Genomic DNA, 928,162 nt, shown 5'->3' with positions numbered 1-928,162 from the left:
CATCGATAATGTCATTACCAAAGTGTCGGTCTGAATAGTTTTGTTTAAGTTTGATAGCTAATAGCTAGCAAACTGCATCGTAATAAATTGTCCTGGCTGATAGGAAGCAATTATACAAATTGAACGCGTGAATAATCCCAGGAATCGTCTGAAGAAAGCATTATCTCTTGGAAATTTCATTAGAAGGTAAACACCGCGTGGGTGGAGCCCTATCTGTAAATTTGCAGTTATTTCTTATTGGATGATCTTCTCATTAATTTTACAGGGGGTGCTAACAAGCGGACTGACGAGCGAGGGTAACATTCCCTCTTGAACGCTTCTGCGAATTCTCCGTTGCCTTTGCCAGCTTTCTGACCGATTATACAAAATCTATCAGGCGAGAATTTATCAATAGACCGCAGATGGTCGTATAAATTAATATCTTTGTAAATAGAATTGGCGGAACGGAGCTTACATAAAGTACTTTGCCTCCGATATTTCACATATTTTCGCCATGTTACGCACAAATTTTCTGACAAATGTATAAATATTAGCGGCCTGCTTGAAAACCCCACAAATACGATAAGTTAGATGACCTTCGTTTCGCTTGTTGACTAGAAAGAAATATTTCGATAAATAAGAGATAATCGATAAATAACAATTATATAAATAAATGGATAAATAAATCTAGAATATTTTGCAAAGGAACAGTAATATCGTATCAACTCTTCCGTTGGTCCAACTTAATAAACTTGATCGCTGAAGATAAAATTCTCGATCGTTGATCAAAGCAAACTCGAAGATGCAAAGACACCTCTCTACACGCTGGAAGCATAAAACTTCGCAAGATAAAGTAAAAGATCGAAATCGTAAATTTGAAGGGATAAAGTACCTGTTCCTATGTAAGCGAAATGTCATTAACTTTCACTCTCACCTACGAATGGTCATAAATGTCTCAAAGTGCACAGAAGACAGCAGGGAGAAACGGTATAGCATCGATAAAACTTTTATTATTAAAAAAAAAATTACCACATTCCAAGTTTTTATTCGGGGACTTTGAAACGCTCCCTGCAACCTTTAACGCCCTCCTATATCTTCTTTTTATACCTCGAAAGCAGTTTTACAAGTTTCCTACCCTTTTCATTATTTTAGACATAATAAGAAGGTATTTTTAAGATGAAAAAAACAGTGCATCGATGTCAGTCAGTTGAGATTCTATGGTAAATTTATACGGAATATCTTAATCAGTTAGTTGTCTTTGACGAGTATACTCGTCACGAACAAATGACGATATCTTGCGTTACGGCGAGTATACTCGTCATGCGTAAAAAATAGTTAAAATTTGCTGCATCGATTGCGATAAATTTCAGCAATAAAATTGAAAAATAACAAAATCATTTCGTTACAAATTAACACTAGAAATACCGATAGTTAACACGAAGCTATTTCTACCAAAACAAGTAAAAATGATTTGTCTTTAAAAAATACGAAATGATAGAATATTTTTATATTTATTGATTTATTACTTTCTTACAGAAGGAATTCCATGTCATGTAGTACATTGTTAGCATTATTAATCCATCTGGGACCATCATCCCTAAACTAGGGTTGACACATTTATAAAATTGTAGAACCAATCATTTTGACTGGTGTGGTATTTCTAGCGTTAGCATCTAGCGATCGATCCGGAATTTTCCTGATAACTGATATCATTATATCGAATGATACGCAGTAAAAATTTGAAGAACGCGTGGGAAGTTGTACAAAATGGGGCAACTGGTTAATTGAGATTCGATAAACAGATTGTGGGAGCTTTTTACACTTTGACAAGTACCGGTCATTTTGGTATTGGTATAAGTAGCCTTGATACAAAATTATTTTGAGTTCGAATGCATAAAAAAACAAAATAAAATTTATTTTATTATTCTTTTAGTTATCGTTGCGAAAGTCGTCATTGCGGGGAAAAAATATAATACGAAGTAGGAATTTTAAAATAAAATTGTAAAAGCAGTTCTAGTGTTAATTCCACGCAACAACAGCATGTCACATAGCCTGTGTTTGACGAGTATACTCGTCATCGCTTACTTTTCGCGACGCATTTTAGGAACACGTTTTTCAAATAGGTGGCAACAGTCGACTGGTCAAGTAGATTATTAGAAACTTCGTCAAGAAATTTTCTAATTTTACGAAGGAAACGTAAAATGTAGAAATTGGTAATTTTAAAAAATATTAAAAAATGTAAAAATTGTTTAGCTCGTTCAATCGCTACATCCCTTTCAGAACATTTTAGAAATCATCTACAAGATCATATTGGTCATTAATTCTCAATCTTTTCGTCCCCTTCGTGTCTCTCATGTCAGATTGAAGGGAATGTCGACGATAATTTACCTTCCACCCTTGGTGAACAACTTTCAGATAGAAATGCCGGAACCTTCAAGATATATCGAATGATATTTATTAAGCCGTCCCATTAGGGTGAACGAGAACGGAATGTAGCATTACCTTGGTACATAAAATCCCACTCCACTTTGCCTCCAGCATATTGCTTGTACGGTTCTGCAACTATGTAACATTTGTCCTTAATGCGATACAAGTATGAGAGTAGCTTCGGTATGTTGCAGCCTAAGTATCGTGAATTACGAGCGCAATAAAAATGTTAATGCCATAACAAGGAAAAGAACGTTCCGATTTGTTTAATTCTTTTAATTCGAATCGTGAAAAAAGCACATGTTGATTCAAAATGATAATAATCCGTAGTATGGAAATAGTAAGGACGAGCATACCAATTAATTTGAATTTTTCAAAATATTTGTTCAGATGGGGAATCGAAGAGATGAAAGGTGAATCGAAAATTGAAAGATTTCGGAATAAATTATTTTTTTAACCTCCTGTACGTGACGCGTATACACGAATCTTCAAAAGGTGTTACAAATTTCGTTGCTCTAAGCCCAGATAAAAAAACTTGAAAAATAAACGTCCACCTTGTTGGTCGCAAAAACTCAAGTCGTTTGGTCTGCGATAATTTTGCTGTTTACTGTACATGACCATTCTATGGCAAATCCATCATTTTTTCGCGTCCATGTCAGGGATTCTTTTTTTTCCAACTTGCCAACTCGAAAAAGCGAAAGAACTTTCGACAGATCTAACGCACGAAGATGGAAGAGATCGATTTACGTAACTGGAAAGACGCGTAGCTATCTTTGAATAAATAAAAAAGTTACATATTATTTAAACGAAAAAGGTCGTTTCAACAAAGATCCCTATCGCGCTCTCTTTTCTGTGATCTTTACACGTTCATTAAGATCATGGTCATATAGCAGTTTCAACGATGTTTAGGCCACGTAACGAGCTATGCCAACCACATCGAACTACCAGGGAAAATGCAGTCGAACAAGCAGACTAACGCCAATGATTCATGGACTCGTGGCAAACGAAAATTAATCGCTGCGAGTCTTTTTCGTGTCGTTGGTACATACTATGAATGTATGTATGTACGTACATTTATATATGTAGCTTGCTCCGGACATAGAGACTAACAGATAATAACCGAAGAGAAATATCCAGGCTGTGTCACGCGACAAAACCCACTAGCATGATTTAGGATACCACCAGTGACAAAGGATATGCATCTATTATTTATAGTGATAAAAATTCTATTACTTTCTTCTCACAGTACTATGTGTAACTAGACTGCGAATATTTATTGCGCGTTCATATTTCCACGAAAATAATTAAGAGAACGGCACTTGAGCAAGAAGTTGTCGTTATTTATTAAATATTATATTAGATCGTGGCAAAAGTTTCTTTCCTTCTATAAGGAAATGTTAGAATTTAATCTTAAAGTTAATCTTAAAATTGTAAAAGCAGTCAATTTGGCTGGTGTGGTAGTTCTAGTGTTAATTACGATTTGTACTTCGTTCTAACTCCACCAAAATTAAATCGTGTTAGAATTTAATCTTAAAGCTAAGATTAATAATCTGTGGAAGACACAATGTATATGTTAAAATAATATTCAGTGATGTTTATTAAACACAACTACAGAACCTGATGTATATAAGCGAGTGATATAATTAACAACGTATGCAAGAATCGTTGATTGTTGGCCAGTTACTCTCAGACTAGACGTAGGTAGTGACCCATGATCCCTTAAATATTTTAAACCCCACTCTCTATACAGTAATGAGTATGATCTGTGTAAGAGTATTTGTGTCTATACGTGTAATATCGTTGTATTCCAACAGGAAATCATGGACGCACAACATTTTTCTGTTTTCTATTATTTTATTGAATTACGTACGATCCATTTTGTCCTATTAAAATGAAAATCGCATTGTTTGACCGAATTTTCGTGTTCGTATAAAGATGCGTTGTCGTAAAAAACATGTTTGTAAAAGAAAGATGGTTTCGGGACGATCTGCTGTTGTTACGAGCAACAGGTACTCTACTTTGGATATTTTATACGTTTTTCGACATTCGATACGTTTTTACACGTTATGAGCACGTTGTATGCATTTCTGCATGATTTCAGATTTCTCTTCAATGTATAAAAAGACCACGATATACATATTCCAACCAAGGCAAACAAAAACGCGCTTCGCTAACCAGACATCAACGCGCAAATTCAACAAATTGTGGAACTTTGAGATTGCACGCAAAGGATACGTAATTTTTATCGCGCTATTTTTATTTTCTGTCACAGTTCACCCTCAGAGAGTGAAATTCACCTCTGAAAATTTTCCGCTATAGCTGTAACATTGACAGACTTTTTGACTTTTATGGAACGATAGCGCTGATCGAAAGATGTAACTCCCGTCCGAAAAGTTTCTTTCTATATACTTGCGGTTTGAAAACTACAACGGAAAATCGGAAAGTAGACCGGTTCTCAGAGGTGAATTTCATTTCCTTCGAGCGACTTTGGACAGCAAAAGAATGTCTTGTACGTGTTTCGGAAGTTTCATAATCTTTCGAAACTTGCCTTGTAAGTAGAAAATTTGTTTATCTATTTTGAATATTTCATACGCTTCTGCATTATTACGTACATCGTGTGTGCTGGTTTTCGAATTTCTCATAAACGCAGAGGAAACGTACACTATGCATCTTGTGTTTTAAAAATCAACGATAATCGCAAGAACTTGTAACGTTGAAAAACGAGCCACTGACTCTTGCCATCGATCTTTCGGATCATCCTCTCTTTTATTTAATTACAACTAAGAGAAAAACATCGGTAGCGAAGACAACGTCGTCGATATCCCGTGCAATACGCCGTGTTACGACATTACGGTGAACTTCATTCGTCAGCTTCTCGTTGTCTACTGTTAACGATCTGATCTTTTCGATTCTTGCGAATACACCTTTCAACGACGCTTTAAACTCATCGTCGTTTTCCAGGACAACGCACACCGCGCCTGACGGCTAAATGCCCGTAAAAGCTCCGGATCGATAAGGGACACGGTATGTTAAATTCTTTTTCTTCGAAACAGTTACAAGTCTGATGCAGCTTTCGATTTCTCTCCGAAGCGATTCACGCGATAATCGTTTCCCTTTACGACGGTTCTGTGAAAAGCTTCGCACGCTTTTCCGTTACACACGACACCCTTTCTATCGAATAATCCAAGCCGTTCGACAAGATCAATTCCGCAAAATTCCTGTCTCTCGCTACTTCTCGCGTAGAAGATATATTAAGTTGAAATTTCACAGATCGTAGCTGGTAAGCTACTCGTAAATTACTCGCGAGTCCTTTCGTAACTTGTATCTCGTTCGTGCATCGTGTTTCTGCATATTCTTCTTAATAAATTCTAATTAAGCTACGGATCCATATTTTGGAGAATGTAAAAAGACAGAATCTCGGTTGAAAATTGTCTTACCAACTAAATGCTGTAGAAAACGCTTTTATATATTTTATATATTTTTTCGTATTCCATTTCGAACTTCCTATGAATATAAAAAAATGTGCAATAGCAATATAATTGATCGCGTGGTATTAAAATCTTTCCGTTTAATTACAAGGTGGTCACAAAGCGGAAAGTTCAATGAAAATATTCTTGTCGCGCTTTTTCTCCTCTGTGATCTTCCGAGACGTTAAGAAAATCGAAATTGCAGGATTTTAAAAAGGAGCGTAAGACTGCCGTTATTGAGAAAAATATTTTGACGCGAAACGATATCGCGATAAAGCTCGCTTAAGCTCGGTATTATCTTGAACGTAGAATAAACTTCTGCCCTTTTTTAACTTGTCGAAGCAGCTTTAAGTTGTTTTAGCTGTCATCTCGCGCTACTTTCACGATCATTAAAAATTTCTCTCGGAAATTCCAACGAGAAGCAAAATTAAATAAATCGACGCGCGTAGTAATTGCGCTTTGTTATCGCGACAAGAATCGCGTTGGTAGAAACGTAATTTCAACTTTTTTATTCGCGGCAAAAACGTTCATTTTTGATACTGTCAGTTTCGTTTGGATAGAAAATGGAAAAAAGAAAGGGAAATAATTCGGATCTCTTACTCGGCAACTTTGTCTTCTTAATTAGCAGCGAGTCAACGACTTGTACGAAAATCTCCACACTAGTGGGCAGCAGCTAATCGCGACAAATGGCGTGCAACGATGTGCAACTCGGTCTACAACAGCGAAAAAAGCTATTCAGCTCGTTCGAGCAGATTCAGCAATTTTAACGGTATAAAACATGTCCAACGTTTCGTGGACAATTTTATCTGCGCTCTGTTTTTCTTTTATCGTTTTATTTTCCTGACTTGGGGATCACTTCCAGGCTGAGCAAAGGGAATATTTTAATACGAGATCAAAAGGGGGAACGGACTATCAGATCGAACGATGGAAGGTTTTTTAAAATAGATGACAAATCTGCCAAGTTCTGCGTCCCACTAAGAGCATAACTAACTTACAACTGCGTGATAACTAGATCGCCGATGTTCACGCGTAAATTCATTCGTGCCTTGATCGAAGCGATAAAAAATATTTTTTAATAATATTTCGGATCGATGGAATTACGAATTTCCATAAAAATATGTGAGCCGAATTAAAATTTGTTTCCTCCACTATCGATATTACTACATCTACAACGTGTTTTTCGCTTCTCACGTTTCGCGTATTTTTTTCATGCTACGCCAATTTCTATAAATATATAAACATCCGTAGTTTAATTGGAACGACTCGATATCCTCAAAACCTTCAAACCGATGTATTTCGTTGGAAAATCAAATGAAACGATATTTTTCTATAATTCGAGAAATTGGTTAACAGCGAATTCGATTTGATTTGTTTTCATTCGACGCGTTCGCTTTAATTGTCCTTTCATTGAACGCTTTGCTTCGGTCCCTCGTCTTAAACATTTCCTCGGAAAATGAATTTCTTAACGGACTTGATGAACGGTGTGGACTTAACGAAGGTAATTTTTTATACTCGCGGAATGATCTTTTTCAGAGTATCTTAACGATGGTCGAGCTGATAGAAGGAGCAATGCATTTCTCTTAAACGTCTTCGTTTAAATCATTACGAGATATTCGAATGAGTTGTAATCGACCATAAGTCGTATCGTAATTGAATTATTAATTGTTTATTAGAACAAACGATAATTAATCTATATATTTCTCGATCATACGTTTCTACGTGATATATTTCTTTTCGCGAAAATTATCTGCTGAATTTTCTACCGTTTTGTACACCATGGTAAATATCTTCGTGAAATAGTTTCCAAGATAAAAGTCTCGTACCTGCACGATAATAAAACTGTTTTTATTAAATCTCTTTCATTGTTTTCGAACAGCAAATCTATTCTCTGTTGCTTCTTATACGACACGAAATACGCTATACGATAGTGCGTTACCGTATAAAGGTTAAACTGTGTACCATAAAAGGTCAGGCTACAATTGTTGAGAAAGTTGCTTTGAAAATAATGGAAAACGTCAAGATAAAATCTGCATTTCTATCGGTTTAATATCTCTGCATGGAATACGAATTTTATTAATTCTAAAACAATCGGCGTTATTTTCAGCAAGTTATTCGGTAAAAAATTCAGCCGATATTTCACAAACTGGTTGTTCAACGGATATTCCTTTCTCCGTGGTTGCACAGAATACACATTATTTTTTCATTTTCTTTTTTCTTATCGAACCTCTGAATTCGTATCACAGTTACGCATAAATATGTACCACGCAAAATTGCGTTAGACGCTTAATTTGCAATTCTTTCAAAGAACGAGAACACGCGAATAATCTCTGCGGTAAATTAATGAATTTACTTGAAGGGTACTTGCGCGAAAAAAACGCTGCAAATGGCAAAATTGAACAATCTTGATGTTTTACCGGAGAACGTTCTACGTACCGATGAAAATATTATGAAATTTAATTGCGATTTTCCTTACCGAATGAACTATCACTAACGCTGAAAGATCGTGTCGCAACGTCGTTTCTGTGAAAAAGAAATATAAATGTCAATAAACATTGGTCAATCGTTTCTTAGCTTTCGTCTGTGCCATCGATCTCAACAAATGGAATTTCCTTTGCAAGTAACAGCTGACACACACACGCCTCTCTACCCATACGCTTTCCTCCTTCGCGAATCTGGAATATATTAAGGCTGGACTACATCAAGTTTTCTCCTCCTGGCGAAAAAACTTGTTTCTTGGCACTCGAGGTGATTTCTACAAGAACTCTTCGATTAGCTTCGTACGTTCCAAGCTGCGGAGGCTACGTCGCCAAACTATACGACCGACGCTTGATATCTCGATTCTCTTTGAATCGCAAACAACCGCAACACGAGCCAGGGAAGCGTTAAGATCGTAATGGATTGCCCTACAGCGATCCCCGAACCGAGTGCCAAAACGCACTCCCAAACCCAAAAAGAAAAAAGAAAGAAATAAAGGCACCTCATCCTCGTTGATCGATAGTTTCGTTCTGTTTTGTGTCTGTTGGGGTAAACGAAGTAGCACAAGGTACGTTCCATCACGTTGCGAAACTCGTTCGCGCATCGAAGGTAAATGAAGATACGTTTGAAGGAATGAATCCAATTAACTCTGCGAATTGGATGTGAATTCGAACAAAGCCAATAGGAAGCTGCGTCGATTCTCGAATTCTTCCAATAATTGGACAATAATGCCGGCCGCGGGTCAAAGATTGCCGCGCCGGGTTCAACGATAATCGATACCCGCCAGTTTTATCAACGAACAATACGCAAACTGTCGTTTCGCGACGGACGCTATCGATAGAGCTGACGATCGATGACGCCACTCGAGAATCGTGCAAGGGACAGCAGTTATTTCTTTGCTATTATTCGGATTAAAGGTTTCCATGCACTTCACCACATTCGAATCGTTAAGTTGCATCGCTGTCGACGTACTCGCGTCCTCCGCTCTCATTGCCACGCGCTCGAGCGTCGCATCGAATTTTTGTTGTTCGCTGTTATTCAAAGTCACGTCAACCGCAAAGGCTTTCGCGGCTGCTACTTCGCGTTAATTCCATTCGAGGATCAAAAAGCGGAATAACCGCGTACCAATGGCGACATTAACGCGAACGAGGCGAGTTATTGTTCTCTCGAGTTTGCCAGCAACCTATTGTTTTGTATTCGCTCCTGGGTAGCACAGAATTTCAGTTACGTTTCTCCTTGGTTTACTCTATGGTCTACTCTTTCAACCAACGACCTTCGCGTCTCTCCTACTTAACATCTATGTTCGCAGCTCGAAACTTGCACTTCACCTTCGAACGTACCTCTAACTACTTGTACTCTCGCTGTGCCCAAACTTTGACAGCGTATAGACGTATAAGATGTGAAACTCAGTGTGAGAATATGCGAAAGATGTATCGACACGACAGACCACGGACAGACCACGGAAGTCTATTACGAAACTTCGAGACACAAAGGGAAGTTGTGTAATTAAAAGAAAATAGTTCGACGTATCGCTGCGAAGTAGCTTAATTTCCTTAACACTTTGACTGCCACGCCGAAATCACACGTTTCGCTCAGCACGCCACGGGAGTATTTTTATTATTCGAAGCAGATAATGGCGAAATAATAATAAAATGATGATGCAAGACAACATTCTTCCCCAATGGACCGTTTATCTTATTGGTGGCCACCTTGGTAACAGTTGATAGCGACATATTATAACGAGGCTTCGTTAATTTCAACAAACCAGTCGCATTGGTTATTTCGTCGCAAGCAAAAGGTATGTTTACACTTCTAACTTCAATTATATGATTATAAAGCTTTACGATTATTTTTTAAGACGTGTTTATAATAATATTCGTAGATCACCCGTCAAACATATGGATGCAAACACTGTGCCCCGTTAGATGCAAGATTTGTTCTCATTTTTTTTATTGATGTTCTAATAAAAATGTTTAATTGTTCAATGTTCAATCTTCTATGTATCGGTTATATTCAAAATGCCCTAACTGTCCATTTTCATACAATTTTTACAATTGTAAGAAGTTCAAGCGCTCCGGTTACCAATGACCATCGTGGCAGTCTAAGTGTTAACCTTACACGATCGTAAGAATCTATAGTCTAGGTGGAAGAGTAATAAATAGCAAGAAGAAAAATACCGAGTAAACAGTCGCAACTTCTTCTCATACTTGCAGCGTGAATGCCATAGAATTGGATGACGTAAATTGATCGAAAAAATGACGCGTCAACGCAACTATCCTGTTAGCGGGTTCAACAACGCGCATGGTCATGGTTCATTAGAGCGTATATCGTCAGGCACACGGCTGGGCTTTGGTACTGCGAGGCGCAAGGACCTCTGTTTTCGTGTTACCTAAGGGTAGTTACGGTACAAACGGGTCGATTGAGCGGTCGACTAGCGAGAAATTTGAGTAAGTCTCTCCCTGCGGAAACGCGAGTTCGGTCGACTAGTCTGGGTCAAGGGTCGAGTGGCGGACAAAATTTTCGCGTGCGAACGCAAAAATTTAATTGCGTAGATTGGTAAAATCTCGGTTCGGTAATAAATAAAGTTCGCTTAAAAATAAAGACATCTCGTTTCAAATGCGCGACGTCGTAATAACGCCAGATCAGCGGCTTCTTCTTTGCGACTTGTAGCTAGTTAGACGACGAGTTTCTCCACTATATCACGTCTATCTCACGAGTAACCCGCGTATCTCGCGAATTAGAGGCGTAGTTTAAAGTTTCGACATCCAGTCGACCACTCGTGGCCATTAACGACGTGTTTTTAACATTTTAGATCTTGTTTACCAGATTCGCTTGTTCGGGAGACTCCGTTGTCCTCTTCGCTTCGCTCGCGCGGTGTCGCCCGACGGAACGGAAATTGCAAGCTGCAAGCTGCTCTTGACTTTATTTGCAAATTTATTCGTGCGGACGTATTTCTAATTACGATTAACATCGCCGTGCAAGAGCAACGCAATCGAATGTCACACGAATCTCGATTGCGCTTGACACGTGCAATTTATGGCGAGAAAGAGGCGAAACCGTGTCGGCGGATTTGGCATGACTTGTAAATCGCGAGTGTTACACGGTCAAGTGAATAAATATTCGCGTGTTTCTTTCGTTCGTCGATGGAAAAACTTTATCAGCTCTGTAACTGATTAGTTTTACGGCACGACGAACGATTTATAGCAATTTCTTAATTCTTATGATATAATTTGCCAAGAATTTATACCATCGAGTTTATAAGAGCTTGATTACCGGTGGAATATCCTGTCAAGGTATTTGATATTTCGAATTTACGTCTATATCGATTAAAAACAGCAACACAGTAAAAGGATACAGCACTTGGCCTACGCGTTATTTTATATATTTTTATTAATTGCGTGGTATCGTTTTAGAAAACTATCGTAAGAAACTACTACAATTATTCGCTGTTTATTATTTTACGTTTTTCTCCAATTTCAAACACCACGATCAAGTTGGAATAGAGTTAAATTGAAACATATTGATACGGAATGAAATTGCAGGGCATATGTTAAAAAATAGGCGAAATAGATTTTCATGATCTTGATAGCGTCAAGCGTAATACTAGCAATGTCAATACTAATATCGACACCGGCAGTAAATTGATCTTGGTGGTTTAACGCACGGACAATCCAGTGCAACATGCGGATTTAATCAAATTACATTAGAAAATTACGTATGTACACGAACGATACATAGCATATTCAACCCTTTGCATTCCTATGTCGAGTGTGACTCGACATCAGTTTTTATCTCAGGAGTTCCTTTCAGACCCACCTTTTTTGTGAAACGTGCGAAAGAAAACCAGGATTGCATCCTGGAAATTGTTTCAAGATATATCATACACTTAAAAATTACAAAATACAACAATAGTGTGAATAAAACTGATACTTAAGTGAATTTGTTTTTTTCTTTATTTATTTAACCCATTTGCATCCAAGCGTGGATTAATCCGCGCGCTGCGACTGCTTTTTTTTATTTCCATTTTAATCTAAATAATTTTTCTTTAAATAAATAATTTTTACTTTCTTCCTCTGTTGTAAAGAATGTAAGATGCGATGTTTGCGAAGCAACATTGTCTACCAATCGTTTTGAACAGTAAATTTTCGATAAACTCCATGAAGAATTTGGATGTCATTTACTGCACCTACGACCGACTGCGCGCGGTGATAGGGACCAGTCCTCTTAAGTAGAGCCACGATGCAAATGGGTTAAATTTTTTTTTTATAGTTTATTTTGGTTTTTACAATTTGTCCTGAAGGACATTTGGTAAAGTGTTATATCTCATTGGCAATAAAAAAATAAAATAAAAATAAATATAGCATGTGGGTGGCTACCCCCAGGGGGGTGCCAACTTCGTGTTTTCTAAGTTATATCTTTTATGTAAATGGGTTAAATTGTCTTGTTTTTTAATTAAAGTAAATTTCAAATAAAACGCTTAAAAGCGTTGGGAGCTGCTTAAATTAAATTAAAGAAATTAAAATAAAATTCGGAGTGCAAAGGGTTAATATCAGAGTCATCTAAGGAAATCGAAGTACTCGATGTGATTGAAATTTAACGACAGTCTCTCGTTTGATAACAATATTTTTATATAATAATAACTTCTTTTCTATCGGCTGAAAGCGAATTCTCGAATTATCGAAATCCACGATTACAAATATTAATTTCGATAAACGTTCCCGAAATTGAGCCTCCGTTACACCTATCGTAGATTAAAATATAAACTGTGAAACTGCTCGTACGTACTGCGACGTAGAATTTTATTTCAACGATGCTCGACAATTTCACTTTCAATTCTAAAAAATGTTACGCATCGAGCGGAAACTCCTGACCCGAAACGATAACGTTTCATCAGAAAAATCAGAATGTTTCTATTTCTCTACGTTTCGTAGAACTGACGTTTCTCGTTCGTCGTTTAATTTGTGTTTTGCATGATGTTGAGGTTGAAGTTGACTGATCGAAGAACGAGTGGATGAATTTGTAATAGAAAAGTATATTGAAATAATTAAAGGTATAAGTATAAGTTTATGCTGATTCAGATGCTTACTCTCTTAGTGTTGCTAGACAATGGAATGATAGGGAGCACGTTCATAAATTTATAGCAAAAGAACATTACCAAAAAAGTTAAGCTTGTAGCTTTGGCTAGAGGCTACAAGGAATGTAAATAGAAATCTGTTTATTAGTTTCTTTGTTTCTAGACCTTGCAACCCAAAACATAATGTATATCCAAGGGTACGATAATATACACCGTTCCTTATTTAGAATATTTCTAAGTAATAGCAGTCCCCGGGTCACGGATATACATAAATAAAGATATAGAGTTTTTCTTGAAGTTACTTCGACAGATGAAATACGCTGGTGCTAGAAATATACGATAAATGACAAGTTAATCGCTTTGAACATCAATCACGATAACAGTGGTTGATCGCTTAAACAATCATATGGTCGAAGTACGTAAGAATTTAAAGCAAGGATCAGCTTCGTGACAGAGCTGCTTCTGACGCTTATTTCTGCGTACGAGCGAGAAATCAGGAAAACGTGGATATTAAACTAAAAGTTATCACCGTATACGCGTAACGTGTTCCTGTCGCATCTACTTCACGCGCTGTAACACGCTAGACGTTCTGTCGCGTCATAATCACTTAGTCGGCTAAATGTAATATCAACCGTTAGCAGAGAAACGTGAAAGCATTTCGGCGCATTTCTATGTACGAGGATTTATCGAGAAAGATATTAAAAATGCATTTATTAAACTGCTTACAGCTTGAACAAGTACACACGCCTCTCTGCCTACGTCTTTACGTAGAAAATATTTTTTCTACTCAAGAGACGCACGCAGATTTTTCCAACTGACTGTATTTTGATTGTATTAAAAGCTTCTACACTACGAGACGCGTGATACTTTCTGCGAAACCACTTGGTAACATAAGCAACGAAGAAACATTCCTCTTGCACAGGCGAACGATCGAAATGCGTTTCTTTCGTTTCATAGTTTTTACGAGATTCAGCGAGACCGCTGCGAATGTTAAATCGCGTTCGATAAATATAGCGGAAGACCATTTATCTAAAGTTGTCGGGGAACGAACAGTTTATACAATTGGAGTTCGTATGATGGAAGCTTACCAATTTTCCTCGCTACGTATCACTCTTCGCACGAATAATAGGAGCTCACGTTCGGATACGTGAATTCAACCAGCAAACGTTCCGTTAATTGGGTGTTAATTAAAGTTTTGTTTCAATAAACGCATTTCTATTCTACTTGTATTTTTTCGATAAATCTAGTGTACGCAGCGAACGCTAAAATGCTTCTACGTTTCCATGCTAACGGTCCATGTTACCATTTAGCCGACTAATTGTCAGTGATTAATAAATTGTGATAATTACCCGATAAAAAGCGATTGATAAGTGAATTTATGATACGATTAATCAGCTCTTCCGGATCTCTTTGAAAGCGTGTGCCTAGAATGTGTCGCGAAAAGTAGGCGGTGACGAGTATACTTGACTGTTTTATCTTGTAATTTTATTAATGACGGGCTAACATTTGGTAGTGGTGTAACTCACATGATGTAACTGAGCGAGTTGCGAGACTTGTGGGAAAAGCAATAATTACATATTCTTGAATTACGTTGTTTATAAAGGATGTGGTGTATGGTAATACCCCGTACAAAATGTTTTATGGAAACATCGATGGATCTCGAAGAGGAGTTTCGCGTTTTAGACCTTTCGCTGAAAAGGCGGATACTAAAATTTTAAAACGTTATAATCCACAGTTGCGTCCATCATATGCAGGTGAAAGGTCAGTGAGAGAAGATAAAATGTAAAGACACGATGGATCTGCTCCAGTCTACGTTCCATCGAACCACGAAATATCTTGGAGCCCTTAAAGCGTGCGGAACAGAAAATTTCGTTATCGAAGCAGATGAGAATGCGACAACTAATGGTGCAAAATTACAATACATATATATGACATAAATAAATAAATTTGTTCGTTGTTCGCTTGTATTTTTAACAAAATCCATTATCTTTTGTTATCGTAAGTCACCAGCTAGAATATACGATTAATTCTAAAAATAGTGCAAGCGATTTAAGTATTTAAAAGGCACATTTTCGAACAAACTGCTCGTAAAATTGTACGACGACGCGTAAATCTCACGTTAGAAGATCGTATATTTTACGAAACGTTTTATTGCGTGTCGGAAAAATACTTTTTAACGCGCTCGAACGCCAAACGTCTAAACGCGTTTAAAAACAAGATACAGCGGCGAACGAAGGGAAGTTTAAAATTCATAAAACTGTGTACGATAACTGCGTCTTACCGTACTAATTGCAACGTTTATCACCAACCGTTGAAGACAGTCATCCGTATCAAGCTTGTTCGCAATCCAATTCTTCTTATCAATTATAACTTTTCTTTTTTCCTAAAACTGTCGTGTTTCTTCTACCCTCTTTTTTTTTTTTACCCTTTAAACTTCCCTTCGTTCTCCATCGTATACGACTTGCTCCACTTTCACAGCCAGCGGCACGTACGTGTCTATCGGAATAGACGACTATCGTCGACGATTTTTAACAATTTCTAGACAGAAGAAAACTTAGTAAAATTCGCGATGTATCAATTTGAAGCTGCCTTACCTTATCCGCCAACGTAGATGTTGCAATAAATAAACCGACGTACGAATACTTTTTGCAGCCACTGTACGTCTACATTTCTTCTCTGCCCCTGTTTTTCCCATTCGCCCGCACATTCTTTTTTCCCCGTCACGTATCTCGCACACACACACAAATGTGCACTATACGCACGTACGGGGAATTACAGCACGCGAACCACACGAATCAGACTCAATTACGAATTAACAAAGAAAGTCGATGTTTCCCGCGGAGATGGTCCGCGAACTATATCTCCCGGGTATTCGGACGTGATTTCCGTTTCGAGATACGATTTGGAATGCCAAAATGAAATTAGCGTGGAGATTTACGTCCGCCAGCTGTGCGATCGATACCGACCGATTGCCTTGAAATTAGAGTCGATTGTGGGACAGATTGGAGTTTGCCACTGGCGACGGTTAGCAAACCGTGAGACGGATCGCAAAAAGGATTTCGTACGGCGTATCCTCTGATCAATAGTCTTTCGAACTCTTCGTTAAGACGAAACGCTGCTGGATAGTCGGCGGAGAGAATTTTCTTGAAATCTCCTTTGCTCCGCAGCGGAGACGATCGACAGACATTTTTGACTTGGACGAATTCTAGGAATTCTACGAACGTCTATGAAGGCGTCTCCTAGCGAGCGATTCGTCGTGAGATGGTTGGTAGTAGATCGGTTCAAAACTCCGAGTACGACGAATTGAAAAATTTCGAAAGCGAATCGTCGCGCGAAATGATTTCGTCCCGAGTTCCGTGTTTATATACGTTTCAAACAAAACCAATTTCCATATCAACGGCTGAATCTTTTTGGCGATTGGAAAATTAGACGGTTTTCGAGAATTTCGGGAAACCACGTATATGTATATTCGTATTCAGAAGAACGTATTCGCGAATCTTTTCGTAGAATCTGAAGAATAAATGCACGAATAGGAAAATTAAATAACGAACGTTATATAGAGGAAAGGCGCCGAATACATAAAATATCTTTGCATAAACAATTTTTATCGGGTTGTCGGGACGTTTTTATCGAAGTTTCAGCCCTTTTCTATTGCGATTATCTGTGTCGCGAAATAATCTACATAAAAATGAATCCAACAAAGGTGAATGTAGAATACGAAATTACCTTTTCCCCGACTCTCAAGCTTTCCCTGCAGTAATATAAAGATTCACGTTCCCTTCGAACATAAGATCGAACGTAAAACTTCTAAATAAGAAAGCCAAACCATCTCTTTGAAATCAGGAATGGTCGATCACTTGAATCTGAATCTTAACAAATAAACGTAGATGGTAGCTTGAAAGGTTATTCGATATAAAGAATCTTCGAGTTCGTCATTGAATCTACATGCAATCGCGAAAGGTTAATCGCTGTTCCACGGAGTCTCTCTCGCCCGAAAGATTTTACCCGTATTTTATTATGCATCGCTTCTAAATTAACCGACCTATCTAAACAAACGAAATTTACCTATTGCGTAAACTCTCTCGAATAGGACGATGAAAAATAATTTCCAAGGCGCAGGTAGGTAACTCATTGTCGGTGCATTGAAATTCAAATTCTACGAGACACCCGTACACTGCACAGATCGTGGACAAATGGAACATTGGAGGAGATAGAAACGCGAAATTATCGGTGGCGAAGAAAGGAGAAACGAGGTTAAAATGGAAATATAGAAAAAATGTGTGAAAGAAGAACGAGTCTAAATATCACATGGCAGAATTGAACTCTTGAGGTAGGTTTCTTCTTTCAATAGACTAGAGGTTACGTGCAGTGCATTTAAATGAAAATTGAATTTCCTGTATACGTACTACAAAGTATAGAGTAATTTGCCCATGCGGGATATTTTAAAAAGAAAATTCACCTTCGTTCGCTTTCTATTTAGTTCATTAGCTTCGAGAATAAATAATAGGAACAGGTAAGTCTATTTTACTTTTCGATCGTTCTTTGGATCTTTACGTATTAAGCTCTGTATGTTGCTTAAATTTTCAATACTAAAGAGAATTATTCCTACAATTGTGCAATCCGCAATCTCGATTAGTGTTTATTTATTCATTCGAGACGTTAAATATTTCCAATTCTAGTTCACGCAAAAAAGGTCGGATTTAAATCGAATAAACGAGAAGCTGAAAGAAGGACGAACTTTATAACGTTTAAAGCCACGTTTTATTTAATTCTACGGAATAAATTCGCGGAATATTTTCAATTATTCGATAAACTTAGTCTCTCGTTCGAGCACAAACGTCACTTGCACGTTTCGTCCACGCATTTCCTGCGATACTACGCTCAACGATTAACTAATTATACTATTGTAGAGTATATAGGCTTATTAATTAATATAATAAATTATTATATACCTCAGAAATTTATATACCTCAGCAAAAGAATTTGCTCCTATCGTTGCGTTGTTCGTTGAGTTCGAATATTTTATACCTACAGCGTCGATGATTATTCATCTGATTAGTAACATCTGGTTCTTAATACTTGGTCTTAATAATAATAGCAGTAAGCTGGCTTAATTTTCCTCTAATTTTTAAAATCGTTTTAAAATTCAACGCTGTTTAACATTTCATTCTTGGGACACTCTCAGTACGTGTGTATAAATAGTGTGTACGTGTGTGTGCATTTTCTGTCGTAGTTTAGGGTATCTTCTACCTCGATTTCCAAATAACTCCTTTTAAATTCATTTTTATGAAACAATACTGACATGCAAGAAGGATACATTAAACAGTCTTCGACTGTTATTTCCTCGTCGATTATTCCACATCACTTAGAAATATTATTTGAAATTCTTACATTTACATTGTGAATATCCAAATATTTTTACGGCCACACTAAAGTGTTAGAACTAGAACAGATATTTGTTGTATTTCTTAAATATCTTAACGAATACTATACTTTGGATGTGCTATATATCGTTGCATATTCTGTGCATTCTATGCGTCCTTAGATTCTATTATTCGCTGCTTTTATCTTCCGAATCTTTAAACGTTTCTCACACAAACGTACAAAACTCTATGATCCGCTTATACCTCGTATAGAACATGAAACCGGTATACCTGGTCGTTAAAACATTAGCAAATTAATAGTGAAACGAACGAATGGAATAATCGATGATGTTCGTCACATCGTTATTGCTACTTCAACCAACAACCAATCTCGTTCTTTCTGCTGGAGTAAGAAGGCTCGTTAAAAATACCAGTTCCTTTTATATAAAAAGAAAAAAACTCCGACCTTTAGATATTAATTCTATGCTAATTGACGTAGTTATCTTCGAAGAAATTGACTTGCGCGCTCCTTATGCATAAATGCAGCATTTCCACGTAAACTGATTTGTTGTTTGCTAGGTCGCGATTTAGCGAGCCATCGAGAGTCAAAAAGCAATTTCGTTTCCCTTCTTTGACTCTCGTTCCAATTGGACCCAAACTACATCGACGGAAATATGTACGAAAGATCTTGCGAATCGGACGAAACAATGCTAGGAACAACGGAAAAGTTTCTCGAAACGTTTATCCGTGACCATGCATCTCCGTGGCCGTTTCTCGTGCGAGCAATTCCAATCGATGCTCGGGATAAGCGTGGCCTGTATTCCATTCCGCCGGATGTTCACCGGTGCCACTGAAACTTTCTCCCGCTTTCAACTTCTTCTCTACGCTAGTTAACGAGGCGCGGCAATCGTTGCAGGGTGTCTCTCCCACGCGTTTACGTCGGATCGCCTACCACATGATCCGATATCGCGCCTTTTTTCGTTTACCATTACGCGGCTTCAACTACGACCTTTCCGCGAGAACACGCATTTCAATGCTAGCGGCTGCGACAAAAGCCGCACGAAGCGCGGCGAATTAAAAGCGCGCCAGAATAACACGGAAAACATTGTTCGTAGTTTACGTTAAAAAACCATTCGGAAAAAAATTTTACCGTTGCGAAAATGGTGTGTGTAAATGGTCGAGATAGGAACAAACGGATAATAGATATTTTCTTTTTTTTTCTTTTTTCGTAACGCGAACGATAATATTTAACTTTATCCGGTAAATAGGATACCCGCACATTCAACGAATTTTGTTTTACGATCGAACCCCTATGACTTCAAAAACCTACACGAGGCTACGACAATTTTGTTTGATTCCTCTCGCTTCGCTGCCTCCTATAAGTGGAAATAAAGCTTGCTTTAACTCGAATCGTCTACGCGTTCGGATACGTTATTTTAGCTCTGTAACTCGAGTTTAGAACACGATCTAACCCAGACTTCTACATGGCCAAGTTTACCTGTGCGAGTACAACTTCCATATCGCTGCTACTCTAACAAGTTGCTCTCTGCAACTCTAACTTTTCCAGCTATACGTTACGAGCCGTCAGGAACCAATCTTTCTTTCTATTGTTGGCATTGTCTGGAATAACCATAAAGATATAGAGATACAGAGTACGAGAGTCGTACGTTACCGTGTAAGTGGATGCGATATGAGAATGGAAAGAGAACGCCGTGTTAGACGGATAAAGGCGCCTTTTGTCCTTGTTCAATTCTAATCTTACCAAGCCCGCTGAAACCACATAGAAAATTTTATTTAAAATTGTGCATTCGCCCTTATTTCTTTCGTTCGTCTAACTTTATGCACATTCTTATATTATCATAAAAGATATAACTTAGAAAAAACGAAGCTGGCACCCTGCTGGGGGTAACCGCCCACATGCTATATTTATTTTTTATTTTTATTTTTTTTCACCAACAAGATATAACACTTTATCAAATGTCCATAAGGACAAATTGTAAAATAACCAAAATAAAATAAAAAAAAATTCTTATATTATTCGATTAATCGATTTCTCAATTTTTGTCAATACGAGAATTTACATACAATTGGACGAACAAAAAAGAAAAAAAAGAAAATGGCTACGAATGTACAATTTTAAATAAAACTTTAAACGAAACTTTCAAACTCGTCATTTGACTTTGTCAGATTTGGTAAGAGTTAGAGTTAATCAGGCACGATCGTTGATCTGTGTTACACACTTATGTTTGTAGCGGCAGTCGACAACAAAACTTTCCAACGGTTTCGTCGGGACAAGTATAACATCGAAGCGTAAGTAAGGCACAGGCCTAATGTGCCATCGAAATCCCTACGATCCCTCTACCGAATATTTGAAAGAAGGCGTACGTGGCAACGGTCACGGACGCCTACAGAACGCGTGCGTAGTGAGGATATCGAGGGACGACAAAAGGAAACGAATCGGATCAAGGAAACGGTTGAGTTGTAAACGAGAAGTGAGAATCGTTAGTTGGAACGAGAGTTCTTTGGGATCCTACACATCCTACATCAAATAACCTCGCGTATTTACCGTACGAATGTTCGTGCGTTATTAGACGAACGCTCCATGCAGCGTTCTCTTCCTATTTCTACATCGCATTTCCAATCTTCGTCGTTGTCGCACGTTATCGTTTTAAAAGTCGCATGGTTCCATAGCATTTGGTCACAGTCGCAAAGTCTCGGTCGCAAGACCGCGAGCTCGTTAGCAACTGGCTTATGAAACTCTGGGCAAAGAATCGCGAGAAGTGCGAGCGAATGAACCTACAGTTTTAGGTCTGAATTTAGATCTCGAACGGTCGGAAACACGCTGAGACAGGTCTCTGTCTCTCTTTGTATCTCTACGCAAATAACGCGAGACGAAAAATGTAAGACGACGCAAGTTGTATCCCAACTTCTTCGAAGGTCGACGCCAGATGCATATCGATGGAAGCTAAAGGTTTTTCGTCATAGCGTCAGTCATTTCCACTGTGTTCCTACGAACACCTGTCAAATTGAAGGTCACAGGAAAACGCGTATCTTCTTTCCAAATGACTAATTTAATTTAAAATAATTCGGTTGTGCTGGTTGCACGAAGCAAGGGGTTCGTCTGGAATAAAATGTTTTAGCCATCGAAGAGAAAATGTTCTTAAAATATTTAATTAATTTATACGATATGAAGCTGTTAGTTGTTGCGACCTCTTTGAGAAGCGTGTTAAAATGCGTCGCGAGAAGTAAGCGACGACGAGTATACTCGTGAAACGCGGAGTATGCGTGGCTGTTATAACACAGAATTAATATTCCGGGGATGCTCTGGCAAGCATATAGTCTGAATTGCCACGTATTTTTCGAACGATTGAAAAGATTCAGACGACCCTTTCGTTCCGATTTACATTTCTATTCGATATACGTTTATCGAATTATACAGGTACGATTTTTTGTTCCGCAACCTTTTTCCATCTTTCACGCAACTTGAATATTCCATTCTTCCAGAACCTCTCAGGCTTTTCGACGGGAAACTTTTCAATATGATTTTTTACGTCGACCAAAGAGTTAAAAATCCGAACGAACTTTCCCAGCAGCGTTTAACACGTATAATATTTTATTAAAAACCAACGAGCATATTTAAAGACTTCCAGTAACGTTTTTTCAGCGTGATATGCTTGAAAACATAAATGAAAACATATACTTGAAATTTCCTCAGTGGAAAGGTACTAAGCAAAACTTATGACTTTACTAAATTCCTTAAAAATCGGAACAAACTTTCCGACCAACCGATATTATATCTAACACATCGATAACGATTTCGCATTATTCAAGCATGCGATGTGAAAACACTTTTATAACGTTCTGTTTACAGCATCCATTGCGTTTTTTACTGTTTCATTTAACAGTAGTTAGTATTTTTATCAAGTACGTAAGGCGCCTTTTCGGGTCCTGAAAACGTTAAGTTGTAATGAGACGACTGTTTCATTTCTCAATTTCATTACCGTAACTTACCGCAATTACTAAACTGCAATTTAAACAGCAATTTGTAACTAGTTTCCACGTATGACGAGTATACTCGTCGTAACGTAAAACACTGTCGTTTCTTCGTGACGAGTATACTCGTCAAGAACAGCTAACCGGTTAACCCTCACCCGCCCCTCGTATCAATTCTATCTTCGGTAAAAGATTACACATCATTACAAGATATAAAAGAGATTGCAACGATTTGTCTGAAAGTTTTGTAACCTTCGCGTGTGAACGAAATCCGATATCTCCGAAAAAAAGAACGAATTTGAATGTGTGCGAACGACAAAAAGGAAAATTAATTGTTTATCCTTTCGCGTAGTCGACGTTTTACCATTCTGTCAATTTGACATATTTGAAACGAGAGACGCATTAAGTTGCAAAAATGCGGGACTGACAGGGGTTGATCTTTTGCATCTTCGTCGAATCAAACGAGTTCCAAGAAGCTTAAAATATCAACGCTTCCTGAAAAGGTGAACGCAATTGAACCTTCGTACTCTTTCGAATTTCCGCTTGTCGAACCTCATTTGCTAGACGTTTTCGATAAAACGAAACCTCTAGAACTCGAAAATTTTTGCTCGTCCCTCGAGCTTCGAGCTACCGAGTTTCGACTTTAGCATTTTGCGCTACAAACACCTTACATACGTAGAGGAAAGTGGCCAAATATGGAGCAGGTTTTTCTTTCTCTTTTTTTAATCCGATCGATGAATGTCTGTCAAACGGCTATTTCACTCAGTCAATCGCTCATTTTCAGAACGTTTATTTTGCCAGAAACTATTTTCGCTTATTTTACATTTATTATTCTGGTGGCAAAATGTGGATCAAGTAGCCAAACACTTTGATGCTCGCGAACAACTACATTTCTGTTCTGTTAAGCGATGTGAGTGTTCCATATTTCGGGTACCTTCTCCGTGTTAGACTCGATTCACATTATGAATTTGTTCTTCCATGACGATTCGATATTGGAAATTTGTTTATAACGTTAGACGTATAAGGCTAACACTTAAAAAATTTCATAAAAATTCTTTATGTATCGCGACTGAGGGTAAAATAACAAAAAAAAAATAAAATAAAAGAATAATAAAAGTAAGTCTTTATGTGTGTGTGTGGATGATTAAGCGAGAATACAAGGCAAGAGGGAGGATAATTATTGTAAATCGTGTTTATAGCCAGCAGTCTGGACATAAAGTATACTGCGTTGCAAACTACGTATGCGAGTGAACGTAAAAACTGTATTACTACCGTTACGTTACAAGGCACACGCATGAGCGAAATGACAGAGTTAGGATAAAAAGATTAGAAAATAAAACCAAGCACGCTGTAATAGTATTTCGCGACGTATTTTATTCTGTAACGTTATACGAATGGTTATACCTTTCGATAAAAATCGCGGATAATAAACCGAGTCTCGGTTTCAGCTGTAAGAAAATAAATTTCGTTTTGTATTATGTGTCGCTGCACTTCGTACATCGCATACAAATCAACCGTTTCTCATATTTCGAAAACATAGCTTTCTATGTGTAAGGAGAGACAAGAAGCACACGGAACACTTGTGTTCTCAATTTTGTATATGTATCATCACGCATGAAATAACCGAACCAAAACAGTGGATACGGCGATGTGTGTTTGACACGGTCAAAACAGCGTGTCCGGACGCTTGATTTGCGTTGAAATCAAATTTTTCGGCCCAACTTTACCGAAATTTCGCGCTGAAATAACGCGTGACACACGTAGGTTGCATTTCACTTTCAATATTATTTTGATCGATATCCGAGCCGAGAGTACTTCCCATTTCCATCTAATAACGCAAATACGTATTTATATCGCATTCATATGTGTCCTATGGCTTTAAAAATATTACGAGGCAGTACATGACGATAACAAGCGAAACGAGAAAATAGAATATTACTTGACTTTCGATATTACATCTATTTCAGCTGTATATTCTACGATCGATGGAAATTCGTCAAGCACGATGAAACTTGAATTTTAATCAAACCTTCGAACTAAAAGTATTTTCCATTTCGATTTCATAATACAAATTCTATGCCATATATTCGCCATGTTTCTCGAAATATTATTCTCCGATCACGATAACAATAACGACAATGACGTAGAATACATTTAACTTTGCATATTTCGAACCTACGTATATATCCTGCAACCGATTAAAATTTCCAAAGCACAAATCGAATTTCAACTTTAATCAACTGTTCGAACCAAAGGTCTTTTCCATTTCGATTTAATAACGCAAATAATAATAAGAATATTTATTCATATTTTTTTTTTCTTTCTAAATACTATTACAATCATGCAAGGCGGTGTGCAACGATAATAAGAAAATCGAGATGACAGAAACGGTCCTTAAACGCATAACTGCGCTACTATACGTGCAATTCGAAGCATTTCAATAACAGTCCCCGGAGTACGAAACACTTCAAGTATGCGCTATCCTTGAATGAAGGAGTTAGACAAACTGACCGTCGTCTACTCATTGTGGAAGCGCTCGATAATTACCAGTTCCTGGGGATTTTCTTCCTTACCGGTGTCCTCAATGAAAACTTGGTCCATGTATATTACTTTAAAGATTCAACCGGAATAATTATGTTTCGAAAGTCCTTTAGACGCAGTCGTTTTACCGTGCTCGGTAGCGACATCTCGCGTACGCGAAAGCCGAAAATACAAGAGAAATTAAATTTCGCGCTACAACGTTCGTATAAATGTCAGATTTTAGATGTAAAAAGTTTCCAATATAATTTTCGATTTTTTTTTGTTCTCCATTCGATATGATGATTACGGTGAAGTTGTTCCCATTCGTTAGAAGATGCGTATGTACTAACAATTAAATAATTTCTTTATAAAAGAAAAGAAACTTTTGGGACAAAGTAATATGTTTTTTCTTACGATAAAATACCTACTGTACGTAATGTCTACGCGCAACGATGGTAACGTGTCACAAGAATATTAATTGCTGGATCGTTTTTGTTTTTATTTGTACGAGGTTTACGATCGTTTGATTAATATAATTGCGCGTAATTAACGACATTAAAATGCGATCGATCGATACTCGTTGAAGACTGGGTTGTTTAGATAGGAAATTTCCATAACATTCATCCCTGATCATCTATGCAGATTCGAGATATGTACCGTTATACCATGTTGCGTGAACAACGAAATAAGCGTAACCCGTATCATCGGTTGACACAGTCAACATAGTTAAGGTAAACCAATTAAGGCAACGAGTTAGTAGAACGATTACCCTCCACGTTTTCTCCACGTTCATAATCGTGTATGATCCGCCTACCACGAGAAAGGTTATTTGACGATAGACAAAAAATAGTGAAAAGTCATGTAACAACTATAGCATCGAGGAATCCGAAATTAACCGGTTAACCGAGTCGTTTTTTAATCTGGTTTTTTAAACGTAGTTTATTTTTAACGGAAATGAAACGTCACGTAAATAAGATAACAGCAATTGGTAATTTGTATACTGTTGGTGGATTTCTAGCTGTCGAACGTTGAAAACATAAACAGTTAAAATACTATAATAAAAGGAATCCGACAGACAGGCAACGATAATTTATTGAAAATTGTTAATGAAAAATGAACGGAATTTGCAAGAAAACAAGGTTATAAGTTGTTACTTTTAATATTAGACGCTTGCTTATTATTGGGTGGCAACCAAGTGTTTACGAATTTTGTCATTAGGTGGCACTGACAGAATCTGCAATCGTTTAGTTGCCAATCCAATATTTATCGTACGCAACGTATACGAGATCACGAGCAAGAAGAACCTTACGATATCTCGAGCGATTTTAATCGAGGTATAGTTGCAAACAACTTTTTTCATTAACTTCTGCAACTGCCATGCTATCTTAAAGTTTATAAACACGAGCGGAACATTTGGAAAAGAAGCGAAGAAACGTTTTGCGTTTGTAACAAACTCGAAGGACGAACATCTTTTAGACGAACTGTCAGAGCGAATATTCATAAATAAAATTGTTCGTTGTACGTTCACGGATACGGTGAAGAAAGATTTCTCGCGAGTTTAGACATTGCCACGTCGGATAAATAGATTCGCAAAGCGGAAATAATAGTCTTGCAAGTTCTTCTCGCGAAATGTACGACGTTGGCTGATAACGAATTAACGAAACTTTACGAGATCTTGTACGTTGTGTAATTGGAAACTTCGTTCGTGTACGAATGAAACTTCTGCAAAAGCGAAGGGAAACATAATATCGCCGACAGCTGCGAAATATTTGTAACAGTCACAATGTGATCAAATCGCGAGTTTAAACGAATGATCCGTTAATAAATACCAGACGAAGCAGGGAATTATTTTGGAGGAACAGTAATAAAAATTGGTTCAAGTTCGTGGAATGTGCGAGTCGATCGATCTGGTTAAATTTTTGAGATTCGAAGCCTAGTGAAAGAAATAATTTGATTCTAACGACAAGATCTTCGTGTATCATAATCTTTCATAAGCAGATTAAAACGAGTATTATTTAACAAATTGTATATTCGATGATATACATTTGATTTGTATAAATCGGTTTTCTTCGAGAACTTAAATTCGAATATACAGGATTCTTTATGAGAAAAAGAGAAAGAAAATATGGAATACAATTTTTCTATGTGACGCTTCGTTTTCGAGAAAATCGCGTTTGAAAATTTACCAAGCGTACTAGAACATGGCTAATTCTGGACTGGGCAGGAGTAAACAATCGACAGGACGTTATTCTACGTGTGAAAATAAACTGAGAACGTGGAACAAAATTGATTCGCAAGACGCTTTGTTTTCAAGAAAAATACATTTTTTTAATTTATCTTACACGCGTAATGAGCCAAGTTCAAGTATAGTTGGTATGTAAATTTTCAAACTTGGAATCTCTTGAAAACAAAGCGTCCTACGAAAAAATTTTCTTCTATATTTCTTTCCCATTTCTTCTTTTTTTTTTTTTAATAAATATGTTTCGATAAATTTATAATTACCGTTCCTTACTTTTACAGCGTGTCATACGAACGATATATAAACATAACAATCTATAATTTTGTGATGATCTACAAATCCACCTGCTATTTATTTCTATTAAATTTCTACATATACATATTATTAACCATTTATTTTAAATTTTCAAATTATTTAATTATGCAAGACGAAGGTAAAGGATGGTCATGAAAAAAATTAATCGAAAACGTACGATGAAGCATCCGCGTGCCAATGCTCATTCTTGAGAAAATCGATTTCGAAGATATGTTGGCTATGCGAAGACTGGATTAAAATTTGGTTGAATAAATTCCACTGCGTACGTACATATACAGAGTGCAATTTCCCAAGAGTTTGAACCGTAATATTTTCGATACTATTCATTATATCGAAAAATGCTTCGGATAAAAGTTTGACGGTTGCAAGGAGGACATATTCAGACGTTGCTAGCTTTTCTGTAGGTGGTGGCGCAACCATCGTGCGAAGGTCAACTTTGTTTCTTCAAATGGAATCACATAGTTCTTAATACATTAATCGATGCAGCTCGAGATTCTCTATAAAAAGTTATTTATTAACCTACTTGCGTCGAAAAACTATTAGTTCAGTAAATATTTTAGTTATAAGAGACAAGGAAAGACGCAAGACGCCACTTCCGTATTTGTCTTCGTGCTTGTCTTTCGTACGATAAATTTCACCAAATAAAAGTTAAGATATCCGTTAAACTAATATTTCTTCGACGTAAGTGGATTAATAATTTTTTGCACGCAGAATCTCGGTTCAACTTTTATCCGAAATATTTTTCGATATATTTAAAAATATAGAAAATACTTCGTTTCAAACTCTCAAACAACTCGCCTTGTATATAGCGTGTTAGTATGTATACGTTAATATTGCTTTAATTTTATGCAAGAGAAAATAAGAAAGATAAGTTTGAAATAAAAAAGGAGAAATTTGCGATCGTTATCAAGAAAGGTTTTCAGATGTTTTATTACGAATTTACGACGAGCGGAAATTATACGAAATATGTAAGGATTCGATATTTTTTGGAAAACTCGTAAAACATAATCGACGTTTCAATATCTCGTACGGAAACTCCCGGTCGATTATGGAATTTTCTATCTCACACAAGGTAACGACTGTACTTCACTGTCAAAAAGTTATCACAATTCGAGGAAACTTCGAATTACCAAAGTTCCTTCAATTTACGAGAGATCGTCTACTTTCCTTAAAACTTTCCTCTTTCGTATAGGAAAATATTATTGGAAATTAAACAGTTTCGATCTTTACCGCGATCCATATATCATTACTATGTTATTTTTATCGATTTATACGTATCTCCTAGCATCTTCTCGTGCAGAATATCCCTACGTGCTATTACGTTATCGAATTTACTTCACTTCAGCCTTCAACTGAATTACAGCGTAACGACATTAATTTTCGTTTCTTTCTTCCTTCAAAATTAAAGTCACATCGACGTATTTTAATGTAACTGCATTCCGTTAGAATTTGCACATCGATTAATTTCCTTCTTCTTCTTCTTCCTTTTTCCTCTTCTAAAGCTACAAATACCGTTGAAGTGTATCTCACTTCAAGCAAAACTTTACATCTTCTCTAGTGTTTGGTTTCCTTAGTCCTGCGAAAGCTACAATTAGGCCCTGGTATAACGATTCTCTCTCCAGCAGCTTCTTTGGTTTCAATTTAGTACCGCGAAAAGATCGCCCACATACAGAGACAACGTCAACGATAAAGCGGGAATGGCGACAAGCCCAAAGGGTCGGAAAACTTCAATAGGCCTAACGGCCATCAATATATCAGGTTGTCCGAAAAGTGTCTTTCTTTTATAGACGCGTCTTTTACAACGATACATCTTTATACGAACATGAAACCTAATCTGTCGAACGTTATGATCTTTATTTCGATAGAACAAAAATGGATCGCACGTAATTCGATAAAATAATATAAAACGAAAAATGTTGTGCATCCATTATTTCCTTATAAAACGAAAAAAACTTTTCGGACGACCTAATATTTCGGCACCGCAGTAGTTGATCGTCAGTTAGCACCGGAAAGTCAAAAGTGAAGAGTCGTTAAAATCGAGAGTTGTCATATCACGCTACTGCATTAAGTTCGAGTTCAATAATCATCGTTTTCTGTTTAATCCACTGTAATTAATCCATCTATCAATACATTATCACATAGGATAGAAACTACTGAAAATTCTAATTTCTAATATTTCTGAATAAAGAATTTCTATAATACATTCATCCATGCGTTTGCTCTCTCTATTTCGAGATAAAAAAAAATATCAACAAATACCGTTGACATCTTTAGCTAATTATGTAATAACGAAAATCATTGAATGTATGCGTTTAACCGCCTCGCAACTATGGTACAGATATCTCACGATATTGTATATACGCAGGTCGTACGATGGCCACGAACAAGTTATTTCGCGACGCAATACGTTTGTACGACGCTACGAATGAGTTATTTCGCAACGCAATATTGTTCGTACATTCCCATGGACGAGATATTCCGCGCGTCTGTTTTTCCGCAATTAATCACAGCTCTCGCCCTAATAAACAAACACTTGCCTTTATACGAGACGGTTTTGTCACATTCGGATACGTATTATAATTTTATGAACGTAGTCAAATACATGTTCAGTTTGTAAAATTATAGTGTCTTTTCTCCTGTCTCACAAATTCCCTATTTTTTTTTATCCACTGTAAACGTCAGAGACGAAGATTTCCAGTAGAAACACAATTCCATTGATTTTATCATCCAGATGAACTACGTACGATACACGCGTTGCATAATATTTGTATCATTATGTACGTGGTTTATTTAGGCGATAAAACGAATAAGCCATGGCGCAGTAACAATAATACAAATCTATACAATATATTCTTACAGGATTTATCATAATCGATAACGTAACGATCTGCAATGATCACGAAACTTCGAAGCAAAACGTCGATAAAAACGTGATCGACGAAGCAGAAAATACGAATCTCGTCGGACGAGGTCCGGCAGTTTAAAATCTGTTATTCTTGATACGCGAGCCTACTTTAAAATCGAAGCGTTCGTAAACCGATTAAAATCGTAACTGCTCAATTATGATAATCAGGTGAACACATTGGCTGAGGATCAAAGGTCTGGAATTAATATCGAGCTTAGTTGTTGGGTCACAAATAGGTCGTATACACTCGCTTGACGGCTATTCGACGTGCTTTGACCATAAAGCTTCGCAATACCAGGGCATCTTCAACGAAGCGCAGTGTAACGTTGCAGCAGACAATGAGAGCACCGACGTGAAAACGTACATACTTCGTGGCTGCTGTCCCTTCCATTCTCGCTTTCTTCTTAACTGACTACGGACGAGGAAAGGAAAAAAAAAACTTGTCCTCCACTTTTCATTTCATCCCTTACGTTACACGGAGGCATTGTCAGCGTTTCTTTGAGATTTTGCTCGCGCGTTTCTTTCGCGTCACCTAGCGTCGATGCGCGACATTATTCGATATCAACAAAACAACGCCATTAAGACACGTACGGTCTCGCCCTTGTAACGCCATTGCGGCTGAGAAACTATATTACGCGTGATATAAGACGTATTATAGCAACGTGATATAAAGTGATAAAAATTATGTGCTTTATATAGTTTGTATTTTCTACTTCTTTTAAGACAGGGAAATTTATAACGGCGAGGATTTATAGAGCGAACAAGTAGGTACATACGTTGACTTTTAAAGGCTTGTGCAAGATTTTTAAGCGGAAATTCAATTTCGTTGGATTCTGTTTAATTGGATTTGAATTTTTAAAAGGTAATGAATTTTACCGATCGAACTGTTAGTTTAAGAGCGGCCTTTAATTGTATCGCGAACATTATTTTACATTACTCTGCAACGTTTCCTCTATGTAATATATTCAATGTTTGTATACGCGATCTTCGGCTTAAGAATTACTCAAATATTTGGTTTTAATACGAAGGATTGTTTTAAAGATCATTTTCACCTCTATAAATATTTATTGTGTAAACCGTGTGTATAATTTGCGTAGAGCTTAAAGGATTTCCAATTTAACATTAGCACGTGAATTAAAACCGTTACTTGGAAAAATCATCGAACTCAAGAATCACACTGCTCCTCGTGTTCAAACTTATCCGCCTGTGCAGTGTCGTCAATTCACTTTTTAGATTTCTAATGAATTTTCAAAATAAACCTTGAACGTATCTATGTGTGTATCTATACGATTAAACAAACCGTGAATTTTTATGCATTTATAAATAATTTAAAATATATGTAGATATTATTCTAAATACTATGAAACTATCGATTAAAGAATTATTATTCACGAGAATATAAGAAACAAATATTATTAAAGTTACTTTATCTGATATTACGTGCGTGCAATTCGCGACTCAATAACTTTATTTAATTATTTCGCTAAATTGATTCCTTGTCTCCTACATTTGCAGAAAAATATTTTTGTTGCGTCAAATACGTTTCCATTTTATGTTATCTTCCACAAAGGTACTACACACGTATTGTCTTTCTGTCTATCTTAACTTCAATTTTATTAACTCGTCGCTTGTTGACTTTGTCAAATGTCCTTTGTTAACTTTGAAGTTGCGAAGCACGGAAAGCTTCCTAGGTACATGTACCACTCGGTCTAATAAAAAACATTCAGGTGCACGAAAAAGAAAAAGGTTCAAACGCACGCTAATAAAAGGCTATATTTAAAAAATTACTCCTACTAAATATATTAAGAGCTAAGCGACTTCAATTTTATTATCTCGTTCCCTGCTGTCTTTGATGTTGCGAAACACGAAAAACCTTCCTATCGTTCTCATCTAATAATAAGCATTCGGGTGTACGAAAAAGAAGAAGATTCAAGCCTGGATCAACGGAAAGTTTTACTTAAAAAATCAAATATCAAGAATCGAAAAACTTTTATTCATCTCGGATAATATCGTCCGCGAGATGTATCTTGTTAAGATGATCCTCCTTCGAAGATTAGACGCTTCGTGACTATATAAAATGGTAACGAGTAGCGCCCTCTCCTAAAGTATTTACAAAACAGGGGTAGGTCAGTGTGAAATTAAATGGCTGGAATTTTCAGCGATTTCCATAGACAGTGTCTTTGAAATACCTAATCCTCGCTGTTTCACGTTTAAGCGAAGTAGCTCTCCGCTTTCCAGCAAAAAGCAAATAGCTATATTCTGGGGAAGTATTTGAAGCATTAACTGACGAACAGATCCGAGAGGAAAAGTTTCGTGAAATTTACATCTTGAATTTCGTTATTTCATTTAACGCGGAGGGATTGGCGTCCGCTACGATCGATACGTTGGCAGATTTGCCTGCGGTTTCTCGCGATTGTCGCGACGATTCTAATTGAGTTTCGCGAAAGAAATGAAATTAAACGTTGGCCGTTAATCGATGGCTGGAAAATAAAATGGGTTGCCATGATTCGTCGTATTCCCCCGCCTTTTGTTTTTTTCTCGTCTTTCGCGTTTCACGGTCTTCGCAAATTGCTATATAGAACCGTACTTTTCTGCTGGCAACTTCAGTTTACGAGATTAAACATTAGCTGGTCCCGTTTCGTTTGATAAAACTGACGTCTCATATACTACCTGAGGCATTCTACGAGCTTGGCGCAGGTTTAATGGAAATGTTCGGTAAATATGGACACAGATAGCGAATGTTACTTGTATAAACATTCACTCTGATCGAGAACTAAAAAATCTGGAATTTTCTGCTCTCGTGCTGAATTACAGTGGTTCGCGAAAATATTTGAATACCCCTGCAAACTCCTTGTGTACATATTATTAAGAATATCTTGATATCCTATCGATACTGTGACAAGATTAACGTATTATTAAAATTTCAAACGAGTATGAAAATGTATGTAAGAATTATAGGACATTTACTGCAATTAATTGTATGTTTGAGATTACTACTCATGTTGTATACTAATTTTTCGTTAAGCGTATAAATTTCTTGCAACCTCTATATATATATCGAATTGGTTTAAAATTTTACATAATGTATTAATAGTTATGTATTTAATTAATGTATTTAATATAATCGAAGAAATAGTTTCATTCATTGTGTTAAGAATTAACGAGAATACGAGTACGTAATAGGAATTTTAATAATCCCAGAATCCCATAAGCAAACAAAAAAAAATAATTTAATTGAATTTGCTTTAGTTCAACTTTATTTCATTTTATTTAATTTCAATTTCCATTTTGCTTCCGTTTTATTAATAATTTAATATAATCCTAACTCAATAACATAAATCACATAAAAAAGGATATATATATAAATCGGTACAATTCGATGCAAACTAAATTTATGTACTAAAATTTTAACCACACCTTATAGATACGATAACTAATTGAAAATTACGTAAAAACTATTTGTAATAACCTGCATTGCTTGTCGGGTTGGAGGAGATATTTAATCAACAAATAATTTCGCTACGTTCGAAATCTTCTCGCTCCTTAATCCATTTTCTCTCTGATTATACTAAACAGCATTAATTCCATTCTCAATTAATTAATCTTATCAGTAGTATACTTATAGCATTCTATAAAACATTAAATAAGTGATATTTAAGTTAAAGAATTATTTGCATATTATTGTTTATACACTTTTGTTTATATATATCATTATAAAGATTAATGGAATAACATATTTCTTAAACGAATGGAAAAATGAAAAGTCGATGGATTCTCATTTAACAAGCGTGTATCATTTGTAGCATTATGACAACTTAGCGATTCATTTGCTCAACAAGTACTATCTTCAATAACTAAATCGTTTTAAATTAGTTAAACCTTCAGTGTCCTATTTTCCTATTCACTAGACGACATTTTTAATACGAATCAATTCGTTTCGCTAAAGACACTAAAAATTGCTTATTAAAATAGAACTATACATTTTATACATTTTATACTAGTTCTCGTTATCGTATAATTACGATAACCTTAATAAATACACGATCTTAAACACTAACAGCATAAACAAGCTTATCTCAAGTATATCAATATTATACCAATATGTAGAAGTTTATATTTCCAAAATACCTGTCTTCAAAAGTAAAACAATCGCAAACTAGGTAGAAAATAAAGTAAACAATCATATTGCTCATTAGTTTTAACAAATAACGCAACGATACTAAAAGTAACAAAAATTGCTCCATAGCATATGTCCTCACAATTAAATTACGAATTAAAAAGGAGAAAAGGAGTAAAATTAACAAACCGAATGTAAGGAAATGAAAGAATCATTCTGTATTATGTTTCCCTCGCTAGTGGCGGGATATTCAAACTTTTAATAATGATGGCGTCTCTTCAATCAAAGTTACAAGAAATCACACATCCAAAAACTTTTACCTCGTAATAACGGTATTATTATACAACCGAATAAGTAAAAAAATTAAGACTCACCAAGAAAACAGTATAAGCAACGAAGATTTACAGCTCGGTCTTCGCGAGACAATAGTGGCGGTTGGTGACAGACAAGTGGTCGAGAAGAGTATCCGCTACTGCACAGTCATAGACATAGATCGTGCACCCGAATTGTCCCGTCTGTCGGTGGATATTACGTGCAACGACCTCCGTGATTCGTTTCTTGCGCTATGCGAATAGGTGCACCTGTTTGCGTGCCACTTAATGTCACGTACACGCACGAAACAGCTCGAGAAACATCCACGAATCGACACGGATTCGCGGTTACTAATCGCTTACCAAACGTCGATTACGTGGTTAGCGCTTGAAAAAACATTCGAATGTAATCGTTCTGAACGATAAAGGAGCTTTGTAATATAAACGAAACAGTTCCTGCCGCGTTCACAGTCGAAGCGGTACTGCGAGGCTCGTCGCGACCCGGCGTCCCCTTCCACCATCGACCCCGAGCCCAATAGCCAATCAGCGTCACGCATTCTCCAACGTTCAAAATCCTTCCGTTGGATCCACGGACGGCCGATGTCAGTTATGCGAGGGGGTGGAAAGCACTTTTGGCGGTCTCACGTGTTGCTTCGCTGTAAACATGGATGATCTGGATTTGATTCAATTACCCAAAACGAGAGAAACGGTGTTTGAGTGGCGGCGCGAAAATTGCCGATTTCGTTGCGCATATTGACAAAGATTGTGGCGAGGGATCTGTGAGGTATGTACTATATAGCTTTTCTCGCGGGTTATGTTTCTTTATATTGCATATCGAAGTACGCGTTTGACGTTTCAAGAGAAGGTTTGCATGCCTTGTATAACTTGAACTGTAGTTTAGATTTACAACTTTACTTTAGTCTTTATGTTTTCTTACTTTTCATTATTTGAAGTGCCATTCCTATGCACTTTTGCGAGAGATAATCTATGATATTTGTAAATACGTACTACATATACACGTACGTTAATCTGTAAATGTGTAATATTGCTGTTTGGTTATGTCGATATTTTTTAGTACGAGAAATATGTGCATGGGGGCCATCTTGCACAAATAGACTAATATTATTGGCGTAATTACAAGCGTAGCTACAAATTACAAGTTATAAATTATTCCTTTCTCCAAACAAGGAAATATACGGGAAAAAATAGAACAGATTCTTACGATTATTTTTTTGAAGTTTTGTAATATACGAATTAGCATTTTCTTTTATTACATTTGAAAAAATCGTGTATTCAAGTATTCATGAGAAAGGAGAGACAGAAAGGGAATGCAAACATGGAAAGTTTCGAATATGTAAAACGTAGTGAAATCCGTAAATGATTTCATAACTGCTCTTGAACATTTCTTACAAACAAACAAGTCATCTCATACTTTTCTACAGGAGAAATACATATTTATCAGAAAAAATTCCATTGATGTGATTTATGAATGCTTATGCATCCAGCGAAGTCTATGATTATTTTCTTTATCTGGAAATATACGTTATAGTTTTGAAGGTTATTTTTACATTATTTGTTCACAATCGTTATAAAGAGACCGGAAATGTATTCAGGCCACGCACATGCTTTACTGCTTTATACGATCGATGTTAAAAAACAACTCGTACCGAAAGGATTAATATAATTTTTATTGAAATTTTTTATTTCGTATTCATAGACGAAAACTGTGTTGTGTTGTTTCTCCGTAAATATGTAAAACGATTCCATTATATTATAAAGTTCTGAAAATCGATAGTTTTCGCTATTCATTTCGTTAGTTAAAATAGTTAAATGACTTTCCAGAAACAAACCATGCTTCATGGACATTTTGAGTTTAGTTAGCGTAAAATTTAAACCTTGTTCTGTAATTAGTTAAGTTACCTGAAATTAAATGGATTTCAAGTAGCTGGTATGTAAATAATACTTAAACTAGCATGTAATGCTTAAATCGTAAAATAAATAGCGTAACATAACATATAAAATCAGTTGAATTTAGGGAATCAATATCTATAAACGCGAGACTATAAATAACATCTTTAAGTCGAAGATTATTTGAAAGAATTTCAATTTCACTTCAAACTTGAAAGGATAGTTCAGATCAAGTAAATAACAAATTTATACCGGTATAGTGATCTCAAGTTTCTTGAATTCAAACAATTTGTGTAATCGATACAAGAATGTATGCAACATGAGATATTAAAGAGAATCGCACTGGGCATTATTGCACCATGTACGTTATAAATCGTCGATGAAAGCTCTGAAGCGGGCAAAAAAGTTTATAGGTTCGATAAATAAACTGTTCTCTGTAAATGAAAAGTTAAAAAGTAGGTAACCAGCGTTAATATCAATAGGATATCAATTTCATCGAATAATTTTAAGGATATTTGTATTATAACATATCTTTCAGATAAAAGATAATTGCTACTTTTATAATGAAGAATCCACAAGTGTTTCTGCAGTAAAAAAGTAATTAACGTTTCTTTAAGGGACTAATTCTTGTTACAGATTTCTTTCACCTTCGTCTTTGAAACTATCGATAAATTATATTTACGTCTTTCAAAAAATCATATCTTAATCCTTAATAATGCTCACAGTTTTGTAGTATTTAATATCTTTTGATTTATTCGAGATTTCTTTAAATCTAATACAAAATTCAAAATATATCACGTATTTATCGCAGTCCATGGATTATGCTTACAAACTAGGTTCATATATGTACGTATGTGTATTATACATTATTGTATTTAAGAATTTATATGATTCTCCCATGAAATGCTTCTAGTCTGTAGGAAATAGTCTGTTACTATTATGGTTTAGATGGAAGAATATTATGACATGTCGTGTTACGATCGTTCGCGGAGAGACGCGGTCGCGAGGAAAACGCGTTAGCGAGAAGCGTAAATTCTCGCTACGATTCGTGTAATCGACGTTGCGAAAGAGTCGTTCCTCTTGTTTCGATTAAGATAACAGAGGTGGTTCAATGAATTTAACGCTGTGTTAACAGGTTAATATGGCGTATATATTCAACAATAAATTGTACAATAATAAGAACGTCACAAATTATTTGGCGATGAATACAGTTAATGCGTTACAGAAATTCGACTCGACTTTACGATATCTCTCAATGAATTCGTTAGACTAAGCGACTTGTTCGTCAGAGCTCTCGATGTATGCAGTTAGATTTTTCAAAACGGACTGATTTAAGGGTGGAACCCATTATAGACTTGACTGTTCTGACGACGAAGACGAACTAACTTGAAAGTGACGATGCTATGTCGGAAGGAGAGCTAAAGAAGGGTGTGTCTAGCGCACGGGACCATCGGATTTGTTGATGACAGTTTTTGGCCGGGAAAGTGAGGGTAATAGACACTGTTTCTATTGGCTATTAAGACTGTTGGTGGACTAGGAAGGGTCTTAGCCGCCCTCGATAAAAAGGTGGTAGTTCGTAAAAAGATCTTTGTTCGATCTGAAAGACTTTAGCTAAAATTTTTTAAGATTTATGGTCGGTCCTTGAGAATCTTAAGGGTATGCAATAAGGATGTGCGGTCATCTGGTTGCCATCCTGCCCGCGGTGTGTGGCCTGGTCTAGGTAGAGAGTCGGCCGACGTAACATGTCGTTTAACTGTATGATACCATCTATTAATGTACCAACGATGACTTTAATGACGGTTTAGTGGATATTGCCCTACAACTTTGATCGACGTGACTTGCTTCTATGATGCACTTCGACAAGCTGATTTCAGCGAAATCAAGTCAAACGAAGTTTCTTATGTTTAATATTCATATAAACTTACTATGTATGTACGTAGTTTGTTTCAATAGCGTCTATGTAGTTTGAGAAACTCGTTGATGATGTTGTTTCAATAATACAATCATAGTTGTATTTACGATAATCGTGATTCTGATGCAGGCTATTAGAGAATGATATTTTTTAAATACAAAAGATATAGTTTTCCCTTCTAAAACATGAGATCACAAAGTTATAAATCTGATAAAATATTTAATAGTTGATATATGAAGAGTGAAATAATTTTAATTTTTCAACCATTTAATTCTGCGTTAATAACAAAATACAAGAACGTGTTAAGTATATATTATTACTAATTTAATTATTTATATCATTAATAAACAATATTCTTAATTTACAATTCTTATATTATTTAATTGTATACTATTAATGGAATGATATTATAACGCAATTCAATGGAATAAAAACATGAATAAAATATTTAAACATACCTACATACATAGATTTCTAATAATTTTACGTAACTTTATGAATTAACACGTTACGATATATTTTGCATATATACGGTATAGCTGTTACATTTATTAAAAATGATTCTTGTTCAATTACATTCGCCACTTACATTGCGGAAGCGTAAAGTTATTTCAAACAATATGAAAATAATTTATTGTGAAAAATATTTTACGTACCGTTTCTCGCTTTTATCGTAAATTAAGCACGTTCCCATTTCTTGCCCTAAGAAATAATGGATAATCGATAGGAACAGCGTAACGAAAGTAAAAATCATTGTTCATTCGGTTTTGAACGTAATTTTATCGGCTGTACTTTTTCAACTACTTTGATTTTACTCAATTTCAAAGAACAGATTTAAATAATAGCAGGCTTAACGCATGAAATATAACGTCGAAACATTACCGCGACTGTCTTGAACAGATTTCCGTCTGTAGATGACTTTAAACGTTTCCGTATCTCGTAATTTGCGAGAAACGAATCTCATGCATTTCTACGAGACCTTGCTCTGTCCATCTTACAGTTCCTTCCTTGATTGACTTTCAAATTTCCCCCTGGATTCTAGGCTGTCTCTGTCATATAGAGTGAAGAGTTCGCTGACCCTCGAAGCAAAGGGACAAGCACATAGAAAGTCTGCCTTTGGGGTTGGAAGTAAGCATAATTTACGATACGATGATCTAATCCCTTCATCACGCTTGGAATATACATGGTTGCCTGTAAAAGGACGCAGTTTTATATGCAGGAAGTTGCAAAGAAAAGATCTGTGTCTTTTTGTGACCTTATAGTACTCGCTCGAGAGAAACGGAAATTTTAATCAACGTTATATAATACTTGAAATCCAATTGCTTGGGCAAGAAAAAGAGAAAATATTCTTCCGCATTGATAAAAAATATTTCATTTGACTTTCTGTTTTAATATACTGCAGGCACAAGAAAATATTTGCGCATGTCCATATTTTCCAATGAACCGTTTTCCTATCAGCTTTTATATTTCATTTTCGCAATATCAAATCTTTGTAATCGTATGAAAGTACCATTAAATAATACCAAGTTTAATACATATATATCATATCTATATTCATATTATTTAAATACTTTTCGTAGTCACTGTACAACTGCCATCTGTGGATAATACATAAATATGTCTCTATTTATTCCTTCCGTAACCGGCATTGCACGACATGCATTATTTATTTATTTGTTCGTGTGTCCACAATAGGTAGAATTCTCTTTATTCATAAAAGAAAAATTCAGTGAATTCAAATCAGATGATGGAGGAGATTTTATTGGACACGTTTGTTCTATCTATTCTATCGAAGGTTCGATTTAAACGTTCGATTTAAACGTTAAATAAAAAGTACGGGATTAATTTTAGGATCTACACTTATCAGACATTTTCTACTTCTCTCATTTAACGTGTACTACAAATTTACGAAGTTTTAGCTCACTTTCTTGTAACATTCTCTCTCTCTCTCTCTCTCTCTCTCTCTCTCTCTCTCTCTCTCTCTATCTATCTATCTATATATCTCTATCTTTCTCTCTCTATTATATATTTTAAAATTCTAAAAAATTATACAGATTCATAAAAATATAATTAAAGACTCTGTAGTATAGCGGTTTTTAAATAAATATATATAATTTTTAAATAAATGTTAAATTTCTGCCAACTATTCGTATCACATTACAATTACGCTCTTTTAGTTCTATAGCTTACGAAGTTAGTTTAGAAGTCGAAGCTTACCTCACAGGCTTACACAAAAGTATTAGCAAAAGTTTTCCTATCAAAAAAAAAAAAAAAAAAAAAAAAAAAGGAAAAAAGGGAAAAAAGTTGTAATCGCTTTAATCCGCAGACTGTAGTTAACACGTTTGTGTTTCGATTTAAAAGTTAATTCAATTAATCCGTAGTATCGAAATGTTTGCTAACTGTTATTTTATATTGCGCATATTATTTGATATCTAATCGTTTGATGAATACCATAGATATCTGATATTTAATCATTTAGATGAATTTTGATATTTATCTGTCTACGTCCTCTAAGGGAAGATTTAATATAAAATAATTTTTATAACGTTCTGAGACATTTATAAAGTGATTACGTAACACTCTATGTTAATTCGGAAATTTAAATAAATTCGAGAATTATCAACACCATTCGTTGATATAATGATGCTTAATAACTCGGAATACAAGCAGCTTTCAAGTAATCGGATAAAATTTATTATGCTGCTAAAGTAAAAGTATGATTTATACAAGGTAAAATCTCCTTTGTAAGTAGCGTGATGCTCGTAATGTCAGGCACACGAAGTATACGCGCATATTATATCACGTAATTTCAGCTTTATTCCATCTCTTAATCGCTTGGTTTAAAGAAACCGTAAGTAACAAGCGAATTCATACCGTAAAATAGTTTTATTAAACTTGTCAACAGATATAAGAAATATACTCGTAGTATTCAACTGCAAATTCAAATGTGAAAAACAACGTTCGGGAAAATTTGTGACATGTTGAGAAATTTTATACTCATGTCTAGAACTAAATTGATATCATATATATTATTTGTAGAAAATTATATTTTTGTATATATATGCAAACATAATATACATAATCTGTTTGGAAAATTAATTAAAAAATTAGTTAAGAAATATTCTATTATCATTACGATTCGTATCTATTATTTTTCATTTGATAAAAAATTAGTGTACATCAACTCATGTTCATTCTATTGGTCTTATTTTTAAGGTTCAAAATATATATCGAATTTCGATTTTCCATCATGCTTCGCTTATGATTCATAAATATTAATTAGCATGCGATATTAATTGATGTTATAATTCAGAGTGTTCGATATTCATTTACATTTATATTACTTTCACGTTATAGTTAAATATTTAACGTTAGTTAAATATTTTATTATTTGAAAGATTTGTATTTATACTTCATATGTGACAAAAATTGAGAATTATTCACGTTTTTTAACTTAAGAATCCTACTTTTATTTCAATTAAATCTCGATCTTTAAACTTTCATTTATTCGCGTCAAAATTATATCCTGAGCTTCAATCCTACGCTTTCCTGTGTAAAAACCTTTTAATCCTTATTTTTCGAATAGTTCGTGAGAATTGATCTTCGCGCAAGAATTAACGCCACTCAGGTACTAATTGATTCCATCTCCAGAGCGCTTAAGTGACATTCGATTGTCACTTGAGTAGTTCTTATCCTCGCTGTAAAATACGGCAGAATTTCGATTCCTCGATCATTAATTACATTATGAGACTACTTTCTCACGCTTTTCCATTCCACGCCGTGATTCCCCTCGCCTAACTACTCTTTCGTTATAGCGCCGATCAGACTTTCAACAAAGTCACGATTAATCTCGATAATGAAATTTCCATCGCTATCGCAATACGAAAGATTATTCCACGTTAAACTATATCTTTTTTTTAATCGACACAATGCATTAACACGTTGATTGCCACGTGAATTTTATAAATTTTGCCCAATAGGTTGAAACACAGGGTGATTCTACGTGAAAAAAAAGAAAGATAGGAAAAACACCTGATATAATTTATTACAATTAATTTTTTTTCATCCGAGGTTTCGTTGTCAAGAAAATCAAGTTTGAGGATTTAACAGGTATACTTAAATTTTTACAAATTTTATTCCACATTTTCCACTCGGTTCTTTACATAGAATCAGCCATTGCTTGTTTCCACTGCAATATTTTTCACCCCATTTACATTATTAAAAGTAACATTTTACTTTTCCAAGGTATTGTGTTATATTTGCACACTCTTCTCTGATAACGTTACCTAATTCCTCCATATCGTTGGAAATTCTTTGGCCCGTGAGATTTATCTTATTTTAGTGATCCTGGAAAATTCGATGAATAACAGTCGATTCTATCGATACGAGGAATTTTAAAGTTCGTTCCTCGGTATTCGTGTAATTTCATTATTCGCGTTTCATTCGTTGGAAACTTGCGTTAATTTGTTCGCCAACTAGAAATTACGTAAGCCTGTCGATTTTTATTTCCACGAACTGTTACAATGGGATAAATTTTGTTGTCATAAATTATATTTAACGTAGAGTTATCAACCACGAGCTATTGTATAAAATTAATTGCTTATTGTATACAACTTTTAATATATCCTAGATCAATAACGTACTAAGATTATGAAAAATAATTTCACGTTGCTGAGATACGACGGAGATTTGGAAGATTTCGGAGATTTATGCTCGTAATATTAAGACTTATATACGTGGCTTGAATATTTATGTATTCTCCTTTAATATCCTTAATCCCTTCGATATGACGTATAAAATTTACAAATTGCCATTTTAACACACTTCAAATATAGTTTACGTGGACTACACGCGAGCGATGTGGTTTCGAATTTATCAACTAAGCGTTATACGTTCCTCAATGTGGACATTACTTATGTACACGGAATGTACGATTATAGTTAGAAACGCGGCTGAAAATACAGATTTGTTAATGGTATAAGTTATAATTGCACAATGATGAGTCATAGCAAAAGAGATTACCATAACTTGGAATATAACTTTTATCGTTACAATTCTGTTAACGTTGTATTTGCACTTAACAGTTTGTTGAATTGCGTAATTTCACGAAGATTGCAAACTAAGTTTAACTTAGTTTAAGAATATAAGTTTAACGATAAGTAAAATCTACCAGTTTCTTCTCTTTTTTTATTTTTCTTATTTGCTTCGTGGTGGCACTCGACAGTAAAATACCACCACTCGACACACTAACTAGCATAGGACGACGGTCGCAGTGGTTCGCGATAAGGTTGTTACACGACGAACACGTTCGTTCGGAAACAAGGGTTCAAGTCCCGATCCTGGGTCCATTTTTTTTATCTTCCATCACTCAAGAAATGAGAAGAAAAAAAATATTTAATGAGTTTTGTATAATTCTTATCTATCCAGAAACAATTTAAATGTAGAAAACAATTCAACAAAATGAGAAATATACGTTTGTTTCATGTGCGATTAAGAAGTTATATCCGACGAATTAAAAATATTAATTAAGTATTATATCGAAGAGATATTCGTTTACGAGAGACAAGACACGATACACTGGAATGTTATTTCTGCAAAATTGTTTTAGAATTATTCTTTGGATATTTAATAATACGTATCTTGTACGTTTCTTTTTTCTTGTTTATTAATGTAACTTTTACATACTGTTGTGTCCGCTAAAATAAATCTAAATATTATGGAGGTTTCAAATACGTAACGACAAGAAGATATTTTGCCAGGAAAATAGTAGTAAATGTTCAATATGTCCATGTTAAAACCCCTTTAATATATTCGATATAAATATATCGAATTAAATTTATTTTCAAATTACATTATTATTTAATGCTCACGGGTAACAACCATTTCCAATTACATATTTAATGATGTATCTATTATCAAAACTTATTAAAACATCGCATCTCATCGAAGATCGCGTTATTCTGTGAATTGCTTCGTACTCGCTACGTTGTATGTACGTACACGTAATGAGAATTGAAATTTATCGAAAGAGGAGCTGCGATCTGTGAGTAATTTTTTAACAAAAGCGAAGAAAAGAATCGTGTTAATTCTAACTAAGTATCTCTGTCTGTTGTCAAAAATATTGCGTTAAAATTGCGCACGTGGCGAATAAATCATAAAAGAATAGGAATAGAAGAGGCAATTATGCCATAAAAATTAACAGGAAAGAATAATCTACTGATAAACAAAAGCTTGGTTCTGTTCATTTTTATAGGATAGCTTGCTTTTTAATTTTTATTTATAGGCATAAGGGTAACCATTAGAAATACTTATCGAGATTTAATGGAATTTTCTGTTAAACTTGCATATACCTTGATTGAAGGAAATTTTAATTAATTTCATCCTTAAAACTTAACGAAACAAAGTAAATGTCTGCTTAACATTCATCATACGTAAATTGAATTCATCTAAAATCGATGTACCAAATACATTTCGCCATGATGAAAATGTTTTAACGTTTGCATTGATATAATAGTGTTTGTACTGGTATATTTATCGATAATATGTTTACTTGAAATACATGAAAACGACGTATAACTACGACAGACTGTTTAAAAACAAAATGTAAATTATTGAACGTACTTTCGCACTGTGACGATAAATTGTGGGGATTGTTAATGAATTATTATGCATTCGGTAATAAAATACGCTTACAAAATACATCTTTTTGCTTGGAAGCTTTGATATTAATATTAAATATGCAAACAGGATATACAGCGTGATGAAGGCTATTCATTTAGTTTACTTATTACTTTATAGAATGTTATAAACGTTAACTTCATATAGTTTAAGAAAATTATCACGGAATATACGTCACGTTGCACATGGAACGTTTGCGGTGACATTTCAAAGGCTGATTAACAAAATGTTATTATTGTGCCGTAGAGAAATACGCGGAATTTATTCAAAACTGTAGCAGAAAAATGGTAATATGACGCTTATTTAATTAGAATTTCATTTTACGTATCAATCGTTCTTAAGCAACCTTCTTCTTGTAAATTTGTAAAAGAGGAAACGAAACAACTCGCTTTTTCTTCTTGTGGTAATTCCAATTTTGTAATTTTGCTAATAATTTAATGTTATAATAACTACGATTAATATATCGTATAATTAACATTTAATATAATTAATTATCGTATAATAAAAATCCGTAATTCTTTCGAAGATTGACATTATGTAAGCGTAAAGCTGTAAATAAACGTTGGTTTATACATAGCACGATAATGTGAACGTTAACGATATAAGAAACGTTTATTAAAGTAATAACACAAATAAGAAATGAGATATTTCCTTAAAAATGAAAGCATATTGATCGAATGCAGTTGATTGTTACGTTTGATAAGTTATAAAATTTTTCAGAGAGTCGCGTTAAATAATGAACGTTTTTAGCGAAGGCAAGTTGAAAAAATATTACTTTTTGCATGATTTATCATTAAACATGTTTGTTTAATAGAACGAGTAAAAAAGTTCCGGAAGGATTTGAGTTCTCATCGTTCTTTTTTCCGAGAAATTATGCTCTTGGTGCAGCAATTTCAACAATTTTCAGCTGTTTCCAAAATTATTTTAACACAACTTTCAGCTGAAAAATTGTAAGAAATTGTTAGAATTTAATATTAGGAAAAAACGTGATATCGATGTTAAAAGAATTTATAAAGCGACATAGAAAGAACTTATTAATTTCTCGAAAGCAATTGAAAAGAAAAGCATGTTTCTCTTTTTGCGAAACTTTTAAAGTCAGGTGTTCCATATTAAGTGCAATTAACTTGCAAATATTTATATTTGCGCAGTTCCTTCATTTTGAAATATTTGCAAAATTTGTTGCATATTTCATGCTCGTTCCATCTTCCGAAATAAAAATAAAAATTGTTATTCGATGTCTAAATATATTTTATTATATTCCATCTTTCGGAAGATTGAAAGTTTCTTCTCCTTTTTTTCTTCCTTTTGATAATTATATCGGTCCATAGTATATACACAAAGATATTTAATTTTATACGATAAAATAATTTTTACTGTAACATCGTCATTTCATTATTTTATATTTCACTATTTGGAGAAATATTATACTTCAGGTAGTATACGTAAAAATGAGACTTTAAAAATATAATTCCAACGAATATCGTTCCAACGAACGTTAATTTAATTTTAATAGTTTTCACAATTAACAGTTTAATCCTACACTCGGTATTTTACCGACGGTAGTTGGTAGAAGAATATTTCTTTTTAAAAAAATTCGTCTCCCTCACGGCTATGTTAAAGAGAAGCAATTAATCATTCAACTGCTTCATCATGTTTAATGTGAAAATCGCAGAAAAGTTATAAATACCTGCTATCAATCTTTATGCTCGTAACAATTGATTTAAACAATTACTGCATTATATCCAATTATAAATTGCAGAGTACTGATTAATTGCAAAGCGATCATCTGCTATCGCCAAGATATTAAATGAATTAATATCCCCTGTATCGATCAGGAATTTCGTCCTCTGTACCTGTATGATGTTTGCTATTAATAAGTTTGCAATTTCGCAACTTACTAAATACGATATTGATATTATATAATCCTACTAGAAACGAAGTACTTTTCATATTTTCCAGATAAATGATTATACACTTTATAAAAGTATCCTTGGTCTGAAAAATCTGCAAATAATCCTTGAATACATATTCGAGATAAAATATTCTCGATGTGTATTTTACTCTTCTTTTCTTTTCGTATTTGTCATAAAACAAGTATATCTTTACGTGAAAGTAGTCGATACGATATTTAGAGCATTTCAAGATTTTCTCTTGGGAGGTTGCAATTCAGAATCCCAAACATAGTTGCAGTAAATCCACGAACAATATACTTAGGCAGAGCGCTCAAATGAAAGCAATAACACTTGTCCCTTGTAGAACTAGAATCGATTTCTCTGCGGCTATTCACCCCTATAAAACATGCAACTGCAGCAGTCTGTTGTGAAATGGTCGATGGGGAATTTGTGATTTCAATTTACGATCAACCGTCCTTTATACTTCGCGTAGCTAATGCGATAGATTTACAAAGGATGTGCAGAAACGGAAAATAGAAAGCGATATGTTTTATTGCAACAATTAAGCTACAATTTCCTGTGAATACGTGGAACGCTAAAATAAGAAATATAAAAGGCAAATGCTTGCAAGAGAAATGCTTTTCGCAAAAAACAGGAAATAATAATAATATATGTATGTTCGTGCAGCTTGCTACTTTCACGAATACGACTGAATAAACTGAAATGGATAGAGATTTATTTCATCCTCTACGTTTTCCTAAACGTTTCATGGACTTTTGCATTTTTGAAATTCCCACAAATGCACGAACATCCGCGATCTAATAATCTAATAATGTGTCCGCTATTTCGGAAGATATTTATATATTTTAGGTAAATCTTTGCTTTGTAATATTTGACAGAAGAGATCGTCGTTAACGAACGCGTAGCGTCAGATATCCACGTTTACTTCGATTCTTTCAGGAGAAGAACCTTGCAGTTAGAAGAGTTTTAAGGAACTTTCAATTAAATTAGTTTAAAGAACGACCGTAACACGTATATTCAGACACAGATGTCGCTCCTGATAGAAGAATCACACAGTCGAGTTCAACAATCGAACCGATGTTCAACAGATGCGAGGGAAGAAGCAGACGAAGAATAAAGAGAGAATAAGCACGCACTCGTTAAATCAGCGCAACGAGTAAAGTAGCTCTAGCCATTATTCCGTTCCGAAAAGGAAGACGAATGGAAGACGAAAGGAAGGTTCAAAGCTTCGTTCGCTTTGATTATTGGCACACGCTCACGCTAATGACGGTCATTGAAAGGCGAACGGAGAACGAGAATTATTGAAACTTGGAAATATTAAAAGCTCGAAGCTTCGCTAATTAAGAAAAGTCAACTGTCATAGACGACGATGAAGATCCTATCGACGAAAAGTTGGAAAATTTAATCTTTTTCCTTTACGTTTGACCCGAACGCGAACAGTTCGATCTGTTTCTCGTTCCAGGAACGATCTAACGAGTGTACAGAGCCTTTCGCGTTTCATCAAATTTTGCAGAATTTAAAGAATCGAAGACCGCGCATGTCGGAATTTTATTATGTTCGATAAATTTTTAATTAAAGAAACGTATAGTCGAGCGCAGACGATTATTGCTGATAACTGTAACATTTATTTTAGTAACGTAATTCACAGGAGATTTGGCACAGATAAGGCCGGAAAAGTGATTTTAAGCCTTCCATGTACGAGAGAGAAGAAAATCAAGTATTTATATCGTAAAGTAGCGTCAGGGAAAATCCGTGTCTTATTTCGTGAAACAAAGAATCTGAGTCTTCTATCGAGTAAACGTTCCTCTTTAATAAAATCTATAACGTGTTAGAACGATACAATAATTTAAGTTATTCCGTACGGTATTACGACAGCAGTCTTAGACCATTTGCACTGTGACTCGATCACATGGTCAAGTAGAGAAATAAGTGTCACAGTGTAAAAGAAAAATAGTATCGTAGGGATGATGTACGGTGGTAAAGCGAAAGCTAAAGGACATTCGGATAAAAAGAAACGATAAAAAGAAAATAGTTATCGGTTATACAATGTGAACAAAATTACGTACGTGTTTACTACAATCGTACGATAACGAGTCTTTAGAATCTAAAGTCTGGATATTACTCTCGCAATGCTCGTCGATTATACGACGGAAAACACAATTTTCCTAATAGTTTACAGTAAAAATATTCCTACGTCCAATAGATTGAATTTCAAATTGAAAAATAATATTAGAAAAGACTGGAAACTTGGCGATTCCTAGGATTACGTGTAACACCGTGTCTGCGGAGCTGGAATATTGGTCTCAAAGGAAAGTTATTTATAAGTCAAAGAGTATCGTATTGCATCGTTCTTTCTTTATTCGAAGCACTCGGGAACGTTCGCTGTAAACATTTCCATTGTATCGCGATCAACGAAGAATGATTCGTTTCAAGTTGTAACTATAATCGCATTTTCATCTATAATGAACAAGATGAAACAAGGTGAAAGGAAAGTTGTATGTTCTCAATTACTCCTATACGGAACAAAGATCGGAAGTTATAAGTTATAGTCATAAGGGGCGACTTAATTGAAAATTACCAAGACACTTGACATCACGCGTTGCTCGAGAGCGAAGTTACGTGGATGTTTATATCGTCTGGGAGCCCCAGAGCAGCAGTTAAGGGTTAATATCGAGAGCACAGCGTTAGTAAACGTTATAATAATACGAAGTTCCGACATTCTCTAACCGTGACCATTCTACAAATTTCATCTTTAAACGGTATCGTGATCTGATCCTGGTTTAACCAGTTGGCTGTTTTCCACGATTATAGTCGTCACGAAGAGATGACAATATTCTGCGTTACGACGAGCCCCGTCAGTAATAAAATTGAAAAATAAAACAGCCGTTTCGTAACAACTTAATTCCATGTTATAACAGCCACACGTACGACGTGTTTGACGAGTATAGTCGTCGTCGCTTACTTTTCGCGACACACATTTAGGCACACGCTCTTCAAAGCGGTCGTAACGGCTAACTGTTAAACTTTTTTATTATGATATTGAAATTTAGCAAGAATAAATCAATATTGACGGCAATTTCAATTCTAGCTTTGGCACGTAAATATAATGTAATTTACTTTTAACGAAAATGAACGCAATTATTCGCGATATTATTTACTTAAATATTTTTCTATGTTGTCTTACGTATCGGTTATTTGTAACAGATGATATCGAACGAGAAAAATTAGAAGATCGCCAGCAGGGTTAATCTATCCGTGTAAAAATATTCGCAAACTTCCACGATCCAGCTATAACACGCGATATAATTCGCTATTTGCTTAGCTCGTTTCGCCAAACGCCAGCCTCTCTAGCTTTGTCCATGAGGATCTATTAAGATTATCATTTTAATTACACGTTGGTTGATCGAACGGCCAACGAGAAACGCGGCCGACAATTTCGATTAAATAGCCGCTAGCGTTACCGAGAACACGGCTCGTGTAAAACAATTTCGCCAGACAATTTTAGTTATCGGATTTGTTCGGCGAGACGCGCAAACAAACCGGCTTTCACCTCGTCAAAGGCTACGGTTCACGCGAAACTCGCGCCAGTTACAGCGTTAACTTCCTTTGTAGTATTCACGGTGAAATCGCCAATTCATTTCCACCGTCTAACGAGAAAGACGAAACGGACGTATTCTCGGCGAACGCTTCCCTTTCGCGTCTCTTCCGTTCTTCGAATCACGCTGCTCCAACGCAGCACAACCAGCCGGCTCTCTCGTTCAACAGCTGACAAATCGTCAGCGTAACTCGCTTGCCGCGACCTCGAGAACGACGTTTTAAGTCGAATGGTCGTCAGATGTTACGAACAATTGGAAATTATCTTCGTCTTTCATATCGCTGGCCGATGCTCGCGATCTGTTCAGTTTGAAAAACATGGAACCGCTCGCTGAACGATTAGTTTGAATTTTATGGAATCGCGTTTGAGGTAGAACGAACCGAGATCGTAGAATCGTTGATAGTCGACTGCTCCGACGAATACTCTGGTGTCTGTACGTTTCATCGGTCGAACCTAACATTTCTCAGTGACGGATGCGCTTTTCTTTTTCAAAAATCTACACGTTCCTTCCTCTGTTCGATAGAATAGAATTCCGATAAATAAGAATTCGGTATGAAACTAAGAGCGTTCTAGTCGTACAGAAAGGAAATACAATTTAATTAAAAACGTCGAAAATGGTGTAAGAATGGGCGATAGAGTTCATCAAGAGTACGTGACGTTGGAGAAGCTAGAGTCACAGATGTTAGAAGATGGAAACGTGATATTGAGAATTATCTAAAGCACGTGGATTTCTCGAATGATGGGGTAACTGTAGGGAAACCTTAAATACACTGATGTAATGGGATGGTTTCGTTGCGATAAAGACGATAATAACGACGATTTTATACAAATGGAAACAGCCAGCTAAAACGGTAATGGAGAGGCACTTTCTCATGCCGAAGCACCCGTGCCACTCGAAAAAGGGGCTTCGATCGTACAAAATTCACCGTACAAAAGCTTTCAGGTACAGAGAAAATGTAATTTTACGCAGTTATTTCTACCGAAAGAATCATGTGACGTAATGGTTAAAACGATATTAATTATAATATTCAACGAATCTATTTATAGAATTAAATCTATCGATCCATTAATAGAATTAAAAGAAAGGAATACATCCTAAATGCATACAAAATTGAACGAAAGGAAGATTTGTATAAAAATTGTAATAATATGATGCAGCAAGTTCACGATACCATTTAATTAAAGTGGGTGTATATTTTTTGGGGGCATCCTCTGTATATCAGAAATATATTACGAAATAGGAATATGTTATTACTGGTTTTCCGATGAGAATCCAAAGTGTACTAGAAATTTAATCGGCATAGATATTTATCGACGCGACAGTTGCAATTTCATAGATACAAATATCTTGCGAGTTCTCTCATCGTCGTAATTTGTATCTCATTTGTATACATCATCTGTCTGAATATTCTTCCTAATATTCTAATTAGACTGTAGATTTTTATGCAAATTCATATTTTTGAGAATATGATTAAAAAGTAAAAAAAAGGAAAGAACCTCGATAGAAAACTATCGCATATTATCAGCAACGTATTTTGCATATTTTATATTGTTTCGTATCGCGTGCATTTTGTACAATTTTATTGAAAATGAATTACAAGAGTCAAGCAAACGGAACATCAAACAGACTACGCATCGTGTGTTACTTTATAGGAAAATCACGACAATGTCTGTAACATTCGCAGTATTTTACGACCCTATCTACGATAGCAATTAAAAGTTCATCAAACAGATGATTACATCACGTACAAGCCATTTGAAAGTCAAATCGTTCCATTTTCCGAAAATTTCTCCGTTCTAACTCTTTAAGGGGATTACATCGTGGCTTATTAACATACTAAATAATAATTGGCTGTTCGAATAGTCCGATGATTTTGGGAAAGTACGCGTCCCTGATAAATATCCCGTAACTTCTATGTACATTTTCAAATCCGCTTGAAATTTCGCCGATACGATCACGTTAGGTGTGTCTCGCTGCAGTGCTGCGATGGTTATTTCAAAATCCTTGCAGCACCGTTGAAACAGCTTCATCAGCCACGTGTAATTTATTTATAAAAGATTTTTTCAACCGTTGGGATACCTTGGTATCTGTTAATAATCGTTGGGATATCGTTGCAACCAAGTAAGTACACTGTGTCGTACATGAAAACGAAGTTACTCGATTATTCGAACGGTATGTACTGGGATTAGTTTCGATGGATGTTTGAACGATGACCGAATATTTGGTCAGCATAAGGGACCGATCCCTCCCATATCGATCGCGTTCATCGATATTTGATAAAGAGGTCGTTTGCAAATTACATTTACCGTGTACCGTTACTCACGAAATTATTCCATCACTGATACGCGCTTCTTTATAAATATATCGCGTGCGTATGTGTGTGTTGTACGAAATATTTGGAAATTTCATTGGCGCTATAACGACGCAAGATTGTCATCGTCGGCATTGGTAAATTTTATATTACATATTATATTGTATTTTACATTATATTTGCATCGGAAACAAATCTAAAAACGTGCGTACAAGTTACAAGACATTTAGTGCGAGTGTATATTTCGCAGAGAATCCAAAAGTAATTAAACAGTCAATTATCCGTCACATCGATACATCTCAATATTCAATGGGACAGTCTTTGACGTCTATGATATAACATGTTGAAGATGGCTCTTTATGGTGTATCTCGTGGAGGAAATTAATTTCACAAAATTAATTAAACAGTGAATTATCCGTTGTATCGATACGTCTTGATATTCAATGGGACAATTTTTGATATTTATTGTACGCTTAAGATACCTATCCGTACTATGTACTATTTTTTTCCCAAATATTCGCAACGACTATCTTCTGTCTTTTACATATTATACGCTTTCAGGATGATTTCAAATTCTACCGATGTGATCAGAATAGTCGCGTCTCGTTACAAAACGAACAAAATTCCGAAAAGTCTCGTGTAACGGACACACAGCGAGGGTATAGGAGGCGTTCGTGCGTTCTTTAAAACAGAATAACTTTTTAAAAATTGGGTCAAACGATTTGTCTCTTTTTCCTTTTTTTTTTTTTTTTTTTTGACGAGAAGAATTGGGAAGCTTAACAATAGGTGACGCGTAAAGAAATGTTGAAAGAAGTACAATTAGCCTGAAGAAGAAAGTAAAGGTAGCTTTTTACAAGTTTTCTAGCTGGGCCTGTAACGAAGATCTAAAGAACACATTTCGAAGATTTCTTCTGACTTATCGAGCAAAATTCAAATCGTTCGGTCCACAGTTCGAGACGAGTTATTCCGTTCCAAAGAACGCACGAAACGAAAGATGTTTTTACGGCGAGTGTCGGACTATTTTCGCTCTCGAGCCATTGTAAGTCGAATTTTAGTTGCGGTGTCGACAAATCATTGATTCAGTGACGGTGAATTTTCTTTTTCCTGGATGTGACGCGGATGCGCAGAAACTTTGACGTAAAACGTTCCCGCTGAACGAACAGGACCTTCCGGTTGTCATGGATATTGATTTTCCTTGGGCTTCGAGGTTTCTAGAGCAGCTGTGCGTACTACCCGTCCAGCGCAGACTCCGGCTATTCTCAATATGGCTGTCTATTGTGCCCAAATCCACTCGTTTCGCGTTGCAACGCGCTCGCGGCGATACACGAGGATGCGATCAATGCGCCAGGAACATCAGCCGATCGCAATTTAAACAGCCGAATTTATTTTCGAATCTGACGCGCTGTACGTTGTCAACATGGCCGATACATGTGCCGCTGTCACGTGCTTCCTCATCGTCGCGTCCATCTCCATCGTCGTAAGCATCAATGGTGAGCCTCGCATTTTACTCGCTTTGTCTGGCTGCTTAAACCTTCGCCTCTTTAATTCGACGCGTTTCTCACACGTTTCGCTACGAATCAAATTATATTTTTGTGAAATTAGAAATTCGCCGATACGCGTTGCCCATCTTCGGTGTTTGCGAGAGAAGAAAACGTCGATTCTCACGCCTCATTCGTCACGCTGATTTTCACGTCGATGCGATCGGAATACCAAAGTTGATCGTCTCGACAGTGCGTTGATCAGTTAGCCGTTGCGGCTAATGCGACTAAGATGCGTTAGAAAGGATAGAACAACTACTTTGTTCACGCTGTATTATAGTTTTTTCATAATAATTATTTGTATTTCTTCATTCGTTCGTTTTACCGGGTCCTGGTTTCCAAATGGTCGAAACGTCTTCAAATTTACGAATATATTTTAGTTTTTACTAAAATTGCAGTTTAAACAGCAAAATCGTAACTGCTTTTACGCGCGACGAGTATACTCGTCAAAAGTAAGTAACTGGTTAAGACGGAAGATAATTTGCCAGGATAAACTGTGGCGGTATTTCGTCTTTGAGAATTTTTAATTTGAAAAATTTTTCTTTCAACAAAGAGCGTTTCTGTAATGGAAGATGCAAGTTTCTGTTTCTTTCTCCTTTTCTCTTTCTTTCTCCAGGTTTCTTTCAGTTACATGGCCCTATTTGTTTTACGAGCGAGTTGCGTTTTAGGAGCGTGTTTCGTTGAGAGAGTTTTCACTAGATGTCTGAAGGAACGATGTTCGTCTATTTATAGCGAAGATGTTCCTCTACATATAGACTGCATATAGGGGAAAGTGCACCTGTTGAAGCCTTCAGTCGTAGGTGTTAGCCATTTGTGTTACGAATCGTGTAAAGAACGATCATTGTACACGGTAAATTTAATCGACTTTTTTCTCCTCATAAGCTTCGCGATGAATTCGCATTTCGAGTCTGCTTTTTCTATTTACCGTCTGACCTATATTTCTACGAATTATTACAAACTATCACATACATATTTTACTTTCCTACTAATTCTCCTCCTTCTTTCCATCTAATTCTCTTTTTTTTTAACATGAAGTATATTACAATCGATTCTCACAGAGAATCTTTAACATTAGATCGTCCCAAAAGTGTCTTTCGTCTTATAAGAAAATAATAGATTTTTTCTATTATATTATTTTATTGAATTACGTTTAATCCATTTTATTCTATTGGAACTAGATGTGAAATAAAACAGTGCAGTATACGTAGAATTTTGAACTTCATGAAGTATACATAGAATATTTTGTGGATATCGCATCTGTAGTCTTGCATAGATCCAATTATCGTATAGATGTAAACGTAGTCGTATACCGTCTGTTTAGTCTTCGGAGATGATCCAATCTGTTAAGAAGCTGAAAGTCTAGAGGATTGGTACGATTGGTGAAGCGTGCGTGGAAGAATTTTTCCGAATTTGGAAATATCTTCTATAACTGTAGGTATTTTTAAGTACCTGTGTATGATTTCGTTGATTACCTGTCAAAGGGGTAGTCCAGATAAGCATTAATAATGCCTTAAACTGAAATCGTTGAATGTTCTCGGAATACGTTTAATTGAAATAAATTGAAATAAATTTTTCGTAATTTGCAGATACGTTTACGATATTTTGCTTGCCAAGTCTTACCGTGGGACATATCACAAGGACAGCAGAAAAATTTGGCAAAATATCGTTAGAAACGCTATTCGACACAAAAAGGAATTTACATAGGCACGAAAAAGTTAAACATCCGAAGAATTCCGTTGTAAATAAGAAACCTAAACCGATGTTTCACCTTATTAGACGATTTCCTCGATGATATCCCTTTCCGCAATCTTCCGAGCAATCCCGCCAACGAACGCGACTAAATTTCATCTTGCGTATATTGCCGATATATCTGTTAAATGTCAAGACTAATATCTATTTATTTTTGCAAAAATGTACAAAAATCTGACGTTAACGAAAGCACGACACATTTGTTTGAAAATAGAAAAAAAGGAAGAAGTAGAAGAATCTAAGAAACATTAACATCGATAAAGAGTAAGAAATTTCTAAAAAATAAAAGAAGAAAGATGCGAAGCATTAAAAAGTAGACAACGATTTGCCTAACGTCTTACGTCCGATTACTACCTCGATTTTAATAATCTTTAAAAGTCTAGGATAAATCACGATTTCTATTAATTAATACGTATTTGTCGGTTGATTGTGTTCGATGATCAGGGCAACTGTTAACTAAGGAACATCGAACTCTCGCAGCATCGGAACGAGCAAACGATTTATGGTGTCATCAGTGTGATACGATGGAAGATGGAGAGAGATGCGCCAATCTGACCGGAAACTTCAGCACTTTCGGGCACAAGTGCACTGGTGACAAAAGGACCTGTATGGTAATGACAAATGATAACAGCGATTCAAACGCTTGTTGATTATACGCAGGGCGCGCACGTGTTTCAACAGATGTTTGATATTTTGCTTTGGTCGCGTGCTTTTATAGCAAACAGAATGTAGCAAACAGCTAGCTAGAAGCGATATTAGTTATCGTCAACGCGAGAGCCAGAGAAGACTGTTCAAGATAGAGTCACAGTTTCGTTTCGTACGTAACGCAATTTTAGTATTTGGAAATTTTCAATATAGTCGATTAATTCAGTTCCATAATAATCACCTTCTTTATTGAAATTGTTTCTGCTTCGTAGAAACGTATGTACATGGTGTACACATTTGAGGAAATATGCAAATGCAATTTTTTATTTGTTCTTCTTATTTATTGGTAATCGACAATGATATTGGATATGGTATAATTGTACAGTTTGCACAAACAGGGCAAAAATTTTACGAAACCTGTAATCGATATTAGCCGAGCGAATTAACAATGAACGAGTCGTATTCTCTGCAAATGATACGAGATATTCCGGAAAATATTACCGTGACATTTCTTGCGTTTGAAAATTGATATTCCCTTGACTAAAAATATGTTACGTTCACACTCACTCGTGTTCGTTACAATGAAATGTCATATGGAGTAAAACAAGGAATCGTCGCAAGTATTAATTTAATTTTAGTATCAAAAATTATTCTACGTACATGTAGAATTCTCGCTCGTCTTTTCTTTTCAGTCTCTTTTTTCTCTTTTCGCGCGATAGTATCAAGTTCGTCGTTTAATACCGCCCAAAGTGAGCTCGTACTTGGACAAAATGAAAAAAAAATACTATATTTTAGCGTACGAGCGTTTCTTGCGATCCGCTATGACATGTCATATAACGAACATCGTGAAAGTTTAAAATCTGTAAATATTGCTTTCACGTTTGTTTCTTTCTCTTCAGGTAAAGCGATTTTCTTACACTACCAGCACGGAAGATTCAACGTCTAGTCCACAAACTTGGTCGGTGGAGAGAAAGTGTACTAACAAATGCGACTCGGGATGTATAGTGGTCGGTGAACGCACGAAACTCTCCGCTTGCACCACTTGCTGCGAGAAATCGTTTTGTAATATCGGTACCGGTGCTGCGAACGACCTGATGATAAGAGGGATCGATCTGTTTCTATCCTTAGTATTACAAATTACGTTAACAATTATCATGTATCCGTCCTGACATTGCAGACGAAATAACACTCGATCGTGAATCATTTTAGTCGCCGATGAGAATAATTGGTTCCATTAGCGCGTTTATACATACGTTGTAACATACACTGTAATATTACACCACAACACGATACAGAAGATTTTATCGCATTACCAATGAAAATGCTGTTTTAACTTTGTAAATATGTACATGGAGTTTCATTCGTTATGTGTCTCATAGTAATATTACGATAAATATTGATTAATAATTTAATAAAATTACGACGATATCGATAATACGAAGCTCAGAAATAAGAAACTAATAATTGTGTTCTCGTTCTACTCTCGATAAATCAAAGAACAATTGATAATATAAAAAGTGGATGTTCTTAAGAATACGATGCTCATAATTATAATAATAACAAACACAATCAAATCTACGAGAATGAAATTTAAAACACTGCTAAGTTGTTACTCGATCGTTCAACGAACCAATGTAATTTAAATTGTAGATTTTAGAAAAATTGTTATAGCAATACACTACCAATAAATTGTATAAAGTAACAAGCTTTTCTAAAAAAAAAAAAAAAACTGATTAATCTCGATATCATGATAAATACATTTTATCGATTTCCATTTTTCCATTATCCTCTGCTTCATTCCCAAAGATGTTAATAAGAAACATATTAGGTTGTTCCAAAAGTCTCTGTCTGTTTTGTAAGAAAATAATAGATGCACAACATTTTTTCTTTTATATTATTTTATTGAATTTTGTATGATCCGTTTTCTACTAATAGAACAAAATAGATCATAATATAAAACAAAAAATGCTCTGCATCTATCACTTCCTTATAAAACGAAAAAAACTTTTGGAAAAATCTAATAGAATGGGAATTTTCTCTTGGACACATAACATTGGAAAATTGTACACAATTTTTATTTAAATTCCTTCGTACGATCTTTGTACAATATTTTTGTATTAATTATACCTTGACCTTCTTTTTATTTTACTTTAATTTTTAAGTATCCTCCGATTGATTTCCAATTATTTTATTATTTTGCAGGAAGCAAACAATTTTAACGATCGGCATATTTTTCGATACTCGTGAACAAGAGTGTACAGCCCGGACGTTTTTGCACATCCACATTTCTCTCAAACGCACAAACATCCGCATTCCGCTTATAATACTAAAATTTCGCTGGAAACAGGGAAACGTGAGATCAGGTATCTACTAAATCGCTTAAACTATATAACTTATACCAGCGCGTTTACAGCTGTAACCAATTAACGTAGTTACACTGCCTAAATGGAAGCATTCAGTTTATACTCGTGCATTCTGTTCTTCCAACAGCATCCTGGAAATCTACGTGTTATCGTTTTCGTAGAAGTCAAGAGAGCTTCGGTCGAACGTCGATCCGACCTCGTCAAACGGAAGATCGCAAAGTTCTTGAACTTTTGGAAGGTTCTAACGGAATTTAGGGTCTTGTTCCAATGGAAAACACACATTTGTTTCTACAAATCGGTCTTAATTCAATTTCCACAACCGTGAATAAAGGAATATGATTTATCGTGCGATGGCGTGTAATGAAAACTAAGGCAGAGAATGGAATTTTTTTTTTTCGTAGAAGACGAGAGACGACATCGCCTTGTTAAGAGGAAATAAAACCATTCCAAGAAAGAATAACGATCGTCGTTAAGCGTAATGTAATTTCTTTCTGAAGAGACATACTAATCTATCGCCTACACGTGATGCCTCGATGCTAAGCATCTCTCATTTTGCAACTCGTTCGTTGCCATTCATCTCGTCGTGTGAAACGTAAATAAGATGGAAAGAAATATTTTTTGTTCCAAGAAGCAATTATTCAAACAACAATTTATCAATGGATAAGAAAATCACGAATGTTCCTTTTAGTACCAACCATCTTTCTCTTCTTTTTTACTCTTACTTATCAGAAATTCTTCATCTCCTAATTTCGATTAACCATTTTACAAAACGTAGGCTGTTGTCCGTTTTACGTTTAACTGTTATGAATCGTTGCAGTCCATTTACGCATAATCTTGCAAGTAAAGTATACATTTTGCCAAGAGTAATCAAGCGTCCGTCTACTTTTGAACAATACTGTACCCAAGAGCTACTTACAGTGGCTACAAAAAGTATTTCTATATTATTTCTACTATTATGTTTATCCTAGCATTCGTACGCTAGTTGATTATATTAATTGAAAGCATATTAATTGTTTTCCGTTTGCAACAACCTTACCTTTACTGACATTTACACTCTGGGTCGTTTAGGATCATGCAACTTCTGTTTACGTTCTCGTGTTTCAAAAAGTATACTCAAAAATTCTTGAATAATCTTGCAAGTTCCTAGAATATCTTCCAATAGTTTTAATATCGATACGTGTGAATCTTTTTAAGCGAAGCAGAGTCTGAGTAAAAATATGGAGAAAGTGGAAAATTACTTAAGGTCACTGGTCGAAAACCACCCACTATGCAGATGGACGGATAAATTTCGCGTCACTTGATAGTACTATCGTATGACTGCAAACTATCGACACTAGTTGAAAGTGAAATGTAGCGCCTGATGAAAAAAAATACTCGTGTGATTGGAAAAGATAGAGATACGTAAGTATTAGCATTAGGTTGTCGTAAAAATTTCTTTCGTTTTGCGAGGAAATAATAAATGTACATTTTTTGTATCATATTATTTTATTGAATTATGTATGTACTATTTTGTAGTAGTGGAATCCATTTTATTTTATTCACACAGAATTCAATAATAATAATAATAATAATAATAACAATAATAATAATAATAATAATAATAATAATAATAATAAAACACAAAATGTTGTGCATCCATTATTTCCTTATAAAACGAAAGAAACTTTTGGGACAACCTAATACATATAAATACCTTTTCACAGCCACTGTATGAGATTATAAAAGATACTGATATATAAGATATTGTTAAGCGTAGCTGCACAGCCACCACGCACTGAGCATCGCAAATACCGAAAGCCCTGAAGAAAAGTAGAAGAAGAAACCGGCACAAGAAAGCTGCGATTTTATAAAACTGAATTATAATCGACGAGACGAGTAAACGTGTAATAGGTGTCGTAGAATAGAAAAAGGTGCGTAATAGGCAAAAAAAAATGTTTAATGTAAATTTTACTTAGAATTCATATACGTAAGTAGATATGACTTTTCTGCCAGTCACTGTGCATTATCTGACATAATTTATCTCTCGTACTTATTCTTTCATCCAGGCAAAGGAAGCTGTCGGAACAGATTTAATTCCCGTTCGTTAGATTCATCGCCTTACTGAATACGATATTCTCGAGTTCGCGGTTCAAGGGAAAGCGAGGAATTCTGGTGGGGGCGAGAGCAACGTTCAAGATGAAATCCTCGGCCCTTGTTAAATCGTCTCGGTCGGGGTCGAACAATGCGTTCGCCAGCATCCTCGTTTCTCGGTGATTGCACATAAAGCTGCCATTATTAGAACTTCAGTGGGCGGTAAGCGCTGGTGCTTTTTCCAGTCTCGCGTTCGCGCTTACTCTTACGCACAATTCGCCGCTGCACTCGCGTGCGTTTCCAGCCGCGTTCTTCCGTCCATGTGGCTGCCAGTCGCAGCACGAAGCTCGTTCGTCGCGTTTACTCCACTTTTTCCATCGAAACATTTCATCCGGAATATCACGTTCGACTCTACGTCCAATTAATTATCGTATTTTACTTTCACCGATGGTGCATCATTTTCATGCGAAACGTTTAAATTTTCACGTGGCACGTGGTGGAAAAATTAGCCGCCGGTTGCCTCACGACGCTCCTTCGTCGCGTTTACTCCACCTCTTTGGCGAAACGTTCCATCCGGAACGTCTCGATCGACACGAGATCGAAATTAATTATATTCTACTTTCTTCGATGGTGGATCGTTCTTGCGCGAAAGAAAATTAAATTCCTACGGCACGTGGTGAATAAATTGGCCGCCAGTTGCTGCACGACGCTCCTTCGTCGCTCCACTTTTTCGTCGAAACGTTCTGTCCGGGATATCGCGATCGACCCAAGATTCGATCGATCGTCTTATCCTTCCGTCGTTTTCGCAAAAGTCATTCGAATTTCTGTAACGCGCGCGAGGAAAATATTGGCGCGAATCTTCGAGTTAGTGAGAATCTTTGGCTCGAATTTGATGATTCGTTCGCGTGGGAATCGCACGGCGAGGCGTGCGATTGTCGCGATCGCTCTTATCGCTCGCTCCACTTACGTTCCGCTTCGTTCTACCGACTACTAGTTTGCTGCGTTCCCGGTTACTTTACTGGTGGTGAATCGTTAATCGACGCGAGTTACCGCCGACCAGTTTGTTACGATACGCAAGTACAGTGGAAAAAGGAGTTTAACGAGACAGTCTCGTGAAGCTAAACGGTTGGACGAATCGAAAGGGATCGAAAGGAATTGGAAGTCGTTCAAAGAATTCTGTTCGAAGACAGCTTTGAGAACGCGAACGACGATTGAAAAAAAAAAAGAAAGAAATTGAAAGACGTCGAAGGAAATCGAGAAACGTTCGAATTCAACGAGGCAGTTTCGTGCGCCTAGAGACGACGATCGAAGGAAATTGGAAAAGATTCGTCGTTCGAAAATCGTCGCTCTATATCAATCTGGTATAAATACGTCGTGCAAATATTTACGGTTAATCTTCGCGACAAAGCACTACCTACAAAACCATCGTATTCTATGATTTCATTTTATCTCTGGCGCACCATAGAATCGTTCCCTTCTCCATTATACGATCGATTAAACAACACCCTGTGTATTAAAACCAACGATTCACCTTCGTGTTACTTGCAAGGGAGCTACGTGATAAAGCGTGAGACATTGAAAATGTTAGATCGCGAGAATATCGTCAGATCCGCGTCTATATGACACGGTGTTTCGAACGCGTTACGAAATGGCGAAATGAAATGAGAATATCGGGTCTTCGAACTAGCTCCTTTCATCGCGATAACTACGTCTGCGAGTGAACGAGCATGCCTGGCGAGTTTCGGGCAGCCAGAAAATCCTATTGAAATTTCGATCAAAGCGCGCGAGACATGACGCAATCGAAACTTCCCAGTTTTCTCCTCACCACGTGGCTGCTCGGCACGATCGCTACTAAGTCGCGAATGAGCGACTTTCTGCAAAGCTTGCAGGAGTACGAGATCGTTTACCCTCGAGTGATCCCGAATGAGAGCGCGCGGAACAGAAGATCGACCCAAGAAGACCGAGAAACTTGGCGCGAGTATCTCCACCAAGAGCCGGTGTTCCTCGAGATCAGCAATTGGACCTTAAGGACCGTAGCCAACGATCGATTGGTACTGTCGTCGAATTTCACCGTAAATTGGGTGCGCCAGGGTAAAACCAAGTCCCAGCGACGTAACGCCAAAGCGAACTGCGATCTTCGACAAGGCAGCTTGGAAGGGGACGCGAGTTCCTTCGTCGTTGTGACGATATGCGAAGAGGAAGTGTACGCTTTGATGTTGATCGGACAGAGATCGTTCTGCGTGCAGCCACTGACGAATGGCCAGCATGTGATGTTTCAGCCGAAAAACGAAAGGTGGTGGTCGATCAGGGATAATTCGAGCTTCGTGTCTGTGAATCCGGAAAATCCTGCGGGTGAGAAGGATCGTTATCGCAATGGCTTTGCATCTTTCGTTAGACGATTGGATGGATAGGTGGCTGGTTGATCGATTTACCAATTTCCTTGTCGATTATATTATAAGCCTCTTACTTTGCGATCCGTCGTTAATTGGTTCTTCTACTCTAAACTTGACTCTGATCGTGATACTGTAAGAACTGATAGCGTCGATATGATAGATATATAGATTGTAACAGTAATCGTAGTACAAACGAATATATATATGAATGTAAAAATTACAAACGCATACAGGGTGTGACAAATTTAAACCGTCAAACAGGGAGGGCTTAATCTGCAGGCACAAAGAAGAAAAAGAGATAATCATTTACAAAGCGAACGTCCATTAGCTGATTTCAATTTGAAATATATCGCCAAAGTCAAAGTCATTTTAAACAAATGTTTCCTGTACGTGTTATCGTCGTTCGGCTTTGCTTTTCGTGACATTCGCGGAAAACTTCGCTTCGATTTACGTTACGATTACGCTTCATTCTGACATGGACGAACGTCTCGGACGTTGGTGTCCGTACATTTATATATGCCGACCTAACGCATTTCCGATAATTATTTTCAACTCGCACAGGGAATGAAAATCGATGAGGCTACCGCAAATTAAATTCTACGATTCGTACGAAGCTTTGCGTTGCGTCGTTGTTATTCGAGGTAGGAAAAGCTTTAGCCGCGATATCGAGGAAAGCGAAATTACTCGATCATCGCTGTCGTCGAGACAGAAATTCCTGCGAATATCGCGGAAACTAAAGCAGAGCGACGGTACGCGTATTACAGGAAAATGTTGTTCGGAATATTGGCATTGGCAAACATATGTCAAAGCCGTTGAATACAGCGAAATTGTCCGCTTTGTAAATATTTACCGAAAAATATGTCGTACGAAGCTGGTCGATAAACGCGTTTTTCCAAAGTTACAAACAAATATCGTACGTATGAAACAAGTAACGACGAATTTTCCATTCTACGGCACGCCACAATTGACCGTATTATCAGCGTTTTGTCAGCATTTCTTTTCTGTATTTATGGTTTTACAACTGTAAAACGGAAAGTTTATTCTGGAGATGCGAGTCCGCGCGAACAACTAGCGCAACGAGTAAAAACACGAGTTCTTGGAACTCGATCGAATCGTCAGAAATTGTGTGTACGAGATCGTATTAATCCCATCGTTGATCGATGTCAGGCTTCTATTCGAGCGCACGGACAATGTTCTCCAACGACCAATCAAAGATACTAGGTAATCATTTTTTATTGTATTATTGTTATAGCTGTTAACGACACGGGCTTGTTGCCGCATGATAAAAAACATGCAACTGCGCTGACACGATAATACAGCGAACCTTTGCATGGAAAACCTGCGATGGAAAACGCGTCGTTACCTGTTTCGTACGTACGATACTCGTTTGTAATTCTGTAAAGAAACGTCCATTGACGAACATTATATGAAGTTCTTCTTTCTTCTTCTTATCTGTAAATCAAGCCCTTACAGTTTGGTGGTTTAAATTTGGAACACCCCGTATATACAGAATGCAACCGAACAACGTCTAAAAGCGAGAACAACCCGAATACTTGTGGAAAAATGAAGAAAAATTATAGGATAAAACGTTTTCATTTTCAACTTAGCTTCGCGGAAAATCGAGTCTGAAAATTTATCAAGTATACTCGAACTGTATCTTAATACCGGTTCGAATAATAAATTTATTTAATTATATAATTATTTTATTATAAAGGAAATACAATTTGAATGTCAATATCAAATGGAAAGAAATTTTGCTAAATTGAAAATCCATCGTAGTATCGTTTCCACGAGTCGTTGTTCACAGATTAAAAATCTGTCTTACGAGAATACGAGGAGCTAAATATCTGCGCTTATTAATCAATTTTTATGGAAAGTTTTGTACGATGTGAGGATAAATTCTAATTTGATAAATTGTTGGGAACGTGGAAAATTGAATGCGATGGAATTACGTGGCACAGTTTACACGGTTGCAACTTTATGACCCACTTAGGTCAAGTTGCAATGAAATTTATTGCATATATCGGAAATTCAAGGCACGTAACTGGCAGTTTATAAACAAATTATTTGTTCTCTTAATTAAATTCCCCGCGTCGAAAGCTCTGAGACGTCTTTGTATCGAAATTGAAGAATCTGACGTCGCGATCGCATGAATCGAAGAATGCGACGTAAATTTTCGAAGTATGGTTGAGAACCGATAGAAAATTCCAAGTGTTACGCCGTGCTTCTCGTTCGATTTATATAGAAATTTTAATGAGAAACAGCGCCGATTGATATTTAAAAGTAAAACGGTTAAGAGTAACGATACGGGGTTTTGTTAAAAGCGATTGGTTTATTTACCTCGCCGTTTAAACGAGTTTGTTCGACGTTACTTTGATCAATTTCCATTGACATTTTTATAGATAGTATTCTTTTTTACGGATGGAAAGCTGGCTGCTTTACAATACCGAGGAATATTTGTCTGAAATGTCCGTCGTAAAATTGCATTTTCGCAGGGGAAGGAAAACAATGGAATTTTGCGCAATACGTTTAATTACTGTAAAATTCCATTTTCCCCACTGGGAAATTCAATTTTCTATTAAATCATAATACGTTTAATCATCGGTGGTGTAAATTCAACAAACTAACAACTGGAACATCGACTTGTCAGAATTTTGTGACACCCTATGTTGTTGATACGTTCCAGTATCGTCGTATTTGCAATTTCAGAAATTTTGCAGCTATTTTTTCATTTTATCCGTAACGAGAATAGCGACGAGTCTTGAGAAATATGCTGTAGCTGGAGGGAAGATAAAACAGGCAAACGTGGTAAAACGTTGATAATTCGGTTACAGGGAAATCGAATAAATTTGAAGTTAAAGAAAGTAAGAGGAAGTCGAAACGAAGCAAACGCGATTCCTTGAGCCACGATGTTCAGGGATTTTATAATCTTTCCGGTGACGTCTTCGACGTGGAATACCCAGAAGCTGAGAAATTGATTCTGTACGATGAAAAAGACGATGTCCCCGCAGAATACAACGATACGGTGGTGGAAGAATTATCGATCGACGTAAATCCCGAGGAAATTGGATACTTTTCTGGCCCTAAATGGCAAAGGAACAGATTATCAAGTAAGTCAAATATTTTTTTAAATGCTATTCTTGTACAATCTTTGCTTTTCTACTTACCACGCATAATATAGCGCTTGATAAATTAACCAAACATCGAATATTACTGAAAGGAAGAAATTAAACCGATATTCCAATCTATCCTGTACGAAAGTAATAATAACAGCTTATAATATAAGGATAGCTTATCTTCAACCTTAAAAGGAACTCGGTTTACAATTATTCTCCCTATTGCGTTCCATTCTCGCTTAATCTTTTACATGTTCATCTATATTTCACTATTTATAATTTATTTTATTATTCCCTGTCTATTAACGTCTATCGTCTAACTCTCAAGCATTACATACATGTACATTATACGTTGCACGAATCTTTATCTATCTTGTCTAATTTAATGTAAAAAAAAATAGAAAAATAAAAAAATTTACTCGAGAAATACGTTCACCAAAATTTGTCAAGAATTTTAAAGAAATTTGCAGGATGAAATTCACGGTGATACCGAATTGATATTTTTGAAATTATACTTGCGAAATAATTATTCCACAAATACTTGCTCGTACATACTAATCTGCCCTATACGTACATTTAATAATCATGCGTTTAAGCTATCAACGAGTCGAATAGATTTTCTAATTTCGTCGGAGATAAGTCGATTAGTACATTTCTAGAGAAAAGACCAGCAGCTAAAGATTTGCCGCCACGATGGCTAGAGCTTGGAATAGCTGCCGATTATTCAGTGGTAGATTTTCATGGAATTCGAGTACAGCAATATATCTTGGCTCTTTTAAACATCGTAAGTATTACCGAACGCAATTCTGCTACTATACTTAGATATAGAATACCTTCTCGTACATATGTACGCAAGCAACTGGGAAACATAAAGCAAAGTTACGCGTATCTCTGTATTTTTAAGGTACGCTACTTGCTTTCAAACATCTCGATCGTGTACTCGGATAAAAGCTCTGTACTTTCTGTTTACAATATTCAAAGCGCACGTGTATTTTTGAAACAGTTTAGCGAATAGTTTTTCCTAATGGAATTTTCCAATCGATTAATTTCAGCGATTCGGTAATTGATTTTCCAATGCTGTTGATTAATAACGTACATTTCCTAAGATAAATATAAGGAATAAAAGTAGGAAAATTATATAAGATACATTGTATTTACGAGAGTTTTGAATAATAATTTATTTGTAAGAGTGTAATACCGTTTTAACATTTTTGTAATCTGTACTTTAATCCTAGGTTAGTGCAATTTACATGGACCCATCGCTCGAATCCAACATGATTCTAGTGATCGTACGAATGATTTTATACGCGGAAAAACGAGACGGTATGGTAAGCGATTTTCATTAAATTAAATCATTTAAATAAAATAGTAACTATCTGAGATATGCATATGCGAGTGTCGGTTGCTTTATTTTCCACTTATCTGTACAGTATAGTATCTAAATTATATAGGTCAAAATATCTGCGCATGACGTTTTAGGTCGATAAAACGCGACGAGTTCCATTTCGTTAAATTGGACAACCGTGAACGATCCCTTGGAAACAAATTTCCAAATAAAGAATTTTCCATAATATCTGTATAATCGACTATTAAACCTTTTTCATCCCTTAAGAATCTTAATTTAATGTTACAGATCTACGATAATATCATAGCGACGTATTACTATACGACACCTGCAATTCTTTTTTTTCTTTTTCTGCTATTCTTCTCTGGTATCGAATCCACCCCGTTATACTTCATCAAATGTTTCAATTTAAAAAGTTGCGCTGCCGTGAATTTTCAACATTTTTCAGGAAGATTAAAATACCAATAACGTTACAAATTACGTTCGATTACTATCGACAACACGATTACTTGCATATATATTTATTATCACTGACAAATATTTATATATAATACATGATATAATAATAAATATAATATATTCGTAATATTTACTAGTTTTTATTAAGAAAATATTAAACGTTGTCGTAGGTCCGCCGTGGCGATGCCAGACGATCTCTCGAGAACGTGAACAAATGGAACAGAAAGATGCTGTCCTCGAAGGACGTAAATCACGATGTTGCAGTATGGTTGACGCGGTTAGATATAGGAGGTCCTTCCGGTTACGCACCTGTGTCAGGAGTATGCGATCCCGCGAGATCGTGCGCGTTAAATCGAGACGAAGGCTTGACCAGCGCCTTTATCATCGCTCACGAAGTAGCACACATGTGAGTGCCCTACATGTTGGGATATCGTTGGCAAACTGAAATATTTATAACTGGCCTGGGTATTTACGCAGAGACCGTGTACTGCGCGTATTTGTGCAAATAATTCCAAAAATGAAATCTGGGTAGAAGAACCTATTATCTTAACCGAATATTACAACGAGTACTGTACTTTGTATCCGCTATAGATTTTTGCGTATTATGTGCGTTCTTGCAGCTTTGCAATTCCTATCTATTTATTTTTTTTTTTATTTTATTTTGGGTTTTACAATTTGTCCTGTAGGACATTTGGTAAAGTGTTATATCTCATTGGTAAATAAAAAAAAAAAATAAAATAAAATAAATATAGCATGTGGGTGGCTACCCCCAGCGGGGTGCCAGCTTCGTGTTTTCTAAGTTATATCTTTTATGTCCTATCTATTTGTAACATAAATTTCTTCTAGATCCTCTTGTTTCGTTCCTCGCTTTTGTCTTCAAAAAATGACGTTTACTTTTTGAGACAAAAGCGATACTGTATTTATATTTATATTTAGTATTAGCACATTCTTATTGCGATTATACTTATTCCCTACACGGAGGATGTAGGAAAATTGTAGGAAAATCACAGTATAGAGAAATTCTACACCTCTGGATCGACGGAGATTTGTTCAAAAAAGTGGAATGCAAAGTTGACCTTGACCCTGTTTCTCAACATCAAATTTCTTTTTATCGCATCGTACGGTACTCGTCGACTTTGCAAAAGAAACCGTGGCTCGCAACTCGATCGTCCTCTTGCAAAATAATATTATAAGGTTCCATTAGCTGTCGCGTAGATGCCATACACGATATGCTGGTATTTTTCGCATTCAAATAGAAAGTAAATAGCGTGATAGGAATGACGAAACAGGAAATTTAAGGAACCAAAGAGAAAGAAGCATCCAACTTTGTAATCTAGAAATATTAGAAAAATCGCTTACCGTATGAAAAAACCTTTCCAGAGCGAGAGCTCGTTGAGGAGGTTTCCATGTTACTAGTTTTTCTTCTTTCTTTTTTCTTTTTTTTTTTGCAAATGAACGCGCAAAGAACGTACGAAGGTGAACGATGTTTCTTCCGAACCGAATCGCGTTTCTTTGCTCGTTGGTCGATGAGACTCGCGTTGTTCCACGTAAGAAACGTACAAAGTTGATGGTGCGAAAAAGAAAGCAGCGATCGAAAGTGCTTGACAAAGAGATAACGAGGACAACGAATGCTTTGCGACGGTTTTTTTCGCACAAAACTACCAAGAGAGCCGCTCTTGCGTAATCTCCGACAAACGCCGACAAGATTATTTCTTTGTCCGCTTTGACAACGACACAAACGTGTTTCCCGTAGTCTAGGTCTGACTCACGACGGAGACGAAACGACCGGAAACGCGTGCAAGGAAGAGGGATCTCGAGGAAGCGTAATGGCACCGATGGTCGCTGCCACGTTCCATCATTTTTATTGGTCCGCATGCTCGAAAAAGGAGTTTCATCGTAGAGTGAGGTAAGGATGCTCGTTCTACACAAGAATATCCTTCTTAGAATTACGTACTCCTAAAATAGGTACTTGCAGACGGTGGTCCTGTTTGTCGAATAAGCCGAAGCACGATGGCCTCTCCCAACTGAGAGACACCATTCGCGAGACGTTTACGATGGACGAGCAGTGTCGCATGGAATTCGGCGAAGGGTACGTTTCATACGCGAATTATCGTTACTCGGTGTTTCGATAACGAGTTTTCCATCGAATTCAGTTACGAGCACTGCAAGACCTTCGATGTGGCGGAACCGTGTTCTCGTCTCTGGTGCGGTAACAGTAACGTGTCTGAAACCTGCAAGACTAAGAAGGGACCGCCTTTGGAGGGCACATTATGCGGTGACTCGAAGGTAAATCGAGAGCAGGTAGTTTAGCTTGGTTACTAATAATTGGACCGCGGAATTTTACGTTTATACGTTTTACATTTATAAAAAAGATTTGCAGACGAGAAGATGCACAGGATGCCGAGATAACGTGGAAAAATGTATGAAATAATAGTATCCACTTTTTAAGTCGTATTCATAGATATCTGCAGTCTACCGATGAACGATAAATATAACGAAAACGAAATGAACGATTAGCACGGTTTAATCAACGCGTTTATCACTGTCGCATTAATCAGAAATATCCGTTGCGATGAATCCTTCGTTGCACCTCTAACTGCGGACGCGTTAAAGAGTTATCTCGCGAGGAAACGATTTTTTTAATTAATTACGATAATTAGTAGCGAATAAGTAACGTACCATAGTAAAAACGATTAGTATGTTATCATGTATCAGTACACGTTATATACAGTACAGTATAAATATTTCAGTGGTGTATAAACGGTCGATGTCAGTCGACGAATAGAAAGAGCTTCGATTTTGGTATAATACTAAATAAACCGAGAGACGGAGGTTGGAGCGCTTGGAGCGGCTGGGAGAAATGTTCGAGGACTTGCGGAGTAGGAGTGCAGTGTCGAACGCGAAAATGCAATAAACCTTTGTTAGTATTCGGATTACCTAATAGCGACGTTTGTAATTCAAGTTCTCTCGAATCGTTTCAAAATTCAGTAGCAAACGAGGAACACGTTAATTATTCGTTATTCCCTAACGAATAATCGCTCGCTTTTTAAACAATGGATGTGCTATTTCGATGGTACGCTACAAGCGGAAACTTTACAAAATTTATTAAAATTCGATTCAAAGAAAAATTGAAACGCAAGATAAAACAACGGCGAGAATGTCTCGGCATTTTATCGGAGCGAAGGGAAGAATTTTGAAACGAATATTGTAGAAAACGTTCGTGTCTCGACTATTGAAGGCAGCTTTCTTGTTCAAAGGCCTGCTTACGGCGGGAAATATTGTTCAGGTCCCAGCGATGATTGCAGACTTTGCGACCTACCCAAGTGTTTAACTCCCGTCGACCTCAGAGCTCAACAGTGTACCAAACTCGGTAATATTTTATATCTGGAAAGAGTTCGATCCAGCAACGACGTGACCTGGCTGCCGTACGTGTCCGATCAGGAGAATTTGAGATGTCGATTGATCTGCAAAAGCAAAGAGACAGGCGAGATATTTCACACCAGGAAGCACTTGATCGATGGCACACCATGCTCCTACGGATCCACGAATATATGTATACAGGTAAAGTGAAACGTTCCATAACAAGATTGAAAGTACGGTAAAACTCAATTTGTCGGAACTTGTCCGAGTACAAACAGTTTACGTACAGTTGCTCGAATATTTCGACATGGTATTTTATCTTTGCATCTGTTGCTTCCATTTAAATACGAATCGTTCTTTGTCAGATTTTTTTACGTGTTTCTTCTCTTCTCCTTTCTCTGCTAAATCCACGATTTCTTTCCTTGCAGATTTTGAACAACAAATACGGTCTCCTTCTTTCTGCTTAATAGAGGATAATAATTATCATTGCGTATAACAATTAATAGCAGCTATAATATGACATATTAACGCTAATAATCAGGCAATTTCACGAGAACTTTTCACGAGAGACAAATTGTCCTTTGTCAGACCTAGGATATCCTTCCCTTTTTTCCTATCGCTTCGATCGTACAAGGTAACAATTAAAATTAACAGTGTCTCCTTGTGCTTCCCATACGCGTATTATTCGACGCATTGCGCGTTATTCCACAAATCTTGTACGTTAGAGGAGTTCCACATGTTTGTAATATCTTCACATGGGCGAACGACAAATTGTCCTCTGTCAGACCTAGGATACCCTTCTCTTTTTTCCTATCGCTTGGATCGTACAAGGTAACAATTAAAATTAACAGTATCTCCTTGCGCTTCCCATACGCGTATTATTCGACGCATTGCGCGTTATTCTACAAATCTTGTACGTTAGAGAAGTTCCACATGTTTGTAATATCTTCAGATGGACGAACGTACTTGAGAATAATCCACTGCTGTCAAAACTGTCGATAAAGATACAAAGTAATTTTTCCAGCGACGGAATGGCACACTCTATCGCAGAAACTAAGCTGTATCAAGGAGTTTAAGTATATCCTGCAATGTTGAAAGTTCGTGCTTCGAAAATGTTTGTAATACGTAGACGCGAAATGTGCTTCCGTGGAGCGAGGATCAGCTCAGCATGCTCGGTATTTCAATTATGTAAATCCCCGTATCCTTCAACGTGTTCAAACATACAGATCGTCGAAACGCATCAAGAATTATATTCGCGTAGCAGCAACGCGATTTGCTGAAAACCAGACGAGAAATTCAACGATCGACTATTAATATTTATGGTTTATCCGTATTAACGTTCGCATTTGCCACGTGTTTCACGGCAACTGTATTAACTTCGAGGGAATAAAAATCTACCTTCGATGCTACCGCCTTGATTGGAACAGGCCTTTATCCGCTAAAACGATGGTTTCAAGAAACACGACCTTTGGTATTTAACAACCATAGTCTCAATGCGCATACGACTTTCTCGTTTGATGTATCCAGCTGTCCGAAAAGCTTCCTTCGTTTTACAAGGAAATAACAGACGCGCAACGTTCGCTGTTTTATATTATTCTATCAAACTATGTACGATCCGCCTCGTAGCGATGCGACGAATATGCATACACGATTCATACGTATCGATTCAATACAATATTCACTTTGGATACGTAATTCGATAAACCAATATGAAAGAAGAAATTGTAAAACGAAGGAAACTTTCGGCACAACTTGATACGCACAGTCTAATCACATCTGCGCTACCTGGCACTCGATTTCAGCGAAGATCCGAGTTCCACTTAACACGACGGTATATTTTCCCTTTTCTACCAGCTCCACCATTTCAGTCGTCTAAATCGAATCTTCGAACGAATGAATTTTATTCCAAAGGATCGATATTTGCCTGTGGTAAGCGCTCGTGAGAAATGATAAATAACGGGAGATGTTCGTACATATCGAAGAAGAAACTGCACTTGCAGAAAAGACGCGAACACGTTTCTCTCCGTCTTTCTCCGACTTCAACGAAAGAGAAAACGCGACTCGTCGCTGTTTCTCGACCCGCGCGTCTAAGTTCTTCCTTCTTCTAATTGTTACTAATGAAAAATGAAATTTCTTCGGCAGGGTGAGTGCCATCGGATGGGATGCGACCGTGTGTTAGGGTCGAAGAAAGCGTTGGACACGTGCGGGGTGTGCGATGGTGACAATTCGAGCTGCGAGAATATCGTCAACAAGTTTCAGCGGAAGCTTCGACGAGGTCAGTCCAGTCACCGTTCAAATTGAGTTGTTGCAAGTGGCGATGAAGTTTCCGTCAAAGTCGGACAGTCGAGCAAGCGGAGAGGGATGCAACGTCCTTAATTAGTTTAAAAGGAGAGGAACGGCGAGAGCGGAGCGATTAGTTGCTAGTTCAATTCGCCCGGAGGAACGAAACTCCTGCGCGTCTTCGTTTTTGATTTAAATCCTCTGACGTGCAACAGCGAGACGAATCAATTAATCGTCAAGCAAACTCTGTATCAACTTATCACGTAGATTTATCAGCACTTGATCATTGTTCGAACATGGTACACAACGATCCTTGGAATACGAATTTCAACGACGGCTTTTGATATTTGTTCGGTTCACGAGGGAATTTTTTTAAGTAAAAGTCAAACGCGTTAGGAACGTGGTCTTTTCGTTTAGGGAAATCCGATTGAATGGAAAAATTTACTTCGAAACGCGAGACTCGTTAACGTACGAGGAATGAACGTTGTTGAAAAATAATATCTACAAATCCGTTTAATATCCGCGAACGTTATAAAAAATTGTTACGGGGCATAGTTTTCTGTCGATTCTACGATCAATAGTTTGCTCGTTATTACATCTTTTTATTATTACGATTAATCCCTATCCGCTTCGTGATTCTTTCAGAGGTGACACGCGTCGCTGTGATACCACGCGATGCTCACAATTTGAACATGAACATCTCGATGGCTGGCTCTCGACTTTTCCAATCGGATGATTTAACGATCGTGATAGGAGACGGTAGGAGAAGACGCAACGTGCAGGAGAATCTAGCTTCTCGTAAGCGGGATTTAACGATCGTACAAGGTGCCGCTTTTCGCGTTCAGAGACGCGGTAATAACACGTATTTCATACAGGCAGATGGTACTGCGTTCGAGGATGTCGTGATTTTGGTAAGAGATAAACTTTTAATATTTTATTCTCACGAATCAAACTTTCTTTACCGACTACCATAATACACAGGAAAAATAAAATATCCAAAATCCAGTAATCCTTAATAATATTTATATCGCGAGAGATAAACCTCTATGCAATATTATAGTATGATATAGATCATGAAAAAGAAGTACGTAATTTCCACGCAAAGATATGAAATAGTTTACGTGATAAATCCACGATCCATAATTACAATATATTCGATCATTCGATCCGTATCTGAACGTACGTCGATTCCTCAGGCTTTACCGATATCGGCAATTTTACTTCTTGTAGCTGGTGGTGCCGAGAAACGTACTACAACGAGGAATCTCGACGTCAGTTTCCTTGGAATATTCGCTAAATCGCGATGAGAAGAATGCAAAGGATAGATACGTATGGCTGTTCGGAGGTTGGAGCTTCTGCTCGGCCAGCTGCGGCGGTGGAACGCGTCAGAAGATGATAGTCTGCAAAGACGAGGAAACCGGAAGAATAGTGTCGCGAAGAAAATGTCCTCTGACAAGCAAACCGATTCAAGAGATAGAGAAGTGCAACGTCTTTAGGTATCATGTATATACAGTTTGTAAAGTAGGTTTGCACGTTGGAGAGACAAGAAAAAGACGAGCTTTATATTTATTTATATCGACACTTTGTTATTTTACTAACGCTAACACACGTTTCCATGTTTGTCGTACGTATGAGATTGAAAATTGTTGACGAAAGTACACGCGATGATACGTGCCGGCAACGAGTTGACCAGTAATTTGTCTGATTTATTACAGTTGTACTTTCAAATGGCTACCAGGTCCGTGGGAAGCGTGTTCAACCACGTGTGGAAGGTTTGGTATGCAATTACGACAACTTTACTGCGTTCGTTCGGGGTTTAACGGCACAGAGGTAAATAGAAACAACGAATTGGAAGTGTATCGAACGATGGTACAGCCATCGATATGCGAAACCAGCCCTATGCCTACGAGTAACAGAGAATGCAATAGGATACCGTGTCCTGGACATTGGATATTTACGAATTGGTCCTCGGTGAGAAATTATAGTCTGATATCTACTTTCAAGGTAGATAGTATTAAGAGGATGTTGAGAGAAAAAGGATGCAACAGTTGTAGAGTTTATAACGCTAAACAGCAACAATAAGGAAACGGTTCATTGACATAGAAATTGAAATCAATTCCTCGTGAACATTTGTTAATATGTCCAAAGTAAATTCCCTGGTTAAGAAGGAATACAAAGCTCAACTTGCGATTTGAAAAGTATGCAGAATATTTAAAGATACAAAAAAATGATAGATAAAACAATATACTAAGTTTCATATTTTGTAGATTATATGTATTTACAGAAATATCTGCCAATGAAATATGTCTATTGATGATTAGACTGCGGATTTTTATGCAAATTCATATTTTCAAGAAGATAATGTAAAAAGTAGAAGCTCGGTAGATAATTGTTTTACTTAGCAACTGTTACAGACTGCTGTTGTACTTTGGATATTTTATATATTTTCTCGTATCATGTGAATCTTCAACATTTTGGCAATTTTTAATTTTCTATATGAGCGTAGAAATCCGCGGTGTACTAACAACGCGCTATAACGGCCAATTATAGCGGAAGATGCGACTGTCAACGATTGATAAAAAGAAAAGAATTTATTTTAGAATATATGAAATTTCGAAAAATATTCGAGCATCGTATTTTCTTTTTACAGTGCTCGAAGAACAACGGAAAGGGTATACAGTCGCGAATAGGCCGTTGCATTCCTCCGGAAAACGAATCGTTTTACAGGTGCGACGGGCCAACCGTAAAGACGGAAATACGTTCTTGTACGGGGCACGTGACCAGGGCCATCGAATTTCCATCCCGTTGCTGGAGAGACAAGAATCGATTTTGCTCTATACCAAGTTTGAAACGTTACTGCGACGTGCCGGCATTTAAACGAAAATGCTGTCGCTCTTGTGAAAGGAACGAAACCTTGGATCTGTCCAACTCTTTCGATCGGAAGCATCGTATACTGCAAACTTAAATTGTATTTAAAAAGTTCGAAATGAAACGTTCGACACGTTTATTGCTATTTGTGATAAATTGAATTCGTAGAAAGGCGTAATAAACGAAGCAACGAAAATTGGCATTGAAAGCTGTTAAAAACATAGAACAAATTGTATTTATACCGTGTAAAATTTCTAACAAGTTTCTAAGAAACTTTATATTTGTGTTGTGTTACATCCGTTAGTGTATCATAAGAATCGGAAATATGAAACCATTTTTTCTTTAATTAAATTTTCGATTCTGTACTTCTCGTACTTTCTTCGACAGAAAAATGATTACTATTTTCTCAGGTCAGGAAAGAAATAGAAGTAGAATCGGTATGTTTTAGATACTAGAATATGTCGATATACCTATTATTTTTATCATATATTTTATATTATATATTTAAAGATAATTTATTTTTATTTTAAAGTATAAAGGATTTGACAAAACTTCTGATTATGGATAAATTTTGGTCGCTACAGTTCAATATCTTTAAGAGACTAAGATATAAATTCTTTAGGAAAATACAAAGTGTTAATGAATCCTGTAGCTAATAATTTTGCCATTAAACGTTACATTAAACGTTAAACATCAGCCTTCCCCTCCTAATACAGTAAAAATTGTGCTATACATAAAATTGTATCACATACATATGTACTATAATTATAAAAACTAAAATTTAATTTTTGAAAAGATGGTTTTATACCTTCGGTAATTATTGTATTTCGATACATATCTTTGGGAGATTATATCTTGTGTAATTTTCTATTAGGATATTAATATTTATTTATAATATATATATATCTTGTAGAATATATAAACAGTGATGTAAGAAAAATATTCACGAAAATTTGTTTAATATTTATCTATAATCGTTTATTTAATAATTTAGCTTAATGTATTATCTATAATAATATAGCTTCTTAAAAAATTTGCAGTTTGAAAATATGAACAATGTAAATTCTCGGTGCTTAAGTTATTAATTTTAAGTTATTAATATGTTTAAACCTCGGTTCTCAATAAATGTCAGAAATATCACAAAATGATATGTACAGTTAAAAATAATAATTCGAGTTATAATGTGGAAAAAAAATTTTAATAAAAAATCAAAATTGATAATACACTAATAAAAATGAAACAGATACACATATATGTGTATTAACACTGTACGTCCCGAAGGTACTAAAACGTGACGATTTTCGTAGATAATTTTATGACACGCTGAATAAACAGGTCGTAGCATTAAATAAAACAATTTCATACTTAATATTTAATAAACATTTCATATGTAATAAACTTTTAAAGTTGCAGTAAAAGATGTGTTATGTACTTCGTATACAAGTCATTCGTATTAATAAATTCTGATTTCATGGTTAAATTATTATAAAATATTATTCTGAATGTAGAAAATACAAATTATACAATATAAAAACTCTAAATCTATGTATGTGCATGTTTTATATTACATCAACTCAATTTTATTTTGAGTGCTCCCTGAACAAAGAAATTTTTTACATGTGAATTATATATGTATATATATTCAAATAATTTATTAACTTTCGTGTAAAATAGAAGAAAACTGTTAGTTTTTCTTAAGATCTAAGGCTTTAATAAAAAGAGAGTATATTAGTAATATGTATATATTCAATAGAATAAAAAATTTAATTATAATAAAAAACGAGCAATTTTATTCAAAATAAATATACTTTGTTTTCTCAATAAGTATATAAAGATAGGAATGATTTATTAGTGTAAGTACACGGTTACATGTACTATTACACAAAAAAGAGATAAAAGGTGTAATAAATACTCTCAGATCATCAACTTGGTAATTACAATAGAACATAACCTAAAGTGTTGAATTTGGTTCTCTGGCTTATAACTTATTACTTCGAATTTGCATACACGGTTAATTGTTGAATGATAAAATGGAAATACGTTTAAAACATTCTAAGTATTTTTAACGATCTATGTTACAAAGTTATAAATTTTTGTGTTTTACTGATAGTTTTCTCTTAATCTAATTTAAAAACTACATTATGACTATAAATAAGTAAAATTGTGTAAAATTTAAATTACTATCCTTATATTTCTACCCTTTCCACGTTTGTAAACAAATTTCAGTACATACATGATGAAAATAGTTTTAATTACATGCCGAACAGCTTTGCAATATTGACGAGCGTTATTCCCATCAACAACTTCTTATCGGAATCGGTTAAAACATGAAAATTAAAAGTTAAAGAGTTTCATTATTGTAACGGGGTTTTCAATACCTTTTCGATACGATTGTTCCTCTTCTTGAAAAATAAATATAGTATAGAGATATTAAAAAAAGTATTAATTGTATAACAAATATTTGCTTAATCTGTTTATAAAAGTCTATGCTGAGTCTAAAGTCGATGAATATTACAGTATTCTTGAAATATTTTAAAACTGTATATCTGTTGATATATTCATTTAATAAATATGAATTAAATAAACGTACGAAATGATTCTTATTCCATTATTGGGGATACATTTTCAAAATAGCAACACAGATTTCTATTGGATCTGTTTCAAATGGATGAATTAGCATAGCAGTTCTCACATGTTCTTCAGGAAAGATATTTGCCAAATGGTAATGTATTTTTGTTCTGGTATCGAGAAAATCCCTTAACATATCCGTCGGCATAGCCGAATACAAGGGAGATGTAGGGACATTTAACTGTGAATCTGAAGCACCCAGCCGTTGACACGATCCTGATGGTACAGCCAAGTTTGAATTATTTGATAACCAAGCTTGGTAAGAATCAGGCGCCGAAGCAATACGTGTTACGTGTTGATGACACTGCCCTCCTTCAGAACGATCCCAACTAAACAATTGTTTAATTAATTATGATTGTAAAAAAATTTTTCTTTTTCGTCATTCCCGCTTAATTATTATTGAATCTTACAATCAATATTATAATATAAGAATTGTAGAAAAAATAAGAACTCACTTCATGCCAGCTCTGTAGGGTGATTCGTTACTAGAATGTCTACTTAAGGCTCTGTGCTGTGCTGTAGAAGATGTTATTGCAGTTTGTTGTGATAATGAACTTGTCTGAGATGCTTGCTGGTATTGTCTCAGCTGATGAAGTCGAGGATCGTACACTGGATTTAAAGTTAACTGCCTCTGCAGTTTCTTATGTATATTTGGTGGCTCTGTTTCTGGTTTATTCAATCTTCCTGTCGATCGACAGGAAGAACGATAACCTGTTAATAAAAATTAGTTTGTTTTAGTAGAAACAAATAAGAATAATATAAATATTATTTATTTTGCATTAAAAGAAATACGTTAGGGAAAATCCTAATACCTTGAGAACTTGTGGTAGGTGGCACTTGTAAACCATGTATCGTGGAATTCATTGACTGATCAAGCGTGACATTTTCTGCAGATCTGCTTTTTGTAACCGAAGGTAATGGTTGGATACTGGTAGTTACTGTTGATTTGGTTTTACAAAGCGGTTGATGTTGAAACGCATTGGTCGATATATTGCTGGATAAAAATACATTTGGACTTGAACCTCTTACTTGAAGCTGCTTTTGTACATGTTCTACTAATTTCTCTGTGACTGATTTTTGAGGATGAAGACCTCTTTCTGGATGTCGAAATTTACACTTATTTCCATAAGTGCATTTCTGCAATGAAAAAAGATTATTTTTGACCAATATTATCTCACTTTCTTGATTATTGTTGTTTCTAATAAATTCTTCCAAATACTTACAGAATTAGTTATTGTTTAAATAATTTGATAAAATCTAGACAATATTTAACATACCTTCGCGTATGGACAAGGTGGTGCTGGATCAGATTTTTTGGGAAAAGTTCTCAAAAAATTGTCTAAAGTGGGACCGCTTCTACCTAGTGGATCGTCTGGTGGCATAAAGCGATCATTTACAAAAGTATACATCAAAATTCTTTCTTCTACAACTTTTCGAAATTCCGGATTTTCCTGTGCCAAATCTCTGTAATTATCATTGCTGACAACAATACCATCGATTTCTGCTGCGAGTTTCAAAATATAGCGATCATCGTAACAAACCATTCTTTTCCCACCAACTAATCTAAAATGAACAATTAAGAACTATTTTAAAGTAATAAGGATTTAAAATCATTTCTTGCAGAGTTACCGTTACTATTAACAGTCAATAATAATATATATTAATACTTTCGATGCGTCTTCATAGTAAATGCTGCCTTTTAAGTCCTTAATGCTTAAATACTTATATTGTATTAAATACTTATATACTTAGAGACATATTAAGTAGAAAAAATACAACAAAAATACATGATGTTAAATAATGGAAATACTTTGTAAGAATCGATAAGTTGGTCTTTCTCAAGTTGAATTTTATTAAAATAGAGTTTTATTTAGAAAGTTATTTATTATGAAATGGCCGGATGTATCGTTAGGTTCAAGGATCGCTATCGCTTAGGCTGACCTAGATTTGTTTTCTGCAGAGACAAACTATTTTTAAGTATTAATAGTAACTTTTATAAATATTAATAATAATTAATAACTTTTAAATATTGATAAATAACGCTTTAAATTTGTATTCTTCATTATAGTTATTATAATCTCATTTTAGTTTGAAGAAACCATTTAACTTTTGTACCATCTATATATATCCTATGTCTAATAGCAGCTATTTGTTAAACTATTTTCTTTTGCATAATATGCCGTGATACTCAAATATTAGCTAAAATTGATCCTAAAACACTTTTGTATATCACCGTACATTATTCATACGTTATATGCATTGATTAATTGACTCATACATTGATATACAAACCTGGATGGAGTAAAAACCAACAAACGATCCCTCTCCAATTCTCCCAAAATTTCTTGGTCGGCGATCGGATTATCAATCCTGGAAGTTTCCTTTCTCCACTTCGGCACAAATACGGTAATTTCTTTGTGCCCTCGAGCTTTAAACCAATCCACGCAAATTTTAATTCCTCTACAAGAAAATATTTCCTTGTTTCCATGACTCATCGCCACATTGCTTCCATCAATTACAACAGATCTGAGACTACTGGAGCATCCGCTGTTTTCATTGGACATTAAATCAGTGTCCGCGACATTATCAGGCTCCTCTGGTGTATCAACCGATTTTTGAGAACAGCTAGCACCGAGTTTTATCAACTCAGCCAAAAGTTCGTTTTGTTCCGGATCTGGACCCAATTTTTCCAACGCTGTTTGAACTAAACGTTCCGTGTATCCAAGCTTAAGAGCGAATTCTACTCGGGCAGTATACCCTAAAAAAAAAATAAATATTTAACAATTTTAACAACATACGATAGTCTCTTGTACGAAGCTAGCGTTAAACGTGGCTTGATGACATGGCTATGTTAATCGCATTACGTTCAAATACATATGAAGAAAAGACAATTTGAGAAGTTTAAACCGGACTATGAGAAAATAGAAACAAATGCTACATAGACAGTATCGGTGGATAAATCATGTCTTCGAGATGACCAAAGCAGTGAAATTGTCGTGGAAATGAAGATCGTGAAGACTATAGCGGCGGAGTAGCAGTATCAAATGGCAAAGAGATAGAATGAATAAAGTTCACGAATATTATTGTCTTCCGCGATATTCAGTGCGCAACTAGAAGCTACATTTATAAATTTTCTTTTTCAAATAATAGCTATTTATACACTGTAATCTATGAGATTTAATGATAATACTATATTCAACCTTCACAGTAGTATGGTCTTTCGAATAGGAGACATATAACGTTACTGGAATATCACGCAAAGATGATAAAAAAGTAAGCATACGATAAAACTAAAGCTTAGAAAAGAAACGAAATCTATCGTTTGCCAATATTGCCAAAGGTACGAGAACATATAAATGGAATCGTTCCAGGTACTTTAACTCCAACACTTAGGTATATGCAATGTATATACACCCTAAGCTTAGTTAGATATTATTATCTATCAAAGGAAGACCTATATTATTAATAACTATGATGAGTAAAAATTGAAATATTGCTAAGTACTTGCCTACGTGGAGATTAAACTATCAGCAGCTATTATCCCCTTATTAATAAAACTATGAACCAAAAATAAATACCATATATCTATTGATAACATAATAAATACAAAATAAAACGTTTAAAGAATGATGTTATTAAATTAAACGATTTAAGTGTATTTTAAAGAAGCCAAGCTTAAAAAAGCAAGATAAAAATGAATGTCGTTTAAACGATAAGTCGAATAAATAATATAGTAAATATTAAGGTAGTATGTAAATATTTAAGTCTAAAGGAGATCTTGAAAAATAATACGAAGAGAGGTATTAACGCACCTGACCAGAAAAGGATTAACGGATTAATCAAAAGATCGATAGTTAGCAGGAGAACGTCTCATTTCTGTGAGTTGGAAGAATTGTGCTTTAAAATGGGTAATAAATAAAAGAAGCAGGTGAACGAGGGCAAACTCACCGAGGAGAGTAGTAAGAAACCCGACCTCGAATAGACTCAAATATCTATGATGGCCTGTCACATAAAGAAGCTTAGGATCTTCGGTTGGAACACACGAAGCATCAGTGCCAGGAGGGGAGGAATTCCTAAAATGTTAGAGAAATTTGTGATAGGTATGTGCACGATGTCATGACAAAAGTTTAAAGATGATTTCGAAGTGCATGATTTCAAAACTGTACATCTAAGAGAGGTTTGAGGAGAAGCGATGATATTATTACTTTTCCAAGGGAAAGTATCAATTTAAGATTTTTAACAGATTAGCATACGTATACACAAACCTATAAACGATCTCCACGTAGGTAAGTAGAAAGCTTTTCGAAATAAATTTACGTTTATCTAGAATTTAACGATATTAAAGCTAATAATAATATTTTACCCGAGATATCATTGTTAAATATTTAATAATAATAGTTGTTAAATTTATCGAATCGTTATTGTTAACAATACATTAGGTTACTGATAAAATACGAAATCTTTTTACATTTAGTTAGTTGAAGATAAATGACTTTTTTTTTTAATAAATCTTGTACCTGGACTCTGAACCGGTGGACTTCCTTGCACTGTGACATATTCTGCAAATTCAGCAGCCAACGTATCTGAGGCGGTCCGGGACACATCTGAATGACTTGACGTAGATACCTATAATTCGAAATGAAAGCTATTAATCGAAGACAATGAGTTAATGAAATTTTTCATTTCATCTTCCTCTATCCAAATATCCTAATAATTAGGGAACTTTCTACTATCCGAATATTCTGTTAACCGAACAGGATATCTCCTAGTAACGGATGCTCTTTTTCTTGGTAGGAGGATTTTGAGAAAAAATCTTGTATTATAATTAAAATGCAAATGAAATAAAATATCGCACATAGGCACAAAATGTTAAAAAGATTAAATTTCTTCAGATTTTGATAGACAAACGATGATAGTAAATTCTTATATAAAAGAAAATCCTTATGTTTTCGATGAATATTTACATATAAAAAAATGTCGTTTATTTAAAGATTACGCGTCTTATACAAATAAATTATAATTTTGTAAAAAATCTGTTGCATTACTTTTACAAAGTCGAACAAATATTTTGGTTTCCTGGAACGTTTACAATGTCGTAAAATTTATAAATAAATTATTTTGCGATAGAACGTGCAATGAAATTATATCTCGAATGCGATAAAACGTGGAAAAATGATCTCCCGTGAGAAAATGCAAGATGTTTCTTCTCGCGCGCTTCTTCACTACGTCCGTGCATCAAATTTTTGGTTAAAACATGAATTCACAGATGGAGCGATCATTCCTACAGACACGACAATACAAAAGTGTCATAAAAGTCCATAGATACGTAAATACTTGTACAAGTACCTGCAATTCCACTTGTGAATGAATATTCGTAGATCCCACTGAATCTTCAGCTTCGTAGTCGCTATCGTAGGAAGAATCTTCTGCGTCAGCAATACTTTCAGTTTCCAGAACGGTACAATCAACGTATTTCTGAAAGCAAAATTAAACGATCAAGCGGTGATCCGTATCGACAAAGATTTTGAGAACATACCGAATACATTTTATCTATGAAATTATAATTCACCTATTACATTCCCCTCTTATCACATTTTCTAATTTATGACAATATCATTGAGCGCAACTGTTAGTCGGCTAACGATAATTAGCTGATCGATGACAATTATTGCGATAATATTAATGGGCCAAATATAATGCAAACGAAGGAAAATCCGTATTATCGAAATTTTAAATATCATTAAATCTTTAGACGAAGCTAAATTTTTGAAAGAGCAAGTAAAACAAAATGCATTAGTCTTAACATTTGCGCAGTGATGGATTTATTCACGCACATTTTCACTTGATTCTACTAATTGCATCATTACGACTTTCTTCTGTTGACTCGTGGCACATAAAACTTCTTCGCACTAACGACGAAGATAACGGACTTGGAATCAATTAAAAACGAAAGAAATAGTTTGAATACAATTTATTTTTATTCTTCTACACTTTCATCTTTCTTCTAAATATACACGAAATAAATATTTATACACACTTAACACTATCGGATTAAAGATTCTTATCGTTAACGTTGCTACGTCTGAACGCGTTAAACGTAGCTGTGTCCAAGAGGAAAAGATTCAAAAAAGAAAACTTTCGCTCGAAAGACCGATTTATACTATATTCTTTTTTTAACATTTTTATTACCAACGGAAGATTTCGATAACGATAATTTTAGTAATTATCTCGAACACGTGAGACAGATCGCCATTGCACATTCGTAGACTTATCTTTGATAAGAATTGCATTTCGGTTCACATTAGGAATCTTCATCGCCGACACTAAATCGTATTTAAACAGACGTAGACGTAGTCACATCAGGCTCACTCACGCGCGCATGTCTAATCTCAAAATCTAACCTACCAATCTACGATATCTATCAATTGTCAGTTTACCGTCAAACATATCCTTTTACATTGCCCTAAACACAATTATTCTAGCAACGAATACCATATCAAATGAACTTCAAGTGAAAATCTCTGTGATAAAAACCACGTTTCAAGCGTTTTCTTTTTTCTGAAAACAAGTAGTAAATATCTCTCTGTATTCGCATTGTCGTCGCTGATATATATATCACTATATAACTAACCACCATATAAAAAAAATTTCTTTTTAATCTCATTTTCTATATCGAACGCACAAATTGGTGGATATCATTAGAAAAATGTTAAACAAGAACTAATTTACATTGGAAATGACATAGGGAGACGGGGGATAAACGGAAGTGTATTTCCTACGTCGATTAGCTTTCTGTATTCTTACGTTTGGAATTAAGATATAACGTCTGATTTTAGTCACGGTTACAAAATTATTTAAGATAACGTGACATTTTGTTGGAGTCGTGCTAAGTGACTATTTATGTACATACGGTTGATACTATAATTGTGTTTCCTTCGAGCTGCTTTTCTATTATTTTTCCAACCACCGGTATTTTTTCGCGTGCTTTAGTTCCATTTAGCGCCACTATTACGTCTGCGGATGAAGGTTGGTTTAAATATGTCAAATTTTCAGTATAATAGTTTCAGTTAGAATGATACAATGTTTTTGTATCGTTAGCTGTTCTAACCTTACGAATCCTTATCTTCGCGAATTTATTGGAGTCACGTATTTAATTTAAATTATGCGCGGCAAAGACAATTGGAGGCGTTTCTTTCTTAAAAGAAGATGCACCGAAGCTTTCTAATAGATATATCTCCTACTCCATCTCTACGACCATCGATTTACCCGGTGATGAAATGATGAACTAATCTTTTTTCAAATAATTTTCTTCAATTGAGAAGTTTTCTTACATATGCAGATCTTTGTTCAGTAAAGACTTTTCTTATCGTTTGATATTTATTCTGTATATTTTATTCCTTGTTTGTTCCTTCTTACGAACGAAATTAGCATTACTTCTAAGAGATAAACTCCCGCTTTACGAATTCCTGATTTACCAACGATCGCCAGGAACCAATTAATTCGTAAAAGCGAATACCCTACGTGTGTATATTTGTATATCCTTTGGCGCCGAGAAAACTGAATGATTGGAGCTGGATGAAGTCTGTAATTCAGGTTTTGTTTCAGCAAATTTGAAGGAGATTAGACAGCTTGTAGTGATTATATGATTTTTGAGATATTTACTTGAAACCACAATTGAAACCAAATTCTGGACTAATACACTTTGTATGAGATAAAAATTTCTATCCTGAGAGAACGACATGAAAATGAATATAATGATTCTTGTAATTACTTCGCGACGAGTTCTAGAATATTAAGAAATATTACCATTCCAATTTGTTAGATCGCCCAATTTAGGTCATGATCTCACTCTAACATAATTACTTATAAAACAATAAAACAGAAAGAATATGTCATTAATCGGTATGAGAAAAACCAGGAAAGAAAATATAAATGTATTCCAAATGAAAGTTATAAATGTTAAATAAAACAATAAGCAAGTAAAGTGATTTATATACAGGTAACGCCTTTCATATCGTAATAACAGTTCATTAATGAAATAAACACATTCATGAAATATTTTTCTTTCGTTCTCTAACATTGCTTAATATATAGTATATTATATAAGTATGTAATAAAAAAAAGTACTTAAGCTATATTGTAGAATACTTTTAATCAACGGAAACACAGTAAAGGCTACCATTACTGTATCCGTATCTAATCTAAATTGTCACGCTTAAAAATACAAAACAATGTAGTACAAAATAAACGTAGAAATCGTGAATGACAGATTTCCGATATTATGGTTTCTAATTTTTAGATATAAGATACACAATAATAATATACAAACGAATGGTTTAGAAACCAAAAATCGAAAGCAATTACTAAAAGAACTTACCTTTCCGGCGACGGTCATATCTCCTTCCACGAATTGTAATCGATCGTATCCTTTCGCGTCCAAAGACCTTCTCGAATCCGTACAAATACTATTATGTATACAAATCATACACACAAGCACGCGCGCGCACACAATGCAAAGCACGAAAGGAAGAAAGATGGAAAGAATAAGCAGCTTTCACAAATACATTCCAGGCTTTGATTAAAATGCGTCGATTGTTACTCGATACTTATTATAGAGATAACAGGAATCCGTGGTAATCTGTGGGAAAGATTTCAACAGAAAGAAATAGGAAAGTCCAAAACACGCTTCCGGGATATTCCGTTAGATCCTGGAACGGTATCGATGTGCAGAAGAAAGCAGGACAAACTCACGACTACTCGCGGCGACGGCCGGTCAGTGAATGGAGCAAGCGAGAGCTACGACGTCATTACCCCCACTACTTGCCATGGTCTCCAAGCAATGTCGTCACATCGTCATATGCAGCGATGGCCACGAACCAAGTGAAATACTAATTAGTTTATGAACAAATGAATAATGTGTACAAGTTATCTATATCCTTTAATACGAGGTTAGAGTTATAATTTTAATTTTACTAACTTTTAAATGTTACCTGTTATTATTCGATATTAAAAGAAATACGTATGTCCCTTTAAACTATATATACATACGTATTGTAGTTTTATCTTAATTTAACCTTTGATAAACATTGTATATCAGTGGTAATGTAATAAAATAGGTAATGTCAAAGTATATGAGAAATTTTTTAATTAATACGATAATAATATGTATATGATAACACTAAATAAATAAGGAATTATATTAATATTGTTAATACGACTTTTGTCTGTTCGTGCTGCATGTTTTTGAAATAATTAATAATTTCTGTTGCTTTTACAAAATCATGGTGAAAATAGAAGTAATAAAGATAATGAAAGTTTGAAGGGACTAAAAGGATTATTATAGCTCGTAAACGATTTCTTACTACGATACAGTTGTTTTTCCGTTTTCTAGATAGTACATAAAATATACAATAAAATTGCTCTTATGAATGCCATATCGGCAAGATACAAACCTGTAAAGTGATATATAAGATCGAAACTTGATTTTGCCCTAACTGTAACTTTATTATTATCTATACTAAAAAATATACTTATATACAGAATCCTCTTTATTTTCTGGCTCTGTTTTCTAGTAACATTAATTTACGAAATACATATTAATTAAATAGCATAGTACACACAAAATTAATATAGGTAATTATTAAATCAAATGCAAATTTTGGAGACATATTTATATGTATACAAGTTACATAACGGGTAATAATATATTTCAACTGCTACATCTATTTATCTACTGGCATGATCTTAAATATGTAACTCTTTATATGAACGTTATTATAAACTAGAAAATTATTAAATTGATCTTAATAAATATTTCCTGCAAGAATGGTGCAATTGTCTAAAGAAAAGAGTTACAAGCTCTGTAATTTCATAACGTTCACTAGGGTAACTAACAATTTTGTAAGCAGAGTTTAGATTAAAATGAGTTAAATTAATAAAAATAAAGATTCGATGGCATATATCCAAACTATTTCAAACATTTGAGATCTCTTTTCATAAATAAAGACGTTTATATGTTACAGAAATTCTAATTTGTTATAAATATTAAATCGAAGTTTTTTCCTTTCTTCAGTAAATAAAGCGTTTGTTTGAAGTTTCTAAATCCTTTTTTTGACACCCTATATATAAGAAATACGATATTTATAAATTGTTTATAATGGAGTGACAACATCATGCATAGCATATCGCCATGTCCATGCTCTCGCGATTTCATCAAACCTTTCACGATCGTTCATATACATTTCTCCCAATTCCGGTTCCATACAGACCTGTACATTTTATATTTATTAATATATATTATTAATATTAACGATGTGTTATATTAACTTTAATATTATTTTTTAAATATTATACGATTAAAAATCTTATATAATTATCACCGACATGTGATTATTAACACAATGTAATTTATTTATAAATAGTTTTAAAAAATAAATGAGTGCAATGTTTGTTAAATTATTATTATTCTCTATATTACCTGACAATATGGATCCGTGAGCAAGCTTTGAACACTGATTAACACCTTCGAAATTGTTAATGCTAACGACCAGTTATGAAGTATTGAGTCTATTCCAACATCACCATGTCTAGAAACATTTGGATGAAGTATTTTTGTAAGAAATCTTACTATCGGTGGATACAAAGGGTAACTGCAAAAGTTTAAGAAGAATGTAAGAAAAAGAAATTAGAAAATTGAAATCGAACAACGATTATATAAATAATATTTATTACATCTAACCGAAGAGAGACTATATCAATCTGTAAACATTGATTTCGACAAGATTTACTCTTAAGAAATCTGTTATTTTTATTTGTTAAATTTATTTTACATTCCTACATATGAAGTATGTAGGAACATAAATTAATAGTAAAAAACATAGGTAAATCAATATAATTTTATAATGTAAAGCAGTCAAAAATATCTCAAGAAAATTTGGAAATTGAAATAATTGCTTATATTTAAAAAAGACTGTCCCGAAATGTGATTCAGATTCTCTCAATTTTCGAAAATTTTGATATTTATGAGTCGCGAGATACTTTCAAAAATCTGATCCGACTCCGAGGAAAATTCTCGACTTGACTCGATCTAACATGTTTAAGTTCTCGCATACCTCTAATAATAAGAAAAATACACATTTATACATACGTGCACGGGACTTGCAGGTAAAGATAAAATAAACCTCCTTCGTACGGACTCCCTACAGGTCCGGTTATCGTAGCTTGCCAATGGCAACATTTCTGATCCAAGGGTGTTGCTTCAATACCCTCAGGAGGATCTATTCTTAAACTTTTAAGCTCGCTATGCAAACGATTTTTTCTCCATGAATTCTCTTCAATACTTGGCGATCGAGACATCAAACACGCTTGTGCTAAACACGTTCTACAAGGCGCTGAAGAAGCCAAAAAATCATATAGTTTATACCAGTTTTTAACAGTTCCAATAGGTTTGTATAAAGGCCATCGTAATTTCACATTTCGTTGCCACTGCTGTGGCGTTACGTGTGTCGATAACAAACCACACCATCTACGGCAAACATTCGCAGCTGACCAAAGACTAACATCATCCAAATGTGAGAAGACAACTAACAATACTTCAGGTGGTAATCTTTCCATTAAGCCTGGTTCAGCGATAGATTCATATTCGACGTGCTTATAATTCGTTAACATCTCTAATCGTTCAGACAAGTTATTCGATCTTGACATTTCTCCTGTATTATTTTGTACTTTGTAATTCCGATAATAATGTGGTCGACTTTCTACTTCCTTAACTCTCTGGAATGGGACAATGTTATGTAATGGTCCATCTGCCACACGTGCAGAACTAGAAGTGGAATCTTTTTCTTTATAATTTTCACGATGAGTATCATTGTTTCCATTATCTATATTTTGCATACTGTCAGAATGGACGCTGTGTGAAAGCTGCGCATTTTGCGATACAACTGCCATATTTTTTGGGCTACTTGTATTTATACCGTGATGTAGTTGCTGCGCAAGTAAAATATGTCTGTTCCTTGAACCATATCTCGGAGGCTTGATACAGCGTACACCGGATCTTTTCACTAAGTTTGACACATTCGCGTTTTGCGCAGAATTTTGTTGCTGTTGACTTGCTCTTCTTTCATGATTGTAATAAAGTTCTGTTGGCTCGTCATTTCCTGAATCTTCATCATCTGATTTCTATATGTAAAAAATAAAAGACAATATGTATATAAGTACACACATACATATCTTTTTTTTCTTGTTTGCTAATGAACTTCATTTATTCGTATGAAACACAGATAACTGGATTTTTATCAAATAATTAGTCACAAAAATGTTTATCTTTTACATTAAAGGCAGAGCATCGATTGGACGAAAATTGATAAATGAAAATATAATCGAGATTGAATATAAAAAAGCTGGATACTGGAAATATTTAATTACGATGGGAATTACAGACTTGAAAGATTTTCAAAAAATAAAAGAAATGTGAAAATGCTCGTTTTCCCGATAAAGAAGCGCATATCTATTTGTACAGAAATTCACACGAATTATTGAGAAGAGTATGAGTCACTATCAAGTAAAGGATACAAGATGATCAACCATAGTAACAGTGAAGAAGAGAGATTCGTTAAATATGATCGCAGTTCGCGTGCAGAGAATAGGAGGTGACCTATTAGGAAGGATTATTGAAGAAGTTACAAGGGCGATACTTTGATGATGAACATTAAATAGACGATAAAATTAGGCATTATTATATCATATAATTGTATGATATTTAAATAAATGAAGTTCTACTATGTATACGTATATAAAACAATACAACATACTTGACTGAAAATGGGAACTGGTAAAAAACCGATGTCATTAGGAAATAGAAATGCGTGACATGTTGGACAAACAGGTTCCTCAAAACATGGTCCATAATATCCATTGCAGAAACAACAAGTAATCGTCTAAAACAAATATATAAAATATTTGCAGTAATATAATGTAATGCGAGACTTTGTATTAAAAGTTATTATATAAAATGTATCATTTCCAAAATAAATGAAATAAAATTTAGTTATTAGTAAACTTCATAATTTAAATAAATAATAATAAAAAGTCTTTAATATTTTGTTATAAGTTATACAGATAAAGAGCTTCCATAAAATGATAAAAAATCTTGAATTACTGAAATTACAAATATCATTTTAAGTGTAAATGATCACCAGTTTAGTACTATCAATACTTTTTGAAATATCTAGTTAACTAACTAATAAAATTAATGATAAATATTATATATAAAAGAATTAACAAAGCAAAGTGTTTTATACATATTTATTTACATTTATAAATAATTATACACACTTGTTATACTAACACAGTAATTTGATAAATACTTCAGTGTGACATTTAAAATTAAAAAACAATGTGATATTAAAAACAATAACATTGTTGTTTAATGTTGTTTCAAGAATAATATATATAATTGTAATAGATATAATAATTCATGTTTACGAATCCTTTTATTGAACGTCCATAAGATCACAAAATTTTTTTAATTGTGTAACACGTACTCTAAAAAACTTGCAAGTTCTTACAACGACAGGTTCTCATTCCGCTGTTTTCCTCTTACATCTTAGGCTTCAACACGGCAACATTACTGCGAATCCGGTTATTTTATACACCCATGTTTATGGCCCATAATTTGCAGATTATAAGTGTAAACGATAGTTAGCTACTACGGTATTTACTTTATTGTGAAATATACGAATGGTCGATTAAAAACTTGAATGTTGAAAATCAAGAAATCAAAAAACCGGGACGTAGTTGTAAACCGACCGGGTCACTGGCACAAGGGTTGAAAACCAGGACGTATGGTAACTATACAGTAGCTTACGAAAGTATCCAAACAGTTCTAGAAATTCTGTATGTATATATCATACAAAACATTTTGAAATCATTAGCATTATATCGAGACACGACTGTCGTGATTATATTGGTAAAATTGGAAATGGTCCTGAAAATGTATATAGAAGTTACAAGATACGAGTATTTATTGGAAGCATATATTTTCCAAAGATCACCAAATTTGAACAGTTAATTATTCATTATATTAATAAACCACAATATGTAGTGCATCTCTAGCTAATGGGTATATTTAAGACTACTATTCATGTTGTATATTAATTTTATTCAATTAAGTTTATGTTTGTCATTAAGTTTATGTTTGGAATAAATGTTTTGTAATTTCTCTACACATTTCCGAATTGTTTTAAATTTTACTATTATAATCACAATAATCGTGTCTTATTATAGCGCTAATGAAATTTTAGGAAGTTTCGTATAATAAACATAATATATTCATACAAAAATTCTGATAAGTGCTTGAATACTTTCGTGAGCCACTGTACTTTTAAGACGAAAGACGTTTGTTAAGAGAAATAGCGTATAAAGTCATTCAAACTACAGAATCTTTGTAAGATCCTCATACTTGAGTAATATATAATAATTTCAAACTTTATCGTGAATATACGGAACCGCGGATACGATACCTGTTCCTAAATAAGTCATGAGCACTGAGGAAATCCGAAAATGCAACAATACGAAATGTAAATTAATCCTTTTATATAATTATGATATTATTTAAAAATAAAACGAGTGATACCAGGTTTGGAGTCGTTTTCAACAGAATAGTCTTCTATAAATTTCTACTTGAAAAAACAGAGAAGGAACGAGACAGAGGGAAGGAAAGATGTTTTTAAATTAAAAGAAAACTGGAAATTAAAAATCATTAACTTACTATGATCTCCCTTATTTCTACTTCTACTATTATTTCCCAGATGTTTTTCTTTTTCACTTTATTTAATTGACTTTTTAATATTAAATATTTCTAAGTATATATAAGATTATCATTAACATTCAGTAGAATATTATGTTTTATATTAATAGAACATCCCATGAAACTAATAAAAAATAATATTTCTTAGACACAATTTGTCTTATTAGATTGCTCAAATCTTACACTGGATAATGCTTTGAAATTCAAATATTGTTATCATCCAATTTCAGTTGATTTCAATGTGAACAAATCAATAAAGCATTGCGATGATTATATAACCAAGAGAAAACTCTTTATTAGTGCAATTAATAAACAAAAGTATCTTAAATTTGCTAAACCATATGTTAACAAAGGTAAAAATTTGTGAAATGTAGTTGCATGCAGTGAAAAATGAAAATTTAATGTTTTTAGTTTAGATGAAAAGATTAGAGTTTAAGAAAAATCATAAATGCTAATGGCTTGTAAAAATTTATGTCTGATGTATAAATGTACAATTTGCAGATATAAATTCTAAATGACAATAATTGGTCTGAATATAACGATATGTATTATATTTCTAGAAAATACAAACCTATATATTATAAGAAAAATAAATTATCTGTCATGAGCAGATGTTTAATATATATAATTTTAAATATAAAAAATAATTGTTTACACAAATAGTTATTAGATGTAATATGATTATATATGTATAAAAAAATATATATATATGTATATAAATGTCAAATATTCCTGGAATAATATTCATATACATCATTTAGATAAAAATTTATTTCTTTTAATATAAATTGAATATATAAACTAATTTTTAAATTGATGAGAACATACATATTTATATTGCACATATTTTATAACTGCAAATATTATTATTTTATTATTATATATTATTATATTAATAACTATACTAATAACTATATTTATTTTCGTTAGAATTTTTAGTATAATATTTAAGAAATTAATAATAATAGAAATAATAATAATAATATCACAATTTTATTATTTGGAAATTTTTCTTTGACGTTGAACAATTTAAGTGCAAATATAAATATCTAAGTACAACAATTTCTTGTTTAAAAGACTTACCGAAAAATTAAATTCAGGGCAAGGTACATATTCAATAGGTTCTGTAAATTCATCCTCTACATTTAAATTTTCATTATGAGTATCTTCTTTATGTAGTTTTTCCTTGGTTAGATGCGAAGAACCACCTACTACTTTGTCACCAGCCATATTTAAACCATCACAAATGTAATGTTTTTCTACAAAATGTTATAGGTTATCCAAATTATTCGTCCGTGTTATTTACCTTTAGTTAGTATAGTTTCATATTTTTAATACTTGTAATTAATTTCTTTTCAAAGGTAAACAAAAATAACATGAAATATCACTATGTACATACTTTATTCTAACAAAACCCACAAATATGAGAACGATAAAATAGCTATATGGTCTATAATTCTGATTATCTTCAATATCCAGACTCTAGAAGGACAATCGAGTGATGTATTTTACATCTATATAAACCTATGATTTTATATGTATAAAATCTATATTATTTCATTTACTTCTTATTTACTTCATATATGACATTATGAAGAATTTTACATTATTTATTTTAACAAGCCTTCTCATATTTTTTTATATGTATAATTTATATATGTATATGCACATTTCTTCTAAATAAAAATTCATTAAAGTTTATATCATTTTTAATATATAGAAGCTTTAATATGTGAAAAGTAAGCAATTATTAGAAAAATATTGAATTGTACTTCACTAAGATTAACATATTCTCTTCTTATAAATATCTAAAAGAATGATTCAAGCGATATATATAGCTATGTTATGCTTCTGTTATGCTTTTTATATCATACATCCTGAAGTTTTACTATAATTTTTATTTAACCATATTATTTTAAAAGGTTATGCGCGACAAACAACTTTTTTATTCTGATTTTGATCATTATTGCTTCCTTTGCTGTCTTTAGTAAATATTGTCTTTCATTATTGGATATTAACTTGTACAAAAATAAGCGTCGCCCTTCCTTTTATATTTGCTAGCGATTTTATAATATTAAATATATTTTTCTAGGTTTATAATTTAGCTAATGTTTTATTTGATAGTATTCTAATCAGCATTATATTTGCAAATCATATATGATTGACAACTTAAAGGTTTATTCGCGATTGGTGAAATGTTTTCATTGGTTGAATACTCGACTTTTGTCATGTGATCGTTCCCTATTTATGTTAATATCAGTGATACTGACTCGAAATCTTGTGGCAAAACAATAACAAACTGTATTTTACGATTGGATTGTATGAATTTTCGGTGCGTAACTAAAGAGAATAGTGCAAGAGTAAACAGCAATATATATCTTTGTTTGTAATATTTTTTGCTAAACCTGAAAGAAGGTTGAATTTACTACAGACACCAAGATCAGAAAACTTTTTGAGTCAATGTTGTTGGCTAGGAAAAATATTTGCTGACGAAAGTCATGGTCGTTCCATTTGAGGGTGGTGAATATGTATACTATGTAATTGTGCAGATTGAGAATTGTTACTAATTAACAATATTACGGAGTATGCAAACCAATTGAATCCTCGTATTAGACAGCATTATTTATGTGAACTATAAAGGAAATCTGTAAACATATACGGATACCTAATTTATTTTTGTCTTTAGATTTGAACTTAACCATCGGATATATTTTATTTTCGTTTGAAAATTTTAAATTAAGAATTTATATTTTAAAATATATAGAGTTCAATATTTAGAAAAAAAACAAACTGGTAAGATCTTTTTACTATACATTATATATAATTTAAATCATTTTTTTTTTTTTTTAAGTAAATATATAACTCAGCAAAGTTTCAGTTTTTAATTTAATTGATTTTAAGATTTATGTATTGATGGGAGAATCTGGATATATTGAACTATTTTCGGAGATTAAAACTAGCTCAATGGATGGAATAATAAAACAAGAACCAAATCAAGAAATGGGTCCTTCCTCAGCATCAGTACCTATACCAGGAGGACACAGAAGTACTCGGGGCGTATATGAACAATTTTCACCATCTCCATTAACATCAATATGGCCCAATAGATCTGATCACATAGAATCACCATTTAAAGTAGATTCCGAACAGTTAGATGATTTCTTTAAAACAGAGAAATGGGAAGATGATGACATATTACAAGTAGATAAAGCAGATCTTATACAAGGACCTACGCTTGCTGAATTAAATGCAAATGACGATACTCTCCTTGGTGATTTAAATTTTGATGATTTACTTTTACCAGAAGAAAGAGTTCAACCATTTAAAATGGATGTTAATGTAGCTCAATCAGTTGGTCCATTGTTTAATGATAACAATGTTGTATTTGCTCCAAGTAGTTTCCCGCAATCTGGATCAACATACCGTAATATTTGCCCGACATATTTAAATACACATGGACTCAATTTGAACATAAATATCAATGTTGCTGACAATTTGGAAACAATTAGCCCCAATGCTTTTCCAAGTCCAGGAACTAGTAATATTGCAGGTTTCTATATAACTTATATTTTTTATATCTATCTCAATTTTATACTTTTCGTAAAAATTTTGTTATTAACAAATTCTGTACAAAAAATTATTTTTTTATATGAATCATATAAAATATGTTGAAACTAACAATATCACTTGCGATATATGTTTTATAGTAAAAATATATATAAAATTTAAAGTACAAGGCATTATTGTACATATTTAATGTACTATATGTACACAACGAAAAAAATGTATTCTAATGTATTAAAAACATTTTAAACATTTTAAAACTATATTAATAATTAAAAAACTGTTTTCAAGATATATATATATTATTTTCATATCTATATGTTAAAATAAACAAAATATTCTCAAGATAAAAGTAATATTTTAAATAATTGTTTTAAAGGTAGTTCAACTGCAAGTTCCTCAACATCTCTACATCCTACAAATAAACCTAATGGGCAGTCTGCTCTTCATGAATTGTTAATGAGACGTTGTGATAATTCTTTTGATAATTCCACTCATGGTCAGATGGATGTTGAATGCACGAGTAATAAGTCTAAAGTTTCTAGACTATCCATGTCTGCACCAACCCGGACAATGGCACTAGACCAAATTTGGGCTCGTAGAGAACCACGTCCACATTTATTAAGTACTGGTAGCCTTGGTGTTGTTGAAGCTGGTTCAACAAGTAGTTTAAGTACTGGAGGTGCACTTAGTCCAGATCCACTCTATCATATTGATCCTCTTAGCCATGATGAAGGTTATGAAGATAGTGATGATGACAGTGATCACTATGATGATTACAGTAGTGATAATGGTACTTTAATGTTTATGAATGATAACATCACTTTTAATGTTCTAATCAAAAATTCTTAATATCACGTATTTTCATGTATATCTAAAACTAAAAGTAATTATTTGTAGATACTGGTGGTAGCGATGGTGAAGATCAAAACACTGGAAGTAGAGTAGGAGGTGGAAGTGTAGATTCAAATCGAGATAGTAAACATAGTAAGAAAGAACGATATTTTTGGCAATATAATGTTCAAGCAAAAGGGCCAAAAGGACAAAGACTTGTGGCAAGAGCACGTCTTGAAGATCCACACATTTTAAATGAAGCCACAGATCCTGTTTTTAGTCCTCATTGTGCGCTTCGTGGAATTAAACACAGTGGAAAAGCTCGAAAAGGCGATGGAAATGATCTTACTCCAAATCCACGAAAATTATATAGTATTGGTCGTGAATTGGATAAATTATCTCGTATTATTAATGATATGACACCAGTTTCTGAGTTACCATTTACAGCAAGACCCAAAACGCGCAAAGAAAAAAATAAACTTGCTTCAAGAGCATGCCGTTTAAAGAAAAAAGCTCAACATGAAGCAAATAAAATAAAATTACATGGATTAGAACAGGAACACAGTTGAGTACTTATAATTATAGTCATATGTAACCAAATATATTTTCTTGAAATCCAAATTTTTTCTTTTTAATAAACTCTTTAAGAGTAGAAAAGCTAATTTAATACATCAATAATTATTGTTGCAGAACGTTTAATTCAAGGTATATGCCAGGCTAAGCAAACACTCGCTGCAAAATTAACAGAACATAATCCCGAAAATCAAGAAGAGTTAACACGTCAAATGGAAAAATACTGTAAATTAGCTACCAGTTAGTACTTTTTAAATTTTTATATAAATATATGAAATAGTACGGTAAAAACAATTTTTAAAAAATTATGGGATTATATTAATTAATTTTTCTGTAAAGTTCTACACTATAAATTATTTGTTTATTTTAAATTAACGTTTTCTTAAATAAGTTTTAAAATTATTTAATTACTTAAATTGTGTGATTTGAATGTTATCAACAGTTCCAGGAAGGATGGATATCTATTTCATCTTCTTTATTTTTCTGTTACAGAAATACGAATAGCAAATCATTCAACCGAATTTGTTAATAAAGTATTGGATAAAGTACGTTCTGGTGTCCCTGATGGTGGTATCGATGACTTCTAATACACGACAATTATTTGCTAAAAATGTTCACATGTGCGCATAAAATATGCGAGAAGGAAACGATGTGTATAAAACATAAATTCATCATAAATCATGAATTGAATACTTCTCATGGAAATCGAAAACCAAAAATGGAAAGTAAGAATATTGGTAATTTGATTTTAAATATAGTTTTATTATTTACAATCAGTTAACAAACAATAGATGACTATTGTCAGTGTTTTATAGCATTGGTTGCGAATAATTTTAACATAGGATACATTTGTATTTTGTGTAATAGAGTATTATTTTGTGACACTATTTACCAAGAGAACAGATTTATACCTTGCACACGCTATTAGTTTTTGATTAAATCTGTGATAATTTTTTTAAATAATTATCAATGAGTTTTTAATGGAATATATATGTAGTCCATATCAAAGCAGTACAAAAGCTTTCAACTTTCTAGAATGTTGGTTCAAATTGAACAATTTGAAATGTACCATCGATTCTCTCTCGCTAAACGCTGCATTCCTATTTCCTATCTCTGCTTTTTCCTCTTTCATTATGTGTATATATCTTTATATATGTTTTGTATGTGTGCGTGTGTATACGCGTATGTGCATATGAAGTAAAAAACAAAGTGCTGAATATCGCAGTATTATTCCATATAGTCATTGTAAAATAATAATCGTAAATCATTGTAAATTTGAGAAGGAACTTGGATCTTTTTCTGTTTTTCTTTACATGATGGAAAGAAAGTATTCACTAATAAATTAGCAATTAAATTGTATATTACATATTCCTTAATTTCTATTTTGTGATGTAAATCTTTCTTTTGTTTCAATCTGGAATAATATTGCGAATTTGAGTCAATTTTTTTTAGTACATGTATATATACATACTTGTTATCTTGTACATAGAACTTTTTTATGATACATGAAACATTTATTAAGGTCACAAGGAAAATGATAATACTATTACTTCCCAAACAAATGAAAAAATATATTAATTTTATCAAGAAATGAAGCATCATTTAGGATTTATGATAAAATATTATATAACAAGTAAAGTTTTGTCTTTGTTGGTTTTAAATAATAAACAAAACGAAATTTTTAACTATATTAAAAGCCAAATTTACTGATAAATCGTGAAAAATCATGAGTTGTAGGTAATTGTCATAATAATTTTATAGACAAAATTTCGCTTTCATCTTTATGTAGCAATATGCTTCTTTCGCGTTTTGGTTTTGCAATGAAATTACCTCTTTGATCAATATATTTAGCCTGGTATAATAATGAACAAGATATAATATTGATATGACAAGAAATCAAGGCAATGTTAATTTTTAAATAGTTATATAGATTGTTATTTGTAAATATTTTTTAAATTTTCACTAACAGATTTATATCTTTTCTTCTGGATGTTATTTTGCACTTACAATTAAATACTTTATTTTCATAACATATAAAACATAAAAAATAGTCTATTATATCTAACAAGCTTCCACAACATGATATATATACATAGTATATTTATAACTGTATTTATAATATATTAACATAATTTTGTTTCATAGTTTTTTCATAGTTTCTAAATACGTGTGAATATTATACATAGTACAATATGTATAAAAAAAATATTGTTATACCTTTAAAATACTGTTTTAATGTTTTTATGTATTTTTAAATATATACACAACGAAATCGTTTCAGAATTAATTTGGTACATTACAATAATGAAATAAATTCACACAGACTTATTTGATTTGATGTTGTTTTTGAGTTTCAAATAGTACTGCGCTAAAACATATAAAATGAAAATTTACAAATAATGTTCAATTTCAATATGTATAATCTTCATAACTGTTCTAAAAATACTTCCAATTTAATAAGCTAATTGAATATAGCATGACAAGAAAAGTTGACAGAATATGAAAACCTACAATTAGCAACTATAATGTGGATACTACATTGAGGTGCAACATATTTATTTTAAATTTGGTATAAAAATAATAGATAGATATTATTTTTTTAAGGATAAAGCAGTTTGTAATTTGAAAAGCTTAAATGGTACGTGCGTTTATTTGAACTAATTTCATTATTTTGAAGAGCAGGATCTATATCTGAACTGTCTTTTATGTTTTAACTTATATCCTGTATATATCATATCTCCATATGCGCACGCGCTCACACCACAAAGATATGCGTGATTTATTTGGGAACATTGGAATGTTTTGTGAGTAATATAAATGTAACATTTTTCATCTTAAAATAATATAACATAAAAAAAGCATATTAAGTGATGAAGATAGATTTTCTTATAGGAGCATGTTTGAAACAAACCCCAAAAATCCTCTTTTATAAATTATTATAGACTTATCTATAATATGATAGCACTAATTTGAAATAAATTTGAAGATGAAATGATAATATTCAACGTTACAAAAGATTACAAGTTAGACTTTAAAAACTCAGACGGATATAAACAATGAGCCTTTGACTAATTCAAACTTTCTTAATCACATTCTAGATATATATTGAATTATTTAGACTTTAATTATGTTCATTATATTGAATAACTTTATATGTATGCATTGTTGTCCGTATTTGGATAAATGCTATTATATATCACAATTACTAAAGTATAGGTTATTTTGTTTAACAAAATTATATTGAAATCTTTTTAGGTTCTTAAAAAAAAATTGTTTCAGCTACAGAGAATATATCTTTTTATATCAAATAGCTTTTGTATCAGTTGCTTACAAATTGTTACAATGTTCTCAGATAAATTAATTATGCTATATACGCATTAAAATTAGTTGTGATTTAATATTAACAAATACATATTTTTTATGATTTTATTTAATTAATGTTAAAGTTTGAATAGTTTTCTAAATAATTATATAACTTGTTTTTTTTGCTATTAATACAATTTTTTTGTTTTATTTTATAATTATAATTTATAAAATACTCTCTGTAGTTCAGTTAACATTGAAAGTACTGAAAAGTGCTTTCAAATATATATTTTTATGATTTTTATATAATTAAATTAATCAACATTGTTACAAGTAGTTGCATATTGATGTGATTCTAATTGATTGAAGCAAATGGTAGAAGGGTAATTAGCATGTTTTAAGCGTTTTAAGTGTTATAAAATGTATGTCACTGTTAAGATTTAATTTATTTGGTTGGAAGATATGTAGTTTAATCAAAATTCAAAAAATTTTCATTGTTCTTATATTTGCGAAAAGATGCCTGAAAAAAATATTTAATTTAAAATAGTGGGGAAATATCAAACGTATTTGTTAATTTAAGCTGTATCTTCATTATTTATCATTGATTCGAGTAAGCAATCAAATTCTTTAGAAAGGAAGATTCAGAAATGTTCAGGCTGACTTTCGAATGAAGTTTTACATTGTGATAGGATTTGTGATACTGAAAATATTGATATATATATATATAGTTTTAGACGGCTAATAGTTTACAATATATTTAATGTTAAAGTTATTATTTCTAAGATTAAATAACATTTTTAGTTAAGAACATAGTGCGGCTTATGAGATATTTATTTTCTGATAAAGTGCTTTCTTTTTCGAGTCACGTTTTAATAAGTATTTCATTATTCACACTGATGCTTTAGTTACTCGCACTAACACTATAATTTTTTTATAAATATTCTATTTACATATATAATCTATTTTCATTATAATTTATGCATAGAGAAAATTAAATTCGAAGTAAGGACTTTTACATTAAATATTGATTAATTTTTTGAGCGCAGTATATCCATAGATTAATCCTCCAATATTATATATCAGTAACTTCGGTATCTCAAGCCTTAGAACTGTGCAAAAGTTTATTCAAGACTTTAGGACCGTTTCACAGTAGTGACTTCGATAATAATTTCGTTTGTACTAATAAGGTAAAACGAAAAGCAGTCACCACACCGTAAAATAACTGCCTAAATACCGTTGTTTCATTCGTACATATACTTATATATATGTACCAAGCGATGAGTCACTATTTCAATAATATTTATTTATTATTTATTCAACATTACGAATGAAACTTCTAATTTTTATTTTATTATAATACAAATGTCTTTTTCATTGGATTAATATCTCCTTTTCTTTTATCTAATTACATACATGTTTTTTAATAATATCTACAAATTTAAAAGAGGCAGAAATAACGCTCATAAATTTATACATATAAATAAGTGATAAATTTATCTGAGTAATAATTATTCTTATAAGAGGTGAAAGATATTTTTTTATATCTAAAATTCTTATATATTAAGGTACACTTGAATGTATTGTATATGTTAAAACTGAAACAATTTTTTTTAGGAATAGAACGAGATATATATTACACACAATTTATTATATATATATACACACAAATGGTATTTTACATAGGTAATCGCACTAACAATTTTTCATATAGTCTCTTTTACAACCCTGTAAATTTGTTAGAAAAACGTCTCAACAATATCTTTTGTACTTTTGTATATCTTTATCTTTTTTTCTTATTAATGCAACACAATAGAAATTTAATGTTTTATGCAATGAAATAGTGACCATTAGCTACGTAATTGTTAATCATGCCTTTACTACCTATTACTCTCGTGGTCGGATCGTGGATAGAGTTGACCACCTGTACTTAGGGGAACACTCTCAAGCAACCCGACTCTACCGATTTACACTTAATTAATTAGAAAATATTCTACTATTGGCTCTGATGATCAATCTACGATGGCATGCCACAAAATATGTTACTAACTAACAGAGTATGATATCTTATAAAAGAATAAATTGAAATGAAAAGCGGAATTATAGATTTCATTTCTGATCTTTTAATTAGATTTCGTTTTCGAGAAATTAGAATTTGTATATTTACCGGATATATATATATTTGTTTCGTATATACTTACTACTCCTTAGAAAATGAAGCTTTGTTCAAAAAAAATATTGACCATTTTCAATTTATATTTTTATATGAAGTATCCATACTCGGTGATAATATTATAATATATTACATAGCGTCCTGTATTTTGGTAATAATCCAATTTAGATATGGCAATGAAGCCATTTTAAGTACTTCTAAAAGAGAAATTAATATTATCGAAAGAAAAGTGTCTATTTTAAAGAAGCAAATATTTTGAACAAATCATTTTCCAAAATGATATTTTTTGTGAAATCAAATTGAATAGTTACCTGTACCTCTTTCTTTTGATAGAATTTCATATTTTTATTACTTTTGTTTGTACAGATAAATATAAAACCATATAGAATATGTTAATTGTTTAATAATATTAAACAATAGAAATTGCGTTTGTATGAGAATAATAGATCTATAAAACTTGTGTGTTTTGTTATAAATATGTACATATATGTATGTATATATATACATATAGAGTGAGTACAATGAGTGTTTGCAAATATTAAAAAGTTTTTGAATGAGATATTTTACTGATAAAACTGTGCATTTTATTTCTGCAATAATAATTTCTCATACATGAATTTATGATCAGAGATATGTATTTAAATGCCAAGACAAAACTACTGATGTGTAAATACCTTTGTCTGTATCCCTCGTACCTATTTTGTTTTAAATGTTTGAACGTAATATGATCTTTAGTGAATTTCTTAAATGATGGTAATACGTGCACGGATTGTTTTCTCTGTCCATCGCGTATTTAAGGCCATTTACAGGAGAAAATATTCCGTTGAGTTTTGATTTTTACAAACTCCGTTATTATATTGATAAAAATATAGTTACTTATGTAGCATTATTTATATAATAACATGTCAAAGATACAAACATTTATTATATTTATCATAATACTAAAAATACTGAACATTTTTTCTTTTCACCTTTTTTCACATTAAATGCAATGAACATATGGTCAAGTTAAAGAAAGTTAATTATCTGAATTTGCAAAATAATATGCTATAGAGAGATAATTCTTTAAAGTGGTGACAGATGGTAAGGAAGAAAACAAAGATTTGATTGTATAAAATAATAAAAGATAAAAATTGTCAATGTAACCCATTGAGTAGCAGTTTAACTTTTCATTAACATGGATAATAGAACCATATTCGAAATACAACGAATCTAAGAAATTACATAAGGAAATTGGAATTTAGCTTCTAGAAATGCGATTCTTATGAACATTTAGCTATAATTTTATCTAGCTAAGTATAAATCATTAAATATAAGCATAATATTTAAAATGATATATTTATTTTGTTACGTGATATATAGCATATAATATTAGTATAAATCAAGTAATTAAAACATATAAGGTTTCTTTTAATAAAATATAAAATGGAAATAATAAATATATAATTAATATATATTAGTATATTAATAATATTGTAACAACTCTCTTCATATTATTCATATTTGTATAATATTGTTTTTCGTATATATAATTAAAACGTAATTAAATATATTTTTAAATATAATTTTTGCAGGAAACATTTACGAAAAGCTGAATATAAATAAATATTTGATACTGTATGCTGGAGTGTATTATATTTAAGATATGAACTATATTTTTCATAATTAGGTGTCGGAGATGAAAGGACATCGGGCCCCCCGTTGGAATTACTTGAAAAAACCTCAATACTGTAGCATTTACAAAGTAATCCAAACACGGTCATTCGAAACTTGAGACAATGAGCTTAGGCTCGAGGCGACAACCGGCCGCCGAGCGTAGCCACGGTCACGAGATGAACGTTCCACCTAACAGAGATATAAAGTTACATAGCTTTCCTTTAAAAAATTGGCATTACATATATATATATATATATATATATATGTAATGTATGTATGCCTTAGAAATGTGTTTGTACCTGTGTTTTTACCTATTACTTATGATTTATAATTATAAAACTGGTATACCATATCCTGGGAAATAAATAATAATGACGATAAAAGTATTGTAAGTAACAACAGCAACAATAATAATAATAATAATTTTACATTATTTAAAAATTTGTCCATGATGTGATAATTTTAACATAAATAAGCTTTTTAACGTTATAAGAAAGAAATAATTAACATGTACAAGATTTTATTATTTTGGACGATTTATCTATATATTTTAAATACAGAAAAAAATAATTTGTTTATCTCTCTTTGTAATAAACAATTGTTTCTCCCGTTATTCATATATTACATGATAACTTCGTTTATCCCAATATGTTGGGGGACAATGCCCTTCGGTTAACTAACGAATTCTGACGATAAAAGTTCACTAGCTATCTTTACCAGTTGTTCTTATTAGTTTCGATAATAAAAACCAACGGTTGAATAAGTGAGATTGAACAACAATTTTGATCCAAACATTCAATCGTGTATCATAAACAGTCAGTTCATACCGAACGTGTATGATTTCAGAACAAGCTTTCGTATAACTGAAAGTATGCTGGACAGTAATTCGATTAATGGAGGTTCAGTTATAAGTTCATCTAATTGACGCTAAACAATAACTTGTTCGTATAAATGAGATCCGAATAAACAAAGTTCTACTGTACCAATAATTATAGGAATTGTAGTGACGCTTAATTCTGTTTATGTTTGAAAAGATTCAATATGGATAGAATAAATAAAAATTAATTTATTAGGATGTGAAAATTTTAGTAGATTTGGATTCATATAAGCATGTAATAGTTTATTAAATAGAATTTTATACAAATTTGTAAACAATTTTAAAATTACTTCTTAAATTTTTTTTTAAAGAGAGCTTTCCTTTTTTTTTCCAAAGCTTCCATACGCATGTCTTCTAAATCTTCCATTATACCTAAAAACATCAGATTATTTAATTATTCCTGTAGATAATTATAAAAATAGAAAGATCTGCAAAACAGTATAAAAAATTTGTTGGCAATACCTATTTTAGCAGATACATATTCCTCTTTGAGCTGTTGTGCAAAACTGCTTTCCATAGCTACATCATCGTCATGGTCAACATGTTTATATTTATTTTTATCATAACCAAATATTTCGCTTATATATTTACTATAATCTTCATTTCCTTCGTCTACTTCATCATCAATAAAATCTTCAAGCTCAGAGTCATATTCCTCTTCATCATCCTCGTCTCTTATACGACCTGCACATTTAAGTATATATTTATTAGATATATATATATATATATATATATATAAATTATTGCTTTGTTTTTCTTATCCTGTTCTTAAATCTAATGATTTAAACTTCCCGTATATTTATTAGTACAACAAAACTGAGAAAACCGAGGAATCGTTGACTTAAATCAAGCAATTAAAATATACATTGTTATACTGCTACAAAATCTTAGCGTTAGTGACTTTATATTTGAGAGTTTTTCTACAACGTGACTGTCGCAAAATGTAAAACTTAAAAAAATAACGGCTTTAAAATTTTTCTAAATATGAACTTAATGAAACTAAATATGAAATATGTAGAAAGTTTTGATTATTAAGATTTATCCTTCTACAATAATTATTTTCTCTGACATACAATTAATAAAGTAAAAATATAAACTTTCTTACGTTTATGGTTAACCAATGACTTCCTCTGTTCCTTTAAAGGAAGCATTTGTTTAGATTTGATTGACTTCATGTCTGCTGGTGGAAATTGTTTTATTTTATCATTCACTGTTTGTGGTATACGACACTTTGTTACACTAATTGCTGGAGATTCTTTATGTATATTTTTCGATAACTCTTGTTTCTCTACTTTCATTTTTGATACTGACTTTTCAATTTTCGGGTTTTTCGTATCTTGAATCTGAGTTTTGCTTAATCTTAATTTCTTCTTTTCTTCTTCAATTGCTTGTCGCATTTCTTCTAATTTTTTTCTCTCTGTTTCCAACCTTTTTCTTTCCTCAGAAAGTATATCTCTTTCAGATGTTTTTGAAATGTTGGGCTTGTTTGGAGTAACTTTATTGAGATTAGGTTTCTCAATACCTCCCTTTTTAGAAGTTGATGATTGTAATCCTGTTGCTTTGGAAAGAGTTTTATTCGAAATTGAAGATACTGCGGTTAATTTTTCCGATACTTTTGATATTTTGTTAGAAGAACTGGTATTACTACGACAATCTTGTGTTTTATTTAGTTTATTAGATGTCGTACCATTTCCCTCTTTATTATTCATATTGCCAAGTTTATTTCGCTGTTCTTTTCGTTCTCGCCATTCTTTTTCTTTTGCATATTCTTTCATTTGTTTTTTCGTCAATAACCTTTCTGGTTCATCACTTTTTGGTTTAGCTTCGATAATGATTGGTTCATGTTGTTTCTTTTCAGCAATTTTTAGTAATTCAGTAAAATCAATTGGTGGTGGCATAGGTTTCCTCTTGGCTTTTGGCTTCTCATCTTTTTCCTTTTTTTCATCTTTAGTCTCTTTTTCAGTTTTTTCTTCTACTTCTAATTCTACCTCTTTTACGGAATGTTTTCTTTTCCGACGGTGTCCTGAAGTTTCTTCTGCTTCTTGCTTTAAAGCTAGTTTTACTCTATCCTGGAATTATAATTAATATTTAATAACGCTATTAATAAATATTTTAGTTCAATCGTAGTTATTAGTTACGATAATAAAAGAAATAGAAATTATATTACAGCGTAGAAAAACAATTTTTCTTGGTGGCCACAGATTTTTTATAAAAAACTGGTTCTCGGTTATCTTAAATTTTCTATTCAATTTCATGTATTCATTATACACAATATACATACATATTATACACAAATGATTTGTGTAAGAATCGTCAAAACACTGTGACCTTGATCATTTACCACTCTGTATAAAAAATGTAATATAATCTAAAAAAGCTGCAAAAGCTACAAAATATGTGCTCTTTCATACTTTTGTAGATGCTATATCTTTTATTGTCCTTTTTCGGCAGTCATCGAAAACTGGTTTTTGCGAAGTCGTATTGTTGTATTTACTCATTAATTGATTATAAAATGCAGACGCTTCCTGCGAAACATATCCGTAGTCGTCTTCATCAGGTTGTGAAGGACCTATGAACAGATAGATATACCTATATTTAATATTCAATGTTTAACATTAACTATACATACAATGTTTTCAATGTTATCCATCTAGTTATATTTTACGAAATATTCAATTTGTTCTATTTTTTTTTCAATTTTCTTTACAATATTACTCATTTTCAATGTATTTGGCACGATGATAAAGAAACAAAATCAACCAATATATACTAATTATTGCGAAACTTGACTATGTGCTTTTTTCATTGGAAGTCATCTATATTGAACGATTAAAAACAGCTTCTAAAGTTACAGATTAGAAATATATTCTACAGATCAATATGGAGATCAAGTTTAGAAAAATGGCTTAAATGTAAAAGTAACTTGTTGTGAAACGAAGAAATGAGCTGTATAAGTAAATATTTAAAATTAGTATATATACATAACATATTGTAACATAACAGCATATACAAATACTTTTAATATAATATACATAGAGAATGAGGTACATAAAATCCGACAAGCTATTTTCTCCGAAACTACTGCAGTTATTGGCATGAATCATTTTTTATCTGTCTTCCTTGATACGATGCAACTTTCATTAGAAACATTTATCTCCATCTTCCATATTTTTCGATTAAAATGATATCAAAATGATATAATAATATCCTGTATACACAATATCAGTTTTAATATAAGTTTAATATCACACATTTTAATATGGGCTTATGCAATCTGTGGATTACAAACTATAGATAAACAAAAAATGTATAATTCTTGGTATAATATAAAAATTATAAGATTTTTCTCATTTTTATATTGTATGCACATAGAATGACCATACATATAAACAAAGAAATTGTGTTTATGATGATTTGTGAGATTATATATTTTATTTACTTTTAATGTCTATTCCTTAACCACCAAAATTTATATTATAGTTATTATATGCACATGTTATTCTTTTTGATATGTGCAATTAATATTTAATACTAGACCTATCCCTGGTAGGTCAAAATGATCTGTTTGATATGCACGTAAGAAGTGTTTGCAGATGTATAAGGGACACAAAGTTTGTATATTGCATAACACACTGACTACTATGAAGGATAATCTGATCACATTGGAACAGAATTGAATCCTGTGATTGAGACTCACTGATTAACAGAATTTCAGTGTTCTAAACCTTCTAATTGACCCCTGAATGATTAATCCTAATTCGAAGTTGAAACTCCATGAGTGAACTAGCTTTGATGTATTACCATCAGTTTCTTTCTAAGAGACGAACAAGATTATAACCAAGACTTACAATTGATTCATAAACAATGGCTCCAGTTATACTTGGATATTTCTCTTGAAAAATTTCCAATAGACCGCTTGTTTATTTCGAATTGGCTTATTCAATTCATCTTAGCGGCAATTTCATTTATTCAAAAAAGGAAAAAGAGAAAGAAATGGAGTAAGACCTCTCTTTCGATGCATCAATTATTAACCCTCAGAGTATGGAACGTGAAGTATGGTAGTTGAGTCAAGAGAACTCATACCAATAGATCCAAACATTGGATTTTATTGAAATTTTGTCTCATATGTATTCTTATTCCATAGACAATGAAAAATGAAGTAATAAATAAGGAAATTATAAATTAAATTTAATTGATATAATATATATAGTGTATTATGTTATTTAACACATACATTAATAAAATTTCGTTTTTCTTGCTGAATAACTAAAACTTACTTAACATTTTGAACTTAAAATTTTCATATATACTTACATATAAACTGATATAGGATAATTCATAAATGCATGTCCATACTTCAGAGAGTTAATCTAGACGTTAAAATAAAAAACGTCATAAGAACATACATATCCTCCATACCTTAGCTTTCGAGTTATGGATGATTAAAGAAAATGTTCCACGTGCCCGTCTCGTGCCTCAACACATGCTACCGCACGCCTAAGGTAAACACAAGAGTAGTACGTTACGTCTTTTCTTGTCTTTCATATAAGTTTTACAAAATTAAAGTTAAGATATCTTTTAAACCACTCAAATTTCAACTATATTACCTCAGTACTTTTTAAGTAGAATAACAAGAAAATTCGACCCATGTAAAAACCAATATACATTTCGATTTAAGAATATAATAGGATTGTGGAATGTATATGTACTATTGCACTAGTAAAGAAGTATGATCCTATGAATGTAAAACTCTTTGAACCACTCAACTTCTACTTATAAGATTTTCCTCTAATTGCATTTATAATGGCAATATGATCTGAAACCATTGCGTGGAGCACTTTGTATATACATGATGCTAAGAAAAAGGGTTTAAGAGTTTAAGGACTCATATTACTCAGAGAGAGAGAGAGAGAGAGAGAGAGAGAGAGAGAGAGAAATGAAATATGTCTAATCAACAGATCCTAAGCATATTCTTGTAATGTGGAAACGACTTTTTTTATTTAAGTCCAACTCATGATTGTATTGATTGTCAACCTAATCTTTTTTGTCTTATAACATATTAATCACAAGTCTTCTACTGTTCCCTTTGTATTTCATATTTATATCATAATTTTTTAATAAAATTTTAAATAAGCTAAATTATACATTTTTTTATTATACTTATAGTATACTATCACATAAAACAGTTGAGCAAAAATAATATAATCAATTTAGAGTCTGTGCCTCCCAGACTACTCTAGAACTATAGTTATTCTGACCTGAATTGCTTACACAAAATCCCACTGCCCTGTTGGATGGTGGAAAAGTAAGAATGTTGCGATGATTGCATATATTCATATTCAATTACTTGTAGGAAAAAATACTGCCCATTATGAATAAAGACTGATACTTCTGAATACTCATTAATATGTAGATCATTGATCACACATAGGATTGCATTATTTCGTTTCTGCAGCACCTACACAATAAGCTATATACCTCTCTAGTTTGTAGCATTTATAGATCAAATCTATTATATATAAATATACTGATAACTTTATAATTACAATTACAATAAAAGAAAAGAAAACATTGAAATTCCTATCTGTATAAGAAGTAAATTATTTATACTTTATGTAATAAATTATTTATAACTATGATACAATAATATTCACATTAAATAAAAGTGTGACAAATTAAATATATAATATATAAACACTAATTTTTTTACTTTCTGTTAGATGACTGTGAAAAAGATACTACCATAATTATATCTAAATTAATATTCATACTATATTATGTTAAACACAAAATATGACAATGCAACATAATAAATAATTGTATTAGAAGTTAATATTATGCGCCTCAATAATTAAATAACATATCAAATCTCATACTTTCTTTGAAGTTGTATGAATTATGTGTTCTAAAGACTAGGTATAAATTAGAAGGTAATAGTTTCAAAAATAGACTTAAATGTTAATATATTTACTTTTATAAATTTGGATCTATAAATATTAATTTTTAACATGTTAAAGTATATGTTATTTTACTTATATAATAACATTTCACATACCTGCCATTGTAACAGCTGTGTTCTCATTGTCAATTGCATCTGGCAATACAGATTTATTTGCAGCTTTACATACTTTCAAATGTTTATTTATTCGACTTTGAGCTTTATGATCACGAAGTGCTAATAAATTCTAGATAAAAATAAGAACAATAATAAAACATTATAAAATTGTTGACATACAGAACAAATATTTAAAAATTAAATACACTTGAGTATATATAAAAATCCAATATATCTCACCTCTCTCTTTTTCTTTTCTTCTAATGCTTTCTGGCGTTCTTCTTCTTCCTTACGAGCTAAAAATTTTTTTATATTGTCCGAAAGTGATTTGCTCTGCTTGGTTGGTTTTTTGGGTGGAGAAAATTTTGTTTGGTAACAAGCAATTGACTATAACAGACAACATATAATTTTATTGAAATAATACATTTTTTCAAAATTAAAGAAAGATTAAAAGAAGAAAATATAATAACCTGCTTATTATTTTCATTTTTCTGGGCCACACTTAGTAAAGTACCAAAATCCATTTTAACGATAAAACGGAAGAATATACTAAATTATAGATATCATGACATTTCTTTCAGGTTCATTAATTGATTATAGCTAACAAAATTTATTGTTCGATTTTTACAATCGAGTTAGTTACAGCACACTTGGAAATTATCAAATAAATATCTTCAACATTTATTACAAGTATAGGTTATTTAAAGTGTACATTATGAAGGCTATCGAATAAATGGCCTAAGATGAACTAAATTTGTTTGTAAGCAGAAATGAGTAGAGCAGAGATGGCGCCACCATGCCCAAAATAGGACATTGTAAGTATTTACTTATTATATGTAATTAATTAATTATGCTCCAAACCGGAATAATGTTATACAAAGATGAGTTTTGAGAGATAAAACTTAAATTTAATTTCTGAACAGTTCAAAAATTCGCCTCATGGACAAATTTAATTTTTTTAATTTCTTCATAAAGAGATTAGTTCTACCATTTCGCCACTAGATGGTTGTAGTGTTTCTTAGCCCGCGAATTAGCCAATTTTTTTAAATTTGTTTATAACTAAAAAATCAGGGAGAATATTTGGATAAAACTAATCTCAATTAATTCCTTATATCATAAACTTTCATTTGATCCTTCAAAAGTTAAAAAATTTTGTTTCGGAACTGGAAAATTTAGATTTTTTAATTTTATCACTTGTTGATTGAACGCAAATATTACATATGTGCACTTTAGACACAAATATTTCAAGATTAAATGATTGAAACAGTATAGTTATTCAGGTCGTTGAAATTGTTTTCCATGTCCTCCAAAATATCGAATAATAATTATATGGTTCTATTTAAAAAAAACGGTGATGACCTTGAAATCTCGTAAAAAGAATGACTATGAACAAAAATTATTTCCACTGATACATGCAACGTAGTGTAACTTTGTCTTGAGAAATTTTTTCATTTTTCTTACAACAATAAACAAGGGAGATATTTAAGTGATCCCATTTAGCTGATCCACTCTTATATTAATTTTGAATCTAATATGCTAAAAATTTATTTCAATTTTTAGTGAACATAAAATTTTGTAAAAATAAACAATAAAACATTTTATTTATGACATAAAAATTTGTTTATTTATGACGCAATAACAATAAATTTTTTAGTATTAAATTTTTATCAGAATGTGAAGCACCAATACATGTTTCAAAAAGTTGGGAAATATTAGATAAATTATCAATATTGCTATATAATGAAAGTATAAGACTATAACGCCATATTAAAGGTTCAATATCAATAGAAAAATTTAGTAATAATAAAAATAGATTTTTAACTTTACTCCAATTTTTTTTAGTCGTATGTGATTTTATTTCAGAGAGTATCCTGTATTTTGAGGAACTTACTGCATGTTGCCTCTTACTTTTCTTGTAATAGTGCATAATTTTACACTGAGCGTGAATATTTAATGATTTTTCTATTTTACGGCCATTTGTCTTCTTCTTCTGCGCATCTTTCTTATTTAGCCAAAGTAATTCAATAGCTTGATTCTAAAAATATATATTTGACATTAATAATCTGAATTTTTAATATTGAAGATTATCATTACATACCACTTTTACTTTTTTGACCTTCTCCATTTTTTATTTTATTTCCTATAATCCTATAACATATGTTTAATCTTAAATACAATCTAATCTTCTTTCAATTGACAATAATATTTAACTAATCTGATAATATTATATGAAAAAGATCAACAGCATAATTTCATATCATGCATAGCATTCATTTCAAGTACGTAATCTTGCATATAAAAATTATTTTAATTTTTATATTTAATAACTTTTAAAAAAAACTTGTCAGGTATAAGATATATTGTACTGTAATATAAAATTCAAGTATTTTAATTTGTTAAACATTTTTAGTTTAATATATATTTGATATTGTACACATATTAATTAATAGTCTAAATCAATGTACAACCTGATTATATAAATTTCTATCAAATAAGGTTATAAATTGATATTTACATATTTTATGGAATGTATATACATATGTATGTATACCACATGGCATACACAGGTAATACTGGTACTTATTCTCGAGTTTATGTTTCCTTTGTCTTTTGTATAGTAAATTTGATGAAATTAAAATTGAAATATCTTTTCACAAAAATTTTCAGTCATAAATACCTTAGTATTTTTGTATAAACAATAGAAAAGCGTATATACTGGTATGTAAAAAAATATAAGATTCCATTAAAAAAAATTACGCAAATTTAGAGCTCGAAAAGCATAGCGCATGACAATGAAAACGTGTCTCATGTAATAATATGTGTACCTTTCATCTTGTATGAGCGATTCATTTCTTAGGCATATCTTCGTGTCATTAAAAATAACGGAAATATTTCTTTGTAATAAAATCACTGAGACACCTTACAATATGCATACAATTTAATTAATTCTATGAATTTTACGAATATGTGTACTTTAGTAAGGAATTCACAAACACAGGTATATATAAATATATATGAAATTTCTAAAATAAAATTTGTTATTAGATATCTATTTACAAAAACATAATTGCACATGTTTCATTTGCATTAGATAAATACGTAACAGTTTAAGAATTATATGAAAATTACATTTTTTTAATTACATAATGAGTTGAATTAATTCAAATATTTTCATACGCTTTAGGAAGGTGACAAGTGCCAGACAATATTCGAAATGTCAATCAAGGTCTTAAAACATGTTTTAAAATGTTTGGTTATCAGATTTCATATAATATTTGACTGTATGATAGATTTCATTTTTGGGTTATATTATGATCGTAATATACAAAAAGTACCACCTATTAAGAATGATTTATTACTGACAAGTGCATCAGAATTAGCTGAAAGAATCAGGTACTTTATTAGTTTATTTCTTTATATTGAATTGCTTAATATCATTTATTTAGATTATGTTGGAGGTCATTTAAACCCCAATTATAATAATTGAGTCATTTAAAGTAAAAGCTATTTAAGGTAAAGTTAAAGAAAAATTATTGAAAATGATTCTGAACTATTTAACAGGCTTTGTCACTCTATTCCATAATAAATTTTTGTAAATGTTCTTTGTGTATATAGAGTCATTTGTCATGTGTAGTCCATATTATATGTGCATTATACGTACATCTATAGTCTATGTATTAATAATTTAATGTAACATTTAAGAAAATATGTTGTGAATATTATAAAATGTAATAGTGAAGCGTTTGAGTATTTACTTTAAATTTACCAAAGGCTGAAATATTTTGTAACTTTTATTTATATGATGACATAAAGAAGCATGACTACATTCTATAAGTACATCAATGCACTTATAAAAAAATCGTGTGATGAGATAACAAAATCTGTTAAAAGATTGGTCAGTTACTGGAATCATTCTATATAATAATAACAAATAACTTAAATATTGCTATTGTGATAAATTGATAATAGATAAATATTAAAGAAAATACTTTTAAGGATGGATATAAAATTGAAGTGTACAAATATTTTTATAGAACAAAGAAGATATCATCTGTAGAGGTTGTAACAGCATTTATAAATCGGGCAAAAGAAGTAAATGGGATAATAAATGCAGTAGTTGAAGATAGATATTCTGATGCCCTAGAAGAAGCCAAAGAAGTAGATAAATTTTTACAAACATTAGAAAATATTGATTCAATAAAAGAACAGAAACCATTTTTGGGTGTTCCTTTCACAACAAAAGAAAGCAATGAAGCAAAAGGTAGTTTTATTTAATATTCCTATATATTTTACGTCATAGTGATATGTATTGAGTTGGTCAAAAAGTTCTTTTGTTTTTTTTAATGAAGTATTATGTCATGTTAGAAATGTCAGTAATATACAAATTGTTAGAATTGGAAATATCTAACTAAAAAAATGTATGTTTGTGCACAGTACATAGTATATATGCTATGTTCCATTAGTTTTTCTTCAAGTAACCAAAACCAGTAGCCCACACATACCCCACAACATGATTAAATTATATTGATTCACATTCATGCTGATAAAATAATGAATTTTTGAGGTTATTAACTTTTTCTGTATTTATTTATTTAATTTATTCTGTATTTATTTACGTTTATTATGGTTATTTAGGTATGCTTCATACGATGGGTTTAACAAGTAGATGTACTTTCCGTTCCGAAGAAGACTCAACAGCAATAGGCTTTATGAAAAATGCTGGTGGAATTTTGATTGCAAAAACGAATATTCCTGAATTAAATCTCTGGACTGAATCAAGAAATAATATATATGGACAAACATGTAACCCATATAATACTACTAGAAATGTTGGTGGAAGTAGTGGTGGAGAAGGTGCAATTACTGCTGCCTGTGGAACTGCATTTTCTATTGCCAGTGATATTGGTGGTTCTACGCGAATGCCTGCTTTCTTTAATGGACTGTTTGGATTTCAACCAACTGCAGGTTTTCAAACTTGCAAATATCAATATTATATACCATAACTTCTAATGTAAAAAAACAATAGTACCTGATTTCACCCACCTATTTGGTTTAGTCTATCCTTCCCTTATTTATAATTTCGTATTTTTTTAATAACATAAACAGCTTTAGTGAAACTGCAGAAATGCGTTCTTTCCTCTGATTTTAATGATTTTTGGATGTATTGTAAAACTCAACATTTTGACCTTAAACATTATTCATAAAAATCTCCCAGTACTATTACGATGAATTCCACCTATAATTATGTGTCTATGACAGCATATGCATCAGTATAGATTGCCAGTTGCTAAGCTTCTGTATATAACCATTTTTAGGTTTAACACCACTGAAAGGCATTGGACTTCGAAAAGAGGATTATCCTAATTCAATGTCAGGAGTGGGACCAATATGTAAAAAGGCAGAAGATTTAGTACCTATTTTGAAAGTTTTAGTTGGAGAAAAAATCTCATTACTTAAGCTTGATGCAGAAGTAGATGTAAAATGTCTTAATATTTTTTACCAAGAAAATTCAGGTGATATAAGAACAAGTAGAGTAAATTCTGAAATGAGAGCTGCTCTTTTAAAAGTTGTACAACATTTTAAAGAAATTACTGGATCTGCAACAAAAGTAAGTTCTTAAAAATTGTACATGATTTCTTCATAGATTTGATTATTTCATATTATATATTCGTTTAATATATCATAATTATAATTTTATTTACTTTTTATATTATGGAAATGTTGCATTATTTTTATATTTATTTTGTTGCGTACATGTAATATTTAGTATTTAATTGTGAAGTTCTATAATAATATTACACTACATATAATAAACGATTATTGTTTATGTGAATAGTTATAGTAATACAGAAAGGGAAGAAAGATAACTTAGTGACTAAACTTTGAACTGAGCATGATGATTTCCAAAATATTTCAATTGACGGATATTTTGAAGTGAAGGCAGTAACATGTAGTAGAGTAATAGTTTGGAGGATACCAGTGAATCGAAAATTTAAGTGAATGAAGGCAGTTGAGTTTGTTATTTATTTTCACATATGCATTGAAAATTCTTCAGCTATTATTATTTGATCCCTGGATATTGTAAAGTAGCTAAAGTTGCTCAACTTCTTTGGTTTTTATAGAGTTGCAATGTAACTATGCAGAGTTATTCTTTCTTAGAACTCTAAGTTAACCAGAATAGTCGGCGATTCTTTCGTATCTGGTTACTAGATAATTGCTCCAAATGTAGAGAATGTGTGAAGGATTTTTTTGCATGAATTCTAAACAATTCCATGTGATTATTTAAATGATTAACTTCCATGAGAATGTTGTTAGAAGATTCTGATTTCAAGAAGAAATATAATAAATCTTAAATACATTTTAAGATTGGAATGTTTGATTTTGAAGTATTTTCTAACGCATTTTAAAAAATATGCATGCTGATTGGTTCTTTTCAAACACAGTTAACTTCCAATTATGCTTTTAGGGCATCGCGAACATTCTTCTATGCATCCTCAGAATGCCTTTACTTACAGAGTTTGGGCGATATCTAAATGAGGCTTTTAGTAAAATCGCATAATTTTCCTCTAGATTTGAGTCTTGGTATACACAGTTTTTAATTGGCCTTACGGAAACACCTAGTTTATGACACCTTCAGCTGTTGAATTTTGAACATTTTGTCAACAATTTTAAACATATTGTCACAAACGGACAAATAATATTGACGGCAATGCATAGATTCTTGTCTCAAAATGCTTTTTTCCTTACAAAATGTAATGAGAATCTTCGCGTATTTTTGTTCTTTCGAACAAAACAACTTTCATTGCTATATTTGTACGCTTTCACTCATTCTACATTATTTTATTTATATTTAAAAACTAAAAATAAATTAGATTACAAGAATTAGATAGTTATAGTTATAGATATTTTTATTTCTAAGAAGTTTTAATTGTAATTTATTTGAATTACAGATAAAAATACCTGGCTCTGAATATAGTTATCGATTATGGCGATTTTGGATGACACAAGAAAATTTTGATTTCAAAATAAATATAACAAATGGAAAGGTACTATAACTTATATACATTACGTATATTTACAATTATAATTATGTACTTGTTTTCCGGATTGATATAACACCTTTCATTTCATATAACAAGTAATGGTTGTTAGATAAGGTTTATCTAATCAATGCTCTATCTTACTCGCTTAAGCACTCTTACGCGACTATATTCGTAAATATTTTGTTCAAGGTGACAATAGTTCCCCTTGTTCCGATTTATAATTAGTGTATTGTTATTGTTTGAAATGAATAGTGATCAATATCCAATACTAGTATATATTGCTTTATTCTGATCTTAAATGGCAGTTCTACTTTTTTGATAGTTAATATTATGTTTATCATTTAATCGATATATTAATCCAATAAAGAAAATCTTGTGGACAATGATAAAGAATGTAGTAATCTATATAAATGTAATTTTTTGTAGTACCGTGCGAGTGCTCTTACAGAAATTTCCAAATTTTTAACTGGAAGATCAGACTTAACGTTAGCTGCTATTATAAAACTAATTGATGAAGACATATTTCCTCGAGAAGATGCTGAATGGGCAATGAATGTAACAACAAATATGAAACAATATTTGATGGTAAATTCTTGTTTAATATAATTTTATTATTATTTAATCATATCTTATATAATGTAATTATATAATATAAAGTTGTAAATATTTTTTACTCTAATCTTTGCATGCAGCAAGTTTGGCAAATACACTTGACAGTACACCATACTACCTACCTTCTGTGGTATTGTGCTGCAATTATACTTTTATTTTTAGGATAAATTGGAGCATAATGGGATACTAATTTATCCATCTTCACCTTTTCAAACTGGTTATCATTATACAGCTTTTTTCAGACCATTTAATTTTGGTTATTGGTGTCTTTTTAATGTTTTAAAATTTCCGGTGTGCCAAGTGCCTCTTGGTGTAGACAAAAATGGACTACCTATAGGAGTGCAGGTAGGAAAATTATTACTAAGTAATTGGATATTAATCATTTAATAATACATGATTTAGAAATATCAAAATTATGTTTAGAGCTTCATTGTTTTCTACAAATTTAAACAATTCATTAAAATGTCATAAAGTATAAAACTAGAGCTTGAAAGAGTTTCCTTCAAATTTTATCAAAATTCTCGAGGATCAACTTTAGGATCCTTGCCTTAAAAAGATAAAACCCTGAATTAGCTGATAACTTTTTATTTCTTAATGAAGATACACCCTATATGTAGATATAGATATGTATAATAGTGTTTACATGTATATATTTATATTTCAACAAAGCTTATTTTGCGAAAGATTGTAAATTTTTAAATATATATTTTAAGTTTTTTAATGAAGTAATAGATCTAGTAAATTAGTTACTAATTTATCTAACAAGTTATAATTTCTATATTGAAGGTCGTAGCAGCTCCCTATAATGATCATTTATGTTTGGCTGTAGCACGAGAATTGGAGAAAGTGTTTGGTGGTTGGGTTTCACCAGCCTAATTTATTACAAACTGATATTAATTCAACTCAACAATGATTTACAAAAGTAATTGTTATTTAGTAATAGCAGTGTGGTATTATTTACTATACAATATTCTTTTTACATTTGTTAACATATTATGGATAAGGTAATAATAAACAATGAATTTAAGGTGCAATATAATTGTATTGTTATTATTACTCTTAAATCAAATACTAATGCGTATTATAATTAAATATTGCAAGATTGTCTTCATTTATATAGTAATGTATCCTTGATACTTTATTTAACAATAAAGTTAGAGATTTGATATGTCACATACAATAATTTACACTTATATAGTATTTATTATTATAGTATTATCTTAATGAATTTAGAATTAAAATGACCAGATATACATTTAAATACCTTTTTCGATACTGTATTTGCTTATTCTTTACGTTTAATACATTTCACTTTATCGTATTTACATACTGTCTATCACCTGACTTAATTACTTGCAATTGATCATTAACAGCAGTTAGCCTACTGTAGCATGTCGAACTAAATTTAATAGTCGTATTTGAGTTAAATATCCATGTATGTATATATTGATTTGAGTAATGATACTTCTATGAATACATTTTGGATCTTAAAAAGTCAACATCTTAAATCAGATGTATTTATAAGAAAATTTATCTTTGTATATTAATAGAATCATCTTTGATTTTTCGTGCACTTTATTGAGCAGAGCAGTTCCATAACCTATGTGAAATAAATCTTACATACAATATACTTACATGCAATGTACTATACTAAGTATACTGAACTATGTATAACTTGGTATAACCAGAATATATAGTTGTGTAGAAGTAACACTTGAATATTTACATATTTCTTATGTTCAAAAATTTCATGTTTGGTTTCATTAATTCCATTTTAATAAGAATTAAGGAATATTGGTTATAATAAATATTGAAATTGTAACTACATTACTTGTAAAGTGTCATATATATTTATCATTATAAATTTATAACATGTAAAGAAGTTACAAGAGAAAAGCGAATATTAGAATATTGAAAATGTGCGAGTTATAAAATTTTGGAAATGTCAAGAAACGTTAACGTACATAAAGGAAATATAAAAGTGGTTTTATTGTTTTTTTATTAAATTAATATTACGATAAAAACAAGAAGGTTATGTTACCGCACAGTTTTACAAGAATAAAACAGCAATTAAAAACACGTGTGAAAATTGAAGTTTATAAAGTGCATAAATATGATAAGATTTGGAACGATGTTCGATAACCGTGAAATTGGAAAACGAATACGACGTTTACTTGATGGGAATTACTCATATCGTAAGATACTTATATTACTTACTGTATGTGGTGGAATACTTCTATATTTTGGTCCATCTTTTGTGCAGTGGCTTTTTTCTTCTACTAGAGAATCAATAGAAGGTAATAAAAGTTTCCTATTCTAAGTCTGTAATATTAATATTATGTGTAAAATAAATTATACAATTGAAATAGATTATAATTTTTCCTCCATCAAAGCAACAGGAATTTAATGGAAAAAGATTGTAAACTATTAAAATGAACTTACAAAATATAAATGCATTTCTATTTTTAATTGAAATTTATATATCAATTATAGAATTTTCTTTGTTTATATTCACTATATCTATTGATCACTATCTTAATAAATTTTGATATTCATATTATTAGGTTCTCAATTATATTTATATTAGATATTATATATATTGTATTCTATTCTATTCTCTCCTATAAACAATACTTCAATAGCACTTTAATAGCATGACAATGTAAATTAATATTGAAGTATATGAAAAAATGTATTTGTAATATTTGCAATATTGAAATATTTTATAAGAAATCAGTGTATTTATTTTCTATATTGATATTCATAAATATTGGCCAATCAGAATCATTTTTAAAGTGATGAGAATGAAAGCATAGAACAAGGAAAAGTCCACTTGTATTTTAATTATGAATTTGATGAATGCTTAGATGTTTATAACATAGTGTTGTCAAACTATTGAGGAATGTACTAAGATAAAGGGTAATATTTTGGTTCTGTTAAATTTGGGCAAGGAATAGCCTATAATTTCCATGATTGTCTAATATTTATGAACTGCTATATTTATTTTCTATAGTAACATACGTCTGTTTTTATAGCAATTGAAGATCAATGTATGAATGAGCGACTAGCTGTCTTTCATTCAGATATTGAAGAATATAATGCAAATATTCTCCATAATCCACCAAAGGAAGGAGAACATCATTATTTGCCATATATCGGCAATGGGGTTTTTGGAATTCCTATTCTACCAGAGGCTTTAATATATATAAAACGAGGAAGAGCACTATCATTGCCAATACAGTGGCAACCCTTAATTTCTCATCCTTTACTTAAAACCAATTTTTATCGAGATGCTACGATTACTCACTTTACAAATGGGATTGTTTATCGTTACCAGTGTTTTAGAGAAGGATATTACATAGAGTTTCAATACTATGCTCACAGAATATTTGATGCAATATTGGTACAAGATATAAAAATAACTAATCCTCTTTCACTTTCCCAAAATGTACCATTGAAGCCACAGATGTCTACACAGTGGGATAATTACCGCATAGAAGTGATCAAGTACTTATTTAACTTTATTCATAATATATTGCCAGTATAGTGGAATAATGATACAACTGCGAAAAAGTGATTTTTCATAAAACAAAGAAAATCAATTTATTGAATAAAATTTATAGTTGAATAATCATGAAAATGTTTTATAATATTGGGATTGAAGCAACTGTTAATATTCTCAATTTACTTGTAGATTTGAATTAATCACAAATGATATTGTTGAAATTTACATAATCAATCATTAACAATATCTAATATTTTAATGATCACTACTGATTATTAATATGATTGTTCTTTAATTACCAAGAATGTTTGGAAAATAATGAAATTTTTGTGATTAAAAGATTAGATATTTGTGAAATTAATGACATATTTAACTCAAAATTTGCAAATTTGCAATTGTGTTGAAGTAATAATATTTCCTTTAATAAATTAAATTGAATGCATTTTAATGTAAAAGATATTAATTAAGATTTACACTAATGTAAATAATAATAATTGATCCTAAATTTAATGTTAGTTTAATTAGTATGTTGCATTGGTAAAAGAGGCATATATTTTTGTAAATAACTATAATATAAAAATTGGTACTATACATGTATATCTTTACATGCAATTATTTGTGTTCAGAATTCAGGTAGATGATTTTGTGGATGAATATAATCTAATTTCTGGATTTATTCCATTATCTAACTCAAATAAAATTGTGACAGTATCAATAGTTTATAAAACACCTCCAAGAATATTACAAATTAAAGCAAGAAGTTCTATAAAATTAAAATTCTTAACAAGTATACAGTATAGTGAACCTACACTCATGGAAGAACACCACATTCAATATGAATCAACCAAAGAAAAAGCTATAGAGGTATATATAATTTATAAAACATTAAAAATTTATGACATGCTTTAATTTCATATATTTTGTTACAGGCAATTAAGAAAGCAATTAGTATTCAACACCAAAGTTTAAAAGAAGATCATATTAATCTTTGGCAAAGTTATTGGTATACAGGTCTTAGAATAAGCGACTCTAAAGCTGATGGTGCAATAAATGGTCATAAAATAAATTCCACTCTATACTATGTATTGTCTCAAATTTCGAAAGGTATTGCCGATATAGAAAAAAATATAGCCATGAATGAAGGTTGTTACCGCGGACATCACACCTTGTAAGTAATACAGATATTTATAAATATTTTTGTTTAGAATTTTTATTTTATTTTCCTATTTTAGAGATGCTCCACGGTTATGGAAAGACACATCCTCTATTGACGCTATGAATAATGTCGTTGAAGCATGGTTAATAACATTAGAAAAACAAGGATGTCACCATTTAATGATTGGTGATCCTGCAGCAGTGCAACAAGCTATCGTTTTAAGTCTTGGCAGTTTACGTTTTAGTAATCAACATCTTGAATTTAATATTGATCCACAATATCTTAATCGAGATTATTTATTTAGGTATGGTATTAAAATATTTTTCATAAAAAGTAAATATAATTTTCAGACATAACACGTTTGTTATACAAATTAATATTAAAAAATGACAAGTATAATGTAAATGATTATAACTAACAGCTTAAATACTTCTACTCTTTGCAGAATGGAAAATTTTTTTGAAAAAATTATGAAGACGATTATTAACTTACCTTTTTATGTTTTATGTATGTTTTAGGAGAATAAGTTATGGTAATGTAACACATTTAAATATATCAGTAACGGTTGGAGAAGATAATCGTGCAGTTTTAAAAGTAGCTTTAGACAAGAGTGATAGTGTCTATTTTGGATGTGATGCTGGATGTTTGAATCCACCTGTTTCATTGAGTCAATTGTATGCAAGTATTCCAGTGAAATTGACAAAACCATTAACGGCTATACTGTATGTAACATCTGATTATCAACATATGCAAGATTTGCGAAATGCTTTACATGTACATGCAATAGACGATGGTTGGTATATATATATATATATATATATATATATATATATAATACTTTATTATAACATTTATAAGTTTTGTTCGATTAAAGTCGTTTAGGAGTATGCTATTTATATCGCCGATATTGTTGATGCTGAATCTTGTTTTAACATAGCACATCAATCGAAATCAATATGAAAAATGATATCTATATCTTATATTATCTACAAGCTATATAATTCTACATAGTAAATGTTAAAAAATTGTTATCTTGTATAAGACGTAGACATAATCTTTTAATCAACCAAAACTCATAAACTCCGCAACAATTAAATATATATGTTGCACATAACTTTTTTGTAGCTCCAGCACATGATCATCTTGTAATGGCTTTACATAAACATGGACATCAATTAGGAGGCTTACCAACGCTTTTTTGGATCAGTATATGTTTTCTTATAATTGTGTTTCATTTATTTCTTTGTAAAATTATTATTAATGAATATCATGGTCATCAAGATAAACAAAAAGTGAGGTATAGTAAGCTATGATATATACTATATGATATATTGTATATATTGCATATATATGTTCATATATGTGCATAATACATATGTGCATATATACAATACATATATGTATGTGAGTATTAATATAAAGCTAAACTATCTTCATATATTATATGTATAAATTTAACTATAATGTAAAAATTTATGGAGAATTCTACATACAAAGGGGGCCAGAAAAATCTACACATGTCTCAATAAAAGAAAAAGATGTATAAAAGGTGTGAGCTAAATCTATACAGATGTCAAAAAATGAATATAGATCAACTTTGACTTCTATGATTACAATAGATGCTCAAAGTCATTATGATAACTGATTTAATACTTGTGATTACGGCGAAATACTGTTTGAGTAATGTAGATCAAAGTGCTCAGTGGAATTTCTCCCCAAAACACAGTCACTGATAAAATCTATTAAAGTGTATATACATTTTTTTTGACCCTCTCTGTATATATATATATATATGTATATATATATATATATATAGTAACTATTTTTAATGTTATATAATTATATATATTATATTATAAACATAAGTTTCTATTTTACTTAGAAAATTCTGTTATCATTCTTGTTATCCTTATCATTATTATTATACTAAATTAACAATACATGTGCAGTTCATAGCACAACTGAAGAAAAAATAATTTTTTATGAGAAGATAAATAAGTGATTTGTTACAGATCTATTATTTATGATTTCTTTTTTACAGAGAATTTATTTTGAAATAACATCAACCAGTTATAAATACAAGTACCTGGTTACTGTGTCACTCTATCTTTGATTGTTTCTATCCACATTCATTTACCTAACATTAACAGTTATGTTGTTTAGGTAATATAATAGATTTTTATACATTAATTGATTTTATTATTACAAACTTTAAAAATGCTCATCTGGTTCTTATACACAGCTCTGATTTACGAATTAAGAAAATATAAACAAAATCAAAGACATTCTCTTTATTTTTAATTTTTTAAATTGTATAATTTGATATTTTATTTGTCTTTCCTGTAAACCTATGTGTTGACAATTCTTTCTACAGGGATCTTCAGATACGTTGTAAATGTCTATATCTAGCATGAAGTACTATCGGCCATCATGGGCGAGAGGTTGAAATACACTCAACCAGTGTGCTTCAGTAATGCACAATATTCAACTGTCTGTATGCGGATTTGACAGTAGAATCATCATTAGGACTGAGATAGGGTCACTTTTCAAAGCCCTACTGTCTATTGTACACGTTGCAGGAGCAGAGAAACGGATAGGATCCTGTTCACATGCTAATGTCTCCAAGGAAGCCTAAGTCTGCTCCCATAATTCCCCGGAGAGACATTTATCCTATACAAAGGCGAACTTTCGATAATGCCAAGGAGGCATTCAATTTGTAGATAACCAACCCACAATTATCGGATTTGTTCGAATGACAATTCGGGTTCGGGCGGTCATCAATGCAGTGAATCGTGCTAGATCATAAAGATAGGTATAATTTATAAAGTTTATTTAAAAAATTGCGGAATGAATTAAGGTATAATATAAGATTGTTGCGTTTTTGGTATTAATTTTCAAGTAAATAGTGTGCAAAAACTTATGTATTTACAATTTTTTCCCTCAATGTTCTTATTCTACTTATTTGCACCTAAAAATTAAAAGTAACTATTAAAATGAAAATTATGTTTATAATTTTTTATAAAATTATAATCGTAATTATAATTAATATAAAAATTATCTAAAAAATGATTTTCAAGAACTTGAAATATTTGTTGAGTAAAAGGTGCTTCCCTTAATACATATACATGTAAACGTTAAAATAAATACTCCAGATTCTTCCTTTTCCTGCTTTAGAAATACGCTTCTACTTTTGACTTTTTGACAGTCTAACATAAATTGTATTACTTCCTCGGTACTATCTCTCAATTCGATAGCCTTTTTAAAAAGCAAGGCGTCTGATAAATGATCTCCAAAGGTCTTTTTCTATTTGAACCACGTCAGTAAGTGTTGATCTAGTTCCTCATATAAAGGTTTTCTTATCCTCTGCCTTCTTTTCTGTATCCTACTTTTGTCTGCAAATTCTAGAATTTTCGCAGCCGTTCCTCTTTATCCTACGAATCGTTGATTTATCTACATTATATTTTATAGCAACAACTATAGCACTTTTATGTCTTCTAAGACTTTTAATCGTTGCTCCATAGATAGTATAATTTGTTAACGCTAAATATATTTAATGAATATAGAATATTTATTTATAAATACAAAATTTAAGAATTCTAATAATTTACACAATTCTTAAAGACCAAAATTTAGAAAGTTTTACAAAGCTCTTGTTTAATTCAGGTTTAGTTCGAAGTCTGAAATTTCTGTTGTGAAACATGCAGGTAAGGTTGGATAAATGCTCTAAACGATCTATATAACACTGTAAATACCCGGTAAATATTCCAACTATTGAGTGGAGCGTTCCCTTTGACACGTCCCGGTGACCACGCAGCTCATCGACTGACTAGTGTAACTAATCCGAATTCAAATATCGAGGAGATATTACTAACTCAATAATAAAACTTCTTATTTTTCCTATTTTTTTTTACTAACGTATTTGTGAGGTTTGACTGATTAAAATATGATCAGACACGACATGGTTTAAATCACATTAACTTATCTAATAGACGAAAAAGAATAAATTATTATCATTTATTAAATAAGCAAATATGTTCTAAATTATGTCGTATTTTGTCTTAGTTTAATCAGGAAAATCTCACAATTACATTGATAAATTCAATAGAAATGAAAAATAAAAATTTCGTCATTGCATTAGTATTGTCTCGTTGATATGTTTCTTTTGATCAATCCGACTCTCTTTTTTTTCCACGCGTGCCATTCTTTCTATGTCAACAACATCTCGACCCATATCGTATACTACACGGTCATTCACTTTAGTGGAAATTCGTGCGCGCGGTAACAGATAGGAGTGACAACAGTGTATCGTATACTCACCCCTTCCTCCATGATATTTAACCCTTTCGCTACTACGGGCGACTACAGTCGCTCTCTGTAAAATGCCACTGACTTACTACGGGCAACTATAGTTATTCTGCGTAGGATGCCGCATATTGTACATACGACGAATATTGTACATCCTGAAGCCTTTTATTGACAATAAAATGGTGTAAGAAGGGGGCAGTGTATATGTTGTCCTCTTTTCAAAATGAAGAATTTGTTGACACGAAACGTCATTATCGCATGCAAAAAAAGATTTAAAAACTGAAATATGTTGTCGATTATAATCGATTGATGGGAACTATGAAGCGAATCGTGATACCAGTGCCAGATTTGCGATATTGGCCTATGTGTTACACCATGTTTCGAAAAATACCACACGCAATACCATTATTAAAAGCTATTAGTATCATACAATTATATTATATTATATCATATCATTATATTCTGTAATGTTATTTGTTTCCAAATTATAATTAAAAGTGAGTATGTTAAGAAGTTATAAATACCCTGTTTTGAGGAAAGTTTTTTTCTTCGAAAAACAACGTCAGAGCAACTCGGTTTGTAGTGAGGCGTAAACGTGGCCGCTGACGATTGTTTTGACGATCGTTTTTGGAAATGCCGCGCCGAAGAATCTGCCCGTAGCGAAAGGATTAATGTTCTCTGGTGGCAACCAAATCGCTTTATGGTTTCGTCTATCATCAACATGAACAAATGTATAACTCTACATTTTACCAGCAGTTGCTCTACACTTTGCCATTCTTATCTGATCCTGCGCGGGCAGTTCTTACATATTCACTATTTATGTACGACGCGTATTTGAATCGGTACTTAATACATACTTTTACATTATATATGAATTGTTGGCATGATATCGATTTAAATGTGCACATGAATTAAATATTCCGGAATTATGCAAATGTATCTTACAATAATTTGTGTTAAATACGTATGTAAAATTTCACAATATGAAAACAAGTATTATATGAAAATTTTTTGTTAATGAAAACTGTAGAATCAATACGTCCATTGGATAACTGTCTGACTTAGATCTCAATATTCGGAAATTTATCATACTTTTATTGTTGTATATACATATTATTGTTGTTTTATAAACTATTCTTTGCTTTCTGACTATTAAAAATAAAAAAATTTTTAAACTTTCTTTTAAATTGCATATGTATGCAGCTAGAAACGTTTTAGGAAAAAGTAGTTTTAAAATTGGATAGGGCAATAATCCAAATCAGATATACATATAATCATTAAATAAATTTTCAAGGAATTCTTTTTGTTTTCTATTTATGCCATAAGCAAGGAAATGCGAAGTCTTGGATGCTTGGAGTCTGACTTTTGTCACGCTCGGTTTTAGCAAGAAAACTTGGATGGTACTTAAGGATGCGGTAAATTAGGTTCTCTCCCATATTGTGACGCGAGCCAGAGGGCTTCAACGATTTTGCGCTTAGGATACTTGAGCATTCTTTGTATGATCGGCTTTCTTTTTTTTGAAATATTTTACTGGCATGACTGTCTGTCACCACAGGTATTCGCCTGTAAAACGAAAGAGAATATTCTTTGTATAATCGTCAGCATAACTGAACGTCGAAGAGTGCATATCTTATGCGTATCTTAGCTTTCTGAATATACAAATCTTAGTATTTTATACAAACTTCGAATTATGTCCTTTTGCGATTTGCTTACACAAAATATTTAAACATTATATTTTTAAGTAAAAAAGCATGTTGCGTATAAAAAGTAGAGTTGATCTCGATATCTCTTCTACATCTCCACGTATGAAAAAGCTATTAACAACAAATCATGACTTTCTTAAAACCAAGCAAGTTTGGTTTGATGCATATCCTTCTATCATCAAAACCAAGCGAGTCACATAGATGGCCTGTTTCAAATGCTTGACTACGTACGTAAATTGATTTTATCTTTCAAAATAATTATTCTGTATAATTATCTAAATCTCAATAAATAGACGTCAAACTTTTGTAAATTAAATTCAGTTATATTAAAAATTTATATAATATAATTTATATTTATATCTATTTATAATATAAATAAATTTATATAATATAATTTATAAAGTTATATTATATTATATTATAAATCTGATCTATAATTAAAACAGACAAAAAATACCAATAATTTAGGTCAAGTTTAAACGTGTGTTTAATCTTGAGTCTTTAGGCTGAGATATTCGATTACAGATGAACAGTTCTGTGTACGTGTCCATTAGAAGATTCTGATCTAATTTATTTGCTGTTAAAAGTTATTCTCTTTTATTATGTGAATTAACAACAATATATGTCAATACCACAAAAAATGAAAGGCAGTTTAAAATTGGAGAATTTTTTTCTTTTAAAATTGATACTGCTAAAAAATAATTGGAGAAATTAATTATGCAGCATAGAGATTAAGTAAGCCAGATTAGGTTAAATTATATTAGATTGTGTTTCAATTAGATTTACTTCAATAATTTTGAGTTATATATAAAATTGTGTGTTTATGCTATGACTAGGTTATATTAGGTTATGTTTGTATTAAATATTGATTATACTATTTAAGATTAAAAATGATGCAGAATATCTATTAAAAAAATGAATTAAGTCTTCATTTCTTCTAAAATGCTGAAAGATAAACTGTGACAAATAAATATAAATGGTGAGGGAAGAATGGTAAAAGGATTTCATTTAAGAAAAATAAACTGTGTTTTGTTTTAACAGCTATTGCTATACATACAAAATACTTAATAATAATTTTTTTAAAATATTTCCTAACAGACCTGTTCTGTTATATGGATACATTAAATGGTTATCAACTTTTCATGACCTAAATGTTTCAGATTTTTATCTGTGGAGCTGCAGCTTGAATGAAATAACATCCTCAATAAATCAGATATCCTGACAGAATTAAAAAACCTGGCACATGAAATTATTGTACTGTAAAATATTTATCAGGCAGAGAAATATGTTAAAAAGCTTTACCTCTCTACGTAAAATACACAAAACTATTTGTCAGATTTAATTTTTTTAATATTAATGTACAAAATCTCTAACACCCAATCCCTTTCTTCTTTTCTATAACTAAGCATGTCCTCTAATCAAAACTTGTACTACTTGGACTGCTACGCGAATTTTATATACATCGTCTTGAGACAATGATGGATTTAGATATACTACACTATATATTTAATTTTTGCAAAATATTACACTTTATTTACGTACTTTTTTTCTGACAACGTTATTTAAGTTATTCACATTATTGACAATTTTTTAATTTATGAAATTTATTTTATTTTAACCATTCTACAAAATTTAGTAAAACTCGTGAGTTACCGATGGTCACCGTGACAGACAATGTGTTAAAACAATATCGAGAGACTGCAGTGATGTCGCAACGTACATGCGTGTATGTCGAATTTTGGTGAGTTGTAAAGGGCACCACCCTGTATGTGGAACAGTGCGGAAATTTGTAGATATAGTTAGGTTGAAGATGCGCATGAGTAGGTAGGGCTAGACAAGAGCTCGACGACGCAAAGGTAGTTTCTATAAATTGAGGAAGGAAGGAAAAAAGGGGTAGGGAATACCAATGGATCAGGTGAATTGTGGTGGTTGAAAGTGGTAGCTCAGCAGTAGACGGTAGACAGCCGGTAATCGAGTAATATTGCAGTCGATTGCAGGAAATCTGAAAGTTATCTCGTTATGGAGTTACGCGAAGTGAATCGCACTTTTGATACTGTGGAAGAAACTACGGAACTTTTATCGCCATCCCATCGCGATAACATCGAAATTGAAAGTTATTTCATCGAATACGCTATTCAAAAAGAAATGATAAATCGCAATCGATGTCCCGCTAGCCGTCGTTTACTTAGTCAAACAGCTCATTTGGCAGATTTTACTTTTACTAATGGCAATAATCAAAAGGTGGTGTATTTTATTTCTTTTTCTTCGTTTGTTGTTCTCTACGTAAAGTATATAACGATTTGATCAATATACCAAATACGAAAAATGCGGCGAATGAATGCATTCAATGCAACTGATGACAGACGACACGTTATTGAATGATACATTATTGGAGCCTTCCTTGAATCTGTAAAAAAAGGATAGGTATAGTTTGCTAAATTTTCTTCCCAAATTATTTCACATTCGTTCATGTTGCATTTATTCGACGGACTGTCAACTTAAAGAAAAGAAAACAAGATAACTTATTAAAATCTAAAATCTCTGATATTGTACATACTCATTAGATAGAATATTCTATATAATATGTAATGTAAGAAAATTTGATATTTTCGCGAAACCATATTTATCGTGTGGTCCATATATTTTATCTTGTATTTGGCTAATAATTTCAACTTGTGCGTGAAGATTCGACATAATTGGTATTTAATTTGAAGCACGAAAGGAAGTGGAAGGCGATTCGTAAAAGAGGGTTAAGAAGGAAAAAAAAGAAGACTGTATAATATTTATTCTAAATGAAAATGAAACGAACGAAACCCGGAAGCAAATGACAGAACTTTCTGAGACTGATAATGCTTGGTTCTTTCATGTTTTAGGATACGTCGTCCGTCGGTATCAGTATGATTCATACTTCGAACGCGAATTGGCCTCCTTCTAGAAAGAGGGAAGAGGCAAGAGCGTTGGAAAATCTCCGAAAAAGAGTGGAGCAATCGAAATTATATAAAGCAAATCGAATTTCAGATACCTGCGGATCGACTTCTACATCTTCGGTTTTGAATAATGATCAAATTCATCAGCTTGACAATCGACCGAAGCTGTTAAAAAAGGTGAGAGAACGAAATCTTTCAACGATCTAGGTCAAATGCTTAGGATACTAACCCAGAACGAGACGAACAAGCCTATGTGGTTAGTTTATCAAAATGGCACATTTTTACTGCCCCTGCTCTTTTTTTGTCGATACAACACAGATCCTGAGTAACAGGCCGATGAGTATCGCACATGATAGTAACGATTTGGAGACTGACTGGCGAGATAGCGAATTTATAACGGAATGTTTATGCTGGCACAATGTTTATCGACAAAGACACAATGCTCCACCCTTAACCATGTCGCCGCAGGTAGGGATAATGTTCTTTTAATATATAAAAAAAAATTTTTTTTTGCTAATAAAGAGAAATGAAAAATAGAGACAAGTAAAAATAGAAGAAAAGAAACACACACTTGTACATGTATACATAGAACCTACCTAGTGTACATACATACAAATGTTTATATTGGATGAATTGATGCTATTAGAGTCTGTCATCAATTTGAAATTCAATATTCTTTTGCAGTTGTGTGAGTATGCACAAACATGGGCCAATCATTTAGCACACACCAACACATTTTACTATAGAAACGATCGAGAAGTTGGACAAAATCTTTATTGTCGACCTGGTGGTGCTGTCCCTACCGATGTAACTGGGCAAGATGTTGCATCGTATTGGTATTCAGCGGTGAAACAATATGACTTTTTAAAAGAACCGGATATTCTTCATGCTAATGTAAACGCAGGTATCTTCTTAAGGCAATATAATATAACAATATAAATTATAGATACCATCTTCTCAGACAATTAATTGATTGTTATAAATATCATGTATTACAGGTCATTTTACGCAAGTAATTTGGGCAAGCAGTCGTTATTTCGGGGTTGGAAAAGCACGTAGTAGAAGCGGAAAAATCATCGTAGTAGCCAATTATCAACCTGTTGGTAATATATCCGGACAATTTCAAACTAACGTATTACCCCCTTTACCCGAAAATGTAAATATCAGTTTATCATCTCAGCGACAACCATCCATAAAAGTCTTTCGTGACCATTACATTGCGTCTGATTCGCCACCACTAGCATCATCCTCTGTACCGCTTTCGGATACAGCATCAACGGACAGTGATCATTCTTCCGTTAGTTCTACGCAATAATATAGACGACCGAATTGCCTTTTCTGCGTTTGCACGCGCGGATGGGATGGGCATTAATCAGATTTGATTTCTCTCATCTTTTTCTTGTTATTTCGTCTAACTTGACTAAAATTTAAGAAAGAGAAATACATAATACATAATACATAATACATATATACATATACATATATATATATATATATATATATATATATATATTTATCCATGGAAAATGTTTGTAAATGTAAATTAGTCAATAATTATATTTGATTATTTATTTCTATTATATTTATTTATTTGTTTGTTTGTCCATTCCCGCAAGCAAGAAAAGAAGGTAGAAATAATAAGAAAAAACAGAATAAATTTTCATTTTAAAACTAGCGTGCAAATCTCGTAGAACAGGCATGTGCGGGTACTTTTACATAATTATGCGATTCGCATAAAATTTGATGATCTGAAAGAACTTGATATTTCATAAATAGGAATGGTGAAGAGCAAAAAATCGATATGCTGTGTATTATACTCTTATATATATATACATATATGAGCAGTATACAGAATTTGACATTTTTTGTACATTGTACGTACCACACCAATTTCTTGTCAAGTAAAACATACTGATTATCATGAATATGTTATAAGTATTATCTATTTGTAATATATTAAAGGAAAAATAATATATTATTCGCTTGCAGCGATTCGTTTTTGGCTTATACAAATTACAATAAGTAAACAGACAAGATATTGAAAACTGTAGATTACGGGTTGGATAGAGTACAAATTAAATACAAGATCCTAAATCCGTGTATTATTATCTACATGCTCATACATACTGCTCATTAAATGTGTACGTTCAATTCGAGAATATTTTCTCTTCGTGACAATAGTATATGAATATTGTATATAACATATTAAAAAGTGAAAATGTTTTAAAAATTTGCAAACTCGTAATACTTGATGAGAGCAGGGTAAAAAAAACTTGTTTGCAACAATTTAATGTGTAAACAATAGTTTCGTTTTTCCACTTACATACGACATATCTAAAGATAGCAAAAGAATTATTCAATTCTCGTATAATTTCCCATGATTTTTTTTCACTAAGTGTTTAAATGGGCACCAAAATGAAAATGTACAACTTCATTTTAAATGATTAATTTGTGGACTGTTTTTGTTTTGGGACAAGTTTGTATATTCTTCGATTATTTCCCTTTTTTAACATGATAACATACGCTTATTTATATAAATGATAACTTTATTCTGTAAATCAGATCTGTTCAACGGCGGAACCTTTGAGGCTGTGTAGTTCTTCATCGCTTGTAGTGAAATCGAGGATCTTTGAGAAAAATATTGTTATTAACGATAGATGCCTTATACGTACCAGTGTTCCTCTACACTGAAACACGATCTAGAATTCCATAGCTCATCGACACACGCGATGAAGAGGTCTGATATATGTAAATTCTTCACAATTATATTGTATGCGCGTTGACGAAATTTTTATTTTAAGAATCTGTCGTCCGCACTTAAAACATCAACGTTTACCATAAATTCAATGAGTTTCTTAGAGTTAGTTTGGAACTGAAAATTATTGATATATAAGGCTTTTTCTTATAAATATTAGATGATATCTTTTTGTAAAATTAACCCTTCGTTGGAAAACTGAGTCGTTGTTCCTCCCCAAATTTTTATTTTTATTGACAAATTTTTCAAATGTTTAGTTTGACGAACACAATTTGTATAGCGTAATAGAAACATTGATAAGTAATTGTGAAATTTTAAAAAGTTTTGATTGGTTAGAAAATTTAACTTGAATATGAACGACCTAGTTAAACGGCCTTACAAATTATAAAAAGAGATGTTTATCTACGAAGGGTTAATATATATTCAATATCTAACAATCAGTATACCTAATAGAAGGAGAAACATGCTTAATTGCTTGATCCTTATGTATACATATATATACATATCTTTCGGGTCTCGAAAGTATACTGAATACCTGTTTCATGATTTGCGAACAAAACAGATACATCACGGATCTATACGTGAATATATATATATGCATATATATATATATATATGCTACGATACACGGAAATTTTATTTGCTCATTGAATTTATCTCTATGCAAACAAAAATTAACAGTAATCGTTAAAACTCTTCCTTTAATTTTCTAGATGTTACGATTTATTTGATATTTTTATTTTTGCTTGGGCGAAAGTAGTTATTATCACATAAAATCATAATGCTCAAGAAAATTAAATATACCAACAAGATTATATTTCGTTCTTAGATACATAGCAAATAATATCGTAAATTTGTCAAAAAATGATGCTTTTTTTTTAAATTGGATTTGCTTCATAGTTTCAATCGTATCAATAGTATAGGTGCATTGATCATTATGTTAAAATTTAATGTAATATGATTATAATTGAAAAAGTCGCGATGAAAAAAGCAATATTATGAATCGAAAGTAGCTTCTAATTGCCTATGATCGAGCAACTCAATGAGTATATTGACAACGAGTACCAAGTTGATAAAAATATAAAGAAAATGTCATTAGGACGGTCTTATTATTAACTTCTTTCAATCGACGTACTTCCAACAATACTGCCAGTAGTCAAATTTTGGTAAGCGAGTATTCAGCTGTTGATTAAAGATTGTATGAAATCGTTTTAATTCTGTTGAATTTCCATATATGATTACAACGACTTAGAGTTATAAAATCTAAGGAGCAAAAGTTAATGAACTACGTTTGTATTTATCAATGTAAATCCGAATTTTAGAAATCTGGTATTTTAGTAACAAATAACATCGATACACGGTAAACGTTGTCAAAGAAAACTTTTGTTGAGTACCACGAAGCTTTGGTTAGGGGTAGCACGAAAAAACCTTCTACGAACTTATACATCTGCAATGATAGTAACATCATACAGCTTTAATATTCTGCTATTTTTCGTATTTATAAAGTTTTAATACGACAACATCCTTGTACATTGCCTGTAAAGCGCGAACAATATTTTGTTATGCGTTCGTGATTTGTTGTTTATTCTTCTAGTTCATAAATATAATAATTACTGTTAAACATAGCGTATGAATAAATGATCGCCTAATTGAAGAAAAGAGATCTAAATTGATCGTTTACTTAAGCTTAAAAAAGGTGCGATAATAATATATTGATTTATGCGTGTGTGTTTGTACACCATTTGTATGCAATTCTTTTAATCTTTTGACTGCATTTTGATAATTATAAATATATTGTTGGTGGAAAAGATATAGTGAAATCAGAGAGTTAGCTAGACTTTAAAATGGATTTTGAAATAGAGGGTTAAAATAGAGGACTTCAAATTTAAGATTTTTCCATTTTAGTCTAATAAACATACAGCTTTAGGTGCATCTAGGTCAATCAGTATCCTTGCTTTAATTTATCACTGCAATATTTCTTTTCCATCGACAGTATTGTTATTAATATATTTAGTAATAATAAATTTACTTGAACTTATTTTACTTCCATTTGGTGTAATATGTATGAAATTTTGTAAATAGGAAAAACAAACCTCGTTTAGCATTATCCATGAACTAAACAAGTAATTAAAGTAATACATGCTACTTATGTATTATACATACATGATTTGCAAAAATTTAAGCTAATTGTAAGTTAAAATCTGCTTCTTCCCATTAGTATAGATAACTTATTGTATGTATTCATTATTATTACGCTGAAAAAATATAATTTTTACAAAAACGTGTTATCTATCGCCTTCAAATACTTTGGGACATCATACTTTGCTCCGTCGTGTTTCATATATCACTATTCCAGTACTTTTGAAATATAAGGCAAATTTTAAAATAAGTTTTCTTCCATTCAGAAACAAAGATGATCTTTATATCATATCAATCCTTATGTTTATCTACGACAATATTCTCTGAAACCTTAAAATCAATTTTAGTAAATGAAGTTTCATACACATTTTTATTATCGTGTTCGTTTGTCGTTAGTATATGTTATCGGCATATCTAAAGATATAATTATGATTGCCATAGTTCGTAAGGAATACAGGTAAGTCAATGCAATATAAGAAAAAAGATGTATGTGGAAACCTTAAGTCCAATACGCAAGTCTCTAAGTTCGTACACATTGCACGACATGAAAAGAGTCTAAAAATCTTCAAGAAATCTTATTAGCGAAATCAAATGTGTTTATACATGAAATCGAATATTACTTCTTCTTTATTTCTTTTTTTTTTCGACTTGATTTATTTTCTTGTCTGTTCTTCGTTTTTCTTAACTATTCTAATCTCTTTTTTTTCTTGTTTTCTAGAGTAAATATTATGTACGCGTGCGTATGTGAAAGCTTGAACAGAATTCTACGCAAATGTATGTGCAGTTTAAAAATTGCGCAAGTGTAAGTATATCGAGAAAGAAGAGGAGGAGAAGAAATAGAAAGAAGAAGAAGAAACATTCAGGGTGGACACAGAGGCATAATACGTAAAATAAACGTTTATAAATACATGTATAAATATGTAAACGTATATAGTTAAAGTATCGCTGTGGAAAAAGAAAAGATAGGTTCGAACAAAGTCGAACAGTTTCAAAAATGGCGACCAAGGTTCGTGGTAGCTATTCATGGTCAGCAGTAACGAAACCATTATTAGCAATATCACAAGGATCATTCGATAAAAATGATATCTTGGAATTGGCAAAAAGTATTGTTATACGGTAAGACTCGTAACATTTTTAAATTAAAACGATTTCGGTACAAGAAATTATTTTGATTATAATCCCCGAAGTGAGAGAGAGAGAGAGAGAGAGAGTGAGAGGGTCGTATGTTTCCAATAACAACCCTGAAAAATATTTTATTTTTTTAGTTATTAATTTTAATCGTTTATTCATATAGTTTTATTTATCTTTGTTTTAATTTTTAGCGAATATGACTTCCTCTGTAAAGGAGAGCTGTATGATACCTTTTATACATCTGTGGCAATTCTTGCAGCAGATTATTTCTGTAGTTGCATCAATACATGTAAGTTTTGAATTTTTGTTTTGTCTTTGTAAGAGACAGTTTTCTAACTAATTGTATATATTTCTTGACTAATCCTTTGTGGTTTTTCAGTTTCCAAAAGTCAAATATCTATAGTTTGTCAAGCATGTAGAGTTTTGCTTCTTCGTCTTATGGATAAATTATCTCATCATCAAGTTCAGTTAGGAAATGGGACACCTACTGTCTTAAGTACAAAACAACTACTGCTTCCAATTCTTGCACTTTGTACTGGACAATCTTTACTTTCATCTACCGAAGAAGCAGCCTTGATTGCTATGATAAAGAATTCTGACATACCACATGACATTAAATCACAGTTATCCCCAGAAGCTGAGAAGGACACTTCTCAATCGTCCAAAGATTCTGAACGAATACAATGCGATTTATCTGGCAGTATTCTAGAACAATTGACTATGCCATTACAAGGTTCTACAATGTCAATGCCTGTTGTTGAAAATTCTAATGAGAGTGCAACGAAAACTACGAATGACAGTGTTGTTAATGATGTTCATTCAGACATAAAGGTATCTTTTATAAGTCAGTTTATATGTAACATATACATATATCTGTGATTAATGACAAAGGTAATATATTCATTCTAAAAATTTAATTTTTATTTTGCAGACAACATTTGTTACAAGTAATATAAATATTCTTCGAAATATGGATGTAGGAGACACACTGTTAGATATGTGTTTAAATCTTCCCCACTTGTCATGTTATACTCGTAAATATCAAGCATATTTACATAAAAAAAGTTTCACTTTACCCGTGAATGCCTCTGACGCACATGCTATACGTCATAATTTACACTCTGTGTCGAACGATATTAATATCGTTCACAATGTAATATCTCTGTCTTTCTTAGAACCATTAACTCCAAGTAAACTAGAAAAATTATCGTTACTGACCATGTCTTGTTTGTATTGCTCGATTGTATACGCGACTGCATCAAGTATTGTCGGAATAACGAATGCTGTGTCACCAAAATGTAGTACAAATACCTCTGCTGGAACGCAAACTGCTTCAAGTATTAAAACTGCAGAAGAGGAGTATGACACTCTGGCGATTACCGTTGTTGAAAAAAGCCTCGAAATATTTGGTTTAGTCTCAAACGTAATTAAAAACAGCACACGTGCTGGAGGTCATGTAAGGAATTATTTTCACTCAATGCAAAAATTTGTTTGTTCATGTAACAGTGCAAATAACTTGATTATTTGTAATAGATTCTGCAAAATCATCTATTAATCGGAGTATGGTTGTTGGTGGCTGGTTTACAAGCTCAACTTACAGTGAGTGGTTTAAGTGCGACGGATAAGGGGAAAGAGGAAAAGGGTAAATCGCCTAGCAAAGTACGTGATGGAACAATTCGCGTCAATCTTATGAAAATGTAAGATATTGAACTTTAATACTTTCTAGTACTTTAATGATTGATTAGAATCGAAAAGTAATTGAAAATTTTTGTGTTTCAGACAACAAGGTTTTGGAGTACTTTCAGTCGCTTTAGCCTCTCATGCGCTTACGTTAATGAGTGCTCTGTTAGAAGATGTTTCGATCGAAGCAATTGCCGATTCTTCTACTCCGCCAGAACCCGCTCCATTGGACATACTTTCCACTGCTACCGCACTTCAAAGGGCGGTTACTTTTCTACAAGCTGTACCACTTAATCATCTATTATTTTACTTAGCCACTATAAGTTACAGAAGGGTCAGTCTGTAGTAATAACGCACATCTACTTGTTTTTGATTAATACAGTATTTTTATTAACGCCTGCTCAATCAATTTATGTTGTAGGCGTGTACCTTGAAGAGAATACAAAAACATCCATTTGAAGGCGATGCTTTAAGTCAATCTGATTCTACTACTTATTATGAAGATTTACTAAGTTGTTCAGATAATTCTACTGATGAAGGTAAAAGAATATTTATTGTGCAATACACAAAATCGAAATTATATTACTTTTTTCTCGTAATCATAATGAAAATAGATAAAAAAGATAAGAAAAACGAATTATACTTTTGGCAATATCTTTATGTATTTGAATACAGAGTTGTTCATTAGATCATATAAAAAGAACCTAAATATTTTTCTATTCTATTATTTGACTACATTATTAAGAGATATAAGATAATAGTCAATAAATTTCATATATATATATAACATAATACGATATATTAAGAGAAAAATTATATATATAAAGTGTGCATTTGCCATGTGTATATTTCATGTGATTCATATTTTAAGTACATAATTTCAAAGTTGTTTTTATAATTTCATTATTTACATAAGCAGATAATTAACTGTGTAAATGCGTCTTCTCGCTATACAGAAAAAACTGTTATGTCGATAGAGGAGGACAGCGAACCTATTTTGGGCTTATGGTTTGAGGAAACAATTGCCCCATCTGATGGATCACCGGCGAATGGTACAAAAGAATCCAACAATGAAACCAACGCTGAACGAACTGTAACTACTATTGTTCCTGATAATCGTGAACCTCATGGAGTAAGTGAATTGATTTCTTCATTTTGCGAAAATCAGTAAGAGATATTAGAGTAATTAGTTTCATTCTCAATTACAGTATATATCATTGGCTACTAAAATTTTTCAATTCATGAATCAACATTTGATTGGCAATAGAAGCTCATACGTTCGCGAATATGTGGTAAATGGCTTAGTTGAACAACAGATGGTTATATTAGCAGCAATAATTAGAGATTTAGATCATGAGACTGCTAGGACAGAGACTGGTAGGTATTGATGTATTTGTTTAATAATCATACAGTGTTTACACATTCATATGATTAGTACTGCTACAAAGCATGCATTCCATTTTAGGCACTATATCGGTATTCTACGGTGCCACACTGGGTGCCATGTATTCCGAATTTTCTCAAGCTTTGAGTCTTTACACGCATAACTTACTTGTTCAAAATACGTTGAGCGAAAGTTTACAAAACACCCTTCTCCAGCATTTAGGTGTAAACCCATGGTCTGGTACAGAAAGTACAACTCCATGTACTTGGCCCCTTCAAGTCTATCCGCGAACATTAAGTGTGTTGGCACAGGTGTGATTTTATTACATATGAGGCGTATAATTTCATGTGATCTTATAACTTTCACTAATTATAGACATTGTCAATAATAGGTTCTTTTACTAAAACCTCGAGCGGAGAAAGAAGCGGCTTGTATAAGCATATGGCATCGTTTGATTACAACTATAGTAGAAAACGTGTGCAATCCACCCTCTACATTTGAGGCAGAAAACGAAGGTAAGGAGGAACGATACATGTTTTTATACACGTATAATATATAAGCATATACACAGGTAACATTACTCAAACCTAATCTATATGATGTTTTGTATTTTGCTTGTTTCTGTTTTGTTTTCTTAATCGAATAGAAATATCTTTCTTTCTTTTTACTGAAACACGTTTTATTAATACAAGGAGAATTAAATCATAAACTTTTTGCCCTGCAGAACATATAACATTTTTCATATCAATATTTGCAGATTTGAATGTGGAACACGCTCAACTAGTTCTGATTTTATTCCACTCTCTTAATTTCATGCAAAAGAAATCTGTACTACTTGTAACCGGTAGCGGTGCTGTGCGTTGTAGCGAAGCTGTTAAAACTCCAATGAAAGATTCTCAGTTACTGCATTTGTCACGATTATTGCTACTACTTGAATACATGATGAAACATCTTTATGATGCTCCACCCGCATTGCTTGAACAAGTAAGTAAACTTATTCTGGTGATTTGAATATTATTACTATCAAAAGCATTTAATATTATTTCCCGTTTATCATAATTTTCATCTTATTCTTCATTTTCATTTTCATATTATATATTTTCATTTATATCATTGTGTTCTTCAACGGGGTTACAAAGAGTACACGTTATTAATATTGCGTTAGATAACGTGCATGTGTAAAATGCGAAAATAATGACGTGTTTGTTATATGTGAGCAAAACGCGACAAGATACCAGGGCCACCAAATTGAAAGATACATTTGAGTGGTAGTAAAAATCTTGTACATTTCCATCATGAGCTAAGTATGAGATGTTCATATATGAATTTATTAATAATTTATCAATTTTACGATTAACACATAGGTTCGATGGAATCTATTTTCTGCGACGAGTTTAGTTTGTGATGCAAAAGATGGTAATAAACAAACGGCTCGTATTTTTACACCATGGACAGTAATTGAAGACAATTATCGTAAAATTGGTAATCAAGATGAATTTTCAATGAAGCCTCGGTTTTACAATCTCTCTACTACAGATTTCAATAATCAGGATACTCCAAAATTGGATGGGGTGGTTGGTATATTATGGTTTATTAATAAATTACTACAAAATAATTCTTCGTTAAGTTTCTAATTCTGTTTATAATATAATTTTTAATTGTATATTGTATAGGCTTGTAATTTCATACTGGGTGCACCAGATAAAATGAAATATCCTCTTTTGGTTGATGCACTAATAGATATTTTGAACGTACTGAATCAAGCTGATATGCAAAAGAGGACTAGTAGTGATGGTAAAGATAAATCGCCCACTTTCATAGGATTATGTGCGATTCGTTATTGTTTTTCCATATGTTGGCGGTAAGTAATACATGATATATTTTTTCAAGGGAATGTCATACTCAAACTTATTGAATATCTCTTCCTCGAATTGTTAACAGATTATTGCTAATGTTACCACCATCTACTCTATATATGGATAAACTGGCTCTTGGTGAGGAAATTCCTGCTGGACCAATGTTATTATATTCTTTAATTTGGGGACCTAGAGCCGCATGCAAAACTTTTACCAGTTGGATGAATGTAATGTTTGATTTTAATCATATTTTATCATAATATCTATAATTTTATTATAATAATCATAAATTAAGATTAATTCGATTAAGTGAAATTGCTATGTTATCGGAATATTTGATTAAATTTATAAAATTGTCGTTATTTCTACTAACAGGATTGTCTAATAAGACAAGGAATGTATGCACAATACGCGAGAAATCTTTTGAAAACGGTATCATCTACTGTAAACTCCCTCAAATATGATGTTACAGTCGCAAAAAATTGCATTACGGCATTGAAACCAGAAACTAACTATAACAATAAAATAATACCGAAAAATGCATTACCTAAACTTAGCTCATTGTGTATTTTGGCTGCAGTTATTGGCAAATTACAAATTCTTTTTTACGAAAGTCTATCGAAGAATCAAAACGAAACTATCGAGAGTTCGAAGTAAGTTAAATTGATTATATTCTCTGACGATACACCTGTTGAACCTATATTTGTTACACCTTTTTCTTTATTTAATTTCGTGTATTATTGACGCATTTTAAACTCAAATTTATTCTTTGTACAGAAACACACAAAGTTCAGAATCCGGAACTACGAATGCAAATAAAATGATGATCAGTATACTACCACATGTTCTTTCATTAACAGAATCGATTCTATACTCGTGTCGATCAAATATATTGCACGAGATGCTCGAATCTTTCGAAGTAGATGGTAAATACGGTCCTCGAGATTATTCTATACTTGACGATATCATTGCAATGGCAAGTGCAAATTGGTCAACTGAAGCGTCCTTGATCTCGTTTTTACCAAATTCTGTAAAATCTGTCATAGATAAATGGAAATCTATCAGTGTTGTCCATATTCCTTGGAACACTTATACGAATGACGTTATACCAGCGGAGAGTTACATTCTGGCTACTGTGTGTCAACATATCAGCTCACTTTCTGAATATCCGACGTTTTCTATTAATCCATCTTTGAAAAAGTTGTTGCGCAATTTAGTTACATTTATAGTAGAATATGTAACTCCTACAACAGCACCAGAAAACACGGACGTGCATAATCAAGCACTGGATATTCTTATTGCATTATCTATGGATGCTCGCACAGATTATCTTCAAGATATGACTAACAAGGCTTTGACAAAACTGCTAGGTGATAGCGATAGTGAAGCACGACAATTACGAGAACATCTTTTTGTATTGCACCGTACATATAATTTGATAATCGAATATACGAATGACACCCAAGATCCCGTCAATATTACCGTTAATGAAAAAATTATGAAACGATGTATTAAATATTGGGAACAACTATTAGAAAAACCGGTCGGATGCAAAGCATTAGATCTGTTCTTTGCACCAAACACCAATCGATCTCTTGTTTCTGTATTGTTATGTATAACATCTTCACAATCTTCACAACAATTTGCCACCCACGTTTTAAGATTTTTCAACACGTTGTTCAAAACAGCTGAGAAAGGCAGTGACGGGTCATTAGAACGTCTTTGTGGATCCGTATCGAACTTGGCTCATGTAGAGCCAGAAAAGTTGCAAATATGGTTGAAACAAATTATTTTAGGAGCAACGAGTATTTCTCCAAATGCATCGTTGACAAACGTACAAACACCAACGATGGTAACTACAAATACGATGGTTGCCGTTGCTAATACAACCGAAGATGCCCCGAAATCGGACGAGGTTGCTAATGTACCGAATAATGAACAAGATCGATGGTTAATTTCGCTATCAAACGATTCAGCTAGCAATAATCAATCGACAAGTATCACTGATGATCAACAACAACAACAACAGCAGCTTCAACAGCAACATTCGATACATGAAAATAGTCGGCTTCTACGAGCGCTTACAAATTATATAGTTAAAGAGAAAAACAGCGTCGATGAAGGTGTACCTGTTACGATTCTTCGAGCCCTCATACCATTAGCTTATCACATTCTTTCTCCAACGATTGAGGGCAACGGATTCTCCGATTTAATGAACGTTATGTCCACATTAGCCGACGCTGGTTCCGAGAAAGGACACACTTTACTATTTAAAGCCGCAATCGAATGGATTGAACTTTGCAAGGAACAATTGATGAATAAAGATCTTCAAAGTTTGGATAAACCGTTACCATTCGTCGAAGCTGGCTGTTGTATACTGAATTATGTAGCAGATGTAGTAAGTGCGATTTGTCCTCAATTAATGCAATCACAAGATCGAGCAACTAGCCCACCATGGGAAGGTGCTACTCCGGTTAATGATGTGAATGATAGCGATTGGATAGACGATATTCCACATGAGGATGAAGATAGTGCGGCTGACGATTCTGATGATGACAGTCTTTGTAACAAGTTGTGTACGTTCACCATCACGCTAAAGGAGTTCATGAATCAACATTGGTATCACTGTCACACCTGCAACATGGTAAATGGAGTCGGAGTCTGCACAGTATGTGCTCGCGTTTGTCATCGCGGACATGATGTTACCTATGCGAAATATGGAAATTTCTTTTGTGACTGCGGTGCAAAAAATGACGGTTTTTGTCAAGCTTTAACTAAACGAAGTCCTCAATCATCGGAACATCAGACTAACACAACTACTGTCGGTTCTGGAAATATAGCTGCATCGACCAGCATTTCGACCGGCGTTGCTAGTACAAGTTACGGGAATACGCTTGGTACGTCTGTTGAGAATCGAGATTTACTCCTCACAAGCAGTTTACGACGAAGAACTTCGAGCCCTTTATATTTGTCTGACAAACAAGAGAGACAAGGACGCGACAAACAGAGACATGCGTATTTGGCCAAACAATTAGGTAATTATTTTCGCTTGTACTCATTTTTTGTTCGATCGAAGAATTCTTTTATTTGCTTTGAATTCTCATTAACCTGGTTGTTATCTCATTGAACAGAAACATCGAAGGATTGGATACAAGGTTGTCTTTGGAAAAGTGGTTTGGTATCGTCGTTGGTAGATCTGACACGTGCTTTACTACCGGCAGTAGATGCATCGTGTAGAAAAAACTCGGCAATTGGTTGTCATGCACGCGCTCAAATGGCACTTAAACAATTGCACACGGTGGATAAAAAGTTTGAATATACCGATCAGTTAATGGTATGTGCGTTCATTTGTGGCAATGGCAAAGGAATCATTATCTATAACGGTGGAATTAACAAAATTACATTATTGTGTGATGTTAATTTCAGCTTCCCACATTGGGATCCCAAGAAGGAGCATTTGAAAATGTTCGAATGAATTACTCGGGAGAACAAGGACAAACTATTAGACAATTGCTATCTGCACATATGATACGTCGCGTTGCAATGTGTTGTCTATCGTCTCCACATGGTAAAAGACAACATTTGGGTGAGTGATTTTGTATCCGTGTTTTCGCATTTTATTTCGGTCTATCATGTATTGCTTGATGATGTATTTATTGATTAATTTATTTTACTATAATGCGTGTATAACATACATATTTTTTTCTTTTCTATAGCGGTCTCACACGAGAAAGGAAAAATAACAGTGTTACAATTGGGCGCATTGTTGAAACAACCTGATTCGTCGAAGAGAAAATTAACATTAACGAGACTTGCTTCTGCTCCGGTACCCTTTACTGTATTATCTGTAACTGGAAACCAATGGAATGAAGATTTCTTAGCAGTCTGTGGTTTTAAAGATTGTCACGTATTAACTTTTAATACTTCTGGAACCGTGTCAGATCATTTGGTTTTGTATCCTCAATTGGAGACCGGCAATTTTATTATAAAAGCAATTTGGCTGCCTGGATCTCAAACTCAACTTGCTCTGGTCACCGTAGACTTCGTAAAGATTTACGATCTTGGAAAAGACGCTCTTTGTCCTCAATATTATTTTTTAGTGCCTACCGGAAAGATAAGAGATTGTACATTTATGCATGCAGAGGATGGTGTATTTTATTTGTTGATAATATCTTCGGCCGGTTATATTTATGGTCAAGCGATGGATGAGGTAAGCTCAGCCAAGTATGGACCTTTCTATGTAACGAATACTCTCGACGTGTATCATCCAGAAATAAGAGATAACGGCCAAGTTGGCGGTGGAGGTGTGTCGATTTATTATTCGCATGCTTTACAATTACTCTTCTTCAGTTACGCATGTGGTAAAAGTTTCATAGCACCTCTTAAATACATGGAAACTGATGTTACAACTGTTTTTCAAATTAATCTTACTGGTAACAAAAGTTCGAATGGAAACAAATCAAACAACAATCAACCACAACCATTATGTCAATGGAGTGAAGTACCCAATCATCCAGGATTGATCTGCTCAATTTTAGAGACGAGTAATAATCCTGTAATATTAATGATTAAACCTGATACAATAATGATTCAAGAAATTAAAGCTATTCCTGCTAAGGCTAAAATAATGGATATGGTAGTCATAAGACATCCAAGTTCAAACGCCGAGCATCGCACGACATTAATTCTATTATGTGAAGACGGAAGTTTGAGAATTTATATGGCTGGAATGGAACAAACCGGCTATTGGATGTCTCCTACTGTTCAACCAGTAGGTACGATGGCCACGGTTAAGCCGACTCGAAAAAAGAAAACCATTAAAACGGGAAAACCGGCAGGATCCGTTACTTTCCCTATTGACTTTTTCGAACATTGCCAAGTGATGAATGATGTGGAATTCGGCGGTAATGATTTGCTACAAATTTACAACGTTGCCCAAATTAAACATAGGCTTAATACAACTGGAATGTATGTTGTTTCTACAAAAGCAATGGGATTCATTGTTGAAGTTACTAATAATGACGCTGTTTTGGTTATGACGGGAATTCGAGTATTACTCGGAAATCAAGACGTTCAAAGAGCACCAGTTTACATCGAGGTAAATCTAATTCGATCTTCAACCTTGCTCAATGCTTCATTTGTGTATATATATAAAATACTCCGCTTACAGGTGTTTGGTAGAAGTATTCGCACAACTTTAAGTAGAAGCCGTTGGTTTGATATACCTTTGACTCGAGAGGAAAGTCTTCAGGCTGATAAAAAATTAACTATTACATTTGGACCATCTCAAGATCCTGAAGGTGTCATTATGGTGGATTGTATTAAGATGTATGTAAAAACCTGTAACGACAAAATATTGTTATGATAAATGATTAATTTTCATTAATCACTTGTTTCTTGTTTTCTCTTTTTCTTGACTTTGTTAATGTTTTTACATTTAGATACGGTAAGACGAAAGACGCATTTGGCTGGCCTGAAGAAATAGAAGATGTTCCAACAGGTCAATCAACGTCTGCACCAGTCACCACGATAAATAGCGAGACAGATAGTGCCTTATCTGCACCTACATCTTTGTCCTCCGTTGATAGGTACCTATACAATAATAATTAAAAATATATACATATATATACAATTTCTATTTTAATGTACATACATCTGTTAATTATGTACAATGAAATCTTTTATCGTTGCATAATGCTTTAGCACAGCAAAGGACAATTCCCTTGATATTGATAGGTAAGGAAAACTTGAAGCAATTAATCATTTATGGATTAATTAAAGTAAGAAAAACTTTCGAATTAGATATATATATATATATATATATATATATATATATATATATATATATATATATATATATATAAAATTTTATGTAAAATACACTATATACTATATAGAATATTACAGAAAACTTCCTATGAAGAATGATATTATTTGAAGTATATTAATTTTAGGATGATCGCAGGTATGTTAGAAGTTTTGGAATTATCTTTCAATGTACCCTCTAATGACGAGAACAAGTTACCACTGAAAGCAACCACTATCGAGGTAGCATCGCAACTGCTCATATTACCGACTCCCCCACCCGTACAAATGCATACAACCGCGCTTTTAGCCGCTTTGCATTCATCCAAACAAGCATATCATCTTCACAAGGTGAGTTTCACTAAATATAAATATCTTTTTTATTATTATTATTGCTGTCATTGTAATTGTTACTATTATATTTAGGATCATGTATTGCTATCACATGTATTGGAATCGTTGAAATCTATGAGAGAACTTGAGGACACTCGTGACATAGATGCAGAAAACTTTTATAGGCTGGTACTTATAGTTCGGAGTATATCTATATCACGACCACAAAATCTTGCCAAGTTTACCGATCAATACACGAACAAACCAATAGATGAAACCAATGGTAAAATTATTATCATCGATTAAGAGAAAGCTACTGAGTCCGTTTGTGCAATAATTAATAAATGTTACGTTTTTCTTCTGGATTTAGTACCAATTTTTGAAAACGATCGACAAAGTATTAGCCAGTCTCGTAAAGGCGCGGATGAAAGTCAACAACATTTAGTAGTACAACTTATGGAAATGCTGTGGTCTTTGCATATGGCTTATCCCAAAAATATGGCCCTTGCACCGGTTGTAGTCCCAGGATTAACTCATTCCGAAGGAACGATTCACGCGATTGTTGAAATAATACACGCATTTACGACATGTGATGTGGAAAAGAATATTCCCTTAGCTGCTAAATTATATTTACAATTATTACTATCATCTGATACGACCATCAGTTTCACTGTTAAACAGGCAATAATCCGTGTACTTCGACCAAGGTACAAAAGAAGAAGAGTTTATATACCAAGTCCCCCAAATTGTAGCACACCAGGTAAAGGAAATAGCGAGATGTCATTTGTGTAAATATAAATAGCTTTGATCATTATTCTAATTAAGCACTTGATACGTACATACAGGAACGGCTGCGGATACGGAAGAAAAGCCAACAACATCATCTGTGCCATCTCATCGAGAATTGCCAACAACCACACCAACAGCGTCGACAACAGATCGAGAAACAGAACAACATTTAGACATAGAATCAATAGGGTCGTCAGTGGTTGATCCCTTAGCAGTTATGCTGGCAGCAGATAATAATCAAGATTCATCTACTCCTACAACTAGTGCGGTATCCACTACTACAAGCAGAAACTCAGCTGGTGGCACTAGTGGTGCTGGTACCAGTAGCAGTAGTAGTAGTGGACCGATAGCAAGAGGGGCGGTAAATCCTTTGGAAACGTTGCTTGGTTCGGGAAGTTTCCCACAGATATTAGACGTACCACCAGATACCGATGACGAAACCATGGTGGAATTGGCAATCGCACTTAGTTTACAAGATCATGAAAGTGGAAATGCTGATTTACAAGTACTGCAACAAGGATTCCAACAAAGTCTTTCGAACTTACAAGGATTGGAAAACCTTCAAAACTTAAATGGACCAGCATTAGAAAGTTTACAAGCATTAGCAGCGCAAGGTTTGGTTCAAGTTCAAACGACGAATCCGGTAAGAATTGAAATTTCAAGTGAATATGATTAAGAGAAAAAGGAAAAAGAATTTCAGTGGAATTTCAGTCGAATCTAATTTTTTACCAGTGAACTTTCTTTCCTTCCCAGGGTCAAGAAGGTGGGGGTCACTACTCAGACACGACTGCTTCTGCTGGAGGCTCAGATGACGAGGGATCAACTGCAGCTACAGATGGCAGTACGCTGCGTACATCTCCGGCAGAACAAGTGAGTTACTGTGTGGTTTTCTCAACCATCGACAGCAAGTTGAGGCTGTGTTTGTCGTGTTTACTTTCAATGCTGTTTACTCTCGTAGCTGTTTGTTTATTGGTAATGAGCAATACAAAGAAGAAGAGAAACAGTGAGAGAGGGCGGAGGGAGGGAGATTATTTTATCGTAGATGGTAGTGTAATGTTTGGGATATATTTTATGTTAGGGTGGTAGTGGTGGTAGCAAGGGTAGCGAGAGCGGTGGAAGCGAGAGCGGAGGAAGTGCTGTAGACAGCATGACGGGGGAGCATAATGTATCGGGAAGGAGCTCCGCGTACGGAGACAATGGTCCCGATTCTATACCTCCGATTGGAGGAATTGGAGTCAACCAAGCACCACGTTCCGAAACTAATTCCGTGGGTGTCCCCGCGGCTTTCACCGTAAGTGCTTCCGTCACTGCGTTCGTCGTTGGCGTTACTGTTTTTCATCGTTACTCTGTATTCAGTATATTATGACTATGATTATGTGGTGAACAACAAATACTTGTTTCTGATCTTTTCCCAAGTGTCGCCTGCGTTTCATTCATCTTGTTCGTCCATTCGCCCCTCCCCTGTATACATTCGTCCGTTCGTTTGTTCGTGCAACTTTTTTTTTAACGGTAGACTCTCGATATGACAGACGCGTTTGTATTTAAAGTTGACTCACTTTCAGTTTCAATTCCAGTTCCAGTCTCAGTTTTAGTTTCAATTTCGATATTAGTTTTAGTTTCAGTTTTAGTATTCAGTTCTCCAACACACACCTTCGTACTCGCGCATCGCGTCTCGAAACACCCTTTACAGGTTGTATTTTTCAATTACTGTTATATCTACATTCAGATATGGTATGTTCAAAACGAAAGTCTACCGTAGGTAATTCGCATTCTCCCTCTTTTCTTCTTTCCTCTCATTATATTGATGCTCTTTACTGCTCTGTAACAGAAATGAGCTATGGATGAATTGCCGTTATACAATAGAATTACTTTTTTTGACAGGTCACTGAACAAGAGGAAGGTACAGAACAAGAACACGTCACGGAACAAGAAAATGAGACAAGTTGCGAAACTACTGCAAAACTGCATACAATACGATTATTATTGCTCGATAAGCTTATGCGGTTTGTCCCAAATTTAACGAACGTATCCGGTGTTTTGACTGTTCCATTTATGCAGGTTTGCTTATTTTTCTGCATATTTTGGCCAAATCCTTTGATATGTATAATTTCTTTATTAAACTTAATGCAAGATATTTTTTAGGTTTTATTAATGTTAACTGCCGATTTAGACGGGCAAGAAGAGAAAGATAAAACTTGTGTTGAAAGACTACTTCGAATATTGATAACAGAATTAGAAATGGATAAACCAGATACAAATAACATATGGCAGCGTACTAACAAGCGAGAAGTTCATTTGGTTATTATGCGATTACTAAGTGAGTGATTTAATGATGAAAGCACATTGATCTGTTTATCTTTAATCATAACATAAATTAAAAATTTGTTTATCTATTACAGGCGTTTTAATGTCTCGCTCGAAACATACTGCTAAAACACAAGCAGAAAGTTCAAATTTTATTTCTCAAATGGCAGCCTCGATACTCAGCAAAGCTGGAGTAATTGATTATTGTTCGACGTTGCTGAAAGCATTATTAGAATATTGGAAAACGTATGTTATCAATAAACATCTATATTCAAATATATGACATAATGAACACGTTCAGCATATACTGATTTATACGCATCTTTTCCTTCTTCTGTAGAACGTCAACCGAAGAAAGCGATACTATACTTGGCGGTCAGTTGCTTAAAGAACATCTTACAACCTCACTACCTGACATGTCACCGCTTTTTTTGCGACAGCATGTTAAGGGACATGCTGGTGATATATTTGAACCTTATCCGCAATTATTAACGGAAATGGTGTTACGATTACCCTATCAAGTATACAAGTATGCTGAAAGCAATTCGACACAGTCAGCTTTTGAACAACCTTGGTATTTTTATCTCTGCGAGTATATGATGTCTTATCAAGCACCACTCGTTAGAAGACAAGTACGCAAATTACTACTCTTTATTTGCGGTAATAAAGAAAAGTACAGACAATTACGTGACTTGCATGCTCTAATCTCGCATATTCAGGTAAGTTGACTTTGCTGTTGGAATTTTTATTATATTATATGTGTAAGTTACTCATACAGTACTACATTGCACTTATCACACTTTTTAGTCAGTCCAACAATGCTGCACTGCTGGTGGATTCGATCCTCTTCAATCGCGTCCACATTCCATCAATTTACCATATGACTCGTTAGTAGATTTAATCGAACACCTGAAATGCTGTGTTGAAATTGCCACAAGTCGCACAGGAAATTGGCAGCGATTCTGTTTGAAACAGAATACAGTACTCTCTTATTTGCTTACTATATCAACGTTGTTGGATGAAGGTGTTAGTCCCACAGTGTTGCAACTTTTACAGTGTGCTATATGTTCAAACAATAAATCGAAAGATACGAAAGATACTAAAACGAAAGTAAGCGATGATATCATGTCTAGTCTCATTTTTTAAAAAAGAATTATTATAGAAAAGGAAATAAATTATTCTTTTGCTTTGCTAGGAACCGAAATCTGGGACTGTAACAACTTCAAAAGAAAGGCGAGAACGAGAAAAATCAGAAGATTCGGATACGGAAGCTAAATTCGAGGAAGCTCAATGCTTGGCCTTAGTCGAACAAATTCAGAAGCAAGTTTCTCCAAACCTGTTGACGAAATTTATTCAAACCTTTTTACTCGAAACGAACAATACAAATGTCCGTTGGCAAGCACATTCCTTGGTACTGGCTATTTATAAGTAAGCAAATTTAAATTTTTTATGTAGCCTTCACATTCTTTGACTTTCTTTTCTTTCCTGTTTGTTCTTTCTTTTTTCTTCCATTTTTTCTTCTTTTTCTTTTTTCTAAATCTAATTGTATTTCGATTGTACACAGAAATTCTGGTCCAGCAGATCAAGAAGTTCTACTAGACTTACTGTGGCGCTTATGGCCTTTGTTGCCGGCTTATGGTCGAAAAGCGGCACAATTCGTCGATTTGCTTGGTTACTTTTCCCTAAAAACCCAGCATGCAGGTAAAAAGATGCACACGTATATGGAGCAGGCGGTTGCAGTGCTACGCGCACAGAATCAGTTACTCGCACGTCATCCGAATGCGAATCTGTATGCGAATCTTGCTCAATTTGTCGAATTGGATGGATATTATTTGGAAAGTGAGCCTTGTTTGGTATGCAATAATCCCGAGGTATCAATGTCAACAATCAAACTTTCCTCGATTAAAGTTGACTCGAAATTCACCACAACCACGCAGATCGTAAAACTAGTCGGTAGTTATACGATAAGTCGCATAACTCTTCGCATAGGCGACTTGAAGAGAACAAAAATGGTGCGTACGATTAACATATATTATAACAATAGATCGGTTCAAGCGGTAGTCGAGCTGAAAAATAAACCCGCCATGTGGCATAAAGCTAAAAAGATAACGCTGGCTCAAGGACAAACAGAAATCAAAATGGAATTCCCGTTACCGATTGTTGCCTGCAATTTGATGATCGAATATGCAGATTTTTACGAGGATATACAGGCTTCTTCGGAGACCTTACAGTGTCCACGGTGTTCCGCAAACGTGCCTGCGAATCCCGGTGTTTGCGGTAATTGCGGAGAAAATGTATTCCAATGTCACAAGTGTAGAGCTATCAACTATGACGAGAAGGACCCGTTTTTATGCCATGCTTGTGGTTTCTGTAAATACGCTAAGTTCGATTATACGCTTACTGGAAGGCCCTGTTGCGCAGTTGATCCTATCGAAAGCGATGATGATCGAAAAAAGACGGTAGCGACGATTAACACTTTGCTCGAGAAGGCTGACAGAGTGTACAAAACTCTGATTTCAAACAAGCCAACGTTAGAAATGTTATTGATTAAAATATCGGAGCATCGATTGGACCGTGGTTTAGTGGAAGAAGGTGCAGCAGCGGCAGCGGCGGCAGCCGCTATCCAAGTATCAAGTGGAGGTACTCAAGTAAACAGAGCCATACAATTGCTTGCTCAAAGATACTGTGGCGAATGTAAAACTTCTTTCGAAGAATTGAGTAAAATTATACAAAGAGTTTTGGCTTGCCGACGAGAACTTGTAGCATATGATCGTCAACAGCGAGACCAAATTATTGCTGGTTGCTCGTCGAGTAATGATACAACATCGACGACAACGAGTAGCAATGCAGGCAAAGAAGAATCTTTGGCGACAATGACAACAACGACAGGAACAACAGCGACGACGATGACCGTTCCCCAATCTGCAACAATAACGGCATCAACGATACCACATCAACAGTTGCCTGCTGTCGGATGCATGAATCCGCAAACAGTAGGTCGTTGTTATGGATGTGCGACCGCGGCTACGGAACATTGTCTGACTCTGTTACGTGCTCTTGCTACTAATCAGGTAGCTAAAGAGGTTCTATGTAAACAAGGATTAATACAGGAGCTAGTCGAGCATAATTTACGCAAAGGTACCGTGCAAATGCAGGAAGAAGTTCGACAATTGTTGTGTCTAGTTACTAGAGACAATGCGCAATCTACTAAAGAACTTTGCTCTTTGTTGACTGGTCGAATCACTCTGACGCTTCGTGGTCGCGTTATTACATCTGATTTATCGTTGGCGGTACGTCACGAAATGGCGCTACTAGCAGCTTTGATTCAAAAAGAGGACACCTGTTGGGAACAGAAACTGCGTTGCGTGATGCAGTTATTCTTGATGGCGTGTAAAGAATCGAAAAGTCCAGTCGTAATGGAAAGCATTATTTTACCGTGTTTAAAGATATTGCAAGGATTGGTAAAACCAGAGCAACCGGTAGTCTCAAAGAAAGCTAAAGACAGGGGTGTGGAGTCGTTAGCAACCGTTCAACCAACTGAGGGTATTACCATCGACGTAAACAAATGGTTGGATGGTGACCCAAAGCACTCATATTCCGAATGGATTCGTCGTATGCCCGCCGCGAGGAAAATGGAACAACAATCTTCGAGCAAACCATTGAAGAAGGAAGAGATTCGAGCGCTCTATTTAATGGAGAAATACGGACATAGATGGCATAATCGGTACTTAAGAGGTGCGCAAGGTATCCAACCGCTAAAATTGGCTGATGGAGCCTGGTTAAAGGAGGTCTTGTTTAATCCAAGTTCGCGACTGGCGCGACAAGTTGCTTGTAACATGATGGAAAGCCTGTGTCAGGGAACGGAACGGAAGAAAGAAGTGCTCGTATTGCTTACGTGTTATTTAGAGGAATTACGTACGGCCGGTGAGAGCAGTACAGAATTTCTGACATTGTACCAAAGTTTAATTAGACAGCCACCATGGAAGCAGTTCTTAGCAGTACGAGGAGTTATGACTTTACTCGCGGATTTATTAACGAGGGAAATCGAGGAGCTCCATCGACTGGAAGAGACAACGTTGACCAGTGATTTGGCACAAGGTTATTCATTGAAAATGCTTACCGAACTGATGGCAACATTCCTCGAACAAGAGAATATTAAACAACAATATAAAAGCCGTTTGGTAGGTGCTGTGCTCAATGGCTATCTCTCCCTCAGAAGATTGGTCGTTCAGCGAACAAGGTTAATCGACGACACACAGAAAAAGCTGTTAGAGCTTCTTGAAGAGATGACCACTGGAACCGAAGAAGAGACAAAAGCTTTCATGGCAATCTGTGTGGAAACGGTGCAAAAGTATAGCGTCGAGGATGTGCGTACACCAGTATTCATCTTTGAAAGGCTTTGTTCCATCATTTACCCAGAGGAAAATGATGTTGGAGAATTTTATCTGACACTAGAGAAAGATTCGCAGCAAGAAGATTTTCTTCAAGGTAGAATGTTAGGAAATCCTTATAGCAGTTTAGAACCTGGCTTAGGACCACTTATGCGGGACGTGAAGAATAAAATTTGCCTAGATTGCGAATTGATCGCTCTCTTGGAGGATGATAATGGAATGGAGCTTTTAGTTAACAATAAAATAATCAGTCTTGATTTACCCGTAAAGGAGGTCTACAAGAAGATCTGGGTACCAGAAGGCGGAGAATGCGATGCTATGCGTGTGGTATACCGAATGCGAGGATTACTTGGAGATGCGACCGAAGAGTTTGTTGAAAGTTTAAATGCAAACAGCGAACAAGAGATAAACAACGAAGAAGTCTATAAAATGGCGAATGTTTTAGCAGATTGCGGTGGCCTTCAAGTAATGGTAAACCGATTAGCGGCAATACAAAATGTAAATCGAGCTCGACCATTACTTCAGGTCCTTCTTAAACTGTTCCGACTCTCAGTCAAGGTGAAAAAAAATCAAGAAGTTTTAAGTAAATTGGGAGCGGTGATGGTGTTCTTGGACGTTCTACAACGTTGTCTTGCAACCGAATCGGAGAACTGGCAGGCAAAAATTACCGAACAACTGTTGGAAATCATAGAAACGATCTTAACGCATGCATCGTTATCTACGCTCGAAGCTTTTTCACGAACATCCAGTGGCCCGGAGCACATAAAGGCGCTTCTTTCTTGCGCTCAATCGACCGCGGTCAGGCAAAGCAATGTATTACCACAGCTCGCACGTGTATTAGCCGCTCTGACATATGGAAATCGTGAGAAAATGGCCCTCCTCTGCGATTATTTCAAACCCGTATTAGACTTTTACGAATTTGATCACGAACATACACCAGAGGATGAACAAAAGCTCGAGTTATTTTGCATTCTAACTCAAGCTATTGAACGAAACGCAATTGGAAACACTTTGAAAGATTACATCATAAGCATGGGGATTGTAAAGGATGCTTTCGAATATATAACCGTGCGGGCTCCTTGCCTTAAGCCTACGCTATTACGAACGGACAGCGATGAATTAAAGGATTATATATCAAAACCGGCACTCAAATATATCTTACGATTCTTAACTGGCCTAGCAACCGATCATGAACCAACACAGTTGGCAGTGTCACAGTTTACTATTAGTATAATACATAGATTGGAACAAGTATCTTCAGATGAACATGTCGGATCTCTAGCAGAGAATTTATTGGAAGCGTTATGCACGAACAAACGCGTTGCCGAATTAATCGAAAAGGCCCGGCAGCATACGCGTAGCGAGAAGAAACGTCTGGCAATGGCGATGAGAGAAAGACAGTTGGGTGCGTTAGGTATGCAAACCAACGACAAAGGTCAAGTGGTGGCTAGCGGAGCAATTCTTCAACAAATGGAAGACTTAGGTGATGAAACGGGATTGGTTTGCGTAATCTGTCGTGAAGGATACAAATTCAAACCAAACATGGTAAGGATGAAATTTCGTGAGAGACTAAGAGATCTCGAAAGAGCTACATTTCTCTCTTATTAGCAAGTATCAACTAAGGATTAATTAAGATTTTGTAATTATTTTTGAGTTTCCTATTGATACTTACATACACTCATAGCTATTCGTTGTTATTTACTTAATTGATTTTCAGGTTTTGGCTATTTACACCTTCTCGAAACGTTGCAACGTTGAGGAATTTGAAACGAAACAAAGGAAGACAGTAGGATATACCACTGTTACACATTTCAATGTTGTCCATGTAGACTGTCATATGTCTGCGGTAAGACTGGCACGCGGCAGGGACGAATGGGAGAGTGCAGCGCTGCAAAATGCGAATACCAAGTGCAATGGACTTTTACCATTATGGGGTCCTCAAGTATTGGAATCTGCTTTCGCTAGCTGTTTAGCAAGACATAATACTTACCTGCAAGAGTGTACCAGCCATCGCGATATATCTTATCCATCCACCGTCCATGACTTAAAATTGCTACTGTTGCGATTCGCTCAAGAGAAGAGTTTTCATGAAGATAGTGGTGGAGGCGGTCCACAATCAAACATGCACTTGATCCCTTATTTAATTCACACAGCACTTTACGTAATCAACACGTACGTCGAATAGCAGCTTTATTTAATTTTATTTTCTATTTCTCCTCGCATATGCTACATTTATTATTCATAAACATTTAAATCTCATAAATCATATATTTTTCTAGTACGTTAGCAGATACTCGGGCAGACAAAACGTTAGTTGGATATTTAGAAACGGTACCAGGTTCTAGTTGGCTTGAAAGTTGTTACGAAGCAGAAGGACCATTTTACCAATGCACCATGTCTCTTCTGCTTCATACACCAGCTCGTTGGAAAACATACAGAATTGCTCATCTAAACAGATTAATTGTTCTTGCCCATCAGCGATATGTTTCACCATCGAGTCCAACAAAAACTATTGTCGATGTTACCGTTAAGCATTACGCGGTATATAAAAGCGCCTTAATCTTCTTTGGTCTAGTCGATTGTATTTATTCCAATTTCTTCAAGGTACGCTCTTCTTCTTTATTCAGTCTACATCTCATTATTGATTATATAAAGTTTTGAATAATCCTTTATTTAATCTTATCATCTTTTGTTCATTTTATCGCAGAAAGTTAACGTATTGTCCGATAATCAGTGGCCATCAGTCTTGGCTGAATATATTAGACATAATGACGAAGCCATGTTAAAAGCCTCGGAACGTGTGTTAGCTACGTATCGCGATGAACTGTTACCTTGCACATCTTTCGAAGAATTTTGTGATGTTGTAGGTAAGTAAAAAAAGAAATGACATAAAGCCAAATGATAGAAGAGTTTCTGCCCGTATTTTATTTTGTGTAAGAAAATTGCATTTTTCTAGTAAAAAAAAAATTATAATTTGTTGCTTTCTTTCATTTTTAATTAGTATTAATCAATATATCGTGTCTATCGTACCCAATGTATCTTATGTTTCGAACGATTCCTGATTGTCATTGTATAGACGAAAACAAATGTATTACATACAAATAAATTTTTCTGATATTTGTTTTAGGTTTATTGGACGAAATAACGGATCCTACGTATATAAGTGATATTTTGAAGAGACTTGGTTAAAAACAATTGGAAGAATGCTATACTGTTGAAAGGAAATGCGCTCTTTTACATAAAAGTATAACGACTTTCTCCGAACTCTCGAGTTTCATCTTATTTTCAATTTTACTTTCTTTGCTCATACATATGCGTGCTTGCACGCGTCTCTACACAAACACTCTTATACATCTCACCAAGTTCCTTTCATTATCTCGATCATTAATAAATGGAAATAATTCCAATTAATATACTCGCTCTGTAAATTGCGAGTTACTCGTTTGCTTTTTCGATAGGCAAAAATCCAGTCAGTGTATCGCGTGTTGTAATTCAATTCCACAATTGTACGTTTAAAAAAAAACATGCTTTAATAAAATAAGAAATGTCGTATTATAATTTATACTTCGGTCTAATAACATTTATTTATGCTACATCCTGATTTGCAAATAAAGAGGTACAAACTGCACATTTCATCTCAGGTACGAAAAAATACATATTTATATTTTTTTGTTTTCGTCACTTTCTTTACATAAACATATTTTCATTACAAGGATGTCTTTATAATCTTTTTTTCATTCTTTTTCCTCTTTAGAATATTTAAAGAGGTTACATATATAACCGTTGCATTCTGTTCAAAATATTATACACATTGCTTTATTTTCTAATGTCATATAAATAGGAAGGAGTACATATTCGCTTTACAAGTAAATTACATAGTTACAAACGTAAAGCTATCGGTTATGCATAACGTCGAAATGATAAGAAAATTGTTCACCGAAACACTGTTTACTCTTGGATTTGATTCGTAACCGATGCATGATAATTTAGATTTATTGCGCTCATTCAATTATAATGGTAATCTTAATATCTAATTGTATAAAACCAGGTTCTACTTTCTACAATTACCCGAAAAATAGGCGCAAATTATCTATTAAAATTATTCATTTCATTATGATTGAAAATTGAGTAAATGTAAAAATTTTAAAAAATAAAGAAAAGAAAGATCGAATAAGATGTTTCTAAAAGATACAAATGCTCTGTGTAGAACTTTTAATAAAATCGTGAGTAACATGTATATTCTATGTGTCACTTTTCCATAATTTGATAGTTTTATCGTTTTCAAGGGCGGCTGAAGCTATAATATTATCGGTCGGGTGACACGTAGTACATAATACAACATCTAAAAATCAACAGAAGAATTGATTAGTATATTACATATCAGGCCAATATTTCACCATAATAATATAAATCGAATCATCTCTATAATATAATCTATTATACCTGTGTGTCCTTGCAATTTTTGAACAATCTCCTTCGTCTGCAAATTCCAAATGTATACCATATTGTCTTCTGAACCCGAAACAATCCACTGATGAACAAAAAAAATCAAAAACATAAAAATAAGTTAAACGATGTTGATTTAATCATACCGAACGAATGCAATGTATACACGAACGTGATATAACCTACCTTTCCTCCGGTAACTGAAAAATTTGCGAAGATGCAATATTTTTCATTTTTATGACCTGTATACGTTTTCAAACATTTTCCTTTGCTATAATCCCAAAGCTTTAACGTATTGTCTAGCGTTGCTGCCAAAATATATTTTCCATTTGGTGAAAACTTTACAAAAGATACGGGAGGATTATCATCATCGATTAAAGTCTTCAAACACTGGCCAGATGCAGTGTCCCAAATTCGACTACATAACAATCATATCAATTAGTGTTATTCATATTTATTTATTTTCTAACAAGCAGGTATTGACATTCAAAAAGAAATATGCACACTTACCATAATCCGTCGTAACTACTAGATACAATTAATGATCCGTCCCTATTAAAATGAACTGCACTTACAGGATCCGAATGAGCGGGTAAAGTTTTCAAGCATTTTCCAGTTCTAACATCCCATATCCGAACACTTTCATCAAACTAATAATATTTGTTATGTTAATATTGTATATATACTTACAGTGCAAGTCTTTGTCCATATAAACACACAAGCTATTTTTAATAAAGTTCAGAAATATTGTATAAAATACCATTTAACATCAACTATTTTTTTGTTTTGAATACTTTTATTTAATTCAACTATTATCATAAATTTTTCTCCAATATATATTGAAACAAATTCTTTTTTGTTCTATGTTAATTTAAGTATATATTATGACATGTTTCATTCTTGCATCGTCATTGTGCACAATGCATATGTACATAATTCAGAGACTTGCACGTTATTCTTAAAAAAAAATCTCACATAAATGAATTTTTATACTGAAATACTTACAGAACCAGAAACTATTAAATTTGACTGTGGATTAAAATTGCAACAGAAAACATAGTTACTATGGCCTTTTAAAGTTTTTAAGCACTTTCCCTGAAAATAAAAAGAACTATACATAACTAAGTTATTTACAATAAATACCTTACATTTATGTTAAAGTTCTAGACTTCATACAAATCTAAATTCATTTTAAATATAATTTCTTAAAGTAAAAGTAGTCAACTTACAGAACTCAATTCCCATATTTTCAAAGTTTTATCATCAGAAGCAGATACTAATAGTCTACTATCGCTAGACCATGCAACATCTGAAATACCAAGCTTATGGCCGGATATTGTTTTCTCAAATTTGCCATCATAGGAACCCCATATTTTAATTAATTTATCTGCAGCTACAAGCAAAAAATTAATTTTGTTTAGATAAACTTAGCAATTACAAAATTGATATTATATTAGAAACATTTTTATTTACAAGAACTCGCAAGCCATTCTCCATTAGGACTGAATTTTACAGAAGAAACTGCTTTGGTATGGCCTGCCAAGGTATACTTCAGGGTATAATTCGGTTTCTATAAAAAACAACAAGCACACAGGAATTTTAACCATATTATTCACAAATAAAACAAGAACAGAAATATTAATAAAAATAGTTAGAAAGAGAGAGAAAGAGAGAGTAAAAATATTAGAGCACAAGTTATTGAGTTTGCTCACCAACGTTGAGCTACTTTTAGTGCCACTGGCTGGAGCAGTTGCAGTATTATTGACAGACGTTTGATGCCCTGGTGATGGTCCAAGTGGCACCATTTTTCGACAAGTTTTGGTGAATATACTAACTTATGAGATAAAAATTGGAATATATATATATAAACAAAGAACAGGATAAATTATATGGATAAACTCAAAATTTTTAGCACATTTATTATTCAATCCTCACATAAAAATCCAGAAAAAAATGCTTCCTCAATATTAAAGGAATAAATTTTTTCAAATTCCTTTATTTAATACAGCTATCAAAAACTGCATTTTGGATTCATGCCATATCCAAAATCGTTTAATAATGATAACTTTACATTTTTTTTTTAAATCACTGATACACATGTGATCACGATGTTTCTTGTTGTTGACTATCACTATCTACCAAGTGTTGAATCGTAAAATTGTCTCTTATTCGTAAAACGTTTCAATTTCCGTTTGTATTTCTTTATATAATTCTTTTCACTTTTAGTTTTCGTATTTATATCTTTTCATTTATACCTTCGTAAATAAAAACATTTGTTCATTCATGAAAAACTTTCTAATATACGTACGCATCCATGATAAACGTGACAAAAATGAAAAACAGTAAGATTGTTGCCTACTCTCTATTTCTTAACACCTGATATTCTACGTTAAATTCAGGATTCATGAAACTCAAACACGAAATAACTTATCACGTGACAATCTTTATATTTCTATGGTTATAGCACTTACAGCTTACAGTTTACAGCCTACCGAATAGTCGAAAAATTGCGATAGAAGCTTAAGTCGTCCTTCAAAAAAAACTTCATTTGTTAACCTCACTTTTTACAAGTTTGCTCATTTCTTTAACTTATCGAGCCGAGTATATTAATATCTTTTCATTTAAAGCGGGTGGTTAATAGCTTTATAATATAGTATTAATTAAGTTATGTCCTTCCTTACATTCATTATAGGAGAACTTGCTGATTTTTATGTAAGCTCAGTTAAGGATTAATTTACAATCATTTTTGTAAGACCAAAGCTTTTGTTCCATTACCTTTTATTATTTTATTTATTTTTACGCATTATTTATTTTAATTTTTTATTAATTTTTAAAAATAATATATATTGTAACATTACAATATATACATATATCTTATTTAAAGTTTTATATATATACAATATTATACGAATGCAATATATATGCATATGATATTCCTGTTTCTTACAGACAGAATATGTAAAAAAGAAATCTTGATAGTAACTTGATATTAAAAAGTAAAATGTTGTAAAATAAAAATATTGCAGCAATTTAAATGATATTTTAAATAACAAAAAAATAAAGGTTGACCCATAGACATGTATTAAATAAAGGAAAGTACTAGAAATAAAACCTATGCAACCACAGATTGAATCTGGAGCAGAATTGCTCACAAGGCTAAATGAAAAACCGAGCTTACATGGGCTCGAAGATACTTTGTTCTCTCAAGGTCCTCAGAACACAGATATTATAGAAATTGGTGGAGAACGATCATCTGGTAAGACATTTCTTTTATCTCAAATGCTTGCAAGGTGTATCTTACCAAATAATTATGCAATCAAAGGCTGCAATGCTTCGGCTATTTTGATAAATACTGATCATCATTTTCAAACTTCAAAATTGGTTGAATTGATGAGCAGTATCATAAATACAGCTAATATATCATTTTCTGAAGCAATTGATACAGAGTTTGATAAGACAACTATTATTAAAGATTCTTTGCGCAACTTGCATATCATTGATTGTTATAATAATGAACAATTTTCTTTAACATTACGTACACTGGATGACATATTCCTTGATAACACCAAAATTGCACTTCTTGCTATTGACAGCATAACAGCATATTATTGGCAAGACTGTGAAGATAATATTACTACAATTGATACATATATAAAGAAATTGTTAAAAATTATCAAACTACAAACAACTCGATTTAATGTAGCAACTATATATACCAAATTAGGTGAAAGCATACATAACAAAAGAAAATGTCTTACAAATAATATAGATTATAAAATACAATTGTGCAAGGTGTGTAATTCGACAAATTTTATATGTACATTAGAAACAATACAAATTATTAGAAAAATACATTATTCCATTTTATCCAATGGTATAAAATGGAAGATAGATGAAACAGAAAGATGAATTCTATTACATTTACAAATTTTTCTATTATATCTACAAAAAAAATAATTAAGAAAAGAATATTTTATCCACTATATCCAAGGGGTTTAATAATCTAGATCCTGCTAATATTATATGTGGTGATTTTTCGTTACTATGTGCAGATACTACTTCTTGAATTACTTTTGCCTCTTCTGCAGTAATGCCTCCAACAACGTATATTAAAATATAGGGATTGTCTCGAGGATGACGTTTTGTTTTACCCCTTAAAATTAAACTGTAATGGAAGAAAATTTATAAATTCTTAATATTTAATGTCATATTTTAAGAAATTTCATTCATATGAATTATTTCAAATGAAGAATTTTTACTTAAAGCCAGCTGAAATAAATGAAGATGATTTTTTATGAAGATCTCGTAGTTCTCGACTTATGTCTACACTAAATATATCCTTTGTAACTTGTTCTAATATACTAATGTATCGAGTTGCTTCTTGAGAGCTTGGCTTCAACATACAAAATCTGCAAATAATTGTTTCGTTATTAATATAATTTTGTTCAAAATAGATAATGTTAATGATTAAGAGATTAATTAAAAAAGAAAAGTTTTCATATAGAGGCTTTACCTATAATCTTGCAATATTAAACGCTGTTCCGCGATTAATCTCAGAGTATCGAGAATACGTGCTGCAATGTTACATGATGTTTCTTGCGCTACAGCAACATCGTCTCCACCTAAAATAACAAATGCAACTTTAAAATATTTTAAGAAGAACGTGTCTCAAATAATATGTACCTAGTAGTAATAAATTACGCTGATAAGCTGATTTTGTATTCATCAAAGGACTTTCTTTTAAAATTTGGAAATCTTCAAAAATTGCATCCGCAATTGACTCTTCTAATCGGCGTTCTTGTTGTGTGGAAAATCGAATCTGCGTTCCCGCAAGTGAGTAAACATGTATCAGTAATGCTAATAAGTTTTCAACATCAAGTCCCCTGTGAATTCGCGTTCGTATAATATTACTCAACTAAAAAATTGTTTAATTTATATTTATTAAGTAGACATATATCGTCGTATAAATGAAATTTAAAAAAAGTTTTACCTGTACGAGTATACTCGAGGATTCTCGACTCACAGAAAGATTTTGCAAAGCTAATTTTTCTAAACTAGTAAGTAGCTCAATCTGATCAGCTTTTTGCGATATAGATGCTTCGATTATTGCTAAAATACACTATATCTCGAAGTGAAAAGAAGTAGCTCTAGGATTTGTCCATTGTTCAAAGAAATGAAAATTGAAAATTACCTGAAGTTTTTCTGTATGAATTGTCATAGAATCAATACTGTTTGTGGATTGAATTTTGCTGAGAAGTTTTTCTAAGCTATGACCAGAAATCCTTGTTGGTGTTCTTAATTTTGGACTACCTTTTGCTAAAGTTATATCATTTAAAAATTGGTTAACTGTATTTAACAACCTTTTTCCTTTTTGTGAAATAAGAAGATCCATCATCTCATCTTCCATACTTGCTAAACAACCTGGTATTTCATATGATTTTAACACTTCCTTGAAACCCATAAAAAAAGTAATCTATCATTTACCATCTACATAAATTGACAAAAACAGTTATATGAACAACTATATACTTATTTGTACCGTTACAGTCCCAAACAGAAGTGACATATTAATGGCCACATCGTTATCATGATGTGGTAAATGAGGAAACGTACGTAATATTTTTGCAAGGAAAGATTCCATATTGTTACTAGTAGGTGTACAAAGATCTAATGTTCTGTCAATCAAAATAAGAGAGACTCCTATTTCTGAAGTTTCAGATAAATGCTATAGAAATAACAATAGGTAAAATTTATTTTTCATTAACTTATCTTAATTTATTTTTTCGGTGCCTTACTTTCTACTACTTACACTTTTATGATTAATACTAGACATATAATCTTCTAAATTCTTTGCAAGATGGTCACTTAAATTTCCAAGTGAATAAATATCTAATTTAGCTCCTATACTATCAAATAGATTATAAAATGAATATGCTAAGATATTCAATTTAACAAATGTATCTTTTGGAATATTTGTGTCCAGAGATGGCATTAAATCTCCAAAAGGAGGTGTTACAAATAAATCCTTATTTAAAAGGGCAATAAAAATCGGTACATAGATAATGTTAACAACAGGTTCCTACAAATTAAGCTTGTCTTAGTTATAAGTAAAATAAATTTGGAACAAGTTTGAAGACAAAATAAATAATTGATTAACCAACTTGAGAAAGATTTCCTGAAGTCATCCAAACCTTAATGTCCTTCTTTAATTTATTGTAGTCTAATTTTTCTTCAGCAGATAATGTTCCCAAATGGTTGATAGTACCACAAGGTACACTACAGTACACAATACAGTTCTGGAAAGTATTCTTTGCCAGAATCATTTTAATTGTTCGTTGATAAAATGCTGGATCACCAGATGTTGATATAATAACAGCTTTTTTAGTATCTTTTACTTCGACATACTAAAAATGACAAGAAATGGTTTTAATGTCTTTCATCTTTTTAAAACTTTATTTTCTACTTCTTTTAAATCTTTCACAATCATATAAATATATATACCTACTCGAAAATGATACATGCCGAACTCATAAACTGCAACTGCTCCAGCATCTTTTAATGCTAGATAGCCTTTACCAGCTGTGTACCAATGCAAACATTCAATTGCACAGTGATCTACATAAACTACTGCATCATATACTTCTGCAAAAATATTTTTCCAATATTCAGAGATAAGTTGTTTAATTTCTAAAATAATGTCTGTCATTTTTCTTCTCAAAATTTCAGTAGCGATCACTTCCTTGATTTCTCATTATCTATAACCTGTTTAATGATATACAAATCAACTTTTCTCCAAATCTTAATATTGATACTGTATTATGTATACAAATAACACATACGTGTATATGATCATATATATTAGTACATAATAACGAAGCTGCAATGAAGCAAGTTAGTCGAAAAAAGTACTTAGTTAACCTAATTTCTATATTATATATTATACAGTATCGTATAAAAAGATATACATATATCAAACAGCATGTACAGATATTGACATGCATACGTATTCACACCTACTCTTCATATGCGTGCGCACGCGGTCTTGTTTGCGTATAGTTGCATATACGTACATATGTTGAACTTGGAGTATAAAGGAAGTCTTTTATTTTATATTATTTATTATTTTATCACCATCAGCTACTACTTATAATCTACAATAGAATTTAAATATGAAATTTGAATGAAGAAAAAGAAAGTAGGGCAAAAAAAGGAATGCATATTCTTTTATTTATATAAATTATAAGATTGAAAATTTTAACTGCTCAAATTCATCTTATGCAAAAAATTTAATACATAATTTAAATAAAATAGAAAATATATATATTTGAAAAAACGATTTTATTTAAGTCCGTTTACATATTAAACAAAGTTTTGTTTTAAAGTAAAACATTAATTTTTTAAAATAGACAAATCGGTCATTAGTTCAACATTCAAATCATTGTCGAGTAATCGAACAATCATACGAAGATTTAGATTTCGATTTAAAGTACAGGTACAGCCATTTGTCGAAGAAAATTCTAACCTATAAGGGAAAATGATTGTGCGTCGGTGCGAATATTGTTTCGAGATAAAAAGGACAACAGTAAAAAACCTTAATTCTGCAAGCAACGCGTAACTACCGGTTTTAGGAATAACTTAATCGAATAAAAGAATTTAAGCCATCGTCGTTTTAAGAAAGAATTTAAATCGACGCGATTAGTTGAGATTCTTTTCTCATATTTTCTAACAATCATTTATTTTCTTCTAGTTTATCTAAATATTTTACTTTCCATTAAACAAAGAAAATAAAAACAATATCTTATTTATCATTATATACAGGTATAGTTTTTTTATTAAATCAAGTACAATACAGTATGTTAAAATAATACATTTGACAAGTATGTAAGAAGCTTTGATACATTAGTAACTATTAATATCTAGGATCTAACGAGAGAAGAATTTGAAAATTATTTCACGATACTCATTGTTCTCCTGGGTATGCTTAGTAATGTCATCGGCAAATAGTGTAGAATCCTTGGGAACACTACAATGGGATATAATCGAATTAGCCAATCATTTGCGTCAAGAACGCCTGTTTGTTACTTCGGAACAACAAAATTTACAAATACTCAATGAAAAGGTATGTAATGGTTAATTTTTGGTAACAAATAAATAAAAACATGGAAATGGTTTATGACATTTAAACAAAGAATTGTTTGGATTTTTTTTAGGTGTTATATGCATCATCCAATTTAGCACAACAAGCATGGATTACAGCGCAGCAAAGAGTTAATCTTAATCAGTTGATAATGTCTAAACCATACTGTACACCAGCATCTTGTTGTCAAAGAGCAAATACATTGGAAAATTCAAATTTTGTCGATGTGTACAAGTATTTACGTTATCAGACATGTTTGTCATATGGGGAATTCTTAGGTGCTCTTAGAAAGTCTCCAAAGCTAATTGCATCATGTTTAGTTGAGGGGGACAAATTACTACCAGACTCTGTGCAAACTATAGTTCAATCATTAGCAGCTGGTTTATATGGTAGTTGTTTATTACCAGAGGATAAAATTTTGGTTTTAAAGTTATTGAAACATCTAATGCTGCTACAAATTGTACCATCTGATAATCCTCGGAGATTACTCAGACACAGCACATGTGCTTTCTCTAGGTTTTATTCAGTTTTTCATGAGAGTCTATTTTCAGCAAAGTTTTTCTTAACTGCTGCTTTACATAACCCTATTATACAGTTATTAATGGAAGATGAAATGTTTCTTGATATTGACCCAGATAAAGCACCCATAAGATTTCCTCCGTCTGAAAGATTAAAGAAATTTGGCAAGGAAGGTACTGCAGAGTATGAAACAAAGCTACAACGTTATAGGCTCTGGACAATTAATTCTCTATTCCACATTACACAAAGATTTATAATCAGTATACGAGAAAATATGCATTGTTTTCCAAGTAGTGTATGTTGGTTGGTTAGACAGATGGCAGGACTTTTGGGAAAAAGTGGGAATGTTGATTCAAAAGAGGTACATGCAATGTGCACTGATTTGGTTTTTACATATTTCATATGTCCTGCAATAGTAAATCCAGAGCCATATGGTATCACTGATGCACCTATTAGCTACATTGCCCGATTCAATCTCATGCAAGTTGGACAAATTTTGCAAATGCTTTCCTTAATGAAATACCAGGCTGTTGACAGCAAAACATTTGATCTATACAAGAAGTTCGATAAGGATTCCGTTTCTTCTATAATAGATGCAATGGTGGACGGTGCAGAAGAACTCGAGGACGAGCCTAATATCATTGATAATAATAAACTTCGAGGTCTTTCTCGCTCTGCTGCTTTATTTACAGAAACGGAATTGAATACATTAATTACGTTTCTGCAAACTATAGCTAAAGAAACTACGGTAGAAAACGCTTCACGGTCCGCTGCTTTTGAAAAGAAACAATTGATTGATATGCTCTCTCAGTTACCTTCCGGTTCCTTAACTACTAATAAATTGGCTAACAATGCTTCTGTTGAAACTACCAACAAGAAGGGAGGTTTATTAGGAAAAGGTATGTCCAGTCATTAGTTTTATTCCTTCGTTTCATCTTTTCTTTTTTAGTCCAATGATTAAATTCAGAATCGTCTCATACTTCACGATTTATATCTCGAAATACTGATATTAAATGTATTTTATTTAATATCCTAAAATTAAACTTGTCTTTCGAATGTACATGCAAATATATATTTAGCATTCTTCTTAGAATTCATTGCATTTTTTTTAGATGAAAAATTTCCAAGTATAATCTTTAAATAAATATCTTTAACGTAAATCGTTGATTAAAGAAATAAAGTACGTACAAAGTTACGCGTACTTACGCGTATATAATTCAATATTAAAGGATAAAGTGAAAGATAAATAAAGAAGTCGTATTTACCAAAAGAAGGGTTATTAAACTTTGATTTCTCTAGGAAAGGGTCGGGGAATTCGAGTATCATCATCGTCATCATTCTCGTCTAATACGACTAATGACGGGGTAGATGAATTGAATGGCACTTCAACCCCTGAAGAAGAATCTGTTGACAAAAATCCTCAAGATGTTCTTGTAATTCCATTTGGACCAAATACAGGAGAATTCGTAGGACTTCTTAGTGAACAAAAGGTATATATTAGTCTTTTTAATCGTTTGAGACTCAATCAGCGCGATCGCGCTGTTTCGATTTTGTGTCCCACTACATTTGAACGCTACGGACGACTGACGGTATTTTGTATTTCATTATTATCTTCTCAATAATTTGTATTTTTTTCAATGACATCGTATTTTTTAATGACATCTGGGACTCAAATGGTTAACCGATATTTAACTAAACGATAATCAACTGTTTGTCAAATGATTACTTTTTCTGTTTTTTATATATATGATAGGTGTTATGCACAGAACTTCAATCCAATATAGATAATGGTTCAGTTAATCTAAATCTTTCTGATGACATATCCAATGTGCATGACAGACAAAACAATTGTGGTGTTGAACGTACAGAAAGTCAAGAAAAAAAGACAAGATTTTCGCTATCTCATGATGAAGGTATTAAAATATTAGAAGTTAGTATATGTACTTTATAAAGGATAATCATTAACATTGAATGTTATTAGTTTTATTCGAAGGTTTTATCGGAAATACTTCGGATAATTTAGAAGCGGTATCAGAAGCTGCATCAAACCACAGTGTCGCTTCCTCGCTTGAGTTGGAAACGGAAGATCAAAATGATAATCTCTCAGATATGGTATCTGCCAGTGTATCAGGACGAGGAACGCCTAATATATCAGGTTTTGTTAAATAAATTTTATTTAAGTGTAAGAGTAACAAGAATCGTATTGGATCATTTGACAATTGAATCTAGGTCGTGACACCCCGTCATCTCAAATTATCGAAGGAGATGAAGGACGGACAGTGGGTGAAACTCGACAATTAGATTTACCTCCGTCGAATATACCGACCAAACAAAGTCGATGCGAAATAGATGACAAGTTCTGTAAATTTGAAATTAAAAAATTAATTGAAGGTATTTAAGAAATAAAAAGAAATAGTTTCCTATGAATACACAATATGTTTATACATCTTTTATTTTAACGTTTGCACTCGTACATTTTCAGGAGATGAAACTGTTTCGATGGTATCTGATACCTGGTCAACTGATGTTCTGGCTTCCGATAGCGAAATAATCGAGCAACAAGAGAAAGTGTTATATCCCCATTCGTCTGAGCAAGCTCCTCCAGTTTTACCAACAACGTCAGATTCAGTACCACAAGCTGTATTAGATGTTAGTGAAACTGCATCGGAAGCATGGAGTACCGATGTATTAGCTAGTGATTCTGAAAGATTGACAGAGGTCGATACCGACGATACTGCTAGCGTTGCAAGGTATGCTATATAGATAACAAAAAAAAGGAGACAATGGAGAAATAACAAAACAATATAAAAGAAAAAGAAAGATGAGGAAAATACAGAAAAAGTTGATGATGCATTATTTATTGTCATATTTTAGATCTGATGATACCGCAAGATCCGAAATCGAAGTTGAACCTCGTAGCGAAGCTGAAATAACCGAAAAAACCATGATACAAGCGATTCCTCGTAAGAACAGTTAATAATTTCAAACACATCTTATTACTTGATATTCTTATTTTATATTCAATTCTTAGTACTTATATGAGTCCTTAATTTTTAGAAAATGTTACAACAACCGAATGTGTGTCAACAACGAATCTTCGATCGATATCGATAAATCAGGAAAATATGCAATTTCCTACAACTGTTGTTCTTTCACCAACAAACTCTCTCTCGGCATCGTCCTTAAATATAACTGGACAAAATGCAAGCAGGTCTGATTATCAATCAAGCGGGACAGAATATGTCGACAAAAATGCCAACAGCATTGACGGTAGCTCAACAAATTATGATAAATCCATATGCGAGGACAGATTAGTCCATCTCATAGACAAACTTCACATTGAGAATGGAAAAAGTCAAATGGAACAAACTTCTTCGACTCATAATCGTATCAGTGTAGCAGCAGTTGCGCCAGCTTTATTATTAGCCAATCATATATCACCGCCCACATTGTCGAGCGCAGAAAAATCGCACAATGCCAACATAAAATTAGAGGTTTGTTTTTTCTAAATTATTGCCATTGTTGTTCTTAGTGCTACTACTATTTTATTCTTACTATTATTATTATTGTTATTATTATATTATCTTTGGCTTCTTCGATGCAATTGCGCGTTTTTATATGGCATTCGACTGGTTGTTTAATAGTTACGGTATAGTTAATTTTCGAAGCGTGTTTTAGTCGCAGGAATTAGAAAGTAGCTTAGTCAGTTCGGTTGACGAAACTGTTAACGAAAATGGCTCGGACGGTGTTGTTGGATTAAGTACCGGGAGCTTGGCATCCAGCAGTAGTTCTGGTTCTGAGACACGAATAAAATCTACAAGTTCGGAGTTGCCACTATCGATGGGAGCAATGAATGAGAGTTGCGATATGACGATCAATGACTGTCCGAAACCAACCGTATCCAGTGGAGCCATACCAAAAAGTATTAGCTTCGATATGACTGCGGAACGCGGAGACAAGGAATTGTTGGACGATGATCAGAAAAATAAAAGAAGTTTTTTTGGAAAACTGAAAATGTCTCTGCGAAATCGGCGAGGTAAGGCGATTCGTGGCACAGACGATATCGGCAGATGTTACGATCGAGAAGCCATCGGCGATAATATTGACATAGGACGACATAGATTACGTAGAATAATGTCAGAAGATGTGTCATCAACCGGTAACCCGAGCGGTGGTAAATATTGCTTTCTTTAACATTTTGCATTATAATAATCGCCGTAAAGGCAAAACTAAGAAAAAATAAAAATGGGGAAAAAACATAGACACAAAGGAAGAAATGTTAATTTCAAGATAATGAAAATTATTTAAAAATTTTCTAGATAGTACGGACGATATCTTAGCTAAATACAGAAGGAAACCGAGTGCAGCAAGCGATACGGAAGTATCTGTAGAAAGTAATCAGTCTCGTACGAAAGAACCTACCGAGGATGAAAGGCTTCTTATAGATCCGAATAATGTTGAGCTTTCCTACGCATTTGCTGATGCAAAAAGAAAATTGCGAATGGTACTTAGTACCGCTGATCTCCAACATATTCCTTGGAGTGCTGCATCCGAGGTGCTAAAGATTGCAATCGTATTAAATGTTTCTTACAAATTGAAACTGAACGTCATAATGCTAACAGGAAAAAATAACAATTTACTTGTTACAGCGGAATTATTGGTCGCAAAAAGAAAATGAATTAGTCGCCTTCCTACAGTTGCAGTTGGCAGAAGCTATCAATTTACAAGACAGAGCGTTGATAGCGCATTTACACGAAACATTACGTTGCGTTAGATTATTTAACGACGACGGGTGTAGAAAATTATTTAAATCGTTACGCGAAGATTACCAAAAACGATCTCCTTATATTGCGTATTTGATTAGATGTCGTCAAGGATTACTCTCTACATTGGCTCATTTGGATAGGTATAGTTACCGACCTTTTTAAAAGTATAAATATGTGCGCGCGCGTACAATTTCTTTAATAATATTGAAAGCAATGTTAATATCTTTACGCAATTTTAGATTATGTATTAGAGTGAAATGTGATCGAGATGCTGTTAATAATCATCTTGTATCTGCTTGCGTGAAAGTTTTTTTAGAAAAGAAAGAATCCCTTTTACTACGTTTTTGTGATGAATTTAAAAAGTTAACATTAGCAGATGAAAAACAAGACTTGGTCGATAGCTTTCTAAGCAAACTTAATACGAAAATAGACAATGATTCAATTTGGCAGTGTGAGTAAATGTTAATTAATTCGAGTTTACAAATAACTTGATATAACATATTAATTACTATGATTATTTGTAAATGATTGCGCTGTCACTATAGGTGCTTGCGAAAATCAACTAAATTTGGCAAGAGTTGTAGTTGAAAGGACTGTAATGGCACGTGTTTACCACAACGCGCTTTATCCAAATGGAGACGGTGACGTTTACAGGGACCAATTACTTCATGATCATATTAAAAAACTGGCCAATGTTGTAACGCCGAACCACAAGGATTTACGAATTCCTAAAATATACCATTACGAATGTCCCTGGCCATGGGCTCAAGCGGAATTAGCTGTGATATCAGCATATAAGACACCTAGAGATAAGTTGCAATGTGTCTTTCGTTGTGCTACCACCATCATGAACTTGCTTTCGATGGCAACCGAGAGGGGAGTACCCGCAGCCGATGATCTAATTCCTGTATTAGTCTACGTTATCATTAAAGCAAGTGTTTCATTCCATTCTTTCTTTTCAACTTGTATGTGTATATACAAGTTGGTTATTAATATTTGACACTAAGGATAGTAATGGTTTCTTCAATTATATTTTCAGACTAACCCGCCGTCCTTACTTTCCACTATACAATATGTGGATAGTTTCTATGGGAATCGATTAGGAGGAGAAGAACAATATTGGTGGACGCAATTTTGTTCCGCGATTGAATTTATAAAGACTATGGATTAAGTTGCACTTAATAACAAGTTATCGCCGGAACATGTAGAAATAGTGTATCATAATTTTCATTGTCGCTGTCGTCATATCTTTTCAATAATTTTTATTATTACTATCACGTTATTATAGTCGTAATATCAATCTTCATATCATTTCTTCTCATGAAATTGTTATTCTCATCCTTTTCAATAGCTTTATTGTTATTGCTGTCTATTATTTTTGTTAAAATTGCTTCTTCTATTATTATTTCTATTGTATATCTATCAGATATTTCTGTTAATCTTGCTGTCCTTATCAACATTATTAGCACCACTCTCATTGTCACATTTATCTTAATTAATTTCAAATATCAATTATTATTATCGTCACTATCATCATTGTCATCATCATCATCATCATCATCATCATCATCGTTATTATTATTTATATTATTAATATGTAATAATAATGATAATAATAATAATAATAATAATAATAATAATAATAATAATAATAATAATAATAATTGTTGTCCTTATTACTGTCAACATTCATAATCTTACAGTATGGCACTGTACATTGCAATGTATTGATATTACTAATATCATTATTTTCAACTTTTTTTTTTTTTCACATTATATATAACAATGATTTCTAAGCACAAAAATGATTCTAGTTATTCCTTCTTAAAACAACAAGCCACTATAGTAAACATGTTGTATATTGTTTTTTTATCTTAGGAGATGCATCTACCTTGCAATGATTTCTGTAGAATAAACTGCCAAAAACAAAATTCATTTCATATATAAAACATCAATTTTAATCAAAAGATAAGCCTATATAGAGAAAGAATCCATATTGTATTTGTTTAAACACAAAATTCTAAACCCATTGCTGATATTACTTTCTAAACTAACACTATATTAACTCAGTTAAATAGACACCATGTACATATGTATGTATGTAAGTACAAATAATTTTTATTAGTCATTTTTAGTAATATTATAGATAAGATACTTACAAAACCTGGTTTTTTGTATGTCTGTGCTAACATATCTTACAATTTTTAAAAATTAGAATAAAATAATTACGTTTAAAAGTAATAGATAGAAATTATAATGATTCATAACCAAATTCTTTTAAAAAGATCTTTGTGACAATTAAAGCTTTTTCATTTTTCCTTTTCTCTTTTTTTACATATTGTATCGTATAAATTAAAATATTTTCCAATATATTCAGTAAGCTTTAATTTAATTCCTGAATAGTTCAAGAATTTGTCTTGTACATCAAGAAATTTGATTTTTAAATTTTCTTATAAAGGTATAATGTAACTCCTCGATTGTACAACGGTCAGTATCCCTATTTGTTACATAGGAGACCGGAGTTCGACTCCTCATTGGAAATCAATCATTTTTTGGTTATATAACATTCTCCATAATCTGTCTTCTTGTTCATCTGTCGCCGCTAGATGGTTATAGTGTTCCATGGTCCTATGGTGTCGGTCAAACATCTATTCTAATAATATTTATGTTTAGATACGGTTTAACTAGACTAGATATATTTATGAGTCACTTGTATTTTACATACATTAGCAGCAAATTTAAAGTCAGGTAGGAAATGAAATAAATTATATGGAAATTTGTTTTTATTATATTATAATGTTATATATCGTAGTTTAAAAAGAAATCTGTTGCCGAGGTTACTGTAAGTGTTATAAAAATAAAACTTAAATTTAAATAAAATAATTTTGTTAGTTCCAACCAATTAGATCATTCAAAGACATACTATATACACATGTACATGAAGATACAGTAATATGATGTGACACATGGTTTGAAGTAATAATAACAATAATTTAAAATAGCGAAAAATAATTAAATAAGAATATAAAATGTCGAGACGTCCAGAACATCTAGCACCACCTGAACTGGTAAGAATAAACATTTAAATTGATTGTGACAGTGATGTTTTTATCTGTCTTCTTTTTTATTGCAGTTCTACAATGAGACAGAAGCTCAAAAATATACACAAAAGTAAGATCTCTAATAACAGTATATTTTTTAATTATTATAGTCTTTGATGTTAAGCAAATATATTTGAAAACTTGTTCTCCATAGTTCTCGAATGATAGATATACAGAATCAAATGTGTAAACGGGCCATAGAACTTCTTCTTCTACCAGAAGATAAGACTTTTTTACTCTTAGATATTGGTTGTGGTTCTGGTTTAAGTGGCAGTGTAATCGAGGAAAATGAACATGTATGGATAGGAATCGATATATCTTCAGCGATGCTTGGCTAGTATATTAAAAATTTTATACTTTCAATAAGATAATATTTTGTTTAATTTTAACTATTTTCATTACATGTATTCGACAGGTGTAGCATTAGAAAGAGAAGTAGACGGAGATTTAATTTTAGGAGATATGGGCCAAGGAATGCCATTTAAAGCAGGATGTTTTGATGGAGCAATTAGTATTTCTGCATTACAATGGTTATGTAATGCAGATAAAAATTCACATGATCCATCAAAACGATTATATAAATTTTTTTCTACCTTGTTTTCATGTTTGTCGAGATCAGCTAGAGCTGTGTTTCAATTTTACCCTGAAAATAGCGAACAGATTGAATTAATTACAACACAAGCAACAAAAGCAGGCTTTTATGGAGGCGTAATTGTAGATTTTCCAAACAGTACTAAAGCAAAAAAATACTTTTTAGTTTTAATGACAGGTGGACCTTCTGTTCTTCCACAAGCTTTAGGTGTGAATGAACTTAACTCAAATGTCTCTTACACATCTAGAAGGTTAAGTTCCGCATTGCTTTGATTTATGTTAAATTATTGCCCTGTTTATAATTTTATTATAGTTATCTAATTTCATCTCTTTGTTTTTTCAGGGAACGGATGAAGAAAACGAAAGGTAAATATTTGAAGAATAGTAAAGAGTGGATTATTGAAAAGAAAGAAAGACGTCGAAGACAAGGAAGGAAAGTTCCAGAAGATTCAAAATATACTGGAAGAAGAAGATGTGGGAGATTTTGACAAACATTAGTCTGGTCCTCATTCATTTCTGAATTTCTAGTTTGAGAGAATAAGTATTTATTTACTATACAGGAACAGGCATATTTGAGTTTGTACTTCAAAAAGGAATTGTTCGTAATAAAAGGAAAGAACTTAACTTCTTTCAGATCTTTTGTCTTCTTCATTTTCAACATTTATACATTAGAAGAAAAATATTATAAGAGAATAATAGAAATACATAAATATTGTAAAAGAATTAAAATTTACCATTTGAATATTTATTGCATAAAGACAAACAAATATGTAGTTAACAATCCTTGTTCTACATATGTATTTAAAAATTGTCTACCTTATATTGTACAGTAATTTAATCAGGTAATAAGAATTTAGCTATACTTTTGTGAACATCAGGGTGTAAAGTTTTTTTAAGTTCTTCTCTATCTAACCAACAGTGCTTTACATTGGAAGAAATATCTCCACTTATATATTTTGCTAAAAAGTAGAAAATTTTTGCTCCATTTTGGCCTTTCTCTTGTATATTTCTAGGATACATATATTGATAAAATCCAATTGGCGCATTGCCATAAAATTGTACTTTGATGTCATTTCCGCACAATTCTTGAACACTTCTATGTGCAGTCTGAAGTGATAGAAACAAATATTTTGTTGGTAATTACACGAAAAAGATTGTAAAACAAAAATAAAAGTCATGTAGTTCTTACTTGTATCATAGTTTCTCCATGTCTTCTTATACTTTGTGGGGGAATCCAGAAATTAGAATCGCCAACATTTTGTTCTACTAATAACACTAAATTTTTATCTAGCTTGCGTTTCAGTGATACAACTGCATTATCTTCTTCAACTTCTACAATTACAGAAGTTGAATGTAGGAGGTATTACATTTAAACCATTTGGAAAAATAAAATCATACATAGATACATACCACTTATTTTTGAAGCAAATTTAAAGTTTTTTAATTCTTCTTCCCAAGAATCTTCAATGTCTTGTATTGTATCCTTAGAAATAATATTATCTGTTTTTTTAGCAGATGTCTGTGTTTTCTGACTTCTGATCTTTTGTTTTCGCATTTCAAAGTCTGATATCATACTGTTTTCATATTCTATCTGTTGTAGCATGTTTTGGTATCTTACTTCTATATCTAACATGGGTTTTGTAATTACTGGATGACGTTCTAAGCAAACAGCGCTTAATAAATCCCATTTTCCTACAACGTCTATGTCCTCTTGCTCTGATAATGTTCGAGATATAACCTTAGTTATTGATGAAATACCTATGTCAAATGTTTTCTTCAAAGGATGGCTTAATAAGATTGTACAACAATAAAATATATTCGATCAATTTATAAAAAGCATTTTAAACAATAAACACAGTTATAACAAATTAAAATACAACTTACCTGGTGTTAAAAAAGGTAAACCATTTGATGTGCGTAATGTTAAAATTCTTCTAAACATCATTATTCCATACTTTGAGAAAAGAAAAGTTAAAAGTATATTTTTTAATTGAAAAATAAGGATAAATAAATAACAAATAGTAGTATAAATTTTCACAAAACTATATATATGCAGTAATGTTGCATTACCGGCAACTATAATTTTTAAATTATAAAGAAATTGATACAGTGATCACAATACCAGCTGATTCTATAGCTATTATAGCTTATGTCGCATTCTCATGATTTTCCTAATTTCACTGACAATCCGATATTATTCAAAGGACTTTCTTTAAAAAAAAACAACACAGTACAAAAGCATAGAAATTAGAGATATACATAAAGAAACCCCTACTTACAAAGGTGAAAGTTTGACATTTGTTTTAATATAGTGATAAAAATAAATCAAACAACATATATACATCAAGTGCAGTTTTTCATGTTATTGTCATAACTTCTTCTTCCAAGTATTGACTTGAACACTGTTTTATGAACACTATTACGCGATATGATATCAATCAATTTTACAATGTAACGTATGAAAAGAAATGATAAATATTACTGCATTTTACAATAAACTATTACCATAGAATCAAGAAGTAAGTTGTCCAGATTTACTTGAAACAAAAAATCCGCTTATTATCATTCTATTATTGTTATTATTCTTATTTTAATGATTCCTGATTCTTTATATAAACGATTATGAACGAATATCAGGCTTAAAAAATATAGTATTTTACCTAATACAATATTAATTATAATATATTATATTATTGATATATATATATTATGATTAATATTATAATGATAATATGAGCACTAGCTGATTTATTTACATGATTGACAATAACATAAATATCCTTTTCTCTTTTCACATGGAATTGATGTTGATATATAAGTTGAATACATGTCTTAAGGAACGAATATAATCCATATCGTAAGGATTTTGAAATAAAAGACAAAAAATAAAAGCATAATTTACATAAAATAAAGATCATCATGATTGGACCAGATTTACCAGAAATACCACTATCTTTGAAAAATATACAGCAGTATTTAAAGATAGCATCACAGCATGACCAACGAGATCCTGTTGTTGGTTATTGGTGTATGTATTTAGTTTTAATTTAAATTGTGTATAAAGAATAATTGTTACAAGTAAAAATCACTTTAAAAGTGGAATTATGAATTTTTGTCACAGGTCGGGTGTATGCGTTCCAAACAGGATTCAAGTTGTCAACCAAAACTGCAAAAGAAACAAATTTTTTAATGGTATTAATGGATTGGTTAGAAAAAACTAAAAAAAAATTACACGACAATGAAGCTATTACAAATGATGTAGCTGCCCAGGCTCATTTAGAAAATTGGGCATTGAAGCTGTTTCTTTATGCAGATAAAAATGACAGAGCTGCTAATTTTGAAATGAATGTAGTAAAAAGCTTTTTTACAGCTGGATTACTTTATGATGTATTAACCGTGTTTGGAGAGCTTACTGAAGAAGCTATACAAAATAGGAAATATGCCAAATGGAAGGCTGCATATATTCACAACTGCCTGAAGAATGGTGAAACCCCAATTCCAGGACCTATACAAGAGGGTAATGAGAATGATGATTTGAATAAAAATATGGAAGAAGGTAAAGAAAACTATAAATAATAGTATGTACATATGCACTTTATATTCACAAAAAATATGTACATATACAGATACATACGCATATGTATGTTTGCATATAATTATGTAATATGTTTACTTCTTTGTGTAGCAACAAAGGCTTATATTTTAATACAACAACAAAATTCTATCATTTTGCTCTATTTCATCTTTTTCATTACAGATTCACTAATAACAGAGGCAAAAGAAGATGATACATTAAACGCAGACGAATTAATCGGTACCCGTAATACTAACCCGCCTGACGCAGTACATGGTACAACAATTAAAGACAGTATCGACAAATGGTCTTCTGATAATAAAGATTGCAAAACTCTTATGGAAACAGAAGGTATATTGAAAGAAAGTAATTCAATTAAATTGTATGGAACGCTTCACGACTTCGCATGTCAGCCTTGCACAGGACCCATGCTAATCTTTTTTGTATCATTCCAATTTTGATACATATATGTACTGCTGAATCAAGTACCAATATTATGTTATTACATATTCGCGTTTGTTAACTGTACATATTTAACAGGTGGAGTTGAATTGTCAGTGGAGCAAATTGGCAAAGCACAAAAATTTATTAAATGGGCTGGAAGTGCTTTAAATTACGACGATGTGCCTACAACTGTATTGAATCTTCGAAAAGCTTTACATCTCTTAACCACTGGTCAAGAACTTGAATGATCAAAACTAAGCTTGAAAATGTTGATGAAATGGATTATTTCATCTAATCTAATAAATGATAAACTTCATTGCTTCTAAACAATAAAATAGATACGAATATTTATGATTTAATTAATGCAAAAGTAAAAATGATAAGTTATTTATTTGAATTGTTCACATTATTACAGCCACACCGAATTAAACATATTTTTGAAATATAAATTTGTTTTATAGAGGCATATAAAATCGATATTATTATTTAAACTTGTATTATTGTAATGATTAATATTGTAGTTTCGAATATACATATATGTATATACATATATATGTATATATGTATATACATATATATATATATCGTCAAATTTTAATATCACAAAACAAATTATTATACATTAGTGAATCTATAAAGAAGATTTTCACATAAAAAGAGATAATTAAAAGTTCAGAATGGATCTTGGTAAAATGAGAATTACAATGGAAATGAATTTCATTTCTATTGTAGTCAAATGTGTAAACTGACATAGTTCTGAGTGTGTCTGTGCGAGTGCGCGCACGCGCGCGCGCGTGTGGGTAAATGTGTGAGTGCGCCAGATTCATAAATGGTTTCCGTACCATTTCACGTAATTAATACTTTAATACTTTGTAATAAAAGTATTATCGTACATACACGTGAGTGTGCTTTACCACGTGTTTCTTCGCTATTTTAATTTTCATATTACCTTGTAGGTATCTTTATTTAGTTCAATTATCTCTGTCGATTGGAAACTTAATATTTGAAAAAATACATTCTTTTTTCTTATAAAACAAAGAGATATTGGCAAACCATCTTTAATTAATTCAAAAATTATACATCTTACGATAGTGGTTTAGTTTTAATCGCGGATAATAGGAAGTGCGTTCGTATTGCTTAAACTGTTTGTACGAGTAAGTTTTAATTTGTACATTTTTAGTCGCTCTTGTGAAAATACGTGTTTTTTTCTTAAAAAAAAAAAAAAAAAAAAAAAAGTAAAAGTTTTGATGCGAAGAAAGCACGCATGTGCATTACACTGCAACGATATTCTTTTAGTTATCGTCTAAGGGCATTTACATCTTAATACGATATCAAGGAGAACACATTGATTCAATTGGCAGTTAATACCTTGTGCTTGAGCTAGTATTTCATGATTCTTTGCCGTTGATTAAATTCTTATAATGTTGACTAATAATGATAGAAATTCATAGTTCTCGAGGTACTCGAGATTTAGAACGCTTTGAACAAATTCGAGTGCTGTCAGCACGAAAAAGTAGTTCGTGATGAAACGTAATAGGATTGAAGCATAACTTTGAAAGAGAGCATTTGATATGAGACGTAAGAAACCATACACACAAAATTAATATCGTGGAGCATAAGGAATTAAAGATCGAACGAAATACTTCTTTGCTGCGTGTATGGAAAATTATTTCATCGTGATTATTACGTGGTACGTAGGCGATAACTGACATGATAACCAAAGTCTTAATCGTGCGAATACGTATAAGAATCTCGAATTCAATCTTGTTTTTTACTTTTATCATCTACACCATTCGCCGTTACCGGTTGCTTATCTTCTCGTCTAAGTTGCCAATCTATTACTAGTCGGCCTGTTAGCATGAAAAAAAATACCTAAAAAGTAAATATATAGTTATATTTTTATAAGTGTCTGTTCTGTTTAATATATTGATTTCTTTTACAAATTTTATTTTAATCTTACCAGCGCTGGTGCAATCCTTTCAAACTTGTCATTCACCATGTAGTGAGAGTACACAGCCATTAACATCAATAACAGTAATATCGCGTTCGATGCATTTTTTATTTTGTCTGAAAGAAATCGAGAAGAAAACAAAGCAGATAATACATAGTTGAGGTAATGTTTCCAAGAGGAAAAGTTGCCCTAATGCTAGCGTATGTAGCTAATTCGTGTATTTTAAACGAAAGCGGAGCGAAATATTATTTTAATTAGATTAAAAAAAACAAATATTCTCTTACGACTTGGAACTATAGCCATTGCGAGTCCGCAAATAATTTCGAGCGATCCGACAACTCTTCTGTACCATTTACTTGGTACTTTAAAGTCCAATGTACCGGACAGTGGAAATACCTTTGCGTATTTCACATATTCTTTTCTCTGTGAACATGATAAAAGAATCGACTAATTAAATCATGTAACAGACACAGAAATGGTGGTGGAGGAACGAGTCAGGTTGAGAAAAGAACGAAACATTCTTATGAAGAAAATTGTCACAATTTCAACCTGGTAAACATATGCTGGCACTTGAAGCAATATTTTTGGCGCGTCACCAAGCGGTTGGTTGATAGTTTACTATAACTTTGGACATTGGGTAACAACGAGGGACGAAAATAATCTTCTAACGAGATTCATCGAAGTGAGCGAATTAAATTCAATTTTCATCACATTTCAAAAAAATTTCGGATACTCGAACTTTCACAATATTAGTTTATTTTATTTCTTTTTCAGGAATATAGAAACGAAGGAAACTTAAATAATATGAAATAAACTTATTAATAACGGGCATTTGACTACATTTTTTTATAAAATCTGAAGCTGTCCCTGTTGTTTCGTTTCCGAATTTGTACACAAAAACTATTACAGATTCGTTCTTTTTCTTAATTTTTTTTGCTTATTTTTCATTGTATTTTCTGTCACGTATTTTTGTTGGAATTTTAAAAAATTGTGTAAGAAATAGGAAATCAACAAAAATGGAAAAAAGAAACAAATATCTATATAAGGAAACAAAGCGTGAAAAAAAGAGGAAAGATAAGAAATATTCGTAGATGTATAAAAACACGTGTATTTTTTATTTGACACATAAAAATTTCAGAAAATAAACAGTCTCTTGTTATATATTTTGGATATCTAAATAGAGAGCGAAATATCAATTGTCATTAGAAAATAAAGAAGGAGTAAACGTTAAAAAGAACAGAGGGTATAGAAGGAATGATTGATAAAGTTGACAGGCTGTCATAACAACGCATAGTTAACACGCGGTGCGTCTAACAGACGAAGGCTAGACACACCAGAAGGGAAAAGATGAAAATAAGAATGTTTTACGTGATACAACGATCACTGAGAATAAAAATAACAAAGAATGATATTTCAAAGACAAATGAAAAACAAAAATGAACGTTAGACGAGGGTGAAAACCCCGATTGAATGTCAATTGAACATGGGAGTAGGGTGAATTGTTACATAATTATAGAGCAACTGCTCACCAAGTCCTTGTGAAGATCCTTACTAATATGAGAAGTCAGCTTCATAGTACCGACGAAAACGAAGAATATCCCAAGAAGAACTGAGAGAGACTTTAGGACGATCGAGCCCATAATTCGACAGCTGAACACCGTTAGCGACACGAACGTGTTAGACGTACGGAGGAATCGATTCGGAATCTAGACTGGACGAATGACTCGTAGCCGCGAATTCGTTACGCGCGACTCGTGCAATCTCGGTAAACTGTCTTTTTCTGTTTTTTCTTCTATTTTTCCTTTTTTCCCTTTTTATTCTTCTTTTTTTGCCTTTCTCCTATTTTTCTTTTAACTATACATATCTACAGAGTTTATAAATATATTCGTTCAACGATAGCGTTTCAAACAATTATTCGAATCGTACTTAGTACTAATTAGATACTATGTATGTACACGATATAGTAGCAATGTTCATACTTGTTCTTTTCTTTCTCTTTCGGTTTGATTTGGCCTATTCCGACTGCGACAGCGCATAACGTGTGCGATACTAGGACGCATTGCGTCGTGTCGCGTCGTGTCTCGCCGTGTCGTATCGCGACCCACTGCGTCGCCGTTACCCTCTTTCTTACAATGTAATTGGTGGTGGTCTTTCTAGAGACACGTCGTATAATCGTCATAGGCTATTGTAATTTTAACTAGTACCTCTCGTGCCTTTATAATATGCAATCTCTGTTGTCTATTTACAGATCCCAATTACAGTTTGAGCAGGGTGCAACGACACGAATTAGAATAACGAAACGTATTCTTTTGATAAAATAGATAAAATATCGTAAGATTTATTGACGAAAGAAACCAGTGTTGCATATATTTTCTCTCGCTAGTATTCGCTAATTTCGCTAGTGTGACAGTCTATCACTCTGAATCTTTCTTGCAAATGCATCAATTCGTATTATCGAATTTGCAAATTACATTGAAAAATCAAAGGTAAAAGGCAATTTGATTGAAATTTATTTTAATTAACACTGTTCCACGAAAAATCCTATGTTTTACATTAGAATTTACATGAATATATCGTAAAAATATAAAACACCCATTTAGAAGCGAAAATTGTTATTTCATGTACATTATATTTTTTATGCATTATTTACAAAAGTTCATATACCATCCTCTCTGATAATAATGACGCTACTTTTATATATTGATTAATTTTTTGCGAATGTAAACATTTCGAGTAATCGCATTGTGTATTTCTATCTTGCAAGAATCATGTTCCTCAATATATGAATGTACTATTCAACTCATTATTAATATTATCATCATAATGGTGAGAATAATAAATGAGTAATAATGATCAATGATCATTAACATTATCATTATTACTTTTGAATATTACATTGTTATTATTATTTATTTGTAGCTTTAATGATTGATCAACTCGTGTTTGCCATATCATGGCCATTTGTTTTTACAATGTTTGCAATGGATAAATCGACATTATGATTATGTTTGTTATTTATGAGAACAGTCATGTTTGCATTACTGTTTGCTAAACAAACAGGCTTCTTGCGACGCGCGAACACAACAATCTTCCCTTGAACATTCATCGACGAAATTTTCGTGCTTCTGTCGTCGTTTGTACCTTTTATTAATGATTTTTTAAATTCCTTTAATTCTATCTCTTTTGTTTTTCCTGCATATTTATCACATTTTCTTTCTCGCGTTATTCCCGTTATAATATTTATATTTTCACACTCGTCTTTCATTATTTTCGTCACATCTTTCGAACTATTTCGATTAATCTTGCCTTCATCATGATTGTTGGAATTATCGTAATTATTCCTAATATCATCATTGATAAGATCAGCGGTACTCATACTAATATCATTATTTTGTTGTTTGAATTCCGTCCCTTTAGACGTTTCGGAAATAACAGAGTTTTTTATTAGAGTGTCCTCCAAAGATTTATTCTGAGCTTTTGACTGATCCGATGTTTGTTCCATTTTGTCGTTTGACAAACAATTATTTTTCGTTAATTCAGAGGAATTTAATTCAATGCTGTCATTTTTTTGTAGTATGACACAATCTTCTTTTACATCATTCAAAGACGTCATTTGCTCTGCAGTATAGTCATGCTTGGCGACATTGTTTTCGTTTGACGTGACGGTGTCGATAACCTTTTCATCCGTTTGATGATTTTCACTGATCGAAATAATTTTTTTTGGTGAAGCATTTAGAGCTTCTGTTGTTTGTTCTTCCTTTTTCATTGATTTTAATTGCGAGTCATTGAAAATTTGAATGGTATTCGATGCTCCTGATATGTTCCCCAGCATTTTATCGCATGTGGGTGCATAATCGCGAATAAATTTTTCAATGTTCTCCACGTTTTCTACGCTTTCGATACTCTCTTTACTTTTGTGACTTTTGTTGTCTGGAATACATGTGATGTTGGTATCTGAGATTGGAATTGTTTGCAGAGTATCGGAAGGTGTTTTTAATTTCTCCACCGTTTCATTTCTCACAGTATTGTATATCGGATTCATTATCGACGTATTATTTACCGTGGAAGGAAGATCTTCCGATATTTTTTTACCGATAACTTGCCGATCTTTCAATCCTTCGTATTTATCGTCCGCATCTTTAAGCGAACTATTATTTGAACTATTTGAAATTTCACCATCTTCCAAATCTATGAATGAATTTTTTAATTCTTCTTTGGCATATTTTTGTAATTCATCGTCAATTTCCAACTCATTTACTGTTTGTGTAATTCCAACATCTTTTCTATTCATTTCTCGTGAAACTTGGGAATGTTTTGGATGCTCGATCAAATTTTCTGCATTGATCTTACGATATGAACATTTGCTATGTTCATCGTGTTTATCTTCATCGTATCGTTTAATTGATTTATCAGCATTCTTTAGCCGTATTTTTCGTGACTCGTGTTCGTTGTAATAATTTTGAGTTTTTTTTAGATCATCCAATTTCTGACCTGCTGAAATTCGATCAACAGTAGAATGCTTCGTTCCGCGGACACTGCTGGAATCTTTCTTAGAGATTTTGGACTTGTCTGTCGCACCGGTGCTTCGAAAATTATAACGTTTCTCAAACTTTTCATCGTGAATGTTTTGCTTGCTATATTGATTTCGTCCGTATTTGTCTTCCCGGTTTGACTTTGTATACGGTGTTGATCTCACACGTGATCGATGATCATCCATGCGATGATATTCTCTTTGCTTATCTCTATGACTACGATGTTCATTATAATTGGATCGATAATTGTCTCTTTCCAAAATCTCAGTACAACGATAACTTATTTCTTTCTTATCTAAAATAGATGTTGCACTTTGGGCGTTGCGTCGTTTCGAGGAATGTTCATTAATATCTCTTCTGTCACATAATAAGTTCCTCTTACTTTTCTTATCTTTTTTCTCGTCTTCTCTATTTGCATCTTCAACGAAGTATCCATGTTTTTTCAGTTCTGTGTTCGAATTACGAGTGTATTCTAAACTTTTTATGTTGAGTTCTTTTTCTTTAGAATGAGTGGAAGATTCAGAGTTGGTTGGATACAGAAGGAGCATGGATTTCTCCTTGGATTCAGAGATGTTATTATCTATTTCTTTTTTTGTTGTTTCAAAGCAATGTTCTGCTTCAGTAGATTTTATTCGTTTCGCATGAATGTGCCTGCTTGTTTCTTCACTTGCTCTCTTCCCTTTATGAGTTGTACTATTGGTAAATATTGGTTTTCGCTGAAATACAGAACTCATCTCGTTTTTATTGTTTGATTGAAGATCTTTTATTGTACTTCTCGAGTCTGTTAAAGGACTTTTTACATGTTCACCTCCTTTATATTGCGTAATTGTAGGAGACTGAATTTCTTTTATATTACAATAGTTAATGTCGCTTAAAAAACCATTTTCTTTGTCACTTTCAACTACATATCCTTTATTGTTTTTATTATCATTATCACTGCTACTTAACTTATTTGATTGTTTATCTTTCTTTTCTAAATTCTGTTCATCTATCATCCTTTTAAGCAATCGTTCACCAAAGACAGTGATCGGAACTAAGGTAGACTTATTTTGTTGATCCTTGCTTTGACTATACAAACTGTCTACTGCCAACATTTCAGTACCATTTTCATCAGCAGGAAAACAAATATCAGTTGATTTGTGATATATATTTACAACAGTTTCACAAACATTAGATTTATGATTGACATAGTCATTTGTTTTAGAATACATGTTTCTTCTGAATGTTACATCATCTAACCTGTAATAATTATATCACGTAGAATATATTTTTAAAATGTTAGGAAATTATCAGTTAAATCTACTTACTTTTTTCTTAACTCATCTATCATCTTATCCTTCCGTGCAATTTCTGCTTTTGCAGTTTTCAATAATGAAAATAAATTACTTTCCAAATTTTTATTAACCTTTTGAAAATTCTCTAATTTTGTTGTGAGTTCTGCAATCTGTTTTTTCAAATTTACTTGTTCCTTCACAATATTTTCTCCGTTATTTGACACAAACTGAAATAGTATAATATATAAAATTTGTTGTTTATATTCACTGTACTTTATACGATATAAGAATAATAACGTATAACTTAACCTAGCCATAAAGTGCAACTAGGTTATATTTTGTAATACCTACGTTTTGATGGAACTCTGTTCCAAAATCTGGCAAATCTTCATAAATATCAATATCATCCTCCATGCTTTTTACTGATTTCTATAATAAAAATTTTGATTGAAAACATATATTCTATAATTGATATAATTTCCCCATTTTTATCAGTCACGTCACGAGGTAGATCTTACATATATACGTATTTAGTGTGATGTCTACTGAAGGACACGTATCTCATCTGTATCTTATTATATTTCTTGATCATTGTAAAATATGTTAGTGTCGACATTAGTGAATAGTGAACAGTGAACTTCAACTAATACCGTATTAATATCTGTTTTTCTGCACGATCAGTGCATATAAAAGTTATAAAACATGATCGAAGATGAATCAAACCAATAAAACGTAAAATACATTTGCAATATTTACATCTGTTGTTGCGTTATTTATTTGTTGTTATATGATTTATTAAATACTATAATATCGACCAAATTACAATGTTTTCTAATATTAAAATATTCTAGTTTCACGCAATTATCTTATATACTCATTGTCAATAGGCAAAAACGATTTTGTGAAACAATCGTTAAGTGCAAAGTTACGAACATGAGAAATTTGAAAAATAGCTAATTAGAGAAGCTATTTAGGATGTCTTATAAGATATTTGTTACGTTGAATTTCATCTTAATATATTTTTTATAATGAACTTTATTTGATAAAAACTATGTACTCTAATTTATGTGTAAAATATTAACATTATGGATTTATCATTGTTCATACTAATTCATACGTTCAAAGAAACACGATAAAGCGACACCTGTTGGTATTTATGATTATAGTTGAACTGTTAAAGGTTTTAGACACACAAGTTCAAGTGTGAGTTTAATTGTGGAGCAAGTCTTTTTATTCTTTCCTATTTCTTTGTTATTTTTTATCCGTGAATTGTTAAGTGTTACGTTCTTCAAATACATTTTGTTATGCAGTTTTCGATATGTTTTCACGTATGTACTTACTTGTCTATATATGATTCTTTACTGGTATTGAATATCAGTTCTTCATTTGAAATTTCTATTAATTACAACGTTCTGTTCAGTAACGATTGATCATTTGTTTAAGTCGCAAGTCAGCAGAGGGCACCGATAATAATAAGATTTTTGTGCAACTGATTGTGGAGAAAATTGTGAAGAATACCAATAAAATCACTATATAAAGGTCAGTCAGTGAGAAAGAGAGAGGTTAAAGTAAGTAAAATAATGAAGTGGACAAATGATCATTCACGACAAACAGAAATATTACCTATATTGCCTATAAACGCAAGTTAGTAAAAAAGATTTCTAAGTAAGAAACAAATTTTGATGAAAAGCTTAGTTAAGCATCGAGACACGCAAGATAATAATATACATATGTATAATGAAAAATAAACAAAAGTTATCGCGCAAGCATATTCCACATGTTAATCAGCGGTTCTTCGACTGCATCTTATCATGCACGATAACAATAGATCGAGTGGACCAATAGTATTTAACAGTATATATACATACGTACACATAAGTAGATTCATCGTACTTTTGAGGGAAAAATTACTAAAGAAATATAGTTCGAGCATCGACAAATTGAAAAATATACACGTGTACACGTTGTACACGTACATATTGAGCAATTGGATATATGTATTTTTAAGATGAAGAAAACAACGGAGATGTTTCTAATTTTGAAAGTTTCTACTTCATTATTTAAGACCAGAGTTTAGTCTTCACGATTGACATGTAAGTTGCCAACGCGATGTTATTGCACGTTGAACCGGCCTCGAGTCTCGAGACAATTGCATAATATGTATATATGCGCATGTACTTAGATTTGTACTTAATACGCACGCGTCTACTTGATTATCTTTGATAAAGTTGTCACTTCCAAGTGTTTACGTGTTTATGCTTTAATTCATTTTGCTATTAAATTAATATTTTGAGATTTATATCGATTATGTATCCGCAGTCTGGCATCCATATAAATGACACGCATGTATATATAACAACATAAAAGCTTCAGACATGTTACATGTTTACCAAATCAGATGTATAGATCACGATCAAGATTAGCAAAATCAAATTACGCATGATGCGGAGAGACCAAGAATACAAGGAATGTTATAAGCAATAAAAAAATATTTCGTTTTACAGAGAAAGAAAAATATTACGCAGAGAGATAGAAAGTATGTTTTCACAGCAAAATCTTTTGTCTTGATCGAACTAATATTTTTCAAAAATATTTTCCTTTGATTCCGTACTCCTTCGTATGATGATATAAAAATGCAAACGATATATGAAACCGAGGATGAAAAATTCTTTTAGTTACATACATATATTACAAACTATCCTTGTTAGAGCTACATTTCTCATTTGAAAATATAAATAATCGTAATTACTGAAAACTTTTATATCTTTGCATAAAGATTGTATTACAGTCCGTAGTTAAACACAATTATGAATAATTCGTGATGATTAGTGTAATCGAAATCGTTGCATACAGTATGTATGATAATAAGTTTAAACGATAAATATAAATAAAAAACAAAAGAAAATATGTAGGAAGAATTTTCATATATCGTGATAACTATGTAAGACAAGTCTACTATAGCTTTTATAGACCTTTCTCAAGCTTGTCCTTTAGATGCAAGCTTTGAAAAGACTTCTTTTTAAACGTTTCTAAATGGTTGCTTCAATAATAAAGAGGACCCGAGATAGCTACTGCGACACGTTGATAGTATGTACTCTACATACTTACGTATATACAATCCTGTTTCTTCAATGCTTTTTATGCTATGTAACACTACATTATAATTATAATTTGTTTTTTTGCTTTTTGTTATAATATGCAAGTGGTTACAAATACATGTTCATATATGCATAAATACGCACGCACGTACATAAATAATAAAATATATTTGTTAGAAATTTGAAAGAGAAGAATAAAACTAGAAGATTTTAAAGAAAAACTTAAGACAGAAATGTGTGCATACGTATTCATTTGGTACATTCATGTGAACGAAATAAGCAGGAAACGGTTAGTTGAGGGTAATAAACAGACCGTTTAAGCATCCATTTTCAACAAAGCTTTGGCAACTTGATGGCGCAATGAAGCTAGTTACGCGATTAGCAGCTTTCACGTATTAGGTTTCATATGTCATCATCTACTATGCAAACAAAAGTCTAAACTTAAAAACCTGAAATTTCACGTATTTATTTGCGAGCTCGTAGTTTATGAATGTTTGTTTGTTTTGGGAGCTAGTAATATCTGTCGTTTACTTTTCACATAACCTTAAGGAAATTCGTTTCTTTCGAAATCATAAAAAATTATTCTCATTGTTTCTTCCTATTTCTATCTGTTTGGTATGTAGTCGTGTAACACATAATGGTGTTACCGACGAAGCCGTATAATGAAAATTAGATTCGTTTTATTAGGAAGTTCATACATAAGTAAAATATTTCACGCACTGAAAGGTAGCTATTCAATATTTAATACAATTTATATACAACATGTTAAATATATAAAATATTTATTGAAACAAATATTTCTTCGGTCAGATCAATAATTTTGATCTTTAATTATAATATCACTTTAGTGTATCGCATCTTTTTGTATTTTTTCACACGCTGAAAGTTCAGTATGTATAAATATAGTACAAAAAATAAAAAAAGAATAAAATAGAAGAAAGAAGAAATATAAACAAAACGGAACAAAACAGAACAGTACGGAACGGAAGGAAACGAAACAAGATAGAATAAAATAGAACGGAATAGGACTGAACAGAACGAAACGAAACGGAGTGAAATGGAACGAAGCGGTACGGGTATGAATCGGACCAGATCGGAGCAAGCTGTATTATGGTATGGTAGCGAGGTAGTAAAAAGCGTGGCGGGATAGGAAGAACAGTAGGGGTAAAAATGGATTGGAAGAGGAGGGATAGGTAGAAAAGGATGTAAGCAATTTGTCAGTGATGGAAACGGTATAGCAAGAGAAGGTATATGTAATGTTTTCCCCCTCTTAAGATACTGTTGAGGCCCAAGCTTTCCGAGTCCACTCGTGTCGGTCAGTTCGTTAGTAATTACGCGGCAAGAGATAAGTTTGGGTAGGCGCGTAGCATTCGGTGTTATGTAAAATAAAAAAGCTTTGGGTGTGGCGTTTGTTTTTATAGTATTTAGTGGAAAGTTATTGGCAATTTAACTCATTGAACATTATTATCTATTTATTCGTTGCAATAAAAAGAAATGTGGGATTCACAAGTTGGATGATACTTGTCTATATCACGAAAGTGTTTTTCCCGCTAACGAGCTGGATTATACGAGTACTAAGCTCATCGTTGAACTGCCTACAAATTAATTGGAAACATTTTTTGGGAGATAGAAAAATGTTTGATGTTCGACAGGTTTTTATAAACAAATTTTTACAGTTTCGATTGGATTTGTCTACAATAACAGTTTATATGAATGCGATGAACAACAGAAAGTTTCGCATAAGTTATGAGGAATGACTATTACTCCTTTAGATTTCGAAAAAATTTGTATATTTCGAAATTTCCTAAGATTAACTCTAGATCAAGAAAATTTCCATCTTCTTTACCCTTTGAAGTGCTTGGCTTTATTTGGATAGTCGTTCGTCTTTCTTGTATTTTGTATTTCGCTTGACTGTATTAGAAGAATGACAGTCTCAGAAGAGTAAGTACGATGACACATCAGTCCTCTTCCTTTCTCCACTTTTCATTTTTCCCGTGTTTCAATTGTATTTGTTACACCGAGTATTTCTCAAGTATTTTTTTCGTATAGTTCTTTATTAGTAGTTTATAATAGACTAATTTAATTATTTTCTACTCTGAGTATTTCTCAAGTATTTTTTTCGTATAGTTCTTTATTAGTAGTTTATAATAGACTAATTTAATTATTTTCTACTCTTAAATGTTATGTTGCTTCAATCGTTTATTATATGTATGTAACGTGCGAAAATGTGAGCAACGTGGGAAAACACCTGTTTTTGAATCGTATAACAAGTTGTTGCGAATTTGAATTTGCACAAAGCAAAAAAGAAAAGACATAGTTTTTTACGTAGTTGACGAAACGTAGATCGTTTTACGTGGCATTTTTCTTTCCATTCTTCACATTGCATATGCAAATATTTATTTGTATGTGAGAACGTTGTATCCGACACTGCATACGAGACTGTGTATCTGTGAACGTGAACATGCCGTGTACTGGCATACTTATGTGTATGCGAACACCGTACATGCGTGAGACAGAGGGGAGAGAGCGCATAATGAAATCACATAGCGCGGTATAGGCGTGTTCTTGGATTAAAAGTTTGACGATAGCCGAGCGATTGAAAGTGGGTAGGTGATATAGAGAAAAAGAGCATCCAAGAAATGACAGAATGATGCAAAGTGCAACGTGCGTGAGGAGGGTACTCGAGCGTGTTCGAGAATTACTCGAGCGCGCTTTTAAGGTTTTAAGATCGAATGCACACTCGGTCGAAGGAGATTGGAATGCGTGGTATGCGACTTGTTCGTTGGACGTGTTTCACTCCGAGTTAAACCGATTTTATTCGAACATTACCGAGAATGTCCGAGTCGAGACGACCCCAACCGATTCAAACCGACTCTTTTCTTGCCGATTGTGACAAAACTTGTTTCGCTTTGTTACTCTATTGCTATTTCTCCGATATATCGCGAGCTTGATTTTGCTTCATTTTTGAGGATTATGTATGTTTTTTTAAAAGTTGTCCCCTACTGTATGTGTTAGGCATTCTCAAAAAACAACATCGTGCATAGAAAATATTTCTGTTCGGTAAGCTCTGTTCTTTTCAAGGAAGCAAGAAACCTTCTATATTGCTTCCTATAATTTTACATGTACACATATGTTTAATATATCAGAGATAAACGCTGGTTTAAGAATATGCTTGTTAGTGGCATTTGTCTGTTTTTCAATATTTCGATTGATAATCTGATTTGATCAAACCGCTGCCGTCGATGACGACCACTTGGAGTATATCGCGATGCAATGGGAACACATTTGTGTAACGGTGTAATCTTTTTATTTGTAAGCGATAGGTATATCCCGTTTATTATCTTATATACTCAATCGATTGAAATTCGATCTAATAGCAATTATTCGAAAATCGATCCGAACAGTATATAGATGGAGATAAGCTTTTACTTGAGAAAATGATTGTCAGAGAAGTTAATTGGCGCGTAACAAACAGATACAATTGAAACGAGTATCTTTGTCTGGTATGTTTAAGCTGATAGAGTAAAATATACGCGATTTGATGAAAGGCATATAAAGCGGCATTGATGAAAAATTAACAAGAATTTGGTAAAAGAATATTAATCTTTATCCTCGTTCCTTTGGGTGGATTTTAGAATGGCCACGGAACTGGCAAACAAGAAGGCCGAGCGCGAAGCTCTGCGTGGTGTTATTCAGCAATGGAATGCCAACAGGTTGGATCTGTTTGAGCTTTCAGAACCGAACGAGGTGAATTATTCCGCTTACTGCACCTGATTCTTTCTTTTATTCAAGAGATTTAATTTGATCGCCACGTTCGACAATACCGATATACTCAATGTTTATTTGTACTTTTCAGGATTTGGAATTCCATGGAGTAATGAGATTTTATTTTCAAGATAGCGGTCAAAAGGTCGCAACAAAATGTATTAGAGTAGCATCGGATGCGACGAGCCAAGCGGTCATCGAAACGCTTATTGAAAAATTCCGTCCAGATATGCGAATGCTTTCGGTTCCTGAATACGCACTTTACGAAATTCACGAAAATGGTGGTAAATATAATAGTAATAGAGGTTGTTAGCAGTTAAAGTATATATTGTAGTTGACATAGCAATTAATCATGATATTGTCTTTCTTGTCTCTTGTTCTCCTTTTTCTTCTTCTTCTTCTTTTTCATTATTAACAGAAGAACGTAAGCTTGGGCTTGAAGAAAAGCCATTGTTAGTGCAATTAAATTGGCATATCGATGACCGTGAGGGACGCTTTTTGTTAAGAAGAATCGATGACAAAACCAACGCTCAAGGTGTTGGATTCTCTTCTTCGGATGGGTCTAGTTTTCGCAGAAAGTTGAGTAAACGCGAGAAGAAACAGATGAAGAAACAGGAAAAGCTGAGTCGTTTAAAGAGTTTAGAACAAGATGAAAATACTATACCCGTCGATCAAAATGGAGTAGCTGAAAAACTTTACACGGGTGAGCGGATAACAAACTTTTTATTGTCGATATATCAAGCGAGTTATACGTATATTAAGACTATTTGGATATTATTAATAGTATTGATACATGGTCATTTCTAACTTGGCTGTGTTTTAATGTATATATCGTATGGTACAACACAATAATGTTCCCATTTTAGAGTTACCTGAAACAAGCTTTACCAGAAGTATTTCAAACCCGGAAGCTGTGATGAGAAGACGACGTCAACAAAAATTAGAGAGAAAATTGCAACAATTTCGTAGTAAAGATGGCGGTCCTGATACTGGCGGAACGCTGAAAATTTACGGCGAGGCGCTATGCAAAGACGTTCCATATAAAACGTTGCTTTTAAGCGTCCGAGATTCAGCAGTTCAAGTTGTACGAGAAATGCTTTCTAAATATGGTTTAGAGAAGGTGGATCCACAGCAGTATTGTCTCGTACAGGTCAGCTAAATATTTCTTTTACTTTCCACATCTTTTCGTCTGTATAAGAAGTATATAGCGTATATATACAATAGAATGCTACGGAATTATCATTTATAATACCACGAGCTACGTGGAATGTCGAACAATTTATATACATGTATATTTTTCAATATTTGGTTTTTCAACGCTTCGTTTCGAATGTTACAGGTAAATAGTGAAAATAATATTAATGGAGGAACACAACAGGAGTATATACTAGACGATGACGAATGTCCTTTAGCCATTCTTATGAATCATCCTTCTACACGTGGTAAGTGTGGTTAGAGATTTTAATAAGAATTATGCTATTTATATATTATTACAATTTTAATCGTGAAAAAAGAATAATTTTTACTCATAACTGAGTTAGAAGGTGTAAGTGGGGAAAAAAGTAGATGTAGTTCAAGAATTCAGAGATATAGATAGGTACGAATAAAACAAAAATTGATAGAACTCAAATTACAAGATATAGAAGCTCAGGAGGATGGACAAATTTTAAGAATTATCAACAATTTTACATAGCGTTGATATAACAGCATAGTCGTATTCAAATTCCTCAGTTCACATCATATCCCGCCGTGCTGTGTCACGTATTCTAGTGTAGTATAGTGTATACACTATGTCGATAGATATAATAAGTTGTGGCGTGCGCGTGCTTGCCGAGACCAAAGAACCGCCCACCAACCCTTGTTTCTGGCTGCAATGCTTAAATTCAGTCGCGCAATATTGTGACGTAATTTAATGTTACTTCTGTTAGCAATCGTGGTATCAACTTTTATACTGCAAACAAATTTTTGTATAAAAAAAGGATTTTCCTTTATCTCTTCGTTTGCTCGAAATGTTTGAAGTTCCATGCAGTAATCTGGATAAAACAATATTCTAAATTTTCGATACACAATACGTCGTTGAATAGTGAAAGAATATTACAAGTTATCGAGTGACGTGTCGAATGATAAACATTAAAGCGTTAAGTAAAAAACTGATATTGTTCTTTCTTCTATTAATCAACCAATTTAAAAATCCAGTTATTCGTTATTTTTTCTCTGCTCTTCTTTCTCACGCAATCCTGGGCAAAGCAGAAAAAATTTGTTAAATTTAGAATATGCAAAAAAATCATTGGAAAAAAAAGGGAGAAAATACAACCTGTGTCTCAATTTTCTTTATAATATAAAGTTGGCCCATATATTTTCTTTAATTTTAATTATAAAAGAAAAAGATGTGAAACATAGAGGACCAAAATTGAAGTGATCGATCGAAGAAGGGACCACAGACGCGTGCGCACACGTATACATATATTCAGGGACCAAGTTAAGGAAATCAACGAATTTTATACACGATGATGGATTGGGGAATTAGACGTAAGAATCTTTAAAGTTATTCTGTCAATAACTAGTAATGATTTCTTGGTTGTTAATATTTTTCGATTGATACATTTGTAACGTAAATACGTTCACGAATTGCAATTATGATATATATTATTCAGGGATAGAAGTAATTTCTGTGTATAATGTCGATAAAGATTTTTATCGATAAGTTTTCGTATTTGTATATTATTGCATACTTATTAATTAATTATAGTAAGAATAATGTACGGTTTAATACATGTTCAAGAAGGTGAAAAATTGTTTGTCTTTCTATAGGTTGCAATATTCTTCTGGTACGAACTCTATAATGGAGACCAGAATCGAAGGGAAATTTGAAAATATAAATTTCAATCGAGTATTGTTAAAAGTATAGGTTATTATATAGCTGTATATTTCCGGTTCGATCGGTGGTTTCACATTGGTAATGGGTATAGATCGTTCGAAATAACGAAGTGAAAAGGTGTGGTTGTAACAGTGAACGTAGACTATGTAGGTCAGTTGGACACGCAAAGGGTATAAAATGTGACACAAGACTGTATGTATATCTGTGATACCAGAATGATATCTGTAACATAAAGAGTAAATTATGTACTTATTGTCATATATATTAAAAATCCGCTAAATGGAACTTTTATATGCATATACAAATTTCAAATATACATTGCTACTTTAGATGGTTTTTCACAGATTTCACTCTAAATTTCTAAGTAAAATAATTTATATTTTTAATTCGATGGCCATATAAAACATGCAAAGATTATATTGTAGTAGAAGAAACAGAGTAAAGCGAAATAAAGGGATGACTATTCCTTTCGTTACCGTTCTATTATTCGAATCATGTATGGTATCTTACGTTTGGACGCTAAAGGGAAATACTTTTATTTTTCCACATATCCCTAAATTAAAATGTCGAAAGACACATTAATGATAAATCACATAGAGATAGAGAGTGATGCTTTATATGAAAATAGTGTAGTCTTGGCAACCTATGTAGATTAAGAACGGATGTTTTATAAACAAAATGTGTTTTGCATTATTTACAGGTTCGATTATGTTCCATGTGCGAAGAAGACCTTCAGATTATGTGCCTCGGAAACGGAAGAAAAAACCTAGTGGCAAATGGAACGAATTAGATTACAGGTTTGTTGGAATGACAAAATTATAGTGAAAGAGTTCGTTCTAGGAAAAAAGAGTGCATCGAATTCTCGTTGTCTTTGATCAAAAGGAAAATAAATTTATGGGGGGATTGGCTATACTAATGACCAATTGTAACTTATAACGGGAAACTTATAATTTGAGAAATATTAATGGAACCAATAATAGACTATGAGAGGCAATCGTTACAATATGTAATACGCATGGTTTGATTCGCAGATACGAAGACGAAAGATTGCCTTTTTCGCTGGAATTGAATCCTGACGGTAGCGAAATTCCAAACGGGGCTGGTGTGCGGCATCGGTTGCAGCCAAATGTAACGGAGGTGGGCTCGGAAAGGCCGATACCTATCCATCCATCTAGTCCGAGCAAGTCTACATCTGTCCCTGCTGCTGCTGTTGCTACTGTTTGCCATACTCGAAGCCCGACACATGCACCGGAATCAACGCACAATTATGAAACAACCTTTGATCTCGATGGAAACGTAGAAACTGCCAGTCTTACCAGTAGCAGGGATGGTAACAGGTAATATTTAATAGCTTTTTCTGCTTCACCGAAAGAATTCACGTTTACGTTATTACATTTTTATAATGAACGGATTGTTTGATCTAACAAGGAAATGAAGAGTGATTAAGCCACGACATACATCTCGAAATATAAAATGCGAAATACGAATATGTTTTCTATATGAAAAACACAATTTTATAGTACCCGTAAACAGATAAACATATATATATAAGGATAAATCATCCAACGGTTGAGGAAACAAATTCAATCATAGCATTTCGGAGAACCACGTTGAATGACATCGAATTTTTCTGTTGTTTCGAGCAGAACGCTGCAGAATGATCGACAGCCACGTGGGACGGATCCGATTTTACCAGCTGTATTAGAATTTCTCGAGGAAACGGAAGAAACATTTTTTCATGCGGTAATCACAGATGTTGAACCATCGGCGCCGCAATTCAAATTGGCTCCAACGTATACGCTTTACTTGGCAGCGAGATATCGCGCAAGCACACATTATAGACCAGAATTGCAACCAACGGAAAGAGCTCATAGATTGACCGTGATGTTAGCAAATGTCGCTAGCATGATTCAACGAGTAATACAGGTAAATTAATGAAGAAATACATAATGCTTCGATAATCTAACTCGAGATGAGCTATTGAAAAATGAATCAGTACAAGCCCGAGGTAGACTGTGATGGTGGGGATATAAATATTACTGTTCTTATTTAATACATCATTTTATTCCATATCATTGCCGTAGGAACGGTATATGGATGCGTCCTCGTTGGCATTGTGGTTAGCAAACGGTTCGGAACTACTACACATGTTGAAAAACGATCGGCACGTAGGTGCGTTTTCAACGAGGGCACAAGATATTTTGACGGAAGCAGTTCATACAGCATTCGCGTCGTTGGTTAGGTGCATTTCCTTGGAACTAGCACCAGCAATGTCACAGTTCATGGCAGATGCAGACGAACCTGCCAAAGAAGCCGGCGTTCTTCAAATATTTTCGAGCACGATGGCTTTACTTAGGCGATGCAGAGTAAACGCTGCACTTACCATTCAACTATTTAGTCACCTGTTTCACACAATAAACGCGACCGCGTTTAACGCTTTAGTTTCAAATGCCAACTTGTGTGTTAGATGGTTCGGTCGTAGATTAAAGGCGAGACTAAACGCTCTGGAAACTTGGGCTGAAAGGCAAGGCTTGGAACTCGCGAGTCAATGTCATTTGGCAACCATCATGCAAGCGACTCATCTTCTACAAGCTCCAAAATACAATGCGGAGGAACTTGCTACCTTGAGCTCTACGTGCTTCAAGTTGAATTCTCTTCAGGTCAGAGCATTGTTGCAAAAGTATCAACCAGCTGCGGATGAACCAAGACTTCCTGCGGAATTGATCGAAAACGTAGTCAGAGTGAGTTGATATGTGTACTTATGTAATAATACCACATAAGAAGGATAAAGGTGGAAACATGATAGAATTTCCAGTATATTTATAAGTAATGCGTTATCATATTAAATTCCAGGTAGCCGAAAGCGTGGCTGATACGCTCGCACGTGCTGATGGCAGAGAAATTCGACTCGAAGAAGAGCCTACGCTCGCTTTGGCGCTTCTACTTCCCGAGGATGGATACAGTTGCGAAGTTATTCGTGGTGTACCTCCAGGATTAGCCGAATTTTTAGCGCCATTACAACGGGATGGTCTATGTCGTATGGCACCACAACCCACCAGTAGTGGATATTGGACTATATACATGATAGATCACCACAATAATGTAATTTGTTTTCTTTTTCTTCTCTTTTTTCTTGTTCCCGTCTCCTCCTTCTTCTTTTTCTCCTTGTTCTGCTTCCTACCCCAGTTAGCCATGATGATACTTGAACAATAATTAAGATCTTAATTATCAATAATATTAGTTTCGCAGTCCAAGCGCAATGAGCAATAGATCTGGAGGTTATTCCTGTCATACAGGGCCGAGTGGTGCTCAGCCTGAAATACATGTGATAAAATTACACAAGTCTACCAATGGAATGGGTTTGAGCATTGTCGCAGCAAAGGTATATGTTTTTGTATTATATGTATTAAATTTACATGTAATTATATATTTTAAATCTTATCAAATACCTTGTTCTTGCCAATAGAATATACATTTGGTTGCAATATGTTGCAGGGCGCTGGTCAGGATAGGCTTGGAATATATATAAAGAGCGTAGTTGCTGGTGGTGCTGCTGATGCTGTAAGTATATCTCCATGTAGTACATAGAGACAAGAGGAAACTTAAAACAAAATCTTTTCTCTCATTTACATTCTACCACAAATAATTATTAATAATTATTCTATCATTAGTAAAATCTATCATTTATATCCATATGTAAATCTCTATTGTTAATTTTGACATATATATATACTATGTAGTTTAAACGAATACGCGAGTTAACATTTAATCGCTTCTTCTTTACACAATTTTAAAATATATACATACATATGCAGGACGGCAGATTGACAGCTGGAGACCAATTGCTAAAAGTGGACGGACAAAGTTTAGTAGGAATTACTCAGGAAAAGTAAGTAATGTATAGGTTGTGCTAAAGATTGTGTAATGGTTGTAGAACCATCTTTGGAGAAATTATCCATATTAATTCTTTCTATGGTTGGACTTATAATAACATTGACTTTGCTCTATCATAGAGCTGCTGAATATTTAGTACGTACCGGACCAATAGTGACATTGGAAGTTGCTAAACAAGGTGCCATATATCATGGTTTGGCCACTCTATTATCACAACCGTCACCAGTAATGACTAGAGGTATGTATGTTTTTCGTTCGAAGACCGTTTTGAACTTTCTTTGATAATCATAATGCGATTTGATTGCATCGTTTCACCGTCTGATAATTCGTTTCACTTTAATATTAATGAAATGAGAGTTTTACGGTGAGAAAGAAATATTACAAGAATTAAAATATCGTGAGTGTAAGGCAACGAACTTAAAAAAGCGACATGATAAAGAGAAAGAAACTGAAATAAGTGATCGCTTAAATTTATAGTGCAAAATATACTCCAATTCGTTCTCGCGCGATGCTTTTAATCTACTAATTGCGGAATGTTAAACAGCTTATAACGCTTTCATGAATCGTTCTCGCTCGTATTATTCGTCGCCGCACGTCATTTTACTCATCGGGTTCTGGCTCTCGCGAAATAGCCAGATATAGATGATTGCTTAATTAACGCTTTACTAACTGATTGTTCTTGAGCAGCATACAAGACTCGCCCCAAGTCCGAAAACTTGGAAGCTTCATCGGTGCAGGAAACGAACGAGCAGCCATCTACGTCACATTCAATGGGTAATTTGTTGAGCGTTCCAAGGCACGCGATCGGTTCGGAACGTTCGATCGATTCAGTACCAGGTGCGACTCTTTCTTCGATTTGTTCAAAGGACTTGGAATATAAATATTATCATGATTCCGATTTATTAAATTCTTCTCGCCTCGTCTCAAATCGGTACTGCAAACCATTCTGCAGTATTTCACAATCGAAAGACCTGCGACAAACGTGTTTGCGGGTTCATACACCGTCGTCATTGTTAACACACACGCGGACTTACGCGGAATATACTGATAACGAGTCGGTAAAACAGCAGTCTCAGCGGGAAAAGCGAGAAAATGTAGAAACAGTAGTTGGTGGTGGTAACAGTAGTGGTGATGGTGATAATGACTACGGTACAGATTTGCATTCGAATTTGGAGCATGGTGATAGATATTTGCAAACATGCGATCGTACTATTCCGACGAATAATACACGCGCTTCAATCGATCACACAAACCACAGATCTAAAACGACAAGCTTGCCGTTTGTTTCGGAAGTTGGACAACCTGTTACGTTTATCCAGCCAATGAATACGAACGCTGTTCAAACACCGTCAATCATATTAAATTCAACAAATTCTGTTTCCACGACAACGGCGCTAGGTATCAAATGTGATAATTTTTCTCTCGATTCGATACCTTATATCGATCAAACGGATGAAACCCCGACGTCATATCATCCGCTAAACGAATACAACGAGTATCAATCGGAGAATAATAACATATCTAATAATCGTGTGATTGGTGTAACCAATATTTCACGAGATGATTTCACTGCATCAAATTTACCACAATGTAAAAACGACGTTATGGGCAAATATTCCAGATGTTCGCAACAATCAGTGATTGAAAAGAGATCACAAATCATAAATGAAAATGGGCAGGAAGCATCGAACAGGCAACAGGAATACACAGAAGCTAATAAAATGACAATTATTGAATTTCAAGCGTTAGAACAACGAAACAAAAATTACGAGATAAGAGAAAAAGAGGTGGAAAAAGATATATCAAATGAAGAGAACGGTGATTCCAAAATTTGCATGATTTCGAAAACAACGCCGAATGTTAATAACGCTATAATTCCAGTATTAAATCTTGACTTATCTGGTCTAGATAGCGATACGTCAAGTGATATATCGACTTTCAACAAATGTTGGAAATCACCGGAAGAGGTGCGCCTCGGTTGTGGTGGTCGCGTAGCCGCGTTGGCAAAACATTTTTCAAAACTCGGCGATGTTGAACCGATTCATCATCGACCTAATGCGATTAGATTATTAGAGAGCTCAAAAAAATTTGCTTCAGAACCTAATGTTGCCTCGATTCAAATTTATCAAAAGCGATCGGATTATCGTTTTCCCGCCATTGACGATGTCAATGAATGTCAATCCGAACTAGATTTGAGAAATAGCGAAATTAAACGGCGATATCTTGCACCAATTGGATTGGACCAAATGTTCGAAAAATCGAACACTGATCTGTTAAATGAAAATGGCGATGTTAACTATTATTACTATCACAATGATTCAGCCGATGTGCATAAAGGTCAATCAACAGATGGTAAACGGAAGTTGTCATTGTCAGAACAAAAGCAGGTAATAGAACAACTGAGGGAAGTGTCTGATTTCGATGGTGCGAAAGCATCGCTTCTTCCTTTCCGTTCTCCTTCTCTACCTTCTTTTCACGTATTGAATAAAGAAACAGACATGGGAGTTTCAAACAACATTTTCGTCGATACAGAGTCAGGTACAGCGTCATCGTTGTCTTTGCGTGAAATACAGGCGAATATTCAGAGGTTCGTGTCATCATGGCCGACGGATATTGGAGAGAATAGTTTGCGAAGTGAGAACGCAAGCAAACCATTCTCATTCGATGGTAAATTGATCAAACGGTTGGCGAATTCCTATCCAAATATTGAAAAGACAAAAGAATTACCACGTAATGAGGACAGCGAGCAGCGAAAACAGAGGTGGTGTAAACGAAAAAAATACCGTTCCACCAATGAATTGAAACGAACTACTGATCAACAGGACGATGTTGACGAACCATCATTGTTTCTCACTAACGATCAGCAGTATTTCCGATCTCAGAACGAGGATTCCTTGCAAGATAACGATAACAATAACAAAACAATATTTGGACTAAAAACTTGTAAACAAAATTTCATCGTCAAAGACACATTCCAACAGAATCCGATATCACGTGTCGCAGAGAAAAACCATTTCGATCTTTTACCGATTAAAAGCGATCAACATGCGTCAGTGAAGATTGAAAAAGAAACTTCGGTAATTGATAAAGACATAGAGATCGATGTAAAGCTCGACCAACATTGGGAAAAATCAGTTTTATCCAAGATTTATCCAAGATCGAGTCAAACTCATCTAGATATTGGTTTCTTTTTACGTAAGCAATTGATTTTGCTCTCGCATTTTTTTAATGCGTGCCTGCCAATATTAGGAATAATGGATGTTATGCAAGTTAATAGTCATTTACCAATGATCGACCTACCTCACGCATGTCAAGATAATTTTCTTTCGAACAATTTTTCTTGTTTCTTTCTCTCTTCTACTCAAAAGCACATCTTCTGTTTCTTCTGTTAGCAATCCGTTTCGCTTTGAGATAAATGTTTATGTGCATGTTGTAAGTGTAGAGCGAAAGAAAAAAAGGAGAATGAATGAAAATGTATAAAGGAGAGGAATAGGACTTAGCTTGCTTTTGTTAGAATTTAAATTTTACACGTCCGCTTTTTTTTCTGTTTTGTACTTTGTTATATATATGTATTTTATATATGTGTATATATATATATTTTATATATATATATATATATACATTATACATGTGTAAATAACAACATTTGTACTTTACATGTATTTACTTTACGCTATCTACATGTCTTGTTATTATTGCTATTAATAAAACATGCATGCACACATTATTAAAACACAATCTCGCAGGAAGAAGTATATAATATATTGATATAATAAACATAACTATTTTTTGAATAAAGCGTGCGGTGCACGCGTGATAAATTGATATTTTCTATATGATTTTTTGAATGATGTAGTCCATTCTGTTGATTTTTCATAATTGGCGGATGAATCACAATATACTGCTTGATTTATTCATGCTTGTCTAAATGTTCATAATAAATATCATTAAAGTACAGCATTACACAAACATATGTTTCCGCACGTGTGACTATCGCAGGACCTCGTCGCATGAGTGAACGAGACTTACCATCTCGGCTTGGACGCGACGCTACTGCACCGCAACAACAAATACATACCAGCAAGTCCGTGCCAGCATTGCACAGTAAGTAGAAACAGTAATTGAAGAAAGGAGAGTGAATGATAGCGAGATGGAGAGACTGTGCTATATGGCTGTCATTATTATGTTGCTCGTTGGATTCACGCAATCCTTTCGCCTCTAACTTGGTCACACACTTTACTTTCGCGATATTATGACTCACTTCTAATCCGCTTTTCACCTTCTCATTTTTCACTTCGTCTCGCCTCGCTTCATCTCGTTCCGTTTTGTTTCTTTTTCCTTTCTCTTTCTATTTTTTGTATCTAACATTTAGCGAACTATTTATTACATTATTACTATTATTTTTGCGTTATTGTTTTCATACGTTGCTGGGTTAAAATTTTATTTCAGAAAAATATATATACTAATTAATGTGTGTCGTATGGTTCTGTAAAACAGATGTAGGAACGGATGGAAAACAGCAGCACGAGGTATTCAATCCTGGTTATAGCAGGGCATCGTCGAGTAACAGCGTTACACCGCCTGTTACGCAGCCAATGACCACAATCAACGGTTCGACGTCGCTACGTTCTCGGTAAGAGAATTCACTTCCTTTTGGATTTTAGTGAATTTTTTTTTACTTTAGATCCTAACTGTACCCTAAGAATGTTCGATTTCTTTTGCTTTCCAAAATAATTTTACCATCTTTTTTAAATTATGTTTATCCATTCCTCTTTATTTATATAATACATTTCTTCTTAAAATAGCTCGAGTCATAATTTACATGATCCAACAAAAATGGGAACATTACCACCGAGTGGTCTTGTGAGTAGACAACAATCGTCACCGAATTTGAACCCTGGTCAAACAACGAGTAACAATAGTTCAAGTGCTAATGTTGGGCCAAGTTCGAATATTCTTCAAAGTAACGAAGCTGAAAGATTTTATCAAAACTTGAGCATCTATCGGAATCAAGACACGACGACGACGACAACGACCACGACCACGACCACGACCAAGCAACGACATAGTCCGTCTCAACATTCGGATGATAGGTAGATAGCTTTTATTGTTCTTATTTTTTATCACTTGTTTTAATAAAATTCTTTCATTTTGGTTTTCTTACTTTAGTTTTATTTTCTCGATTTGTGAATTTCAAATAAAATTATCTAATTTCTTTCCTTTCCGTGAATTTATAGGAATCCTCTGCAGCTGCAAAAGAATTCAAGAGGTTCACAAAACTCTTTGAATCGTCCGGGAACATTCGAAATGAATCAGTCCAGGGACCGTCCAATATCTGCATATGTACCTCAACCTCAACAACAATCTTACCTTGTTGGTGGTCTTTCGCAACAACAAGGTTGTACAGCGCCTCCAAGATCTCAGTCATCTCGGGATATAATACGACAAGAAGCAAAGCTTCAAGAAATGCAAGAGGAAGTCAGAAGACGGGAATTACGAGGTGGCATTCCAGTCCCATTGAATCAATATCGACCAGCTGCATATAATTTAAAAACAAATATGTCCGTTCAATCTCCGATAAGTTCTGCCGTCCGACCAGCAAAATCTATCGGTTCCCAACCAAATTTGGGATCAAGCCCACCAGTAACAGTGTCCTCCGCACCATCGATCTCAACATCTGGTCACGTAACCACGAGACAAACGGGACCTTCGAATTATGGTTACTTGGATGCGCAATATGGCCCCTATATGGTCCAATACGGGAAATCTCCACACGTGCATCAACATCAACACCAACATCAATCTCAACCTCAATCGCAACATCAGCATCCGCATCAACATCAACATCAGCTTCAGCTTCAGCATCAGCATCAACACCAGCACCAACACCAGCACCAACATCAACATCAAAATGTGCAACAACAAAATCTTGGACATATTCAATATGGACATGCTAGTATGACATCCACCAGAGGAAAAAACGATTTAATTCGCTTGCAATCCAACGGAATGTTGCTCGACTATGGAAGAGATCAAGGTACACGAGATATTGGAAAATTATATATGGATCAAAATCAACATGTTGCTGTTGGATCGCAGTATTATTTAAATTCGGATGTACGAAACGAACATTATAATGACGAAAGTGGAATAAATAGAGCGCAAACTGCACCGGAAGGAAGTACGATGTCTAATGAAATTCCTATACGGCCTACTTTACCGGAAGAAGGATATCCAGAAAGTCCTCCGCCGCCGCCGCCAAGCACTTCGACTCATCCACTTTATAGTAAACAATCGGATTCAAGGTAATATCTTGTTCGTTAATTAATGAAAGATTAGATAATATAGATGAGACTAAAAAACTGAAATAATGTTTATCCACCCAGGTACACTGCGAGTATGCAGGATCCTCCTCGTGGGGGGTATTATCCAGCAAATACAACTGGAACTACATTGCAACCACGTCAATATCAATATAGTGCTACGAATCCATGGCAACGAGAAGAGAAAGAAAGAGTAAGTTTATTTATTAAATGTATCCTTGTTATCGTTTTATTGTTATTATCATATGAAATTATTTAGGAACAAGCACGTAGAAGAGAAGCTGCAAGACAATGGCGAGATCAACAAATAGCGGAATTAAGTGCGTTATCTCACAGAACATCACAACAGGAAGAACAACTGCGGGCTCTTCAGCTGGAAAGAGACTTTCAAAAAAGAGCCGAGGAAGTTGCCAATCAACAAGACGATGACGAAGAAAGTAATGATTTAGACACGGAGAACATAAGAGTACAACAAAGCCTGCTTCGTACAACGGTGCCACAAGATCGAAATAATTCATTGGAGCAACATCACCTCAACTTGCCTAGAACAAATGCAACCAATCAATCTATTAAAGGAAATCATACTGGTCAATCTGTTGGTGGTTCTCCTATGCATTCTACCAACGTCGTGTCGATACACACGGGCAATGGTCCATCTCAGCAATCTTCGCAAAATATTGTAAATACTTGTCTGCAACAGCAACAGCCACATCAACAGCAACAAGAGAGTTCTGGTTCGCATTTTTCGTCAGATCTTCAACATGAACACACCAATCAAATGCCAAATAACATAGGGCAAATTCAAAAGTCATCCTTGCTTCATCTGACCTCTTCCCAAAAACCACTTGGTTTATCTCAATCTAACGAAGAAAAAGAAATGCATCGTAGACACGAGGAGATTAAGCGAAAACAAGTTGAATTCGACGACACTCAATCGAAAAAGAAGGAGGAAGAAATTAACAAACAACAACAAATCCAACAAATGTATCAACAGCAACATCATTCGCAACAACTACAATCCCATTTGAAAACTCAACAAATGTTACATCCCAGTATGTTACGATTGGACAGCCTAATTATTAACGGATCAAGCGCCTCTTGTAAGTATTTATAATAATGTTAGTAATGACAAAATAAAAAGAAGGTCATCTTTTACTAATTGTCACCATTTATGCTTGGATTATATATACATATATATTTTAATAGCCACGCATAATACTAGCAACGATGCGCCTCTGCCTCCGGAACGAGGTTCCAGTTATGCGGTTATGTCGCAACAAAGTACCCTGAGGTCGAATAATGCAAACATATCTAATATAGTAACATTGGCTCAGCCGCAGTCAACGTCTGTTAAGAGAGTCTCTTTTCATGACTCAAATGCAAATGCAGAATCAGTGCAACGAAGTGTTTCGTCTGGAAATTCGAGCACAAGTCAGGTTCTGGCTATGGATGTCATTACAGAAGATCCAAATGTAAGATAGATTATATATACACATATATATTATTTCTGAAATTGTGTACACTTTCGCACATGTTCAATTACATATTGTATTTTTAAATTATTTACATTTTTTATGCAGATAATATCATCATTCGTTCAATATATATGTATTAGGTAACTTCATCCTGCTTTCATTTCAATTCCAATTGAAAACTTTTATTACAAATTTTGATGGTTTGCCAATTTATAGTCGAGCAACTTAAAGTTACAACTATGTAAACGTATTTTCACTGTTTACTTATTACTTTCAGAATTTCATAAATGATGCAGAAATTTTATTGGCATCTCCAAAAGCACCCGAAGGATCCGGTGGGGCTCCAATTGCTGGTAGTACCCCTGGTGTGATAGGTGCTCAAGAAGTGTACAAGTAACGCTATAATTTATTATTTTTTGTGCTCGAATGGTTGCTAATAATCAGAAAATGAATCGTGGATTTTTACTTTATTGTTTTGTGTAGGGATCCTAGACAAAGAAGGCTCGCTGAAAAACAAAAGCAGCAACAAAGTTCTCAAGTTGGGCAAGTACCTGAAAAGCTGAGTTTTAAAGAAAAGATGAAAATGTTTGCTATGGAAACCGGTGAGGATGGAACGCCGCGGGACAAGGTAAAAATTTCACGTGCGCAGCGCGAAATAGATAATATTGGAAATCCCACTATCCCTACATTGAATAGCAATAATCACCACCACCACAATCATCACAATAATAATAACAATAATAACAGCAGCAGTGGCAGCAACAGCAGTACTAGCAACAACCCGAATAACAATAACAGTAACAGCAGTAATATCAATAACAACAGTAGCAACCGACAACAATAGAAATTAAGACTGAAAATTGAAAATTGATTTATTTTCTTTAGAATTATACTGTTACTAATACGAATAAACCAGATAGAATAGCATGGTCATGGTCCAAAACCAAACTGTTGTTATATTTAACGTAAAGTAGAATCTATATGTATTATATTATGGCACTGACTATTTTACATAAGCATACATGGATTATTCTAGCAACTATTTGCACAGTTGACCAAGAGTATGCTATAAAAATGGATATAAATACAAGTAGTAGAACAATTATTAATTAGAACTATTAGGGTAGAATAAATGCATTCACACAATTTTATTGTCTCTTGGCCTTTGTATCTTTAACATTTAGCTACATAGATAATGTTGAATGCATTTAATGCCTACTCATTCTATTGGACCAATTAGCGTTCTATGCAATAAATAAGGCTTATACCGAGATCTAGGATATAACCTGGAACTTGAAAATTATTACATCGATTTTACTGAGACAACGTACCATAAAATTATACGTTATATCATGAGTGTACATAGATAGAACTAGTTGAATTTTTAGAATTACTTGTTATTTACGATATTGTTTCGTATTTATATTTGATGTGACGCGTATCGGGTACTGAGTACTTTGTCTTATGCGTATGCACCTTTTCGTTACACAGCCAAGAGGCACGATAGCTTTAATGCGATCGTCGTTAATAAAACATACACGAATTTAATCAAATGTGTGGCAGCTTTAAAATAAAACAATGATTATGCAAATAGGGAAAGGATACACATTGGTATCTGGCCAAAAGAAATTTTAAATGAAAAACATGATTATTTACGCAATTAATCGTTGTTATGGAGCTAATTAGTTTTATACAATAACCATAATTCTTCCGTCTTCGGCTATGTACGTAGATATAATGGTCGGTCGATATCATAAGATTTTACTTTATGTGTGTCCATTGAATGACATACGTATAACTCTTCGTCAAATGATAAAAAAGAGAACGCTATAATTCTTATATTTCTTTACATTACAACATCGAATTGTTTTTTGTTTTAACAATTGTGTATTCAGTTATACGTAAAAATCCATTGAAAAAAAATTTACTGAAATGAAATTGACAAGGAGTAGCAAAATTAACAAAAAAGTAACGCGGGACATAAAAATATCATTTTTGTTGTGTACAGCGAATATAGAACATTACATAATATAGCTGCACTATATTTTTTCTAACATATACTTTGATGTTCCGTTGATACGAAAGTAATTTGATAGTGATTTAAAACGAATATCCTACGACTGTATATCTTATTGCGAAGTATTGTCACAGTTTACTATTGTATACATTAACGATTATACATACATTTACAGATCACCTATTTTTTAATTATTGTAAAAGACGTACGATGCGATTGAGAAATAAAAAGAATTATTTGTAATCTACAGTGATCGAAAAGAGTATTTTAGGTAAAATAAAATTCCTTGATTTTTATATAGTATCTAAATATACATACAAACAAAGAAAAGGAAACAATTTTTAGGTTATAAAAAATATATTGTCAGAAAATACAACAATATTACTTATAAGAAATTCTAACGAAGATTATTTGGATACGTATGTATATAACAGGACGAAAATATTTTCAAACAATCATCAATAAATAGAAAAGAAAGTATTATATAACATGCAAATAAATATAATAGAACTTTTTTCTGGTTTATGTATTTAATTACTTCCCTAAGCTTACGTATTTATCTCTATAGAATACATATATTCTATACATATTTTATAACGTAGGAAAATTTCAATTTCTCATAAAAATACTATAATGATGCATATTTGACTTAATACCATTAGAAAATTAAATTATGAATGATATACATATACATACATGTTTCTGAAGAGAAAATAAAAAAATAAAAGTAAGAATAAATAACTGAATTTAATTTGTTTCGAGTAAAAATAAATTACATAATATCGGAAAATTTCAAAGGATCGTATTTAGAGTATTCTAAATCTTAGTATTCTACCATCTGTAATACGGATCTCATATCGTTTCTTTAATGTAATTAAAAGTTTATTAACTACTTGTCACTTTTCGTAGCAAAGTTTAACGATACAACTGATAAATCAAATTAAAAGTAAAGAAATTTAAACACGGTGAAATCTTCATTGCGTCAATTTTATTTTGCATAAAATGCTTATTTTGCAGATATTTCGGTGTGTAACCAATCAGCCAATCAAAGTCCTTTTATCCATATCGACATCGACTTGGCGCATTGCATATAGCATGCATACAGAGAATAGAGAACCATACGATAGAGAGCGCATACACGTGTTACAATTTAACTGACATTGACTGGAAATTTTCCGAGAGAGGCAGCATAGTCGCGTCAGGTGGAAGGAAATATTTCCTCTTTGATCCGTAGGATATCGTCAGGTGTCTTAAACTAAATTTGGACAAATCGTGTTAGTCGATTCGATATATTATAATCATAAGTAAGTGATTATTACGCTTACGCTTTAGCCGAATTCGTGATACAATAGTGAATTCTTTAAAAGAATAACAAAAATTCATTCAGCCTCGAGTATTTTTTTTACGTAGAGACATTTATTATTGCGGACACTTTGAAGACATCAGTGAAAAATTGTTTTAATGAACATACTTGAAAGAAAATATTGGCCGATTTACGTCTGTTCATGTTCATGTATGTTATATGTATGAGAATTGGTTCAGAAACGGAAGAAACAGTTATTAAGTAGAAGAAAGGAGGATAGAAGCAGAAGTTGGAACATTGAATACAGCAACATAATTTCTAATTTTTGCAAACTAACCAGTACGGATTAAGCACATGCGTGTTATTTGTCATTGAAACGGCTCAACATACAGGTAAGTATTATTTCGTTCATATTTCTATTTTAATTTACTAAGTTGTTATAATTTGGATTGCGTACACATGAACAAGACTAATGATGTATAACTAGTTCAATTTAGTCCAAAGAAGTATTTTCATTGGATATATTGTTTAAGTATGATATAGTATATAGATCAACATATGTAAAAACATAAAAATCTCTCTTGTAAATATTTTGTTCGTGCAGTGAAACACTTAATGGACACATTAAGTTAATGGTATAATCTTAGATGGGAAATGGGATATAAATTATCGATCGTTAACATCGGTGAATGTCGAATCATCGACGTTGCGTATGATTGTATGTATGCACATACTACGTGTGTGTAAAAACGACTAACCGTTCTACCAGTCATATAAAAATGAAAATTCATTGGAAATGCTTAGAAAACATGTTTATTTAACATTCAAATCAAACTCGAAATTCGAGATATTGATAATGTGTTATTATATTCTATATTTTATACACATTTCATTTATGATAAAAACATGTAATTCATATATAATCCTTCCATGTAATGTAATCTATTTTCCAAGTAATTCTAATCTCTAATTCTTAATTTTTGTTTCTAATGCATTTAATCATATCTTTATTAGAGCTGCTAGAGAAAATATGATGAAATTTCTCGTATAGAGTTTTATTAGTAGGAATTAAGTGATAATTGATAAGGAATGATCAGTTAACATCACGTAATTTAGTAAGGATTATAAAGGATTATTAGGACTATAATAATGGAAAATATTAGAAGAAAAGATGAGAAAGATAAAAATTGTTAAAGAAAATCAACTGATATGACAGTACATCACTACATGCATATAATCCATATAGTGCACTTTTAACGATAACGGGAGTTTCCGTTCCCGGAATATTATCGTTATCTTCAAAATAAAAATATCTCAACTAATTCAAGATAATTATTTCCGAATTGTACATTATAATAGTTGACATGTAGAGAAGAGGAAAGTAATAAGCGAGATATGATAAATCTTTTTTTATAAGTGGTAATATTAGTAGTTTATCACAGACAATTATAATCTGTCTATGAAAAAGGAAGAGAAAAAATGAATGAGTAGAAAAAGAGGGAATAAAAACAGTATCTATCGATGATATTTTGTCGATTTTGTGAGAGATTTTCGAAAATAGAAACTAAAAATAGATTGAAATTTTTTTTTTAAATTTACAAATTATGACGATATCCTCACACACAGGTAGTGTTGGAAGTATGTAAACTAACTTTCAGTATTATCAATGACTTTCATGTTACTGAAATAGAAATGTATTTTAAGGAAGACTGAGTTTTCGAGATTCTATTGAGTTGGCAAAGCGCCAAATATCTACAATCTACATTAGCCAAAACTATCCTCGTTGGAAATGTATTTCACAGAATTGCCAAGTAAACGAAAAATGTTGCTGATCTATCAAGTATGTACTTACGTACATATTAAAATTTGATGTGTCGCATATGTGTATCAGAGATTCGATTTCGTAGGATAAAGACACTCATAATTTACTCTGCCTGAATTGATTTTAGTATTTCTTGCTTCAAATTTTTTTACCCTTTTCTAATATTACATCGTAGAGTTATCTATACATCCTTTTCGGCGAAGACCAAAACAGATCTACATGTGAGAGAAAGTATAGAAAAAGTGTATCATTTATAGAATTAGAATATAGTAGTGTCAAACTAATCCTCCCTAAACAATATCGTATTTAAGAAAAAAGCAAGGGTAGGTTTGGTAAGTACATGTTGTTGCTCTGTTGTGAGTTTTTTTGTTATAAATCTTCAAAAAACAAACTATAAATATCTATACAAAAACCGAAAAATGTACATATAATAAAAAGAAAAGTTATGCAACTTTGAAATGGGTTAAATGGAACTTATAGTAGATGAAAATTATTGGGAAAAAGTAAATTTGGGAAATTGGGAAAGAAGGTAACCAAAATTTTGTTGGAATTTAGTTGGGGCATGAGCGTTGGTTAGATGGTCAAGCATAAAATGTACCGGAAGAAGAAGGAGAAAGAAAAATATGTAGTGGGACTATGACGCGATGAAAGAGCAAAGAGAAAAAGAGAAAATAGCGGAGGAGTAAAGATGTATAAAGCTCTGGATAGTCATGTAGCGGGATGAATCGTGAGGTAATAAGACGGGATGAGAAAGTAGTCACAACGATATATAGGTGTAATGATAGTGCAGCCATTGATCGTCGTCGACAACGACAGCGATAACATGACGAAATAACGATATGATGAAGCTGTGAGACGACTACATGCGAAAAGATTCAAAATAGCAGGATATAGGGAAGGTAAATGGAAGATGGCAAGAGACAATAAAATAGATAGCTGTTGAAAAGAACCGACGTTAGTAAGACGAGAATTCTTCGATATAGCTGTTGTGAGAGAACAAGTACTTAGCCCTTGTATGTGTATGCATATACGCACGTATACGCGCACAGATACATCTTTTCATCTTTTCGAATGTTTCGTAGCTTTTTATTCCAACAGATCTGGTTTATATGGTAATTGTGAAAGTTACAAAAATTGAAAACTAATTATAACGTGCGACTGCGCGAGGCCAACGTGTATTAATCAGAGTTAGTAGCTGAATGTTATATATACGTATCAAGAGTATTGACGAAAGGTTAGATGCAAATATGAAATAAATATATTTATTAATACGTTTAAGATAGGTAAAGTTTATTTATCTGATTGGTAGCGATATTGGTTGGTTGCAATCATTAAAACAGAACGGATAATTATTTGCGAATAGAGCATAAGGAATGATATCTATTGTTTGTTGATCGATCGATTCAGTATAATATGCGCAATAACAAGGTCTAGTTTCGCATTACCTTTGATAGAAGAGTATGAGTATAAGAATCTACGCCTTCGAACTCGACCGCAGAGGTGACCTCTGATCAGTGATATCAATAATTTACCAGATCGGATTCGCGATACATCAAATTTCAATTTGAACATTGTATATGGTGCGCGCACGTGAACATGTGGGAAGATGGGAGAGAGAAGGAACATTTTAACCGTAAGTAGCATCCTGATCAATGTATACAGTACACAGCATATAGAATGTGTATATAGAAGAGGAATCACGAAATCAAGAAGTAGACATATTAATTTCATATTGAATATATGAACTTGATATATGAAGGACATTTGTTCTTCTATCTGCATATATATATATATACGTATATAGAATATATCCGTATAAGTATGTCGTGTAAAAATTAGCATTGATCGAGTCTCGAATAAAGTCGAGTTCACATTTTATCTTAATTCGTTGGATTATCTGCGCAATACCTGTTTGTTCCCACTTTTATTTTCTGTCTATGGCGATCTTTCCCTTCACGGTCACAGTTTATCTATTGCATTAAGTAGATTTTACGCGCGTACATTTTACGTAATGAATCAATGGAGCACGCGCGCGCCCGCGCGCAAGAGCACGTCCGTGCGCCCAAGTAAGTACATTCGATTTTCGTATTTCGCACACGGTGTATCTATGTATCTCTGCGCGGCTCCCATTTTGGTATAAAACTTCTGATTGTAACAATTCGATTAATTTTTAGCAATTAATAATCACTTTCTTTTCTCTATTCTTTCTTCTTCTGATATATAATTTGTTTTTATTTTTTCTTTCAGTTTCTCTAGACACAATACGATTACACTTTCTTCTACTTGGTGTTTTTCGTTGGGAGTGAAATTCTTAAGATTTACTTTAAAATCAGTGGAAACTTTTAAATAGAAACCATGCACGGGGCCGAATCCTGGTCTTTTCCTCCGAAGCAGGCTCTCTACGATCCAACACTTGAAAGGGATGCTTGCGGTGTTGGATTCATTGTTGCAATAAATGGGAAAAAGTCGCACAAAGTGAGTTACCATGCGACTGAAATCTCACACATAATTTTTATCATATTTCATTAGTCATAGTTTTGTTTTTTGTGTCAAAAAGTCTATCCATTTTGTTTCTCTATTAGACATTTTTAATAATAGACATTTTTGTCTTGGTGATGCAAATCAACTGAAACATATTTCCTTTTTCTCCTGTTACAGATCGTTCGCGATGCAGAAATTCTCTCGGCACGTATGAACCACCGTGGTGCTTGCGCTTGCGATAACGATACCGGTGACGGGGCCGGTGTTCTTTGTGCAATTCCACACGAGTATTACGCCGATGAATTGCGGTAAGAGATAACATCGAGATTCGTCAATCTTCCATTCCTTTATCATTCTGTGACGTATTAATAAAACAGTGCGTCCAATAACGCGTGCGTTTAATTTCATAATTCGTACAAATCGACGGCGTAATTCTAGGTTATCTCGCTTTACGTCAACGAGTACATCATAAGAATGCGCGTTTACCTTCTTATCAACTATATTATTATTATTATTATTTAGCTATTTTTGTTATTATTATTAACAAATAATATCTGACTATATTGCCTATATAACCATGACCATTTAATTCTAAATAGCTACTATATAAACTTATATGTATATTCATGTGTAGTAAAGTCTTAAATTTTCTCTTTTTTTTTCAACTGCTTATCGGTTTCTTTTGTTTTTAAAGATCTTCATATGACGTGCGACAGCAGATTAAGTATATCTATTTTATGCTTAATAAGTTAATTTCACCATGCGGAAATAGTCACTAAGGTCAACAGTACATATTAGCTATATGTACATATGTATTTGTGTCATAGATAATAATCGCATTTGTATTAAAAATGGGAATTCCGATTTGTCATGCCATTAACTATTGCACAATTTTTGGATCTAAAATTGTAGTGCAGGTTTGAAGCTTGATCTCCCAATTAACTTTTTTAAGAGTGCCATCTTTTCAAAATTTAATCACTTCAGTGATATTGATTATTCTAATCTAGGGTCCTATTAATGACGCCTTTAACACAATTTATCTGGAGAAAAGAGAATGATAAGAAAGGGCGTTCTTGCAAGTATCGTATTAGTATACAGTGCTGGACAAAAGTATTGGCACAGCATGATTGTTATGATAGAAATGCTTATAACTACTAAACAAATTGATTTAAACAAAAAACTTTTTGACGTATTTATTTATTATCTATTCTAGTTTATTACATAACAAGAGCAACAATATAAATAAAATAATACGCAAAATAATAACAAAAATATATTTTTTGAACATTTTATGGGTGGACAAAACTATTGGCACAGTAGAATATTTACGCTTATAACTAATTACATAATAAACTTCTAATATTTTGTTGGCAGTCCTTTTCTTTTAAGGACTTCCTTTAATCTTCTGGGCATCGAGTGGACTAATTTTTTAGTGAATTCAGGTACAATATTGCTCCATTCCTGCAGAAGAACTTTCTTCAGTTCAGACTTGCTTGTGATATTATGTTTCCTAATTCTTTTTTCCAATTCGTTCCACACGTGCTCAATGGGATTCATATCGGGACTTTGAGGTGGTGTGTTTAATGTGTGGGCAGTATTATATATTATCCACTGACGAACAATATATTATCCACTGACGAACATAAAACGCTTTAAAAGTGAAGAAAATCTAGAGAATCAAATTAGGAGTGGTCGCCCTTCTAAGGTAACAATTCGAGAAAAAAGGAAAATCGTAAATATTGTAAAGAAGGATCCAAAAACTAATTCGACTGAAATTGCTTCGATGTTAAAAGCTGAGTGTGAAAAAGAAATAAGTACCAAAACTGTACGTAGGGTATTGAAGGATGCCGGTTATTCTGCCCGTGCAGCACGAAGAAAGCCCTACATCAGTAAAATAAACCAAAAGAAAAGAGTGGAATTCGCGAAAGAGTTTGTTACGAAAGATACTGATTTTTGGGAAAAGATCATGTTTTCAGATGAAAGTAAGTTTAATATTTTTAAATCTGACGGCAGAATATTAGTATGGCGAAAACCCAACACAGAGATGGACGAACTGAATCTGCAAGCCACCATGAAACATGGGGGTGGTAGTTTAATGGTGTGGGGATGTATGGCATCATCGGGTGTAGGAGAACTTATATTCATTGATGAGATAATGGATAAATATGTATATTTAAATATACTCAAGCAAAATCTTTTGAAAAGTACTCAAAAATTAAACCTCCCCAGGGATTTCTATTTTCAGCAGGATCGAGATCCTAAACATATGGCGTATATTGTTCGTCAGTGGATAATATATAATACTGCCCACACATTAAACACACCACCTCAAAGTCCCGATATGAATCCCATTGAGCACGTGTGGAACGAATTGGAAAAAAGAATTAGGAAACATAATATCACAAGCAAGTCTGAACTGAAGAAAGTTCTTCTGCAGGAATGGAGCAATATTGTACCTGAATTCACTAAAAAATTAGTCCACTCGATGCCCAGAAGATTAAAGGAAGTCCTTAAAAGAAAAGGACTGCCAACAAAATATTAGAAGTTTATTATGTAATTAGTTATAAGCGTAAATATTCTACTGTGCCAATAGTTTTGTCCACCCATAAAATGTTCAAAAAATATATTTTTGTTATTATTTTGCGTATTATTTTATTTATATTGTTGCTCTTGTTATGTAATAAACTAGAATAGATAATAAATAAATACGTCAAAAAGTTTTTTGTTTAAATCAATTTGTTTAGTAGTTATAAGCATTTCTATCATAACAATCATGCTGTGCCAATACTTTTGTCCAGCACTGTATGTATTTCAGCTCGTAATCCGGTCTGTGCTTTGTTATCTATCCTAGACACGCCTGACTAAACCTAAATTCATGCTTAAGCATTTCTTCTCATTCTTAACTTCATCAATTCAAAAAGGAAAAAAGTAGACGCGGACAAATGAATATCTGGTGTTAATTATATTGAAATTTGAACGGACAAACAAAATATTGTCAGTACTTATATTAATATTAATCATCAGACGCGTCATAAAAGTTTATACGCGTTATATTAAATAATATTTTGCACAAAAATTATCACTTCAAATACATATACCTACTTTATTTTTCAGCGAACGACAAAATGTCGAATTACCTCAATTCGGTCGTTATGCCACCGGTATTCTATTTCTTGATCAAAATTCTCATCAAGAAGCTGAGGCTGTTTTTGAAAAGTTAGTTGAAGAGTGCAATTTAAGGGTATGGTTTATGTTATCTTTTTCCAATCACTTTCTCCGATTCATTGCATTGCATGAAGAATTTTTCCGACAACGGGTAAAAATGAAACACGTTGCAATAAATATACTATCTTCGTATTGTAGCTAATTTGTTGGCGAGATGTTCCAACAGATAACACGAAAATTGGTCAAGTGGCACGAAAATGCGAACCTTACATGCGTCAAGTCTTTGTCACTGGTGATCAAGACGATATTAATCTTGAACGGCAAGTGAGTATTGTTTCGGACAATGTTTCTCCTCCATATCGCGTTTGCCGAAATTATTAATTATTAATTATTGTAGTAGTACTTGCATTTAATTATAATAGGTGTGTTCTTCCTAATAAATATTTACGTTAATAAATATTTAAATTAATTTGTACAGATAGATTCAATTGAACAATCAAAACTTTAAAGAAATCAAAGAAAATATAAATTAAATAAGATTATTTACAGTGTTCCACTATTTTGATTTTCCGTTTAGGCTTGAATTATCGACTTATCGAATTGCAATGCTAATCTTGATTTTCATTGCAGGTTTTTATTTTGAGAAAAAGATCGTCTCATTCCATACCACGACCAGGAATTAGGTACTATATATGCTCACTTTCTGTACGAACGGTTGTTTATAAAGGACAATTGACGGCGGACCAGTTGTGGCTCTATTTTCTAGATTTGAAGGTGAATTCAAATTCATTAGGGTGTATACTCGTATATATATCATGATTATTATCCTAACTTGTACATATTTCTTGTAGTCTCCAAAATTTGAAACCTATCTGGCATTAGTTCACACAAGATTTTCAACAAATACATTTCCTAGCTGGGAAAGGGCGCATCCTCTTCGGTAAGCAATATTGTTAGTGATCATAAACTGTCATATACGTACACAGCATTCACAGTGTTCGGTGTTTGCAGATTGTTGGCGCATAATGGTGAAATCAACACTTTAAGAGGAAACGTAAATTTAATGAAGGCACGAGAAGGAGTGATGAGTAGCAAGGTTTATGGGGAAAAATTGAAACAACTTTATCCAGTGGTAGAACCGAACCTCTCGGATTCAGGGGCCGTTGATTGTGTTTTGGAATTTCTAGTAATGGTAGGACAGCGGTCTTTGCCAGAGGTATGTGAAACATTTATGTGTAATGCATATTCTCACGATTTATTCACATCGATTGATGGAAATGTAAAGTAAATATATATTTAGGCAGTAATGACAATGGTACCAGAAGCATGGCAAAACGATTTAACGATGGCATCTGAGAAGCGCGATTTTTACCATTGGGCTGCTTGTGCGATGGAACCTTGGGATGGCCCAGCTCTTTTAACCTTTACAGATGGACGCTACGTTGGTGCTATCTTAGACAGGTAAAATTTAATATTTAATTTTCACCATTCTTTTCTCTAGAAATTTTTTTTATTATTTCATTTGCTCGTTTTCACGTAGATTCACTCAGTTCTATGTATTTAAAACCTCGATATGATTTGTGTGTCATAGGAATTATTATAGAAAACATATCAGCTGAAAAGACCTAATGGCACACTGTCGTAATATGTTTTTTGTTCTTCTCTTTTCACAAAAAAGAATTTAAAGTGTTATTTGAAGAAAACTCTCATGAGAATGATGTACATAATCGAATATAGTAAATGGTATGTATGTGATGTTAATTTTAACCCTTTGCACTCGAGAATTTTTTCGGTCGGCTGTAGCAGCTACTCTGGATTATTTAGTGACTGAGAGTCGCCTCTCGAGTGCAAACGGTTAAAACCAAACATCTATGTACACGTTCTCTTATCTATTCTCTTATGTATATTCTCTTATATGTACATTACACGTCTTATACAGAAATTTTCATACAGAAATGTTTTCTTCGTATGTATAAACGTGTAGAAGTATGTAAAATAAATTTTCTGACACGTTTATATTTGTATCTAGTATTATCTTTCAAAACACTTATACACATACTTTTCATTTATATACATACTTACATATGTATAATATTTATGAAAGGACTTGATAAATGATAAATATGCATTATCAAGATTCAGAAGGGAAGTAGGTGAACGTACTTAAATTTGTTAATATAACAGGATAAGAATGTTTAGAGAATGTAATAATATACTATCAAAAAAAGAATATCTTATATGTCGGAGATGAAAGGACATCGGGGCCTTTCTTTTGGAATGTTTGGGAAGGTCCCAAATACTTTAGTCCAGACTTTTCATTATAGCCGTACTTAAACAATAAATAATGGTGACGCTCTTCTTGTTAGAGTTAATTAAATATACGATATTATATATAGGATATACAACATACAAATATTAAAAACACATTATACCATACTTTTTATTAATTTATATTCTGGATAATATATTACATTATCCTATATCGTATGGTATTCGTTAAAACATTCCAAACACATTTGGGGTGATTTTGGACACTTTGAAAAATAGTTAGACTCCGTCATCACTACTCTCCTCACTTTCAAATATATTTTCACGCTATTTACTGAATATTTCGACATTCTCGACTAAATGAAAGATCTGAGATATCTGCCACGAGATCCCTCGGAATACTCTAGCTGGATAGCTTGTCGCTTTCTCCATTTCAGAAATAAATAATCTTTTCTTTATAATGAATCGAAGGCGATAAACGATGAATTCCTGCTTGTCGTTCTATTTACGTTCTGCGTACCGGCAGTACTGAATATAACAATGCAAGCACTTGTAACCCTCGTGCGCGAGATAGTCCAGCCGCTAGTGCCGAAACCGAGTGCGGAGCCTAGAAATCTAGTACTACCACATTTTAATCCCGAAATCGCGGGCGCCGATTCTGCTGCATGGTGTACAGCTGTTAATCTGATTATTACACAAATAATGGTGAGTGAAGGGGTGAACTGGCCAGCGTTTAAGGAACAGTTCGTTGCTCGTTTTGGTTGCCAAGAGACAGCAAAAGAATAAAGTTGGAGCCGAAGGATGATATACGAAACCTGAAGAAAACCCGATCAGCCGCATCTTCGAAGGTATCCCGCTTCAAATGCCGTGAGAAGGGACATGTCGCGTCAAATTGTCCGCTATTACGGAAAAGAAAGTATAATTCTAATAACGAACGTCGAGTTGACTCCTGCGTGGTGGAAGCTCCAACGGGTATATTAAGCCATCTAGGTGAGTCATTTCCATTCTACTTCGATTCTGGAACCGAGTATTCGCTGATTAAAGAATCAGTGACCCCGAATTTTTCTGACAGAAGAATGACCGAAATAGTAGTAAAGCGAGGAATAGGGAACACTTGTATTAACTGTACATCTCAAATTCAGTCCACTGTACGTATTAACGGTTTTACATTGAAGATACTTTTCCATGTCCTTGCTGATAGTCATTTAAAATATGATACAATAATTGGTCGTGAAATTTTGAATCAAGGATTCGACATAAATATTACACAAAACAGTCTCACTATTTGTAAAACAAAAATAATTCACATCTGTAATAGAACCGCCATAAATGAGATATTAATGAAGCGAACACCGATGTACTTGGTAATGATAAGAGCCGATTAATTTCTGTTCTCAAAAATTTCAAAGATTCATTCATTACGGGTTTCCCACGTAGTCGCGTAAATACGGGACAGTTAGAAATACGGTTGATTGACCCTAACGTCATAGTACAAAAAAGTCCTTATAGACTTAGCGAGGAAGAACGGAGAATAGTACGTGAGCGAATAAGCGAACTAATTGAAACAAAAATTATAAGGCCTAGTAATCACTATTCGCGAGCCCTATGTTACTCGTGAAGAAGAAAGACAGCTCAGATAGATTATGTGTAGACATCCGAGAGCTAAATAAAAATGCAGTCGCGGATCGGTATTCCCTACGACTTATTGCGGATCAAATCGTGAGATTGCAAAAGGCGCTATTTTATTAGCCTGGACATGACCAGCGGGTTTCACTAAATCCCTATTCACCCTAACTCTACAGAGTATACAGCATTTGTTACTCTCGACGGGTAATACGAGTATATAACTATGCACCATTTGGGTTAAAAAATGCACCATTCGTATTTCAGAGGACCATTCTCAAGGCCTTAGGCGATCTTGCTTATTCGTACGTTGTCGTTTATCTGGATGACGTTCTCATTATTGCCGATTCAGTAGACCAACCTTTAACTTGGGTACGTAATTCATAACGGTAAAGTTCGGCCTAACTCCGGTAAAATACGACCCTTGAGTTCTTTACTTGCGCCTACGACCGTCACACAGCTTAGCAATTCATAGGTTTAGTCTCTTTCGAAAACTCGTTCCTAAATTTTCACAAGTGATGCAACCCCACAAGTAATGTATACACTTACGTCAGTTAACAAAAACATAGCCTGGACAGATAAACACGAAAAGATAAGGACAAAAAATAATTTTCGTTCTGACTGATGAGTCGGTATTAATGATGTTTGACTCTAGTTATCCTATAGAATTACATACCGATGTTAGTTCTGGTGTATATGGGGCCATTTTTATGTATAATCTTGAAGGTAAACACAGGGTCATAGAGTACTATAGTAAAAGGACTAGCCCTGCGGAACCCAGGTATTACTCATATGAATTAGAGACGTTAGCAGTTGTACACGCTGTCAAACATATTCGTCATTATTTACATGGACGAGAATTTCTTGTTGTTATCGACTGTAATTCTTTGTAGGCGTCCAGCAACAAAGTAAATTTAAATGATAGAGTTTACAGATGGTAAGCCTACTTGCAAACTTTCAACTTCGATATTATCGAGAAGGTAAACGAATGACTCACGTAGATCTCTTTTCGTAGAATTCCATAGACATGAATCATCGTATAACTAACAAGATTACCGAGAAAGAAATTAACCTGGCCGAAATCTCAGAAGATTGGCTATTAAACGAACAGCGTCGCGATCCACAAATTACAGAAATCGTCAATAAATTGCAAAACGATGAGCTCGCGGTAGATATCACGAATACATACGAATTACGATCCGCTACTCTTAGTCGTAAGATATAGAGAAAAGGCAGACCCTCTGCTTGCCCATTGTCCCAAGAGGTTCTAGGTGGTTCGTTATTAATCATGTACACCAGTCAATTATGCGCTTAGGTTGGGATAAAACATACGAGAAACTGTACGAGTATTACTGGTTCGAAGGAATGACGAAATATGTTCGTAAATTCGTAGAGAACCGTCATGCTTGCCAGGTTTCTAAGGCGAATTCAGATAGAATACAAGCCGAATTACATCCCGTACCTAAGACCAAGCATACCTTGGCATACAATTCATATAGACATAACAGGCAAGTTAAGCGATACAAGCGATTTGAAAGAATACGTTATCATTTTGATCGATGCTTTCACTAAATTTGTATACCTGTATCATACTCGTAAGCTAGATTCTCTTAGCATCATTACAGCGCTTAAGTCTGCTATATTTTTGTTCGGCAGTCCTTGTCGTATAATAGCGGATCAAGGAAGATTTTTTACGAGTAAAGAATTCCAAGAATTCTGCCAAGGTAAACACATTGAACTCCACTTAATAGCAACCGGTACTGATAGAACTAATGGGCAGGTAGAGCGTGTTATGGGTACATTAAACAATATGTTTACCATAATAGAAACGACCGGGCGGTCATGGCAAGACGCGATTGGCGAAATACAATTGGCTCTGAATTGCACCATCAATCGCGTGACTAAAGCGAGTCCGCTGGAATTATTAATAGGCAAAACAGCAAGACCCTACGGGTTAATGCTACCCGAAAATATAGAGGAAAGCGAAATAGGTATCTCCAATATAAGACAGCAGGCCATAGGAAATATAGAGAGCACCGCTAAGTACGACAAAGATAGATTCGATAAGATAAAAGCTAAAGTAGTTAGATTCAATCTTGGCGACTTTGTACTACGGAAAAATGAGGAAAGGAATCAAACTAAATTCGATCCAAATTTCAAGGATCCATTTGTAATAGCAGAGGTTCTGGAGAGAGATAGGTATACTTTAAAAACATTAGATGGTAAACGATCATACAAATACAATCATGATAGATTAAGAAAAATGCCAGATAGTTGTATTCCTGCTGAATTGGATGTTTATAGCGATGGACAGGGCAGTGATCATGACCATATGAGTACCCTGATCTCGGAAGATCGTTAGCACAATTGGCGGAGTGAGTTCAGATGCGTTTGAGAGCGAAAATGTAACAAAGCTCAGAGAAGCCGTGTGATGTGTTCATATGCGCTTCAGAGCGAAAATGTTACAAAGCTCAGAGAAGCCGTGTGATGTGTTCACATGTGCTTCAGAGCGAAAATGTAACAAAGCTCAGTGAAACCGTGGAACGAAACTCTGGATGGTTGTGCGATCTAGAAAAACGAGATTCATTTGGGTACAAACGCGAGAATGGTTCACTATATCGTTACGGTCGAACTGGTAAATCACAGGATGTAACTAGCATTTGAATATTAATCACAATGTCACTGATTTTTGTTGTCTTTTATTTATTATTAAGACATCTGATCCAAATTTTGGTTGTGAAACGGGGCTCTTGGCTTATTGCAACATTTAGTTAAATGGTAAATAATGCCAGTCGCATCGAATCTAATATTGACAAAACAATATTTTAGATGCACCCGAGGACGTGTGATTGTCAGGATGGCCGTATCAGAGATGAAAGGACATCAGGGCCTTTCTTTTGGAATGTTTGAGAAGGTCCCCGATACTTTAGTCCAGACTTTTTATCATAGCCGTACTTGTTTAAAAAGTTATAAACTTATAAACAATATTATTATTTATAAAACTGAGAAATAGCTGTATATGTTAAGTCAATTATGTTTGCCTGAGATTTGATAGTGGGCTTGGGCTCAAAGTGACATAACGAGTCGCTGAACGTAGCCACGGTCACGGGAGGGACGTGTACGTAACACAGATATGAAGTAATTAAATAACTTTCCTTAAAAACAAAGATTGATCCGAGGGATACAGAGAGGTACGCAGAGAGATACGGAGAAGAGTATGTAAGGGCAGTTCCACTTGGACTGTCTCTCATGTATTCATTATCGTGTATTCATTATCGAACATAAACTCATCGTCATCGACATCTCAATTATTCACTCACCGATATCACTCGTTAACCCTTTTGTTACATTCGCTTCAATAAACATCATCTGGTATATAACAACGATGGCCAACTCACATGAAGATTCATTACACGCCCCGAACTCCAACGATGACCCGACATATAGATAAGGTACATATGTTACAAATTACAAAAAGAATCCATTGTCTACCGAATCTATGTTTACATAGATAGAAAATGCATCGTTGTTTCTCATAATCGACTAGTTAGTGAACAAAAAAGACATTTGCTTCACTAGGTATAGAGGAAGAAATATTAAGACAGTATGTGTATGAGTAAAAAGAATTTGAAAATGGAAGGAAGAAAGTATAACTGATATATAATGACAGGAAAGTAATACGAGAAAACGAACAAGAAAATAAAGTCACAGTTAATACTAATGTGCGACAATGAGGTGGTAATATAAAAGGCGTCTGAATTTTTGTTTGACAGAAACGGCCTGCGCCCATCGCGCTTCTACGTTACTAAGGATAACATGATGGTGATGGCATCTGAAGTGGGTGTCTATGACACTCCGTCCAACAATGTAGTCTTAAAGGTAAATGAAGAAATATGCATGACATTGATCAGGCCTAGCTTCTGAGGAAATTTTACAGCAGCTTTTAGTTTATAACAAGCAATCGGCTATCCATATGCTTTTTCTCTATACTGTTTTTAATATACAGAATTTCAGCTGCATAAGATAATACTATATTTTCACAAGGAGAAAAGCATTTATTGAATACAAATTAAATATTGTACTTTTACACAGAAGTAGTAAAAGACCGCGACTTAAAGCATATTGATGAGTGATTGATTCTTTCCATAGAGCTGTACGTAATATGACACAAATTTACTATCTGACCTTTCCTTTCGATCGAGTTCTGCTTAATTCGCTTTGCTCTCCTCGTATTGTTTCCAATTTTTGTACGCTTTTTGTCATTTGTTTTTATATTTTATGTTACAGATTTGAAACTGCCGATGATTGAAAAAGTGTGAAAGTGTGTGTATGCATGTCTATGTTTCGTAATATGTGTTTTCTGCTTTTTATAAGCTTTCTGAATAATGTGCCCAATTTTCTTTAAAAAAAGAAAAAGTCAAGAAAAGAGAAGGATGAAACTTCCGCGTATGTAAAATTTGAAAATAGTTCATAAAAGGCAACAGACATCCAACAACTGGGTGTTTTATGAAAGAACACTACGACTGTTCTTATTCATTGTAGAATAAATCTTGTAGGAGGATTAGTTTGGTAAAAAGAAATAGATATCCAGTATAACGGACATCTATTTTATTTTTTATTATATATATTATTTTAGATTTTATAAAAACAAAATATCATTCCTTCTTTTATTAATTTTTTTAATGTATCATGTACGTATGATATATAATCAATCATTAGAAATTACATTTGTATAAATTTATGGGATTATCTTACAGTGTTGTTATATAAATGTTGGATGATAATAGATATGATTTAACAGTTGAATTATTTGCACTTTATTCTATTTTACAGAGCCGTTTGAAACCCGGCAGAATGCTACTGGTTGATACGCATGAGAAAAGGATCATAGAAGATGTTGAACTGAAGTTGCACATTGCTAGAAGTAGACCACATTCCAAGTGGCTAAAAGATCAGGTATTCTTTTTGTTTTGTTCTGTTTCATCATTGATCGTTGTGATTGTTGATCATCCTTCTAAAGTTTTTGAAATATAGCTAAACTAACAATCAAATATTTATGTGAATATGCATTGTAACCTTCAACCTTTAGGTCTATATCAAGATGTATTTAATGAAAAAAAATATTTGTTTTTTTTCTTTGCAAACAATCCTATATGCTGTGATCATGCTTTGTATTACACATAGATGGTAAGTGTTGTATTGTCTCATCATTTCTTCAAATAATCATACAGTATGCTCTATATTTACACATTGAAATTACTTTATAATTAATTTTAGTCTGATTCTACAATATTCTTAAGTAATTTTACATATATAATAATATTAATCTCATCACAATTTACATGATAAATAGTTTGTACAGAACAAATAAATCTTGTTCGGTTAAACATGTTTACCTTTACAGATTACAATGGAAGAGTTACGTGCTGCTGATGCTGATTATAAAAAGAAACTAAGCACTGTTGAAAATGGTTCGATCGTGGACGAAGAAGTAGCTAAAAGAAAAGCCATGAATGATGCAAATCCAATATCTACTGTAAATCGAGTTTGGGGAGGCGATAAAAGATTATCCCTCTATGGATACACCCTTGAAACCATTAATTTGCTTCTTCTGCCAATGATGCAGTCTAAGTACGTAGCTTTTATACTTCAGACTGCTAAAATTGTAATCAGTAAACGAAGACACGTGTATATATTTATTAGTTATACTATAGATATATTTATCACACAACACATATTATGTTACATATAAATAGAAATTGTAAAATTCTTATATAGGAAAGAAGCACTGGGTTCTATGGGTAATGATGCGCCATTAGCTTGTCTTTCTCAATTTCAACCCCTTATCTACGACTATTTTAAGCAACTGTTTGCTCAGGTAGGAATAATTTACGAAAACAACTGTATAGTTGATATTTAACTGCAATATATTTTAACATGTACATTTATACTCTTTCCTTAAAATTTATTCTTAGGTGACAAATCCTCCGATAGACCCTTTCAGAGAAAAAATCGTAATGTCAATGCTTTGTCCTATTGGACCAGAAAGTAATATGCTTGAGCCAAACGAACTGCAAGTACATAGATTATTTTTACGACAACCAATACTTTCCTTGGATGATCTCGAGATAATCAAAAGAACGAATTATCGTGGTTGGAAAACTAAAATTATCGATGCGACATATCCTGTGCAAGATGGTCCACCTGGATTAGTGAATACACTAAATCGTGTTAATCAGGAGGCTAATCAAGCTGCGAAAGAAGGTTATCAATTTATCGTTCTATCCGATCGGCTGGGTAGCTCGGAAAGGTGAAAATATTTGAGCGATTATACAGATTTGCTAATCCTATGATGTGTAAAGTAATTATTTAATAATATAATGTTTCATTGCTGTCACTAGAGTGCCTGTAAGCAGCCTGTTAGTCCTGGGCGCAGTGCATCACAATCTAATCGAAGAACGACAACGTATGAAAGTTGGTCTCATTGTAGAAACTGCTGAAGCTAGAGAAATACATCATATATGTCTGCTACTTGGCTATGGAGCGGACGCCATTTGTCCGTACTTAGTATTTGAAATGGCAAGAAATCTTCGTATGGATGGCGTACTTGATTCGTCATTAACCGATAATGCTTTATGTGCGGTAAGTTCTTTTTTAATATTGTGATGCAGTTACGATTTAAAACTTTATATTATTTAACGATAAAACAAATATGAGAAGGAACGGGAATGTTGAGGAGGACGATAATAATGATAATGATGGTGGATGAATATAAATAAAATATCGTTACAGAACTATGCGGAAGCAATGGATAGAGGAATAGCTAAAGTAATGGCAAAAATGGGAATCTCTACGTTGCAATCGTATAAAGGAGCTCAAATATTCGAAGCAGTCGGTTTGTCAGATGAAGTCATCAATAAATGCTTTAAGGTATGTATCATACGAATTGGCAAAAAGTCGTTTAATAATGATCGAAAACGATGCAATCGTGTAAGGTACGAATGATTAAAAATTGGATCCAATTAATGAATGCAATTACTATGATTCACTAGTTTTAATGACGTACTCTTAATTGTTTCTATCGTTTACTTTCATTGTACATATTTAACCTTTTGACATATATTGCATATTACTTTCCATACAGGGTACACAATCTCGTATTGGTGGAGTTACTTTTGATATTTTGGCAAAAGAAGCATTTGAAAGACATCAAATTACTTATTGCACAAAACCTATGGATATGCTTGTTATTCGCAATCCAGGAGTTTATCATTGGCGATCTGGTGGAGAAAAACACATAAACGATCCTGATAGTATTGCTAACTTGCAGGTAAATTCATTTAATAATATATTTTGCAAAGTATTGATAATATACGTATATTTTTTATTAAAATGGATAAAAAAGAAATAATTGCTATTTTTCCATTTTCTGTATCTCTTTTGCTTCTTTTTTAGGATTATGTAAATTCTAAGAACTGGAACTCTTATGAGAAATATCGAAAAACTACAATGGAAATGATAAGGGCATGCACCTTACGTGGTCAATTGGAATTAATACAAAAATCAGAAAAATCCATACCCATTGAAGAAGTTGAACCAGCATCTGAGATTGTGAAACGGTTTGCAACCGGAGCTATGAGTTTTGGAAGTATTTCTATAGAAGCACATACAACATTAGCGATTGCGATGAATCGTATTGGCGGTAAATCGAATACAGGCGAAGGTGGTGAAAATGCTGACAGGTATTTACATTCTAAATTTATGACAAATTATATCTTTTTTATGAATAGCATATGCATGTATACACACGACAAATATAATAATATCCACTTAATTGTCGCATGTTCGGATTTTCATTTCGACTGAGGAAGTAGATGTTCTGGGAGTTGCTGGGTGTTATTTCTATTGAATCCGCTCATTTCTTGGATGTATCGGAATGACGAGAGTAACGAGAGTGAAAAATGAGATTGAATGAGAATGAAATAGGGAGAAAAATTTGAGTATGGTGTGTCATATACCCATATCTATCCGTGTAATTCAAACTCATCCAAATATGAAGAATATATCATGTTTGGTATCTTATTCATCAGAAAATTCTCAGCAGCTTGATTGAAGTAATTTGATACTTATAAAGTAAAAAATATACATTTTAGTTTTCTTATTTTATGACCCATTCCTAGTTGAAATAACGTCAATCACGAGTTAAATAACATAGCGCTTGTTCCGTGGAAGCGGTCAAAGGATTGGTGGGGACAAATTTGTGATAATTAAGTCGGCAAAATTGCAACAGTAAACCGAGTATTACTGTAGATTCTCATATTCACGCACACACTCACTTAAATGCGTGCGTATATTTATTTTCCATTTGTCTATAAAAAATCCCCTAATAACGTAAAGTAAAACTCGTCATTTAGGTATCTGAATCAGGACCCAGAGTTTAACAAACGATCATCCATTAAGCAAGTTGCCAGCGGTCGTTTTGGTGTCACTTCAAGTTATTTAGCAAATGCTGATGATCTTCAAATCAAGATGTCACAAGGTGCGAAGCCAGGAGAAGGCGGCGAGTTGCCTGGTTATAAGGTGAAACAGATCTTTTTTAATTATACACAGAATAATGGTCGAGTTGTAAAATATAATCTGTATATAACAATCTATATAATCTGTATGTAGGTTACTGCTGAGATTGCTGCAACTAGACATTCTGTACCTGGTGTAGGTCTAATTTCACCACCACCGCATCACGACATTTATTCGATCGAAGATCTTGCGGAATTAATTTATGATTTGAAATGTGCAAATCCAAATGCTCGTATTTCTGTCAAATTAGTGTCGGAAGTAGGAGTAGGCGTAGTTGCATCAGGTGTTGCAAAGGTAATCATACTTAGAAATAGTATATCTTAACTTGTCGAGAGTAGAGAATACATTTTCAAATACATTTTTCTAATCATTATTTTTATCTTGTATCTTCTTTCCCTTCTTGTTACTACACTGTCTTCTATTATGGCATACATTATACAGGGGAAAGCAGAACATATCGTAATATCTGGCCATGATGGTGGAACTGGTGCTAGTACTTGGACAGGAATAAAATCCGCTGGATTACCTTGGGAATTAGGAGTTGCGGAGACCCATCAAATTTTAACCTTAAATAATCTTCGATCACGTGTCATTGTACAAGCAGATGGACAAATGCGTACAGGATTCGACGTAGTGGTTGCGGCTCTTTTAGGTGCCGACGAATTTGGCTTTAGTACTGCGCCATTAATTTCCATGGGTTGTACTATGATGAGAAAATGTCATTTAAACACATGTCCCGTGGGTGTTGCAACACAAGATCCAAAACTTCGAAAAAAATTTGAAGGAAAGCCGGAACATGTTATTAATTTTTTCTTCGCATTGGCAGAAGAGGTATTTGATATTGAGAATAGAAATAAGGAATTCCCAACAATAATTTCCCAAGCATCTTTGTTATAGGAAATATCCATTGAATCATACAAGATACATTTTTTTGTTAGGTACGTTCTCACATGGCCAGCCTTGGATTACGTAAATTTCAAGATCTAATAGGTCGTACTGATTTGTTGAAAGTTCGCGAAGATATCTCAGTAGAGAAGGCTAAAACATTAAAGCTCGATAATATTTTGCGTAATGCACTTGAACTCCGTCCCGGAGTAAATATTCAGGGAGGATCGATGAAACAGGACTTTCAACTAGAAAACAGATTGGACAATCATGTCATTGAATTAGCCATGGATTTATTGAAAGGAAAACAGAAACGTGTTGATATTGAATTAAATATTAATAATGAATGTAGAGCATTTGCGGCAACATTAAGCTACCATATTTCAAAGTAAATGTCTTTGTCTTACGTCTTTTGATAATTGCGAGTGGTTTCAATAATTGACTAATTGTGTAATATTTCTCTTTCTTTTTCTATCGGTAGATTATATGGCGAAGTTGGTTTACCTGAAGGTAGTATCAACATAAAAATGAAAGGTTCTGCAGGTCAGAGCTTCTGTGCTTTCATGACCAAAGGCGTTCATGTTACTCTCGAGGGAGATGCCAACGATTATGTTGGCAAAGTAAATATGTTTTTCTAACTAGCTATTTCTGAGCTATTTATGATCATCGGTATTGTACATATGCGTCATTTGGTACACATTCCTATAATTTTTAGGGTTTATGTGGAGGAGAAATCGTTATATATCCACCAAAAGATTCTACTTTCAAGTCCGAAAATAACGTAATCGTTGGTAATGTTTGTCTTTATGGTGCAACTTCTGGCAAAGCATATTTTCGAGGAATTGCTGCTGAAAGATTTAGCGTTCGTAACAGTGGCGCCATAGTAGTAGTCGAAGGTGTCGGTGATCATGGGTGCGAATATATGACTGGTGGCTGTGCAGTTATTCTGGGTCTTACTGGTCGAAATTTCGCAGCTGGAATGTCCGGTGGGATAGCCTATGTCTTAGATGTAGACGGATCATTCAAGAGGTACATCACTCCATTTTCTTCCTTTTTCTTTTTTTTTTTTTTTTGCCATACATTATATATTTATTGTGTATATATTCTTAATCAATTAATTTTTCATACACAGTAAATGTAATCCTGAAATGGTAGAATTGCTTCCCTTAAGTAAGCAAGAAGATATTGCATATGTGAAACAACTTTTAGAAGAATTTGTTGAGAAAACTGGTTCTTTAATAGCTGAAGATCTTTTGATGTTGTGGCCTGAACCAACTACACGGTTCGTTAAGGTAAATGATGATTAATCAATCATAATTATTGTGAATGTATTGATAATCTAACTTTTTCGAAGGTATTTCCGTATGAGTATCAGCGGGCGTTAAAGCAAGTCGAAGAAGCCAAACAAGCACAATCAATACCGAATGGAAATTCTCAGACGGAAAACACCCAGATCAAAGATATTGAAGATGCTATTGTAGATACTGATATGGAGCAGCAAAAATTGGATAAGATAAGGTATGGTTCTCCTGACTCAGTGACGTAGCTAAAAGTTCTTACTCCGAATTTAAATCGCACATAATTTCAAATTTTTATATTGGTGTATATATATATATATATATTATTATATATTATTATTTTAATTTTTAGAGGATTTATTAAATATAGAAGACAAATGGGAATTTATCGGCCAGTTGAAAACCGAATTACCGATTGGAATGAAATTTATAACTTTCAAAAAGTTCGTAAAGGATTACGCGTGCAGGCAGCAAGATGTATGGAATGCGGTGTACCATTTTGTCAAAGTAGTCATGGTTGCCCTCTAGGAAATATCATTCCTAAATGGAATGATCTTGTCTTCCAATCGAATTGGAAAGAAGCTTTAAATCAATTGTTACAAACTAATAATTTCCCAGGTTTGTACAATTAAAAAAGTAATTTGAATGGTAAAGATGAGGGTTGCAGTTAACAACGTGTATCTTTTAAGATTGCTAAAATTTTGAATCAATACGTAATAAATATCGTATGTATATTTAGAATTCACTGGAAGAGTTTGTCCAGCTCCTTGTGAAGGTGCCTGTGTTTTGGGTATATCTGAACCAGCAGTTACAATAAAGAACATTGAATGTGCGATAATTGATCACGCATTTGAACAAGGTTGGATAGTGCCGCATCCACCAACAACTAGAACCGGTCGACGAGTAGCAGTAGTTGGCTCAGGTCCGGCTGGTTTGGCGGCAGCTCATCAATTAAATAAGGCAGGCCATTTGGTGACTGTTTATGAAAGAAATGACCGAATTGGAGGTCTACTGCAATATGGTATTCCGACTATGAAGTTATCGAAACAAGTTGTTCAAAGAAGGGTTTCTCTTCTTGCGGCGGAGGGTATTACATTTAAGACTGGCGTCGATGTAGGAAAACATATTTCTGCTAATGTAAATAATGTTTCAGTTTTATTTACGTAGTAATTACGTTCATACTTGTAACTTATTTCTTGATTTTATGATTGTTATCTTGTTTGTGTATATATTGATATTTTGTATGTATATATATTGTAGGAATTACGGGAACAATATGACGCAATGTTAATATGTACTGGCGCAACTTGGCCAAGAGACTTACAAATACCAGGTCGACACCTTGAAGGAATTCATTTTGCTGTAAGCTTTTTGGAAAATTGGCAAAAGAATCAAATGGGGAATAACGCTCCACTAGATATGCGTTTAATAGCTAAAGATAAGGATGTTATTATAATAGGTGGTGGCGATACTGGTTGTGATTGTATAGCTACATCTTTGCGACAGGTAAAATTTATATCTTTAGTACAACTTTATACATCTAAGAATATTTTGAAGTAATTTGCTGTAAATTTATTGTTTGTTCGAAACTGTAATGCGTATAATAATTCAGTTATGCTTCTATTGATGAAAAAGATGAAATGGAAAGAAAATACAATTTGTTGAAATCACGATACATTCTACATTATATATATTTTTAATTATTATCATGCAGGGTGCCAAAACAATTACAACTTTTGAAATTTTACCTGAACCACCAAACGAAAGAGCGCACGATAATCCTTGGCCTCAATTTCCACGTGTATTTAAAGTGGATTATGGTCATGAGGAAGTTTCCTTGAAGTTTGGCCGAGATCCCCGTCAATTTAGTACACTGAGTAAAGTACGTAAAAATTCTTATATATATATGTTCCTTTACTGTTCTCCACTCTTCCTCTCACGTTCATTTATATACTTTTAATAGGAGTTTTTAGACGATGGAAACGGCCACGTAAGTGGTATTAAAACCGTGTCAGTATCGTGGACAATGGAAAATGGACGTTGGAAAATGGAAGAGGTTCCTGGGACAGAAAAAGTAAAAATTATAATTTATGACTTATTGCGTTTTTACTATCTTCTCTAATGCCTTGATTTTCATTTAGATATACAAATGTGACCTAGTTTTACTCGCTATGGGTTTCTTAGGTCCAGAAAAATATATTGCAACAGAATTAAATACAAAAATGGATGAAAGAGGTAATTTCAAAACACCAGTTGGAAATTACAAGACAAGTTTAGATGGAATATACGCAGCAGGAGGTAAGTTTTTACGTTTTACTTGTATTACTATCTTTTACATCCAATAACTATACGTCAAATAGATCCTCGTTTTCTCAAGTTACATTTCGTGTATTTTATTACCTGATTAACGTGTTATTGTTATTCATAGATTGTCGGCGTGGACAATCCCTGGTAGTTTGGGCAATCACAGAAGGTAGGCAAGCTGCAAGAGAAATAGATCTGGCCTTAATGGGGGAAACTGGTCTTCCTGTATCCGGTGGTGTTATAACTGGCGTTATGGCTTAAGATGCATACGTTCTAAGTGTAGTCGATCAGAATTCGGCTATTTCTTTCTACCCCTCTCGTTCCTACCGCGTTTTTCTTCTCTTTTTTAAACTTTTTCAGTGATTAAACCGTGCAAAGTATGCGATCAGTGTACCGGTAGGAGAATAAGTAACATGTAATGAGCAAGGAAGACATGCGGTCAATGCGTGAACAAGGAAATCAGTATTATTTTATCGTGAGTGTATATCGTGAAAGTATTCGCGATATCGAAAAGGTCTTATCGTCATTTGTGTTCATTCACGCAGAAGCTCGAATGTAAGAATTACAGTAGGAAAATGACAGCTGCAGTATGAGAAATTTGCATTTTTGTTTCGAGTTGTCATCTCGTAAAATATTTGTTAATTTCTTAAAAAAAAAAAAAAAAAAAGAAAATGGTATAACTAAGTAATAGTACTGTAAGTTGAGTTGACTCGAAGAAATAATCGTAGATACATTGTCGAATCTACCTCGTATCTTCTTTTATTTTTTGCTTGTTTCGTGAGGTAACTTGAATTATTCTATGTGATTAAACTGATTTATATAAAAGGTCATATAATGCGATCAATACAAATTAAAAAAAATAAATGTTTGTTAAATATTTCTGTTATAATAAAAATCAAAATAGAAAATATAAATTGCATTTCGAGGCTCATGTTGAATAATGTAAAAGTAATGTTTCGTATTTAACCTCGTAATTTTCTTTTTTCGACCTATGCTTCGTACATTGTAACATATATACATGCATGTAGGTATGTATATATATGTATCGTTTCTGAGTTTAGGATATTTATTTATAAAAAAAAAAAAACACGAACGATGATGATACACATGTAATTTCCTTGATTGTAAAGAAATTCCCTGCGCCAACAAATTTTATTTATTTGTTGCGCACATATTATTGTACATTCTATACGAAGAAAAAAAAAAAGAATACTTCGAGACAATAAATATATAAAGAAAGAAATAAAACGTTTAAAGGTTAAGTATGTGTAGTTGAATTTTATTATAGTTGTTACATATCATACTCAAATCAATGTGCATAATGTACTACAATAAATACGTATCATATCTTAATATTAAACAATTAAGCGATTTAAAGAATGACTAATTACAATATCATTGAATATTCTTCTATAGAATAAAGAGAAAAAGATGAATGAAAGAAGAATAAATTCATTAAATTTGAAAGAAAATAGTGTATCTAATTGGCTGGAATATCAATTTCTCAACATGTTTCATTTGTTTCCATCTGATATTCAAGAACTGAAGTGGCATGATTTCCTACAGGACCAATTAACGGAACATCAAATTGGTTATATTCGCGAAGAAATTGTTAGCACAGCAATCGCAAATGTGCTTGAAAAATATTATTTCAAAAAGAAACTGTTCCAATTCAGCAGTGAATGTGCCCATGTGGTTTGGCTACGGTTGTTCAATGCGAGTATCTTTCATTTTCTAACTTCTCTAATTTTTACCTACTTCCTCTTTTTTTCTTATAGTGGATATCCTTAAGATTAGATCCTTATTGGAGACAGGATACAGCTGGAAAGGCGATACATTTGATTGTCGATGTCGAACCGCAACCTTCATGTGTCGACTCCTGGATATTTGGGAAGGTATCGCAAATTTCTATCCAAAAATCAACACCTACACTAAAATTTATTCCTCCATTACCATCGATAACTGCTACGGAGCCATTGAATAGAATCACGCAAAAACAACAAACAAAATTAAGATATATTAACAAAGAAAAATTAAAACAAAAGAATAAAGAGGGAACGATGATATCTTCTGAAATAAAAAAATCATGTGAAGTAGTAAATGAAAGGAAAAAATCAAATGGCTACTCGAAAAACGACAGCTATTTATCTATGCCTGAACAACATACCATAGACTCAACAGAAAGAATATATGATCGACCAAATAATTTCAAAGAAAAGAATAAGACTGACTTATTGGTAAAGATTTCAAAGCAAAATGGCAACAATAACGATGATAGTAAACAAGAAAACACAACAAATATTCGGCAATTGTCGAAAAATTTAAAACAAAATAAAATGAAACTCTTGCCATGGGGAAAGGAAACAACAGCGAAGATACCACTCCAACGATCATTGGAGAGGTAAAGTTAATTAAAATTTTGCAAAAAATAGAAAAAGGATGTGGAAAAAATATTTCGTAGAATTTTATAACAATTTTTAGTAAATAAAAAAAGTAGGAACTCTCATATAAGATGTATCATTTTGCAGGATAGAGATCTTGTGCACAATTTTACCAGATCGCAGCAACTATCCTGAATCGAACACTTTAAATGTGAAACGAACGAAATAAGTATGGGTAAATAAAACAAATATTTTTTGTAATTTTTTGTTTATTGTTAAGATCACAAATTAGAATCAACATCACATATAGGCGGTATTGAGCTGAAGAAAAACAAGATGTTTTATATATCTACAACAATTTAATTGATAAAGGATCTATGTATATGTTCGATGTAATGAAAATTTTATAAATGAAAGTTGTATGTGCAGTAAATTTTATTAAGAAAAAAAAGAATATATACGAATGAACTTAAATGAATATGAACTGATGAAAGAAAAAAAGAAGATGAAATGCATATCAGATATAACGTTCAAAATTTGTATTTTCCTCAACTTTTCGCCACATTTTTTCTAAGCAAATAATATTTAACAATATAATATCAAATATAAAAAATTAAATACATGCGCGCGCGCGCGCATACCCATACGCTCTCTCTCTCTCCACACACATATACACATACACACACACTATACTTCTAATATCTTTAACGAAGTACAAAATATATGTAACAGCGTCTTATACTCTGATTACTCCTACGTAATCAATAGAATCAGATGTTTTTTTTTTTCTAATTTCTTTGTTGTTATAACAAGCGTAGGGAGAACGTTTTGTTTTCAACTACTTTTAATTCACGAAACTTGTCCAAACATAATTGTTCTTCGATCTATATTCGGTGTGCGATTCTATATCTCAGTTTCTTTATCGTTCCGAATACTTTTACACGCGTACAAATATTATCTTGAAATTCTAACACTGATCAGTCTTATAAAGTCATACACGTGGTTGCTCCTATATATTTTTTCGTTTTCTTTCAATACAGTTATTTTAAATTTCATAAACGAAACTTATTTGATTAAAATAATATAATTCTATAAGATGATAATAATAATAAACCGACAATATCATAATTAGACAAACTGTTTCTCGGAATTATAGATATTACAGATATTGAAGAAGTTCCATGTATGTCCAATCCTCTAAAATATTATTGTACAGATTCCTATTTTATGTCAATTGTGTTTTTTTGTTTCATTACTATCACAACATTGTCACCAATCGATATCTAAGAGTGTTAAGAATTTTCATACAAGAAAATCACATTGAGATATTGAAAATGAAAAAATTGAAAAGATGGGTTACATGTATGTGTATGTGTATACAGAAAGATAGATAAATTACATCAATTGATAATTAATTAATAAGTAAAAAGGGATACATCATAGAAGAAAATTAGGTCAGGTGAAATTGTACAAATCTATTTGTATCAAATGAAATTACTTTAGATATCCATTGGCATTTTTGAAACTACATATCTATTCTTATTACTACTTCTATAGCTTAATTATTTTTATTCTTGCTACTAACCAGGAAAAGTTGATTTAAATTTTATCGCATTATGTGTAAACGCAAACAAACTACTGTTACAAGTCTTACATACCAAGTCATTTCTTCGTTAAACGAAGATACAGTTTACATCTCTTATGAGAGAATGTCTCCCTACGCAAATCTAGAAATTTGTATCACCAAATATTTTTAAAATTAATTCATAAAACACACTATCTACATTATTATAGAAATTCTAACCTGCAGCATTGATTGATCAGATATGTTTACACTTACATATAAAGAAACAATGATATTTAAAACGAATTACAAATGTCAGGCAATATTCAAAATCTAGAAATCACGTAAAGAAACTTTTCAGCCTTAACGATACTACAAATCTTTTTATGCTTTACTATCACAATTGTCAAAACGCATAGATTCTGCCTCTTTCTCCCTCGTTCTTCTCTTTACATTATACTTTACTTTTCTGCTACTTGTTCCTTATGTTAGCTACCGTTAAATGAAATATATCGCGAAATATAAGCACATCAGAAAAATTGATCTGCTTATTTCGCGTGGAAAGTAAAAAAGGCCACATTGGAGCCTACCTATAATTAGAGGAGCTTTGAATAATCACAATTATCAAGACAATCAAGCAATGACTCTTGGACATAGTGGGATCATTCATTGCTGATACGATCTATATAATTTCTTTTTTTCTAAAGTAAAATCTCTACTGATCATAATAGTACCTCCCCGTGTAAGATTTCTGTAAAGAAAAATAAATAAATTAAAATGAATCCAGCTCATCTCCATTAAGTTTAAAGGGATCAATACACGACTTACTTCAAAAACTGAGGTAACAGAATATGCCAAGATGTATGATCTTGTTTCAAAGTCAAATAAAGTTCAAATGTTGATATTGTATTAGGATCACATTGTATCTTTGACAATTTCCTGCATACACTATCTGTTTCGAAGCTGATAAACAAGGTGCAACCTCTGTAATAAAAATACCATATTCATAGAAGACATAACATACTTTGAAAAAAAGTAAAAAAACAATTGTTAAATAAGAAAATAGCTTACCTAAGACCGCAAGGTTCATTCTCAGCCATACTAAGTACAGTTTTAGCAATTCTAGGTAAAAGATCAGAAGGTAACAGAACTTCCCCGCATGCTAACTGTACATGTTTTGCTCGCCTAAGTTCAACTTCCAATCGTTTCGCTAGAGCTTGACAAGCTCCGTCAAATTCTTCGGCCACTGTTTCGGCTAAACACGAAAAATATACATTCCTTTAATTACGATTATCGCTACTTACTTGAACGAACAATTATGATTATCACTATCATCGTTACTATTCTCACACTTGTTTTACAGCGAGAGACATGTCTTTAGATATGTATCCATCTAGCTGTAATTATTACTTGCGCACGCGTACACCAAACACCACAGACTATGTCTATACCTGCGTAAAGTGTACGTGCCGGCCGGCCTTACCGGCACCAACTTATTTAAATAGTTATAATTTACTCGAAACTAAATCGTTTTATGTTATACGTCTATGTAATTATTATTATAATATTGCTTATTTATCACTTTCTAATTAAAGAAATTTCTTCTTCTTCCTTTCAAAAAAGAAAGAGAAAGAACAACAACAAAAATTAATAAAAGGAAAAATTACATTCGATTCTATGCAATCATATGTTCCGTATGACCATGATGTAACCATAGAGATATGATTAATGACTGCATAAAAATTATGGAAAAGAAGTCAAACGATAAAGTAATACTCTCCAAGAGTATAAAGTACATGAATAAAATTTTAAAAACTGTAAAATACATAATTTAAATATGATATTTGCTTATTCGTTTATTCTATGAAAAATCAGCTGATTTGGAAAACCAACTAAAACAACTTCATATGTAGCTGATATCACCGATCGATCGTTATCCGTTAAATGTATATGCAAGATATGATATAGTTAAAATAGAGGAAAAAAAAGCTCGGGAAGAAACGTTTAAGTTAACACATAGAAGTTATTAAAAAATATTAAGTAGATTTACCTCTCGTGTTATTAAAATTCACATTTACAGGACATGGTAAAACCTCCATATTTGAAAGATATTGCACAGATACACACAGAAATACACACAAAGAGTCAGGGAGACACAGAACACAACTAATGTCACAATGACCTTCTTATAATATACAATAGTCGGATTATTTCTTCAGCGCTACGAATATATTCCGAGTTTTGATATTCTATTTTCAATGGTGACGATTTAACAAGTTTCGTAATGCCGGCAAAATGACTTTTCTCAATTGTTTAAACAGGAGCAGCGATAACAGCCACAGTCCTTTCTCTTCAACTTTCACTGAAAGCTACAACACTAGACTGACAAAAATAACATATCTCTTTACTTACACTCAGCATCGACACAACTGATTTGCCGACCTGATGACGCAGCTTTTATACAATTCTCCCCTCCCTCGTAATTTTCCCCCACCACTGTTCTTTAACAGACCGCCTAGCAACACCAACTACGTGATGTTTCGCACTGCATCCACTTCGGCTATTTCCGTTTCTTGCCGTTCGGTTATCTTCGGTTCTTAATACCGCTTTCCTTCGACATCTCTTTCCTTCCGATCAACTAAACGACCTAAACAGCCCATTTCAACTTAATCGCGTAGCCTACTGCTATTCACAACGTTACTATCTTTTTCTTATGTCTTATTTATTTCAATCCATATTCTATTATCAATTTCTCAGAACTGTTATAATTTTATTGCTTGTGTACAATCGTTACTAATTTGTTATTAGTCAAGTATAAATTTAATTGATTGTAATTTTCATTTCATGATACATCTTATTTCGTACACAATCACTGATGTATTTTTCAATTAATTTAGATTGATTATTCATTATATATATATATATATATATATATATACGAAGCAAAATGAATAATAAATTCATTTCCCAACGCTTTAACACTTCAACAATTAATTGATTATCAGATTGATTAGAATTAATTATCCAAAAAGTATCTGTAATCATCCTTTTGACCAACTTTTTCGTATTTATATCTACATGTGTATGTGTATGTATACGTATAAATGTTCAGTTTTCTTTTTGTTTATTCTATTGTTATTGTTCAATGATTCATCTTTTAGAAGTTTTATCCTATTCTTAAGGTAGGTCACAAGTATCTGTTTTGTTCTTTTGTACATCTAGTACTTACCTTTTTCATACATCATTTAATATGTAGAACAAATGTTTTATTATCTTGCATCATCACATTATTTTACTATCGGTGTATGAAATACAACTAGTGTCAGTATTAGTGAAAATAAAAATAAAAATGTATAATAATTCGTTAGGAACGTAATTTTAGATTTCTTTATGTATATATACAGATATTTAAATATGTATGTACATAGGTATCGCGAGTCTAAAATCATACAAAATCATGTCCGTGTAAGAAAACAAAATTGTACGTTATTGTATCTTTTAATATTGTCAGTTTTGTACATAATTTCTTGTTATTGTTTTTCTTATGTTTTATATTTAATATGTAATCAGAGAAATATATTTTTGCGTTAGTAATTAGGAAAATTTTGCGCAAATTATATCGTATGTATAATACGATAAAATAAATATTAAGACGAGTAGTAAAATTACTATCAAGACTCTCACCAATAAAAATAATAGTGTGAATTAAAACTGTAATGAAAATTTATCTTTTTTTTTCATATTATTCTATTTCATCTTTTCATCATTTTATGTTTACACATGTGTACCAAAAACGAAGCTGTAAAGAGATTAAAACAAGATACAAATTATAATTCGTTCATTGATGTTTCTTCGTTCAAAAAAATAAAGCATAGAATGAAATGCAGATCTGATTATTCATTGCATGAGTAAATCATTAAAATTTTATCGTAATCCCGTCATTAATACGACCCTGCTTGTTTTTCATCACGATATTCGATTTCAAAATAATAAAATCTCCAAATTAGCATAACAATAGATTGCAAATATATCTTTTAATCCGTTTAATCTCCGCGAATATTGCATATACAGTATTCGAGTGCAGTATACTTATCCATATTTCAAATACTTTGCTCTTCTTGTGTCTTAGTCTTTATCTAGTCTCCATAAAAATAGAACTGACAACATGAGCAATGCGATTACTTTTCTATCACATATACATATGTATATACGTGTCTTGATTATACTGCATTACATGTATTTATTCATATATTTTATTTACGTATTTTGATAATGTTAAGGTATCTAATTATATATGTTTGTTCATTCGTAATGTCCATCGAAAGCTATTAATATATAGTAAAATTGTTCAAGAAAAAGTAAATGGACAAATTGGTTGCTATTGCTGCTTTAATTCGTAAAACTAACTATATTTGTGTTATTCACATGACGAGAAATGGATAATATTTTACTTTGGACGGATAATGATGGAACATAGATTTTCGATTTTTTTTCTTATGATGTAATGTCAATGAGGATTGCTCTGACTTTGACAATTCCTTACGTTAGCCTCGGATTGAAACCACGAAATTGTTTTCACGTATTGCATAATTCTGTTACCTTGGCATGTATAAATAATCTTATAATTGGTAAATAAGTCGGTTAATTTTACAACTTAATAATTCCATTTTAATCATTGAAAACCATATTTTATTGCTTCTTTAAGTAGTCGATATCTACATATATGTACGTGTGTTTGTATATATATACATGAATTTTATTCTATATTTCAAAATTATTTAAACATCCTTTAATCGGTTTTATTTTTAATTTAGTTATATAATATCCGTAGCGTTGTAAACTTGATTACATGTGTGCATTTACATTTTTTTACATAGGACACAATCACGTACATCGATTATTTGAGCAGCAATTTTTTACTTAAATCGATGGAAATATTTGTTCGTAATTACAAAATCTATTGTTCTTGAATTGCACAAGAAACGTTTCCGAATCGACGAGTTTATTGTAACCATACACATACATATTTTACAGCAGATATGCGATCTTTTTAGATTCTGAATTATTCGACTAAAAAGAAATCTATTATTTAAATTTATTCAAACTACTAGTTTTTCATAAATTTTTCATGTTGATAAACGAATTAAATACTAGACGTTTTTGTAAAATAAATGATAAAACCCGAGATACAAAATGGAACTATATGTTTTAGAAGCAGTAAGAAAAGAAATTATGCGAAATGAAAGGTATTATTTATATGTAAAATTTGAAAGGCTTTATTGACAAATTAAATTTTCGACATTTTACTGTCTATTAAAAATTCTATTCTTAAATGTATCAATTGTTTCAAGGTTACTTAAGGTTATAGTAGGTTATAGAGAAAGTTAGCGTTACTAACGCCCCCTATTAGACCTTACTTGTTTCAGTAAGTTCTGCAAGTACGTAAGAAAAATGTCGACGGCACTGTATGACGTGTAGTTTACAATTGTCAAGTTGTCAGCTGCAAAATGGAATATTTTAAAAGTAGATTAAAGTCTGTCTTAGGTTCTGCATCTGTAGAAAACGAACCATCGAGTATTGAAACGGTATTTCAAATTTTTTAATCGATTTATTTAATATTTTTTTTTTATCTTCCTGATTGGGACACATGGTAGTAACAATGTTTGTATAAGAAAAATAAAAATTAAATCGGAATATTTTGAGATACACTAAAATATTTCTATATCTGCCTTTCTGTTTTCATACTGTTTTTCTTTTTGCGTCATTCACATTTTTTCATTAGAGTAATCACACAGGTAGAGCGACTGATAGACAGGTTACAATCGTCGATGTTGTTGGATGACAGGCGAGATGCTTGTCGTGCACTTAAAGCTCTTTCGCGCACTTATCGTATCGAAGTGGGAGCTCAAGGAATGTGTGCATTACGACAAATTTTAGAAATGGACAGGACTGATTGTGAAATTATTGGTTTAGCACTTGATACACTTTGTAATATAACAAATCCTAAAGCATTTGATGAAGAAGGTAAAAATTTCATGTAGTTGTATCGATCAATTTTGCTTGCACAAGTTTTACTACTACGCAATATTATTTTCAGTGGATCAGTATTGGCCCAACATCAAAGTGGGAGAAGAATTTACAGAAATATTTATTAAAGACACAGATAGCGTGGGATTAATTTTAACGCTCTTGGAAGAATTTGAATTCAAAGTTAGGTGGCCAGCGTTAAAATTATTGATGAATTTGTCAACTAATAGATTAAAGGATATACAAGAAATAATTTTAGTTAGTCCTATGGGTGTATCTAAACTGATGGATCTCCTTAGTGATAGTAGAGAAGTCATACGTAACGATGTACATTTCTATAAGCTTACACTGCATATAACTTTTTTATACAATTACAATGTTATTGTACTAGAGTTGTAAAACATATTTTATAATGTTGTAGGTTTTATTGCTTCTTATTCAATTAACAAAAGGTAATGCAAATATTCAAAAAATTGTTGCATTTGAAAATGCGTTTGATCGTATTTTCGATGTTATTGCACAAGAGGGCAATGTAGAAGGTGGTATTGTTGTGGAAGATTGTCTACTGTTAATGTTAAATCTTCTAAGGGGTAATGTAAGCAACCAAAATTTTTTTAAAGAAGGTAATATACAACTAGATACATGTTATGTTAAATATAAATATGATAATATAAATAGTATAATACTATGTCTTAGGCAGTTATATTCAAAAATTAACACCAATGTTTCAAATATCATCCGAACTTGATGACAATCCTCTAAGTGCATGGAGTCCACAGAAGGTGTCAAATATTCATTGCATAGTTCAAGTCATTCGTGCATTGGTAACACCAAGCGGATCTGCTCAGGTAAGTGTTTAGGTATACAAATAATACAACATATAAAAACCAATATTTTACTTATTTTATATATATATACACACACACATATACATACATATAAAGGCAGTATCGAATTGTCAACATATTATGAGAGCCTGTGGTCTTCTACAAGCTTTGTGTAACATATTGATGGCTAATGGTGTACCTGCGGATGTACTGACTGAGACTATTAATACAGTGGCTGAAGTTATTAGGGGAAATTCCAGTAATCAAGAATTTTTAGCTGGAGTAATGGCACCTAGCAATCCTCCTAGGTATTTTTATGTATATATTATATATTTTAAATATTATAAGTTTATGACATAAAATATTAACACATTTCTAACATTCACATAATTCATTTAGACCTGCGATTGTTGTCTTACTTATGTCTATGGTGAATGAAAAGCAACCATTTGCTTTAAGATGTTCCGTTCTCTACTGCTTTCAATGCTTTTTATATAAAAATGAAACGGGACAAACTCAGCTTATTCAAACTTTGTTACCTCAGGGAAATGAAATACCATCATTGACGACAGGTTTGTGAAAAGCTATCTTCATGTTTATTTTATAAACAGTTTTATATTGCAATATATACTGAACCAGAAAAATTTTACGAACATAATATTGCTAGGACAGTTGTTATGTGGAGGTTTATTTTCCTCTGATTCCTTATCGAATTGGTTTTCTGCCGTGGCATTGTCTTATGCATTAATCGACGACAATACACAGAAGGAACAATTGTTACGTGTACTACTTGCAACAAATATTGGAAAACCACCAGTGACCTTGATGCAACAATGTGTCATGTTACTACAACAGGGCAATAAAATACAATGCAAACTAGGTCTTCTAATACTACTTTGCAGATGGATTGCACATTGTCTAACTGCTGTTAAATCATTTTTGCTTATTGATTCATCCATAGCTTATTTAACAGCTCTGTTATCATCACAGGAGAATAACGATGATTTGCAAGAAACATTGTTACAAAGTATGTGCGCCATACTTATTGGATTATGTGTACATTTTAATGATAATAGTATTTCTAACTACACAAAGGTAACACCAAAGACAAAAGAAATAAGACATATTTGTAATGCTAACATTATATTCTATATTTTTGTCTTATATCTTTTAGGAAAAATTATGTAATTTAATCGAAAATAGAATAGGATTAGAAAGATTTCAAGATGCTATTGGTGGTCTTGCCAGACACGAGGTATATTCTAGAACTTTAAAACATCCTCAACCCTCGGCGAAGAATCCTTCTGAACTTTTATTAGATCATGAATTTTGTAGACTGTCAAAAACGTTGGAGGGTAATTATCATATTTATGATTCATTCTGTTAATATAAGCTATAAAAGTTGCAACTATGTGTGTACTTTATAGGTGTGATCATAAAGTCAGTTTTAGACGGAAGTAGCTTGCATCAGAAAAACGAGATTACAACACCTACTTTGTCAGACTCTGTTTTAGTAGCTCAATATAAAGAGCTTATTCGAGACCAAGATTTTCAAATACAAAAGCTGAATCAACTTACGGAATCACTCGTGAAAGAAAAAAACGAACTTGAAGTATGGTATACAGTAAATTTTCATGGATAATATTTTGTTTATGAGATAGTATTTGTGAATTTTTAATTGATATTTACTTTATGTAGGCACAAGTACACGATCTTCGATCAACTATCAGTCATTTAAAGGATCAAAATTTAGTATTACGAGCAGCACAAACTAATTTACAATCGGAAGAAAGTGAATCCAATAGTGTTATAATCAACGAAGGTTGCACAAAAGAGGCAGAAAAATATAAAACTGTGATTGCAGAGTTAGAAATTCGTTTAGTAGAATATGCTTCAATGGTAAAAAAATATGAAACTGACTTCGAACGTAAGTTAAAAGAAAAATCTGAGGAATTAGAAAAAATGAAGAAAGACCAAGAAGATCTTTTAGAACTTTTAGCAGAAGATGAAAGTAAAATTATGCGTTACGAAGAAAAATTGGCTGCATTAGGTGAGAAAGTACGTAATTTTGTTAAAATATTTTCTGTTGGATAAAAGCTCTATAGAAGGTAATAATTTTAATATTTGTTCTTTTCTTTTAGATCGAGACGGATGAAAGTTCTATTGAATTAGACACCGATGATCAAGCAGAATCCAACAATCTTGTGGATCGTGTTGAATGATTGATATCGCCTTAAAAATCGAAAACTCTTACAATAGACTAATAGCACTTCAAAAAGACTCTTATTTCGATGATATTTTTTTAGTGTTCTTTTTCACATTTTCTTCCTATCTGTTTATTTAAAATAATGTATTGATAATACGATAAATTATAAATATTAGCAATTATAGACATTTTTTATTTATGTTGTTAAAATTTCATATATATATATTCGTATTTTGAATATTAGCAAGAATCTAAATCACCGATAAATATTTGAATTACATTAAAAATACATACTAAAATTCACCAAACATAATAATTTACTTAAATTTGTTGTTTTAATGCTAATTCAATTTATATCTCGACCATCACGTAGTAATAAAAAATATTAAATTTTATCAGCTGCAAACATAAGAAAAAAATAACAATTCTAACATTCCATGTAATCGATATTCAGTCTGTATATTCTATTAAATTAAATAGTACTTACATATCTTTAAAATAAAATATCATAAAAGTATCATACCTTTAATATATTTTCATATACTATTATATATTGCCATAAAATACGTTTTGCTATTTATATTCATAATTTAAATTTCTAATCTATAAGGTACTTTCTCTTTGCTTTATAACTGCTTGGACACACTTTGCCATTGTTTGCGAAGCACGAGATATCACATCAGTCATGAAAAAATGATCTAACGTTTTTTGTTTAACTTCCAATGGATTGGAAGACAAGGAACCTGATATTTCCTAAAAAAGGGAGCGAGATAAGTATAAAATTATTAAAGTGTGTTCAATTATTATGTATTTATAACATTCATGTATTTACCTTTGATAATTCTAATGCTTGAGCAAAATAATTAGCCCCTTCTACGTTACCATATCTAACTAAATGCGGCGCTATTTCTTCCAATCTAGATCTTACTTCGGCCAGGTTATCATAAGGCAAACATACCCCGCAAATCTATGAAAACATTACTTGATTAACTATTTTTTTTCTTGCATTTTCTTATATAGGAGTATGTTAACTTTCAATTTCATATATAAAAGAACGATAACTTTAATTAATTACTTCAGAAAGTGCTCGTATGATCTTCCAGTCAGGTCGTGCCATACCCGGTGGTGTAATTGCAGCACAGGTTTGTTGTGCACGACCTTCCGTATTCACGTATGTTGCAACTTTTTCTGTGTATGCAGCTCCAGGAAGTATAGCATCTGCGATCGAAGCTCCTTCGTCACCGTGACTACCTAAATCGTTGTTAATTAAAATCGTTATTCATTCAGTTTGACTGTTCAAATTGCTATTATAAAATAATGATTTCTATGTACCTATGTATATAATAAATGTATTCATAAAATCTTCTTTCTTGATATTTGTATCATCGGCTCCTAATAAAAAGAGAATGTTTGGTTGTTGTTCTTTAACTTCCTCAACAGTTGACGAATAACCAACATCTAAAGCAGCCACTTGTGATGCATTTGTATGAAGAATATTTAATATCTTCCACTCTTCAGGAGCCTATTAAAGAATACATATGTATATTATCAACTTATTATTATGTATATGACTATAATAACAAAAGTAGTTTTATCAGTTTTCTCTTACTTTTGTTTTTTCTCCCAAAGCTTGAGCCAACAATTGCGTCTCAGATAAAATTTTTGCTCCATCTTTTCTCATTAATTGCTCAACACCCAGGATGATCAAAGGTTTTTTTGCAGACTTCAAAATGTTCCAAAACGAATGAGTATTGTTTCTTAACTGTGTTATAATTTCTGGCGATTGACCTAAATGCTAATATTAAAATAAATTAATTGATTTTTTAAATAATTAATCATTTTTTAACTAATAAGTGCAAAAAAAATGTATTCATATATTACCAGAGTATTACAAGATTCTATACATACCTCATGATCATAAGTTAAATCTGTATTTGGACCAATTACAGCAATAGTCTGTTCACCATGAATATATCCTTTCCTTAAACGGGTATTCACTAATGGTGCTTCGTACCTCGGATTAGTACCAATCAACAATACAACATCAGCCTCTTCTACTGCAGCAATTGTATTGTTTAGTAGATAACTACTTCTTATGTCAATACCTGTGCCTTGTTTTGGAAAACTCTGTTCTGTTGCAAGAGTTTCACCACCAAGTCTATTTACTAAATCTTTCAAGGCCACAAGAGCTTCAGCATCAGCTAATTTTCCAGCAATGGCAGCACATTTATTTGGAGCTGCATTCTGAATAGCTCGAGCAACTGACAAAGAGTATATTGTCTCAATATAACAAAAAATACTGGCTACTTTAAAGAAAAACAAAATAAAAATTAAAAATTGAAAATATTTTAAGATATACTTGTAATAAGAGCATCTTCCCATTCAACAGCTTCTAATTTGCCATTAATTTTTACCATAGGAGTTATAAGCCGTTGACGCTTTAATCCATCGTAAGAGAATCGTGCTTTATCAGACAACCACTCTTCATTTATTTCCTATATAGTATGTAATCATTAAGATTTATAAATATATTTAATCAATAATTATTATGTTAATAATACCTCATTCACTCTTGGTAAAATTCTTAAAACTTCACCCGTTCTATGAGATATCACTATATTACTGCCGACAGCATCAAGAACATCGATACTATCTGTACGACGTGTCTCCCATGGGCGGGCAACAAAAGCGTAAGGTTTACTTGTTAATGCTCCAACAGGGCATAAGTCGATAATGTTTCCAGATAATTCAGACAGAAACATTTTTTCTACATATGTTCCTACCTATTAGGGTATAATTTAAAAATAACAGTTCAAATAGCAGGACTCCAGATAACATTATACAAACTGTCATTTGAACATACTTGCATATCATTTCCACGGCCCGTAGTTCCTAAATCATCAATACCAGCTACTTCAGATGCAAAACGAATGCATCGTGTGCAATGAATACAACGTGTCATAATTGTTTTTATTAAAGGACCAATATCCTTGTCTTCTACTGCACGTTTGCCACTATAGTTGATGTCAACAAAACGACTTCGATCACTGCCAAATGCCATACTTTGATCTTGTAAATCACATTCACCACCTTGATCACAGATAGGACAATCTAAAGGATGATTTACTAATAAAAACTCCATGACACCTTCTCGAGCTTTACGAGTTAAATCAGAATTGGTTTTAACTCTCCACCCTTTCATCACAGGCATGGCACAAGCTGCAACAGGCTAAACATTTGTATGACACAGGGTACAAATACATAATATTTTAATTGAAATGCACTACATATTTATATATGTCTGTGTTCGCACATGCATCTACATATATGTATGTATAGTTTATATTAAAGACTAACTAATACATACCTTAATCTGTTTTTCAATTTCCACAAGACACATTCTACAATTTCCTGCCACAGCTAAACGTTCATGATAACAAAATCTTGGGATTTCTACTCCTACTTTTGCAGCTGCCTAAACATGTAGAATGAAACAAAGATGTTTAAAGTTTAAGCATAATAGTTGTACAAGTAATAATATATAAGAATAATGTACAAATGACACTTCATACTTGCAGAACAGTCGTTCCAGGTGGAACCTGAACTGGTTTATCATCTATGAATACTTCCACTAATTCTTGTTGAAACTTAGATGATGTTGTATGCAATCCCACGGTAGAAAGTCTACCATTCTGTATTCCCGCGGTCAATCTTATCACGGGTAATCTTAACATTTTCTTTCGATTATTTCGTTACGCGTTGATGTTATACTGTTATGTAAGAAAATGTCACAGTTTCAAACTTTCATCGACGGATATAATAACTTAACTTATTTAATAACCTAATTAACATATACTCATAAAATCGTATTTTCTTAGTAATCGAAAAATGGACAAATCAATATATATTATGTATTAAAACAATAAAGAAGTACTCTATTATTATAAAGTATTAAATAATTTATACTACAATATATTTAATCAAAAATTACCAAATCTTTGTCCTTTCGACAAATTCCTCCTGCACCCCTTTAACGCTTAAAACAGATGTTTCGGGATAATCTATAAAATCAATCCAAAATAAGATTCGGCGCAAACAATACGTTGCTTTACTATTATATATATTTTCAAGTATTGCCAAGTTATATGACATCGGCTAATTTTTGAACACATCCTTTGCGACATCTATCAGAAAAAATTAATCTGATATAAATAATTTCTTATGTATATTGATTACATTTTACCTCTAGAAATTAGTTTCTCACAATTTATGCTTTTATAATAATTACAGAATAATCTTTACGTACGCAGATTTAAATGTGCATGTGCTGCGCGCGCGCGCGCGTATATATTAATTTTCATACAAAATTTGTAGATAAGTAAAACAATAAATATTGTAATATTAATGTTAATTTTATAAAAAGAGAAGTGATACATTATGACGTTAATAGACTTTTATTTGTGAACTGGAATAAAAAGTTTTAGAGAGAGAAACAAAATGAACAAAAAAAATATTCAATCGATTTATAAAATCGAAACGATTGCAATATGTAAATGAATCGCATTTGATTTTGGCAAAGTTCGAATAATTTCGCAATTAAGAAATTACAATTTAAAATTAATCGCTAGTTATTTTATTATTTCCCAAGAATAGCAGACCGGAATGACGTCATGTTGTGACGAAATAATGAACCGTCAATTTTTCTCCGTATATAGTCGTACCTTCCGGTAAGCGGATAAAGGGAAGTTTATTATCAGTAACTTCGGTTACTTAATTACTGTCTTCGTTTTACTTAATTTTTCGCAATGGCTATTGGTGATCTTAAAACTGATAAGGGTATTAAAGATTTAAATTCCTATTTAGCAGAGCGTAGTTATATCGAAGGGTAAGTGTACATTTATCTTTATAAAATTTATATTGGAATGCACGTGGTTCTTTACTTACCAATGTCTTAAAGTCATCAAAATTTTTTCTTTCTTTCTTTTTTTTTTTGTATAATTGTTTGAATTATATTATTTTTGACTGTGTTTAATATTTACCAGTACTAAATTTTTGAAAAATGTTCTTGATCTTTTAATGCATTAATTCATCGCCATTTGTATGCATATTAAAATATAAATGAACGTTATATTATGACTTGGAAAGGATACGAACGTAAAAAATAGCAAGTAATTATGCACATTATATTTATTTTTATTCGCACTATATAAAATATGCTAAATATACATATATACTTTTAAGGAATGTCAAACAGAACTCATATTTTTAAGGTGGCAACCCACTCAAGCAGATGTAGTAGTTCTCGAAGCTTTAGGAAAAACCCCAACGTCTTCGAATCCTCATGTATTAAGATGGTATAATCACATCAAATCATACGATTTAAAGACACTTCCAGGAGAAAAGAAAGCACCTGTTATCTTAAGTGGCAATAATTCTACTAACGTGGTAGCAGCTAAAACCGAAGAAGATGATGAAGATGTGGACCTCTTTGGGTCAGACGAGGAGGAAGATGCTGAAGCTGTACGACTTAGGGAGGAAAGATTAAAGGCATATGAGGAGAAAAAATCTAAAAAGCCAGGACCAATTGCGAAATCTAGTGTTGTATTAGATGTTAAACCATGGGATGATGAAACTGACATGGAAGGAATGGAAAAAGTTGTGAGATCTATTCAAATGGATGGCCTAGTTTGGGGAGCATGTACATTATTTTGTTATTTTCAAAATCATATCAAAACTTTAGTCTTGCAAAATCATAAGTTTTATATATATTGTGTTTCCAGCTAAATTAGTTGCAGTGGGCTATGGCATTAATAAATTCAGGATAATGTGCGTCATAGAAGATGATAAGGTGTCTGTAGATTGGCTGATAGAACAAATAGAAAGTTTCGAAGAGTTTGTTCAGTCTGTGGACATTGAATCGTTCAATAAACTATAAATGATTGTTTTTGACTATTATCTTTAATGTAAACTTAATAAATAATAATCACTGTTTGTATATATAATTTGTTATTTTATAAGAAAAATTAATATTGCAAATTTCAGTGGTAATATATTAGCAAAAGATTCAATTAAAGTATTTATTTTCATCATACTGCTTTGATATTTATAATAGACAATTGAAAAGAAAAAATTGATGTTTTACTTTACATATACAATTGACCCTTTAATAATACAGGTTTAAATAACGTGATATTAGATATATGGATTCTTCCATATGTGACCACACACTTGTTTCGAATCAATTCATTCAGCTCATTACAACAATAATGCTATTTATGGAAAAAAGAAGATTTATGGAAGAATAATATATCATAAAAGATCCGTTGTATGTTACCGATTTGTATTGAACAGATCACTTTTCATGAGAAATTTTTAATCTGCGACTTTTCTGTCTCTTATTTTATTATAAATACACAATAAATGCAATATTATGTAACATACAAAATAAATAATTTTTAATTGATGACAAAACGATAAATTATTGCAGTTAAATTTTCGAGTAAAAATTATACATACACGGATTTTCAGCTATTCCATTAGTAGATGTTCCAAACTTCCACGTTATTCAAGAATATGGTGTATTCTACTTCCATTTTTGACAAAAAGCGTATTATTGCTTGAAAAATTTGAAGATGATTTGCATTTTAACCAGATGATGATGAAATGTATCATGTTTGGAATTTTTACTTCAAATTTGATTTATGATTATGTGATAAATAACAGTTTTGAAACTTTCTAACTAAAACTATGTCTTGCTGAAGAAATCCCGATGTTTCTATATAATACTATGAGACATACCAACGTCGATCCGTCAATGTGCTTTTTCCAAGCAATCTATATAAGTACATGTGTATGTAATTCAATCATATTCATAGATCACGAACTTTCTATTGGAGGTTTTATCAACTAACCAGTCAAACAATTGGAATTAAACAAGAATTGAAATAAAAGATCACGGGTAGCGTTAATTTAATACATAGCTAATATCCCTATCCAAATTATTGTTAATATATTCCCTAATTTTTATTGCTGAAGACCGTCTTTACTTAGGTGTCGTTGTTACTAGAAATAAAAAATATAGGAAGAATTCAACAAATTTAATATTATTTTCCTGTTTTTTTCTATATAGCCATTAATATAAAAAATAGATATACATTTATATATACATATGTGACTCCAGCCTAAATCGGTGATAGGTTTCTCCTATACGTTTCTTATTCACTTGTCAGGGAATTGCTTTCAGTAAACTACTAATTTTGTAAAACTAGTTTAATAAAATAAAGACTTGTGTGATTATAAACAATAGTAAACTTACTTATTTGTATTTCTTACTAGTACTAACTGCGTTTGATATCTTTACAATGCAAGGCCAGTTGCTAGTTGAATTCTTTGTCGATTAATTATTTTGTTATTGCTTATTTATCAATGGTCTGATTCGTACCACATCCAATAGAGGGTTAAATATCGCTATGAAATATTCGGTCATACTTAAAACGGATTTCTATCCAATATATTCGATGGATAGAATAGATTCCATCGATTAAAACTTTCACTATTCTTATTCTTATTGTTGATTCATGTTTACAAAGTTTCTATAATTACGAACATATTGTATCAGAAAGGATTTCCGCTCTAATTGTATGTACGTATTTATAAGTATGTACATACGTAGTATTTTAAATACATTTAGTATATAGTTCCGTTTGTCACAGATGACGTCATTTGGTAGTTCCGTTTGTTACGAATGACATCATTATGCTCTTGCGGTAAAATTACAGTAAAACATGAAATTGCAATAAAACATATTCTTTCCTTTAGAATATGTCTTGAAAGTATTTTGTTAATATTCTGTAATTATACCAATCTCGACACCTTCCACATAGGTTGCAACGTAAAGAATATTACATTAAGAAATGAAATATTATATTATATTAGAACAATATTATCGTAAAATTGCAAAACATAAATGTTGATGTCTTTAAGAAAATGAATAATGTAATTAACACTCAGGATTCAATGAAAGAAAGGATAAGATACAGAAAGAAAGGAAAGAAAACCGTAAAAGCTTTCGCAAGAAGCTTTGAGATGCTGTACCGGCTTAAAATCCGGTTTCAGAATAATTTTTGTCTCGTGAATAAATATATAATTTACGTAGTGAAGCAATGGTATGGTATTGTAAAGAACAAAGAAGACGGAGTAAAAGGTGTCGAGGATGATGTTAAATAAATTATTAAAATAAGCAATCCTTGATTACTTACATATATTATCAAATCTAAACCTCATACTCTTTAAACAGATTCTACTTATTCTACATTGTATCGTACAAATTACATAAACACAATTTATATATAAAACTGTATACTTATAATCTTTCCGGATACATAACTGAATGAAACTAGAGTTTTATTACATAACATTAGTAGTTTTATCAGTATGCATTTGTTAATTTTTAATATATTAGTTTCAGTAATTTAGATAGCTCTAAGTAACTTTTTTTTGCAGGAACTAAAAAACATATAGATGTTTAAATGTCTACTGTAATTGATGTATACCTATTATAATCGAAGTATGCGATACAGATCGAAATACGTAATTATTGCTGCTTTGATTTGTTTTTTTTTTTTATTTCTCTGCATGCCTTAGTGTCGCGACAAGTTGCGTTTTAAATCTTCCTTTTTCGATCACGATGTTTTCCAAGAGATAGTCCTTGCCACTGACCTTTGTTAGAATCCCCACCTCCGCAAGCAACAACGCGCGACAACTCTCTTGTATATAAAAGAGAACGTTACGAATATCCCGTGAATATTCTTCCACGCATCGTGACGGTATTTCCAAACATTAACGAAAGTAGAAATTCGAACAGAAATTGATTTGTTTCTCAAGGAGGATGGCCTTTTTGTTGAACACTTTGATTATAACGTTGTTATCAATTGTTGCCTTTACATCTTTGATATATGGTAAGCTACGTTTGATTTTAATAGTAAAAGAATGATTATTTATATTTATGCTTAGCTCGAAGTTCAGAGATCATTATTTTTTGTGGATTAAATCGGCCAAATTAATTTATGTTCATAGACAACTTACATACGATTCATACTGATTGACTCTAATTATTAACTTTTACAAGATATAATGATTATTCTGTTGGTGAACAACAGTTTAGACAGATGTAAAAGGTAGCGTAAAATATCAAATCGTTTGAAATTATTTTTGATTTCTTCATTGTAAATTGATGAACAATCAAACTTCAATTATTAATATGTTTCTCAAATATTATATAGTATATAAAAAGTTATTGTTTAACTTTAATTATACTTCTGTTCAAATGGCATAGAACTTATACAATAACTTCAAATATTTGCTTATTTATAAAAAAAAAAAAAAAAAAAAAAAAAAGGGGGAAAAAGGGGAAAAAGAATGTAAAAACTCGTTAACTCAGAATCCGGTTTCATGCTACCAGCGACCATGCAACTACATATCGACGAATGGTTGTCTTAGAATATATGAACAAGGTTCCACAAGTTTATTTAAGATAACTAAAAAGATTTTACTGTTAATACATAATTATATTCCCTGAATGTTTTTAATAAGTTTTTCGATTTATTTATTTCGAACTTCAAATAAACATTTTTATTTCATAAACATAATAGGGCAAGAAGATTCGACAGGAAAAGAACCGGTATCAAGAGTATGTCTGGGATGTATATGCGAAGCTGCTTCTGGGTGTAACATTACAATCGGTTGTGATGGATCTGTTTGTGGACCATTTCGTATAACATGGGCTTATTGGGCTGACGCTGGCAAACCAATTATTAACGATAGTATGACACAAGATGGTTCGTATTTATATGTGATTAAATATATAAGATGGTCTAAAAATCAATCCGAACGGTTTTTCAGGCCGATAGTCGGACAAAAAAATGTTTCGAACAAAATATAATTAGATTTAATTCGATTACAAATTACACTATTAAGTATTTCAAAAAAAGGTTTATTTCAATGAAAAGTCAAGGTCATTTTTATGTTCTTAAATAGAACTATACATGTTTTTTTCACCATTCGGTGCATCTTTTAATTCTCTACAAAAAAAGTCTGGTATTTGGGTTGAAAAATGATTAGTTTAAGTAAAACTTACCATATGGAAAATAAGGAAAGATAACGCAGTACTTTTCTGCTTTCGTTTTGAAAAATTGTGAGGTAGACTTTTAGACCACCCATTATAATTGAAAATGCAAAATAAAGCAATAGAGCAATAAAAATACTTGTTTTTCATATAGCGTATCCACGATGCGTGAACGATGTACACTGTGCAGCTCGTGCAGTAGAGAATTATATGTCGAAATATGGTCAGGTACGCGCATATATATTATGTATACAAATATCCATATATACATATTATTATGCAATTGTTTACTTTCTCTTTTTCTCTATTGTTTCTATAGGACTGTAACGGCGATGGCATTATCAATTGTGATGATTATGTTCGTATTCATCAATTAGGAGCATACGGATGTACTAGTTCTTTAAACTCAAAATTCGAAAATATTTATAAGCATTGCATGCAGACTTTCCAGAATCAATAATTGGTAAATGATAATATATAAACATTTAACTGTAAGATTATACTACACATGTATACGTGTGTGTGTTCCAATAAATTATAAAAACAAATACATAAGAATAATTTTATTTCAAGAGAAATTTCATTTTAGATATATTTAGGAATATGTTTAAACGTATGTATTATTGATAATGCTTATTAGTTGTAAAATTAATTGACGTTTCGGTATGAAATATAGATGTTATTTATTTCGTTTCAAATATATTATTATATTTTTTAAAAAATTACTATATTTTATTGTACTTCAAATTTAAAACTCAATTTTAGATCCATGTAAAATTAATAATTTATCTACAAATTCGGCTCTCTCCTTTAGCATTGTTTTCTGTTTATCCAAAATATTATATGAATCTATATTTTTTACTAAGAAGCAATTTATAAATAAACGAAGGCTTTCTCTAAAAGTTTGTAAGTGAGGAGAAACAGAGATCCTTTCAAACACTTGTATACAAGCTTGTTCATTTTCATGCAAAAGAATTCCCAACATAATTTGTCTAAGAAATTTCATAGTGTGCCTTTCTAATTCAGTAAAATGGATGACCTGCAATAGAATAATAATACATGATATTTTAAATAAGCATTTCTTAGTTACTGAAAGCTATAGCACTTACTTTTAAAACTGACAAAGCAAGACACTTTTCAATAAGTAAATGTATTAAAAATTGTGTTAAATTAAACAATTGTTTATTGTCGTGTGTCTCCAGAGTTTTTAATTTGTCCCAAAGCGTGTATTGTATTGTGAGCTGAATCAAGCAAAAATAAATTACTATAATAAAATATGAATAAGTTATATAACATATGTATGCATAGAATGTAGGAAAAAGATTGGTCAGATCTCCTAAAAAATAATAAAAGTTAGCAATCTTTAATTATTGTTGAATATAAACACTATGCATGTATGTTGTAGCAATACTGATATTAAAGAAATTCACTTGCACATTTATATATAACATTATCTGTACGTAATTATTGTAAATTGAAAATTAAATGTTTGATTTTCCAATAAATATTTACTTTTACATTAAATCTTATTTAATACTGAAATGTTATTTTGACTAATCTTTCTTATATATCCCATGTAAGTAAGTATAAAATATAATATTAAGTACCTGATACTTTCTGTTATATTCACACAACTTTTGAGCTAATATTGCATAATAAGGATTAAACTTATTTTCTTGCAAGCAGCAATGCATTAAAACATGTATGATTTCTGCTTCTTGTTGATTCTTTAAACCAAGATGATGCAGTTTTTCAAATGCATCTAAATAATCTTCAGCTGTCATAAGGATACAGAAAATATTTTTTCTTGTATCAGTATTCATTCTCTGTTTTCGTGCCAATTCCAGAATTTTTGTACCAAAATTAAGCTTATCATATTCTTTTGCATTTCCTTTATCATTCACATTACTTGAACCAGACCATGCTGATCCTATAATCCACCACTTACCACTTTCATCAGCTGTAATGAAAAATAGATAAACTTTCACCTAGCTTATGTATATATGTACATTGTGTTTTAATTGTTACAAATATATCATTTACCATGTAATAAATCCATTAGAGACACATTGAATTGTGTTATTATATTGCCTTTGCGTATTACACTTTTTATAACTTTTTTCAAATGCTCCACATGAGAGGGATCATACTGAGGTATTTTATTGATATTGTTGTTCTTTATCGCTAACAAAATTTCCAACATAAATTTAATTCTTGAACTGTGTGATAAAGAGAACTATTAAGATAATTTCTGATAATTTTCGTTTTGCATGTGTGCGTGCACATGTGGGAGCATATGTGTGTATGTATATTCGAAAAACATTAAATAACTTACTTTTCTCCATTTTCGTGACTAGCTTTTCGCTGTAGACTTTGTATAAATTCCTTTAAAGCGCTTGGATCATCCTTTCTCAATGAAAATCCTACTGTTTTTAGAATAAGTAATATCAATTCAATCTCTTTTTCAGTAAACTTAGCCATCAATTTATCAAGTATTTGATAAAGGAGCTTATATCCAAATACCTACATAAAATAAAAAAACTATTTAACTTTATGTTTGCTTTGCCATTGTTTAATCAAATTTCCATACTTTGAAATTATATAAATGTGAAATCATGAGAACAATATTATCCAATTCTTTGTTTGCCACATCTTGTAACTTTTCCATCATCTCAACAAATTGTTTAATAAGTTTTTCTAAAAAATTAGCTCCCACTTCAATACCAATATTAGCATGTAATATTGCAATTAACATCATATGCTCAGAAATAAGACGATCTGGTGTAAGTACATGTGATACTAAACTTTCAATCACTAATTCTGATAGTACATTGTTCATATTATTACGACTATTTTTCATATACATTTCTTCTATCTGTAATACATAACATAATGTATAAATCATGCAATAATCAAATTCATCATAAATATATATATTTATTTACATAATTATTGTTTGCTTTACATATACAATTATATAATTACCTGGTTTGCTATACTATACATATTCTTTTCTGTCACTCTGTTTAAACAACCTTTTAATTGCTTTTTTAAGGAAAGCAATTTTTCATCATTAGGATTCATATTATGCATAGTAATTGCTCGTACAGCAGGTGGAACATATCTGCTAGCATTATGTATAATATTGCCATCTTTATCTCTTTTTCTTCCATAAATATCTTCCCATGTATCTTTGTCATTGATACCAATATTATCAGGTTTCTTAGCTTGTGCCAATTTTGTCTTTTTAGTCTTAGGTACTTTCACTTGCGTAAGTTCGTCTAAATCACTGTTGTTATCAGATTGTTCTTCAACAAATGCATCAAAATCAATATTTTCATTCTTACTTTTATTAACAGTATCTGAATTAATATTTGCATATTCATTTCCTTCCACTGTTTCTGATGAATTTGTATCAAAATCAATATTAAATTCATTTTCTAAGATCCCCTTTTCCGTTTCTATGATATGTTTCCTATCTTTCTCTAAACAAAAATCTAAAAGATCTAATTATATATTTGTAATTATATATTAAGGAAATTAATAACAATAATAAATAAGTTACAATGTGTACATAATTTCACACAGAAATTTTAATAATAAAATAAAAAGGATACAATCCAAACCATCTGTTACGAAAGACTTAGGAATTGTCTTACTTTTTCTTTTATTTAATTTCAATCTTTTTTCCAATTTTTTAATTTCTCTGTCCTCTTTTAAATTAGCTTCGTTAAGTAATTTGTGTTTTTTATTTTTCTTCTTATGTTCAAGTTCTTCAAGCTTCCTTTTTTTAATTTCTTTTGTACATTCCTTATATCCTTCTTGTATTGTTTTGTCAACTAGTTCGCTATGATTTGTTTTATTATCATTGACGTACCCACGTGTAGTACGTAATTCATTTCTGTTTTTTAAATAAAGTGATCTATTAATTTTCTTTTGCTGCCTGAGCTCTTTGCGCATTTGTTTACGCGATTTCTCTGCTACTTTTAAAGTTGACCGTTCTACTTTCTTAGTTTTTAATTTCTTTCGTTTAAGAGAACTCATTTTTATTCTATTAAGTATTTAGGTAGGTTATAGATCCTGTCGAAATTTTACGATATAATTACTGGGCTACGTTTTTATTGTTTATTTTTTCAAAAATGTAATGAAGCACAGAAGCATAAAAAAAACTTACTTCTACTAATTATCTGGTTGAAGAATAAATTAAACAATTTTTATCGCTAATACTTATGACATATTTAAATAAACCATCCATTACTACGTTTTCAAAAGTTTAGACTCGTGGCACCACTGATTCGTACGGAATTTTTATAGAACACATGTGTATAAGTAGGTTTATGAGTTTATAAATATATGTTAATGTAAGTACGTTTATTTAACAGGAGACTATTTGTAGGGTATTTTTGTCCAAGTTTCTAATATTGTCCAATTAATCATTTTTCGCTTCTAAACTGTGAAGGTGACAAGTTAAGTTATATACATATAAATTAAATGATTTGATACGAACAATAAGATGAAAATGTTAATGCAAATATCGCAAAGTTCCTTGACAGTTGTTTTTACTAAAAGGTAATTACTCTTATAGGAATGAAGAATTTTACAGTGATATAAGTATCTTTCACTTAACCTTGTCAAGCTCACATTTATAAATCAACTTTTACATTATTGAACGTAATGGTATTCTTTACAGTGCAATACGAAGAAAATCTTTTTGTTTTTTAAAAAGATGTGACTTTTCCTCCCAGAAGGTACCTAATAATAAAATAACACGAAAATCAATTGTTACACCATTTCCTCCATTAACAAAACCAATACCTAATTTACCTAAAGCAATTTATGCTACTGCCAAAGAAGAACATCAGGTTACTAAAGTAACAGTTTTGTCAAATGGATTAAGAGTTGCCTCTGAAAATCGATTTGGTCAATTTTGTACAGTAGGTGGTAAGTACAAAAAATGTTTGTAAAAAATCTTTCATTTTAATTATTTATTTATACTATAAAATAATGTTTTGCAGTATTGCTCGATTCTGGTCCTCGATATGAAATTGCATATCCCAATGGTATCTCACATTTCCTAGAAAAGTTGGCATTTGGAGTAAGATTTTTAGAATATAATGAAGAATTAATATTCGAAGAATAAAAAATATCAGTAATTTACTCTTTCAGTCTACCAAAACGTACAAGAATAAAGACCAGATAATGCTAGCTCTAGAAAAACATGGAGGTATATGTGATTGTCAAGCATCCAGGGATACATTTGTTTATGCAGCATCTGCAGAACGTCGTGGATTGGATACTGTTGTACAAATTTTGGGTGATATTGTTTTAAGGCCTCAAATTACAGAGGATGAGGTAAATGTTTTTATACGATATCATCTGACTTATATTACTCTATTTATAACAGGAAGTAATAATCTTTCATAATTTTCAATAAATTATCAATCAATAAATTTAGGTATATTACTTTTATAGAGTTAGACAAATTAGTATAATTGTTTGTTATATGAAGATATAGATATAATATAATAATTCAACCTGGATATCAAAATTTTTAGATAAATGCTGCAAGACAAATGATTCGATTTGAGTTGGAATCCTTACTTACAAGGCCAGAACAAGAGCCAATACTTATGGATATGATTCATGCGGTAAATAAAAAAAATATTTTTGAAAAATTTTAATAATGCTCATCTAATTGTAAGTAAAATTTATTCTGCATAGGCTGCATATAGAAATAATACTCTTGGTCTTCCAAAGATTTGTCCAAAGGAAAATATTGACCATATAGATAGAAACATATTATTTGAGTATTTAAAACATCATTATACACCACATAGGATGGTAGTAGCTGGAGTTGGTGTAGAACATGAGGACCTTGTTTTGGCAGTTCAAAAGTAATTATAAGTAAAACTGTTAAGTATTCATCAATATAAATCAAAATACTACTAGATTGGTTTTTACTAATTTAAAAGCTATCTCTCATAATTTATATCATTTATGCAATTTAAGTTGTGATATTCACTGTTAGGTATAATTTATTATTGTTATTATAGATATTTTGTTGAACAAAAATCGATTTGGGAAGAAGAAGGAGAAAAAGAACAAAAGAAGAATAGCTCGATATCCGTAGGAAAATTTTCAAATACAGTTGACGCTTCGATTGCTCAGTATACTGGAGGTTACATACTAGTAGTTATCTCTTTAAATTAAACATACTAGTATTTTTGAATATTGTTGTTTAATAGTTTTAAATTTTATAATTGTATAGGAAGAATGTAATGTACCTGTGTATGCAGGACCTAGTGGTCTACCAGAATTGTCACATGTAGTAATAGGTTTGGAAGGCTGTTCTCATCAAGATTCAGATTTCGTAGCAATGTGTGTTTTAAATATGATGATGGGTGGTGGTAACAGTTTCAGTGCTGGAGGTCCAGGAAAGGGAATGTATACTCGTCTGTACACAAATGTACTTAATAGGTAAAATTTGAGATAACTTCTTATTCTTTGAAAAGTTAAGTATTATTGTAAAACAGTTATTTTGCAGGTATCATTGGTTGTACAGTGCAACTGCATACAATCACGCATATGCTGATACAGGTCTTTTTTATATTCATGCATCTTGTACACCCTCTCATGTCAGAGACATGGTAGAAGTGATCGTACATGAGATGGTTACTATGACAAATAATATTACAGATAACGAGTTAGCGGTATGATTTCATTTATAAGTTCTATTCACATATGTGCAATAATTATGTTTTTCTATCCACTTTTAATCTTAATTGGAGAATTTTTTAATAATGTAGAGAGCAAAGAAGCAATTGCAATCTATGTTACTTATGAATTTGGAACAAAGACCAGTTGTATTTGAAGATATTGGAAGACAAGTTTTAGCCACTGGTTCTAGAAAACGACCAGAATACTTCATACAGGCAATTGGTATTGGTCCTGTATTATACTGAAGTATACGGATATTGGTTGCTCGGAACTCTCCATAGAAAATTTATTCTTTTCTCAATTCTTGGTGTGATTCTGTCTAGTTATTTCAAAATTGATTCGTTTTTCTTATTTCAACACATCCTTTAAAAATATAGTAACTTTCCCCAAAAAATGTTGATATAAATCTCTGTTGCTACTCAAGAAATTCTGACCAGTCAATATCTTTATATGTAACTATATATAAATTATATATAAATATGAATATTACTAATTAATATATATAAACTAGTTGTGTTTGTATTATTAATTTGTAGATGAGATATCAAAGGATCATGTAGCAAATGTAGCACGTCGTTTACTTAAATCACCACCTAGTGTAGCAGCTCGAGGAGAAGTAAGAACTGTTCCATCAATCGGAGACATTCAAGCTGGATTAATTGACGAGCGAGGCAAATTACCTGGTTCTCGTAGTAGATTATCTCTTTTCCGCTAGATCAAAAAATATTATTAATCTAAAGATATGTTCAAGTTCTTTTTTATATCATAAATCTTTGACAGAATTATTCGCACATATACATTTGTTGATTTATCATCACACAGGAATTAAATTTCTATATTTGAAATAGCATATATGTAATTTGTTAATTTATTCACGATCAATATTTCAATTTGTTTATTTTTAATTTTTCTGTGTATTAGATGTCCGTGTATTGTACACAAATGCGTTATGTAAAAATTTATGTATACAATGTAGTAATACAAATATGAACAATGAATAACATAATTATTACGTATTATACATTTATCAAGCTAATAGTAAAAAGAATATATTTATAATATCTATAATTAATAGACAAGATATTTTTGTGTCGTCTATATTAATGATTATTGTGTGATGTACTTTTAAATAAACTATTGCATAAAATAAATTTAATACCATATTCATTAATATAGTAATAAAAATTACAAAATTTCCAGTGTACATATTTTATTTTTATACCAAAACATTCTTCGTGTATACATGAACATTGTTCTTGATGCAGAAAGTTGACAATAAAACTAAGCTTCTACTTCCGCCAGTTTTTTGAGGAAATTAGCTTTTCTTTGAGCAACACAGTTTTTCCTTTCTGCCAAAGAAAGTTTGCGGCGATTCCATCGCTTTTTCACCGGTATTTTTTCTTTAACGATCTTTGTGTGTTCTGGATTTGCACGTATAGCTTCATGGGCGCTCTTATAAATACCCTCAATCTGAAAACATAAGTTAAGTCTTCTAATATATAAAATTATATATAATATACAGAATATTAATATATAAACAAAAAATAAATTATGGAAAGTGAAATGTAACAAAGGTCAATGTGAAAAATGCCACGATCAATGCATTTATCTTTTAAAACCAGTGCACTTATTATTGTCCAACTGCGACACTGCAAAGATCATGAAATTTTGCAGTAATTATAAGCTGGACGAATGGGTGACTGAATATGTAAATAAAATATATGAACACTTACACTATCAGCAGTAATACCATTTTTGATGTACTGTGAAAATTGTCGTTTAAAAGCATCATCATCTTCTTCTTCTAATGTTCTCATGTAGTTTGCAACATGTTGTCCAAATATGTGCTGTCGATGAACATCAGCATTGAAAGATTTTGATTCACTATCATACCCAGGAAATCTCTTGGTGCTATTTATAGAAAAACAATATAAAAGTTTAAATATGTGTTTAAAAACATATCCTGTATTATTTCTATGCTTAATTATATATTATCAGAAACACATTTTTTCATCTCTTTATATCAATGCAAAAACATTAAATTGTATTGTAGAACACAGATACAAAATCATGTCTTGCTACGACTCAGATGACGCGCATGTGTATGGTAACATCATACTTTTTTTATAATACATCTTAATATCTTTTATAATAATTATGTTAACAAATACCTATGTGGAATATTCAGACCACCATCAACAGCACCTTTCATGGCGCCAAAAACTCTAGCACCAGTAGTTGTACGCATTAGACCAGTATCTAAGTAACATCTGAATGCCCCAGGACCTTCGTCTAATTCTTCAACGTTATATTCATCGCCAGTTACTTCTGTTGTTCCAGTGTACAAGGTATCTAGGCTTAATTTTTTCAATAACTATAGAAAAAGATATGGTATCACATAATTTTGAAAACAGATCCAACTTCAGTCGTATTGAATATTATACAATTGTTGTTCAGAAATATATAACAGGGAACAATTAATATCTCTTCAGTTATACATCAAAGCGAGCTGAGTGTTTCATCATTAAAACAAATATTTAAGTATAGAATATATAATTGTAGAATAAAATAATACAAAAATACTTACTCTTCGTGCTAAAAGAAGGCCTGTACAATATGCAGAAGCATAATTTGTAAGTCCAACTTTAATGCCATATTTTGGAAGTTCATGACTGTATGCTGCACATACAATTTTATCTCCTTCAATCCTTGAATATGCAACCTACATGTATGATAAATCTTAATAATTGAAAGATAAAAGTCTTTTTAATAGATTTTAAATTATCTAAATATATGTACCTGACAGGTAATATCCTTATTTGATAGACGTACAATTAATCTGTATTTAGGAGTATTATATTTATTTTTATCCTGAATAGTTAATCGTTTACGTGCATAATAATCTGTCTTTCCTTCGCGTCGCCTTCTGAACTTAACTTGATAACGTTTGAAGTACTGTTTATTTTTAACAACCTTTACAAACCCCTAAAAAATAATACATATTACACTCCTTAGATTAAAAGAGAACTATACAATTTTTGTTTAATCAGTATATAATAATCAGTGACATAGGGAATAATTTTTTCATTCATTTGTCAAAGTGAGCTAAGATTTTCATCACTTAAAAATCAATATTGTTTATTAAAAGAATTTATTGAAGATTTCTTTAACGCTTTTAACATATTATTTTTGTTTCTTTCTTTCCAAGTATACTTATGCTAATAATGTAAATTTAAAATGAAGGAGATCGTACTTTTGATGATATAGAATATACAATTTATTGATTTGAAGTAATAAACAAAATATATTATTAATAAATTACTTATTTCACATTATTGAAACAGTATATAATAATCAGCTACATGTTGTAACATGAATATCATTCCTCGAATCCTTTTGAATAACATGCATCTACTATTTCTTTTAATATTAAATCATTTGTATAAATAATTAGGAATCTTATTTATCGAATTACATTAATCTTTACTTACCATATTACCAATAAATATAATAAAACTCCTTTCCGAAACACTGCCTTTGAATGTTCCACGACTTCCACGTACCAAAAGGAAGTTTCGTGTACACTCGTTGCGCCCTCATCGTGATAGCGCCGTCTACCGGTTAAAAATTTTGCTTCTTAGTAGTAGTTAGATTCCACTAACTTACTGATAGATAGCACTCATTGTGCATAAAATAGGACCCTTTGCGCTAGTTGCATATATATAGTTAATTATTTATGTAGGAAATTGGAATAATATTATACAGAGAAGATTTCTGGGACTTAAAGCTTTGATTTAATACGAACAGTTCAAGAACTCGTCTTATAGATCAAGAAATTTGAGTCCTTTAATTTTGTAAAAACATTAGTTTGACTGTTTCACCACTAGGTGTTATAATGTCACATGGTCCACCGATTTGGACGATTTTTTAAACTTACTTGAAACTAGGGGAATATTTAAATAAAACCAGGGATATAATTAATGTTGATAAATACCTTATTCGTATGCTCTAAATTTTTATTTGAAATCTCAAAAGTTAACAAATTTTTTAAATTGTGTCATCTGTCGATTGAACATAAATGTACAACATTTTAGACACAAATATCTCAAGATTAGATGTTGGGATTGGCATACTTATTAATTCATTGAATTTATTTTTTACGCTTTATAAAGATATCAAGAAATATGTATATATATATTTTTATTTAAAAAAATTATGATGACCTTGAAATGATATGATTTCCACCATTGCATGTGATCCTTGAAATATCTTTGTCCTGAGAAGCTTCTCAATTTTTCATATAATATAATATACGTACCAAATATACATATATGTACATTATATTAATTTAATCAAATATTGCGTTTATTTGTATGAAATTTACATTACCTAAATTACGAGCGCCTATAAATTTTTTTGAAAAATTCCAGTATCTTATGTAGGGAAAGTATCCCTTTTGTTAGCACTGTTTAAGGTAAAAATCACTTTTCACAGCCCAAGTTTCAAATTTTCAATATGTTACATAATACGATATATACTTTTGTAATATGTAATAGTACAAAATTATTAGTAGACAATCTAAGTGACTTTTAGAATGTGTTACATATGTGTGACGTGTGGTAGCAGATGGGTTATGCAAATAATTTCAATTAACTTATTTTTTTGAAATAAAAATATTATAAGGAATAATATATATTTATTCAAGTTTTTATTTCATGAACATCTTCTGTTCCCCAATCGCTTAAATCCTCCTCCCAGCCATTGTTTTCTTCAGATGTTTCTAATCCATTTAGCGCTTTTATGTCAAATACACTTTTTGATAATATTTGTGGTTGTTGTATGTGTAAAATCTGTGTCTTCTTTATCACAGGCTCCATGTCTGTGAAATAATCATATTCTTCTTTACAAGTATCTATTAATTTTGAATTTTTAATATCAAGCTCTGAAATATCGGATATAATACCAGCTGACTTCTTTGTTAATTTCAATTCGCTTGTTTTATTTTTATCTATATTTAATACTGCATCTGTAGTAATCCTTAATGTTGAATCCGCAATCGAAATGTCATTGGAATTGGATTGAGATTGAAAAATTGCGTCGGAAGACTGTGAAATTCGAGCATGCACTTCTGCAGTTTCTTGTATGTCCCAATCAGACCACGTATATTCTTCTTCGATAATGGAAGAAGTAATCTCTTTTTTATCTTCACCTCCATCTGGAGATGGCCTTTCAGGTAAATCAATTACTTTTTGAATACTATCTGTAGGAACCACGAATTCAACATTTATACTATTCTTAGTCTTCTTGTTATCTTTCAGTTTATTTGGTCGTCCATCTGTAAATAGCTTCCCTCTATTACCACCGATTACTGTGGCAGCGCCTAAGATTGGAACTATGTCAGCTAATGCTTTTAATGTTGCAGATACAAGATGATCATTTGTGTCTTTAATTCCAACAAGTAATTCAGGAAGTACTTGAGATTTCAACTCATCTACTTGAAATATATGCACAAAAGAATTAAAATATGACAAAAGTACTAAACGTATTGATACATCTCGTATACAAAACATCTGTAATAATTTGGGTACCAAATAGACTTTAAATGTAGAAATTGAAAATAAGTTACTATCTGTATTGTCATTTCCATCTGTAAATAAAATCATAGATCCTCAATTTATATTAAATACAAAATTTTACTTTTTTTATTTTACCTTTTGGTTTTAAAATAAATGGTAAAAGCTGTTCTTGTGCTGTCGTATCTAATAAAACCATTCTTGAAAGAAGTAAACGACCTAATTGTTCAGCTACAATATTTTCAGGAAACATTCTTAATTGTGTTATTAAGGTTCTGTAATATGATTACAAAATTTTAATGTTACCAAGCACACAAGAGATTAATAATTTTTTTTTAAATATTTACCCAAAAAATATTTCTTTTTCCTTATTACTTTTTAACACTAACTCATTTAAAAATGCATATATCCTCATAAAATCATGGGTAAAGAATGGATGTTGTAGTACATGGGACAGTTCGCACCTTAGAGAAGGATCTGGATTTTGCAGATTTTCTTTACAGAACTGTTTAAATTCTAAAAGACTAGGTACATCATCTAAAAATAGAATAGAACATCTATCCATTAAGATATTTGTTCATAATTATTTAAAATAGAGTATAATTTTAATTAATTATATACCGTTTACCTGGATCCTTTTGTCTCAATATATCTTCAGCTAAAACTCCAAACGCATATACATCAATTGTTGTAAAATTTGTTAATGTGATAGTTGCATCTTCGTTAGTAGAAATCGCTTTCTCGTATCTGTAGCTTTTTATTTTTTGTAAATAAGAAGAAGTCAAATCATTAAATTTACATAAACATTCCAGTCCTCCAAGTTTCCAACATCCCTCAGGTGTAACATAAATAGAACTTTCACAAAGATTATTATGAGATACAAATGCTTTTTCATGAAGAAAAACCAATGCACGTAAAATACTATATAAGCCCATGCATATTTGCAGTGTATTCTGGGTTTCTATTGATTGAATTAAAGGTTTAACTTGTTCAGTAGCTAGGAAAAATTTACTACCTTTTGACCATGAAGAAACGTACTTTAATATACATGGATGTCTATATAACATTAGATTCTGGAACATAAGTATATTATTGTTACACACATCGATTTTTTAATTAGCTAAAATAATATAACTAAAAAGAAAATTAAGGACGATTGATACATGCACATGTGAGATTACAATACGTAATTAATGAATCAATGTTAACCTTTGCAGCTTTCTCTAAAGGCGATGGATTTCCAAAATTTGCATTATAATGTAAAGATGGCTCACTGACAAACACTGAAATCCTTTGTGCATTGTAACCATTCACACAGGCCATATAATGCGTCCAAAAATCAGTTATTTCCACAGGTTTTTCGTCAATTTTCAGCCCATTAAGGGCACTTTTTTCATTCCCCATTAATTTTACTGGTTTAAAAAAAAAAGAAGAAATTTATATATAAATGCAACAATGATCAAAAGCAACAATATATTTTTTGTTATGAAGAATCCTCGTAAAAAATTACCTTACGTCTCAATTTCATTCTACTTTAAACCACATCACTATGACGAATTATATACATCGTATGTTCAGCTACCTCTTCGGTGTTTCTCTGATACGAGATATGATATACGATATACATATGATAGATAACGAAAGTGCTTTTTTCTGTTGTATTAGACCGATATATATTTTTATTACTAATTTAATTTTTATTAATTATTTTTTGCATAAAAGTCTGTATTTATCTAATATTTAAAAGTACGAAATATATTAAATATTTTTACTTGTGTGTGTATAATTAAATTATTAAGAACAAGAGAAAAAATGATATCTGAAACATTTCACTTTTAAAGATATAGAAATAAGTTCATATTAATCGTAAGACAGTGCAAACACTGCAAAGTATTGCGATTATAAATCAAGAATAACGCTTTATCAGTATTCATTTTATTTTCATATTTTAATTATTTATATAAGTTTGAATTATTCAGATATTTATATAAGTTAAATTTTAATTGTAAATAGATAAAATCATAGATGTTTTATAGCTTAAAGCTGGCTACGAGGGTCCGTCATATTATTATATTACATTTTTAAGATTTACAAAGAGCAATTTATCGCACTATTTAATTTCATTATTTTCGCAGCATACAATCAGTAGCATAATTTTGCAGCATTTGAAAACAACATTTAGTTTCAAAATGAAACATACAGAAATACATGTACACATAAACCGAAAAAATAATTATTATCAATATCACGTTCATACATACGTTTTAACATTTTGCCGCTATCTACTTGCATACGTTCCATACATACACAGAGTGCTTACTCATCTTTTCCAATGCATACGTAGCATTTCCAGATTCTACATCAGTAGTAAATAATTAAAAATATTTGTAGTCAAAACAGCACATACTTTTTGCTACTATTAAAGGTATCGATATATTACACGACTATGATAAATTGTTCATTATTATTATTTGATTACATTGTAATCGACAGACCCTTGCGCCTGCATCTTATTTTTTATATTTTTCATATACAATCCAGAAGATCACATCGCACATAAGCGACAATAGGCAAATGGATAAATCAATTATACGTTAAGTCTTTGAAATATTTCAAGATACTTTCACACAACCAGTTTCTGTATTTCTGCGCCGTATTACTTACATGTTCTTCGATTTCTTCATCCATGTGTTGTCAGCCGCTAAATATTCACTTGTAAGGATAATATTATTTAATAATATATGTGTGAAAGTAATGATGTCTATATCGTTAGTGATGATGTTGACAATAAGGGTAATAATATCAATGACAATGATAATGACAATCGATTATGATTATAAGGGTACGCTCTATTATACTAATTGAGAGTATCGTAAAATTGGTATATCAAATTTATAACAATGATTAGAATGATAATGATGACAACAACGACGATGACAACGACGACGGTTAGTGGTAGTATTTTTAAGTAATATTGGTATCGTTAATAAAAGATAACGAAATGTAATGAAATATCATGAAAATTATAGCTAAATATCGGAAAATGGTATATGTTATAATGAATATAAAATGTGATATATGCATTAAGAAATATGAAGTAATACTACTGGAAGAATATTATTGTAGTATTAAACGCTGTAGTAACATCAGTAACAGTATCAAGAACAATAACTAATTGTATGTTAATGTTACAATCCATAATGTTATACTGTTATAATAATCATATAAACAAAGAGCTGTTGTTACTACTATTTCTACTACTTTTACTATTGACACTACCATTATTAGTACTATTACTGATATTAAAAATTATTAGTTACAATGCGTAATAACAATGAATGAAATAATAGAAAACTGATTTATTTGACTAATTATTTTTGGAATCATAATAATCACTTGCAACATTATTTCAAACTATCCGAGAAAATACAGATTTATTTATGGCAGTAAGTCAAAGGCACCGGTGTCTCAACTATTCTTCAAGCGCATGCTTTCACGCTGTTGTTCATACATTTACAGTTATGATTATTAAACTTTTTACGGAGATACTCATATGAAGAAGTGTAAAATAATTAAGTGATAACAATATTTTTTATTAAACGTATTTCAGAAAAATTAAAATTGTTATTGATTTGTACTCTCATCTTTCTTATAGAATTATGGAAAAAACTTTAGTATGAATTTATACGAAATGACGATAAGATTGGCAGTGTTTCAACAATTCCATGAAACATATTTAATTAAATGAGTAATCGTCACTCCAAAAAAATTAATAAAATTTATCTCTTTTATATACTATTATTTATTTAAAAAAATTTGCATAATAATATTAATAATATAACATTATCATCATAACGGGGATGTAGAATGGTAGTAATGATGATGATTTCAACGACGATGACGGGCAACGATGGCATTGTTAATGAAATCATGATAACGAAGGCAGCAGCAGAAACGATTTCAGCCATATATTACAGCCAATAATAGTAATTATTATTATGATAGTAATGTTGATGATCATGATAATAATAATAATAATAGTAATAATAATAATAATAACAACAAACAACAGGAATAGTAATAGTAGCAACAGCAGCAACAGTAGTAGTGGTGTTGGTAGCAGTAGTAGTAGAAGCAGCAAGAATAGCAGTAGTAAACTCCGTAATGTTTTTTTTCTATAATAATATGGATTAGTGACAATGTAATAATAAGTAATAAGTAATAATAATAATAATGATGATGATGATGATGATGATCATAATAATAATAATAATAATAATAATAATAATAATAATAATAATAATAATAATAATAATAATAGTAGTAGTAGTAGTAGTAGTAGTAGTAATAGTAATAATAATAGTAATAGTAATAATAATAATAGCAGCGGTAATAGTAACAACGACGGCGATGGTGATGATCATATATTATATATGTTGCAATATAGTAATACAATAGAAATAATGATGATGATAATGATGACAATAGTATTACAAATAAAATAAAATTAAAATAAAATAATTATTATTATCGTATTATCGTAGTGCTAGAATCGCAACGAAAGCAAGGAGTATACAATTCTTCTTCTACAACATGTACGTTGCGACAGATAATGCTGCAACCTAGTGGAATATTACTATACACGAAAAATCGAACGCATTTCGAATTTCTGTAAGCAATACTCCTTGTATCATTTATTTTTCTAATAATCGATACTCTTTTCGAGAGTGGTTAGGTCATGATAATATATTCAGTACTATAAACGATTGTTGCACTATTTATTTTTCACAAGCTTCACCATGACCTCACAGTATATCAATAAACGATTAATGTACACGAACTTTTTTAATTGTCATATTGGGGAACGTCATGCAAATTCGTACGATCATCGCATGTATATACTTTCTTGTTTTAATTTCGATATACACAACAACAGTCTTCTTCATCGATTTGTTCTTTTTTCATTTTAGTGATACTCTACAAATAATAGCGACGATCGTGTAATATCTTTGTCGAACTACATTTCACGAAAATCTGATTTTAATATTATCGTATACCACAGACCGCCGTCGTGTCCATATACAGAAACATAAGTCTTGTGCACATCTTTTTTATCTTCACAGTTGATAATGTAATTAATTGATTCGGATGATCGATTGACATCGAGTGAATATACGTTGTGCGCGTCAGTCTAATCATTTAACTTCTTTTATTTATTTATTTATTTATCTTTTAACTGAACAACGTGTTAATGTCCCTGATGTTGAAAGACGTAATTTACAGGGACTTTTTTAGATGATAATTATCCTCGATGGTATCGATCAGGTTTCATTTTACTTCGGGTATTTGTCTTACATCCCCGACATTTCTGCCGTCTTATTATTTGCAATATTTTTTCGAACAGAAAGGAATGTTCGATAAAAGCGATTTGTTTGTTGAGAATTCATGAAAGGTAAAACGTTTATGATTGTTAATTCGGAGAAGCATTGGTATGTATAACAACAATATCACCTATCGTTTTCCTTCTTTGATACACCATGATTAAATTATTCTAACTAGACATGGCCGAATTATTAATTACGAATTCTAAGCTCGCAAGCCGCTTTAAATCGACAAATATAATATCAGTTGGAGTTCAAATCGCTCCACACGTATGACAAGTTAATCATTATCATTTACCTTTCGATCGATGTCGCACCATTATATATGATCGCAAATTGCATTTTCAAAAGGTAGATCGAATGTTCTTTGTCACAATTCACTCATTTTGTTGATTCACTTCTTCCTTATTGTCATTGTCTTGTGAATTTACGTTTGGTTTAGCGCCTCCTTGCTGAGCACCAGAGCTACCATCGTTGATTTTATCATTGTGCGAATCTGTCTTTTCATTTGTGTCCATTTTAACGTTTCCTAAAAGGAAAAAATAAAACAATATAAGAATTAGTTTGAATTTTTTAATTCGATGATACTACAAGTTGTTTATATTGGCATTATTATGATATAATAAATACGAACCTTGAGTAGAATAATATTGTTGTTGCATCTTCATATTTCGTTGCTGTTGTTGCTGTTGATGCAGATTCGGTCTGTGGCGGTTTATTTGAACTTGTTGCTGTTGCGACGGCATGCAATTAGGTTGTTGTTGCTGTTGTTGCGTAGGATTATTCGGATTTGGACCCGGTGTAAATGGAACAACTGGTCTCTGAATGGGTGGTGGATATCTTTGTTGCGATGGTTGAATTCCAGCACGTGGTGGCATGCCCATGCCACGAATATTTTGTTGTAAAATCTATAATAATTTCATGATTATCAATCTTTTTTTTTTAATTTAATATTCTGTATATTACAACTTTATCAATTGTCCGTTGTAAATATTAGTTACTTGTTATTGTCAATTTTATCAAAAAATTAATTACCTATTTCCTACTATTATTATCTCATCTCTATAATTATTATTTATTGTTCTTCTAACTTACAATTTGCTTCAGCAGACTGAAAGACTTAATTATAAATGTAAGAACATAGCAAATACAGTTTGTTATTGATGATCTAAGCATAATGACTTACCAAAGTTGACTGACTAACACCTTGATACTGTTGATATTTGTGATGTTGCGTCGGACTAGGTTGTGGTTGTTGAGATGAAGATTGTTGCTTACAGTTTCTTGATTTCGGAGATGGAATTTGTGGTGCTGCAAAGTTTTCTTGACATTATATAGATTCCAAAGCACGCCATAATACTGAATAAAAAGTAATTCAATTTACTAGAACTGAAAACTGATGCAAGCACATCTTGCTGATTCCCTGATGGACTCTTTAATTGTCTAGGCTGTTCTTGTGGTTGATGTTTGCTAAGAAAAGTAGGGCCTGTGTTTGCTGGTCCAGGTAGTCCTCCTGTCGGATTACGAAACTGCTGAGCTGCTGCAGCAATCTGTAACCCCGAACTAGATAAAAAGCCTGAGCTGAAGTTTTGAAGTCCAACAGGAGCAGCACTGCCAGTTGCCAAACTTTGGCTGTGCTGACCAAATCCCTGAAGTCCATAATGAGTACCGGTTTGCTGTGTAGCACCCCCTGGCTGATAAAAACCTGTTTGCGATCCGGGAAATACATCTAAAATAAATAGAAATATCAAAGAATCATAAATGAAAGTATAATAATAATAGTTTATTTCCGCAATTATCAATACGTATACATTTCATTACTTACCAGCCGAAGTTGCGCTATAATAACTATTAGCCGAGGCTTGTACGTTCGGACCGGGTCTCTGTACCAATTGGGAATTGCCCATGTAACTGCCACTCACGCCGAGTACTTGATTTGGATCATATGGTATGTACGTTAACTAAAAAAAAAAAAAAGAAAAAAAAGAAAAAAAAAGAAAAAAAAAGATATACGCATCTTGCAAATAATCTGATAAATAACTTCGTGCAGGAAATTAAATAAGTATTAACCATATGTCGTTAAACTAAACTAAGACGTACTGGGTTTGGTTGAGGAGCAGACGGTGCTTGAAAATGAGGAGCTTTAGTTCCGATAGCTCCAATTGGTTGAGAAGATGGCTTCACACTGGCTGACATCAAAGAATTTGAAGAAGAGCTAATAAGAACTGTATTTGGATTATTACTAAGTTGCTGATTTTGTCCAAATGGCGGAGCAGCAGCTGCGGTCTGCGAAAAGTGAACGATCTTGTATTTTATTATATACATATATATATATATACATGTTTTATTATATTATATATATATATACTTATGTTTTATTATATATTATATATATATATATATATATATATATATATATATATATATATGTTCAATGAGATATTCAATAAATTTTAACCCAATAACTACCATGCATAGCACATTTGTTTCGTTCTCAATAATTAACACAAAATTTGTGCACGATATTCGGTTCAAGCTTTTAAATTCGACTTGGTTAGTTTATAAATATATTAAACTTTTTAAAATAGAAAATATCCTCATATGCATATAGCTTCAACGAGAGTAATAATAGAGTATCTAATTAATTAACAAAATAAAACGAAACGAAACAAATCTTTATTGCATATGTTTTTTATTCAGAGTGTGTTCAACATATGAATCAAGTTGATCAAAAAATACCTCACAGAACATCCTGTATATATATTCTTGTATCAAATTAATTTCAGTACCAAATAATCGTTCTTTTTTTATTATTTATTCACGTAGCAACGCATTGCGATAGAGAACCATATTTGATATGTGATTTGTAGTTGTTGAAACGATTTTCTCGAATGCGAAACGAGTTACGTTACACAAGACAATTACTTACGATCCGGTACTGTGAAAGATTGCTTTGATACATATCCGGAGTTGGCGCATTCGGTGCATGCGGTGGCGGAGGTGGGGGTTGTTGCAAATAAACGTTTTGTTGACTGAACGAATTTTGTAGAGATGGCGCATATGGTGGATACTGTGTAAAAGGAGATCGGCTCTGGTCTAACTGAAACGCTCCATAAAGACCACCTGCTTGAGCTGGAAGTTGACCGGAGCCAGTGTTAAATAACACGGCTGGCGGAGAAGGTATAGCAGACATGCTACCATACTGTGCAGCTTGAGATCCTGGATATTGGGGAAACTCCTGAAAAATAAAAATATTTAAAATAGAACAAAATAGAAATGCACATTAAGCACAATACTAAATTACAAAATTTATATTCTGTAGTCTATGACAGATTCTGCAATAATGCGAAATACGAAACATGGAAAGTATAGGCAAGCATTTCCAAAATAATTTATCACCTGGTAATTAATATGAGAAGGTTGTCCCGTGGAATTGAATGGAGGTGGGCTCAATGGTCCTTGGAGACTGACAGGAGGATGCCCTATAGGACTTTGACCTGCTCCAATAGGACTTGGCCCGGGAACCGTTGAACCAGACTGACCACTGCTGCTGCCCGAGGATTGTTGCTGCGGCTTCACCTGCGGGGGAACCAGCTGCGCATCAGGCAAAGAGTCAGCATCTTCCCACAGGGGACATGGTATTTCGTTATTTTTAGTTTTCTATTTACATCACTATCAACTGTCATTCTAATCGATGCTGACGGAATAATGTGAATTTTGGGATACGATTTTCTCTTCTTTTTCTAAATCTTCTTCTGAATTCTGGTGAAAATAGTCAGGTTCATCGCTAACCGCGTAAGTTTAATTAAGTGAGGAAAATCAATAATAAAGAGATTATATCCCGTAAAGGGGGTATAACTGTTGAGATGATTATGACATTAATGCAATAAATAATAAAAGCAATGATAATACGGACAATAAATAATTTGAGAAAAAAATATATTATAACAAAAATGATAATGATGATGAGTACGATAATATCTTAATAATACAATGGTAACGAAGGTAATTGATATGTAAAATGAGTATTTACTGATGTTAATACTTAGAAGAGATGTGCCAAAACAGGGGAGAGAAAAGAATGGGGACAAAAAGAAACAAAACAAAACGAAGAATGGAAAAAAATGAACAAACGACTCTCTAATAGAAATAAAATTGAAACAATGCGCGTTAGCCACTTACCTTTCTGATTTTCACCATGATAACTATTTAAGGGAATTTTCAAGTACGAGTAAAGAACGTTAAAATCGGAGTAAAGAACAGAATGAACAAACTGGAAAAAATGCATTTTACTCAAATTTATACTGAATGTCGAGTCAATTTCTAGTGATGTAATAGTTTAGATATGCATGCATGATAACATGATATAATGTTCGCGAAATGATTTCTCACCTTGCACACATTCGTTGAAGTAGTTATTTCATTTTTCATGTTATTTTGATTGTATTGTTGATGAGGGCTGTAACTGTCATCAACATCCGTACTTTCGAACGCTTGAGGGAAAGTATTAGCTGTATTGACGACATTACCATCCTCGTGCTCGACTACGGTTGGCATAGGTGCATTTTCCCATACTTTTTTTACCGATGCAATTTTTAAGTTAAGCTCTGCCGTAGAAGGAGAAATAGTATTTTGGCCAGTAGCCATGTGCATAGATCGAGTCATTCCTAAGCTTTTACTTTTGTCTTCGGTTAATTGAGAGAGATCTGAATCAAAGGTGAAATCTAATTTCATATCTGCGTTATCTTCGTTTTTATTAAACGACAGAGGCATTTGAATCGGCTCTTGATTTTTATCTTTTATCAAGTCACTTGGTTTATTTGAAAATGCCACAGGTAAACTTTGTTGCTGCTGTTGTTGTTGTTGTTGCTGGATGGTAGCAGCGGTATTGCCTTCTTCTTCTAAATCTGTGCGTTTTTCAACGCGTTGTTGTTGAGCTTTTATGTGATTCGGAAATTTGGTTTTTACTGCTAAATCAGAAGGACCAGCCTTGGTAGTTTTTGAATAATTCGTATTCTCAAAAATTAACGTTTGCACAGGTGGTGAAGAAACATCAGAGACTGAATTTTTTTCAATCAGTTGGTCTTTTAAACTTTTCCCAGCATTTTTTTCGCCATTTGGTGAATTTCGTTGGCTACTATTACCAGAATTTGTCTGCTCATTAACTTCGTGACTGTGAATATGACCATGTTCGCTCTGTGTAGATAAACCAGTTATCAACTGGATGTCAGTAGGAACAGCTGATGGAGAATTCGATTGTAATTGACTCGTTGTAAACGGTTTATCCCAAGCGTTTACAGATGGTGGAGGTGCAGGGCCGCCGCTTGACGAATCTTTACCGAAATTATTTGATGAATTATTGATTTTAGTTGCGTCGTTTGGCTCAGATGCACACATTTGTTGCTGTTGCTGTTGCTGCTGTTTAGCTAAGCGCTGTTTTTGGAATCTGGGTGCAAGCTTTTGGCTCCGTAAAGTTCTATCATATTGTTTTTGTACCATATTTGCTGGTTGTGGAATGGCTTGACCAAGCAAAGGCGGTATACTTTGTACTTGTTGCAACGAAGTCGTTTGCTGTGAACCCCCATTTGCTTTCGACTTAGAACGATCGCGTTCTCTATCTTTCTCCTTTTCACGTTTCAAAGGTTTTGTCTCTTCTTTTTGGCCATGTCTAGATTCTTTTACATTCTTCTTTGAACGAACCTCTTGGAAACCATCTGAATCAACTTTATCTTCAACGATGTTAGGACCATCTTCCGTACAATTATTCGTTTCCATTTCGCAATCGATTATAGCCTTTTTCTCCTTTCCTTGGGATCTCTTATTGATATCATTGAGAGCTTGACTAACTAAATTAGGATCGCTTAACTTTATTTCATCTATGCGATTCACCGTACTATCCTTTATCATTGATTTACTCGACGTTGTCGAATTGCTACCAGAAGTTTGATTTCTCGATCTTCCGTTTTGTACTTGAGCCGTTTGTATCAACGGCGGAATGGTGCTGGAATGATTTTTCTGATTGGCAAAACTGGAATTCTGTAGATTTCGTTTCTCCGCGCCAGGCGCCCGAGACGCTGTATTGGAAGACTTTACATTTTTTTCTCGTTGTTCCCGATTGTTTCCTGTCTGTTCATTTCTACGTGAATGCACGTTTGATGCTACAATATTTTGATTACTACCCGTGCTTGCACGCGCAGAAAATTGTTTATTACGACTGTTACGTGACTCTTTGTGATCCTCTGCATGATCCTCGCTGTTCTCGGACGTGGTTTCCCAATCTTCGTTTCCTACATCCGAAGATGTTTGCTTCGATACGTTACTACCACTGCCACGGTAACGTAATTCACGATTATCTCTACCCTATAATCATGGAATAGATTCAAATGTAAATTATTGCTTATTCTGTTAAAATAATATATCGAAACGACTTAAATGTTTATTATGAATAAGAGAAGAAACGAGGGAAGAAAGAAAGGAAGAATATAAAGGATGAAAAAACCATTCACGAATTATCTAAAACTTACCCTTCTACTTCCACTGCGAGTTCTTTTTGAGCGAGATTCCTCTTTTCTTGTAACTTGTACCTTTTGAGAAGGAGCATTGCTGCTCGTGTGACTTGTATCTTGCTTGTTACAAGATTGTTGAGTTTGTTGAGACTGCTGGTTTGGAGATTTGGCACGCTTTCCAGTTATTCCAGCAGTAAGTGCTTGTTGTTTCGCTATAATTTTATCATCTGTAGATTCGTTCTGTGATGATAACAGAGAATTTACCTCCTTTTCCGGAGTAGGCGTTGAAGGATTCTGTCGCATAGAATTTTGTTTTTCATCAATATTGCGCTCGGAGGAAAAAGGACTCTTACTAGATGGAGGCCCATATCCCTCCATTCGGCTGCCGGTAGCAGTTGTACCTCGAATTCGGAAACTACTTCCTCGACCGCGGCGAGACGGTTCACCCGAAGGTGCAAAACCTTCACGACTTACTTTACTATCGTAAGTTCGTTTTTCGCTGCGTTGTGATTGAGAATAATCGGCCCGTTTTTCATCTCGACCAGACACTATTGCTTCACGATTGCGTTCTTCTTTCTCTATTTTTTGACTAGGTTTTGGTGATCTAGCCGATTTTTTCTCTTCTTTGCCAGACTCTGTCGAGCCAGACACTTCATCAGCGCTATTTTCCGAATCCGTATGTCCATATGAACCACTTCTAGCAGAAGCTGGTCTAGTAGCGGCTCTAGGTCCACCTCTTCGTCCTCTTGTTTCTGGACCACGCCAACCTCGTGCATACACGCTATAGGTGCTACCCCATTGACGCCCACCTCGAGAATCACGTACTCTGGAATTTGATCCGCCACTGCTAGTTCTATTCCGAATATTTTTCTCTCGTTTATCTTCCTTCACCTGTTGTTCCGCCGCTTCATCTTCGTTTAACGTGTCTTCCCTTTTTTCTATACTTAACTTCTCGAAATTTTGCTTCAAATCCTCCGAATCCTTATCGTTCTTAATAGGTTCTGAAGTCTTTTCTTCTTCTTTTTCGAACGTCGGAGAAACAGCATCCGCCCAGGCTTTTGGCGAGTTATCACCTCTTTCCATTACTCGATTGTTTTCATTAACTCGATCGACCTTTCTATTCCAAACATCCATTTCCTTCTTCACTTCTATAGTCGACGATGATTCTTTCGTCTGATCTTTTTTATCTTGATCAGAACTTGCCCGTTTTAATTGAGTTAGATTACGCTTTTCGTTTTTCAATTCATCTGCTTCAATTCTTTCTTTAGTTACAGGTCCTAGCGGTTGCCTTCGTTCCCTTTCTCGTTCTCTTTCTCGGATATCTTCATGATAGACATCTCGTTTATTTTCTTCATAATCAACAACTTCATTTACCCAGGAACTGCAGTCTCGCAATTTGTGCGAATCATCATCTCGCAAAGATGTCTTTGATTCTCGAGAAGCACGACTATCACGAGAATCTGGTCTTTGTGGACGTTCGTTGCGTTCCATTCGTTCTTCTCTTTGTATATCACGGCGGTTATCAATCATTCTATCTTGAATGATACGTTCTTCGCGCCATTCCGTACTTTCCGATCTTTCTCTTTGATCGCGATCTCGTTCTCGTTCTCGTTCTCGTTCACGTTCACGTTCACGTTCACGTTCACGTTCACGTTCACGTTCACGTTCACGTTCACGTTCACGCTCACGTTCACGGTCACGTTCACGGTCACGTTCACGATCACGTTCGCGATCACGTTCGCGATCACGTTCACGATTACGATCATCAAAGGGATCCTACAGATGAACATAAGTTTGAAAAAATGAGTTAGAACATGTAAACATATATTCATTGTATTAGTAATATAGGATTTATAAAGAAATATTAGAAATTCCGAAGATTTAAAATAATATAAGTAATAATAAAGTTTAACACCTTTATATAATTATCATAATCCTTTTTATCCTTGTTATCTCTTTCTCGAATTTCTCTCGCATCTCGGGTATCCCTGGTGGTACGATTATCACGAATATCGCGAGTTTCTCTGTTATCTCTGGACTCTATGCTATCCTTTGAATCTCGATCTTTAGTATCGTCGAAGTATCTTTCACGTTCCCAGGAATCACGAGAATGTCTGTCATCATATTCGTGATCTCTACAGCTGCGAGTATACTCATCGTAATAACCACTTGATTTGCGTGTCTCGTATGGTCGATGAGAAGAATGACGATATCGATCGTCTCGAAGTAGAGAACCACGATAGTCTCGAGATGGAGGTCGATCATCATCCATCGAAGTGGAAATATCTGAATCTGTTCTACTTCGGCGTTGTGACGCACCATGTGATGATGATGCTTTTAAGTTGTTGTCTACTAATACAAGCTTCGTTGAATATAACAGTAATAATTTTTCACAAGTAGATAAAAACAGATATAAAATAGATATAAAAATAGAAATGGGGAACAACGAAAGTCATTATTTCAGATTTTCGAAAACAAAAATATTAAACGCTCATTTTTTTATCACAGATATTCATGAGTAGACATATATTTGTCCAACGTAAACGTACTTGTATGTTTGTAATATAGATACATGCAAAAGTACGCGCATATGGCAAAAGAATATATATATATATGCGTGCATCTATAATTAGTGGAAGCGATATAGTTCGGTCATAAATTAAAATATTAAACAACGAGACACCGATTGGTACAGCCGTAAGGGTGTTAAAGTAGCTTATGAATAGATATTTAAAATTTTTTTCACAACTTTAAATTGGTATTTAGAATTTCGAAACATTGAAAACATTAACGTCTTTGACTGACTTATGACCTTCCTATATTTCTTCCATCGGCTATACGCATACGTTCAAGCTTATCATCCAAGAGGGCAAAAAATAATTGCACTTACTTAAAGAGCTGTGGCTATGAACCCATCTACCAGGATCGTATTGCTGAGAAAATGGAACGGATTGCGTAGTTGATCTTTCGGTATTAGGAAAAACTCGATTAAGACCAGCATTGATTTTTTCCGCCTGTTGCTTTTGAAATCGAGGTGGTAAATTAGTTTTATAATATCGCGAGGATGAAGCATGTAGCTCACGATCTCTCGTATCCCTTTGATCACGATCGCGGTCTCGTTCTCTATCACGTTCACTACGAATACTATCTTGTCTCGTGAAACTCTGTCGGTCCCCTTGTCGAAAATCTGATATTAACTGATCACGTGAATCTCTGTTATCTTTTGGACCGTCTCTAGTTTCACGTAATTCACGGTTCAGTGATTTTTCATCTTTTCCTTCGGATCGCTCGCGTTCCCTGTTTTCTCGTTCCCTGTTTTCCCTTTCTCGTTCCCACTCAGGAACTGGAATAGGCACTGGTGGAACGCTTATCAAACCTTTAGATTCATTAGCTTGTTTTTCCTTTAACTTTTGCTCTAAATCTTGCAATTTTTTAGCTGCCGCTTGTCTAGTTGATTCCTGATATCGTTTTTCCTCCTCTTCTTTCCGTTGTCGAGCACGTTCAACAGCCGATGCTACTTCAACAACTTTCAGTCTGCGTCTCTCGTTCCACGCTTCGTCATCTTCTACACCTGTTTTCAAAGTGAAGACGAAAGTGATAAACAAATTTACGAGATATAACACAATGTACATAAGTGGTTAGTTTAGTTTAACTAGTACAAATGAAAATGAATTCAACTCTATAGATTTGCACCTAAGTCACATAAATGTTCTGACCTCTTAAAGAATGCACCGAATGCAGTTGTGACTGACCGCTATAACTACCAGACCCGTTCGAACCACGATAATCACGGGATAAAGTATTCTGAGTCCACGAACGATGAGTTGCTTGATCTCGTGATTCCTTCGAATCTCGATTATCGTGAGTTTCTCGGTTATCACGGTTATCTCTTGTCTTCTCTTTGTCATCTGTTGAATTTTCCTCTATTTTTTCTTCCTTATTGTCTTTTCTTTCATCTTTTTTCGAAGGTTCAGGATCAGGTTCGTCGTCGCTGAAGGCAAGCTTTTGATTATAATCAATATCGTCATGTGCTGCCCAGCCAGCATCGCGAGAAATATCGTCCATTCGAGTAAGATCTTCTTCTTTAATAATTGGTCGTGTAATAATTTCTTCTTCGGGAACACGTTCGCGTTCCTGTTGACGAACAGGCGGAGGAGGAAATCGTTCTGAGGGATAATTGAATCGAGGTCTAGGTGCACCAGAACTTGTATTTGCCGGGAATTGAGAAGGAAATCCACCAGAAAAATTTCCTCTGTACATCTGGATATATTCAAAAAAGTTAATTCGATGAACTAAATCAAATAATATTGTCAACGATAAAACATATAAATAATAAAGCTTACAAATGGAGGAATAAGTCCTCGGTAGTGATGTAGATTTGGACCAACTTGATGAGAACTAGAACTCACAGCATTCTGACTGTTTGAAGAATTATGAGGGCCTCCCTGGCCCATTCCCATGTTGGGAGACTGGACCAAGTTCTGTCGCCCGCCAGCAGATATGTCGGTATGTCCTCCTGATCCAGTGATATTCAAAGGGGGGGCCTGGACCCCTGAACTCCCACTTCCAGGACCTGTAGTTGCTATTCCTGCACCACTGGCTGTACGACTTCCACCTTGTATCCAACTTCCTTCCGCTAATATAAATTATTTATTTCATTTAATAAAAAGAATCATTTATTTAACATTTTTAATATATAATAATAGAATTTTTAATACTTTGAGGCCGTAAACTTGGTCCAGGTCCGTATTGTGCACTTAATTCCCGACTTGCCGTTTGCTGCTGTTGCTGCTGCTGTTGCTGCTGCTGCTGTTGTTGTGACTGTTGTTGGCCTCCTGATACAGTACCTATATTTCAATAGCAATGAAAAATTCCATTATGATTATGTGATCGTTAATTCGATATTACACTAATTTTTAATTACAGTAGGTTTACAACAAATAAAATTCTACAAAATATATTATGCTTTATAAGTTATGAAACAAGTATAGTAGTTACTAGTTCGTATAAGTTAATAATTCATAAATAATATTTAAAATAAAGCAAAGGAGAAGATAAGAAAAAATACATCCTGCTTAAAGACCAAATGTATGATCAATTTATATTATATTATACTGCATAAATATCATTAATCTATTGCAGGGAGTTTTTATATATACATAAATCATGTCAATAATCACAAATACAACAAAATTTAAAGGGAAAATTGTACACATATTTTGCATATATTTTGTACATACAACTGTACACATATTCATATAACAGTCTTATATCAAACAACAAATATGTTACATGCTCTTTTTTATGATATAACTTTACATACCATCTCCAGATCTGCTCATTATTGCACTCCATGATGATTTGTTGTTTACATCGGATGAATATGAAGACTGTGAAGTATTTTGTTGCCCTGGGAGTAATGGATGCAATGATGTTGTGATGGTTCCTGTCACACATTGTGCTGTTGAAGAATTTGCCTAAAAATAAAATAATTTATTTCATCAATTACTTCTGTAATCCTTAATAATTATATAGAAAGTAAAAGCATAAAATAGCATATATATAGAATGTATAGAATAATAACAATAAATATATATAAATTTTTATATATAGAAAATATATACTGCTTTATAATTAAACAGATATTTTTGAACAAATATGAAGTCTAAAATTTATGTAACAAACGAATATTTTTACGAAAATTACAGTGGATGTATCTGATGCAGTTACAGTCGTGGTGGTTGTAGCAGTAGTGGTAGTTGTTGACTCTTTGGTAGTAGCCCAACCACTTCCTCCGCTTGGCACAAGACTGACAGCTGGATCGTTACTGCTATGTTCACTTTTCAAGCTAGGCAAATTAGCAGGTGGTCGCCGTGCCGAAGGCACTTTCCCAAGACTTTGCATTCCATGTTTGCGTGGTAGTGTGTTTTTTTGCTGATGTTGTTCTAAAGATTCTCCCTGTAAGTATAAATCGGATACCAATCCCACTTTCCTTTAAGCAATCAATTGCTTGTTAATAATTTTAATTTTTAATGGTAATATATACAATAATTATTATAAAAATACAAAATAAATAGGAAAAGCAAATATACTCAAAAAAGGTATAAAGAATGGAAAAGCTGGAGGGAGGATAGGAGAACAAATAAGGAAATAACAAATAAGGGTGGAGGGAAAGAACAAAACTGTTTAGCCAACTCACCCTACTCACCCGGTACAAGCTATTGATGTCTAATGATTGAAATTTGGATTTTCCTTTCTCCCCCTTCGACACAAGCCCTGACAGAGTAGACATGCTGTCTGCAGGCAACCATTTAGTATCAATCAGACCCAAAGAACGAACCCTTTGTCTGAAAACATAAATGATATTTATATACATCTATAGTTTTTACTATAACAAAATTAAACATAATTCTATGATATAAAAATAAAAATAAATTTTTTACATAATTCATTAACATTGTATAAAAAATATTTTAAGTAGTTTTATAGTTATCTTTTCCTTGGTATTGCCTGCTTACTGTTCATTCTAACAACTTTTCAACTATTTGCAAAAATGTTACAAAAAAAAGATTATTAACACCTTGTTGAACAAAACAGCTGTGGTTACAACTATAGCATTTTCTCAGGCTTTCAGTAAAGTAAAAAATAAAAACTTTGATCGCATGCTTATTCTTTTTTCAATAACACATACAAACAATCATTACATTGTATAATAATATGAATATTTGTTACTGTAATAATACAATAATATGGCAGTTACAAATGTGTTTCTGAGCATTTCCCAATATTTTGATATGTTCATAAAGATGTTAAATAAAATTTATCTGTCTAATACACAATATATAACAATAATAAACATTTTGGAAATACTTTTTTATAATGAACTCAAGGTCATTCTAAGTACTTGAAATAAAACTTAAATAATTGTCTTTTTATAATATTATTGTATAAAATATTAAGATGTATTCAAAAACCATAACTTGGCATATTTATTGATATAATATCAAATTACGGCAATGAAGTAGTAATATTTGTCTTTTTGATTCACTTGTAAATAATATAAATATAAGCATAGAACATAATTCTATCAATTTAAGAATAATATATTCAAATCTTACAGAAGAATAACATATTCAAATCCTTACAGAATACAATTGCCGGAAACAACATTAATTGGATCTTATTAAACCAAATTTTAATAAAATAATTATTTCCATGCTGTATTTTGTGCTTGAATTTATTTTGTTCAAAAAATTGAACCAAAGATAAATATTACTACTTCTACTGCTATAAACTTGATGTTATGAATAACTATATCATGTTTCATGCATGTTGAATACATTTTAATATCCTCTACAATATAATGGAAAAAGAATTATATGGTTCCATTTGAATTCATTATTAAAAAGAAGTATTTTTGACATGTTTATTATCATTATAAGTTGTCAGCAAATAAATTATGATTCATAATTTTTCTAAATTAAATCATTGTACATTATCAAGAAGTTCCATGAAATATTAAAATGAACACCACACATATATCTTAACATAAATATGAAGGACATTTTATATAAAACTTAGAAACCAGGATTTACTTTTTCCAATCTTACACATATTAAAATGAAATTGTTAGATATAATAAAACTTTTCTAATCTTTAACCACAATGTTTATAATATATTAAAAATACATGTATATAATGAAGAAAAAGCATAAAAAGTTAATAGTTATTAATACAATTAAATAAACCAAAACGGAAGAAAAGAGGGGGGGGAGAAAGAAAGAAAGAAAGAGAGAGAGAGAGAGAGAAAAGAAAGCTATCGCGAATGATAGTTATTAAATTATGCAGAAAACTAACTGGTACGAATCAGGTTTGTTCCGAATCAATCATAATTTGCAAATGAAAATATTAACAAATACAATTGGACGAAATTGATGAATAATACTGTATAAAGAATGGTATGAAAGAATAATGTTTCTCGATGCGAAAAGTAGAAAGCGGACAAAAGAGTTTCGCAAAGCTTTGTTACGAGAAGGAAATGGATGCGATGAACATAGAATGAAGAAAAATAAAGGATGACGAATAGGATAATGGATTATTAAATGAAATAAACGAAAAATGATAATTAAAAGATATGGAATATAGATAGAATATAAAGATCGGACCCAACCCCAGAATTGCGATGTCAAAATGAAGAAAATCCAAAACAAGAAGATCCACGTCAAAATATGCATGAAATTAAACAACAATAGAGAGTTGGTAAAATTAGCAGCTTAGAAAAAATCAAGATATCATGGTAATTATATTAAATAAAAAGAATGCTTCTGGAAGTGAATGATCAGACGACAAAGTTAGATAGGTTTCCACGTAGAAAAAAAGATTTGGACGGAGAAGTAAATCAAAGAAATAATGACTTACCTTGGTCCGCTCCAAATGGGTTTCTAATTCACAAAAGGGTTAATTCCCAATTAAATTAATTAATGTCCGGATTGTCACGGATTAGAATTATTATAAGCGTACCGCGCCTGCGAGACACAGAAACTTCTTTTCCACAATTCGTCCAAGATGGCGAATGCGCGACTTTCGGCTCTTCTTCCGCGATCAATACAATTACGTCATGCAACCAAAGAGGAGCCGTTTGCACAGACGCGCCACTCGTCTGGATTTTCTTGCCACTCTTTTATGATAATTTTCACAATCAACCTCTTTTCTATTTTATTATACAAAATATAATTTTATTTTCAATTTAAATTACGTTAAATACGCTTTTTACAAGTTAAACTTATGCCACGGTATCCAATATCTTTTTTTACCTAACCGTTACTTGTAACAAGAAATGAGCGGAACATTCAGCAGAAATAAGTGGCGCTGCTACGATGATCCCTTACCGCTTTAAACCAAAGTCAAATTGATTACAAATATTTGCCTATTTTTCATCAAATATATTCCATATAATTAACAAATAATTCAAATATATTGCTTTTATTTCATACATATGTATTTTTTCATTTTTTTATATTCTCCTACATTTTATTTTAAATTGATATGTTAATAAAGATTCGATTTCATTTTGAAGTAAATTCATACACTTGATTTCGTTGGTAATTCTATAAAATTCAACATGGCTGTCGATACGTATACGTATCGATGTACGTTCACTTTTTTTTATTGACGCATAGTGTAGTGAATGCATACCATAATAAATGATATGTTTTCTCTTTTACAAATTAATCGATCACTTTATTGAAGATGGTACGAGTGTTATTTTTATTTTTATCATTAGTGTTACAAATTGCATATTCTTTAATATACATAAATGGTAACAATTTATCAGCAATTTTCACTTACAGAGCGTAACTTTACATACTGACGTTGGAGATATAAAAATAGAATTATTTTGCGAATTATGCCCAAAAACGTGCGAGGTAGAACTTTTTACACTTGTTTTACGTTCTGGATTCATAATAATTATTTGTTAAGGTTATGACTGTGTTAAGTTTACATATTTATTTTACAGAACTTTCTCGCTTTGTGTGCTAGCGATTACTATGACAATTGTTTATTTCATAGAAATATAAAAGGTTTTATCGTGCAAACTGGAGATCCTACGCATACTGGTAAAGGTGGAACATCAATATGGAATCGTAAATTTGAAGATGAATTTAAAGAAGAATTGAAACATAATGCAAGAGGATTGATTTCTATGGCTAACAATGGTCCAAATACGAATGGAAGTCAATTTTTTATAACATATGGACCTCAACCACACTTGGACTTGAAATATACTTTATTTGGAAGGTAAACTTGTTTTCTAATTTATTTTAGTGTTCAAATCATAAATAAGAAATTAATATTTGATGTATTTAATGAATAAATTTATTATTACTTTTAGGGTAATAGATGGTTTAGAAACTCTTGAACAGCTGGAAAAATTACCAGTAAATCCTAAAAATTACAGACCGCTTACAGAAACTCGAATAAACAGTGTAACTATACATGCTAATCCTTTAGCAGGGTAAATATAGATATATTAGAGAAACACAAGTGTTTCAATTTTTAATGATCTCTTGAACTTGAAAATTGTATTTTCATATATTAAAATAATAATTTATTAGTGAGATCAAATATATTTCAGTAGCAAAGATCTACTGTGTATCGTTTCCCCATAGCTTCAATTTCATAATTACCACTTTCTAGAAATTCCTTTGTTACATTTTCCCCATTTGGATGTTTAATGTACCTAATATTAATCAATATTAGCTCTATAACTTTTTATTGTTACATTCAATATTATCTTACTTACCCATGCCCAATTACATTTCCATTGCTGTATCCCTGTTCTACTCTACGTAAATAACCAACAAGGCATTTATTTCTGTAAATAAGTTCCATTCCCCATAATGGAATAGTGCTGTCATAATATATGCTATTAGTATTATTTTATCAAAATTGAACATGAAAATTATATTTTATAATAATGTTTTACAATACATGCCTGTTTAAATAAATATGCACCAATTTCTTTTTTATACCAATTTTTCGCAATCGATCGACAGCTGTTTTTCCCAAGTACTCTCCAGTATTGCGACAAATAGATTCAAGCCCAGCTTCAATGGGATTATCATCTGATCTAAGATCTAAACCCCAAAGAAGATAGCCTGAAAAATTTAATCATATTAATAATATACATTAGTAAACTAATTAAAATTAGTCACATACCCTTTTCACAACTGAGACTATGCAGTGCTCGATAACCGGCATGTTTTATATTATGTGATTTACCACAATTTATTAATGTTTTATAAACTATTCGGCAAGATGATTTTGGAATATGTAATTCGAAACCAAGTTCACCAACGAAACTAAGTCTAATTAAACGTATCGTTTCGTTTTTAATCTTTACCAGTTTTGTAGTTGAATATTTAAAAGATTCATCTGAGATTTCATCCTCAATTAATGTCTCGATTACTTTTCGACTATAAGTAGATGCGTTTATTTATAGACTGGAGTTTGAATAATAAAAATGTACATAATACGGTACCTATTAGGTCCTTGCACGGATAAAATACCAATTTGCTCAGAAACATCATGTAAAGATACATCAAAACCCTTTTCCATTATTGCTTTCTTCATATGAGCCCATGTATGATAAATTGAAATACCATTTGAGACTAACAACAAAAGTAAGACTTTGCTATTTCATAATTCGTGATAGTAACATTAATTTATTTTAATACTATTTTACTTAAAAATTAATTTACCAATATAAAAGGCTTTTTCTTTAAATACCGGATTTACAATTCCACTTGAGCCAGGTTCCAACACTGTAACTGTACAATCTGTTTCAACTCCTCCAGCATGATTCAGCATACAAGTGTAAATTGTTTTATTAAAGTTGCAATTCGTGTTTGCCGTGAACAAATAATCTGCCGTATTTTGAGCATCAGGTCCACAAATATAAAATTTTCCAAGGTGAGATGTGTCAAACAAAACAACATTTTGACGACAAGCAAGAACTTCTTTCCGAATCTAACGAAAAATTATTTATTACTGATAACTTTCTTTTCTTCTTACCTTTATTTTTCTTTTTCTAAATATATTTCAATTTCAATAGCTTACTATCTCGTTATATGGTGAGAAATTAAAGCTATATTCTTTTTCTAATATTGTACGATAATTATCATTTTGATTCTTTTCTGTGCCATAATGTCCACCATAATCATATGACAGAATTTCTACTTTGTTAGTTGGAGAGAACCATGCAGGACGTTCCCAACCTTGACATTCCTCCATAATAGCACCCTCTTCGACAAGTAACTGCGGTACATTAAATAAATAAGAATGCTTTGTTTTTGTCATGATGCATTCAGTAGAACATTTATTTATTGATGTCATTAAATAAAAACACTATACATAACTATTTTTATCTTACACTGTGAAAAGGATCCACTTTAAGATTTCTTCCACTTAATGGTTCATCATGTGGAAATATAATGCTGTAATTTTTTGCATAGGCTTCATGACATCTCTCATGTATCCAGACCTTGTTGTTTCTTTGTTCTGGTAAAAATCTATGAATCAAATAAAGATATAAATATAAAATTAGAAGTATTAGAATGATCAGATAAGATTGAAACAAAAAAAAAAAAAATAAAGAAATGATAAATTTCACCTTCTGATATCATAGTTAAACATGTATTTATCTGGCCGACCATTAATTATCCAATGTGCAATTTGTTCTCCGCATCCACCTCCCAACATCATTCCAGCACTATTATAACCACAAGAATAGAAGAATCCAGAACAATTTGGATCTTCACCTTTTGAATGCAATGAAAATTAGAATTAGAGAATTGAAAATTAGAATAAGAAATAAAAGGTGTAATATATATATATATATATAAAAGTATTTTTTCATACCCATAATTGGTCTATGATCAGGAGTAAAACTTTCTGGTCCACATATTGTAGTTCTTATTCCAACTGTTGATAATTTAGGAATCAATTGAATCATTGATTCTAGATGTGCATTGAAGACATTCCAATCTAATTCATAGAGGCAGAATGAAAAATGTTCTGGGGCCTTTTATGTAAACAAAGAATATGATTAATATTGGCAAAATTGTTTCCTTTTTTGGATACATTCAAGATACTTGTTGATTATGTGTTAAAAGTGACAATGAATTAATGTAGACTCACAGATGATAATACAATAGGATTCTGTTCATAACCACCTATAGCTATTGAGCTACCCTGAATTCGATAATATACACTCGTATCAGGATCTTTAATATTTGGAAGATTCTGCAATCCTTTTATGGGTTCTGTAACAATGTAAGCATGCTTAATTGGTGTCAGAGGAATATTCATATTAATCATGTTTGCTACACTCTTTGACCAAGCTCCAGCAGCATTGAGAACAACATCTGTTTTTATGACTCCATATGGCGTCTCTACAGCATAAACTTTTTTATTATTCTCAATAGTTTCCTTTGTGAGTATCTTCGTAACAGGACAATCTTCGATAATCTAAACAATTTTAATAACTTTATTAGTATATTTTTTTCTGATTATTGTTCTTGTTTGTAAAAGAAAAAAAGGAGACTTATTAAATAATTATTACCTGACAACCATTACTTTTTGCTGACTTTGTTAAAGCATTAATTAACATGGTCGGATCAATAGCTCCATCTTCTGAAGAATAAAATGCTCCCTGAATAGTGTCCTCATTTAACAAAGGAAATAACTCTTTTGCTTCTTGGGAAGAAATTAAATGTGCTTGAATGCCAAAAGCTTTTGAACCAGTAACTAGCCTTTTATATTCATTTAATCGTTCCTGTAATATGTAAATAATGTTAAATGCTAATAACAACAAAAATATATTAATGATAACGACAATTATAACAGTAAGAGTAATAGTAACATTAAATGGATGATTATTCAGAATAAGAAGAGGAAAAGGAAACAAATATAATGAATATTTACATTGGAACGTGCAATGTAAAGTCCACCATTGTTTATCCATCCTGGATTTATTCCAGTTTCTTTTTCTAGGGAGTTAAAAATAAATTTTGTTGTATTTAATAATTCCATTTCAACATCACTTGGACCTCGTATACTCCATGTAAGACCTGCAGTGTGCCACGTAGTACCAGACATTAGTTTTGATTTGTCTAATAGCACAGCATTAATGCCACATTTCCCTAAATGATAAAGTGCATTACAGCCTGCACTACCCCCACCTGAAAGTGATATATTAATATATAAGTTATTTTGAACATTAGGATGTAAAATACTTAGAAATTTTGTTACTTACCTACTATTACAACATCTGCATAATCTGGTAACTGTATTGTGGATGATAAATTCAGTGTTCTTGTTACTGATTTTGTGTAATTAATACACACTCTATGAAACTGAAAATAATTTATTAGAATCTTAGTAATTTCTATATGAACTAAAACAAACAGCTACAAATACCTTGTGCTTTATTAAATGGAACATGTTTTTCATATGAAGAAAAACAGTATGAATTTACATTATCCCAATGATACACTCCATACAGTCAAACTGTTCTATTTGTATTTTATCTTTTTAATGACCACATTTATCAATTCACATTAACAAATATACTCATTAATCTTCTACAATATTCAGTGATGATTCTCTTGTATTGATGTGCAATTATATGTAAAGAATTTAAAAAGTAATATATTTTTTTTAAATTGATATGAAAATATAAAATACCTCGATTAATTAGCTTGTTTGTCTCTGATATAAGAATTATCATTATATGGAAAGAATGAAACTTTTGTTATATCTTTCATTGTTAATAATTACCAAATAAATCGTTTTTATTTTATTTCTATTATAAATACTCTTTAACAAAGGCAATGAGAATTATTTATGATTATATTTTTATTTTGCAAAATATAAAAATAATCTTTAATAGAAACAAATTTAATGAAATTTCATATGTATCTAACAATATGATATTATTAATTAGCATTCTTTCCACGATATTTCTTACTTTTTTAATAAGTAAAATTAAATATTATTCAAAAATATCGTTCAACGTAAACCAACCATACGTGTTCCGTAATAACAATTAATTCGTAATTCTTATTCTCGTCTTTTCATAACAACAATTATAAAAGGCAAATGAAGATATACAACAATGTAATTCGGATGTCAGTATGCTCATGCGTACATAGATATATATATATAAAGTACATACATAAATACATACAGTCTTTCAATCATACAGATATTAAATATAAATACAAATAAATAAATAAGTGAAAAGATTACGTGTACGCAGGCATATAAATAATACATATATGTATATATGAAAAATTATATATTAAATATTATGGTTTGTAATAATAAATATGTCAAATTTCATAATACTCTAGAGTATCTTCGATGCCAAGTAATACAGCTTTTATAATACATTTTTAATAATTCACGCGTGTGTATTTATGAGAGAGAGAGAGAAAGACAAGGAGAGAGAGAGAGAGGGAGAGAAAGAGAGAGAGAGAGAGTGTGGTACAGTTGTTACGCTTAATAAATCTAAATTACACAAATTTACAAGCAAAAATATTTCTTACACTTAATCGAAATAAAAACGAGGAAAGTGACGTTTGTTGTTTTCCTTTGGCTTACAGAAATTATTCTACCAATTGGTAACCAATTTTGTTCATTAATCGAAGAGATTAGAAAGTTAATTGTAAGGAAAAAAAATTGCAGAATCAATTTTATTAAAGCGATATGTACTCTTCGCTAGCAAGGCTGTCCGTTTCTTCGGTGTCTGAATTGGTCGCAGCTTGTACTCTAGCATATTCATCGGTGTCGATGCTTTTGCAAAAATGTATTGCATATTTTAATTTCTGTCGCAATACTGGTTTACACGAATACCTTGGCATTTTCAAGAGGAAAAAACATGTGTAACTTTCAGGAAGAAAATGATCCGGTGGATTATATTTATCCATTACCTAAAATGGATTAGAAAAAGTAAGAATAACAAATAAACAATTGTAAAAAGGTATTAAAAATTACTTGACATTACTTGTAAAACAAAATCTCTTCCACGAAAATCGGCAATTGTTCGTGGCAAACGAGTTCTACCCCAAACGAATCGTAGAAACAAAGATCTTTCTTGATTGGAGAACTCTTCCATTACTTCCCAGAACCATTGTATTAAAGGAGCAGTGGCTTCAATGCCTAAAACAGCAGAAGTAGAGATTGTAAGACTTAGAAAATTCAACCGTATCGGTAAATGTATTGTTGATATTTATACCTTTATAAGTTGCAACAGATTTCAATAAAGTAAGTGGTATATCTGGACTACCACAAACCATTGTTTCTAGTTCAGGTCCGCTGAACAACGCGAGGAAGGGTACAGGTATAACTTTTGACATCCCTTCGCGAACAGCAGCCACCTGAGCATCAAACTCGTGTAATCTATAATTTAATGCCAACTGGACATACTCGTGTTTATTTTCTGGAGTAATTTTTCGATACCTGAAAAGAAGAATCGATGTCGATGATACATTTATTAAAAAACAAAAGCTATATAGATAAATGCTAATGTAAATGAATCATCAAGTAGGGATAAAGAAAAATATTTACGATAAAATAAATACCTGCTGGACAAAGGTATATCATGTCCTACAGCAGACGGTGTGGAAAATGGCATTTCAAGAGTTTGAAATACCTTTTCGTCAGGCTCCATATCTCGGATGCATAGTAATCCGGGAACATAGTCTCTATCAACTTCGGTCAAATCCGCAGGTGTTAAGGATATACCTGCGAGCTGTTTCCACACAGGTTCTGCCAAGTTCAAACTTAATGGGCTACCAGTTCTTATTGCTATGCCCATTAAAATTCCAAGAAATCGAAACATGTTCATATGTAATGGTGAATCGATCATTGGATTCAGAAGAAAACAATCTCTGTTAGTGCCGTTATCGTCTCGACCATTCGGCGTTGGTATAAGTAAAGGTAAAGAACCATTTTGTAATTCGTCACATATTTCCGCTATACTCTCGCTATAACCACCACCGCAATCGTCTACGCTTTCTCCTGTTGAGAATGTGAGACGATCTTATTAAGGTATATATTAATCTGTATTTCTTGTTAGTTCTCAAGCTTCTTTTTTCTGTTCTATATTTTTCTTTTTCATTGTTCGTATCGAATAGTAAAATTATATTTAACCCACCGATAAACTTTACTTTCCAGACCCTATGAGGAAAGAAGAGCACATCTTGCGTTAACAAAGACATCTTAGAGACCATTTGTCCGAAAACGGATTTAATGCCATCTGGTCCCGCTAATCCAGCTTTACTTCTAGCTCGCTTTACTTGTATTCGATTTAATTCTATTACTGGCCCGTGTTGTCGATCTCTAACCATAGTTGCTTGAACCACTTTACGAAAAGTTGCTTCTTTAATGCTGTATACTAACATAGGAGCCAATTTACTCAAGCTGACGGGACCGGTGATTGGGAACATTGGCAAACACGGGCAAAGTAATTCGGCAAAATGATGGAGAAGTACTAATCGATTGTGTAACACGGGGAAAGGTAAATCCTTTACCAAATCATATTCCATTGGTGTAGTAGCAGGCATTCTGCTTTGAGTAGCTTTCATTGTACTCCATGCTAAAGTATGAGCACTGCCACAAGCAACCCGAGTTATCTTTTTACCCTGTAACGCATGGACCAGTCTTGGTCTCTGAAGTGCGCTTGTTGTTCCATCGCCTAACTGGCCTTCATCATTATCTCCCCAAGTAAAAACTTCTCCCTTATCGGTACATGCTACGCAATGTAATGAACCTGTTGCTATCGAGATGATCTTTTTCCCTTGAAGGGCTGCTACTTTACGTGGTCTTCGAACATGATCATCTGTTCCATGACCCAAACGATGATAGTCTCCTTTACCCCTATTTATGTATAAAATTTAATCATCCACTGTTTAACTGCTTAAGAATAATGTGAAGGATATGAAAGGGGAAGAGAAGGGGCAGACAAGGAAAGAGAGATAGTTGATATCGATGAACAAATCAAAATCGTCGTCGAAAGATCGATGATTCGGATCCTTACCATGTATATATTGCTCCCGATCTTGTCAAAGCTACCGAGAATTGACTGCCGCATTCAACTTTAATAACACCAAGTCCTGCGAGAGATTCGATCTTCATTGGAATTTTACAGCCATCGCTACCTCCTCTACCTAATTTTCCATAGTCTCCATCGCCCCAACTCCAAACGTTATCATCATCGGTAACACAAAGAGTCTGCGCGTCACCACTTCCGCATGCTACGTCGATTACCTTGTAATCTTGCAGAGCTTCAACCAGTTTGGGTGTTAATTGATCTTCGCTATCTCCATGACCTAGTCGCCCGTATCGCCCTGTAATCGATAAATCTTATATTTGCTTGGATTATACATGCGTTTTGATTTGCTTCTATTTATCTTTTCATTCGTTCTTGTTCTATTATCCTTTTTTTCTCTGACTCCCTGCTGTACCTTTTCCCCAAGTATAAAGCCAACCGGCACTTGTGATTGCTGCGCTATGATGGCCACCGCAAGCTATATCAACGATCTCGGTCCCCAATAACTCTTCGATCAATTTCGGTCGGTCGTACAACAACCTGTTTCCATGACCTAATTTTCCGTCGTCTCCTTCTCCCCAAGAATAAACGTGTCCTTCAGAACTTAGAGCAAGGCAGTGTTTACCTCCTGAATTGACGGCCACCTTCTTAACGAAAACATGCTGGATGGATTCTAAAAGAGTCGGTACCATAACAGAGTCCGTTCCTCCGATACCTAGACGCCCGGCGGCACCGTAACCTATCCGTAAAGACAAATAATAAGATTCAGTAAAGGAGAAGTTGGATCAGAGGAGGAGAAAGAGAAAAAAAGAAGCTTCACCGGTTGCATAGACCTTCCCGTCAGCAGTGACTGCTAATAAAGTTTGTTCTCCACCGGTGAGCTGGACGGGTCGAAGCGCGGACAAGCTCTCACAGAGAACAGGTAGTTTCACTTTTGCTCCCTCGAGTCCACCCAATTGGCCGCGATGATTGTGTCCCCAACCATAAATTGCTCCGGAACCATCCCACGATAATGTCCAATCTTCCGGCCTGCGATTCAGCCACTGTAACAGTTGCTCGTCGTGTTCCTGCTTGAATAACTCGTGACTCTCATGATCCTTGGTATTTCCCTCTCCGTCCGTGATCATCTCGTTAATTCTTTTGGTAACTTCGAGACAAAACGCCTTTGGAAGGCGTGTCCGATTTACGAGAGACTTGGCGACCCGTGCCGATAGACAGTACCTTCGGAACCAAGACCATTTGTGAATTTCCGTGCAGCATTGCATCGTGTCTAATTCGAGGTCACAGGCAAGCGCGACAAGAACCTTGAAAAAGTCGCTGTGCATCAATTGCTTCCCACCGCGGACCAAAGGATCTTCATAAGTGTATTGTTTGAGTAATGCTTGAGGTAAAGAGCCGAGGAGCGAAGAAAGCGCGACTTCTGGACGTATGCCCGGTCCACTGGTGTAAACGACTTGCAATTTTTTTAACGCCCACATTCGTTGTTGAGCGGATAATACGCTCAGTTGACTACACTGAGCCAGGGTGGCAGCTAATCGAGTGGCGATATTCCTATCCAAGGTGATCAGGGTGTTGTCCAAAAGAGATTCAGCAAGCGCGATAGCTGGCTGTGATAGAACAGCTCTGTCCGAGACTAGCTCATGCGGTGCGAGACTCGCGAGTATAGGATAGACGGTGAATCGCCATCCCCAACCGTTCACCGAACCGTCCGAAGAGAATCTCCATCTGAGCTCGTCGCCCGAGATTCGAATCTCGGCAGCCCACTCGCTCCATTCTCTGCCGGATTTCACAGCTAGTATTCGATTGCTGGAATCCATGATGGTCAACGGATCATGACGTCTCTCGGTAGAGCAACGCCGATCGAATTCAACTCTGAGAGCTTCCGCGCCGGGTACCTTCACATGCCCGGTCAACGTGGTACCATCTATGTACGGATGTGGACTTTCTTGTACGACCGGTTGAGGTACGTTACTTCTATTACTCGAATTTGCCACCGTGTCTTCCAGTTCCGTGATACAAAGCTCCAGCACCATACTACGAATCGAATGGTTCGTTTTTGCTAGTGCGATTAGTACCGAGGATATCGTCTCTTTCGCTCCTCTGCATATTCTATTGGCAACCGCCAATTTTAGAAGATCGACCAGCATTCTGGCGTCCTCCTCTGTCAACGTGCATGTAAAATCATCCAAGTTAGGATCAGCGGCGGGTCCTTCACCAACTATTTGAGCATTAGATGTGAGAGTAGCTGCGATCACGCTCATCGCACTGCTTGACATTTTTGAGGCACGCGAAGACAAACTGGCCGAACTGGACATCGAGGGAAACACCGCCGCCAACGGATAATCTTCGGACTCGGGACTCGTTCGCGGACTATTGTTCACCAGATTAACCAATTCTGCCGCGTTCGCTGGTGCTTCTCCACCACCTTGCGCGCTGTCTCCTACATTCTGATAGACGTGATTATGACTACTTCCTGAGGTGATGTTGGTCGACCCAACGGTAACAGTTCCGTCCGGCACCGTCACTTCGCTCACCAAGCAACCTACCGTACCACCGTTTCCAATGTTAATACCGTAAACATTGCCACCGGTATTGCCAGTGTTGGATTTTAACGTCGAATGACTTTGCAATGCTGTCACTACGATGATTCGAGCTTGTATTATACGAAGAGCGTTTATCACGTGTTGCAATGCTTGTTGTTTCGCTACGTTACTTTCTAGCGAGAGAATGATGCTCGAGAGAGAAGGTCTGTTGCCGCAGGATTGGCCGGAATTGTGAACGATCGTGTCACCGGTGCTGGTAATTTCGTCGCTGTTCGCGGAGGGAATGGTGGACGATATTGTGGAGCAAGAGGGTACTGGACAGCCGTTTGAATCCGTTGTATCCGTACCGTGGTTGACAATGCTTTTGAATGTTAGCGATATTTGACCAAGTGGATCTTTCTCGGTTGGAAACATGACAGGTTCTTGATTGTTGGTCGCCGGTTGATCGGTCAAGACCCAGGCAATACTGTGACTGGAGCCACAAGATACCCGATTAACTCTCGCATCGTCCAATTCATGCACCAATGATGGCTTCTTATTAACGATCGTGGAACCATTTCCCTGTTGACCATGGTCATTATCACCCCAAGCGTATACTTGCCCAGTGTCCGTAACCGCTAAGCAATGAAGAGCACCAACAGCCACATGCACTACCTTCTTTCCACGAAGTCCTTCGACCAGCGTTGGTTTCCGAACGTGATGATCGTTGCCGTGACCAAGTCGAAAGTAATCGCCTTTGCCCCACGTCCATACCTCGCCGTATTTCGTCAATGCCAGGGAAAATTGAGCTCCGCATTCGATCTGCACTACTCCCAAACCATTCAGTCGATCGATCAACAGGGGCGTGTAACAACCGTCGCTGCCTCCCCGACCCAGTTTACCGAAATCTCCGTCACCCCATGAGTATACCGATCCGTCAGCTGTCAATGCCATTGTCTGCGCATCCCTGCTACCGCACGCGATCTGTATCACGCGCTGACCGACTAGAGATTGTACCAGTTTCGGCTTCATTTGCGTGGCTGTGTCGCCGTGGCCCAATCTTCCGTATTCCCCTAGTCCCCAGGTGTATAGCTCTCCGCTGCTGGTTATCGCAGCCGAGTGTCCGGACCCACACGCGATATCACGTATCCTTTTTGACTTTAAAGATTCGATCAGTCTTGGCTTATCCAGGGAAACAGAATTCCCGTGACCGAGCTTGCCGTCCTCCCCCTCGCCCCATGAGAAGATTTTGCCGTCCTGGGTGAGGGCCAACGCGTGCTTTCCACCCGAATGTACAGCCACCTTTTTGATCATATACTGGCTCAAGAAGGGAATGAGCTTCGGTTCGCACACGTTGCTGTCATCCCCAAGGCCGAGTCGACCGTTCGTTCCTTCTCCGCAGGCGTACAATTTCCCTTCCTGGCTAACCACGAACAAAGTTTTACTGCCACCAGCGATGTGAACGGGTTTTAATTTCGAGAGAACTTCGCTGTAAACCGGTAATTTAATCTTCGATCCTTTCAGTCCACCGAGTTGATCTTTGTCATTCAATCCCCAGACGTAGACGGCCGAATGTTGGGGCGGTGGCTCGGATCCATGCTGTAAGTTCATCTGCTCTTGAACGATCTCCCAATCCGAGGCCAGAAATGAAACGGACGTTGCCAAGTGATTCTCAAACATTTTTCTCTTGCCGATTATTTGAAGGCCGCGTATCTTGCAATCTATCCCACCGTTCCGGCATTGCTTGATCGCTATTTCGATGCAAGAGTAATATTCTTTGGTATCCTGGAGTAAGAGGACGCTCGTGTCAGTATGTCGTACGCTGATCGTCGCCAATTCTACCAAACTATTGAACGACTCGCCAACGTTTACCGCGATCAGCGATGGCATATAACTGCTGTCTTGCGGATTCACCATTATTTTTAGCGAATGCACCAGTATGCCCGGCAACATTTCCATACGAATCCAATGCTTCCCCTGAGAACCGCAACTCTGCCAGTAAAGACCAGATCCATCCACTAGCCGTGTCGCCCAACTTTCTCGCGAGGAAACGCTCAACGTTCGTATACATTTAGACCAGTCGTCGATCAGGGACGATTCCGTGTAGTCTTGCCTGTGATACCTTCCCGGCTTGCCAGCATATACCGCCGCCGAACCTGGCTCCACGATTCGATTGAACCCGTGTCGGTGGCATCGTTTCGTATAAAAACAGTTTTCGCACAGATTATAACTTTCACAATACTTACATTTAAATCGCGGGCCGGATATCGGTAACAGGTGACACGAATTGCACGAGACCGAATGGTGGCAGGAGGGGACCCGCTCCATTTCTATCGCGCAACCGGTCCAACCGCTTTGTTGCGGAAAATCGACCGACACATCTTTCCCGTTGTTTATTATGCTTGTAATCACTCCGACGCTTTGATGGTTCACCGTACCCCATTTATACTTAGGTACGGTCACCGAAGCCTTCACTCTTACTTTATCACCAATCTTCAGCGTGGCTGGGCCTGGTATCGCTGGCGGATGACCAAGAAGTTCTATGTGGATGAACCTTACCCAATAAGTACCGCCTTTGCGCTGCCACGCAACTTGAACATTCAAATCGTGTAAACCTTCCGGGTCGATTTTTATCACCTGACCAACGTCGCCGTATTCCACTTCCTCGTAGCTTTTACAGCACCGTACTAACATACCCGGTATTAGATTATCCCTCACGTAGATCGCGTATTCGTCAACTGACAAGAAATCGGAACGTTTCATATAATTCGGCGGTATCATCGAAGAAGAAACAGCGTCGTGCGTTGACGGAGATTCATCGATATTTTCGCTCGTCGAATCCTCCGGATCGGATAACCCATATACACTGGATAACGTTTCGCTATCACTCAACGCTGCGTCAGGATTTTCAAGGAGCCAGGCCACCACGCTTTCTGCCGTGATGAGCCCAACTGCCGTACTCAAACTTTTGATCGCAAATTCCACGCTCCTCTTCGGGAAACCCATTTCCGTCAGTTGCGCAACAAGAGGACTCATCGGCGGAGGACTTTTCCTTCCGCTACTTCTGCAATGTTTCCTTTGACTAGACGTCAACGATACCAAGGAACAATCGGATGCGGGAGAATCTGGTTCCGAAAATGGACCTGCTGTCGTTGCCATGGCCGTTCCTGACGCCGATGCAGACGCAGACGCTAAACCGCATGTTGATGCTGTTCCCATTCCCATTCCCGGCCCAGGAATCGTCGCCGCTGTCGTCATCGTAGTCGTCGTTCCTTGAATTGGCGAATGTCTCAGTTCGGAAGCCAAATATTGAGAAACCGCTAGAGCGGCCTCTTCCAATTCCTTAAGTTTAAATATCGGCTTCAATGGTTGTGGTTTCGTAGCTCGTATTAACATCTCTTGGAACAGAGTCGTCCGTCTAGTGCGACCGTCTCCTCTACCATCGACGTTGCTATTCGTGCCATCTATATAATTATCTTCGCCATCCATGTCTCCGTTGACGAGATTACCTTCGACGCGCTCGTGGTTTCGATTACTGCTTCCAACGTTCTCAAACTTGTCATTGTTGTTGATGTTCTTGTTTTTATCGCTGTTGCTACTATTACCGTTGTTTCTGCTACTGTCGACTATATTCGTTATGATATTATCGTGCTCACCCTCCTCCTCTTCGTCGTCGTCGTTACCATCGTCATCGTTCTCCTCATTATCATTCTCTTCCACGTCGTTACCGTCGTCGTTGTTGTCGTTGTTTCCATCGTGATCGGCATCGACCTGATCGATACGACTAACAGTGACCATAGCACATTTAATTGCGTCCTTGTCCCATTGCCGGCCATCCACGTCGCAACCACTCTCCTCGTCGATGTGTCCGTTATTATGATGATGATGGAGATGATAGTGATGATGATGATGATGATAACGATGATGATGGTAATGATAATGGTGATGGTTGTGCTGGTGATTGTTGTTGTTGTTGTTGTTATGACTGTTATTGTTGTTGTTACCATTACTGCAGTTGCTATTGCTGCTACTGTTATTACTGTCAATCACGTATTTCAGTATCTTTCTTAACTTTGTCTGATAATCCAACAAAGCCTTCCCGGCGTTCAACGCAGCAAGTTGTTGCTGTTGATTACGTAGAATAGATGCGTTAACAGAACCGGCTATTACCGGCATACCGTTCGGTCTCTTGTCCATTCCCCGATGACCCAACAATAAATTGGCCCAAGTAGACACGAAAGAATCAGGCATGGGCATTCGATCCAAACGAAATTTTTCGCACAGTCGCTTCATGCTGAAAAACAGAATCTTCTTGCGCGCGTCACCGTTCGTTTCATCATGTATCTGTACGAGAATCTTCGAATGTTTGGTAAATTTGCATATGGTACCGACCTGTCTGTCAACTTCAACCAAACCACCGATCCTCGGTCTATCGTCAAGACCTCCGACGACGATGAGAGCCGCCATTACCGTATCCTGTATGTTTACGCTGTTCTCACCTCCGTTCTCGTTCAATTGTATATGAAAGAGTGGACCGTCGCTTAGTAAGTCCGAAGCGAGTGATAACTTCGAAGCGAGAAAAGTGTTCACCGTCGCGTTCCACTTTGAGAGGGAATGCAAAAATCTGGTCAGCGAAACAAGCTCCTCGACCACAGTGGAACTATGAGAAGCAGTCAAGGAGACGCGACATTTATTTGAATAAAGTTCTGAGGAAACACCCAGATTGCAGCTAAGAGCGATATGTCCTAATATACGAAAGACTTTTTCAAGGAAGGGCATCTGGATAGGATTGTCGGCCGACCAAGATGGTAAAACAGCGGTGAGTAGACGCACCGCCATTATCTGTTTTTCCAAATCAGGATTCCTTTGTTCGGCAATTATGTTCAAAAGGAAATTGATCCAGGCCCTGGTGCTCAGAGATTTACAGAGTTCCGTAGACTTGGCGATCGCTCTCAACGAGCCCAGAGTCGCCCAAGTTTCGTGATGTTCTCGCGCGAGCTGAGAGTGCGTGTTAAACTCGGACTTGTACGCAGCAGATACGATACCGAGTAACACAGAGGCGAGTATCTTTATGGCGGAAGGGGTGACCCGGTCGGCCTCGATTCCGCAACAGAACAAAAGAACACGGAGTACGGTAACGGAGGCGGATTTTAGACAAGTTGTCGGGTGCACGTCCAACAAATCGTTTCTTTTGTCGTTTTTAGCCAGATTGTGCGGCGTATCACTCTCGCTGTCGGTTTCTGGCGGTGTTGGCGGTTCGGCCAGCTTTAAATCGTACTTTCCTTCCTTCCCCATGCGATACGAATTGGTGGTGCTGTTGTCCCATTGTACGCGAATCCAACCGTCTTCGCCGAGTTCTCCGATCACTCGACCTTCACCCGGTGGAGGACCATCTTGATCTCCCCACTTCCAATCTACACCACGTACCACTCTTGTACCAATTTTCATCATAGCCGCCAATTCGCTACCAGTCAGTTGAACGCTTTGCGGTTTGCTCCTCTCCAAACTGTCCTCGTATATAACCGTTACCGGCACATCTTTTGGTTTCGCATCCGCGTCCGCTTCGGCGTCTGCGTCCGTCTCCGTGGATGTCGATGGTCCGATCTGCCTGAGTAATGTTAAAATACTCGAAACACAACCAGAATTTATTAATAATCCGACTTCGTTTGCATGCTGATAATTGGTTAGTATGCCTAATATAGTCAACAAAAATCTTGCCCTGGGTAACTTTCGCAGCCAAGTGTACGTTCCCTGATTCAAACTGCTCTTATCGCTGATTTTCGCTGGTTTTTGATTGCTCGGCAATTCTGCCTGAACAACGTACGCTCGCAAAGCTTGCACCGCCCAAGAAGTTACTTCTGCCTCGGCCAGAATAATCTTCGATTTCTGATAGGGTGTTACTGACTGAATGTTTTCGAGGCAATGCGTTATTCCATCAGCTAAAGACTTATTCTCGTGGGATAGACCGAGCCAACCGTTTAACAACGAATACTTTACCGATGTTATTAGATAATCCTTCTTCAGCAATTGTTGCATCATTAGGATTCCTTGCTCGCGTAATTTTGCCCGCTGCATCTGACAATACATGGCTCGACGTAGAGTTTCTACGTCTCCACCGTCCTCGGTGATCACAAAATTTATGATATTTACCATCAATTCGTTTGAATCGATATTCAAAGTTTTCTGTCTCATTCTTTCTGTAATCTTAGTTTTCTTGTTGCCTGATAAATTTTCTAATCTTGGTGATGCTAGAGACTGTTTACCGCTCGTTTCTTTCTGAGTCGAACTCGGAATCGAGATCGAGCTTAGCGTCAATGTCTGCATCGGTGTTGACATCTGTGTTAATGTAGTCATCGTAGTCGTTGGCGTTGCCGTTGGCGTTTGTGTAGACGTTGTTGTTGTCGTCGTCATTGTTGTCATTAACGTCATCATCGTTGTTGCCATCGTCGTCGTCGTCGTCGTCGTCGTCGTCGTCGTCGACGTCGTCGTTATCATTGCCGCTGTCGTTGTTGTTATCATCGTCGATGACGTTATAGTCGTTGTTGAAGTTGTTATTGCCATCGTCATCGTTACCGGCGTCATCATCGTTGTTGCCGATACGATTGATGTATCTTCGTCGGATTTGTTTTTCGATTTTGCATTCTGAATCGAAGCGTTTAGAATGTCTTCTGGCTTGCTCAGCGTGGAATCTTTGTTTTTTCGAATGTCCCTAATCATCGTTTTAACCGTTTTCCGAAATTTCGCAACAGTGTACAATAACTTTAGATCCTGTAGCCCTTTAATCTCATAACTGGTCGCCGACCTCACCTCGTGCAAAAGAAACCTACACTTCTCTTGGGCTGGAGCACACACCTCCTTGTAACTTCTATTCTGTTGTTGTCTGATTCTGATTAAATTCCATTTGGTTTGATGAATTGCTCTAATCACTTCGGCCAGTTGTTTGGTAAGTTTCGGACTACTTTCATTTCCTGTTTCTTGATGATCAATTAGGTTTATCGCCTGATAACCCAGCGCAAGATGCTTTAATATGACCGCCATTAAAAGTCGGCTAACTTCCTCCACCGGGTGATCGCCGCAAAATTCGGTATGCGCTAAAAGATTATTCGCTTTCGAATATTTGTCGACTATCGTTAGGAAGGAATGCACTTGAGCGTCGGTTTTATGAGTCTCGGCTAGGGCGTAAATGAACGTTGTAACTCGGTCATCCTCTCGTCGTTCCTTTTGCAGTTCATTCTTGGTACGGATAGGAAGGGGAGGTTCCGTCGGTGAATTCGCGGCTGTCGAGGTATTACTCCTCGCTTCTCCTTTCTCCTCCTCGTAAGGATTCGGTGGTTGTAAGATTTGCAATCCACCTCGAAAAAAGTTCGCGTTTAACCAGCGACCAGCTTCCTCTTCGGCAGTTTGTAACGGTAAACTCTGCCGCATCCTATGAGAATGTAATCCTAAAAGAAAACCTAAAGCTCTTTCCGTGTCAAGTAAACAAGAGCATACGTCCGTCACGTCGATCGTAATCTCAGTGTTTTCCGGCTCGGAATGGCAATAATGCCCAACGAAATAAGAATCCATCATGGTTCGCGGTAGTTGGCCACGAGAAGATGACATGTTTGTCTCGGTACCGGAGCTAACATCCCAGTTAGTCACGGTTCTTTGCAGACCTTCCAACGAATTTGATCTTCCGTCGAATCGAACATCTTGAACATCATATACGTTGTTGTTTACTACCACCCAAAAGCCACCATCGCGATTGTGGTTCTCCAAGTCGGCCCAACGAATGGTCGAAGGTTCATCCGAAATAGATATTTTATTGCCATGTTGCGGGGCTATGATGCCTGGCCAAGAAAGGTCGTCCGTTTCGCTTTTCTCTATCGTCGGTACCAATTTGTTGAATCGATCGAGCGCGTCCAACATCGGCGCCATTACATCCATCCAATTCATATTTAGAAGTAACAGTGGATAGTCAAGTTGCAACAAAATAAGACAAGTAACCAGTTCGGGTAGCAAAACGTTTACAATGTCGCCTCTTAGAACGGTACTAACGAATACGAACTGTTTGATGCTGGTGTTGGCTAATTCAGCCGCGAACGACATTATTTCGATTATATGAATGCAAATTTGCGAGAGATATTTCTTTAAAAGAGACTCTGCACCAAGCATTTCTTGATCGCGCAACTTTTTCGTTCCAACGTCATCAATACACTCGTATACTTGAGCAATTAATAATCGTTGAAATTTTAAAAGAAGATTCAAACTAGGAGAGTTATCGTTTCTTTGCGATTCCTCGTGACTACGAATCAGTTGTTGGGTGAGCAATAACTTAGACTGTGTGATACATGTGCCGTTTTTGATCAATTGTTTCACCAATTGTAACAACGATATACTCGTGTTGTTCTTTTCTGAATTCAATTCTTTTGCTTGTTTCGTATCGGTTGGTTTGCTCACGTTACTACTCGCGAGAAATTCCTTCTCGTCGGCGAGCTCGCTCGTCTCCGCCTTCACCGCGGTCTTCAACGCTAATTCCAGACCACCATCTGCCATTAGGCTAGAAACTAACAAGTCTGCCATGAACTGCTGACCGTTGCTAGCATTTACTTGCTCAAAATTGCTGCAGTTCGCTTTCGACAAGAAATTCGATAATGTTTTTGCGCGTTCGTTCGCTGTCGGCAGTAAGATGCTCCAACCAGTCTGTAAAACGGCTTGAGCTGCTTCTTGGATAGTAGCTAGAATGCCGGTGCTGCTTGCGAGCGTAACACATCGTTGTTTCAACGAGCTTAATAACGGAGTATTTGATAATCCGACTGACTTGCTATCGATGTTATGAGTTATCATTGTGTGTAGTTGTAATCGGATCAAATTCAACGTTGCAACCGCTAAACATTCACGATCCTGGGTAGGTGGCCGTGTGCCTGGCAATCCTTCGCATACCTTGTTCAATAACGTATCCAACAATCGGAAAGTTTCCTCACAAATATCCACGACGAAAGCTACTCTGTTCGCGACTGACCAAGCTGATGTGCACCACGCAAAACTTTGTGTCAGTCCACAAGCTAAACCGATTATATTCTTGCCGGATAACGTTGGACAAAGAGTCGGTTCGGGCACAACAGTGCCCAATGCCGGATCTATTTGACCATAATCGTTTCTACCCCATCCATATACCAATTGATCCTCTGTTAATGCCAATACGTGAAAATTTCCTACACATAATTCTTTCACTTTTTTCGGCTTCAATACCTCGATCACTTTCGGATATCTAATATGTTCCTCGTTACCATGTCCCAGTCGATAACCTTCTCCTTTTCCCCAGGTATAAACTTCACCATATGCAGTTAAAGCTGCTGAAAATTGTCCACCGCAATACACTTTTGCCACGTTTATATCCAACAACTTATCAACTATCTTTGGCGTCTTAGATCCATCGCAGCCTCCTCTACCAAGCTTTCCATAGTTTCCGTCACCCCATGAGAATACTATACCAGACGCTGTGACGCATAAAGTCTGCGAATCTCCACTACCGCATGCCACATACACAACCATGTGTCCGTTTAGAGCGGTCACTAACGTAGGAATCAAGACGTTGTCTGAATTTCCATGACCCAGCCTTCCGTAATTTCCTCTTCCCCATGTGTACAATTCACCGTTCGAACTAAGAACTGCCGAATACGTACTTCCGCATGCTATGAATGTAATATTTTTGTCAACTAGTGCTTCGACCAACTTTGGTTCATCATACCATACTCTATCTCCGTGACCTAATCGTCCACCATCACCATTCCCCCACGAATAAACAGAACTATCTTGTGTTAAGGCTAGATAGTGTGTACCGTCGGAATGAGAGGCGATCATTGTAACCGGCTTCTCTGAAAATCCATATACTCTTTGGGGATATTGAGTTTCTGACCCGTAATACATCATGTAAACGTTTCCACTAATTGAGAGAATCATCAGAGCTCTTTCAGTACAACAAAGTTGTTTGATTCCAAGCTCTGCAATCGCATCACAATAAAATGGAGAGGATCCACTGCTTAATTTTCCACTTCCCCAACTTAGAACTTCTTGAAACGTTTGATTCTGATTCTTCTGGAATCTATCAGTGATAATTGGAGGCAGGAGAGGAGCAGCTAATCTACTTAGATTGCACATTATTATAACCGCAGCTTTTCGTAAATCTACAGACGTGGAATCATCTTCAGGAAGCCTCAAATACTTCAGTAAAACTTCGCAAGGACCTGGTGCAATGTTTGCGTCTGTTCGTCTTGACTTAGAAGCCGGTATCATATTTAATCGTCTCAATAGTGGTATCAACGGTGCCGTACTTCCAGGTGGCATTACCCGATTATCTTGATGTTTGTGTTTACCACTTAGATGAAGTAACAAACAAACAGAATCTAATAAACTTGATAATGTAGCTCTTTGTGTCACCAATTCTAATAACAAACAAAGAGCCGTGTGCTGATCGGCTATTGGAATAGGACACCATGATCTTCCGCTAACTATGTCCCTAAAAATATAATTATGTGTACTAAAAACATAAAAAATAAATATGATTAAAAAATATAAGTACCCTGTAACAACTTGTCTTAAAAATTTCGCTGATCGTTCCACTACTTCTAACCATACTTGAGAAACATTAGTTTCATCGAAAAGCGTAGCTTCAGGTAACGATTGCAAGGCTTCCAACGATTCGGATAAAAGCTCGCTGCAAAATTCTACATCTTCTCCAGATCGCCAAGCCCGTCTTAAATATGCGAATGAGAAATTTAACGCTGCACGAGATCCCACACGCGCTAAACCCAATGTTGGCTTCTCATTCGGCCTTACGCTAAAATCACATCAATATTTATATTTTCGATACATCAACATTATATATATATTCTAAAGAATATATAAAGAACTATTAAAACTATCATTATATAATCAATAACCACCAATTTATAATCAAATCGCGCACGTTTAAACACATATAATTCTTGTAATCTAAGGATATTTGTAATAGTCGAGGTATATAAGACATTTAAACGATTCTAGTCTTATAATTGATTATTGTACATTTTTTGTAACTTAGCAGTAGGTTTTAATGTTGTTGAAATATCTGTAGTTTCCTGCGGTTTATGACGAGAAAGAGCTGTAAAATATCGTCTTGCTACTACCAAACGTTGTCTTAATCGTGTAGCAGACAAGGTACTGTTTGCAACTTCATAACATAATTTTCTTTGCTCTTTGATTAGTAAATTAATACATGTTGTTAAATCGCAAATAGCTGAAAAATGGTTAAAATGTTAGGAAAATTATACAAATCTTACAGATTATATTAGAATAAAATTCTTTACAAGGCTGAGATCCCCAAAGCCAAGAATCCATTATATGTTCAGCTAATATACTTTTTTCTACAAGTGCACTTGTTCTTGCTGCCTCTTCTTCATCTAATTTTTGGCAAGGTCCACAATTGCAACCATGCTGTGGACCACAAATTCCATTGCAACAAGAACATGCTAATACACCCATGTTACAATAATAATGACCACTTTCACCTAAATATATTGAAACAATATGAGACCAATTAATATAAATGATTAATCTTAATTTAATAAATCTTTTTTATTATTCTTTTTCATACCTTTTCTAGCTATTATGCCTGCAGCATTGACTATGCCATCGCTAAAGGAACCCACAATTTCTCCATCTCGTACCATTTCATTCCAAAGTTCAGCTAAACCATCCCGATAGAGAATACGTTTCAAATCTGTTTTGAGCCATTTTGCATCCAAGCGGATTTCTGGCCTCATTATAATATCGAATTGAATGCTCATATTAATTTTCTATATTTATATATATAATATATATGTGTATATATACCAAATTTCCAGAAATTATTCAATTTCAATACAACAAAAAATATAATCTTGAAATTGAACTGGATTTTTTACATTATAATTCATAACTAAATGTGTAATACTATATAAAATAATTCTTTTATTTTTTAATCATTCTATAAGCACATTGTATTCCTTTTTCTCTTTTCAATAAAAACTTTTCAGACTCCAAAAGTTTCCCACTCCAATTGAGTAAAATGAAATTTGAATTTGAATAATTATCAGTGTTTCACAAAACTGTTTTTCGTAGGTTAGTTAAAGTAGTGAAATAACATCTTCGATTTTTTCGAATAGGGATATTTGAAAGATTGTCTCTTAAACCTACAATAAAAAAATCAATGTTTATAAAAACTGATGATCGCCTCTTCTTTTAATATTATAATGAAATGCTACTTTTGTCTTACAAATTTCAATTTACATATGATTAAAGCTGTCACTTTTTAGTATCTTAAATTTATTCGGTATGATTATATTTGATTACAACATCGTCGACTTTAATTTTTCCCAAAACATCACATGATCTTTGACTATGTATTGATCGTAAAAGAACGACCCTAACGATAGATACAAAGTCACGATAAACAACGTGGAACAATGTAGATACTACATCAAATCCATCGTCAATTTCTTCAGACAAGTAGTTACATTGTGGTTGTCTGTTGCCTGTCACAGTAGCAGCTCAGAATGGATGTGTTGTATACAATTTACAAAAGTACTACACAAATCAACTCTCTATTGACTACTGAATAACATGGCGTGATCCTAAAGGTTTCGATTATTAAGATTTCTTTTAATATTTTCATAAAGATCTTTAGTATATCTAAATATTTTTATTAAAACTACATTAACATGTTTAATACTTTGAGAAACTCTATTATATATCAAATTAAAAAATACGGTAAGAAATAAAAAAATAAAAGTACCGATAAATAATAGATTATATTTTTCCAAATGTGCATATGCAAGGTTATAAACATAAAACTTTTTACATTAATATTCATTGTAATTTTAGGGCAACGAACGTATATAGGAAATTCATTAGATACCATTATAAATAATTCAAATCAACGACAATCTAAAGAACCATTGAATATTTCCTATCGATCATGCGGCCAACCAACAGCAATAACACATCCTCATTTAATGAAGAATGGAGAAATTGTACCTGGTATTCAGCTTTGTGAATTCAAAAAGAGACGAAACAAACTGATAAAGAATATTATTTCATATGCTTGTGTCACAAATCTAGGCAAATCACATATTATCATTATTCCTTCTGCATCCAAAGTATACATGTCTGACAAAATTCCGTATGTTTTTCGTCAAAATACGGACTTTTTATATTTTACTGGTTGTCAAGAAGCCAATAGTATTTTGATAATTACAGCAAAAAATGAAAACTTCGCAACTACCCTATTTCTAACACAACAAGATGAACATTCTGAACTATGGGATGGCCCTAAAACTGGAGTTGAAATAGCACCTAAAATGTTTGGTGTTGATGCAGCATTTCCAGTAACAGAGTTCGAACAGTTTTTTACTTCTTTTATGAATGAAAATAAAAAAAGTACTATTTGGTATGACAATGTTGATGTAGCACAACCCAATTTACACAATAAATTATGTGAATTAATGAAAATAACAAGTGGTCAAATGGTTGTTTCTCCAACAAATATAATACATAAAATTAGATTAATTAAATCACAATCTGAAATAAATTTAATGAAAAAGAGTTGTGAAATTATATCAGCAGCAATATCTAAAACTATAGAAATATCAAAACCTAAAATGAGTGAGCATCATCTGTTTGCAACTGTGGATTATGAATGTAGAATGAATGGTGCAGAATTTTTAGCATATCCACCAGTTGTTGCTGCGGGTAACAATGCTAATATTATCCATTATATTACTAACAATCAAATAATTAAAGATGGAGATATGGTTTTAATGGATGCAGGTTTGTTAGCATATCTATAGATGACAAATATTTTATTCTTCATTGTACCTTTATTCTTTAAAATTTTAATTAGGTTGTGAATATCATGGTTATTCATCTGATGTAACCAGAACATGGCCAATTAATGGAACATTTACTCAAGAACAAAAAGTCTTATATGACATAGTACTGGATGTTCAAAATATTTTAATTCATAAACTAAAAGAATTACCATCGTTAGATCAATTATATCATGATATGTGCTTTTTATTAGGCAAAAGATTACAAGAAAGTGGTCTAATACCAAAATATTTGAATAAAAACGAATTATTTTCTGCGGTTTACACTTATTGTCCACATCATGTAAGCCATTATTTGGGGATGGATGTACACGACACTGGGAAGATTTCTAGGAGTCTGAAGCTTCAACCAGGAATGATAGTCACAGTGGAACCTGGTAATATACCTTGGGAAACATTAATTTATTTGTAACACTTAAAATAACTTTATTCTTTATCATTTATAGGAATATATATTAATCATAAAAATCGATTTGCGCCATCAGAATTTTATGGCTTAGCTGTTCGTATTGAAGATGATATTTTAATAACAGAAAATGATCCAATAAATTTAACGGAAAACTGTCCAAAAGAAATTATCAAAATTGAAGCTTTAGCGAGTCAACATTTGTAATGATGAAGTACATGTAATATGTATACTGACTGATTTAATATAATTTTATTAACATGTTTGATACAAAGTAATCATTCAAGTTTTTTGTTTCAGATTAAGTATATAATACATAAAAGATGACTGCATACAAAATTATGCATATTTTTATTTTATTCGTAAATTTGTTTAAATGTGAACAAATGAATATTATATACTTGTAACCAATAAAGGATAACTAAGAAAAATAATAACACGGTATACACAAAAAGGGCTAGTACAAACATTTATGTAAAATTAAATTCATTCACGAACTGTTTACTTAAATATAAACGATAGCCCAAACGCCACAAATATATATATATATATACTTATACTATATATATACTATATATATAGTAATATATAGTATATATTATATATACTATATATATATAATATATATATATATAATATATATATAGTAACATAGATATCATAGAAAGTTTACATCAAATGAAATTAAGAGCTTTAAGGTATTTATCTTACATTGATTTGTATAAACTTGTACAAACAATTGCTTAATTAGTTGTTTACAATGTAATGTGTAAAATTAAGTTGTGAAGTCGTAATATTAAATTTTGACACAATATATTATATAACAAGATTTTTTAGTTTAACATCAGCTTGCTTTAAAGCAATGTAATTTATCAACTGTTTTACTCGTAGACGTGCCCAAACTAGATGGTCATGTAATGCATGAATTTGAGCGGCCGATAATGCTGCACTTTGAGGATAAGCAACTGTGGTGCATCCAATCCCTGAAAATTTAGTAAATTCTATTTAATAATGTTCTTATAAAAAAAACTGATAGCATGATTAAATTACAGTCGAGAATTCACCTGATGGAACATTAATAGACGACCACAAATCTTGTGAAATATTAATATCATTGAAAGGTGGGCAATTAATAACAGGCAAAGCTGTGTTTCCAGAGAGTACTGGACCCAATCCATTACTTCTCCCTGCTACTGCTATTAACACCACCTAGAAGAGAGAACAAAAACTTGTGATAATTCAAAAATAAACAGCACATATTCGTCAATATCAGTAGTTTTATCATTATGTTTTCGTGAGTAAACGACTTCGCAATATACGTCCGAGCGATATTCAATTTATTATGAATTCAAATATTGTTGATACTTTATTTATTGTATTAAATACAGTATGTAGTATACATAGTGTATTTAAATACAATATTTATTTACTGTATTTAATACAGTAAATCGACTATTATTGCTGTTATTCTTGTAATTATTATTCGTTATTTAAATGAGTGTAAATACCTCTAACATATTTTTATATACATATAAATATCAAAATATCATTTGATATATTTTTAAAAACCTATACGATATTTTTTATCAAAATATAAATTATAAGATCTCTAAAATATAATATAAAAATTATAATCCATTCATTTTTTAAACTGATAATATATGTACCTTTTCACAAGTACCTTCGTATTCTGCAAGAATACGCAATGTTTCTTGAGTACCTTTATGGGCACTGCATACACGAAGTTGAACCTTTAAGCCTAAAGACTTTGCATGTTTTGCTATTTTTTTACTATGATCTTCATCGGAAGGTGACCCCATTAAAATAACAACAAGACTTCTAGCTGGTGGAATGAGAAAGTCAAGTTGATCTGCTACCCATTTAAAATTACGTTTTACAGTATCCAAATCTTCTTGAGTTACAGTATTCAAATTTCTATATACCTAGAAAGCAAAGGTAATGAAATTAAGTTAAAAAAATATCATATCTTTACTTGCTGGATAACTGCATCAAATACCTGTTTATCTTTCATCAATCTTTTATCACCAGATGGCCAAAGTCTCCAAGAGTCACTGTCAATTATATCTGCTACCATAATTTCGCCATTTATATTCACTCCAAATTCTATTTTCATATCAATAAGAGCACAATCTCTAGTTGCCCATGCTCTTTCTAAAACCTCAAATACAACAAGTGCAGTACGTTGCATAATATCAAATTCATCTTTTCCTATTATAAGTTCATTCAACTTAAAACCAATAGAAATAATTTGTTCCTCTGACCATTGTGGATCATGATTGGCATCATCTTTAAAGAATGTTTCTTGTAATGGTGGATTAAATCTATATCCTTCGGGAACTCCTAAGCAATAAAGATTAAAACAAAGTAACACAAATAATAAACATTTATATATAACTTTGTAATTACAGTAATTATTATTATACCTTGATGCCTTTTTAAAAAACTGCCTGTAGCTAATCTTCTAGTGACCCATTCTATTGGGACCATTTCACATTTTTGTGCAATGAAAGCAGTGTCATTTACCACTTCGATAAATGCAGTTTTTATTCCAACTTCATTTAACAATTGAAAAACTTTAACTGTAGTAGCTGTACTAATTGCAGCTTTCCCTTTTAAATCATGAGATTTTTCACCATCTCCAGCAGTAATACGATCCTTACTTTGTAAGAGACATAAAGTAGGATCATTTAGAACTTCATAAACCTTTTTGGTTTTTCCCTCAATTATGAGTTTCCCACACTTATATTCTAATGATATAAAAATTATTTATATTATATAAGCAATTGAAGGAGATAAAACCTTTTACAGAAAACAAATTATTACATCTAATAAGAATTTAATATTAAATAATATCATTTCAGTTTTAATATAAATTGAATAAAATCAATATAATTAATATGGTATGATATTAAGTTGTAGGATTTAGAAATATAAATATTTAAATAAATGAGCCATATAAAGATAAAATAATTTGTACATTATTGAACATATAAACTATAAAATTTGTTCATTTAAAAATATATATAGGATATATAGATTATGAAAGCATTCCATAATATTTCATACATCCGTACCGTATATATTGTATCGTATATATCGTACCATATATATCGTTTTGTATTGTGGTTAAAATATTATGAATATTAAACGATTAAGTGATACTAATAGAAAAACATATTAATTGTAATTTATTTTTTTTCAATTAGTTGAAAACAACGAAATAGACAATTTATATATCTAATAGCAGCAATAATCTTTAATGAAATATAATCACGTGTGATTACACGTATATTTTATATTTTAAAATATAAATTATATGTCTGCATATTTTACTTATTATATATTTCGTATTCTTTATGTATTCAAACAGACAAACATATAAAAGATACTTGTCTGGAAGATGAATATAAATCTTCAATGTCGAAAATAAAATAAAATACTTTCTAACTTATATTTCTAATACATAGATTAAACCAAAAAAAAGTCACTTCCTCTTTTTAAAATCATATTTTTCTCATTTTTCTTTTAAATATAATGCACTTTGTAGTAGATAGTTACCTTTCATGTTTTCTGTCTTCGATCCACTTAGCAAATACTTCGTATTCGTAACTTCTCAATTCCCATACGATTAACGATCTTTAATGATCCCCTCTTTCAAAACTCTGCTTCGCTTGATTGGTGTAAATTTATAAATAATCTTCATATAAGTTACATGTTAGATCTATGAATATCGTGTGTATCATACGAAGAAAAATTCTTGAAGAGATCGCAAAAAAACCAAATGCTCTAATTCACTAATCTAAGGAATTTCAATAAATTTTGCTATTTTAAAAACTGACAAAATTATCAAATGCTACTGGGGTACGTAACATTAATAACATGCTTATTTTAAACATATAAATTAGCTTTAAAAGTTCTTTAGAAATGACATATCACATGTCACAAATATAAATTGATATACTAAAAAGTCATAATAAGATTATAATCAATCATAAACAGCTCAATCATGAAAAAGAAAGTTCTTATAAACAACATGATGCTATAATATATTGTTATCATTATATAAGCTTGGATTTCTATGATTTGATTACTGAAAGTTTAATTTATATCAAAATGAAATTGAAATAACTATAAAATCATTTATAATGACAGATTAAAAAATAATAATCACTTAGCTAAATTTAATGTACGCGTAGATATATTGATTAAACGACAGACTATAATCGATCTTTTATAAAACTTTAGCAAGCTACATCCGATATTTTAATAAAAGTAAGCAAGCAGTCAAAGAGTTTAAAAGTAAGATAATAACTAAAGAAGCTAACCCCTCCAGTCAAAAACAAAATTTCCATTGACCAGCATATTCATTCGTATTTCTAAAGCCAGTCGAGAAACATATCTCATGTGAATCTCTTTAAAGCTGACAGACCCGAAGGTTCAAACTTCTGACGCACGTGGTATGTATGAATACATAGTTTCAAATTTGTATACTTGACTGAAAATGTTTTGATAGAGTGATCGAATCCAATGATAATCCATTAAAGTAACACAATAAAATAAATTTAGTCATAAGAGAAATAATATGAAAAAAATTTAGATGTAATTTATTTTTTACATTTATTATTACAGCGTCGAGGATCATATTCAACAAGTAGGTACAGTCTCTGATAAAAAGATTGCAATTGTAATAGAATTACAAACTTAATTTTTTTAATTGATTGAATATTGAATAAATTGGTAAAATTATTATTATAATTATCCTCAAAATGAGATACTCATCGTTCATAATTTTTTCATATTGAATACGTTATTGTTCCAATGATTTACATACATACACTCAACCATGCACGCACGTGTATGTATATTATAAATTGAAGAAAAAACTTACCTTCTTTCCCCCTCTTTTTTTTACATATTTCATGATTGCTATAATTCTGATTACAATTATATTAAAATAATTATTTATTAATATATTTTACAATATTGCATCAAATGGCAAGATTAACTTGTAAATATTTTCTACATATACCAATATCAGTATGTATAGAATCAGGGATGTAATGATGAAATCAGTTGCGAAATACAGATTAAGCAAATATATTAAAAAATGTAGTAATAACATTGAAAGAAGAATTCTATCTGTTTATTAGGGGTCAATAGTTTATATAGGGTCATTATTGATAATTCCTAAGAAATCTCAAGGGTCTGCTGTGCTTTACAATATAAGAAAACTGTTTTCTTTCCATTATTGCATAATATTATATAGTTTTACCTTAACTTCTTTTAAGTTTCAATCTTAAATTGATTTTTTATTATACTTAAAAATGTAAGTTTTAATTTATGGTACAGTATTATAAAGTAATATATCTTAAGAGTATTTTTCATTTCATATTTTATCTGATAAATTAATGTTTTCCAGATTATGATTAAAATATCTTGTAACATGCAAGCAGATTCTTGCACTGAAATAGTACCTCAAGAAAATAAAAGAGATAAAGTACTGTGCACTAAAAAACAAATGAGAGGTCAAACAATGACTGGCCTCACACATGAATGTGGAGTTTTTGGATGCATTGCTGCAGGTGACTGGCCATCACAAATTGACGTTGCTCAAGTGATTTGTTTAGGTAAATTTATAAATGCATTTACTATGATATATTTCTTTTAGGTATATTATATAATAAGTATCATTAATATTTATTTAGGTTTAGTGGCATTACAACATAGAGGTCAAGAAAGTGCAGGCATTGTTACAAGTGAAGGTGTATGTTCAAAATCTTTTCATGTCCACAAGGGTATGGGTATGATTAATAACATTTTCAATGATGAAAACATGAAAAAACTTAGTGGAAATCTTGGAATTGGTCATACTAGATATAGTACAAGCGCAGCTAGTGAAGAAGTTAATTGTCAACCATTTGTAGTTCATACTGCACATGGAGCATTAGCAGTTGCACACAATGGAGAGCTAGTGAATACAGAATCATTAAGAAAAATGGTATTTCTATCTGTAGAAAATATACAAAAAATATTTTCGTATTAATTTAATATTTGTTTCTGATAATTTTTTATTTGCTGTTAGGTATTAGGACGTGGAGTTGGTTTATCAACTCTCTCAGATTCTGAATTAATAACACAAGCACTTTGTTTGAATCCTCCTGAAGGTGAAGTTAATGGCCCAGATTGGCCAGCACGTATAAAACACCTCATGCAATTAGCACCATTATCATATTCATTAGTAATTATGCAAAGAGATAAGATATATGGTGTTAGAGATCCATATGGAAATCGTCCATTATGTCTTGGAAAAATTGTACCAATTGGTAATTTAGGTATATCTTCAATTATAATAAAAACTTTATAATAGAATGTCAGAATTTTATAATATATCACATTATATAAATTTCTTTCTACTACTGTGAATGAAATAAATTATTTTGTGAATGATTAATCGAAATTAACAAAAGCTTCTCATATGATAGGGAATGAATCAGATGATGATGATGAAGCTGAAGGTTGGGTTATTTCGTCCGAATCATGTGGTTTCTTAAGTATTGGAGCACGATACGTACGTGAAGTATTTCCTGGAGAAATTGTAGAATTAACGCGCGAAGGTATTAAAACTATAGATATTGTTGATAGACCAGACAAAAAGCCTCAGGCATTTTGCATCTTTGAATACGTTTATTTCGCACGTAGCGACAGTATTTTTGAAGGTAATCTATCACAATATAATAAAATGAAAGTAACATAACATAACAAAAATTTTAGAATATATAATTATAGTAAATAATTTATTTTATTCCTCATAATAGGACAAATGGTTTATTCTGTTCGCATGCAATGTGGACGAGAACTTGCTTTAGAATCTCCGGTAGAAGCAGATATAGTTAGTTCAGTACCTGAATCTGGAACTGCAGCAGCACATGGTTATGCCAGAGAGGTAGAGTTATTAATTTATAAGGATTTTATAATTACAATTAACAATAATATAAAACATATAACTGCATATATGTATTACTAATTTACAGTCTCAAATATCTTTTGCGGAAGTGTTATGCAAGAATAGATATGTTGGCCGAACGTTTATTCAGCCCAGTACACGACTTAGACAACTTGGCGTGGCAAAAAAATTTGGAGCTTTATCAGAAAATGTAAAAGGGAAAAAATTAATTCTTATAGATGATTCAATTGTTAGAGGAAATACTATTGGACCTATTATTAAGTTACTTCGCGATGCAGGAGCGAAAGAAGTAAATCCTTTTTTTTACTATTTTGTTTAAATTTGATATCCACATTATTGTGTTATCAGTATTGTAATTAGTTTGAACTTTATGAAAAAGCAAATAATATATAAATCTTTCTTTTCTTTACAGGTTCATATTAGAATTGCTTCCCCTCCATTAAAATACCCTTGTTATATGGGAATTAACATACCAACAAGAGAGGAATTAATTGCTAATAAATTGGATAATGTGAAATTAGCGAAACATGTTGGAGCTGATAGTTTAACATACCTTTCAGTGGATGGACTTGTAAAAGCCGTAAGATTTGGTATGGATAACCGTGAAAGTAGTTATATTGGTCATTGTACTGCCTGTTTGACAGGAGACTATCCTGATGAACTTCCTAGTGACTTGGAATGGTAAAAAATTAAATTGTATTTATGTATTTATAAATAGTGAATTATACATGTATAAATCAGGAATACATGTCTCCAGCATTGAAAAATTTGATTTCTTTATATATATTAATTGATTGATTAATGTAATACAATGAATTAGTATGTAATGTTAAAAAGTAATTCAGTATTTGAAAATTAATTTAAATAAGGTACACTCTATTTGATATATAATAATAGAAACTGATAATATTTTATTGAAACATATTGTTTAGAAATATCTTACTTCTTACTTTGTTATGTTTTGATAAATAAGTTTAGTATAGAAGTACCACTATGTTAATTTTAGATTAAGTTAGAAAAGTAAAATTAAGCAATATAGATTAAGAAATAAATAAATGTTATTCATTTGAATGAATATCAATGACATTAACTTCTTTATTGTATATTACTTAATTTATAGACATGTTCGCAATAACTTCATGTACATTCCTGTTAATTTATTGTTGCATGCGATTGGAAATGTCCTGTTGCAACTATTTTAATTATTGTGAAACTTCTTTCATCTTTCCTTCTCATTTAAGTTCTTTTATAATTTTAACATTTTATGGATTTATTTAATCATTTGATATGATCTCACATCTGTTATTTCTTTCTGTATTTTCATTTTCATTAATTTCTAATGAATTAAAACTGTTAGTAATATTAGACTTATCAGATGTGTCTTTCAAACTTGACACTTCATCATCATCCATACTTTTTTCTAATAAAATACGTTTTGTTTTGAATCCTTTGCTTTGTCTATTTCGACTCATACTTAGTTTGTTTCGAGCTAACTTAGTCTTATAACCTTTTACAGATCTCATTAAACAATGATTATCATTTTTGGAGACTGAAGGTTCAGATTCTAATGAAATTTTATGGTTCTTTTGATTTTCATAACAATTGTCTTCAGTGGTGCTTGAAGTTTGATCATTAATTTCTTTAGGATACATACATTTTGAATCAATTTGATTATCACAACAACTTAATTCCTTCTTTGCATCAACATGAATAGACTTATTAAAATTAGAGACTTCATCCTTATGGTTATATATAGCAAATGGATTATCCTCATCAGATTCAGACTCTAATATTATACCTTGAGATTTTTTTTCTTGTCTGATTCGTTGTTTTTCTAAATATGAATGTAATGCATTTAACCTATTATCTCGCAGAGTTTTCCAAAATAAAAGAGCTATAAAAAAAAAAGAAAAATTATAATAAAGATGTGCAATATCAAATAAATTGAGCTGCTACTGTTTTTTGTACCTTCTTCTTGATATTGAAAAGGTATTCCTGCTTGTTTAAGTGTATTTGGATTAGGAATACACTCATTATTTTCCGAATCACCTAGAACTTCTGTTCTAGACTTTGTAAAGATTCTTTGCATTTTTAGAAATTTTCTAGTTTTAGCAAAATATTTAAAATTTGGAGCAGTATCAAAGACAGGATCATCTACCATGGGATTATCATTTTTTGTAAAAAACATATAAGTACCGACAACATCTTCATAGGAACCCTCATAAAACTGAAATTGTTAAAAACAAAAATATAATACAAAATCTGTAAAATGTTAATCTTTTTTATTTATTTATATATATTTTTTTTATAATTACCTTTCCATTAATTTGCATTATAGGATGTTCCGTATCTATACCGATCATATCCAATCGTAATTCTTTTTCACTAAACACATTACCATCAACAAGTCCTTCAAATTCTACATATACGAGAATTTCTTCCTCATCTGCGGATATTTCTTCGTCCATTTCTGTAGTGATTATATGCATATTACTCATGATTCTTACTGACGTTTATTTGTCGTTTTTGCACAAATTTAAAAAAATATATACATATTATTAATCACAAATATTTATAAAAGAAATGAAGTGGAGCTATGGATTGATCTGAGTTTATCGGCAGTTAAAATTTATCAATTAAATTGACTATTAATGTGTGTATGCCATTTAATATACACAATATACTCGCACGTAAATTATATATAAATATTGAAACATCTACCTATACATAGGTAATAGTTAGTTATAGTTATTAATGATGAATTCTTTTTGTTTTTTCCACATTTATAATGTATTCGAATAAATAATTGTCGGTTTTGTAGGTATTATTGACCAATTCCAAAAAAGTACGGTAAAATCTTCACATTCTCAAAGATCGCGTCAAGGTACCTACCATAATAAAATATATAGTATATGCAGACGAAAAGTAAGGTTATTCTTTGGCTTAGGTTGACGGTTTCATTAGAAAATTCAAATGGTAAATATATTCTATCTTAAACTTTTTATTATTGCTTCTTAAGATAATCCTCCTTTCTATTTTGTGCAAGATTTGTATTTTATCTGTCATAAAAGTTACAATTCTATCTGGAAATAAATTTGTTTGACAATATTCAAATTGGTTAACCATGTTTTATATAGGAAGCACGTGTAAATAATATATATTAGGTAATATTATTAAATTCTACGATGGTAGCAAAGTTCAATCGAAGAAAAAAATTATAATATATTCGATTATATCTTCTTGTTATTGAAAATTAAATAAATTTACAAAAATTATTATTATTTAATATGTTTTACCGGTTACCTATTTGTATCAAATATATATATATTGTTATAAGTAATTTATTAATTTACATATAACAATTATAATTTATAATTTATATGTACATAAATTTATTTTTATGTATGAATTTAGGTGAAAAAATGGTGAGACACAATAATCAGTTACCAGAAAATCTTCCGCAATTGCAAAATCTTATTAAACGTGATCCAGAATCTTACAAGGAAGAAGTAAGTCTTCAATGCAATATTTTTATTTAATGTATTTAATATGTTTTACAGTTTTTTTTAATTTAATTACAGTTCCTTCAGCAACATCAGCATTACAAATCAATTTTAGAAGTCTTTCGTTTAGCACCAAATAAGTTTAATAAAAGCCTTGATGAAGTAGTTATCTTTTTGGCACAGGTAACTTTAATAATAGTTTGGAAGACTATACTTAATAATTCTAATAAGTATACATTTGTTTCATGATTTTTATGTTATAATAGTCCAAAATATTAGAAAAATGCTTTCTTTTGCAGGTATAATTAACAAAGTATATGAAGAAAATAATTTGTTTATTGTAATATTATTACAAATTGCTTATTAGTAAGAAAGCTTTAAAGATTGTAATTATGGAGAAATATTTGGAATATTTAGATGGAAAGATCATATGTCGCAAAAAAGTTATAATGCAACTGTATTCTTTAATTGGTTATTCTGATGAACCAATGCCACATAGTATATTTGTCTACGGTCATGTAGCTACTGGAAAATCTTTAGTAGTGCAAAATATGCTCTCTTACTTAAAATACAATGTAGCTACTATTAATTGTATAGAACATATAGCCAATAGACATATATTTGAGTACATCCTGGGTGATTTGTCACTATGTTTTAATAATTTTCCAACTAATAATCAAGTACAACACAAATGTGATAATTTTGTTGACTTTATAATAAGTCTTAAAGAAATTTCTATGAATGATACTCGGCCGATTATAATAGTACTCGATAAGTGTGATAAATTACGAGATATTGATATTGGTTTATTACCTACATTTTTAAAGCTCAGAGAATTATCAAATGTCAATGTTTGTGTAATATTTATAACTGATGTAGTGTGGGAAAAGTTTCGTGTCAAGATTGGTATACACGAACCATTTAAAATTCACTTTCCACAATATACAAAAAATGAATTAATTGAAATTTTACTTTTAAGTATGCCATGTGATTATGAAGATGCATTTTACAAAAATTATTTAAATTTATTTCTTTCTGTATTCTTTCGATTTTGTCGAGATCTTAATGAACTTCGTTACATGGCAAAAATAAATTTTTTTAAATATGTAGAACCTATTGAACTTGATCACTCTAAAAAAAATGATACTGCTTTGTTATGGAGAAATATTTCTGCTACTTTTAAAGCAAACTTAGAAGTCATTTATCTACGAGTTTCCTCTGAAAATTTTACAACTGATAATCAATTATCTAAAGATATTGAATCAACAATGAAATTGGCATTAAGTTTTGAATTACCATATTATGCAAAGTATATGTTAATTGCATCATATTTGGCCTCATATAATCCTGCAAAAGAAGATAAATATATATTTATGAAACAAAAATTCAAGAGGAAAAAAAGAATTACTGATAAAAAAAAGATAGTGTTAAATGCTTTTTGTGGACCTTACAATTTTCCAGTATCTAGAATGATTGCTATTTTTTGTGCAATTCTTAATGAAAAAGTTGATATAAATGCTAATCTACTTTCACAGATTCCATCTATGTGTCAACTTGGTTTACTATCAATCGTAGGAAATTATAGTTTGAATGAACCAAAAATCAAGTGTTGCGTATCATATGATTTTATTCTTGTCATAGCTAAAACTGTTGGATTTAATATACAAAATTATTTGTATAATTTATGTTAGACAAAGAATGCGTTAACTAAAACCACCTAATTATTACACAAATTTATTTATTTTAATTTTGTATTTCTTGATTAATTCTTCATGAGAAATAAAGCATTAAAATTTATAAACATATTATTTTCTTCTCACAAATAGATTATTTATAGCACAAATTATTATCTTATACTTGTACTTATCTTATGTCACAAAATACGTATGTATAAATTTAACATATTGTACATAAGTTGTTACTATTTTACTTAAATTAGAATTTCATTATGTAATTCTTTTATTTAAATGTAGGTGGCCCATTGTTACCCAAATATATTAGAATCATTTCCTCAAGAAATCATTGATGTACTGCAAACATATAATACAGTACTTGATAATGACATGCGATTAGTAAGTGTGAAACACTAAAAACAACATTAAATAAAGTTTAAATTGAGTTTCTCTTTCTTATAAAGTGTATACCTTTTTTATAGACATTTTGTAAAGCTCTGATTCAACTACGTAACAAATCTCTTCTGGAACCTACTGTACTTCTGAGTTTATTTTTTGAACTTCTAAGATGTCAAGATAAAAATTTAAGGCAATTTCTTCAAACACACATTATTGCTGATATTAAGAATGTGAATGCTAAACAAAAGAATACAAAAATTAATACTACTTTACAAAACTTTATGTTTTCAATGTTAAAAGACTCTAATGTCAGGAGTGCAAAGATGTCAACAGACATCATGATAGAATTATATAATAAAAGTATTTGGAATGATACAAAAACTGTAAATGTTCTAGCAACAGGATGTTTTGTTAAGGCAACCAAAGTTATGGTTGCTTGCTTGAAATTCTTTGTGGGCACAGGTATAGAAGAAAAGGAAAATGAGGAGAGCGACAGCGATGACGAACCAAATATTAAAGAAATTATAATGGCTAATAGAGTAAATAAAAAAACAAAGAAACGCGAGAAACAGTTAGCAAAAGCCAAGCAACTGTTAGCAGTAAGTCACTAATAGTTAATAGATACCAGAATATAGTCTGCAAATAATATTAATATATATGTAAATTTTAAATATTCTAGAAGTCTAAGAAGAAAGCAACAAAAGCACCAAGATATAATTTCTCAGCATTACATTTAATTCATGACCCACAAAGTTTTGCAGAAAAATTATTCAAACAGTTGGAAAAAAATAATGACAGATTTGAAATTAAATTATTAGCTTTAGATGTAATTTCAAGGCTTATTGGTTTGCACAATCTATTTTTATTAAATTTTTATCCTTATCTACAAAGATTTTTGCAACCACATCAAAGAGGTAGTCATTTTATTATTAAAAAATTATTGTTACAAGAAAATAAACTATAATGATGTATTATTTTTAACTATTTTAGAAGTAACAAAACTTTTACAATTTATCGCTCAAGCCTCTCATGAACTTGTACCACCTGATGTATTGGAACCAATTCTGAAGACACTAGCAAACAATTTTGTCACAGAACGAAATTCAGCTGATGTTATGGCTATAGGGTATGTATAGGGTGTCCCATTTTAATCTTCCCAAGCAAATATCTCGAAAGATGAGAAATATAAAAAAATGTTTCAAACAGAAGTTGTAGCATATTGAGGGGGATAGATCGTGCTATCACGTATTTGACCTTGTAATAACACTGATAAATCTTTCAGAGTAATGGTTTGTGTAAAATATATATTTAGGTAGTATTTGGGAAACATCTTGATGTTAGCTATAAGATAATGCACTTAAAAATATAGGTTCTAATTTAAAAACTCGAAGTTGACCTCTAAAAGATTTTTCAATATCTTTACAAGATCAAACACGTTACAGCACAATATGTCTCCCTCAATATGCTACAACTTCCGTTTCAAACATTTTTTTTATATTTCTCATATCTTTTGAAATATTTGTCTGGGGAGATCAAAATGGGCCATGCTGTATATATTTATGACTCATATATATATGTATATATATTTATGTTTTCAATACGTTTTATCATTTTATCTAATGTAAACTTATTTTAAATACAGGTTGAATGCTATCAGAGAGATATGTATGCGATGTCCATTAGTTATGAATGGAGATTTATTACAGGATTTAGCACGATACAAATATTACAAAGAACGAAGTGTGATGATGGCTGCACGATCTTTGATTACTCTATTCAGAAATTCGATACCTGAATTGTTACACAAGAAGGATAGAGGACGCCCTACGGAAATGAACATTAACTTAAGTATTCAAAAATATGGTCAAATATCAGCTAATGATTTTGTACCAGGTGCTGAAGTTTTGCTCGACAATAAGACTGATAATATTGCAGAAATTTCAAAAATTGGTATTGAAAATAATGTAAGTGAAAGTACTGAAAGTAAATTTACTATTTATCTTTATCTAATATTAGCCTTAATAAGAGAAGCTTTATTAATAAAATTATGATTACAGGATAGTGATGATGAATGGATTGATATAGATTCTATAAATAATGGAGATTGCGATGATGCCGATGACGACAACAACGACGATGACGATGACGATGACGATGACGATGACGATGACGATGATAATGACAATGATCATAATGACAACAATGAAAAAGAAGGAAAAGAGGAGAATTTGGAAAAGAAGAAAGAAATACAAAACATAAAAAATAATAATAAAGATGTTGAAAAGAGCGAAAATGAAGAAACAGAAATGAAAGTATGTGAAAATAATGATATTAAATCTAATGTAAATAACACAGAAATTGATAATATTACAAATCAAAGTCAAGGAAAAGAATGTCGTCGGTTATCAAAACTTGAAAAGAAACGATTAAAACTAAAAACGCAAGAAGATTCAAGGGTGAAAAAGAACGAGATAATCACTGCAGAGAAAAGAGAAAAAGCAACTATGATATCAAACGAACGATTATTGACCGATGAAGACTTCATGAAAATAGATGCGGCATTAGTAAAACAACAAATAACGTATGCCAAGCGCGGTTTAAAAAGAGCTCACCCTAATGATAAAGAAACTGGAGAATTTGTCAAATTATCAGATATAGAAAATATTTATAAAAAGCGGAAACATGACAAGCAAGCTCGCATTGAGTCTGTGAAGGTATGTTTCAATTTCGCTGTAAACTAAAGGAATTCAATTACATTGATTCTTTTATATTAACAAATTTTGTTATTGTCATATGAACAATTAACAATTATTAATCATGTTAATCACATTAATAATTATTAAATAAAATATTAATATTTTGCTTTGTATTAATAAATTTTTGTTAAGTATATTTAATATCACTTTAAAAAAATAAATACTTAAAATGAAAATAAATATGAGTAAAATGAAAAAAAAGGATAAAAAGAAATATATTTCTAAATTAATTTATGTATTTATTATTTACTTTAGTTTAATATGTTTTTGTTTTGCTTTTTTACAGAAAGGACAAGAAGGAAGAGAAAGATTTGGTTATAAAGATGGACGGCAAAATCCACTTTGTAGTAAAACAAATCGCGAAAAAAAGAAAACTAAAGCTTTCCAAATGTTAAAGTATAAAGTAAAAGGAAAAGTGAAACGTTCTTTTAAGGAAAAACAGATTGCGTTGAGAAATCATTTGCTGAAACAAAAAAGAATGAAATAATCATGTCTGCGCATTCGTATATGTATACTGTATATATATATAAATAAATATGTAGTCTTTTACCTATAGTCTATAATCCAAATTATCAAAACCCAATATATTGATGATATTCATTTTTAATTGTATTATACCAAACATTTTTTACAATCTCGCATATGCAGTTGTGTACGGAGCTTTACTCAAGCTCGCACAGTTCTCGCTTATATATGCTATAAATAAAAGATAAGAGCCATGTTTCGGGTGGGTTATTATACCCGCCGCTGGAACGCTGCCAGCAATGTATACTAACTCGTATGTTGTCACGGACGCAATTTGTTATCAATAGCTTTTACAAATATCTCTGAAGCTATGACCGACCAACAGTTACATGTATAGGAAAAAATTATTCAGAACTATGCTCCCGACAAACATACTTAAAAATCATCGAATCGTCGTAATAGTTGTTCAATTTCACCAAATATTGTTTAAATGAATATTAATTATGGATTAATATTAATTATGTATTATTATAACCAACAAAAGGGTAATAAAAATGCAACTTCCAAATTAGGTATGTACGCATATATTTAATACTTTTATATTAGATTGGCAACTAAGTGATTGGTATTGATACCTAATACCTAATGACAAAATCCGCAATCACTTAGTTGCCAACCCAATAGTATATATATATACATATATATATTTGACGCGTCTATTAGAAACTAAATCTGTTTTTAATTTTTTTAATTCATTAAAAAATTGTGTCTGAAGAGAAAAACCGATTACCCTCAAATTCTGATGATTTTTTGATATGTTGTGGAAAATGATATTTCAAACAATATATATAAAGGCCGAACTCGCTCAGTTTTCGAAATATTTGCGAAGAACTGCCGGTACTATCACATTGAATTCTATCTATAGTTGTATGACAATGCATGCATCAATAATATCAGCCGGTCGCCGACTACTTCCGTTTATAAACAAGAGTTGGATGAGCTTAAAGGCCGTGTGCACAAGTACAGTATGTAAGGCTGTAAGAAATATCTGTGTTATGATTCATAATTTATAGACTTATACATGTAGACTGCGCGTTCTTACGAACGAGGTAAATATCACATTGAAGGATAGAGATTTATACTTGAGATATCGCGTTCTCTCTCATATTGTCCAAAAAGTGACAAGAACACGAATAGAGGGGCAATCTGTTGTACATTATCCACGGCAACAATCTTTTCCCCTCTTTTTCCCCTTTTCTTCCACTAAAACACCCATTAGAGAGAGGAGAGGGTATCCAAAATATTGCTCTTTCACTATTGTGTTCCCTTCATTGACTCTTATGAGGCGGGAACGTGTAGTCTATCTCTAATAACTCAATAAGTAATAATCTGTATAAGTCTATAGTCTATGACATGATCGTGGTTGAAATACGCAACAGATTTATGCATCTAACCTAACAATCACAATCATAAAGAACTGTTATTTTAACGATATTAGTGCCATCTTGCATTGAAAGTTAAACACGTTAACAATATCAATGGCGATGTCGTTCGTATATAAATACGTTGGAATAATTACGTTTACACTATATTGACATTGAGTACGTCGTTATTGTTATCATAGCATTAAAGGCTATGATAATTAAAATAAAATTAAATTGAAACTGAAATGTGTTGTTATGAATTGAAATTATACTTAACAACTATTTCGTGCATGTTGTTTATGTAGTTCAATGCCGGCAAAATAAGATAATTTCATATTATTTAATATTAAAGTGCATCGATGTCTGTTTAATTAATAGCGATTTTATAGGTTAATAATATATTCATTCAAGCAAAAGAAAGTAATATATTTAATGAACTATGTTGATAAATAAAGATTTACAGTGGAATGATAGTATAGAATCTGAGATTCAACAAACGTTCCCGGATTTTGAAGTCATGGGTGCGTGTTATTTTTTAAAAATGATGTTTCATTTACTTTTTACTTTTTACAATTATATATAGTATATAGTATAGTAAATAGTTATTACATTTTATCTTTTTTATTAAAGTTTCTAATAAATAACGAGTTTATTGATTAAAATTCATGAACAAGGAACATTATATTTGTTTTTCTTGTTGGTAGAAAATGAAATATATTTAATAATTAAAGATTATATTTTTACAGACTCTGATTGTTCCCTTCTTTCAGACGATTTATTTCAGTCTTTAAGTTCTGAATTAGGCATTCCTTTGTTCTTTGAAACTGAAATACCTCTAAAGATAGATAGTGGTATTGATGATTCATTAATTAATACCCAAGATGATGGTATTGATAATCAGATTATAGAAGATATATACATAGGGGAGCCATCTACTAATTTAAAAAATTCTGATTTAAATGTTCTACAACAATCTTCAGGTATCTCGTATATCTTTTTCTATTCTAATAAGCTAATATTTATTTATTAACAACATTCAACAATTAACAAATATCAACTGCAGTTACAGATGTGGATAATGATGTGAAAATGGAAATTAAATTGGAACCTGCAAGTCCTTATATTCAATTGCCTTTGTCTCCTGCACCAAGCCAATGCGAGTCTAATAGACTAGATTCACTAGTTGAAACAAATTCTATTTCGTCCCTTTGTGATTTTAAGGTATAGCTATAATGCTTTATTGCAAAAGTTAATTATGTTAGACCCAATATTTACATATTTTACCTGTTGATTTGTTATAGACAAGTCCGGAAACACCACCCATCTCTCCTCCACAAAATGTTTCACCACCTATATCTCCACAACCAATTTCAAACACAACTATTGCAAAACAAATAAAATTTATGCCATTTAAACTTCAAGATACAAAAGAATCAAAATTTACCCTTTCTAAAGCAAATTCTACTAAACGTGTTCGGGTTCAAGCAAAAGATAACATCCAACTTGTTACTGATGGTAAAATAATAACCTGTGCTTTGATAAATTTTACTTTTATAATATCTACTTTTAAATTACGCATTTTATATTTTTATATACTTAATACTTTACAGACCAGCCTCAGAATGCTATATTTTTGAATACACAAAATTTTGTTGCGCTTAGTCAACAAATTAAGCAAAATTATATATCATATCCTTTCAGTACTCATTTTACATCAACTAATGCAATTAAGAAAACTCAAACGTCAGTACAGCTCCCATCGGTGCCAACAAAAACAGAAACAAATTCAATTCAACTACCACAAGATAATCATGTGAAAGTAATGAATAATATCCCTAGTATATATACGTCAGGAAAAGATCAAGCAATAAATATGATTGACACACCTTTGATTCTTAAGAATGACACAACTGGATGTACTCCTATAATTGTAAAAAATGATTTGGATACATGTAGGCCAATAGTAATTAAAACGGAGAATTCAAATTATACTCCAATTGTTATAAAGAATGAAATGCAAGATATCAACTTTGCTGGGCGGCAAGAATGTGAAATAAAAGCATTGAAAAGGCAGCAAAGGATGATAAAAAATAGAGAATCAGCTTGTCTATCGCGGAAAAAAAAGAAGGAGTATGTATCTTCATTAGAAAAACAGATTTATGAGTTGCAGCAAGAAAATAAGCAATTAAAAATGGTAAAAATTACATGAAATAGAAATATATGTTGGAGTAATGTGTTAGTTACTGATTGTACTAAAATTATGTTTACATCAGGAAAATATAAACTTAAAGCAGAAGCTTTCATCCTTGGAACATGCAAGTGCTAGTAATAAACTTAAAAGTATAAGTCTAAATGCGAGTAAAAGGAATGTTGCTATTCTTTTAGGAATGGTTGTTATGGTATCGTTAAACGTTAGTGGTTTCAAGTAAGCTTATAATAAATTTATTATTCGTTTATTCTTCTCTATTTGTTTGTTCTGTATCACAGATCATCTGTAATTAGTCCAGATTCATAGATTAGAAAAAATGGCTTGTAAAATGAAAATTTCTTGTAGGGATATATTTTCGCGAAATAATCAGTTGGATATATTATCTAATGACGTTCCAATTAGCGCACAATATGCGAGACATGGAAGAACGCTACTCTGGACATCTAGAGATCAAACTCAAGAAGAAGATGAAGATGGGTTTCGTAAAAATATATCGATACCACAACCTATGTGTCCAATGCATATTAATCATAGTGAATCAATCCGTTTAGATTATGAATTGAGACGCTGGATCGGTGGAAAGTCTGATCAAGATAATTGGACTACGTTGAAAAAAGCAAAATTGGATGCGAAGCTTATAGGAGAGTTTCTATCTTCGCCTCCACATGCAATGCAAACTAAAACTAAACGTAAACGTAACTTAGCAGAAAAAAGTAAATCTGAGATACTTCGAAAGACAACTGACTCATCGATATCGAACGCAGTGGAAGTTTTTTCTCCAATAATAAAAGAACATGCTTCTTTGTTTGAAGCTTTAGGAAGGAGAGACGATACCTTTTATGTAGTTTGGTTTAGTGGAGAACATTTGCTTTTGCCGGCTTCAAGCAAAAATAGCACAGGCAGACCAAGGATGTCGTTAGTTCTCCCTGCGCTTCCTATGAATGGTATAAATGTTTTCTATTTAAACTACATATGTGTATATAGCATAAAATGAAGAACTATTATTTTATTAGATGGATCTAATATTTGTTTTAGAAACGTTTTCAACACCAGCAAATCATATAACTATGATGCAAATTGATTGTGAAGTTACCAATACCCAATTATTGCATTTACAACAATCAATTATACCTAATTTGAAAACTACCAACAGATCTGAAAGTCATAGTTATCAGTCAGATGGAGTATCTGATGCAGTAACAGCAGATATAACTAAGAACTACAAACCATATTTTATCAAAAAAAGTAATCACAAAATGTTCCAAAAGAAAGATTTTAAAGACATATATGTTGATAAAAACAGTAAAGATTATAACAAGACAATCGCGTATATATTAAAACAGAAATTTATTTCAGAATTTGATTTAGAAGAGGTGAAAACTGAATTGTTAAAAGATTTGAGAAAAACTGATTCTTCTGCGAAGTTTGCGACATCGCAAAAAAAACAAACGTGATAAGTGGTTATGATATTTAAAAGAAGTTTGTTTCTGTGACAGTATATTAAAAAATAATGCTAGGTACTACATGCATATTAAATGAATAAGTAAGTAAATGTCTTGTATTCTTAAAAATTAAAAAGAGAAGAGATTTTTGATGCTTATTTTAAAAATTATATACTATATATTACATCAGAGGAATATAATACATAATTAAGCACAAGTCGAAAATAAAGTTGAAAACTTTGAGAGTTCGATTATGAGAGATATTTGTGAATATGAATTTAAAATTGCAGTTTTGTATATGTGTTTAAAAAAGAATAAATAAATAAATAAAAGCTATATATAAAATGTGTATTTAAATATATTATAATATTATATATTATTATTTAATACGTAATATATATTACATATTAAATATATTGTAATATAATATAAAAAAATATATATTACATATATGTATATATATATATATATATATATATATATATACACAAAAAACTATAGATTTATGACTATAAATATTCAGATTAATATATTATGACATATTAAACATGACCATACTTTTATACAAAATGATTGTGTATATATTTCTGGTTTCCCAATTTTATAGACATTGAGCAACTTTTTATCATATCAAGGTTTGATTCATTTTACACAAATGTAGTACAAAATATGAAAATTTTACATACAGTGTACTTATAATCTGAACAAAGTATAAAGATTTGAAATAAACAAAATATTAACAAAAATATTAACAAAATAGTTAATAAAGTACAGCGCATTAATAAATAAATCAATTCATTTTCCATACACATACCCGTATAGAATTTATAGATAACACATACAAATACGGCTATTTTAAATTGGGAGTAGATCCGCCTAAATAAGATTTTAAGTCCGTTATTGTAGATTGTATTAGTTTCGCTCTTATGAATGGTCTTCCAAGTCTTTGATGCGCTGTATATCGATGACATCCGCCGAAAGAGTAATAATAATCGCCGCCTGAAATAAAAAAAAGAAAATAATATAGTTATTACACAGGATTAACAAAAGTTGTTTTTGTTATCATATATGTCGTGAATAAAACAGAAAAAAAAGAGATAAAATTACTGTTATTACCTTCGCTTCCTTTAATCCACAAAACATCGATTGGCGGTACCAATGATACTGTTTCAGGATCGTTTAATGTATTCATTAAGCTTTGTACCTTTTCTTCATCGACAATTGGAGGAATTGGTCGGATAAGTACGTTCATTGGAATATCATAAATCTCTGTGTGTGTATCAGAATGAATGCTAATGGATCTTTCATTGTTCATTTTTGATTCTAAATTTATAAGATAAAATAAGAAGCTAAATATTCAATTGCAAATAATATAGTCAAATCGAAGTTAAAAGTACTAATTATATGATTAATATTTTCTTACGCAAGTACTTTCGAAATGTGGAAAATGTTACAAATTGTTTCGTTCTAAGTGGCATTAATATATGTAATTATAAAAATCTGTAACATATGTATATGATTACTTTGAGATATTGTTTACTGGACATTATTTAAATATGCGTTTTTATTTTCAAGAGCCAAATTATGTTTAAAATAATATACTAAAACTACATATACTTACGTACGATGTGTAATGTCCGTGATAAGTTACGTGTAAGACGACTCTGAATGTGACGTGTTTAGAGAGGGGATAAAATAAGAGTGGGGATGATGATGATGATGATGATGATGATGATGATGATGATGATGATGATGATGATATGTATTAATGACCATAAAAGAATCAGAGTGTCCTAATTCAAAAATTTCTCTTTGTCTGTATGATTATCTTTGTTATGTTTATATAAAGAATTATAATTGAAAGGAAATATTTAAAATATTATTCCAGATTTAGTGGTTGCTTAGCTAAAAACAAAATTATATGTTCTGCTAAGTGTTTGTATGCATCAGCTTGAATACTTTCCGGTGCAGATAACACAATTGGTTTACCACTATCACAGCTATTTGCAATATCTTTTGACAAGGGAATAGATTGTAAAATTTGCACACCTAGAAGAAAAGAAAAGCTAAAAGGTTAAATAAAACTAATATATATATGTTCATAATTGTAATACCAAGTTCCTTAGCAACCGTTTGAGTTCCACCATTATGAAGAATTATTTCATTTTTGCACTCTGGACATATAATATTGCTCATGTTTTCTACAATTCCAATAATTGGAATATTTAGACGCTTAAACATATTAGCTCCCCTTCTAGTTACTTCTAAGGCTGCTTTTTGAGGTGTAGTTACTAATAATGCACCAGCTACTGGAAGATTTTGTATGATTGAAAGATGTGTGTCCCCTGTTCCAGGTGGAGTATCTATGACAAGATAATCCAATGGATTCCATGCCACTTGACGTAACAATTTATCAATGGCACTCATTACCATTAATCCTCTCCAAATTACAGGAGACTTATCATCAATTAAAAAGCCCATAGACATGCTATGTATAAAGGAAAGTTTTACAGTTTAAATAATACTGACAGAAATACAAATAAAATGTGCAACATTGTTCCCTCACCATTTGATACCATAATTTATAAGGGGTTCTATATGATTTGTATTATTAACTGTAGGAGATTGTTGTATATTCATCATCAACGGAATAGATGGACCAAATACATCGGCATCGAGTAAACCGACAGACTTTTGTGGTTTTACAGTTTTTAAAGCGATACATAAATTTACGGCGGTGGTAGATTTACCAACTCCACCTTTTCCAGATGCTATGACAATAATTTGCTTGACACCTTTCAACGGTTTTGATTTTGGTAAACCACGTGCCATTAGCTCTTTTTGTCTTGTTTCTATTTCTGTTTTTCTTGGTTCGTCGAGAAAGACGAAATGACTCTAAAGCAAAACAATTATTAATTATAAAAATTTTTAATAAAATACAAGAAAAAAATATTTAGCTAAATGTTTTACTATATACATTGATGCGTATACAGAGATATATTGTCCTTAACATAAAATATTAGTAATTTTCACATGTATCAGACACAATTGAATAGTAGCGAGTTATTAAAGGGCATAAAAAATATTGTAAATAATGTAAGAAATGTACATACTAATGAAATCGATCGGTACTTATTTGCACCATTATAATTTCGCTGAAGACGTATGAAAGTTTTCATAAATGTGAATGCTAACATTTTCAATAGATTTGCTTGACGGAACTAGTAGTACGTTTCTTCTAACCTAACATTTCGAATCGCGTGATCGAATCTTTTATTTCATAGATCAAGAGAATATGGCATACGAATAGTAAAAGATTTTTTCCTGTATATGAGTTTTATATTAACGATTCGCTGATATACAGTCTGATAGTACATTTTTATAACTTTTATTTACAGCGATGAAAAATTTTACTGTTTCTGCCTGTAAGTAACATAAATGTTTAACGCGAGGGCGGTGCAGTTTTTCATTAAAGCGAACTACATATCAGCAATCCGCTGCAATTTAAGTTTGACATAAATATGTGAAAGTAAGTTTTCTTTGTATTTTTCAATGGTTTTTAAATTGATTTCTTGTCTCTACAACTTTTAGTTCTAAGATTGAAAGTTAATATTATTATTTATAATATTTTTGCTATTCGCATTATCGTTGCCTTACAGTTAACCTAACTCGTCAGTCGTAACATGGATATATTGACTTCCGTATATTAATTAAATTGTATTATGTGCAACGTTCGTCAATATTTTATTTTATCGCAGCCTCAAGGCTCCAGATGTTATGATGCAACTATATATATCTATTTGCTGATTTCATCTACATAATTCGAAACAAAAATTACGACATGAAAGTTCATGTATAATCGTTTGTATGCATTGACACTATTATAAATACAACTAATATATGAATTGTTGCTCAACATCTCTTTGTTCACCATCTTCCATAATAATATTCAATAAATTATATATTGATATACAATATATCTTTGAAAATAAATATAATAAATAAATGTGTATGCATATATATATATATATATGTGCATATATATGTTTAATGTGGATAGAAAACTTCTTTATATGTTTGTTCTTCACATATTACAAAATTTAGTATTTTGTATATGTGAAGTAAAGTATAATTACATATTTACTTTGTTTCCATAGATAAAACATTTTATATAGAAATTCAAGGTACACAGAATATGGGCCTAAACGCAGCTGTACAAGCTTTAAAGTAAGTTGAAGATAAAGAAATTATAATCAAGTACCTGTAACTATTAATATTATAATGTAAATACCTACACAATATTTGTTAAAAGTTCATTTTATTACTATTTTTATTAGAAAAGCAGAGCCCTTAAAAGACAAAGTACAACGGTGCAGAGATCTTTTAAATGATAGTGATGCGTGGGTATGCCAGCAACAACTACAGAAGATATATCAACAAGTTCTGATATTGGATTTGGAATATGCTTTGGACCGGAAAGTTGAGCAGGAACTTTGGAATTTAGGATTTAAAAATTATATAGCAACTTTACAATCCCAGGCAAAGGATAGGAAAAATCCTAAACGTGGAGAATCTCAAGCTTTACTTAGCTGGTGCTTGGAAGCTGCTAGTGGTTTTTATTTGACATTATTACAAGAAATTTGTACTGCATTTGATCTAGATTTACCATTTAGAAGGTAATTAGATAGAATCAATTATAGGATGCTTATATTTTTTATTTTGTTATAAATTCTATTTATATCACACACGATTTGTACAAAGTATTTTGTGGAACAAAGTTTATAGGTGTGATATTTTTTAGGAAGGGTTACATTTATGGATGTACATCACCATGGAAAGCTATTGAAAAGTTATCAGTGCCTCATAAATCTTCATGTTTTTATGCGTGCCAATATTGCCTTGTGCATTTAGGGGATATTGCTCGTTATAGAAATGAAAGTAAACAAGCGGAGTTATTCTACAGGCATGCTGTATCATTGTCACCATCCAGTGGACAACCATACAATCAATTAGCCCTTCTTGAAGCATCGCGTGGTAACAAATTGGCAACTGTTTTTCATTACACACGGTCTGTAGCTGTAAAACATCCTTTCCCCGTTGCCACAACGAACTTGGCAAAAACATTATCGTCCGCTTTGAACGATACGTCGCTGAATATAGATGGAAAAACGAAATTATCTTCTCAAGAATATATAGCAGTTTTTTTAAAACTTCATGGCGTTATCCACAATCTTAGCGACTTAAAAGTTGCTTCAACATATGCGAAATTATTAACTGAGACATTAACAGCCTTAGTTGCCACAGAAAGTTTTAGCTCTTGGATGCTTGTTCAAATGTTTGTGATTAACTTGTATGCCTTGGAACATACAACGAGTGTTGTCATGGGTAATAATGAACCGTTAAAACACGAACAATTAACATCTGACGAAAAGATTGCTCGTGATTGTATTTTGGATCTCATAGCTGGAAGCCTGTCTGCTTTATTGTTACCTGTTTATACAATCAAAAATTCTATTATTGAGTATTTCGCTTTGCCTTCTATAAAACTGTGCCTTGATTGGATTCACACAAAACCCACAGTTTTGGAGGAACTAGCTTTTACATCGAGACTTCAAATTTGGCCCAGCCTATGCGTATTGTTGAACGCTTTGCAAAACTGTGTGGCCGATTTCGCATATGATCAGTATATTAAGGTACCACTGCCAGAGGATCGTGACCTACAAGGATTCTTACCATTGGAGAAAAGTTTCGAATGTTTAAAATTTACGAGTACTGATTTAGAAGATAATGTCGACGCTTCCAATAAACTGCGTGCAGTTCGTATTCTTCGTTTAGGTCATTGTTTAGCACAGTATAGGGTCAATGGTACTGCGTTAATTGCTATTACATTAGGAGAAGAAAAGGGTGACAACAGGTTCAGTTCTATGAGTGAAGGAAACGGTTTGAGTAATGAATTGATGAAGGAATTAGAAGAACTCAGTTTAAATAGAGGAAGACAGTCTGCTGTATCAACTAGTCCAGTTCTCTCTGAGTCTGCCAGCAGTAAAGGTTCTACCGACGTCGATATGTTGGAAAATGCTTTAGATAAGAGGATAGGTATCTTGAAGCCTCAAGGTTCGTTAGAGCGAAGTAAAGACACGGTTTTGATCACCTCTACGGAATCTAGTACTTTTGAAACTAATGTCCAACCTACTACAAGGAAACCAAGGCAAAACATAGCGATGCAAACGATAATGCGACGTGCTGAAACTGAACAGAAACAGGTTACGTTTAAAAATTTGTCTCCATTGAATGTAGAAGAGGAGAGTGAAAAAAAATTTAAATTGAGTGGAGCATCAGTGAGTCCAGTAAAAGGTGCCCCTCCAGGTGGGAATAAAAATATATCGGTTGTTGGAGAAATATCAAAGGTGAACAATGTTTCAAACGCGATTGCGAATACACCAATCACAGTTCAAAGTCGATTACCGTTGATGCCTTCTGCTACATCTACTGTGCAAAGCCAAATCATTACCACTCAAAATCAAGTAAAAACTACAAAATTACAGCACGCTGTTTCAGCACCACAATCTTCTCAAATTAACCATCTTCCTGTAAAAGAACAACAAGCGTCCGGGATTCCGACTCCAATATCTGGAATATCTCAATGTGTAGGGACTATTTGTTATCAAAATCCAACATTTAATGTTCAGAATCCACAATTTACGAAAAATTATGTCACGAATCATGTTGGAAATCTATCGAGTTATCCGATTCAAGGACATTTTACTAGTTCAGTACAACAATCGATGCAATCACAGAGTATAGGTTTACAATATACATCCAGTCAAAATAGGTCTATGCATCAGAGAGCACAGACTCATAACATACCTCAGAATACATTGCTGCATCAAAATCTTGGAATACTGTCTTCAACTCAGCCGAGTAATGTTATACCAAATGCTTCACAAAATATTAATTCCCAACAAAGTAGAAATATTGGTGTGCAGCAAAATCGTAGTTTGAATACTCAACAGAATCACAATTTGAATGTGCAACAACAGAATGTTATGAAAACTAGTCTTAGACCAAGCACAATATCTTTACATAATCAAGGTACATTACCTAATTCAACTATTGCAAATGTTTCTACTTTGTCAACATTAAATACATATCAAAAGAAACTTCATCACGCTGCTCCTATTATACCGAATGCATCAAATGTACCAAGCAATTCGCTAAATCCGACAACTACGCCCAATTTTCAGTATAATTTTAATCAGAATGATTTTAATCAGAATGCCTTTGGTCAAGTACCACAAAAGCAATTGTCGTCCGTGTACAATAAGAATTCGGATGTTTTGGAATTTTCGTTACCAAATCATTTAGGTATGTCAAAAAATCAATCTCAGTCCACAACTAATTATCCGCTTTTCCAAAACTATGAAACCACAAATTTCAATCTATGGAAAGACACTCAACAGTCACAACATTCTATACCTTGCTGGGGTTCAACCAGCAGAAGTATGCAATTACATAGTGAAGATACGTCTGTCATCGAAAACTATCATAATTGGGAAGACTCCTCTAATTCTGGAAATATAATGTCACAAATTCCATTGAGAACTCCAAATAGTTATCCATCAGATTCTCAACAAACCAAGCATTTTGGTACTGGAAGTAATTTCGAAAGTTCTAGATCTTTAGAGGTATATATATATTATATTTAAAAAAAAATTACACACACACACACACACACACACACAAAATTATAGAAATTGTTTATAACAATTGTTTAAATTGTTACATTACATATTCTTGCTTACAGGTAGACAGCAAATCAAATCAATCAATCAGCACAGGAAACACGTATTCTCTATTTAGCAGTAACAATGCATGGGGATCTAATGTACAAAGTTGTAATGTGTCAAATCAAGATCAAACAAAAACTCGGCTTAATCAACAATCTTTATGGTTTGGACCTGGACCATCTCCCTTGGAACGGCTTTTGGAACAGCAAAAATCATTACGTGAAGGAGGTACCTGAAGGAAAGCAATATAAGATAATGTCGAAGTATATTGAAAAAAGATATATCCAAATTTTGGATTCAATTAACCAAGGGGATTTAGCAAAACGTATCATAATAAATTCCATCGATCGTTTGACGGAACTGTTAAATTTGTTACAAAGCAACAGCTAGTGAAAAGTTTCGTAGGCGTTTAGGTGTTCGTTATGTAAAGCGAACAACACATACGTCCAAGGCGTTATGAAACACGCTATATAAAAATACATAGATGTTAATTACTTACATTAATTGTTGCGCGCATAATAGAAAACAAAGTTATTCTGGTAGTGGATATTGCGCGATGGAGTTTAAAGAACAAAAAATGGGGAAACAAAGAAAAAAGAGGAAAAAAGAAAAAAGCGGTTTTTTTTCCAATGTATTCAGTCGTACGTTCTATTTATGTCGCTTTAAAAGAATGATACTCAATAACAAAACGACTCGTCATCAATAAATAATTAGTAATAAGAGTTCCATACATAAACCGCATCATTTAACGCTAACAGCGTATAATCTATATAAGTTTAAAGATGTGCATTTTACGAAAACGATTAAATCTTTCAATTTATTTTGTAACTCAAAATTATGTACAATTTATCTTTAAAAGTACCGACTTCACAAAATGGAGGAAAAGAAATGGGGAAAAGGAGGCACGCATACACAATGTACGAAGAACATGTAATATATTTATGTCTTTTTATCAGCAAGGGAAACAATATATTGGTAAATTTTTAGGTTGAAATTGAATAGAACGAGTAGTATAAAATAGCGTGTATAACATTGTAAAAATGAGAAAGAAATTCAATGTAACAAATACAAAAAGTAATTTTGTTGAAATGACTAAGAGAGAAAAGTTACTTTCGATTATTTTCAAATACATATATTAAACTTTAATGAAAATGATTTGGCAGTTATAATTTACTACCATTTTTACAAATTCCTTCGCTCTATTATTAATGTACATTCAAATGATTTACACTTCATCAGACAAGACACCTCACTCCCTGTCAGGCAAAGAGGATATGGTTTTTCATAGTGGCATAATACTACCTGTTTCGAGTACAAAATAATTAATAAATATTAGCAAATTTATTCTAACTTAACGTTTATAGCGGGTTTAACAGTTTAAAGATGTTACCGTCATATAACGCTGCAAGTGTAAATTTTTGTTTTTAAGCATGAGTTCACATTGAAACTGTTCTGGTGAGACATGGTCATCCACAAGCTGTATATTTGCTTGTAGTTCCTCATCATTACGAATCATTATTTTAAAAAAGAATAACGCCATATTACTTATATTAAGAGCAACATTATACTCTTTTGGCAATGTATCTATCTTTATTATACATGACTTTGAAAATCTTTTATTATCTTGATAAATCTAAAACCAAGCATTTTACATCTAAATAAAAGTGCAATAATATTAAAAAGAATAACAATAATAATAAAAAACATATATAGTGATTTTTATACCTCATAAAATATATTTTCATGACATTTTCTTAAATGTTTTATAAGTACTGCATAAGGTAATTTATGCATGCATGACTTGACACAGCAAGGATATGAAGCAGTGGCATGTATTGTATATTTGCTTTTATTGTTTTGTCTACAATTGTGATGTGTTCTTCCATTTGTTTGTGTATTAAATTTAATTACTGCATCTGTTTGTGTGGAAATACTTTCAAGTTCTTTCTGAAACATCTTCTTTTCATAGTCAACAATGCGTTGTAAACATTTCTTTTCCACCTGTTTTAATTGATTTTCTACTGATTCCTATTAAACATGCATAACATAATTGAGAATAATCTTCAAGAATTTATTTATTCCTACCATTTTTGGAAAATAACTTTATCTATTAGCTTAACAATGACATTATTTTAATGCAGAAAATGATAAATATGTATGTATGTATAAATAAAAGATATTGCATAAGTTAATAATAATGTGTTTTGTAACAAGATTCCTGTTAATGAAAGATAATGTTTATTTTCATTATAGAAAAAAACACATTGTGTTAAGCTCTACAGATATTCGCATATTTAGATATGCATATATTTTCATTAATTTTCGTACAAGAAAAAAGTATTTAGATCATTAGACCTTTATGTGTTCAAGATTATCAATTAGTTGTTCTGCGAGTAAGTTTCTGGTTGTAATAAAATCTTCGCTGCATATTGGACACTTTAGCACTTTTTTAAAGCAGAAGTGACAGATGTGGTGTCCATTCGTACACTGTAAAATCTTTCCCTTGGGTATTTCCAAACATATAGAACATTGAAGTATTTCATACAATATCTTATTCCAGCCCTATAGACGTATCATAATCCGTAAAACAGTTATAACAGTAATCAATAATATATATGATATCACCGTTCAAATCACATTATTTCAGAATTTAATAACTTTAAACAAATCATAATCAGATTACATAAATAGAAAAAAACATTTCAATATTTTATATGTCAAGTAAATCTTTATATATTGATGTAAAAGAATGTACCTCATTTTTATCCATTATATTAAATTAAAAGTAAGTTCAAACTAACAAAATATTTAATATTTAACTTAGCAGCAAACTTAGCATAAACTTTGCAGTTGTTTTCGTGATTCAATTCTTTATATACCTTGCAGTTGTTTTGTGGATATTCCGGTATTCCCAAGAAATCTACCACCGTGTTAAACTTTATGTCGCTAAAGTACTAGAGTTATATCAGCTATAAAATGTTACAATAATCTTGTATGTTTAAAGCAATTTTAAGTTAAATTTTCTTATGAAATATAAAATCGAATATCGAAATAATAAATTTTATTTAAGATCATTTAATCCAAATTCTTTAGTGATAATTCTATTCATCATTGCTGATTACCATAACAATGATTATTATAACGATGCGTTAAATTAAAGTATTACCAGAAAAGAAATTTCTTCTCTTATCAGTACCTTTTTTTTTAAACTTTAATATGTTAAGAAGTACTACTTAAATAAGTAAAATGTAACAAAAGATGTGCCGCAAACAATAATAAGTATTTTTAATTTTATTTTAAAACTATACTTAAACCTAGCCTCAATCTAAGAGAAACTCTAGAAAATTTCCTCATTTTCATTTCAATTTAGCTTGAAAGCAAAGGTCGAGCAGCGGGATATTTTGCGTAGAACTCGAAAACTAAGGTCGAGCGCCGATTATATGTATAGATAAAAATTATTTAAAGTGTTGAACTTTATGACATATCTCAATATAATCGATATGGGAGATTTAAGTTTAATTCTAAAGTGAAATTAAAAATATTTATAATTGTTTGTAACATTTTTTTTTTTATCATACTTTGCTCGCTGAAATAGCCCTTTTTAACATATTAAAGTTTGAGAAAAATCGGAGATACTGACTAAATTCCTCACTATTAGCATTTAATGTAACAAATGCAAATGTTTCAAAATAGAAATTTGTATCTAATTCTAGTCGTTCCTTGGATGGTATGAATTGTCTCAATTTACACTCGGAAGTTCATGGAAAGAGACAAACGCTTTAAAATACCAAAATATTAAACTCCCGAGTGCGCGGGATAAGGGTCAGGGTTTTTATCGAAATAAGTAAGAGTTGAGTTAAATAGGTTTGCTAATTATCTCTATATTTGGTTGGTATTGAAGCGTTATTCGTTACAATTCCTGATTTAGCAAAATGTGAAAGTCGGTAGGAGTTTATGAGGTCCAATCCGAAGGATAACTCCCACATCCAAAGTGTGGATTGTTAGTGGATTTTTTCTTATTCGAGTGACCGAATCTAATCAAATTTTTCGTTAAAGGTATCTTTATTATTGTTACGTCCTTTCACTATTGAAATCCTAAGCAATCTTATTGGGCGTAAATTATTTAAAATATATTTAGAAAGTCGTGTCTCAGTAAAGTGTACTTGACAATCATATTGCTCATTTAACCCGGTCAATATGTAATAAATATATTAAATAATAATAAATAATAGTAAAATAATAATATATTAAAATAAGATTACATTCTCTTGCGAAATCCTTGAAGTCATCAAGGAATATGCGACATACACAAATAAGCTAATTTTATTTAAAGGTCGATATAAATGCACTAGATAATAAAACTGTTAAAAAAGATGTTGTTATGAAAATTATTGATAATATCTCCTAATCTGTTTATGCAGCGAATATTGAAAATTTAATTTACATAGTTGTACAATTTATTGAATTATTAGTATTTATGTAATTTGATTAACATTTTATAAAAAAGTTTTAATATTTCATTTTAAATCTGTGAGTAATACTTACTTCCACGGTGATAAGTTATAATATATTATTGCTAAATTTGTTAAATCACATTCTTAAGTGCAAAAAAGTGAAATGTAATCTTTTATAATAATTATTCCTATTTTTAAATAGTAATGTTTTATTTATTTATAAAATATTATTAAATGATATCGCATAATTTATTGAATTTATTCCGTAGTTGTCCATGGATATGATAGTTGTAAAAGTAGATACCAAGAAAACAATAAAGATTTTTTATATCTATAGATTCTAACTTTTAACCATTTAATTCTTATGCCTCGATGATATAGAAATAAATCACTCTGTATCACTATTTTACGGGAAATAATCTATCGTACATTTATAATTGTAAACAAATTAGAGGTCTCATCTTAAAATTTCGCACATTTAGGCTAGAACCAATCACCAATGTGGCATCAAAGTATCACGCGACCATGTTCTTGGTTAATCTATATCCATTATTAAAACAAGCATTATTTACAAAAGATGAAACTATAAGAATTATTGTCTGCAAAATGGTATACTTTGGAAGATTTATATTTTTTATGCGCTCGGAAAACTTATTGTGCACAAGGTCTAGTTTAAATAAACATTATAATAAAATAAATTTTTACAAATAATTTCGAAGTAATGTAAATAAAGGTTAATCGCTTGTTCCACGTGTGAATTAGTTTGTTGTTGACATTATTATTCGATCTCTATATATTTAGTTTCAGATCACATATTATTTAATACACACAGCACAACTTATTTTTTAATTTTAATGATATAACAACTTTCCTTGTTATACATGATTTGTAAAGAATATTTCTTTAATCATATGTTTCATAAAACAATATTTCATTATTTTAGAAATTGCTTATTAAATTTGTACCAAAATGCCTCAAAAAGTGCATTGAGTCAGTTAAAAGAAACAATCTTGCCACCGAAACCAAAGAAGCCAGAAGCTGCGTTTTTTGTATATGTGAGACATGTTAAATCCAAATTGGCTGAAGAAACACCTAATATAAAGTATACAGAGATATTAAAGAGAGCATCCAAGAAATGGGCAGAATTAAATCATACTGAAAAGCAATATTATGTAAATGTATATGTTAAAAATTATGAAGCATATATGAATAAATTAAAAGAATATAATAATTCTATTACCGACGAACAAAAAAAATTATGGAACAAAAAGAAAAAAGAATATAAACGAAATAATAGTGAAATATATACTAAACGGGTAATTATGTTGCATTAAATCATATAATGATAAATTTATTTTTTATTGATTAGTCTAAAGTTCAAAATTAATTGCAGAAATATGCATTGCTTGGAAAACCGAAGAAACCACTAAATGCATATCTTTGTTATTTAACATCAAAGAAAATTGAAAAAGATCCAAATATGACTAATCAGGTATGGCAGACTAATTTCTAATTAACTAAGTTATCTTGTCTATCAGTGATTAATAAAATCAATAATTAGGAATGGGTAAAATTATTGACCACAAATTGGAAAAAATTATCAGATACAGAGAAGGAATCATATTTCACTGAATCTGCTCAACTTCGGATACAATACCTTAAGGATTTAGAAAATTGGGAGATAGAAATGATAAATTCTGGTCATTTTGATGTTGTGAGACCTACAATTTTAACAAAATATAAGGTTACTAAAGAACAAGAAGAGAAATAAAAATTAAAGTGCTCTATTCTATTTTAATTAATCATTTCTATCCAATAAATTAACAGCAATTTATTTTAATTATATTTAATAATGTTATTACATATTTTGTAAGTTAATGTGGCGATAATAGAAAAGTATGTCGAATCATTCTGAAATTGCATATAATAAAAATTTTATAAACTTATAAATGAATTTACTACACTGCATAAGTCATTAAAATAAATTTAAAGCACACAATCTATCTACTAAAAAATTAAAATATGATGAAAGACTAGATGCGAATGTCTTTTAAATATTTGTATTTTTTCTAGTATATATCTACATATTCTTTCGTGAATAACGTTTTTAATAATTTTTGAAAAAATAAAAATACGTGTCTAAAATTTTTTCTTTTTTAATTCATTTACATATTAGTGAAAATTGAGGAGCAAACGAATTCTATTGGTTTTATATTATTATAATTTTGTATTGTAAAGATTTTATTGACATGCTGCATATTTATGTTTTTTTTTGTATAAAAATTTGGGCGAAGTTTACGGATCATGTGTTTAATTACATTTCATATGTAATTTACACGGTTAAGATAATAGGAATATCTGTATTATATAAACAGTAAAAGAATCCATAATATATTAATGTGAAACTGAAAATGTATAAAGCTAAATCTCCAACTATCATATGACTTATTGTTACTAATTTTTTTAATTGATAAGTTAACTCAGGCTTAATATTGCATAAGATCAAAGCAGCATACAGTAGATTATTCTCTTGCATTTCTCGCGTATTCTTATAATTGTACAAACGTCCCAGCATTACTAGAAAGCATGGTATTGTGATTGTCTGTAATATTTAATACAGTATTTATTAGTACAACAAAATTCCAAGAATTTCAGTTTTTAATAAGTATCTATAATTACTTTTCCAAATAAATGATCCAGTTGTAATATGAGTAGTATATTGACAATAACAGCCAATAATACATAATTTATACGATTTGTTAATAACGGAGATGACAAACTTTTTGTCTCATATGAAGTACTGTCAATACCTTCAAGATTAATACTTAAATTACCAAGATTATCTATAATATTTTTGTAAAAATATAATTTCAATATTATATTGCATATTACCTGATATATCGTTATTTATACTTGGATGTAAAATTTCATTTTGTATACATGGAATAATGAATGTTTCCCTGAACGAATTTAAATGTATATTCTGGACTAGAATGAAATAAGAATGAATGTAAAAATATACTTTTAATAGTTATCTTTCATAGATAAATGAAAATAAATAAATTATATTTACCCTTTGATTCATTATCGTTCTCTCTACCAGTAATTTTTAATAACCGTTTCTCTGAATTTTCCAAAATTCTCCTTCTTCTGGCGTTTCTCTTGGCATCAATATCTTCCATGTCTCCTGCTGTGTATTAATTAATTAGATATTAGCAGCTAAAATGTATCTTTCTTTTTAATTTAATATACATGCATGATATTGGCATAATTTAAAGAGATAATCTTTGAAATCTATAAATACAACGTACGACGTATAATACATTGATTTATTAGATAAAATTTGCAAAATTCACTTGCAGTATCAATAATAGATAATCAAACGTTAATGATAAACAAAGAATATTACTGACTTACATTTACAGAACAAAATTTCGGATTATTAATTAGTTGCATTTATAAAAAAGGCTTAAATATTATGGTTTTTAGCAGACAATGATTTTAGCAATTGCAAATCATTATAACTCTGTCTACAACGTGTAACGATTAATTTCTAAAATTATAAATGTTAATCTCATCGAATCGACAGAATTAAGGCGAAATAGCAATGCCGCTAACAGATATAAATTTATAATTCGGTTGTTCAATTTCACTTTATTATTTGTTTATGTTAACAGGTTAAACATAAAACAAACTTTTATCAAACAATTGAGATTTTTTTTCTTACATAATTTTAGTTGATATTTAAACATACATATATTGTGTAAAATATGTGATTCAAATGTACATTAAGCTACGTATCGCATACAATTCTGAATAGTTACCGCATGCGCAATGAAAAGGCAGCATATATTTAAGGCGTGATTGCAAGTAAGTACGCTTGCATTTTAGCAAAATCTGGCTAGGTATCACGGCTTTTGGCGGGTTAAACATACCTTGTTAGTGTTGAAGTTTTAGCGAAATATAATAATGGGCGATAAAGACGGTGGTAAGATTAATATAAATTACTTTACATTTCTTTTAATTTTTCTAATTATTTTTATAGTTAAGTCTATCAGTCGTTTGCCGTTTCAAAGAATGCTTTCAGTATTATGATAAACAAGGATATCTTTTTCAACATTTCTTTTTCACAAATTTCTATGAAAAATAAAGATTATTGTTTAAAATTGGTTTGATTTATCGTTATTATTTCATTTTGTTTTACATTAAGACATAAAGTCTTCTTACATTGTGTACATACAGCATATGTGACGGAATTGTATTTCGATAGGTTATAATGTTACAAAAAGATACGATTTTCGTTAGTTAAAATATTGATTTTTTAATTCTGGCACATTTTTTCCTAACTGTATTAATCTAGCGACGAATTGATTTATTTTTTCGTACCATTTTCATATTTTGAATGCTTCATCATACGATTGTATAATGTAAAAAATCATTTAATCACGTGTATATGTTAATATTTATATACATTTTAATTTTTTCTTAAATATTCTGTTCATTTTATTTCACAAGTTATTTAATTGTAGAAACCTTTGACGATGCTGTGGAAGAAAGAGTTATCAATGAAGAATATAAAATATGGAAGAAAAATACTCCGTTTTTATATGATCTTGTGATGACACATGCTTTAGAATGGCCATCTTTAACTGCTCAATGGTTACCAGATGTAACTAGACCAGAAGGAAAGGATTATTCTGTACATCGTCTTATTTTGGGTACTCATACTTCGGACGAACAAAATCATTTGCTTATAGCTAGTGTACAATTACCGAATGAGGATGCTCAATTTGATGCATCTCACTATGATAATGAGAAAGGAGAATTTGGAGGATTTGGTTCTGTCAGTGGAAAGATAGAAATTGAAATAAAAATAAATCATGAAGGAGAGGTAAATAGAGCACGATATATGCCACAAAACCCATGTGTAATTGCAACCAAAACACCATCTAGCGATGTCCTTGTTTTTGATTACACAAAACACCCAAGTAAACCAGATCCTAATGGTGAATGCCAGCCTGATCTAAGGTGAATACATTTTTGTATATTTATTAGAGGTAACAAAACTCATATGATGGTAGTTTTAATATCTTTGATGTCAGATTAAGGGGACACCAAAAAGAAGGATATGGTTTATCATGGAATCCAAACTTGAATGGATATTTGCTTAGTGCATCTGATGATCATACAATTTGTTTATGGGATATTAATGCACCCCCTAAAGAAAATCGTGTGATAGATGCAAAAACAATCTTTACTGGACATACTGCTGTTGTTGAAGATGTGGCTTGGCATCTGTTACACGAATCTTTATTTGGATCTGTCGCGGATGATCAGAAATTGATGATCTGGGACACTAGGTAATTAATAATTATATATGTTATCACACAAAGTCATTGACGATCACAACAACATAAATATTGTTACAATTAACTTTTTTAATTGTTCGTCTTATTTTTATAATTATTAGATGTAACAATACCAGTAAACCAAGTCATACAGTTGATGCTCACACTGCCGAAGTGAATTGCTTGAGTTTTAATCCATATTCGGAATTTATTCTTGCGACTGGCAGTGCCGATAAAACAGTAGCACTTTGGGACTTGAGGAATCTTAAATTAAAATTACATTCTTTCGAATCTCACAAAGACGAGATCTTTCAAGTTCAGTGGTCACCGCATAACGAGACGATATTAGCTAGTAGCGGTACAGACAGGCGTCTTCATGTGTGGGATCTTAGTAAAATTGGTGAAGAACAATCCAGCGAAGATGCTGAAGATGGACCACCCGAGTTACTGGTATATAATATGTTCCTCATTTTTTTTTTTTTTTTTTTTCTTCTTAATTATGTAGAACCTCGAAATTCCTAAGATATTACAAATGCGTTTACATTTTCTATAGTTTATTCATGGTGGTCATACCGCAAAAATTAGTGACTTTTCGTGGAATCCAAATGAGCCTTGGGTCATATGTTCTGTATCGGAAGACAATATAATGCAGGTGTGGCAAATGGCGGAAAATATTTACAATGATGAAGAACCAGATACACCAGCGAGTGAATTAGAAGCTGGTGCTTCATAAGATGTATAAGAAAAGTAATCAATTAAATTATTTGATACTGAAATTTACTATCGACATATGCGCATTTGCGTACATACACATGTGCGTGTGCTCATGTGAAACCAATGACCCAATTAGGTTTAAGAAGACATTAAAGTGAATTTATACATTTAAATGAAAACGATCATCGAGAAGCAATAATACCTATTTTTATTACCGATCTTACGTCCGCTTACAAACACATATTAATTACACACACATTTCTATAATTAACTAAACAAGCGTCGCATGTGAACTTTTGATGTTTCTTAGAAATAATTGATATAATAGTATTTCATTGATTATAATATCACGATACATATTATGTACAAACTTCTAGAAAAATAATTTTTTCTCTAAAAATTTCGTGATGTGTTGAAAGTTTTTACGTTTATATGTAAAATTAAGTTTGCACTATACAATAGAATGAGTTTAAAATAGTTTTCGATGAAGTATAGTTTCTCCTTTTTTAATTCAAAGCATCATATGTTTTAGTTTTGGTAAATGAAGATTGCAAAGTATCATTGCGAGATGATAGGAACACGTTTATGTTATTCGAATCTTATTAAATGTTTAACAACTCAAATATTATCCTGAACATTTTGATTCCATTGGTTCTGAATTGATTGAAAATTGAGCGTAATTGTGAGGTGCGTGCATTTGATGTATTTGACGATACCTTCTTATATAGATAATTTTTTCATTTTCAACGTTATTTCGTCGACATAGGACGAAATTCAATGAAAACTGAATAGAAAAAATATGTAGGAATAATTTGTGATAGAAGGGATTGAATTTACAATTCATATAAGATGACATTTTATCATTTTCATACTTCTTCCATAAACGTGTAGATATTTTGTGTGTCTTTTGATATTTTAAATAATAAAATACATTACTCTTGTAAGATTTATATTTTTTTTCTTTTTTTCCACTTTTTATTGGCCTTTCCATATTATTTTTCCTTTTTTTATCTCTAATTCTTTTCTTATTTCTTTTCTTTTTCATATTAAATTTGTAATTCAATAACTATACTAGAAATAGAGATTGGTATAACTTTTGGCACTCGGTAGAGAAATATACGAATATATTAAAGATTAAATCGCAATGAAACAAATTTTGTTCCCACAATTATACAGCCGTGTTTGAAAGCTCGTTATAAATCTCATCGAGTAAAGAATTTTTGCAAACGGTATGTGATCTATGTAGAGACGTTGTATCTTCATCGACGATATCCAACTGTGTGGTTCTGCAATATGAAAAAGATAAGAATTACATGCTATCATGAAGATTTTTAAAGAATTAAATCGATTAATCGGATCCTTCGTGTCATTACCAAAATTTGCGTGTCAAATACACGTCGCTTATAGAGCGCGACCTCTGCCTGCTCGTGCATGCAAAACGAATCTTTAGCAAAATATAGAAATAGGTACGAACAAATTATTCTAGCGTTATATTTCATACGATCACATTACCTTTTATTGGCATTTTGTCGTTTAATACCGTCGAGTAAATTTACTATGGGCGGTGTTAATGTTGGACGAAATATCTGTAAGAAAAAGTGATAATGTATGTAATTTGAAATGATAGAGTATACATATGCCACTAAAAATATATTTGTACCGTAACAGGAGCACTTCGCATTTCACGAAGATCAATATTTCTGAATAAATCATGTACAAGAAGCTCCTCAATAATCTTCTGACGATTAGATGATTCACCAAATATGAACTGGAGTAACTCAACAACCTGTACACAAACATTTCGATCGACTGGTGACTTTTTATTTTTATGAGATTTGTCGAAAATGTCGAGGAACAAGGATTAGGTAATTTTAAATGCTTGATAAATCATGATGCATAGAAATTGTTAGATCGCTTGTGTACGTACACATAGGTCATTCGCAATGAGATAAAATATCGATCGTATTTATTAACATAGCTGTTAGTATTTTTAACAAACCGATGAAAATAAATGGAGCAATAATGTGTGATATAATTAGTAACAAAGCGTGCGAACAAATGAAATAAAGAAAGAGCGGAAGCAAATAACGAACAGAAAGAAAGAATTTGTACTTGTGGATATATTTCAATGTCCGACAGATGCGTGGAATTTGGTTTAAACGATGGTAATTCGTACCCAGCGCACATCTCAAACAACATATGACCTGAAAGATGATAAATGTGATTGATCGTTGGAAAGTAGAGTGATAAAAGTAGAATTTCGATTCAAAGAATAGTTGAAATTAATCTTACCGAAACATATCATGTCAATCGAGATATTTTGCGAAATACGAGAAGCGATTAATGGATGTATTCGGCTGGTGAAACCGAGGAGCGTGTTTTCTAGGCCGGCGAGACGTGCGACACCATTTTGTACGAGCACATTTCCCGAATGTAAATGGATTACCGTTGGAAATCCTCTTTCTTTTAAAAAAGTCAACGCCTCTAGCACTTGACGTCCCATTTGTTGAACCTGAGGTAAAGGAAGTCCTTTACCGCGAGAACCGTACTTCTGATTCCAGTCTTCGTTCCAACCCGTTCTTTCAATCTAGTGAAAAAAATAAAATAACATCTGAACATTTCATTTAATTCAAGCTTCTAAAATTTAACTCTCTATGTTTTATCTTATTCATTATCAGCAAATTAATATGACTATCTATATACGATCATGATACTTACTCCGTATATCAAATCTTTCAGGCTGCCTTGACTGATCGGTTGAACTACGATCACGTAGTTTTGACTTTCCAATTCGATAAAATCGATATCGAATATAGGGCATATATACGGATGCTGTAAGGCTAAGAATAAGTCGTTCAAAACGTTCTTTGTCAGTGGAGTTATGCTCAACGAGCAGTTTCTATTTAACGGAGCTAACGTAATCAGTCGATCGGTTTTTAAAGAAGTATCTCTTACTATGAACCAATGTTTGTCCATTCTAGAGCCTGGTACAAATGGTAAGAAGATTAAAAATGATAATAGCATGGCCCGCGTGTCAGTCTACATGCTAACGTTCTTTACCACTTACATACTTATTAATTATAAATAAAATCCAGCTGAATGAAAGGTTAACCAAGGCACAAGAATTTACCGAGATTATTCAGCTGCTTGACGAGACTGTAGCGCGGTGTTCTACGGATATAGGCCTGACAAATTGATAAGGCACGGTCTCTCGATCTTTTTTCCATTTCCATGTACTCGCCAACATTTTCGCAAACAGATGGTCCATGATCCAACGCCGTGTAGTTATGCCTTCCATTCCTATTTTCAAGCATACAGCAAATTAATTTAATTTCCATCAGGTGCATGCGATTTTAACGGAGACGAAAAGAAAATCGCCCCAAATCGAATAAATGATAAATAATTTCTATTCAAATCTCATCAGCACATATCTACAGTGGTATTCGTAAAAATATTCGTATATTTATCATAGTAAACTTTCATGTGCTTGTGTTATATAAAACACTTTGAAATTTTATTCGAACTATAACGAGACACGTTTGCTGTGTTTATATTGGCAAAATTTGAACCTAGTTTGAATAATTGACTGTCCAAATTGACTATCTTTAGAACGATTGTTCTCGTTGGAATTTTAACGCTGTATAATCATTTCAAGTTGTCAAAATCAAACGAACCAGAATCAGGTGTGTATGTGTGCATGTTCTTCGATTTAAAAAAAAGGAAAACTAAAAAAGAAACAGAATGCATTACCAATCAGCGGTATCATCTTCCAAGTTAGCCGAAAAATTATAATTTCGCTTATGAATAACTTCTTGTTCCAATGAACGATTCCTTGAGCGATACCAATAACAGATTAGATGTACACACCAACCACTACAAACTGGATCGGTCGCGTTATTAGCGAGCAGCCATCTCCCTCTACGAATACAAGGGTTTCATCTAATAAGATGACTATTGTAGTAATATCGACGTTTCACGAACAAACTTGTTTCTTTCATTCTCTATATCTCCGATTCATCTTACGAATTTTGCAAAAGTTAAGATGAATGAGAAATAGAAAGGCTCGCGCATTACCTGCGTTGTTGTACGACTGGTATTCGTTTACTTCGAGATCGCACATTTTGTGTGCAATCGTGATGGCGATCAATTATATCGAAATCACTCGTTTCTGTTGTCATCGGAAGAAAATTTAATAAAAAATCATAATTTTAATATAATTACTTTCAAGCAAAACCGTATTTCAATATGGTTATATATATTTAGCATTTATACGTACTATGTACGTATCATTTCGATCGGAAATGATTCAGAAACTCGGTTACTTATAACCTAGAAGAAAGATTGGTGATCGATCCGCTTTGTAAATGAATAGCAACTCAATTTTATTTGTGCTACTGGTCGCTTTAATGGTGTGTATCGTGAAATCGAGGGTCAAGTATACTCGAGGACGATCGATAGGTAACTGCTTGACAAACAATATTTCAGGAGTATTAACGTTTCGCGAATGACATGTAGACTAATCGAACGATATAATGAAGCTCGAACAATAATTACAGTCGAAACAGGAAAAGATCTACATATATATTTACGTTAGACGTTTATCGTATTAGTACGAACAAATTTCGATTTTAACGATGATGGATATTCAAGTAGTGATATGCCTCAAGTAGTGTTTTGCTGTCGTTAGCTGGAATTAGAATAACTCGGCTAGTATCGATCGTGCGAAACATTCCTCTCTGTCATGCTAGTATATATATATATATATACATACACTAAATGGCAATGCTGCTGATAACTGTATGGACGTGACACGTTAATATTAATAATAATATTAAAAATGGTCATGAATGAGATCATGAAAGAAACTTGAGAATAAGAACAAGGGACGAAGAGATAGAAATAAGAGAAAAAGGGAAGGAAACAAAAAAAGAGAACGAATAGAAAGAAAACAGAAGAAAAAGAAGGCAAGAAGTAGAACGTACTTGACATCGGAATCCTTGCAACCTCGAGCAGCGGATACGCGACTAAATAGTATTTTAGCTAGATTGTCGATTTTGTTGGTCAATTGGTAACTCTTTTCTTCGTCGCTATCTTCATCTTCGATACTCGCGCTTCTTCCACGACGAAGAGTGCCTCGAGCGGAAACTATAGCCTCGGAATCAAATTCGATGGCGCTCTGAGTCCTTCGATTGACAGCACGACGCTTTCGACGCGTCCTCGGACGTTCCTGCCAGAATCTATCGTGTCCGGTCACGTCCGACTCTTTGTGATCTTCGTCCTTTTTGTTCAAATTTTGATATAGATTGAACATTTTGCCCAGTTTCTCGTTTCATACAACGTTCTTCAAGCGTTCAACTACACGCGTGCTTCTACGTTCACTATTCTAACGTTAAATAACAATTTTTTTTTATAGCTTCTTTCTCCAAGCGATTATCGATAATGGATGTTAGACATACACCATTTTGATAGTCACACTTTTTCCATTTATTAAAAGTTATTATAAATATTTCTATCGCGAACACAACGTGGTGTACGAAGTATAATGTCGATCATCCACGATAAACATTATATATCGAGGTCATACATCTTGGGAAGTTGTCTTTCTTTTTTAGTTCGCTGTTGGATTTTAATACATATAATGGTTGGGCGTAAGATCGAAACGAATAAATTTTTCGGTTTACTGTTTGATCGGTTATCGCGCGGGAGAAAATTCAAACGTCATGACCAAAAGGAGTACCGTTCTGGTACGATACTCGGTTGTTTTCGGCCATTTAGAACTATCGAACGGTCATTGTCACATTTTTTCCACATCTTATTAATCACTTACGCGAAAAGTATTTTGTCAAACGACGTCATGTATCGTTATTTCGCGATTATCATATGGTCGTTTTGCGATTTCATTAATTTCATTTCTCGCTTGTATTCAGTCACGATTTATTCACTTAGTTATTTATCATTTCGTTATTGTAATTTAGTTCGTTGCTTCTCTATCATGTTGAAGAATGAATTTTAATCGTGTACTAATTTGTAATATCGCGTTGTATGTATGTCGATTCATATGCACAAGTGCGCGCGAGCGTATGCACGTACATATATATATATATATATATATATATATATATATATATATGATACAATGATCCCGCAGCGCAATTGATTTGAATAAAAAATTAAGAATGATGTTGTACAATGTGACGCGTTGCAGGATGAAAATAGGAAGTAGACTAGATAGACGGTAATGCGCGCGGTATTACAGTGATGCGAACTGTAGAGCACCGCACTACCACCTAGCGAGGAGGACGGCCGAATACTGAATATTCGGTAAAGCCTCGTGCTAGTTTAGATCCCCCAGCCTGACACAGATTCGCTGGCCCAGCTGATTTTTACCTCGATTACTGGTAACTGCGCGTTTGCATCCCTGTTCTCTGGTGGAAATGCTCTGTGTTCGAAAGCATGCCGTTTTAACGACGATCCTTGTTTTTAATATTTATTGTTTACGATGGGATATTTTTCATCTTTACTGTTTATTATGAAACTTTATATCATTTTATAATATTTAGAAGGTTTTAGCCAATGGTAGCGCTATATTTACATCCTTGAAATATATCTCTCGAGATATGTCGAAACAAAGTACGGTTAAAGATTTTGTTCAAACATTAAATTATGGTCTTTGAATAAAACAAACGAGAACTTGAATACTATACCATTATGCTTTACCTTTTTGCATTTTTCGTATCACTGAAACGCATTGTGACGTAGATTATGGTGTGTTTTCAGTGAATTTTGCGAGATGTGGAAATTTTTTGTCTGTAGAAGACACGTTAAAAATGTATAAGAAAAATTCATTTCGTTTATTTTTTATTCTTTTTATATTTTTTCTGCTTGTAAGTGTTCTTCGTTGTACGACGTAGTAACGGAATTAAAAACGGAAATATGAATCCGATTAGATTTAGTTAAAACTAGGGCAACTCTGAGTATTTTAGATTTCTTTCGATTATCCTACTAAACTCGAGGACTGCACATATATACATGCGCGCGTTTTAATCTCGCATCGCAGTTTTACGGCTGCTCTCAGGGACGTTTGTAAACATTTTAAGCGTCGATTATTCCTTTAGTTGTTTGACGAATTGGATCGCAATGCTTGTCTTAAGCTTAAAATTATCTCGGAATCTATGCTATGAAAAATCTTTTGTTACAAACAAAATTCATTTGTAGGTAATCTCTATATTTGAAAAAAGTACATTTTATAAATAGATTATTGTTTAAAATATGGCAATCTGTTCTTCTTTATCACATTTGCAATGATATGTCTGTGAAATTTATCTATCTAATTTTTCTTGAGCAGTTAAAGCTTGAAATTGTAATTGCCAGCTTTTTATTGGACGTCCATTGTATACCTGTTATAGACACATAACTTTTATCATTGAAAAGACTATGTACGTTTAAATTGAATTGAAAACATGTTCTCACCTCAGACACGAATTCCAAAGCAGCACGTTGAGAAAATTCATGCACTGCACGAGGACCCCATTTAAACTCTGTCTTAGTTAAATTTATTGTTTCCATAGTTATTTTGTCAAGGTATTTTTGAGCAACAAAAACCTGTCAGCAAATTAATTTTACCTCAATTTCTATTTCACATCAAATTTGTAATTTTTCTAACTTGCCTCTATTTTTCAGACTGTATATTTTACCTCGTCTATCAAGTACTTGACATTACCAAAGTAAACATGTTGATTGTTATCTGCATAAGGAATATCTAAATTTGCAAGAAAATTCGACAAAGACTCTGAAATAATTTGAAGAGCATAAATAGAAATTAGGATCATTCTCAAACAACACTATATATTTCACATGGCATTACTACCTTCGCTACAGGAGTTTTGAAGCATGAAGATGTGAGTAAGCACTATGAATAACAATACTTGTTGGCTACCTTCGCTTCCAAGAGGACAAATATGTGGTAATTCGTTCTTTATTTTATTTACTAGCATATATTTGTTACCTTCGAGTTCTACCAGTTCATAACCAAACACCTATAAACACATGGATAAATTTAAAACTTTGATTACAACAGGAAGTCATAGTTTTACTCGTACCTTTGATAACAGACTTTTTGCTTTGTTCATTACTGAAAGAAAACGTTTTCCTTGATTACCAAAAACATTTTTTATTATACGAGTTTTATTGACAATTTGTTTTCCTCTGTCCAATATAAGAAGATATTGTATTACGCTATTAACAAGTTGATCGTCATCTTGGGATATCACGCGACTAGGAGAAGTATTTGATAGAGGTATGTTTGCACTTGTACTTGCAATAGGCTGAGAGAGGTAAACACTAGTAGTATCGTTCGTACGTCGTTTTTTGTGGACCGGTTCCGATACAATCTGTTGCGACTTAACCGTCCTCCTATTTTGTGAACCTAGCAGATCATGTTATTATTTGAACGTGTATACAATCGCTAACAATAATAATGTGTATCGCTTACTCATTTTATAGAATAGGATGGACAAAATATCTCATAGAGGTATTCTGTCGTAGAGAAAATTTGCAATATTTCTCGACACAGTTCGTTTTGTTATGCGAGTGATGCACTTGAAAGATATATCACACGTATGTAGTAACATCAACATCGGTTACGATTTATATCAATCGTTGACACGAAGACGTTGAAGAGGGAGCTAGTTTCGACTCATTTCATGTAATCGACATACGTATATCGATAAACCAGTGTTCGCAGATAATGCAGTTTCCTTCCGTCACCACCAGATATCGCTAGTATATAATTTAAAATTGTATTTTGGGAAAATATAGCGTCGTTTCCACGCACTCGATGTTGTGCGTTGCGTTCGTGTACGGATGCACACTTTATATCACTAATTGTATATTACAACATAGTAGCGGTACTTTCTATTTTGAATTTAAAAAATTCGCTCGATCGTTTGTTTGCACTTGTTTGACAAACATTGTGTTGGTCGAAGAACACACGTGACTCGATCGATCGAATCGTTTGATCTTCGATCGAATATGAATGAACAGTTTCGCTGAAGAATAACGATATCGATAACGATTATATGAATCGATGTTTATGGTGATTTGGTAAGTAAATGTATAGACGGAAAGCATGGAAGGATCGATGGGAATAAAAGATATGCCGTCGTGTGTCAAGTGGTGTTCGTATGGGAAAAAGAGTGTTTGGTGGCTGCGTTCATCATGTTTTTGCCGAAGACGCGAAACAACTGGTTGACTGGTCGCGTCTTAAACACCCTGCATAGTCGCATCGTCTGCGCACAGATCAGAGCGAAAGAGTGGTATGTATGTACTTATGTATGTGTATGCGTATATAGTAGAAACTGGCTTGGCTGCGAGAGCTTGGCGCCACATTGTCGCATCCTATATACAAAATCACTCTCGCACCGACTATACGAGAAGCATATACATATAGATATACGTGAACAGACACGCATGCACTGGATGCTCGCGGCCAATAGACAGAGCCAGATAGCAAACAAGTTGTGACCCGCTCTCGCTTCTAATCGGTTCTAACTTCTAACCTGTTTCTGTAATCGATTATTACTTTTCGATCGACAGTTTGAACTTTACACTTGTCTTCTTCGTCTATGGTTTTTCCTACTCCTCCCGTTTGATTTTTTGCCTGTTCCTTCTGTTACACTATTTTTCCGAATAATACATTCGGGGTACTAGTTTAGTAAAGGAGAATGTGGGAGGAACGAGATTAGATGATTGCCACCGATTGGAAGGTTTAAATGCGTAACACGACGATATATCGTCAAGCGGAAAGACGAATTACTTGGAATCGTGATGAACATTCGCATCTAACGGGGTGGTAGTCATACATTTTAGCGATCTCGTGCAATTTCTGGGACTGCTGACGTAGTTGATGTTGCGTTAATTAAACAGAGCAGATATCGATATCCTGTCACGCGCTATTTACGCCATTTGTTTGTTGCGCGTTTATGCTTACGTTCATTCTAATGTATGCGTGTATATACAAACGTAGCCGTAGCGATGGTCGCTGAATTCGCAAACACGTCAGTAAATACAGGTGATTTCTATGAACGCAGAAACTTGGACAAGATTACGAAGAGTGCTGTCGCGATGTTGCGAATTGCAAAACTAGTAATATATATGTGTTTGTGTGTGTATGTGTAGTTGGAACAGACGTTTCGGATAATATTCGATGATTGAAGCTATCGGAATTCTCATTGACAACCATCTTAAGAGAAAATCTCGGAACGTAATTAAGAAACGCGAAGAAAAATGGGGAGTCAGAATAAGGTGATTAGCGAACATGCGCGCGCGTCATCTCCGAAGAAGTCGGCTGAGTCGTTGAGAGAAGCGGAACGGTGGTCCGTGGTAGTAGTGTACACGCGTACACATTCGCGTAGGTCGTCCGACGACGCGACGGTGGTCAGCTGGCGCCAACGCTCTGGCAACCTCCCACCAGACAGTATTTCGCCTCGTTAATCTTGCTTTACGTATATGCTCGCCGCTCTCTTTCTTCCCTTTTCTTCCTCTTTCTCTACCTAAATTCCGCGACTCCTTTCGTTTTTCGATCTTATGCCCATGAGCTATGACGTGTCTCGCTGCCACGATTGACCAGACCATTCACGGATTCCTGATTCACGATTCACTACTAACAACTAAATACGTGTTTACACCACAATTATTCAAATCGAGATATTAAACGAATCGGTAAAATCGACGTTTTCATATCAACGTATGACTCGTCGTTATTCGACAGGAAGGATAGATAATAGGAATATAAGAGCAATAGAAAGAAGCAATTTTGTCCTGCCACCGATTTCATCGTTCGCGTTCATCTTCTCGTTTTTTTTACACATCGCACGTGTAATAAGAACAACGCGAGTGATTATTATTCGCCTCGTGTAACCTCCAAAAATTAAGCGAAACTCGTGAAATGATAAAATGCAGCTGCCTCTGTTTCTTAGCAGGTGCGCGTGTACGATTCGTTCGTGCATCGGAAGTATATGTTGCATACACGATGAACGATGTCGGACGTTGGCACAGCGTGCATGTACTTACATCATGGTCCGTTTTTTTAGCCTTGGACTTATAAACGCGCGCGATAAGTGCTAACGTTTCTCGCGTTTCGTTTGGGTTTTCGCTTCGGTATCCAATATCGAATCGTCGTCCGTCGATTAGACTGCAACTATGTGCGGGATTCCGTGATCTATACGCGTGCACTTTTGTCAATGCGTGGCATCGATAACGTACACGATTTCTTAGAAGCAAATATTGCGATCGATGGATGGATTTGTTTGCGGAAACGTGTGTCATTCGGAGAAAATCACAGTAGACCAAATCACGTCGCGTTTTTACCGCAATATCCAAACTGTGGGTTTCTATATAACATTTTCTATGGAAGATTTGGACATGCAAAACTGTACATAATATGCAAAAATATATGAAATATTCAAAGCATAGTGCCTTTTTTAACGTTTTACAGACATAACAGCTTTTTATTCGAATTCTGGTTTTTTAATTATATTCGTAAAAATATGAATTTGCATTAATACGTACAGTCTAGCCATCTCCCACCATTAAGGACACGAAGGACGAGGAGTGTCTGTCTTTCTTTTTTTTATCAATAAATTGGCAAAAATTTGTTTACGTTTGTTTTTCGTTTTATTTATTCGAATCTCGATAGAAGTAAATACGAACGTATGCACAGGCTCGTGGTAGTCTTACAACGTAAAATTGTACGATTTCACGCGCTCCATCGAAACGCACACGCATTGTTCGCATCGTAAATGCGCGTTTTGTCGAAATAACGTGAAAAGCTATTTTTATACTGCGCAACGTTTTATTATACGCCTGGCTTCGACGTTTCACACCCGACTCTCGATTCGGGATCGCGTATTCTTGCTTTCCGCAATCGGTTCTACTATACATATTATTCACTATTTATGGTTACTACCATCATAGTCATCGTTTATCGGTTAACCATCGATGATTCACGACTCGAACGAACAAACGAAAAATTTGACATCCGAGATCGAAACGATTTCATCCAATCGCTGATTCGACGGACGGGAAAGGAATTTCTTCGTTGAAGGGTATTTAGTCATCTACTATCGTCATTTGAATTTTTAACGATCGGTGGGTTCATTCGCTGATGGTCAACGTTCATTATACGTATACATATACAATAATATACATACATATTGTCTTGCGTATATTTTCGAATTTCAAAGCGTACGTGGAGCTCAGTCTTCTTTTCTCTTTCTAAGCTTGCCCTCTGTCTGAATAGTTTTAGATACAAGATCCACGCAAGCTCCCAACGAGGCGCCGTTGGTCGTCTCGCCTTCCGCAGTATCGACGATCTTCCCCAGCGTCATGATGTAACTACACGCGATCCTTAACACGGATAGCTTCGACAGCTTTTGATTGTGGGAATACGCGGGTATAGCACGCCTAAGCGTATCGAATGCAGCGCTTATAGTATGCACCCTTGTCCGTTCTCTGGCGTTTGCTTCTATTCTCCTTTCGCGTGTCATGTTTTTATAGTTTCTCTGTTGTCCCGCTGTTGGATGTTGCCTCGTCTGACTACTCTGCACGTTTGTCATCGTAGTCGTCGGTGTGCTTACCACCGTTGTTATCATTGCGGCCGTTGTCCCTGTCGTCGAGCAAGAATTACCGTTGCTCGAGCAGGATCGATGAATTTGTTGATGGTGAGACGACTGAGATGAAGACGACGACGACGAGGACGATGCCGATGATAACGACGACGAAGAGGAGGTAGAAGACGAAGACGACGTTGAGGACAACGACGAAGACGATGAGGACGACGACGACGACGACGACGACGATAACAGAGACGAAGACAATGACGAGGCGGTCAAAACGTTCGTACGTTCTACGGGATACGAGCAGGTTTTCTCGTAGTTACCGTTTACCGCTGGATGCGAAGGTACTCTGGCGGTTACATCGCCTCTCAGCACCAGTGACAGAGGTTCCTCTTGCAGTCTTGGAAGCGCGATCGGAGACAGTGTCATAGGCGATGATGCTATGGCCGTATCGGACGTAGAAATTGCACACGAGGTGGTAGCGTTGTCAAATTTTTGACGAGATAGTTCTCGCTTTTCAGCTCGAGGTGTACGCGTTTGCGTCGACTGTCGTACTCCGTTGGGTGAACTGTCTCGACTTTGCGACTCTTTGGTGTCTTCGCACGTATCACCGTCGTCGGAATCCTGGCTACGATCCGAATTACCTTGTCGAACGTTGTCGTTACCGTTGCCGCGATCACGCTCGTTGGTTTGACAATAACGTTGGTGGTGTCGGTGACGATGATGATGGTGATGGTGATGATGATGATGATGATGATGGTTGATTCGATTTGAAACGTGAATCGTTGGCGATGGCACGTTCGTTAGCAAGGAAAAAACACAGGTTGTTGGTTGGTTAGCCGTAGATCTCTCTGCGGTTGTAATCGGTAAAGAAAGTTTCGCATCGATGCTCTTGTTGCTGGTATAGCTCCATGGTCGAAACGGGCTCGGTGATCGAAGCGTTCTGGTCGACTCCTCGTCCGGTACGATCTCTTCCTCGATCCGTTGGAACCTTCGTTTTTTCAACGGTGCTGGGTTTGGTTCGTGAATTTTCCGTGGTTCCGCCAACTTTCTTTTATTTTTTAACGATATCGGCGTTACTTGCACTTCTAGGCTATCTTCCGAGGCGCTTGGCGAGCGTAGGTCGGATATGTCGTCCTCGTCTCCGCCGCTACAGAAGCCGGCATCCCTGTCGGAGCTGGACATCACACCGACTGAAATCAAAAACAGATGCAACATTTTGTAAGAGTTACATAAGAGTTCGCGGTCGAAGTACGCCGACCGACTATGCCTTCCAATTTTCCATCTTAAACTGCTTGAAAGGAAAAATGACAAAAGCCCGCGAATAAATATTCTTTGACCTCCATCTTTTTCTGCCAATCGATTTGAACGACGATTCGGATCTCGTGCAAGAGATATTTTGTTTCTTCTCGTCTCGTTTTTTGCCTAGTCTAATTTTGCCAATCTCTGAAATGAGACGATTGTACGCATTTCCAAGTTCGCTATGTCATTCAGTTTCGTATGTACAAGTCGGTATACGTTGGCGACTCTTTTAACGTTATACGTAGTAAGCTCTTTTTCTTTCTCTTTTCGTTTCGTTTCGTTCTGTGTGTCCGCTTCATGCGCATTACTTAAGTATTAAGTACTGTCCGGAAAGTTTCTTTGTTTATTTATTATTTCCTTATGAAACGAAAGAAACTTTTTGAACAACCTATTTGCATTATATATTTCACCTGTTCGATAAAAAAACCGTTTACTCGTCGACCTATGTATCGATAGCTACGTTGTATGTTATACCAGTCGCGTTACGTCGCGTTGCTCTTCTGGTTCGGCATTGTCTTTGTTAATTTACGCATCGTAAGAATAAAATGACGCGGAAGAGAAAATGCTACAAAAGATTGCCTCCGTTCACCGGATATTCGTGGTTTCCTATTCGCGTACGATTTCCCACTTTCCATCGATATATGTTCACATCGTGTCTTAAGTTAAATAATAACCACCAAGATATAACAAAAGATAGAACGGTAAAGCGATTGGGTCCAACTTTCGAAACGCTTAATATCGGATAGCATGAACTATCGCGCGTGAACGTATTACCAAATTACCGAATATTTTAACGAGCGTTGGAAACACGAATGATTATCCTGGATGATTCCATCAAGGATAACACTCTGCGTGTTGGATGATAACAGCTTGCGCACACCTGGTGGCGGTTCGACCGTGTCTTTAAAGGACTTATCGTTACGATAAGATTACCGCTCTCTCCTTCTCTCTCTCTCGCTCTTTCTGTCGTACACATCAAGCATCTGTCTGGTTTCAATGAACCAACGCTACATAGTCGTAGGGAGTTCGTGTCGCGATTTTTCATCTCTCCATTGGTTCTGCGTGCTCTATGCCGGCGATTTTCAACCAAATGTGCCGTAATAACTTTTAAAACACGCGATACCTATTATTTTGTCAGCTGCGCTCACATCTTTTCCCGTAGATCGTCAAATAAAAACGACAATAGCCGCGCGAATGTCCTTTCTTAAACCAAAACTATATGATACATATCGTGGTGTGTCGCATACTTGGTAATTAGCTTATTCGTGCCACAAAATGGTACAAAATCGCTGCTCACCGCATATCAATGTCGTATGAAACAGTTGATACGAAAAACCAGGACCCATGCTCTTTTATAGGAATCGAATACCTCAGAAAAAAATTAAATTTCTCATAATTTCGTTAAAATCACGTAGCATGGATAGATGCGGTAGGAAAGAAGCATAGGGTTGACGTCGTACAGACTTTGCTTCTAGGAGCGAAACGTGGAAAACACGAGAGGAAAAATGATAAGTTACTGCCAGAACTTGGGACGATGCTGGAAGAGGTGTTCGACGTACGACATACGATTGCCCCTAAATTACGTTCGCGAATATCGCGTACTACGCCATGCATCTTTGTCGTCTTGTTCGGCAATTGTTCAAACAGACCGAAATAACATCTGGACATCTGTGTAAACTCGCGCGAAGGCGTACGGTTAACCGCAGACTGGATATCTCCGATCATATTTTCGTCAGGGACGTACGAACGGATAGCCACGTGATGGCGTGATACTTTCGCGGTTTCTTCCCTCTACCGACACTCCCTTGCCAGACACTCTTTTTCTCCTTTTCGCGTATTCGCGCGTCCTTCGATCCTCCTTCGCCTTTTCTCTTTCTTCTCCTTTTATAACGTTCGCGCATCTTCGCTTTGCATTCTCCATCTGAATTTCGTCGGCCGATTCGTACGAAAATCAATATGCGACGGCGAACATCGACGACGAGTAAGAAATGATCGAGCCGGGACGACGCGCCGTTATAAACATGTAAAACGCGTGTAATCTTAATAGGAAATCGAAGTTGGGATTAGAGGTAGAAATCGGGTTGAGAACGCGACGATGATTCTAAATTTCATTGCGTCGCTGTTCGAAATTTATGGTTGAACGTAAGTAAGTAGTACGTAGAGCTCTGTCGTTTCATCTCGTGGACGCGGTGGTCGTTTTCTTTCTTCGCGATGCGACCCAACGTCCTAGAAATAGTGAAGCGTAACGTTCGTGGACGCGGCTCTTTGGAAATAAGGCGGAGAAGAAACCGTCGCCAACTTTTGCAAGGATTATAAATAAGCGTCGTGGTCGCATCGAGAGAAGAAGCGCTAACGAACATTCAAACGCGTATCAGCCACATGTATATCTAGAGTGTCAATTATTTTGACGACGAGTAATTTGAAACGCAAATCAAATCAATAAGTGCTACGCTGAATGACTCGCACAATATATACCTAATAGACCGTAAATATGTATGCGTTTCTAGAAAATTTGAAATTACAGAAATACGCGAGTTGCACATAATGTGGAAAAATATAGAAAATATGCGAAGCGTAACGACAGTTGCTATGATACTCAGAGGCTGAAGTAAACATCTACTTAGATTCAATTTGTTGTAGGTTTATAGAAGTATGAATTTGCATAAAAATCTGCACTCTACTTAAATGGGATATTGTTCGTAAGAAGATGCTGCTTCTGACACATGCACAGAGAGAGAGAGAGAGAGAGAGAGAGAGAGAGAGAGAGAGAGAGAGAGAGAGGAGGGAGAAGGAGAGAAAGAGGCGAAGACTGCGGTCGCCAGATGGTTTTGCGAGAGCAACGTTTAAATCGATTGCGTTGGCGCCGCGTCAACGTTGCGACTTGACTTCACCACTTTTCTTCCACGGCTCCTCCTCCTCCTCCTCTTTCTCCTTTCTTCTTTCAGTCGATCGTTTGATTCAGTTCCGTTCTCAATAGGATTCGCACTTGTATCGTGTTTTTACAAAATAAGGATGAGATTACCTTCTAGTTACATTATCCAAATGTTTACTTCACACCCAGTTTCTATCCTCGAAGGTAATCGTGACAACAAACATTCGAAGGTATCGATAATACGTTTGCGATATCGAATAGTCGTACGAATCTCTATCGAGGGAATATACCGTACCTACAGGGACCGGAAAAAGTATTCGCGCGTATGCTAACTTTCCAACGAAGCGTTATTCTTATCGGATTTCACGTTTCATCTTCGTACTACCAAATTCGTATAGTTTCGTGGAAACGCTACCGATTGATATAAAAATTAATATACAAACGTCAATATACAAAGTAAACACAATGGTGTGCAAATACTTTTTCCAGCCACTGTATGTATGCGTACTGCCATACTTTGGTATGGTTTGGTAAGCGAACACTTGCTCTTATCTTGAGTAAAATGATAGGTAGAACGTAGACACGACTTTTTTGATTAATTTCATTATTTACTCGTAAGCTACTCGGTCGAATTAAAATGTAACGGAGTAAGGTGGATAAAAATTCGAATCATGTTGTTGGTTTGCCTCGGAGTATCAAAATCGTTAGGATATACATAACGTAATAATAAACAAACTGCGGGCAAAACAATATCGCCGCTACGCGCAACCGTCAAACAAAGGCGAATTTAAATTTTCCGGTACTCCCTCGACCAGTATAAAGAAACGAACGCGATCGTAAGAGGACCAGTTTTCAGTCTCAGTCTCGAGCGATTTTATTAGCGATCAGTACACAGTCTTTAGCGAATCAGTTAGTTCTTAACGAACATTCTTTTAACGATTTTAAATATATTTGACGGTTCAACGTCGAGTAATCTCGTCGTTTAAACTACCACACGATCGACCATCCTCCACAAAAGTATGCACGGTTCTATGCCATGAAGTAACTTCCATGTATCTAGCGTTTGCGTCAAATGACGAGATTATGTAATGTCAAAAATATTTACATTCTAAATTCCACTGATCGTTTTGCCTAAAATAAACGAGTGTCCGGTAACTTATAGACAGCAACGTACACGACGATACGATCGACGACAAACGACATCGTTCGAAGTTGCGATGCGTTATCGAGCTCCGAGAAGCGTCCTGTGCTATCGAATCTCTGATTCTTTTTTTCTCTAAGAGGTAGCCTGTAAACCACTATCGTCGTCGATCAGAATCCTTTTGTTGAGTTTCTATATATATATATACGATATCCCGAGGATCGCGAAGAAAGATTAAATGGAAGAAAAGTGGGAGAAACGGAACGGAGAGAGACTTTTCAGAGAATTGGTAGTGGCAAATAGTAAGCGGTAAGCAACAAGGTGGCTGGAAAGATCGGTGGTCGCGGGAACGAGGGTAGAGTAAGCGGGGAACGGGTCCGAGGACGGAAGAGGTCCGGTTCAGGTAGCAGGTGCGACTTTGCGCACAGGTGGGTGGAAAGTTAGACGTTTACCGTAGCATTGGTTCTCTTCTTTTCTACTTGTGCGTACCTGTAACCACGGACAATAGGATATCGATTACACTCGACAATTTACGACTGTGGAGTTTGGTTTAGCCCGGTAATCGCGTTCTTGGGACGGTCTTAATTTAAGAAATCCTGTCTTTGACCTATCTTCTACTATATTAAAGGGACGAATTTTTTTACAAGAGAAACAACGAAGGACAGTTTACAAAGGCATATCTATAAAAGATCTTTGTTTCGATCGTTAACATCGTAAACGCGAGCTACTTCGTTTCGATTTAGGCTCGATCGAACGTTTGTTCGCGCCACCGTTCGTTAAATCGAGTGGAGACGAACGCCCCGAGAACCGATCGCTCGGTTATTCTTTTCTTTTTCTTCTTTCCTTTTTCCGTATAGTCGGTGTTAGCCCGGGGCAAACGTTACTCGATCGGTTATAAAACACCTTCTTTTGTGTTACTGAGTGAGCGCCCATTATGCTCACGCATATAGGCGGCAATATTCAGCACGAGTAATTATTGTTCGTTAGCCTGAGCGGAGGAAAGACTTTTTAAAGGGCAAAACGTTAATGAACGCTTCGGCGACGATACTAGAGAATGAGAAAGGAAAGAGGAAGAAAAAGGAGTAGAATGGAAAATAGAGAGGGAGGGAGGATGAAAGAAGTAAATAAAAAAAGTACAGGGAGAAGAAGTAAAGTTCGGAGAAACGTGGAACAGAAGTGTACAGGGAGATTAGACGGTAAGAAGTTTCAAGTTTGGTCAAGAGGTCGTTTGTTTCGTGCAAGTCGATTCGCCTGCTAGTCGTGTGAGCCAACCCACGCTGGCGCCGCCGCGCCCTATCTCTCTTTCGCATTCTCCTTTTCTATCGACTGTCACTTCTCCCTTCCGCTGTCTTACCGTTTTCCACGGATCGCGTTCTGTCTCAGCTCCCCTTGTAGCGAGGCTATAGCATCTTTCTTCTCCGCGAAGTCGGTTTCACAGCCGCATGACTCGGTGCTGCTGGTGCTCAGGCACTCGATCTCTCGCTCGGAGACGACTGGCGCCGTTCATAATGATAATTATCGTTCTTCGCGACTCCCACCACGGACAGACTATCAATCGACCGAACGACGACCACCACAATAACAACGACATTCGTATTGCGTTAACGTTTACGATCCTCCTCGTGCTAAGTATCCGGAACGATATGATAAATATCGGAGCGTCGACGAAAACCAAGTTGGAGGAGTTTAAATATTCGCATCGATATTTCTACGTGATCGTGGACGATCGTAAACGAAATTGAAATTAGTCGATTTAAAAAATCGTGAAATTGATCGGGAGATCGTGATCGCGCGAATAAAACCGAGTGTTAACCCGCAACGGGTTAAAGGGACCGTGTCGATGATCGGCGTTAATCAACGGGAACGCTGCATCGGGATTAAGCTGTATTTTGAAAGAGATAGTCACCTTTCATCAAAGCCGACAATTCGGAGGCTGATTCCACAACGTGATTGGTCATTTTGATGGCTAATTGGAGACACGAAGGCGCGTTAGTGCGCACGTTGAGCACCGTCTTCTTTGTTCTTGATCACCACACGCGCATTACTTCACCCGTTCATGCACTACTTTTTTTTTTTGTAGTGGATCCTACGAGCACGTGCCGCGAATAGGTACACGGGTTAGCGCGTAATCGCGTTGCACGCTTCGCGTCTTTCTTCCCTCGCCTCGTTGCTTCAACAGCTTCTTCTCTCTTCCTTCTTAAGTTTTCCCGCTATCGCTTTCGCTTTCTTTCTCTTCTTCCAACACTTTCTACGAGTCTGTGCGCTCAAATTTCGTCGCGTTCTTACGAACAACCATCGAAAGATATGGAAATCACGGAGGAAAAAAGAAAATCACGATCACGATTTTATTCGCGTACGTTGGTACGAAGTTGGTTCGAGTCCAAAAACCGAAAAAGACAACTGCTATAGCAAAACGCGTCCTTACTCGAGCGCGGTCGACGACGTACTAACTCTCCTCGTGCGTTCGAGCCTCTTTCATCTCACGCGCGTACGATGGAGTCCCAACTGGTCTGCCTGCAGTGACTTTGCTGCCTCTAACGTTACCACCACTACCACTACTACTACTACTACTACTACTACTACTACACTACCACTACCACTACCACTACCATTTCCATTGCACACCACCACTGGTATCGATACCATCGATTCTACGGATACCATCACCACTACCAACGCACCGGACGTTGTTCCTTTTTCAGCCTCCGCACCACTTTGCTCCGTCCGAGAATGTATCGCGTGTATCGACTTTAGCACCAATACTGGCGCGCGGAGGCGCCCGAAAGTCGAGTAAGCATCGTCTCGCCGCGCTTGGAAACTCGATCGGATCACACGACACGGATGAGTTTCGAGCACGGTATTCAGTTTGCGATTCAACGGGGTCAAGCATCTCGCTATAAGGAGTATCCCACACTAGTAGCGTTATCGTCGACGACGATGAGCGATGGTGGTAGTAGGAACAGCGATGTCACGGTGCTGGTGTCGGTACTACAGGTACTGGTGTTGGCGCTGACGTTGGTGACGATGGCAGGCGAAACAAACGGGGAAGAGGTGTACGGCGCGCATTGTTGGCGGCAAGAGGCAGCGGGGGCCGACAGAACGGCGCCAGCCGGCCGAGAGTTTGACTCGGTTTCTCCGTGCGTCGTGTCGCGCCATGCCGCGCCGTCCATCTTTCTTCCCGGCCTCTCCTCTCCTCTCTTCTCCTTTCTGCCCCATGCCTCACCTCATCACACCGGTCTCGCTCTTTCTTCCCTTCTCGTGGCCGTCTCGTGCCTTTCCTTTTGCGCTCCTTCGATTCCTTCCTCCTCTCTCGCACTCGATCTTCGTTGCCGCGCAAATGTTTCAAACATCGTCGACTCGATTTCGAGTCAACCACCCGCGGCGGATCGTAATGCCGCGCCGGTGTCGCGGTGCTACGCATGCGAAAGAAACGCGAGCCTACGAGACTCCGGTTTGTCGGCCACCGTTTACGACCGAGAATCTCTCTTCAGTGTTTAGCGGAAACCTACGTACCTACCTACCTACCTACCTATCTACCTACCTACCTACCTACCTACCTACCTACCTACCTACCTACCTACCTACCTATCTGCCTACCTACTTATCTCTGCCTACCAATCTACCTACCTACCTACCCACCCACCCACCTATCTATCTATCTACCATTCTTACAGTCTTTCAAACGTATTACCTTTCCTTCTTCGTTTCCTATCTTTGCTCCATTTTTGAAATCTGTCTGATAGAGCCTAACCGTGGTTACATGGTCACGACAGGCGGTTTAACCACGAATCGTGAATCTTCGGCGCGGCGAAACGATTCTCTCGGTTGCTCTTTTCAGATCGTTTCGGCGTATCTTTGTTTTCCAACTTCTTCTTGGTACCAGTTGCCGTCTTGTTATTTCTGTTCGAACAAATGGTTTTTACGAGGGCAATTGGCAAAAATGGCAGAAGGTCGTCTCGGGTTTCCACCGTTGTTCGGACATTTACGACTCGAAAAATCCCAGTTCCTCCTTTATCGTGCAGGGTACGCTCGGTATGACCGGGATGTGTCATACGGGCGTATGTTCGCCATCTGTTTGAACCGCGAGGTCTTAATCCCTGTTTCGACTCGACACGGGTGGTATTCCTCGACGCGGTGATCGGACGTTTGTGTCGCACGTGCGTTCTAATCCGACTATACGTGTATACGTATACGTAGGTACCACAACTAATCGCAACTTTTGGTCGAGTTCTTCGCTGTTCGACGACGTTGAAACGAAACGCGTGAAATCGATCGCGCAACGATCGATATTCCTGATAACGCGTGCCGGTCGAGAGATACCGTAGCCGCTATCACGCGTTGCAACTGTTCTCGAACGGATCCGAGTAAACTGGTAATCGCATTCTATCGCGAATCACTCGTTACTCCATGATACCGTTTTCACGACGAGCGACGAGCGATCGTCGATCGTGCGACAATTTCCGCCGCTTTCGAGATTTGGTACCCCGTGCAGATGATCCTGCTTGACCCCCCCCCCCCTGCGATTTTCGAATTTTTATGCTTCGAATGTTCATTTCGCGCGAACGAAAAGAGTTATAATGTTCTAAAGAAACGTTTAACGCGCGAGATTGAGGAAAAAAATGATGCACACCGATAAAAGGCACTTCTAACGTTAGAAAAATGCAATTACGTAAAAATTGTTCGGAACAATGCGCTAGCGTTAAGAAGATATACAAACAATTCGCGTCATCTTTGATTACGGTTGGCATCGTTATAAACTTGACTGCGCGACCCAACGGTCGCTTCCTACGTAAATTCGGATTCGGCACATTCGTAAGCACGTGTTGGCATACAAGTTGCGAAGGTTTTCACGTAGGTTACAATTTCATGGAAAGCTGGAGTCTTGAGAAAAAGGACCGAGGGAACCCCTGGTGCGAACGTGTTCGTATGGTATCTGCGAAACATATGCGCGGATAGGGGTGCCTTAAGGGTATTAAAGAGAGAGAGGACGACGAAACTGGCGGGCCACCCGATTTGTCGGGATACGTGTGTCTACCAGATGTGACGAAAAAGGCCAAGGAAATTCCCAAGGGCACCGACCGCCATCCTCGCGAGACGAGCGTATTCGACCGAGTTCTATCGTTCGATCTGCCCTACCGAATCTGTCAGAAATCATCGACAACGACGTTTCATCCTTTCTCTCTTTCCCTTATATTCCAAACGTTGGAATTCTTCTTCTCCTCCTGTTTCTACTCTTTGTCCTGTCCCTGTCGTCCGACGTATTCGCCGGAAGAATGCGATCGCGAGACGTGCGAATCGGAACGAGGGTATATCGCTCGAAAGAATTGGAAGACGAACACCGTGAAGCTGACGCGGTCCTTAGAAGCGATCGACGGTGGCGTTCCGCGCGTGTATGCGGTAGTAACCTGTCGGGCAAGTTTGGCAACGGTCTTCTCTTTTCCGAGGGCGAGTTGCGATTTGTCAGTATCCCCACTGTCGTAAGTAGCGACGCATGCACCTGCCGTTGCTCTTGCTTCTCGACTATCAGTCGCACGCTAATACATAGTAATAATAACAATACTAATTTATTTGATTTTGTCCCCGCGGCCGAGGAATACGACCTGGTTGCAATTTTTCCAACCACACGCTTCCACGTTCGATCTTCTCACTTATCCTTCTTACGCTTTATTCGAACGCTATCATTAACCCAGTTACTATACTACGCACTAAGAGTCTACGCTAGAAGTTCTTTTTTAAAGCTATCATTTCCGTCAGCCACCCCTCTAATCGCATCTTCCAATCTTCGTTATTTCTTCCGCACCTTGTTCCGTTATCTTTTTCTTTGCTTATTCCTTCCATCTTAACTGCTAATACACGATATAAATCTTACTTCCTAATTGTCGCGATGAAGCAACGATCGCAAATCGAAAGTCCGTATTTTAATAGCTTTACCGGCTTATGTACTCGTTTGGACGACTTTCGCGATTATTCGTTTCGCGATGTACGTACGCGGACACGCGTTTACGAGGAAATATATAAACGACGTCATAGTAGCATGTGTGGCGCTTATGTGTGTGTACGTGTGTGCGTACTTTATAATCTCTAAATATTTGATGGGCGGACCGTGCGGCTGCGTTCCCATCTGCGCCAGTGTCAGCTTCAATTATTAAAGCTTTGCCATATGTCCTTGCTCTTCCCTACCCCTTGCTCATCCCTCTTTCTCTCTTTCTCTTATCCCCCCTCCGTCTATTCGTGGCTGTATGTATGCGCGTGTTCGCGAAGCATGCGCTCGCAGTTCTGTTTCGTTTTGTCTTTCTCCTCCCTTGATTCCCTCAGTCGATAGTCACGTTTTACGCCTGTTGCGAATCCGTATCGTTGACTCGAATCACAAAAGCGCGTAATTGCGCAAACGACCAACGCATATGGATTTCCACATACGTATATACATACGTACTTTTACATATATGTATATGATACGTCTTTCGTCCCTGGATCTGTATACGTTCTTGAAAATCCAATTCAAACTTTGTCGGATAACAACGAGAGAAAATAGGTAAAAATCGTACTAATGGGTAATATCGAATGCTCCTTTTTCTATGATCGGTCGAACGGTTAATTTCCTACAGAACTTTCGTCGCAAAGGTATTCCTTCTCCGATGGGACGCGATTTTATCGTTTCATTGCCAATTAGCCTGAATTTAGAATACGCGATTCGATAACACGAGTTCCCCACCGATAGATCGCCTTTTGCCTCTCGAAGCAAACGATCCTTTTCGATCGGCGGATCAGGTCCGATCAGTCCCGAATTTAGATTTAGGATCGTTGATTGCTTTATGCTGTCCAGCGCGGAATTAGTTACGTTCAAGAACGCTCGATCCATTTTCAAACTACCTCCGACACGAACGAACTTCAACGACGAATCATCCAATGGTCACTTGTACGCGTTATTCGAATCCTATATTCGTCGTTACGCTGTTCGGACACTTATTATTAGACTATTTATTAGACTACTTACGTTCCACGTCAGAGATAGAATACACGTGTGAGGTAGCCTTATATATACGTATAAGGTTACCTGGAGACAGTAAAGGAAAAACGCGAATAACATTCGATTGGAAACGTCGATCGTTTCGCTCGATTATCTCCGAGTTATTTCCGATGAGTGGCTCTTTCTCACGATTCGAACGAGTTTCTCTGCGAGTCAAGGTTCGGAATATTTACGCTGGATCGTTGTCGATGGGTGGAGCGCAGGCAGGTGGCGATCATTCCGGCTCTGCGAGCCGTGGCCGTGGACGCGGCGAGGAACGCCACTGTCGGGCCGCGCGTGTCATCGGTAGACCGAATTATTTCGCGAGGATCGCGTGGTTCTTCGCACCTGCCGCTGTCAACCGTGAGAAGACGAGAGTGTTCGTCCTGTCGATGACTCGACTCGACTCGATTCGATCGGCCGATCGATCCCATTCGACATCCGCACGTCGATTCCATCGTTCTCGATCAATTTCGCTTGACTTTCGTTTCTTCTCTTTTCGCGATCCTCCCGAACGCATGAAACTTTGACTCGATATCTTAGCTCGGAGTTAATTGACACCTCCGTCGCAGCTGGACAGCTAATTTCGCTGTAGCATCATCGCCGAAGACGAAGGGGCGATAACGTTGACGTTTACTTTTTGTCGGCTATCGGGCCGTATTCGCTGTATCTGTTTCTGTCGCGTTTCGGGACAGACATTCAAAGGTTTTCGTTCGTCTTTGGAATCCGTATGAATGACGCGTACACTTACTTACTGCTCAAACGCTATATGAACGCTTGCTGCTTACTTTTGATGGAATGTAATATTTATTTATTTGTTTGTCGTTTACAGCTTGTACACTCTGTAGTATATAAAGATTGAAGCAATAGAAAAAACGATCAGCGTGAAAGTAGAGAAAGTAGAATACGCCCGAAGGTGTTGGAAGAGGAGAAGAAGCTGATCTTGTCGCAATATAAATTTACGTCTGTAATGAGTCTATTATATGTATTACGTTATACAATTATGTTGCCCGCAGCGGGTTGGGTGAAATTCTTGCCAGAGAAGGGGACAGTGTATAATAGAGAGCGGAGAAATCCGAAAACCGAATTGCCTTAAAATTTCGGGGCAATTTATTAAGTCGTTTGGTGTTTTATGTCCAAGGGATAGGACGTCGACGATCAGGTATCCCTAAATTTAAGGGTTTAACACTAAGACTGATTGACTAACAAACTGAGATGTATTCTGATCGAAAGGACGACAGCAAGTTAGAATATGGTCTGTGACGGTGATATTTATACGAAAATATCGATAGGTATTGGTCGTTCTCTACCAACGGTTACTCGAGGGCGGAGTTGGGAAAAACCCGCTTTTCCCGTGTTTTATGGCAATGAACAGTAATCCTAGGAAATTACTCAACTTTTAAAATATTTGTAACAGTGGACTGTAAAAAATTCTAAATATTATGGCAGTTTCTTAGGATTATTATGGGCCTGAGTCTTGACAGTGGTGTTGACTGGTGGCCATCTTGACCGAGGGATGAATTATGTTTTATGACAAAATTACGGATGTAACAGCTGTTATTATTCGTTATTACCGATTCTGTTTGTCATCTGATCTTGAGATAGCCTTTTCTTCGTACCGATTGCATTTATTTTAAGAATAACTAAAATATTTCGTCGGCCGGTCAAATTGGCCGCTCGCGGTATGCAAGGCAGAATAGAAATTTTTCTTAGAAAATGAAAGAGCGAACTAAAAGTAAATATGGAAAAATATATTGTATGGATGTTTTGGGAAAAGTCGGAAATTATGAAGCGATGTGATAACGTTTAAATATGGTTAAATTTGTGTAGAAGTTCGAGAGCGGTCAATTTGGCCGGCGCTGGTAGGTTTAGTGTTAATAGCTGAGAACAATCGTGTTCATCGATGGACATGGGACGATCCAAAACGCATGCCACTAACGTTGTTTCGAAATTACAGATAAGAAGATCTAAGATCGTTTATGATAAAATGAAATTGATCAAATCATCGATCGAACGATAACACTGAATTAAGAATCAGATGAATTCTATTGATCGATAGAATTGAACGATAAAGAGCGACGTGATAAAATTTACTCTTGAAAATTAGTATGCAACGAAGAAATTGGAATCTGCGAGCGTCGAACATTATGAGGCAGATTTACTCTTTAAGGGGTTCGTTATTCTCAGCGCGATTGAGTGTCAAATTATAGGTACGATAGGAGGGAAGATTCTCGCAAATTGGTAGAAAGGCTACCGTGATTCTGGCGATAATATTTAAAATTGATGAGCACTCTGACGAATTTTCTTTTCTTTTTACCGTTTAATTAAATCATCTGTGTTTCATACGATATATTCGTTATGAATAAATTTCTTTAAATGACTTTATTTATGCCTTCAAGGTTCCGAGGTAAGCGCTGAGCTGTTCGACTCATTCCTCTTGCCAGAAGGTTCGTCACCTCCCCACTCCGTGGCCAGATCCTTCCAGGGCATTCTTATCATCTAACACGCGCCGTAGAGCACCATGACGTCGGGTCATCGGCTACACGTGCGTTCCTGGGAACTTCGAAACAGTAACGTTCGCGTCTCTTAGAATTTGTTAACGAAAACTGCACATTGCACACATCTGTGAGAGAACTCGTCGGCAAACCAAAATTCATGGCATCGGCAGCCCGATGGCTTTCGAAAGGCCTTGATAGGTGCAGTTGCTCCTACGGGGTTCCGGAAAAAGTTCGCGAGTGTTAGTCTTAATTTGCCATTGTCTCTTACGTGTATCTTAATTATAAGCAGGTACTGTTATTAGAAATCGATCGAAGGTGTTTACGTATTTACGAGTTGCGGTGTATACACGTGGTTTCGAAAGTTTCGCGTCGTAATTCGTAGCCGTTCGAATCCGAAGGGACATCGACGAAAACTCGGATCGGATAATCGTCCTTTAAACGCTTTCTCGAGGTTCGAGACAGGGTCTCGCTCGATTGGTTCGGAGCGAAGCGAAGAGGCGGAGGATTTCTGAAATTACTTGGCGAACGCTGCGAACGTAGACGGTAGCGGAGTGAAGATTCGCAAGAAAAACTAAGGACAAGAACAAGATAAGGAGATGGGAAAACGCGGAGTTTCGACGATTCGAACGGGGGGTTGTTGGTATCGAGGTGGAAGGCGAAAAAGTTATGTCGCGGCAACGACGGAACGCAATGCAGGGAAAGAGCATTGCCGGAACTCAACAGGTGGGTCGATCGAGAATGGGATGAGTGAGCTGTGGTATAATATAGAATATAGAAGGTAGAAAAGAAAAGAGAGAAAGACGATGCGACGTTGGTCGGTTGCGTACACGTGTGCGTGAGAAGGGGCTGAGGATAGGAGGGCAATGGAGCCCGAGAGCATTCTTAAGCGGCTTTTCTCCGAGCATAGCCGTGCCGTGATCGTATTTCATCTCGCGCGTATGCGGCGTCGTTTATTTCTCACGTTTCGAAGCTGGAGGGCTGTAGCTTCCTGACTTACGATCGTTGAAATATCACGGTGCTCGCCCTTCTAGCGATGAATATTACAGACGATCGAAGACGATAAACCAGTTTCTTTAATTTTCCGCGATAATCAATATTCCGTAAAATGGTCGAGGAATAGGTCGCTATCCGTCGAGATTCGTCGTTGGAAAGCTTTTAAATAACGCGAATAAAGGAACACGAGGAACGAGGTGCGTGAATTCGACGAGGAGACAGGGAGACGAGTCTCGTTGCGAGCCGATCCGTCCGGTCCAAGCGTTACAGGTGCACGGAGTCTGGGAGCGAACCACTCGTTAAACGTTCTACCGTGCACCTGCCGCACGGCATCATTCATTGCCTTTATTTCTCTACTCTCCTCCGGCACACGCTTCGTCGCCACCGTCCACCCTGCCGCTCTTCACCCTGGCCGTACGCCTCTCCGTCGCACCGATCGTCGTCGACTACATACGTACACCACGTTCATCGTTTTGCATTCTCCGCACGGACCGCGGCATCCACACCCGGCCAACCTAACTCATCCTCCACCCTGTGTCCCGAATCTTCTTCGTTTTCGTGTTTGTAACGTTAGCCACATCTTCCCCATCCTATCTTCGTCGCGTTCCTCATGCTCGAGGTGTCGCGTCACGGCGCTCGCGAAAAATTCTCGACACGCGGTTTCCTGGTCTGTTCGAGTATTCTTCGATCGCTACGAAGCAACAGGTTCGTTCTAATGACGAGGAACATTACGCTAGGTTTCTAACGCTGGTGAGGTTTGAAAATCGGTGTTCGTTAGAATAGACGGCAGGAAGAGAGGATCGGTGGAACAGGTGCAAGAGAAAATGTGGATGGGTTTAAGCTATCGGTTACAAAGCTCGGCGAGAGTCGACTGTTTGCGAGCCCCGAGTCGCATCAAGACTATATTCTTCGTGGAGGAAAATTTACGAATGCTAAGAGCGCGGGTGGTGCCAGGGCGTGAGCGAGCGTAACGAGTTCCTTGGCGCAGGTTTGATTTATGCCAGGTCGTAAGGGAAGAAAGCGACTCCTCACCTGCAGAGAGCTATTCGCCGACCGACGATGTTCGAACCTAATGACGACCTGTCGTTCTTCTTTCCTTCGCTCTGTGTTTTTCAAACGATGTACGTTCGATCTCGACTAGTCCCGATTCCTCTTTTGTTGTCCGCGTTGATATAGCTACGGTATAACGACCGTCGTGTCCATGACGGGAAGCATCAAGAAGCATCGTGAAGCATCAAGAAGCATCGTGAAGCATCAAGAAGCATCGTGAAGCATCAAGAAGCATCGTGAAGCATCGAGAATCATCGAACGGGGAAAATCGTACTCTCGGTTGAGTATTTCGGAGAGCCGTAACCCATCACCGACGATACAGGTGTCCTTGGACCGCTCGAGGTAATAATGCCGGTATAACCGAACAACTGTTCGATGACCCAGGTGGTAGAAGAATTGTATAGGATGACACCGATACTCCAAATACGGTCGACGACCAACAGAGTCATTGTTCACGCTGTAACCGATACCCTCAGCTTCCGAGAACGGTTCGATCTTCTCTACCTGTACTTACTTCTGTCCGCGTAATTACCTGGCCTTTGCCCGCATCTTCGTCTTTGTATCTCGACGCGCCCACGTGATGCTCGGCATTCTTCTTTTCACGCTATTCGTTCGTCGATTCGCCTCGTACGTTTTTGGCAAACGACAACGTGGAAAGACACAGCGGTCGAAACTGCAGGGGAACGCGCGCAAACAATCGTCTTTATCGTCGTAACTATGAAACGAGATATGTAAGTACAATTTATCAATGCGAAGTTAAGACAGTCTTTCGCTTCGTAGGCGCTTGCCAGAGTGTGCAGTGTGCGCGAGCGAGAGGAGAGAAGAGAGAGAGAGAGAAAGACGGAGCGTTACGTCCGTATGTCGTGCGTCGTGCAACTCATGCATCGTGTGTGCAGTGTATGCTCTCATGGTCGAACGAAGAGCGGTGCTACGCTATAAAGATCACGAGGCGCGACATCTGGCGCCACATGGTCGTTTAAAAGCTGTCGCATTCACGTAATCGGCCAACGCGATGGTTCTGAGCTGCTCGCGATATTTGCTATGTACATATTAACGGTAACGTTTCTTTGCGCTACGGAAACATTCGCGATTACGCACGCGATTAAGCGTCTTCGAGTCGTCCAGGGAATTTGACTTACGACCCGTATCGAACGTTACGTGGAAGCTCGTTACTGCGTTTCGGGCGAGTCTGCTGGAAGAATCCGTGCAGATTGGAACCACGACGATTCGCCAACGTTATTTTGGATATGCGAGAAAGTCGAAGCTTTCGCTCGCACGGTGGATCACGTAAATACACCCGCGATGGTCGTTTAGCCTCGAGAGGTCAGATATACGCTGGAAAACGAGCATAAGAGAACACGAAAGTATACGATCGCGAGTAGAAAGAAATAGAAAGCACCTGACTATTGGATCGATTATACCCGAGTTAAATGCACGATCGATTAAGTATATACCATCGGAAACTTTTATGTCGTATGTTTTATGTAAAACATTTTGAAATTCTACTGCTACCGTGCTATGAGACAGCGCTATCGCGATCATATTCGTCAAATTTGAAAGGAACCCACAAATGTACGTAGAAATTGCAAGATATTTATTGCAAACATATATACAGTCAACAATTGCTGCACATTACGAATAGCGATTTTAAATATATAATGGTTTAATTTAATAACAAATAATGAACGGCCAGAGAACAACAATACGACGTTACAAATATTCTTTCGCAATCATTGATAACTATTTAAATATTCTTGCGAAATACTCTTGAGCTAAATGTCTAATTTCTACGTGTATTCTCGGATTCGTTTCAAACTTTATCGGTGTATCTATCGTCGGTGAAATCTCACAAGAGAGCTAACGATATTCCAAAATGTTTCGTATAACGCGCGTAATATATTCGTAGGAGACGTGTACAAGTGTTCGATTGCTTTCGCGAACCTGCCTGTATACATACGTACTTGAACGTTTCCCGCTTAGATCGAGAAAGCATCGAGGCGAATCGATGGATTCAGGAGCGGGACCGCGAGGAAAGAGAGATGGAAGTGGAGCCCGTCGAGGAATCGGTTCGGTTCTTTTTCGATGGTGAGATTGGCAAGTTTTCACGATGCTCGATTTCTCTGGTTTCGCCTCCTTTTCCCGTCTTTCCTTTTCCCGACCGTTCTAATTTCGTGGTAGACACGTGCCCGGATGGAAACAGATGTACCTCGGCAGCGTCGTATAAATACATCGGTGCTCGGCTAACTGGGCGGTCGTGTATCCCCGACGGGGCTGCGAGAGTCGACAACCGTGCCTTTGAATCGATATAGAGTTACCGGTACGACTGGCGCCAGCGTGACTGCGCGATTCCAGCTACTCGGATCGTGTCGCGGCCAGACTCACACCCGTTCTCCGAAACCGTCTACATTCTTTCTTCCCACCGTTCCAGTCGCTCCGATACCGTTCGCATCCTTCTCTTCAAGATTCCCTCAGGAATATCTCTAAGCTACATAATTTCTGTGCGTCTCTTACGCGTCGTACCGCGCTTTATTTATTCTTATCTATTCATCCGTCTTATCTGTTTTATTTTGTTATTTCGTTCTTCTCATTCTTTAGCCTGTTTTAGTTTTCCTATTTTTGTCTGTACGCGTGATTTTTCGTCCGGACGAACCGCTATCTGTTAACAATTGTGCTCTAACTTTGTTCGATGTTACCGTGCCAAAGAGTATTCTCACCCGTTAGATCAAAGCTAGGGTGCTCAAAGGAGGGTTAAAAAATGTCCACAGATTTGGGAACGCTAGTAAACCTTCTAAAACTGTGAACGTTCTAGAGTTACGGCCCGTACGTTCTCTCGGTTATTTTCCATTTCATTGTGTTTTTCTAACGTTCAAAAATACCTTGAATTCTGACAAAATATGAAAATGATGTTACAGGCTTTTAAAACGAAACAAATTCCTGTTAAAACGAGAGCAAGTTTGAAATATACAAATTCGAGGATCTAGCGATAAGTTCGATCGCTTTTCGCCCTTTGCGCGTAACGTTCTCGCAATACGGCACGATTTAATATCGCGTTTCTTCTTCTTTTATTTGCGTTTAACGATACCAGTTTCAGAGTCGAAGGATCTTCGACAAGTTTCTCGAGCGAGTCATCGATTATTGCGTGGGTTCGTTTACTCAGTTTCAAAGCGACTCGGCGCGTTACGTGTCAAGTGCAAAACGCAGTTTGCGAGGCTAGCATAGCTGCGTTTTACTTTCTTACATTTTATCTTCGGACACGTCGTGGTACGCCGCGTCGCGTCGCGACGTATCGCCGCGCATATCTCGTTCTATTCGACGTTCTTGTAAAGGTGCGTTTAGATCAAGCGAAAGAATACTCGTGCTTCCTTCGCTTTGAAAGTCTACGAACGGAAGTGTAAACGAGCATTCTTTCGCCATTTAGCAGCGCTCGCCGAATCGAAAATCGAGCATGCGAATACTTAAAAAACGCTTCAAGAATGCTTCAAAAGCGTCGACTCGATTCTTTTAGCCGTGGAAAGAATCGGTTATGGTTTCATGAAGGAGCATTCTCGCCAATGTTTAGTTTAAACGACGAGAAGAAACCGGTAACGTGCCATTTCCCAACCATATTCTACGTATAATAAGGATCGTTTTTAGAGATAATTTGATAAAAAAATGAATTTTCACACCTTAAGATTTGTTTAAGATTCGCGAACTAAGCTAAATTTGCTATTCGAAGATAGGCTCGAAGATGTCACATCCGAATGTTCCAAGAATTGCCCAAGAATGTGCCAAAAATGCTATTGTCGTAAATATGTTTGCGTACGGAATGCTCGATCACTGTTTATGTTAAACGAATGCTGTTGCTCTCGCTGTATGTTCTTGCACGCCTAAACGCGCCTTAACTAGTTTGTTCTTTAAAAGGTTCGTGCGGCACCGTTTCGCGCGTAGAATGGCGAGTACGCGTGAATTCTCGAAAGGGGAACGGCATGGGGAAGGTGAATACCGCACGCAGATGCGCGACCGACATTATCGGAAGTCTTAATTGGTTTCAGAGTCGAACGGAGCATGTTGTTCGAGCGAGTGCGCGTTCGATAGCTTTTGTAGTTTTTTCTTGGCGCGAACGGTGAACGGGAGGCGCTATAAAATTGCGTACACCGAAAGAGCAGGTGATCGTGAAAGGGTGGCCGTGTCGCAGGCAACGATCGCGCGACTCACCTTCTCGTGGAACGAATTGCTGCGACTCAGACTTGCTTGTCAGGTGTTACCATGCCGCGAAATTTATCTCATTTTCGTAGCAGCGTGTGTTATTTATTTATTTGTTTATTGACAGTTTCGTAGGATAGAAAAATTCCACCAGTAGAAAGGAAGGGACAGAGAAAAGATAGGCAAAGTACAGGAAAGATAGCGAAACGCGCGGTAATAAGGAAGAAGAGAGCGATGAGTAACGATCAGGAAGTTTTAATTAAAATTATGAATTGAGATAGTAAAGTTATGAAATCTATGTTAGGGGAATCTTAGAGATTTCATAGATCGACGTTTAGACACGCGTATCGATTATTGCGATGGACGGAGCTAGCGAAATTCATCGTTCTATTAAATAAATATTTGTTAAATAATAAGCGAAGTAGCTCAGGGTTTAACAGCGAGCAATTCCGCATTCTTCCGAAGGATAAATTTATGGACACTAAATATACGCAAGATGCACAGGTTATGAAGCCTCTGAGAATTTTATATACAGTCCTGACATCGCGTATAATTCGTTTGTCGAGGTAGAATTTGAAGATTCAAACTCCTAACAATATCGTCGTAATTGTGGGAATTAAATGGTATAGGGGAACCACGATGTGTGGCAGCCAATTTTAAGAACTTCTGTTGGACATCCTCGATATCTCGATGCGAGATTCTGAGGTTTTTATGGCGTGTTGTAAAAATAAGGTCGGACGAAAAAGATTCTTAACATTGTTCAAGATATTAAGTGCTTCTCCGCGTAATTAAATACAGGTGATTATTTCTCCTGTGACTAAAACTCATTGAATCGCATTTAGATAAAAATCTGTTTATTTTTTTTTCCTCGTTGCTATAGTCCTTGCGCTTCGGCTTAGGATGACTTCCAGTTAACAATGACATTGTATTACATCCATCGTTTATGCTATCTTATATTCCAATCTTTATCCTAGTATATATTACATTGTTTCGCATAATTGTTTCCACTCAAGATCTATCGTATATTTTCTTTATCATCTTTTCTCTCTTACCTTTTTATTTACACGAATTAAAAGACGTCTTATTAAAATTACATCAAACATAACGTCTGTCAAGGTCATTCTGAATCAATCGCACAGGTAGAGGAGTAGCAATAACGCTAGGAAAAGTCTCGAGATGAGAAAAATCGGCACGCGTAATAGAAGGTTTAGAAGAGAAAAATATACTCGAGATATCGTTGATAAATAATGTAAAAGGAAGAGGTTCCAAACGCGAGCCTCGAGCAACACCCGATCTTTTCCTATCGATCCGGAAACGGGGAAGACGAAGCGGAAACATAAATTTCTCAAAGGTATCGAGAAAGCTCTGGTACGCGCGGTGCGATCGACGAAATCGAGAGCGATGGCTTGATTTCGATTCGCGCCTGTTCTAAGCGTGTAGCGTCGCTATCGTCGATCGATCTGAAACTCGGAGAAAGTTGGGTCTCCGTGTCGCTTCGTCAGGTGCAAATTTCTGACCAAGCCTCGAACAACCGACGCGTCGCGGTCGCTTCGAACGAGGAAATTTCAGAGACAAGCGTTACGACAGGTGGGCGCGAGCTGCAGGTCGAACCTGCCTGGTTGGTGAATGTGTAAGGGTGCCCCGAAACCGGAAGGTGTTCGAGCACGCGAGCTTCGTGTATTTCGTTCCGCGATAATTACTTGGCCGAGCTATTTTGTCCTTGCTCGCCGCGACGACACTTTATCGAAGGAGCTCGCTGCTTCGTAAGTACTGCGTCAATGTTAGCGCTTAAACGCGAGTCATAAGCGCGAGTTCGTGCTTCGGAGGACGAATCTATACCTTCTGAGATAAGTAAAAATTGTCGTATGGACATACGTTGTACGTAGGTTCCTCGGTATTCGAGTTATGGACGATTAAAGAAAATATTCGCGTTCTGGTACACATCACTGCACGTTTTAACATCGAGTTCTGCGCTCGCTCGAAAATACCAGGAATTCTTCGAATAGTTTCAAACCCATTGTTTCTCGCTTCTCGATCATACGCTTACGATGTTCACTCGCGTTGAGTATCTACATGATGGATTGCGAACGATCGCCGAACTAAAAATCTAACAGAACGTTTTCCTTAATCATCCTTGATCGTTACTCGCAAACCAAAGTATTCGATCCATACGAAGACGTTTTTACCTTATTCCTTGGTGTATATTAAGTATGAGATAGCGCTCCCGTATAATCTTTACTATCATTTTCGATAACGCAAACGTTTCGTTTCGGGTAAATGGAAAATGACCGCGATTCGAATGGAGTTATTTTCCAAGCAGAGAAACGGTGCTCGCGTGACGGTGGCGTGTGCCCGCGGGGGCGTTCGATTTCTAAGTTCCTCGAATCGCGTGCTGAGCGAAGAAAGAGAAAGAGAAAGAGAAAGAGAGAGAGAGAGGGAGAGACAATCTGTTCTCTGTGGTGGTTCGCAACGGAGGACGTCAACTCGGCGCTTGGCTCGGCGCGGATTCGAAGGAGGATGCAGCCAACCGTTTTACCACGGTCGTTGGTGTGCCGCGGGGCGAATCCGGATGGCAGAGTGTGAGATGCCGTGCAGAACGGTGTGGTCCGGTCTGATTGGGTTCGGCTCGGTTCGGTACGGTTCGCAACGTCGATGCGCACCTTAAACGTGGGCGGATCGGCCGGTCAGCCGCCTCGGGTGTTTCTCACCCGCATGCTTGGCATACGTGCCGCTCATCTTCGCCCCTTTTCTTTTTCCTCTTCCCATCAACGGCCCCATCCCGCGTCACACACACACATTCTCTCTCTCTCTTTCTTAGCCCCGTCTGGGCTACCGGTTCTCTCTCAATCGCCATCTCGTCTTCTCGTTGCACGATCGATCGGTTTCTCGTGATTCGCGTGTCCACATGCTCCTTGCTTCCGAGTCAGGTCTCCGCCAGTTACTTCTTCTTTCGCGTCTGATCGACTACTCCTTTCGCGTCTGATCGACCACAAGTACCAAGTTTTTGTCGCGTTTCCCGCTTTCTGCGATAGAATCGAACGGAGCGCCGCGGCGCCGCGTCGCGTAGCGCTGTGTCATCGATTCCACGATCGAGAAGCAGACAGAGGCGGAGGCCAGAAAGACGGAAGGAGATAAAAGGCAGGCCGAAAGTAAAATCACGTTGGAAGAGAGGAGGCGTTGAACGTTGGTTCCCGCATCGCCCCGAGGACGTTCCCATGAGTCGGGGGCGGCAGGAAGGCAGTTTGCCGCGCTGAGAATCGTTTCGCTGCTACTCGAGGGCATCGGCGTTCCTGGGCAAGATCGGTGCGTGCAACCGTTCCTTTCCAACGCGTTATTACCAGAAGAAGCCTTAATAATCGGCTAGGACCGTTTTCTCCTTACGTTTCTATGTTCAATGCGAAATCATTCCAGCTCGATTATACCTCGAAAAATTTACACACACGGTGCCTCGATATTCGATATACAGCCTGATCGGTCGTTCGGTCGAGCAATGAAATTCGAACGTGACGAGACGCGAGTGTACGCCGATGTTTCTTCGGTTCGAACGAAAGTTTCTCCAATCGTGGTCACCGCTGATCCTCGTGAAATTCGAAGTCGCGCGGAAAGCGTGTCCGACGCGCCGCGAATACCGTGATCAGGAACGCATATGAAACTCGAGTCGCCCGCTCGATCGACGGGTCTGTAAGTACGCGTAAACTCGCGTCGAATTGACGCGACGCCACGCGACGTCGCTCGACGTCACAGGACGCGACGCTCGATGGTAAAGGCGCGAACGATCGGAAACGCCGCTTGTGCGAATTCGTGGCAATGATCCATCGTTGCGGACGCGAATCACGATGTTTTCGATAATCGAGCACTGCGAAGATAACCGCGCGGATTATCATACGTGCGCGTGCATGTTGACAAAAGTTTAGCTTATAAAGCTGATTAAACCTTAGTTAATCACAACGGAGTAGGCAAGTATCGGGCGAAGGAAGCTGCCCCTTCGGACGACGACCAGTCGACTCGTCTGCTCGCCTGGTAAACGATTCGTCGGGCGGGCGGTCCCGCGCGGCAAACTTCACCGCGGCTCTACCTCCGTTTCTCTTCTGATCTCCTCTTCTTTCTGACATAGCGATTGACTTCGGTAGCGCAGTCCGCGAATGCTTGGCATTCTACCGCCTTCGTCTTAAGTACATATGTCCGGCCACTACGTTGTTCTCTACGTACGTTGTACTTTTTCCTTGACTGTTCGCTTTTACGTACGATGATTTACAGCGGCTCGCGAAACATTCGCCGAAACACGTACAAACTTCTTACGCGTATGTTATATAAAAACGTTTTGAAATCTCGTTCGTTAGTCTCGTAACGAGACACAGCTATCGTGATTATACGGATTGATAAAATTTTAGATGCACGTAGAAATTACAAGATATTTTGTAGAAGCTTACAAAAGTATTTTTGGACAGACAATTACTCGTCGCATATGTTAATAATGAACTAGAATATCTTGCGAGATCATCTTTTGCACTAATCGTATATCTGAAAGTAATATTTTATAGTTTTTCACTAAACGTGTATTTGTAAATATATCTCGTAGATTCTACGTACAGTTCTGCATTGTTTTTATACTTTACCAGTACAACGACCACAGACGTATCTCATTATGGAGCTAGGGTTTCACAAAGCTTCGTAAAATGCACGTAATATATTCCGAAATATTTTCTGTGGTAAGCGTACGAATACATGCGCGAGTCACTGTACCTACGTGACGTCTGCTTTAACGTTACACAGCTATTCCGCACGCGCATATTCGATTAATCGTTACGTATTTGCTCGTTCGGTGATCAACGAATCGTTATTTTGTCGTTACCCTTTGACCTTCTCGCCAGAGACCGGATGTTCCATAACGTATCATTGTTAATCGGTACGTAGCGGAAAAGTTGAACGTTTCCGATGATTCGTCGTACGTTTATTTTGGTTTCTCTGGCGTTTAAAACGCGTAAAATTACTTGAAAGCGTAGAAACGATAAAAGGCTTAACCAGGTAAGATATTGCGAGTTTCTGGCGCTATTCAGCGCGAGATAAACTGCGATGAATAAATTAAAATTAAGAGGAAAGTTGGGGCGAAGGAGAAGGCGCGAATGAACTCTTGGACCGACTGTGTTCCTGGTACATCGGCAGAGCGCCGCAGCGCCACGCGTCACGGCGAGCACCACCGCAACGCGCGGCGCCTATACGCCGGTCATCGCGACGCGGATGCGCCGCCTCGCCGCCGCCTGGTCGCCGCGGCGCGGCGCACCGATACATTCGTGCTTCCTTCGTTCCTCGACCCGCCTACCTATTTTCAAATTGCTGACACGCAGTGGCGCACTATCCCATAGCATCGTTCTTTCTTCATCTTGTATGATATATCACATTTGATCGAATCGTATGACTTGTCCGATCGCTACGCTATGTTGAATCGCTACGACGATTTCGTTTACGATCAAATGGTGGATCGAAACGCGCTAAGATAATAATCCATCGAACTGTTTCTCGATACGAACTATTGGCAGGAGGAAATGAAATTCTCTTCGGAGGATAGATTATTCGAACTTAGGACAGATTCACAGAAGCATGCAGAGGTCTTTTTTACCGATCGTTAATAAGTGCCATACGAACGAACCGATGAAAGATAATCAGAATTACGTTGCAGCGTCGGCGTCAGTTTTTGCCTATTTTTTCGGTTATAAGATTTCGGAATATCGAATTGAAAGCACAGAATGCTGTATCTACCGATGGGATAAATTTATACGTATGGGGAAAATTCGAATCGCTTCGAACACGATTCGAAGCTTAAAATTCTCAGAGGTCTTGACAGATGTTGAGTCCTTTTAAGTTTCGAAGCGTGTTCGAAGTCGTTCAAATTTGTCGCCACATGTACGATACAAATTCGAAGCGATTCGAAGTGTTTCAGATTCTGTCATTAACCGTAACTCGTCTCTGCTCAAACGTTTTTTCGGAATATCGGAAATCGATGCAGGATTTAATAACAATCATAATGGTAATACGTTTTGTTTATGGAAACATAGTAAATCTTAGGTTATCATACATTTGAGTTGAAATCGTAGTTTTATTTTCCAATTATTTCGTTAAGGGACAGTCTTTTCGTCTAGCGAAACGATTTCCTGCGGACGATCGATGGTGATTACGTTGCTTTGTTTTCGTACTTGCTTCTTCTCGGGATTGTTCCACGGTTGTAACTGACCGCTACCGAAAATGGTAAACGTGAGTGCGCCAAGACAATAAATCCACCCTAATATCCAAAAAACGATACTCCATCCTGAATAGGTCTGATTTTTGTAGGTTAACGAGCCGACCATGTAACTGCTTAGAAATCCGCCTAGGGAACCGAGCGTGTTCATTATGCCGAAAATAGTGCCTGAAAAGTTGGGTGCAATGTCTAAACTGTTCCCCAGATATCCAGCTGTCACTGCACCGTTGATCGTCAGAGCAATAGTGAAAATCGACACGGACGTAACGCGATCGTATCCGTAATTTGCTTGCACGATCATCAATAACCCTGGACTTAACACGGCTGCGAACAAGCGAAACTAGTATGAGAAAAGTTGCAGAATATCGAAACTTAAGTGTCGCGAATTATGAGTACGAATTTTTAATACGTAATAAAAAAAAATTTTGATTTATTTAATTCTTTATTAAACTCGGAAAAAATACCGACTATTATACTTACTATTGACTACTACTGATTGATATATCAGATATAGTAATGATACTTGAGATAGATTATGATAACAATTAAAGAATGTATCTACCTGATAAAAGTCATCAGAAACGATAGAGAATTGTTCAAAGAAAAATGTGAAGGTGATAAGAAACGTGAGAGACAATGAGCTCATAATTCGTTAATAAAACGAATATCGTTACGTCAATGTAATCTTACGGCAGATTAGCCCTGCCGCGTTTTTTCCGCAAATTTCCACTCATTTCTGTTTCTCTAATGTTAAAAAGATAACTCATGTCTGAACAGAATATGAAAAAATTCTTATAGGTGTGTATGATTTCTCGTTTAAATTCTATGCTGATAAATCTTCCGAATCTTTTTAACCATCTTCTTTGTTTCGTCAATATTCAGGCAAGGTAGAAATATACAAATTTGTGGAACGCAGCAACGTTAATCCCGACCAAAATTCTACGCTTACCGAAGCCAGTGAAGATCTTTCGAATAGCCGTTACCGACAATTTCTTCGTCTTGAACAAATAATCGGCCACAGAGGATGTTGTAACGGCAAAGATGTATTTGCCAAGGTACGGCAAGGAGGATAATAATCCATTCTATGGAGAAACAAGAAACGCGGTGGAGTAAATCGAAGAAAATCATCGTTTCTAAGGTAAGCGTTAGTACGTACCTCTTTGATGTTGAAATTTAAGATGTACTTCATGTAAGTTGGTAGTTGATTGACAACGGTAAAGTAACCGAACACGTTACACGAGTGAGTCAGCACGATAGCCCAAACGCGAGTCGAGAGAAAGATGGATTTCCACGGAACCGGCAACCGCTGCAAACCAAAAGCAGAGAGATAATGTATCGAATTAGATGCCTATGTACTCTTCGATCGTACCTTTGTCGTGGAAGTAGAACCGATCGAGTCTTCGATATATTGGCGTTCCTCGATCGTGATTCTCGGATGTTGTCTAGGAGAATCGAATATTAAGAAAAACCAAGCTACGCTCCATACGAGGCCTATCGCTCCGGTTACGTAGAACACGGATTCCCAACCGAGGTAAGCGATTAGAAATCCACAAATCGGCATAGTTATCGCCGCTCCGAGCGACGAAGCTAAAACACGATAGACACGCGACGTTCAAAGAAATTTTCTTTCCTTCTTTCTTTCTTTCTTTCTTTCTTTATCTTTGTATCCGGCGCGGATGGACTACCTACGGTAGCGAGCAAAAAGGAAGTTTAAAGTTTGCCAATTTGTATATGCGTATATGCATATATTAGTAACTTTTCTATTGGATATTTTTCATCATGTTGCTAACAGCCACCTATTCCGGACTATATACAGTGGCTGCACTATGTGCATATATTTGCACACCGTTGTATTTATTACAGCATTCATGTACCAAGTAATTTATTCCAAGTGATTTCGCAGTGTTTAATTAGTTCCAGTGAAGATTTTGTGTCATTTAGTAATACTTACGTATGCCTACAAGCAGGCACTACTTGATAATGTGAAAATGAAATGTACCTACTCGACAAAAAGACGCTTCAGTAGAAAATAAGGGAACGTACAAATATTTTTTGCAGCCACTGTATTATATTTATTCACTCTTCTTGTCACATACAATTTGTGTTGCAGAATTATTTTCCGTACCCCTCTTTATATTTAAACTTTTTTGCTACACCCCTGTACTCACAAGTCATTTACTTACCCATCATATTCGAGACGAATTTGCTACGTTCCGTCGGTGGTATCCACCTTGCGGTCATCGGCTGCATGGCAGGCCAAGTAGCTCCCTGCATATGTATGTGGGAAATCGATTACACGGCGTAGGCCAACAAAGAAAAACGCTGTTACAAGATGGAATGGAGAAATCGAGATCGGTAAGACCAACCAATTAAAATTGAAAAACTCACCAACATGAATCCGAGCACCGCTCTTAAGACGACGACAGCGATGTAGCCATAAGTCGCCGACAGAGGTGTTAATAACGTAACGGCGCTAGATACCATCATACTGTATCCAAACACTCTTTTAGGTCCTACCACTTCAGCGAGACGGCCACCTGGCAACTCTGTGCATATGTAGCCCCAGAAAAAGCTACCCAGCACGAGATTCACTTGGTACTCGTTCCACGGATATCTGGCCCGATTCGTTTCCTCCTGGGAAGCAGAGCGGAAATCTTGATCGTATCGAACGGATGAAAGAAGAACGATAAAGCCTTCGAAGGATAAACTGTAACATACGTGTGCAGGCGCATAGGGGAACGAAGCTGTAGCGGGATTAGGGGCGATCGTCGCTGTTCCATTATCGAGCGAGGTAACGTTTACCGCGTTTCCACGATCGAAGTACTCGGTCGTGGCAGATTTACTCGAATCGTTCAACCGCCAAGTATCGTTGCTCGGGATCACCATCGATACTATGGCGATCGTCATGTTGACGCGTAGCATATAGTTTAGCATGAAACCAAGGATCACCATGATGTTTAACACTTGTCTACATGTCAGCGAATCTGAAAGCACGAGCAGCAAGGGTCTCATCGGGAGTGCATTCGTCGAGCTGCGGACAGGAACGTATGATAGGTGGACAACGAGGTCGTTAAACAAAATAGGACCAACGATTGATCTAGCCGCACGCGTTTGACACGCGCGTATCCACTTGCATCAATTTTTTGAAATTAATTGGCACCGTCGGTAGCGATTCGACCCTGTACTACATAGAGCAGGCCGATTTCAATTTGTTGCGTCGCTAAATAACTCGATCGGACAGATCGAGGTTAAACGAAAACTGCGCGGTATCCGTAAATTTTCGATAAGTACTCCAGATTCCATTGATTCAGCCGCGAATGTTAGGAATTAATCGTTCTTATTAACACGTTGACTGACACGATGGCCACTGGTGAGCTACGTTTTACCGAACTTTTTGCAAAATCATTAAAATAAGACGAATTTCATGGACTAGAAAAAATGATTAGTTACACACGCAAGGAGGCTTCAACCATGATTTCGTTGAATTTCGAAGCTTTATTCCAGCCATAGGACTATCGTGGTTCAAAAGTTATGACAAGAAGACAATGATACTTGCTAGAATGCTTTTACTTCGATACAAGTGGTCAACGATGAAATTGCATATGCGTTTGATTGCGAACTTAATTGTGGCAAGGTATTGTTAGATAAGGTTGGGTTAGGTTACATTCCATGGGTGGCTAGCTACGTTAGATCCCTCAGAAGATCTAACCTAACGAACCGAGTGCATGTTACTCAGGCCCTTCCCCTCTACAATATATCTCAAGGACAGGGCCATTGGAGTTGAGGCCCCCTTTTATTCGTTATTAAAGAAAAATATTCAACGATACGAATGATGTAGATAACATGGTCGGAAAAAAGGGCGCAAACGCAATGTACTATTTTGCAAGAATTAAATGTTACGATTAGATTGTGGATACCTATGAAGAGAACTAAAGAAATTGAAACCTATTCGGTAATTTGTTTCGTTCACTGAAAGCTACGACGAGTAATCCATTTTGGATGTTTTATTTTCGAATGTTATACGCATTCTCCGAATACTCGCACATTTAAATTTATCGTAAATGCAGAAGAATTTGCAGTCTAGTTATGATATAATGTATCTCGATCTATCGCGGCTTTCAGGGCAAAATATACACACAGTGACTACAAAAAGTATTGGCACATATCTTTATCTTTTAATGAAGCGCATTTTTTTTTTGTAGCAGATTCTACATTTCATTTGCGTGATATCAAAGTTTTGTAGTTATACGAAGTATACCACTAAATGATACGAGATTGAATATACTCGAATAGTAATTAATCAGTATGTAAATGTTATAATACAATGGCTGAATGAATGAATACAATGACCTGCCAATACTTTTCGTAGCCGCTGTTTTTGCATGGCAATCAACTTGTTAACCACGCGCGGTATCGTTTCGGTACTCGAATTTGGAAGTTTTTTGGCGCGTTTGAGGATTGACGGCGACCTTCACCCAGAACTTCACAGTTGCTTCCGGCTGCTATTTATATTCGCGTTGGCTGGCACAGTGCGCGGGCGGCTTGTGTCGCGATCTTCGTTGCGGTAAGCAGCGCATGTCGGCGTTGAGCGTATAATGCTTGCTCGACCTTTGATTCGTTTCAATTCGATTCGAAAGTTCCAAGTTCGATTCGGATGAACGCGCGTGTCATCGTGTGTAGCGGATAAGTCGCGACTTTAGCGAACTGTATTCTTTGAACGAGCGTTAATCCGAAGGTTGGTTTCCGCGATACACTGTCGACCCATAATTATTAGAACATCAGCCGATCTACAGTTCGAGCCAAATACTTCTCGTTCTTCTTATTTTCTACACGTTTTACAATGATATAGATTCGCGGTTTCGTTCTCGTTGTTTGTAACTTTAGAAACTCTCACGAATAGATGTCCTGATACTTACGATCAACGATGTATACGCGGACTGTAAATGCAAGGATCGCTTACCTAGGATCTTGTGGTTCAAAGCCATCCTGGATGCGTTAGAAGTCGATCGTAGCTAGCGAAGGAGAATTTATCGCTAGTTGCGCTCCTCGATCGTCGATTCCGATTAGGAAAGACGTAAAACAGGGTTAAGAAAGGAAGAACGAGTGGAAAGGATTAGGCAAAAACGTCCGGTAATTCTTGCAACGCAGGAAAAAGAACTACGCGGTTTTTTCGAAACGCTGATAGAATTTGGGAACGGCCGGGAAAAAAGGGCGAGACGCGCGTGAAATAGTGGCGGAGGGAGACGAAGCTACGAGAAAGGAAGACCCGAAACTAGCGACGCGGGAGAAATGTTCGGCCCGAGAACAAAGTATAGACGAACTTCGGCGTGTTGCTGGCAACGGAATCGCGTTGATGGAATAGCGCGGTGGTCCTACAGCGTGCCAATGATGACGTTACGACAGCGTACAAATTGCTTCAACGGACTGGGTATATAGCGATATGTCTGTAAACGTCCATCATTACTCGTATTAGTATTCCTATTTCTATTTCTATTCGTGACTGTGCAAGTAGTAGTACCTCTACTGTTGCACGATTTGCCTCTTGCGCTGACTGGACGGTGGTGGTCGTTATCATCATGCGAGTACGCACCAACACACGTATCTGTGACAATGCAATATCCATACCTCTCACCTCTATTCGCAGTCACGTGTACCTATTGGATTCAATATCTCGAATTATGAAACAAATTCGGATTGATCTCTTTTTCTCCGTTCTCGTTTTCTTTTTACGAATCTTTTTTGGGAAGATCGAAGGAAATTTTTCGAAGGGACAAACGCAAAATCAGTTGTTCGAACGTGTTTTTTAAGGAATTTCTCGATATAAACTTTACTCGATTCTATGTACATACAAACAAACAGCGTGTTCCGTGAAGCGCGTTCGATGGCCGTGCGATGAACACTACCCGTTTTTATCACACGCGACCACCAGGCGCGTCGAATCGACCAGTGAAATAAATTTGGACGATTAATCCAAAATATTGAGTTTGCTGGAGGTCTTCCTAAGCTGTGCTCGCCACGGAATAATTTGAGCGTCGTCGTCTGTTTCGTTTGACTGCGTCCCGTGCGATCCTTGATGCGAGGAGTTCGCGTCGGCAGGCTTCTTCTCCTCGGCGTCCGGTTTCTCTTCGTGTCGGTGGGAAGTGCGCGATGAGATAGACGAAGGCGAAACATCTCTTCTCGATGTCGGCGTCGGCGTTGGCGTCGGCGTCGCCACCGCGTCTACTTTGGCTGTTGGCGTCGCGCACACTTGGTTCAGTCTGTTAAAAAGGGGAAACGCGTATTATCAACGTGTATCAAACTATTACTATCGTTATCGGTAGACCGTGGATATTTATTCGTGGAAATTCATATTTTTATAAAGACGCGTAAAGGCACACGAAGGAACAGAACCTAAGCAGAAATTTGTCTCGTTTACTAAATACGTATGGTAATGTAGGTGCGTTTATATGTTTCTGCTTTATATGACGCGCATTCTGTGCATTTTTGCACTTTTAATTTCCTATAAACGCATAAAAACCCACAGTCCGGTTATCGAGTTGCGGTAATCGCGGAGAAAGAAACGGCGAACCTTTTTTCTTCGTTGTCCTTTTTGGCGAGGAGCTGCCTCTTCCAAGCAGGAATCGCTTTCTGTCGTCTCTCTTCGTTTTCCCTGGCGAGCTGCTCCTCCAATTCTTTCTTCGCTCGCTCGGCAGCCTTTCGCGCCAGCATCTGTCGTTTCCATATCGGTATCACGTTCCCCGAACTGTCTTTCTCTGGGATCTTCGACGAAACAGAAAATTAAACACGATAAATAGAATAGGATCGCGACTAAATGAAGGGAACGAAGGAGAAACGATAATCGACTCAGATAGCTCACCTGATCCACGAAATTCGAAACGTTGAACGCCTTGTTGATCTCCGACATGAGATTCTGCTCCTGTGTCTTTTCCACCTGCGCCATCTCCACCTTCATCTTCTTGATTCCAGGGATGTCCTTGGTTCTCTTCAGTTCCGCGATCAAATCGGTCTTTTGTACGAAGAACGGCTCTGAAACTGAGAAAGAAGATAGATGGAAGCTTCGAGACCAGAGATAATGCGATCGATAATGTGATTTTTACGAATTTATGGGAAATTTGAAAATGCAAAAGTGCACGGAATGCTTCGATGCGATACGTGAAAATACATAAAACGATATAGCGCTCGTTAAGACAATTAATCACCGAAACGATCGGTTACCTGGGTCCCAGTTTTTTAATCGTACGTGTAAAAATACGAATTTGCATAAATATACACAGTCTAGCTATGGTAACCTACCGTTCGTCATAGATACGCTGCGCGGCGGAGGCGCGGAGAACGTTTTCGTCGCGTTCATTTTCGCGGAAGTTCTTCGCAGTTGGATACTGGTCAGATCTTGAATGCTGATGGTGGCGAGTGGCTGCAGGGTTTTCTGTGATTCGAGATCGGTCATGGCGACCGTGCTGGACTCCTCGTTGATACGTCGAGATCTTTGAAGCGGTGACAACGGTGGCGGCGGAGGTCCTGCAGTCGATTCCTTTCCCTCTTCGACCACCACCACCACCCTATCCTCTTCCTCTTCCTCCTCCTCCAGCTCCCGAGTTGCTTTGCGCGTGGCACCCCTCTCCGCTAAAGCCTCCCTCAGTTCTTCTTGCTCCTGTTCCTCGGTCCCTTCCGGTCTGACGAAGCCCTCTCTTCGGTCACCGCTTCTACTTTGTATGTCCAAATTGTCGACCGATCTGCGAACGCGTTTTCTCAGATATGTTATGCGTTAACTGACTACGTAATACATTATTTATGATATACGGTCGTTACGAGTAACTGCAACCAAAATCGGACGCTGTAATAAATTTGAAATCTTAAAACTGTAATGACTAAGCATTACGAATAATGACCTATTAGTTACTTGGACCGTAACGTATATACTTCCGTATACTTCTACGTATATACGATCCCCAAAATCAGAGTGTATCAAGTCTACGTTTGAAAGAAAAAAAGAAAAAAAAATTAACGTTTTAAAAATTCGTCACTCTTCCCGATGATAAAAATTTGTTCGTTCCAAGTGGTTGCATTTTTTGAACGTAACAGCGACGATATAATATAAATCTGAAAATGATATTTAGTGTATATCTGGTTACAAGGTTGTCGCAACATCGATTCGCTTCGCTTTAAAGTTCGTTGACTCGATACACTTTGGGCTTCCGAAATCGAGATATCGTTGCTGAAACGAGAAGATGGCTAGGCGAAGAAACGCGAGTCCGATTGGTTGTTTCTGATAGATATGGCGCTAGATAGTCGTAAAGATAAACACGTACATACAAATAAGACGATATAGCAACGCATGACATCTCTCTAGCCAACTTTTCATTTCTCTGTACCTCGATAGGCGAACGCGATGAGACGAGCGATCCCGACGAGCATCGTATAAAAGCGATATCGGTATCGGTATCGTTCGTCAACCTATCCTACCGACCTTGCTTTCAACAGGCTGCTCTTTGACGAAATCTTGCAGATGCTCTTGAGATACTCGGACGGCTTGAGCAGAGTGTTGGAGTCCGCGTTGGCGAACTTGGGCGGTATGAACGGTAGCACCATATGTTTATTGACCAGATGGGACGTTTGGTTCGTCTTAATTTCCTCGGTGTCCGCCGGTGGACTGGCAGGAGGCACTTCCGGCTGCTGATGCTCGCCGCAGGATACGTCGGACTTGTTGATCGCTGTTCCGAAACAGAAACGAGGTGGGGGAAACGAATCGTAGTACGCGTCGGACAAGTGAAATCTAGGTAAGTGTATTATATGCCCGATGAGCGCTATGGTCTAGTAAGTGGCCGTCTTCGCGATTCACCGAGGCTTTAATTATTATCATCATTATCGTTAAACCGCGTTCAGCGACGTAAAAATACCCGGTTTAAATCGGTCGATCGTTCGGCTCGATTAATCTCGCCCACCCTCTTCTTCTATTTCTACTCCGTCTCATTTCCCCCCTCCCTTCCTGCCACGATCTTTTTCTCTCTTCGACTCATCCGCTTTTCTCTTTGCCCATTTTTCTATTTACACTTTTCACTCTCGCGCTTCCCTTAGCTTAGCTACCCTTTTTCTGTCCTTTTTTTTCCAAATGACAGAGGATCGAGCGAGACGAATCGAGGATCGAAGAAACGAAGTTATCGACAGCTCGAGAGAGTTATATCTTCTAGCTTACCTGCAGATGCAAGGTTTGCTCCGTTCTCGGTTCTTCCATTCCGGTTCGTTTCACCGGAGACGTCTCTTTTCTCGTCCCTGGTTATAGGTTCCGCGTTTTGCTTGGCGTTCACCACGAGCACCACGACGTCTTCCTTCTCCGGTAGTGGGGGCGGTGGTGGTGGAGGCGGTGGCTTGGCGAAGCTGAGAAAGACGCGCGATGCAGGGAAAGAAGAAGAAGAAGAAGAAGAAGAAGAAGAAAAAGAAGAAGAAGAAGAAGAAGAAAACGAAGAAGAAGTACATCGTGAGCTAGTTTTTGCCTACGATATATCGCGCGAGTCGTCGAACCAACGAGTCGTCCGACGCGTTTCGTCGCGATAAAATCGCTTAGAATCGAATGCAATCAGTACGCTTCTCTTCGATTTTCTGTCTCGCGGCGCACGGCCTTATCGCTCGGCCTACTTACCTGACTCCGCCGTTCGCCGGTTTGATCTCCTTTTCGCTTTCTACTTGCGACGACGTACTGGTCGTGTTCTTTTTCTCTGAAAATCGTATGGACGATCGATCAGCGATTGTCATTTGGAAAACGCACTCGTCGATTCAACGTACCGTGCGACGACGACTCCACGGTAAACTTCTTTCCGGCTCGTTCGTTGCTGCTGTTCCGCGACAGCGACGGCGTCGACGCGCTCGACGAGAAGCAAGGAATCTCGCTGCTGACGTTCGACGACTCGCTCGCGCTACTCGATCTACTGTATCTGCGATCGGTTTTTCGAGATCGGCTGAAATCGATTCGTCACGTTTATATCGCCAACCAGTTCGTTCGTGTGCCACTCTCGTACCATTTCAAGCTCGTCGATCGACGACACTCGTTCTCGCGTTGGTTATACACACCGGTTCTGTTAAACCGGCTACGTTCCAGCGGAAATATCGAGGTCGTCCTTCCGCGAGAAACGGCTGACCGAGCATTAGCGGAAACGAACGCGTTTCGAAAGCGAACAAGATCCACGCGACATTGTGAAATTCATGCTGGCTTTAGCGGTATGTATTACTACGTATCGTCGATCGACCGGCACGACTACGAGCGAGCTGATGAGCGCGCGATCGATGCCGCGTACCTGCGATCGGATACGTTGTCGATCTGCACCTTCCTCTGCGGGCTGGCGACGATGCCAGCGGTCTCAGGATCCTGGCGTAAACAGATTTGCTCGTACGCGTGTTCGGACGGCTCGCGCGTCATTTCGGCTTTGGTCGTGTAGCCGTTTTCGCCGGACGATCGGTCGAGAACGCCATTGTTGAAGTGTACGTCCACTTTCACTGAAAATTCAGAAGACGAATGGAAGACCGTTTGGTCGATCGGTCGAGACGGCTCCGCGGCGTAACGACTATCTCTAAAATTCTCTAAAGTCCACGCTAAAGCAACAACGAGGAATTTTTTATCGACGTTGCACGTACGAAAAAATGTCGTTTCTGTCGCCAGAAACAAATCGTCGCTCTAGTTTCGAACTGTCCTAACTGCATTTTCCAGAAAAATGTAATCAACCAATTCATGTACGTCCGATTGGTACAGAGAATACAACTTGTTGATAATATGACGAAGATTCTATCGTACGTAGAAATCAACAAATATTTCCTGCGTCCTGACTCCACACGACGATATCGAACTTCATGGACTTCGAACTTAGCTCTAGAAGTATGTACGGCGACGAAATATCGCAATCGAGATCGCTAAAGATAAGAAAAAACAAAATTCAACGAAACAAAGTCCAGCGTGGACGAAATCTTTCTACGTGTCGCTGGTCGTTGGAAATGTTTTGCGACAAAACGTGCGGCAACGAGAGGCGAAAGACAGAGCTTCGATGTTTCTCGTCGCTACCGGAAGCGAACGACGCGCGTACCGAGTCGAAGTCTCGGCAGCAGCGCGAGATATCTGGGACTCGCGCCACTTACCAGTCAAAGTCTCGTCCTTCTTCTCAAAGTGTCGATGCTTGTCCGTGTCCGCGAACAATCGCGTAATCCTCGTGTAGACGAGATCGTGCGGGCTGTGCAGATAAAAGGACTCTGTATCCTTCGGCTTTACAGGCTCGCCGATGTACGCGCTCATCGGATTTATGTAGATTCCATCGCGTGGTCGCGAGCCAGGTGGATGTAGGAAAAACGGCTCTTGAAACATACCGCAGCCGCGCAACGAACACTGAAAACACCACCACCGTCGTTCCCATTATCGGACGCTGCCGTCTCGCATACCTCTCGTACTCTCTTCCGGAAGAGTGGTTCGCGCTGTTTCAAGCCGAGCCGTGCCGAGCCGAGCCGAATCGAGTCACGGCTGTACCCCGTATCGTTCTTCCGAATCCGATCGATCACGCGTCAATCGCGCGCGACCGATCCGATTTATCGCGACTTACCGCTATCCCTTACAAAAGAGATTTTACTCTAACATGCGCTACTAGCCTTGTCAGCAGAACTCGTCGTGCAGCTGCAAGTCGTGGCGTCGCTCATGTTCTCCGAATATTCTGAACCGGAACGATCCCTGGCCATTCTGCCGGTGACATCGGTACGGTGGGCCTCGCTCCTCTCCTACGGAACGTCCCGTTTCTTCTTTAAATTCCTTTCGTTTATTCTTGGCACGACGATAGTCGATCGACAGGCAGATAGGACGCGAGGAGCCAACACAGTTTCGCGGATCGAACGATCGGGCTAACAGGTTTCCTACGCGCTAACTTTCTACGCGGAAGAAAGGATTTAAACGACGCGATTGCCGCCACTGGTCGTTCAGATAAACGAGTCGATAAAACGGCGAATGTAATCGCGATTGCGCGAGGGTTACGAGCATGCACGAGTTGCGGACGTTCGCGCGCGTTACATACCATTTCGTAAGCGCACTCGCCGCGCCGCGATTCGCCCATATACCGTCCCGAAGCTTCGCTGCAGAATCATCAAACTTTTTGCAAATTGCGCCAATCGTTTTGGCTCTTTGTACGCCGAGTATTTTACGTTATGGTTACGGCGGATGCGTATTGAACTGGAGTTCTGGCGAATGAAACATCGAAAGATCGAAATGCGTACGCTCGTCAGAATCCGTATATGTATTTCACTATGTACCGTGTTGGTCTGGACGTTAATTCGTCCGAGTACGCATCCACTGTAACCACAGACTTAATACACGTTGAACGACGTTGGGTTGACAATTGCGGTTGTCATCGGTGAATCGGGTTAGCAAATTTTTTAAATGCTTAGAATAAGATAAATTTTAGAGAAGAGCTCGAAAATGTTCAACGGCTCGAACGATTTAGATGAATCGTCAGAACAAATCTTGCCTAAATACGATGTAATATTTTGCGAAAATTAAACTTTAGCATGTTGAGCAGCAGTTGGACAAAATAATGGAAACGTATCTTATATGTTGTAACACGCATTACACATTAATATGACGTACAAAAGGTGTTTCCATTATTTTAACCAACCCCCGTATATTTGCCAAGGTGAAACATAAAATTCGCGCGGCGATCAACGCGTGAAACGTACATGCGGGCATTTTTACCGATTTCGCCAAGTACGCTAGTCGCCGCTAAAAGTCACGTAAAATGTTAAAAGTTATCGGAATGTTTCCACTGCCCGCAGCTAAACATCGCAAAAGTACACACGGAATATTCCATCGTTCGTGTATGAAGCGTAAAATCGCATTCGATAGCGACCGAGCGATTCGAAAGAAAGACACGAGGGAAAACAAGTGCTTGGTCGTGGCCGTTCTCTTTCGTTCGGTGATCGCGTACGCGGAGAAAACGCGTTTCGATCCTCGAACCGATACGCCCGAGTTACCCTTTTCCAAGCAGCGTCCGTGCCTTTCGCGCTGTTACAGACGTTGCATCGAGGGTACAGAATCGCTCGGACGAACACGATACCGTAGCGATCGTCTTTCCTTTCTTTCGTCCGAGTTTTCCGATAGCGTTCGTTTCGTAGCGCTTGCTACGGAACCGCGACATGCTAGCTGCATAACCGGGTGAAGGACGACGAACGATGGACAATGGACGATGGACAATGGACGATGGACGATGGACGACACGGCGAATGAGCGAGGGACTCGCGTGACACATGGCCAGAGGAATCGTGCAACGATTCGCGAGACGAACGTTTCATTCTCGTTCGTTGTCGTATCGTTCTCGACTCGTTCGAAATGGACGATGATGGTCCACGATGGAACAACCGTTTCACCGTTATCGTTCTTCCAAACGATCGACCCATATGGAAAGCGGAGACGATCGTGAATCGCGTCGTTTCTCGTTTTGCGACCGAGTAAACGAAACGCGGATACGGTACCATGTTCTTCTCCTACTGCGTGGAATCGAGCCTCACCGAGGCGAACGTAATTGTGGAATCTATTATAGTTGTATCGTTTTAAGTAACCTTTTTAGCGCGTTTCCCTTTCACGTCGAAGATTTGCGTGACTAGTACTAGCCAGGATCGAAGCACGTCGTCATCGTCGTTGTCGTCGTAGTCGTCGTTGTCGTCGTCGTTGTCGTCATTGATATCGATCGGTGGAGGGTGATAATCGTAAGGATCGTTCACGAGCTCTGTCATCGGGCTCGGTCGGTCTCGAACTTGTTCTGATTCACTTACGTGTACACCCATGCAAAATCGGGTCGGCGATCGTTGCTCGTTCCGCGGCAAGAGATCTCGTCGCGGTTCCGCAGGATCGGAAGCGAGCCAATTTATCCGCTGATTCGATCGTCGATTCGTATCATTCGCGGCACCGCGAATGTTTGGCGGCGCGAAGCCGTACGCGTCGAGCCGAGAGGTCGCGCCGAGAGGACGAGAGAATTCGTCGAGAGAATTCCTGACTCGGCGCGGTCGATGTTCTCGCGCGTACTCGTGTCGACGAACGATAATGGAACGCGGCGATTTCGAACGCGCACTACGCGCTCTTGTTCGAGTTGGCGATGAGCGCGAACTAGAACGAAACTGGTAAACCACCGGCTGATTTAACGAACCTGTTACCGACTTGTTTATATACGCATATTTCGGCTAGTTTAGTTGAACTTTTTCGTGGCCGAAAACGAGAACTCGAGAGACCGGTCGAACGACAAACTCGATCCGTGCGCGGTAAGCGGCAGGCCGAGACTCTCTCGACTCGAGCCCACCTGTTCCGAGCGAGAGCCGGCCAACTGGTCGCAACCTTCCTCTCGGAGTAGGGGTACGTGCCTCCTTGGCTACCTAGTTACTACCGATTTTCGAATCGAGCCGTATTCTCTGTCGCTCGCTTCCATGCCGTGTCTCGCGACGCTTCTCTTCTCCTCTTTCTCGTACGTGTCGCGTCTATCTTTATTCGATCGTCGGATAAGTCTTTGAGCATTTCCTAGTACGAATCGTAAATTTTATTCCAGTACTTTGCAACGAACCGATAAAAGCAAATACGAGTCGATCTGTTCGGTGATCCTCTGCCATTATTCCATTCGTGGAAATTTCGTTCTTTCTGTGGAAAACACGAGCTCAGAAAGGTTTACGACTTATCCGACGATGCGTTTCTCATCGAGTTCTCTGATAAATGAGACGATAGAAACAAATGGCGAGAATTCGCGAGCTTCAAACCGGAAACCGCGCGAACCGATTTCAATCTAGAAGTACGAGATCTCGCGAGAACCGGCGCGATGACGTCGCCGAGCCGAGCCGAGCGCAGCCGAGTCGAGCCCAGCCTAGCCGAGCGCTCGGCCTGCATCCGCGGGATCTCCGTTATTCGGCTGACGGCCGAGCAGGATGCAGAAGAAAGGTTGCCCCGTTGCCGGAGAAGGAATCTTCTCTTTGCTAGCGTGATTTCTCTCTCTCTTTCTCCTTCTCTCTCTTTCTTCTTCTTCTCTCGCTTAACTGTAAACGGCCCCCACCTCTTTGTAATTTCATTCTCTTGGCTAGTTCGCGTCCCGCCGGATCGAAACGGGGCAAATTACGCGCAATTAGCTCGTTTCGCTCGTCAACCTTCTTCGCTCCGTTCCTCTTCCTCTTTTCCAGCGTTCGCCACGTGACACTCGACGATGGATCGTTTACATTTCGACGACCAGTTCGCTCGATTAAACCCAACGTAGCAGTTTCAGCGAACGAACGCTGATATTTTCGAATCCTAGTGGTCGCGCTCTAATCACGAGGACCAGTTCTTCTGACCGAGCGAAAGGCACGAGTTACTTTGCCCTAATAAGCACACCGAAATAGTCGTCGTTCGCTCGTTCCATCTTCATCTACTTTTTCATTCCTTCTACGTTTTCCAATAATTCAATATACGTACATTACGTATAATTCGAACCCTTATGTTTTTCGAGGACAGAGCTGGACAGACGTATCGACCGATCGATGGCTCTTTCGCGGTCTGCTTCGAATCGCCATATGTCTCTTCGTCCGCAGCTCTTCCTCATATTTCTTGCCCGAGCTCGACGTTTCATTTAGCCAATTTAAATGTCGATATAATCGATGTTTTCCTAACTATTGGTCGCTTAGACGCAAATAAAATTTCTGCTGACGATGGAATGCTTTATCTTTATTAAAAATATCCTCTTGAGATCACGCGTAGATCATTTTCAGTAGATCGTTAGCATCGGGTTTTTTCCTACCCAATACCAGTTCATTTATCCTGATATACAAACTAGGCGACAAGCAGCGAGTCAAGAATTTCTAATTTAAATACATTCGCAAACATTTCTGGAATAATTAAAGCAATCAAATTTACGACTCGCCTGAGAAACTGTTTCTTTCACTGATTATGAAAGTAGCCCAAGTCGTGTATTTATCATTTCGAGAAGTCTAACGTTTTGCGTTCGACACCTGAACTGAATTCTTTTCGACGACGCAAAGGTTCAATATCTGCCAATTTACAAAGACGCTTTCGGATTGTTGTAACGCAGATAGATGCAACGCAAAGTAAATGATCAACTAATTTTTTTTTCTTTTTCAGGTTCTGGACTTAGGCCACTTTCATAATCACCGGCACGTTCGTCTTACCATCAACACGAATTTTTTCTGCAAAACGGTCACGGATTCGACAACTTTCTATAACTATGTCACACATGCTCTTGACAACAAGTGTCAGGTGGACGTGGATTTCAAGAAGGCGTTTGGCTCGGTTGAATATCTTTTGCTGTAAATCGTATCAGTTTGGTTTCGAGAGTAATTTCTGATCCTCCTAGCTTCGCGATTACTTAAAATCAATGTTAATTTTTTATTAACGACTGTTATTAGCGATTAAATGTACCCGATGAATCAGAGTTCGTGGCTGCTTATTACGAAAAATAATTGTATCTTCGGACGTGCCATCTGGGCTTTCTACTTTTTATTATTTGCCATTAACCGTCTCTCTAGTGCGTTTGAATCCGAATCGCTCCTCTGCTGGCGATCTTAAACATTTCAGAGTTATTCTTATAACTGAGCAACCTCTTAATTGCCGCGACACTCTTGCTCTACAAGGATATTTTCATAAAGTCGCGCAATATTGTTTTGTCAACGAATTGTTCCTTAACGCTTTGACGGCCGTTTATGTGACTTCATTTTTTTTAAACTTAATTGGCACTTGCGCGCGAGACAAACAATTCTTGTATTTATAGTAGATAGCGTTCCATCGAAGCGAAACGATTTACAAATGCACTGGCAATTTGTGAATCTAACGATCTAGATGAAAGCGAATGGTCAGAAAGTGATTATAATCGCGAGTTCCGTAACCGTATGGAACGATCAGGAAAGAAATCAATGAATCCATATGACGCATAAGCGTACAAAATGAATTGAGATAATACGATAGAGATTCGATTATGGATTCGATAACGAATAAAATAATAGATTAGGTTTGTTCAGAAAATTTTCTCAAAAAGCGAACCATAATTATACGACGATAGACTGAATGAAAAACGCCGATGGTTAAAATCTACGCCGAAATGTGCGGCCGTTAGACCGTTAACGCGACCAGGTGCCACGTGATGCGAATCTCTAGAAATACAAATTTCTTCCGTATCCGTACTAGTTACCGAATTGTCCTCTGTCGTCCATCGACAGCGTGCGTGACTTGGGGATTTTCTACGACTGTCTCTTACTAATCGCATTATCGCAAGCGTTAATAATGCAAACCGAACGCTAGGTTTCATCTTCCGCTTTTGTAAGAGTTTCAGGAATCTTTTGACTCTTGAAACTCTCTGCGACTCTTTGATGTTACCTCGTGCAGTTGACTGTGCGAATGTCATTTGGGTCTTTTGTTTAGGCTAGATATATCACGTCGATAGAGCGAATTTCTCTGATATACGACTGTATGTATATCTAGTGCGCGTGGGTGCCAAACGCATAGTCACGAGCATAACTATGATCATATTCTTGATAGGTCGAAGACGTCAACACTGAGGATAGGAGGAAGAATTGCGAGCTTATTTTCCTCTTAACAATTCAGAATAGCGTTATCGACGATCCTCCGCTGCTACAACTGGTTGATCTGAACGCGTGCCACAATCTCCTCGCAATTATCCTATCTTACGCGTTGACTTCTTGCGAACGGATCTGACCACGATGAAGCTTTCCGATCCCATTTCAAGAGTATGTCACTACGCCAACGATATCGCGGATAAGGCTGTTTTTTTCCGATTTCATTAACACGTTGACAATTCAGAATAGCGTTATCGAGGATCCTCCGCTGCTACAACTGGTTGATCTTAACGCGTGCTCACAATCTCCTCGCAATTATCCTATCTTACGCGCTGACTTCTTGCGAACGGATCTGACCACGATGAAGCTTTCCGATCCCATTTCAAGAGTATGTAACGATATCGCGGATAAGGCTGCTTTTTTCCGGTTTCATTAACACGTTCAAGCAGTCCACTACAACCTTTACTTTGTAACAATTTATTCTCATTGTTCGTTCGGGTAGCATTTCTGCTCTTTTGACGCTGTTGCGTCCATAGCTTTGTTTCGTTTCACGTATCTCTACAAGTGACTTTTATTTTATCTTGCTCTGTTTTATTTTTTATTACGTTATTTTATTTTATCCCGGCATTCTTCCGTTCGTTTCCTTTTTGTTACTTTTGTATTCTGGATAAACTTACTCTCGCTTGTTCATTTTAACGATACCCATAACAGCAATAATAAAGCAGCTATATGCGACTACGACGTAATACCTTGCCGCCGAAAGCCTTATCGTTCGCCTTTATCGCGTTTGAAATAAAAGACTAGCACGAGCCTCGTTTTCCTAGGTTTCCCCTCTTTAGATCCGATAGACTCGCTACTCGTAATATCATTCTCGAATCTTTCGAATGATTAATCAATTACGTGCATTTTAACAACGAATCACGCAATAGACGTCCTATATTCCGATTAACCTTCCACCGTAAACCGGATTGCCTTTGCGTCGATTTCACACGACGAGCACGTGTAACGTTGCCGCTTGTTTATTTCTTCCCTCCCTCGGTCTTTTTTCCTTTCTTGCTGCTTCTCTACATGCAAGATAAATTAGAAAAAAGAGGAAAAGACACGAAAGAGGAAAAGAGGAGTATCGATTTATCCGTCTTTATCGGAAATTTTTAACGAGCTACGAGAGACAGGTTTTATCGTTCGTCTCCGATTTAACCGCGAGTGGGAAGAACGAGAACCGCTTGCGGAATAAAATATACACGTACGCGTAATCTACGTAGAAAAGAACAGCGTCGAGAGGGCTCGCCTCGGGAACGCTGTGGAGCGATAAATTTTCATAAGGCGCGTGGAATTTCTGACTTTTGAAACGATGCCGATCGAACGTATCGACGAGACGCACCTTCTCGTATTCCGCGCTGCGATTGGTCGACGCCGTGGCAAAACAACTAAACACGTTCTTTTGCATAATGACGATTTCGTTGTTATTACGTACGACCCGACCATGTTGTTCTCGTATAAAAGAATGAAGCAATGGGAAAAAAGTTGTATTCAGTGATCGAGGAACGTGGCGCGATGAAAGACGAGTTCAAGGTAGACAGACTCGGGATTATCGCGTTGCTACGCTTCGTCGATTCCCTTTTCCTCGTAATTTTCTTTTTCTTTATACAATTTCTTTCGTTTCAGTATTTGACAGGATTCGGCAACGAATTCTCCAGCGAGGACGAACGTTGCCCCGGTGCCCTACCGATCGGTCAGAACAATCCTCAACAATGTCCGTACGGTCTGTACGCGGAACAGCTGTCCGGCACGTCGTTTACGGGTAAGTAATCTCTCCGAACCGCGTTTTATCGCCAGGACGAGTTTCATGTGCTTAGTCCAGGCTGACAGGCGATCGCCTGTAGACGATCTACGTACATTTCTCTGCGCATTTTCCGCGTACAACGTTGAGGATTGGCCGTGGACGCGTGTCAGCGGACAATCGTCTGCCTAATTGGATATCGCACAATGATAAAATCGTCGTCCGAACGACCGACCAACACGACGATAAACGTACAAAGCATATTCTACGACTGCGTCCAAATTGACAACGATGCGACGATTATCTGCATTGCTTGAAATCCAAAAACTAGTTTGTATTAGGCGCACGTCTGTAATAAGAATGCATAGTTTCACGGAGTTATCGACTTCTGAAGCATAGGAGAGGCCCATTTTATGAGATAAATGGGCCGGAAACTGTATATCTGAGGACAAGGAACGTAGAAAAATTGCAGTAATTCATCTCGTCTTCGTATATCTGTTCAACGATTCTGTCGCTATGGGACATCCAATTAGGATACAGACTTATTCCTAAGCGTTTCATATTTATGTATCGTCCCGCAGCTCCTCGCTCTCGAAACAGACGCTCGTGGTTGTATCGAATCAAACCGTCGGTCGTCCATAAACCCTTCACACCGGTTGACAGCGCTCCTCGTCTCGACTACAGATGGGACGCTGTAAATCCAACGCCGAATCAGGTATCGACCTTCGGTCGTTCGTCATCGTTTTCTCTTTCACTGGAAACTCGAACGTTTCTATTTTCCTGTTTCAGCTGCGATGGAAACCCTTTGACGTGCCGACCAGACAAGCCGCAGAGATAGATTTCGTGGAAGGTTTGCACACGCTATGCGGCGCGGGAGACGCTCGCGTTCGCCAAGGTATCGCGATCCACGTGTATCTCTGCAATGCCTCCATGAAGAACAAGGCCTTCTACAATTCCGACGGAGATCTTCTAATTGGTACGTAACGTAGTTCCAGTCATGGACCGACCAATTCGTCAGTTTCCTCTTACTTTCTCTCTGCATCGAGCCGAACTACGTGCATGGAAAATATCGGCGATGACGGTCGTCGAAAGTTTTAGTTTTATCGATGAAACCGTTTTACCCGCAGTGCCTCAGCTAGGCGCGTTACTCATAACCACGGAGTTTGGCAAGATCCGTTGCGAGCCGAACGAGATATGCGTGATCCAGCAAGGTATGCGGTTCAACGTTGCTGTGTTCGGTCCATCTCGAGGATACATCTTAGAGGTGTACGACGATCACTTTCAATTGCCCGAATTGGGGCCGATAGGTAACGCGGATAATCGCTCCACGAGTAAAGAGATTACAGTTTTGCTTTTTTCTGTCGATCGCGGTAGCTAACCAAACTCTGATCTTGCAACAGGAGCGAATGGCCTGGCGAACCCACGGGATTTTCAAACGCCTGTAGCGTGGTACGAGGATCGTGAAATCGATTACGAGATCGTGTGCAAGTATCACGGTAAGCTGTTTGTAGCCGAGCAAGACCACAGTCCGTTCGACGTGGTAGCTTGGCATGGAAATTACGTTCCGTTCAAATACGACCTCGACAAATTCATGGTCGTTAATACGGTTTCCTTTGATCATTGTGTAAGTGTATTGCGAAAGCCACCTTACCTCCTTCATTCTCTAGTCCGCGAACGAATCGATACACGTTTCCTTTATACGCGTCTATTTTTCCTACAGGATCCTTCTATTTTCACGGTCCTGACGTGCCCCTCCGGCAAGATCGGTACAGCAGCAGCCGATTTTGTAATATTCCCACCTCGATGGTCCGTGCAGGAGCACACTTTTCGGCCTCCTTATTATCATCGTAAGTGCATAGAAAGCTGGCTATTCGATATTTTGTGGACGACAACGCGAGAAAAGAAAAAGCTGTAGCCATGGCTGTAGCCGTCTGCGTTCGTGATAAGAAGCAGCACAGATTTCGACGATGCTGTCGAGATCTATAATCGACACCTTCTGCTCCCCTCTCCTCATTTCTTTCCTTTCCGTCTTTTCACTTTCGAGAAATAAACAACGCTGCGTAATTACAGTCATCGTTCCGTCCTTTTCCTTTTCTATGCTGATTCGGTGTCAGCTGCATGACTCGATCCCGATACTTCGTTATGCTACACCGCTTCTAAAAATCGTGTAACCGAGATATCGGTGAAAACTCGGAATTTTCTCCGGTGATATCCATCGACTTCCTTTTTCTTTCGCGACTACCATTCTGCTGTTTCTTTTCGAGCGGAACCTACAATTTTTCCTTTCTCCGATTCCATTTTCTCTCTTCCCCTCGTTCTTATTCCATTCTTAAGTATCATATCGCCGCCCTAGTTCCAACTTCATTTTTCAAATTAACGTAATAAACCAATCCATGTATGTCTCATTGGTGCAAGAAATACAAATTGGTGGTAATACGATGAAGATTTTACTTGGAAAGCAATAAAGTATTCGGTTCTTTTAAGTCGTAACTCTACGCGATAATATTCAATTTCATAAACTTTAAGCTCAGCTTTCTCAGTTTATAAGTTAGTGAAAATAGATACTTAAGAACTAGAGCGACGTATATGGTTTATATGGTGTCTCTTCGATCTGCAGGAAATTGTATGAGCGAATTCATGGGCCTGATAAAGGGACGATACGAAGCTAAGGAGGAAAGTTTCCATCCAGGCGGAGCGTCGTTGCATTCCATTATGACGCCACATGGACCGGATTCGTCTTGTTTCGAAACTGCTTCAAACAGCAAGTTGAAACCTGAACGCGTCGCCGATGGAACACAAGCTTTCATGTTTGAAACGTCGTATAGTTTGGCGATAACCGAATGGGCTGCAAATCTTTCCAACAAACTGGACAACGATTATTACAAATGCTGGCAATCTCTTAAAAAACATTTCGTTTCGAATGCTTCTTAATACATTTTTACATTTTGCATTTTTATATTTTGTAGGAAAGATAGAAGCGATAAGGATACACGATTATAAATAATTATAGGAGTACATAATTTGACTTCTGTTTTGTTCGTAATAATTACTACTTCTGTTACTACGTACCTTAACACGATGACTGTAAAAATTACATATCATAGCGTAGTATATTTCGATCTTTTGCAGCTCTCAGAACAAAATAAATGAAATCCACGTGCCAGTCAACGTGTTAATCATCTTTTTCTGATTCATTTTTTATGGAATTATACGACAAGAGACGATGAGTCACAAACGAATCTTCGTTCTTTGCTTCTCAAGTACTTTTTCTTGTAATTAAGGATAAGTGGTTCGTTTGTTACGAGCTTATCACGAATAACTTGACACATTTATCATCTGTGTTAAGAAACATGTGAGGTTGCGCTATTTTTCGGTAGAGTGCGTGTTTAAAGTCAAACACGTAGGAAGCGTGCTCGTTAGTTTACATTGTGCAAAAATCGTAGTTCTCGAGAAAATGTAAATCGTTGTGATTGAATGTAATGTGTTATCGTGAAAATATAGAAAGTTGCGACAATCGTTGATGTCGGATGTAACGTAAATATGTTTACTTCGATCAAATTTTTTAATAGATGTGGTTAATTCGTAACTTTAACCTTACAATGCGGAGACTTGTCAATCTTGCGATGCTTCTTTGTTACTTGAGCAGAAGCGTCGCAGCTATGTATTGTTATCCAGACTACTGTCAGAACGTGGTAATTTTTCATTTTTTCAAGTCCTTTACAACTGGTTTCTCGAATTTCTAAATGTCTATAGTTGTTACAAAAGGTATTGACATATACTCTTTTTTCAATGAAATACCTTATTATCAGGCTCTATTGTAGTCACTGTATCTAGGCTGAGTATTTATTATTAGGTTAAATTGTCTGTTTATTTTACAGACAAAATTAGTTGCTACTCCTGGTTTCCAATGTCTATTGACAAAAGTTCAGAGGAAAGGAGGTACGATATATTCATTAAATGCATTCAGCGTCGGCTATAGTGATTAAAAGTGTGATGACTTATATGATGCAGCATGTATTTTTAATGTACAAGATAGGAGTCAGGAATCACGAGATAGGTATGGGAATTACTTGCTTTTCTTGTCGATAGATTGCACCAAACTCACGTTCGAAGGTTATAGTCGTTATTCAGCGGATGACACAGCAGCCAAATTTAATTTACGTTCGTACACGTACGAGGAATCTGGATATAAAGTGACAGCTTTCAACTTAAGCGTTACCAATGTGGACTTTCACGGTAAGAATCATAGAGTAAAATGATTCTATTCTGTCATTTGAAATTCCTTTCTATTATTAAATAGGATTGGTTACACGTTATCAAAGTTTACTGGATGAGAACGAATCAGCATGTAGGTACATAGAACTTTATGGGAACGAAACCAACCCAGCACCGCAGGAATTCTATATTTCTTGTCCATTTTCCGATGTATCTTACGAATCTGTTCCATACCGGTTAGATTATCTCGTAACAGGAGAAAAGTATAAGTATAGCAAAAGATATGTTTTCAATGTACCTGTGCACAGATTTATCGGTGAGTGTTTAGGCCAGATATTTTTCATTGAAAGAAAATGAGCAGTCGTGTGTTTGTTCGATATTGATGGTTCCTCTTAAATCTGTCCTATCTCAGGAGAAGGTGTAAGTATAAAGGAATACAGACCATTTGTATATATAGATGTTTCTTACGCTCCTCTTCTTTCTTTGCACGTGCAACCACTGCCAGAAGTGTATAACGTAACAGGGTATAAAATTTGGTTGATAAACAACGATACGGATTTCGTGAAAACATTCAATATGACCAGTGAACAAGATCTTCTCTACAATTTTACCGCGCACACCGGCGTGTTTTATTTTAAAGTTGCTCCCATGCATTCAGAGTGTGGCGATTATGGATGCGTGAACAGTACCACGCCTTTTATCATTATACGTAAGCAAAAAAAAAATTTCCTATGCGCGTCTGTATTATTTGAAAATATTTTCTTGTCGACGTGGTTGTTAAGCATTGTGGAAATTGTATTTTCCAGAGGAAACGTCTCATCGTTTATTGATTATGATTATTAGCACTGTGTGGATACCGCCAGTCATATTGTACGTCCTTTATCATCTTTACAAATTGTATAAAAAGGGTAAAATTGCAACGTTTGCAAAATATTTTTGTAAATACAGAGTGGCTATTGAAATTTATATGTTTGCTTCGTACTCTTTCGCAGAAGTATTTAAAAGGAGAGGGATACCGAAATGTTTGTTAGTCTACTCACCGACTCGACTATCGCATATCAACGTAATGATCGAGCTGGCAAAGTATTTAAGAATTTGCGACGTTAACGCCATGATAGACATGCTCGACGTTACGGATGCCACGGACAAAGTTAGTGCCAGGAACGAGACTATTTATTTCAAACGGCTCCACGTTTTCCCACGGAAATGTTAATCTTTTGGATTGTTATGTTTGTAACGTAGGATCCAGAATGTTGGTGCGATGCTGCGTTTCGAAACGCAGACGTCGTTCTTATCGCAACTTCTCCGCCGCCTAAGAAGCCTGCGACATCGGCTATTTATCGGAACACCGGTAATTATCTTTTGAGACTGGTCAAAGAGAATCAGTCGGAGAAGGAAAAGCGCTATTATATCGTGCAATTGCCGTATTGTAAATCGGACGATGTACCCGAGGAAACAAGGCATTTGAGGAGACTTTCTTTGCCAAAAGAATTGCCTAAATTAGTAAAAATTATTCACAAAGTGGAACGCGTAAAATGTTCCTCGGTATCCGACCAGGAATTTCTGGACAGCGTGAAATTAGCGAAACTCGAGATTCTGAAGGAAGATGCGAACATTGCGAAAGACGAACGAGAAACTGGTCAGTTCTTTATAGATTCGTAATCGATCGTTAATTTAGTTAGTTCGAACGTTTCGTAGCGTAGCTCAGATATTGGTGTTTTAGAAAACCTTTTAACGTTGGAAAGCACGGAAACAGCAAATAATCGGACATCGACTGTGTTGGATGATAACACAGTGTCTCAATCGTTTGCAACGAATATCGATGAATTAAACTTGCTCGGAGAGGATGGAGAAGGTGAGGAAGTATGTACTCGTGAATCTTCGAAGAACGACACGTGCTCGTTTCGTATCGATGAATTGAACTTGTGACTTCGTTTCAAGTACATCCTTTATTCATAACGTTGTGAACAAATTTTACTTGCGTAAGTTAGGTAATTTTTTAAGATGTAAGACTTTTTTTTATATATATACCGATTTAACTTAATAAACGCCAGTTTCTTTTTTGTTACCATACAGCTCCTCGTGTCCATTTATTGTGAGTTACGTCTTACAATTCTCCATTCGTTAAGTCACAGGTATATTAAATATATATATCTTTTTACGCATGCATACATTGCGCACGCGTGTATACGTTTTAACACGATATTAACGATGGTATAATGATAATAGTTGGAATTCACATGGCACGTGCCTGATCGTGCTAATAACTAGTCGATCCATTGGAAGTAAGCAAATATACAGTGTTATATAACTAAATTTGTACTTGAACGCTTGCGTCATAAACGGCAAGTGACTAATTAATATAACGAAATGGAATGCGCTGCTTTGTACAAGTAAACCAAAAAGGGGTGAATTCATTCACCGAGGTATAAAAAAAGCAGTCTTGTTCGAATACGATTACATCGACCAACAACTAGGATACTCAAGTTTACCTCCTCTTCGAGTGTATCGTCGAATCACCGTTTCGTGCAATTATCTAACAGACGTTTCACCATAAAGTGAATGTTAAAAGCTGGAAGCCGCTGCGGAGAAGGATTTAACTGGAAGTTTAAAAGTTTTACAATTTTAGTAATTAATATTAATCATTACGATCTTTCGTTTCTCGTTCGATCATTTGTTACGCGATTGATCGTGAAATTATCGGAAGGCGTTTACAGAGTTAATTAAAAGTTAGTCACCCTTTAGGGACGTAGCTTTCGTCAATGAGAAGCCATTTATTTACTTTGTTCTTTTTCGTTCGTTCCAATTCAATCGCTTGTTAGGACATAAATGACGAAACGAATAGGAAAATTTCCATCAAGGTTTTGACTAAACTGCGGTTCGCTTCGGCAATTTGAATAGCTTCGAACATCTTTCGTCGAAAATCCATGTATCATAAAAATCCAAGAGTATATAAAGCTGTAACAGGCGTCTTGAGTAGAAAGACTCGTTAATAATTTCTAGTATAAATTACACAAAGACCTGGCCGTTTATATGAAAATGTAATGTTGCGTATCGATTTCCATTCTATATACTATCACCGTTAGTATACCGTTGTTCGGCTCTTATCTCCTGAAGCGCCGATCTATCTATTTGGACGTACGCTATCCGCATCTTTTTCTGATTTTCTAGCGTTGCAAAGTTCATCGTTTCGTGTTCTTATACGCGACACGTATGCCCGACAGAAAGAAAAAGAAGGCACAGTATCGAAGGTGTTTGTTGCTCTCGATCGTTTCAACGATCACGTTCCCGTTCGTTTCATAATGGCATACTCGTCGTACGCTAGACGATACTCCTCTCGAACGAAGAAAAGACGCGATTTGTCTTCTCGAACTTCTAGATCATCGATATTTCACCCTCTGGTCTTTACGCGTCTCACTTCCTCAATTAGAGCGAGCTTCATCGTTATTTTCGTTTCTATTGGCGAAGACAAGTAGTTCTTCTACTTCTGTCTCTGTCTCCGTTTCTACTTCCGAGGATTTCTTGCCTTCCATGTCGATGTAGGATTGCGAACGTTCGTTCGTCGGTGTGGCTAGATCGTTCTCGCTGTTGCTGGTGACGCTGGTGTTTCTGAATTTGATAGGACTCTCGTAGTGATTCACGCAGAAGCTCGGCGGTGATTGATCGTTCACGTACAACTTGACGGATTCCTCGGGGAATGTTGCAACGGATTCTTGCCACAGGGCGTGGAGTTTGTCGATTTTGTCGCACTTTGTTACCGGATCGGAACACGGTTTCTCTAGATAGTTGACAACGTTCGTCCTCAGAGTATCGATTTCGTCACCATCATCTATGTCATCGTTACCAGAACCTGTAGCAACAAAATCGTTCGTCATACTGAAACCAGACGAGATGAAACGAAACGAGAGATACGTACTGCATGGACTGTCCAACGCGTGAAGCGAAGCAAAATAGGCCTGATTGTGAACGGTTCTGGGATTCAGATCCAAGTATTCGACGCTGTCCTCTAACATCTTTTCCCAATGACTGGTAAGTTCTTTGAAGGGAGGCCTCATTGCAGGTTCTTGATGCCAGCACGACATCATCAGCTTGTACCTGCGAATGGTGTACGTGTACTTGCGATAACTTTCTAGTTATAACTTGCGATGGCTACTCTTGAAAAGTCGGACTACTCACAACTGTTGCGAGCAATTCACTGGTCTCTCCATACGGTAACCGGCTTTCAGTAAATTATAGAGATTATGCACGTCTACTCCTGGATAAGGAGACGCCCCCAATGTGACCAGCTCCCAAAGAAGAACACCGAAACTCCAGACGTCAGACTTGCTGGTGTAGACGTGATCCGCAAGGGATTCTGGTGCCATCCATTTTACCGGCACTGGGAAAACACGTATCAAAGTATATACGTTGGATTAAACGGAGATTTAGCTAATGGCGGATGATGCACGTTAAAATTGTCTTCTTCCTAAACCTCGAGAAGATTTACGAGCGCTAGAATTTATGCAGACGAAGAACGAACCGCCGCAAGAGGAGTCTAGTTGGTTCTAGTCGATTCGAAAGCTTTTGAAAAAAAGTAACGCGCGTTTTGGTGAAGAGAGTGACGTATAATAGAGAATCGAAAAGATGATCGGACAAAGGAACACGGATCTGATTATTTCTGATAGATCCAACACGATCGTACAAGAGAAGACAAGAAAGTTTATATATAAGTGGTACGTTATTATCGTAAAATATCGTAATTTCACAAAACAGAATTATTGTATTTGACACATTTGAGCAGCGAGTAAATGTTTATAATATACATTCCAGAGTACGTAACTGTCAGCAACATGTTCAGATATATCTAATACAAAGGTTAGCAATATGTGCATGTACGCACAAGTAAGTTTCTTAGCAACTTTAAACTACAAAGAAGACCATGCAGCAACTCATGCCAGTGAGCGATAAAGAGCCTGCCCTATACCTCCGTTGCTCCTAAACTAATCATTTCGCCCGCTAATCGTTTTACCAGTTCTGCGCATACCTCGTCCTTTGCTGCGCTTCAAGTACGCATCGTCTTCGTAAACGTCCCTCGTCAGGCCAAAATCCGAGATCTTGCAGACCTTCTCGGTCGCAAGTAGCACGTTCCTGGCTGCAAGATCTCTGTGAACCAACTGAACAATACGGTGAAGCGATACAGTTAATTTGAATTTCAACGAGGTGAGAAAACGGGCTATCGCCACGGATTAAGGGATTACCTTAATGTCGGCGAGATAGGCCATTCCTTTGCTGATCTGCCAAGCGAAGGAGAGGATGTCGCGTGGCGTGACCGTGTACATGGACCTTCCATCCGCTTCGCAGGAAACTACGTTGGATAAGGACGAACATCCACCGGCTCTAATTTCCGACTCCAAGTGTCGACTACGTCTCAAATAATTCCTGCAAAGTTCCCGCATCCTGCGTTACAGCTTGTTCAGACTGTGCGGGACTTTTACCGAATCGATAATGATTCCGTAACAAATCCCGAAAGTAGCGTTCGCGCGTTTCTACATTTTCGCCATTCAGCTCCCAAATACACGATCAATGGATTCATTATAGCGTGTAATAACTATTATTGAGTACTGGTTTATTCGTACTAGGACGAATCGTTCATTTACCGAATCAATTCATTGTCTCGTATAGTATCACGTATGTACATTTTCATACGGGTGTACACGGGAAAGGAGCGTTCAGACGATCGGTGTTATTGCCAATATTTAAGGTTTTCAATACTGTATTGACAATATATATCGATCGTCTAGAATCTAGGGGCTCTCTCGCGTACGATAATATCGAGTACCTTAAATATTGACAACTATATTGATCTGAACGCTCCTTGAAATTACCGATTCGATCACGTTCAACATTCGATTTCGTTCTGTACATATGTACGAAGCGATTCGGCAATAAAACCGAATCTGCTCCGTTCTTTATCGTATTTGTAGGAGAGTAAACTTGGTCGTAAGAACCGTGCAACGTGGCGCTCTTTGAACCAACGTGAATTTTGTTTTTGTCGTACAATTAATTTTCGATAGACGTTTTGCTTGAAATTTTAGGACATACGCTTACTTTCCTTTGCGAAGAAACGTTTTAAAAAATTTTCCTCAAAACGAATATCGTCTCCGCGCGAAAGGAAAATTGTTACGTTGAAGGTCTTCGTAATCAAAAATGACAATTAATCAGAATTTAGAATATGCCGAAGAAAAGTAGATTAATTATTTTACAAAGCACACTGCGCACAGCTAAATCTATCAATAACGAAGAAGTTAGGGAGCCACTTATAGTTGAAGATTATAACGGTACTAAAAACGCAATTGATGTCCTTGATTAGACGATGGTTGCGTGCTGTTCAACCAAAAGGGAATCGTAGAGATGGTCGATGGTTGTTGTCTTGTATAGTATATTGGACGTATTGACATATAATGTATACGTTTTGTCGCTGTAATTGAGCGTAACTGGAATAGAAATAAACGTTGGAGATGACCATTATCTCTAGCAAAATTGGGAAATGCACAAGTAACGCCATATACGAGGAAACATCTTCTGACAACATTATGTTCAAGAGAAATTCTTAAAAAGAGTCAAAAACAAACTGACGTGTCTGGAAGCTATAAAAAAAGGACGATGGACCTTTGCTGAAGACACATTGAAACGTCGCTCTTCTGTACACAATGTAAAAAATTTGTTTGCATCTTATTATTAAATGCAAAAAATATAAAAGCCGAATTCTTAGTATTACAATTGAAAAATAATAATGCGTTACTATGCTTATCCTGAATGTTTCCTTTCTGTTTAATATTAACGACGAGAAGCGATTATGAAGACCTTCGACGTTACTTCAAGCAACTTTACGCTGGTTAATATCGTCGATAGGACAAAGACCTGCTATATAAGATAAAAAATTAGACGCGTACAAGGATAGAAATTTAAAAGAAACCGCATAAAGAGAAATATATAATGTAATAATATGGAGACTGGAAGAAGCGAGTCGCGCGTCGACACGGCCGTAACGCCGCGTCGCCGCCTGTTCGTCGCCGTTTGTCTCTTCGCGTTTAAACGAGCCCGTCCCTCGTTCCGCGTTCCATGAAAATGCGAGATGCAAGAAGAATTCAATTAACGTGACGCGACGAAGGTTTTCTCGTGAAGCGGTTATCGTCCGGCGATTCTGGGCGAATCTCGTTATGCGGAATTCCATTCCGCTCCGTGGACGTGCAACAGCAAGCAAGATTACGTACTCACCGCAACGAGCCAAACTCCGCGAATTCGATGATGAGGTAGACCGGCGCTCCGGGAGTGGTGCACGCACCCAGCAACCTAATCACGTTCGGATGTTGAGCTTCTTTCAACAGTTGATACTCGGACAGCAAGTCGGCCAATTCGGATGCGCACGCGTTCTCCTTCAACGTTTTCACCGCAACAGTGGTAGCTCCTGGAATTCCACCGATGTCGATCGCTTTGGCGCGCAACACACGGCCGAATTCTCCTTCGCCGAGCACTTGTTCGATGGTCAATCGCGCCCGTGGGAATTCCCATTTAGGATCCGGCTGGAGAAATAGTTGAACGAAAACGATTCAACGTCTTCTCCGACGTTTCCGTTGCACCGTTTTTCTCGTTTCATGCTTTACGACGATTTTACCGCTGGCAATGAGCGATGCGCGAAAGAGGAAGGAACAAAGTCCATCAAAGTGTCAGTTAACCATTTCCGTTCTCGTATCTTTGTTGCAACGTACCGTGAAACGTACGATACACGTACGGTAACGGTGCACGTGGTTCAAAAGAAAACGAAGTACGATCGAGTGAAATATTTTATTTAATTTAGCAATACAACTGTCCACCGCTACTAAAGTATGAAATTTTGTATCAAGGAAATTAAAGCGCGAATAATAGGACAGAGTTTATAACGCGATAAGATTTACAAGCTTTAATTCGTCATTGAAATCTGTAATAACGCATCGTTGTAAATCTATGGAAAATGAAAAATTACGTCGTTTTGACTGTCGTTCTGTGATAGTTCTAGAGTTAGCGTACGCGAAATATCCGAAATTATACCAAAGGATAGGTACAAACGATCACGTACAAAGTTGTAACAAAGTTGAGAGGCAAAGAATTATATTCGTCGGTCGGATGAATCCTGAGCTTAGCGTAGGAGTAACGAAAATGGATGATTCGAGGCAAAGAGTCGCTGCTTACCGGACACGTTTTTGGAAGAAGAAGGTGACGATTGGCTGCGGTGAAGGTGTCCAAGCCGATAAGCAAACCGTCGCCTCTGTCAATGTAGTCCGAGGATAATATGCCGACTACGTTCGAGTCATCGTCGACTCTTCGTTTTCCGTTTCGTCGAGCTTGCTTCGCAGCCAGTCTGAAAGGTAAGATCCTCGCATCGATCATATTGCCGTACCGTGACGACTTTTAAAATCGGAATAGACGCGGCAAGTCGACGATCATTTCGCAAGAAATATCTACGTCGCCCAGTCGTACTCATCGACGAACGTCAGTCGGAATATCCACTGTCAAACTTTTACGAGATAGACGCGCGCCAACATCCACGTGGATACGACGACGAAGTTTCTCCAATTTCGCGTACAGGCAAACTTTTAAGCTCGCTTTCGTGTGATATATTGGCTGTATATCTCGTCTTGAAATAGAGTGGAGGACAAAGGGAAGTTTAAAGTAAAAAAAAAAGCCACATAAAAAACGTCACCACTTTAGAAAAAAAGCTGCAATTGACAAGAGCAATTAAATTACGAATAGACGTAATGATATAGGTGATTGTTTCTACCGATATGTTAAAGATCATTCAGAGATGTGAAATCCGAGGAAAAACTGCATTTAATATGAAAATATATAAAATATTCAAAGCGTAGTATACCTGTCATAGTATTTGCTAAGTGAATAAATCTCTGCCTGGGTCCTACTCTTTTAGTCGTATTCATAAAAATATGAATTTGCATAAATATCCGCAGCCTGGTTGTATGCAAATACGCATTTCAAATTTCCTTCTGTTCGCCACCGTCGGTGATAACAAGTTTTTATCGTAGGATCGTATCGATACCTCGGGCAATCGAGCGCCGATGCGCGTGACAAAAGAAACATTTGATTCGGAGCAGCTCGATATGCGCGGTCGTCGTTCTACCGATTAAACGTCGTTATCGAAATACCGGAGAATCGGATTCGGAGAGGAATCCCCTTTCTTTCGAAAAGCCGTTGTTCGGTGGTGGATCGAACGATCGACGTGACTCGAGCACAAAGCGCTCGTTCGAGAGTTATCTAGAATTTGGCCAGCTGTAATTCCCCAGCTGTCGTGAGAACTCGTGTTTCGTTCTCGTTTACGCAAACATCGCGTTAATACGAACGCTTAGCCTTTGGTCATGTTTCACGCGTTTCGATTTCTTTCATCGCCAGTGTTATTATGCCGACCAAACAAAACGATATAATTCATTTACCAGTGACCTACCTGTATCTCGAAGTGACGAAAGAACCAATGATCACTATCAGAACGAGGAAACTGACTCCTATTACGCTTATCATGCAGATAGGTCCACAAGGTCCTTGAGATGCTACGTAAAAAAAAAAAAAAAGAAAGTTTAATCCTGTTGCGATCCTACAAGTTTAATCTCTTTATCTTACTCTTCGTTTAACAAGCAAAAATATTTCTACTATTCCAAAAAGATACCATAAAATACGCGATAAAATTTTGTTTATCCGAACCCCGTTTATACGAAACAGCTGTTTTTTACCGTTGATTATGCGAACTCTGTGACCGAGCTTTCGTTATTCGACCTACGCTCGAGTGTACTTTCTCTTATACGAAGGTGACTTCCGAAGTCGTACGCGTCCGTGTGCTCTATTCGAGCTGATACATAATTGTAAATGAGGAAATTGTTGTTCAGGTTCGGTTATCCGAACGTCAGCCTCTACTATCTCGAGTTAGAAATTGAGTAACAGCAGCTGATAGGTGTAGCGAGCGAGCCTCTATAATCGGAAACATTTTCAACCCCGATTGATCCGGATAAACGAAGTTCTACGATACTTAAAAACGTCGGAATCACGCACATCGACACGTTGTCGATGTTCTTTCGTATTTGCCTGGAACTCGAGAAATTTAGGACAAGCAAGAAGATCGGGTGTAGAACGATCTCTAAAGAGCGCAGCGGGGTTAATGCGCGAAGCAACGAGGGTTCAGTGAATGATCGTGGAACCTTTTCGGGCGCCGGTCACCACAATCTCCTCCTCTATGTCTCGCGATTTCCCGCCTTTTCCATCTTTACCCTCCTCTCCATCCTTTCCCTCCTTGTTGCCTCTGCCAGGATTGTCGTTTTGCGTGCGGAAATGATCCACGTTGCACGTGCATTGCAGCACATCGTTGCACGCGCAAGTTCCCAAGCCGCTCTTGATGCCGATTCCGTTCTTGTTCATGTGAGCGAAGTGGACGTCCGCTGGAACGTTAAAATTGATTATCGTCGATGGAAGCGTTAGCGAGATGGAAGAGGAAGAATGCAAAAGGTAAAAGAACGAAGCTCACATTCAACGGTGCAATCCTGGGGACAAATGCGAGGATCCAACTGTTCGAGCTCGTCGCACTGGTTATCGGGGCAGTGAGACAAATCCGGGGAACAAGTTGGATAGTACTCGGACATTATGGAAGCCTGGTTCGGACGTTTGTTCCATCTCCACACGCATTGAGCGGTAAAGTTGCCCTTGCTGAAAATCCGACCGATTGCAAGATCGTACGACGAGTTAAGGGGAAGCAGCCAGAGAGGAAGAGAGAGAGAGAGGAAAGGGACTGTTAGAATTGTTGTTCGTTGAATGTCTTGGACGTGTAACCGGTCTGCAGTTATGGTAATGAATTTACGAAGAGAGAAACTCAACGACAGATTGCGCGATTGGTAATGACAGGTATGAAGAGAGCATGAGTGTGAAAGAATGCGAGAAGGCGAGTTACGTTGGGAGTTAAGAGTAGAATCTATGAGAGGCGGTGTTACATAGTTTTGGAAGAAAGTTCATATATATTTATTATGGAAATATTAAATTCCGCTTGGAGTCGACAGTGACAAAACTAAAAAGATGTAAATTTTTAAGCAGAGGCTTTCTGAAATTTACAAAGATATCCTCGCGAGTCGTTTCAGTGACGTTATAAGGCGGCTGACTCATCGCGAGATAATCGCGAAATAATCGATTCTTATTAAACGTGATAATCAATGCACGATGCGCGAAAATAGTATAATCCGAAAATAACGTTAGGAAATAAGACGAGCCAGCGTTATCGCGACTCTAAGGCTAAAATTGATAGCTATCATAAACAAGTAACTTTGCCCTGTGACGCAAAACTGGCGGAATTCTAACGTATACCGTTTCGCATGATGAAGATGGAAACATAACGCAGGTCTTTTATTCGATAGAAGCAAATCCCGACATTTTTTTAGTTCTCCCACCGTCGTTGCCAAGCAGAGAAATATTAAGAAATATAACGTATGTTGCGGTATATTAAATTCCTACACGATGTACACGAAATCATCACCTGTAAAATCCACTGGCAACTCCGCAACTGGATTCGCAGTCCTCTGGCGTTTCCGCATTGGCGCACGAATGCAACCGGCCGATCTTGCTATGGTTACACGTGTCTAACTTCGACATTGACACGGCCGATAAGTTGATCTTTACAGTCTTGGAAGAGATCGGACGATCTTTCGCGTTCCATTTCACTTTAAGCCTGAAACATCGATCCATAGATCGAATCGACGAAATATTTTACGCACGATCGTGCAGATCGATCACGGGTCAACAAGGTTCCTGCGTGCTGTAATCACTTACACCAAATTAGCTGGCTCCGTTCTCAGCAGATCCTCGTCGGCGACGTAGACTATACCGCCCTTGTGAGTGATGGCGAACGCGCTCGACCCGTGAACGTTAAAAGTTATCGAGGTGTGCGGTTCGCTGGTTGGTCTCGCGACTCGGGTGTAACGAGGCGCGAGCCGTGCGACTTTCACGATCGAGGGATACGTGAAGGATTGCTGTTTCCCCGATGATATCGGCGACACGGTCGTCGTGGTCGTTCGATGTTCCGGTCCGTAAAAAGTCAGTGTAAGGTTCAGCTATCAGCAACAAACGTAAAACGTGCGACATCGTATTGTAGTTTTTTTACAGAGATATATGCGTTAGGAGAAGTTTAAGTTATGATATACATAGGTATATGTAGTTATGTACAGGGTGTTTCGTTTATCTTGTTCGCTTTGGTATCTTTGTTACCTTTACAGATACAAAAAAGGTGTATGGAGGTAAAAGTTGTTTAATTTAGAACGAGGCATATTGCGGTTCGTGTCTCTTTCCCTCGTTAGTTATTTTTGTCTTCCTTTATTTTTTATTCTTTTAAGTTTCCAAGGTCATCGACGATTTTGCATTAATAATGACACATCTTTATGCGATGTACTTCGAACGTGTAGATACGTCGAGCTTGGAATAACCTCGAGCGGAGAATTCAGGATAATTTGAAGGGAAATAAGAAATTGAATATTTACTTATTTTTGTCCAAAATTTTCATCATTTTCCTAGAAATGTTTCGGAAAATATTGTACAACCGCGTGCATTTTCGAGCAACGAAATTAAACGAAACGAGATAATAAAAGTAAAAAATGTTCAGCTATCAGAAGCAAGCCTTGCTCTCTTGGTCACTTCATTTGGAAATTCGTTACCTCTTCTATCAAATTCGCAAAGCTGCGCGTGGGTGGCTATGCAAATTGGAATCCAGGATCCTAGAAGTATTTGCCTATGCAGTATTTCGAGACTGAGAGTGACCTTTCACCACGGAATATGGAATGAGAAGGAATTTTTAGTGGGTAGTCCGCCCAACATCTTAGACAGTGTCACATAGCTAGTGATTGAATCGATACCGATATTACGTATTGATAATACTCGATCAATTCGGTACTGTTGAAGTGGTCGCCACTTTTAGGAGAACTCTACATCTGGTCTTTAGTTTTATAGACAAAAAAACTGCGTCGAAGGCAAACCATAAACGGTACACATGCAACGTTGGCTTCAGGGTTTTTCAGTCATAGGGTAACACTGCTAGCGTGCGGATCTGGACCAGCTCATATTGTATTTTGTCATTAGGAGATACTGACAAAATCTGCAATCATTTAGCTGCCAACCCAATAGATACACAGCCATGGTTGCAGTGAATGCGTATTCGAATAAGGTGAGGGATGAAATGTCCGATGGCTACAGTGGATACACTCGTAAAGATCTATCATATATTATCATATTTGATTGCATCGATTTATTGAGTTTGTCAGAACGTTAATTCGTCCCTGATACGATTTTACTGTAACCTTGGTCCGATGAGTTTTCCTCTTCTCACGTAAAAAGACAAAAAAGAAATGACTGGTATTCAGGAATGTTAGCAAAAGTAGAGAAAAATATTCATCGTCGACTGTTTTCGATTACAAATTCGTTTAGCCAATCTAGCGTGAAACAGACGTGGCCATGAGCTGACTTTGACAGGGTAACGCGACGCCGAATGAAAAATTGTCAATCCGCGGAAAAAGAAAGCGGTGAGAACGAAATCCCGGCCGATTCGCTGAATTTTTCGACTAGTTTTTAGTGGGCGTTTACGCTCGGTTAAAACGTTGAAATCGGAAGTTCCGCTCGGAGATAATAGGCAGCTTCCGCCCACGCGTCCGCCGCTGTGCAATTTCTCGACGCGGAACGATCCCCATTAATTTTCCTTTAATCGGCTTCTCGAAACCGCACCCAGCCGACACTTTCGCAGCCTTTGCCATCTAATTGTTTAACGAGTTGCGATTACGCCAATGGATCCGTGCCAGCTGGGACCAGGAAGATGTTGTTTGATCGCTGCCCTCCTATTTGTTATCGGGAACTCATTTCGAGATACGAATTCTCGGCTGAACGTCGGACGTGGAATTTGCATCATCGAAATTGCGAAAGAAAAGTTCGAACTAGGTTGGAAACAAGACCGCGCGTATTTCTATCGAGTTTCTCGTTAACAGCACCTTCATCGACGCGGATGATCGTCTCTAGACCGCGAACATTTAACTCCAATTTCATACTTCCACTAATACAGACGAGGAAACGAATGCAATCGTAAAGATTTATTTCTTCCAATAAGTGTTATGAAAAAGTACTTTGATTTCGATACGTTTTATAGTTTTGCACGTATCATTTCGCACAACTTTAACGCTAACTTTACCAGGCTCGGTAAAATTTCAATTTAGACCAGCTTCAAATTTAATTTAAAATTGTACGTTCATCTAACTTTTGTTCTTCTATAATGCTTTTACTCGTCTAACTCTATGTAAATTCTTACATTAACAAAATTTGAGAAATTGGTCAATCGGATAATATAAGTACGATTTTAACTGAAATTTTGAAACCGCTCGCCCGCGTATTAGCGCAAAAATTTCGCAGTCTAATCATCCGGGACAAAAATTCCCGAATCCTCGCTCGTTGCTATTCCAGTTTTCCTGAATTTTCTTCTTCGTCTCGCGGCTCTTAAAGAAGACACGCGTTTCTCTGGTTCGCGCCAGCTATCTGCGATAGACTGAGACTCACCGTGTTTTCTCCGTATCCTGGGATCAGAGACTCGTCCTTCACTTGCAGGATCACGCGATACGGAGACTTTGGCAGAAGAGTGGTTTTTGCGGATATTCCTGTAACGGAGGAAACAGAAATTTACCCGACGCAGACAGATCCTTATCGAGAAAGAAACGAGGACGATCGAACTGTAGGGAAATACGTAGGACTCGTTCGTAAATATCGACTCACTGGTGAATATGGCGGTGTACGGGATCCCTCTGGGAACTTCGATCGGCAAAGTGTTATAGGAGACGTTAAAGGCGTCGTGAGCGTCTCCGAGCATACGGACGGTGTAGCGATTACTACTTTGCGCGTCCGCGTCCTTCAGTATCAGCTTGTTGTCGTCCACCAGTTTGTCACCCTATCGACACGACACGGATGACAAGGTTTTTACGCGAATAGCGAGAAAAATTTCGCCTACTCGAGTGCGGGAGCGACACGAAGGAACGTTAGGAGAAGCGGGAAACGCGGGAGGATAGGCGGCGAAAGTAGAAAAGAGATTCGGGCTTAATCAAGATCAGACCCCGAAGGGGTTTTCCTTCCCGACGATTCTTCGAGACGGTTCCGTTGTCGCGTTCGTCGCTTCCGTGTCTTTTCACGCTGGAAACAATGCCTCGTGATCGCTGCAACAATGCGCCACTGATTAAGTCGACGACTTTTTAAACGATCCATCGTCCGTTCGCTAACGAGATTTGCCTTCTGTCTTCGTAGTGCGTGTACAATGTATGTAGGTATACGTGTGTTTAGCGCAACAAGCAGACGCGTAGTGCAGATGTAGGAGCTCGAAACGTTCGGAGGAGCGAGTAACGCGAGTTTAGGAATGAATTTTTCCCGACTATCCAGTCGGATTGTACGAATTCTCGCATAATCGAATGGAAATATTCCACCGCTGTTTCCTAATTTTGTAGCATAGACGGAAAGCCTCGCAGTACGTCGATCAGCGTACGCGACGACTCACAGTGTACAGCATATTCGACACTGTAAGCTGTTTGCGTTTGATCCTAGAGAAACGTTGACTGGAGCCATCCAAATGGTTCGCGTGATTTAACGAAGCGAGTTTTACCGGCAAACGTGCAGGAATTGGCACCAGCGATCTAAACGGAGGTCCTCAGAAATTTGAAAACGAACATTTGCACCGACTACAGGGGCAAAACGCCAAGTTTCTATCGCGATGGTATTCGCAAGAAAACTGGCGAAATATCATCGACGACGATGGAGATTACTTCGAGGACCTTTCTTCGTCGTTCGCGAATGAAACTCCGATGTTGGAGTCCTCCAAAAGTGGAGGACAATCCATTCTTACGCCTAATAAACAGCTCGACAAGATCGCGTCACTCACCGCGGTAAATTCTGGAAGAATCACGTCGATCGAGTGGTTGCCCTGCGCCATCGGTGGATTATCGTCCTGATCCAAGACGTCGACGTGTAGCGTGTCGATCGGTGCGTACTGCATTCCGGTGATCTCGTCCCACACGATGCACTGAACTTGAACGGCGACTTGCGGTCCGGGACCTCTAGGCGGCGGACCCAACGCGTCTCTGTCCAGGAACGCGTTCGCGAACAGCGTGTCGTTGGACGCGTGGAAGTATTCCGTGCCTAGAAATTATCGGACGTTCGTACGTTCTCCGCTACTTTTCCACGAACGCTTAACTCGCCTTCCGGGAATTCCAGGAGTTAGCGGCTCGTGCGCGCGCGCACGCGTTCGATGGATTTATTTCCTCGAGCGGAAGAGTCGCACAGATACAGTCCCATTCGTAAGATATTAGGGCGCTTACAGGAAGCGAGATTAACTTCAAAAACGTTTAAGCGTTGGCCGAAGCCTTCAACAATATTTATTATCCCCCGTGGCTTGACTTGTGTATGTCTGGAATTTATTATAAAGTACATGGAACCTCGAGATAAATGAAAAATCCTATATTCGTAGAAAGGTGGAAATCTTAACTCTGCGTATAACGACGTTGAACTTCTGCTTGCTTATATCCACTGTGTTATGTCCACTTCGCGATCGTCGCTTTAATCAACCTTGGTAATACATTCGTATTATTCAAGTTTCTATGATAATTCGAGATTTCATTAAGCTTAAGCTGAACAAACATCTCTGAGCCTCACGTATAATAAACGCGCGAGAACTTCTTCACCGAGGTTAAGGGATTCCTTATTCATATTCATCGCGTTTCTCTCGCGAATAATTTTTACAAATTATCCCTCCTCACTTCGAATGCAAAACCCCGATCGATCGATCACTTGATCGATGATTCGAACAAGCATCGCATCCTACGTAAAATCGACAAACGTCCTAATAGTTACGCGCGGGAGCGTGTGTCGTTTCTGCTCGAGCGCACAGGCATATTTCTTCTTCCTGTCTAGAAAACGTGCTTCTCTATCACCGAGCGATAGTTGACACGTGAGGACGAGGATGAAAAGAAAAGGTCACTTGCCGTTTAATAGCTTGTAGTCGGTTACGTGAAAATTGGAGCAAAGGTCGGTGTAAATGCCAGGTCCGAAGGTACCGATCATCGCGACCGGCTGATTTTCGTATATCTTATAACTGGACGCGTTCCAAAAGCACATGTCCTGAAAACGAAACGACGTTGAACGGTAGAGCGACAGAGTCTCACGAAATAGACCGTGGAGCGACGATCTAATTACCTGAACGTAGTCCGCGCATTTGATTTCCGTCCCGTTAACACGAGATGGTTCCACCGTGATTTCCAGGACGGCCTCGTTGCTGTCGTCTTCTTTCGCCAGAACGACGATCGTATCGGATCCGGTCGCGCCTTGGCAAGCGAAGAAACGAAAGACGCGGTAACATCTGCGTTCGAAGCGAAACGCGTACATCGAAGAACATTACACTTACCTTTCTTTGAAAAACCGTGCAGTAGCAGGCTGTTCGTCTCGGGATCTATGGAAACAGTCGGTTCGCGGGGCACGGTGACGCGATAGTTCACGCGACTCGGTTCCGTCGAATCGTTTCGAAGCGTCCTCAGTTCGAGCAGCTTCAACTTCCATGAAACGTGTCCATCGTCCCGCGCTAGGTACGGTATCCTTAAGGCCAAGTTCGATTGAGGAAAGTAGAGCTCTGGAAGAGAAAAGCGGCGCTCTTTACCGAGTGGTTATCCGTACACGTAAATTTCGAGTCGCTGTTTATTACGCGAAGCGACGAGGAGTTCTCGTTTTATTATTCTACGCTTAATTGGTATCGTATTCGGAACATAATTCTAGTATGCTTCGTTCCAATGTGTATCCTGCAATTTACATGATAGTGGTCGTTACGGTTGTTCGTTATCGTATAAGATAATGAATTAAAATTGTGTAATCTGACTAGCAAATGTAATCTCTCGTGGTCGCCTATCATCCGACGATAGCATTTAGATTAGGATTCGAGTCGTATCAATTGTTAGGATCATCGACGACAACTATCGCGTTGAAACAATGCGCACGAATATTCTCGATTTTACTAGTGTAAGCTTTCTGCGACGATCAGTCTACTAGCAGTCTGTAAGTAAGTAAGCAAATATTAGCTCGTCCGAAAAGTTTCTTTCCTTTTATAAGGAGATAATGGATGCACAACGTTTTCTGTTTTATATTATTTTATCGAATTACGTACGATCCATTTTGTTCTATCAAAATAAAGATCTCAACGTTCGACAGATTAGGTTTCACGTTCGTATAAAGATGCATCGTTGTAAAAGACGTGTCTGTAAAAGAAAGACACTTTTCGGACAACCTAATAAGTCTGTTATCGGCAGTGAAACGCCGGTAGTCTGTCTCCTTACTAACAGATTCGATAAGAATGAATTTCTGAACGGTCGATCATGAGAGACGTAGAAAGTTCCAAGCGAGTTACTAACCACCAGAAATTGAACTAAACACGATAAATCAACTCGCAGGGATGCCAGCCAAAAAGGGACGACCGAAACTCGAACACCATAAGCCATACTTCTCGCACGAATGCAAGAGTCAGCAATACAACCGAGCCATCGCAGCTCCTGCGATGCAAAATGTTTTCGATCGCAAGACGAAAATAAACGCTTCGTCTTTGGCATTGTAAAGTTCAACGGTGAGGGTTCGCGTACGGTCAACTTCGTGGAAACGACTCGTGTCAAGGTGAGCGCGTTTAATCGATACACACCAAGTAGTTAAAGTCCTGCTCGGCGAACGCGCACGGCTGCACGCTCTTGCAGGATAAGGATCGCGATCAAGATCCTCGACGGTGTTTTCGCGGAACTCCAGTCGCGGTTGCGCGATTCCATACGCGAGCGAGATCCGTTCCTGGAACATCTGCGATTCCACGTGCCGCGTCCACCGTGTTCGCCTCGATCGATACCACACACTTCGATCGTTCGCGCGACATTTCGCTCTCCTATCGTGCGCCATCTCTACGAACGAACTCTATGGAAATTGTTGTTTCCGATGGAAATTTTCTAAATGAAATTTTAGAGTTTCACGCGTGTAGGAATTTCTAACTGAGAATCGTCCCGATAATTCCGAGTCGTGGGAGGAGGACGCGTGCGTATTTCGTGGAAGGGGTAGGGTAAGAAGATATTTCGGTAGGGAAGGCCTCCGGTGATGGCGATGTCGAGGGCGAGGGTGCGATAGCGAGGGTACGGTGGAAAGGCGGACGAAGGAGCGTGCAGCCGCGATGCGACGGTCACGCGAGAGTCGAGTTAAACGCGCAAAGTGTCTGGAACGCAGACTTGCGCGCAGGCACACGCGCTCGCATACGCACACGTCTCCGTATCGTGGCCTCTATGTTAAACGTTAGGATCTAGCTGCTTGGCGAATGCGCGTACAAAGTCTTTCGCGTTAAGCTGTGTTTAAACGAAGCGCGCGAACGATCCTCTTGTCGGTGAAATTTAAGCGGGAACGTAGCCGTTTGGTTGAATTCGTTCGCTGAATTACTTGACCGCGATCTTCGCGAAGGAAGATAAATGTTTCGATGAGATGAACGAGTTTACGAACGTTATGGGGCTACAATCTTCAAAATATAAAATAGCTGAATATACAATGTGCAACGAGGACTTGTACTTCATCGTATTTATTACGGTATTTACGTATTAATTCGTTAAGTCCAAGTATATTAAGTTTCATATCTTTTGGTGGTATTTTTATACGACTGCAAAGAGTATAGTAAATCTTTGATTATCCGAGGCGATGTGAGACCCACCTCGAGTAATTTATTAGTATTCATAAGTCGTATAATAAAATCGTAGAAAACATTTTGATGGCTTAAGGTTGTGCACTTATTTACGTTTGTATAGGCGTATCGTATGCTGTAGGCGTATTTAATCGATTGGAAGTTTGATTAACTGTTTCCACGATACCTGGCTATGTACATTTTCGTATTCTTCGTGCTAAAATTTCGAGAAAAATGAAGTTATGGTAAAGTTGGAAGCATCTCGAATAATACGGAACTCGAATAGCCGAGACTCCATTGTATTATGAAAATGAAGTATGCAACCTGATAAAAACGGCTCATTGGAAAATGAGGGTATTTACAAATGTTTCTTGTAGCTACTGCGTTTAGTCAAAAACACTGATGTCTATTTCTCTAAATCATAGTATAAAAGCAAGAATAGTTGTACGGTATGAATACTCTGTCTTGAAGCGAACACGATATATCTTCCGACGGTGCCGCAAAATTTTAGTAATTAATTTGTGTCACGAAATGGAAAAGGTTGTAAATCACTGGTACGTTAAACGAGCACGAACGATTTCTATCATTCTCGCTCTGTGTTGTTGGTCGTTTGGTCTAAATGCGGGTTACCTTTGAACTATCGACGATCACCTCGTCGACACGATTTCACTGACACAGAGTTCTCCCGACGATGTTTATTTATAGGGATGAAATCATCGACATCCTCTCTTTGCCGACAATTAGTATATTAATTGTCATATGTCATCGCTAATCGTGCATCTGTATCTAAACGTCCATTTCCATACATGAAAAGATAAAGGGAATTGATAAAAGTTACTACGATATTACGACGTACTATATTGGTACTTTATTAATTAACGTAAATTGTGTAGGTAAATATTTGTAAAAAGTAAGCTACTTGGAAGGAATTTCCATAATTTTTTGATATATTGTCAAAGTCATCAGCCTGATGTACGTATGCGTGGCCCGTAAAAAGTCTAACTTCACCCACGTTCATTTCTGCTTAAAAGGAAATTAAATTTGGATTATCTTGAATCTTTTCAAGGTTAGGGTAGGTTTCACTCCGACCATCCCGTACGCTTTTTAACATCGTATTGCACATAGGTACACGATTCTCTGATACATGTGTGCTTATGTCCGCCGCTGCTGTTTGCGAGTTACCTTTTCCGTCGAAAAGTCGTAAGAAGCGAGTTGTATGGGAGTGGTAAGAAATATCAATAGCATAGATTTGAGTAAGGGGAGCAGTGTATAACGGACGGTAACGTATGGCGATAAGCGTAATAATTTTCGCCAGAAGACGACGTCGATGAAACGATGGTCGGTGATTTCGTATGCTGGTTTCGGTGAAATTGTGTCGATGAAATGTTCGTGGCTGATTTAAAAGTAGCTTCCTGAACGCGTCTTTAAAAAATTCTCTCAACGTGCGATCGAAGACGAGCGACGATATTGGATCGTTACGATCGAAAACGAAATCGGCTGAAAGACGAGAGATCGTTCGTTCTACTAGATCTCTAGAGGCACGAGATCGTTGTACCTGGAAACCCTATTCGCACATCGAGTTACGATTCCCGAAAACAGAGACACCGTGAATACGATACGCGCAGCCATACAACTCGGCACCCTCTCGGTCGCCGATCTGCAAGAACCTGCCGCGTTCGAGTCGGGCCACTTCGCCACCTTAGTTACGTCTTGCGCCCATCGTAGGGCCACCATAGTATCACCATCTCGGTATACGTGCCCTCTATTCCTGTAAATTGATTCGCCATCGCGTATACCTGGCCAGACGCCTAATTCACCCGAGACTGCCACTTTCTTTCGTTTCCTATTATTTTCTTAGTAGGTAGCACTATATCTTCATTGCTTGGCTTGCGCTAAAATATATTTTATTTATTTACTTATTCATAGCTGTTCCCCTGCGGGTTAAGAATTTCCCATTACCTTTCTCTCTGATATATACTTATGGTCTACTTTTTCAAACACCGAGCTTAACGTTTTTCGTGCTTGACATTTAGACTCGAAAACTGTAACTCAAATTTCACCTTAGCACGCATCGTTTATATTTTTTATCGTCTATACTTCTTTAACACTGACGTATAATCTCGCAGTCTTTCAATTTCAACAACGTATAGATCTAAACGGAAACATACGATATGAAACCCTAAGAATTTTGCTACATTATTTTTATTACGTTATTAACGTTATTCTTTCGCTCGATGCTCCTGTCTCTTCTTTTCGCTATCTTTCCTCGGTTTTCTACTTTGCCCACTTTCAAATGTTTGTCAACGCCTTCTGCGAGTTTTTTTCCCAGATTTTCCGTTTTCTCACGATTCCCCGCTTTGTAATACGTGCATTTTCCATCGTCTTTCGCGAGTATCTCATTCGGTTTCGCGTCTTCTCGAGCGTGTCCTGATTTTCAGATATTTTTCAGCTCCTTTTGCCGGTTTCTTCCTCGTTTCTTCGTTTTCTCGTACTCACCGATCTTGGAAAAATATCTTCCACCGCGTATCGCTCCCGAACGATGGCGCATCGCCACGACTGAACGTAGACATCGAAAACAGCTCGATCGCGCACACCTGTACAAACATCTCCGCTCGGAAAATTAACAAGTTTCTCATTGTTGCGCGACACTCGCGCGAACGTATCACTCGGTTACCGTCGACCAGCTTCTCCCTCCTCTGTGCCACCCTCGAGCCATTCGACACCTCGGTTTTCCTTCTTTTTCCCTTTTTCGATCACCGACAGCCAGGCCCATTCGTTTTCACGACGCGCGTTTCCACGCGCTATGCCGAATTCGGAAATAGCTTAACTATATTTAGGTGATTTCGACACCCCAACTCGGGGAAAGGTGTGTTGCTCTTACCCGGCAACTTTTAAACGCCGTAACAACGAACTTACGACCTTCTTAATATCTCTCTTCGATATTTATCGGCTTTTCCGAAGAAGAAAGATCGGGGCAAACGAACGGGGAGAGCGCGTCGAGACGAAAGCGTTCACTTTTAAAAGGTAGCCGTCGTCGCGTGCCTCTTCGCGCTTATCCTTCGCTCGATCTCGAAAAAGAAATTCGTTAAAGTCGAATTTACACCTTTTCGCTCTGGACGAACATCGTGGATGATTCGTCGAGAAACATTTTCGTCCGCGTTTCGCCCGAAAAACGAACGAAGCAGCGAACAAAGTAGTGCCAACTTTGCTTTGAATATACCAAACGAATATATACCGCCTCTCGTTTTTTATATTTAATTATAACGTAATTTACATATCTTCGCTTAATTTATCGAAAAATATCGCTTTCCTTCAAAGCGATCATCCTAAATGGTCACATTGAACGAGATGACTCTTCGTCTTTCACGTTCGAGTCGAATTCACACCTTTTCACTTTGGATTTCCATGATCACCGAGTGATTCACATTGGCCATAGCGGCTATGAAAATGAAAGATGAAAACCGGCGGAATATTCCTATCAGTTGAATTCGTCCAAGGTGGGTGCCTCTACTCTGTTTACATTGTTCGGCGGTCACTTTGGACGAAGCGCGAGTGAAAACAATGTTTTTCGACGAATCCAAATTGGAAATATGTAAATTCGGCATTGCTGCGGTCGAATCATCCACGATCGTCGTCCGAAGTAAAAACTGTACCGAATTTACGTCGTTTCACTTTGGAAGAACGATACTTTTATCTTCGTCCCATCCGCGTATAAAACAAGAATTTAAACAGCGTTCGTCCGCCGTGTTCCTTCGGCTCTTAAATTCGGCTTTAGGCTTCTTCCGACTTCTTCAACCCGGTAACGTTGCGCAACCGACGCGGCGATATCTGTCGATCGAAATCTGTCGACCGAAATCTTGAATGAAAATCACGCGAGAATAAAGCTTTCCTTCCATTTGCTTCCAGAGCGACGTTGTGAAAGGACGCAGATCGTTCTTCGAGTGTATATACACGTAGCCATGCGAGCCACGTATCGACCGTTTCTTTAATTCACCCCTTTGTGGTTCGTTGACGGCGCTCGTGAACGAGTTTCGCCTGGAACTCGAAACATAACGCGACGCAACGCAACGCAAGCGCGTCGTGCCAATTTTACCGGCAATAAGGCGTCGAACGGTTAATCAAAGTTACGGTAAACACGGCCTACATTTTAAGGGGCGATTACCTCGCAACGAGCGCTTCGATTTCATTTCTTAGATCCGCTGCCAACGAAAGCGACGACGCGCGATTTTTCCTTTTTTCTGTTATCGCTCGTCTTTCGTTCGTGTTCTCCTTCCTTTTCCTCTTCCCTTCCTTTTGGCTTTTCTTCGTTAACTTTCGCCCTCGTTCCGTTTCCCGATCGTAGATTGCTTCTCTGAAATATTCTGTGTACAGTCTACATTCATCTCCTATCGATGTCATTTCGTTCGTATTTCGTGTCAAAACGAAAATAGATTCGTTTCATTCGTTTCACTTTTAAGGTTAACAAATTTTTCCGGTCTCCAGCTATAGGATTAATGGTTCTTTCTCCCTCGTGCATCGGTCGTAGATATCGTTTACACGATTTAATTCAGAACAATGAAAAATTCGTTTCGCCTTTTTCCGACTTCGCGTACAGTTTCGTACTGTTAGTCGCATTAATATTCAAACACAGACCTACCTGTGCAGTTGTGGCTTTGTTTAAATATCGTGTGGATTATTCGACGAAGATACGAAGCCATTTATCGTAGCTTAAAAATTCGTAGGTAATTTCTTCCTAAAAATAACGTTTCACTTTCCGATAGATTTCGAAGAGAAAATTGTCTCATTTTCACATTACCGGTATTCGAGAAAAGATACCAGTCTCGATAACAGACAGCTTGTAATTTATCACAGAGGAAAGCGTACAGGTTCTCGCGAAATTGCACAATTGTTAATAATAATCGTAGCAGATATTATTAGAAGCTATAATGAATAGATAGCGTCGAATTTAAGAAAGAAAAGGAAAAGGACAACCTCCTCTCTGTTAAAAATCTATTCAATCTACCTATACAATTAAACGTTATTGTTAGGATGAAATTGTTTAAGCATTTTCAAGCTATAATAAATGGTTCGTATTTCCGTAGAATAAACAGCACGATGTTTAAATCGTCCTTTCTCGTACAAAGCTACCAATACAAAGATAGTGGCGCGCGTTCACACAATACCAATGCGACTAACTATATATAATCGTTTTATAATACCTTGAAATACCTATCGTTTGCATAATTTTAAATATTTTTCTTCCATTAAATCGAACGAAAATTGAACGAAACTCTCGGCGCGAACGTAGAATTTACATGCAAGTTGTAACAAAACGGAGGGCAGGAACGTTGCAAGCTCGTCAAACGCATCGACGAGTAGTCGCGTTGCACGTTGAAATTGACTATGTGTCAGTAGCGTTATATTCTTATTAACTCGGATGGTGTACACGATTCGATAGCACATAGTTCTGGCGATAATACGCTACAGACGCGTACTGGAAAGCGACGTTGACAACGGCTAACTAAACGGCCGTATGGCGTTTCTGTTTGCTCTGTATAATGCTACGGATGCAACGTGGAAAGTGGAAACGATACAACGTGTAACGAGCCACGGTGACTAATTTCTTGTTCATTTTTACCTCATATTTCATTCATCGATCGGGCTGCTTTTCTTATTTTACGACTGGCTTTTTTTTTATACCATGTAGATTTCTAGACGATATGACGCGTGTTTTCAAATCGCGCGTTCGATCGCGACCTACTATCGATTCCAGTCGTTATCGGCGTTGTACGACCGGTTTCGATTCGAATAGCAGCGTACATACGAGTGATCGATGAACCGTAATTACGATACTCGCGAGTAATCGCGCGTTTAGATTTCCCACCTTCGAGCGGAATGCAGCTTAATAATTTAATGAAATTTAATAATACGAAAGTGTAAAGGAGAGTTCTTTTCGCCGATCGTTCGGCGAATCGGAAATCGAACATCCTTCGTGCTCCAGGAATGCACCCAAGACACTTATGCGATTATTCGTAAAGCATTCCTCCAAATGTTTGGTTTCACAAATGGACGTTGAACATATTAAATTAGAGATAATATTGAAACGTTCGATGGATTCTCCGAATCAAGAAACACTTCAGCGTTTCAAAAAAAGGCGACGATTTGGAAACCATCGGATGGAATCGTTTAGATTTCCAACCTTTGAGCGGAATACACCTTAATAATTTAATGAAATTTAATAATACGAATGTGTAAAGGAGAGTCTTTTCGCCGATCGTTCGGCGAATCGGAAATCGAACATCCTTCGTGCTCCAGGAATGCACCCAAGACACTTATGCGATTATTCGTAAAGCATTCCTCCAAATGTTTGGTTTTACAAATGGACGTAGAACATATTAAATTAGAGATAATATTGAAACGTTCGATGGATTCTCCGAATCAAGAAACACTTCAGCGTTTCAGAAAAGGCGACGATTTGGAAACCATCGGATGGAATCGTGTAGATTAGATTTCCAAAGAAATATATTTAACGATCTCGAGTATTTAACATTAGATAGTTAACACGAAGTTATTTCTACCAAAACCAGACAAAATGATTGGTCTTTAAAAAATATGAAATAATAGAATATTTGTATATTTATTGATTACAGGAGAAATTCCACGTTATGTAGTACATTTTTGGTATTATTAATCCATCTGGGTCCATGACTCCCAAACCAGGGTTGACATATTTCTAAAATTGTAGAATCGGTCATTTTGACTGGTGTGGTATTTCTAATGTTAGCATCTAGCGATCTAGCGATCGATCCGGAACTTTCCTGATAACTGATATCATCATATTGAATGAAACACAGTAAAAATTATAAAAACGTATGAGAAGTTGTACAAAACGAGGAAACTAGTTAATTGGGGTTCGATAAACAGATAGCAGGACTCTTTTACACTTTGACACTTTGGTATGAGTAGCCTTGATGCAAAATTATTTTGAGTTTGAATACATAAAAGATAAAATGAAATTCATTATATTATTCTTTTAGTTATCATTGCAAAAGTCATTACATCATCGCGGACAAAATATTTAACACAAAGTAGGAATTTTAAAATAAAATTGTAAAACCAGCAAATTTGGCTGGTGTAGTAGTTCTAGTGTTAATTACAATTTGTACTTCGTTGTAACTCCACCAAAATTAAATCGTGTTAGAATTTAATCTTAAAGTTAAGATTAATAATCTGTGGAAGACACAATGTTTATGTTAAAATAATATTCAGTGATATTTATTAAACGGAACTACAGAACCAAATGTATGTAAGCGAGTGGTATAATTAACAAAGTATGTAAGATTGTTGACAGTTGGCCAGTTACTCTCATACTAGACTTAGGTAGTGACCCATGATCCCTTAAATACTTTGAACCCCACTCTCTATACAGTAATGAGTATGACCTGTGTAAGTGTCCTGTTCAAATGTCTGTGTAAGAGTATTTGTGTAATATCGTTGTATTCCAACAAATCGCATGTATGAAATAACGAGACAAAATCACGAGTCTACCCTGCGAGGTCATCGGTGTGTTCTTGAAGTCGAAAAGCGAATTTTCCATTCTACTTTGCTTTTTCGTCCTCTTAGCAGTTACCCACGAACATACCGATGTTATCGTCGGATTGTCAAATTCAGCAAAGCAACTCACTGGCAGGGTGAACTTCCTTCTATATATTCTATATATTTCTTCATTTATAATTCTTTATTTATATCCTATTTATTTCTATATATTTTTTTAAAACTAAAACGCAGAGAAAATTCTCCGAAGCGGGTTCGACGTTCACACGATTATTGTAATACTCGCATTAATTTTCTACCCCGCGACGTTTCGTTTGTCTATAACAAGCGAGGCAAGCCGTTTACAACGAAATAAATAAATCGTGGAAAAGGACGAAACTCGCGGTCGCAATTGTAATTTCTTCATCGGTCATCGTTGTCACAGGTCCAAGCGAAGATTAAATGGAAACAGCTATCGATCATTCTGAATGCTCGTTTTAATCTCCACGAACGTTCACTGGCATTCGTCGTGAAGGTATAGAGCGTTCTCAGATCATCCGAATATTCCATTTATTAGGTTGTCCGAAAAGTTTCTTTCGTTTTATGAGAAAATAATAGACGCGCACCTTTTTTTGTTTGATATTATTTCGTCGAATTACGTACGATCCATTTTGTTCTGTCGAGGTAAACACCGCGACATATCACACACTTGGTTTCACGTTTGTATGTTTGCGAAAGAAAGACACTTTTCGGACAACCTGATACGATTCGCCGAACGATCGCCAAGCGGCAAACGATTCCATCTTATTAAACGTTACTCGCTCGTTCGTTTTACAAACTGTCGTTAAACCGGAAGAACGAGGCATTCGTCGCTCGGTTGGCGCGAACGCAAAGGCTATATGGTTGTGGCGTGTTCTCAGTAGCGCTCCTCGATCATTCGACCGACGGAAGAGAAGGAAGAAGGTTGTCATCGTACTACGCCGTATCAACGATACACGGACATCGTCTCTTTGACAAGCTGATCTTCGCTATGAGCGAAGACTAAAGCGAACCGCAGAGAAGAGGAGCGTTACGCGATACGTCGGATACATGCTCGATCCCTGATGCTTACGAAGATGGAACCGAGTATTAGCATATACGTAGGATACCGTGACCGTACGAAAAGGACGCTCGCTCCTCTCGTTTAGACTTTCAAATTAGAGGTATTCGTCCCGTTAATCGTCTCGTCGCTTGCCATGGAAATAACCGACTATGGAAAAACGCGTCAACGAACGGGCGGCGAAAAAGGAGAAAAAGGGTAGAGGTAGGTAGATAGGTAGGTAGAGTCGGTACAGCAACGAGAAGGTACGTTCGTTGTAATTTCAATAACGTGCTTGCTCCTACCATTTTTGTACTCGTTAACGACTCGTAACACGTACCACGATGCGCCTTGGTTCGCGTTTACGAGACACTTAAATGTTGATCTCACGAGTGCGACTTCTAATTCCATCCGCGATCGCACCTACGCCGTAACCGTCGCCGTAAATTGCGATTTTCGAAAAAGTTGGCGGACTCGAAGGAAGCTACTGGCGAAACGGTTGCTTCCACTTCTTGCCGTTGTATTTGGGTTATGGGGTGTGGTATACCCGTGGGATTCTCGCTCACGGTTCACCTACATACGCTTAATGTTTTTCCTAGTAAACCTTAAATTAAATTACAACGTTAACGAATTACACGTGAAACACGCGCGGCGACTAGGTCGATCCACCTTCACCGTGTTCCCATTGTTTCCATCGTGCGTCCGTGCTTCTCCCATTAACCTTTTCGTCGCAGCTTTGGACTAAACGAGCAAGAAACGTCGAGCCAAACTCGGTGTTTTACCTCGTTTAGATCGGAACTCAGACGAGAGAGACACGTTCGGTCCGTTCTTAGAAATTTCTTCCGACATTCGGAGATCCTCGATTCTCAGAATTATCCTCGACGATCAAATTTTCACGAGTTTCTGAAATTCATATACAGAACGGAGCGTGTAACAGGGTGCGGTGGAACGTTTGTTTAAATATGTACTCTTTCTACGTGAGATACAACTTTACGAGATCTTCGTTTATAAGATGCAACGAATTTTCTATTTGATTTTGCGCCGTCTAATTAAAACTCTGCGGAAGATACTCAAAATGACCCCACCTTGCATTTGAAGAAGATAGAGTCTGCAGACATCATAGAACTGATAATGGATCCTGTTACGTTCCGAATGGTTTCTGGTTTTCTTGAAACTTGTTGGAAAAGCTTAGTCGATTCTGAACCTAAGTATCTCGACATTTTCAACAAGCGTTGCCTACGCGATAGATTTTAAGTCTCTACAAGTAAAACTCCAACAGATTTAAGTTCGAGGAACAGACAGGCTATAGCCATAGAAGCTGCACGTGCGATACATTTATTTAGAAAGCGTTGATTGAAAAAGAGCTTGCGTCATAAACGACAAAGACAAAGTACACGTTTGTACGAACTTCTTTCGTTGCTTTCAGGTGTACGATTAGCTGCCGAAGTAGGGTCCGCATGTTCCGTTACGCTCTGCGTAGTCAGTGGAAATAAAATCAATTAAATTATCGCCATACGCACGTGAAGATAATCTTCGTTATGAAAAGTAGATTGGAAGTCGCACATCGCTAGTTTCTTTTCGTCGTTTAAATCGAACGAAACATCTGCGAGCCTGTTCCATGAATTCGTTCTCTGCTTTCGCGGTTAAAAGAAACGAATAAACATTTTTCAGCCATTCTTTAGAATGCTGTAAAGGTGCGTTCAAACTATCAATATTTATTGGCAATACTTCGAGGTTCTCAACATTCTCCCAATATCGCACTGACGATATATATATCGATGGTTTTTACGTACGATAACGTCGAAGACTTGGAAATATCGACAATGAATATCGATAATGCGAACGCAACTTTAGAGCACTCGGGCGAATTCTTTGTGCGGAATTTCATTTTACTAAAACGAGCGACGAACGAGCACGCTCGATCTAAACGCACCTTAACACGTTCGCCGCGTCTCGCACAATAGCCGTCTTTGTATCGCGAAACTTTGCGTATATAGCCGATATGAACATTATGAAATACTCTTTCATAATTTCAGGAATTTTATTTCGCCTGCCTGGTTCGAGTCGATGGCATACGCAATCCCAAGGTATGCGGCGAGTTGGATTCGCGTCGCACACGCGGCGAACGTTTTAAACCGATCGCGATCGAAATTCCAATACCAACGATCATCGTCTACGTTGTATCGCGTGCAAACAAAGGACCTTGATACACCATGTACCGACGTGAGACTCCGCCAGGATTACGGAGAACAAAGACCAAGGCATAAAGAGCGTAGCGACGGAACTTGGTTCCGTCGATAACGAATTACGCGCATCGAATAGGATGGAATCGGCCAGCGACGAACCGTAAAGCGTACAACGCGTACCGAAACGCAACGCACAATGCACCTGGTAAATACCAAGTACAAAGGTACTCGGCGATCGGTGTTTGCTCGAGCAACTCGGAGAAACCTTTTGCCTTTTGGTGGATCGAAGCTCGGCCGAATCGCTAACGTTTGGAGGAACGTTGGTAATCCCTTTGTCATCGCGCTAATGCGCAACCGTTGCTCCCATTTCGGTGGAAACGTATTTCGTTAACATGTCGGATGACAGGTATATCAGGTTGTCCGAAAAGTTTCTTTCGTTTCATAAGGCGATAATAGACGAGCAACAAATTCTGTTTTATATTATTTTATCGAATGATCCATTTCGTTATATTCCTACTATTACCTTCGTGCATAGCTCGATAAACTAATATAAAACAAAAAAACATTGCGTGTCTATTATTTCCATACAAAACGAAAGCAACTTTTCGAACTACCTGATTACGGTGGCACAGAAATTACGCAAATTAGGAAATTCACGCAAGTTCGATTCCGATCGTTTACTTTACTCGGGATCTTTGATTTTGCGTTCCCGCTACGCTCGTTCTAAACGTCGCGACCTTTCTTGGAGATCCGACGCCCCCAACTCTGTCCTCCCTTTCTTTCTTTCTGGCTGGTCTTCTACCTTTCCCCCTCCTGCTCTGATTACGAATTGGTAGTTAGGGGGCGAGGGTTGCTTTTAAGGCCGGCGTTGATTAACGATTTCGTAGCTGCACGCGATGTTAGCGGTTCGTCGATTTCATCGTTCGCCAACAACTTTACCATCGTTGCCACTTTGCTCGACGCCCGTGCTGCTGAAAAAGTCGGAAACTCTCTTCTTTCTTGCTCTCGTCGTTCGCAACGATCGCTCGCGTTACATGGACGTAGTATTTTTGGACAGTAAACCAAGGCGAACGACGAACGAACGGCTAATGGTGTTCGTTCGAAGAGACACGGTCGATCGCTGTCGCAAGCATAAGCAGCCATAGATTGGCGCGTGCATGCGGGTCGCGAGTCTCGAACGTTAATCGGCCGCGTGCACCGGTCTCGGAATTAACGCGGAATTGAGTACAGATAACTCCACGTTGGTATTATGGCGTCACCTGGTGAGGGTGATGTTACGTTCACGCCATCAACACGCATCGTGTTAATCCTCCGTCCTTCTCGGCTCTATATGACCCGCAGTGGATGTTACATTTAGATAGATATTATTAAAATATATTGTTTTTAGATAAAAATGTTCTTAAATAAATTGTTTTTAAACGTTTCATTTCATTTCTGTAGCTTTCGCGTATTCCACGCTTCTTTCGGAGTAAAGTAGTTGAAAGAAGGAAGATATCCGAGGAGATACGAACGCGATGAAGAAGCGAAAAAGACAGCAGAGTTGGGAACTACGAAGAAGCTCAGTCACACTTAATGGCCACGCGTTTTCGCTTAAGTTTAAGTTCATCCGCGTATGAAACAAAGACGTAAGCGGCGTTCATCTAGCGCAAAGTGCAAACAGTGGAAATTCGACTTTAGAAATCCTGTGCATTGTGGCGCGCGCCAGATTTCATCGAGCGTACCACCAGCTCTCATCTGTACTCGCGTCGAGTCGCGCGTTCACGCACCGACAAATCGTACGCAAACGGAAAGCCATTCTCGCGAACCTGAGATAAACGCGTTGCGCTCCGAATACGTCTCGCGAGCTTTGAATTGTACGAGAAAACGCGCATCGCGCGTCCATTGGACTTTCGATTTTGAAATCAGTCGTTCGATCGTTCGTAGAACCGTGCGAAATCGGTCGATGCGCCATCGACCGATTGTTGGCTCGATTTCATCCGATTCTCGCGTGTTTTTCCACCGTTAAATGATCGCTTTGCATGTCTCGGCGTTAGCGCGCGATACGCAACTGGCACACGCGCTCGGTGTCTTGTAATTAATCGAAAACTCTTAGTGACCGCTGTAATGGCGCGTTAATGAATTTTCCGAGACAAACGGCGCCGTTAAACGTTTCGCGATATTAAACTGCGGATTTCTGTGCGATTTTCCCTATTTCTATAATTTAAATAAACGAAATCGAATTTTAAGATCAAGAGAGAGAAATTTGTTTCGTTTATTAAACAGTATTTGTAACGAGTATTCTGTTTTACATATTTTATATAATTTCGCGTATTACGCGAATTATCATTGTAGCTGCGAATTTTCCACGAACGCATAAATTCATGGAAATCCGGTCTAGTAATTATTATTATGCGTTCGCTATTGAACTCCACGCGTTCCATTTCAACTCGATCCAGTAGCTTTTCTCGGGGGCTGCGAAATGTGTAAAAGCTGAATCACATCTTTTTTTCCCAACCTTCTTTCGCGATTAAAAGTTAAAAATTTTCCTTCGTGATTCACATTTCGACATATCATCTGCACGAAACCACCGCTTAAACGTCCTCTCTATAAATAATTAAACAAACCCATCTAAGGAGCTTCTCAGAATGTTTTTTTTTTTTTTTTATTTGGTAGACTTTTTGCAATCATTTTTCATTGAGAATTATAAGTAAATTATTTTAGCGTGGTACTGTAACCTTCTCAGAATGTGACGTAATATTTTTTGTATCTTGTTCGTAGATTCGCTTCGATTCGTTGGATGATTCTCGTTCGTGGGTGATTGGCGATTCGACAGAAACCGCAGAATGGACGAGCGATCGAAAGGGAAACGTTAAGAGGACGTTGGTTCGAAGGGAGAAAGGTAAGCGTAAACGTATGAACTCTAGCGAAGCGGTATCGATTTTTCGACTGCATCGGAATCACGTGAGACCGAGGTTGCACGCGACATCGCGATATCGCGATATCGTGTCCCCCGATTACGGTCAAGTGCGAATGTCATCGGTCCACAAACCTTCGCGTGGCGGCGTTCCTTTGAAGATATACTCGGATCGTTCGGTTTTCCGTTCGGCGACTTGCTTCGATCGCAAAAGTCGTTTGTTCGACTTACGTCGATCGGGCGAAATCCCGAACCCAAACTTGGCCAGTCGCTGATGCTAATTCGGATTGCGCAATGTACGCAAATTTTAGCATACAATGCGTTGATTCGTCGTAGATCCAGTAGCGTGACTTTGCGCGATCGAGCACGACACGGCAGCGCGATGTGCCATGCCGGTAGCGCACGCATTTTTATCCCTTTTTTCATCTTGCTCGTATTTCTCGCCTTCTTTTTTTACTTTTTTCAAGGAGTCATGTTTTTGAAAAACCATCGTAGATGACGAAGATATTGCGCCACGGCTTGTACGTTTTAGACAGCCGTTTTAGATGTTTAAACGTCTAAGGACACGCATAAACAAGATTATTAAAATTCTGCCGCGTATCGAGAGATACACCGTATTTGGTTCGACCGGTTATTTATTCGTATTTAGCTGTTTTTATTTGACGATCTAAGAGAAAGAAGGTTAGCGTTTCCAAATAATCAAGTTTCACGTAATACGAAAATTCGGTGCCGCACGCTGTTTGGAAAGCGCGGCTAACACCGTTTACTTACCAGAGGCTAGAATCCCCATCGGCATCAACAACAACGGAAGCAGCAACATCGTAGCCACGATCAAGCGAGCGATTCGAGCGATATTTCCCAAACGATCGAAAGAAACGGCGACGTTGTCGCTCTACCTACATCCTCGGTAGATCGCTATAACCAGGAACTCCACTCCACTTTGCACCATTCGATTGCCTTTAACGATTTCCTAATATATTTCCTGACTAGTTTTCGACCGTTGGTTTTCGTTGGACGCGTGTAAAGAAGACCGACAAACTACGCAAATGTACACAAAAGGCGAAGAAGATGGACTCGTTCGTTTCCTCGATGAACTACGCGCATGTTAGCTGGACAACCTCGAGCGACCCAGAACTCGCGTCGAACAACGCTTGGAAACGTTGTTTCGCGGTTTCGCGCTGATCGTCCGTTTTCGAGGAAGACGCGGCTGGCTATCGACTGGCGTGCGAGTCGAATAAGTCGAAAAACGCGCTACCTAACAGCTGTACATTAGCGATCGGCCGTACGAGTGGACGTTTCGTTTAGCAGCCACTGACCGGTCGATGTCGCGAAACACGGTACACGCGTCGTCGATGTCATCGTCTCGAATCGAAAGAACGTGATCTCATCCTGTCGACCGACCGGACGTTCGGCACGCGCGCCTTTTCTTCGCTCGTTTACGAGCAAACGAGAAAACAAAGTCGATGTATCGGGGGTACGTGGATGGGAAAAAAGTGGGAGACCGCGTCGCGACGCCGAGCCGCACCAGGCATAACTGAGAGCGTTGTCGGACACCCGCCGTTATCAGGTACGATTGGAGGCGAGGTGCGCGTGCGCGTACGCGTACGAATACGCACGTGTGCGCACCCCCGAGAGGAATCGGGACAAACCGAGCGAGGCACAGCCGCTCGGGGAATAGGTGCGACCCTTCCTTCCCTACGAGTCTTTTCCCATATTTACTCGTTCTAATTATTCCTTTCCGCGACACCCTGACGCACCTTCGCCTTTCGCGCAATTTCACCGTTTCTTCCTATTCTATTTGCATCGTCTTCCGTGTGTCCTCACGTTTACCTTTCGAGATTTCCATCGATTCCGAATTCCGCGCCGTTTACCGTTTGCTCGGCTTCCTCCTTCTTTCTATCGTTGGAAAACGAGACTAGTCTCCGTGACGCGCAGGAATCAACGATATACGCCACTTTTATGGCCGAACATTTTGGGCTATACGTAATAACACGTAAGTATGTACTCGGTACGTTTTGTTATTGGCGATTGGCACGCGACTTTTGCGTAAAAGTTTCTTCTTCTTTCCACGGGGTTACGTTACGTTTTCGCGCAAGGCGGTTTAACACCGAGCTGAACGTGTTTTACTTTTCGTTAGACGCGAGTACGGAAAATGTGTGTGTGCATAAAGAAAAAGTTTCGTTTCAGTCTCGAGAGATCGAGGTACACCTCCTAAACGAAAAGTTTAGCGTCGGTTCCCAGGCGGCGATAAAGCGTTTAACGCGTTAAATTTACATTTTTTAGACTCTTGTTGTCTCCAAAGTCGAGTGTCGCCTCATTTAAATATTTATCGCCTCTACTAGTTCGTACTGTCCAGCAGAGAAATATACCGATCGCGTCCAACGTTTCGGCACGTCTCTGTTTAGCCTCAACGTCCGTAAAACACGCATCGTCGGTGCACCTAACGTCGCCCAACCAAACTTCAAGCCCCTCTAAGCCTAAAAGGTAAGACGCCTTTTCGTATTAAATCGATATCAAACGAAACGAATGTCATTCTCGTTTCCTATGCACAAGGTACACGTCTCTTTGTACAGTTTTCATTCGCTTGCCCACGACTTCTACTCGACGTTCTGTCTTTTCCAAAATATTGCAATTGGCTAATGTTTATAAACATAATTATAATATTATACATATAATAATAGTAATTTTACGCTTTGGTAATCGCAGCCAAAGTCAGACGTACGCGACACGCTTCGTGACGAAAGCGATACGCACGAACACGTTGTACGTCTACGGCGGATCGTAAGTTTGACCGGCGATCTGCGGGCGAAATTTTCTTGTATCGTCGCTCTGGTTTCGCTTAATCTCTTTCGATGGTTCGAAAGCAACGTTTCGGCGGGGAGAATAGGATCTCCCCTTTGAAACGATAACAGAGAACGCGAGACACAGGACGAGAGGGGTGCATTTCAATTGATCCGTCGCTATCGTCAGCAGGGTTCGTTGACCAACATTATCGTATACAGTGACGTGCACGCGAACCCTTCCAGAAAAGAATACGCCGAGAGTGTCCTTGAACGATCATCGTTTCCTCGTTAAAATCATTTACGATCCTTTGCTTCTGATCTTTCGTTTGTGCCACGTTGTCTCTCCGCTTTGCCTTTTCCATCTCTCGCCTTTCTTTCGTTTTATTCCTCCGAATCCGTCTGCGTATATCGACTTGGCAACTAAGTGATTGCGGATTTTGTCATTAGGTGGTATTGACAAAATCCGCAATCACTTAATTGCCAATCCAATAGTTTCGCCATAGTTTTCTATTCGCGCCCGATTAAGCTGCGAAACTACAGTCACTCGAGTCGAATATTTCGTGGAAAAATCGTTGCATATTTTCGAAACGTAGGTTGTGACGTTACATGTAAAATAAATTCGAAATTCCACTTCTTCGAGCCTCCTACTCGCTTACGCTATTTTCATAATATGTTAGCACGGTTACAGTTTACTATAGTTCGGTGTAGTTGTCGAATATCGTCATCGATTTCACGATAGTAGGAAGACTATTATTTGGTAGTAGCATACGGTATTTATTAATCGCAGCAGTCGGCAATGGCCTACAAATGGACTTGGTCTCGCTCCTACCACGTTCTACCGATCTCAAATTCTTGTTCGAGCCTGTCCTATCAATTCCGCTGCTCTTGCGATTCTCGCAGAGTCGCTTAACACGCTTTTACTTCTATCTTTTCATTATCCTTGTTACTAATTTTTCTCCACTTTCAAACTACTTGCAAAGTGCAGCGTACGCTATATTCAGATATTTTTGTTTAACGAACGCTCAGTTTCCTCTCGTTTCTTAACACCTGTGATAGGAGCTTTTGCATCGTGCTATATTTAACTTCGTCGCACCATCTCTTTGCGATTCTTTTACAGTTTGCTACAGACGTAGCAAGACGTTATCTAGCATTGTTTTCACGGACGGAAACGAGAGTCGTTCCGGAGCGAGAAAGTCGATCGGGAAAGAAAGCTGAGTCATACAGGAAAGATTCGTTTCATCCCTCGTCTTACTCATCCGTCGCTGTTTTTCCAGTTAATTTATTTTATTTGTTTCGCATACAAGAGAGATTTCTTCGTGTTAGATCAACTAACAGTCAGTATGCAACACTATGGCACGGAAGAATTAAAACTTTTTATGTATATATCGTACAATACGTTTTGAAATTTCATTGACATTGTAACGACGCGGCTATCGACTCTGTCGGTAAAATTGGAAACGATTCTGAAAATTTCTATGGAAGTTACGAGATATTTGGCGGAAATGCTCACTTGGAAAGATCATCGAGATATTTGAACATTGAATCGTTCGCTAGATTAATAATCCATAACCCGTAGTTAGACCAATTTTGCCATTAATCGTATGTTTCCAGGCTATTGTTCACGCTGTATGTTAATTTCTCGCTAAAGTGTATTTTCGCGACGAATGTCTTGTTATAGTTTCTATATACATTTCCACGTTGGTCTCAAGTTTCGCGACTCTGTCGGTAAAATTGGAAACGAATCTGAAAATTTCTATAAAAGTTACGAGATATTTGGCGGAAATGCTCACTTGGAAGGATCATCGAGATATTTGAACATTGAATCGTTCGCTAGATTAATAATCCATAACCCGTAGTTGGACCAATTTTGCCACTAATCGTATGTTTCCAGGCTATTGTTCACGCTGTATGTTAATTTCTCGCTAAAGTGCATTTTCGCGAGGAATGTCTTATAGATTCTATATACATTTCCACGTTGGTCTCAAGTTTGGCGACTCTGTCGGTAAAATTGGAAACGAATCTGAAAATTTCTATAAAAGTTACGAGATATTTGGCGGAATGCTCACTTGGAAAGATTATCGAGATATTTGAACATTGAATCGAATGAATTCAGGTTTCAGGTTTCGCCATTCTATAATCGCGATATTCGTGTATCGGTCTATATCGGTACTAACGAAATATTGAAAAGTTTTGTAGAAAAAGCGTGCGAATACTTTTACTAGCTGTACGTACAATAGCGCGGTAACGATAAATGTATAAAGGAAAAATAAGAGAAGGTTGAAGAAAATAGGAGATGATAGAGAAAAAGAGGAGAAAAGAGTCGTGGGACCAAGGACTAATCTCTCGTCAAGCTTTTTCAAAATCACCGATAATTCGAACGAGACGTGTGAAAATGTTCGCTTTGAGCGTAAGGTAGCCAGTCGGAACTAATAAACCAATAACGATCGTTTTTTTTTTCGTTCGTTCCGTATATTCGATGTTGTTTATTTGATGCGATGATAAACGGAATTAATAGATAGTTTCCTAGGTCAACGATGCAGGAGGGCCAATTTATTTGCAACCTTGAACCATTCTGGAACTCCATTACCAATAACATCCATCGTAATTATTGTCCGTTTCGTTTGCCAAGAATTAATGGTCTGAAACAGCGTATATCGTATCGTTTGCTATATCGTGTTTCAGATTGAAATTGAATTATACGAAAGCGTAGTTCATCTGACCACTGTGTCGTGGCGCTCAAATTCGCGTTACTTTTCTTTTTCGTTTAATATCACGCAGCATCCGTTAATCCTAATGAGCAAGTGGAACGTTGGGAACATCGAGGACTTAGTAAGCAGCTGTTTCGGCTTATCGTGCTTTTCCTATAATAGCATGAAACACGGTATTACGGTATAGTATTGTTATTATCTCGATGCGATTCAACGAGATATACGTTGTGTAACGTTACAAATTTCCTTCTTTTTGCGACATCGCCCGTTCGTTGGTTTGTGATTTATCGAATAATAATTTCCATAAGAACAAAGATACGCCGTTGCATGGATGTTGTAGAAACGACTGAGCGAATAAATTTCACGCGGTACAACACGAAGATTCGATGTGAAGGTAGAAGAAAAGGACAGACCGAGGAGGAGACGTAAAATTCAATGTGAAAATAGGAAAGAATGGAAAATATGGAACAAGCTGGAATCGTGTTCGTTCGTTGCATATTTTATTAGAAACTGGGACATTGTCCGTATTTGACGCAATTTCGACGATTCCGCTATGCATCGCAAGCCTGTATTCCTTCACAGAGGAATGCTCATTTCCTCTTCAATTTCTACATTCCGTTCTTCCTTCTTCCCTTACACGGTAAGATGGTAATAAATAAGTTAATAAATAAAAAGAAATTATCTTCAACTTAGTCACAGGCGAGTTAAGATGCTCAAAAATGTATGGAGGAAACGTAGAATTCTCTACTTCGTTTAAAATCTACCAGCAGAATTTAATCTTAATTTCGACCACTACCGCAGACAGAGATGAATGAGGAGGAGATCGCCGATGAGCCTGACAGAAATTCAGCGGAAAATGCGCTTCACTAACTAGCGCTTCTAGCGGTCAAACGGCTGAACTATACGCATATTACTCCCCACGATATTCTCGGTGGTATAAACGTGACCCTGACGATCGGCTGTACAGAATTGGCCGAAAACAGGCTCTTATTCTTAGCGACGCTTCGAAAACGAGCGGCAATACGTTGCACCGTACTTCGAGCGCTTATGATCTTCATCCTCTCCTTCGTGTAAGAAGACTTGTTTTAGCTACACTAGTCGGGCAACGGAATCAAGTTATGGTAAAATTGTACATTTATTACAAACCTGCAAATTGACTTGAATAGAACAATGCCATTTTCCAAATGAACGAAGCATCTGATTATTTAGAATTCTTCCATAAATCGGTAAGTATTAGGAGAATCAAATAACATAAGAGGTATCCGATACCTTTTGAAATTCCTAGAAATTACGTCATTTAATGACGTCATAAATAACGAAATAGAAGATGGCACAAATTTGCCGATTTTCGGAAATAAAACCCGTTCCACGAATATATCGAAGAACACGACTTTTTGATTGTACCATTTTTGTATCAGGGGAACAAGATGTCGTAGCAGGAGCTACAAGTTTGCCAATTCTTGGAAACAAAGTTCCTTCCACGAATGTATCACAACCAGGACTTGACAAATTTTTTCATTGATTGTTTCATTTTTGTATCAGGGGAACAAGACGTCGTAGCAGGTACTAAAAGTTCTCGAATTCTTGGAAACAAAGTTCCTTCCACGAATTTATTACAACCAGGACGACAAATTTTTTCATTTATTGTTTCATTTTTGTATCAGGGGAACAAGACGTCGTAGCAAGGGTTACAAGTTCGCCGATTCTTGGAAATGATGTTATCTTCGAGGAATTTTCGTAAGTTGGTTTGCTGTCTTTTTTCATACGATATTTCGTTTAATTATACGTTATACTCAATTTCATTTTTTGATTTTGTGTGACTTTTTGCGAGATAAATAACAAGATTGAAAAATGGTATCGTACTATACTGATTTCTTGAAACTTCTCCTAAATACATTTTTTTAAATTATTTTGCAATAAATTATCTAATTTTTTATGTTAATTATATTATACTATCATTTCCAATTTCCATGTTGTTGGTTAGTCGATGGATAATATTGGCAGCAGTTGACTGCTTGTGGTATCCTGATTGTTGTATCTGTCCATAAAATGGCTTTTTTGTAATAAATACGAAAAACTGCTTATTCCTAATTTTTAATTAAACTTTGTTAATTATTTAGTTAGACAAACATTTTTGAAACTAAAAATGTGGAGGAATATGGTAATACTAAAAACTCCAGTTAGGAAAATCTCCATTAATCGCTGAAATAAATTGACATTATATTTATGTCTTTTATATGTTAAAGGAATTGCTCGATTTTTGATATAAACCTGCGAATCAAAAAATATTCGTAAAATTTATCTCTAAAAGAAACTAGTTTGATAATTATTAGAAAAAGATGATCGTTAAAAGTTGGCATATTTCACTATAGCTACAAATTATTCTATAAAAATTGTTTATCTTTGAAATTATCGCGGTCATCTACGAGAACTACGTCGATAACTGTTCTTCTGTATGTGCGCCATCTGTGCTGTTACGAAATACACGTATTACGTACTGTCGATAAAGTTATGATACTATTTAAGAAATCTTAAAAACGTACCAGAAAAGAAATTTGCGGGATATTTTCGATATACGTTTCAAAGTCAAGTATTTCGTTGATGTAAAATTTATATTTTATTTACGAAAAATGTAAGAAACTTTCATAACCAATTACAAAGTATCGGTATAAGACAAAAATGCATCGTAATACTGCGAACGTTGCAAAGAGGGCGTGAAGTACTCTGAAATATCTTATTTTTACGTATGATACACGATACATATTTATAATAGGAAAAATTTCTCTATCTTCTTTCACATACTAGGAAACAAATATTTTTACGTTCTCATTGGCCCTCATAGATATGCATTAATATGATCATATATGTTTATTAAAAAGAAAGATAGATCATATTTGAGTCTTGTAACAAATACAAAAGTGTCGTTAGACAGAGTGAAAACTTATGTAGAGAAAACAATACAGAAAAGATAGTAATAACATACGATACAAGATGCAAATAAATTATAGATTGTATTATTTTCATGTTTTATATTATTTTTTACCTCTCGAACGATGACGAAGTCCAGCTTCTAAACTTCTAAATGACAGATTTATAATGGTAAACGCTGTAACGTTTTCCGTTTTCTTATTTTCATTGTAATCGACGAACACTAGTCGTAAGCAATAAAAACCTCGCGTATAAATTAAACGTCGCGCACTTTTTTTTAACGGGTTTCAAAAATGACGCGTCGAGCCGTGCTCAAGTTTTTTAATCATAGTTATTATTATCGTTAATATCCATATAATTATCAATAACTACAGTAAAACACAAAACAAAAAATGGTGGATATCTGTACATTTCTTTCTCTTAAGTAAATAGTAACATAAACTTTTTTGTATACCAGTAGCCTATAATAGGAAGAAACTAAATCATAATATTCACAGATATTTTACAAGATAGATAAGACACGACGTAGACACACGCGTCGCGGGAACTTGAATTTCCTATATATATAAAACGATCTCGGCGAAGAGTGGAAAAGTATCGAAAAAGAGGACAAACGAGGAATGAACGGAAAAAGAAAGAGAGAGAGGAAGAAGGACGGAGAAACAGAGAAAAAAGAAGGCGCGATTTTTATCATAAAAACGAATGAAATATACCGCGACGTGAGCGTCTTGTTCGCGTCCTATTATGTATACTTAACCGTAGCTGTAATATATGCTTTCTTTAAACTCGGCGTCTCGCACGCTCACTTACACCTCTACACTGTACATATGCACAACGCATCTTTTACACTGTACATGCATACGCTCCACGAGTATCCGCGTTGCCTTAAATTAATCGCGCTTCCTTTAGGGATCGTCAACACACCATCGTTTATAGTTCGTATAATGCGTATACACTTTCGTTTCGTTCGTATTAAGAGCGTTAAAATCAATCGTATAATAATCGAAGTTATATTATAATATAATATAATATACATAGTATCGATGTATTCGACGTCCGATAGATAAAAAAAAAAAAAAAAAAAAGAAAAAGGAAAAAGAAAAAACCATACCGAGTCGTCGGATCAGTGATTGCGCGATTATTCAGAGTAGTAAAGAAAATAGAGGTTACATGAAAAACGAGATAATCGATTTATAGAACGATCGATATTTCGAGTCAATTGAACACGGGTGACAGGAATATAACGTATGTTTTGACCATAATACTTTTCCATAAGGTTATTTTCTAGAGGCATGCGCCCTACGCGCAGCAGCAATAATATCGTAAATAGGTAAGTTTCTTTATATTATTTAATAATGTTTTTTTTTTCATCCACGGCTTCGTGTGATATAATATAACTTCTGGTCTATACACGTAAGCGCATTATTATCCTCGATACGATTGCTAAAGAGTCTATGACACATCGCGCAAAAGGCGACAAAGTATAAGAGAAATGGGGATGGAAGTGTACACAGAATGGGGCGACGTCAGTGGTCAATGAGATCGGTCATACTGTATCCTGTTCATCCAATATGACATACTTTTAAGCCCCTTACCTTTGTTTTTTTTTATGTGCTGATTGGTACGTTCTAACTAGCCTGATGTAATAACGTTAATAATAATTGATAGCAGCGATAATAGTAATAGTAGAGTAGTGGTAATAATAATAGTAGTAATAGTGGTGATAATAGTATAGTAGTAATAGTAGTAGCAGTAGTAGTGGTAGTAGTAGTAATTAATAATAAGTAATAATAACATAATAATGACAATAATAATAATGATAATATAATAATAATGATAGCCATACTAATGATGATGATGATAGCAATAATGATAAAGATAATAATAAAATTAATAATATTACATATATATATATATATAATATAATATATATATTAATATTATTAATATTATTTTATAATAGTCATAATAATAATAATGATGATAATTATAATTATAATTATAATTATAATAATAATAAAGGACCGAAATAAGAATATTAAAAATTTTTTATAATATACATAGCGCTAAGATGATAATAATGATAATAATATGATACATCCTGCTATTGGAAATTATATTACACTAGGAATAAAGACTATTTTAGGTAGTTTTTTCCCACGTTTCTTCACTAGAGGTCTAAATCGTAACTTTACTTTCTAGTTCGACACGAGCGGCAGCAGCAACAGCGGCAGCAGCAACTATTGTTACAGTTAATATAATACATAGGTATTTATATAGAGCAGTATTATACAAAAAACACATCACATACCGCGTGGACCAGAATCGGTCACCATCTTATAATGTTTTTACTTTTTTGTTTTCATCGTCTTTACGCAGATATATATCGTTAAATAATTAAAATCACAGTAGTTATGCCCTCGCTGGCTCGCTTATAATTTATACAGTATCATTAATATCTAAGCCTTACTTAAAATAGCTCGTGTATTATAATGGTAGGGGGTACGTTAGTTTTTTTTAATCTTCTTCCTCTATTCTCTTACTTACGAAATCGACTGTCCATCTAGAGCAACGGTAGGTATATTATTTTACTGTTTTCCTAGAGGAGGGACGCGTGTGAGTTTTTGTTCCTTCGTTTTATCTCTATCTTTCGCTCCTTTAAATCTTTTCTTTCTTCTTTCCTCCCCTTTCCTTGTTCTTCCACAGTGAGGACATCGCGTGGTTTTTATCAATCGAAGGTCTTCACTAAGGGCTGGGGTTGTGCCTGACCCGCTTGTCAGAAAGACCAAGAGTGACGTCGGTCGATCTCACAAACGTCGTCAGTTAGACGAGTGGTACCGCGAGCCACTTCATCGAGGAGGAATGAAACTCGCCATTGCGAAATAAACCGGGGAAGAAAGGCACGCTCGGTGATGTTCGCACATTGACCGTGCTAGCCTCTCTACGCTACACAACCCCGTACCTACGTTTTAGGCCTACGATCTAGGAAATCTGAACGATCTGCCGAAGAATCCGTTTGATTGTCACTGATATAACTCCGCAGGAGAAATCTTCTTCGCTCCCTCGGAAATATTCTTCATTCATTTGTCATCGTTTGTCATGCGATACTGCACCTCGTTACGAGGACACTCCAGGCTTCATGCCACGTTCGAAGCGTCCTACAAGTGCGTGAAGGCGAGAAGTATAGGTATATTGTAATCCAATAGACCACTGGTTGGCCTCAAACCGTGGCGATCACGATGAGCAAATGGGCGATCTTTGCGACACGATGCAATAAATCCGGTGCGATTCGCGCTAGGCTCTCGTTTGCGAAATCACATGACGGGAAAATGTGAACTACGTATGCAGGCTGCAAAGAAAAGGAAATTCATGTTTATTTCCATTAGTTTACGTCTTTCAATTATATCGTAATTATCGCTGCTAGTAACAGCATTATATGGTTATGTATATTATAAATATTTGCGATACGTACTTGTTGCGATCCTGGTGCAGCGATATTGACAATTCCAGCGGCCTGTTTTTGTTGTAAATACATTATAAATCCGGTTTGAAGATTCTTACTTTGTTGCAATACGTCTACTTCGTCTCGGCCACAAGGAAGCGCAAGGAGCATGCAGTGTTCGTTATCCATCTGGAAGAAATCGCGAATAAAACAGCTGGCTTGTAGTACATAGAAAAAGGATTTATCGATAATCCATATTTAAATGATTCTATGACAAAACACACAAATACATACGACTTAAATCAAGATTTATATATATATCTGAAAGCACACATACCTGCATCTTCCTTGCTACTCCTTCGACCTGAGTTTGTTCCAGTCTCATTCTTTGTGCGATTCTCAGTGGAGGAGTAGATCCATCGCTGTTACATGGTAAACTGTCCCTGGCCACATTGGGATTACCGAAAACAAAATGCATCTGCACCGCTGCTTGATCGTTTTTAAGAGCCAACAGTCCCTGCCACATAACCGGGTAACGTTGCAACAACATCTGGAATGAATCTGCTTGCGGTGGCACTTGAGAAGCATGAGGTGGGGTAACCACTTGGTGTTTTCTAGGCCTATCGGGGGTGATGGCTCTGTCGCTTGGCGCCTCGCTTGCAGCAATAGGATACTGAGATCGCAGATGCGCCGGTGGAGGTTCGTAAAAACCGCCTCTGGCAGCTGCTGCTGGCGCCCCAGTCAACGATGGATTACTGCCCGTGTTATATTGCGGTGGCGGTGGTGGAGGTAATCTCACTGCTCCGTGCATCATGTACACTTGAGCTACTTGAGGACTATCGGTAGTACGATCGTGCGGCGTTCGTGTACTACGTCTCAATTCCAACGGTGGACTGTGGCTATCTTCTATTCCTGTTTCGAGTTTAGGATCTAAAGGTAGATGAGGAGATCGAGTCTCTTGAATGTGGTAAGCTATGCGCGGAGCTGTTAAAGCAGCCTCCTGTTGTGCACGCAAATACTGATACTGCAGCATTTGTGGGTGCATGTAGTGAGGTGGGAGCTCGCCGCCTCTGGTCAGTCCGCCGTAGTGATTGACAACGTCACCCTAGATGTAAACGCATTATAAGTAAAATTATTTCATGGACAAGATAACGTATGATTTCGAAGTTTCATTAGAATTAGTAAAAACATTTTTGCCGTGTGCGTAACATCGATGCATTTTAGTAAAACTGAAACAGAGTAGTTAGCATAGTAAGTACCTGAGAAGCATTAGCATGATGATGGGCAGGTGGGGGCAATGGAGGACTCTGGGATCGATGTGGGGGGACAAGTCCATATTGACCCCCTGGTGATGGAGTAGCACCCACACTCCCATGCTAGCCAAAACCAAGCCAAGTTAATTCGTATATCGACATATTTTTAGAAAACATACATATATAGTAGCGGACAAAAGATTAAGACAAAATGGAAAAAAATAAATAATTGATTTACTTTCCATAAAAGAATATAAATACAGTGTTCTACTTTTGATATTAACTAATTAGACATTTGTTTATATACTTAAAAAAAATTTAATTTTGATATTTTGCTCAGTAGCTAAGCTATAAAAAAGGAACGAAATCTGTATAATATTTCGTCGGTCAAAAGTTTGACTACACAAAACATATTAATTTTTGGTAAGAAAATATACACAATTGTTGCTTAAATTCAATATTTTGTCCAATATCCGTTATTTCTTATCACTTCGGTACACCTTCTTGACATAGAATCTATTAATTTTTTACATTGATCTACCGTAATATTACTCCAAGCTGTTTCAATTGTAGAGTAAAGTTCATTTAAATTTTTCAGTTTATGACCGTGTACTGTTTTTGATACTTCACAAATTCTCGATCGATATTTTCTTCTTCAAAAAACTGTTTCGCAGCCCGAGCCGTGTGCTTCGGATCATTATCATTTTGAAAAATAAAATCATCACTCATATTGTTGCGTGCAAAAGGCAACATTGTGTTCTTGAGTACATCCATGTATTGAAAACGGTCCATAATTCCATTGATACAACATATCGGACCAAGGCCGCCTCGAAAAAAACACGCCCACGCCATAACGTTTCCACCACCGTGTTTAAGGGTTTTTAAGACGCACTGTGTTTTCAAACGATTCGACGTCTAACGTACCGTACCCCGTCGGAAGAGACGCAATTGAATTTCGATTCGTCCGAAAACAATACCTTTTGCCCATCTTCGCTTGTCCAATGCTTATGAGCTTTAGCAAACGCAAGTCGTCTTTTTCGATTCCTAGAACTCAGCAGTGGCTTCTTTTGGGATTTTCGTCCTCTTAAGTTAAAATCTTCTAATCTTCTCCTAACAGTTCTAGCACTAATTTGTGTATCGTTTTTATAGTTTATCTCCATAGCAATATTATTTGCAGTACGAAAACGATCCTTTTCGCTCAATCGATGAATTCGGCGATCCATTTTCGGCGTTGTTTTCCGTGGCCTTCCGTTTTTCGCTTGATCGCAATACATGCCTGCCTTTAAAAATTTATACCAAGCTTGCTTACAAGCTGTTTCTGACCTGTTCATTATATTTGCTATTTCGATGAAGGTTTTACTCTGCTTTCGCAGCCTTACGATTTGCTCCCTTTCGTTTTCAAGTAAATTCTTTGATTTACCCATAATTTGTTCCTACCTAAATAAATTTTAAGCAATAAAAGATACACTAAACGATGATTTTGACATTCCAGAATCAAAATGTTCGAAAACTGTACTCGTACTCACGTTTTACAGAGCTCGTCTTAAATTAATGTCCACTGTTTATAAGTGCTAAGCGGTAACTAACTGTTATAACTCCTATGTTGCTTGTATTTAACAACTGACTGTCTGAGGTTACGAAGGTCAAACATACAGCTATGTTATTCCAAAGAGACAAACCGAATAGAAGAACGATATGCTTGTAAGATGTTTGTAATCCTGTTTACAAATCATCGCCTTAAACTTTTGTCCGCTACTGTATATTATAACGTATATTTGTAATGGTTACACACAATTTGTATTAATTTCGCTACTCAATCGGTAACGAGGTCAGATTAATTCGATTTAAATATAAAGCAAGGATGGATCACGAACGAACATTACGTGACCATTATGATCTTGCTGTATGGTTTAAAACGACAAATACATATATATGTTACGAGCATCGTGCTTACCAGGGGTCCTCCTTCGTACGTTGATATTGAAACGCCCCGTGCCTGAGGACTCGGCGTTGGGACCATAATACAGCCGGACATCGACACTTCTACTTTCGGTGGCTCCATCGTTCCCGTTACCTACGACCATAGTCAAAATACAAATTAGATTTTTTCCCTTTTACATAGGACCACGTTTATCTTTATATTTATCTTTGAAAGAAAATAACCATTACCGGTGGTGGTTTTGGCGCTGGAGGTCTCGAGCAGCTGACGCTAGCGGGCTGCGGATTTATCAGGTGAGATTGAGTGGGTGGGCTAGCCACCACACCTGCGACGATAGGTGGTACCACAGCCTGCAGCAAATGAGCCTTCGGATTCAGAGGATGCGGCTGTCCGTTGATGCCTTTTAATGCCGTTGATTGCGAGATAGGTTGATGAATTCTCGATGTCGGTGTCGTAGTTACGCTAGCTGGTTGGACGTTCATAGCTAATTTCTGTGGAAGATTTACTATCGTGGGTGTCTGCTGTTTTGCCGCCTGCAGAAGATGCTGCTTAGGATTCGGTGGAGCACCAGTATTGTTCAGTACCGGAGACATGGGTTGTCCTTGACCTTTTCCATTCGCAGCAGCAATCTGCGCTACCGGCTGTTTAGCACGTGGACTTAAGCTCGGCGACGATACTCTGTTGCTAGAAACTTGAAGATGCAAAGCTTGCACGGCCTGCGTTGATTTTACGAGATTTGGTGGCTGCTGCACCACCGATGGCGGTTGACTAGCCACGCCGGAGGCCGTCGGTTTGGTAATGACCACTTGCTGCTGGGGTTGCGCCGGTGTAGCCAGCTTGCTGGCGTTCAAGACGTGAGCCTTGAGACTCGTGGGTTTCGTCGGGGTGGAACAAGTGGATGTAGTCTGTGGAATAGTTACCACCGTCGTAGCTATAGAGGTAACTGTGTTGGAAATCGTTGGTGCTGGCTGAACCATGCTGACTGCGGAGGTGACTTGGTGAACAACCGGAGATTGTGGTTTCGTGATAACGCTAGTCTGTGGTTGGATCTGTTGATTTTGCTGAAGCGGTTCCGGGGTTGATTCCTTCTTAAGTTCTTCGGACACGGTTAAATTCTCCGGCTGCGGCTGTTTCGGTCGCAACGTCTCGGTTGTATTGGGCGCAACGACCACGGCGTTCACCAAACCAGCCGGTGTGTTTCTCGAATCGCACGTGACTCTGCTCACCGCCTGCATCTGTCCAGAAGTGGTGGAAACAGGAATGTATTGACCTTCCTCCGACTCTCTCATCGGTATCAACATGCCAGTGACTGGATCTATCAGCGTCATCGGTTCATGAGATACCGGTTTGTGCGTGGGTGACGGCGCAGCTGCAGGCTGCTGCTGAATCGTTTCTTCGGGCTTCGGCGTGGTCTCGTCCCGAAGTGAAACGACGCTCTCTTCTTTGTTCTGGAGTTCCTGCTGCGGCGCCGCAGGTGTCTCCTTTATCTTTATCATTTCTCGATATTCCTCCTCGTCATCATTTTCCGAAGTTCTCCGTACCAATTTGCTGCGAATACCTCGCGGTGACTTTCTAGGTTCGGTCAGTTGTTGCACCGTGTTTTGAACGTTACGAGAAGAGTTGTTGTGTCTAGTGCTTCGTCTGGTGGCGTGAACGCTTCCTCCAATAGATCCTCCTAGCATTCCCTTGTTCATCGCGGAGCCACGCACGACGTCTTCGATCACGTCGTCGATCGTGTTTCTACTTCCATCTCTCTCGGCCAGTCTCCTGGACTTTCTGGTGTTCGCTGCTGGAGGGACGAATTCCTCCGGCGGCACTTCTTTCACAGCGGCTATAGGCGTCGCTGGTTGCGCGTTCGGACCAGTCAGACTCGGCACTGGTGACTTGATCGTGAGAATCAATCGCGGCCGTCCAGCATTATCTTCCTCGCTATCGTCGTGGAACTCGTAAACGTCTGCCGGCAGCTTGTTCTTCTCCACGTGATGTTTGCTTCCCCTGGAAGTCCTCGCTCCTCGTTTATGCACAACGGTGGTGGTTGTGTTTCTGCTGCTTCGTCTGGTGGTCACACCGCCGCGGCTACCGAATCCTCGTCTACTCTTGGTTCGACCACGCCGACTCTTTGTCGACTCGCTTTCGCACGTCTCAACTCCCTCGTCCTGGTCCTCGTTGATCGCGACGAAGTTCTTCTTGGTCTCGTGCTCAGTTACCTCGGCGCGGTTAAACCATTCAGACTCGTTGCTCTTTGGTTGCTGTTCTTGTGTCTCATTGGTAACGCTTTGACCGTGCTGTGCCGTTTCCTTGTCACCATCGTCGTTGCCCTCGCCATCGCACAACGCGTCTACCTTCTTTATCACACTCTCGATGTTTACTTCCTTCGCAGACCAATAGTCGCTATCTTCTTTACTGTCAGCCGGATCCTCCTTGGACGCATCTATCGCGAGCGGATCCGTGCACGGCTCTTTCAGTAGATCCTCCGCTGCTTCTTCCTCCATGTCCGCTTCCTCGTTCTCCTTAGGAATTTCGTCTTCCTCCTCCTCCTCCTCTTCCTCCTCTTCCTCTTCTTCTTTGACTTCGGAGTTCATGGGTTCCGTCTTGATTTCGACTTCCATCATTTTAGGAACGAGACGATCGCCGTCGTTGGATTCGGACTTTGACGTACATAATAGCTTCTCCGACTTGATCTGATCCAGTTGTTGCTCGACCTTTGGAGATTTTGCTTCCACCGCGTTGTCGGGTACATTCAATGGCTGATTCAATGGTTGCTCGGACTCACTGTTCGAGAATTCCTCCTTGATCGCGGTGGTATCCTCGTGCTTCAGGATATCGGATGGTTCCTCTTTTATAACATCAATCGGTTGTGTGGATTGTATGGGCGGAGTAAGTTGCATAGGCTGAGCCGTTTGTGCCATCTGTGCATCGGGATCGACCTGGAGCTCCTGTTCTGGTGGTAGCCGCGACTCTAGCACGCACTCGGTGGTGTTCTGTTCAGCGGGAACGGAAGACGGAACCGTGGAAGGTACCGTCGTCGTCGTTCTGGAGACGATGGCTTGCGGGACTGTAGATACCAATGGGAGGTGAGGTTTAGAGAGATGACTGGATTGCAGAACCGGAGAATGCCTTTGGCTGCTGTTTAGAGACGAAAGTGACGTTTGTGTGACGACGCATTTGTCCTCAGGCATAGAAACTGTTACACTTGATGAGATCTGTTGTTGTTGCTGCTGTTGCTGTTGCTGCTGTTGATGTTGCTGCTGTTGATGTTGCTGCTGTTGATGTTGCTGCTGTTGATGTTGCTGCTGTTGATGTTGCTGCTGTTGATGTTGATGTTGTTGTTGTTGTTGCTGCTGCTGCTGCTGTTGTTGTTGCTGCTGCTGCTGCTGCTGCTGTTGCTGCTGCTGCTGCTGCTGCTGTTGTTGTTGCTGCTGCTGCTGCTGCTGCTGCTGCTGCTGCTGCTGCTGCTGCTGTTGCTGTTGTTGTTGTTGTTGTTGCTGCTGCTGACAAACTGGCATGGGTACAACGGTCTTGATCAGTGGTTGATTCGCTGACGAAACAGTGGACGCTCCGATGGTGTGCACCATGGACTTGTGGACTAGGTGAGGCTGCCCGTGAGTGACTATCACGGGACTAGGTGTGGAGGTACGTGGCACGTGCGTGGTCAAAAGCTGAAGACTCGATATCTCTTGCTTCTGCCTAGGGGACAATAAATTGTTGTCCGTGGTAATGGAGCCTGGAATTTGTTTCTGACTTCTGGATGACAAGGAGCATGTTTCCGGGATGCTGGTTGGTTTGCCGAATACCAAGCTGGACGTGCTAGCGTTGATTTCGATCTTGGCCGTTTCAGGGATATACGTGGGCGGCTGGTTCGGCGAAGGAACCTTCGGAGAAGTAGAAGCCTTGTTCGTTGGTTCTGGAATAACGGCTGGTGATAATTTCGGTTCCTCTAGACGTTGCGGAGGCTCGTTAGGATTTACCGGAAGCAACGTTTCGATCAGAGATTTGCCGCCGAGAGCCGAATCCCTAGAGCTCTTGACTTGTACGCCACCCGGAGCCAAAGGTGGTACGGGCATGTAAGGACGGTGTGGAATATTCAGCGTCAACGGCGGTAATCCACCTCTAGGATGACTAGGTGCTAGAGCTCTCATGCCTGGAGCGTGTTGAATAACCGGCTGCTGAGTAGCAGCTGTAGAATATATCTGTTGCGTCGGTGTGTCCGGCCTGTGAGCGGAGACGGGTACGCTGCTCACCACGATCCTGGCTGGTGGTGGTGACGGTTTAGCGACACTCGGTACGTGAGGACTGAGGGCGGAGTTTCGAGACCATTGACCGTTAGGTGAAAGTGGCTGCAATATTCTCGGCGACAGTTGCGAGGGAACCAAAGGTGGCATTCTGGATGGAACCAACGGTGGTGGCAACGGTGGAGTTTGGTTCGAGGAGGCTGAGGTTGAAACCGCGGGGATGTTTTGCATTCTGGGAGAAGTTTGTCGCATGGGTGAGACCATCTGTGACTGTGGTGACACAGGGAGCTTTTGGTAAAGGGACTGCACGCCGATGGATGGCGGCGTTGACGGTGGCTGTGGCACCGACGGTCTAGGACTAGTCGCGGCTATTCTAGGCGTTTCACTGGTGATCGGCACGCTGCAAGGACCTAACACAGGTTGCTTGTACTGCGGGGGTGGCGAGACCGAAGCGCGACGCGCCTGAGAGTTGTTCATTCTCTCCGGACTGGTTGCTGTAACGTTGGTTTCGTCGACATTCTCGGCCGCTTGCACAGTCTTAACCACCTCTCGCGGCTTCTCGTTCACATTCCAGGAATGAGCGATCATGGAGATCGGTGGACTCGGTGGTTTCGTTGGTACGGACGATCTGCGCGCCTCGATGGTCTTTTCCGCCGCAGGTACGGAAGGCGCGACGACGGTAGTGACGGCGGCGGGAGTCTTGGTAGGTGATTTGTAGTACGATGGAATGTCTGGCGTTTTCGGTGGTTGGCTCAAATCGAACGTCTCGTAGTTCGGATCTTCCTCCGTATCCGTATCTATCTGCAAGTCGTGCTCGCTCTGAGGAGTGTCTGGCTTCATATCCGTCTCTCCCTCCGCCGTAGAGGCGTTCAAACTTTCGACGGCCTGCTGCATCTCCTCGACGTCCTCTTGAGGCGCCTCGGCCGGGGCTCCGACCGCGTCTTCCGTTTCCGCGTCTTCCTCTTCACCTTCGTACGAAAAGTCTTCCGTCGATACTCCGAATGTTTCCTCCAGCAGAGCAGCCACAGCGTCTTCGGTTTCCTCCTGAGAGATCGCGACTCGTGGCTTATCCTCGGTTTGTGTGGGCGGCGTGGTCGATGCATTCACTTCCGACTCCTCCCTGCTTTCACGTTCTTCCGGTTCCGAAATACTCTTCACCGCGTTTTCGTGAATAGTCTCGTCGATCTCGATACCGAAGCCTGGGATGAACTTGTCCTTCTTCTTCTCTGGCTTCCCACCTGATTGAATACCGCCGCTCGATGGAGGACTCATCGACGATGGTACTGTCGTCGATGACACGCAGGTGTTGGACGAAACCTTGGGAATGGGACTCAACAAAGCATCTCTAGATGTAGGCAGAGTAGGTGACATCGTCTTGGCAATCAACGGGCTACTTGCTCTCGGGGGACTAGGATCCGCCCCCAGGTAGGGCAACTCGCCGCTCTTCTCGTGATGGTGATGATGGTGGTGGTGGTGATGATGGTAATCCTTCCGACTCCGCTCTTCCTTTGACTTTTTCCTCTTCTTCTTCTTTTCCTTGATCTTCTCCGGAATGGTGGCAGACGGTGCGCATGGTTCGATGCTGTCGTTGTCGTCAGTGAATCGGAAAACGTCATGGTCGTTACTCTCCGTGCACGCAACGGCCGATTTCGGTGAGCTCGGTAGCCCCAAGAGCTTCGCCTCGATTTCCCGTCCCGCCTCGGCCAAGTCCACGCTGTTTTCGTCCTCTGTTTGATGACGACGCTTCTTCTCCGCCTTTCGCCTGACTCGTTCCACGTCCATCACCGGACTGTGGCCACCGTCGCTGTCCGAAGCATAGGTGTTATTGGCCAACCGGTCGAAGAGCGCATTGTTCGACGGAGCGTCGTCGACGTCGTCTGACAACGGACCAAATATATCTTCCATGCGTTGCGAATCTCTAGCTTCCTGTCTGTTGAGCCTCTTTCTTCGTGCCTTCGCTTTTTCATCTGCGTTCCTATCTCTCCGCTTATCTTTCTTGTTCCGTTGCTTCTTGTCCGATCGTATCCTTTCTTCTGTCGTTTCCAAAACCGTCGTGGTAACAGACGTGACGACAGTCGTGGATGCGTTGACGGACTCGGTCGCATGATTGGGTCGACAATCCGCCGTCGCCGCCGCGTTACTCGTCACGATGTTCGATTTGGCTTTATGCTCGACAATGTCCGAAGACTCGGTCTTGCTTAGGCTGTCTTCGGTCGACATCGAGTTCTTTTGCCGCTTCTGTTTCTTCTTGTGTGACTTTTTCCGCGACGAATCCCTCTCATGATTGTTAACTACGATTGCCGGTTGGCTACCACGGCTGAATGACACCGGGATCCGTTCGTCATCGTCCGAGGTACGCGGTTCTTCTTTCACGTTCGAGTGAACGACACTGTTCACGACTACCACGTTCGTCGTCTCCATGGAGTTGTGCTTCTCCTCTGTATCAGCGAATCCGAGATCGACGTCGCTTTCCAAGAACCTCTCTGTCTTGACGACCTTGCGAATCTTGTTGTTGAACGACGATGCCTCCTCTTCCTCGCTGGTGTCGGAGTGAATTCGAGATCGAGAACTTTTTCTGGACAAAGACTTGGCTCTGGCCGAGTCAGATTCCGAGGTGGCCTCGTCTTCCGTCAAAGCCTTGCTGGACACCGAGTCTCCGTCCCACGATGTACTCTGCTTTTTCTCCTCCCGCCTCGCTCGACTCTGCTTCAGTTGTGAAAATTTGTCCTTAAGTCGTACTTGCCGTTTCTCCTCTTCGAGTTTCTGCATGTTCTTGGTCGAGCGTGCCTTCACTTTGTCATACATACTGATGTATGCGGGCTCGTCGTCAACGATATCGAAGATGGAGTGCTTCTTAGGTTCGTCACTGTCCGTGTCCGTAGCGGATGGATGCCTGGCTACCTGAATATCGGGCGTCGATAAAGGACCGTCGTCCACGTCACTGTGTAGATTCAAGGAAGACTGTTGGTGATGGTGTTGGTGCTGGTGTTGGTGATGCTGGTGCTGCTGTTGCATCTCTCGCGAATGATTCGAACCAATCGCGGTCTGTTCGCTCGGCGAATTTGAGTCGTTGCGCTTTGAAAGATCCAGCCTCGATAGGAACTCTTTGTCCGACTCGTGGGACACTCTTGGACTCCGCTCCCTGGACTCCTTCTCGGATCGATTCCTCTTGCTTCGCTGCTTCTCTTTTCCTCCACCTTCGCGGTTGTTCTCTCGGTTCTCCCTGGTCGACTCTCTGCTCATCTCGGTCGAGTGAGATTGCTCCCTGGTGTCTTGAACGTGTGTGAATACATTACCACTGCTACCCTCCTTTCCATCTCGACTCTCCCTACTTTCGCGACTGGATCTGTGAGAATCGTTCCTATGTTTTCGATCCTCGGACCTTCTATTCTGTCTAGGCCGGTCTTTGCTGTCCCTCCTGTGCTCGGAGATCTTCAAGCGTTTGGCGTCATCCTCGGTCGGGCCATCCTGCGACGAGCATCGTCGCTTGATAGACACCGGCCCGGCGGAAATTTGATTTTGAGACTGGGAAATGGACTGATGAAGATGATTCTCGGTGGGTTGTCGTTTGCTCTCCTCGCGATCTCGCCTTTCCTTGTCTTTCTCCTCTCTGTCTCTTCTTTTCTCCTTTTCCTTTTCCCGCCTTTCCTGATCCTCGCGTTCTCTCCTTTTTTCTCGATCGTGCTTATCCCGTTCGATCCTTTCTCTCTCTTCCTTCTCGCGTTTCTCCTTCTCCGCCCGTTCTCGTTCCTCTTTCTCTTTCCGTCGTTCCCTATCCAGCCGCTCCTTCTCCTCTCTTTCACGCTTCCTCTCCCTCTCGACGCGTTCCTTCTCCTCTCGCCTCCTTTCTCGTTCCAATCTGTCTCGCTCTTCCTTTTCCCGCCTCTCTTGATCTTCCCTTTCCTTCCTTAACCGTTCTTTCTCCTGCTTTTCCCGCTCCAAGCGAAGTTCCCGTTCTTTCCTCTCACGATCTTCTCGCTCCCTCCTTTCTCGTTCTTCCCTCTCCCGACGTTCCTGGCGTTCTCGTTCCTCCCGCTCTCTCTTTTCGCGTTCTAATCTTTCCTTCTCCCTCCTCTCTTTCTCCTTTACCTCGTTCTCCTCCCTTTCCTTTCTTTCCCGTTCTCTCTCCTCTCTCTCCCGCCTGTCCTTCTCCTGTCGTTCTTTGTCCAATCTCTCCCTTTCTCGTCTTTCCTCGTCCTTCTCTCGTCGTTCTTCGCGTTCCTTCCGCTCCTGCCTATCGCGATCATCCTTCTCTCTTCTCTCCAGCCTCTCGCGATCCTCTTTCTCCCTTCGTTCCTTCTCTTCTCTTTCCTTCCTCTCGTATCGCATCTCTTTGTTCTCCTTCAGCTCTCTCTCCCTCGCGTGCCCGTCGTTATCGGCAACGTCGTTCGTCATAGACGAGCTGCCACTCCCATCCTTCTCCTCCCGATCCTTGCGACTTCTCTCAACGTCCGCATCCTCTTTCCGCGATTTTCTCTGACAATCTTTGCTTTTACCGCCGTACTTGGAGTCCCTGCCGTCTTTGCTGTCCCGGAACTCTCGACTTTCTCGATTACAACCTCCGGCTTCCTTCCTCAAACGAGACCGGGAAGCGTCGGTGGTCGACGATGACAACGACAATGATAGCGACGACGATAACGATGAAGACGAAGAAGCGGTGGTGACGGAGAAGGAAGAGGACGAAGTATTCGACAAGGATGTCGTGGAAGACAGTATTATCGAGGTGACTGTGGACATGGAAGTTTGATACTGACTACTCGACAGGGAACACGCTGACGACAACGAGGAGGCCGCCGACGTGGCGTTCAACGTGGTCGCGATCGTGGCTTGCGTGATCGGGGTTGTCGTCAAGACAGACGTGGTGGCTACCGTCGTGGAAACCGCCATCGTCGGCATCGTCGTCGAGAAAGCGAGCGATGATGTGATGGTGACCGACGCGGATGCCGACGCGGAAGAGCCACTGGTACCGATCGATCCTCGGGCGGTAGAGGCTCCGAGAGCGTGAATACTACTTACGCTACCGTTGCTGCTAAGAATACTACTCGCTAACGCTAAACCGCTACTATTGCCGCTGGTGGCTGCCGTTCCGCTACCAAGACCGATCGGTAGAGAAACCGGTGGTAATTCGGGGCTAACAGTCTTGATCGACGTGCCGGGTGTGATCGGAGTGGTCGGCGTCGGGTGCACACAGTTGTGTTGGACCACCGTTCGTGGATCCGGAGGTTTCAACGTCGACGACATAGTCGTCGTAAACGTTAAACTCGACGATAATGACGTTGTGCCAATGCCAATTTGACCGGTCATAGAGGTGCTGCTGGACAGTTGTACCGGTGGATGACTAGGAAATGGGTACTGCAAGCAAACTTTACTGGTGCAACTGCCGCTAGACGCGAGGCCGCTCATGCTACTACCGATCATCGAACTGACACCGATTACGCCGGTAAATTCTCTCGGTTCGTACTTCTCGCTGAAGTTCTCCAGCCGCTTCGAGTCCTCGTCGAACACGCTTCTCTTGGCAAGAACCGACTTGACGATATCGCTTGGTTGTACTTCGTGCAGATCCAAATCAAGCAACTTGTGTCGAAACCTGAATCTCTCGGACGCCGTGGCGTCCAGCTTCGCCAGTGCGTCGCCTCCGGCAGCGCTTAACGCCCTCGATCCTGACCATTTCTCGTACTTCTCGTCGAGAGAACGTATCCTTTCTTCGAGACTAGGTGATTGAGGTGCTGTTTCGCTGTCGGAACTCGTTGGACTTGGACTGAGATGACGAGGCGGTGGTGAAGCAGGTGGCTGCGGTGCCGTTCGAGGACTCGGCGCCGTTGACAGGTTGATACAAGATGCACTGGTCATCTTCGCGAGACTCGAGTTGTTCGACCGACTACTACTGCTACTACTATTATTGCTGCTACCGGTGTTATTACTATTACCGCTGTTGTTGTTATTATTGTTACTGCTGTTGTTATTGTTATTGTTATTGTTATTGTTATTATTATTATTGTTGTTGTTATTGTTGTTCAGCATTTGAGCCGCGAACCTCGGTAACGGTAGCGAGAGAGGACCGTCGTGACTTCTCTCGCGAAACCGCCTTGGCTCGCTAGGCACCAAGTTCTCCGGCCTTTCGTCCACTAGCGGAGTTCCCGGACGCGAACCATCGTGGTGTTCGTGATGCCTTCGACAGAAATCGGATTGACGCGTTACTACATAACCGTTCCACACCCGCTGCAATACACTATATACTTCTAATCAAGATGTCTAATTAAAATATCAATAAAACAACGCAGAAACCATGTTACCTGCTGGTAACGTCGCGACGACGCTTGCAAGGTGCTGGACCTCGTCCGTCGCAGCTTCCTCTCCTCGTACCATGATGCACAACCACTTTGCTGTCGTTGACTCGTCTGATATCCATACCCTTCCTGCTGGAGTGCGAAGAAACGAGCAACGAGGCGATCTCGGGTTCGTCGTCTTCGCAGAGGGCGGTGGACGTCCCATCGATCTTTACTCGTTTCTTTGGCGCGAAGCCGACCTCGTCGCCGCTGCTGTGACATTCCTCCAATTGTTCCAGTAGATGTACCCGTTCCTTTTGAAGATGCCTAATGTCCGGAGGTGGTAACAGCGGCGGAGGCGGCGCCGGTGGATCCACGCTGGTTACTACGCTCTGAACCGCGTGTCGACGCGAAGGAGGTGGACAATCGTCGTCGTTCAGTTTCCCATCGCCGAGCACGCTGCTCTGATAGTCGTCGTGGCTGGCCCCGCTTCCCTGGCTGAACTCGTCGTAGCTGCGGAATCGACGCGGTGTTGGTTCGGTATACTCGCCGTCGTAGTAGGTGTCTTGATAGGAGCGCCTATTGCTGCGGGACATCGCGGTCGGATGAGCCGGACTAGCACCCGGTGTGCTTCCGCCTCCGGACGTGCGGGAGTAACTGGCCGTCCTCGACCTGGGCGGGGTTTCGTACCGGGTGAACCGGCTACTCGAGTTCGAAACCGCCACTCCAGCGTCAAAACTGCTGCGCTCCCGCCTGCAAGGAATCCTTCAAATAACGGGTGTACTATATTTCATGTTCTCTGCTGTATAACGGCGAGCTCGTCTGCCAAGTATTCTTTGCCTTTTCTCAAATGTTTAGCAGCGACTTTTACGTTTGATAACTTGTACGCATTCTAGAATGGAATGAGTAATTTTCGTATTAAGCAGGCTGAAGTAAAAACGTCTATGTAAAGAGTCAGCCGCCTATTCCTCGAGTTATTATTTAGTTGATTACGATAGTAAACGAAATTAAAACATTTTTATTTGTTTTCAAAATCGCACGACAAGGATAGATATTTATCAACTTAAAAATGCTTCGACCAAGTTGGTAGTGTTGCCAGAAAAATATGCCGACTGCGAAGGATTAATTGTTGAAATTCAACGCGTTGCAGTGTACAACTTACGCGTCAACGATGGCCAAATGAGAAATTTTGAGGTAGGTTAGCTGATCTTCTCGAACGCGGAAAACGCGAAAATGGTAAAACAAAGCTGCATTGTCGTTTAACCGCAAATACGTGCAGTATCTTATTTCTCTCTCAACTTGATAACACGTGCAACTTAATCCATAACGCGAACAGCGTCCTTCGTACGAAAATATCTGCTAAACATTACGGAAAAGTTTGTCGCATACATCGCAAGACGTTCTACGTAGCATTTATAGTAATTCAAAATTCTTCGTCAAAACATGTTTGTTTGTCTACGGAGAGCGTTCCATTTATCTCAGTCATTTTAGTACCCACCCATTTATTGCTCATAATCAACGACTTTTTCATGGTTATTGTAAAGTATCGAATCATCGCGTGCCCTCATCCAGAGCTGTAGCTCGTTACGAGAATTTTATAAAAATGGTAACGCTTTAGCGAGATCAGCCGACACTGCGATAGAATAAAAACGATCTCTGCTAATTTTAACATAGTTGGAGGAAACAACATTCAGATAACCAAGAAAAGTAAAACACTCGCCGCAATGGTAAAGAACGATTTGAAGCAACTACTTTAGAACGTAAGAATATCGAGATACATTTCGACAATTAATCGTCGTGAGAAAATATCTTATTTTTGCTGAGAACTATACATACGAGACATCGAAGTTCGCCGCCGGAGATGGCCTCGTGTCCCAAGGTTTCTCCCCAGCGATGCCCTGCCGCTCCAGATGCTCGTAAAACGTTTCCTGGCACTCTCTGGAGGCGAAGTCAACTTGAAGCCGGCGTCCACGAAGAGCGGCTCCTCGCATTTCCTTCACGGCGGCTTGTGCGCAGCTGATCTGCTCGAAGAAGACCAAAGCGTGTCCGCGTTCGCGATCCACGACCACCTGGTTTATCGGTCCGAATTGATGGAATTGCATGTTCAGGTATTTTTCTGATATACAATCTGAAACAACGTATCGTTAACGCATCATTGGCACATACTTTGAAGAGTTCGTCGACTTTGCTATAGCGACGTAGTAGTAAAATATCAGTAAAAAAAATCGATAGCAATTGAAATCGTTACGCGTTTCCAGTCGTACGTATGTTTATTTATGAACGATAAGAAAATATACTACGGATAGATCGAAAGAGCCCTAAACGTAGTCTATAAGTAACGCCAAATCATCGTAATGAGACGCGATCGAGCGATGCAGAGCTTGAAACGCACGTATAATTCAGATATTCGTTGGAAAAGACGCGAGTTTGATGGCGCTGTAGCGCTTTAAGTACGCGTTTGTTTTTAGAATACGGTCATACTCGTCAATTTGGAATCACTTCAAAGACCAGTCTAACCAGTCTAGAGAACATCCTATCCTCGCGAGCCTCCAGCGATTTCGATCATTAGCAATTTTGTTCGACGAGAAAAATTATTCGGTGGCTTCTAACCATAAACTATACAATTTTATAGGTGGTTCTTAGAGAAATCGATATAACTCTTTACGATAATTACCTCCGATACCATCGACCCATACGCAGGACGTAGGCATCGACTTTCCAAATCCGAGTTTTATTCGATTCGCACCCAGGTGTTCGCCATCCATCGATCGCATAGCTTTAACGACGCTACCAATGTCGGAATATTGGCAGAAGGCATAGCTAGATACCGCGCCTTGTTTCTTAATATCTATCTCCTGTAACATTCAAATATGGTATTTAACTCTTTGTTGACGCCATTGCCGACGTTCTGTTTTTTTCTTTTCCTTTTTCTTTTTTTTTTTTTTTTTTTTTTTTTTTGCTGTTAGTCGACTCTTCGAGTTCCTACGAAGCGTCAGAATTTTGCGTTTAAACAAAAATGAAGAATCGAACATTACCGAAGAGATATCAAAATATCGTTAAGCCAAAAATACGATAGTGCAAAGTAAAAAAGATATTCGAACGATGATATACCAAGGAATCGAAATGCAATCGAATCTAAGAAATATCAGAAGTTTCAGTTATAAGAGAATCAATCGGTTCGTGCCAAACGACGTATTTAAAGTATCGTTTCTTATTAAAATATCGTCTTATTCGCGAAAACATTCAAGGAACAATTAAAATTTCAAAATTCTGTTTCGACTGTTTCGTGTTCGATTCAAATGTTAATATTCGAACAATCAACTCGCGCGTCATAAATTTCGATCGCATCCGATTCTCGAAACTTTCCAATAAGCTTCCGTTCGGATGTTGTTACTATCGAATGAAGCGAGTGTTGGAGAAGTCTACGTACACACGTATATATAGAGAGAAAGAGAGAGAGAGAACGTGTGTGTTATTTGTTATTTGTTACACAATTTTATAACACGTCATTTGACACCACACGTAGTTACTATTACATCTTTAATTACTTTGACGCTTGTTACAAAGTTTAGGAAAAGATTCTGCTTTAATCGCTATGCTATTAAACATCTCTATCTAACATCTCGATATCTAGAAAAAACGCTTAATTCATACTTGAATTCGCTCGCGACAATATAAAAGTTACGATGACGTAAAAGTTGATTATAAAATCGAATAGATTTCGTTGCAGAAAGCAACTTTATATAGAAATTTGATTCAAGTTCGCTATTTCAGACTGTAACGCATCGGTACTTTCGATCTAAAGAGATTTTTCCATTAAAGCTAATTCTCTTTTAGGTTCCAGGTGGAATCGAACTCGTCATAATGGCTCAACTTACTATTATCTCGCCGAAAGGTTCGAAATGCTTCCTAAGTTCGGACGCGGTAACGTCCTTCTCGAGGTTGCCGATGAAGAGCGTCCGCGTCGCCTTCGGATGATACTCGTCGACCTCGGCCTCGTACGGCCTGAACTCGTTGTCCTCGACATCGTAACCCTGGTAAGGTGCGACCTCGATCTTGCATCCAAAAAACAGTTTGTCGTGAGACACCTCGAGCGCCTTTTCCACGTCCTCGGGCTTCTTGAAGCAGACCAGGGCGTATCGCTCGCCGGCCGCCCCCACGACCTTCACCCACGTCACTTTGCCGTGTTTTTTGTACTCGTGGAAGAGACCGTCCTTGAGGGATGTGTCGCTGCTGCGTGCCGGCAAATTACGCACGCGGATAGCGAGCGGCCGGCGGTCCTCGGTGACGGCGGCATTTCCGGTACGATGCGGCGAACTACCGGGCGACGTACTGCCCCCGGAAGTACTGCCGGCGGAACTACCGCTGCGGCTGCTGCTGCTACTACCGGAGCGGCTACTACCACTCGGAGAACTGCTTCCGCTTCGCGATTTTCTACGCTGTTTTTTGTGCTGTCGTAGCGCACCGCTGCTACTACTGCCGCCGCCTCCACCGCCGCCTAGTGGAACAACACGACGAATGTAATCTACACACGTATATTTTGTTATCGTTATTATCTGTTTCGGTAACGCTTCTTATAAGATAATTCTTAACGCTAATATTACGCGGTTAATTAGAATAGCCGCGTCTCTGCCAACCACCATCACCCATACCTCAACAATACCCTTTTCATCTTTCATATAGAGCGAAGCCGCCCGTAAACCGTTCTTTCTCCGTTTTTCCTCGCCTCTGTAATTAAAACTATCAAAACAATCGTCACGCCTCGAGTCGCATCGTGGTACCATTAACGAGCGCACGCGTACGGTCATCGCGCTCCACTCGCGGCTAAAATAGTCTGAAACGCGAGCGCGTAAGCGTGCCCTCAATTTGGCTGGATCGTCGTGATTCCCGCGCGAAAAACGCCACCAAGCGTGTATTGGGAAATCGGAGGAAGGGGTGATTGGTCGCGTCCGGGGGACGTTGAGATGCGAACCGTGAAACACGGATCGTGCAAGTTTCGGATTATCCGGATATGTGGAAGAAACATTTATACGATCTGTAAGTCGATACGCGTTTGTTATGAATTTAAGAGCAAGGACGACTCGAAGAAAGTATTGTAAGAGAGAATTTGGAAATGCCGAGAATCGCGGGAATCACGTGTATTCCACGAGCAGGGGTAACGAAGGTAGAACCGCGTGACCCAGCGATCGAGTGGATACGCGCACGCAAAAGATCTGAGGCGCGCATCAACGAAAGAAATGGAAGGAAGAAAAGCAAAGAAGAAACGCATAGTCAAAGCGAGAGGCGTCCACTTACAGAGGAAAAGATCCACAGAGGCGGACTCCGTAGACGCAGACGCGAACGTAGACGCGGACGCAGACGCAAAGGTGGAAACGAACGTGTTGTACACGCGATGGTAGAAGAGAATGTGAGAGGTGTGGGTGATGTGGTGCATCGGTACGTATAAGGGCAATTACCTTGCTCGTCCTGGTAGGCGTCGTTGTTGGCAGGCGAGGGTGGCGGCGGTGCGTTGCCGTACCTCGAGGTCGTCGACTCGTAGGCCGACCAAGAGGACGGTGGCAGGCCAGCACGATGACGATCTAAGTGGGGCGGGGGCGGCGGCCCGGAGGCGTACGGGCCGGTTCTCGAGTAGAGCCGATCCCTCGCCCTGGTCGATGTCACGTGATAAGAGCTGGCAGGAGGTGGACGGCCGCGGGGTATGTAGCCGCCAGGATCACCGGGAGTAGGATCCGCCGGATGGCCGCCGACGACGATGCCACCGCCGCCGCCGCCGCCGCCGCCGACGCTGCCGACACCACCCCCGGAACCGACCCCTCGACTGCTTCGTTCGCTGCTGTAGAAACTGCCGTGGGAGCCACGTGACTCGAACCCCTCGCCGCCTCTCTCTCGCTCTCGGTCCCTCTCACGCTCCCTCTCTCGGTCCCTCTCCCTCTCCCTCTCTCTCTCCCGGTCTCTATCCCGGTCCCTGTCACGATCTCTGTCTCGTTCTCGGTCCCTCTCCCTCTCCCTTTCCCTCTCCCTCTCCCTCTCCCTCTCTCGGTCCCTTTCTCTATCGTTAACGCCGCCACTGCCACCGCCACTGCTGCCACCGCCACCGCTGCCGCCGCTGCCGCCGCTGCCGTTGCCGCCGCCGCTACTGCTGATTCCGCTTCCGACGCCGCCACCTCCATTAGCGGATCCTCCGCTGCCGCAGCTGCCGCTACCGCCACCGCCGCCGCCGCCGCTGACTCCGCTGCCGACGCTGCCGCTGACGATGCCGGAACCGGCGACGCCACTGCCGACCACTCCGCTGACTGCTCCGCCACTACCCCCGCCGGATCCGTGATCCTCCGAACTTCTGCAACACGCGACGATCGCATTAAATCAAACGATGGAACGATACTAGTCGCAAATACTGCACGGATCTGTTTCCACCATACAAAATTCAAGCTTTGTATATATTAATTTGGAATCATCGCGCGCTCTTTTCAAGAACCGCGTTACGAGAAATTTTCGTTAATAATCGCAATCCTTTCTCGCATCGTTACTTGCTACTAATTGACGATACAACGAATCGAAAAGTTGTAGGTTGTATACCTTTGTAGGAATTCCTTCGTTAATCGTAGTAGAGCGAACGGTTTATTTTTTGATCGTAGAGTACGCTCGAAATAGACGAGCCGTCAAGTATCGTCAAACGGTTCGATGACTGACGGAACAGTTTTAACCACATGTCCAAAATCGTTTTATCGATACGGCTTGAGAAGCAAATTACGATCGACGATCGGACTATGTTCCCGATGGTGTACGTTAAAATACCGATATAGTCCACCGATCTTAATCAGCATGAAGGAGCAACCAACAAATACGCTTTAAGTGTTCCTTCTATCGTTATAATCTAACTCGCAAGCGTAGTTCCTTGCTCGACAAGAGAGATACAAACTGTTTGAAGATACGTGACAAACTTATCCTAGTGCGGTAAAACGGAAACCGTATAACGAATTTTAAAATGAAATTCCCTCTAGATCCCTCGAGGTCGACGACATCGATCATACCGGTGACGTTCCCCGCGTTATATGCATATCGTTCCATCAAGTTCTCGCCCAGCATCGGCTGCTTTGTTTCCTAATGTTAACTTGCTTGAAACTTAAAAGTATACGTTTATTGATGCCGTCGATCTTTCGCTGTTGAATTTAAAAGAAATCTATTCCTCTATCGTATATTTCTATATTATTACGCTATATGATACGTTTGATTATCGATTATAGTAGAACTTCGTTTATACGCACCTCATTTGCACGAGCAAATTAATACCGACACCGAGTCTGTACTATCCGAGATAGGATCGAGCGTAATTTCAATTACACACTTCGATTATACTACTCCTATAATGGGTGTATTAATGTTTATGATCATTAGCTTTTATGCAAAATAAACTCTACGTGTTAAGAAAGAGACAGTTGAAGTCTTAAAGGTGCCCTCGAACTATCAATTAACGTCTATTGTCGATATTTACCGACAAATCGCATTTCCATTGAAAACCTTGAAATAATCACAATAATATTGACTGTCTGAGGACACCCTAGTACTTAAGTTCTAATATTCAAAACACTTACGTTCTACGATTTGAAAGTACGTAATAAGAGAAACTAGTGAGAATAGCTATTTACCGAACCTTTACTATCATCGGAACAGTCCAGTTATCCGAACTGTCTGCTCCTCCTTATTTCGAGATTTCTCTATATTATCCAAATAACATACATACGAAACTATTAACGAGACACGAAACGTACGTACAGTACCGTAAAAATAAGAATCTAACTAAAGTGATAAATTTCCGGACCTTTGTATCGGAGAAATTAAAAACAACTTGAAGCTCAGACTTAGGCGTTTCAAAAACTTGCAACGCTTCCTGCTGCTTTAAGCGCCACGACCGTTCTTCCTACGTCTTTATCGGTGCCGGTCATACTCATCAGGGTATCAAAGTTCAAAAACGTGGCTTGTTATCACGACGCTGCGTCCAAGTCGGCCGTGTGTGTATCTTCTACCGAGTTATATCGCTCGTGTTCGAACGTGCTGGCCGTGTATGCACGTTCACGTACACGTAGATGGGCCGTTGTATGGCGTTCAAGACACGTTAACAGCATGCACGAGGCATAATCATGGCGAAGAATCAGCAGCCTTTCTCCCGACGCCTCCTCACGTTCATTCCGTTACCATACGGTCACCGGCGCGCTTATCTCCCACCTTCGCGAGAAACTTCGACCTGAATCTCTTTAAAGGCTGCATTACGCGTAGCCGTTTCTCGTTTCTCGAACGATCTTGTTTGCCTGCAAGAGGAGCCAGGACGTTGCCATGCGAACCTCCAGCAATCCGCTACGGCTGTGAAATTTTTCCGTTACCCAGGCGACACCCTTTTTCTTTTCCTCCTTTTATTTCTTATCCTCGTTTTTGCTTCTTTGCGTTTTTTCCTTTTCCATGAGACCATTCTCGCAACATCGAAGAACCTTTCATTTTTGCTATAGAATGCCCCACGTGTACAACGTAAATAAAATTCGCCACAGCTTGGGTGGAATATTTTTAAATACGCTAGTTAGAACATGCATCTTAAATAAATAGCTATCTATACTTTTTCACGTAGAAAATTTGTATATACGTTCGAGGACTGAAGTAAGTGGTCAGGTAATGGAGATAGATGTCAACGAAGCTTTGTTAAATACTAGTTTTGGTTATACAAAAATGTAAATATTAATTTTAATTGCATAGTAAAGAAATAATCTTGTACTATAAGGCTAATATGAAACATGAATATACTAGCGTGATTATAATTTTATGGATACCTACTTCCACTACCTGTTCATACATTTCTGCCCCTAACAGGATTTTCAACTAAATTTTGCAAATTAACTTTTTACGTCCTGGCTTATAATGTTTGTAAAAATATTTGAATTTCATTCTTGGTACTCGAAATGCCACGTACACGTGGCTAAGTTTTATTTGAATAACGTTTACAACATAATTGCAACATCCACGATATGCAATCGATTCATTATGATGGTAATCGTCCACAAACAAAAAATCACTTTACAAACAAAGAGCCAATTGGTTCACTTTAAGTAATCTAACGTAAATGTGTTTCATAATATGTATTCCTTACAGAATCAACGTGACACTACAATAATGCAATGCAATGGTGAAATTTGTGATACCAAAGTCGTGATATTAAATGAGGTCAATGAAGTGTAAATTAATGAAAGATGGTGAAAATTCTATAGGAACAGCAGTAAATACGATGTACTATTATTGTTTAAAAATATTAATTAATTCGACTTCTCGTTAGTCTAACTCAAATTTCCAATAGACGAAGGTTTCTAAAATTAATTTTTTCTGAATTATTCATAGATCTTTTTCTAAAAATTATTATGACGCTGAATCTTTATCGAGTTAAGATTCAACGCATCTTATCGTTACTAGATTTACGCATTAATACTAGGTATGTAAAATTAAAATAAGACCTCGAAATCGAAAGAAAAAATAAAGAAATGCAGATCTTTTATATACGATGAATAACGTCGATTTAACTGCAGACATGAAATCAATGGCAATAATTGATGCAAACAGACTACATATTCAGGTTCACCGCGAATTGCGTAAAAGTTCCCCTCACACGAGAGTAGATTATACTCGAAAAGAACGCCACGTAAATACCATCTCTTTGAGTGAAGTAACAATATTTTTAATAGATGTTCGTAAAGATAAGTTTCTTTGGCACGTACGATTGCGTTATAAATAGATTCATACAGAAATCTGTAATCTATAACTCGTAATTCGTCGATTCACTGATATTATTGTTTTACAGATTATCGTTCAAGAGGACCCGGGTGATAAAACAGTACTTCAATCGATGACAATCGTTTAATTGTCGCGTAATCTCGATCGGCGGAATAATAATGCCTTCCGTGCCACGTAAACAAGCTTTAATACGACACAATGTTTAACACGTTCGTAAAATCATTATCGTACGAAATTTTATTTAAATCGTAAAACTGTACGTACGCGCTTTACGTGAATTTAACGTAGTCGTATGCCGATTATTACGCATACCACGTCTTTTTTTCTTCGCGTCTGTCACACTCGATAAAGCTGCACGTTAAATCGAGTTTGAGACGTACACGACGGACCTGTTAAGGCCGTTTTCACGATACCGTAGATCGAAGATAAACTTCGTGTTGTTTCGTTCGAGTTCGCCGCTGAGAAATATGATGAGTTGGAACGGTTCACGAGCACGAGAAAAAAGAAACGGGAGGAAAAAGTGCGCGGCGATTGGCGATCAGTGTAGAAAAACATGTGCACTCGAGTATAAAGTCATCGGTTCGCGTATGAAGGACAAAACGATATACGGTATCGGTCACGCGACCGATCGCAATTCGATATCGTCGACGTGGATTGAGCAGGGAAAACACGCGGCTTCGAAAAAGTCCACTCTCACGGACGATCTGAACGTTGTTCCGAATCACATCGGTTTATCGATTCGACCTTTTTATTTAGGAGTTCGCGCTCCAACAGTTTCAGATAAAACAGAAGGGAAAAGAGAAGGAAAGCTTTGCGTCATCGTTAACTTATTAAGATTAACGTCTATGTCAAACGTGATAACGCCGCATGTATCGACTCGAGAGGAGCTTATCATAGATAAGGGAACTAAGAAAAATTTGTACACGGCAATTCCTGTCCGTAACGCCATTAAGGATCTGAGTATGTGATATAAGACTGATACGAATAACTTTTTATAAAGACGCGAAACGAGAATCGTGCATAGAAAATCGTTCTTCCTGCCAACAGTACACGCGAGCTTTTTCTGCATATCAATGTTTACCCACGAAAAGCGCAATGTCGTTTTGTTATGACGGACGACGTATTTGATTTCCTAGAATCACGCGCATTTAAGTTTGTCATAAAATAGTAGTTGGCATGTACGGTATGGCGGCCGATAAGATATTTTCAGGGTCGTATTAACGTGTTTCTGTACGTTTATGTCCGCTGATAACAGTTGAACACAGTAGATAAAATTAGTCATTTTCGTACATATAAGTAGTCGTTTCACGCCACCTACTGCTAAATTTACACTTTGAAAGCGATATGTAACGTTTAGCGAAATTGATAATATGAATACAAGATACCGTAGTCGAAGACTAAACTAGATCATAATCTTTCCTATACAAAGATCGCCCTGTTGAAAACGAGCTGGATTAAAAAGAAATCATAGCATGCACTTTAACCTTATACATATGGATGACTCATATACAAATTGTAAACCTTGTTATCAATTCATATACCTTAAACATTGATGTCATCCTCGAGACAATACCGCGACCACCTCTATTACTTATTCGATAATTATCATAATACGTGCACTAATTAAACACCTTCTTAATAAACATCATAAAACATATTTCGATGTGTGATTCACGCTTGATCCGTAACCATTTTATCCACTCGCGTTCAAGCTTAGTAAGATATGCCTTATTTTCGAATGATGCAAACCCAAAATTATGTCGTCACGTTCAAATCTAAAGATTCGGTAAAAAAATATAATGTAGTTTTCCTAAACTCGATTCGAACAAAACAAATGCTTTGATGCGATTAAATTTTTACGAAAGTTACGATTCATTTACGTATCATTCCTCAGAAATATTCTTAAATTTCTAAATATTTTAATAAATACTGATAGATTTTATGATCAATAAAACGATAGTAAAGAATATCAGTTTTTGTTAATAACGTGTCACCACGTAAGTCAGTGTATCTGTCTTCTCTCCTTTAATTGCAGATATTTGGATTATCACGAGGGATTTAAGCTTTATTTCGCAATGTAAATTTCTCGTTCACGTTAATTCGTTGCCCGCCACACAAATTTTACCCTGTGAGCGCCAATTTGTAAATTGAAATATATGAAACTACGTCATAACATTCAATTTTTGCAAAATATATTGTATTTGGGCACCTTGTTTCGATACTATTATATATAAAACTTTCGCACTGTTGACAAGTTTTTAGTCCATGATATTTATATTATTTTAACGATCCTAAAAAAATGTTAGTAGTAGCAGTCAAACGTTTCAAACTTAAGCCGAATTTACTTCATACGTTTCATACACGAATGAAACGAGGATGAAACCAACGTTCATCCGTCGTGTTCCTCCGAAACAATGTAGGTTCAACTTTATCTAACGTAATAGTATCCAAAATGATAACCTTTAATGAAATACAAAATCTTAGTTCGAAAAGAATTCTGTAGCAATGTTTGGGAGCATAAGGCCTGAGGTGATGGTACTACGGTACTGCCAACTAAAGCAACCACCCCTCCGTCTCGGTTGAGAGGCGGTCGCGCGCTAATGCGCGCGCGCAGATCCTCGGACGTGGCAACATCGCGAACGACCACGTCGTCACGGTCACCTGACTTTTCGTGGAAACGCGACGCTGTCGTGCGCGCGGATAAGGTATGCGACGAATGCTGGTAGAGTACATTGTCTATATTTTGTTCTCGAGTCCCGATAAAACGATCAATCCGAGAATACGAAGGATCGATGAAAGAAGCAAACGAGGTAACCTATAAGGTCTATCTTTTCGTTGACGAGCAGCACGGAAAAAGTACGAAATCTCGTTGGCGTAATGGTGTACGCCGCGCTGTAAGGTGATTCTTGGAGAGTTGGAACACGTACGGTGACCGGAATAGTCGAGATACGCCGTATATATCACGTGGCCTGGTAAAACAAGTGCGTGGCAGAAACGTTTCGACGAGTGGCCCCGTCGTGAATATGGATTACGATCGAAACGCGTCAATGTGCCAGCGAACAATAATACGATAACCGGCCACCGCCAATCGATTATCGGTCGGTTTATTTCCACGAACGCGATATTTCGTGACACGCGTAGCTGTAGCTCGTGACGACCGATATCGGTATATACAGTGACTCAAAGTATTCAAACACTCTTAGAAACTTTTTATGCGCGTATTATAGGAAACGTTTTGAGATTCCATTAGCACTGTAGCGCGACACGCTATCATGATTCTATTGGTAAAATTGGAAACGGATCTGGAGAAGTATATAGAAATTACACTTTGCAAAGATCATCAAAATATTTGCGCCATCAACTATTCAGTATATTACCAAGCCAAAATATGTAGTGAACCTATCTTTAGTATTAATTACATGTTTAAAACTACTATTCATGTTGTACTAATTCTTCACTGTTATACTAACTGCTTGCTTGCAATAAATATCTTGCAAATCTTATATGCATTTTCAAATTAGTTCCAAATTTCGCTGTTATAGTCATAATAGTCGTATATCATTATAGAGCTAACGAAGTTTCAAAAAGTTTCGTATAATGCGCATAATATATTCGTAAATAAATTCAGTGGTAGATTTCGATATCATTTATTATATCGTAGCGTGGAGAAACATGAATACGATCAGCTATTTAAAAAAAACAAACAGCTTTATCGGTATTATATCGAAATATTAATTAGATTATAGGTCGTGAGCGTGGATAAATTGCTCTCCTTGTTGATAACGAAAATTGTTCGAACGAGTTTGTTGTATCTTTCATCTTTGCATATATATATATATGCACGTATGATACATACAGGAACAAGAGTTCGTTTTAAGAATTCCACTAATTTATGAAACTCATTATTAAACGAACAATTCGAACGCGAAGATAAATTTCATCGCGCTGTTCCATTGTCTTTTGTGCGTTTAACGCGTGTTCGGTTATTTCGATTTCATCCGAATCCATTCAAAACGCGTGCGAATATATCTTCGAAACTACTATTGGAAACGACGGAATATTTTACTGAATTATTAAATTAAAGACGTTCGATTTGTGCCACTTCGTGGGGAACGTTGTTAAAATCGTTTTGTGTCAGAAAATGGATGCACGAACAATTCAGGAAATTAAGTTTCTTATCGATTATAGACTTGTCGTCTTCGCAAGTTTCGTTCGTAATTTTCTGAAATTTGTGTTTATTATCAAAATAATTCTCATAAAAAATTGTTCGTCTAGATCTTATTAAAAACCTTTTTTCGGTAAATTATTCGACTTAATTAAAATCTAACTACTATCGTACACGGAAAATATTTCAAAATTGACAGGTTAGACGAAAATCCGACCAAGTCTACTTTTCTTTCATCAACTTTCCAACTTAATAGTAGTATTTAAGTCGAAACAAAAAGTAAATATTATGAAACACAACGTGACGTCAACCTTGACCGCAACATTGCAAGAGGTTAAGATACACGCGACAATATTCGCGTGGAATGACGTGTCTTTTTATTATCGCGTATACTTTTCAAATAAATCTATAACTAGCGAAAAGGAGCTTGAATGGAGTGAATACACCTAAGATGAAAATCTCGTAGTTTATTATTCTGCATATTATGTTTTAATGCATTGTGCAATATATCATATAAAAGACTACATAACATGTAAAGTGATTGTACATATTGATAAATGGAGACGACACAACGCATAAATCCAACAATAGTACCAAGCCGTAAAATGAAGGGATGCGGCGCGAGATTAGAACGGACAGAGAATCGTAATGAATACACGCAGACTGTACGTGAATTTTGTTAGAAGTAAGAGATAATGGAACAGCCGTTCGTCCGTAACGACATTTCAATGTCGTTTTACCTGCTTCCTGTGACGTGCGATTTAATTAATTCTCTCGGCGTGACTCATCGCAAAAACCAACATTTATACGTGTCATTTTAGCAACCAAATTATTCGACTGCTTCAGCTTGCAAACTTTTTACAATTCTCATGAAAATGTTTATATCTTATAACTCAAGGGACTAACGTAACATCGTAGCATACAAACTGATACCTACACTGATTTGGGAATCCAAATTTTGATGCATTTCGAAGTTTGAGATTTATCCCATGAAGAAAATATGAAGATAAAGACTATCTATCGTCAAATATCAGTTAAGTTCAGGCTACAACGTGTTACCTACTCTCACATAATGCAACTCGTATCACTTATATCACGACTATCGATCGATAGTCTTTCGTAATTGAAATTTCGTTTACTTTTGAGAAAAAATATTATATTTAATTACACTTTCTCACTATGATTTCAAAGCTACGAACTTGAGAAACTTACGAATATATTGGATATAGAGCAATATGATAATTACCCGTGCGAGGGAAACCTGTGCTGAAGATGCTGTGGTTCGTAGTATTGTGTGGTAAGGGCTCGTTCGTCCAAGGTATGTTCAGTCGCGTGGGCCTTCGCTGCGGACTTGATATCCATGAACGCCACCGTCGCGGAGGCACCCCCGGTGTTGCCTGAGGTACCGTTGCCCGCGCCACTACCACCGCTCCCAGAGCTGGAACCGGAACCACCCTCGTTACCTTCTCCGAGGGAACCACCGGAACCTCCATCCACAGGGCACTCTTCGCCCCGCGGCAGCAGCTTGACGCTCTGCACGCGTCCATACCTGTAAACATTCCAGGTAACTCATTATTTATTTAGATATTCATTGGCAACCATTTTAATTGTGAAATATCAAGGAAAGCATGTATGTACTACGCACCAACAATTCGGACAAGCTACATCAACAGTTAATGCGGAATCAACTCTAAAGAACACACGTTGAACTTGCGGGGTTTATGCTGCTATGTTTTATATTATAAAATATACATTTCTTTAACTAGGCTTTTTCATTAAAGTACTTTGATGTGTTAAAATAAATAAACCAAGAAGGAAGGGATAGTAAGCCTTCTAGGTCTGAAGTGCACTGATGTGATCTTTGTTCAGGTGTGCACAGTAAGCGATAAAAAAAAATAATAAAAAATAACAATTTCATAAAATAATATTTTTCTTTAATATAAGAATGTTACAAGTATAGGTAATGTTCGTGTACTGTATAACAATAGCAAGTACCGAAGAAAAGTTGGTAAAGTAAACTATGAATATAGAACGAAATAAAACTAGTCCGAGGTTTAATACTTAATCTACGATTCGTCAAGGATATAAGTTTTATAAACGTTACAGCTTTTACAATATGATAATGCAAAATATAGTACGGTAATTCCGTCAACAACGCAAAATGAACTCATTAGGATCGTTTACGATTTCAAAGAGGAAGAGATAAGAGATAATACTTCATCCCTGGAAACTTTTTTCTTTTCCTCTCGAACTCACGCGAGCAAAAATGTAATCGAAGAAAAAAGATAGATATATGCTGATATTGACTGATACTTATGATAAAAATTGCAAAATAAAATAAAATTTTAATCCAATTCTTGTCTCGCTGTACTTAGGTCGCTATAGGTAAAAAATGTTTGCGGATACTTCGCATCGAATATTTCGAGTTCAGCAAATGAATCGACAAGGCGATATACATACAGGCGAACCAAAGAAAACGTGAAAATATGACGAAATCAAGTTCAATTTCGAACTAATGTAAATTTCCTACGATAACTGAAATATCCGATATTCACGCTTCAGAATTTGACATAATCTATTTCATAGTACCGGCAACTGCGCAGCAGTTCCGTGGGTAAATTACTTTTTTCAACGGATTCAGAGGATAAGTATATTCATTTCGAAGAATGACTACGGTATAACACTTTTATTTTGCTCGATTGCAATTTCGAGTCGGTAGACTTAAAGACACTGCGTTTTGTTTTCACCTTATAAAGAACGGAGATATTGAATTTCGGCGAAATTAAAGAAAACAAACAGCTAAAGTTGTTTCTGGCACACCCTGTGTACAGAAAAGCTCGAGAGTAGCAGAAACGGACTTACTAGGTGAGGTAGGGCTACTGAATTGGAGTGGGGAGTCGAGCGTCTTGATAGGTCGATTGGGAGAAGAATATTACGCGCAAGCGCAAAGACTTCAACGGTTTCAGAGTATCTCGGGGAGTTGTTCGTCTAATCTCGCGTGAGTCGCACGTATTTCCTTGTGCGTTCTTTCGAAGGAAGCTTTTGTTTTTTTTCCTGGACCATAAACGCAGCTTCTAATACTTATATCAACGGAAAATGCATATCACAATAATCCGTTGTTTGTTCTTCACGCTCACAGGCGCCAGTAATAACGCGAGAGAGAAAATGCGCGAGAATCGAACGACACATCATCGACGCTAAAGTACGTTTGGATTAACTGCGCAGAATATTTACTAGACCGTTACGAAATCAAGGAACGGTGAACATGTTTTTTCAAACGGGAATACCGAAAGGACTTCTTTTTCATTCTATTCAAGCGATTTTTACATCGTGATATGTTGGGTCGTTCCGAATGGGGCGTGGTCGGTCACTCTTCCATATCGTGTGATTCGACAGCGAGAAAAGATCACGCGTATCTTTCGTATAACGGGTTTCGATACTCCTCGAATTCTCAATTGTTTCGAAAATTTTTTGATCGTATCGGAAGGCAAGGTTAAGTCGTGTGTAATACGATATTACTTCGTTTCGGGATTCATTTTAAAAACGATTCGTCAGAAGCTAATTTTTGGATTCATCTCGTACAAGTTGTAGTATCGCAGCGTACGGATCGTTTGGAAGACTTTACAAAATGGCAGCCGCGATGGCAATGTCGTACTGTTTGCAAGTGACTCTCGGAACGAGTCATTTCTATTCCATACTTTGCGTGTTTATTCTTCGAAAATGTAATACCAACCGAGAGTACACGTTTTTCTAATTCGAATATTCACGGATCGTTTAATGTGTGATATATGTGGAGTGTTATTTCGAAATTTCGTCCCTTTTCTACATTATCAAACGTAACCATTATGGATGTAATTCTATCGACGGATGAAGTGGACAAAAAGAAACAAAACGAATCGAGTGAAAAGCGACAGACAGATCAATTCGCAATATCATTATCGGGCGTTATTCTGCATGACATTTTACAAAAGAGAAGCAATCGTGGTCTGTGCATCGTGCCTCTGAGACTTCCATCCCACCCAGTTCTTGTTCGATCTCCCCTCTTCTTTTCCTCTCTAACACATTCTCATGCGAGAAACGGATGCGCGCGCATGTACGTGAATACAATCGCGCTGAAGTAGCACTGTAAAGTCTCTCTGGTGCGCACACATACCACGGCAAACGTCCTTTTCTTTGACACACATGAGTGAAAGCGGGTGAGAGGGGAGTGACGAGAGAAGAAGAAATAAGATAGAAGGCCAGAGGAGAAGGAGGAAGAGGAGGAGAAAGGGGGGAAGGGTGGAGAAGCAAGTGCCACGGTGGCTGGCTGGCTGGCTGGCTGGCTGGCTGGCTAGCGAGCCGCAAACCGTATCCATATTCTCCTCTAGAATCCCCGCTCGCGTTGTGCTTGTCGAGGAATTTTACTTCGGCAGACTCGCTCCCAGACTCGACTCCTTCGTTTCTTCTTTCCGTAGCCGCCAAAGTACAGCGAGAGTTCTATGTGAAAACATTAGCATGACTTTCCATAAATTTCAAGTCTCTAGGTCAGAGTCATATTTTCTATCCATATCGATGTGTGGTACACGACTCTGTAAAACACCGATAAATCCGCTCGTATCTGACTCGTTTAACAATATTCGAACAAGTCTACGAATGGAATATAAACGTTCACCGTGCCCAGGGAGAAAAATAGTGATAATTCCGTAGAATGCCTGGAGTGTGTGACGTTCATCGGTTTACAAAGTTCCCAATCTTTCAGTGATCCGCTTCTAGGATTTCATTATATCGCTATTGGTTATTTAATAAGAACAATGATACACAATATTGGGAGGGGGGGCCTGAAACGACAGTGAATTTCTCGGCATCGACGGTTTCCTCGATCGAGGGAAATATCGTTATTTGTGTTACGTTGCATTCCATGTACGATGGGAAAAAAGGTTCTCTTCTGAGAAACCGAATCTCAAGCTCGCTCATGGCATCTACTCGGATGATCGTTTGTCCTATGTTTGAAATGAGAGATGTACAGGAAATCAATACATCGGCCCACGGTTAAGAGATCCTAGGTTGTGTGTATGTGTGTGTGTGTGTGTGTGTATGCACGCATGGGCAAGAGAAAGGGAGGAAAGAAGAAGGTAAAATTCCGATTCTACGAATCGATTAATCTTGAAAATCCTATAGTAAAATTTATGGATCAAATATTCATCACTGGAAACAAGGTGTGAACGAACGTTTCACGTTCCGATCGTTAACGTATAATATACTTATATTAAGTATAATACCTATTTCATTGATAAACAATAAGTGTTTTCATGCGTATCCAGCAAGTTAACAAAGAACATGCGTTGTAGAAGAAAAGCAGGTCTACGGGTTGGAATTCTTTATATTTCGCCAGATCTCGGAATTCCAAGCGCCGTGAGTGTGTCGATCTAACAATACACGGAGGTTCTACGATTCCGTGAAGAATGGCAAGAATAAAAAGGAGTACAATACAGAACGGCCACTACGGGATAACAACAAAGAAAAGAAGGCTTTTGTTCCTCGACTTTTTCCCGTTCCCCTCTTGCCCCACCGTGATTCCGCCTTGGGTCTAACACCGAATCGAATAAAAAATGTTGCCTACTACTACGAGCACGTTAGTACAGTCAGAAATTTTTCTAAGTCATTGAAATCTTCTAATCGTTACAAAATAAATGCAAATTATTTAAATTATTCCTTAGCCATTTCGAATTTATTCTATCGCAATTCTAATAACGCTGCTAGTTTCATATCAAACGTATTAAATGTACGAATAGTTACAATGCCAGAATAAACGAAACAGCGTGGTTGAACATCGTGCATAACCTATGGAATCTTTCTTTATCTCCGTTTTTTTCTGGTTCTGTTCGTTGACGATTATACTCGAGCGTCAAGTCTGCCACGTCTATTGAACGTACGTGTGGAAGGCACGGAAAGTCTTCCAACAGTACCATTCTAGGCAGACGACACTGACATAAGCCGCAAACGTCGCAAGCAGCAGCGTTGGGACGCATCAACGAGGCCGGCGAGGACGTGGCAACAGTGCTATGACTCAGCTCTCCTCGTTCCAACCGCTTCCCTTGCCCCTTGGCCCCGCTACAGCTGCCTCTACGCAGCTGACGCCCTTCTCCTCCTGCTGAGAGCACCCTACCACGTTTCCACTCGATTCTATCCCTTCCTTCTATCGTGTCCCAAGTTTCCCCTGCCCCCTTAAACCAGCCGCTCCATTCCACTCCCCTATCGGCTTACTACCGCTCCTTCCCTTCCTTTTCCCTTCTCTGGCATCGTCACTGCCAACACAACCCCGACTCTCTCGAGGTACACTGACAACTCGTTTGTCCCCTCTCCAGAAGCGTGCGCGGGCCGATTCCTACACGGCGTCGTGCCGTCGCCGTCGCCGCCGCCACCACCGCCGCTAGCGAGACGAGCGTGCAAAGTCCCCTTTGGAAGAAAAACACCTCTCTAGCCCCCGCGCTCTTCCTGCTTTTTCTCTCGTTCTCTGTCTGTCTGTCTATCTTTGTCTTTTCTCCGTGCACACCCTACCACCTTCCGCCCCTCCCAACCTTCCACGTCCATCTCTCCGCTGTCTCCCAGCCTGTTCGTTTTTCTTCGTTCAATGGCTCGTTCCTTCTTGCTCCTTTTCTTCTGGATCTTCTTTCTTTCGGGGTTCTCCTGCTGCCATTTCGCTTCTGTATATCCGCTGCCAGGCCGAACAATGCAACGTGATCCAGGTGCAGGGGAAAAGCAGGATAGAGAGCACGCGAGGCCAGGGGCGACGAAACGCGGGAGGGGAGCCATGGAAAGAACGAAAGGGCAGCGAGTACGCGACACGACTCGCCAACGAAATTCTGTAGTTACGGTGCGGTGAATCTACGCGCGATCGTCCTCACTCCTCACACCGCATCGTGTCAACCCATCCTTTTCTTCCTTTTTTTCATCTATCGATTGTTTTTATACGCGCTTTGATATCGATGCGACGTGCTTAGCATTCGACGAGTTATTTTTTAAAACGATCGAATAATTTCTGCGGGTCAAGCATTTCGCCTTTCAATAACGCTATTTTCTTTACTTTTCGTTACTTGGAACGATCCATACCCAACATTATAATAAATTATAATAAATTACCGTTTATTTTTTTTATCGTTAAACACGAACAACGTAATTACTAGAAACGTTGCACAACATTTGTCTCGTTTAGTAAAAATATTTCATTTACAAATTTTTTCACGTGGTAACAATAAGTAACGTAATACGTTAATTGATCTTTTAAATTTTGTACGTTATTCGGTAATATTTCTGCTTGGACGATGAGAGAGAAAGAATTTCATCGGAATTCTGTAACAGGGTTACTCGCCACTATTACCCAATGAATGCGTCTATTCCATATACGATAAGGAATGGCGTAACTTGCAGTTTATAAGTAAAATTATCGTCGGCCTTAAACCTGTAACAGGCAGATGCCTATATACAGAGCGTGATAAATAATCCCTCGACGACAATGAATTCTCGAGACTGTGTTGTAAATTTTTTCGTCGCGAACGATCTAAATATCCGCTCGCAAGATTAACATAATGAAAATATAATTTCCTGGTTGGTTTTTAATATAGTATGGCAAATTTTACTACGTCACCCAAGACTGCTATTTTTGAATACGTACATTAGATACAACATTGCATTACATACAATACGTACATGCCAGTCAGCGAACAATGTGAATGTTCGAATCGGTAATATTAATCGCGCGAACAGAATCCGAGTTTGAGTTTGCATTAAACATTTTGATCGAGCGATTATTTTTTATTGTACATGATACAGAATCGTTGAACCGGGTTACTCGATATTCCCATTAGATACGTATGTATATAGCTTGACTGTCGAAAACAACCGTTGTATTACGTTAAATGCATCGCATACCAATTATTATTTGAATATACAATACTATAACTATTATTTAAATAATATAATAAGTTATTATAATTTAAATAGTAGCTATTTACGTATCTACATAAGCGAATGGATTATTACGACAGAACGTGGTATTCTATTCTACTATTGTCGATGACCACGTATATTCTAGAATGTCGTGAAACGAAAGCGTTCCTTGGTAAGCGATGATCGAGAGCATGCACCGCGTATGCGAAACTTCTTTTTCCTTTTCGATCGGCTCTCTCGGATACACGGAGTCTTTTGTAATATGAGAAGCGAGACAGAGGGCAACGAGACGCACGAGGATCAGTACGAATGCAATCGCGGTAATAATTCACGCGTTATCTGCTCTCCTATTCTAATATAAGAAACGAGAGAGAAGCAAGCGGCCGTCGACTACGAGGCCGCGTGGGTTCGAGGTCGAAGCCGTAGAGTCACGTTAGGCGACTGCCGGCTGTGTCGTAGCCGAGGTGCCGTTATTTTAATGCAGATACGCAGTCCGGACGAGAATGAAAGGCTGAAGGAGACATTTGCACGTACAGTGCACGACCGCGATGTATCTAGTCGTTGTCGCGGTGCCAACCTCTGCTCCGTACGCGTACGCCACAACCGTCGATTCCTCTCTCTTCGTTGTCTTAGCATTTGCATTCAGCGGATGCGTGCGTTCATTTACTTTCCGTAATGCTTCCAGTTATATTATTATGTACGTTACACGAAGTCTCGGTTTATCATCGGTGGCGTGTCAGATCATTTGTTCGTTTATTTTTCACGTTAATTTTTTATAACGACGATTATCATTCGCTCGATCATCAGTCGATAATGTAAACAGTCCTTTATTCGGTTAGTTAAACGAACGAAGGCTACGCCTCTATAGAACGTAGAATTTCCAGTACAATAGAAACAGTACAATATTGTCCAGTATATTTTTAGTTACGTTAATACACCAAGTCGAATGAAATCTATCGAAATACATTTCCATATAACGAACCGATTTCCGATTGTGTAATATAATTTCCTTTGAATACTTTCAAAACGAAATATTCAAATCACCCGATTAATACGTGCCTATCGTTTTATCGCGATATCGATCGATGCATTAACACCCTATCGTTCTTACGTAACGTCAGCAGATTTCTATAGATATTGGAAAGACGAGTTTGTTATCGATAAATGGTACAATGTGTAGCGTAACATAGATGGTACAGAGATCTTATTAAATTCAGGCAAAAGATCGATATTGAAACTACGAATGACTTTGTTTCGAATTTCTTTCGATTAGTCTTTTAACGAACAACTATCTGTCTTCTAAAGGTATCGTGAATTGCATTTATACATCGTATATCACATGCAAATCGGACAAGTCCAGTGTATCATAAATGATCCAGCAGCGTCATATATTACAGCGTGCATCTTATTTATAATTCATTTAAACAAGCTGTATATTAAAGGATTCTGTAATGCAAGTTGATGGCATGCTTTGTCATGCATATGCATATTTATTATGTGCATGATTATATGATTTTAAGAATGTTAAATGGTATTTTTAGATTGTACCATTATATGTTCACGTTATTTGCAAAAGACGAATCAAATGTATTTTGTGATATTTGAACATTTGACTCGACACGATCACCTTTAAGCGAGCCTGTGGACTAGTTCTGAAAATATTAGTCTATCAAAAAATACACCGTATAAAAACGTTTCTTTCCTTTAATTTAATCGAACATCTTTTTCTTCTCGCGATGCTATACTATAAAAACTGTATTTTCTAAATATTCAGTCCTCGAAATACTTTATATTTCGTCTGTATCGCTGTTTTTAAGTTTTTTTGATGCAATCGATGTTGTTATAGGTGTGTCAATCCCGGTAACTAACATAAGGACTCTTGTATACGACGCGATAAGCAGACTACAGATTTTTATGCAAATTTATATTTTCATAATCGCAGTTGAGGAAATGCAATCTATGCATGGATTTCGTTTACTTTGGATATTTTTTATTTTTTACGTATTATACGCATTGCGGGCATTGTTGCTTCGAAATTTCCCATAAATGTATAAAAGTGCGCAGTCTAATAACAAAAACTGGCATGGAAATAAGTAATGGAAGACGGTCGTATATTTAGAATAGTAAGGTAAATACTTAACAGGTGTAAAAACCATCGAACTTGTCTAAACCTGCTAGAACTCGACAGATGGTCGAACCTTCGAAAGACGAAAATACGTAACGACGGTCAACGAACAAGAGGAATTTTCAGAATACATGGCTGTTCTCGAGGTAACGCGAAACCTAAAGGACGGAGATGGAGAAACGAAAGAAGGATGCAGGGTCGCAGAAATGTTCTCGAAAGCGTCATCTCAAACAGGTCATAGAGGATATCGTTGGGTTCGAAGAGGAAGAAGAGAGGAGACGAGAGAGGAAGGCAGAAGAATGAGAAGTAACGGTAGTCGGGTAGATCGGTAGAAACTTCACCGCGTCTATTTTTTGCTGTGATGCGACACGACTAGTCGGTTTACGCTTCTTTGCATCGCATCGCGAAGAAAGTCAAGTCGTGCGTGGTTCGTGCGTGTCGATCACGCGACAAAAATGGCGAGGAAACGACGTACGCACTTTGCTGGCTGAATAAAATCGTAAAACTTTTCCCGCGTGTTCGTTAATTTAGCACGATCTACGATCATCGTTCGACACGTTGATCGTCTAGCGAATTTTAGAGATTATTTGCCTTGGGAGCTGCGATACGTTGAAATATATTAAATATTTAATCTCTGCAACGTATTATTTTTTATTTGCGCGTTTATTTTTCACAATGTTATCCAGATTGTTCGTATTATTAAAAATCTGTTAGTCCATAAAATTTATCTCATTTTCATTCGTTTTGATAAATCTAGCGAAGCGTAGATTACCGACGTCTATTATGGCAACCAGCCACGTGTTAATATATGAAACGAACGCAGGATGTTGCAGTATATTCGAAATGTAAATAAATGAAATAGTTTGCACAAGATTTGATTTAAAAAAGGATAGTTTCAAGTTACGATTCCCCATACACACCATCGTCCATGTACCGTCTATAACGAGTCACGTTTGGATAAAATTTGTTATTTGCGATGCTAGAAATTGCTATCTATTTCTACTAAATAAAATTTAGTACTTCTAATGTTAAAAATTTGCTCCGAGTATTTACAGCTTTATCTTTCAGTGTCGACAACACGAAGTAAAGTCTCGCGTCTTTTTCAGAGAACGATTAATTTCTTTTTATCGATTAAAAGTTAATAACCGCTGAAAGAAAGAATCCATTGTACCGTAATCTACGTACGAATGCTGCTATAACGCACGAATCCACAAACTTTCTTTCTTCCACAACGATTCGAACTGAATCGATTAAGAAAAATTCACCGTTTAAACTACGGGTTTCTATGTATTTTTTTTTTTTTTTTTATTTTCGTTATTTTACAATTTGTCCTTATAGACATTTGGTAAAGTGTTATATCTTGTTGGTGAAGAAAAAAAATAAAATAAAAATAAATATAGCATGTGGGTGGCTACCCCCAGCGGGGTGCCAGCTTCGTTTTTTTCCTAAGTTATATCTTTTATGTTTCTATGTATTTACGAAAGATTTAGAGCCGCAAGAATGGACAGTATGCACGTAGTGCGTAAAAATATACGAAACATCCAAACACTCGATACATCGTATTTGCCACGTAAAACAATTGCTCGTCTGGTTTCTTCTTATTTAATTATCTCTACAAAAATATGAACTTGCATAAATATCCGCAGACTACTAATACTTACGATAGCACGTTGTAACAATACAAATCCATCGGTCGTATATTATTAAATTGCATGCTATTACCAGCATCGATCGATACGGAGAAACGGTTAAGAAATAATCGCGACGACAAGACGAGGCCAACGAGGCACCGTAAGAAAAACCGTCGTCGTTCTCGCGTTCAACTCCGCCAGGGAAGAACCGCAGACGAATAGGGGAGAACGAAAGGGAAGTCGCGCGGAGAAGGTACCCAGACCGAACGAGAAAAAGGGAGGGAGCTTTCGTGTATCCGCGAGAAAATGTGAGCGTGACGCGAGGTTCTAGGTTGGAGAGTTCTCGGCTGCCGTTGAACGAGGGTTTCTTCTTCGGCCTAGACGAACCAAGAGTTAGGAGGAGACACAGCGACGACGGGGGCCGATGTACGGCGTTGTCGGATAAGTCTTAAACCTTTCCGAGCTCACGTTTTTCCTCGCAAACAATAGAGATCCTCTACACGAATGGAATAATAACGCTACATCGCGATAGATGGCAGAAAATTACGATTATTTAACGGAATGGTATATCCCAAGTGCGACCACCTAATATCGCCTATCGAGTTTCACATCGTTCTCGAGTAAAGAGTAAGAGATATTTTTATATGAAATTTGTCCTATGGATAATTTGATTTGATGAAAATCGTATAGCTGGAAGATGCTGCGATAAAGTTCGTAACGTGTAGCAGAAACGATTTAAACGACTGATTCGACGTTGCGATTAAATCGTTCCTTGCTGCGAAGAAAAGACGAAGGCAAGGAAACACGTGAGAAAAGAGAAGCTGAAGAGATGTTTGTAGGTTCGCGAGGAAAACGACGAGGGAAAGGGTAAGAAGAGAAGAAACGGAGAGGGAGAGCAGTGGCGTAATTTCCACGTGGAACGATTGCAGGTGCAGTTATTTCAAAAGACGCGTGAAGAAACACCTATTTTTTTCTTCTCTGTACGTTGTACGAAATGCGTTAACTCTTTGCGCCAGAACCATTGTTCGATTCGTACGCGTTTCCCGGCTGCTTTCTTGCCGCCTTTGTTGCACCACTTTGCGTGTACAGATTCGCGCAGAAACAACAATGAGAATGCCAGGGAACCGAGGGATAATTAACGATATGATAAAAATATGACGCAATGGAAACGACCAACGACACCATGGAAAATGAAACGATACGCACGGTTTGGTAATGCGAGGCGACGTAAATCGCGATGAGCAAAGAACAGTCGCGTATCGCCGCGTCTCGTGCAACGATTCACTTCCCGAAACTAGGCTCTCATTTTTCTGTGAAACGCGTATATACGTTCGACGTTTTATCGTTGCATCCTTCAAGCTAACGGAATTACGACAAATTATGTAAATCAACGTTTAATAACTGGTATTAACCGAACTTAAAATATTACTACGTAGAACCTCTACAGTTATATTTTATAAAATAACGTTGTCAATAATGTCGATAAATGACATCATTATAACTATATATGTATATATTTATTTTATGCAAAACGATTTCAGCTAACCTACAATTAAAATTATCTTTTTCCCTTTGGTTATTACACGATACACGTTTCTACTACGATAGGTAATACTACGAAGAAAATATAGTAGCATTGTTATTTTCAATAAGAACAATAAATAAATGTAATATACTACAGAATAGATGACCAACATGATAGAAATTTTTAAAACAAAGTTACCAAGATTTATAGCGTACAAATTTTAAACTTTCTTCTATCCGCCACTGTACACAATTTGGTAATTGCGTATTTAGAAAGCAGACGCAGCGATCTGGAATCATCATTTCGAACAACTTTTTCCTACACGCGGAACCGCCGAACTCTCTTAATTTTCGAGACATGTATCGGCAAAAAACTGTCAGTACCACTACAGTGGATTCTGTCCATAATTGTACATCATCCGTGACAGCGTATGTGTCGATATCGGTTGGTTGTCGATCGCCTTTCGACGCGGCGAGTTCTATAAAATAACAACCAACTGAAACCCAACTCTTATCTTCTTTTTTTTCATACGTTTCAACGTCGCGTCAGCTAGACCTACGTGCTTATTAGCGAGAAAGAGAGAGAGACAGAGAGACAGAGAGATTTGCTAGTTAAATTTTGCTAAATAATACGTCTTTCTTACGGAAAGAAGAAAACGCTCGAAACATGGTTCGTAGTTTATACGAAGAAAGATCGAGCGAAATGGCCGAACATAACCTATCGTTGCTGTATCTGTGTCACAAATTTTTGCGAATATCTCAAAAATTAAAGGAATGCAGCGGTAACACGCATGGGAAAATATTATTGGAAACGTTGACTTCTGCGGAATATTTTTAACGATCATCGAAGTCGAGAACGCGTCGGCTTTCTAAACGCGTAATTAACTTCTAACTACCGTAGAACGATAAATACCGTAGAATTTCAGAGAATTATCGTTACTTGTAAGTATTTAATAACGCTTTCCTTGAAACTTATTTCTCACATCGAGGTCCTCCTTTCGTCGAAACGCGCGATCGACGATCGTAGAGGAGAGCCGTGCGTGTCGGTAACGTTGAAAGGAAGCAACTCGAAATAGGATAAATGTCAACGGAAAGCAAGGATGGTTCGGTTGTTCGCATTACATCCATACCAAGGACGATTAACGCCAAAGAAATATCAACACGAGAATAACGTAGGATCGAAGATCGATATAAAATAATACTTCGTTCAATTAGGCGGAAAAGTTATGCGTCCTATATCTTTATAGACACGAGTATGTCTGTAATCAAATTACCTGTAATTAAGTTATGTGTAATTTAATTAAAATGGTATTATAGATATTAAATACTATATAAGGCAATACATTATAAATGAAGCATATAGATGACGATGGAGGAAAGTTATACGTCCCATATATATCTTTATATACGTGGATACCTATGGATAATCTAATACGAACGGAATGTTATAAATGAAATATATGGAAAAACTTTGACGGTGATAGAAGAAAATAGGCAAATTGGAAATGAACGACGAGATGTAAAACGAGCAGCGAGACAGGGAGAAAGTTATCATAAACTTTGCAATAAATCGTTGCACGATTAAATTTCATTAAAAATGTGCTCCTATAACGATCCTAATCTTTTCACTTTTCTTATATTCGAATGAGTACTAAAAAAAGGAGAAAAAAAAGATAGAAAAAAAGGAACGGAAAGGTGAAAATTGAAGTACAGCTGGTAACGAGATACGGTAACGTTCTCTTCGTCTCTACTATTCTTCGTCGAAACTGCTATTTCTCAGAATTCTCTTGTTAATGCGAAAAAGATAGGAAGGCGAAGGGGGAGCAAAGGAAAGAACGAATACGATGGTCAATATATAATACCGGTAGTGTAATTGTAATGGCTGGTACAACAACGATATTTTAAACTGACGATTTAATTATACCGTAGAGGGAAATTTTCCGAGGTATTGCACGAGACGACGTAAACTTTAATTCGAAACTCGACGAAACTATTCGTGGCCGTTTCACGAAGCACGCGGAACGAGCATGGACAGTCAAGAGACAAGAAAGGGAATAGAAAAAGATAGACATATAGATGAATACAGTCAGTCACAAATTCTACATACTACTAGATATAAAATATTATTATAAGAACGTTATACACGATTTATTGCTGACAGTAGACGCGTTAATACAGACTTTGTTCTTTACAAAAAAAAAAAAAAAAAAAAAAAAAAGAAAAAAAGAAGAAGTAGAGAAATATAAAACGCAATGTTGTAAAATTTACGTACACCTGTTACACATTGGATTAACAACGTCCTATTATCTCCTGGACGAAGAAAAAATTCAAGCTTTTGTAATTTGTCCTTTGAGAAATTTTTTAACTCCTTTAAGAAACACGTTGATCATCATCATCGGTGACCTACGCTTTACTGTATTTGTCAGAGTGATTAAAATACGACAAATTTCGTGGACCACCAAAGTTTCCATAATACGAATTACTCGGATGACATTGTCAGAAAGAAGTGAGCAAATACGGTATGCTATTTTGCAAAAATAAAATACTATGCCATAGCATATTTCTATCCGTCGATGAATTTCGGTCCTCTCAAAATATTAGCTTGTCTCAAAAATCCCAAAAGTACAAAATCGATCATACGTAATTGGATAAAATAAAATAAAATAAAATAAAAATGTCGTGCCTCTATTATTTGCTTATGAAACAAAAGGAATCCCTGGGACAACCCAACGTATAAAATTCGCGTGGTAGTTGTCACGTAAAATAAAAGAGGGAATCGAAGATGTAAATAAAAGATAAAAATAAAAAAATAAAAAAAAAAGAGAATATATTTCTTAACATTTGTTTTCACTAGCTACAATTTACTTCTGAACTCTAGGCGCGGCTTTTCAAGACCGAAGCTCTTGCGACTTGACTTTCGGCGGAATCTGATCCTTTTTCTTTGTCATCCCTCGATATCCCCACTATCCACGCGTTTGTTAGGCGTTTTCGAACATTCGGCGAAAGAACCGTTGGGATATCGAGGGTTCGTTAGGCACTTCGCTTCATCGACATACATCGTTGCCGAGTGCCGCCAGATCTTTATTTCCGTCATCGCCCCATCGATTCCGAAGCGCGGCTGGTCAACGTGTTAGTTACCGATACGCAAATACAAACAATTCTACGACAGAATGCATCTCCTCGCTAAATCGGATACACAAAATTCACCCAGTGTATGTATTGTTATCATCGTTGATTCTATCCAAGATCGTTATTAATTCCTGGCCGATGTCTAAATTCTCATAAAAGATAGAACCTACCAACCACGAAGATGGCACCCCGCTGGGGGTAGCCACCCACATGCTATATTTTATTTTTAATTTTTTTTTTACCAATAAGATATAATACTTTACCAAATGTCCTTCAGGACAAATTGTAAAAACCAAAATAAACTAAAAAAAAAAATATCTAAATTCCTTTACAGAAGTTGATAATCTTTCGTAGACACGAGATTCGACGCGAGCTTAAGATCCTAAAGATCGTCGTGTTTTTCCTTTCTTCGTTGTGTACAGGGTTCTCTATAATTGAAACATCACATTTAACGGAAGCTCTATTTTCCTGGATTTAGTCCTAGTTATTGCGGTTTGTCCTTTGCGGCCCAACTCTCGATTTATCTTCGAATCGTAGAAGCCAGGCGTTCGTTTACGCAGCGAGTTTATAAATCGCAATTTTCCCATAATACGTTCTAGTTACGTTCGTTTATCGCTTCGATACGTTTTAAGGCGTTAAAAGTTATACGTGGCACGTGGAAAGCCGATTCGATCGGTTTGTTCCGTAAGAGCAATGTTTGCCTTTGGATCAGCTTTCGTTCGTTTTCAAGGATATTTTTTACTCGCCAGAGACATAGATCGTACGCAGTTGCGTGGATACTCGGACTTTTGCGGCTGACTGTCGAGCGTAGGTAGGAAGAGAACGGCGAATCTGTGTGCGCGGTGAATGTAATCAAAGTTTAAGGCTCGACGCACGTTGCAGCGCGCGGATAGAGCAACAGCAACGGCGAAACGTGATTTCCAGTCATTCAGCCAACCGCGCCGCTAAGATTCATCGCTTCTGCGATGACGTCAACGCGGAAGCGTTTCGTTTTGGTGCTCGCGGCTCGTAACCTGAAATCTCTCTCGCTGCTGACGATTTTATCCAAGCGAGTCCGGTCGTTCTACGAACTCGTACTTTTATTTCTTCCCCCGGTTCTTCCGTCCTTTCTACCTTGTAGTTTGCTCGCGATGGCTGAGGGAAATTTCATTCGCCAAATAAATATCTATATATACATACGCAGATGAAATATGCGTGGTCGATTTCGTTTTATTACGGTCGTTGAGCGAAGCAAATTATAGAGAGTGTCACGGAAGAGCCGCTATCGTTTTATTCTATCGTAATTCGTTTTTTGTTCGAGGTTGTATCGATCGTTGGTCGAGTTCTGTTTGTCGTGCGATCGTTAGCGTGGATCGTACGATTTTAGTATGGATCGTTCCACGCCTCGACAACGTGTCGCTATAGTCAAAGTTTATTATCAACGTCGGCCGTTGGTTGCGCAGAACGCAACAAGGCTCGCGAGAAATTTTCCAACGAACCTTTCTTCGCGCAATTACAAATTTTTAAGTCCTTTTTACCGTGACTGACGGACCGAAGAGAGTTAAAATATCGAATTCGCGAGGAATAGCGCGTTGCCGAGGAACAATGAGAGAAACACGCGAAAATGTCACGAAGAAGTCAGAAGAAGGTTGTCGAAAGGTCACGCACTTGCGAAGCAGTTAAAGAAGATCGTTTGATCGATGACGTATTCCACGCACAAGCGGAGAGAGACTCGATAAATTAATTAATTTTCTGTTTTATATTATTTTATCGAATTACGTACGATCCGTTTTGTTCCATCGAGATAAAGATCGCAACGGATTCGACGGATTAGGTTTCACGTTTGTGTAGAGATGCGTGTTGTAAAAGACGTGTCCGTAAAAGAAAAACACTTTCCGGACAACCTAATACAAATTTCATCTTGCTTAAAGGTTCTTTACAAATAAAACGGCAATACTTGTTTCGTGACACCCTGTATAAGAGTGAAGTTCGAAAAGGCTGCCAGAAATTCGAAACTCGAGATACAGATAGAAAAACGTTTCTTCTTCTTTAGCTTACAGGTAAATGCTTACAGGTAAATGAAACTGGCGTTTCGAACGAACGCTAGAAAGCATAAAAGTAGAAGAAAGTAGGAAACGACTTAATAGCTTGCGCTTCCAAAGAAAGAAGATGACTTGTATTTATTTTTTCCAGTTACGCGGTTGCGTAAATCAAGCTCAGCGAACATTATTTATTTTTCGCTACGAGAACCTAAAACGCGTAAGAAGAACACCAATAAACGTTTTATCTCGCGTTCCGTGAATTTTTTCTTTCAGAAAATATCTTTGCCGGTTAACACGTGCATCTTTCTGATCATCGCGGTCAAGTAACAACATTTTTCGTTAAACTCGTCGTCGCGTCCTTTACGATGCGACGGAAAAGAAATTCCATCTAGAAATCTGAAAACAACGTTTGGTTTGTTATAAAACAAAAAAAGTATCTATCGTCGTCATACGTTTCTCCATTCGACGGACTTTCCACGTGTGGTTGCTCGTGTATACGAAAGCCGAGTAGCGAGCATCCTGTGCTGCGTACGACAGGACCTGGAAAAGTCCTGTTTCGCCGCTTAAGGATCCTCGCGAGGAGAAGACGTCCCGTGACTATTAATAAACTTTTGTCCCCTTGTCGTTGCTCTGTTCCTGTGAAACGAAGCCTAAAGAATTTTCTTCTCTACGTATCCGTCGGAATTATTCTCTCTCTTCAACCGAAAAAATCCGAATAGGGAACGAAGGACGATTTAAAACGCACAGCTTGCGAAACATCTTAGTCGCGTTGGAAATCTTGCAAACTCTCGATAGGTTACCTACCCTATAGGTTTGAGAGTTTGCGTGGAATTTGAAAGTTCGACGAGTACGCGATATTTTTGACGATCGCTTTCGTCCAAGCGCAGCATCGTCCAGGTAAAATACGAAAGGAGGCGTGAATAGTTAAGTTTGTCTCGCGATTGGGAAAAAATCGCGGAAGAGTTTCGTGCTTCGATAAATTTCAGTTTCGGAATCGAAGTGTTTCTCGAATTCGTCCGCCACGTATACAATGATACAGATTCCAGGTGTTACGAATAGTTGCGTTACATGTTGTAATCGACTCTACGAGTTTAATCAGATAATTTACCATATCAGTCGATACACGCATATTACATCACCGCGATCTCGTATCGTATGACAAGAGCGTTAGGTTCGACTAAAACTATACCACGAATATATACGATTGCGCGTCAACGATCGCAGTGATCGACTTGAGAATGAAAATTAATAATTTTTCAATTTTATATATCTCGGAATAGAAAGAGCAAACGCGTGGATCAACGTACTATAGAAATTCTTTATTCAGAAATTAGAATTTCCAGTGTTTTCTATCCCATGTGATAATGTATCGACAGATGGATTTATTACAGTGGATTAAACAGAAAACGATGATCGTTTAACGCGAACTTAACTCTTTACCGATAGTCGATTAATCGGCTTTTTGTCGTCGACGATCTTTCTCGTTATTTGAGCAGTAATTCGTTATTTAGTACCAAGGTACCTTGCTCAGTTGCATTGTTTCGTAAGCTCTCTCACATTTTTATACCAATTTGAAAAACTTACCGTTCGCGATGAACGAAAAGAATGGTATCGGAGAGTCTAAACCGAAACAGAGCCGGTGCCAGGAAGAATCGTTAGCGGTCGGTAAAGAGTTGATACGGTAGCGTAATAAGACGACTCTCGATTAACGACTCTCCGATGGCTAACTGAATATCGAGTGCTGCGGTGCCGAAATATTGGGTTGGCAACTAAATGATCGCGGATTTCGTCAATACCATCCAATAATAACCCGATATATCCCGATATATCGATAGGCCTATTGATGTTTTCCGACCCTTTCGGCTTGTCGGCATTTCTACTTTATCGTCCACATTGTCCGTATGTCGGCGAACTTTCCGCGGTACTATAATAGAGACCAAAGAAGCCGCTGTAAAGAGAATCGTTGTGCCAAAAACTAAACACCGGAGAAGATGTAGAGCTTTCCTAGAAGCGAGACTCGCTTCAACACGATTGAAACAAACAACCGTAAAAACGATAGACTGTAGGTTTTTACGGATTTATAGGAAACTCGAAAGCGCAAAATCTCGCCAACGTATAAAACGTTCAGAATATACTGCTTTCGACGCTATCTTCTAAGTGAAAAAGAAGCTTTTACCTAGCGAGGTATCGTCCTCCTTAATCGGACATTTCGAAAAGTAAAAATTCGTAGAAAAATCCGTGGTATAGTTACAAGGAAACGGTTAAAGTCTCTCCTGTTGCGACACATTTCTACAAACAGAAATCTCAGTTGCGAAAAACATACATCAGGCGATTAGTCGACGAGATTCCAAGAAGAATTGCCATTCGCAGGTTGGCGCAACCAAACGGCGGTATCATCGACGACCGCGCGAAAAGTCTTGCGATGGAAAATTGGTCGTAAACACGCGTTACGTCATTCGGTACACCTGCGTGTACAGTCAACGATCTTTCCAGCATTCGGTTCATAGTACGGTGGTACTACACAGGCGTAACAATAAAATCAAATTTTTTAGTAGCAGTGTAGTTTATTTTCTGCCAATTACCGATCGTAAAAGCAACACGGCTTATAATTATTTTCTCTATCGCCTCTCGCCATTCTCGCCCGATCGTCTACGCGCGCGTCCATTCGCTCGTACGCTTATTTTATTTATTCGCTTATTTATTTGCACGCTGTATTTCGATCAGATGTAATCGACATAAACGAACGTACATCGACCTACGATACAAATATTACGTTACTCGTACACGATGCGGAAGAGAAGACGATCGCGAAACGTTTTTCATCCGCTTTTTAAGCGTTGGCAACGATTTAGAGAAAAAGTGTAGCTGGTGCACGAGTGAGTTGGCGTGCTTACGTAGACGACTGATACAACTATCGGAGGCGTTGTTGATCTCGCGCATGCATGTATAGAAAAACGGAAATCCCCCGAGAGTTCACTTATTTTACTTTTATTTTACTATCGCACATGTACCGCATTATCGTCTATCGAACTGTCAGCCGCTATATACGTTTATTATCTATCGGTAAAACGAAACTCGCGATAAGCTAAGATTTCTGGTTGATCGACCAACATCGTCGACAAAAGTCTCGAAATTTTGAGCAAACGCGCTCCGACGAGGTCGCTACTGTCGCTCGTCGCTTCTCATCCGGTCTTCCAGTCGATCGCGCGCAGGTCGCACGCATCTCGTGCTACGCACAAATTAATTACGAAAATTCTACGGCACGGGAACGTACAGCGATGGAAAAAGAATTTAGAAACCAAAAAGTATGAAAAGTTTTAGGAAACGAACTTCTAGTTGGTAAAAGCAGCGAATAAATATAGCATACACTGGACACGGAATAGACGACTGTTTAAGATACGCAAACCTAACGACAAAATTCAATAGTATAAAAGCAAAATTCATAGTGAAGATTTATATAAAATTCATCGCAGTAAAACTCACAAGCTTTTTTTATTCGCCACCGTGTATGCGTTTGGTTCAAAGCGGCGCATTCACACCGGAAACTGCTGTTGCTTTCGTTCGACGGTCTACGCGAAGAAAACTCGGCGTTTGTGACTAAGGAACAGGTAAAAACCTGCAGGTATAAATCCAGGGCGTTTCTTAAGAATTCTCGCTGCGCATCGGTTGAAAATCACCGGTTTGTTCCAAGAAAAACGAAACTTCTAAAAAAATCCGCCAGTCCTCGGGTTTACGGTTGGCGTACATATTGTCGACGGTAATTTTACGTCGATTCGATTAAATCTACTTATACGAAATTAATCGAGACTGTAAACGCTTACGCGAGATCTTTGTGATCGAGTATGTTCCAAAGAGCAAAATCCAACGTCTTTACCATTTTAGCGCAATAAAAGTAAACTTTGTACGTGGAACAAAGATTTACTCGACCGTTTAAAATTTCGAGAAATTTCCGAAAAGCCAAATCGAATATATATATATATGTCGGAGATGAAAGGACATCGGGGCCTTTCTTTTGGAACGTCCCCATATTCGCAAGGTCCCCGATACTTTAGTCCAGACCTTTTATTGTAGCCGTACTTAAACAATAAAACAGAGATAACTGTTTATTAGTCGAGTCAATTACATTTGGCCGAGATTTATGACAGTGGGCTTAGGCTCGAAGTGACATAACGGGTCGGGTCGCTGGACGTAGTTACGGTCACGGGAGGGACGTGTACCTAACAGAGATATGGAGTAATTAAATAGCTCTCCTTAAAAACAAAAATTGACCCGAGGGATGCAGAGAGGTACGAAGGGGAGCATATAAGGGCAGTTCCACTTGGACCGTCTCTCGATCCGATAAGTTCGACCAGTCCGGTGAACACGTACGTCCCAAATCGCAATCGTCATCCCGTTGTCCGTGTATTAGTTATCGAACCTAGACTCATCGTCATCCACGTCTCGATTATTCGATCACCGCTATCGCTTGTTAACCTTTGTAATACATTCCCTTCGATAAATATCATCTGGTATACAACAACGACGGCCAACTCGCAGGAAGATTCGTTACACGCCCCGCATTCCAAAGACGTCCCGACATGAAAGGACATCGGGGCCTTTCCTTTGGAATGTTTCGGAAGGTCCCCGATACTTTAGTGCAGACTTTTTATTATAACAGTACTTAAACAATAAAACTGAGAAATAGCTGGTTATAAGATTTATGACACTGGGCTTGGGCTCAAAGTGACAATGGGTTGCTAATCGTAGTCACGGTCACGGGAAGGATGTGTACCTAAAACCTCCTTAAACACAAAGATCGATCCGAAGGTACAGATCGAGTACAGAGATGTACGGAGAGGTACAGAGAAGAGCATGTAAGGACAGTTCCATTTAGACCGAGGTTCGGTCAGATAAGTTCTACATCATAAAATATATTACTTAGAAAACACAAAGCTGGCACCCCGCTGGGGGTAGCCACCTACATGCTATATTTATTTTTTATTTATATTTTTTTTTCTTCACCAACAAGATATAACACTTTACCAAATGTCCACAAGGACAAATTGTAAAATAACCGAAATAAAAAAAAAAAAAAACGTTCGTGCATAATTCGATAAACTAATATAAAACGAAAAACATTATGCGTCTATTATTTGCTTACAAAACGAAAGAAACTTTTCGGACGATCTAATATTTTAACGAGCGAAAGAAGAACTACAAATATCGAGTTTAAAACAGGAATTATAAAAAATAAAAAAACGTAAGACCCGCGTCTAATATCGCGCACTTTTCCAATGCATCGTTTAATACCATGCATATATTTTGCTTTTCGAGGCGGTTGACAGAATAAAAACAAGGATATATAAATAGGCGCGGTAGACGAAGAAGAAATACGCAAGCACACGGAGCAAAGCAGATCGTCGTGGGTGGAGGCAAAGAGAAAGTTTGTGTAATTTTCGTAAACGTTGGCGGGGCGATTTTGAGTCGCCAACGCGGGATAGATCGGCAGAATGTTTCTTTTCGGCGTTTAAAATACTCGCAGAGATAAAAGTAGAACCGTGTACGTGTATGTAATGCGTGAAAAGATGCACGCGAGGAAAGCGTGGGTGGAAATAAACATGGGTGAAAGTCTAGGTGATTTTTAATCCTTCGTAGAGCAAGCAGAGAATCCGTAGAATATTTTACGCGATTTTCTTGTCTGTAGCGCGATCCGTTTTCGTTCCATACGATTTCCATTAATTTCCAGCGAAGGAATAAAGCTGACGGAAACGCGGCCGAAGAAAAACAGGAAACGCGCGATTTACATTTTTCTACCGGTTTGCGAATCGATCTAGTTTAACCCTTGTTGCTCGTGCTACGCCAACGTTACCATTGTAAACGCGAAACCGCGCTCGTTCCAATATTTTACGAGTTTTAGAAAAAACATTTCGGACAATAGGCGTTTACCGATAATCGAGTTTCGAATCGCTTCGATGAAAGTCACGCTCGATCGTTCCGTTGGGTAGAAAATTGCGAAATTATATGAAACTGTACGTATCCGCACGACAACGGACACGTACGTATCTAACGTTGTCGAATGAAAATATACAACGTGTTGGCGAAGAAATAAGAAAGAAAGCTGCGCGACTTTTTACGAGAATAAAACTGTTCTCGCTCCTGGTTCGAACGTAACCACGCGAGGTATTTTCGATTACGAGGGAACGAACACGGGAGGTTAAAACACCAAAACCAGGCAGAATATAGAAACCAGTTATAAAAACAAGATCGTTATCTTCAACGTTCAATTGTAAAATGTTTCTGATTGATTTTGAAATCTCTTAAATGTTACTCGGGTTACTTGTCCCGATCGAACAACGTGTACATCGAACGCGGGCAGCACGACGCGATTTCTCGTGAAAAAAAATAAATCGCATTTTGACGCGTCACTTATGTTCCGCGTCAATTCTCAAACCACAAAAGATATGACCTAGCATACACGAAGATGGCACCCCGCTGGGGGTAGCCACCCACATGCTATATTTTTATTTTTATCTTTTTTTTTTCTTTCCTAATCACTAAGATATAACACTTTACCAAATGTCCCTCTGGACAAATTGTAAAAACCAAAATAAAAAAAAAAATTCTCAAACGATACGCGAGGAAACGAACGACGAAATTTTTAGTTTAATTTATTTAAACACACGCTTCTACCTTACCTTCATAGAGTAATTTTCACTTATGTTTATTTTCTACCACAGTTAGCGCGAGTAAGAACTTTCGTAACGCGAAATACTTCCGCGTTCGAACGACGCCTTCGTGTTATTTTACGCGAAACTTACGTACATTACCGAACTTCCTACCAAGTAAAGTTAGGTTTCGCATCCAACGGTATCGTAGTTTCAACTGTACGCGCACTCACAACCAACCTTTTTCTTTTCCAGTCCACTTTTTTTATTTCCTTCGTCATCGTATATTTACGCTTGCGCAATTCGGTGGTCACATAGAATGCCCGACGTGGCATCTTGTAGGATGTAGAAGAGAATGCGACGCGTACGGAAATTAACAATTTTCTGTTGCGCAGGCAACGCCACCACGACGAAACACGAACGGTCGTTCGAAAACATCGACAGATCGAGAATACTCCTTGGTGTCCAAGATGGTCGACCGTTGCATCGTTCGACTTTTGTCTTCGCTCGTATGAAGTCACGAACAATAAAGTTCGTCGACAAAGATATTCGTGCGCGATTGTAACGTAACACGGATCAACGCGAGCGACGATCGTAGAGAAAAAGAACGCGTACGTATACGAAGATCGACGTGCAGATAGAAATCGGAGAAATGTTCGAACAATTCATAAAATCGAACTTGTTTACGATATCGCTGGATTTAGTTTGCCTATGCTTATGTCCATTAACGCTATGACTACAGATTTTTTAAACTTGAATATATTACACGTTTTTAATTGGACTCTGTCGATACGACGAACGCGATTAAGTTTTCAGTCTCGAGAAATGATTAAGCATTTTTTAATTTGCTGTTTGTTATTCGCAGTCCTCTTGACTCGTGGCCTGAGGATGAAAGTTCCATTTACTTCTTACGATCGGTACAAAGGAATAAACATGTATATCTGATCGTGTTTTTGTCTCGATAAAAAAAAAGGCACTTGCGTATCTTTCTCTCTTATAATCGTGGGAAAAAAAAAAGATCCGATATACGCCAGTCAGTTCATTTCTCGATCGGTTTGGCGAGTTCTAGCGTTCAGCAAACGCGTATAAAATCGAGTGGCCAAGCCCGATGCACGGCCGGTTTCTTTTGATCGAGGTCGACGACCTACGATCGAGCCGGGCCCACGATGAACTTTCGCGTCAACGCGGTCGAATTCTACGAAGTAAAAATCGCTGCGTGGAGGTTGACGCTGTCGCGTGTAACCCGCTTAAAATCGCAAAACCGCGACGTTGCTTGTTCTCTCTCGATACATTGTTAGCGCGAAGCTTACCAGGCCTGGCAAATAACCGGTTTTAAAATTCAATTAAACATTCTGCTGTTATTTCCTTCGTTCGTCTAGTTTTCTGTAAATTCTTATATAAATAAAATATGAGAAACCGATTAATCCGATGATATAAGAATTTACACAGTCGGACGGACGCAAGAGACGAATGTATTAGTTTTAATTAAATTTCAAAACCGGTCGATCGGACCTGCTACAACGGTCACTGTTAACTCGCTGGCAACTTTATTACCCGCTATTCATTTGTTAAATCGCGGCTAAAAAATCTTCGACGACGCGATTCGGATAACATTATCGAGAAGAAACGCGCATCTACTGTATCGGCACTCGACAACGAAACTTTCCAACGGTTTTGTCGGTACAAGTGTATCGCCGAAGCGTAAATGCCGACAGGCCTAATGACCCATCGATATCCCTACGGTCCTTTCGCCGAATATTTCGAAGAAGGAGTACGTGGCAACGGTCGCTAACGAACGCGTGTGTAGTGGGAATATCGAGGGGCGACAAAAACAAAACGAATCGGACTAAGAAAAACAGTTGAGTCGTAACCGAGAAATGAGAATCGAGAGCGCTACGTAAGGAATCGAAAGCGAGAATCGTTAATAAATATACCGCTAAACACCGCCGAGTATTTCTTTGGCACCCTAACACGTCCTACACCAATTCACATCGCTACGATATAACGTCCCGTAAAAATGAAACGTTACGATCGGAAATTCGATACACTTTAGTCTACTGCTGCGTTAGATACGTACCAACTACGTACGTGCTAAGAATAATTTAAATCGTGTAATATAAGAATCTAACGGAAGTAGGAGCTGAGAAAAGTCTTTCCTGTAACAGGCTCTGGAACTAAACCACGAACGAAGCGAAGAAAATAAAAAAGATTTCGGTCCACCGTTGCTCTCAACGTGACAACGTATCGAACTATGAAAGAGAATTCCAGACCGCGTATTTCTATTCAAATTCGTACTTCCGAGAATACGATTTACAGAACGGCACCTCGACAGAAAATCGCTTTAACGCCGCTGCTACTTTGAATATTTCTCATATTCGTTCGCATTACGCTGCATTTTGCGTCATTTTCCTGCGAATCTACACAAATCCGCAATTCGTTCATTTCACTTGATTCAACTGGCATTTTGAAAGTCTCGTTGACCACGCGTAGAACGATAGCATCGGGAAGGAACGCGCCAACGTGCGTTTACATCTCGAGATTAAACGAAACCGATAACCCATAGTCGTATTTAGCGGAAGACGCGTAAACGCATTTCGCGTAGCAACGGACAACAACTTGCGCTGTAAACGCACGAGTACCATCCATATTCGTAATTGATACTCGTTTCCAAGCGACTGTCTGCCAAATGAAACAAAAGTAGGGTAATGTTTGGGACGCTACGTTCCGCGAGAGGCTTAAGACGAGACGAGACGGCCGATTTCTTGATTTCTTTTTAGAAGGTAAATCGAATTGGAAAATGTTCGACCGAAGACGCGCGTTTAGACGCGTGTACGTACGTCGTGGTGCGATCGCTTACCTTTTAGCAATCTGATAATTTATTTTCTAATAGAACACGTATTATGTGCGTAGGATTCACCGTGCGGCGGTCGGATGCTGGAAAACGATACGAAATTCGGCCGATAGCGAAAATGCGTCGATCGACGAGGAAAAGTAGAAAGGAAAGGGCGAGAGAAAACGATCTTCATCTAGATGGGGTTCGACGAGGATGAGAAACGAAATGAAAAATTGGTAAAGCGTTGAAACTCGAGTCACGTTGATCAACTCGAAAATAGAAAATAGAAAAATAGAACACCGATAACGTCGTTATCGCGAGTATTATATTTGCAAATTTACCTTCCAATTTATGTCACCTTGTTCGATCAACGAACCTCGATAAACGAAATACAAGTAAGTCGGTCGTTTTCTTGTTTTTTAATTCAAATTATGCGCAAATCAGGTACGAAACAACAGACAATAAACTAACAAAAGAAGAGCGTTGTTGATCTTGGCTCTCGAGAAACAAGAGAGAGAGAGACTCGTTCGCAGCTTGTCCGAAAGAAAAGACATCTGGAAAATGACAAAACTGGACGATCGATCGTTTTCATGCGGCAGCTGTCGCTCTCATGAAATGGAACAACGTCCGCCAGGAGAAGCTACACGATCGTTGTTCCTCGCCGTTTCCGACACGTGGGGGGCCTCTGCCACGGCTTTGCAAGGTCGATCGTTGAATCCATAATCGGACGTCGGTTATCGTTCGCACATGCCCGGCAAGATCAACGACTACGTTTGTCTCCTTTCTAATCTAACAGCAATAATTGCGCAGCGGAGAGAACTGCGTTAAAAATTATTGTTATTCGTAATTAAGTATCGTAGTTCATCGTCCAAGGCTATTTAAATCGTTATTCAGCAATACAACCAAATATTGCGAATCATTCCGATTGTTATTCTAACTAGAGTTAAAAATATCTCGTTACACGACCCTGAACATAACGTGTAGTATCACTGTGTTAGATGTACGTGTGTTTTTCCTGGGTTCTTACAGCGTGTTATTATTTCTCGTTTTTATTTTTATTTCCATTTAATTGGCAGATGAACGACAGCGTATAAACAACTAGTTTTTAGTTTCGTCTTATCCGTTTCATTTTGTAGAAGGAAGAAATCGTGAAATTTATACGATTATTTCTCGACAGGCAGATCGCAGTTTCCACTTGCTTTTCCAACTAGTCGAACGAAAGAATATTTGTTGTTCCTCGTAGCTGACAAATATAATTGAAAATTACGAATTGTCGTTTACAGCGATCGAAATATTATATTTGCGTAAAAATGAATTTATCGCACGATCGATAAATAGTAAACAGGAGATAAAATTATATCTCTAGGACTCGTGCAAATAAGAAATAATTTCTTTCATCTTTTATAGTTGAACGTTCGATTAACGAGTGAAATAATTAAATAATTATTCGAATGGAAATTCATTCGATATAATGGCGAAACGTTGCGTTTGCACGTACGTAAAGCTGATAATCGTATTCTAATACTTTCATTTTGGCAATGAACGCGATTTAAAAAAAATTAGATCGTCCGTGGCTGAAATACCAACGACACTTTAAGGCGCGTTTCGAGCAAAAAGAACGAGCGGAATGCTCGTACTTCCGTCGTTTTAGTAAAATTTAAAATTGCGTTTAGACCAAACGAGCAACAACGTATAGCGAGAGCGAAAGCGTTTGCTCGTGTTCGTGCTCGGTGTAAACCAGCGATTTTTATCTCTTTATATCTCGCGATACACGTAAATTCATTACTAAAATTTTATTTGATGCACCAAAAAATTTATTTCCTACAAGGCAGGATATTCACTTTGGACGGCTATAATTATCTTTCTTTTATTCCCAGTTGTTTCGTTTATTAATCGTAAGATTTTTGAGATTCACAAAGGAAAGCGAACAGATATTAAACTACATAGATACGCTGCTTGTAATTCTTTTAGAATTATGGCTCGCAGAGTGTGTAACTTTTTGTTTTTATTCTTTACTCATTTACTTATCTGTTTTTGTTATTTATCTGTTTACTTATTTTCTTATTATTTACTTATTTGTGTATCTACTAAAAATGTACTACGTAACATGGAATTCCTTTCGCGAGAAAGTAATAAATCCATAAATATAAAAATATTCTACTATTACGTATCTTCTAAAGACCAGTCATTTTGACTGATTTTTCGTAGAAATCTCTTCGTTTGAACTGTCGGTAGTTTTAGCGTTAATAGCACGATTATCGTAGCTTTTCTATTTGGACGTATTTAATTTAAATATTACTAACTGCAGAAGAACGTCTATTTCGAAAACTAAGACGAAGCAAAGTAGAGAAAATAAATAAACGGAGATAATAGTAGAATCTTAGGTTCGGTGCACACCTGATCTTAAATTAAATTAAATTAAATAAATCAAAAAGAAATAAAAACAGCCAGGTATTTGAAAATTATAATCGTAAGAAAAATTTCGGACGTAAACGCGAGTTTAGAAACTCGGTTTATTAACATTTTGCCGATATTGCCGACATCGATAGGTATATCCTGTGTCGTTATAATATACCGTCTCTTAAGTATAACGAATATAGTAAAATACTACGAACCACGCGAGCGATACTTTCGAACGAAATTTGACTCGCAGAATTCGAAACGAGAATGCTACCTAATTAGAACGTTGCCGAGTTGTATAATAATCGTAAATTAAAATGTATAATATCGTGAAAGCTAACCGGAACGAAAAGGCTAGATCGTGTGCACAGGCTTGTACTTAAATCTTGACCCGAAAATTAAATCGATACGTTGGTTTAATAAGGGAAAGCGAATCGAGAGCGAGTAGTAAGTATCGTTCGGCTGTGTATCTATTCCTGTTAAGAGGGAAATTGATTAATCATGTACAACGTTTAACGACGATTAACGAGTTCAAGCGAGTTGCGCGGTGTCGAGTAACTGAAATTTCATACGCTTAATTATGAAACGTTTATGAACCGTTGGCTCGTACTAAACTTTAGCCGGTAGATTTCATTTGCCGCTACGCGAGACACGTTGTTATGTTTCAGTAGAAGATTGTTGGCCCGACATATATTCTTTGAAGACACGCATACTTGGAAATATTCTTGTGGCGGTCTCGACGACGGAACTTTCCGACGGTTTCGCCACACCAAGCGTAATGTCATCAAAGCGTAAGGCCGACGTGCCTAATGTGCCATTCATGTCCCTACGATCCTTTCGTCGAATATTCGGAAGAACGCGTACGCGGCAACGGTCGCCGACGTCCAACAAACGTGTTATTAACGCGCTATAACGCGCATCGAATTGTCGACGTATCTCCAATAGCAGCGGAGATACGTGGAACCGAATATATTGGACTAAATATGCAAAACTGTAATTACATTGGATTTGACAGGGACCAGTGTTGATATAAGGTAAACCGGTTGATGTGCGCTGTATGCGGCTACGAACGAGGAGTAACGCGCACATGCACAATGAGCGCATAGTGGAGATAGATATCGAGGGCCAACGAAAGAAAAGAATCTGTCCAAAGATTTTTTTTTATATTCGCGAGTAATTTACAATTCTCATTGAGAATTATAAGTAAATTATTCTGGCGTGGTACTATAACGTGAATAATAAACGATTGTCGTATGTTTGAATCTAATGTTGTCCAAAGATTCGTTCGTTTTTGAACAGCGAAGTGCGAAGGGTCGAGTGTAACAGCGAAGAAAACATAGTGGAAAAGCGAGGATCGTTGATCGTTGGTCGTTGGTTGTTGACTGTTGATTGTTAAATAAATTATATTGTTGAACATCGAGAGTATTTCTTGGGCACCTTACATCTAACACCACCTCATTCCAGTTACGAGGGATACTTGGTGAAATTGCTTTTGTATCGTTCGGTCGCTTTAAAACCTTCCTTCGTTTCTGTACTGTAAGTTTCTTTTAATCGATTTTAACGTTACACTGGCGGGTATCCGAACGAAAGAATATTCTCCGATAAAACCGATTCGCATAATTCGTTTTAATAACACGTTCGGATCGGCTCGATATCTTGCGATCGTATCCACGCCCGAATCGGTAAAATTTCACTTTTCGGCTTTTCGAAACTAAGCGAAATCGAATTCGTTTCGAGCAGTCGGGGTTAATTAATGAACGCTTAACCGTCGACAGTTTCCTCTGTAACGTATACTGGTTTGTAAAACGACAGGATATTCGGTTAAACTGCAACGACGATAAATAAACGGAAATGAAAACGAAATTCTTTGGATTAGGTTGTCTGGAAAGTTTCTTTCGTTTTAGAAGGAAACGATAGATGCGAAACATTTTTATATTATATTTTATTACACGTACTAATATACCGCACGTAGTGCAAAATGGATCATACGATTTAAATTGTAGGATAAAAAAAATAATGGGTCGAAATAATATAAAACAAAAAACGTTGTGCGTCTATTGTTTCCTCGTGAAACGAAAGAAACTTTTCGGACAACCTAATACGTTTCCGCGATGGAGGAGGAGCCTTTCGTTTTTGTACGATGAAAGTGCGATAGTTGCACAGCAGAGACTTTCTCGGATCCTCGAGGTTTAATTAATCGACGTCTGTTTCCCAATTTTCCACCTATAAATTTACGCGTTGTAGTACACGTAGGTTAATCTAAAACACAGAATTGTATTGGGTTGGCAATTAATACCACGTAATGACAAAATCCTCAATCACTTAGTTGCCAACTCGATGGAAGAACCGAGTTTGCCGTGGAAATTTTTCCACCCGATGGCTCTTTCGTTCCTCGAACGCATCTTATTGCGACGCGAAGAAAGAAGCACGTTCATCGAAATACGACCTTCGTTCGTGAAAAAGTTGGTGTTCAGCGAAACTATTTGTGAGTCATCGTGACGTTGAACAGGTCGACGAAGAAAGAAAAGGTTTCGCATCTCTGTCGATGTAAAGCAGAAGAAACGCAACTAGAGAAGTTGGATTCGCTTTGAAGAATCGAATGGCGAGAACAGAGTCTTTTAAAGATCTAAATCGAGCGATCGAGAATTTCCTCCGCTTCAAAATTTCTTCGGATCATAGAAATCGTAAATATATGCTTATACGTAATTTTTTACAATTTTTAGATCGAGTCGCAGGATTTCTAGCTTTTAAGATATGTTTTCTATGGATATGTATGTGCGTGTATATGTATGTACATCGTCCTCTTACATCACGTGCAGTTTTATAAAGGTTAATCTCTACGCCTTTAAATCTTATAAATTCTGTTCCGCAAATTCTAAAATTCTAAACTGTTAGAAATGGATTTAATCGCTCTGCTGTCTCGACGTATAATTAGAAAGACGAAAAGATATTCGTACCGATCGCTAATCGCAAACTAAACGTTTACGGATGAGCGTAAGAAGGACGAGGAAGTAGTCTGCAGCGAGGAAACTTCCTTACCAACGAAAACATGGTGGATTCTCGATTTTTAGGATAAAGAATCGTTTGGTAGAAACGTCGGATAGCGGAGAAGAATCGTCTCGAAACATGGATCTTGGAATCTAACGGAAAGGATGGATCTTGGCGAAGAATCGAATCGGAATAGAACATCCTTGGAAAGAAGGAGAACGAGGAACCGGAGGGCGCAGCGACGAACGGTGCTGTTCGATTCTCCGCTCACGAGTGACTTATTTTTAATCGAATCGCCACTATGCCTTCGGAAACAGAAAACGTGCTCCGTGGAAAATTAAATTCTATTGCTTCCTGTTGACTGACGAAGCACGAGGCGAGAGTTCGAATGCCATCGACCGAAATAGATCATCATTAAAACAGAAGCCAGTGCAGGTTTTCTTGTTCCTGTTGGTCGACCGCCACCCACGGCGACTCCCAACCAAAACTAACCGTCTTCTAGGTTTACGAACTGGTTTCAACCCAGCCACTCTCTCTCTCTCTCTCTCTCTTCGTTTCTCCCTTCCTTTCGTCTTTTTACGTTCTATTTTTTCCTCTCCGCCCCCTTTTTCTATTCTCCCCTTTTCCTTTTCTTCCTTCGTTTCTCTTTGTGCTTCCTGTATTCTTCTTCTCTGCTCTCGACAGCACCGACAAAGTGCACACGTGACGCGCGAGAATTAAATCGAACGCGTTTACGAGAGCTCGTAAAATCCAAACCACGGGAAACCGAGCGACCAACGGTTTGTTCTGCTCCACGAACGAGAGGGAGAGCGCTGTTTCTCGAGAAATACATCGGCAAGTTCAGATTTCTCGTCCTCGGTTCGCCAGCCTCGATACTCCTACGGCAAGATGATCGAACGTAGAGAGATGCACGCGAGCCAAGGGTCGTGAACGCTTCGTACCGATGGAAATTTTTCAGTAACTTTCGTCCGTAGATTCGTCGTTTACTTCGACGCTTTACGGTCGGCGTATTTTTCTGCTCGCATTGCCAATTACACGAAGCATTAAATATTTACGGTTCGAGAAGGAATTTTTTTAACGTCCGACCGTAAACGTGTAAATTACTTCGCTTACCTTCGATAGCTCTATTCGAGACGAAACCTTCTCGATATTTTTTCTGCAAGATACCGTAACGTTTATCGAGAAGCGTCGGATAACCAGAAGTTGAGCAACGTAGGGCGCTACTTTATCGAAGAACGATCAAACGTGTAATCGACGATTCCGATCCGATTTCCTAAAAACGACAAGGTGTCGCGTGAAATGTTTCGCGCGACCAATTACGATATCGATCGAACGTATGTTACTGGATACGCGTCGCTTTTAGATAACAGATACTCCGCCTTATATCCGGTCGGTCGCCGCTTCGTCCCGTTTTTACTTATAATTGGTAGTAGGTAGTAGTCGTTAGAAGGTAACGAAACTGTAGCTGGATAAAGCGTAAGACGCTGAGGCTAGTATTACATCTTGGATTTCTGTGTCTAGTTACAAGTTGCACGCGTTTATCGTGATCGCAGGCAAACCGGCTGCTCTCGAATGAGAATTAAACGCGATACGTGCGTTCGATTAATACGTTTCCAGTAATACGCAAGTCGTTGAACGATTGTTTTATACAGCGATAATTACACGCTTAAATATTACCTTCCTTATCGGTTGGCTATCGATAAATAACGAAGAAACGTGATTTATTTCAAAACGCGAAGACACGATAATGTCGGTATTACAAATTGCTTCGTAGTGTTAAGGTAAATATCGATCTTCCAGAAGCAGTCCGTTTACGAGCGGCGAGTTACGATCAGTTGCGTGTAGCGTAGCATTTTTACTTGGAAAATTGTTTAATCGAAATTCCGGGAATCGATCGTCGCTGTTGAAAGATCGTTTGGTTCCAACTTTAACCGTTAACCGATGAAACGTTACGTCCAAGTACCAGGAAACGAAACGAACCATCGAATACGTAACTTACGACTTTCAAGTTACACTTACATCTGTGTAAATAACAACACAACAAACATCGCAAGAAGACTAAAAAGGAAACACCCAATAGACCTCGTAAAAGATATAACTTAGCAAACACGAAGATGGCACCCCGCTGAGGGTAGCCACCCACATGCTATATTTTATTTTTATTCTTTTTTACCAATAAATAAGATATAATACTTTACCAAATGTCCTCCAGGACAAATTGTAAAAAAACCAAAATGAACTAAAAAAAAAAAAAAAAAAGAAAAAAAAAATCTGTAGAAATTCTATAAAATATAGAATCGATGGTGTAACGTTATTGAGAATTATTAATCAATTACAGTTCCTCTAAAAAGTCGCTTTTGAAGGCTCTGGCGCGCGTGAATCCGATGCAACGATAAAAATCGTTAAATTATTCCATCGCTATTATCGAACAAAAGTATCGGCGGTCGCGGAGATCGTTCGCGATCGATCAGAATCGAAGCGTTATGAGAGAGAGAGAGAGAGATCTCGCATTATTCTCGTTAAATTAGTCCTTAAAATAGATTCAATACCACTTCGCAACGAATAATAGGCCGGATCTTTATGGAGACTAACGACGGACGATGTATGGTGACTTATCAAAGATAATCTGAACACGCGCACATCGCTGCGATAGAAGCCACAAAAGGGGGCAAAATTGCTACGCCGCAACAAAGAGATGATCTCTTATCAAAAAATGATTCTGCCTCGTTGTGCAACTCGTATCGTTCCTCTCGATATCAAACCACCCATTCCCACGAACGATTCTCTATTACGTTCAACGATCGCCGTCGCTTTTATTAAACGAACGTACGTTCGCTACAATTTTCAACCTAGTAATTCCATTAATTTTAATTATAAAATCGTAAAATCAATTACAAAGGTAAATCAACGTTCTTTCGTGCTAGAAATAAAATTATCCACGTTTTCGCGTCTATTATTTAATTTTACGAATCTTTAACGATCCGATTGTCCAGCGATTACTAGAACCAACGATGATATCCTTGGATCGGTCGTTAGTGCAGGGACAGACGATAAGCATAATTAAAGTGTCAAACATCGACGAAGTCGCTACTTTTACGTAACAAGACATCTCGATGTACAATTTCTTCGTTTGCTTCGCGTCAGCGTATTAACGCGTCTTATCTCTCTTTGCTTATCGCTGATGATTTTCCAATGTGTAACGAATTACAATTCTTGCAACGCGAGGTGTTCCAACGACTGATAAAATTCGAAACGTTCGATATTTATAGAATGGAAGAAATTTTATTAATACGGCTGGACGAACGAAAAGTGGAAACCGATGGTAGGACGAATGGAAGAGAGAATGGAAAAAATTCTCGCAAATATCGATTCCTAGATAGGTTTGCTGGCGTCAGTCTGAAACTTGGCTGTGTTGCGCGTAAAAGAGATCGTTTAGGAAGGGCCTTTACCTTTTCCTTCAAAGATCGTTCTAACGCCTCTGATGTCAACGAGCGTTCGAGCCGAAGAAACAGAGGAGGAGGAGGAGGAGGAGGGAGAGCAGCAACACCAGCAGGAAAAGAAGAAGAGGAAGAAGAAGAAATCGTTGCCCTTTTTTTTTCTACCGTTTGCTCGCTATCTTTTACGTTACGTAATCGTGAACACTGTCTCCTCCTCCGTGTCCTCGGTCACCACCTACGAGTCGCGCCTCTCAAAAGGTAGAAATCCAGCGCGCGCGCGCGCATACGAAACGACATCCTGCCATCGACTTAACGATTCTTCTTCTATTTCTTCTTGTTGCCAGTGCAACAACACCGGTACACTGCCGCTCAAAAGTATAGGAGCGTGTAGTATAAAGTTCGTCTGTCGTGTTACGCAAGGGAAAAAAATTGTGAATATGAAAATTATATTATTTCAATAATGAAACTTGCGTAGCGTAATTTAGCGTATCATTATTTTATCGTAAATTTGTCAATTTGTTCGTATCACGACGTAAAATACCAAATAAAGTACAATTTATTGGAGATGTATCGCGATAAAATACTATCGCAGGAAATTCCAAAGAATTAATTATGTCGTTAAATTTTTCGGATCGGTCAATTTCTAATATATCGAGGACTACTTCGAGTCGGAAAAGAAAAGACCGACCAATTAAAAATAATATATGACGACCATGGTTTTTCGATTTGAACCTCGAACCTTGGTTCACCAAAAATAAGCTCCTTTTTTATCCTCTCGTATTCATAAGCACACGGATGGTCGTTGTATCGAGTAAAAATCTTAGCGGCAGTGAAAATTAAAAAGAGAGGTTTCGAGTGATGATGTCATAACGCCGAAGGAACCGGCCTTGAATGGCCAATTTATTCTCTATATAGAATAATAGCCGGATCTGTAAATCTATCAAATTCTTCTCGTAACGTATCTACGAAAGTTATTTGAGAAGAAAGACCATGGAAAAGCGTTTAGCTGGACTGGAGTTTGCAACGAACACAGGTGCAAAAGTTTACCTGTATCCTATTAATCCTAATCTTTTAACGTCAGTCTGGGAGAGGAGCCGAACGCGTACAATCGATATCCCTTCGATCCTTTCGAAACGAACCAACTTACGTATGCGTTGTCCGTTAAATAAGCTCCGCACACTTGGTTTATTATATAACTATAACATGTGTGGGGAATGTTCGGTGGAAAATAGTAAAATCGATCGACCGCTTCGTAATTCTTGGAAAATTCGATTAAACGAAACAGCTTTGCCTTAACCACGCGATTCGAAAATAACAGGATCGCTTTATGTCCGCGTTTCGTTCGTTTTAATTTAAACGTATTGTTCCCCGTGAACTCTATATGTACCCTAATAACTTCCCTTTTTCATACGTAATCAACTGCAATTACCACTTATACTATTTTGGAATAGCGCGCCGCTAATACGCGGCCCTGGGGGACCAGGATGTTACGCGTACCGTATAAACGCGTACCTCGTGTTACAAAGTTTGCGTTTACGCAAACGAACCATTGTCATTGTTCCATCGGAATACTCTGAGGTGGAGATGATATAGTCGTGGGTGATAATGCTACTGCTGGTGTAGAGGCCGAGATAGAGATTCTGTTGCAATGTAGATGTCGCTGCTGAGGTACTGCTGCTTTTCTTTTAATTTAGATGTCGTGGAAAGAAAAATCGGAATTCCGGTCGCCGGGATTTGAACCCGGGTGGTCTCGAACACGTTTGTAACCTAAGGCGCTAACCACTGCGTTGCCGTCGTCCGACAATGACTGCTGTCGAATGTCGCTACAACTCCATACAGCTACACAGGGATAGAAATATGTTAAAAAATCTCGAATACATTAAGCGCGAAATTAAGGGAAGATCGAGTTAACATCGCAATAATTTTGCAAGACGAATCGAACGTCGAAGTTGCGGTTTAATAAAACGATATTCTTGGTACTTGTGGAAATAATAATCTGGTCGAATGTCTTTCTAAAAAGAGGATACGTACGTAGAGTACGTTTAGAGAATCCTATGAATTGCGAGAGACTGACACGTGTAACGATCGGATAGATCACGAATAGTCAAATATTCCGAATAAGTTTAATAAATATTCTCCCAAAACGAGAGGAACCGATCGGTGCGTCGCGATGCGCGAATCCTCTCCGTTTCGGTTCTCCTGTCGTCGAAGGATTATTCGTTTGCACGACAGAATGCTGTCCGACACCGTGAAACGACGTACAAATCGTCCTATCCTGGGCAAAAGAAAGCTATGTCAGTGCTGCCATTTTATATCCAAAAATGAATTCGAGAGAGAAAAATCATAAAATTCCATTCCTCGTGGATTACGTGTATAAAAGGATGAAAAAAAAAAAGAATGAACGAAACGATTAATCTTTGGTTGGCGTTATTGGATCGTAATAAATGACCTATCGTAATACTTGGAGTGCGATCGCTTAATTTTAGAATTCTCCGTTACAATTTGTATTTCGTATTTTACTCGATAAAGCGATTATTCATCTAGCGTTATACAAAATACAAATTGACGGGAACTACTCGTATTTATAATAAATACATATGCGGTAACTTTAGTAGCTGCGATTAGACAGGTACTAGATAAATCTCGTGAATTCGTTCTCTTCCATTTAGATAACCGCTAAAATGATCCTAACGATAGCGATAGCATCGATCGAGGAACACGCAACACGTCATATTCATTCGTAATTAAACGTTCTTTTCGATACTCTACCAACCACACATCAATTATAATGTGTCAGTTGAAAGAAAGAAAAAAAAAAAAAGGAAGAAGAAGATAAACGAGATGGAAATTTTCTTTTTTATATCGACGAAGCTACGTGTCGAAAGCAAAAAAGTATCTTTTTTTCTCCGGTGCTAATAATTAAATTGAACGCGAGAAGCGAAGCAAAGTTAGAAAGAGAAAGAAAAGTTCGATTCGAGCAGTGTCATGCTTACGAAGCAAAAAACCAAAAAAAGAAAGAAAAAAAAATAAAAGAAAGAAAACAATAGCATGTTCGTATTTCGATAAGTGCAGCAGAAAATATGTATTAGCAACAGGTGAATGTTAAACCGCCAAGAAATCGCATTTTTTCTGTTCCGATGACTCATCCTCGATGCTTTAAATTTCGAAACGCTGGCCAACGTTGAATCGCTTTCTCGAAACCCCATTGTTACCAGCATAGTAAGGTCGAAATTAATCCGGATGAACGAACGTTTTAGATGCAGGCTGACTTCTCGGGATGACCAGAATTTCGAAATATTAATTTAATATATTAATTTCAAGAATGAACAGGATTTTAAACAATTTCTATTTTAATTATACGACAAATCCTCTTACAACATTTGTACTTACTATGTATAATTAAAAAGATAAGGATTTATATTTAAGTTACTTGCAGTTTATTATACCAGCTCTTCGTGTATTTAAATCAACGCAAAGAAATAATTTTCCAAGTAAGAACGTATATCGAAATTACTTCTAGTTTACCGCATGTTGATCGTGTTGAAATTCGTCGTGTACTTTGTCGATGGAAAAAAGCACGTAGAAACGAGAGTTTAACGCAACGTTAGTGGAAAAGTGATACGAGAGAGCCTGTAAACGGAATGGTGGCCATCGATGGGATTCCAATGGAGAATGGAGAAGGAGAAGAAAAGTGGAAAGAAAAAAATACGAGAGTACCTCTAGCGAACCGGCAAAGGCGAAGAAAAGTTTCCTCGATGTATCGAGGTGAAGCAACGAACCACTGATATTTCTTGCGTCGATATATCTTTCCACGAATAATCGATCCAAGCTTGGAAACGAACGTTCCGATGAAACTCGCGGTCGCGTTTGTTCAGTTTCACGCGCGAAACAATTTTATATCGTACAATATCGTCGGATATTTCAGGAACGAAATAAAAACAATTGTCTGATAACAAATTTAAACAAATCTTTTAAATACGATCAAAAAGGTTTACGTACGTGGTAATATCGTAATAATAAGCTTGCATCGTATAGTTGAAAGTAAATACGTAGCTTTCGTCGAATATTAAATTTATCAATTTACGATAATTACACGGGGCGATAATTTTACGTTTACACGAACGTTTCATTCGACGGAAAGCGTAACTTCTCGCTCTCTTTTTATTAAACAAATAAAATTCTCCTTCGAACAAAGGGTCGAATTTCGTGTTTAAAATTTCTACGTTTAAAACGAAGCGGAATTCAAATACGTGGCTATCTGTCCCTGCGAGTCGTTGTTCGTCGGAAACATTTTTCACGTGACTTTTGTCCCGGGCGTGTGATAAATTAACGATAATATCGTTCCTCTTCGTGCGGAATACGTCACTTTTCTTACAAAATTAATAGCAAGGTGCGAAACTTTTTAGATTAACGATTGGTCGACGACAGTATTACCGGCGGCGTTTCAACTACGATGAAATACCTACATACGTTGAAACGATATGGCCAATTCGAGTCTAAGTGTACAAGAAACCGCTGAAAAGATCAAAAGGAAGGAACGATGCTTGGGATCGATGTACAGGGACGAGTGGCGTTTATTAGCGAATTATGCGCTCGCTGTCCTTATCTCGTTCTACGTTCCTTCTCTCTAATTGTCACGACGCGCTTCAAGTATCGATAGAACAAATTAAAGCGTTTTCTTCTTGTTATCAGATCTGCGAATTATTATGCACCTCCGGAAAATTGAAAAATCGCGTGATATCACAAGAATACAAAGATATATAAAATATGCAAAGCAGGGTTCTCTTGCTTTAATTGTGTCTATAAAAATACGAATAAAAATCCGGTCTGCTTTGTTACATATCAAAGCGTTCTTTTTTTTTTATATATTCGTAATTTCGGATAATTGTTACTTTTAAAAATACAAAAAATTGGCAAAACACGACGCGAGTCCCGGAATGTCGTTATCTTTACCGCGCAAAAGGTTCCCATGGAACGACTCTCACATTGTGAAACTGTTAAAACTATCGAGCCATACTGTCTTTTTAATCTCGTGGTTACTTCGCAGGCAACTTCCAAACCACTTGGTTGCGCAAGATGAATTCCCCGATCTTGAAATAATAAATCTAAAGAAAGCTACCCGTGGCAGACGTTCTAACGTTACGGATACTTGTGCGAATAAATATCGCGATCGAACGGCCAACCCACGACGAAGGTAAAACTTCCAGTAGATTCTTTGCATTCTGACGATAATTTAAACAACGACGATAAGATCGTTGAAAATATAGAACGCCTTGAATTCGACGCGAACCATTAGCGAAACCGAATTTCCCGAATAATATCAACCCGCAAAAACCGAGTAATATTTTAAACGATATTAATTACGCTACACGCTATTTAATCATGCACGATCGAACATCGTAAAACAAAAAGCAGAAACACGGTATACTCAATTTGTTCCAAGCCGAATTTGTTCGAAACTGGAAACGTTTTATCTAAATCGTCTCGGTTTCGGGTCGTTGTACGCTGGTGAGGTTCTGCGTAAAAGGCCTCGGTTGAGCTTCGATATTCGAGAAGCTCGTACTTGGGTTACTTTCGCGCGTCGTCCTTCCACGTTTCCTTAGAAAAAGACGGCGGTATCGAAAAACGGACGTCTACGAAGCGGCACGATCGTCGCAGAGACGAGTATGTCGCGTCGCGTTACGACAGTTAGCAGGACAGAACTATAATGGAATCGAACGACGCCACATCTATAGTTTCTGCGCATACACATCTTCCCACCTCCGCCACCTCCAAAGGCAGCTCTGACTGGTAATACGTACGGCCATAATGCGCCTACGCGGAGTACAGTCCTGCGGCAAAACGCGGACTCGCCGATGGAAAATGTTTTCCACATAGTTTCCTCGGTGAAACTGGGTCGTACATATAGACGTATATGGTCTCGCGTACACGCGTCTAACCGGCTGCATTCACGATATTCCTGGCTATTTATTTATCGCGGCCATATCTGCCCTTGCGAACTTCACGGGCAAATGCCGGTGGTGGCACCTGTGCGACAACGTGGATAAATAAAAGATGCATGCCGCCGGTGGTCATTTTCTTGGTCGACGCTGTTCATCGTACTTATAAATTGTCCTTATTACCACCGCCTAACTTTAGGCAAATTGCTCCCCTCGCGCGAATGCTCGCGAGCGAGTACTATACCTCCTATCGTATATACGTACACATACAGTTGCCGCAAAAAGTAGTTGTACGTTATCACGAGCTTTTCAACGAGGTGTTCTTTTTTTTCTTTCTTTCTCTCTTTTTCGTCTGTGCATATGTATGCGAATTCGTATCTTTACGAGGATGACGAAAGAAACAGAATTTAGATATAATGTACTATATATTTTGGATATTTTACAACGGCAACCTCGAATTTCTCAAAAAAGTGTAAAAGTCCGCCGTTTATTTATCGGTTTCGTTTCGTTTACAAGAAATCAAATTTTCGTAAACGTAGGAAAATGCTATTAAAAGATACCAGGTGTAGTATACTTGGTTCTAATTAATATTAAATAAATGCTGTAATAACTACAACGGTGTGTGGCAATAGTTTCCATAATCGCTGTACGTGTACGTTCGCGAACAAAACTCGCGCGATCATCGTTATAAGCCCGCGTTTCCAAGCGACTACGAGTCTACCATAGAAATTGTTCCGATTGAAGAATACGTACGGCGCAAGGAGGATCTTCCGAGACGAACATACGGGAGAACACGGTATAATCGTAATAACGCGGAGATGGAAGAGAGCTCTCGGCTTCGCTGGATTACCGTATAGCGTGGAGCAAGCTGCCGCTGGAAAAATCAAGCGCGCACCGTCTATTTTTGTTTCATCAACCTGGCGGTGGAAAATTCACGCAATCTCGAGTACCGGTACTTGACTTCGAGCGCTCCTCCAACAGCGTGCATACAAAACCGGAATCCCGGTCTGCCGGAGTAACGAGAAAGAGAGAGAGAGGGGGGTGGGAGAGAGGGGGTAGTATAGTAGAAGAGGAGGCTGCCCGCGATATATTTCGATACGTAAATAAATACAAGGTCAACCGGCAAACGTTTCTGGGATATAAAGGGCTTGGAAACTGCTGTGCATAATTGGCGTTGGATAAGTATTGGCCGGATATTAGCAGGCGGGGCAGCAAACCAGCCGGCGGTGTCCTGGACAAAAGTTTAGCGGGGAAGGAACGAAACGCGTGCAAGCGCTCCAGGGTTCACGCTCGGCAACGTCGCCATATATCGATCCAGCTGTCGCTGTAGGGAACAAGACTGGGGCACGGGCTCGATATCCACGAAATTTAACTCTTTCGTTACCCGTTTCGAAGCCCAAAGACGTTTCTACGTTCCGGGGTTGCGCAGCTCGACTTATCGACCGATCGAGGCGGACGATTCTCGCCAGTGAAAAAACAGTCTCGCGCTTCCGTCTACCTTTGTTTCTTACGTAACACGATCGTCGTGCTGGCTTCCGATAAAAGATTTTTCCGAAACTGCACGATCTTGCCGGGCGTGCGCAACGAACGGAAACAAGAATTCGTGGAGCGCCGCGAGTAAATCGCGAGCGTCGATTGCCGCATTTTTGAACGTGCTCGCGACGGTAACAGCGAGCTGCAGATGATATCGCGTGCGCGTTACGCTCGAGGAATAACAACGAGTCGCCGGTCTATCGAACGGAGTTTCGAAACGCGCGCAGAAAAGCTCATCGTCGACGCGTATCGTCTGGAAATTCCCGTGTCACATGCATAAAATATCGGGCCGTTTTCGGTTCTGGTTAGGTTTTCCCCGGATGGAACGGAGAGAAGCAGGCGTGCGTCGTCGGCGTCGCGCATCCGGCCGCCTTCATTCCGAATTTAGCGTCCCAGAAAACGAGCCGGGACTATGTAGTTTTGCCCCGTTAATTCTTAAACTGGAAATTGAACGCGATATCCGCGTTCTATTTCGACGGATGTAGAGGGTGGAGAGGAGAACGGTCTGGAAAAGAGATTCGCGACCCCGACCACCCACCACCACCGCCGCGCTACTACCCGCTATCGTCCGACTCCGACACCAACCCTCGACGAGGGTCGGACCCAACCCAACCCGAGAATTCGAAGAAGAGTGACGAGCCAGCCAGGCTGGGTGCTTGGCGCACGCGGCATTCCCTTTACCCTCCAACCCCTTTTCTCTCTTGTTTCCTTCATCCCTCGTCCCTATCAACATCCCCCTAACTCCTTCCTCGTACTCCCCACTCGCCCGTTATCTCGCTTTCCTGCTCTTCCACCGGCAAAGCTGCTCCTACTCCCCTACTTCGCTTTGATCCGTCTCCAACCTCTCCCACCTTCTCTCTCTCTCTCTGTCTTTCACCCCCACCTCGCCTGCCCCCTTTTCCCCTTTCTTTGTAATCTCTCCGCCGTCTCTCACCCCGATCTCTCTTCACCCCTTTATTACCACTCCCCGTGTGCCAACAGCAGCACCCAGCACCAGCGACGACGACGACGACGACGAAGACAGCGGCACGGCACTCTTCCTTTCTCGAGCTCCTAACAAGCACGAGTTCGAGGAATTAGCGTACCGGCGAAATTACGAGGGGAAGCATTTTCTGGAAATGCCGCGAAGTAGTACGCGAGTAGGTTAAGCAGACAAAGATCTGGCAACGACGGTATAATCGCGCAGCTCGCGCCTTTCTTTACCGCGGCAAAGTATTTTCCTTGCTGGTCGAGGATCGGGGATACGCGAATACAACAACGATGCCTGGAACGCGCGTAATGCTCATCGGTGAACGGTTCGCTGATCGCGTTGGCGAATGACGACGCTCGTTTCGGATGTTTGCGACTCTCTGGCTCGGGGATATTACAAAAGTATACGCGAAGGATGTTTTCGACTACGATAGAAATTCGCTTAGCCGAATTTGTCGAAGCACGATTACGCGATTGCGATATCGTATTTTGTTCGTTTCCCAATGTTTCTCGTTCAACGGTGCAACTAACGCTAGAAAGAATCTCGAGACGGAACGTGTGCAATTTTTATCGCGAATGTCCAAGAATTTAATACTTTTCGTTCGCGCAGACAAGAGCTTGCCGTTTTGACGAGCGAATTCAAGCAGCGAAGGTTCGATTAAACGGATGTAATTAACGTTTTGTTCCATTCAACGGAATTCTACTATATTTTGTACTGCGCTTTAAGCAAATGCGAAAATAATTAAATATACATATAATAAATAAACGTCCACTTTCGAAACGACAGAAATATTCGATACGCGATACCATCGTATTTTAATGAGCGTTTGCAAACAGTACACAAACAAGAGAGAAACAAACCATTCGCGTCCATCGGCGAGGACGCACTTTTGCGGAACGAAAACATCGCGCGTTTATTTTTCGATATTTACGACGAAACGTATCTGGACCGCGACACGGCAATACGAAAAGGTAGACGAGCTGGATAACTCGTTCATAGGTAGAGGAGGCGTCGATAAATTTGATATTTGCCAATTTTGCATCCGTGAATGAAAAACGTTTCGGGTCGAGTAAACACGCAGAGAGAATGGGAGGAAGAATCGAAAGTAGATTCGACATCGTTCGACGAAAAACGTCGTTCTGCCGCGATCTTGTTCTCTTCTAACTTTTTTTACTCCTCGTCCCAAAAGTTTAGCGTCCGAATCGCCGTGATCTAATTGTAAATCGACGTTCGACCGAAAGAGCACGATGACTCCTGAGAATACAGAACGGAGAATTCGACGAGTTACGAGAACAAGGCGAATTCGATACGCACGGTAAAGAGAATATTTGAGAGTTAAGGTTTAGAATTTCGCGAATCGTCGAGTCTTACGATAGAGACAGAGACGTAAAGTTGTTGTTTCGCGTGGAAGAGAGAGACGACCGAGGCAAAAAATTTCATTTGCTTCTTTCTACAGCTATTTACGAGGTTCTTGGGTTACGATGATAGCGTGTAGAGTTATAGAAAACATTTTCGAGTCCCGTCAGCACTCCAACGAGACGAAACTATCGCGATTATATTGGTGAAATTTGAAACGGGTCTGGAAATGCATACAGAGGTTACAACGTGTTTACTGGCGACACACACTTGGCAAAGATCGTCGAAATATTTGAACAGTCAATTATTTACTATATCGATAAGCCGAGCGCATGTATAGAGGTCATTTTCAGTTTTACCTTATTTACATTTATTAATTATACGTTTCGAGGTGGCATAGTTAGGTCGTGATAGTGCTGCTGCTGGTTATGGGTCGCTGTGAGGTATTGCTGCTTTCTTTTCAGTTAGAAATCCTGGAGAAAAAATCGGACTACGAGTGCCGGGATTGGAACCTGGTCTGGAACGTTCGTAACCAACGGCGCTAGCCACTGCTCTGCCGTCGTCCGGTCGTAGTTTTGCTGTCGAATGCGGCTACGGTTTAAAGCTGCTATCCCTACTATTCACGTTATATGCTAACTTTTTACTAAATGTACTCTCCTATGTGCATTTTCGGATTGATTTCAAATTCCACTGTTGTAATCACGATAGTTGCGTCTCGTTACAGCGCTAGCGAAATTTCGAAAAATTTGTCGCAACGCGCATCTCTAATATATTCGTAGAAACTTGTCGTGGTAATCGTCCGAATACTTTCGTTAGTCACAGTATGTAAATTCGAGGCGTTTTTAAAAACCTGATTCGCCGTAAGCGCTCGTTTGCGCAGACGGCAACACCGATAATATTTCCAAAGAAATCGTAACGACAAGAAACAGTTTATCGCTGCGGTGTATCGTCATCTGCGATATATTTTTACGAATACGTTAATCGTCGATCGCACGCCAACCAAGAAAATTGATATTTGTTTCTGTTCCGAAGGCGACTTTCCTGCTCTTTATGTAACTCGTCTAACAACGACTACACGGTATCTAGTCAGGAAACGTGGCTTGGCCAACAGGCAAACTGCTTATCCACGGAGGCAACAAAAAAAGTAAAAACGGATCGTTATTGTTATCCGACAGAGATACGCTGCCGAGGCACGGCTCATTTGCGTTGATACGTATCAGCGAAATTACGTAATCATGGTGAAAAAATTTAACGCGCGTTGATCCCTTTTATTCCATTCATATCGCAGATTGTTATTCGTCAATGAATACCGCTTGTTTTTCTATCCTTCGTTTTGCTTCGTGCGTTACGTAATTGTACGATTATGTAATTATCGATATTAATTATCTTTCAACTTTAATAGCGGAATAATATAAGTATTACAAATATTCCGCTTAATTGCAAAGTTTTCACATTGGAAACGAAGAAACGCGTTAAGTCAGATATCCGTCGATGTGATCAATTTTCAAGGCAGCGTCGTTATTCGCCAATTACCGATTAATTTTTCATTTACCGCGTGTAATACGGTACGTAGCATAGAGTATAAATATACAGACTGAAATAGCAAGTATATTTATCGTTTACGGCTATCTTGGAAAGGATATTTCTGTAAATACGTTAAGGGAACACTTTTCGTTAATTCGGAAACAAACACGAATTGGCAAAAGTTAACCCGAAGACCCGAATCGTATTCTCGAGAGATTCTTCGACCGCAGAAATATTTGCTCGTTTGATTAAGTCGGTGAGATCTGTCGATGGTATCGTAACGTCGTTGTCAGAAAATCTCTGGCTAATCCGACGAAATGTATCGAAGAATGTAACGCGTTTTATACGAACGGTTGTTTCAGGATCGTGATACGATGGATTAATTTATCGCAAACGGCTTAACGCGTGGTGTAATTTATCGCAAAACCTTTCCATCTTCTTTTTTCTAAATAAATCACAGCTTTTACACGGATCGATTTATTGCAATTTCTGTCGATTCTACGATGCCTATACGATTGGCAAACTAAAAGTTCGCAATTAAAGGATATTATATTTTGCTCGAAAAACGTAATTTTCAGGGCCCCCTGTGTGCCTGTATTTTGCAAACGCTGTTTCACTTGTTTATCGCCTCGAGATATCGCATTTTCTTACCATATTGCTCTATCAGCTTTCGCTTCTCTCGCAATGTCGACGTAGAAAAATGACGATCGATCGTAAAATATTTTCTCTCTTTCGTGTCTAATCTGAAAAAGTACAGTTGCATGGCCTGCCAGCCTCCCGCAGCAGCGGCGAAGCCTAAAACCCCATCCACACGGGCGTACACGCGCCAGTCAGAGATTTCGAATATACGCGCATACCGATAGAAACGTACGCGAGACGATTCTCGCGAGACGCATTGTCGCGATAGTGATTTAGCTCATCCTGGAAACGACAAGTTTTCGTACAAAGACAACAGACGATACGTTGCTACGCGACTCGCGATACACGCGTACTTCCGCCTGTGTGAAAACGGCCTAAGCTTGGCTTAGGAGCTGCGAAAGGACATACTTTAAAATCGTGAACGAGATTTTGAATGCGGGTCGTGTGGGAGAGTCGCGACCGGCGTATGACCACGAGAGAAATGAGTCACAGCAACGCGACCGATCGACCGGGTACCAGGTACCGCGAACCACGGCACGTTCGTTACTTTTATCGTGGAGGCATCGCAGCAATTTTCCTAGCGCGCCATTCCCGTGCTCCGTCGTGGCGTCGAACGAGCAAAAATTAGCCGTAATGCGGACGTACCACCAGCCATTCGTCCAAGGAACGCGCGCTGGTTGTCTTCGATGAAAACTGCTCGACGATTCGAACGATAAAATTTATATAGCCTAGCGAAACGGACGAGCCTCGTCCGGTCGAATTCATAGCTATTTATGCAGATACGTTGCTGCTTGGAAAATCACCGACAGCCTGGCCAATAAATTGCTAGATATCGTTGCGAGGTTGAATTTTATATGATCGCAGGACCGACTGTCTTTTGTTATTCGTGTGACGAATGGCCGGATTTTCTTCGCGATGAAATTATAATTCCAGTCGCATTACGTACAGTGAGTTTCCACCGTTGTTGTTCGTCGATCGATATACAGTGAAAGTCAAAAGCGAGTGTACACGTTGCAGCCACGAATCTATTCAAAAGCTGCTACGCACTACAGACAGTGGCGGGCAACAGAAAGTTTGAAATAGGAAGTACGCGAAGACGGTATAATTTTATAAAGTAAACTTTCATTTAACAGGAACAACGAACAAATATAGCGTATGCCATTGAATAGATGAATGTTTATGAATAAGATGAAAAACTTTCAGAAAGAAAGTCGGTAAAATTTATATCTTTGTTCGCCACTGTGTGTTACGCGTATCGAGAACAGATTTTGAAAGATACAAATAGATTTATATACGTTTAGAGAAAATTTAAAATCGCGTAAAATGCGAATAATATGCAAAAACATCGGAGGTACGCTACTCGTTATAACGCGTATTCGATGGATCGAACGAACTTTAGATTTTATTCCTTTGATTACGAATTTACTTAAAAAATCGTAGTAAATTAATAGTAGAAGCAACTTATTTTCGTTAGATACTGTAATCGCTTTTCACTTCGCTATATTATGCGTAATGGCGGAAATTTATGAAATATCTTGGAAATTGATCTTTCACGAAAATAACGTACGTATAATACGATCGATAGGTTTTTCATTTCGTTTTTCCCCTAACTATTCGACACACATGTGTTTCCTGTCTTTTACCGTGCACGTGTGTGACTGATCGTTACCACTGACACGACATATCGAACGGGTAATAAGTTACAGCACGAGGCGCGAATCGTCAGGCCGATTCAAAATTTGTTTGCATAGCTGATGCAACGCGAAACACATTCTGGTCGTTTGATGACTCACGGCTAAGTACCTGCATTACGAATGATAATTAACCACATCTCGATCTTGTAAAGATATCTTTGCACGGTATAAAAAGACAGTTTCTAACAAGGCGTCGCGTGCTATGAATCATCGACGACTCAGCAAACTCGTAAGAACATGTTAAACGTAGATACTTTTGCGATACGTTTGCTCGTAAATGCAAAAGCTAAAAAATTATCGTGAAACAGAAAACGCGTAAAAATTGAGAAATTATGGAAATCTGTTAAATCGATAAGAGCAATCTCATTTCCTCTTTTTTTCTTTATTTCAGGACATTAGATCGACGCGTTCTACGTTTGTACATATATTAAAAGGAAATATACATATTGCAATCGAAGGAAATATAACGTTTCAAAAAATGCCTTATCATTGGTCAAACCGATTATCCATAGTCATCACCCGAATGTTGCGAGATAAAGCGTTGACAGGTCGTTTGCCGTAGAACGCGCCACTCGTAGAGAATCCATCAAAATTGCCACAAGTACGAACTAATAATATTACCAATCGTACGGTGCTCTACGTGCGATGAAAAAGTATGTTTTTAGGAAAAATATGCTCGTCGAAACATGAACGACTTTGCTACTATTCTATTCGAAGGTGCTAAACAAACGTCTGTTATTATCGCGGCAACGTTATCCGAACTCCGTTTATCGAAACGAAATTCTAGTTAATGTCCCAGATTATCTGAACTTTTACTGAATTCACCCATTGAATTCACTTATCCATATGTGAACTCTTATTACGTAAACATAAAGAAACGATAGGTGTAGGGTGAAATTAGTGAGCTCCGATTACCCGAACCTCGAACCACTACAGAGTGGACGATACACGATTGACCGATCTTCACCGTCGATAACTTTGAAACGAAATAAATTTGTAATACAAGTCGCGTTCACCGATACTTGGAAATTACATATGGAATATATAATATATCACAAGCTATACGAAGCAGAGCCCTCTCAATCGCATTTTTCAATCAACATTTTCACACGAATTTCGCGCTACTCTCTCGCGAACCTTCTCGGTATCTTCGGATGTGCGGACGATTCGAAGGCTACCGAATCTCGATGTATTCTAAGGTGTAAGCGTTAGTAGTTTGTTAGTTGTGGGTGTTAGTGCTAACTGCTATTGTAGAGGTCGCTGAGGAGATACTGCTGCGAGTGTAGATGTCGCTTGCTTTTCTTCTCATTTCTGTATCGTGGAAGAAAGATCGGCGGAGTCGCCAGGATTTGAACTCGGGTCCCGAACCTTCGTAACCTAAGGCGCTAGCCACTGCACTGCCGTCGTCCGACTCTAGTTGCTGTCGAGTGCCGCCACGTATCTTTTATTCGCTGCAATTTCGTTATTATAACATCTCGACGTAATAAAACAATTTTCTTTAAACAGTTTTTAACTCTCCGTGATTACTGTTCCGTAAAACAATTGCCAAAGCGGAACGAAAGACGAATACAGAATTCCAGCGGAGCTTCCAGAAGGATCAGTTGCATATTCCGTATAACCATGCCGTATAAACCGTTCGTCCCTCCGACAAGTTCAAAGACAAATGGAATTGCACCGTAATACGCGCTACTCGTTGGACCTTAGTCCTTTGGACATCCTTTGGACATCGAAGTTGTTCGATGAGGCAACAAATGGATCGTAGAACGTTATCAATGCGGGATCGTTATTCCCGGCCGGTTGTTTAAGGGGGTTGTGTAACGAGTAAGTAGTCGCAATTGCAGGTATCCACGTAAACGTATCCGCGCCAGGGAAAGGTAAATAAATGTCAAGCTCCCATTACGTAATCCATAGAAAATGCCGTTTCATGCGTTCCTCGTGACCGGGCACAGGCTGAGGGATCCGTGCGAGCGCACGATCGGGGACAATCGTCGAATGCGAAAGAAAATGGTACGCGAATGGCTAAAGTCGACTCGACGAACTAAGCGAGCGTGTTCCTCTTGTTCGCGACACAGTCGCTCGTTTATGTAACTTTGGCCGTGCGTTATTTCATAAGTGGCAATTGATTTAATTTGGAAGGAGCGCGGGGTGGTGCGCGCCACCCGTACCCAACACCTATTCAGACCTCTTTCAAAATAAACGAGATATCGTGGCTGCGTACCTCTTCTAAGAATGCTTGCGACTACAATGGCTGACTACTGACGCTAGAACACTTTCTATATCGCGTACGTTGTTTCTGATATTTCGGATTTTCATCGACGCTGTACCAAGTATTATTAACTTGTCCGAAAAGTGTCTTTCTTTCGCAAACGTGATTTTTACAAACGTGGAACCGAGTGTGTGAAACGTCGCGGTGTTTATCTCGACAGAACAAAATGAATCGTACGTAATTCGAGAAAATAATATAAAACAAAAGACGTGCGTCTATTATTTCCTCGTAAAACGAAAGAAACTTTTCGGACAACCTGATAGATTTGCTACTTTTACAAACGCGATCGAGCAAACGGAATTCTAAGTAGAAATACGAATTTCTATTTATTCGCTGAATAGATGCTGCGACGTAGTTTGGATTTGCTGTACGCGTCTTTGCATATTATGCGGACTCTTGCGGTTTTCGAGTTTCCATCGATGCGTGCAAGTCCGTAGTTTAGAAACGTGACTGTCGCGATTGTATTAGTCAAAGATATAAATCTGTACGTAGAAGTTACGAGACGTTTATCGCAAACGTAAAAAGGAAACTTAGTAAAAGGATAACGTACAGCACGAATTCTTCGGAATGTGATAAGTATCGAAGATGGTCCGGCTGAATATCGAGGGTTATCGATGATCCGATAGGCGATCGTATAAATCCCTCGGCGATTTCTAGCGAACATATATTCGTATTAAATATTTCGCGGTTTTTACGCGCATTTTCAAACCCGTTTCCACCTTTACCAATATGATCGGGATTGTCATGTTTCGTAGAAAGAAGGAGGAAATTTAAAAGCGTTTCGTACGACACGCATACATAATACATTCATACGCAATTTCTATTATACAAGCGGTCAAATATTTTCGCGAAACATCGTACGCTATGCAGGATATCTCGCAATGTCTAGCAAGGAAAAACCTCGATCATGCGAGCATCTACCGTGAAATTTGTTTGCTGTTTGAACGATATATTTATACGTTTCCTTCGTTGCTTTCGTATGAAATCATACAGAATGTGCCGGGTCGGCTAGCGCGTTTAAACGAAAGTTGTTGCACGTACAATAACGAGCTGCATTAAAAATTTACAAGATAATTTACTTCGGTAAGAGCGGAAAATAGCAAAAACCTACTGAAACAGCTTATCGTCCACGCTTACTTGCTACATTCTGTTACCACTTCTTATGGCAAATACGTTTTGAAATTGACAAGCAGTTACAAATTTTCTTATTTTTCCTCCGCTTTCGGATTGTATACTTTTACGCTTTGCGCTACTGTCCACATACATCGTTCCCTTTACAGACAATTTTCAAAGATCGAATTATCTGCCGTAACGAGAATTGACGCGCATTTTACTGTTTTAAGGTTCTCGTTCTTCCGCCAAATCCGATCGATTTCGTTACTTTGGCGTGGAACGAGGAAAGGAGGAAAGAGCTGTAAATGTTCGGATTTCCCCGCGATTTGCAACTGTATAACCCGAGAAGAACATTTGGTGCCGACGAAATGTCAGCGTCGTGGAATGTACACGCGAGGAGGAAATACCGTGGTTCGACCGCTAATAACGAGAGAGTCGCGAGGAGTGGCGCGTCTTCTCCGTCTTTTCCTTTCGAAATGGATAGCCTTCGAAGATAAAACTCTCTGGCCGAGAAAATAGTATTCTCTTGGACGAAGAGTCATGGAAACCAGCCTGCTGTCGTATCGCGTTAGAAACCGTTTCCGTGACTAGTTCCTCCTACCGAGGTGATCCACGACCTGTGAAAACCAAGGCTGCTTTACATTCCGCGGCCGAGTGAGTTATGGTCGGCGGACGGGGTGCCGTGGCACGTCGACCGGAAAGAAAACACGATCTCTCGTTACGCGTCGCTAAGGAATAAGAATAAAAATCGAACGAAGAACGGAGGATGACGAGGAAAGGCGGAGAACGGAAGCGCGAGACCGAGCAGGATGATCGCGAAGCGCGACTAAGCGACAAAGAACGCGACGAAGACGGACGATGTGGTAGGTGGGAATCGATCGGACGATGTTTTGCTCGTGGAAAGAAGGGAAAAGAAACGGAAAGAGCGAGGAGGAAAAACGCGGCGCACGGGCGAAAAGGGAATGCAAGAGGAAACGGTGAAAAAGAAACGAAATCGTCGAGCGTTTCGCGAGGTTCAGCCGGACAACCGACCGGTAGTCGGGTCTGTAATAACCGGTGATAACCGACCAGTTCTGTGATCATCTACCTGTTCGATTCGTCGATGTCCGCCGAGGAGCGCTTTTACATTCGCGAAAATGCTCGAGTTTAAGCAAACGATTCTGAAACGAGCGTGTTTCTTTCTTTTTCTTGACTTTTCTTTTTTTCTTTTTTTTTTTTTTTTTTTGCTGGTCGTCGTTTCACCGAGATGCCCGCTGTTCCTCGTTTCCCAGAAAGTCGTTCGAAACGGATTTACACCGCTGTTTACGTCTTTTAACGAAAGCAAGGCGCGGCGGAAACCGCGTTTCGCCATCGGTCCCAACGGACCAAACGTAGTTGCTTCTAGCCATTACGAGGACTTTAGGAATCGCAGGTCACACAAGAAGACTGATTCGCGCGCGTCTATAGGAAACTTGAAAATGCAAAATGGCAGAGGACGTACTACGTAACGCGAAAGAATACGTAAAATGTACGGAATACCATGCTGTTTTCTAATACTTCGTGTTATATTATCGTATTTTTAATTCCGTGTTTTCTCAGAAAAAAAAAAGAAAGGAAAAAACTCTCGACAGTAACAACGATTAGTTATTATTACGTTTTAGCGCAGATACCCAACAAGTGGAAATCGATTCGTTCCGTTAGAAGGTTTTATTTTGCTTCTACGTGGTAATTTGCTTGGGATGGAATTCTTTTTAGGAGAACAAAATTTCAGTCACGCTACACGATCACGTGACTTGGACTTCTCAGTAACGTGTTGAGCTTCGAGATTATAAAACATCTTTTGTATTCTATTAATAGCGGCATTGTTTCGTGCGAGGAAAATAAAAATAAATTGAAATTTAAATAACGGAAACGTACGTAATTGATGGCTCGAGGCTGTTTCGTTGTGTGACGATACCGACGAGTATGGATTTATGCAAACGATTCAAACTATTAAAAATAAGAAGATAAAGGAGCATCTCGTACGTAAGCAAAGATACAAAGTTCCCTAATGTTTCGTAATGAAATTACAACGTCACTGTAGGTCGTCCAAGCTCAAGATTCTTTTTTGCCGGTGAATTTTTTAACCGGTCCAATTCGACCTAATACTCGGCCTAATATTTACTTACTCAATGTTCGAGATCAAACTATTAAATTTGATAAATAGATAAACTCTTCTAAACGTACGTAACTTCGGAACATAAATTCTATTTAATATCTACAACGTAACGTAACGTAGCGTAACGTAACGTAACAACGAGCAAAGAGTTCGTGGAGATAATTAATAAAAATTATTTATTTGGATCTTCGTTAAAATCAACGTCGACACCTTCAAAGTAGTCGCCCTCTTTAGACGCGTGTACAAACTAGATCGATCGATGTTTCGATCATAGAAAAACAGTGCTGCGGTTCCTCGTTTCGAAAGCTGCCCTTTAGCGCCCTCGTCGCTTCTTCCTGCATCGTCTTTATATCCCGAAAACGACGCGATCGCGTGATATTTTCGAGATCGAGTGACTAGGATACTAAAATGAGCAAGAAAGAGGCAAACAGCGAGCAAAACGTAGGTGCGTAGTGCCTCGTTGTGTTGGAGAATCCACTTGTGACATCGACTAACAACAAGGACGTACTAAAACTGTCGCTGCATACGAACCACGAGTCGTACGATCGTGAAACTTGAACCAATGATAGATAAGGCTATCGCTTACGCGTCTCGATCGGAGAAACAGACACAGCGTTGCCGATGCGAGAGAGAAAAATTGCTTCCACGAACTCGTTGTCCGCGTGGTATATTCCAAAGAGTTAAAAGTGTAAAGAGGAACAACAACAGGATGGTCGTCGATCGTCGAAGCAGCCCGAGAAGGAATTTTGTTGGGCGTAAGGAAACGAAATCGATGGAAAAACGCAAAGGCTTTTGAGCAGGCTTGGCGAAGAAGAAGCGTGCGCCGAGGAAAAGAGAGCGCGCTTAGCATGCGAGCAACGTAGTAATTGGCACGTCTTGCCGAGACACCAAATGCTCTTTCGAGGTTAGAAGTGCAATGCACTGTTGCGTTCACTGTGCGCTGCTGCACCAGCAGAATGTTTATACCGATGTAACGGTGTCCAAGGAAATGTCTATGAATAGGTAGAGCGTATTTTTAATGCGCGTCGGGATGCCGTATCATCGAAACAGCGCGACACGCTTCTCGCTTCGAACCGTCGCGGCGTCGTCGTCTAACGCCTTCGTTAACGTTCTGTGTTCGTATAGTTGGCACACATCGAAGGCACACGGTATGGTCGGTTATCGGTGATCCGCGTTATTCGATTTTTTACCATGATTCAGACGAGATTAATTTCATGGACTGAGGAATTTTCAACGACCCGAATGATTTATTGAAACGACATTGGGGGAGAAATAAAGTAAATACGACGTAATATTTTGCAGAAATTAAACGAAATTGGTCGTTATGGTTGTAATTGATTAATTCATTTGTTATTGTTATGATATAATTAAGGAGACGAAATAGGTGTTGCGAAGACACGTCATTTTCTTAAGATTGGCAACCGGAAGCCATTCAAGGCCGAAAAGCAAGAATTAAATAAATATAATCGAGGAAACGAATTATGTCGTAGTGTGTTTCGATCTGTCTTGGCTCTCGGGGCAAAATATATAAAATTCGCGTGACAATCAACGTGTTCGATGTTCTCTTATTTAATTACGTAATATTAATCGACATTACGTAATATTATTATAGTATCAACCTCGTTAAATCGCAGGTTTCTTCTTTTTGATTTGAAAACTCTGATTCGAGGAAAACCGTCGGCGAGTACGGATGTTATTGTTTCCTATTGTTTTCTGTAGTTTCCTGTATTTATGAAAATCACGACAGTCGCGTCGATTGTTCTCATCGAGTTGAAACTCGTCAAATCGCACGATGCTTCCGCCATCGATGGATCCAAGTTGCAGCGACGAAATCGTTCGCGTATCGAACGAACAGTCACAAAGGAAAACTCAACTTTCTCTTTTGCATAGAAACTTCAAACACCTTCTTTGTTTCGTTAGTTCGTCGAATTGTTTGCCTATAAATACGCTTAGAAACGCGTTTCGAGTTCGACATTTTTCAACTTTCCAATTTTTACGGTTACTTTCTGTTTGCGATTCGCAACGAGATCAGAGCTTTCCATACGCGTTGAAAACGCGAGGACCGAAGATCTTTCGCATTGTCACGGAAGATATAAATCGTCGGTGGGACTTGCAACAGCGTAAAATCTTGTTTCGTTGCGTTATGCACGTCGTGGGTGGTCTAGATGGAAAACAGGCCGACTGACCATCTCTTTTGCCTTCGAAGATGAGAAATAATGGAAAATCCGTTTCGTCCGAACGCCAGGAAATGTCCCGAGACTAATGAGGCGAAGACCAGATTTATCTCTTCAAAAAAAAAAAAATGTTTTATTTATTTGCAAGAATTTTACAATCAATTTTCATTGAAAATTATAAGTAAATTATTCTGGTGTGGTTCAAAGTCATGTTTAATAAATATTTATCGTTTGTTTGAATCTAATGCTTAAATCTAAGGGGTAATGTCTTTTTAGCCTGCGGATCCGATCCGTCGTGTCTAGTAATTGAGTAACTAGTGGGTTTTGGTGGTTGTTAACTCTTATGTTATACCCATCTCTTTAAAATGTCCTGAAATTTCTCGACAAACTGGTTTCTTAAAATCGCACCATCTTCTATCGCCGTATCGACACATTGCGAATTGAAAATGGCACAGAAATTGTAAATCAGATGCCTAATTATATTTTATTACGGATCGTTTGTTTCTTTCTGACGTATCTATTCCATTCCCATCAAATGCCCAGAGAAAATGTTATTTTCTGCGTCAGAATTCCACCAATTTAAACATAGCACATTGTTACATAGATAAAATGGTCAGGTAATCTACGACTCACAGTCGATTATACGAAAAAACTGTATCTAATTTCGACTAGGTCACGCAATCTTCTTTAACGTGTAACGATCTATCCCAAAACATCCTCTCGGCTAATCCCTGTTTTTAACCGGCTCGACCAATTAAGTACAAAAACCTGTCGCTTCAGCGAGCTCGCGAAGCCATTCGCGGCTTTTCTCCTATGACCCCTGTGACACGTGGAAACATGTGACGACGCGTGCACCGACGCCCACGTTTTATGAAATCTGCAAAGTATCTGATTACTTTGCAGCTCTGGTATTCTTATCGACGATAAAAAGTCGTTTATAAAAAAGAAAGAATAAAAAATTGAAGACTCAGAAGAGACGGGCAAAAGGATGATGGCCGATGGAGAGGAACGGGCCTTCCAGTTGCACGACGATCGAAAGCGCTAAAAACGAACGAGCAGAGCGATTATTGAAATTATTCGCACATGGACGACTCTGTTTTTCGTCGTTTATCTGTCGGATAAAGCTGCCCCAAGGATTGAAAAACAAAATACAATGACGACAGTCTACTCGTCTGAACTATACTCGGTATCGATGACGCCCACTACGCGTTGAAACTTGCCACCCGATGGGAACTTACTCGCCGACTAAAACGAGATCGTGATTCCTGTGCGTCGACGCGAGAGTTGCTTCCGATGCCGAATCACCGAGGCCCAACTACGTACGACGAAACACAAAAAAATATTGGTGGATTCCAAACCCATAAGAAAATATAAGTGAAAACTACCAATTCGACAAAAAAAAAAAAAACCATTCCTACCACCGTATAACCTAGATGTAAGTACTGTAAATATGTAAATACTATAATCATTGTAAATAATATAATTTAACACCCCCCTCCCCTTCCCACTCATCCCCCCCCCCAAAATCCCTCAACGCATAAAAGTAATACACCGAGGAGTCCTGTTTTGCGGCCAAGTTTCAGGACAAAATACAACACACACAAGAATACACAAAAATCACGCACCAATGCGACTTAAACCCAAAAAAACAAAAAAATAAACGCAAAAACCGAAAATCCACGACACATATTAGACCATGGCTACGTCGTACCGACGCGTATCGGTACTTTTGCCTAAACACACTATACTCAATTCATTGTTTATTGTGAATCTCAAAAATGTACAAAAAAATCAAATATTGGCTAAATAAACTATTTAAAAAAAAAAAAAAAAAAACGTACGACGAAACACCGAATCGTATCGCGACGAACGTGTACAGCGGGCTCCGTGATCGCGCAAATGTACATTCAAATGCAAATGTAAATTACACGGAGACGAAAGCAAGGGAAGGAAGGAGAAAGAAGCGCGTGGACAGAGGAAAAGGAAAATGGGAAGAAACGCGAAGACGCACACGGTTAAATCATGGTTCGTAAATCGTGCAAGTTGGGTATCGAGCGGTAGCATCGCGTAACTAAGGACTCGTTTCGTGGATTCGAGCCAGTTTCATTCACTTGGCGCAATGTTCGTTGGCCGATTGCGTAACGCTGCTTCTCCTCCGCCTTCTCTTCTTTCTACCACGCCACCCAACACCAATACCACAACAGCAACGTAGGTTTTGCGGGCGTCGCCGTCGTAGCCCGCGTGTACATGTAAATCGAGCCTCGCTTGTCTCTCGTTTCGCTCCGGGCTCAAGATTAAGGACACAGTTGTGCAAGACGAGAGCTATCCAGATAAGCGAATATCGAGCGATCCAGTCCGTGCGAGCACGTTACAAGCGGATACGATACGGCTCGACCCAGGGATCCATCCAGTCACGTTTCTTTCGTGCGACAGCCAAATCGAAGAACGAACGATTTTCCGTCTTAGTTGTCAGTTTTATGAGCTGCATACACGGATGTCAGTGGGAAAGTCGAGGTAAGAATTTTTAACAACTATTTGTAAGCGGCCACGAGGAGATCGCTTATGAAAAAGTAAGTAGATCTCGTGTAGAGCAACGTTTGTTCGTAAGACGCTTCGTTGTTGAGAAAATCGAGTTTGAAAGTTTATCAGGCATATTTGAGAACGCGGCTGCTTTTGGATCGGACAGCGGTAAATAATCGATAGGAGATTAAAAACGTAGAGTAGAACGAACGCTTCTGCTATCTATACTCTGTTGTTGTATCGATAATATCTTAAGATAAGCCCGGAGAACTCGTTTCCAGATAAAACGAGAAACAACGATGTTTAGGAGAGCAGTCAAACTCGCTGCGAATTTTTTTTACGCCTATTCGTCTTATTCCGGTCACGGTAACTATTTACATTTCCATTTCAGCCGATAACAGAGCAAAAGAAACGATAGTTTGTTCGTAAGAAGAAGTACGATTACCATCGTTCTCTCGTACGTTCCGAGCTTAATAAATTTAGTCCTCCGCCGAGATTACGTAAATTCCATATTATTGGCGGTTTAATAGAGTGTACGCCATACCAGCCAGCTTCTAAAATAACGCTTATCACCTACTTTTTTGTTAGGTCAGTTCTGGGAAAATTACAATCGCGTGAGCCGCTCTAACACGTTTCACCCGCGGCCCATGCCACCTACAGGAAGTAAACTTTTTTTTCTCTCCCGTACGCTATATTAGGATAAAGCGATCGAATAAAAAAAAATCGCACGGCAGCTTTTATACGCACTGAAAAATCAGAATGCACCGCCTTAGGGTTGTAATATCGTTATGTGCTATTACACGTGACTCGTTACACCGAGGACGTTTACGCATTTATGATAGAGAACTAAATGCAAAAGATAAAAAGCGTAAGTGTACACGATGACGCGGATAATACGCAAGGCTGCATAAAATGGAATAAATTTAAGAAAATTGCATAAAATATAATAAAATCTGATTTAGAGCGACATAAAAGCTACGACAATATTTTTCCTTATTGTGTTATATGTTAAACTCGAGAATTTGTTTTTTAAATAGAACCGATGATTTTTACAAAATTGTCGCTTCGTTCGTTTCGACCAATTAAGATAGAGCCATTGGCGTTGTAACGTAACACTTTACTGATCGCTAGCGGTTCGACCGGCAGCTCTGTTTCGGCTTAAATTCTCCAATACCATTCTTTTCGTTCATCGCGAACGGTAAGTTTTTCAAATTGGTATAAAACTGTGGCAGCTAACAAAGCAACGCAACTGGCGCAACTGAGCAAGATACCTTAGTATTGAATAACAAATCACTGCTCAAATAACGAGAAAGATCGTCGGCTATCGGTCGGTAAAGTTTAACTATCGTATCACAGGTAACGTTTCCCGAACGTTGCTTAGATTTTCTCGCCATGTCACTTCCATATCGTGAAACAGGCCTTGAAGCATAGAATTCGTTATCTATCGTCTTCGTAAACACGAAAACATTGCTAGGAACCGACAGTTCTTGATCGCTGATAAACGAATCCGCCTATTGGATGTACGAGACACGAGATAGCGTCTGATTTACTAAAATTACGAATCTCGGCATTTCGTCGTTAATCCGGTCGTAATACATTTCGCGTTGTTACATTGGAAAAATCGGCGGAATAATCTGCTGGCCTATCGTCACGACTCCCGCGTCGCTCGTATATTCTCCGCATTTAAGAGCAACATTAACCGGTAAAGTGTTAATTTACGGCCGTTAAACCGGCAACTTTGAGGAACGTTAATGAGCAACGCTCGTGTACGCGATTATCCGAAGCGATGATAAAAGTGCGATGATAATCGTAATTAACAGCCGCAACGGTACTCGCTGATAGCTTCATGATGAAATTCACGCATGACTACGCGCCAACACCTTCCAACATCGTACTACCTCGAATATTAGAAACCAGCGGTTAGTATTCCCAATTAACCAGATCCGCGATCTTCGAACGACACGAGAATTCTCGAAACACGCGATGCCCCACTACGTAATCGTCTTTTAACTATCTTTTCGAATGGAAGCAGGGCCGGCGTGACCTTTTGCGGGACCTGGTTCAAAAATTCTGCGGGGCCTGAATACACATTCAAATTCTACAACGAGGAATTGTTTATTTACAAACGCTGTTACACATTATATACTTCTTATAAGCAGTTTTTCAAACAAATCCAAGTAATATTTTTTCGCATCCATAATTCGCTTTGATGGGACAAAAGATTCAATGAAAGTACAAAATCTGTAATCATATATGACTTTTGCAATAAACTATTTATGTAGTTTAATTTCTGTAAAAAGTACATGAAAGTTCTCTGAAGGTGCCTAGATTTTTTTATCTAAAGTGGTTTCCAGAATATGAGCACTTTATGGAGTTACACTGAACTTTGATGATTTTTCTCACTCCCTTAAACTGAATCATTGCCACTAAAAAAAAAAATGTCTTGCATCTGTTGATGGTATCATCATTCTGTAAGAAGTTAATCAAAAATCGATGTTTTTTAATTGAGTAATTTTCGTAGACCGCGGGGCCGGGTTCCGCGCTGAATCTGCCTTGCGCCGGCCCTGAATGGAAGCAACGATCGTCCGACGTAAATAGTTCGTCGTTTTCGATTAAATATACGTAGCCTTTTGGTGTGGTGCAGGATTTTAATAATTACTTTTTAAGAAACTAATTTTCTATTTACACTTATTTCATTAGTTTAAACGATATTTCGTGAATGTGCGGCGGTATTTTCTAACGGATACGCTCGCACCTACGTGAGAAACTAAGAATCTCTCTACTAAGAATTCAGACACGGGAAAAGGGTACCTTCTACTTCGAGGTATAGAGAATCGGTCGGGGCAAGGCAATAAACCTACCGAATTGTTCTGTACAGGTGCAGGTATTCACTTCTTTTCATCCCAAGTAAATATTTCTGTAAATAAATAATCTGTCAGGTACAAAGGAAAACACCTATTACACAGACTCCCTACTACTAATCCCTGCAGTCTTTTTTGAGCTAATTCGACCCAGTGTAGTATATCGCTTTAGTAGAATTGTTGACAATAAATTTCCAATGTCATCGCTTAACTATACAACAAGGATCTTTCGAAAATTCCAAATGTAAATATGTATTTACCTACGACACGAACGTGCCGATTAAGGAAGAGAAAGGATTAGTCAGATTAGTTGAATTTAAATCGTTTAAATTGAAACCGTTTGAAAGTACTTTACTAATATGAAGCCGTTATTTTACTTGGCTTCGAGTATCCTTTCAAGCAACTATGCTCGTCCTCGTTAGTCGAGTCACTTGGCTTCGAGTCGGTCGCAATTGAAATAATTTCAAACCACTTTATCAATGTGAACCTGTTACCTTACTTCGCTTGAAATATCCCTTCGAGTATCGAGCGAAGCCGAGGAGGTTCTCCCGATCGTTTTCTTCGCTCGAGACCACGAGACTGCGATTTAAGTCGCTCGGATAACGCAGTCTTCTTATTTCGTTCCTGCCGATATCGTTTCCCTAAACTGGGTTAACCTTTCCGCAACTTCTCGTTCGAAGAGAATCGCCAAACTTCTTCGGCCATTCCGAGATGATGTTTTACACCTTTCTTTATCTCTTATCGCTAACTACTAACTCCTTCGACAGATTCTCAGCTGTAATTCTTTCTTGTAACGGTTTTCCTCCTTCGAACACGTCGCCTCTTTGTAATTTCGACGAAACAACACAACCTAACCTCAACCTAACCTCAACTTCGTTACGTACGCGAAACGTTTAATTTGATAATGTTTAGGGTTTAAGTAGATTTCGTATAGACATTGACTGTATTGGAAAAGAAAACTGTCGATTCTTGTCGACCGGAAGCATCGATCGATCAAAAAGCGATGCTCCGCGAGATTTCGTCAAGGACGAACGTTCTAAAACAAATCGTCGATCGTTGCTTTCCTTTTTCTCAGGCCCTTTGCTTCTTCGTTGGATGCTTTGCTTCTTTGCATCTAACGCACATTGTGTGAAAAGCTGGAAATTATTCAAACAATACTCTATGATTACCGTTGCTGTTATAACGCTAAAGGCATGGAGCGTTTTGCAAGTATGATCGCTTGTTCCGATAAATTAATATTTATAATTAAAATTAATATTACTTGCACAGAGAGAATCACACGAATAAGCGTAAGCTTCGACGAAATGCATCCAAAGATGGCAACGTTCCACGCAATTCTCTCTTTAATTTTCAATTTATTAAATTCGCGTTCGACCATCGATTCTCGTCCATACGATGTCTACGTACCGATTCACGGTTATGAACGCGATCCTGTGCCTCCATATCGCGGAATATAATCGCTAAATTTCAATTTAATCGTCGGTTAATTTACGTAGATCCTTGAGATTCCTATATTCGCTCGATCGTTGTATTCACCTTCCGACGAAGAATCCACTGGCTCGGTATCAAAGCTGCTTCGTGTCGACTCGCAATCTCCGCACACACGGTATTTTCAACGTAGAAAAATCAAAGCGATTCGACGATTCGATCGAGTTAACGAAGATTGCTTTTACGAAGGCGTCACCTAGATACCCGCGGATACGACGAAACGACTCGTTTACCGCAAAACCCACGGGTATATAGATTTCCTAGAACGAACGCGGCTGCAGAGGATACGCTTACGTATCGCAGCAACGAAGTCGATACACGGATGTGTAAACGATAACGAGAATGGCCTTGTATGTGCTTACGCCGGACGATTAAGTCCGAGGACTCGTTACACGAATACGAACACGATAACGATGGTTCGGCCTTGTCGCGTATGTCTGGTCATGTGGGGGCAAAAAATCCGTATCTTGGGTCAACAAAAGAATCCAATGAACTTTGAAGCGACAGAATCGCAAGCACGTGAGATAATGTCTTTCAATTGGCTATGAAAGAATTTCACGCGAATCGCGTGTTTTCATTTTTTTCTTTTTCTTTTTTCTTTTTTTTTGAAAATTCTCATTTTCCAATGCTAACGCGGAGGAACGTCTTTTGGGTGTTAGGCTTTGTCGATAGTTAAATGACACACTTGTGATCGTACGAGTTGCGATCGTGTTATCAATTATGTTTTCGAGCCTGTTCGAGAAGAAGAAGGGAAATGGAGAAAAGACGGGAAACTTGCCACTGGATACCTGTTCTGTCGAAATTAGTTTTCGTTTGGCGCATGTTCGATCGTTTAAAAAATCGATAGATGTGTACGACTATCGTCGATGATACGATGTAAGATTGTTTCTTTCGTACGTTGCTTGAAATTCATTGTCGTGTAAATTCCAGTTTTGTACAGAAATGAAAACGACGATCTAGACTACCGTGAAAGTGTTTTAAAATTGAAGATTCGTAACCATCGGGTGCTGTAGGCAAACGTGCTTGTAACTCGGTAGAAAATTGCAACGTTTCGTCGAAGAAACACGCCAATGTGCTATAATTCCATCCTTTCACGGTAGTTTTTGATAAAGAAATATCTTTGCTATAATAAAACAGAATTTCGTAGCGAAAAAACAATGGCTTTTTTGTGAGCATTAGACAATAGGTTTTATTACAAAGCAGAAAACGTAGAACGACTAATGAATTTACAAGGAAAACCAGCAAAGATGTACATGAATATACATGAACAATGTGCGCAATAATACGCACGAATAATACTCGTGGAAAATAAATATACATGAAGAACATGCGTGAAAAATACAACGCAGTGGTCATGATCGTATAACTTCAAGTCGATGAAAGATTCCCTGACATCCTCCTTGAACCAATTGAAGCGTTTCAGCCAACTCTGATAAGCTTGATAAACGCATATTAACGCGATCAAAACTATCAATACAAAAACAACTATTTTAACGGAAATAGCATTGTAAAACCGTTCGAATTGACCCGCCATACTCCGTTGCGTCATCTTTCCATCTAATCGTAAGAAACATTTTTCACCTGTTAACCACGGAGTTTAGTTTCGAAAATTCACTACGACGTGCGCAGATAAAATCAAGCAACGACTACTGTACACGTCGTCCGCACGGTAGATGCTCTTATTATAAATTTTACGAAAAAAGTAAAGCAAAACGAAGAGGAATTACATTTTTACTTGATAAAAAATTAACGATGCGTTGTTATTAAAATTGCGAAAAAATGATAAAATAAAGCACACGAAGCATTGGGTAAAATAATAGCATAAACGATATATCAAAGAGAATGATCAAATAATCAATCGTTCATTTATTTCATTTTCTTTTTTTTATAAAATACATAATTGTTTTACTGGGAGTATAAAGGAAACACACCGTTGAATGTCATTTATATTGACTTTTAATAAAATTTTGAATTTCTATAATAAATGATAATTTTTTATTTTACACGACGCGACTGTTACACGTCAACCGCATCGAAATGAAGTTTCGAACTGACGTGTATACGCGTCGAACGAAGTTAACTGTTAAATATATAGAACTATATATATTTTCAAATTTTACAGTGTCATTATCTGAAATTCTTCACAAATTTTGTTTCAGAAGGTTTGGAAGGCTTTAGCTGACCCAAACATATATCCAAAGATTTATTTTACGATATGGAATATTACTTGATACACCTGATATAAGATAACAATTCCTAATATAGTAATAATTCCTGATATACAAAGGTTTATGGTATCGACGTAGAAGAATAAACGACCTTCCTTATTTACAGCTATTTACTTAACCTTTAGGGACCGTATTTTCCTGAAATAAAATACTAAAAATACTTTTGAAATCGCGCTAATGGCAAACAGCGCAAATAATGATCAGTTTTTATGCTCGATCAGTTAGTCTGTACGATCACCAATTTCACGATAAATTCTATTCTCTTCCTAAATTCTTCCGTCAAAGATACTGGCAATCTCAAAATATTTCATTGCATTTGTAAGAATCATAGGTTCGGAGGGAATCTCAGGTGGACTGAAACATTTAGCAGCACTTACATCGACTACAAAAAATATTTGCACGTATCCTTATTTTCAGTCAACTGTCCTTTTAGTATGAATGTTCTGAAGTCATATGAGAAAGCCAAATAATACGAAATTTAATATACCTGAAGCTAACTAATCGTTGCGTAAACACGGTATAACAAATACAACGACATATGGAAATAGATTTCGCAGCAACTGTAAGAACAGATATTCAGCGAACTCGATTTCCTATTAATATCTAAGAAATATCGACAAACGCCAGGGAATCGAGTGGAAACGTTACGCAGAAGTCGGACAAACGGATCGTGGAAGACGCGAGGCGAGAACAGGGAGCTGTTAAAGCGCTGCACGACGAGCTAAAGCAAACCGCGCGTGTTATATAAGCGTAAACGCGGCGTTGCTAACTAAAAATCATTACAGAAACCCACGTCATTCCTAGAATCAGCAATTTCGCGGCGTTACATCGCGCGTTCGGGTCGCGATGCTTCAACGCGTTGCGTTGAATCGCGTCGCGTTGGAACGCCTACTCGCGTCCGCGCCGCACAGCGCCAATGCGCTAATTTCGAACGCGTCGTAACCGCACAACGAAGATGAACTTTGAAGCGAAAACAAAAATGGTTGACGCAATCGCTTTATACTTCGCGATCGTGACATCGCGCTGTAGTCGATTATTCACGATGGCTACGTAAAGTCGGTTCTGTGTGCGCGACGTCCACTTGCAAATGGTCGATTCTCTGCTTAAAGTCTCGTTTGTTATTGCAATTTAAGAAACTGCTTCTCCGTGATCTGCGAACGAATCTTTTCGCCAGCTACGATTTTAGATCGATGACGTCATATTCGTAGCATAGATAAATTACATATTTGTGACTCTTTGGACTTCGCTCGCGATTTTGTCAGCGCTTTGGTCAGACTGCCTGGAAGAAACGGATCGAAGTTTTCAGAAAACGTTGCGACTCGGAACTGTTGCTTCGATCTGAGAACTAAGAAACGATAACTGTCACGAAGTGAACTGTCACGGCAGAGTAAATAATTGAACGTCAGATAATTCTATAGATTTACAATGGTCACAATGATTCACAATATCATAATAGTCACAGTAATAGAATACACAAATAAAAGTTTGCACATTGCCTTGAATTTTTCCACGTCTTCCATCTTGACCTTTCTCGCGCGAGTTTCCTGTTTTGATCGTCGATAGTGTTGCCATTAAGAAACGTTAACGCAGAAACTTCTAAATCGCAAAACATCGAAATCTCTATAAAGAACGAAAATAACTACCCTGTGTCTTTTTCCCTATAATTTTCGAATCGACGTGCCGATAAAATATTCAGTTAGACAGATAATCGTCGATCGATATCCAGCTGGAAATGCTTCTGAAAATGGACAAATGTTGATTAACGCAGGTGTGAAACCGGCATAATGGATAGTCTGCGTGACACAAACGCATGAGAAAGAGAGACAAGGAAAGAGGTGTCGTCGGTTGTTCGCTCTTTCGCCCCACGCCTCGCGGTCGATGATGAAGTAGTGCGTGTATAAAGGTATGCACGTATATACGTGTATGTGTGCGTAATAATGCGCAGCAGCATAGATGCTGTTGACCTTGCGTTAAAAGCGCTGTCGAATCCGTGTTCACCGATCTCCCAGTCCCCGTCGCGTTTGCGTGAGCGCCAAAATTCTTCGCCGAAGATATAAACAGTTAGAGCGCGTCGGACAATGTCAGAATGTAAGAGGAACACTGGATCCGAACACCTCCAAGACCAAAACAATATCCCGATAATTTTCCACATAAAAAGAAAAATAGGGATAAAAACGATACTCTACGAGGAAAACCTAAACGGACTGACTGCAGACACCAGGTGGAGGTACAACATGGCCCTCCCCCAAAAATACACTAAAGACAAACACAGAAGAAACACAAAAAAATATTGGTGGATTCCAAACCCATAAGAAAATATAAGTGAAAACTACCAATTCGACAAAAAAAAAAAAAAAAACCATTACTACCACCGTATAACCTAGATGTAAGTACTGTAAATATGTAAATACTATAATCATTGTAAATAATATAATTTAACACCCCCCTCCCCTTCCCACTCATCCCCCCCCCAAAATCCCACAACGCATAAAAGTAATACACCGAGGAGTCCTGTTTTGCGGCCAAGTTTCAGGACAAAATACAACACACACAAGAATACACAAAAATCACGCACCAATGCGACTTAAACCCAAAAAAACAAAAAAATAAACGCAAAAACCTAAAACCCACGACACATATTAGACCATGGCTACGTCGTACCGACGCGTATCGGTACTTTTGCCTAATCCACCCTACAACCGAAATTCATTGTTTATTGTGAATAACATACACATGTAATACTCATCTTCTTGGACAATAAACGTTATAAAAAAAAAAAAAAAAAAAAAAAAAAACACTGGATCCGAACGTTAACGTCTCGTAATAATAGAATCGTCGGCATCGATCGATTAAAGTCGTAAATTCGTTCGATCGATGAACTATTTCACGTACGAAATTATGTATCCGTATAAATACGATTAATTGTCGCATTCTGGCCAATGTCGTCGAGCGCTAGACACTCGTGAGCGATGGCGTACTCGACGCACTTGCGTTTCTTTTCGAAGAAAGTTGGTAAATATTTTGCTAGTTAAACGATATTGGAAATGATGCTATTGAAAATAGAACGTTTCTGAAAGATACGATAAAGGAAATAGGGGCTGCTAGAGGAAAAATCACGAGAAAGACGGTACATCGGTATTGAGGCACGTTGCTGATCTTGCACTTTACATAAAATGATCCAACCGATGATTTCGATCGTTCGTATCCATTACCACCGGTAATTATAAACATCGTTATTAGTCGAAACGCGTATATGTATCTAGGAATGTGCATATATCGTGTCAAGTAAACGATATTAATCGCTAAAACTGGTTCTAACGCCAGGCTAGATTGCCGGATTAATTTCACAATGAAGAGAACTTTACTCGCCATTGTGAATATGCCATTGTATATCGACTGACTAAAGAAAACAGACGGTGTTGGCGATTGACAATAAAATATCTTAATTGCAATCGGTAATAATTACTGCATCGAGGTATTACATGATGCTGTTTATAACGATGTACACGTAGAGTTCGTAACAAGGTAAGATAGATCCGTAATTACGTCGTTGAGTAAGATATCGCGAATCGAGATAAAGAATTTCGTGCTTCGTAGAATAGATACAAAATGCAAAACGTGCGTTGAGCGATTTTTTAAATCTGCGAACAATACTTTCACCGTTAGTCGTTCAACGTTTATTTGCATAAAATACGTGATATTATTAGAAACGTAATGCGTAGTTTTCCTATCTTTCGCGATAGCTCGCTCATTTAATCGATTCGCGTATAGAACGCTGTGTCGAAGCTTGTCTGTGACGATAGGCCTTTAAAGTAAAGGGGACATACTCTTGAAAACAACGATATAAAGCACCTTTAAAACATAATCGTTAGAAAAACAAGTCAACGTGGAGGTATAACGTTCAACTTTGTGTCAGACTGGGTTACAGGAAAACTCTCGGCCGACGAAAACTTTTGTCGCGATATTACACCGAATATATAATTTACGGTTGATGCGACAAAACGTATAAACGTTTCGGGCATATTTTGCTCTCCGGGAATCGCTCTCGAAACGTTCCCTCAACCTTAAGGTCTATTAAAGAGCGTGGTGCGCTACGTTTCCCCTATTGGTAACCGAAAATGATCCGATTTTGAAAATCTGTATCGGTACACGCCTTGCTCGTACGTATACTCGACAGAGTAAAAGCAAAACTCGAGCGAAACAGAAATGTCACGGCACCTCGATAAATCGACGCCTTGAGAGCCGGATATATGCACGTTTATCGGATACGATACGCCTCGTGAGATCCGTATAGAACAGTCGCCTTTTATAGCACTAGGTTCTTTTTTTTTTTAACCTAGACTAATAGGTGACTCACGTGAATTTGAGGTTATGTTACTTTCCTTTAACGATCGCCATATACGAATAGAGGTTAAAATTAAATATAGCGGAATTCGTTGTAAAAATGGAAAGCTTTTCGTTGTTTAATTCTAAAAATAGCACTCTTCAATTACCTCCAAAGAGAAACAAGTAATCTATTTAGTTAAATGCTCCTTCATTTACAAACAATTAAACGCATTGTGTAACGGAAAAATAACGAACGAAAATGTTCTTTCACGTTCGTATCGTTAATAGAACGTTTAGAGATATATCGTTCTAGATAAAATTCCAACGAAATCGACTACATCTCCAAATCTAAACCAAATTCCTGTACATTAAAATGTCGAAAAAATAAAAGCGACGCTTCTTTCCTCGATGGCTATCGATTCTTCAATTTGGTACAAAGAAAAAGAGGAAAAGGGAACGCGTACATATAGCGTCGAATATTCGATCGAACTTATATTTTGCTATTTCCGCGCGGGCATTATTCCTTCCATTGAGAGCGTTCCTCGTTTTCCGTCATTACCCCCAAAAGACTTCAAAGTGTATGGTAAGCGCGTTGCAGAATAAATCAGGGTTTTCATGGGGCCCGAGGAGCGGATGGTGAACATGGTCGATTGAAAAACGGCGAGATTTTCGTGATGGCTGCCACTTTGCTCTCTTGCCGATGGAATAAGTGTGTCACGGCCAGCCGGTAGTAGGAACGACGCTCGTTCAGTCGAGCCAGGAAAGCTTCTGTACCGATATACACGACCGAAAGGTGAGTGTACAGCAAAATGCTGCCTTTGTACGTGTACACCAACCTCTGGCTGTATATTGCACTGTGTACGTGTATGAACGCGAAGGATACATACAGAGGAGCGACGACTATTCTATATAGAAGTAATACATAGCAAAAGCCGTTGCAGGTGGAGGAGGGTTATTACGATCATCGTCTTTCTCTCTTCCTCTATCTCTCTCTCTCTTTCTGTCTCCTTTTGCCTTCCGCGCCAAGCCTCCTTCTATCTCCGTTGCCCGTTTCTCGACTCGCTCTCTCGATGTGCCAGACTCATTTAACCTTTACGAGGCAGAGTACGACGGAGAAGAAGGAAGGAAAGAGGACTCTGTATGGGAGGCTAGCAAGCAGCACGAAAGGATCGGTCGTCGTCGTCGAGAGTTGACCCCTAAGTTATCCCACCGGCGTAAAGCATTTCTAATTTAGCGAATTAGAAATCTCTGCGTTCTGCTCTTCGGATCGCGATGGAAAAACTGTATGCGCGCACCAGCTACGGAAATGGGCGAACAAAGAGAAATCTAAGTTATTTATGTAGGCGATACGTGTTCAGAAACGTACGTAGCAAACTAATCGTGAACTAAACGCGGTGTCAATGAGATTCGTACGTTGTAAAGCGTCATAAATTCTTCGTTCTTGTCGTTAATTGCAGAAAGAAGAAGAACACTCTATCGCGATATACGTATGTAACTTAAATTAGTATTAGCATACTTTACTCGTTAACGCTGTAAGTTTACGTATACGTATGGGCGTAAGGTAATAATCCGTATAAACAGGCCTTTTTGCGTATAATATGTGTAATATGCTTAAATATGTACTATTACATTAGCATACTATCCATAAAGCTACGTATTAAAAACGATAATATAAACACTCTGTAAGAAGCACTGCGTGCCATCTGCTAAAGATTATACGATCGTTAAAAGTAATAATACGAGTGATATAATAATATAATATCAGCATTTTTCAACGAGTTTAACGATCTGTTACAAAACGAGTCGATACGTGTATCGAATCTCACGGATAATACCTATAGTATTCATTTTGTTTCCATTCACATACGCGCAACTTTCCACCCAAACTTTTAGATGTATATTTTATAACAGAATATCTATATGCGCTTGTTGGTACACGAATATCGTGTAGCTCGAACGAGAAGAATTCACAAGATATTCGTATGCGAAATAGTAGTCGACGATTAATTTAACTTTATCGTTTAGCGATCGGCTTCCTACAAACATCGACCTTTTCCAACTCGAACAAGGATCCACGCTGAGAGCTTCTCTCGTTAGAGGCGTACAGGCTTGGGCGACACGGTAGTCCTACACCGGCGCTCCTTATGAATATTTATTGTTCGAGGGCCCGGTTGTACACTTTCTTCCGTATCCACGCGGTTATTCCGCAGCAACCATTCGATCATACATAAGTGCCCGCAGCTTCGTTCTGTTCGTCGGTTTCTCCGTATACAAAGAGGCCTCGACAATGAGAAGGTGAACGAAAGGCAGCGGAGGCAGCAGCGAGTGCGGAGGTGGCAGAGGTACTCGCAAAGGAGTCGTTGAACTACAAAACAACAGACGTAGACGACCGGCCTAAAAACGCTGCAGGAAGAGGCGGCCTCTCGATTTGTCTCGCTCCGTGCCTGCTAATTGCTGCTTGCGTTTTTGAACCTCGAATGTCCTTCTTCCTCTACTTTTTTTCTCGAGCTATCCAACGATAGGGCAATAAGAATGAACCCTAGACGCTTTATCATCGGGCCGTTTCATAAGTAAAAGGCAAAAATGTTGAAAATATTTCTCAGAGTGATTTTTAGTTACTACAAGATCATGTAGGTACTTAAAAAATACGTCATGTAAAAAGACAATGGGTAAACAATGTTTCCTCGTGTCGAGGACAAACGATGAAATTATTAACTAGTAAATAACTCTCTTGTGTATAGCTCCTTAAATAATTAACAACGCTCGTGGCTTACTCATTCACTTTACTTAACTCGATCAAATTAACATTGGGAATAAAGACAAGGATTAAAATGTCCACATTGTTGAATTAGTTAATACCCTTTACTCCTTTAGTTTAGGAGTTCCTTTACTCCTGCTTCGCTGTACAATTGATAAATATTTTCAATATAGATCAGTTTTCGTGCATCGTATCCTCATTCAGCTATATGCAATTTCGAATTCGTAATATATATTGTCCGGTCTATGTTAACGAGACAGACATAAATTCATGAAAAGGTTGGCAAGAACGGCTGTAAGTTGGGACGGACGAATTCGTTCCATCGAGACGTAACGTTTTAATTTGCTTTTAGTTTAAGCGCCGTAATTTATGAATGACAACAGAGAAACGGCGAAGTTTCCGTTACCGCTCGGTGTACCTATACCACCCGAGAAGCGTGGGCTGTCTTATTTCGCTTTCTCTAAACATGCATACGCACGCGTGTAATTGCGAAACTTCTCTGAATGAATCTAAATTCCTTGACGAAATTGTGTAACTCGGAGCGCGAAACCGGGAAAGCAAATCGATCCTCGAATAGGTAAGAAACCGTAGAGACACGATACCGAAACACGATATTCCTGTGCTTTTAAACCGAAATATTGTCTTTCCGAGTTACATTACACCGCTAAATAATAATCGCATATCGTAGTTCATACGATTGTACTAGCTTCGATCGTGTCACAAGGCTAACGGCTAACATCGTATTCACGATTAAACAGACAATAAAAACGCATAAATGAGAACGTTGCTTACTGGTGGCCGGTCGAGGAGAACGCCGTCTCTAGACCGCCGTCGTTGTCCCATTAATATGCGAAGAAACGTGACGTAGCTTCGCGTCCTCGATAGAAAATCGATGCTTCGAAATCTATGTTTAACCGCGATAATTTTGTCTGCAATTTCGAATACACCTGGCTAACGTTCTTGTTTCCGTTGTGGATAATGCCGATCCTTAACCGGTTTATCAGTTTTCAAATATTTCGTGTTTCAAGTAGAAACGAGAAGGCCCTGTTGTTTCCTAATAGCAACAAAATTATCACCTTTTCAGAATCTTACAATAGGAGTTTTACCTTTTGTTAAAAAGATTGTATTTGTAATCCGTTTAGAAAATTTCTACAGCTTATATCTCCGTTTCTCTTCTAGCAGTTTCTAGTTACCGACGAATCTTTAACGCAACTGTAAGGTTTGTTAGCAACGTTTTGCCCGTTTTTACGCGCTTTCTCTTACGCGGCAGTTTGTTTCGCTTTGACACAGCATCTTTCCATTTGCATATACGTATTATGCAAAGAACTTTCCAACTAACGAAATGCATATACATTGATTGGAAAGAAAGAATCGAGAAATCGTTGCTAGTTGACCAATCGATTTATTAGGATCAAACAAAGCCAGCGTGAACGATGATCCAGCTGGAATTTCGTTAGATATTATATAGTAATCGCAGGATCGTATACACTCTCTCGAAACAAAACGCATGCGATTTTCTCTGTTCTAGAAACGATCCTAATTAGACTAGTGACGTAACCACTAACACGCATGTATCGCAAATGGCCCATTACATTATTTCTATTCTATTCTGTTATCATCCGTGTCTGTATACATTTTCTCCGGCAAGCAAGTTTCATTTTTACCGAGTATATAGATACTCTGACACTATGTTAATCGCCGCTGTTAATTATTTTGTACGCTAAAGTCGATCGTTTCGTTTCTAACGATACAAGTTGGATCGTAATATGATCTGATGTTTTGGAGGTCCAAGTTCGTCGAAACGAAAAAAAAAATTTCGTTAACGTGGCAAAGATTCGATGCGTGAGACGTTATATTTTCTGAAACGGCCGTTTCTCGAAGCCCCATTTTCGAGGGTTCTCCTCGCTATAAGGTGGTTTTCTCGAACGTTAGACGTATATATATATATATATATACGTGTATATACGCTATATGGACAAGGGGTTGCAATGCCTCGTGCGACGCAGCAGCAAACCGAAGGGTGGGGACCTTGGCGTGTATGTACGCCTTCTCCCTACCGTATATAATGCTCCCTCCTTTCTCGCCCTTCCCTTCGCCACTTCCCTAACCGCCCACCTTCTGGCTCTCCCCATCGCCCCTATTCTCCCCACCGATATTCACTCCCGGCGCCCCTCGGTGTATCCCAGCGACGTTGCCGGGTGTTACATAATAGCCGTGCGCCGTTGCCAGTTTTACCAACAACGTGCAACGTTGCCAACTTGAACTGGTGTACCATGTCGGTACAGCTTGCCTGCCTGCCTGCCTGCCTGCCTATCTTGCTTGCTTGCCTGCCTGCCTACCTACCAACCTACCTATCTACCTACCTACCAGAATCTGGCTAAGCTCACACTAAACCCGTATCCAGCATCTTTGGACATAGCTTTCGAAGCTAGTAATTAAATGCTGCTTCGTAAAATTAGGAAGAACAAAGTAACGCGGAATAACTTGCTATTTATGATAGCCTTTAATATCGTTGAAATTTAGTAGTTATAACAATCGCATATGTATGTTTAAGAAATTTTCTATGCATAGAACGACTGTAACGAAGAATTTAGTCGTACCTCAACGGTAGAAGAATTGAACTTGAAGTCTAGTCGCATCGTAATGGAAATCGATGTTACGTGAGTTTTTCTTGCGAAACGCTATACATTATTACAGCTGTCAGAGATAAATATGGTTTGTCGTAGCTTGACGGAAAACTTGAATTTTTATTATTTGGAGATACGTTTAATTGCATCTATCGATCAGTTATTTTATACGTGCTTGGAAGAAGTCGATGTCGGGACGCGTGCTTTTACCAGTGAAAAGGTGTTTGCTTGCGCCTGACGGATCTATTATGGCAATTCCCTTTGTCCCTGAGAACTTGGGCCCTACCCTAGTCCGGATGTCTTGGGCTGGTTCCGGATCTCAGATTACCGGGCCCCTCGAGGCGTTTCAAACGGAGCCTCGCTCTACTTATTCCATGCTTAAAAAATATCAACTGAATGTACTGAGAAAGAATCCTTTGTTCTTTCTTCATACACGTACTAACCTCGTGGCTCCGTTATGCATTAATTTTGCATTAGATATGTCGTACAAAAACCACAACTGTCCATAATTTTTCATCCTATCGCTATCTTTATCGAAAAAATACAAAATATATCTGTAACAGTGCATACTAAATAATGCAAGGGGTATAGAAATATGAAAAAAGTTGTGCAATTCTTCGTTTTCTATAGAAAGTATCTATTTGTCGCGAACACGAAAGATCGTTATATGGTACATCCTTCAGAACACGTCCTTTTAAGACTAAATAAAACATTTTTAGTATATCATCGAGAAAGACTTTTTCGTCCTATTATATTAATACGTTGGTTTTATATCTTTCGATCTCTAACAGGAAATTATTCATAAGTATATTGCATAACATATGTAACGGTACAGAATACACGATCGCCCAATAATTACGATAAGGAAACTCGTAAAATGCACCAGTTTCAGGCAGAAAAACGAAAACGAAGCCTATGTTTACGACAAAAGTATGATAACACAAATATCTTGAACATGTAATGCGTGCGATACAATTATGATGGCATAAGATCTGCGGGGAGGGATTATTTTTGAATCCGAAAGGTGGGGCCTTGAAATCTACAAAAAACGCACGTTCTGACTGGCCCCAAGATGAAGCGACGTTGCCAATTTGATCGTGATGCGCACTGCTGGCAACGTCGCTGCAAACTCTATCGATTCCAGATCTACAATTCCTCGTGAGCCCTCTGGGTCACTCGAGCACGTTTCCGTGGCACGGTACGTGACTGCAAAAACCATTGCGTCCATTACCAAAAGTTGCCATAAAAATAGAGGAATTACTCTGTTCGGATATTTATCTCATGGGAATACCTGTTATTTCGTATTGAACATGCCAACGTTGCCTCGAAGTTCATAAAACATTCTATTAATATCAAACAACGGAACAAAAAGTTCGACATTCCGCGAAGGGAAGAGGAAAAGAAAGTTCTGCAGGCAGGTGTTTCGGTTACGCGACTACTTTTGTACGAGTCATAAGGGTACAGAATCGTAAAAGACAAATGCTCAGCACCCAAGAAGAGAAATTTAATTCGTAAAAATCTAGAAAAAATTATAGAAATGTAATTGACAATATTTCTTACGTAAGATATTCCTTGAAAAATATTTTTTAGTTTACTCCCATAAAGATCGTGTAATTTAATTGCCATTGCGCTATCGTTTATCAATACTTCTATGGAATGATAAAGCAATGCTAAAAATATATTGTACCGTTATTTGTGAATGCTGCATACTTTAAAGAAAAATGAGGGCACTCACGTTTAACAACTATTAAACAGGGTCACTGAACGGTATACTCGTTCCATTCGATTTTATGTTACTGAACGATGCATGCAGAAAGAACGATTTGCAAGAGATTCTTAAAATTCAATGATCTACTAAAAAGTAGTTTTCAATTAAATAGTGTACAAAATTAAATAACTTGAATCGTGATATACTTGTAGACTTGGTCGCTCACATTATAGAAATTATGCTTACAAGGAATTCCAATCATATTTTGCAAAATATTGCCATAGAAATTTCTATAATTTTAAGAACTACAATTATATAAAAATCTTTCAAATTCGCTAAGTAAGAACTTGCACTATAAAAATTTATTTAAACGCTGCAATTTTTAATTCGACGTTTTGTGTCAAATAATTCTTATAAAAAACATTTCTGAAATTAATCAAATATCAACGATGCTCTTAACGACATAGTTATTTCTTAAATATTTGATCAAGAATGCTTGTTTATAGATTCTCCGCTACCTCAAATACGGTAGTATATGAAAAACAACAAACGTTCGCATATAATTCATGTAGTAAGGAATAAGAAAGCGTTGGGAATCGCTGCAAGTTTCAGCCGATATTTTTGGAACGAGTCATAGCCGTCTACCTCCTTCCCGAACTCGGCGTCTTTGCTGGTGAAAGTCAGTCGTGTGTTCTATGTGGCCAAGAGCCCTTGGAAAACATACGAGCCGTGTACATGTAGATACATCCACCTATATGTATATATGCATATGTACGTATGCATGCATGCATCTACAATAAATATTACACATGTATGATACGTATACCTTGTTATAACGGATTATTATATACATATATTATATACGTAACAAAGACGCTTGACATCTTAATAAATTATTCCAATTAATAACAACGACCAGATGATTCAATTCCTTATCATACCAAAGCATGACTACTCCCCGATGTTGAGCGTAGTGTTAATCGTAGACTTAGCAATTATAACGTATCTACGAACACGATATAACATATAAAAGGAAATCATCGTTCAAAGATTTTATAATAAAAAGGTGGGACGGAAACGAGCACATAAAAAGCAATATATATTGTTACTAAATGTATATCAGGATGTCATCATTACAATCTTATTTTGATTTTTGTTCACATTCTTAGATCGTAAATAACAAATATACACAGTATGCGTGTAGTTTAGCTAGCACTAGCATTTATCATTCACTCACGAAGCTACATATCTCATGACAAAATGATAGAGTACAAAACACTATCGTAGTTTTACGAACAACTGCCACAAATTAGTACAGTAGTTTTGAAAAACAAACAAATTTTACCGACACTTTAAAACAAAAACCCTTTGTATCAGAATCGGCTGAACGGCGGAGCAGCGACCAACCAGTGTACGAGTTCGCAGAACGATGATCGAGGCAAGTATACGGAGTGTTCCGTTTACCAAGCTGCCAACTCAGTCGCTTTAGTGTGCAAGAGGGTAAAGGATGCGACGTTGCCAGGCCAACAACACGTAAACGACCGGTACAGACGTGGCAACAGCGCGAAACGAGAGACACGCTTCGAGACACGAAGGAGAAGGCAACGTAGTCGTTTCGGTTTGAAACGCAATGCCGGCCGCTTGCCAGATACCGTAACAGGGTCGACGGATGAAGAAATTTGGCGGTATCGACTTCTTCATGCAGGTGTTCATCAAGAAGACCTCAATGTTTGAAATCTTAAAATTCGTTTACGGCAGAATATCACGAATCTAGGAAAAATTATGTTACAGTTTTGTGGCTCTGTCTTTAACACAAATGCCTATCGACAGTTTACACGTAAATATTAAAGCAATTATTGCAAAAGAAACGCTACGCGTTTCATATAAAGAAACGAAAATGATCGAAATGATTATCTTCCTAATGGAGATTAAAATAAAGTAGAAAACACTTATACGCATATAAAGTTGTAGTAATGCGAGAAAATATGACAGAGATTAAATATATACAACGAGAACATGATAAAGTAAAAAAATGAGATTTTCTTAGCGTCAACATGATTATATTATAGAATTCAGAATGCAATTAACCACGTCTTAACGGCGCAATGCGTCAAGAGAACGTTCCGATTAATTGTTCGATCTTCGACCTCGTGTATACATTTATGTAAGTACGTAGGAGTTGATATCGAGTGGAACCTTGAATCTTTCACGTTACTTTTTTTTTTTTTTGAGAGAGAGAAACTTCGGTTTAGCTAAATATAAAATTATCTAAAATATACCCCACTCCCAAGTATATTCTGAATTTATATCGATTCTATTAAACCTGCATTATCGACGAATCACTTCTCGTGCGTTTCACGACAAACAAGTCGTTTTCGGGATATCATGTAAAATACATGATTCACTTAAGTCTTAAGGCACGGTTCGCCGAAGAAACAAGGAATTCGATTGCTGCTATAAGGAACAAACACTCATACAGAATCCCCGTGTACATAGGGGATATATAACTCGGATACATATTTGTGACAGATCGTCGTATATCATCATAGGTGCACTAACACAGGAAAATACGTGTGACTGGAGGTTGTCGGAGAGTCGAAGGTTTTCGGATGGGTGACGTCGAGTGGAACACGAGGACGAGGCGCAGAGGAAAGGTGGGGTGAGCATGGGGTGCAGGGGCGCGGTACGGTAAGGGGTGGGGAGAGATGGGGCAGAGTTGCGCTGGAGAAGGGGAGGTGGTCGACCACGCGCGATCAATATAACAAAATACGCCGGCAACCCCCACATACATACATACATGTACGCGTGCGCGCGCGCACACATTCTCAAACACTTTGTCAATACATCGACCCATCATGCATGTATACATACGCGCGAGCGCGCACATACAAATTGTAAATATAATCTAACGTGCACACGATCTCGCAGGTTGGGTGCGTATATACATATACATGTATATGAATGCTGCGCATACTCTTATCTCCGTGTGACCATAAATTGCAAACGCGATACGTGTGCATATTACTTGTGCACAACCATATATACGTATGCACACTCGATGGATACAGTTATATCTCGCTTATAGCGAACGCACAGAAATTCGAAGGTATATCATGTGCCATGCGTGTATATAAGAGGGAAATTTACGTTTCGGTAAGTAGGTAGAACGCATTACACGAATACGATGCACATGCCGTGCGCATAAGAATGTACCGGATGTGCGTTTCAAAACACATTTTCAGAATCGAGATCTCTGATTTCATGCACGGTCCACGTAGGGTAACAAGCATGCTTAAGATCTGCTGGATACCTCATTTTCGTTGGTGTTGTCTTAAATTGGTGTTGTAACGCATAGTTAAAGAAGAGCTTATAAAACTTACGTCGCGTAGAATGGATGAGATAAAATTTAAAGTGATTATTACATACATGCAGGTAATTGTACATGTATATGAAAATATTATACAAGTATTTGTAGTCGTTTAATAACGGGAAGTAACTCGAGTAATGACGTATTATAGCGAAAATATGAATCTACTTCGTGTTTTTCTGTGAAATATCAAGCTCGACTGGAGTTACAATCACACGAGGTATAAAATTCAGAAGAAAATAAATCCTAAACACTGAATATTAAAATTTTTAATTATTTTCGACATATAAAGTTTTTATTGTCTGCATATTCTTAACCATAAAATATAAGCATAAAATCATACATAAAATCAATTTTTAACTATCGAAAAAATCATATTATATAACAAAAAAGGCATACTTTTCTACGTACACTTATAAATATATCTCTTATAAGATCATCGTAGAAAAGGAAACAAACATTACAAATAAAATGAAAAATTATAAATAATGCGATAATAAAACTATGATCGCATACACATTTTAACATTGAAATACAAAAAAAAAAGATGTTCGGAAATACATTCTAATATATATCATTCCATTGTCTATCGCACGTTTAGAGAAACGGGCGGTCAACGGCGTAACGACGCCACCCGCCATTTTAAGGACGAACCTTAAAGGCTATAACGCATGGTAGACGACCGTAAGAACAGAGCTAGTGAACAAATCAAGTATATATGTATCACCAGCTGGGATGTAAAATGCAGCATCGCTAGTAATATAAATATTCAACAACGTGTGCATTTAGAAAAGAAAAATTAATAGCACAACAGGACTAAAATTCATAACGAAATCATGAGAAATTCATTTTTCCCTAGAAATAGGGGAATATCTTCTATTCTTCTATTACTGAAAATCAAACATTACACCACGCCTCTTAATCGATACAAAGTTAAATATTCTGCGTTCGAAAATGCGTTCGAGTCCAAAGAAACTATGAACTTACAGAAACATCCTTGACATTTCTTTTTCAATGTTTATGGGTATCTTGTCTATCTTAGAATAGTTACAACCTCCAAATGTGAAAGGACTTGTGATGTAACTATGAATAGAGACGATTTTCGTCGTTTACGTAACTGGTCAATAAAATTCTTAACGAATAAAAATATAAATAATTAAGCAAAATAATTAAAACTCGTAGTATTACATTGTGTTCGAACTAGTATTGTACATAGTACATAATATAATAAATGTATCAAATGCGATTTATAAGCCCTATTTTTCTAAATTAATAAATCGTTCGATCGTAGGTGACAAAATTGATAATAATAAGAATGGTTTTGTCAGTTTTGTGAAATAATTTACAGTAAAATATCGTACATTGTACTTATCTCAAGCTTTTGGGTATCCGAAAATTGAGCGCCACTGCGCCACGTCACCGTTAGTTTTCACTTCTGTTTTCCTACTCTGATCTCTGCTCTTTAACTATTCTACCTGCATTTCAGGTACATTCTTATTTTGTATATTATATGATATTTCTCTGCATGTATAGTAAATAGGCGTGTAAGGTTGTGGATATTTTTAACCGCATACCAAAGCAAATACATCCGTACGAAACTGGATACAACCGAAACAATTCATAAACGTAGTATGTATTACTCGCATTATTTTTTAATACATTTAACGAATATCTATAAAATTATAAACCATACTTGGTCTAAAATACGCAAATGGTAAATATTTTTCACGTCGACAAAATTACGATCATACCGGTAAAAGAAAATTTTTCAAGTCCGTGCGATAATTTACCGTGGTAAACTGAAAGAATAAAGAGAAGTCATCCCTAATAGGATATTATATCTTATAATCTTCTTATTTCAATCACGATCACATATAGAACCTATTAAATATATTTGTCAAAATATTAAATCGGAAATTTACCTCCATCATTCAACAAAATAGTTTAAGGTTTTATGGTTTTTAAGTAAAACCTAATAAAAAGTAATAATAGTGATAATAATTTTGAAATTAAGAGTTAACGAAATGGCTTGTAAATAGATCGTCAAGTTATTCGGACACTTTCTTTTCTAGACGCGTGAAAGGCGTGCCCAGTGGATCCACGGTTTGAGTGACACTGTCGAACAATAACTTCGTGCCGCTGCGAGCTCTCAAAATGGCTGTCCTCAGCTATTATTACTTCGGGGAAAAAACAAATGACGGCGCGCTCACGCTACGAGAGAAGAGACAGAGCCAAGGCTCTTCTTCGTATAACGCACACCGCGTACGCGTGTGTACGTAAGGTGTGGGTGTGTACATACGCGTGCAGGATCCTCGATCTACGTACAGAGTTAAAAACATCGAACCAATACACCTTACGCGTGTTCCTGAATTCCGATTTTATCAAATAGATAATACCGCTCCTTTGTTACACGAACGTGTAAACAAAATAATAAGTAACAAATAGATTCGCGCGACATTTCTCTGGTTTATCGGCCATGAAATATCGTACATACATGTACATATGTACAACGTTGTTAGAGATTCCGGCTTGGCTAGAACCGACTGTTCTAAAGCCTGGCAAACGTTACGAAGGCACACGACCATGCAGTCGTAAAATTTTCAACGAAATTATCGTTGACCGTGCCCAAACTGCAGCAACAACAAAGACAGTCTACCCCTAAATGTATGCACAGAATCTCTGTGTATTTCTTTTTTCGGTCAGTTCGTTACACTGGACTGGAGGATTCATGGGCAAATAAGAAATATTTCGATGAGCCGGAAGGTTCGTAAATATCGCATCAGAGTCGCGAGACTCTTGTCCTCTCGTGTCAAGAGATACACACAGATGTATGTCAAGAAGGTAAACGAAAAAGTAAGCTCCAAGTTTCATGCATGCTATCATATAAACTATAAACTATATAGGTAGAAAGAACAATACGATGTGGCTTGGACTTCGTCGAATCGAATTGTCAGTGCGTATGTACATGGAGACATATATTATATATGTAGTTATATAAGATAGGCTTTGTTAGAAGGAAGATAGAAAGGAAATAAAGATGAGTTTACCGTTTGAAATGCTCTCGTATGCGATCCTCTCGGATGTTTTCCGGCAGATTTCCAACCCACAGGTGACGTGTCTCTCTAACCATTTTGCTCCGAACTCTTCATTTGGGATCGGATGTTGTGGTATCGTTTGGCGGCACTGTACAACGACACACAACTTCGCCCGACGCTAATCACAGCACACTCTCACCACACACCACCGATATTCAATACCGCCACCAGGTCGGCCAAAGGAAACCTCTCTTTTTCTCTTTGCCGACTTTCTTTTCGAATCGTTGTTTGCTCGTTTCGCCACGAAATCAATAAGTAAATGATCGATTCGGATTTGACGGCACAATTTTTTTTATTTGGATCGAGAAGAAAAAACTTTCTGTAGCTCGTATAGCTCGCGACACACACGCGACAAGAAGCAAAGAAACCGTTACGTTACGCGTATTCCACGACGAAGGAAGGAGCTTCCTCCCACTTCGACACTCCCAATTTAATCACTGGCAACAAACAGATTATCACTAGTCACTAGCCGGAAGGTGGTGACCCCAAGCACGATGAGTGCTGTCGTCAGGGCAGCGCCGTAGAACGATCGGCCAACAAAACAGGGTGGCTACGGAGATTTCGCGATCAAATTTTTGCGTCGCTACGTACGCTGACGACAACCACGACAACGACGCCGACAACCACGACAACGATGATGACGATGACAACGACGACGACGATGACAGTGACAACAACAACCACGACGACGGCGACGACAACAACCACGACGACCACGAAGAATTGGAGTAAGAGCCTCGATAGTGGACACCACTGATGGCAACGGTTAGAAGAATCAGAACCGTCGCCGAACACCACATCGTATACCACTGAATCGCGTATGAAGAAAGGCGGTTAATCACACGTCACACTAAGCACACCGGGCACAATGCGCGGGCGATACATCCCAGCGCATATTTGCCAAGCATTATTACACTCGCGTCGATCTGCCTTGATGATTTTCAACGACTGCCGTTTTCTTGATATCGTGCACCGATCAACAAACAGAGCCTTTCCGGATACGCTTTCAAACTCTCGCGTAAAACCCCACTTGAAAAAAAAAAAAAAAAAAGAAAACAATCGATCCACCAACGGATGGAACCGTTGATGTTTTCTTCCTGGCAAATATTAGAACGTGCAACTCTTTGTTTTCCACCTTACGCACGACACACTATATTCCTTTTCCTCTTTCCTTTTACTTTGATTTCTTTTCTATGACTTCACTAACGCGCGTAGTCGCTTCTTTCACATCACTGTATCATCACCGCTTGGTATCTCGTTAATGGTATAACACGTCGGATATATTTCGTTAGTAAAAGCGAGGCGCGGTTTCCTCTATCTTTTTTCTCGCGTTCGTACACAACTCGTCGTGTCACATAACATGCATTGATCGAGAAAATTAATCGTATTATTAGTGCAAGTCGATCGCTACGATGCACGCTTGTATATGTACGTCTTAAACGCACTCGCTTCGTTCACTCGGGCCATGTAACGCGGATGGAGCTGGCTTCGCTCCTTCTCACTGCACTACACTACTCAGAGTGACGTCACCGTGGCGGGAGCGTAGTATGGCTCGCTGGCTAGTATCTCTGTTGGTTGCGTGGTGGGGGACACCACGTAGGGGAACGAAACGAGTCTACCTCGAAAAGCGGCGACTTGCAATCGCGATCGTCGCACGCCAGCCGGTGAAGTGTACCTATGGTGGGGGAAACTTTTCGTACATCCCCGTAGGGGAGAGAGTTGGAGGGACTCGTTCGAATCGAAGCAAGGACAGGTAGGGAGAGAGAACTCGGGTCTCCAGGAGAGAAGGGATAACGGGTCGAACGAGCTAACCTGAACCCCCAAGCCGCGCATCGTCCCTCACCATCACTTCCTCTCCTCTCGTCTCTTCACTTCGCCTCTTTTCCCCCGTTCTCCTCTGGCGAATCGTCCCGCACCCCGTGTACTCCTCTATCCTCTTTTCTCCTCTCTTCTCTTCTCTTCCTACTCCGTAATCTCTTCGTCTTCTTCCTCCTACCTTGTGCCTCCTCCGCCGACGCCACTCGTCCGCCATCTTTGTTCCACGCTCTCTATCTCTTTCTCTCTTTCAATTCCGCTCTCACCAGGGCCGGTTTAGGGGCAGCCAATTACCCGGGGCATCGGTACTTTCTACCAAGAATAAAGATGGAAAATCGGATTATTACGAAAATAAAAGTACTTAACTCTTGTGACGTGCTCTCTAATCAAGGAAGTAACGATCAAACAAACGCGTCGGTTCGATGCTGTGTACAACCTATTAAAATATTTTCTAGTTCAAACATGAACGGTCTTTGTATACGAATACCTTGGATACAGAATACATACGAGTTACGATATAAGAAATTTATGTATGCACACTTCTATTTTGTTTGATATCGCGATGCTATTTTATCCACTATAGAGGCAAAGTTTAGACATGAATCATGGAACAGGACATGATGTAACGAGAAATTTTATTTCTTTCGAATACGCTAATTTAGCAAATTATAGAGGTCACGCTGCGATGCAATTTTTATAAATAACGTTAATTACCGTGTAAAACATATAAACATAGAATACCGAGAAATATCGTAAACAGATACAATGAACGATATACGAAAACGATATCGAAAATTCATGTACGTTCTTTGTGCATTGTATTTCTAATCGCATATATTTAATTTCATTGAATTATCACTTATTTTTGCTAGTATCGTATTCAAAGTTCAATCTAAATAGGGGAATAATGCGTTTTGAAGCGGTATAAGGCACCTGAGTGCATTGAGCCGGACCTGACCATGCTCCATCTTGTTTCCGCTAAAACCGCGTCGAAGTCGTAGATTCATGGCGTCGATCTAGTGCTGCGAATTCACGAGACGTATCGTTCGTTTGTCTTTTACGTGTCGTACCTTCTTTTAATGGTTCGCAACGGTTCGTTCGTATGACATTAACTCTATTGGCGACAATATCAAACATCCGTTTGTCGGTTAAAGTACGTCATCGAGGCTAGAGAAAGCGATTTCCGTCGCACTCGAATTGCTTCGTCCGAAAACGAAGGCAGTTTCACGACTGTTTTGTAGTTGAGAACGCTTTGAACGAGAAACGCCTATTGCGTGTTCTGTACCGGTGATTTATAGCCATCTTCTAACGTACAGTACCCATATACCTATACATAAAGATGTTCTTTGTATTAAATTGTAAATGGTATTGTAGTACAATAAAATATTGTGAGGGCTTTTCACAAATTATATTGTTAAATAAAACTTTATGAGTTTACGTTATAATATCATGTATTTACTGTAATTTTTTTCTATATAATTTACGTCTTAAATCTTTTACTTATTTTTAATGTCTCAATATAAATATATATTTATGATGACTAACGAATAAAATACAATGAAACATTTTACTTTTTTACGTTTCTTTACCTCAAATGAATAGTAATAAACTTTAAAGAATTCCCGAAGTTTGAATTTTTTACAAGATACTAGTTTAATCACTAAAACAGTAGTGCAAAAATTAGGTACTGCAAGAGCAAAAAAAGTGTTAGAATGAATAATGTGAAAAATGTCGATAACAATGGATTTGTATTTTAGTATACTTGCAATTTGATTTTGCGACGTATAATTTACCGAACCTCGATTGGATTATTTTAGAACTATATCTTTGTTTGCGTTATATATATATATCTTTTATTTATCTTTTATTTATCGAGACATATTGTTTTTTTAATTGCATAAGACGGCATAAGTGACGGTGGCGACAACCTCCAATGAAGCAATCTAATCTTACAGTTGTACACTCAGTGCCACCTGTAGGAAAGATAAATATTACAAACTTATTACCTACCAACAATAAGCAAGAGTAAAATAATTTCATATTGAACAAACAAAATTGTTTATTCTATGTAAGCACGTAATTGCAATCTTTGGTTATACATCCATAATATCTAACCTTTCTCGCAGTATGTCAATTTTTAATATTCGTACGAAGTAATTTAAGATATATAAGTATTAATTTCTTAATTTCAATCTTAGTCATATATTTTTTCACGTATATTATCGCGTATCTAAGTAAAAGAAACATGTCATTGCAAGATAAACGTTCAGAAATTACAGTACATACAGAAGAACCATCTATTTTATCATACGATGCAAACGAGCGGAAGTTGGCACGCAGACTTCGTATACAACGACGTATACAAGCACGAGATAAGTAAGGATCGTATAACATTTCAATAAAAGTATCTTATATAGTAAATATATTAATACCATACATTTTTTCAACGATAGTAGAAGAAAGATAATAAATAACAATGAACTCGATCATATTGTCATATATTTTGAGCGTATATATATAGATTTGGGCAGAATTGTAAATCAATTGTTATCTCTTATTTGGCTAATTATTAAATAACTAATTAGATGTCAGATAATATATAAAACTGTTAGGTAGCAGTATCTATTGCGATCAGCAATCTAAAACTGGTCGTACATCGGTTAAATTTACTGGTAAAGCGGAATAGTTGTTGGTTAGTATATTTTGATTTAATTTTCTTATGTCCACAATGCCATGTAATAAATGCCATGAAAACGCAGAAAATTTAAGGAACACCTGACAATAGTTGCGAATTATTTTTGCATAATTACACAAAATCTTTTCATACTGTTTACAATGAGAACAGATGATGCAGTGTATTTACATATATACACATGTTTGTACATCTACGGCGATTTCACAACCAAAGGCTAATTAAAAACACACAACATAATATACATAATTAGCTGAAATGTTACATAATTTTATAATTTTGAACATTATTGAAGGATCTAAATTAAAAATACAACAACTAGAATCTAAATTAAAAACTATAGCGACTTGAAATTACCAGAGGATTTTAATTAAAAATTCCTACATCTACGTATCTACATTTTTTGGTTTTGCTTTAACAAATATATTAATATATTAAAATGTATTAAAGAATTTACATACACAAGGATTAACAATTTGTAGAAACAGGCGTGAAAAATAATCGATATACGTTTTATCTCTTTCGTATATGTTTCGAACAGATTGATACACTGTAAAACTACTTGTATAGTTAAATCGTTGGTCAAAAGATACGCAGCCTATGCGTATAAACGATCTTCCTTTAATTTTCGAAATATCGAGAAACACGCGTTTTTCATTCGTAATTCCGATAGCAGAGATAGAAAAAGTATACCTATCTTATAGATACCGCTTCCGAGAGTTAAAAGAATTAACACTATTCCGACGTTAGACAGATAAAAGATCAAGATGAAGAAATCGAGGAAATAACTCCTATCGAGAAGCAAATATTCGATAGCATAGAAGCCTTGGACAAATTAGCCGCAGAAAGCGATGAAGTGGTATGTATGTGCGATTCGAATCGCAAATAATTATTTTTCAAGAAAATACACTTGAAACTCTCTCGAGTCAACAAGTAACCAATTAGGATGATAACTCATAATTGCTTCGACGTAAGAATCGCGAGTTAACGAACGATGTTTTATCACGTGATGTAGGTTACAGGCATCAGAGTGGCGAATGACGCGAAGGAACTGCAAAGACGAAAAGAGATGCGAGAGAAGAGAGAAAGATTATTGGAGGTACTCGAAGAGGAAGATAAAAAATGCACGGAGAAATATCGCGAGATCACGGAAAAATGGCCTGTTATACTTGCATCGAAACATCCGCTGGATATTCACGAAGAGTTGGAGAGTCAAAATGCCAAGTGTCTCGAAATCTTAGAGAAGAAGGACGCGTTGATCGCGGAATTGAAACAAGAACTTGATAACGCTGATCTACAGTACGCCGAGGATGTAAATAAACAGAACGAGGAGATTGATTTGCTTATCGAAAGGATGGAAAACCAAGTGAGTAATACGCGTCTCGAAGCCTTTTGTTTTATACATTTACAAGCGATACATGCGAAATGTTTTCTTTAGATACGAATAATGAGCAAAGCTTATCGCCGAGAGGTAGAATTGATCGAAAGTGTCATCGAAATGGAACGGAAAATACTTTTGGAATCTTCTTTGGAAAAATGGAATGTACTATTTAAGCAGCTCAAGGACGATACATTCAACGCGAGAAAAAAAAGGAAGGAAATAATGCGCGAGTACGAAGAAGAAATGCGGAAAGCGATGATACAGCATCAAGAAGAGTTTAGGAAACAGAAGATTATGTTTGAGTTAGAGATACAGAATCTTCAACAGGAGATACAGAATATGAAAGCCTTCTGTATGATGAATATCGAAAAATTGGATTATAATTATGCGGTGCTGAAACGGCGAGACGAAGAGAATACTATCGTGAAGAATCAACAGAAAAGAAAAATTAACAAGTTCGTGCCAACGTTAAATTACTCGTCCTGATAATTTCAGTCGCGTGAGTCGAACGGATCTATTTACGTTTCAGGCTTCAGGATGTTATTAATAATTTAAGGAAGACTTACACAGCACTGGAAGAGTCGACAAGGGCGGAAATTCAAAAGATCACGAATCAAATACTAAAGTCGCATACAGCTATAATAGACTTGGAAGAAAAGTCGAACCACCTCACAGTCGTCAACGATAAAAAGTATATGCAAATTTGGGACATGAATATCGAAACTGCGAACGAATTAGTTGATAAGGTACGATAACAATGTGTAATTAATGAGAATAGTCAGGTTCGGTGATTGTATATTTCAGATTTTAACGGCAGATAGAATTATACACGAACAATTGTTAATAATGGACTGGCAACCACCGGAGGTAAAGTTATTGAAAAAGGAAGAATTACCGTCGTACTGCGGAGCGATGTGCGCCTTGAAAGCAGGTAAAATTTACTTAAAGAATGATTTATTTAAAAAATCAGACGAGCTGTAAAATTTTTTGATCTTCGTTCAAGAACAAGAGGAAGCCAAAAAACGAAAAACAATATCTAAATCATATAAACCGGTGACTACCATAGAAGAAATTAATTTAGAACGACGCTTATTAAATCATATTCTTAAACTAATTTCCGAACACTGTGATTACCTTATCGAAGACACTTTGAAGAATTTACTTTCCGATTACACAGAAGAGGATAAGCTGCTGATTCGATTGGACAAAGCATTTGAGGTGATGTTTTCCATATAAATAATATCATTATCGTGTTGTTATAAGTTAGGTGTAAACATGATTGAATTTTTAGGCTCTAAAAATTACAGCCGAAGAAGAACTTCAATTTTTATTGAATTTTTTCTTACCGTATGCATATTGTCCCACGTGTACGGTTAAAACTGTAAGCACATCAAGTGTTTGTGGACAGTCTGCAGAAATTACGGAAAGTTCTTCGTCTCTGTACGTGATATATCGTTGATCTTAAAAGGAAAGTCATAAAATTGACGTTAACTGTAATAAAATATATCGATAATAAACATTTCAGAACCACTATTTCTGATGTTTGTGGCAGCGATACACTTAATACGGAAGAAGCTAAGTTAGTGGCAGCTATGGAAGAAGTACTTTGTTGTGAAAAACTACACGATGATGGTCATGAAAGTGACATTGTTATGAGTAGAAGCGTTCCTTCGACCGAAACACCGCCTGTTAATACAGAAGTTGTATCGACTTGTGTATCTGAAGGCATTGTCGAAGTTATTGACAGTACGTAACTGAAATTGATCTATTTAAATTTTTTCTCAATATTACCAATTTATCAAAGTAAATTTACTCAATCTATTTCCTTCTGTTATTTATTAATCTTACATCAAATTGTTGTTATTTTTATTTGTTGGAAAAATCGCACCAAAATTTAGCGATATTTATTCAATGAAAGTAAATTATCAGTTATTATGTTACTACAATTGCTTATATTAGTTTTTATTCTTGTAGCAGATGGCGAACCAAAACGATCATTAACCTGCGATAAAGGTCATTTGTTGACAATTGAAACTGAATTTGTCTCAAGTGCGTTAAAAGAATTTGTGGAAAGATACGAGTTCGTTAAAAAAGAGGTATCACTTGATAAAAAAGTAATTAAAGAGAAAGTCACGATATCACGTAATATAACGGACGACGATATAACTGATTTTTGGGAACGATATAGGAATATTTTTCCGAAAGATAAAGAAAGACTATGGGATAATCTATTGATTGGTCTTAAAAAGTATTATGAAGTGCTAAAGGAAAGACATCAATTAAATGCTGAGACGCAATCGTTACGAAAACAGAATGCAGAAATGCGTCGTTTATTAAGCAAGTATACCACACAGGTAATGCTAAAATAATATAATTGAAATATTTCCTTGTTAACTTATGTTTACATTACGTATATCTGAATTTCAGCCTGAAACTACAATAACGGATTGAAAAGAAAACGGAATTTCGACAGCAAAATTTTTATGTTGTAGGATTAATAAAAAATTATTAATTATTATTACTTACAACATTATATATTTTTCCATTAATTTTTAAATGAACATATATACATTCGTACATTACATCGGTACCTTCTTGCACTATTTCATCTAATATCAGGGACAATGTCAATCTTTCAAACATATCTTAGTTTTTAATGCAACATCGGCACTTTGTACAATGTGTTTTTAAAACTTTTCTTAATTATTAAGTACATCTAACAAAAATTTACATGTGATTTCCAATTGAACTAATCGTGTTTCAATTATATGTATATTTATATTATATCCTGAAGAAATAGTGCAAAGAGAGAGGTTTATATCTTAACGCGGCAGAGCCTCCAATGTTCATGAATTACAAAATTATATATAACATTGTGTATTTACTTATTCGTATATGTGAATGTCACTTAATGTTCAAAATTTAAACATCAAATTAATTTCATCGTCAAAGAATCATGATTCTACTTGGAATGAACTATTCTTCTTGGAAAGAATAAAACATGTACTTAAATAATTCATATATGTATTAAAATAGAGATATTCATTTTATTACGCTATTTTCCTATGTCTGATTCGTGAAACCCCCTGGTACAAAATTGTTTGATAACGATTGAACAAAATTCTTAGGATTTACACCAGGTTTAGGTTTTTTCCAATATGGCAAAAATCTTTTTTTCTTTTGGGTCCTAGCTTGTTTTAATTTACCAGTATGCTTTTTCGATGTTATATGCTACAATTAAACATAAATTATATCATTAAAAGGTAATATTTATTTACCTTATTACTGATAACATACCACATTATATTGCATCTGAGAATTGAAGATTTTATTACACATGCTGCATGAAAGCGATACGCCTTTAGACACAGTGTTTTCTTGGATATTCATAGTTGCAGATGCCACTGAACTGCCAACATCTTTGTCAGTCCACCCACCTAAGCATCAATGTGCGATCAACACTATCTATGTATCACAACCGCTGAAGCGGTTATATGTGATAATAAATCAGCTTGAACACTACATTCATGCCATAGAAAAAGCAACCATTAATACAAACATTATTAACAAAAGACCACCATAAGATTTTAATGATGTATATATGTGTGTGTATAGCGAATTTTACCTTTTCAAAATAAAAGAATGTATTTATAATATATTATATTATTTTATGTAAACCTTCTCATAAAAATTTTTGATTTTTCATTTGTGTTACATAATTACATGGAAAGGTATTACAATTTATACCTGCTATTGAACATAAACGAAATTTAATTAACAAATGGTTTTGTACAAGGAACTAATAATTGATTTTAATTCCATTATGATTTAAAAACTGGATTATTTGAAGTTATTGTTTTATAGAAGAAAGTCAAGGATAGGAATAAAAGAGAAATGTAAGAAATAGCAAAATGCATTTCCACATTATATATTACTGAAAGGGATACAGTGAAACTGAAAAGGAGCCAAATTATTTTGTAAACAATGTTAATTTTATTAATTATAATATGTAACTAATCAACTCGTTATCAAGTTATTATTTTATGGCAATATACTCAAAGACAAATCGGTAATAAACAATAAATATACAATTTCAATTTGGTAGAAATAAATAACAAACGATACATAATAAATAGATAACTAATAAATAAATACCAAATTATGATGTATAAATTATAACGAACATGAAAGTATCACCAAGCATTTCCACATTGATTGGTAAATGAAAGCTTTTAGGTTTAGGCAGAATTAAGTCTCTATTAGCTCATAAAAACAAGTGGAAAGCAAAAGTAAGCAGCAGTGTTAAGCATGCAAATGTAAATAACAATAAAGAGTAAATTAGTACAGCAACATTCTTTTCTATTACTTTATCCATACACAAAGTGCGACTACATTTAAGCCCATATGGTAGCGGCTTTCGTACCATATAACGTGTATTACCTCTCATAGCTTTCTTTTTGTGCCGGCTCCCTATAGAAAATAAAATTTATTTAATACATTAAAAACATACAAAGGTATGAAATAAATCTTACTTTGTAATATACCATTTAAATGTGTTTGAAGTTGTTGTATTGAGTTTAGACACACATTACACACATTGCATTTCAATCCATTTGTTTCTTCGTCTTTTGTAAATGCTACTTTGGTTTCTTCAAGAGATGCCATTATATTTTTGGATCTAATCTGTAAAACAAGCGTATGCCTCTATCTGATCTGATGTTATTTTGTTTTATATATGTTTTAGAATTCATGAATGATTCTTTTAATTGCATGTGTGTTACCTCATACTTCAACTTTTCATGTCTGTATTTAATTGTCTTATAGTAGTAGTATAGTATGATTCGTTGCTTTATTTGCACAAACCTGTTTAGCATGACGTGCTCCTTGTAAATGTGTATCTAATACTGTTTGACTGGTAAACGAAAGGTCACAATCATCACATCGAACAGGGGGTTTCTTTGTAGGTAAATTTCCCATTATATTATCTACTACTGCTTTGGTTACAGGATCATTGAGGCCAGGATTTATTACGCTTTCTGACGATACAGCCATTTTTGTAACTAAAAATTTCATATCGAAATCAGCAAATTTATCAATAAATTAAAATTAAACTTTTATTAAGTTCAAATTTTATTTTACGATAATATAGGAATTAAAAGTTATGGTCACCTGTTATATTGTGCTGAAATTGAAACGGTTATACTTCTTTTTGAAGTTACAGTAGGTGTGTACGAGATATATTAATTTCAAATAGAGGTTATTATTATTAACATTATCGAATATTATCAAAAGAACTAATATTGTATAATACATATATATATATATATAAATTATTGAATTATATATTATATAAAGCGTACCTATCTGTTGAGCTTTGTATATCGAAATCAGATACACCACTGTTTAGTTTGTGTATTAAATTGTATGTTTTCTTAATGAATTTCGAAAAATACTTAGGGGGCAGCAATGTTTATAAAGTTTATAAATGGGTTATCTCTTTAACACTTTTGATACAAATTCTCGAGTTGGTTGCCTGCTTTTTTTAGGAACATTATATTCGGGTAGTAGCAGTTCCTCTATTAATGGTTCGATATTACATTTGATAGGCCCCAAGAGTTCCTAGAATGTCGTCACTTAAGGCGCGTTTAGTAATTGTATTGTGAACTAAAATACTGCGCACAATTAACTTAATATAACACGTAAATATTTAAAACGAGATACACGTATTTACGACGTTGCTTTATTAAATCGAATTAATGCAACAATAAGAAATAGTATTTCAAATTACTACTTTATAACATTCTAATATTTGATAAACAATTATTTCTTTCTTATTAAATTTTGGTTATATATGTATATATGATTGTTATTACAAAATATACAACTTTTACTTTTAAATGCGTCATATCTATATCGTATTATCTATATATTTGTTCAGTCTGTTGTTAGTTAGATTTGAAATTCTTGAACGAAGTATTTTATTTCTCAGCGAGATGGATATACATTTTCGATTTAATAGAAACGAGATAAAAGATTGGTATATCTGTGTAAACATTTTACGTTCTTATGATATTTTTTTGGCTAAATACCCACTGAGTTAACGCGCAATGGGTGAACCGTTGAAAGGGATTAAAGTTCTTTATATAGAGAAAGTTTGTCCATGAAATATGCATAAAATCAAACAGGTGAATAAAGCTTTGCGAAAGATCGATCCAATCAGCGGTTTTGGAAGTGCGATGTTGGTTGTGGTAGAGCGTAATATTGGCGGTTTAAGAAGGGCAGCCAATTAGAAAAGTTGACGAATATCGTCGGTCGGTACTTAGGTGCGTGTGTTTGTACGAGTGTATATAGGTGACGGTCGTGAAATATAGTAGCAGCCATCTTATATTTTGTGTCGGAGAAAAACAATTTGGCCGTAGAAATGTTTCGCGATTGTCCGTGAAGCCGCTCGAGAACGGGAGGCGTGCTCTCGATGAGGCGTGACGTTTTTCGACCCTAGCCCGGACCACTACAATAGCAAAGGTTCGTAAAATGCTGCTTTCTTCCTCGGCTATGGCAAAAGCGACCCCCACTTGCGAAGCGCTTACGAAGAATCCGGTTTCGCAGTCAAAATATTCCGCCGTTTCTTCCGTCGCTTTTTTAAAAATAGAGTTGCCCGTGTTGCTCACTGCTGGGTTACGTTCTGTTGACGACGGCATCGTGTCGTCTTCGAGTGGTTCGCGTAAAAGTTATGCAATCAGCTGATCATCCAGTTACCTTCTGTCACTTGTCAAAGATAAATGTCAAAGCAATTGGTCTAACCTGACACGCGTATATAAGAGTCGGACATGCATGATACCGGAATTAAGAGTGTATCTACATCGTTGAAAATTTTTCCGCCATAACGAGTGTCATAAATGGCGATTTATAGAGGTTCCCTGTCATGCAGGTGGATTGGTACGCAGGATATGAGCAGCTTGTCAAGCGCAACCTGACTCTGCTCCCCCATCAAGAAGCAGTGCAGCAGCAGGAGCCACAATCGCAACAGCTGGCTCAGCAGCAACAGACTGATATAATGACATCCATGTTCGAACAACAAATTAAAAGCGAACCCATGGGGTTTTATTCTGTTGCTTCGAGCCGTTCAGATGGTTCAAATTCTATGGTGAATTTGTCGGATGATCGTGAAGACCTTTCTCAGCAAGAAGGTCACCTACAACCCCAGCAACAGACTACGTTACAAATAAGTCAGCAACAGGGTCAACAACAAACTCAACAACAGAATCAACAGCAAACGCAACAACAGGGTCAACAACAGCAGAGTCAGACTGTGCAACAAGAAGTTCCAAACCGTCAATCTACTGGACAACAAACTGTGAAAGAGGGTTCACGGTCGAAGCCACAGCCCTGTAAGGTATGCGGCAAGGTGCTATCCTCTGCTTCGTCGTACTATGTACATATGAAGCTTCATTCAGGCAACAAACCATATCATTGTACGGTATGCGAAGCAAGTTTCTGTCGGAAACCATACTTGGAAGTGCACATGAGGACGCACACAGGAGAAAGACCTTTCCAATGTGAGCTGTGCTTGAAAAGGTTTACTCAAAAGAGCAGTCTTAATACTCATAAACGTGTGCATACAGGAGAAAGGCCGTATGCCTGCGACATTTGTCAGAAACGTTTTGCAGTGAAAAGCTACGTGACGGCACACCGTTGGAGTCACGTTGCTGAAAAGCCGTTGGTGTGCGACAGATGTTCTCTCACATTCACGTCCAAGAGTCAATTCGCAATACACATCCGTACCCATACTGCAAGTACCACGTACGAGTGTAACATATGCGGACGTACCTTTGTACGCGATAGTTATCTCATACGACACCAAAATCGAGTACATCGTGATATGAATCAAAGCAGTACGAATCACAATCCATCTACGCCCCAGAGTACCGGTGCTGGCACTCCAGGTACAGGTTTCGAAAGTCCGGTTTGCGATTTACGCTACAGCGAAGGACCTTCCTCGTTGGACGGCTTAGCAGGTTCGAAAGGAGGGATCGCGGCTGAGATCGCGAGTTTAGCCAAGCAAAACAATCTTCAACTTCCTCTACCGTTGCTACATCCGCAGACTACCAACTAGTGTTTAGACGACAACGTGTCCGAGTCCCTACCGCAACATCAACAGTCACCGCAGCAAGTAGTATGTCCCACCTCGGCGTCCTCGCCGTTCACACTTAATTCACCAGTGTCTCACGAGCACACCACACCGCAGAGTGTCTACCAAACGACAGGCTCTTCCAGTTCGCTGGATAGCCTCAACTCCCAACTTTATCCGCAAATATCGTCATCCCCCATAGATTCATCGGAGTCGCATCATCAATCGCAGCAACTGCATCGCGGCATTCCTCCGCCAGGGCTTCACCCTGCTCTGTATCTCTACGCTCAGTACTCGAATACTACAAGCAGCTCTCCCACCCCGTACCCCGAATATATTCAACGCAACAATGAGTAAGTCAGTTTATGCCAGCAATCACGATTTTTACCACGAACGGAGTGACGATTCGCCCGAAACGCGAACTCTTTGATCGCGTCTCGTTTAATGGTGCTGGTTGAACAAAGTGCCTAAAGAGCATCCACTTTCTGGATCACGACGGATGCTTAATCACAATCGTCGATTAATCGTTGATATTAAACAATTTTTACGCACCGACTAATTTTTATTTCGATCTTTTAACAAATGGAGTGGATCAATTGTGAATTGATTACCGTTTTGCACGTGTCTATCTCACTTACATACTTCTCGGTCCATTTAATGGATTATCTAAATACAGACGCTGATAAGCGTATTTTAACGAGAATGAAATAGCACCGTTCAAAGAGACGTGCACCACACACCACACGATCGACGAATCGATTCGTTTCCACGATCGTTCGATTTTCCTTGTTTTTACCAATCTGTCGTGGTATATCGATGTTAGCATAAACTAACGCGCGCGCGCGTACGTTTCTACGCGAGTTTTCCAAGTTTCCGCACTTCTTGATTTACCTGTTTTCCAATCACATCTGCGAGTACATATACATATATATATATCTATGTGTGTATATATATTATGCGCGAACCATTACACATACACATATTTATATTATATTTTTAAAGGAGTTTAGTCACTTGGATCTGTGATATAGATAGTAATTATTAACTACAATGTTTAAACTATTGGTTTACTATTTTGATGATATCAAAATGAGGAAATATAAAAAAAAAAGAAAGCAATGTCACGGAGCGATGTAGCTATCAGAATTTAAAGGACATTGGTCTCTACCGAAGGTGTTTGGTAGACACCCTACCTATTACTTTTACAAACAAACAAATATAAAAAAACAGGAACATTACCGTTACTAATACTACTACTACTACTATTACTACTACTACTACTACTACTATTACTATTACTATTACTATTACCACTACTACTACTACTACTACTATTACTACTGCTACTACTATTACCACTACCACGACTACTACTACTGCTACTACCACCATCACTACTATTACTACCACTACTACACTATTAGTACTACTACTCCTACTAATACTATCGTCCTCCCTCCACTACCATTTTACCACTGACATTTCCCCAGCTATATATTAGTCTCGCTATTATTACTACTACTGCTACCATTAACGCTACCACCACCACCACCGCCACTACCACCACCACTATTATTATTATTATTATTAGAAACACGCAAACGTTAGTTCATTTTAGCAACATGCATACCGCGTGTGTCTATAGGACATATAATCCCAGTCGTCATGGTTTTTCTTTAGCCTTAAACCGTGGTTATTTTATTATTTTATTCTTCTTTCTTGTCCTTCTTCTTACTCGTCCTTCTACTCTGCTTCTTCTTCTTCGTCTTCTTTTTCCTCCTCCTCCTCCTGCTCCTCTTCCTTCTCTCCTTCCTCTTACTCGTCGTCTTCTTCTTTTCTGTCCTTCTCTGTGACATTTCGTTTTAGTCGTATCCCTTCGAACTAATTTTTCCACGTGCCCAATCTTTATGCGTGTCTAAACGAATTAGAAACGTGTCCGAAGGTGTCGGTACTCTTTTTATCACGTAGGACTATTGTACAGCTTATGAATCAGTTCCATAGGTGTACTTACTTTTCACATATCGAAGTGTATTGTACACACAAGGTACATATTGTACATACGTATACATATACATATAGATGTATTATAAAACGATGAGCGGATGTGCAGATCGTACTAAGTACTAGGAATGTAATAGCAGGGCTGTTGATTTTTCTTTTTGATTAATGTTAGGTATTAGTTTTTAGAGATTACGATTATTATTACTATTATTACTACTACCGCTATTATCATTGAATATTATTAACGTTCTGATTATTACGATTATTATCGATCTTTTCAACGTTAACGCCACAAAGTTTAGATACAGAAAACGGGGGAACCATGACAGTCGCGAGTCAAAAGAAAAGAAAGGAAAGAAAACGGATAAAAAACGCGAGAAGGAATTTTCGTTTCATTTGAAAAATTTCGCGCACGGTCCAGTACGCTGTGTATGTTTGTTTTAACGATATACGAAAATAGATAATGGCGTGTGCGCGCACGCGTGCACGCGCCAAGCGATTTCGAATCGACAGCGCCAAAAAAGAAAGAAATAGCATACACGCGAGTTTTCCAAGTCGATCAAAGCGAATCAAAGAGTAAAAATTGGTAGAGCGGGAAAGAAAGGGAAAGAAAATCGCGAAGTAAAAAAGAAACGAACATAATTGTAAAGCAGGAACGGGACAAAACATAGATATGATTTAAAAAGTGACAAAAAGGAAACAAAGAGAGAAAGAGAGAGAGAGAGAGAGAGAGAGAGAGAGAGAGAGAGAGAGAAAAGTATATTCGCGTTAGCGTGCCTCGAACTCCTTTGTATATCGTAGGGTCTGTCTCGGCGATCCTTTCTGTCTTCACGCTGAAAACAAGAGGAAGAACAATTCTCTGCGCGCGTATGCCTGAGGCTTTTGATTTAAAACGAGACTCGAAGTCACCGGGCAAGACTGATTTTTAACTCGCAAACGCTTGCGAAAGAACACAAACACAAAAAAAGAAAAAAAAAAAAAGAAAAAGAAACGAAAGCAAAGAAAAGGGAAAAAGAGAGGAAAAGGAACGGTCTTTTTTTTTCGCCTTGCGTTTTTTTCTTTCCGTTGGTTTTTAGGTACACGCGAATGTCGCACGTAATATTTGTATACGTATATATTTGTATTCATGCGAGAAAGGCGATAGGACAAAGTTCTGTTCGACATTCTTAGGTGCAATGAGAACGAGAGAGAGAGAGAAAAAGCGATGATCTTCATGTTGGCTAGTCATTGTACAGCTCTATGAGATACTAATCGTACTACTAAAGCTGTGATTAATAAAGCCTCCGTGCATATGTTCGCGCAGCTCCTAATTAGTATAGTGATAACGTATTTTGTAGCTTGTTACGATTGTAAGGTACACAGTAGATAAGCTCGTAGATATACCTAGTAAAAAAAACAAGAAGTTGCAGTTCCGAATTGATCGGTCGATTTTTCATTCCGATCTCTATTTTTCTTTCTCTTCTTCTTTTCTTATTTCCACTTCTATCCCTTCTATACTTCTCATTTATTTCTCCATCTCTTCTATTCTTTTTTTCTTCCTTCCACTTTTCTTCCCCTTCGTTCCTTATTCCTACATACGCTTTCTCCTCCCAGTGGTCTCCTTCTTACCTCTTTTTCTATTAAACGTGCCTTTCCGGTGCTGGACAAGCTGACGTATCATCACGTGAGAACAAAAGGAAAGGTTCGAAGGAAATGATAGAATATAACGAGCGTCGCTCGTTTCAAGTATCCTGCGAGTTGTTATGTTATTTGAGATAGCATCGGGAGTTTGTCCTTTTTTTTTCCCTATCCGTTTTTTTTCTCGGATTTTATCTCAGATTTTTATTCGTCTCGTCCGTATTGTATCGCTGCATCGTTCATTTTCGCGAAGCGTACCGTGTGAAGGATCTTGTGAGAATAGATTTTACGTGTGTCGTTTATAGTTGTTTTCACGTAGCATTTTGGTTTTTATAGAAAGATGTAATTATTCTTAGGAAGTTTCGTTTGTTGTTTAGGTTTAATTGCGTGAAATTTGTGTAGGGTGATGAATCGGAGATTAACGTTTAGTAGCAGTATTACGTGTAATAATAATAATAATAAAAAATCATATAACATAAAAAAATATCAGTAATCTCGCAAGATTTCACGAAAATATTCGCCCATTGACGAACCGTACTACAGGAATGATGTCGAGCAATTTTTATTCTCACACGTTTCGTTCAAATCTTTTGTATGAATGGACGTGCTGATGGAAAATTTGTATGGTTGAATTCCTTTTGTTGTTTTCATCATCGACGCACCCTTAAATTTATTTCTTGTTTGTACTCTTATAGCGTAAGAGTTCGTTTAAAGGAAGCGATGGTTGAAAATTTAAATCAGAGAATCTACTGCTTCATTTTGGCATCATGTATTTCTACATTGTCGTCAAACGTTAAATCTTAACAATGAGCTTATTTTCGTAAATGGTTAAAGGCGATGCAGAAAATTGACGTTTTCGATTTTAGAAAACGACGAACGAACAACAGTCGCTCGATCGACAATGTCGATTTATTTCTCAACGAACCTTCTTTTTTTTTTATATATGTATCGATGAAAAACGACGAGAACTGTTTCACACAATGCGCTCTAGTAACACGGTTGGTAGGTACGTCAGGAATGTTGTCCAGCATCGAAACGTGCAAACCTCGTATCTTCCGGATCATTTAACGATCTCAGTAATTTCGACCGCCATTCCGCGGACGTAAGTTAGTACGTAACACGAGAATTCTTATTTTCGTTCGTGACGTGTATATCAAAGATCCGTGTATTTTTCATAAGAAGAAGGGAGGAAGATAGGTCCTTTCTTTGAAAGAGCACGCGTCGGACCAATATGTAAGAAAATTTAAAAAAGTAAACCAAAAAAGTGGGAAAGAAAGCAAAGTAACAAGAAGAAGATCGATGGAAAAGTGCGTAACAAAGAAAAGAAAAAAGGGTAAAGGAAAGGACAGTGGATGAATGGCAGAGAGACAAAGGAACGCGTATTTGGACGATGTGGGCGATGGATGAATTAATTAAAAAACATCTCGCGCCTGGTGTCGTCGTACATCACATAGAAATACGCTGCATCTCTTTTCTTTTTTGTTACCTTCTTTCTTCTATTTTGTTAGTTTTTCTTTCTTGCTACTTTTCTTCGTTTTATTCGTTAGGACGCGAGAAACACGCGATCGGAATGTTAATTTCGCGTTTAGCTGAGAGTAGAAAGGAAGAGAAAGGTCGAAGGTGACTGGTCTCGCGGATGTGTTCCTCGCAAAAATTGTCCTGGTCGAGCTTTTGTATATACACATGTATGTATACACGTTGTACGTAGTTGACCTGTAAAGGAATCAAAATGGAGAGGGGGGGATTAAAGAAGAGAGACAAATAGGCAGATATCGTATAGTATATCGTAGAAGTGCCACCCACCTTCTAGAGAAGTCGCGTAGTTAAGCGATTACACGTAGCAGCTATTTTTCAATCGAATCTCTTGAGGTCGTCGTCGGTTTAGAATTTTCTTTGTTATACACGGAACCAGCATTCTTCAAAAATCCTTCTCGTATAATACGCGAACCTGTCTTCTTTCGTTTAACGAGGGTCTTCTCTCTTAGCATCGATCTCTCTCTCTCCTCCCTTTTTCGTTATTTCTGTCTTTCTCGTTCGTTGAAACGAATTTTTAACGTTTAAAGTATTATTCTTGTATCCACGACCTGTGTATATAGTCTTAAACTTCTCATCGTCCTTCTTCTTCTTCTTCTTATATTGTTCTACCGCGAGTGAACGCGAGAGGCAGAATGTCCGAGCTGTTAAAAAATTTCGTCGTTTTGAAACACGCTTCTTCGGTGTCACGAAGCTCGAATCGTTGTCGCTCGCGTTTTTCCTTTTGTCGTTTTTCTTTATTTTTATTTCTTTTTTTTTTGTGTTCCTGCATCTTCCCTTCTCTTTTTTATATGTGTAGAGAGAAAAAGATTCGTCGATTGAAAAGTTAGAGAGAGAGAAAGAGAGAGAGAGAGAGAGAGAGTAGCGACGTAGATGTATCGATTTATTCTTCTTATTTTGTACGAAAACGCGGAACAATTTTGTGCTGCGATTCCTCGCGTCAACTTTTCTTCGCGGTGATACGCGTTGGAGAACGCATCGACGAAACACGATCACAGCCATTTGTATACGAGAATTGTTCGAAACAAGTTATTATTTGTTGCTCTAAAGGGGAATCGAAAGAGAAAGTCAGTAAAATGTTATTATCGGCATTCGTGAAATATGGGTGTCTTCAGGAATAGCGATATTCCGTGCAATGTGATTATTGTGTTATCGAATCACGATATTTTTTACATGACCGTTCTAAAAAGAAAAAGGTGACTATAATTTATATATGCATATATACATATATATATGTATGTACATGTATATATATATCTATGTGTGTGTATATGTATATGTATATGTATATATATATATATGTATGTATTTGTTGAAAATATTTTCATTTGTATGCGATTAAAATTGCGTTCTCATTTAATGATTTAAATGTACATACGTTATCACGATAATTATTATTATATTACATTATATTATTATCATTATCATTATTATTATAATAATTATTATTATTATTATTTCGTGCTCGCCTGTGTCAGTATTATGTTTCTCATTCGAAATCTCGACGCATGCGGATCAGTTCGTCTCACTCATGTCTTTGAAACCGTGTCCAAAGGGACGCTTTTTCGCTATCTGTTAAATAATAACGACGTTTGCGCCGTTCGATTCTCGATCTACTTTCGTGCGAAGCAAATCGTGCGTTTTCTAACGATTTCTTGACGACTACTTCCTGAAAGAGAGGTTATTTCAAAAGTGCAATATATTTGCATATTCGACGCATAAATGTCGACACGCTAACAGGATTTCAAAACAAAGATGTATGGGTATTTGAAAGATTCAAGGATTTTTGTAAACTCGACTTAAGTATTTTAGGGAGCCGATCAAAATTCAAAGGGTCAGTTAGTAAATAATTTTATATATGTTTTTTTTTCTTTTTTGACATTAAAACTATTTACGTATTTATTATGTGTTAGTTTATTTATCTATTAAGCAATATTATCCGATTCAATCGGATACGTTCTGTACGTGGATCTAATCCATATCCTAAAATTTTTATCTTATACAATTTTTTAAGTTATGAAAGTTATATTTAATCTCAATTGGTACTTAAAATATATTTTTCCTTTATCTATTATCTAATTGTAGTTACGTCAAATGACTATATTTATTTCGAATTAATATATCACGGTGTTTAAAGTTCCTGTATATCAAGCACGATGCTTTGAAAAGGCAATGTGGTTTATTTTGACCTTATAGTACCAATTGAGGGTTATTACTACCTTAATGATACCTTTACATAACACGTTCGTACGACTGGGATAATGTAGTCTAAAGTATTACAGTATCGTGTTTAACACGCATTCTGTAACGTTATAAATTATTTGTCAAATGATTTTTCGATTATTACGAAATAAATCTCGAACCAATTTCTCAAAATCTCCTATCACTCGATAAGTATTTTCAATTTTGTAATTTCTTTATTACGTTAATTTTTAATATTTTATAATCACAAGATCAAAACGTACTTACGGGATAAGAAATATTCAAAGTTTTAGTTTGATTTAAGATTAAACTTATAATATTCGTCATCTTGCGATACAGAGTTAAATGTATTGTTATGAAAAGGGAAATTCGAAATTTTTACTTCATTGAAAATAAATTTATATCGCGTTCCAAACAGCAAAAATTAATCGCCCGAGAAGAGATTAGAATTATAATTTTTGACGAGTCGACTGTAATTTTGAGCACTCAAAAATACCCATGATCTAAGATGAGATATTTAGAATTTTTATTTTTAACACACGTCCGCGATGCTCGATACGTACTTTCAAATAGCCATACGTTTTCATAAATAACGTCTAGTGCTTGTCCTTTTGTACCGAGAATTTCACTGTTCAATGTTTTCATTGTAGAATGGCAAAATTCAATGGCATAGAGTTCAAGGAAAATTTGTCGCAAGACGCAATGTTTATTCGTCGAACGACATAAATCATCGATGATAATTAACATTTCTATTTACGAAACATTGAGTAAACGGACATCGATAGACTGTCTTTATGATAAAAGAATAAAGGAAAGAAACAATAACAGTATTTAAAAAGGGTTGTTTCTAACGCGATACTCGAATCATAATTGTCGTAGAGTTACCAAAATATACTCTGTTCTATTTGTTATTAGACGAGCTTTTGCATGCGATTCGAATAAGATTCGAAAGAAAAATACGTTGATTTAAATAATCGAATTAATTTAAAGAAAGTCGATTCGATACGAAGAAATTGACCAATTTAAAGGAAATATCGATTCAAAGAAACCTTTTACACAAATATTTAAATGAGAGCAAATTGTTCCAAATCGTAGTATCTCGACTGGAAAATTAAACGCTGACACTAGAACTACCATATTCGACGATGCGATGGAGTTCGAATTTTTTGTTTTTTCTAACAACAAGCAGATGCTTTTTTGGCAAGCTTGTAGTTATATGTCTTTACTTATTTATTTACATAATCTCTTATGTGCATATATATGTATATAGTATACTCAAGTATACATTGAAGTTAGCGTAGTTCTAGTGTTAAATTGTTCAAAAGTACAATTTAGTTTTTCATATTATCGAAAAAAAAAGAATCAAACGTGTGTAAAAAAAAGGCAGAAATAACATGGCTGACATGTACCGAATTATCGGTATAAGACTAATTGTAATCGGAAAGCTGCACATTATCCAATGATATTTCTCGTTGATTTTGATGAATTTTCCACACACGTGTATGAAAAACATTTATAAACATTTTATTCGTAGATATACACGAACGAATACTCTATACGACCTAACAAAGTTTATCAGAAATAACGTGTCAGGGATATCGGTCCAAAATGTCCTGTAAGAGAAAATCACCATCGCCGTACAAATTTCGATAACCGACATTCATTTACATCGTTTTAATACCGCCATTTATACCGACAAACTATTTTCAACGAAAAGAAGCGTACGAAAGAATTAGAAGACCATTAACGAAGTTTAAAATCGTCGCTCGGTTTGCCATAAATAGTACGCGACATAACAAACATTTTATGCAAACGATCGAAATCCGAAAATGATAAAGACAGAGTCGCGAGACGGGCAGTGTCTGGAAAGAAAATCTTTCGTTCTCTACCTGAAACTTCGATCGACCATCGAGATAATAACGAGAAAAAGATCGAACGAAGGCGTTCGCAGTTAGATTTTGTTCATAAAAGATATAACCTAGCAAACACGAAGATGGCACCCCGCTGGGGGTAGCCATCTACATGCTATATTTATTTTTATTTTTTTTTTTTTTTCATCAATAAGATAAAACACTTTACCAAATGTCCTTCAGGACAAATTGCAAAAAAAAAAAAAACCAAAATAAACTAAAAAAGTTAGATTTTGTCGTTAAACTGTGTCTCGAACTGTAGGATGCTACAGGTGGACGAACGTATTGTTCAGATACATTTTCGAGTCAGGACGGTGTGCACAAGAAAACAGCCTGCCATACGGTCGACTTTCACGTCTTCGGTTCGGTTGTTCGATTTTTCGCATGATCATGATCGTACAATTCGTCCATTGGTATTTAACAATTTATTCTACTATCACTACATATCTCTATTCTATCAATTCCTTCACGATCGACGCGAAGGTTTTGCGAAAGATCTCAAAGTACGTGTTTCGATTTGCTTTCTTCTTTTTTTTTTCCTTTCTCCCTTATCCGTTCGTTTCCGTGTTCGTCGTCAAGAAAGATCGGTCAGTCGAGAAATCGAGTGGATTGAGAATTCTTCGCAGGAAATATTCACGAGCCGTGCGCAGATTTGTTAGACCGCACTGTGTTCCACCGGTGATCGGTAGATTTCGTCGAGTCCCGATGAACGTAACTGGTTGTAATAGCTGGAGAATGGTGGACAAATCTGCGTTAGATATCGCGATACGACGTTACATTCGATAGCAGCACTTTTCGATCTATGCGAGGATACTCCGCGAGTGATTTAGGTGCGAAGCGAAGATTTATTTTCGAACACCGGCTGGTTCGAGTCGGCAAAGTCTCCCCACAAAGCTGCAAATCTTGCAAATCTCTTGATCGTTCGATTTGCTTTTCTTACTATCTTCATATTTTCTCTCGTCCTATTCGAAATTCTGTTCGACACTATGAATCGTATATAAAAGTAACGAGCAATAAACCAATCATATTCCTATCCTACTTACCACGACCAAGTACGTATTATCGTTATGCAATTTTAAGGAAACGCTCTTAACGAGATAGACAGTGTACACGTTGAACACATTGATAACGACGAAGCGCGACAGAAAGTTACGATTCGAATCAGAATTTTTCGAAACCATCGATTGAGCTCTAGATCAAATTTATAGAGGCGAAACGGAAAGTGAAAAGATACGCGACGATTCTGCGATCCATGCAAATTAGATTCCGATGCATTTATCGAAGATGCGAAGGTACGAAGAACGTATATTAATAAAAGATCAAAGAAATGCAAATTTTTTTATTAAATTAAAAAAATATACGATTAAACAGAAAGAAAGAAATGGAAACGGGAAGGATCGCAGTATCGTGGCGTTATTAGGCTAATGATAAAATAATAAAAGCCACCGTCTGCTTTTATGTTTGTTGACTGGATATGGCCATACGGCTCGAGGCTCGAAACAGTTCCTGATCCGGGTTCGAACACTTTTTTCGGTGCTTCATCGTGCAGGCTGATCGGCCCTATATACACATTTGTGATACTCGGTTCCGCGCAGCCCTGGCTCGGACGTTGAATACTCTGGCTCGTCTCCTGGTACGAGCAGCGCGTGATGTAATTAAATCGACTTTCGCGGTGGGTGGAAGGTAGGTGCGGAGGATTAGAGGTGGATTAATCAGCGAAGACCGGTGGAAGAGAAAAGAGGGAGGAGGAGTAGTAGTTGGGTTGATAAGGGCCACGTGAATCGGGTGGGAGGGGGACGGGTGGTATACGAATTTAATAAGAGCGAAATCAATCTCGATTTATTATCGAGGCTGGTCGGTCTATCTTTTAAAAGAGGGAAACGATAAAAGGTGGTAAGGGGTGTGAGGTGATGGATGAATACAAAAAAGCGGTGAGGTGAAAGGCGAAAAGAATCGAGAGTGGGAGGGAAGGGGTGATGATGAGCCGAGAAAGAAGGAGTAAGAGAAAGATTAAAAATGATTAAAAACGATGCTCGCGTCGCTCGACATTGCGCCTGTACCATTTTGCTTCTTTAGCAGAGTACAATGCCATTTATTTTTATAATACGTTTACGTAGGATAGCTATTATTTTTATAGAGGTTTATCGTGCTACCAGTAAGTCTTATAGAGGCCTGCGAAATAAAAATAGTGTAGGATTTTTCACTAGGAGCCGCGGATTCCACGATATAAGATACATATAAGGTCACCTGGGATTTCCGATGTTACGACGAATAAGAGAGACACGCACTTCTAGTACTGGCTTTTATTTTCGACCACACGTTTCGTACGCACGTTCCTCGACGAGTTCCGTGTATCGAACGGAGCGATGCTTGTTCAGGGACGATCCGTGATTCAGTAACGAGCAGCCCGTATTTTGAAGTCACGCGACCCTCGTGATATCTGCAATTTAGAAATCGAATTTCCTCGGTTCGTTGCGATTTTTAGAGAAAGGGGAAAACATAGCAATAAAAGGAGACGAATAATAAAATTCTTTGCACGAATGAAAACGCGATCGTGACCGCCTCGACGATACTTTCGGGGATCTTGAACCGTCATTTTCAAACGTTGACGATGGATTATCGTGGAGGCGATGCAACGTAGACGAAAGTAACACGCGATATTTCTTCCGCTAATCGATGCTTCTCGTGGAATTAGCCTGAAGGATGAACGTTCGGGCAAGCCTCTTGATGCGTTTCGTATCGCGATTTTCAACGCGGGTGTTCCCTGGAAAGAAAACATAGTAAGGTCGCACATCGATCAACGTTTGAAACATTATAGAGATACGTTTCGTTCTATTTTAAATATTACGCGAATATAAATCTTCGACTAATCTGCTCTACGTAAAATACGATTGTACGTTTAAAAAATAAAATTTTGAATAAGGTAGTTGGTAATATTTTAACGATCGGATAATTCGAAAAAGGCCTTCCCATGTTTCTACGTACATAATTATACGAACTTGCCTCGAGAGACTTATCACGAACAAACAACGTAATCTTCTAATCAAACAGCCATTAAAGCTAGTATAATGTACACACCTTGATGCCATTATGTCATATGAATAATTAAAACGAAGCTATAAAGACAAGCAGTGTCGTGGACACGCGATACCGCGCGAGACACGTTAAAAACAAGCGAACCTCTCCGTTGTGCAGTGTTGCGGACCATTTTCCGTTCGAAGTGCACCGATATTTTTCTAAACGAAGTCTTGGTACAACCTGTCGCGTGTTGCGTCCTGTTTCAGAGACCTCCGTTTTTAACGTCTTCCCCAGTCGTCGAAAGTATTCCACCGATTTCTGTTCGAGTTGCCACTTTTAATAGGTAAAAACAGAATCGAAGTCGTTCGACTTTTCGCAAATGCGTGAAAAGTATACAGGACATACGTACGCGCGTACACACACGTACACACGATTTAATTAACACCACCGGTATGGTCTACGATAAACCCGAGGCTGTTAAGCCAAGAGCAAAGAGAAACGAAAAGATGAATGAATAAAAATAAAAAAAAAAAAAAAAGAAAAAAGAAAAAAGAAAGATAGGAAAGAGAAGAACAAAGGAAGCTAGAGAGGAAATAAAAAAGGGGCGGGAGGAAGGGAGAGATCGATTGGCTTGTTAGGCCGTAAGCATAGGAGCGTAAGATTTTTTATTCTTAATATTTGTCCTCGGGTCGAGTCTTGAACGGTGCCTAAAAAGCTTCGATTAAAAACGGCGAACGAGAAATAAAAAGCAAGTTCTGAATTGCGTGTCGACGAACATTTTTTAAGAACACAGAGAAAAAGGGAAAAAACAGGGATTGTTTATCGGATTCTTGTGGTATGTTTTTTCGCGTTATCCTCGGCAAAGAATAAGGGAAAGCAAGATCGCACGATTCGAACTGGGTAAGAGCGAATTAAAAGAAAGGGAGGGGGAGAAAGCAGGAAATTAATAACGGAGAGAAATAAAGATGGATGATCGATTCATCGGAGGAACAAAAGATTCTGATACGACACGACGATAAAGATAAGATATACCTATATACATACCGTCGATGCGTAGAAAGTACCGTGTCATATATATATATACATAATATATATATATATATACATATACATACTATATATAACAAAAATACGCGCGTGTGTATGTATGTACGTGTATGAATGAATTTGCATATTTGAAAAATGTGCGTGCGTATGCGTGTATGCGTGAGACGTTAAACAAGAGGATTATCATAGTGCTCCGTTTAAGGAAAGCACGCAGGCTGTGGCGAAAATTGTGCTGCAACCGGTTGTGGGATTATTTTTCTGTGAAAAAGTAGGTCGACCGTGGTGGAACAAGTTTTGTTCGGTACGAAGTCTGGTTTTCAGGGAAATTAACTTTCCATATCGTAAAATACACGGGTAGTCGCTTAACGTTCTAGGAAAATGAAACTACAGACGGAAATCAAAAATGATACTATTTTCTTCGAAATTGTAAACGATACTGTTAATCGTTATTCCATGGGATCGTATGAGATATATAGATGATGTTCTATAATATTAATATCTGTGTAATATTCCTGCACTTCGCACGATATTTTGATCGGCTGTAACGATAATTCAATGTTTCAAGCGTATGTCGAAAAATCGTTATATGATTTTTAATCAAACAAGAAGCGAGAAGTTATGCCAGCCGATTATCTTGTTTAAAAAGAAGATTTGAGAGTTGGAATAATAATTAATCGAGTAATCGATAAAAGCGAAACGATCGAATATCAAAATATAGTTTGTCGAAGTAAACCGACTCGCAACTTATCGAAGCAAATGTACACGTTTCGATGATAGAGACTTTCCTTGAACACATTGGAGATTTGTTGCACGAGACAAAAGAAACAGACTCCAGCCCTGTCGCTTATTTTTACATAGAAAGAGTGATCCAGCTTCTAGCGACAGCACTACTTTTGGCGCATCCTGTTTAATCGAAGAGAATAATTTAAAGCTATAGATCTAATATAAAGGACAATGAACAAGTATATAGATAGGTTACGCCGATACATGTATGTACCTATAAAACATAAGACGAGAGTACGCACTTTTGTAATAGTAGTTTTGCGAAACAAAAACGAAAAAAAAAAAACGATAAATGATAGTGAATGATATATATATATATGATACATATATATATATCACGTACGTTAGATATATATATATATATATAAATATAATGAAGAAAAAAGAATTGACGCTTGATACACCATAGTTTTCACCGACATATCCTGGTTGAACACATCCCCTTTACGTACATACTGCATATTAGTTCTTAATTATGATATCACCATAAGATTACTACACGAAAATATAGAGTATTTTATGAGTAAAACTGACGATAATATTATTATTATTAGTGATTATTACAGATCAATATTGTTTATTGCGATTCTTGATTATTGATTATGATTATCGAGAACATAGGTACGTATAATAAACGTAACGATGGTACAACTAAGGCAAGTATGTACTGTACATAGCTGTCACTTATCCTTTGCCCCACCATACGACTATAAGAAAATATATAAATACATGTATATATAAATATATATACATGCATTTATATATGTATATATATATATATAATATAATATAAATATATGAAGCCATTATATTGCAAAACATTAATCTCATTGTTATACTAATAATTATTTTGAAATACTATTGTCCTTATTATTATTATTATTATTTTATCGTAAACCATTGTAATTATTATTAATATTATTATTATCATCGCTACTTTATATGATTACCACGATAAGAATATGTTAAAACCGCGTGTAATTTTAATTAGCGTACGATATTATTATTGGCGAAAGTAGATCCTCACTCTTAGCTAAGACAGATAGAAAACTTTATATTCTTACTTTCTTCAAGGATTGGATTCTACCTCACTTTTATTGCTATAATTGAACAGCCGCTAAACGCTTGAAAAGCTTAAGAAACGAAGAACAATGGAACAAAATATAAGAAATAGACGTCCTCCACGTACTTTTCTTTTTTTCTATCTTTCGATTATTTAGTAGCGAAGCGATTGCGCTGATAAAACAATTTCAAATCGGATCAAAGTGCAACTTACTTACTGTTGATGTTGTTATTAATTATTTGTTGAAACTGCAGCGACCTCAGCCTGTGATAGTTAAAAAGGATATTATTTAAATTAAGTATCCGCTGTATTACACGAAACCCAGAGCACCAATCGGCTACGCATAGTCTCGAAGGATCGAACTATGTCTGTACGTGTCGTGATTTAACTTTTGTTTGGGTAGGCCCTTGTGCCTAGAACCAAGCTCATTACGATACAATATTGTAAATTATTTGTAACTCGAGAGAATGAAAAAGAAATAACAAAGAGATGGCTCGATACAATGTTGCGTAGAATTTAAGTATTATCGTCTGTATTAGTCAGACTTTTGTAAATCTTAATTTTGTAATGAGCTTCACGCTACGTAGTGCAATATATATTGTTATGCGTTCTAACACGAAATTTTCACAGTAATTTGTTATGAAAGATAACGTAATTCACGTATCTGTTGCGTTTCTTCGATGAAAGTTCGAACAAAGGATTACTCAAGAATCGACTTTTTCTCGATCCGTACTTGTTATGTAGTACGTCGTAATGTTTGTAATTTTATCTAATTTTACCTATAACTGCATGTGATAAGAGAGAAAAGTGTAGTTACAGAGCACGTAAAAGTAAAAATGCAACAAGTGTCATTGAATGCTTTAAACAAATACACGTAACAAACGCTGTGCGCTTGTGATTATTATTATTTTTTCTTTTCGTTTTTTTTCTTTTTTTGTTTAAGATAAAGAGAAAACTAATCCAATTGTTTCTTCTTTTCTTATGTATGTTGGTGACGTGTGAAAAAGGTTCGAAACGAACGAGTTTCCATACGGTATGTTCCTTTATTAGGTGAAACACGCAAGAATCACTTATAATTAGCTGTAATATAATCGCCTGTAGGGCTTCGTAATATTTTTTCAATATATATATATATGTATATGTATACATTATATTAACTGTATTGTGATGTTAACTTAAGCCATGGACAGAAACGTAGGAGAGATTTTTCGAGGTCGCTGTAGTAAATTCTCTTGCTGGGGTGAGGAATCACTTTCTCAGTTTTTTAGCTTATTTTCGACAAGCGCCGATAAACCAGCGAATGTCGATTATTCTCGATGAATAAAAAAAAGAAAACCAGAATGTACTCGCATAATTATCTTTGAATGGTAAAATGGCGATGATTGGGAACTGTACATTGTGATCAGCAAACAGACTACAATGTAGTTTGTTCGTGATTGAATGAACAAACGGAAACACTTGTGTAATAAAGTAGATATCCATAAAAAAATATCTGTATTTTCTATTCACTTTAGTTTAATTATACTTTTACTCCATTTCAACGTCGACGACAGCATCCTCTACGATAACCTGTTCCGATGTCACAGGAGTCTGTATCGTAGGTAAAGGATCAGGAGAACGGGTGTAAGTATTACTGCACAAGTGTTCTTTAAAATATTCACCACCTCGTTCCTCGTATTCCTTCTTACTCACTAAGAATTCAGGAAGGTTTCCATTTAAGCCAAAATCCCTGGCGCCATACCATGCATCTAGACTGGTATTTTTTGCAATATTTATTCGAAAACTCGATCCAAATGGTCGTATTTCACGAAGTTCGCGATTCAATCTTTCAAGTAAGCCAGGAAATCTTGTCGGTCCACCCGTGAGAAATATATTTCCCACGAGTCGCGACTGCTGTTCGGGCGGATAAAGCTTCAAAACGAAATCGATTGTCTCTGCAATGCCGGCTTCCATTGAACCAATCATAGATGGTTGAAATAATATTTCCGGAGCTCTCAAACGTTCTACCCCTACGTGTAATTGATGAGTTTCTCCAGGAATCATAGGAACGTTAGATCCAGCACCATCGAATTCTGGATCGTGATGTCGTAGTACATCTTCCAATTCCATAAGCTTTTCTTGTTCTACCTCCGAGTCCGAATCTCCACCTTCCTGTGAAAGACAAATTAGAAACACAGTACAATTTCAATGTTATAAATTTCAGTGCGAAATGACGATAAATGAAAATTTATACAAACCCTATTTATAACTTTATAAACATCCCAATCTTCGTCTCTCATACCAAAATCATCATCGCGTTTTTCTTTTCTCGCCAATTGGCTTATTATGCGCATTCTTTCCTGTGCAGCAGCTGTTCTACGTTTCGCCATATCTTGTCTACGTTGCCTTTTTGCCAGTCGTCTTTCTAATATTTCTTGCCTATATTATAAAGAAAAATATATCGTAACATCGTTACAAAAACAACAAAGAAATCATTGGTTACCTTTTCTTTCGAACACCAGCAATCCATTCGTCAAAATCTTGTTGATCTTTAGGTTGCAAACTAGATTTTATTTTTGGTTTTTGTTCTTCCATCGCGATATTCTCCTCTTGCGAGTTAGCCGCTACTATCTTTTGTCTGGTCCTTTCTACTTTTGCTTGCAGGTTATTAATCATTTTTATGAGATCTGCCTCATTTGCGAGAGAATAAGTTTTTAACGCTTGATCAAATTCATCCGTTTCACCTTCTTCTAATAAGTCTTGAACGGCTAATAATTGATTTAATTGTTCTTCATCTTCCGCTAACTACAAATAACGATTATGTTTCAATCGTTCGTATCTAAATAAATTTATGGAAATAGATTTATAGAAAACTAACTCTCTCTTCTCTTTTCCTGGCATTAATTTCCATTAATCTTCTAGCTAATTCGCGTTTCCTTTCTTTCTGCTGCTCGACTGTTAGACCAGGAGTATTTGCAGGAGCAATATAGGGTAATTGAACTCTTAATACATTTGTATCGTAATGATCTGGATCCGCCCATTTAGAAATTTCATCTTGATAACTTAAAGCTATCATCGAATGCTCATGTATTAATTCCTATATAGAGAAAATGGAATTATACATTCTTCGAATCGTCATAGCAGGTGTAAGTGATAAATCATCCATATACCTCTGCTCGACTAGGTGTAATTGCGTTTACATGTACTGGATATTTAAGTTGAAGCAACCTGTGCATGTAGGACGTAATGTGATATCCACCAACGTTGATCCTCCTTGAGTTTACAGGGTCTGCCTTACCATCTAATATAGGTATTATGTGCGTAGTGTGGTATCCAATACCGATTATCAAACCATCCGGTGGACAATTATTATGTTGATAAGAAAATAAGCAATCCACTCCATATGCTATCGCAGGTACGTTGTAACATTCGAATAAAAGTTCAGCCATCACTGAAACGAATATAGCCGTTACCTATGACATAAATCTTAAAGTAACCTCAAATTTGTTTGTACGCTTATGTTACTTACAGTTTCTGGAATAATTAGGATTCAGAAACGCTTCTGTTAAAATAATAGGATGATTTACCGCACCCTCTGTATCTATTCCCATATGAGTAAACGTGTAATCAAATATTTGTTCCTGTGCTTCAAAATGCGTTACCACGTTTCGGTCAAACTGTGTTTTTAATTGAAATCGGACAGCTTCGATATTAGCTATGTCATTTCCAACCTGAGGTTCACCGTCCTTTTTTCCACGTTCCTTGCGTGGTTTTGCAATAAGATTTTTAAATATTAGTTGGCATTCTTTTTCAGTAGCCCAACCAACTCTACAATTGTACGATCCTATAAGAAATTATTCACAATATTTTATTCCATTCACTTTATATTATATTTGTACTTGTAATTATACATTTATATGATATAATCAAATAATGTATTTAACTTACCATTATCAATTACAAGCGGAGTTGCTTCGCATTTTACTCTATTTGGATAAAGATGAATAATATCAGGTACAGCTTTTATGTCTTTTAACTCAAGAACATCCATTATATATTTATGATATTTATTTCTTCTTTTTTAATAGATCATAAAGAATACTTGTATGCGTCGATGTTTTGGGACATGATGTAAACAATATAACCAGTCGAGGAACTGTAATATCGACGAAGTTGAAATACCAGCTACAAGATGGCGTGTAAATGCAAACGCGTTGCATCACCGATGTTTTAGTCAATGATTACATCACGCGCAATAAATTCAAACGTTTCGAAGAAAGAACATATATTTCAATCTTTAATCTTTACGTTACCTGCTAGTATTAATTATACTTTTATTCATTTTTCTACGTTGCGTGATATTTTGATTACGAATCTCACTGTTCAAATAAAATTTTTATAGTTTTTCCAAGATATCACGTTCTATCAAAACTTTTTCCCTGTTAACAATCGTAACTAACATAATATCTTGTTATAAAGGTATTATAAAACAGTCGATGTTTCCTTTGTTCGTAATATTTATCTAAATGTTCTTATCATTTTCGCGCTTTCGTATTTGTAATAAATCACGAACGAATCACGAGGCAACGTGATACGTTTGACTTTACAGCGCGAATCTAAATTGTTCTGCTTTCGCGGTCATTGGCCACAGGAAATCGTTTAAAAATACGATCGTTTGACGAAAGAAGAAAGCGAAATTGTATTTTTATTCAAATCACCAAAGGTTCGCGATCTTCTCTTCGCGTTTCACAATCGCGAATACGTTTCGCTCGCACGTACGAGTCCTAACGTTTCGACGCGTGATTTTTTCATCGTAAAAGCCCGCGTATCGAGTCGTTTGCGCGAAGAACCATAGGTCCTCTTATCTAATCAGCGAAACGTACAAGGATGATCTGTAAAATGTCGCGAGTCTGTCAAGTCCTGTTGCCGGGTGTCAGTGAAACGTTTAAAGATTTGTAAAAGAGCCGCGAAAGAGAAATCACGAGGAAATTAAAGAAACGTGGATTATGTTGACAAAGAGTATAGACAGAGCGAGAATATCGGGCGCCACGCGTATTCAAAGCATCCGGAAGAGAACGTGTGCGCAGAAGTAACGATATTAACATTCACGGACCCTTTCAAAGCGTTGCGCAATTATAATTTCACAAACGCGCGTGAAATCGTACGAACTGTTCCCGATCGATAAAATAACACGGTCGTTCTTCGTTTATTGCTTCACTTGCGAACGCGTTGAAAAAGATGGCAACGAACGAATAGCGTTGAAAGTCGAAACGAAACTAAACGAAACGAACGTTATATCGATATTTACTCTGCTTGTGACATTGGTCATCCTCGAGTCGTTGACCTTCTCTATTCTTCAAGTCAACGCGTATCTCTCGTTTTCCCGTTAACGTCAGACAAATTTGCATCGTCAACTTTAGATAAACATCTATCAAGATCCGTACTTGCAGCAACTCTCAGCGATCTATTAGATCTAAATTTAGCACTGTCAACGCCCAACGTCGGATATTTCCAATTCTCCGTTTCAGTGGCTTTCAACTCAACCATCGAGAAAACTTACGGAGGAAAAATTGTCAGAGCATGGAATGTTATAGCACGGATTAATACCAACCTCGGATGTTATTAACTTTCTATGGAATTCGACGATCAATCGACAACGTACGAAAGGCGTAATTACGAGCGTAATTCGAAAAAACGAAACCTACACGAACACACGTATCGCCTGCTACTTAATTGCTATAACGCGTGTTCTACTCTGCACGCGTTACGTGTATTTTCATAATACGCGCACTCTGCAAATCTTCGCCTCATCGAGCCTCCCAAAAACGCGTAAAAAATCCACGAGTAAACGAATTACTTCCGCGCCACGGACATTTCCTTGCTGCAGTCGCCGTCGCGATAAGACAGCCTCCACCGATCAATTTGCCCCTTTGTTCTGCCAGTAAATTATCTCGAGCCAGAAGCAACGCGATCGAATCGTTGTGTTGATCGATGATAAGCTGTGATCAGATCGACTATTCGCGTACCCGCTCAGAGAGGAGTAGGGTGAGATTGCGCGTTACCCGGAAGTGGCTGGGATATTGGTGTCGGTGATACGCGTCCGTAGCCGATGGAGAAATAAGAAGAAACGCGGGAAACAGAAAGCGAAACGGGCGCAGCGAAGGTTTAGGCGGTGAGACAGTATCGGCAGTCCCGTGGAAGAAAAGCGGCGATAGCAGAGCGAGCAAGCGAGAAAGAAGTTTCGGCGAAAGGGGGGTGGGGGTTGTGAAATGCAAGCAAGGATGCAGAGGTGGTGTGGCAGGCGAATCAGGACCAGTTTCAGGTCTGCACTCACGTCATACTCACGTTGCTACGTGCTGTCGACGGATCGGAAGAGAAGGAAGTAGAAGAAGAAGAAGAAGAAGAAGAAGAGGAGGAGAAACGGAGGAGTAGCGTGTTTTGGGCCATTGTGCTTTAATTAAGGGTTCAGAGGCGGAGGAAGAAGAGAGAAAATAAAAAATTAAAAAAGGACCATGTTTCTTCGAGTGTTTTTCGTTTTGTTGGTCAGTGTGGTGACCTTGAGCAGAGCACAGTTTCGGTGTCCCGAGCCGAAGGGTTTCTTCTCGGATCTGGAACAGTGCGATCTTTATTACGTTTGCATAGACGGCAAGGCGGAGGAGAAGCTGTGCAAAGACGGTCTCGTCTTCAGAGACGACAACCCTAAGAAGGAACTCTGTGATATTCCAGCTAACGTGCCTTGCGGAGACAGGACTCTCCTTCGTAAGTTACACTTTCCTTAATCGTTTGTATCTACGAACGAAACATTATTAACGCTCGATGGCATTAGCCATTAGGTTCGGTTCTACGTTTACGTATTGGGAAACGATACGAGCGTGTAAAACGTACGACGATCCAAGCTACCGGTGACAGATGTGGCTTAGATCGAAGATGAAGTAGAAACGACGTGAACGAAAGGAGGTGTTAGTTTTGTTTCATGTAGGAAGATATACGATCTTAGGTGCGCGTCTATCGCAAAATATTCGAATCGTAAGATCGAGATTTATGTTTGTTATTCGACATTAACGTTCTGACTTTTGATTGATTTGATTTAAATGTTTGGGCATTGAGCTTTCGTAATGAAAAACGAGTACAGAGAACGCTCTTATTTTTAATCTCAAACGGATTTTAAAGCGCATGTATTTTCAGACGACGAACTATGTAGTTTTTAGGGGTTTTACGTATAAACGATATTTTTCTTTCAAGGAATTTTCACGTAAAATCTATCGAAACATCCTTTGAATGATTTACGATAGACATCGTGACGAAGTAAGAATCAATTTAAAAGTAGTATCACGATTCTAAGCTAAATCTAATCTACGAGCGAACGAATCGATCGGCGAGGTGCAATCGCGTAAAGATCGCACGATACCGAGAACTTCGAGAAGCGAATTTATGAGAAACCAAAGGTGAAAGTTACATGTCTGATTGCGCGCACCAGAATATTCCGGTCACACTATCTTCTATTTTCATGAAATTCCGAACAGGAACGTGATTCGAATTCGCGATGCAGCAGAAATTTGTATCGATGTCCCATATCGAACATCCAATCGTCCGATCTAAAAATGCAAATCAGGTTTTTTTCCGATGAACGCAGCTCGGTTTCGAATGCGCGAATTCGAACGCGCGCTAAAAGAACGACGCGACGATTAGAATGCGTGGCGTAGTTGCGAAAGACGCGATAAATTAGGACGAACCGGTTTCTCCGTGAATCCTTGGCTAAATTCGTCTTCAGACGTGCTTTTAATCCTCCTTGGCCTTTGTCTTTCTTTTTTTTCTCCCGCAAGCGTTCTTTTACCGCTCGAATCGAAATCTTAACTCGTATGCTAATCTTTCCAATTCCCGTGGATCGAGTGGAATCCCAGTGAAAGGACATTTCCTTCTCGCTATAACCTTATGTTAATTAATATCATTTATACGTTATGTATAATCAATAATATTGAAACTTTAACGTAGCCTTTTACTTTAGCCTAGTAACTCTATTTTAATTAGCTTTCGATGCTTAATTATTCAGAGGAACCACAGCCGACCAAAGGATGTCCACGAGCTAATGGTTACTTCAAACACGAGGATCCAACCGCTTGCGATCGTTTCGTAAATTGCATCGATGGCGTGGCACAAATAATGCCCTGTCCGCCTGGTTTGATCTACGAAGACAAAATGTCCAGCTGTGTCTGGCCAGCAGATGCCAGTAGATTGTGCGAGAACGTGAAGAGAGACGTTCTCGACGATGGATTCGTTTGTCCCGATGGCGATGTGCCTGGACCACTCGGCAGGATTCTACCCCATCCTACCTATCCTCATCCGGAGGATTGTGCCAAGTTCTACATTTGCAAAAATGGCGTGGTGCCACAGAAAGGACAATGCGAGCCTGGTACCGTTTACAGCGAGGACAGCTTCAAGTGTATGGATCCGGAGAGCGTGCCTGGATGGTAAGGCTTCGTAAAGATCTTAACGAGAAACTTTGACCGGCTGTTACTTTGTTGTCAGTCTTGGAAAGCGCGTCGTATAACGAAAGATCGCAAAAGTAAGAAACGATATCGCGATAGCAACGAGCAACGGGACAGTGAAAACAAATTTAAACATTAATATAGTAGCGTAGGTAGTATATGGTGTTTATTGGAGAGGTGACATAATTTTGTACATTTTAGACGCAACGAAATTCTTATCTCTGTTGTCTCTTCTTGTTACAGCGAAGACTACTACAAAAACAAGAACTGAATAAAGACAAGGTGCCAGTTACTCAGCGATCACGTCTGTAACGCTTAATTTTTTACACTTAGGAACAATAAACCCGTGATACACTTACGTAAATGAGTAGCCTTTGCATACACCTCCCACGATAATTATACCTTTCTCCTTATGTAAACGGATATTACGCTCCGGAAATTTATAGTGCCGACAACTTTGTTACGGCTTGTTCTAATAGAAAGATCAATAACCGCGAGTTAATAACTGTAAGAAGGAATTCGCGATATAAGCGAAGGAAGAAAACGTAGCACGCGCGTTATTTTGCATTTCGTTGATCGGCAGAAGGGAACGAATTGGCCGCGATATTTTTGTTTAGTTGTTGTAAATAATTTCATTCGGGTAATACTTTTATCTAGAAATTTGCCTACTCTCGTGTCATAAAGAGCAAGAAACTATGGAATTACCAGATATTAAAAGTCTTCTACCGAGTTTCTCTAGGTGTTGATTATATAGAAAGAAGCATCGAATAAGAAACAATTACAGCTGTTACTTTGAATCGCTGAAAATTGATCTTGTTTGAATACAATGAGCGACGCGTAATGGTTCCTCAGGCTGGCGGACAATTTCACTTAATTCACCTGATTGCAACCTTTCTCTTTACGTAATTTACGATGTGCTCGATGAAACGCACTTCTCGCGACCCCGTCGGCCGATTTACATTTCTGCCGAGTCTATCTCGCTACTGAAAATTTGTGAAAGTTCGTGCTTCATATCCGACATTTTGAAAAATCCTTTCAAAATATCTTCCACTTTAGCGATCTACAGAGACCACGAGAAGTATCGTGACACGTTGTTGTTTTTGTTATAGCATTTACGTACCAATTAATCAGTACATATGACTACAAAAATCCGATACCAGAAAATGGAATGCAGAACTCGTTAAAAAATTGCTTCGTTGAAAAATAAATTGCATAATATCGTAGAAAATTATTTTCTACAAATTTTTTATCAAACGTTTCGTCATTCATAGTTTCTATTTTACATTTGCTTTTCTTTCTCTTAGATATTCGATTTTTTATAGTCAGCTATTTGCCAGATAGAGGATCGAAAGAACTCAATTAGCCATCGATCAGAGGCATGACCATGACGTATTCGTTTCGTTGATCCGACTGGTTCACCGACGATACAGATCATGAGAAGCGAGATCGCGATCGGCATTCGTCGGCTTTCACTGTCCATGCCGGGAGATCTGGTTCTCCCTTCAGGAGCCATTGCTTCAAGTAGCGATAACTGTTGCGTAAAGCCAGTTAAAGCCCCCAGGGGCTAACCGTACTTCATACATACATCCAGGAAATGTATTTGTACGGTCATATGTGTATATCGCATACTCCTCTCATTTTTAACCTCGCTGACGCTAATGCGATTCAACGTTGTACAAACGAATGGTTGATGAGCGTGGTATGTATATACATTGGAAGATCGAGCGAATCTCATCAGGGAGTACGCGTTGCAGGCAGGTAGTCAAGTAGTTAAAAAGTAGTTAGATGGAAAGGATTTCTAACTCTACGATTCTACTTTACACGTAATTTTAATTTAACGCGTAGTAGAAGAGTTTAATTTAACGCGTTGGCTACTTGGCTGTTGTTGTTTCTCTTTAAGAACTCGTTTTGAAAATACGTATAAATTATCTGTAAAATTAGTTACGGAGTTTATTACGCTTCTACATAGTTTTCTAAAGACAGCTGTCAGTGATATAGGTAAATAACTTTCAGGAAACTAAAATATTATTTGATGTAAAACTATGTTTTTCTATATTTCTGTGTTATTATTTTCTGCTATGGAAAAATTAGTTTCTTCTTTCCAAGATTATTTTTAATTATCGTTAGTTAATTTAATTAACGTTAATAGTACTGTTTCCTTGCAACTGCTGTGACACATTACAAGAATCGAGATAGCTGCAAGGGGTAGAGACATTACTTCTTTAACAAGTTCAGAATCGCGTGAAATTTATACATATTTTTCAATCACAGCATGAAAATGAGTTAATACGTTATGTACGTAAAATACACGTAACACATACGCAGTGTATAAAAATCGTCGTTTTATTAACTTTTCGATTACTCGAAAATGATTATCTTCGACCATTGTACTCATATCATTCTGTGTAATTGTTTCATTCATAACCGTAACAATGATTATCTAAATAATTACGAACGTAGCAATTGTCTGATATAATTACAGCTCACGTGTATAGCACGTGTACATTTATGTGTACTTATGTACATAAATTTGCATCGTCGTAAACACGAAAGTTGATGGAAATGTTAACGAGGAGGAAACGCTTAACTACGTTATAAAACATCAGCTAAGTAGCCGTTTTCAATGTAATCAAGATGCTAGACCGAGGTTTTTTGTTTTCCGAAATGTCAGTCCGGTAACGCGAAACCTGGTTCTTCTTCTACGTTGCGCAATCGTTTCTACAAATTATTTTCTCCGTTGCACTTACAATATTAATACGCAATTGGCGGTTATTCTTATATACGCTCAGTGTCGACGAAAAATTGGAAAAAGTTCTGCGCTCTATGAAGAACAGATATTAACACGCTAACTGTCACGATGGTCACCGTTGATTCACGTCGCTAAATTGTCTACGATGGTTAAAATAAGATCAATTTTATGGACTAAAAGATGTTCCCCAATGTGAATGATTTGCTTAACAACGTCAGAGAAAAAGTGTGGAAATAGGGCATAATACACTGCAAAAATGAAATCTTATGATACATTTCAATTTATCGCGGCTGCCAGGACAAAATATAGAAAATTCGCAGTCACATGGCGGTGAACGCGTTACAGAAAATCTCACGAAAGTCCAACCTCTCTGGGACCTCATTTTCTCACATTTTTCGCTTCGTTTCTTGCAAATTCCCGTGGATTTTCGGATGAGACGTTCGATCGGCCGCTTGTCCGCTCGGCTACGCTCGGCTCGGTTCACCGAAGTCGCACGATCGCTCGAAGAAATCGACGCGGAGAACGATCGGTAGGGTGGGGTAACGAGAGAGCAAGTGTACCAAGCAAGTGAAGGGAGAAGCTCTCTGTTCCGAGGTCGATAACTAAGTGTCAGTAGTCAGAGTCGACCCGAGTGGAGGATCAGACCGAGCGACCACTATGACGATCGAACACCGGAGGAGCGTGACCTTTTTGGCCGTGGTGATTTTTCTCGCCTCCGGTAAGTTTTTCTTTTTCACCATCGTCGGTCAAATCGAACACCTCCGCTAGGATTCCTCACGACGAAGTCTCCTCCTCCTTCTCTTCCTCCTCCTTCTCGACCCGCGGATCATCGGCGGCTAACGATGCGTCTAGAGAAGCGCATCGACCGTTCTCCGGGTTGCATCCCAGCAGGCGTATTCGCGTCTGGTCTCGGTCGTTCCCCGAGTTACGACACTCGTGTCATACAATTTCAATAGCTTTCACCGTTGTCTCGGCGACCGCCTCCTCTCGCCATATGGTTACGTCGACGTGACCTATGATATAATGGCGGAGTCTGTCTAGCGGGTTTGCACGCCTTCCTCTCTATTATTCCGAAACGTATTCGCCATATCGTCGAACACGATCTAACCCGAGCTGCATTATTCATGCACGCGCCATTCGGATGGCACGTCGCCTCTTTCTACATCGCGTTCTTCCGTATTCCTCCGTGTCTTTTCTGTCGACGTGCTTTCCTCTTTGTTCTTCTTCGATATCACAGACACAACGAACGTATTACGTAGCCGGTATATTTGTTTTACCGCGCGAAGGAATTTTAAAGAGTTTCTCGATTCGATCGAAGAACCACGCTTTGGTAATTTACGATCGTAGACGGTACTCTTCTTCTTACAGATCGTTTCGGATCGAATATCGTTGATATTTAAGACTTTGATGTTCGTTAAGATCTCATCGGATTAGCATCGTTCGCCGTGCCTTTTTTCGGCATCTTATCGATGATCGATGTTACTTTCTATTTCTCTCGATAACGAATAACTCGTACTCGCGTGATTAATATCGCTAAAATATGCGGGTTTCTCTTTCTACCTCGAGCTAGTTTGTTCTTTGCCTTCAGCCTTCTCATTCTTAGCCCGTCTCCTTTCTATCGCGAACGTCGTCGGTTACTAGAAATCCTTTTGCCAGCAATTAGCCTCGACTACCAGTAGTTTGCGGTTTTCTCGCAGTGTTCTTCCTGATTGTTTCTTCGTACAAAGAAGCGCCGACTTTCCATTCGCCGATGCACGAATATTTTTGTTTCGCGACACGCTTTGTTACTCGACCAGCAACTAGCCTCTTTTTTTTGCTATTGCGTTTTGTCATACTTCTTCTTTTCGCTTGATTGTCTATTCAAGATTCACCGTCTGTAACCTTGACTCGCTTTCTCTATCGTTTTGCTCGTTCAGAATGAGCATCTTTGTAGTAGTAAATGTTCCTTATATATTCTTTCAAGGTAACGCGTGCATTTCTTTCCTCTACCCTCTTCCTATTTTAATATCTGAGTTTGTTAGATCAGGCGCAATTTTTGTACACAAGATGAGACGAAGCGGAACTTGCAAAGAAGCTACGAAGAAGACAACAACTTTGTCTAAAATCGCGCAAGATTTTAGTTGCTTCGATTCGTAAGATTCCGACTAAATTTCGAATTGCAAACGACGACGGTTTAACAACCACTGAATCAAGAGAACATAAAACAATACGATCGTTTCCAGGTGTTTCACGACCTTTCCCTTGATATTTCTTTCTGTTTATTGCTCCGATTAATCGTTTCACCTATTAAAATCTGCTTTTTTAACTGATTTCTTATCTCATAAATGTGTATCTTTCTACTTTTTTTAAATGTCGCCATTCGTTACACGCTAATAATAAAACATGTTGGCGTTATTTTTCGGAAAAACCTTTGACTTTTTATAACTTCATTCGTCTTTCCGAATATGATAATTTTTTCCATCGTTAAATACCATTTTTTAAATTTCGATGTATAGTTGAAGCAGCTACCCTGTTGGGTGCGCCACCCTGTCCCAACCCTCATGGCGTGCACGCGTACGCTCACCCCGAGGACTGCAACGCATTCTTCCTCTGTACGAACGGCACCCTGACCCTCGAGTACTGCGAGAACGGATTACTTTTCGACGGCCATGGCGCCGTACACGAGCATTGCAACTATCACTGGGCCGTCCACTGTGGAGATCGCAAGGCTGACCGTAAGTATCTCGTTACGTTCTCAACAATTGCGACGATGTCGTAACGACACGCATATACGAGCTACGCGTGAAGGTTCTGTCTTTCTATCTGGATTTATTAACACCATTTTTATAGCACGTCGTTAAGTCGTAACGTTAATCCTGTTGCGATCTTTGAATTTTCATATCACAGCCTTGTTCTGATATGTCTACCCTCTTGGCGTATTAAAGCGGCAATAATTAAAAAGTAAGATAAAATTGAAGCAAGGAATCGCGACGTATCAACGACGATTCTTTCGTATTTCGATCAAGCTTGAAACGTTTCAAGCGTTAGAAAGGTACAGTGTGTCGAAATTGTCACGTTACGTCGAAGAATACGAACGATGCTTACGACCAGACTGTGGACTTTCGCGGATTTATAGGAAATTCGAAGGTTCAAAAGTGAACAGACAATGCAAATACACAAGAATACAACGAAATATGTAAGGTGTAACATTCGTTGCGATATCTCGCAGATGAAAGAAATTTCAATTCAGGTCTTATCTTTTAAATTGTATTCCTGAAAATACGAATTCGCGCAAATGTCTCTCTGCTTATTAAAAAACGAAGAATAAGAGATCAGATAAAAATCTCCGGACTAGATAACATATTTACGGTTCTCCGGATTTCAACCGTGTTCCTGATAGTTTTCATTGCGCGTTGTTCCGTCGTTTCCTGAACGTTCCAGTGTGCTTCAAGGTAGACCTGAAACGTTAGAACAAGACGCAACGCGTTACCAAGAAACACAACCAAATCCCGAAGAACCACAGAGATACGTCGTTTAATAAACGTCGTGAAAGTTCGAAATCTAAAAATCTGTGGGTCGTTTTCAGTTACTCCGCTCAGTAGCCCCGGCTGCGAATATCAATTCGGTCTCTATCCTGCCAGCGACCTGTGCAGCACCACTTACATCAAATGCGTCCACGGACATCCCGAGGAAACGCACTGCGACGCAGGATTAGTATACGACGAGAAGAGTCACAATTGCGTCTGGCCCGATCAACTGTTGCCCTACTGCAATCCGGAGGAAATAGTCGGCTTCAAGTGTCCGCACAAAGTACCTTCGCACAGCGCTGCTGCCAAATTCTGGCCTTACCCGAGGTAAGTTGTTCTTACGAAACCATTGTTCTCGCAGTTGCCATTGTTTTCAACGATATATTATTTATAAACGCTTCAGAAATTTATTCGATGGGTATACGATTGATATACATGGGCGTTCGATGAGTACGAACAATGGCTGGATTATAAATGCACGATGTGCATTTATGCGAGTCTGATCGTCGAAGTTTGTACGCAAAATGTAGACTTTTTTGTTGGGGTCTATTGTCTGTCGTAGAGACGCTTTGGAGCGTGGCGATGGTTTCATTCGTATCCCACTTAGCTACTTTTCCACTTTTCGTTTTTGTAATTCGTTATTTATTTTAATAACGGGTCGTGATTAACAGGAGATTAAAATACCGACAAGTATTTAAAAGTAAATAAACGTTTGATTTTATACGGAAGAAAAAGATATTAATACAAATAACGAAAAGTTTTCGGAGGTTTCTTTAAACGATACCGTCGGAGGAGAATTTATCGATTAAATAAATTACCTACTGCAGGCTGAATCGTTCGTTCGAAAGCGAAAGAAGCCGATGTCCTTAAATAACCAGCGACCGCTGTTTTTTCCGACGTAGAAATTAAAAACCGGTCTCCCTGTGCTTACGAGAGGATAACTTGAAGGAACGCCCGTTGAGAGGTGACACGTGTTTTACGGTTATTCGGCGTTACCGTCATGTTAAGAAACTCAATTTTCGTCGTTTCTCTTTCTTTTAATGGTACAACAGCGATAAAAACCAAGGGAGAAATGCGGTTAAATATTTGTAATCCTACTTATAGAGAATATTTCTTTCTCAGATTCCCTGTACCTGGGGACTGTGGCAGATTGATCACCTGCGTCGATGGCAATCCACGTTTGCTTACGTGCGGCGATGGAAAACTCTTCGATTCCGTGAGTCTGAGCTGTTTGGATCCTGACGAACTGCCTCATTGGTACGTTACGAATTTCATCGTTTAATTAACTTTTATTTTCATATTTTCGATGCAAGTGAGAATGAAAATTATGTAAAATATAATTTACGAAGAATTATAAATAATTCGCCGGTTTGTTTCAGTGCCAATACCGTTTAAATTACACAAGGATGTCAGCATCGCTATTCGAATTCGCAAGAGTCTATCAACCGTTTTAGAACCTCGACATCTGCAGCCTTCGCCGTTTATTCGAAGCAAAATATTCTACTTGATAAAAAAATAATCTAATCGCCTACCGAAAACGTTACGAAACAGCAAAATTAGCGAAACTATAACGCAAAGTATTTCTTTATCGGTACAAAATAGACGATACCGATAGATCTGTACAATTTCACAGATGTATAATAATTATAAAAAGCAAAAATAGATCTATCGATATTTCTAATTACTTTTAGTTAGAAAAATGTATTTTAAAGGGAAAACAACTGCAAAACGATAGGGATAACGACGTGTACACTGAACATTGGAATAAAATGTGGACATGCGTACAAAAAATATACAACGTACACTTTATTTCAACGAGTCTATATCCGTACAATTGTGAACGTTTTAATAGATGCTCACGATTAAGACGAGAAGGGAAAGGGAGGGTGAGAATGGGTAAAAGAGAATATTTACACTTTGACTGTAAAAATGACAGAGAACAGTGTGGTGATAGTTGCTTAATAACAATAATCAGGGGGTGTACAATCAAGATGTGTTCCATACGATTTACCTATATCCTTTTTAACTTAGACGTATGTGCGCAAAATAGTCGTCGACGAAACGACCATAATTAGAGAAACGAAAGAAGAAGAATGAGATATAAAGAGGAATATCTAGCACTTCTAATCAGAAGTAGTTACATACTTTCTAACGAAGCGGTGAATATACATAAAGAACTGAGTTCAACAACGCCGCTTGCGACCTCGCGCCATCTCTTCTAGATTCGAGTGCCGCCATACCGATTACAATATCGGTAAATTCACGTTTCCTGGCTTGCAATCCACATTTCTGTTCGTTTCGAAACTTTGGAATGAATTCTCGATCGCGCTTCTCGCGGACGATTGTCGTCCGATCGACGCTCTTGGACTGCATTCTCACGCGCGTAACTTGTAACGTATGAACATTTTGTAAAGATTCCTGAGTCGCCTGGAACTCGGTTGGAACACGATTGCGCGTAACTGCAACGTGTTTAGCGCGTACGAATATCTGTATGACGTAGGAACGATGGAATGAGCGATTAGTGGGCTGAATTTCATGATTTAAAATTGTTCTAAACGATCAAGGTATATGAAACAAAATCAACGAGAAGACGAGGGACCTAAAGATATTAATCGCTAGTTTTGAAATTAGTTTACAGTAGGATTTAGTACTTTGACAAGAATGAACATCGTGATTCTATATGCGTCTTTCTTTTCACGAAGGTACATTATTCTACAGGATACATTTTACGAGCTACATTTTAAATCGGAAACGAATATTTGCTCAGAAACGATCTCTTTTTACAATTCTATCACCTTTGAACATTTAAGCTTCTTCCTTTCGTCTTGGTATTATCGACCTGTTTACGAAAGAAACTGCGATCCAGCGATCTAGCCTGAAGAAATCAATTCCGACAGGCGCGATATTAAAAGCGATCCGGTTTCTCAGAGAATAAATAATAGAACGCGTTGTAAATACGAGGCAGATAGAAGACAAATCGAACGATAAAGCGATTAAACAGTCTTGTCCATTTCAAACTTTGAGCAATCGATCCTCTTACTCTATCGTCTAAAACGTAGATCGCCTAAGTACACGACGTTGACGAAATAATACGCGAAGTACGTACAATAATATCGAACTAAACGATACCGATCGCTCAACGATTCTCCATGATTTTTCCTTTGTACGGTATTTTGCAAAAATCGGCTCGTTTTAGACAAAACTTGAAACCGTCGTACGTTACACGTTCCACGCGCATAGACGCAGTCCAAGACCTTACGATTTATCGAAAAGGGTTGAACAATTTAATTTCTGGGACGAGCTCGAAGAGGAATCGGCAGTGCGCCGGCTGGCAATGGCGGAACACCCGGTGGAAGGTTCTCCTCCTCTGGCTCTTGTTCGTTTCGTCCTTCAGGGAGGTCGCCCTCGAGGTTGGGTGGCGTCGTGGGTACGTCGCAGTCTTCGGTGGGTGGGACCACGCACCTGAGCGACCTTCGATCGAACACCAACATCGCCGGACATCTCTGTAGCCGTGGATATCCGCCTTGACATTGCCAATAACGGTTGCAGGATTTGCCCAGCGGAACGTTTCCGTTCGCGTCGTCGTTGCACAGAGCTGTTGGAGATTCGATTACGCGTTATAAAATATGCTGGTGTAAAAGACGAGGTCGTTAGGAAACACGGATAAGCGTTAGTATTTTGATATTCTAGCATCTAGCAGAGTAATTTAAACTTGGAATCCCGTAGAAAAGGTATGTACTTAGAAGCCGAGGATTTCGGAATTTTAGCGCGCGAAGATCTCTAATTCGTTTCGTTACGTAATTTTATGTAACGTGTACGTACGTCGTCCGAACATTTTCGATTAATATTCTGTAATATTAATATTCTGTAGTTTCTATACACAGGAGCGTGGTTGTACAGTGTCGATTAGAGGTATTAGGACATCTGGCGATACGTAGTAAACATTCTCTAATTGCGATATTTTATCGTAAATCTGTTGCTTCGTTCGTATCGCGCGCATTTCGCAACGTAAAATATCTATAGAAGCAAAATTTCTTTCAACGAACGTATGGGTGTCTCAATAGCTATCGTTGGCAACGTAGGATCGATATGAATGATCCGACATCAAGGATAAAGTAAATCTGTAAATTCATATTGCAAGCAGCTTTGGTCGCGATCGGTACTTTTACAAGTTCGTCGCGATGAATGAGACCTCTTGTTCGTCAACTTGTCAGGCTCCTCGGTTACCGTCGAGACGAGACGACACGACGCGTGGGGCAGACGAAGGTGCGACGAGAGCTCGCTTCGAATGTTAATTAACGACTTGCCTTTTTTTCCCGGCGGAGGCCACTGACATCGAACGTAGACTACACGAGGCGAGGAGAGAAAAAGAACCACGGGCGCCGCATACCCACACGCGCGTAGACTCTTACATGGTCGCTTTCGAAAGTGAGAATGATCGCGAACGTCGCCTCTGGCAAAATGTTACGCGTTTTGCGAAAGAGGGAACGGATGTCAAAGAAGCAAAGATAGAGGGGAAGACGTGGTGTTTCGCGAACGAGTAATTTGCTGCAGGTTTTTCGACCTGCAGTGAAAACCTTCCATCTACTCACGATGTTTCTGACATCCTTCGACGTTCTCCGGCCAATCGCAGGATCTGGCTCTCTCGTTGTACAAGAGTCCACCGATGCACAGCTGTTCCGTGGCCGTGCCATTCCAGCAAGTCCAGTAACGAGTACAAGATGTCTCGTGGCCGAAAATACCGTAGAGCCAGTCACAGTGATCAGCCGGGATCGGTGGATTCGCCTGACGTTTTCCGTCGCAGTAGTTCGCTCTCCAGGGGTAATCGCAACCCTCGGTCACGCCACGGTGCTTTCCAGCGAATACGAGGCCGTTTGGACAGTCGAATAATTCTGGACGACCGTTGACGCACTCCCAGTAGCGATCACAGTATTCTATGTCGCCGACGACTCTGGATTTTGTTTGACAAGGGTCTTCTTGCTGTTGCTTCTGAGCACGCGATACTGTAACGCACAAAAATATTAATAAAACGTATTTTAGAAACAAAGCTGTACGTCAAATTAATCGTAGGTGAGAAAGAAGGACGAAGGATGGTAAAGATAGTTTAGAATATCACGAGAATTAGCATTCGATAAAAATGGCAATTACGACGATCTGAATATCAAATTTGTTAATCAGATTTTCATCCGTCGAGATAAATCTTCGAACAAAGTACTCTTTCGTTCTTTCGGAACGTATCATTCCCATTCACGAGTCGTTCGTAGGTGCGCAACGTGGAGGAAGAAATCTGTAATTCGAAGAGGATGACAACTGTTAGCTGCTAATGAATATCAATTACAAAACGTTTGGCGGCGGATCGCTCAGCCTCGATCCATTATCAACGGTTAACATTGTCGAAGACAGGAAAGAGCAGGAAATTATGCGTAATTTCCATTGAGAAGGCCGTACGTCTCGCAACTTAATATCCAGCTGCACGACAACATCTTCTCGTGATCTCTTCTTTCGATCGAGGAACACGTTCCCATCGACCATGAGGCATAGTAACACGATTTCTTGGCCGATCCGATCGAACGTTTCTGACTCATCGTTCGTTGGTACATCGATCCTGCAGAACGAGTCACGATCCTAGTTTTGTCTTGAAATAAACATTTCCAAAAAGAAAAGAATACGACCGTGTAAACCGTGAGAAATTTGACGTTCGAACTGTACTGGAATTCGTAATTAGAGTCAAAAGAGAAAGAAGATTTTGATCGAATTATAATCTTATTGTCTCATACTTGTCTTTCAGACAACTTTCCTGTTACCCTTTGAGAAACTCTCTCTTCTATTTATTGTCTGTAATGGCTTAGGATAGCTTTCATGTTCGCTACGTTCTCTAGTTATCACGATACACTTCAAGTGTAATTTTTAGTCGATAGAATAGATCAGAATGTTTTTTATTCGACGAAGAATTAAATAAATGGAAATCTCTTTTTCTTATTATGCAATTAAAATTATTTCATGCTGGTAATTCACGATAGTTAAGCTTCGACATTCCGAAGCTCCTCTCATACTTGTTTCAATAAAGATACGACATCGTAACATAGTTTGTACCCGCTGATTATTCTGCCATTATGCCGCGGCAGTCGTTTTTCAATCGCTGGCATCACAATGCGATTATTATATTGTTATTTTATCGCGCCATACGAATTTTTTCATCAGAAGATAAATCTATGCGAGGCAAGCGTTGCAGAACACAATCCCCTGTGTGATATTTTCTTAGATGCCCACTGTGCTTGGAAAGGTGTTAACGTTTGTTGCAAGCGCTATGGGCAATCGTGTGAAAATTGCGATACAAACAGTCTGAGTCCGAGGTATACCTACTTACTCGTTTCCTTTTTGACGCCATTATGTACAAGGTGTTAAAACTATTCCTTTCAATTTCTATTTATCTTCGCTTAAAAGAAATACGCGTATAATTTATTCGCAATATTGATCGATCTTTCTTACGTTTCGTCGAACTTTCCTTCACTAACCGGTCACTAAGATCGATCATTATTAAGCGAAGCGTGTTCGCAGAGCAGCAACTCCTGACTACAAAAATAATCGAGTTTCTCCTTCTTTGACTCGTTTTGCCAACGGTTACAATACGTAAATACGTAACGTATTATAAAGAAACTTTCCAGGTATACAATAGTCACGTAAGTGTATGTATCGTTACCACATTCTGAGGCTTTTCTAACGAAACTTCAAGTAAAACTCATCTTAACGGCGCGTGCGAACCGCGTAAGAAGCGATAGGAAAATTCGTGTCATACTTGGCGGATTGATGCACACGTTGCCAACATCCTCTCAAATAAATCGTGTGAATACGAATACGTAAATATTATTACTCAAATACAAGATATTATAGAAAAGACGTTAACTCGGCGAATTTTTCAGCGCATTACCAACGCATATTGTTCAAATGTGACGCGATATATTCACTTTCAGTCTGTAACTTTCAGCGAATAAAACAATATAAGGTACTATGTTACAAAACTTACTTACACCTGTTACATCTACGCGAAATTATAAAAAATAGTAACATGTCTTGCTTTCTCTCTCTCTCTCTCTCACTTTGACGTTCAAAAAATTGAAGATCTTGTAATTTCCGATGGAATCTTATCCCAAAGATTTCTATCAATCAAATGTTTCAATTTCTTAATTTTCTCTTGGAAATACACTTACAATAATTATACCGATACGCGAGTACAATATAATATTGCAACAAAATGCGTTTTCAGTTTCTTTGCTAAGTCAGACACATTTGCTAAGTTTGACTTTTGTACGCAGACTTTTACAACTGATTGTATATATCGTACGTATTTCTCGGTGAGCTAACGTTGCGACAAGACGATTGAAACCGCAAAACGAAGCGCGCTGTTCCAATGAACCAGAGTCGTGAAATTAATTTACATCCCAAGTTGCTGGTGCCACGATGGAACAGTTGGACCGGCGCAATCGCTTAACCACAGGAGGTTACACGTAGCGGTCGTAATATCTCGGTTAATGGGCGCATTTCGGTGTCCGAGACCAGGTAGAAAAGCGAATACATACATAGCAAAGTAAGGTGGGAAGGCAGCTCGTAGCTCGCTCCCAAGAGAGCATGGTCCGGGCACGAGTGAAAGTGTCTAGCCTTGACTTGCAACCTTCATCCCGCCCCTTTCCTCTACCCTGTCCTCCACAAAATCGAACATTCGATTTATCGACTTCTACTCTAATGTCGTTCTCATCCTTCATCGAACATCGCGATTAATAAACCGAAAAAAGGATTAAACAAGTGAAAGAAACTGGGAAGGCAAAAGTTGCTCGGTGACTTTCTCGAGTCCAGAAACGAGCACCGAAATTTCATTCTACGTAAAACTTCCTTGGAAAACAATCGTACAAATCCGATATGATATTTTCTCTTCTCGAAAAGAAATCATTGGTCTTTAAAATATCTTACGATGTTGGAAGTGTTGGTATTATGAAGATTTGGAGAGTTTAAGGGTATAAGGAGTAGATATAGGTACAGGGATTGGAAAAAGTTTACAGATATCTTTATTTCGCAATGAAACATTCTTTTTGTCAAGTTCTACGTTTCAGCTTCGTATTCAGTTTCATGCCAAATCTTGGTACTCGAAAAGAAACTGCTACTAAATGATACGGAATCCAATATATCAGGTTGTCCGAAAAGTTTCTTTCGTTTTATGAGGAAATAATAGACGCACAACGTTTATTGTTTTATATTATTTTGTCGAATTACGTACGATTCATTTTGTTTTGTCGAGATAAACACCGCGACATTTCACACACTTGGTTGCACGTTTGTACGAAGGTGCATTGTTGTAAAAACACGTCTGCGAAAGAAAGACACTTTCCGGACAACCTAATACTTGGACCGAATGAATTGAATTTAAACGTGCAAATACTTTTCATAATCAGTGTACAAAATTTTGTACGGATGATGTCTTAACGAAAATATGAAATTCGTCAGACAGCAAAATCCTCAATGTAAAAGGACCAAAATAACGGGGAGATCAAAAAATGGTAAAACGAAACAGCGGTGTGAAAATGTCTCCATGTAGCGTTGTAACTAAATTAATTCTCGTCTTTTACCTTCGTTTTATCTTCGTTTCGATCCGTTTGACTTAGACGGACAATTAAAAACGTCGGTGGGCATCCTTTTCGTTTCTGTTTCTTTTCTTCGCGATGTGGAGGGAACGGAGGAAGAACGAAACGATGCGGCGGTTGGAATAAAATTTCGATAATCGGTCTAATTATGATAATGGATTAGGGGATACGCTTAAACCAGTTTCGGGGTGCAGGAATGGAACGATCGAATTTGGACATCGTTCTAGAACGTTCAGTCGAATGTCAAGGATACACGCGCGACTGCAAGGCACGGAAGAGAATGATTCTTCTAGCATCTTGTTGTGGATCATGAATTACGACACAGGTAGGGAATTTCGAGGCGTTTTAAAATATCAGGCCGCTTGAAGCGATATTTATGGCTCCTTCCTGTTTTATCCTACGCCCACGATTCATACATCAGAATTAAATCGCAAATAAGACGAGATAATACATTTTTCAGGATAAGAGATTTCCAGTGATAAATATAAGTCCTCTGGCCCGGTGAATTTCGAGATGTCTACTGATTTCGTAGCAACTGGAAGAGTAACTCGTATAACGGAGATTGCACGGCCGAGGAAAAGCGAGCGCGCAGCGCACCTTCGAGTATCCTGCGCGCCTTTCCAAATGGAACGCTTCGCCGCCATTCGGAGCTCTAGAATACTCTATCGAGTCTAGAATGCTCTGGAACAGTGGTTCTTAACGCTTTAAACACGACTGTCGTCGATAGCGACGACAAAACGAAAATTTGCTGAAACACGGTCAAACCTCGTCAATGAGCGACGTCATGTATGGAAAGTTACATCGCATTTAGCCTTGTTTAGCCTTGTTTCTTCACAAACGATTTATGAAATTATACGAGCGTCTAAAGAATCGAGCTTTCCTTTACCATGGATCTCCTTTAAATAATTGTCTGCCGCCGCGGATCCCTGATACTTAATTGAAACTTCAAATCCGTAAGGTGCCTCAAATATGTATATTTAAAACAGTCGTCAATCATTCGTCAACGATCATTGAACGTTGAGAAAGGAGATCTAATATAAATAAATAAATACACGTACTTTTATCAAATATCTTTTATTCGAATAATTAGGTATACGTCAGCGGACCGCGGATTAAGAACCGCTGCTCTAGACGATTATGTCGAATGTTGCTGCCTGCGAGTACGATAGAGCGCAAACAATGCACCGTGGTAGAAGAATCGAGTCGCCACCGACGAGAAGTGAGTTTTCATGCCAGAAATCATTAGCGTTCCAGCATCTACGCGTGGCTTTTAGCATCGTCGAAAATCTTCAGGATTTGATCGAGAAACGAAACGAAGACCGATAGGAGAAACGAAAAAATACTTAAAAATAAATATTTGATCGAGATTATAAAATCTGACGGGGTTATAATTTATCTGGAACGTTGCATACGATTTTCTAAAATAGCGAGAATTTGGAAAAATTTGTCGAGACTATATAATTTATAATTTGATCAGTTTTGCGATAAGTTGACGTAAATAGCAGATACGTAAAAATTATTAGCAAAAACGTTCTGCAGAGAAACGCTAGGATACAGTCGCCTGTTGACTTTGTAGGTGGACACATCCCTGGTTAGGCAGCCTGGTTATGTAACAGAGACTCTTATTAGTGTCGTGGAACCGAGATACTTTCCCTTCCTTTACGACTCCTTGTAAAGAAGTAAGTGGTCGCAGTAGGCCGCTAGTTTGCGTTTAACTATAAGAATCGAAGTCAACATACGACTGTGAAACTCCTAATTGTTTACATTCCATAGATAACACGTGCGATCTTCTATGGCCTGTTCTTATGGACTACGAACTTCTTCTCCCGTTTAGTTATCTTCTTTTTTAACGTTCCACTTTCGTAGCTGTTTCATAGTCGCTTTCTACAGTCGAAAATGCATCCATAAATTTTAGACTCGTTCGTCGCTCTTAATACGTATTATAGGTGCCGATGGTTACGAAAGTAGTCTAAGTCATATACATATTTTTGCGAGATATTTCGAGTTTCGCGTTTAACGCACGAGCTGAACTGCGTTTAACGACGCAACAACCGACTCTCGCGATCTAACGGTTTCTACTACTTCGCAAACGTGATTTCAGATTCTTGTAATGTTAATAGACTCAACGCAAAATAAACGATAAACCCATTTTTTGTTTACGTTCTTCGCTCAGGCCACTTTCATAATCATCGACACATATTTCAAGAACGTTTACGGTCGAGCTTTCTTTACTTTTCACTCCCTATCTACCATGTAGATGTGGATCGATTAACGCTTTGCGGATTCGAGCCGCGATTTCGCGTCTTTCATTTCCCACCTGTTGTCGACGAGAGACGCGAATTCGCGTATTACATACGTCATACGGTATTCTGTAAAAATGTTAACTACCGTTAAATAAAACGGTAAGAAAGGCAATGGATGCTATAAACGGAATGATATGAAAGTGTTTCTGCGTTACATTCTTGAATAATACGAAACCGTTATCGATATATTAGATAGATTTTTAAAGAATTTAATAAAATAATAAATTTTGCCTAGTATCTCTCCATCGGGGAAATTGTTCCCAAGCATATCATGCTAAAAAACGTTATCAGAAGTATCTTTAAATATGCTCGTTGATTTTTAATAGAATGTTTCATTTGTCAAATGCTGCTCGGCAAGTTCGTCCCGATATGAAACCCTCTGGTCGACGTAAAAATCATATCGAGAAGTTTTTCGCGGAAAAACCTGCGAGGTTCTGGGATGATGGAAAATGGCACCTACGTAATTCGATAAACGTACGATCGAATCGAAATGTAAATGGCTCCAAAAATATGCGACAATTCAGGCAATGTCTTCGGAGCGTACGGTCCTCGAAATGTTCAAACGGTTGTCGAGATAAACCGAACACGTCGAGTCGCAAGGTGTCGTCCCGCGTTCGTCGAGAAACGGCGCAGTATTAGTCATGCGTAACTGTTTTAACATATGCACGTCCGTGACTAACAGTAAACGCAAAGGCAACATCGGTCTATTCATCGTGTGAGATATTCAAAGAGAAAGGTCTGTCTGTACTCTTTTTCATGCGAATTCTCTAAATCGATGCACGGACCGTAAGCTTGATGTACGCGCTTATATACTTTCCCAGTAAGTACCCCATTACTCCTACCGAAATCGACTTTCCACCGATTAGAAAACCATATTTCTTTAACCAGAAAACCGTGTTTTAAATCCATTCCAGCGTGTTCAAAAGCGAATCGACGAGATTCCGTCTACGTTTCAATTTTTTCCCTCCCATGCTCGCGCATATCTTCGAGCAAGGACAGGCTAACCGGTAGATGAAAAATCGAACAGGTTTGGCTACGCGGAAAATTCTGGCGCATACCGAACCAGTACGACTGGACAGACGGCAAACTCTACAGAAAGAGTAAATGTCACTACTGGACTTTTCACCGTGTTTCTTCCTGATCATGGAAATAAACGAACATCGACGGCCTTCCCGTGACCGGTAAAGAGTTACACGCGAGCAAATGGTCGTACGCGATAGTCACAGGGCCCCACCTTTTCACGTTCCTTCCGTAAAGTGCAACGTTCCATGTGAAAAGTCAACTCGCGTAATAAGCGTTCCACGATCCGTACAGTGTTTACGAGATACGAGCCACTTCCCTTTTCTTCTTCTTCGTCAGTGGCACGCCTTTTTCTTTGTCTTTTTCCTCGCCCCTTTTCCCTTCGTGTCGAGTATTTCGTATTATTCGCTCGATAGATACGTTTCGAAGCGATTGCTTTCTTCGGGTACAGTTTTTATCACATTAGTGTTTAATGCGATCATTGTCAAAGAAAATTAATCCGTGTAGCCGAATTTTTGAAACGTTAAATGACTTTTTTCTTCCCGTACTTTCCTTGCTTTCACCTTATTTTCGATCATGCAACTCTTTAAAGGAATACCAGCCGACCAATAGATTGCCGACGTTCATGTAAATTATGAATTCTACGAGTACAGGTAAAGAGACAGAACGTAAGCAGAGATTTCTCTTACTCGTTGAATATTACGAGCGTCATACTTTGGATATTTTCGTTCGTGTCGCACCCACTATATCTATTCTTGCAGCTTTAAATTCCTCGTAAATGCATAAAAATCCGTAGTCTATCATAGAATTTATGTTTACCGATATTTCTCGAAAAATTTGTCGGCGTTGTTTGTGCGTAAAAATATGTAAAAATGTATGGAATGCGTGTGATTAATGTCACGCGTATTAGCCGTTTCGCTACAACGATTTTTCCAGCCTTTTTCTGGCTTGCTTCCAAGCAGCCTCCTTTTACTTCTTTTCCACCCGTATAATTTGCTTCTTTTTCCTCGTCTCGAGGTTACGTTGCTCGAACAACGTTTCTCCTTCTCGTTTCACAGTTTTCCCACTAATCAACCGAATAATAGCAGTTTTTTTTTTCAGATTGTGTTAAAGCTTCCGGGTCCAGACAATCATATCCTGAACGTTTGGAACGACGTATTCGCGCTTAGTTCCCGAGAAAATACGCAGGTGGATGGTTCTATTATTCGAGAATTCTTGTCCTGGTATTCCGGTCGGCCAAAGGAAATGATAGCGGAAATCGTCCGGAATGAATAAATAATTAGACTGTTGTTCGGCTTGAAAATAATTTCTATAATAAAGTTGTACGCCACGATAGAAAGTTGAGGCTCTTACGTAAAGAGTCGTTGTGAATCGAAGAGAGATCGATACGAGATTAACACCCCCTGGAGATGCGTGGCCTCGTTAGATCTCAGATTAAAACTATTTTAGAGCCAGCCTATTTTGATTTTATAATAATCGAACCGTAGCTACCATCACCGTCTACGTTATTGTTTTTCCATAAATAATTCTTTATTTATTAATATTTCGTCGTAGACCAAAATTAGTCGTCGGAAAGTTTGTGCTATCGATGATTGTTAAAATCGATATAATTATTGGTCAAACGATCCTTGTCCGTAAAATCACAAGTTTTAAATTAATCTTTGATAGATGACAATGATTCCAAGTCACGAACGATCTATATTCTGGAAGTACATCTCAACGCTCAACGATAAAGTTTAAACGAAACGTTTTAGGTTCGCGGATTAATCTCTTAAATCTCAGGCGGAGATTAAAACTGCATCGATAAGAAGGAAACAGATTTTAGATTTTTAAACGCGTCGTTGGAAAATGAAAACAACGACGAAGATGATGAATGGTATGAAAATGAAATGAAAGTTTCTATTCACGGTATGTACGTTTCATAGAAAGTAATCTGATGCTAATAGAAACTTATTTGAACGGTAATATTTGAGAAAATAACGCATCGCTTCATCGTATGCTAAAGTTGTACTCGCGCATGTTTATTCCATTAGAAGAATCGAGTTACGTAGGGAAATCGTAATCGAAGAGTGGTATTTTTGGCATCAGGTGAAAGCATCGAAAGGTGTTTGACAATTACGCGTTCAAATAGTGATCAAGTATTTATTTAGGAAGAATTATGAAACAGGAAGTACTTTTACCTGTGTTTCGCAACTAAAGAGACTAGATACGCGAGTGACATTTTGCAACTTTATACGCGAAGTCTTTCATTCCTAAGCTTATCGACATCGTCGCTTCATTATCGTTACAACGATTATCTTTTACGATTGTTAAAACGATGAAAGAATACTTATTCCTCTGATCGTCGATACGTTAATATCGTTTGATCGTGGTACAACTTTTAAACGAGAGATTAATCAGTCGCTTTGCGATCTACAGATGCAAAATATTCGAAAGAGAAAAAAGAGAGAGAGAGAGAGTGTGTGTGTGTGTGTATGTGTAATCTGTCGGTCGAGCTACTTTCATATTTTCACTCCCGAGACACAGGAGAAAGTTCTCAAGATGTGTGAAACCCGATGAACGCTCGTCATTGTCTTATGAAGACCCATGTAATAATTATTAGAAGAGGGGCACTTCTCAGAGTTATGAATACCATATTAAACGATAACGGATATTGTGCAACGAAAGAGGGCTAAAGTATAGAAGAACCGATAATCCAGAGAAACAGCAATTAGTTGCAAACGGTCGAGAGTTAACCAACGTTATTTCACAATCCTCTTCGAGGTTTGAAAAATAACAATAGAAAATGATAAATACGATTCTGTATTTCTTCTAACGCAATTTTCGTTTTTCCTCTTTCGTATAAAATTTGCCCATCTTTTATCAAATTCCGTCAACGAGCTTAACGAGAACTTGCAGATTCGATGTCGAACAAATTTTCTCACGAAGAAGACAATCGGCGATTCGATGTACGGTAACGAGCAAGTTAATCACCACACGCTATTAATTAATTGCAGATCGATTAATTGCCACTCGTTCCTACGCGAACTTAATGCGAAAGCGAGACGTGATCGATGCACAGCGACTACCAAAAGGATATTTAATCGAATCGCCGTTGATTTCGACGGAGAAGATGGACGAGGTGACGCGATGTTAGACGCAGGTATCGCCGTTAAGCGCGAGAGCAATCGGAAGAATCGTTGCCGCGAAAGTAGGCCGATGCGCACACTTTTTAGATCCAGCGGCCGCGAGAAACGCGCTCGTCTGATCACAGAAAGTCCGTTTTCACTTGCACTCGCGGCCTGTATTCGCGCTCGAGCTACCACTACCGTTTAATCGATTAATAAATAATCGACGGACCTCTACAACCCGGCAGCTCTTTTTACCCGTATTAGCACGTGATAATGGAACATCGATTGACCGGCAAAACGAATGTAAACAGCACTCGGAGCGTTTATCGCGTGGATATTGTTCACGACGCGGTCATTCGCGTTCGCCGTACGGACAGTAAAGTCACTTAATTTATACAGACGATCGCGACCGCTCTTCCTTTCTCTCTCTTTAACGACGCGATAAAACAAAATCGTGGTTAACGTCTACGGTTACATCCTCGGGGAAGACAACGTGGGAAGAAGACAATAAGAAAGAGACCAGAAGGTGCAACGGTACGGGATGGAAGATGCAGGAGGAACACTCGCGAAGGAACGTGGACGAAGGAGGAGAACGAAACAGAAGAAGAAGGAGAAGAGTAAAAAAAGTAAAACGAAAAGTAAATATAGAGACTCACCGTGCGCAGCCAGGAACAGCAAAAATAACGAGAGAATCTGCGTCGACGATACCATTGTGACTCGTAGTGTGTTCGGCCTTGGGAAAGACCAATTCGATTAACTCGAATTTATTGGAATTTCAATCCGGCGACTGGAACCATCCAAAGGTGGGGCTGGAAGCGTGAAGTGATTCTTATGGGAACCGAAGAAGCTCGGCTGATGAGTTTTCGTGTCGAGACTGGTCACTGGGAGAGGCGTTTGGCTTCGTGTCTTATATGAGCTCCCCACTCTTCCGGTAGGTCCGATCTCTGCGGCATAGGAAGGCCTCCCTGGAGAACACACCTGGTTTCTTCTATCGAGAACTCCGTCGCGCACTCGGTATCCTCTCGATCGATGATACTTCGGGATAGATCGTTCGGATTATCGGAAATCAAAACGTCGTGTCGTTGATCACTCTCGCGGTGAGAACGTTGTCCTTCGTGCCGCTTTTTGCTTGCGCGGCATTTCATCGGGACGATGAAGTTGGATAGCATCGGGTAAAATTATTGCGGTAATTAGAATAAATACCGAGTTATTTATGGAATTAATCGAGGGAATTGCGAGACTAGTTTCTCTATTCGTTTCGAGAAAAAATCTCACGTTATTGAACGAAAGATATTTTCCTATACCTTTTACGAAATTATCGAATATATTAATTTTATATCTTCGATAAGTTTGCGTTTCGTTAGGGGAGACTCGGATGCGATAAACGTTGAGTGAAACGAGTCACATATTTTTTTTTCTGTATTTCTATCTTTGCTTAATGTTGACATCTACTCGAAGTAGATACAAATTAAATTTATTTGTGTAAATTTACATTTATGATATGGAAGGAAATAAGATATTTATACGTCAGTAGAATTATATAGATGCCATGCATATGTACGCAACTTGTAAGTCACATACCGTTACAAAAGATGAAAACAAATACATAACCTTGCGCTAATTTCGAAAGAAACCAATGATTCATACCTGAATTATAAAACGTATTAAACAGTATTAAATCAACTAATCGATGAATGAAACGAAATCCGCATTCGAACGAACGACCCTGAATATTAATTCTGTTTTACGTTTTGATTTCCCGCGATTAGTACGATCGGTTCGTACGCAGCTGAAATCGGACGCAGATCTCTAATTTCGATTCTATTGTCCGTGATTTAGCAACGAAGTAATTGAATTTATCGAGCGGTTCTTCACGCTCGGATACTTCGCTACGACGTTGAGTAAATTGCAGTTCGCTCTATCATACACGATCGTGTTTCACTCCCGTTTTCTTTTCCTTTTCGCGACTAAACACGCGGAAATTCTTCCTGCTTTCTATGCCATCCGCCACAATAATTTTCCCATCGTGTCGCTCTGGCATTATCCGTCCATCTAACGAAAAAATTGACTCGACAAAACGATCGATTAAACGTGCGTACATAAATCGATCTTACGAAACATACTGTATCCTTGATCCTTCAGAGAACTTCCACCATTTTGAATTCCTTGAATCCTGTCGGATGATGATTTCAGAATATAAACATCGCAAGTGTATCATCGTATAATATATCATTGAAGAGTTCCCATTTCCTTTACCTCGAAATCTGACCGAGATTTAACGATTCTGTTACTAGAAAATCGAACAATACCAAGTCAAATATCTGTGTAATAGTAGGGGCGAAGAGATCGCGAAGGATCTACGGAATAAGAACGAAGAAGGCATTCACCGAGCGATATCAAGATGATCTTCGATCTAATATCTTCCAGATTGGTCGTTATGCAAGATTAAAAGCGGTTTATAGCGAGGAGCTAACGAAACAGGTCGTTCTTCGCTGTTGCGAAAGAAGAAGAAGAATGGGTATTAGTCGATATAAAACGCAGATTATTCGGTGTCACGGCGCTATTCGCGAAATCCTGACTAATGATTTTTTCTTGTTGCCCGCGGTAGCGAACTATAGTAAAAAAAAAAAAAGAAACTGATCTAAATAGGCAAGGATTGCGCTTGGCCGAACCTCTTGGCCAATTCTGTGACAGACGGTCTTAATACAAGTAGCGTTGTTTAATTTGCATTTCAACAGTCTCAAAAGAAGACCTTCACGGTTTCTTTCACCGGTCGGAGTCGTTTCACGCGATAACTCGGTGAAAATAGTAGTGAAACACACTTGGTCACAGGATGAAATTCACTGGCGTTCATCGTTTATTTCTTCTCACGTGTAACTCCTTGTTGCCGCGCTCGTTGTGTTCAGACGGAAGTGGATAAACGGTCTCGCAATACGAAGGAAATTAAAAGCAGTTTGATCAGAACGACTATAACAGTTTATCGCATACTTTGACGATTAATTTCTGCGATTAAATTATCTTTTATTTTACGACGAGTGACTACGATAAGTATTTGCACGTTGTATTTATTGTAATATTTAAGTATATTTAATTTCATATCATTCGATATAGAACCTTCGTATGATCACAAAATTTGATACTATGATAATAAAATTTATGATGAAATCTACCAAGACTATCGAATTAAACGAATTGTATGTAACTTAAATAAATAAATAGGTAATATAAATACATGGTAATTATATTATAATCTTGTGAAGTGGAACGAATACAATTATGATTATAATGTTAATAAATAAATTTCTAATTTCATGTTATTCCGTTTGAAAAGAGAGAATATTGGTCAAGTACGTCGTAATACTATAATTATAGCATATTTTAACATGAATCGGGAAATTCGTTCTACTTTACATCGTTCCCATTCATTTATTAAGAGTAACAAAACGAAGAAAGAAAAACTTTCTATAATCTGTTTAATTTCTTAGTTAAAGCGGTCGCTTTTACACAATTTCAAAACAGTCTTTTACGGTTATTCTAGATTTGTAAGAGGTCTACTGTGCAAATAATTGTAAGTAGATCGTGTTAGACATACACAGTGTTTAGAATTACATATTATTAATTCCACGCGAATGAATAACAAAGTATTCTCGGAATTTTGTCTCTGCTCTCTCATTCCTTTCACTCCTTTCCAACTCATTCTGTGTCAATTTTGCAAACCTCGCGAACAGCACGTTGCGCTAAATATTTGATTTTTAAATATTTGCACAAGCTCGAAGAGATACACTATTTTACGTTTCTTCAATGAGACATAGAATTTTAGAACGAAAGAGTTCGACTTAACGTTCTGCGAAAGCAAAATCCTAATTCCTTCTGCTCCCATATTATTTAATAATAAGCGAACAATAGGCAAATAAGCGATTCGTAGAGGAATTGTTTACAAATTAGAATAAAACTTATCTGTAATCTGTTATTTTTGAAATCTTCGCTCCACGTTCTACTAGATTTAGAAATAAATGAAAGCAACATTCCATTGGATTTATGAAAACGAAAGAATTAAAGTGTATTCTCGTCTAGCCACCAAATGACATAAAAATAAGAAAAATCAACAAGCATCGACTTATCGCGTTTTTCTCGCATGTCTTTCGAATCTAAGATACATTATTATTAACAGTATTTAGAAAGTAAGTATATAAATATGTGGCTTGAGCGATCGCCCCTTTTCAACGCTTTCGCTATCATCGTGCAAACGAAAGATTTATAACCATCGTTAAATCCATTGAAACGTAATCGTTGTACGTATTTCTAGACTAAAAACATATTACCGTAATAGAAACGTACAGTAGTTAAACGTAGTTGGGCGTAAAGTAAATCAAAGATTAGGAACTCCTGGGAATATAATACGGTGTAATTAAAGAGTATTAAAAGTGTCAGTGACAACGAATGTTGATGTCACGCGCGAAAGTGACGATTATCGTCAAGGATATCTTGCACTCTCTCACAGAATCGAACGTTTCAATCGGTGAATCTGCATGGAAAGGAAAAAGAAAAAAAAATAGAAGGAGGAGATTTCGTAAGGAGCCGAATATACTTCCCGGAAGAAGGAACACTTAAAGCTCAGCATAGAGTTTAAGAAGGATTCTCACCTTGTTCCCTTATGTAACAAAACAGGAGGAACCGAGGACGGCTTGTTACCAGACGAATATTATCGCGATGTTTGGTGAGAATGGTCACAAGAGGAAACGAGACACTGAAGAATAAAACAATGCTTGCCGAGTTTCGAAAGTCTTTCGCAGTGAACCTTTATAACCCCTTTCTACCCTCGATCTCGAGTGTAACAATTATTCGCTACGCTCGTTAATTAATCGTGTTATCAATTGATTCACAACCCACGAGCATAGTTAATATTCAAATAAGTTATACTGTGCGTCGTATCGAAGCACAAAGGAATGATATTATCGAACGATAGAAGATGATTTTTGCTAGATATGTGTAATAAAATAAAATAGACTGTCTTTTCGATCTTTCGTTTCGAAAGGTTTATTTTAGTAAACATAGATAGAAATTCAGATGCTTTGTTGCTTTTTATCGATCAAGAAATTTATTTTAGTAAGTGGAGAAATCCTGGAACTTTGTTGCTTCGTTAATTCGCTATTTACTTCGTATTTGTCAAATTAGTTAACATTCCTACGAGGTTGCATGTTAGCTTCTCACGCGCCTTAGAGGTAGGCAACTCTCAAACGTACGGTGTCGAACCGGTCACAGACTCCCAGGCGAACATTTGCGTCACATTTCCTTCCGATTTTCTTTCCAATTTTCACCGCATCGTAACGTAACACGTTATGTTCCAATATCTGCAATTATGTATATAGCTTCAAATCGTACAATTAGCTACAAACAGTAACAATTCGAATTAGATTATTTAATTTCAAGAAATGCAATTTAATTTTATGGTATTTGGTGGCTTTTTTTCTAAACTCAAAGTATCGTGTTTAATCGTCAAATCTTTCATATTCAAAATCGGAATATAAAACAAATAAAAGAAATTATCGCGAGAAAATACCCGAAGATTTTAAAATGCTTATTTTTCCAAAACCTTCGATAGTGTACATACGTAAGTGAGTTGACTGTGGAGAAAGATCCTGTCGAGAAAATTATGATAAAACAGACGGTGGTGACTTCTTATCGTCGACTTCGTTACAAGCTTCTGCACGCGTTGACAGATTAATGGAGAGGCGCCTTGCTATCTCAACCGGTCGGTTAAGAAGTACAGGATTTAAGATTGTCATATTAAGAAGACGTTTTAATTAATCGAGTGTAGATCGGATTTGGCTCGCATCTCTCATTTATGACAGGTTAGCGAAATTGAGATCGTTACAAATCTTGAAAGGGAAAATGTATCGCTGATGCTTACGACAAATAAAACGAAGAAGTATTTACTGACAGATATTTCTCACGTGTAAACTTTCGCGTGTAAACTTTGAACTTTAAATCTTTCAAATAAGAGATCAAAAAATGTAATTTGTAAAATAATAATTTTCCACTGATATAAAATTAAGAATTAAAGGTTGCAAACATCGTACTCGCGATAGTAAAAGAATTAAAATTAGACGAAGGATACAGAAAATACTGAATCTCTGTTTAACTCTATAAACCATTCGATCGTTTGTTACGTTCGTTACGTGTAAATCCGTTGTGAGGTAAAAAATGTTTGAAAATAGGATAAATTTGAGAGCCTCTGGGTTAGCCCGAAGTGCAGAAAGTGTTGTGAGTCTGTGGCTCGCTATGACCCGGAGAGCAAGGACCTCTGGTCCTTGACGAGTTCGAGTCCACCACTTCTTCTCTTTTCTTATTTTCTGCTCTCATCTTTTATTTTTCTCCGTTGCCGGACCCTCCTGCGGCAAGTCTCATCCTGCTAGTCCTTTAACTCCTTTTAATTGTTTTATCGTTGCTCCATCTCCCTCTTCCCAAAAATGTACTCGTATCGTTAGATCGCCTAACCGAACTCGCGGGAAATCCCGTCCCGTCGACTCTCAAACACGCATGCATCGACGACCATGCATTTTTACGAAAGCTTCTTTAAACTCAAGACGAAATTCTTCCCTTTGCAATTTATAAAATTATCCTTAACTAAATTAAGATACATTTTTTTTCTTATAGCTTTTAAATTAAAGTCAGCTTTCAGCAAGCCTCGTTCATTTTGCAGCTCAACCTGCAATTACGATTTTGCACATTTTTTGTCCTTCGTTCGGTGTTTCATACGATATGAATTTCACTTTAGCAGTACATATTACACGTTAGATACGCGGCGTTGCGCAATACGGATACAGTAACGGTACAGAAGCGCGTGACGATAGTTTGAAAAGCGCGAAGGTAGACGAGAATACGGTCAAAGCGAGGTATCGGTATATAAGGAATAACTCGGTACATAAAGTCGTCTGCAGGAAGGATCTTTCACCTTCTGCGTGCTATTGTAAGAACATCCCGGGTGAAACCGCAAACGAGTACATACCTACTCGGTGCAACGCAGGAATGTAACCCTGCATAGAGGGAGTTTATTTTCTCAGAAGTGATAGATTTCTCGGTAATTTCGTGTGTATACAACTTGGCATCTTTCTAACTGTCTTGTAACGCTAAATTGCGAAACAGAGGAAATTGTATCTTCCTTGTCGACATATCTTTTCATTAAGAAAGTATTCTACTTCGTTTCTTTGTTCCGATGCAAGGAATTCTCGCTATTAGCCGCACCCATTTTTATTCGCCGTACAAATTAAATCAATCGAAGAATAACGAGATTGGATCGATAAACAGATAAAACGTAAGTTCGACGATTGAACAGAAACACCATTTTCCACGCGTAGAAGTTAAAAAACACGAGCGCATCGCCAAATTGGTTAAGCTCCCCGGCTGAGTGGGAAGGAGGAACGCGAAGGTAGATAGCATCAACATCAGCAATGCTGCTCTACAGTAATTTCAGGTGGAACAAGCGCGTAGAAACAAAACAGAGAACGTTTACGATGTTTCAAAGAAGGCGAGGATCTCGTTTTCTCAGTACATCGTGTTAGTCGATTACAAGGTAGCTCGGTGCGCGGATATTTAAAAGAGGCAACGAGTCGCTCGTCAGAGAGGTGCGAATTTCTCCGCTCGATCCTAACAGAAAAATAGCAGAAAAAAGCAGCGTTTCTTGCCCCGATAAAAATAACTTGGGTCCCTGTAAATTTATTCCGCCAACTTGACCAACTCTTATTTATGTTTATCGACGAGTCCTTCTTCGAACCTTGCTCGTATTTTGTCTGTAGATCTCTTAACTGCGCCTATTGAAAGTGTCGGTATCGTGACCAGCCGTTATTCATTCGAAGGCGCGACCATAAAGGAATTAATATCGACGCCCTTTGTCGAACCTAACTCGAACCTAACTCTATGCATTTTCTTCGTTTTTATCCCTCCCTCTGAAACCAAAGGTTTCACGAATGCCTGAAATCTTTCAAAGTACTCGAGGAGGAAGGCACGAGCAATGAAAATGCACAACTCGCGACCGGATACCGTAATGCTTGTTCAAATTCATCGGAGTGTCCCTCGTCGGGACTCGAACAACGACGCCGAAGTAGGCGGACCACCCTCTACGAGATGTTATTTCGTCCGGAGAATGGTCGTTGGACCGGGTACAGCGTCGGCGAGGGCGAAACAAATAGTGGAAAAAAGATACCGAGCACTTGCGCGCAATCGTGCCGAATGACTGCCTGAAATTTCAGTAATTGCCGCTGGACGAACATCGAACGGAAGAAGGGACATGCCTCGATTGCAGATTGCGTTTCCAGAGCCACTGCGAGAATCGTTAAGACGACCGTGCTTCGAATGGCAAACAAAGGAAATACGTATGTATAAATTTCGGTTTATCTTCCGTTTTATTATAAGTATCACTTATAGTTTTTTAATTATTTATGGTCCATGGTTTCGTATAATGTCTCGTTTACTTTTAAACAGGTATACGATATATGTAATCGCAACGGTCGGATAGGTTGTTATTAGATCGCGAATATTTATGCAAATTCTAATTTTTATGAATAGCAATTAAAAAAAGCATAACCTGAATAGAAAATTGTTTTACCTGGTAAACATTCTATCGGCTATTATATCGTGAATATTTGATATATTTTTAAATATTACGCGTATTATGTCCATAGTTGTACCTTCGAATTTTCCATCGATGCGTAAAAATCCGCGGTCCACTCACTGCACACTGCGTTCGATAAATTGTCGATTGAAATAACTAAATAATGTATAATCAGTAATTAAATAATGAATAATATTAAGAATGTGAACTACAGGATATACAAACTTAATATTCAAATTGTTCTATCTTGATTATTTCGTAATAATAATTTAATATATGTAAAACCAGTAATACATGAAATCTGCATGTTAAATCAGATCGAGCGAGATATTTCAAGTATTCGCCTTCCTGTTTCTTATCTTCGTCAGAAAAGCGGTATTTATCGAAGTGTAATTTTACTTTCCCTCAAACTTCAATACAGTTGCACTAACCGATTATACAGAGAAAAAATCACTTCCACTGCTTATCGGTTACAACATACACATAGCACGTTGTAATTCATCAACTAATAGAAAGTAGTTCGACCGTATCTGTCAGCATATCTGCAACTCCTTCACCAACAGCATTTTCCTACGTTGGAAAGATCGCTATGCATCAACGGAATACGAATCGTCTCTCCCTCTCTCTCTCTCTCTCACTCCTGTATTCGATGTATCTGAAATATATAATTGTTTACATTTTCTGATAACCAACTTAAATAAATTACTAGAAATATCGTGGGTAAATTTAAGTCGAAGCTTTTTGTATGCATACGTATACATAACGTTTGTATACAGAAACATATAAGCGTAGAAGCATGAACATGAGTTAGCACAAGCGACGTATGATGGTAATTGCGCAAAATGATGTGACATGACAAAGTAAGCGAAGATGTACGAGTCGATTTAATAGATGTTTCCTATAGAAAATTATCTGTCAACGATCAAAAGTGACGTTTTTAAGATAGGGAAATTCTTAACAGCGAGATAAATGATCTTCAAAGGAAACGAAAAAGAGCCTCTTTCTTTAAGGGGCACGCAATTTCAATTTACAGTTGAGCGCGCGTCCATTTGATTTGGCAAAGCACGAAGACGTACAAAGGAGATATACGACGAAGAAAGACCTAGACACGATAATAGGACCTCAGAGATCGTAAGAAGTTATTCGAAAGGCTGCCTCCCTGTATCCATCACGGTCTGTCACGGAAATTGAAACGTTGCACGATGAGTTCCGCTGGACGAGACGCGCGAATAAACTGCCTTGCTAGCTTGCAATTCAGGTATGCGTGCTAAGGCGCATCCTCTCGCAACATATTGTATCCTCGGCATCGTATTTGCACTTAAGTGGAGGACCGTGTTAGCTGCATCAAATTTATTATACGATTCGACACCACGCATCGTCAATCGCTTATCTGGGTTCGCGAGTCGTATTATCAGCTGCCGAAATTAATTCTATTAAAAGCCGTATCTTCTCTCGTAGATCCTTCGCATCGATTCCACGAATTTTTCTTCCCTCTTACTGGTACGTGTTTCTACGGAAACCAATATCTCGTTAATTCAAAGATTCTCTTTCTACACGCAATCGTACTTAAGGATAGCGGAGAAATTTAATTTTTTTTTAATACGATAGAAATATTTGTAACAAAAATTCTTCTAAACCTAAATTCTTCTAAATATTTAATTTTTACATCGACGTTGATCGTTCCTTTTTTCTGTACTGTATTTCTCTAACGTTAAAACATATCTCAAGTTTGAACAAAAATTGCAAGAATTGCAATCGGTACGCGCGGTATCTCGTTTCAATTTTACTTCTGTTTTTTTCTGTTTTCTTTTTTTTTTTATTTGACAAGTTGAGAGTAGAAAGATTTGAATATAAAAAGCCGAGGGTAGTAGTTGTGTTAAATAAATAAGATTAATTAATCATTCTTACGAATCTTTCGGATGTTTCGTTTCGTTTCTACCTTCCTCCTTCTGTATCCTTTTTTAAGTCTTTTCACGTCGTGCATCTTGTTCTTTATCTGCCGAGATTCTCGTCCATATTTTTCTCATGCTCTTCATAGTTTGTCCTTCTATTTCTTTCGTTTTGGGTAGCAGCTAACAGGTTCTTCTCGATAATCCCGTCTCATCCGTGGCTATCCTATACAGACTGTCCGGTTCGAACGAAAAGCTAACCGAAACAGAAGTAAAAGGAGGAAAAGGATAAACAACGCAACGATGAATACTTGGTCGGCAAAATGGAGAAGATCGAATCGATTAATCGTCTTGTAGGATGAACGATAACGATAGGATATGCATGTAAACTTCTAGAATATACGTCAGATTACGTTTATCTGCCAGTTTTAATATCTTGATACACGCTCCTCGATCCCGATTGTGGTAGTCGATACCGTGTAAAATTTTTAAAACGCGAAATTATTTTTTACAATAACCCGACTAATTTAAAAATTATAAGAAACATGTTTTTGCGGGAACAAACGAGATGTTTCTTAGAAGAAGGAAGAATCTTTGCGAGCATACCACAGAATCAGGGAAGATTCCACAAGGGTAAGATGGTATCGGGTATTCGACTCACGAACGCCTACGGTGTCCAATGATTTTTTTTTTCAGAAATGTCGCCTATATACGGTCGGCTTGTAATTATACCTGCACCAGGCTTCGATTCGAGAAATTGATACGGAACGTATGGAATCAGTTTAAATCGATTAAAAAATATGTGTGTAACTTATCTAATAAATTCATTAATTAGAACAGAGTTAAATGGTTAAAAATTTTATTCTTTCAAATTGCTGGTTCGAAAAATCCACTGTAACTGTGTTTCTTTGTCATCGTTGTAATATTGTAATATATTTATTTATACATATGCATATTACGGTAATATTTTTGGTAGAAATATATTTTTAAAGAACTACTTAGTACACAAAACTGGACTCTCGCAACCTACACAACTTCGAAAGGTTACGAAGCTTCAGCAAGTTTAACATGCAACGAATTCTTGTCACGAATACGCACAGTGTCTCACATTTTATCTCTGCACGTCACTGCTCGCAGATCTTCCATACCATTTTACCAAACCGTCGTACACTTCTCCTAGACAGGTATCATAACGCAATACTGTGATTAGTTTCCAAACTTTTTCATCATCTTACCTACTTCACCATTGCGAAAAATGTGTCACCTCATAATTTTCCCTCTCGTGTTTGTTGCAACACGCGACGATGATAATGCACCGAAGTTCGAATTTCGATACGACGATCAGTTTGGATAGATACGGTAACGCTCGAACGTTTTCATAAACATTTTCTTACTCGAAATATTTTCTTAAACAATACTCACGCACATCTATGTTATTTCTTCGATGGCGTATTACGAACCCTAATCACACGGGCAAACGATCGACTTCCTCCGCAGCGTAACTATCGCAAATCTTCCTTAACGATAGTTGTTCGAGAACGTAACATGATTTGAAACGTAGGTGTAACGAACTTCTGAATGACGCGGACCACGAAAATGGCCAAAACTCACGACGCCGTTTAACTGTTTCCAGTAAAATGTGAATCGTCGCACGCATGGAAAGCCAAGTGGCGAGGTCACGCGTGACTCACGAACGTACCCGCGGTATTCTTGCCAAAAGTTGGCGAGGAGGGGCCATCGGGCGCGAATATCTGAATTTCAGGATTACGTGGAATCGTTCGCTTTGTTTCTTTTTTCCTTCGTTCGTTCGACCGGCCGTGGAATCTTCCTCATTGCCGGATAATAAACAGGACGATGGGCCCTACACTGGTCCCAGGCTGCAACGCAACCTGTCTCATAAAATTCACGCAATATCCCACCAGAAAGGACCAAGGTAGAATCGTCGAATCATTCAGGAAAGCCGCGTCTTTTGCCCGAATATCGAAATGCATTCCGGTAATGAGAAACCCTTCGAAGGGTAATCTCGATGGTGTATCCACCTCTGCATTCCAGCTTCGAGATTCGCAGGTTCAACGGTCGGGAACTTTCATCGAAATTCTTCGAAACTTGGAAGAGACAAGGACACCGGAAGTTCCTAAGTAACTACGCGACATATTTCTCGCTGATCTTACAGATATTTTCGTATCGGGAACGGAGCACGTATTGCTCTTTCGAACAAAGTACCGATGGTTATGCGTAATACTTTGATCCGGGTTTCAGTCTCACGTTTATGACTAATCGGTTGCTCGCTTGGCAAATCAATTTCCTCGTACGCAGAACATTTCTTCCAGAAACGGTTTGACAATTTACAGGATGCAATGTTATTAATTTTCGAGGGTTTTTAAATGGACCAATCTGTATGTCGCGCGGACGATCTAAGATGTTCGATAGAACGAATAGAAACTTACGCGACGCTTTATCGCTAGATCGTTGCATCGCGAGTTGGATGAAAATACAAATCTGCGGGAAGGGAAGGAGTTTTATTTTACGAGCGCGAACTACTTTGTCTTGCAAACATCGTCTTCCAATCTATCGATCTTCGACCAAGAGTATCCGCAACAAAATCGTCCCACAGACTCTACCAACGGTTCCCAAAGCATCGATACGACCGAACAAGGATTACCCTTACGATCGGATCGCACCTTACAGGCGTAAGCAAATAAACGAAAAGAGTTGAATGCACAGAGAAACGATTGTTGACGATACCGTTACGGAACATCGTTTCCAAGTACGTATATCTCGTAAGGGACCTTGACATCCTACGCGATCGTCCACCGCTCTGGCCATCCGCGAGATCATTGTCTCGGCGACCACGCGATACGCGGACGCGAGAAACGAATGATCACAGAGGGGAATACACGGTCCTGACCGGTCATTCTAAATCTCGTCCAATAAGAATCCAAGCGACGCGCACCGAATCGCGTCCTTGCGACGTGTTCGACCCCGGTGGCCTGCAAAGTGGTGGGGAATTTCAGCGGGAACAAGAGTGGTGTAAAGAGAAGAGTCGTGCACTTCCTGAGCAAGAGTCCACCGCAGGGTCCTGCGCCCGCGTAATTGGGCTCCTGTGAAGCTACTCCCTACGAAGGAGGATCCGTGGTGGGGGATGCCCTATGTAAGCCCTGGAACCGACCAGGTCCAGGCCATCCAGCATCAGAACATCGAACGCAAGGACTCGAACACCGAGGTTCGCCAACGATCCCTTGACGATCATCGCGAGTTTAACCGCAGTCGAGTTTCAACCGTAAAACTCGAGGGTGTCCCGTAACCCATCGTCGTATCTTGTCTTCGAGAACCTCCATCGATCCGTGATCGAACGTTACTATGAGGTTCGTCTTGATATCGTTGTCCCTTGTGCTGGGTCTCTGCGACGCCGCCAGGAGAACAACTGCTGCGGCATCCTCCGAGACCACGTTACATGGAAGACACATCGAACGCTCTCGACAGCAACGTCAAGGTCAGTGGTTGCATGCTAATTTTTAATTATTTCGAAGTTTGAATTGTTGAAAGAAAGTGGTTAATTTATAGAAACGATACACGAATATCGTGGAAACGTGAAAATCGGTAATAAACTAGTATTAACTGTAGTTGAGGGCGACGTTCTTATGGAACGGATAGATTCTTACTTTTGTTATAGAATTTTGTATAGGATTTAAATTATTTATTTAAAAACTTGCTACCGATATACTGAGATCGAGTTTGACGGTTCTCTTTCCAAAAATAGGACGAATTTCTTCAATTTTATTTCTCTGGGATTGTACAAGACGTAGACTAGAAATTTCAAACTATTTCGTTATACTTGGAAATATTGATTGACCGTGGTCTTACGTTTCACGCGGGTAGATTTAGAAAACGCATGGGATCTCGTGGATTTACAAAAGATGGACAACGGTGCAAACGTTTGGAACAAGAATCCTTCTACGAATATCACAGAATCGCAAGACTCGGGAAATGTGAACACGAGGCAACTTTATCCGGGTCTTCCTAATCCTGGAGATACAAACGAGCTACCAGGACCCATAACTAGTAACCCGATACCGATAATAACTCCGCCGCCTGGATGTTACGCTCCTCGGGGACAGTTTCCAAGTCCAAAGAGTTGCTCCAATTATTTAAATTGTTGGGACGACACGGTTACCGAACAATCCTGTCCCGATGGATTACTCTTCAATGATATTACCCTAGTTTGTGACTACGATTATAACGTGAATTGCGGCAATCGTCCCATGCCCACGCCAAGTAAGTAAACGGTTTCACATTTATTTTCTTAATTTTCAAAGTTATTCGCTCTTAGATCTTAGATTTATTTCGATATTATATTATTTATTTGGACGTGATTGGATTGGTAATTACATTGTTCGAACAAATGAAAAAAATAATTCCATCTGATATCAATTTCGTGAATTTTAGTTGCGTAGGAAAAATCGACAAAGATCGTTTATCAGCGAAAAGAATTTTGTTTATCAGGACGTGGTTACTTATTGATATCATATTGTAGCAATATCTTTTTTTATTAAAAAATTACGCTACTAGAGCCAATGTTTCTAAAGTAAATAAACTACATTATATAAAGATGCGAAAAGATTTTTCATCTTTGATATTCCATCGATGTTGACGCATCGATCTGGCATTGTAAAAAATTTTGTCTTTTCTTCAGGACCATCTCTGACCAGTGGAACGAAACTCTGCCCAGAACCAAATGGTCGTTACAGAAGTGCGACGAACTGCTCGGAATTCTACGTGTGTGTTTACAAGAAACCCATTAAATTCGGCTGCCCTCACGATTTGGTCTATAATGACGTAAGGATCTTATTCATGAGTTATTCCTAGGACATTTGCAGAATCTTAAATCTTAGAGTAACATCGTGGCTCACGTAAGCGTGAGAGTCTCCTCGACTTGAACTCCCACTTGGTCTCCGTACACGGTCAAAGGCCGCTCTTGAGACCTCCATGTCGTTGCTTGAAACTAAATTCGGCATTAACCTTACATACTACTTCGTCATTCTGTTTTCTTGCTTCTGTTATAAATTATTTTTTGGCTAGATAAGCTTCGAATAATTTGGGATTGAAATTTCACGCAGAATCAAGATAATAATCGGACCAAATAATAATCACGCCTCGATGTTAAACGTTTTACCAATATGCGATTTTTAACGTTTACAGAGGCGCCTCGGGAGATGGCAGTTACGAATATTTGAACATACGCTTTCATTCATAGATATTAATACACCTGTTAGTCTCATAGAGAGCGCGACGATCGGTCCAGATTGCTCGAGAAATGATTATCGGACATATCTGCCAGAATTTTCGAGGAAAATAACGAATTAACAATTATTTGCAGGCGTCCATGTAATTCTCTGGTTTGAAGATCGTTGAAACAATTTGAGATGAATTAAATAGCCCAGAGTCTAAGTCTGACTCATAGAATCGCTTCAGAATATCTAATTAAAAATATAATTAAAAACCTAATAATACGAATATCAAAATGAACTGGAACAACGACCCAAAAATACAGTGGATACAATTATTGTTGAGGATATACGTTTTTTAACATCTAAAACTCTGAACAGGGTTTAATAATTTTCTAACCATTTGTAAGGGTTGTTTTATTCTTATATGCATCCTAATACTTACGAAGAGATATCATACGTTTCCCTATTTATTTGCTTTTCTCTAAACTGTACCTTACACCACGTATGATCTAAATTCTTTACGCCACTCGCATCCTTCTGTTTTATTTATAATTTATCACTTCACAGATATTGGGCGTCTGTGACTACCCGTACAACGTCGACTGCAAAGGCGCGGCAACTCCTCCACTGCCACCTAAACCAACTTCGCCGCAAACCCAGCCGCCATCTTCACCATCGCAACCACCTACTTTACCGCAGCAGCCACCAACTTGGCCATCGCCACCATCCTATATTCCATCGCCACAACCAGCGCAACCACCGTCTTACGCACCATCGCAACCATCTCAACCGCCTCAACCATCTCAACCAGCTCAACCTCCTCAACCAGGTCAATTACCGTCCTACGGACCGCCGCAATCTTATCCTGGAAATCCTTGGCTGAGCAGAATTCAACCTGATTCCTGGAACGAACGATCTGTAGCTACGCAATCGGATGTCGATAAAGAGCAACAACAACAACAAGAACTGTCTAGTACGCAACAACAGACATCGGAGCAATTGCAAAACCCATGGAACATGGTGCATGATATTCCTCACAGTCTCAGTATCGTTCCGTGCAAAGACGGGGATGTGCACAGATTGAACGCTGCATGCACGAGCGTGGTGCTTTGCAGAAACGGACGACCCCATTTGCAACAATGTTTGTTGGGATACTCGTACGACAGGCCATCAGATTCTTGTAAACCAATTTCTATCGCCAAATGGTAGGTATATTACTAGTAGATTTTTATTTTTTTCAATGAATTGAAGCAAGTGGAGTTTTAATCGATCTTTGCACGGTTTTAACGAAATATTAATCGATTTTTTAAACAAATTGAACGAAATACTGTTACTAAATGTTCTTGTTCTTTGTTTCTGTTTCAGCTAATCAAACCTACGCTTCGTATTAAATACATAGACTACTTAAACTAAATAAAGCACTGATTTTTCTTAAAACTTGAATTTTTAATTGTTCCTCATGTGGTACCTCTGTCATTGTATCCGTCGGTAAGCAAGATTAAGAGAATCTCAAAATATATAAAACGCATATATACGTATGTAATTTTAGCGTAATTTTTGCGTCACATGAAATATCAGTAAGAATTTTATTCACTGTTCAGAAAAACTAAAGCATCAGTGAGACGGTAAAACGTGTAAATACATATCACGAAATTTAATTATTTTATAATTGTGTCATATTTTAATTCAAACTAGACATGTAGGTAAATATGTATGAATATGTAATTTCTAAATTCCGCGCCTTAAATTGTAGAGGGCGCAACCAAATCTCAGTCTTTTCAACGATCGGTATTACAGAACACGCGATCATAATATGTCAGCAATAAGCCGCAAGATGTCAGGTATGTTCTGTGTTCACCTCGTCTGCAATTCTAACATGATATATGTGTACTGAGTTATGCAGTATGGATACATATATTTTTTACTTTTTTTATATTACATACACATATTATATCATATATGCATATTACATTATATATTATATTACACATACAGCAAAAGAAATTTTTCCTCCTCTTCTAAATTTTTAAAGAGATCTTACTTTGAAATCTTTTCCTGTCATAAAATGACGAATGTATATGGAAATTCTAAATCAATTATAAAACATAGTGACATTCTTTAATTTTTCATACGATCGTAAGAAATGTCGTGAGCGTCAAGTTTCGGAAACATAAGGAACAAAGTGTATGTATATTCCTTTTGTGAACATTCTTTCTAATTGAAATGTCACGGCTGATTAACCAACAATTCGAAGAAGGCGCGTAGAAACAGAAAAGCGTGGTGTCGGTAAGAATTTTGAAAGTGTTTAAAAACGAAAGCAACGAAAGTTGTTTCACTCGGTTCTATCGTAAAATTTCAAAATTATGTAATAAATGCTTCTCTAACGTTATGACGCCGTAACCGGAACTACCTTGTGATTTGTTTCTGATAAAATGTACAAATTACACATAAACACGTTTCAGGTTAGAAATAAAATAAAAAATTTCATTAAATTTCAGCTATTTATAAACTTTTGCTTATACTACTTCTTATTTTTGTTTCTTAGATGAAATCTTAGATCAAACCTCCACATCGAAGTAAAGTACCTTTCTACAACTTCTCTTATGATGTATAACTGAATATTTTCAACGAAATATTATTATGAATATGGAAACTCGTCGAAGCTATACCGAATGAACTTGAAGATATTTTTGTAAAATCTTCTAACTTAAAAAGGAACGAAAGTGTCGATTTCGTTCTTGAAAGGCGATTTATCAGCGAATTAACGCGCACTCCAGTAACAGGGGCGACAAAAATCTTTATCCGTTCCTGAATGGAACAGAACACACCGACTGTAGAGAGATATCACTTTCCCGGCTTTCTTGGTGCCACGCCCGATCGTACCGTACTTTTATGCGAACTTGAACGAAACGCGTGTTCTTCGCGACGCATACTAATTGACGAAGGCAGAAAAATACGGCCAGTTCTAAAATTTCACACGAAATCACGATCGACGGGTAGAATCGTGTTTAGTTAAATTTTATGCCTCTCATTAAGAGGAGAAATCGGAGGTATCAACATAAAAACAATTTAAATGATAATTAATTGGAACAATGGAGAAATTAGACTAATAATACGTGTAATACGAGACTTGTAAATTATCGGCTAACCTTTTAGCAAATTATAGAGCTTACTATCTCCACCATTTTCTAGATGGCTCTTTGAGAAACTACTTCGAAAACTTTGAAAACCTACTTCTGACAGTTTAGGATGACTATCGTTAAATACGTCTTTTAGTTATCGCGATACACTTCAAGTACCATTTTGAATCATTTGAACGAGTCAAAGCGTTCTTCTTTGACGGTTTGGGTAAAGAATGAAATAAATTAAAACGTTTTTTCTTTATTATATATTAAAATCTTTTTGTGATTTACTTAATTCGCGATAGTTGAGTTTCAACATTCTGAAGCTTTTCTTATCATACTTGTTTTAATATTAATATATTTTTTATTTAGCGACTATAAGCAGAGTGACAGAAATTGGAAACCTGTAATTTCTCTCTTGTAAGAAAGCAACAAATTTGACGAAGTTTACAAAATCGAAGGAACCAAGGTAGTAGGTTGTTATCGTAACATTTAATTGAAGATTTTGTAATAATATTGCCGATATGTATAATACTCATGTACTATGCGTTCCCATTGCAGCCACTACGATCGAGTCATTCAAAGTCGAAATTGAACGAGGAAATTAATCGTTTGATTGCATCATCGTACCGATTCGCATACACCGTAAATTCCCTGCTAATATTTCTAACTCACAGTCGAGTACAACTTGAAAAAACGATCGTTTTCTGCTACGCGTTCGTGAATTCAGACGTGTAACAGACACGTGTTCTATTCGCATACCAGCGACAGAACAAGACTATTTCCAGCTTGCTATAATTTGTTCTTGCACAATGTTTTATTTTAACCTACACAATATCTTTTTTTAATAATCAGTGTTGTCTAAAAATATAAAAATACACAAAATTTGCTTCCTTAATAGCAAGCTATTTATTGATATTTTGTACTTTGTCGGTCCTCTTAAGTTGAAACAAAGAATGTTCTTTATGTTTCTTCATGAAAATCGTCTAAAGATGGCAAACATATTTCATCCACAGACGTCTGTTCTGATAGTCATTTCTCATGATTTATCGTAAATGTATTTGCATTAACAGATTAATAGTTTGATAAATTCCTCGGATGTTCCTCGTTTGATCGTTTTGAATATTTGTTGTAACGATGAACGAGGAGATATTTTCAAAAATATTATATCGATAACTTTCTCTGTGGTTACTTATCAAGAATTTTTAAGTACAAGACTTGTAATCTTACATGCTCATTATATCTATCAGGATTCTCATCCAAATCATTTAAAAGTTCTTTACATTTTTCTAATATCTTCATCCTGTCGATTAAGATATTTTCTCTAGTTCGTTCAGCTAATTCTGACCCCTCGTGTATAGCTACAGTTTCGATAAATTGACTATTTAACTTTTCCGTTAAATCCCTCACTTTCTTTTGCAATCATTGATTTTTTTGTCACAACTTCTTGGTGCACAAGTGGATAAGAAACCTGAATTTCATGATCTATTAAAGCAAGTTCCAATTCTTGTACTGGTTCAGTTAATCGATTTACTTCTGAAACTCGTCGGTCTTGATTTATTACACGTTTATTCCTTATTTTACATACTCTGTCTGTGCATCTCAACGCAATAAAAGTTTCATTCATATTGTAATCTGAAGGTACTTCAAACGAAACATGAATTATCTTCAACATTAATATTGAATACGAATGTAAGATGGGAAATCCTTCCATACTCAAATACCAAGATCGTGGAATACAAATAGCCGCGACGTCGACGTAGTGAATAACATAGTGAACGCCAAGAGTCCGGGTGGGTTCGATTGCCTGGTACACCATAGTCTGTATCGTATTTTCCACGATAAATACTACGATACGATACAATAATAATAACCTGCTGAACTAATGCAAAATCACTTTCTTGATTGAGTTAAGATATAGAACAGTCCTGACAAATTAGTAAAAAAATGCAAGTAACCACGAACGCAAATTATAGAAGAGATAATTAACATGATTCATTTACGTTAGTAGCAACAACAGCAAAGTTTGCTGTAGTTGGATTTGTAATATATTTCTGAATGTAGTTAAAGAGAAAGAAATAATACAGATCGAGCTAAATCTACTTAGAGTAAGTTTTGCTGTTGTGGCTTTTCTGCTGAATTATGTTAATAGAAAAGAAAAAAATATTACAATATATTATAAATAAATGTTATTTTTTAATTTCTAGATATATTGCTTACAGAACATTCCTTTTACATTGATGTATGCATAGAGCGAATATCGCATGACTTTGTTATACTGTTCATTCATTTTGGTAGCACCTGTTGCACAAAGATCTTTGTGTTTACTGTTTCCATCGCATTTGTAACTTCTTTTTTTATAAATCCAGCGATCTTCATATTTTTACCATTATTTCTGATATTGACAATATACTGATTTCGTTGTTTATCGGTTAATAAATTGTACTGCTCTAAAATGTTATAAATTACTCTCTTTCTCTCTTTCTACATCTACGGCTAATAACATTAAGAAGTTGTAACGTTAAATATTACATAAACCTGGGTGAAAGATGAAGGCGATTTGAAATCTATGAAAGTTGATAGTAAAAGTAGCTTATCTCTCTACTATTGGTATATGATTGGAGTATACTATTGGTATATTATACTACTATTCGCTATATCGTATTAATGCTATTACTATGTAATATTGAGAACAACGGCGACTTTTAAATCACTGTTGCAGTGTCCACAAGAGTGGCTATTTTCTACATGTCTACATGTCTTCATTTTCGCATATCTTGAGTATAATTCTAAAAACATAAATGCAAACAATTTTAATTGAATGCATCTTCTTTCAGTATTCATAATCAAATTATCAGGAAGGTATTGGCACAATATTGTACTTTTTATTGCATTTACATACCAACTAATTACGTCCAAGTATATTAAATTTCTTACCATTTGACAGTGCTTTCGTATAACTAGAAAAATTTGACGCTATGAACATGACGTGTAAAATCTAATGAAAAAATGCATCATTGAAAAATAAGAGAATATGCCAATGGTTCTTGTCATCGCTGTAATTATTCAATTTTACCAATTACGCTTAATCAAAGCTACCTGTAACGCGATTAATAAATTCATGGTAGTAACTATCGATAACGCGTTGATCTTCTTCCAGCGAATTTAAGAAGAAAGATGGAGGTTCTTTCGGTAAACGTTTTCACGTGGTCGCTAAGTATTCCTGAGGCAAGTTTAGGTCATATACCCTTCGAGGCACGCATTGTTTCAGGGCCGGGTTTCCGCGAAACCGCGTGGGCGGGCTAACTGCATTTCTCGTGCGTGACACACGCGAAACACACGAATGTTTAGTGCATAGAGAGTCTGGTACTTACTTACTCTCGTGCTTACCAGCCTTCTTCTGTATGCAGTTCAGGGTAGCTTCGATCAAAGAAATGAAAAAGAAACGGAGGAAGACGCTGTGGGTTTCCTCGCCCACGTCTCGTCGTTGCGCTCCGTGATTTTTTCCCTTCGAGAGGTAAATATCTCTTGGAAGTCATTGTTTCTAGGTGTGACTCGAATTCCACGGATTCTCTCTTTCTCCAGCCATTCCTTTCTTCCTACCTTCTTGTCGCTGTCGCTATTTGTGTTACTCGTACAACCAGAGTCCTATTTAGAAATGCGTTCTACGATCTACTTACATGAAAGGAGAAAATCATTCAAATTTATTAATTAACACGATAAAAATATCTATAAATCGAACTCATCTATATCGTTCGTAATAATCGAACAAAAAATTTTGATAAAAAGCTCGATAGAACGACGTATTTTTAAAATTCGATAACTTTGATACAAAATTGAGAGAACCAAACTATTGATATTTTTATCTAATTCTTTTCACGTGTTTCGGTTTGTTCGTTTTTTATCTGTTTGCTAGATTCTCGTTCCATCTGGTATCTGGTATAATAAAAGTATAACTATGTTTACTATTCTAACTATTGGCTGTAAGTTCGAGAAACGTTATAGTCGAACCAAAGCGAAGGAACGATATTTATCGTGACGTTCACCTGGGAACAAAGAGCACGGAGGGAGCTTGACCGAATCTGAAGGTTCTCCAACCTACATCGATCGAAGGTACAACTAGGTCACCTTGCCGGAGGTTGTGCAACACCGGTAGGTTGCTATCTAATTGTAAGAAAGCTATATGTATATGCACGGATGGATAGGGGCGAACCAGTGTGATACTTATATGTATTGTGGTTTCAAAATCCGGTTCTGAGAAAATAACGAGAGGCTGGGGAAGCCCCGAGGGATTGTCTTTCAACTTTGCGAGGACAAACTTTCCTCGAATTCCTGAAACACGTTAACCATCTGCATACGCACTTAAACCGGAGATCCACCAGAAAACTAAGCTCTGCTATGCAGTGTTAAGTTGAAAAATATTTGCTTCGATATATGCATGGAATATATGTACGGAACCATTTCTACCAAACACCTTACGAACACTTACAAAAATGAGGTTCGTATAATATTGACGTACCTACAGACTTACTTCAGTTTTTTACTATAAATTATTAATTTGTATTATTATTGTATTGTATTAAATATTGTTAATTTGTATTTTCCTACATACGTCATATCTTTCCAATCAGTTTTTTTTTATGCCACATACGTGTAAGATTTTTTGAACAAACGTGCCTTCGAGGTGCATCCTGATCTTTGACTCTCGCTGTATATGGAAGCAAATATTTTCAGGGCTTCTCAGCTTAGCTTAGCTTTTTAGCGAATCCCTGTACAAGATAATAGAAAAGGATAATACGTACATTTTGTATAAAAATAGAAACACTAAAAGACACGAACAGACATACTCATACGAAGATTTCGAACAACTGTTACTCGTGGATATAAAAGAAAAAGAGAAAACGCTGTACATTATCAACGATGAAGTCACAACGTTCGCCAACATCGATGATCCGTTTTTCCTGTAGAAAATAACGATCGGCATCTGGCAAGGTCGATGGCGTCAACGACAGCCGGTAGACGTTTGAGAAATGGAAGGCCACTTTCCCTTTCTCTTCGCTTTTCAACAATACGTTCAGGTGTTTTTCAATTTACGTTCCAATAACGTAAGATCGTAACACGAAACCGTACTATGTAAAAATAATAGAAGCGCTTGAAATATTCGAAAGCACCCTTTACGGTCTTTTGTAACATAATTTATTATAAATGTATGATACACCTATTACAAAATGTATCGATTCAGATTCTAAACGACCGCATTAAACCTGTTAAAACATTCGAGAAATATTTATAATACACGCTTTTTTGATGCGATCTTGCTTTCCGTGTCTACTTTCCAACGAAAGACCTTTCGATATTTATGTAATTCATAATTCGTCGATGTAAGCGTGCATTTTAATCAAACGTTAAAAGAATAACTCCATCGTCAATGAAGAAATTTCCGAACATCATATCGTTGTAGAGAAAATTCCAGGAAATTTCGATGCGTATGTGTATTTTTCCATTGTTCCTTATAACTATTCGGTCTCCTAATTATAGTAGAAGACTATGATTTCTCGAAACAGGCTGGAAACTTTTACATGGATGACCTTAAGGTAAAACCACGTATACACCTCTACCGCTTCATCCTGATGTATTCGCGATGTCAGAAAAAGAATTATGCAACAAGCCATAATATTATATGTATTTAGTTTCGCATCGGCTGCTGCCTTGTCTCGCAGCACCTCAGCCGTGCGTAAGCACATATTCGCAGTAAGGTTAAACTCCAGTGACATTTTGGACGACTTTCACCATCGGGCCAACGTGGAAGGCTGCTTTCTTCGTCTTTTCGTCTGTTCGTCTCGACACAGAGACGGTGACGCCAAGGTGGCAAGGATCAGGGACTGATCACCAATTAAATTAATCGAACACGAAAACCGAGATGGCTCCAATAATTTGTAACTTAATTGGATTTAAGCGAGGATGATGCACATTGCATAGCCGTGACCTTAATTTTTTATTGGTTTCTTGATTTGGTAATAACAAGTGGTATATAAGATAATATTGGGTTGACTGATAAGTTTCTTCGTCTTCCACTGATGTCTGCAATTCGAATAGAATATTAATAATTGAATAGAATATTATAAAAATCTTTCAAATACTGTGAAATTACATGTGTCTGAACTTTTTTTTATAAAACACACATAAAACAGCGAAATAAGATGATCGACTTACTCGTTGATAAGAAAGATAAAATAGATTTTGTAGAAAACTGATAACAACGTGCTATTTTAAGAAATCGCCAATCGTTTTAATACTCGACCTGATATAAACTTAGGATGGTTATTGGAATGCATCGTGTAAATGATTTCAGTCTTGCCACTCGAGGCAGGAAGAATTATACCAAGCAAATGATTACTACAAACACAAAGGGGAACTAGAAAATTAGTAGAAATACAGACGTCCGAGTACAGTAAATCGTAATTACAAAACTACGCGCTTTCACTGAAATTTCGTCGGACCCGTTGAAACATCGATACTTTCGACTTAAAAGCAGTAATTTCGACACTGAAACTAAGCGTAAGAATTACGTTCTCCACTGGATGATATATCCAACCGGAGAAGCGAACGCTCGCGTGCACGACACCGTGCCAGAAAATCAGACAACATCCTCGTAACGCGTCGATCCGCTCCAACCATAAGCATAATTGCGTGCGATCATCGTTAACTCGTTAAGCACACCATCCGCCGGCTACTCTCAATACACAGACACGGAATCACGATCAGGAGAAAGCGAGAATAATGCGCTCGCGCGCGCCACAACAAGAGCAAACGAATCACTCTTACGTTTTCCAATCTATGCAAAGCGAATCAACATTTCCCGTCGGTTTACATTTTCACCCTACGTTTCCCGTATGCTCCTTCGCGTGCATACCAATATACACGCGTGCATTTCTTATCTCACGCGAAGCGTATCGACGCGGCGGCCGATTTACCGGTGGCGAGGCAGTCGACTTTATTACCAAGCCGATTGCGGAAGAAACCGCGACTCGTCTCGAGTCTAAGTATGTATACGTACACGTATTCTATAGCGGTATGTCTCGCTGGTCGATCACTGTATTAGGCGATTACGAATATTAATGAACACAGCTTAAGTCTGTGGAAGTCGTGGCTGTAAAAATTCTTCATTGAGCATACGTGATAGACACGGTACGATGCCTAAAATCTTATATAATTGTTCCATTCTAACGACAAATTTGTGTGTGATACCATTTTAGGGAAACTAGGAAAGAAACGTATATAATATATGTCCGAGCGTATGTATGATATAAAGACGGTTTTAGTACTATTCACAGGAGAAATCAAAAGTGATAATTTTATTTATCAGCACAACGATCTAGACATACGAAACAATGGCCACATCAAAAAAATATCAAGGTTCTAACGTGGTCAGCTTGTTTCGAAATTTGAATCACGTGGGAAATCTTTGGGAAATGATTGGAAGAAAAGTTTGTGCCAGTTGCAGGTAATATAATTCCATTAGTGAATTATCAATAACGGGCAACAAAGCGAAACATCTATTTATTAAAAAAAAGTTAGAAAATGTAATTTTGTCATATGCCGAATGCAGTGAAGGAATTATTGTCAATTTTGATTTTATTTATCTAAACAGAGGGTGAGGCTTTATAGAAATTTCTATCGTCGATTCATCGTATTTTTTATTGTTTTTTCATCCCCTGTCCATCCTGTTTATGTACAATATGCAATTAATTATGTGTCGCTTATGAAATTTAGACAGTAAAATATTTAGAAGGTGAAACTAAGCTATATTTGGAGTTGCATTTCTTTGATCGTATCTATTCACAAAAATTCGAAATTAATCAGAAAATTTTCAATCTGGTAGCCGCTTATAGTTCATCGAATTTATCGTATTATACATCTATTGATTAGTTCTTATTACGACATTTGTTTAAAATTATTTGCAAAAACATTTTTCACGTATGTATCGGATCAGCTGCGCTCTGGAAAGGGTTGAAAGATCACCAGACGATGGGAACGCATGTGTGTTCGATAATTATTCGTTTGACCAGTTAGCTATTTCGACCTCTTTGAAAATTTTGAAAAATGTGTATCTGAAATGTGTCGCAAAAAGTAAACGATGAAGAGTATACTCGTCAAACACAGAGTATATGTGGCTGTTGTAATATAGAATTAAGCTGTAAAGAAATGACTGTTTTATTTTTTAATTTTATTACTGACAGTGCTCGTCATAACATAAAATATTGCCATTCCTTCGTGACGAGTATACTCGTCGAAAACAGCTAACTAGTTAAATAGCCTTATGCATGCAGGAGTCGACGCCATGGCGCACGTAGAGCCGACGTCGAACGACGGATTGCTGTGGAATATCTAGGGCGCAGCGCGAAGTGGTTCTCCTTGGGCAACCGATGCCGCATTCCGACCTATGCATCTGCTGCCAGTTCCTTTTCCCTCCTGTTTCTCTATCTTTTCACTGCTTTTCCTTTCCTTTTCCACTTTCGTTTCACGTCTCTGTGAATCGAACTTTATTTGGATACTTCAGATGAATGTCGATCGATAAATATCCAATAACATTCGGTGAACTATGCGCTGCTTATCAAAATTCAATAATGATATCGTAGGAAGTTCGACAAATTATTCGAAAGAAGACTCGCGTCTGCAAGAGATACGAATTCACTCACGAGTCGTTAGGTAAGTAAAACGAGCAAATAACGGCATCCATTAGACTCTCATTGTGAAACAGGACATCCAGAAACTCATAAATCACTTTAAATTTAATTTATCATTTCCCTAAATATTAAAACCGATTACTTTTCACACTGATCCGTATTCTGACATGAATTATAAGTAACAAACTGTAAGTAAGCTTGCGCGAATTCCACTCAATGAATTATATATCCGATATTTAACCGTCAATTATCCGCCACGTTCATCTTTCATCGCTTTACCCAAGTCGAACTCACTTTGCAACGATTTTCGCCTCATTGTCTGTCCAACTTTCTCATTCATCTACATTCAGCTTAGGTAGTCTACTCTCATAGACCAACAAAGGAATAGCTTTAAAAATATCTATATTTTTTTCGTTTCAAGGATAAAGGTGCTATTTTAGATTTTCGTCTATCGTGAGTCCTCGTAACAGGGATCGATATTCTCGTTCTATCGTTTACGACCGTATCGAACCGGTAGTTTCTCTGCCTCTTTTCCTCTCTTTCTTTGTGTTTTACTTTCTCCGTGATCTCGATTCTTCGTGGTCTCGTTTCTGCCCGTACGTGTCGCTTCTCTCCGTTCGTTTCGCTTGGAAACGCCGCTCCGTTACAGATCTGCCGCATCCTTTTATATGTAAGTGCATAAGTGCATTGCGCCTTGCAGTGGCGCCCACGCGTAGTGTTGCAACGCAGCCCATTATGCCATACCGTTTCTAACTTATGCCGATTGCAGTCTCGCGACCGGATTAGACGGTCTGTCGATTAGGTTCGCCATTGACGTCGTTGCTCATCCAGAAAAATTTCTACCGCCACGCTTGGATGCGAGCGATCTGCGCGTCCTTGAAATTCAACGATGCTCTCCAATTGCAAATGACCGTCTTATTCTGTTGCGAAAGTGATGATACGATTTTTAGTGAAAAATTGATAGAATTCGAGGGGTTCTAAGAAGGAGGCATTTACCGTATGGTACTTCGCGTATCGCCTTTATTTTTATCCCACTTCTGAAATTTTTAATCAAACTATTTGAATATTTTTTTGTTAAAATCGATAATGTCGTAATATTATAAATTATATAATTGTATAAATTATATCGTGAACACGCCACATCGATTTCCTTTCTACAAAATTCATTTATTCGACTCATATTTTAGAAAGCAAATAAATACCGATTATCGTCTTGAAAAAGGATAAAAAGATCTGAAAGTCGTTCGCTGGGCAAACGGTAATGGCGAGTTAAGAAACGGACAAACCCCCAGGCGATAGATCTACGGCGATATTTAAATATAATATACCCTAAAGTTACGTATTCACCTATATTCTCGCTTATCGTAGATCTATCTTATCCTTGAATCATAACCCACGTCACAAACTAATCGAGCTGATAATTCTTATTTAGGTACAAAAAATAAGTAACGATTTAAGTAAGAAAAAAACATAAGCATTAAGAATTGTAGTTTCAACGGTGAGAAATGATGGTAATTTCCTCATACTTCTTTATTACGTTATTTGTTTTCTGTTAATTAATTTCATCGAGCACAATGAGCAAAAGAAACTTATCCAAGAATTTATTCACCATTCAATTCATTTTCCGAGGAGCGATGCAACGTTCATATTTCTTGCAATAACGATTTAGAAAAAAGGAACAGAAAGATCTACATCAGATATCTAAATTAAATAATAGCCAAATAGGGACACAGATGTAATCAAATTATCAAACATTATGCTTGCCATGTATTCTTTCATCATATTATGTTTAGAGTATTACGTTCACGTATACGTGTATTACATTACACATGACATAACGAGCATACCTCTAGCACATTGAAAAATATTACGTTACCTTTTATGATCGTCAATTAACGCGTTTCGTGCCATTAGAATCATTTCAAGATAAATAATTTGATGTAATTTGCACCTAACAAGATTTTTATTCTGAAACTATTAGATAAAAAAATGTCGCGAGTATTTTATTCAAATAACGCATAATCCTATTTTGTAAGAAATGAAAAAACATTGAATAGAACGCGTTATGCGCTTTTAATTATTCTTTCGAAACGCTCGTCAATCTGGAACGAAGAAATCTACAAAAGGAAAGGATATGAAATTGCGTTCAGATGAGGCATAGTGGAAAAAAAATCTCGAACAATCTCTGTTCCGTTCTAGATGTATCTAACCATCGACTTCACCATAAGATAGCGCGTCGCTGCAACGGAGTGCAACCACTGCAGCAGCACTGGTTGCATCGGTTTCGCTCACAAGGATTCCCTCTTTCCATTTGGCTAATCGGCCACGAGATCTAACGGTTTCTCATTATAATACCTGGATACGTGTTCGGCCGTTCGTTTGTGTGCACCGTGCGCACCGGACACGACAGACATAGGCGCAAAGCAACAAAGAATCGCGGAACAGTAAGCGTGGAATATAAATTTGGACGTTCGTTAACCTTTTCAGTTCGCCGAAGTAAATCATTTTCTTGTGGATAATGACTTGCTTCCTTTGTTTAAAGGAAAGCCGACGCGAACAGCGTAAAATGTGTAATAACAGCGATAGGCACACCTCATTTAGGCACCTCACAAGTAGGTTGAAACATCGATCAACAAACTTCTAGATGATGAAGCAAATTTTACTTAAAATTTAAGTAAAAAATAAAAAGAGAGAGAGAGAAAGTGGATGTTAATATAACACGGTCCAGTTGCTCTGTAACTGATTTATTATATTTATTGTAAAAATACCTTAATAAACAAACACTTTATTATCAAATGCATCGATCAAAATATCAGAACCAAATGTATAACAATTAGCGATTACTTTCACCGTCAATCGAACATCTTAACCAATAGAGCGAAACGCGATCATCCAGATTATCCTGCAATATCTTTTCCCACAATTTTCTCGCTGATCGGAACGATCCCATCGAGCTAAATGATTAGAACAGGTAAATTTGTCAATCGTTGGATACAACTGGGACCTCCTTTATGCAGCAATGGAGAAAAGTCGACGATGACGCGTCAGTCGAAAACTGGGGGACACTTAAAAGTCGCGGCGCGCAAAGGCGAACAGGAGAAAACCGTTTGAACGCCTCGCGGAATAAAATAGCCGGATTCTCGCGAAAGGGAAAAGACGTGCCAGGCAGACGAACTGACAGACGAACCGACCGACGGAACGTGAATATCTGGGCTGATTTCGAAATCGTTACTAGAACTTTCTTCCAACGAATCACCTCCGCGATAAACCGCTTCCAACGACGAGAACTTACATACAAAGATTTAAAATTTGCATTTAGGATAACTACTTATGCTGGTACGAGATACCTATCGAGTAATAGGTAATAACGTTCTTGATACAATTTTTTAACGAAGTACTGCTTCTATTGTAGTAGTAACTAGGAAACCTGCATCTATGCAGGTTAGAAGAGGATAGATTTGTTAATTAGAAAATATCGTCGTAATGCTATACTTAGACATGTCGAGTAATTTGTACTTTATCACGCTGAAATGTTTTCCTCAATTGAGGTAATAATACCGGTTAGTGAGTTTCTACTTACATAAATTACGTAGTAATAATACTAAGCATATAAAGGAAACGTATTGTATCATCCAATAAATAATACTCTAGTTTTCAGTAAGACAACGTAGCTGTAGTAGTTGAGTAGCGACGAAGAAGTAGACAAAAGCTGTTAAACGTTGGCTATTTTAATGTAACTTCGAATAGAGGAAAGTCCAGTTACTTAAAAACACTTCGTTTATCGACAAACACTGTTATCGTTAAATTATATTTCTGTCGAAAAATCATAACAATATAAATCTTAAAATTAGATTGAATACTTGGAATATCTATCTTCTCCGCGATGAATAGCCTATGACTTTTACATGGCGGAGATTCATATCGAGCTATATGATCGCAAAGGAAGCGCAAAATAGAAATGCAAACCGCGTCCAAAGAGGAGGTTCCCTGATCGGCATTCTCGAAGTGGCGTCGACGCACTCGCCAACGACGCGACGTCGATGACGAAGGCGTCGAAACGCGTCGAGGAACGCGCGCGCGCAAGGAACACCTCTCGACGTGGTGTCAATAACCTCATCATCCTCTTTCACTTGTGCCAAACGTCGCGGCAACGCTGACTTTTATGTTCTATCCGCCCCCGTCGATGATGTGTCAGCTTCTTCCTCCTTTTCACCAGCGCAACGATGGCAATCGATCGCAACATCATATTCGTTTCGCTATTAGCGAGTGATCGTAAAGGTGCGTTTAGGCCAAGCGGACGATTTTACTTTAATCAGATTCATCTTCCAACAGCAGATGATTTTCATATTTTTCTGCACAAAATCTACAAAAAAGAAACGTGTACGAAATTTATGTCTTCTATAGGCTCCTAGCGTGGCCCGTCGAAATTAACAGGATAAGTAGATAAACTTAACAATATTATTATGTAGAATAATTATATAGAACCTCGCCATTTAGTGTTTGTTCGCCGAATCGTTCGCTCGCACTCATTGTAAAAAAGCTCTTTCGAAGTAAATTAGGTTACGGACAGATTGCTCGATAACCGTTTACATGAACTTTGTTTGGTCTAAACGCACCTTAATACATTGCATCGTCGCATCGTGCAAAAATGTCTGACGTAAAGGTATTGTGTAACAAACTAACGATTAATGGTAGTATTTATATTGGTGTTTGCGTTTGGTTTTGCGGTTGCACGAACGCGAAGTCGCGTTAGGTCGAGACTTAATTGTCAATGAGCCTTTCAGGGATCTGACTAGAATTAAACGTTTCGTTAGTTTCTTTAACAGCGGACTTGACAACGATTAACGTGTACGACATGTACTGTTGAAACTTCTTAACAAAGTACTTTAAGTCAAAGTGACAATGATTTTTATCAAGGGGTGTGATGAATACAAGACTAGGAAACGTTTGTCCGTGATCGTCACGAAAAATGTTAGATAACTTACTAATTTCGTGTTATTCTTTTTCGTAATCCAGGATTCCTCGCAGTTCTTTTTAGAAATATTTTTTTTAAACACAGCTAGTGTAACTCGTTAGATGAACATCGTGTTAATTACAAGTCGTTGGTACTCTTCAATTTAAGTGAGGTATACGAAACATTGGAATTTTGCGCGAAATGTTTGATACACATTTTTAACGAGTGCAGGAATTAGGGTACACGTATTACGTAATAGCTTAGGATTATAATAGTTACGGTTTTGAGTATGCATATGTATGTTGGTCGTCTTAAGTCCGTGAATGTTTAAATTACGCGTTTCTCTTTCGTGTAACATATAATCTCATATACAACGGACAGTTACGCTTTCTTAGCATTATCCAATTTTTGAATAATTTAATTATATGAACTTAATTAACATCACTCTATATCACGTAGCAAAATTTTTATTTTCTCGCTATTAATTTACAACGTGGTTTTAAATTACAATCGTCGAATACGTATAAGACGATACATTCCGTTTCTTAAATTGTATTTATTCGTAAAGATATGAATTTGCATAAATGTCCACGGTATATTGATCATGAGCCGATGCACTTCGAAAGTTTACCTCCAAATCATCGATAGTAATCGACGAGATGAGAAATCCTTTGAAGCAAGCACAGAAACTAGGGTTTGAAACCAAATTGAAGAACAAAAACCGAATTGAATATTTCGGATGTTGAAGCGTTTGTCGCAGCTAGTAGTCGACTTTCACCGTTGCGTTCGGCGAATGATGCGCCGTGCCAGATAAAAGCATGTCGGGTCGTCGGCAAAAGCCAACGCTGCGGCCAACCCGTTCCATCCTCGTTGCAACGCTTGTCTCCGCGGCGCTTCTCTCACATTATGCAATTCGAAAGAGACATTACCTCGACTTACCTTACGTATGTTCGCGAGAAGAAGCTACCGGGTATAATACTGTGACGCGAGCTATGGAATCGCAACGTCGCGTGCTGATCGCAGGAAAACGCGTGCTCTTGCACGTGCTACACGTAATGTTATGCTCTCGAGCATTCAATACTCTGATCATTTCACATTTGTTCAGATATTCCCCGGAAAAGAACGTGGCGAGAGCGCATAAGAGGGCAATAGCTGGAATCTAGATGTTGTTGATTGCAAAATTAACCATCTAAGCGTTAATTTAATTTACCATTTGAAGTACTTTACAGGATTCGCTCGCAAAATAGTCATACGCGCAGGAGAAATAAACGACTCTGATATTCGTAAATAAACGGCAAACGAATAAAAAGGGAGATTATCTCGTCGATGCACAAAGTAGAATGGTGCACTGTATGCCAGACCGTCTCGTTCGACGAGAGCGATGTGCATCCTTGTCGAACTAAGACAAAGCGCAGCATATATACTCCAAGATTTCGATATCGTATCAAATAAAACACTTTTCTCAATAATCTTTTAGCAGTCCAACTATACTTTATACATGCAATATTTTTCTCCCATTTTAAGTTTCTGCTTGGTTCTTGATGTAACATAAAGTTAAATGTCCTGGTCCTTGAATGTAAGTTTGTACCTTGATATTTATAAAAGGTCGTGTATTCCTGAATAAGCCTAAATTACAACAATTTGGGATACGAAAATGTTATTTTACAAATTTGAAAGTCAGATTTATGCGAACAGAAATTATTATTTGAAGGACGATCGAAATTGATTCATGGACGTGGATCGTAATGAATATGGAATATAGAATATAGAATATATAATTTTATAATATTAATGCAACAAATGAAAGATTTATTAAGGACGGCGAGGGTAACGCTTTACGTGCATCGAACTCGCTAAACACATATCCGTAACGAGATCTACTAGCCAGATAAAAGACGATATAAAGATTCTGCATCGTACGCAATCTTTCGTAAGCTTTTCTAAACCATTTATGTAGATGATTTATTGGGACTGAACTGTCGTGTCATTGACCATAAATCAAAAACCACAATGACCCGCACGGTTACGTCAATTACGAATATAATTATACAGCATGGGGCGCATAATTCGTCGAATCGAGTCTGTTACACCTCCGACGGTTCCGGTGACACCAACTGATATCACTGGCATACAAAACACCCGAACGTAACGGTAACTTTAAAAAACGTCGTGCTTGGCTATCCTTTGTTCGCGAAAAACATTCTAGATCATTCCCAATGATAGTTTTACCCAACGTAATGATAATTTTAATCAATTTATACAACAATCTATGTTAAGTTACGCAGATGGTGTAACATTTAGAATATTTCGTAGATAAAGACGTAATGAATTATTAATTCTATCGAATTGGGATTAATCGTGTTTAAACTGTTCCAACTTCAGTTCTGCCCTGAAGAAACAAACTACGTTGATGCAAACGTACAAGAACACTGCGAACTACCGTCAATCACTGTCAACTACTGTGAAAGCTTAAAATCTAAAATTTAGAAATGTCTTGTCCTATATTATATGACCGGATTTTCGTCTCGTCACGAATTACACCACGTTTCGTCATGAAACTTCTCGGGATTCGCGTTAAAAATCATGAGAAATCATTCAAGATTTTCCGCTTACGCTATTCCGTATTAGAAATCATGAGAAACTCGCCATGAATGCAAGCGATCGGATTAATCATACGAACTGTAACGCTGCTATTTTCACCCCGTTCATCGCCTGATCCGGCATTCGTGTCTCCAGCTATCCTTGGCTGGAGACTCTCGCATACCTCGAACAACGTGTTTCCAAGTATACCGAAGTAAGCCTTCGACATCGAATTTTTTGCCAGGGGAAAGGCTGATTAAATTAACAAGGAACAAAGACGAATTGCATATATCGTTGTAAACGAAGTAATATCGGCTGAAAGCATAGCTTGTAAATATGCATATACGCGTGGAGTAACATCGACGAAGAGATTCAGGGCAAGGTAATGAGAGAACTTCCAGAAGGAGGAGGACGACCGGTTGTCCTGCTCGAATCGCTTGACTTAAGGAGATCAACGAGCCGAATATTAATCAACAAGAGGCGCGGCACCTGCATCCTTGGCACGTTAAGGCACGTAATACCGTCTACTACCGCAATAAACCACTGCACACCATGCAGTCTTACCGTTATCCGGAAGGTGTTTGTGCATTAGCCATCCGGTACCATACTCCCTGCTTCCTCCTCCAACTTCGTATTCGGATGGCCCTGCCGCATTTAGGCTTGTCACGTTAAAACGGCAGTTCATCAAAGTTCATAAAAGTCCTCTCCCGTGACGAAACGTCTACAAATCATTTCGAACGTTACCATCCACGGTAAACGCAAATGCCACCGTTACTAAGTTGTCATATACGCAACAAAAAGATGGCAAATATGAGTAGAGTTTCAGCAGAATGTTGAAGCTTACTAATCAAATCATGAGCACAAAAAGGAATATTAATACGTAATAAAGAAAAAATATTTTGATCTATTTAATCCTTTATTAAAATCATCAAACGGAAAAATAATTAGTGCATGAAGTGCATGATGTTAATTAAAGGATGTATAACATTTCTGATATTGTAAATTTAAATCAGAATAAATCACATCGATTTGAATATTATTTTTAGTGCTACTTTCAATGTTAATGAAAAAATCGTGAATCTGAATTTTATTTATTTAATTCAAACAATAGAGTGTTTTTCAAAAAGCACAGAAACGATGATATAATAGTTGACGGTATATCAAATGCAAATGAAGAAAAAGATCTAGAAATATGTAAATTAATTAAAGAAATGTAAGTCGTGACGCATCTGCTTTTGAAAGATACGTATGCTTGAAAATCAATAAATGATTGCTTAAATCATAGCTTTTGCATCATATTATAAAAACGTTTATAAGAAATTAATGGATTCTCTGAAAACAAGCTACATTTTACGTTCATTTGAATATCGAGCCATATAATATAATGATACCATACGGTTTCCAATATTAACTCGCATACAAATTACTATCAAATTGGAAATACGACATAAAATAATATGTTAAATAACATTTCGGATTGTAGTATCTCTTCCTTATTAATAATAGTTAAATTATTTATAAAAATGTATATTCCTTGTTAGGCGTATAAATTATTCTATTATAGTTGCGGATTTTTACATCCAAGTCGATGTATAACAAACTTTTATCTCAATCTTTGTAAGTTCATGTTTCGTTGGAAACATGACCAATAAGAAAAGTGTAACAGGGCATATGCTTAACGAGCAATTTCCTTATGGCGACAAGCCGCAAAAATGTTATTTCTCGTCGTAACAGCTACACGCGTAAATGTGAAACTCCGTTCGCTGCATCGGCGTGACTGCGAATTAATTAATAAGACTGTAACCTTACAGTTTTGATTTCCATCCACTTTCATGGTCGTAACTGATCCACATGACCACGGCCTTGGTTATGACCTTCCATAACAAAACCTGGACAATTTTATCATAAAGAATATTTTGAACACAATTTCAATCGCTATATCGACTATGTTGCTCAACAAATCCCAACAATGTGTGTGGTCAGGTAACATTTAATTAATACATTTAATTAATAAAAAAAGTTTCTACCTGAAATTATATTTGGAAACGAATACGATATTCGTAAGGCTTTCGTCTTCGTTTTACTTCCAATTACGCCAAGGTCAATTAATCTACGACATCACGATAAACTTATTTATTCCTCTTTAGACTGTTCGATCATGGACATGAACGTAAATACCAAGCTGGGCAATGCGATTTATTCGAGAAACTGGATTAAGCCGAGCGAGAAAGTTCCGTTGTTGTCGAAAGCGTCCAGCATTAACATGCGCCTGTCTGCCTTGATTGAAACCGTGTTCTCGGAAATACATTGAATTAGAATAGCTCTGCATTTACTCGATTACTGATTTTTTTCTAGAGCAATGTGAAATTTCGAAAATTCCATGCGACGAAAACGCGAGCTTTTGTCGGGCTAAGAAATTTGTGTGCGTACGAGGGCAATCGGATTTAGTCTTTTACTTATTCTTAGAAATTTTCGAATCTAGCATAATATAGAAAACATAAAAATTTTGAAGAAAACATTTGTCATCAAGAGCATGTGATACGAATGGCTTGTGAAGATATTATAGTAGAAGCTTTCGTAATTAACCCAAAATAATAATTAATTATAATATTTGGAAGCTAATATTAAACTAATATCGATATGTCTCTTTGAGAGAAATTTAGAGATTCTTTAGCGATCGTTTAGAGATCGACTTCTTTCAAAATATCTACGCTCTCGCCCGATCACAACCAAGCTTCACCGCAAGGTGTAAGAGAAAAGTGATGAAATAATTGCAAAATTCTTGGGACTTTCTTATAGAAGAAACGCAACAGTGCCAGAAATGCGAATGGATGATGTAAGGAAATAAATGTCAATCGTTGCTCGATTCAGCTGTATATGAAACCTAACTCCAATCGAAGTCGTAGACTTTTCATGAATTAGATAATGCCATTATCGATACACTACGCTAGTACACTATATCGATAATATGTATTCGTAGAGTCAGTCAATACCCAAAACCCTTAAAAAGTTCTGAAATTTTACTGAGAATTTAATCTTGCTACGATATTCGATATTTGTATTTCAATCCTGCGTTCATTTTAGTAAACAAAAAGAATGTTGTAATGTCTAAATCGGAACTGCCATTGGAATTAGCAATGTTTTAGGAAGATATTTAACATGAAACTGATCATGCATATCGATACGATCTTTTCTCATATTTAATCCCAACTGAAGATATTTTGTAGTGTTAGAAAACCTTAGAGGAGATGTTAACTAGCCTGTTTCCAGAAGCTCCAAACCTTCAAGCTAACGTCCAATTAAACTGGCTGCTGTGGGATAACCTCTGTCGGAATGTCGATTAGGGTGGCGTATGGGAGCTGGGTGTCACGGTGAGTCACGTTGCTCGTGTTCGACCTTCGCCCCCTTCCAGCCTTCTCCGTTATTTTATATCGAATAGTCGCCTCGGCCTTACGATTATTATTATTATAATCACGTTGCGATCGGTCAGTATTCTGCATATTGTACGACCGCACCAGTACGCTGACTGTGTACGAAAACAGTCGCACCTGCAGGAGTTCGACGAATTTAGATGGCTAGATACGCGCCTTATACGTGCGAACAAATCGGTGTAATAACAATAGACGGAATAGTAATTGTTTAGAATCAATCAGCGAATAATATTTATCGACGATCGCATGTTATACAGAATTAGACGTAATATTTTAATGGAATATCCTATTTCGCTAGCGAATCCTGTCATTTGTGTGATATAATAATCGTATAATTATTTCGAGAGTTGATATTTTAAGAATAGAATGTCTTAGCCTAAATTCTTTGGAGATATTTTCCTATATTCTCTATTATGAAGTAAAATTTCTTACGATCGAATCAAAGTAATCAGTTGGCAGAAAATTTTTGAATGCTCGTCGACGGATGGAACAAAGCGAGCCTTCACGATTTTTATCGCCAAGTGAATTTTGAGGCGGTTCGCGTGAAAACCAGCCTGGATCGAAACTGGTCCCGCGAGTATTCAAACAACGGCCAAGAACAAAAGTCGAAAAATAAGGTAAAGCAGCAGAAAAAGAGCGGATTCGTAGAGATACGGATGATATTGGGGATAAAAAATTATTTTAGCATTTAAGGCAGTGGGATGGGGCAAAACGGACGAGCACTGGGAAGAAGGGGACGGGGAAGAAAGAACGTGGCAGACGTTATTACCGGGTCTCTGTTAAGTCTTTGGATGGCATTTTCAGTGGAGGAGAATAAAGGAAAAAGGAAAGGGAGATCGGGTTGGCGAAAAAGAGAAAGAGAGGGCGTGAGAGGGAGAGAAGAAACGTGGCGAGGTATAGACGTTACCTCTTCTTGAAGTGACGAGGAGAAAAGAAGGAGGTTCTACAAGGAGGTGGAAGAGGAACAACACGTGACCAATGACTTATATAAAGGTGGAGTACGACAGGGCGCAAACACGGAGTTCTCTCTGCGCGGTGGAGCCTGTGCACGCAAATTGTGATAATAGTTTTTTTTTTCCTTCTTAAATAAATAATCAAATTTTGTTACCGCCACTCGGGAGAGAAGAGTTATCCGATCTCTGTACCACGCGGGACACACGCATTCGTAACCATGAGGACGTACTACGTGATAGCTGCCATTCTGATCGCCGGTACGTACCCGAAATAAACGCGAGATACGAGCAGGAGGATATAAGAGGGTGGAGAATAGAGAAAATGGAAATGTTATCGAGGAGAAAGAAACGGGGGAGGAAAGTGTTACTCGTGGACGATCACGATGATTTTATCGGAAGTGGAGGACCTAAGTGTGTGACATATGCCTGTGGATCGGGAAGAGAGTGCGCTCTTCTTTCGTCGCGATTGTCACGATAAACACGATACTTGTCGTTTCACGAAACGAATAAACGAAATGGTCGGAAAAGCTTGTGTACGAAATCATTAATTCAATGTTTTACGAGCATCGTTAACATATTTCTTTGAACCCGGTACCTTGTTAACGTAAATCTTGAAATTTGTACACGATCGGTATATTAACACACATTTATTCGTTTTCGATGAATTTCTCTCGAACAGAAAATTTACTCCTCGTGTGTTTAATATTGAAATATTATCGATGCTTGAAAAGTGTTTTATCTGTAATTTCATCTGTAAATTGGAGAACTGTATCTATCTTGCCATATTTTTTAACAGATTATCTACCATAAAGAATATAAAGCAGGTCGATTTAATATGCGATTGATAACCAGAAAACAACCTACTTGCAAATCTTTAAATACCCCTAGTAAGTCTAATTTCTACGTCTAACCAGTACAAGCTACCAGTACAACCAATATCGCGTATCAAAATATTCCCGTTAACACCGCGCACTAGTAAAATATCTAGAAACTTCTCTGCATTTCTCTTTACTCTATCGCTCTTCGCGTACGATCGTAGATCGGAGAATACCCACTGTACAAATGACATGCCACCAATTTGAAAATGGTTATCGAAGACGATTATTATCGACTTTCTCGGTGTTCCAAACGAAACATACCGTTGAAACGAGATCGAAAGGCGTATTCAATTTCCGTGCGAAGAGAAACCTTCTCGACACGCGTTTCCATTCTTTTTTCCTCCCCTTCCCTGGGCTCCTCTGGCTGCAACAGGATAACCTTGGCCCAGATCTTGACCCTTCTTTTTATCATCCACTACCATCGCGATCGAGCATAAAAATTCACTCTTGGGAGCCAAAGAGCTAAAAAGTTTGTAAAACGACCAACGTGAATACGTTCTACGGCCAACGATATCGTGAGCGGTTCCGATTACGGGGCTACTTTGTCGGATTCGAGACGCGACTTTTGATAGCCGGATCGGTCCCGAGAAAAATGAAAGTGAACATGCAACGCACACGAGATCGAGAGGGTCGCGAGCTTGTAAGTATAGGCGAAATTACAGAGGACGAAAAGTGTATGCGTGTACGTGAGAGAGAGAGAGAGAGAGAGAGAGAGAGAGAGAGAGAGAGAGAGAGAGAGAGAGAGAACACACACATACGAAAGGGAAACGTGTAGAGGAGAATCGAGTGAACGGGATGCTGGGAGGGCCCAGTCACGAGTCGTGTTGGTGTTGCGGCTGCTGCTGGGTCTGGCTCTAGACCCCAAAGTGAAAGCGCCTGGCGAAAGTCACTTTGTGTCCTTACATAAGACGTTTAGGTTATTCAGACATCATATGCCACGAGAAAAGAACAACAGATTATTAGGGGTAATTTCTAGCCTGAAGACAATACGCGACAAAAAGGCAGCATTACCATCGATAATAAATACCTGAAACGGTGTCGACGATCCATACGCATTATCGTCTCCCTGCCACGCTTTTCCCTCTTGAAACGCGATTAGAAATGTGAAGGGAGGAGCGCAAGAAAGGTATAGAGCTAGATGAAGGAAGTGGAGGAAGATGCTCGCAACGATGGGGATTAGCGTCTTGCGGTCGACGATCAATTTTATTGTTTAATCTTCTCTCGAAAGCAATATCCAACAAACGGTAAAATTGAACGCGATTACCGCGATCCCTGGCACGATTAAAGCGTTATATCGGGTGTAACCGCAAAACACATTTTTCTCAATGGATCATTCCCGTCTTGAAAACTCTAGCCACGATTAGACGATTTCAACGCAGAAATATCCAATTTAGGATTATTTAAAGAAATAAATAGTTGGTTTATAGCTGTACTATAACCATTGACGCAATTGAAAGTTGACTCCGGTAATTGCCTTGGTATTTCAAATTACAGCGACTGCCGTTAACTTGACTGACATTTGCTCGTTGTTAGTTTTACTACTTGAATAACCTTCTTTACCATTGCTTCAAAAATTAATCGATATTTCTACATTCGCCGTTATATAGGTATAGTAAAACACGACTTTCCTAAACCATTCCTAATACAAGGTCGAATAATACAAGGAACGACAAGAATTTCCTTGTTTGTTTCGCTATTACAGCGACATTCCTTGTGACTGCTCTCTATTTAAAAAACGAGCGAAATTTTCACATTGATTAGATTATCCTCTCTACTTTTCTGCGATTTCACGTTAATAATAATAATACACTTTTTCAACTGCAGGCACAACCGCCCAAGAATCGTTCAAATGCCCAGACGATTTTGGTTTCTACCCTCATCATATATCCTGCGACAAATATTGGAAATGCGATAACAACGTAGCGGAATTGAAAACTTGCGGCAACGGACTCGCCTTCGACGCAAGCGACAGCAAGTTCCTCACTGAAAATTGCGACTACCTCCACAACGTAGATTGCGGAGACAGGACACAGCTCGAGCCAGCGATTAGCACGCCCCATTGTCCTCGCCTCTACGGTATCTTCCCTGACGAAAAGAAATGCGACGTATTCTGGAATTGCTGGAACGGAGAGGCTTCCAGATACCAGTGCAGTCCTGGACTCGCTTATGACCGTGAAGCCAGAGTCTGTATGTGGGCCGATCAAGTACCTGAATGCAAGAACGAAGGTATGTTCCGATACTTCTTTACGTGATCCTACATCGAACACTCCTTTTTTCTCATTTAAATTGTCTTTATAAGAATATTTTTTTTGTATAACCTCGTTGTAAGTTTGGTTTGTTCCTATTCAGACTTTTAGTAATTTTGAGTTAACTAAATTCCAGGAAAACACCAAAGAAATCCTTTTTCATGGATTGATATGTTTTTAATTGTATAATTTTCCTATCTTTCGATTTTAACTTCTTCTATAAAGAAACTTTATAAATTATTAGAATCTATACTCTCTTTTCATCGATATCGTTACCAACAAATGGAAGTACCAAAAAGATTGACCGTCTTACTAGTTTTTCTTCGAACTAATACAAATACGTTCCATGACTTTCACTGAAAATCAATTAACTATCGACGATTCTCGTTTCTCCTTGAAACGATATTATATTATTCGTTAGTTTCGTTACTCATCGTTCGGTACGTGCAGTGATACCTGACGATTTGTTCCCACGCGCATCCTGTATTTCCTTGCGCGGTATCCTCTTAATTCGCGTGGCACGATTCAAAGTCGTAGCCTTATTTCGCCATTCACCGGCTTCTTCCACTTGGCCCTTGGTGGTGTTTCATGGCCTGTACGATCGCGAACCAAGTAGCTATGGCGACGCGACACCTTTCTCTCTTCCATCACATCATACTCTATGCGTTTATCGCGTTACACAGAGGTCGCAGGAGGTTTCACGTGTCCGGCCGCGGGCGAAGTGAGCGGAGCATCCGGCAGCTTCAGCAGACACGCCCATCCTGAGGATTGCAGAAAGTATTACATATGTCTGGAAGGTATCGCTAGGGAATACGGCTGCCCGATCGGAACTGTCTTCAAGATCGGCGACGCCGATGGCAGCGGTGCCTGCGAAGACCCCGAAGACGTCCCTGGATGGTAAGTCAATTTTCCCCTTTTATTATAATTATCTCTTGTATAATTATTTCTTTTATTATAGTTAGACTGCGGCTGTTTACACATTTCTGAGAGATTTAAAAGAGGTTCACAAATTTACGTGAATGTAGTTAATGTGCAAAAATACATAAAATATCTCAAGTAAATTGCTCGATATAATATTTAATAGGTGAAATAAATTCCTACTGAGATTTCATTTCATAAAAATATGAATTTGCATAAATATCCACAGTCTAATTATAGTATAGTTCACCGTTTAACGTTAACAGTTTCATTTATTAATCTTTCATCTTCCTAATTCGTTTTAATCGATTAATTTGTTTGGAAATGAAATCGAAAGAACAATCTTTGCTTTCCGATTTTTCAGCTCTGTAATTTGATTTAAACGAAAGCTAAAAACAAAAGTAAAGAATTTCCATTTTTAATTTATAACGCAATTTATTCAGGAACTCTATTAAACGAAGAATAATTACGTTAATTTTTTCAATTTTATGATAAATTGCTCGAGTACTTTCCAAATATGTTAGGGACCTTGTGACAAAGTTACAGGAAGGAATTTGTGGTGCTATAAAACACGTTATTGGAATAAGAGAAAATGCATTCCTGAACATAATATATTCAAATGTCTGTACGAATAGATTGTCATTAACAAAGTTTCCTTCGCTTACAATAACGAAAAAAATGTCCTTGTTTTTACAAGTAGATCGTAAATTTCCTTGTATACTTTTTGTCGCCCCAAGCTTTGAGTAATAGCGTTAAAAAGAGTTAAGAAGGGAGACCGTCACGTAAATTTAAACAGATCAGGAAGCTTTGCGACTAGGTGTTACGTAAAGACAAATTCTGGATAAACCAGATAGACCCACGGTGATTATAGTCTTTAAAACTCAGCCGCATGGTTAAAAGTTCGTAAGATATTTCACCTTTTTCGAGTGACGTAATTAAACGGATATTCACGGTACACCTTGCTCTCATAACGGGTAGATAGGTTTTGCGTAACAGCCACCCAAATGTTGGTAACATAATATTTATATAATCGTTCTTGGGGACAGGAATAACGTGTGTGAAAGTCATATAATCGAAACGTGTTAAAGGTATAAGTACAGGGTGCGCCGTTAGAATCCGGACAAAAGAAGTTTTGTGCAGAAAGTTGTTTATTTAAGTCAATACACAAAAACACATGAAAATGTTGTTATATCTCATTTAAAGGGTCCTTGCTGAGAACTTTTATTCTATGTAACCACCCTCTGCCTCTATGACCTGCTCTATTCTTGCTCTAAAGCGCGAGCACGCTGACTTCAACTGGTCGCGTTTAATTGTCGCGAATTCTGACTCGATAGCAGCTCGTAGGGAGTTGACGTTGGGGTGCCTGCATTTATTAGTTTGTCTCTCGATAACGCCCCACACGTAATAGTCCAATGGGTTTAGGTCGGGACTGTTAGGAGGCCAGAAATCTTTCGACCAAAACATGTCCACATTGTCAGAGAGCCAATTTTGAACAAGATGACTTGTGTGAGCAGGTGCGCCATCTTGTTGAAATAAATACGGCCTTCCAGAAGCCGTAATTTCCATCCACGGCTTTATTACTGTCTTCAGGACCTGTCAGAAGTTCCCGGATCTTCCAAAATCATGTCTTGGGCCCTTTGAATAATTTCTGGCGTCCTTGTTGATTTTTCCCTAACCTGAACTTTTCTCGCCGGAGAAGGAGAACCCTTCTCGAACCACTCTGAGGCTGCGTATCTCTTAGCAATGTCGTATACCGTCGATCTTGGGTAGCTAAAGAATTTTATAATTTCGACCGGCGTTCTCCCGGCGCGAAGACTTTCTATAATCGCCGCTCTTCTATCGTATTCCGGGTTTTGCTTAACGAGTTCTGTCATTTTGAGGTTATAGAAGACTTATTGACATATTTAACTAACTTCAGAGTCAATCAGCACAAACATCTGAATTCTAATATGGTGGGAACTACAAATTGAATTCTGTCCGAATTCTAACGGCGCACCCTGTAGATGTTAATTTACGCGTTGAGAAACAAGTAAACATTAGTAAAGATAGTAAAGGCGACGATCTTGTATCATTCATAAACATAAAAAACATAAATACTTTTATATATTATTTTGTTTGTATTACCTTTTCTTTTAATTACCCCGTTGAATGCTACGAAACATTTTGAATGAAACGTACGTTTCAATGATAGACGAATATTACCAGGGTAACAATAAATATCGTTAATTAACAACAGTTTCTAACATATGTAATTAATCAATATAATACCTACAATTTGTAATGGTATCGTTCTATTAAAATTACTTGATGTACTTTGTCGTAAAATGTGATGCTATAAATACTCATTACGGAACCTTTCCATATCTGAACGGATAATATACATATAAATGACGCTCAAAAATATTCGTTCGATATCGTATTCATAACACACATTTTCGGGAACGGGCTATACAACGCGTCTTCTAAGCACGCACGCACTCGCGTACTAAACAGATCCGGTCGCGTAATCACTCCTTCTCACGTACACGTGATTAACTGTAAAAAAGAAAAGACACGAGGCTGCACGCGAGGTAGCACGTCATGCATGTCCTAACTCCCGGATTTTTCCCGGTGTTCTGCTTCACAGTGAGGATTACTACGGTGACCTGGATCTAAAGAGCATCAGGAAGAGCGAGCTGCTTGCCGGAATTCAAAATTCAGGCGAGACCAGGAAGCCTCCTCAAGGCAAACCAAGGCCCCCATCGGCACCTGCGAGGCCCAACGCACCCCTTCAAGAATAATTTCTAATCTATCTTCCCTCTCTTGATTCCCCCATCTGGTTCCTCTCATCTTCTTTCCTCTCCTCTCCTCTCCTCCTTTCTTCACCTCTTTCACGTTTCACCATTCTCCAAATACCCTTACCAGAACTCTCCTTCGCCTACTTTTCTATTACACCACACATATACAGAAACAATGACACACGCGTATACAGACATAGACACACCTAGCCGAACAGAACAATCTCGAACGAACGATCCTGATGTTCGATATTTCGAAATATATATAATAGCGCCAGGAGCCAAAAGTACTAATCGGTTACGTTCGTTTCTTGCGTTCCCATTCGAGCCAAATTTTTCTACATACGTACGACCGACCTCTGTATATCCGGTTATAACTTCGTATTCGATGATTTGACTCGGATCCCGGAGGAATTGCACAGTTAGAAATCCGCGAGATGTTTCTTTGAATTGTCTCGCGAATGTCTCGTGACTGAGAAGTAGCGAGGAGAGTAAATGTCAAATTCCTGCACCCGCGTTGACGTTCATCCGTGTGCCTCGATGCCGACGCGATGGCAACGCGCGATTAGCTAGTAATTCTCCACGCGTTACTTTTAAGAAACGTTCAACCGAACAATATTATTGCCAATATCATTGTCGATATTTAAGATTCTCAACATTGTATTCGCAGTATATATTGATCGTCTACAGAATCTCTTACGTACGATAACGTCACGATTAACTAACCTTAAAAATTGACAATAATATTGACGATATACTGATCGTCTGAATGCTCCTTTACAGTTCTTGTTCTCGGTCGTGTAATTATTTAAACGAGGAATTGCATCGGGTAATATGGTGGAAATGATTAAAGGACTGATCTTACCTCCGTCAACGCGTGGAAAAGTAATTAAAATCTACGAATATCGTCTATCTATCCTCGATGTTTGCCCATCTTCGTTCCCATCAGGCACTTCGATGATCAAAATTGAGACGCGTATTCTACATATTGAAATTCGAATTGATAATAATTCGAGTGGCAATCGTATCGTCTCATCGATAACTTCTATCATTCTTTCTTGCCTCTTATCATCATTTAGCCACTTTGTTTCTCCTTCGTATTTGCTGTTCACGCCCCCTTCGCTATCGTAAGACATACGATTTGAAACGGAAACGGCGGCAAGCTCGTTAATCACGATCTGTGTATCGTCTAAATCGCAACATGTTCACTGAATCTGGTTCTGAGAAACGGAAATTCGATGAAAAAGTTCAGTGGATGAGGAGTTCTTTTTTCGAAATTTCTTAATTCGAGCTTACCTCCACACACTCTTGGCCTCGGTCAAGTATGCTTGCGTAAGCTAGACTCGTCCGTATATTTTTAAGTAATGTGAAAAATTCGTAAAATAAAAGGAACAAAAATTCGTAAAAAAAAAAAGTGATTTATGTGCTTCTCAAAACCCTAATCTCTCATCCTATCACGTAAACGTTTTTCGTGTTTGCTTGTTTTCTTGGAAATTTATTGTTGTAATTCTAACTCTTGCATGCTCGTTAAAACTATAACAAATTTCATATGGTGAACTTTGTGAATGTATTCAACACTACAAACACTTTATCGTAATTATATTAATGCACCAAATATATTTATGATGCATCTATGGAAAGATATAATTCAATGATATATAATTGAAGATGTGAAATTCAATATTCTGCAACAAGTCATATTGTAAGTCACTTAACGTATTAATTTCTCTCTTTTTTATTATTTTGTTTCCCTATTAAACCATATAAAGGGTATTTTTATAATTTCAAGTATGCATTTAAGTATACTTATAAATAATAAATTTCATAGCGAAGACTACTATGGCGATGTGGATCTGAAGGCATTGCGGAAATTGGGATACAAGAAAAAGTGACAGGACGACAAACGCGCAAAATCCAAATAATTTTAATCAACTCTTAGAACTAATCAGAAGATTTTGGAATTCGTAGAAATCGATTAATTTCCTGTATCTTCTGATCAATTAAAATAATGAAGAATCGCATGACATGTATTTCGCTTAAAATCATTCGCATCATCATTTATGTATATCCGTTGATGTTACAATACATAACTATAATATACGTTGCTATGTAAATAAATTACTATTATTAAAAAATATTTTGTATGTTACATTATCATATAAAGTGCGAGAAGCAGGACACTTAAATATTTCCCATCGTTAGGTGTCTGTCATTGTATCAAAAAATTTGTTACGGCAAAGATATATTAAAAAATTTACTAAGCACATAAACATATAAATATATACTAAAAGATCATCCGTATGTTTCAAATTATACCATGCAGTTTTAATCTAGTTGGATTATAACTAATGTCAAAATGAATTCATCGTCCTATAAGTACACTATGATCTTGAAGTGATTTTGAACTTAAAAATTTAAGTTCGATTCTATCATACCAATAAATTTCAACATTGAAGTAATATTGTAACACCTCGTGCGAGAAAATGCGAGAAAATTGTAAAATATTATTTATGAAATAAGATTTACAAAGTATTCATAAAGTACCAATAAAATATTTACATTAAATTATTGAATTTTATGTTTAATCTTTTCTCATCTTCATTTTATATGTTGTCTTATAAGCTATAATGTATGTTTCAATTTCCGTTGAAATAAAGTATTTATACGTGGGTATATATTTACATACGTTATTAGTCTATGTTGATCTTAAGTGTTATTTAAATTATATAGTTATATATCATAGAAAATATAACAAATTACATCTATACGTATTTATTTTGAAATATTAATTAAATACATCAAATTGTGAAGTAAAAATAGTGTCAACAATGTATAAATATTACAGTGTAGTATTTTTATAGCTTTTATGAAACGAGGTAATATAATTTCTTTAGTCAATTTTGTTGACTAGATAAAATATTGCATTCATTTTCATACTGTAAAAAGGTGAGGATTAATTGCATCTGTCAAAAATAAGAGATCAGCCAAAACAATTACATACAAAAATCTTAACCTCAAACCTTCGAAAAATAATCAATTCTTTTTAAAAGATTAAGTATTACATATTTATAATTCTAATTTTGTTATACGCACACGCACACATTCCTACTTTATATCTTTAATTTATCTAAAAGCAATTATATAAAATTATATGTGAATAAGCTTAAATAAATGACTTGATTTAATAATGGAAGCAAAGGCATATGATTTAGAAAAACAGCAGGTATTACTTACAAATAGCGATCATGTAAATAATTTATTTAATAAACATTTTAATATTATAAATAATGAATGCTATACAATGCCTGAACCAACAACAATGTTTAAAGATTGCCCATGGACAATCGATGAATTACAACAGATAAAAAATGAATTGAATGCTACAAAGAATTGTTTAAATAATTATGATCTTGATCAATGGCAATTACATACAAGAGAAAGAAACAGTGCACAAAAAGTTATCATGCATTTGAGAACCCATATTCAACCAGAACTTTTAACTCAAGCATGGTGTAAATTCTATGAAATAGTATCGTCGTTTCCTTTAATACCAGTGGATTACATTCGTAAAAATGATACATACTTTAGATCTATCCATTTATGCGAAGCACCTGGAGCTTTCATTACATCTTTAAATCATTGGTTAAAAACAAATGTTCCTGATATTAAATGGGACTGGCTTGCTATGACCTTAAATCCATATTATGAGGGTAATTCAGCATCTAGAATGATTGATGACGATAGATTCATAAGACATACATTAAACCATTGGTTTTTTGGAGAAGATAATACTGGAAATATTTTGAATTTAAAGAACTTAAACGAACTTGCAAAATTATCAGAATCACATTGTAATATATTCTTAATTACTGCTGACGGTAGTGTGGACTGTACAGATGTTCCAGCAGAACAAGAAAATGTTCTACTACATTTGCATTTTTGTGAAACCGTAGCTGCCTTACAATTATTATCTACTGGAGGCAGTTTTTTATTAAAAATTTTTACTATTTTCGAGTGTAATACAATATGTCTAATTTACCTATTGTCTTGTTGTTTTACTAATGTCACTATAACAAAGCCAGCAACAAGCAAAGAAGGAAATTCAGAAATGTATGTTGTATGTACAAACTTTAAGGGACCAACGTTTATCTCACCTTATTTAGAAAAACTTAGAGAACATTATGAATATGGTCCTAAACAAGCAATTTTTAATAAATGTGATATTCCATGTACATTTATGGAAAGAATTATACTATGCAGTGAATTTTTTAAATCTCGACAATGCCTAGTCATAGTAAATAATATTATTTCATTTAACTCTGATAATTCTGAAATGTCACAAAACATGAAACAAATTCAATGTATGGTTGCTGATAGATATATAAAAATGTATAACATTAAAAAATTAGAAATAGGGCAACTCATAGGAAATGCTACTATATCGTCTAATTATATCAGTACCAATCAACACAAAAAATCATTACAAGGTTCATATAATGAACGTTGTGAAAAACAACATTTGGCACCTATAGGTCGAATAGAAAGTTTTTGTAATGATTTTAATAAAATTGAAATCCATGTATCATCCTATGAAATCATAAATGTAAGCTACTTTTTTATCATTTCTTAGTACATTATACTTTCTGAATATAAATTCTTTTCACAATGTAAATTAAACTCTTATTTCTTATAGTACAACTTTACTGAGTTCCCAGAGGAGTTACAAATTCGTTCTGGAAAAGCATTTCATAAAATAGGTAGTTCTAAATTTTGTAACAAAATTGCTTTAAAAATAAAAAATGGTGTTGATGATATTCTTATTAAAATGAATTTCAAGATACAATTTCCTTCTCTAGAAAGTATAGAAAAAGTGAAAACTGAAATACTTTGTGAACCAAGACATGAAATTTTAATTTTTCAATATACAGATATTTACGATAGCCACAAAATAATCACAGAAATATACAATGCATTACAAAAACTTGACATTGGAACAACATTAGTTTTAATTGGCTATTCATTGCTTACTCATCTTAGTATTGAACTGCTTTATCTTATAAGTTATGCTTTCAAATCATTGAAAGTTACAGTTTGTGATGATATAGGATTGAAAATCACACTATATCATTATAATTATAATCTTAAAGTATTACAATTCTTAGATGAAATTAATGCTGCTTCTTTTGAAGCTCAAAAACAAGAGAAAGCTATTTTGGAAATAATTTCTTCATCAGTATTCTATGAAGGTAAAACAAACTATATTAATGTATTCCAACTATAGTCTTACAATATTATATTTCATATTATTTGCATTTCTAGGATGTAATTTATGCTTCTCAGCAGAGCACCTTAATCATTGGATACTAAAAACATATCTTAATTACATATTACATACATTGAAAAAAGATACAAATTGAAACAGTATTTCATAAGTCAACATATTCCACAAAATACCAAAGTTGTATCAAATTTTTTATGTAATAAAATATAAACATATATCTGCTTATAGTGTATGCTTCCTTTCCATAGCCATAATATAAGATTTGAAAATTAATTTGATATTATATAATAATGAACCTATATAAATATGAAGTGTGAATATAACAAATTTATAATTATGTATAAATTTCAATTTTACTTTCTAAATATATTCTTTAAAACAACAATCAGATTCAAAATGAAAATGCTTGGTTGCCTCTTTTTAAAAAAATGTTATATGGTAATATATTTATTAGATATAATTTTATTTTTTATGATACAACCTTTTAGATCAGTACAAGTGTTTACTATGAAATTTAGTGAAATCTACAATTATGTTCGTTTATTTTCAACTCAACATATTGTACCAAAAGTGTGTATTATTGGTGCAGGGCCAGCAGGATTTTATGCTGCACAACAGTTATTGAAGGTATGTATAACATTCAATATATTAGAATAATATTGTAATGATATAATGTTGATACAGACAAACGCTAATGTAAAAGTGGATATATTAGAGAAGTTACCAGTACCATATGGTCTAGTACGTTTTGGTGTAGCACCAGATCATCCAGAAGTGAAGAATGTTATTCATACTTTTGAGAAAACTGCATCTAACCCACGTTTTCAATTTATAGGAAATGTCAATGTAGGAAAAGATGTTACTATAAAGGAATTGCAAGAAATTTATCATGCAGTTTTATTAGTATGTATAATAAAAATGCAATTATTCTTATTTAACTTAATAGTTAATATTAACAATTAATTGCTAATATTTTAGACATATGGTGCAGAAGAGGATAAACTATTGAATATACCTGGGGAAAATTTAAATAATATAGTATCAGGACGACGATTTGTTGGTTGGTATAATGGAGTACCAGCAGATAGTAATCTAGATATTAATTTAAATGTAGAAGAAGCTGTTGTGTTGGGACAAGGTAATGTTGCTATAGATATTGCAAGAATTTTGCTAACACCAGTAGATAAATTAAAGGTATGTTTTAAGTTTTTCATAAAATGTATTTTATAATATATTTTTAATTTATTTACAAGTCTGTCTTTTTAGAATACTGATATAACATCATTTGCATTGGAAAAATTATCACAAAGTAAAATACGTAAAGTATCATTAATAGGAAGAAGAGGTCCATTACAAGCAGCGTTTACAATTGCAGAACTCAGGGAAATATTGAAATTAGATGGCTGTAGAAGTTATTGGCGTGCAGATGATTTTATAAATGTAAAACAAGTAATTAACACATTAGCAAGACCACGGAGAAGATTAACTGAACTCATGATAGAATATTTAGAAAAAACATCCTTAGATACAGGAACAATGACAAAAGAATTATATCCAATATTTTTAAGAAGTCCCATAGAATTTTTAGGTTCGGATAGTATACATGGTATTAAACTATCAATAAATAAACTTGAAGGTAATGACATACGTGCACAATTTGCTGTACCTACTGGATTATTCGAAGAAATTGAATGTGGTATAGCATTTCGTAGCATTGGTTATAAGTCTATTCAAATAGATGCATCAATACCATTTGACACAGAAATTGGTCGTATTAAAAATATAGCAGGTAAAGTTCAAGATAAACTTTATACTGCAGGTTGGGCTGGAACAGGTCCTGTAGGAGTTATATTATCAACAATGACAAATGCATTTCAAATTGGTATATCAATGAATAAAGAATTATCAATTACAGAAAATAAACCAGGTTTTATAGGTTTATCTAAAATACTGGAGCAAAAAGGAATACCCATAGTTTTATATAATGATTGGAAAAAGATTGATAAAGTAGAACGTGAAAGAGGAAAAACATTAGGGAAGCCAAGGGAAAAGATAGTTGATATAAATGAAATGTTAGATATTGCCTTAAGATAATAAATGTAACAAATGTATGATAATTATTTACAAAAGAAAAAACTTCTTTTCGTTTTCAATAATTTCCAATATGCTTACTTATTAATTTTATTCCATTTTTTGAATTTCAATTATTTTACTTTAATAAAAAAGCTTTAGATTAAAGATTTTGTATCTATAAATATAATTATATATATATTAATTAATATTAATTGTAAGCAATTCATTATAATAACTTAATTATTTATACTAGAAATATATTTTTACAAACATGTTTCAAATAAATACATTTTTGATGTTTTAAATATTTTATTTAGTTACATACTATAAATGTAAAACACATGCATTATTTAATATAAATCAAAATTATGTTGGTTACATACAAGCTGAACCAGCTAAATTTGATCACCTAAATATTTGATTTATTTGTCATTAAATGAAAAATCCCCTGAGGATAAAGTTACAATATTTCCAGAGTCACATGCAATAATAGAAATTAGTATTTTTCATAATCATTTCTTTTATGAAATTTCAAAGTCTCCATAGTTTTTTTAAATAAATATTTATTTGCGATATATTAATAAGTATACCGTTCCCCTCATTTAATCTTGAAATATTTGCGTCTGAAATATACATATATAATGTTTAATTATGCTCAATCAACAGGTAGTAAATTTTTCTGTTCCGAGGCAAAATTTTTTCAACTTCTGAGAACTCAAATGAAAGTTTATTAACAGAAATGAGTACGGAGATCGCTGATAAGCATTGGAGAAATTCAGTCAAATTTTGTAGGTTTCACAAATTACCGCTTCTGGCAGTTAAAATGCCGAACTACACACACTTCTTCTTCCATTGTTTTGAAAGAAAAAACAAAATATATTTTCGTTCATAGTGTTGGTACTGTAACATAGAGTGTATAGAGATACCCAAAAGCAGACAGTATGGCATTGGATATTAAAAAGAATAACAAACAAGGTTTTTAAATGACTTTAAAGTATTCTGATTTATTGAAACTCTAGCGGTGAAATAATAGAACTAATCTCTTTATGGTGAAATTAAAAAATGTAATCGCGGTTTACAATGCGAATTCTTGATCTGTGCAGGATCTAATTAAAACTGTAACTCCGAGAAATCTTCTTTATATAATATTATTCCCCTTTCTTACATACTTAATTAATTATATGTAATGAAGGCAAAGCGTCCTATTTCGTGCATAGTAATGCTATCTACCGATAAGTCAATGGCACTAACAGCAAGCAAAAATTTTAACTAATAAAAGTGGTAGATGGCATCACAATACCCTTCCTGTTTTTTATTTAAAATTTTATAAACAATAATTTAAAAAAAATATATATATTTAATTTATGCTATATTCAACACAAAAACCATATTAATTATCCTGTGTCGTGTCTTTTTTTGCAAAGGAGGAATAAAAACTATTACTTCAAATTCGAAAATTCTGTAGTGGAAGACACTTTGTTACGTTGATGACAAGTTTAAAGACTTGTATTAAGTAATAAGTTACGATATTAATAAAAAATTATTAATACAAAGCAAAATCTGTGTTGCCGTAATACATATCTATGCATAGAGTTCTAAATGGGGAATAAATTAATCTATACTATAAAAATAATAAATTTAAGAAAACTCACAATATAAAATGTTTAATTATTGTTATATAGTTTAGTATTATCAAATATAATCACAAAATGAATTTACGAGAACCAAAGAAAAAACGACGTATGAAATTAACAGAACAATTACCACTTCCTATTGTGATAGGTAATCAGGATGAGTGGACTACATATACTGCTCATCTCACCGATTTAGGATCTTGTATAATTGATCCAAATGAAATTGTTGCAGTACATTCTATGGTAATCATCATCTACAAATAAATATCTATACATGTAACTATATAAATTTCCATTTCCTATATTTAATATTATTATCTATATAGGGCTTTTTTGGAAAAGGTTCTTTGTCACGTGGCTTTCCTTCATTTGGAAAAACACAATACGGAGCTCCTCCAGTTATAAGAAACAGACAATGGCTTCGCAGACAGGAATGGTTAAAACAATTTAATGAACTTAGCATGGAGCCTAATAGCACACAAACAAATCCAGAGGAAAACAAGTGTGAAATTATTGTTATTAACAGTTATTCTAGAAGTCCCAATGATGATGATGTCGAATTATTGTCAGTGAAAATCAGTCCAACAAAACAAAATACTCCAGATATAATTGAAATAGATACAAATTCTGCTCATTTAGATGAAAAACACAAAAAGAATCAACAAACTGATGAAGAGTTAAAAGTAGATGGTACAATTTCAAATTCCACAAAAGAGGATGATGCATTGATTATTATAGAAAACAAATCTAACAAAAAAGGTAACAATATTGATAATAATCAAAAAGGATCCATTGAAAATGAAGAGAAATCTCCTTCAAGTTTTAGTTTAAAAGAAAATGATATATGTTTTACTGAAAATAATTTAGATGTTCAAAACAAATTACTTGTGTTACCAGATAGTGACTCGGAAACTGAAAATTATTTACAAAAAATTAAACCTAAAATTGAATGTGAAAATTTTCCTATTCAAGAAACTCTTCATCTTACATTTGAAGAAACATTTTTTCTTTTGTATGGTTTAGGTTGTTTAAATTTAATAGACTTTGATGGTAATTTATTAGATATTGATAGTGCTTGGCATATTTTCTGCAAAACTGATAAAAATTTTATATCAAAATATGTTGTATATCATTACTTTCGAAGCAAAGGATGGGTAGTAAAACCTGGACTTAAATATGGTGGAGATTTTTGTAAGTACTGTACTATTTGTATTATTAGTTATAAATTTTGAATAATTCTTCAAGTAGATCTTATGACATAAGCATGTTTTAATATTTTAGTATTATATAAACAAGGACCACCATTTTATCATGCATCTTACATTGTAATAATAGACACTTTAGATAGTGATACCTTAGTCACAAATCAAGATAAACGTATGCATAAATTAACATGGAACAGTTTATTAGGACTGGAAAGATTATCAGAAACTGCTGCAAAGGTAATTCAGTAACAATATTTCATATATGTTTATTTCAATATCATTTGTAAATTTAACACATTTTATATTCTATATTCTATTTTTAATATAGGAAATATTATTTGCACAAGTTTTATGGCCATCTTCAACTTTGCAAACATCTGATTCATTAAATGTGGATATGCTTCCTGAATTTTCTGTGAGAGAATTATTATGGCGAAGATGGAATCCTAAACATAAAGATATAGAAGAGGAAGATGATGATTCATATTGATTTGATATTTAACATGTTTATTATTGTTGTAAATGTATACATGTATAAATTTAGAACCACTATTTTTATATATATCTACGCTTAATTATTATTTCTTTTTAAGTAAAACAATTCATACTTTGATCAAATAAAGATAATAATGCTATGTAATTATATACATATATATATATATATATATGTGTGTACATTCTTTGGAGCTCACACTATGTTTAACTTATGATGATGATTGGTATCTGCTGTTTTTTGATCTTCTAGCAATACCAGTTCTCCGGTATTCACTTCTTTCATCTAAATATTCTTGTGTACATTGTGCTTTGAAATCTGGATCATTATACCACTGTGATAAACAGTCTTTTAATGCAGAATTTTCCTTTTGACACTGGAAAGTCATAAGAACACTAGCATTTTTACAGCATTCTGAAAACCCTACAATTTAAATATAGGAACAATAATACATGTCAAAAAATACATATAATAATTAATAAAAAAAATTAACTATTACGTTCAACTTCCACAACACATTTTTCGGTTTTTGCTTTATCTCGCATTCTTTGTGGTATAAGCACGTCTTTTTCTACCTTTCTTAAATGTTTATCATCAGGATCTCCTGAAAAACATGTTTATATTAAATGCATCGATATGCACCTGAAATGAATATAGTAATTCAAAAAATATGTTCATTTTTATCAAATTTGTATTTTAATAGAAGTATAAAAAACTAAATGTATAACCTTATCTATACGTGGAATTAGAAGTTATACATATTTATTTTTATACTAATCACTACTAATTGTAGCAATTTAAAATTTACCTAAATTAAGCGGCCCTCCTCCATATTTAACACGATGTGCAGTTTGAACATCAGTCATTATTGTTGAACTCAAAATATTACTATTAACATCTATTAACAATACTACATAAGTATAAATGCTAGTTCCTCCAGCAGACTGCGCTCATGAGTGTGCAGATTTGAGAGTTGTCAATGCATTGCTTTATAAAAGGAATGTTTGCTTAGTACTACGGATGATTTATAAATCGTATTATTTTTAATCAAAGATATAATATAATAGGTAAGTAAATAAACGTAATATTGTATAACCTAAATAAATGTAATTCTTCTTGGATTTATTGTTAACAGAAGTTAACCTCGTTAATAAACGGTTTGTGTTAGATTTTATAGCCAATTTAATGATTAGAATTTTATATATTTCGAATTCCAAATTAATTATTATACAATGTTTTTAGAGTTGTTCGAAAAATACAAAATAGATAGTCATGGATCGATTATTGAGACTAGGAGGTGCTATGCCAGGTCTTAGCCAAGGACCTCCACCGTCAGATGCTCCAGTTGTTGATACTGCAGAACAGGTAAAATTTACTCAATCTTGAAAATTATTCAATTTTTTACTTTGATTGCTAATTTTATTGACAATTTTTATTTCGATCATGATAAGATATTTTATAATTACGACTTCTTGCTTTTTAAGTTATCTTGATAAGAAATTATAGATCATAAAAATACATCATATAGATACATTTGTTTCAGAAGTTCATGTGTGTAATGCCAGGTTAATAGCATATTTTGTATTTGTTAATATATCACTTTTGTTATATTTTAATTGTTAGGTGTACATATCGTCATTAGCCCTTTTAAAAATGCTTAAGCATGGACGGGCTGGTGTACCTATGGAAGTAATGGGTTTAATGCTTGGTGAATTTGTTGATGATTACACTGTACGTGTTATCGATGTATTTGCTATGCCTCAAACAGGAACAGTAAGAATCCAAATTTTGTATAATATTTTGTTAAAATACATGTTGAAATTATATTTTTCTAACATTTAATTTAATATTATGTTATTTATATTAGGGAGTCAGTGTGGAAGCAGTTGACCCAGTATTTCAAGCAAAAATGTTGGACATGCTGAAACAAACTGGTCGACCAGAGATGGTAGTAGGATGGTATCATTCACATCCAGGATTTGGATGCTGGCTCTCTGGTGTAGATATTAACACACAACAATCATTTGAAGCTCTTAGCGAAAGAGCAGTGGCTGTTGTTATTGATCCTATACAATCAGTGAAAGGAAAAGTTGTTATCGATGCATTTAGATTAATTACTCCTAACACTATGGTAATTAACAAATTAAGAATGGAAATTTTCATTTTAATTAAATTCACGTATATTCGCTGATTTTATATGCAAAATTGCAGGTTTTAGGACAAGAACCCCGTCAAACTACATCTAATTTAGGTCATTTACAAAAGCCATCAGTTCAAGCATTGATTCATGGCTTAAATCGCCATTATTATAGCATTAGCATTAACTATCGTAAAAATGAACTAGAACAGAAAATGCTATTAAATCTACATAAGAAAACATGGATGGATGGTCTTACACTTGCTGAATATTCAGAACACAGCAAACTTAATGAAAATATTGTATCTGAAATGCTTGAACTTGCTAAAAATTATAACAAGGTATCGTATTAATATATAATATTGCACATTTTTTAAGTTCAAAATTAAAATCTCACATCAAATATACTAACTTGAGAATTTATTCTTGTAGGCATTAGAAGATGAAGAAAAAATGACACCTGAACAATTAGCTATAAAAAATGTGGGAAAACAAGATCCAAAACGACATTTAGAGGAGAAAGTGGATACACTTATGTCTACGAACATTGTTCAGTGCCTGGGAGCTATGCTTGATTCAGTTGTATTCAAATAACTATTTCTTAAAATACCATTTGCAATATTATAAAAAAATATACATCTTTTTAAAATATACGTGTTTATAATTTACACTCAAGGGATATATAATACATACAAATTTTTATACTGCTTATTTTTGTATTAAAAAATGCTAACAATAGACAAGTAGATTTTTACACTATTATTCAAAATGTATGACAGCCACTCGGATATTACATATAATCTATTACTTTTTGATAAAGTGTGATAAAATGCGTTATATATAAACATCTGAATAGGACTGAAATAATAGACGAGAATGCACTTTATAATAAAAAAAATGTAAATATTGCGCATTAGTGCACAATATGAAATGTATAACATAAAAAATGCTATTGCAGTAGATAAATCATAATGGATCTTTTTATACTTGTAAAATATCTCGGTACTTGCAATTGTAATTCACTTATTCTATGTACATTTATTGATACTACATATAGTATCAATATACATTTTTATTGTTTGCAAAATTTATAATACTTGACTAACGATGAAATTTGCTTATTCTCATCAATAATGTCATTGCTGAATTCTTTAATATAATCTAAAAAATCACTAAATGTAACTGACTTGAATCACGATCTGTACAAGTTTAGAGAACATAGAATATATTTTTTTCAATTTAATAATAAATTGAATTATATATATTCATCAGTATATGTGTGTATATATATATATATATATATATATATATATATATATATATATATATATAGTGGAAGATGAATATTCTTTTTACAATCTGGACGTTGTAAAATATGTATACATTTTTTGAAAATTATCTTTATATAAGAAACTTATATTCCTTCTTATAACGTATTATAACGGTTTCCTTGTACTGATAAAAAATTATGTTACTTATATTTTAATAAGGACATATTTAAAAAATTATTTCAACTTGAAACTGTTACTTCTTGATCTTGATCTTTATCTTTCTTCTTTTTCTTCTTCTTCTTTTCTTCTTTTGCTGGTGATTCCTGTTAATAATAATATTAAGTATTTGAATTTTTTTTAAATTTTAAATATGGAAATTAAATGTAAGTTATTTTACCTCAGTTGCACCTTCTGTAATCATGGGTTCATCAGCTTCGGATTCTGTCTTTTCCTTCTTTTTTTTCTTTTTCTTTTCCTTTTTATCTCTCTTTTTTTCTTTTGGTGATGTCAATTCTAAATCTTCAACCTGTTCCTCTTTGACTGTAACTTCATCTGTCGGTTTTGAAATTGTTTCTTCCCATTTTCGTTTCTTAGACACAGGATCGGTATCTCCATTTTCCTCAGTCTAAATCCATGAGTTATTAAATGTACAACTTTTATACCAGGTATATTTACATAAAGAAATACGAAAAAAAAAAAAAATAATTACTTTAACTGTAGGTGCAGAGTAATCTGCATAATTTGCTAACCAGTCCGCAGGTGTGTTTTCATTCGGTTTTCCATATTTATCTAATTTTCCCTCGATTATCATACGTTTTTTTATAGAAGCTTTTGGTCCCAAACCCCATTTTCTTGGATATGCATCTCTTTCCATGATTACTCTTTTAATTTTAGCAGCTACACCATGATCACAAGCTGTCATTGTAGGAGATGTCATTAAAGCTATAGCTGTAATTAAAAAAATGCAAAAATTATAATTTTAAAACGTTTGTTTATGAGTAAAGATAAGACGATAACCAAATAGTCTGTTATATTAATGTCACATATCAACATATAAATTACTGTAATACATAACGTACTGTCTACGTTAGTTTTATATATTACTTACCAAGTGCTATAGCTTCACCTTTTGTAGTCACTATTACAATTTCTTGATTTAATTCTATACCATCATCATACATTAAAATACCAGGTAACATAATTTTAGCTCCATAACAAATAGCATTTACCTATTAATATAATTATTTAATATTATAAAAAAAGATATCACATATAAAGGTAGTCTTTACATATAGATAATAAATACATACTGCGCTATCTTTTACAATAATTCTTTTATGATTTACTAGAAGAGCTTCTAGTGGTTTAATTACTCTTCTCAAATAAGACTCATCTCCATGATTTTCATATAACCATTGAGCATCAAGTATATCGTGCATAGTAACCATTCCATCATTTTCAGATTGAACACCTGAACGATTTCTACGTAATTCTTGCATTTGACAACCAGTGCCTAAGAAGAGGCCAAGGTGAACACAAATAGTTCTAATATATGAACCAGCCTCACAACTAATTCTGAACGCTCCCATATTACGTTCTTTATCATAGTCAATAAACCAACTGTCATAAACTGTTCTGACACGAAGCTGACGCTTCACTGCAGATATAAGTGGAGGTCGTTGAAATAGTGCACCACGTAATTTTTCTAGTGCTTGACATACCTACATTATTCTTTTATTAATAACAATGTTTTGTATTTAAAATATTTTAAATTTAACATATATTTACCTTTTGAAGACTCTCTGGAGCAGAATGTAATTTAAAAACTGCAACATATTCCTTTCCAGCAGACTGCTGTGATTTAGCTAATCGGGTTGCTCTGTCAATACATACTATTAAACAACCAGATACTTTTGGGTCTAAAGTACCAGAGTGACCAGTCTTTTCTACTTTTAAAATTCTTTTTATCCATGCAACAACTTCATGTGACGATGGATTACATGGTTTGTCAAGATTAATGCAACCAGATTTTATATATTCAGATAAAGTACGATGTAATGGTGTTGAGCCACTAGTTAAGGGTGTAAAATGTTTTGTACGAGTAAGCATTTTATGGAAATTCTGAAACAGTAACATTTATGTTGAATCGGCTGTGTTAGAAATTACTTTAGAAATCATAAAATGAATAAAATGTTATGTTACATACTTTAAATAAAAGGGGCCAATCTTTGTATTCCAGTTTTATAATCTCATTTGAAGGTTCAAGTTGACATTTCATTGTTGCTTGAATCTCTCCAAGAGACTTCTTCTTGCTTTTCTTTTTGCTTTTATCTAAATAACAAAAATAAAAGTTATAACCTATGAAATTACCACTATTGCACTAATGACATTATGTTGAAATATAACTATACATCAATAGAAAATTATTTTTTACATAAAATAAATGTATGGAATATGCATTTAGAATAATATCTTCAATCAAATAGTTATTAAATACTAAAACACGTGTTTGCCGCTAAATTTCCAATTGATATTTATAACAGAAGGTAAATATCTTTACTTATTTTTATATATATGATAAAGATACTGACTCAAATTAAGAGGTAGAATATAATAAATATGACACTAAATAGCATAATATACGAATAAAATTAAAAATAATTACCACTTTCTGCCATTTTGATGTCTTCAAGAGAAAACAGCACGTGTATCTCAACGAACTAAGCGACCCCAAACATACAAGAGCAAATGTGTTCAGTAATATTATTTCATGGGTTATGTATACTCTAGATATGCTACGTTATATGCTGTTTGAATAACATAAAGATATTTTTAAGCCCATTGTAATATTAAGTGTTGCATATCAGTGAAAATAAATTATATAAATAAATTCTATAAAAATATAATATATAATGATAGGAAATGATATACAATAGAATTTTTAATTTTAAAAGATGCTTGATTGACGCTCATCTTTGGTATTCTCTGTACACCAATTATGTTTAAATTCGACTATTCTCCGATATTAGCAAAAATATATTTCCAATTTTATGATTTGAAATACAGATATCGCAAAATATATCAACAGTTTGTATTTTATGACTTTGTAAATCAATTAGAATACTTAAATAAAATTAGTCAATGAAACTGTTGACGACTTGTATTCTGTATTCTGTATCTGTGACTGTCTTGTATTCTATATCGTAACACGACACTGCTGGCTACTGTTATGTTTAGTTTTCGCGGTAAGCTAGAGATGGTTGAAACAGAATAAAAAGAGCAGTGAATATAAAAAATATCCCCATGCCGAAGATCACTGCATCATGTTTGTGGAAAACTTAGAAAGAGGATTTTACCGTTTAATAAAACATGATGTGAGTTATTTTTCGAAACTTTCGATTATAAAATTTGTCATGTTTACATAGGTTACAACTTTTCTTAAAATTATAAGTATACTTTTAAATTACTGTACAATTTATTTAAGTTAATTTTGAAATTATTATTATGTTTTTTCTTTAATTTTTATTCACTTGTTGAATGACAAAGTGATTATATATATATATATATATATTATAAATAAATATACATTATATATTATTATCATAATTATATATATATCAGATTATTTGTTATGAAATAAGATACTAACATTAATTCTTTATTATAGAGGTGTTTACTGTTGGTTAACTTTGATGTTGATGCCATTTGTGCCTGTAGAATTTTACAACAACTTTTTAAATATGATAACATGATATATACCCTTGTACCTATTCAAGGTATTCAGGATATGGTTCGTGCCTTTGAAGAAAATTGTGAGGAGGTAATAAAAATTTAAAAATACATATGTACATATCATATTTTTGTGTCAAATCTTATTAATATTTATTTTTTATTTAGGTAAAGAATGTTATTTTTATAAATTGTGGGGGTACATTAGACTTAGTAGAACTGTTACAACCTATAGAATCTGTGATATTTTATATCGTTGATAGCCATAGGCCTTATGATTTATGTAATGTATATTCAGAAGATCAAGTACGTATACTTGGTAAACCAGATGAAGATGATGAAATTCCAGAATATAGTGATGTCTTTAGAGATGATTCTGTAAGCAATTTGTTTCAATTTTATTTGAGCAGCTAATTTAACAATAAAAAAATTGGAGAAATTTTCCTTTGTAAATTTAGTCTGATGAAAATGAAACAGACGAAGAATCAGAAAATAATGGATCTCAGACAAAAAGGCGAAGGTTAAATGAAGAAGATATTATTAGAAGAACCAAACGAAGAGAATGGACTGAGAAAAGAGCAACTATTTTGTTCAATTATACACAGTACAGTTACTATAGCAGATCAGTACGAGTTGTCAAAACAATATAAAAATATCATTATTATAATATGGAATATAAGAATTTAAATATATTTTGTGTTTCTGTAGAGTGCAATGCTTATATTTGAAATGGCATGGAATATGACAAAAGATAATTTGGATATGGTTTGGTGGGCTATAATTGGTTCCACGGAACAAGCTATTCTTGGTAAAGTAGAATCAAGGTTAAGCGTTCTTGAAGAAGGTTCCCTTCAAGCCCATGTATCTAGATTAACTCATAAAGGAGCTGAAGTTGATAAGCAAGAACAGCGACAAAGTACAGTTAAAATTACTTATGATAAAGAGTATCCTTTTAACTTAATTTTATGAAGTTTATGTATGATAAAATACAAACTTTATTTTCTTACATAGAAATGTAGCCTCTTACTTGTGTTATATCGTCATTGGACTGTAGAAGCTAGTTTAAGACACTCAGTACCAACTGCAGTTTCGTTACGACTTTGGTCTCTTCGAGGAGAACAACGATTGAAGGGATTATTGGCAGACATGGGTTTGCCTTTAGCGCAATCAAGGCAACGATTTTCAGCAATGGATCTTGCACTTAGACAAGAATTTAAACAAATGGTAGAAAAATTAGCAGGAAAATATAAAGTAGATACTATAATTGGGACAAGTTTTACTCTGCAGTATGGTTACAAGTTTAAATATTGTGCTTCAGATATAGTTTATGCTATGCTTGCTGTAATGGAATCTTCTGTACGTATCTACCACTTATGTTTCTGTCTATTTAATTTTGTGTACATTTTAATACAACGATTTTTTAAATGTTTCAGTCAAAGACAAAATTACCACAAGGTTGTTTTTTAGATGCATTGGACTGTTTATCTCGTACAAAAAAAGATATTTTAGAAAGTGGTATAGAAAAAGCAAAACTTATGCTTAAAACTATTTTTAAGACTGCACAGAGTATTTTACAATTGAAGGAAATAAAAAACATTGGTTCATTTCTTTACATAATTATTCCAGAGGGAACTGCTGACAATCTTATATTTGCACATCCATATCCATTAATAATGTTAGCTCAGTTTACTCTAAAGGCTTATGTAGAATCTTCAAAAAACAGGCGGGCACCGGAATTGCCACTTGTAGCTTCTTCAGTGTATGACACAGAAGAGAAAATGTGTATAATGATTGGCATACCACCAGTGTGTGAAGATCAACCAAGAAGGTAATTAGAAGTAATTAATTGAAATCCATTATGGAAATATTTTAAGTAGATTTAATATTATTGCATGTATAATATTAATATTTATCGTAGTTTATTTGGAAGAGCCTTTGAACAAGCGGCGAAAAATACAAATTCTTACATAGAAGCAGATTACTTTGACTCTACAAGTAAGGATAACTTATGACATTTTTAGTATTTATTTTTCTACATACATACTAATATTCTATATTTCAGTAATAAGACTGAAAATCGAAGAAAGACCAAGATTTTTGGATGCTTTAGCATCTCTTCTAGCTTAAAATTTTAGTAATTTATTTAACATATAAAATAGAAATTTTCTCTTCACACATATTTATTTCCTTTTTTTAAATAATACGAAGTAACAATAACGCGTGCAACTTTTTAAAAAATACGACAGGATCGATTAAGTACATTTTATTTTTTATGACATATTGTAACTGACAAATGTAAGTTAGTAATATTTTCATTTACGTACGAAATAACTGATAACAAAATTTATTGGATGATAAAGCAAATATTGTATAATGTAAATGATATGTAATAATTATAATTTTTATATAAGAACAAAATTAACTTAAAAAATGTATGAATAAATTTATTCAATTTTTCACATTTATTTATTTTTTAATTTATAAAATAATTGTAATCAAGGCATGAGATTAACGATTATTACTTATATGAAGAACAGAGTTAATAACAAGCACTTGCTAGTAACTCAAGATACGTTCGACGTGTTCATTTGGCGTTTATTAAGTAGTACATAATATAATATATTAACGTGTGCATGTGTACACTTAAAAATACAATTCGCTCAGTTTTTATTAACTATGATATTATAATACATGTCTTTTGGTTACTTCCACAAAGGGGTGTGCGAATACAAGCGCCATTTTGCGCGAGATCCTTCCTACAAAAGGAGCAATGGTATCACAGAGACAGGATTGAGAAGAGAGGATGGGGTTTCTTTTTTTTGTGGTTGTATAATGACCACTTAAAATCTTGACTGCTCCTTCCTCCACATGGCTTTCAATATTTTGTATAAAATTGTCAATTGATTTTCAAAAATTCAAGTAGAAACGTAATCATTCTTAGCAGTTTTATGTACTGCAGCTATTTTGTTTATAGGCAATTTGTCATTGCGAAAACTATCGACAAATTGTTGTACAGAATCTACAGTTATTTCGGCACCATCTTCCATCACCACATAAATTCCTCGAGGTATATCAATTGCTGTTAAGAGAGGTACAGCATCATCTAAACCGACAAATTCACGAAGAATATCTGATGTTTCACACTATAAGGAAAACAATAATATATCCATTAAATAGAGAGTAATTATTAATAATCAGTTATGGGTAAATACGATTGGTACTTACATCTAATGCTACATAAAATTGCAAAATATCATCTGGATCATCGTAATTTGGATCATAGTCAGGTCTACCTTGTCTATACGCCTGTGCAGCTGGCAATAATACACTCTCTGCGAATTGAATCTCACAATCTTCACCTTCTGTCAGAGCATAATAATGACATAAATAAACTACTGGTACTATACATACATAGAAAGATTTTTATTTATTTAACGACCAATATGTTTCTAAAGTTTTGTTTTATCTTTGTGTCGGTTCATTTTGTATACAAATATTATAAGGTGAACTTACCGACAAAAAGAATAATTGCCGGTGCATCATGTAATGAAGCGGCGTATTTTTCAGTTAAAATATTCACCAGACGACTGGTCCATGGAAAATTCTGAAAAATTGAAAAATTGAATACTTTAAATAAAAAACAGCAGAAAAAAGATGAAGTAATACAAGTCGATCCAATCAATTTTTATTTACCAATCCTTCAGGGTCCTCGATTAATTCCGTCCGACCATCCAAAGTTATAATGTTATCTCGGGGGTCAAGTATTACTAAAGTGGGTATTGCTTGTACGTCGAGAGCACTTGCTAATTTTCGTCGTCTCTCTTCTTGACTAAAAGGTATCCTCAACCAAGGCATCGTTTCAATGTAAACGTTGTAAGACTCTTCGCTCCTAATATCATAGAAATTGTATTGCAATTAATGACTATACCGTAATTTCTTATTATGTAAGTATATATTTTACGTTTTATCCGAAATGAATAAGTGACATAATTTTTTCAACTTACCTATCTGAACTTACAAAGATCACCTCGAAATCGTGACCCCTTTCTCGAATTCGCTGATAGGTGTCCACAAGTTGTGGAGTAAATGCTTTACAAGGTGGACACTGTATAAACACAGAAAATGTATATTATTTTCCATATGATATCTATAAAGGAAAAAAGTTATATTTTCTCGTCAAAATAATTAATTTAAAAGAAATACGAGTCAAATAAAATGATATATTTTTTGTTCTCTGTCTTCTACAATATCTAACGTTACGTTATATCATTAAATAACAACGTTATTTTATGATCGTTAGCTTCACACTGTTATTGTTACCTAAGATTCTCTTTTTAACTTGCACGATATAAGCATGAAACAGTTTGGAATTGTTGATCGATTATTCAGTGCAGGAGAATTAGAGCACAAACGGTTAATTTTAACCACAGTGAAAAATACGTAGATTTAATCATATTTTCCAATATCTCGTTAATTATAAATTTCCAAGAAATCGATAGTTTGAAGAATAAAATACTACTTTAGCGCTGTCAATAATTCGTACAAGAATATTTTTATATACATCTGTGCGACTTATAAATATCGAAACCAATACGAAAAATATACTTTTTAGCTTTACATAGTTCAAACTTATGAGAATATTGTGTAAGTATATACCCAATGTGCGCTGAAGTAAACACCCTTAAAGCAATGACGTAACTCTTCGTGTAGCATGGGTTCGTTACTATCGCGTGCCCCACATGGCAATAAGGGTCCATCTTCGAGAGCAGCCTTCGGATGAGGAGCCTTCCAAGGAAATTCAGCCCCGCTGGAGTCGCCGATGGTTCGCTCTACGCCTCCTCTGGTTACCACCGAGCCGTTAGAACCGTCCAATAAAATCAAAGTTGGTACATCGGCCTTTATCCGATACCTTCGAGTCAGTCTGGTCTGTAAAAGAGATACTTGGTCGGCTATAAGAGTATTTCAATGTTGATCGTGAGATTCTTCAAACTCCTCCATAAATATTCGCCAGAGCCACCATTCTTTGTTTTAAATCGCAAGAGAAGATTTCCATTCGACAAGATTGCAATAATCTCTGCGACTTGATTCCTGATCAAAGTATGAAATCGAGAGAAAAATTTAAGTGATCGTATAAACGTTCCAACATATATTTCTATAAGAAAAAGAAACGTCTATATAGACGAAACGAAACCTGTTTTAATGAAATGTGAAAGGTGTAACTAGGCAGGAGTAATTGAAGTTGCATATCGATGAAATACGTGTATTGTATTTTATTATATTTTAATATGTAAAATGAGATGTATTTTGGGTGGAAATAAAATTGAACCAAAGCATAAAGCTTGATCAGAATTATTCGCTCCAATAATTTTATTATCTACGGGAAGCATTAAAGCATAATATGTGATAAATTAAATTAACGACTGCTATATTTACTTTATTTATTTAATCAGAAATAGTAAAATTACTGTTTTCCTCCTTACGCCTCGATTCAGATATTTCTCCAAATTGTTTTCAAAACACGATAAAATAAGAGAAATCGATATAAAAGTTACTTTTGCATTCGATTATTATCCAGTGTCATACCGATAAAAGTAATAGCGCGATCCTCATCGGTGTTCTACGTTGTACGATTTTACGAAAATACGTTTCTCGCCACGTAAACTGCGGTTTTGAATTCAGCTCGCAGAACACTCGAGTATTGGCTACAAAGAAGAAAAAAAAAAGAGTTGAAGCAAAAGGAAGGAGAAAGATGGAAAGATCGAAACCCATCAATTTCAGAAACCGTGAGAGGAATAACGTGACGATATAAACGAACGAGAGGCGTCGTGTGTGCTGCGTGCACACGCACGTTCAAGAAATTCGAAACACGTAGCCTGCCGCCTCTGTTTCTTCCGTTATCCTTCTAGCACGCAACGAAATTCAAGCACGGCGAAAAAGGGCGCAACGAGTGTCTACAGGGGAGTAATGTCTGCTGACAATGAGTGCTATCCCTTCTGCCCCCCAGCTGCATGATTACAGTGCTACAAGAGGCAAAAAAGGGACGAGAATGGAAGGCAAGGGAAAGGGGCACGAACATGATAGTAGAAACTGGTTGAAAGTTTTTCAGGCCGGAAGAGATAAGAAAGGATGAACGCGCACGGGAAAGATACACATATAAGCAAATAACCCCAGACGGGGTTAGATTTCCGTTTTTTCCTAGATAAGCAGTCAACCCTCTCAATACTATGCTCGAGTTGAGAGAGAAGTATTAGCAATTTCTTTCCTTTCTTTTCGTATCCTTTTTTAAAAAGGAGTATCTTCCCGTTTTAGTGGTACGAAGATAGCAGAGCCCGGTTGATAATAAGAATCGCCGTCTCTTCTAGCAGACTGCACGATTATAATACATAGTATGAACCGTGAAAACAGAGATGATAAGAAAGCTAAAAGTTCCTGCAGCGGCGCAAATAAGAAAGGATGGCAGTCTCGAAGGGTGCAGACTTGCTGGAAATTCTTTTGTGGATTCTGAAACAAGCGGTAGCTGCAGCTACCTACATACTTTCTTTAGTTGTATTGTTTTGAATTTCTCGTAGTTTCGAATGAACTTTTGTAATAAAGTTACTGATGGAGCTTGCCATACTGTTTGCTGTTTATACATATAGAGACTGATTATTTTATTTAATTTCAAGATTATCCTTGAAGCAAGAGTTTTGTATTTTTACTATCCTTTATCCGTTATGTATCTTATTTTTATTCGCTCTAATAAAGTTCTAATTAATTATCCTAATGTTTAACCATTTATTCTTAAAAAAAAAATACTTTTTCTACCAATAGGGAAACAGTAGAATCCATTATATACATACATTTAAAACAAGCAAATAGTCGGTCTCAAATGCTTTGATACCGTTAAACGATGCATTAACGATTTTTGTCGATCGCACTAGGACGTACTTACACTTACGTACTTCTCTCGGGAAGATGATCAACTATACTATTCGTTAGCATTGAATACCGATTCCCGTTAAGCTGTCTGATTACAAGGGAACAAAAGGAGCAGAGAAGATCGAAGCACAATGGACATATTGCAGAAGCCTTTTATACCAGGGTAGATAATGAAGAACAGTCTAAGAGGTGAAATAAAGTTTCCAATCATTTCAGATTTTTCGATGACGAATAATTCATTCGTACGACGCCATTTCGTACATTGTTGCGCTTATTACTATAACTGTCCTATCTCTACGCTTTCCATATCTAAATATTATTTATATAAAGATTATCGATACCATTTTATAAAAAAATATACTTACATCGTTATGATCGTTTACTCGCCAATTTGAACGACTAAGAGTCAAAACAAATGTTCATACCCCAACGTTCAATTTTCCTATTGCAGGCGAAGACGACAACGAATCAAGCAACAGAATCGAGTAGCTGTCGCGTGATAAAAGCTTCCGCGGAGACAAAAGGATGTCTCGATCAGCGGATCTACTTCAAAAAGACCAGAGAGATTTCAATAAATCTTCGGTAACCGACACCTATAGCGTAATCGATCCTCCCTCGAAACTTTCGTTGCTCGACAGGTTATTTTCTGGCGGATCTTTTCCCTGAGAAGGACTATATACCCTTGGCGGTATTTTCCCGATCAAGGGAGATCGGGAGACGAGTAAAATTCGGAGGACGATGTGCTGCAGCCGAACAGAAAGAGGGTGAGCGTTGGAATAAGGCAAGAAGGGTTTTCTCTAGGTAGCCGAACGTGCGACGTCGTACGTTATCGCGACCCTTCACGGGGAGGCATTACCTCGTCCCTTCGTATATTTCCTAGGGCGCTTTCTCGTTCGTTCCTACGCTCGATGTATATATACATCGGTTCGCCGTCTCCGTCTGGAGCGGTCGATAACGCGTACGTCCTCCCTTGGCGTTGCTGCCGCTCGCTCGACGGTGCTATCGTTATTTCCCCCGGTGGTCTGTATGTCCCCTACCACGCCACTTCCATAGCTCCTGCTTGCTCGTTCCCCCGTGTCGTCCTTGCTCCATCGCCCGCTTACCCTCGTCGATTCTCTTTCTCCCTCCCGGCAACGGAACGCTTGTGTCGCTACGAAAAATCCTCGTGTGATACCATTATTCTATCTACACACTGACTAGCCACGTTCGATTAAACGTTTCCTCCATGCTTGTTACGAGTAAGTGTCGAATATCGGATATCCGACGAATATCAAGATTACGCGAGTCGAAATCGCTTTCGATCGTACAGGCTTTTTCAACGAGATTACATTCTTTCGTATGAACAACCGTACTTTGTTTTTGATTGTTTCAACTATTTCGAGTATCACGGATACGGAAGAGGATTTTGGAAGATGAAGGATAATTTGAAAAGTGACGTTTTCTACTCTTCAGTTTTTAGCAGACACTCTGCCATTTAGTCCCTCTCCGGCAAGGGGAACCCTTTGCCATGCCATGACATCGGGTAGAAGACGAGCGATGGAGGGGAAGGGATGAGATCACTGTTGACTCGTTCGCGCGCGTTCAATCGCCTTCTTCGTGAACGACAGAGGTGCACAACGCGCGCTTTGTCGCGCTAAATTTTCCGGAAAGCTTTCTTGTCGTTAAATGGTTTATCTCGCCGATGCGCGTTTTGCATTATACGAATGCAATACGTGTTATTCGCAAAAGTATAAAGAGCTTTTTAAAATACGTTTCAAAGTACTTCAAAAAATAAAATTCATACATTCGTACATAAACGTTGTTGACCAATCACGAGTAAACTATATCTTCAGGCAGAAAGTTAAGTTGTTAGTTTCTGCGTAAAATAATTGACGATACGAGTTAGTCTTTATATAACATAGACGGCCAACAATATGTTAAGAAAAGAAATTTTAAAATTTTATGTATTTTCCATTCGATATCTAATTTTTGCAAAATTGTCCATTTTCAAAGCTAATTTTATTTCTAGAATTTTCAAGATTCTATAATTTTTATTGAATTCGTATAAAATTGAGTGAACTTGACATATATGTATATACCATTATATCTAGATTAAGTACGATTTGGTATAACGCGATCTGTGAACGTTGTTAATCGATTTGACGTAGGGGTGAATATAATTTGGAGTTGCGCACCCCTGGTATATACAGATATCGGCTTCCCGACGTCTCTCGTCCGACCGAGACTGACGAGACCACTGTGTTTCCATTGGTCAACCCCAGCAACGTCTTAAGACTACCATGCTTTCAATTACACGCAAACGACTACACGTTTGTGTATGGCTTGAAAATGTTACGGAACATGGAAGAACTGTTCGCATCCTATTAAGGATTGATTTTGTAAATTGTAAGGGTTACGAACGACAATGGAAACACGTTTGAAAGGTTTACGTTCCCATCGAAATATCTTCGAAAGGAAGATCCTTGACGGAATAGCACAGGAGAAATATTTAACTAAAAGGAAAGTAGGAAGAGAAGAAACAAAATTTAGCGTCGCTTAAATTAAAATAAGAATAAGAACGTAGGAATTAAGATAATGTATAATCTAGAAAGACGAATTAAATGGCTAAGAGAAATGACGCGAAACATTTAATTTTTTTTAATTCGCCCAACTTTCTACCACTTTTATGGGTATGATACGCGCGGCGTCAAAGCATTTGCAGGGTTTCACGCGAGTTTTTGAATCATAGGCACTGGAATACATTTATTCGGACGATTCGTATGTACTACACTTTTTCTTTGACCACTGCCGAGTAGGTCGTGTGTAATCTACACGATATGCCAGGTAAAAAGCAGACAGGAGCAGAAGAGGGAGGAGGAGGAGGAGAAGCGGGTGTGGGTGGATGGAAAGGGGGTGGAAAAAGGTGGAGGAAGGATTATATAGTGCCGCGTACGGGCCACTCTGTGTACGAACTGCCTCAAAGTCTATCTAGATTCCAACGTCTCTCTCCTTCCTTTTTTTTCTTGCTGTTTCAGTCGTTTTCGGGGAGCGGAGGAGACCTGCATCGCCACCGATTCGCGCGCGCTCTTTCTCTCTCTCTTTTCTTTCTATGTACGCTAAAACGTAAACATCTTCCCTCTCTTTTCGGTTTGCTACTTTCCGTCGCTTTCTTGATCTCGCCGGCCGAATGAGAAAGCTATTTGCGGAAGATATGGGTCGGCCACCCCGAATGCAAAGGCTGCCTTGACTCTTTCTCAGGTGCTTCTGCGTCTAAGGCAAAGCCTCCCGCCGCCGTATACCTTTATGAAACGGTTTACGCCGTACAAACGATGAGCAGCGAGCCTCTATTACCTAGCTGTTCAAGCAGCCGGACACTCAGTTGCTTCCTTGATACCACTAACCGTTCGGTTTTGTCGAACAAACTGGACACAGTCCCCTTGCTCCCTTCTCAAGGAGCGACGTAAAAAGATAGCCCCGGCTGCCACCGGAGATCAATACAGACTTCATTAACGATGCATGGTAACGCAACGATAGCTCGCGTTATTAACCGTAATCTCTGCCAATTACTTGCTTCTTTTTTTGTTCTTATTGACAAATTTACGTTATGATCTTGTGAAACATTTCCTTTTTAATATTTCTGTTTTCAATAGACAATAATGGAATTAAGAATTTATTTTGCAATTGTTTCTGGCTTCTTTGTTTGCTTTCAATGCGAAAGACTAAAAAAAATGTTGAACGAGAAAGAGAAAGATGGTGAAAGAGGGAAAATTTGATCGTCGTTTCTTTCTTGCAACGATCCACAACCCAAAGTTGCTCTTCTCATTGTTAAATGAATGGAACTGTATACAAAGAACCTACGATTTCAAGGGGGTGATTCCCAACGTGGATCAGGTAGATAGGCGGAATAACGAGCAAGGAAGAATCACGAGGCTACTTGACGCTAATTGCGCAGGACTCTTATCGTTACATTTACTCGCGAATCAGACTGTCAAGTATATATATGTATATACATACATACATACATACATATATATTTTTTTCTTTGTCTATTATTCTATATATGTATATACATATATGTACATACATATATATATATCACAAACACTAACAACTCGAGTGGCTTGACTAATGATCGTGAAAAAAAGACAGAGAATAACAACCTCCGATCGTTCCTTACATTCACATGCTGCTAATGCGTATGCATCCAATAAGTATTAACAGCAGCCGCCTTACATAGCAATTTTAAAGCATTTCTATTACACAAATACAAACTATCCATCGTAAACCGCTGTTTCAAACCGTCATATAGAAAACCATTACTTTCCTTTTTCATTTCTCTTTTCTCTCGTATCATTTCTTTTTAATTCGTTACCCCGATGCGATAGTAGAACCTCGTTAACGTGCATAAAATGTATAGGGGAAACCGAATATCCACTATGCGTGTGCGAAGTGTTGCAACGTAACGCAGAGTCACTCAAACTTTCGAGACAAGAGATATGTGCGTCATCGAGGTGCGTGGGTGATGAAAAGATCAATGTACGATGCCGTCCTACCGTCTGCTTTTAATCGCCACGAATAAAATTCTCGTCTCAATTTCAATTCATTCATCTGCTTGTTTCCAATTAAAACGGTGTTAGGAATTTTTTCACAGATTTTCGTAACCCGTTGGTAAAATTATTAGATTTACAATTTCTTCCAGCACCATCTGCAGGGTGAAATTGTTACCTTATCCGGCATTTCTTTTACTTGGATTTCTGAAATTATTTTTTAATCCATTAGATTCTTTTTGACTTGGACAAAATCTTCGTATAATATATCATTTGTCTATAAACCTGTACTATAAAAAGAAAAAGAATAGATTAAAATACGCTTTATTAGAAAGGAGTCGTACAAATGTTAATTAAAAAAGAAAAAAGAAGACATATTTGATCTTGACTGAAAAAGCACGTTGGTAGTTAGTTCGTAGAGAAGCAGATGTTTTGTGGAAATATTACGAACGATTTTTAGTTAGAGAAAGTCGACTCTGCCTCGTGTGTCGGTGCAAATAAAATCGGACCCTAAATAGCACGTCTGGCGAGGGGTTAAAACACCCGTTGGAAATAAAAAAGGCGCTGCGCGCACAGTCCTTCTGCATAACAGCATGTGTGCCTTCTCTATGTATACATGTGTAACTTTATGACAGACATATGTATACAAATTTCAAATGATACGCTCGCCTCAATTGATCATAGCCCGTCTGACCGTAAAATTCGCATAGCCGGTGAAAAAGTCGTGAAGAAAAGCTACCACCGTTGGGAAATATGGGAAAACCATTAAAATTATTATCTCGTACGGTATTTCGAATTAATAGAAACGCGCTTTTTCATTTTCAGGGAGTTAGTAGTTATCTGAATGGCCGTTCCGGCAAAAGCAACCATTATTCGGCTTAAAAAGGCAATCTAATTATTTGATTGAATTTAATTGAAATAGCGTGGCTGCAGGATCTCAGTGATAAAGATTTGGTGATATCGGCTTCAAGCAGAAAAAAGAGAGAGAGAGAGATGGAGTAATTCGAGTGCAATTATTTAGGAATGTTCTTTCGCCCGTTATAATCTCGATGGAGGTGAATAAGATTGAAAAGAAGAAAATATATCGAACGAAAGATACATACGAAATAAACATAGTATGAAAATGTTTTAGCGTTTCTAAAAATTTTCGAGAAAGAAAATATGATTGTTAATTTCGTAGAACTTAATAGTAAAAATAGATATACATGACATTAACGTGTTTACGATGCCTTATTTTAGTACTGTTAAATGCCAGAAGTATTACTATCCATAATTTGTTTAGCGATATCCCAATAAAGATAAGTAAAAATCGAATAAAATATAGGAGGAGTGAAAATCGAAATATGAAAGAATTACAGAGATGTGTTACCTTTCTCTCGTAGTCCAAGTTCGGTACAGCCAACCAGGGTAACTCTGCAACGTGTGCACGAAAACTTTCTTCAAAGTCGAGGACATCGGCTACGTTACTCCAAAGAACCACGTGCACGACCTCGAACTTTTTCCTCCTTTCTCTACCTCTGGTGGAATTCTCGATGTCCCGATCGTTTTCCGTGTGTGACGGGGACGAGTTGACATTGGTGTACAGGTCGAGCAGCTGACGCGTAAAGTCATCGCACGTAGCACCGGGATTAATGAAACTAAAATACACACCGATCACTTCACAAGTCGGCTGACCGTCTTCATCGACAAGCATACCACTTGCATCGCACGGTTTTGTGTCTTGTTGATTAACCTGACTGCACCGCGACAGTTGTTTACCGAACAGTCTATGTTGCCAACAGACTGGTTTCGCGGCGGCCGCAGGTGACTTTTTCGTTACGTTTCCCGAGCTGGATGATGCCTGCTCGCTATAGCACGCGGCCATCGCACGTAACAATTAGCCCGCTTCATTCACCGGCGACACGCACTGACAAACTTTCCGTTTCTACACTGCTTTCAAATCGAACTCGGTACTCCTTGCTCCGTCAACGCCGACTGATTCACGTTTCGCTGACTCGGGACCCGCGACCAATCACAGACGTTTCGATCCGGTTAAACCCGAGCGTCCCCGAATCGTGCCGATCAACGCGCGCTTTTTCTCAATATTGGATGTATTCAAATTATTCCTTTTTCTTTTTCGATTAACGTATCCTTATATAAACTGTAGTAACCTATTTTTTTAAATTTTCCCATTGTTTCATCATTTTCTCATATATGTACCTGTTGTTATAATGCTGTTTTTTATTTCGCATAAATTTCCATTGATGTTTCATTCGTTGTATATATTATTTAATATTATATTGTGTAAAGTTTTAATCGAGAAAATAAAATATGTCACAGATAAATAATATAGAAAGAAACGTACAACACATATTATGTTATAAGTTTCAAATTGTACTACATTCTTGAGTATTTCAAATATTCTGAATATACGTTGACTTAGTCTTTATTTGGAAAGAATTTTAAGCTATCATAAGTCGCTAAAAGTATTACAATTTTTAAATTATTTAATATTTATAATAAGTGTTTAAAGACAAGATAAGTTGTATGTATATATGTAATTTAATCATGTTTCAATAGTGTAACATATAAACACAACATGGTATTAATCATTAATGAATCTTGAAAAAGATTGTGACTTTGCAAAGTTATTGCAATATTGTTATTTCATTAATTAACAATTTTTAATTAAAATTATTTTATTCGAGCTTTTATTTACCAAAATCGATCAAAACATATCGATGATCGATATTGAAGTTATCGATACTAATTTAAAGTACATTTATGTGACATAACCTGGATAAAAGTGAAACCGGCGAATACTGTGACATTGTAAACTTATTATTTAAGTTAGGAATTAAAATAAATAATTCAAATATGGATGCTTCGATTATCAGAAATGTACTTAATTATTAATAATCCATGTTTAGTAATTGATTATTTACCCCTAACCTATTTCATCTATTGTACATAGAAGTACCGATAAAATCACATTTTTATGTATTAATGTTGTATTTTTTATAGATGAAGGATTTCCATAATTTGTTTAATCAAATGTCTGAAACATGTTTCAAGACGTGCGTGAGTACATTTATGTCAAGGGATATATCTACAGAAGAGGTATGTTATAATTAAATTTAAACTGTATTATTGGTTTTATTTATAAAATGCATGTATCCCATCATAATTATTGAATCTACAACTACTTATGTACTAAAAAATATAAAATTTGTTTTTTATTATATTTTTAAATTTGCCATAGATTCAATGCGTAGAAAACTGTTCAGGTAAACATATAAACGCGAATCACAAAATAATGGAAATATTTATGGAAGTGCAACCTGCTATCGCTCGTAAAAACATGGAGGAATTTCAAAAGACTCAAGCAGCTTTAGATGCAGCACAAAAAGAGCAGAATTCTGATAGCAATAGATAGTCAATTTTGTAAATTAATTAGGTCCTCTATTAAATATATTTTTTAAACTTAACTATATTTCGAGTTATTTTTCTTCTTGTATGTATTTATTGTTATTTATAATTATTTGCCAATAATTTCTTGTAAAACACTTATATACATTTTATGAAAATAATAAATATACAAAATACTATAATTACCTTTTTGATAATACATTTCTAGTTTTTAAATAAAACTTGATATTTTGATAGAAAACAGTGATAGTAATTAACAAGAATTCTATACAAAGCAAGATATATAAGCATTCATTTATTGTTTGGAGTTTGTATACACATAATATACACACAATAACATCATGATTAGGAACATAATATAGTAGCTACAATACATTTCATAACTTAAAAAGTGCTTCAACTGGATATTTCAAGTTATTCTGTGTAATTTCTCGTACTTATTTCTACTTAATAAATATAAGATTTTATTTTTGTTTAATTACAGTATTTGCTTTTGTTGGTCTAAACATTCCTAAAAAACCTGTTAAATAATGGAATGTATTTTTTATCGATTCATAATAAAAAGATGTAATAATTTTCAGAAATTATATATTAAGTCAATTTGCATTACGTAAAAAAATAAAATGTTATTATTACAGTATGAATCATAATTTTTGTTTTATACATAAATGTAGATGTATAATGATGATAATTCGCAAAAATTTGGAAAGTGAATTGTACAGTTATTTGATGTACAATTCACTCATACACATTATTATATGTGTATTTGAAAATTTATATTATGATCACATTGGAAGAGTTAGTTTAAAACATGATAAGACGCATTGATGATGTCATAATATAACTAGCTTCATTTTTATGGTTTAAGTTACTATTAATGTTACTGTAAACTTTAAGTATAAGCAACAAACAATAATGACAATGTACATACATTTATTATATCTATACTAAAAATTTTTCTATTTATGAAGCGTAATAATTCATAACATTTCAGTATACACAATAGTGCTGCTTTAAAAGAAATATTTGTATACATAATGTCAATGTGTATGAAAGTATATAAAATTATAATTTTACACAAGCCATTTAATTTTTAAATATTCACTTATAAAATATGACTAGTTTGAATCTGTTTTACAACAGTGAAATATTTCCCTTTTCACACATTAATCAAAATTGATTTTTTTTTTTTTTAGTAAACCAATACTGTGGTATATATAAAAATGTAAATAAACTTATATTTTCTATATTAAAATACTCAAAATTTTTTCTAAAAGTTATATGTCATAATTACATATTATCTTTTGTGTTATAATATGTTTAATAACAAAATAAAAGTTATTTATTTTGTAAAAATGTATATAACATAATTTAAAAAAGAAAGTAAAATTAAGTAAACTTAGTTAAAAGCATCTTTGTATAAATATTAATTGCACAAAGGAAGTACCATTAATTTAGAAATATGATTAGGCTAATCATAAGCATTTGACTTGTTCCTCCTATTTTTATCAAAGCAATTGATTATTACATAAAAAAATTATAAATGAAGCCAACATATACATACAACTAGACTGCGGATATTTATACAAATTTACATTTTTCAGTATATAATTAAAAGAGTATAGCGTTAGCAGAAAATTGTTTTAGACAATACAAGTACCTTATTTTAGATACAAGTTCACAGAAAGCACTATACGATATTTTATATACTTCTTCATATCATATACATTCTGTTCAATTTTGCACTTTTAAATTTGCTGTAAAATGCATAAAAATCCGCAGTCTACATATAATAATAGATGTGTAGAAATATTAAACATTTAATGTATGGAGTGTCCAAAAATGATTGTATCAAACTAACATACAGCACTTATTAAATTAAACCGTCTAATATTAACGTTTTTTTCACTCATTTTAATTAGCACCGTATATTTTAAAAATATGATATAATATTTTTTGATCCTATGTAGTTGGAAGTACTCAAATTCTCTTTCTTTTGAAATAGATTAAATTTAACAACGTGCGTAAATAAGGAATACATCTTGACCTAATAGTTATAAGAGAATCGAAGTTAAAATTCGGTCAATATATCTATTATTTAAAATGAAATGAGGAATATTAAAATAATATAGTTCTGAATTTGTTTAATTTATCAAATTTAAATTGATGCTAATATAAATAAAAAATCAATGCTGTTTTGTACATACCGTAAAATTCAAAGCTCAATATATGATCATAGTTTATGTATTTACATTAGAACTTCTTTAAGTCGGATATAAAAATTAAATATCTATTGCCTTTAAAGTTTTGTAAGCATTGCTATCGAATAAAAAGAATCTTCATTAAATCTTTCATCAGAAGTTATTCATTATTATTAACTGTTGCATATAATTATTAATTATATAATTGAAATTCACTGATACATATGACATGTATCACGAATATTGGCCAATATTTAAAGCATAATTCAGAAATTATTCAGTCTGTTTTTAGATGACAATCTATTCTTCTTCAAAAACTTATTGAAACTGACAAACTATTTGACAGCAGTGTCCTTTAGTACGTTTCCAAGAGTGTTTAAAAGTTGTTCTACCTTGTCATTTCCTTTGTCTTTCAAGAAGAAATTCGTATGGACGAATGCATTTTCTTATTCATGTTTCCCATAACTTGAATTCATTTCTTCTAATGTAACTACTGTTCAAGCCACGATGGTAAAGATGAATTTGGTGATTTAACTTTTATGTTAAATTGCTTCAGTGTGGCTTCCAGAGCAGTTTGATTTCCAGAAAAATAAGCAGATACTGCATTATGGAATAATAATAATTGTTTATGCATTACCTTGATCTGTAATAAAAAAAAATTGTCACAATATGCAACATTTTAAAAGAATATAATATAAAAAATTAAGTTTAATAACATACTCTATTTTCATCTAAGAATTTAAGTTTAATCGAAACATCTGATCTTAGCTTTTCAAAATTTTGCTTATGCTCTTCATAATTTGCCTGTGCTGCTTCCAATCTTGCTGCATTGCTGCTATCGTTTTTTGTTACTTGTGCTAATGCTTCAAGATCTGTTCTATACGCATCGTATTCTATTCTGTAAACAAACCTCTTTTGTTTATAAGTATTTGCAAAGTATATTTAACTATTTCTCTTATTAGAACAGTGTGATATTAACAATTACCTTGCTGTTTCATATTGTCGTACTGTAAATAATGTGTCTTCGATAGTTTTATTACAAAGTGTATTTACTGAAGAAACAAAAAAGTTTAAGGCCCCTAATAATGTTTCACCATTTTTAGTCAAATTCCTTTGAGTTTCTGAATTATATAGAAACTCTTCTTGTAACTCTGGAGATTTTTGTGCTAACTCAGAAAATGCTTCCCCTAAAGCATGTTGCGTTTGAACAACATGATGAAAATGAGAAGCTAATGCTCTAGATAATCGTAACACATTGCAGTACTTTCTTTGAGTATCTCTTAATAATTCAATTTGTGTTTCAAGTTCTATAAAAGGAAAGGTATGACAGTTATATAAGAAACATAAATAACATTAAGCTATATTATATAGAACTTACCTGAATCTACTGTACGGGATGTTTTCCCAAGTTTTTCATACATTAATTGTCTTGTACACTTATATGTAGAAATACTCCAATTTTTAATGCTTTCAATTTTACTCTGAGCAGTACGCATTGTCTGTGTATCACCATTTTGAATAGGTGTATTTGGAGATACTGTTACAGCTATTATATATATAAAAATATTTGAGTAATCTTCAAATTAATTCTTTGCATTAGATTTATTAGATTATACTTCATTAACACAAATCCCACTTACACATTTGAGATATAGGACTGCCCAATGTTAAGTTTATTGTAGCTGGTCTAGGTTGATTTTCATTATTACAATTATTTGGTACATGAGGTGGAGGAGTTCCACTATGAACTGCACTATCGCTATCATTTAAAGATGGAGCATCTTTCAACATTTCATGAATACTTCGCTCCATTCCACTTAATGCAACAGCTATATTATGATATAAATAAAAAATATATTAATATATTTAATATGTTTTTGGATAAAAAGTAAAATTAAAACTTTTTGGAAAGTAAACAATTGGAAAATTTAGAATATATCTTAAGAAAGATATTAATATAATATATCATAAAAAATAGATCTCAACAAATTTAATTAACAAAGACTGATCAAAACATTACTGAAAATTAATCTATAAAACATAGATATAATTACTGAATATTCGTAATAATTTTATAAAAAGATTCACGAACAAAAATGGTGACTAATATTAGACAGGAAGTCAAAAAATTTACAAAAGAAAATGTTTACTTGAAACCGCCATTTTTTATAATATACAAGTCTCAAAAATTGTTATGTATAAATACAAAGATCTTACATGTAATAATAAATAGTAAGTATTATAGTACATTATAGTACACTAATCTTTGACACTGCATCAATTAAATGAATTGTATAAACAAAAGACGCATCAAGAACTGTCATATGACACCTGCTTTAAAACCAAATACGGTTAGGCTAATATCTGTTCATATACATCAGAGTAATGTATTGTTGAATCAGTCAGGAACTAAAATCTCTAAAAAGTAAAATGACATTATTTTGAGGTAGTACTCACTACAAAATCAGAAGATATAAGTAATTCCTACTATTCTATGCTTAAATCTTCAGAACAAATCTTTATAATGCTTCATGGAAGATATAAATGATATAATATACATACCGACCTAGGTGGCGTACACTAGCGTATATCGCAATCTTTGGAAACACCCGGAAAGTTAAATTTATAATAATAATTTATAATAATTTAATTCAATTTATATTGTATAATATTTTTTTCTAGTATAATAAATGATTATATTTCTATATACATTAATACAAATCTTAAAGTCGAAGTATAATGTAAATTGTGAATAATGACAATTATATGTTTCACAGTTTATACATTCTTCTTTCTTTTAGAAATTAAAAGCTAAATTATGTATGTAAAAATTTTGTATGAGTGGATGGATGTTTACGTAGGTAAATGGATAAATGAGAATACACTCACTAATATATAACACTGTGAATGCTATACATCAGTAAATGCAAGTCAATGAGGAAAATAATTATGAAACAAGTTCTTTTTATGCTCGGGAGGCTGAGAATGAATGATTTACTACTTTATGCAAATTTTTGTAAAATTATGTGATTCGTCTAGATTAACAATATATAAATGTTTCATTAAAGTTAGAAGAATGTTACGATTATTATAAGAATTAAAAGTTATTTAAGAAGATACATCTCTTATCGAGTACGTGCTCTATATCATTTCTATATTTTATGATTGAAATAGGTGCATGTGGTGGTGTGAGTGCGGAAGCTCCTTCGAAAAGGTTGTAAAGGAGTTTCCTCCACGTTTTTGGTTTTGACAGGTATACGTTTGTACAAGTCTATATTAAGTACTATGAAGTAATGGCCTAACACATACGAAAAAAATTATTTTTATTAATTATGTGGTATATTTATAAAGTACATTAACATGTTTTATTATTAATTGCCTGAGGTTAGAAACTCGTGGTAGAACTGAGCATTGTATTTTCATGTATTTAAACATTTTAACTAAATGCAAATATATGAAAATTATAATATAACATGTTTAATATTAATTTATTGTCTTTCATTTTCATTACATTCTTTCATTTCATACAGCCCTAACTGAAAAAGTGGTTCCTCGTTTATGACGAAATATAAGCAGAACATATGTTGAAATATTTTCTAAGTAGTTCAATTATTTAATAATATTCCTCTTTGAGAAAAATTTTGATTGAAACAAATTCAATTATTTCAAAATATATGTTTAATAAAGTTCTACATTATTTTCAATCTAGTGTATATATTTTCATTGTTTGGATACATTCTTGTTAGAGTATTCACATTTAAGTTGTAATTTCATTGTTAATTTGTTATTTCAATTTCATATTTCTCATTTAATAACCGTAATTACTTGTAATATTATAGCGATTATATTATTTAAAATTTTGTATTATGCACATAATTTAGTATTTAAAAAGCGATAGAATTTAAAATTATGATAAATTTTAAATATTCCTTTGTTAAATTTAATTTCTATAATAACATTTTTAGGCAGGTAAATATTTTACCATCATGCCACCAAAAAAGTCAATGGAGGAAACTGATCGGTTGACTCGTATAGCTATTGTTAATTCTGATAAATGTAAACCAAAACGGTGCAGGCAAGAATGCAAAAGATCTTGTCCAGTAGTACGAATGGGAAAACTTTGTATAGAAGTTACTCCTAATAGTAAGATAGCATCAATATCTGAAGAACTGTGTATTGGATGTGGTATTTGTGTCAAGGTATAATAAGAAAAGTTATAGAGAAATATTAGTGAATAATAGAGTACAATATTATTATATTAAATTAATAATAAGCGATATAATATTTCAAAATTATAATAATAATATATATATATATATATGAATTTTTAGAAATGTCCATTCGAGGCTATATCTATTATTAATCTTCCTAGTAATTTAGAGAAAGAAACGACACATCGTTATTCAAAAAATTCGTTTAAACTACACAGACTGCCTATTCCAAGACCTGGAGAAGTATTAGGTTTGGTTGGAACTAATGGAATTGGGAAATCAACTGCTCTTAAAATTTTGGCAGGCAAACAAAAGCCTAATTTAGGACGATTTTCAGTATGTATAATAATATATTTTCTTTACATAATATACATTTTTTTTATAAGTTTATGGAATTTTCTCGTTTAATTAATATAGGATCCACCAGATTGGACAGAAATTTTAAGTCATTTTAGAGGTAGTGAATTGCAGAATTATTTTACCAAAATATTGGAAGATGATTTAAAAGCTCTTATCAAACCTCAGTATGTAGATCAAATTCCTAAAGCTGTAAAAGGCACTGTACAACAGCTTTTAGACAAAAAAGATGAGTGTAAAAATCAGATAGAAATTTGTAAAATGTTGGGTAAGTTTAAATTACTGTTAATAATTTATATTTTTAAGATATTTTAAGAACAGTGATAAAATAATAAAAATTAAGCAAGGAAGCCGATTTTTAACAATGAAACTATTGAATTTCTTTTAGATTTAATGCACATACGTGATAGAGGTATTGAAGCACTTTCTGGTGGAGAACTTCAACGTTTTGCATGTGCTATGGTGTGCATTCAAAATGGAGACATTTTTATGTTTGATGAACCATCTTCATATTTAGATGTAAAGCAACGCCTCAATGCGGCTGTGACGATTCGATCTCTTATTCATCCCGATAAGTAAATAGTATAAACAATTTAAATAATATAATAAAAATATATATATAATTTAAAATATCATTCCTATTTATCAGGTTCATAATAGTAGTGGAACATGACTTATCAGTTTTAGACTATTTGTCTGACTTTATTTGTTGTCTTTATGGTGTTCCGGGAGCGTATGGTGTTGTTACTATGCCTTTCTCTGTTAGAGAAGGTATAAATATTTTCCTCGATGGTTTTGTGCCAACCGAAAATTTGAGATTCCGTGAGGAATCTCTTGTATTTAAAGTAGCCGAAAGTGCAACGGAGGAAGAAGTCAAACGCATGAATCATTATGAATATCCCGCGATGACAAAGACAATGGGTTCTTTTAAATTAAATGTTGAGAAGGGTCAATTTACAGATTCAGAAATTCTTGTCCTACTTGGTGAAAATGGAACGGGGAAAACGACATTCATCAGAATGTTGGCTGGTAATTTGCCACCTGATGACGGATCGGGTAAGTAAAGTCAGATTTACTTCAGTCAAGAAATTTTTCATATATTCGTTATGTATTAAACAAAAAAATAAATGATTTAATTATTGATATTAAATGATTTAATTTTATTCTTTGTAGGAAGTATTCCCCAGTTACATATTAGTTACAAACCACAAAAAATTAGTCCCAAATCTCAAGGCATTGTACGGCAATTATTACATGAAAAAATTAGGGACGCTTATGTTCACCCTCAATTTGTAACGGATGTTATGAAACCGTTAAAAATAGATGATATTATGGATCAAGAAGTACAGAATCTCTCCGGAGGAGAATTACAACGAGTGGCTTTAGCTTTATGTCTTGGAAAGCCTGCCGATGTTTATTTAATCGATGAACCTTCTGCTTATTTGGACTCTGAGCAACGTTTAGTTGCAGCTAAAGTAATAAAACGGTAATTGAAAATTCTGGCTATTTGTATTAATCTGTATTATCAAAAAAAATTATCAAAATACGCGATTATTTTAGGTTTATTTTACATGCGAAGAAAACGGGATTTGTAGTAGAGCATGATTTTATTATGGCTACGTACTTGGCTGACCGTGTAATTGTGTTTTCCGGTACTCCATCATTAGCGACTACAGCTCATAGTCCGCAATCTCTATTAAATGGAATGAACAGATTTTTAGAACTTTTAGGTATTACATTCAGAAGAGATCCAAACAATTTCAGACCGAGGATTAATAAGAGCCAGTCCGTGAAAGTATGTTACTTTATTTTAGATATTACCTTCTTTTTATGTCATCAATTTTCTCGTAAATGTTTTATTTTATTGTTAATAGGATTTGGAACAGAAGAAAGCTGGGCAATATTTCTTCCTTGAAGAATGAGATATGATCTCATCCACAAGTTGAATAGCAGCTGATATAAGATACTGTGCAGAAGTTTTTGTAAATCTTTATATCTTTAAAAGACGGGAATGGATTTCTTACAATATACTAAATATTAATGCCGCATATTTTGTATTGAATTGAAATATTATTCGTTTCGACACATTACTTTTGTTTATGCGATATTTATTTAAATAAATAATGCAGATTTTCCTATAAACATCTCGATATATTACAAATTTGATTTAAGCGAACATACAATTGTATTTTTATATTGAATTCGACGCCACAGACCTATTTATATCCATAAATATATGTCAGTATGCATTTCCAACTCGATAAGTAAACAATATAATGCATTTTATGTATAAATAATTTATGTCCAATTATGTAAAAGAAATTAAGGGAGATTGAGCATCTCGTATATGTACATGTACATCTGCTATACAACATGAATTGTAATACATCTGAAATATAAAAAAAGATAATGTGTTAATTATTTGACAAACCTCATGAATTAAATGCTTTTACATTATACAATATGAAAGAAAAAGTATGACTTTCATCCAAAGATAATATAAAGGTGCATTTTAAAACAATATTTTCTTTTAATCTAAACGCTTTGCATTATTTTTTGAATTATCAGAATTAAGCAGAGAAATAAAATATTTCTGAATTATAAGTTAGAATTAAAAAATACTATCTTACAAAAATATAACACTTTTCTTAATTGATTAGGACATTAAGTCACCTTGAAGATGATATTTTTAACATGTTTGTGCGTATACGACAAAATAGAAAGAGGGAAAATGTTTCGGACTTATCTAAACAAACTCAACGTAATAAATCACTTATTATATACTTACCTATTACTTTAGTTATCTTTATACTACGTAGTGACATGTATTATTCATATTATCAATATGTATTTGCTATTATTCCAATTGTGAGTATAATCAGAAACAATAATTACATGCTTTTATTTGCATAGTGGTACACCAATTACGTGTAAAAAGATAAACGAAATTGAACAAAAAAAAAAAAAAAAAAAAAAAAAAACAGAAGAAGATAAATAAGTTGTGTAAATTACAAATGGTAAGAATTAAGTATTACTTTATGTATTGTATATACAACAAAATTTCAGACGAAGAAAATACGACTGACTGAATTTAATGTAAAATTTTATTGAACATGGAAGAATCCTTTTTAATGTTTTCTTCCATAATTGACATTATAACAATGTGATAAATTCTTGTAATATATATGTTATATTATACCCTTGTTGTATTGTTTTATACAGCAGAATGTAATTTAAGTTGGATTTCTGCCAGAGGTCCAGCACATTTACATTAAATATTTGAAACTAAAAGTTTATTTTTTAATTATAATTTAATTATAATAATTATAATAAATTATAATAAATTATATTATATACGTTTAATTATAATAAAGCATTCTATAGTAATTGTTTACACATTGAGTTTGTTTCTTATCAGAATGTTTGTTACATATAATTCAAATATGTGGAATAGATTTTGCATTTATCCATTTAAGTGATGTCCTCGATATTGTATAATTTGAAGGAAGCCAGCGCTAAAAAGCTTTCAAACGATAAACAACTTACAGAGTAATTAAAAGTAAATCGATACCCGGAAATGTACATAAGCCGATAAGCTTTAAAAATGATTAAATTGCCGGTTTTTTTTCTATAAATTGAAGCTATTAGCGCGAAAAAATGTTAGTAGTAGTCAATTGAAAGAAGGTTCATAAAACGCCGGACTTTGTTTGGTTTTAGTGGAAAATGACGCTTCTTAATTTTTTTAGTATTTTTAATATTCTTCAGAATGTGACAACATTTTATGCATTTTGCATTGTTCTGCTGTTTCACGTGCAACTGTCGTACAGTAACCGTAAGTGTTCACAAATGTAATTTGTCTATTAAAAAGTTCATCAAATTACTGCAAATTTCTTTATACAATTATTATTAGTATATATAATTTGTGGATGAATTAATAATCTATTTATTTCTTAAATATTTTAAATTTTCTGATAATACTAAAAATTTAAAGTTTCCGTATTATTCTTCTTATTATTGCTATTTAAATTATACCATTACGCTTCACTTTGATTAGGATCGCTTGCTGCATTTTATAATTTTATTCGATGATTTTCCAATATCGTTTCTATTATATTGTTTTATTTGTGCGCAGCGTACTGGGGTTGGGCCGACGACTATGGCCCTAATTCTTCATCGATAGTACTTTCTTCGGCCGAAGAATGTGCACGAAATTGCACAGATGATGGAGAACCTAGAAATTGTTATTATTCCTTCAATATTGAATTCTATACAACAGTAGGACCGTACGTATTGATATACATATATATACTGAAAAGTATTTTAAGTTTGGATCATATATATATTATCTGATAGGAGATACACGTTAACACGTTAATTGCCACGATGATCAGTGAACCACGTTTTATTAAGCTTCGTAGAATGATTAAAATAACGTACATTTCATGAACTAAAGAATTGTCAACGATGCGAATGATTTTGACAATAATTGTCAGAAAGACCTGAACAGATATAATATTTTCCAAAAAATAAATGTTAGTATATTTAGTATACTAGTATATATAGTATATTTCAATTTATTGCGGCTTCCAGAATAAAATAAATAAAATCTGCGTGACAGTCAACGTGTTAATATATTCTTTTAAACAATTATATCGCGAATATATATATATTTTTTTTGTTACGCTTAATGCAGTAATTATTCTACATATTATACGTATAATTATCATTCACAAAAAAGTGTGTTCATAAAGTGTATTCCCAGATAAGACAGACACTTCCTATGGACGTTAATGTATACGTATACACGTATATATTTATATATATTTAATATACTATAATAATAACTCTTCTGCTGTTCCTTTTGTATCTGAAACGCTTTTCAACTATTGCTCTATTGATATTTCTTCTGCCTTCCGTAATATTTACCTTTTCTGTAGCATCTTAAGTGAGTATTTCATTATACTGAATTCTATAGAAATAAACATTAATAACAGTAAAATACGGATGATATTCATATATTACAAAACTAGCGCTATCCTTAAATTATAAAATTCTTTCTTCCTTTCTCTTCCCAATCACCTGTACTTTAATGCTAAGTCGTTGTTTGTTATATTCGCTTCATTAATTAATATTATTCATCGATCTTTGATAATTGCTGAATGAACAATTAAGAAATTATTTACATCATATCCTGCTACCTAAACCAATCACGTGAAAGCAAATTAAATGTAATTTTATTTCGATTTCTTTAGTCACTTGCTTAATGCATTGATATCCTATTTATGTCTCTAAAATTCTGATCTGACTTCAACTTTCTGATCTCAACTTTCTTTAAAATATTTTCTAGTAGTAAAATATTCCTCCCGGAATTTATCGGCAATTATAATTCGTAATATTTATTAACAAAGGATTACTTTTGTTGCCCTTTGTCTCTAAACTTCGAACTGTCTTCTAATCCTTTCGTAAACAAAAATTACGCGAACACGTGAAGATATCCCTATAAAGTATCAGTTTTTATCGAAACTGCACATTTATTTGTCGGTCAAATTAACCGAGCGTAAACTAAATTGTACAGTGTGATGGGATTTTAGAAACGTCTTGGAGACGTCCCATGGACGTCTTATAAACAACGACGGATGTTCTTGTCACGTCCATCTCGTATGTCTTTAGAACAGCTGCAGACAAGTGACTTTTGTTCGTGCGATGTCGCTGCGATCGTATGTCTGTTTTCGTTATTTTTAATTGGAAACACGGAGAGGGATATATGATCATAGAGATATCGCGCGGAGTCTAAGCCCAGCGCAGATAAACGACCTTCCTGCGTGTCTTTTCTTTGTTTTTATTTTTCTGACAATTTTCCTGACAATTCATACGAGCGTTTTACGTTAATTTGCCGCCGTTAATTTGCCAGTTTGACACTTACAATTTAACCATGGACACGGTAACCTGATACCGAAATTATGAACAAATATATTTTCGTTACGTGTGTTATTTATCATTTTATCACAAAAAAGAGATATTGGGTATATATCACTTTATTAGTGCCAGATTTCTCAAAGAAGAATTCACTTCTTGAAATCGTTTGACGAATTAAGTGTAAAAATTAGTGAAAATTTAATGTCTCGAAACATTGTTTTGAGACTGATATTGAAGTAAAAATATTATTCTTTGGATTATCATAATAAAAACAACGAAGAACCGAGGTAAAAAGTAGGCATTAAACGAAAAAAAATATATCATAAAGTTAAATTAAATAATTGAATAATCGAATATAATATAACGAAATTGTAAACATTTCGATCAAGTACTTAGACAGTGGACGCGATCTTATTGATTTACACTACTCGTATAGAACTGGACAATCCATATTATCCGTAATCGTAAGAAAAATATGCTCAACAATTTGGACAATTACGAATATAGAAATCTACGATGTAGAACGTCTTTAAGACACGCATCCAGTTTAGGTTGTAAGACGTTTAGATCTATGATGGATGGAAAATGAACGTGTTTAGGGCGTCGTGAGCTATCTGGGTTATTAGTTGCTTTAAAACTTTTGTTATAGTTAAAGAGCGTTTGGTAAATATCATTAAATGAGAATTAGTAAAACTAAGATTAAGGTGAAAGTAATTATTTTATGTAAGCTACCAATTTTTAGAGTTCTCGATATATATTTGATTAAAGCGTGGAACTATGAAAATAGCCACAGTAAAATAAGTTAGAAATAAAAATGCTTGCATATTTAAGTCGGTGATTAAATAAACTAAATATCAATATTTTCAGTGCTTGTGACGTGGAATCTCAAAGGTTCCAATGTATTTTAGGGGATGGATTCGAAAAGTCCTTGATACCTATCAATCGACAGTTACCAGGACCATTGATCAAGGTAAACATCGTAATACGATAACGAACTGCGATTTCTCCTTTGTATTCTTCGGATGATCCTGGTATTTTGAGCAGGATTTTATATAAATTTTTCAGTTTCTTCGCATATATCTGACGTACAAGTACTGTTAGATTCGATGACTATTCGACATTGTCTTTTCGTTAATTTCGACAAGTACGTGGGTATAAAGAAAATGCAAAGGAGACGAAAATATACAGTACACTTTTGTGATAAATTGTAATTTTTTTGAGAAAACATTTGACTCGTGTTTCTTTTGATCGGTAATTGTAATGACATAGTAAAATTTTACAATTGCCATACTTTTCAGGTGTGTTTGAACGATCGCATTATAGTAGACGTGCGGAATGCTGCCTCAGGAAATGAAGTCACGATACATTGGCACGGAATTTTCCAAAACGGTTTTCAATATTACGACGGTGTTCCTTATGTCACACAATGTCCGATTCCATCTTCTTCGTCATTTAGGTAAATACTATTTTAAAGTCTATATTTTACTGTCTTTTCATGTTACCATAAATATCACGATATCGTTTAGTCGGTGTGCTATTTAACGATATATCACCTTTCATTTCTTTTGTCTATTATTATATAAAAGATTTGATTACGCGAACTGTTATTACGGTTTAATCTTTTTAGTTTAATGTTCATTATAAAAGAAAATATTTCATGTAAAATAAGCTTCTTATAAAATATCACGGTATGAAACTAAATGAAATACAAATTTTGTGATATCTTGTTCTAGATATGACTTTGTAGCGCAAAATTCGGGCACGCATTTCTACCATTCCCACATATGGACACACATGCTAGATGGGCAATATGGTGGTCTTATTGTTAGAGATCCACCATCCAGAGATCCTCATTATCAATCATACGATAGAGATGAAATTATTATGTTCTTAAGCGATTGGATGCATGTGTTATCGTTAGAACGTTATCCTGGTCCATTTAGACGTGACCCAGGACAGGCTCCGCAGAACATACTTATAAACGGTTTAGGAAATTGGACGGTAAATTATATGTATATCTTTATTGGAAAAAAGACAATATAAAAGAATATTGTCTAAGGATCGCAAAACTCTTAGCATTAGGCGATTAAATGGTAAATTTTGGATAGAAACGATTATTAATTATTAACAAATTATAATTGCTTTTAGGATCCCGTTACCGGCCAAACTACCAATTCACCGATAACAGAATATACCGTAAGGAGCGGAGAACGACACAGAATACGGATGATTAATTCTTTCAGTACAGTATGTCTGGCGGAACTTAGAATCGAAGGACATCAATTAGTCATAATTGCTCAGGATGGTGCAAACGTGCAACCCAGAACAGTGGATAAAATAATCTCGTCTTCAGGTTTGATAAATTTTAACTTTCCCTTTCGAAATCGGCTGTTCAATTAGATTATTATGTTACTACAACTAAGAATATTTTCCATACGATAGAACTTTTTGTTGCTTTAATATAGAGTAGAGAGAAAGTTGCTTTATTGTACCAGTTTACGTTTCATGTATTTTAAATAAGCGTCTGAAATATACAGGTGAACGCGTCGATTTTATCCTAACTGCAAATCAAAATGTTGATTCTTACTGGATACAAGTGCGTGGACTTGGTGAATGTAACATAACCGGGGTACAGCAGTTAGCTATCTTAAAATACGATGGTGGTCCTAATTGGCCTACAAGACCAAGTCCTACTTATAACGATACAATAGGTGGTGTTGTAAGTATCAAAACATACTCTGTTTTATTCATTTTAAATAAAAATTTACTTTTCCTGAGAAAGAAATGTAGCTTTAATTCTATTTTTAATTATTACGAACTATTTTAGCTTTTACAAATTTCTCAGACTAAAATCTTCCAATTATTTTTCAAATACTACTTAGGTGTATCTAACAACTGTAATACCTGATTCTTTCTTGATTTCTATTAATTGACGATTTCGATTTTTTAGACCTATAATCCGCTTAGTGGACAGGATTGCAATACAGACAACACAGAAAATGGGATTTGCGTGAACCAACTGGAAGCCTTCGAGACCGATGATGATCTCTTGAAAGTTGATCCGGATGAGAGACACATATTACCTTTCTTCTTTTACAATTACACTCAGTATGGGGACAGAACATTATTTGTAGCAGACATGTACCGTTCCTTTTTCAGTAAGTTGTATTTAATGTTTCTTTGAAAGTAACTAAGTATATGCATATGTACAAGTCCTCTTGTTTATTTTCTTATCATAGCAAATTATTTCTAACGCGCAAGAAATATTTATACGAAAATCAGCTTATTTGCATTCGGCTAAAAGAATAAAAATTTCTTCTTCCATTTTATCCTCGTTTTCATTTTTGTATTATTTATTTATCGATATCTATTCTGTCTTACTGGTAAAACGTTTGTTTCGTTTCAGCTGTAAACGATTTTTCTCAACTTGTTTCTACGTTCGGTAATATATCGTACGAGACTCCAGCGGCGCCTCTGCTCTCACAACGTAGTGCTTACCAAACGGTATGCAAGAAAAATGTACAGAACGATTGCACGGAACCTTGCACATGTTCGCAAATTATTCATACAAGATTAAATAATGTCGTGGAGCTAGTAATATACGACGAAGGTATCTAGTATTTGTTTTTAGTACGAAACAAGATAAAAGAATGTTGACCTATTTAACAGACTAATCTTGTTTCATTGCGCAAAAAATATTACAAATTCGATAATGTTAAATAACAAAATTTTATTATAGTACCACTGGAGGGCTTATATCATCCGTTCCATCTACACGGTTACGAATTTAGAGTGTTTAGTATGGGGGATTTTGGTGGTAATAGAAATGTTTCGACAGCAGACATAGACGAAGTAATACAGCAGCACACCGAACGCCTTCAAAATGGAGAATATACGAACCCACCTGGTAAAGATACTGTTAAAATTCCAATGGGAGGATATGCAATTATACGTTTCAAGGCGGATAATCCAGGTAAGATATTCAATTATATATATACGTACTTCCGAAACAATTTTCCGCGTGTAGTTCTTCCCCGTTTTCGAGAAAATTGCACTGTCTTCTTCTTCATCTAAGAACATTTGTCTCGAATATTTGATTAATGTCAATTAAATTCATTTATATTATATTTACAACACAGTAAGTGCTTAAAATACTTCGGATGAAGATATAATATATTGTGTTATAGGGTGGTGGTTACTTCATTGTCACTTTACTTGGCATCACATTACTGGAATGGAACTGGTCATACACGTAGGGGATAGAGAAGATCTTCCACCGGTGCCACCCAATTTCCCGGTATGCAACAACTGGAGACCAGCATTGCACACTTTGAACGATTTTTATGGTTTTCGGTATCCCCAAGTTTAATTAATTCTTTGAATGTATTGTAACATGTAAAAAGTGATAAAACAAAAATATAATATTTTCAAAATCTATTACTTTTACTTACTCTTTTTTATTCTTCACGATATCACAGATTACCTTTTTAAACAAATATTTACCTATCCTTTATCCTTTTAAAGGATTCTCCGTATTAATGTAAACGAAAATTATTTATAGTATAATGCAAAATTAATGTGACTTTTTAGCTTGAAATTTATACATTAAATTAATTTGTATGGAATATCATGTCCGGGTGTTTATTACTTGCGTGCCTGGGGAAGTACAAAGCAGCAGTTTCCTGCCGATATTCCCGTATTTCCCACGTCGAATATCCTACAGATAATAAATGACATCACGCCATAAGTTTATCAAACGACCTAATATATATATAATATATATAGACATAATATATCTCGGACAATTTAGTGGATATTATATACGTGGAAATTATATGTGACAAAATTTTAAATTGATCAAATGAAACAACTAACTGAATTTAAGATAACATCTTATTGAACGTTGAAAGATCCTTTCTAATTGTTTCTCTTATCGTTGATATAATATTAAGATGAATCGTTGATGATCATAAACATGTATTTTTATGAGAAGCACAGAATTTTTGAAAAGAAAGCTACAAAATCAGATTTGTACACGCAACAAGATGTCAATTAAAAGTCTATTCATTACGCAGAATTCTAATAAAACATTCTATAACAATTGCTTATACAGCATTTAGTTTGTTTCTTATCAGAATGTTTATTACATGCAATTCAAATATGTGGATTAGATACTGTATTCATTTATTTAAGTGATGTCCTTGACGTCGTATAATTCGAAGGTACTCGGCACAAAAAAGCTTTCAAACGATAAACTTATATGTAATTAAAAGCAAATTGGTACCCAAAGATATAAACCGATAAGTTCTAAAAATAATTAAATTGCTATTTTTTCTATAAATTGACGATATTAACGGGAAAAATGCCAGTAGTATCCAACTGAAAGGAAGCAAGTAAGTCGGTCGATCTTGCTTCGCTTTGCTGAAAAATGGTGCTCCTTGATTTTTTAAGAATTTTTCAGACTACGAAATAATTTTACGCATTTTGCATTATTCTACTGTTTCAAACACAACTGTCTTACAGTAACCGTATGTATAAATATGAATATTCATTTGAAATGAGTAACACGCAATATCAATTACAGAATATTCCTTAATTTAGATCATTTCATTTTAGTTTACTATATTTGATACATCTCCAACTATTTTAAAGACACCCTCTTATTCCAACTACATACCGAGGAGACTCATTGTCTCCATACCGATTTTTGTTCGCCTTTAATGGTGGAATTAATGCTTGTAGATCGATTAATAATCATTTGTTCTATGTCTTCTTCTTGATACATGTATTTAATGTATGCATATTTTTACGCGAAACATTTATAAAATGCTCAATCTCTTTCTAAAGTAAAACTAAGTTTCCGTATTAATTTTCGTACTATCGTTACTTAAATTATATCATTGCGTTGATTAAAGTCATTTGCCGCATTTTATAATTTCATTCCATGATTTCCGAATATCGTTTTTAATACAATGTTTTACTTACGCGCAGCGTATTCGGATTCAGCGAATGACCATAGCGCAAATTCTTCATCGATAAAGCTGTCTACGCCCGAAGAATGCGCACGGGAATGCCAAGATCATGAGAAACCTAAAAATTGTTATTATACCTTCGACATTGAATTCTATACGACACAAGGACCGTACGTATTAATATACATATATGTATACTGAAAAGTATTTTACATTTAGATCATACATATAATAACTACGATAGTCATCAGTCACCCACGTTTTATTAATCTTTTTAGAATGTCTGAAATAACGAAAATTTCATGGATTAAAAGATAGTCAACGATGTAAATGCTTTAGATAACATTATGAGAAAGACGTGAGCGAAATACGATATAATATTTTTCAAAAAATAAACGTTACGATATAGTATATTTCAATTTATTTCGAATTCCAAGATAAAATAAATACAATTCGTGCGGCAGTCAACGTGTTAATATGTTTTTTTAAACAATTATGTTACGAGTAGTGCAAACTTGTTACACTTAGTACAGTATCTAATCTGTAACTAATATGAGACTAATTCGATGGTTAAAATATATTATTGTTTGGTTCAAATATCTCTTGGTTTTTCTAATAGTTAAAATATTGGAGCAGTGTTTGATAAATGTCATTAATGAGAATTGGTAAATCTAAAACTAATGTGAAAGTAATTATTTTATATAAATTATGAATTATGAATTATGAAAATAGCTGCAGCAAAATAAGTTAGAAATAAAGATGCTTACATACCTAAATCGATGATTAAATAAACTAAATATCAATATTATCAGTGCTTGTGATGTGGAAACTGGAAGGGACCAATGTATCCAAGGGGATGGAGTTGAAAAGACCTTGATACCAATCAATCGACAGTTACCAGGACCACTGATCAAGGTAAAAATTGTAATACGATAACAAATTACCATTTCTCTTTCGTACTTTTTTTATATTCAAATATTAAATAACGACCAACTTCTGATATATTAATGTTAGGTGATCTTGGTATTCTGGGTGAGATTTTGTACAAATTTTTTAGTTCCTTCGCACATGTCTAACGCAAAAGTACTGTTACATTCGAAAACTATCCGGTAATTGTCTTTTCGTTAATTTATATTACAGTAATAGAATGATGAATATTCAAATCCTCCTGGTAAATACACTATTAAGCTGATAAGTGGAGGTTATGCAATTATACGTTTCAAGGCGGATAATCCAAGTAAGATATTTAATTACTTCCAAAATAGCATTTTCTCCATATAGCTGTTCTTCTTTTTCGAGAAAATTAGACTTTCTTCTTCTTCTTCTTCTAAATGTTTAAAATCATTTATCGTAAATATTTCATTGTTGCTAATTAAATTCATTTGAATCACATCTACAACATTATAAATTTATTAAAATACTTCGGATGAAGATAAAAATACTATTTTATAGGATGGTGGTTACTTCGCTGCCACTTTACTTGGCATCAAATAACCGGAATGGAATTGGTCATTCACGTAGGGGATAAAAGTGATCTTCCACCGGTGCCACGCGATTTCCCGGTATGCAACAACTGGAGACCAGCGGTGGACACTTTAAAAGATTTTTATAACTTATAAGTTTCCCCAAACTTAATTGGTTCTTCAATTGCATTCTAGAATCTACTATTTTATTCGTTTTTATTCCTCACAATATAAGTCACAAATTGCTTTTTTAGAAAAATATTTATCTTTTAAAAGATTCTCCTTCTTTATGTAAATAAAAATTATTTATGGTACAACGTTAAATTAATATGATTAATTGACTTGAAATAAGTAGCAGAATATAAAATAAATATATGGTAATATAATAAATTACAGTTTATACACTAAATTAGTTGGTTTCGAATACCATGTCCGGATGTTTATTACTTCCACAGGTAGGGAAGTCCAAAGGAACGGGTAAGAAGCTTTCACGATTTCCTACCTTTAACAAAAATTGCATAACAGGTCCAGATATTCCTGATGATATTGCCGTGCTTCTTGCTTCCCACATCCAATATCCTGCAAATGGTAAATGAATTCATGTCATAATTTTATTAAAAGATTCTCACAAATGGAATTATTCTTCTCTTAAGAGATTTCGCTAAAGATTGCAAATATAATGATTTCTACCTAAATTATCAGTAAAAAGACGAAGAATAACGTATCCTTTATTTGGTACAACGAAACTGTCCTTCTGGGGTGGATTTACAAAATTACGATCTAACTGTTTGTTACGATCCAACAGGATAATTTCTTCTTTGGTAATTGCTCGTTCGAAACTACTTTTTCCTAGGACACTCGCGTTATAGCCATGTACGTGAAACGTATGGGAGACATTTCCGCCAAAACCTGAATAAAAAATTATTTTAAATATAAAATAATAAGTCATAATGTAAAGTAGATTAAAATTACCTTCATCTATTAAAATAATATCGACATTTTTTCTAGGTGGAACTTCGATCATGTGAATACATTCACAAAACAATGGTGTGTCAACACACTCTTCTGAACGCGTTTCAAAAGAGCAAATCGATTCCTCTGGTACATTTTCCGGTTGAGACAATAACGGGGACATGGGATATTTAAACGATATACGATTAATTTGTGCAACCTTTGCTCCTTCTTTGCTTACACCTGAAATTTGCATTTATGGATATAGAAAGTCGAGGAATATAAAAAAGAAGAAAGATTTAAGAAAATAAAAATTACGATCCATTAAGAAACTATCGCGAATAAATGTAATGTGGCATATCTTTCGCGTATGTATTTTATTTTTATAAACAAATGAAAATTATATTGACTAATATTGAACAAACAAAATAGCAATTAGGAATAATAGCTCTGACGCCTACAACTATCAAACCAGCCCAAGTAACGACTTTCAAATGTTTGATTTTGCAATTGCTAAAATTATGCAGGTGCTTTTGGTAAAATGAATTATGATCATTTACGCATAGTATAATACATTTAGGTAAGTATTACAAACTGATAGTTTTAATATTAACAAACTCTTCATGTCCTTACTTAGATCTGATGGATAGAAAGGGCATCCGTAAAAATTATATCTGTAGTCGGACATTTCATCCGTGAAATAGGAAAAAGCATTCACGTCGAATGGAACATAAATAATTTCGTCTGAGTTAATCTCGATCCCTCTCAATCCTTTCAAATCCAAACCACAAATGAAATTCCTTGATATTTCATGACAATCGTGACCCTTGTTCGTAATTGCATAGTCATTGATTTTCAATAGTTTTTCGTCCTTGATTATAGCGGACTCTGGTTTTATATCATCATAAAGGATGAAAGCTTCCTGATGAAGGTTTTGACAGTCCCGAAGGCCCTTTATATCAATGAGGTATTTCCCAGGAGGTTGATTTGCTTCGAGAATTATGTCAAATCTCTCACCTAAAATTAAATTCGTATAGTAGAGAATCTATATAAAAAAAAAAAATAAAAAAGAAAATGATAAGATTATTCTACTTCTTAATATTATACAAATTTCGTTGGTGATATCTAGAAATCTCCACTTTTCTATTAAAAGCTGATATTCTAACTATATGGTACTGAATTTATGGAAAGAGTAATTGCATATCTGAAACAGGTATCCTAGTTATTTTATTGAATAAAAGTATACAAAGTAAAGTGTAGGTGTTTTCCTATAATACAAAAAAGCATAGCTATATAAACTATAAGAAATACTATGGGGATATGTATATCGTAATACAGGAAGAATTTAAGTTTCATTGCTGCTGAGTATATGCATGTAGATATGCCTATAACTCCCAGCAAACTTTTTTAATCTCAGTTCGAATTAATTCTTCGTAATCAGCACAAAACTGCAATTACTACGCATATGTATGTAAATATGTACTTACTATCCTTCGAGTTTCTATTTTTACCGAGGAAATTGTTTATACGTTTGAAAATTTCATTTCTCAAATCTGTTTTTAATAGCGTTTATATTACATTGATATCCAACAATATTTTGGAATAAATTCATAAAATATCTACTTTTAATGATCAATTGTTTTCATTTGCAATAAAATAATATGTGAAAAAAATATGAATCACAAGAATAAAATCACGCGTGTAGAGCAACATTAACTTTTCAATGATCACTTTGATTCTTCCCAAGATTTTTCTAGATAGATAGATAGATAACTTTAGTGTTGTGTCTTTTTACAAGGAATTTTTTACATTGTGTTATCGATGCACTAATATTAATACGCTCTAATCGCTATTTATCGGAAGAAAAGTTATGGGATATCAAGGCAACGATCGTGTATTTTAACTTTTAGATCCCTGTGTAACTTATTCTACATTCTCGCCTATGTACTTTCTTATTTTGCACAGAAAGACATTGTATTTCTTCGGAATTCATGATTGAGCATCATTAAGATTAATATCTGATAGAAACTTGAAACGCGAAAAAATTTATTTTACGACTGCTAAAAAATATTTATATACATCAAAGTAACGACTAAAAAAATGTTACTTTTATTAATCACTAATATCTATTCAATTTATCTACGATTAGACACTAAAAATAATAGCAAATTATATTTTATCATTTTTATTTTTATATTATATTTCTGTCTCTACTGATTATCAATTTTACAACAATTACACTGTGATTTTGTCAATTTTCACTTTCAGGATCATGATATATCTTTATCCATGAAATGTTCACTTAAATTATATCGGAAAGGATCTATTTAAAAGATTGGAGATCAATAATTATTACAATTATCGATGTGGTAATACGAACAAAATTGATTGGAGATTATTTACCACGAAGAAATTATAAGGATATGAGAAAGAGGTTCGATCGGAAGAAATAATATTCCTCTGATAATGATCTTAGAATCAAATTTTGTTTAATAGAAATGAGAATGCAAACTTATAAAGAAAAGGATGTTTGATCGTGTGAATATTAGTTTCCACTATATACTTTAAAATTTAACGGTTGTCAGTAAAGCTTCTAAAAACGATCACAATAATATAAAAATATAAAACTATCGTAGAATCAGGAACAAGGATAAACGAGTTATATAAAGACATACACCGGAGACTGTTGAATCTTGTGTACAATCATTACTATCTAATGTTTTCTTTATACCTACCTATTAACAAAGGGTTTAATTGATACGATATGAAATACAATACAGTTTGTCTCTTAAACGAAAATTAATAAAGTAATTTAAAACGACTTATTTTCAATTTTACGGAGGGATTGCTTTCGATAAAAAATAATTTGTAGTCTATACTTTGCTACGTCTATTATTTAAAGCCCTGAAACGATACCTATCAATGGAATATATTCTTATAATCTAGATCATTCATAAGACAGATTGTATAAATGACGAATATCGCTGTTAGGTGGATCAATAATTTCGTTGGAACTCATTTTATAAAATATGATTTGTATCACAATATGCGCATTAATTAATACTTCCTCGTTAAGATATTTTGCAAACAATCAAATCGGTATTTGTAATTGGCAATCAACTTTCCTTTTCAACGGGCAAATTTTTCAGATCAATTTGAAAGTTACATAAAATTCAAGAATTTAAGAACATGTATCAAAAATATAAGAAAGTTATTCGTATAAAGAAAAATCTTTATTACATACTTTTTCCTTGAAATTGAACAAGTGTTCATTGCTCAATAGGAATAAATTGTTATTCGTAAGATTATAAACTTCCCTTCTAAATATTCCAGCGAGTTCATCATTATTCCGTTCAACTTAACTCAAATGTCATGGACTTTTGACTTATATTCACATTTAAAATCACATATCCGTTATTTCCATCGAATATGAGTAACATTTCGTTTCACGATTATACATAACGTTCGATCGATCAAAGATACTTTAAAAAGATATTTGATTCGTATTATCGTTACATGGTAACAAACAAACAAATAACAATCGCGAAAAATAGCAATATATTTTAGAAATACAGTCTTCTTCGTGAATCGAATCTTAAAACGATAACATACCTATTAAGGCAATTTAAATATTGAAAAATAAATTCCTCCTTTCGTTTACCTTTTATAATACAGCGCGGTTCTGGCTTTTAATTAGAAAATATCTTTTTTCTAATATTTTGTAAAATTTACTACCCCTCGATAATGTCAATTATTCCTTCGATTCCACAGAATCCTCTTACTTTCGCAGCACAACAATCTTAATAATATGTAGATCGTTTATCTTCCTTCCGAAGAGATATTCGAGTTTATACCTGGGGCCTTGAACGATTAATTCCCAGGAAAAGATCTTTTACAAAAAAATATAATATCAAGTATAAATAATTTCTTAAATGTCTCGTTCAAATTCCTTAAATTTCGCTTTGTATAATGAGCGATATCACAAACGACGTTTTGCCAACTACATACATTCAAATTTACGAATTCAACTGTAAATTACGTCTTAATTCGTACAACTTTCGTGTCTTATTATACAATCTGTTCACGCAACTTTTACACTCCATTGTGTAAAATTATCTATCTAAAGGACGAAAAGTTAATTCCAATGAATTGTTCAATGTGTTTCGTTAAAAATCCCGACTATTTAACTTACGTTACTATCCTTAATCATCGATTCCAAGTTTCGCGTAGCTTGTATCGATGAACGTAATTAATGTGTAATTTAAGATAGAAATGGGAATCGAATAATGATCCTGATAAGCAAGAAACGCTAAAAGTCTTCGTATTGTCGTTTCTCCGACGAACTTCGAATTAAATATAATATATTAACACAATCGTATGTGAAAATCGGGAGTGTCGTTAAAACGATCGTACATTTGGAGCACGATCCACGCTACTATTTCACGATAGTTCCCATAATATTACGACACGTATCTGCATCTACTTGCTGCAATTACGCGCTAAATAGAGTTACTCGTTCGCTCTGATTCAGTCACAAAAGCAATTCTTGTTTCAATCTCTCTGATCCATCTCGTACTCCGACACCGACGTTAATTATCGTCCATCGTTGCGAATTCGTACAACGTCCATACGGAATATGAACACATTGCCTCGTTTGCCGACTAATTATAACAAAATAACACGTATATAGCGTACAAATTTCTTTCTATGAAGACGTTTCACCATCATCGTACGATCATCTTTTACTCGTTTCTTCAAACTCGGAACGAAGTTGCATTTGTTAGCGACGTGTCTGCGCGTAGACGCCTATCTCCGCTTCGAACAGAATCTGATTGATCCTCAGCTTCGCTACAGATCTCGAATACGAGTCGGGAATCTCCGCCAGCTGTACCGCGATACTCTCCGCGAATTTCGCAAACTCCTCTTTCGTTCTCTTTCGTTCGTCGGAAGTAGTCTCCAATTTCGTCTGTACGAACTCGTCCAGATCGCAAATCGAACTATTATGATTCTGCGACGAGCCGTTATACAATTCCATCGCCTTCAAGCTCGAGGATGACGATTCTTCCGCGTCTTCGCTTAGCGACGCGTTGAACGAACCAGTTCCCGATCCGTTCGTCTCCTCGTCTATAAACGTTATGCTCTCGGGATCGATGTCACTAACTATGTACTCCTCTTGCAGCTTGGACGTCTCCTCCTCGATTTTCTGCGGGGAGAAGAATATATTTCCATATCTATCGCCGTCGTTGATTGCGATCGGTTTATCGTCACGCGTGTGCGTACGTTCACGCGTGCGAGTGAAACCCAGTTGCATTCAGCATAGGGGTGACAGGAAACACGTAGAACAGAAATGTATAGGATTTGTCTTGTCTGAACTCGTCGAGGGATAAACAACAGCTCGTATAGCTCGAGTTTGTATAATAAGAGTGATTCTACCTACTATTTTACATACGTAAGTATGGTCTTTCGTTTAAATGGCAAGATTTCAGATTGATACATAGATTCGACTTAAAGTTCTTATCCGAAAAACAAAATTATAGTCCGGTCTAGTCGCTCGAGTCTCCTCGCATTACAAATATTTCTTATTACTTACTTATGCGCATAATTCTAACATGGTCTTTTACGATAATGTTTCTAATAATTTATTGCTAAGTAAGATTGTATACTATAATAACTACGAGCGGAGAATACTATTTGTAAAATAAAAAATAATTTTAACTAACTAAGCAAAGTGTATCTTTTACCGGTTTGCATAAATTTCTAGTTTTTGAACGTGTTAGTAAATATACAAGTAATACAGAAAAAAAAAAAAGAGTATGATTTACGGGTATTATTACAGAATTCATGTTCCTATTCAGTTTTTCTCTGTTTTATCAACAATGTTTTACTTTTTTTTTGTTTAATTAGTAATTATTATCATTAATTACGATACAATATTTTAGGGATCCACACAAGCCAATTTCCATTGCACGCTCGCTTCTCGTGTTAATTTAATTTACCTACAAAAATGTTGCCGGAGTCCAGGGAAAACTTCGCATTCCTGGTTATTATAATTACACGGCACGCGTAAACACAATAAAATCGAATCGCGATTCAATCCGCTATTCTCGGTTCACACGATTCAACGTTAATCTAACATTTCGATCTTTCAAGGAAACTCCGTATTAAAAACTTTCACGGGAATATATTTAAATAGCTCGTGAAACAATGCCCGAACGTATCTTAATTAAGAAAAAGCACACGCATCAGGTCGCAGTATATACTAGAAAGAAACATAAACCGCTTTTCGATTTAAATTATTCTTTTTCTTTTGATCTATGAATCGAATCTATATCGTATGCCCGAAGCAAGAAATCGTATATTAAAATAACTCTTTCCTCAAATTTAAGTAATTTTTTAATCACGGTTAGACCGAGAACGACCTGTGAAATATGTTATAGAAAAAGATATGCAAAATACCTCGTTCATAGTGCAGCAAGAACGACGTTGTGAAAGGGTGAAATATACTTTACTTTTCCCGTTTGACATAATAAAAGTCTTAAAGTCCTAGATCATTTTTTGTCACTTTATATGTATATACATATACCCCTAGATATAATATATATTATTACGTATACTGACATTTCATGATCGATTTCTTATTTATCTTAACTAGACTCGGTGATAAAGTTGCAACCAGTTCCTTGAACTTTGATTAATATTTATACTTTAAACTAGCAAAAATAGTTAAATGTAATAATCATTGGAATATCGTAACGTTCAAACCGGTTTTTCGATAAAGTATTCCGAATAAATAATATCGAACTATGTAACTTTCAAATTAAAAATAAATTCTCGTGAAATTTAGTGTATATATATATGCGCCTAACCATATCTAAGATTCTTCGTGACTATTTTTCTAGAGCGTCCAGTAACCACTACATTTTCTTACGAAACGATAGAAATTTATTGATAACGATAAATAATAGCGATAAAAATAGTAAAAACTCTATCGAATATCATGGCTGGTATGCGTATTCTTATGCATTTACGTGAAATTTAAGCATACGATAATCCAAAGATTGCACACAATATAGAAAACTGTATAAAATACCAGAGAGTATGGTACCCGTAAGAATTTCTAACAGATAAAATGCATCTCTCTACTTAAGTTCTATTTCTTTAGTTGTTTTCATAAAAATATAAATTTGCATAAAAATTCGCAAATTAATCGCAGCAATGTATCGACATAATTGGATCAGTTTCTCGAAGGCGAAGACTGGAAGAACTTTGTGAGAGAAAGTGGAGGAGAAACACAAAGGCGGGCGGCGACAGGCGGAGCAAAGCAAATGAGACGGAGAGAATCGGATAGGAACAGATACAGTACAGAATGTGAGAAAACGAGCATGGAAACGACCAGATTGGAGAAGGATAGAATTATCATGTATCAGCAATCGGATAGCGCACGAATGTGCAGGAGAATCGGACACGTTTCAAGTAAGATCGATTCGAAATGCGAAAGTCACGGGACGAAAAATTGCTATAAAAAGAATGACACGTCGCGTTGCTACGAGTCGACAAAACGTGTATCTCGAGCAGCGACGCTTCGTTCAGGCGAGGTGATCGTTTCCACGAAATGCATTCAGACACAATGGTCTTTCTTCGAAATTGTTTGGCCAATTATACGACGTAAACTAGCCTCCTTACGATTGGAGAAAGGGAACCTTTATGATTCCGCTTACCACAGATTTTGTATGATAAAAAGCGAGAAAAGAAGGTCAAAAGTAAACTAATTATTTCTTTCTTGAAGGAATTGATAGCAAGAGAGAAAGAGATTCTTGTCTGTATATGTATCTATTACCGTTAAGGTAAATGCGACACGTGGGAACGAAATATCTGTCACAACTGGATTTCTCGCGCGACAGCGTACTTGTAATATACACGCGCAATGATAAAGAACGATCTATAGCTATGTAACTACCTACCTTCTTCCTTTTACTGTATCTACGTGTGCCAAATTGCAGAAACTGCATCGCTTTAAAGGCGAACCACTTGGATACGTAAACATCGTCGGGGCCGGTAGCTGCGTCACGGCTGTTCTGTATCTTGTGAACTTCTCTCGAGTACTGACACTTGAGATTCGTGATCTTTTTCTCGATTTCGAGGGTGTTGCAACAAAGGATCTCGGCGAGCTCTTGAATCGCACGTTTTCGCTTCGTTCGGTCGCGATACCCCCGAGCATTCCAATCCCAGAGAACGCGTCTCTGCTGATATTCGCGCAGTAGCTCTAGAGTTTTGTCGCGAGTCCACTCCATGCCGAGCCGCGTGTCGTTCGTTTCTGGCTCGTTCCACGCGTCGTCGCTAGACATGGAAAATAGAGTGGCCACGGCGATATTACGGCGACGCGCGGGCACTTGTTAGGCCAGGGGCCACCGTTTTCTCCAAAGAATCCTATGTGTCTCGTACGACCAAGTATTTACAAAGTACGGACGGATGTCGATTAAAGTTAAACGATGCGGTCGGCTGACAAGCAAGCGGGCGGGTACCCGCTAATAAATCGTCGACTATGAGTCGACAACGACGCCGCTGCCGCGAATCGAGCACGCGTTTTAATGATTTTTGCGCGAGACCCGCGCGCGTTTGGTCGCCTTCCTTTCTTTATTTCCCTTTGCGGAAACCCGGCGAGAACACGAAGACGGCCGAGTCTGCGCGAACGAGTCAGCCACCGCTGCACGCCGCATGTGCGACTACCAAGCGGTTTCGTTCTTTCCTTTTCTTACTCCTTCTCTCTTCTTCTTTCCCCCTTTCCCTTTCGCATTTCTTTCTTACGGCCTCGTTGCGTGTATCCTCGAGCGTTCCCTTCCTCTTTGTTTACTAAACGACCTTGCGCCTCGTTTCATCGTTTTTCGTTCTTCTTCAATTCCACCGCGTCGCTTCCACCGCTTTATTTCCTTCACTCCCTCTCTCTCACTCTCTCTCTTTCTCTTTCTTATGATTTCCCTATCTTTTCCATTAATTACGGTGGCCAAGTTTTTTTATCTCCATTGTCTTCTGCTATGTTTCTTCCTTTTCCTTCCTTTCGATCTTCTCCTTTACCTTCTTTCTCGTTTGTCATTTTACTTCCTTGTCGAACATAAATCTTCATCATTTCTCTTCATTCTCTTCATCATTTCCCTTTCTTCGACTACTCCATCTTTGTTCATTCTTCGCCTTTATATCGTGCCACTTTCTTTTCCTCTTTCGCATAGCTTGTAATTTCCTTTGCTTTCTTTAATTTACCATTTTTAAAACGCTAGTTATAGTCTTTTGCGAGATGAATATCATCAGAATCGTGCTTCGTTTATGTACCATCACGCATGTAAATTCTTTAGTTTACGCAGAACAATTAGAGCTATATCAAACGTTTACTCTTCCACTATTCACCATCGTTTATCGCTTTAAGTCACATGTCGTGAACGAACTGAATTACGCTACATGTTTTTCAAAAATATTTCCAATATACGGTTAGTCTTCGACAATTATACTCAAGTTATGCTATATATACATATTTATCTTATCTATATTTGCTTACATAATTTAATCCTACGAGCTGTGATTCAATTTCATTTTATTATGTTTCGCCCTACCTTTATCGATTGCAATTCATTCTCGCCTCCTTTACTCGCTTTCACTTGAATTCTGAGCGCAACGCGAAAAACCGAGAGGCAAGGTTTAAATATAAAATCTCGGATGAGGAGTTTTGTATATCCGACATGTACGTACAACGATCATATATTACGTGTGCCGAATGTACAAAACACACGATATAAGCAAGGAGAATCACCTGCATACCTGGAAAGAGAAAGATGTGTCTGCCCACCGTCGGTTCAACCGAGTTCCCATCGGCAGCCAAGACGCCAAAATCGTGGCCAGAGATGGATAATAAAATAGGGCAATTGTACGCGTTGGCGTTAATAAGTCGCAATAAATATTTCCTTCCATAGTGGACTTGCAAGATAGATCCGTTATTCTGAAAAAGAAGACATAGCCAATGATGATGTCAATTTTGTGAAACATAATGTACAACGAGAGGAAGTCCTCATTCCGGTGACGTAATCTATATTATACAACAAGTTTTACTAATATGAATTAATGAATAAAACTAAAACTCGAAATATCTTTTAATTAAAATACTAGATATATGCGCGGTGATTGACGTTGCTGAAATATTCATTCATTCATTCACAGAAAACTACAAATATCATTAAAAAAATTTATAATGTTGAGAGAAAGATAGCTTTTGTTCAACATGTTCTAATAAAACATAATTTTTTATTTGATAAATGACTATAAAAATATCTTAATGTAAAAAGCAATAACATTAGTAAATAATATTTGTATAAAAATTGTTCTTATTGTCATATTATTTCGTATCAGGAATTTTGATCTTCGAAAACGGTTTTGCTCTCTGGGCATGTGTAAATCTTGGCTACATTTCATGCTGAATTATATATATCTTTCTCAGACTATACCGTAGCGTCTTGTCTAATTAGATAAAACAATACCTGGCCATTTAAGAGAAGTTCACTAGGCGTAGGTGGGTGTAGGTGCGAGTGTCGCGACAGAGGAGTTGGCGGCCTTGATGACAAGAGAAGTATCCTTTCCAAGCTAGGGTCATCTTGTGGTCCTCGAACTGTCAACGACCCGTATACGCCGTCGGCCTGCTGTGAAACTAATAATTCAATGTCATTAATGCTTTTGTTATATCCATGATTAATGAAAGGATACACGTTCTATAAATAAATTACAGTAATTTTATTTTATATTTACGAATAAATCGTGCGATAATTTTTAATTCTGAATTTAATAATTACAGAAATAAATAAATAAAATGTATTAATATTAAGGAGATATTCGTTAATTTCGTATCATAATACTATATAGGAAGTAAATACAAGATTGGTTTAGAACTGTACAGCAATTTTTTTGATATTCGCAATAATGAAAAATTCAATTTCAGATGACAGGGTTGATAGCAGCTAATTTGAGGTTTTTTGTTTAGGTAACCTTAAAAGTCGACACGCCTATTCTTTCAATATTTACTATCGATCTTCTTTCTCGATTTTGTTTTGCTCGATTACAATTAAGGTAAATCGAAACGATTGCTGATCTCACTTCAGCTGATGTTTTCTCAAAACTGGTATTTTTGCAAAAACGATTAAAAATATCATATTACTTCTTATAAATTTCATATTTCTCACAAGCATTCGTATTTCTTATATTTTAGACAAAATTTCTTATTGGAACGGTATACCTATAACGTGATAATCCAGGGCGCTAATAAGAACAAAATTTGGACGAGTTCATTTCTTGTCTATATTAAATTTAATCTTCTTTGTATACGAAATAAGTTTAAAGCGAATGCACTTTTGTTTATTTTAATTCGGTTTAGTTCATACTAAATTACTGATTTTTATTTAATGCTTTTGACATAATAATGTGCACTGCAGATCAAACGACGCTATAAAAGAAGACACAAATGAATTTATTTTTGTTCATCAGTGTTAAAGTGAAGGAGACATTAAGCAATTAATGTCATTACGATTGTCTTTTAAAACATTGAGAATATTATGTAAATGACTTAATGTACCTGAGCCTCCAACGTGAAAGATTATCTCTTGCTACATTCAATTCTACATTGTGTTTTATCACCACAAAATTACCATAATTCACTTGATTATTTAACACATATTAAATTTAAAAAAATAGATGTTAAGAAAATTGATATTGAAGCATTTAATACGCACTACTTTTCTTAAAAGAGCAAGCGTAACATGTAACCTGTAACCTTACTTCTATAGAACACGGTTTCAAGATTATTGATCTACTTTAATTTTGCTTGTCCTCGCAGGAGTAGAAGCCGTTCTACAGCGCGGGAAAATTGAAATTGATTTAAACGTTATCAAAGTGATACAGTTAAAAAAATTACATAACAATTAACTTAACAATTTAAATAAAATTAATTTTCTTAACCCTTACAATCACTTTATTATACCTGATTTATGAGATTATGCATTTGACGATTGAAAGAATGATGAAATACCGTTTGATAAATTAATCAATATTTTGAATTACGTAGTGGATTTTAGTCATATTTATAATAAACGTTACTTATTTTAATAAGAACTAGTTTTCAAAAAGGAAAGTATTAAATTTGCAGTCATCTGTAGAACATAATATTTTTTCTATTAATCAATCGTTCTTGATCATTTAATATTTTTATGAGCATTCACATATAATCAGTTTGCATATTTCATCGTTTTGAATACGATGTGCTTACCTATGTGTGCATAATAAATGTATGTACCAACATTTTCCGGTTTTAGTTTATATCGAAAACCCCCAAATGGCAAAATAGGACATTGTGTGACCATCGAAACACCATCCATATGAGCCGAATTCCTTTGCCGTATACCATGCCAATGAAAAGATAATTCCTCGGTCCCTAATCTGTTGTATAAAATCACTTCTATAGTATCTCCAAGACATACCTGAAAATTGAAAGGTGAACTCGTAATTCAAAATATTAAATGCGTTGAAATTGTATTATTAATTAATCAAAAGGTATATCTTAACAATGGACAAATTTGATATATTATAGCTTCGAACTACTTTTAAAGAGGTATAAAATATACTTAATGCATAAATTGAAAGATAACAATAAGTTCAAAAATTTTTACCTCTATTTGTGGGCCTGGGCTTTTCCCATTGATTCTTAGAAAGCTATTCAATAATATGTTGTCGTGGATCATCGATTCGTTTTTGCTTTTAGTACAATCGCGAATACTGTAAATAACAATAAAAATATAAGAAAAATTAATTAATGGTATATGTATATAATATCAATTAATTCTGCTCATTCATACTTTAAAAAGTTCAGATAAATAGAATTTTAATACACATGTACTTAACATCAGATAATACGTATCGTGACTAGAACGAAATATTAAAATAATAATATAAAAAATAATAAAAATATTTAATAAAGATTACAATTTTCACATAATTTTAACGATTACAAAGTATATCTATGATGTTATTATGTATCTAGCTAACGTTATTCTCTATAATACAAGTATCATGTTCGTGACAGTAAGTGGTAGTGTAAGAACCAGTTGGGAATTGAAAAAATGAAAGATGCACTTAGTACCCGTGTGAACCGTTAGTTCTTGAATTACACTAGAAATTGCGTATTCGTTCCACAGTGATTCGAATTGACCGAGATTCCGACAGGTTTCTCCTTCAAAGAGGATATTCGCTGATTTAGGTCTACAACGAGCCTGAGCGACGCTATAGTTTGTTTTCAGAATTGCCCGAGGACAAGTTATACATCCTTCTAGATTAGAATGATTTCATGTGCAAAATTTATAGTTTTCTTTTATATTTTATATAATTTTATAGAAAATTTGTTTGTATTAATTGATTGAGAAACGGTTACATTATATTATATAGTATATAAAATTGCTCATGTGGAAGAATAATTTCGAAAGTTTGTTGGTAGTTTCAACTTGGATTGAAATAAAAGTTTCGAAAGTATACATATTGATTTTGATGTATTAAATACGTAATAAATTCATAGACCTTATCTGACTTTTATCTATCTTACCTGATCGGGGCAGGTGATTCTTCAACGAAGAATTCGTAACGGCATACTTTATTTGAAAGTGCATTGTCAGCACAAGATCGTAGACATTCGTGAGAATCACCATCTGATTTTTAAAAAAAAAGAACACTGTAGTTAACGTAATCTACAAAAACTTATTAACGAATAATTAATGAAAATTAAATAATACTTTAGATATATAACCAAGTTAATAACAAAAGACTTGAATTTCGTAAAATATTAATCAATTCTATAAAGTATTAGTTAAATACTTAATCAAGTATTTGTTAATCATGTTGTTAAATATTTGCATTCAATATAGATTCTTCAACAGGATAAAAAGTTTCGTTTTAATATTTTGCAATCGCATTTTTGCAAATATATTGATTTTTAAGTAATTTCAACGTAATATACTTGAAAATTAATTTTTTTTAATTATATTTTCATAATTTTATTTTATTAAACATAAACGTTTCAAAAATAGATAATACATAGATATTTGAAGTTAGATAAGTTATTTTCTCACCCCTTATTTGAGATCTAGATATTCGTAGTAAACTAAAAAAGATGGTGAAAGCTATAAAGTTCTTGAACCACCACATTTTGACCCAGACGTACTGGGTTTCCCCAAAATTTAGTAATTTACGAAAACCGGCATACAATCATCGCGAATCACGAGTCGACGATGACTCGGGAAATAAACACTGACGATGTTACGCGTTTCACGATCATACGGCGACTTAGTTGAGCCTATCTTGGTTGGTGAAAGCAAGGCCTAGGCTACTTCTAGTTATGCAAGATGCATTCGATGCAGATTCGAATATTTTCCGGAAGAAAATATAATACTAACGGGAGGTATATTAGTAACAAATTTTGATGGTAACTTAATGAACATATCGTTACCTGTCTTCAAAAACAGGTAATAAATATTTATTACATATATTTTTTTCTCTGCTTTACATATTCCAATTATGTATATAAATTCATATTCGAAATAGTCATATTCAAAATACTACAATGAAAGTTACTTAATGATATGTACAAAATATTTACATATTAGTCGTAATATTAACAATTGAATTAAAAACCGTATTGTTTCAATTAGAAATCTAATTTCTTTTAAATATAATATATATCTAATATTTTATACTATCTATATTTATCTTCTTTGTAAAACTGTTCAATAATGATGTACATTAAAAAATGTAACGCGATGTATATACACTAACACAGACAAGTTCAAATATTAACTAATTATACAGATAGAGCTAAATTAGTTTTATAACATTCTAAACTGCATAATGGTACACCAGTTTTTGAGCATGAATATTTTTTAGGCCTTTTACATTGATTTACACCACAAAGAGCTCGTATGGGTGGTTCCTTTCTGAAAAAGAAAAATACAACAAAATAATATAATAATTTGATTTTATAAAAATTTCAATTAAATTTCTCAAACTATCTATCATTTTGACATACTGTTCTGTAGACTGTAGTGGAAAATCTTCTCCAGGAGGTAAAGATATTGAACTTCCTTCGAGTGTTAAACGGTATGTAACCAAGGGAACTTGCCTTCTACAAGGTTTTCCTTTACCAATAACTTTAGAAGCTTTAGATTCTTGCTTTTTCAGTAATCTTTCCATTGTCTTTTTCTATGGGAATAAAAGTATAATTTTAAATACTATTTACATAGAATCCAGTATACTATTTAATAGTAATTATATTTATTTTTAATTATTACTACATACTTTATCTTTTTCTCTTTTCTCATCAGCAAGTTGTTTCCTTTTTAAGGATTTAAGAGCAGCTTTTTGTATAGCTTCAGCTGTCATAACCTTTTCTTTGTATCCAGTTGGTAAAGACATAAGTTGTTCAACAGCTGGATTTGGTTCTGTATCAGTCTTTCTTTCAAACATGGCTCTTTGACGTGCTGTCATTAATTTTGGATCCTTTGGTTTAATCTTTTTCAGCTCATCATCCACCTAGAATAAAACATATATTTAATCTATAATAATTAAAACTTATTTACAAAGAAATCAATGTTATAAACACTAGTTATAATTGCCTACTTCTTCAAGTTTTCCAGACTCAATTGCATCAAGCCAGCGTTCTTCTTCACTACTAGTGCCGCTATCTTTACCTTTACTACCTTTTGGAACCTTTTTCTTTGTTGCAGTTTTTGGTGATAGCACAGTGCTTGCACCTGCGATGCTAAGATTAGATGTTTTTTGTACTTTCTCACGAGGTTTCTCTAAACTACAAAAGATATTAAAATAAATATATCTCCATTATTTATAAAATGACATAATATCTGATCTATTGCTCCTTTTTACTTTACTTACCCTTTTTCATCATCTTTTTTTATTTTAACTCGAAACGTCTTCTTTTTTTCTGTTTCTGTAGCAACATCATTAAAGCCATCATTATCATTGTGAGTAACTTTCCTTTTTTTGTGCTTTTTATGTTTATGCTTTTTATGTCTCTTTTGTGGAGATACCTCACTAGTTTCTAAAAGAAAAACAATATATAACATAAATATTGAAAGATCATTACAAGTAAACATAAATGTATATAAGAAGTATTAAATTTTTCACGAAACAGATTCTTGTAAAGCGTCATTGAAATCCTTTAATGCTGATATTAAATCTCTAAAATACTTAACATAAAGATGAATGATGAAATTTATAAAACGAAAAATATAATAAATATTTCCGTCTCTACATAACCTAAATGTTAATTTTTTAATACATCGAAAGTCGTACCTAAAGTCCTTTCCTCATCCGAACTTATATCTTTCGTTTTACCCATTTTATTAGGAATCTGTACTCCTCAGCGTATCAAATAAACAAACAATATAAAACAAAACTGTGGTGTCGTATTTTAAATATGCTGGTGCCATTTATTAAATAAAAATTTTGCTTCTTATTAGTATTACTACTTCGCCGAGTCAGGTGGTGCCACTATATCTAAAATAGAATACTTTGCACTAATTGCATATAATTAATTGTGTAGGAAATCAGAATAATATTACGCAGAAAGGATTTCTGGAAAGTTAAAGCTTTGATATAATTCCTGAATAGTTCAAGAATTCGCCTCATTGATCAAGAAATTTAATTTTTTAATTTTATCATAAAGAGATTAGTTCCATCATTTCACCGCTAGGTGGTTATAGTGTTTCTTGGTTAATTGCATGATTTTTTAAACTTGCTTGTAACATAACAGAGAGGGAATTTGTCTTTTCTTATAACATAATTAAGAAACCAGGAAGAACAATTAGATAAAAATAATTTTAATTAATTCCTTTTATTTGAACTCTCAAAAGTTAACAAATTTTACCTAGCGGAAAAATTCGATTTTTTAATTTTGTCACTAATTTTGTCATACACTTTACTCCCAAATATCTTAAAATTAAATGATGAGGACGATATGATTATTGCAGTTCTTTTTTTAGATTCTACAAGGATATCGAAAAATATGTATGATTCTATTTAAAAAAAAAACTGATAATCTTGAGATCACATAAAAGAAATGATTATAAGAAGAAATTATTTCCACCTTCACATGTCGTTCTTGGAATACTGTAACTTTGTCCTAAGAAGTTATAACAGTAGATAAGGCGGATATTTAGTTAATCCCGTTTAGTTGAGCCAGTCTATATACTAAAATAATATTTATGATATGATAAAAATAGAAAGATAAATACAATTTGTAATAATAAAATATCATTGACCAGAAGATGATTTTAATGTGTATATTTGTTATTACATTTATACAATACTATTAATCTTATTAAAAATTCTGATTTTCACATGTATAGCATTCCACTAACATAATGTTAAATATTATTATCTTTTCTATGACTAACATATTTTTATTTATTCACATACAGTTGGCCTACAAAAATCTTTTCAAGTGCATCTAATAAAAGTGTAATTTTCAGTTAAACAAAATACATATATTGTCATATAACATTCTTCGATTTGGCACTAAATTCGTAATGAAATTTTGTAGCATTTAATGGCATGTGCGAAGACTTCCATAGTTAACTGTATATAGAATGTGTGTGTGTGTGTATATATATATATAGAAGGATGCACGAATAATTTATTGAAACATGAATATTATTATACTTAATGTCACATAAACTTAAACCTATATAAAAGTTATAGTTTAATCCATTTTTCATAAAATATTATCAAGTATAATATCATTTCTAGTCTTTTGTAACAATAATAGTATTTACATGTGCATGTACTTATACTAGGGGTATTTATACATCTAGTAGATAGAATTTAATATTGTTCCTTTTATGATGTTACTATTTAATATTATACCGTTAATACATTTTGTCAAGTTTGCAAACTCATCTGTGAAATTGTGTATACATTCTCAATATGTAAATTTAAAAATATAAGTAAATGTGAAGCCTAGACAAGGAGTGCGAATAAGAAAGTATTTTCTTGTTTGAGCGGTATTTAGATGAATTTTTAAATTCCCAAATAAATTGAATTATATAATTATGTATATGCTTATGTATGTTGAGAATTTTAATAGGTAATCAATTCACCCGGATACAAGACACACACAAAACTTTTTATATATTTTAACTAATAAACGGTGCTGGTTTGTACAATGTGGCTAAATTAAGAATTTCGCTGATTTAATAAGCGGACCATGGCTACCCTATGTATTTTGATGGGACGTACTAGTTTCCTGAAAGAAAAGATAAATAATCAGTACAATTTTAAATTTATTTTTAAGAATAATTAATTCTATTCATTTTATATATGAGAATATGTAATTTGAAGAAATGTTATAGCTTGTGTCTGTTTTACCTGCCAAAGGAGGCCATTAAATGTGCTCTACTGTGAGGTTGAAAAATTCAAGCAGCAATAATGTTTTGATTAATATAATATATATTGCATTTACCTTAATTTACATGTTACATAATTTTATTAACTATAGAGATTTATAATAAATACGAAATATGAACCACATTCGCTAGTTATAATACCGGTATTTTTCTTACATAAAATTATAGGAACTTAAATTGTTTTTTGTTGCAAAATTTTGTTATATTTATATTACTGTAATATATTAGATATATCGTCTTGTATTCGGGAGAATAAAATGAGATTTCGATTCAAGAATTTAATAATTCAAGAACTAATAAATGATTTTCATATACTTTCCTCAGCAAAATAACTGTAGGTACGAGATAGGAATACATATGGTCCCTTCATTAAATATGGGAGTTTGCATCATGTTAAAAAGAATATGTGATATTAATTTGCAGTATTCGTTGAATCATAACACATTTGTTTTTATAAGTGAAAGCGTGTAAGCAAAATAAAAGCATTAATATGAGAAAAATGTACCACATTTTGGAATGATATATAAAAATTAACACAAAGCTTACGTGCTTATAAAAGTCTTTGTCTTGTTCATAGTGAAGGACCAACATTTGTAACTCTAAGATCGAAGAACCAATTATAATTTGAATTGATTTTTAAATTATACCAGGCTAATTTATATACTCCATTAAAATTATTTTACTGGCAGTGTTCACTCCGCACCATCCTTTAAGCAGTTTAGTAGAACTTAAGTCGAAAAATGCAAGTACATATAAGCACATCTTTTATTTTATTAATTTATTGACACATAGAATTTTATTCTGTAAAAAAAAAATATAAACACGTCGAGTTTATAGCTATGATAATAATAATAATAATAATAATCATCATCATAATATAATTGTAATAACCATAATAGTAATAATATAATTATATAGTAATAATAATACTTATAACAGGTAACAATGCAATCCTATGTTGTGCAACTTTATTATATAATTTAGTACTCTAAATAACTGCTTAAAAGTTGTTATAGAGTATAAGAGTAAATAATTCCATTGATCACAGAATGGCAACTTCGACTTATTCTTGTTTCACTTCTAACATGAATATTTGGCACATAAACAGTACTCGCATTTATGTTCTTTTAAAAATTTATGATCTGAAAATAAGAAATACGAAAACGTATTCATATCACATTTTCACATATTTCTACATCTTACGATATAATAAATGTATAAATAAATCTAAGACGAATTTGTCATTCTGTTCTATAAATGATCCCAGATATGTGAAATAATTAGGATGTATAAATATTGATTATAAGAAAGTGTAAGACTGTAAACTTAGTGGTACAACTAATCATCAAGTCTAACCATATTGATCGTTCAATTTTGTACGAGAGAATACATACATATATATATAAGTGTACATGCGTAGATGTCTATATATGTATGCATGTTATATAAAATTTTGCTTAGTTCCCGTTTTCACACATCTTACTTCGAATTGGCTCGCGTTTTAAGAGCGAGGACTCGAACGACGTTAAGGGTCGCTGGATTAGGAGGGGTAGAAGGGGTAAGGTTGGGTCAGTTGGTGTTTTGTTTGTTGGAGCGAAGGCGAGCCAAGCCTGAACGCTCACCCTCTTCTTCATCTGACGTACAAGGTGGTGCACCACTGACTGCACCGCGCGATGACGTTGCTTGCATTAACTCTTGATCAGGACCATTTCGATGTTCATATAACAAAATATTTAATGTTTCTTCATAAATTCTGGCCTCTGGAAACTCAACCTATGTATTATAAATCAAATATTTATTGTTTTTTATATATTGAAGTCTGGCATGTTACTTTACATTACATATCATATTACATATTATATTCATAATCACATAGGATATATACAATTAAATCTATTACATATACATTTGACATTACCTTTGTGTGTTTTTTGTCAGTTGTATAGACAATTGAGTGGCAACAAACTTCTGCAACTTTGCGACCATGACCATAAAATGTCCAACAGCAAATTTCACTGGAGCCAATTACATCTTTAATAAATAGTACTCTACGACCAAATCTAAGGGACATTTTGTCGAATAATTCTATGTTTTTTAAGAGATTGTCATCTGATGTACTGTAAAGACAAGGCTTTTTATATTTATTCATTCTTTGTTTCATTGCATACTGCAATTTCTAGGAAGCAGGTATTATCACCTTGTATATGAATATTTGTTATTGTGCCTATTAACAAGCAACTTTACTACTGGTTTAGTAGTACTGCTAATTAATAATTGTTCTTCTTTTTGAGAAGTAATAAGTGGAATTCTACAAATAGGTTCTGCTTCTCTCTCCTTTCGAAGAAGCGCTTGTTCACAAGATTTAGCTAATTCGCTAATGCAATAATATTTTGCTTCTGCAAGTAATTCTGCCATTTCTTTAGTGCTTTCTGGTAATGGAACTGAACCGTCCCTTAAAAAATTCAAGATTGTTCCAAAATGTTTCCCGCACCTGTCTATTAATATCCACCCTGTAAATTATATTTATAGGTTTTAAGTAAATGAAAGACAATGCTTGCATTTCTAAAAAAAAAAAAAAATATTAAATGAGATTTTTATAAATGAAAATATTATTCCATATTAGAAGATTTCAAATATGAATTTTTATTAAATCGTGGAATTTCAATTGATATTGCAAAAGAATAACACGTGCAGAGTATAATTCATTATCATATTAAGTTTTATCAATATTGTAAAATGTCACCTTCGGGATCTGTAAGAATTTCCATGCGACCACTGAACATAGCACGTAACATAGTGTCATGTTTTTGGAGTGTCCCTAAAGTAGTGTAATGTAGAGAACCGCCGATATTGAGCTTAACATATTCCGAAGGATATTTAATTCCTGCTTTGTGGTTTCCGGACATAACGGATGATAATGATAATATATCAGACCGTCAAGTATCAACGTTAATAAATAAATTGATGAAAAAATATATCGATTTCTAAATATTAAATGTAAAATATATAACAGAGAAAGAACAAAGCGTTGCGTCTCTTGAGTGTCAACGCATCGATAAACGATAACCAGCACAAAGATGTTTTATGTGGCATTTATTAGTCTCATCTTATATATTAAAATCTTATTAAATAAAACACGACTCACTACTCTTTCGTGTCTTACGACTCGGCAAAAATTATACCCTATCGTATTCCCATTTTGGCGAGTGACTAGTACGAAGAAACGAAGACTAGTTCTGGATACGCGCAGGCGCAACTACCTAAGAGTCGATCGTTTGTTTATTTAAGAAAATGGCTGACCCTTTAGCAAAGTATGGAATTTATATTGATGATTTAAGCAAAATTCGTGTATTAGAACCAGAAGTTGCAAATCAGACGAATAAGCTTAAAGAAGAATGTCAAAATTTTGTTTCGAGTGAGTTTTATCGAAATTATCATAATTTATGCAAAGTAATCTGTATACACGTACACTTTTGACATATACGATTTAAACAAACAAGGTTTTTTACAAGGTTTTTCAGTTAACTTACCGCGTTATTTCTTATTTTTTGTACATCCAGCGATTGTTAAGTATACTCTCTGTGCAAAACAAATGCTTGTACTACATGTTTCCCTATAGTAATTACTGCCATCTGTATTGCCGCCTTCGGGTGCTTCTGATCAGTATTTTAAAAGCACCGCTACTATAATAATTTGAAATTTGATGTATATCATTAGCTATTAAATTAAGTTATATATATACATACAGAAGTTGTTTATTTTCTCATTGTTATCATATAAATACGTATCTATTACTATATAAACAATTCGTTTTCAAAGCTTATCTTACTGAATATAATTATAGTAACTTATGTTTAAATTTAATAATATATAATACTAAAAATAATTAAATTGTATGTATGATACATATATTTAGAATAATATGTTCTAAATTTTTATATAAAATACATCTTTTGTACCTATAATTGTACCACGAAACAATTTGTAATGTGATTTTTTAAATATTTATTTTATACATGTGTTCTCTTCTTTGACTCGATACTGTTCTTTATTCCTCAGAAATTACCGAATTTCAAATGAATTCTGATGAATTTATACAAATAATAGATCAGTTGGCAAATGAGGTGGAAAAAGAGAAGATGAAAACTATTGGAACTCGGAATTTACTCCGTTCTGTTGCGAAAGAAAGGGATGCTCAAAAACAACAAATTCAGGTCATTTAAAAATTAAAATAGTTTATTCTATAATAATTATTTATCGAAAACAATCAAGTTCTAAAATAAAATAAATGTTAACTTTATATATGACTATGTAAAATTTATGTAAATGTATATTTAATAAGTTTAATTTATTAAGCAATTTAGAAACAACATTTATATATTAAATTACAGGCACAGATTATTGAAAAATCTATGGAACTTGAGAGACTTCGTATACAACACGATTCTCTAAAAAAGATCGAAATGGAACAGTTAGAAACTATTGAACAATTAACAGTGAATTAAAGAGTTAATTTTGTAATTAGAATTGATACACCTAGTTCAATTAAGTATATTATGAACGTATGTCTGTACTTTTTTACGTCAAAAGTTGATCAAAATAAGGAGAATAAATAAAAACTATTAAACATAATTAGAGTGACATATATTATGAAACAAGATATTTATACATAAGTTCATGACGAAGTTTGCAGTTAAGACGGTGTCGGGGTTTAAACCCTTCTTAATAAGACGGCATCAAATATACACACATATTCTGAAGGTTCCCAACCCCTGAATCAGAAAGGCACATCAGTTCTGAATCATTCTACATACTGTCTCTAATATTCATATACTACTAATCATTTTGATAATGGTATTATTTGTTGTTTTCCGTAAAAATTACGATTGCTTTTTCGTTATAATTGTAAACAATGCTGTTATATAATTACTGCTTTTTAATAGCCGCAATTATATGTGAGCAGTTGCAAAAGATGAATAACAATACAAAACTTGAAGCAATCTTAAAGACATCGCAGGTGATCAATTTATATTAATTATTTATCTAACATCTATATTATTTTATCGAATATAAACTTTGTATATGTTTTGTGAATAGACAATCGTTGTCCGTATTGTATGTTCACGTTATGGTGAAATAGTGATATAATGAAACCATGGTTGTAAGATAAAAAAAAATTTATGAAGTTGGGTTTCTATTTTAAAGTTTAGTTGTTAAAAATGTTTCTTACTTATGTATTGCAACTACACAGAAAAAGAATTTAATTAGTCATATAAGATGAGAAACGCTAAGCACATAATGTAGATACAATAATTGGCATTAAAATAAAGTATGTATTTCTTAAAAAGATATAAATAATTTAAATATTTTTTTCATCCTCACTTTTTACATGTTTCTTATGATAAATTAGTTTGTTTCCGACACGTATCTTATTAATTTTTAAAATGTTTGTATGTTTCGATTTAATCTATAATTTTATTGTTTCTTTTAGATATATTATTTTCATGTTGTCAAACTTACAGAATGTATGACACTGTCAGATATTTAAAAAATATGTTAAACAGTTTAAGTAGATAGTATTCCATAACGTAACTATTATTCTTTTAACAATATTTTTAGTACAAGATCACAAATTAGCAATGCGTAGTACGCAATTGGCGTTATTATGCAATACAGTTTACATATTTTAAGACTACTCGCACACCCATCCATTCAACCACTATACCCAGGGATTCAAAAATAAACTTTATTTCGTAAAAATAAGAAATGGTATCACGTTAAATTACAAATATAAATCCTATAGTCTAAATTTATAAATATGTACAATTACATATCTACTATGGATGTTATCTAAAAACTCAAAGAGTATATTCCGTATTTCGTGTTAATGGAGCAAATGAGATGATGTATAATTGAATTCTGATCAATAAGGATATAAAACAGTTAAGATACACAAAATATTGAGTCATTAAAAAAATTTTTAAGTTGAGAAATTTATTGTTAATCTAATCATTATGGTACCTTATATTATTTTTAAAATCTTACAAGGCTTTGACTTAGTAAATGATTTTAAAGTGGTTTTATTTATACTTATCATCTACCTTATCATTACCATAGAAAGTACTTATAAAGTGAAATATTTATTATTTTGTTAATTGTACAGAATTATGTTTATATAACTGTCTTATATTTTGTACATGACATTATCAAAACGTTAGACCGTATAGTACACTGTCCAATAATAACAGATGTAGTAAAACAGTTTTGAAAATCAATTGTTTTCGATTTAAATGAAAAAGAACACTGTCTATTTGTATCATATTAAGCACTAAAGTGTTGAAATATTAGCAGTAAAGTATCATCCTCATATGCTCCAGTTGATCAGTCTGTCACCAATAGCCAGTACTAACATACTTTACATGATATTTGAAGTAACTGGTATCGATCACCATTGAGTATCTGCTCAAAATTCACAGTTCTATAGAATTACATAATTTTACATAAATTCACATTCACTCATCTGTTTCCAGAGATTGTAACAGTTCATAGCATTTAACACATTTCTCACATAGTTGCTTCGGTCTTAATACGTTTACAAGAATTCATCGTATCTTCCTGCACAATACAATCATTATTTTCTTCTGTAGGTATAGATGGCGATAGCGATCTTTTAGCAGTACATACTTCAGCAACAGTGCTATTCGTTACAGCATCAGTCGATGACTTAAATCGCACTATTACAGCAGTCATATTGTCGCATCCTGTACCATCTCCACAAGTATCAGGTGCTAGACAGTGGTCAAATAGCTACAATGAAACATTTTTATTAATAAATAATATACATTTTGAGCGATGATAAGGAAAGAAGTGATCAAGTATATTTTGTACCTCCTCACATATTTTTGATAATTTTTCGTAATTTTGTGTCAAACGAGTACGAATAAATTGTACAACATCTTGACTCGACATAAAATTCCAGATACCATCACACGCAAGCACCATAAACTCATCTTTTTCTGGTTCAATTGTGATATGCCTCACATCAGGAAGTGCAGAGATCATTTGCTCTTGTGGTGATAAGTTTACATTTTGTTTATAAGCATGGTCCCCAAGTGCCCTTGATAAATTAAGGCCACCATTTACTCTACCATCAGCTGTCACTTTCCCACCAGCTTTTACTATACGTTCCATTTCAGGTTCATCTTCGGGTTTGTGATCTAGACTAAGCTCTATAGCCTGACCATCTCTGCATAATACACAACGGGAATCTCCAGCATTTGCTACATATAATTCATTCCCTTTTAAAACTGCAACTACTGCTGTGCATCCACTATCATAACCTGGCTGTATAAATTAATAATTCGTGTTTATTTTAACATAATTATATGTATATCATAGCGCAAATAGTAGAATGTATTTCATAAAAAAGTCATCATACCTCTTCTGTATCCATCATAAGACTTTCACTATCATCGTCATCGTCATCATCATCGTCGATATTAGCATCTCCATCCTCATCTTCGTCTTCGTCTTCGTCTTCATCTTCCTCGCTTTCATCTTCATCAATATCTTCTATATCATCTTCATCGCTAAAACTGTATAATAGGAGTGTAATTGAAAAAATATATGGATAATTTTATATCATATTATGTTTATCCATTTAAGTTGTTTACCTTTCTGGGACACCATCAAATGTTTCATCATTTTCATCATCATCATCATCCTCAGAATCTTCGTTGTCTTTCTTTAGAAGAGTATGATATAAAGTGATAGGTTGAATTCTTCTTCTACCAGTACTAGTTATACGTTCTTGCTGTCCTGCATCTCCGTTCTCTACTGGAGTACATGAACTGCTTGATACATTATCACCCCCACCCTTACTACTATCAGCATCTTCAATTCGCTTTGATTCTGCACCATTTAATTCTACTTCATTTGCATTTAATTCTTCTGTACATGTAATTTTATCAGGACTTGTAACTTTTTTGTTTACATCTTCAGAGCTATCAGGCATATCTGCACTTTTTGTTGCCTCCACATCTGCTGTTGATCCTACTGGTGCAGAGACATGTGCATTTCCATTACTTGTAGTTGAATCAAGAACTTGTTCAGCTTCATTGTTTCCAGGACATTCAGATTCATTTCTCTTCGTTATATTAGATAAAGTCGATCCACATGGTTGGCTGGAACTACTCACGTCGGTTTCATTTGTATTCCAAGATGACGAAGATGATGAACATCCGGCGCCAGATGAAGAGGAGCTTGCTTTTTCTTTACCTCTTCGACCACGTAAATAAGGGCTCGCAGAACATACTCTTTTACTGCATTTTTCGTTTTTTAGATTTTTTACATTAGGATTCAATTCTGATTGATATTTTGCCATTACTTCTTCCAGTGGCATTGTTGCCTCCATACATAGATTATTAACATTTTCTTCTTCATCTATGTGCAATGTAATGTATGAAGACAACTTTATTAAATATATTTTTGTACAAAGAAATAGGTGGAACAAATTAATAATTATGAAATATAATAATTATTGGCTTAACTTATGAAAATGTAATTTATATAAAAATATAGTTTGAATACAAAAAAGGAACGCACCAGATTCATTTAACTCATCTTTCTTCTTATCTGAGGTAGATGTCCCTGCAAGTTCTTTAAGGATACTAACTACTTCAGGTTTTTCAAGCGTGGCATCAAAGCCCAGAAAGGCATCAAGTAAAGCTTGCCTAATGTCTCCTTTCTTGTACGCATCAGTTTGTTTAATAAAATCTGGTAAATTACGTGCACAGTATGTTGCTACTTCATGACCACCATGACCATCATATACAGCAAATAATGAAACATTTTCATCAAAATCTATGCAACAGTTATGTGCATCCTATAAACAAATAATTATATTTTTTATCCAAATGTATATTTTATATATATACTAATTGGAAATTTTTTAAAAAGATTCATGTGGGCTATCATATGTGCATATAAAATTAATATTTTAATTAATAAATAAGGTTACTATTAGAAAGTTATTCTAACATGGATAACAAATATTATTCTGGACACAGTGAGTTTAACAATGATATTATTTATCTATTTCTAAATTCTAAAACAGATGATAGCATTGTACTGTTATTAATATTTATATTAAAAACAATAACAAGTTAATTAGATTAATCTAAAACACGTGAAGCGTTCATAGGCTGTGAAAACTTTCATTTCGGAAGTGGCTTCGAACCATGACAATGAATATTCTTAATTTTGCAACAGTACTGTTTTGTTCACAAGCGAAACGCCGAAGCACTCATGTTACTATCAACGCAGTATTTGTCGTTCTCGAATCGAATAGACCGAATTTCGCGCTTCGACACATAGATGGATTACGTTTGCGATAGATCAGGATGAATGTCGTAATACTCTGGTGAAACGGTGAACCGGCAAACCGTTCTCTGACCGAAACGAAACTGGGTAACGGTGCACTGGCCGCTCGAGGGTTTTAGCTTACCTCTTGACTAATTCGCCAGCCTTGCATGGAACTCGCGCCGAATGCGACATTCTTGCCTGCTTCGTCGCTCGATACTTTTTTCGTAATCGGTTCTGACAGGTATGCACCCATTTTCGTCTAAACCGGCGATATTTCTGTCGATTTTCTGTCGTCCGTGTAAATATCACAATATCCTGGTGAAATTACTATTCACAAGCGCGGCGCACAGTCGTTAACTAGCCTCCATGACCGGTTTGGGTTTCTGTTTTCACTGCGCTGCTAGCTCCACCTAGTCCGCCACTTTTCTTACATGCGCACTTCATTTTCGCGCCAAACTTTCGACGATTTTTACTCGTTACAGAATGCTATTCGATTTTCTTTCGTAAAAGTGTATCTTTTTCAACATGATAAAGTATTTTTTCCAGTTTTTTAATATAATGGATTGCGCTTGTATGTAATTTATCATTTATTTCATTTGAAAATAATTCGTATATTTGTTAAAAAGATTAAATATATATGGATTACAAATATAATTTGTTCATTAAATAATGATGAAGGTACATCGCGAAGACGTTGCACGACCGGACTTGAACCACGTATGCAGGTATGTGTTTAGCGTGTATGTTTCACATGTGTGTAACGTGTGTAAGTATAGGTATGTACATTATACACTCCCACATTATAAAGTAAATAAACAGATAAATCTAATAGAACAGAGCAGTACGCGGAATTATTTGTTTTACAGATTTTATATAATCGCATACTTTCAATGTACATTTTTGAGCTTATACATTGTAACAAAATTAAGGTTAAAGAGTATGTTTTGCACATTCTATCAATTTATGATCTACATATAGTGGATAATCGTTTTTATCTGTTTTATCTATTATATTCCTAATAAGATACACGCGTATGCATTGTATATTACTGAAAGTAGCGATTATGTTTAAGTACCTTGCAACTACATATTATGAATGCAAATGATAATGACTCGCATTCGCCGCTATTGCATACGATCTAGAATAACCTCGTTTCCGGATACTCAGATACTTGCTTTCCTCTTTAGTAAATCTGTCACGTTCTCCCCGTTTTGTATACCTGTTATTCCAAATTTTTAAGTTCATTCTTTTCCGCTAGAAAGAAATGTATGACACAAATAATTTTTCTTAGCCTAAAGAATTTTGAAATGATTGTTTTATAATGTGAGTATTTCACAAGTTGTTCTCAATTTTCTATTAAAAAAAAGTCATCGAAATCGCACAAAGATACATAATCCTTTTGTTTTCGGGCTGAATCTGACGTAAAAAGAAAAAGAACACCTAAAAAGATGGGTGAAGCATCCAATTGATTGCATACGAGTGTGAAGAAACGAGATTAGTGAGCGAATGTAGGGTAGGAAGAAGAATGGAAATGCTATATCATCGTTCAAGTTGGATGTACCAAAATCGGTATTTATCACGATTAAAGATCTCTATTATCCTAAAATTCATCGATTTCATCGGTTTAGAATTGAAAATTAGGGTATGGAAAGAAGAAAGATGCGAAAAGATATGAAAGAGAAACGAGATCAGTAAATGAATGAAAAGGATGGAGAGAAGACGTTACGTCATTATTGAAAGTTCCGATGTACCGAAAGATCTGTCTACTTTAATGATAACACGATGTGTAGCGTACAGATGCCGTACGATCCAGGGAATGGTGCAGCCGGTTGTAGAGGTCGGGGTGGTTAGCGAGGATGGGTTTATGTGTTGCGTGATGGTCGCCGTTTATCGATTCGCGGCGCGCCGGGCCGTGAGGAATGAAGTCGCGGCTAGCTTCTATGTCGTGCTGTATATTGTACCCTCCTTTATATGTATATCTGTTTCACCTAAACGCATCTACGCAAATAAGGCGCCAGCAGCGAAAGTAGCAGCGCCACGCAATCTCACGTTACTCGAAATCGTTCTGGTATCTCTGATGTCTGTTCTCAAACCATCATTGAGTTCTGATTTCTAACTTTCCTTGGTCGTTGAAAACAACAGGAGAATGTTTAAAATTCATGAAATTTGAAAGAACACGTTCTGATATATCCGTTCGATGCGAAGATCTATACATTTTTTATCTTTTATAGATGTGAAAGATTCTTAGGATTTCAGGGAATTGAAGATTTTTATAGATTCGTAGATTACATCTTCTTATCAAAATTATGAATTTTTGATACATCTTTATTTATAACGAATAAAAAATGTATATACTTCGCTTTAGACATTAACTTTAATGTTTATGAATGATATTATTAATATGGGTTATGAATTATATTTTACTTACAAGAAAACAAAATTATGAGAAAAATAATGTTTGAAAGCGATAGTTACAATTCTTTTCGTGCGTGTTGCACAAAGGACGAAAGAGAATGAATAACACGTAATTACAAACATTGTCTATTAATGAAAAAGATCGCGTGCACGGGAAGTCAATTACCTCAGAGTGCAAACGTGATACATTCAATGAATAGTTGTAAAACTGAATGGAACTTACCGGAATATGACGTATTTTAATTTAATCGAAATATTATGCGTAGTTTTGCATAAAACGTACGTTCTTACCTGGAGGATTCGATACAGAAAAGAATTCATTTCATTGTATCCCGCTTTAAATTCATCTGAATTTTATGTATGTATGTAATACATCCTTACCCAAGCAATTCGATTCAAGAGTGCGATTAAAAACGCAAGATATATAAAAAAAAAGTAAAATGGTTATACTTTATTAAAATACTATCCTTTACACGAGTTATTCTCCTGAACAGTAACACTACAAAAATGTTATTTTTCTACTTTTACTGATAAAAAAGTTGTGTATTTTTATAACACACAATCATAATTATCAGGATCGTTGTTAAAATATAAAAGTACATACGTAGATGAAGATTTTCTAGTTTTCACGATTATTCCTGGCTGATCTATCGAAACGAACCGTAAATCAATTACTAATTGAATGCACAGATCAAATCTCCTTTTTCCTCGAAGCCACATGCATTTCACGTCCTATTTGATAATAATCACGTATGCTGCGGGGAATCTGGGTCCGCACGTATACATGTACGAACATTGTAGGAATGCATACCAAACCAAGCACTACCGTATCTACATAACAAATGTGGAAACACATGATTGCAGTGCACAATCGAAAAAGATCAGTTGATCATTCCGGAAAATATATCTTATACCGTAAAAATAAAACGCTTTTTGAATGTTCTTTCTTAACGCTCTGAAATTTTTAATTCGTATTTCCTTTTATCGAAAGAAATGGATTTATATCAGTAATAAATGTACAATTTGTACTTATGTTTGAAGATTCCCCATCATTTATCCTCTCATGATTTATTTATCAAACCGTCGACGCATAGATTCAAATTTGAATATGTAAAGATCGCAGGTGTTGTGTGGTAAGCAATTATTCTACGATTGTGCGCGATGAGTTAATCATATCATCAATGCCTCAGAGTAGTCGCTGGAGAATCAGGAATATATATATGAATATATATATGTATATATATATATAGTGAAATTGACCGTATAAATTGTGCATTCACGGGTTAATCTAAAGTTCCACATTCCAATCTACGTGTAACGCGATCAAATACATTGTACCGTCACGAAAGAATCTATTCTGGTTTCAAGGAGTCAGTAAATAAGAAAAACGATGATCAGAACGAATAAACTAGCGAGAATCAAACGATACAATTAAGCCTCATCTTTCAATTTTCTGTGCTCTTGCGCTCTCAAACGTAATAAACGTATCACACGAACGACTCGAAATGGGAACTCGTATCAAGTATCTGAATATTTGTTTAGTTTTCATTATTTTAACATCAGTATAAAACAAAACGAATCACATCTAATTTTAACTTTAGTAAGTTTTTAAATAAATAATTTCATTTATAATCGTATTTTGCCCATTACTATATATACAAGCAGAGAAATAGAGATATACGTAAATAATAATTTATTTCATCCATCAAATATTATAACGAATATTTAGAAATTTCTATGGTTTCGTATGTTATATGAATTCTCAAGACACTTCTACATTTTTAGATTCTCATTTAGTTATCAAAAATCGACTAAAACGTCTAGATACGATGGTGTATTTATGAAATAGCAAACAGTTTACCGATGTTACCCGATGAATACCCGTCGATTAGGTTGCATAGAAGCGTTGATCGCGACAGAAGAAAATGGAAAGCGATGAACACGGAACGCGGACGAACCGACTCGAGAGACTAGACTTCTCTTCAAGTCCGGGTTATAATTAAGTCTGGTCTTTAAATTTTCCGCGCTCCCGCGATTCGTGTACACGAATCGCGGGAAGAGTATAGGGGTAGCTGGATGGCGTCTGGTGCGATGGAGGGGAGGCAAAGTAGGGGAAGAAGTAGCGAGGGTTTACGGTGGAGCAGATAGGTGTCGCGTAGCCGTGGAGGGGATGACGGGTGCGTGCGAGCGCACGAGCCCGCCAGTTCTTCGGTGAGGCTCGAAGAGGTCAGGTCGATTCTTGTCACTACTCCGCTCTAGGAAAACGCGACTCGTTTTGACACACGTACACACAGGTGCACAGCACGGTTCTTGTCCTTCGACTTGGTTGGTGTCGGTGCTCTCGGTGAAACGCGGTCGAGACGTGTCAACGCTGTTCTCGTTGCGTCGTCGCATGTTCGCGCTGATCCGTCGTGTGCAAGGGCGAGTCGTTCTCTCGTGATCTTTGATCGTTGTTGTTGTGGCTGGGCTGTTTCTCCGGGGCCAAATGCGAACAGGTAGAAGATACATTCATCGATGAAAGAAGAACGAGAGCAGAGGTTATGACGACTGTCATCGAGTGGATTATCGTCACTGCCGTTACAGTATTGGAGAGATAAGCAACCACTGTGTGTGCGTCCGCGGCCTAGTGACCTGACCTTGAGTCGGCCCGACCAGGTGTGTATGTTAAATGCTCATATGTATATACGTATAGTCATGTAAGTGTAGATTCGCGAAGAAAATGACAAGCGTTGTTCGGAGCCAGCTGAGCTCGTCGTTGCTCCTCTCCGTTTCCCCGATGCGTTGGCGTGTGCAACCTCGAGAGACGCGAATAGAGATAGAAAAGAGAGACACAATTCGGGATATAGTTCGCACTATTACCGCAACACACACACTCGACCGCTTAACGTCGTATACACGTCGCGTCGTACACACGTCGTGTACGACTCCGGTTGCTTTGTTTGGATAAGAGGATTCTGGGCTGAGTGTTTGCCGGTTTGCATCGTTTCCCTCGATGTTTCTCTTGTGTACATGTCTCGCAATCGGGTATAACGTTGTCCTTCGATGTGACAGCTTTCGAGGCATGTATCGTGTTACGCAGGAACACGCCAAGCCTAAATCGTTTTTCTTGCCGACATTTTGCAGCTAATTCCTACGAGGTCGCAAAAACGATGATTGCGTATCGTTCGTAGATTTCTTCGATGGTTCTACGCGTCTGTCTTGTTTACGTCGCTTTTTTTTTGTTCCTCGCCGTTTCTTGACGGTAAACGTGATTGATCGTTGTTAGTGCTGCTTTTTGATTCGTTGGTAAAATTTAAGTTCGCAGTTTTTTAATCTGAATCATTTCTTGGTTAAAATTTCCTTCGGGTATAGAATAGAAAATTTTGTAGGTTAATGTTAGTTAGGTGGATTTTAAGGTTAGCAAATCAGTTAAATAAGGATAATATGTACAAGTGCAATAACGTAATTAAAAATATGATTCCTAAGAAAATAAATCGAGTCGTCCTTGTTAGTTAATAGGTCAATTAAAGTTTTTTCAACAGGATATTCCATTATTTCTTAACATATTATACACAAAGTCTTTTTGTAATTCCTACAATTAACCAAGTTAAGTTTCTTAATATTTGAAACGATAGATGTAATGTATTTTTTAGAACGATGAACATGTTCAGAGTGATTTATCGTTAGAGACGTATAATTTAATCGACGAAATCGAAAATCTTATCTCACCGAAGGAAATGTGCGTAACGAACCCTAAACCGGTATCCTAGATCAAAGATATTTTTTCGTCATGGAAGAATCACGGTCGATTAACGTTTCTCACGCATAGTGTACTAATTTATTTGAAATTTGTCACTTCGTGCCTGTTGCTGTTGGTCCTTTGCTTGGAAATAAGGTATTTTTACAAATAAATAGTTTCTACTGTTATGTGTTATTGTACATCTATGGTAATTGAGAAGTTAAAATAGAATGAATGACGTAAGCGAGGGAAGCGAAGATTTTTAACAAAATATACATTGTATTTGCTAATTTTGGTACTTACGTTGTTTGTTACTGCGACGTAACTATATCCTTTTAAAAGGAAACTTTTATTTCGCTTACTCTTCACTATTGTTGAGAGGAATAGAAATTTTTATAAAATAAACCAGTCAATAATAGTAAAATATGGAAATATTTATTTTTTTTTATATACAGTGGCAAGCTTAATTTAGACTCTAGGATAGGTTCGAATGTATCACAGCGAGATGGAAGCGAGTCGGTTTAAAAAGCAATCTATACTACTGCGATTCTGTCCTTCGTAAAAGATGTTCTCAAAGAATGCAATATCCGGTACATGCTAGAAACTTATGTCAATCCAGAGTTCGAGTAGGAAAGGATATCTTCAAACTTATGTCTCGTGTGTGAGTTCTCAAATAGAGAATAAATATTTTGTCGAAGTATCAGGATAAATTGGACGCGCAATATATCAAGCTCTGTGGTTTTTTTATTATACGTATCGAAGCGAGGTATTAAGTTAATTTTAGAAAAACTATTTCTTTCGTGATAAATTATATAGAATGATCGACGAGACAATATAAAATTTGTCTTAGCCGAAGGAGTTTCCTGCAATTGTATCGAGTTTAAAATTAATAGAAAGGCGTAGAGAAATTTATTTATAGAGAAGTTTTTCTATAGAAAATTCTCCTGCGTTCTGTATCTTATATTTACATTTCGCGCAATTCGATTTTAATCGAATTCACCTTTAAATGTCGAATCTCGCGATTATTTTAGATTATTTTATAGAGAGCAGCTAGGCACAAACTATGGCGGTTCTCTGGTAACTACATGATTTCCATTCACCATGTCGAATAAAATGTTATTTTATTCGAGATTGTCGGCTCAATGGAAAAAGGTGTGGGTAGAAAAACAAACGTTGAAATTCACTTTGTTACCACGTCGGTTGTAATTAGAACGCAAGCCGTCGACTTTTCTTCTAGTTCCTTTGTTTTCAACCCGTACGTAAGAAACCTGAGCAAAGTCGTTGAACTCGAAAAGCTGATGAGCTCGAGAAAGCGCAAGAAAATTCCTCGTCGTGCACGATTTCTTAAAAGTTTCCGGTCTCTGGTATTCTTAGGGCTCGTTGTTGTTCCGTTACGCTATAGAAATTCCCAAGAAAGGTTAACCGATGTTGGTTAACGACGAAGACCATCGTTCTTTGGAGCTACGCCAAAAATTTTATACGTTTCGTTTCTTCTAAAACTTGTTGAATCCAACCGTTCGACGTAATTATCCAGAATTGAATTAAACGACCACAGCTTTATCTGAATATGTAAATAACGATATTAATCCAGTCTATCGAAAAGTTCCTTTTTCTTTACGTATCACTACTATGTTACTTTCAGTCAATCCGAATTCCAAGAAAAATGTATTTTACGCGAAAAGGATTCGCGAAAGATGCGTCTGTTTTTCAAGCGTGAAAACACGACACGGTTGTTGCGGGTAATATCGCACGGATCGTGTTCGTGTGTTTCACAGGGGCATCAACAAAGTAGAATCTGATTAGCGTATGTCGTTAAATCGACGAAAATCGGAGGTAGTGTTGTAAGAAAGGTAGTTTCAAACCTGTGACTATCGCGCGTTTGCAAATCGTGGTCTTTTCACGGTTTTTTCGCATTACAATTGCACGTAATCGGATTATCGATCCGATTACGAGACCGAGAACTGTAATTAGCATTACGTTCACATTTTATATACATGTTCGTACATTAAGCGGTAAATTTTACTTATCGCGATGCTACACCGCGTTTCGTGTAAACTTCGCATATACCTTCGCCACCATAATTAGAGCATGATAACATTGATAGCAAGGGCTTCGCGTAATTAATTTTCTACCGGTTTTCATTAATTCTTTCCTCGTCGGATCCGTAAAATTTTAACCTTCTCTCGAATACGCGTGTACATTAATTCTATGTATTAATACTACAACTACCAATAGTTAACACGAAGCTATTTCTACCAAAACCAGCCAAAATGATTGGTTTTTAAAAAATACGTAATAATAGAATATTCTTATATTTATTGATTTATTACTTTCTTATAGAAGAAATTCCATGTTTTGTAGTACATTTTTGCTATTATTAATCCATCTGGGACTATCATCCCTAAACGAGGATTGACACATTTATAAAATTGTAGAACCAGTCAATTTGGTGTGGTATTGCTAATGTTAACGTCTAGCGATCGATCCGGAATTTTCCTGATAACTGATATCGTCATATTGAATGAAACGCAATAAAAATCATAAAAACGTGTGAGAAGTTGTACAAAACGAGGAAATTAGTTAATTAAATAGGCAATTGATAAACAAATTGCAGGACTTTTGTACACTTTGATACTTTGGTATAAGTAGCCTTGATACAAAATTATTTTCAGTTTGAATACATAAAAAACAAAATAAAACTCATTATATTATTCTTTTAGTTATCGTTGCGAAAGTCATTACATCATTGCGGAAAAAAATATAACACGAGGTAAGAATTTTAAAATAAAATTGTAAAACTAGTCAATTTGATTGGTGTGATAGTTCTAGTGTTAATTTTGTTGGAATACAACGATATTTCACGCTTAGAGATAAGTAGCCATACACAGACAACCACACAGGCATTTGAACAGGATCATGGGTTACTACTTAAGTCTAGTCTGAAAGTAACTGGCCAACAATCAACAATTCTTGCACACGTTGTTATATCACACGCTTGTATACATCAGGTTCTGTAGTTTCTGTTTAATAAACATCACTGAATATTATTTCAACATAAACATTGTGTCTTCCACAGGTTATTAACTTTAACTTCTAGATTAAATTCTAACAAATCAGCGTCGTTCTTTTCCAATGATTCCTTTGTACATTTACTTGTACTTCTGCTTTTCATATTGTTCTCCGCAGATAATAAAAATAACGCGATAAATGCTAACTTATTCGTATGGATAACATAGGTTTACGATAGCAATGCGTACTGTTAGCTTGTTCGCAAGAAAACGTAAGTGAAAGAGATCTGTCTATGATCAGACACGCGTTGCTTTCGTCACAAATATCGTAGAAACAAATTTTATTATACGTATTTCCCAATATTTCCATCGCGTCGTTAACGCGTGACAAATTTTGCATGTCCAGATGAAGTACTAGCAAAACTTATCCAAAATTGATGGAAATTATAATCCTCGGGATCGTTTCTTTTCTTTCTTTTTAAGTTCGTGTTGCATGTTGTGTGCTCGTGCGATGTAAAACTCGTAATTGTGCAGGCAATTGACGCCAGCAACTCCGTCAGATTATACCTTTGACCCGTACCTGTATTATTTTTGTTTTTTCTTTTTTTTTTTTCGTTGGCGAGATCGCGAGGTCTTCACGCGCGGCACGATCTTTCTCCAACCGGGCAAGTTTATCGAGTAACCACAGGTGGTAATTTAGAGCGACAAGAGGTCGACAAACAGTAACGTCCAACGAATGGAAAAAATATGAACGCGTTCCTTCGACCAGCGAGGCTGAGCAACATGCAGGCTGTTCGGTCAGTTCCGTACATAAATGTTTTGTTTACTCGTCTTCCTCGGTCAATATTGTCTTTCCCTTGTTCCTCGTGTTTCCCTCATATACACGGGACACGAGCATCGAATAGAAAGATTAGGAAACAAATCTGCGACCGAAGTGGCTTTACATCTCTTTTTTATTTTCTCCCTATCTCCATCCCTCCCTTTGATTAAAAATAATGGATTAGTCAAAAATTTTCGAAATTTCAATTATCCATTCAATTAGATGGTACTATAGTATCGTGGACAAAAGGCCTAAGAGATATCGGCTGAACGACAAACAGTGTCGCGAGAAAGCAGAGCTGCCGACAGGCCCATCAATGTGTCGTTGGTCCTTCGATCGAATAGTTTCGTGGAAAGGACCTACGTGTCCCTGGCTACCAACGGTTACGGAACACGTGCGTAGTAGGGCTAAGACAAAAGACAAAGGGATGTTAAGGGACATAGATGAATTAATAGTCAGTGTCAGAGGAGAAGCCGGAGAGTAAATCGAGAAGTCAGGGACAGAGTGTTGCTAGCGTTGTCGAGAGAGTGTGGTCCGCGTGAGAGAGAGTTGCAAATTAACTATCTAGTTGCCTTAATTATAGCACGTTGTTGTATTTAGTTAAGCAACCATCGTTTCCTGTTTAATCAACATCTGTACAATCCATTATTATTAATAAATTAATTGTAGTATCAGATCCTACAGTACACTTGTAAACAATAAGAAAAGCAAGATGTTAAGTATACAGCTCACAGACAAATGATATTTATCATCGTTCCCAATGCAAACACAAGATGGGTGAGATCGCCAATGTTTCAAGGCGATTATCATATTCAAATTCATATTGTCTTCCAGTATTCTTGCTCGATTCGTAGCACTAAAATCTTGTTCGCTTATCCCGAGGGAAGGTGGACACTGAGACAGTCGTTGATATTTAACGAAAATATATTTTGAACGTTATCGGTCTGAGGTATTAGCCTTTCGATGTTTCGTGGCGTATTTCGCAATACATATGCATGCATTATTTATATATGCAAGTTTCTTACGCAGCGTATACATACAACTTGCGGAATTCTGTCGAGCCAAAGTTTTTAACCGAACGCGCCCGGTTATCGTGCCAGAGATTCAAATCTAAACACGGTGGTTTTAAAAGGATCGTTTTAAAGACTGTTACAATTTACGGCGATTTTACGCTTTTCTTTTTCTTCCTTCCCAGCGTTTGTTTCTTTGAAATTAATTTAAAAGTTGATTATAGTCACGCATGTTTTCGTTCGACCGCGGAAGGTTTCATAAGTGTTTCGCGGATCGTTTGTTCACGCTATATTCGTTGTTATTTCAATGTTAATGGCTGAATATTCATAGCATCCGTGAATTATGTTTATCATCGTTATTAAATGACTCAATTATCTTTGAGTTATGGTAGGACGGATTAAAACATCAGGATATCCTCCCTGTGAAGCGTGTCATTGGGATAAGCAATTTCGCGAACTGTTTAGCCTACTCTCCTTTAAATCATCCCGTATAAATTAGACTAATTACTGATAATGGCTGCTTTATGACCGATAAATGTTTTGCGCGGAGAATAATGAAAAACTAGCCAATCATCGACGGACTAATAAATTGAAAACCGTTCTAGAATCACGGTATCGTGTATTTTTTATAAATAAAACTATGAACTTTACCGTGTTTTGCGAACATTATCGTGTATATTAATTACAACGTTCGTATAGTCCAGCTACGTATAGATCTGGTTTTCTATTTCAAACTCCAATTTATTATCGTAAAAGCACATTATCGATGTTCATAACTATTGAGATATGTATAATTTTATGTGCTAGACTAGATTAGCTGCGTAGTAGTGATACATGTATGTGAATATCAGTGTGTGGAATAATGTGGATGCGCGTCGTCTCGAAAACAATGGAATGTAAACTGTTCAGTTGTTTAACAGTCTGATATGGAAGAAGGTGAGACAAAGAAAGTGCTAAGACGCGTGCAAGTGTGTATCGATGAGTATCTTTGAAATCGTTTATCAAATAAATATATAACTATTCTAATATAAATTCCAAGTGTAAATTTAGTGTTGCTATATCATTATTTCGGCTATTATGATCCAAAATTCCCAACAATAACTTTACAAGTTTGTAGGAGAAACAAGATGTATTTAGATAAAGCTAATGATACGATTGAATATCAAACTTGTACGCTATATATCGTATCTAACGATCGAAACTACGAAAGCTTGAAAAGTGCTCTTCGATTCGGAGATTGAAACGGACAACCGGCAACGATGTTGAAGATCGAACTTGAAAGATAACTGGTTTGGTCGAGCCGCTATCAAAGAGGAAAAATATTTTTAATTAATACAGCAAACATCGATACTCTTTTCAGGGCAAACGTAGCGATAATTCCATGCGTACTTTTCCACTCGAAACTTTTTAGTAGTTGCTATTGCCAAGTTTGATAACTCGGTTATATTCGCCCGAGCCTTATATACTATTACGCCTCGTAGTTCGATTCTCACGCAAACGTGCCAAGCTTCAACACGTGGTTTACCTGGAACTAAACTGAGTTGACCGTATTACTTTATGTCTCGTCTCTTTCAAACGAAATCTCTACATTCGGTTATATCTTCGTATATGTAGTATTCTATCGCTATACGAGTTCCCAGTTAAACCTGCAATTATAATTATATCGTTATATTTTAGTGAAATATCGATTTTCAATGTACCAGTTTCCCGTTCGTTGTTCCGAAATGATCGCTGATTTTAATTTGTATTTTCCATTCTTACAATTAGACGAATAATATTCTGTTAAATCTAACGCTATGCTTTTGTACTGCGCGACGTTGTTGTATCACGCTTGAATTTCATATTTCATTGTACGTCTCATTTGCATATTTAATTATATACAATATTACATTCGTTTGTACGCGTAATGTTTAAGTGGTTTAATTGCGTATACATATTAAGTATAATTCATTGTTTGTACCAAATCTATGCTTCCATGGATTATGTAAAATTCGACGATAAACGGAATATTGTCACAAACTGTGAGGTATGACATTCCAAGAGAACAATACAGAATAATTTAACTTGATTCTCTTAAGAGAACTGAGAATGTAAGTCTAACAGATATTTACTCGAGATTTATAAAGCCAGATAATGTATAAACTTTTGATTATTTCTTCGTGTTAATTGAATTTTAATATATCACGACAACCTGTATTATTTAAATCGCCAAGGTTTCACAAGAAAACCACGCTTTGGATGGTTTAAGATATACGTTTTCTCTCTGGTTTAATGCGTTAAAATCGGGAAATATGAATAACCAGTAGATGGATGCAATGGGTGCAAACCGCTAAACCGCGAAACATAACGAAAACGAAAGCCTGTTATATCCATCTATCCGAAATGCAGGGAAATTATCGTACAAACGTGGTAAAATTGTCAACTTGTCAAAGGTACGATTAAATTAACAAACCGGTCAAGCTCAATTGGTATTAAAATTGTACGTATACGTCGTCGTTTCGTTCTCGCGTTGTCTCGATAAAATAATTATGTAATAATTCTTCGTGGAATTTGTTTTTATAAATTATCGTAAGATTTATTATTCGTATATCGCGTCGACGGAAAATCTATACGTGAAAAGTGTCCCGTCTGATAAATATAGCGAGTGAAATGTAATTTTAAAAACAAATTGTAACTTCAACAAGTATCCGGGAATATTCAAACTTCGTAAGATGTTTCTTTGAAGGCTCGCTCGCGAAGTTGCTCGATACGTGTCGCACGATCGCGACACTTTAGAAGTAACTTTGTTGCAATCGAGGATCGAAACTCGTCCTCGTGATCCACGTTATACGATTATCTATGTCTTTTTGTCTCCGAACGTGCTCACTGATGGAGGATATATTTCTCAGTTAAAGAGGCCGTGCCTGAAGAATTTTAAGTTGGGTATCGGCGGCTTTTAATCGATCGATACTCGGTTATAGCATTTTTTTCAAGAGTAGTAAAATTACTCGAGTTGTATAGAAAATCCGACGATCGTTTTAACGTTTCATCCTTTACATATCGATTTTCCGTAGCAAATTAAAATCGTTCACGATCGATTGAAAGAACCGTAGTGTTTATCGTTGCCAGATTTACTTCTTCGTTTAACGTTTCAACTCCGTGATTGAGAGGTATATACAGAGAAGTATACCGCAGTATAACAGGGTGTTTTAACGTGACGAACGATTTTTTAAGCATTTGCTTGAAATACCGTGTAACGGAAAGTGTCGCGAGCAAAAAATTTATCAGAATTTGATTATGGCCATTTGTCGTACACTCGATACCGATCAATTCCGTTTCAAAACTTCTTTTTGTCACGTAATCCCGAACAGTTGAAAAATCGCGCGTCCCATTAAAGACTTTCTGTATTAAATACATGTCGTAATCAGTAGACCACGGATTTGTGCGTTTTTACAGGAAATTTGAAAGCGCGAAATTGCACAGAAAAATATATCGAATATAATTATTTTACTTTTCCGATTGTATTTTTAAAAATCTAATTTTGCAGATAAATTGGCCGTTTGATAATCAGCGCGTTACACGGAATGTCAATAAGTTAGCAATCTTTCGGTATAATACGATTCGGTATAATACGATTATGTGATAGCGTATTACCTCAAACGAATGGAATATTTTCCCTTGGTACTACGTTTTCGTCCGCTGAAAACTAACGAAGGTACTTGAAGCGTGTCCTTTGAAATGTACTTTGCCAACTCGTAGAATTTAGAACGTAGGTACATACGTGTAGATGATCGCGAGGCAAGAAGCTGCTCCATGAATTTCTGTATTCCAGCCAGTACGGCCAGGTTGACAGCGTAGAAAAACGATCCCCTAACCAGGTGACAAAGTGTGCTGACGTTGCCAGCGGGAATACCCGCGGCTACTAGTTGCAGTGCCAGTACCTTTGGCTAGCACGCTGCTTGGAACGAAATAGCCGTGGAGATGGCGAACTCGGGCCGCGTACTTTCGAAGGGTCATTAAAACTGTCTCTTGGATGCCTCTTGGGCTCTACTTCACGGCTAAAGTCTACTCGAGTACCACCTATCTCGTCAGATGAAAAGCCTTCGATTTATTTCGCGTACCGTTCGATATCGTTTCGTGTCGTCGTGTTTCTCAAACGCATCGTCCGTTTTTCCAGCTTCGATCGCGATTTCCATTATCGGTCGGTTTATCGGGCCAATCGGCTTTCTTTGTCGACTCGTTTGATCCCTGAACGTGCTCTTCCACCCAACCGATTAAAGATGCGCGATTTTTTCTTTAGCAGAATTGTTTCCCGGCTATCCTTTGTGATTTTAACGTTGTATTTCACGTTTTTCATGGATACAATAAGTTTTATTTTAGCGTAAGCTAAAACTAGAGAAAGCGAGTGGAATAAACGCGAAAACGTGACTGTTTATCAGTACAAGAAACGGGTTAAAAATGATTGGTTAGCTGTGCTCGTGTGTCACACGGGCGCGAGTGTTAACGGGTTAAGTAATTGGACCATCGAAAATAGCACGAGGTTTCAATGTTCTTTTTCAATCGTGCCATTCGTCAAAATCGACAGGAAAATCGTTCGAATAGAGATCCGTTGATTTCACCGGCTTTGTAAGTTGACATAGAATAAAACCGATCGATGTTTTCTGCAATGTGGTATGATTTCGAATATGATCCGACCCAGTTGATTAACGAGGCGATTTAAAGGAGAGCGTTCTAACTTTCTATGTCGAAATTGTAGAGTCCATAAAAGGTATAGAGTAATTGTAAAATGAACCTTTTACGATTGCGGCCAATTAGCGAGAGGCAATTAAAGGAGAGCACCCCAACATACTACGGATCGTCATAGAGCAATGGCTGCATCTGTCCCTTGTTTACTTAGATATACGTATGCATTGGAAGCATTTCGTCGGTAGAAATTAGTTCTGAGTAATTCAATTACCTACTTTTAAATATCTTGAAATTCGTTATTCATCGCGCAACTACTTACTCAGCTTCTTCAAAGGACACATTAGAATAGAAGTTACGTAGCGAAACTGAAACTTAGTTTTTTTAGAATCAAGATGAGAGGTTTTCGTTTCGTACGAAGAGAGCATAGTCGTTATGAACTTGTCGCATTACGAACTCGTTACATTTTGTCACGACTTGCGCGTCTCTTATTTCCTTTAGCGTTCAAGCTCTCGTTATTAGCTGCATTGGACTCATTACGTTATATACAGTTAATTTTCGCAAATTTAATTCTGCCTCGCCGCGATGAGCAAAGTCTGACGTTCGCATTCACCCAGCTCTTTAAAATGCTACATTCTTATAGATTTTTATAGCGTTCTCTTTCACGCAAATCCTCTGTAATTTTTCCCCTCTATATCCATGCTACTTTCTTCTTACTAGCTGAATAACTTTCTTTATCGCGAGTGCACCATTATCGAAGATAATTAATAACCGAGAATTAAAATGGATTAAGTATCGTGAAGGGCTGTTTTTACCATCGCGAACGTTTCGTGTTTGACGTATTAATTTTATAGCTATTTTTCAAACAAAAGCAGCGATGAGTTTGAAATATCAATTTCCAGTTTATTCGATAACGCTTTTGTAAAATAACGCACCGATAAATATAGACTCTATTCTCTATTAATATTCATATCGCAAGAATAAGTCGATTTCGTTTGATCGACGAAATTATAGAAAACTTCGAACTTCGTTTATAGCACGTTGCATCAATTACACGTATACAGAGTGTTTCACGTTCACTTAAAATAAGAGTGTCTCACGTTAAACTGTGCATAGCTCTGAGACGGTAGAAGGTGAAGAAGAATCTCATGGAACGGAATTAAACGGCCCGACGAACGATGTATGACGTATAAAAAGATCTACGATCCAATTTGAAAAAATGGAGATAATTTTGAAATATCCGAAATGCTGCCAGTTTCGCACCTATACCGGGTTGGCAACTAAGCGATTGCGGATTTTGTCATTAGGTGTATTGAAGTGGTCATCACTTTTAGGAAAACTCTACATCTGGTCTTTTTAGTTTTCTCAAGCACTGAAGCCATCGCAGAGTATAGACAAAAGACTGGGACGAAGGCAGACCATACACAGTAGATAGGCGACGATGGCTTCAGGTTTTTCAGTCATAGGGTAACAGGACCAGCTCAAATTATATTCCTACTTGTATTTACACTTCTGTATTAAAATATATTTTCTACCTTACAATTTATGCACGCGTTCCTTTGTTCACACATCTAATGACCTCAACAAGGTGTTATTGACAAAATGCGCAATCATTTAGTTGCCAACCCACTACAGGTGCACGTTGCGAAACTGGCAGTTTTTCGGATATTTCAAAATTACCTCCATTTTTTCAACAATTTTAACAATTTCAACAATTTCATTAGTTGGTATTGACAAAATCAGCAATCACTTAGTTGCCAACCCAATAGATCTTACATCGTTCGAAACCGTTTAATCGTGCCTAATGAAATTGTTCTCTATTTTCTATCGTTTCAGAGCTGCAGCTTATCCTAATTACATGAGACATCCTGTTCAAAATTTGCCAATGTCGTCTGAATGGTTAATCACGTACGAAAATTCTTGGCGTACGTCCTATCGCAGATCTTCCGTTCGCAAACTCCTACGAAGTAGTCAGAGAGATTTTCCAGATTAGCAATCGGTCCTTGATAAACAATTCGAGATATCTGGAAATCCTGGAAATTCGAGCTCAGGAAAGTACACAATAGGGAGCTTATAAGCTCGGAATGGCTTCTATAACGTGCTTTTATGATTTCTCTGCGGTATTCCTTATTTCACAGTGTACGTACGTTGGTGTTTGATTTAAGTATTAAATACTTTTTAACTATCCAGAATGTAACAGAATTTTTCATACGAAAGTTACTCGATTTTTCGAGAAAAAAAATTTAATAGGATATTTGTTATTCATCGAGACTTTTCAATAATCTGAATTCATCGAGAATTCTGAAAAATACACACGTGGATATTTCGTGATAAATTTATCCTGATACTAAAACACCGTTGAACGGGTTGCGTAGTCGCGTTAATTAAACAGCTCGTAATATACCTACTTAAGATATGGCATTATATCGTGTATTTAATATTCACACGAAAGAAAGTTAATACAACACATAGATTATTGTGTAATTATTATGCTGCCATTTACGCCACGTTATCGGTACTCTGTACTATCGTTATCTTTGTGAATTGGTATAATTATTCTTATTGATACTCGATAATACCGGTATTGTTTATATTTTTGCAATTGTATCTAGGCAACGTGAAAGACACATGCGTACGTAGATACGTGTTAGAAATCGATACGAATATAAGAAATTACAGTGGCTCCAAAAAAGTATTACAGGGGTCACTGTATTTATCCTATCAATTTACACAATAATTAACGAAGAAGAAAAAGAACGATTCTTAAGGTAGTATTCGAAACAATGTCGATTTTCGATGAGATTTTTTCAAGGCCAGAGGACCGTTCGGGTCAACCGGTTGCATCGTAAAACCTTCGACTTTCAGTGAAAAGCCCTCTGAGAACACCACGATGCGGCAGACTTTGGCGCAGTTTCGCGGTTAACGCGAATTTTCTCCGAACCGATGTTCCTGACGCGTCGCGGGAATTTTTCTTGCAATTTCGTTATGCAAGGAACCGAGGATTCGTATCACGTCCTGTCCCTCCTCGTAGCCCAATATATTTCTTCCTTCTACTTCAACTTTAACGGAACGGTTTTTATCAGTGGAGAACTAGCTGTTCCGTGTAGATTTCTAGGACGGCGAAACAATGCGAGTGAAATACAGCGGCGTTTCATTCCTTCCGTTGTCTCGACAGTCGTTCCGCTTGATGTGTATTTTTCTAGGATTCTGATCATTCGGTCGTCTCGACGGTAGACGAAAGTCACGGTTCATCGTTCGAATCTGTTTTCACGTCGATGGTTTGTGACAATAGTAAAAGTAGGTATCAGAGGACGATGATTTCTGTATCTTTAGTAGTTTTGTTAATTACTTCCTGATTTTGTGGTTGAGTTTCATTGAATCTGCGAAAAGTAATCAAAGAAAGAAAGAGAGAGGGTTCGTTAAGTTTTAGATCTTAAACTTTTTTCTCGATGAACAGACAATGTGAATTTGTAATTCTTCGGATTTCAATCGTGTTATTGATACGTTGTACTTCGTTCCAGTTTACTTTTTTTTAGAATAGACCCGAAGCGCGACGCGGTAATAACACGATTGAAATCCAAAGAATCGCAAATATGTCTATCGAGTTGTTACCTAGAAATATTTAATTCGGACTGATTTATTATTTGATAAAGGTGCTCGTCTCAGTTTCCTAGCTAAAGGTAGATGATATTTTTCATAATCTTCGTACAAATTACGTCGTTCTTTATATGGTAATCTCTCAGTCAACTAGTACAACGTTTGATCGTTCGCAAAGGTGGTACGAGCAGTTTTGTACTGAAACAGAGAAGCAGGTGTCACGGTACTTGGCGTTCAAAGCTTTCTACGATAAATACCTTATCGAGTGTGCTCGTTATGTAACACCGGCAAACACTTTGATGCGTAATAGTCCTTGACAAGATTCGAGCAAAGCAATTTATCGAAAACAAAGAATAGATTTCGATAAGGAATAATTGAAGAATAAAGTGGCAAAATATTGTTTCGCCAGCTAACCGTTATACTTTCTCCGTATATTTCACTGAAATATCGGCAATCGGTTTCGAGAGTGCGTAGATCGAACAGTGTTCAATTATTACGTTCCAATATTGGTGTTTCGAATACAATTCTATTTGTAGCTATGCGTTTGACCGTTGTCACGATTACTTCCTGAATTTTGATTGCATGATCGTGTTCGAGCGACCACAAGATCTCGCTGTGTGAAAGAGACGCAAACCTGGATCGATAACGCGACGGAAAGTGTCGATTATGTGCAGTGTACAACGTAATGTCGATCTCTGATAAAAGAACGAAGCATGGAACTGACGAAAAATTGGCCTTTCTAACTCAATTACCACGTCAATGTACGAGCGAGTTGTTTCCTTTTCCACGAAAAAGATTTTTGATTATAGCGGATGAACTTAAGCGTTGACCATAAGCTTCCACGACGTCCGAATTTTTCACAGTGGATCTAAAGCTTATACTCTAAAGCTTCCTCCTTTTGTCGTTATCAGATCATCTTCGACTAATAGATAGAAAATAATCGTTTATACGATGTAACGATAGATCGAGAATGATTGTCATTTTTTTTTTTTTTTTTGTATCGACGAAAGGAGCTGTTGCGGGCTGCTTGACATTTAATTTTGTAAAATCGTAGCTTTTGTGAAGAATGCCACGTAACTTTTTTAATTCTGTCGCGATTTTATCGGTGTTTGCTGGACCGTGGATTTTTACGAGATATTCGGGTTATTAAAAATTTTTAACTCGCAGCTTGATGAGCTTTGTTACCGCGTCTCGTACGTTTTATTATTTATTTTTTTTCATCGCTCTCTAAAACGTTCGTTGCGCAGCTAAGCATTTCACTGGATGGTTTCGAGTTCGAAGATTAAAGCTTTGTAATGTAAATCGGAACGTTACAGGATCAGCCATTGTTCCGTGAACAAACACCTTGTATCTTTAATCTCTGAAGCTTAACTTCTTTTAACAACGCGATTGCCGTGTTTCGTTGAATCTAATATATCATTGTGTTCGCAATCCGGAACAAGATTCCCCTTTTTTTGTTGGAATACAACGATATTTCACGCATAGGCATAAATACCCTTACACAGACACCCACACAGGCATTTGAACAGGACACTTGCACAGGTCATACTTGTTACTGTATAGTAACTGGCCAACAATCAACAATCTCCATACGTTGTTAATTATATCACTCGCTTATATACATCAGGTTCTGTAGTTCTGTTTAATAAATATTATTTCAACATAAACATTGTGTCTTCCACAGATTATTAATCTTAATTTCAAGATTAAATTCTAACATTTTTAAATGTATATGCTCGCCATAAATATTAGGACGATTGTAGAAAAACAGGACACCTAAAGCCGATAAAACATTAAAAAATTATTGAACTTTACTTGCAACTGTATGCTGTGAAGAACTCATATTAAATCATATAAGAATTTACCAATAATTATGTGACTTATAAACCTTTATAATAATATCTATTCTAAATATACTTGACGGTTGCAATAGCAGTCTTTTTCATCGTTATAATTTAAATCCAATCTCCTCACATAATCAGCCACATATACAATATACTAGCTTGCCCCAGAAGTTTCTTTCGTTTTATAATGTTGAAAATTGTGGATCTTAATCGCCGAAATAAAAGTAAAGGAACGCTAAGGGTACGCCTAGAATTCATATTAAAGTAGTTTAAGATTTATTTAACAAACGACTTCCAGGATCTTCGTCGATATACATTTGCACGCGTCTCAGCACTCTCTTTGTCTCACCATCTTCCACACCACACTGCCAAAGGAACAGTTACATTCGTCTGTTTTTCGAGATACACATACTTCCACACACTCATATTCACATACGCGTGTCACTACTACGCGGCTAATTTAGTCTAGCACACAAAATTATACGTATCTCAATATATAAGGAAATAACAGGTTTTTTGTTTTACATTATTTTATGGAATTACACACGATCCATTGGAACAAAATTCTACTTACAAGTTCGCTATTTGCTCCTGAAATTCTTGCCAATAGTTTTCAGAATTTCTCGTTATGTACTTTGCATCGTCGTTTCGTGCGGGTACAAACTTCTGACTGATTAATTATTTCCCTAACAATCTGAATCGATTATCGCGTTTTCCTATCCTGTACAATCAAGTACATCAATCGTCCTAGTACTTTTCAACAAATCCATACATAAGCTATTACTCGTAGACGTTTGAATATCGAAATATTCGCCTTACCTTCGTTGGTACGTTATTTCCAATTTTAACCACCTCGATGCGGCGTGTTGAAAGCCGACGATTACAAGCAACGCTGGTAGCTGAAATTTGGTATCGAACGATGGCTAAATTCGATCTTAGTATCCGTAGATCGTATCGCGAACGAAGGCTAAAGCTAGCTTTAGGAACGAAAGGGTTAATCGGAGTTCGTTGTTGCTTAAAACCAGTTCGGTTTACCCAGCACGATAATGGTGACTTGACCGCATGTACACACGTCAGGGAGAGAGAAAGAGAGAGAGAGAGAGAGGTTACAGACTAGAGAGAGAATTCCGTGAAACTTATGACACGCGCTGTACTTGCACAGCTGTGTGCAAACAAGCTCAACCGATTATGCTGGTAGAAGCATGGTGTGGCAAGAGCTGCGACGAGTGGCGACGACTAAATTCGAGGAATAAAATACGGCGGTTTGCGGGAGGCAGGGATCAACGTTGACTCGGTCGAAACGGTGGTCTACCATCCTAGCAGCGAGTTAACCCTCTCGAAATGGATTTTTCTTTTACCACAGTAACGCAGTAATGTGAGCTACGTTTCGCTAAAAATTGGAGAAGATACACGATCGATGTAATTTTTAAAACATAACACATAGCTCTATTTAATACGGAATCGTACGTTCCAATCGATCTCGGCGACGTTAGAAAAGTTAGAACAAACTAGCTGCAGTATTTCTAAGGATTATCCCAAAATATATTGTATCATTTGTCTCGAAAAAAATGAAGTCGTGCTCGGTGCGATATTACTTCTGGAAAAGTCACCGGAAGACAAAGAGAAAAGACTCTTTGGAAAACGAGCCGCTCTGAACGTTTGGTGAATTTTACTCCTGCCACGGTAAAGTCCAACGGCCGGATCATTTTCGCGCGTTTTGCACCACGTCTATTGCTGCGTGGCGTGGGTTTGAAGGGAAAATCTACCAAGCGTTTACGCTGGATGAATGTTTAAATAGAGTCCGGTGCTTATACGTCTGGCTCGTTCATAGCGCAGACTCGCGACACCGTTGTCTCCGTGATAATATTTAACTTGTTGTTCATACTTTCTTCTGTGGCGACCGCTTTAATTCAACCCCATTCCACCATGGCAGATGAAAATTGTTTGCTCGGTGTCTGCTCTTTCGATTAAAAATAAACGCCATTGCAGTTCCTTCGAACGATATTGTCGCTCCTTTGACTGGCGAATAGAATTATACAGAGTGGGTTACGTGTCAAACGATAGTTGTCCAAATTCGAGGATTTTACGCAAGAGATTTCATCGAAGAAGCTTTCAACTTGTCGCACGATTTATAATTTCACGAAACAATTATTTGTGCGTCGATATATAGTATCGTGTAACTGTTTTAAGGATAGGAATATGTGGAATCGTACGTTGCAAAAATCTACATGGAAATATTTGAAAAATACAAGTGAACGTTGGTAAAAATAATTTATTCTCGAATACTCGTACGTTACGTTCGCGTATGTGCGTAACGTATGTACAACGAAAAACACAAAATAAGGGAAAAAAAGAAAAAGTGACTGCGCATTCATGCGTGTTGCCAGTGCTTGCACGGTAACGAATGGAGAACAGAGAAATTCAGAACGGAGGTTATCTGATTACAGGTATGGTAGGGATTTGAAGTTTTACTTGTTTCCCGAGTCGAAGCACACCGTTGTGCGTTTATATTAGTCGTAAATTTCTGTTTAACGAAACGTGGGAAAGTGTGCACAATACTTTCTAAAAGTTACCTGGTAAACAGCTTTAAAAAGCTGTGTATTCGCATCTCTTTGCTCGATGTACTTACTGCTTGCTTTCATACTGTTTCTTTTGTTTCCCAGCTTTTTTCAGGTATCCTTTAATCGGCAGCACGATTATAAAAGCTCGCTACCTTGAAAAGTGTGAACGAGCTTTGTTTAAGCAAAGCGTTAAAAACCTACGAATCGCGTTCTCATGTTTTTTTCCCTTTCTTTCTTTTTTTTCCACCGAACGTATTTTTCAGAGGAAGAATTTTTCCATCGATCTCGCGTGTCAAAGCGTTTAAAATTTCCCTCGCGTCTTGAACAAATCACTGCGAAATATACTTCTCGCCGAACCGGAGATTCGGTGAAAATTTTATTTCGTAATCGTTGGAACCAGGGTTCGCTAGAGGTTCGAGGATTTTCGCTCTTACGGTCTCTCTCCTTGCGAAAGTAACGATTTTAATCTGACGGAATTGGCCGATTAAGTTCACAGAGCGGAATGAAATTCCCGTGATAGTCGCAGGAGATCGAAAATCCCGTGCCGCGAATATTATTCCACAGTTAAGCTGCCATTTGTTTTTCGATTATCTAAAACGAGGCAATTTTGTAACGTAAATGGGAACACGAAGTTCGTCTTCGCACCTGCCCCGGTGTATCCGCATGATATCCTGTGTCCAGTTTCATGGTTCAACGTCTGCTAACTAAGCAGCCGACGTGTTATTCCGAGTACCCTGGAGACATGTTTGTACCGTATACACGTTGCGAGAAAGCTATTCCGATTGCACGACAAGACACGTATATTTGACGTGTATCGTTTTTCGATGGTTCGCGCACTCTCACCTGTGATTTATTATCAACGTCGAAACAAATTTTTATCTCCTACGCGTATTTAAAACTTGATGTCTGAACAATAAGAACAGCGAAGAGTACACGTTGATGAAAAACGGACGCACGAGGACGACGACAGTGTATTCACCCGCTCGGTTTACGTAAATATGTTAAAATATTTGACGTAATACTCGATAAAGGGAACCGAATCAGTGGATCCTCACCGTGCTCGAAATAGAACTCTAAACGCGATCAAAGCGAGCAAACAACGCGTAAGCGTCGTAAGAACGATATTTATATTCCGGAAATCCGGTAAATCCAACACGCTAGATAGATCAAAGAACTTTTTAATTAAAAGCAAACCAATTCTAGAAGTAGCTTTGCTTTAAATTCCACCTTTGTGTTTCGATTACACACAGTGTAATTCCTTTTCCAAACATACGGAATATCCCATGAAAGATGCTGGCCATAATTTTCGCAGTATGATCCGTATATCGTGTGTTAGTCGCGAAAGTTGACGTCACGTGCGTTCAAGTTTAAATCGCATTCGGATTGAAAAATTGGATTAACGTGCGATGAAGTAAGCCAGTGTACGCGCGGAGCATCTACTTCCGGGTGTCGGTCGATGCTGCATCCGTTCGTACGAATGAAAACAAACGTACGTAAGTATTGGCTTGGCAACTAAGTGATTGCAGATTCTGTCGAACCATCTAATGACAAAATCCGTAGTCACTTAGTTGCCAACCCAATACATATGGAGATAGGAACGCAAGAGTACGAGTTAAATACGGCGGAGACCGGTTTTTATGGGTCTCGAGTGGATTCGTTTTTCTCCTATTCTCCCATTACATCGGCTCACGGAACTATTCGAACGCTTAGAACGGTAACTACAGAATTTTTTTACCAATATATTACGTACGCTATAAAAAACTTTGAAATTTCGTCAGCGCTGTGACGAGACAAGACTATCGTGATTATAACAGTAAAGTTTGAAATCTATTCGAAAATGTATATAAAAGTTACAAGACACTTATTGGAAACACTCGGTGAAATATTAATATTCGACATGCATAATACTCTTAAACGTACAACTAGTGGTCTCACTACGTACCGTGACTTATTGATACAACGAACAATCGACTCACTGTTCGTATCACCTTGTAAAGCGTATGCTTCCAATAAATATCTTGCAACTTCTGAATACGTTTTCGCATAGGTTTTAAATCTTACCGATATGATCGGGGTAGCTGTGTCTCGAATTTCGAATCAAAATTTTTTATACGATACACACGCGTAAAAGCTTACTAGGAGTATTCGGATACTTTCGCGAGCCACTGTAGATAAAAAACGAAGAAGGCGAATATGAGGTAAACACGACGGAGACCGGTTTTTGTTCGGCTTGGTTTCTTCTAGTGGCAAACGTGTCCGCCTTTCTTCCGTTGTCTCGTTATATCGCGCGTCCTCGAGCACGAGAAGGGGGATGAACCGATGCCGGTGCGCTTACACCGAGGAACCTACCCTCCGGTTATGCACCCATATCCGCCGCCTTCCGCGTCGTAATTTCTTTGTGCTCGCCAGCTTTACGCGATAAGTACTTCGTTCGCTGGAACGGAACAGAGAGAAAAGTTGCACACGGAAGCCGACTTGTAATCGTTTATACGTCGTCGTCATTTCGCTCGGAACGTGACCCGAGGGTGACGTTTGTTTCCGGCGTTGCCGACGCGTTGCAGATTGAACGCACCGACTGGTCGTGCTCATCCTCCCGTGCTTGGTATTTTGATTAAAGCAGGATTTGTTACGGATTAACTGGATTCATTCTGTTCATTTTTAACCTTCTCCCTTTTGTTTCGCGTTTATGCTCCATTTTAATCGTTTGCCTTCGTTTTAGGTGTCTTGGTAAACCAGCGAGGCAGCTGATTCCCGTGACTGGGTCTCGGATAAATAACGTAAGTAGGATTTTTAACAATTAGATGGATCGTGGATGTTTATAGAAATTCATTTTTTACGAACACGACTGAAGAAGCGCAGGACCTAGGCAGAGATATTTGTTTCGTTTATAAAATATCAGCTACTGTGCTTCGGATATTTCGTATATCTTCACGTGGGTATTGTTACGCGTTCGTTAGATATGTTGGATTTCCCGTAAATCGCGATCTATCGATGATTATCGTCGTTAGGCTGTCGGTAGTACGTCGCGCCGATTCGTCTTGTATCGAACGACGATGATTCGTCGTTTAATGTGCAAGCAAATATGTACTGAATTTTTAATCGCAAGAGGATCGTTTAAAGAACGTAGAATATTTAGCGAGTACAAGCAGAACGAGCTAATCGATGCAAACGGTTGAAATTTATCGTCAATTGCTCGGGAGGAAACATCGATCGTAAGAGGGAAATCGAAACGTGGCTTGAGAAGGAATTTACGGCGGAAGAATGGAATTTTATCGAGCAAGCCTAACCGGCGTTTGTTGCCACGTGTAATTAACTATATTAGATTCAAGCTCGCCGTACGTACGTTGCGTTGGCACGCGATCTAATCGCGTCAGATCGCGTCCCGTAAAGGCACAACGACTCTCAGTCTCAGCTTGGCTTTTTCACCAATCGTCGATTTATTTAATTTTATATATCTTTAAAAGGAACGTCATTCGCTCTGCAAATTTTCGCTCAACCGTCCCGTAAAATTCGAACGTCGATTCGCCGATAATTTACATTTAGGATCATCTTTGTAATTTTGCCTTGACGAATTCTTGCGGCGTGTTCGGTCGCGTGCTGAGCATAACGACATAATAACTATCTTCGTTTTGATCATTTCAGAGGCTAATTCGATAATAATTGAGATGTCTTTCTAATGATCTCTTGAAATGTTTACGAGGATAGATTAACAGTCCGATGTTTCCGATAATTCGTTTCCATGGGATTGGCTAAATCGTTCGATTTCGCGTGTATAGTTGGGAAAACAGGCGCGCAAGGTCAGCGTTTATTTCCACCCGCGATGAGCTCTGGAATTAAGCGTTAACGCCTTCGGCAGCTAGCTGATGGTTAGAACGGTTCGTCGTTTCGTTCGTATTTTATTCAGAGGGTCGATCAGCGGATTAGATATTTACAGAAAAGAAGTCTCTCGTTTTTTTTTTCTTTTTTGACGAATACGACACGCTATCGAGATGGTTATCGGGAGGAATTGCGGCTAACCGGGAACGAACAAAATTTTGCTGCAGCCGGTCGAGTGTCGAATTAAAATATACACGTGTATAGATCTATCGCGTAATAATAGTTTAGTTTGCGGAGCGTACATAGTTGGATTTCGTGTTCTGGGTCACGTTATCCATTCCTTTACGCCTCGTTCGCTATTCCAGCCGGCTCGATCTCTTCGCCGACGTCATGTTCTTCTGACATTTTCAGTTTTCGTGGCACGCGAACACATTGTTGCAACCTAATGGCTGACTATATTCTGGATAAACTGCCGCTGAATTATGCCGGTGGCTGCGATTCGAGTGCATCCACTCGAAGCGCAAACAAGCATCTTATTAGTCCTTAACCCTTTCGGCTGGTCTAGAAATACCGGAAGTAATGTATAATTTTCTGGGAGTTTCCCGTTCGTCGAGAGTTGTATGTCAAATAATTCAACGCCGCTTTACCGCGCAATTTGTCTTCTATTGTGCGCAACCCCTTCTCCCAACCCTCTCGGCCTCCGCGCGACTTTACGTTTAATAATCTGCTGAACGTGGCCCGTAAGCACTCGTCGACGACTACGGTGGTAACGTCTGTTCGCTCAATTAGTGCTTAATTATCAAGTCGAGGGCTGTTTTAGTTTTTGCCACGGCGCGGCGACGCGCGATACTCTTACTCGCGATGGTTGACATATTTTTTGGCAAATTTTCCTTTTTCTTTCTCTTCAACGTTCTTATCGATCGAAGGATTTCGAGATTGCCAATATTCTGTGGTTTCTAACAGTATCGCTTACAATAATTTTTAACCGAAAATCGGTGTATGTACATCGACGTTTCGCTATGTAGCTTCCTGCGCATAAATATAAAATAGAGGTGTTGGAAATCACAGGTTACCCTATACTGTTTAGCATAATGCCAAAGGTAACTGAAATTACAGGAGAAACAAAATGATGGTCGATCAACGTTCTTCGAATACCTGTGATTCGAACGGTACACAGCTTGTAACACTTGGCGTAGTGTAACCCAGTAAATTGTGGTTTAGCCGCGTCGTACACGATACGATCCTGTTCGCACATAGCGAGTAGAAATTTCATGAAGCGTTGGAAAGTAAAATTCACGCGACGATCGATCAATTATAAATTTTCCTAAAGATCTGCCTTTGGCAATTAATATTTTCCGAATAACGTCTACGAAATTAGGACAAGTTATTCTGCTTGGAAATTCAGCTTGATAATACAGATTTTCAAAAGCACGATCACAAAGTTAAACGCAGGATAATAGGAATAAGAAATGCAAGAAACGAAATAAGGAAATTCATAAGGAAAGAAACGTAAAGAAAACAAAGCAGGCTGGTCGTCGGGATATTGCTTGTTTCGTTTCGCTAGCAGGCAGTGTGAAGTAAAATTTCTTAGTCCCTTGGCTACTCGACTCTTCTCCACGAGTACGAACACCGCCGACAAACTCGGCTAGGATACATTTTGAGAGAAACGATTCTTAATACTTTCTAACGAAGGCATCTCTGCCGGGAGTAAGCCGATTACGTTTTTATTTTACGGTCCTAAACTTTTACGCGAATCGTTTCGTTGCAGCTGCCGTGGAAGAAAAGTTTGTGCGTTATAAATAAACTTCGAGCATTACCGAAGTACTCAAGTTCTTACCTTTCTTTTTTCTTTTTTTTATCGAAGTAGCACTCAAAGGTGCGTGACAGAATGACGCGAGCTGCATGGATCTTTTATGTCTTCAATTTAGCCTGCACGGTGATGTATCCTTACGTAATAAGAATATTTATACAGGATATTATTAGTATTAAAAAGTAACATCTCGTATTATCGAGCGTGGAGATCGACGCTTGCCATTATTACAATTACGGAAGAAACAGCGAAGGTTAGCGTTTAGTTGTGTTCATATTAGAATCTCTTATTATCCAAGTACCACACTGCAGGAATATTTCGTTCATTGAATATTCCGTTATCCGGACGCTTTACCTTCTGCAACGTTATATTCCATCATCCATTGAATGTTCTGTTCTGGTCTAATTATAATACTATATTACCTGGCATAACAGCACGTACGCATACAATTTAATACGAATCAAATAAACATAGTCGATTTTATAATGTTATAACGCCGCGAATGCGCAATGTTAATTAGAAGAATCAAAGGTAAGAATAAAAAACAGGATTTGCAATTTTGAAACGGCAAAATATAATCTACCTCTTGGATATAATTTAATAATTTTATCAAATAATAAAGTTAAAGTATATTATGATATTGCATGATTATCGTTTCCAAAATCGTTATGGCGAGGCTTTTAACATTCACGCATTTACGACGGACGTAAAACGTTGATTAACGGAAGAAAGAGCAGAGATAGCGAGGTGATTTCCGAACGATCGTAGACACAAAACACGCCGATTCAAAGTTTTATATCGCTTTACAAACTGGTGAATCATTTCGTCCGTGAGAACGATGTCACTTGCGCGTCCTAATTCGCGACGACATTATACGCTTGCAGAGGAATTTCTGAGCATTCCTGAGAGGGCTGCATTAATGCGTTCTTGAAAGTTAAGATGCTCTTCAAGCCTGACTTCTGCTTTGTTCCTGGCAATACGGACGTAAAGTGCTCCTGAAATTATTTGCAGAGTATCGCGATTTTCTCGCTCGTCGAGAGTCGTCTGGTCCTTGGCTCGTCGCGAGTCTCGATCGAAATTATTTCAGTTCGTTCGATCGATTCAACTACAAAGCGGAGACGATCCGATACGACATCCAGGAGTTTTCTAGTACATGCAATTTTTGCACTAGAATTTTCCATTATTTATATTTTCGTGTGACAAAGCTACATTGCGGATGTTTATGCATTTATGGAAGATGTAATGTTGCAAGCATACACGTAATATACGAAAATATATATATTGAGAAGATATGTATAATTCTATGTGCTAGACTAGATGTGAATATGAGTGTATATGGAAGTATGTGTGCGCGTGGCGCCTCGAAACAAAGCAATGTAAACTGTTCAGTTAAAAGTCTGGTATGGAAGAAGGTGAGACGCGTGCAAGTGTGTATCGATGAATATTTTTGAAACTGTTTATCAAATAAATATGTAAGATCGTAAATCTCGGGATAATTCAGGAGATCGATTCTAAAGTCTGAAAATCGAGATTTGTTGTGAAAGTAATTAAATAAAATACAGAAGCAAACAACAATTGATATCAATATATAACAATAAATAACAAGTTCTGTGTAATGTTTACCTGAAAATCGACAATCGATTTTCAACGGCCTGAGCTACCGATCTTTCTCCGTCAATCTACAATATTTTAAATAATTATTCTGTGATCTTGTCTATCTCTGATGTTGCTCTCTGTCCGTTTGGGAAACGAGTGTCTCTCAAAATGTTGTCCGCGAAACAAAGGAGGGTTGTTCTGTCCGTGAGACGAAGAAAGTTGTGCTATCCGTAAAACAAAAAGGGAACTCTAGGGAGTTTACAAATATATAACTATTCTAATATAAATTCTAAGTATAAATTTAGTCTTCCTATACGATTATTTCGGCGATTAAGATCCAAAATTCTCAATATAAAATATTCAAAGTATACTCGTTGTAACCTTTAATGGATGAAGCAAATTTCCGTTTAAATTCCATCTTTTGAATTAAACGTAGAAAAATACGAATCTGCATAAACATCCACGGTCCGGATATAACGTATGTACGTTGTGTAGTACATATGTGTGACATACATAACATATGTGTGTATTTGTGCGATCTCTTTGAAATTACCTTTCGCTTATCGTTATTTTCATCTCCTACTTGCTTTTGCCTAGTTCTACTTGAAACACCCAAAGCGGTAAATTTGCATTTCATTGGTTATTTTGTTCTTTTGCTCGAATATATTAGCGGACGGACGATGAAAGCCAAAGGATGAAACTCTTTAAATCCTTCTCGGAATTACAAGCTTTCCTGGACGCAAATGAGAAGGTTTCGAAGATGTTGAGATTCACGCGGAAATTCTTAATTCGAAAAACAACAGATGTCATTCACGTTCGATAATTGTCCAAAAACTACCGACGACGATCGATTTACTAGGTCGGGTATTAAGTCGATTGGCGATCTCTTGAAAGGTTTAGTATTAAGCTCTGTGTAAAATCCATCTCATCAACGAATAACTCATTTATCTCATTTCGCTATCAATTTATATCTTTTATAGTTTTTAACACGTTTAAACGTTGGTCGTCGATCATCCACGTTATTAGATCTTCCAGAATGATTAAAATAATTAATTGAAATAAAATAAATTTCGCGAACCGACAAATTGCCGACAATGCGAATAATTTCGGTAACATTGCCAGAAACTGTGCGCGGATGCAATGCGATATTTTGCAAGAATTAAACGTTATAGCGTAGTATATTTCAATCCGTTGCGGCTCCCAGCGTGAAATATATAAGATTCGCGGTCGAACAATTTTAAACGCGTTTTAAAGTGTTTAAAAACGTTAAACAATTTTTGTAACATTCTTCCAAAGCGCATATACAAATGGAAGTCAGACGAATTTATTACACATGTTACTTCAATTTAAATCTATTATTCCAATTTAAATCCATTACTCCAATATACATAATAACAGAGAAGAATATCATCGTCTGTCCGTTATCAACAATTTCGTAATAAATTCGTGTCTTATAGACGATAAACGAGCGTACGGGATACTTATCGTTCGATTCGTACTTATAAAATTCGACTTTCGTCGCGTCGAGCCAACGATCATCACAGAGACGAACGACGTATGTATCGACGACCGACGTTGGGAAAAATCGAGCAGAAGCGAAATAATTGATGACGTTGAAAAATTTAAAAGGCATGGGACAGGTATCACGCGCGGACGATTATCGAGCTCGTCTTCGCGAGTGGGTAGAAAGATTTTTCTTGGAGCTGAGGCAGATAACGCGACGAAACATCGCCGGTACCAAGCGTGCGCGTACACGGAAACATCTGATGTGTGCAGACGCGGTCGCGGTCGGAGTTAATATGAAAAGGACACGCAACCGAGTAAATTACCATCAAAATTATAAGCTTGGCCGTTCAAGGCCACGGCCTGTTTCAATTTCCTTCGCGGACCTCCCATCGATCCAAATTTACCTGTCCTTTGCACGTGAAAGCTCGCTATACCTGCACTCCCGCTAATTGCATCGTATTTCGCATCGTTGTGTTTCTCTATTCCCTTTTAAGTCGTGGTTTATGAAATAGAGCAAATAATGGTACGTTCTGTACATTCGGACTTGTACCGGAGGATATTAAGTATTCTCGTAAGGGAACAGAAACGTGTTATTTAACCGCTTCACCGCGGACGTCGTTTGATTAACTCTTTGCTTTATGATTTTTACCCCCGGGTATATATACAACCCTGTTCGTAAGTATGTATTAGAGCATTTGCTACCCTCGTACAGAGCGCGATAATCGACCCAGATAATCAACTGTAGCGTCGATGTTTCGAGGTTCTCGTGAATCGAGGTTTTTGCAAACGATCGTGGAACTTGTAACTGGACTGTTCCCCAGACTTCTATCTTTGTAAATACACCTATTGAGATATATGTAATTTTCTCAGGTACATCGGATTAGCCGCGTAGTAATGACACGCATATGAATATGAGTGTGTGTGGGAGTACTTGCGTGCACAGCGTTTTATAAAACAGATGAATGCAACTATCCCGTAGGTAGCGTGGTATAGAAGATGGTGAAACAAAGAGAGCGCCGAGACGCGTGCAAATGTATATCGACGAAGATCTTGTAAATCACGTATTAAATAAACGTGAAACTATTTTGATATCAATTCTAAGTGTAATCCAAGTGTTCCTATACATTTATTTCGGCGATTAAGGTCCACAATTCTCAACGACACCAACTGGGATCCGTTCTATGGAATCCGCTTATTGTCCAACACCGTTCGATCTTGCATCGATCTTTCCAGCAGATTTAATTTTTTACTATGTTCGAGGCTGAGTCTCCCCGAGGGATATTAACTTATAAGCGGCATGATTTCATTGCGTTTCTTACGTATGATTATCTTTGTTCGTTTATCTGTCTACTTTATCCTGTTATTTCTGGTCATTTTCTTGTCTTCTCTTCTCTGTTTTGCTTTCTACTTGCGATCTTTAGTCTTAGGACATAAGTAACCGTTAATGCTACTTACCTGCTAACCGTGTTCCAACTTTATTTATTATTGTTCTAACAAAGAATTCTCAACCGTTGGACGAGTAAACTTTTAACCGAATTATTTTCTCGTTGTTTCTTTTATTCCAGTCCCCTGCTGAGTTGCTTTATTCGGCGTTACACGAATAACGGAGGAATCGAAAGTTCCGTAATCTGAAAATGTTCTTATCCAAACAGTCGTCTCCCTGTTAATTCGGATAATGGAAGTTCCGTTGGCCGACGTCGAAGTTTGTACAACGAGATTTTGGCTGACGGTACAGCTATGATATAGCACCCACGTATGTGGATGTCATAAATCGATGTGATAGAGCCGCGCTCAAACGTGAGTTACGCAATGAACGGAAAGTAAATCCTGTGTTCGTTCATCTGCGAAAATCGTCGTTCGTCTCTAAATTAATCGAAGCAGCACGATTACGTAATTTATCTATAACGTATCGTATATGTAACGTGATATAACTTGTATATATAATATATTTTAATCCATCGTATCGTTTAACGATATTGGTAGTTTTACCGAGAACGCGTCATTCAAATTTCGTTTATCGTTAGATCGGATGACTCGCGTTGTATTTTTTACATCGACGTTTATTTAGATCTCGCGAATTGGATATTCTCCGCTTTTCCGCTTATTTTCCAATTGACCGTATCTCTTGAATAGAACTTTCGACGCAATTGCGAAGATTATCCGAGAATGTCTCATTGTTTAATTAAAGGATTTCCTTGTCAAGAGCGTATCGGAAGATTCAGCTTATTAAATAGACCGTAATATATTAAATAAACCTTCTTTCTCTCTCTCTCTCTCTCTCCATTTCTCGGTTTAATCTACTTTATCATTTCGAGTTAATTACGTGCCATCACTTTGCTACATAATATGTAATACAATATCCAAGAGTGCGGCCACGTTAACCGCGGTTACCGACGCGCTGTTCGTGGCCGTGTTTCTCGACCACGTTAAACACAAGATAATCTGACAGTTGGGGAATACGCGGAAACTTGCCTGTAAATAATCGAGTTGTCAATAGCACGCCAACGAATTAATTGCTGGCGATGTTACGTTACACGCAACGAAATCACGAATGCAAATCAAATTAAAACGGTGTCGTTGTCTTGATTCTAACGCCACGCGACAACCGACGTTTCTATTATAAACATTCGCTATCGTGGATTTATCGGTGACGTTTAATTATCGCGCTTGTATCGCGGAAACGTCGGTTTCCGTGTATAGAATTTATAATCTCGTCGGTCATTTTAATTTCCAAATTTGACGGTGGAGTCTTTCTACTCGCGCGTTTTCTCGTCGCTCGCGCGAATACCACTTTCATTTATCGCGCGTCTAGCGGACGAAACGGTAAATTAAAGAACGTTGCAGCTTCTTTCTTTGTTCCGATCGTCCTGAATTTAAAGAATTTTATCAAAGAGGAAGCGACGTTCGCTTCGAGTTTTCGTATTTTTTTCGAATGCAACATTTTTCGCACAAACAGAGGTACAACGTAACCATTGTTTTTCACGTTGCAGAAAGTCATTGTATAGGATTTCAAAAGAATTCTTGTTTCGTGAATTTTCACCGTTTTACCCGGCGAATATTGAAACCAAAGTTGAAACACAAAATTTAAAGTTCACTGGCGCTGTTCAAAGTTGATCTCCTTTCTCTATCTCTATCTTTGCTCTTCTTTCTTTTTTCATGCGTCAAGAGTAATATAAAACGCTGCGAAAAAGAGAACGACCTTATACCGCGGTTGAACATAGAGAATACATTTTCGCTTTAAAAATGCATTATCCAATGCATTAACTCTTATCTGCTCGCGTATGTCGCGGTACGAGAAAGAAACCGGCTTGTCAAAAAGCAAATTACTCATTTTCTTTACCGCACGCTTATGCGGTGGTACTTCCACGGTTATTAATCGAGACTCAAGTCCGAGCTTTCACAGATCAAACAAATATCAACTGCAACGCGTTTTAAACAAGAAACGGTCCTTCGTGCAAAATTAAGAAATCTTACACTTTATGTAAGCGTCGAGCATCGAGCAAACGCTTTAAAAGACATGGTTAAATCATACGAATCACGAGCCAACAGCTATGTATGTACGAAAATTCGCTGCGAGAGACCCAGCTGGACGCCGTCTGCAATTTCCAGCAATCCATAGCTGAACGCCGCAGGGTTCTATTACTAAAATTGGTGGATAGCAAAGATTCTCCCGTATCACGATGCGTCATAAAACAATATTTCGAAGACCTCTGTTCGGCAGTTTTTCACCAGGTCGGCCGACGTTTTTCGCGAACCTTCATAAATCTTTTGGCTTGTGATCGTAGTAGCCGTGTGATTAATAATTTGGAAAAATACGTAATATGCTGTTATTTCTATATTCAGAGGTAGGATCACAACAGCTATTATCCTATTGTATGGATAAATCTATCACACCGTTCCCAGCCGAAAAATCTTTATTGCACACACTTACTTACATCATAAAAGATATAACTTAGAAAACACGAAGCTGGCACCCCGCTGGGGGTAGCCACCCACATGCTATATTATTTTATTTTATTTTATTTTTTTATTTACCAATGAGATATAACACTTTACCAAATGTCCTTCGGGACAAATTGTAAAAACCAAAATAAAATAAAAAAAAAAAACACATGGACTAGGGGAAAGAGAATCAAAAGAACATCTTAAAACTATCGATTGAGTCTATCGATCGTATCTGGAACAATCTTCTAGTTACTGTTTTTTGTAATTAGCGCATCTGCATATGCATGACGAGCACGAAGTCACGTTGTCATTTTCAACATAATAACGGTAGATAATAGTAATAAGAATAAAAGCTCTGATCGTTGTAAGCTATAGATTTTGAGATGGCGTAGAATTACGTACGCGTGGACGAACGCGTTAAAAGTCGCGAACGTAGAAAAAGGGATAGTCGGTTTTTGGTTGCGGTGGCTGGACTTGGAACGTAAATCGATCGCGTGGCAAAGATTGGAAGGGAAGGGAATCGAATTGTCCGTAATGCGCAGCTGGTGGATAGTTTTGGTGTGGTGCTGCCGGTGGCGGAGGACAGCACCCGAGGATCCGTTAAGAAGCCGGGGTGTGCGGCGAGTTTTCACGACATCGGGACGTCGTTTTGAGGCGCCTTAATTGGAATCGGATGGAAGCGCGAGGGAACTTCTTGCTTCTTGGCTCTCTGTGTCGTGAAATTGTAGCTCGAAGACGAATGCCTCGGTCCGTCTGGGAGACGGACCTCTTTCGTGTTAAATCGATTTCGTTGAAACGTTCTCTGCAGTAGCTCTGAAGTTACAAGCAGATAGAGAAACTGAAAGTAGGAAGAGGAAGAGGAGGAGAGAGAGAGAAAGAGAGAGGGAGAAGTAGTAAGGTCCTCGAACGACGCGACGCGTAAATCCATACCGAGTTCCTGGACGAGACAAGTTCCTTCGATTCCAGTTGGAACCATTTCAGTCCGATAGAGTCAGCCTGCGTCGTCGTTCTACCGAACATATTTTTTTCGGATTACATACACGGTTTTCGAGTTGGCCCGGCGTCCGCGTATGTCTTTCCGTGTCGGCAGCACCATTGAATGCGTTCGCGTGAATTACGCGAATAGAAGGTAAAATTTCATTAAAACGATTCAGGTCAGTTGACTTAAAAACTCGGATTCAAACGGACGCGACGCTGGATAACTTTATGGACGGATCTTTGACCTTTTTTTTTCTCCTCTCTCTCCCATCATCCCTCCACCCTTTATTTCCCATTTAATATTTAATCCTTCCATTTGACGTTTCGAACGCGTGCCGACAGGGAATAAGAAGAATCTCGTCGTTTCCAAATTCGTCTTCGAATATTGGTCCACGCGTTATCTCTCTTTTGCTTTCTTCCCACATCACTGTGATTTTCTCCTTTTTCTTTTCTTTTTCTTTTCTTTCTTTCTTTTTGTTTGTTAGGTACGTTAATTGCCTCTTCCGCGGCAGATTGTCTGAAGCGTGTCTCGAGTGGAAAGGAAATCGATTTCCTTAGCGTTCGTCGATGGAACGGTCGTCTGGTCTGGAAATGGCACGTTTTCAACCTACTATATCTCGCCGACTCGCGACGAGGCGCGTGCCTTCCTACGCGACATCCGTCCCGATCTTTCCTCACATTTTTAAATGTAAACGAAGTCTCGTCGAGTAGTTCTTTCTCCCTCCACTCAGCCAGAACGCCTTTGTTCGTTTGACTCGCTCTACGATCCTCTCGGCTCGCAGCGAACACTTACGACTAACAATGCATTTTAGCAAAATCGAAACGTATTGCACGATTTGATCGTACATTTTGTTCTTCTTGTTGCCAGCAGAGCGAATTCTCGTAAACCATGTAACACGCGTCACGGATACGCATTGAAAAATTGCTACATCACGGAAGAAAGAAAAACTATTAGCTTTATTTTTTTTTTTATTTATTTATAATTCGTTCCTTGCGGTTTAGGATTTATAATTCACATTCTCCACTTGCTTGCAATATGAGCTTAAACCGTATTTACGCTATAATTACAAGGAAGAAAGGGTAGTATACGTTCAACAATCAATTCGTAGCGAAACCTTTACGAGATTAATAGACAGCAAGTAGGTACATTACTACCCTCCTAGCAGAGCATTATCTTACTCTCTTGTTCTTCTACTCTGTTATCTTAGCACAGTATTATATCGTCTTGCTGCTTTTTGTATTGACCAGATCGGCTTGATCGGATTACACACTATGTAAAGCTTCTTTAGCTTAAAGCTAAATTATATACAATTTCACTTTCTGCGCCTGTTGATTATTTTACGTAGACGTGGTCTTTTAACGTGTACCATCGTTATACGTACGACGACTATATCTATAATGTTTCTTTGTTACAATGTATTAAAATTGCGCGATGGCAAGCGAATATAGCACTAGCACGAAATAAAGCGATCACGGATATTTATTGGAATCGATTGAGTAGGTCGAGACTTGGTTGGTGGAGTTGTTTGGGCTCGTCAGATTAGTTTGCGAAGCAACGAGCTTCAGATTGAGACTGGCTTCGAATTCGAAGACGAAACAACGTACCGAGTACGAAATAAGCTTCAACTTAGATTCGTTTAGACTTTAGACCATCGAGCCGGACGCATCGATTTAGGAAGCGAGTGACTCTGAGAGTCACATTGAGCTTCGGTTTCTTGCAGGAATCGCCGGACTTCCTAGCATCATTCATCTACAACCGAAACCACGTCGGTCGAGTATTACCTTCTTTTCCTCGTTCTGTAAACGGGATCGATCGAATAAAATCAGACGCCTTGCTTTTCGATCGTGCCTCGCGTAAGTTCCAATAATAAACTGAAAGTTTCATGGGAACAGCCTGTGTTCACGGCTGTATCGTAACTCCTGCTTCGACCCAATAAATAACTAATTTCCAAAAGTAATCCCTCTAGACAGCTGATCCCTCCAACTTGAAACGGGTCTCTGATCAACGAATCAGACGTACCATCGAGTCCTCCGAAGCTAATCGTCCTCGTATACGATCCCACGTGTATTCCTGTTTCATATTAGACACGCGCACTATATTATCATTTAAATACAGATCGTATTATAAATACGGTATCGGCACGGTTGGCCAGCTTTCTATACAGCCGCGATACGTATAACTGGCGAAGAACGACGCGTAAAGGGGTTTGCATAATATCGATTCGTAATCCATCCGTCGGCGTGATATGATAGCTACCGGCACGATTTTTCCCCGGTGTTTCTATACCGTGGGAGTTCCTTGCAATTTTCATGTCATCCTCGTCCGCGGCTTCGAGTCGTCGCACGAGGAAAAACATTTTCCGGGGAAATTGGAACGGAGATGGCTGGAGATTGGCGGGACGAGGGAATAGCGTGCGGTGAAAAGACACGGCACCCGGGTTCCGTGGTAGTCGGCTACCCGGCAATACCTACGAGATCTTCTTCTCTTTGACACCCGAGCCCGCTATGCTACTTTTACATTCCACTCTACGTTTTATACATCTGACGCGTGTGTGAGCGTGTATTTAAGCAACACTTTGTGCTCGGCCCTGGTGTGCAACCCTGTTGCGCTGTGAAAAGGGCCGCATATGCCCGCGATCTCGTTGCCTACCGGAGACTTTGATCTTCGTTAATCGCCGAGCTTGCCCGGCTTCCCGAAGGCTTTAAAACGTGGTTTCTATCCCTTCCTCGGCGAACCTCGCTCTCCTCCTCCCTGCATTTTTTATCCTTCTCATCGTTAACATTCCCTTTTGTTTCCACTATTTCAAGTACCAGCGAGTAGGAATTTCGCGTTCCTCTTGCGGCTCGATCGTTGTGCTGCAATCCCTAGACGAATGAATCCTTTAAGGTTCCTTCTGTTTGGCCACGAACGCGCTCCTCGAGGTTGCAGCAGCGATGTTGCTCGAAGAAACGGCCAAGGGAAGCGCGTGTAATATCAGCTTGTCGGATCCAAAATGTAGTTTCCACGAACCTACCACTCGGCCAGCCAGTGTCGTATTAAGGAAGAAATTCGCTTCGATACGCGCGCATTAAAAAGCGAGATTTATAGTGGAAATACTCGCACGTCGTTGTCACCGGTTAAGATTAGACCGTGGATTTTTACGAGGGTACGATTAAGAGAGTAGGAGCTAGACAGGAATTTGATTTACCTGTTGAATATTACAAAGAGTATTATTATACTTTGCATACTTTATATCTGTACGCGTGTCATGTGTATTTTTCTTTGTTTAGCTTTAAATTTCTCGTAATCGCGTAAAAATCCTTGCTGTAGTTACGATCGGTCGGAATATTCGAACGAGTTTAAATTTGGACAAGGCGTTGTAAAAGTTTCCAATACGAATTTAGTATGTAGAAAACTACCTATAGAGTCGCAGTATCTGGAGAAGATCGAACAGACGTTAGGACGTCGGTTCGAGTAACACGATTGTCAGTTAAGCTAACAATACCAGTTCCATTGCGAATATTTTCGACGCGACTTTTTTTTTCTCGCAAAGACGGCTTTCAAATTAGCTCGCCGAAGTAGCTTTCTTTCGTTATCGAAAATACACTTTTCTATCTTTCGTTCCATCTTGCAGGCCGGAAGCCTGCGAGGTATTTATCTTAATTAATTTCCCAGGAGTTATAAATCAAAGTATCGCAGCATTTTCCAATAATGCAGTCGGAAAGTTTTCTCGAAGGAAGGAATAACTCGGGCAGAGCGTGGCAACACCTTACGATTGTACGTTAAAGTATCATATTGTTTCTCGCAATTAAAAACGAACAGTTCCGACTGTACGAATTATTCGAAGCGTTCAACTTAGTATATTAATTTGCATAATTGTTACGTAGAACAACAGCCAGAACCCAAAATTGCTAACGCCACTATGATACAGTGCAGATCGTAACTGGGAAAAATGAAAAAGAAATGTATTCGTCTTCTTTTGTTCGTGCTACGTGATTGGTATATACGGTGGGTTATAAAAGAATTCGCACACCCTTAGAAACTTTTTACCTTTGTATTATACAGCACATTGTGAAATTTCATTGGTACAACAAGACTATCGCTATTATATTTTTAAAGCTTAAAACGAATCTCATTACGTATATATAATATAAGATATTTACTGGGAGCATAAGCTTCGTAAGGATCATCGGTATACTCGAACAATCAATTATTCGTCGTATTAACATCATCTTGGACACTAATCGTACGTTTAAAGCTACCGTTCATGCTGCACGTTAATTTCGCTAATTTAGCAAGCGCCAACTACGCTCGCTGTGTTTGCAATAGACATCTCGCAACTTCTATATACATTTTTAGATTGGTTTCAAATTTGACTATCGCAATCACTATCGTCGTGTCTCATTACGATGTTAACGAAATTTCAGAAAGTTTCGTACGATACACGCGATATATTGGTAAAAATTTTCTTCCGACAAATGTTCGAATACTTTCGCCAGCCACTGTAAGACTGATAAATCGTATCACAAGGTTATAAAGAAGCATTCAACGTTTCCACCTACGCGATATTAAATTCATATTGGACGGGCAAACATCGATATGAAAATCGAAGAGTACGTAGAGTACAGAGGACGTAAACAAGATACGGATATTTGCTCTCGATATTTATAAACGTCGCTCACGTGTTACGAAATTTTTACGATTCGATGTCGAAACCTGCGTGTACTCGTATTTTATGTAAAATCAATTTGGTGCGGCTGCTATTCGTCGCTCGGTCTGTCGAAGAGGTTTGTTCGTGTTACATGGAAAATGTAGACCGTTCGGACGTAGCTCGCATAATTTATCGGCGAATATGAAACTGCCTTTATCCTTCGCTATGCCGTTATCCTTGGAGCCTGTAACCAATTAATAAACCTTCGATTAATGTGTAATCGGGTGCATGGTCCAGGCAACCGATTGAAAATTAATGGCCTCAGCCGTTGTCACGTAAATTAATTGCAACGCGACGTCGTGTTCGCCTGAACGTCAAGCAATTTTATAGTCGCCTGTCTGTCTACCTGCTGATCGTTTGTTAAACGTATGTTACTGTTTTTTTTTGTTAACATCCGATACCATAATCCGACGTGAAATTGACTGTTAGTTCAGTCTGTTGCGTTCTTATTTTTCAGAAACTGTCCCGATAAATTATCTAACAACTTTTCCTCCGCGTAATCGATGGGTACCGTGGCATTCGATATTCTCCTAACGTGGAAAGATCCACGAAAAGAGTAGAGTTCTATTCCGCAGTATAGAAACTTGTCAACTTTTCAGCGAATAATCTGAAATTGCAAATTGAAATTATACGACTTAAAAGTAATTTAATTTAATGGAAAGGAATCGTACACGTATTGCAGACTCGATTAACCGTCGTTATCGGATGTACTACCGTTTGGCAATCCGGTATTGGTTTTTAATCCGACGATTGCTTAATTACTCAGCTTCTGGTCTAATTGAAGGCGCGGACGATGATAACAGGCAGCCTTTTAGTCGGGAATAAAATTTCCCAGGTGGCCATTGCCCTTTGATAAGAAAAGAATTGCCAGGAACGCGTTTGCCCAGTCGAATGTTCAGGAAGTTGATAGGGGAAAAGTTCCTTCTGGTTACGTTCGTTAGTGTTGGAAACGTTTCCATGATAATAAATTCAGATGGTTCGCATTAAAATTTCTTTCGTTCAGCGACTATCGTCAGTCCGATCGCTTTTATCGATTCGTTCGAATTTATTATGGTCGAGACACGTCGGTGCACGTGTAATCGCTGGTAATTTTCTTTCGACGTTCGGACAATGACTCGAACCCTTTCTTTATGGCTTTTTCTTTATGGCGTACGTGGTTATTGGTAATGACGGACATTGGAATCTCATTTTCGATCCGACGTTTTTCAAGGCTTTCAAAATTCGAATCACTTTGATTAGAATTCGATGCCATAAAACTGGCGAGAGTCTTGGACGATTTAATTGCTGTGAAGATTTCCAAGACTTTTGGGAGTTTTAGGATTCGAATTCTTCAACGAATGCACTTGAATAAAATTAAAATTAACAAATATACCAATAGCTGATCTTTTCTGATTTTGTTGTCGTTGAAAGAGCCGTATTTTTAATACGCAAATAAACACAGAATCGAAAAAAGAACTACACACGCGTCGTGCGATTAGTATAGTAAAGGATACATCAAGTTGAGAAGCTGATCGTATCTGTTGCTAAACCGATATCACGTCGCGAGATGAGGAAGGATTAATAAAGAAGGAGTTATCGGAACGCGCGATATTACACGTCTAATAAATTTCAAGCTTTGCGTTTGGTTCGGACATTTCGATCTTATTTCCCTTGACGTTACTTTGTTTCTGCCAGGTAAATTTCATCGCGATCGTATCGTACGAGTGCACTCGTGGTTTCTATAAAACCATCTGTTGTGTTCGCGAATCGAATCGAGTGGATTTATCTGCTTCTCGATGCTCGAGTTAACTTCGATGATTCATATCGCTGACAAATTTTTCCTGGATAACCTGATCCTATAGGAAAATTTCGAATTATATCGTGGATTTTGTTATACGAAAAACGTATAAATAATGCTTGCAAACTTAACTAAAGCGCAAGATTTCGAATAAAAGGAAACACCACTGTTTCTGATTCATAGCGTATTTTTCACAGTGTTTTTCATTTTCATAGTTATTTAACATACTTATTTTTACCATCGAGTTACGGTTATATCTTATAATAGATTTGTTTGTTTGCAGTCGCGGAAATTGATATTTTGTATACAGTGATTATAGGTACATTTGTATTACGCGTTATGATTCATTTATTTTTGATACGGTCGACCAAACGAAATTATATTATATTACAGTTCATCTATCATGCGTATTTGCACTGATATCAATTACGTCGATTATGAATTAAACAAATATGTATGACGTATGAAACGTTAATTAACAAATAGCCGTTATCTGTTAATAATGTCTATACTGAAAATCAAAATGGAAATTGTAGAATTTTCCTATGCTATCCTTGTCTACGTTGAACGTTTGAGATTTAATTTTGCTAATTGTAATATCATAGACAACTGGCCTAAAAAATATCGGGTGAACCATAAACAATGTCGCGAGAAAGCCTAAGTGCTGACAGACCCATCAACGTGTCGTCGGTCCTTCGGTGGAATAGTTACGCGGAAAAAAGGCCTACGCGACGTGGGCAGGCTATGAGAAAAGACAAAGGGATGCTTAACCCTTTCGCTTCGAGCGCCGCTTATAGGCGGCACTCGCGAGATGACCTGTGGGTATGAGTGCCGCATATTTACGAGTGAGCGACGACTCCCGAGTCCGGCACCCCATACATTCGGCATCCAAATGATGCACATACAAGTGCTATCTGTAGTCAATAATTTGAACATTTTCTGTTGATTTTATTAACATATTGGATTAATCACTTCTTAAAGTTCCTCATTGTTGAAACAACATCACATCGTTTCACACAATATATTTCAAACATCCAAACGATCGTATACTGTTTCATGCTAAAAAATCTATTAAATCCATTGACAGTGAAACGATATTTCATGTACGATTTGTTATTTAAGACTTAGGAAAAGGTATCAGCAACCACGCTCATCGTATTGTTTCTGGCGCGCGTTTCCGTTCAGTGACAGTACTTTGGCGAAGCGAAAGGGTTAAGAGAGAAAGACGAATTAACAGTGAGTCGTGAGTTGAGAAGTCAGAGAGTATGGTCAGCCTTGTGAGAGAGTGTAGTCCTCGTGAAAGAGAGCGTTGGAACGGTGGTGACGAGAGTTGTAAATTAACTATTTAATTGTATTAGTTATAGCACATTACCGTATTTAGTTCGCGTTAAATAACCATCGTTTCCTGTTTAATCCATTTTATATAAATAAATAAATAACATCCCACACAATGATCTGCTAGCGATATTATTTTCCACGTATATTTGTAGAAGTTTGGGTGTCGATCGCGTCTGTTAATACGCACGTTGCGCTTCGTTAAACGTTGCAGTATGTTTCTTCAGGGCAAACTTTATAAAGCAGATAACGCTTTCATCGAGCAACGATTTCGAAATTCCTACAGGGATACTTTTTCTATTTTGAAAGTATGGGGTTAGATATCGTGGAGGATGGGCAAGTTGTATCTCCAACTTTACGTATATATCTCTCCATCTATTTAGTCGGTTTATATAGTTTACAGTGTACTACGTGTACGATTGACACCGAGTGTTTCCCTTGAAACCGCTTCAATATTTCCGATAAGAGTCGTCTCGACAAGGTAGTCTATATCGAATCTACTATTTTATGAATGAGAATCTTTACATCGAACGTTCTCGCATTCGACGTATAGATTCAGATTCTGGTCCAGGGATTTGGAGTTTCGCGTTGTCGTCTTTGACGAAAGATCTTTGATTTCGCGAACGACGATGCAGGGTAATTGACTCTAGCGAGATTCCATCGACCACTTCCCTCTGAACCGAAACAATGATTTCTTAATGTCCTTGATACGGATATCAATGGCTGGACATCCGCATCGCAAATGCTGTTTCCAGAATGGTTATACGCCCTGACTGTACTTACGTTGAATTTGCACCAATGTTGCATCTATTATATCGTAACATAAAGCTATGATTCGCTGCCTAACATTTAAACTTTTCTTATATCTTTGCTTCTCTAGCAGGTACGCGCCGTATCAGAGAAGATCAGTTCTTAAATTCCTGTTACTGCTTCCAAGCAAACTAGCCCACGAGGTCCCGTTAAGTCGCACACTCTTTTCTTCCACCTTTTTTTGTTCTACTTTCTGCATCGAGAGTTTCTACTTGTGCAAATTCTTTTAAAGGTGGGATACGGGCCAATTAGAAACGTTACTTTTTTTCTACATTGTTTTCTAGGTCTTACGCAGTATTTAGCGTAATTATCAGCGTTGTAAATATATTTTGAAAGATTACGTTTCTTCGTTCAGTATATTACACACCGCGATAAAGAAAGTGACTCGCGTCTGACACAGTAGTTCGAGTCACTTATAGTCAGACCCATATTTGCTTCGTTTAGTTTCTAGTCCCCGTAAGGTTCAGTATTTTATACTCTGCTGCGAATCTCTCTTGTAGACACGCTTGTGTCTCTTTTTATAAATTCTTAATTCCACTTTTCAAGTAATTTCCGACTAGAAAGCAATTTAACGCGCGTTCCATTCCCATCGAAGAACTTCCAATTCGGACTCTCAAGAGCCATGTACGGAGGATTACGGAGACTATCGGCCACGTGCCTCCTCCGTAAACCGATAATACGATAATCGAACAGACTCATCGTCAGAATTTCAATAATTATCGACCGGATATCGGTAACACAGAATCACGTGTGAAGTATTCGGATTTTAAATTAATTAAATATTTCAATACAGCGACTGTAAAGACGAGTTTCTTTTTTTTTTTAGACGTGCATTTTCTTACCGTTTGACGATTTTTCGCCAAATCGTGCGTTGCGACGAAGCTCTTTTCGCGTACTCAAATGAGTTTCCTAAGAGATTGCTAGATCAACGAATTCTGCCGCTCTCGCGCTATGTTCTTGCTCGTTTGCTGTAAAAGCATCTTAACTCTACTGCGTTCTTTTAGTCGTTATCGATCCAATCGTATTTTTCCAACGTTAGCAAGTTTGAAGTATGAAATGTCAAGGATCGTAGCGATGCGTTAAGTTGTAACGAGCGCACTCGTAAAAGTTGCAATATTCCAGTGCAAACATAAATAGCTCATTGAGAGCAGAGTATAGCATAGTTTTCTTAAATTCGCTGCATGCAAGTTGCTCCAAAGTACGTCTGTTGTCGACTATGGTTACAGCCCAGTTATGCTCTTGCTGAATCTGCGATCTCTCGAGTCAAGGAGAATTGTGCCGGATTTGTTATTCCTTTTGTTATTCTTGTGTTGTTAAATCTCCACTCGCTGCCACGACACCGTTTAAATTCACACGGATTTTTCTCCTATGTCGCTGCTTAGCTTCTCTGATTAACTCGGATCATGCGACTCGCATTTGTAGTACCACGAACTCGTATTGCACTTGTTCAGATTTTTTCGTGTTAGGATCTGAAGCTTCGGAAATTCGGCCCAACAAATTTTGTAAAGTACGCGACTCGTTCGTTAGATACGTGCTTTTTCTATGTGAACACTCTGCATTTATACTCGTTACGACCGTTCGCGGAGAGACGCGATCGCGAGAAAACACGTCAACGGGAGTCGCAAATTCCCGTTACGATTAGACAGTCGACGCCACGAACTGATCGATCTCCTTATTTCTGTTACGATAAGAGGGGTGGTTTGATCGAGGTTACACTGAGGTAATGCGTATATAATAACGTTTATTCCAGCAGCTTTGCAAAGATGGACAGTTACACCGATGCGTTGGTAGAAGTTAAGTAAGAGACCCGTTACAGACGTGTTGACTATTCTAACGAAGTATAAGAAGTTTGACTCAAAGGTGGAACCCGTTACAGACTCGTAGACTGTTCTAACGACGAAGAACAACTTTTACTTAAGGGTAGAGCCCGTTACAGACTTGTTGACTGTTATAACGACGAGGAAAAAGTAGTGACGAAAGTGACGATGCTGTGTCGGAGGAGAGCTAGTGAAGGGTGTGTCTAGCGCACGGGACCATCGGATTTGTTAATGACATTTTTGGTCGGGAAAGTGAGGGCAGTAGACATCGTTTCTGATTGACTAATAAGACGGTTGGTGAACTAGGAAGGGTCTTAGCCGCCCTCGATAGAAAGTTGGTAGTAGGAAGCATCGTACGCGAGAAAAACTAACTTTCCCGTGTTTTCCCGTAGTAAACCATAAACCTTAGAAAACGCTTCAGTAAAGAGATCTTTGTTCGATCTGAAGAACCTTAGCTAAAATTCCCGAGATTTATGGTCGGTCCTTGAGACTATTGAGGGTGCGCAATAAGGATGTGCGGCTATTTGACTGCCATCCTGCCCGCGGTGTGTGGCCTGGTCTAGGTAGAGAGTCGGCTGACGTAACGATACATATATATATATAGTTGAGAATTATGAATCTTAATCGCCGAAATAAAAGTGAAGGAACATTAAAGTTACACTTAGAATTCATATTAAAACAGTTTTAGATTTATCTAATAAACGATTTCCAGGATCTTCGTCGATATAAATTTGCACGCGCCTCAGCACTCCTCTTTGTCTCACCGTCTTCCATACCACACTGCCAACGGAACAGTTACGTTCGTCTGTTCTTCGAGACGCTGTGCTCACATATACTTCCATACACTCGTATTCACGTACGTGTGTGACTACTACGCGGCTAATCTAGTCTAGCACACAAAATCATACATATCTCAATATATATATATTCCATGGCAGGAAACGTGCTAAAGAGCTAAACGAATGCAACATTAACGTCGAATTAACTTAACGATACAGGCGTTCATGCGAGTGAACACGATCGAACGATTATCGTTCACTAGTTGTTCGCCTGTTAACGTCCGCTCGGACGCCATAAATTCAGGTTTGAAAAAGGGCCAACTTCCGTCGTCGAAGTTTTTTTCTGGCAGAGAGAGAAAGAGAGAGAGAGAGAGAAAGAGATAGCAATTTCAAAGTATCGATCGTCGACATCTCGATTCAGCCGTGACGAAATCGCCAACATTCGTCAGGCTTCGGTGAAACGTATTCTGACGAAGTTTCGCGACGACACGTCCACTCCACTGGACTTTTTGATTTATCGTTCAATTTCCTTTTGCATGCACGTGCGCATGCACGAACGTGTCTCTTATTCGATTAAACGCCAGCTCCGCGTATTATCGTACTTTATTAACCATGCTCTTTGTCCCTTCGGTTTCCCTTTTCGTTTCCGTATCTGATTACGCTTAATCGTTGCAGGAAGACGTCCGAAGAAAGTTAAGTGGCAGTCATATTTACAGCCAATTACGAAAGTATACGTTTACTTGTCGAATTTTGCGTATCACACGCACCGAAGAAATTAGGAACTTTGTCACGAGATTATTTATACTCACGATCGTTACAATTGTTATTAATGGTATTTCTAAAAGCAATTAAAGAAATTAGAACGTTTATCTGACAAATATCTAGAGATAAAATTACGACACCTTTAATTTTCCCAAACACCAAGCAGATACTATTTTTATGGTTTCACGTAGATACGACGGTCGTATTCAATAATTTATTATTTTCGCATTGTATTTTACTATTATTGTCACGAGATTATTTATACTCACGTATCGTTACAATTGTTATTAATGGTATTTCTAATAGCAATTAAAGAAATTAGAACGTTTATCTGACAAATATCTAGAGATAAAATTACGACACCTTTAATTTTCCCAAACACCAAGCAGATACTATTTTTATGGTTTCACGTAGATACGACGGTCGTATTCAATAATTTATTATTTTCGCATTGTATTTTACTATTATTGTCACGAGATTATTTATACTCACGTATCGTTACAATTGTTATTAATGGTATTTCTAATAGCAATTAAAGAAATTAAAATGTTTATCTGACAAATATCTAGAGATAAAATTACGACACCTTTAATTTTCCCAAACACCAAGCAGATACTATTTTTATGGTTTCAAGTAGATACGACAGTCGTATTCAATAATTTATTATTTTCGCATTATATTTTACATCTTTTCTTTTTTTCTTATTCAGTTTCTTATCAAAGTTGAAATCGCGAATAAATTGCGTTAAATTTCAACGATACGTGCCTTAATGTGTCAACAGAATTAATAGAATAATTGTTTGTATTATAATGTCTTATACCTAAACGGCGTATATAAGCTTTTATGGCTACTTGTGTATCGTTTAAGCTTCTCGCTCTTATTTATTTAATCCATCTACGCGACAGCTTTTGTCGATCGACATGGACAATCCTGCCATAGTCTAAGTTTAGATGTTTCGTTTAATTCAATCTGCAAACACGTAGATCGATTTACGGCCTCTCGATCGTTAAGCACAGTCGGAAGAAAGCCGGTAGAAATATTTCGCTTCTGATAGCACGGAAACCGGCGATGACAAGCGCAAGGCGACATAACGATGGCGAAATGGTCTCTTTGCAGAACGGTATAAGTGGCAGCGGTGCACCTTAATGTCGTTTGTTTCGAGAGTGATTTTCCAGGTACTCGAATTTCTTGCGAAAGTGAAATAAACAAGTTGGCGGAGTTGAGAAGTTGGAAGAACTCGAGGCCAGGGTGGTTTGGCGGTTTGATTGGTTTTATTGGGAAAATTGACATAGTTCAAAACACGAAAGTTCGATTAGCGTAAACATGGAAAACTCGACTGCTTTAAAGTTGCGACGCGCGATCGACTTTAAGGCACGAGTCGTTCAATTCGAACGATTGAATATTTTTACTTTCCAATTTCTTCTCGCAACCGGAACAGGCTTAACGTACGCGGATAAAACAGCGTCGTAATAGCGGCAGAAATACAAAGTTAATCGTCGGTAGTTTGAGAATGAGGTAAGTTTTTCGCGTTGTTAACACGCTGCGATGTTTAAAGAGGAGGTGTGTGTGGTCGCGTGGGTGAGAGATGGTTGTTGAAGAATATACACGTCCCTGGGTACATACGTAGATAGACATCCTCGAGGATGGACAAGGTATGGCAAGTGAGAATTCAGAGTGAACTTTTAGAGAGCACAGCAAGCAGGACGAACGTGCAGTGAGTTTGGAATTTTAGAGTACACGGTGAATCGGTTGTTTTCATATTTATCTTATTGTTGACAGTTTACGGCGAATAGACGGTACATAAATGTAACTTGGCGCGGTAACTCGATAACGTTGCACGAGTAATAAATTCATTACACAGGTACGGAAGATTTACATATCCTACGGTATAAAGTCGATCGGTAGATCACGACAAATACGTCGACGATGGATCGACGCACGGATTAGGTATAGATTTTACCATCTTTCGAGTGACGCGCTTTGATCTAGTCGAATCAGAATGTGCAATTAGTTAGGAGGAGAAGCCAATTACGCGAAATTACGCGTATCCACACGTTTGTCGACCATTGAGTTTTCGAAATGAGACGAAGCTTGATAGACACCAGTTCCAATTTCCCGTGATACGGGATAAACGATGTACTGTTGCGTGTTTACGAAGATGAGGTATTACACGAGTGAAATTTCACGATTAGCTTCGCTGTAACGGCTACGCAGGGTGACTCGTGCAATATCTTCCCAACGAAATTAATTTCCGACTTTGTGGTCGTATAAAACGCGTAAGGGCAACCCGTGCTACCGTGCTGCGTCACGAGCCGAAAATCACGGCACGATTTTTTCGTGATCCTTTATAGATTGGCTATGCATAAAAAGGTTGTCTTATGGAAGATGCGAAATGAAGAGGCTACCCGCGTGTCAATGAAAAATACGCGTTTGAAAAGATCCATCGGGCGTTTTCACGAATAAGATACGAGCAAAATGGAAACGTTCGTATTTGCGAGTATCTCGGGATGAATGCGTTTTTGCTTCGTCTCTTTTAAAGACAGTAATTGCGTGAGAAACGCGTTTTTAATCGTTGTTGAACGAGAAGCAGACGATCACGCGACAACCTTGATGGTAACGATGATCGTAATATGTGCACGCACTTTCATCGTATTACGGTCGTTGATCATAGATACGAATTGATAAATGGCCTTAAAATACGAGAACGAAGAGTTGGAAGAATATTATTACTGTCATTACGAAGTCGAGGTATCGCGTTACAATGTCACGATCGCTATCGTTATCGTCAAGGTCGACGATAAATTTGGCACTTGTTACAAGATAGACTATTATACGGTCGTTACGAAAAGTATTGGCACAGCATCGTGTTTGCTGCTGCATTTATATACCGATTAATTAGTTTCAAATATAGGCTGATCAATTAGTTTCAAATGTATCTTTATACGACTGTAAAAATTCGATACATCGAAAGTGGAATATAGAATCTGCCAGGAGAAATCGATTCGTTGAAAAATTAATGGTACCCGCAAAGTACCATTTTCCGCAATCATCGTGCGTACATTAGGTTCAAGCGTATTAAATATACATCATTCGTTCGTCGATATAAATACGTTTATGAGATACGATCAAGATGAACAAGTAGACGATTCGCAAAAGGATTACGAATGGGTCTCTGGGATGCGTCTTTTAACGAGATTCTTCACATTCCATAGGGTCGTTTATCAATCAATGTCCGATATACCACGTATCCGTAGTCTGTCGTAATTAACACGTTCGATACTGATCGAGTTTTCGTTATCTGCTTTTCGAACACGCTGTTAACGCACGCTGTTAACACGGCTCACGGCACTGCCAGGGATACTGGCGTTTTCTCCTAAACTTTACATTTGGAAATTTCGTTGTCTACCAACGTCGTAGGAAAGCGTCGCGGGTTTGGAATTTCCAATGATAAGAACATTCGTAAGGAATACTCGTGACGCTTCGGTGGGAAGAGAATTTGTGGACAAACAAAATTTGAAAGGAGTCGCGCGTTTCCGTAGAACTCGATTCGCTCTCCGATTCCATTAGCCGCAACGAAATTTTAGTTAGTCGCGGAACACAAGCGTTCCGACTAACTCGGTTATTCGGTCAACTCGATGAAATTTCGTCAACTTTATCGTTGCAAGGACTGCAAGAGATTCGAATCTTTTACACTCGCATATTCGACTAGTAGCAGTTGCGGCAACGGATATTTCACGAATCTCGCGTCTCCGCCGTGCCACGCTTCCTATTTGAAACAGCTGCGCTATATATTCGCGTCGATATAGCACGAAAGCTCGAAAGGTCCATTTATCTTGGCGCACACGCTATATGACGAACGCGAACGGTCCGTGTGTATGCGAAGGATCTGTTCCTTGGTCGTTGTTCTCGCCGTTTCATTTCCTGTTCGAGTAAAAGAAATTGGATTAAGAGCGACTACGAGCACGGTTCGACCAACGCGCGACTCTAGCGTTGAATAAACCTAAACTATGTCAGATGTCGGATAGACGAAGGTTATTCGCGAATAAGGTTATAGTAAAGTATTTGAAGATTTCGTGTCATAAAAGATAGACTTAAATCGACGATAAACATTTTCCGATTCTTCCTTCAACGAGGCCTCATACATAGCGATGAACATCGACTAAATAGATTCGAATCTTTCTTAAGTATTTAACAAAGAGGAGCGCTACTTCGAAGTGGAGTGGAGATTAAACGCAAAATATGCTGATTGGATATCAACGTTTTCCATCTTGCTTGACATTATCAATATTATGTTATATCTTATTTTTTTTTCTCTTACACTTTATTCTCGATATTCCTTGTATATTTGTACGTTCTTTTTTTCTTTTTTTATCTATTATCTATTTATTATTCTACTTTCTGTCCCCAAAATGTATCTTTTGCATCTATGGAGGTTTATCACGCGAAAGTAAATAAATAAATATCCGAATCATTTACGAACAGGATCTATCAGATTGCCCGAAAAGTTTCTTTCGTTCTACGAAGAAACAATAGACACAACGGTTTTTGTTTTATATTATTTTCTCGAATTACGTACGAACCATTTTGTTCTGTCGAGATAAATACCGTGACATTTCACACACTAGGTTTCACGTTTGTACGAAGGTGCACTGTTGCAAAAAACACGTTTGCGAAAGAAAGACACTTTCCGGACAACCTAATACTTCAAAACTGAGAAGTACACTACCAAGCAGAATAGAATATTGGTCGAATATAGGTTTGAAAGTTTATGCGAATCTTACCAGAAATTCTGCAACTTCGTAAGACCATGTTTCTCATTTCTGTCATTCTTACATCGAAACTCGCGAATACTCGGTTCGAGGTTCGGAAACAGCTTGCGACGATGGAATACTTCGCAAGCGTGGCTGTTAATAAACAGTCGTACATTAGGAGTAGTATTGGAATTTTGTAAAGTAAAGCTTGGATATCGGATTTGATTCGGATTTGTCAAACTTGATCCCATTACTGCCGATACATACGTCGTGTCAGCGATAACAACGTTCCTTTCGAGGTAACGCGGTTGAAGTAAACGGTTCGCTAGACGATCATCGAAATCGATACCGTGTAACGTGTTAATTGCCGATCGGCCGAATCGGACCAAGTTTCGAATCTGGGTCAATTGGCTGCGCTCGCCAAGTCTGTATATTCGCGCGAGCTTTCGATGCTGCGACGCGTCGAGAGGGTCCCCGTTTAAATGTTGCAAAATATACGGCGAGAAACGTGTCTGTGGAACGAGTACAGCGCAAGTTTCTTCTCCTCTCGCGTTTCCCGCCAATTTGCAAAATATCGAAAAGCCGACTCCACCTCGTTTGTCTCATCTTATCCCGGATTTGTCGCTTTAAACGCTTATTAAGTCGTTCGCGTTCTCGTTTGACTCTCTGGCCTATTCCGTTTGTTTATCGTCGTTCCCGATATACCTGCTGGGTCCTTCAAAGGGCAATCGACCTTTTTCTCGCGGAAAATGTGTTTTTATTACGATGAAATTTCGCGGAACTCGATAATTGGCGCGTAGCAGCCGACAGTAAGGCAGTCGAGAATGAGCAGTCGAGTGGAACAGTTGTATCGTATCGTGTTGTATGTATGTATATATATTATTACTATTATTTGCACGTAAATATATACTATGCGTTGTAAGTATTTGGACAGTCTGTAACGTTAGTTTAAATCGAATGCTTTCAAGCGGTCCTCGTTTTTCAATTATTTTATTTCAAATCTGTTTATTCGCGGGTCCCTTGAAACGTAAACTTAACCAAACGAAGTCAAATTTATTAAAGTTTTGCAATAATCCTAACGAGTAGCGTAAATATTAGGTTGTCCCAAAAGTGTATATATCTTGGTTCAGTGGAACAAAATGGATCATACATAATTCGGTAAGATATAATTGTAATAACTTTGACTAATCTTGACTAATACTTACAACCATCAGTGTATACGTATAATAAGTTTGTTAAATTCTGTCGTTTTGAATATTCCAAATACGCCGAAAAATATAAAAGAATCCTTCGTTGAGAACATTTCGAAGAAGAAGGAGAACCTCGATTGGGATGTCGTTTCTTTATGAAGTGCGTATCAAGCGATTAAATTTCTTTGCAATTTATCGATGAAATTCAAGTACATGGGTATCACGGAGCATTACAATTTTCCATTGCTGCTATACAGTGTGCTTTACAAGAGGATCTGCGAAGAGTATTCGGTTTAACACGGCTGGTACGTGAACGTCTGGAATAGAATTTGCGAACAACATTATTGCGGCTCGCTGTACGTATAGCCGGGAAATCCTCTCGTAGCTGTCCGGGTTAGAAACGGTGTAATCGTTAAGAGCACGCGTATACGTGCGTGTACGTGCAAGTGGAACGCGGATATCGGAGATTCGAATCGACACTTGCCCCGTTTCATCGCGAAACGCCATGGCACGGAGTGACGTTTCTATCTAAGCCCGTGTAACGTTCTTCCTAGGGCTGCGATAGGCAACACCGAAATTACGGTTGCAACGCGAGAAATATAATATATCGCATCGGTCGTGTCTATCACGACTCGATCGTGAACTCGTTCCCTTTTCGACCATACGCGTCGTATCGAATGTTACTTTTTACCAATTTTCTACACGTCCGATTGTAACGCGCAGCGAAAAGACGATGAAAAGAAACACGGGAATCGACGAAGAAGCGAATAACGGGGATAGTGGACTGGCTGGCGAACGTGTTTCCACGCATACATACCGTAAACAATTTTTATGTTCATATCGTACGACGTGTCATATAAGAAATAGTGAAATTTCATTAGCGCCGTAACAAGGCACGACTGTTGTTCGAAAATTGTATAATAGAAATTATAAGATATTTATTGGAAATATACGTACATATAGTAATACATACGGTGTGAATAGCTGTAAGCACGTTAAGTACCATGCCACTGAATATCGAGATTCGTTAATGGATGATCGACCGTTTAAACGCTTTTGTCGTTCCTCGCGTATCTTGCAATTTTTACATGAATTTTCACATTCGTTTCATGCTTTACAAATGAACGATACGGTCTCGAGTCTCGTTACGATGCTGATGAAATTTCAAAATGTTTAGCATATCACACGTAATATATTCATAAAGTGTGTCTGCAAGTGTTTGAATACTTTCGTGTATAATAGAAGGACAGTATCTGCTCTGTACGACATGGATCGATAGAATTTTTAATTAGTAGATCTCGTTGGTGTTTGCGATGGATAAAATCGAATTCTAAAACAGAAAATATCGAAATAACGAGGGAGCGAGGAACGGAGTAAAAACGGTCGTAATAATCGCAAACAGGGATTCTAGCGTTAATTTCGTAAGCTACAATCGCGGTCGATCGAAAAAAAAAAAAAAAAAAAAAAAATACAAAATTTCGTTCCGTAGCGAAACACCTGCGAACGATCGACCTAATTCCATCGGTGCAATTGACCACGTGAAAAATTAGTTTATCGTTGTATCCCCTTCGTCGGGGTTAGTTCCGCTGGCCTTGATCCGATGTCATCTTCCTATTCCGACCATGTTGGCAAACGCTATTACGTGATATTGCACGAACCGAATGCAGGGTCGATTGAATTAACCGAAGAACTTACATTACCGTCGAAGTTTCGAGCAAGGTCGCTTGCCAATTTATTTCAAGACCCGTGGTGTTTAGTCCGCTCGTCCCTGTCGGTTACGTCGATTAAAAGAAATCACTGTCGACGTTAAACGTTTATTCCGCTTCTGTATTTTAATATCATAAGAGACTCCGAGTGGAAAAATCAAGAGGGAGGGGTGTAAATAATATTTTAATGGAAAGAAAACGCGTGTAAAAATTTGACGATTGAGAATCGACGATCGAGTCCCGTTGAGAATGGACGGAAGATACGAAGATCGTGCGTCTGCGGAGATACAGCTCGTACACTGCTCGAGGGCAGACACCATCGGCCCGTAAAAAAGAGAAATTGCAACAGTGAAACGTCAGGGACCGGTAGGATTGGTGGGTAAAATACGACACGATATCTCTCATCGTGCGAAGGACTGCCGTAGGCGGCACTTTTCAAGAAGCTCTCGTCATGATAGCAGAGGAGAGTCGCGGCTTCGTTCGCGAGACTCTCTTTTCGTCGTTCATGGACTTTCCCTTAAAATTCTTTCTCTCCTATTTATCGCGATTTCGCGTTGTCCTCCCTCGGGAAAAATTACAGAGGAGCCAACGTGACTACGTTTTGCCTCTTTGTTCGTTCGCTTTTCGTTTCACGCAGATACGACGTTGCTGCTACTGCAGCCGCTGCAACCCGAGAGGAATAAATCGTTGGCTCGTGTTTCGTTCTATCAGGACGCGATAGAATCGATGAATGAATATACTCGATACACGCGTCGACTCAACGGCGCTCGCCGTTATCGAGTTGACGAACGGGGTCTATGTCTTGTACGTGTGCTATGAAATCGCATTTTTAGTAGGCTGTTAAGATGCATCGGATAGATCAGATTTATGACGCGGATTCGAGGATCCCTGGATTTTCGGAACAGGCGTTCGTTCATCTTTTCGCGCCAACCTTTTTCAGATCGAGTTGCTTTCTAAAGGTTTTCTCGTATTCTATTTGTGTACGTACATACAGTCGTTGCAAAAAGATTCGTACGTCGTTGTATTTATTATAGCGTTGATGTATCGATTAATCGAGTCCAAGTACATCGCGTTCCGTGCTGTCGCGGTATTTTCATACTTTTATACGACAAGAAAATTTAATACCACGAATACGAAACGTGAGATGTAATGAAAAATGTAAAGTACGTGTACGTACAAATACTTTTCGTAGCTATTTTATTTTTGACGCGATTTTTCAATGGAACGTCCAAAAAATAATTACAATAACAATTTAAATCTTTTATTTTGAGAATATAACTAATCGAGAAACAACGAAGAGTATAAATTCCGTAATAAATTAGCGCAAGAGTCGTGTGCACCGTGCGTGCTATCGGTTACACGGCTGAAATGCAATTAACTTCAACTTCAACTTGTGGTATCGTGGCAACTGCTTCGCGTATGCCGTTTCAATGTAAACTTTTCGCAAAGTGGCATCGTAGAATGGGTAATCTGTATGTGCGATTTAGTTAGAAATCGGTTGGACGTATTTGTGTATTTAATGAAAGCTATTTGATTTTGAATATTTATAATAACGCCTGTGTCAAATTGCTAGATAAATCGCGTAATCGATAATTTTAAAGAAATTGTACGTTTAAACGAAAAGATTTATGCAGCCATCTACGTAAAGGTAATTTCATATTTTAGCGTGTAAAATACCGTTGTAGATTTTTCAACTTTTAACGCGTGTTGGAGGATACGCTTTATCAAAGTAAGTTGTAACGTAAATGAATCCTGTTTACGACGTTACGCGAGTTTAGAAAAGGAAATGCCGTGGCGAACGCAATTAAAACTACTTGCTTAGCGAGTGATACGAGTATTTGAAATTTTAAACGTAAACAAATGCTAATGGGGCTTTACGAACTTCCCAAATGTAATTACCATCTTTTTTTACAAGCACGCTTCGCTCGTTTGTTTCAACCGGATGACAAGGTAAAGCACGAACACACACTGTAAGCTTTGAATCGAACCTACAATTAGATTCGACTCTGGAAGAAATCGCATGGAACTTCATATTGTAAATATAGAAAATAATATTCCAGAGGCAACTTCGCTCGATGAATTTTCCTTTCGTTTCTGAATTTTTTCGCCTTCTCGCTCGCCTTCCTATATCATGCCAAACGTTCCTCAACTCAAATAACACTGATTTCTTTCTTTCATTTGCACTTCTTATCAGTGATCAATGGAACTTGGTATTTCCATTCTACGGGCTACGATCTCGGAATCAAACACGATTCTCTGTCTGTTCTTTTTACGAACAAGCTTCGCAAATGTCTCCGGAGTTTGGATCTCGGCATTATCTTCCTTTCTGTAATGTTCTTCCTGTTTCTCCTTCGAGTCTTTGAAAGGGTATTCCGTTTGGTTTCTCTTTGGCGGAATAACGCGAACATGTTTATCCAGTCGGCATGAATCAACCGATTACGATAACGAAATTCTAATAAATTCCAACGATTCAAAGTCGCAAGAAAATTAGCGTTTTTGGGTGAAAATCACACAGGGCAGCGCATTCGTGCGTTTTTTCCAGGGAAGTTGGAATACCAGCGGTCGACAGCGTCGTTCGTCGACAAGACAAAAACTATGAATTTGTTTAACGATGGCGAGAGTTAATTTTATCGCACGCGCGTCAGAAACGTGGAATTTAAGGGGTCGAGTTTCGTTAGTTTGGCGTGTAAATAGAGACTCGTCGGTTTGCTGTAAACTACAACGTAAATAGGATCGGGTATTCGCGTTGGTAAGATGTGGCAAAATACAGAGTCTTCGAAGAACGTACGCTCGAGGGAAACGAGTATGAGAAGAACTTTGGAGTGTCGAAGTGTTGCCAATTGTCAGCTGAAAATGAAACTTTAATACAAAGTAAGAGAAACACGTTCTAATTTGTTTAATTGTTTATTAAAATCAGCGGAGAAGACGTCCCAATTCGTTCTATTGATTTTACATTATTCTCGAAGTGCATCGTGAGGACTGGAACGCGGATCGCTACGCAAATTCGTACTTTTGAGATGATTAAAAAAGTAGGATCCTGCTGGATAATTGTCCTATCTATCAAGTATTACAAATAGCGTTGTACTTTCCATATTTCATATATTTTTCCACATTACGTATGTTCAATTTTCCACTTCGAGTTTCCTGTAAATACATGCAAATCCGCAGCTTAACTCGAAGAAAACGTATCCAATGAAAACCATCGATCGAGCCCATCAAAAATAGTAGAGAAAGAGCGATGTAACGTGCGAATGTGTTGGGTTTATTAATTAATTATTAATTGGGTTTATTAATTATTAGATGGTAATGACAAAATCCGCAATCATTTAGTTGCCAACATAACACAGTCGCACGTTACTGGGAAGACAATAAAGGTCATAATTTGCTAATAATTTCATCCACGAAATGAAACGAAACTAACTCGTCCAAACATCTGCAAAGTCAATTTCACTGTGTTTTAGCTTCCACTCTTATCAAACCTGGTCGCGACATGTCTCGTTTAAAACGATAAGAGCCGCCGGATTGCGTATAATAAAATTATTTTGTTTCGAGAGACAGGACGTGCATACGTTTACGACTCGACTATGTAGAGGTTGCTCGTATTATAATACGAAGTTCGAAGGCAAACGATCGAAAGTGTTAGGAGTATCTTGACGTGGCGTTTGCGTAATGGTTATAAGCGGAGCCCGTTTCGCTATAACGATTTATAATCACTCGTATTAATATTTTCATTAACGAAAACTGAAGACTAATTAGAACGGGGCAATTTATCAATGTAGCAAATATACGGCATTCGAGCATTGCACCTCGCGTTTTGCGCTCGATCAATCTTCATTAATTATGCCATCAGTTTACATCGTCAGCTACGTTACGTATCGTGTTAGCCGAACGAGTAATTAATTTTACCAACTTTCTCCGATGTTTTACATACAAATCGTGCTCGTTTTTGTACTCGTCAAGTGTCGTCCATTCGCAGATTCAGTGTAAATTATGGTACGCGACTCCGTCGTTTAAAAAGTTTGCCTGTAGGAAAGAGTTTCGAAATCTTCAATTCCTCGAATAGCACTCTTACGATTATCGTTGTTCGATGTAGAAATTCCCAAGGCAGAGCTAAAACATGGGCGAATTGGAGTAGCGTGAAGAACGAAATTAGAAAGTATAAGAAAAGGAAAAGAAAACACGCGGATCTTAGTAAACGATTTCGTGGAATTCTGTTTAAACTGGCGCTTGTTTGCAACAACGATGGTTCTACCGGCAAATTATTTAATTCCCAGATCGACAACTCGGTAATTGTTTTCGCATGTTTGCCAGCATGCTATAGCGTGGTCGGTAGGAGGACCGGCTTTGTGTCCAGGTTTAACACGCTTGTCCGTAATTAATTTTGCTCGTCAAACAATCGACAAGCTTCTACTTTAATCGCAAGAAGAAAGAAGAAAAGAAAATAAATCGCGTTTATGCATGCCGTTCGAAAGCGGAATTGCCACGCGGTCTCGAGCATCGTGGCAATTGCGGCTACTTACGTACTTACTGCAACCACTAAAGGTCTCGTTGTACGCTTTTCTCTGGCATCTTTATCGCTGTATAATTTTCAAGTGACGAGAGCAAAGAACTAAGAGACGACGGTCGTTTTGTTAAAGAAATTTCGTGCGTATCGTTGGAACGAGTACAAACCAAGTTACGCGGCTTGATGATAGTCGACCCGAGTCTTACAACCGATCTCGTTCGTGTAAAGTAGAAAAATACGCCTTAATTACGCTTTGTTCGCGTTGTAAAGCCAAGATCACGGAAGAAATAATGTTCGTTTTCGAATTTTTTGTCGAGAAGAAAAATGATCTCGTAAAGCGTCGAGCAAAGCGTTTTCTTTCTTTTTTGCTTCCGAAGCAGCCACGTTTTTGCCATGTTGATTGTCGCGTTCCGTAATTGAACAGTACCGTTTCTAGTAGAATAGATTCTCTTTATTTCACGGGGATGATGCTTGTACGGTAATAGCGTAATTCAAAGAGATGCACCGAAGCGGAAAAGCTCATAGCACGTAGAAAGACGAGAGGCAGACGGACGAAAAAAGAGATAAAAATCGAAAGAAGAGAAAAAAGAAGACTCTTGGCGCGCTTGGTAGCGTTCGCGTTCTATGTCGCTAAATCAAATGAATAGCTTCAATTAAGATACTTCCTGCGACGGACCACGTCTTTTTAGATGCCGTGGAAATTTTAAAAAACATGTTTTGCAGCTTCTTAATTAAAGGGATTAGTATCAACGAGAGGAGTCATCCTATACCGTGTTGATATTTGGCAAAGTTGTTTGAACATTCGACGAACATTTTTCGAAAGTATTTTCATGTTTTTCCACGTTCGTTATAATTTATATCGGACGATCGTACAAACACCTCGTACGTCCGTTCATTCGCTTGGTCACCGTTTTTAACATCTTATCTTTATTTCCTGTAATATGCAAACAAAAGCAGTTAAAACTCGAAGGAACAATACGAGGATGAAAACAAGCTTACGAAGTAGAGCTTTCTGCATAATCTTATGAACGTGGTATTTTGTGTAAATCTAAAATATTTTACATATTTAACTGGTTCTAGTATTTACATATTTAACTCGTATTAGTATTTACATATTTAACTCGTATCGTTAGATGCTACGTTAAAAGCATTTTTCTCTCGCTGCTTTGCCTCTTCTTTTCTTCTTATCGAACAGAATCGGATTCGTCGAGCTCTTTAATTCCGTACTTTATGTTCGTGACTTATTTTTACGATGTTATCGAACAAAAAGAACGTGCTCTTACAGCCAAGCAATACGAACGAAAGAATATATCGTACGTTCCGTAAGACAAGTGGAAAAATATATCGAGCACGAAAGAAATTATAAACGATCGGTTTAGAAACGATAGAGGCTCGTTCTCAAAATCAACTTACCAAAAGAGAATGTTATCAATTAACAAGATCGTACGCCGAAGTTAATCGCTTTACGTTCAAATATTTCGTAAAATCTTGTCAGCTATCGAGGAATTATCTTTTGATTCTCACCGGTTACTTGTCCATCGATCCAATATATTCCAAACGACTGTATAACTAACCAACTTCGCCGAGTTCGCAAGCTTTCCAAATCTGTACACGAATAACTTGGAAACTTGGAAGCTTTTTAAGTTGGAGACAAAAGACTCGGAAACTTAACAAATCTGACACGTCCTGACAAACCGTCCCAAGTTTTTAATCCTTTTAACCCTTAACCCATTTCTGGTGCACGAGGTTTATGTACGAAGCAATTTTCGTTCATAGGAAAAAGATACGTTCGTGAATATCGAAGTACTTGGTATAATTATTTATGACACGATACGTATAATATGTAAATGGAAATAGAAACGATTCCATGTAACGGCGAACGTATATGTACGCTTGCAGCAAATACGTATTGGACGTTGGAGGATGTATGTGTACGCCCTTCGTAGCTAAAGTCGTTAAATCGGCGTCTAAAATCACGCGAACGTGCGACCGCGTAGAAATTGTGAAAGATCGCGACGAGAGATAGGTTATCGGGTTTTGAAAAACCGAGTACACGTGTGCGTTCGTGCTAAATTCTTCCACACAAGAGAGTTTCAAGATTCGATTCATCACGCTCGTAAGAATTCTATGTAGGTCATCGAGCTTAATGCAGCGATCAATCATTCGTGCTGCGAACGAATTTGCTTTCGCCTTATCGCGTTATCGTTTGTCAAATTTCGCGATTTTTTTTTGCATCGGTTGCTACGTTTGACAGCTACAGGGTTATCTTTTTACCTCTGGATGTTGATCGATGGGAATAGAGTAGCGCGATCGGCGTTGCTTCTCCAACATGTGTTTCTACGCTGAATTCTTTCTTTTTTCATTTCAAGTTACGTATCCATAGAAAATGCAGATTTCCGTAGCCAGCTTCTCGATCCTCGAACGCATAGCGCTGCTACTTGGCGACATACAGTGGCTACGACGAGTATTGGCACATCCTCTTATCTTCCAACGAAGCGTTTCTTCTTTTATCAAGCTGTACGTTTGATTCTCAAATTTTCCTAGTCACATGGAAGTACTGGTAAATGATGGGAAGTACGACATACCTGCACCTAATTAATTAATATGTAAACGTTGTATGTAAACGCAATAGCGCGTCGATAACTTCTGATTTAACAGGAATTTAACACGTGTACAACAGAGTGCAAACAAAATGAAAACCCGTCTACGAGTAATTTCGTAATGTCCGATGACCTTATCGTTAAGATGTTCGTATCTCGCTCCGAATCCCTGCGAATTGCTTCTAGAATCGAAGAGACGCCACCTCTTGGATTCGCGCGCGATTCTCGTTTCCGCTGGAGGTTTCTTACGCGCCTATTGCTGGAAAATATAATCGTAGACGTGTCGCCGAGAATATCCGACGCCTATCGACAAAGAGACGCACGGAGTTGGACCGTCAGTGATGGGATACTTTCGTTACTCTACGCTGGCAGGGTGAAAAGGAAGGAGCGACGTTTCCTTCGAGCCGCAAAATTATTCCCGATAGCGGTAGCGAAGTTGAGAACGTTCCATCGTGGAACGAAATTGAAGGGGGTTAGGTCGGTGTGGGACGACGTACAGGCCCGGTCACCCTTATCAAAACCGGTTTGAGAAGCAGACGCGAAAGGTCGGTTGATAAATCTTTAAGCAAATTCAAGCTGGAGGGATTGTCGATACGTTGGTACGGTAGAGAAACATTGTGGAAATGACGAGGGAGGCTTGATTCTCGCGGATGTCCCAAGGGTGAGATACAGACTAGAACGTAGCCGTAGAAGACGCGGATAAGGAAGAAAGATAGAGACAATGGTAGGGGATGAACGTGGCTGTGCGACTGTACGGAAAAGTATACAGTCGATTGGTCGCGAGTCTCGCTCGTGCCTCTGTATTTTCATCCGAGCAAGAACCAAGGGAGAGGCCGATTGTGGAGTCGAGATTAAATTTGGAACGTTTCGTGTTATACGCTCGTGAAATTTAGAAAGGTAGGTACTCGCGCGAACGCGTTCCCAGGATGGAAGGAAATTTTCTCCGGAAATGAGAACGGTCAGCTGCGTATGCGAAAATTCCTCGAGCCTCCCGAATGAATACACGAAACGAGACGAGAGCGTATCGTTCTATTACGATGTTTCAATAAATAAGCCGTAGGACGAACGACAAGCGCGTATCGTCGTACGTAAGTAGAATTGTATGGTAGAAATTAGCGTTGTCGGGTGAGGTTTGCGAACGAACTAGATGATTGGTTTAATTCGACGTATAAACTCGTGCGGTATATCGCGAGGCATCGAGGTACGCGAGGTAAGAGGCGCGCGTAATACAATAACGAGCCTTTCGCAACTTCGCTTTTCCGCTGAAATATGGAAGTAGCCTTTAATCTTTTAAATGGAACGCTGGTGTTACCTTGCAGAGTTATAAAGAATATGAAACGTTGACCGAGTAAGCGTTGGCTCGCGTAGCCTCGCGTTAACCGCTAAGATTTTTATAAATCTAATAAATTTGCTCCCAGCGAAAAATGTAATATTACTGCGGTAAAATGATGCTTAGACGATAGCCACGAAAGCGATACATATTCGATACGATCGTTGAGCCGACGACAAAAATAAAGCGCGTCATATCGGATCCAGTTTGATCTCTGGTTACGTCCGATGTGTCGTAATTTTATCAAACAGTTAATAATTTTCTGTTTTTCCGACAATACCACCACTTCTTCCTAGCGTTAAACGCTACTCGATTTCCGCGCGATCGATACCCTTCTTTCAATAACAAGAAGTTTATTTAAACCCGAACAACGAATATTCCAATTACACGTTACGTATGTCCGGTGGCTCGCGAAGGTATTCGAACATCTGCCACAGAATTTTTTCACGAATATATTATACCGCACGAAATATCGTTAACACTAGCGAGACACGACTATCGTGATTATAATAGTAAAATTAGAAATATTCCGAATTTCGCAATCCGAAAACGTACGATACAAGCTGCAAGAAATTTATTGCAAACATTCTCTTGGCGAAAAATTACCATACGGTATAAATATCTTTAAACATATACAATCAGCTAATAAATTCTCTTATTTAACATTATCATGGCTTACCGATACAATGAACACTTGTTCAATAAAATTGTTGGTGTCCGCACCAAATCTCACCGACATAACACGATAGCCGTTGGATTTCGTTGTAAAACTAACGAGATCTCCAGATATTTCCTATAACGTACGCGTAAAAAGTTTCCAAGAGTGTCCACACGCTTTTTCCTCGTTCCCTGCTCTTTTTCGTCTTCGTCGAAGCTACTGGCGAAAATTTATATTAATACCTGTAATTAGTTCAGTTTACCGGCTGTAAAACGTGCTGTTTGCGGGGCCGAGAGAAGAGTCGGCGCGGTATAACAACGTTCTCGTCGTAATTTATATCGGGTTACGCGGTCAACGGTTGATAATAGGCAGTCGCGTTCTTTAAACGTTAATGCCGTGTCGGTCTCGCTCGATTCATATTCTCGCGAACATCGTGCTCGCTCATTATTGTTGCACCTCGAACGAGCGCTTTTCATCGGCGTTGGCGGCATAATAAGCGATTAATCGCGCCACAGGTTCGCAGGTGGTGACTCGATGAGAAGCCGCCATCGACAGCGTCATTTCCTAACCCCATTGAATGTATCGAGAGCCGATTGAGAGGAATGGGGTTGCGCCGGGTGCCGATGGTGATTGGTGTGCGGTTGCACCGTTGCTTGTAACTTTCTGATCGAACGGCGGTTCGTAATGTTTGCGAAATGTTTATGGAGCTTCATGGTACGACGATATATTTAGATATATACATAAATATATGTATATATATGTATATAAAGAAAAAAGGTTTTCCTACGGGGATTGAGTGGCAGAGTAGCGTGGAAACTGTCGAGCAATTTGATGAGAGATGGCTGCGGCCTTGGCGAACTAACGGTCCGCACAAAGCAACTTTGTGTAGGTGAAAATGATTTAATTTGCTTGGTGTTTAATGAATGACAAAGGCTGCAAATGAAATATTTCGTTTGAAGAGAGCTTGGCGCGGACGATGCTATGCGTTTGGAAATTATGTAAGTTAGCCATACCTTCTCGTTGAGCAGATTATTAACGCTACGTTGCTTAAAGCCTTTGTGAAACTAATGATTTCGTGGAAACGCGAACAAGTTCGAAGAATCGCTGGCGAAAGCTTTTAGATTCTTTTTTATTACATCGACTTCGAGGTTTACGGGTGTGTCGTATAATTATAAGGTTCCTGATCCTTCGTCCATGAGTAATACGTATTTTTCGACGATTAAATTAATAAATAAGAATGCGGATCATCGGAATCGGTGTTATTAGTCGATAATAATAGGAGAGATAATTATTTACGCGCGTCTAATATATCGTTAAATGAAATTGGAAAGATCTGTAGATTATGTTACATCTTGAAACCAGTCGTTTCGTAAATATTGGATTTTTAATTAAGGCAGCAGATCTTCTTCGTTTGCATGGTACGACGTGATCGACGGCTTAATATTTCAACGAGTAACTTGCTATTAACTGCTTTATCGCGCTAAATAATTACTTTGTCATAGAATACTTGCGACGGTATCTTCAATTTTTGTACGTCGAATTTTCAATTTTACGGAACTTGATATATCTCGGATGGTTAAAATCGATAACAACTTTTATTACCGACTTGTCGCTGCGTCCTGTCAATAATTCTGTTTGCGTTATGCAGGGATATTTCGGTAAAGGGATGGCACGTTAAAAAATTCTTCGCTCCTGCACAAATATTTTTTGTTCGCTCTTGCACCGTAATCAAAATGTGACAACACAATATTTTTGTTAAAATATTCAACCGTATAAATTTGCGTATATTTTCGTTCTAGATTAATGCCTACTACGGATTTATCGAATTACGTGTAAACTCAGAGAGCTAGTGCTATTTATACGAAAAAGAGTGATCAATGGATAAAATTTCACCAAAAAAAAAAAAAAAAAAAAAAAAAATGTAGGAAACGAGCAAAAAAATAATTCGTAAGTAGTTTGATTCTCGTCGATATCAATTTACCAAGTTTACGAACTTGTGCTTTTCGCTCTATTAAGACGAACGCGTAACAGCTCTACTCGTCTCAACATGATCGAAAAATGAAATATCGAGGTTGCAGGAATTGCGAAGGGAACTAGTTGGAATTTGCTGAATCTTGCTGATTTCTATACATAGAACCACGTATAAACGTACAGAGACGCGCAAATGCCATAATGTGTATGACTGTAGGAAAGCAAATAGGCCATTCTAATAGACAGGCTAAGCATCGTACGACAGCGAATGCAAATCGTCGAGTGCTAATTTTATAGATACGTCTGAATAGAATGAACTTGATTCGAGACCGATTTTGCTCGTTCATAAGAGGACAGCTAATGAATTATTATTGCCACGAAGCTACCTACTAATTCCGATGCGATCGAAGCAACGTACACAAGGACGTAGTAAGTTATTTTCGCTCGACCGATCGTGTTCGATCGCGAGAACTATAACCACGTCGAATTATGTCATAATATATACAGGTTGAACGTCGATTTTTGATCGCCGAACACGTCGAGTATTTACGGCTGAAAGCTCGTTGAAAGTTTACCGTAGTCTGTCTGTACGCGCGCATTGTCGTACACCCAAGGCACGCGCTTTTTTCCCATAGAAACGTATTTCCGATTATTTGTTTCCATTTTTGGGAAAACAACGAGGAGGTACAACGATGTTTGATATACCTTGCCGGTTTGTTTGTAAATTCTAGCTTTTACTAAAGGGAGCAAAAAATGTATTGTTTACATGAGACCGAGGGCAGAAAATTTTTGAAAAAGCACTCGTAGGTCGCGAGAAAATTTTAATACCGAATGAATAAAAAATGGTTGATCGATGTAGCTAGGCTGAAACTTTTAAATTCTAAATTTTACAAACGAAGCGTAAAACCAAAATATTTTCCACGTCTATCTTTATATCAGGTTGCATCGTATATTAACGGCTGTTAAATGGAAACGCGCACTTTCGCGATCAAACAATATCGAACACGGTTTCGAAATTTTCGAACGGTAGATACCGGCTTTTAGCGTGATGTAAAATGTTCGCTGTGTCCGTGTCGCCGCTTTTATCTCCTACCTCGATGGACAATATGGAAAAAGTCTATACGTTTTTGCCAATTGAGATTCGATACTTGCTTTTCCAACGTTTAATTACGCGAATTAGACAACGATTTTGAAGGATAGCTTTTCGAGGTAAAGTAGTCTCGTAATAAATAAAGTAGTAATAAAATGTAATCGATTACTTTAATGCAACTGTCCGTCAGTTTATCGATTTGATTTGATATTGTCAATTTTTTTCACTCGCTCTTACCCCGAAAATCTCTTATCCGTTACGTTTCTATTTTCTTAGCACCGTTTCAAATTCGATCAGGTGGACAGGCGCCGATATTAAATTCACTCGATAAAACGCAAACGCGTTACCTGTCAGATTACCATTCGGAACTGGGAATATTAACACGAGTATGTGTATACGATACAACATGCTCGAGGCAATAAAATCAAACCGCCAGCGACGGCCGCTCGATCCACCAAGCATACACTGGGATGGGAATCAAAGGTCTACCTATTATCACTCCTCCTCCTCTCTCTCTCTCTCTCTTGCTCTCTTTATTCGAGCTTTCGAGGCAGTCGAATTAGTATAGGAAAACCGATGTACTAGAAGAGATCAGGAATCGTTGTGCTCCAAGGTGCAGGTAATTCGAGTTAAATAACGAAATAACGTTAATTGAGTTAGTTTATAAGTAATTTCGTATTTTATCGCATTCTTGCATCGTGATACTCTTGTATTCTTTAACCATCTTGACTTTACGCTCTTACCCTACGCGTTAATTACTCTTGTTAACTAGTTACGTACCTTTCGTCAGCTATTTAAACCTTGATCGGATGTCGGTGGCAATTTCTACCTTTCAAAAATAAAATATATATGTGTAGTATCGTGGACGAGGGGCCTGGGGAGTGTCATGCGAATTATAAACAAGCGGTTGCTGAGCATGTGCGTGATAGGGCTAAGATAAGAGATATGAGACTAAGACAAAAGACAAGGGGTTGTTAAGGGGCGATAAACGAATTAACAGGAGTATGAATCGAGAAGCCAGAGAGTGCGGATTACGTTGTCGAGATAGTGTTGTTAGCGTTGTTGAGAGAGAAATGAATCTGTGTTGACGAGAGTTGTTAATTAATTATCTAGTTGCATTAATTATTGTTAATTACGATTAGTTCCATTAGTTGTTAAATAATCATTGTTTTCTGTTTAATTAACATCTGTTTAACCCATTTATTATTAATAAACTAATTATAATAGTTCAGGATACTACGTATATATAAAAATCAGTCGTCGTAACAAAACCAGTCCGAAACATTCTCTCCGTAGCGGGTTTTTGAAGATTTTCCCTCGCATCACGTCCTGTCTAGTTCCTTGCTTTATTATACCAATACTTTGTAGTACCATATATGGTTTGTCTCTAAAATATCTATAGGAGTCTCTAAAATATCTGTTGCGTAACAGGCACATGCCTCAAGCAAAAATAAATCACAACGGTCGAAAATATGGAAGGAAAGAAAACTGTCGTGTTTCACTGACAAGAATCGTCTCGCAACGTTTAATTTCACCCTGGAAATCTCCCTGAACAACTAAACGTACGAAAACGTTAAGTTGCGTCACGTAACGCCATCGTCTGGACGCAATCGCGAGCCCGATACCAATCGAGCAATAGCCAACCCGTATGTACGTTGAAAGAATAACGAAAGACGTTGCCATGCGAATCGAGGCTACTCGCGATCGAGATATTAGAAGATAAAGACGAAGACGTTGGATTTTTTAAGCGTCTAAGGAGTGGTGTTCTTGGAAGTTTCTCGTCGACACAGGTGGACGGGGTGAATTCCATTGACCTCGATTTCATAGCACACACGAGGGTCCCTTAATCACCCTTGACCCCTTTCCTCTACGAAATTGTGCATACAACCTTTTCCAATCTTCCGCATCTACAGCCACAATGGATCTTTAGAGGAGCTGCCGGCATCCCTTGAGCGTTACTTCAGAGTCAGCTTGGCGCTAGTTATACGTTCAACCTTCGATCCGATCGAAATGCTTCTGACAGCTTCTGACACCTTCCCTGGTAACGACGTTAGGCCGTATCCCCGTGAAATGACCGCGAAACCGAATGATCGGAACTTTGCTTGACTAGGGGATCGAGAGAGTTATTCACGGACTGGACGTGTAGTTTACGTCTATCAAGATCGCCTGTAATACGTATCGGGTCGTCGTATAAATAATGCCAATCTTGCGAAGGGGTGCTCGATGAATTTATCAGCGTCAACCAAGACAGTTCCTTATGTGCGAAGCGTGACATATAACAGGATGAACCGGTATCTCTTATAAGTAGACTGATTTCTATGCATTTATGGGAAATTGAAAGACAGAAGACGCAGAGATACTCCGTGATACTCCAAAGAATATATAACGTATTCGTAGTAAACTACGCATCGATAATATTTATAAAGCAGATAGAAAGTAGATCAGCGAGAAATCTCTGTTTCAGTTTCCGTTTCTTTAATCGTATTCATAAAAATTCATAAAAAGTTTGTCGAAAATTCCGCTAGAGTCACAGAGTTGGAATATAACTTTAAGATAGGAACGTAGCTTCGTTCGGATATGATAGACACCCTATAGCGAGGGGACAATTCTGTTCGAAGAGGTCGAACATGAAATGGAAGTTATGTCAAGGCTGTCGTTATCGTACGATGTTGTATATCGTCCGGGTGTAGATTCAGGGAATCAATGGATACTATCGGACGTGCCTGGAAATCAGAATTTTGGCCTATATGGCCGTTTGTCGTAAAGACAGATCCCCTACGATTAGACTTCAGCGACGCCTGCCACATATCAAGTATATATTACGTAGCTTATGCTAAGTTATCGTAAAATAAGACTCCGTTTATCCGAAATCGTGGAAGGACAAACCTATTCGAATAACAAGATGTCTTGGATAACAGGAGTTCGCTAATTCTCTCTTCCACCTCTGTCCCTTCGGATAACAAGAGCTGATGTTCGTATTACTGGATTTCAATTAATCTGTTCGTGCGTGTTGCTTCTCACGATATAGAATGCCATAAAATCGATCGGACGTTGAATTTCGCCATGCGACTGATTACTTTCTTAAACGTGCCGATCCACGATTTGTAACGAAGATCGAAACGAATGCGTCGATCTTTCTTCAAAAATATTAAAATTCGTGCTTACCCGGAAATTTCTCGAATGGAAATCGTTGTTTCCTTGCACGTATAACGACCGATGCTTGGAGTTTTCAAGTAAAATATTCGTTTCGTATTAATATATCGCCGTGGTAAACACGTCTTCGGCAGCTGAGCAAATATTCATAGAAGTTAGCATGTATAGAGCGAACGTTCTTGTGCATCGAGTACAACGAAACAAGTTCGCATAACTGGTGCATAGCGCAGTGTGGGCCTGGATGGCGAGAGCTTAGCAGCATGTTCGGTAAAGCAGGTACTGTATCAAAATTTGTTTGAATAAGCCGAGTTTGGACAAATGGACTTCTATCGTACAACGCATACGTAATGACAACTTAGGAGATATTTCTAACCGAGTTTACGCATAATTTTACAAGGCAATGTAATTTACGCGTATACTTAGCCGCTTTGGAGTGCTTCGAAAGAAAGTTAACGACGACTAGCGTGCGAAGTGAAATTTTAAGAAAGACGGTTCTCCTTTGAGTATCTTTGGACGTTGATTCGAGATGATCATCAAAAGGCACGCACGCTTTGGAAATACGTACGATGGCTACATACGAGTTTCTGTTTCATGAAAATTTCGTTTGCGCATGAAACATTTTTCCTTCTATTTTTGAGCGCGGGCTATTTTTTTTTACATATGGTTTTTTTTCTTCCTTTTACTTTTTGCGATGGAAGAGAGAGAACGTATAAATGTACATTTTCCAGAAACCTTTTAGGTCGACGTACGACGTCGATTTTTATTTACACACGCGCGACGTACGATACTTTGCTTTCGAAAAAAGGCTCCGAGCTTTCTACAGTTTCGAAAACCGTTGCAAACATCGCTTCCTATTCTGCCGGGAAATTAGCTGGAAACAAGGTCTCGTCGAAAATCGACGTTTATTATGCAACAACCTAATATAATCGTACTTCGATATTTAACGCGATTAGCTGTTATCTCATTTTGAAGTCGAACGATATTAAAATCATGTCTACTAATTGAGTTACAACTTAAATTATACAATCTGAAACTTTGGATAATAACAGTAATCAATGCTTCTGTGGAAATTGTAATTTATGCATTACGAAGTAACGAGCAACGTATTTTACGGATTAGCTTACTGCGCGATGTACCGCCATAGCTGTTGCTGAATAACAGCTGAAAATCTTGTAAAATATAGCTTGCATAAAATGTAGTATTACATGCGTATTTTTCATAAAGCATGATTCGTGTTAGCCTCGTGCTTTTTCTGAAGCGTGCAATTTTAAATAATCACATAGCGAAGCTACGTGTCCCAGAACTCGTCCGAAATTAAAAATCTGCATCGTATTCTCGTGTTACTAATGATTGCTGCGGTATAAGTACATAGATGTTTCACTAACACGTAAAATACGAATACGTAATCGCTTTCGGTTACGGTTTATTTGCGTTGAAATTGTAAATTGCGCGATGTAGGTTACCAGTTCGATGGCGCTTTCATAGACATTGTGGAAGTAAAATATAACTCGGCAGCAGGATATTGTCAAATGTGCAAAAATTTTGTTGCTGTTTCGTAGCACTAACGTTCTACATTTTTATTAAAAACCTTTAAGTGTTCTACGCGTTACTACCATCGATCAGTTATCGAGAAACTTCCTATCGAAAATTGTTTGGTTTTTGATAGATCCACCGATGAATGAGTGTTTTTCACACTGTCTCAAATGTAAAAATATCGAATATCGCGTAAACATGTTTGAAACGGATATTACGTGGTCTAATGGGTGAAATTTTAATAAAAAAGAAAGATTTTTCTTCTTACTTCTTTTTCAGATAACTCTGTTATCGATTTGGTATTTTATTTACTCATTCAGTTTTACACAGTTCCTCCCTTGCGGGTTTAGGCGAACTTGCAGATTCACAGTATATCGCATTCTTTAATTTTCTGATACTCGCTTGAAATTTACGTTCCACTTTGCACACACAAAACAAATATACAATTTTAAACAACAATTTTTTCCTGTTGTTTTTAGTACAAAATCGGAAGTGTCTAAGAAATCGTAGCGATCGTTACACGAATATCCTCTGTATCAAACGTGGTATACAATTAATTTAGTTTATTAGATTTTATCCAATATATCGATGGTTTTTAAATAGCGCGGGGAGAAACACGTAATTGCCTTGCGAATTAATCGGATAACAGAAAGTAGATAAACCTGTGGAATTAATAGAAAGCCGCGAGTAGAAAACGAGACATGGCGTGATCCAAGTTTCTCGTTAAGGTCGTTTCATTCGTTCGCCAGGAAAGATAGAGCGGTTAAACGTATAACTTTACCCACGGCCAATACAGACCTAATGAAACCGGGAATCCCTGATGGCGGATAAATAGCATCGACATTGTTCAATTTACTCGTAACGTGGTCTCTCGTTAATCGTCTGGAATTTCGATCGATTTGCGACAAAATTCGGCCATCAACCGGTTTCAAAATTGTTGCGCTCTTCGTTCAAACTCTTTACTACCTTAGAATCACCGGACCTCGATCATGCGAAATATTATAATTAATTACGAGATGACCGGACGATCGAACAAGTCAAACTATGACTACATTTCGTGATGTATTACGTTTTGATCTTCGTTTCTTTCTTCTAATCTGTTTTCCAATTTCTCTGTGTTCCGTTAAGTTACAATTTTTTAAACAATCACTCCTGTTTCGCAGTCTTCGAACGTATTACTTGAACTTTATAGAGTTCGTCCAAGAGTGCAGGATTTGTAGTTTGAGTACTTTGAGCTACTTACTTTGTGATATCTCGAGGTACTTGGCTTGGCTGCGCGCGTAATCACCGATTCGTGTATGCATTCCTCGAGTGTACCACCGAGTCGCATATTTCGAATTACTGATGGCTTGGCGTCGAGTTATACGGGTATTATACAGTGTATATCAGGTATTTGACATATGCTCTTTCGCAACACGACGCGTAACATCAAACATATATACATACTGTTTAGACTATGATATTACTTGCTTTACCCTAAAGCATATTATAAAGTCAAGCTGGATGGTTTACAATGACATATTTATGATTCTTTATGTCTCGATCGTGTTTTTAATAATACGTTGCGCTTCGCGAATATTTTTACCGTGAAACTGTCCATTTCCTTATAGGAAAATGTTTCTTCTTCGAGTTACATGTTAAGAACACGACGAACATTGAAACCCGAAGAATCACAAATACGTCATCTAATAATACTTTACTTATAAGCGAAAGCTTACAATCTAAGATCCTTTACGATGTTCGACGGTAAAGTATAATTTAATAATACGACGGTAAAAGCCAAGTCGATTTTCGTGGACCAGCAAGTTCACGTTTCACAGACAGATACAATGAGACGTTCGTTTGACAATTCATGTAGCCGAAAAGTCTGTTGGTTTAATAAAAAGGAACGCCGTCTGCGGAGGTTTACGAGGTTAATCTCTTCCACGTTAAACGTTCCCGTAACATCGTCGGAACCACTCTTTCTCGTTGGACTTTTCTCTTCTGTTGCAATATTAAGAACGTTTATGACGATACCCGATGCAGATAGAGAAAAATCTCGCACGATTCTTCTTTTAGAGTTGCTCTCTTTCTCATCGCGTTTCTTTTCCGCTTTCACTGTAACGCGCTCGTCATAAACTCTCGTCGGTTGTACCAGTGAGCAGAGCGTGTTGTCCCATTTTTATGCAAGTTGATTCAAAATCTAAAAGGTACGTAGTGCAAACCTTTGTGATATGTTGAATATCAAAATACAAAGAGAATTTGCAATAAAAAGAAGAATATTGGAGTTATTTTATGTTTTTGAATACAAAGTGGCGAATTTGCTTGAGAATGCCTGGTTTTAGCAGAATAGCATCGAAGGTCTATTTGTGTGTTCCATCGACACGCGTGTATCGATCTTCTGTTCCAATCTTCAATCGTGCGATCGTAAAATATTTAACAGCAAATAAAAACAGACTAGGAATATCAAGAAATGATATTTATATGAGAAAGAAAGTGTAACTTACTAATATATTAACGATTTTTTAAAACATGCGTGCAATTTAAAGTTTACAGTTTACATCAAATGGTGAAGTTTCATTAAAAGTAGAATACTTAGAAAACAGAGGTCTAGAAATGGAGTCCTGAGACTTTTGAACGAGATTATATTTGTGATTCAATCGGATTTTTATTACGCAATACGTTTCGCTTTGTTCTGACGTTTCGTTTCGCTTTACCTGAAAATTAATTCCAACGAACTACAAATATGTCATCTAGTCATCTTTCTTTATTAGCGAACGTTTGGAATTTGGACCACTTTAGATAACAATGCACGTAGCGGAGATGACACTTTGATTTTCGCGCCATTCGTGGGCGCGTCGGTTCGCAGCGCCTCGTGCGGTAAAATATTGCATTCTTCCTTATAACAACGCGTGGCGCGTTTCCACATTGAATAACCTAAGCGTTGTGTCTGTCGAAATATCATTAATATTCATCAAAATATATCGTGTTTTCACTTCATTTTCTACTAGTATATTAATAATAACAGTGAGCATCGGAACATGGTGGAATTCCTTAAAAAACCGTACAGTGTCTTGAATTATCGTGCAATGAAAAGTGGCTGGTTCTATAAACGTTTCTGTAAACGTCACAACACGTTTGTCAAAGCAGTTTTTTCACAGAAATCGTTAATTTTCAAGTGAGTAAGGTTATTTCTGTATTGTTATAACATCGTTATTGTTACGCATTCAAGTATCATTATTTTCCTAGACAATGGCTTACATATCGAGATAATCGTATTCGACGATAGTATCGAGGAATACGAATACGAATATCTTTAGGTAAATAATCGTCAAAACAATTCAAGACGCATATACAGTTGTTTACGAAGGTATTCGTACGCTTACCATAGTAAACCTTTACGTGTATATCGTACATATTACATAAAATGTATGTGACTGCTATTATGGCAAAATTTGATCACAATCTGACAATATGTAAAAGTTATAAAATATTTATTGCGAACTTATATTTAAGTAAAGAATTAATATATGGTACGAATACTCGTTTTATGTAATAACTGTTAAAGATATTGAACTATACTCCACCTAAATACTGAAATTCAACGATATTATGGATGGTTGCTTGTTTTTATTTTTGCGATCTCTACAAAATATATCAAAATCGTTAAAAATTGTACCGATATAATTTACCCACGGTCACTATAGTGCCAATAAAATTTCGAAATATTCGTAAAGAGTCCAAATAGTTTGATAGCCACGATAAATGCGCAGTGAATGTATCCAATATTTGTCACATCGGTAGAAATTAAAGAAATATTTGTATAGATGGTAGAGCTCTCGCAGGGCGCGCTGTATAATCTAATTTATGGACAAAGGATAGTTTGTGCTATCATTTGTCGTGACTGAAATGTTAACGAAAAAGTGAAATATTCATCACGAAAAGTTCACTGCGGCGCAAGGCTAATCAGTTTGTTTCTGTGCGTGATTACAGATTTCTGGGTATAAAAATCAGCTTGCATGGACCTTGACTAGCCGGCCTTAATGCGAGGACTGCAGGCATTCAGTGCACCGAGAGAGGGTGAGTTTATTATTTATCGATCGTTCAATTTCTTTCTTCACCGATTACAGATATAATACGAGGCAGAAATTGAACTGGACGAGCGATTAAAAGTAAAAAAAAAAAAAAAGGAACAAAACAAAAGATATAACGTATAAATCGAAGTTCGATTAATAGTTCGTCGGAAATCGTTCGATGGATCGTAGGAACTTAATCACCAACTCCATCAACACATATTTAAAATGTTTTGCAGAATAATTTTGTTCGATGAATGTACTTGATCGTTACAACTTTTATCGAGTTTGAATCGTATTATGGTAGCTTTATCGCAATATTATCTGGAATTCCCTGTAATTTTACCGAAGCATTCTGAATACGTCTCGCTCAATAGAAAAAAATGAACGCTCTATATTTATCGATAGATTGCGGATTTTTCTGCATTTGCGATAAATTTAAAGATGCAAGAATATATAGATGCATTTTTTAGTCCATAAAAATATGAAATTGCATAAAAGTCCACAATGTTTGTGTATCGTATGTAGAATTTTAGTAGAAAACACGCTGTTGGAATAATAGAACGGCCGCGTCACACAATTCTATTAAACGAAATTGAATTTCCTATTAAATCAATTGAAGCCCGTAAACGACCGAAATTATAAAACAGCGTAATTAAAGTTTGCCCCGTGAGAAGTTGAGGAAGTCGTATTTACTTCTCCTCATATCTACTACTAATACTACTGTACTAATACCACGTTGCAGTAGTTAAATACCGTTCATTAAGTCATAAGTAGCCTGTGAAAGTGAATGGTTAACAAGCTACTAAAACTTTCCGAACATAGTTCTCGTACATCCTTGTTTGATTCGTGTGATAAATTGTAGAGAGTTTAGTGGTTAGTTATCCGTATAGAGTTAAAGAGATGGATCGGTTCGTTAATTTTAGTAAATACAACGAGTGTATATGCATTGGAAATAAATATCGACTCCGTAGGACAAAAATCGACGTAATTTCTTAATATTTTCTTCTCGTAAAAAGAATTCTCCTTTTGAAAAATTGCAACTTGCCTTGGAAACGTTCGGCGGTTTTCGTATTTGTACCGATAGCACGTACTTATTTTCCCAGCGGTCCGTACCCTTTCTTACACCGTGATATTAAAATGGAGAAATATCCTTACAGCCGGAGAAAAAGAAAAGACGTTGCCGTTCTTTTCTTAGATTATGTGGCAGAAAGAAATCACGTCCATGAAACTGTTGGTTTTCTAGCGAGCTCGTCCAGTAGAAGTACGTACTAAGCCGAAACAATCGATTCAAATCCCCTAGTGACGTAGCAATCTTCTTCGTGATACTTTCGTGGACTAACGCTTCCATTGCGGACGGTAATTGTATGAAATCGCGGGAGAAATTACGGGAATCGTACATTCAACGCGCAACCTACTGAATATTACATCAGTTCTGAAATCTGGCGATGGTATTCAGTGATCTTTTCCACCCTGTTTAACAACTTCTGGATATTTTTACTGACAAATCGCACGGTATCCTCGTGCGTATTCTTTATAGGTCGATAAACGTCCGAAGGACATTTAGTGGAGAATTATTTTATCGATTATATATACCATCGGGGACAAAAATAATTGGACAGTGGAAAATTTGGCAGTGGAAACACGTGTCGATGAAATCTCGCTGAATACGACTCGGTCACAAAAATGCGAATGTTAATTTCAATTCTTTATTAAATAATTTATGTACTGCAGGAGTATGTAAGGAATAAAAGTAAAGTGTTAAAGTGTCCCTGATTGCGTGTATTTCATCGTAAGTTTAATATTTTAATATCGGTAGACGATATAACGAACGAAACGTTTAATAGCGATTATAAATCGCACGTTGGTATCTAGAATGATTCATTAAATATTTGCGTACATTTTAGACAGATAAATAAACCATGAGGATTTAGATGTTCTCTATAATTTAGTAGGTTGAAGAGACGGCCTTGATCGGTTGGTATAAAACTGTCACGAGCTATCTGGATAATGCCAAACTTGAAAAATATTTCTTCTAAATTAATTAAAGTTACTTGATTGGATCTACATCCTTGAACTATAAGAATCGTTCCATCATTTTCAAAGTAATGAGCGGCTCGGTGAACAGAAATGACAAAAAAAGAAACGTGCCCTTAAGAACGCTTTTTTCGCGCTTTATCCTCTTTCAATTTCCTTTCAAATGTAAAAATATCGGACACTCTAGTTTAACAATTTTCGCTCTCTGTTTGATCCGACATTAACCGCGTATTTAAATATTCGTCTAACTATGCAGATGTAATTTCTCCATTTGTTAAAACGTTTCCTGAAATGGATTATTATACGACGTAATAGCAGTTTGTTTATGTAATTCAAGATGGGTCGGATAAAATTATCAATTAACGTTCTTAAAGCAGAAGAACGAAGGAAGTGGGATACTCTTAAAAACAGTTACATCGGTAAAACTGTTTACGTGAAAATGAGATCGGCACAATAACATACATTCAATGGAAATGTTAAAATTATAATCAAAATTGTAATTACAATGCTGAACCGCAATGGTAATTACATTTCACTGGCGTAAGCTGATTACATTTCAAAACACAGCGACACGAAGAAGTGAAAGTAATAAAGGGCAAAGTATGTACTTAAACGTAATGAATTCTCATACAATTTCGTGTTTCTCCCTGGTTCATATCGCCATCATAACAACGCGTATTACATTTCTATTATTAATATCGTGCTTTTTATCTCCTCTCGAAAGTTTCGCTTGCTTCTTTCAGTAAAAATATTATTTAACTTCAATCGTCGAGTTGCTCGAGTAATTATACTATTTTGACGTTCGTAATATCCTTTCTACGTTAAACAGAGAAGTTGAAGTGGATAATTACAGTTTGAATCATTTTTGAAATACGTATTTGTCACCTTTTTCTTTTCCGCGGTACAACTCCATTACGCCTTCCGTGCTCCGGAATAACGAAAGCAATTTAAAAATGTCAACGCGATCGTGAAATTTCCAGAAACGAAAGGTTCTATTAAACATTCCCTTTGTCATTAGAAATTAAACTGTTACTTCACAGACCGTTTTACTTATCACGTGTTCCTTGATCGCTTAAATTGTAGTCCACTTACCTACGTTTAAACGATACTTTTGCCGACTAGTTGAATTGGTTTGCGCTTATCGAGTCCGACTGTAAGTATTAGGTTGTCCGGAAAGTGTCTTTCTTTTACAGACACGTTTTTTTTTACAACAACGCATCTTTATACAAACATGAAACCTAATCTGTCGAACGTTGCGATCTTTAGTTTGATAGAACAAAATGGATCGTACGTAATTCGATAAAATAATATAAAACGGAAAACGTTGTGCGTCCATTATTTCCTTATAAAACGAAAGAAACTTTTCGGACGACCTAATATACAACGATCAAAAAAACAGATTCACTCGACAGTGAAAAGTATTCTACGAGCAGACTGCAAATCAGTTACTTTAAATATATTATTGAGAGTAGTTGGATTGGTTTCCGACGATCCGATCTTAGATGCAAGGATACGACGACGGAGGCAAATCGATGGAGGAGTTAGGCTCGAAGTAGAATAGCTCCGTGTTTATCGCGGCGTGTTCTGCATCTTTAACCATCCCATCCTACACAGACATTCGTATTACGTCGCGATCTCTCCTTCAGTCGATGATCAATTAATTTGTAACTGTTCGGTGAGTTTGCGAACTTTGAACGATATCAACGCTCAAGGTAGACGGTCGATTAAAGAGTTCTAACATTTTGTCGAATGCTTATTTCGAAGCGTGTCTCGTTCTCCGAGTGTCTGGTGCTTACGTTCTAGATGTTAGTCTAGGGGCTGTGTTTTCTGTGTCTGTCCAATTGTGCGACTGTCGAAACGTCGTGAAAATCTCGCAAGTGATGCGTCACGTGCGTACCTGGTCGTAGCGTAACGTCCCGTTAGAGCCATCGTCGGGTGCTCCATCGTCGATTTCTCATCTGGTGTCGAAGTTTATCGAGCGGACCCGTCGAGCGCTTAAAAAACAAATTAAGTTGTCGAGTTGTAAACTTTGTAACGTGCAAGGTAGAAAAATTCCAACTTCTCGAAAATAGCCGATACGCTGACAGTATCGTAAACTTGGGATGATCTTATATCCTAAAGATATTATGGTCCATAAAAGTGGATTGTTTTCGCATTTGTGCAGTTGGTTCGCACGGCCTATTCGTCGAAAACGATCGAAATATTCGAAATTGGGTCATTATTCTCGACGATGGCCAGTGGCCGATGTTTGGTAATTCTTGTCGCGGAATTGTAGCCGATAGAAACGTGACATTTAGATGGTGGCTCGTATCCAGGCCAATCACGCTTCGCAGAAGAATTAACTTGGTTTCAAGAACACCCTTTCTTTCTCGTCCTCCACGGTTGCTCTCTCTTTGCTCTCTCGCTTTTTCCTTTCCTACGATTCGCGATGAATTCCCGAAAGACAGGAGAAACGAGAGTAGCTAGACAGTCAGCCAGCCCGAACTTCTCCACGAAACATTCGTTGGCAAGGAGTAGCCTCGAATTGGAACGACTCGGCTGCTGATAATGACCGTCGTCGTACATCTTCTTGCTTTCGTTTTTTCCCAACTTCCTACCTACGAGTCATCGTCTATCGACTCAGCCTCAGTGGGACGGGTTTAACGAAAGAACCAGATAAGATTGATTTTCGAAGATCCGCTCTTGGCTAGCATTTTCACGATGACGAATTTCCGATTGGTCGTGTCCTCTTCGATTTTACTTCGACCCTTTTACGTCCTCGATTGTCATACTCGAAAGATTGATATTTTCCTTTACGATCTCAATTTGCAAATTCTTACTAGCGACGATGTATTGGCAATCCGCAATCACTTAGTCGCCGACCCAATACAAATGCAGCAGCGGACGACGGAAAGTTTAATACTTTGACTGCCACGTCGGTCATATGTGGCCGGCCACGGTTTCTCCTGTGACGCTATGGTGGTCATTGGTGACCGAAGCGCTTCAACTTTTTACAATTGTAAAAATTGAATGAAAATTGACAGCTAGAGAATTTTGAATAGAAGATACTTTGAAATAAAAAGTGCCCCACTGAACAGTTGAACATTTTTATTAGAACATCGATAAAAAAAAAATGAGAACAAATTTTGCGTCTAACGGTGCACCATGTTAAAACACTGTGGCGTCCTCGGCGAAACATGTGATTTCGACGAGGCAGTCAAAGTGTTAAACGCAAGTGGTATAGTAATACTGTAGTAATAGCAAAATACCCGTGGATTTACGAAACGGGATTGTACTTGACAAAAGCGATGAATAAGCAACGAATAATACATAGGCCGGAATAGGCGGTCGACAACGCGGTGAAAAGTATCTAATACAAATGTTACTAATACATATGTGCATACATACGAGTAAATCTCTCGCAACTTTGAACTCTCTTTTGTGCGCGCCTGTATGTTTGAAATAAGCAAACTTATCTCATCATCGAAGGAATTTTTATCGTTGAAAATTTTGAAATTCGTATTCTGGAACGATAGGAATCGTTCGAAGTTGACAATGGGGGAAAAGGTCGTACGAATACTTCCGCTATTCAGTGTAATCTTTATACGTAAAACTCGCACATTTTCAACCTTCTGTTCCCTCGTCCGTATATTACAACGTGTACGTTATAATCGGCTCCAGCTAACAGAGACTTACAGTAAGGTAATGTAAATGTTTCTATTAAAAATTTCACAGATTACAGAGTATCGCCAAATGAAGTTGCGGCGTGTTTTGCGAAAAAACACGTCCTCGTTGTTGCAAAGGGAACCGCATCCGCGAATCGTTACGTCTGACGTAATTTTCGTCGAAGATCGTACGGTGGATCGTATGGAAAGCAAACATTGCATAATAAACTTTCAAAAATAGACAGGAGAACGCGTTGGAATTGCGTAGTCGGTTCGTATATATGTACAGAGAAACGAGGATAGACGGACTGGTATTTATTCATTGGAAAGCAATAGCGAATGAGTCGGTAATGCATGCGCATCAAGCAGTATGATGTTACAGTTCACAGTTTGCATATTAAAAGCTTCGATGAGGCAAGATAACGCGTTTGCTCCGCGTTGCGTTTGTCGTTCTCTATCGTAGAAACTTTGCATTGTCTATATCGTTGTTGTAACGTTTATCGTTCGTCGTTGACGAAATAGAATCTTCATTCGTCATCGAAAAGCGAAAAGAGAAGGATAAATTAAACGATGCGTCCTCATCAACCTCGATACTTTCATCGTTGATATTTCGTTAGCTTTTTCCATCATTTCTCTAGCAGCGTGTCCCTTTCGATACGTACGCGTTCATGCGTAAAAACGGGACACTCTGTATACAGATGTACCGCGGGATTCTTCGTTGTTCAATGAAAATTAACTGACGTCGAAACGAAGCAACTCATGGAATGATCGTAACGGTAATTACAAAGCGCAATTATCGAGTTTTATAATCATGCAATGCCAGGTTGCAGTGAAGTCGCTGCGAACGATCGTTATCGACTTTTACGACACGATTTTATGGACAGAGGGAGTGTCCACCGAGACTCTGCCTTACATCTTGGCTATCTTTTAGATATTTGTCGACAATTTCCGACCCATTCGATAGGAAATGCATTCCGTTTCATTCCCGTGCGAAATGTTCCAAGTTGCGTTCGTTTCTCAAATTAAACCACCATGAAATTTTCTTCGCAAAAATTCAATTCGAAGAATCTTCCAACTCGTTTCCTGCATTTCTGGCAAAAGGAAGCTGATGTTTGCGTTTAAGGGGAAGAAGTTATACAAATAAATGGCGATATAATACAATACAGAGGATCGATTGGCGCGTCGTTACGGATTTCTCTCGTGTCGTGGCTGCCTTAAAACTGTTAAAATATTTAGTTTCGTCCCGTCGGTTCCTTCTCCAACGACGTTTCTTCGAGCGGAAAGAAAGAAAAAATGCGGTGTAAACTGGTTGTATAAAATATTCACCGTCGTAAGAACGGCGTGACGCGACAACGGTTTAATTAAAATTCCATTTGACCTATTAGCAGCAACTTGATCGCGAAAACTGTTTCTCATTCACGGGACTGGTAATTTCACGCCCAAGCTCGATTTATAACGCCTACCAAGCGTTCAGCTATATCTGCCCCTTCGCCCACGATAAAAGTGCAGAGCCTTTTGCCGCAGTCTTTTAAACCGTTCAGCTGTAAGCGGCTTGCCTGACTTTAACTTCAACTCCCGTCCTTTCCTTGTCAAACTTTATTTGTTGCCGTTTACGCCAAACCTCGGGTTCCGAGCTTTCTCTCTGCAGTTTCCTGAAAAATCTCGAATATATTCCACTCTGTACATTTGCACGACGCAAAAGACGAAGGGAAACGCGTTAATGACGCCCGCCTTTCTATTATATTCGCGGAGAAATACGACAGGCAAACTACGGTTCTACGATGACACGATGCGACGTTCAATTTTTTAAGAGCAAAAAGAAAAAAACAACTTTCCCAACGAAAGCAACGCGTGAAAGCAAAGCAAAGAGGGAAAAGTTTGGAAGTGTCGGAAAATAAAAAGTTAACTTCGTTCGACTTTGATTTCTTCTTTGTTCCTTGTTTCTTCCTTTCTTCCTCTTTTTTTTAACGCGTCGTCCTTGTATATTTTAGCTCCTTGGAACATTTTTGCAGCTTTATACGCGACGCGTTGTACTTACGAAAATTGAGGTGGACGAGAGAGGAGAACGAAAAGTATCGTCCTTTCCATCGCAGATTCGATCTGTGCAACGTTGTACTTGCTACACAGGTCGACCACAAAGATGTACACGTAGCCTTCAAATAGAAAACATCGTAATTAGAACGTTGGCTGTACGAATTTTGTTGACACATTAGGACAGTATATTTTTTAAACGTAGCATAATTTATTCGCTTTCATCTTTGTTAGGAGGAAACTACTAGAAAGATACAAAATACAGCATGGCAAAAATTATATACGTCTGTTATGTCTACCTGAAATCATAAAAATACCGTCGAACCTCGAGAGTGAAGCGAAAATCTTCGAGTTACGGAGCTCTCGACTTATCGAAATTTCCCAGAGACTTTGTACGCGATTATATTCACCTTTCCAGAAACTGTTAGTATTTTCAGCTTGCTTTTAGAACTCGTTCCAAGTACATAAACGCGCAAATAGCGTACACAAGTGCAGAAGTGTGAAAGTTAAAGAGGCGGAGATGACGACAATTATGCGTTCGCTTTATGAGAAACGATTAGCTTTGAATATGCACGTGGTCGAAGGACAAGAAAGTAGATACACAGTTTGTATTGTCTTACGTTATCAGAGACGATTCTAACAGTTAGAAGAAAGGAAAAAATATCGAGTGTTCGATTTCTCACATCTTGCGACAAACCGCATAGATGATATGACTTCGATTCGAGTTGCAGAGGCAGTGGCGATAAAAGTTCGTCTCGTAGAGGTCTGGCTATTCTAAATTCGAGTTACACAGGTAAAATAATGCCTCTGGACACGTGACAAATAATTCCAGTCGAAGTAAGTTTTATTTCGACTTGTGGAGATTTTTCTAGCGGAAGGGAATATACAGAATTGTAGTCTTACAGAGGTTCTCGAGTTATAGAGGTTCGACTGTAACATTTCCTTGACGTTGAAAAAATAAAAAGTATTGTAATTCCCGATGTGAATTCTATCCCGAGATTTCTCTGTGCTCAAATGCTTCGCTTTCCTAAATTCCTTTTAGAAATACATCGATATTTAATCCTATTCATACGTAAATACAGATAATACTGCGCCCAAGCGGGTTTTTAGTTTCTTTGGTAAGTCAGGCGCACAAAATTCAATAGGCGTATGTCAACTTTTCGTGATTGACTGCATGCACGTTCTAAAATAGTATTCTGTGTTGCCACGACGGAGGATTAAACGACGTTTATCGCTAACAAACTCTGTCCAATAGTACTCGTATAGCGGAATTATGTCGTATTTGTTGAGTGAGTACGATTTTAACCGTTATTCGAGACTGTTTGCTGGTATTTCAGCGATACGCGAGTTTGCAGCATTGTCTCGTTAAAAAGGGGCGTCTTTTCTATCGATCAACCGTGTATTTTTCTCTCTGATTGCTGTATTTACCGTTCGACTAACAGCGTTGTTTTTCCCAGCGGTATCATATTTTTTCGAATCATTCGTTCGTTTGACGATCTTATTGGATCTTTCTTCTCGACACAATGGCGTTTGTAATTCGTCGTATTGTTTGAACTTTGAGCTTTTTGCATCGCGATCGGATTCCATATCCGACTATCTATCGAGAATAAAGCGAACGCCTTCAGCGACATTATTCCGCAGGACATTTGCCACGGGTACGCCAACCAATCGACCCTGGTGACCCTGCACTCGTATGCATCGATGCTTTTCGACGATCGTATCTTTTTATTCCGATCACTCGACCTCTACGTCTACGCTTCTTTCTCCCGATACTTTCTACACAGTCGTTTACGTCCCATCCCCGTCCTTCTAACTCTTCTAACTTTCATTCCATCTCTATCTTTCTCCACTTTGACGTTTGATTTTGTAACGATAGACACGACGACAGGTGATAATCAATTTGTAAATTCCATGAAAATTCTATCAGAATTCTATGAAAGTTGTATCGCCTACGAGGACTCGTCGATGCAAAGCTGTTGATTCTTTGGTTTAGGACAATTCTTCCTTCTTAAATGTTGAAGAGGCTTCTCCAACGGAGTTCGTTTCAGTTATCTTTTATTTGCCTGCTTTATTCCTATGTCTTTAGATCCACCCATAAAGTAATTTTGGTAATTTTTACGATTTAGAATCCAGAAATACCGCACCCCTGTTAATGATCGCTGAATGACTGCAGATATATAAAGATTTAAAGATTGCAGGTTTATAAAGCCGCATAGAGCGATAGTGCGTAAGCAGCCATTCATTTCCTCTGCTAAACGTTACGATAGATGTGAATTTTTGCGCCTTAAAATCTCCCATAAATTCATAGAAATGCACAGAATCTAATAAGCGGATATCAAAAGGTGCAACCGAATTTTCACCAAAATATTCCATATATTCCGAGTGGGAAGAAGCAGCAGCTTTTTGAAACGCAGCTATCTACTTGTTAAAACGAGGCAAGACGAGGTCGATGAATTTTTTGCTTAAGCATAATTCGTTCATCCAGACAGAGATATTCTCGCCGGTATTATTTCGCGGGGATAGGTAAGTTTTTCTCGGTTTCATCCCTCTCGTGCGCTGTACCGTGCAAAAAGCGTAGCTGCACGTCCAGCGAACTGGTCGTTCCCTCGGAACTTTATTTCTCAGATTTTTCTACTCGCACGCGTCGGCCCATACACGTTACGAGCGCTTCTTCTCGCCATTCTGGCCAACCGAAATACGCCAGCAACTTTCGCGAATCTCGTTCTTGTCACGCGTTTTTCCCCGCAACTTTCGCGAATCTCTTTCTTGTCGCACGTTTTTTCCCGCAACTTTGACTCGTGTGCAAGAAGCGGTTCGTTATTTGCTGTTCGTCGTTGCCTCGCCTGGCTATATCGGTTCCTATTCTCACGGCTTTTTTCGTATCACCGCGATTCTTTGAACGTTTGCAGCTTCCCTCGCTCGTTTCTCACCTTCTCTTTTAATTGCGACAAGTTACGTGCAAGGTGCGGATCGCGAATGAATTATTTTAGTTCCGCACGCTAGAGAATTACCGCACGCTTGAGAAGTCTGAAGCGTATTTTCGCGAATTGTAAAGACATAAATAGAAGAAAACACGCTCTCGCTGGCGTAAGATTGGTCGATTCCTTATCAAATTTAAAAATTGCTTGCCTGTAGAAAAATGTAAAACGTGATTTATAGTGCGATTTCCCCCTGTGATTTTGATATATTCACTGCGTGGAAACACAGGGGAAAATAGATTAATTTATCTTTTAGCGTAACAAATACAACGAGCGATAAATTAAAACAATTACAAGTTGTTAGAGATGCAGAAATATTTGTTTCGCTCTCGATCCTTTTGTATAAATATTTCACGATTTTCACGCTGTGTTCAATCGCCAGTATTTTTTATTAAATTTTGATTTGCCATTCATAAACGACGATGTATGGGTTCCGTATATATTCTTCAACTTTTTTCTCCCTAGTATCGTCCGATGTAATACTCCTCTTTGTTACCAAAGGGATATCGAAGAGAATTAAAGTTTAAGATTAATAAAACAGTTTTTACCCTGGCATATTTTTAAGGTCGAAAGCGAGGTACCTAGACTACTTACGCAAATTCATAGTTTCATAAAATACAATCAAAAAATGTAACCTGGGTAGATATTTATTTTACTTATCGAATATCGTGGAAAGTACGTAATTTGCATACTTCATACATTATTTTCCATAGTGTACATTCCGTGTTTTTCCACACCTTTCCCATAAATGCGTAAAAATCCACACTTTAATTATTGGGTTGGCAACTAAGTGATTGCGGATTTTGTCAATACCACCTAATGGCAAAATCCGCAATCACTTAGTTGCCAACCCAATACGAGAACCAACCGCGCAAGTCGGTCAAAGGGATCGTTTTAAGCGCGTTTGAGTTAAACGAAAAATTCCGAACTAGGACGGAGTAAGCGTAAAGATGGGTTGGAAAATGGAAAAAGTAAGGCGAAGGGCCCGGCAAAATTTCAACCTTAATCCGAAAGCTGCGTCATAGGAGGGCTGGAAACATTGGAAACAAGTATTAATTAGGCGCGATCGGGCTATGCTTGATTACACGTTGCGCGGTGCTTCAAACGAACCGTGATTTCGTGCATCAGAGGAAAATTGCTTCTGAAACATTTCGCCCGAATCGAAGGAACGTTGAATAGCGGAGAAAAGAACTGGGACGCGTGTGCGGCTGCCTGTGATTGGAATAAAGGATGAACCTATGAAAAAAAAAAAAAAAAAAGAAAAAAAGAAGGGAAGAGGCGTAAGTGAGAGAGAATGAGTGAAAGAGAGAAGTACAGCGTCACCCGAATGATAAAACGAAACGGTGGCTTTGTTCTTTCTTTTCATTCAAGAAATGAATCCGGTAGCGTCGCTGAAATATCGTTACATCCGCGTTACGTTTGAAATTCCATCGTGCGTAAGCTGGCTCGCAGCGAACGGCATGTAACATTGAAGCGAATAAGGCGAATGCGGTTATTAACCCCTGAAGGGGTTGAATGATCTTTTTTTTTTAGCAAAATTGGCTATATAATAATTTTTTTGTAATTCTATAACGCCCTACACCTTACGTTCCCGATGCAATAAGAATAACGAAATTTTGGGAATCGAGTTGAAACGAGCTGAAAACGAAACTAGAATATTCATCGTGACGTAGCTACTCGTAATTATCGCGCGTGCCAATCTAGCAGCTAAATTATTAGTGTTCGTGTCCCTCTATCGTCTTCGTAATTGCTTCTTTCAACAATTTTTCTCTTTAGAAGAACCTTCTCGCATCAACCGCTCTCGTTACGCGTTAAATAATCTTCTTTTGTCACGATCGTAATAATATTGACAGGAAAGTTATAAAATGGTTAAATAAGTTCCCAAGCGCCTAACTGGATTAAAGTACTGCGCGTCGGAGTGGTCAGGAAAATTTAAGTTCGAAATCCTTGCGCGTTGAAACTTCCCACAATTATTAAGGTATTAATTCACTTTTTAAGCTGTTTCAGTCCTCGTACTTTTTGCAATTGCCAGACGATGAAATGAAATTCTGCGCCAGCTTGCCGCTCATCCCGTTACAATTAACTTTCTTGCCTTCGACGTCCAATATTGTTGCAAATAATCGGCTGACACGCTAACTTTCGATCAACTTCAACTACTATAAGTCTACTATACTATTGTAAATCTACTATACTATTAAATATAAATTCTTAACTCGGAGCTAACATTTCGTTACAATCGCGTCACGAAGAACTGTTCCGTTTAAATAGCAACTATAAAATTATTAAGCCTTTCAATGTACGTTAAGACGATGGTGCGTTGTAACAGCCATGTTGCAAAATTGAAGGTCGTTTCTTGTAGATTTTGCATATAATTATTTACTTATTGGTTAATATGTATACTCCCCATATGGTAGATATTAAAATAGGAAACACGTAATGATTCACGTACTAATAACAACAATATAATAATAATTATACAGTGTCTACGAAAGGTATTCGCACAAGCTCTTATCTTTCAACGAAGCGTTTCTTTATCAGGCTTTAGCGTTTCAGTTTCGTAATATCAAATTTTTATGAATAATACATTAAATGATACGAAATTTGTGAATGCTGTGATAAAAAGAACGGTACAAGTTACGTTTTACGACCACTATAAATGACGTAAATGATAAGGAAAGTGTTTGTACGAACGTCTGAAGGGTGTAGGATAAACACCGATACAGTTTTTGATTATACAATTGTTAATAATTCTGCGATCGTAATTGTTTCTCGAAGCATCGTTCTTTATCCAGTATATCGCAGCATGTATAAAAATTAAAAGTTGCGTAAGCAAGATGAAAGTTCGTATCCGAGGAATAAGGTTATTCTCATCTTGCTAAAGTCTCATACGTGCGCACGTACTTTAATAGCTTTGCCTTAATGGCTTGAAAGTTTCTTGTCGTTAACTCGACTTATTATTAGAAAATATATTTTTGTACGTCGCATGCTGTAGCAAAATACGTTGGAATATTCTTATTGTTATATAATAAGTCGTTGTAACCAATTGCTATATGTATCATAGTGTAACGAAGTTTTCACGTATACGCTATATTGAACATAACATAGTTTCAACCTGTTTAGAAACAACTACGAATTCAGAAATACTTAACGTGTAATGCACACGAAGCACGTACCAGGTCCCTAAATATCTCTGACATTTTGAAACGAACGTCTCTAGGATTTCTCGTAATTTTAAAACAAACAAAAAGTACACGCTGGAATATTCGTCGTTAACTTGGCACGAATCGTCATTGATACTCGCCGATTTGCCTACGAACGAAGAAAACAAGTACGAGAAAAGTTTCAGAATGTTAAAACTTCGCTATCGCGAATTACGAGCATAAGAAAAGGTAATCTCAATACGTAACGAAGAAAGAACATTTGAATTCGTTTAGCACTCTATTAAAATCTACGAAAAGAACGCTCTGATTTATTATACCGATTCGAGGTAATACTTGAAGCGTGTCACGATAACTAGATTGCCGATGTTAATGCAAATTTGTATTTTTACGAATACGACAAGAAGAAATAGTACCCAGGCCTGAATTTCTCTCATTTAGCGAATGTTATAACGAGTATGGATATTTTACATATTTTCGTGCCTCACGCAATTTCTACATTTTTCCATTCTTCGGTTTCTCATGGACGCAAAAATTTATAAAAATTAATCCGCCGCCTAACGATAACCAAAGAATGTCCAGTTGGATCGTTGCAAATATAGTCGACGCGACACGCCTGCGACGAAAGTTATCCCAAACTGTTAGAAATAGTAGGTGAAGAATTTTTCAAAGAGTAACGGTATAAAAGAGTTACGAAACCGGGACGACGATAAGCCGATAATTGGTTGAACATTGAAATCGAATCGACGTCAGGATCGTTATCGATCTTAGCGAGTTCCTATTGTTTCTCGTAGGAACCTCCAGTTGTTGCAAATATATAGGTAACGCTTGGTCGACCCGTCACGTGCGCCGAATTCGGTTTGGAAAACAAACGTTCAAGGCTGAGAGGAACGTACGAAACGAGCGGCTAAGGCCGTTGGTAGGACGTGAGACGAGTATTTGCTGCTTTTCCATCCTTGTCGCGGTTTCCCGCCGACACGAAATATCCAACAAGAAAGTCAGCCAGTGTAAATGTTAAAAGTTGCGCGTGAATTTGCATAAAGCCACGGAACTTCGGTTTTGCGGTCGGATGTCTGTGCGGATACCTGGGAACTGGGCCGAGGGTGAAACCTACGGGAACGAGGGACCTTGGAATCCTCGTTTCCACAGCCTCCTCGTACTTCTTCCGTTCGGTCCTGCTCGTCCTTCGCTGTCGCGCGCTTCTTTGTGCGTTTGCTCTTGTTATCATCCGGCTGGCTCATTTGCACAGGCCACCTATGCGGAAACCTGGAATATTCGGTGTAAAGAACCGGTTTGAATATCATGGTAATTTATCATGTTTTGCGTCGTACGAAAGAATACCTGAACGTGGACTTCCAAATTAAATTTGCTATTCCGCCGCTCTGCGAGGTCGTTGATCGCGTTACGTTCCAACGTTACGTTTGACCCTGTAGCCGTCTATTTTCATATTTTTCAGTAGAAAATCGCCAACGAACGTCGTATCTTCGTATAGGTGTATCATTAGGAAGTATAATTAATACGCGCGTACGAAAGAAAAATGAGAATGAAAATTAACGGCGAAAAAGGAGGTATTCTGGTTTATTAATTCGCAACCTGTAAACAGTGAGCAGCGCCAAAATTAACAGAATATGCAGAATGCGATTTCTGCCCGTGGCTGCAGGTCTAACGGATATGTAAACCCTAAATTAAACAGAAAGGAGAACCGATAATCAGTTAAATAATTAACGTTTAATTAATCAGTTGAATAATTCATCGAGACAAAGGGGCGCATTTATAAATAGCAAATATTTGCTTAATATTGTCGATTGAAACGGAGTTCCGTTGTTTTGTTAAACGGAATGTCGGAGATCTAATTTAAACCGAATGCTATTTCCCATGAATTTCTTAAGTTTCTTTCTCAGGCATAGTCAAAGATGAAAGTCGAGAGCAACTTTCAACTTTGCTTCCTCCCATCTAAAGTCGTTCCACATTCGCGAAACTCAAATGCGAAAACGAACCGCGAATCGATCTATTTCCTTTGTTACACAACGTTGTCCTTCTCTCTCCGCTTTCCAGCGGTTCTTGCTTTATGCGGATTGGAACGGCTGGTTAAACGAAGCTAAGATCTCTTCGGGGTTTCGCGTAGACCGCGCGCGCTGCTTTTACCCGTTGAGTGTATTTTTGCCGTGGCACGGCGAATGTTACCGCGAGACGATATTACTTGGTGGTGCGCGCGCGTGCCAAAGAGGGTGAGATTGTAAAAAATTCTGACCTGCTTCCGACGTGTCGTTCGTTCAAAAAGGAAGTACCACCGAGATCGTGACTCGGGCAGTGGTTACACCGTGACCGTATTCGCCGCAAACTTAGGCTCTTCTGGTCCGTCGAGCTTCCAACTAGTTCACCTACATCTGATAGTATAGTGAATAAAAAATAACTTGCTCGTCTGTATCTGTTATAGAGTATTTACGCTCTATAACTATACGACGTAGAACGTTGACCTAGCTAGCAACGTCGATCTCTCAACGTACAATTTCCTTCTGCCTAACTGGTCAAAAATTGTACAATTCTTTTCCGTGGAATTGTGTCTTGACTATGTAGTCATATCTATTTTTTTACATAAATCTACCTCTTACTTGTCTTTCGACGCAATAAAATGCAAAACGCTGGGTGTCAAGCGAATGAAAGCGTCCCATAAATAAGGAAACGTGATTGTGTGCGTTTATTAGTACGAAAGGTGAGTGCCGGCTCTTGCACGGACACGAACATCAAGACGTTAAGACGTGGAGCTGCGTCGTTCGATGGGAATTTCACTGGTCGATACATGGGAAAATTTGGAAGTAAAAGACGAGCTTCTTGAAAGTTTACTATTTCATCTCGTTCGAACGCTAATTAAAAGATGCATATATATAGGTAGTTGGTGGTTTTTTGATGAAACGCATGAACTGCGTAGGGAAATGCGCGATAAAATGTTTGAAACATTCTAGTAAAATGGAAGATAAAGATACTAACGTCACGGGATATGAAGTAAAATGCGAAAAATGACGGTTTTCACGATGCACGAACGGCGAGCGATCGTTAAAATTTTTTATTCGCAAACGAGACGCTTTATACGTCATACGTAGCATCCGCTTTCTGTGTTAGCATGAAAATAGTGGTGCGTTTAAGGATGTAAGGAAAAATGCACGGGCACGCGCTGCTCGTTTTCCTCGAGAAAAAAATCGCGCGTTATGTTTCCGACGGGAAAACGATATTACCGAGCAGCAGGATACAATGTCATTATGAAGGAGCAAGAGAAAAGTATCGTTGAAATTTTATATCAGTTCAGTGTATTTTTATACGTACATAAAGGTAAGAATATGTAAGCATACGGTAAGGTGTATAGGTCGATTCTAAGACGGTGTTTGGCATACAAATACGCCAGTGTACTCGATTTTAGATTTTTTCATTCGATCGAACGATTTATGGGGTTACAGACAGTTACAGTACAGTACAGTACACTTCGGTATGAACGTGTCTAGGATTTTTTAAAGTTTCATCTCTTTTCCTCTCGCTTTAAACATGCAAGTATTCCATGTGTTACACGAGACGAAATAGTATAAAAATTAGAGTCAAACAAAACTTGACAAAAATACACTATATATTTCATAACCAAGAGAAATACGTTTATTAAAACAATAAATAATTAAGCAGAAGTATCGCGTATTAACGTTAGGTGATGTTTTCCTCGTCATCGCTGTTAAACATCGTCGCATGTCGAAATATCCTCGTTTCCTGAGCTCCGTTAATTTATGTACGATTTCTATGTATATTCCTTGCAAAGAAGATCACCGACATTTTACCAGACGTATATGTTGTCTATATCAATAAAACCTCCGAATGCGAAGAGAGATTGATACTGCAGGAATTAAGAATTAATTAAAAATTTCGATATTCGACAATTCCGAAACGCAGATCAGCGACTGCAAAATATGGGATTGCGATTTTTTCGATTCTCGAGCTGTGTCAAAGCGAAAAAGTGGCGCGTTATGCGGGGAATATCTTAATACGTCTTTTGAAATTTTGTACCACTCTTGTAGTTTAAGATCAGCCTGTACTTTATGAAAGTTAGACAGTAGCTGGAAAAGAAACATCGTACTCGTCTATAAAGTTGCCCGGTGGCAGTGGTAGTCGGTGGAGAGAAAGTATTGTTGAAATTTTTAATGCGACTGCCGGCTCGTTTCCGTGTTGGAATTTTATCCTTCGTGCAGCGCTGTGGCTCCAGTTGCTTCTCCTCCCTTTTCCTCCCTTTTCTTTTTCAACGTCGTTCTTCTTGACCGTTGCGAAAGGAGTTACGAAAAGCATCGGTTTTACACGGCGACGTTGTCCGAGTGCCAAGTTGCAGCTCGAGCTCGTTCGCGATCCATTTAATTGTCCGATGCCGGCGGTGGCTGTGCAGCTTCCAGCCTCGGCGCAAATTGAATTTGGATCCTGGTAATGCGCGATGCAATTGTTATAACCGAATTGCTGAATAAACTTTTAAACGAAACGATGAACCGGTGAACGTCTCTGCCATTTAGAAACCGAGGAACGCGTTTAGCCAAGCAGCGAACGCGAAAACGCTTAACGTCGAATCGTTCATTGGAAATTCCTCGATGATGAAACGGAAGATTCTTTCTTAGAATTAATTCGACGTTTAATCGCGCCGTAGATCTTCGAACGATAAAAGTTCGTCCGGTTTTTTCGCCACTTTCTTTGATATGAGAATTTATGTAATTATATACGACCGTGACTCGTGACATTAAAACCAGTCGTATCTCTTTTCTTTGTTGCAAGCAGGAAAGATTTTAGACGAGCAACCATAGAATCATAAATAACATTTTGAATATTTCATCTTTTCAACAAAGAAAATTTTCAACGTATCGCAAGCTTGCTTTTCCAACTAATCGTAACAACGAGACGCGAATGACATACGATCGTGGTCGTCCAGACTAACGGAATTTTTAATTACTTTCGATTTAAATGAAACTTGTAATTATCGTTGACCGGCACACGGACGCGTGTTATACCTGGAATAGACGGTAGATGACTCTGTAAGAGGAACTCTGGAAATTCATAAAGCTTTCTGAATTGGACAGCATATTTTTCCGTTTAATTAAATTTTCGTTATATTTAAGAAACAGAAAGAATCTCGCGTTTAATTTTCGAGAAATTTTGATCACGTCTGAGGAAGAGCCACGTTAAAGTAAATTTTTGCCGGTCTTGGTCGAGTTCAGCCTTTTGTATCGTCGGATTTTGCCTGACCTGATTTTGTTAATCGAGATATATCCGTATTAGACTCACGAATACAATTAATGCAAGTTGACTCACGTAAACTGGATGTTGACTAACAAGAGGTTAATTGACCGTGCTTTCAGATGGTACATATACCTTGTCCGTGTTGTAGTAATATCGTAACCACTTGATCTGTTTAGTATGATTCGATTAGCCGAACTTTGAGTTTGTCGCTGCTAATACTTATTGTCGTTACAAATGTTGATACTTGTTAAACCGTTGCAGCGTTTCTCGTCGTTCTAGTAAAATTATAACTTTATCCTACGCTGCATTTACGTGGAGATATGGTCGACAGGAAAGAAGATCGATCATAAGTCAGACGCAAATAAAATAGATATTGGCTTGGCAACTAAGCGATTGCGGATTTTGCCATTAGGTGGTAATGATAAAATCCGCAATCGCTTAGTTGCCAATCCAATAGATACAACGTCTAAGTCCACTTGGATGCGTTTCGTACTTCTTAAAGTTCGTTTCCACGTTCGTCCTGCTATCCTGAGATCCTACGTAATTAAATAAAATATGTTGGTAAATAAAATTTGTAAATTTCGATGTAATAATCGTATTGGCTATTCTATCGATAGGTTGAACTAATTAATTGTTTATTCGGAAAGACGGTCGTTTTATTCGAGTACTCGAGAAACGAGCGATATTTATCATTTAACGAAGAGTAGGTTAAAAAACTTTGTTTTTACCGATGCTTTTATCGAAATGTCGATAACAAATAGCAAGTATAACAAGATCCAAAGTTGAGTCGCGTATCCATCGTTAGTCGAAGGAATCGAATGGAAAATAGATCGTCTTGAGCGAAATAAGTGGAACAAAGACTATCTAAATCGAAGGAATGCACTTGACAGTCTAATTATTATAGACGGCCATGTTCTTCGGGATATATCGGGTGATTATCCGTGTTTTCTCCTTTGCGGATGTTCCTCGTTTCGTCTTGACCTTTTATATTCTTATTTCCTTTTTCGACGAGATCTCTTAATATCCGATTCCATTATCGACTACAGGCTTTAAAAGTAATTTTCGGAATCTCCGATTTCGGTCACGTAACGAGATTTTGAGAAACTTTATGTTCTCGCGTATACGAAATTGTCGCAGTCTATTACAAAAAAAAAAAAAGGAAAGAAAAAAGTTTGGACGATTTATGCGTTTTCGAAGTTTGTTAAAACTTAACGTATATCACGCACGCGTATTCTAAAATTTAATTAACGTATAATTACGCAGTGAAGTTAATAATGGTTCGATACAAAGGGCATTAGGATAGCGTGATACTTATTCGAGATCAATGCTCTGCTGATTATAATTAATTTACATGTTATAATTATACGACGATATAATTGTACTATGGTAAAAAGAAATTGTTACGTAGCAAAGTAAAATTATCACGAAACGTGGTATCGTTGTATAAGGAAGACAACGTTGCTTAAGATGAATTTCATCTGATTTTTGTTATATTTGCGAAGACGTTCGTAGATACAATGACCGATTCTCTTTATCAATTTCGATAATCGACGTTGGAAAGAAAACTTTGGATCGAGTTAGCGGGGGATTTGAACGTTGGACTTCGTTATCGATTCGGATAAAATCTACATTTTGATGGGATCAAAGGAATCGTTAACGAAGAGGAATTAGTGGGAAATGGAAAACATAGCTTTCGCCATTATCTTTGATGCGATCGTTTCTTCGAATTTACGAAGATAGAAGTTGGAATTGGCAGAAATTTAACGAACGAACTTAACTTCATTTGAAATTTTATTTCCCCGTCGATGTATACCGCGCAGCTCCCTAATTCCCTTATTTCGTTCAGAGTTGTTCTGGCACAACCACTCGAGGATCGAGAACTAATTAAATTCGTCAAACCGCGTATATATCTATCTCGTTAGATCGAAAGGATCGGAAATATGAAAGTCGCCGGTGCCACTTCTAATCTTCGAGAAGTAAGCACGAATTTCTCAGACGTTATTCGGATGTTCTTGGAGCAGAATTTGGAATGTCGAAGAAAGGGACGGAAGAAGCTCAAAGAACTTGCAAGTTGTCTAAAGTTTCGTCGAATGACGGGCTAAAAGTCATCGTTGGTCTGGCGGATGATCTCGAAAGCGCAGAATATCGCGCTCGCTGCTTCTCCTTTCAGACGAGATCAAAGATATTTCGCGCGAGAATGCCACGACGTTAATTCGAAATCGTCTGATGACGATTCTATGTTTACCGGACCACGGTGTAGCCGAGTTTCTACTTTGCGGGAAATTCGCCGGCGCACAGCGCGTTTTCCTTCCTATTTTCACAGAGGCGAACTAATTTTTGCGCGAGCCAGTCGACACACGTCCTTCTTTCTTTTTCTGTCTATTTCTCTCTGTACCTGCATTCTTGCGACGCTTTTTGCCTGCACCGGCGGCCACGTCGATTTTTATTTACACACACACACATCAGGAAATTACGCACACCGCAAACATTTTCGAATTTTCCAAAAAGCTTCTTCTTCCGTATAATATTCTGAAAAAATGTTGATATTTACTTTGTGTTTGATATTTACGCCGGACTGCGGATTTCTATGCAAATTCGTATCTTTACGAGGACGACGACGAGAATATGATCTTGGCTAGGCATTCGTTTCACTTAACGAATGTCATAACCGATTCTATATATTCCACATTTTCTGTATATTTTTACCTGTTATCCGCATTTTCCGGATTTTTGCAATTTTTATTTTCCTGCGAATACCTAAAAACCCGTCTGCCTGGATACGACCAAACGGTTGTCCTAATTTTCTTGCGAATCAAAGGTAACGTCAAATCCATCGACCCTTTTTTCGCCGTCGAGCCAAGATATTCAAAACTCGTGCAAATTAGAACTGGAAAGCGCGCGTATCTACTCTCGAATGATGCTGTCGCGGCTGCAAATGGTCTCGAACGATAACGAATTAAGGTAAAGCATATGTTGGTGGTGGAAACGGCAGCAACTCGCTCGGACGTCGCTATACGTCCGTTAATTGCATTAACGTGACTCGGTATCGTTTACGTTTAATCCGGAAATGGGTGTAGCACGACGATGTCGGAAACGTCGTGTTCCGCGAATAAACGAAATACACTGTGTTTGCATCCCGTTGCGACGCAATTTTCCTTTGAGAGTTGACCGAAAGGGAAGAGCGGAAAGGCAGCCAGTGTTGCCATTTCCCAACGAATTTCCTCGCGAATGCGACGATCGTCTCTTGTTAATTTCGATATTCTACCACCCTTGTGGGAGATTACGCCCAGCGTTCTAGTCTTATCGCGAATTTACTGGATTCGCGTACCTCGTTATCCAAAGGTGGAATAATTTTTAAATAAAAATCACGAAAGTATAGTGCCGCCTACGATGCAGAAAACGAACACCATTCCGCAGGATGATTAAAATTTGTTTCCACCTAAACCGTGAAAAAATGTAAGTTACGTGCAGTGCGAGTGAAGTTTGGCGAATCGGAACTTCTCGCTACTAGTTTGGGATCGTTACAATGATCGCGAAGTAGCTTTAGTTTGCTACTTACGTACTTTGAAGTGGTGTTACCGTTGGTTTTTTTGCGGCTGTTGGTTTCTATTTTTCAGAGAAGAGGCTGGCAGTTTCGTCGTTAATAACGTTAGCACAGGCTGTTCAAGTTAATAAAAGCACGGCGTGTAATTTGCGATAATAGGAGAATTTTAATGGGCGCTTTCGGAATTTAATCTATTCGACGATATCGCTAACACAATTAAACGTATTTATGAATTTTATGTTTCTCAGGGAATTATATACTCGTGCGAAATTACTTGCCGATTATATGGAGATATGCCGGAGAATTAAAATGGATCAGTAATCGTAGAAGTTGTGCGTCTATTAGCTTTGCAAATAGAGCTCTCCCGTTATATTTGTTCGTGTATGAAAATGAGTATGGTCGAGGTAAAAAGTCGAGCGTAACGAAGGTCTCGAGTTTTAGAGAATTAACCGTTTATGGAATTTACAATAAAACAGGGCTGAAAGCTTTTTCGCTAACGTCGACAAACTGCTTAAACATTTAGCGTTTCGTCCGAAAGGGAATGTTTAATGTCTTCGTTTTGTCGCGCTTCAAAGCGAAAGATTTAATAACGCGAGTAAATTTTGGCCTGCAGACGTAGTTGTATATCTCGAGATGTAATTTCAAAAATTGCATCTTGCACGGTATTTTATTTCCAATGAATTTCACGATACAATCGCGAATAAAAATAAATAGAACGATAGCCAAAGTGGCTAATGAAGATGATCCAATATTCTTGGAAATTTTCCACACACGTGTAATATATTACGCGAAACATTTTGAAATCCAATCGACACTGTAACGTGAACAAGACACGACTGTCGTGATTATATCGATAAAATTAAAAATGGATCTGAAAATGTATATAGAGGTTGCAAGAAATTTGTTCTTCTTACATTATATAAGTCGAAGTATTGGAACGATCAATCATTCGCTATATCTATAGGCCACAGAATTTAACGAGGCTACTTTTCGTACTAATTGTATATTCAAATATGATATCTATACTGTATGCTAATTTTTCAATTTTTTTAATTGTACGTTTGCGATAAATGTCTTGTAACTTTTATATATATTCTCGAATTAGTTTCAAATTGTATATTCAAATACGATACGTATGCTGTATGCTAATCGTTCGCTTTTTTAAATGTGCGTTTGCGATAAATATCTTGTAACTTCCATAGACATTCTCGAATTAGTTTCAAATTATTACTGTTACAATCAGGACCGTCGTGTCTTACTAGAACTTTCCGAAAGTTTCGTATTACGCGTATATTTTCAGTGGAAAATGTTCGAAAACTTTCGTCAGACACCGTACGCTTTGGCGGCTGCACCTTTTGACACGTTCGATACGAAGCTAAAGAGATGCGTGAAAATATCGAGGAATGTATTCCGAGATTATAGAACGGTATATTTTTGGTAAAACGAGCGAGGCTGCCGAGGCCAAGGGCAAATCTCAAGAGAAGAAAAGGGGAAGAAATTGTCTGCGCAGTATGTTATTCAGTCTCTGACTTTTTTATTATTCTCTTCCAGTCTGTTCAAACTTTCTTGCTCTCGAATTCTATCATAAATTCAATCATTTTTCCCTCGGTTTCGTGCCCTCGCCAGTCGATTGCGAGATTTCTGTTTATAAAGCTCAGCGTGCCGGTTGAAAAATTCTACAAAATAATTCGAGAATAGAGCGATCTTTCGGCGATTACTCTTGTCCGTATTATCATTGAAAATACAATTATCGAATTCATCTGTTAGTATATTTACTTATAATTCTCAATAAGAATTGATTGTAAAATTCATCGAAATGAAAAAAAGTCTATAAATATATATAAGTAGAAGAGCTCGTCTGCTTTAAATTTAAGAAAAATACGTTATATTCGAGATGTAAAAAAAAGTAGCACAAATCGTAAAAAAAAGAAGAGAAAAACTGCTTGAGACAGGAACTCTCTTCGTAAAATTCTTCCACGCGAGATTATCGGTGTATCCTTCTGCGAGGTAGAACGATTATTTGGTTCGCAGTAGCAGTTAAAGCGGTTTCCTTTGCTAAGGGCAGACCACGGTCCTTTTCCGCCGTTTACACGCCCCATCGTTCCGCCTTATCCTTCATTTTCCTTTAAAAGAAACGCAGTTGTGCGTTATACACCGTCCTGATTTAACATCGACCGTATTCGACAGAGATTAAAAGCACGTAAATAAACGTGAAACGACGTCGTATCTGTGTGCAAATGGGAAACACAATTTCCCTTTGAGTACACGCTCGTCGGACGAACGTCGACCATCGCCAACGTTAATCTTCATAGGTTTTATCGAATTTTCATGGAGAAGTGCATCAAGCATCTAAAGTGCGACCTGGAAGATCGTCGTTGATCGTCGCGAACGCGTAATTTCCTGATCTTATGTGGAGGAGCTGCGCGAAATTCGTTGGAAAAATATATCCAAGCGTCGTTACTGATTTACGATTATGAAAAATTTACTTGTACGAGCAACAGCGATCGTGTTACATTAAAGCAAAGAGCGGAGTGAATATATTTACGCGCGATTAAAGGCAGAATTTTAATTATCCGGACGCCATAAGTCAACTTGTATTAAAGGGGCGTAGCTGGACGACATTCCTTTTCTCTCGACGCGATGGGAAACGATTATTTTACATTTTCTCGTCGATTTTACATCGTATAGGACGAAATATATATATACACCTTTGGTTAATTAATTTTTCACCGACGCATTTACGTTTTATATTAAAAAAAAAAAGAAAAAAAAACAGTTCCGAGAACCGAACGACTAAGCAAAAGTTCGAGCATTACCCTAAATATTTTTCCAACGAATCGCGAGATTTTCAACCCTTTTTGATCGTTTGAAATTCTAGAAAATCAGCGGATAAAATTTTACGAATTTTATACAGGAAAGTTTCACCGTAAACTCTCAAGTATTTTATGTCTTTGAACCGATAGTAATCATTTTATTATCCATCCACGGAACGTCGATTAATTACCGTCAAATTTTATTCCGTTTCTCTGATATTCGGAATATTCTAACGATATTCAAATAGTGGAAAATGACGGTGAAGCAAAGGTATAAGAAAAAAAAAAGCATTTCTCTTTCACCACAGCAAATTTAACTTGGAACACTGAGATACGCGCGTAATTTACTCGAATAGAAACGATCTAGTTGAACAGTTGAGCAGAAAGTGCAAACCTCAGAAACGACCTCGTTTGTATGCGCATGTCTTGTGTGTGATCCGGATATCCACACCATTTTGCATCACGATACTCTTCTAGTCCGTTCCGAAGAACACGATTCGATTTGCGATAAATTTAATTTATTCGGTTTATCGTTAGCAAAGCGGAAAACGATGAAACTTTACGATAAAAGTTTTTGAAAGTAACGAGAAGAGTTCCCTCTCGCAAAGGGAACGTTTCAAAATATTTACGTGTAATTACGCGAACAGTAATACGAAAATAATTTATCGCCGAACGATTAAAATTAAAAAGCAACTTACGCTTTTGTATTTATTTTTCTACGTAAAACTCGTTACGTATCGTGGTTACACATGCAGCGTACATTCGCGTAAATATTCGAACACTTGCCATAAGAAATTTTTATTTCCACATTACGCGTATAAAACATTTTTCAGAGAAGAATTTCCGCTGCGATGAAACTTGGCTATCAGAAATAAAAAACTAAATATTGAAAATGTTTAAAATGTACGTATGAACCGCGTATGAATTCATGCTGCGGTTAATGAAATGCACAATCCATGTCATCGCGTCACGTCGTTATGCGAGTACAAGGACAGAATAAGAAAATAGTTACATAAGTCTGTATTTCATACTGACGTCGGCAACATGTGAAAAACGTAGGTACGGGCCGAGGTACGGAGCTCGCTGTCACAGGGTTAATAGAACGTCTCCAGACTTATGTTTATGTAATACTTTTTTCTTAGACCAACTAGTAGAATGTACTGCGAAGAAATGCACGATTTGCTCGTTCCAACATCCACCGTATGCCAGCTACTTCCTAATAGAATATCGAATTAATGAGAATTAAAGAGAGAAGCTTTAGACCGACCAAACTTTACTGTCGCGAATTACGAGCACGAACAACAGTTTAATACATGGAAAGAAGAAAATATTTTGACTTATTTAACTCTTTATTAAAATCATCGAAAGAATCGCTTTTATTCCATCGATTCAAAATTGTTGAAGGGATTACCACTTCTAGGGGGGCTCTGCATCTGGTCTTTAGTTTTCTCAAGCACCGAAGAGATCGACAGCGTATAGACAAAAGACTGCGTCAAAGGCAAACCATAAGCTGTACACATAGGCAACGTTGGCTTCAGGTTTTTCCAGTCATAAAGTAACACTGCTGGTGTCACGGTGGTTTCGGAATACAGCGATAGGATAATCATATTTTGCGTACCATAGCCATCAAAACAATAACTAAAACAAAAACAAAACAATAAGCAGTAACAGCATACCTATGTGACCGGCATCCAGCGATAACCCCTTCACAGGAACCAAACCCTTGATGTAAAAACCCTCCCAAGTCAGTACTCGACATTCTATTCTATTCTGTTCTGTTATAACATTCTGTATCGTTACTCTGGAAGTTTATAATAAATTTTGCAATAGCTATCATAATTGGAGTACGAATTTCTCACTTTACGTGCGGAACGTAAAATAATCTCGAATCGACGCGACACTAGCGTGCGGATCTGAATCAGCTCATATTATATTCCGAACTTTGTATTTACACTTTTGTATTTAAAATATATATTTTCTACCTTATAATTTATCCACACGTTCCTTCGTATTCACAGACATCTAATAATCTCGACAAAAATGATACTCGAAGTGTACCTATACAGATAACCGAACAAGGTATCCAACGAAAGCCATCCTCTGTCTCATCGGGAATAATAGAGACCGATTTAATTAATTAATTTAAGAAATACCGAATGAACTGTTGCTAAACAATCGCACACACGGCTAATGCACCGGGCTAATGTTAATTGCTCTCAGGCTTACGGCGGTTTCTCGGTCAAATGACCTAGGACGTTTGCCAAATGCACAGCCAAAAGCAGGATCTAAGGGTTATCACAGAGAGAAATTATAATAATGGAGATATTAGTAAAAAAGTTATACGACAAATAGTCGTCGTAATAGTTTATAATTTTCAGTTTCTTTCTTTTTTTCTTCTTTTCAAAGTAAAACATCTTCTTTTCGTTGCGAATATCCCTGCATATACGTAAGATACGTGGAGAGTAGATTAACACTAGAACTACCGATAGTTAACACGAAGCTATTTCTACCAAAACCAGTGAAAATGACTGGTCTTTTAAAAATACGTAATAATAGAATATTTGTATATTTATTGATTTATTACTTTCTTACAGAAGGAATTCCATGTTATGTAGTACATTTTTGGTATCATTAATCCATCTGGGACTATCATCCCTAAACGAGGATTGACACATTTATAAAATTGTAGAACCAGTCATTTTGGTGTGGTATTTCTAGTGTTAGCATCTAGCGATCTAGCGATCGATCCGGAATTTTCCTGATATCTGATATCATCATATTGAATGCTACGCGGTAAAAATTTAAAAAACTTGTGGCAAGTTGTACAAACCGAGGAAACTGGTTAATTGGGGTTCGATAAACAGATTGCAGGACCCTTTTACGCTTTGACAAGTACCAATCATTTTTATTGGTATTGGTACAAGTAGCCTTGATACAAAATTATTTTGGGCTTGAATACATAAAAAACAAAATAAAATTCATTATATTATTCTTTTAGTTATCATTACATCATTGCGGAAAAAAATATAACGTGAAGTAGGAATTTTAAAATAAAATTTTTTTGACTGGTGTGGTAGTTGTAGTGTTAAATTGTAAACAATCGTAAGTTTTTAGTTGCCTTTAGTCAAATCTGTGGTAGAGTTTGTCTAATTCGGCAGATGGTACGATGGAAAATCGTGAGAAGAGGTGCTGTTGTGGCTCCTGGAGATAGGCTGCGGCGCTGTAGCCGCTGTAAATGAGTCGTTTCATTATTTAAATGAAAATGCTCCTTTCGTTGCATTCTGTATAAGTGGCGCGTCGGCGCATAATTTGTCGAGCTCTTCGTTAAAAGGATTTCATCTTTTTGATGACTACAAAAACGAGAATATCGGATCTCTCTTGGAACATTCTACTGTACAAGGGCGCTTGGTTTTACTCGTTTAGCATAACCTTCGAAATTATTACACCAGAGTTCTTAGCAAAATTAAAGTTATTAGGATCTATATCGTTTTTATACGTGTAATAATTCAAGCTAGCGCTACACATTCGACTAACTCCTTATCTGCATATATTAAGCGATTTGAAACTTTGGGTTTTAGACGTGGCTGTAACTTTTCTGAGTATCTTAACGCGCACAGATCATCGCGACTGATACACACAGCGATAAATAATGAAACTGGTTAATTGGTGTTAACTTCTTTCATGTTCTTCGTGCCTGGCGTAATAATTATAGCGATTATATATATTCGCGTGTACATGCAAGGTCGTAAGAACCGTACAGCGACACATATTTCGCAATTATTCAATATTTAACAACGCAAAATTTTCACCTTACATTTAGTCGCTGAATATTAGAATAATACAAATTATATGCTCCTTTACCCAGCGAAGAATTTATACGCCAGACGTTCGATAAGATGAATATCGCTAAAAGCGTACCTAAGCTATCCAGTGTCGCTTTTTAAAATTCCCTCCGCTTTGAAATCGCTACGAATACGTAATAATGATCCCTCTGCTGTACGCAAAAACGTTGGCAAGCACTCAAAAAAACGCATGGCGATGAAACAAAGAGAAAAGGAGAAATGGAATTAGGATACAAAGGAGGGACGTTCCGCGGGATGGAAATGCAACGTATCATCCGCGCGGGCGACGCGACGCGATGAAAAAGCACGGCGGAGTGGCGTTAGGGCGCAGCTGATGCTCTTCGCGCGCGTGTTCGTTCACGGTGTAAATTGCTCGTTCTATTATTCAGCCAAATGTAAAAGCCCTGTAAAGTTCGACGCGTGGTTAACCGCTCGTGTATAGTCGAGAACAACGTTCGTCGTTTCAACGCTAGAAACCCGGCGGAAACGCTTCGCATCCGTCTGCCTATTTCGCCAATTTCCGTATGCTTTTTGCACGGAAGCTATCGCGTTCTGTTCGTTTGACCGGTATTTGTCTTTCGCGGTGCGCAAAGCCTCCGTGACCTGGCAACGGTCGTTTGATTTCGAGCTAGTCGCCTCGTACCGCGCCGCGAAATTGGGAAATTCCCGTTGCGAGCTGATTTTCGCGATACTCGATTTTCCACCTTGCTTTTTGCGCGTTCATCGTCCTGAATTTTCGAGGATATCATCGTCCGGCTCATGCGGGCAAGGTACCTTTCGAAAAGGTCTTTTAACGAGTTCTGTACTCTAGAAAAATCCTGCGCTCTCTACCGGGTGTACAATTTGGATCTATAAATACGTATCACTGCTAAATTACCTGCTGTATAAAAAATACCTTCCTGTTTCGAGGAAGACTACTTGCAATTGCGAGGAAGCCGCGGGTAGTTGCGGATCAATCGTTACTTATGAGTTGTCGAGTTGTAAGTTGTAAGTTGAGTCAGGAACCATCAATTTAGTTGTATCACATTAAGTACTACGTTAAGTTCTAATGAAATAGCTATATTTTTCTGTTTTCAATCGCGATAAATAAATCTGTATAATGAATAAAGAGCGTTATAATCCTGATCTTTATAATATTTAGATCGACAGCAATTTGCACTTATAGATTAAAATCGAACATTCTGCACAGCGACGAAAGCGAATCGTACGTTTTCCATCAAATTCGTGTCTTTTTCAATTTCTCGATTTCCGTTATCGAGCGTATTTGTAAAAAAAAAAAAAAAAGAAGCGTTCGTTGGCGGAAATATCGTTAATCGAATATTCTAAACTCGGTGTAAATGCTTAACGATATCAATTGAACGAAATCAATTCGATGCTCGAATAACAGAACGTTAATTCCGCCGCGGTTTCCCGTTATCTAATAACGCCGGAGCTATAATAATTTTCGAAATTATACACGAAACGAGCACGTGTCTCCCTATTGATTTAAATGCGCACGTCGTAGCCCTTTGGCGAATGAATGAATATTACAAGCGCGTTTGCTTATCGCGTAATATCGGCGTAATATCGGCGTAATATCGGCGTAATTACGCGCCGGTACGTAGCTCGTGCTCGTTGTTATATTATTCATACACTCGTGAAAGCATCGTAAAGTTCGGCAAGCGGCAAACTCCGTGCAAAGTAGAGGCCGCCGGCCGTAGGTTTCATCCAGAAATGACAGACTTGCCGAAGTTGTAGCGTTCGATAGTCGACTTGCCGCTTTGAACCAGCCAACTTGGAACTTCTTACGATGATCCTTGATCTTTAATTGCTGTCGCGAGACTTTGCTCGTTGTGCACGTTGCGTTTCATTCTAATCGCTCCTCTGTGTCTCTTCGATTCCCTTCGAACTCGTGATATCGTCAAATTTCGAACGAAATTTCGAATATATATGTCGGAGATGAAAGGACAATTTTTTGGAAGATCCTCAATACTTTAGTCTTCAGTCAGACTTTTTGTTGAGGTTATTAGATGTGTGAACAAAGGAACGCGTGGATAAATTGTAAGGTAGAAAATACATTTTAATACAGAGGTGTAAATACAGATAGGAATATAATTTGAGCCGGTCTAGATCCGCGCGCTAGCAGTGTTATCCTATGACTGAAAGCCCTGAAGCTATCGTCGCCTGTCTTCTGTTTATGGTCTGCCTTCGTCCCAGCTTCAGTGCTTGTGAAAACTAAAAAAACCAGATGTAGAGTTTTCTTAGAAGTGGTGACCTCTTCAACACTTTTAATTATACCTGTACTTAAATAATAAAACTTAGAAGTAGTTGTTCATGATTTAATCCGATTATGTTTGCCCGAGATTTATGTCAGTAGGCTTGAGCTCGAGGTGACACAACTGGTCGCTAAACGTAGCCACGGTTACGGGATGGACGTTTTTACCTAACAGAGGTATGGAGTAGTTGTATAGCTCTTCTTAAAGATATAGTTGACCCGAGGGGCACAGAGAGGTACAGAGAAGAGTATATAAGTGCAGTTCCACTTGGACTGGGGGAGTTAGTTGAGTCCTACTTGTACCGTGGACTAGCAAGTTGAGTTACGCTTGAATTGTGGACAAGTAAGTTCAGTTCGACTTAGACTTTGGAAGAAAACGCATTTGCTATCCCGTTGACCGTAGATTCGTTATCGAACCTAAGATCATTGCCATTAGCATCTCGAGTATCTGATCGCCACGGTTACTTGTCAAATTCTGTAATAATCATATTGGTACCAGTAAATATCATCTATATCGTATAACAACAATGGCTAATCCAAATGAAGATTCGTTACACGCCCCTAACTCCAATGAAAACTCGACATATATATATCGGAGATGAAAGGACACCGGAGCCTTTCTTCTGGAATGTTTGGGGAAGTCCCCGATACTTTAGTCCAGACTTTTTATTATAATCGTACTTAAACAATACAACTGAGAAATAGCTGTTTATGAGTCAAGTCAATTATAATTATCCGAGATTTATGACAGTGGGCTTGGGCTCGAAGTGACATAATGGGTCACTGAACGTAGCCACGATCACGGGAGGGACGTGGCTACGTCCTAACAGAGGTATAAATTAATTAAATAACTCTCCTTAAAAACAGGAATTGATCTGAGGAATACGGAGAGGAGTATATAAGGGCAGTTCCACTAGGACTGAAATGCAATCCGATAAGTTCGACTAGCTCAGTGAACACGTACATCGAGTTCCTAATCGCAATCGTCATCCTGTTGACCGTGTATTCGTTATCGAACCTAAATTCATCGTCATAGATATCACGATCGCTCAATCATCGATATCACTTGTTAACTTTTGTAACACATTGCCATAAATAAAATTCATCTGGTATAAGACAACTATGGACAACTCGCAGCAAGACTCAAGATCTTGTTCGAGCAAAGGTTCGGAATCGTTAGATTTATTCCACTTGTATTTCGCTTGATAGCGATAGAGAGGAGGTCGTTGACCAGTCTGTTCACGAAAGAGGGCAACACGGTTGTAAACAGCTAACGTAAGCTCTTCTAAGGATTGCTATCCATAAATCTTGATACGGAGAAGCATGTATCGAGGTGTAACGTATCTGCAAGTAAAAGTGTTCGGATCTCCATCATGCAAATACAGCTCCTCGTAGACTTGCCTCGTAGGTGTCCTGAAACTGCACTTGCAGATACCACTCGTACCGTTCTATTTTTCATGCGTGTATGCGATAAACGTATAAATAGAATAGTTCTTATCTTTTAGCGATGTAGTTCTTTTTATCTTGATTATGAAACATACTACAATTTAGTAGACGTTATTTCGTCCGCCACGATAAACCACCTTGTGCTAAGAAAAATATTTGCGTGCAATTTTTAATTTTTAATTTTGTCGTGAGAAAATGTGCTCGCATCGAAGAAATGAAATGGTAAACGAAGCGAAATTCGATAAATATCCTAGTATGTATATAGTAACAATTTCTACCGTCTTACGAATGTCGTCTTAACGTGCTACCGTACGCAAATATTAGATGCGACGCAACGATATTCTCGTCTCGTCAGAATAAGATTGTTAAAAATCATTTTGCAAAACGTCTGAGTAGCTCGGTTGTCGCGTCGTGTCATATAGAGACGACTAGCTTTCCTGGTTTAAAGTAGGGCTTTACGAAAATGCAACCGTCAACCGTGTTACCTTGGCTAAGTTTTCGAGTAGGTATAATTTCGCCGTAATTACGACAATGCTCTGGTTCGCCATAAAGAGAAGAAGGACACGTGAACTCTTGACCTGACCCGACGTAAAAGGACAGTTTCGCAGGATACTGGGCTTTAACAATATTCATAAATTCATAAATGTGGCCTTTCAGGCTAGCCTGGTCGGAGCCAATGAATTTACTGGAAATGGACCTCAACGATGTCCAGGATTTTGTTCTCTTTACCAACAATGAATATTTACCTGTTCCCGTCAGAAATTCTCCCCCCACCTCTCTATCTCTCTTCTTCCCTGCTTCTTCGCTTCTGTCTCTCCGTTTCCTTCATAAAGCACCTGTTTTATGGCTTTCGTTTTTTGTTTCGGCGACTTCGCAAAAGTAATTAAAACGCGATAAAGATGCAAATGGACGATGTAAGCAGTGGTGCGACCGCGTACGTTTCCACTTAAATATACATTAACCGCACGAAAATCACGTTTCCCCGACCAACCTCTGATTAACGATTCTGTTTAATAATTCGGATTTGCTTCGCGTAATCCAGCCAGTAATTCGATGGATTCGGTAGATCCAGAGATCGTATTTAATGTCCGGCGTGGCGAGTGCTTTTAGTTTCGAAAAATCATAGGACGATTTAACTGTTTAGTTCGTAAACGCTTTAATTGCTCGCATCGACTACTAGCGAGCCGAATTATAACAATTTTCCCAAGAACGGTGCTTTCGATATCCGTCAGTTTCTCTTAAAAAAGTTTCTCTCGAAAAAGTTTCTTTCTAACTCTTAAAAAATCCCGAGATGAAGCCACGTGTGTGCAATTTAATATCGTTTCCTGTGAGAGTAACGTGCTGCAACTCGTCTTTCGAACGATGTAAGTAATATAAGATATTTATTACTCGATAGATAATTTGAAATGTATTTCTTTCAAAAATTGAGCAGAAAAATCAATCAGTGGAGACTAAAAGCTGATAAAAAATATCCTTTGTGCAGTTAAAAGGTTAAACGACTTAAGAATATTCCGCTTCCTGTAAAATGCATGATTCACTATCCGCTAGTCATCGATTATCTCGATCGAAAGAACGTAACACCTGGCTTCGTAAACACTCGAATGCTAGTCATTGCTGTAACGTGGATACGAACTGTAGGGTTTGCTGGTCAATCGAAAGACCGTTCCTAGTGGATAGAGAAACCGAACAATACAGGAATTCCCGCGGGCAAGTGGTGCCCGTTAGAGTAGTTAATCGAATATCGACTAGGTCGAGCAAGTGGAATCTCAGGTGATTATCGGGTGAGTTCCTATCGATAAGGGACGCCAGCTTTCTCAATGTATTCGTTTCCTACTTTATTTCCAATTTCGTCTCCCACCTTTACACGTAACGCTATCGATTTACCTTTTCGACGCCTCGAATTTCCTTGCAAATTGCCATTTTTAATCGTTGACTGTGTAAATTTCAAGATTTGTACAGCGATTACAGCGCAATGTACCTTTGGAGCGTCAGTCAAGCGATAAAAAGAGCGAAATTCTACCTACAGTAGTTCGTATCTAGCATTTAACGGCCGAGCGTCGAATGCGTCTGACATATACGCGCTGTTACTACTCCCGTGTCGAACAGATACACGTTCACGATATCAACACGACGACTTTCTTTTCGGCATAATACAAACAACGTACGCTGTTGGAATGTTTGCTATGTAACGCAAAGAGACTGGAGACCACTCCCTTCCGAATGTCGCTATTAATTTACCACAAAGACAACAATAAGCTCGGGCTAATCCCGTATAGCCGCCTATCGCTTTACCACGCAACAGTGACATCCCACAAACCAACCTCCGTAGTCTCCAATTCTAATCAGCTTTAAAACAACCCCAACCTATTAACTCTTCAAGAACCTTGTTTGCCCCCTCTACACTATCTCTCTCCCCTTTTCCTCTCTCTCTCTCTCTCTCTCTTTCCCTTTTCGCTCCTTCTCACCTCCTTGTCTAACTTTCGCCCCGTATAGGAAGGCGATAAGACGGTAAAAACAAAGCATCTGGCGAAAACGTAACGGAAGATGCTCGCGATGGACGATTAGGTCGATCGGCGCGTGCATGTTCGCGTTTTCTATCGATGGCGACGCGCACATTCACGTGCGTCGATGGTTGCGCCGGTTTAAGGAGAGCGAAAAGCGCGAGGTTAGGTCGATTGTCAGCCCCGAAGACCTTGACTCAGTGGCCGTAAGCGAGCAGAGCGCATGTGTGGTACTACGGCCGGGTTACCCGCTTCCTACCCCTTCGCTGGCGCCAACCGGGCCGAGCCACCCTCTTCCTCCCCCGCGATACGCTACTATCGTTACTACTACTCCACGTTCCACCCCACTTTCGGCCCTTCCTGTTCCGCTTCCTCCCCTCTTCGCGCGACATTCTCACCCCGCTGCATCCACCACCCCTTTCCACGTGTACGGCTCGATTCTCCTACGCAACCAGTTAATGAACACGTCACACGCCAGGGTGCAAGGCACTGAGCAGTGGTGGCGCGCGAGCGCGCATCTCTGCCCTCTTTCCTTTTGTAGAATCCAACTTTTATCATATAATAATGCATTATGTAACAATGTAAATAGAAAGATGGTACAAATACAAACGGATGTTCGTGGGATAGTCCGTTGTTAGGAAATAAAGAGAAATCGCGGAATAAGATTTGCTCGTACTAGGCAGTTAGTTTTCGAGTAAGTCGAATTTGAAAATTTATTAAACATGTTTAAAGTTGGCCGGTAGACGGTTATCGTACGAAATAAAAATAGTACGAAGGTGAGCGAAAAATGCAAAACGAAAACTTCCTGTCGGAGGGAGAGATACTAGTTTAGTTAAGAATTGTTCTGGTACACGCGTATGATAAATTTTCGAATTTATTTTCTCGGAAACAAAACGATTCTTTGCGAATTTCTTCTATATTTTCGACTAAATAGTGGTATTCAAATATACGATACTTGGTAAATTTTTAAACTCGTCGTACGAGCCAATTTTATTTTATACTTTCTCCCGATCTTTTCATATGGAATCGCCTGATGCTCGCTCGTACGCGTTATTCGGTCGGGTCCTGTATTATCGGAATTTCACAAGGTACAAATTGCATACTGAAAGTGGTGATAAATCCTCTAAACGTAACGAGTTTTCGTAATAAAGCCAGTAAACTGCTCAAATACGGTGAGAGGCAGTAACTGCGAAGAAACGTAAAACGAGTTTCTTTGCACTTTTGAATAATTGCCCGCGTTTTGCATCTTGATTCGATGTAAGAGGCCAGTAAAATATTCTACTAAGGGAAAGAATTACGTATTAAAGAATCGCCAAGTAGGGGATTATACGACGTACAAATTGCACGATCGTTCCGCTACGAGACTTTGATCGTACCTTGTCGAATCGACGAAAGTGTTGAAAGACAGATGTCAGAGGATGAAAGGATACAGGCAGTTTGATTAATATTTCGAACGGGCGTTCCGCTTACTTGGGATTCAAATATCCGTCGATAGAGCGAAGACAAATAGCAGGGATGAATAAAATATTTACAGGGCCAGGTTCGTGGTGGGAATTGTTTTTAGAGAAGAACGTGCGGCTTGCGTGGGCGAAAGGTGGCGCGGTAACTGGGGTGGCTTGGTCGGAAGGCGGGACCATGGTTTTTTAAAATGGATTTTGACCAGATCTCGAAATATCCCGTATTTTACGATTACTATGACCGTTATACCATTTGAAAATTCCTTTTCCTGCGTATTGGAAAGATCAGATTGTGGCTGTGCCTTATTTTCTTTCCCGAGATTGCTGAAAGGAAAGTATGGCTTCTACGATTGTACGTTTGTCCTTTACCATTTTCTTTATACAAACGTTCTTGTATTTTACAAGTTGCTTATTCGTATCAAATTATTCCAATTCTCTCTCTCTCTCTATTAATAGTCGCGAGCGTAAATTTCTATCGACGATAATTATGAACGGAGGTGAAGGTGACGTAATTCGGTTTCAGAGTTTCATGAAATTTCTATATCGGGTAACTTTTGATTCGCCTGATCGAGAACCGTCTTTGAAATTCCACTGTACGCATGTAGCATATAGAGTATATTCTTACTTACAGAGCTGTAGAACTATGTCGGTAGGTTTGAGGTTGAACGAAGCATAGTGTATACGGATTAATCAAATGCATCTTGTTGAAGGCATTACGCTGTTGAATAATGATCTTTCGGAATACATTCAGCTTACCTCTCTTTGGGTGCCTTATTTGCATGAGAAGCAAACATCCTACATGTGAATTAATGAAACTTGAATTCTCTCGAGTATTATTCTTTCCATGGATACGAAATGCTGGCTCTTGGCTTTTGCCGTCAAAACGATCTTCTTAATTCTTACAAATTTATAATAACCATTGTAATATGTAACATCAAAGAAAAGATATCGGTCTGTAATTAAAGCTTTTAATCCATTTTCTTTGTAATTGAAATTACATTACCTCCATGAAAATGGTTCGTTTAAAGCGTTGCCTTACTACTTGCTCGAGTTCTTTTTCTTTTTTCAGTTGCGACAAATCGCTACAAAAGAACGAACAATTGCTCTTTATTTACGTTCGAAGACGCGATTCAGCTGCCTGTCGCTTCTTGAATATTATCTCTGTCTCGTTCCTTTCGGCCGTTTGTCGTTACAAAGGTGCCAGCTGTGTTCCATTTCCATACGTAGAACAGTATCCATACTTTTATCGAAAAATCCAGCCCGTCGTTTATGTTTAGTGGGCTTATATATTCGACTTGGATATCGACTCCATATAGCTATAGCTGTACGATACGTATAAACGATGTGTTTCGTCGAAACCGAATGGACTACCATCGACTATCGACTGCGATTTCTTTGAAGATACGAAGATGTATATTTCGAACGATTCTCCTTTTTAAGAATTATTTCTCTTGTACAAATTGTTGAATCGTTGGTCGTCGCTTCTAAGAAAACTCTACATCTGGTCTTTAGTTTTCTCAAGCACTGAAGCCATCGACAGCGCATAGACAAAAGATTGCGTCGAAGGCAAACTGTAAATGGTACACATGCAACGTTGGCTTCAGGGTTTTTCAGTCACGCTGCTAGCGTGCTGATCTGGACCAGCTCATATTGTATTCCAAACTTTGTACTTATACTTTAATATTCAATATATATTTTTTTTCTACCTTACAATTTATCCACGCGTTCCTTTGTATTGTAATTGTAACACAAATAATCTTGTGAGATTTATAAATCTGATTTTTAGTATTACAGACATAGGAAAACGTATTTACTCGATCGTTATTATTTTTTAAAATAACCATACAAAGACGTGGTTAATTTTTATTGGTAATCCACAATCTCTCGTTAATACGTAACCTTCTTGCGTTCTTTGAAGCATTTTCGACCAAATCGTATGCTTTCATCGTTAGAAAATTTTTCAAATTCGAGAAAACTGAGAAAGAATTTTTCTCATTACGTATGACTTCTCGTTTCAACTTTCTACCAAAGATTTTCTTACCTCATCGAAGATTTTTTCTTTCTCTCTGTTGAAACAAAAGCGAGCGCGAGACGTAAAAGACTGAAAAATCACAGTAGAAATTGAAGTTAATTCGCGTGGGCATTAACTTTATTCGCGTGTATTTTAAACATCGGCTCCTGCCTGCAATTAATCGACCGACATCGTCGAAGAGTATGCTCGCTATTTTGAAATATTTCGGTTCGACGGAAGTTTCTTCGAATCTCTTCCATTTTGCCTGTAGCTTCCGAGTTTCTTCAGAGAGTCGAGTTTCTGCTAAAGTGTGCCGGAAATGCTGCTCCATAGTTACAATTCGTAGAAAGTTTCACGAGGATTCAGGTACAGATATACATTCGCCAGCAATTCTACGTTTCAAATCTCTTGGGCTCTGAAATTTTTGTCCATGGTGGAACTTCTCGCACGTAAAATATGTTTCGCTGCCCGTCAAACATTTTTGTACCTGTAGGCGAAAAATGTCGTGATTCGTCAAGTATCTTTTCGTCGCGAACGTCGAACCATCGATCTTCCCTCGTCTCGCGTCCTTCCCTTCGATATTTCGAAAAACGTATCGTTCTAGAAACTTACCTGCGCGTGGAATACTAGCCACGATGCTACGATAAATACGTACATCGAATAGAGCTTGTTTCTATATCGTACGATATCTCGTAGATATTAGAACGTCGGCCTTGTTTCGCAAAAGAAATACGACGAGCGTGATACAAATATAACGATGTATCTTCCTTTACTTTTACCTCGCGGCTGTTCGTAAGAGATTTCAGGAACACGACAAATTTCCTTACCTCGGCGGGCCAATATCTCCTAGTCAAGTTGATCAGCGAAGAAAGAAATTTTCTCGCAAGTGCAGTTTCCTAGATGTGTTATTGTATTTTACGGATATATGTGCGTATTACGTTTCGAGGAGGCTGATTTTTCCGATTTAAAATATCGCTGAAAAAAGTAGAATAAAAGCGAGGAAGAAAAATCACCGACGGATATTCCTCGCTGACTGGCGTTTTTCTCGATTCCCCCGTATCCTCCTATTTTCTGATTCTCGGCTCGGTTAGCAGGCGTGTTCAAGGTCGATTAATAAATCTTCATCGGTGGGGAACGGCGGGTAGCTGGCGCGATCAGTTCTGGCGGAGGCTGTCAACGTTAACAATAACAAACGCCCGATACGGGGGCCATAACCCTGCGCTTGCTCGTCGATGGACGTCCGCGTTTTCACAGAACGCTTTCAGCGTTTCACCCGTCAGTATGCATAACCTATTTTTTCGCGTTTCTATGCCGTCACGTGAACCGAATAATGAAAGCTATCGAGCAGGCTGAATCTTTTAGCCAACGTAGTTCGATCTGGCCGTACATACGCGATGCGCCTCCGTTTCTCCCCGACGTGTTACGTAACACGACTATACGAATGCGCGCAGTCGAAACCCCTGCCATTTAACCTTTATCCTGTCGTTTGAATGGGGAATCACCGCTGCCAAATAGCGACGATATACCTGACTGCATTGTTTCGCTAATGTCCCATCACGACACACGACAGTCTCCCGAGGATTCCACGTACATACGTATATGTTCCAAGGAAGTTAGGATTGCTGCTGGAGCTTATTAGAGTAAATGGCTGATTTCTTTTTGGTAAAACGGTAATGGACCGTGATAAATTAAGATCGTTTAATCCAATTATCGTCGAGCTGACGGAATAGTTTGTGCGGATAGTTAACGTTCTTGTGTACCAACTTCGATAGTTTAGTTTTACACCGTCTCTTCCCTTGAATATTCCGAATCAGTAGTTAACAGCAGATGTACGAAATTGCTATTTCGATAAATAATAAGCTTCTCCCTCGCTTATTAAGTTATTCCTCGTCCGTGAACCCTGACCCTATCTCATCCATTGATCATCAAAGTTACCCTCTGCTTTTCGATTCTCCCAACTTGCGTCTTGTACTTTCAGCCCTCGGTATTTCCTCCAACTGTCTTCGATGCTTCTGTTTATATTTTCCAGTTTATTAAATGTAACAAATGGAAGCCTCAAGCTGACGACAGTTCGGCTCACTTTGGTTCAGAAACAATCATCGAGAACGAGTTTCTGCGTTTCGTTTAAACTTTGATCTTCGATCTTTGGCTTAACGCGGAAAGAACGAGACTCGCGGATTTGACAAATACGCATTTCGTTATTCGACGAATCGTTTCGGTCGATTATTTTGGCGCTGTTGAACCGCGGCTGGCTTTCGTCGTGATTGCATTCGACCTCGCGTGGGACACATGGGTGGAGGAAGGGTGGCACGGGAAGGGCGGAGGTGAAGAATGATGTAATCGATGCACAAGGGTAGAGCGTGGCCGCGACACTTGGCCTTTGCGTTGCTCGACGATCCTCCCAGCCATGGCAGCCAGAGAGAAAAGTGGCTGCGCACCTCGCCCCCTCCAACCTTCCTCTTCGTGAAAAGCGTTGGAGGAAAAAGGTTGTAGGGGGATCGAGTTAGCGGAGGACGTGTCTGTCCTTGGGAGAATCGGCCAATCTCAAACTTTTTCGACTTAAGTTCGAGATGCATCCCTCTTTGTTGCGTGTAACGTGCAAGAGTTGGAAATATGACTAGCGGAACTGAACACGAACAAGGTAAGCGCTGCTCTCTATCGCTCTACGTCACGCGCTCCTTTTCTCATTTTAATTATTCAAATTTTTCTGTCCTATCAACCCAACGAGATCGTTATCAACCACGTTAATTTGCATAGGGATAAAGGTTAACACAGATATTAGATCAGATGAAACGACAAATTTGAACGTGTCTCGAGAATTTCCTGAGCGTGGTGACACTCGTCTGACGTTTCTGACCAATACGCGTGCTTATCTTCATGATCGTGTAGGGTCTATCGGAAATAAACGATCGGACTCGCATTCCTTCGCTTAATCATCTTTCCAGCTCTCTGTTCTACCTCCAGTGGGTCGCGAAATTATTCCAACACTCGTAGAAACTCTTTACGTACGTGTTATACGAAACATCTTGAAGTCTCATTAGTACTGTAACGAGACACGACTACTATCGTGGCTATATTGGTAAAATTTGAAACCGATCTGAAAAAGTAAGGTCGGTCTGTAACGAAAGCGAATGAACGCGTTATACGTTCGTCGTTATTCCGATAACGAATGTACGAGTTGAATCTTTATCGTATAATTGTATTCGTAATATATCTATACCGAGTTCCAAAGATGGAGATAAAATTTATTAAAAATGTCTTATTCACAGCTACGTTCACCTTGCACTGCGTTTTCACGTTCGACGTGTTCCACGTTTAATTAAACGTGCCTGGCGTGCTTTTCCTATCGCTTTTCGAATACGTGCTAGAAGCCTGATTTAGCCGTGTTCTCGAGGACCGACTTTAAAACCCTTACGTGGCACCTCCTCTCGCCTCGGAACGTAGTCCTTTCAAATTCTTCTTAGCGATGGAAAGTGAGAAAATATTGTCGAGTAATCACGTTCCGAGGATAATGCGTTGTTAGAAACCACGGAACAGGCGGAAACGCGCACGATTAGCAAACGTGTAGAACCTTACTTCCACGTGATACGAGGATAACGTCGAGAACTGACATTTAACACGCAATAGTCGCCCTTACGGTATTTCTATTACTAATTACTTGCAAATTCAAAGTTATACACGTAAATGAGTTAGGGTGGTATAGCGCGTGGTTTAGACAACGAAGTGGTGACCTTAGCCCTCTAGCCTTTAAGGCTGGTTTAGTCGAGTAGCAAGTAAAGCCGGATTTACACAGTTTCATCGTAGATGATAACGTTGCCTTCATCCTCGTTTCATCCTCCAAAGCGAACAGCGTAAATTCGGCTTTACCAGCCACTTGACTAAACTACACGGCCGTGCCTGAACCAGTCTTTAGCCAATGTACGATTAACTCGTAACTAACTTTTCGAAAGTTAACAGGCGCAACTTGTTTTTCCAAAGTACGTCGCTTATTCCTTTAACCGTTTGTGAATCGTCCCGGTTGGATCGTGTTTATAACGAGAAGGAACACCGGGCACTTGTTACATAAATTCCACGGTTATACAAACCGTTCGTTCCTCGACGTTGGTGTAAACGAAGATCTACCGTACTGTATCTACGATTATGTTTCGAAGGATTCGCCGGATGCTCGGCGATGAAATTACGGTGAAAGGTAAACGATGCGTCGATGATACATAGGGAGGCCGCGAACGAAATTTTAACGATCGCCCGTTGAAGTCGCGGAGGAAAATTAGGGCAACGTGCTTGACCCAGGTTTGTTTTCGCGATGAGTTACGAAGGAATGAGAAAAGTTTAACGCGTTCAATGCGAATGTATCTGGTATAAGCGCGACGCGTGAAAAATTCCTCGCACGTGTCACGTTCGTTCCGAGCTTTTCTCCGAACGAAACGGCTCGACCTCGCGGAAACTTTAAAGTCACCCTTGCCGCGAACAATAAAAAGAGCATAGGAAATGCTTGGCGCGCCATTCTGCGTAACGCGCGTTTATCCGATTTAGTTGTAAATTACTGCGCAAAGAATCGCGACACGGAGTCGTAGAGGAAAATTGATGGACACCCAGTGGAAACGGGTATCAAGGAGCAAGTTTCGTTAAATGCGGCTTCTTTACGTGAACGTGTTTAATTTTGATTATTCGCTGAATAATTTACGTACTATAGGGGCGTATAATAAATAAAACACTATCGTTTTGATTCAACTTCGTCGATACCCACTTGTATCCACTTGTTTCCATAGCAGACTGTATAACGAATCGTACGATTTTAACGAACACTTCGATTACTCGCTCCGTTAATCTAAACGCGTGTCTGTATTGCAAATCCTTTGCGTTTTGAGATTTCTGAAATTATTTACCGTTGATTGCATGCCTTGCCTTGACTTGACTCGCTTACGTTTCTATGGCGTGCATTTTATTTCGTAGAAAATGTCTAGATGAAACGTTTTGCCTTATTTCGCGTGTTATGCGCAACGTATGTGTAAAACAATAGTGTATAGAACAATGGAATAATAGTGTTTAGAAAAACGTGGGTTCAAAGCAATATCGAGTTCATTAGTACGGGTGAAATGCGCGAGAAGAAGCAAATTAGCTCTGTTTGTTAGCGAACACGTCTGGGTTTGAGAGAAACGGAGAAAGAGAGAGACCGTTGGGAGGCGCAAAATTACGCGATTCAAATTCTGTTCTGCAGAGTATGCGTGTCTACAGCACCGTGTATTTTCTCTGAAATTGCTGCGATCTTTTGCGCATTAACCGCAAAAAGAACTCGTACGTTCCTACTCTGTAAAAGTGTTGCCAGGATCGTATTTTGTGTCGTCACGTTATTTCATCGTTACCTTTCCAGTCTCGTTCAATATCAGATTCGTTTTACTGTTCTGCATTTACGTTGTTACACAGAATGACCTCGAGCAGAAAAATCGTCGCATTCGAACTAAACCTTCTATTTTTCTTAATTTTCTCTTTTTCTTTTTTTTTTCTCAGAAAACATTATAAAAATAGAATTACGCTCGGAAGATATTATCGAAATAGACGCGAGCGTCGTTAGATTAAAATTCTCTCGATCTCGATCGGATTTGAAACTTTCGTAATGACCGAGAAACGTACGCATTTCTGGTTCTCGGATTTTCGATCGTGTTTTCAGTGGTACGTTACGCTTTATTTCGACGTCGTGAACATTCCAATTCGCTTTTTCAGGGCAGACCCGAAGGAGAAACAGTTTCAGGTGAAACAGGTTTCGGTAGAACGGTACGCTTTGTTTCGACGTTTCGTGAACGGCGGCAATTCGTTTCTTCGCAGGGTAGACCTAAAAAAGAAACAGTTTCAGGGCAGACCTAAAAAAAGAACAGTCGCACCTGAAGAGAAGCGAACTGGAACGTTCACGAAACGTCGGAGGAATGCGCAACCTACTACTGAAACCCGAAGAACCGCGAGAATGTCGAGATAAAAACGATTGAGAAATGTTCGTTTCGCGCGACCTACGTTTTACGCGACACTACGAAACGTCTGTTCAAATTATTTTCCTATAGAAATGTAATGTGAACGCGAATCGAAATATTTGCAATTTCGGTCGTTTCATTCCGAATCATACGTTAACGACGAATTTCGCCATACGCGTTTCCGATAGCCTTTAACCGAAAGCCAACAGCTGCCAGTCCGTTTTATTGGGAAATTCATATACAGGGCGCGGCCGAATAACATGTAGAAGCGGACACGAGGCGATTCCTCGTGAAAAAATAAGAAGAAAATATAGAGTAGAATTTGTTCATTCAAGGCCTAGTTTACGAGAAAATGGACTTTGAAAATCTATCAAGTATAGTTGAATATACGCACCCTGTATATTTCTCCGATACTCGATTCCAGCCAGGTGTTGCTCGTAAAAGAATTCCAGATAGAACGTTCACGGATAGCTGGCAGACAAAGGAAGGTATTTCGAGAAGTTCAATGTCATCTTGGAGAACGTATTGTCTCATAGTTATCATTTTTATAGCCTCGCTTGACCTAGGTTCTCGCACAACGAACGTTGAATCGAGGGTACACTCGATAATGACAACGGTGACCTGAAAATTGTGTCAAGAATACTCGATCGCGACACTGAAGCAACGAAGGCGCGTGCCACTTCGAAGGGTACGAAGAAACAATTTTAAAACGTAAGAATAACCTTCGATCTTGAGTCGTCGGAATCGATAACACGCCAACTATTATTCTGCTGAACTCGCGACGTATTCCCGACGTGACATATTTTCGCCAATTTTTTTTTCCTTCTCCGCAGATCGAAAGATTATTTTTAAGAGGTTGTTGCTCGCGTTACGATTGTTCCACCGAGTTGTTACAGGTCGATTACGAGCTGGTAACTTTAAGTAAATAAAGCTGGATAACGTATACGGCGAGCTATATATTTTACGAGCTATTTTCTCGAATATTCCAACAAATAGTAATTCGTTTGTCTTCATTGTTCGGTACGTTCCGCTGTTTTTATAGGTTTCACGATAAGTATACAGTAAAGTCTCGAGTAAAAAGTTCTCGATAATCTTGAGGAAACAGCAGCGAGTTCGCGACCTTGTATTTTTGATTACCATGACTATAAAAGGTCGTATCCTTGATAGATCTTTCGCGAGAAGTGTTACTTATCTCGGAAGATTCTTTATACTTGGCGTATAGTTACATTTTTAAAAGACATTTCGTCCTTCGAATTAATATTTCTTATCCTTTTTATAAGAATTTCGTATAGAAAATAGGAATTTATTTTATTTTCGGCGTTAGTGGGAAAATGATATTTCATAAAAGGACGGTCATTGAAAATTTTATCTGCAGACCTGAAGTTTTCTCAAGTTACGATAACATTTATCCGCGGGAACGTTACTTTCCAGACAAATGCTTGCTTATCTTGGTAATACCCGCTCTCCATTGGTCCGGCATATAAGTTGACCCTTCGATAAAAGAAGATAAATTTCAACCTGCTATCAAGATCCCAGCTTTATAATCGTGAGCAAATTGTAAACGATTTAGCGACACACACCATTCTCTCGTTGACATTTTGTTCGAGCAAAGGATAATAAAATCGATGTTCCGTTTTTTTCTTCTTTGAAATTTATTCGCGTTACGTTTACACTTAACACGTTGACTACCACGATGGTATCGGTGACGACTCTCTTTCGTATTCAATTTTTTACAACGATTGAAAGAAGATAAATTCTTTGCACCGAAGAAACTTCGTCGATGTCGATGTTTTAAATAACTTTGTTAGAAAAATGTGCGCAAATACAATATGATATTTTACAAAAGTTAAAGATAATATTATGGCGCGGTATATTTGAGTGTATCGCGGCTCCGGCAGATACAGTAGCGGACAAAAGTTTAAGACGAAATGGAAGAAATAAATAATTGATTTACTTTCCATAAAAAATATAAATACGGTGTTCTACTTTTGGTATTAACTAATTGTACATTTGTTTGTACACTTAGAAAAAAAATTTCATTTTGATATTTTGCTCAATAGCTAAGTTATAAAAAAGGAACGAAATCTGTATAATATTTCGTCGGTCAAAAGTTTAAGACTATACAAAAAATATTAATTTTTGGTTAAAAAATATACACAATTTTTGTTTAAATTCAATATTTTGTTCAATATCCGTTATTTCTTATCCCTTCGGTACATCTTCTTGGCATAGAATCTATTAATTTTTTATATTAATCTACCGTAATATTATTCCAGGCTGTTTCAATCGTAGAGTAAAATTCATTTAAATTTTTCGGTTTATAACCTTGTACTGTCTTTTTTATGATGCTTCACAAATTCTCGATTGGGTTAATGTCTGGTGATTGCGACGGCCACGGCAGCACGGTGATATTTTCTTCTTGAAAAAACTGTTTCACAACCCGAGCCGTGTGCTTCGGATCATTATCATTTTGAAAAATAAAATCATCACTCATATTGTTGCGTGCAAAAGGTAACATTGTGTTCTTGAGTATGTCCTTGTATTGAAAACGGTCCATAATTCCATTGATACGACATATCGGACCAGGGCCGCTTCGAGAAAAACACGCCCACACCATAACGTTGCCACCACCATGTTTAAGAGTTTTTAAAACGCACTGTGTTTTCAAACTTTCGCCAATTCGACGTCTAACGTACCGTATCCCGTCAGAACAGACGCGATTGAATTTCGATTCGTCAGAAAACAATACCTTTTGCCAATCTTCACTTGTCCAATGCTTATGAGCTTTAGCAAATGCAAGTCGTCTTTTTCGATTCCTAGAACTCAGCAGTGGTTTCTTTTGGGGTTTTCGTCCTCTTAAGTTAAAGTCTTCTAATCTTCTCCTAACAGTTCTAGCACTAATTTGTGTATCGTTTTCATAGTTTATCTCCGCAGCAATATTATTTGCACTACGAAAACGATCCTTTTCGCTCAATCGATGAATCCGGCGATCCATTTTCGGTGTTGTTTTCCGTGGTCTTCCGTTTTTCGGTTGATCGCAATACATGCCTGTCTTTAAACATTTATACCAAGCTTGTTTACAAGCTGTTTCTGACCTGTTCACTATATTTGCTATTTCGGTGAAGGTTTTACTTTGCTTTCGCAGCCTTACGATTTGTTCCCTTTCGTTTTCAAGTAAATTCTTTGATTTACCCATAGTCTGTTCCTACCTAAATGAATTTTAAGCAATAAAAGGTACACTAAACAATGATTTTGACATTCCAGAATCAAAATGTTCAAAAACTGTACTCGTACTCACGTTTTACACAGATCGTCTTAAACTAATGTCCACTGTTTCCAAGTGCTAGGCGGTAACTAACTGTTGTAACTCCTACATTGTTTGTATTTAACAACTGACTGTCTGAGGTTACGAAGGTCAAACATACAGCTACGTTATTCCAAAGAGACAAACCGAATAGAAGAACAATATGCGTATAAGATGTTTGTAATCCGGTTTACAAATCATCGTCTTAAACTTTTGTCCGCTACTGTATATAAAATTCGTCCGTGTCGGCCAGCAAAAATACGGTTGGCGAAAATTAGAATATCTAGAAAATATCGTTCACGGCCATTTTCGTGAAAATATCCGAAAAATTGAAGAAAAGATTAATTATATATATATACATAACGTATAGAGCGCGAAAAGCGGACATAGAAAAATGAGGTTCAGCCATATATTTTGAAAAGTTTGAATAGCCATGTTTCCATAGATATGTATAACGTGGCTGGAAGTTTCTTCGAAATTATCGATCCGGCTCGACGTAGATCGGCAGTGGATAGCAAAACTTTTCACAAATTTCGCGTGTTCCGGGCACATCGAACATTACGGCTTTAAAGTAGCTATTCAACCCCTGGAAAACGATCGAACCGTTCTCTTCGAGCCGGACTCTTTTTGCTTTCGCTTGTACGGCGCGCTAAAAAGTAACTTTCGTTGTGGAACCAGTGCGGTTTCACGCAAGGCCGTGGCGGTGCTTCTTCCAACGAGCAGCGCCAGTTTTCACCGTTTCAAATAAGGAGAAGAGCGAAACGTTTTAACACGATACACATTAACCGCGGTATCGAGTTTCATTCGTTCGAAATCTCCTCCGTAACCAAAGAAGAACTTGAATATTAGGTCGTTGCGAAACTTCCTGGTGGTTTAGTTTCGAAACAACCTAACTCCTTTAAAGTGGAACGTTACCATTGAAAGAAGATAAATTTCCATCTGCTACGATGGGTCTAACCTTGTAATCGATGCTTACGGAATATTTCTCTCTGCAATTCTCTCGTCGACATCTTATTCGAGTAAAATTCAAAAGTACTGTACAAGCTGGCGCGTATTCCGGATTTTTAGTTTTATTTCTGGCGCTTCGGGTTTCGATAGGGTTTCTAACAGCACGTTTCGCGAACGTTTCAATGCGCTTCTACGAGGCACAACTTATTGGACAGATGGTACGTTTACCAAGAAACGATTCTGAAATTTTTACACGAATGCTTGTTCATTTAGAAAATGTGAGATTAGAGATTGTGAAGAATGGAGAAATCCTACTTCGAGCTTGATGTATTATTGATACGACTGACATAGAACGTTTCGGCAACGTGCTGTTGAAAACACGAACGAAAATCCGAAAAAACACAAATGTACCGCGTTATGTATTTATGGTAATTATATTTAGCGTGCACGATTTTAATAGACTTTAGATGGAAATTAAGTTGGTTATACCTGGTAAATTGGAATAAATAATAGAAATTCCCTAGACGAAGTAAGAGACGCCCGTGTGATATTAACAATCACTGGCAATTGCTCCTTAATTAATTCATATTCTACTGATTACGTATATTTCATTCGAATGGAACCTGTCTACTTTGATAACGGAGTTGTTATTTTCAATTACTACGTTATTAACTGCTAGCAATTAGTACGATGCAAATATTAATCGATATACGTTGTTGATAAAATTTAGACGAACGATATTTCCCGATTAAATGATACAATACCTGCGCTGCCTTTATTATAATTGAAGTTTCGATTTATTTATTTATAGCTAGTCGATATCCTGTCAGTTGCTTCGCCAAACATTTTCAACCTACAAAATCTGCTATTACTCGATCGAAGTTCGTAATTATCCGTTTACGGTTAATTGATATCGCGTCGGTCGCTGCGTTAAATATTTCCAACCTGCAGAAACTGCCGTTACTTTCGTACACGCTCGATAGAATTATCCTGACTGGCTGAAGAATCGCGTGGGTCTAGAAAGTCGCAAAGATAGACTTGCTCTTTAAAAAGTTTTAGATAGAACTATGCAAATGTCAATCGATCGATGAGATTCAAACGAACGGAGTTTCTCAATTTTTGAAAAGCTGGAACGAGAGGCGGATCGGCGGATCGTCGATGAAGGACGAAAGTTTAGACAGCGATTCGAACGTACGTAAGGAAGAAAAAGTTGCGCCGTGAGTTTCGCGTGCTCGAGGCGCATCGCGCGAGTAACGTTCCGTGGCCGAGCGTTTAACACGTTGAAAAGCGGCGCGCACGATGAAACAAGCCGCATACATTAACGATCGTTAGATAGCGTTTCCAGTTTAGGGTTTGAATAATGTTCCTGGAAACGTTCTTAAATCAAGCGAAATAAGAATAGCTCGAGAGCTTTTCCCTCGAGGCAGCACGATAGGCCAATTCCTTCGAGCCGAGAACTTCCCTTTTCAATTTCCTCGCGTCCTAATTTTTCATTAATTAGAACCGCTCCGGATGTTAATATCCGACGGGATATGAATTTTAACCTGTTTAATCAAATTGTCTCTTAATCGCAGACTCGTATAATTAACGAATTCAAAATTATTAAAGGCCGAACAATTTCAATTAGGTTGGTTTTTGCAAATGCTAACACGATATGAAACGTAAAAAGATTGGGGAGAAATAAAAAGGTTATCCATCTCCGCAGAATTTCGACAGCCGCCACTTGCTGCTATCGTTCGCTCACGTTCCACGATACTCGCGTGTTCTAACAATAATCGTTAGATTTAATTTATAATAATAATTGTTGATTATAAGTGCTACCTGTTGTTCCTTGGTGGTTAGGCACTCGTGAATCGAAGAAAATAATTGCTTTTATAAATAGTTGCGTTGGATCGTGGGTTTCGAACGAGGGTACAGTGAAGAGTATTATTGCTCGACGTATAAAACGGAATAAAATAACGCGCGTTCTTTGTTGCCGTTTATTTATGATAAATTGATTCGTTAATTTGTAGAGTTGTATGTAATTATTGCGTACACACGGAATACGTATGTTCGATATTGTAATCTATTCAGAAAGTACAGCAGCATAACGTTATCGAGAATGGAAAGAAGAAGCAGCAGCACGTTGTTGGTGGAAAATAAAATAAGTAGAATACGTAGGATTAGCCAGTGTATATCCTTTTCTCTCGTATTCGTATTTTTCAAAAAGTCCTACTTGAATCATACGAGAAGTTCTTAGAATTACAGCGATGCTGTTAAGATATACGCTGTTTCGCGATAAATATTTTAAAACAATGTGGCAACCTACGAACTTTAAGTATCGTAACGTTTTCAGTATCGTACCGCGAGTTTTTCTAGAAAACAAACGATATGTTTCCAGCTACATTATATATGTATTAAATATTTCATGGAACGGAGCAACTCGTGTTACAAATTGTACGTACGCCGTTCATAGAGGGAAAAAGAAACGCAAGAAGTACAAATACGCGAATAAAATATGGAAAGCTAAGTTTACCGTGAAAGAATAATCCGCGGTAATAAAGGATTATGTTCAAGGTAGCACTTACAACGATTAAAAACTAATACCAGGCTGCATTTACTCGACCATATGCTTTTCTCCAAGGTACTACGCGTTTATTTCACCAGACGTTACAACCTTCGAAAAAATGTCATTTGTTACCAAGTAGTTGGAGAAAATTGAAAAACGTGTACCCTCTGCTAGACGAAACCGTGAAAACTTGTAAAAAGTCCGATTCAGAAATGATCGACGTGGGAGGCTTAAATTCCACGAGACTGTGTATCGTGGAAGGTTGAAAAAATTCTCGTAAATTGCACGAGGATCGAAAGAAAGAGGAAACCCGTAATCATCTTCCCGCGGAAGTCGATTGATCCCGGAGGAAAAAACACGAGGGCGAATGTTGCGTGTTCTGTGTTGCATGTCGGGGATGATGGCAGCGGGAGGCGGTGAAAACCGACCTGATCGTGCCGGAGGAACCGTACGGCCTTTACAATACCGTCTGGAAACGGCCGTGGACGTTATGCAAACGGAAGAATGTCGTGTGTTACATCGCCGAAACGATCGCACACCCACGCCCTACATCCTCGCTTTCATTCCACTGTGCATCATTAACCTCTCCGCTGTTCGATGTATCGATTCTGTTCTCGCGTTCTTCTTGTTTCCGAAGACCTTTCGTGACAGAGGGTGAAACGCTTCTACACGAGGAAAAATTCCGAGAAAATTCCTTTCTCTTTTCGTGTTGGAACGTGGTGCGAAAGATCGGTAGATCGAGAATGGAAAGCGTGTTTTTCGTATGTAAAAGGCAGAGGCGCCTCTCTCGCTAAATCGCTACGGTTTATTGCTGTTTCGAGGACCTCGTCGAGCGCGAAAATTCGGATTCGTCGATCTCACGATCTTAAATACAGTTTCGTAAATAATTTCGCGAATACACCGCAGGATCGTGAAGTAGCCGGTATTTTCCAGGGTCAAAGAGAGGTTTCACCCTCTTACGGCGAATTTGGACAGTGAGAACTAAAAAGAAGAGAGATACATATATCGTCTACGTATCTTCAAAGTTTCATAATTTGTTGAATTTACGAGAGACCTTCCCTTGTAACTTTTCTTTTATCGTCCAAACACTTGCTACGCAGACTTTCGTTTTATAAACGTTCCGTAGTCTTGGTATGCATAAATACGATAAAGAAATGCAACAGGCGTACTCGAAGAAATTCGAAAAACCCGAAGAAGAGTTTGCGTATCGTCGGCGTTAACCTGGATCGAACGAAAGACAACGAGGAGCTGGGAATCAAGGGATACTTTCGAAAGAATCGTCGCACGTTCCTTCGCATGATACGAACATCGATAAAGAAAGTTGGACAGGCATAACTCGCACCAGGTATCGATCATCATCGTGGCTGTTTGCAAACTGGCGCCGACACGACGATCGCCTAACGCCGCTTTCAGCTTGGAATTTTTCCTTCCGACTGGCCATTCCCAGTCGCGAATCTGCCATTTCCAAAACGAATTCTCCACAGGACCGATACGATTCTTAAAGAACTGGCTGTAGTTTGACAACTTTTCAAAAGCTCATTTTGCAAAGTTATTCTCAAACTTACTCCCTTCACTCGTAACGTTTACTGGAGTTTCTTCCAACCGGGAAGTTAATTTTTCTATTACCAGGAGCTCGTTACGCGTCCGAATTTTCGAAGATATAATTTTTCCTCTGGAACGATGAAATAGCCGAGTGTGGCTAACACAGCGGGACAAAAGAATGGTTAAGCTCTTTTTACCATCGAAAATGGTTTTATTCCATTATAAGAGCCATTGATAGAACGTAGGAAAAATTCTACGGACACGTAATGTTTACCAAAGAAAATAAAAGACAAGCGAATATTGCAGTCGTGGGGAAAGGAATTTCTTTCTTCTTTCGATAGCGTCAATGTAAAAGCAACGGATTTCCATTGAAAATACAAAAATTTCTAATTACTTTTGTGGTTTTATGCAGTTTCGCGTAAAAGCTCTCGTACTTTTAAAAAATATTTCAACCAATCTGTACATTTACATAAATGTAAATTTCCGATCGAAACGAACAAATTTATATTTTCATACGGAATCATCCCCTGATGTTTAAATCGCTAATTACACGGTATCTCGTGTTTTATTCGCTCGGGCACGGGCGTAAAGCGATGTTCTGAAAAAAAAGAAAAAAGAAGAAGATTGAAAAAGAGCCGGAAAAGAATGGTTCGAACGAAGGTATAAAAAAGAAATACAAACAACGCAGATATAATAAATGCAAGAAACCGCGACGCGCCACTCGTTCGCGTTTTCGAGAATTAATTTCGCGCGTATAAATAAGGTCGTAATAAGCGAGCAGTAATCCAGCGTTCCAATTAAAACGTTTCCATTTTCAAGTGTTGTGTTAAACGCTAACGAGCTGAAGGCCAAAGCGGAGGCTCTTCAATTATGCAAACCTCCACTGATAACGCATTCATCATTCTCCTAATCAGAGGTATTCTAAACTGGATCATCTGCCTCGCATTGTCGTCTCTCCTTATAATTACGAAAGCATTTTCTCTCGACGAAGAACTTCCGAGAAGATGCGTGTTACGGGTCTCCGTTATTCTTGGTACGAGCAATGGCAACGAGATTAATCGATGCCAGAATATGCTTTTTAACGAACCACAATGGCTGACAAAGCGAACGGTTTCCTAAGATGGATGAATCTGCGAGAAACAATTTCTACGCGAGCTTAATCCGATCTTCGCCAACGTCCACGTACCAGCACGCGCGCCGCTTCCCTTAAAAAATTCCACCGATAATTTGTTATCTCTTGTCGTTTTCTCGTGATACTTTCGATGCTCCTTTCTTTGGAAAGTCGAAGGGAAACGTGGAAAGGAGAAATTGGACATTGTTCTGCCGCGTAGCTTTTGAGATACTTCGCTAAACGTAAAAAAGAAAAAAAAACAAATTCAAAGTCAAAATAGTTAGGACGTCGCATACGCGTCAAAATTATCGCACGTACGTGCGCGTACTATCGTAACAGACGATTAGTCGTTATCATTAAGCTGCCGTGCGTGAAAATTTCAGCAACGCGTAATTCCACTTGGAATCGCGATGTTCTTCGCTACCGCCGGTTCACGACGATCTCTATAGCTGCACGTGAGAACGTTTCGGTTAAGTGGAGCCACGTAAATCACTGTCGTTGCTATTCTATACAATCCACTCACTCTCGTTCGCCATTGTTTCGAAATCTTCGTGCTATTTTAACCTAAATTTTGTCGATAAATTTTGCCACTTTTTTCCTTCCAATTTCACGATACGCAATGCGATTACCGCGATGAATACATAACGAACGAGCGATGTACGTGGACATCCTTGCGTCAACGGAACGATTCATCGAATTCCGGGGAATAGAATGGGTGGCGTTTTTCGCTCAGTCGGTAAAGATGCACGTATCGAACTAGCAAATTTCATTACTCGCTTTTTTCTCTTTTCTCTTTTTATTCGCCTTCTTTTCTCGGGAATATTTTCTTTTTTTTTTTTTCTTCTTCTTCTTTCGCTTTGTTTCGAGCGATGGAGGATAGCAATTTGCATGCCCTGCTATGTTCGGAATATTTTCGGGCGGCTCGAAATGCACGTTCGTGTCTGGAATTGTCTGTTCCGTGAAAATTTCTCATAATTTGTATTTCGAAGCGGCGCGACGACGATTCTATTGTGTCTTATATACATGTATATCTGGCTTGGGCAATTCAGGATGTGTAGCGGGTGCGTCTAGAGTAGGAAAACTTTAAGAAAGGCTTGGCGGTGACACGAAAAGAAGAAAGGAATTGCGAGGCAGATTCGTGGTTAAAGTAATTCGCGATAGCGTAATCTTGAAACGTAAATTTCAAAGTTGCCAAGAATACATCGGAATGACAAGTATCGCGACAGTGTCAACCGACGCACTCTCGCTCTTGTCTCTCGAGGAAGCCAGGCTCGCGAACAGTCACGCGGCAAAATGAGAAAAGTTATACCACTGTAATCGTGAATTTTCATTTTCGTCCGCAATAACGCAACGGGTTGTCCTCGAAATCGTTTGATTTTTCACATCCTCGTTCCCGTCTCTTTCGTTACGACGCGAAATTGCGCTCCCGGCGAACCTTTGATTTTCGTTGATGTATCTACAACGTACCGATGCTCGTTCGTACGCAAAGGTTTCGAGAACGTCGCGTTCGAATTAATTCCAGCGACGATGGTAATTATTTTACGCGATGGAAATCAAAGTACGGCGGATCTCCTATCGGAGCGTCGATTAACCTCTGCCACGATTCTCGAATTTTTATATTCCGATCTTACTTTTCTCACGTTGCTAGCAAATAGAATTACTATTTCTTTGTATTCCAATCGTAGTGTCTTAGCAAACCAAAAGAATTCGCAACGTTTCGAGACGTTTAAGAAAAAAAATTGAGACAGGAAATCGTTTTAGAACGTACAATTTGTATAATCAAATTTCATCGATTTTCTTCGCTGCCTAATATTTTTCGTTCGCAGAACAGGAGCTCACAGTCGGATAAGCGAATAGTACAAGTAGCACAAGCACAGTTAATCGCGCGTTAACTAGAAATCCATTTTTTTGAACGTACAATTTGTATAATCAAATTTCATCGATTTTCTTCGCTGCCTAATATTTTTCGTTCGCAGAGCAGAAGCTCACAATCGGATAAGCGAATAGTACAAGTAGCACAAGCACAGTTAATCGCGCGTTAACTAGAAATCCATTTTTTTGAACGTACAATTTGTATAATCAAAGTTCATCGATTTTCTTCGCTGCCTAATATTTTTCGTTCGCAGAGCAGGAGCTCACAGTCGGATAAGCGAATAGTACAAGTAGCACAAGCACAGTTAATCGCGCGTTAACTAGAAATCCATTTTTTTGAACGTACAATTTGTATAATCAAAGTTCATCGATTTTCTTCGCTGCCTAATATTTTTCGTTCGCAGAGCAGAAGCTCACAATCGGATAAGCGAATAGTACAAGTAGCACAAGCACAGTTAATCGCGCGTTAACTAGAAATCCATTTTTTTGAACGTACAATTTGTATAATCAAAGTTCATCGATTTTCTTCGCTGCCTAATATTTTTCGTTCACAGAGCAGAAGCTCACAATCGGATAAGCGAATAGTACAAGTAGCACAAGCACAGTTAATCGCGCGTTAACTAGAAATCCATTTTTTTGAACGTACAATTTGTATAATCAAAGTTCATCGATTTTCTTCGCTGCCTAATATTTTTCGTTCACAGAGCAGAAGCTCACAATCGGATAAGCGAATAGTACAAGTAGCACAAGCACAGTTAATCGCGCGTTAACTAGAAATCCATTTTTTTGAACGTACAATTTGTATAATCAAAGTTCATCGATTTTCTTCGCTGCCTAATATTTTTCGTTCGCAGAGCAGAAGCTCACAATCGGATAAGCGAATAGTACAAGTAGCACAAGCACAGTTAATCGCGCGTTAACTAGAAATCCATTTTTTTGAACGTACAATTTGTATAATCAAAGTTCATCGATTTTCTTCGCTGCCTAATATTTTTCGTTCACAGAGCAGAAGCTCACAATCGGATAAGCGAATAGTACAAGTAGCACAAGCACAGTTAATCGCGCGTTAACTAGAAATCCATTTTTTTGAACGTACAATTTGTATAATCAAAGTTCATCGATTTTCTTCGCTGCCTAATATTTTTCGTTCACAGAGCAGAAGCTCACAATCGGATAAGCGAATAGTACAAGTAGCACAAGCACAGTTAATCGCGCGTTAACTAGAAATCCATTTTTTTGAACGTACAATTTGTATAATCAAAGTTCATCGATTTTCTTCGCTGCCTAATATTTTTCGTTCGCAGAGCAGTAGCTCACAATCGGATAAGCGAATAGTACAAGTAGCACAAGCACAGTTAATCGCGCGTTAACTAGAAATCCATTTTTTTGAACGTACAATTTGCATAATCAAATTTCATCGATTTTCTTCGCTGCCTAATATTTTTCGTTCGCAGAGCAGAAGCTCACAATCGGATAAGCGAATAGTACAAGTAGCAAAAGCACAATTAATCGCGCGTTAACTAAAATTTTTAGTAAATGGAGTTTTATTGTACAATAAATTTCGTATAAATACGCTAAATATAAAATAAATAAAAAATAAATATAAAATAAGCTAAATATTGTTACTTGTAACGATGATTCGTCGTTGATCAACTCGATACGGATAGTAAATGTATCATAAGTAATATACGATGACTACGAAAGATATTTGTACGCATTTTTATGCATCTTCCAATGAAACATTATTTTATCCGAGTCTACGTTTCATTTCCATAGTATGGGATTTTTATAATCATACGAAAGTAGCGAATAATACAAAATTTATTACAATTAGGTCTAATTAACTAGTACACACAGTGAGAGTTAAAAATAAACACGCTTCTTGAAGGTACAGAAATTATTCAAATATCCTTATATATATTGTTGCATAAATTGAAACTTGATAAACAAATATAAACTATGTAGAAATACGAATAAAAATAGTAAAAAAAAAGCATAGGTAAGTCAATGTTATACTAACCTCGTTTTAAAATGTACGTGTATCTAACTCTCGTTGTGAATGCGATAATAAACGCAGTGGTATGTACTTACTTTTTGTAGATACAGATGTATGCAGATATTTATACGTAATTTTCGTGGTATTGTATTTTTGCAGAATCCTCAAGAATGTGAACAAATAAACGAACGCAAATGCCCAACAAGGCACGGCCTCGTCGAGAGTGGTCTCCCCAGTCCCCTATAGATGTATTGTGAGTATTTTGTAATAAAAAATAATAAGTTGAATATTAGATGAAAAGATAACAAATTGCACCGAGATGTTCCATCCGACGCGTAATTCCAATGTGTTTTGAATGAAACTGTTGGAGAATGTTTATCAGATTTCGACGAACAATAAAAGCACGTCGATGATAAATAAAAACAGTGATAATGGAACGGCTGTGAATATTTCCTCTTTGTTAATACTGTTTGTTAAAGTTCTCACGGTGTTATTCACAATTTTCTGATATTTTAATTCGACTCGCCGAAATCGCTCGAAACTGGAACATTAAACGTTTCAAAAATTAAATCGATTTCACGGCTGCTCCGAATAATCAAATTTTATAAACTCACGCATCATCTCGAATCTAGGCGCTTCGATTGCCGCATTATCCGTCACTGAATTTTAGTTCCACGTTTCGCGCAATATCAAAAATGCACAAATTTTTCCCCGTGTTAACGTATACATAAAAATAAAGTTTAAATACGTATTCGGCTAGCTGAATATACATAAAATATCGATTTCAACGTGGTTTATTTAAAAAAAAAAAATCGTGTGGAAATTGGAAAAAGACGATAGTTAGCCAAATGGGAAAATATTGATGTAGGATTTGAAACAGCAGTGTGCAGCTCGTGTATTATATTTTATATTTAAGTCTGAAAGACTTTCGAGGCACGGTTTATCCTTATCCAATCGAACTTGCAGATATCTTCCTTTCCCTTCTTTTTGTTTTTTTTTTTTTTTTTTTTTTTTTTTTTTTTTTTTTTCATAAATTAGAACACTGTGCGCATACGTAAAACGATAGAAGCTACTTTCGTCTATTATCTTCACAATCTAAAACGTACTAACAAATTGCGATTTCACGGTGCGTTGCAATGCCTGTTTTTACATTTTGCACGGGAGGCAACAAAAGACAAAGATGCCTCGATACGAGATATCGATCCTATGACAAGAACTACGCCGCGTTTTTGTATACGAGAGAATGTTGCAAAGTAAGAAAGGTATAGTTCGTAAGATGTTTTGGTAGTTTGCGCGCGAGTAACAAACGCTTCCTCGACGGTATCCGTGACAGGAAGATCGTTGCCTTCCGCGGAGTCTAATTGGTCCAATTCGTAAGATAAGGTCTTCAATTTGAACGCAACGGTCATGGCGAGGAGTCACGATAGTGCCGGATGTAATTAAAAAGGTGGAGACGTTGTAGCACGAGGTACGTTGTCCTAAAATTATACTCGTCATAACTGCGGCTATTTTCCCGTGAATAACAACGAAAATTGACGGGCTAACTGAAAAACTGCATATTCGCTTTTCGAACGGGTTTCTCGAGATTCTTTCAAGGGGTTGATCATCGGTCGTAATGAAAGGTACGCTCGCGTTGTATGAAAAAGGTAGTAGATGCAGGAAATATCAAAGCAGCGTAAAAGATATCGCGATGGAACGCAATATGATAAAAGTAATGCGAGAAGCGAAGAAAATTAAATAATCGCTAAATAATTATCATTCGTTAACAGGTTCATCGCCGTGACGATAACCGGTGACCGTCGCGTGAACGATGTTTTAAAGTTACTATTAGCTATAATACCTAATTATATACAAACTCTCAAGATTATTTAACAATAGCGTTAAAAAATAATTTCTGAATGGTAGGTACCGATTACGAATAATAACGAAGATACATCGACAGACAATGTTATAATTGTCAATGTTAAATATTTATTTATACAAAAATTTGGAAATAATTACATGGGCATATTGCCAATTGATGAATCGTATTAAAGCGTAGCAAAAGGTATAAGCAGTAAGTAAAGGTTGCTAATACAACCTGCACGAAATATGGTTACTTTTCTTGTGCGGTACTTTGCAAATTCACGACCTTCTTCGCATTATCTTGGTAGCGTTATTTGCATAGTCGTCTAGTTCATCGCGCGTTGCTATTTCCGCTTCGTATTTTGTGACGCCCTCGGAAGAAACGCTGATGTAGGAGACGCGAGCGGAGAATCCACGAAGATGCACTTGGCGGTGACTGTGTTAAATAATTATTTCACGAAACGTTTCGTCTATGCAAATAATTCACGTTTAACAACGCGTAAACGTAACGAGTTTCCTCTTGCGAATTATCGACTAAAGAGCAACCGCTCAGGTCAAACCGATCGATCGATATCGCGTACCTTGAATGAATTAACGCTCAAGGTGGAGGAGGTTTAATATATCGAGTGTTAAAGTAATCTAGCACTGTGTTGAACTTGTTGTATAAACGTAACGTGTGATGTGATGCACGGCGGTGGTAAGATCTTGTTGGGAGCGAAGTTTTCACCCGTACGGTACGATGTCTGTTGACGAACTGTCCTACGTTGTTGCTTCTCCCTACCAGCCGTTGGATTTCGTCTGTCCATCGTGCCCTTCCGGCTCGTCCTTTCCCGGGGTTTTTTACCTAATCTCGGAGTCATTAGGTTTACAGCTCAGGGAGGACATGTAATTCGGAATTTCCTAAAGAAGGTGTTGAGGTGGTCGTCATTTCTAAGAAAACTCTATATCTGATCTTTAGTTTTCTCAAGCACTGAAGCCATCGACAGCTCGTAGACAAAAGACTGCGTCGAAGGCAAACCATAAACGGTATACATGCAACGTTGGCTTCAGGGTTTTTCGATCATAGGGTAACGCTGCTAGCGTGCGGATCTGAACCAGCTCATGTTGTATTCCAAACTTTGTACTTATACTTTAATATTCAAAATATATATATATTTTTTCTACCTTACAATTTATCCACGCGTTCCTTTGTGTTCACATACATCCAGTAACCTTAACGGAAGAGAATGAGCCTGTCCGTGCCATAAACGGACGGCCACTCAAAATTCCGAACAACGTTCGACTCGTCGATTACGACGTAGTCGAATTTTTTCTCTCATACTTCTTCCTCTACAGTTTTATGATTCAACTTTGGTATATAGAAATTTCTGGTCACCGACAAGCGAGAATTTCACGCGCCATACAATTCAAGTTGATTTGATAACACGGAACGCGCGCGTAATAACGCGGTAAAAGTCAGTGGTAGCAGTCGTTTGGCGGCTGGTCGTCCGCGTGGAAGTTAACCGTCGAAATTGCGATTTGTCGCGATAATACGGTCGATGTGCTCCCAAAGAGAGGTGCCGCCGATGCGAGATAAATATTTGGCGTTGCGCCGAAAATCGTCTGCCTCTGTCTCTGTCTCTCTGCCGGTCCTCGGTTCCTCCATTTCGCTCTTTCGCGCTCCCACGACTTTGGTCGCCCAGAATCAACCGATCGAAACCAAAGGGTAGAACGGGCCTGTGGTTTTTCGACGCCGCTTGTTTCCCTCCAATTGCCTTCCAACTGGCCGATAACGTCCCTTCCGCCCCTTGGAAACGATCGGCGAGTTTAGATTTCTCGTGATGTAACGCGTCGCGTTTGCAAAGTTGGCGCGCACCCGCTATAGCGAATGCTAATTTCGTTGAAGCGTGTCAACAATAAAATCGAATTTCTGAACTCAGAGTCTGCACAACGCAGTGACAACGATACGACCTATGGAGAAAAAGGATCTGAAGAAATATCGGACAGTTTCTTGTCCAGAAATCTGACTTTACGAATTCGATTTCACTGACTGGAAGACGCAAAGGATTGAGCGAAGATCAAAAGCGTTAGAGCGTATACTGTGACAACGATACGACCTATATCGAGCAAGTGTCTGCAGAGACATCGGACAGTTTCATGGCCAGAAATCCAACGCTGTTGGTCTTCGTTCGATTCTTCGAGACGTTTAAACAAAGTCGATCGCGTAGGATGTCGTAGGCGCTGACTGTACCGACGAATAGCTACGGAGAATCGTACGAAAAGTCGTGGGTTCTACGCGATCTCGTTTAATTCGACCAAACTGAGTCACAGGAAGCTAATTCCCGATAGCGTTTACGCACAGCACGTAAATTCTTTTGTATCTTTTCTATTCCTTTGATTCGCTGGTTTAGAGTGACGTCAACGTGTCAGATTATTAACGACTACTTATGCTAATTAGATATTTTGAAACATAGTTGACTTCATCATTTAAATAAGGTTTCCGAGATGTATATCGTTGGTGAACGAGATTACCGCGATTGAATCTTTTTGACCACCGAGAGCTTCTTTTAGATCTGCTGGTATCTTGCATTCGTTTCTTGCGAGATTTAAAGCGGCGCGCTCCCAAAGGAGATCTCATTGATCGCGATATCCGCGTCACGTCGGTTACACTTGTTTGGCTTTTTCTTTTGTAGCTTGTAGATACGCTTGTTCTCCGTTGAACGCGATAGTCGTAGATGAATTTCAATTCTCCAGCCTCGTTAAAGCGAATGCATAGGAGAGCAATGTCGTGGGAGGGACATCGATACATAAAAATAACGTAACGTCGATTTATCTCAGTTGGAACGAGGGAGCACGGATATCTCGCAGTGTAGCTTGCGTTCCGTCTTAAAAAATGAAAGATCGCTTAGAAAGGAAATCCTTGTTTTAGGATATCTTAGAGAGGCGGCGTACAAAGCTTTTCCTTATAAAATAGAAGACAAAGAGGAAAGGGAATCTGGTTGAAAGGCGGAGGGTAGAACGTATCGCAAAGAAACAGATACAATGTCGGCGCAGGACATATCTTCCACGGTCCCAAAAGTGGATTCTTGTTCTCGCGCGTTTCATAGGAAATCGATGATGTAGGACGACGGTCGAGACGTCGAGCGCTTTTCTCGTTCGCCTGAAAGCCATTCGATTTCAAACGTTCGTTAGTTATTCTAAGCTTAAGGACCAGCGGCTAAAAGTTTCGCCGCCTTTAAATTCCGATTTATTCGAGTTGTAGCGCGAGATCGAAAGTTCGCTCGTTCCTCTCGGCGTCTCCTCCTCTCCCGAGACTTCATTAAACGTCTTTATTTAGAAACTGAGCGCCCCTTGAGCTGCGTTGCAGATTCTTCTCCCTTCGTCTTCCTTCTCATTCGTTCCTCTTCCATTGACATTAAAACGCGCTAGGAATGCGTTAATTTCCTCTTCGTCCGCCGCGATATCGTTAGCTTTTACTCGAGTAAATGAAATGGCTGCTGCCGTTTTACGACCATACGATAAGGTAGAAACAAGAGGAGCGGTATTGATTTTTGTATCTCGTCGTGCTGTTAGTAATTAGTTTGTTTTCGTATTTAATCGTTACTCGCTGAAAGTAATTAAATTTGGCTCGCGTGGTTGTAGCGATCGAGCGAATTCGAGTCGGCGTGTTCGCGTCGAGGAGACAAGGATCGAACAGCTGAGAGAGGACGATTAGATAGTAGGAAGAACGAGCCGTGACCGAACAAACTTACGTTGCGATCGTAACTAAATAATTTAGATTTTTAGTCTCCGCCACGATCTTGGGATTTCGATCGCGTGAATTGACAGGATAGTTTCAGATCTGTCGCGAAGAAGCGAGCTGGAACATTCGCGAAATCTCGGGAGGAAACATCAACGCGTTATTAAAAACACGATTGGAACCCGAGGAACCATAAATACAACGACGGATAAAAGAAAATGCGAATAAAATAAGAGATACGAAAGGATATTTCATTTGTATGGAATTTTACGAACTGAATTTTTATGCGATAAGAACGATGAATAATTATAATATATATACCACACACAGTGGAGATGATTTTTGCCAATACTGTAAAAAGCTTTTCAGTTAATTAATTTTTAGTTCGCTTAATATTCATAGCGTATGAATTTTAAATTTCCTCTTTTCCGCCAGCGCGTGTAAATTTCAAAATACTTTTATCGCAAGAACAGAAGCAACGTCTATGTTAAAAGCACATCGGAAATTTCGTTATATCCGCGGTGGTTTGGTAAAGTTAGAGTCGTCGAGCCTCCAACATCAAGCCTTCTTCGTCTACGCTTCAAAGACAGCGCGGTATTCAACAAAACTGGTAACTACGAAAGTGTAACAAGCAAGAGAGAAATTGCACTATCGCTTGTTTAATTTTTCATTCGGCTAAGGTACTACAGAACAAAGTGTGCTGGTCGCGAGGAAGTTTATTCTGCTACCTTTTTCCACGACCGGTGTGGATCGTATTTCTTCGATGTAAAATTTAACTTTATCGTTTAAGGGTATTTCGTTTGTCGTCGCTTGGTTCGCAAAGGAAGAAACACGAAAGATGGAACACGTTGAACCGCCGGTAGCTCGAAACGTTTGATCCGTGGCGTATTTAATTATGAAGTATCACGGTCGAAAGATTCGTTCGATGTTACGATAGAAAGCTGAAGGAACGAATTGTTTTTCACACGATTATCCTTATCGGATACGGTGGACCCAACGTGGTGTATCGTGGCTCGTTCTTGGCAGCCTCGGGCAAAAGCAACGTACGAGTTGATTTATCGATTGCAGCGAAAGCAACGGTACTAACATTTCTCGAGTTCCAACATAGCGGAACGTTCTCTTGTAAATGCGTTTCGTTAAGTTTCTCGATCACGTATACGAAAGTTCAGCGTGTCATGAGGTTCCGGCCTTCTCCCTTCCGGCTTTCCACGTCAAGATGTCCACGCGCGTTTCTTCTTAGCTGCTCGAAAGTTTCATCGTCTTATCTTTGTTACTTCTCTTATCCTTTCGAACGAGTTATTCGAAGTTAACATTTTCTAAATTCCTTTTCGAACGAAACTTAAGATTAAAAGTGAAACGTAAATTATAGAATATTAAAATTTATCTCAAGTTTCGTTCCAACTTACAAAGTTCCCTAAATCGGCCGTACCGCGAATTCTGTCGGTGTTAAAAGGCTGAAAATTCACCATCTCGTCGGCGTTCCTGCATTCGGAAGCCACGCGCTAGTTTGAACGCTATTTAAAAAAGACAGTAACGCGAGATACGTACGCGAATTTAGATACGAAGATGATTTTAATTAATCTCACTTAACAGGCGTTTGTATCACGGCAGCTGATGTCAGCGTTTCCGACCAGATTATTCTTATCTGGTGTACACTTTGTTTTCCGCGAAGGATCCGTTCGTTCCGCGAGACTGCATGCGGGCTTCCCTGCTTGATTTATAGCTTCAAGCAGTTACCGATAAAACTTGGCCGCGTTCGAGATATAATTCGCAAACGCACCACGATTAATTCCATCGCCTCGTCGATCGCCAAGGGAAGATCTCCTTGCCCTTTGTTGCCGTGAAACAGATCATTACGTTAATTACTACGGATCTTTAATCCTTCATCCGTCAGCCTGCAGGACTTTTGTCGAATCCGTTTCACGAACTGGAGGCGATGCTGGGACGAACGAACGGTAGTAGCAATCGGATAAAAGGAGGAGGAGATCCGTTAAAATTGTTCGCACTGTAAGTTAGAATTCACTCTGCCATTTCGACGGCGAAGTAAATCGACCGTTATATTCATGCCAGACAATTTTTATGGAATTTATAAAAATACAAAAAAAAATGCACGTATGTATTTATGGCTCTTCGGATTTCGATCGCGTTCCCGATAGTGCGTTGCGCTTTGTTTCCACGTTTCGCGAGTTTCAGGTCTGCCCCGAATAATTGAACCGGAATGTTCACGAAACGTGGAGCGCGATTTGCTATGAAAATCCCGTTTATAGCCGTGCTGCCACGGTGGCAACATTCGAAATTCGTGTTCTCAAACTGATGATGGATTTTCGTTGCTTCAGCTACCTGGTAACGCTGGCAGAAAAATATGGTAACTCGCAAAGGGTTGGAAAGATTCGAAAAATTAAGAAGGGAAATACCCTCGGTTTAATTGAAAACCACGCGTACAATGTACAATGAATTAACAAAACGCCCAAAGAAAGATACCGCGACCGAACGTTCGTAAACGCGAATAGTTCAATTTGCCTGTAAAAGGTCTCCGGTCTGCTCTCCGTTCGACGACCCATTTTTCATTTCACCGGATCTCCTCGCGTAGCTCTGACCCTATACAGCGCGTTACGATTCCGAAATTCTGCGAAAAAGCGAGTGCACCGCGAATTCAACGTTCCGATACCAACTCCATCAGCGGTTACTTCGGGGCACACAGTGCGCACGGTTGTACAGGCCTTTATTCAGCCGTGGCCGACAACGTAATGAATTCGAAGTTACGCAACTCGAGAACAGTGGAACGCTCTGGCGTTCGCCTCGGTTGCGCTTATTCTATCGTGTTTCAATTACGCTGCCGCTGGTAAATACACTGGAACGGGCCAGGGAGAGATCCGCGCCGTGTTTTCCGCTTTGAACGCAGATGGAAATCCCGACGCGACGTCGTGCGATTAAGTGCAACGCGTGCGAGACGACCGCTTATCAGTATGCGCGTAATGATCGGTAAGTACACCGGCGTTAATAATTCCTGCCGCGTGGAAAGAATAAATTACGAGCTACACGTGCGTGTTTTTAACGACGCGGGTTGCGTGCCACCAAATTGAAAGAGACATGCTTTAATCCGGTAATGCTCGTAGTCGTTCTAATGAGGTAGAATGGAGGGGGAAAGAGATAGGAAAGTTGATTCTGCGTGGAAAAATATTCTGCGCGAACGAAGAAATTTTACAACGGCTACAAAGAGTATTTGCACGTAACCTTATTTCACCGACGAAGCGTATTTTCATCAATAAAACGTATCGTACGTTTTATTTTCGTAGTATGAAATGTTGATCGTTAGGTAGAATGTGAATTATATTTATAATAATATAATAGTCAGGTGAATTTGACATATTTTATCTTCTGACCAATAGATTGAAATACACTATACCGTAACGTTTAATCTTTACGCATTTTTACGCTTTTTCCTACAAAGTCATCCGCATCGTCGAAAGTTTGTTGGTCTATGACATTTATCTTGTCTTAATCATTTAAAAAAGTTTGGTAATCACCGATGACCGTCGACTATCACGGTGATAATTACTTGGTATTTAACTACTACGATAAACATAATGGTGTGCGAAAGAAATAATATCTTTTATAGCCACTGTATACATTTCGACAGAAGAGGTGATTTAAATAGCGCTTTTACTTTGGAATCTATCGCCTAACCTTCTTTGGAAGATTTTTAAGATGTAACACTTCGATGTACATATTTGTATTAGGTTGTCCGAAAAGTATCTTTCTTTTACAGTCTTTTACAACGATGCATCTTTATTCAAACATGAAACCTAATCCGTCGAACGTTGTGATCCTTCTTTTGATAGAACAAAACGGATCATACGTAGTTCGATAAAATAATATAAAACGGAAAATGCTGTGCATCCGTTACTTCCTTATAAGGCGAAAGAAACTTTTCGGACGACCTGATATATCCAAAACATGACGTTTGCTTTATTACATAGAATTGAAATAAACCGAAGAAAATTAATATTCGTTGGAAATCATATATTGAAAGTAAAAGTTTTTAAAAGTTCAAGCAGCTCGCGTTTAGAACCCAGACTACGTTTGGATCACTTCCTGCGACAATGATTCGATCAATAACGATGATAACGTGTGTCATCAGGTGGATGTCCCGCTCTGCCATGAGGCCGGCCGAGGGCGACACATCGGACTGCATCCTGGTGGTTGGCATATCCAGACCGAAAATGGCCGCTGCCTTCCTCACCGTTGTCCTACTTTCCCTCTTTCTGACCTTCCACATTCTGTACGATAGCGCGGTATACAGTCTTCACGCAGCCTCCGCCGTCGAGGGTCGTACCGTCGAACTCGTCTCCCAAGTCCGCGCCACACCGCCTTTGCTCTTCTCCAACAAGGTGCACTTCCCACGCACCAGCCGTCATCTACCTCAGGCGATCATCATCGGCGTACGAAAATGTGGCACCAGGGCGCTCCTCGAGATGCTCTTCCTTCACCCGCAAATCCAGAAAGCCGCTGGCGAGGTACATTTCTTCGACCGCGACGATAATTACGGAAAAGGCCTCGAGTGGTATCGACGCAAGATGCCTTATTCCTTCAGGGGCCAAATCACCATCGAGAAAAGTCCCAGCTATTTCGTCACGCCAGAGGTGGGTGCGAACTCGGCCAAACACCGTCAATTTTTATACATTCTAGTGCTTTTTCGTGTACGTGGCTGAAAGAAACGGAACCCAAATAGGGATTTATCTTATCTGCTAAATATCGTAATGAATATTCCGAATATTTTGTATATTTCTGCGTATCCTACGTCTCGTACTTGTCGAATTTCTCGTATTGTATTGGGTTGGCAACTAAGTGATCGCGGATTTTGTCATTACCACTTAGTAACAAAATTCGCAATCGCTTAGTTGCCATTCCAATAAACCCGCAGTCCGATCGTACGACGCATGATTCCGAATCGTACGGTTCGTCTCGCGTCAACCATTTGCGGTCGATGTGTTTCTGCGATGACGATTACCAATTGGAAGAAGCAATAAATATTTATAGCTTGAGAAGGAATTTTAAATCGTTACAACGACGTTCGACTTTGAAAAGAAACTTTAAACGCCGTCACTGTGGCAACGTTCGACCGCAAAAGGCTATTAATTTGGACACGGCGTTATCTCTGCGCTTGTTGCTTTGCTTTGCTCTGCTTTGCGTATTTGGACGATTTAAATATCGCGTTGCTTGCTCTACGAGAATACCAACCATTCGTCGTAGCTTAAAGATAGGTAAACAATTTCTTCCTAATGATAACGTTTAATTAATGTCGATAGCTTTTTCGCCAGCTCAAAAGACACGCTATAATAGGGTAGTCGGTAAGTTTGTAAATGGAAAGTTTCGTATTGGGTCGCTTCACGGTTCGTTCGGCCGATTCAGTCACCCGAAATTAATTTGGCGAGCAACGTTCGCGATAGAATCGTACGATGCCAAGGTTAACTCGTTCCTTACAAGCTCGAAGAGGAAATAAATCCACGCGATTCGATTCGCCAACGTTACACGATGCTGTTGCTTGATACCGTAATTTAAGTCCACCATATTTCCTTCGCAAACTATACGTTCAAATTGAACGTTCCAAGGCGAGAAGCGAAACGTACAGGACGTTCCTACCGAGGAAAAGGAAGAAATAAGGAAACGTGTTAGAACTTTTTCATCTTCTTTTGCAGGAAACGATGTTCTCGATAAATAAAAATTAAATATCTCCAAACTAATTAGGATAAGATAATTTTTACACGAGATAGAAATATTGAATAAAGTAAGAGGAATTCTATTAGAACAATTGGCTGGTGCGATAACGCGGATCCAATTTTCAAAAATTAGACTAAAGCCAGTTTTTATGAAGTAATTTCTGTTGGAACAAGCATTTTCTAAAATGCCTAATAAAAACGTTATACTGGATATAATCGCAGTTAATGTCACGGTCTACGAACACATTTTTGCTTTTAGCGTTACTGCTAAATAACATGCAACTCGCATTCGTGTATAGTTTCCAAACGTAAACAGCGTGGCACCACGAAATTCTGGATATCACGATGAATATCATTACACGAAATGCGCTTGACACTATGCGTGGATGCGTTGTTGGTCGTAATCAACCGTAATATTATCATACGTGATTATCCTTTCGATAAAATGCATTTTATATATAATTCAATTGAACGAATTCAACGAAACGAGGTGCAAATTGTAGAATCGAAAAGACGATTTTCATCTGATGATGGCTTTCAAAAGCCATACTACTGATCAACTTCACGTTTTAATAATTTCTCAATTTCGTTAAATAAGTGCGCGATTAATATTCTAAAGGAACAAATGATGTTTGCTTTCGTAAGTTCGTTCGCCGCAAAAAGACACTAAAAAATTCCAAGGTGAATTTAAAAAACTTCTCTTTATTTCTCGAGTTACAAAGTTGATCGACGTGGCTTCTGACCGGTACGTTTGATAATCCTAAATCGACAATTTTAAAGCAGTCCCTGTACCCTTGCAAGTGTTAAATTCGTGTATCATACGACCTACAAACGCAAATTATTATACACACCTACGTATCAAGGCAATTACACGTAATCGTTACGACGACGATCGCTGTTCTAAAACCTGCGATACTATGTCTGCTATAAACTCCGATATATCAAACTTAGGTAAACGATAATACACGAAACACGCGTGTGATAACTTTCTCAAAAATTTCGCAAGGCAATTGTTGCTCCGAAGCGTCGCATGATCTTCTCATTTTCTCGCGCTTAACGATAATTCCTCACGTCGCCGATTTCTCGTCGCAGGTACCTGAAAGAATCCGCGCGATGAACGCGAGCGTGAAGCTGCTGCTGATAGTGCGAGAACCAGTGACCAGAGCGATATCCGACTACACTCAGCTGCGGACGCACGCCGCGACCGCCTCGACCCTGACGAATGGAACACCACGAAGCATCCAGCAACAGCAGGCGGCGCGTAGCTTCGAGGAACTGGTGATACGACCGGACGGTAGCATCAACGAGTCGTACAGGCCAGTAGCGATTTCCCTGTACCACACGTACATGCATAGGTGGCTGGAGGTGTTCTCCAGGGAGCAGATCCTTATAGTGAACGGTGACCAATTGATCGAGGACCCGGTGCCTCAGTTGCGCAGGATCGAGAATTTCCTCGGATTGGAGCCACGGATCGGCAGGCACAATTTCTACTTCAACCACACGAAAGGCTTCTACTGTCTGCGCAATGAGACGTCGGAGAAATGTCTGAAGGAGAGCAAAGGCAGACGACATCCACGCGTTAGTCCCGTGGTGGTCACCAAGCTAAGGAAGTTCTTCAACGAACACAATCAACGATTCTACGAGCTCGTAGGGGAAGATCTCGGCTGGCCTGAGGAATAGCCGTCGTAGAGAAGCGGTTCGATCGCTGTGTCATAGATGCGGGTAGCCACGCGAGAAAGTCCAAAATTCGCGAAGAAGCTGCTTTATTTTTTCTAAACGTTAAAGTATGGCGCAGCTGGTACTGACGCGGTACAATTCTTCTTTTTTTTTCTTCTAGTTCGCGTCGATCGAATTTTAAGAATGGATATCACGAAGATCCCTCGATATGGAACGAAATCTGGACGCGGAACGACTGTCCGCAAGCGGAATGAAGGAGCGGATCAGCTACAGAGAATAGGTTCGTTCCGCGGGAACTCGGCTGGTCCGAGAGAACTTCTTAACAAAGCGAACGCGAGCGAGGTTTCTGCGCTTGACGCGGTTAAAGGAATCTTGTAATTGCTACGGAGTACCTCGAAAATCTTGATCCACGGGGATTACGCGAGGAAGTTGGTCGAAATTAGCGGAAACATCGTCCAGGGAACCGAGGGCAAATTAAGCAACGCCGGCCCTGTGAAAGAAGACAACATCGCGGAATTGAACGGCGAATCAAGCGAACATTTCGTGCCACAAAGGACGAAGGCATCTTCGTGATTCGAATTCATTAATAGGAATATTCGAGCTTTTGAAGACTAATTAGGATCGCCTTTGGTTCGAGAAATTACGCAACAAAGTTACCTGCAAGTGCATCGTTGTCGTCTGATATTACTTCGTTGGATATTTGAAAATTCTTCGGGAGCAGCAGTTTCGCCTGGCGCTTCTCGTCGCGGGAAGAATCGAGGCTGATCAGGATAAGTACCTTTTATATTTTATGATTAGCCGTAACATCGAAAACGGGTAACGCGTCGATGGTTAAATATAATTCAACGATTTAGGAACTGTCGATGTGCTCGAATTCCAAAGATCGGTAATCGTAGAAAAACCGAATAGAAATTTTTCATTTCAAAAATTCTAATTACTCCGGAATATTATTAAAAGAAAAAGGTACCTACGAAACGCGTTTCTCGTTCGTCAAAGATTTAATACTCGATTATCGTCTTGTTAACAGCGCGAGGTATAATAAAACGAGTTCCTTTGGCAGGGAAGAAAGGAGAGAGTGCGATTCGTTTTCTGAAAAAAGTGCAACATTTCTGTTGCCGTCTCTTCGAAGAGGAGGCCGGAGCACGCGAACTCGAGTGAACATCGAAGAGCCCGTGGCAATGAGTCAAGCCATTAAATCGAGTGCATGCAATTTAATGGATATATGCTCCGGCCAGGACTCTTCATTATTATCGGAGATCCTGAGCCCCTCTCGTGTTCGCGTTTCAGCCGTTCGTCCTTGCGTGCTAATTGCTTCGAGTTGTCGCTTCGTAGCGCCGACGAGACCGATTTCTGCATCTCGATCGATGCTCCGTCGTAAAACAAGTTTCATTCTCGTACAGTGTTGCGGTTAACGCGTCGTTGATACAATAGAAATATCGATTAGGAAAATACGAAAATACAAGCAAATTACGAACAGCTTTCGGATCACAAAGTAGATATAAAAAATCGAGTCTATCTCAGGGAATCAGCTAATTATTCGAACTGCGTCGTATGTTCCCGACAATAGCCACCACTCACCGAAGACAGAAATATCCGTAATTTCTATCGAACAAGATAAAAGGATTCGTTCAGCGAGAAATACCTACGATCGTTCAACGATACTTAACGCACACACAGTTTAATTCACCAACGATAAACGAACATGCAACGCAGTCTGAAACTTCATATTTATTTCCATGATATAAAATATCCGAACTCTTCGCGCTACACCGTGCGAATTTGCTTAACGCGTCTATCGACAAATTATATTTATTACGAAACAATTTATTATAAAAGAAATATAAACGAGATACAAAACGTAGTTATAGGAGCGCGTAACTTGGAAATATGGAACGTTAGAGACATTTAAAAGAAGCTTGTAGAAAAATGACTCGCGCCAAGTCAGTTTAACGATGCGTGATCCGATAGGCATCCGATTAACTCGACGGCCGAAGATGATCGGCAGGCGTGGAATTGATTAAACGTTCGTCGTGGAAAGGGTAACGAGATGATCGAGGCGGACGAAGAAAATTAGCCAGGCAGCGCGTGCGAAATCGATCGGGCAACGTCTGGCCGTGTGAAAGCTGGGCAAATCGTCGGCAGAAATATCAGGGGTTGAATAGCGTGGAACATCGGGCAACGATCCTCGATATCAGTCACGGCCACGTGTATCCCAGAGGAGCGGCCTATCGCAACCGAAACGTGGAAGAGTAGACTCCGGATGGGTCGTTACTCAGAGGGGCTGGATATCTGTCCGTCGATTCTCGGTGGCGAACGAACGAATTCGAGCACATTGTACCTGGTGGCGCGGCTCTGCTCGACTCAGCTCGGCTTGGCGCGCCCGTCTATTTGGGTCGATCGATCTCCGGTAAGAGAGCAGAATGATCCATCGATGCTGTTACCCGTTCCTCCGCGTGGCTGCGCGCAAGACCGCACGTCTTGTTCCATCGTACATTCACCTGCATACACTCGCACACATATGTATCGTACACGTACACGTACAGGAAAAGGGAACTCACGCGCGCGTACACACACACACACATACGTACGTAGGTACGTGTTTACGTGTATAGGTAACTAGAGACAACGGAGACGGACAGACGAACGGGACGGACAGACACTGTTCACAGGAAGTAACGCCGGCCAAAATAAAGTAGAGGCGAGAGTCCGATGGAACGATCGGTTTCAGGAGGATGAGCTTCCTGAAGCTTCAGCGACTCGTTTCGCGGGCCCCGTCGCCATGGATCACATTGGTCCGTGAGTTTACATATCATATAGGGTTAACTAGTTGATATTACAGAAGATTTAATATTTTTATAATCCACATTGGAAGTTGTTATATCGAGTCGTTAAGCTTATTGTGTACAGGAGGAGAGCCACCCGTCTGCATAGGAACAATGGGATTTTAGAGAAGAAAGAGAGCTCTCTGTGATCTTGGGTTTCGTCGCTCCGTCTAATCTGTTAATCGATCGCGTTCGTTTCATATATCGCGAGGGAGAATATCGTAATTTTCTTTCGCCGCACGTGGTGCACGACTCGCCGAATGAATTAGGGGGATGAAAGGAGGATCGTTTGGCGAGCAACGCCGAGCCGTTCTGCTTCGGCAGCCAGAAAGGCTTCAACAGGAGGAGGAGTTGGTTAAAGCTGTAATTTTTTATACGTGTTACTATTATACCGTGAAATGTTGGCGAATTTCATTCGTACCGCGATGCAACCATATCATTTTTATTACTATTTGACGTAGTAAGATACATTACGTCGGAATAAACAAAAGTTAAACATATCATTAGAATTAAGAAATAATTGGTAATTACTAATCGTCGATGTTCGAATTGGATATTGATTGCGATGTTTAAATCGGTTATTTAAGAAGTTTCTATAAGAAGGAGTAAATAGAATATTCTTAAAATCGTAAATCGAAGTTGTCTGTGAGGAATTATTATTGAGGAATTCAATACCAGCGATTCTTGATCATTGTCGTCGTAAGATGGAACGAAATAAAGTTTCGAACAATTCAAAATTGACACGTACTTGCGAAGCAAGCTTTCACGTTCACTCGTATCACATTTTATTAATTGCATAAGTTAAAGGGTAGTTAATTTGACTAAAAGCTCGAAGCTCGATATGAAATCACAGAGAGAATTAAAATTTGCAAATTGATCGACATTTTCGTTGCTTCTACTTTTTCGAGTACCTACTCTTTACTTTAATACATGCACACATATATTTGATTCGTATAAAAACTAGGACGTAAGCGCGAAACGAATACATATCAGAAAATTGTGATAAGGAGACGTATATATAAATTTTTATAAGGTATATGTTTAGGCGATTTATTAAAATAATGGTGGAATTAAAAGATGGAAAAAATTATCGTTAATTGAAGAAAGAATAGCGTGACAAATTTTCATATCCTGTATTTTTCGAAAAGACACGACAAATTTAGTATATTTTGAACGTTCACCGAATTAAATAATAGTCGTTAAATCACTTTGATTTGTAGATACGAAACGATATTATTCTATAAACAATGATTCAAATATTGATACTTTTTAGTATATTTGTAACGTTCACTGAATTAAATAGTAAACGTTAAATCATTTTGATTTATGGATACCGAAATATATTACCCGGTGAACAATGATTCAAATATTGATACTCGAATTTAATAACGCGATATATACGCTTTACACTTAGACTGGCTGTTTTATTCCCCTCATTATACAATGGTACCAAAAATCTCTCCATATTGTTTATCCGATCTTTTGTACGCTTCCTTGCGCGTAGAATATTAAACCAAAATTAAAAGATCCAAAAGAGACGATCCTAAATTTTGTTTAAAATATGCAGAAGATATGAAAAGAAGTGAGTTTTTCATCTTAAGCCATATAATTGTGAAGAATTTTTCAGGGCTTAACAAATAAAAGAGAATTCATCCTGGGAGTTTACCTCTTGCGAATCCTTATTTTAAAATTTAAATACGATCGATCCAACGATCGATCCGAGTCATCGTATCGTTAGTACGTGACGTCATGGAAGAAAAATCCTGAAGGAATCTAAGGAGTGCGTGTCACGGTTGACCTAAAATCGACCTAAAGCTAAACGAAATCCTACAGATAGCCTGTTGATGTTCGTATTCGTCGTAATAAAGCTTGTATCGCACACCCTATGTAAACCTATTCCAATATCCAAGGTTCCAGATTGAAGCAAGGATATCAACAGCGGAGAAAAAGAGAAAAGGGAGCAAAGAAATAGGAAGGGGTTCCTATATATCACGTGAAGATAAAAGTTCGCGATAAAATTGACCATTTGTTTCTGAAGAAAAAAGAAGAGAGAACCCGGCGCGAAGATTCCATCGATCGCTCCTGGGGACCCGTGACGCCTCGATGAACGAACCTGGAATGCGTATAATAGTCAGAGAAAATTGCTCGGAAATCTTTCAATACGTTCTCTTCCGTGCTACGTCGTCCACTGGCCATTTGTACCGAATTCGCGACAAAAATAGAGATCCCGTTATACTTCGAATTGGATTTTTCGACAGTGAGAAACAAGATTTTTCTGAACGCAGTGCAATTTTATAAATTGGAGATTTATAACCCTTGACAAAAAGTACTTATATACGACTAGCCTTTTTGGGTCATCCTGTGTATATGTAGTTTTATTAAAAAAAAAAAAAACAACTGGTAGTATTTATAGTGGAAGTAATCGTTTTGTTCGATCAGAAACGTATCGTGCAAACGTATTTCGATATAAATTTTGCCCTTTTTTTTTTGCCTTTGCAAAGTATGTCATATACCGAAAAATTTGCAGGAAATTTGCAATTTAAATCGAAAACACTTTTCACGGTGTCGTTCATTAAATCGCGTATCTTTTTCGGGCCGGTGCACCGCGGTATCGCGAAATTACACGGAGAAACGAAAACTCGTTTCCATTGAGTGAGCGAGCAAGGAAAGTTAACTGGGAAACCTTGGAAAATCCACCGTTCGTCTCCGTTTCCAACGAACGCCGTAAAAGTCCCGTTATAAGAAGCTGCTAGTAAAAAAATGTCCGCTAACAAAAATATACGAGATCGTTTCAAAAGATAGCTTGTTAAGAAATAAATTGATCTATTCGCGTATAGATATCCGCTGTTTTCATAGATAGATATCCGCTTTTCTTTCGTTGTAAGAAGCAAGTTCCGCGTAAAAATATCAATGATATTCGTACAACGTATCGTTTCTGTAGCATATGTAAATGACAGGAGTATTCTTTGATATTTCAATTACCGTACCCATAGTGCAGTTTTGAGTGATACGAAGAACGATAGTGATCGAACGATACGATAGTTATGTAGACAAGGGTATCAGAAATCGCGAATGCTTTGCACGCTTCAAGTGTGACACTCGATATCGGAAAGCGTACTTTTCCTTCGGGAACAGGAACAGGAGAAGTGTCAAGGAATTCGGTCAATCGCGAATAAACTTGTCACGGAAAGCTTAGGTGTTTGATCAAGGTTTTATCCTACGAGTATCTTTGAAGCCTCCAGAAATATCACGATAATCGACGAAAAATTCTCCGTTCTTGACCTTCTGACCTCCTTTAAACCTGAAATTTTAATAAAAGGAACAGGGTGGAAAAGAAGCGAAGAAAAAAAGTGGTATCGGATATTGTTATTGCTCTTTTTTTTCTCTTTTTTTTTTTTTTTTTGTTACTCGCCTCTATCATAATCGATTCGTTGCATTCCTCGTCGCATTTCGTTCTAGTCTATATCTCTGTACTATGGATAACAGGTTTATTTTTTCTAACAAACAATTCATCTAAAAAAATATTTCGTCCTGAGCCTCCACGATTTTTTATAAAACACAGTGTTTTCTATTAAATATATTAAATTTAATATCGTATCGTATTTGTTATCTCTTTATTTATTTTTATTTACTCAGTGCACTGTCCGTACATTACGTGTGTTTGTATCTACGATCTCGTCCCACTTTGACGAATACATATATGAAACATACAAATATTCCTAACGTACAAATTAGAACCATTTCAACCAGTACAAATTAAATATATCTTACCTATATAAATTAAACTTAACTCTATTCAGACTTTCCTTTTCTATTTTACATTTACGTCCTCTTCGTTACTAGCCTTTGTACCAACTACTGCCTCTAATTTCGCCATCCAACTTTTCATATCTTCCGCTAATCTCACACTGTCTGTTGCAAATTTTCGATTTTCCTTTCCAACTTCAGACTGGCTCCCAGCTTATTTACCCAACCCCTGATGTCTTCCGATAGCTTTTCTCTCAAACGCTACGTAGCTCCATACATGCATCATAGCCTCTCTCTCTCTCTCTCTCTCTCTTTCTCCCTCTCCGTTTACTCTCCTTTTACTCCTATTCCTTTCGTATTCCTTACATTCCCACATCTTAATCGCGCCCACTGATCCTTGTCCTTACCTTCGATATTCTTCTTCACCCAATAGACTGCCATACCCAGCTCCTCTTCCCTGGACTTGTAAGTATCGCGATAACTTGACCTGTCTATCCTGCTGCAACGTTCATGTATATCTTACTGCACCTTCCTTCCTATTGCATTTTTCAGTTTCTGCTCTACCCTGCTGGTGTATTGTATTTGTTAGACGCAGCTTTATTCTAGACAACACTTTGGTTTGGATACAAAAGTAACACAGGATTCTTGGTGAATCTCTCAGATAGCAATTTCTTATAAAGGTACGCGCGCGACACCGTGGCAGATACAAAACGGAAGTGGTGCAACTTGAAGAGAAAAATGGAAGTAGAGAAAAAAAAAGAAGAAAGAAAGGAAACGAGAAGAAATAAAGTCTGTGTGCAAGTTCGGCATGGACGGTGAATTCGAACGTGGTTTTTCACCATATCGTATCGTATTGTGATTTACGCCTGTCACGATCTTTCTTGACTCATGCGCGCGTTTCATACATTTAGCCTCTACCTTAATTTATTCCTATATTCTCGCCGGTCGTAATGGTTCGTAATAGTCGTAACAGTTGCGTGCGTGAGGTTGCCATTAATCCTGATTATTCTCGATCGCTTCACGGGTCACGCTTGCGC

At 36.6% G+C, this 928,162-nt stretch overlaps 87 protein-coding genes, 14 long non-coding RNA genes, 1 other non-coding gene and 1 pseudogene across 198 annotated transcripts; 55 read left to right on the top strand and 48 right to left on the bottom strand.

Annotated features, from left to right (window-relative positions):
* Positions 1 to 7,523: 7,523 nt before the first annotated feature.
* LOC132905649 (uncharacterized) lies at positions 7,524 to 36,122 on the bottom strand. Its single transcript, XR_009657837.1, has 2 exons — positions 35,249 to 36,122; positions 7,524 to 8,393 (listed from the first exon to the last, which is right to left on the bottom strand). It is a non-coding gene; the product is annotated as an uncharacterized LOC132905649 (long non-coding RNA).
* A 323-nt stretch (positions 36,123 to 36,445) lies between these two features.
* Positions 36,446 to 40,261, bottom strand: LOC132905645 (uncharacterized). The gene is made up of 2 exons (XR_009657835.1): positions 39,888 to 40,261; positions 36,446 to 36,966 (listed from the first exon to the last, which is right to left on the bottom strand). It is a non-coding gene; the product is annotated as an uncharacterized LOC132905645 (long non-coding RNA).
* A 14,022-nt stretch (positions 40,262 to 54,283) lies between these two features.
* On the top strand, positions 54,284 to 59,140 carry LOC132905641 (uncharacterized). 2 transcript variants are annotated; one of them, XM_060957151.1, is made up of 4 exons: positions 54,284 to 54,542; positions 54,631 to 54,993; positions 57,235 to 57,401; positions 58,335 to 59,140. In XM_060957151.1, the coding sequence occupies exons 2-4, from the start codon at positions 54,921 to 54,923 to the stop codon at positions 58,602 to 58,604; spliced, it is 510 nt and encodes a 169-aa protein (XP_060813134.1). In that variant the 5' UTR covers positions 54,284 to 54,542; positions 54,631 to 54,920; the 3' UTR covers positions 58,605 to 59,140. The 2 variants fall into 2 exon arrangements, with proteins under 2 accessions (XP_060813134.1, XP_060813133.1); XM_060957150.1 differs by having other exon boundaries at positions 54,284 to 54,993.
* Positions 59,141 to 61,787: 2,647 nt separating this feature from the next.
* On the top strand, positions 61,788 to 78,020 carry LOC132905625 (A disintegrin and metalloproteinase with thrombospondin motifs 1-like). Its single transcript, XM_060957110.1, has 15 exons — positions 61,788 to 64,220; positions 67,096 to 67,371; positions 68,037 to 68,161; positions 68,613 to 68,705; positions 69,352 to 69,587; positions 70,935 to 71,087; positions 71,157 to 71,270; positions 71,335 to 71,467; positions 71,932 to 72,101; positions 72,439 to 72,742; positions 74,684 to 74,816; positions 75,467 to 75,732; positions 76,052 to 76,317; positions 76,537 to 76,792; positions 77,472 to 78,020. The coding sequence occupies exons 1-15, from the start codon at positions 63,659 to 63,661 to the stop codon at positions 77,784 to 77,786; spliced, it is 3,402 nt and encodes a 1,133-aa protein (XP_060813093.1). The 5' UTR covers positions 61,788 to 63,658; the 3' UTR covers positions 77,787 to 78,020.
* Positions 78,021 to 79,028: 1,008 nt separating this feature from the next.
* LOC132905621 (probable ribonuclease ZC3H12C) lies at positions 79,029 to 89,075 on the bottom strand. Of its 2 annotated transcripts, none has more exons than XM_060957105.1 (8): positions 88,695 to 89,075; positions 85,664 to 85,792; positions 84,835 to 84,943; positions 82,610 to 83,075; positions 81,595 to 81,880; positions 81,130 to 81,454; positions 80,773 to 81,028; positions 79,029 to 80,646 (listed from the first exon to the last, which is right to left on the bottom strand). In XM_060957105.1, the coding sequence occupies exons 1-8, from the start codon at positions 88,800 to 88,802 to the stop codon at positions 80,298 to 80,300; spliced, it is 2,028 nt and encodes a 675-aa protein (XP_060813088.1). In that variant the 5' UTR covers positions 88,803 to 89,075; the 3' UTR covers positions 79,029 to 80,297. The 2 variants fall into 2 exon arrangements, with proteins under 2 accessions (XP_060813088.1, XP_060813089.1); XM_060957106.1 differs by lacking the exon at positions 88,695 to 89,075 and adding an exon at positions 86,152 to 86,497.
* A 6-nt stretch (positions 89,076 to 89,081) lies between these two features.
* On the top strand, positions 89,082 to 93,248 carry LOC132905626 (uncharacterized). The gene is made up of 2 exons (XR_009657833.1): positions 89,082 to 89,265; positions 92,653 to 93,248. It is a non-coding gene; the product is annotated as an uncharacterized LOC132905626 (long non-coding RNA).
* Positions 89,848 to 96,676, bottom strand: LOC132905624 (uncharacterized). Its single transcript, XM_060957109.1, has 6 exons — positions 96,523 to 96,676; positions 96,207 to 96,382; positions 93,127 to 93,252; positions 91,464 to 92,494; positions 90,795 to 90,966; positions 89,848 to 90,585 (listed from the first exon to the last, which is right to left on the bottom strand). The coding sequence occupies exons 2-6, from the start codon at positions 96,351 to 96,353 to the stop codon at positions 90,469 to 90,471; spliced, it is 1,593 nt and encodes a 530-aa protein (XP_060813092.1). The 5' UTR covers positions 96,354 to 96,382; positions 96,523 to 96,676; the 3' UTR covers positions 89,848 to 90,468.
* Positions 96,677 to 97,929: 1,253 nt separating this feature from the next.
* On the top strand, positions 97,930 to 107,238 carry LOC132905622 (uncharacterized). Of its 2 annotated transcripts, XR_009657832.1 has the most exons (6): positions 97,930 to 98,673; positions 99,067 to 99,480; positions 99,588 to 100,085; positions 100,212 to 100,334; positions 100,587 to 100,819; positions 107,142 to 107,238. XR_009657832.1 is itself a non-coding variant. In XM_060957107.1 (5 exons), the coding sequence occupies exons 1-5, from the start codon at positions 98,037 to 98,039 to the stop codon at positions 100,679 to 100,681; spliced, it is 1,767 nt and encodes a 588-aa protein (XP_060813090.1). In that variant the 5' UTR covers positions 97,930 to 98,036; the 3' UTR covers positions 100,682 to 105,494. The 2 variants fall into 2 exon arrangements, 1 of the variants encoding a protein (XP_060813090.1); XM_060957107.1 differs by lacking the exon at positions 107,142 to 107,238 and having other exon boundaries at positions 100,587 to 105,494.
* Positions 107,239 to 108,322: 1,084 nt separating this feature from the next.
* On the bottom strand, positions 108,323 to 114,820 carry LOC132905623 (protein SPT2 homolog). The gene is made up of 7 exons (XM_060957108.1): positions 114,626 to 114,820; positions 114,396 to 114,542; positions 114,156 to 114,285; positions 110,512 to 110,669; positions 109,206 to 110,169; positions 108,563 to 108,784; positions 108,323 to 108,472 (listed from the first exon to the last, which is right to left on the bottom strand). The coding sequence occupies exons 1-7, from the start codon at positions 114,677 to 114,679 to the stop codon at positions 108,387 to 108,389; spliced, it is 1,761 nt and encodes a 586-aa protein (XP_060813091.1). The 5' UTR covers positions 114,680 to 114,820; the 3' UTR covers positions 108,323 to 108,386.
* Positions 114,821 to 115,751: 931 nt separating this feature from the next.
* On the bottom strand, positions 115,752 to 117,116 carry LOC132905620 (uncharacterized). The gene is made up of 3 exons (XM_060957103.1): positions 116,981 to 117,116; positions 116,254 to 116,303; positions 115,752 to 116,190 (listed from the first exon to the last, which is right to left on the bottom strand). Exons 2-3 carry the CDS (start codon positions 116,278 to 116,280, stop codon positions 115,777 to 115,779), a joined length of 441 nt encoding a protein of 146 aa, XP_060813086.1. The 5' UTR covers positions 116,281 to 116,303; positions 116,981 to 117,116; the 3' UTR covers positions 115,752 to 115,776.
* Positions 116,611 to 122,849, top strand: LOC132905619 (fatty-acid amide hydrolase 2-like). 2 transcript variants are annotated; one of them, XM_060957101.1, is made up of 10 exons: positions 116,611 to 116,772; positions 116,838 to 116,873; positions 117,340 to 117,548; positions 118,190 to 118,416; positions 118,791 to 119,120; positions 119,471 to 119,763; positions 121,106 to 121,201; positions 121,625 to 121,783; positions 121,973 to 122,155; positions 122,597 to 122,849. In XM_060957101.1, the coding sequence occupies exons 1-10, from the start codon at positions 116,683 to 116,685 to the stop codon at positions 122,684 to 122,686; spliced, it is 1,713 nt and encodes a 570-aa protein (XP_060813084.1). In that variant the 5' UTR covers positions 116,611 to 116,682; the 3' UTR covers positions 122,687 to 122,849. The 2 variants fall into 2 exon arrangements, with proteins under 2 accessions (XP_060813084.1, XP_060813085.1); XM_060957102.1 differs by lacking the exons at positions 116,611 to 116,772; positions 116,838 to 116,873 and adding an exon at positions 117,012 to 117,153.
* A 602-nt stretch (positions 122,850 to 123,451) lies between these two features.
* On the top strand, positions 123,452 to 129,391 carry LOC132905618 (uncharacterized protein KIAA2013 homolog). Of its 2 annotated transcripts, XM_060957100.1 has the most exons (8): positions 123,452 to 124,005; positions 124,074 to 124,107; positions 124,846 to 125,317; positions 125,942 to 126,179; positions 126,245 to 126,483; positions 126,548 to 126,775; positions 126,990 to 127,264; positions 127,597 to 129,391. In XM_060957100.1, the coding sequence occupies exons 1-8, from the start codon at positions 123,988 to 123,990 to the stop codon at positions 127,782 to 127,784; spliced, it is 1,692 nt and encodes a 563-aa protein (XP_060813083.1). In that variant the 5' UTR covers positions 123,452 to 123,987; the 3' UTR covers positions 127,785 to 129,391. The 2 variants fall into 2 exon arrangements, with proteins under 2 accessions (XP_060813083.1, XP_060813082.1); XM_060957099.1 differs by having other exon boundaries at positions 123,452 to 124,107.
* Positions 129,392 to 133,481: 4,090 nt separating this feature from the next.
* On the bottom strand, positions 133,482 to 134,372 carry LOC132905541 (uncharacterized). The gene is made up of 2 exons (XR_009657822.1): positions 133,782 to 134,372; positions 133,482 to 133,697 (listed from the first exon to the last, which is right to left on the bottom strand). It is a non-coding gene; the product is annotated as an uncharacterized LOC132905541 (long non-coding RNA).
* LOC132905540 (uncharacterized) lies at positions 134,366 to 139,841 on the top strand. 2 transcript variants are annotated; one of them, XM_060956927.1, is made up of 6 exons: positions 134,366 to 134,720; positions 135,353 to 135,583; positions 135,725 to 135,874; positions 136,091 to 136,310; positions 136,405 to 136,509; positions 136,587 to 136,735. In XM_060956927.1, the coding sequence occupies exons 1-6, from the start codon at positions 134,499 to 134,501 to the stop codon at positions 136,613 to 136,615; spliced, it is 957 nt and encodes a 318-aa protein (XP_060812910.1). In that variant the 5' UTR covers positions 134,366 to 134,498; the 3' UTR covers positions 136,616 to 136,735. The 2 variants fall into 2 exon arrangements, with proteins under 2 accessions (XP_060812910.1, XP_060812909.1); XM_060956926.1 differs by having other exon boundaries at positions 136,405 to 139,841.
* A 1,197-nt stretch (positions 139,842 to 141,038) lies between these two features.
* LOC132905371 (E3 ubiquitin-protein ligase UBR4) lies at positions 141,039 to 163,537 on the top strand. Of its 7 annotated transcripts, none has more exons than XM_060956598.1 (40): positions 141,040 to 141,416; positions 141,623 to 141,720; positions 141,811 to 142,262; positions 142,363 to 142,887; positions 142,965 to 143,128; positions 143,211 to 143,445; positions 143,533 to 143,650; positions 144,089 to 144,243; positions 144,320 to 144,488; positions 144,577 to 144,806; positions 144,887 to 145,010; positions 145,253 to 145,479; positions 145,860 to 146,069; positions 146,169 to 146,356; positions 146,437 to 146,578; positions 146,727 to 147,004; positions 147,129 to 149,386; positions 149,483 to 149,685; positions 149,778 to 149,937; positions 150,068 to 151,449; positions 151,522 to 151,679; positions 151,793 to 151,939; positions 152,055 to 152,087; positions 152,306 to 152,507; positions 152,583 to 152,772; positions 152,860 to 153,249; positions 153,335 to 153,921; positions 154,032 to 154,148; positions 154,357 to 154,569; positions 155,160 to 155,336; positions 155,421 to 155,595; positions 155,678 to 155,828; positions 155,923 to 156,301; positions 156,390 to 156,692; positions 156,778 to 157,010; positions 157,147 to 161,518; positions 161,691 to 162,145; positions 162,253 to 162,577; positions 162,681 to 162,840; positions 163,101 to 163,537. In XM_060956598.1, exons 1-40 carry the CDS (start codon positions 141,295 to 141,297, stop codon positions 163,160 to 163,162), a joined length of 16,269 nt encoding a protein of 5,422 aa, XP_060812581.1. In that variant the 5' UTR covers positions 141,040 to 141,294; the 3' UTR covers positions 163,163 to 163,537. The 7 variants fall into 7 exon arrangements, with proteins under 7 accessions (XP_060812584.1, XP_060812581.1, XP_060812579.1 ...); XM_060956596.1 differs by having other exon boundaries at positions 144,302 to 144,488; XM_060956595.1 differs by having other exon boundaries at positions 144,068 to 144,243.
* A 73-nt stretch (positions 163,538 to 163,610) lies between these two features.
* On the bottom strand, positions 163,611 to 166,816 carry LOC132905412 (protein will die slowly). Its single transcript, XM_060956715.1, has 8 exons — positions 166,132 to 166,816; positions 165,893 to 165,989; positions 165,649 to 165,812; positions 165,425 to 165,514; positions 164,930 to 165,069; positions 164,606 to 164,837; positions 164,417 to 164,504; positions 163,611 to 164,315 (listed from the first exon to the last, which is right to left on the bottom strand). Exons 1-8 carry the CDS (start codon positions 166,222 to 166,224, stop codon positions 164,215 to 164,217), a joined length of 1,005 nt encoding a protein of 334 aa, XP_060812698.1. The 5' UTR covers positions 166,225 to 166,816; the 3' UTR covers positions 163,611 to 164,214.
* A 98-nt stretch (positions 166,817 to 166,914) lies between these two features.
* LOC132905423 (uncharacterized) lies at positions 166,915 to 168,718 on the top strand. The gene is made up of 2 exons (XM_060956728.1): positions 166,915 to 167,131; positions 167,369 to 168,718. The coding sequence occupies exon 2, from the start codon at positions 167,534 to 167,536 to the stop codon at positions 168,326 to 168,328; it is 795 nt and encodes a 264-aa protein (XP_060812711.1). The 5' UTR covers positions 166,915 to 167,131; positions 167,369 to 167,533; the 3' UTR covers positions 168,329 to 168,718.
* LOC132905393 (sec1 family domain-containing protein 2-like) lies at positions 168,202 to 171,507 on the bottom strand. Of its 5 annotated transcripts, none has more exons than XM_060956675.1 (11): positions 171,433 to 171,507; positions 170,925 to 171,181; positions 170,581 to 170,823; positions 170,229 to 170,498; positions 169,959 to 170,144; positions 169,611 to 169,868; positions 169,410 to 169,538; positions 169,103 to 169,334; positions 168,933 to 169,059; positions 168,679 to 168,828; positions 168,202 to 168,584 (listed from the first exon to the last, which is right to left on the bottom strand). In XM_060956675.1, exons 2-11 carry the CDS (start codon positions 171,123 to 171,125, stop codon positions 168,377 to 168,379), a joined length of 2,004 nt encoding a protein of 667 aa, XP_060812658.1. In that variant the 5' UTR covers positions 171,126 to 171,181; positions 171,433 to 171,507; the 3' UTR covers positions 168,202 to 168,376. The 5 variants fall into 5 exon arrangements, with proteins under 5 accessions (XP_060812658.1, XP_060812657.1, XP_060812656.1 ...); XM_060956674.1 differs by lacking the exon at positions 171,433 to 171,507 and adding an exon at positions 171,259 to 171,418 and having other exon boundaries at positions 170,925 to 171,174; XM_060956673.1 differs by lacking the exon at positions 171,433 to 171,507 and adding an exon at positions 171,259 to 171,417.
* Positions 171,508 to 171,690: 183 nt separating this feature from the next.
* LOC132905379 (GTPase-activating protein and VPS9 domain-containing protein 1) lies at positions 171,691 to 179,266 on the top strand. 2 transcript variants are annotated; one of them, XM_060956640.1, is made up of 17 exons: positions 171,691 to 171,911; positions 172,167 to 172,237; positions 172,340 to 172,538; positions 172,630 to 173,974; positions 174,375 to 174,565; positions 174,829 to 174,988; positions 175,057 to 175,230; positions 175,305 to 175,466; positions 175,558 to 175,825; positions 175,950 to 176,047; positions 176,133 to 176,569; positions 176,754 to 177,249; positions 177,395 to 177,630; positions 177,725 to 177,981; positions 178,081 to 178,292; positions 178,387 to 178,772; positions 178,881 to 179,266. In XM_060956640.1, exons 3-17 carry the CDS (start codon positions 172,407 to 172,409, stop codon positions 179,010 to 179,012), a joined length of 4,686 nt encoding a protein of 1,561 aa, XP_060812623.1. In that variant the 5' UTR covers positions 171,691 to 171,911; positions 172,167 to 172,237; positions 172,340 to 172,406; the 3' UTR covers positions 179,013 to 179,266. The 2 variants fall into 2 exon arrangements, with proteins under 2 accessions (XP_060812623.1, XP_060812625.1); XM_060956642.1 differs by having other exon boundaries at positions 171,695 to 172,237; positions 175,950 to 176,038.
* A 1,272-nt stretch (positions 179,267 to 180,538) lies between these two features.
* On the top strand, positions 180,539 to 182,166 carry LOC132905418 (probable 18S rRNA (guanine-N(7))-methyltransferase). The gene is made up of 5 exons (XM_060956721.1): positions 180,539 to 180,909; positions 180,975 to 181,012; positions 181,097 to 181,275; positions 181,358 to 181,784; positions 181,877 to 182,166. The coding sequence occupies exons 1-5, from the start codon at positions 180,871 to 180,873 to the stop codon at positions 182,019 to 182,021; spliced, it is 828 nt and encodes a 275-aa protein (XP_060812704.1). The 5' UTR covers positions 180,539 to 180,870; the 3' UTR covers positions 182,022 to 182,166.
* Positions 182,167 to 182,256: 90 nt separating this feature from the next.
* LOC132905419 (large ribosomal subunit protein mL46) lies at positions 182,257 to 183,629 on the bottom strand. Its single transcript, XM_060956722.1, has 4 exons — positions 183,418 to 183,629; positions 182,944 to 183,291; positions 182,723 to 182,865; positions 182,257 to 182,640 (listed from the first exon to the last, which is right to left on the bottom strand). Exons 1-4 carry the CDS (start codon positions 183,476 to 183,478, stop codon positions 182,368 to 182,370), a joined length of 825 nt encoding a protein of 274 aa, XP_060812705.1. The 5' UTR covers positions 183,479 to 183,629; the 3' UTR covers positions 182,257 to 182,367.
* Positions 183,630 to 183,851: 222 nt separating this feature from the next.
* Positions 183,852 to 185,898, top strand: LOC132905416 (vacuolar protein sorting-associated protein VTA1 homolog). The gene is made up of 5 exons (XM_060956720.1): positions 183,852 to 184,052; positions 184,353 to 184,561; positions 184,655 to 185,089; positions 185,291 to 185,458; positions 185,648 to 185,898. Exons 2-5 carry the CDS (start codon positions 184,453 to 184,455, stop codon positions 185,797 to 185,799), a joined length of 864 nt encoding a protein of 287 aa, XP_060812703.1. The 5' UTR covers positions 183,852 to 184,052; positions 184,353 to 184,452; the 3' UTR covers positions 185,800 to 185,898.
* LOC132905738 (U6 spliceosomal RNA) lies at positions 185,486 to 185,596 on the bottom strand. The gene has a single exon (XR_009657852.1). It is a non-coding gene; the product is annotated as a U6 spliceosomal RNA (small nuclear RNA).
* An 877-nt stretch (positions 185,899 to 186,775) lies between the features above and the next one.
* Positions 186,776 to 189,861, bottom strand: LOC132905435 (novel acetylcholine receptor chaperone). Its single transcript, XM_060956742.1, has 4 exons — positions 189,032 to 189,861; positions 187,787 to 187,925; positions 187,512 to 187,618; positions 186,776 to 187,423 (listed from the first exon to the last, which is right to left on the bottom strand). The coding sequence occupies exons 1-4, from the start codon at positions 189,140 to 189,142 to the stop codon at positions 187,310 to 187,312; spliced, it is 471 nt and encodes a 156-aa protein (XP_060812725.1). The 5' UTR covers positions 189,143 to 189,861; the 3' UTR covers positions 186,776 to 187,309.
* Positions 187,925 to 188,575, top strand: LOC132905446 (uncharacterized). Its single transcript, XR_009657799.1, has 2 exons — positions 187,925 to 188,184; positions 188,277 to 188,575. It is a non-coding gene; the product is annotated as an uncharacterized LOC132905446 (long non-coding RNA).
* Positions 189,862 to 189,999: 138 nt separating the features above from the next.
* Positions 190,000 to 193,800, bottom strand: LOC132905381 (glutamic acid-rich protein). The gene is made up of 3 exons (XM_060956645.1): positions 193,660 to 193,800; positions 193,342 to 193,535; positions 190,000 to 193,273 (listed from the first exon to the last, which is right to left on the bottom strand). The coding sequence occupies exons 1-3, from the start codon at positions 193,720 to 193,722 to the stop codon at positions 190,435 to 190,437; spliced, it is 3,096 nt and encodes a 1,031-aa protein (XP_060812628.1). The 5' UTR covers positions 193,723 to 193,800; the 3' UTR covers positions 190,000 to 190,434.
* Positions 193,801 to 193,928: 128 nt separating this feature from the next.
* LOC132905376 (afadin) lies at positions 193,929 to 217,272 on the top strand. Of its 17 annotated transcripts, none has more exons than XM_060956619.1 (26): positions 194,536 to 194,636; positions 194,752 to 194,847; positions 200,042 to 200,153; positions 200,263 to 200,455; positions 200,590 to 200,874; positions 201,038 to 201,321; positions 201,511 to 201,613; positions 203,750 to 203,846; positions 204,081 to 204,386; positions 204,696 to 204,975; positions 205,134 to 205,794; positions 205,907 to 206,151; positions 206,291 to 206,431; positions 206,545 to 206,610; positions 206,865 to 206,938; positions 207,063 to 207,181; positions 207,631 to 210,138; positions 210,943 to 211,047; positions 211,441 to 211,576; positions 211,749 to 212,036; positions 212,181 to 213,248; positions 213,330 to 213,459; positions 213,526 to 214,366; positions 214,473 to 214,738; positions 215,019 to 215,134; positions 215,225 to 217,272. In XM_060956619.1, exons 3-26 carry the CDS (start codon positions 200,043 to 200,045, stop codon positions 215,583 to 215,585), a joined length of 8,784 nt encoding a protein of 2,927 aa, XP_060812602.1. In that variant the 5' UTR covers positions 194,536 to 194,636; positions 194,752 to 194,847; position 200,042; the 3' UTR covers positions 215,586 to 217,272. The 17 variants fall into 17 exon arrangements, with proteins under 17 accessions (XP_060812597.1, XP_060812595.1, XP_060812605.1 ...); XM_060956618.1 differs by having other exon boundaries at positions 194,545 to 194,636; positions 194,729 to 194,847; XM_060956624.1 differs by lacking the exons at positions 194,536 to 194,636; positions 194,752 to 194,847 and adding an exon at positions 199,545 to 199,729 and having other exon boundaries at positions 215,225 to 215,369; positions 215,492 to 217,272.
* Positions 217,273 to 217,884: 612 nt separating this feature from the next.
* LOC132905378 (uncharacterized) lies at positions 217,885 to 243,746 on the top strand. 4 transcript variants are annotated; one of them, XM_060956636.1, is made up of 33 exons: positions 217,885 to 218,453; positions 222,131 to 222,358; positions 222,542 to 222,672; positions 225,479 to 225,605; positions 225,728 to 225,853; positions 226,160 to 226,303; positions 226,381 to 226,469; positions 226,541 to 226,745; positions 226,830 to 226,990; positions 233,194 to 233,299; positions 234,254 to 234,376; positions 234,825 to 235,051; positions 235,199 to 235,298; positions 235,396 to 235,730; positions 235,822 to 236,062; positions 236,213 to 236,350; positions 236,565 to 236,750; positions 236,876 to 237,162; positions 237,835 to 238,000; positions 238,091 to 238,291; positions 238,439 to 238,828; positions 238,936 to 239,270; positions 239,364 to 239,502; positions 239,598 to 239,911; positions 240,015 to 240,174; positions 240,237 to 240,400; positions 240,533 to 240,798; positions 240,920 to 241,317; positions 241,441 to 241,686; positions 241,895 to 242,062; positions 242,144 to 242,254; positions 242,322 to 242,478; positions 242,609 to 243,746. In XM_060956636.1, the coding sequence occupies exons 2-33, from the start codon at positions 222,239 to 222,241 to the stop codon at positions 242,743 to 242,745; spliced, it is 6,198 nt and encodes a 2,065-aa protein (XP_060812619.1). In that variant the 5' UTR covers positions 217,885 to 218,453; positions 222,131 to 222,238; the 3' UTR covers positions 242,746 to 243,746. The 4 variants fall into 4 exon arrangements, with proteins under 4 accessions (XP_060812619.1, XP_060812621.1, XP_060812622.1 ...); XM_060956638.1 differs by lacking the exon at positions 217,885 to 218,453 and adding an exon at positions 221,109 to 221,516 and having other exon boundaries at positions 242,609 to 243,156; XM_060956639.1 differs by lacking the exon at positions 217,885 to 218,453 and adding an exon at positions 221,637 to 221,949 and having other exon boundaries at positions 242,609 to 243,156.
* A 279-nt stretch (positions 243,747 to 244,025) lies between these two features.
* LOC132905425 (uncharacterized) lies at positions 244,026 to 245,376 on the top strand. The gene is made up of 3 exons (XM_060956730.1): positions 244,026 to 244,200; positions 244,282 to 244,885; positions 245,013 to 245,376. Exons 1-3 carry the CDS (start codon positions 244,167 to 244,169, stop codon positions 245,092 to 245,094), a joined length of 720 nt encoding a protein of 239 aa, XP_060812713.1. The 5' UTR covers positions 244,026 to 244,166; the 3' UTR covers positions 245,095 to 245,376.
* A 13-nt stretch (positions 245,377 to 245,389) lies between these two features.
* Positions 245,390 to 248,879, bottom strand: LOC132905433 (protein charybde-like). Its single transcript, XM_060956740.1, has 4 exons — positions 248,480 to 248,879; positions 247,501 to 247,684; positions 247,258 to 247,413; positions 245,390 to 247,180 (listed from the first exon to the last, which is right to left on the bottom strand). Exons 1-4 carry the CDS (start codon positions 248,526 to 248,528, stop codon positions 247,096 to 247,098), a joined length of 474 nt encoding a protein of 157 aa, XP_060812723.1. The 5' UTR covers positions 248,529 to 248,879; the 3' UTR covers positions 245,390 to 247,095.
* Positions 248,880 to 251,710: 2,831 nt separating this feature from the next.
* Positions 251,711 to 255,633, top strand: LOC132905382 (general vesicular transport factor p115). Of its 3 annotated transcripts, none has more exons than XM_060956647.1 (12): positions 251,745 to 252,014; positions 252,225 to 252,453; positions 252,527 to 252,783; positions 252,878 to 253,079; positions 253,153 to 253,304; positions 253,401 to 253,591; positions 253,683 to 253,855; positions 253,951 to 254,378; positions 254,458 to 254,638; positions 254,711 to 254,895; positions 254,982 to 255,333; positions 255,425 to 255,633. In XM_060956647.1, exons 1-12 carry the CDS (start codon positions 251,937 to 251,939, stop codon positions 255,436 to 255,438), a joined length of 2,442 nt encoding a protein of 813 aa, XP_060812630.1. In that variant the 5' UTR covers positions 251,745 to 251,936; the 3' UTR covers positions 255,439 to 255,633. The 3 variants fall into 3 exon arrangements, with proteins under 3 accessions (XP_060812631.1, XP_060812630.1, XP_060812629.1); XM_060956646.1 differs by having other exon boundaries at positions 251,757 to 252,014; positions 254,982 to 255,341; XM_060956648.1 differs by lacking the exon at positions 255,425 to 255,633 and having other exon boundaries at positions 251,711 to 252,014; positions 254,711 to 254,900; positions 254,982 to 255,165.
* Positions 255,634 to 255,652: 19 nt separating this feature from the next.
* LOC132905391 (NADH-ubiquinone oxidoreductase 75 kDa subunit, mitochondrial) lies at positions 255,653 to 259,638 on the bottom strand. Of its 2 annotated transcripts, XR_009657790.1 has the most exons (13): positions 259,481 to 259,638; positions 259,062 to 259,259; positions 258,857 to 258,964; positions 258,353 to 258,718; positions 258,051 to 258,272; positions 257,849 to 257,984; positions 257,398 to 257,750; positions 257,099 to 257,284; positions 256,822 to 257,011; positions 256,565 to 256,740; positions 256,322 to 256,456; positions 256,013 to 256,242; positions 255,653 to 255,888 (listed from the first exon to the last, which is right to left on the bottom strand). XR_009657790.1 is itself a non-coding variant. In XM_060956671.1 (12 exons), exons 2-12 carry the CDS (start codon positions 259,221 to 259,223, stop codon positions 256,093 to 256,095), a joined length of 2,184 nt encoding a protein of 727 aa, XP_060812654.1. In that variant the 5' UTR covers positions 259,224 to 259,259; positions 259,481 to 259,638; the 3' UTR covers positions 255,930 to 256,092. The 2 variants fall into 2 exon arrangements, 1 of the variants encoding a protein (XP_060812654.1); XM_060956671.1 differs by lacking the exon at positions 255,653 to 255,888 and having other exon boundaries at positions 255,930 to 256,242.
* A 551-nt stretch (positions 259,639 to 260,189) lies between these two features.
* Positions 260,190 to 261,580, top strand: LOC132905430 (elongation factor 1-beta'). Its single transcript, XM_060956737.1, has 3 exons — positions 260,190 to 260,374; positions 260,760 to 261,187; positions 261,270 to 261,580. The coding sequence occupies exons 1-3, from the start codon at positions 260,295 to 260,297 to the stop codon at positions 261,422 to 261,424; spliced, it is 663 nt and encodes a 220-aa protein (XP_060812720.1). The 5' UTR covers positions 260,190 to 260,294; the 3' UTR covers positions 261,425 to 261,580.
* A 2,662-nt stretch (positions 261,581 to 264,242) lies between these two features.
* LOC132905434 (invertebrate-type lysozyme 3-like) lies at positions 264,243 to 266,173 on the top strand. Its single transcript, XM_060956741.1, has 4 exons — positions 264,243 to 264,446; positions 265,140 to 265,325; positions 265,767 to 265,840; positions 265,932 to 266,173. Exons 1-4 carry the CDS (start codon positions 264,377 to 264,379, stop codon positions 266,070 to 266,072), a joined length of 471 nt encoding a protein of 156 aa, XP_060812724.1. The 5' UTR covers positions 264,243 to 264,376; the 3' UTR covers positions 266,073 to 266,173.
* On the bottom strand, positions 266,163 to 269,899 carry LOC132905389 (nucleolar MIF4G domain-containing protein 1 homolog). The gene is made up of 9 exons (XM_060956664.1): positions 269,787 to 269,899; positions 269,230 to 269,692; positions 268,598 to 269,118; positions 268,203 to 268,487; positions 267,948 to 268,135; positions 267,656 to 267,831; positions 267,220 to 267,572; positions 266,722 to 266,853; positions 266,163 to 266,651 (listed from the first exon to the last, which is right to left on the bottom strand). Exons 2-9 carry the CDS (start codon positions 269,654 to 269,656, stop codon positions 266,361 to 266,363), a joined length of 2,373 nt encoding a protein of 790 aa, XP_060812647.1. The 5' UTR covers positions 269,657 to 269,692; positions 269,787 to 269,899; the 3' UTR covers positions 266,163 to 266,360.
* Positions 269,857 to 273,480, top strand: LOC132905397 (mitochondrial-processing peptidase subunit alpha). 3 transcript variants are annotated; one of them, XM_060956686.1, is made up of 12 exons: positions 269,857 to 269,941; positions 270,009 to 270,181; positions 270,303 to 270,553; positions 270,628 to 270,707; positions 270,779 to 270,964; positions 271,168 to 271,260; positions 271,334 to 271,506; positions 271,666 to 271,801; positions 271,881 to 272,089; positions 272,157 to 272,322; positions 272,419 to 272,551; positions 272,866 to 273,480. In XM_060956686.1, exons 2-12 carry the CDS (start codon positions 270,126 to 270,128, stop codon positions 273,042 to 273,044), a joined length of 1,662 nt encoding a protein of 553 aa, XP_060812669.1. In that variant the 5' UTR covers positions 269,857 to 269,941; positions 270,009 to 270,125; the 3' UTR covers positions 273,045 to 273,480. The 3 variants fall into 3 exon arrangements, with proteins under 3 accessions (XP_060812669.1, XP_060812668.1, XP_060812670.1); XM_060956687.1 differs by having other exon boundaries at positions 269,892 to 269,973; positions 270,072 to 270,181; XM_060956685.1 differs by having other exon boundaries at positions 269,880 to 270,181.
* A 42-nt stretch (positions 273,481 to 273,522) lies between these two features.
* Positions 273,523 to 275,966, bottom strand: LOC132905414 (large ribosomal subunit protein uL18). The gene is made up of 6 exons (XM_060956717.1): positions 275,821 to 275,966; positions 275,129 to 275,314; positions 274,917 to 275,051; positions 274,501 to 274,703; positions 274,063 to 274,240; positions 273,523 to 273,799 (listed from the first exon to the last, which is right to left on the bottom strand). The coding sequence occupies exons 1-6, from the start codon at positions 275,821 to 275,823 to the stop codon at positions 273,611 to 273,613; spliced, it is 894 nt and encodes a 297-aa protein (XP_060812700.1). The 5' UTR covers positions 275,824 to 275,966; the 3' UTR covers positions 273,523 to 273,610.
* Positions 275,967 to 277,005: 1,039 nt separating this feature from the next.
* On the bottom strand, positions 277,006 to 282,184 carry LOC132905395 (protein-associating with the carboxyl-terminal domain of ezrin). 4 transcript variants are annotated; one of them, XM_060956680.1, is made up of 7 exons: positions 280,164 to 282,184; positions 279,112 to 279,314; positions 278,531 to 278,975; positions 278,250 to 278,439; positions 278,041 to 278,177; positions 277,293 to 277,976; positions 277,006 to 277,208 (listed from the first exon to the last, which is right to left on the bottom strand). In XM_060956680.1, the coding sequence occupies exons 1-7, from the start codon at positions 280,201 to 280,203 to the stop codon at positions 277,030 to 277,032; spliced, it is 1,878 nt and encodes a 625-aa protein (XP_060812663.1). In that variant the 5' UTR covers positions 280,204 to 282,184; the 3' UTR covers positions 277,006 to 277,029. The 4 variants fall into 4 exon arrangements, with proteins under 4 accessions (XP_060812663.1, XP_060812661.1, XP_060812665.1 ...); XM_060956678.1 differs by having other exon boundaries at positions 277,006 to 277,976; XM_060956682.1 differs by having other exon boundaries at positions 277,006 to 277,976; positions 278,367 to 278,439.
* A 479-nt stretch (positions 282,185 to 282,663) lies between these two features.
* Positions 282,664 to 298,653, bottom strand: LOC132905377 (protein PRRC2C). 6 transcript variants are annotated; one of them, XM_060956635.1, is made up of 19 exons: positions 298,208 to 298,653; positions 295,989 to 296,136; positions 295,496 to 295,747; positions 295,113 to 295,266; positions 294,508 to 294,636; positions 294,133 to 294,425; positions 293,506 to 294,049; positions 292,680 to 293,360; positions 291,705 to 292,141; positions 289,808 to 291,565; positions 287,676 to 289,643; positions 286,683 to 286,877; positions 286,213 to 286,521; positions 285,384 to 285,569; positions 285,109 to 285,166; positions 284,668 to 285,012; positions 284,470 to 284,594; positions 283,918 to 284,191; positions 282,664 to 283,812 (listed from the first exon to the last, which is right to left on the bottom strand). In XM_060956635.1, the coding sequence occupies exons 2-19, from the start codon at positions 296,079 to 296,081 to the stop codon at positions 283,661 to 283,663; spliced, it is 7,953 nt and encodes a 2,650-aa protein (XP_060812618.1). In that variant the 5' UTR covers positions 296,082 to 296,136; positions 298,208 to 298,653; the 3' UTR covers positions 282,664 to 283,660. The 6 variants fall into 6 exon arrangements, with proteins under 6 accessions (XP_060812618.1, XP_060812612.1, XP_060812616.1 ...); XM_060956629.1 differs by having other exon boundaries at positions 285,109 to 285,244; positions 298,208 to 298,652; XM_060956633.1 differs by having other exon boundaries at positions 285,109 to 285,244; positions 286,683 to 286,862; positions 298,208 to 298,652.
* A 226-nt stretch (positions 298,654 to 298,879) lies between these two features.
* On the top strand, positions 298,880 to 299,933 carry LOC132905432 (peptidyl-prolyl cis-trans isomerase-like 3). Its single transcript, XM_060956739.1, has 4 exons — positions 298,880 to 299,041; positions 299,140 to 299,214; positions 299,307 to 299,587; positions 299,682 to 299,933. The coding sequence occupies exons 1-4, from the start codon at positions 299,039 to 299,041 to the stop codon at positions 299,806 to 299,808; spliced, it is 486 nt and encodes a 161-aa protein (XP_060812722.1). The 5' UTR covers positions 298,880 to 299,038; the 3' UTR covers positions 299,809 to 299,933.
* On the bottom strand, positions 299,837 to 303,860 carry LOC132905386 (sarcosine dehydrogenase, mitochondrial). Of its 2 annotated transcripts, XR_009657789.1 has the most exons (14): positions 303,770 to 303,860; positions 303,606 to 303,705; positions 303,275 to 303,531; positions 302,913 to 303,125; positions 302,489 to 302,818; positions 302,210 to 302,372; positions 301,962 to 302,109; positions 301,722 to 301,860; positions 301,409 to 301,606; positions 301,051 to 301,318; positions 300,831 to 300,960; positions 300,509 to 300,765; positions 300,093 to 300,447; positions 299,837 to 300,029 (listed from the first exon to the last, which is right to left on the bottom strand). XR_009657789.1 is itself a non-coding variant. In XM_060956657.1 (13 exons), the coding sequence occupies exons 1-13, from the start codon at positions 303,800 to 303,802 to the stop codon at positions 300,272 to 300,274; spliced, it is 2,412 nt and encodes an 803-aa protein (XP_060812640.1). In that variant the 5' UTR covers positions 303,803 to 303,860; the 3' UTR covers positions 299,837 to 300,271. The 2 variants fall into 2 exon arrangements, 1 of the variants encoding a protein (XP_060812640.1); XM_060956657.1 differs by having other exon boundaries at positions 299,837 to 300,447.
* LOC132905385 (protein SDA1 homolog) lies at positions 300,899 to 340,082 on the top strand. Of its 4 annotated transcripts, XM_060956653.1 has the most exons (11): positions 300,899 to 300,908; positions 334,067 to 334,178; positions 334,617 to 334,711; positions 334,784 to 334,888; positions 336,679 to 336,777; positions 336,861 to 337,376; positions 337,457 to 337,691; positions 337,768 to 337,903; positions 338,420 to 338,741; positions 338,835 to 339,491; positions 339,820 to 340,082. In XM_060956653.1, the coding sequence occupies exons 2-11, from the start codon at positions 334,115 to 334,117 to the stop codon at positions 340,018 to 340,020; spliced, it is 2,430 nt and encodes an 809-aa protein (XP_060812636.1). In that variant the 5' UTR covers positions 300,899 to 300,908; positions 334,067 to 334,114; the 3' UTR covers positions 340,021 to 340,082. The 4 variants fall into 4 exon arrangements, with proteins under 4 accessions (XP_060812636.1, XP_060812638.1, XP_060812635.1 ...); XM_060956655.1 differs by lacking the exon at positions 300,899 to 300,908 and having other exon boundaries at positions 333,948 to 334,086; XM_060956652.1 differs by lacking the exon at positions 300,899 to 300,908 and having other exon boundaries at positions 333,977 to 334,178.
* On the bottom strand, positions 303,850 to 322,323 carry LOC132905374 (E3 ubiquitin-protein ligase HERC2). Of its 2 annotated transcripts, none has more exons than XM_060956602.1 (13): positions 322,200 to 322,323; positions 321,540 to 322,116; positions 321,253 to 321,453; positions 320,972 to 321,182; positions 320,487 to 320,744; positions 308,224 to 320,423; positions 307,819 to 308,142; positions 307,392 to 307,701; positions 306,510 to 307,231; positions 305,935 to 306,373; positions 305,589 to 305,812; positions 305,358 to 305,512; positions 303,850 to 305,283 (listed from the first exon to the last, which is right to left on the bottom strand). In XM_060956602.1, exons 2-13 carry the CDS (start codon positions 321,730 to 321,732, stop codon positions 305,050 to 305,052), a joined length of 15,471 nt encoding a protein of 5,156 aa, XP_060812585.1. In that variant the 5' UTR covers positions 321,733 to 322,116; positions 322,200 to 322,323; the 3' UTR covers positions 303,850 to 305,049. The 2 variants fall into 2 exon arrangements, with proteins under 2 accessions (XP_060812585.1, XP_060812586.1); XM_060956603.1 differs by having other exon boundaries at positions 321,540 to 322,109; positions 322,200 to 322,293.
* Positions 322,531 to 324,764, top strand: LOC132905403 (xaa-Pro aminopeptidase 3). Its single transcript, XM_060956697.1, has 5 exons — positions 322,531 to 322,693; positions 322,808 to 323,752; positions 323,826 to 324,188; positions 324,258 to 324,431; positions 324,518 to 324,764. The coding sequence occupies exons 1-4, from the start codon at positions 322,645 to 322,647 to the stop codon at positions 324,422 to 324,424; spliced, it is 1,524 nt and encodes a 507-aa protein (XP_060812680.1). The 5' UTR covers positions 322,531 to 322,644; the 3' UTR covers positions 324,425 to 324,431; positions 324,518 to 324,764.
* Positions 324,902 to 328,020, bottom strand: LOC132905409 (bifunctional phosphoribosylaminoimidazole carboxylase/phosphoribosylaminoimidazole succinocarboxamide synthetase). The gene is made up of 6 exons (XM_060956710.1): positions 327,797 to 328,020; positions 326,662 to 326,985; positions 326,235 to 326,578; positions 325,885 to 326,160; positions 325,282 to 325,426; positions 324,902 to 325,200 (listed from the first exon to the last, which is right to left on the bottom strand). Exons 1-6 carry the CDS (start codon positions 327,801 to 327,803, stop codon positions 325,034 to 325,036), a joined length of 1,263 nt encoding a protein of 420 aa, XP_060812693.1. The 5' UTR covers positions 327,804 to 328,020; the 3' UTR covers positions 324,902 to 325,033.
* On the top strand, positions 328,130 to 332,292 carry LOC132905398 (amidophosphoribosyltransferase-like). 4 transcript variants are annotated; one of them, XM_060956689.1, is made up of 9 exons: positions 328,130 to 328,695; positions 328,868 to 328,889; positions 329,658 to 329,865; positions 329,944 to 330,236; positions 330,321 to 330,570; positions 330,721 to 330,954; positions 331,054 to 331,181; positions 331,270 to 331,491; positions 331,615 to 332,292. In XM_060956689.1, the coding sequence occupies exons 3-9, from the start codon at positions 329,661 to 329,663 to the stop codon at positions 331,885 to 331,887; spliced, it is 1,605 nt and encodes a 534-aa protein (XP_060812672.1). In that variant the 5' UTR covers positions 328,130 to 328,695; positions 328,868 to 328,889; positions 329,658 to 329,660; the 3' UTR covers positions 331,888 to 332,292. The 4 variants fall into 4 exon arrangements, with proteins under 4 accessions (XP_060812672.1, XP_060812671.1, XP_060812674.1 ...); XM_060956688.1 differs by lacking the exon at positions 328,868 to 328,889 and having other exon boundaries at positions 328,131 to 328,695; XM_060956691.1 differs by lacking the exons at positions 328,130 to 328,695; positions 328,868 to 328,889 and adding an exon at positions 328,960 to 328,975.
* On the bottom strand, positions 332,082 to 333,927 carry LOC132905411 (uncharacterized). The gene is made up of 3 exons (XM_060956714.1): positions 333,518 to 333,927; positions 333,171 to 333,429; positions 332,082 to 333,096 (listed from the first exon to the last, which is right to left on the bottom strand). The coding sequence occupies exons 1-3, from the start codon at positions 333,698 to 333,700 to the stop codon at positions 332,477 to 332,479; spliced, it is 1,062 nt and encodes a 353-aa protein (XP_060812697.1). The 5' UTR covers positions 333,701 to 333,927; the 3' UTR covers positions 332,082 to 332,476.
* LOC132905407 (origin recognition complex subunit 5) lies at positions 334,784 to 336,548 on the top strand. Its single transcript, XM_060956708.1, has 2 exons — positions 334,784 to 334,888; positions 335,005 to 336,548. Exon 2 carries the CDS (start codon positions 335,098 to 335,100, stop codon positions 336,394 to 336,396), a length of 1,299 nt encoding a protein of 432 aa, XP_060812691.1. The 5' UTR covers positions 334,784 to 334,888; positions 335,005 to 335,097; the 3' UTR covers positions 336,397 to 336,548.
* Positions 340,083 to 341,283: 1,201 nt separating the features above from the next.
* Positions 341,284 to 345,418, top strand: LOC132905383 (cyclic AMP-dependent transcription factor ATF-6 alpha). Of its 3 annotated transcripts, XM_060956651.1 has the most exons (9): positions 341,291 to 341,943; positions 342,169 to 342,402; positions 342,486 to 342,643; positions 342,724 to 342,937; positions 343,033 to 343,616; positions 343,696 to 343,847; positions 343,977 to 344,575; positions 344,667 to 344,876; positions 344,988 to 345,418. In XM_060956651.1, the coding sequence occupies exons 1-9, from the start codon at positions 341,862 to 341,864 to the stop codon at positions 345,083 to 345,085; spliced, it is 2,331 nt and encodes a 776-aa protein (XP_060812634.1). In that variant the 5' UTR covers positions 341,291 to 341,861; the 3' UTR covers positions 345,086 to 345,418. The 3 variants fall into 3 exon arrangements, with proteins under 3 accessions (XP_060812633.1, XP_060812632.1, XP_060812634.1); XM_060956650.1 differs by having other exon boundaries at positions 341,284 to 341,943; positions 342,193 to 342,402; positions 344,667 to 345,418; XM_060956649.1 differs by having other exon boundaries at positions 341,286 to 341,943; positions 344,667 to 345,418.
* Positions 345,203 to 346,756, bottom strand: LOC132905436 (sulfiredoxin-1). 2 transcript variants are annotated; one of them, XM_060956743.1, is made up of 4 exons: positions 346,497 to 346,752; positions 346,190 to 346,396; positions 345,888 to 346,072; positions 345,203 to 345,792 (listed from the first exon to the last, which is right to left on the bottom strand). In XM_060956743.1, exons 1-3 carry the CDS (start codon positions 346,549 to 346,551, stop codon positions 345,924 to 345,926), a joined length of 411 nt encoding a protein of 136 aa, XP_060812726.1. In that variant the 5' UTR covers positions 346,552 to 346,752; the 3' UTR covers positions 345,203 to 345,792; positions 345,888 to 345,923. The 2 variants fall into 2 exon arrangements, with proteins under 2 accessions (XP_060812726.1, XP_060812727.1); XM_060956744.1 differs by lacking the exon at positions 345,203 to 345,792 and having other exon boundaries at positions 345,811 to 346,072; positions 346,190 to 346,342; positions 346,497 to 346,756.
* Positions 346,620 to 348,326, bottom strand: LOC132905413 (iron-sulfur protein NUBPL). Its single transcript, XM_060956716.1, has 4 exons — positions 348,187 to 348,326; positions 347,640 to 347,968; positions 347,188 to 347,561; positions 346,620 to 347,122 (listed from the first exon to the last, which is right to left on the bottom strand). The coding sequence occupies exons 1-4, from the start codon at positions 348,268 to 348,270 to the stop codon at positions 346,953 to 346,955; spliced, it is 957 nt and encodes a 318-aa protein (XP_060812699.1). The 5' UTR covers positions 348,271 to 348,326; the 3' UTR covers positions 346,620 to 346,952.
* A 151-nt stretch (positions 348,327 to 348,477) lies between these two features.
* On the top strand, positions 348,478 to 354,015 carry LOC132905380 (nonsense-mediated mRNA decay factor SMG7-like). Of its 2 annotated transcripts, none has more exons than XM_060956643.1 (5): positions 348,478 to 348,602; positions 349,231 to 349,300; positions 349,411 to 349,749; positions 349,875 to 352,758; positions 352,878 to 354,015. In XM_060956643.1, exons 2-5 carry the CDS (start codon positions 349,269 to 349,271, stop codon positions 353,094 to 353,096), a joined length of 3,474 nt encoding a protein of 1,157 aa, XP_060812626.1. In that variant the 5' UTR covers positions 348,478 to 348,602; positions 349,231 to 349,268; the 3' UTR covers positions 353,097 to 354,015. The 2 variants fall into 2 exon arrangements, with proteins under 2 accessions (XP_060812626.1, XP_060812627.1); XM_060956644.1 differs by lacking the exon at positions 348,478 to 348,602 and adding an exon at positions 348,920 to 348,938.
* On the bottom strand, positions 353,772 to 355,748 carry LOC132905415 (uncharacterized). 2 transcript variants are annotated; one of them, XM_060956718.1, is made up of 5 exons: positions 355,616 to 355,746; positions 355,216 to 355,422; positions 354,586 to 354,888; positions 354,251 to 354,493; positions 353,772 to 354,162 (listed from the first exon to the last, which is right to left on the bottom strand). In XM_060956718.1, exons 1-5 carry the CDS (start codon positions 355,628 to 355,630, stop codon positions 354,043 to 354,045), a joined length of 888 nt encoding a protein of 295 aa, XP_060812701.1. In that variant the 5' UTR covers positions 355,631 to 355,746; the 3' UTR covers positions 353,772 to 354,042. The 2 variants fall into 2 exon arrangements, with proteins under 2 accessions (XP_060812701.1, XP_060812702.1); XM_060956719.1 differs by lacking the exon at positions 355,216 to 355,422 and having other exon boundaries at positions 355,616 to 355,748.
* A 2,073-nt stretch (positions 355,749 to 357,821) lies between these two features.
* Positions 357,822 to 359,279, top strand: LOC132905420 (transcription factor A, mitochondrial). The gene is made up of 4 exons (XM_060956723.1): positions 357,822 to 357,979; positions 358,258 to 358,630; positions 358,708 to 358,806; positions 358,876 to 359,279. Exons 1-4 carry the CDS (start codon positions 357,840 to 357,842, stop codon positions 359,083 to 359,085), a joined length of 822 nt encoding a protein of 273 aa, XP_060812706.1. The 5' UTR covers positions 357,822 to 357,839; the 3' UTR covers positions 359,086 to 359,279.
* Positions 359,280 to 359,608: 329 nt separating this feature from the next.
* On the bottom strand, positions 359,609 to 361,015 carry LOC132905431 (uncharacterized). The gene is made up of 4 exons (XM_060956738.1): positions 360,388 to 361,015; positions 360,207 to 360,302; positions 359,994 to 360,124; positions 359,609 to 359,916 (listed from the first exon to the last, which is right to left on the bottom strand). The coding sequence occupies exons 1-4, from the start codon at positions 360,494 to 360,496 to the stop codon at positions 359,647 to 359,649; spliced, it is 606 nt and encodes a 201-aa protein (XP_060812721.1). The 5' UTR covers positions 360,497 to 361,015; the 3' UTR covers positions 359,609 to 359,646.
* A 150-nt stretch (positions 361,016 to 361,165) lies between these two features.
* On the top strand, positions 361,166 to 364,326 carry LOC132905408 (chromatin assembly factor 1 p55 subunit). The gene is made up of 5 exons (XM_060956709.1): positions 361,166 to 361,302; positions 361,844 to 362,342; positions 362,417 to 362,674; positions 362,785 to 363,112; positions 363,216 to 364,326. Exons 1-5 carry the CDS (start codon positions 361,284 to 361,286, stop codon positions 363,393 to 363,395), a joined length of 1,284 nt encoding a protein of 427 aa, XP_060812692.1. The 5' UTR covers positions 361,166 to 361,283; the 3' UTR covers positions 363,396 to 364,326.
* LOC132905404 (slowpoke-binding protein) lies at positions 364,323 to 369,768 on the bottom strand. Of its 6 annotated transcripts, none has more exons than XM_060956699.1 (9): positions 367,451 to 368,316; positions 367,127 to 367,294; positions 366,507 to 366,676; positions 366,095 to 366,360; positions 365,669 to 365,963; positions 365,489 to 365,580; positions 365,037 to 365,162; positions 364,889 to 364,962; positions 364,323 to 364,662 (listed from the first exon to the last, which is right to left on the bottom strand). In XM_060956699.1, the coding sequence occupies exons 1-9, from the start codon at positions 367,552 to 367,554 to the stop codon at positions 364,545 to 364,547; spliced, it is 1,413 nt and encodes a 470-aa protein (XP_060812682.1). In that variant the 5' UTR covers positions 367,555 to 368,316; the 3' UTR covers positions 364,323 to 364,544. The 6 variants fall into 6 exon arrangements, with proteins under 6 accessions (XP_060812682.1, XP_060812683.1, XP_060812681.1 ...); XM_060956701.1 differs by lacking the exons at positions 367,127 to 367,294; positions 367,451 to 368,316 and adding exons at positions 364,750 to 364,797; positions 368,359 to 369,763 and having other exon boundaries at positions 364,484 to 364,662; XM_060956700.1 differs by lacking the exons at positions 367,127 to 367,294; positions 367,451 to 368,316 and adding an exon at positions 368,359 to 369,763 and having other exon boundaries at positions 364,323 to 364,797.
* Positions 369,769 to 370,580: 812 nt separating this feature from the next.
* On the bottom strand, positions 370,581 to 372,041 carry LOC132905422 (non-structural maintenance of chromosomes element 3 homolog). Its single transcript, XM_060956727.1, has 6 exons — positions 371,868 to 372,041; positions 371,476 to 371,801; positions 371,244 to 371,412; positions 371,071 to 371,165; positions 370,847 to 370,978; positions 370,581 to 370,773 (listed from the first exon to the last, which is right to left on the bottom strand). The coding sequence occupies exons 1-6, from the start codon at positions 371,869 to 371,871 to the stop codon at positions 370,696 to 370,698; spliced, it is 804 nt and encodes a 267-aa protein (XP_060812710.1). The 5' UTR covers positions 371,872 to 372,041; the 3' UTR covers positions 370,581 to 370,695.
* A 235-nt stretch (positions 372,042 to 372,276) lies between these two features.
* LOC132905444 (uncharacterized) lies at positions 372,277 to 392,935 on the top strand. Of its 2 annotated transcripts, none has more exons than XR_009657797.1 (4): positions 372,277 to 372,478; positions 390,711 to 391,038; positions 391,112 to 391,532; positions 392,540 to 392,935. It is a non-coding gene; the product is annotated as an uncharacterized LOC132905444 (long non-coding RNA). The 2 variants fall into 2 exon arrangements; XR_009657796.1 differs by lacking the exon at positions 372,277 to 372,478 and adding an exon at positions 382,944 to 383,033.
* On the bottom strand, positions 375,027 to 393,405 carry LOC132905401 (uncharacterized). Of its 3 annotated transcripts, none has more exons than XM_060956694.1 (2): positions 393,385 to 393,405; positions 375,027 to 377,183 (listed from the first exon to the last, which is right to left on the bottom strand). In XM_060956694.1, exon 2 carries the CDS (start codon positions 377,173 to 377,175, stop codon positions 375,631 to 375,633), a length of 1,545 nt encoding a protein of 514 aa, XP_060812677.1. In that variant the 5' UTR covers positions 377,176 to 377,183; positions 393,385 to 393,405; the 3' UTR covers positions 375,027 to 375,630. The 3 variants fall into 3 exon arrangements, with proteins under 3 accessions (XP_060812677.1, XP_060812675.1, XP_060812676.1); XM_060956692.1 differs by lacking the exon at positions 393,385 to 393,405 and adding an exon at positions 383,212 to 384,811; XM_060956693.1 differs by lacking the exon at positions 393,385 to 393,405 and adding an exon at positions 382,660 to 382,911.
* LOC132905441 (uncharacterized) lies at positions 392,982 to 403,382 on the top strand. The gene is made up of 3 exons (XR_009657793.1): positions 392,982 to 393,583; positions 402,965 to 403,059; positions 403,153 to 403,382. It is a non-coding gene; the product is annotated as an uncharacterized LOC132905441 (long non-coding RNA).
* Positions 403,058 to 408,619, bottom strand: LOC132905402 (putative inorganic phosphate cotransporter). The gene is made up of 8 exons (XM_060956696.1): positions 408,230 to 408,619; positions 405,988 to 406,253; positions 405,658 to 405,903; positions 405,453 to 405,537; positions 404,639 to 404,856; positions 404,426 to 404,575; positions 404,219 to 404,351; positions 403,058 to 403,593 (listed from the first exon to the last, which is right to left on the bottom strand). The coding sequence occupies exons 1-8, from the start codon at positions 408,252 to 408,254 to the stop codon at positions 403,148 to 403,150; spliced, it is 1,569 nt and encodes a 522-aa protein (XP_060812679.1). The 5' UTR covers positions 408,255 to 408,619; the 3' UTR covers positions 403,058 to 403,147.
* Positions 407,846 to 412,686, top strand: LOC132905443 (uncharacterized). The gene is made up of 3 exons (XR_009657795.1): positions 407,846 to 408,004; positions 411,776 to 412,046; positions 412,550 to 412,686. It is a non-coding gene; the product is annotated as an uncharacterized LOC132905443 (long non-coding RNA).
* Positions 409,069 to 417,595, bottom strand: LOC132905390 (uncharacterized). Of its 5 annotated transcripts, XM_060956670.1 has the most exons (12): positions 417,058 to 417,549; positions 414,892 to 415,017; positions 414,391 to 414,634; positions 413,559 to 413,757; positions 413,050 to 413,222; positions 412,907 to 412,982; positions 412,463 to 412,644; positions 411,737 to 411,980; positions 410,563 to 411,002; positions 410,126 to 410,301; positions 409,838 to 410,028; positions 409,069 to 409,526 (listed from the first exon to the last, which is right to left on the bottom strand). In XM_060956670.1, exons 1-12 carry the CDS (start codon positions 417,067 to 417,069, stop codon positions 409,235 to 409,237), a joined length of 2,355 nt encoding a protein of 784 aa, XP_060812653.1. In that variant the 5' UTR covers positions 417,070 to 417,549; the 3' UTR covers positions 409,069 to 409,234. The 5 variants fall into 5 exon arrangements, with proteins under 5 accessions (XP_060812653.1, XP_060812650.1, XP_060812648.1 ...); XM_060956667.1 differs by lacking the exon at positions 417,058 to 417,549 and adding an exon at positions 417,579 to 417,595 and having other exon boundaries at positions 414,391 to 415,017; XM_060956665.1 differs by lacking the exon at positions 414,892 to 415,017.
* A 3,458-nt stretch (positions 417,596 to 421,053) lies between these two features.
* LOC132905405 (homogentisate 1,2-dioxygenase) lies at positions 421,054 to 426,294 on the top strand. Of its 2 annotated transcripts, none has more exons than XM_060956706.1 (8): positions 421,054 to 421,210; positions 422,488 to 422,623; positions 423,184 to 423,317; positions 423,392 to 423,578; positions 423,730 to 423,909; positions 424,003 to 424,226; positions 424,323 to 424,449; positions 425,220 to 426,294. In XM_060956706.1, exons 1-8 carry the CDS (start codon positions 421,184 to 421,186, stop codon positions 425,531 to 425,533), a joined length of 1,329 nt encoding a protein of 442 aa, XP_060812689.1. In that variant the 5' UTR covers positions 421,054 to 421,183; the 3' UTR covers positions 425,534 to 426,294. The 2 variants fall into 2 exon arrangements, with proteins under 2 accessions (XP_060812689.1, XP_060812688.1); XM_060956705.1 differs by lacking the exon at positions 421,054 to 421,210 and adding an exon at positions 422,120 to 422,394.
* Positions 426,157 to 428,892, top strand: LOC132905396 (uncharacterized). Of its 2 annotated transcripts, XM_060956683.1 has the most exons (9): positions 426,157 to 426,294; positions 426,481 to 426,541; positions 426,692 to 426,838; positions 426,903 to 427,133; positions 427,230 to 427,526; positions 427,624 to 427,725; positions 427,810 to 427,967; positions 428,060 to 428,456; positions 428,541 to 428,892. In XM_060956683.1, exons 1-9 carry the CDS (start codon positions 426,172 to 426,174, stop codon positions 428,744 to 428,746), a joined length of 1,722 nt encoding a protein of 573 aa, XP_060812666.1. In that variant the 5' UTR covers positions 426,157 to 426,171; the 3' UTR covers positions 428,747 to 428,892. The 2 variants fall into 2 exon arrangements, with proteins under 2 accessions (XP_060812666.1, XP_060812667.1); XM_060956684.1 differs by lacking the exon at positions 426,157 to 426,294 and having other exon boundaries at positions 426,503 to 426,590.
* LOC132905438 (proto-oncogene tyrosine-protein kinase receptor Ret) lies at positions 428,748 to 461,931 on the bottom strand. Its single transcript, XM_060956745.1, has 19 exons — positions 461,005 to 461,931; positions 444,285 to 444,506; positions 444,077 to 444,204; positions 443,866 to 444,001; positions 442,767 to 443,023; positions 441,617 to 441,788; positions 441,404 to 441,501; positions 438,647 to 438,927; positions 438,354 to 438,545; positions 437,358 to 437,536; positions 437,035 to 437,271; positions 436,290 to 436,392; positions 435,026 to 435,194; positions 434,075 to 434,379; positions 432,055 to 432,235; positions 431,841 to 431,970; positions 430,994 to 431,195; positions 430,734 to 430,912; positions 428,748 to 430,667 (listed from the first exon to the last, which is right to left on the bottom strand). Exons 1-19 carry the CDS (start codon positions 461,051 to 461,053, stop codon positions 430,240 to 430,242), a joined length of 3,648 nt encoding a protein of 1,215 aa, XP_060812728.1. The 5' UTR covers positions 461,054 to 461,931; the 3' UTR covers positions 428,748 to 430,239.
* An 899-nt stretch (positions 461,932 to 462,830) lies between these two features.
* Positions 462,831 to 466,913, top strand: LOC132905445 (uncharacterized). Its single transcript, XR_009657798.1, has 2 exons — positions 462,831 to 465,244; positions 465,278 to 466,913. It is a non-coding gene; the product is annotated as an uncharacterized LOC132905445 (long non-coding RNA).
* Positions 466,914 to 468,964: 2,051 nt separating this feature from the next.
* LOC132905375 (protein split ends) lies at positions 468,965 to 586,236 on the bottom strand. Of its 6 annotated transcripts, XM_060956608.1 has the most exons (14): positions 584,651 to 586,236; positions 500,964 to 501,266; positions 491,241 to 492,121; positions 489,663 to 490,309; positions 488,459 to 488,639; positions 487,621 to 487,912; positions 485,812 to 486,549; positions 478,787 to 485,687; positions 475,517 to 478,750; positions 475,302 to 475,421; positions 473,354 to 473,470; positions 472,432 to 473,199; positions 472,125 to 472,283; positions 468,965 to 472,001 (listed from the first exon to the last, which is right to left on the bottom strand). In XM_060956608.1, exons 1-14 carry the CDS (start codon positions 584,731 to 584,733, stop codon positions 471,873 to 471,875), a joined length of 14,553 nt encoding a protein of 4,850 aa, XP_060812591.1. In that variant the 5' UTR covers positions 584,734 to 586,236; the 3' UTR covers positions 468,965 to 471,872. The 6 variants fall into 6 exon arrangements, with proteins under 6 accessions (XP_060812591.1, XP_060812587.1, XP_060812589.1 ...); XM_060956604.1 differs by having other exon boundaries at positions 475,517 to 485,687; XM_060956606.1 differs by having other exon boundaries at positions 475,517 to 485,687; positions 485,812 to 486,537.
* On the top strand, positions 502,602 to 505,536 carry LOC132905440 (uncharacterized). Its single transcript, XR_009657792.1, has 2 exons — positions 502,602 to 502,919; positions 505,045 to 505,536. It is a non-coding gene; the product is annotated as an uncharacterized LOC132905440 (long non-coding RNA).
* LOC132905424 (protein obstructor-E-like) lies at positions 570,095 to 644,984 on the bottom strand. Of its 2 annotated transcripts, XR_009657791.1 has the most exons (4): positions 644,331 to 644,984; positions 633,201 to 633,611; positions 631,208 to 632,203; positions 570,095 to 570,119 (listed from the first exon to the last, which is right to left on the bottom strand). XR_009657791.1 is itself a non-coding variant. In XM_060956729.1 (3 exons), the coding sequence occupies exons 1-3, from the start codon at positions 644,383 to 644,385 to the stop codon at positions 631,893 to 631,895; spliced, it is 777 nt and encodes a 258-aa protein (XP_060812712.1). In that variant the 5' UTR covers positions 644,386 to 644,984; the 3' UTR covers positions 630,391 to 631,892. The 2 variants fall into 2 exon arrangements, 1 of the variants encoding a protein (XP_060812712.1); XM_060956729.1 differs by lacking the exon at positions 570,095 to 570,119 and having other exon boundaries at positions 630,391 to 632,203.
* On the top strand, positions 588,635 to 594,242 carry LOC132905387 (dynein regulatory complex protein 1). Of its 6 annotated transcripts, none has more exons than XM_060956659.1 (11): positions 588,635 to 588,889; positions 589,956 to 590,064; positions 590,221 to 590,571; positions 590,644 to 591,041; positions 591,116 to 591,332; positions 591,391 to 591,517; positions 591,590 to 591,804; positions 591,878 to 592,026; positions 592,112 to 592,332; positions 592,564 to 592,940; positions 593,979 to 594,242. In XM_060956659.1, exons 1-11 carry the CDS (start codon positions 588,759 to 588,761, stop codon positions 594,069 to 594,071), a joined length of 2,388 nt encoding a protein of 795 aa, XP_060812642.1. In that variant the 5' UTR covers positions 588,635 to 588,758; the 3' UTR covers positions 594,072 to 594,242. The 6 variants fall into 6 exon arrangements, with proteins under 6 accessions (XP_060812642.1, XP_060812641.1, XP_060812643.1 ...); XM_060956658.1 differs by having other exon boundaries at positions 592,561 to 592,940; XM_060956660.1 differs by lacking the exon at positions 593,979 to 594,242 and adding an exon at positions 593,014 to 593,107 and having other exon boundaries at positions 588,729 to 588,889; positions 592,561 to 592,940.
* On the bottom strand, positions 593,099 to 596,218 carry LOC132905429 (zinc finger protein 385A-like). 2 transcript variants are annotated; one of them, XM_060956734.1, is made up of 6 exons: positions 595,947 to 596,218; positions 595,450 to 595,646; positions 595,131 to 595,269; positions 595,027 to 595,056; positions 593,884 to 594,023; positions 593,099 to 593,817 (listed from the first exon to the last, which is right to left on the bottom strand). In XM_060956734.1, exons 2-6 carry the CDS (start codon positions 595,636 to 595,638, stop codon positions 593,650 to 593,652), a joined length of 666 nt encoding a protein of 221 aa, XP_060812717.1. In that variant the 5' UTR covers positions 595,639 to 595,646; positions 595,947 to 596,218; the 3' UTR covers positions 593,099 to 593,649. The 2 variants fall into 2 exon arrangements, with proteins under 2 accessions (XP_060812717.1, XP_060812718.1); XM_060956735.1 differs by lacking the exon at positions 595,947 to 596,218 and adding an exon at positions 595,756 to 595,900.
* Positions 596,518 to 604,926, top strand: LOC132905410 (zinc finger protein 717-like). 2 transcript variants are annotated; one of them, XM_060956712.1, is made up of 2 exons: positions 596,518 to 597,108; positions 597,515 to 604,926. In XM_060956712.1, the coding sequence occupies exon 2, from the start codon at positions 597,641 to 597,643 to the stop codon at positions 598,697 to 598,699; it is 1,059 nt and encodes a 352-aa protein (XP_060812695.1). In that variant the 5' UTR covers positions 596,518 to 597,108; positions 597,515 to 597,640; the 3' UTR covers positions 598,700 to 604,926. The 2 variants fall into 2 exon arrangements, with proteins under 2 accessions (XP_060812695.1, XP_060812694.1); XM_060956711.1 differs by lacking the exon at positions 596,518 to 597,108 and having other exon boundaries at positions 597,509 to 604,926.
* Positions 614,062 to 618,030, bottom strand: LOC132905392 (actin-related protein 5). The gene is made up of 7 exons (XM_060956672.1): positions 617,816 to 618,030; positions 617,397 to 617,711; positions 617,038 to 617,318; positions 616,746 to 616,964; positions 616,371 to 616,672; positions 616,126 to 616,306; positions 614,062 to 616,039 (listed from the first exon to the last, which is right to left on the bottom strand). Exons 1-7 carry the CDS (start codon positions 617,916 to 617,918, stop codon positions 615,416 to 615,418), a joined length of 2,025 nt encoding a protein of 674 aa, XP_060812655.1. The 5' UTR covers positions 617,919 to 618,030; the 3' UTR covers positions 614,062 to 615,415.
* On the top strand, positions 619,712 to 622,717 carry LOC132905428 (protein obstructor-E-like). The gene is made up of 3 exons (XM_060956733.1): positions 619,712 to 620,626; positions 621,918 to 622,335; positions 622,597 to 622,717. Exons 1-3 carry the CDS (start codon positions 620,380 to 620,382, stop codon positions 622,622 to 622,624), a joined length of 693 nt encoding a protein of 230 aa, XP_060812716.1. The 5' UTR covers positions 619,712 to 620,379; the 3' UTR covers positions 622,625 to 622,717.
* Positions 625,663 to 630,276, top strand: LOC132905426 (protein obstructor-E-like). Its single transcript, XM_060956731.1, has 5 exons — positions 625,663 to 625,820; positions 627,598 to 627,816; positions 628,668 to 628,935; positions 629,731 to 629,865; positions 629,988 to 630,276. The coding sequence occupies exons 1-5, from the start codon at positions 625,760 to 625,762 to the stop codon at positions 630,001 to 630,003; spliced, it is 699 nt and encodes a 232-aa protein (XP_060812714.1). The 5' UTR covers positions 625,663 to 625,759; the 3' UTR covers positions 630,004 to 630,276.
* Positions 644,985 to 649,620: 4,636 nt separating the features above from the next.
* Positions 649,621 to 652,034, bottom strand: LOC132905439 (uncharacterized; annotated as a pseudogene).
* A 5,096-nt stretch (positions 652,035 to 657,130) lies between these two features.
* LOC132905406 (SH3-containing GRB2-like protein 3-interacting protein 1) lies at positions 657,131 to 660,858 on the top strand. Its single transcript, XM_060956707.1, has 5 exons — positions 657,131 to 657,667; positions 658,054 to 658,449; positions 658,868 to 659,010; positions 659,970 to 660,607; positions 660,768 to 660,858. The coding sequence occupies exons 1-5, from the start codon at positions 657,535 to 657,537 to the stop codon at positions 660,769 to 660,771; spliced, it is 1,314 nt and encodes a 437-aa protein (XP_060812690.1). The 5' UTR covers positions 657,131 to 657,534; the 3' UTR covers positions 660,772 to 660,858.
* Positions 660,859 to 661,411: 553 nt separating this feature from the next.
* Positions 661,412 to 664,911, top strand: LOC132905442 (uncharacterized). The gene is made up of 4 exons (XR_009657794.1): positions 661,412 to 661,688; positions 661,948 to 662,750; positions 662,897 to 662,996; positions 663,086 to 664,911. It is a non-coding gene; the product is annotated as an uncharacterized LOC132905442 (long non-coding RNA).
* Positions 664,912 to 683,163: 18,252 nt separating this feature from the next.
* LOC132905421 (protein obstructor-E) lies at positions 683,164 to 692,085 on the top strand. 2 transcript variants are annotated; one of them, XM_060956726.1, is made up of 4 exons: positions 683,164 to 683,387; positions 685,832 to 686,233; positions 686,937 to 687,150; positions 691,777 to 692,085. In XM_060956726.1, exons 1-4 carry the CDS (start codon positions 683,348 to 683,350, stop codon positions 691,838 to 691,840), a joined length of 720 nt encoding a protein of 239 aa, XP_060812709.1. In that variant the 5' UTR covers positions 683,164 to 683,347; the 3' UTR covers positions 691,841 to 692,085. The 2 variants fall into 2 exon arrangements, with proteins under 2 accessions (XP_060812709.1, XP_060812708.1); XM_060956725.1 differs by lacking the exon at positions 691,777 to 692,085 and adding an exon at positions 689,798 to 691,362.
* A 514-nt stretch (positions 692,086 to 692,599) lies between these two features.
* On the top strand, positions 692,600 to 697,607 carry LOC132905140 (NADPH:adrenodoxin oxidoreductase, mitochondrial). The gene is made up of 5 exons (XM_060956144.1): positions 692,600 to 692,894; positions 695,718 to 695,856; positions 695,914 to 696,132; positions 696,208 to 696,423; positions 696,496 to 697,607. Exons 2-5 carry the CDS (start codon positions 695,737 to 695,739, stop codon positions 697,321 to 697,323), a joined length of 1,383 nt encoding a protein of 460 aa, XP_060812127.1. The 5' UTR covers positions 692,600 to 692,894; positions 695,718 to 695,736; the 3' UTR covers positions 697,324 to 697,607.
* LOC132905133 (cap-specific mRNA (nucleoside-2'-O-)-methyltransferase 2) lies at positions 692,888 to 695,452 on the top strand. Its single transcript, XM_060956136.1, has 3 exons — positions 692,888 to 694,551; positions 694,642 to 695,194; positions 695,268 to 695,452. Exons 1-3 carry the CDS (start codon positions 693,136 to 693,138, stop codon positions 695,363 to 695,365), a joined length of 2,067 nt encoding a protein of 688 aa, XP_060812119.1. The 5' UTR covers positions 692,888 to 693,135; the 3' UTR covers positions 695,366 to 695,452.
* On the bottom strand, positions 697,587 to 698,532 carry LOC132905151 (uncharacterized). The gene is made up of 2 exons (XR_009657748.1): positions 698,142 to 698,532; positions 697,587 to 697,925 (listed from the first exon to the last, which is right to left on the bottom strand). It is a non-coding gene; the product is annotated as an uncharacterized LOC132905151 (long non-coding RNA).
* Positions 698,533 to 698,543: 11 nt separating this feature from the next.
* On the top strand, positions 698,544 to 700,703 carry LOC132905141 (tRNA-splicing endonuclease subunit Sen2). The gene is made up of 4 exons (XM_060956145.1): positions 698,544 to 699,179; positions 699,263 to 700,127; positions 700,218 to 700,378; positions 700,470 to 700,703. The coding sequence occupies exons 1-4, from the start codon at positions 699,012 to 699,014 to the stop codon at positions 700,629 to 700,631; spliced, it is 1,356 nt and encodes a 451-aa protein (XP_060812128.1). The 5' UTR covers positions 698,544 to 699,011; the 3' UTR covers positions 700,632 to 700,703.
* LOC132905148 (COX assembly mitochondrial protein homolog) lies at positions 700,383 to 701,569 on the bottom strand. Its single transcript, XM_060956158.1, has 4 exons — positions 701,443 to 701,569; positions 701,134 to 701,238; positions 700,846 to 701,057; positions 700,383 to 700,587 (listed from the first exon to the last, which is right to left on the bottom strand). Exons 1-3 carry the CDS (start codon positions 701,498 to 701,500, stop codon positions 700,846 to 700,848), a joined length of 375 nt encoding a protein of 124 aa, XP_060812141.1. The 5' UTR covers positions 701,501 to 701,569; the 3' UTR covers positions 700,383 to 700,587.
* A 2-nt stretch (positions 701,570 to 701,571) lies between these two features.
* Positions 701,572 to 703,422, top strand: LOC132905144 (26S proteasome non-ATPase regulatory subunit 14). The gene is made up of 6 exons (XM_060956152.1): positions 701,572 to 701,701; positions 701,877 to 701,999; positions 702,258 to 702,407; positions 702,502 to 702,765; positions 702,846 to 703,112; positions 703,204 to 703,422. Exons 2-6 carry the CDS (start codon positions 701,907 to 701,909, stop codon positions 703,363 to 703,365), a joined length of 936 nt encoding a protein of 311 aa, XP_060812135.1. The 5' UTR covers positions 701,572 to 701,701; positions 701,877 to 701,906; the 3' UTR covers positions 703,366 to 703,422.
* Positions 703,423 to 703,519: 97 nt separating this feature from the next.
* Positions 703,520 to 706,778, bottom strand: LOC132905138 (H/ACA ribonucleoprotein complex subunit 4). Its single transcript, XM_060956142.1, has 8 exons — positions 706,708 to 706,778; positions 706,249 to 706,373; positions 705,831 to 706,163; positions 705,353 to 705,763; positions 705,151 to 705,271; positions 704,752 to 704,990; positions 704,440 to 704,667; positions 703,520 to 704,365 (listed from the first exon to the last, which is right to left on the bottom strand). The coding sequence occupies exons 1-8, from the start codon at positions 706,718 to 706,720 to the stop codon at positions 704,282 to 704,284; spliced, it is 1,554 nt and encodes a 517-aa protein (XP_060812125.1). The 5' UTR covers positions 706,721 to 706,778; the 3' UTR covers positions 703,520 to 704,281.
* A 460-nt stretch (positions 706,779 to 707,238) lies between these two features.
* On the top strand, positions 707,239 to 710,232 carry LOC132905137 (cell division control protein 45 homolog). The gene is made up of 9 exons (XM_060956141.1): positions 707,239 to 707,416; positions 707,710 to 707,862; positions 707,940 to 708,149; positions 708,230 to 708,397; positions 708,480 to 708,715; positions 708,791 to 709,127; positions 709,205 to 709,599; positions 709,690 to 709,766; positions 709,834 to 710,232. The coding sequence occupies exons 1-9, from the start codon at positions 707,366 to 707,368 to the stop codon at positions 709,896 to 709,898; spliced, it is 1,692 nt and encodes a 563-aa protein (XP_060812124.1). The 5' UTR covers positions 707,239 to 707,365; the 3' UTR covers positions 709,899 to 710,232.
* Positions 710,233 to 710,341: 109 nt separating this feature from the next.
* On the bottom strand, positions 710,342 to 721,198 carry LOC132905139 (nucleoredoxin-like). Its single transcript, XM_060956143.1, has 7 exons — positions 720,585 to 721,198; positions 712,428 to 712,697; positions 711,776 to 711,876; positions 711,465 to 711,660; positions 711,285 to 711,375; positions 710,997 to 711,133; positions 710,342 to 710,914 (listed from the first exon to the last, which is right to left on the bottom strand). Exons 1-7 carry the CDS (start codon positions 721,077 to 721,079, stop codon positions 710,687 to 710,689), a joined length of 1,518 nt encoding a protein of 505 aa, XP_060812126.1. The 5' UTR covers positions 721,080 to 721,198; the 3' UTR covers positions 710,342 to 710,686.
* A 578-nt stretch (positions 721,199 to 721,776) lies between these two features.
* On the top strand, positions 721,777 to 722,682 carry LOC132905491 (mitochondrial import inner membrane translocase subunit Tim10 B-like). Its single transcript, XM_060956822.1, has 3 exons — positions 721,777 to 722,095; positions 722,219 to 722,314; positions 722,457 to 722,682. Exons 1-3 carry the CDS (start codon positions 722,072 to 722,074, stop codon positions 722,628 to 722,630), a joined length of 294 nt encoding a protein of 97 aa, XP_060812805.1. The 5' UTR covers positions 721,777 to 722,071; the 3' UTR covers positions 722,631 to 722,682.
* Positions 722,683 to 722,903: 221 nt separating this feature from the next.
* Positions 722,904 to 727,405, bottom strand: LOC132905490 (arfaptin-2). 2 transcript variants are annotated; one of them, XM_060956819.1, is made up of 6 exons: positions 727,282 to 727,405; positions 726,465 to 726,653; positions 726,203 to 726,370; positions 725,810 to 726,131; positions 725,545 to 725,722; positions 722,904 to 725,467 (listed from the first exon to the last, which is right to left on the bottom strand). In XM_060956819.1, exons 2-6 carry the CDS (start codon positions 726,634 to 726,636, stop codon positions 725,315 to 725,317), a joined length of 993 nt encoding a protein of 330 aa, XP_060812802.1. In that variant the 5' UTR covers positions 726,637 to 726,653; positions 727,282 to 727,405; the 3' UTR covers positions 722,904 to 725,314. The 2 variants fall into 2 exon arrangements, with proteins under 2 accessions (XP_060812802.1, XP_060812804.1); XM_060956821.1 differs by lacking the exon at positions 727,282 to 727,405 and adding an exon at positions 727,042 to 727,265.
* Positions 727,406 to 727,968: 563 nt separating this feature from the next.
* On the top strand, positions 727,969 to 731,802 carry LOC132905489 (protein Pixie). The gene is made up of 9 exons (XM_060956818.1): positions 727,969 to 728,077; positions 728,790 to 729,023; positions 729,156 to 729,371; positions 729,453 to 729,660; positions 729,781 to 729,967; positions 730,042 to 730,448; positions 730,566 to 730,878; positions 730,953 to 731,187; positions 731,267 to 731,802. The coding sequence occupies exons 2-9, from the start codon at positions 728,811 to 728,813 to the stop codon at positions 731,312 to 731,314; spliced, it is 1,827 nt and encodes a 608-aa protein (XP_060812801.1). The 5' UTR covers positions 727,969 to 728,077; positions 728,790 to 728,810; the 3' UTR covers positions 731,315 to 731,802.
* Positions 731,803 to 733,062: 1,260 nt separating this feature from the next.
* On the top strand, positions 733,063 to 739,754 carry LOC132905135 (uncharacterized). Its single transcript, XM_060956139.1, has 11 exons — positions 733,063 to 733,224; positions 733,525 to 733,675; positions 736,176 to 736,278; positions 736,607 to 736,764; positions 737,042 to 737,309; positions 737,457 to 737,661; positions 737,846 to 738,027; positions 738,259 to 738,466; positions 738,715 to 738,918; positions 739,048 to 739,281; positions 739,496 to 739,754. Exons 1-11 carry the CDS (start codon positions 733,116 to 733,118, stop codon positions 739,675 to 739,677), a joined length of 2,004 nt encoding a protein of 667 aa, XP_060812122.1. The 5' UTR covers positions 733,063 to 733,115; the 3' UTR covers positions 739,678 to 739,754.
* Positions 739,755 to 740,667: 913 nt separating this feature from the next.
* LOC132905149 (uncharacterized) lies at positions 740,668 to 742,186 on the top strand. Its single transcript, XR_009657746.1, has 3 exons — positions 740,668 to 740,836; positions 741,300 to 741,450; positions 742,093 to 742,186. It is a non-coding gene; the product is annotated as an uncharacterized LOC132905149 (long non-coding RNA).
* Positions 742,187 to 742,423: 237 nt separating this feature from the next.
* On the top strand, positions 742,424 to 743,152 carry LOC132905150 (uncharacterized). The gene is made up of 2 exons (XR_009657747.1): positions 742,424 to 742,517; positions 742,733 to 743,152. It is a non-coding gene; the product is annotated as an uncharacterized LOC132905150 (long non-coding RNA).
* LOC132905136 (uncharacterized) lies at positions 742,928 to 758,136 on the bottom strand. The gene is made up of 10 exons (XM_060956140.1): positions 757,839 to 758,136; positions 757,316 to 757,418; positions 756,390 to 756,495; positions 755,990 to 756,200; positions 754,215 to 754,381; positions 753,502 to 753,679; positions 744,328 to 744,711; positions 743,716 to 743,937; positions 743,434 to 743,652; positions 742,928 to 743,322 (listed from the first exon to the last, which is right to left on the bottom strand). Exons 1-10 carry the CDS (start codon positions 757,912 to 757,914, stop codon positions 743,153 to 743,155), a joined length of 1,836 nt encoding a protein of 611 aa, XP_060812123.1. The 5' UTR covers positions 757,915 to 758,136; the 3' UTR covers positions 742,928 to 743,152.
* On the bottom strand, positions 746,240 to 753,166 carry LOC132905146 (uncharacterized). The gene is made up of 2 exons (XM_060956156.1): positions 751,656 to 753,166; positions 746,240 to 748,897 (listed from the first exon to the last, which is right to left on the bottom strand). Exons 1-2 carry the CDS (start codon positions 752,037 to 752,039, stop codon positions 748,475 to 748,477), a joined length of 807 nt encoding a protein of 268 aa, XP_060812139.1. The 5' UTR covers positions 752,040 to 753,166; the 3' UTR covers positions 746,240 to 748,474.
* Positions 758,137 to 758,252: 116 nt separating the features above from the next.
* LOC132905143 (INO80 complex subunit B) lies at positions 758,253 to 760,235 on the bottom strand. Of its 2 annotated transcripts, none has more exons than XM_060956150.1 (6): positions 760,075 to 760,235; positions 759,655 to 759,820; positions 759,382 to 759,568; positions 759,061 to 759,294; positions 758,792 to 758,964; positions 758,253 to 758,699 (listed from the first exon to the last, which is right to left on the bottom strand). In XM_060956150.1, exons 1-6 carry the CDS (start codon positions 760,118 to 760,120, stop codon positions 758,567 to 758,569), a joined length of 939 nt encoding a protein of 312 aa, XP_060812133.1. In that variant the 5' UTR covers positions 760,121 to 760,235; the 3' UTR covers positions 758,253 to 758,566. The 2 variants fall into 2 exon arrangements, with proteins under 2 accessions (XP_060812133.1, XP_060812134.1); XM_060956151.1 differs by having other exon boundaries at positions 759,382 to 759,523.
* Positions 760,236 to 761,392: 1,157 nt separating this feature from the next.
* On the bottom strand, positions 761,393 to 765,092 carry LOC132905145 (BTB/POZ domain-containing adapter for CUL3-mediated RhoA degradation protein 3). Of its 2 annotated transcripts, XM_060956154.1 has the most exons (5): positions 764,929 to 765,092; positions 764,383 to 764,695; positions 764,104 to 764,302; positions 763,808 to 763,958; positions 761,393 to 762,025 (listed from the first exon to the last, which is right to left on the bottom strand). In XM_060956154.1, exons 1-5 carry the CDS (start codon positions 765,089 to 765,091, stop codon positions 762,018 to 762,020), a joined length of 834 nt encoding a protein of 277 aa, XP_060812137.1. In that variant the 5' UTR covers position 765,092; the 3' UTR covers positions 761,393 to 762,017. The 2 variants fall into 2 exon arrangements, with proteins under 2 accessions (XP_060812137.1, XP_060812136.1); XM_060956153.1 differs by having other exon boundaries at positions 761,393 to 763,958.
* Positions 765,093 to 765,464: 372 nt separating this feature from the next.
* LOC132905147 (intraflagellar transport protein 20 homolog) lies at positions 765,465 to 766,817 on the top strand. The gene is made up of 3 exons (XM_060956157.1): positions 765,465 to 765,600; positions 766,245 to 766,399; positions 766,577 to 766,817. Exons 1-3 carry the CDS (start codon positions 765,477 to 765,479, stop codon positions 766,688 to 766,690), a joined length of 393 nt encoding a protein of 130 aa, XP_060812140.1. The 5' UTR covers positions 765,465 to 765,476; the 3' UTR covers positions 766,691 to 766,817.
* Positions 766,808 to 771,958, bottom strand: LOC132905134 (probable protein phosphatase CG10417). The gene is made up of 6 exons (XM_060956137.1): positions 771,691 to 771,958; positions 770,790 to 771,069; positions 769,859 to 770,627; positions 769,624 to 769,780; positions 769,074 to 769,529; positions 766,808 to 768,992 (listed from the first exon to the last, which is right to left on the bottom strand). Exons 1-6 carry the CDS (start codon positions 771,799 to 771,801, stop codon positions 768,750 to 768,752), a joined length of 2,016 nt encoding a protein of 671 aa, XP_060812120.1. The 5' UTR covers positions 771,802 to 771,958; the 3' UTR covers positions 766,808 to 768,749.
* A 4,106-nt stretch (positions 771,959 to 776,064) lies between these two features.
* LOC132905142 (heparan sulfate glucosamine 3-O-sulfotransferase 5) lies at positions 776,065 to 925,731 on the top strand. 4 transcript variants are annotated; one of them, XM_060956148.1, is made up of 6 exons: positions 776,065 to 776,618; positions 797,903 to 797,960; positions 849,264 to 849,350; positions 907,756 to 907,849; positions 917,301 to 917,802; positions 919,972 to 925,731. In XM_060956148.1, the coding sequence occupies exons 4-6, from the start codon at positions 907,791 to 907,793 to the stop codon at positions 920,557 to 920,559; spliced, it is 1,149 nt and encodes a 382-aa protein (XP_060812131.1). In that variant the 5' UTR covers positions 776,065 to 776,618; positions 797,903 to 797,960; positions 849,264 to 849,350; positions 907,756 to 907,790; the 3' UTR covers positions 920,560 to 925,731. The 4 variants fall into 4 exon arrangements, 3 of the variants coding, with proteins under 3 accessions (XP_060812131.1, XP_060812132.1, XP_060812130.1); XM_060956149.1 differs by lacking the exons at positions 776,065 to 776,618; positions 797,903 to 797,960 and adding an exon at positions 848,156 to 848,448; XR_009657745.1 differs by lacking the exons at positions 776,065 to 776,618; positions 797,903 to 797,960; positions 849,264 to 849,350; positions 907,756 to 907,849 and adding an exon at positions 914,511 to 915,166 and having other exon boundaries at positions 919,972 to 925,224; positions 925,296 to 925,731.
* Positions 925,732 to 928,162: the final 2,431 nt, after the last annotated feature.

The sequence above is a fragment of the Bombus pascuorum genome, chromosome 3 (assembly GCF_905332965.1).
Source record: "Bombus pascuorum chromosome 3, iyBomPasc1.1, whole genome shotgun sequence".
In the NCBI taxonomy this organism is placed as follows: Eukaryota; Metazoa; Arthropoda; class Insecta; order Hymenoptera; family Apidae; genus Bombus; species Bombus pascuorum.
The sequence above is the reverse complement of the archived record's forward strand: the minus strand, read 5'-3'. Positions and strand labels throughout refer to the sequence as shown.

What these genes read in the sequence shown, in the direction of transcription:
- LOC132905404 (XM_060956698.1), bottom strand. Translation starts at nt 368,687, where the DNA reads ATGTTCAATCTATATCAAAATTTGAACAAAAAGGACGAAGATCACAAA. An exon ending in CAAGCAGCTGAATAATCTCG is followed by an intron (nt 366,361 to 366,506) that starts GTAAATTCTTGT and finishes CATTTGTACCAG; the next exon opens with GCTCTAGAATGGACAAACAT. An exon ending in CGACAAAATGCCAATAAAAG is followed by an intron (nt 364,663 to 364,888) that starts GTAATGTGATCG and finishes TTCATATTGCAG; the next exon opens with AACCACACAGTTGGATATCG.
- LOC132905147 (XM_060956157.1), top strand. Translation starts at nt 765,477, where the DNA reads ATGGCTGACCCTTTAGCAAAGTATGGAATTTATATTGATGATTTAAGC. An exon ending in ATGTCAAAATTTTGTTTCGA is followed by an intron (nt 765,601 to 766,244) that starts GTGAGTTTTATC and finishes TTTATTCCTCAG; the next exon opens with AAATTACCGAATTTCAAATG. An exon ending in CTCAAAAACAACAAATTCAG is followed by an intron (nt 766,400 to 766,576) that starts GTCATTTAAAAA and finishes ATTAAATTACAG; the next exon opens with GCACAGATTATTGAAAAATC.
- LOC132905401 (XM_060956692.1), bottom strand. Translation starts at nt 383,263, where the DNA reads ATGACCAATCACGTTGTGGAATCAGCCTCCGAATTGTCGGCTTTGATG. An exon ending in ATTGTCGGCTTTGATGAAAG is followed by an intron (nt 377,184 to 383,211) that starts GTGACTATCTCT and finishes TTTTGATTTCAG; the next exon opens with TCGGTGTGATGTCCAGCTCC.
- LOC132905140 (XM_060956144.1), top strand. Translation starts at nt 695,737, where the DNA reads ATGAAATTTAGTGAAATCTACAATTATGTTCGTTTATTTTCAACTCAA. An exon ending in TTTATCATGCAGTTTTATTA is followed by an intron (nt 696,133 to 696,207) that starts GTATGTATAATA and finishes CTAATATTTTAG; the next exon opens with ACATATGGTGCAGAAGAGGA. An exon ending in CACCAGTAGATAAATTAAAG is followed by an intron (nt 696,424 to 696,495) that starts GTATGTTTTAAG and finishes CTGTCTTTTTAG; the next exon opens with AATACTGATATAACATCATT.
- LOC132905385 (XM_060956653.1), top strand. Translation starts at nt 334,115, where the DNA reads ATGCAGACGAAAAGTAAGGTTATTCTTTGGCTTAGGTTGACGGTTTCA. An exon ending in TTGATAATGACATGCGATTA is followed by an intron (nt 336,778 to 336,860) that starts GTAAGTGTGAAA and finishes CCTTTTTTATAG; the next exon opens with ACATTTTGTAAAGCTCTGAT. An exon ending in AAATTGGTATTGAAAATAAT is followed by an intron (nt 338,742 to 338,834) that starts GTAAGTGAAAGT and finishes TTATGATTACAG; the next exon opens with GATAGTGATGATGAATGGAT.
- LOC132905620 (XM_060957103.1), bottom strand. Translation starts at nt 116,280, where the DNA reads ATGGAGAAGGTCAAAAAAGTAAAAGTG. An exon ending in AGGTCAAAAAAGTAAAAGTG is followed by an intron (nt 116,191 to 116,253) that starts GTATGTAATGAT and finishes ATATATTTTTAG; the next exon opens with AATCAAGCTATTGAATTACT.
- LOC132905540 (XM_060956926.1), top strand. Translation starts at nt 134,499, where the DNA reads ATGGAGTTACGCGAAGTGAATCGCACTTTTGATACTGTGGAAGAAACT. An exon ending in CCTTAACCATGTCGCCGCAG is followed by an intron (nt 135,875 to 136,090) that starts GTAGGGATAATG and finishes ATTCTTTTGCAG; the next exon opens with TTGTGTGAGTATGCACAAAC. An exon ending in TCATGCTAATGTAAACGCAG is followed by an intron (nt 136,311 to 136,404) that starts GTATCTTCTTAA and finishes CATGTATTACAG; the next exon opens with GTCATTTTACGCAAGTAATT.
- LOC132905379 (XM_060956640.1), top strand. Translation starts at nt 172,407, where the DNA reads ATGTCATCGGCAAATAGTGTAGAATCCTTGGGAACACTACAATGGGAT. An exon ending in TTCGCTATCTCATGATGAAG is followed by an intron (nt 174,989 to 175,056) that starts GTATTAAAATAT and finishes GAATGTTATTAG; the next exon opens with TTTTATTCGAAGGTTTTATC. An exon ending in CTTGGAGTGCTGCATCCGAG is followed by an intron (nt 177,631 to 177,724) that starts GTGCTAAAGATT and finishes TACTTGTTACAG; the next exon opens with CGGAATTATTGGTCGCAAAA.
- LOC132905408 (XM_060956709.1), top strand. An exon ending in GAATGCCAGCCTGATCTAAG is followed by an intron (nt 362,343 to 362,416) that starts GTGAATACATTT and finishes CTTTGATGTCAG; the next exon opens with ATTAAGGGGACACCAAAAAG. An exon ending in TTGATGATCTGGGACACTAG is followed by an intron (nt 362,675 to 362,784) that starts GTAATTAATAAT and finishes TATAATTATTAG; the next exon opens with ATGTAACAATACCAGTAAAC.
- LOC132905407 (XM_060956708.1), top strand. Translation starts at nt 335,098, where the DNA reads ATGGAGAAATATTTGGAATATTTAGATGGAAAGATCATATGTCGCAAA.
- LOC132905389 (XM_060956664.1), bottom strand. Translation starts at nt 269,656, where the DNA reads ATGAGTTCTCTTAAACGAAAGAAATTAAAAACTAAGAAAGTAGAACGG. An exon ending in AGTCACGAAAATGGAGAAAA is followed by an intron (nt 267,832 to 267,947) that starts GTAAGTTATTTA and finishes TTTATCACACAG; the next exon opens with TTCAAGAATTAAATTTATGT. An exon ending in TCTAATGGATTTATTACATG is followed by an intron (nt 267,573 to 267,655) that starts GTAAATGATATA and finishes TTTTCATTACAG; the next exon opens with CTGATGAAAGTGGTAAGTGG.
- LOC132905406 (XM_060956707.1), top strand. Translation starts at nt 657,535, where the DNA reads ATGAGGTTCGTCTTGATATCGTTGTCCCTTGTGCTGGGTCTCTGCGAC. An exon ending in CTCTCGACAGCAACGTCAAG is followed by an intron (nt 657,668 to 658,053) that starts GTCAGTGGTTGC and finishes TCACGCGGGTAG; the next exon opens with ATTTAGAAAACGCATGGGAT. An exon ending in TCGTCCCATGCCCACGCCAA is followed by an intron (nt 658,450 to 658,867) that starts GTAAGTAAACGG and finishes TCTTTTCTTCAG; the next exon opens with GACCATCTCTGACCAGTGGA.
- LOC132905419 (XM_060956722.1), bottom strand. Translation starts at nt 183,478, where the DNA reads ATGATGTTTAGAAGAATTTTAACATTACGCACATCAAATGGTTTACCT. An exon ending in ATTTGCTTCAAAAATAAGTG is followed by an intron (nt 182,866 to 182,943) that starts GTATGTATCTAT and finishes CTGTAATTGTAG; the next exon opens with AAGTTGAAGAAGATAATGCA. An exon ending in ATGGAGAAACTATGATACAA is followed by an intron (nt 182,641 to 182,722) that starts GTAAGAACTACA and finishes CTATCACTTCAG; the next exon opens with ACTGCACATAGAAGTGTTCA.
- LOC132905438 (XM_060956745.1), bottom strand. Translation starts at nt 461,053, where the DNA reads ATGTTGCTGCTTCCGTTGTTGTTGATGCCGATGGGGATTCTAGCCTCT. An exon ending in GTACACCGCCATATTCACCA is followed by an intron (nt 441,502 to 441,616) that starts GTGAGTCGATAT and finishes CCTCCGTTACAG; the next exon opens with GAATATCCGCAAAAACCACT. An exon ending in TTCGTCACTTCGAGATACAG is followed by an intron (nt 435,195 to 436,289) that starts GTAGGTCACTGG and finishes CTTACCTTTCAG; the next exon opens with ACTGGCTGCGAAGCAAGCTC.
- LOC132905137 (XM_060956141.1), top strand. Translation starts at nt 707,366, where the DNA reads ATGTTTGTGGAAAACTTAGAAAGAGGATTTTACCGTTTAATAAAACAT. An exon ending in ACCGTTTAATAAAACATGAT is followed by an intron (nt 707,417 to 707,709) that starts GTGAGTTATTTT and finishes TCTTTATTATAG; the next exon opens with AGGTGTTTACTGTTGGTTAA. An exon ending in ATGTCTTTAGAGATGATTCT is followed by an intron (nt 708,150 to 708,229) that starts GTAAGCAATTTG and finishes TTGTAAATTTAG; the next exon opens with TCTGATGAAAATGAAACAGA.
- LOC132905414 (XM_060956717.1), bottom strand. An exon ending in ATAAGGATATTACCTGTCAG is followed by an intron (nt 275,052 to 275,128) that starts GTACATATATTT and finishes TCATACATGTAG; the next exon opens with GTTGCATATTCAAGGATTGA. An exon ending in ATGGTATTACTGCTGATAGT is followed by an intron (nt 273,800 to 274,062) that starts GTAAGTGTTCAT and finishes TTATGTTTTCAG; the next exon opens with ATTGAGGGTATTTATAAGAG.
- LOC132905420 (XM_060956723.1), top strand. Translation starts at nt 357,840, where the DNA reads ATGTTCTTGGTTAATCTATATCCATTATTAAAACAAGCATTATTTACA. An exon ending in GAAAACTTATTGTGCACAAG is followed by an intron (nt 357,980 to 358,257) that starts GTCTAGTTTAAA and finishes TCATTATTTTAG; the next exon opens with AAATTGCTTATTAAATTTGT. An exon ending in ATCCAAATATGACTAATCAG is followed by an intron (nt 358,807 to 358,875) that starts GTATGGCAGACT and finishes ATCAATAATTAG; the next exon opens with GAATGGGTAAAATTATTGAC.
- LOC132905435 (XM_060956742.1), bottom strand. Translation starts at nt 189,142, where the DNA reads ATGGGCTCGATCGTCCTAAAGTCTCTCTCAGTTCTTCTTGGGATATTC. An exon ending in AGGATCTTCACAAGGACTTG is followed by an intron (nt 187,926 to 189,031) that starts GTGAGCAGTTGC and finishes TCATGTTCACAG; the next exon opens with AGAAAAGAATATGTGAAATA. An exon ending in AATGGCTATAGTTCCAAGTC is followed by an intron (nt 187,619 to 187,786) that starts GTAAGAGAATAT and finishes GATTTCTTTCAG; the next exon opens with ACAAAATAAAAAATGCATCG.
- LOC132905432 (XM_060956739.1), top strand. An exon ending in TATGCCCAAAAACGTGCGAG is followed by an intron (nt 299,215 to 299,306) that starts GTAGAACTTTTT and finishes TTTATTTTACAG; the next exon opens with AACTTTCTCGCTTTGTGTGC. An exon ending in AAATATACTTTATTTGGAAG is followed by an intron (nt 299,588 to 299,681) that starts GTAAACTTGTTT and finishes TATTACTTTTAG; the next exon opens with GGTAATAGATGGTTTAGAAA.
- LOC132905383 (XM_060956649.1), top strand. Translation starts at nt 341,862, where the DNA reads ATGTTGATAAATAAAGATTTACAGTGGAATGATAGTATAGAATCTGAG. An exon ending in CGTCCCTTTGTGATTTTAAG is followed by an intron (nt 342,644 to 342,723) that starts GTATAGCTATAA and finishes GATTTGTTATAG; the next exon opens with ACAAGTCCGGAAACACCACC. An exon ending in TTAAACGTTAGTGGTTTCAA is followed by an intron (nt 343,848 to 343,976) that starts GTAAGCTTATAA and finishes AATTTCTTGTAG; the next exon opens with GGATATATTTTCGCGAAATA.
- LOC132905423 (XM_060956728.1), top strand. Translation starts at nt 167,534, where the DNA reads ATGCAACCACAGATTGAATCTGGAGCAGAATTGCTCACAAGGCTAAAT.
- LOC132905490 (XM_060956819.1), bottom strand. Translation starts at nt 726,636, where the DNA reads ATGGAGCGAAGTATTCATGAAATGTTGAAAGATGCTCCATCTTTAAAT. An exon ending in CGACAATATGAAACAGCAAG is followed by an intron (nt 725,723 to 725,809) that starts GTAATTGTTAAT and finishes GTTTGTTTACAG; the next exon opens with AATAGAATACGATGCGTATA. An exon ending in AATTCTTAGATGAAAATAGA is followed by an intron (nt 725,468 to 725,544) that starts GTATGTTATTAA and finishes TTTTTATTACAG; the next exon opens with ATCAAGGTAATGCATAAACA.
- LOC132905135 (XM_060956139.1), top strand. Translation starts at nt 733,116, where the DNA reads ATGACGCTTCTTAATTTTTTTAGTATTTTTAATATTCTTCAGAATGTG. An exon ending in ACGATACAATAGGTGGTGTT is followed by an intron (nt 738,028 to 738,258) that starts GTAAGTATCAAA and finishes TCGATTTTTTAG; the next exon opens with ACCTATAATCCGCTTAGTGG. An exon ending in CATGTACCGTTCCTTTTTCA is followed by an intron (nt 738,467 to 738,714) that starts GTAAGTTGTATT and finishes GTTTCGTTTCAG; the next exon opens with CTGTAAACGATTTTTCTCAA.
- LOC132905148 (XM_060956158.1), bottom strand. Translation starts at nt 701,500, where the DNA reads ATGACTGATGTTCAAACTGCACATCGTGTTAAATATGGAGGAGGGCCG. An exon ending in AGGAGGGCCGCTTAATTTAG is followed by an intron (nt 701,239 to 701,442) that starts GTAAATTTTAAA and finishes CATGTTTTTCAG; the next exon opens with GAGATCCTGATGATAAACAT. An exon ending in ATGTGTTGTGGAAGTTGAAC is followed by an intron (nt 701,058 to 701,133) that starts GTAATAGTTAAT and finishes TTTAAATTGTAG; the next exon opens with GGTTTTCAGAATGCTGTAAA.
- LOC132905426 (XM_060956731.1), top strand. Translation starts at nt 625,760, where the DNA reads ATGACGATCGAACACCGGAGGAGCGTGACCTTTTTGGCCGTGGTGATT. An exon ending in GGTGATTTTTCTCGCCTCCG is followed by an intron (nt 625,821 to 627,597) that starts GTAAGTTTTTCT and finishes TTCGATGTATAG; the next exon opens with TTGAAGCAGCTACCCTGTTG. An exon ending in TGGAGATCGCAAGGCTGACC is followed by an intron (nt 627,817 to 628,667) that starts GTAAGTATCTCG and finishes GGTCGTTTTCAG; the next exon opens with TTACTCCGCTCAGTAGCCCC.
- LOC132905377 (XM_060956629.1), bottom strand. Translation starts at nt 296,081, where the DNA reads ATGTCTACTCTGTCAGGGCTTGTGTCGAAGGGGGAGAAAGGAAAATCC. An exon ending in TTCGGTGCATTCTTTAAGAG is followed by an intron (nt 293,361 to 293,505) that starts GTCAGAACATTT and finishes CTTTGAAAACAG; the next exon opens with GTGTAGAAGATGACGAAGCG. An exon ending in TCATAGCCACAGCTCTTTAA is followed by an intron (nt 292,142 to 292,679) that starts GTAAGTGCAATT and finishes AGCTTGTATTAG; the next exon opens with TAGACAACAACTTAAAAGCA.
- LOC132905145 (XM_060956153.1), bottom strand. Translation starts at nt 765,091, where the DNA reads ATGTCCGGAAACCACAAAGCAGGAATTAAATATCCTTCGGAATATGTT. An exon ending in AACAAATATTCATATACAAG is followed by an intron (nt 764,303 to 764,382) that starts GTGATAATACCT and finishes TTGTCTTTACAG; the next exon opens with TACATCAGATGACAATCTCT. An exon ending in CTGACAAAAAACACACAAAG is followed by an intron (nt 763,959 to 764,103) that starts GTAATGTCAAAT and finishes TATAATACATAG; the next exon opens with GTTGAGTTTCCAGAGGCCAG.
- LOC132905428 (XM_060956733.1), top strand. Translation starts at nt 620,380, where the DNA reads ATGTTTCTTCGAGTGTTTTTCGTTTTGTTGGTCAGTGTGGTGACCTTG. An exon ending in CGGAGACAGGACTCTCCTTC is followed by an intron (nt 620,627 to 621,917) that starts GTAAGTTACACT and finishes TTAATTATTCAG; the next exon opens with AGGAACCACAGCCGACCAAA. An exon ending in CCGGAGAGCGTGCCTGGATG is followed by an intron (nt 622,336 to 622,596) that starts GTAAGGCTTCGT and finishes TTCTTGTTACAG; the next exon opens with CGAAGACTACTACAAAAACA.
- LOC132905376 (XM_060956611.1), top strand. Translation starts at nt 199,680, where the DNA reads ATGGGAACACATTTGTGTAACGGTGTAATCTTTTTATTTGTAAGCGAT. An exon ending in GTCACCAGTAATGACTAGAG is followed by an intron (nt 207,182 to 207,630) that starts GTATGTATGTTT and finishes GTTCTTGAGCAG; the next exon opens with CATACAAGACTCGCCCCAAG. An exon ending in GTCCGTGCCAGCATTGCACA is followed by an intron (nt 211,048 to 211,440) that starts GTAAGTAGAAAC and finishes TCTGTAAAACAG; the next exon opens with ATGTAGGAACGGATGGAAAA.
- LOC132905387 (XM_060956658.1), top strand. Translation starts at nt 588,759, where the DNA reads ATGTCATTGCAAGATAAACGTTCAGAAATTACAGTACATACAGAAGAA. An exon ending in TCGAAAGGATGGAAAACCAA is followed by an intron (nt 590,572 to 590,643) that starts GTGAGTAATACG and finishes TGTTTTCTTTAG; the next exon opens with ATACGAATAATGAGCAAAGC. An exon ending in CGAACGAATTAGTTGATAAG is followed by an intron (nt 591,333 to 591,390) that starts GTACGATAACAA and finishes TGTATATTTCAG; the next exon opens with ATTTTAACGGCAGATAGAAT.
- LOC132905390 (XM_060956670.1), bottom strand. An exon ending in CGACGAGTTCTGCTGACAAG is followed by an intron (nt 414,635 to 414,891) that starts GCTAGTAGCGCA and finishes TGGTGTTTTCAG; the next exon opens with TGTTCGTTGCGCGGCTGCGG. An exon ending in TTTCGAATTTCGTGGATCAG is followed by an intron (nt 410,029 to 410,125) that starts GTGAGCTATCTG and finishes GTTTCGTCGAAG; the next exon opens with ATCCCAGAGAAAGACAGTTC.
- LOC132905380 (XM_060956643.1), top strand. Translation starts at nt 349,269, where the DNA reads ATGGGCCTAAACGCAGCTGTACAAGCTTTAAA. An exon ending in GCAGCTGTACAAGCTTTAAA is followed by an intron (nt 349,301 to 349,410) that starts GTAAGTTGAAGA and finishes TATTTTTATTAG; the next exon opens with AAAAGCAGAGCCCTTAAAAG. An exon ending in AAAGTTCTAGATCTTTAGAG is followed by an intron (nt 352,759 to 352,877) that starts GTATATATATAT and finishes TCTTGCTTACAG; the next exon opens with GTAGACAGCAAATCAAATCA.
- LOC132905371 (XM_060956593.1), top strand. Translation starts at nt 141,295, where the DNA reads ATGGCGACCAAGGTTCGTGGTAGCTATTCATGGTCAGCAGTAACGAAA. An exon ending in CCACTATAAGTTACAGAAGG is followed by an intron (nt 143,446 to 143,532) that starts GTCAGTCTGTAG and finishes TTTATGTTGTAG; the next exon opens with GCGTGTACCTTGAAGAGAAT. An exon ending in CTCTAATCTCGCATATTCAG is followed by an intron (nt 156,302 to 156,389) that starts GTAAGTTGACTT and finishes CACACTTTTTAG; the next exon opens with TCAGTCCAACAATGCTGCAC.
- LOC132905393 (XM_060956675.1), bottom strand. Translation starts at nt 171,125, where the DNA reads ATGACAGACATTATTTTAGAAATTAAACAACTTATCTCTGAATATTGG. An exon ending in GCGTAATTTATTACTACTAG is followed by an intron (nt 169,060 to 169,102) that starts GTACATATTATT and finishes AATATTTTAAAG; the next exon opens with TTGCATTTGTTATTTTAGGT. An exon ending in TTTATTTCAGCTGGCTTTAA is followed by an intron (nt 168,585 to 168,678) that starts GTAAAAATTCTT and finishes CTTCCATTACAG; the next exon opens with TTTAATTTTAAGGGGTAAAA.
- LOC132905491 (XM_060956822.1), top strand. Translation starts at nt 722,072, where the DNA reads ATGGATGCTTCGATTATCAGAAAT. An exon ending in ATGCTTCGATTATCAGAAAT is followed by an intron (nt 722,096 to 722,218) that starts GTACTTAATTAT and finishes TATTTTTTATAG; the next exon opens with ATGAAGGATTTCCATAATTT. An exon ending in GGGATATATCTACAGAAGAG is followed by an intron (nt 722,315 to 722,456) that starts GTATGTTATAAT and finishes AATTTGCCATAG; the next exon opens with ATTCAATGCGTAGAAAACTG.
- LOC132905425 (XM_060956730.1), top strand. Translation starts at nt 244,167, where the DNA reads ATGTGCCCATGTGGTTTGGCTACGGTTGTTCAAT. An exon ending in TTTGGCTACGGTTGTTCAAT is followed by an intron (nt 244,201 to 244,281) that starts GCGAGTATCTTT and finishes CCTTAAGATTAG; the next exon opens with ATCCTTATTGGAGACAGGAT. An exon ending in CTCCAACGATCATTGGAGAG is followed by an intron (nt 244,886 to 245,012) that starts GTAAAGTTAATT and finishes ATCATTTTGCAG; the next exon opens with GATAGAGATCTTGTGCACAA.
- LOC132905416 (XM_060956720.1), top strand. Translation starts at nt 184,453, where the DNA reads ATGATTGGACCAGATTTACCAGAAATACCACTATCTTTGAAAAATATA. An exon ending in TCCTGTTGTTGGTTATTGGT is followed by an intron (nt 184,562 to 184,654) that starts GTATGTATTTAG and finishes TTTTTGTCACAG; the next exon opens with GTCGGGTGTATGCGTTCCAA. An exon ending in AACTCTTATGGAAACAGAAG is followed by an intron (nt 185,459 to 185,647) that starts GTATATTGAAAG and finishes CATATTTAACAG; the next exon opens with GTGGAGTTGAATTGTCAGTG.
- LOC132905411 (XM_060956714.1), bottom strand. Translation starts at nt 333,700, where the DNA reads ATGAGTAATATGCATATAATCACTACAGAAATGGACGAAGAAATATCC. An exon ending in TAATGCAAATTAATGGAAAG is followed by an intron (nt 333,430 to 333,517) that starts GTAATTATAAAA and finishes TAACAATTTCAG; the next exon opens with TTTTATGAGGGTTCCTATGA. An exon ending in TTTTCAATATCAAGAAGAAG is followed by an intron (nt 333,097 to 333,170) that starts GTACAAAAAACA and finishes TTTTTTTTATAG; the next exon opens with CTCTTTTATTTTGGAAAACT.
- LOC132905624 (XM_060957109.1), bottom strand. Translation starts at nt 96,353, where the DNA reads ATGGCTGGTGACAAAGTAGTAGGTGGTTCTTCGCATCTAACCAAGGAA. An exon ending in GCCCTGAATTTAATTTTTCG is followed by an intron (nt 93,253 to 96,206) that starts GTAAGTCTTTTA and finishes TATTTGTTTTAG; the next exon opens with ACGATTACTTGTTGTTTCTG. An exon ending in TACCTGCAAGTCCCGTGCAC is followed by an intron (nt 90,967 to 91,463) that starts GTATGTATAAAT and finishes AAACTTTTGCAG; the next exon opens with TTACCCTTTGTATCCACCGA.
- LOC132905141 (XM_060956145.1), top strand. Translation starts at nt 699,012, where the DNA reads ATGAATTTACGAGAACCAAAGAAAAAACGACGTATGAAATTAACAGAA. An exon ending in TTGTTGCAGTACATTCTATG is followed by an intron (nt 699,180 to 699,262) that starts GTAATCATCATC and finishes TTATCTATATAG; the next exon opens with GGCTTTTTTGGAAAAGGTTC. An exon ending in TATCAGAAACTGCTGCAAAG is followed by an intron (nt 700,379 to 700,469) that starts GTAATTCAGTAA and finishes TTTTTAATATAG; the next exon opens with GAAATATTATTTGCACAAGT.
- LOC132905133 (XM_060956136.1), top strand. Translation starts at nt 693,136, where the DNA reads ATGGAAGCAAAGGCATATGATTTAGAAAAACAGCAGGTATTACTTACA. An exon ending in CATCCTATGAAATCATAAAT is followed by an intron (nt 694,552 to 694,641) that starts GTAAGCTACTTT and finishes TATTTCTTATAG; the next exon opens with TACAACTTTACTGAGTTCCC. An exon ending in TTCATCAGTATTCTATGAAG is followed by an intron (nt 695,195 to 695,267) that starts GTAAAACAAACT and finishes TTGCATTTCTAG; the next exon opens with GATGTAATTTATGCTTCTCA.
- LOC132905378 (XM_060956636.1), top strand. Translation starts at nt 222,239, where the DNA reads ATGCACGGGGCCGAATCCTGGTCTTTTCCTCCGAAGCAGGCTCTCTAC. An exon ending in TCTATTTTCTAGATTTGAAG is followed by an intron (nt 226,304 to 226,380) that starts GTGAATTCAAAT and finishes TATTTCTTGTAG; the next exon opens with TCTCCAAAATTTGAAACCTA. An exon ending in ACAAACTAATAATTTCCCAG is followed by an intron (nt 240,799 to 240,919) that starts GTTTGTACAATT and finishes ATGTATATTTAG; the next exon opens with AATTCACTGGAAGAGTTTGT.
- LOC132905144 (XM_060956152.1), top strand. Translation starts at nt 701,907, where the DNA reads ATGGATCGATTATTGAGACTAGGAGGTGCTATGCCAGGTCTTAGCCAA. An exon ending in CTATGCCTCAAACAGGAACA is followed by an intron (nt 702,408 to 702,501) that starts GTAAGAATCCAA and finishes TATTTATATTAG; the next exon opens with GGAGTCAGTGTGGAAGCAGT. An exon ending in TAATTACTCCTAACACTATG is followed by an intron (nt 702,766 to 702,845) that starts GTAATTAACAAA and finishes GCAAAATTGCAG; the next exon opens with GTTTTAGGACAAGAACCCCG.
- LOC132905405 (XM_060956705.1), top strand. Translation starts at nt 422,335, where the DNA reads ATGGGAAAAAAGTTGTATTCAGTGATCGAGGAACGTGGCGCGATGAAA. An exon ending in CGATGAAAGACGAGTTCAAG is followed by an intron (nt 422,395 to 422,487) that starts GTAGACAGACTC and finishes CTTTCGTTTCAG; the next exon opens with TATTTGACAGGATTCGGCAA. An exon ending in CGACGGAGATCTTCTAATTG is followed by an intron (nt 423,579 to 423,729) that starts GTACGTAACGTA and finishes TTTTACCCGCAG; the next exon opens with TGCCTCAGCTAGGCGCGTTA.
- LOC132905619 (XM_060957101.1), top strand. Translation starts at nt 116,683, where the DNA reads ATGTATATACATATGTATGTATACCACATGGCATACACAGGTAATACT. An exon ending in AGAAAGCAATGAAGCAAAAG is followed by an intron (nt 118,417 to 118,790) that starts GTAGTTTTATTT and finishes ATGGTTATTTAG; the next exon opens with GTATGCTTCATACGATGGGT. An exon ending in TAAATATAACAAATGGAAAG is followed by an intron (nt 121,202 to 121,624) that starts GTACTATAACTT and finishes AATTTTTTGTAG; the next exon opens with TACCGTGCGAGTGCTCTTAC.
- LOC132905146 (XM_060956156.1), bottom strand. Translation starts at nt 752,039, where the DNA reads ATGTCTAGCGACGACGCGTGGAACGAGCCAGAAACGAACGACACGCGG. An exon ending in GATACAGTAAAAGGAAGAAG is followed by an intron (nt 748,898 to 751,655) that starts GTAGGTAGTTAC and finishes TTCTCCCCGCAG; the next exon opens with AAAATCGAGGAGGAGACGTC.
- LOC132905139 (XM_060956143.1), bottom strand. Translation starts at nt 721,079, where the DNA reads ATGGCCGCGTGCTATAGCGAGCAGGCATCATCCAGCTCGGGAAACGTA. An exon ending in TTTACTTCAGCGCACATTGG is followed by an intron (nt 711,877 to 712,427) that starts GTATATACTTAC and finishes GTGTTTATACAG; the next exon opens with TGTCCACCTTGTAAAGCATT. An exon ending in ATCTTTGTAAGTTCAGATAG is followed by an intron (nt 711,661 to 711,775) that starts GTAAGTTGAAAA and finishes CTATGATATTAG; the next exon opens with GAGCGAAGAGTCTTACAACG.
- LOC132905374 (XM_060956602.1), bottom strand. Translation starts at nt 321,732, where the DNA reads ATGAGCATTCAATTCGATATTATAATGAGGCCAGAAATCCGCTTGGAT. An exon ending in AGGCATAATAGCTAGAAAAG is followed by an intron (nt 321,454 to 321,539) that starts GTATGAAAAAGA and finishes CAATATATTTAG; the next exon opens with GTGAAAGTGGTCATTATTAT. An exon ending in TCGGGAGCAATATATACATG is followed by an intron (nt 307,232 to 307,391) that starts GTAAGGATCCGA and finishes ATACATAAATAG; the next exon opens with GGGTAAAGGAGACTATCATC.
- LOC132905422 (XM_060956727.1), bottom strand. An exon ending in TCAAGTACTTGATAGACGAG is followed by an intron (nt 370,979 to 371,070) that starts GTAAAATATACA and finishes ATTTGCTGACAG; the next exon opens with GTTTTTGTTGCTCAAAAATA. An exon ending in CTTTGGAATTCGTGTCTGAG is followed by an intron (nt 370,774 to 370,846) that starts GTGAGAACATGT and finishes TGTCTATAACAG; the next exon opens with GTATACAATGGACGTCCAAT.
- LOC132905403 (XM_060956697.1), top strand. Translation starts at nt 322,645, where the DNA reads ATGTTTAATACTTTGAGAAACTCTATTATATATCAAATTAAAAAATAC. An exon ending in ATATCAAATTAAAAAATACG is followed by an intron (nt 322,694 to 322,807) that starts GTAAGAAATAAA and finishes TTGTAATTTTAG; the next exon opens with GGCAACGAACGTATATAGGA. An exon ending in GATAGTCACAGTGGAACCTG is followed by an intron (nt 324,189 to 324,257) that starts GTAATATACCTT and finishes TATCATTTATAG; the next exon opens with GAATATATATTAATCATAAA.
- LOC132905375 (XM_060956604.1), bottom strand. Translation starts at nt 584,733, where the DNA reads ATGGTTAGAGAGACACGTCACCTGTGGGTTGGAAATCTGCCGGAAAAC. An exon ending in ATCATGCTAATGCTTCTCAG is followed by an intron (nt 473,200 to 473,353) that starts GTACTTACTATG and finishes GTTTACATCTAG; the next exon opens with GGTGACGTTGTCAATCACTA. An exon ending in CTGCACCAGGATCGCAACAA is followed by an intron (nt 472,002 to 472,124) that starts GTACGTATCGCA and finishes TTTTCTTTGCAG; the next exon opens with CCTGCATACGTAGTTCACAT.
- LOC132905398 (XM_060956689.1), top strand. Translation starts at nt 329,661, where the DNA reads ATGATTAAAATATCTTGTAACATGCAAGCAGATTCTTGCACTGAAATA. An exon ending in TGCTCAAGTGATTTGTTTAG is followed by an intron (nt 329,866 to 329,943) that starts GTAAATTTATAA and finishes ATATTTATTTAG; the next exon opens with GTTTAGTGGCATTACAACAT. An exon ending in CAGAATCATTAAGAAAAATG is followed by an intron (nt 330,237 to 330,320) that starts GTATTTCTATCT and finishes ATTTGCTGTTAG; the next exon opens with GTATTAGGACGTGGAGTTGG.
- LOC132905143 (XM_060956150.1), bottom strand. Translation starts at nt 760,120, where the DNA reads ATGGGTAAAACGAAAGATATAAGTTCGGATGAGGAAAGGACTTTAG. An exon ending in AGTCTGGAAAACTTGAAGAA is followed by an intron (nt 759,295 to 759,381) that starts GTAGGCAATTAT and finishes GTTTTATTCTAG; the next exon opens with GTGGATGATGAGCTGAAAAA. An exon ending in CCACTACAGTCTACAGAACA is followed by an intron (nt 758,700 to 758,791) that starts GTATGTCAAAAT and finishes TTTCTTTTTCAG; the next exon opens with AAAGGAACCACCCATACGAG.
- LOC132905436 (XM_060956743.1), bottom strand. Translation starts at nt 346,551, where the DNA reads ATGCCACTTAGAACGAAACAATTTGTAACATTTTCCACATTTCGAAAG. An exon ending in CACATTTCGAAAGTACTTGC is followed by an intron (nt 346,397 to 346,496) that starts GTAAGAAAATAT and finishes TTATAAATTTAG; the next exon opens with AATCAAAAATGAACAATGAA. An exon ending in GTGGATTAAAGGAAGCGAAG is followed by an intron (nt 346,073 to 346,189) that starts GTAATAACAGTA and finishes TTTTTATTTCAG; the next exon opens with GCGGCGATTATTATTACTCT.
- LOC132905413 (XM_060956716.1), bottom strand. Translation starts at nt 348,270, where the DNA reads ATGTTAGCATTCACATTTATGAAAACTTTCATACGTCTTCAGCGAAAT. An exon ending in AGTACCGATCGATTTCATTA is followed by an intron (nt 347,969 to 348,186) that starts GTATGTACATTT and finishes GTTTTGCTTTAG; the next exon opens with AGTCATTTCGTCTTTCTCGA. An exon ending in AACGGTTGCTAAGGAACTTG is followed by an intron (nt 347,123 to 347,187) that starts GTATTACAATTA and finishes CTTTTCTTCTAG; the next exon opens with GTGTGCAAATTTTACAATCT.
- LOC132905433 (XM_060956740.1), bottom strand. Translation starts at nt 248,528, where the DNA reads ATGGAGGTTTTACCATGTCCTGTAAATGTGAATTTTAATAACACGAGA. An exon ending in AATGAACCTTGCGGTCTTAG is followed by an intron (nt 247,414 to 247,500) that starts GTAAGCTATTTT and finishes TTTTTATTACAG; the next exon opens with AGGTTGCACCTTGTTTATCA. An exon ending in CTGTTACCTCAGTTTTTGAA is followed by an intron (nt 247,181 to 247,257) that starts GTAAGTCGTGTA and finishes TTTTCTTTACAG; the next exon opens with AAATCTTACACGGGGAGGTA.
- LOC132905434 (XM_060956741.1), top strand. Translation starts at nt 264,377, where the DNA reads ATGGCCTTTTTGTTGAACACTTTGATTATAACGTTGTTATCAATTGTT. An exon ending in CTTTACATCTTTGATATATG is followed by an intron (nt 264,447 to 265,139) that starts GTAAGCTACGTT and finishes TAAACATAATAG; the next exon opens with GGCAAGAAGATTCGACAGGA. An exon ending in CGATAGTATGACACAAGATG is followed by an intron (nt 265,326 to 265,766) that starts GTTCGTATTTAT and finishes TTTTTCATATAG; the next exon opens with CGTATCCACGATGCGTGAAC.
- LOC132905625 (XM_060957110.1), top strand. Translation starts at nt 63,659, where the DNA reads ATGACGCAATCGAAACTTCCCAGTTTTCTCCTCACCACGTGGCTGCTC. An exon ending in TCTTGGCTCTTTTAAACATC is followed by an intron (nt 68,162 to 68,612) that starts GTAAGTATTACC and finishes CTTTAATCCTAG; the next exon opens with GTTAGTGCAATTTACATGGA. An exon ending in GAGAAGTGCAACGTCTTTAG is followed by an intron (nt 76,318 to 76,536) that starts GTATCATGTATA and finishes GATTTATTACAG; the next exon opens with TTGTACTTTCAAATGGCTAC.
- LOC132905136 (XM_060956140.1), bottom strand. Translation starts at nt 757,914, where the DNA reads ATGTGGTGGTTCAAGAACTTTATAGCTTTCACCATCTTTTTTAGTTTA. An exon ending in ATCTAGATCTCAAATAAGGG is followed by an intron (nt 757,419 to 757,838) that starts GTGAGAAAATAA and finishes TTTAAAAATCAG; the next exon opens with ATGGTGATTCTCACGAATGT. An exon ending in TCTTTTTACTGATAATTTAG is followed by an intron (nt 743,323 to 743,433) that starts GTAGAAATCATT and finishes TACCATTTGCAG; the next exon opens with GATATTGGATGTGGGAAGCA.
- LOC132905489 (XM_060956818.1), top strand. Translation starts at nt 728,811, where the DNA reads ATGCCACCAAAAAAGTCAATGGAGGAAACTGATCGGTTGACTCGTATA. An exon ending in CTAATTTAGGACGATTTTCA is followed by an intron (nt 729,372 to 729,452) that starts GTATGTATAATA and finishes TAATTAATATAG; the next exon opens with GATCCACCAGATTGGACAGA. An exon ending in GCAGCTAAAGTAATAAAACG is followed by an intron (nt 730,879 to 730,952) that starts GTAATTGAAAAT and finishes CGATTATTTTAG; the next exon opens with GTTTATTTTACATGCGAAGA.
- LOC132905421 (XM_060956725.1), top strand. Translation starts at nt 683,348, where the DNA reads ATGAGGACGTACTACGTGATAGCTGCCATTCTGATCGCCG. An exon ending in ACCTGAATGCAAGAACGAAG is followed by an intron (nt 686,234 to 686,936) that starts GTATGTTCCGAT and finishes CGCGTTACACAG; the next exon opens with AGGTCGCAGGAGGTTTCACG. An exon ending in CCCGAAGACGTCCCTGGATG is followed by an intron (nt 687,151 to 689,797) that starts GTAAGTCAATTT and finishes TCTGCTTCACAG; the next exon opens with TGAGGATTACTACGGTGACC.
- LOC132905138 (XM_060956142.1), bottom strand. An exon ending in ATTGGCCCCTTTTATTTAAA is followed by an intron (nt 706,164 to 706,248) that starts GTATGTAACATA and finishes TTACTGTTTCAG; the next exon opens with AATTTCCATAAAATGCTTAC. An exon ending in AGGTGAAGCTATAGCACTTG is followed by an intron (nt 704,991 to 705,150) that starts GTAAGTAATATA and finishes TTTTAATTACAG; the next exon opens with CTATAGCTTTAATGACATCT.
- LOC132905418 (XM_060956721.1), top strand. Translation starts at nt 180,871, where the DNA reads ATGTCGAGACGTCCAGAACATCTAGCACCACCTGAACTG. An exon ending in GCTCAAAAATATACACAAAA is followed by an intron (nt 181,013 to 181,096) that starts GTAAGATCTCTA and finishes TGTTCTCCATAG; the next exon opens with TTCTCGAATGATAGATATAC. An exon ending in GTCTCTTACACATCTAGAAG is followed by an intron (nt 181,785 to 181,876) that starts GTTAAGTTCCGC and finishes TTGTTTTTTCAG; the next exon opens with GGAACGGATGAAGAAAACGA.
- LOC132905382 (XM_060956646.1), top strand. Translation starts at nt 251,937, where the DNA reads ATGGAATATTTTAAAAGTAGATTAAAGTCTGTCTTAGGTTCTGCATCT. An exon ending in AACCATCGAGTATTGAAACG is followed by an intron (nt 252,015 to 252,224) that starts GTATTTCAAATT and finishes GTAATCACACAG; the next exon opens with GTAGAGCGACTGATAGACAG. An exon ending in AAGAAAAAAACGAACTTGAA is followed by an intron (nt 254,896 to 254,981) that starts GTATGGTATACA and finishes TACTTTATGTAG; the next exon opens with GCACAAGTACACGATCTTCG.
- LOC132905410 (XM_060956711.1), top strand. Translation starts at nt 597,509, where the DNA reads ATGCAGGTGGATTGGTACGCAGGATATGAGCAGCTTGTCAAGCGCAAC.
- LOC132905623 (XM_060957108.1), bottom strand. Translation starts at nt 114,679, where the DNA reads ATGGATTTTGGTACTTTACTAAGTGTGGCCCAGAAAAATGAAAATAAT. An exon ending in CACAGCTGTTACAATGGCAG is followed by an intron (nt 110,670 to 114,155) that starts GTATGTGAAATG and finishes ATCTGTTCATAG; the next exon opens with GTCCTTCACAACCTGATGAA. An exon ending in AAGATATAGCATCTACAAAA is followed by an intron (nt 110,170 to 110,511) that starts GTATGAAAGAGC and finishes TTATAATTCCAG; the next exon opens with GATAGAGTAAAACTAGCTTT.
- LOC132905622 (XM_060957107.1), top strand. Translation starts at nt 98,037, where the DNA reads ATGGGAGAATCTGGATATATTGAACTATTTTCGGAGATTAAAACTAGC. An exon ending in AGGAACTAGTAATATTGCAG is followed by an intron (nt 98,674 to 99,066) that starts GTTTCTATATAA and finishes ATTGTTTTAAAG; the next exon opens with GTAGTTCAACTGCAAGTTCC. An exon ending in ATACTGTAAATTAGCTACCA is followed by an intron (nt 100,335 to 100,586) that starts GTTAGTACTTTT and finishes TTTCTGTTACAG; the next exon opens with AAATACGAATAGCAAATCAT.
- LOC132905392 (XM_060956672.1), bottom strand. Translation starts at nt 617,918, where the DNA reads ATGGATGTTCTTGAGTTAAAAGACATAAAAGCTGTACCTGATATTATT. An exon ending in TCCGCTTGTAATTGATAATG is followed by an intron (nt 617,712 to 617,815) that starts GTAAGTTAAATA and finishes AATTTCTTATAG; the next exon opens with GATCGTACAATTGTAGAGTT. An exon ending in CCAGGAAAAGAGAAGAGAGA is followed by an intron (nt 616,673 to 616,745) that starts GTTAGTTTTCTA and finishes CGTTATTTGTAG; the next exon opens with TTAGCGGAAGATGAAGAACA.
- LOC132905391 (XM_060956671.1), bottom strand. Translation starts at nt 259,223, where the DNA reads ATGTTAAGATTACCCGTGATAAGATTGACCGCGGGAATACAGAATGGT. An exon ending in GGAAGATGCTCTTATTACAA is followed by an intron (nt 257,751 to 257,848) that starts GTATATCTTAAA and finishes ACTCTTTGTCAG; the next exon opens with TTGCTCGAGCTATTCAGAAT. An exon ending in TCATACGAGCACTTTCTGAA is followed by an intron (nt 256,457 to 256,564) that starts GTAATTAATTAA and finishes ATGTTTTCATAG; the next exon opens with ATTTGCGGGGTATGTTTGCC.
- LOC132905618 (XM_060957099.1), top strand. Translation starts at nt 123,924, where the DNA reads ATGATAAGATTTGGAACGATGTTCGATAACCGTGAAATTGGAAAACGA. An exon ending in TACCGCGGACATCACACCTT is followed by an intron (nt 126,484 to 126,547) that starts GTAAGTAATACA and finishes TTCCTATTTTAG; the next exon opens with AGATGCTCCACGGTTATGGA. An exon ending in TGTACATGCAATAGACGATG is followed by an intron (nt 127,265 to 127,596) that starts GTTGGTATATAT and finishes ACTTTTTTGTAG; the next exon opens with CTCCAGCACATGATCATCTT.
- LOC132905429 (XM_060956734.1), bottom strand. Translation starts at nt 595,638, where the DNA reads ATGGCTGTATCGTCAGAAAGCGTAATAAATCCTGGCCTCAATGATCCT. An exon ending in CAAAAAGAAAGCTATGAGAG is followed by an intron (nt 594,024 to 595,026) that starts GTAATACACGTT and finishes ATTGATGCTTAG; the next exon opens with GTGGGTGGACTGACAAAGAT. An exon ending in CTCAGATGCAATATAATGTG is followed by an intron (nt 593,818 to 593,883) that starts GTATGTTATCAG and finishes GTTTAATTGTAG; the next exon opens with CATATAACATCGAAAAAGCA.
- LOC132905402 (XM_060956696.1), bottom strand. Translation starts at nt 408,254, where the DNA reads ATGGCTTTGAACCACAAGATCCTAG. An exon ending in CGGTGCTCGGATTCATGTTG is followed by an intron (nt 405,538 to 405,657) that starts GTGAGTTTTTCA and finishes ATACATATGCAG; the next exon opens with GGAGCTACTTGGCCTGCCAT. An exon ending in ATTCGTCTCGAATATGATGG is followed by an intron (nt 404,857 to 405,452) that starts GTAAGTAAATGA and finishes ATCGTGTTTTAG; the next exon opens with CTTCGTCGCTCGGAGCGGCG.
- LOC132905415 (XM_060956718.1), bottom strand. An exon ending in ATAATCTTGAACACATAAAG is followed by an intron (nt 354,889 to 355,215) that starts GTCTAATGATCT and finishes CATGTTTAATAG; the next exon opens with GAATCAGTAGAAAATCAATT. An exon ending in ATGAAAATATATTTTATGAG is followed by an intron (nt 354,494 to 354,585) that starts GTATAAAAATCA and finishes GCTTGGTTTTAG; the next exon opens with ATTTATCAAGATAATAAAAG.
- LOC132905396 (XM_060956683.1), top strand. Translation starts at nt 426,172, where the DNA reads ATGTGGTTAATTCGTAACTTTAACCTTACAATGCGGAGACTTGTCAAT. An exon ending in TTACAAATTGTATAAAAAGG is followed by an intron (nt 427,726 to 427,809) that starts GTAAAATTGCAA and finishes ACTCTTTCGCAG; the next exon opens with AAGTATTTAAAAGGAGAGGG. An exon ending in GAAAGACGAACGAGAAACTG is followed by an intron (nt 428,457 to 428,540) that starts GTCAGTTCTTTA and finishes TTGGTGTTTTAG; the next exon opens with AAAACCTTTTAACGTTGGAA.
- LOC132905397 (XM_060956686.1), top strand. Translation starts at nt 270,126, where the DNA reads ATGAAAATGTTAATGCAAATATCGCAAAGTTCCTTGACAGTTGTTTTT. An exon ending in TCAATTTTGTACAGTAGGTG is followed by an intron (nt 270,554 to 270,627) that starts GTAAGTACAAAA and finishes AATGTTTTGCAG; the next exon opens with TATTGCTCGATTCTGGTCCT. An exon ending in CTTGTTTTGGCAGTTCAAAA is followed by an intron (nt 271,507 to 271,665) that starts GTAATTATAAGT and finishes TTGTTATTATAG; the next exon opens with ATATTTTGTTGAACAAAAAT.
- LOC132905424 (XM_060956729.1), bottom strand. Translation starts at nt 644,385, where the DNA reads ATGGTATCGTCGACGCAGATTCTCTCGTTATTTTTGCTGTTCCTGGCT. An exon ending in GCTGTTCCTGGCTGCGCACG is followed by an intron (nt 633,612 to 644,330) that starts GTGAGTCTCTAT and finishes TGTGCGTTACAG; the next exon opens with TATCGCGTGCTCAGAAGCAA. An exon ending in CGAAGGATGTCAGAAACATC is followed by an intron (nt 632,204 to 633,200) that starts GTGAGTAGATGG and finishes AATCTCCAACAG; the next exon opens with CTCTGTGCAACGACGACGCG.
- LOC132905621 (XM_060957105.1), bottom strand. Translation starts at nt 88,802, where the DNA reads ATGATTTGTATACATAATAGTATTTGTACGGATTCGAGAAGGTCTTTG. An exon ending in ATATGACCGTCGCCGGAAAG is followed by an intron (nt 85,793 to 88,694) that starts GTAAGTTCTTTT and finishes TTTTGCTTTCAG; the next exon opens with AAATACGTTGATTGTACCGT. An exon ending in ACCTACCACAAGTTCTCAAG is followed by an intron (nt 81,029 to 81,129) that starts GTATTAGGATTT and finishes TTTTATTAACAG; the next exon opens with GTTATCGTTCTTCCTGTCGA.
- LOC132905431 (XM_060956738.1), bottom strand. Translation starts at nt 360,496, where the DNA reads ATGGAAGATATTGATGCCAAGAGAAACGCCAGAAGAAGGAGAATTTTG. An exon ending in TATAAATAACGATATATCAG is followed by an intron (nt 360,125 to 360,206) that starts GTAATATGCAAT and finishes TTAATCTTGAAG; the next exon opens with GTATTGACAGTACTTCATAT. An exon ending in TGGATCATTTATTTGGAAAA is followed by an intron (nt 359,917 to 359,993) that starts GTAATTATAGAT and finishes TAAATATTACAG; the next exon opens with ACAATCACAATACCATGCTT.
- LOC132905412 (XM_060956715.1), bottom strand. Translation starts at nt 166,224, where the DNA reads ATGGTGCCACTTGGACCATCACCAGGGCATCAAACGTCTGTCAATAAT. An exon ending in ATTTAATAGTTTCTGGTTCT is followed by an intron (nt 165,070 to 165,424) that starts GTAAGTATTTCA and finishes AAATATTATTAG; the next exon opens with TTTGATGAAAGTGTTCGGAT. An exon ending in AAAATTGCAAGGACACACAG is followed by an intron (nt 164,316 to 164,416) that starts GTATAATAGATT and finishes GTTGATTTTTAG; the next exon opens with ATGTTGTATTATGTACTACG.
- LOC132905142 (XM_060956147.1), top strand. Translation starts at nt 915,096, where the DNA reads ATGCTGGGACGAACGAACGGTAGTAGCAATCGGATAAAAGGAGGAGGA. An exon ending in CCGTTAAAATTGTTCGCACT is followed by an intron (nt 915,167 to 917,300) that starts GTAAGTTAGAAT and finishes GTGTGTCATCAG; the next exon opens with GTGGATGTCCCGCTCTGCCA. An exon ending in GCTATTTCGTCACGCCAGAG is followed by an intron (nt 917,803 to 919,971) that starts GTGGGTGCGAAC and finishes TTCTCGTCGCAG; the next exon opens with GTACCTGAAAGAATCCGCGC.
- LOC132905134 (XM_060956137.1), bottom strand. Translation starts at nt 771,801, where the DNA reads ATGGGTGCATACCTGTCAGAACCGATTACGAAAAAAGTATCGAGCGAC. An exon ending in AGATGAGTTAAATGAATCTG is followed by an intron (nt 770,628 to 770,789) that starts GTGCGTTCCTTT and finishes CATTGCACATAG; the next exon opens with ATGAAGAAGAAAATGTTAAT. An exon ending in TATCAAAAATATGTGAGGAG is followed by an intron (nt 768,993 to 769,073) that starts GTACAAAATATA and finishes GTTTCATTGTAG; the next exon opens with CTATTTGACCACTGTCTAGC.
- LOC132905641 (XM_060957151.1), top strand. Translation starts at nt 54,921, where the DNA reads ATGGCCGATACATGTGCCGCTGTCACGTGCTTCCTCATCGTCGCGTCC. An exon ending in CATCGTCGTAAGCATCAATG is followed by an intron (nt 54,994 to 57,234) that starts GTGAGCCTCGCA and finishes TTCGATGATCAG; the next exon opens with GGCAACTGTTAACTAAGGAA. An exon ending in GTGACAAAAGGACCTGTATG is followed by an intron (nt 57,402 to 58,334) that starts GTAATGACAAAT and finishes CTTTCTCTTCAG; the next exon opens with GTAAAGCGATTTTCTTACAC.
- LOC132905430 (XM_060956737.1), top strand. Translation starts at nt 260,295, where the DNA reads ATGGCTATTGGTGATCTTAAAACTGATAAGGGTATTAAAGATTTAAAT. An exon ending in GAGCGTAGTTATATCGAAGG is followed by an intron (nt 260,375 to 260,759) that starts GTAAGTGTACAT and finishes CATATTTTTAAG; the next exon opens with GTGGCAACCCACTCAAGCAG. An exon ending in TGGCCTAGTTTGGGGAGCAT is followed by an intron (nt 261,188 to 261,269) that starts GTACATTATTTT and finishes TTGTGTTTCCAG; the next exon opens with CTAAATTAGTTGCAGTGGGC.
- LOC132905395 (XM_060956678.1), bottom strand. Translation starts at nt 280,203, where the DNA reads ATGGAACGTATGCAAGTAGATAGCGGCAAAATGTTAAAAC. An exon ending in TAGCGGCAAAATGTTAAAAC is followed by an intron (nt 279,315 to 280,163) that starts GTATGTATGAAC and finishes TTTTTAAACCAG; the next exon opens with TAAAATTAATGGGGAATGAA. An exon ending in ATTGAGACAAAAGGATCCAG is followed by an intron (nt 278,440 to 278,530) that starts GTAAACGGTATA and finishes TTCTATTTTTAG; the next exon opens with ATGATGTACCTAGTCTTTTA.
- LOC132905381 (XM_060956645.1), bottom strand. Translation starts at nt 193,722, where the DNA reads ATGGAGGATGATATTGATATTTATGAAGATTTGCCAGATTTTGGAACA. An exon ending in GAACAGAGTTCCATCAAAAC is followed by an intron (nt 193,536 to 193,659) that starts GTAGGTATTACA and finishes ATACTATTTCAG; the next exon opens with TTTGTGTCAAATAACGGAGA. An exon ending in ATAGATGAGTTAAGAAAAAA is followed by an intron (nt 193,274 to 193,341) that starts GTAAGTAGATTT and finishes TAATTATTACAG; the next exon opens with GTTAGATGATGTAACATTCA.
- LOC132905386 (XM_060956657.1), bottom strand. Translation starts at nt 303,802, where the DNA reads ATGAAAAACATGTTCCATTTAATAAAGCACAAG. An exon ending in CAAAAAGTAATGGTTGTCAG is followed by an intron (nt 302,819 to 302,912) that starts GTAATAATTATT and finishes AAAATTGTTTAG; the next exon opens with ATTATCGAAGATTGTCCTGT. An exon ending in TAGTCTCAGTTGTGAAAAGG is followed by an intron (nt 300,448 to 300,508) that starts GTATGTGACTAA and finishes TAAATTTTTCAG; the next exon opens with GCTATCTTCTTTGGGGTTTA.
- LOC132905409 (XM_060956710.1), bottom strand. An exon ending in ACGAAGGTACTTGTGAAAAG is followed by an intron (nt 325,427 to 325,884) that starts GTACATATATTA and finishes TCTCTCTTCTAG; the next exon opens with GTGGTGTTAATAGCAGTAGC. An exon ending in GTCTATTAATGTTCCATCAG is followed by an intron (nt 325,201 to 325,281) that starts GTGAATTCTCGA and finishes CTAAATTTTCAG; the next exon opens with GGATTGGATGCACCACAGTT.